At 30.9% G+C, this 1,153,433-nt stretch overlaps 30 protein-coding genes, 4 long non-coding RNA genes, 3 other non-coding genes and 2 pseudogenes across 51 annotated transcripts; 22 read left to right on the plus strand and 17 right to left on the minus strand.

Moving 5' to 3' along the window:
- Positions 1–13,304: 13,304 nt before the first annotated feature.
- Positions 13,305–55,362, minus strand: LOC136982395 (RNA polymerase II-associated protein 1-like). The gene is made up of 6 exons (XM_067278888.1): positions 54,961–55,362; positions 48,997–49,068; positions 44,419–44,459; positions 42,172–42,255; positions 21,192–21,309; positions 13,305–13,468 (listed from the first exon to the last, which is right to left on the minus strand). Exons 1-6 carry the CDS (start codon positions 55,106–55,108, stop codon positions 13,305–13,307), a joined length of 627 nt encoding a protein of 208 aa, XP_067134989.1. The 5' UTR covers positions 55,109–55,362.
- A 15,659-nt stretch (positions 55,363–71,021) lies between these two features.
- On the plus strand, positions 71,022–77,021 carry LOC136982358 (general transcription factor 3C polypeptide 1). The gene has a single exon (XM_067278831.1). The coding sequence runs from the start codon at positions 71,141–71,143 to the stop codon at positions 76,862–76,864; it is 5,724 nt and encodes a 1,907-aa protein (XP_067134932.1). The 5' UTR covers positions 71,022–71,140; the 3' UTR covers positions 76,865–77,021.
- A 9,807-nt stretch (positions 77,022–86,828) lies between these two features.
- LOC136982397 (uncharacterized) lies at positions 86,829–87,380 on the minus strand. Its single transcript, XM_067278889.1, has one exon. The coding sequence runs from the start codon at positions 87,378–87,380 to the stop codon at positions 86,829–86,831; it is 552 nt and encodes a 183-aa protein (XP_067134990.1).
- Positions 87,116–88,244, minus strand: LOC136982398 (uncharacterized; annotated as a pseudogene).
- Positions 88,245–102,318: 14,074 nt separating this feature from the next.
- Positions 102,319–154,324, minus strand: LOC136982361 (DNA helicase MCM9-like). The gene is made up of 17 exons (XM_067278834.1): positions 154,165–154,324; positions 153,993–154,089; positions 152,819–152,960; positions 150,935–151,046; positions 149,941–150,123; positions 144,298–144,451; positions 140,784–140,913; positions 139,037–139,183; positions 134,868–134,931; positions 133,597–133,706; positions 130,046–130,192; positions 122,378–122,458; positions 122,163–122,298; positions 119,847–119,946; positions 113,359–113,459; positions 103,293–103,454; positions 102,319–103,172 (listed from the first exon to the last, which is right to left on the minus strand). Exons 1-17 carry the CDS (start codon positions 154,199–154,201, stop codon positions 102,358–102,360), a joined length of 2,718 nt encoding a protein of 905 aa, XP_067134935.1. The 5' UTR covers positions 154,202–154,324; the 3' UTR covers positions 102,319–102,357.
- Positions 154,325–157,766: 3,442 nt separating this feature from the next.
- Positions 157,767–185,595, plus strand: Fibp (acidic fibroblast growth factor intracellular-binding protein). Of its 2 annotated transcripts, none has more exons than XM_067278833.1 (9): positions 157,767–158,155; positions 160,362–160,557; positions 162,626–162,752; positions 164,018–164,118; positions 169,117–169,250; positions 169,322–169,497; positions 173,726–173,812; positions 182,120–182,220; positions 185,512–185,595. In XM_067278833.1, the coding sequence occupies exons 1-9, from the start codon at positions 158,071–158,073 to the stop codon at positions 185,516–185,518; spliced, it is 1,014 nt and encodes a 337-aa protein (XP_067134934.1). In that variant the 5' UTR covers positions 157,767–158,070; the 3' UTR covers positions 185,519–185,595. The 2 variants fall into 2 exon arrangements, with proteins under 2 accessions (XP_067134934.1, XP_067134933.1); XM_067278832.1 differs by lacking the exon at positions 185,512–185,595 and adding an exon at positions 182,292–183,053.
- A 988-nt stretch (positions 185,596–186,583) lies between these two features.
- On the plus strand, positions 186,584–187,720 carry LOC136982399 (uncharacterized). Its single transcript, XM_067278891.1, has one exon. The coding sequence runs from the start codon at positions 186,584–186,586 to the stop codon at positions 187,718–187,720; it is 1,137 nt and encodes a 378-aa protein (XP_067134992.1).
- A 119-nt stretch (positions 187,721–187,839) lies between these two features.
- On the plus strand, positions 187,840–187,911 carry TRNAP-UGG (transfer RNA proline (anticodon UGG)). Its single transcript has one exon. It is a non-coding gene; the product is annotated as a tRNA-Pro (tRNA).
- Positions 187,912–188,217: 306 nt separating this feature from the next.
- TRNAP-AGG (transfer RNA proline (anticodon AGG)) lies at positions 188,218–188,289 on the plus strand. The gene has a single exon. It is a non-coding gene; the product is annotated as a tRNA-Pro (tRNA).
- Positions 188,290–188,935: 646 nt separating this feature from the next.
- LOC136982400 (uncharacterized) lies at positions 188,936–190,156 on the minus strand. Its single transcript, XM_067278892.1, has one exon. It carries the CDS (start codon positions 190,154–190,156, stop codon positions 188,936–188,938), a length of 1,221 nt encoding a protein of 406 aa, XP_067134993.1.
- A 347-nt stretch (positions 190,157–190,503) lies between these two features.
- LOC136982401 (uncharacterized) lies at positions 190,504–192,312 on the plus strand. Its single transcript, XM_067278893.1, has one exon. The coding sequence runs from the start codon at positions 190,504–190,506 to the stop codon at positions 192,310–192,312; it is 1,809 nt and encodes a 602-aa protein (XP_067134994.1).
- A 17,821-nt stretch (positions 192,313–210,133) lies between these two features.
- LOC136982391 (tetratricopeptide repeat protein 9C-like) lies at positions 210,134–230,456 on the plus strand. Of its 2 annotated transcripts, XM_067278883.1 has the most exons (5): positions 210,134–210,289; positions 219,951–220,038; positions 223,365–223,587; positions 229,036–229,221; positions 229,802–230,456. In XM_067278883.1, exons 2-5 carry the CDS (start codon positions 219,955–219,957, stop codon positions 229,927–229,929), a joined length of 621 nt encoding a protein of 206 aa, XP_067134984.1. In that variant the 5' UTR covers positions 210,134–210,289; positions 219,951–219,954; the 3' UTR covers positions 229,930–230,456. The 2 variants fall into 2 exon arrangements, with proteins under 2 accessions (XP_067134984.1, XP_067134986.1); XM_067278885.1 differs by lacking the exon at positions 229,036–229,221.
- LOC136982385 (protein MEMO1) lies at positions 230,239–271,379 on the minus strand. Of its 2 annotated transcripts, XM_067278876.1 has the most exons (9): positions 271,150–271,373; positions 260,907–260,987; positions 252,712–252,780; positions 252,511–252,623; positions 248,456–248,567; positions 248,236–248,372; positions 239,460–239,536; positions 231,056–231,160; positions 230,239–230,975 (listed from the first exon to the last, which is right to left on the minus strand). In XM_067278876.1, the coding sequence occupies exons 1-9, from the start codon at positions 271,212–271,214 to the stop codon at positions 230,838–230,840; spliced, it is 897 nt and encodes a 298-aa protein (XP_067134977.1). In that variant the 5' UTR covers positions 271,215–271,373; the 3' UTR covers positions 230,239–230,837. The 2 variants fall into 2 exon arrangements, with proteins under 2 accessions (XP_067134977.1, XP_067134978.1); XM_067278877.1 differs by lacking the exons at positions 248,236–248,372; positions 248,456–248,567 and having other exon boundaries at positions 271,150–271,379.
- A 3,531-nt stretch (positions 271,380–274,910) lies between these two features.
- Positions 274,911–329,721, plus strand: LOC136982362 (uncharacterized). The gene is made up of 9 exons (XM_067278835.1): positions 274,911–275,811; positions 284,178–286,754; positions 289,816–289,977; positions 300,877–300,970; positions 311,490–311,608; positions 311,796–314,255; positions 314,325–314,571; positions 318,825–319,046; positions 329,316–329,721. Exons 1-9 carry the CDS (start codon positions 275,029–275,031, stop codon positions 329,351–329,353), a joined length of 6,702 nt encoding a protein of 2,233 aa, XP_067134936.1. The 5' UTR covers positions 274,911–275,028; the 3' UTR covers positions 329,354–329,721.
- Positions 329,722–352,290: 22,569 nt separating this feature from the next.
- On the minus strand, positions 352,291–398,807 carry d4. 5 transcript variants are annotated; one of them, XM_067278871.1, is made up of 9 exons: positions 398,662–398,807; positions 371,984–372,270; positions 365,861–366,069; positions 365,539–365,611; positions 364,952–365,191; positions 362,527–362,661; positions 353,612–353,724; positions 353,447–353,528; positions 352,291–353,374 (listed from the first exon to the last, which is right to left on the minus strand). In XM_067278871.1, the coding sequence occupies exons 1-9, from the start codon at positions 398,790–398,792 to the stop codon at positions 353,328–353,330; spliced, it is 1,317 nt and encodes a 438-aa protein (XP_067134972.1). In that variant the 5' UTR covers positions 398,793–398,807; the 3' UTR covers positions 352,291–353,327. The 5 variants fall into 5 exon arrangements, 3 of the variants coding, with proteins under 3 accessions (XP_067134972.1, XP_067134973.1, XP_067134971.1); XM_067278872.1 differs by having other exon boundaries at positions 365,006–365,191; positions 365,855–366,069; XM_067278870.1 differs by having other exon boundaries at positions 365,855–366,069.
- Positions 398,756–500,410, plus strand: LOC136982402 (mitotic checkpoint serine/threonine-protein kinase BUB1-like). Its single transcript, XM_067278894.1, has 27 exons — positions 398,756–399,037; positions 415,266–415,325; positions 422,051–422,195; positions 422,272–422,468; positions 422,576–422,730; positions 425,779–425,978; positions 429,657–429,736; positions 436,722–436,751; positions 436,829–436,995; positions 440,707–440,782; positions 440,887–441,011; positions 441,177–441,275; positions 445,050–445,200; positions 447,013–447,167; positions 453,350–453,490; positions 458,608–458,796; positions 458,877–459,003; positions 464,807–464,900; positions 467,587–467,870; positions 474,169–474,327; positions 476,034–476,218; positions 489,927–490,132; positions 490,207–490,296; positions 496,564–496,718; positions 496,788–496,968; positions 499,670–499,779; positions 499,852–500,410. Exons 1-27 carry the CDS (start codon positions 398,910–398,912, stop codon positions 500,030–500,032), a joined length of 3,870 nt encoding a protein of 1,289 aa, XP_067134995.1. The 5' UTR covers positions 398,756–398,909; the 3' UTR covers positions 500,033–500,410.
- On the plus strand, positions 461,104–461,282 carry LOC136982393 (uncharacterized). Its single transcript, XR_010881887.1, has 2 exons — positions 461,104–461,172; positions 461,209–461,282. It is a non-coding gene; the product is annotated as an uncharacterized lncRNA (long non-coding RNA).
- On the minus strand, positions 500,007–578,569 carry Xpd (general transcription and DNA repair factor IIH helicase subunit Xpd). Its single transcript, XM_067278852.1, has 24 exons — positions 578,502–578,569; positions 574,567–574,666; positions 571,029–571,106; positions 560,749–560,811; positions 553,984–554,097; positions 550,287–550,403; positions 549,249–549,302; positions 549,096–549,158; positions 544,016–544,139; positions 540,847–540,943; positions 533,788–533,897; positions 530,401–530,424; positions 530,122–530,290; positions 527,180–527,298; positions 522,233–522,372; positions 522,055–522,156; positions 517,180–517,243; positions 509,971–510,092; positions 509,810–509,902; positions 505,380–505,452; positions 500,638–500,708; positions 500,430–500,573; positions 500,221–500,364; positions 500,007–500,139 (listed from the first exon to the last, which is right to left on the minus strand). Exons 1-24 carry the CDS (start codon positions 578,504–578,506, stop codon positions 500,047–500,049), a joined length of 2,283 nt encoding a protein of 760 aa, XP_067134953.1. The 5' UTR covers positions 578,507–578,569; the 3' UTR covers positions 500,007–500,046.
- Positions 578,570–581,281: 2,712 nt separating this feature from the next.
- LOC136982403 (zinc finger BED domain-containing protein 5-like) lies at positions 581,282–581,788 on the plus strand. Its single transcript, XM_067278895.1, has one exon. The coding sequence runs from the start codon at positions 581,282–581,284 to the stop codon at positions 581,786–581,788; it is 507 nt and encodes a 168-aa protein (XP_067134996.1).
- A 5,424-nt stretch (positions 581,789–587,212) lies between these two features.
- Positions 587,213–588,336, plus strand: LOC136982404 (uncharacterized; annotated as a pseudogene).
- Positions 588,337–595,913: 7,577 nt separating this feature from the next.
- LOC136982409 (acylphosphatase-2-like) lies at positions 595,914–603,192 on the plus strand. Of its 2 annotated transcripts, XM_067278902.1 has the most exons (5): positions 595,914–596,028; positions 596,139–596,228; positions 597,983–597,999; positions 598,213–598,322; positions 603,062–603,192. In XM_067278902.1, exons 1-5 carry the CDS (start codon positions 595,953–595,955, stop codon positions 603,174–603,176), a joined length of 408 nt encoding a protein of 135 aa, XP_067135003.1. In that variant the 5' UTR covers positions 595,914–595,952; the 3' UTR covers positions 603,177–603,192. The 2 variants fall into 2 exon arrangements, with proteins under 2 accessions (XP_067135003.1, XP_067135002.1); XM_067278901.1 differs by lacking the exon at positions 595,914–596,028 and having other exon boundaries at positions 596,035–596,228.
- A 5,759-nt stretch (positions 603,193–608,951) lies between these two features.
- On the plus strand, positions 608,952–679,081 carry Pex6 (peroxin 6). The gene is made up of 21 exons (XM_067278849.1): positions 608,952–610,148; positions 614,073–614,200; positions 620,028–620,068; positions 620,151–620,196; positions 623,209–623,302; positions 626,765–626,916; positions 627,515–627,653; positions 628,599–628,671; positions 631,910–631,990; positions 639,381–639,520; positions 646,095–646,196; positions 647,605–647,681; positions 649,729–649,861; positions 650,352–650,472; positions 659,694–659,778; positions 662,924–662,985; positions 667,925–668,033; positions 677,509–677,625; positions 677,707–677,784; positions 677,853–677,992; positions 678,844–679,081. Exons 1-21 carry the CDS (start codon positions 609,021–609,023, stop codon positions 678,972–678,974), a joined length of 3,177 nt encoding a protein of 1,058 aa, XP_067134950.1. The 5' UTR covers positions 608,952–609,020; the 3' UTR covers positions 678,975–679,081.
- Positions 654,715–655,182, minus strand: LOC136982394 (uncharacterized). Its single transcript, XM_067278887.1, has one exon. The coding sequence runs from the start codon at positions 655,180–655,182 to the stop codon at positions 654,715–654,717; it is 468 nt and encodes a 155-aa protein (XP_067134988.1).
- Positions 679,082–686,517: 7,436 nt separating the features above from the next.
- Positions 686,518–687,496, plus strand: LOC136982410 (uncharacterized). The gene is made up of 2 exons (XR_010881888.1): positions 686,518–686,790; positions 686,899–687,496. It is a non-coding gene; the product is annotated as an uncharacterized lncRNA (long non-coding RNA).
- A 13,246-nt stretch (positions 687,497–700,742) lies between these two features.
- On the minus strand, positions 700,743–702,099 carry LOC136982411 (uncharacterized). The gene is made up of 2 exons (XR_010881889.1): positions 702,018–702,099; positions 700,743–701,290 (listed from the first exon to the last, which is right to left on the minus strand). It is a non-coding gene; the product is annotated as an uncharacterized lncRNA (long non-coding RNA).
- A 48,440-nt stretch (positions 702,100–750,539) lies between these two features.
- On the plus strand, positions 750,540–752,486 carry LOC136982380 (silk gland factor 1-like). The gene has a single exon (XM_067278869.1). It carries the CDS (start codon positions 750,797–750,799, stop codon positions 752,171–752,173), a length of 1,377 nt encoding a protein of 458 aa, XP_067134970.1. The 5' UTR covers positions 750,540–750,796; the 3' UTR covers positions 752,174–752,486.
- Positions 752,487–811,970: 59,484 nt separating this feature from the next.
- On the minus strand, positions 811,971–850,547 carry LOC136982375 (myosin heavy chain, clone 203-like). Of its 3 annotated transcripts, none has more exons than XM_067278858.1 (12): positions 850,466–850,547; positions 844,203–844,306; positions 841,851–841,957; positions 839,956–840,791; positions 837,492–837,591; positions 835,645–835,774; positions 829,829–829,904; positions 829,556–829,750; positions 828,091–828,180; positions 826,175–826,260; positions 823,685–823,942; positions 811,971–812,342 (listed from the first exon to the last, which is right to left on the minus strand). In XM_067278858.1, exons 2-12 carry the CDS (start codon positions 844,280–844,282, stop codon positions 812,276–812,278), a joined length of 2,025 nt encoding a protein of 674 aa, XP_067134959.1. In that variant the 5' UTR covers positions 844,283–844,306; positions 850,466–850,547; the 3' UTR covers positions 811,971–812,275. The 3 variants fall into 3 exon arrangements, with proteins under 3 accessions (XP_067134959.1, XP_067134961.1, XP_067134962.1); XM_067278860.1 differs by lacking the exon at positions 850,466–850,547 and adding an exon at positions 850,098–850,271; XM_067278861.1 differs by lacking the exon at positions 811,971–812,342 and adding an exon at positions 825,844–825,889 and having other exon boundaries at positions 823,836–823,942.
- Positions 850,548–853,064: 2,517 nt separating this feature from the next.
- On the plus strand, positions 853,065–866,182 carry LOC136982384 (zinc carboxypeptidase-like). Its single transcript, XM_067278875.1, has 9 exons — positions 853,065–853,172; positions 853,357–853,396; positions 854,294–855,072; positions 856,138–856,239; positions 860,012–860,184; positions 860,277–860,372; positions 860,456–860,551; positions 860,678–860,885; positions 865,234–866,182. The coding sequence occupies exons 3-8, from the start codon at positions 854,427–854,429 to the stop codon at positions 860,840–860,842; spliced, it is 1,278 nt and encodes a 425-aa protein (XP_067134976.1). The 5' UTR covers positions 853,065–853,172; positions 853,357–853,396; positions 854,294–854,426; the 3' UTR covers positions 860,843–860,885; positions 865,234–866,182.
- Positions 866,183–874,937: 8,755 nt separating this feature from the next.
- Positions 874,938–889,326, minus strand: Trmt6 (tRNA methyltransferase 6 non-catalytic subunit). Its single transcript, XM_067278874.1, has 9 exons — positions 889,183–889,326; positions 886,942–887,078; positions 881,898–882,001; positions 881,631–881,806; positions 879,748–879,918; positions 879,447–879,657; positions 878,772–878,857; positions 878,511–878,700; positions 874,938–875,123 (listed from the first exon to the last, which is right to left on the minus strand). Exons 1-9 carry the CDS (start codon positions 889,299–889,301, stop codon positions 875,034–875,036), a joined length of 1,284 nt encoding a protein of 427 aa, XP_067134975.1. The 5' UTR covers positions 889,302–889,326; the 3' UTR covers positions 874,938–875,033.
- A 4,530-nt stretch (positions 889,327–893,856) lies between these two features.
- Positions 893,857–895,034, minus strand: LOC136982363 (uncharacterized). The gene has a single exon (XM_067278836.1). The coding sequence runs from the start codon at positions 894,980–894,982 to the stop codon at positions 894,206–894,208; it is 777 nt and encodes a 258-aa protein (XP_067134937.1). The 5' UTR covers positions 894,983–895,034; the 3' UTR covers positions 893,857–894,205.
- An 8,659-nt stretch (positions 895,035–903,693) lies between these two features.
- Positions 903,694–955,594, plus strand: Glyp (glycogen phosphorylase). 2 transcript variants are annotated; one of them, XM_067278850.1, is made up of 19 exons: positions 903,694–904,017; positions 918,436–918,537; positions 921,372–921,554; positions 927,913–928,044; positions 928,121–928,232; positions 929,913–929,995; positions 931,540–931,683; positions 931,777–931,869; positions 934,239–934,385; positions 934,537–934,700; positions 934,789–934,903; positions 934,978–935,079; positions 935,152–935,358; positions 937,185–937,406; positions 937,494–937,621; positions 940,587–940,721; positions 940,806–940,872; positions 943,922–944,085; positions 955,567–955,594. In XM_067278850.1, exons 1-19 carry the CDS (start codon positions 903,775–903,777, stop codon positions 955,577–955,579), a joined length of 2,556 nt encoding a protein of 851 aa, XP_067134951.1. In that variant the 5' UTR covers positions 903,694–903,774; the 3' UTR covers positions 955,580–955,594. The 2 variants fall into 2 exon arrangements, with proteins under 2 accessions (XP_067134951.1, XP_067134952.1); XM_067278851.1 differs by lacking the exon at positions 955,567–955,594 and adding an exon at positions 946,952–947,620.
- Positions 955,595–960,139: 4,545 nt separating this feature from the next.
- Ser (Serrate) lies at positions 960,140–984,211 on the minus strand. 2 transcript variants are annotated; one of them, XM_067278838.1, is made up of 21 exons: positions 983,521–984,211; positions 973,750–973,804; positions 972,446–972,700; positions 972,284–972,344; positions 970,611–970,744; positions 970,410–970,529; positions 970,219–970,332; positions 968,777–968,890; positions 968,373–968,707; positions 968,093–968,243; positions 967,382–967,540; positions 965,909–966,022; positions 965,693–965,806; positions 963,426–963,539; positions 963,222–963,338; positions 962,860–963,087; positions 962,659–962,780; positions 962,301–962,564; positions 962,095–962,226; positions 961,858–962,017; positions 960,140–961,752 (listed from the first exon to the last, which is right to left on the minus strand). In XM_067278838.1, the coding sequence occupies exons 1-21, from the start codon at positions 983,851–983,853 to the stop codon at positions 961,295–961,297; spliced, it is 3,654 nt and encodes a 1,217-aa protein (XP_067134939.1). In that variant the 5' UTR covers positions 983,854–984,211; the 3' UTR covers positions 960,140–961,294. The 2 variants fall into 2 exon arrangements, with proteins under 2 accessions (XP_067134939.1, XP_067134940.1); XM_067278839.1 differs by lacking the exon at positions 983,521–984,211 and adding an exon at positions 974,072–974,242.
- A 26,801-nt stretch (positions 984,212–1,011,012) lies between these two features.
- Trax (Translin associated factor X) lies at positions 1,011,013–1,017,742 on the plus strand. Its single transcript, XM_067278840.1, has 5 exons — positions 1,011,013–1,011,140; positions 1,011,213–1,011,429; positions 1,013,999–1,014,126; positions 1,017,055–1,017,164; positions 1,017,231–1,017,742. The coding sequence occupies exons 1-5, from the start codon at positions 1,011,107–1,011,109 to the stop codon at positions 1,017,597–1,017,599; spliced, it is 858 nt and encodes a 285-aa protein (XP_067134941.1). The 5' UTR covers positions 1,011,013–1,011,106; the 3' UTR covers positions 1,017,600–1,017,742.
- Positions 1,017,743–1,024,180: 6,438 nt separating this feature from the next.
- Ero1L (endoplasmic reticulum oxidoreductin-1-like protein) lies at positions 1,024,181–1,051,038 on the minus strand. Of its 2 annotated transcripts, XM_067278866.1 has the most exons (15): positions 1,050,796–1,051,038; positions 1,038,752–1,038,871; positions 1,034,798–1,034,881; positions 1,034,264–1,034,320; positions 1,032,163–1,032,239; positions 1,030,409–1,030,482; positions 1,028,973–1,029,093; positions 1,028,843–1,028,889; positions 1,026,487–1,026,504; positions 1,025,967–1,026,059; positions 1,025,650–1,025,896; positions 1,025,496–1,025,565; positions 1,025,326–1,025,412; positions 1,025,113–1,025,246; positions 1,024,181–1,025,030 (listed from the first exon to the last, which is right to left on the minus strand). In XM_067278866.1, the coding sequence occupies exons 1-15, from the start codon at positions 1,050,919–1,050,921 to the stop codon at positions 1,024,967–1,024,969; spliced, it is 1,419 nt and encodes a 472-aa protein (XP_067134967.1). In that variant the 5' UTR covers positions 1,050,922–1,051,038; the 3' UTR covers positions 1,024,181–1,024,966. The 2 variants fall into 2 exon arrangements, with proteins under 2 accessions (XP_067134967.1, XP_067134968.1); XM_067278867.1 differs by lacking the exon at positions 1,026,487–1,026,504 and having other exon boundaries at positions 1,050,796–1,051,037.
- A 298-nt stretch (positions 1,051,039–1,051,336) lies between these two features.
- On the plus strand, positions 1,051,337–1,090,306 carry LOC136982378 (protein arginine methyltransferase NDUFAF7, mitochondrial-like). The gene is made up of 10 exons (XM_067278868.1): positions 1,051,337–1,051,654; positions 1,070,646–1,070,836; positions 1,070,928–1,071,011; positions 1,071,093–1,071,203; positions 1,071,278–1,071,595; positions 1,074,489–1,074,605; positions 1,075,502–1,075,645; positions 1,075,777–1,075,882; positions 1,077,654–1,077,721; positions 1,089,884–1,090,306. Exons 1-10 carry the CDS (start codon positions 1,051,558–1,051,560, stop codon positions 1,090,049–1,090,051), a joined length of 1,404 nt encoding a protein of 467 aa, XP_067134969.1. The 5' UTR covers positions 1,051,337–1,051,557; the 3' UTR covers positions 1,090,052–1,090,306.
- Positions 1,090,307–1,093,762: 3,456 nt separating this feature from the next.
- On the plus strand, positions 1,093,763–1,094,374 carry LOC136982412 (uncharacterized). Its single transcript, XR_010881890.1, has 3 exons — positions 1,093,763–1,093,829; positions 1,093,892–1,094,122; positions 1,094,196–1,094,374. It is a non-coding gene; the product is annotated as an uncharacterized lncRNA (long non-coding RNA).
- Positions 1,094,375–1,116,685: 22,311 nt separating this feature from the next.
- GCC88 (GRIP and coiled-coil domain containing 88 kDa) lies at positions 1,116,686–1,140,762 on the minus strand. The gene is made up of 12 exons (XM_067278854.1): positions 1,140,666–1,140,762; positions 1,138,582–1,138,683; positions 1,137,323–1,137,480; positions 1,137,115–1,137,249; positions 1,136,960–1,137,049; positions 1,134,762–1,134,890; positions 1,128,715–1,128,906; positions 1,125,438–1,125,629; positions 1,125,181–1,125,370; positions 1,124,540–1,124,673; positions 1,117,663–1,117,986; positions 1,116,686–1,117,587 (listed from the first exon to the last, which is right to left on the minus strand). Exons 2-12 carry the CDS (start codon positions 1,138,664–1,138,666, stop codon positions 1,117,093–1,117,095), a joined length of 2,124 nt encoding a protein of 707 aa, XP_067134955.1. The 5' UTR covers positions 1,138,667–1,138,683; positions 1,140,666–1,140,762; the 3' UTR covers positions 1,116,686–1,117,092.
- Positions 1,140,763–1,142,474: 1,712 nt separating this feature from the next.
- Positions 1,142,475–1,145,750, minus strand: LOC136982366 (zinc finger MYM-type protein 1-like). 2 transcript variants are annotated; one of them, XM_067278841.1, is made up of 2 exons: positions 1,145,509–1,145,750; positions 1,142,475–1,145,127 (listed from the first exon to the last, which is right to left on the minus strand). In XM_067278841.1, exon 2 carries the CDS (start codon positions 1,145,125–1,145,127, stop codon positions 1,142,587–1,142,589), a length of 2,541 nt encoding a protein of 846 aa, XP_067134942.1. In that variant the 5' UTR covers positions 1,145,509–1,145,750; the 3' UTR covers positions 1,142,475–1,142,586. The 2 variants fall into 2 exon arrangements, with proteins under 2 accessions (XP_067134942.1, XP_067134943.1); XM_067278842.1 differs by lacking the exon at positions 1,145,509–1,145,750 and adding an exon at positions 1,145,236–1,145,365.
- Positions 1,145,751–1,151,519: 5,769 nt separating this feature from the next.
- On the plus strand, positions 1,151,520–1,151,591 carry TRNAQ-UUG (transfer RNA glutamine (anticodon UUG)). The gene has a single exon. It is a non-coding gene; the product is annotated as a tRNA-Gln (tRNA).
- The last annotated feature ends 1,842 nt before the right edge of the window (positions 1,151,592–1,153,433 follow it).

The following is a 1,153,433-nucleotide window of genomic DNA, read 5'->3' on the forward strand; positions in this document are numbered from 1 at the left end:
AACATAATAAGGTACAATCATTATTTCACACCTATACCGATATACTTAATCCTAATGATAGTATATTGTCTTTCAAGTATATGCATTTTTACTCTCTTTTTAACTATTGCATTACAATAAAATAAAGAAATAGATGGAAAAATAAACATAAAATGCAAAAACCAAAATACTTGCATTTATCTGTTCATAACCAATGAGTCACTAGCCTTTTATTAGCCTCAAACAAAAAAGTATCTCTTGTTTGAGGCTAATGAAAACAGTTGCTCTTCTACTGTCACTCTTCTATGAAATATTGTACACGAGCCCTAGCTTCAGCTCACTGATGAGACATGTGATAATCTTATGATGTGTTTTACAACTTTTACATCATAAAGTCACAACTCTGACTCAAAAATTGAGAAACTTTATACCATCCTTAGTGTATTACTTGACTCTAGCCTTTTGTAGATTTTGTACCTTGAGATATGGCTTGATAAAGTCAGGCAGGCACATATATATATACTGGTATTCAAAATTAAGAGAATTTGCACATTTTGTCGATTTTAACAAAAAGTAATGAACCAAAAGTACAAATTATGCCACTGAATAAGAATGCAAACTTTTAGTGTTAAATATTTATGCTTGCATGTGCATGTGGGCAGAGCTTTGACAGCAAAAAGTACATGTGGCTTTGTCCTCGATTAGTTTGTTCATACTCCTTGACAACATTTGTTGTTTTTCTTGCAATAGTTGATTCAATTTCATAAACAATCAGATAAAATGAGTAGCCATGAATGTGTTGATGGCAAAATGAGGTGGAAAATCATGGGCAGATTGGAGGCAGATTCCAAAGTAATGCTCAGTGTCATCTGCTATTTGTGGAAACAGTTTAAGGACACCGAATCCATATTGAGAAGGCCTGAACAAGGACATCCAAAAGCCATGATGGCCAATGAAGATCATTACAGTAGATCCCCCTATAACACAATAGATATGTTCCGTGTTATATGAATCCGTGTTGTACGAGTCACTTAAATACACGAGCCAATCACAGCTCGGCACGTGTGCAGTTTAGGGGCTACAGCTGTTTGAAAAGTTTTCTTCCATAAAATTAATCGATTCTAGACTAATTTGACTCGAACATTTCCAAAACAGGTATAATTTTTTGGGAATAATCCATATAAACTATGCTATAAACAAAAAATTGTAGGATTACTTACCAAGTGTGCACCATTTAATGATGCCATTGCTTAAGCTTGTTTTTGTCGTGGAGTGGCTCATCAAACAGCGGACGCGTTTCCTGATAAGTTATTCTTTCTGCAAGGAATCGCTGAACTTTGGAGACATCATTAATAGAAATATAATTTTTATGGCCGTTGAATAATACTGTAAATGTTTTTTCACAAGAACTGTATAAAAATTTATCAATACTTTCTTGCCTAAACTCTCTGTATATACGTGTGGTGCCGGACAGTGGCAAGTAGTTTGGCTGCTCGTCCACTATTGGTCCAGATTCGACCAATCCTGTCACGACACGAGTCGGCAATGACGTTTTACCATGTTATACAAGTCTCTTTTAGCATGTTATATGAACACAATTGCAATTTTTTCACCATGTTATACAAATCTGTGTTATATGAACCCATGTTATAGGAGGGTCTACTGTATTTGGCACTTTCAGCAAGGCATCACAGGACTGCTACAGCTTCACAACTATCCCGTGAGCTGCACAACACCACTGGACCCAGAGTTTCAAGGGTTATTGTTTCCTAGAGGCTTAATGAGAGAGAGCAAAAAGCTCTCTCTCATGAAGCCTCTGGGAAACAGTAACCCTAAACAGAAGCCTCCAGGCATGAAGCGTCCTGCTCACTTCAGCACACAAGACAGTGCATGGTGCCAACATCAGCCTTGGATCAGACTTCAATGGGGTACCATTCTCTTCACAGACGAGTCATGATTCAGCCTGGACATGGATTCTTAATGCACCTTCACCTGGAGACAACCTGAGACCTGATACCTTTCCTCCAACATCCAAGAAAAGGACTGCTATGGCTGGAGGTGTCATGGTCTGGGCAGGCATCATGTTGGACAGCCACACACCTCTTCATGTGCTTGACAGAGGATCCCTGACTGCTGAGAAATGTAGGGATGAGATCTTACAGCCCTATGTTCAATTTTTCAGGAACACAGTTGGCCCTTGGTTCATTTTTATTGGATAAGAATGCTCATTCATATAGGGCTCACCTGGTTGACGTTTATCTTGAAAGTGAAGATATTTGCTGGATGGATTGGCCTGCCAGATCTCCAGACCTAAACCCTATTGAACATGTCTGGGACACTCTTGGAAGGAAAAATGCAGTTTGCAATTCCCTTCTGAGAACCACCCAGGAGCGGGACTGACTGCCACAGGGACTCATCAGCTGCCTCGTTTCCAGTATGATGTCACGATATAACAGTTGCATGACTGTGAGGGAGGATCACACCCATTATTAAGGTCATTTTAGTTTGATCTTTTAACGTAGGTTTTGAACATTCCTGCGCTGATGAGCCTTACTGATGATCATAAGTGCGCACCATGACTATTGTATAGTATACTTTTTCTCTTATATAATTGTGTATCCACACCAAATTTCATCAAAATGTGCCCATAGTTTTTCAGAAATTCAACAAAATGTGCAAATTCTCTTAATTTTGAACACCAGTGTAGTTCTGCAGAAATAACTTGGAAAATCTTGGACCTGCAACCTCATGTTCTTTGGATTTATACTATTGCTACTCAGTCCAAGATTGTCTATGACTTATCTATGTTGCACTAATTTGGTGGTGGTCTAATATATATAATAGTTTTAAAAATAAAAATGTGTGTTAATGAAGTTACATTTTAATATGAAATGGTTTGTCTTACATTTAAGTTAAATAATAAAAAAAAACCAAAAACAAATAATTTTATATGTTATTGTTATTGTTTTAAACTTTCTTTAAAAAGTCTGTTAGTTTTTTGTTTTGTAGTGGTTCCTTCCTCCTTTGTTGAAATGTTCTGCAGTCACGTCAGCATCATTTTTCTTGGACAGTCTATCTCAGATGAACTCACAATGGTCATGGAATAAAAGCCCACTTAGCACCAACAAGGTACAAAAGATTTTAAAAAGTCATTTGTTCAGTACCATCAATATTAAAGCACTTCAATAGTCAAACACTCAGTGCATTCACAGCAAAGCTTTTATAAATTATGAGAGCTGTTTTTTATTCAAGCTCCGATGGTCCATAAAACAAAACAAGTGTAAATAACAAAATGAATTTATTACCAAAAGTTAGGTACAAACATCGTCACTTTTCAACATAATCACCCTGAAGGTTGAGGCATTTGTCATATCTGTAAACCAGCTTTGCAATTCCCTCTCCATAGAATGTGCTGCCAATGACTTGAGATGGGTCTTAATGTTGTTTTGAAGATCTTCATTAGTCTTGAACATCTGCCCTTCTAGCTAATTTTTCAGTTCAGGGAAGAGGTGAAAGTCGCTCAGTGCTAAATCGGAGCTATATGCCAGGTGTTTAAAAAGTTCCCATCGAAATTGCTGAAGAAGCTGTTGGGTTACAGCAGCACTGTGAGGTCGGGCGTTATCAAGAATCAGAAGAGCTCCAGAAGTCAGCATGCTTCTTCTTTTGTTTTGAATTGCTCTCTGCAGTCATGTAATAATGCATTGATCATAGTCCCCAGCAATGTTCCCTCTAATTTTTTTTTGTAGATGAGCGAAACATATATATATATATATATATATATATATATGCATCACTTCCATTATATATATACAGGGTGGGCCAACGAAAACGAAACAGCAGTGTGTTCATGTTCGTCCAAGCAAATCTCTTGGACAGGTCGATTTTATTCTCGAGGGGACATCTTATGCAATAAAGTTTTTGCGATTCTGTATATTAACTAAACAAAAATTTTTTTTCGAAATAAATGTTTGTTTAGTTAATACAAAATAAATGAGTTTTTAAAATTTTTTGTTGTCTGTTGTTTTCAGAATCGCAAAAACGTTATTGCAAAAGATGTCCCCTCGAGAATAAAATTGACCTGTCTGAGTGATTTGCTTCGACGAACACTCTGCTGTTTCGTTTTCGTTGGCCCACCCTGTATATAATCTTATTTTTTCCTATAAAAATTAAAATAATTAATTATAAAGTAGAGAATAAAATTCATTTTAAAACATACTTCCATACAAAATATTATCTTTTGTCAATGATTTAATGTATTTAATCAAAATATATATAGCAATAATCATGTTGCAGACAGAGTGAGAAATAAGTAAACAACAATTCAAATCAGTGTGCATGCTTGCCTGCGCGACACACAAATTCTTGTGCACGGCAACAAGAGTGTCACAGTGATGAATATGTGCCGGAATATGTGCTCCTTCTTTGGATTACGATAACTTCGGAAATTTTGAGTGCCGCGTAATAAGTTATACATCGTTGGATAGAGCGTAAAGAGAGGATTCCGTAAGTGTCAAACTTATTTTTTTCCGCTAAGTAGTTTTTTAGCTACAAGCGGTTAAACTTTTCGTTTTTCTACGGGCTCCATCGGGCTCTGCGGGCCCCATCGGCAAATTTCTCCGACGGTTTTCGTCAGCGGAACAGACTCTCTACAACGGCCATATATTTCATCTCGCTACGTTTATTAGTTATTAAGTTACAATCGATCAAAAATTGGACATAGAACAAAGAACTGTTCCGCACCACGTGGTGAATAGCCGATCGGCGGGGCGTAACGGATCGACGCGACTCAGCTACTCGGCGAGGCGTAGCTCTTTTGACGGGATTGTTGCCGAACGGCGTACTTCAAGTTTTTTGGTTCTTCGGTGTTTTTTAAGGAGGCATTCTGTTTAGACGTGCACATCGACGAGCTATCTTCACGTTTGGACATCGCCAAGTGTGACAATTCGCTACTACTGCAATTAAATATTATCAACACGTTTTACTGGACTTTTTACAATGTCTTGTATAGTTTTAAATAATAATTTAGGTTTAATCTAATTAATTTTAAGCTTTCTTTTCACTCTGAGCGATTGAGCTTTTGCTTGGTTGTCCAGAGTTGTTGGAACCGAGTCCTCCTTTTCATTCTGCCCCTTCAGCAGTGGGCTGGGTTAAACAGTAACAACTTAAAAATTGGGAACTTATTTTGTTTACTGGTTTACTTCTTAATTAAACATGGACACAACAAGTCTTGAACCTCGGGTCAACTTGACCCATTTAGAAGATGAGACAGAGGAACCAAGCCAATCTCCAAATCCAGCTATTGACTGTAATAATACAAAGGAAACAGGACAAGCTTTAAACCAGACTGTCGATAGTAATGACAAAAAGGAAAGAGAACATACCCTAATAACAGAGGCAAATAGCATGTTGGGTTCTATAATGGAAATGTGTCCAGAACACACCAGCACAAATGTCAAACAGAAGGAAAGGAAAAAAATCAGGGAATATGCAGCGAAAATGTATGGCTACCTCCATGAGCTGTATGCCATTATAAAAGAAACAAGGAAGCAAATGGAGAATACAAATAATATCAGATTTCAACAAGGAACAGAACAACCCTATCAACAGATCACATACAGCGAAATTTTAAAAAGAAATATTAAACCAAGCACAACAACTAAGAACATACAAAAATCTTTGGATCAGAAATTAAATCAGGAGGGAACAGGGGGTTCTCATGCGGTGCTGATATACCCAAAGGAACCAGGTGAAGGAGAAGAGCAAACAAACATGGTAAAGGTGACAGAAGTACTAAAGAAAAAAATTGAACCGCATAGGCTAAGGGTTAAGATCAAAACAGTTAAAGAAGTGAAAAACAATGGAATTTGTATCAGAGTAGGAGATAGGGAGCAGGGTATAACCCTTGAAAATGCTATTAAAGAACTCCCAGAATTAGAAAATAAAATTACATGTAAACGATCTGAGGGCAAAAGACCCAGGATAATACTGCTGAATGTGCCTCAATCTATCCAAGAGGAAGATATAACAACATATATTTATAGACAAAACGACATATGGGGAGAATTAAAGGAAGAATCATTTAAAAATGAGTGTAAGATCAGCACGGTTCTGAGTAGGGGGAAGCATACAGAAAACTGTAGGCACGTTGTCCTATCTGTGTCACCTCACATACGTAACACCTTTATTAAAGAGAAACATATCCCGATCAATTGGGCCACAATCAAAGTTGATGACTATATTCCAATACTAAGGTGTTACCGCTGTTGTGGAATTGGACATATGGCCAAAAGCTGCGAAAAAGAACAATACTGCTCCCACTGTGGAAAAAACCATAAATATGTAGACTGTGACAGACTTAATGAGCCGCCTTGCTGTGTTAATTGTCACAGAAACAACAAAGATCTTCCTAACAGTAAAAAACAGCCAACAAACCATGGGGCATTACACCCTAATTGCCCAATCACAAAAAAACTAAAAGAAGCCGCAATCAAGAGAACCGATTATGGATTGTAACAGCACAATGACAAATACTCGAGCCATCAAACTCAACACAGCAATCTCAAATGATTAACCATACTTTAAAGATACTACAGATCAACACTCAGAGGAGCAATGCGGCATGCTCCCAACTGATACAAACTGCCAACGAGAAAAATATTGACCTAATCACTATTCAGGAACCTTACCAGATTAATAATAACATCGTAAGATTTGGAAGGTGGAAGGTGATCTCAGGTAATAACAACTCAAGACCCAAAAGCGGCATAATCTGCTGCAATCCCCATCTTGACATTGCCAAAATTACCCAATTATGCACAGATAGGCTAACAACCATGATTCTCCAACTTGCCGAACCTCTCATAATTATTAGTGCATACTTTTCACCGGACGACGACGACGACGAAAACTGTGTTAGAGAACTGTCCAATGTACTAAGGAAAATCAGAAATAAAAAAATAATGATTTTGGGAGATCTAAATGGGAAATCTCCAGTTTGGTACCACGAGAAAGAAGACAAAAGAGGCAAAATGATCACTGACATGATGGATGAATTTAGTTTAATTTCTACCAACATGACGACACATCCGACGTTCCACACCCCTTTTGCAAGGGGATGGACAGACGTCTGCCTGGTTACCGACAATTTTCCCACGAAATAGACAACTGCGAGACCCTCCTCATACCATCAGCAAGCGACCATCGTTATATTTTAACTCAACTAAAGCTCAACAACCCCACAAATAATAGTATGAAGTGCTCTTTTCAAATTAAACAGACAAACTGGACTCTTTTCAGACTAGAATTCGCAAAAAATTGGCAAAAATACGACTTTCCACCCATAAACAATCATGAAGAAATAGACAAGTATGCAAAGTTTTTTACAGACGCCTTGATAACAGCAGGAGAGAGGACCCTTCGTTACAAACAAGTACCACCGAGGAAAACTCAATGGTGGGATGATTCCCTGAACAATAAAAGAAGAGAGGTGAACAAGTTAAGAAAGAAGCACGCAAGGGCAAAAAATACCAATGAGGAAAATATACATAAAACCAACCATAAAAATAGTCTAAAACAATATAAAAAACTCATCAACAGGACACGTACGGAATCCTGGAAAAAGTTCTGTACAGATTCCAACAGGAACGGGCCATGGGACATACCTTATAACTTGGTAATTAAGAAACAGAAAAAACCTTTCATTCCGGACGTTTCAAACCCAGATCAGAGTTCAGAAGTAAACATCGACATCGAAAACAGCATTAATCAAATTTTAAAATACCTCTTTCCCGAGGACAGTCAAGACTTTGATACTATAAAACAAAAGAGCATCAGGGAAAACCTCCAAAAATCATATAATAACAAAAACGACAAAATTTTCACTTTCCGGGAAGTAGAAAGAGCGATTAAATCAATGGCGAATAAGAAGACACCAGGGATAGACAGGATAACGGCAGAAATGCTCAAGGAAGCATTTAAGGAGATACCCATTGCCTTTGTTCATATCCTAAATAAATGTCTGACTACTGGATACTTTCCAAATGACTGGAAAGTCGCTGATATAAAATTAATACCTAAAATTGACAACCCGGTAAGACCGGAACACTACAGACCTATTAGCTTACTGCCGACAATGGGTAAACTACTTGACGGTCTTATGATGGATCGGATTAATTGGCACCTCCATAATACTAATCAATTAAACAACAACCAGTTCGGTTTCAGACCTGGTAAATCGACAATTGAGGCAGCATTAAGAGCAAAAAATGTTATTCATAAGGGCTGGAAGGATAATAAGCATATTTTATTAGTAAAAATTGATTTCCATAAAGCGTTCGACCACATATGGTGGCTGAGCATTCTAAATAGACTACGTGAGACCAACTGCCCAGCAAATATTTTTCATTTGGTAAGAGACTACCTGGACAACAGATTTATTAAGTATAAAACAAACAACTTTACCATCACCAGACACACTAATAGGGGCTGTCCCCAGGGTTCGCGAAGCGGCCCTGGGCTCTGGAATCTGGTATGTGACGAACTATTAAACCTCATGGAAAATAACCAAGATACTATCACACAAGCTTTTGCAGACGATCTTTTGTTGATGGTGACACATCAAAACGTCGATAAATTAGAAGCAATCGCTAATAATCAACTAGAAAAAATTTCCCAATGGAGTCATGAAAATAAACTTCCAATTAATCATGAGAAAACAATCGGGATGGTGTGTACCCGAAAAAACAAACGTACCAGGCTAAAACGACCACCGAGAATTTTTATTAACAAAAATAAGATAAAGATGGAGCAGGATGTTAATTACTTGGGTATAGTTTTTGACGACAAACTAAATTGGCATACTCATATCCGTAATTTATGCAGGCATATGGAACAAAAAGCAAATGCGTTCAATTGGATTACGGCAAAGACTTGGGGCCTTAATTATGCCAATGCTAAATTTATTTACGAAGCAGCTGTAGAACCTGCAATGCTTTATGCAGTACAGGTATGGAAGGAAGCACTTGATAACGTGCACATGAAAAGGAAATTAACATCTATCCAGAGAAAGTTTACAATAAAAATATGTAAAGCATACAACACCGCCCCCACCAACGCTCTATTAATCATGGCAGACCTTTTACCGATTCATCTCAAAGCAAAATATTTAATGTGGAGCTGGCACCTAACAACAGCAGGAGATCAAATTGGTCATAACATCCCAGAAGAAGACGAAATCTATACGAAAATAAGTAAGAATAGCACCATAATAAATGTAAACGAAGAAAATTACGGTATTGATAGAAAACTAAAGAAAAACGAATACCTCAAACACCCAGCAGAAGAACTAAACTATAACATCCACTGGGAAGAGAAAAATGGCATGGAAATTAAAGCAGCATGGAAGTTATATACAGACGGATCAAAAAACGAACAAGGAACTGGAGCAGGTTTTACTGTAATAAACTCAAAAAACAGAACAACCTACCAGCACTACTACAGGCTAGCATCACACTGTAACAACTTTCAAGCAGAGTTATTTGCTATATTAAAAGCTATACAGCACATCAACAATAACATCGACAGATTTAAAGGAAGTATATGCATATTAACCGACAGTAGAACATCGCTTCATAGTTTAAACAACAGGTGCCGTCCAACCACCTTATCAAAAAAACTTCTGGCAGCTGCTAAGGAACTGGGCTCTAAAAGAAAAATCACATTTGCTTATATACGAGGCCATACTGGAAATGTTGGTAATGAAACGGCCGATAAATTGGCTAAGTTAGGAACCAACGCTAACATTAAGCCCTCCTTCACTGACATACCTCAGGCTACACTCAATAAACACCTGCTTCGAATTATTAATAATATTTGGCAGAGGGAATGGGAGACAGCTGAAACAGGAAGAAACTGCTTTCAATTTATTCCCTCCGTCACCATTAGAAAACAAGCCAAGCATTATAGGCCAAATAAACTAACCACCCAGGTAATTTTAGGCCATGGGAACTTCCCGGCCTATCTACATAGATTTAAAATAAAGGAGGATAACAGGTGCGACTGTAATAACAGCGACATTGGAGATGCAAAGCACTTCGCCTTTATTTGTTCTAAGTACGACAATGAACGCTCAGAGTTACTGCATAAATATCTTTTAAAAAACCCAAGCTGGCCACCGATACCAAGTAACATTTTTATTAATAAAGAACTATGGAATATTTTTGAAAATTTTATTAGCAAGACTAACGCCCTTAAAGAGAACTTTAATAACAAAGAAGATGAACAAAACTCAGAAGAAGAAAGCAACACAGAAGAATGTTCATCGGAAGATGAGTCTTTCTGAAAAGGGACTACCATGTAACCCCTTTTTTTTCTTTTTTCATTGCTCCTCTCTTTTTTGGAGGATACACTTTTATGCTTTTTTATTTTATGAGGGGCAGCATACTTATGTATCTTCTGTCTTGTTAAAGCGGCCAGATGTCTGCAATGTATATATTGTATATAGTTTTTTATGATTTTTTATAATTTTTGTAATTTCTGTAGTTATTATAATTTCTGTAATTTTTAATAATTTTTGTACTTTTTATGGTTTTGTAATTTTTATAAGTATTATTATTTGTATAATTTTTACAATTTTTGTAATCCTTATATTTTTTATCCTTTGTAATCATTTTTTGTATTCAATTTATATTTCTGTATGTATGTTTATTTCAATTAATACCGACGCAGGCGCTCTCTGGTCCCATGTCTTCACTTCAAACTTTCCTTTCATACTTTATTTCACACTTCTTACCTCATGCTATCTCTTCCTTCCACTTCCTACAGGGCATAAGTCTGAAGCAAAAACAGACAGCTCTCTTAACTCTTTAGTAAAATGTAAAATGTAAATGTGCACGGCAACAATTTGAGTAGTGCATGGCTGCGCAACCATGCAGCTTAGAGGGAACATTGGTCCCCAGTTTTATAAACTCAACACGCAACACGCCTTTTTGGTCCCAAAATACAGTAGCCATAACCTTCCTGTTGTTTAAGGTTGGTTTGAACATTTTTGGTTTGTTTGGCAAGTTTGAATGCATCCATTGTTGTGACTGTTGTTTTGTTTCAGGGGTGACATACTGAATCCAAGTCTCATCTCCAGTCACAATTGATGTCAAAAAATTGTCACCTTCAGCCTCATAACAGATGAGGAATGTTAGCACTGCTGTCATTCGGCAACTTTTGTGTTCATCAGACATCTTTGGAATCCATCAAGCACATGGTTTTTTGTAGCATAGGTGATCTGTTATGATCTTGTAAACAGATGATCTTGAAATTTCAGGAAATTTTACACACAACTCACTTATGGTAAACATCCGTTTTTTTCAAACCACTTGGTCAACTCGTTGAACAATGTTTTCTGTTGCAACAAATTTGCATCCTTGTCCACCTTCATCGTGAACATTGGTTTGGCCTTCTTTAAATTTTCTACACCATTTACACACAACACCATCACTCGAAGTTTTCACCGTATAACTGGCTCATTCTTTGACGAATTTCCACAGTACTATTCCCTTCTGCTTGAAGAAATCTAATAACACTACGTAACTTGCACTTGGCAGGAAAGTCAATTGTAGCAGCCACGTTTACACGCTTAAAACTAAGCTCACAGCAGTGTAATGACTTTGAAAGTGGCAGTGGCTATAGTGGAGATGTGCAATTGCCTTCTGCACATACCTACCTCCTTCCACTCAATTGACTGTAATCTGCATGATCGGAGCTTTAAAAAAAAAAAAAAAAAAACAGTCTATGCATAAAAATGCAGTATTTTGTCTCAGATAATGCAGAACCTCAGTTAATTAGAGGCTCAGATGATTGGAATTCTACTGTTATGTCTAACAGAAAATCCTCTTCAGAATTTTTTTGATGAAATGCACGAGGATGCATCATCATCATTAATATTGCTAGATAACATCAAGAGTCAAACTGAAAAAGAAACTAATAGCCTCCAAAAAGACCAACCAACTTGACAATTCCCAAGTTTCTAACCAAACAAAATATGTTCAACTACCTTGGTATTTAAATTTACTATTTATTCTGTTGAAAAAACTAAAATGCCTTAGTTTGCAATATTAAAATTATACTTAAAATCTTAATGAATAAAAATATCTTTTAGAATATTTAAATTATTATTTCACTCATATGAGATAAAAATTAAAATAAATATACAGATAGCCCTCGGTTTACGCTGCAGTTCCGTTCCTACAAAAGCCTGCGCAAATCGAATCAACATAAAATGAACCCATATTTACAGTGAGGTATAGGATTAGGTTCTACATAAGTGAAAAATAAGCAAATAATTTTGTTTATTGATATAACACAAAATACATATATTATAAATTTAATTTTTAAAATGTATTTTATGATGAAATGTTTTTATTAAAAAATCTTAAGAAAAACAAATAATATTTCAAAGTTTCGGATCTCTTACATGTTTCGGGAAAAAGTATCCATCTTTAATTGTTTAGATTTTTGTTTTCTTTCATTAAGAATTTCAGAATATGGTCGAATGGATGCGACGATGCTCCTTTTTACATTTGCACTTCACTCCCAATTATTGTCTAACTCACAAAGTTCATCTGTCAACTTTTCCATAGTTGAAAGGATACACTAACCCAACGTAGAGCTACAGACGAGCAGAGACACTGATTGGTCGACCGCTGGCTGCCATAGCGCATATATAAGGTCAGTTTGAGCAGGAAAATTGAAGGTGGCTAAGGAGAGATACTGTAGATATCGTCTGACTGACAAGAAGCAGATATCGTCTGGCTAATAAAAAAGTATTGTCTGGCCAACAAGTAGTAGATTTCTCTCACCAATGATAGTTTGTGATCGCCGGAAGTGCTACTGCATCATAAGGTGTTTTCCTGAACGAACTGATACAGGATACATTCATTGGCGCTATGGATTTGGATGCCATTTATTGGACTATTAAGTTTAATAACTTGATTCATGGGTACCTAATTGTTTAGTATTTTAATGTTAATTTAATGCAAATGTATACATACCCAATAATATTAAACAGAAAAAATAAATATATTCAACAAAAATCTTTGTTTTAAGGAATTTACAATGTCACGGCTCGGTAAATATGTCAACACTAAAACGAAAATCAGTCTAAAATAGGGAAAGTTGGGAAATTACACCACAAAATGGCAAATTGCGCAGCGGTGTTATTGTGAATCAGCATAAATTGAATCAGCGTAAACCGAGGGCTACCTGTACAAGATAAAATAATAAAAATAATTTCATATTATGTAAATCAATTCAAAATATTTACACACATTAAAAATTTATACATAATCATATATATATTCATTACCAAGTTTTTTAAGAAGATACTGTTGTTGTGCAAGAATTTCTTCTTCAGACATATTTGATAATTTTTCCAAATTTTCTTGATGAATCTGTAATGCTTCATCCTTATTTCTCAAACCTGTACCATCCATTATGGTTCCTATAAAAATAACAAAAATTTATTAATATATAATATATGTATTTATTATGTTTATACATTATGTATATACATTATATTTTATAAAAAACAAATTTTTCACACTTTAATAAAGTATACAAAATATTATAGATTTGAATATAAATACAGTCAAACCTGTTTTTATGCGGGGGATAGGAACCGCATTAAAAAAAACGCATAAAAAAAAATCTCACGAAACTTCACGAATGGCTGTAAATAATAGTTTTCGCGACACAATTAAAAAATATTTTTTTTTATGCGGTCAACAGGGACCGCATAAAAAAAGTCTCACATAGAGAATAACTCAAAACCGTACGAAATAGAATTTATTGACAACAGATGTCAGCACTTGACTGCATCGTCTGGTCTATCGTCTGTTTTACATATTTTTGTCCAGGTGGTGTTTTGTTGACTTAAAAAGTAAATTATTTCATTTTTCGCATATTCATGCAATAATATTACTATAATAAGTGCATTTATGCTATAATAAGTTTATTTAGCTATAATAAGTCAACGTAAGACATGACGAATCGCACGAGACTAGTCGCCAACTATACCGCACAAATTAAAAATTCGCATTAAAAAAATCGCACAAATAAAAATCGCACATAAAAAGAGCGCATAAAAACAGGTTTGACTGTACTTATTTTATTTGACATCTAGAAATTCACATTAATCTAGATATTAAACAACCATCATAATAACTGTGTCGTCATAACTCTTTTTTCATTGATAGCCAGATGGTCAAGCTGTTAAGGTGTTAGCATACTGCTCTGGAGACTCAGGATTGAATCTGGATAGGTTGAAAAACCCAAAAAAATTTTTCACGGACTTGCATATCTTCCTCTGCTGCTTCTTGCCTGTGTTGGTGAGCTTTTTTCTGAGGTATACTTTTGTGTTTCTTGGGCTCTATTGAGTGTTTTTTCCTGCTGTTTTTTGTCATTTTAGTTAGTATTTGTGTTACTGCTTAGATTTTGAGTCAGTTTTTCATTTTCAATAAGCTAGATTTTTCATTTTCACAGATTTCTCATTTGTTAGGCTTAGCTAGTTCAGTTTCTGTTTTGGCTTTTGCCAGATAGAAACAGTTAGGTTTGTTTTCATTTAATCAATTTAAATTTACTTCTTTTTCAACTTCCACTTGATCACCTTCTTGTTTTTGGCTGGCTTTTGTAAATTTTCAGTTTTTAGGGTGTTTTTCAGTTAGTTAGTCTTATCTTAGTTTAGGTCTAAGTTAGATAGTTCTCTTTTTGTAGTTAGTTAGGTCTTCAGGTGTTTAGCTTCCCCTATTATTTTGGTTTTTCTCAGTTACCTAGTTTGAGTTTTTCTGAATTTACTGCATTGCAGTATTTTTTATTTTTCAGGTTTTTCTGAGTTGTTCTTCAGCCTTTTCAGTTGTAAGTTCATAGTTAGGCCTTACTAGGCCAGTTTTAACTGCCTAGCCATTTTCATAGTTTTTTCAGTGTTAGTATTTTGGCATTTTCGTGGTTTCTGTTTTTTATAGTTAGTTTTCTCTGTAATTTGTTCTTTTAGCAGGTGCTTTGTTCCCCCTGTTAGTTTCGTCTTTCTAGGCCACCGCATTTTCGAGTTTTTCAGATATACTGCTTTGCAGTATTTTGGTTTTCAGCTCTCCTGTTCTTTACCTTGGTTTAAGTTATAAGTTGTTAGTTTTAAGATAGTTAAGTAGTTTTAGGGTCTTTCTAGATGGCATGTCCATCTAGTTCTGAAAACACTGGGGCCAGGAGCCCATGCTCGGACATCTCATTGGTCCATAAAAAGCTTAGAGAGCTTTTGGACATTATTTTGGGAAACTGTCCAGAAGAATGCAGCTCTGCTGTTTGGAAAGAGAACAGAACAAAAATTTCTGAAGCTGCAAATGATCTTTTCTTGGTAGCAGACAAGACTATCCAAGCACTGGTTCATCGTCCCAACAACAATGTTGATATGTTGAATAGTTTAATTAGCAAAGCAGTTTCAAAATCCTTAGCTGATAGTGTCTGTCCCATTCAACAGGAGATTTCTGAGAAAGTTGGTTCTCTCATTGATAGCAAAGTCAACAAAATATTGGACACTGCAAAAAACACTATTCCAATAGTTTACCGACCTCCTCCTATGCTGGTATTGCTGCAAGGGCTAACACAACAAACACCAAAATTATCCAGAAAACAGTCCAAAAACATACACAGTCCGGTGCTGGCACACATGCGGTTCTCATTTTTCCAAAAGACAACATTAATATCACTCAGGACGAAATAAGACAAACACTCACTATGAACATAAAACCTAGTCAGTTAGGAATCTCAGTTAAAGCTCTCAGGAAAATTAGCAACAACAGAGTTTGCATTCAGTTAAACACAAAAGGTGACAGCAACAAAATGGTGGCTGCCATAAACTCAGTAAAACATTAACGGATAGGTTAGAAATCAGATACTCAGCAGCCAAACAACTTAAGGTTATTCTGTTAAATGTCCCAGGCGACGCTGTCACCAGCACTTTCATAGAGGAACTCTACATCCAGAACACTGCAATAAATACTACTCACACACTCCAGGAATTTCAAGACACTTGCTGTGTTCTAACCAAAATAAACCCCAATACAACAGACACCTCTAGATTATACATTGTCCTTCAGGTCACTCCTAGTATCAGGAACACGTTAATTCAACAACAGTATGTTAGTGTGCAATGGGCAACAATAGCTGTAGATGACTACATTCCTCTCACATGCTGCTACAAATGCTGTGGTTATGGCCATCTAGCTAGTAAATGTACAGAAAAACAACACTAGTCACAACATGGGCAACCACAGCTATAAGGTTTGCCGTGTCCACAGTCAAGAACCATGCTGCGTTAATTGTGAGAAGGCCAATAACACTCTACCAAAAGGGAGCAAACATAAGACCGCACATAACGCATTCTCTCAACAGTGCCCCATAACCAAATGCATAAAAACACAAGCTGCCAGTAGGGTCAGCTATGAATAATACACCCGTACACAATACAAACACAGGCAGCTATAAACTCATACAGATTAATGCACAGAAATGCAAAGCTGCCTGTTCCCCCCTAATTCACACTTCCAATGTACACAATACAGACATCATCATGATCCAACAACCCTACGCTATTAACAACATGATAGTCAGATTCAATGACTGGAAAGTCTATCCAGCTCAGGAACCTGGCCAGCACATCAAGGCTGGTATTATCATCAGAAACAAAAACATTACTGCCTACCTTGTCTCCCAACACACCACAGAACACATTACCACTGTCTGTGTTACAGACAATAATGCTCACCTTTTCATATGTTCCATCTACATTCTAGACACCACAATCATTGAGACGGCCATTGAACACATTCATCACCTCCTGAACTCATACAAAGATAAACCTATCCTAATAGGAGAAGACTTTCATGCCAAGTCTGCAACCTGGCATAGTCCAAAAGATGACCCTAGGGGTAACGTAGTTAATGAAACCATGGCCCAACACAACCTTACTCACTTGAACACCAGCACCCTTCCAACGTACTCCTGTACCACAGGAGAAAGTTGGATCAACCTAACATTAGAAATAATCACATCACCCCTAGAGTCGACCACTGTTACGCCACTGACATAGATTCTGTCAGTGACCATAGGTATATCTTCACCCAACTGAACACTACTAGTAACACTAATAATCATAGTTTTCAGTATATTTGCACTAACTGGCAATTATTCCGCAACACCTTCAATAATATTTGGGCTGGGACCCCTCACCACAATCACTACACTCAGGACACATTAAACAATCTTGTCACTAGGCTTACAAACAAGATCACTAACTCTTACGTTATTGCCTCTGAGGTCAAACATTGTAAACACAAAAAGGTTCCTTGATGGACCACTGAGATAGAAAACAAGAGAAAAGTAATTAGGAGATTAAGAAGGCAATTTAGGAATGAACAAGACCTGAACATTAAAGTCACACTTAGAGACCAGTACAGGCACAAACACAATGCTTACAAAACCCTTATAAATAAAACAAGGACTAACACTTGGAAGGATTTCTGTACCAACACTTGCAGTTGCAACCCCTGGTCTGAACCGTACTACTTAGCTTGTAAGGAAAAACACCAGCTTCAAACCCCCTCCACTAGCCAGTTCCCCAATGGTCACTACACCAACAACACGGAAGAAACTATCATAAACATCCTCACCAGCCTTTACCCTTTGGATGACCCACAGCAGGATGACAATACAGAAGTGATCATCTGGAGTTCTACACTCACTCCACCTAATACAGACAATGACCACAACTTCACCTATATTGAGGTTTCGAATGCCATCTGTTCACTCACAGATTACAAAGCCTCAGGTCCTGACAGCATAACCACTAGGATAATAAAACAGACATTTGAGGCCAATCCTATAGCATTTGTTATTCTCTTCAATATCTACTTGAACACTTGCCTTTTTCCTACTCAGTGGAAAGAGGCTAGTGTTAAATTGATTCCCAAACCAACCAGTGATAACACTTACAAAAAATACAGGCAGACCTGCCTTCTCCCAACTTTGGGAAAAGTGTTAGACGGACTAATGATTAATAGGATCACAAGAAATCTACGCAAGCATAGAGCCCTGCATCAGAATCACTTCGGTTTCTCTAAAAACAAAGGTACAGTAGATGCCATCCATCAGGTCGTTAACTACATCCACCAGGCTAAACAAAAAAATCAGCATATTGCAATTATCACTATTGACTTTAGAAGTGCCTTCAATCACCCCTGGTGGCCTTCTATCCTGCGCATATTACATGCTCATCACTGCCCTCAAAATCTTTACAAACTTTTTCAATCCTATCTTAGCAACAGGAGTGCAGGTGTTTATACAACACAAAATAACAGTCATACCATAACTCGAGGCTGTTCTCAGGGATCCAGATCTGGTCCTGGTCTCTGGAACTTAGCCTATAACTCTATTCTGCATTTAAATGACACCCTGCTTCCTGGCTGCTGCATATAGGGCTATGCAGATGACACAATTATCCTAGCTTCACACAGGAACAGTGAATGCTAACAGGACATATGTAACAACATTCTCAATAACATTCACCAGTGAAGTATTAAACATAGGCAACCCATTAACACAGATAAATGCAAAAGCATGATAGTTGGTAGGAACATGCCACTCATCAGGAAGCTTACCCTTTGAATAGGTGCTCACAGAATAAAGCAAACAACGGAAATTAAATATTTAGGCATTATTCTTGACGAGTGACTTAACTTCATACCACATATCAAATACATCACAAAGCTAAAAAGACGGCCAATGCCCTCATTAGTATTTGCTAGGAACACATGGGGGCCTTGGCCCTAATGCTACTAAGCTTATTTACAGGGGTGCAATTCAGCCAGCACTCCTCTATGCCGCTCAGATCTGGGGCCACGTGGCCACCAAAGTCCATAACTGCAAAAAACTGTTATTTGTTCAAAGGATTGCAGCTCTCCACATTTGTAAGGCTTATAAGACCGCATCCACTAGTGCCCTTTTGGTAATGTCAGGATTGACCCCTATTGACTTAGAAATTAAATGCATTATTTGGCAGGAAAATTTCATCTTACCCTGGTGAAATTATAGCAACTCGGATGTCGACAAAATGATTAGAGTAGGTAAGATTCCCTCCAGTTTGACCTTGATGATATCAAAAAATTCAGCATCGACAAAAATACCCTTTTGACTTAAGATTACCACCCCTCCCATTAGCTTGCCCCTGACGTTTACTTTGAAGATCCAGGTAATCATTCCATGTTTAAGATTTACGCTGACGGTTCCAAGATGGGCGATGATGTGGATGCCGCTTTTGTAGTTTACTCGGACATAGGCCGCGAGCTTCACAACGCATGCTTCCATCTAGATTCACACTGCTCAATAACACAGATAGAAACTTTAGCTATTTATATGAGCTTAATTCACGTTAGGCATAGGAAAGACAAAAGACACTATTTACACTATTGCATTTATTCTGACAGTAGGGTAGCTTTACACAGGATTGCAAAGTCTGATAGCTGCTTAAAACTCATCCATCTCATACACCACATTCTCAGACACTTAGACAACAACATTAGAATAGATTTCCAATGGGTCCTGGGTCATGCGGGGGTTCTCAGTTACGAGACCGCTGACAGTCTTGCCAAACAAGCTGCAAAGTCTTCAGTCACATTCCTTTCAGTTACATTCCTACTTTGTACATCAACAATAACGTCATAAAGCAAATCTTCATTCTCTGGCAAGACAGCTGGGACCATGACACCATTGGTAGGCTCACCTACACTTTCATCCCCAAGGTTGACACTACTGCGATTCTTTGTTACTTTTACCCTAGTTACACCCTCACTCAGCTACTTACAAGACACAGCAACTTTAAGTAATACTTGTATAGATTTAACCTTGGGGACAATCCACAATGCGATTGTGGTATCCAGGAGGACCAAACACCACTTCACTTAGTTTTTCACTGCAATAGGTACAATCACATTAGGGATAGTTTAATGAGAGCTGCTACTCTTGAAGGGTACAACTGGCCTTGCAATCTGCACCAACTGACTCACACACGTACAATGTTCCATCATCTACTCACATTTATATCCCTTAGTGGGGCTCTTGAGAGCACTCATTCCAGGGGCATGGATGGCAATTAGCTTTTCCTTGCTTTGTTTCAATCATCAGCATTTAGCTGCCTTTTAACTTTGTATTTTAATTCTTTTTCTGTCTAAATTCGGTTAGTCCTAATTGTAAGTTAGATTAGGGACTCAGCTTGATTTCCAATTAGGATATGATAGGTTAGGTTAAATTAGATTAGGGTTTGTTAGCTTTAGTCCTCTGGTTAGGTTTGTCCTGTGTTATGGTAGGTTAGTTTAATTAGTGAGTAAGTTAATGTTTAAAAATAAAATAAAAAAGTAATAAAAATAAAAAAATGGGGTCTTGCCCGTTTGTCTCTGTCAGTCCATTCATCTTGTCTAGTTTGTCATTGTGTTTGTGTCCTTTTCACGCTGTCTGTCTAGCTATTAAGTAGTATTAAAATTTGCAATCACATTCAGTTTTATTAGTATTAAGTAGATATAAGTCTTCCTACTAACAGTCACTTGGCACTAACTTCTACACTTAGCTATTCGTGGAGGCATTCAATTATTGGTGTTCGCCACACTCAGGTTTTCTTTTAGATCCTTTGGGGACTACGGCCTTGCAGCATAAAAACTGCACACCAACAACAAACAGAGGGTACTGTAGCCATGTATGCTGTTAAGAGGGATCCTACCTTTCTCTACTGTCTATCTCCTCTCCCTCCTCCTTCCCCACCCCTTTCCCTACTCTTTTCTGCTGGCTAAACACTTTGTGTACAGCCAATGTCTTTCTTGTATGCATGTATCTTGCCTATATTTTAGGCCTAGTCTCACAATACTTGGCCATTCCACTAGGAGGCCTGGCCAAACCCATAATGTGCTTGATAAAAAGGTCCTCTTAGTGCCCACAGGGTAGAAAAAGTTTTTAAAAACTTCCATTTTATTAGAGAAAATCATCATTTTAAATATATGTAAACATTTAATATATTAGTCATAACTTTCCTAAAAATTAAAAACAATTTATTTGATATGAAAAATCAATAATATTTCAGATAAACAAACAAATCATTTAAGAATAGCATTAAATTAGATATATATTACCTTCATACAAATTAGAAATATTTTTTAATTTCTGGTTTTTTGATTTCACTGACGAAGATTTATCTCTGTCCATTTGCATAGCAAATAAACTCTTCCTTTTTTTTCTTTCACAGATAAGCTTTAAAAATTGAAAAGAAAACATAGTAATTTTAAATATAATAAATTTATGTAAAATTTAAATCTTTATTAATAAAAAGTCATTCAGAATTTTGATTTTTAAAAAATTCAACAAATGAAATTGTACAATAATTTTAATATAACAAATTTCTATTTTATTATATACTAGCTTACCCGTCGCGCGTTGCTGCGATTTCAGGAGAAAGGAAATTCAAGCAAACTCATTATGATAAAATTCAATTTACATTTTATTATTTTTACTGAAACTTATTATTATTATTATTAATTTTCATCGGGAAAACATTTCAAAGTGTCGTTTCAATTCTATTTATTTATTGGAGTGCTTGTGGATACACGATATTTTTTGTTTTTCTGTCTGGTGCGTACACGAATAAATCAGAAGGTTTTCCGACGCGTGAGCTGGCCACATACAGTTGTCCATGTGAGAAGCACGGATTCTCCAAATCTAGCCCACACACTTGCAACGATTGTCCCTGTGCTTTGTTGATGGTCATTGCAAAAGCGATTCGCACCGGAAACTGCAAACGTTTAAATTCAAATGGCATATCTGTTGGGATCATTGGAATACGTGGCAACAGTACATCTTTCCCCTTGAATTTCCCATTTAAAATTGTAGCTTCGATGACATTGTTCATCATCTTTTTCACCGAAAGTCTTGTACCGTTGCAAAGTTGTGGTGGATTGATGTTTCGAAGAAGAATGATAGGCACACCAATTTTCAATGTTAAAATATGCGGTGGCATTCCTGGCAAATCTAGTGAATTCAAGAATTCTGTTGGGTAATTGACAACTTCGTCTTGATTCATAACAGTGTCGATGGAGTTATACGTTGTCGCTTCGCCTGGTATTCTGTTTTGAATGCTGAAGTTGATGTCATTGACATCGTTGTTCTTAGCTGCTAATATAGCACGTGCACTGAGCCACTGATGATTTTTGTAATTCCGTGCGATATTTGGGAAAACCTTTTGAATCAATTTGTCTTTGGTTGATGTCATCTTACAAAAGTTTGTTGGCAATGTGATACATTGTGTAGTTCTGTCTATTGCCATCTTCCCATTCCCAATATCCAGCAATTGTTTTGCGAAACGTTCGGCGGATACATCATTTTGTAGTTCAACACGCATATTGGTTTTCAAAGTCAATTTCTTTACATGTCGCCATAGAACAGATGATTTGAGGCATGCATTAAGTTCATCGGCGGGTGTTGAACGTGGTATAACTGGCAGAGTTTGTCGAAAATCACCAGACAATAAAATGAGTGCTCCCCCGAAGGGCTGGTCATTTCCCCTCAAATCTTTCAGTGTACGATCAAGCGCTTCCAATGCTTTTTTGTGAGCCATTGTGCATTCGTCCCATATGATAAGTTTACATATTTGGAGAACTTTGCCCATTCCGGAATTTTTGGTGATATTGCATGTTGGCGTCTCAGTGGTTTGCAAATTCAATGGCAATTTCAGTGCTGAATGCGCTGTTCGACCACCATCCAATAGTGTTGCCGCAATTCCAGATGATGCAATTGCCAGTGCAATTTTATTCTGTGATCGAACGGTTGCCAAAATTAGTGAAATGAGAAAAGTTTTACCTGTACCTCCGGGCGCATCTATGAAGTACAATCCGCCCCTTTGATATGTAATTGCTTGCATTATTGTGTCATATACAACACGTTGTTCTGAAACCAACTTTGGGAGATTCGTTTCAACAAATGTACCCAAATCATCGACATCGAAGTGTGTTTCACGTTGCAAATCACGATCATAAGCGTCATTTACAGATCGATTCGGTGCACACATTCCCAACTGCCCCAATCCCTTGTTAGCGATTGCCAAACATTTATCCTCGATCGAAACCAACGCCTCATTATACACATGTGGTGTAAATTGCATGTCCGGATTCTGATTCGTTGCTCGCAAACGATGTAGGATGTCTTCACTCATGCAATCTTTGTATTTTTCCCAAAGATCTTTCGGATTGGATGGGAAACACGTTGTCAATATTATCGCAAATAACGTGCGTATTTGCTGTGGTTGAGCAGTGTTCGATGCATCAGCGAGTGTTGTGTCCCAATGTGCATCGTTTTCAAGAAGATTTAATTCTTGGCAAGCCTCTCGATAGGTCGCACATACTTCACCATTTACTGTTCTCAGTTCTTGGAAGGATTTCGGTCCACGTACGTTAACTAACAGTAATCGCAAGTAAAAACATTCTTGATTGTTTGGATGAACTGTATACAGACGGCCTAACGCGTCGGACGAATATAAATTCGTATGTCCTTCAACTGGTTTGCCCTGTTTACGACGTTGAAACTTTTTCGCTGATGCATTCCATGTGTAGTATTTTGGCACTTCTGAGTAAAGTAGCGTTTTTGCGAACAAATCATCCGTGCACAATGAGAAGAACGCAGTTAACATTGTTTTCGGTGGCGATAATGCTCTTGCATGTACATTTTCCGTTGTAAAATACACACGCTGTCCATTTTCAAGATGTACTGCCAAATGAACAACTGTTGGATGACGTTCATGAATTGGAAAGGAGAAAATACGCCAAACTGCTTCATTGCTACTAATGTAGCGTCCCAATTCATATTGATCGATTTCATTGATTGGTGCAGATGCATTTCCCACTCCAAAAACTGCCATATCACTTCCTTTGTTGACATATTTGCAAATATATTTGATCGATTTCACTGAATTACAATACTCGACATTGATGTGTGCTTTGAAAGTCTTTGAGAGTAATGGTGAATACGGCACAACCCAACGATTATCGACTTCAATGTCATTGTTGCGTACTTTTAGAGTGATGAATTTGCCACCATCTTCAGTTGATCGTCGACGATATTGTGGATATCCATCATTTCCAGTGATAGTTTCGGCGTGTAAGTCTCGTGGATAGCGTTTCGTGCATTTTCCATCCTTCATGCACGGAGAATTGTTGTTGATCGCGCCGCATGGACCATGAATCATGTTGTTGGTAACGACTTCGAATAAGCCTGGATCAATGTTGACATCTGGTATTTCTGCTGAGATGACTTCATCAATTTTGTCTGGTGTAATTTTGTCGATCAGCCAAATCAAAATGTGTGCATGAGGTAATCCTCTTTTCTGCCATTCAATGGAATACATCCAACAGCGTGTCTCTCCAAAAACATGATGTTTGACAATGAAATCCGTCATAGATTTCAACTTTTGTTTGAACACACGTGCAATGATGTCATGGCGATCCGAAGACGATTGTCCAGGCAACAGAAGATCTTTAATTTCTTCCCACGTAGGGTTGCATGTGAATGTTACGAATAAATCTGGACGGCCGTATGCGCGAACATAAGTCATTGCATCTTGTGCGTATTCATGCATGTGCCGTGGGCTTCCTGTGAATGTAGCTGGCAGTATGACCATTTTTCCCAGTTCGTTGAGATTGCCATCAGTAGCAATTGCATCGCGTAAATGAACATATTCTTCAGAGCGCAGCTTGGTTTGATTCAGTCGAATGAAAAGAAGTCGTTCAGTCTCGATTTTTGCATACATATCGACAACATATTGATGGAATAATTTCCGACATTTCAAAATGTGATTGTCTGTGTTCTCACGAATCATCAATCGATAAGAATAGTAATTCATGGCACTGACTTTCTTATTGGTCTCCCTATCTGTTTGTGGATTTCTCATTTTGATATTGAAATGATATCCATCTTCTCCTTGCCAGAATAAAATTGGATATTGCAATGCATCGTATGAGCGATGAGTTTCGGAGACTCGCTGAACATTACCATCTCTGCGATGAAGAACTATATCACGTGAGTTAAATTCTTCGCCAACTATGACGATCGCCACTTCATTAATTGTTGGTGCATTGTATTGTCTTTCGTGTTGGCCGGCTGGTGTTTTGTCAGCTCTAATGACAACTACATAATCATCAGCTGGCATTCGCTCGAGGGCCGTCCTGAACAGTCGAACTAATTCGTTATGTTCATCGAATAAATTTTGTAATGCAGCAACAATTTCTCGATTAGTGCCGGTATTGAATCGACAACGTTGATCAACTTGTTCATCAGTGGCTCCCATGAAATAAATTTGGAGAAATTTGTGATCTGCATCCGGCAGTGGTAGAAGTGATCCAGTACGATGATAAATTTGCCCTTGCACTTTGAACGTTGGCATGTAATTGTCACGTATGATTTCTGTTGCACCAAACGATGTCATTTGGAAACATGAATTGTACTTGCGTATGTTTGCCAAGAAATGTTTCGACTGGCTTGTGTCACCTGATACCAACGTTGATAATGGTTCGGGTGGTAAATGCAATTCTGGCAATTTCACTTTTCCACCTGCGCAGCACATTCCTGGAGTTTCATTTTTGAATTTCAAAGCATGGCAAAATTTGCATAATTTGTCCATTTTTTCAATAACGACACTTCGATGAAGACTGTAATCATAATCAGCATCGTAATTAAACGCAGCAAGATTCAAATCAGCGTGGAGTGTCCATCTGGATTGAACATTGCGTTCTCGATTCATTCCTAGTCTTGCTCCCCGTTGGTCAATTGTTTCCTTCGAGCGGGCTTGAGCAGTGCGTACTCGATCGGTTTCCAATCTCGATTCTCGTTGCTTGTTCGTTTGAGAAGAACGGGCTTGAGCAGTGTGTACTCGATTGGTTTTCAATCTCCATTCTCGTTGCTCGTTCGTTTGAGAAGAACGGGCTTGAGCAGTGTGTATTCGATTGGTTTCCAATCTCGATTCTCGTTGCTCGTTCGTTTGAGAAGAACGGGCTTGAGCAGTGTGTACTCGATTGGTTTTCAATCTCCATTCTCGTTGATCGTTCGTTTGAGAAGAACGGGCTTGAGCAGTGTGTACTCGATTGGTTTTCAATCTCCATTCTCGTTGCTCGTTCGTTTGAGAAGAACGGGCTTGAGCAGTGTGTACTCGATTGGTTTTCAATCTCCATTCTCGTTGCTCGTTCGTTTGAGAAGAACGGGCTTGAGCAGTGTGTACTCGAACGGCTTGTAATCTTGCTTTCTGTTCCTCGTCTGTTTCTGAAGCTCGTAATGCCTTTTTCTTTCGTGCTTGAGATGTAGATCGACCAATTGATTGACGTTTGGGGGGCATAACTGTCGGCGATGCTTGCAAATTCGCTGAGAAAAATGGGAAAAATCAGTATTCGAAAAAATTATTCAATTTCGAATTTATTCAAAGAATTATTCAATTTTTTAAATCGATTCAACTTACTATTAAATGTCTCTCTCTCACTGCTTCTCACTACTTTTCACTACTGCTTCTGGTCTACTCTCTTGTCTGACTTTTTCTTTCTGACCCTGAGACCTCTTGAGTCTTGTCTCTGACTTTCTATCTGACTCTTTGATCGGGTTGGAGCTCCCTTTTTAAACACTTCTAGCATGAGAAAGTTTGTCATCAGACGATGATTTATATGGTAGTGTCGTCATCGGGTGATGATTTATTGGCGGTTTCGTCATCGTAGCTGAGATGATTGTTTTATTTTGTTGTTTGATAATGACATCTAACTTTTATAGAGTCATAATCTTGTTGATGTGACTCATCTTTGTTTTGTGACAGCTCTCATCATTATTCATTGATTGCTTTGACTAAGTTCTTCGTTTAATGTGTAAACATTGTAGAAGTGACACTCGGTGCCGTGGAAGGGGGGTACGATGTTTCCACTTTTATATTTTTAATCCTTTACAAATTAATTTAATTACTTAATTGCTCCTTTCTGTTTTCCCTTGCATGTTGTCAGTTTTCTGATAGTTGGATAATAAACCGTTTCTACTCTAATTTGTCTCTTTAAACCATTTTAAGTTGATATTAAAATTTGGAAGCGGGAGTACCAAGATCGGTAAAATAGGCAAATTCCCTCATACAACTTCGATTGTTGTTTAAGATACAGTTAAGGTTTTAACAAAGGTCAAGTGAATACATAATTAGCAAAAATAAAGTGATTAAACAAAAATTATTACAAATAACAGTTCACAAATACATATATAAAGATATTTTTGGAAGGGGGGGAAATGTTGGTCTTCACATATGCCAGAAACCTTTGTGGGAGTGTATTAAACAACTTCCCAAAGTTTCATGGCAATCGGATAAATGGTGTAGTAATGCATGAAGGACAGACAGACAGACAGACAGACAGACAGACATATTCGTTTTTATATATATAGATAACACTTCCCCCGTGAGGGAAATTTCAAAAAATCCCTTCTTAGTGTACATTCTCTTGACGTACCCTATTAAAACGCAATCAAACGCGCGTCTAAAATAGTATAATAAAAGCCGAGTTCTTCACAGTAAGCCTTAATCCTGTCCCTCTCCCTCGCAAGGGAATATCGAAAAATCCCTTTTTAGTGTATATTCTGTTGACGTACCCTATTAAAACGCAATCAAACACACGTCTAAAATAGTATAATAAAAGCCGAGTTCTTCACAGTAAGCCTTAATCCTGTCCCTCTCCCCCGCAAGGAAATATCGAAAAATCTCTTTTTTAGTGTATATTCTGTTGACGTCACCTATTAAAACGCAATTAAAAACGCAAAAAACCGCATGTAAAATAGTATAAATAGAAGCCGAGTTCTTCACGGTAAGCCTTAATTCTGTCCCTTTCCCTGCTGGGGAATATCGAAAAATCCCTTTTTTAGTGTATATTCTGTTGACGTCACCTATTAAAACGCAATTAAAAACGCAAAAAACCGCATGTAAAATAGTATAAATAGAAGCCGAGTTCTTCACGGTAAGCCTTAATTCTGTCCCTTTCCCCGCTGGGGAATATCGAAAAATCCCTTTTTTAGTGTATATTCTGTTGACGTCACTTATTAAAACGCAATTAAAAACGCAAAAAACCGCATGTAAAATAGTATAATAAAAGCCGAGTTCTTCACAGTAAGCCTTAATTCTGTCCCTCTCCTTCGCAAGGGAATATCGAAAAATACCTTTTTAGTGTATATTCTGTTGACGTACCCTATTAAAACGCAATCAAACACACGTCTAAAATAGTATAATAAAAGTTGAGTTCTTCACAGTAAGCCTTAATCCTGTCCCTCTCCCCCGCAAGGAAATATCGAAAAATCTCTTTTTAGTATATATTCTGTTGACGTAACCTATTAAAACGCAATTAAAAACGCAAAAAACGCATGCAAAATAGTATAAATAGAAGCCGAGTTCTTCACAGTAAGCGTTAATCCTGTCCCTCTCCCCCCAGTGGGGGAATTTCGACATGTGTATTATATAAAAACACGTGCGTATTCGAATGCAACGTAGTGTCAAAATTTCAAAGGAATCGGTAGGAACAAACGAACGTTATATTTTATTTATATAGATAGATAGAAAATGATCTGGTTTAGTCCGTTCTCACAGAAAAACAATGCCTCACAGAGAAGCAAACTTAGGTCGTCGGAAGTTAGCGCCATCTGTTGGACATAAAAGCCTTAATCCATATATAAATATATTTTTGAAGGGGGGGAAATGGTGGTCTTCACATATGCCAGAAACCTTTGTGGGAGTGTATTAAACAACTTCCCAAAGTTTCATGGCAATCGGATAAATGGTATGGTAATGCATGAAGGACAAACACACACACACACACACACACACACACACAGACATACATTCATTTTTATATATATACATTATATTAATATGTATTATTATCATTATTATATATTAATATATTGTTATTAATAAAAATTAATCTAATTTCTATACTCTATAATTCTATATGTCATTTTCTTAATGTTATCAATGAAATTAAGTTCATTAATATTTCATTCAGTCAAAAAATAATGAGCATAAACATTTAAACTCTACAAGAATGTTGATTTTTGGAAACAGAACACTCATAAATGATTTTCTGAGGTATTTGTTATTTCTGCATAAAGTGACAACTCCTTGTCAGACATGACACACTTGCACAGTAGACAGTCAAAATGGTTGATGTGCAAGTGCAAAAGTCCAAACTCTCATAGTGCAGCATAATCCAACTTGTGCTGTTAGCAAAAATGCAACAAAAATTTATTGTCACACAGTGGCGTGCCATGACATTTGATGATAGGGAAACTGTGTTTCTGTAAGAAGCCGACTTACAGGGGCAATCAATTAATTGCGTGTCAGGGCCCGTTCGTATTCGTTTGTTCGATAAGCCAGTAAAAACCGTATACTTCTTTAAATGTATTTTTAATAGATTATCTGACGTACTTAATAAATAAGAAAGTTCAATATAATTACCTCCGTTATTAGATTCAATAAATTCCCTCTAAATGCCAATTCTCGCTTTGAGAAAAAACATATAACATCTATTAATTTAGATATATCTATTAATCGTAATTATCTTGTTATAATTTTCAATATTTATTTTATATTGTCTACCAATGTTAAATTCTATTCCGCTTTGATTTCCAAATTGCTTCAATTTTATGAAAAAATCGTCATTCGTCATAAATTTTATCGTCAAAATGTCGAAATTTTTTTGTCGACGTATTTATATTTAATTAAGGCATTGGCTCTTTTAATAATGTTTTCTTTTTCATTATATGGTCTTGAGCCAAAACTTTTTTGAAATAAATTTTTGAATCACTAGCCACAATATAATGGCTAAAACTAAAATTATCAGAAAAACTTACTTGGTAAAACAAAATGTGTGATGAATATACATGCCTAGTACAAAAAATTCTTCAATTGTATGAATATACTTTTAAAGAAACTTATAATTGTCTGAATGTAGTGACGACTAATACTTGACTTCGTGCATTCCTTGTCAACAAAATAACTCTGGAATGAGTTGTCCGATCTTGATGAAATTTTCTTGGACGACTCACCATCACCATCAAGGATGAACTGATTAAAATTTCAACTTTCAAAAATGATCCGTTTTTGTAGACCTGGAGATAGGGGTTTTTCTTCAGTATGGATCATTTTTGAGAGTTGATATTTTAATCAGAAGGTGAGTCGTCGTAGAAAATTTTATCAAGATTGGACAACTCATTCTAGAGTTATAATGTTGACAAGGAATGCATGAAGTCAAGTGTTAGTCGCTTCCTGCATGCACGTGTAGAAGCGTCATCTAGTGGTCGGAAAATATGACAAGCATTAAAACAGTAATTTTGAAAGGTAAATGTTATTGCTAACTAGATACACAACAAATATAAAGAATCTTTATAGAATAATAAGTTAAAAAAAGAAAACTTTTTTTAACTTATTATTCTATAACATGAAGCAGCAGTGATCAATATTGATGGCTTTATGATCCATTCTCTCCTTCGTCTTCCTATCGTTAGTACAAAATTTCAATCTGTAAATGAAGAAGCTCCAAAGAAATTCGAGATTGAGATGAAGTCGCTCAAATTCATCATCATCATGAAATGTCAATGATTGGTGCAATAATGCTTTACATGATCGAGAGAAGATTGAGGGAGATAAACCCTGAGAAAGATGAGCCGTTTGGTGGATTCTTTGTCTATTTGTTTGGTGATTTTATTCAGCTTCCACCTGTTAAAGATACTCCTCTCTCCTCGAGTATTTTTTACAATGTAATGTCCCAACAAGGTCCCTACCTTGTTGGGACATTACATTTCATTCGCATTTGATTCTTTTGAGAAGTTCATTGAACTAGTAATTCTCATAGACAAAATAGTGCAGATAGTTCCTTCACAGATGTCTTACAACATCTAGCTTCGGGTGATTTCTCTGATACAGATCTGATCACTCTGACGACAAGAAATGGAGCATATTTATCCAGAGATAAACTTGATCAGTTCCAAATGGCTATATCCAACAAACGAGCAAGTTAAACAAAGCAACGAAGACTACATGCAGTCAACTGGGTACCCTGTTGCTTATATAGCATCTGAAAACACTCCAGATATTGCCCTGCCTTCGTCCAAAGATGACTCAGCTCTTGGTCTCTAAGTATTTGAATCTCAGTTAATGCCAGAATCATGCCGAGAGACAACTTATGGGTGCAAGGATGTCTCATCAATGGTTCACTAAAAACTATACACTACATTATATATGCTCCTAATGCTTGCCCTCCAGCTCTTCCTCTGTTTATTTTAGTGGAATTCATCTATGGTAATCTGTTTTCAATAATCCCCATAACACACTCTTTGAACAATGGCAGTATATTGTGATCTCATAGACAGTTTCCCTTTACCTTAGCATACTTGATGACTATACATAAATCACAGGGATTAACTAATTCGTTTTAAAACCAAGTGTTCACAGAAATTTCCAAAATTTACAACTTTTCGGTCACTCTCATTGAACTGGAAAAATTTCTGTCTTTATTACATCTAATGTTATGAAGAGATCAGACCCCACTGTACTAGGCAAGAGATTGGTTCGGTTAAGCTTCTGTTTAAGTAAAATTTCAACTCTTTCATCAGGGTTTTATTTATGTTTCTAATTCCCTAATCGCTTAATTATTTAACTACTTTCCCTTAAGTAGAAATAAGTCGAAACCGGTTACTTTGTACTCGAATATCTGTAGTCTTGGGAAAGAAGTGGAAAGAAATTTTTATGACAACCGATACATAAATTGTAAATTTAAGGAAAATAAATTCTAGAGCTTTTTTTGTACCATTGTACATCTCATTCATTAAATTTGGTTGTAAATGATGCTGCCAAAGTAACAGTTAATTTTTTAACACTGTACTAGAATTGTACACGTTTTTTCTGCATCCCCTTACAGATGAGACGTACTAAATTGTAATGTCACCGGTTTAACATTGAAATCCGTAAGTAATATAAGATGGGAGAGCAGAATAAACGCAGAATAAATATATCAAATATTTTAATGGATTTTTTTAAACGCCTGTCAACTATACAGAATTAGCATAAAAACATGCCAGTAAACCCCTATCAGTTGGGTTAAGTCATAAATCTAGTCTAGAGTGGGCAACCTTTTTTATAACATGGGCCAGAATAAATTTTACGTTTTTTCCGCGGGCCGTAGTAGTTAATTGACGCCTTCTTGTGACTTGTAATTTTTTTAGTCTGCAAATATGAATGTGAAAATTCGAACCCACCGGAATTTAGCCGGTAATGATACATCCCTTTCCGCGCGAGTAGAAGGAAAAGGAATATGAGTCAAAAGAAAGAAAAAATGAATCAGAAGGAACAAGAGTCGAAAAACGCGGGTTGGCGAACCTGGAACTCGTGACCAAGAGAATAAAAGGGCGACGACGGAGAAAAGGGGGGTCGGTTACGTTTGTCTTTTAGCCTGTGCACGTGCGGACAAAGTCGAGGGGAACCGCCCGAAATCAACGGAATCGTGTCGACTACGAGGACCGACCCGGATCACGAGGTATGACCCGAATTTATGTAAACTCTCCCTCCGCTAATCCAGAAAGAGGCGACCGTCGCGCGCCCCTTTTGTAAGTGTCCTGTTAGCTTAAATAAATCATTGTTGTTGTTATTATCCGTTGTAATGTCCTTTATTCGAATGTCGTCACCGCCGCTCTACCGTCGAACCCATTCACTTCCTCCACTCGCTTAACGCGTAACGCGTAACTCATCCGAACCGCCATCTTGACGTGGGCAGGCCTCACGGACCTGTTAGCCGACAAAAAGGAGGAACGAGAAATCGGCCGCCTCCCGGCACCCACAAATTGGTTTTTCAGGAGTGGGGTTCGACTCCTTCGAAATATCGATAGAGCGGAAAGGATCATATTCGAATAAAAAGGGACCATTCCAGTCGAAGTACGGACCTAGATTATAGGAAGAAAGATGAGGAGTAGTATCGGAGGTAGTTCTAGGCTAATTAGACCTATTGCGAAAAATGGAGGGCAATCCACAACCCGCGGTAGGACCAGCTCAAGCGAATCCGAATCCAAACCCCCTCACCTTAGGAGGGTTGGGCGGAATCATTCCACTCCTGCCCGTATTTTCCGGAGAAACGGGAGGTCTCCGAGTTACGGATTTTTTTGACTCGTTAGCGGACGTAACGAAAGTCGCGGCATGGTCAAAGGCCCAAATGCTGGCCGTAGCCAAGCTCAAACTCACCGGGATAGCTCGAGAATTCGTACGGAAGGATCGAAGAATCAAAGAGGTCGACGAGTTTGACGAGTTCAAGCGCTTAATGATCGCGCGGTTCGAACGGGAACCTTATTCGTTTAGGCTTAGTAAATTCTATACCTGCGTCCAAAAACGGGAAGAGGACATACAAACGTACGCCGCCCGACTTCAAGCGCTCGCAATGGAAATCGAGATCACGCCGGAGCCCGGAGCAGACGCCGCTATTATTCAGCGCATTCAAAGAAAGGAGTTAGATGAACGGTTAAAGGCGCAATTCCTTAACGGGATAGATATAAGGATCCGTAGAAGAGTAATGAGTCGCGAGGCTGAGACCTTCGATGAGGCGCTCAAAGCCGCGATCAGTGAAGAGACGATCGAACAGCTCACCTCCCATCCGCGGGGAATATTACAAACAGTCCGGGACAGCGAGCGAGTGACAGACTCCCCCTCACAGGATCAGATAGCTCAATTAACGTCGGCTATGCAAGAACTGCAAGCCAGAGTGGAAGGGTTAACCCAAACCTCCGCGACCGGGAATGCTAGAATCCCTCCAGAGAGGCGAAATAATTGGGGAGATAATCGAGGTAATCAGAATAATCCGCCTTCCCGACGAGGAGGCTACCACGCCAGTAACCCTAGTCGTATGCCCAATCGACCGAATAATCAACCTTATCGGAACCGGAATCCCTCCGATCGGCGAGAGAACAACCCTAGCGATGCTCCTACGCGTACGCGAAGCGACGTCGAGCATTCGGAGGCCCCAAGAAGGCGCGAGAGCGGTGAGAGCTATCGGGGTCATGCTAGAGAGGAGAAACCCAACAGGTGGAGAGGAAAGGTACGAAGCGTCCAGGGCCAGCGATCCCCGTATAATAAGCGGCGACGACCCTCACGTGCCGGATACACTCCCGTAAAGGCCAAAAAGCAAAAACCACACACCGGGAGACCACAGGCTCAATCGGTAACTGCTATTACTTATCCCGATATTCAAAGCAAAGCTACCTTTGAATGTTATATAGGAGGAAGCCCGGCCATTGTGCAGATAGACACTGGAGCTAAGGTATCCCTCTTGTCTAAAGCTTTTGCCAAAACAATGAAGGAAAGGATACACATCGATCACCATAAAGAGACCGATTTACGAAGCGCTACCGGTCATATCATTCAAACTTACGGTATTGCGAACCCTACCTTCGAAATCGGCGACCTGCAGTTCCCCTTCGCGTGTTGTCTAGTAGATATAGACGTTACATATCCTTGCGACGGCATTATTGGGAGAGATATGATCGCTGATAAGGGCTTTCTCATCAACTTAAAGAAAGGAGAATTGATTATACCTCCTGTTACGGTAGTAACGTTATAATTAAACTCCACGATGTCCGGAGACGAGTCGGGGAAGGAACTACCCGACGAAACGACAACGCGTAACCGACAGGTCCAGGGAAGTCGGAATAAATCGAGGGAAAAGGCCCAGGTAACTGCGGCTATAAGATCTAAAAAGGGATCACAAGGACAGGTAAACGGAGAAGGAAAGGAGGTAGTCTTAATAGAACCGTGCCGACTTCCCCCCATGACGGATAATATCGTAAGCGCGACCATCCGAGGACGTCGCCTTCCAAGTAATAAAATGGGAGTAATTGAGACACTTCCCCTTGCCCAGGAAGGAATATTCGGAGCCGATGTATTGGTCACCCCCAACAAGAAGGGACAAGTACCCATCCGTCTCCGTAATTCGACCCACCAAACGATAACTTTAAAGAAAGGAGAAAAAATAGGCATGTATTTCGAGGCGGTCCAGGAAACAGACCCGGTCGGGACTATCCGAGAAGGAGAAACGGCACAATTATCAGAGGCCGAATTTAACCAATTATTTGATTGGACTGATATCCCGGAAGACGAACATCAAGAGCTTTTAGCCTTATTATATAAATATCGACACGTTTTTGCCGTAAATGATTACGATTTTGCGGTATTGCGATATTGTGCAACATAAAATTGATACCGGCGATGCGGCGCCCGTTTACTCCCCCCCTTATCGAATTCCATATGCGCAACGGCAGCAATTAAATGAAATCATCGATGGACTTTTGGCAAATAACATCATCGAACATTCTACATCACCCTGGAGTTCAGCAGCGCTTCTCGTTAAGAAAAAACTAGGTGGTTTAAGATTAGTGATAGATTACCGCAAATTAAACAAAATCACCAAAGTAGATCCATATCCGCTGCCCTTAGTGCAGAATCCCTCAGCTTGATGGGCCAAGCAAAATATTTCTCCACAATGGACACAGTCTCGGGATTTTGGCAATTGAGTGTATGTGATAAGGAAAAAACAGCCTTCTCCACACCTGATGGGCACTATCAATGGAACAGGTGTCCCATGGGGCTCCGTAACTCACCTGCAGCCTTTGAAAGAACCATGGACTTCGTCCTGCATGGTCTGAAGGGAAAGACATGCCTCGTCTACATGGACGACATCTTGACTTTCAGTCCCGACTTCCCTACTCACCTCAAACGCTTGGAACAAATATTCCAACGATTAGGCGAAGCCGGAATTAAGCTAAAACCAAAAAAATGTCATTTTCTGCAGAGGCAAATAAAATTTTTAGGCCATGAAATTTCCGAACAGGGTATAAAACCAGATAGCGATAAGATAAAGTGCGTCTTAGACTTCCCTAGGCCCGAAAATGAGCGAGAAATTCGATCCTTTTTGGGATTAACTGGTTATTATCGTCGACATGTGGACAAGTATGCAAAAATCGCCAAACCCTTAACGGATTTATTGAAGAAAGATACCTCTTTCGAATGGGGCCCGGCTCAACAAGAAAGTTTCGAGACGCTAAAGCAAATTCTAACCTCCACTCCATTATTAAAATCACCGGATTTTTCGAAGCCTTTTTTCCTTGCTACAGATGCTTCGAATGTTGCCTTAGGAGCCATATTATCCCAAGAGGAAAATGGCACAGAGAAACCGATTGCTTATGCAAGTCGATTACTGAGAAAACCCGAACTTAACTACAGCACGACTGAGAAGGAGTGTTTAGCTACTGTTTGGGCTGTGAGATATTTTAAACCTTACTTATATGGACGAAAATTTACGATACTCACGGATCATCGACCTCTGCGTTGGTTATTAGATTGTAAGGACTCAACTACAAATTCGCGGCTTTCACGATGGATTATCTTCCTCCAAGAATTCGATTTTGACGTGGTTCACAAAGCGGGAGAGTCGCATAAAAATGCAGATGCTCTTAGCCGCATCCCTATTCGGCAAATCCAGGAGGTAGACCCTATATTTTCCCTGACGCAAATAGCGAAGGCACAACAAGGAGATACGCAGTGGAAACCCCTTATCCAACAATTGCAAGACGGAGCAATCTCAGGAAGTTGGAACGGCCTTACCTTAGACGAATTCTATCTCAATGAAGAAGGCGCCCTATGCCACAAAGGCACCAATAAAGGACAGTCCGACTGGTGGGAACAAATTGTTGTCCCAGCCGCTCTTAAGGATTATCTCCTATATACCTTCCATGATAATCCCATCGCTGGACATCTGGGAGAACTTAAGATGCGTACTAAAATAGCTAAGTCGTTTTATTGGCCAGAAATGACCAAGGAGATACGAAATTATTGTCAAAGCTGTCTAAGCTGCGCGAAACATCGTCTGCGCGGACGCAGAGCCCAAGCCGAATTACAATTATTTGCTCCCCTTTCACACGTCTTTGAACGTACCGCCATGGATATTGTTGGACCACTCCCGCACACCACTACGGGGAATAAATATATCTTAGTCTTCGTCGATCACTTTACCCGGTATGCTGAAGCTATTCCACTACCGGATGTTAGTAGTAAGACGATCGCGAAAGCCTTCGTTACCAATATTATATTACGTCACTCGACGCCGACGCACTTACTGACGGACCGAGCCCCGAATCTGATTTCGAAAATGTTTACCGAAGTATGCAAGCTCCTGAACATAAACAGGCTCCTCACCACCGCCTATCATCCCGCCAGTAATGGCGTTGTGGAAAGATTTAACAAAACATTAATTGATATTTTAGCACATTATGTAGCCAGAGATCAACACGATTGGGACGAGTGGATACCTTACGCTCTCTTCGCGTACAACACCTCGGTTCACGCTTCTATGAATGAGAGCCCATTCTTCCTTTTGTATGGTAGAGACCCTACCTATCCGTTTGATATAGTTACTAAGCCGGCGGAAGTGCGTTATGATATAGATGACAATTTTGCCTCAGAATTGCAACAACGGATGAAATTAGCACATCAAACGGCTCAACAGGTGGCCAAACAGGCCGCCGAAGCTCGACAAGAACGACACCGGCGACAAAATAAACCTCCCTGTTATAAGGTGGGAGACTGTGTTCTATTAAAGGAAGTCGTTACACCAAGAGGGTTAAAGCAGAAATTAGCACCGCGATGGTCTGGACCCTATCGGATTATCGAAGCTCTCGGTCCTGTAAACTTTAACATTGAACATTTAGAAACCAAACGTAGGATGCACGTCCACGCGGATCGAATCAAACCAACGACCGCCCGCGAGGAAGTCCACCTGCGCAAGCCCAAAGTAATGATCAGCTCACAACCTTGACCGCAACCGCCGAGCTTGATCAATCCTCGTATCTCGACCCGTGGGACGAATTTATCTTAACCTCTATCCCTACTCAACCCCCTACGGGAGAAATAGTGGAAAAGGAAAGTGAAGAGGACACCGAGCACGGGGACTCAGAACGCGAACAATCGGAAACTGAGGAACCAGAAAGTACGCCTCCATACGCGCTACGCAGCCGTGGCCCGGTCCCCGAACAGCCATGGGCGATGCCACGGCCAAGCCGAAATCGTAGTCGCATCCCGCGATTCGTTTCGCCTGCGACAAGCCAACCGTCATCCCCTGAGCGCAGGGAATAGACTAAGGAAGGTTAGCAATAACATCTATTACTGACCTTCATCTTTGCCTCTTCCGTAATATTTGCTAACTGCTTTGATGCTGAAATATTCTTATTGGCCTTATCTATATTTTCCGATCGGTTACACGCCGCCGAGAACAACCTCCGGCGGGCCGACAACTATCGCAAGATACTCGACCCGAAGAAATCCGTCTTCAAGAAAGAGAAACTAACCCGCTTCCGGGAAGCGACACACCCTTACAGGAAGCACCCCGGAGCGATCCCACCCACCTTCACCAACGGGCCATTGTTCAAACCTATTAACACTGCCATTTTTTTGATCCTTTGTCTAACGTCTTCTTTCGAAGGTTGGAAGTTTCGACGTTTTGTCCTTATTATAATCCATTATAATATATCACTATATATCACATGTTACACTATATTACTACTTACTATTACTTAAATATCATATTACTTAAATTTCGTTATCTTAATATTATTCGAATTTTATTTAACCAGTTTAATCGACGTTTTGAATTAGACCAACGTGTTAGCTTATCTCATTTAGATTTAAGTTAGGATTTTATTATCCTAGCGACCTGAGGGAGAGTAACCCCATTTATAACTTTTTGTAATGTGTACCTCGATCCGGGAACAAATAGTCTTTTCATTTCAAATAACTGTTTATAATTAACTTTTGTGAGTACCAATAGGACGACATCCTCGCCGAAATGGAGTAAAACTATGACGACCCACCAACGCCAAGCACCGCACCGAATTCCCCGCATGACGGCCCGCCACACTACAACAAACGATATCAAGACACCACTCACCGGAATCCTCCAGCCCTCAAGTTCCTGTTTAACTTCGACATTTGTGCCAGACATAGAACTATTACCAACACTGCCGGACTACCGGTAAATACACTACTTGTTGCTGTAGCCCGAGGCGAACCCGAAGTTTTCACATAACGTGCGAGGACAACGAACACTCAAGACCTTGAACTTTACTCTCGTGCCCAAGTGACGAAAGGAAACTACGTCTACACCACGTGCCAGCTAGGAAACAACCCACTTCCGGGAACACCGTTGTTGTTTACCAAACCCACCGTGGTTGGTTTAACATAACAACTTATTGTAACGCGCGCCCGATTAATCTTTGATTGTCGCGAAATCAATAGATTGTTAACGTCGCCAGGTAAATCGTGAAAAAATTCGCCGTATAAATCATTGTCGCGACTGAGTAAGGTCGCCTGCTTCTTTGATTCGTCGGTCTTTCCGGACGTCTCCCGTCAAGGAGAGGCAGCCCGCTTAAATTAGTTCTTGGGCCTCCTATCCGTTCTGTGGTCATATTAATTTTAACCCCGGCATTAGAGGATCTTAAAAATCAAACCTGCCCTTCAGGGACAGCTTCGATTTTAGAAAGCCCAAGGTGGTGTAAAAATTCGAACCCACCGGAATTTAGCCGGTAATGATACATCCCTTTCCGCGCGAGTAGAAGGAAAAGGAATATGAGTCAAAAGAAAGAAAAAATGAATCAGAAGGAACAAGAGTCGAAAAACGCGGGTTGGCGAACCTGGAACTCGTGACCAAGAGAATAAAAGGGCGACGACGGAGAAAAGGGGGGTCGGTTACGTTTGTCTTTTAGCCTGTGCACGTGCGGACAAAGTCGAGGGGAACCGCCCGAAATCAACGGAATCGTGTCGACTACGAGGACCGACCCGGATCACGAGGTATGACCCGAATTTATGTAAACTCTCCCTCCGCTAATCCAGAAAGAGGCGACCGTCGCGCGCCCCTTTTGTAAGTGTCCTGTTAGCTTAAATAAATCATTGTTGTTGTTATTATCCGTTGTAATGTCCTTTATTCGAATGTCGTCACCGCCGCTCTACCGTCGAACCCATTCACTTCCTCCACTCGCTTAACGCGTAACGCGTAACTCATCCGAACCGCCATCTTGACGTGGGCAGGCCTCACGGACCTGTTAGCCGACAAAAAGGAGGAACGAGAAATCGGCCGCCTCCCGGCACCCACATTGAAATAAATAAATAAAAAGTTAATTACTACATTTATTTCTCTTATCGCTTTCGAAAATTACAAAGAATTGGAAAAATAACTATTAATTAGTTATTTTTCCAATTTAATAATCTATTAAAGATCTCACGGGCCGGATAGAAACTTTTCAAAAGCCGTAGCTGGCCCGCGGGCCGGGAGTTGCTCGCCGTTGATCTAGTCTACTCATGGTTCACATAATCGGGCGAGGGTGGCCGAATATCTAGCAGGCAGGCGACTAACAACCAGTCCGGGATATAAAATTAGATGCTTTATGCGTGTGTTGTTTCTACCAGCTAAACCGGGTAAGGTTGGTACTCTGTAAACCACATGTGCCAATGCCTATATAATCTGGCTGATTGGAAACTGACCAGGTTTCGACACTCCTTCCGCCACTGAATTATTCGAATATACAATAGCAATCTTATCGTTTTTTTTCACATGTAGTATAGAAATGTGTAAAAGATACATAATGCAGTTATAATAAAATATTAATTTTAATTAATGCAAAGTACGTTAAAATATGAAAATTTATATTTTATAAAATACAAGGAAGGTCATTGGAAGGTGGAATCGGCGCTTCCATCGCTTCCAATGACGGCATGCCACTATTGTCACATACAACACATGAACTGACCAACTTGCATGTCATGTGCAAGGATGTTTGAGTGAGTGAGAAAGTTCTATTCTGAATAAGTTTCCAAGACCGATGCATTCCATCTAATAGGCCTTGTAGCATCATTACTTGAAACAATGACATTATGCAAGTTCAAGTTGTCATTCAAGGGTATCATCCAATCACTAGATGAAGTGACAGAAAATCTGGGTATCAGCCACAAATCCACACATGCCATATTTCATGACAAACTGGGATACAGGAAGATGTGTTCCAAGCAGGTGCCCAAGACATTAACATTACCATTAGGAAGGAAAAACTTCTTGAATCACATTATTGCAGTTTATAAGATAATGTGCAAGCATCTATTAGACAGGGGCAAAGTGATGCTCAATGGAATGGAAACATCTCTAATCCCTTTGTAAACAGAAACCTAAATGTATTGCCAATTACAATTTAAAGTGTTTGCTGATGTTCAAAGAAGAATGACCATCAAAGACTTTTGCTGATACACTTCATGGAAAAAGATGAAAGGGTGACTCTGAATGCTATTCTGACATCCTGAAGACAGATTTGAGATGTGCCATAAAAATAAGAGGTCTGGAGATGCTTATATTATGAAAATATTTTGAAATAAACACATTTGTTTCATTATTATTTTGACTGAATCAGGTAATACAAAAATTGATTGATAATTAAAATCTCAAATTAAACTGTGTTTCTAAAATAAAAAATTTTTGGTTTCCTTAATCAGAAGTCATATCAATTTCATTTGGCCTGCAAAATCCGTCTGTACATCTCTCTTTCCTTAATCTCGAGAACAGAGTTAGATAAATGAAAGCTGAGACCAGATACAGAAAAATTTGGGACAACAAGCCCCCAATTAATTACATACAAACTTCCGGTGCAAACCAGAAGTCATGTTATTTCAATTAAAAAATTTTCTCCTGAAAGGATTTAGATAGATGACCAGCACAACTCTATTTCTAATGGAAAAGTGTGATGTACTGTACAAGAGTAATACATTACTAATTTGAGGTGGAGAGCATACATTTTAAATTTAAAAAATTATTAAAAATTGCAGCCTGGCATTGTGACAATGTCACAATAAATAATTGCTCATTATATTTATTATATCAATTCCTAACTGTCAGAAATATTAATGAAAAATATAACAGTAATTAAAATTGCTAAATGTTTTATTTTTTTTAGTTTTAAAATCTTAACATAAAGATTAAAAAATGTTAAAAATATACTCACTTTTTTATCATATGTGAATGTCTTAGGAAAAGATACAGAAACAGAAGATGGTGGGGTTGCAACTAACTTGCTAACATCATGTTCCTAATATAAAATATATTAATTTTTTTGTATAATAAATCAATTAAATAATGAAATCCATAAATTACAATGTGTGTATATATATATAATTTCTTAGTATTTTATGTATCTTACCAAAGGGTTTCTGAAACGGGATCCCGGGATCCCGGCTGTTTTTTTACCCCGGGAAATATCCCGGGAAATTTTTCTTATCCCGGGAAATCCCGCAAATTTCTTAAAAATTCACTTTTTTCTTATTTTGTGTTAAGGTTGGGGAAATTTTGCAAATAGAAATTATAATTAACTTATAAACTGTCAGAATACATTTGTATTTCTTAATTTTAAACCTACTTATTAGTTTTTTAAATTTTTACTCGTTATGGCACGTCACTAATGGTCAATAATCAATATGTAGCTTATTTGTGGCAGGACTCTCAAAATTCTTTACCTGTAATATCTGTAATAATTGTGCTTATGTCGTCTTAATTTTCAAACAGGCCCAGTAGCTTCAATAACTGCGTAACGCCAAGTTGTGCAAATTGGGCCAGGATATGAACAAAGTCTGTAAGTATGAAGTTTTTCTTCATAACCTGATTATTAAAGACAAACGAACTGCCGAATTATTGGGCTATGATGTTTCAATTAAAGCAGTTGAGTATGCAATTTCCTGCAAGCTTTAATAAATTTTTTCTACTTGTGAAAATTTCTAGTAGTTCAAAGGAAATTTTCAATATATATCTTACACAGCGTTATTAATATGATTTTGGAGGTTGCGGAACGTATTAAATTACTTTAAAAGACGAAAAATAATTATAACATTTGATTTCATGATAATTTGTATATGTTAAAAATAATTAATTTTGTCCCGGGATCCCGGGAAACAGTTCACTTTTATCCCGGAATCCCGGGACAAGCAAAAGACCGGGAAACGAGAAACCCTAATAATTTCTTAGTATTTTATGTATCTTACCAAATGACCGACTGTCTTTTAACTGTTTCATGATTAAAATAAATGTTTATGTAAAATTAAACCTATATATATTAGTCAAAAATCCTTGATCATAAGCAGTTTTCATAAGATATTGATGTTCCTTGATCTAATCAAGTGTTTAAATTAGGGATTAGAAGGTGAAATGATACAAATAATTGCCCACATTAAGAATCTAAGAAAAATATTTTGGATAAGAATGGACCAGGAACATTTACAACTTCAATTTTAGAAACAGGCTATGCTATCTATCTATGCATTTTGTTGGAAATGCCAGTCACAATGTCTGGCAAAAGAAAAAATACTCATTTAACTTTATGAACATACCCTTAAACACTTAGTGCCAGGGCTGGACTGGCAATCAAAATCAGCCCAAGAAATGACATTGAAAATGTCTTACAAACTCATTTTTATTTCAAAACAATTAAAATCAAATTTTGTTATTGTATTTTTTCTACTAATTTTGTCTAAGAATTAAAATTTTAAAAATGCATTTTTTAAATTCCATTCACTCCATTTTATAATTAATTTTATTTAATTTCAAAATATACTGGTCTGTAAAAAATTAAAATAAATATTAAAAAAATGGTCTGCAAACACAAGGTTTCGGAAGTATTATAACAGATCATCTTGGTTTATAAGTGTATGTACTTCTTACAAATTGAGAAATATCAAACTGTTATTTTATTGTAAAATATTAGTTTTTTAAAAAATTACTTTTTATGGAACAAATTTTTCATGATATGCAAACCAATAAATACTAATTTATTATCAATTGACCTCATTACTGAATCATCGTCATAACTGATATCAGTTAATATGAAGCATCAGTAAATTAAATCTACATGGCTACCCACAATTAAATCTAGCTGGGACAAGCCTGATCCTCAATAGGATAAACCAGTATGAGTGAAGGTTTTCTAAATTATATTAATTGCAAAAACTAAGCAATATAATTTTCCATCATTTTTTTGTTAAGTTAATTGTAACAATGTCATGTCTGATTAGTGATGAACTCAAAATCACATTATATAACCCCTGATATTTGATTGCTCTTTACAATATTCGTGTCTAAACAGACATAACAAGTTAATATAAAAATGTTATTTTTAATTGATATTTAAACACGTGTTTAATATATTGATTTTTATATATAATATTTATTATCTATTTACAATTTATTAATTTTTAAAACAAACCATTATATCAGCTAAAACTTCCACTGCTTCCATATCATGATCTGAAACAAATAAAAACATATATGATATATTAAAGTTATACTAACTACTTTTCAGAGACAAAGCTGAAAAAACAGTTCATCTAATAACAAGTACTTTCAAACTCATCTTCCAGATCCACCCTAATTGCAATTTTTGCTTTTGAATAAATGTCCAATGAATTCAATGTTCTATGCATTTTCAAAATTTTTGTTCTACTTTTCATTTTCTTTTCCTTAAAAATATTGTAATCTGTTATACAGATGAATTTTTCATAGTGTACTCTTTCAATCTTTTCAGCCACTCTGATAGTTTCTCCTTCAATAAGCTTGCATCCCTCCAAATAATTTCCTTTCTTCAGTCAAATTTCTGCAATTTCTGCTAAGATTGTATGAAAGGCAAAATGACAATAATCATCTAAATGCTCCTTGAATCTGGTGTTCAGGGTTCTTGTTGCTCAAATGTTTACTTTTTCCATTTTTCTATTGATACTATATTAATTAATATATACTCCCAACTTTTTGAGATGTTATTATATGAGTGTAAATATGCATTGAAATAAAACGCCCTTGTAACAGGCAAAAGCCTTTTACGCCAAATAAAGATTATGATTATAATTATACAACGTTCCTTTCTCTTACTCCCAACTTTTCCATTTCATCTCATTTTTAATGCAATCAAAAAGGTATGATTTCAAGTACTATTGTTTTTTGCATTCCTTTCTCTAAGGTTTTGTAGAAATTGGAGCTTCATGAGTCCACATAATGTAAAGGGGTTCTTTTTTCTATCTACTGTCTTTTTGTTACATACTGCATTTTTCACATTTAAAACTACCTTTTCTCGGTCCTTACTAATGAATTCCTAGTCCTATGCCAGATTTTTTTAAAGAACTGTTACTTGGCTTCAAAAATCTCCCATTTAGAGGACAACCAGAACACTTAGTATGAGAATTTCAAAAACTGTCATCTTGTATTTATCCAAAAATAACCACAACTGAAAAATTAAGTCAATTAAAAGCACACACACACACCTTAAACTCCAGCAAAATTTTATTAAACAAAAGATTTTCAATCCTTTTGATGGATCTGTTTTAGCTGCTTACATATAAAAAGAGCAAACACATTTGAATATCTACAAATGGCAGGCTCCAACACTCAAACAAAATGTAAATTGATTTAAAGTACCCCAAGTATCACTTTGCATACCCCACTTTGGAGACCACTGCATTAGAAGATGAACTGTTTTCTCAGGTTGGTCTCTGAAAAGTAGTTAATAGCAAGGTTGAGGTCGAAGTTTCAAATGCAAAAACGTGTATGTCTGACGTTCAGCATCGCTTTCCAGTAAGCCTAGAAGTTTGACAATGGCATTTGGAATGTCAAGCATGATTCCACTGACTTTCCAAACACCATTGTCAAACTTCTAGGCTTACAGGAAAGCGGTGCTGAACGTCCGACGTACACATTTTCACATTTAAAACTTTGGCCTCAACCTCACTAGCATAAGTTTCAAGTTCATATGAAGATTGATTAAGTTAAGAACGTAATATATTATTGATTATATTTAGAAAAATTAGCAACAAATAAATTAGTGATTTTAAAGATGGTATTGCTTTATTTTATCGACACCAACGTTTTTCTTTTTAATTATATTTATAATAGAGACATACATGCTAGACATGTCCAAAACACATCGAATATATGAAGGGCAACTCATTTAAAAAACGCTATAAACAAAAAATCATAGGACTACTTACCGACTGTGCACCGCCATCGCTTTAGCTTGTTTTGGTCGTGGAGCTACACATTGGTGGGCGGACGCGCACACAGCGTGTCACGTGACCTGGATTGATGTTATATAACTTTACATTTTTAAATTTAAAGGATTAGTTAGGCTATGTAAAACATACGTGTTTATAAATTTATAGTTATAAACATTTAATCTGAATTTTAAAGTAATTTGATTGTTCTCTTTTTAACAAGTTAATCTCGAAAAATAAATCGTCGTTGTCAAACCTTAGCTTGTGAATTTCGTTATAGAATGTTACGGTGTTACGGAAGCGTAACTAAGCAAAGTTCGTCAAACTGGTCCGCGGGCTGTCCACGCGGGTTTCTGTGTCCATTATGTAGTTTTATGAATGAAAATTTACAAGTTGTGAAAACGCGCGTCAATATATATAAGTGTCATCTCGAGTTTTTTTCGCAGCTACTTTGGATGCTATTGGAACCCATCTTTTAAATTTTCTCTCTAAAAACGCATATTTTAAAATTATAGATCACGATATTACGGGCGTCTCTTTTTTTTCACCGTCGTTCGCAAATGTCTACAAACAGCAGCCCAGCGAAGCACCGCTATTAATGTGGGCACCGTAGGGTGTCTTTACTCTATCACGTGACGCCTGCGAGGTATAGTGCAAACAGAACAAATTCTTCCGCCACAAGAAAAAGTTGTCCGGAAACGCGTCAGAGCTGTAGTCACGTGAGCGACTGACGTCGAATCCAGGTCACGTGACACGCTGTGTGCGCGTCCGCCCTCCAATGTGTAGCTCCACGACCAAAACAAGCTAAAGCGATGGCGGTGCACAGTCGGTAAGTAGTCCTATGATTTTTTGTTTATAGCGTTTTTTAAATGAGTTGCCCTTCATATATTCGATGTGTTTTGGACATGTCTAGCATGTATGTCTCTATTATAAATATAATTAAAAAGAAAAACGTTGGTGTCGATAAAATAAAGCATTACCAAATATTTCTTCAAATTCCATTTTAAGAGCTTTTTTTTTTTTTTTCTAACTTTCAGTCAATTGTAGATTACTCTCTCTCTCTCTCTGTCTTGTCAATGTCTGTTTCATATTTATTTTGCAAAGTTCATTCAGAATTAACCTCTTGTGAAAAACTGAATCATCAGAAAAGTTTTGTAATGATTCAAATAGTATATATTGGGAACAAATGGGCCAATCCTGTGGGGCAAGCAAGAGAAGTGAACCATAAAATCATAGAATTGGAAAGCTTTTCTATGGGAAATTCAAAAAACTGTGATGTTTGACCAATTTGAAAAAAGAATTTTTTCTTTTTTCTGGAATATGAAGGTTATTCTGTTTGATTTTGATGGAGAAAAACTGAACAAAAAATTTTTTGTGATTTAAATTAAAACTGTTTTTTCCATTTATTTTGAAGATGAAGATGCATTTCAAAAACTAATCTGAACTTAGTTTACATTACAGAATTCTCACTCAGAATGAGACAGATGAAGGTACACATATTATTGAAATTTTTGTTATGAACAGTCTATATTGGGAACAAGTAAGCAAAGTGAATGAAGACTGGGGCACCATAGACAGCCATGGGACAAAACTCCCTCTAAGTCAAACTAAAAGAAGGCTAATTAATATGAAATTTAAAATAGTCTTAAAGTGAAGATTGAATAAAAGTGCATGTAGCATAACTGGTAACATATCTATATAGTAAACAGAAGTTGCAGATTCATTCTAGTTCCATTTTGAGTTGATCTTTTCTTTCCGAATCTTCTAAATGAATTAATTTAATTCAAATTTAACTTATAATTATTAAACTTAGCACAAGAATGAAGCCTAACTTCCTGCATTTAGTTCAAGTTGTATTGTTTAATCACTTATTAATTAGCCTTATCATAGTCCAAACAAGCCAGTCCTAGTTATTGGAAGTAATTAAAAATCTGGGTTAGTTATTTGAATACATATGCATAAATATACTTATAATCTTTATTGGTTTTACTCATCTTACTTCATAAAATTACTGGTATTTCTACATATAGAAATATCTATATAAATAAAAATGTAAATGCTCGTTTGTTCAAAATCTTAAATCTCCGAAACTTCTTCACTGATTGCTTTGAAATTTTGACACAATGTTGCATTCGAATACACGCATGTTTTTATATACCTACTATTATATTGATGTCAAAATTCCCCCCACGAGGAGAGGGACAAAATTAAGGCTTACCGTGAAGAACTCGACTTCTATTATACTATTTTAGATGCGGTTTTTTGCATTTTTAATTGCGTTTTAATAGGGTACATCAAGAGAATGTACACTAAGAAGGGATTTTTTGAAATTCCCCTCCCCTGCAGGAGAGAGGTTGTTAACACTTACCCTGCAGGGTAAGTGTTAACAATGAAAGGGCTAAAAATGGAAGTGTTAAGAGAAAGCGACATGCAAGATTTACAGGCGCAGATGTGGTTTTTTGTGTTTTTGCGAGAAATCGAACATATTTTTAGATCCATTACAAATTTTCTAATTAGTTGGAAACAGGGAGACCTAATTTTTGCATTCTGTGAAAACAGGTAAGATTGGATATAATGTAATAATCTTAATCTTCATTATCGTTACTTTTTGCCCAAGCAACGTTGGGCTTATCTACTAGTTTAATAGTGATTAGATCTTTATGCTAATTACTAGCTTATGTCAAGTTTTTATATATAATATGTATATCAACCTATTAGATTACTTGTATCTTCCACATTACCAACCCAAACAGTACAATTTTATTACAATAATATTAATACATATGTACAACTTAAAAACTTACTTTCAATCATAACTGGATGAGCATCAGTTTGCATATCATCTAAATCTTCACATTTTACTTTTTTTGATTCACCTATTAAAAGAAAAATATAATAAAGAAAAATATCAATAAACATATTTTTACATTCAATTAATTTTTATTGTTAAATTATGTATATCCATTCATTTATGTAAGAGATTTTAATCTATAAGATATTATTCCAATTAAACAAAAAAAATTAATTCTCTTTCTTCTTTCTTCATTCATAAACCAAAAATTTTGGTACAATATTCTGCTCCAAATTTCAATTGTCTGGATTCTAAGTAACTAAATTAACTATGCAAGTATTTATAATGTTATTTATTCACACTATAGTATATATACATTTCAAATCACTATACTTTAGTGATTCCTCTTCAGTATAACATGAGTATTTATGTAGCGGATTTGGCTATCCACTGGTGTCTGAATGTCTTGACAATTAAGTACTGGTAAAATGTGGGATACTCTATGGTTTATGCTGTTATATGTCTTATTGTTCTTATAGAGTAGACATTTGTTGTCAAGAACATTCCAGCATAATGCTGTCAAGGTAAGTCATTCCAGTCCAACACTGACTTGCCTTGTTAAAAGCAAGTTGGAGTTGTAAAAAATCAATTTTTAGGAGTGTTTTTGGTCTGCAAACTAATACACAGATGTACAGATCAGTCACTAACTCTCCATAACTGGGATAGGAAACACATATGCAACATACCAATGCCAGTACACTTGAAATTAAGAAATATTTACTAATGTTTACAAATCTTGACATACTTTGTTCCAGAAACAATTTTAAACTGAACATGTAAATCATTCATAAAAATGCATTTGATTTAAATGTAGCTGTTTTGTTCTGCATTTTATGCCTGAAGATGTCTGTTATGTTAGTAAATATGAAAATGAAAATGTTAGTAAATATTTCTTAATTTCAAGTGTGCTGGTATTGGTATGTTATGTATGTGTACAGATCAAAGGTTAGTTTTGTCATTTCTTTTAGATTTGAGTTTTGTAGGCTTGAGGAATTGCTGTAATTTTGGTTCTGCCTGCAATTTTTAAATGTAAATTGTTATCCTAAGTGAAAGTTAGTAGTATTCCTTTAAATTGTCATTCAAGCAGTAATATGTAAATGTTTTAATGTACAAAATTACAAAAAAAGTACATAACTGTAATTACTTAGGATAATCATTTTGGTTTATTTTCAATTTTCAATTTTGATCATTTGAAAAGTGTACTTTAATGTAACAAAATAAAAAAAGTACTTAATTGTAAAACTTTAGAAAATTTGTTTTTAGAGTTGAGAAAGCATGCTATTTAAAACAGCATGCTTTTTCAACTCTAAAAACTCAAGTTTGGTTTGGAAATACCAATCTGGTTGGTTGGTAGCAGTGAATGATGTACCCAGTAGTTGATCAGTCATTCTCTAATCCACTCTCAAAGATTGGCAACTCTGATAGCAACCAGTAAATTACTAAAAACATTATATGTAACATTTTTGAATAATGCTTGGTCTCAGTAGTTGAACAGGTAAGCATTTCCAAACAGACTCTTGAATGCAATCTGCCAGTAACAATGTAGGAGCCTGTGGTTTACTGCATCAAACTAGACATTATATACATTATATTTGGCTTCATTATATACTCCATTATTCAAATTTTCCACTATTGAAAAAGTCATCAGGGTGTATAACGATAAATATATTCCATGATACTTGTATTTTATCTGTTATTAATTAGATATATTCATTGATGTTTATCTCCTAAACTATCCTGACACACATACAATATTCCATTTAGTCTACTAATGTTATAATACAGGGTGGAGCATAATGGAGTCCCACATTTATGAGGTGAATTTAAAAAATCAGTACAAGAATATGGAAAAAAGTTTTTATTTATTCAAAGACATGTAATAAGGTGTTTTTTGTTAGGTTTTAAAAATGATGTCGTCCAATGGGAGTGGTCAGTCCTGCTAGGTGGCATGAACAATAAAGTTTTCAGTAGTCAACATGCTCAGAGGGCTGGCTGGAAACCCACGAAAACTCCACCAATGACATCTTCACAGCCCAAAAGTCACTGTTTGGTGTGCTTTCTTCTCTATAGGCATCATGGGGCCTTTTTTTTTTTTGAAGAGGATGGTGTCACTGTTACTGTGACTTCCAAACAATACTGCAATATGCTGGATAATTTTTTGTGCCCCAAAATGGAAGAATATGATACAAGTGGCTTTGGTTTCAACAGAATGGAGCCACAGCCCATATGACCTGCCGTTCTCGCACCATTTTGACAGATGTTTCCCGATCAACTAATCTCTTTATGAGAAGCCGTTGAATGGCCCCCTCGCTCCTGATTTGAGCCCCTGTGACTTTTTCTTATGGGGTATTTCAAGGCAGAAGTTTTTAAACATTGCCCTCGAACCCTACAAGAACTCAAGAAAGCCATTCACGAGGAAATCACCAACATTCTTCCAGATACACTGGTGAGAATTGAAGAAAACTTCAAGGAACGGCTCCAAATGTGCATCGCCCGTGAAGGCCAACATTTGGATGACATCATTTTTAAAACCTAACCAAAGAAAAACCTTATTACATGTACTTTAAGTAAATAAAAAGTTTTTTCCATATATTCGTGTACCTTTTTTTTTTTTTTTTAAATTTACCTCATAAATGTGGGACTCCATTATGCCTCACTCTGTATAATCATAATTAAACAAAATAAAATATCTATTAATGTGAGGTAGATATTATTATCTACCTCACATTAGTAGATATTTTATTTAATTATACCAAGGGCTAAAAGCAATCTTTATAATAACTTCATAATCATAATTATTATATAAAATACTAAGACTTATAAATTACAAAATTATAATCACATCTTACATATTCAACAATTATTGTATTATTGTATGTTTTTAGATTCAATTTTTCTAAGCTACAGTCAAAATAAAATTTAATATTATTCTTTCTAACTGAAATAAATTCCTTTATGTGTGCTAAATTTAATTAAAATATGACATCATATTTATAATCAATCATTTATAATCAAAACACTATAAAAAAAATTGGTTCATGTGCATAATCAAGCAAGCAACATATATATTGACTCATCTAGTACACAACTATGCACAGCAACTTTTAAAAAATTTGTAACATGTAAATATTAGATTATATCATCAACATAAGAAATATCTAAATTAACTATTTGTCTACCCTCCTGATAACAAGTGAAAATTCCTACAACTTTTGATATTATATTAAATAATAAATGAGACCTATCTGCTCCAGCAACTTTGAAGAAATCATTTTATAAAAGCATTTTCAAGTTTCTAGATAGTGATGAATGATAGTAGTGTAATATTGTTAGCATTAGTGTGGACAACTATAAAATGTCTAATGAAATCCATCTTCAGAAACGAAGTAGTAACAAATATGTCAACTCTAATAACCTTAAATAGCTTCGCAAAGTATAGCTGTGGATAACTATACTTTGCGAAGCTATTTAAGGTTATTAGAGTTGACATAAATGTCTAATGATTTAACAGAATGATACTGTCACAACTGTTTGCATAGATTACTGTTTTTCAACTTTTTTCTAATAGTTGCACCCCTTCTGTTTTATTTTAATATTAGTTTGAAACCTTTAATTTTAAGCATTAAACTTTACTCTGTCTAGCTTATATGTAGCTACACTACTTATTGGCATATTCTACAACTCAGGTTTCCTTTTAGACCCATGGCCTTGCAGCTTAAAAACTGCATGCCAATATTAAACATAGAAGTAGGAGTAACCTTACACACACCGCTCAGAGGGATCCTTCCTTTCTCTTCTTTCTATCTCCTCACCATCCTTCCGCTGGCTAAACATTTTGTGTACAGCCATTATCTTTCATTAAAATAAAAAGTTACACCCTGAATTTGTAATTTTTTTTTTTGCAGTACCCCTACTTCTTTAGTGTGAGCAAAGGGAAACTTATCCTTTCCAATTGTACACCGATCTGTAATTTAAAAGAATGTTCTGTTCCAAGATTTTAATTTTTTGTCCCATTTAAGTTCTATTAGTTACATGACAACGTCCATTGTATACAGAAAATGTTAGTTACAGTAAAAATTTTTCATTTTGCTGGTTATTAATGTCAGTGGTGATTTATTTACATATTAAGCCAGTACTTTGACGATTGGTATCCCTTCCAATATTTTTATACCAGTAAATCGTTCCCTTCCAATGTATTTTTTTAATGCTAAACTACAAAAATTACAGAAGTAAAAATGAGTACTGTACACAATAGGCACATCTTATTTTTTGTATCCACTCAAAACCAAACAATGTAAAAGGTTTATTATTCATTGTTATTAGTCCAACTTCCCTATATACAGATTAATGTTGATGTTCTTTATCAAAGTACAATTACTGCACTTTGTGTAGTACATATAAGTGTTATGGTACCCTAGTGTGCTGCAGCACTCCAGTGGTGTAGACTATCAACTAGGACAGTGGTTCTTAACCTTTTTATACTCGCAGCCCACCAAATATTTCATAATTTTTTTGTGACCCCCATTTTTTAATAATAATTTATATTTAAATTATCTATAATAAATTGATTTTTTTTAATTATTGCTTTATTATTTTATATAATAAATGTAAATCATAACTTTATTATTTCATTATCTATTTAAATAACATTCAAACTTCACAATTAAACATGAAAACTCATTAATTTTTAACAAAAAATAAAATAAGAAACATGTCAATCATCCAAAGTCGATGCTAAAACTAAAACACCCACAACTTATAAAGATTTCGCATAACTTTTGCAAAAATATTAAAATTTTTAAAGCCTACTATTTTTCTTAATTATTTTTAAAATTCCAAGCATTAATAGTTTCCTAGAATTACTTTGGAATAAAAGAAGTAAATACTGCAGTGTAAGTAGCATATTTGCATTTATTTCTTCTGTACTAACAAAGTTGTATGTAAGAAGAAATAAAAAAATAAATAAAATAACTAAATAAAAAAACTTTATCTTTCTTATTTCACTTTTCAATACGATAATCGGTTATACATCAATTTTCTTTCTCTTATATTCCGAAGGAAATTTTGCATAATTTTGCGGCCCCTGGCAAACTTCTTACGGACCCCCAGGGGCTGTGGCCCCCCTGTTAAGAATCACTGAACTAGGACTTGAGTGCAGCTAAAGGGCAGTTTTAATAATGGAGAAGGAATTAACTTCTCTCTTTGAGAGTATTTGAACATACTTATGGTAGAAACAAAAGAAACTTCAATAGATTTTCTGTAGAAATATTAAGTTGTAAATACAGCTATATAAATTCACAGTGAAGTACTTTGCAAAGTTGGAACACAAGTACCTAGCAAGAGACATTTCTCCAAAACTTCAAATATGATTTTTAAAAGAAAATAGAATCATTTACAACCAAAAAGAGTAGACCCACTCATTTTAAGTAGTGACTTTACATACGAAGAAAGGAAAAAGTTCAAATGACTTTGGTAAATAGTATCTTGAAAGTATGGTACAATAGTGTTTTTTTTTTTTTTTTTATATATTTCTGTTTCCTCTTTTTTATATTTTAAAAATATTCGATAGTATGGCGAATAATTCGTTAAATATTCGATAAAATATCGAGTGATTTTTGACTCATTCGATGTAGCTATCAATTGATTTAGACTATCGCCCATCACTATTGCTAGATGTTGTGTTACACAAAATTTTGAAATTGCTTGGTTCTATAAAATGATTGTGCACAAAAGAATTGTTAAAATGAGAAACAATAATAATAAATCGCGTTTAACACTTTTTACACAATCGTGTACGTAATGAATGAAAGGAAAACAAAGTTTTACTCTTATATTTTTTTAATTCATTATTACGCGATTTTTACCTAAATATCAGTTTAATATATGAACAAAACTACAATTTAAATAAATTACTAACTTTTGTTAGTATGAACAGATTCTTCATCTTTGCTTTTCCGTTTATTTACAATTTGAGCAGCAGGTTTACTTTTTGTCGACAAAAATTCCTGCTGCATTTTAAGCAAATCATCTTCGGTATCTTTAGCGGAAGGTCTTTTTAAATCCATTATTTTGATATTTCTTCCTTATCCTCCCCTATTTCAATTGTATACTATAGCCTTTATATGGATTTAATTGCCACTACTGCCAAACACTTGTCCTTCCGTCATAACACTAATCCGATTTGAAAACATTGCGTTGTTAGTACGATACACATTGCCAACTCTCGCTTCGTTTTCTTCCGGTCTTTTGATACGAAAGGTCGCAACTTCTTAAAATGCGTGATAAAGTCTTATTAAATTATTTAAATGCAGAAAAATGAATAATTAAAATAAAAATATCTTTTTTAAAAAAATGAGCAGTATCCGTCGAGCTGGAATATACCGTACTCTATAGAATGGCTGTGACCTTAGTACTGTACAGCGCTCTTGGTGGCAACGATGGGCACTATCGACTGCCATTTTACTTTAAGTCAAAACATCGAAGTCTATATCATGTGTTGGGCAAGATTGTTACTTTAGAATCTATTTTTCGCATCTAAATCGAGATTGTTTCGTCTGAAATTTAGCTATTTTCTAGATTTTATTTAATTATTATAATATAAAGAAGGTAAAATCAGATTTTAAAGTGGTAAGTTTAGTGAACTTAATCCTCAATATAACGATATTTTTATAAACCAGGTCTTGAATGCCTGTACTCTCAACCATATGATTATTTATTTATAGTGTGCTCAGGTCAGTCTGACCCGTACCATACTCAGTACATTGTTGACTTTTTTCGGACAGTGTTTTTTTTTTCTTCTTCTTCTTTTGCAGAATATAAGTAATGTTCTTGTGTTTTTATTATAATTATAAATTGTTTGTGGAAATTTTTATTTCGACTTGTGAAATTATCTGCAATGAAAAATTGCGTTTTGATTTTTGTCATGTTATGAACCACATTGTTGAAGCTAAAATCCTTCTGAAAGATAATGAAATAATAATTGTGGGAAATGGAAGAAGTGTTGCGTTTTTCCATCAAAAATAGACAAAGAAAACATGCTAGTAAGTGAAAGTGACTGATATGTAGAAACTGCACCATTAGGATGTGTGCAAACTGTGCATATTATGGATCATTCTGAATAACAAAAGTATATTAACATGAACTAACCTTTTGTTCGTTAAGTTGTAGACAACCTTAGACACTGAAGCCATGAGCCTGAAGAAGGATTGGAAAATTACCAATCCTAAACGCATTGTTAAATAGGCGAAATAAAGTGAACTGTTTTAATCTTGTCTTTGTTAATTACGAATAATTAAGAAAAATGTGATAAATATCACTAGTCTCACTATTAGAAGAAACCTTTACTTTTAACTTTTTATATTTTTAATTATTATCTAATGGCAAAAAGCTTAACTTTGATGAGAGTTTTATAAAGAAAAAAAAATGTAAATGTTAATAACGAATAACATCTGCATTAAGTCCAATTTCTCTCGATATATGACATATGACACCCTTCTACCACCGACGGCCGGATGGCCGAGCGGTAAAGGTGGCAGCCTACCGCTCTGGGGGACCCGGGATCGAATCCGAACGGGTCGAATAATCCCCAGGAATTTTTCGGGGGGTGGTCCGTTCGGATATGTCGGGCCCCGTCCCTCACCACCCGGTCGCCCCATTGTGGGCCTGGCCGAACTCATAATGGGCCTACTAAAAGAGGCCCTCTTAGTGCCCACAGGGCGGAAAGAGTTAAAAAAAAAAACCTTCTACCACCCCACCCCTTTCACCTTTAAAATTTATTAGCGAGGTTGAAGCCGAAGTTTTAAACACGGAAACGTGTATGTCGGACGTTCAGAACCTCTTTCCTGTAAGCAGTGGTGATATTCGAAATAGTTAACAAAGGGTTCGCTAGCAGAAAATTTTTCCCTGACAATCACCGACAAACGAAATGGAAGTTTTGGCTAGAAATAAATACAATACCTTTTCTTGCGATATATCTAATAATCAGTGGCGTATTTGGAACGTAAGGGGCCCTGAGCAAAGACCAGGTAACAGTAGTATATTAGTGCTGTCGACCTTTTTTTTTTTTTTTTTTTTTTTTAGGCAGAGAGATTTTTTCACCCCGAATGGCACTGCTGACAATAGACAGATGTCATCTCTCGAAATACTGTACAATATCCTTTTTATTTCGCTGTCCATAGCCCGACACGTGTTCCACAGCCATCTTGTATTATCTCGCGCGCGTGAGATTGTGGGATCTCTCTTATGACTGGATCTAGTTTCAAGAACTCTCTTGAATCGATCGCGATTAAACCTCGTTTGGGTTGAGAGAGATCGCACCAAGACAGTCCCCGACCTTGCTCACAATCTAGATTGAAATGCTCGGTGCGAACAGGGTATAAGGCTCTAGTTTAGTAGTATTACAGAGTATAATACGTATATTTTAATATATTTTTTAAAAGAAACAAAACTACTGAGAAATGTTCCGTGTGTTTAACAAGGTTCGGAAAACTGAAAATTTTAACAACGGGTTCGAGCGAACCTGTGCGAACCCGCTGAATATCACCACTGCCTGTAATACTACGTTCGCACACAATCCTCGACTAACTTCGATTTCGATTTACCTACAATCTGGATTGTGACTGTCGCTATTCAAACGTCGTGCCGTTCGCACAGGTAATTCGCTTGAGAATAACCCGGCTATTGTAAGCGATGATAAAACTGGCATAACTACTCGGTAAGTCACAAACACCAACACACAAAATGGAAGTTTTGATTAGAAATAAATACTTTATCTTGCCATATATCTAATAATAGACAGATGTCATCGTCTCTCCAAACATCTTTTTTATTTCTTTGCCGATAGCCCGACACGTATTCTGTAGCCATGTTGTATTTTCTCACGCGCGTGGGATTGTGGGATCTCTCTTATGACTGGATCTAGTTTCAAGAACTCTCTCCAGTCAATCGCGATTGAACGTCGTTTCAGTCGAGATTGAAACGGTCGAGGGTGTTCGCACCAAGGCATAGTCGCTGACCTTGGTCACAATCTAGATTGAAATGCTCGGTGCGAACGGGGTATTAGCCTAGAAGTTTGACAATGGCGTTTGGAATGTCAAGCATGATTCCACTGACTTTCCAAACACCATTGTCAAACTTCTAGGCTTACAGGAAAGCGACGCCGAACGTCCGACGTACACGTTTTAGAGATAAAACTTTGGCCGCAACATCGCTATTAGCATCAATGTTCCTTACACAAGCTTTCGTGCTAAATTTCATTTCTTATAAACGCCAACACACATACACGGAATATTTTTTTCATTTGGAGTTTTTTTAGTTCAGGTGGTCTCAAAACGTGGAGATTTGCAAAAAAAAAAAAAACTGAGGGTCAAATTTGACACGATTACAATACTTTCCCTTGTTAAGTATACATAACAACCGGGGAAAGTAAAATTAAGAACGTTTTGAAATGCATTTAACTTATCGATACAGAATATTTTGTCTTGTTTAGAAACGTTTAAAGAAAGGGTTAAAGAAAGAAATGTGTTATTATTTGGCGTACTCAAGAACACAATCGATCTATTCGCTACTCAGGAACGCCAAAGACAGACCGGATTTTCTAAGAGCGCCGGGAGTATATAGCATCCCGATAACAGATCACAGGTTCCAAAGAGACCTGGTATATATCGGATCTACCAAGAGGTCCGTTCAAAGAAGGATCTCGGAACACAAGTACGACGTTGCCAAAAAAAAACACACCACCGCCCTGTCGACGTACGCCACGGACCCCGATGTAAAGGCAGATTTTGACAACACCAGCCTCATTAAAAGGTCATTCGATACGGACCGCATCAGGGCCTTGGAGACCCTTGAGATTTACAAAGCATGAAAATCGGGGAAATGTATTAATTTCAAGTATGGCAACGTGTTATCGTATGCGTGGCGATATATATCCGAGGTCCACCCGCAATGGTAGCCGTATAGTATTACTATACGGATAGACAGCGTCATTTTTACGATAATCTCATATATATTAAATGCATGTTGGAACGTTCTCAGTTATTGCACGTTGCACGCGGGAGATGTTCTATCATTTGAATCTCAAAAACATTCGATTATCATCGCATTCCATCGCAAAACCGTCAAAGAACCTGACGAAGATCTCGGAGGAGATTCGAAAACGTTAGTTCGTTATTAATTTTTCATCTTGGGTACCGGAAACGTAAAGGCTTAAGAAGATAGTTTGGATTGTGTATGTACCGGTATGAGGATTGTTATTATTTACTTTCTAAATTAAAAAAAAAAAAAAAACTAAGCAAGGTCATTTTAACTCAACTTGCACCATCTCAGTTAAGAGTTAATGCTCTTCCTTTGCACACTTTTACACAACGAGTTAGAATATTCTAGTTCGTTGCCGTTACACGACTAGGGATTGCAATTGCTGGATCCCTCATCCAGCAATCCAGCTGGATCCAGCGCATTCTTCGGCCTGCTGGATCCAGCACCAGGTGCTGGATCCAGCGCTGCGGATCCGCAAATACTCAATTAACTTTCTAAAATAATGGTGCAAAAGTCTACGTTGTCGACGTTGCCGCTTTACTGCGTGCGCTATCGTTCGGCGGCGAGAGTGACGTTGCCGTTCAGTGCAGCATGTGCTACACCTCCTCACTACACCGCACTGCCCGCCCTTTTACCTCTGCGGATCTAATTGCCAGTTGACTTTCCGCTCTCGCTAAATAAAGTGTCTTCGCGCTAAATAAAATAAGTACTCTACTAGTCCTGGTGCATAATTCTAATTTACGGTCGGTTGTGACGTCAATGAATCACGTGACGGAACGATTTATGATTATTTAATGACCCTGAAATCAACTAGCGCAGAGGCAGAAAAGGCCTTTTCTGCAGCGGGATATATATGCAATTCATTAAGAAGTAGGTTGGGAGACAGCACCATCAATACCATTTGTTTCTTGAGATCCTACTTCCAGAAAAGTCAAAAAAATAACAGAAGTAATTAATTTAATTTTATTTAATCCTTTAAAATATTTTATTCAAGACAAGACTAATATTTTATAACTTCTACTCTAATTCTATTAAGTAAGAGTTTTTAACTTTTATTCTATAAGTGGTTAGTGGACTAGGCTAGGCAATTTTATTGTGAAAATTAGTGAGAAACTGAGACTACCTAGTTAGGTAAATTGTTAATTAAATTAATGAGTATCAGTATCTTAGATATATGATGATATTAATGTAAAGGCCAGCCGATGGGAGAGAAAGAAAGTTACGGCGGTCGAGCGGTCAGACTGACTTGTGGGAATGGACTGACATCACTGAGACAGGTTACCATCTAAAACCGTTTAATAAACATAAAAATGGAGCTTACAAAAATGCTTTTAATTCGGCGTAACACCAATCCAACGGGCGGATCAGTCCGTGTAACAGTTCAATAGTCCCGTCGATCGTTTAAACTTCCGATGAAGGTGAGGAGGGTGGTGTCGGCCCCGGGGCACACTGCACGACTTGTTGTGACGCTTTCGGCGGCGGGATGTACCTGGTCGCAACTCGTCGGGAGCGGGGGTCGGAGACCAGGTCGAAGCGACGATCCAGACTTCGTTGTTAAACTTTATCCGGAACCCAGTAGCGGAGCACCCTGCACCAAAGACCAAGAACTCCGAATGTCCTTGAAACGACGATTTTATAATCTTTCTCCCCCAAATCGCCTCTCCATTGGTCTCTCATTGTCACCTGGTGCCAATTCGAAACCCGATGGAGGGCGCGGGAGAGGTCATCGTCGCGACAGAACTTGATTCCTCTCTCGTCGCGTGTTTCTCGAATTCGTTCTTTTCCATTGTTTTAAATACACAGAAAAAAACTTCCATTAAACAATGGAAAGCTCCAATTTCGTCCCTTTTTAGTCGACCCCCGTTCGGGTCCTCACAGGGCACCCCCCTTTCGTTTAAAATGTCGCCACCGGATGCGACATTTTAACCACTGGCTTTTGGCCTCGCGAGCGGATACCGTTTTGAACTTCACTGGGCATCCGACATTGAACTGATAGCTCTCGCGTGGCTATCGAGTTGTAGGAGGTGTCGCGTAACATTGAATAAAAGTTCGGTTTCCTATTGAAACAGCATTTTTTTTCTAACCGGAACTCCCGATTTTTTTTTAATTGTTTTTAAACATTTCTGTTTTTCTCTGTAGATTGAGCGATTTATATAAATCTTAAAATCCGATTCTAAATCTCCTAAAAAGCCAAAAAGAGGCAAATACCGACTGCATTCGTGTTCCTGTCCAATTCTGCCGTTTAGGACCACGAACAGTGATTCAATAGATGATTTGTCTCATCTGTCACAACAAGAAGCTGAGCGCAAAAGCTGTTACCTGTGCTTCCGGTATGCTTTCGTACCGGCGTACTTGCAAACCATGTTCGGAAGTCACAAACATCTCTCTGCAGCTACGTCTCTAGCTCCCCCCTTTTTTTTATGTCCGTCTTCTGATTTCGGCGACATTGTCCTGTCATCGACTTTTTTTCGATGCAGAACATCACAATTCCAAATCACCGTCAGAGACAATTGTATTTTTCGTTGTTTCTGTCTGATAAATTCATCCCAGGGGTCTACTGTTTCGGAAGCTTGTGGTTCCGAAGCCGAAGTCTCGCCTTGAATCGTTTCTGACCTTTGTTCGCTGGTGCATAAAGACGTAAATTCCATTCTCGCGATAGCAGGTTTCAGACGATTTGCGTGAACGTGTAACTTCTTACCCGTTTGGATATGTTGGACAACAAAGTCCACAGGACTAGTCTCCGCTATAATCCTATACGGTCCCTGCCATCTAGGTGCCAGTTTCTTTTTCAACCCAGTAGGGACTACTACTTCCGTCACAAAGACTCGGTCTCCAACTAAAAACTTATGGGGTTTATTTTTGCGCTGCTGGTATTCCTTCCTGTCCAGCGCGGCCTTTTCCGCGTGCTCTTGAGCTAATTGGTGAGCCAAAGCCAACCTCAACCTTAGCTCGCTCGCATAGTTCTCACTAACATCATAGCTTGGTCTGCTAGGTTCAGTGACCACGTCGAACGGATAAACCGGATCTCTCCCATATACTAAATAGAATGGGGTTTCATTCGTGCTGGAATGCACGGCGGTGTTGTATGCGAAAAGCGCAAACGGGACCATCTCGTCCCAGTTGCGTTGGTCTGTATCGGTGTAGTGTGTCAATATATCTACTAACGTTTTATTCAAACGCTCTACCATTCCATTGCATTGGGGGTGGTAGGCGGTAGTAAGCAATCTTTCTATTCGCAAAAGCTCACAAACCTCGCGCATCATTCTCGAGGTGAAATTTGCGCCTCTATCGGTTAGTAGCTGTTTCGGAACCGAATGTCTTAGGATTATGTGCGTAACAAACGCCTTAGCGACTGTCCTGGCTGTGACGTCGGGCAACGGCACTGCCTCGGCCCAACGTGAGAAATGATCCACGAAAACCAGTAGATATCTATTGCCGTTATGGGTAGTGGGAAAGGGACCTTGAATATCAAGAGCCGTCCTCTCGAATACCTTAGTAATACGGGGAAAAATTTGCAAGGGTGCCTGATGCCCGTGCTGCGGTCTCTTTCGCATACTACATTCCTGACATGATTGACAATAGTGAGCTATGTCCTTGTTCATGTCGGTCCAGTAGAATTGAGTGTGCAATTTTTTCTTTAGTTTCTTCGCCCCCAGGTGTCCTGAACTAGGGATGTCGTGGAACATCTTCAAGACATATTCGACCATGTTCCTGGGTATAACCAATCTGTCCCATATTTCATTTCTGTCAGGGTTAGACTTCCTATGATACAACGTCTGTTCCGTATCTAAGTAGAACTCACTACTCTCGGGACTCGGACTCTGTTCTGGTGACTGGGAACGGTCGGTTAATTTCCGTCTAATCTCTATGCAAAAGGGATCTTTTTGCTGTTGTTCTCTGATCTGGGCCTTGCTGAATATTGGGAGTAACTCGTCAATGGAGGAAATCGGCACCCTACTCAATGCATCGGCATTGGTGTGCGCCTTTCCTGGACGATGAACTATTTCAAACTGGTACTCCTGCAGAGCCAGATTCCATCTGCTCAACCTTGAGCTCTCATCCTTCACGTTGATAAGCCATTTTAGAGGCCGGTGATCGGTTATAATTTTAAACTTCCGACCATACAAATATGGCCTAAAATACTTTATGGCCCAGATGACGGCTAGACATTCCTTCTCCGTCGTGCTGTAGTTTCGCTCGGCTTTCTTGAGCAAGCGGCTCGCGTAAGCCACTGGTAGGTCGCCGCTTTCGTCCTCCTGCGACAACACAGCGCCTATTGCTACATTGGATGCGTCTGTTGCTATAATGAAGGGTCGACTAAAGTCAGGCGATCGCAGAAGCGGAGCAGAGGTCAACGCTTTCTTCAATCTCTCAAAAGCTGACTCCTGTTCCTCTTGCCATTGGAATTTCGTTTCTTTCTTCAAAAGCTCGGAGAGAGGCCTTGACATTTTCGCGTATTGGGCTATATGTCTTCGATAGTATCCAGTCAATCCCAAAAATGCCCGGACATCTCGCTCATTTCTCGGCCGTGGGAAGTCTCGAACAGATTCTATTTTTCCCGAATCCGGTCGGATTCCCGCTTCGGAGACCTCATGTCCCAAAAATTTTATCTGTCTCTTTAAAAAGTGACATTTCCTAGGCTTAAGTTTTAATCCCGCTACGGCTAATCTTTGGAAGACTAGTTCTAACCTCTCTAGATGAGAGTGGAAGTCGGGACTAAACACAAGGATGTCATCCATATATACTAAGCATATTTTGTTCTTCAGCCCACTTAATATCAAATCGGCGCACCTTTGGAATGTGGCCGCTGCGTTGCATAAACCCATCGCGAGGCGATTAAAGTGGTAATGCCCCGATGGAGTACTGAACCCCGTTTTCTCTTTTGAATCCGGGCTCAGCGGCAGTTGCCAATAGCCACTCAACGTGTCCATAGTAGAATAATATTTGGTCTTGCCCAATAAGCTCAATGATTCCTGAATCAATGGCAAGGGGTATGGATCTACCTTCGTCACTTTATTTAATTGCCTATAATCTACCACAAATCGATAGCTCGAATCAGCTTTCTTGACTAATAAAGCTGGCGATGACCATGGGGAGCTGGAGGGTTCAACTACCCCACTCTCCATCATGTCTTCAATTAATTTGTCCATAACTTCTCGCTGCGCATAGGGAATGCGATATGGAGCCCGATAGAGTGGAGGACTATCGCCCGTATCTATCTTATGCTCGGCAAAATTGCAATAGCCCAAGTCAAAATCATCCCTCGCAAATACCTGTCTGTATTTATACAATAGGTCCAGCAGAGGGGTCAGTTTGTCCTTCCCTATTTCGCTTAAATCGAATAAATTTGCTACTTGAGCTCTAGTTAACTCCTTTCCCTTAGGACGTAATGCATTATTTCGTTCGCCCATTTCCTTTGTTTCTTCCTCCGCCTTAAAAAAGGTGCCTACTTTACTTCCTCTATTTAATTTAATAGGTTGAGTTGCAACATTCATAATTCTAATCGGTATTTTACCGCGGTGTTGTGTTTTCACTAAGATCCCTGCTATAAACGTTTCTTCTCGGTCTAAGGTGCAAGGTTCTACTACTCCTACCTGGTTAACGACTTCTCCTCTCACATTTCCTTCCACAATGACTTCCGATCGCGGAGGAATTACGCAATCGTTTAACAACACGACGTCTTTCGGAGCGTCATCTTCCCTTTTGTTTTTTCTAACCGCTGAACTTTGGTTTAGAGTTTCTAAATTGTTTCTCTGTTTGCTTATCCGCACGCGGCTACCTTTTCTTTGTCTTTTATATTTGTTACATTTATTAAACTTGTTCCTAACTTCGCCAACATAGTCTAATCGTGTCACATTTTCCTCGACCCTAACATGTGGCTTCTTCTCTTTCTGTCTATTATCCCTTGTTTCTAATCTTCGCGGATTACTAACTTTGTTGTGAAAACTCGCTAATCCCCAAAAGGTTATCTCATCTCCCGTTGGGAATATTAGCTTCGCATTTTTAATGGATATGGTTATATCATATTTCTCAATTATATCCCTTCCTAAAATTCCCTCATTTGGCTCGGTTATTTTAGGGTCTACCACGTAACAGTCGTGCGAAAACGCTAGGTTGCCAATTTTAAATTTTATGTTATATTTTCCCATTGTTTCTATTTCATGCCCTGTTACGCTTATTAACTCTACCGCGCTCGTTTCCGCTTTCTGCACTTTGCTCAAATCAGGAAAGAGAGTTTTAGATACTAATGTAACGGCTGCGCCCGTATCTATCGTTAGTCGCGTTCTTTTACTTTCTATTTCGCAGACCAAGGTACACGGCGGTAATTCCAGCGGAGAATCCTCACTCTTTGATCTCCCGACTCCCGCTAATGGGATTGTATTGCGCGCTTCCTCCTGTAAACGTTCCCAGTCGCGTGGTTGATCTCTAACTTTAACCGTGATAACTCTATCGCCGCGATTCCCTTTTGAACTATCTCGCCTTCCTTCCCTCTGATAATCGGCTTGTTCGCCGCTTCCTTCTGAACTTGGCAAGGCTAGGCATTTGCTGGCGGTCGCCCCAAACGGTGTTCGCGGCGTCGCGTAACTCCCTTCCGGCCAATCCTGATCGTACCGCGCCGGAAAATAAGGCGTTTGTTCCCAATTTTGCCCTTCATTTTGCCCAAACTGCCTATAATGGGCCTGATAAAAAGGAGCACGACCCGTATATTGTAAATACAATGGGTTTGGAAAGGGTGCTATCGGGGTTTGTTTCCTAGACACCGACTGATCGCACTGGTTAAATTCCGGCCATACCTGATATGAATGGACAAAAGGCAAGGGTTTTTCCCGGTCTACTTGTCCCGTTAGTGGAAAAGGGTTCGGTCCGCGGTATTGCCACAACGGCCTTGGATAGAAATTCGCGGGAGAGGGCCTAAATGATCGCCCACCCGGGGGTCTAGAAAAGTTCGGAGGCCGTGGTTGGCGTTGCCCGCTCGAATAATTCTGCGCTTTTCCCCTTCCAAAATTGGGTGTAGTAGCGGATTGGGGTGTTTGCCTAAATTGCGTGTACGCCTCCTTACGAGGATTATTTATTGGTTCTTTTGAAATGCGCTTCTCAAATTTTTTTCCTAAATCTTCGAGTTGCCTCGAAATTTGCTCGATTTTCGCATCCAGCGCGGGTTCTTGGTTTACGTTTTTGTTCTCCCTTTCTAGTGCGTGATCGTCCTGCGTTTCCTCTACGCCCGCAACCAAATTCCTATTTTTCCCCGTTAGCTGTTCGATCGTTTCCTCCCTAATCGCTATCCTTAATGCTTCTGCGAATGTGGGAGGGTCTTGTGCCATAACATTTCTTTTATGCTTCTCGTTTAGTCCGTACAAAAATTGGACGCGAAGCTTTTCATCTAGCTCCCGCTGCAGACATTGTCTTATGGTGGCGCGCTCCTGCTCTGTCGTTCCCGTGTGTTGGATGGTCGTCGCGCTGGCTAGAGTTTGCAACCTAACCGCAAATTCTTGCACCTTTTCTTCCCGTCTCTGGACGCAAGCGTGAAATTTTTGCACGCGAATCGAATACGGTTCTTGGTCAAACCTCTGCACCATTAATCGTCGAAACTCGTCGTACGCGATAACGCTTTTCATCTGCATGTCCCTCCATGCAAAATCTCTGGCTACGCCCGCTAGTTTGCATTTCGCGATACCTAATTTCTGTCTCGCGGTCCATCCCGCTAAGCTGGCTACCTCGTCCAACGTATCAAAAAAGTCGGAGATGCGCCCGCTTTCCCCGGAAAAGGTTGGGATCATCCCACCAAACGCCGCGATTGAGCCTCCGCCTACTTCCCGCGTTTGCGATGGGGCAGATGGAACACCTGTCTCAGTAGCCATGTTCTGACCCACGTTTCTCTCTCACCCCGTAAATTTTGTGTCGGCTTCCTCGGGATTCTGGCGGACGGTACTGCTACCTTTCCCCACCAGCGTGACTTGGGCCGAAAGATCCCACTTTACTGACACCAGTGTAAAGGCCAGCCGATGGGAGAGAAAGAAAGTTACGGCGGTCGAGCGGTCAGACTGACTTGTGGGAATGGACTGACATCACTGAGACAGGTTACCATCTAAAACCGTTTAATAAACATAAAAATGGAGCTTACAAAAATGCTTTTAATTCGGCGTAACACCAATCCAACGGGCGGATCAGTCCGTGTAACAGTTCAATAGTCCCGTCGATCGTTTAAACTTCCGATGAAGGTGAGGAGGGTGGTGTCGGCCCCGGGGCACACTGCACGACTTGTTGTGACGCTTTCGGCGGCGGGATGTACCTGGTCGCAACTCGTCGGGAGCGGAGGTCGGAGACCAGGTCGAAGCGACGATCCAGACTTCGTTGTTAAACTTTATCCGGAACCCAGTAGCGGAGCACCCTGCACCGAAGACCAAGAACTCCGAATGTCCTTGAAACGACGATTTTATAATCTTTCTCCCCCAAATCGCCTCTTCATTGGTCTCTCATTGTCACCTGGTGCCAATTCGAAACCCGATGGAGGGCGCGGGAGAGGTCATCGTCGCGACAGAACTTGATTCCTCTCTCGTCGCGTGTTTCTCGAATTCGTTCTTTTCCTTTGTTTTAAATACACAGAAAAAACTTCCATTAAACAATGGAAAGCTCCAATTTCGTCCCTTTTTAGTCGACCCCCGTTCGGGTCCTCACATTAATGTATGTGATTCATGATTGTCATAATAATAACTAATTACTTACTCATTACTTTACTAACACTAATAATTAAATTACTTATAAATAACTATAGACTGATATGTAGAGCCTATATAAGAAAACTAGTAAGACTGATAGCCACTTAACCACTGATTATCCGTCCTTACATTATTATAATATATTAATACAAATTTATTAGTAGAATTACTTTTGCTATTATTTAAGTTAAAGATTAGTTAGATTATAATTATAATGTAAACATTTAAAGTTAATTATCTCTATCTCAAGTGATAAACCGAACCAAAGTTAAGTTTACTACCTAAATGTGTAAGTTTTACTGATTTATAGTGACCAGTCTAAATAATAAAAGTTTCTTAAGTATTTTAAAAAAATGTTTTATTTCTTTTTAAAAAAACCATAAATTGCTGGATAGATAGATAGATAACACTTTATTGCACCAAAAATACATCTGCGCTGGATCCGCGCTGGATCCATACATACATACATACATACATTCTTTATTTAGGTACAAAAGTACATTTCTCGGCCCCGCGTATGCATTACCGAGAGGTTTGTAAAATATTAAATAGAGTAACATTGAGTAAATCTTATATATAAAATTCTCGTGTCACAATGTTAGTTACCGTACTCCTCCGAAACGGCTTTACCGATTTTTACCAAATTTTATATGCATATTCAGTAGGTCTGAGAATCGGCTACTATCTATTTTTCATACCCCTACACCATTTCCCCCTTTCAAAAATATATTTATATATGGATTAAGGCTTTTATGTCCAACAGATGGCGCTAACTTCCGACGACCTAAGTTTGCTTTTCTGTGAGGCATTATGCTTTTCTGTGAGAATGGATTGAAGCGGATCATTTTCTATCTAAACGTTCTTTTATATAACGTTCGTTTGTTCCTACCGATTCCTTTGAAATTTTGACACAACGTTGCATTCGAATACGCACGCGTTTTTATATAATATACATGTCGAAATTCCCCCCAGTGGGGGAGATGGACGGGATTAAGGCTTACCGTGAAGAACTCGGCTTCTATTATACTATTTTACATGCGGTTTTTTGCGTTTTTAATTGCGTTTTAATAGGTTACGTCAACAGAATATACACTAAAAAGGGATTTTTCGATATTCCCCAGCGGGAAAAATGACGGGATTAAGGCTTACTGTGAAGAACTCGGCTTTTATTATACTATTTTAGATGCGTTTTTGATTGCGTTTTAATAGGGTACGTCAAGAGAATGTACACTAAGAAGGGATTTTTTGAAATTCTCCCCACGGGGGAAGTGTTATACATTTATAATAGATACATTTTGAGCCACAACAACGCGTGGCCGGGTCAGCTAGTAAATATATATATACATTAGTACAATTAAAGTAAGTAAAGAATAAATAGAATAAGTACATAAGTATATGTAAGAACAATATAGTATTTGTAATAATAATTCATAGTGTTTAAATGAATAAATTAAATGAACAAAAAACAAAACAAAACAAAAAAAAAAGCTGGATCCAGCTGGAATCATGTTGGTCCAGCAAAAATCCAGCTGGATTGAAAACACTGCTGGATTGCAATCCCTATACACGACACAAATGACACGCCCCTTCACTAAAAAAAAAAAAAATGGCGGATGTGTATTTAATTTTCTCCCAATATGGCGTCGCTACAGCGATTCTATGCAGTATATTCTAGCAATATAATATAGTGTTGACAAATGTATTCTCATCCACGACCGCCACCGTATGTTATGGTGCGCTAGTGAAATGTAAACAATATGGCTACGAATCGAGAATAACGCGTGTGGATATCTTTTAAACTTAATATTAACAATGGTTCGATATTGCTCTATGACCCAGAGCAGATATAAACAGAGAGATTATTATAATGAATAGAAAATTCTCTTTTACAAGTTTTCGAATGACTACGCTAGACGAAACGAGTAAATTAATGATCGACACTTTAAAACAAAATGCAAGAATTAAGAAATTTAAAGTGAAACAAACAATTATCCGATACTTAACATAATCCCGTAATTTTTTTTTCTGTTTCTAACTGTTCTCTACTTTAATTGTAATGTGATCAGTTATATTATTACGGTAACGGCTGGATGGACGATCGGTCAAGGTGGCACTCTACCGCTCTGGGGGACTCGGGATCGAATCCGAACGGGTCGAAATATCACCAGGAATTTTTCGGGGGTCGCCCATCCGGATATGTCAGGCCCTGTCCCTCACCACGCGGCTGCTCCATTGAGGACATGGCCAAACCGTAATAAACTTGTTAAAAGAGGCTCTTAGTGTTCGCAGGAAGGAAAGAGTTAAAAGAAAAAAATCTAAGCACGGTAAGTATTAACAGCCGTTAGCGAGTAGATATTATAAAGAGAACGTTGCGGTTCCCGGATGACCGAAGCGTTCAAGACAACTGCCTATTACTCTAGTAGAGCCAGGATCGAATCCGAGGAGTTGACCCACCAAGAAGTTTATAAGGATGAGATACGTTGGGCGCCATGTTTCACTGCTCCCAGTTGTAACCTTAGTCGAAGGCTAAGGAATGAAGAGTTAAAAAATGAAAATTCCCGTCATTAAAGTAGTATAATAATGCAATAACAATTATAATTAAATTTTCCGCGCACCAGCGGCCAAGTGATTAAAACCGCAGAACACTGGTACTTAGTTAAGGGTTCGCGCCTCGTCAATGGGCTGGCAACATGGAATTTTCCGGGTTTTCTTCACGTTTATAACACTAAATAAAAGTCGGTTTTCTATTGAAAGTCCTCCCAGGTAACATCGCCCACGTGTCACGTTGCCGCAAATAACTAATCCAATCCAAATATCAAATTTTCCCATAAATAAAAACTTATCCAGAAAAAAAAATTAATTTCAGAGCTATTTATTTACATAAAATATTACTATAGATAAGACTATGACCTAAGCTGTAAAGGCATGAGCGTACTGCATACTACTCTAAGGGATCAGGATTAGGAACTTTAATTTTTTTCGGAAGGTCAGAACCCACGATGATCATGGGGAAAAAGGTTTTCTTAGTGTTTACAGGATGAAAAATGTTTAAAAAAGAAAAAGATCAGTAATATATTTAATTGTATATAGATCAAAATTAAATAATAATAATAATAATAGAAAAAATTCTCTACCATTGATATGAAAGTACAGTACATCAGTTATAAGCGGAAGTAAAAGAAAGTAGTAGTTTTTCGTCACCAGAGGGCGGTAAGATATTACATAATGGAAGCGCGTTTGGATTATTTTACGTAGATTTGAAGTTTAAAACTTTATTATTGTATTAGAGGATAAAGTGCAGAACTTTCAAATAGACGGGAGGAATAAGAAGAAAAAGAAGTTATTATGGAAGACGATAACTTAGACTATGTTACCGCATGCGTTGACGAGATAGCTTTAGAAGGTTTGGATGGAATTACTCTCACAGTTTTATGGTTACGTTTAGAGAAAAGGCCTCATTTTCCCTTACCTCTGGATGAAGATTCTAAAGCATTCATCTGGGAGGTCATATCCCAGCATCCTGATATAGAGTTTTATGAGCTGCCAGAACCACGAAAACAGTTCACTTTATTCAATCGTTACGATTATTTGGATTTGGATATTGGTATTGTATTTGAACCAGAAAATGTTCCAGATGATATTTATCCATACAAAGCAATTGATGAAAAAGACGTTAGAGGTTCTTGTAGCACTTTTACCACAAGGAAAAATATTACTAGTGAAATCAGAGACGACGATCGCGGGTTATTAACATATGAGGAAGCGGTTGAAAGGTGGCACGATAAGCTTGTATTGGTAGCTTCTCAGGAGCAGAGAAATTTAGCGTTATTAGGTACGGAAGTCAACCCTCATTTAAAACTCAATATAATTCAGTATTGCATGATCGAACGAATTGGGAGATCGCGCTATCATGGTGAAGTGACGCAAGGAAAGAATGGGTTGACTGTACTCGGCGAGTGTTCAAAAACTTTATACTATTATCGTAAAATGTTGTTAGAAAAGCATTTGATAACAAAGCAAGTCCATTATGAAAGGAATTGCAAAGGACAGACGACGGTTGGTAGTTTGCTACACTTAAAAAGATTTTATGTGGAAAGAAAATCAAAGATCCAGATTATTTTACAAAAGATGTCAGAATTATTATATGAAAAACCAAAACAGAGAGAAATCTTTCATAAACTTCGTACTGAGCTGGGTGTAAAGGAAACTACTTTTAAAAAAGTCTTCCAAAAAACTTTTAATCAGTATTTTAAATTAGATATTGTACCGTATCGACAAATTTACCCGAATGCAACCGATAAAGAAGCAAAGTCGCAAAATGGAAATGAAAAAATATTGAAAATTGTGGAACTGATAAAACCGTATGATCAAAGTGAAGATGATGACAATGATAAAGAAACAAGTAATTTAAATGAAACTTTTTTCAATCCAAAAAATTTCATGATTGATAGACCACTCTTGTCTCAAGTGTTTAATGTTATAAAAAGTGAAGGTCCAAAAGGAATTTCTGCTCAAGAGATTGGGAGGACAATGGGTATTCCTAAATTAGAAATGAGATTGTTATGTCGTAATTTGGAAAGAAGAGAAGTAGTATCCACCTATATGCAAGATGTTGGACGACAGCGTGTAACAAAATACATTGCCAAAGAATATGAAAAAGATAGTGAAATTCATAAAAAGATATTAATTGAAAGAAAGAGAATATTAGATCTTTCTTCTAAGAATGAAGAAAATTCAGATATGGATACAAATAATTATCAGGTATGTGATGTATCTCAAACTCCTGAAAATAATGAATTATCTTTTGTCAGCATTGAACCTGAAAAAGATGATATTGATAATAAAAAGAAACAAAATGTTGCTATTGCAAGCAGTTTTACAGAAGATTTAAAACAAATGTATAGTGAGAAAAATAAAAAAGAGACTTCACATATTACATACAGAATTTTGAAGAGAGCTGGTATTATTATTGAAACTGTAAAAAGAATGAAAATGGTAGATGACATATATCAAATTCAAAAGTTAATATATGAAAGTGAAATGAAAGAAGGTTACAATAAAAAAATTCATAAAAAATCTGTGCTACGACTAATACATAAACTTGCCAAAGATGGATATGTAAGATCTATTAAAACTATTTTAAAGCTAGGTGATAATGTCAAAAAACTTCATTTTGTATGTATACCAAGTATTACAGTTAATGATCCATCTGTAAAAATTGCAATTGAGCAAGCTAAGTTTAAATATTTTGCTAGTAAAGAAATGCTAAAACCTACACAATTGAAAAATGATAAACAAAGTAAACAAATTGATTCTATTGGTCAAAGTATACAAGAATTACAACAATTACAGCAAAAACCATCAGAAAAAATTAAAATGCAGTATATGCCATCCATTGGTAGAACCTATGGATTAGAACCTAAATTTATTCGGATGAAATCATTGTACACACTGCTATTTTATCTTGTTTATGATTATCAAGGAAATTTTTCTACAAATATTGATGGACCTCCAATATATCATGATGAAATTGGATGGAAAATGTTTATTCCTCCACTTCGTCAACACTGTGGAATTCCTGAAGGATGGTGTTTAATCAGTGATGTTCTTCTTAGTTTACCTCTTTCTTTGCTAGTGAAAATAGTAAATATTACATATAAAGTAGAAGGATTAGAAACATTTTTGAAAGATCCCATAAAACAACATTATCTCTTAAGAGATCTGCCACCAGAAATTCGAAGTGCTTTGATGTATAATAGACGCTATATTTTTAGTGTGTGTGAAATTGCTACAAAGTTAAGTTTCATGAATCTTGTCTCATTTGGACCACAACAAACTAAAGAAAAAGATCATAGTTTTCTCTACGTACATAGATATGCATCAATTAAAGATACAACTATCTCAAAAACAGGATATTTATATATAAGTGATGATATGGACTATAGTATAAGAAAATATTATTTAAAAACATTAGAAGATGTGGAATCATATTGGTTACACTTGGAAACTGTTTGCTTGCATACTCCTCTGGGATATTATAATACAGCTCGTGGTCAAAGTATTAACATTGAAAACATTTACCGTAAACCCATGATGATAGAAGCATGTAGAAATAAAGAATTTTCTGAAATAGTAGATGATGGAAGTTTATTAGGTGATGGACGAGGAGCTGCAGGTCTTGATTCTGGTTTTTTTGCTCATTTAAAACGCAATTGGTCTTGGCCATCCATGCAGCATCATTTGCACCATAATATTGAAAAATTATGTCAGAAGGACACAGATGTCAATCTTACTGCAAACACAAATTATATGCAGTATTTACTTCATGGAAGTGATTCTTCTTCACAAAAGGTATCAGAGAGACGATTTTTTCGGCTAAAAAATATAAAACGCAAGATGTCTGACACAGTTGAAAATGATGCTAAATCAATTTCTAAAAATGAACTTAAAGAAAAAAATTTGAAAAGGAAACAACCAGTTAATCAGTCAGTTCCATATGCAAGAAAACGTTCCAAACCAGATAAAATTATTCGAAATGTTACTAGGATATTAAAAAGGAAGCGTAAACCATATTATGATGACAAAGATAAAGATGCATTAAAGAAAATGTCAAAATTGAGAGTTTTATGGACTGCACAAGAAGATAGTATTTTATTAATGTGCAAAGTAGCTTCCTATTTGTTAGATCCAAATTATAATAGAATGGTTGTACCTTATACGTGTGTGCGTGATGTATTACATGAAAAATTGCCAAATTTGTCTAATAATAAAACATCACGTGCTTGTCAAAGAAGAGTTGGTTATATGCTGATGAATCCAACTACTGTTCAAAATGTCTCTGTATTTTTATGTGAAGCTCAACAAGATAAAGAATTGGTAAATTTATATCTAGGTCCTAAGCCTCCAAAAACACATGAAGAAACATGGGCAAATATGTTTGTTACTTTATTAAATCAATTGTTAAAGAAATTTACACAATCTTCATCTGAGCGATGTGAAAAAATTATACTTCCCAAAACAATCGAGCAGCTTCAGCAGGATTATCAAATGATTATATCAGGAGAGCTTCCAGATTATAAATCTAAACACGAAGATGTAAAAACCATTGCAAATATACAGGAAAGTGTTGTTCATTCATTAATTATGTCATCACTGTGGACATCAGGAGATAAAAACAACTGGAACTATGTTTTATATAAATTATATCAACAGTATCCAATGCAAATGTTGCAAAATGCAGTTACTTGTATTCGTCAAAATCAAATTGCTACTAAAAAGAAATGTTTTAGTAAAAAAAGTTACAGTAATCTTCCTCTTTCCACTATACCGTACCGACTCTCTGTGAATTATTATAATTCTTTAAGGACCCCCTTTCAAGTAGAAATTTATTGTGAAGTTTATTCATTATTGGATAAATTAATAAATAAAGATAAATCATCAATTGGAGTTAATGTTTATACTAATGTGATTTCAGGTTATTCTGCTGCAGTTGTTTCATTAATGGCTAAATTTTTGTTAACTTTTGAACTGCATATACCAAACCAAATTATTTTATTGGATACCAGTTTAAGTGATAGACAGCGTTCTGAAGTGGCAAAGAAAATGAAAGAAATGGAATCTACAGAATATATGAATAATGACAATCAAGTAAAATCTAATGTACGTAGTGAAAATTCAGATATCTTGGAAGAACCACCTCAAAAGAAAAGAATGTTAGATAATGATGTGGAACAGAATCAAAGTGATGATCATGATTACTCATCATTACCAAAAACTGATAATGATACAAATTTAAATAGTAATGTTTCTTTTGAAGTATCATCTTCAACAAAAGCTTCAAGACTTGCTCTCTTCATGCTACGTCAGTCTGAAGACAATAAACAAAAAAATAAGATATTACATTCCCAAGATTATTTTGTAATAAATTCCTGTAATGTTTTTTGCCGACTTCGTAATGAAAACAGTCAATTTTTGAAATCTAATATAATTTACGATATTATTGATTCTCAGCGAAAATATCTACCAATAAACGAAATTCCATCTTTTAAAATTCTGTCTGATTCTTCAGAATTTGAAGTGAATGAGAAAGAATTTGGAAGAAAAATATTTGATACCATTAATGAACAAAAAGAGTTAGGTATTACAGAAGATATGTTAGAAAATTTTCGGCATTTGGATGAAACAGGAAAATTAGAAAAAATATTAAATTTTATGTTGGAAAATTGGATAATTATCAGAGTTGGTACTTCTTGTTTCAGATATGTATCTTATCAATATTCAAAACCTTGGATTCTTTCTTCTCTAAAAATTCCAAAAGAAAATAAATTACTTTGTCGAATAGAATATTTAGAAAAAACAACTTCAGATAATGCAAATTTGGATACTGATAATTCTTCCAATAAAATATCTGATGTTGAAAAGACACTTGCAATATCAAGCAAGAAAGATGAAGGAAAAATTCAAGCTAATGATTCTGTTGCATTAAACTTAAGTACGGGTTCAACAGAAGAAAATCAGTCGTCAGAGATTATTGAAACAACACCCAAAGACTCCAGTATTGAAAATAATAGTATATCCAGTAGTGTTTCAAGTGAAAGAGGAAAACGTACTTGTAAACAACAATCAGATTTTTCATACAAATCTGTTTTACCTGAGAAGAAACTTTGGGAAAATGTGCAGTTTATTGGTAGAACATGGAGAAAACCAGATGGTTCATTGAATCATCCAACTCTCAACAAATTGTTAAGTTCTATTCTTGGCCATATAATGGCTAATCCAGGTATTACTGTATCACAGCTTTGCAAATATTTTAAGCTCTCATTATTTCCTGTTGAAGTACTTGAATTATTAGAGATGCTTGAAAAGGCAGAATGCATACAACGTTATTATTTAAAACCATCCCATTCTGTAACATTATTTTCTAAACCTATTGACTATACATTAACAGAAAAAAAGAATTTGCACAGCAAATGTCATATTGAAATTTTCCCGGATGCCATTATCAAATTCAGTCAGTTATCTGAAATGCTTTTGAACAAAAGAGGATTAAAGAATGTAAAATATAATTGATAATGTGCCAGTTGTTTTGTATATTATCAAATATTTCAATAGTTGTTTAATGTAATCTTAAAATAATTTTTTTTGTATTATTAATGTGCATGTATTGAAATGATGAATGTTTTTTGTATGTGATAAAAATTAAATAGTATATAAACATCTTAGTTTTTTTTTTAAACCTATACCTTTTGTTTTCAAATATGAAATGAAATTGAAAATAAGGGAGCATTCTAATTATTAAATACATATTTTAAATAACGAATAAACAAAATTTGATCTAAAGTAATTTTTTTTTATTGTATATTGTAACCAAAGAATGAATTTTCCCAATAAAAGTTTCTAAATTAATTTTTCTGAAACTGTGGAAGTCAATATTTATTTGTCATTTAATTAACAGATAGCTTTTAACACATTAATGTTTAGTACACTATATACTGACGAACAGTAAGGATCGTTTCCAAAATGGATTCTTTTTTTGTTGGCGAATTCCTCACAGTAAGATTAGGCTATATCCCTATGTAAGAGATCGATTTCAAACTTTATCCGGATCCTCGATTTGAATCGCCTTCAACCCTCAATAATGTAGACCGACTCTATTGTCGAATAAATTGTAAAAATGTGTTAGTAATATTCAATAAGTAGTTCAAACATTTTTTAATGAAATATTTGATTTGGAACTCACTACCAGAGTGGAAAAACGCTGCTGAACTTGAAAACGCATATCAAAAATCGCTTTTAGATGGCTATAAAAGATTTTTTTTACTTTACCGGCTGTCTTATATGTAACAGAGGAAAAGTATGGCTATCGGTCAAAAACTGACCCCAAGATTTTATATTTTTGGACTCAGAACTCTTTGAAAACGTTGAGAAATGCAAAAAAAAAAAAACTTGAGGATGTTGGTGTGTGGGGGCGATTTTGTTCACCCTCTTTGACGCTTAACAACTCCTGTGCTTTTTGTCGAAAATTTCTGAAATTTTGCAGGGAGGTTGTGTATTAGGGACATTCATGCCATTGAATTTTGGTGGTTAAAGGTCGTCGGGGTGGGGAGATAAAGACGGTAGTGTGTCATGTCTCGAGTAGGGTCGAACTTAATGACGATTTTACTCGTTATTAGCATTTACAATTTTTTTTATAAAACTCATCCCTAACATCAAAATTAAGCTTTTTGTTAAAAATATGGTTAAAAATAATAATAAATAATAGTTAAAAATATGAAAACTTTTTAAATAAAATATCATAACGGATGGTGCCACACGCAGTTTTAAATGTTTCCGGGAAAGTTAAGCAACTTGTTGCTGGATTTTTTTCATAATTTTCTTACACAAACAAATAGATTTTAAATTTAAATATTTGAATAGTAAACCATACGTGTGTGGTGATGTTCGCCAAACAAAGAGTTTAAGGTTCGCCCTGATTAACAACTGACACTCGAAGACAGAAAAGTCAAGTAAAAAAGAGAGTGGCACTTGATCGAACCGTCTTTTTATATCCTTCCGGACCCCCTCTGGAGGCGATCGGGGTGAGCTTCGGAAGTAGTCGCCAGTAGTCGCCACAGTACTCCCCCCAAGTGCCGAAGGCACGAGGAGTTAGAGAAAGCGTGGGTTGAAACGGACACGACGTCCTGAGCGGGTAGTTGTCGTCGGTGCGGCGTCCTTGGTGGGGGTCGACGTGTCGGCTGGAACTGGCTGGACTGGAGTATGGGACGGTGTGATTGGAGCTGGGATGTCGGAATCGGCTCCGACTTCGGAGGATGGCTTCAGCCGATCGACATGTATGGATGACGTTCGTCCGTCGATTCGGACTTTGTACACCGTTCCCTGTCGAGATATCACCTCGTATGGTCCGTCGTAAATGGCTTGTAGAGGCTTGCGAATTGCGTCACGACGAATGAATACGTGACTGCAGGTAGACAGTTCTTTGTGGACGAAAACTACACGTTTCGAGTGTGCAGTCGTCGCTACTGGACGCAGGTTTCTCATCGTTTCGCGTAGCTGCCCGACAAAGGAGGTTGGGTCGTTCACTGAACATGATTCCGAAGCGAAGAACTTTCCCGGAAGTCGTAGGTGGGTTCCATATACCATCTCTGCTGACGTGGCGTTGATTCCATCCTTTACGGTAGAGCGCAAACCCAAGAGGATGGTCGCTTCAGTCCACCTCTCGGTAGCGTGGCATTTTAGTGCTGTTTTGAATGGACGGTGCAGACGCTCGACCAGCCCGTTGGAGGCTGGGTGGTAGGGAGAGGTGCGAATACGTTTTGAACCAATTAGGTTGGCTAGCGCTTGAAAGAGGGCTGACTCAAACTGCCTACCTTGGTCTGTGGTGATCTGCTTCGGGACGCCGAAGCGAGCGACCCATCCGGAGTAGAATGCTCTCGCTATTGTTTCCGCTGTGATGTCTGGTATGGGAATTGCTTCTGGCCAACGTGTAAAGCGATCTACACAGGTCAGACAGTAAGCAAATCCGTGAGATGGGGGTAGAGGTCCAATAATATCGATGTGAACGTGCGAGAAACGTTCGTCTGGCATGGATAGATTGGCGAGAGGAGCTGAGGTGTGACGGGTGACTTTGCACCGTTGGCACTGCAGGCAGGAGCGAGTCCAGGCAGTGGCGTCGGCTTTCATGGATGGCCAAATAAATCTTTGTTGTAAGAGCTTAATCGTAGCTCTGATGCCTGGGTGCGACAGGTTGTGCAGCATGTCGAATATCTCTCTGCGCAGCGATGACGATATATAGGGACGTACGGTCCCCGACGAGACGTCACAGTAGAGTTGGCAAGTAGAGTCGTCGACTGAAAGCGGTTTGAATGACAGCCCTGTGGAATTTGGCTTGTCCAGCAGGTCCTTAAGCTCACTGTCGGTTCGCTGCTGGTTGGCGAGTTCTTTTCAGGTCTAATCTGCGATGGCATGTCTATCGTAGATATACGGGATAGCGAATCAGCAACTATATTGTGAGAGCCTTCTATGTGCCGAATATCTGTTGTAAATTGTGATAGGTAGTCGAGGTGGCGAAGTTGTCTCGGAGAAGCTTTGTCGGAGCGTTGACGAAATGCGAAGGTCAGCGGTTTGTGATCCGTAAAAAGGATGAAGTTTCGACCTTCCAGCATGTGCCGGAAATGTTTCACAGCTGCATAGGCGCTCAATAACTCACGGTGTGGCTTTATTAAACCTTATTTATTTTCTTTTCTTTACTTTCCTTATACTATCTTCCTGTAGTAACAATTTTACTTCCGTTTTCTATTTACTTAACCACGCGGTAGTTAGTCGACACATGTGGCCTGGACGGTAATAAAAACAAAAAGGGTGTGACACCGAGGGGTCGAGGGGTTACGTCAGAGGAGATAGGAGGACAGGAGCGAGAGGAAGGAAGATTTTTCGGAGAGAGAGAAAAACGGGACGAACAGAAACAAAGAAAGTTATTAAGGAACGGATCCGAGGTTTTTTTTTTCTTATTTATTACCGCCAGTCACCCCTTCGAACCAATTTTCAGTCTTATCATCTCTGTTTAATTCTCTTCCACCTTATCTTTCTCTAGGGCCCTGTACTTAGTTAAGCTAGATATAAGTTAGAATAAGTTCTTTGTCTTGTCGGCACGCGGGGACTAATTGATGACATTGTTACGCGCAGTCCCAAATGTATTTGTATTAGTAATTAGTAAGTGTGTGTAATCGTTTCTTTGTAAATTATTTATGTTCGCTGAAATTAATAAACCTCTTTTTTTAATTCTATCAAAGCCGAGCGACTCTCAGGGTCTTGTTATTTCATATACTCGGCTAACAATGGCGTCCGCGACAGGATTCTGTTAGTAACGGGATACGGTTTTTATTGTATAGAACGTAGCATTGTATTATCGTGCCTGTAGATTTAAGGCCCTACAATTTGTAATCAATTGTATTATTTTTATATCATTAATTATGGATGATTGTAACCAGAACAATCTTGCTACATCCTCAGGAGGCGAGGGTGAGGGGATCCCTCCGGTAGTCACAGGGTTTCTAGGAATGGTTCCCATTTTTTCTAATAGTGGCAGTGATTTGGTTAATGTCCGCCAATTCTTCAAGACCATAGATAATATATCTCGCCTGGCTGGGTGGAACAGTGAAGTGAAATTGGCTGTCTTACAAGCTCGGTTAAAAGGGGGGCCATTATCGACGTTCTTCAGCTTGGCTGACCAAGATCCTTGTACTTTTGAGGGAATTAGGCAAAAATTAATTCAATGTTACGAAAAGCGAGAACTTAAGGAAAAGAATGCACTCGACCAACTCTTAAGTATTAAGCAGAACCATGATGAGACGGTATGTGACTATGTCATCCGCATGAATACACTGTTGTCGAAGGCCGCTTCCAATAACGAAAAAATTGGTGCCTTGAGGGATGACATTATTAGAGAGAGATTTATAAAGGGCCTAAGGCCCCAGCTAAAGGGATACGTATTAAGGAGAGAACCCCAGACCTTAGATCAGGCAATTAAGGAAGCGGAGAGGGAAGAACGGGTCGAACTCGAGTGTAACGTTAGTAGAGAAAATAAATTTGTACACACCATTGAAATAAAGAACCCAACCGCTAATGAGGATCCGAATGGTGTGATGAATATTGTGAAAACAAAGGAAGACGATAGACTTGAAAGGTTGGAAAAAATGGTGGGGTCGTTATGTAGTACTGTTAATGGTTTGGTCGAAAGACTGGGTGGAAATCTAGATAAAAATAAGGATAGCCCGAACCGATCTGTCCTAAAAAGGTGTTACATTTGTGGGAATCCTCGCCACCTGGCCCGCCAGTGCCCTCAACGGAATATAAATGATTTAAACTAATTACGGGGCGTGATGATAGCCAGTATCACGTCCCATGCATCGAGCTAACCCTGGCCCCTAATGTGTTCTTCTCTAAAAAGGGCCTTCCCCTCATTCTTGGTGATGCTTATGGTACCAGTATCAAGTTTCTGGTCGATACGGGTGCGGAAAGGTCCGTGCTAAGCCTGAAGATCGCTCAGAGCGAGATATGGAGTAGGGGACCGAACGGTGCACTTCACAGGAGTTGGAAACGACTACGAGGAATCGGTGGGGAGGTTATCGAATGCGAATGGGAGTCTAATATCAAGATCGAAAGAGGAGGGAGAACTCAAAATGTTCAAATGACTTGCATGCACTTGCCATCCGAAGTCGAATACGAAGGAGTATTGGGTATGGATGTGTTAAACAGGTTCCCGGAAGTATTAATTGAAACAGGTGAGAATGTAACATCTTGGAATAGAACCGAAATTGATGACTTTTATCAGTGTTGTGGATTCAGAAGGGAGGAATCCGATAATACGATGGAGGTTAATTTATCCCATTTGAAAGACTACGAAAAAAAGGAAGTGGAGCGTATCTTTAATGAACACCCCGGATGTTTCGCACGGAAAATAGAAGATTTGACCGGTACTAAGGAATTTCTTCATACACCTATCATTAAAAGTAACCAAATAATTAATACAAAACAATATAGAATACCGCAATGTTATTTGAGTGAACTAAAGAAAATGATAGTTTCATATCTGAAGGCGGGGATTTGCGAGGAGAGTACTTCTGAATGGAATTCCCCCCTTCACATTGTCCCGAAGGAGTCCGGCGAGTTAAGGGTTACTCTCGATCTACGAAGAATTAACGAAGTAACCCAGTCCCAGGAGTTCCCTCTAGCCCGTGTGGATGAGATCTTAACGAAGTTTCAGGGAAGCAAATTCTTCTCGGTAATCGACCTAAAGTCTGGATATTTCCAGATACCCATACATGAATCAACACGTCATTTCTTTGCTTTCTCTACTCCTTGGGGAAAATTCCAGATGTGCCGCCTCCCGCAAGGTGGAAAGAATAGCGGGAGGTATTTTCAATACGCCATGTCTAGGCTGTTGGGGAGATTCATAGATATCAATTGTTTCGTCTTTCAAGACGATATTGTGTTGTTCTCCCAATCCTTTGAAGATCACGTGAAACTCCTAAGGGAGGTAATCTCTATATTAGACAAAGCCAACTTGAAATTGCACCCAAAAAAATCGAAATTCATGGTGAAAGAAGTGCGGTATCTGGGACACATCATCGATAGTAAGGGGATACGACCTGATCCCTGCAACGTGGATGCGATTAAAGAAGTCCAACCCCCGCGTAATGTGAAAGACGTCAGGAGTTTCCTCGGAATGGTGGGATTCTTCCGCAACTTTATCCCAAACTTTGCCGAGATTGCTCTTCCTCTTACATATCTGACTAAAAAATATGTAAAGTTCTTATGGGACGACCAGTGCCAATCAAGCTTCGAAAAATTTAAAGAACTATTATCTAAACCCCCTGTGCTATCTCATCCCGACTTTAAAATACCTTTTTTCATGCACTCGGACGCTTCAGATACCTGGGCTGGTGCGGTCTTAGAACAGGAAAGCGAAGGGAAACTCATTCCCATTGGTTACTTTAGTAGGAAGTTCCGTGGGCCCGAACTAAAATATTCCACTATCGAGAAGGAATGCTACTCAATAATCTTAGCCCTCCGCCACTTTAAACATCTTATTCTTGGTCAGAAGGTCACTGTGCTTTCCGACCACAAACCTTTAACCTTTGTGAAAAATATGAAAAATCACAATAACCGCCTCATGAGATGGGCCGTAGAATTATCTAATTTTGATTTGGTCATTACGCATGTTCAAGGGAAGAGTAACCCAGTGGCTGATTTATTGTCTCGACCACATGGTAGTAGAGAAGAAGCCCCCTCAAACAGCGATGTCATTAATTGCATCAGTGAAGAGTTGTGGAAAAAGGTAAAGAAGTCCCAGATTGGGGACAGAATTTTTGGTCCAATGAGAAATCATTTAATTAAATTCCCACCCTCTTACAATGATTACCCGAGTAGTGGCATACTTCCTGAGTATCAAGTAGATGGTGATGTATTAGTCCACGTACGACCGGGACGGTTTGGAATACGTCAATGGAGGCGTGTTTGTGTAGGGGAAACAGCAATTAATGACGTAATTAAAGCATTCCATGAATCACCATTAGCCGGACACTACGGCAAAGAAAAAACGTGTGACCTGATCAACCGTTACTACTACTTCAAGAAGATGAAAAAACTCGTCGATAGATTCGTGAAGTTCTGCAAAGTTTGCCAACAACATAACTTACATCAAGGAAGAGCCCCCTTTCAAGAAACGGAAGTCGCTAATTATCCGTTTCAAAAGGTGTCAATCGACATAATTGGCCCTTTAAATCAAACACATAAGGGTAATCGTTATATTCTCACCATAATTGACATGTTTACTCGATACACAGAAGCCGTCCCTTTAAGGGACCAATCTGCGGCCTCTGTAGCCAATGTGTTTTTCGAAAGGATAGTCTGCAGATATGGCAGTCCCGAGATCATCATCTCTGACCGGGGCACGAATTTTACGTCCTCCATCTTTAATGAAATGTGCAACATCCTTACCGTCAAGCACAATGTTACGACATCATATCGCCCTTGTTCGAACTCAGTTTGTGAACGTGTGAACAAATCCATCAGTAACCTTTTGGCCAGAATATCAGGCGGCAGCAACAACAATTGGGATACCTTCTTACAGACTGCTGTGTTCGCTTATAATAATGCTACACACTCCTCTACTAGTGAGTCACCTTCATTTCTTCTTTACGGATTTGATCCTAAATTCCCTCATGCGTTCCCTGTTGAACAGACAAATGACTACCCGGGTATTCGGGAGTATCGTGATTTCCTTATGGATAAGCTACGATGCATCCGTGAATCGGCATACGAATTAAGTCGCAACCGTAACAAACTTAACCGTAACCGCATCAACACAGGGAGGAAGGTGAGGAGCTTTGAGGTAGGGCAGAAAGTTTGGATGTTAAGGAAAGGGAAGAAGCAAGGCAAGTTTTCTCCAAAATATTTAGGTCCTTTCCGTGTCTCTCGCCTCCTGGGGCCTGTTAACGCGGAAATCGAAAATTGTAATAAAAAGGAAAAACTTGTTGTACACATAGACAGACTAAAACCGTGCTTCTCAAACTTCCGTGAGCCTAGACGGAAGCGTAACATCCCAATTGGACACGAAGGATCACAATCCGGAGAGATCGAGGAGATTGAAGAGGAAGAAGACATCCCTCACCTACCCACTGCGCAACGGGCGAGCTACAATAGGTATAATCAACATAACCAGCAGCATCAAGGAGACCGCAAGGATTCGGGTAATGAGACCATGCTGGAACAGAGGGGTAATATCTCCCACCCGTATAACTTACGGGGGCAGAAAGTGGACTATCGCCGGCTTCACTTTGGAAGATGAACTGTAGTTCATCATCCATTAATGGTTGTGTATCTCCATATTAATGTTTCTGTTAATTGTTAATATGTCTTTTGGTGGGGACGTATGTGGCTTTATTAAACCTTATTTATTTTCTTTTCTTTACTTTCCTTATACTATCTTCCTGTAGTAACAATTTTACTTCCGTTTTCTATTTACTTAACCACGCGGTAGTTAGTCGACACATGTGGCCTGGACGGTAATAAAAACAAAAAGGGTGTGACACCGAGGGGTCGAGGGGTTACGTCAGAGGAGATAGGAGGACAGGAGCGAGAGGAAGGAAGATTTTTCGGAGAGAGAGAAAAACGGGACGAACAGAAACAAAGAAAGTTATTAAGGAACGGATCCGAGGTTTTTTTTTTCTTATTTATTACCGCCAGTCACCCCTTCGAACCAATTTTCAGTCTTATCATCTCTGTTTAATTCTCTTCCACCTTATCTTTCTCTAGGGCCCTGTACTTAGTTAAGCTAGATATAAGTTAGAATAAGTTCTTTGTCTTGTCGGCACGCGGGGACTAATTGATGACATTGTTACGCGCAGTCCCAAATGTATTTGTATTAGTAATTAGTAAGTGTGTGTAATCGTTTCTTTGTAAATTATTTATGTTCGCTGAAATTAATAAACCTCTTTTTTTAATTCTATCAAAGCCGAGCGACTCTCAGGGTCTTGTTATTTCATATACTCGGCTAACAACGGTCATATGGGCTGTAATTTCGCTGTGCTGTCGTCAACTTCTTGGAGAAAAAAGCGAGAGGTTTCCATGCCCCTTGGTACTTCTGCTGCAGGACGGCACCTATAGCCGTGTCTGAGGCGTCGACCATAAGTACAAGCGGCCTCGTGGACGATGGAAAGTTTAACGGAGCAGTGTTTGCAAGCGCTTCTTTGCATTGAGAGAATGCCAATCGCGCTTCCGGAGTCCAAACTATTTTTGTGTTGTCATTTTTCTTATTTCCGGCTAGGAAAGAGTTGAGTGGTGCTTGCACGTGCGCGGCTTTGGACAGAAAACGTCTGTAGAAGTTTAGCACTGCCAGAAAACGGCGCAGCTCTCGGATGGTAGTAAGTTCGGGAAATTTTCGAATGGATGAAACTCTTTCCGGGAGGGGGCTCACACCCTCTGCTGAAATCGTATGGCCGAGGAAAGTCACGGTCTGCTGACCTAGGGAACACTTAGAAGGATTTAAGGTTACGCCGTATTCGAGGAAACGTTGGAAAACTTCTCAGAGATGTCGCATGTGCTCTTCTTGGTTCTTTGATGCCACTAACACGTCGTCAAAGTAAGGTACGCAGCAATCCAGACCAATGAGGACTTGGTTAATGAACCTCTGGAAGGTCTGGGCTGCATTACGTAGACCGAATGTCATCACCAGAAATTCGAACAACCCGAAAGGTGTTGTGACTGCCGTTTTCGGGATGTCTGCTGGATGCACAGGTACAGTACCTGATGGTAGGCTCTCGCAAGGTCAAGTGTAGAGAAGATTGTCGACCCCTCTAACACTTGCGTGCAGTCCTGGATGTGTGGGACTGGGTACCTGTCAGGTACCGTGACGGCATTTAGACGGCGATAGTCCCCGCAGGGACGCCAGTCACCGTTACGCTTGGCAACCAGATGGAGTGGGCTTGACCACGGACTCTTAGATGGGCGGCAGATGCCTTGCTGTAGCATGTAACTAAACTCTGCCTTGGCAGCTTTGAGCTTGTCCGGAGAGAAGGCGTCGCGGTCTGCAAAATACTGGTGGGCCTGTTGTCCCTATATGATGGAAAATAGAAGCCTTGTTGCTTCTCGCTGCCACTAACGAGGGATTCGTAATCGAAGGAAATTCTGCCAGCAGTCGCTGGAACTCGGAATCTCCGTGAACGGTGGTGATGGTGAGATTTACAGTTGGTTTGGGGCGTTCCGTACCTCTAGACTTGAACTGCATGGACGCGTCTATGAGACGGTTTTGCCGTGCGTCCACCAAGAGGTCGAAGTGGGTTAGAAAGTCTATGCCTATAATCGGTTGCGTGACATCGGCGATGATAAAAGGCCACGGAAAGCTCCTTTGAAGATTAAAGTCCAGCGTTAGCAGCTTGGTGCCATAAGTCGAGATTCTCGTGCCGTTGGCAGCAAAGAGAACTAGCTTCCCGGGGTTTCTTGCTTGCGGGGAGAGAGATTTCGGAATCACTGACACATCCGCACCTGTGTCAACCAAAAAACTCAAGTTTGTAGACGGGTCGGCCATGAAAATACGGTCAATCGAGCGGTCGCAACTGTTGGCCCCAGACGGCCGCTCTGTTAGTTTCCCACAGCTTGAAAAGAGCAGGGAGGCGTACATTTCCTGGCTCTCACACCAAAGTTAGTGTGGTAAAAACATTGATTATTGGTTGGCTCTTTGAACCGGCGGTAACGGCCTCGAGACTGACTGCGCTTCCTGGTGTCATACGACGGACGAGTATTGTTCCTTTCACGTGATCGCTCGCGGTGCACTATGGCCGATAACTCTGTTACTTGCTTGGTAAACTGCTCAATTTGAAGCTCTAACGAGGAAGGGTGCGTTAATTGCTGACTCGAAGCAGAATTTACACTTTGAGTGATCGTCAGGTCAGAGGTTTTGTCGGCTATCGTAGCTAATTTGGGTAGCTCCTCGCTTAGCGCGGCAAGAATACTTTGTGTGTTCGCTGGTAGTCTCGATAGCCATAAGGATTTTAGTAGTGGTTCCCCAACCATCTCACCGGCGAGAGCACGCATACGTGTTAACAGCTGTGATGGGCGCTGGTCTCCTAACTCCAAGCCTTGCAGGAGCGTGCGAATCTTTGATTCTTGGCTCTGTGTAGATCTATGAGTGTAGATCTATGAGGCGTTTCTTGAGGGCCTCGTACTTTTCGCTGGCCGGTGGCTGTAAAATTAAGTCGCTGACTGAGTTGAGCACATCAGATTCGATTGCGGAAATCACATGGTTGAAGTCCGCGGAGATTCCGGAGATGGCAAACTGTGCCTCTAGCTGCGCGAACCATAACGTCGGATTCGGCTTCCAAAACGGCGGAGGCTTTACAGCGACCCGAGTTACGTTAACGGCCATTGTGTCCGGTTGATCGTTTAGCGACATGGTGATTTCCAGAACAAGGGATAAGGGCACAGTAATCGATTAAAATGTAAAACGCACGAATTGTTCGATAGCCGGGCGTACAAGAGGACGGAATTCCGATAAGTGAGAAAAAATGATACGCTTACCTAGCATGGACACAGGAAATTACTTGAAAATTGTTCTGTGGCCATGTGATCGACCAAAAATGTCATAACATAAAATAAACGGTAAATCCGATTATGAGGAGAAAAAAAAATCGCTGGAATTGGTGGCGTGAATATCCAGATGAAATTGGATTGAAATTGGATCACGTTCGGGTCACCAATGTGGTGATGTTCGCCAAACAAAGAGTTTAAGATTCGCCCTGATTAACAGCTGACACTCGAAGACAGAAAAGTCAAGTAAAAAAGGGAGTGGCACTTGATCGAACCGTCTTTTTATATCCTTCCGGACCCCCTCTGGAGGCGATCGGGTGAGCTTCTGGAAGTAGTCGCCAGTAGTCGCCACCATGTATAGAGCTAGTGGAAGGAACGGGCGAAACTAGATTGAGGCCGCTTCTAGCAGCGACGCCGGGTAACAGAATCGGTGCTACAAAGGCAGCACCAGTGTTGTTTCACCTAGTACTTTTGTACTAATCTAATATCTTTTTACTTGTTCCAGTACCAAGATACCCAACACCATTTTCCTAGTACTATTTATGAAATCCTAATATCTTTCCTTTCAATTTAGTACCTTTCAAAACATTCATTTTTAATTCTATATTTCTATATTTTTCTACTTTACTTTGGCAGTAAATAGATGTTTTTATTGCTTCCTCATTCAAGTGCAGCAGTTGAACGTATTTTTTTGCAATTAAATTTAATAAAAATTAAACTACAAAATCGAGTTCTTAAAAGCAACAATGATAAAATGTTACACTTGGAAACCATCATCTGCTTCAACCATACAAAAACATTCTAGTGAGGAAGATTCTGATGATGACGATCTTACCAGTGATTTTTCAATGTGATAATTTTAAAGTTCAGTACTTCATGTTCATTACTTTTGTTTCATCATTTTGTTCATTTGATTGTTGTTGAGGAATAATAGCATTCTTGCAACATATGAATTTATCCTGTATGAATTTTGTATGTTACATGTAAAACTATTTATATTTTAATAAATAGAAATTTGATAAATTCTAAATAATATATAATATATACATACATTCTGCAGTTTAAGGTCAAAGTAATGCCTGCATTAGTCAATACAGTCACTTCTCGACTTACGACGGGGTTCGGTTCCGCAAATTCGGACGTAAGTCGAAAGGGTCGTAAGAAGTGACTGTACTTCAATAAAACAGTTAGCCATCTTACACAAGCACACGCGAAGGGTAACTAACTACACAACAAAACTAAAGATGACACAATCAATCGCCAAAAGCGTGCAAGATATATATGTATATGATATATATTCCACGAAACCTATAAAAAATTGATACTGTTCCTGAGGATGACATTGACAATGAAGATTCGATAAGGAAGATGTGTGTCGTAGACGAACGAATGCCTTTGATTAGTTCTGTATTACGGGTTCCTGGAAACCGGGATCCCGGGATCCCGGCTGTTTTTTTACCCCGGGAAATATCCCGGGAAATTTTTCTCATCCCGGGAAATCCCGCAATTTTTTTAAAAGTTCACTTTTTTCTTATTTTGTGTTAAGATTGAAGAAATTTTACAAATAGAAAGTATAATTAACTCATAAACTGTCAGAATGCCGGAATGCATTTATATTTAATTTAAGCCTGTGTTACTGATGGTGCAGCTGTAATGGTGAAATTTGGAAGGTTAATTGAATGTGAGCATCAGTTATGTTATGCACACGGAATTCATTTAGCGGTATGTGATGTTTTGTACCAAAAGTCAACCACTTCAGTAGCAGTCCCTCTTTCTGAAGAAATTCAAACTGAAGATGAAGAGCGCAATGATGATATTGAGAAAGATGAAGAAGACTTTAGTTATAGTATTGATTTTGAAAGTGTTTTGTGTGAGCGTTTGGCTGAAGATCCTTTCGATATAGATATTTCATTTGAATTACATGACACACTAGGTAATGAAATAGTCTGTTCTCAAATCATTAATAAGGTTAGAAAAATAGCAAAATTTTTTCGCAAATCACCTTTAAAGAATAACATCTTACAAAAATACGTTGAACAGGAACATGGGAAAAATTTGCACTTATTTCTGGATTCCAAAACCCGATGGAATAGCCTTTTAGCCATGTTAGAGCGATTTATTAAAATAAGATCATCCATATCGAAAGCAATCATTGACTGTAATAAAGATACGGACAATTTTGATCTTGACAAACAAGAAGTTACTGTAATTCGTGACATCGTGGCATCACTGCAGCCATTAAAAGCTGGAGCAGAAAAGCTTGGCAACAGAGGATCGACTTTACTTTCATCGGAAGGTATTTTTTCTTTTATTATAAATGAGTTAAATCAACTAAACACACCTTTTTCAAGAAGACTAAAAGAGTCGTTTATTCGACGCATAGCAGAGAGAAGAAATGTAAAACTGACTGGCCTCATACAATATCTCAATAGTGGAAAGAATTATGGAAAAGTTTCAACTTTCCCAAGTGAAAAAAGTTTGCCAGCCTTACCAACCAAGACTATGTTAATTTTATCAGCAAAACAGATGTTAGATCGTCTTTTTGAAGTATCTACTGATTCTACTTCCGGTGATACAGATCAACTACCAGATGTCGCAAGCTCATCTGCAATGACTTTAGCTGAAAAGCTTGATGCTGCTATCAAAGAAGCTGAGATAGACAGATCAAGAAAAGTGGACAACAAAAGCAGTACTGAAACGCGTCTCGAGAACGAAATAGAAATCTTTGAGGCTACAGGTGAAAAAACACACATCATCTGTCTTCTGTTAAATGCGTTAAAAACGATTCCACCCACATCGATTGAATCAGAAAGGGCATTCTCGGCAGCAGGACTTTTTATTACCAAATTAAGAACCAGATTGAGTGATCGGAGTATCCGACCATCTTTGTTTCTTAAAATCTCATTATAAAAATTTACAGTAATATTTGTATTATGTTTTATTTAAATAAAAAATATCATTTTCTAAGTTAGAAGTTTGATCAAAGTTCAGTTTTTTTTCTTTAAATTTTTAACTCAATTCGTAGGCAATTTTTGTTATAAGCAGTTTCGAACAAACTTTAACAAATTTTTTTTTATTTGTGAATTTTCTACGTAATTCAAAGGTATTTTTAATACATATTTTACACATCATTATTAATACGATTTTGGAGGTTGTAGAACACTTAAATTACTTTAAAAAATGAAAAATAATGATATCATTCGATTTCAAGATATTTTTTATATTTTAAAAATAATTTATTATATCCCGGGATTTCCCGGGATCCCGGGAAACAGTTCACTTTTATCCCGGAATCCCGGGACAAGCAAAGACCGGGAAATAAGAAACCCTAGTCGTAACTCGAGAAGTGTCTGTAGATCATTGGGACTGAGCAGTATTAATATTCTTATATTTATTATACTCTTATTTTTGTACAATTTAAAGGGTGGTGTGGAAGAAGTAAACTATATATCTATTTCATGGTAAATAATGAAATTTGTAACTAACCATATATATAAAGGAACTTCAATAAGGACCATAGCAATAGCTAATAGTATTGTATTAATAGGGAAATTCTGATCCTCATTTCCTCAAAATACTAATTTTGCTTCTTACTCCTTTCTTCCACAGATCTCGTAAATTCAAATATCACATCATATGCCAATTAATATTTGTCAGATTAACAAAATAACATAAAAAAAGAAAATTACTAAACTTTACATTAGGGAACTAAATTTAAAATAGAGCCAACTAAGGTTAACAGGAGATTGGAGATTGGTTAGAATGCAACACATCATTATGTAATTAACCTCAGGAATTAAATTGCAGTCAGCCATTTCTCTTTCGTCTCAGGGTAGGCCTATTATTCATGCGGGAACGAATAAAACTTTGTACTTGGCGGCTCAGTAATATAGGTAACACTACAACCGACCACACAACAGTTATTTTTTGAAGTTTTGTTGGCAGAAAGCTGTTTTTCATTATCACAGGCAGAAAACAAGCACCGCGTCTCAGTACGTATCTAACCCAAAGACTCTTCGTGTTTTCCCGAAAAAGTTTCTTTTGCCTGCGTACAGGTGGCGCTCAACGCAGTTCCACTAGCTCTATTATCGTTATCAGACGTTTGCACTACGTTGGATGTTGTTTTAAAACATGTTCTCTAAGAAAACGCTTAAAAGTTTTTTAATTTCATTTTTTATTCTCGTCCTGTGGGCACTAAAAAGACTTTTCCACAATGGAAGCAGTTAGCTTCCATTATGGGTATAAAAAGGATCTCTAAGTTTTCTCCGGACCCCGGAAAAAATTCCGTTCCCCCTCTGGATGGTCCTACTTAGGCGGATATTATAACAACTATACCATAAACACCGTCAAACACGTTAGTTATTATTCATTTTAATGTTCATTCTAGCTTTTAGCACGTCTTACAAATGGCGTAGCAAGAATTAAATGGGCCATATACAAATGGAGTTGAGGACTTCCGAAAGTAGGGTTATCATATTTTATCCAAAATAAAAACTCCATTTTGACTAGAAAAAATATTCCTCCTCTATTCAAACACACTCATAACGTATTTTTCAGAACAATTTGTTCATTTTTAATTTTTTATCCAGTAAGCCTACACCTTAGGAGTGCCAATCATCCCAAACTGCCCACAAACTAAAACATGATAAACCAAACGCAAGCTTACGGTACGCGTGTCCGTAGCAGTGCATCCAGATTTTACCGGACACAACATATGATGCGATTTCATTTATTTTTACCGTGTAAGTTTTAATTTATTTAATTTCAATTTTTTAATTAAAGTTTTATATACAGTCCAGTGCATCATCATCCTTCTCGATCAGTTTTTTTAAAATTTATAATATTGTTAAAACCACTAAAAAATTATGCGTGCTGAAACTTTTAAAGTCAAATACACTAAATTCCCGCTAACTCGGACTCTGCCAACTTAGACAAATTTTTTCAAAAAATTGTACAGTAATTTAAAATTTCTTGACAATAGAAAAATTATAATTAATGAATAATTGTAATTATAACGAAATTATAATTAGCGAATGTTTTCGATATTCTAAAATCTTTACGATACCATGTATTATATCAATATTTCAGCTGACCATGCGTACCGTTTTCAACAGGACAGTTCTTTGTTTTTTGCTTTGTCCCGGCTGTCCCGTGTTTTGAAAAATAAAAAATCTTAGGTCTCAGGTATGTATATTAAAAACATTTGTAGATTGTATTCCGAACTCGTAATATGTTAGAAAATTTTAATTCTGCGTCGATAAATTTGAATGGATACTACTAAGGAAGAAGTGACATGAAATATAGCTTACAGAATAGTTTCAATGAAGTTAAAGAACATATTAGACAAACAGAAACAGGTGAAATTCGACAATTCGATCAATGGACGTTAATGAAGATAACAACAACAAACACTCGAATATTTTAATAATTCGAAAAAATTATTATTTTGTTCACTAGGAACTACAACTTCTGTAGAAAGAGTAATTCCACTCAAGAATTTTTGTGGTCAGGAGAAATCGAAATTAAATATTGAAGCCACGAAAGCAATGCTAATTTTAAAGCAGAACTGCGACTTACAATGCTATAAGTTTTACAATGAAACTGTGACCAGAACTTAAATAAAATAACGTAGACAAAGTAAAGTCTATCTGAAAAACGTGTTTGGTTTGATACGACAAACCTACCTGAACCTAACTACTAAATTTTGATATATTGTAATAAAAATATCACTGTTTCGTTATTAGATTTTTGAAAATAAAATCTTTTAGAGAAATTTACGCCACCAAATCACTATCAGTAATAATATACTAATAAATTAGTAATAATGCGCATTTTTTTTCTTGAAATTTTTAACGAGCGATTATTTATTGTGACATCGTCACAATGACGGGCTGCAATTTTTAATATTTTTAATTAAATTTATTTAAAATGTATGCTCCCCACCTTCAAAGTATTTTTGAATTGAAATAACGTGACTTCCAGTTTGCATCGGAAGTTCATATATACCGAAGTTTCCGGAGTATAAGACGACTTTTTAACCCAGGAAAATCTTCTCAAAAGTCGGGGGTCGTCTTATACGCCGGAAAATGCGGTAGTCAATCGGGACCTCCTGTCCATAAGGTTTCCATATCTGGTCTTGGATTTCCTCTATCTAATTCCGTTCTCGCGATTAAGGAATGACAGACGGACGACAGTGGAAATTTATAGGTCTACAATTTTTCTCAAATTGCAGCCCAATAAAAGGGTTTGTATTTATCAGCTGCAGCGCCTCCGTTCCGTTTTGGTATCAATAAAATATGGTCAGCCTAATTGTATTACTGTAGTCGATAAGTTATTAAATACTGTACTTGCTGTATATTATCATGAAGTTTTTTTAGCTCATTTCCTGTCAATAAATTTAATAGTACAACCTACTAAAGGTCGATAATTCTGCAGTATATAGAGCTGATCATAATAAATTACTGTACTCTATAGACACCTTATCGTATTCCATGTTGTCGGAGAAAATACCCCATTAGCTCGGGAAATCTTCACTACCTATTAGTCCGATTTGCTGTATGCCTATTTTAGCATGCATGCTCAAAAAGATTCATTAACCCTCTCATGTTTTTTTTTAAAAATTTTTTTCATTCCGTAGACACTATAGAAACAAAAAAGTAAGGCCTTCTTAGTGTCCACTTGGACCATGTTTATAAATATTAGGACTATTGTAATAAGTTAATTAGTCCTAAGTCCTATTTATAAAACAAGGTCCAAGTAGACAATATAGGAACAAAAAAGTAAAACATTAAGACAGTGCCGTAACTAGCCATTCTTGTGTCCTGTGCAAGAATTTGCATTTAGGCCCCTTGATTAATTAGGTTTGAAGAAATAATAAAACAAATACACGCATTTTTGGCCCCCCTTCCAAGTGGGCCCTGTGCAAGAGCACCTGTTGCACCTGCCTAGTTACGGCACTGCATTAAGAACCTAGAGGTAAAAAAACTAAGGCCTTTTTAAGCCACTTAAAAAGGCCGCCTTAGTTCTTATTTGTTACACACAGCTTAAGAAATTGTAGTGGAGATATGACTTTCGATCCATATTAGAGCAGAAAATTTAGCGAAATTACGGAATATAGGAATACAATTTAAAAATAAATAATACAAAACGTTAAACTACAATTCGATAAATTGTGTAATGATCAAAGATTACGATAATATTGGAATTTATATCCACAATCTCACCTTAGATATAATGATCAAACTACAAAGAGATACGGCGTTAAATATTTGAAATATATTAAAACTCATTTAATTTTTTCCAGAAAATTTACGTGTTAACTATGATAATTTAATGTCAAATGTAAGTCAACGGCTGGATGACCGAGGCGGATAAGAAATCTACCTATAGCTCTGAGAACCTAACAAGCAAGATAAAATCCCAACGGGCCAAAAAATCCCAGGAATTTTCCACGCACAACCGGTTAGTTTCTCACCATCCAATTGCCCAATCGTGGACTTAGATCCACGATGCGTACGAAAAAGTTCTCTCTCGTGCCCACAGGGCAGAAGAAAAATTTTCTCCCTTTTTCGGTTAATTAAAAATTTTTTTGAAATGAATTTCATACCGTATATAATTTTAACTTAAAGCTATGCTTTTAGCCTTTCTCCCCTATAATAATTTATTTTTAAGTATATATTTTTTTAAAATAGAGAAATTTCTAGTAATTCAACAAAATTACTCATTTTAAACTATTACTAAAATTTTACATTGTAGTAGAATTGAAAATTATTGGATTCTTCCTGGACCCATTAACCTCTTCTCTTGTTCATGTACCAAGAAAAGTCGTGCAAGAACCTTTCCCAGCTTTTATTTGTATTTTACTTAATGTTTGTAATTATTTGAACTTTAGAAGCCATTTCCAAACACATTGACAACTCCAAGATCTCGTGTTTAGATTTTTTTTTTTTAATCTACAAAACAAAAATAACAACATGATAATTTATACCAATCGTTTCATTTAAATAAGGATTGTTTAGTTCAATACAATATGCAAGCTGAGATCTCATTTTGTACTTCATATTAGAAGCAATTTCAATATTCTACTTATTCCATACTGTTGATGGTTGCAATGATATATTTTCTCAAGGGTTTTGCTCATAAATTTTGGTGAATAGTAAAGTAATTGGTCAAGTTACTAGAAACCTTCACCTGTTAAGATTTATATTTAGATGTATCACTATTTCTGCATTGTAAACATATATATTCATTACAACATTAATGCCAATGTGTTATGTTTTATTAGAATATCACAAAAATATATCACTGAAACTTGAAAAAAAAAAAATTAATAAGTAATAGATAGTTCACAGTTTAAGAAGGAAATCAAAACTTTATTTTAAAAACAAGAAAGTTTAGTGAAGGAATTCATACATATTAAATAACTAATTAGTCTTATCTAAAGCAAAATTAATCATATGCTTCTGCAATAGCTATATCTTTATTACCTTTCAATCTTAAGACACTAAAAACATTCAAAAGTTTTCATTTCATTCTTATTTACTCCTTCATTTTTAAAAGGGTTCATTACTTTATAAAAACTCTTGAAATAATGTAACCAAGTCTTGATAATGTCATTCTTTCAAGAGTTTATTGTAAGTTACATCTTTAAAAAATATACTATTAATATGATAAATTTGCTTAGGTTTCTTAACCTTTTTTGTTTCATGGATCACTTTACCAGTCAGGTGAAGGTCATGGATCCCATTATTGGAATAATGTTTTTAAATGCATAAAATAAAATTACAGAAGAAACCAGTTATATAGAAATACATTTATTAAAGTAAAAAAAAAACATGTGATATAGTAACATATGTACTTCTTTCTTAACACAATAATTAACAATAATGTAATAATAAATGAATAACAAACAACAGTGGCGTGCTGTGACATTTGATGATAGGGAAGCTGTGTTTCTGTAAGAAGCCGACTTACAGGGGCAATCAATTAATTGCGCGTCAGGGCCCGTTCGTATTCGTTTGTTCGATAAGCCAGTAAAAACCGTATACTTCTTTAAATGTATTTTTAATAGATTATCTGACGTACTTAATAAATAAGAAAGTTCAATATAATTATCTCTGTTATTAGATTCAATAAATTCCCTATGGCCCCTAAATGCCAATTCTTGCTTTGAGAAAAAACATAACATCTATTAATTTAGATATATCTATTAATCGTAATTATCTTGTTATAATTTTCAATATTTATTTTATATTGTCTACCAATGTTAAATTTTATTCCGCTTTGATTTCCAAATTGCTTCAATTTTACGAAAGAATCGTCATTCGTCATAAATTTTATCGTCAAAATGTCGAAATTTTTTTGTCAACGTATTTATATTTAATTTAAGCATTGGTCTTTCTCTTTTAATAATGTTTTCTTTTTCATTATATGGTCTTGAGCCAAAACTTTTTTAAAATAAATTTTTGAATCACTAGCCACGATATAAGGGCTAAAATTAAAATTATCAGAAAAACTTACTTGGTAAAACAAAATGTGTGACGAATATACATACCTAGTACAAAAAATTCTTCAATTGTATGAATATACTATTAAAGAAACTTATAATTAAATATAATTTTGTGAAGAAACGTACATAAAAATAACAAAATATTCTTTACTTTTTAAATCTTAAAACAATCCACTTAGTGAAATACTGTAGCTCCCTACGAGTGGCTAATGAATGGAATCAGAGACGATCCAGGTAGGTGTGTGCGTGCCAAATCCCGAGGGTGCCGATACCGGTCAATGTCAAATGCCTCTTTTGTCGCATCACTAGTATATATCAAAGGACGCGACAGGGTTGTTGTAGATTTTAAACGTTTCTCGCCATCGCTGTAAAAATCTAAATATGTTAAACTTAACAGATAGTTAGAAAACGAACGATGGACAAATTCGTTTTAGGACCAAGTGTTCACAGAAATTTTCAAAATTTACAATTTTTCGGTCACTCTCATTGAACTGGAAAAATTTCTGTCTTTATTACATCTAATATTACGAAGAGATCAGACCCCACTGTACTCGGCAAGAGATTGGTTCGGTTAAGCTTCTGTTTAAGTAAAATTTCGGCTCTTTCATCAGGGTTTTATTTATGTTTCTAATTCCCTAATCACTTAATTATTTAACTACTTCTTAAGTAGAAATAAGTCGAAACCGGTTACTTTGTACTTGAATATCTGTAGTCTTGGGAAAGAAGTGGAAAGGAATTTTTATGACAACCGATACATAAATCGTAAATTTAAGGAAAATAAATTCTAGAGCTTTTTTTGTACCAATGTACGTCTCATTCATTAAATTTGGTTGTAAATGATGCTGCCAAAGTAACAGTTAATTTTTTAACACTACTAGAATTGTACACGTTTTTTCTGCATCCCCTTAGAGATGGGACATACTAAATCGTAATATCACTGGTTTAACATTGAAATCCGTAAGTGATATAAGATGGGAGAGCAGAATAAACGCAGAATAAATATATCAAATATTTTAATGGATTTTTTTTAAAACTCCTGTCAACTATACAGAACTATCATAAAAACATGCCAGGAAATTCCTATCAGTTGGGTTAAGTTATAAATCTAGTCCAAGGGTGGGCAACCTTTTTTATAACATGGGCCAGAATAAATTTTACGTTTTTTCCGCGGGCCGTAGTAGTTAATTGACGCTTTCTTGTGACTCGTAATTTTTTTAGTATGCAAATATGAAATAAATAAATAAAAAGTTAATTACTACATTTATTTTTCCAATTTAATAATCTATTAAAGATCTCACGGGCCAAATAGAAACTTTTCGCGAGCCTTAGCTGGCCTGCGGGCAGGAGGTTGCCTGCCGTTGATCTAGCCTACTCATGATTCACATAATTGGGCGAGGGCGGCCGAATATCTAGCAGGCAGGCGGCTAACAGCCCACAACCAGTCTGGGATATAAAATTAAATGCTTTATGCGTGTGTTGCTTCTACCAGCTAAACCGGGTGAGGTTGGTGCTCTGTAAACCGCATGTGCCAATGCCTATATAATCTGGCTGATTGGAAACTGATCCAGTTTCGACATTCCTTCCGCCACTGAATTATTCGAATATACAATAGCTATCTTATCGGTTTTTTTTCACATGTAGTATAGAAATTTGTAAAAGATACACAATGCAGTTATAATAAAATATTAATTTTAATTAATTCAAAGTACGTTAAAATATGAAAATTTATATTTTATAAAATACAAGGGAAGGTCATTGGAAGGTGGAAGCAGCGCTTTCATCACTTCCAATGACGGCACGCCACTGACAAACAAGAATTAAAGAACATAAGTACATGATGGCAAAACATCTGTAAAGTACTGTATTGGCAGCTTATGCCACCAAACAAATTGTATGAGCTAAATGAGAAGAAGCTAAGATTATTAGGCCCTCCATAGCAATAAATCACTCAAGTACTTACAGATGTTAGCAATTCATAAAGAAAATAAAAGACAACACTGTATCAACCACAAGGATGCCACCTCCTTATTGGCAGCTTGAAAATCATTGTACAAACTCTTTGTACGAACTTTTGCTTGGTGCTATGATATTATATACTCTTTTACATTATTTATTTTATTTTATTTTTAAATCTCATTTATGCATTATGTTATTTATTTTTATTTCCATTCAGTTTAAATTTTATGCACGTTTTATTTTATTTAGAATGTTTTTGTGTTCTTTTTCACGTTTGTAAAATGTTACTACAGTACTAATGATGTGAGGTCCCAAAAACGGGTTGACATTAAACATTTATATTAGAAAATTGTTAAAACGAAACTAGAAAAAAAAAAAAAAACATAAACCTCCATTGTTAAAAACTGACCAAAAATCGGATTAGTTGTGCTAGTCATATGAAACCACAGAAAACAAAAAATGCTATTGATGTAAAACAGAACGCAATAATTGTAAACGAGGGTCTTCCAGTAGAGATGGACTTTAGATAAGGTGCTTGTATACAAATAATTAGAACATAGAAATGTTGAAAAGGGGAAAGATTGATGACAAAAAGGAACATCGCGTCGGGTCGTTAAAATTTATAAAACGTCACAGACTACACAACAATGGGGAAAATATGAGCGCGAGTTCCAAAGTTCCATCAACACTTTCCATCCAGAGTTAACGGATGGTGTCAAGTAGATTCTTCGAAGCGGATCTTTCTCATGACTCCAAGAGGGGTCGTTTTTCGCTTAGGAACAGATGAGGGACCAATCGGGGAGCTGGAAAGAGGGACGTAGAACCAATCAGATAGAAAAAGGGGAGAAAATGGAGATTGAGGAGGCCGATTTTGAAGGACATGACAGGGGACTTTTCGAGAGGCTTCAAGAGACAAGAGGTGTACGCCAGGGTGCCCATCGTAAAGTCCACCAACGCCAACCGACGAGTCGCTTCACCTGCCGCTGCCCCAGGGCCTACTTTCGAGCAACGATAGGAAACACCATCGACACTAAAAAACGTTCGAACGTTCACTCGTGTAAAGAACTGTGCATAGTGTGAGTTGTTTTGTGTTTAAATAAACAGGTTTTTATGAAACACTTGTCATCCTTGTCTACTCCGTCACAACCACATGTGAACAACCCTAGACTATCCTGTCGTGGGATCAACGATTCCCCCCCCCAGAAGTCAGAGAACTTACACTGGTGAGAAGTGGGATTTAAGTCCCCATCTCCACCAGGTCAGCAAACTTACAATGATAATACAGTAGAGCAACGATTATCCGACTCGGAATCAACAGTCACATCGGTTAACCGACCGCGTTCTAGTCAGCAAATTCAAATGTCTGCTAGTGATGTGGCGCTACAATATTTGGCTACGTCTTGACTACTTTATTATTATTTTTGTTAAATTTTTGCATGTTTTAGCTGGAAACACTAAAGGTTCTAGATTCTAGGACCTTGGGAAACACTGGCTCGACCATGAAAGGGGGGCCAGTATTTAAACCAAGCTTAATTTTCTATTTTTCTTTATTTCTGTATTTATTTTATGCAAAATAAAGAAATAATTTAACGATGATGATTATTTAAAAAAAAAAAATTGATAGGCTTAACATCAATGAAAATTCAACGTGAAGTAGGTTAATAGCAATATACTAATATGCTTATTACATGGGATATACTAATATACTAATACACTATACTAATAATGTATTTTTTCATACTTTTCGGTTATCCGTTTTTTCAGTTATCCAACCAACCCCAGTCCCCAATTGAGTCAGATAATCGATGCTCTACTGTATAAAGACCTACAGGATTAGGTCAAAAATGTTTTTGTCTATTAAAATTTATTGCTGGAGTTATTCAAGGTGTGCTTATTTCATAAATTAATTTATCATAAATAATTCCACAATAAACCCAGTTTTACAAGACTCAGACAAATAAAAACTAAATTTATTTATCATAAATTAATTCACAAAAATAAGATACAGTTTTCATAATTCATCCATTTTCTCATCATAGGAGGAACAATTTTATCTGGCAGGGTCCTAACCTAACCTACCTTTTCTTGAGGATTTTCTTTGCCTGGAAATTCTAAAACTTTAAATGTTTAAAAATTTTCTCCTTCACCTCAACTTTTAAAAAACTAAAATTTTTTAATAAAAAGAGGTTAAGAAGTTTTAAAACTTTTTAAACATGGACTACACTAAGTAAAATTTTCCTGTGATATAAAAACAGATGAATTATGAAGCTATATTAGAAAAGAAATCAGAAAATTTCCACTTTTTCAAGAGAGATGATCTAATTAATTTTCATTAATCCATGACAACGGTTATTTGTTCTACTTATCTTATTTATTAAAATACTGTTATTTGAATAGATATACATTAATGAACTATTAAATAAAATATTAAAAACACTAAAGGAATTTTCGAGAAGTATAAATTTTATAACAAATATAAAAATTCAACACTATTTATTTAATAAAAAGTACTATTTTATAGTTTTTGCTTTTTTTTAGGAAAATCAAAATCTAATTCTTCTAAAATATTATCATTAGTATTAAACATTTTTCTCAGAAATTCACTTTTCAATGCTTGAGTAGCAGACTGGGTAGTTGAAAGACTGTTCTTATTACTCATAGTTATGGTTACTGTATCATTTACATTGCTGAGAGATATACTATTTTTTGGTCTTTGTACATAAGCAAAATTTTTCAGTTTAGAAATTGTTGAACATGATGGCACAGAATTATTTGATTCAGTCTTTGCTAATATCAATTTATTTTCTGAAAATGCTTCATCTGATAATAAAGGTGCATCATTTGAGACATTTTTAATATTTGTAGGAAATAAGCTCTTGTTTTTTTCTTTCATTCTACTTATATTCTTAAATGAAAATTTTTTTTTAATATCATTGATATTAATATTTTCAATATCAAAAATTTGTGAAGATGACAAATTTGATTTAGTACATAATATATTTTCTATACTTTTACATTTTGTTTCATTGTCTTCAAAATTCTGTTCACAAACACTATTCCATGAATCAGAATTAGACATTTTGTTTATATTTGAATCATAACTTTGAGAATTTTCGTGATTTTCATTTTTATTTCCTCTTTCATCTTCCGAATTAAGAGTAATAAAATCTTTATCAATATCTGCAGAAATTATATTTAGTATAGAAGTATTTGATACATTATCATCAGTGTAAACAACAGATTTTATTCTATCAGATATACTGCTAAAATTTTCATTTATTTCTTTCTCTAATATATCATCAAGACCCAAATACTGTAATACACTTTTTACTGAAAACAAAAATATTAAAAATTCTCAGTAGAATATAAATATTTTATTTTTCAAATAATCAATTATTTTATTGTGAACAAATAAAAAGTTTTTTATAAATCAATTTAAAATATCAATACCTTGATTTGTATATTCTAATTCTGGATCAGCTGGAAAAGTTGTATGAAGGACATCTAATCCATCAATTATAGCTGAACTTTGCATTGAAGATTCCATAATTATTACCGTATTTACAGCATCTTGCACTATCACTTCTTCTCGAAACATTAATCTAGCATGTGCTATAAAACATTACAGTCAAAAATTTATTAAACTGAGTTACATAATATTGGATAAATCTCTTGGGCTCAGTTATTGTAATTAATAATGTAACTGCAATGCAATACTCTGAGCTTTTAAAAAAGACAATACAGTGAGGTTTAAACTCAGCTCTTACAACAAGATGGTTACCATCGAGCTGAATTTAAATCTGTGAGAACGGGGGGGGGGTGAAAGTTGCGTGCTTTCGGCTCCTCTTATCGGCGCGGATCGGTGAGATCCATCACTGCGTCTTTGGATGGCTAGTAGGAGGGCTGAAGTGAGTGAGGAGGGGGTGAGCAAGGGATAAGATGTCCAGAATAACAGGAGACAGGGGTTAAAATACACAAGACAATTATTTATTGAGCAGCAAATAAATATATACAAGCTAACGGATAAACAAATATGATAGCAATAAACATTAGTCTAGCGGATTATGATCTAAGTAATACTTTAAATTAAATTCTAGCAAACATTGTAAAATCTACCGATATAAGAATAATGAACGTATCCAATCGGAGCGTCGCGACAGTACTAGCACGAGTCGGCTAATCATATAATAATCCACGTTAATTCTATTGTCTATCTTCCCTACGAGAGAGAGAGAGAGAGTTCACAATTATCGAATACCTCTAGAAATGCATAGCTCCCAGGTTATGCGGTGGATGTGTAGACACCGGCTGGTCGAGCTGAGTCGGAGGTGACCTGTCAGAGGTTATGGCGGAGTTGGGAAACAGGCGATCGTCGGCGGCTTCACGTTGTGTCTATGGGCTGGGGTATGGTGAGATGAGTCCAGACCGCTGAGGACGTCTGCCGTTATGTAGGGCTGTTTCTGAGTGTCCGCCGCGAGTCCGTGATCTGACCCCTTTTATATCAGTCTCTTGCAGAGGCTGACTCATCTTTCAGGTGACATGGGTCTGGATGACTAAGAATTATTGTCATAAACAGTCCCCGATAGAACATTAAGTCTTCTCATGTCACCAGATGGAAAGGTCAGAAGGTTAGAAAAGGTGTTGGGACTTATATGCAAATTGTTAGTTTTAGGTGAATCATAGACTTAGTCACAAGGGAAAAGTTTAATTCGAACCTCTTAACAAAGTGACCCTTTCTCTACTCTCCATCGAGGGACTCGGATGTGATACCATGATTAGATAGTAGAAGGGTTGGTTGACGGAGGTTATCTCCAGGGGAGCCTTAGGGAGAGGGGAGGAAATTTCCCGGACACCTAAGTCGTCATAGTGAAAGTAGAGAAACTCATTTGTTTTCCCTTTTTCTTGATGATAGAGAGGGGAATGAATCAATTAACAACTAAGTGCAAAAATTCTAGAAAGTGCAAGAAATCTCACAAATCTCACTGCATTGTCCCTTTTAAAAGCTCAGAGCCTGAACATTTTCTTCATTTACTATATATGATAAAACTGTACAGTACATACATAAAGTATGAAATATAATTTGTAAAACCTCTATTACTGGCACTTTTAATTCTATATATAGATAAAATATATTTATACATAGGGGAGGATGGGGCAACTTCGGCATGTTAAGAATAAGTTAAATTTTGTGTAAAAATACTGCTATGAACTTAAAGAAAAGTGTTGTTTATTGTCTACCAGAACATAACCTTACCATAGAACTGATTAAAATCAGTTTGGAAATAAAAATAATCATAATAATAACAACTTTATAAAAAGATAGCAATTGTTGAAGTTGCCCCCATACCAGGGCAACCTTGGCAACAGTAATGGAGCAAGACAAGCAGGTATATAAATTTGTGTTATTAACAATGTACAAATTAGAATTCACTATTAAAATGAAGAAATACAAGTCCAAAAACCTATTCAATATTATAACAACAAAATACAAGTTCAAAGGCATATTTAAGTAAAAAAAACAAAAATTAATTACAAAAAAAATCAAACAGATAATAAATGAAAACATCCTAATGCAAGTTAAAAGCAATATTAATGAATTAGTGAACTCAAAGAAACAGTAGAAATGGAATATGCTTAACAGCAAATTGTTTATGCCCTACACATATTGCAAATAAATTGAACCAACTCATATTCCACATCTGTACAGCCACATGAGCCGACAGTTCACACTTGCAGCCACATAATCCACTTTTCCTGAGTAGTATTATACTATATTGTTTGTTGCAATATATGCAATAAGTATTTTCATCGTCATTTTCCAGTTCTTTAGGACTTTTCTGCCCCTTTCCTTTAGTAAACTTTGAATCCGATTTCTCCAAATCCATTGCCCTTCTGCAAGTTCCTGATTTTTTGACTTTAGCCTTGGCTTCTACTGTGGCTTTATATGGGGATCCAGTTATTTATTCTGCTTGTTGTTGATTTTGGCCAAATCAAACCGTAGCAAAACACTGCCAAAGATGCCCCAATAGTCATGATTTAGAAACATCAAGTGGAACCCTGAGAATAAGGTACACCAAGTCACGATTTGGCCACGTGAATAAGTTAATGTTTTATTCTTCTAACAGAAAAATAACTTTTGTTATTATGGAATTATAACAAAACATGCAAATTCTATATAAATGGAAGCAAAATATTATAAGAAATTGAATGAAACAGACAACTTATTTGATATTTCAACTACACTTGTCGGAGAACAACACAGACACCATACTCAACAAGCCGTCATTAAAACTCAACTGTCTAGCCTCTAAAGAGAGCCTCCTTTTATTTTGTTTCAAAGAAAATTTAATTGACGAACTTGTCCCGCATGCCGAAGTTACCCCATTCTCTTCTATATATATATAAATCTATTTAAAAAAAATCTATATATTATATATATATGTTACCAGCAAAACCCGATTTTACACCAAACTAGTTTTGCCTAGGCCAAACTAGTTTGGCGTAAGCATGTCAGGCCAAACTAGTTTATAATTATTATTCAAGTATATTAACGGTTAAATATATTAATGGTTAATTTAAGTTCATCATAAAACACAAATAAGTTCATTTTTAATTTTAGTTTGATTTTAAAAGTTATTTTTATTATTTCATTTGAATTTTTGAAAATATTTTCGAAAGTTAATTACCTTTAAAAGTGCATGGCTTAATAAAAAAAAATACAAACTGATAAGTACTGATTAGCTTATTTTTATTTTATAGTTTTGTACAAGTGTTGTGTCACTTCTAATCAATACCGTTTTTGGTTAATGTTACCCCAGGTATTGAAGATGGCGGCTCATCTCCGATTCCAGTGATCAGAAGACAGGGAACAGTGGGACGCACGTTCTAACCTAACCTAACCTATTCTAATAATTTGGTTGCTAATAATTATGGTAATTTATTAGAATAGGTTAAGTTAGGTTAGAACGCGCGTCCCCACTGTTCCTGGTCTTCTGATTGCTGGAATCGGAGATGAGCCGCCGCCTTCAATATCTAGGGTAACATTAACCCCGTTTTTTATAATTAAGTAGACTATGTTGAATAAATATTGTTCGTCTAATTGATTGCCTTTTAATTTTATTTTAACCATTAATATACTTGAATAATAATTCTAAACTAGTTTGGCCTGACTCGCTTATGCCAAACTAGTTTGGCATAAAATCAGGTTTTGCCAGTAACATATATATATATATATATATATAAATATCTAATAATACAATAATAATATAATAAATATCTAATAATCTAAATAATATATATATAGATTTTTTTTAACATTTTAAAAAGGTGGAAGAAAAGGGGAACCCACCATCTTACTCTATCCCATGAATTACAAACATGGTAGTGCCCAGAGAAAGCATAAGGAATTGGGAACACGACACTGTTGCTTTGCAGAGGGCAGACCCTGGCAGGGGAGAAAATAATAGCAGAGCCTCTCAGATCATCGACAAATGAAACCCCTGCAAAATTGGCACCTGAAATGTATGTTCACTTCTTCAACTGGGGAAGTTTGAAAACTTGAAGAAGGAGATGGAGAGAGGGATGATCGACATCCTGGGATTAAGTGAGGTCAGATGGAGGTGATTTTTGGAACAATGACTAAAGAATTATTTATTTGGCATGAAAGGATGCCAAATAAATAATTCAGCAGGAGTGGGATTCATTTTTAACAAAGAGTTTAGGAAGGCAGTTGAGGGAAGTTGGAGGTGCAACAAAATGACCATTTTAGCTAAGATATGAGAAGAACCCAGAAATTTGATGTTGATACAAGTCTATATGCCAACCACAAGCTACAAGGACAAAGACATAGAAGAAGTAAACAAGCAAATTGAAGAAGTTATAAGGAAAATCCCAGATAATGAGAATATGATCATCGTGAGAGACTTGAATGCATTTGTCGGAGAAGGCAAGGAAGACAATATCGTTGGTAACTTTGGATTAGATAGAAGAAACACCAGGGGAACCAGACTAGCAGAGTTTTGCAGAAGTCATGATCTCATTGTATCCAACACCTTGTTCAAGCAGCCAAAGAGAAGATATACTTGAACTAAACCAGGAGATACAGAATGGTTCCAAATTGATTACATCCTTGTGCGACAAAAGTACAGGAACCAACATCTGCAACAGTTATCCTGGTGCAGATGTTGACTCAAACCACAATCTGGTATTAATGAAGAGCCACCTATGCTTTAAGAACAAAATGGTAAAAGTACAGAAGATGGAACATACAAAAATTAAGAAAGGACACCAATGCTCAGAAGGAATTCAGGCAAACAGTAATACATGAGTTGACAAACTTACAAAAGGTAACAAACAATAACATAGATTCGAAATGAGATAATATCAAAACAGGAATCTTGAAAGCTGCAGATAAATGTATTGGTAAAGAAAGCAAAATAGCAGAAATACTGTAAATGATGGAGCAGAGAAAGTTTTACAAAATAGCACACAACCAGGAAAACTACAGTAGATACAGGAACTTAATTAACAGAGAAACGAAAAAAGCAAAGGAAAAATGGATTAACATAGCATGTAAGGAAATAGATAAGAATATGAAAAAAAGGAAATATGGAAAAGATGTGCAAGGCAGATGAAGAGACAGTTTGGTGAGGGAAGGAAATATACAGGTACCATCATGAAAAAACAGGGAAATATTGTAATTGAGCAAAAACAAATTGCATGACAGTGGAAGGAATACATTGAAGAACTTTATAAAGGGGACAAGTTGGATGAGACACTGATTGAAGAGGAGAAACTGTTGATGCAAATGATTTGAGACCATCAATCTTAAAATGTGAATCCTATAAGATATTGGAGAGAATGAAAAAGGACAAGGCACCTGTATATACCAGATACCCGCAGAACTTATAATGGCCCTAGGAGAAAACACTAAAAACGACCTGTATAGACTCATCAACAAAATGTATATAACTGGCCAAGTGCCAAAAGATTTCAAAAAGAGCATGATAGTTCCGATTCCAAAGAAGAAAAAAGTAGAAAAATGTGAGGATCATAGGACACTAAGTTTAGTCTCACACACATTGAAAATCTTGTGCGGAATAATCTATTGAAGGATAGAAAGAAAAATAGAAGAAAACCTATCAGAAGACCAATTTGGTTCCAGACAAAACAAAGGTACACGAGAAGCTATACTAAGCCTAAGGATGCTCATCGAACAGCTTATTCGGGTAAAAAGAAAGGCACTCATAGCATTTATAGACAGAGAGAAGGCCTTTGACAATGTGGACTGGAAAATAATGTTCAGATCACTGAGGAACCTGAAGGTAGACTACAGGGATAGGCAAATACTATACCAGCTATACAAGAATCAAACTGTAGTTATAGGAAGAGAAGAAGCCAATATAATGAAAGTAGTAAGACAAAGTTGTGGATTATCACCACTATTGTTCAACATATACATAGAAGAGGCAATGAAGGAATTCTATGCTACTAATACAAAAGGTATAAAAGTAAACAGAAAGTTGTACAGTACAATAAGATTTGCTGACAACATCGCAATGATAGCGAAAAATATAGATGATGTACAGATAACTCTTGAAAATTTAAACGAACAATTTAAAAGATGTGGGATGAGAATAAATAGGAAAAAAACAAAGATAATGAGATATTCAAAAAAACAAAAAAAAAAGGAACAAGAAGGAATGAAGATCTATTTGGACAGTGAAAAAATAGAAGTCAATGAGTTTGCATACCTAGGAAGCATAATTACCTCAGACAGAAAGGAGTGAAAGAGATCTTACAGTAAGAATAGCCCAAGCAAAATAAGCACTGTATAGGAAACAACAGATGTTAACATTGAAAAATATATCAATCGATGTTAGGAAGTGATTCATTAAGAGTTTCATCTGGAGCATAGCATTGTACGGTTCAGAGACCTGGATTATATATATATATATAGATTCAATGTATTAAATATTTGAAACATTAGCAATTGTACAAAGCAAAGCACACAAAGCAACAACAAAACTTCATATGTCCAACAAGCAATGACTGTAAGTGATAAATGCTTGCAAATTTATTGCCTCTGCATTTTGAATGCAGAGGCAATCAAGATACCTGTTTTTTATTTATTTATTTATGCAGAAAAGGCCTTTTCCTGCTCAGAGAGCACTAAGAGGCCCAGGGAAGCCTAGGCATAGTTGGTACATGAGAATCATTATGATGGCACAAAGAAGGGACAGCAGGTGAAGCGACATACCCTATTCCAATATTAGAGTTGGAACAGAGCATACGACACCCACATAAACACACACAAATAACAAGAAACATATACACACATCTAAATATAACAAGTATACGAAAAAATATATTACCAAGATAGACCCTGTAGAAGCACTAAATAGCCCAGCCAGGAACAGTGACAGTATGCTGCAGCCAGCAGAAAGAGTTTTATTGGGGACCGCAATGACTAGCACACTGAATAAAGCAATCCTTTAGTAAGTTAAAACCCTCAACGTCCTCTACTAAAGCGTGGAGAGGAGCCGGCCAGACCTGCAACCGGTCGCAAAGGAAGGTGATCAATTTTCTTCAACAGATATCAAAAAGGCTACAGTCATACAAGATATGCTCAATAGTGTCCGGAACCTGGCAACCACAGTTACAATTTGGGTTATTTATGATCTTGAATCTATAAAGATAGCTATTTAGTTTACCATGCTGCGTTAATAAAGTTGTAGTGAAATGGTCATGATGCTCCCAATTAATTCCAACTGACAGTAGGAAGAAGCTATGCAGACACAAATGGTGCTAATGGCACTATTTGTGTCTGCTTGCCATCTGGAGTCCCACAACTGAATTGAACTCTGCCGAAGAATATGCTTAGCATGCCCTAAAGGAAGAATAGAATAGTCTATATTACTATTTAAATGTGCACTAGTAGCCAGAAGGTCAGCCAAGGCATTCCCTGGAAAAGCAGAGTGTGGCTTAATCCAAGAGGCCTTAGTGTTGTACAAGGCGATGCACTTTTTGAATAAGTTGTAGATGTCTAAACTTAGCTTGGTGGATATCTTAGGCTTTTTTAAACAAGCCAATGCAGTCTGCGAATCAATGCAAAGTAACACATGGTTCAGCTTATTTTTAATTATGTAATTTAAAGCATGCCAGACAGCTAAAATTTCAGCCTGAACAATGGAACAATCCTGATGTAACTTAAAGTCTAAACAATGCAAAACTTGCATTCCTGACAGGAAAGCCACAGCTGCCCCCGTGCCGCGCTCAGACCTCGACCCATCAGTGAATATCTTAAGTGGATGGTGGTCAGCATAATCGATCAATGCACCTTCATGTGAATATGCAGGGTGAGGAAGCTGCTCCACACTAGCATGGATAGCATACTGAACACAATAATTATTAAGGTGCAATGTACCATCCCTCTTAATGTTAAAATAATCATAATGCTCTCTAAGCAGAAGATCCAATGGTAATTTATTAGCTAAAAGTAAAGTAGTTTCTCTTGAAATAGTCCTATATCCCTTAATTATTTTAATACAAATATGCCGTTGAAACTTTAAAAGCATATCCCTATTCTTTTGGTACTTGAGAGCGTCCCCCCATATCCCTACAGCATATCCTAGATACGGTAGTACAGCTCCCTTGTAAATAACATCTAAAGTCTTAGAAGCAAGTCCCCATCGTAGGGTCGCAATTTCAAGATACCTGTTATAGTGTACTTACCAATTTTTGTTGTAGAGCATAGCTCAACTTGAATACTTTGTTTAGTAAAAATTTTCATACAAGTTGCAAGCAATTCTAATTTTCTTACCACTTATGTAAATTATCAATTATATATATATATTTCTTATAGCTCATTCATATTATCTGTATATGTAATATCAACATATTGTATTAAATTCAAGATTAAAGTTATTATGTGACAATAATTCTATTTCCATCATCAAAATTTAAATATAACTTTGAAAATAGCCCAAGCAATCTGTTTATTATTTATCTATATGCTTTTTTTCATAAAGTAAAGAAATTTAATAAAAAATAAATCTTTTTCGGAATATGTAGTTTATCCATTATTATTACACAGATTGAATGTTATTTAAAAGATTCAGACAAAATAATTCAGTCTCAATAAAGTGAGTTGAATATAGTATATAACAGATATAGCCGAACTGCAACTCATGTTTTGGCTTTTTCCAACAGTACATACAACGGTAAAGTAATGGCTATCAAACTAACATGCAATTATCAACAAATATTTTCATACATCAGATAGTGCTTTGCTAAACAGGAAGTGATGTCACATTTTTTAAAATCATTTATAACTCCAAATGAATGCTTCAAATCAAAAAATGGCCCTAGAGTTTTTGACTCAAAATTAGACCCTCTACAATCCCTAAAACTTTTTACACACCTTTCTGTTATGCCCTGTATACTGTAGTAACCCCTGGCATATAGCAACAATGATTGTTTTCCCAGTGACTATATTGTCATTTTTAAAGCTGTTCATAATTTTAAAATTTTATTTTATTATTATAATTTTAATCCTGGTATGGTTTTATTGATCTAAAACATTACTGTTATATGCATTAAAAATTGACAAAACATTACTGTTATGTCAATTTTTCTAACTTCTAATAAAGAATTTGCATGTGTTTTAAAAGCTGGTATAGTGACTGCTGTTCTTCAGCCATTAGAAAAAAATAACTCTTTAGAGTTATTTCTTCTAAATGGCTAAAAAATATTTGAATAAATCAGCTGATATTTAGACAAATTAAAAATAAAATTATTATTAAATAATTAGTTTTAAATATAAGAAAACAAAATGCAGTAGACTCTTGATTTAGAAGGTTAATTGAGAAGGGATATCTGCTATTGCCAAAAGTCTGTTAAATCGATTGTTTTAAAAACATATACAGGTACTCCTCACTTTACAACCTATCTGCTTAACGACCAATCAAGTTTCGACCTGCAATTCGAGGAATCCCCTTTCTCAGCTTGAGTGTCAGTCAGTGGCGAATGGTGACATGCACATTAAGCATACTATAATAGTCTTTTTATGAATAAATTTGAAGTTTGTTGCATAATTTGTATAATTTTACAATGATCCTACATTCCCGGCGCAAGTTCCTCGCTTATCGACCAATTCGCTTAACGATGTAGTCGTCAGAATGGAACTCAGTCGTAAAGTGAGGAGTACCTGTATTAATAACAGACTTAAAATGCGGAAAATGTATTAAAATATTATTATAATGTGTAAATATGAGTAAAATAACACTGTAATGTACATTAGTAATTTATACTGATTGACCTATTGATCCAACCTTTTATACAGTCTATTAGCAAATAAAAAGATTTTAAACTTTTCCTATATGACAGAAAATTTTTATCCATTAAATCAAAAGTCTAATGTATTTAAAAGTTACCATAAGTTTGAGAATGAAAGCATATTTATTTTTGTAAAATAACTAATTTACAAATATCAAACTAAAAACTACTTAATAATTACCTTGTGCAAGTCTAACCATACTTTCAAGTAATCTAATTGTAGTTCTAGCAGCATTACGGTTTTCTGTATTACGCTGACATTGATAATATTTCTGAAGTATTCTATTAGAAAATAATAAACTTTAATTGCTTGATTTTAGAAATTAAAAACTGAAATTTCAATCTAACAGCATCATAAGTAAACTATTTCTATTTAAAATTATTTTTAAAAAATAAAAATTTTAAGTATCTTGATTTTCTTATTTATTCAAATAAAAATACTGTAATAAAAAAAAATATATCCTATGACAGTTCCTCTAAGATACATTATGACATTATGGAACCTTTCAAATGAGTGTAATGAAACAACCAATCTTTTTAGCTCATTCCAGATATAAACTATCTATCTTAAAGAAATTCTATGTATTTAGATATAAAAAATTAACAAAAAATAATTTTATGTATAACTTAATATAAATTATTTAAATTTTAAGCTTTATTGTTACACAAGCAATTAATGTTACAATATTACTATATATCATTTCAACTCTCATTAACAAATAAACAAAGGAAGAAAAATACAATAAAATATTGCCAATTTTGGTAATGAGGACACCATCATATTATATTTTGTCTTAATGTACAATACCTCTTCAGAAACAAGTTTAATTTGGGTAATTTATAAATTTATTTATTTATTATTTTTTTGATTTCACAACTTTGGCTGAAATTTTTATGAAATTTTCACAAACATAGTAATACATATCAGAAAGTGTTGTTCTACTTTTTCATACATCTACAACTACTCTGTCATTGGGCTGCAAGTTGAAAAAAATGTAGACCTATAAATTCCTACCATCAGCCATCTGTCTGTCCTCTCTTAATCCGAGAATGGAGTTAGATAGATAAAATCCAAGAACATATATGGAAAGCTTAGGGGCAGGAGGCCTCAATTAACTATATACAAATTTCCAATGCAAACCAGAAGTCATGTTATTTCAATTCAAAAATTTTCCCCTGAAAGAAGTTAGATAGATGACCAGCATGACTATTCTAACAGAAAAAAGTATGATGTACAGGGGCAAGACACTGCTACTTTGAAGGTGGCGAGCATATATTTTAAATTAAATAAATTAAAAATATAATTAAAAGTTGCAGTCCAGATTGTGATGTTGTCACAATAAATAATTGCTCATTCAATAAAAGTTAAAAAAATTATGTATAATTATAAAACAAATTATTTTGTGAAATTTGATGAAAATGATTTTAAGTATTTATATAATTTTTAAATTAAATGAAAACTATATAATGGATGACATCAAAGATTTTTTGCTGACTGAAAAATGTAGACACCTGCACAATTGTAAAAAACAGAAAAATTATTTTTTTATCAATAAAGTCAAACCTCAGGTTACAAACACCCCTGTTCACAAACAAAATTTCAAATGCCATATTTGCTCTGGTTGCAGTATGATAACTCAGTTTTTGAACAAGCTATTTGGCAGAGCTGGCCACCAGAGCTGATCAACTTCCTACACTTTTTATTTTAAAGAAAGTCAACGGTCTGACCAGTGGTGATATTCAAAATATTTAACAAGGGGTTCGCTAGCAGAAAATTTTTCCCTGGCAATCACTGACAAACGAAATGGAAGTTTTGGCTAGAAATAAATACAATACCTTTTCTTGCAAACATTTATGTAACAATCAGTGGCGTATTTGGAACGTAACGAGCCCTGGTGAAGAGCAGGTAATGATGGTATTTTGTTGCTATCGACCTATTTTATTTTTTTATTTTTTTTTTAGGCAGAGAAATTCTTCACCGCGAAATGGCACTACTCGAAATAGACAGATGTCATCATCTCTTGAGATACATTATCCTTTTTCTTTCGCTGTCCGTAGCCCGACACGTGTTCCATAGCCATCTTTTATTATCTCGCGCGCGTGGCATTCTGGGATCTCTCTTATGTCTGGATCTACTTTCAAGAACTCTCTTGAATTGATCGCGATTAAACCTCGTTTCGGTCGAGATTGAAACGGTCCAGAGAGACCGCACCAAGACATAGTCCCTGATCTTGCTCACAATCTAGATTGAAATGCTCGGTGCAAACGGGGTATAAGGCCCTAGTTTAGTAGTATTACAGAGTATAATACACATATTTTAATATATTTTTTTAAAAAAAAAACAAACCCACTGAGAAATGTTCCGTGTGTTTAACAAGGTTCGGGAAACTGAAAATTTTAACAACGGGTTCGGGCGAACCCATTCGGAAAACTGAAAATTTTAACAACGGGTTCGGTCGAACCTGTGCGAACCCGCCGAATATCACCACTGGGTCTGACCAATCCAACAGGACTACTGATTTAGAAGTTAGTGGTGCAGAGATCATCTCGCATTATTAGATGTTGCAACACGAACCATTGATGATGTAGTTATTCAAATTATATTTCAATGTGCATGTGAGTAAGATACTACTTCTGTTTTTCAGTATGCATTGCAATTCAATTCAAATTAAATAAAAACTGCATTAATTGACATTTGCATAATATAAATGACATCCACAAATCTGTGTATAAAGATGCTTAACACAAATTAAATAACAAAACTTTATCAATAAATATCAAATCAAGTATTAACACTAGGTAACCAGTTAATTAAAACTAAAAATAATCAAATAATAATTAAAACTCTGGTTCTTATAACAAAAACAAAAACAAAATTAATTAATTAATTTAAACTAAAATTGAAATCAAATCAATTGAAACATAATATTTCAGAAAGTGTGAATAAAGTATTTGTTGTCCAACTTACCAGGTGTATAAGCTTAAATCCGCTGTTTTTTAGTCAGAAAAAAATACGTTTTTTTCATAGCAAGCAAAAACAAATTTATTCAAAGTACTTTCCCTGACTAGCGACACATTTTTTCCATCTCTCGGGCAATGTGTGGATACCATGCCAAAAAAATTCTTTTTCTTTCAAGGCAAACCACTCATCAAGCCATTTCTGGACATTTTCGTAAGAATCGAAGTGGCGCTCAGCGAGCGCGTGGCCCATTGATGAAAATAAGTGATAGTCAGAAGGGGCCAGGTCTGGTGAATAAGTGGGATGGGGTAGCACCTCCCAGTCGAGTGTCTCCAAGTAGTTTCGGACCAATGTTGACGAGTGCGATGGTGCATTGTCGTGGAGGAAAATCAGCTTGTTGTGTCTTTGCTGATAATCTGGCCTTTTTTCACACAAGAGCATGGTGCAATTTGATCAGTTGTTGGTAGTAGCGGTGGGCATTGACAGTTTCACCAGGTTTCAACAGCTCATAGTAGACAATACCCTGCTGATCCCACCAAACGCACAGCATCATCTTCCGTCCAAAGCGATTTGGTCTTGGGGAAGATGTTGATGGTTTGCCCGGATCAACCCACGATTTCTTGCGTTTAGGATTCTCGAAATATATCCATTTTTCGTCACCAGTTAGAATCCGATGAAGAAACGACTTTCTTTTTTGTCTGGCGAGTAAGATTTCGCATGTGTTTTGGCGTCGCTCCATCTGCCTATCGTTCAATTCGTGCGGCACCCATTTTCCGATCTTTTGAATCTTTCCCATGGCACGTAGACGCATGGAAATGGCTGGTTGAGTAACACCCAGTTGCTCGGCAAGCATTTTTTGTGATTGGGTATCGTCCTCGTCCAAAAGAGCCTGCAATTGATGGTCTTCAACCTTCCTGGGCCGATTTTCACGCTTCTTGTCGCTCAGGTCAAAATTGCCGTCTTTGAACTGACGAAACCAATCTCTGCACGTGGTTTCCGATAAAGCACTGTCGCCATAGGCCTCCACAAGCATTCAATGAGCTTCGGCAGCCGATTTCTTCAAATTGAAGCAGAAAACCAGAGCTTCCCGCATATGCTGTTTTTCTGGCACAAAACTAGGCATGATTACCAAAGGAAAAATGTATGATGTCGTATGAAATCGCTGATGATGTGCACTGATTAATGTTGACAAATGTCAAAATCATCGAAAAAAAAATATGGCGTCTCCACGGTAGCTTAATACGCTTACTAACGCCATCTATTAGCAAACAGCGGATTTAAGCTTATACACCTGGTAATTGATTAGGTTATATTTCATCCAGGCAGAGTCAAGTCTCTATTTATACTGGTTTTTTGTAAAGTGATGGTTTCAGTTTGATGATGGAACATTTTGCTTTATATATATATATATGTAAAATGAATATATAGATGATATTATATTATATATATTATTATGTTGCATTTGTATGAATGAAATACAGCTAAAAAGGTATAAAAAGAAAAAAAAGGTTTTGTTTTGGGAGTTAGAAATGGATTAATCCATTTTATATTGTTTCTTATGGGAAAATTTGTTTCAGTTTGAGAACAACTTTTAGGAATGAATTAAGTTCATAAACCATGGTTTGACTGTAATTTGATGATTTCAATCTTAAAACTATAACAGTTCAAACAACTTATAGATTACAACTTTTCAATCAGGGAATCATTTAAAACTTTAGATTACAATACAGAAAGCTTATGATATAAACAATATTTCATGTTTTTGAAGATGAAACATGTGAATTTGAAGTAGATCTGCTAGATACAATGCAAATGATTTACAAAGCTTGAAATGAAGTTTCACAAAGCACCACTGCAAATTGCTTTACAAGATCAGGTTTTGATCAAAAATTTCTTGATGCTTTGAACAAATTAAAATTTCCATCATGATCTCTTAATTTTATCAAAGAATATGGGACCAATCTCATTACAGCAATAAATGATGAAAAAGTGTCATTTAAAGATTTTTGTTGACATTGATGATGACCTAGCTGTTTGGGAACACTTACCTGAAGATAATATCATTCCTGATGTAAAGAACCAAGTGCAAGAAATAAGAAATGAAGCTTATTTGATCTTCCCTCCCACTTCAAATTATTAAGAGAGTATTATTAATAAATAAATATAAAAAATTTAAAGTTGAATGTATAATTACAGTCTCTTCTGTTATTACATGTATTTCTAATGCACAGATTTGTTTATAAATAATAGATAAATAGGTAAATAAAATCACAAAATACATCATATTAGCTCATATGTGATTCTTTACAAAGTGACTATGCTTTATGCTACTAAATAACACTAGATGAATACAAAATACACCACTAGATAAACTTAGTAACCTGCAGGGATACACAAAATCTACATACACATCATCTCTCTTATCCCAGTTTACTCACATGCATTGCCCTACAGGTGTGTATTGCACTATTCTTCTGAATTTGTATATTTTTCTTAATGAAAGTATCCCAAATGTGAGTGTCCTCATTGTAAAAATCCAAGCACTGAAAAACAAAGACTTCTGAGTGTTGAGAAGAAGCTTGAAATAATAAAATGCTTCATAAGATATTTGTATAAGTTTTCAACATATTGCCCTTAAATCTGTTTTTCTCATAAGCCCTGTTATATTAATTTGCTAAAATTCCAAAACATCATTTAACTGAAAGATTTTTTTTTAACATCGTAAGGGAAGTAAAAATGGAACATTGCTTAAAAGTTTTCTGACATATCAGATTTGAATGCAAACATTTGTTATGGATGACATTTTAAACGTGAAAAAAATTAATTGATATTTTTGAAATTTTTGAAATATGCATATCAAACAACTTGTAATCCACAACCAATCCTGGCAGGCATATTACAAAAACATTAAAAGATTCTAATTAATTTTCTTCCAAGGTAAAGTATCACCAATAACCAATGTTCACATTCAAATCTGGTACACATCACAAGACTTTTAAACAACATTCCATTTTAATTTCCATTACAATGTTAAAAAAAACCTTTCAATTAAACAATCTTTCAAGTTCTGAATTTGAAGATTCAATCTGAAGATGAGATGAAAAACATCTCAAAAAGCATTTAATTAAGAAAATAATTCAAAGAAGACTTCTATATTTATGTAGCAAGATAAATTTTTTGTTGTTATACTATTGTATTTCTAAGCAAATAAGAGCATGCTCTTATGTGTGAGAATTTTCTTGTTTTCACATTTCTGAAACACATGTCCTGCTTCACTTATAAGAGCAAGCTCTTATATATGCCAGTTTGGCTTATATGAATACTGCACTGGTGTATCAATGTAAATTAGATATAAATATATTGACACAGTAACTATTCAGTGTATCAACTATCATTACTAAAAATAAAAAAATGCTTCTCATACTATAAAAGTTTTTAAAAATAGTGAGTTTTTTAGGTAATTCATAAATATTTTGACCCATCTATAAAAAGCATTCTCTTATACTCTAATATAAGAGTATACTCTTAAATGCACAAAAGTATGGTATATTTTGCAATATAAAATTTACTAGTATTTGGTGACAATCCAAAAACACTCAGAAATAAATTTTCTAATACAGAAAGTAATATCATATTCTAATAAATTAAACTGTACATGAAATTCAGTAAATCTTAAATAAAATCAGTTTACTAAAAAAATATTAAATTACCTGTTACTATCATCTGTTAATTTCGGTTTTAAAGTCTTGATTAAGCAAAAGTATGCTTTCATTTTTTCCAAGCCCCAAAGATCTTCATCATTAGGTTCAACTATATTTTATAAATTTGAAAATAATATTAATTAATATTAAACAATAACCATCAAAAATGTTGGCAACTCAGTATATTTAATAACCCACTAAAAACTTAACAACATATTGAAGATATTGAAACGTTTTGTAACAACTCCAAGATTTTGATTTCTATTATAAAAAATAAGAAAATTTCTAGTTTTTTTTTTAAATCAAAGCTTCTTTGATTTAATGTTTTTTGGGAATTTTATCTTATATTAAGAAGCTAAGTATACATAAAGCAAAAAAGAAAAAAAAATGTAAATAATATATCTTAAAAGAAACAATAAATATGTAAAAACTTATTACAATTTAAAAATAGCATAATTACAGTAGAGCGTTGTTTATCCAAAAGCCGGTCAACCGAAACATCGATTAACCGAAAGCTTTCCAGTCGGACTGTGTCATGCCAAATTGAATGTTTTTGATACTAGATTAACTTCTAAAGTATAATTTTTTGTTTTTATATTTTTCAATATATTTATTTTGTTTGTACAAAATAAAGAAATAATTTTTAACAATACAATAGCCTTGATTATTATTATAAAAATTTTCGTTAGGCTTAAAATCAACGAAAATTCAACACGAAGCAACACGCAACGGAGAAAAATTTCAACATCGGATAGGTTAATATATTTTTTCGTACATAATCGGTTATCCGAACAATCCCAATCCCCAATTGATTCGGATAAATGACGCTCTACTGTACTTCTAAATATGAACTATTGCAAAAAAAATCTTAAATTATTTTGAATTAAATGTTATCAATTCCAAATGATTTAAATAAAATAAGAAATTAATTTTTCTCTTGCATTTTTATAATGTGCAAGTTTAAGTTTAGCTTGAATATTAAATATAATAACCTAGTTCTAAGAATGATCATCTAAATATAATGGGAAACAAGAACAACTTGCTTTTCTGTTTTACTGCTTTTATGATTATTAAATGTTTCATTACAAGAAGTCCTTGAATTTTCTCCAATTTGGTCTAATTCACACAAACCAAAGTAAAAATATAAATAAATAAAACAGAAGTTTTTACATTAGTGTAAGTATGCCGACTTTTAGGTGGGGTCAATTAATCCTGCATCAGAATGAACCTAAGGGATGTTCATATTTGGGTTGCGGCAAAGGAGACAAATGATGACAAGTGTCTTACAAAGTTAAAAGGCCATTTATTTTGTCGAATTTATGCTTAAATTGATATTAGACAGTTCTCAAATCTCAGTGTTCCTTCAAAGTGGTGAGAGTTTCAGTTTATTAGTCATAGTCCCAAGGCAGACGAGAAAGGTTTGTTGGACAGAGCAGATGATCGGTGAAGATGCGGCAGCATCCTATGTGATCAATGGCAACACAACACAACTTAATGAGCACAACTTTTGGCTTAATCCAGAGGAAGACAGTCCTTCGATCTTGAATTACCGATTTTTATAGTTTTTCTCCCACTATCCATATTTCTGATTGGCCCCATGGCCCATTCATTACTTCCCAATTGGCTTCTCCTTTATTTCCAGGTGAAAACCAAGACCTTATCAGGTCACAAGAAAAGTCCAATTCGAGGCATCTATTTGACACCTTTTCATCGACTATGCCCGGAGATTGTTGATAGAACCATAAGCTCATAATTTAGCCCATTGTTTGTGATTTCTGTCATTTTGGAACTGTAACAATCATACATGATGTTTTTCTATCTATCAAATCTTTCCCCTTTTCTGAAATTTTTTTCCCAGATTGACTGTTTATGAGCTTGTATCAGAGTTCTACCTTTCCTGATCAACATTCCATCTGATCTGTTAAGTCATTTATTTTCACGTTGCATTTGTTTGACAGTTACAGTTTTTTTCCTCTCCTCTCCCTTACATAACTAACATCACCTTTGATCTGACTCGACAATAACATTTTTGTTCCTAATTAATTTGAAATTAAATTTTTGTTTTGACCCTTTTTGGAACATCACATTAGTTTCATATGCTTACTAAATATTAAAAAGTATTTAAAATTAAGAAAAATATTTAACTGAAAGTATTTGTATGATAAAAAATTAAGCCTCTAGTAATTTATTTTATTCTACAAAAATATTCATTAGCAATTTTAAATATCTATCCATAACAAATTGCAAAAACAAATGAAGTAAGTAATGGAGAGACTTTTAAATAAAGGAAAACAAATATTAACCTAACTTATTAATTTAACTTACTTAATGGACTTTTATCTTCTAAAATAAAAGATGAAACCATATTATCCCAATCTTCATTACGAGTATCTAACAATACAAGAACCAAATCAAAGCGACTCAATAATGGGCTTGCTAATGCAACATTTACACTAAGGGGCTGAATGAAAGAAAGATGTAAATATTAGCATGATTTGAAAAGCTTATTTCTAATTTCACATTTTATGCTAAAAATTTACCTGATTAACATCATAACGTCCTTTAGGATTAGTAGCAGCTAAAACTGAACATCGTGTATTCAATTTACAAACTAATCCTGCCTAAAATAAAAAATTTTCATCATTGCATTAATGTGAAAACCCATTACAAAATACATTACATTATTAAAAATTTTATTAATTATCAAAATAAATTTTGATAAATAGTATTAATATTAAGTTCTGTAAAACTACAATTTTCATACTTATACAGTGGAACCTCGCTTAATGAGCATAATTCGTTCCAGAGTCTTACTCGTAATGCGAAACACTCGTTAAGCGAAACAATTTTTCCCATAGAAATTAATGTAAAATACAATAATGCGTTCCATGCCGAAAAAATGATCAAATGTTTTATGTATAACGTTTATTCAAAAAAAATTGTACAATATACACTGTTAAGGAACGTGAATCATCATCATCTTTTCTTCTAGAGAGGAATGAACCATCCTGGAATGAGAATTCAATTTGCAGAAACAAAATATGTTTGATAAACACTCCAAACAATATGCCAAATTCTTGGGTTATGTAAATGCTATAATTAAATATTAGAAATTAATTAATTTGACTAAGTTAGGCAGTTATGTTTCCATCTTGTATTAAATTTAATAATTATAAATAGTTAATTTTTAATTCAGACATTTCTAAAATTTAATTTGGAATCGGTCATTACATTTAATGACCCAAGAATTTGGCATATCGTTTGGTGTGTTTATTATATAACGGGCTATGGTTGTTGATACTTATAAGTAATGTGTGTGAACACAAGTTTGGATAAATATGTGATCACAAGCAACACTAAGATGCTAGCGGAACGAGTGCTAAACACAGACCAAGGGAGCATGCCGCATGTGCACAATTCGGGATTTCCCCTCTCTTCTTCACTTGTTATGCAAAACATCGCTTGTTAAGCAAGGCAAATTTTTACAATTTGTTTTGCTCATTATGCAAAATACTTGTTGTGCGAGGTGCTCGTTAAGCGAGGTTCCACTGTATTTTGTAAATATTCCCTTAATGTTTCAAACTACTTTTTAAATTTGTTATTTACTTTACATTTCCACAGTAATAGAATATTATGTTCAATATGATGGTTTCCTGATATTAACTGAAGTAATTTGAAAGTACTCAAAGTTTTATAATCTAATATTTTACTCCTTTAAAAAATTTTGTTTTGAATAGTATTATTATTTGTAATAATACTATCCATTATTATTCATATAAAATACTTATTGATATAATCAGACTGGACTTTCATCTGTTATTAAGAGAATTATTTAATTCACTAAAAAATAAAATCAAAAAAATCTTCAGTGAATATTACTATTCATAAAATAATATTAGCATTTATCATATATAAATTACATACTGTAGTACATAAATATTAGCAAATACTATATAGCTTGCAGGATATTACTAAAATGAACATAAAATGTCACATACGTTACCAACACCTCTAACATTCCATTGAAAACAAGTCATTTAAGTTCTAGTTCAATTACTAGTATTACTGAATGCATGACCTGAACTTGTATTAACACTATGTTATTGGAATTAAAGGTTAAGTCATGTGTACAACATAATACATATTATTCCATCTCTTATATATGGACAACAAAAACTCCATCTCACAATTGCAGAGACAAAGTCTAGATGCCAACGACAGTTTAAAGATAATCTAGACCACAGTTCAGAAAAATTTCATTGCAGTGATAACATTTCTTGTTTGCTGCAGTTTAGATAGCAATTAGAAACCAGTTATTTTACCTACTTTCCAGACTCATTTGATAGCAGGTTTCTACAGCATTTCAATTTGAGTGAAAGTCATCATATTGATTTGTTTGTTGTAAAGTTTAGATAAAAATGGATATTGTTCATTTGATAAATGCTGTAAATAGGATGAATCAACAAAATTATTCATCCCGACAATTACAAAGGGAGAGCGTAATACAAGAGTGGAATAATCCTTTAGTAATCTATTCTGAAGACAAATTCCAAATTTGGTACAAAGTTTCTAAATCTGGATTTGTTCATATTTTTGGCAATAAAATTAATAAACATCTAAATGGAAAAGGATTGCCATTAACAGCCAAACAACAGTTGTTGACAGCCTTACAGTTTTATGCTACTGGAAGCTTTCAGAGGGTAGATGAAGACCTTATCGAAGTTCATGTCTACTACATGCAGTTGTATATCAAATTACCATTAAATAAACATTAAAATATTTTTATATATTAATAAAGAAAGCACAAGCTGACCAACAACAAAATGACAAAGAAAATTCACTTTAAATCTTCTCCCAAACAATTTTTTTTCATTGCAACAGTACAATTATCATAACCCTTCTCTAGTGCAGGATAATATTTTATAATTTCCACAAGAACACTTTTTGCTTCTTTGGAGAAATTCTGATGTGCTTTTGACACATTGTTAGTCACCATTTTTCTGATGTCACAAATGACCTAATTGGTTGAACAACTAAAAGAGGGAAATAACAGTGAAGAAAATAATAGCCAATGTTTTGTCAAGGTTCATTTAGATGGCATTCAGAAATACATAATCATTGTCTTTGCATTGCATTCTAAACTGCAGTGCAGCAAGACAATGTCTAGATGCAGTTTGGCTACTAATCATCATTTAACAAACTCTGTCTCTGCAATCAGCCATATGCTTTCATCCAAGTACAACTAATCTACCCATTAATAATTAGTTTCACTTAGGCTACTCCACTGATATACAAATAGAGTTTGACTTTGACAAATTAAGTTTGACTAGGAGTTGGAAACCTCTTTTACAGGAAGAACCAAGTTTTCAATTTTCAATAGAAACCAAATTATCAAGAACCACAACACATATAAATGAAAAATATGCTTTAAATGATGGATATCATTGGCTAATGATATCCATCATTTAAAGCATATTTTTCATTTATATGAATGAAGTGATGTGCATTGTCTGCACTTACAAAGTAGTCATGTGTATAGTAATGAAGTGATTACTGCATTATGTCTGCACTTTAAAATGAGGATATCATTGGCTAATGATATCCTCATTTTAAAGTGCAGACATAATGCAGTAATCACTTCATTTACATGAATAATTAATTCCACAAAAACAGTGCTTAAAACTTGGTAAATGGAGCCATAGAAAGCTGTTTAAAGTAAGGATCGTTTCCATATTCTCAAATACTCTTTTTTACTCTTACTGAGATGGAAAAGTTTTAACTATAGTTTTTTTTAAATATACATCTATATAAGAGGTTACTGATAACAAAAAAACACACATTCTGATATAAATGTGATTTATTTCCATAAAGTTGATTATTTAAAATTCATTTTAATGCATGAATTTGCATAAATGGAGACCGCGTAAATGGAAAAGAATACTGTGTGTGTTATGGTGATCATTTTTAAGGAAGCAAAATTGAGAAAGAGAAAATATTTGGAATAAAATATCATTCAGTAAGTAATAATGTATATTTAAATGAAGTACAATAATCCTATCTAAAATTATACACAGCAAGATAAGTTTTCAGTGGCACCACTTTTTTATTTAATATTACTTTTGAATTTCCTCTCATTGTCATTCTATTTGTTTCAACATTTTTTACTAATCTATTTTATTTATTTAGTCATTATACTGTAGTACAAACTTTCTCTTTCTGCACCCTAGTTTTCCATTAATTCCATTGAGGTTGTACAGTACATTTTTCTAAGTGATGCATCTACCATATTTACTTCACATCATCATCCCATCCCATAATCATATGCCCTTCTATAAATTTATGGCCATATATCTAGTAATTATAAATTTAAAATTTTAAGCTTTCAAAACAACTATACCACTTCCACACTGCTAATGAATGTGCAAAATGAAAAACTTCAACATAAGCATTTTTAAACCTGAGTTCCTAAACATTAATCTTGCAATAGGAAAGTAAAAAAACATTGATAAAAAAAATATTATATAACTGTATTTTTATCTGTGATTTATATTACGTAGATATTGTATAACAAAAAATATTTTACTAAGATGCAGCGTCAATTACTGACTTATCAGTAGAAAATTTCTGTATAGAGGAAGATTGAAACCAGAAACCACTTTATCTTATTATTTTCTTTTATTCTTTTACTATAACCTTTGGAAAATACCATATTTATTCAATTCTAAATCACACCTCAATTTCTCAACAGGTTTTCGTGAAAAAATAAAAAATACCAGTAGTAAGATTTATTTACAAAGTTCAAAAAATGAGAAATAACAAGGAGTGAAGAATTAATTTATTAAAAAAATCTTAAATACATAATTTAAAGTAAACATTAATTGCTTTCACTATTACATTGTGAAAATGATTCATCAGTTGCACTATCATAGCTGACATTGGAACCAATCATTTTCCAAAACTAAGTTGTCTTGTATGCCATCAATTACATTTGTAATGCAGCATTTTTTAAAGAAATGAATTATTAATTTCACTGGAAACTTTTTTCCCAGACAACAGATACCCATTCCACAATTTTTGAAGCACTCACCTTTATTTTTCCAGCAGCAGTTAAAGCATAGTTTTCCAAATAACCAATTTTTATATTTTTTTCCTTCCATAGTCCTTAAAAGGCTTGTTGATGCAAACATTGAGCAGCTGAAGTTGGCTCATCATACCACCCAGGATTATCACCAGGATTGAATGTTGCCATACTTGATTTTCAAGAATATTAAAATGACAAAAAAAAAAAAAAAAAGCATGGCTTAAAACTGAATAAATATGGTATATATTTTTAACTCTTTCTGTCATGTGTTTCTGCATTAAGAAAGCCTGGCTATAAATCCACAAAGGACTTTAGCAAGTCCTTTGTGGATTTTGCCAGGTCCACAATGCAGTGGCCAGATAGTGAGGAATGAAACCTGACATATCTGGATGGATCATGCTGAAAAATTCCTGGGGTTTTCGACCTATCTGGATTTGATCCCAGGTCCCCCAGAGTGGTAGGCTGTTACCTTAACTACTCAGCCATTGGAGTGTCTATGGAAATTATTTAAAAGATACACAAATAATTTAATAAAATAATAATAAACAGTCAGATATCTAACATAGAATATTTGTTTGATTAATGCTTTTATTAAACAGTGCTTTAAAATGTTTATCTTTTTATTGTTTTTTGTTTAAACATTTTAATTATTATTTGCTCATAATACAATAGATTAAATGGCTGATAATTGTTAATTCAGTTATATGCTATCTGTTAATAAAGACAGTTCAGCAAAAACCATAGACAAACAATATTACATTAATATTAGATAAGAATATCAGATGGATATAATAGCAAACATTATTACACGAATTACTATTAATTAATAATAATAATTTGAACATTTATAAATTCTATTATACTTTTTTATAATTGTTTTAACATGTCCCTTTAATGTCAGTATAAATAAAACTAGAACTTCCACTAACTGTAGTCTTATTTACTTACCCACCTTAATGTTATTGGTATAGTTGAGTTCCAAACTGATTACAATAAGATTCTATTGTGCTATAGAGCTCATCAACATTATGCACTCCTAATTAGTTTAGCAAAAATGCATCTTGTATAATTTATATCATGATTCTGAATTGCATATAAGCAACGACTTACATGGATTACTAAAAAAATATTTCCTGGATGGAATGAAATTTGCATATCCCCTTGAGGAATCTTTTTATTTCAATTTCTAAAATAATTTATATTTAAAATTTGAAGTATTTAAGTGGAGTAGTAAAACAGAAACTTTTTTGAGAATTTAATTTTTTAGTTTTTATTTTAACTCAGCAATGAAGTCTCTCAAATCAATTTTTATGTAATTTAAATATTTTATTTTGATATAATTTGATTTAATATTTCTATTAAGATTAAATCTTTATATACACAAAAATAAATACTAAAATTTAACCATAATAAATGAATACTTTAACACACACATTTTCTATCATAGAAATGTGAGGCTCCAGAAATGTCCCAGAACCACACTAAAATCTAAAAACCACAGTAGCATGCTGTCCATGGAAGCTGTGGAAGCACAGCTTCCCTTGTATTTTCTAAAATATAAATACATATTGTGTGATTATTTTCATATTTTAACGTCTTTGAATTGATTAAAATTAATATTTTATTATAACCGCATTATGTATCTTACACAAATTTCTATACTACATATGAAAAAAACGATAAGATTGCTATTGTATAAACGAATATAAATTCGTATATGCATATTCCCAATGGAAGTGCTATAATTCTTGAATACGGGACAGCTTCCATGGCGAAAATATTTCAATCATGTAAAGCAGCTAGATTATATGCATTCGTGCGTGCCCTTTACAGACCACCAACCTAAAGCGGTTTAGCTAGTGGATGCTACACACCAAAATATCATATAACTCTTCCAATGATTCTATCCAGGGCCGGCACAGCTTCTCTATCATCAAATGTCACTGCATGTCACTGAAAAACCACTAAATTTGTTAATATTGTAAAATATAATTTTTATGTTTATAAGAGGAAATATTAATAATAATAGTGAAAATAAAACCTTTTCTCAGAAAATAGACAAAGGAAAACTAAACAATGTAAGTCCTAAGATCAACTATCTCTGGTTGGGATCGGATTAAATGTCGATTTTGACTCATCCCACAATCTAGGTTCAGATCATGTCACACTTAGTAATGAGTGACAACCAATTAGAAAGTGAGGATGAGAAAAGATAACCAATCGAAATGGTTGATAAAGGACCGAAGATGATAAAAAGAATGATATGAGAAATTTGGAGAGCTTCTCTCTCCAAATTTCTCATAGTGCAAGATCTTACTTAGTGGCATTTTCCACTTTATCCTGGACTCTATCTGGGCTGACCTCATCTCCTCCAGGGACTGAACAACATTGCCCCAAAGCAAAAGAGAAAACTGAAGGATCCTTCTCTCAGGAATCTCTCTTTTAAAAGAAGAACCAGAAGATTTACAGTCTTCACATGCAGAAACACCAAGAATATTATTGTTGTAAACTTTCTTTTTTTGTGTTTTAAAAATAAATCGAGATGATTTTCTTTGTAACTTTGAAGTCTGACTCAATGTCTATCATGCTCACATTCCAAATCAGTACTTCTGTTCTATTATAACTTTAAACACAACTTGGCAACCTCACAGAAATAATAACCTAAATTTCTTTTTATTTTCTTGAACACATCAAACTGATATTACCATAACTCATACAATTTGTTAGATAAGTTTGAAATTCAACAACTAAGTAAAAGTATAATACTGCACAAAACAAATACTAAAATAAAAATAAAATTAGTTTACACAATATATATATTTAAGATTTTATAATACAAATTATTAGCTTATTTTATTATTATTAAAAATTATATTTCAATAACTTGATAGCCCTTTTCCCACCATCTCATATACATCCATAAAATAAATAAACACAGAATTTATGTATAAAGCATTATTAAAATATTTTTATCTATAAAATCTCACAATCAACTTTTATTCAAATACAATAAATTCTCAATTATATATATTCTAAATAGAATATAAATTTATATTATTTATTAAGGTATATAACTAAAATCATTTGTTAACTGTAATATATAAAATATTTAATTTGAAATACCTACTTTGGCAACACTAATAGTTTGTTGCTCCATAGCTTCATGAATACTTCCTCTATCACGTTCTCTAATACTATTAAATTCATCTATACAACATATTCCTCCATCTGAAAGAACTAAAGCTCCAGCTTCCAATTGCCATTCACCTCCATCCTTCATATAAATTTAAGGTATGATTTTAAAACTATTTTAAAGTTGTAAATCAAAGATAATTTGTAAGTCATATTAATTCATCACCATTAGATAAAAAATGAAATTTCCATCAAAAATAATAATGAAAAATTTGATAACTGGAATGTTAACAAATACATAAAAAATAATAAATTGAAAGACAAAGACACATACATATGCATAATATTTCATTCAACATAAATTATTTAAAAAAGCTAAGAATGAAAACAATTTATTAAAATAAGAACCAAATAAACATTTTTCTAACATTTACAGAAATTAACAACCAAAATTTTTGAGTCACTTAATGACTCATCTTTAGGTTCAAACATATGGAGCAGAACTCATGTGGGATTTAAATTAAGCATTATCTTGAAATAAACCAAAAATTCCTAAAAATATAAATGCAACTCATGTTTATTAACTATAGACTTAATATATTCAAGCTCTTTCAATTTTTCACAAACAGAAAAGCAACAAAAGAATGCATGTTAAACCAGTGCTTGAAATACTGATATTTTATAACTATAAGGATCACAAAAGTTGTCAGGGACATAGAGGGTCAAATGCCATGTTTCCGCATATATTTGTGCTTACTTGTCTTCCGTTCAGTGGTCACCAACCAGTGATCCATAGGTCCAATTATTTATATTATATAATGTTAGAATTTTATCAAAAAAATTAATTAAAAAATAAAGTTTTAGTGTAAAATAATTATTTTGTTATAAATCTATATATAAACAAACATACCACTGAACCTGTTACCAGTGTGCATCTTCTAATAAACAGACCGTTACGAAAGTTTTCAAACTCTCAGGTTCTTCTTCAGGTAATTAATAACTCCTGAATGAATGCAATAGAGTTATGACTGGTGTTCCAATTGAATTTAATTTGAATTGCATTCGTTCAGGAGTTATTAGTTACCTGAAGAAGAACCTGAGAGTTTGAAAATGTTTGTAACGGTCTGTTTATTAGAAGACGCACACTGGTAACAGGCTCAGTGGTATGTTTGTTTACTTTACTTTGGTGTAGTATCACTGTTGTTTAAATCTATATATTTTAAAGAATTTTAAATTTCTTAGATATCATCAGAGATCTTTGACAATCTGTGTTGACATGCTTAATATTTCCAAATTTCTCCACTGATGATCTGTGGAGAAATTTGGACATTGATCAACTCGGTTATGCAAAGTATTATGAAAGAAATGCAAAATGATTGATTGCCCTTTCTCACTCATTGGGGATTTTTATTCAAATCTAAAACCAGACACAAAATGACTTATCAATAAGTAATAATGTCAATACATGTAAATAACCAACCAAGAAAGAGGCAAGAATCCACAAACTTAGTTCAAACAAGCAGCAATAAACTTCACACTAATTTGTTATAATTAAACAATTGAATTTCATATTAATAAAGTAAAATGGAACTTTTATGATCATTTATTCTATAGATATTTGTATTGTTTTAAAAAAATTTATGATAGTGGTCCTTGAGGTCAGAAAGATTGGTGACTGCTGCTCCAGTTAACATGATATTACTATCCAGAAAAGAAAAAGTATGGAAAAGAAAAAGACTGGTGTATTTTTAGTCAACATACAGATTATGGAGATATACAAAGCAGACAATAAGGGAAAATGTATCAATAAAAGAGATGCATATCTATTTCCAACACATGGAAATTTGTATTAAAACTCTAATAGTCCAGTATAAGCTATTCATATTATTATTGGGCTGCAATTTGAAAAAATTGTAGACCTATAAATTTTCACTGTCATCTCACTGTCTGTCCATCCATCCATCCATTCCATCCATCTTTCATTAATCTCGAGAATGGAGTTAGATAGATGAAAGACAAGACCAAATATGGAAACCTTAGAGGCAAGAGGCCCCAATTAACTATATACAAATTTCTGATGCAAACGGGAAATCATGTTATCCCAATTCAAAAATTTTCCCCTGAAAAGAGTTAGATGACCAGCATGACTTGATTGCTAAAGGAAGAATATGATGTACACTGGTAATTTGAAGGTGGAGAGCATTTTAAATATATTTTAAATTAAATAAATTTAACAATATGATTAAAAATTGCAACCCGGCATTGTGATGATATCACAATAAAATAAATGCTCATTGTTATTTTACATTTGTATGTCTGGTATTTGTATTTACTTTATTTTACGATTTTAGTATGAGTTACATTTACATTTTTAGGAATTTTTGATTTATTGCAAGATAATGCTTAGTTTTTGAATCCCAACATGAGCTCTGTTTCACGTTTGAAATTTTATTGGTAAATGGGGTAAAGGTTGATGTTATTTAAGTTACATCCAATATACACTATATTGTGCATTATAAATTAAGTTATATTCACAATGTCAGGATTCCACATGTTTACCTCATTTCATTAATCCATGTTTCATATAAAATAATCCATGTAAAATATAACTTTTAGATAAATCATAATTTTAACAGTTAAAATCATAATTTAAAATATTGTTTTTAAAAAATTGTTGTTGTTGACAATTAATACCAAAAGGCATTTTTTTCCAAATAATTGCTTTCTATTGTTTCTTTCATTGAATTAAAATTAAAATTAAACTATAAAAAATTTGATGTATAAATAACTGAATAGTTAAATTTGAAAAATTAATTAAATATAACTGAAAAGTTTCTTATTAGATTTTAATAATTTTTTAAATTTCTTAATTTTATCACTTTTTGAATTTCACAAAATAGATGGAAAAATAAGCTTTGCTCACTTTTCTATCCAGTTTGCTAAAATCAAGATTAATCAATGACAATTGTACTTGTGTCAACACTGATGACATTCAGTTAAAAAATAACATTATTTTTGACTAATCTGCATCTATAAAAAGTAAACTTTATTGTATTCACATTTAATATTAATTAATAATTAAAGAAGAAATAAGTTCTTCAAATAATGATTGAAAAAATAAAAATATATCTTCCTATATCTTAATACTAATATAATTGGTATTCTAAATAAGGAAAGTGAAAATTATTGCTGAAAATTAAGAGTCAAAGTTACAGTCAACAGATTATAGTAATCTCTATTAAAAATGAGTAGAAAACTTAGTAATTGTTAGTATTTACTGAATGAGAATAACTCAAAAGTGATTGAATTATCAATAACTTTATTCATAAAATAAAATCAACCATAGAAAATTAATTAATACAATCTGAAATTACCCATAAACTTCAAAATGATACATGTTTAATCATAGCAATATGTTCTTTTTGCAATTAATGAAACTTTTTAATATTTATTTCCCTATTGAAAACAGTTTTAAAACTTTAATTAGTGAATATATTTTTTACAAAGAATATTAAAATAATAATAAACTTAAACTTAATACTTTACTCTAATGGCAGAGACAGTTAATCCAGCACTTGTACTACCAATTCCACTTGTTAAGACAGAACGAGGGCAAATTTTAGAAGCATACTTCAAAAACTGAGATTTTCCTGTTCCTTAAAATATAGTTAAAGAATCATAATAAAACTTTTATTTATATTATATGATGTTAGTTGAATTTTATCAAAAAAATTAATTAAAAAATAAAGTTTTAGTATAAAATAATTATTTTGTTATAAATCTATATATTTTAAAGCATTTTAAATTTCTTAGATATCATCAGAGATCTTTGACAATCTGTGTTGACATGCTTAATATTTCCAACTTACAAATGCTGTGAGAAAGACAAATATCCTTCTTTAATATGAATAACTTTTGGATTCAGTCAGTCATAAAGCTATTAAGTAGTTATTAAATGAATATGGAAATGAAAAAATAACATTCAAAATCAAGACTAATAATGCTTTATAAACAATAAGAAAATTATATATTATTAATTATTAATATATTTAAAACTTCAGAAAATATTGCCTTTATGATGATAGACTGATAGTATTGATAATTATAATAGAAAGCTTAAAAAAATAAACATATACTAGTAATAAAATTTATGCAATATATTAATTGCCATACAGGGTGTTTCAAAAATATGGGCAAAACTTCATAAATGGATTCCTCAAATACAGAGAAAAGTTAGTTAAACATGTGTCCTAAAATACTTTGTTTCACAGTAAAAGCCTATCCAGTAAGATCTTAGTGTACCCCAATGCATTTGTTTACTGCAATAAAATCCAGGAACCTTGCAAACAAACATAATAAAATGTGTAACCTTGTATAGGCAGAACGATGTTAAACTATATTTAAACCAATTAGACTTTTTGAGGGTTTAAATGCCCTTTTATAGGAACATTTAAAGTCTTTGATGTATTCAACTGCAGCAGATGATGCCTAAACTCCTAGAGCAAATTATGGCAGCTTGTCAGACTGCAAGCTATGCCAGGAACTTGAAAGCATGTTGGGGCTTTATAAGATGACAAGTTGAGTCCTGCATTCAGGCAGGCAGTGGACATTTTTAACATTTCATCTGAGGTAATGCAAAATTTCATTAACTCTGAAACAAAGCCTTTCCAGACCTCTGTCATGATTTATTTTTCTTCTCTATGTATATGAGGAATCCATTCCTGAAGATTTTGATCATATTTTTTAAACAACCTGTATTATAAATCTCAAATTTAACTAATGCATATATAAGTAATTGGTACCTTAACAATTCTTACCTGGATCACCTACAAGTAACAGGTGAGATTCACCCCTAATTTTTGTCCCACTAGCATCAACTCTCTAAAAATAAAAATTTTTAATATAATTTCATTAGATAGCTTTACAAATGTTAATTAAAAGTATTAAAACTCTATAATTAAATAAATATATCTAATGCTTAGAGTTTCCTTAAATTAAATGTACAGTATCTGTAAACAGGATAAGCTAAAATACAGTAAAACCTGTCTATGATGACCACCCATGGTTTCTTCAAAAGTGGTCTTTTAGACAGGTGGTCATCCAATACAGGTAGTGCTGTAATACTGTATTTCCGTATGTATTTTGTGCACTTTTTAGCCATTTCTACTAAACAAAACTCAAGGTGAGCATTTATAAGTGATTCTTTCAACAAAAGAGCTATATTGGTATTTTATTTTATTCTTATCGGATAACTCGATTTACAGGAGTCATCATGATTTTATGACAGATTTAATACCAATATTTTAAAGATTAATACAGTACTTGCACTTTCTTGATTATAATGCACATTTTCTTTTTTTGAGATAATTAATTCAAGTTGTTTCTCTTTGTTTGCTTTTCAGTTAAGTGTATTATGTCATCAATATAAAAGCGCATGGTATCTCTTCATCACTTTGGGTTTGGTTAGTCTAATCTTATTTTAACTTCAAAAATACTGTATTTTTTTAATATTTAATATTTTCTTAAGTACAATAAGAAAAATTATTAATTAATAATAAAACGATTTTATTATTTTTTGTCATAACATAATTTCATTACATTCTGCGATTGTATCATGGAATTGAAAAAGGAAGGTTGCCTGTAAAACTGATTTTTGCATTAAAATGTGTTTATTGTTTTTTTGAATATTTTGTTTGCAAAAATTACTTGGATACTATTTTTCTAAAAATATTGTGGAAATAAGGTAGGTTGTTACAGAAACTATTTATCACACATGTATTGTATATGAGCTTCAAAAATAAATAAATTAATTAAATAAATTTTATCAAACAATGAGATCAGCTGATCAATTGTATTGTGTACAGTATTTTATACGTCAAAAGAAATACTGTAGGTCTACAGTGCAATAAATTGACAGTAAGGATACAGTATGTACTGTACTCTTGAATGTAGATGCATGTACCTGTATTTAAATTTGTGTACATTTTAAAGCAATTTAGAACAGAAAATTTAATAAATTAAATTTACATGTACAGGCTAGACAATACATATTTACATGTGCATATTAAAAAGTTCCATTAACTTAGTCTGTCTAACCTGTTTTAACTTTTGCTTTAGGATAACTTCCTCGAGCTCATTTTCAATTAAATCTATGCTTTCCAAAAGACATGGTCTTTCAAGATTGACAAATGTTGCTTTCAATCTTGAAATTGTGAAAAACATCTCTGATAGTGGAAAAAGTTCGATACGAATATCACTTTGTTCTTCATTATCATTGTCATTGTCATTGTCTTCTGTTGTTTGTGACGGTCATTGATTATTCTTTTCGCCAACCATAAGTTGATCCTCCCAGTCATCATCCAAATCTTCAAAGCATTGATCATCATCAATAGCTACAATGTCGTTAATTTGTGCAGCAGTACAAAGCTCTTGAAGTTCCACTTCTAAAATATTTTCAGCATCCAGAGCATCTGCAACATGGGGAAAAAAGCCACACCTTCTAAAACATTTGCTGATTGTTTCAGAATTTACTTCCTTCCAGGCATTTTTAATCCATTTAACTGCATCCAAAACAATCAGTTGTTTAGCAAGTTGTGTTGCACTTTTAGCACTTTCCATCCAAACAAGCAAAAATTTTACAAGTTATTTTCTGTATAGTATCTTAAACTCCCGAATTATGCCGATCTAATGGTTGAAGGTGGCTCGTAGTGTTGGGTGAAAGAAATTTCAATTCAACATTCGAAAGTGAAATCTTGGGGGATGGCAGGCGGCATTGTCCAGAAAAAGTTCCTGTTTTGGTTCCTCATTTTTGGTTCAAGCTCTGGAGTTGGCTTTCCAGGTCACGCCCAAAGTTGCGATGTCAATACCTTTAAAGCATCTAGGTCGAAATGACTTAGAAATAACCAACACTGGTTCTTTCTCTCCTAATATATTACAGCAAAACATTACAGTCCAGCATTCTTTCGCCACCTTGCCTCCTGAACACTTCTTTCTCTTTTCAATTAAAGTTTTATCCAGAATGGCATGAAAAAAAAGTCCTGTTTTGTCTGTGTTACAGACATCATGAAAATCATATCCATCTATCATTGAAAGAATGTGTTCTTTCAATAATAGATGTTTCCAATCTTCTACATTAATTAACTTGATTGATGTCACCACTTTCATCATGCAAGATACGATAAACAATGTTATGACGCTTCCGAAAACTTTCCAGCCATCCATTGCTGGCACAAAACAACGAAATCTCTAATTTTTCTGCAAATTCATGTCCTTTTGCCTGAATGATTGGTCCACTCAAAGGAATCTGTTTAGCACTTGCCTTTTGAAACCACTTCCATACCAATTTGTTTATCTCTTCATTCGGCTGCTTTCTTTTTCGTTTGCTATCCTTGTTTCCATTGATTTCCCATTACTCCAGTATCAACTTCTGTTGCAAAATTTTGAAAATTTGCATTTTCCCACAGTTAAATTTCTCCGCTAATCTCTGTTGTGATAAGCCATTTTCACTTTCTCTAATAACTTTAATACAACCTTTTAATGACAGCACTTCACATCTCTTTCATTTTTCCGACATTTTTGAACAAACAGAAATGAGTTTTCTTTGTAGCTGGACTAATCCATTAACACCTGCAACTAATTTCAAAAGTGGGAGAAGTGCCCGAGATGGGTTCAAACAAGAGTTTAGACTAATTCATTATACTAAGAGGGAGAAACGTTGTTGAGATGGGTTTGAACAATAGTTTAGAATAGATATATTTGCGGAAGTGGTCATTATTACAATTGTATGTTGTTTCGGACCAAAAATCGATTCTCGCAGTCATGTTACATAGGTGGTCGTTTAATACAGGTAACTTATACAAAGACTCTATGTATAAACTATTCCGTGTCAGAAATTTTTGCCCGTTTTGACAGGTGCTGCCTAAACAGTTTTCACTGTATATGCGCATCTTATTGAATAATTTATGCTGAAGTATTTTGATTAGGAAATGTTTGATTAAAGTCACAGTTCATTCTTAGCAATTTAGAACATTTCATTCAAATGAAATTCAACCTATTAAGATAAATATAAATCAATTTGACTAGATATGCCACCATTTCATAGTAAGTTTAATAATTAAAAATAAATTAATTTTTAATTTAGAATATTTTGGAAGAAAAGAATCAGCTAGATTTCTGGATACCATAACTAGCAATGCATCTGCACAGTAAGCAGGAGTTGTGGGTTCTTATCCTGCTCTGGGTTGATTATTAATTATAATTATTAATAACAGATTATATGTTAAAAATAAGATAAGTATAATAAATCACTTCAGATTGTAAGATTTGATAAATTTGTAAACTGTTACAGAATTCTACAAATAAATTATATAGCATACAAAATTTATTTTAAAAATTTGTTAATAAATCTTTATAATATGAATTTTTTACAATAAAAATAAATACAGTTAATTTTAAAAATTTCATATCTTAAACTATTTAAAATATTGAGAATTAGAATGACAAATAAAATTAAAATAATTAATCTAATTAAATTGTTGAGAATAAACTATACAATAAACAAAGACTTAAATAGGGAAATAAAAACTAATAACTACACTTTACCAACCTTTAACCTGCAGTCTATTTTATTAAGGTAATCTAACATTTTTGGGCAATTAATTGACCTTCATCAAGATCAAACAATTTTTCAATTTTTATCAGGATTTATTTTTCGATAAATCAAAAAATTGTTTGATCCTGATGGTCAATTAATTGCCCAAAAACGTTAGATTACCTTAATAAAATAGACTGCAGGTTAAAGGTTGGTAAAGTGTAGTTATTTTTCGTAAGTGCAGTTTGAGAAGAGTAAAAACTAATTAATTGTTACAAAATAATTTATATACATAAGCCAATTTCAGCCCAAAATAATCCATTCTTTTAGCTATATTAGGCTACTTCATAACATTTCCCATATATGAAAATTTTTTAAGTATGAAATATTACTTACTGCAATACCACCTGCTAATACTAATGCAATGGCCAATTTTACAATATATAAACCAAACACTTGAGGACAAAGACTTGATAATATAAAATTTCTTCCAACAATTGGACATGAGCTATGATTTTTCCAAAATAATCTAAATTCTTCCATCTAAAAAAATTTGTTTAAATATTTCAGATATATATAATGAGACTTGCATGCTGTATTCAGAAAAATGAAGGAAATATACATTATACTTTAAATATAAATTAAATATTAATTTTAAAAGTTATCTAATTTATATAATTACAAGTAAATTGCTCACTTGCCAAATCAATTAACTCCCCAAAACAAAAAGTATAAAAATTGATAATATAAATTATTTTTTAAAATTCCTTTTAAACTTTAAATTTAAATAAACAGTGTAGAATGTGTTTTTATATACCATTACATTAAAGCATGGTTTTAATGTAACAGTATATAAAATTAGTTATGCGAAAAATGTAAAAATAATAATGATTATATTAAGGATTTATAAATGGAGTTAATCGATTTGGCTTGTGAATGGCTCAAATATAAGATTAGACACCACATCATCAGACTGGTAAAAATTTTAAAATTTAAATATTTTTAACGGCTGTATAAATTACATCATATTTAAGAATTGAATATAAATTTAAATAAAATTTTTAAAATTTTATTTAAATTTATATTCAATTCTTAAATCCAAAGACTATTCACTTGTGTTGACATAGTATTTAAACAGAAGCAAAAATATCTGAAAATAAATATGAAGAAATAAAAATTTTATTTAACGTCTTACAAGAGTTAAATCTACAGATTTTTGTTTTGCTAAACAGGAAATAGCACCAGGTTTTTTAATCTCTTGTGTTATAAGCTTCAAATGTGAGGAATAACAATAGTAATAATAATGTTAATGATATAGTAAAATAAAATAATTTTGTTACACATTAAAAAAATAAACTAAAATTGCAAAGGCATAAACCTAAATTGCACAGTTCCTATGCTTAGCATCTTATGCACTTGACTATCACAATTACAAGGATAAGTGAAACTTTCAAAGACTTATAAGCTAAATACTATATTTTCAGAGGCTCATTTTACAGAAACACTTGAGAAGTGGATCCTATTATTTGGACTAGGATCTGTTTGTGTTTAGGGCTATGTGCACTCACCAAGTTTTGTTTGAATCAGAAATGTAAACATATTGCCATCTCCTTGTCAATATGATGTGTACTGTCTATCATATAAATGCTGAATGCTTTTTTCAATATCCTCAATAAATGGCTGAAAATATTCATTTACATTAAAGTTATGAATAGTGTAAAGATATGATTAATTTGAAATTTTAGTATCCAGTTAATGAAACTGAAGTTTTCTAACACTGAATTCTAAAAGAGTATTGCTTCTACAATTAAGCAAATACTTATGCCACAAAGTCTCTACATTCCAACCAAAAAATTATTCTATTTTTCCAATATTTGATGTTACTGAATTTAAAATATAATAAGCTTTGGAGGATAAGACAGATTATACAAATTTACTGTAATTAAATATAAATGTAATGAATTTAAATTTTACAATAAAAAAAAAAACATGCATCAAAAGTTAAATAATAAAGTATGTTGAAAACTTACAAATAGTATTACAGTAATTGAATTTGAATTATCTTCAAATTATTTTTAAAAATTTTATTATTACTAATAGTTTATATTTTGATATCAATTAAAAAAATATAAACTTAACTAACCATTTCATCTAAATCTACTGTGCTTGATGACTGACTATTTTTTACTTCTATATAATTTGCATATAACACAAGTTCAATATCACACTGAATATCAACTGTCAATGGTTTCCAACGTTGTAATACTATTCCACTAACAAAAATAAACATGTATTAATTTAAATAAAAAAACTTACAAACTAAAAATATTTAATATATACATATTTTATTTTATAATCAAGTTTATTATGTAATGAAATTAAAGATTATAATATAAACATTATATTATAACATAACATAATAAAGCTTCCATATTGTAATTTAAAATACATGAAATCAATACATAAAGAAAAGCTCTACAGCTTGAATAGAAACACAATATACAAGATGTAAAACACTTTCACTTTCTTTTAATTACAGGCTTCCTTTAAACCTTTCTTGCAAAATAATTGTTGTTTCTGTTCAAATTACTTATACCGAAGTAAGCATTTAATTAAAAAAAACAGAATGCTAAATTTTATTGAACTATTTTTAATTTATATAAAATAAGTTAACAAATGAATTTGGTGTTAGAATTAATCACAAATTCTTAATAACTTTAATAATTAAATCATTTTAATTTTAATGTTAACTGTAACATCTAGAAAGAAATCAATTTAGGGTGGCAGTCTGAATTTATAACTGAATATTTATAATTATTATATCTCATTCAATGAAAGATAAGCATTCCTACATAATAAAGACTTGATCATACAATAGGATGCTGAAATTGTTTTGATCATCCAATTACTATTCAAAAAACATACAAAGATTTATTTTGCTACTGTCCGCTAACATGAAAGTCATTTAATATTTTAAGTTTTACACAAATGTCACTTTAATTAATATAAATTGAATTTCTACATTACACAGTTTAAAAATGAAGCAGATAAATTAAAATGGTGATGTTAAATGACTATAGGAATACAGTAGAGCATCGATTATCTGACTCAATTAGGGACTGAAATTGGTCGGATAACTGAAAAAAACAGATAACCAAAAAGTATGAAAAAATACATTATTAGTATATTAGTATATCGCTCTTAACCTACTTTGTGTTGAATTTTCATCGATGTTAAGCCTAATAAAATGTTTTTAAAAATAATAATCGTTGCTAGTGTATCGTTAAAAATTATTTCTTTATTTTGCACAAAATAAATACAAAATTAAAGAAAATAGAAAATGAAGCCTGGAGTAAATACTGGACTCCCTTTCATGGTCAAGCCAGTTTTGCCAACTATAACACACAAAAATTTAACAAAAATAATATTAGTAGCCAAGACATAGCCAAATATTGTAGCGCCACATCACTAGCGGACATTTGAATTTGCCAACCAGAATGCGGTCGGTTAACCGATGTGACAGTTGATTGGGGGTCGGATAATCGATGCTCTACTGTACAATGACTCAAACTGTTTATAGATATAATATCTACATGAAAAGCTACTACAATTGTATTATGTCATAACAACTTTGTAATGAATGTTTTTCAATTATGTAATAAAAGACTGTTAGCATTGGTAATAATCCATTAGGAAATCATTAGTCATGTTGACCTCCTTTTTATCTCACCCATTTTAGAGCCAATTGAATAATTTGTATATAATATTTTGTTCTTTGTTCACATAACTTGTTCTATAAGTTTAAGCAGTTATAACATAATTCTGGACAAGCTTAACAAATCTAAACAATGACAAAACCTTTACTTCTGATTTTGTTATCTAAATAATAATAAATGTAACTTTCATTTATTACAGTTAATACAAATCTTTAATAATATAATATAAACATTAATTATACAATCAATATTTTAACATTTTTTATTCAATATTTATACAACACAAGTTTATAACCAGTTAACATGACAATTATAACACATCTTAACTGTCAAAGAGACTAATCCTTCACCAAAAAATGACCTTGAAAAATTCATTTTTTATTGAAATGAACAATTATTTATTGTGACATTGTCACAATGTTGGGCTGCAATTTTTAATCATATTCTTAATTTAATTTAAAATATTTGTTCTCCATCCCAAATTAGCCATGTCTTGCCCCTGTACATCATAATTTTCTTGATAACAACAGTGTCATGCCAGTCATCTAAGTAACTTTGTTAGAAAATAATTTAAAATTATCTTTCAAACAAAAATAAAGTTAGATAAAAAAAAAAATTCCAATGGCTTTTACAGAAAAAAGGATGCAAGTGCAGACCTCTGATTAATGTTCCCTATTATAATTGTTCAGGTGAAGTTGTTCCAGAGACAGTACACCATTAGCACAGCCCAAACTTTGTTCCAAAGCCAAGAAAGAACCTAAGTGAATTAATTCCTCCAACCATAGCAGCAGTTAAAAGGTGTCAACAAAAAAAATTACAATCCCTGCTGGAAGTATCCATTTTTATAAGAAATGTATTTACTTATGATTGTTATTGTAACAATATGTGAGGGAACATTATAAAGGTAATAATGCTTAATAAACCAACAAACACCTAAACAATCAGGCTATTATATGGCTATAATTAAATAATAAATACAAATGAATTTTGTATAGAGGTAAGCGTTAGGTGCCATCTCTTATCTAAATTAATCATTATAATTTTTAATAATTTAATAAATAATTTAGAACATTCTGGAAGAAAATAACTGACCTGGGGCGGGGCTTGAACCCGCAGCCACCACTTGCTGTGCAGTGCGCTACCAATTGCGCCACCCAGAATTTGGTACAGAGGTAAGCAACCTAATGCTTACCTCTATACCAAATTCATTTGTATTTATTATTTAATTATAGCCATATAATAGCCTGATTGTTTAGGCATTTGCTGGTTTATTAATATATCACCAGGCTTTGAGATGTATTATATTTATGTAATATTGTTTACCAAAAATTAATCCTTTAATTCAATTTCCTTACAAAATAATTGGAGTGGTTTTGAATAATTTGACAATACTTCATTGAATAAGTTTTGCAACACTGAAAGAATTGATTTTTGCCATTTCTTCATTGAAATGTAACACAAACCAAAATCAATGTTGTGCAATATCAAAACAAATGACTACATAAACACAATGCATATCAGCAGAATATTCATGCACAATTTTCAATCATTTTATGAGTACTTTCATTACTGTAAAAATTTGCTGATATCAGGGAGACACTCTGGGTAGACTCTTATAAAATTAAAAATATGCATTTGAATTATTATATCTGAAATTAAATATATATATATATATATATCTTATTCAGATATTAGTATCAAATCTCTTTCCATAGAAATCAAAAATATTAAAGATTAGCAATTATTTTCATACTTTTTATTAGCTTAATTTCTTTTTAATATTTGGATTTATAATTATTATATAAAAATCCTAAATTAATCCAAAAGATATTAATTAATAAATAATTAAATCTAATAATAGTTTTATAATTCAATTCCTAATGTTTTAAACATTTTTATAATAAAAATTTAATTATATAATAAATATATTTTTGGACACACCTGACTTGTACATCATGACCAGGTTGACAAATATCCACCAAATCATTTTCTAAAATCACCCACATTGATTTTGGCATTGTTCCAACAACCAAATTACGAATCTGTTCTTGAACTTTAATTTCTTGATAATCACGAACCCGATTTGGATTCATATCTATAATAAATTTATTAAAAGTTCACTGATTTTGAGATATTCCAATTTTTCAATTACTTAATCAAATCAGTTTCATCTGTATATTGCAGATTACAATGAAAGACTACTAATTGTTTTTAATAAATTAAACAATTTGTTTGTTATTTCTTATCATTCATATATATATGAATTTCTATGCATTAAACTCTATTTTACTATGGTATTAAAACTAAAATTAATATTTCAACTTTAAGGTGTTTACTTTTTTACTCTTTCCCTACCAAGTGTCATCAATCATTAAAAAAAAATTACTTATTTGAAACTGTCCTGCTGCATTTATTTTGAATAATCAATGCTCTCCTGCAGTTAAATATTATTTCATAAATATTTGAAAGCCTAACTTTTGAAGTTTTGTTTTTTTTACACAATAATTTTATTGATGTAGAACTAATTCATTTTATTTTATTTACAGATCCTGTTAGTGAACTAAAATGATTATAATGAAAGAGAAAGTAAACTGTGTGATTTAGCTTGCAGAAATAAGGAATAATGGCATGTTTACCATAATGATTAGTGTACTTTCTTCGTAGAACTGTTATTGACTTTAATTCTTCAAGCCAAAGCACACAGTTCATTTTCTCTTATCATGTCACCATTTGGGATCTCTAACAAAATCTGTTAAAAAAATAAAATAAAAGTTCTACATTGATAAAATTACTATGTAAAAAACTTTAAAACTTAAGTTTATTGAAATATAAAACTACATATAGACCAGTGTTCTGCAACTGGTGTGCCGTGGCACACTGGTATGCTGTCACAAGGTGAAAGGTGTGACGTAAACTTTTACACATTTTATTAATTTCAAGTTTTATTTATATATTTTTATCACAGTTGCTGTGTTTCTTATGCTTGTATTTCATTCTCTGCTGTAGCACTGATGAAATAAGATGATGTTAAAGCAATAAACACGAACACATATATCATCCCAGTGCTCACTTATTCTTTTGGAGTTATACATTGGACTCACACAGATCTTGAGCAACTCCAAATGAAAACTAGAACAACATTTACTAAGCATAAACAACATCATCCGCCATAGAAAGCTTAACCCTTCCACATAACATGGCCTGAGTGACATAGTTAACCTCCACTACAAACAAATAGACACTGCAAGAGTTTTTCTACAAAAAACAAGAAACATCACAGTTACACAAAGCAGTAACTCTAGCAGACTCAAATAATACACCATTAAATTTACATTCACAATGTATGGACAAGACACAACATATAAAAAGCATAGACATCATTAAGCAATTGTGGGCTCGAAAGGCACTCCACGGCAGGCATCCCTACGATCTGACCCAAGATTTTGTTGACAAAACTGTGTCAAACAGCTGGTTAGCTCAGGGATGCCTCTTTGGGTAGATGGAAGGATTCATGATTGCCATAAGGAATCAGGTCATAAATATTAAAAACAACATAAAACACATTCTCAAAGATACAACAACCACAAACAACATATGCAGAAAATGTCACATCATGCCAGAAACCATACAACGCATCACTTCTGGTTGTAAGCTCTTGACACAGACAGATTATTTACATAGACATAATGAAGTAGCAAATATATCAAGAGCTTGCAAAGAAACACAGATTATTAGACATCCACAAACCATACTACAAATAGGTAATAGATGGGAAAAATAAAGGCCGCACCATTAGGCATAGCCATAGTGAAGAAAGAGATGGGGATAGGGATAATAGTAGTAAGAGGGAGGAAAAGGGGGTGGATAGTGGGGAAGAAAGCAGAAGAAAGTTGATCCCCATAAGCATTGTGCCAGAACCAAAATAAAGAGAATACAAGTAAAACGGCAAAGCCATATTTGGGACAAGACTATGTCTCAGAGACTCACTACTAAGTGGAATCACTTTGATGCTCAAGCAGGTCTCATTCTCATTCTCCAATCTTCTTTGGTATCGCTGGTTTTGAGTGTGATCGTTCAAACTTCATCGGCCACAACCATGAGGTCATCCACAATGCATTTTCGGTGAAATTAACCTATCCAATGTCGAAATTTCTTTTGTTACATGACAGCCAGGGTTGAATTTTTGTTGATGTGTAACAAAAATTTCCCATTTTTGAAAAAAATAATTGTGGCTATTGTATCATCCAAAATTATTTTTTTATTTTGCACAAACAATATACAGTTTAACCTGATTATAATGTCATTGGATGTAACGACAACCCTAATATAACGTTTTCAGTGGAGTGGCTAAAATCTGTACGTGGCACGTCCTACCTTATCCATGATGTCCACATTGACCTCAACTATGTGTTCTGTGTCTTTTGTTCTGCCGATAAAAATTAACTGAGAAATTGATAATTTACTTAATTTGTATCAGCTACGCGATATTTACAATAGTGTTGAGATATAATATAAATCCAAGATTGGCATAGCTGTCGAATTGAAAGGTTAACTAAATGAAGTAAAAAGATGTCTCTCCTCGTTGAGGTCAAAGAGCGAAGGTCACGTGGTGGCGCCCTCTGCCCTACACGTCAAATTTTTATTGGTCCCACGATTTTACTATACTAGATAATGTTAAAAAACCCACTTGTAACGATATATAACCCTGTTTTAATGTCATATTTGAAGCACTCCCAAATTTACAAAATTAGATTACAAATTTTATTTAACATAGAAGATACTACGTATTCAGTCCTAAGGTCAGAGTTCACTTCTTAGAATGACTGTGGGTGGTACTCTCCCCACCTGACTTCAGTGGAATGAGGTGCCTGCTTTGCCTGTTTGTAGAAGAGGTCACCATTTTGCATTTTATTTTGACTCGGTTCTCGGTCCCCTGACTACCTACAAGTCTGGATTTTTTTTATGCGCAAATGATTTGGGCACCTAATACTCTGTCCCAAATATCAACTCTTGACATGTACTCCTTCATACCTCTAAGCTGGTAACAAACACGGCAGTACGATTTTATAAACAAGACATAATCCTGTCAATAATATTTACAGAAATTCCCACACAGGGGAAACAGTGATATGATAAACCATTTATATATGTGAGGTGTGGTAAAAGTACAAAAATGGAGAGGCAGCAGTATTGTGATGGTACAGAGGATAACACTGCAGTACCCAGGAAATGCAGAACCGGAAGGAAGATCTCAGTTTGTGTGGTTCTGCTAACTTCTGAATACTTGAAATTGCCCAGATGTTTAATGAAGTCCGGTAAGTATTTGTAGTACCCAGTGGTGATATTCGAAATATTAAACAAAGGGTTCGCTAGCAGAAAATTTTTCCCTGACAATCACGGACAAACGAAATTAAAGTTTTGACTAGAAATAAATACAATACCTTTTCTCGTGATATTTCTAATAATCAGTGGCGTATTTGGAACATAAGAGCCCTGGGTGAAAACCAGGTAACAATAGTATATTAGTGCTGTCAACCTTTTTTTTTTTTTTTTTTAGGCAGAGAAATTTTTTACCCCGAACAGCACTACTCATAGTAGACAGATGTCATCGTCTCTCATAATACGATATCCTTTTTATTTCGCTGTCCATAGCCCAACACATGTTCCACGGCCATCTTGTGTTATCTCGCGCGCGTGAGATTGTGGGATCTCTCTTATGACTGGATCTAGTTTCGAGAACTCTTTTGAATCAATCACGATTAAACCTCGTTTCGGTCGAGAGAGATGCGCCAAGACATAGTCCCCGACCTTGCTCACAATCTAGATTGAAATGCTCGGTGCGAATGGTGTATAAGGCTCTAGTTTAGTAGTATTACAGAGTATAATACGTATATTTTAATATATTAAAAAAAAACCACTGAGAAATGTTTCATGTGTTTAACAAGGTTCAGAAAAACTGAAAATTTTAACAACGGGTTCGGGCGAACCTGTGCGAACCCGCTGAATATCACCACTGGTAGTACCTGTTGTTTTCTAGCAGGATTCTCAAAGACAATCTTCCTTGGCCCTGCCAAGGAAGATTGTCTTTGAGAATGTTGATCACTAGTTGTAGGCATTGTTTCTCACATTTCTGGCAGTGGAAAAGCAGATGTAAGGAGGTTTCGTCATTCTCGGGACAGTGTGTACATTTGCCATCACCTACTCTCAGGAACCTTTTCAAGTAGGCCCTGAAGTTTCCATGCCCAGTTACCAACTGGGTTGGGTGGAAGGAGGGTATCAGACATGCATTAGTGGAAGAGGTGACCTTTGGAAGAAATTCATAGGTGTGAAAATACATTCAACAGACAGTATTGGAAAACAACATGCACAAAATGTGCTGATACAGCCATAATCACAGATAAAACAATTTACCACAACAGACCAGACATTACACTCATTGACAAACACAATGAAATCACATACATTATAGATATATTTGTTCCAAACACTCACAATGTACAAAATACATGCACTGAAAAAAATCAGCAAGTACACAGAACTTGCCCAGGAAATAAAAGGCATCTATGGAGAATGGATAGGGTGCTTATTGTACCTGTCGTTCTCTCCTCTACAGTGTCATACCACACATGCTACACAAAAACCTGGGAACATTAAAATTGAATAGAAACACATACATCACATGGCCACTATGTTGAATACATGTCATATTGTTAGGAAATTCCTGAATACAGACACACACAGACACTCTTATTTAATTTTTGTCTTTGTTTTGAAGTTACTATACCTTGACTCTGGTCCAACATAGTACACAGCCATCAGTATCAACTGAGTATAACTCACAAAACCCAACATAATAATAATAATAGGTTTATGGCATTACAAAATTCTATTAATAGTATCATATCTTACGTTTTTGAAGGGAATAACATTTTGGTGTGCTGTATTGAGTCATGTCGAGTCATAGGTGCGCCACAAGTAGAAAAAGGTTGCGGAACACTGATATAGACTTTAGAATTACCTTGTATAAATATAGCAATATAGTCTGTGTTTATTGTTGTATAGCAATTAATTTTATTAATATAAATAAATTATATGTCTTTATTTTATCATAATATATGTATATAATAAAATAATAAAATAAAATATTAATATACTTATTTCAAAAATAACTCTAATAAAATATTCAGATGATATAAGATAATAGAATAATATTCTAAGATTTTTGTACCAGTATATTAAAAAACAAACATCAATATATATAAAATATGCACAGTTTTTGAAAAAAAATTAAAGAAAATGTCTCATAATATCAAGCAGTAGATCAAAAATAAGCCAAACTTTTCATATAACTTTTATTACATTAATAGTATAAATATTTACAGATGATCACCTTCAAAATAAACACTTTCTGCCAACATTCAAACCAGTTATTAAAACAGTCTTGCAACCCATTTTGTGTTATCTCTTTAAGTACAGGTACTACACCTTTTCTCATCATCACAGAACTCTTTAGTTTATTTTTGACTCTACCACAAATTTATATAAGAAAAATAATGATATAAATTTTAAAACAAAAAAAACTACCATTTTCAATAGATGTAAATTTAACTGATGAACAGTCTTCTGGATTTGGACATTTTGTAGGCTTTGGCATGGAATAATACTGTTTAATATCAGCATCAATCGTGAAAGAATATTTGCATTTATTACACATGTATTCTTTTTGATACTCTAACATTTTAACAGAAGTACTTCTAATCACTGTTCCTAAATGTAAAAACTTAAATTATATATTTTATAAAATTTTAAATTATATAATGATATAAATATTTATAATTCAAATAAAAAGTGAACTGAAAAATATGATTAGAAATTCTCTTATTTAATCTTATTCCCATTGGGTTCTATCATGCTTCTAATTAATACTTTTACACTTTATTAACTTAATAAAATAAAATGTAATGTTAATTTTAATGTCCAAATTTTAAAAAAATTATCTATTATAAGTACATAATTTTTAATCATAACAATTTACATTCAACAAAATTTATTCAAATTATTATAATTTCTCATCAATTTTTATTAAAATTAGCATCTGAAAAATTATTCCTTTCAAGACATGTCATACAAAAATAAAAATATGTAAATATGAATGACAGGCAAAATTTAAATAATTATTTCATAAAATAAAAATAATTAAGACAAAATGACTTGACTTAAATTATAAGTGGGAATCCTGCAGACTTTTGTGGCTTCTAGTATGGCCAGATAAAATATAAGATAGTATATAGTTTTCAGGCATTTGTTTTTCTTCATTTTTAAATAAATTAGAAAATAGCTTATCAACAAATACTACATTTTTATATTTTATATCATTTTATTTATTATTATTATTATTATTATAAGGCACTCTGAGCATTAGGCTGAATATATATCTTTATGTAATCTGCATTACATGTTGCCTTGAGATCGCTCTGAAATGATACGTGGTCTTCCAATTAAAAATGCTTCCCACTATAACTTAAGCATCTAAATATAAATGAATTTAAGTAAAAGTTATTCATAGATAATATCATACCTGTTATAATAATAAATTTTCCAATTTCAGCACATTTTGGGAGTATACTTCGATAAATTTCAGCACATGCAGGAAATTCAGAAAGTCGTACATGAATATTTGGTTTTAAACACTAAAATAAAATTATTATAATTTTAATAAATTATATTTATAATAATGAAATTATTATAATATAAACACAGTACATTCAATTGAAATGATTAATTTATTTACAGGAAATCCTCATTAATTCAAACTTGGATAGTTCAAAATCCCATTAGTTCATAACTGTACTATTTTTCCTGGGCAGAAATATAGGAATTTAAATGGTAAATAATTTGGTTAGTTCAAAATATGCTACATAAAATTCAAAGTGAAAATTCTGTCTGAACTGTGATATGCATATGTTAACTTGTTCATTCAGATTGAAGTTCATGTGCCTCCATATCATAAGAAAACAATAGAACTCAAACAACTCTACTCTGGTCAACACGGCTTTGCTTTTACAGTAACAAATTTTTGGATATCAACTTATCCATTGACTACTCCTTTTCTCTTATCTCACAAAATACAGCTGGGTATCAGGGTTGCAAGACTGGGCTACAAGTAGCAGAATCAGATATTGTAGGGCTCTTACAATTTAATACAATAATGTTTAATAAAAATAATGTGGGCTAAATTTCGAGAATTCTGCTTTCCTTTTTATAAAAGCTATCTGGTAATCTGTGAGTTTCTCATTGGACATGTGTTGTTTACTTGCAGTTTATTGACACTATTATTAATAATTATTAATTAACAAAAGTAGCCTTCTGCATACATAGCCATATTCTGTTTGTTTAATAAATTACATCAGTTACTTGGCATTTGGCATACTGTGTAGAAATATGTAAATCTTGGATAATTCGAAACTCAATAATTCAAAGTTGCAATTATTTTGTCCCTTGAATTTTGAACTAATGAGGATTTCCTGTACACGTTACATAATTATTATTAACTTTCAATCAAATTTATTTAATCTAATTTGTGTGCATATAACCTTCACTTGAAATTTAAGCTGTGATAACAGATATGGATACATACACCATATATATATACAGATTCTGTATTCATGTCTTTTGTTTCTAAATAATTACAATCTTATCTCCAATATATATCCATAAATACTTGTAACAAATATCCTATGTTACAAAAGTTCTCAGTGATGCATAATTTAAGCTACTCTAAGGGCAATCCTGCTTTAGTTATCATTTCTTCTATTTGGTAGGTCTTATTAGCATTACATTTTAAAATACTTTTCATTTCTAACAATTGTTCATGTACTATTTTCCTTAAATCATTACTTGGTAACATAGTTAACCTGTACCAATAAATAATCACTTATTTTATAATTCAAATTACTAAAGGAATTCTTCCAAACTCTGATCAGATTAAAGAATTATCTGTAGATCAATCCAGTTTAAATAATGATCTGCAAAATTTTAATTGTAAGATTTCCAGTTTATTATTCAATCATTTAATCCACAAATCTGAATAAAATACAGTAGCTTACAGCCCAAGACTTTTTGATTTCCTGATAGGATTTACATTCACCTATTCCAAATCTATTACGACATTCATCTATTCCAAATTGGTTATAATATTTCTTAAAAATAATCTTTAAAAAAATGTATCTTTGTTAGACTTTTGAGTCACCCTGTATATTAATAAAATTAATTAAACAGAATTAATTATCATACATATACCAAAGCATAACAAAATGATATATTGTATATTGTAATTCATTTGTAATTAAAATTTTTAAAAATATATTACAAGATTTTTCAACACAATATCCTATACAAAATATAAAAAGCTTTTTTTCATACAACTAATAATTTTAATAAAATAAAATTAATAATATATTACCATTTTTTCCTTATTGGAATGAGTATTGTAAATTTCCATAGCAGCTTGTTTGAATGAATTTTTAATTAGTTTTAACATTTCATCAGCATTTGTCAAAAGTGATTGTGCAATTTCACTATTAATATCAAACATTTTCTTAGCACTGCAAATATATTTTAATTTATTAAATTAATAGAAATTTGAAAAAATGCATTTAGAAATAACCAAGTAAAATTATGATTATTATTAATACACATACATTTTACCTAGGGCCTATAAAAAATTATTTCTTACTTTCATTTGAGCTAAGTATTATAGATTTGATAAACATAATTCATATTAAATAAAAAAGTTCCAACCACTTTTAAAAAGTTTTTTATTTAACTTAAAAAAATTTAATTTTCTATTTATAACTACAGATTTAAATTTATGTTCACTCAATATATTTATCCTATTAGTTCATCAAAATGTAAATACCAATATTTGGATCCAGTCACTATCAATTTTCATTCTAATCATTAAGTTCATCAATTAATGATTAGAAAAAAAAATAAACAACAACCGAGTCTTTCAAGACAAGCCGACTGTTTCAAAAACAATGTTGCTTGCTGTCATTTCATTATTCACATCACAGTAATTTATATTAGTAGTTTATACAATGAAGTAATATTTTTAATTTTCAACAAAGTCAAAGTGATTGTTCAAACAAGACATTTATTCACATCTTAATAACTGGATGTAGTTCAAAATTTTAACTTTTTCTCATAATACTTAAAATTTTATTTGTAAAAAATGGGACTCCTGACAGCCAAATACATTTTACCCAGAATGCAAGACAATTGATACTGGCTGCGTTCAGCAGACTCAACAGTTCTGCAGATTCGGAGCTGTTGAGTATTTTTCTGCCGAATGCACTCTACAGTAGCGCTGTTTGAGAACATGTTTGGTGTTTCGATATAACGTTTAGCAACGTCTTTCATTTATGCTACCCGAAACTGACCAATGATAGCTGCTTTTTGTTCCAACGCATACATCACTCATCATTCAGCAGATGTAACTACATAACAGCTACCGATTGAAACACGTTTGCTCAGTTACAACTGTTGATTCTGCTGAACACAGCCACTAATTTCAAAGCACTCTGCCACTCTACACATTAGCATAAGTATAAAATAAATTATATATTTATATTCACCAAACAACAACTGCATAATGATGGATAATATCGGGCATCATAAGAATGGCTTCTAAATCTTTTCCATAATTTTCTTTCGCAAAGCATTTTACAATATCTGAAAAGTTCATTTAGAAGAATTACAAAACCTAATATTAAACATAAAATATACAATACAAAAATACAAATTCACCTATTAATTTTTCTCGAATAAGATTAAATTTATCCATTTTAATAACAATTTATGATTTAATACAAATTACTTTTATATTAATTTAAATTTCTATAATGCATTAATATCTCGATTTTTTCTTTCTTCGATGTTATGATTTCAAAACGACCGCCATTTACAATTCAAACGCCATCTACTTATTTTAAACTTCTTACGACAATTTATATTATATGCAATAAAAATCAATTTATGCCTTTATATCATATATATTTATAGTAAAAATATACAAAAATCTTATTAAAATTTCTGATTTTCAAATATTTTAGCGTATTTCTTAAATTATTTAAATCATATAGTTCGGCCGGATGGCCGAGCAGTTAATGTGACAGCCCACCGCTCTGGAGAACCTGAAATCGAAATTGGCCGGCTTGAAAAACTCCAGGAATTTTTTGAAAGGTGGTCCGTTCGGATGTTGGGCCCTGTCTCTCATCACTCGGCCGCCCCATTGTGGACTTGGCCGAACCCGTCATGGGCTTCCTAAAATGAGATCCTCTTCATGCTCACAGGACGAAAAGAGTTTTAAAAAATAAATAAATAAAAATGATAAATTAATTAATTTTATTATTATGCAATTCATATCGGTAGTTACAAAACAAGAAAAAAATCCAGCAACAATTTGCGTAACTTTCCCGACTATTGTGAGATTTTATTTTAAAAATAACATTTATATTATTAATCATAATAAATAAAATTGTGTGTGACGCCATCTGTCATGAGATTTTGTTACAAAATATTTTTTATATTTTTAATTATTATAAAATGGCAAAAAGCTTAATTTTGAGGGTAGAGAATTGTTTTATAAATAAATAAAAACTGTAAATGCTAATAGCGGATAAAATCTTCATTAAGTCCTACCCAGTGGTGATATTCAGCGGGTTCACACAGGTTCGGCCGAACCCGTTGGTAAAATTTTCAGTTTCCCGAACCTTGTTAAACACACGGAACATTTCTCAGTGGTTTTGTTTCTTTTAAAAAATATATTAAAATATACGTATTATACTCTGTAACACTACTAAACTAGAGCCTTATACCCCGCTCGCACCTTGGCGGCCGGATGGCCGAGCGGTCAAGGTTAGCAGCCTGCCGCCCTGGGGGACCCGGGATCGAATCCGGACGGGTCGAGAAATCCCCAGGAATTTTTCGGGGGATGGTCCGTCCGGATATGTCGGTCCTCGTCCCTCACCACCCGGCCGCCCCATTGTGGGCCTGGCCGAACCCATAATGGGTTTGCTATAAGAGGCCCTCTTAGTGCCCACTGGGCGGAAAGAGTTACAAAAAAAAAAAAAAAAAAAAAAACCCGTTCGCACCGAGCATTTCAATCTAGATTGTGAGCAAGGTCAGGGACTATGCTTTCGTGCGATCTCTCTCGACCGTTTCAATTTCGACCGAAACGAGGTTTAATCGAGATCGATTCAAAAGAGTTCTTGAAACTAGATCCACTCATAAAAGAGATCCCACAATCTCACGCGCGCGAGATAATACAAGATAGCCGTGTAACACGTGTCGGGCTATGGACAGCGAAATAAAAAGGATATTGTATTTCGAGAGATGATGACATCTGTCCATTGTCAGCAGTGCCATTCGGGGTAAAAAATCTCTCTGCCTAGAAAAAAAAAAAAAGGTCGATAGCACTAATATACTATTGTTACCTGGTCTTCGCCCAGGGCTCGTTACGTTCCAAATACGCCACTGATTATTAGAAATATCGCAAGAAAAGGTATTGTATTTATTTCTAGCCAAAACTTCCATTTTGTTTGTCGGTGATTGTTAGGGAAAAATTTTCTGCTAGCGAATCCTTTGTTAAATATTTCGAATATCACCACTGGTCCTACCCTACCCGAGATATGATACATAACACTCTTCTATTTTCCCACCCCCTCGACATTTGAACACCGAAATTTAATATCATCAAGGCTCCATGCAATTAATGCAATAGACAAGCTATCATGCCAAATTTCGTTTTCTGTAGACGCCAAGACAAACGGAATATTTTTTCCATTTTTTACTTTTTTGGGTTCAGATTTGAAAACGTGGAGTATTTTAAAAAAAAAAAAAAAAAAACTCGGAGGTCAAATTTGACACGATTCTAATACTTTCTTTTGTCGTGTATATACATAACCATAGCTCTATGGTTATGAAAGTTTGTTTTTTCTTTTTAACATGACATTAGATAAGTGAAAGTAAAGATTTACAAATAAGCAAAGCAACAATAGAAAGTTTTTGGAGGAAATTGTTTAAAATAACTCCCAGCAACATAACTGAAGCAGCTCTTCTCAATACACTCATTACTCTGTTAAAACTTCGTTAATCTAACCACAATAAACGTACTGTACCAACCTGAGACTCAGCCGGCAGAAAATTCTGCCGGGGTACTATAAAAGGGTTAAACAAGATACCATGCAACCATGTGCGCCAGTTGGAAGGCCGAGACATCAGAAATCGAATCCAGGAGCGTAACCACAGAAATTTTTCATGGTTAATTTAGTCTGTCTCTAATACTGTATGTCGGACCCAGGGGCAAATCTAGAATTTTCGGGGCCTAGGGCTTATTGAAGTCCAATGAAACCCCATTTTTTGTTAATACAAATAATACTATAAATTATCATTATTATTATATTATTAACTATTTTTTACTATACGATGAGTACTCATTGTTAATGAAAAAGTATTAACATTTATGATAATAATTCAATTTTTCTGGGCCCTTGACACTTGGGGCCCAGGGCTTAAGCCCCATTAGTTTCCATATAGTTCCGCCCCTGGACTTCATTCCTCACTATCCGGCCACCTCCATTGTGGGCATGGCTGAATCCATAAAAAGTATGGAAATAAGGCGCTCTTCGTGTCTATAGGGTGGAAAGAGTGAAAAATGAAAAACCAAAAAAGACATATTGTATTCGAGTTCCTTTTTTTCCCTTCATTTTTCCATGCAGGCACGGCAAGGCATTACTGCTTCGGTTATGTCGCCGTTTAACATGTGTGACCGGAGTATTAAAATATAGGACATTAAGAAAACGATTTATTGTACCTACATATTGTATATTAATAGTAAAAAATTTCGATAATTATAAAATAACTCTATTCATTGATAAATCCTAAAAACAAAACACCATAATTATTCCTTATTTATTAGATTATTTATTATTATTTAGGATTTATTAGAATAATCGTAAATATTTTAAATTGATTCATATGTATGTACATTTTATAAAATAAGATACTAGATAAAACAAATTAAAATGTTTAAAAACATTATAAATTATGTTTTTAAATATAATTAAACTTATAATATTCGTCGTTTTCAAAATTCTTACAAAGTTAAAAATATTAACCCTAATTTTAAGTCAAAAATTATTTTAAATTTAGCAATATTATCATTAGTATATGAAGATTTAATTCATTAATTATTTTATTTTTTAATTATTAAAATAACTAAATAATAAATTAAAGTATATAATATAATTCCTCACTAGAGGTCGCTAACTTCTTCAAGCTTATAAGCCTAGTTTCATCACCACGGGGCGCAATAGTCCGAGTAACTCATGCCCAACGACTACCCTTAGACCTAAGCCTAGTTTTTGCGTACTTTTCTTTAACTTATTAGCTTTTATTAATTAAATAATAATAATAAAATAAAAATCAAAAAAATTTACTTATGGTAGTAGTGTGACACCACTTATAAAATTAAATGCAGTATTTTATACTGTATTAAAATCAAATTTTAATGACGGGAATGAAAAAAATGCAACAGATACATTGAATAGGCTGTACGAAAACACCATTTAACCTCTTAACTTTGGTTTAATTTCGTTGCTAGCATCACAATATAACAGATTTTATATATCAAGACCGAATAAATCAAACGTAATGTTTGCTGAGGTGGATGTCTTTGTTGGAAATAATACTATCGTAGATCCTGAAATATTCCAATTATGGCTGAATGGTTATACAGGTAAGCCAAATGGACAGAAGTCAGGAAAATGTACAATGAAAAACTTTACGTAATAGCTTGTTTTTTTTTAATTTTACTGCAAGTTTTGATTATCATTCAGCATTTGAAAACTTCTCTAGATAGTAAATCTGTTTATGTAATAATAGATTAAGGCCCACCAGTGGCCAAGTAATTTCGTTTCCCAAATGCTGGGAGTTTGGTTGTGAGTTTGCTCTTTGCCAGGACGGGCTGGCCACATGGAGTTTTCCAGGTTTTCTCCACACCTGTAACGCCTGAGTAGGGGGCAGTTACCCTTAAAAAGACCTCCCGGAAGGCATTCCCCCTAGGCAGATCACTTAAGCGTTGCATTGCCATAACTTGACAAAACAAACAATTAATAGTTTAAACCATGCTTCTATTTTTAAAAATTTTGATTGATGAAAAGCAAGATTGTATCTGTACCTCTGTTACCTGGATTTTAGAGGCCATCAAAGCATCGCAAAAGTTATAGCATTCCAATGCAAAGAAACCAAACATATATAGAAGTAATCTCTGAAAATAAGATATTCTACTGCAAAGTTTTCCCTATGCTTTTTTTAATTGGTTTGGACAAATTCTAAAAAAAGGTGCAATTTTTAAAAAAAAATTCTACAAGCAGTTTACTAACAAAACCATTTCAATGCACTGTGTATATTTAGTAAATGGTTTTGCTAAAATATGTTGTATAATATTTTTTCAAAAATGTTTGACTCTATAATTTTGAATTTAAACATGCTATATAGTATTCACTACATTGTTTAAATATATGTTATAAAAAAATTTTGTGTCAGCAATACATTTTGCATCATATAAAAAATTTTAGTCATTGTTCTAAACAGGAAAGCAGTAGGTTTTAAACATCCTTATATGATATTTTTGCCTTTAAATTTTTGTTGATTTTCATCTGTCTGTTAGTATTGCAAAAGATGTTTCTTGGAATCATATTCATGAAAAACTGATTCATTTGGTTTTTTCAAGTATTAATGGTTTTTAACAGAGATAAAATGTTTATAAATTGAGACTAAAGTTAAGAAAACAGTGGTTTTTTGACAAATGATTTAATCTGTAGTGAAGTTAACCAGCTTTTAATCTAGATGTTGAAATCAGTTCTATAAAGAAGCAACTTTAATACAATTATTCTGTTTATTTTTATATGGTGTAATCAAATGAAACCCAGCTGGCTGAAAAAATGATGTGTTTGATGCAAATGATTTGATCATTATGGTGTGTTGATTGAATTTCTGGAACAGGGAGGCAGTCAAAGCTGAGCAATATACCAAAACCCCGATGAGCCTCCTTTGTGTAATAAAGGATAAGTGCCCAGGATTGCTGACCAAAGGTGTGAGCTTTCTTTACAATAATGAAAGTCCAAACATTACACATGCAAGTAGCTACAAAGCACTTTTACTGGGAAACAATGCATCACCTTCCATATAGTCCTGATCTGTCACCAGCTAATTTTTGTCTTTGGTTCACTAACATCCCCACAGTAATTTTCACAATGTTGACTCCTTCCCCATAGTGTGAAAGTCTTTTTTCGAACTATAAATCTTACTATCCTTTTCCTCCCCTTTCTCTTGTCTTACGTCACCTCCTCTTTGCACACGTGTTTGGCAATCCTCTATTTGTTTCAGCATTTGGGGATTAGTTTGCCTGATGATGCTTGTTCAACATGGGTGAAAACATTTGCACTTTTTATAAAAATTTGCTGGTTTATAGGTTTAGTGTTTTTAATTCTAATTTAACCAGTTTTAAGTGGCAGTTTTTTCTATTTGTAGTTTGTCCATTCATTCTTTTATCTAAGCTATAAATTTAACTCTTCAGATATAATTTTTTCTAGTTTAGCAGTCAACAGTTTTTCTTTCTAGTTGTCTCAAAATTATTTTCTTTTATGGATTAATTTATTCATTTTAATGCAAAAAAAATTATTGAAAAAAGGTATTTTTATTTTATTTCTATTATACAAGATCAATGAGATCATTTATTATTCATTTAAATTTTTAATATTTTATTAAAGTATATATATATAAATTTTATTTATAAGATTGTCTAAAGAGTTTAAAACTATTTTAAGTGTAACTTCTAAATACCACAAAATTGTTTTTTTAATATATCATCATTAAAAGAAGTAATAGAAAATCTGAATTATTTACGTAAATCTTTATTATTTATTATTAATGTAATTTAGCTCAAGATGCTGCAGCCTCTGTTCTTCAAGGTACATTGAAACAAGAATCCATTCCTTTAGATATGTTAATTAGTGATGTTCAAGATCATTACAGAACCTTCCAAATGTTGGAACGCTTGTTACATTCACCACCTCGACTTTCTGAACAATGGACTTTCCAAATAACACCTAGTATCCAAAAAATGTTAATAGAAAGGTAAAATTTTTGCATGCTAAATTTTCAGATTTTTAATAAGGTTATGTAAACAATATTAAAAACTAATATCTCTTAAGTCAATATTGTAAATATTAATTAATTTCAAAAATTATAATGATTTCAAAGATAATTCTGCAGAATTACAGTATTTTAATATTTCCCATTTATGTATGAATTTATTATAGTATATGATTTAATTATATGAAGCTCATGTAAATAGTAAACTTAAAATGAAGTTTAAAATTTTACTTTATTTGTGACAATTATGATTTATTCAAATTACATTATACAGGATGATTCATAAAGGTGAAACGCCCTATGACTTTGAAAAACGAAAGTTACGTTGCACATAAAACATACTAGACAGATTAACTTAAAGGACAAATGAAGATAGTCCTATTATGGTATTAGTAGCAGTTAATGCAAACCCTCAAACCCAATCAGATGTCATTTCACAAGTCTGTATGATTTCTCAATCATCTGTAGTATGAATTTTGAAAAGAAATAAATTCCACTGATATCGTCTTTATTATTATCGTTACATATTTATTTCTACTATACAAGATCATTGAGATCATTTATTATTCATTTAAATTTTTAATATTTTATTAAAGTATATATATATAAATTGTATTTATAAGATTGTCTAAAGAGTTTAAAACTATTTTACTATCAAGCATTACAAGTAACTAATTATGCTAAAAATGAGTTGATTTTTTTCAATTGGCTTTTAATTCAAGTTGATGACAATTCAAAATTTATATTATTGTATTTGTAGACTGATGATGCTCAATTTTTCAGGGATGGAGTGGTCAACACCCACAACTTACATTATTGAGCAGATGACAATTCACTCTAAAAAATGCCCATCAAGTTCAATGGTGCATTAATGTGCAATATGGGATTTTCCAACACAGATAATCGGCCCTTTTTTATGAAGGCTCATTGAGTAGTTTTCAATATTTGCATATGATTTTACAAGAAATAGTTACTGACTTGATAGAAGATTTGCCATTGATAGATTTGATTCCAGCATGATGGATCCCACCTCATCATACTGAGGTTAAAGACTGGTTACACTTTGTTTTCCCAGATCATTGGATTGATCAAGGAGGATCTGTGGAATGGCCACCTTGTTCATCAGACATAACTCTATTGGACTTTTTCCTTTGTGGGTTACCTAAATGAATAGTCTATTCAACTCCTACTATTACCATTGCAAATTTCCAGGATAGAATTGCAATATGTGCAAAAGTTAGACAAAACCTTTATGATTCACTCATCTCCTCTGCTCAGTTGTGTATTGGCGTTGAAGGACAGCAGCATTTTAAGCACATCATTAATTAAATTTGGATACAATGTTTTTTCTTTTGTTTTGTTAAAGAAACTTCTCTGCATAACATTTATTCAGAAGTTGCAGAAGTGAGCTACCCTGGAATGCTCATAAATGTAAAGTTGACTTATTGTTTCATAATGTGTTCTTGGAAAAATTAAGCAATAGAATTCATTTGAAGCAAGATTTAGACTAATTTCATCATTCTTTACACATTTACAATTGGAAAATTTGATATATCTGCAACAGCAAATAAGATATTTGAAATGGCCTTCAAAATAAGTTTCAAAGCTGATTCAAAATGCTACCAATAGATTTATTTTAGAGTGTTTCCACCTTTATGAATTACCCTATATATTCCATAAATTATCAAATGATAAGTCTCATTCTTTATCAGGCTTTGACTTAGTCAATTAAATACACAGATGTTACATAATTTGGATTAAAGGCCAATGATGGGCCAAGTTATTGTCCAATAATGAATGTGGCTTTATTATTTGATTATTAATATTAATCAGACTTTGTTTTTATACTTCCTAAATTATTTAATTTAATGTAATTGTGCCTATTAAAAATGAGAAGCAGTATTTACTAAAAGGGAATGAAATTTCTTAAATTTTTTTAAAGCTTTTTTTATAATGCAATATTTATCATTATATTTATGTACAGTTTAAATTTTATTGTATAATGTTAAAATTGTGATTATATATATAATAGATATAATTTATTTTACAGATATTATGAATTTGATAGCTCAGTGATAAGAGAATTTCTAGGTAAAAAATTATCATCTCGTAACAGAAAGGATCTAGATGAAGTGAGTGAAAAAACTGGGATTCACATCAAGAGTTGTAGGCGGCAGGTAGAATTTTTTAGATAAAAAAAAATATTTACTTAGTAAAGCTCTACTAATTTACTCATATCAGTATTTTGGTTTTATTTGCCTATAATACTTCAAATAGTAACAGTTTAATATTTTTATCTAAAAGTAGTCTTTCCTCTTGATGTCTAGTTAATAAGAAATTGTAAAACAAAGAATTAATCAGACTTTTTTAAAATTTTTATTTATATAATTATTGTTACTATTTTCAAAATTAATTTAATATTTTATTTAACCTAATTAAAAAGTAAATATATTAACATTTTTGACCTGGTTAATAGGTCATTTTCAGGCACCAAAGTCAAAAGTAGAGTGCTAGTATTGGAAAGACAGACAAAGGACCAGAATATGGAGCTAAAGAGGATCAGCTATCTAGCACTGAAAAATGGCCTCTGAAAGCATGTCATTCTCCACCTCATTTAGAACTTTGTACACAAAATATGTCTAAGTGTAAGCTTACTTCCTCCTCCTCCTCCTCCATATTCATGTACTCTAAAATCCTCCAACGTGACTATGAATCATCACTAAGAATAATAGTAAATGCATAGCTTATTTTATTAATGCATAGCCTATTTCATATTGCCTCCTACAAAATGATAAAGACTCCATAGATGAAAAATGGAGCAGTGGAGTATTACATAAATTTATCATCCTAACCATAAATGAGGACACTGGCATCAGCACAATGTATGTAAGTTACACTTCAAGATCCTTCAATCAGAGACTCAATAAATACAAAGAAGACATTAAAAGAGAGAGGTCAGCTACAGTTTTGTCTTCCTATGCACAACTTTCCAGCAGTCCCAGCATAGAAGTAGATTGTCAGGTTAGCAGGCAGCCAAAATTATCTGAACTGTCTCTCATCCCTCCTGTGCCAGCATTCTGGAGAAGTGAGAAATTTATAAACGGTGTTATCAATACATGCATAAACATCAGGACAAGGACTCCATTCCCCCTGCCTGGCAAAATCTTCACACTCTTTTACATCAACTACCACTTCCCTTGCTTGTTTATCTGAATCTATCTCTTCATCCTTTCTGCCAACACTAACACTCTGCTCTTGACTTTTAACACCTGGGGATGATCCATTAGCCAGGTTGAAAACATTAGTATTATTCTAAAAATTCCACAGTTAAAGGTGCAGTAATTAGTCCAGCTAAGTTATCACATTGATTGGTATATCATCTTCATTGAAATATAAGCTAAGGAAGCAAAAACATTAATTTATTTTCATTTTATTTTCATAGTTTGATAATGTCAAGAGAGTTTATAAAGTAGTAGATGATATGATTGGCCCTCTTGTTCAGAATATACAAAGCCAGTTCCTTCTTTCAGAAAATTTAGCAAGGTGAGTAATCGCTTTTAGATATGAAATCAAAATGTGATTTTAAATGTAAATCCAAATTTCTTGTCAATGATGAATGCAATTTGAAAACATTTAATATAAGATGCATTGATTTAGTTAAATTAATCCTGCATTACTGGTGCAGATTTTAAAATACTTGTGATAGTATGAAATTTATAAGATACCAATATTTTTAAACAAAAATTGTGAAATTATAGAGACTGCATTATAAAAATATGATTTAATATATTAATTTTATTATTATTTTTTTCTCTTCCTAATTATACTAAGTATTTAGAGATTAATAACAAGAACACAAATATCAATAAAATAAATGATACATTTGAAAAAATTTTAAAAATTAACATCAAATTTAAAACTGATAAAATGATTCAAATTTCATCTATCTGTATACTATTTATTGATTTTCTTAGCAAAGCACTAAATACCCAAATGGAAAATGTTTATTGATAGGAAGTCAAGAATTTGACTGGTTCTATCACCATTTTAAAATATAAAAAAAAATAGTTTTATGTCTTTGTATAAATAACTTAGTTTTACAATTAACTTCTAATTTAATGAGATAAAAACAAGAGATGCCACTTATTAAAAATAAAAGAAAAAAATCTAAAAACTGTCTATTGGCATTACTTGTAAATATGTTTAATTAACATGTACTTACAGTATATAACTATTTTCTTCAGATAATATGGTGGATGGAATGTTATAAATCATCAATTTGCATATTTGAAAATGTTTTCTATCTCTAGATTTATAACGTTCCATCTGCCATATTACCTGAAGAAGACTTATACATTCTGTCAAATAAATACCAGGAATTGTCCATTTCAAAAGCCTGTGTAAAATATACAAAAAACAAACTTTTTGCTGTAAGTTGGTACTAGTGTACTTAATTGTCATGTGAATTTGTAGCATCATCTGTCAACCAGTGTATTTACAACTGTTAGTTTTGTTATTGAATGCGAAGTGTGCTTTGCGATTTTTAAAATGGACAAAAATATCAAACAAAGAGGGCCTCAAATTTTGTGTTGCCAATGAAATTTCTTGTGCTGGGGTCATTGAGAATGTTGCATAAGGCCTATGGTGAGTCAGTTTTATCCAAAACATGTGCATACAAGTGATACAAAGCATTTAAAGATGGCTGAGAAGTGGTGGAAGACTTGCCTTGTTCTGGTTGGCTTTCAACATCTTTGACTGATGAAAACATTGACAAAGTAAAGGAAATGGTAATGGAAAATTGTTATTCAAGCTTGAGAGAGATGGCTCAGAATCTGAACATGTTTCATTAATCCATTTGCACAACTTTATTTGATATTTTGGACATTAGACATGTCACAGCATGATTTGTTCCAAAGGAGCTGAATTTTCTTCAAAAAGAGTACTGGAAAAAGGTTGCTGAAGACATGCTTAAATGAGCCAATTTGGACCCTACATTCATGAAATGCATTATAACAGTAACAGGTGATGAGATGTGGGTTTATGAGTTTGACATGCAAACCAGCCAACAAGCTTTGGAATGGCACTTTAATAATGAGCCAAAACTGAAAAAATCACATGAAAGTTGCTCAAAAATCAAAGTCATGATGACTGTTTTCTTTGATTGTCGTGGTGTTGTCCACTTGAAATTTCTTCCAGAGGGGAAAACTCCCTCTGGAAGAAATTTGTCAACAAACAATATTACCTGGGCATTATGAGGTGTTTGAGAGAGAATGTTTGCTGGAAAAGTGGAAAAGGCCATATTCGTGAAAGAACAGTTCTTGGATGTTGCACCACAATAATGCACTTTTAATGCACACAATAATGCATTTTCTCACACATTGATCCTTGTACATGAATTTTTAACCAAAAACTCAACGAATGTCATCAACCAAGTACCATATTCACCAGATATGGCCTGGTGTGATTTTTTTCTCTTCCCCAAACTCAAATTACCACTTTGTGAAAGATGCTTCGAGTTTATTGAAAAAATAAAACAAAATTTGCAAAGGGAACTGCAGGCTATACTGGAAAGTGCTTATAAGAAGTGTTTTGATGACTGGATTATTTGTTGACAGAAGTGTTTCCCCATCAAATGGGGCATATTTTGAAAGTGACAAAATAAGTTTGGATGATTAAACCAATATTTTGTATTTTATTTAACAATCCCTGGTATTTGACAGAGTGTATACTGTTAAAAATACTTGTTAATTAAATGTATTTACCAGTAATGCTAATAGACAGTTTTTAGATTTTCTTTCTTTTATATTTAACTTCTAATTTTTTTCATCTGCATATTGTTGTTTTTCATTGCTTCTAAGAATATTTTTTCTTATTGCTAAACTATTTAACCCAGAGATTATTTCTAAAATTTTATTTTTATACTTAGTTGACATATATCATGATTAAAAAACTGATGATTTTTAAAAAATTACAGAAAATGTCAAAATTGTTTTATAGAAATTTAAATTTAATACTTTAATTGTTCTTATAAATAAAAAGAAATAGTAAAAATTGAAGGATGCAACTTGGACTAACACAATTTTGACACAAGAAGAATCATATATCTATTTAATTTAATAAACTATGAATTAAAAACTGCGTATTTTTGAATTGTCAATAAAAGAACTGCATTATCTTATTCATTAACAATCTTATTTGGAAAATATGACATATTGGTTAATAACTATATACTATTAAATCAATGATGCAACACATTATTACTGAAATATGAAATAAGGCAAACAAAATTAAAATGTATTTTTTAAAATTGCAATTAAAATAAAATTTCTTTATCATCATAGAAAAATAATAATTTACATATAGATATATCAATAATTAAAAAATAATTAATTTCATGATGATGTTTGCTGAGTTAATTTTAGTAACAGTGTGCTAAAATAATGGGGACACAATATAAACATATACATGGTGGTATGAACTCCATAGGACAAGTTTTTTCCTCAAAAGTTATTGATCAAATGAAATTTTTTTTTTTCTGTATGTGAAAGGAAAGGAAGGAATTTTCAAAATCTTATTTTGAGTTAGAACTCGTGTGTGCTAGATGTACTGTACAGTAGCATCATCTCAAGTTAATTAATGTATTAAAATAAGCTAAGTTATTTCTACATTCTAAATTTTAACCTAATGGTCACAAATATTTTCATAAATTAGATGAAAAGTAAAGCATATTTACAAAATTATATTCATGATGCTTCTGTTTGAATCATAAAGTATTAATCTTATAATGTAGTAATTTGATCATTTTTCACTTACGTGTATGTATGAAACTTAGAATGTTTACAATATAAACTAAAATATGAATTTCTAACAATAAATCAAATTGCATCAAATTTTTTTTATTTTTGATCAAATCATTAGATTAATTTGTCCTAATGGCTGGCAGATACTGTCATTTTATTTAAATATAAATAGTTAGAAATGAACTATTTTAATTTAATTGATTAATTTAGAAATGTTTTGAAGAAAAGATCATCTGGATCAAGACTTGAACCTGTAACTTCTTATAGTCTGGGTTGATATACTGTATTACCAGTTATACTATCCAGATTTTTAATTTGACCTTTCTCTTAAGAAATGAATGAATTTGAAATTACCATGTAATCTTAATGATTAAATTTTCAATATATTACCAGAATCTAGAAATATTTAATATTTATGTAAGATGATGGCATCTACCTAATTTACTATATATCCAAAATATAAGTAGACTTTTGAAACTGGAAAAAGTTCTCTAAAACTATATGTTGAGTATAAAACATCCATTGGGTATAAAATGAATATCTTTACCATAGTAGTAGACAAGTGAAACAGCACTCCTAACAATTCCTGTGCATTACTATTAAAATTCCACCAGACAAATATTTTCATATAAAGCTTGGGTTTGATGAACTTACTTAATTTATTTAACAAAGAGATAATTTTTATTATTAAAGTAAAATTGAACACTGTTTTCAACAGCTAATGTACAAACCATATATCACTGATACAAATGGCAGCATGGAAGCGAAGATTTACTACAGTGTGCCATTATTGTTTGCTGTATATTGCAGTATTATCATGGTATTATGCTATACAAACTATTAATATTTTGTTAATAAAATGTATAAATTGTAGAACTAAAATAAAGTTTCATATATTGATGAATAAAAAGTGTGACTGCAAGGAGGATTGAATCTCCAGATTTCAACATTAGGCTATAAAAAAGATCTGTTGGAGTTAAGCTTACCTCATCATTTTGGGAACTCTTCTTTCTCTTGTCTGATAACTATTACCTTGGTGACACCAATGAAAGAGGAAATTATGCTAGTTTCTAAGTTTATATATTAGCCATTTTTAGGACAACAGTTATGAATGTATGAATCTTGTTGCTTTTCATGTTTTGTCAAAAGCATTCCTTTATTAATTATTATATGTGGAATGTTAATTGTAACTTTTATTTTCTGTAAATAAATTAATTCTATATTGATAAAATTATCAGATAAAAACAAAACTTCAAAAGTTAGGGTCTCAAGTATTATTTACAGAGTAGTTTTAACATTTTACATCCTTACATATTAAAGTATAAAATTGCATACAGAACCATCTTATATTTATTTCACAAATCTGCAAGATCTCAAATGTTTTTAAATTTTTTATTTTCATCCATATTTTTTAATACATCTGGTTCTTTCAGTATATAATTTCATATTTGAGAAAACATGCTAACATTTATTAATTTTATAATAATTTATAAACATTTTTTGTTAAAATCACTAAAATTTAAAATAGCTGACATTTTATTTTTAGTTGCAATTCCTGTTATTTATTCTGATATTAATATAAATAATATATACTTTATCAAAAATAATTTATTTATGAAAGTGCACTTTTATGTTGTTTATATTATCAGTTTTTAAAAAAATAGAAATTACATATATGTGATTGGATATATTTATCAAAACATATTCTTTTTTTTTGAAATATTGATATATTAATTTATAGAAAGTATGCAGCTGTTGTGTATCTTACAAATAACAGATTTGAAACAGGAAAAAGAAAATTACAGTATTTAACATTCAATGATTTTCTACATTGTGCAAATCAGATGATGTCTAATTGGTCTTGTATGAAAACAGGTATTTATTTAAATCTGCTTAAAATAATTCTTGAAAGATTAAAAATAATTAAAAATTATTTTGTTTCTTAGATTGTAAATATGAAGAAACTGCTATGGAAATGGACAGAGAATTTTTGCAAGAATTAAGAGAAATGAAGTTACTTTTGGAAAGAGATAATCTTGATAGTCATAAACATTTAGTCCTTTCTGCTTTAAAAGCAAAAATCACAGAAAGAACTTACAGTGATTTAGAAAATACCTTTAAAGTAAGTATATTAATATCAAATTATTCAATATTTCTTTCCCAGATGTTATAGAATATATCATAGAGAAAGTATGGTGATTAGTCAAATTTTGATCTTCTGGTTTTGCATTTTGCATTTCTTGATATCTTGACACTCAAGGAGCCCAAAAGTGTAAAATAAAACCCCATATAAAATTGTGTGTACTATTTTGCATTATATGTCAAAGTTGGATGAACCAAAAGTTTGGAACTTGGCAGGATTATTTTTATATGTGGGGCATTGATGGGTATTAAATTTTGTGTTTAAAGGTCAAAAGGATAAGGAGATAGAGGGGTTGTGTGTCATATCTCAAGTGGGATCACCTTAAGGAAAATTTTACTCATTATTGGCATTTACAATATTTTTAAAATCTCATCATTACTATCAAAACTTAGTTTTCTGCCTTTTTATAATAACTAATAATATAAAAATTATTTTTAATAAAATCTCATAAAAGATGGTACCACATACAATTTTAACTTTGAGCTAATGTGTCTTAGTGTTTTTTAAAAAGAGATTTTTATCACAATTAAATAAAATTATTCCTTTCAAGCATTTATTATTATTTAAATTTTATATTGTAATGTAATTGAAAATTATTGGACTTCCTGGTTCCCTTAACCTTCTATTTGAGTGCCAGGAAAGTTGAGCAAGAACCCTTTGCAATCTTTTCAATATTTTTATTAAATACATACCTCACATGGTTTCACCACTCATTTTTTTAATGGTATCCAACCACTTCTTCTTTGAGTATTTTAGCTGGACAAAAAAAATCTTGACTTGTTCTTGAAAAACTTGGTCTTGAAATATTCTATGACTTTGTATGACTATGACTATGCCATATGCCATTGACTTCATAGGACTTGAGATAAGATTCCTCCATATGAAAGTTTGAGTGCATGGTACCTGAATCAACAAATAACTCACTACTGATTATCTGTACTCTAATGCAATTGCATTTAGTTATTACATAGCAGATGCAAGATATTGCCTGGTGCAATATTTGTATCTAAATCCTGTATATACAGTGGAGCAGAGGTGTAGCGTGGGTATCAGCCGCCCAGGGCGGAGGAAAATTTTGCCTCCCCTAAATAAAATATGGGGAATCCCTACAAGTCAGTACAGACGGTGTTGTCAGTCGCTACAATGAGCAAGATGTCATTATTATACATTCATTTAAAGAAAGGGGATTCCCCAGTTTCGTCACAGAATAAGTAATGAAAAATTCCGTGCTCATTTCAATCGGTCTGAATCATAGGTGCGACAAAAATATGAAATGAAATGGTTCAAATTTTTACAAGATAATATTATTATTTATTGTGAAAAAATGCCGACCCCTAAAAGTGCCGCCCCCACTACGCTATGCCACTGCAGTGGAAATCTTTTAATGAATTTTAACATTTGAAAATAAGTAATTCCATCTGATCTTACATATCAACATAACAGCATAAAAAACTTCATCCCATAACATTTCCATATATTAAGTTGAAAGAACAATCAAAAAACTAAAAAATAATGAAAGTCCAGGAAATGGTAGAAAACAGTAGAGATGATTAAAAATGTGATAATCTATTTCAGGAAATACTTCTGTTGTATAATATGACTCGAGACGGAAGGATTCCCAAGGAATGGCATATGCTTAATTCTAATTCTAATGTTAAAGGAAGTAAATCAGAATGAAAAATTTGTTGAACTATTGCTCTCCTAAGCACTCTGGGAAAAGTCATAATAACAATCCTAACAGAAAGATTAAAAGATCAAATGGAAGAACATTTGATAGAGGAGAAGCAGGGTTCAGAAGTGATCAGAGCACAATACATCAAATACTATCTCTATACCTCATCACTGAAAAGGCTCAAAGAACAAAAATATTTATTGACTTCTATGAAGTATTTGACAGCATAGACCAGTATGTGATTTGGGGACAGTGTTGGAATTCTATAGAATGGAAAATAAAGTAATCTGCTAAAAGATTCAACAACAATGCAAAATATAAGGCTAAAATCAGCAATATTTGCCAGATATAACCACTTATTTAAGAAACCACTGAAAAGGGTTTTATAGGCAAATAAACAAATTTGTTACTGATGTAAAGTTATTAAAAGAAATCAAAACTGTTGCTGAGTACACTTATGTAAGATTATTTGATTTTTAAATTTTATGTCTTAAAAAGTTTTTAATTTACAGTTATTATCTGTAGACTGAGGAGAGATCAGTATAAACTCCAATCTGAAATGCACATAAATAAAAGATCTGTGAATTAAAATTATCTTCTCAGTGGCTCTTGACCTCTGCCGAATGTCAGATTGGAAGGACAGAACAAATTTGTTTATTTGCCTATGAACCTCTTTTCAATGGTTTTCTAAATAAACATAAATAAAGTGGCAGTGACAGGGTCAAATCAGAAACTGGAATAAGACATGGAGATACTATATCTATCAGATTATTTATTTCTCATCTTGAAAGAATGACGGACAAATGTAAAGAAGAGGCAACTGATTTTCCATCTTTGGGTTCAGAATAAACAACTTAAGATACAAGGGATGATTAACTTTTGTCTGGAATTTCAATAATGGCCATGGAACTGTGCATGTTACATAGTCCCAACTGGTTTTTGCTGTAGGTTTTATCTGGTTTTTTTCTCTCCTCCATCTACTAACACTTCTTCAATCATTTTGACACAGATAGTATGCCTGCTGAATAGAAGTATTTTGATGGGTACCAGAGCACAGCCCTGTGCACAGTGAAGGTGATCAGCAGACTTGGTTAGGAAATTCTGAATCACCCTGCATACAGTCCAGGTCTGTCATCATAGGATTATCATGAGTTTGGCTTTGTAAGGGAAGACTTGAGATATGAGAGCCACTGCATGAAGAACTTTCTGAAATCAGAGTTAGTCATGCATTGGTTTCAACACCAATCAAAATATGCAGAGAAAAACATAAATGGGGACTGTGTAACCAGTGCAATAACTATATAGGTGCAATGGGTGCCTACAGTGCCAAAACTAGTTTTCCCAAAATGTTTTGGAGGAGGATGAAAAGAAGCTGGAAAGATCAGTGATGACTTCAAACTAGACAGTAAGGTTTAGGGTAAATTTAAATATTGGAAAAACAAAGATGATGTTTGGGAAGAAGCACATAAGGAAACCAGTAATGATAAATGGAGAAGAAATTCACAGTGTTGAAGACTTCACTTACCTGTGCAGCAAGATGACATATAACCTTGACTACCAGAGGAAATAATGAGATTGGCCAAGGCAAAAATGAATTTAACATATTCACTGTTACCTGTTATAAGGCAAAATTGCATTGAATGTGCCAATTAGGTTTTTTTTTTTTTTGTAAAATACGTCATTGTTTCATACAGATAAATAATAAGAAGGTCTCAAACATTGTGGGCATTGAGTCCATGGTTATATGTATAGCTATAGCAGAGATCTCAATAAATTTTAACATTTGAAAATAATTAATTTCATCTGACCTCATCTATCTACACAATAACTTATAAAAACTTATCTGTCCATAAATATAAATAAAATAGTTGCTGTTTACTTTTCATGTATCCGTATTTCCTAATTAACTTTATGCTTACTGATAATTCTTACATTCAAATTATTAATGCACAGGGAGTGGCTTTTCACAATACACTTGCTTTTAAATTTCATGTCAATAAAATTATTAAAAATCTCATTATCAGAAGAATACTTTTGTGGCAGCATTGTCAAACTATTTTTTTATGATTAGTTTCACAATCAGTCTTTTTTTTACCAACTTCTGATTGATAATAGATTACTGTCTTCCAATATGGTCTTTGACTGTTTCATCTTTGTAACTTATCTGAAATTAGTGTCTCTTACTTAATAAATGAATTCATCTAACACTGATTCTGGTAGAGCTTGTTGACACTCAATAACATATACCTTTATGTTCTAGCTCGTCATATGTGCAATCAGTCATGCTTATATAGGTTGCCATATTTTTTAATAAGAAAGAATAATGAGAAATGCTTATAGAGCTATCAACCAAATGAAATATTTTAAGAACATTCGATACTTTGACTTCACAAGATATAAAGGATGTATGATACTATATAACATGTATTTTTATACTTTTATTATTGTATTTTACTTTTGTAATATAGTTTTTTTTAATTGTTTGTTTTTTAATATTATAAAATCAATTTATATATAAATATATTTTTGTGATAGGCTCTATCAAGAACTCTTGTAAATATAGCATATGGTTTAAATCATAGCAAAGAAGTCAGAGATTTATTTGTGGACATTGTGGAAAAGGTAAAAAATTATATTTTTAAGACACTTTATTAAATTTTATATTTAATATATTATAGTATAATTAAAATTAAAAAATAACATTTATCAGTTCTATGTACAACAAATAGAAATGCATGGATAATACTTTATAGGATTAGTAAGTTCTCTGGGCACCCACCATACACACATTTTGTAGAATTTCAAATTATTATACATTATGGTGTAGGCTAAACTCTTATGCATGAGAATATCCTAGTGCAGTTGTTACACTTAGATCTGTCTATAGACTCAAGAATCTATTCGCTTGTGCCAACGATAGATCTGACACCTAGCGGTATTAGCGCGAACTACATAATGGCAGCTGCTATGGGTATAAAGTAGTTTGTTAGAATAGAAAGTGTTCACCCTATCTAATATAGGCCATCGTCTGGTTTAATATTATAAATGTTCCAAAATGGAACGTACCGTTTTCGAATATTTTACATATTTAAAATTCAAAAAATAATTTAACTTCAAAATAAATTGAAAGAAGTGTGTATATTAAATAAATAAATAAACAAATAAAACACAGAAAACAAAGCTAAGTAGAAAGAAATGGTTTAAGGGTTTTTAAATGCTATTCTTTTTTCTATTATATATTTCCACGCTATTGGAAGCGCATTAGCATCCATAGCATTTAGGCAACGGTTTTTCATTTTACTTTTATAAATTTCTACTTTTTCCATCTCCAACGCAATGGATGGAGAGTGCACCGTTTAAATGACTTTAGCCTCTTCCCATTTTGCAATCGTTCATTCAGTCTGTGCTATAATTGATAATATTGTGTTGTGTCGTTTGTCAACGTTGTATCAAATGCTCTTTTTTTTATAAAAATCGAGAATGATCTATAAAAGAGCACCTACTATCTGTAGTTTGCTACGGAACGATAAAGACAGCATAAAAAAAGAAGGTAAAGCTGGGGTATATAAAATTCCATTTGAAAATCAACAGTTAGGAATCGAAAAAGATTATGTGGTGTGACTAGAAGAAACCTGGCGGTACGTCTGCAAGAACATACATACAATTTTGACAAAGGACACAACACTATTAGCAATTATGGCACAGACTGAAGGAGCGATTGTAAAATGGGAAGAGGCTAAAGTCATTTAAATGGTGCACTCTCCATCCATTGCGTTGGAGATGGAAAAGGTGAAAATTTATAAAATTAAAATGAAAAACCGTTGCCTAAATGCTATGGATGCTAATGCGCTTCCAATAGTGTGGAAATATATAATAGAAAAAAGAATAGCATTTAAAAACCCTTAAATCATTTCTTTCTACTTAGCTTTGTTTTCTGTGTTTTATTTGTTTATTTATTTATTTAATATACACACTTCTTTCAATTTATTTTGAAGTTAAATTATTTTTTGAGTTTTAAATATGTAAAATATTCGAAAACGGTACGTTCCATTTTGGAACATTTATAATATTAAACCTGACGATGGCCTATATTAGATAGAGTAAAAACATTTGTATAAAAGAATTTTAAGCTCAGCAAAATTAGCTGTGGTGAAACTGAAGTGAATTGTTTGCTGAGAAAGAGCTGGATAGATGTGAAGTTATCAGTTTTAGTATTTCCTCTCCTTCTGTAAGACATCTTTTTCGATCAGCCACATATTCTAAAATGTCACAAAGTGTAATCATCGTGACTTAAACAACTACGAAATCAACTAGGATTAATGTCGGATACAAATGCGAATAAAACGTTTTGACTACAGAGAGAAAAGTTATTAAAAAGACAACACATAAGTAACTCTCGTACGTTGTCAAGCACGTTATACCCTTTGTGGCAGCCATTTTGGTCGACTCATATGCCACCTATATTTACTGGCACAAGCGAATAGCTACTTGTCTAGCACAAATCATCTCCACCCACTGCACAGTTGCTTCTGAAGCAATTTCAATGCAACCAGATTGGTCTTCATCAGCAACTTTTGAGTGTCTTTGAGAAAATTTATCAGCTTTGTTGTATACTGTTTTACACAAAAAACACTTTCAACACAACAGGAAACATTCCTTATAAACTTCCTTTGCAAGAAGTCCTTTTGCTCACAAAAAGTGAACAATATTCTACTCTTCAGTGTACCTTCTGTAAGCATAGTTGCCATTTTGAAGCAAAGCTGGACATGTGTAGGCCACCCCTGCACATGTCCAGCTTTAGGGGGCACAGGATACAGCTGCACTTCTCTTATTGGGATTTTCCTGAGTAATGCCAGGTACTGTACATCAGATAGTAAAAAATTTTGTAGGGCTTATTTCCTTTCTGCACCCTTTACCACTTTCAGAAAATCAACTATAAAAATTGTGATATTGACAACAACCAAGAAGATGACGTAAACCATTTCTTGTACGAGTGTACCAAATATGAAAATCAACACACCCAGTTCGAGGCATCATGCGTCCATGCTGGCTGCAACTGGTCTCTTAATGAAAAGGACTTAGTCATGGACAGTACCCTTTTTAGGGCATTTAACAAATTCATCACCAAGACCAGGACTCTCATGCAGATTACCTATTTATGCCCCAACATATGTTGATCCCAACCAAACGAGCGATAATGACTTACCAGCTTCTACTGATATCAACAATGATAACAAGGACGAAGACAACTGCTATGATAACAGTGGCAAAAGTGATGATCCATCATTCTGGCTGTCAAAGTTCGCACCCCAAAACTGTGTGGTCTGCAATTTTCCCACCAGTGAACAAGACCAGGACATCGTGTTGCCCATCACTTCTGACTGTATGTGAAGTTTTTATGCCCTCCTAACTGCTTTGGTTTATTGTTATTTTCACTGCAATGTTACATGCCTTTATTTCTGTTATTATTTTTGTTTATTGTTTTCACTGAATTTTTTGTTCTTTGTTTTCTATGTTGTAACCCATCCATTCTTGTAAATATCTATGTATTCATCCTTATTGTATTGATCCTTACAAATTCTGACGCAGCTCTTGGGGCCCCCCTTCTCCTTCATTTCCACTTTCCAATCAATTTTTCTCTTTCTTTCTTCATCTTAAGTTCTTCCCAGCCTACTTTCTTTTCAACCCTTAGGGCAAACTCAATTTACATAACAGACAGCACTCTAATCCTTTATAACAACAACAACAACAACCATTTGTAAAGATTTCTGGATACACTATTTGACACATGCATGTACCTAGTAGGGTTTAGGTGCCGGGACGTCTCTTGTCTCGAAGTCCCGGAACTTTTTCTAAATTTAATTGTCTCGGGTCCCGGGACTTTCGGGTCAAGACTCAAGACACGCTTGTCGAAATTGTATTGTAATAATTTTATTTTCGAAAGGTCATAATAAACTTTATTAGCTTCCCGCGCTTCGTCATTGAAAGTGCCATCTGTTAGCTTAAGGAGTAATTACTTGATACTCCTGTGTAACTTACTGAGTGAGTACACAATAAATACGCTCGCCGCCATATTGTTATTTTGTGACGTTTGTTTATGAGATCGTGATATTTGTGACTGTCTGTGTCAGCAATGTCAGCTCAGTCAGTCAGTCGTCAATTTCACTTTATGAGGTGTGCCCCAGCGAGATGATCCTAAGCTCAAACCACGCAATACATCTAGGAGTTGTAGACACATTTTATAAAAAAATCAGGCTACTGCCACATCCGCAGCTTCTACCTCCGAAGATACTGATGATAGTGATGATGAAATTGTGGAGAACAAAAACTCTTCTGATGAAGAAGAGGACTGCAATGCCAGCTATGAAACAAACTGCCCATTACAACCAATTGATGAAATTAAAATAGCGCTCGATGAAACTCGATTCCTAGTGAAATTGTTTAGAAAGAGTCCACTGAAAAACAGCCAATTACAGAAATATGTTAAATCAGAATTTGGAAAAGAACTCAGTTTATTACTGGATGTCAAAACGAGGTGGAATTCTATAATTGTAATGGCAGAAAAGTTTTTGAAGCTCAGAAATTGCGTAAAGAAAGCGTTGATTTATTTAAACATGTTAGACAAATGGAATGAGGAAAATCTTCTTTTGCAGTCAATCGTTACTTTATTGCAGCCAGTCAAGATAGCTGAAGAAGCCTTAAGCAGACAAAACTCTTTGTTACTCACAGCCAAAGCAATAATTGACATTTTACTGAAAAAAATTCAATCGACAATGACAAATGATAATCTGGCGGTACGGTTCTTTGAAACATTGAAAGCCCGTCTAAAAGAAAGAAGATCACAACGGGTTGTTTGTTTGTTAAAATATTTGCACACTGGCCACCACAGCTCACAGTTGCAAAATACAGATTTTTTTACTTCGAATTTGAATAAAACTGCACTTATTGCTTTTGTGGAAGATCTGTATTGCAGACTTTTTGAAAATATCCCTCGTATCCAAATGCCAGATTTGGAAATAATGGACGCCGAACCCAGTACCAGTAGCTCTACAGTACACAATGAACCTGACGAGTTGTTTCATAGTCAAATGGAACAGGCAATCAAAAAAATCAAAGAAAATGTACCCGAAATTCTTGCAAGAAGATCAAGAGCAACATTAAAAAAGGAGTTCCAGTTATTTGAAGCAAGTTGCTTCAAGCAATCGGAAAACGTACCGAAAGTTTGGAACTACTGTACCTTGTAAAGCTTTAAACACAATAAAACCAACATCTGTTGAAAATGAGCGAGTGTTCTTGTCTGGAGGCATTATTACAAAAATCAGAAACAGATTATTGGAGAAAGCTGTAAATGCTCTGATTTTTTTAAATGCCCATTTTATTAAATCAGAAAAGAAGTCTAATTACTAGTTTATTATATTATTTATATGACTAATGAATAGAGACTAGGTGATGATTATTAATGATTAGTATGATCACTAAGTTGGTTTTATAATTATAAGATTTTACTGTCAAAAAATGAATCCATGATTATAAGAATTAAACATACGAATTGTTTAGACTTTAATTAACGTTATAAATATTAGGATTTGATTTTATGTTCAATAAATGTTGATTTTTACTAAAATTGCTTTTTTATTGATATATCTCACCAAAAATGAACTCGATTCTAATTTTATTCTGAGAAGTCTCCAAGTCCTGGGACGACCCGGGATTTTGATCATGGGTTCTCTCGTGTTCCGGGACTTTAAGAATGTCGAGACTTCCCAAACCCTAGTATCTAGAGTCTGCTACCTTAATAAATCATCAGGATGAATTTTGCTGCCACTTAATAACACTTTTAGTAATTACTGCTGTTTTTAACTATTACATATCAGTTTCCCATGTATTAGTATTTAAGTATTAACTATACTTATAATTATATTACTAATTCATACAGATTGGCAATCTATATAGTGCACACTTCTGGTATACCACCATTGATCAATTTTCAGTTTTGAACACATGTCCTGTTTTGCTTGTAAGTGCATGCTCTTATATGTGCCAACTTGTTTTGGCACCACACTTCTGTGTCAGTGCAAATATAATGATACAGTAATGATTCAGTGACATCTTTAATAACCATTATTATTTTTAATAATTACCTGTGTAGGCCACCCCTGCTCTAATAACCACAATTATTAAAACTAAAAAGTTTAGTACAAAAGTTTACATTCGCTTTTATAACTACTTAAAAGGAGTTTTTGGATGAATAAACCAAAATGTTATATCATTTGAATCCAATGTTCAGCTGAGTTCAAGAATTACTCATAAGACTATTTTATTTTCTGATATTTTATTGATCTGAAATGCATTTAAATCAAATATCGGAGAATAAAATTGTCTTGTGAGTAATTCTTGAACTTGGGTGAATGCTGGATTGAAATAACATGATATTTTGGTTTATTTGTCCAAAATAACCTCTTTAAGTGGTTATAAAAGCCAAAATAAAAAATTCTGGTACTATAAAAGTTTTTAAATAATGAGTTTTTTAGGTACTTTGTAGAATATATTCCTGATTTTGTCCCATCTATAAGAGCATGTCTTATAGATGCCTTACATGTTTGGAAATATGGTATTGAAGTTTATACTTCAATAGCTGGGAAATTGAGATGCTATTTATCATTGAACATATTTCAACTCAGTTAACTCTATCATCAAAAATACAGAGAGATTTCTGTTTTTTTTTTTTTACTTACTAAATATGGCCTTTTTTATAATTCACTCTTAATATTTTCATTTGTAACTGGAATAATGAAACACAAGATATTTTATTTTACTTAACCCTTAACTAGTTGATGCATGTCTCTAAATATTACTTTAATTATCTTAAATTCTAAATTTTGTTTTTCCCCCAACAAATGAGAGAATTGTTTATATGGTTTTATCACTAGAAATCTTATGATGTACTTAATTTCTGTAAACTGTGACATGGAATGAGACGTATTGTACAGTAGTACCACAATAGAAGTTGAAATAGTCAATTTTAGTTTTCTTATTGTAAATTTGTCACATTTTTATTTTTGATTTCATATAAAACAGCAACATTATTTTTTCATTTATTTTAAATTCATTTATTTTATTTTAAATAAAAAAAAATAATTTAAGAATCAATTTATTAAAAAGAAAGACTAAAAGATTTTTAAAATATTGCAATTTTTTCCTAAAACAATTTTTAGAAACATTATTTAAACATGTTTAGATCTGTATAGAATGAATGAATGTAATGAAATATATTGAGTCATTATTTCAATACTTTATCACTATTGCATGTAGATATATATATCTACACTTAAGGGGGTTGATTGAAAAGAATAGTTACTATATGTGGGTCAATGGAAGAAAAATATTGGGCGCTTCCTCTCTTAGGTCTTAATGTAATAACACAATCATTGCCCAAAAACATCTAAGATGTAAAATAATTACACCAATTAAAAAATTATGACAATTTAAGATGACTGTCAAATTTTTTTCTTGGGCATTTTCTTTGGTAAAGATAAGCTCGATGCTTTAAAGTGGTGCCTACAAGATTTTTACCTGTATTAATGTTTTTTACATTTTGCTTAAAAGCACCAAGCTTATCTTTACCAAAGAAACACTCATAAGAAAGAAATTGGATTGTCAACTTAAATTGTCATAATTTTCTACTTTGTGCAATTTTTTAATCTCAGATATTTTTGTGAATATGTATTTATTTCCATCTGTATATTTACAGATGAAAATAAATAAATATGGTTCTAAGTTATGTGTTTATTTGTGACTGTTAACACAAAATTGATGCCAATTATTTATGATAAAATTTCACAATAAAAAGTTATTGTGCATTATGTATGTCAATTATTATATAAAATTAATTAGGGAAAAAATGTTTGTGTCAACAATTATCTGTAAATTCAAAGGTTATACAGATAAATTTGTCAACATTTGGTTTTTTAAAATGTTTATTGAGTTGAATCATCTAGAATTAACTTTTATTTTTTCATACAGAGGAGAGAGAACAGATTCCTTCATTCATTTCTCCTGTAATATGATGTGAAGTATCTAAAAAAACGAAACAATTTAGATTAATGACAGATTGTTACAATCTTTTTATGTTGTTTTTGTTTTTATTTTTCAATTGAAATCAATTAGCATCAAACATTTTTATTATTTTCCAACTGTTTCTTTTTTTCCTAACAAAACTTGAAGTATTTTACAGGATGTCTGGGAAGTTGTATCTCTGTTTTTTCTTTCTTGTAAAGAGATATTGAGATATATGTACCTTATACATCACTTGCTCAGAATATCAGTATGCATTCCATAGCAATTACAGCAGAGTCTGATATGCTGCCAAGTTCACAGAGATAATCTGGTCTGAGAAAAGGAAATGCTCCTATCACTGCATCATTCTTCACTGATAGCACTACTGACTGGTTCTTTGAAAAAGCCTAATGGCATTTCTGGCATCCAAAGTTGGAACTTCGTGTTGGCCATAGGAGAGGTTCTGGGAATGCTTCTTATCCATGAACAATCCATCTGTTTGGGAACAGATTGTCCAAGCACCTGCAAGCTTGATCAAGTAGGAAAGTCAGTCAACAGCACATCATACAATAAAAGAGTTGAAAAATGCAGTAATAGGAGAATTTTATCTTCTCATACCAGATTATCTCAACAAAATATCTTAGCAAACAATGATTTTACATTGAGATTGGTTCCATCGAATAGTCATTCAGGAGAATGACCATTCAATAGAACCAATATATCATGTAAATCAAGAGTTAAGTATACAGTAGTGTATTACATTACATAATACATACAATAAGTTTTTACTTAGTAATAAATATAGTTTTTATAAAAAGTTTGTTTTACTTTGATTTTTTCAAATAATTATAAATTATTAAATATTCATTTTAGTTTATAGAACCTTGTCGTCATGGAAGATGGACTCTTCAAGAATTAAAATATTTTCTAGATGTTTATACAGAAATGGCTGTTAATTTGGATATGTTTCAAAGGTAATTAGAAATGTTATAAAATTATAAATTAAAATATTTTTATAGATAATTTTTAAATGTTTGCCTTTCAGTGAATTACATTTAATAGACATCTGGGAGAGATACATGAAAACTATGTCTAGTTGTATTTTACAAATGTATCATACTTAAATAATAAAAATATTACAATAAACGTTATTCAAAACTTGTTTTAAAAATGTATAGAAAGACAATATCACAAGTAGAAAAATTTAACAAAAAATTTTTTTTGATATATTAACAGTTAAAATAATTTAAAATTATGCTAAAATTGCTTATTTAATTTTAATATACTCTGTTTTATTGTTGAGGATATGGTAAAAAAATAAAACATGTTATTTTTAAACAAGTTGTTTTTAAATGATGTTTGGTGAACATGTATTAACTTTCATTATTCCATTCTAATGTATTAAATTTAATACAAGATACAACTTATCCAGTGGCGTAGCTAGGGGGTGCGGTAAGTGCGGTTTGCATCGGGCCCCTGGAAAGTGATAGGCCCGTGGGGCCCCAAAATCACAAGAAAAAATACCCAAAAAATTTTTTTGGGGCCCACAAATCTGGTTCCGCACCAGGCCCGGAGAACCGTAGCTATGCTACTGACTTAAACACCTATCTTTAGACCAAATCGCATAGTAGTTGTATATTTAACTTAACTGGCTGAAATGTAGCCTGATAATAAATCTGATTTGATTATTTCATTAGAATTTTCAAACTGATGTATATTCTAAAATTTATCTTTTTTGTTTGAGATATAATTGTCAATTGAGATGAATGTAATGATTTATAACTGCATATTCTGTTGATTTATTTAATAAATAGTACACGATATGATTTTTCAATTTTTTTAAATATTATTAATAAAAAGATTTGTCATATAAAAACTGTTCAGCAGAATTTCAGAATACTTGATTGGATGTTGACGCTATAAAAATATTTCAAAATTCAAGATAATTTTTTGAACAAATGAGAAACATTGAACGTTATAATTACGAATTTGTTTTCAACATCAATTCTCAAGAAGCTCAAGTACCATATAAGACAAATTTTGTTAAGAAAAAAGTTAAAAAATCGCATACAGTAATTCTAAAACACATTCGCTTGTTCCCTGTTGGTGGAGCTTAACAGTGTATTTGGGTATCAATAGATGGAAGTGGGTGTAATGGTAGTATTACACAATTTCTAGTAATTTTACCTTCTCGGCTGTTATACATACTTAACAAGGGAAAGAATTGGAATTGTGTCAGATTTGACACTCCAAGTTTTTTGCAAATCTCTACGTTTTGAGACCACCTGAACCCAAAAAAGTCAAAAAATATTCCTTGTGTGTGTTGTGGGCTATTTTGTTTAATATCTGAGGATTAAGAAACGAAATTTGGCACAGTAACTTGGGTATTAAGGGGCATTGATGGTATTATATTTTGGTGGTTAAAGGTTGAAAGAGTGGGGAGATAGAACACATGACTCTCCTCTATCTCGAACTTATGATTTTACTCGTTATTAACATTTACAATATTTTTATTTACAAAACTTGTCTCTACCACCAAAATTCAGCGTTTTTTCATTTCATAATAATTAATAATAATATAAAAATTTTTATGATAAAATCTCATAATAAATAACACTGTGTGTTGTGCCATCTGTTAATAGTATGAATAATAATAATATAAAAGTTACTTTTTAAATAAAAATTTTAACGTCAGGAAAGTTACGCAACTTGTTGTTGGATTTTATTTATATACGTTTGGTATACAGGTAACTCCCGTATAACTCCCGTATAACACGGGAGTTACGTTCCAAAAAATTGCCGTGTTATGTGAATCCGTGTTATACGAAACAAAGAAGTAGTGCGAAAAAGGGGGTTAGGTTCCAAAATTAAAAAACATGCTGTTAAATCCTTCTTTAAATCGGATTTATTATTCACAAGTCGAAAAGCCAGATGCAGGCAGGCATCAGGGCATACGAAATTACAAATAAAAATAATAATATACTGAATATTATACTGTAAAAATATAAAATAATTATAAAATAATTTATATTGTTAATTTAAATAGTAGCCAGGGGTGCCCCTAGTGGCCATTTTTTGGGATACAGTGATAGGATCCGGTTTTTCAGCTTTATATAGTACATTTTTTTCATGGGTAAAATACTTATTTATTATTTAAGTAAATATTTTACCAGAGGATTATTCATCCTATATGATGATCTCAGCATGAGCATCATCAACTGGTAACAGTTTTTATTACATTTCATGTTGTACTGTACGAGTGTTTTACCTAATTCCCGAACCGTGTTAGAGTGAACCCGTGTTATACGGGGGATGTTCCCAATTCTCGAACCGTGTTAGAGTGAATCCGTGCTATAGAAGTGCCGTGTTATACGGGGGTTACCTGTACTCCAATTGCATTTCGCCTCTCTAGTAGGACTTATCAGTGGATATGTGAGGACCCGAACGGGGGTCGACTAAAAGAGACGAAATTGGAGATTTCCATTGTTTAATGGAAGATTTTTTTTCTGTATTTAAACAATGAAAGATGCGAATTCGACAAACGCGCGCTGCGAAAGGAATCAAGTTCTGTCACGAAGATGACCTCTACCGCACCCTCCATCGGGTTTCGAATTGGCACCAGGTGACAATGAGAGGCGACTTGGAGGAGAAAGATTATAAAACCGTCGTTTCAAGGACATAAAGGAGTTCTTGGATGCGCGAGTTTCCTCTGGTGGTGGTGGGTTTTTTTTTCTTTTTTAGCTCTTTCTGCCCTGTGGGCACTAAGAGGGCCTCTTTTTGCAAGCCATTATGGGTTCGGCCAGGCCCACAATGGGTTGACCGGGTGGTGAGGGACGGGGCCGGACATATCCGGACGGACCACCCCCGAAAAATTCTTGGGGATTTTTCGACCCGTCGGGATTGGAACCCGGGTCCCCCAGAGCGGCAGGCTGCCACCTTGACCGCTCGGCCGTCTGGCCTTCTGGTGGTGGTGTGTGCGCCCATAACATCAGAAAGAAAGGATCCCTTCTGAACCTGAGGAAGCACCGTGGATGTGTGATTGCCTAGCCATCTCTAGATCATCGGTTCACATCGAGCTTCAGCAGCCAGAATACGTGCCATCCGCCCCGGGGCCTATCGTCTTCTCGTCGTCCCGTCGAACTGCCGGACATCGGAACACGAACTTTGGATGAACTCTTGTGGGGACTGTCAGTCGCGCGTTTTGTGTGGTGTTACCTCTTCGAACAAGAGTAACTTGTAAGAAAACTTTTATTTTTATTAAACAGTTTTTGATGGACAACCAGTCTCAGTGAGTCATCCACCCTCACCTGACCATCTGACCGCTCGACCGCCTTTGCTTTCACCCACTCCCGTCGGCCAACCCTACAGATACATCAAGTTAGTAATAGCTGTTCTTGTTTTATATTTAACAACTTTTTCCAGCATGCATCAACGTTCATCCCGGTATTGAATTAAATTAAGTACACGCGGTGATGCAAAAATGTTCAACAATTATTTCAATACAATTTTCTATTTTATATAATATTTTAGTATTTTTCCTATTTATGTTACAATCAAATTCACTAGAATGCAAGAACCACGCCGATTCCATCTTTCTTAATCTGATAGCCGCCTCATGTTCCTTTATCCTGGACTCCAGCCTTCTTCCACTATCTCCAATGTAATAATTTGGATTTCGATAAGTACAGTACATGACATTCTGTATACAACACCTGCAATCTTAAATTGATTTCTGGGCGTATTTGTATCTTCACTATTTATGATGCTGATCACATTTGACATCTTACTTTTTTGATTCGCAACTATGCATATAGAAAATTCTTTAAAGATCGGTTTATATTTTTCAAACATATTAGTAACATAAGGAAATTTTATATAAGAAATATTTTTTATCTCATTTTTAACATTAAATGTATAATTCAAATAAGAATTGTACCACTTACAAAGAGTATACTTAGGGTAATCATTTAACAAGAATTTTTTTAAAATTTGTTTTATTTCTATATCTATATTTTCTTGTAAAGTTGTTCCATTCAAAATCTTCCTTAATTCAATGATAAATACATTCTTTTTAGTCCCTATGGGACAATAAGATTTATAATTAATAGTTTTATTATTAAGTGCAAGCGCAAAGAGAAATCGCACGATATGTGAGTCGCGAATAATGGCGCTAGTGACAGGTGGCTCGTTGGTCTAGCAATGGTGAACTTAATTTTTGAAAAATTTAAAAATATCTCCGGGACGGAAATGAATCCACAAAAATGCAAGTGACTTTGGGTTGGTGCTTGGGAAAACCTCCCATCACACTATTTAGGATTTAACTGGTCCACGACATATATGAAAAGCTTGGGAATCCTGATAGGTAAAACCAGCAATGATCAATGGAACAAAAATATCGAAAAGGTGAGAAAGGCTTTCTACATCTGGAGAGGAAGAAACATCTCAATTACTGGTAAAGCTAAATTGGCAAATGCCAAACTTCTGAGCCCTTTTTGGTATCTTATTCACACTCAACCACTCCCCAAGAAAGCGGTGATACAAATCAATAGAATATGTGCCACTTTCATCTGGAGTTCAAACTTCGAACCGATAAGAAGAACGACATTATATAATAGCTTAGAAAACGGTAGTGCTGGCTTATTGGAGGTCTCCCTGAAAACATTAGTTCAGAGAATCAAAGTGATAAACAACCTGCACAAATACAGTATCTGGACAAGCTTAGCGAAAGCATTTCTCCAACCTCACATACCAAATATAATCATAACTACTGAGAAGATAAACAGAATAAAACCACCAACTATACTGCTCGAAATGGTGCGATGCTACAAAACAATGAAGGAAAACTTCTCCGACGAAATCATCTTTACGTCAACACCAAAGGAGCTCTATAATAAAGTTATAGATAAACTTATTTCAAAACCCCAAAACCGTATACATCGAATCAATATGAAAAGTAAAAGCATAATTAAAATCGTTTCAAAATTAAATATCCCTGGTAAAGCGAAAACCATCTTTTGGAAACTTCATCATAACTGCCTACAGACAAACGAATGGAGAAAGCAAAAAAAACTAACAAAGTGTACAGACTGCCCCATATGCTACAACAAGGAAACGCTTCAACACGCAATTCTGGAGTGCAAACACACAAACCTACTTTGGGCAACATTAAGTAACAAATGTTCGCTAACAAGAACGCACAATATAGAAGACATCAAATGGTCTTGTGAGTATACTGAGACGAAACATCAACTAATCATCTTGATCATCGCGGTCAATGCAATCTGGACAAGCAGGAATTTATCCTATTACAAAAAGACAAACGAATTAATCACCCTGTCCATTTTCAAAAACCTAATGGAAAATCAACAACTGCTGGAGTACAAGAACCAGAACTTTACGAATATTGAAAAAGAGAACTGGATAGAGACTGGTCTCATTATTGAACGTAACGGTTCACAACAACTAAATCTGTAATGCTGTTGTAAACTATTCCTATTGTAACTATTTTATAACTTGTTCATATAAGAACAAATTGGAAATGTATATATAATTATTTTTCTGATAATAAATTTCTTTTTTTGGAGGAAAAAAAAGGCTCGTTGGTCTAGCGGTATGATTCTCGCTTTGGATGTGAGAGGTCCCGGGTTCAATTCCCGCATGAGCCCTCCGATTTATTTTGTTCAGCATAATAGCGGTAATTTCGAAAGACGTGCGTTACGTATAGAATTTCCTATTATTCGTTTTCTGCTAGGTACGATTTGCTCACGTGTAACGTAAAGGTTTCTTTTGTTTTTTACTGAAGAACGCGTGTGTACTGTTTGAGTAAAATATTGGTAGTCATTGAACGCGTGTGTACTGTTTGAGTAAAATATTGGTAGTCATTGAACGCGTGTGTACTGTTTGAGTAAAATATTGGTAGTCATTGAACGCGTGTGTACTGTTTGAGTAAAATATTGGTAGTCATTGAACGTGGCTTGTTGGTCTAGAGGTATGATTCTCGCTTAGGGTGCGAGAGGTCCCGGGTTCAATTCCCGGATGAGCCCTTAGCTTTTTGATGTCTGCAATGCAGAGAATTCACAGGATTGTATGGACAGATGAGATGAATCCTATATTAATAGAGTTGGTTCAGATGAACGAAAATGGGTGTGGACTACATCGATGAAGTCTATAACTGAGCTAGAAGTACGAACGAAATTGAAATAATGAGCATAATTGAAAGGAAATTTTTTAAAATTTAAACAAATTACTGTTGAGTAGATAAAGTTTGAAGCAAATTACATGATGCATGTAGCAAAGTCTATAGCATATGACATGGAAGAATATACATACTCGAATAAAATGCTCAGAGTTTTAAAACATTACTACTCAGACACCTTATACCTCTGAGAAATTATTAATTTAATTATGCAAACGTTTTCCACCTGTTCCACAGGTCATCTTCAAGCAATTTCTTATTTCTGGAATGTTATCTCGTGCAGGTTCGAATATATGTGCGCACGATATTTCAAAATTTTAAAAAAAAACCGTTGGAACATTCCATGTAAAATATAAAATATAAACAATAATAAAAACATTAATAAAATTGATTAAATAAACATATTGATCCGCTAAATAATAATTTAAGGGACGTAAACTAACATAATATATATCTATATTTTTATACGGGATGAGGATATGCTGTATGCTTGATTAAATGGGGTGTTTGTCAATCATGAATTTCCACGCAGTTGGCAAATTCGTTGCGTCTTTATAGTTCAAACATCTACCTGTTGTCCCTGATTTGTATATTTCAAATTTTTCCATGGTTAATGCTAACGATGGTGAGCGTACTTGTTGGATAACTTTGGCTTCATTCCAATTAATTACTGATCCCTCAGTTTGTGCCATTTTTGATAAGGTGGTAGTGCAGTGCCCTTTACTGATGTCATACATATGTTCTTTTAGTCTTTTGTTTAAGCCTCTGTTAGTGACTCCTATGTATTCTTTATTCAGGTCCAATTGATCATTTTCGTATGGGATTTTATAGACCCCAGAGCATTCATCCGCTTTTGTGCTATCTTTGTCGTTCCTGAGGGCACTGTAGATGGTGGGTGCGCGCTTATAAATCAGCTTTGCATTCTTACATTTGGCTATTTCCTTCATTATCGTGGACAATCCTTCTCTGTACGTGAATTTAGTTATTTCCCCGTTTGCATTCCCTTTCGGTTTCTTTTTATTAGGTGTTATGTAAGAGTTTATTAGGTTTTCGACTATTGACTTTTTAAATCCTAGGGTTGTTGCAATGGTTCTAATTCTATTCAACTCTTGTATTCTGTCATACACGTTGGAGCAATAGGCAAATGCTCTTCTAATAATGGCCCTAAACGCCGATAGTTTGTAAGTGGGCGGATCGTTTGATGTGGAGGGAATGTATAGTGGGTCATGCGTGGGTTTGATATATACTTTCGTAGATAAGGAACCTTTTTTAAATGTAACACTGATATCCAAAAAATGTACTTCTGTTGTGCTGAGCTGTTCCAGTTTTAGCATCAGGCCATGGTTATTCGAATTCATCGCATTCAAAAAATGTTGTATCTTTTCGTCTTTTTTCCATACAATTAGTATGTCGTCGACGTATCGTTTGTATAAAACGATATCATCTTTAAATGTTCTAATATTAGTTTGCTCCAACTTACGTATCACCAATTCACAAAGTAGCCCAGACATTGGGCTGCCCATGGGCACACCTTTCTTTTGCTTATAAATCTTGCCATCGAAAGCGAACACTGAATGGTAACATATTAGGTCAGCCAGTAGTTTCATGTCTTCGGGGTAGGCTGTTACCCTTGTGTCTAACGTGCTGAGGGTGTCCACCAAAGCTTGAAAACATGCATCCAGTTTAATTGATGGATATAGATTTTCGAAATCCATAACTGAAGCAATTTCTTCTTCTACTAAAGATATGTTTTGGAGATCGTTAACCACTTCTAAATAAAATTATTCAACTAGAGAATCAAATAAATGTACAAGACCGCAGTGTGCTTGTGGATATCAACGCGGGTGTTACCAAATTAACGGACAAACTACAACATAAATTAAGAATTAAGTATAAGAAAAAATTTAGTTGGTTATGTGCCAAGCAAATAAAGAAGATTACAAAGGAAAAGCCAGTTCCGTATATATTATGGCACCAGATATCGATTCCACCGGATATTAAAAGCGTACTAGAAAAAGGCCCCAACTATGCCCTGGACAATACCAAGGACTGGAAAAACACCATGGCAGAAATTGAAAGAGGAATCAGAGGCATGGAAGAAGGGAACAAAGACTATTTTCGTTGGAAAACAACCCTTAAGAGCATGAACCAAAGACCAAGGCAAACAGAGGTGAAACAAATTAAGCGCACGAAACGGTGGTTGGCCGACAACAACTTAATATTGACACGAGCAGACAAAAGCAAACATTTAGTAATAATGGATAAGCGACATTATGTCAACACACTGGAAGAATATATAAGAAATACAGAATGCGAAAGGGTGGATCAAAATATAATTGATAACCTAGACAGGAAGGTCAAAAAATTACAGAAATCACCAATCACCAAAATACTTTCATTTCTCAAAGGAACAAGTGTAACAGGCCCAAGTGTACCGAGACTCTTCGGATTCGCTAAAACGCATAAAGATAAAAAGCAGATTAGACCAGTGGTTGAAAAGCACAAAGGACCAACTTACAAACTAGAAAAGAACCTACATAGATATTTGTCCGAGCACATTGAGAATAACCAATATGTCACAAAGAACCCGTTGAACGTGGTTAACGATCTCCAAAACATATCTTTAGTAGAAGAAGAAATTGCTTCAGTTATGGATTTCGAAAATCTATATCCATCAATTAAACTGGATGCATGTTTTCAAGCTTTGGTGGACACCCTCAGCACGTTAGACACAAGGGTAACAGCCTACCCCGAAGACATGAAACTACTGGCTGACCTAATATGTTACCATTCAGTGTTCGCTTTCGATGGCAAGATTTATAAGCAAAAGAAAGGTGTGCCCATGGGCAGCCCAATGTCTGGGCTACTTTGTGAATTGGTGATACGTAAGTTGGAGCAAACTACTATTAGAACATTTAAAGATGATATCGTTTTATACAAACGATACGTCGACGACATACTAATTGTATGGAAAAAAGACGAAAAGATACAACATTTTTTGAATGCGATGAATTCGAATAACCATGGCCTGATGCTAAAACTGGAACAGCTCAGCACAACAGAAGTACATTTTTTGGATATCAGTGTTACATTTAAAGAAGGTTCCTTATCTACGAAAGTATATATCAAACCCACGCATGACCCACTATACATTCCCTCCACATCAAACGATCCGCCCACTTACAAACTATCGGCGTTTAGGGCCATTATTAGAAGAGCATTTGCCTATTGCTCCAACGTGTATGACAGAATACAAGAGTTGAATAGAATTAGAACCATTGCAAAAACCCTAGGATTTAAAAAGTCAATAGTCGAAAACCTAATAAACTCTTACATAACACCTAATAAAAAGAAACCGAAAGGGAATGCAAACGGGGAAATAACTAAATTCACGTACAGAGAAGGATTGTCCACGATAATGAAGGAAATAGCCAAATGTAAGAATGCAAAGCTGATTTATAAGCGCGCACCCACCATCTACAGTGCCCTCAGGAACGACAAAGATAGCACAAAAGCGGATGAATGCTCTGGGGTCTATAAAATCCCATACGAAAATGATCAATTGGACCTGAATAAAGAATACATAGGAGTCACTAACAGAGGCTTAAACAAAAGACTAAAAGAACATATGTATGACATCAGTAAAGGGCACTGCACTACCACCTTATCAAAAATGGCACAAACTGAGGGATCAGTAATTAATTGGAATGAAGCCAAAGTTATCCAACAAGTACGCTCACCATCGTTAGCATTAACCATGGAAAAATTTGAAATATACAAATCAGGGACAACAGGTAGATGTTTGAACTATAAAGACGCAACGAATTTGCCAACTGCGTGGAAATTCATGATTGACAAACACCCCATTTAATCAAGCATACAGCATATCCTCATCCCGTATAAAAATATAGATATATATTATGTTAGTTTACGTCCCTTAAATTATTATTTAGCGGATCAATATGTTTATTTAATCAATTTTATTAATGTTTTTATTATTGTTTATATTTTATATTTTACATGGAATGTTCCAACGGTTTTTTTTTAAATTTTGAAATATCGTGCGCATATATATTCGAACCTGCACGAGATAACATTCCAGAAGTAAGAAATTGCTTGAAGATGACCTGTGGAACAGGTGGAAAACGTTTGCATAATTAAATTAATAATTTCTCAGAGGTATAAGGTGTCTGAGTAGTAATGAATATACATACATTTATGAACAACGAAATCTGTGTAATGAAACGAATTATATACGGAGAGAGGCTTTATGAAAATTATATTTTAATGTATTCTACATTACTTTTACTTACGAACACATTCCACGCAGTAATTTCGTAATTCGACAGAATGCAGTAAAAAGATCAGTATTATTATTGATTCTTAATATCGACTGTATTAATTCACATATTAATCTATTTAAGCTCCGATTTCCGTAGTCGTTTATAATAATTAGAGGAACAGATCCAGCAGACACTTATTAGTAACGATGCATATCTATAAAGCCATTTTTTTTATCTGTAAGGAACATCCACGAATACATCTTTAGCTTAAAAAGTTCAAGTAATTGAAAGAGCAGAAAATAAATTAAAGAAAAAATACCGCCGAACACTTAGAGAATCGATTGGAGACAACAGGGATGGTCAAGTAAACTGGCTTATAGTGTCGCACTTAAGGAGTTGTAATTCGACAAAAGGCGACTTTGTGCCACTTAACACTGCGATATTAATTCTGATTTGACAATTTACTATATCTATTTATTGTCAGCAGGATCGAGCTTAGTCAATATGGCGCCTTTATCAAGAGACGCTACTAAAATCTGTCACCGATGCTCATGCATAATTTGTCATTCATTAGTGACAAAAAATTTAAACATTTATTTTTTGTTTTACTATATCCGGAAACACAACTACGCAAGTAGTAAAGTTTTGAAATAATGTAAGAGTGCTTTTAAGCACATTTGGGCTCTATTTTCATCCTCCGTATTATTGTGAAATTTCTCGCACTATCTAGAATTTTTACACTTAGTTGTTAATTGATTCATTCCCCTCTCTATCATCGCGAAAAGGGGAAAACAAACGAGCATCTCCACTTTCACTATGACGACTTAGGTGTCCGGGAAATTTCCTCCCCTTTCCCTAAGGCTCCCCTGGAGATAACCTCCGTCGCCCAACCCTTCTACTATCCAATCATAGTATCACATCCGAGTCCCGCGATGGAGAATAGAGAAAGGGTCACTTTGTTAAGAGGTTCGAATTAAACTTTTCCCTTGTGACTAAGTCTATGATTCACCTAAAACTAACAATTTGCATATAAGTCTCAACACCTTTTCTAACCTTCTGACCTTTCCATCTGGTGACATGAGAAAACATAACGTCCTATCTGGGACTGTTTATATCAATAATTCTTAGTCACCCATACCCACATCACCTGATAGATGAGTCAGCCTCTGCAAGAGACTGATATAAAAAGGGGTTCAGATCGGGGACTCAGGGCGGACATCAACAGTGGCCTAACGACGGCGGACACCAAGAAGCGGCCATAGACAGAAGACCCGTCCCGCCTCAACGATCACCTTCGGCCCAACTCCGCCATAACCTCAGACAGGCCACCTCCGCCTCAGCTCGACCAGCCGGTGTCTACACATCCACCGCATAACCTGGGAGCTATGCATGGCTAAAGGCATTCGATTAAAATGATTATTGTAAACTCTCTCTCTTATAGTTATGTAAGGTCGCCGACTTCCAGGGGAAAACAGTTAATCACGCATCAGGAAAACCTAGGGTCGAAATCGTATGTGGGTGGTGGCGGTAGGAGACAAAGATAACAAGTGTCTTACACAAAACCGTTTATTCTAACAACTAAGTTAACTTACATAATACTGTTACACAATGCGATCTAGATCGACTTGGTGACAATGGTTTCGGGTTGTCCGTGTTCGGCTGCAGTCCGTGTTTCGAAGATACGTGCCCGGGACTTGGATGGCGAAAGGTCTGCTGCACTGGACGGGAGGCTTGGATGGTGTGGTCAGCTGGCGAACGTAGGTCCTGGCATCCGTGAGGTGACAATGGTCCAGAGGAGAACTGCCGCACTTTTCCCAAGAATGACCGAAGGAGGAGCGAACTCTTTGACCTTGCGACTCGGGAGTTTTATAAGATTCCCCCCCCCGAATCTCACCCTTTTGATTGATCATTTCTTTGTTTCTATGCGAAACCCGAGACCGATCTCGGTCGGGAGAGTTCCGAGAGGTGTTGACGAAGCCTTTGAAGTTTGTGCTCGTATTTTCCGCCGTTATGGCCCTCTCTCTGACGTTATGCCCCCAAGCGGTCTGCCAGACGTCTCTGTGGCCATTTACCCTCCTTTGTTTCTCGTTTCTGACACCTGGACAAAGCTCCCTCTCTTTCGGTTGACATCCCCTCGGTCGTTCATTATCGTGTCGCGTTTGTTTTAAGATAAGTTTTAGGAAAGTTTCTTTCGTGTCTGGTTTACATCACCAACACTTGTTCCTGACCCGAGTTGCTCTTCGAAATTTCCCGACTTTGGAACTTTATAATTATTCACCATTTTTACGCGGTTTTGTGACCCTTACAGTTAAAATAGATCATAGAATTAACGCGCATTATTATACGATTAGCCGACCCGCGCTAGTATTGTCGTGACGCGCCGATTGGACACGTTCATTACAGTGGCGATACATCTTATTAAACGTAAATATTATTTGCATAGACGTGGAGTGACTGAAAAGCAAACATTAAAAGTAAAGCCTCACAAATAAAAAAAAATCAACGTTTCAAACAGGAGGTGGGCCTTCGGTTAATCAAAAATTAACTGAAGTTGAAGAAAGAGTATTAAATTTAATCGGTGTTACTGCTGTCCCCTCTCTCCAATTGCTCGTGAAGTAAAACCATTCTTACACGAAAAGACGCCATGTTGTTTTCACTTTCGTTACGTTCCTAACGGCAGTTCGAGAGTGACCGATAACAAAAGCTTAGTTATCGCACGTGGCTATCGGAACCGAAAACGAAACGTACGGCTCGGAATAGCATTTTCACGATTGATTAAACGCGAATCACGTGGTTCTGATAGAAACTGGTTTTTATCGTATTCGTTAGCTTAACGATACTACTCAGAATAGGTCCCCTGGATAGAATCATTGTAAGCGTTTCGGTGTGTAGCAGCTAATCCCCGAGGTTGGTGCTCTGTAAAGCGCATGCGCAAATGCCTGTAATTGGCTGTTTTACACCATTCAGTTCTGGCCGTGTAAGCTGTCCCGTAAGCGCTTCCATTCCACCACTGATAATTGAATATACAATAGAAATCTTATCGTTTTTTTCACATGTAGTATAGAAATTTGTAATAAGATATATAATGCGGTTATAATAAAATATTAATTTTAACTAAAGTAGGGTAAAATATGAAAATAATCGCACAATATGTATTTATATTTTAGAAAATACAAGGGAAGCGGCGCTTCCACCGCTTCCAGTGACGGCACACCACTGGTTCATTATTATTATATCGGTAGATTTTACGATTTTCGCTAGATTTTAATTTAAAGTATAACTTAGATCATAATTCGCTAAACTAATGTTTATCGCTACGTTTGTTTATCTTTTGGTTTGTATATAGTATGTATTTGCGTCTTAATAAATAATCATATTGTGTATTTAAAACCTGTCTCCTCCCTGACTACGGACACCTGGACACTTGGCTTCCCCACTTACCCCTCTTTATTACCACTCGGAAAATCGCCATCCAGTGACGCAGTGACAGATCTCACCGATTAGAGGGGCCGAAAGCACGCAGCTTTCACCCCCGGTTCTCACATTATTAATACCCTCTTTATATTCAACCATATCGGCAATGTTTCTTTTTTTAGAAAAATTTCTCTCCTGTCATCTGGCTTACCAGACAAAACATCATGATATATAAACCACTGTCAAGTATTTGAAACTGTATGAAGACAAACTAATATCGAATTTTTCAAATACTGCGTAACAATACGGTCATTTTGAAACGAAAAACAAAATTAATAATTCATATCATTCACTTGAAAATGTAATAATTATTTCGATGATTGTTTGATACTTATTATTAAACAAACAATGAAGACGATTTCGTGTAATGTAAAAGCTTCCATTCCAGAATCGATCGTTTAGAATGTTTCGATGTGAGATTTCCATTTGTATGATTTCATAGAATAGTTGAGTGCCCGGGAGCACACCTTCGTCCGATATGAAACCCGGGGTTTCGAATCCAAGACTTGTTGATACAGTTACGTGCTTGACACGACGTTGATTAGTATAGGATTGGTGACGGCCGGATGGCCGAGCGGTAAAGGTGGCAGCCTACCGCTCTGGGGGACCCGGGATCGAATCCGAACGGGTCGAATAATCCCCAGGAATTTTTCGGGGGGTGGTCCGTTCGGATATGTCGGGCCCCGTCCCTCACCACCCGGTCGCCCCATTGTGGGCCCGGCCGAACCCATAATGGGCCTACTAAAAGAGGCCCTCTTAGTGCCCACAGGGCGGAAAGAGTTAAAAAAAAAAAAAAAAAAAAAAAAAAAAGTATAGGATTGGTAGGTACTTACCAGTGTAGTGATTAATCACTATTGTAGTTGTATGTACTGTACATATATATATATGGGAGTTCCGCTGTCCGTATCGGAAGTCAAGATGTCGTCGCGCGTGTTAATTGTTTCCGCGTTGTCATATCACTCTTTTGCCGGGTACCTGTAAGTGCAGTTAGGATTGGTCGGCTCTTACCACGTGATGTAGCCGTAACCCGGATGGCGGGGAATATAAATGGAGACGCTCCGTGTGTGGAGCCATGAGACAGTTTTATAAGTTCGTTGTCGAAAGAGGGCGCGAAATTCGACTGCCATATTGGTGTTTTTTTCCTCGCTCCTTCATTTCCAGCGATTTTCCACTTGTTTTCCAGCTTTTCTGTCGGCTGTGCTACAGTCCTTTATCCTTATAGTCTTCGGCCTTTTTTGCTGTTCTTTCTTTGCCCAGGTAGGAGTTTTACTTTTCAGATTCTTCTCCTGGAGTGGCTTCTCCTCCGGGCCCTAAGATGGCGTCGCCCTCCCGTGGAAGCCATCAGCAGCCACCGCCGGGATCGGGGTGAGCTTGCCTACCAAAGAATTACGATTTATTTCTCCCTTGTCTGAATTGGAGAAATATCACTCCATCTGTCTGTCCCTCCCCACAGACCAGCTCTACACGGTCTTCTTGGAAGGACAGGGACCACTCCGTCGCCTTCGGCCTGCCGATCTTCATGTGGCTCTGAAACCGCATTTTCCCCAATCGGACAGGCTTTTTTAACTCTTTCCACCCTGTGGGCACTAAGAGGGCCTCTTATAGCAAGCCCATTATGGGTTCGGCCAGACCCACAGTGGGGCAGCCGGGTGGTGAGGGACGGGGACCGACATATTTGGACGCACCACCCCCGAAAAATTCCTGGGGATTTTTCGACCCGTCTGGATTCGATCCCGGGTCCCCCAGAGCGGTAGGCTGCCACCTTGACCGCTCGTCCATCCGGCCTAATCGGACAGGCTGCAAGACGTCCGTTACTCCCGAAGCGGCTTTCTCATTATCAAAACCCGGAACCATGAGGCCGCAGAGGCAGCTCTCAACATTCCCGCCATAGCCGGGATTCTAGTCCATGGTCGTTTGGCCCCGGACTGCGCCATTACGGTCTATCTCCTACGTGGGGTGGACCCTTCTATTAAACTTCGGGAAATCTACGATATCCTCTCGGCCTCCTCTCCCCCGGTCACAGAGGTACGCTGATTTACGCATCAGGACAGAGACATCGTTGTGCCTAGTCCAACCGTTTATTTCTTGGTGGCCAGTGCCTCCCCACTGGAGTCTGTCACCATTTATTACCAGCGTTACCGCTGCGAGCGGTTCATTCCTCACCCGCGTCAGTGTGACCGCTGTTTAAACTTCGGTCACGCGTCCAATACGTGCCGTGGCAGTCGTAAATGTATAACTTGCAGGGCCGATCACGACCTGGCTGAATGCACTGCTACAGCAGCCGGCTGTGTGAATTGCGGAGGGGATCACACAGCAAATTCTCCCCGCTGCCCGACCTATCAACGAGAGGCACGCTTGCTGAAACTTAGCATCACCCAATGCTGTTCATATCTAGACACGAAACGTTCACAGGGACGCGAAACCCCAACGACATACGCTAAGGTCGTGTCAATTCCTCGTTCTCTCCCGCCAGAGACGACCGCTCGCCACCCCTCTCGGCGGGATAAGCGATCCATTCCCTTCACACCTGGGCAAACAGCCGATATTTCGACCTTGTCAAAACGCATTTTCCAGTTGGAATCAGTGGTTGAGGCATTACGCTCGGAACTAAGCAAGCTTCGCATGATTACCCAGTCAATCTCGCTTAACTTATCCCAGGATTTCCACCGGCCTATACGTGAATTAAATCCAGACAGGGAATCTGCCACACCCACGACAACTAAACATCCCTCCCACCCAACGGATCCTTTGACCTCAGCCCAACTTCCAAAGAAAAAGAAAAGCCTTAAATTTCGCCCTGCCGAATTATCGGCGGCATCTGACTCCGACGGCCTGCCCTCAGATATGGATCTCACATGCTCCACGAGAATGAGTTCACTAGACGACCCCTGCACAGCCTCACCAGTAGAGCAGGCTAAACTTCGCCGTCGCCAGTCCACAACCTCCAACCAAAATGTCTAATTTCTCTAGCAACTTGCACTACTTCCATTTGGTGCACTGGAATGCAAGAGGTCTTTGATCCAAACGCGACCTCCTTCTAGCAGCGTCGTGGCTCCATAACGCAGACGTCCTCCTGATACAGGAGACGTGGTTAACACCAGACGTAGTCTTTACCATTCCAGGGTTTACTCTGTTTCGCCAAGACCTCACCACTGCCCAGGGTGGGAGTCTCTTAACAGCGGTAGCCCGCCCGCCTTTTGCCCCCTGGTCCAAAGCTCATAGGCATCGAATCCCAAGAGACCCTGATTTACGTTTCACGGGCCCCCCTCTCTCTTGTTAACGTTTATTCTCCACACGGCGTCCAGCCAACTACCCCTCTGGACTCACTCTTGCAGGACGACCACTCCCCTCGTATTGTGTGTGGGGACTGGAACGCTCATCATCCCTATTGGGATAATGAGTGCAACCGCCCAGACGGCACTGGCTGCATCCTATTCGATTGGTTCCCATCAGTAAACTTATGCTACTGGAATTCGGGGGAGCCGACTTACTTCCATCCTAACGGCTCATCGGCCACTGACCTGACCTTCTGCTCCCCGGACTTATTGGGCCCTGCCTCGTGGCGCCCTTGCGCCGATACATTAACTAGCGACCATGCCCCGATCTCTATCACTCTATCCCCCCAGGCACCCCTAGCCCGACGACTGCTCCACGTTTTCATTGTACCACAAATTGGAGTCAATACTCCAACAATCTTGATTAGCTTTGGACCTCCAGGGATTCACATCCCACCTCTTACTACTCTTTCGTCGATAACATCCACGAAACTATTAACGCTAACACGACAATTCGCTCTATTCCTTCCTCGGGTACACCGCCGTGGTGGACCCCTAAATGCAACCGCATAAGAGCGCAAAAACGTCGTGCATCGTACTCCTGGTGGGACAAATATAAACAATTACAGGCGAAATTCCGTCAGAAGACCCGCCAGGCTCGCCGGGAGTGGTGGGGTCATCTGTGTGCCTCTCCCCCTCCCAGTCTACGCTCTACCGCATCTTCCGCCGGCTGAGGTCACCTCCGACGATCACGGACACCCAACATATAATCCAAACCCAAACAACAGACACTCTCCTCAGTCCTATACAGCAGGCAGAAGCCTTTGCATCCTTCTTTGGGCATGCTCGTCCAAAAGGCACTTTTGCTCCTCTCAACGAACCCTGGTCAGGGTCTCCTATGTGCAACGATTCCCCCTTCCACTTTCTTGAACTCCGCCGTGCTTTGCACCGGCTTCGATACACAACTCCGGGCCCTTACGGCGTGAATGCTCAAGCTCTACAAACCCTCCCTAATGTGGGCCTCTCAGTCCTCCTTGATCTCTTGAACAACCTCTGGGCAACAGGGTCCTGCCCCCCCAACTGGTTAATCTCCACAATTATCCCGATCATTAAACCGGGTCGTCCAGCGACGATATGCGCCTCGTACAGGCCTATCTCTCTTACATCACATGTCGCTAAATTATTCAAATGTATGATCCTGTACCGCATTCATAATTTGGCCTCTCACTCTAACATCTTTCACAACCATCATTTTGGCTTTCTCCCCTACCGGGGGTAGAAGAGGCCCTAATCACGTTACATCATCATATTGCTGTGGCTCGGGCTAGAAGGCACTGGGTTTATCTGGATGCACTCGATTTAGAAGGAGCATACGACTCCATGTGTCAAGAGGAGCTCTTGGCGAAATTGGAGAATTTAGGTATGGGAGGGAGACTCTTGTCCTGGCTTAAATCGATCCTTTTACATCGTCTCTTTCGAGTCCACTGGCGTGGCATGCTGTCCTCTCCCCACGCCTATATCCAAGGTGTCCCGCAGGGAAGCGTTCTCGCCCCCGTCTTGTTCACATTCTACATGGCGGACCTCTGGACAGTTCTCCCTTCCAACGTCACCGCCGTTCTGTACGCGGACGACCTTTACATCCTGACTTCTAGCACTAGACCCTCTCAAGCTGCCCGCAACGCTCAAATAGCCCTTGACCACCTCGAACACTGGGCAGACTCATGGAGTTTATCTTTTTCAGCCGCTAAAAGTGCCACTGTCGATTTTTCTTCTAAACATCATAGTCCACCACTAACTTTGTCCCTTCGCCCGGGAAACATTTTCCAGCGTCTTTCTCTCCGTATCCTCGGTGTTCACTTTTCACATTCTTTCACTTGGCACACTCACGAAACTTTCTTGAGAACGAAAGTGACACGTGCTGGTTTCCTCCTTAAATTCTTCGCCTCTCGCCGTAATGGCGCCAGGAGGGCCGACTTTCTGTGCTTAGTGTATACCGTCTTGAGTCCGATGGTGGAATTCGGAGCCCCTCTTCTGGACGGGGCTCCCCCAACTACTATCCGCCGTATCGAAAAACCCATTCACGAAGCTCTTCGCACTGCCTTGTGGGTGCCCAAGTCTATACCGCTTCTTTCATTATACGCTGAGTCCGGCTCTATTCCACTCCAGTCCAGACTGCGCCAGAGGGTCATATCGCATGCCATCACTCACCTCTCGAGAGGCCATTATAGCCCTCTACACATGATCTTCCACACTGCCTCTAGTCTAGACTATTACCGCTGGCGCCCTTTCCAGAGCCCTCATGCTTCCAGAGTTCTCTCCCAGATCCATCAGGAGGGCCTTCGTATCTCTCACCTCTACCATCAGAGGCATGTGCCCCCGAGCTCTGTAAGCGTCGCTACTCACATATGTCTAGACAACTTCCCGAACTCTTCCAGCGAACCTCCAGCTGCCTTAAGTGCTCGGTTCGACGAATTACAAGCAACCACCTGGCGGGGTTGGTCTCACATTGGAGCCAATGCCTGAAAATTCCACTTACGGACGGCGTTCGGCGTGGTTGTTCCGGCCCACACCATCAAGGAAACATGGTCACCACTCCAACTGCAGCGTCTTTGGCGCGGAAGCTCTTGGTATTCAACGGGCTGTTCACATCAGCGCCCGTCTTAACAGTCCGACAGCCATCCTTTCAGACGATAAATCTGTTCTCCAGGCTGTCGCCAATGTCAGTTTTTCTTCCCCGGCGGTCATTATTGACCTTGCTGCCACAATCAGTACACATCCCACACCCCTTGAAATCAGATAGACTCCAGGTCACGTCGGTATCCATATTAACGAAGCTGCTGACCAGGCAGCGAGCAATAACACTCCCACCGGCTCCTGGTGGAGGCCTCTCATGGCACGTGACCTCATCCGTAATTTGCAGGAATCGATAATTCGTACTTACACTGACACCTGGTCCACTATTCTCCGGAGTAAAGGTCGCGACCATTTCCGTCCTTTCTCCCTTGGATCTATCATCACGCATTGTCACGTCACACTGAAACTCTATTGGCCCATCTTCGCACTGATACAGCCCCGTTGAACGGGTTTCTTTACTCTCGACGCCTGCGCGTCTCGCCTGATTGTCCGCACTGTGGCTTGTCTGAAACTTCTTCTCACTATTGGCTAGTTTGCCCGCAGTACGAGGGAGCCCGCCAAGAATTGGGTCGTTCCTTGACCTTGGACCTGTACATCGTTCGCAACTTAACTCCCATATACTCGGCACGAGCCAATCTTCTTTCCCCTCAACACATGGAGGCCTTGGAACGTTTTGTGTACCGATCTAACCGCTTCGCCTAATAACTAAGCGACAATGGCGTAGAGTGGGTGTCAGCCGCCCGGGGCGGAGGAAATTTTGCCGCCCCCTTATTTAGGTATTTTTACAAGATATTATTTATTGTGAAATTTTGCCGCCCCCTATAAGTGCCGCCCGGGGCGGGCCGCCCCTGCCGCCCCCACTACGCTACGCCACTGCTAAGCAGTGCGCCTCGGAGATAAAGCCAACAGGCTAGAGTCTCCATATTAACAAAAAAGAAGTGTGGAGCCATCTTTCTTTTTCGCTGACCGGATCGCAGACGGGACAGAAGAACGTTTGGACTTCGAGGAATTCATCAAGGAGTGTTTATGACCTCCTGGTGTCCACAGATGAGTACTCTGCAATTTAGCGTCATCGTACCTATTGTATATATATAAATATATATATATTTTTTCGCGTAGATCAATTTCGTCCGAACTTGTCGGGTATACTACTTGTAATAAGACTTAATTCATCTAATTCATGTCGCGATTCGGGGCAATTGTAATCGTATAACTGTAGACTTGTGTATCGACGATCCTAAGTTCATAAAGAATATATAGATATCGTAATTTGTAGTGAGTTTAAGTTTGTAAGATCCTTGACACACTTGCCATTTTATACGTCGGGGACATTTCGTTGATCCTCGATACTACACCAGTACCATAAATTCATCTGCTTCAGTCCGAATGCAGTGACAGGGCCTAGGCCTTGAAGTATCCTCATTTTATTCACCGCAAACCTCGGCGCCAGGTAAGGATATATAATTAAAGCATCAATCAGCACGAATTTCATCAATCGAAGATTCTACGATCTCGTCATTTCATTATAACTCATCCTTACACGATAGCATTCACAATTGAACCATTATGTAGTTTGTTGGTCGCATCCAATCATTTACATATCACGCTTCGTTACCGTAAACGACACTGTCACAACACGAACACTGCTTTTCAAAATCCAACGTCTATGTCCTCGTCCTGCGAAGCGGAAACGTCACGCGATGTTTTCGAGTGGCGGCTAAAGGGGCTCTGGTACACTGAATATACACACTCTTAATCTTCTCTGTGCAACTTTGTGAAGAGAGATATCAGGGATATTTGCAAAATGCTAAAACTTATACGGATGAAGATTTTTAAAGATATTTTCATTGAAAAGCACGGATGTTGTGTTTAAGCTGTTTCATAGGAATGAACGAATTATCCGATTATCAATAATTTCGACTTTGGGGTAAAAAACTGATGGTTGATTGCTTTGCTCTATTTTTATGGTAAACAGGAAAGGGGTTCTTCTTATTCCCTATTTACAAAAAATATGACGCTCAAAGTAACGAGCCGAAGACTCTTGCAGTGTAAATTTGTAATTTTGTTTCCTGTGACCGGGACCGCATTAATGCATGAGCATATCTACCGTGAGCTGAGACCTACCTTTTGAATAGTTTCATACCACTATTTTCCTTTTATATCCGTAACTGTATAATAACTTTTGAAATATGACCGGAGACATCGTATCTAGTTAGAAATCGTTTTAAAAATATTTTCTTTGTAAATAAAGTAGTTGTGGATTTTATTCCAACAACGCTAAATACAAATAAACTAGTAGCCCGGGACGCCCCTAGTGGAAGTTCTAGCAGCAGCGGTGTCATTAAAGCTTTGTTACACGGTCGACTATCTTACGTGAGGGATAATCGACCGTTCCCGAACACATTTATTGGTGAAACCAAGTTGAAAAAGTAAAGCTCAGCAAAAACATTAAAGTATAGGAAACTATTGAAAGTTGTGGCATAAGAATAGTTAATGCCACAACAAATTTGACAGTAAGACTCAACATGAGAATACAGTATACATTACACAGACTACAACTACAGGAAATTTTGAATGAAGCAAAGCCGCCATGATAATAAATAGAGAAATAATAAATTAATAAATCAAAATAAATTTCCGTATTTTAAACTGATTTGAAATATTCCAAGTCAGTTTAAAATATTGAAATTTATCTTAAAATTAATTTTTATTCTAGTTCTGTGCTCTTAATGAAGTACAAGAACCTTATGATTACCCAATGAAAAATTTCTAGATCGCTAATCCTATTTTTATCAAAATATTACTCACGTGTATATCGGAAGCAATTATTCTCAAGAAGTGAAGCAAAAAATCGTAAATCGCCCACTTACAACAAAGAAACTGAAACAATGGGAAAATATATTGTTGCCGATATTGTTGCGTTTCCGCGTGACAAAAATACCTGATTTTTTTAAAATTTTAATTCGATGCATATTTATTCATTTATTTCTGTCTTAATGATCCTTATTTATTAAAAAACTCTTTCTACCGTGTGGGAACTAAGAAGGGATCTTTTAGGAAGTCCACTATGGATTCAGCTAGGCCCAAAATGGGGCGCCCCTATTGGGCGTTCAAAGCATTCCGTTACAGATTACAGATGGGACCAATGGCTTATATATATAGATAACAATAACTCCACAATGAAGCAATGAAATTTTGAGATATAATTTATATATTTGAGAGATTTTTATAATTATTTTATTAATCTATTATATTAAATAATAAATAACGATTCATGCTTTATATGTTATATACCTTGAAAAATTTTATTTATTTCGTAATGGTTTGGTTTGAAATTAAGCAAATATTATTTTCCTAATAAGAATACGGTGAATTTATAGTAATATGTCTTATATATTAATAACGTGAAATAATTTTGTAAATTTATTAGGCGGAAAGAGTTAAAAAAAAAAAAAAAAAAAAAAAAAAAAAAAAAAAAAAAAGCACGCACACGGTGATAAAAGGGATTCCGTGCTGTAAAAAATTTACAAACTGCACTTCGAAGCGCGGAAAATGCCGATTCGATAAAAAGGCGCGGAGTGTGCAGAATTCGACTGTGCGGAACGAGAAAAAAAAAAAACGTACGAAGGTGTGCGACGAGAAGAATGTCCACTGGGGCAGACCTCGTGAATTTGCAGTCATAAGATCTTAGCAAATGCGAGTTTTCTCTTCTATGCCATTAACTAAGTATGTTGGAATTAAAGTAGGAGAGACGCTGGGAAATCGAAGACGTAAATTAATACATAGTTTTTCATACTTACGAAATAAAACTTTTGTTTCCTCTGTCTTTATAGCAAAATCCAAGAAATTCATCTCTTGTTGTTCGTCTTCACTTGTAAAATTTAAATCTTCATGTAGTCTATTCGCATAGTCTTCAATGTCTTTAGATGAAACTGTTTGAGAATCATATACTATTATCATGTCGTCTACATATCTTGCATAGTATTTAATACCTGTTAACTTGGAAATTCTTTCATCTATTGTAATCATGTAAATATCAGCTAATCTTGGTCCGATGACCGATCCCACGGCAATACCTTTTTTCTGTCCATAATACTCTAATGATAATTACTTTAAAATTTCCACAAATATAAATTCTATAAGTTTTATTACGTATTCAGCAAACCAGAATTTTCGCCACCGTCGCTCTCTTCCTATCTGCTTAGTATATACAAATTCTATTTAATTCTAAACCCACATTATTACAGTATTTCACATTTGAATTTTTAGTAAATATAAATACAGTATATGTAAGAGAGGCTGTTGCTTGATTTTGACGATAGCTGTAGTATGTTGTTTTACACGTGATAAAGGCATTTAAACGCCCAGTGTGCCTAATTGACACACAGAATTTTTAGAGCAATGTACAGGGTATAGAAAAGAAATGTTTGCTTGATTAAAGAAAAACTACTGCGCCAAGTGATAAATTTTATTAGACGAAAAAAAAGAGATAGGTGGAAGAATGAAAGACAAAAGATAGTGATAGCAGCACCCAGTATTCCCAGGTCGTCTCCGTCCCAAGTACTGACCAGGCCCGATGCTGTTTTTTTTTTTAACTCTTTTTGCCCTGTGGGCACTAAGAGGGCCTCTTTTTGCAAGCCATTATGGGTAGGCCAGGCCCACAATGGGGCGACCGGGTGGTGAGAGACGGGGCCCAACATATCCGGACGGACCATCCCCCGAAAAATTCCTGAAGATTTTTCGACCCGTCGGGATTCGAGCCCGGGTCGTTCAACGATGCGTCTCGTTACAATGTTTTCTATTTTATACAATATCTTAATATTATTTCTATTTATGATACAATTTTTATTTTTACAATGTTGATGCCACGGAGATTCAGTTCTTTTTAGTCGGATTGCCGCTTCATGTAAGTCTTTTAGTCGCTGTTCAAGCTGTCTTCCTGTTTCGCCGACATAGATTTTACCTTCTGCACATGTACACATCAATCTGTAGACGACTCCCGCTACTTCCAAAGGATTCCTCGAATGCCCAACAACTCCTTTATTCACCACATAAATGCTTTTACTCAATCTATTTCTCTGTTCACCTACTAAGTTGGCAGAACAATTTTTAAAGTTATTTTTGTATTTTTCAAAAGTTTTTTTAATATATGAAATTTTAATGTATAAATTATTATTTTTTTCCCTTATTGACAGCTTGAACAGCGACTAAAAGAACATGAAGCGGCAATCCGACTAAAAAGAACTGAATCTCCGTGGCATCAACATTGTAAAAATAAAAATTGTATCATAAATAGAAATAATATTAAGATATTGTATAAAATAGAAAACATTGTAACGAGACGCATCGTTGAACATTATTGCATCAAAGGTTATGCAAATGTTATCAATTTAAATACTGGCGTATTTATAGATGCATGCTGGGACAGCTTGGTAGAATATAAATGTACTGGTGATGTAAAAGTGTAGTGTCCACTGAAGAGGCAAGTGATTGTGAAATGCATTTGGATAATAAAGTAAGAAATAGTTGCTAATTTTTAAGGTGTCCATCTCTGTTTTTAATTCATTTCGAAGTCGGATAAAAAAGAGTCGTTTTTATACTCGTTTATTTTTAAGAAATTTACAATTTTTTAGAGATTATTTGATCAGTATTATTCCAACATTAAACAGACACAGTTTAATTTTGTCGTTTGTTACGATACAATTTGTACCCGGAAACCAAGCTGACAACTTGAGCTAAAGTTCTCAAACACTAACAAAATTATTGAAAAATACAAAAATTTTTGTCTTCACAAATTTGTCGTTTCACAATTACCAATGACACCCCCCCCAAAAAAACTATCTTCATCTACAGAGAGAATTTTTTTATTTTAGGTGAATTAACTGTTGTTTAATGAACAAAGGAATAATTTATCCTAAACACTAGGTCATGCGTAAAAGGATGAGAAAAAAGAGATGATGATGAAATGTTGCAGGTCAAAACCAGAGTTTATGCTATGATTTGGAATGTCCAGAGCCTAGTGACTGAACCAAATAGCGTAATTTTTTGTTAATTTATTCTTAACTGAAGTTAGTTGACTAGGCGGGGGGCCGAGTGGTTAAATGGCAGCCTACTGCACTGGGAAACCGGGATCGAGTCTGAACGGGTCGGAAATACTCCAAAAATTTTTCGAGGGCCAGTCCAGATATGTCGGGTCCCATCCCTTTGTGGTAGTTCGGAAGGAAATACTTTCAAGTCCGCGAGTAACGGTTTCAATTAACGACAGGGAGAGAAAAATTACACAATAAATACTCCTTTTATTTCTTCCGAAAGCGATTCTTTTAATACACGGATCCCAACTCGATATAGTTACTTCTATAACTATACAGGGGTGAAGGCAGGTCACTTCCTGTTACTTCACATATATACAACGCGCGCGTAACACAAACGAACATGAAAAAAAAAAGGGGGAGTTAATAACTAATTTACAACTAACCTTATAACTATCTTAGAACTAACAAGGAAAAGGAATGGATAGACAGAAAAGTAGAGAAAAGGCAGATAGGAAGTACCCGGGTACTTATCTGCCTTTTCTACTACCTACTTACTACCGGGTACTTCCTACTGCCTTTTCGTACTTTCGTAAAGTCGTGTAGTTAACATCCTTGATAATTTTTACGCTCACCTAAATCGTAGTAGTCTCGATCTACTCCAGTAGCTCTATGCCTAGATTCTTCGGCTCTCTCGATGCCTTAGAGATCTTCGTAGCCTCCTTTCCTCTGGTCTCGGTAGGTTCTCTTTCAATTCGTAGTCCCCTTTCTTTCTCAGTCTGGAGCACTACTTACTACGTCTGTATCCTCCGATGTCTAGCCAGAAAAGTATCTCTTCTTTTTCCTACGCTGCCTTGGGCCTATACTTTGTCCATATCCCCAATTTGAGGAAGTCTTAATCTCCTCCTTTGTTTGACACTTGGTTCTTGGAAAGGGCAACCCCCTCGCTCGAGCGAGGGGGTTGCCCTTTCCAAGAACCAAGGGTTACACGCTCGAGCGGTAACGGTTCACATATGAGTTGCTTTGAGACAATGAGAAGGACGTATGAAAGTAGGAATGAGAAAAGAAAATAGAAACGAAATACAGAACTTATGAACTATATATATATATATAACTAAAGTATGGCTGACTGCCACACCTGACCATCCGGCCATCCCATCGTGGATCTGGCCAAACCCATAATGGGCTTGATATATGCCCACAAATGGAGAGAGATAAAGAAAAAACTCACGCAGACTAAATCAGCATCATAGATACAGTAACTAGCACCTAGCTGTCGCTGTTTTTATTACATGGCCACTTTTTTTTTTTTAACTCTTTCCGCCCTGTGGGCACTAAGAGGGCCTCTTTTAGTAGGCCCACTATGGGTTCGGCCAGGCCCACAATGGGGCGACCGGGTGGTGAGGGACGGGGCCCGACATATCCGAACGGACCACCCCCGAAAAATTCCTGGGGATTATTTGACCCGTTCGGATTCGATCCCGGGACCCCCAGAGCGGTAGGCTGCCACCTTGACCGCTCGGCCATCCGGCCGTCTACATGGCCACCTAGATACGTTCAATGTCAATCTGAAAATTAGAGAAAGTTGCACTACCTTTGCTAATTAATAAAATATCCACTAAGATTATTTAAGACCAGTTGTAGAATTCACAAGTACAGTATATGTTCACATAGAAACGATTCTGTGTCATAGTGAACAACTGTATATAATTATTTTCGTCAGAAAATAATTAGACGGCCGGATGGCCGAGCGGTCAAGGTTAGCAGCCTACCGCCCTGGGGGACCCGGGATCGAATCCGGACGGGTCGAAAAATCCCCAGGAATTTTTCGGGGGGTGGTCCGTCCGGATATGTCGGTCCCCGTCCCTCACCACCCGGCCGCCCCATTGTGGGCCTGGCCGAACCCATAATGGGCTTGCTAACAGAGGCCCTCTGTGCCCACAGGGCGGAAAGAGTCTAAAAAAAAAAAAAACGAAAATAATTATATACAATTTGAACTGTCCCTCTACTGGAATTACCTTGGTTCGAAAATAATTCCACTAGAGGGACAGTTCATACCTAGCTTTGTTCGAAATAGCAGCATGTACTGTACAGCAGTATAAATAGAATAATATGTACTCGCTTTATATTATTTTGACAATATAAAACTTGAGGTAAATTTACCAATATTTGATATGCATAAATTTCAAGGAATGCAATGTAAAAATTTGCTTTTAAACTTAAAACTCAATTTGTTTGTTAGTCGTATATTCATAATTTCTCGTAAATTTATTTTATATTTAATTCAATTTAAATTGTAATCAATGAATAAAATGCCATTGGAATAAATTTGTAAAGTGATTTGCATAAAGATTATTATTCACTGATACGTAAAGTCCAAAAACCATATTTAATAAAATAATTTAAAGATATACATACATGTTGCTGAGCAAAGATGTTTGAAATCCTCATAATTTTTGATAAGTTATATAAAAAAAGACACTTTCAAAACACAGATTTTAATAATTTGAAGCTTCTTGTTCTTTAATCATGTTTTTAAATCATATAGTTTGATAAAGTGCATTCCTTTGTGATATGTCCTAGTATAGAAGGACAAATCAATTTCTTCAGATATTCATTTTGCAGTATGCATTTAGGGTCTAGACTAAACGTCGGCTACAGAATATACTATTAGGTAAAGCTGGTTATGAGCAAAGTCAAAAGGAAAATACAAATTTTTAAAAAATTGTTTAAAATAATGTAGAATTGTAATTGATACTGTAATTGTAAAATTGATAATGTAAAATAGTCTGCGGTTGAAGAGGAGTCTAGAAATCTGAAATGTATACTGCAAAATGACTATCTGAAGAATTTGATCTGTCCATCTACATCAGGGCTTCTTAAACTATGGGTCGCTTAGCAAAATCTTGGGGTCACGAGATTTTAATGCAAAATATTGAAAATAATTTGTGAGTTTGAAAATGGCATGCTTTGTGTCGTAGGTTTCATGAGTTGCACTTTGTGTCACTTCTGGTGCAGTGAGAGAACGATTCAGCAACACTGTGGTGTGAACTAGTGTAGTGTTGTTGCTTTTCAGTGTATTCAGTTGTCTCTGTTCCATTGTAACACAAGAGTGAACTGTGGTAGTACACCATTATTGTTTTTGCAAATTTGTATATATCTTCAATATATATGTATATTTTCATTGTATTTCATATGTATATTGCAAAATATTTATATATCTTTATTTTATTTTTTGGGGGGTCTGCAAAAAAATCACAATCATAAATGGGGTTGTGAATTAAAAAAGTTTAAGAAGCCCTGATCTACATAAATTATGTTCTTATGTGATGTCCTTAAATTATCAAGCTATATGATTTAAAAACGCAAAAAAAAAATTTTATTTACATGTGGTATTCTTTGTCTTTATTTTTCAAAAAATAGAAGAAATTCATAATTTAATATTCAGAAAAATTAAAAATAAACCCAAATCATAATCCCAAACTAAACTTCTCGAAACTAGAATAAATAAGAGAAATAGGACATATAAAACAAATCATTATGCAAATTACTCCAATGATGCAATTTATGATTGTTTATTGTGTGATAAGTGTTCATTTATGTAGTGGTAAACAACAAGAATAATTAGCAAGAGAAGAAAATGATGAAAATAGGGAAAAAATACCCCTGTAAATTTACGTTCATGTTAGAAGAATCATGATTGTCTTGATATTATTTGTGCAGTTGTTTCTCAATTATTATGCTTTTAATTATATATGTGCAGTTTCCAAATGAGAAAAGCTGTGGGTGGTTGCAACAGGTTATGCAATTACCTGACATGTTTGTCCCATAGACTTGTACATTTGCCACTCCACCATGCCTGAACCATTGCACCTTTCTCAAATCTCTCTCTTGCCCTTAGTTGATGCTGCTAAAGTTTTAATTTTATATCTGAATCATATTTTAGCCCCAGCCATTTACTCAAACTACTGAAACAGAAAACTGAAACCCTTTTTCAATTAATATATAGATGTATTGTTTTAGTATTCATTTTGTATTATTTTATATCATTAGAATTTAGACTGTATATTCTTAGAGATAGTATTATTATAAATTCCTAACTTTAATTAATAATCCAAAGTAGTTACCAGTTTTATTTGAGTAATAACAGCACAAATAGTAACCACATTTCCTCAAAGCTTGAAATAATAATTGCCATTGCAGTACCATAGGAAGGGGAAAAGTGGTTCAGTTAAAAGGAGAGTATGATTGTCATGTTCAGGGAGAACAATCTCTAAAGATATTGCTTTCCACCTTTCCCTTTTCTCTATGGCAGGGGTGGCAAACCTTTCTGAGCCTGCATGCCATATAGTAAGTACACTTAGGTTTAAAGATGTTTGTGTGCGCCAAAGTTTTAGACTTCGAATAACGATATTTAAAGAAATTCAAAAAGACAGATGATCGATCGAAATCGTATGATACATTATGTGCCAGATGATTTCTCTATACATGCCATAGGTTTGCCATCCCTTCTCTATGGAAAAGTCGGTTGGTTTGGTTTGACAGTGTTACATGCTAGTGAATGATTTGAAATTATAATTCTATTCATAATGTTGGCAGAAAAAATTAGTCTGACCTGTTCCTACAGCCTTGTGTTGAATAGTAGATGTGGCTATTATTTGAGGATTTCTGAAAACTTAATGAAATAGTGTAAAATTAACAAGTACTGTAAACTATAGTAGTTATGTATAGTACAGTATTTATTTAACAAAAACTATAATAGTTAAACATATTTAAAATGAAATATATAAAATGTGCAATATATAGTAGGTGTACTGTACCTTTTAGTTAGTTTCTTAATACTGGTATATAGTGGTAATATTCATTATAAAACAAGCTTGGTCAAGCCAATCTGATAGCATGTGCCACAAAAGTGAATCAAATATTAATTTTGTTTAAAAATAAATTTTATAAATTCTTGGAATCAAGTAGTAGTGCATCTGCATGGACATGTGCAATAAATGGATTGAATGGAACATAACACTAAGGTAACAAAAGTGAAATCATTGCACATGCGCAATAAATGGATTGAATGGAGATGTGCATGCAAATCTGACAGATTCACATCTGAACGACTCACAAAAGTCCTAACATAAGCACTTCTCCACTCTAGTGGAGCATGCTAAAAAGATAAATTATACTAGAAATGGCAACTGTTGTTTTAAAAAAAATCAAGATTTTTGTAAATATTTAGATACTTTATTAATAACAGACCTCAAATAAGTATGTGCGAAGGAAATAAAAACATCCCTCATACAGTAACTGCAGAAAAAATATGTAGTTTAAAGCACGGTTACCATGGTCTGACACACCGTCTAATTGAGCGACTATGTAGTTTAAAATCGTAGCCATGGCTATTATTCAAAACCAGTATTCTCACTATGCTATTTAGCCCTATTGCAACTTTGGAATTCAGTACTAAATTTTAACAATATTTTAATCACCAAAACTAGAATTTGTAATTTAAGCTGTACTAATTATGAAAGTGATACATGTATAAAAAAATTATAAACAGAGTGTGTCTGAAGTCTGTATACAGATTCTGCTAATGGCTTCAAATGAGAAAGAGTTAAGAAAAAGTAAATTTTTTATTTTTTTTTGCTTTCAGAATTATTCATAATGACAGCAGAAAGTATGGCTTGTTTACCATATTGAATAGTACACTTTCTTCTAAAAGCTATTGTTGAACTTAATTCTGTGAGCCAAAAAATGCAATGTAGTTGCTGTCAGTTTTGCATTCACTAACAGGAACTAAGATCATAAATAAAATAAAATTAGTTCTACATTCATAAAATTATTACATAAAACACATCAAAATATTATTTACTTTGTAGTTTTAACATTTACAAATGTTTAGTTATTGAAGCATAAAACTGCATTCAGACTTTAGGATCACCTTATATTTTAACATTACAGGAAGTGACATGTTTTGATATATCACAATGATGTTTCTGTAATTTGAATAGAATAATGATTTGCAAGAATAAAGTTAGGGGTAAACAAACATGCTCAACTTGACTACAATTAAATAATTTCAAAATTTACTCCAAAAATGCATTATATATACACATAAGCACCTATTACACACCAATTATTGTCATTTCAAAAAGTATGTAAATGAGTATTATATAATTCCTAACTTTTTTTTTAATTGTATTTTATATTATGTTTTGCACGTACATTTCGTAAACTGTCCCGCAAACAAGATAAATTGAACTTACCCAAACCTGTTACCAGAGATGCACACGAGCTTCCCCCCCCGGGACTTTCTAAGTTTTCCTAAGTTCAATATTCTTTTACAATCGAATGAAGTCCTTTTCCACATGGCCGTTGCCACAGAGACTCGTTTTGCAACAATGTTTAATTTCTTCGTGCAGTTTTCTCTTTATCCATAAATCTATGAACATAGCCAGGCTTGCAAAATAGTATGCAATTTAAAGGACTTCCTTTTCTGCTAAAAGGGTTCATTATTTCGGGAAAAAACCCCATGACTATCCAGAAAACAGTTTCTGTTGAAGGAAACACTGTGTGAACAACTGTTAAATCCCCAAACTAAAGGATTTGCTTTTGCTTACACAAATGCTCTTTTCGAGGAAACAACTGATGGCATTTTACAACTGATAAAACTCACTCAGCTTAAGTGCTGGTATGTGTAGAAAAATTAGCACAGAACTATCCCATCCTGTCACCCCATTTCCCCTAAAATAAGCACAGTTGGTACCAATCAAGTGAAATCTTTCGTTGGGCCCAACTACACATTACAAAACAATAATTGTTTTATTTTCAATCGTTTTAATTACAAAAACAAACCATCATCATTGTTGCTGGATATATCCATATTTCGCGTGTCAGTTGCATCTACCACACTGCTTGAGCAGCAACACATTCTGTGTCAAGTGGAAGAGAAATGTGACGTCACAGTTCCAATTCTCACTTATTACTGCGATATTTATCGAAATTCTGTTTATTACGTAGTAGTTGAGCATTCTTTACAAAATAGCTAAGATACACAATACATTACATGTATAGGCTTCGTGTTTACAAATGATTTGAATCTTATTTCAACACCATTATATTAGGGGGGGTTATCCACATCGTAGCCCCTGCAGCTATGGTACTATCTCTCACAAAACAATGCAAAAAATTTTCTAGATTTGTATCATTTAAACACAAGTCTGTATAGTTTTGAATTTTATAATTTGTTGCTATTTATCAATTTGTCCTAATCAATGTTTATAAATAAAGAAATAAATTTTACCAGCTGGAGTTTAATCAATTGAAGTTTTTTGACTGACTGATGAATGATACCTAAATATCGTTTTTTGTAACAAGTGTTGCACCTACAAGTCAGATAAATTGGTTTCATACAACAGAAAGCTTATAAGTTGTCTGTGACATTGCCAGTTTTGATTTTTAAACTTGTTTTTAATTGGATATTTTTCTTTCTTTTTAAGGGAAGTTTTAATTTTGACGGCCAAATAGTCTACAATGAAAGATTGGTGGTCAAAGTTTGTATTTTTGAACATGACTAACTTGTAAGTGAATAAATGGTGATTTTTCCTACAGACTTTGTCTTACAACTTAAGTTTTTAAAAAATAAATTGAAGTTTAAAAATTATCATGTGTTAGCATTATTTGTAATTCTTTTGCAACGGAATTGATTAATTAATTGAGTAATTCTAACTCGTCAGTAACAAACATATTTGAGAACAATTGGAACTGGATTGAAGCTCAAATTACTTGAAACTTGTTTAATTTCCAACTACAGTTACAGTATAAATCATATTACCTTTAGTTGCTACAGACTTTTGCCAATGTTCATAAAGCTATCAACCTTTTTTTCATTTAATAATTATATATACAGTAGAATGTAAACTGAATTTTTTAATAATTTAGATATTAGCAAATATTTAACTTAATAGCAGTATTATTTTTCAAGAATTTTAGTATCACTAAAAAGTTTAAGTTAAATCTATGTTTATCATCTATCAGTTTTTTGGTAAACCTAGTATAACTTTTTTATTAGGCAGTTGCAAGAAATTCTTATATCTAATTTAATAACAAAATAAGTTAAAAATTACACAAATATTATAAAAGTGATACATAAAAATCTGGACGGGTTGTGCATACTACTAGAACACGTTTTTTGAAAATTGTTTAGTTCAATGTGCAAAGACATTCTTGTGGAGTATGACATTTGTTCTAATGCTGTGTATGTAAAGTGAAGCCTAGTAAGCAGGTGATCTTCAATGTGTGGGATAACTGATGGAGCAACATCCAGAATTCTCCAAATCAAATATTGCACAACAATTTCTTGTGGAAGGTATTTCAAACAGTACAATCTAAGACATCAAAGCAAGATATGAGAAAGAGATTCTAATGAGTAAAAAGTAAGAACATGAATGACAAAAAGAAAGATAGCATTGCTGAAAAAAAGGCATTCTATAACAGAGATGGCATTAGAGAGAGAACTGCTGCTTCAACTGTAGTCAATCTATACAAATGACTGACTATAGTAATTTGTAAATTTTGGAGTTAGTTACCAATCTGATTGATAAATCTGATGTTATGAATATTGATATGAAAAACACAGTTACAGTTATGAATACTGATTGATATGAATGAAGAAATAAATGTCCCACCAGATCCAGATTACATAGGAAGAAAAAATTCCATAACTTCTAAAAGGAAGGAATAATGATGAAGACTACTATTTCTTGTTGAAAATATGTTATAAAGCATCTCTTCTCAATGAAAATTATTAATATCATCTCAAACAACCTTACCTGATTCAACAGAGTAGAAAGCCATGAAGTCACTTTGAATGAATATTTTAAGTTTATCTCAATATTTCATTGTTTTCCTGAAGTTGTAATAATCTAGGTAAGACCATCCAAAGATTACTATAGATTTTATGAAAAAATACAAGTGGGTGGCAAAATAAAAGTATAAGCTGAACATTTTTTTAAATAAATTTTTTCATTCAGTTACTTTAATTAAAATTTTCAGCTTTGATCCAAATAAAGAATAATATAATTTAAAATTTGGAATATAACTGTTCAACACATTAAACAAGTAACACTTACATTCTTTGTTAGTCTAATTTTAAGTGTGACAGAAAATTTAAATTGATAAGAGTGAATTTAAACTGTTTATTTGTCAGATATTACAAATTATAACAACACACCTACTGTACATTTGTTCCGTTACACACATTTTGAATTTTTTCACTCTAATACAGTAGAATGAAGTTATATTTACCTATTTGCAAAAATTTTCAAAATGTAATAAACCATATTCTTGCAGAATATGGATATCATTAATTTTAGATAAAGACAGGGCTGTGGAGTCAGTAAAAAAAACTCAACTCCAATTCCTGATAATTTTAGTAGGCTGACTCCGACTCCTGACTCCGGCAAAATTAAAAACAAAGTTATTTTACGGGGGACAGAGGTGCTCATAGGGTTTTACTCTATATTCTGAAAGGAGCCTCGGGCATTTACCCAACTACTTTTATGGTTAGTATTTTTAATATTTAACTTACATTAATATTTATTTGTATAAAAAAATTAATTTTTTACAAATATTTAATAAGAGGAAAAAGGGGAGCGGTAAAATTCTATGTCTACATATCTTTATTTTACAGCATTCGCCACTTCAATTCCACCCTTCCACCTTCATGACCATTAGTCCAACTACAGATCCCCTTGTACTAGCTAGTACTTCAGCTCCTTGTTCAGAAAAGAAAAATATATATCTGATCAATTAGTCTGGCTCATTCAAAAAAAATAGAGTACTTATTTAGAGTGGGGATAATAAAGGAATGAATTAAAAATATTCAAATTCAATTGGGTCAAAATAATTTAACTACTAAACAGAAATACTATAAAGAAAACTATTGATACATATTTAATAAATTAAATTGTTGCATTTTGTATTTAAAATAAATGAATTATAACAAAATACAAAAACATTTTAAAAAATTAAACAATATAAAATAAATTGTCTTTCATTTAAATAAAAAAAACTGACTGACATTTTAAATTTCATTTAGAGTCGACACATTTTTCCCAACTCCAACTCCTCTGGCCAGAAATTCCTCCCGACTCCACAGTCCTGGATAAAGACAACTTCCTAAAATTGAATGAATAATACATTCTCCACAAACTGTCCCATCAACACAAATTTTCAAACTGAAGATTAATTTGCATATTACTGTGCTATATTAAACACTGCATGATATGTTTAATTTCTTAAAAATTAGAAATTCTGACTGTATGAACAAAAAATTATTTTTAAATATGATTGAAACAAATTAAACTAAATTTCACACAAATAAAAGATTTAAGTAAGTTATTTTATTCAGTAATCCATTCAAACTATCCACATTGTTTCATATGCAAAGTGACAGAGCACAACAATGACATGAAAATGGAAAGCAACAAGTTATTAAACTTTCACAGTAATGTTTGGTGGTGCCATCTGTTATGATATTTTAATTTAAAAAATTTTTAACTATAAAATAAAAAAAAGCTTAATTTTGAGGGTTATAAAAAAATTTAAATACTAACAACAAGTAAAAGTCCGACCTTACTGGAGATACGCGAGACCCCCCTTTATCTCCCCACCCCCTCAACCTTTAACTATCAAAATTTAATAGTGTCAATCCCCCTAATAAACAAACCTCCTTGCAAAATGTCAGAAATTTTTGACAAAAAGCAAAAGGAATTATTAAGCTTCAAACAGAGTGAACAAAATCATGCCCCCCCACACACACACAGAGAAAAAACCCCTGAATTTTTTGCATTTCTTGATGTTTCAAGGTATAAAGTCCAAAAATGTAAAAATCTGGGGGGTCATTTTTAGACTGATTGCCATACTTTCCCTCTGTTATACATAACAGCCAAGAAAGTAAAATTGACAGAAGCAACTATTCCTATGTATATAGTCATCAACTAACAAAAGTGCATGTAGTTTTCAAACTTGTTTGAAGTTTTTGTAAGATAATCCAACCATCATCAGCTATTATATTAATAACCAATCAAGAGATAAAAATGATGATAAATTCTTATACTAATAAGATATTTCTTAGTCTTAGAAAAATAATGCACAAAAAGCAACTCTTCTTTTCTTCATTAATCAAAATTTTTATTTGTAAAGTATCATCTAATATGGTATTTATGTTTCATTTCATAAGAATCCAAACAACTTAATTTTTAGGTTTCATTTGAAGGAGTAATTTTGTTAGTCAATTATTCTATTTTGTTTTATGTTCAGACAAAATATAAACATGAGTAAAAATATAATTTTTAACAACATAAATGAATTTTATTTTTAAATGTTAATTATTATTACAAATGTAGAAACTAACATATACACTCAAACCTGTTTTTGTGCGGTATATGAATTTCAATCAGATTGGTATACCGCACAAAAAACAAATTGCACAAATAAAAAATCGCACAAAAACAGGTTTGAGTGTAAACAATTTCCATAAATAATAAATTATCAATGAAATTTGCAATTTTATATTCTTTATCATTTATGGTTCTTATGAAACAAAATTAAACCACTGTTTTGTAAGTAGGCTATAAAGTTTTATTTATGAAGTAAGTTTTTCTTGAGAGCATTTTTTCAGTAATTTTTTTTTTATAATCTTTGAATTTTTAGATTTTTTTTTTCTTAATTCTCATATTTTGGAAAACCTTTATTAAAATTATATAATTTTTTATACATAGAACGAGTTTTAAGTATCATTCTAATATATATTTTTAGGAAGATGAATATAGAAATAACAAAGAATCCTATAAAACAACAGATAAGTGTAGAAGAAAAATTACAGACTGCAAAAAAATTTAAAGAGGTAACTAAAGTTGTAATTTAAAATTTAAACTTTTATGATAAAAATATGATTTAATGAAAACCATTTAATAAAATTTATTTTTTTATAATACAAATCAATTGATTATCTTTAACTTTTTATAAAAATAGATTTATTGAAAAGTTATTAATTACAATGCTTTTTCTGGTGATACAGAGATTAATAATGGACATATTAAGCAGTAATAATAATGGTGAAGTTAAGGTATCATCATAAGGAACAGATATATTAAAACTTGACATTGATACTGACAAAGTTCAATGAAAATTCTGTATTAATAATGTCATGCAAATATATACTAAGATACACAGATAAATGCCATCAAAATACTCTAAATATCCTCTTTTCTTTCTTAGAGTATTCAAAATTCATTTTTGGTATACTATATACAATTATCAGTTTTCCTAAATAAAATAAATTATTAATACTTTTCTCTCTTAATGCAAACTGTAATTTAATATGTGAAAATTTTTAAATAGAAAATTTGAAACAAGAACAATTATTATATAACTTTAGAAATGCTATTCAATTTTGGTGGTTTTGGGAAGATTCTTTTTGAGTATAGCAATGTGTGTATATTGGTATGATAAAGTATGAAAAACCTTTTTTCAATAATGTTATTTTTAGATTCTATTGATAAATCTTACCTGTTGAATAAGGGATCCATGATTCAAGTGAAATGAAATTATAAAATTTATGAATTTAACTTTGAGATTTGGTAATAATAATTTTTCTCCAGTAAATTTTGTTAAACTAAAATCTTATATTAAAACACTCCTCTGTCTAAATAACTGCTAATGATCTAGATTAACAAAATTTCACAAGTATTTCATTCCTTTCATAAATATGAAGTTAATTCATTCATTGTAAACACAGAAACAAATTATTATAATTATCAATCATCATCAATTGTATTAAGAATAATCTAAAATTGTTATTACTGCAATAAAAAAAAAGTTTATTTATAAATAAAATTCAATATGATTGATTATAAATACACAGGTTGTCTAAAAAGGAAACTGACCTTTTGCTCTAGGAAGAAAAAAACTACAATAAATATGATTACATATTTGAAATAAGCTTCCTCTGCAGCAATACAATGTTCAGAACAAGTAATGAGCATTTCAAAATGACTTTCAGCTTCTGTTTTGGCATCTGGTTCAGTACTGCGGTCACAGCAGCCTCAGTCTTGGGAATGTCCTTGTAATAAGTCCCTTTCATTAGAATTTTTAGTTTTGGGAACAGAAAATAGTCACAGGGAGCCAGATTAGGAGAATAGAATGAATGGTCAAGGGTTACAATACCTTTTTGAGCCAAAAACTGATGAACAACAGTGCTCTTGTGCAGTAGCATCCAGTTTCCTTGAGTGCGATATTCTGACTGTGTACACAAAATTTGGTTTCAGAGACGTTCCGAAATACCCAAATAATATTCCCCGGTGACATTTGGGACAAATCCTTGTGCACAATACCCTTGGGTCATAAAAACAAACGAGCATGGTCTTGACCTGTGATTTTTGGAAGCAAAGCTTTTTCAGTGTGGGTTCTTCTGATCATTTCCAGACAGAACTTTGACATTTTACCAATGGATTGAATTGGTAGCATCACTTCTCATCACCTGTGACAACGTTTTTGAGAAAATTTGGGTTGCAGTGAGCTGTTTTGATGATGTCATGAGCACGATCAATGTACTCCTGTTTTGTTCCTTGGTGAGTGAGTGCAGAAAAAACTTTACATTTGTTTAAATGATCATGTAATATTATGTTTCGACACCCACACCTCCTCTGCCAACATTCTACAGGTCACATTTGGATCCTTACCAAATATTTGACACACATTTTTAATGTGTGTCAAATACTGACTGTATGAGATGTCCTCAGATGACCACTGTTTGGTTTGTTTTCAATTGATTCCCGGCTGTCTTTGAATCAACTAAACTAGTCATAAACTGTGTTCAGGATAGGCAATCATTACCATATACTTGTTTTAATAAATGTTTCAGTAAAAGTTTTCTTTAGTTTTATGCAGAACTTAATGTTGGCATGTTGTTCCATTTCAGTTTTCTGGACAGGGTCATGAAATAACTCTTACATTTCATGCCATACAAAGGATTGTTGTGAACTGATTCAAATGCTAATGTGCACAATTGATAATATAACATTCAAAATTTTGAATTTTGACTGTTGGTACTAGTTGTGCCATCTAGTTATATTTCTAGAGCAAAAATTTGGTTTCTTTTTAGACTCCTGAAGATGGTTGATATACTTGAATATAGATCCAAAAACATTCGGACTTATATATATATGCTTTGATCAAAATGCTTTTCCTGGAACAAAATATAACAGGCTTTCATAAATAGCAATCAAAATCTTTTAGGTTTTGTTATTTAACAAGCTCCTTTTTATTGAGAAATGGAAAATTATCAACTAAGTGTCATACTATAAATATTAATAAATTTAATTGATAATATTTAGCAATTAAGTTATTAGTTAGCTGACGTATACAACAGCATAGGACAGTGGTATTCAAATTATGTTCTGCAAAGATGTTTATAAGAAATTTTATTTATATTATTTTCACTAAAAATAATGTAAAATAGAAAAACCGTTCATGTCTCTTTCACACACTATTTCTTTAAACTTTATTTAAACTTCATTTGTTGGATTCTGTAAAAAACAATTCTCTAAAGTGAGTGTTCTGTGGATGTTAGAAATTGAAGACCACTAGCATAAGATAATAACAAATGCATGTAGATATCTCATTATTTATTTACACACATCAAACTGAAGATGCCTTATAGAAATGATCATCATATATTTTCAAACATTTGTTCTTAACATTATGCTTGGTTTCCTAATGTTTAGTTTAGTGTCTGTTGATCATTTCAATAAGTAATAATTATTTCAAGTCTGTAGCAAAATATACTTACATATTTAAGTTAAATAAAGAAGATCCATAGACATAATAAAAACGTATAAACAAACAATAAGAATGCAGATATAGGATGTTTTAACACAAATTGAATAAACAATTTAAGTAAAATCCTTGAAAGTATTTTTCAATAAGTTAATCTTTTCCTCCATTCTAAAATGAAAACTTTTTTATTCAAAAATTTGCAATTTGTATTATTTTATTATATATGTTATTTTAATGATAATTATTTGTTTATATATAAATCTTATATAAATTTCTTAAGTTATCTGTTAGTAATAAAATTCTGTTAACTACTGTAAAACTTACCAAATATTCATAAATATCTTGATGATTTTTTAAATTTTAATCATGTTCCTATAAAAATATTTTTTTCAGGAAGGAAATAATTTATATAAAAGTAAAAATTATAAGATGGCGATGGGAAAATATCACAGAGCTCTACTTTACATTAAAGGCATTGAAGAACATCATCAAAAGGATAATTTACCCAGCATGTTTTATCAAGGCAACTTAACACAAAATAATACAAAATCTTTATCAAAAAATATACAAGAAGAAGTTAAGATATTAAAAGCAGATTGTTATAATAATCTTGCAGGTATATATATATATATATTTTTTAAAACTTTTTTTTAAATCTTTATATTAATATTGTTATTATTTACAAGTTAGGAATTCAAGCTTATCATAAAATGATTTACAAATCTTAATTAAATATATATAATTTAATAAAATAATTTCATGATTTGACTAATATTAACAGATATTTTTGTATTGATTATTCTAATGCACATAAAAATTGGAACTGGATGTAAGTTAGGTTTCATTACTTTAGCATCTCTCCATAAGTATCAGTATTAGTTTTTCAGTAATAAATGATAAAATTTCAGTAAACTACATATTTTTATTTTTATGTTGTCATCTGTTGTTGTTTTGCATTTAATACATATATGTATTAAATATATATATTTACACAATATACATATAACAGTCCATTAATTACATACACAGTTTTTGAGCCCACTTTTGGCAAATTCCCTTTAATTACATTTACAATAGTTCATGAACCAGATGTTGAAAAACTGGCAAATATTTTATAACTGATAATTTATTCATGTGGCTAGTAAGTTGGCGTAAAGAACAAATTGAAATGCCACTAAAAAAAGTCCACATAACAATGCCTCAACTTTCTCTTATTAGACTGTTCACAATGGATGGTCTCTATTGGAATCATAAAAAGCTTATATTATGTATTTGTTCAACAATGTTTTAATCCAATCAGCAACATCATAGAATTTGTAGATAAAAAAATTTTAAGCCCTTTTATTACAATACTCATTTCAATCTATTTGCATTAATTTTTTATTATTAAAAAAAACAATGCAAATGTAAGCAAGTATCTTGCATTTCTTTATTCTCTACTATACTTCATTTTATTTATGAATTTGTAATAAAAATTCTTTTTGAATTATATGCATATTTTATCATTAAAAATTATAATTATTCCAGAACCAATTTTGTTTAAAACATATAAGTTAATTTTATTACACTTCATGAAACTTGATACCATTTGCACTTTAAAAAAATAAGGAATTGGTTTTTTTAAATTAAGCAGGATGAAGTAATTAAAGTTAATTTCTTTTGCATAGCTAAATATTACTGCAAATATGATTTTTAAAAAACAAATACTAATAAAAGCACTGCATAAATATTTTTGAAACATGGGAAAGATTCTTTAAAGTAACTCTATTTTTAAATTTATAATCAAAAACTTCAGTTGCTATTGATGAGTTATTTAATAATCTATATATATAATAATAATCAGTGCAGAGCCCAAACGGTTAGGAGTTGAAAGTTGAAATTTGGTACACAGTTAGGGTACATCACGAGAACGCACACTAAGAAAGGATTTTCGAAATTCCTCCCCATGGGGAAGAGGGACAGGATTAAGGCTTAACACTTCCATCAACAACGGAAGTGTTAAGTAACAATGGAATTGTTAAGAGAAAGGGACATGCAAGACGCAGATGCAGTTTTTTTTGTTTTTGTGGGTAATCAAACATATTTTTAGATCCATCTAAAAATTCTCTAATTAGCCTGGAAACAGGCAGACCCAATTCTTGCATTCTGTGAAAATGGGTAAGGTTGACTATAATGTAATAATCTTAATCTTCGCTGTCGTTACTTTTGCCTAAGCAACGCCGGGCCTACCTGCTAGTAATTTTATAATTAAGGTAACAGTTTAAGAAAAATTTTTAAGAAATTTCAATTCATATTGGGTTGTTCAGAAAGTAATTTCATTTTTTTTCCACAGAGGGGGGAAAAAAACAATTTTCTTATAATATATAAATATTTTATTGAATTATATATTAACCATTTTGGTCCAATACTTTTTGCCATCTTTCTGGTAGTAGCATGATTACATGCTCAAAAAACTGAAACAAGTAATAATCCAAGGGTGCCTGATCTGGCAAATATGGTGGGTGTGGTAGCATGTCCCATCCAAGCTGTAATAGCTGACGAGTTAGCAAACTTGTGAGAAGTCTGACATTATCATGGTGAAACACACAATCTTTTCTGTTGACCAATTCTGGCCTTTTCTGTTTGATGGTGTCACTCAATTTGTCCAGTTGACAGCAGTACACTTTTGAATCAATTGTGGAATTGTCTGGTAGAAGCTCAAAAACAATTCCCTTAAAATCCCATCAAATATAGCATCACTTTTTTGATGAATACAGTGGGTAATCGGTTAACGAACATAATCCGTTCCAAGACTGTTCGTTATCTGAACTGTTCGTTAAATGATTATCGATTGACCATAGGTTTTATGGGAATTTGATTAATTCATTCTGGAGACTCCAAAAAATAAAACATATATACTTTCTTACTATGTTTATTTATATGTAATAATAAAAATACATATATACACAGTCTTGCATTTTTATTAGTCATGTTTTTCCGTTTGTGGGGGTTAAAGAATCTGTCTAATGTTGATTGCTTTTCTCTCTTCTTTGGGATTTTTCGGAAGTAATTAATAACATTGTAATTGTAGAGATCCCCAAGCTTATTAACCTCAACCTGGTTTGGATGCCATTCTAAGACGGTTGTTCTGACATCCTCCCACTTTGTCAAAAGAGCAGATATCGGATAATCCTCTTTTTCAGAAGAAAACATATTTCGCAGAGTTTCTTGATGTTCTTCATTCGGGTTTGTGGCGTTCCTCTGTCGTAAGATCCATTGCAGGTTCCATTATGAGCTTTTCAATGTTCTTTATTTCTCAGATGTGATTTTTGTACTCCCTTGCTATTATACTCTCACCTTTCGAAAAGAAAAACCTATGCAAAACTTAACGAGTACCCTCCCGACAGTCTTGCAAATACTACAAAAAAATTGTTTCTGTCAGAAAAATAAAAGGCTGGAATCATTGCATATTCCTAATATTTCACAAGGTACTTGGGTCCAGGTGTAAGAAGAGGAATTGGGATTTGAAATATTAAATATTTTCTTATCACTACAGTGAATGTGAAAGTTGGGAAATCAAGCCCCACACAAATATTTCCCTTTCATCTTATTGTGTGCACATTTCTATATTTGTGACAACCAATGATAAAAATTAAATTGTTTATGCTTTATCAATTGACCATGAATCTAGTGAGCCCCAAGTGATCACACTGTCACGAGCTATTGCAACAGTTTGTTCAGATCAGATAAATACAGAACTAATTGTAATAATACTGTAAAATGTAAACAAAAATATAATCTGGTAAAACTAATTTTTTCTAAACAAAATTTAAAAAAAAAACTTGCTAAACTCTTGCAAGCAAAATTAAAGATTACATCTTGGACCTACAGAAGTAAATAGAGCTCTGTCCAACACTAACTAGATGATTTATAGGTTTGTTTCCATTCATAATGTTTGCTCATTAGGGAATATTCAGCTTAGTGAACTTTGAATTACAGATTTTTTCTAATGGCAATTTACAGTTTCTTTAAACAACAATTTTGTTTTCTGCTTAGTTATCAGAAATTTCTTCATTTAATGTTAACTTATGTATTTGCCCCCCCTCTCTCATATTAGTTTATTATTATTAGAAGAATGTGGATAACAGTGACTGGATTATGTTATAGTCACAAATTTGTATCTTGTTCTAACAAGTAGAAAAGTGCATGCAAGGATGAAGGGTTTTAATAAACAAAATGCACCCATAAATTGGGGTGACACATTACTTTCATTCTTTGTGGAAACTTTAAAATACATAATAAAATTTAACTGAAGTTTTTGAACAACATTCTAAATTTAGAAAAATAACTTGCAGGGGCATAATCTATTTTAAAATGATATATGGTATTGTAATACTTCAATTTATAGAAAATATTTCCACAGATAAAATGACCTTCAGATAAGACAAGTATAAATTTTCGTCAAAGTTTTATAGTTTTAGCATATATCTGTCCTATAAGATGACCCCGGATTTTGAGGGCCTTTTTTTTATGATTCAACTATCATCTTATCTGCAGAAATATACAGTAATTATTATTATTTCTAAAAACATTTCAACAATTATTAATATTAGTTTTTAAGAAAACTGAACTTAGTGTTAAAGTGGAAATATTGCAATTGAATTCTTTTTGATTCAAAGAATTTCAAGAAAGCAATGAAACAAAAAAATTTGTTTACTGCATCTAGACAAGATGTTTATTAATATAATTCAATGCTGAAATATTTTATATAAATTTCACAACTAAATGCAAATTTAAAAAGCATTTTTTTTTTAGACTATTTAGAAATATTCAAATTAACCATCTTAAAACTGATTCGAATTTTCAATTCATCTAAAATAATCAACATAATGTTTGACAATTAAGTTAATAAATAGGGAAATCTTAATAAAAGGGAATAAAATTAGATTTTTCTTACATGGCATTTAACACTAAATCGGTCTGTGTGAATTCATATATTGGTGTCAAGTTAGTCCTTTATAAACTGGCCTTACAAATAATGAACAAAGAATCATGCTTGAACTCAAATTACTGATTAATAAAGACTTAAAAATTGGTTTAAAACTGATCTTATGTAAATAGACATTGCTTATCACATCACCATCTGACTAAAAAAAAAATCACCACCATCAATATACTTTTAATAAATTGTTTATATCACAGTAAGCAAGCCATTATATTGCAGTTACTTATAAGTTTAAATTAAAATTTATTTTTAACTTTTCCATTTTATCAATGAACTATAAATGACATCTGTAGAGATTGTTTTAAAAATATGGTGTTCAGCAATTACTTTCTGACAAGGCAATAATCAACCATTATTAACTACTGTATGTCAGCTAAGATTATATACCCATATAGCAGGTACAAAATATCTTCTAAAATTGCTTGCACACAAAAAAGTAAAATTTTGTCAGGTTTCAATAGAAAGAAGTTTCTCTATCTGATAATATAAAATTTCTTGAGAATTTCAAGTTTTTTCATTGGGATTTCAATTGCCACCATGATCTTACATTATCTAAAGACATTTTCAAAATATTTTTTGAATGTTTAATAATAATTTTTTGGATTTTCTTTATACTAATTCTTAATGAATACACAGTGTCAATCGAAAGAATCAACTTGAGAGTAACATCAAGCACGATGTTGCTTCAGTTAAACCAATCAGGACATTCCCTAATGATGTCAGCACTTTTTGCTTAATATGTCAAGCAATATGTGAATTTTATTTTCTCTCATTAGATGGCAGAACGACTTTTCCATTGTGTTAATTTTTTTATAGCATGTATTAACTGTAAATAATCATGAATTTAACAACTACTATAGCAAACTTCCTCCTATTCCAATACCAGAACATGAAGCTTCCATAACACTGTTTATAATGGTAGTGACATGTTTAACAAATGAGGAAGAAACCAGAAGTGACTTGCCACAACTAAGTGAGCAATGGTTGATGTTCATTGGTTAATACACAAGTTGATTCTTTCCATGGACAAAAAAGTTTTAACTAAAATACAGTCTATTTAAAAAATAATATTTTGTTTAGCAAGTTTACTTCATCAAAGAAATGTTAAATATGAAAAAGTTATCCAGTATTGCAATGAAGTTATCACAATAAAACCAAACAATGTTAAAGCACTCTACAGGAAAGGAGTTTCTTACTACAACCTGAGAGATTATGACCAGTGCCTGGAAACTCTACAGAATGCAAAACAGTACTTAAATACAAAAGGTTACAACATTTTTTTAATAATAGATGAATTCTTAACTTTAAAATTAAAATGTAATAATGATTATCTTTTTATCAAGACAAATGGAATGAAAGAGCTTGATATTTAAAATAACAATACATTATCTTAATTTTGAAAGATCGTTTAAAATAATAACACATGATTTTTATATAAAATTTTAAGATATAAATTAACCAAAACAGATGATAACGTAGCTTATAGCTACTAAAAATTTTTATTAAGTTCAAAATATTATTATAAAACAAAAATTATTAGTTTTGTGTTTAATAAAATAATACTTTTTACAGAATGAAAGATCACCATAAAACATTTTTAAACAAAACAAATTTTATCATCAAAACTTGAATTGAAAACATCTTTTCACCACAACCTACTCTTTCATTCATATTTTATTACTAAATAAATAATGTTTTATTTGATATTTCAAATTAAAAAAAACATTTCTTTCAAAATGCACTTCTAATATTCTCGGATATTAGATGTTCATTTAATCTAAATCACAAATCTTGTTTGAGTAATTGATTTTAGTTGTGCAAATTTTCAAGTTGTTTTCTTTTTCAGATAGTAATATTGAACAATACATAAAATTATCTGAAGAACATCTTCAACGGTATAAACAGAAAGAAAGAGAATGTTATAAGGGCATGTTTGATAAATTAGCAGAAGTGGATTTGTCATCATCAGGATGATATGTATACAAAACTAATCAAATCTTGAGAATGTCATAGGAAATGCTGTGATATATAAAAAATTTATTAAAGTTGAAAGAAATTTTTTTTCATGTATAAAAAAAAATATTTCATAAAAAATATAATTCATAGTATTGTTTATTATATTTTTGGCATCAAACTGTATTAAACTAATGATGCTTGCTCTGACAAACTATGAATGTTTGTAAAATACAATCAATTATGTAAGTTTTCTTAATAAAATATTAATTAAAAAATGTTTAAAATGCTTGTTTAACCAATTCATAGATAGAATATAGAAATACTAACTACACAACAAATTAAATTTGTTTTATTTTCTTCTGCTGTTAGGGAAGCATAACTTTGGATTTTAAATTCAAAATGCATAAATTTAACTATTTTCAACTGCATCAAAGGGTTACATATCTAATTGAAATATATCAAAGGAGAATTTTAATAAAGGCCACAGATTCCTATATGAAAAAGTTTGCAATTTTTTTTTCCATTTATGCAGTCTTTTCTATATTTCCCCCTAATAAAAAAGAAAAATTTTCTTCTACTGCTATAAGGCAGCAAAAATAATACATTAGAAATACTGGATGGCTGGAGATGAGAAGGCAAGACACCTCCTTATTCTATTTTCAAAAGTGCATATTGCTCAGAACAGGCATTCATATATAACATGACATTTCTGGATTAAAACAGCATTATCCAGTGTATACAAATTTATTTCTGCCATCATTTTAAACCAGTTTTAATGGTTAATAATTAATTACCATTAAAACTTCACAAGTATTAATTGAATATTTTGAAAATGTTCCATCTCATTTCATATTAAGACAGTAGAATTCAACCTCTAAAATGCACAGTCGGTATTGATTACAAACAGACTTTATACTTCAATATCATCAGTCAAGCCTCAGAGATGCAGCAGCATAGCTTACAGATGAATCACTCATAGATAGGCACTGGCTGGACTGAGCATAATTCAGGAACTTTAATGACATCTTGTGTCCATTTCCCGTTTTTTGTATTGTATAAACAGCCTGTTCAACAAAATAATTTCAATGTGCTGAAATTACATTGAATATATACATAAAATTTAATATAATTCTGTCACACTTACATTTAATAAAACTCCAATTGGATGGCGACCACATATAGTATTGCCATATTTCTTAAGATATGATACAAAACCAGTAGGAGACAATTCTTCTATTATATTCATACCCTTCATAAAAAAATTTATTTAGTATTAGTACTCAATTCATTAGAAATTATTACAAGATTTTATAATTATATTCTTATTCCAGAATTCTTATTTCTTATATATTAGGAAGTACTACATAAATGTTTATCAGAAATTTCAGATGTAAAAATAATTTTCTAAGAAATTTTGGGTTATAAAACAAAAAAGTCACACACGTCTTATGATGTGATGTTTGAATTTTCAAAGTTTTTTCTTTGTTGCTTAAAATACAGGTATCCCTTGATTAGTGTAATTAATTAATCCCTCAATGCTACCATGCATATCAAAATTGCATTAATCAAATACTGGACATTGATACCATAGTACCAAATAATGACGACTCTAGAACAAATTTTTGGTTAATAAATATTTTTATTTTAATTTTGTCATCTGCAAGAAAAGCTTTCTATGATAAAAATGAGTAAATAATTTAAAAAGTAAAATGAAACCTTAGAGCCACCAGCCAGCTTACCTATGTCAGACAAAATTAAACTTGATCCAGTTTGTTCACTTAATGCACACAGAACACAGTCATCATGTCGGTGATACAGTAAGATTTGTTCAAGTTCATGAGTTGTTGATCAATTTTTAACAATTTTTTCCTGAAATTTCTCTTTGCAACTGCTTTTGGGAGTCCCATATGTTTGTATCCTTTAGTTCAAAATTTCCCAAACAAAACTTTCAAACCACATTTGACATGTCCGTTGTTTAGGAGCACCTTTTCATTATATTAAGAGTATTTTTTACTGTTTGTATAGCATTATATCTTTTACGAAACTTAAAAGCATGCGTGATATGCATTTTATCTGCAGATATTTTGATTTGATTTTGCACAAACAAAATGTGAAGTTAAGTTTTACAATAGCTTATAAACAAGGAATACAATAATCATGTTAGTTGTGAAATTTAACACATTACTGCTATCCTAATTAAACTACACTCATGTGCAAAACTTAAGGATAATGTGCATTTACATAGAAAACATGTTGGAAAATAGTGGTAAGTGCAGTCAAGTGTGACACACAGTCACACTTGATCCATGAACCTACTGCTTGGTGGCACTTTAAACACTCGTAGTCAGATACGTGCCTTGCGCAGTTTCAACACACCAATAGTTGTGTTCATTGCATCACAGATTGAATACACACAGCAGTGCTGGTGGCCATACTGGTGGTGCACGTGTAGTAGAATGGCACAGAGACACCATTTAGATGATTTTATGCACGGACGAATCGTCGGACGACTGGAGAGCGGTCAGACCCAAATGGAAGTGTCGCGTGCATTGAGTGTCCCCCAAAGTGTCTGGCGATGATTCCAGCAAGATGAAAACATCACTCGAAGGTATGGCGGAGGCCGTCTAAGGTGTACCACCACCACCGGCCAAGAGGACCATACTTATGCCTAACAGCCAGACGCAACAGACATAGCACTGCCTCGGATCTTGCTAGAAATCTTGCAGCTGCTACAGGGACCAACATTTCAAGGTTTACAGTATACAGACAGTTAGCTGAGGGACACCTGTATGCCAGAAGACCAGTAAGATGTGTTCCATTAAACCAAGTGCAAAAAAGAGCTCGTTTGAATTGGTCCATGGAACATCACACATGGATCCAGGAGCAATGGAGTCATGTCTTGTTTACAGATGAATCCAGGTTTAGTCTCAGCAGTGATCACGACGTGTCTTCATCTCGAGAGAACCTAGAACATGGTTCCATCCAGAGAACATTACTGAACAGGACCAGTACAGAGGTGGAGGAGTCATGGTGTGGGGTGGCATCATTCTGTGGTCTTGCACTCCCCTGCATGTCTTCCCACGGGGTTCGATCACAGGTGCAGTGTATCGGGATACCATCCTAGACCAATATATTTCTCTCTTTCGAGGTACAGTAGGCAGTGACTTCATTCTGATGGATGATAATGCTCGTCCCCATCGGGCAGGCATAGTGGATGAGTACCTCGAAACAGAAGATATCAGACGATTTGATTGGCCCAGTCGCTCGCCAGACTTGAACCCAATAGAGCATGCATGGGATATGCTTGGCAGGCAGATAGCACGTCGTCAAATGGCTCCAAGGTCCATTCCAGAGCTCAGGGAAGCACTGGTTCAAGAATGGGAAGCCATACCCCAGCCACTTCTTGATAACCTCATTCTCAGCATGCATTCATGTTGTGGTGCATGTCTTGCAATGCATGGTGATCACACACACTATTAATGTCCCTGTGCCACACCTTGTTTCCTGGACTAACACATGGGTACGTTTTCTGATTATCACACCATTCTCAATTGTCGTCCATGTTGCCCACTCTGTACCTTTTTTCACACTGTTTGCAGTTTTATACCATTTGCAATGCAATTCATATATGGGAAATTCTCCTTGTTTTTCTTGTCATAAATACCTTATATCACATTATCCTTAAGTTTTGCACATGAGTGTATTTGGTTGTTCAGAAAGTAATTTCATTTTTCTTTTACCACCAGTTGTATTTTTACCAGCCAATTTCATTCTAAATCATATTGTCATTATGTATTTTGACAGCTGACATTTCAAGGCTTATTTGTAAAAAATTTTGTTTGATTCTTTGCAACTGTTTTTTTTTTTTTTTGGTGTCCCATCAAGTATAGAAAATTGAAAGCAGCATTTTTGGCATATTTTACTTATTACCAAAAAGGTAAGAATGCTGTTCAAGCAAACTGTGTGATGTGCATGGAGAAGATGTGTTGACAGAATGACAATGCCAAAACTGGTTTGCAAAATTTCTTTATGGCAATTTCAATATTGAAGATGCACCACATTCTGGAAGGCCAGTTGAAGCTGATGAAAACAAAATAAAGGTATTGATGGAAGCAAACCGCCGAATAACACAAGAAATCTCTAAGAGATTAAATTTGTCAAATTCAACCATTTATAACCACTTGAAACAACTTGGTTTTGTTTCAAAACTTGATATATGGATTCCACATGTTCTTAAAGAAAGAGATTTACTCCATTGCATTGATATCTGTGATTTGCTTCTCAAATGTCAAGAAAATGATCCATTTTTGAAGCAAATTATAACTGGTGGCAAAAAATGGATTGTTTATAACAATGTCAAATGCAAGCGATCGTGGAATTGAAGAGATGAACCTGCTCAAAGCACTTCAAAAGCCAATATTCATCAAAAAGAAATGATGCTGTATTTGGTGGGATTTTAAGGAAACTGTTTTTTCGAGCTTCTATCAGACAATTCCACAATTGATTCAAAAGTTCACTGCCATCAACTGGACAAATTGAGTGATACCATCAAACAGAAAAGGCCAGATTGGTCAACAGAAAAGATGATGTGTTTCACCATGATAATGTCAGACTTCTCACAAGTTTGCTAACTCGTCAACTGTTACAGCGTGGATGGGATGTGCTACCACACCCACTATATTCACCAGATCTGGCATCCTCAGATTATTCTTGTTCTGGTCTTTACAAGATTTTTTAAACAGTAAAACATTTACTTCAAAATCACTTGGATCAGTTTTTTTGTAAGCAAAGATCAGAACTTTTATGAGCATGTAAGCATGCTACTTACTACCAGAAATTGACAAAAAGGTATTGGACCAAAATGGTTAATATATAATTCAATAAAATATTTATATATTATAAGAAAATTGTTTTTTTCCATTAAAAAAAACGAAATTACTTTCCAAACAACCCAATATATATATTTATTCTACATTGGAAATCACCCTCAGCACAAAAAATAGCAAATTCACAAACAGCTTATTTGCTGAGAAAAACATATCTATGTTAAGTAAAGACAGCTATTAAAGCCACGTTAATTAAAATCTCTGCCACATATATAAAGGGATTGCCACAATTAATTTTGCACATTAATCAAATCCCGTATTAAGCAAGGGATACCTGTAGTTTCATTGTTTAGCTAAAAGGTAGCAGAAGATATATATAGTACATTGGTTCCATTCTTATTTTGGGAAATACTATAGTATATTAGTTTAGTTACAAAATTTTATTAGAACTACTTAAAGTTCTTAAATATCTATAAAATCTTTATATTAAAACAAAATTGTATACATTTTTATTTATTAAAATTCGGTTGAAGTGATTATACAGATTATTTGATTTAAAATTTGTATTCAGTTATATAGAGGATGATTCAGAACTCATGGAACAAACTTTAGAAAGGGATGGTAGTGCACAAGACAAAAAAACATTTTTTTGATAGGAAAGTATGTGTGCAAGTGACACATTGAGGCACAAATATAAGAAAACACATGAGAGGAAACAAATTGTTTACTTACAGCATCATTGACAAGTGCATCTTTACAGCAATGTTTACAATAATTGTTTGAAATTGATTACATCAACAGTAATACATGCTCGGCAGCATCAATGGAGTGATTTGCATATACTGTTGCTGGTAGAGGGCAGTAGGTGGATTGCTGCCCTTCAACATTATACATCTGCAGGAACATGCCATTTGCTATAACCCATGATGGGAGATATTATGAATGCTGAGAAGGCAGATACGCATCTAATGTACGGGGGCTGCAAATGATAGTGGCAGAGCAGCACTATGAATGTATCAGGAACACTTTCTGAATAGACAAATGCCAGACCACAAAATGTTTGAGCATTTACACCAGCAACTTTGTGAAACTAGTTCCTTCCACTTCAAGAAATGGGTTGACCACAAGCTGTACGATGTCCACATGTGGATGAATTCATCTTAAACCTTGTGGAGAACAGACCTGACACAAGTACAAGAGCTATTGCACATCACAGGTGTGAGTCAACACACCATTTGGAGCATGTTAAACAAAGAATAATTATACCCATTCCATTTCCAGAGAACTCAAGCTTTGAAAATGGAAGATTATCCTCTGCACATAGGATTCTGCCAGTGGTTTTTGCAGCAGTGTGCATTGCAGTCAGACTTCCCACCTCATGTACTATTCACAGATAAAGCAATTTTTACACACATAGGTATTTTCAATGTGCACAACTGTGTGGGCAATCTCAAATCAATACTTTACACATCCATGTGTGTTCCAAGAATGATTCTCTGTGAATGTGTGGGCAGGTATTGCAAACAACTTTCTGCTTGGTCCATATCTACTACCAAGGCAACTCGATGGCAGATATCACATTTTTCTGGAAAATGTTTTACCAGAATTGCTTCAAGATGTTCCAATTGTCATTCATAATCGACTGTGGTTTCAGCATTGACGTGCGCAATTACCTGGATGCCACTTTTGGGGCACAATGGATTGGTGATGGTGGACCGGTCTGTTGGCCACTCCAATCACCTGATTTATCAAGCCTCAATTACTTCTTATGGGAACATCTGAAGGCCCTCATTTATGAGAATCCAGTTGACTCTGTTGAGGACCTTGTTGCTCAAATAACCATTGTGATTGCACATGTGTGAGATATACTGGTATCTTTGAAACTGTATACCAATCACTCCATCGACCTGCCAAGCATGCATTACTGTTGCTGGATGCAATTTTGAACAATTATTGTGCACATTGCTGTAAAGATGCACTTGTCAACAATGCTGTAAGTAAACAATTTATGTTTCGTTTCATGTGTTATTTCTTGTGTTTGCATCTCAACATGTCACTTGCCCCCATATTTTCCTGTACAAAAAATGTCTTTGTCTTGTACTCTAACACCCCTTAAATGTTGTCCCATGAGTTCTGAAGCATCCTGTATATACTGTATTTTTATATAGGAAACAAAGTCAGTGCATGTTGTTATAATATTTACTACATAACAAAGTTTTGACAGATACCTAATTTGATATTTTAGATTTTATTATTCTTGCTACTTTTTAAAAATAACCAACTGATTTTTTAATCAATAAACTTTATAAAAAAATTCAATTATAGTTGAGAGTAAAATCAAATGGCGTTCCTGTTTTATTTTTTTTCCATTCTTTTCTGTTTATCATATTTATCAATATTACAGATGAGAATACAGTAGAGTTGTTTATCCGAACACCGGTTATCCAAAACGTCAGTTATCTGAACGCTTTCCAATCGGACTGTGTCGTGCTGAATCAAACTTTTTTGATACTAGATTTACTTCCAAAATATAATTTTTATATTTTTCAACATATTTATTTTGTTTGTACAAAATAAAGAAATAATTTTTAACGATACAATAGCCTCGATTATTATTATAAAAATTTTCGTTAGGCTTAAAATCGACAAAAATTCAACACGGAGCAACACGCAACAGAGAAAAATTTCAACATTGGACAGGTTAATATATTTTTTCATACATAATCGATTATCCGAAAAATCAAGTTATCCAAACAACTCCAGTCCCCAATTGATTCGGATAAACGACTCTCTACTGTATTTTTAAACTTACTGATAGGGTGTTTAATGCTTGAATAAGTTATAAATGTAACTTATTCAAGCATTAATTTCAAAATTGATAAAATACTTATGACAAAAATAGCAATATGTAACAAAGTTATCAAATGCAATACAGGTAAATTATCCAAAAAATTCATTATCAAAGAGAAATGTCTGATGCCAAAACGTAAATATTGATATTTCAAAATTTTTAGACATTATCAATTCTGGCAATATTATTTGATCTTTTTTCATCCGTTTAAACAATAAACATCAGATAAAATGAATGTCTGCGGACCTATCATATCAGCAATAAAGCAATAATTGGAGGACCTATCATGAAGCAATAATTGAAAGAGAAATTCAATTATTAATTCATAAAGTCATATTATACTACATGATAGAGTCAAAAATAAATTAAACTTTGATGTTACCTAGCAGCATTTGTAATTTTGAGCACATGCATGTTTGAACATTTTCTTACACACATCAATACTTGTTCAAAACACTTGTTCCATGCCTGTATTCAGAAGGACCAGAACACAAAACATCAAAATATTGGAATATGTAGGCATGCATCATTGGAATTTTGAAATGATGCATTATGAGCAACAAATCAATATAAAATTCTGTATCAAATTTGGTACATTCTTTCCCAAAACATTTAATTTGCTTAGAAAAGCATATGGTAACAAAATGCCATTTGTACTAGTATATGTAACAAGTAAGTGTTTTAAAGAAGGCCATGAATCAACAGAGGACAATAGCAGGTGGGTCAACTTCAGTAAAAAATAAAAATTTTACATCACAAAAAGATCAAAAGAGACTATAGACAATTGACACCATTGACAATTGTGGTTACCATTTTGGGAATTTCATTTGGCTCTGTACAGTACATGTCATTCCTCATGACAACTTGAAATGCATTGCATCCATTCTTACATTATTCTTAGAAAGTTATCAGATTAGCAGTTGAAGAATGTTTACTCATCAGCAGAGACTGATTGATACAGTTGATATGACTCAGATAACTAAACAGTTATTACTGATGATGAAACTTTAATGCTTCTTGTGGGATCTGCAGAACAAACATGCCTCAGTCAGCCTCTTCACCAAGGCAGAAAAAAAAATTTCACCTTGACAGATTTTGAAAACAAATTCAATACAACAATTAATTGCATATTTAATTATATCTAATTAAAACTTGTAAAATGTTATTTACTCAGCTAGTGAACTTAAATTCAGCAATTCCAACTTGAAAAGGCTCAATCATTTAGCAGGAATTTTGAATAACAAATTTAATATCTGCTTCACTATTAGAAAATTATTAATGTGAGATATGGACTTGAAATGTTTTTCAATGCCTGGTCAAAAACTACTTATAAACTCTTAAATTACTCTGATTTCTTTGTATGGATAGAAATTATATGACTGCACTAAAAACATGTTCAATCAAATATGATACGTGAAGTACAAGGGGAGCTTCTTAGTATTTGAATTGATACTTAAATCCACTGTTGCAGTTATTCAATCAATGTCTATTCAATGTGAAAAACAAATTAACTGTAATAAATGTCAATGATCAAATCATAAGTAAAAATCACTTGGAAGACTCATTTCTAGCAACTACTGCCAACTACTTGCCTCTTACTTGTTACTGCCCACTTAGAGTGCCCATTAGGAAGTGAAATTGATCACTTTGGAAATTACTCTACAATCATCAGAATAGAAATAATTGATTGTTCAAAAATTATTTAATAATAAATGTGTGGAAATAAACTTTTCCATACAATGTATTAAACTGAGTAATGAAAACTTAAAAAAAATTTTGTTTCACATTGTACAATATATATCATTAAATAATCAAGATATATGATTAAAGTACTAAATTATATAAAAAGCATTAATAAAATAAATACTTACCATTTCATCTAACTTTTGAATAGATTGATAAATATCACCCCATGTTTTGTCATAATATTGATAATGAAATCTTGCACCTAAAATGAAATGTATTTTAGTATTATGATTGATAAACAACATAAAAATGTAAAGATTGCTCATTTTTTAAATAAAATTTACTTTGCTAAGACTGTAGTAATACTTACAAATATTTATATTTGTAAGCTCAAATTGTAAATTTCTTTATCCACTACATATTAAGAATAACTTAAAAGTAATACTGAACAGTCAATTTAATAAGTTTAAAATAATTTAATTCATCAGCAGAAAGTGCCAATCTTTGAATGACAATAACTAGAAGAAATAAAAAAATTATGAAAAACTTAAATAAGGAGATATTCAACCTGGTCTTTTAAATATTTTTGTGTAAAAATTTTATTTCTAAATAAAGTATTTAAAAAAAAAAAAAAAAAAAAATCAATGTTTTTTACTTAAGAGAATGTTTAGAATATTTGAAATCATGTTCAAAAAGTTTAGAATATGAAATAATTTTTATATAGTATTGTATAAATTATAATCCAGTAAATGTCACAAAAATCATTTTTAACGACAAAAGTATGTTTTGTGTTGATTTAAATAATGAAAGAAAAGTTTGGTACTTGAAATGCAAAACCAAAGAGTCATTAAATTTTCCATTAAAGTTATAGTATGGGGGTTCACTTGACTGTAAAGGACTTAGAAAATTATTGTTATTTCGTTTTAATGATTTTTTTAGACAGTAATGACATGTATTGTGATATTTCCTCATTGCAACAACGGAAGATCATTTTCAAGATGATGTAATCTTTCAACGGATGAAGTTAAATGTTTTACATGCAAAAAAGTCAGAATGGTTTACATCTACAAAAATAGAAATCTTGGATTCCGCCTGGAAATTCACCAGAGTTATCCTCAATTGAAAATAATTGGTCCATTTGTAAAAAACAAACACAAGAATCTAATCCAACCAATAAACAAGATTTAAAAGAAAAACTTACAAAAATTTGGTCTGAAATTAGTCTTGAACAATGTCAATCATTTATTGATAGTATGCCAAAAAGAATAAAATCTATAATTCATAATCAACGAGATGAAACCATTAGAATAAAATATTCTAATGGTTGCACCTCCTTTATCATTCATTCACTTAAGTAAATAATTATGACTTTTTAATACTTTATTTAGAAATAAATTTTTTATGTGAAAATATAGTTAAAAGATCAGGCTAAATTTCTCTTTACTTAATTTTTTCATAATTTTTTTTATTTCATCTAGTTACTGTCATTCAAAAGGTTGGCACTTTGTGATAAAGTTAAATTATTCTAAACTTTTTGAACTGACTGTACATTTAATATTTAGGTTAAATTAATTCCTCTTCCTCTAAATTATCTTCATTTTAAAGTAGCTCAAAAGTTTTTTTTTTTTATCTATCTATAAAAATTCAATTATAGTATTTAAATAAAACATTTTCTAAATACCTACTTAAATAAATAGTTTATAAATTAAAAACAGCAGAAAATAAGATTACTATTAAGAAGAATAAATACAGTGGTACCTCTTACTTCAAATGCTAAATTTGACAAAAATTCCCCTTGGAGTTTGAACAATGCTTCGATGTTTGACCTGCACACGCAGTAAAAAATACTCTGGAAGTGTAAAATAAGCTGAACAAAGAATATGATCTAAAATTAGTAATAATGTGTTAAATTTCACAAGTGTTAAAATTAATCACACAATTATCTTAAGTAATAGCAACTATTAAAAATACGCAAAAGCTTTGTTTGGCAATATAAACTTTACGTATTGCATGGAATTCGAGAAGTGTGTGGAAAGAATGAAGTATAAGAGGAAAGTCATAATATTGATGATTGAGATGAAAACAGAACTCATCACGAAGCAAGAATATGGTACACGTGTGATGGATCTGGTGGCCATGTTTAATATGCCAAAGTCAACGGTGTACAAACAATACATGCAATTTTTATTTTACAATGTTATACTGTATTTGCATATTTTATTTATTGTTTTCATATTTTAATTTATTATTTAGGACATTTAATTTGTTATTTTTATCTTAAAGTATGTGTGTTTGATGTTTTAAGTTTTTTGAAATGAGTATTATTTAGGGTCTGGGAGCAAATTAATTCACTTTCTTTTATTTCTAATGGGAAAAAACTGCTTTGAACTTTGAATGATTTGGAATTCAAATGGCCTCCCGGAATGAATTAAATTTGAAGTATGAGACACCACTGTAATAGTATATAATAGTATATAATTTTTATTTTTAATTTCCATAAATTATGATCATGAATTTGATTGATCACTATCACTTTTTATTCTCTTATTCAACATGATTTTTCTTTGACTTTACAAAAAGTTCAGATATTTTTACTCCCTCTAATAATCTATATTCTCTTTGTGGTAGATATCCAGGATAAAAGACTCATCATATTTAACAAAGAGCACAAAAGCCAATTTTTGAAATAGCTAGATGAGTCTTTGAAGGCCCAATAAATAAAGCAAAGGAACTAAGAATATTTTATAAAATAAAGTAAAACAGCATACTGAATAAAAAAAGAAAAAATAGCATTTATAAGAATAGATTTGATTGGCTTAACTTTGGTATGCAAAGTTCATTCATGTTAAAGTTTCTATTTACAGTAATCTTATCAATTTTCATTCAATTCTGACTGTCAGTTCATTGCTTACAACTACTATTTTTTCATTCTAAATACGTTAGTATTTAGAATGAAAACAGAAATAATATTTTCCAAATAATAATACCTCATTTATATTTCCATTATTCCTTGATAACTAATATAAAATTTAATTATTATTTATCTTAATTTCTATCAAATGGTAATTTAATATAACTTTCAATAAAATTATAAAAGAAATATAAACATCCAGTAATGCCAAATGATTGCTGGATTATATTCAGCTATAATAAAGCTACTACTTATTAATCAAAAGTCAAGTAATTTGGCCTAGAGGTAGGTGTTACTTGCCACTCTTAATAAATTTAATTATTATGATTAAATTAATATTTAATAATTAATTTAAAATGTTCTGCAAGAAATGAATCAGCCTGAAGCTGGACTCAAACCTCTGCAACTCCCACTTGCTGTGCAGATGCACTGCCAGTTACAATACCCAGATCTCCATCCAATATTCACTTCCAAAACTATTCATTTAGATATAACCATACTATTTAATTAATAATTATTAGCGATTATTATAGCCTGATGTAATCCAGCAACTGTTTGGCATTATTATAAAAGAACAATATGTGAAATCTTAAATCAATTTGTATTGATGAGATTTAAAAAATTTATTTCTTGCTATGTATTAAGAAAAAATAATAGTACTGTTTGTAATTTGTATAAATATATCAAGAAATTTGATTATATTCTTGTTTTATGAATACATAAACAAGAATTAAACTTTTTCTAGATATTTTGCTGAAATATTAAAATATTTAGATAAGAAAATTTATTGTTTAAATATTTTAATATTCTAGAAAAATGTCTAGAAAAAGTTAATGTAAAAATGTTTTTGTTCATGAATATTTAATATTTATGTATTTTGAACAAAAACATTTCTTACAATGAACTATAACAAGTTATAACAAAAACTGACATATTTTAAAAAGTCAATTTTTAGGAGCAACTATTTAATAGAAATCATAGTGAACAGGTTGCCAAACAGAATTCACAATGCCATAAATTTGAAGATAAAAATCTTTCTATTTTAGAACACCCATAATTATAAAAGTTTTTTCTTAATATAAAGCAAAAAGCAAGCAAGAGGCTTTAGAACTTAAAAGCACAAATTAGAATTCAATTTATATAAATGAATAAAAGTTAGAATAATTGAAATTAAATATTTGTTTTAATTTACAAGTTAACAAAATAATCTTATAACTCTTTAGATTTAAATAAACAAATAGTAAACTAATTATGCAGTGTGTTAAGAAATTAGACTGAGAAAATGAAATGGGTGATAGAAGGCATCAATACAAACAATTTTGGTCAAATGAACTGGAGTTGCTGCAGCACCCCTTACAAGACAGAGCAATAAAGAAACTTTAGAAGCCTATATAGAAAACAATGACAAAATTAAAATATTCTTAAGTACTTATGGGTTAAGAGGAGACCAGTTGGAAATTGCGATTTTTCCGAATAATGCAAGTTTTTATTTTTCAATTTAAAACAATTGTTAAATCAAACAAACAATAAATTAATGATTTACAAAAGGGTTAGTTTTAATATTTAACAAATTTCAAAAACTGCTTACTTCTTACGATTACAGATAACCATTAATGTTACCTATGGTGCCGAAATGGCGGCTCATCTATGATTCCAGCAAACAGAAAAAACAGTGGGGACGCACGTTCTAACCTAACCTAACCTATTCTAATTACCATAATTATTATCAACCAAATTATTAGAATAGGTTAGGTTAGAACATGCATCCCCATATTTCTTCTCTTTGCTGGAATCAGAAACATGATATCAGTAATCCTTCTTGCTGTTTTTTCATTTTTAAAACTTAAAAGAGTAATTTTTCTTCTTTTTAGATTTAAATTTACTAGTCTATTGTTATTTAGATAATTTCATTCAAAAACGCGATTTTGATCGCAATTTCCGACTGGCATCCTCTTAACCCATAAGTACCTATTCTTATATTAAAAAAGTTAAATTTCTTTGAGAATTTTCATTTTAATATATTTGTTTTTATATAGAAAATTCTAATGAGGAATTAAAATAATCTTAAAATGTTTAAATTAAATAAAAATAGATAGTTTCTACGTAAGTGCTTCCCAAACTTTCAGTAACCATGTGTCCCTTTAAAGTTTTAGTATAAAATGTATCCTCTCTCAGACAAAGGTAATTTGGGAAAGTTGTAGAAATATTTTATTCAAATATAATAAATAATTATAAACATGTGAAGCAATTTTAATAATTAGATAAATTTATAGTTATATATATATCTAACAGTCATACAGTAAAAAATAAAAATTTAAATTTTATAATTTTTTTGAAATTTAAAAATGAAAAAGTGTAATGAGATGCTCTGTATCTGGAACTGCTGTATGTTACTATGTAATATAATTCGTCTCTGTAATTCAAAAGGTTTTTGGATCGTCTACCAAAAAACCTTTTGGATTACAGAGACGAATTATATATACATTGTAATGAGATGAATGAAATTGTTAGAAAAAATGTTGGTAAAACTCAGATTTGTTTTATTGTTTTGAGAGCCACAAGTACAGAAAATACAGCTTTACAAAAATATGAACTAGGAGAGAATAGATGATGCTTCAGAGTTTTTCTGACAAAATTGGACATTCCCTATTGTGTTATCAAAACAGAATTAGTGTACTTTAGTCATATTTTTTGAATATCGGTTCTAATAGTTATTCTTCTGACTACAAAAGATTTTGATATTATTTCAATGCTGATATTAAAATGAATGTGTGTCACTTAACAGTTTGAATTTTGCATTGCATTGCAGTTTGATTTGCATTGTTTATATTAAAACAATGCAAACAGTTTGAACTACACAATTGAAACATGACTGTTTGATCAATCAAATACAGGAAATCCATATTAATTCAAACTTAGATAGTTCAAAATCCCATTAATTCATAACTGTACTATTGTCTCGGCTGAGGATATAGGGATTTACATGTTAAGGAATTTGGTTAGTTCAAAATATGGCTACTTCAAAATTCAAAGTGAAAATTCTGTCCAAATTGTGTTATGTACATTAACTTGTTCAAAGTGGCTCCATGCTATAAGAGAACAATAGACCAAAAACAACTCTAATCTGGTCAATATGGCTTTGCTTTTGCAGTAACACATTTTCAGATGTCACCTTACATATGGACTACCTCTTTTTCTCTTATTTCATAAAATACAGCTGGGTTTCAGAATTGTGAGATTGGGCTATGGGTAGCAGATTAAGTCATTTGTAGGACTTTAGGCTACTACTTTTTGAGCTACTTTAAGAATAATTTGGGCTATATTTTGAGGTATTCTGCTTTACTTTTTATAAAATCTATCTGGCAACCTATGAGGTTCTTACCAGACATGCCTGCAGTTTATTTATATTATTATTATTAATTAACAAAAATAGCATTCTGTATACATAACCATATTCCATTTGCTTAATAAATTACATCAGTTGTGGCATTTGGCCTACCGTACAGAAATATGTTAATCTTGGATAATTTGAAGTCATGAATATTTTGTCCCGAATTTCGAATTAATCAGGATCTCCTGTATAACCCTAATGGAGATCAATACACACCAAGAAAGACATTTTGTTTAAAATTCTTTTAGATTTTTTAGTTATATATTTTATAATTAAGACTTCAATATGTACTGTACATCTGTAATATGATAACAAAAATATAACAAACAAGGTGATCAAAATTAAGAGTACTTATTTACTCCCCTAATGACTTTTTATGTACAAAGTCAAGAACAATAAAGTTTAACAAAGAAAATTTTATTGGATATAATCAGAGCTGGGGAGTCAGCTTTTTTTCTGCCAACTGACTCTGAAGTTGACATTTTCAGCTTGCTGACTGACACCTTACTACTTATATTTTTATTGTTACTCCTTAGTATTTTTAATTAATTAATTTTTTTATGTTACTGTGGGATGAGCATCCCAAATCATGTATGACTATACTGTAACTAACATTAAAAATAAATAAATAAAATATATATATATAAATTCATCATCATTTCATCACTGATATATAATTCATTAGGCTAATTTACTAATTAGCAATACACTGTTGGTTCTTTTACTTTATTCAAAAGAAAAATTACAAAAATTTACAGAATTCACCATGCCCCATATATAAAAAATAATCCTGTCAAGTTTCAAAATTTTATGTTCATCTATCCTGAGATATAATGCAAAGTAGACACCAACACACAAACAGAATTTAATAGAGAGATTGTTTTTACATTTTTGGGCTCATGGAGTGTCAAAAATGTCAATAATGAAAAATCCAGTGGGGTCAAAATCTGACAGATTACCATACTTTACCAATGTTATATTCTGTAACATAACCAGGAAAGTAAAAATAATTACAAATTATACAGTTAATTAAGGAGTTAGCAAAACTTTTACAATGCTGACCCCCAGAGTTCTGGATATAATCAAAATGTGGAAATGAAAATCAGATGCAGCTTTTAAATACAGATATAATTTTTAGGTAAAAAATGAAAGTCATCAATTTAAAAAAAAAAAGCAAAAATTTGAGAACTGAATAAAACATTCCATCACATGTCAGAAAAGTTTAACCACTGACTGTTTACCATTTTGTCATATTCCCCTTTCATAAATAAATAACTGTTTGAAGATGTTGAGGCATACTGTCAGTTTTGCCAGTTAATCTATATGTTAGAAGGTTCTGTCATTCTTCCACAAGAAAGTGTTCCAACTGCTCCTTGGCACAGACACTGTCTAGCAACACTACACTTCAAAATTAACCACACACTCTCAAATTGGATTGAGGTTGGAGCAGGCCAGTCACTGTAGTGTCCTAATTTAGTTTTCTCACAACTAAATTATCATCCATTCAGCTGTGTGTGGCAGAGTATTGTCAAGATGTGAAAAATTCAAGCACTTGCTTCTTGGCATGCATCCATGACAGAAATTCCTTTCACAAAATTTTAACAAAATTGTAAGCTTTAATAGTGTCACAACAGATACATAAATGACTAACCATACAGTACCAAACCATTACTAATACTAGTTTTTGAACAAATCTTTGATAACATGATGGTCATGATCAGCTTCATCTTTCCATTGGATGACCCTGACCAATCAAATCAAATGATATTCAGAATACTGATTCATCTGGCCAAATCCCATGCCTCCACCTTTGTAGGTCCTACTTCAGACAGGATTCTGCCCACTATTTGCAACTGTGATTATTTATCATCATTAAGTATGGTTGTTTGGTGCAATACAGGCAGGATCCACACTGGGCTAGGTAGTGATACTGTATGTTCAGAAATGTTAGTATGAAACACTTTCCTTGTTGACTTTTTCTGTGACAGATGCCAGTATGACAATATAGCATTTTAGCAGATGCCCATCAAGGCACCAGCAGGCATAGACGGCCTTTCATCTTGCCAGGCACCACACAATCTATTGTTACATAATGTATAACTGAACATACAACACTCCTTGATGCAATTTTGTGGTCCAAAAGCTCCTGATGTTCCTTAATGATCATTTTGCAAATATCCTTGTTTACAAGTTTCTCTTTGCATTTTTGTGTGATTTGCTATATTTTGAATCTGCTTTCTTTAAATATTCTAGTTAGTACTGTCCTGCATCCCTACTTTACATATTTCAAATCAATTTATACTAATTTCTGACCAGTGGTTTCTGGCACTTGTTGGACTCAGTTTTATCCAGTTTCCTGGTTGCCACTTTCTTTCAGGAATTCACAACCTAAGATCTGTTTTCCATTTAAAAACTATATCTATACTCCAAAATTACATCTGATTTTTCACTACTTTGATTATTTCCAATAAAATTTGTACAAGTGAACTTTATGGTCCTTGTCTTTGTACCTGTAGACCCAGGTATGTATGCCATACTTGAGAGACACTAGACTATGCAATTACTTTCATCATAGCTTTCAAATTGACTTATAAAATTAGCATTAAAGCAAATGTATATACTAAGTACTGTATTTAAAAAAATTTAATTAGATAATCACCCCAATGACAGAAATCTGAAGATATAACAAATAAATTGCAGGGTTCAGCTAGATATTTACTGAAGATTTTGCCATAAATAGCTTCTTTATCAGTTGTCAATGAACCTACCATTACTGGAATGATTGTAAATTGATGGCTGGAAAAAATATAAAAAAACTGATGTGTAACAACTTTAAAAGTAATTCTAATAATTATTTTTAAAAATAAAAAATTATCTACTTTTCCATAATTTTAGCAATATATGGAAGATGCATCTCTATACTGTGCTCATCTTCATCTGTATGAATTGTCATCTCTTCAAACAAGCCAGAGGAATATAATTCTTCATATACTTTTAGCATAAAATAAAAACTTTTTAATAAATACAATACTATCACTACATATTTAGTTTCACTACATCACTACATTCATTACATCACTACAATATTTAGTTTTTCTATAAAAATTTTTGCCACCTGAAAAATATTAAATATTTTAAGGAAAAAAAAACATCTTTAAAAAGATAATTTTTGTTAATTACTGTGAAATGCAACCTTCTTTATTTGCTTTTCATCCCAAGAACACTACAATGATGGCACCAAAACTTCCATTTTAGACTATTTGATTGTCAAAAAGTGACAAAAATTCTTAAAAAGAAAAATCAATCATTAAAAAACTTTTAGAAAAGAAGGAGCAGAAACAAAATGACATCATTTTACCAGCAGTATATACTTTATTTCCACTTCTTGATGAACTTTTTATCTAGAAAACATTTTTGATATGCAAAGTACCACTTGACCATTACAAAATGTGCTTTTACCTTTTTTTGATAGCCAAGCATACAAAAACAAAAATGTTGATATTTCTGTTCTTGTAATATTTGGACTAAAAGCAAATAAAGGAGAATTTGTACAATTTGTCTTAAAATTTACTTAAATTTTTTAAACAAATAAAATACTTTAATTATAATAATAATATTGAAGATATATGGACAACCTTCATTATTGGGCTGCAATTTGAAAAAATTGTAGACCTATAAATTGCCACTGTCATCCGTCTGTCTTCCCTTAATCTCGAGAATGGAGTTAGATAGATGAAAGACGAGACCAGATATGGAACGTTAGGGGCAGGAGGCCCCCGATTAACTATATAAGAACTTTTGATGCAAACTGGAAATCATGTTATTTCAATTCAAAAATTTTCTCTAAAAGGTGTTAGATAGATGACCGACATAACCCTATTGTTAAAAGAAAAGTATGATGTATAGGGGCAAGCCACTATTAATTTGAGGTGGAGTGCACATATTTTAAATTAAATAAATTAAAAATATGATTAATGAGCAACTATTTATTGTGCCATCACAATGCCAGGCTGCAAATTTTCATCTCCTTTAAATTATCTGATACGTGTAAAACAGTACTTAAATTTAGTCTTGTAGGCTTTATAAAGATAGGTTTTGAAATTTAAAGACATTATAATCAGTACAGTGATGCCTTCCAATGTCATGGTTAATAAGTAAAGGTTATATTGGGTACTGAGCATAGTTTTTACACCAAACTTACTTTCAAAAATCACATTGATAAACTAGTTAAATCTCTGCCTATCAGACATGGAATTTTATGGAGATTTTGTAAGCCCATCTTTAATAAAAGAGCATTGCAACCATTTTTAATGCTAATTTTCAATCTTCCATTGATTACGGATTGCCCATCTGATCATGACTGCACATTCCCTTTTACACAAGATTACTTCTGCTATTAATAAGATATATCTTATGTTTAACAAAATGTGTAACTTGCCTTACACTATTGACTCTAATATCGCTAGAATTCACCAGGGCTTTCCTTCTTTCTTTGAGAGAATTAAATATTTTAATGGTCTTATCTATCAAGATTGGCTTTCACTCCAAATATCATTAAGAAAACTTTGCTCATTTTCTTTCATTTTTACTCCTTTTCTGGCCTAAATCTATCCCAACAATCTTTCTTTTACCATATATTGCAAAATCTTAATAATTTTGACGAATTTTTATATCGTGACTTCCCCAATTTTAAAATGAAATGTAAAAAAAGCACTATCTCTCAAGATTTTTTTATTTGTTTTTAGATATATGTTTTTGTAGGGGGCAGAAATCAAATATCTAACCAGATTTTTCCTGTAAATTTAACAGAATAAATAAATAAACAAACAAAGTTTTAATGTATTTTCAATAGTTGTGGTTATCTGAAATAAATATGTGATTTAATTATAACAGTTGTGAAATTTAACATATCATTGTTGCTGATGTTAGGTATTGTTCTTTGTTTTAGAATGTTTAGTTTAAATTAAACATTACTATGTTAAAAGTAAACATTAAGATTTACATATGTTTTAATGCACATGATCATACCCACACTCAAAGACAAACTTTACAAAAAAAGATGATTTAGAAAAGTTATAAATACATGAATAGTCCAGAAGATATTCACATGAAATTTTCATAATTCATCTCAGATCAATGGAGTAAATTTGAAATTGATTTGCCCCTGTACATCACACTTTTCCTATTGGAAACAGAGTCCTGCCAGTCATAATCTAACTCCTTTCAGGAAAAGTTTTTTAAATTGAAATAACGACTTCTGGTTTGCATCAGAAGTTTATATGTAGTTAATTGGAGCCTCCTTCCCCAAAGCTTTCTACATTTGGTCTTGACTTTCATGCATCTAACTCTGTTATTGAAATTAAGGAAGAACAGATGGACGAATGGATAGCAACAGTGGAAATTTATAAGTCTACAATTTTTTCAAATTGCAGCCCAAATATTGCAGACTGGCATTGTGACAATATCATAATAAATAATTGCTCATTATTGTTAATATTTAATATTTTTAAATTGCAACAATTGGTTATATAAATTTTTGTAATAAAAATAAAATTGAGTGTTTTTTATAATCAATTACAAAATAAATTGCCAATTAAAACAGAAAGCAGAATTGTCATAATTATTTGAAGTTAAACAATTAGTGCTAATTCATGATTTTTTAAAATAAAATTATAAATTAGCACTAATTGTATTATTTTTCTGATATAAAATAGAATACCAACAAATGAAAGTTTACACAACGAAAATTTAAAATTTTTACAAAAGAAGGCATGTTTCTAAAAATGACTACTATCAATGTTTAAATGATTTATAAATATAAAAACAAATTTACGAGTTACTTTTGCTTATAATTTTTCAAATCAGAAATTTCTATCATATTAAAAAAAAATTTTTTTAAATGTAAAATAGATTTATATAGAAAACATTAAAAAATTTATATTATTTAATTTAACATAAATATCAAATTGTTCAAATTTGGTATGAGATTTCAGAAGTTTCGTTATAGCATTCTATATTTTTTAATGCATTTTAAAAATCACAAATTATTATTGTTCCCTTTATTAAGATTTATTTAAACTCATTCAAAATAGTCAAAAATTTTAAAATCTATCTTATTATGAACAGAATAATTCATAAGATGAGTGAGCAATTACTTATTGTGACATTGTCACAATGCCGGGTTGCAATTTTTATCATATTTTTAATTTATTTAATTTAAAATGTTTGTTCTTCACCTCAAATTAGTAATGCCTTGCCCCTGTACATCATACTTTTCCTCTTAGCAGTTGTGCTGGTCATCTAACTCCTTTCAGGGAAAACATTTTAATTGAAATAACACCACTTCTGGTACAAAGTGGAAGTTTGTATATAGTTAATTGGGGCCTCCTGACCTTAACATTTCCATACATGGTCTGGACTTTCATCTATCTCATTCTGTTCTCAAGATTAAGAAAGGACAGACATGCAGACAGCCAACAGTGGGAATTTATAGGTCTACAGTTTTTTCAATTTGTAGCCCAATAAATATTTTACTATAGTAATTATTTAAAATCTAGAATGAAAGCTGAAGAAAGTATTTTACTGTCTAATGAAAATTCTTAACTTTTATTATTTGCTGTTACTTATCTTTTGATGATAAATTTTTTATATACTTTTTTAAAATTTGCAGAAAAGAAATTGCATAAAAATTATTCATTTATCATCAAAAGATAAAAGGAATTAATGAAGAGAAGAATTTTCATTGAAGAGTAAAGAACTTTTTTCATTCTAAGTTTTCATTTTATACTGCAATGAAATGAAAAATGAATTGGAAAATTTTAAATAATTTATTTATATTGTACAGACAAAAAAATCTTGACAGAACTTAATGAACAATAATGAATCAGTTAAGTTAATGATTTATTTTTTATTATTAGCATAATTTTGTACTTACTTTCTTGATCTATAGTCAGATCATAGAAAGGAGTTCGATAGATTTTTGCTGGAGACAATGCACATCCACCAAGACGTACATGATGAGATGGTCCCAATATGAAAACATGTTTTCTGAAATTAATTAAAAACTTATTAAAAGTTTAAAAGTTCCAAATATTGAATTTCTAAATATTCAATAAAAAAACATCACAATACATACACAATTGTTGGATCAATTTGCTTATATGCAAATCCTGCACAAGCACCACAATACTGATATCCTGCGTGTCTAGAATGCAATTTAACAAATTTTTAAAATTTTGTCATAACAATTAAATTAATACTTTTTGTATATATCATTCTATAAAAATAGAAAAATGAAATGCTGTTTAAATATCAAAGTTCATTAATTCCAATTCCTTTGTTTTTTAATACTATATTTACAGAAATTACATTAAATTATTAGTTATAATTATTAAAAATTTTATATAAATTTTATTCCAAATATTAATTCTAACAATGATAACTTTTTTAATGATCCAAGAATTCTACATATTTCTTTTTAATTAATTTACATATTTTCATTCTGTTCTCATTTTCTTAGGGTATTTAATATACACAAAGTATTTCCTCAATTCTAAGATGCACTTCTTTTAATCTATTTTTTACTTGTGTGAAACAGGGGTACATCTTACAATACATAACATTCTACAATTTGCAATCCAAAACAACAATCATCAGTCATCGTGAATACACTATGTGGTATGTTATGCATCAATAATAGACATTTTCAGTTATACTGCTCAAAAGGTAAAAAAAAACGACAACAAGAGTTTAATTTAAACTCCCTTATAATATTTAAAACTTCAAGAAGACATGATGATACAATATTAAAATAAAAAGTTATTGCATATGAAAAAGAATATGGAAATAAGTAATGTATATGGCAACTCTATTTCATGGCATTTGTATCATTTTACAACAGAACCTGGATTTAGCTGTCTTGGAACCAGAGACTTTGCTCACTTAACTCAGGTATCCTATAAAAACTACTGTGTATTTTACAATACCCTGTGGTTTTTATAATTAATACATGATTGTTTTGTAAAAGAGTAATGAAAACAGAAGTCAAAAATAGTGAAAGAATCACCAAAATTAAAAAAAACCATTTTTATCCAAAAATTAGTTAGCACTTCTAGTGCTAAATTATGTCAAATACACTTTATACTAAAACACACCAACTTACACCTAAATGCTACTTTCAGCAAATGAACAACAAAAACTTTAATGTTCAAATGTTTTTGGCCGTCTTTCAGAGGCCCTAGTCAGGAAAAATTGATTTGAATATAAAGAAAACAGTTCTATCTTTTAACCGTTTTCAAACATAGTTTGTTTAAATGTTAAAAATTAGAACACATGTTGTATACAGAGATCGTTACATATATAATTAAAATATTTTAAATGAAGTATAAACAAAAACACAAATACAATATAGAGATAATATAAAATAAAATATGTATGGTGGTAAAAAATATACTATACATGAAAGTTAGCCCAACGTTTTACTGTATTCATGATGAGCGATATGGAAAAATTGTTTCCTTTACATCAACTAAAGCTAACTTCGTACAAAAAATGATAGTTATGCTTTATGGTATTGTAAATAATACTTCCGCGACTGTGGAATTGGAATATAGTCGAAGTTAATGCAACCTCCGTTCATGCCGCTACATAAATTTCAATAGCCTCCAATGAACATAAGTCGTGTCGGTCAAACTGTCTTGTGTAAAAGCGTAGCTTCATCCCAACAAGTAGAAACTCCGGGTTCTGTAGCAAACTGGGCTAGTGCAGTATTGCACTTCCCCTTGGACACATCATATCTGTGGTCTCGTATTCTAGCCTCTAGTGATCTGTATGTGGACCTGATGTATGCTAAACGCCTATTGAACCGATAGTTTTGCAATGGAATGTAGTACACTCCTGGTGCCTTCTTGTCATCGGACTTGTCTTTTGCATTAGATAAGATTCGAAAAATGCTCCGTTCTCTCCTATAAGTTAAGCGCAAGTTTAAATCCTTAGCAATTCTATTATAAATATGATGGAGGGACAGTTAATACGCTATAACTACCCTCTTGCATTCTGCATCACTAATCCTCGTGTCAGTGGTAGTTATCGTGGATAGCTGGTTGGTACCGAGCCTGTTTGTTAAGGACTGGTGGTATCCCTGTGCAGATGCAATAGATTTGACCCATTTCTGTTCTTTGTATGTATCAGAAGTGTCTGTGCAATGGGAGAAAGCCCTTGCAAATAGGGCTTGGAAAGCAGCTACCTTAAAAGGCCAAGGGTCTGCTGAATTAGCAGGTATGTGTGTGGGTTTGTGGTAAATAGATGTGGTTTTTTTTGTCTGACACTTCATACTAAATGTAATACATGCAGTTATCAACTTTTGGATGTAATATATTGCTAAAAATTGTGTGCAAAAGTTAAATAATACAGTTGCATGTCATAAATGGAATTCCATGCCCAAAGAGCTAAAAAATTAAAATTTTTTATTGAGATAAAAAAATCTTTTTACAGTAACTGTTATAATGCATAAAAATTCATTTAAAACATTAAAATCACAGATTAAACATAAAACAGGCAATAAAAATTTTCATAAATGATTCTGCTGTTACAGACCAAAATTGAAATAAAGCACCTCTGCACAACAGCTCAAAATTTTTGTTTGTCAGCTAAAAACATACAGAATTGCAAATTTAGCATATGAAAAGTGAATCAAAAATTAGCCAAATTTAATATAATTTCAGACAGAACTACCTGTAATTAGAAATTAATGAGTAAATTAGAAAAATCAGGAAGTTCTGTCTGAAATTGTATTAAATTTAACTAATTTTTGAATTTATAAACAAATTTTTGCTTTCTATTTAGTAATTTTTCTTTTAAGGATAGCAATCCTGTCTGGTAAGTTTCTGTAAATTTTTGTTTATAGTAAATTAATATAGTTATGACCCAAATATATGTATTATGTAATTGTTTTATATTTTGTATCTCCACATCTTGATACAAATGCACAACGATTAAATAAACAAACACGTAAAATAAAATACATAAAATTTACAGAACATCAGGAATTACAATTTATAGAAATCGAGGAGTTAAATTTGGTCTGCAATGTTATTCAAAACCACTACTACTAAGCAGGCGTGACTGTCATCTTGGATGGCAAAAAATAATGTTTTGTTCACATTTTCCATAATCTTTTCTAAAGTTTCAGGATAAATTGGCTCAACACCTTTCTAATTCCAGTAAAAAACCAAATTTTTAACAAGCATATATTTATTGTGAAATCATCACAATTTCGGGCTGCTACTTTTAATATTTTTAAAATTTATTGACAAGACTATGTCTTGTTTATAAAATCGTACTGCCTGCTGTCTTATCAGCTTAGAGGTATGAAAGAGTACATGTCAGGAGTTGAAATTTGGCACAGAGTATTAGGTGCCCAAATCATGCGCACATAAAAAAAACCAGACTTGTAGGTAGTTATGGACATTTATGGATTACATTTGAGATTAATTAATCACATTTTGCTGACATTTCTATAATTCAGGCTTGTGTGACAGCCGTTTTTAAAGCAGTTCCAAAACAAGACTTTTCCAACTGTTTCTAGAAGCTTACCAAATGTTGTCAAAAGTATGTTCTCTGTCATGGAGGGTATCAAAGTACTCAGAGCTCAATAAAAGTAATTACTATGTCTTCTGTTTTATTGTTTTTATTCTAACATTTCACCAAACTTTTTAGATGCATCATGTACATTAAGTACCGTATATCTCGGCGGATAAGATGACCTTCAGATAAGACGAGGTATAAATTTTCGTTGAAGTTTTATAGTTTTAGCTTATATCTGTCCTATAAGATGACCCCAAACTATCAACGGTTTATGAATTTAGTTTAGATCAGCGATCATCATCTGAATAATAATACTGTATAGCGTATACGGAATTATGTCCTATTTGTAATTTTTCAAATGGACAAATTTATTTTCTTGCATCTGGCAGCACTGTCTTGCGAGTGTTGCAAGCATTCGCACTGATTTGGCATTCAGGTAATGACTGACTATTCACACAAACGTCTTATGGGCTATTCTATTTTGTGCACATACCCTACTCTCTATTAGTAAATAATTACAGTTTGTCCATTTTTTTATAATTGAAATTTATATAAATTAAAACCATCTAATTTTTTATATCTGTCCTATAAGACAATCCCGGATTTTCAGGGCTTTTTTTTATGATTCAACCATCGTCTTATCCGCCGAGATATACGGTAATTCAAACTGACTTACTTCATAAAAATAAACTCAAATTTTAAACTAATAATTTACTCTCAAAATAAAAATCCAGAAACAAGTTGTGTAACTTTCCTGGCTATTATGAAATTTTATTTAAAAAGTAACTTTATTATATTGTAATTAAAAATTTAAAATAAAATTGTGTTTGGTGCCATCTATTATGAGATTGTTATGAAAACATTTTATATTTTTAATTATTATAAAATGGGAGAAAGTGAACTTTTAGGGTAATGAGGAGTTTCATAAAAATTGTAAATACTAATAGCAAATATCTTCATGAAGTCCAATTCCTCTCAAGACATGACACCTGACACCCCTCTATCATACTATCCTCTTGATCTTTAACCATGAAAATTTAATAGCTTCAATGCTTCTTATACACAAGTTACCATGCCAAATTTCATTTTTTAATCTTCACTCTATCATGAGATGAATGAAGTAATGCTAACACACAACACACACAATTTTTTTCTTTTGTTTTTGACTTTAGATTCAGAAAGTCTCAAAACAAATATTTGCAAAAACTCTGAGGGTCAAATTTGACATGATTCCAATATTTTTCCATTATGAATACAGTATTGTGCAAATTAATGTGAACACAAGTGAAAATTTGAAAAAAAGAACATTTATTGGTTAAAGATGAATAGAATCGAAAAATGAATACAACTTAAATTGGTTTTAATATGAAACATTAAAGCCAAGGGAGGACATAACTTCTTGAACACGTTTTGGCATGGAATCAATAAGTTTTTTACAGTTTTCTGTTATTTGCTGGTCTCAAAACCATATCTGGATTACAGTTTTGTTTTTGTTACAATTGGAATCAGTTTTGTTTTTGTTGTGCAATCTATTTTATGAAGTCTAGCTTTTACTATAGCCCACAGATTTTCAACCGGATTAAGATCTGGTAAATTTCCTGGCCATTCAAGGTATGATATCTTTTTGTCTTTGAAATATTTAATCATGACCTTGGAAATGTGACAAGGAGCAGAGTCTTGTTGAAATTCTGCTTGATCGTTGGCATCAACTTTTCTTAGTTCAACTTCCAATCTTTGTTCTAACAAGTCTGTATTTTTGCGAGTTCATCATGCCTTTGACCGGCACAAGGGATCCGGTACTTTTATATGAAAAGCAGCCCCAGAACATCTTTAACGAATGTTTTAACTGTTTGATCAATATGAGCTGCCATAAGTTTTTTGTTGTCACTTTTTCTAACGTAACAAGATCGCTGTCATTGTACCAAAAAAATGGCTCCCATCTGAAAACAACACTTTCCTCTAATCTTCAACAGTCCAGCTCACATTTTTTTGCCCAATCATATCATTTTTTCATCATGGCAGCAGTCAATGACTGTTTCTTTTGAGGTCTAATCGCTTTTCTTCCACCTTCTATAAGTCATTTTCGTACGGTAGACTCACAAACAATAACTCCAGCATGTGCTAAGTCTTGCTGAAGTTCTTGACTGGTTTTCCTAGTGTTTAATTTACTTTCCCTTATTAAAAAAGCTTCATCCCTTGCTGTTGTCTTTCTTTTCCTTCCACATTTCTCTTTTCTGTTCACCTTAATCATCCCAGTGTCCCTTTTTTGCTTCAAAATTCTTGTTTACAGCTCCTAAACTCACATCACACTCCTTGGCAATATCTCTTTGAGTCATTGATGTGTGTTCACTCAAAGTAACAATCTTAGTGTGATTTTTAGGAATAATATCCATCTTCAAAAAAAAAAAAAAAAAAAAAAAAAAAGCTAATAAAGCCTCAGTTCAGCTTAACTTCACCAGAAACACAATAATTCAAAAAAAATAACAAAATGCAACACATCTGTAGCTTGGTATGTCTTATTACTCACTGACTGTCAGATTGGTAAAAGAAAATGGCTGCTACATTGACAAACATGTTGCCAACTGCAGGAAAAAGCAAAATTGTGTTAATTATGATGTGTTCACATTAATTCACACAGTACTGTAAATAACAGCCATGAAAGTAAAAGAAATTAACACAACATTTTAAAGTGTGTGAATCCTCAAATGTAACTTTTATACTTATTAGAAGAAATTTAATAATCAGATATTTTTAATCATTACAAAACAAAATTTATTATAAAAAATAATGCCATTCTAACAAACATTAATAGAAGAAATAACAAATGCTGAGGTTGGATATTAAAAATGTGATTATTTTGTAATATGTAACAGTTTCACTTTATCTTAAAAATTCTAAAAATCAATTTACAGTTATTTTTATTATTAAGAAAATTTCTGTAAGATACACAACTTTTCCAAAAGCTTTTTTGATAGATAGTTTTCACCATCTATTGAAAAGCTCAGTATCCATAGTACATGAGATATATCCTTGTATATGAGAGAAAATTTGAATAGTAAAATTTCAAGATATACTTAAAATAATAGTTGAAATTATTTGAACTCCATCTTATTGGGTTGTTCGGAAAGTTCGTAGCGATTTTTGATAGCCGACAGTTGAGACACCGATTGACGCAAAAATGATTAGAATTGTACAAACCAATGAATATTACGATAAATGACCTTGAGACGCGTCCGTTACAAAAAAACCGTTAAGATTATTCAAATAGCGTTTAATTTGGCTCATTGCAAAAATGGATGCGAACAACGTGCATTATCGACACTTGTTTCTTTTCTTTTTTCGTAAACGCAAAAATGCTGTACAAACAGCAAAAAAGATATGTGATGTTTATGGTGGGAGTGCTGTATCAGAATCAACTGTTCGAAAGTGGTTTGCAAAATTTAAAACGGGTAATTTCAGCCTTGAAGATGCTCCTCGCTCAGGAAGACCTCCTGTTATTGAAGAGGACCAAATCAAAGCATTATTGGATGAAAACCCTCATTACACAACTCGAGAGATTGCAGACATAGTGAAGTCATCAAACAGTACTGTATTTCAACATCTAAAGAAGCTCGGATACGTGAATCGTTATGACATTTGGATACCTCACGACTTAACGGAAAAAAACTTACTGGATCGCATCTCCATTTGTGATTCTCTTGAAAGACGAAATGAAAATGACCCTTTTCTGAAGCGTTTAGTGACAGGTGATGAAAAGTGGATCATTTATAACAACATCAGCCGAAAACGATCGTGGGGTAAGAAAAATGAATCACCATTAAAAACTCCAAAGGCCGGTCTTCATCCAAAGAAGGTCATGCTCACTGTCTGGTGGGATTGGAAAGGAATCCTGTACTATGAGCTGCTTCCACAGAATCAAACAATTGATTCTGATAAGTATTGTTCCCAATTGGATAAGCTGAACATGGCAATTAAAGAAAAACGTCCGGAACTGGCCAATAGAAAAGGCATTGTGTTTCACCAAGATAATGCCAGACCTCACACGTCTTTACGAACACGCCAAAAATTATTGGAACTAGGCTGGGATGTTTTACCCCACCCCCCTTACTCACCCGACCTTGCCCCGTCGGACTACCATTTGTTCCGTTCTCTACAAAATTCCCTTCATGATAAAAACTTTGATACTTTGGAAGCTTGCAAAAACCACGTGGATCAGTTTTTCGCGGAAAAAACTGGAAAGTTCTACGAAGAGGGTATCATGAAGCTGCCCCATAGATGGCAACACGTCATTAAAAACAATGGCGCATACATAATGGAATAAAAGTATATTTTTAGTATTAAAACAATTTCTTTTATTTCTCTTAAAAATCGCTACGAACTTTCCGAACAACCCAATATTAAAATTATAATTATATTTAGATAATTTATTACATAAATTTCAAATTTCTTATTTGATTAGTAATTTTAATAAAAAATAGCAAACTATGTTGATGTATGTACATATAAACATCTTAAAGCCAAATGATTACCAGATTAAATTATTTGGCTATATTATAATAATCAGTAGCGATAATGTAGCATGATTTAATCCAGTAATCATTTAACTAATGTATTGATGTAACTTTTTTTTTCTGGAATTTTGTTGTTTCCATTAAAATAGTAGATTTTGGCATCAACTTTTTATTAAGCTAAAACAGCTTAATAAACAGGAATTCTTATTAATTTACAAGCTGACATAATACATACGGTGCAATGATGGCTCGAGCAGGACCATGACTGATATCACCAGCAGCAGATAACCAATTTTCTAACTGGTGTTTAAGTTCTCTACCTAAAAATTTATATGTATAAAACATTTGTATTATTATTTTATATATATATAAAATTACTTTTAATTTATTATTTATTATAAATTATAATTCAAATTATTTTTTGAAAAAGTAACAAAGAAAATCAAGTACAATTCAAGAAATTGCTTTGGAATAGTCTCTTAAAATTTCATTTTATAATTTATTTTGAAATTATTTAAAACTAAGAAGAACATCTCTTAGTTTTAAAACTCTTACAGTGTCTGTTTGTAGGACAGGTTTAAAATATTTGTGATACCTCATCCCTCTTTATGAAGAGAAGTCAGCCTTTTATGGAGTACTTAGAGTTGTGTTTATTTGGTTTTGTTAATTGTTTTTTGTGTTTTCCTTTGGAGTTTGAGTTGTTCTAATTCTGTATGTGTGCAGTGTATAACTTCATATGAATGTATCATAACTGGAATGACGTGCATTAATTGCTTTAAATGTGTGTTTTACATCAGCTGTGTTGTTAGTACTGACAAGAACGTACAGTGTTCACAGAAAAAGACAGTAAAAATAAAACCTGGTCTATCTAAAAGACCTGAAAAAGATATGTTGATGCCCAATAATTCAGGTAACATTTGCTGAATGGGCAAACTACTCATTTTTATGTTTGTATGTTGAATATTCATGGTCTCTGTGTAGGGGGAGGGTCTAAATTTGTATATTTAGTGAGTATTTCTTTAAATAAATTATACACAGCGTTAATTAACACATTCACTAAAGTGTCACTAGTTGTAATTGTTGTTAGTGTTTTCATTGGTGCATGTTATTCTGTGTGTGTTTTCATTAATAACTGCTGTTGAACCATCAATGAATGTTCTGATCTAACATGTGATTTAGTGTTTGTGCGTTGATGTATCTGCTGTGCAATTGTTTTTTACTGATCATCAACCCTTTGCTCTGTAATAGCAAGATGTGGGTATTTGTGTGTGAATTTATCACACAGTGTCTATATGATCTCATGTCTGTTTTAAGTTTTGAAATGGTATAATAGGTACAGATGATAAATTTCTTGGAGTTCACATCATCCATTCACATGGTTTACTGGTACAGTAAACCATGTCAATGGATGATGCCAGACAACCAAGCATATAAATACTTAGGTCATTATCAAAATATGAAGATCAATCAATCATTCAAAATTTAAAAAAAAAAATCATTTACAAAAGAATACAGTTTAAAATATTTAAATCAGAGCTTTTTGGAAAAATAAAAATAATTGCAATAAATAGAACATAAATAATCTGAATGATCAGGCTTAAATTTTGGCTAATTAAATGATTAATATAAAGTAATTTGTCACTAGAGGGAGGCATAAGGCACCATCTCTTAACTAAATTAATAATTAATAAAGAGAAGACTTGCTCGGGGTCTGGGTGGCACATGTTAAGATATATATATATATAATAAACAAGTGCAATAAATATATATGCATCAACAGTATTAATATAAACCTTTGGAATTTTAAAGTGGTCTGAAACAGACAGAAAAACAGTAGAAATAACATGTAAATTTTGAAGCAGGCATCCAAAAAGCAGTGTTGAAAGAGCACATATCTCAAGGATAAATGGTGGACTTGGATTAACAAATTTGAAACAGCAATGGTAATATATGACTAATAATCAGATTATACTCTGAAATTCAGAATTCAAACTACACAAATATATTGTTGCAGTGATATTACAACTAAATTTGAGCAAAGCTCAACATGAAATACATCATGGAACAAAGAACAAATGTATGGAGATGTAAGGCTTTGCACAGAGTATTTTTCATCACTTATCAGAGAGACTTTGACATTAATGCATCAACAATTTGTCTAATGTAGGGACTTCTCTTCAGTGAAATTGAAAAGTTCCTTAAAGTCTTGAAATAAAAAAAGAAAATACATATTGTGCTAATTATTATATCTGCAACAAGTGTCTGCCCATAATCATTAGTAAGAAATGTTGATTAGAATACTCTGAATAGAATCTCAATCTGTCTTCAAACTTGCCATATTGTAAGAAAAGTATTCAAGAACTGTACCTTAATAATTTTTCCTCTAGATTGGGTAAATGATTCTAGCAAAGGCTGAGAAATGTATAATTCAAATAATAATAATAGTAAGTTATATACAGTTATTTCCCTGAAATTGAGATGGAGTTTGGCCTAGACAAACAAAATACTTCACATTGAAAAAGGAGTCCTGAAGAAGGAAGACTTTGCACTTGGAAATATCATTGAATCCATGGATGAAGGCAGTCTACAAATATTTAGACAAAGGCCAAAATCACAGAACATGCATAAACAAAACAGTCTAATCTGCTGTTGTATTCTTTTGTTAAAGTCAATATTAACAACACATTTAAAGCAATTGACACATGTCGTCCTAGTATTGATATATTCATTTGGAGTTATACATTGGGAACACACATGACTAGAACAGACTTTTACAAAAAAATCCACATCACCACCAAAGCATACTACCATCCTAGTTCCTCTCTAGATAGACTGACTCTTCCTAATAAAAAGTGAGAATGAGGCCTCACAGATTTAGTAATCTTCACTACAAACAAATACAGACAATATAAGACTTTCTTGCACAAAATTAATCACACACAACAATATTGCAAGCCTACTATCAGATGACCAAAAAATTTCTGCAGTTTTTGCAATTGTGGCTATTGGAAAAACTGTAGAAATTTCACCTGATGACAGACTATTTACAACAATGTAACCAAATAGTAAATGTAATATATCAAAACTTGCACACAAACTATTAAAAATCCAGCAACCATAGTGTTCTTGCCAGGCTCTTTTGGCCAGGTGCTCCACCTGGTTGATCTTACTGACAGCCTGACTAGTTAATTTGTCAAAATAATAATTCTTATAAATTGTAAAGCTATGTTCTCACCTTTAAAAAATTTTTTGAATTCAGTTAAGAAGTTTCCACATTAAACTATTTACATGGAAAAACTTCTAATCTCAAAAGTCCCATTTTTTCCCCCAAAAGGGGTGTAAAATTTTCCCAAATAAGATATTTCCATTTCAGAAAATTTCCTGCTTAAATAGACAAAAAACTCCTAATAAATGAATCCATTTTCTGATCATAGAAGTTTTTTAACTACATCCTATTGAAAATTTTACATACTTAATTGCATATGAAAAAAGAAAAAAATTACATTAGGAAATGAACAAAATTTCCATGTCTCCTTGCACATGCAAATTTGGGCTACTTTGAATGTGGATTTTATAATTTGTTTAAATGATTATCTAGCAATAGTACTTGCAAATTGCAACAAACAACAAAGTTCTGACGTGCTATCAACATGTGGGTGATATTGTAAGGACTGATTCCCACCTTACACCACAAAGAAAAATGGTTTTACAACAAAAGTTCAGACAAGGTAAATGCAAAGCAGCAGTATTCTTTCCATCATGGGATGACATCAAAATTGCTCTGTCAACCATCATTGGTGTATTTTTCTCCATATTTCCATGCAAGTGGAAACCAGTCTTAAGTCTTCAACAAATTTTAGTACAGTATTTATTGATATGTGTTTTTTTCATGAAAATCATGAAGTGTACCGTAATTTCGCAGAATGACCAGCATGCTGCATAAAAATGGGGGAGACCAGCATATTGAAAGCCCCACAGGTTACTGGCATGCTGGTTAAACCGCAACTAAAATATAAAATTAATCGGATCTACCAAAACTAGTTGTTAATTAAACATTAAAGAAAACATTCTTCTAAGTACAATAAAATATCAGGTCAGTCCATAAGTTCATGCATATTTTTATCTACAAAAAAAACAGCAAAAAATTTTAATTAAATTTTATTTCAATCTATAATGTATTCACCATTATTTTGTACAATTTCTTGCCATCTTGATGGTAGCTTTTTAATCCCGTCTTCGTAAAATGATTTCGGTTTTGAATCAAAATATTCAGAAATAGCCTTTTTTACATTGTTCTCATCCTCAAAAGTTTTCCCTTTTAAAAAAATTCTGCAAACTGCAAAAAAGATGATAATCACTGGGAGCAATATCTGGCGAATATGGTGGATGAGGTAAAATTTTCCAGTTGTAGCTTTCAAGTTTCTGTACAGTTATTTTTGCAGCATGTGGTCTGGTATTGTTATGCTGCAAGAGAACCTGCTTTCTGTTCACTAACAACAGTCGATTTTTTTTCAATTTTTCATTTAAACACTCTAATTGCTCACAATACATTTGAGCTGTAATTGTTTGATTAGGTTCTAACAGCTCAAAGTGAATTACACCTGACATATCCCACCAAACAGACAAAAGAATTTTTTTTGGATGCAACCCACCTTTTGCAGTCGGTTTTGGCTGCTTGTCACGATCCATCTATTGTCTTTTTCTTGTCACATTATTATAGAGGATCCATTTTTCGTCTCCAGTAACCAGCCTATGAAGAAAAAGTTCTAAAGCAATACGGGATAAAAGAGACGTGCAAATGTTTACACGTTGTTGTCGGTTCATGTGGTATCCATTTTCTTAGCTTTGAAACTTTTCCGACTTGTTGTAGGTGTCTATGAACAGTTCCATGGGATGAATTTAAACATTCCGCAATTTCATCAACTGTTAAAGATGGTTCTGCTTCAACTAGTGCAGAGAGAGCATCATCATCAAAGTCAATGGGTCTTCCAGTACGAGCCTTATCCTCCACACTAAAATCATTGTTTCTAAATCTTTCAAACCACTTCTGTGCAGTCCTTGCACTAATTACAATTTGATTATGTACAGTATTTATTTTTTTGGCTGCATTTGTAGCATTCTCACCACTTAAAAATAAAAAGTATAAAACATGTCTTTTATATTCATCCGTTATTTCCATTTTAACGAAAATAAACAACTGAAATGTTCACAATTTTGAACAGTATTATATGCATGAGATCCAATTTAACACTTCAGTGTAAAAATTATAACATTAAACTGACATTTTTAACAGCAAAACAAGATTTTTCTCAAGGTCATAAAAATGTGCATGGACTTATGGACTGACCTGATAATAACATTGTAATTTGACTAACTTAGAATCAGGAAGAAAGTTTTCCTTTACAAGACAATAAAACAATGATTTATTGACATTAGTAGTAGTAGTAGTAGTAGTAGTTAGTCAGTGTGGGCTACACCAATCATCTACCCTGACCTTAAATGTAACACCTTCCCCTCAAATTTCACACAAAGCCAATATCAATCAGTGTAAGCTGAGATAATTTACAGAGTGTTTCTTAAATTTATTGTGTTTATTTTTGCATTTCTGAATCAAATAAGAATAAAATACACATAAAATACTGTGGAATTCCAAAAGTTTTTTATGTTGTTACAAGACAAAATGAAGGAATTAAACATACAATTGTAGTTTTTGATGTAATGCTGACAATTTCACAGTTTTAGAATAAAACTTGTTTGTTTTTACATGACATAACTCATTTGTTTTGCATCCTCTAGAGAAGAATGTATAATGTCACTTAAAATGGCTTGCCAGCTTTTACCATATGGAAATATCTAATTTGATGATAGACTGGCATGCCAGTCATTCTGCAAAAATACAGCATTTATATCTAAATAAATATCAATAAATACTGTGTAAGTTTAATTTGCTATAATATAGAACAATATTAAAATAAATATTGAACTATTAAATGTAACAAACATAATATAAATCATTAAATGAAAATATTATTTTCATTTCTGTTTAAAATGTTTCCTACTAAATTTTTTTTAAAATCAATCCCTTGAAAACATAACAGAGTTCTACTATAATGCAGAAAAAAAAAAAAAAAAAAAAAAAAAATCAAATACTTTCCATCTCTATAGCTCAAAAACTCTTCAGAAAATAAAATTAAAAAATACTTTCAACACAGTCATAAGCAGAAACAAGAAGTCAATAGCCAATAGAAATGTGATGATCAATTCAACAGAAATAACAATGTTAACTGCTTACAAAAAAAATGAACATAGAAAGCTTTCTCATTGATATTTAACTTTCAAAAAGATGCAGAAATTGTTCAGAATCAAAATCATAATGCATAAAAAAAGTATATGATATATATATATATATATATATATATATATATATAATCATATACTTTTATGTAAATGTAAATCAGACTGAATGGCAAATACATTCAGTCTGACTTACATTTACCTACATTTACAAAGGCCAAAACAAGTGTACTAAAACAAAAACTTTTGAATCCAAACAATATGGCATTTGCTAATGGCACAGTACAATTATTAAGTGTTACCGTATTTTACGGACTATAAGATGCACCTTAATTTTTAAGCAATTTTTTAAAAAAATACCTAGAAGACGCTACAGACTATAAGACGCACCTGAATTTTGGAGGCAATTTTTTGAAGAAAAAAGTGCGTATTATAGTCCGTAAAATACGGTAAATATAACAGTTATGGGCAATAAATATATTATATAATTATAATACTCCTTCAGTGTAATTTTTGGTTTCTTTGAAGGAAATTGCCATGCTTGCATTTCCATGAATCTTTGTTAATAAAAAAAAAACCAATTAATTAAAATATTAAACATTGGTTTGAAATTCAAAACACCTAAACACCTTAGCTGTATTGTATTGATATTATGATATGTATGTTATAGTATCTGATTACAATATGTAAGATTATGTGCAATGTTTACAACTATATTAAATTATTCTATTATTTTTATGTTTGACTTACAATAATTTTATTGTAATCACCCATACTACCATCCATCTTAGAATTCATTTCAATGGCACCAATATTGACATTATTCTGAAGAATCTATATTTTCAGAAAACAGAACTGACATGTAACTAGTTTAATAAATACAAATAGTATTTTAAAGTCCATGCAAATTAGATATAATACTAAATGTATACACTGTCAGTGTTAAAATCTTTATAATGCAAGTACTTTCAATAATTTAAAATCATCATCAGACTAATGAACATAGAATGGAATGTCACTATGTGAAGTAAAAAGTGCAATTCACAAGGGGTGGACTCAAACTATCATCCTCAGGGGTTGTGCTGATCATAGGGCATTACTTATTTGGGAAACCCTCCTCACTCCCTATGCAATACATCTATGCTGGAGCTTCCTAACTTTGGATCACTTCTTAAATTTTTCAACCATAATGCCACACTACCCTAGTTGTCCCATGTTATAACACACCATGAACTCATGCCATAAAAATTGGAAGTTCCGTCAAACCTTTTGTTTTCGTTTGCATTTTATTTCAAATTCTGTTCTTTCCCATAGTTGTGAGTGTTGAAGCCTGTTGTGAAGTTTAAATGTTTGGAATATTTAAATTTTAAGAATGTTATAGGCTATTGTACATGGTGACATTCCATTCTACATTCATTAGATTGATGATGACGATTTTGTATCACTGAAAGTACTTGTGTTATCAAAAAGATTTTAATGCTGTTTGATAATATATGCATCTTGTAATAATAAATACAAAATTCTATGTTAAGGCAGAAAACATTCTTTAGTTATTTTAATAACTAACTAATAAGCAGGCAGTGAAGACATCAAGTAAACAATAATCATGAATTACCAATAGTTTTACAATAGCTTTCTCTATATGGTTACCATATTTTATGGCATATAAGATGCAACTTTTGACAAACAACCAAACATTAAAAAACCCTGTTTCCCTGTGTCTTATACATGGAGTTGCAACCTTCCATAGGCTAACAAGTTGTCCAAATGGCCTTCATTAGGCTACAGGTAATTTCTACCTCATCCAGCTCTTTAATAAAAATGTCATTGTTTAATTAATATATTGTTAGCTTTAGATAAGAATGTATTCATGTCAAATATTTTTAATGATAAATTTTCATTACAAATGATTTCCTTTTTAAATTCTTTTTCTCTATAATAAATAAAAGTGTATATATTAATTTTACCAAAAATTTTACTTTAAAAAGTTTTGGGCCAAGTGACAAAGACAAAGGATGGCTTAATACACTATAGCAATATATTGCTAGTCAATCTTATGTCTATGCTGTAGACAGTTTCATCAAAAATAGAGAGCTGTTCTTGCAAGAATTTTTCTTTAGTAACTTAACTGCTCATTTCTAAATAATTGTATTCCCCCAACATCACCAGAATTTTACCTCAAGTTGTCTAAAATAAGCTAGGTAACAAAATTCACACATGCTGGATAACCATAAGAGAAACACTATGCAGACCATTTATAACATTACCCTACTAGTGCTTTGCAAGAACTTTTATTGTTATTCAATGTGATTAAGTTATATATTATTTTTAAACTTGCAAAGTAACTATTTTGATATGCACAATTTCTTTATCACAGTTTTCTACATATGAATAATTTAATTCATTTAACAGTTGACAACTACATAATTTATTCTTATTAATTTTCAGTTTGTCAACATCCTGTCAAAATAACCATTTAAATTTATTTGTATATGAATTTATACATATATAAATATAAGGCTAATAAAAAATGAATAATGAATGGAGACATTTTCATTTATGTTCATTTTTTAAGATAAGTCATGTTTTATGAAATACTGACAGTTTTAATTCAATTTCATTCGTTTCAGTCATGGAAAATTTTATGGCTATTGAACAATTGTAATTAGCAGTTATTGTAGTCATTACTGATGCAACTAAAAATTACAAAAAATAATCAATGCTTGCAGAGTGAGCATGAATGCACATTCTCATATCCATTCTATCCATAAATTTAAAATATGTTTTTACAATCAACCCACAAGAACCCTATTATATCCCAGTAATGACATATTTTAATTAAAAGTAACATTTTCAATCATAATCATGGTCTTCCTCAGGCTTTTGACCAGTATAATTCAAATATGGAACATGTCAAACAATATGTTTAAATTATTATCATGTCAGGTTGAACACCTTCGCAACCTGGAAGCTTTAGAAACATACAAAGCCGGACTAGCCAGGAACTGTATTAACACAAAGGATGCCACTAATGTTTCTTAAGCATGGAGGTGGTGCTATGAGAAAAAACAAGAGCAACATTAGATACCTATTCTACACCATTAAGTACATCTTATTATTTATTTCTTGTGGTGTAAGGATGTTTTTATCACTATTGTAGCACATACGGCTAAAAATTATCTTAACTTTTAAATGTTCGGAATTTTAAAATAATTTAAACATATTGTTCAACACATTCCATATTCGAATTGTACTGGTCAAAAGCTTAAGGAAGACCATGGTTATAGTCGAAAATGTTAGTTTTAATTAAAATTTGTTGTTACTGGGATAAAATAAGGTTCTCGTGGGTTGATTATTCTTCCCAGTGATTCTGAGAGAAGTTGTTTTATATTTTTACTAGTCATGTTTTCTGAGATTAGGAGTGGAGAAGGGGATGGTGACACAAATACATAATTAAATTCTACATTTGGTTGTTTACCTGGTTTTGGTAGGAAGGAGTGGAAGAATATGGGAATCTAAAACATTATTAAAAAACATTGAAGACATATCTAAGTTTCAGCCCCTATATTAATTAGAATTGGATGAAATTTGAGTTGTAAGATTTGATGATAGAATAGAGCAAGTTAAATAAAATCATTCAATGTCTCTACAAAATACAGTAATCTTGACGAATACATTAGAAATAAGCAAATTCATTGCCCACACTGTTACTTACGCAACCAATTTTAATAAAACTGAGAAATTTATTGATAATTACCTTTCTTGTTTTACATGAGAATATTAAAACAAGCAGATATCTTATATAAAAAATATTTAGTATATACAAATACTAAATGTTTACATGCAAAAATTGACATTATTATTCAATCAAATACACAATAGAAAATAAAGTATGTTCAATATAAAGTTACATAAAATATATTGTGTAAGTCTAGATATAGGAGTACCAAAAAATGATTAAATTTAAACATACAAAGATTAATTTTGAACACATCTTAAACTTTCATTATTACTCAATAAATTAATAAAATTCTATTAACGTATCGATTTAAAACATTTTACGTTACGATAAATTTAATCTTTAATTCATTATATATGATTAAAGTGTAACAAAAACCATGTATCGCGAAATTTTTTAAGTTTAGTTATTTAGTATACAATTGGTTCATTTAGTTATTTGAAACCTACTTGAATCAGTATACCAACTTCCAGCATGTGTTGCTCTACGAACAGATCTTGATGCAGACATAACAGCTCCAATCTTGCTAGAAAAACTAAACTAAAATATTAATAAAAGAAAAAATTTCATACAAGTTAAAACCCAACCCAAACAATAGGTAAAAACAACCATCCAAACAACGTTTCCATCCAATGTTGCCAGCCTCTAGAAGACGCATCTTTATATACAAAGCGAATGCCTTATCGGATATTTCATAGAATCTTTTAAATTCACAATTTGGGAAGCAAAATAAATTTAGATTTTATAAGATTTTAGCTTTGAAAATAGTTCGATTTTATAATTTTAAGTAAATTTATACTATAATTTATTAATTCTTTTGAATTATAATAATTACACCTATTTATTAAAAATGAAATTTTCATAGCGAGAATTTTCGAAATTAATATCTGTTTTTATAAAATTCTATTTATTAATACATTTTTAAAATTCTCTAGCATCATTTAATTTCGTTTAATCTTCAAGATTTGTCAAATGAACATTACATATATACTGTATTCAATTTTTGTTTCTTTCCGCCCTGTAGGCACTGAGAAGGTTTCTTTCCAAATCCATCGTGGATTCGGTCTAGGCCCGCGATGGTAACGTCTCTAGTTTGTTCAGCATATCAAAATCAATTTACTCTTAAAAATGTCTAAGCTGATTCGAACTCCACGCCGACTTCGTCTAGAGCGGCGGCAGGCTACCGCTTATTGCTTTAGAGTATGGTGTCCATATTTCCTATTCTTCGATATATAAAAGGTTTAGAAAGAAAAAAAAAGTGCAATATCGTCACCCAAAAGCCATAAAAATAACCCATTACGGCAGTGATTCCCAATTTCATGTCTACGAATTTTTTGTCGGTCCGTGAGGATGATTGAGTCTATTAATTTACATTGGAAATTCAATCAAAATATAAGACACTTAATAAAACATTTAACACCTTATATCGCTGGGAATACTTTATTTAATCACAAACGTGTTCAGCCTAATGGAATAGGCCATCTTCAGGTGAACTGGCAATCGAACGTATTTCAAAATTGTGTTAAATGGAACGTTCGATCATTATAAATTCAAAATTAAAACGAAAAATAAACTAGTAAATCAATAACCAAAATATTTAATACAATTTTGAAATACTATACGTTCGATTGCCAGTTCACCCGAAGATGGCCACTGACCGGATGGCCGAGCGGTCAAGATTAGCAGCCTGCCGCCCTGGGGAACCTGGAATCGAGTCTGGACGAATCGAAAAATCCCCAGGAATTTTTCGAAGGTGGTCCCTCATACACACAACTCTAGGTTGTCCCTGTTCCGCCACGAGGCACTACAGGGTACGATAGAGACTATGCCTAAATCATAGGAAGTGGTCGGACACCCCGCAACAACTAGGTGTTTTGAACTCTTTTGCATCGAACCTGGGGAAGCCAGGCTCGAACAACTGGCATACGTCCATTTTGGTGCAGTTAGTCCTGCACATAGGTCTCTTACTGACAATAAGCTACCTTATGCATTTTCATTTAGAACGATGAGGATGCGATCCTCGACACGTTCAAACAGCTGAACGTCAACTCGGGACTTCGCCGAAAACGATCAGCGGGACCCCCTTCTCAGGAAGGGAACTCGTCCCAGTGAAACACTTGGGCTCATAGATCAAAAAGACCTATTACAGTCATCATCAATTCCTTTAGTCTCAATAGGTTTCCTTTACTCACTGCTAGCGTTCGAAGTACTTGCTCGGGTGGCTGGGACCAGTCAACATCGTCGACCGTCCTGTAGAAGTCCTCTGTAAGAGGACAATCAAGTACATAGTGCCTCGCGTCTCCGCGAGAGCACCCACAGGAGCAGCAACCATCTCCCTGTCCAATCTTGGACTGAAAATGGGGAAACCTCCCGTGTCCGGTCAACAGTTGGTCACTAACCAATCACAACTTACTAGAGTTCGGCCAACCTCAAGCACGAAGGCGTTGGTTGTCCTACCTACTGTACTTTGAATCCAGCTCTTTTGCCAGTTTGTCATCGATCGTTGCAGTAGAGTACCTTTTATGTAAGAGGCCGAAAGCTCGACCACCCTGGTTACAAATGGGCCCTGTACTTTGGCCAGAAAGTCGGCACGCTCGTTGCCTCGGATTCCGATGTGTCCTCGGACCCACCGTAGGTCAACTCGCCGTTCATGCCTCGCCCTCAGTAACCTACCTCTGATCTCCAGTACCGTACGGTCTCGATGGTACCCGTCATTCAAGGCCTGAAGCGACGACTGGCTGTCGGAGTAAACCGTGATCGGCTCAGGACCAGGATGTCTCAGGATCCACTGGGACGCCTCGTCCAGGGCCACCAGTTCCGTCTGAAACACGGAAGCCTCCTCGTTCAGTCTGACCGACTGTTCGCACACTAGAACTCCATCAGAAAAGACACAAAACGCAGCACCTACTAGGCTGCCGTCCTTCGAGCCATCAGTGTATATCTCAACACCGCTGTTAGTTCAGATATACACCGATGTCCGTCCGGATATGTCGGTTTCCATCCCTCACCACCCTGCCGCCCCATTGTGAGCCATGGCCGAACCCATAATGGGCTTGCTATAAGAGGCCCTCTTAGTGCTCACAGGGCGGAAAGAGTTACAAAAAAAAAAAAAAAAAAAAAACCTGAAGATGGTCTATTCCATTAGACAGAAAACGTTTGTGATTAAATAAAGTATTTTCAGTGATATAAGGTGTTAAATTTTTATTAAGTGTTTTAAAAGGAAGCTGGGTTTGAAATTTAATTAATCAAAATATAAGATTTACTGTTTTATATCTGCCTTTCAAGTCTGCCATGTTTTGTAGTGTACTGTACAGCAGTGATTCTTAACCTTTTTATACTCCGGCCCATCAAATATTTCATAATTTTTTTGTGACCCCCATTTTTTTAAATAATAATTTATATTCGATAATTTATCTATAATAAATTGATTTTTTTATTATTGCTTTATTTTTTATACAATAAATGTAAATCATAACTTTATTATTTCATTATCTATTATTTATATAACATTCAAACTTCACAATTAAACATGAAAACTCATTAATTTTTAACAGAAAATAAAATAACAAACAAGTCGATAAATCGATCCAATGTCGATGCTGAAACTAAACTAAAACTAAAATGCCCACTTGTCGTAAGGATTTTGCATATCTTTTGCAAGAGTATTTAAATTTTCAAAGCCTATTATTTTTACTAATTATTTTTAAAATTCCAAGCATTAATAGTTTCTTAGAATTGCTTTGGAATAAAAGAAGTAAATACTGCGATGTAAGTAGCATATTTGCATTTATTTTTTCTGTACTAACAAAGTTGTATGTAGGAAGAAATAAAAAATAAATAAATAAAAAAAAACTAAATAGGAAAACTTTATCTTTCTTATTTCACTTTTCAATACGATATTCGGTTATACATCAATTTTCTTTTTATTATATTCTGAAGGAAATTTTGCATAATTTGGCGGCCCCCCGGCAAACTTCTTATGGACCCCCGGGGGCCGCGACCCCCTCTTAAGAATCACTGCTGTATAGTACATGGCCACCAGATTTCGATATTTTCAGTATAAAAGTTATTTAGTATTCATTTAATAAATATATTCGAATTAATATTTGAAATAAAGTTTCAGTCATTAATCCACAAATTAGAGTGTTTTTCAATTATTAATATTTGGACAATTTTAGTTTTATTTCTCCAACTGTAATATCTGGCATCACTGAATTAGTTAGGCTTAATTTGTGTTCCTGTGGTGGGTGTTTGTTGGCATTGTTCTTGATGGAAACAAATATGAGTATTTTCAGATTGTCAACATAGTATCAATTCCGTTATAATGTCTAAGAGAGGAGGTCGTTCTCGCGGATCCAGAATAGTTTCACGATTTAGAGGAAGAGGTCGTGGTCGAATACGAACGCCGAGATCAGGACGTGGTCGTGAGAGGGGTTTAAATCGACCAAGTCGTTCTCTTACTCCTCGTCATTCAAAGGACTATGACAGTGAACATTCTAAAAGAGAACTTTCCCGGGATGCATATTATTCTAAGGATTATTCCGATAAATATTATGAACATAAACGGCACAATTCACGAGAAAGACATTTTCATAGATCTAGATCCAGAACAAGATCTAGAACTTATTCACGATCTAGGTCCCGTTCACGTTCACGTTCTAGATCTAGATCTAGATCACGTCGTTATTATCCAGAATATCATTCGCGCTCCAGAAGCAGATCTTACTCACCATTACCACCATCATCATTACATCATCATCACCACCACCACCATCATCATCAGCCTAGATCACGTTCCCGCTCAAGATCATATTCCCCTCATACACCTTCAGAAAGAAGCAGTTCTAATTTATCTAGGAAATATAGTAATCAAGAGAAAGGAAACGTGGAAATATTGAGAAAACCAATTTTGCAAAATAGACAAGAATATTCTGAAAATCAAGAATCTAGAAAATTTTCCAATAATTCAAATAGTCCTGAATTAGTTAGAAAATCATTTCAAGATAAGAGTGATTTAGAAATATTTAGGAAAACAGAAATAAATAGGAAAAGATCAATTGAAATTAAGCCACCTAGTATCTGTCCAGAAAGATTTAGCATGGAAAAGGTATATTGATTTAAAGCATAATTTTTAGATTTTATATATGTAGAATATTTATATACCGTATTTTACGGACTATAAGACGCTACAGACTATAAGATGCACTTTAATTTTTAAGCATTTTTTTTTTAATACCTATAAGATGCTACGGACTATAAGACGCACCTGAATTTTGGAGGCAATTTTTCGAAGAAAAAAATGCGTCTTATAGTCTGTAAAATACGGTATATTTTTTCGGTTAAAGTTTACCTAGGGAACCCCAATGGCCGCGCTTCCGGTTGCCATTTTGTTTGCTGTACTACGCACGCGTACTACATTCAAAAAATTATGGAAATTAGTTAGTATGTATAATTTTTTGAAAAAATAATAATTACATTAGTAAAAAATAAATGTTTTAAGATTGTTTTATATTTCATAGCTAGCTGAACTTGCAAAATAAACTATTACTCACGTGTTTGACACTCTGTCATACATTTCCTTTCTGTTTCTTCTCGCTTTTCCTTGATTTGCGATTCCTATCGCTGATGTTTCTCTTTTTACTTGATATTTTTACACGTTTTTTAGTTTCGCCACACGAATGTGCCCTACTTTGTTTTCCCTTCTTACACTCGTCGCTTTGTGGAGCAGCTGGAACGGACTCCGGTTCTTTCCATTTTGGCTCGATTCCGGCACGTTGCATCACGAAAAGTAGACGGAATAAAAACTTACCTATTTACTATTAAAAATAGCAGAAAGTAGCATTTTTTCTTCAAAAATGTTTAACTGGTGGAAAAAAACCACTCGCAGCAGTCGAGCTGTCACGAAAAACAAAAAATTTGCATACGATAGCGTTATTTAAAAATTGCGCCACCTACACCGAATTTCTAACATCACCTGCCGTTGAGATTACTGGAAGCGTGGCCATTGGGGTTCCCTAGGTAAACTTTAACCATTTTTTCTGACTTGAGAGAAGTTACTTTTAGTTAATTTATATATAAATAAATGACCTAAATGTAATGTGATGTAAAGGCAGAAGTTGCCTTTACATCACATCTTTGTCACAATATATATCATATTTCCAGACAAAAAAATTGAAATTATAGTATTCCCCAGAATAAAAATGTAACCAATGTGCTGGATCTGGAATATGTATCACTACATTGCCATAGCTAAGCAATGAAAATCCTTTGAAACATTGTTTACAATTTTTTTATTAAAAAATTCAAATATCCAGTCATATGACATCAACATTCGACACTGTAACAAAAACATTATAGTCTCATATGACACTGATTTTTTTTTTTTTTTTTTTTTTTAATCTCAAATTGCTTGATACTGTATACAGTATATATAATGTTCTATTTTATAATGAACATGGAACTATTTTTCTTTGCCTGTGTAGACTAATGAACATTAGCTTTATTTCTATTCTGAGAAAGACTATAGCTAAATTTGTTCTTAATAAATATTTTCATTAATAATTAAAATTGCATTTGGCTGTTGTATAGATTACTCCCTATGGAATTTTGAGACAGTATATATCTAAACTCGGGACTGAGACAAGTTCAACGATATCTTACTTTTGGACCGGAGACCAAAAATAAGAAAGTTGTCACATTTATGATTTCTTGCCTTTCACAATGCATTCTACTCCATTTTAGAGTTTTCCACTAGGTGGTGTTTGACTGTTCATGCTCCCGGAGGGGAGCTGCCGGCAGGCTGCCCAGTGTTTAATGTCACTAGTTATTGATTCACGGTAGTTCTTGAACAAAAGAAAAAAAAGGGAAATGTATACTGAACTACAAGCAGCGCCACCTAGTGGAAAACTAAAATGGCATAGAATGCATTGTGAAAGGCAAGAAATCATAAATATGATAACTTTCTTATTTTTGGTCTCCGGTCCAAAAGTAGGGTATCGTTGAACTCATCTCAGTCCTCTGAGTTCAGATATATACTCAAAGTCCAAAAATCTATACAACTTCCTTGCATTTTCTAATTTTTGCTATAAATAAACATACAAAATCCCTCAGCATAAAAACTTTAATATAAAAACTTAATTGTATATTAAGGTGTTTATGCTATGGGATTTTTGGTGTTTGTTTATTTGAACTTCATTTAGCTGTATGAGCTATTTATTTATATAAACAGCTCATACAGCTGCTATATACTTTATATACTTTGCTGTAAAACTTAAAAAAATATTATTATAAAACTTTTATATACACATATCCCTTGATTAATGTGATTCATAATCTTTTGATGCTACTGCATATATCAAAATCACATTAATCAAATATAGTGGTATCTTAGTACTTGACCGAGCAATCATGACCCACTAGAACAAATTTTTAATTAATAACAAATATTTTTATTTTAACTTTAATTTTGTCATCTGTAAAAAGTTTTCTATAATAAAAATGAGTAACTAATTTAAAAGTAAAATGAAACTTTAGGGCTGTCTATCTTTGTCAGACAAAATTATACTTGATCCAAATTTTTTTTTTGTCACTTAATGTGTACGGAACACAATTATCACTTTTTGCAACCATTCCAAGTGGATAAAGTGTATAAACAATTTGTCTGTGACACACTAAGCTTTTCTGCAAGTTCATGAGTTGTTCATTGCTTTTTAACAACTTCTTTCTGCAATTTCTCTTCTTAAACAGCCTTTGGGCACCCCATATGTTTTGTATCCTTTAGTTCAAAATTTCCCAAATGAAATTTTGGGACTTTCAAAATCATCAAATTTATGGGAAGATGCTCTTAAGCATCAAATGTGATTTTGAAACTTTCAAAATCACATTTGATGCTTAAGAGCATCTTCCCCATACACACTACACTACATTGTAATGCTATACAAACACTATTTTTTACTGTTTGTATAGCATTATATCCTTTATGAAACTTAAAAAGTGTAATATGTCTGATATTTATTTTATCTGTAGATATTTTGATTTGATTTTACATAAACAAAATATGAAGTAAAAAGTTTTAAAATAAGCATCTAAACAAAGAATACAATATCACATTAGCAATAATGTGTTAAATTTCACAACTGTTATAATTAAATCACATCTCTATGTTAAGTAAAGACAGCTGTTAAAGATGCATTAATTAAAACTTGCATTGTGTATAAAGGGATTGTCACAACTAATTTTGCAGTGTTAATCAGATTTCAGCTTTAAGCAAGGAGTACCTGTATTTTGCTATAAAACTGTTAGAAAAGAATATTATGGATATTTTTGTAATTTAGATCAAAGAATAAAGTGATCAGTACTTTGAAAGCATTTCATATAAATAAATAGATTTAATTGAATTCCATTATTTAAATTGAATATTTGCAAAATATTGTATGTATACTAATTTATATTGATAAACATTCGATTATTAATAGACTGGATGTATATTTAAATATACCAAACTTGCTAATCCAGCCATTTTTTGCCCACCAGTGGCTAAGCAGTCTTTGTACCCTGAACACTGGGAGTTTGGTCATGGGTTCGCGCCTTGCTCGAATGGGCTGGCCACGTGGAGTTTTCTGGGCTTTCTTCACATCTGTAATGCCTAAATAGGGGCCAGTTTTCCTTAAAAAGTCCTCCTGGATGGCATCCCCTAGGCAGATCACTCAAGTGTTGCATTGCCATAACTTAATAAACAAACAAGCCATTTTTTGCACAGAAGGGTGCCTGATTAGCAAGAGTCCCCAATTACTGAATGTATATGCCTAAAGGTAGTAAATGATGTAACCTATTGTCCTTTGGTACTTATTCTTTTTGAAGGCAAGTGGACAAGTAATATAGCATGTTGACATGCAATACTGTATACAGAAATGAAACCTGAGTAAAAAGGAAAATAGGATGTGGGACAAGTCTAATATTATCAAGGAAATTGAGGTGCATAAGCAATCACACTAGGGGAGGTATGCTGGATAAGCAAGAATGCACTTTAATATTAAAATATGAAGTCAAGAATAACATGTAGTGCTCTGAACCGGATTTTTTATGGGCAAGGTTGAAGCCAGCTAAATTAGTAGTGACCGTGCCCACTACATCAAAGCATAAATGATGTATAATCACCACCTGCTATCTTGAAGCCAAAAATGTTCAGCACATGAACAGGGTTTTATATATATCACACTTTAATGTATTCTCATTATCCTGTGCATAAATAGTAGTCCCTATTTATTAATATGATTATTTCAAGTGTAAACAAATGAAAGTTCAACTGAGACTATGGACAGTAAGATAGCAATCTTACTGTCCATAGTCTCAGTTTGAATTTTATTTTTTCCTGTCAGGCATGTGAAGTAGTCTCTTTAAACTAAACAAAATCCTCAAAATAAATAACTAAACCAAATAAATGATAAAGAATGAAAAGAATTGAGTTCCCCCCTCACAAGAGAATAAACTATTAAATCAATCATTAAACATTTATTGAATTAAATTTTTTCATGCTCTTTGACATTGAAAATGCATGTTTTAAATTTTCTCAAATGTTCAAAAATTTTCCAAAAACATAATTTTTATTTATTTATTTATTTATTTATTCAGAACTTTAAAATAAAAATCAAAACTCATAAAACATAAACATAAAATTCATAAGACTTCAGGAAGCTAGAAAAAGCTTCCTGAAGTCTTATCTTTGGATATAAATAAGTTATATAATTAATAAAAAGTGGGAGGGCTGCTAGTTGTTTCTTTTTCTTTCAGACTAAAATATAATAACAAATTATTGATATTAATCATTTTCATTAATATAATGAATATTACAAAATATAGATATAGCTCAGTATTTAAATTTTTTAAATCCAAATTCTCATTATAATGAATGATGTTTTTTAATACCCATTACAATATCCAAATTGATAATTCTACAAATTTATTTAAAGTGTATTTGTGAAAAATTAAAAGTTATTATTTTGATATTATACAACAGTATTGTCTATAAAATGTATTTTTACATTTTTATTGCTGCCTATTGTATATTAAAGAAAATACAGTTCTTATACAATTCTTAAGGAGTACTATAAAAACTTATTGAATTACTGCTTAGAAATACATCATTTAATTAATGAATTTGCTAAATGTTTAGTAATAAGATGTTCAAAAGGTCCATTGACTTATTATTTATTATGTTTAAATTCATAAAAAGAAAAATACTAGTCTCAAAAAGTTAAAAAATATTTAATATACTAACATTTTTACAATAGATTCACCCCATCTTCAGATCACAAACAAAAATCGACACTGAACATTTTAAAATGCAAAATCACTCAAAGTTTTTAAAAATAGAACAAATAGTGTGCCTCAAACAGATTAAATTCAAATATAAGACAACTTCTAAGTATCAAATATAAACAAAATTAAGCATAAAAATAAACAAAAGTAATTACTTACATATATAAAAATAAATAAGATTATATAAATAATTTTCAAATGAAATCATAAAATAATCAAACCAACAATCTATACTAGGAGTTAAAATTAACAATCCCCAATGAAATATTCATCCCTTTGGGGTTTACATCCAGTGTTGTTACTTAACATTGTTTATATTTGATACTAAGCTTTGTTCTGCATTTGAATTTAATTTGTTCATGGCACACTGTTTTTTCTGTTAAGAACTTTGCATGATTTTGTATTTCAAAATGTTCAATGTTGAGTTTATGTATGGTCTATTGGGCAAATCTACCCTACAAAACTGATTCCTTGAGACTTTTTCTGATTCCTTGAGACTTTTGTGTGTGAGTTTGTAATGTTTAATATTATGCTAAAATTTGGATTGATAAGTAAATAGATGTTTTTTAGTATTTAAGTATTATTTGAAAAAATTGATTAGCATTATTTGGAGGAACCAAGAACAAGTTAGAATTTTTCTCATAAGAAATAGTAGGATAAAAATCCGATACAAATTTCTGATATTTGAATAATTTTCAAGAATGCATTATATTCAGTTAATGTTTTATGACTATAATTGGGAATTTAGTAGTAACATTAGATTAATAATGTTTATAAAAGTTTTGAAAGATCTTTATACATATAATAAAATGTGGAGTGCATTCTCACTAATCCTAACCACCAGTAATTATTATAGGGAGTTGTTTGGCTTAACAAAGCTATATATAAAAAATCCACAAAATTTAAAATTTTTGTGGTACCATCTGTTATGATTAGGGATTGCAATCCAGCAGTTTTCAATCCAGCTGGATTTTTGCTGGACTAAAATCATTCCAGCTGGATCTAGTGCAGATGTATTTTTGGTGCAATAAAGTGTTATCTGTCTATCTATCTATTCAGCAATTTATGGTTTTTTTTAAAGAAATAAAACATTTTTTAAAAATACTTAAGAAGCTTTTATTATTTAGACTGGTCACTATAAATCAGTAAAACTTCTTACACATTTAGGTAGTAAACATAACTTTGATTTGGTTTAACACCCGAGATAGAGATAATTAACTTTAAATGTTTAGTTAGATTATAATTATAATATAATCTTTAAGTTAAATAATAGCAAAGGCAATTCTACTAATGAATTTATATTAATATATTATAATAATGTAAGGACGGATAATCAGTGGCTAAGTGGCTATCAGTCTTACCAGTTTTCTTATATAGGCTCTACATATACGTCTGTAGTTATTTATAAGTATATAACAACTATGTACTGGAAGTAGAATAAGTTAAATAAACCACACCTTTATCAATCCAGCAAAATTTAATAAAATAATAACGTTTTCAATCGTTTTTAACGATCTTCCTCAGTTACGAAAAAACAGAAGATTAAATATAGAACATAAAATGTGTTCGGAATAAATATAAAAATTAATGGAAAATGCCCAAGCGGACAAAATATAGATAAATAAACAAAATAAATAGTGAAAAGGAAAAAAAATATAAGATATAACAATGAAACCAGCATTGTCAGTTAATAACATTAATTAATGTAAAAGGATCTCCACACGGTAGACAATGCATCTGCATCTCTATGGTTTCACTCTTCCGTCTCCCCAAAGAGTTTGGGGAGACGGAAGGATTCATGATTGCCATACAGGATCAGGTTATAAATACTAAAAACTACAGAAAACACATACTCAAAGATACAACACTCATAAATGCACGTGCAGAAAATGTCACATCATGCCAGAAACTATGCAACACATCACCTCTGGTTGCAAGCTCTTGGCACAAACAGATTATTTACACAGACATAATCAAGTAGCAAATAACAATACACCAAGAGCTTGCAAAGAAACACAAATTATTAGACATACTACAAATACATCCCACAGACAGTATTAGAAAACAACATACACAAAATGTACTACAACAGAACCATAATCACAAATAAAACAATTTACCACAACAGACCAGACATCACACTTATTGACAAACACAATAAAATCACATACATTATAAACATAGCCATTCCAAACACTCACAATATGCAAAACACATGCACTGAAAAAATCAGCAAGTACACAGAACTCATCCAGGAAATAAGGCATCTGTGGAGGATGGATAGGGTGCTTATTGTACCTGTTGTTCTCTCCTCTACAGGTGTCATACTACACATACTACATAAAAGCCTGGGAATATTACAATTGAATAGAAACACATACATCGCACTACAGAAGGCCACTATATTGAATACATGCCACATTGTTAGGAAATTCCTGAATATAGACTGACACTGACACACTTATTTAATTTTAGTTTTGGTTTGGTTGCTATGCCTTGACTCTGGTCTGGCATAGTATACAGCCACCAGTGTCAATCGAGTATAACTCATAAAACCCATCATAATAATAATAACAACAACACACGTACTAATAACACAGAAGCTTAATGTTACACTTATTTGGGTAATTATGATTTGATGTTAGTCTGGCATAGCACTTGTCACCAGTATCAGCTGAGCATGACATTTGCAACATAATAATAATAATAATTAATAAATCTTCAAGTTATGTTTTTTAATTGTCTTAATATATCTTTTTAATGTGAGTCAATAAAACTAGAATTTTCTTTATTTTAGTTCTATTTACTATTTATCAATTGCTTATTATTACCAGTTTAGGGAAGTGATTACATTAATTAGGCAGCTTCTATTGTATGTAGTATATACAATATGTATATTTTTAAATATTTTTTAGTTTCTGTACCTATTTTATGATTTGCTTCTAAAAACTTAATAAGTTAAATAAAAATAATATATTATCAATTCTGCATATTATCTTTTATCATCTATCTAAAATGCAGAATTTTTTCACCTAACAATAAAAATAATATTTAAAGCTTTTTTTAGTTATATCATTGCTACATTATTCCAATATTATTTATATACATACTGTATTCTAAAGTAAGAAAATTTAAATAAATTTATTACTTTTATAGGAGCAGCTGATACATAAAGAAATTGAAAAAATAGATGATTCAACAGAGAAAAAAAGTAATAAAAAAGAAATCCCAATTAGGGATTTACCAATTTATTCTGATGATGATTCAAAAGCTAGTGATAGTGCTGAGGAAAGTTTACCACAAAAGAAGTTGAAAAAAGAAGAAAGATTTACATTTGAAGCTGATATTAATAAAGATATTAGGTCTCAGTTATTGGAGAGGGCAATGATTGAGAAACGAAAATTAGGTTTGGAAAATCCAGGCACATCTGAAAAAAGTTCTGCATTAGAAGCACTTCAATGTTATAGTCCAGAAACACATACTCCATCTCCATTTTCAGAACATGGTTATGAAGATTCTAGATCTTGTTTTGAACAGTTATCTAAAAGAAATCCAAGCAGTTTAAAAGGGATTAATAAACATCCTTTAAAATCTATCTTAAAGTCTGGAAAACAAGAAATATTTTTAAGTCCAGTAATAAATAAACAAAAAGAAGAAAGTGAACAGCTACCTACAATTCCTGGATTAGGATTTAGTTCCATTGAAGATGAAGAAAAATTCTTATATGGGGATGATGATGATGATGATGATGACGACGATGACAATATGAATAATAAAAAAAACAGTCCATATATTGAAGAGACAGTTTCTACAATAAATAAACCAAATGTAAAATCAGATAATTCTGATCAACACAACACTAAATCAGATATTAAATCAAACATTAAAAGGAGCAATTGGAGTGATGATGATCATGATAATAGTGATGAAAGTAGTAATTTTTCAACTAAAATATATCAAGCAAAGAGACATAGAATTCTTACTCCTAGCCCAGTACGAGGAATGCAATATACATGTGAAGCAAAAGAAAAAGCTCTGGCAGAAAAATATAACATGTCAGATACAATAGAATTAAAAATACCAGAAAAGCATTGGAAGAAATCAGAGAATGTGTCTCCTCAAATTTTGCGACCAAGTCCTGTAACAAGAAAAATTAATGAAAAAAGAAATGATTCAGAATTTAATGATTTAAAAATAGAAGAAAAATTAATTATGAGTAAAAGGAAGGATATTTTGGAAGAGAAATATTCAAAATTCCAAGGTTCTGAGAAAAAGTTTGAACATAATTATGAAAAAGAAAGAGAAAAGTATATTGCTTATGCTCCTAAATCTAATCTTTCTCACAAATGGGAAAATAATTCAATTAAAAAGGAATATAAACCAGAGAATCAAGCAGAGTTTTCTTACATTTCTAAAAGTCCTGCTGAAATTTCTCATTTTTCAAATAGTCCTTCAGAAATTTCACATTTGTCTAAAAGCCCAGCAGAATTCATTCAGTTTTCTAAATCAAAAATGGAATCTTCTAATTATAAGAGTAGAAGATGGGAATCTTTTGAAAATAGTCCTATTAGAGATGACTGGGATTATTATGAAAGACAAAAAGAAAAAAGTGATTTTTTATCAGATGATAGGATGAAAGAAAAACAATGGAATGAAAATATACGGTATAAATCACTTAATAGGAGTCCTGTAGAAAGATCAGAATGGGATAAATATCAAGAGTATTTGCATAGCCCTCAAAAATCATTTGAAAGAAGTCCTCCAATGTCTTATCATAATAGGAGTCCTAGAAAATCCTATTATGATAGGAGTCCTTATATCTCCCCAACTAAATGGAGCCCTAGAAGAGAGGTAAGTCCAAAGAGAGAGCTGGACGATTGGGAAAAATGCTGTAGAGAAAGAGAGAGGTATCGCAGATGGCATAGTCCAAGAAATAGTCCTAGACGTAGTCCTGTTCACAGTCCTAATATTTTAAATGAATATGAGGAACAACGTTGGGAAAGGGAGCATTATGAGAAATCATATTCCTCATCTGAAACTTATAATACTCATTTAACAGATTATTTAACAGCACAAGCACAAAATTCAAGCATTGATAATATAATTGGGTCTACTTCCTATACACAAAATGAACAATCATATTATCCCAATTCAAATATTCCTTCTAATATATCTGTTCCTAGTTATCCAGCTTCTGCTTTTACCCCATCTACATTTCCATCTAATTTTCCTCAACAATTTAATATGTATACCCCTGTTACTTATCAACAAACACTTCCTTATATAAATCAATTTTCATCTCACGTTCCATGCACAGCAACCACCACTACTACTACTCCATCCCATAGTAATCTAAAAGTTATACCTCTTGAAAATGAAACAAGGAAAACAACTTTTGTAACTATCTCTGATGATGAAAACAAGCATAAAATTGAATCCTCAACTGATTTTTCAATGTTTTCTACTGAAGAACTTCTAAGTAAAAAAGCAGAGAAAAAAAAACATTTATTTTTACTTCAAAAAGAAATCGCAAAATTACAAAAAATGCAGGGTGAAATGATGCGTAAAAAGCAAAAAGAAAAAGATGGTCATAAAGATGCTCTTATAGTAGAGAATACCAAATTACAAGATGAAGTGAACAAACAAATTCAAGAAGCAAAATCTGCATTGTTTGAAATAAATAAAGCTTTAACTGCACGTGTTAAAAGTAAAGTTGAACCAGAAGAACCACAGGTAAGAATTTCTCATTTTAAGTAATTCAAAAAATTTTATTTTAAGAATTATCTTTATTTCAAAAGTATAATAATTATTTTTGAAATAAAGATGTTAATCAAAAGAAGTTGTATTTTTTATTTGTAGCAAATGATTAATTGTTAATATTAGAATTTGTAACTAAGTATCAGAATTAATCAGTATCAGTTTCAGCTAATGAAGCTGTGTATAATGACATGAATTTATCTAATTGTAGATGAAATAGGGGAGAAATAATTATTAAGATTAAGATTTTAATAATTTTAGTACTATATTTTATATGTTGAGTATAACTTGTATACTGGAGTTTCTTTTCAAATAGGACATATTATATTGAAGGAAGGGAACCCCTATGACAAGTGAGGCAACAAATCATATTAAAAAGCCTTTATAGTAATCTTAACCTGTAGTTTAAGGTTACAATAAAGGTTCCCTTCCTTCAATGTAACAAGTTATAGTTAAAAAAAAAGTCCAAGTATGCCAGTTATACTCAACAGAGAAATAACTATCTTTACTAAAGAAAATTCTTATAAAAAAATTAACTGTGGTATTGTTTGTAATGAAATGAAAAATATACGAGGTGTAATTTTCAAAAAAAACTTTATTTTGTATTTTGAACAAAAATTTAGCAGGTTCCAACTCCAAGACAAGTCCCTTGTAGACTTGTCTTGGAGTTGGAACCTGCTAAATTTTTGTTCAAAATACAAAATAAAGTTTTTTTTTTGAAAATTACACCTCGTGTATTGTACCTTGTAATTCCCATTGTTTGCGATACAATTATATACAGAACCTCGTGGTATAAATCTGGCTCCATCACAGACGTTATGTCCTGGAAATAACAAACATAACAGTTTGGGACTTTACAAGTGCCGGTCATGTCCTTAAGCTAATCTTAACCTACTTATGACTAAAATAATGTGATATATGTACAGATAGAAGAAGGAAGAAGAAGAGATGTAGGATAGGGGTACCCAATTGTCTTGAATGTTCCCTTTGCACATTGATTGGATCAAACTTTCTTTGTCTAAGTTAATGTTCTTTCTTGCTCTCTCTCTCTCTCTCTGAACATCTCTGTGATTTTGGGATGTTCTCTCTGAAAATGCCTCGAAGACAGTTATGAAAATTGTCTCTCTGTGTGTTCCTAACACTCGAACACCACTTCCTCATGCTCTTGTCGTCTGCCGAAAACGACCAAGAGTCCCTTCTCAACATGTCTGGTCTCCTTGGTGCCTACTTTTCTTGGTTTCTTGGTCCTTGGTTTCTCATTTCCTGGTCTTTTGCTTGTCCTGGATTCTGGAAAAAAAGTGAACTGTTTTCCAGAATCCTGGGAAATCCTGGGGTATAATTAATTATTTTTAAGATATAAATTAAATCTTAAAATCGAATGATATAATTATTTTTCATTTTTTAAGTAACTTAATACAACCTGCAACCTTCAAAATAATAATAATAATAATAATACTGAGTAAAATATGTATAAAAAATTACTTTTGAGTTACGTAGAAATTTTCACAAATAGAAAAAGTTTATTAAAGTTTGTTGGAAACTGCTTACAAAAAAAATGCCTTTGAATTGGGTTGAAAATTTAAACAAAAAATGAACTTAGATCAAACTTCTAACTTAGAAGGTAATTTTCATTATTTAAATAAAACATAATACAAAATATTATTGTGCATTTTTGTAATAAGATTTTAAAAAGCAAAGATGATCAATACTCCGATCACTCAATTTGATTCTTATTTTACTAAAGAAAAGTCCTGCTACTGAGAATGCCCTTTTCGATATTGATGTGGGTGGAATCGTCTTTAATGCATTTAAGAGAAGATGGATGTTATGTGTTTTTCACCCTGTAGCCTGAAGATTTCTAGTTCATTTTCAAGATGTGTTATTTCTTTTGCTGTCTAGTATTCTTGATTTGTCTACCTCTGCTACTTTAATAGCAGCATTGATCTTATAGCCTCATAATTTGGCAGTTCGTTTTGCTTTAATAATCAGGTTTATGAAGAAAAACTTCAAACTCGCATATTTCGTACTCGTTTGTATCCTTGCCCAATTTGTACAACCTGGCATAATGCAGTTATTGAAGCTACTGGGCATGGTTAAAAATTAAGATAGCATAAACACAATTATTCCAGATATTACAAGTTCTGACAAGTAAAGAATTTTTAGAGACCTGTCACAAATATGCTACATATTGATTACTGACAATCTGTGACATGCCATAATAAGAAAAAATTAAAAAAACTAATAAGCAAGCTTAGAATACATTTGTATTTATTAATTTTAACGATTTATGAGTTAATTATACTTTCTATTTGCAAAATTTCCTCAACTTTAACGTACAATAAGAAAAAAGTGAATTTTTAAGAAATTTGTGGGATTTTCCAGGATCTCATTGGAGAAACCCTAGTACTGTACCTATCCAAAAAGTGCTTAACTCTGTCCCGTTTTCCCTTCAGAGCCTTTCCTCCTCCTATTGTTCTTACTGCCCCACCCTATTGGGGAAGGGTTCCATCTGAATTTCTTAGAAAATGAAACAAAAGAAAAGCAAGAATAAAGGAAAGTGAAAGAATGAAAAGAAAATATGATAAAATTCTATGTACTATACAAATGATATGACAAACAGCCACATAACAATTACTTGATTAGAAGAAATTGGCTGTATATTTTGTTATCTTAATTTTATAAAATATGAAAATTATTTTATATATAATTATTACTAGTAGATTGTGTCCTACATACATAACAGCCTGAAAAGTTAAAGGGAAAAATATGTAAAATATTTGCCAAGTTTTAAATATGTAGGATACATGTAAAATAGAAACTTTATTTTTGGAGAGATTTCTGTACTACATACAGATATCAAAGTCTTGGATGTGTAGTAGTCCCTATTCATCACATTCTAGCCATTGAACATCATTGTGAGTCATATGGTATCAAATTTGAATATATATATAAATTAAATAGAATAAGTAAAAATATTAATTTTAACTTTAATGTTATTAGACTGTTTATTATTATTATTTTTTAATATTTAATATAGGAACCATCTGAATCAAGTATTTCAACTGATGAATTTTTAGAAGAAACAGCTTTTAAATTTAAATACTTTGATCCTGGAAATCATTGGTGTAAACAGTGTAATGAAGTGAATTCATCGGTTCTAAAACTGTTTGAGCATCTTCATAGTTTAAAACATAAACAGGTGAATAATTATTTACTTTATTTTAGATATAAGATAATATTGCAGATGTTTGCCAATTAATATTTTTTTGTTGTTTCTAAACTCCAAATGATAATCAAAACTGCTGGATTTTTTGAAGTGTTTTTTTTGGTCATTGTTTTGATTACATAAAAATACTAAAGAAATATTTAATAATTTTTGATTATTATTTAACTTAATTCTTTTGTGAAATATTTTTTGATGCAAGAGAGGGGAAAAAATCATTTTTGTGATGTCATACAACTATGGTTTTTCCATAGTTTCTCATGTAAATTACAGATTTACAAATAATCCTCTAAAAGCTATGGAACAATCTTATATATTCTTGAATAAGCTTACTAATTCAACAATAAATGTAGATGTTTTATCCACAAAGAATTACTAGTATGCTGGATCTCAAATCAGTCAGTTTGTTCAAACACAATGACATGAAATTTACAGAGTGAGTACTTTCAGTTTGCGAGTAGCTAAGGGTATGTGTAAAAATTGCGCTATATAAGACTTTGTTGCATGGTTGCATTATCCAAAAATGATTCATTATTATGTCTAAAAATGATGTATGCTGTTCTGACATCATGATTGGATGTGCTGGAAGAGTGCATTACAAAGCTAAGCTTATAAATTGGTGATGAGAAAATGATTTCAACAAAATGTTCTTAATCTCATCACATCAACCCAATCATGAGCTCAACAGGCACAAAACACACTCATCACAACTGAAAACAGTTGTGTGTTAAACTATAATACATCATAGACATGATGGAACAATTTTATTTTGTTATCAATGATAGTGTACATTGATTAAAATCATAATTATACAAGTAATAAATCTGGAAATTGAAAATGTTTTAATTTTTACATATAACAGAGTGCAGAATATTTTTACAGGACCCAAAAGTTATGTAAAAATTTTTAAGTTAAAAGAATGCTTTAATTTAAGCACATATCATTATCATAGGATAGCATATACAAGTATAAACTGATGTAATGTATTGATTAATGGAAATAAAATTGAAGTTGAATGCAAATGATGTCACAACATTACAGATAATCTATTTTTGTTGTGATGTGCTAATTAAAGGACTTCTTAAGATTCAAAAATGCAAAATTTCTTTATGACAAGCAGTTGTTTTTTTAGAGTTTTTACTGACTTTTTCATTATCATCATGTTGTAAATGTCATGCTCTCATGCTCAGCTGATACTGGTGCCAAGTGCTATGTCATACTAAAGTCAAGACATAGCTACCCAAACAAATGTAACATTAAGCTGTGTTATTGGTGTGTATGTCAACATCTAGAAACTTCCTAACAATGTGACATGTGTTCAACTTTGCAGCTTTCTGTAGTGCCATGTATATGTTTTTATTAATGTTTAATGTTTCTAGACTTTTGTGTAGTGTATGTGGTATGACACCAGTGGAAGAGAGTAGAACGGGTACAAAAAACACCCTCTCCATCCTCCACAGCTACCTTGTTTCTTGGGAAAATGGAGTGTACTTATTGATTTTTTCAGTATGAGCATTTTTCATGTTATGAGTGTTTGGAATAAAATGTCTACAGTATAAGTGATCTTATTACATTTGTCAATAAAAGTGATGTCAGATCTATTGTAATGAATTGTTTTATCTGTGATTATGGCTCTGTCATAGTATATTTTGTGTGTGTCATTTTCTAATACTGTCTGTGAAGTATATTTGTAATATGGTACTTGGGCATTTAATAATTTGTGTTTGTATGCAAACTGTTGGTGCATTATATTTGCTATTTGATTATGCCTATGTAAATAGTCTATTTGTGCTAAGAGCTTGCAATCAGAGATTATATGTTGTATTGTTTCTGACAGAATGTAGTATTTTCTGCAAGAGTCATTTGTGAGTGATTATCATTCAGAATGTGTTTTCTGCAGCTTTTAGTGTTTATGACCCAATCTTGAGTGCAAACACAAATCCTGTTTTTCCAAACAGGCATCCCCTACTCATCCAGTAGTTTGATGCAGTTTTGTCAACGTAGTCCTGAGCTAAATCATAGGCATGCCTGCCATGAAGTGCTTTTTGGGTCCATGACTGCTTAATGGTGTCTATGTTGTTTATGTGTTGAGCTATGTGCCAGGTGCTCAGAGCATAAGTTTAATGATGTATTGTTACTGTCTGCCAGTTATAGCTTTATGTAAACTTGATGTTTCTTGTGAAAAACTCCCACAGTTTCAGAATTTGTTTGTAGCGTAGGTTAACTACGAGGGTCATCCAGGAAGTAACGACCAATTGCGCATTCCCGATGCGCAGATTGATATCGGGCTTCTATTCAAGGTCGAATAATTTCCTCAACATCTTTTCTCAGTGTTGTGTGAGTGCTAGTCGAAACAAGTTGTTATTGTGCATTCTGTGATTGTTAACAATGTGATACAAAGTTCCGCTGTCTGTTAGGTCAGAGGTGTTATTCGATTTTTGAATGCTCAGAAGTTGAAACCTGCAGAAATTTACTGTCACGAAAAGGAAGTGTATGATGATACAGTAATGAATGAAAGAAATGTGAGAAAGTGGTGTGAAATGTGCATGATGTGAAACTTGACCTGGATGTCCATCACTCATCACAGATGATTTGAAGAATCAAGTGAAGAGCAAAATTGTGCAAGACAGACATGCAACCCTGGATGAGTTACACATTTCTTTCCCAAAAATTTCTCATTCTTTGCTTGGTGAAATTGTGTCTGAACATCTTGGCTATAGTAAAATTTGTGCACGATGGGTTCCTCGGCAACTGAGTGACCAGCACAGAACACCTAGAATGGGTGCAGCACTGACATTTTTGACACGTTATCACGCAGATGGAAATGCCTTTCTTGATCAAATTGTTACTGGTGATGAGACATGTGTGTCTCACTTCACCCCAGAGACCAAGCGCCAATCACTCCAGTGGCATCATCCAAAAAATTGCAAAAATTCAAATAAACTCTGTCAGCATAAAAACTCATGGCAATGGGTTTTTGGGATCATAAGGGTATTCTCTTGGTGGATTTCATGCCTAAAGGCACTACGATCAATGCAGATTGATATTGTCACACCCTAAGAAAACTACGGCAAGCAATCCAAAATTGTAGGCGTAGAATGCTTTCTCGTGGTATTGTGCTTCTTCACAACAATGCCCACCCTCACACTGCTGCTGCAACCACATGCTTGCTGAATTTATTTGGATGGGAAATTTTTGATCATCCACCCTACAGTCCAGACCTTGCTCCTTGCAATTTTCACCTTTTCACAAAGCTCAAAGAGTTCCTGGGTGGGAAACAGTTTGGAAGTGACGACAAAGTGAAGAATGCAGTGAACAACTGGCTTAATGAATTGGCGGCAGCCGACTATGACACGGGAATTCTAAAGCTCATGACAGATATGACAAATGTTTAAATAATGACGGTGATTATGTAGAGAAATAAAGTAAGCTTTAATTTTGTAAGTGACATGTTTTTGCTAATAAAATATATTTCTTTAATTTATTAAAGCCAAATGATCGTTACTTCCTGGATGACTTATGTAAGGCCACAGCCACTTTTTTTTACAAGGAAGAGTTCATCTTTTTATGGATGATTCTTGGTGATATTGTTTATGCTTAGTAAGTGTTCTTTTTTTTTCTTTGGAGTTGCTTGAGATCTGTGTGTGTCCAGTGTATAACTCCAAAAGAATAAGTGAGTACAGGGACAACATAGGTATTAATAGCTTTAATAGTATGTTTTTCATTTAAGTGTGTTCTTAGTACTGCATATAATCTGTTCTGGTATTCGAGTGTTAACTTTTGTTTTATCTATGCATGTTCTGTAAGTTTGGCCTGTTGGAATCTTAAATATTTATAAAACACCCTCTTCCATGGATTCAATAATTTTTTCACTTCTGAGTACAAAGTCTCCTTTCTTCAAAACTCCTTTTTCAATGTGTAGTGTTTTTCATTTGTCTAGACCAGGAGTGGCGAACCTATGGCATATGTGCCCAAAGTGGCAGGTAAGGAGAAATTATCTGGCACGTAATGTATTATACGATTTCTGTCTTTTTCAATCATCCTTTCGGTTTATCATCTGATCATTCTTTTTTCAATCAGCTTTCTTTTACATTTATTCTAATTAAAGCGTATTTGTTTAATTTCTTTAAATATCGTTATTCAAAGTCTGAAACTTTGTCACGCATAAACATCTTTAAAGCTAAGTATGCTTACTATATGGCATGTGAACACAAAAAGGTTTGCCATCCCTGGTCTGGACCAAACTCCATTTATATATTGTTTGAGTGTGTGTGTGTGTGTAGTTTGTAAGAGATGATGAAGCTGGTTCTGTGTGGATGTATAAAGTTTAATATCATCCATGTACATGAGGTACAATAATGTGAACAGTGTTGTTTTGTTGTGTCTGATTTTGTAGCCTTATTTTTATTTATTTATTTTATTTTTAAAAACTCCATACATAAAATTAATTTTTAGGAGGGGGGACAACATTAATTACTTTGATTAATAGGTTATATTTACATCAAATGGAAACACTTGTGTATTGATTTATGTTCATCAGAGATGTGTCCTTATTGCAAGAATGGAAATGCGACTTTGAACCAATACATATTTGACTGAGAAATTTGAGCATTTGTGTCTATCAACATTTTCTAATAATGTCATTTGTACTAATAATATTATTTGTGATGACCGGACAGATAGAATTCATGGACTATTCTCCAACAACGACTTAGTTGAGTCCATGTTAACGCCTTGTTCACCGAGATTTCCCCGTAAAAATTTAAATTAATGATTAAGAATAATTAAAAATAATTAAAAAATAATAAAAACGAAAAAAAAACGAAAGAAATGTGTTAATTTTGAAGAAAAAGCTTCAAAGTACAATTTCCTTTTTCTCGCCTATCCGCGAAATCTGACACTGATGAGTCATTGTTTACACAGCTGGATGACCTTGAGAACAGCTGGTGTCGTCTTTCGCGGGACATTCTCATGAAACTCTCGGGAGGAGAAGGGTAAAAAGTAGGGTGAATACTAGATGGTGGTATATTTCTAAATATTTTTTTTTAATTACGATTTTAATTGATATTTCCGACCCCCCCGACTTAATTAAACGTAATTATAAAAAAATCTATTAATTAAAAAAATTAAAAAACTATTGGATGTTGTTTTTGACATCAGAAAATAGCTTTAAATAACTTTACCGAAGTAAAATCGACGCACTAGAAGTTTAGAAGGATGAATGAAGTTCCAGAAAAAAATCCCATAAAAAAACAATTAAGCGTTAATTACGGTCATTAAAGGTTAATTAAAATCGCAATAAAATTTTTTCGCGCGGGTAAAAATTTTTCAAAAAATTTGGAGACTTAGAAAACATTCCAAAGATCAAAAAATTTTTTTCCGGGTCCCAAAGTACCGTTTTTTTGTAACGCTATAAAATTTTGCCCGAGTTATCTCGGGTTTGGACGTCTATGCATGTCAATGGTCGTTAAGGGGTTAACCAATGCAAAAACTGTCTACCAGCTGTATCTACCTTTAAATCCTTTGACCACTTGACATCGAAAATGTTGGGAGAAGCTACATTCAAATGTGAATTAATTTCTTCTCCAATATGGATGTTAAAATCACCAATTATCATGATTCTGTGGGTAATACAAAGACCAAGAATTCAAAATAGAAGAAAACAAATCTAAACATAAGCTATGCTGCCTTAGTGAACTAGTATATACTACCAACACCAAGATACTCCTAGTTTTGGGAGCTGAATAGAGTGATAAACCAATTACCCATCAAATCAGGATACCTTTCTAATAACTCGAAATGCCCTCTAGCTTCATCAAAAAGAAACAAAATTCCACCATAAGGTCTACCTAGACCCAATGGCTTTCCAGCAGGAATCATAAAATACTTCCAGTTATCAGGAAGAGTCTTAGCAAGAAAATTTCCTTCTATTGAAACCAACCAAGTTTCAACAAGAGCCAAAAAAATTAAGTCCAATCTTTTTATCATGTGTTCTAACAGTGTGTGCTTGGTATTAAACCCAGAATAATTCCAAAAAACCAGCAAGTCTGAAAGACAGCCTGAGCTAGACTGGACCAAGCTCAATGAAGTTGGAGATCTCACAAAACCTTCTCTCTTGTGGGAAGAAAAATTCAAAATAAAAAAGAAACAGGGACTTCTATTAATCAATGGCTTGAAATAGAATACGTATATCTCTTGTCATCTATGTACAAAAGTCGTCTTGCAAAAAACTTGGCAACCAGCTTTCCGGTAATCTTTTAAAAAAGTAACTAGGTTTCTATGATGGACATGCGAATTAAATGGAAGATGCCAATTTAAATTTGACCACTCTTTCCCTTCCCTGTTGTTGAATTTTCATTTGAAATTTTTGCAGTAGGTAATTATGACATTTCCAAGACAATGACTGGATACAGTGGAATTTCCAAGCTTTACCCTGCAAACGGGAAATATCAACAATATTTTGCCCTGATAGGTCAGCCGCATTCCATTCCTTAGATAATAAGTTAACAATATAATCCTGTATATCCAACTCTTGCAGAATACTATGGTTAAACAACATTAAATTGCTTCTGTTGGAAGCGTTAACTTGTCTATTGTAGGCAAAGGAGTGTAACTCACCAAAGGAGTGTCGTGTCGTCCAAAGGAAGTTGTTGTTGCTGTTCCAATTTATCTAGATGTGAACAAACTTTAGAAAAATTGGTTTCCAGGTTCCTTACCAAGGACAAGGTTGACTGATTAGCCATTTCCAAGTTGGCAAGCTTATCTTCGATACACTTCAACTGCATCACTACTTCACTCAGAGTAGTCTCTAAGTATTGATGTAAGAATGACATTTCTTCTTTATCCGAGTCCAAAGATGATTGTCTCTTTAATTATTTATCTAATTTTAGATATTTAGCACCTAGGTTGCTTGGAGAATGATGATGCTTAATTCCCTTCTGTTCTTCTTGGCTAGGCTTTGACACTTCGGGAGGAGTACATGGAAACATATTCAAAAATAGTTAAACTTTTAATAACATGGAACAGCACAAACGAGCAAGAACGTAACAACTTAGGTTACAAATTATGTGAAAAAAACTCTATAGTTTATAATAAAGTAGTGTTAGCAATAACTCTAACAAAAAGTCACTAGCAACGACAGTTTCTTGACAGTCCTTCTATTGTAGCCATATTGTGTTTTGTTCAATGTGTAGATAATGAATTAAGTGCAAGGCAGAACCAAAGAGGACTTAAGAAATCTTCTTGAAAAATTCCTTGCTTGATGTGTATTTGATTTGTTTTTATGCAAGTGTTATGGAGGTTAAGATATATGCTGTTCTCCAATGGAACATGGTAGAACCAAGGAAATTAATGAGTTGGAGATGGATTTTATAGATGTGAAGTGGACACTGTTGAATGCTTTTCTGTAATCAGTGTATGCTATGTGCATGTTTCTGTGTTGCTTATGAACTTGCTGTAGGATAACAGACTCAATAAGTAGTTGTTCTTTGCAACCTGTGATTTCTACAACAGCCTTTTTGTTGTTCTGTAAGAATGTTGTGTTGATCAATATGATTGTATATTTTGTTTGCAATGCAAGAGGTAAGAATCTTGTAAAGTGTTGGAAGACATGTAATTGGTCTATTCTGTTACTTTGGTGTTATTGTTTTTGGTTTCATATAGGTGATGCCTTGCATGAGAAAAATTAGCATATCTTGTGGATTGTTGTTGATATGAGTTAAATGTTTAGCTAGTTCCTGGTGCAGGGATGTGAATTTTTTGTACCAGAAATTGTGAATGCTGTCTACACCAGGTGTCCAGTTGTGTGCTTTTTGCATTGTGTGACAGATGTCTTGTGTATTTATTTTAACACAGTGCAAACTAGGTGTATCCTGCTCTCCTCTTTGATTCAGGGTGCTTCAGCATTATGCATGACAGCAATAGACCAAGGAGAAGATCAATAATTTGTGAGTTCTTCAGTTGGCATGCCATTGTGTTGGGAATCAGTAGTGGCTTTGGTATTAATTTGCCTGTAGAAGAGTTTTTCATTGTTTGTGAATAATTTGTTGTTTCCATACAGAACAAATTTTGTATTGTTTGAGTCATCATGCTTTGGCTGCAAGTTTTAGTTTGAGTATATCAATATATTCTATGATATGGATATTGTATTGTTTGTGCTTTGTATGTGTTTTAATTTTCTTGAAAATTGTTTTTAGTTGTTTCATTAATTTAGGTTTTTTTTATTAGCACATTGTGTCTGTATGCCTAGCTGCTGTCTAATATTGTTTATTTGTGTTTCTACTCTTCTTTGCCAGGCAGGCTTCTGAAGTGTTTTTGATTTGTGTGCTTCTGTCTGTGGATGCAATTTTAGTCCATGGGAGATCACTACTAGGACTGCTCCAGCGTAGACTAGTGTATGGATGTCTGAGAGTGTAAAAATAGAATGAGTGCAATCTGGTAATACTGTATTTAAGTGTTTATATAGTGTAGAGTTTTCCCTACTAGTTTAGATGTGTTGATTTTGGAAATATGTGGTTGTTGTGCAGGGTCAGTGCCTGTAAATTTTGTGAGTGCTTCTTGGAAAAGAATAGAGAGTGTATGAATTAAATCTGAATCTATTTCAGGCAGGGAAGAAGTGTTGAAATTGTCAGCATCAGTGAAAATAGTGGTGGTAGGAACAACATTGTCAATTCAAGTAAAGATACTTGCATTCACAATGCTGATGAACCTGAAGGCTGATGTGATCATTGATGCTGGGATTATTTGTTTGTTTATGTAATTGTTCTGCAGTTTGTTGTTTGATATGTTCTAGCGTTGTTTATGGTATAAGGTTGTTATGTATAATTGTTCTTTTTTGATCAACAACCCTTTGTACAGTGGCAGTGAGATAAGGATATTGTTGTGAGAACAAGTGATGTAATTGTTGTCTGTATGCTGTCATGTCTGTTTTGAGTTTTATGATGGTGCAGTATGTATGGATAATAGACTCATTTATTTCTGATGTCCATTTCATGTTCATGTCTGATATACACTCTGATGTTTATGAAACCACACCAACAGATGAAATATCTGTTGGCATGATTTACCTGGCTTAGTGGTCTATGGCTAGATTGCCTCAGAAACATTAAGGTTCAACTGGTTTCTTATAACTGGTGTGGGCATTGCAGTAGCCATACTTGGACAAGTGCTGCTTTCACCACTGGTGGCAAAGGAGGACTATGATGTTTTTTGAATGTGACCCTCTGCCTAACTCATGAGTGTGGACCTTATTAACCTGGGCAATGTCTGAGTCAGTATTACTTTTGGATTGTATTATTACCATTGTTAGATTTCCACAGATGTGGGTTCGGTCACTCTTGGTTTCATTTCTCCCCACAGATCTCACTGGCATGGGTGATTCTACCAGGAGCAGATGCTCCAGCTGGTATAGCTCTGTGGTTCAATAGAATTACTGAACTCTCTCACCACAGCAAGGAGGTGACTGGCGAGAGAGTTATTTATTATTATTATTTTTATGATATTTTTATTTTATAATAAATTTTAAAGTTAATGTCAAAATATATCTACAAAAAATGTAAGAGATAAAGGAAAATATGTTTATAAAAGTGATGATAAAACTTCTATTTAGCTATTTAATCAAGACAATCAGAAAAAGTTTTTAAACATAGTTCATTATTCTGCAAATTTTCTATGTGGGAAACAAGTAAATCCTTAATTCAAGCTGACATGTAATTTCACCCATTAAGTAGTGTCAAAAAAGTTTTGAAATAAAAGCATTTTTATTTATTGGCTTTTTAAAGCTCAGTTTTGGCTTAGAGTTTTTGTAAAACTAAAAATAGAAAGACAGTGATTTAGTTTATTCCTGCACATGAAGTATTTGCATATTACAAGAAAAATCATTATCTAAAAATATATATTTAATAATAAATTAACTAAATAATTAATTAAAAATAAGTTTTCTAAATTGTTTAATTATTTTGTTTTAGTTAAACTCCTCCAATCAGAGGAGTGTAAGGTTTTACTCTGCTCCAATTGGAACAGTGCTCACTAGTGTGCTGCATGTTCTCTGTGCATGTGGTTTATGGGTAATCAAAAATAGCAGTTAAGGAGTGAAACATACTTTCTGGGTTGCTTTTAATATTTGTTTGTAGTTCCTAATATGAAGTATACTCATTTAGTGATGTTATAAAGATAAATGTGAAAGTATTTGATACCATAAAGCTTAAAATTGGTGCAATTACATCACATTGGAAGCAGGATTGGAAGGGAGCAATTCCAGTCACCTCCTACTGCTACTGATGGCTCTCTTCTCAGAATGACATTTGTTTTTTAAAATAACTTTAAAAAACAAATGCCACTCTGGTTGAAATAGCCATAAAAAGTGGTCTGTTAATGAATACTTATATTAAAGTTATTTAATGTTAGACTAGTAAGTTGCAGTAACTTGCATATTATAATTTAACTAATTACTAATTTGATTTATAACTGATTTGAAAAATAAATTAACAAATGAAACTTTTAATGAATATTTAATTTTTATATTTACATTTTTTTCCTGAAATTTTTTTAGTGTTTAAATAAAATATAACAATTCTCCTTTTTTCTTAAAAAAAATTAAAGATAATAATAATAATAAATTAATAAAAACATATACATGGCACTACAGAAAGCCACAATATTGAACACATGTCACATTGTTAGGAAGTTTCTAGATGTTGACACACCAAGGACAGAAACTTAATGTAACATTTGTTTGTGTAGCTATGCCTTGACTTTAGTCTGGCATAGCACTTGGCACCAGTATCAGCTGAGCATGACATTTGCAACATAACAACAACAACAATAATAATAATAAAAGGATAATTATTTATATTTTGGTTGATGTATATTTGATAGAAAATGGATCCATGTGATCGACCATGGTTATCAAATGTGAAAAAACAAGTAGAGAAATTGTCTAATGATCAAGCTATTGCTGCACCCCTAAAAGGTAAAATTTAATTTCTAAAAAGAACACTTTGTGTAGACCTAAATTATGATTATAAGCATTTGATAAATTTAAATCAAAAGGAGTATTATATTTGTTCAGTTGCAAAAAAGATTTTGTTTAAAATAAATGATATTCTGATAATGAATAAATATATTTAATTATTAGTTTATATAATATACAAGTGTTAATATTTGTCTAATTTCTTTTATAATTTAAGTAAAGAAATTGTTAAAGTAATATTTTACTAATATATAGTTTTTTGTTTATTATTAAAAATTTGATTATTTAATTATAGGTGAAAACTTATGAGATTGATTTTTAAAATACATTTTATATTAGTCCGTTTTATTTATATCATTTTTAGTTTTATAATATTTTTAACATGAATTACAAAAATAACTTCAATCAAGCTTAGAAATAAGATTGGTTTTTGCTCTGCAATTGAATTTAAATATACACTTTAAATAATTTTTTAAAACATACCATTATTTATCATAATTATTTTTTAATAGCTTGGATGATGATAAAATATGCAGGGTCTGTGATACAGAGATCCTTTACATTTTTTTATTTACAATAACATCCAGAATAATTTAATAGATTAATAAATAAAATTCATTTAATTATAATTCGTTTTAGAAATTTTTGCAAATATTAACTAAAAACTTGAATTTTAATTGTTTTTGTCTATATTTTAAATGAAACTCACATGGAATCTATTCCTTTACAAGAAAAACAATCTTAAAGAAGTTAAAAATTTATATTGTTAATTAAATAATAATTAGCCTAGAAATTACATTGTTATTAATAGGCTATAAATTTAATTAATAATTCAAATAATTTGACATTATCAATTAGTATGTTGCTATTTATTGATAATTTTTGTTTAATTATAGAAATAAATTTAGAAATCTGAAAAAGAGAATAGCTTAAAATAGAATTTAAACCTACATTGTTACATAACATACAACATTTTGTTTATATGTTATCTGAATATTTCATATTGTACCCTTCCAATTACACATCAATTTAGTTTAACCCAGATATGCCAAAATGTTTTTTAATAATTAAAAAATAATTATTTTACAATATATCTGATCTAAAAACATTCATTAAACACATTTTTGTTCAGTGGATGATTTGTTAACAAACATAATCCGTTTCAAGACTTTGTTTGCTATCTGAATTGTTCGTTAACTGATTATCGATTTACCATACGTTTTTATGGGAATTTGATTAATTTGTTCTGGAGACTCCAAAAAATAAAAAAATATATACTTTCTTACTATGTATTTATATGTAATAGTAAAAATACAGTCTTGCATTTTTATTAGTCATGTTTTTTCCATTTGTGGGGGTTAAAGAATCTGTCCAATGTCAATTGCTTTTCTTTCTTCTTCAGGATTTTTTGGAAGTGTGAACTGAGGGAGCAGAGCGGTAAGCTCAGCCCTTCTTACTGGCATCACATCAGGAGATGGTGTAAGGTGTAAGCGAGTGGGAGGGTTATTGAGGTCATTGATACGGAGTCAACAATACATAAGATAACATATTTAATAGACAAAAGAAAAGTTTACACGGGTATACAAAATGGAAGATACAATACATGTAATATAAGATCTAGGCCTAATCTCGGTGTGGAGAGAGAGAGTTTACAATTCTCTACATATAAAATACCTCATAGACCAATGGTTCCAGGGATGGCAAATAGTCCTCCTTTCATCTATGTCAGGATCATTGTCGGAAAAGGGAGTGGGTGGAGCCAGTGTCTATTGGTATTGTCTGCCCCGATGATTGGGTACAATCCCTTTTTAAAAAACAACACCTTAAAATTTCTAGCAATAAATTAATTTAATAATAATGTTTTCGGCTATCTTAAATAGCCATCTTCAGTTAAACAAACTCAAACAGAGAGAATGCATAAAATAGAATACAAGCAATACAAACATTCAAAGTTCAAATTAAATTCCAATGCAAAAACAGTCGCGTATTAGAAAGCATTAAAATGCGCATGTGCTATAAATAGTAGTAACAATAAAACACAACCAAAATATTGCCGCAATACAAGCATATTACAAGATAACCATTATGCGTTATGGTAAACTGATTTCCATGCAGTGGATAAACCATCTGCATCTCTGTGGTTAATACAACCCGTGCTAATGTGGGCCTTGTAGATTTCTAGCTTTTCCAGATGGTTCAGCGCTTGTTTGTTGTTCATGGCCCTAATGATAGAGGCTTTGTCCCAATGCACGTTGACATCCTGATGCTTAGTGAAAGCCGCTAGCACAGTACTATCCATGCACTTATTGATGGAGTATTTATGCTTCTTAATTCTCTGCCTTAAATGCTGCATAGTTGCACCGATGTATACAAGTCTGAATTAAAGTGACGATCCCTTAAAGGTATAGTATATACCCCTGTCTTAGAATTCTGGTTTTCTTTTTTCTTGTCGTTTCTTAATATTCTATATACCGTAGGATTATGTCAATACAACAATGTTAAGTTATTATTTACATCGGTGCAACTATGTGGCATTTAAGGCAGAGAATTAAGGAGCATAAATACTCCATCAATAAGTGCATTGTTCCTTCAAACGTTTTATGAACCTGCCATGCATTATGAGCTTATATCCATAGGCTTGCCTTAAAGATATTGCTTACACTCATGTCTGCCTGTACATTGCACCATTGCCTCATCTACGCTATATTCTTTAATGCATTTTCAAAAAATTCCTATTTAGGCAAGTAAAGAGTGGGCAAATCTTGGCAAATTTATCTGACTTGTCCAAAGTATTATCTTGAAACTGAATATTGAACAAAATAAATTCAAATTTGTTTCTTGAAATTGCTTCAGATGTAACAAATAAATTCTTATAGTATATTGTTCATGATCTTCTCTGAGAGAGAAGGTGATAGGTGGAGTCCCATGAGGAATTCCTTGCAGATGGTCTTTGTTTTCTTTCAAGTCTTGATCTCTTTTTGTTGAGGAATGAGACCTGTCTGTTCAGATGCAGTCTCATACATCTTTCACACTGGCACAGAAAAGAAGGAAAGCACTTGGAGATGGGGAGCACTGGAGTGAACTCAGAAGATGGCAAGACTCACCAGATGAAGACTCTGTGTCCTTGTGGACACAGGTTTTTATACAATTAGTCCTTGAATTTCAGTTTCTGATTGACCCTGGATCTTCACATTTCCTATCCCGATTGGTCCCTGTGCTGTTGCTAGGGGTGCAATTTGAGTCAGAGGGTGATAACTGTCCCCTCTCATCCCAATGTGGAACCACCTTTCCTGACAAGTTGGGCAATATGGTTACAGAGGTCATGACCACCTCTTTCTCTCCGATGTGGATCTGCTCTCTCCAAAGGGTTGGGTTACATTTTTTCAAATGATTACCCTCTCCTTAAATTACAGAAAATGTTTTTCTTCCCTTTTGAGGAGGATGCAACTGTATATACATGGTCCTCAGTCACACTCTCCTCCAAGAAAATGTTTGCTTTTTCAATTTTGACTTGATATTAGATAACTGCAAAACCTATCAGTGTCACTCCCTCTCCTCACTTGATCTTCTGCAAGGAACAATGTGACAATTAAATTTTACAGTACCCACATTCTTTGCTTCCCCAACTTCACACAAAGGATATATTACCCTATCACCCATTTATTGATGTTAGTTCAGTGGTCTGTTTCCCATGTCATTGGGTGAAGTTCCGGCCTTGCACTAGGGTGATACAAAATTTATTGACACATTAAAAATCCAATTAAATTTTTTTTATCATCTTACTTAAAAATTTTTTATTAAAATTGATAAAATAAATAGTTATTCTACAAGACTAATGAAAGTAATTCTTCACTCTTAGAGGAAAAAAGATCATTTTTCTTTTTTCTGTGTATTCTTATATCAGTATTTAAACAGAATGTTATATAAAATTCCAATGTCATCAAAATACATAGATATGTGATAAAAAGTCATTGGAAGAAATAAAATTTTTGTGAAATCTAGGAATGATTCACACTGGAACATAAACAACAGTTCATTTTTAAGAATAACTTAATATATGAATTTAGTCTAATTACAATTAGACTAAATTAGATGTGAATGAACATAATCATTGTGATTATGTTTGTTTGCATCAAATTAGGATAATATTTGAAAAAATTTGGTATTATTTCAATTCATACTGTTATATGAGCCATTCACAAGCCAAATCAATTAACTCCACATTTCGAATTTTTTAAAATTTTAGTGTCAAAGCACTCGATATATTCATAACTTTTTATATTCATATTAAGTTTCTCTAATAATAAGGATTAATACCACTTAATGACAAAATTTTATTGGCATCGAAAAAATTTTTATTTATTTCAGAAGACAATCTAATTAACCCCATACTATAATGTAAATCTGCCAGCACACACTGCAGCATTGCAATCGCAGTGTACACCTACCAATACCCTATACACTCAAACCTGTTTTTGTGCGGTCTTTTTTTGTGTGATTTTTTATATGTGCAATGTGTTTTGTGCAATTATTTTTGTGCAGTTTACCAATTTGATTGAAATTCATATACCGCACATAAAAAATCGCACAAAACAAATCGCACAAAAAAAGACTGCACAAAAACAAGTTTGAGTGTAAATAACGGTAAATTATTTAATGTTATCTCGTCACAAAATGTAAGAAAAAAAAATTAGTTAGTTACAGTCCAACTGCCGCAGAAATAAGTATACTTGTGGAATATTGAATAATTGTTTTAATTTTGGTGACAATTGTTTTTAGAAGAAAAAAGAAGTTATGCTGTTATGTCAAGATGGATGAAACTAAGAAGAATTTTTTTCATTCTTTCTATTAAACATGATTCTTATAAAAATTTAATAACAATTTAACAACAATAACAAAAAATTTAATAATTATGGAGGAAATCAACATGATGGGACCTCAAATACAGCTGATGAAGAAGATATTAGTTATGTTGCTAAATAAACAATTTAAACAAAATAATAACAACAACCATTGTAACATTAATAGAACAATTATTATTCATTTTTGCAAAAAATCATTAATAAAAAATGTTCAATAATGAAGTTACTCTATAATAAAAAAACCATGTGAAAACTGAATTTGATGTTACTACATTTTTCACTTGCCAAATTGATTAACTTCCTCAATCACATGAAAATCGTAATAATAATGACGATTATAGTATATCTATGCTATCTTATACATTTTATATGTTGTTAAATAAAAGCTACATCTACAATAATACATTCTACAATGTTTATTTGAATTTATATTTTAAAAGGAATTTTAAAAAAGAATGTATGTTACTTTGTTACTTTTCTCCACTTTCTGTTTTATGAAGTTAATCAATTTGGAAAGTGAGCAGCACACACACACACACACACACACACACACACATATATATATATATATATAGATACATACATGCATACATACATACATACATACACACACTTATGTTTTATATTATTTTATGTTTTTTTTTTACTTATGTTTTATATTAAATATTTTTTTAATAAATATTTGTTCATTAAAATTGCTGCTGAAATTTAAAGTTTATGTTTTTTACTATTTTATCCAGCTGTGTGTGTTTTATTGACAATAGTGAGCTTGCACATTGGTATTTCGATTGTAAAATGCTTTTTTACAATCTTATGAACATTTGTAATGTCATAAGAGAAGTCATTCATTATAAGCTTATGTTATAAAATGAGGTTGTAATGATAGCCAGTTGGAATTGTCATTTGCTTATAATGGAGCTGATATGATGTAGTGAAATGTTGACATCACTTTATCAGACATGGCAACTGAGAAGAAGAAAGGATTTTGATTTTCTAATGCTGAAAGGCTTTGGCAAACCTTTTTGATCCCGCATGCCATATAGCAAGCATTCTTAGCTTTAAGGATATTTATGCCTGCCAAAGTTTTAGACTTTGAGTAATGATATTTAAAGAAATTAAATGAATATGCTCTAATTAGAATAAATGTAAAAAAGCTGAATGGCAAAAGGATGATTGGGTGGTAAACTGAAAGGATGATGGAAAACAGATGATAAATCAAAATCGTATAATACATTATGTGCCAGATGATATCTCTTTATGTGGCACTTTGGGGATGCGTGCCACGGGTTCTTCACCCCTGGTTTAGAACAGTTCACAAATTGTTTAATGATGTGTGCCAAGATACTTCAAATTATGAAAATTAATTATGGAGGAATGTGTATTCTGTATTATTTCAAGATACTTTAAGGTAAGATACACAAACTGCATTAAATAAGATAATTAAATTGATAGAACCTAATATATACTTGTATTTTTAGATTTAAATTTTATAATTTATGATTATCAAAGGAATATATGCTAGATTGAGTAAGGAAGTTTATGAAATATAATGACTGTAAGCTATCAATGAGTGGTCAAGAACAATTGAACATTGTCAGCAATCTTGTTTTTGAAGTATAAGTTAATATTATAAGTATAATGTGTTATTGTGCAATCGCTATCTATGATGTTCAATGTTAGGTTATTTATAAACTTATAAGCATAATGTAAAATACTGGTACAAGAACTTGCTATTATATTATTTTTATTGTAATTTTCTGATATGATTAGAATATTTTATTTTGCTTTTCTATGATTTTTTTTATCATATTTCGATTTTAAAATTTTAAATTAGGATACAGTACTGGATCAATTATCTGGCAAGTTTGGAACTGAAAGTGATCCTAGATTTTTCAATTTTCTGGAGACAGGCTAAATATATGCCTAAAATATAAAATGAACAATGAAAAGTAAAATATGAAATTGTATTTAACTGATAAAAATTAATAAAATTAGATGAAGTAAAGTAAAAAAGATAATGGAACTGGCATCACATGATATGTATGTCATGGAAACCATAACAAAGTGCCAAGTGGCAAACTACAGCTGTTCTACAGCTACCAAATTTAAAACTAACCAGTTTTTTCCAGATTTCTGGAAGCCAGATAATTGGTCTATTACTGTTTCAGGATTTTATAATTTAAAAAGTTTAAAGTATTTGTTCCCTATATGAAGAGAATTTATAAATTATACTCCAAATTTCTTCTTCAAAAGATTTTAATTTTAAAATCTGTGTATTCCAGAAAAGTTTCTTACATTTAATTTTGTTTTTTGATGAAAAGAACAGATTGTACTGATTTTTGATTACTTATAACAAAATATGATAAATTTTTATTTTTTTATTTTTTGAAAATATAAGTCAAAATATGCATAAAACATATGGAAGTGATGATACAAGTTTAAAAAAATGGAAAAATTACTGTTATAGTGTTTAAAATAAAAAATAGAACATTATTGTGACATTGTCATAATGCTGGGCTGAAATTTTATTATTTTTAATTTATTTAATTATTAGTATAGTGTATTAGGCCTGGTTTAAATACTAGCCTCCCTTTCATGGTCGAGCCAGTGCTGCCAGCTAAAACATGCAAAAATTTAACAAAAATAATATTAAAGTAGCCAAGACATAACCAAATATTGTAGCGCCACATCACTAGCGGACATTTGAATTTGCCGACTAGAATGCGGTCGGTTAACCGATAAGTCGGTTAATCGGGGGTCGGATAAACGATGCTCTACTGTATTTAATTATAGTTCTGCTATCACTTAATAAGTAGTTACTGTTTAAGCAAACAGTTATTAATTACATGTTATTTTAAAGTTAACCAGAATTAGTGATCATATTCAGTTAGTAAAAGAATTATTTACACATTAAAATATACTATATGAAAAACAAAATTTATCTTAATTTAAGCGATATTATATAACTTTATTCTTTTTAACATACTCTGACAAAAAGTCTGCATTAACTATGTTTTAATTATGTATATGTATTAAGTATGTTTGAATTTTCTCATCTTAGAAATATAAACCATAATGAGCAAAAATTATTGTGAAATCGTCACAATACTGGGCTGCAATTTTTAATCATATTTTTAATTTATTTAATTTAAAATATATGCTCTCTACCTTAAATTAGTAGTGTCTTGTCCCTGTACATCATATGTTTCTTGATAGCCACAGAGTCTTGCCAGTCATCTGTAATTCTGTTTTGGAGAAAATTTTTGAATTAAAAAATTACATGATTTCTGGTCTAGATCAATAAGTTCATATATAGTTTATTATGGCCTTCTGCCCCTAATCTTTCCATATCTGGTCTCAACTTTCATCTGCTTAACTCTGCTCTTGAGGTTAAGGAAGAAGAGACATACAGATAGTGGAAATGTATAGTTCTACAAGTTTTTCAAATTGCAGCCTAATAAAAAAATCTATGAACAAATTAAATTCAATTTTAACAAAACAAAAAATTTTTTAAATTTCTTTTTTTCTTTTAGAGTGAAGAACTCTAAAAAAAATTGCATAACAAAACCAACAATTTTTATAAGAAAAAAATCTAAATTTAACTTTAACTTGAATTTAACTTTAAATTTAACTTTTTATTGAATTTGATTGAAAAGTTTCAGTTTTGGCTTTCATGTATGCATTATAACAATAACAGTTTCTGTTATTATGGCCCTATGGATTGTTGGCGGCATAATCTTTCTTATTAAAAATGTTGTTCTAAAAAATTTTTAATTTCTTGCTTCTTTCTGTTTTCTATGTATTTTTCTTTAATTCTACAATAACCCATGTGTAAATTTACATTTTTCTATCATCATTCTTAATGTATAAAATATTTAAAGTCAAGTTAAAAATTTTTTTTTAAATTTTGCAATAAGTTTGTTCTTTTTGCTATGTAAGTTTTATATTAAAGATTACTTTATAAAAAAAACTTTAAACTATTTTTCTTGTTTTACTAACATTGGAATTAACCATTTAATTTTTTTCCTTTTTTGACTTTTTAACCCAGAATTGACTGTTTATGAATGTTTGTGTCAGAGTCCCATCTTCTCCAGCCAACATTTCACCTGATCCATTATGTCAGTTGTCTTTGTGTTTGTTTTAACAACTACAGTTTTCTTTTCTTTTCTCTCTCTTACATAACTAACATAACTTTTGATCTGACTTGACAATAGAGTTAGCGTTTTTGCTTCCAATTTATTTGAAATTAAATTTTTGTTTCGACCTGTTCTGGAACCTCACAATATTAATTATTGATATAATTTTTTTGTTCTGTCTATAAAGAAATAATACCATATGATAAATTATATAAATAATGAATAAATAAATAAAATTATAAATTTTTGTACAAAACTCAAATTCTTTTGAGTTATCGTTTTTTATTATTTGAATTTTTTAAACATGCTTTTTTTCATAATAAACATTAAAAAATTTTATACAAAATTATTGATTCTTTTTAATACGATTATGATAACTATTGATGTTTGCTAATTTTAGATGAGTAAATTACATAAAATAGACATGAAAAACGTAAACATGAACTTTTTCATATAAATAAGAATTGCTGCTTATTAAATACATCAATATATATAAATCTTATATCAAAATATAAAAAACAAACTTTCACTTCAAGCTAGGTCATTGAAAAAGTTAAATGAATAAAATCAGATTATTTTATCTATTTTCAAAGTGTAGTAAAATATTACAAACAAACAGTAAGTGATGATAAACTAATTTTTTTTGTAACATTCATGAACAAAAACTAAGTAATCAGAAACTACACAAAGAAATGTTTATACAGGATTTTTTCCATAGTTGTATGATAAAAATTGAATATTTTACAAAGTTATAAAATAATATGTCTAGTGACCTTCAGTGACTAATGTTAGCCTTGGATGTTTTTGAACTGAAGCACTAAAATTTGTAGAGCCAGTTGGGAGAAGAAGGGTTAAGTGGAGAATTATCCACTATGCCAAAGAAATGTATACAAATATTTTACTGTGATATTACATATCTGATAAATTTCATGCTTATGCATACAGATGTAAAATCTTGGTTTTAAAACATTGATCATATGGTAATTTTAACCTTGATTTTGTATTAGTTTTGCAGATCTTCTGTAACTGATAATGCAGTCATAAATGATTACATTTGAATACATTTGAAAAATGTGGACATTGTGAAGCACTGTAAACATGAAAACAAAACATTTTTCAAAAACTGCATTTATTACTGTTTAAATGCATAGAATTTTTGTAGCTTCATTTTCAATATAGTAGCATAACTTTTTTGGGTTTTGATGTCTTGAAACTCAGATGCATGTTAGATTCATTGGCACATTAGAATAAATAAAGTATGAGAATTACGAACAATTCAAATTATATTAATCTATTTATATTAAAAAATTAATGTTTTTATTTAATTGTTCTAAATAAGTTATTGGTAAAATTAAATATATAAAAATAAAGTACTTAAATTTAATATGTTTTTATAAATTTTATTAAAATTTTATAATTTGTGTAATAATTTTGAATTATATTTTTAAAAATGTTTACATCACAAATATTTATAATTTGCTTTTTAAAGAAAATTTTACCTAGTTTAAAATATTCTGAAAGGTGTTCAGTTTTTGATGCCAGTGGAAGGTTTCTATTGCTCTCTGTGTAAAGAAATTATGGCTGATGCAACTTGTGCTGAAGATCATCTTAAAAGCACATCACATAACAGGAATTATACAGTAAGAAATAAACATTAATTTAATATGATTTAATATTAATTAAAAAGTTTTTTTTTGTGTTTTCTGCACTGACTATTGCAGGAGCATTTCAAGCATTTTTTTTCAAATAATTAATATTTTAATAACAATTTTTATGTATTTAATATTACAATTTAATGAATTATTTTATTTATTTATTTTTGTTTAGAAATATACTCTTTTAAATCCATTTTATGAAAGAAGATGGAATCTTGATAAAACAGCAGGCATAGCTCGAGCTGAAAAAGAAGAAAAGAAAAGATTAGTATTGGAGAAAGAAGAAAAGAAAAGACAGCAAATTGAAAATGAAACTAAAATGAAAAAAAAGAGAGAAGCTGAAAGGCGACAGAAAGAAATTGAAAGTGCAAAAGAACGTGCAAAAGAACATGCTGTTGAATGTGCTACAGAACGTGCTAAAGAGTTAAAAAAGTTGACAATAGATACTACTATTATACCTCCAAAAGATGTCACTCCAATTAAAACAGAAGATAAAGATAAACCAAAAGCGATTAAACTAACTCTTCTTAGTGATAAGGGAAAACTTAATAAACAGAAGAAAGACATAAAGACAACTCAAAAAGAAACTAAAGCTGTCCCAGTAATTTTTATAGGAAAAGCACCAAACTTTAGATCAGCTTTAGTAAATAAGCAAGATCCATCTGGATTTGGAAAATTCAATTGGAAGAAAAAAGACGAAAAAGAGAAAAGAGATGAGAAAATTGAAAAACAAATTCCTGTGAAAAAGAATAATACTAAATTTAAGAAAAATGAAAAAGATAAAGAAGAAGAAAATGAAGTAAAAGTAACAATTCAGCAAAGTAGTTTTCCTTTAAGAAAGAAAAAGAATCAAGCACAACCTCTTGTTGTATATGGACCTGAACCTATGCCAGAATCTTATGAACAGAAACCACATTCTAATGATGTTGATAAAGCAGATGATGATGGTATATTGCCTTCTGCAATGGATATTGCTCAAGCATTTGCTGGAAAATTTGAAGAAAAGCAACCAGCTAAAACAGAATTAAATGAATCATGTATTGATGTAATAAATGATGATGATGATTATGATGATGATGATGATGATGATGATGATAATGATAAAAATATTGAATCTTCTATTTTAAGAGAAAATTCATTCACAGAGAAAGAAACTTTTCATTATCCATTTAGACAGATACATTTAGAATCCAAAACTTTAGAAAAAAATGATAATTCTATTGAAGAAGAGACACCTAAAATTTCTGAAATAAAAGTAATTAAAGGAATTTCAAATATAAATGAAGAAAAAACAGAAAATCAAACTATTTTTCATCCTGTACAAATTACAGTGACACAAAAAATAAAAAATCCTGTTGAGACAACTCTCATAAAGGAAACTAAAAAGAATGAATCGTACACAGATTCTAATATAGAAAGATATGATTGTAAATCTGATAAAGAAAAAAACACAAAGCATGATGTAATTATCAAACGTGATAGCAGTCCAGCTACTGAAAATAATAAAATTGAAGAATCTCTTATTGAATTTAAAGCTGCCATAGAGGCTTTAGAGAAAGAAAATAACAAATTTATACCATGTGACGAGATTGAAAATAATTCACAAGTTGATTGTGACAAAATTGTTGATCAAGATCATAATCATAAAAGTGAATCTATTAATATTTCAGAAGACAAATGTAGTAATGATTGTAATAATGAAAACAAAATAATTAATCAGAAACAATCTACTGAATGTGAACTAGAAGCAAGTGATAGCAAACTTTTTCAGAAAGAAAAACTTATTACTGAAATGGAAAGCAATTCAAATATCAGTTCAATTGCTATAAATAATGAAGTTATTTTAAAAAAAGAAAATAATAGAGACAGTTTCGATTCTGCATTAGTTTCTTCATTTGAAGAAAATAAAAAATATGTTCAAGATGGATTGCCTGGTTGTGAAAAATTAATGTTAAGAGAATCAACTGTTAATATTAATTTAGAAAACATTTCAGAACAAAAACCAAATGAATATAAAATACCATTAGGGCAAGAATCTGAAACAGTTCAAAATTTACCAAAAAAATCTAATGAAGAACATGAAATTGTTCATCATAAAATTAATTTTGAAGAAATGCATAGTAATAACACAATGTTATCTGAAAATAAAATATCTGAAAAAGTTACAGATAATTCAGTTTTTAAACCTTGTATATCTAATATTCCATGCATAAAAAGTAATGACTCTGAACTAGTAGAAACTAGTGATGTCATTAATGTCATTATTGATGAATCATCCAAATCAATGAATATGGATTGTGATGATTATTCTGTTGATAATGATAACTTGAGTTTAAGAGAGAATAATAAAAAATGTATTTTGCAAAAGGAAGTTAGAATTATTAGTGAAAGTGCTAAAGAAATTTCAGATGATAACATAAAATATGTAAATGTTGACTCAAATAGAGAAGATAATGTAAACTTAATGGAAACAAACAGTGAATCAATCCCTGAAAAAATATTGCAAGTAAAAACAGATATTAATGCAAATTCAAATACAAATTCAGATTTACATACAAATATTAAATTTTCAAATTCTGCAGAATTAGAAATTAGTTTAGAATCTGAATCAAATCTAATATCTGCACAAACTGTAAGTAATCTTAGTTTTATTTTATTTAGATACTCTATTTTAAATTATTAATAAATTGAATTTTTACAGGAAACTGAATCAAGTAATTTACAACATGAAACAATGGAAATTGATAAAATAAAAGAAGAAATACCTGAAAAAAGTACCCTTTGTACACAAGATAAATCAGAAAAAGATAATTCTTTAATAAAATCAGATAGCTGTTCTGATATAGCATCTCAGTCATCTGAGAGAATTGATCAATTTCATAGCCAATCAATATCTAAAATATTAATGAATACAGACATTTCTAAAAACAAAGATATTAATAATAAAGGTATATTTTTATTAAAATTTAAATTATGAAAATTTTATATAAAATGTTATTTAAAGATATATTTAATTCAATATTTGTAATTATTAAGTTATAGATTGCAGTGAAACTTGTATAAGAAATGAAATAATGGTAAACAATAAATAGTTACCTCATCAGAATATGAACTTCTTAAATTATTTTATATTTAATATTTGAGAATTAATAATTTATTTTATTTATTCAATATTTCTTGATTTATTGGACTTTGAATTATTTTTAAGTTGAGTAACTGAAAATTTTAACCATTCAACTTGTTTTGTTGATACCAATTTTCAAAATTGAATGGAAGTACACTTTCAGATACAGTAAAGGAAAAAACAAATAAAATAAAATTAGATTTAAATTCTCAAATTTACTTGTAAATTGGATTTTAAGTCAGAAATTACATAAAGTAGTGAATGTTGTATTCTAGTGCCATGAATACATTAAAAACACTGCATCATTCTATATTGTAAATAAATTGGAACATACTGGCTTTCAATAGAGCTTGAAAAATTTTATGCTGCCTCATTTAGTTAGACAATTCAGTCATTATGATAGATACAATGCTGACAACAAAAGAAAAATAAAATAAAAACTTAATATCAATAATAATAATAATAATAAGACTCCATCATCAATTGGCATAGATTTAATGATAGTTATTATTTTTAATTACATTTGTTTACATATTTGGCTGTATTTGGAAAACTTTATATAGTATGTTTTTATGTAATTTCTGAAGTACTGTAGTTTTTTTCAAATAAATTGGCACCTAACCTGAACATAAGCACATGTCATTTTGTCTTCTGATTGGTCTAAATGTTAGCTGAACATAAGTTGAAGTATGACTGATTCCTAGTTTTAAATAATTTTGTTGTAAAACATAGGATAAAAGAAAATTTTCTGTATAAATATAAATTTTAGTTACCTAAAAAATTATAAATTTTCTTTAGCATTTAGTATGATGACTTTTGAGAGATTAATATCTGTGACACAAATTAAACAAAATTTTTTCTCATTGATGAAAATCACACTTTTCACCTTTAATATAATTTTTATATATAAAAGTCATTAATTGTAATAAAATAATAAAGTGCAATTATCCTAGAATAACACATTTATTGTATAAAAAAAGTAACAACATAATGAAAATTTTTAGAACACTACTTTTTTAGTGTGCGATTTTCAAGCTTTGGTGTTATTGCCCCTGCTGTCTCACAATCAGTTGCATGATAATAAATGAAAATTCTTTAATTTATATATTACACTCACCTCGCATTCATAAAATTAAAAAAATACAAAACTTATATAGGACATGGTGTCATAAAACTTTATAAAATGATTTAAAAATGCCAATGGAAAAAATTAAATTATTTCCAGGTCAAATTTGAATTCTTTAGAAGTTATTTGCTTTAAAATAACATTTCTTTAAGTCAAATAAGCACTTACTTGACCTGAAGAATTCTGCTTGGATGCCAAAATACCCAACTGTTGTTAAAGTAGTCAAAGCATTGTTGGTTCTTAGTCATGGCAATGCAGATGTTGAAAGAGGGTTCTCCATTTCTAGATGGCTTTTGACAGAAGACAGAACCTCTGTCAGAACAAATGATGAATTTATTGTTTATAGTAAAAGATGGACTTTGTGTATACAACAATACAGTAGAGCATTGATTATCCGACTCAATTGGGGACTGGGGTTGGTCGGATAACTGAAAAATCGGATAACCAAAAAGTATGAAAAAATACATTATTAGTATATCCCATGTAATTAGTATATTAGTATATTCCTATTAACCTACTTTGCGTTGAATTTTCATTGATGATAAGTCTAACAAAATTTTTTTAAAAATAATAATCATCATTATTGTATCGTTAAAAATTATTTTTTTATTTTGCACAAAATAAATACAAAAATAAAGAAAAAATAGAAAATTAAGCTTGGTTTAAATACAGTAGAGTGTCGTTTATCCAAATCAGTTGGGGACTGGGATTGTTCGAATAACTGATTTTTTTCAGATAACTGATTATGTATGAAAAAATATATTAACCTATTCGATGTTGAAATTTTTCTCTGTTGCGTGTTGCTTCGTGTTGAATTTTCGTCGATTTTAAGCCTAACGAAAATTTTTATAACAATAATCGAGGCTATTGTATCATTAAAAATTATTTCTTTATTTTGTACAAACAAAATAAATATATTGAAAAATATAAAAACAAAAAATTATACTTTAGAAGTTAATCTAGTATCAAAAACATTCAATTCAGCACGACACAGTCCGACTGGAAAGCTTTCGGTTAACCGAACTCTACTGTACTGGCCTCCCTTTAATGGTTGAGTCAGTGTTGCCAGCTAAAACACACAGAAATTTAACAAAATAATATTAAAGTAGCCAAGACATAGCCAAATATTGTAGCGCCACATCACTAGCGGACATTTGAATTTGCTGACTAGAATGTAGTTGGTTAACCGATGTGTCAGTTGATCGGGGGTCGGATAATTGATGCTCTACTGTACTGTTGTTACTTTACTAATACTTTTTATGGCTGGCTAGGTAAATATTTAACTCCTTTGACTATGTGAGTATACTCTTAGCTTTCAGTTTCCTGTTCAAAGTTAAGTTGCAAGTTATGCTTATAATTCATATAAATGTCACACTATATAATAGTCAGCAAACTTAAAATATATTTCATATGTATAAGTAGTACATACCAAGTTTATAAAAGGAAATTACATAAGTATATAGAAGCTGCAGCAAGAGTCTAGAAGAATCATATGTAGCTCACAAGCCATAGTTTGACCACTGTGTGTGTTACAGCCAAACTCCATTCATACATTTTAAGTAAAAGCTATTTGCGGAGGCAGCAGCCTACAAAGGAAGGTCGTCTCCGAAATTTGTGTGAATTGTTCAAAGACTGCTGATGGTGCGAACGGTGAAAAAGGAGGACAACATGCAAAGTTATTTCTTTGTAAAAGTCGTATTTATATTTTTATTAAATTTTATTAAATCCATTTATACATTTTTCAGTTGCACATTACATATTTTCTCACGGTACATTCTCCATGGTATGTTCGGCATGGTACGTTCTCCATTTTAAAATACTTTGTATTTCATTTATATGATTTTTCACTTATATGTCATATTTTTTTTAGTATTCTTCAGCACTTTTTCTCACTTATGCCTTTGAAATGGAAAAATTTAAAGTGAATATTAAAAAATTGAAAAGGCAAATTATGTATTCACTTTTAGAATGACTCTTCATTCTTTCATGTGACTTTTGGCAGAAGGAAACAACTGATTGCATATACTGTATTAGTGTGTAATAAGTCCATCAAGAGAAACAAGAAACAAACAAAACTTGATCAATTTTTAAAAGCTTTTGGTTTTCTTCATTTAAGTGAATGGGACGCATGGGTGATCTGCTGAGGAAAGAATGCTTTCTGGGAAGTCTTTTATGGAAAACTTGCCTTTATTTAGATATACTAACATGAAGAAAACCTGGAAAACTCCACATTGCCAGTGTTCACAATTGTTGGTGAGGCATGACCAGTGTTCAGTGGTTTTACCCATTTGGTTACTAGTGGGGGTTTTTTTTAAGTGCATGACTTAATTTCACATTGTTTACTTTTCCTTTTAAATGTTTAAATTATTATATATATATATATATATATATATATATATATAAAATTGAAATTTCTTTGTCAAGAATTACACATAAATTCAGTTGTACAGTTTTAATTTCTGTTGTATTGCACTTTTTTATGACTATATTCACTCTGAAAGCAATTAAAAAATAATTTTATTTGTATGTTTTTCTCACTTACCTGATATTTTTTTGTTTCCTTTGAAACATATAAACAAGGTTCACTGTATATACTGGTGAGGTAACACTTGTGTTGATAAATTCCAACAGTTGTTATTATTTTATTTGTAATTTTGTTTATCATTTACAATGCTCACAATTAAACAAATATATTTGCTGAAATAAGCTTTATAATGTTTTCTATTATACATGTTTCACAAGTTAGTTAACTTTAATTGAAATGATAAATATTTCTATAGTATATGAAAAAGGATTACCTAAAATACTAAACCTGACTGATTTTAAGAAATTTGATTCGTATTTATAAAGTATTTAAGTTATTTTAAATACTAATCATAAATAAATAAAATAATTTAAATATATTTAAAAATCCAATTTAATTTTTTAGTATTTTTTATATCTCTTGATAGATTCTTCATTGCAAGTATTAGAAAAAACAATAGAAGAGGCAAAACCATTAGAAAATATGACAGAATTTTCTAGTACATTTGAAGATAGAATAATAGTAGAGACTTCTAATATTTCTGAATTAAATTTAAGAAATGAAGAAATTTTTAATAATGAATTGAACAATCAAAATTCATTTTCAAATGATTTATCAACTGATAATGAAACAGAAAAACCAAATATAGGTAAGAATTATTTAAAATTATTATTTGTGTCTTTAATTAAGTATAAATTGTAATATTACTGGGTTGTTGCTTTGTTTTTTGTATTTGTTGCATTTATCATTGTTTTGCCGTGTTTTCTTAAAATTTTTTGTATAAGAATTATTTCTGATACTTACCTGATATTATGTATTTCTCTAATAACTCGTTTAGAATTTTCCTCCAGAATGTCAGATCAATAAATAATAAGCTTTTAACTTTACCCAGCATTCTTAACGATGATTTTGATTTTTATATCCTTGTTGAAAGCTGGATATCTCATGAATCATATGACATTACGTATTTATTAACCAAATGGGTTTTCAATTTTTTCTTTTACCCATCAAAATCAGAGGCAGTGGCATATTATTAATATTACCTATATCACTTGATGTATTCAAAATTTTTGAATGTTGAGACTCCATTCTAGCTGTTAACATTTCAGATCTCCAATTGATTATTATTTTAATTTATGCTCTTCGTCCTAAAAGAATGAGTATTTTTCAAACTTTACACTGTTTTCTATGCTCCCTCGAATCTATACATAACCAGAGGCTTATTCTTTGTGGATATTTTAATCTATCCATTGTTTTCTGGACTGCTTCTGGTCCAAGTTTTTGTAATTTAGATCCTGCTGAAGCCTTTTTCTTGAATGAAATAATTTATTTTTCAACTTTTTCGAGGGATTATAATGTTAGAATTATCACGAGAAAGATTTTATCTCCTTCTTGTTGTAATTCTTATTTTGATCTGGCATTTTTAATAAATGCTCCATAGCTGCATCTCTTACCAACAGTTTCATCTCTGATCAGTCAGCTATTTGTTTAGATGTTTCAATTTTTTCTGAACCTTGTAAACTAAATGTTTTATTAAAGTTCCTATTTGGTCACAATTTAATCAAAAAGCTGCTAATAGATATTTATGCTCTATGGATTGGCCATTCTTAGAATCTTCTCATTTGCCAGTTTCTGTTATTACCAATCTCACCTATAATATTTTAAGTTCAGCCATTGAAAAGTATTTAAAATTATGAAAAATTGATGTTTCTTCATATAAATGGTTTTCTGCTCATCTTAAAAAACTATGTAATATTCTTAGAAAACAATGGTGCAAGTGGAAAAAATCTGGCAAGAGATCTATACCTATATCAAGTCATGCAAAAACAATATCATAAGGAATGTTCATCGTCTTTTTTAAAATTATTTTAATGGAATAGTTGATTCTTTTGCCTCAATGGAATAGTTGATCCTTTTGCCCAAAAAAGTCTTGGGCTTTTTGGGCTTTCATACCGAAATTCTCTAGGAATACTCGTAATAAGACTTTTATGTTTCATGATAATCGAGTATATGATATTTATCTTAATCTCAAACAAAAACATGGTAATATTATTCCAGAAGTTGATTACAAACCACTTGCTTTTTCTTTGCAAACATTATTTTTAATTCTCATTTTCAGAATTCGCTTATGCTATTAATTTACTTAATACCTCTACTTTCAATCTACATCATATTCCAGCTGTGCAATCTATTTCTGCTGTTATACTTTCCAAACTTTTTTCTCATTGTAGTCGATCTAGTTATGTTCCCAATCAATGGCTCTCATCAACAATTATTCCAATTCCAAAAACAGATAAAAACAATGACCCATTACTTTTCCCCTGCAATGTTGAAGATTTTTGAAATCTGTGTATACATTGAATCTACTCTCCTTTATCTAGTAAACTCCTTCCTTTCAACATTGTGGCATTCACCACCATTCAACAACAACAAATGTATTACAAACTTTGTCTTATATAATTAATGATTTTGAAAATAAGCAGTCTTGTTACATGGTATATATTGATATAAGCAGTGCATATAATTCTGTATTACCTAATATCCTTCTTAATTTACTACGTGAATATGATATTGATCCTGCGACTTATTCTTGGTTCAGTAATTATTTCTTATTAACAACTTATAAAATTAAAATAGGCGATTATACTTTTCTTGATTTTTGTTGTATCCAACAAGGATCTATTTTTAGCAGCCTTTTGTTTTCAAAGTATTTAAATCAGCTTCTCTGTCGTCTTAAATCTCATATTGTAGCTTATTCCAATGACAAAATTAATCTGTTCTGATCCATCTTTCTTACAGTCTGATATCTATTTATTAATAAATAAATATGTTTAAATCTGCAAACCTGAAAATTAATACAGAGAAAACAGTGGTTATATGTTACACTTTGATTCATAATCCTCCATTACTTGTTTTTTACATCTGTTGTAATCCAATTAATTACATAACTTCTATTAGTGATTTATGCATAGTTTTTGACACTAAACTTACTATCAAAAATCATATTGATAAACTAGTTAAATCCCTGGCTATCAGACATGGAATTTTATGGCGATTTTGTAAGCCCATCTTTAACAAAAGAGCATTGCAGACCATTTTTTATGTTAATTTTCAATCTTGCATTGATTATGGATTGCCCATCTGGTCTATGACTGCACCTTCCCTTTTACACAAGATTACTTCTGCTATTAATATGATTCACCTTACATTTAACAAAATGTGTAACCTGCCTTTCACTATTGACTCTAATATCACTAGAATTTGCCTGGGCTTTCCTTCTTTCTTTGAGAGAATTAAATATTTTGACTGATTAATATATTACAAATATTTTAATGGTCTTAGTCTTATCTATCAAGATTGGCTTTCAATCCAAATTCCATTGAGAAAACTTTGCTCACTTACTTTCGTTTTTACTCCTTTTTATCATCTAAATATATCCCAATGATCTTTCATTTACCATATATCACAAAACCTTAATAATTTTGATGAATTTTTACATCTTGATCTCCCTGATTTTAAATTGAAATGTAAAAAAAAGCACTGCATCTATTTTAAGATTTGTTACCTGTTTTTTTTTTTTTGTTTTAAGGGGTGGTGTTTGTTTTTATGATATATGTTGTTGTAGGGGAAATCAAATGTCCAGCCAGACTTTTCCTATAAATTTAATTAAATAAATAAATAAATTATATGAAAGAAATATTCTAGTATTAAATGTTCTGAATATAATGTCAAAGCACTTCAAAAATATTAATTATATTAAAGAAATTAAATGACACCTAAAACTAGTTGGATTATAGAGCAGACCAAAATTACAATCTAATTTCTTTTTTTAAATTTATTTATAACTTTTAAGAGTGTGGTAAGTAAAAATATCATTAAATTCCTTATGATAGCATTTTGTATATATTAGTTATGAAAAATTCTGCCTTATAAATGGCTGTCTTCACTGTGTTTGAAATTCTTTTTGTTTTCAATATACCATATTACTTCAATATAAGCTGCTCTCAAATTTATGTTGCAGTAGGAGTTGAAAAATGGGAAAAAAATTTATATGTATGATTTGCATCACTTGCAGGGTACTTTCTCTTTTTAGGCCCCAAAAATGATTTTCTGTCTTTTTTACACTGTGAAGTGACTTTTCCTTTATGGTTCTCCAACAATGCACGTTCTTTTTTGTCAATTGTAAATCTTTTACTGGCTGTATGATTTCCAATTTCTTTGGTACACAATATAACCTTTTTTTTGGATTCAGCATTATATGTAAACCATTTTTCCATTATTGGTGAGTACAAGTAATAAAATAATTTAAAATTTGATTCTACACAGCTGCTATCAATCAGCAACTGGATTAAATCAGAAAAGTGCGAACAGGGAACCACTGAATAAACTGCTATCAATGATCGTAATACTATGTGCATGCATAGAGCATAAAGCAAAGACCTGATTGTTGGGGAGTGGGAGATCAGCAGAAATAAGAAGTTAAAGTATTTGCTTTGAATTTAAGCTGCACTCTAATTTAATGTCTTAAAAATTGGAATAAAAAGTACAGCTAAATTCAAAGTAATAAGGTATTATTCATAACTCTCTTCAAAATTCTGTAGCTACTCATTACATAAATTTTTCACAAATGCAGTATAATCTGCTTAATGTAATCACTTAAGACTTATTTATATTGATAACACTTAAAAAGACTACAATCGGTGAAAATTATGATTTTATTGATTCTTATATTAAAATAACATGTAAGAACAATTAAAAAATGTATAACTTAAAGATTTGTTTATTATTATTATGTAATTTATCCAGTGGTGTTTGCTTGCTACCATCTGTTAATCACTGGCTGCAGTTAAAACAACAGCTAGATATAATAGAATAAGAAATATTAGCAATTTAAACTATTGTGTTATGAACAAATAATGATTAAGGTTTAAAATTCAAAGCACTGTTTAAGACTGATGATAACAATAACCAAACTCTGATTACAATAATAAGTTTCATAAGTGTATTTTAATTTATATGATTTGGGTCTTGCTAATTTTAACAGTATTAAACGACTGATGATGATATCTGTGATTAAAATAAATAGTCTACAGCAGTGTAAATAAAATGTAAGGAATTTAATATACTCTATTTTCATATGGACAACCTATAAGTTATCTGCAAAGAAGTCAATTTAAAATTTAGGTATGAGTTCAATGGGGTCATGGTTTTATTGTCACTTGAGGGTATATACTGGTGTGAGTTATGCATAGGTTTTAGTTCTTTTCTAGTAATATGTTTACAGATTACATGCCAATGAGAGTTATCTGCATGAAAATACAATATTTTTACTTTATCTATCTTATACATTCTTAAAAATTATAAGCAAAGAAATCTGAAAACTTTTGATTCACTTTGTATTTGATTTTTATTTATCAATTATAATGAGGTGGAAAAAGTAATTTAAAAATTAAAAAATAAATATTTTTCATGTATATACAGGATGATTTTAACTATATGTGAAAAATCTTGGACTAATTCTTCAAATAATTTTAACCATAAAAATGTATGTGAACATATGTTCAAAATGGCATAGTTTTAATGTTACGGGATTTTAATATGTGAAAATGTTGATGAATTATGGAATCAAATTGTTGTATCCTGTGAAATAATATGACACATCCCTGATATTTGTGAATGTGCACGTCAATCAATGCAGCAGAGGATAGAATTTTGTATTATTGGCAGTAGTCATTTTCAACACTTACTACAATTCTATTGTTTTGAACATAGGTTCATATGAACTTTTACAGTTGAAATTATTTGAAAAATCAGCCACTGAAATTTTAGAATCACTATGTATATATATGTGAGAAAACATTCAGTTGAAATACATTTCAATAACACATATATATATTTGTTTATTTAATATATCAATTTTTTTATGTAGATAGATTAAATATGGATCATGGTCTTACTTTCTTTAATCATAATAAAATACATAATTATTAAATAATTTATAGAAATTCATTTAATATTTATCAATGATATAAAATGCCTCATGATTATTGTTCTTTTGAGTGATATAAATGAAATTTTAATATGTTTAAAGAAAGAATGATAAAAATCATTTTTGAGAATATAAATATAACCTATGTTAAAATTATTTGATTGCTATTTTTATATGAAAATATCTGTATATAGATTTGTTCCAAGACTACTACAATTATTTTTTGACATTTTCAATCTTACAAATACAGTAGAAACTCAATTATTCAAAACAGTTTTTATTAAAAGAAAGAAAACATAGTGTCTACATACAACAGAGTATTAATACACAGAGCTCAATCTCTCCATTTAATTGGAAATTATATCAACTGTTGATTGTAGTGCCAAGCAACTAGGTTATATATGAAAGATGTTACATTTTGAATAAATTAATTTGCTTTCAAATACGGTAATTGCATTATAATATTTATAGTTTATGAAACTTTAAATGCACAGTACTTGTTGTATCCAAAACATAAAAACAGATTCTGGATTATTTGAAATTTCATTTATCTGAAAGATCTCTGGTCAAATCAAGTTTGGATAATTGAGTTTCCACTGTATAAATCTTAAATTTGGTATTTTTTGATTAATTAAATAGTTTTTGACTATTTAGTTTATTAAAAAATTTAAATGAAGTAAAAATATTAAACACACATTATTTTACAGATTATTTTTGTATGCCATTTATAGTTATATAATAATGTTTAAATTATCTACTTGAAATATTTTGACAAAGAGGAAAAATGATTTATCAGTAAACTCATTCATTTTTTTAATTAGGGTAAATGGTAGTTATTGGCCATTTTAGGAAATTTTTATTTTATATTTTGAGACACCATGAACTGTTGATACCAGATACTGGACCTTTTCATATCCACTTTATTTTCTGATGTACTTCACAGTGTATATACATAAGAAAATAAAGTGGATGTGAAAAGGTCCAGTATCTGGTATCAACAGTTCATGGTGTCTCAAAATATAATTTAATGAAGGACAGTTTTAACACAGAAAAAAAAAATTTTTATTTTAAAAATTCTATGACATAACAGAAAGATTAAATCAGAAAATATTATAAAATGTTACATGTACTGATGAATTTGTTTTTTTAAATCCTTTCTACTACCAACATCTAGAAATTACAAACAGCAATTGTTTAATGCAAAATGTGCCTTGTTTTATGAAAATGCAAAATTGTATAGTTATTGGCCACATGCAATGACAGAAAAACATACAGAATTTTTTACTACCTACTGAAAGCAGAAACTTGCATTAATACCACCATGGAATATTTCCAGAATAGCTTTTATAGAACTTTTTTTAGAGAGGTTTAAATTCAAAATTGCCAATTACTGTCTGGTGGCCAATAACTGTATTATTTACTGATATAGAAATATCTATTTTATTTTAGTTTTCAAAAATTAATTAAATATCTAAATATAAAGTTTAATAAACACATTGATATATACATAAAATTAAAAATTTCTAAGATAGAAAATTTATATTATTTTAAGATGGTAAATTACCAAAAATTTATCCTTTTTTTTATTTGAAATTTTGGTATTTACAAAACCCAATATTTATTTATTTATTACAAAATTTATTCTAAATTTAATTTAGAAAATATTACTTTTTACTGATTAAATGTTTGCTACTTTTAAATATTTAACTGAGGCTATTTAAATAGTATATTTACTTTAATTCTCATTTATATGTAGTTAAATTTAATTTTTTAAACTTATACTTAATTCTCAAAAATTAGATTAATCCCTCAATGTCACTGCATATATCAAAATTGCATTAATCAAATATAGGTATCTCTCTTACAACACATCACTTCTATAACATGGTTTTACCTAACACAGTTCGAAAATTGGGGAAATCACCTGTATAACACAGTTTCCAGTTTTGCTCTAACATGGTTTTAGAAATCCTCTGTACAAAATTTCACAATTTTTAAGTCTAAACTCTGTTATTCAATATTTTTTTTATTCAAGTAAGCATGAATGTTGTCTCAAATTTGCCAACAGAATTTAGAATATTGAAATTTTCAATTTGTTTTGTGCCTTTCATCAGGTTTACTTTAATGAAAACCGATAGTGCAATTTTTTTCTTCCTTGTTCTAGCTTTTCTATCAATTAAGTGTCATTGTCATTGCTTTCAGACTTTAGCCTTTAAGACTATCACTGTGTTTTCTTTTTATAGATTAGTCTTTGTATTTAGTAAAGTTTATTTAAACATTTTTAGGTTAATGTTTATTATACTTTTTTAAACTGTAGATATTACTTACCTACAGATTACTTTATTCATAAAAATGACAAACAAAATAAGTGGTATCTTTGTATTTGAACTGTTCTCAATTCAAACAATTCAGTATTTGAACACAAATTCTGGAAAAAATATCTCAGTACTCAACTGAACAAATGCAATTCTCTAGAACAAATTTTTGGTTAATAACATATTTTTATGTTTATCATCCATAAAAATTTAAGATAAAAATAATAAAAAATGAAGACGTTGCTGTTATTTCTGATGAAGATTAACAAAAAAGCTCAGATTATCATACTTTGTAAAAATAAAATGCTGTTGTTTAAAATTAATAGGAGAGAGGTTGCAATTGAAGTTTTCACCTCTAAAATGTCTACTTTGAATGTCTAATGCTGCCATCTTGAAAGCCTAGAAGTTTGACATTGGTGTTTGGAACATCAAGCATAGCAAGTAGAAGTTCAGCTTAAACTTCTGCGTTTTTCTGTGTTTTGGGTTAAAATTATGGAATATTTTATTAAAATTATTTAAGCATTTATGTATAACATTGTGAAAAATACACGATTTTAATCCTGAAATAATTTAATTATTTAATTAATTGTGAGTGCTGTGAAGTGTCTGTAGAATTTCTATAGCTGTGTTCATGAAATAGCTTATCATAATACTGTAGAAGTAGGTTTGTTCTTTTACAGCATCTACTATCAACAGCATAATTCGTTTGTAAATTTCTAGAAGTAATTTTCCAAGCTGTTTTTAGATTGTCATCTCCATACAGATTTATAACCACCAATTTCCTCAACAAAAGTATGGCAGGAGAACAGGCAAAGTGCATTGAAATTTTCCTACTATTAAATCGTATGGTAGGAATCACAATGCTAATTAAAATAAAAAATAATTCGTTAGTGTTATTAAACATTCTACAAATATTTTAAAATAGTTTAATTTATTTACCCTTGCTGGTCACCTTTGTCATTCTTGAGTGCATCTGCCATTTTACAACAAATCTTGTGAAGCATTGTGTGACATAAACATGTAGCACATTGTGTTTTACTTGGAGTAGACATTTTTGCTTGCCATACAAGTTTGAAGTTTCAACTTTGGCCACAATCTTTCTATTAATGCATAATATGACACTTTTAATTATGATTGTTAGTTAATTGTAGATTGTAAATGAATTATTGATTGCTTTAATAAACATTTTTTAATAACAAAAAAGAATAATATACTTTTGTTAACTTTTGGAACCTAACCCCATGTTTTGTGTTAGTCCTTTGTTTTTTATAGCATGGATTTGCATAATAAGACACTTTCGGAATATAACAATTGTGTTATACAAGGGATACTTGTATGATAATCAAAGATAAAAATTACAATTCATCCATCATCAATTGTTGTATTACTAATTTGCTTATATGGTGCTCTTTTATCATATAAGCAAATTATTAATTACACAAACCAAATTTGCTTGAAATCTTATTTGAAAACTTGAAAATTTTCATCATGTTTAAATCTTTTAATTATATCAAGTTTTGTATTTAAAATAATAGAGAGGTTGCGGCTGACATTTGCAACGCAAAAATGTGTATGTCGGACGTTCAGCACCTGTAAGCCTAGAAGTTTGACAATGGCATTTGGAATGTCGAGCATGATTCCACTGACATTCCAAACGCCATTGTCTAACTTCTAGGCTTACAGGAAGGTGGCGCTGAACATCCGACGTACATGTTTTTGCGTTGCAAATGTCGGCCACAACCTCTCTAATTACTTTCCTCTCCTTTTTTTTCATTTAATGACTCAGTTGTGGTATTGCTTTTATTCTTCAACATGATCAATGGACTGTAAAATTTACAAAGAACATAATTTATAAATACAGTAGAACAACTGGAGCTTGTAATACATGAACTCTTAATGCTAGCAGCAAAGTAACTGGCTGGGTCTCATGCTTTGGCAGCTGTGTGGGATGAATGACATCATTATGCTCATGACTTTCTTTCTCTGTCAAGAAGCATTCCTCAAGGCTTGTATATTTTTGCATGGTAAATTTAAGGGCACATTAGTTAAAACTTTTGCTGCATATATAAAGGGATTGCTGCAATTAATTTTGTAGCATTAATCCCATGTTAAGCAAGGGCAACCTGTGTAATAATAATAATAAGAAATTTATATAGTTAATCCATTTATAAATATTAATTAATGTAATAATTGAATAATCAGTTTATTAACATTCTTTACTTTGTAAATTTTTCAAAAATTTTATTCATTCAAACATAATCAAAAAGCAAGTAGGGTAAACAAAATTGTTCACACTATTTTTAATTGTTTTCATAATAATAGACTCACATTTGATTTTTTTCTAATTTTATGATCCATTAGTTTATTTTATTATTTGTATTTATGCAATTAAAGGGTGTATGTGTAATATTTTCAGTTTATCTTTTAAAAACTATTGTTGATTAAAAGTTTAATCATTTTTATTCATTTTATGCTGTTGTTTTATGATGATTTCATGATGTTATTGTTTCCATTAAAAACAATACATTTAATGTTATGTCTTAACTTAGTTTTTATTAACAATATACCAAAAATTTTTCTTTTTACTAAATAATAATACTGTATTTTATTTCAGATTTGGACATTGAAATGCAGGACCAGTTACAGAATTAAATTTTATTTGAAAAATATCCAAGTTTTATTAAATATATAATCTATCATACACTTTTAAAATGAAATCTGTGAAGATTCATTTGCACCAACATCATTTAATAGTTTATCAACAACCTGTGAATATTATTTGTGATTTCTTTTATTATCCAAATGATTCATTATTATTGTTGTATATTGGTGTGGTAATATTACAATTTTTCATAAAAGGAAGTGTTCAAGTAGTCAGTCATCATATATATTGAAAAGACAGAGTAACATAATTATGTATCATTTATAATTATATTATATAGACTTTTTTCAAGTACTATCATAAAGTATAGTTTCATGTATAATGTACATTGTTGTTTAATAAAGCTTGTTTTGCTGGATTTTCTTTTATTTAAATGTTTTATAAAGTTTCTTACATAATATTGTCTTAGTAATTTTTTCTTTTAAATTTTGTAAGTATGATGTAAGATGAAAGTTACAAATATCATATATATGAGGTGAGTATTGAATTTTATTTTCTTTTAATCTGCATTCTCTTGTTTCAAATAATTCTATATTTTCACATTATATCTTTACAAAAATGCCATAATTTAGCATATTGTCATTGGATGAAATGAGACTTTTTATGCAAAGCGAATATGTAAAAGAAGAAATTTTTTGTATTTGGTAAGTTCTTTCTACTTAATTAAAATATTTTTGTATAATGTACAGTACCTTTTGTTGAAAAATTACAAAAAATTTTAGATGATTTTATAATCTCTACATACAGTATAACTATAAAAAAAATTTGCTTCTTATCCTTCTTTTCAAATTTAAGATTTATCAAGCTTATGTATTGGCTTCTTGTCTGAGAACATAGCACACCTTTTGAGGAATGTTGTTTCAGTTGGACTCCAAGAGACTTTTTTGGCTGTTCTACTTTATTGATGTAGGCTAATTGACTAATGCATTTCAGGTTACAAGTTCTTTTACATTTTTAAAAGACATTTTTACATTTTACATTTTTAAAATATTACATCTTTAAAAAAAAAAACAAAGATTATAATTATATTTGTATATAAATTTTTTTTTTGATTTTAGTACAGTACATTGTATATGAATATACTTACCTTTTATCTTTATTACATCCATTTTTATTGGTTTCATCCAAAACTATTTTTAAAGATATATTAGATCTATAAATATATTTGTTTTTTATAAAATGTTACAAAATTGACTTTTTTGTTACTTAATAAACTTTAATTTTAAAACCTATTCATGTTGTAAAAAAGAACTTTTAATTATAAAAATTTCCAGAAATTTTTCTTGTAAATACATATATAAAAAATATAATATATTCTAAAACCCATTTACTTTATTAATCTATTGTTTTAGGCCACATTTTTTCCTCCTAAAATGATCTAGAGGTTCTTTTATGTAGAATTTTAGCTAATTTTACTAAAAAAAGTTGTAGGAAAATTTTAGAAACCATAGCTAATATTTCTGATCTGTGAAGCTTGCCCAGAACAATACACAATACATTATTGTTTAAACATTTGTTTATTCTCATAAATACTGTACATTATTACAGTGTACTGCACTACCAACATAACCATAAATCTATTGTTACAACTCACAAGTACTACATTATCCACAATCCTTCCTGGTTTTGATTCACACCAGGCAACAAATGCAAAATGAAAATCAAATTCCCATCTTGGAATCATTTATGGAGATGTTTAACAAGTTGCTGACATTTTTTACATCAAGACAGTTTCCAATTGGCATTTTTGCTAATGTCATCTCACCAAAACTTTTCACACTCAACAGTGTGCACTGGGTGCAGGGCCGGCCATCGGGGGGGTGCGGCGGATGCTACGCACCGGGGGCCCGCGATTGAGGGGGCCCCAACATTATCAAGAATGCAGTATTTTTAGTAATTTTTCTGAAGTAATTAATGTATTAGCAAGAACAAAATCACGCTTTAAATAAACATGCATTAATATATGTTCGTGTTTGTAAATTTTTTTATTTTAAAAAAACATTTGGGCCCAAATAGTTTCTTGCACCCGGGCCCCTTTATCGAGAAGGCCGGCCCTGACTGGGTGTGAAATAACAAATTCAATAACTGTTGATGTATGAGGGTAATCTGAGAGAAGGTCATTTACAACTATCATTTTATAAACTTTAGCCAATGACATATCCATATATCTGACAGCAACAAATCTTTTAAACAAATCCCACTCCATCGGAAATTGTTTTTTTAAAATTACAATATTAACAATTAAGTATTTATTTATTGGAAACTTTCATGTCTGCAAAGCAGAGAATACATGATGCCCCCCGTACACAAGGTGATGTCTGTCAAGGTGGACTTTTCTTTCGTGTAATCAGAGTGGCGAGAAATTGCACTCGGTACTAACTGTCCCATTTTAGGAGAGATAGGGTGACATTAGAGCTGCCACCCACTTGGTATTGGGTTGGTTTGGTCGGCATTTTTAAATTGAGGCCAGCAATCGACAAAAATATTTAAGTTTTGGCAAAACAGTTTAAAATTTAAACAAAATTATATTTTAATTGAAAAAATATTAGATAAAATTATTTTTAATGTTTAATGCAACTTTATGATAAAACACTTGAACAACACTCTAAATACTTTTTCAGCAACACTTTAATTTTTATAAAAGAATGTTTTTGACTATTTTCACAGATTTGCATCAGGTTTAAGAAGATTTCCACTGTTTAAGAAGACAGTTTAAATCTTTTTGTTAAACCTGATGCAGACCTGCAAAAAGGGTCAAATACGTTCTTTTATAAAAAAATTAAAGCATTACTGAAGAAAGTATTTAAGGTGTTGTGCAAGCTAAATTAGTTTCAGCTCACACAGAAATGTTTTTTAATGATAAAACAACTTTCCCATTATAACTAACTTTTAAAAGTTTTTGTTATGATTCACAAATGATGCTTCACAAATAACATTAAATTTAAATTTAAATACATAAATAATATTGATAGAATTAAAAAGTGAGGGAAAACTACAGAAATCGTTGTTTAAATATAAACATTATAGCAGCTCAAGTGACATGAGTAGTTTTTAAGAGAACTTAAAGGAGAATTAATATAATTTTTATTCTATATAGTTAATAATATAGGAAATAATATAGGTCTTGTATATTTTAGAATACACATGTAAGGAAGGGACCTTTACTATATTAATAAAATATAACAAAACCTCTAGACCATTTTAAGAGGAAAATACAAGGTTTTAAGTGATAGATTAGTAACAAGTAAATGTGTTTTAGAATATATTACATTTTTATGTGTGTATTTACAAGAAAAATTCTGGAGTTTTTTATAATTAAAAATTCTTTTTTTATAAAGTGAGTAGGTTTTAAAATTAAATTTTATTAAGTAACAAAAAAGCCAATTTTGTAATATTTTATTAAAAAAATATATATTTATAGATCTAATATGCATTATATTTTAAGACACCATGAAGTGTTGATACTAGACACTGGACTTTTTCATATCTACTTTATTTTCTTATGTATTTTACAGTGTATAAACCAATTGTTACAAATGCCAATATGCATTTTGGGCAATATTAGCAAATTATAGCTTTACAAAGGTTTTAATTTTTAGACATATTTGATATAAGTTTTTTACAATGGCTTTAAATGTATTGTTGACATACATAAAGTATCAATACTTTATGGTATCTTAAAATATAATTTAAAGAAGGATGTTGTTTCAACACAGAGAAGATCTAATATACCTTTAAAAATAGTCTTGGATAAAACCAATAAAAATGAATGTAATAAAAATAAAAATGTGAGTATATTCATATACAATGTAAAATCAAAAAAAATTTTATATATAGATATATTATAATTATGATCTTTTTTTTTTTTTTTTAAGTAATGTAGGTGTAAAAGAATTTGTAACCTGAAATGCTTATTTAATAAAGTAGAATAGCCAAAGAAACTCTCTTCGTGTCCAAGTGAAAAAACATTCCCCAATAGGTGTGATAAGTCCTCAAACTAGAAGCCAATATATATGATATCTTAATAAGCATTAAATAAAGTATAACTATAGTTTATAGCAGTGGTTCTTAACTTGTGTTCTGTAGAATTGTAGGGTTATGCTAATAAAATTTATGATTCTGCAATAAAATTAGTTTTTTTTAGTTTTAATTTATATTGTGAAATATGTGTGTGAAAAATTTATTTACTGAAGCTTTTTAAATAAAGTTTAAAAAATTATTAATGTTCCATAGGAAAAGAGGACCAGTGCAGGGACTCTGTACAATTCACATTTGTGGAAAATAAAATTCATTAAGTCTAATGGTGGAAGAATCAAATTATGATTCTTTCCTGTGTATTTGATTTTTTTGTATTCAAAAACCAAAGTATCCTGTCAAAGAAACTGTTGTCCAGAGAGAAGCAATATTTGAATACTTGAGTGCTCATTTAGTGATTTCCAAAAAAAAAATCAAAGGCATTTGATTTCCCACCAGCAGAACCCCCATCTCATCTGCTGTCAAAATCATCTGCAAAAATTAATCCTTCACATTAATTACCAGTTTGAAATAACAATAATTGTTGCTTATTCATTATCAATTTCTTTTATGTTCAATTAATTATTTATTTTATTATACAATTATAAGAATATATTATCTAGTTTGATTTGATTTATTAAACCAATATAATGAAATATTATTCTATAAACTTTGTTTCTGTATTTACTATTATAATAATTTTATATTTAGACTGTTTCATATAAAAATTTTTAATCAATTTGAATAACAAGTCTATTGGCTATATTTTTTTGTTTACTAATTTGTAAGACTTGATTTTTGGGGGAAATGAGTTTTAAAATTAGGACAGACTACAGATGTTGATTTAGCTTACAAATAATAAAACTGCTGCTAGTGATATCAGTGACAAGATTTCTGGCTATAAGCAGACCTAAGAATTTTATTTTTGAGTTACTCTTTGCATATGTATGTTTATATATTTTTTTTACTCCAAATACTGTATGTACAGCTGAATTAATTAACATTCTTTTAACTTCATGCAGTAAAATTTTTAATTTGGTTAATGGGCCAGCCTCTCACATGGACAGTTGAAAGTGGAATGCTAGTGTTGAAAGAAAGGACAAAAGGTTAGACTCTAATAAAGTAAACAAGCAAGGATGTGAAGTTACTAAGGTTGATGTGAGAGTAAAGAGATATTGCAAGGCAGGGGAAGAGAGATTATAGTTTCATCTTCTTATACACAACTTTCCAATATAGAGACAGACTGGTAAGTGGCAAAATCATCAGAACCATTTCTCACCCTTTCCCCACCACTATCATAGAGAGGTTTGAAATTATAACCATTCTGTTACCAACAGATGTATAAACAGCAAGAACATTGACTCTCTGCCTGGCAATATTTCTTTACTGTTTCATATCAACTGCCACCATCATAGTCCATCCACCTTTCCTGTTTGTTTATTATATTGGAATCTATCCTTTCATCCTTCCTTCTGACACTAGCATCCATTTTCAACTATCCATGCCTGAGTATAGCTTATTAACTGGATTGAAAACACCAGCATTTTTTTAACTTCACTCACTGTTAAAAATGCATTAATTAATTCAGCTGAGTTACCAAAGTGGCTAGTTCATCATCATACTGTAAGTGCAGTTTTAACTCATACATCAGTGTAGTGTTGCCACCTTTTCAAAATTGCTGACCAGGACAATAGAATTGTTCCAACACAAGTCCGTGACTAGTTTGAATTTGAAACCGTACAAGGCATGCACAATGTCATTTTACAGCCAAGAACTGAACAATGCGCATGCCAGTTTTAAACCAGTTAGGAACTGGTATTGGAACTACCTAATATTTGCAAGAGATATTTTCAAGTTAGAATTTTAAAAGTACATTTTCTGTCACTCTTAGCCTAGGGATAAGATGGGGATAAGTTTGGATGGAGTGTGAAGTTAAAATCTCTAACTGTTAAAATAAAATACTCGCAAATATTTTTATCAATTTATTTTGTTTCTTCATAATTTCACGGTCTGTTAAATCTGACAAATTAATAATTAATCCAGACCATGAATTGAAAAACCGGCTTGTCCTGGTGAAAACCAGCCTGGTGGCAACACTACATCAGTGGTTTTCAATTTTTTCCAGTCTACATAATGATTTCATGAAAATAAAAATTTTGCTGATACTAGTAATGTATGCACAAAGTTTACAGGAAAAAAAGATTAAATTAAAGTAACTGAACTCGGATCTTCAGAAATGTATAAAATATTGTAAAGTCCATAAAAAGTTAAAGAAAACAGTTTTTATGGGCTTGAAAAATTTTGAATAACCTAGATATAAATTTTTAAATTGACAAAACTGATGATTTAAAACTTCATTTGGCAGTTATTACAGATTTTTTTTGTGCATTCCATATGTATACATGAATACAGGTATAATTATGTCATTGTAAATATCATCATCATATACACATTTGAAAAGATTGATGTATTGATATTGATAAAGATTGATATTGTACATTGTTGGTCAAAGAGCACCATAGTTTAAATTCTGAGCTTTTAGATCTTAAAGTTCTTGAGCTGCAAGTACAGAGTACTTGTAACTTGAGAACTCTCTACAATAATATCAAATAAAATGTAATAATATTAAATCAGGATATCAGAGTGGAATTTGTTATTTGTTTTAACAATGTTCAAGAAAAATAAGCAAATTTCTTATGTGGACAAGGATAATGGGATGGCTACTATCTTGTTATAAGTAGTAATCATCCAGGAAGAAGAAATTGTTGATTGGAGATATGATGATCTCTGCTTTGTTAAGTTAAATAACACTTGATAGTCATATCAACAAAAAAGTTCAATCAGTCCTTTGGAAGACAAATTGCTCCACTTTTATACCTTTGATTAATTGCATATTCTTCTACAAGGTATGTATTTTATCCATAAACTAATTTTAGAGAGAGATGTATTTGTTGGCAGTAATGTTAAATTTACAAATAGTTTCATAGAACAAAACAATAAAATCTGGTTATAACTCTTATATCACATTTTTGCAGAATATTATCACACTACTGCAAACTACTGCAATATTATTACTCACACTACTGCAAAATTCAAGTTGATGGTATGGATCATATTTGTTCATTGCACATAGCAGTTGAATGGGAAAGATTTCCAATTATTATTTTGGACAATAAGGTGAAGAGAGATTTAGAGCTACTAGTGTTAAAATAATATTTTCTTAAAGATTTTCTTTTAAGACATTTTCTCTGCTGCACTGCTGGAATGATGTCTTGTGACACCTTTTATATCCAAAATTTGTTAGAAAACATACATAATATGCAGATTAAGGGAATAGCAGTGCCAAATTTCACCATAGCTGCTGAATTTTGAAGCAAAATTTGTTTTTTTGAAAATTGAAACTGCATATTCAGGAAAGTACATGTATCAAATTTGGTTGAGATTTGTTTATTAGTTCTTTGTATAAAGAATTCTGAATACCTACTTTTTAATTATGATCACTCTGCATATAGTGTATTAGAATATACTCAGTTTTGTTTATGGATAATTAGTCAATACTGTTTTTTCACTTCTTTTCTATATTTTTCTTTTAATCAGTAAAAATACTCTGAAGGTTTAATTTTATTCTGTTTTTTTTTAAATTTTTTTCTTTTTAAATATTTTTATTTATATAGAACATAACAAGCTATGTAATAAAAAATTTAACAATCTATGAGAGAGAAATTCTTAATTATAAGCAGTTGATATTTCAAGAAAGCTAAAGCATAACTGATAAATCAGATAACTTAAAATATACCCACTTCATTATACAGTAGAGCATCAATTATCCGAACACCGATCATCTGAAACATTGGTTAACCAAAAGTGTTCCAGCCGGCAAATTCAAATTTCTGCTAGTACTGTGGTGCTGCAGCACTTTCCCCCTCCCTGCCGACCTAAAGTGTAGGATTACTTTAATGCACTACTTTATGTAAGATATATATTGTAAGACGTATAATACAAAATATATATAGTACAGTTTTGTGTTTAATACATTTTTTTGTAAATGATCAGTTATACTAACAACCCTAGTCCCGAATTATTATGGATAATCGATGCTCTACTGTATATCTAAAAGCTTTATTAATTTTATTAAAGTTTATAAGACATCTTTATTTCAGAATAATTAAATTTAAGGGTTATGTATTTGTTAATATTTTTTAAAAATTTTTTCTTGTTTAAAAAAACCATGAAATTAAATAAGAATAAATATAGAATATATATTTATGTATAGATAGTATTATTATTATATATATATATATATACAGCGTGACTCTGATTTATGAGCATATTTTGTGTTCTGAAAACCTATTGTAAATTAAAATCTTTTAAATAAGAACAGGATTTTCTGCTTTTTTCTTATGGTAAAAATTTTTCCTCCATTTCAGGATAACCCAGTCATCCTAATCTTATTCCCCAAATAAAGTTAAAGTTATACAAAATGTCAGTTTACCCAAATGAAATAAAAGAAAGTGTTGATTAGATTTTTCATCAATACAGGTATCCCTTGATTAACACAGTTAATTAATCCATCAATGTTACCATATATATCAAAATCGTGTTAATCATCTATGTTAAGTATCTATGTTAAGTAAAGACAGCTGGTAAAGCTGTGTTAATTAGAAATTTTGCTGTGTATATAAAGGGATTGCTGCAATTAGTTTCATGCGTTAATCAAATTTCGCATTAAGCAAGAGATACCTGTATAAAAGGAATTAATACAAGAAATGAGAGAAGCAAATATATGTTATCAGGCATCTTTTTATGTAATGGTAAGAAAACAAAAGTTAGTTAAAACAGTAAGTAAACAGAAAAAAATTGTTAATAAGTGTGGTGCAAAATTGTTTTTTAATTAATGAAATTGTAATCATTGATAGAAAGAATGATGAAAAGAGTTCACTAAACCACACAATCATGTTAGAATAAATAGCATTATCCATAGCAAACAAAGACACAACATGAATGAAACAAAATGGAGACTGGATCCTAAGAGTCATCTAATAGGAGAATGTGGGAATTTTAGTCTTGTTACACTCATGATTAGAATATTTTGTTTTAGTAATTATCATTCAGCAATTGTATTGAATACAGTCAAACACTGTTTATGTTTTTGAAGTGAACTGAGGTAAATGTACAATTGAAACTATTTTTGAATTGCTTTCAGAATGAATGTAGTCATCAGAAAAATATGGTGCAGCATGATTTTCATTTAGGTTGTTTTCAGTTTTTTGCAAAATCTTTAATCTTTTATTTAGTGACAGAGACTTCTGCATCTTTGTCTATGGTGGATCACTGATTTTCTTCGCTATGAAAAGCACAAGGGACACTTTTTTTATTATTTACTTTAATAATTTCTAAATTATAAAAGTAAATAATAATAATGGAATAAATGAAAATAATAAATGGAATAAATGAAATTACAAATATATGAATCTTGGGAGTGCTTCCTAACTGATAGGGAGAGAAAAAATAAACAAACTAACACATATTTGTAAGCCAGAAGGAAGCACATCCAAAGACAAAGAAAATGCAGATGTGTAAGTGAGATTTAGCTTGTAAATTTCCAATAGTGTAAAATCATGCTGCAATATGGTTTTATCAATTTCCAGGATTTTGTATTAAATAGTACAGATTTTCTTTCAAAGTTTGTGTGTCCAGGTTAAAATGTACTCATTTGGTGGATTTTTGTCATGTATGTGTATGTATATTGAGATTTTATTATAAAATTAATAATATATATGCGTATGCCTAAAATTCTAAAAAAGGATCTATGTATTAAGACTTGTTATGTCTGAAATACGTATAGAAAAATAAATACATAGAAAAAAAATTGTTTTTCAAGGTCATTCTGTTCCATGGATAATTCAGTATGATAAGTCTGTCTTTAGGAAAAGTGCACTAGCACAAAACATAGGAAGTAAGACAACAGACAAAAAGCAATTAGAATAATGTTATGTAGTATTTGCTCTGCTTTTTTCATTTAATAATAATTTGCTGTCACTATGGATTAGCCTTAAAATAAAGTTAATATGTGATCACTTTTTTTTTAACAATTGCTTTAAAATTTTTCATTTTAAAGTGCTAATGGATAAGTGAGAGAAAAATGCTATAGCATACCAAAAAATATGACATATAAGTGCAAAATTGTATGAATGAAAAAGAAAAGATTATGCTTTTAAATGATGATCTAATTTTTCCTAACAGTCTGAAAATGCCCTTAAAGTAGGTTGAAAATATTTGCTAAGGATGATTAAAGTAGACTTTGCTGATTGTAAAAGGATGTAGTTAATTTTTTACATATAATGAAAAAAATGTAATTGAAATGTTTTTATAATGGAGTCTTGTGGAAAAAAATTTCTGAATATATAATTGTGAAAAATGTACAGCTGAGAAACATATAAACAGGGTTTAATTGTATTTTAACTCATAAATGGGAAAAGACAAATAAAAGAAAATGGATCTGTTTCAAATTCTAATATATTGATACTCTTAAATAGGAATCACACTGTATATATATGTAATAAATTTATGTTATAGTTATTGAAATATTGTTTAATGTATTAATCAGTTTTACTTATAAGTTTTGCTTTATATTTTAATTGAGAATAGCCAAACCAAATCTTGTATCTGTTATGAGATGATGTACTAATGCTATAAATATGATCTATTTAACATTTTTAAAAAGTTATAAAATAATGAAATTTAAAGCATTTTATAATTGCAGGATTATATTACCCATTCTATATTATTTACATATTGATAAGTTGTTAAAGAAATAGCATTTATAATGTGTTGCATTATGATAAGTTATAATAAATTTGATTCTAATTTGCCTATTTGATGTGTCTCAAATTTTTAAACAATTTTTTTCATTATTTAGAAGCAACAAGCTTAGTTATTTTTGCATAAAAAAAGCAAATATGTATTTTTTTTCCCACAATAAACATTGTATTACTGTCATCTTATTAGATAAAAATGATATATTACTAAAAATTACATTTATGTTTTTCAAAAATATTGATGAAATTTATCAAAATAAATTAATTAAGAAATAACTGATATTACTCTACAACTAATTTCATTACAGAATACACGTCTGTATGAAATTCTCATATATTGAATACTCTTAAATAGAAATCACACTATATACACATAAATTTATATTATACTTATTGAAATGTATAAGTTTTGCTTTACATTTTAATTAAAAATAACCAGTTAAAGGTACAGTACAGTACATTTACCCCCGTATTCACCAACACGAGTTAGAGTTATAGCTAGGATTAAATCTCAAGTTATTGGTGAATACCAATTTACCAATAACTTGAGATTTAATCCTAGCTATAACTCTAACTCGTGTTTGTGAATACGGGGGGTAAATGATATTTTTTAATGATCAGTCATGGGAAAATGTTTTTATAGCTTTTAATATTGTAATATTTTGCTATATAGTGTATTTGTTGAGAGAAATCAGAAACTGGACAAAAAGTTTGAAAAATTAAGTAGAATAAATATATGCCTTAACGTGTATGTAAAGTAATTTTATTAGTTTAATTAGTTCACAAATTATATAATTTTTTTTTTAGCATCTATCACAAATTATTTGGATTAAAAAATAAAAATGATTTTAAAAAACAATATAATGATTTTAATAATTTTTATATTTATATATCCTTTAGATGTAATTTGTATCTTAATTTTGATTTGTTTTTTTATCAGATTCAAAACTTTTTCATTATTAATGAGTTAACTTAGTTATATATAGATGACAATAATTGCAAAAGATCAAAAACAATTTTTTTTAACAGCAAAAATAAAATTGAAAGGATAACTCACTGAAAAATTTCTTTTGAAAATTTATACATTGACAGATACACATTTAGTTTTACAATTAGGTTTTTAAATGATATTTACATACTGTCTTTAACAATTACGCCATTTGAAAATTAGAATGTTTTATAATTTTGAAACATTTTGAATATTTTTTTGCCAGTTTTAAGTATACTTTTTAAATTGTATTTACTTGAAAATAATTTATATGAATAATAATAAAGTATGGATTGAAACAAATTTGCACATAACTTTATTATGATGTTAAATATGTAATTTAACACAGCTTCAGCAGAATTAAATTAATTTAAGTTTGAAAAATTTTATTGAAATAAGTTATCTGACTCCAGGATCAGAAGCACAATATTACTATTCTCATTATCAATATCCATCTTGAATTGCATACTTCTTTAAATCTTTTTATTAATATTTTAACTGAAAAATTATATGAAATTACTTTATTTGGGGTCATATGACATGGATTCATATTCTGATTTCTAACAGTCACTTTTTCTTGTCTAACCAATCTTCATCTTCAATTGTCTCTCTGTTGTCCTCCTCAATCTAGCTTCTCTTATGTCCTCTTGCTCTCTACAGGCATATATTTAAAAAGTGTTTAGAGCATCTATCATTTTTCATTCTTTGTATATGCTCATATCATTTAAGCTCTACTGTATCTATACTGAAGAAGATATTTCTCTCTTGTCTCCCTATACCCATCCATTTTTTAATTGAGAAACTCTTCAGCCCTTTATGTTATAATTGAGCTTTTAGAGATGAAACTACAGCTTCATCTCTAAAAGTTCATTTCCATTGCAAGAAGGAGCTTTAAAATTTTCTCAATCATCATATTATGAATAGCACTTTTATGACTTAAAAGTGCTATTCATTTCACTAGAATGTGGTATATTTTTATTTTGTTTTTTTTGTTAACTTTTTTACTCCACAAAGAATTGGGTTTTGTGTTCTTATTGCTTTTCTTCCTTTCCATATATTATTTCTTGTTTCTTTTTGTGCTTAACAAAACATCTAGATAACTAAATTTCTCTGAAAATTTTATTTCTCTCTCTCCTATTTATTCAAATTTAAATAGAGATTCCCAATTGATATATTCTGGTTTTTAAAATCTAAACCCTACTTTAGAATTCTTCTGAGTTTTTTCATCATTTAGGAAGAAACTTATTTATTTGAAAAAGTAGTTTCCACTGATGAAATAGTAATACAGGCAGACCTTGATTTTCATACAACTCACTCTTTTGTACATAACACTTTGGTAAATTGCTAAATTGCTTTTTTTACTTCAAATTACATTTTTATACAAAAAGCAATTTCATATATTTTCATTCAATAAACAATTTTCAACCTTTGTATGGTGGTGTATTCTGCTAGTTTTGATTTTAATAAAATTATTTGTGGAAATTAATTTTTACTCTGTTTTATTCAATGTTTTTCTCTGTTTAATCTATGGTTGTAATGTTTTACCCTGTACTTAATGTTCTTTGTTGTATAACATATTCATTCTAAAAAAAGTAAAGTCTCTCTCCCGTAGTAAATTTTATAATTTCTCTGGAAATGGAATTCGGGAACTTCTTGGTTTTTTTGGGCCTCAGACCAAGGACTGCATTCAGAGGGGCTTGGTCAAAGAATTGCAGTTTGTTTTCTGTGATTCTTTGTGAAATATCTAACTATATGTATTTAATGTTTGTAAATTATGTTTTAATAAAATTAAATGTTTTTTCGATAAAATAATTTTTTTGCAAATATTTTGGGATGTGGGATCCCAAAACAAGGCCAGCTGGAGGCACCAGCAAAATCTCCAGCTGGCCTTGATGGAACTCCTATTGTAACCTGCATCTCTATTGTTTGACTTTCAGACATTTAACTTTTGTACACGGTTTAAGGAGGGCATTATATTTGAAAGTTGTGGACTGTCTGTATATAAAATATTTTTATATAAATTTTAGAAATCTCTGAGATTGAAAAAAATGACAATACAAATTTCCATGATTTTTTTAAAATACATAGTCAAAGAGATTGTGAGCATTAGAAAAATTATCAATACAGAAATGTTCATAAATTTTAATCTTATATATTGGATATTTTAATTTGATATATTGGTATTTGCATGAGTGAGTTAACAAGAAAATTAAAAGTACAGTTAAATCCAGTCTATTCAGAATTTGAATAGCATGTATTTTTAAAAGTTACCCATTTTGTGGAAAAATTATTTTTGCGATGTTGGAGATAATTGAAACTTTATTTACAACCTTGTGAGATTGTTATGCACAGTACTTATTGTAGGTAACAATCTCAAGGATTAAAAATCAAAGGATAAAAGTACATTTTGTTTATATTGCATGTACTGAGTAATTTTAATGTTCCTATTTATAAAGTATAATGCTAATATTCCTATTGTTTTCAAGTCACGAAAGCATGTAAATTTATTTTCAATGATTAAAAAATATTTTTAGTATGAAATTTTAGATTTTTATTTCAATATTCCATTAATTTTGGTTTATCCAGATTTTCACTAATCCTGATCGGGTTCTATTCCATTTGATTCGGATAAACGAGGTTTCACTATAGTTTAATATCCATTCAAAGTTTGTAATGTCATATTATTAGAAACGGAGGTTTCCTTAAGATATATTTATACAGAAGTTGAAATAGCTGCATTTAATACCTGAAGAAAACACTCTGATTTCTTATATGTATTAGTATAAAAATACCTTAAGCATTTTCAGAATTAATATAATAAATAGTATATGATTATCAGTTCAATTTTCTTATCAATACCGAAGCTTTAATGATTACTCATTTAATGTACAGAACGCCCAATTCTGTTTTTATACAATTTTAATTTAACACGGTGGGAGAAAAGTTTAATGTTTCTTTTAACATGAGTTGCTGGGCTGTAATTTTCTAATTGCAGACTTATAGACTTCCATCGTCGTCCTTCCTTAATCTTGAGAATGAAGTTAGGTAAAAATCAAAACTGGATGCAGAAATCTTAAGGGCCAGAGGACTATACAAACTTCCAGTATGGGTCAAAAGTTGTGTGATTTTTTAAAAAATTGCAGCCTGGCATTGTGACGATGTCACAATAAGTAATTGCTTACTTTGATTTAATATATTTCAATAAATCTGCCTTTTAAAAATTGTTGAATATTTTTTCTTAGAATTAAAATTGAATATACTTTGTTTTCTAGAAAATTGTTGTTTAAAAATTCCAGCAACCAGAGCTAAAATTGTGTGTGGCTGTTATGAGTTTTTATTTTAAAAAACTTTTTATATTATTAATTATTATAAAATGGCAAAATGCTTAATTTTGAGGGTAGAGATGCATTTTATAAAAATTTTGTAAATGCTAATAAGGAATAAAATCTAAGTCTGACCCTATTTGAGACCACTCTCCATCTCCCCACCACCAAAATTTAAAAACATCAACTCCCCTAATACACAAACCTCCTTGCAATATTTTAGAGATTTTTGATAAAAGCTTCAAATTAGATGAACAAAATCATGCTCCACACAAATCCAAACATCAATATGTAAAGGAAAAAAATTTTTTCTACATTTCTCAACTTTTTAAGGTTCCTTGAGATCAAAATGTAAAAATCCTTGGGGAGATCATTTTTTTTGCTAATTGCATACTTTCCCTGTTATATATAATAGTCAGGAAAATAAAAATACGTATATACCGGTACTACATCATTCATATATATACAGGGGTGTGTGCAAAAGTAGGTATACAGTTGTTGTTATGGGGAAAAACATACAGGGAGAAAATAGGAAGAAAAAAACATTTATTTTTATGTACAAATTAAATTACAAATAAGGAATACAAACTAGTAAAAGATGATAAAAATAATAATGAACAAACATTTGTATTTCTCAGATTCTCACCTGTATACCTACTTTTGCACCCCCTGTATACAGGTTTCCTACACACCTGGAAAGTCAGGGAAAATCAAGGATTTTCATTATTATTCAGGAAAAGTCCTGGAATGTCAGGGAATTTGCTTCCTTGGCTGCATTGTTGATTTTTTGCTGACAATATGCTTGACTGTAATGTGGTGCAATACAACTTATGAAAAAGAGTGCAGAATATTTTTAGGACCCAAAATTTCTCTCAAGCTTACACAAAATTTTTCCAAAAATTTACAAAGTACACAAAATGAAAAATAGTTTAAATGGTAATATTCATCATTTTTCATTTTAATAATTTTGATTGTGTAACAAAACAATTTTGATTTTTTTTCTGGTTTATTAATATTTTATAAAGTTCAGAAAATTTATTAAGAGATAAATTTAATAAATATATACTTTTGTACATGGATTATATAGAATTTGTTAATGAATAATAATAAATAATTGATTTTTTCCATTTTTTTTAAAGCTGTATAGATTTATGATTGTGGATTAATAACAGAATTTTAATAATTCAGCAATTATAAAAAATATATAACCGTTAATTAGAAAAAATAATTAATTAATGCACATGTTTTGCTTCTCAAAGTCAAATGCTGTTTGATTTTGTCAATGTGCCATACTGTAAGAGACGTGATGGTCAGGAAAAGTCATGGAAAATAAAACAAAAATTTGAGTATGGACACTATATATAAATATTTTTTTTTTTTTTTGTTTTTTGACTTTCCGCTGTGTGGACCCAGAGGTGCTTGTTACCCAATTTTTACTATTCCCATCATGGGTTTGACCAGGCCCACAATTTGGATGGCCAAGTAGTAAGGGAGATGGTCTGACATATCTGGGACAGATCATCTCTCAAAAATTCCTACGGTTTTTCGACCACCCGGATTTGATCCTGGTTCCACAGAGCCGTAGGCTGGTGTTTTAATCACTTGATCATCCGACAGTCGATTAAGATTTGGCTGTTTTCTTTACTGTGATTGTAATTGTCGCAACACGTTTAACAACGTTTAAACGTTTTTCATTTTGACTTTGTCCTACACTTTAAGCAGAAAAAATTTAACTTGAAGTTGATTGTATTGTATGATTGCATTTCTTCGTATTTCTTTCAATATGGAACAGTGTTTTTGTAAGTTATTTCATATTAAAAGATAAAGGTATTTTTGATGTTTAATTGAAAAGTCAAATAAAAAATAAAATTTATTTTAAGTTACAGTTGAGTCTTCTGATTTGTTATCAATAATTAAAAAAATGAAATATTTTGTGTAACCTGTTATATTATATTGATTGATTTATCATATTATTATTACTGTTTTTAAGGTCTGGAACCTATCTTTCATTTTTCATATTGACGCTATCTCATTTTACATGGATATTTCAGGAACTTAAGCATCACGTAAAGAACAAAACTGGGTGTAATATCTTGACATGACAATAAATGAGAACAATTATGTATTGTTGATTTTACAGTCATACAAAACTTGCATCAGAAAAATTATTAAAAAACTGGTCATTAAGATTAATATTTATTATATGTAATGAATACATTAAAAAATACAATAAATAAACAATAAAATAGCAAAAAATAAACCAGAATGATAATTTTGATTATATTTAAAATTTCTGGGCCTAAAGAACAAAATTAATTCATAAAAAATGAAATGCTGTATTTCTGCACAAATAAGAGCATGCTCTTATTTGTGAAAATTGCTTGTTTTTTGTGTTTTTGAAACATATGTCCTGGTTCTCTTATAAAAGCATACCTCGCCTCGAGCTCTGTGTCAAATGTAAATTAAATATAAATATATTATTAACAATATGGCGATAACTCTGTTGTAACTAATAATAAATCAAAAAGCCAAAATAAAAAATTCTTTCGATACTATAAAAGTTTTTTAAAAACTGTTGGTTTTTTAGGTACTCTGCCAATTTTGTTACATAAAATGCATAATAGCATGCTCTTAGATGTGTGGAAATATGGTCATTAATAAAAGTGTTTATTTTTATTAAATGAATAAAATCTCAACCTTGCTGCTGCGATGCTCAACGCTCGCAGGAGTTGTGTTTCCGTGACATTTCGTAAATACTACACAATAATGTTTGTTTAACACACTAACAAACTGGACGAACGTAGTAACAATATACACATCCATACAAGTACACTTAAAATAAATAACCACTTCAGTTCTTTTTAAGGATTATTCCCTTAACTTTTCAAGAAGGAGGAGTGCCAATCCTCACTAAAACGAGATTACACTTCTACAGTACTCTCTATCTGTGGTTCTAATGTCAAACGCCTAATTTTGAAATACCGTTTTACTTATGGAACTTTTCCTCTGAAAGTAAAACGAATTCTTGGAATAGAATGAGTCTCCATTTGAATTACATATGGAAAATTTTAACGTGTAGTGCGAAGCAGGGTCTTAAAGCTGTCATAAAAAGTCTTAAAGGCCCTAATTATGAACTTCAAACAGATAATTTATCATCAAATAATTAACAGATTTCCCATTAAACAAAATATTTGTTTGTTATAATCACATTATTATTTTCTTTTCACTTAAAAAGAATTTATTGCTATTTTTCTGATACTGTATAGATTAGAAAGTTTAAATAAAGTAAAATTTGTAAACATTTTTCTTGTTTTATAATTATTTGAATTCAAATGTCATCATTATAATAACCTCAGAATAACTACTGTATGCTCCTTCCAGAAATATCTGTCATCACACGTACTCCCACAACACATATATGTGCCCTATGACTTAACCTTTGAAGTGAAAGCATTCATATAGAATATTATAGAAATACAAGGAATACAGTATTCACAATTAAACTGCTATGTCAGAATAATAACAAGTCAGAGGCAGGATTTTTTCCGAAAAGCAGCAGACACGGAATATTGTCACGTGGCACCTTCCTTGCTAGCACATGCACATCCCATCACACTGTAAGTGAAAGATTTGCCACCTACCGGACAGTCTTGCATCAGCACATCGCATTTTGGCCAGGGATTTCCCGCCACTTCGCAAAATGGCCGGCCAAAGTAGCATATACACTGCTTATTTCAAGTACATCGGACCTTGGCCACACCTCTCAGCCAATGTGCGAAACGACCAGCCAATTCAGAAACTGGCCAAACTTCGGGCTTTGGTCATAATATATATAAAACGGAAAAGTATTGGAATCGTGTCAAATTTGACCCTCCGAGTTTTTTATGTAATGTTAAGTGAGTTGGTGTGCGTGAGAGAATGCGTCAGGACCTTTAAACATTGCATCTCCTGGTGCACAAATATGTAACCTTTATGGTAAAATAAGTATATTGGCTATTTCTACGTTTTTATTCTTGATCAACTTTGATAACTCCGTCCTACTGTGCGGTGGCCAATGCAGTTAAAGTTCTATTTGTACTATATGTTCAGACACAGAAAGTTCCATTTACATGTACAGTACATATTCAGACAAGAAGCTTCCGACTTTCTTCGCAAGACATGAACAGAGATGGTCAAACAGTATGAATTAAATTCAGAATGCTTTTGGTTCACAGTGTGCAATCTCCGATGTAATGAATTCCGAAAAGTCGTGTCTTTTTAAGAAAATTTTATATTTTTTCCAATAGAACACTGAAATCATAATGAGACATTCTAAACTACTAGAAAAACTTTTCATCATCATCCACCTGTTCTCTGAAGAGGGACCAGTATTCTACATGAATCTTCCTTTCCCTTAACATTTTATGAATACAATAACAATGCGATGTTTATTTTCTCATTGTCTTCATCCAATAGCAATGCTATTAAACATAAATCTTTCAAAAGATAAATGGTCAAACATCGGGAAATAGTCACAGGCTGAAAATCTGACTATATTTTTTGTACGGAAATTTCCTGTCTGATAATGTTGTTGTCGAAACGTTACATATGTATCTAGTAAAAGTAACCTTTTAGAGGTTTGTTTACACTATACAAAATACTCCACAAAAAATGAAAATAGGATTATAACGATTCTAAAAAATTACTTTTTGGTGAACATTGAATGATATGTATGAAATTGTCTGCAATTAACATTTTGATGTACTTTTTTGGTCTCTATCTTATAAGCTAAGAGGAGCTGTTTCCAGGTTCATCATAAGTTCGGCCAGGACCGAACTTATGATGAACCTGAATATAGTGAAGGTCATTTTCTGATGGATCCAGGATGAAATTTGAACCGGGATCCCTCAGAATATTAGGCTGATGCCTTTACCACAACTGATATCTGGCCAGGAAATATGGACATTATAAGTGTAATGGTCAGATGTTATAATATGACAATTTGTTATATAATGCAATTTGATAACTTGTGCATTGAAGACTGCCTCTAAACTTCAGTTCCTATTATATTTATTAAAAATAAATATATTAGCCAAGTAGTTGTGATATAATGCAAAGATTCAATTGAAGAAATTGAATCTTCAAAAAAAAAAAAAAAAAAAGAAGTTTTATTTTTTAATATAAATAAAGTTCTTGACTTAAACAGTCGAATTATACATTTAAGATGTATCATATTTCATAAGTTCAAAATTGTTTTTAATACCAAATCTTTAATTATAGCCATTATTGCTATTCTCGAGTAGCATTTTAATTTAGTGATCTATTTTGAATTCCTAAGTTTCTTATACTGAGTTATGATGCAGTCACTCTGCTGCAGAAATTAAGTATTAATCATGGCCTCCAGACCAGGATCATTGGTGAGACCCCCTCCTTAGCGGTGTGAGACGAGGGACTTAACCACCCCCACTGCCACTTTGGGATATGATAAGGCAGCTAAATGACAAAAATTATTATTTCCATTCACAAATTAAGCACACATTTACAAAAACATAATTAGATTTATTAGAGACAATAGAGGAATTACACTGACAAATTTTACAATGACAAACACGATAAAAACAAAAACAAAATAGGAACCAACACAAGAATGGAAAGAATGGCAGAAATTGAAAAACAAAGCGCATCAAGACAAAACTCAAGAAACTAGCGATTAAATAATTTCGCAGTAAATTTTCTGGCTTTTGCCAAATAAAATTTTTTGATTACATCACTGAAATTTGTTTAGCTAAATCATTTTCAATGCACAAAATTGCTAGGTTATTTAGTCATTCCTGACCAGCTGAGTTTCTTTGCCACGTCTTCAGTGAATTTGCCAGTTTACTGAAAGACCTCTGGCAAAATCTCACGAAAGATATTGTTTGGCTGTCAATTGCCATAATTGTAAACGGAAAAATTCTGATAAGTTTTTTCAGCTTTCCTCGTGACTCAGAAAGGTAATTTTTATACTTTTATGATTGTTATATTAAGTTAGAAGTTAGTTTAATAAATATTCTAAGCTATTATTATTATGTCAAGCATTAAATACTCCAGTTAAATTGAACTCAATATTCCACAAGAAAATCTAAGCAAAACAAAAAACACAAGCTGACCATCTTCATACTGGGCCCCCTGTCTAGGGTCCAGTCAGTCACTACCATGTGGGGGCCATGGTATTAATGTATCAACATGGTTATACTGTACACAGTACTAAACTAGAGCAACTACTAACGTAGTTGACTATTTTCAACTGTAAATACTAATTACTATATGCATGCCAGATCTATATATAACTTGATAATTTCAATTTATCTTTTACTGTTTAAAAATTTTTTTATATCCAAAAACGATTCTCACAATGACCAAATCAATGGATTTGATTGTCATTATTGGATTTGGCACCAATGATAACCATATTATCAACACTTGTATTTTGAATTTTCATATCATTAACACTTATTAATTCTAATAATGGATTAAAAAACAGAATTATGATACAGAAAATGGTATGTTTTGACTTTCAAAATTCAACATCAAGTTGATAGTTTTAAATTATAATCTATTACAGTTTTGTATAATTAGATCTGTAGAAACATACCAAAATATTTCTCAGCAATTTTAAAATATTTATGATAAAATTTGCTTTTTTAAATAGTTTATTCTATCAAAACACACAGCAATGCTTTTGTTTCTCAGTCGAATAAATCTTTATACATTTTCAAAAAATAAAATTTACCCAAATCATCTCATTTTTTCTTACCTGTTATAGCATCTAAGTTTTAAGTTTTTTTGGATAATGGATCTATTGCCGAATATATCGCTTATCAGACAATATATTTAATTCTGTGTTTGAGAAAAAATGATATTATAACATCAATTCAATAATTCCTACTTTGAATTATATTAATTAATTAATATTTTATTCCCAAATTAACATATATTCTCCCAGATAAAGAATGTCTACACTATAATAAATTTTGTTTCAAATATATCTGTTTGAATCCTCTAAAGCAGTGTTTCCCAAGTAATGTGCTTAGCACATTGGTGTACTTTGAAAGAACTTATAAATGAATCGCAAGAAACTTAAAATAATAATAATAAATTTCTGAATCTTATTTTTTCTAATGATAGAATTTTCATTTCAGCAGAAAATGTAAATTACAATTTTTTGGTGCATTTATGAAAATATTTGTTGTTTTTTTTTTAATATATATTTTATTAATTCATTTTTTGCTTTTCTGTGTCATTTTTATATTACTCGGATAAATGTAATAAAATCGTCACAATCAATATTAACCTTTACATTTTATCAGACAATTTAATTCAATTTAGTGAAATTTTATATTTTCTGAATATTTAAAATTTTCATCAATGTATTTGATAGTTTAACCTATTGTTGGGGTTTCAGTTTTGTCAATTGTGCTGCATGTTTTAACACAAAAAATGAGCAAGAATGAAGTACAGTACATATTTGAGAAAATACATTTTGTACCAAAAGATCTGAAATAAAAATTTTTTTTTATACCCACAAAATAAAATAATGATGCAATGATAATAAAAAGAGTAACAGTTTTTCACAATGTGCCACCAAAATCTTGCATTCTATAGTTTGTGTGACAACTAAAAATAAATTGGAAAACACTGCTCTAAAGATGGCATTGTATATTTACTAATTTAAAATTATATATTCTTGCTTTTATGATGGAAACTTTTCTTCTTTCTTTCATTGATTTTCATTACTAAGAAATTCAGGAAACATTAGACAAGCATTCCTCTAAATGACATAACTTTAATCACATGTTCATAAAATCATATTTAATCCGATAAGAGAATTCAAACTGACGATATTAATATATGTATTGCTCAAAATATTAAGAGACAATAATGTTCTATTAATAAAATAGACAAATTTTTATGTATAGCAGATATAATTTGTAACATGCTAAAACAATTATAAAGTACATTTCACAATTAGTAAATATAATATGTTTTTTAGAAGTGTTAACTGTAATGATAACTAGGTATATTGTATCATCAACAGATACAGCTTCTAAAACACATCATATCTGCTAATTGGAAAATAGAATAAAAGGCTATTTTTTAATATTTTAATGCCATTTTCTATTTATTAAACAGGAAACGACTTTGCTTGATTTCTGCAATATTACAAAGAAAATCAAGCATTTTAGTTAACTTACAAATAAAAAGTTAATATTTTAAAAATTATAATTAAAATAATGTTCTTTTAAGTAAAAAAATATATGAAAATTAATTTTATTTGTTTTCATCATTTGATTAGCAATATTTTAAAGTAGAAGATTAAATAAAAAATAAATCAGGATAACAAATACATAGGTATTTAATTCTTATTGTATTCTTTAATTTTTTAGCATTATAAAATTTCTGCTATTCTAAAAGGAACCCTGAACAATTTTTAATCATGTATGGCTCAGTTGGCCTATTTTATTATAGCAATACAATATTAATTTGTTGTTCATTTTTGGAAATGATTAAAGCATATATTTTGGGATAAAATATTAAAACTAGTAAGTACCAGACTTACACATAAATATAAACTGTTATTTTTGTGCTGTTTAAAACTTTCTGCACAAAGCAGCAAAAATAATATATAAAACGTTTCTTGGATCTAACAGAATTCACAAATACACATTGACATTTTAGCGGCCAGGAGAATTTCTAGGTATGCCGCCGGTCACAGATGAATAGTTATCCTTAGTGAAATAGTAATGACAAATGAATTACTTAAGGCTCTCGACGGAATGGTATTTTTGTATAGTAGTAAAGGTCACTTCTTTCCATATTCTTCAATGCATAAATGACAACTCCATGAACCTATATTAAATTGAAAAATATTTCAACATATATGGTAAAACTAAACTGATAAAAGTAATTATACATACTAACCTTCTGGTGGTTCAGAGAGAGGAGGATTTAGACAATACATGTGATAGCCCCGGTCACAATCATCACAGAACAATAACTGATCCTTCAATAAAAATTATATCCATACATATTAATTAAATTATTATTGATGAATATAAATTCATATAAAATATAAAAAATAATTACATCGTTATCAGATGTGCCACAGAGACCACAGGACTTGCATTCAATGCACTGCCATCTGTATTTTTTGACTGAGTTTGTCATATTTGGTGTGAACTGAAGGCATGTTGGATGTGCTACAATGTAAAATAAAATATTTTTACATTTAAAAACTAAATTTTATTTTACTTTTAAAACACCATATATATTTATAATAATTAAATCAATTATAAATCTTAGACAAAAAAAAATACATCATCATCATGACAAATTTTACAATTCCTGAAGTCTGAGATGGCAGCTTGTCCACATACTTCTAGTCCAAATTGTTTATCATATTAATTAATTACCCATACTGTAGCCTGATAATAATCCAGTTGTATCATTTGATTAATAAAGTATATCAGGTTTGGTTCTATATGTAACTCATAAAGTTCAAAAGATTAATCTTTACAATAACTTTTCCATTATTATATACTTTTTGAATCTAAATAATGAATAAAACTCTTGATTTTTGAAAAAATAAAAATGCTATTACAGTACAAACACCACATAAAAGGAATTAGAAATGCACATATAGGATGCATCAGAACCAAAAAAAAAACAAGAAAGTGGATTTGTGGTCACACAATAATGGTTATGAGGTAACATTAGCATGGTCAATTCTCTCTAGTTACAGAGATATTGGACATAAAACACTGGAAATGAACACCTAGAAGTAATCTTACCTTTCTGGCATATCTTGTATTAAGCATTGTAAATGTCACTGTACCAGTCTGTAAATGTGAAATTTAGACATTTTGAAAAACTTTATTGACAATTAACAATGATTACAGTTTAGTCTTGTAGGTAATCACTATCAATATCAATCACATTTCACTACCTTTGCTGCAAACTTTCAATCCTGTGAGCATAGAATAACTGGAGTTTATATTTGAAGAAAGTCTTGTGTGTCTTTCTCACATAGGCATTGTCATCAAACTGAATAGTGGCAATACGGTTCTGTGGGTGTGAAACAGATTGTAGTCAGCTGGTTATAAGTCTGGGCTGTAAGGTGGATGAAGCAGAACATCCCACTCAGTCAGGCCAGCTTCTCTGAGGGTCATCTTTGCTGTATGTGCTGCATTGTCATGGTGGTATTTAAACTTTGTCAATTTTTGGAGTGCATGGGAACACATAAGTTGTTGTGCTAATTCTCTGGTGGTCACTGCAGATACTACTTTTGTATACTGTCTATCAGTTGCAGGAGAATGTTGTTATCAATTTTCATCTTGAAATGTGAAATCTGCACTCTTCAATTTTTTGACGAATTGTAGCAGGCCTGCCTGATGATTGCATCCTTTCCAAATTCCTTGCGATATGCTGTGACCACTTTTGAAGTGATAAAAGTACATATTTGCATGCTGTTGCTCTGAGTTTCATATTGTCAGACATTTCTGGTATGCCTATTTTTAATGAAATATGTGATGAAATCCCCTTGTACTCTACTAATATACTCAAAGCAAATGTTCTAGAAAAAATTGAAATATCTAAATTTTACCTTTATAACCTGATATAGTTTATCTGTGACAAAAAATAAACACTAGTTTCAGTCATGTTTATTTCTCTCTCTCTCCTATTAAAGAGTTTCTTGAAATGTTACCTATTTACAAGGGTTGATTGATAAAGGTTTCCATTTTTATAAAATTAGTTTAGAAATAGATAGGATAATGCAGCAATTTTAAATACTAGTACAAATCGGTTAATGTGAGCCTAGGTATACAAAATGGCGGCGCTTCCGGTAACCTCGATGGGAAGTGTTTTTAGAAAAGAAATGTAGATGATGCTGATAGTAATGATGCCTTCGTATGCAAATATCCATCAAAAAATTCTGTTCAAAAAACACGAGGAATAATGTGAATTTCGAATTTTGGTTACGATGTAGACGGATTATGCACGTTGTTAATTTTTTTAAAAGTGTGTGTGTTTTTTTAAAGTTTGTACAATTTACTTGAAGCCTAAAGTTATCGAGGAGGAAAGTTTGTCAATGGTAATTAACATGTTAAACGTGTCCTTAATGTGTTTAATGTGTGTTAAATGTCATAAAAGCATATTAAAGGTATGTTAACATTGTGTGAGGTAAAAATTTTGTAAAGGGTTTATATGTGGTTCAAATGTGCGTTTAAAGTGTGTAAATGTGTTCAAAAGTGTTAAATTTTGTCATAACCAAGGATATGTAATAGTTTGATTTCCGACCCGAAAGACAACGTGAACGACACATGGAAGGCTAGGTGGCTGTGGATTGCAGGTGCCACCCTCTGTGGAGACGCTGCCTATCGTAGATGAAAAGGCGAGAGATGTGAATCCTAAGACTGCAGTTCTTAAGAGGAGTAAAATTTATGTACAATACAGGCAAATTTTGTTCGAACCATTGATGTATAGAATCTTGTAATTCACTTTGTCCATGCATCGATTGAATTTATAGGTAGTATGATGACTTTTTTATTTTTCGTTTATGGTCCAAGAGTAGGAAAAAGTAAGTAGCAAATTTACGTTTTAAAAATGTTTTAGTTTTAAAAAAGTTTAAATATAAATGCGTTTAGGTTATTGTCGACATCGGCCGACAATAACCTAAACGTCGGTCGCCATCTTGTTGCACATGCAAATGTGCAAACAAGATGGCAACCGGAAGCGCTGCCATTTTGTATACCTAGGCTCACATTAACCTAAAAATCATTTACTTTAATCATATATATTAATTTTTTAACATAATGACCATTTCTAGTGATGCATTTTTCCAAATGTTTAGTTAATTTTTCATTGCACAAAAGAAAACCTCTAGTTTTTCTTTGATTTCTTCCCATACAGCGGGAGTAGGAAAAATTTTTTCTCTGTAGGTCATCAAGAAAGTTGTTAAATCACCAGGATCACATTGAAAAAACCACTGAACCATTGTAAATATAAATATATACAGTCAAACCTGTTTTTATGCGCTCTTTTTATGTGCGATTTTTATTTGTGCGATTTTTTTAATGCGAATTTTTAATTTGTGCGGTATAGTTGGCGACTAGTCTCGTGCGATTCGTCATGTCTTACGTTGACTTATTATAGCTAAATAAACTTATTATAGCATAAATGCACTTATTATAGTAATATTATTGCATGAATATGCGAAAAATGAAATAATTTACTTTTTAAGTCAACAAAACACCACCTGGACAAAAATATGTAAAACAGACGATAGACCAGACGATGCAGTCAAGTGCTGACATCTGTTGTCAATAAATTCTATTTCGTACGGTTTTGAGTTATTTTCTATGTGAGACTTTTTTTATGCGGTCCCTGTTGACCGCATAAAAAAATATTGTTTAATTGTGTCGCGAAAACTATTATTTACAGCCATTCGTGAAGTTTCGTGAGATTTTTTTTAATGCGTTTTTTTAATGCGGTCCCTATCCCCCGCATAAAAACAGGTTTGACTGTATTTGTATATATGTATAGTACTTGCCAAAAACCTATTTTTCAAATTTCCTCCAAAAATACTAACACTAGAGCTGTTCACTTTTTAAAGGAATTTTGTTTTTTATGCTTCTGTCAACATATTGAAGTAAGTAATTGTTGTCCAAGTAGGGCCTACTGTAATAAACATAAACAAAACCTGTATCTATTTGTTTTACAGTAAAAAAAAAGTTGGAAAGCAAGAGTTTTTCACTGTAAATTTACTTTGAATAATATTTTGCTTCTTATAAAATTAAATAGAATAATTCACAAGAACTTCTCAAAATCTCCTCTGCAAATGTATACATGTAATTGTATACAGCAAACAAGTTCAACTTCCATGTATTCAATAAATCAATTTTTAACATTTAAAATAAAGCTTCAGTTTGTACAGTACATGTTGATACAACTATGTTTTCCATTTCTGTTATCTTTTTGGTGGGAGGTTTAATTTTATTTTTTGATATGAATTGTTGGTAGGCCAAATCTTAAAGACAAAGCAGAATTTGAAAAATATTTATATAGGATTTTATACAATCATCAGTTCTTTGGCAATGCAAATGGGTAGATTCTACATAAATTGGAACCAAAAAAAATTGAAGACATTTTTGTTCCAATTTTTAATAGGATCTGATGATGGGATGGGATGTCTTGGAATAAATGTAGGACTCCTTTATTTATTCTAATGTTAAACTATCCTTACTTTTTATGGAGTTGTGCAATTTTCTTAAATAGTTTAAATTACTGGCATTATGTTGAAGTTGGTAGCAGACAAACAATTACTGGATGAATTGTTTATTAATTAATAATAATAATTACAAAGGTAGAAACAGCCAGAATAATTTCTGTTGAGTCAATTGTGAACTCAAATTTTGCCTCAATGTATTATCGTATCCTATTTAATGTAATGGAACAAAACACAAAACTGCAGCAGTTGGCTCAATATGTGGTTTCCTCATGACAAATGGGCAGCAGAAGTTGTTAAGTTCATATTTTGTTCCACACTGGTAAGTGTGAGTGTTCAGACATAAAACTCTATAAACTATAACATTGTTCAGACATAAAACAGGTCTTCTTATTCTGATAATATAATATGTCTAGAGGAAATTCTGATTTATAAAATCAGAATTTCCTCTAATTGCAGTTTTATTTACTTACTTAGCATAATGTTTCAGTTCAAGTGAGTCCAGAGTGATTACTAAAAGTGGTATGTGTGTCCATAACTATCATTACAACTTTCTTTCCACTATATGAAACTATATCTTATAATTGATTCTTATATTTTACATGTAAGATTATATTGAAAAAATGTAATCTTTAGACACAAGTAAATTATAAATAGCTATGATAAATAAAATAAGTTTAATTGGCAATGTTTTTCACTAGGTTTACACAAAAACTGACTTTTTAAAAAACCAGTTTTAAAATCTCAACTTTTCTACAAAACTGGTTTTCAAATTTTTTACTCCTCCCCCAAAAAACAGAAATTAGGAATATTTATAACTTATTTTAAAACTTTTAATTTATGTAATATTTATAAAATTTCAAAAATATAACAAAATAAAATCGACCAACATCTACACAAAACAAAAAAGGAAATGCTATATTATCATATTAAACTATAAAATATACTCCATAGAAAACCATAAAGAAAAATGAACAACACTGAATGCCTACAAAATATTTTATTTCTTATTTTTACTAAAAAAAATATGATTTTAGAAAGCAAAGAACGTCTATAGATCTATTGCTCAACCATGTCCTTATTTTGTGCACAAAATTGTCAGAAATAGAAAAAAAACTCTCTTGCTACTGAGCTGGGTTTAATTGTCTTTAAAGCATTAAATAATAAATCTAAAATTTTTGTTCTTCTGTTTGTACCCTCTAATACTAAAAACTCCTTTTTTAGTGTCTTAGGACAAAGTCACTTCTTCAGGTTCTTGGAGATATTTATGCATTGATTTTCCATAGCATTTTTTAAAGCTACAGCTTGATTTTCTTCTTTACCACTTTTTCATCATTGCAGTCATCTTCTATAGAATAATTTGGATATAATCTCGATAATATTTGTCCAGATAACTTAATATCAGATTTTGCAGCTAGTGGAAGAAATACACTAGACGATTTTGTCCAAACATTTTGTGGATTTTGTAAATAAAAGAGAAGTGTTACTAACCCCATTTGTCTTCTCTCTTGAATTTGTACCTCTACAGCATGTAACAACTTGGAACTAATTTCAATTTTCAAATTTTTCAATTCACATAACAGGAATTCAAATATGCCTTCACTTGTTAATAAATAGGACGACAAGATGCAAACTTTGTCATCCTAAGGCATCAGCAACTAAACGTATTGGTCCTTAAACTTTAAGGAACAATTTTACAATACTCTGCTTCGTTCCATGTGTGAGAAGCACTGATGTCATTAAAAACTAACACAACACATTCTTTTAAGTGTACAAATCTTTCTATTGTATTTCCATTGAAAGATTTCTCCCTATTGTAGAGAGAATTGGACAGTTTTTAGGTATAGGGGGTCTTTTTGTTTTTGTAGTTAGTTTTATGAAACTTAGTATTTAACAATATTCCCATTTTATGCCAGAGATGATTTTGTGTCAAAATGTTGATGTTTTTAATCAAATAATTAATTTATTTATATGTTTAATAGGCTCAAAAACCGGTTTTTTAGTTGGGAAAACCTGGTTTTCAAATATACAAATTTCTTCAAAAAATCAATTTCCAAAACTGGGTTTTAAAAACTGACAAACCCTAGATTTCACTGACATTTAGTGTCCAAATCATACAGCAAGTAGTTTTGTGGGTAAGAAGTTCTATTTTTGACTATCACAAGAAAAATTACCTTATATAGTTAACATCTCTTATAGTGAACCCTAAATGTGATCATATTAACCTTATTAAGACATATTAAACTAGAAAATACACTCAAGTTTTTTATTGTAGCTTCTAATACCAAAATGATAACAATGTAACTCTGGCTACTTGAGAATATTGACATATTTGGAGTTGATGGAATGTGGAAATAAAGTTATTACTTTAATTTCTCTTACTCAAATTTATTTATGCTAAAATAACGTATATATGAAATAAATTCCTCATGGTTGTTTGATATCACTTTTTCCTGGTAAGCATTGAAATCTTTTCCATTATTTATCAGGTCATTGAAAAAGATTCTTTTGTAAAGTACAGGGTGATTCAAAAGTCACAGAAATGCTTAAAAAAAAGTGGGATTTTTTTAGGTGTAATAAAAATTTTAGTATCAAAATAGTTAAATTTCTTGCCATAGATGGCACTGTAAAAAACTGAAATCATTTGTAAATTTATTAAAGTAAAAATAAAACAATAAAAATGTTCTTAGTGTAAGCTCTAATAATTCTGTGAAGCTGTTACTAGTGTTGCTAGAGCTTACACTAAGAACATTTTTATTGTTTTATTCTTACTTTAATAAATTTACAAATAATTTCAGTTTTTTACACCTAAAAAAATCTTGCTTCTTCTTAAGCATTTCTGTGAAAACCACATCATCTTACTGTAAATAGTTTGCGAGTTATTAATTTTTAAAAATTTCTGTGACTTTTGAATCACCCTGTACTTGTCAATATACTACAGAGCATCTAATGAACAGATTGCAGTGAAATTCATATGGCATTATACTACAAGCAGTATTGAATAAAGAAAGGTTAATTATAACCATTTAACGTATTTAGTTTTACATATTTCTGTTATAAATTTTAAAGTGGCAGTACTAAAAATTTTAAATGAGAACTTTATTTATAAAATCATAAGTTCAAATTTATATGAAAATGGACCAAATAAATCATCTATTTTTAAGCAATATACATATAAAAATAATAAAATTCTACAAGACAGCTTCATTTATAGAAGGAAACATTTATTTACATTACATAAAAATTTGGAAGATAATTAAATCAAGCAATTCTACAGATTATTATTATAATTATTGGCAAAAAAAAAAAAATAACCTAGCCCTTCATTTTCATGGTAATTGAATTGATTTCAGTTTAACATAATGGAAAAATATGACAAGTTTGTTTTACATAGTGTAAAGTAGCAAGAGATATTTTTATTTATAGTTATATTTAGTTACTTGCATTATACATTTTTCATTTGTTTCTGTTATTCTTAGTTTTGAGGGTTGAGCTATGTTAAACTTAAACTGCTATCTCAATATTTCCTGGCTAGTACATTACTTGCATAATTTCATACTAACAATGAAAGGAATTGCATCTCACTAATTTAGAGTTTAAATATTAAATAATATCATACTATACTTTTGTAACTAGATACTAGTAAAAACACTAGTTATGAAACATTTTATTTTTATTTTTTGTAAGCATGTTCAATATGCAAATTAACATTATATAAAAGACGATTTTTAATTAAAGTCATACTGCAATCTATCAATAGATGTCACTTCTGCTAGTCAGTGTATAGCTGTGGAATTGTTATTGATTGATTGATATGGTGCTGACTAGGGGTTCTCCTTCTAGGTTCTTTCCCTAATCAGGTTAATTATCCAAGATTTTGAATAACTGTAATTTTGTAAATTGTACTATTCATTTTCGTTATCGTAAATACTGAATTTGAAACTTATTGTCCTGGAAATTTTTTACATCAGAATTGTTATAAGTATTTAAACTTAGAAAAATTTACAGGAAATTTTTTCTTTTATTTATAACAGACAATACATAAAATATGTCCTGAAATTTCTTATTGCACTATTGTCCTGGCAATTTTTTTTAATCAAATGTATACTTTTTAATTGATTGTGCCTTCACCAGATGGAAGATTTTAATATTTTACATATTGAAGCAGATGAGTAATCTTTAAAAAAAGATTGATTCAGCCCAGAAGACACTTAATTCCTGATGTGTGTGAAAAGGACAAAGTTTAAGGACACATTTTATGTATTGTCTGTTACAGGAAATTTCTTTTTTATAACTTTTCTAACTTTATAACAATTCTGTTTTATACTAAGTTATTATTATTGAAATTATAACTTATGTTTGTAGTCAGAAATTCTAGTACTGGTATTAATAGTTTAATACAAAAAAAGTTTTTTTTTACCTTACAAACGCCTGTACCGGAGTTATTTCTTTTGACGTTTTGGATCTTGCAACAGTATTATTATTTTTTTCTTAAAATGACTCTTCAATATTAGTCTTCATTGATAAAGTTAATGTCTAGGCCTATACCAATTATGACTAGAGATCAGATTTGCTGGCTACTAGAGGTAGATATCTACCTCTAGTAGCTACCAAATCTGATCTCTAGATCTCTACTAAATTTGCTACTAGAGGTAGATATCTACCTCTAGTAGCAAATTACTTAGTATTAATTATTAAAATTAGCAGATTTATAGCCTGAGTATTTAAGGCAATTGTTTGGCTATGTATCTATATTTATACATATCTCAATAATTACCTGATCTGCCACAATCAGCACATGAAACAAGTTCTTCAGCCTGTCTCGTCTTTTTATTTTCTACATTATCACCAAGACAGAAATCACAATAAGGACTCGCAGATACTCCAGATTTTCCAGAGGCACTCTTCTGACCTAATAAATAAAAGACAAAACAAAAATATTTTAAAAAGGTATTTATAAAAATGAGCTTATGCTACAACTGAAGAGAACGAAATTCAGAAATATTTTTCATATAATTTATAATATCTTGCTTTTTTATATTTGTTTTAAATATATGAGTTCTAATTTGATTTTGTGTGCCAAAAATATTTAAATAGAGTATAAATGTTAGAAATATTTCATATTAATATAATTTTAACGATTTCCACTTTACAAAATATACGCATATTTTTTTTTAATATTGGTTTTACTGTATTTAATGCTTTTAAAATTAAATCATGTCATGCAAACTTATAAAATATACTTTTTAATTAAAATTACTCCTATATAATTCTGTATAGTTTGACTGCTTGGTGTTAGTAATTTTAGATTGTCAAGTAAATATTACAGAAAACTTCAACACAAAGATGTTAATAAAACATCAGAAACTGAATTTTATACTTCCAAAGTATATATACATTTTTACAAAATGAACTGTGATTAAAGAGAACATATCCTTACAAAGTTACATAATGACATGCATAATAAGCACTTACATTAAGACCACATGAAAGATAGTTCTGCTATGATCTGATATTATTATTATGACAGTTATATCCTAAACTAGCTTTTGTACAAAATATCTTGAGACTACATGAACTAGTAAACAGGAAATTAAGAAAAAATTTTAAAGTGAGAAATTAAAACTGATTTACTGCAATATTATTTCAAAGTTATAACTTCACTTTTATTATAAAATGTAAAATAGTAGTCAAAACAGAGCCAGAGACCAATGAAATTTAAGAGTAATGAATTATTTCAATAATTATCTACTGAAATCACTAAATTTTATCTGTATTTATTAAGACATAATACAAAAAGAATTTCTTTGCTGTAGATTTCAAAGTAATTTATATTTAAAATTTAATGTATATATGTTACTGTTTTATTTATTACAACAGTTAGTTTATATTTTTAATATATGAAGAATTTAAATTACATTTTCATTAAATAATAAATTTAATCTGCAGGTGATAGAACAAATTTGATTGACATAAAAAGGAAAATCAGAAGTGTAATGTGAATCATGTATTTAGACATTTCTGTGCTTCCATTTTGACCACTAAAGATAAATACAATAAAACCTTTATCAACTGTATCATAAACTGCACACAATCATAAAAATTGCAAGATACAATTATTTAAAGATAAAAAAAAGAGAGTGAGAGAGAGACAGAAAAAAAGAAATACATTTAAAATGCAATCATTTATATATCTATTAACGGAGAATCGATCACACACCTTGCACAATTGTAGCACTCTTGATCCCAATTTGTGCAGTTGATGAAGGTTCTACTGTATATCATATCATGAATTTCAACAAACCTTTCACGAAAATAATTAATGGAAAACAAATGAAATAACATTACAGTAGTATATTAGTAATAAAATTAAAATTGCAACAATAAAAATAAATTACATTTTTATCGTGACAGAAGAACAAAAGTTAGAGAAGATCATTACAGTTGGTATCTTACCATTGCAGCATGCAAACTATCAAACAAGCAACTAAGATTATTTTACTTCAGGAATTATTAATATTTTTATATAGATTTCAATACTAAATTTCTTAACATTACAGAATTTTTAATTTTATATTCCACAATAATTAAAATAATTAATATATGTAAAATATGAATTCCACACAATTCCTTATGCTTCCACTTTCAATATTCTACCTGAACATACCAAATATAACAGTTTATTCACTGGCAGGTTTCAGGAAATCTCAATCCACTAGACCAAGTAAGCAGACATTCATAACAGCTGATATCTTTGCATTTCCAACAATTCTTTATCTCAAATGCAGACGGAAACAAAAATTTAGTTAATTTTTGGTTTTGGAATTTTTTATTTGTTTTTAACAACAAATATCTAATATATTTTGTTTAAAAATTCATGCAGTTAAACAGGACATGGTTATACAAAACAATTTACACCAAACATAAACATATGGAACAACAGGTGAATTGTGACAAGTGATAATGATTGAAATACATCTGTTAAAAATTACATGCATCAATACACAAACAATAAAGATTGTGTTCTTTTTGACACGGAAGACACACATTTCTACCAACTTCTTCTCCTGACATTTTTTTAGTTATATGTCAGTTAAAAATATAAATCATATCTAACATTATTTTCTACCATGCAATGAGAGAAACCATGTAAGGAGAAGAAGAGGTATGATGTTTATTGAGGCTGTGAATGTCTGCCGTACCATTGCTTGGAATCTTTAGGAAAGATAGGAAGCTGTCCTGAAATTTCCTCAAACCTGCAAGTGGATTGTCACTGGAAGGTCCAGCTGAAGAAGGTGTTGATCCTGTCACATGACACGAAGGTGATGCATTAGAAGGTGCATTGCTTGAATCCTCCTCTGTGTTTTCTGCTGATACACTATTGTGACTATGCATATAGTGATAAGATAGGCCTGGACGAGTCTTGTAGCGAGCACCACAAACTGAAATAAAAAAAATTCTTAAATATTACCAAGAATTGAGTGCCCAGTTATCCTATACATATGACTGACACTATTACATTTAATATTGAATGAAATTATTTTATTTTAAATTCCTTGAATATTTTCTCCTTATGAATTTCAAACGCTCTAAATATGTTATTAAAAACAGACTTTAAAGCTTTATTCAAAAAGGTATAGTACTTTTTAATAAACTGTTGAACATTTTCATTTCTACATGTTAAATTATAAATAATTCAAATTATCATTTAAAAACACCACAAACACAGTCCTCCAGAAAATATTTTCATTTTATGTTTTAATTAAAAATTTATTTAAATGAATCTTACGTTCACAACTATAGGGTTTTTCTGTTTCTGCACTGTAATCATTGCGTTCTGTTTTCTTCTTTGACCGAGTATTCTGGAAAATAATAATAATTAAATGTTCTCTGAAATTAAGAAGACAAAATAAAGATTTATATAACTGAAATAAAAAAAACCACATTTTCAAATAATTTAATTTCTGAATTATTTTGATAGTCCTATGTTAAAATTAAAAACATTTTTCTCTTAATTCTAACTGAAAAAACCTGAATTAATAATGAATAAAGCATGAAAAAATATAAAGTTAATTCTTCCTTTTTAGTCTGAAACGAATCCTTACCCGTACCTTTCTTTTCTTTTTTCTTAAATATGAATCTTCATACTCATCATAATCAGAATCACCATCATCTAGTTCACCAATATCTGGAGGATCACTAGCTTCATCAAAATCTTTATACCAAGAATCTTTTGAATCTTCTGTTAATTTGTCAGCACTTTCTACATCTCCTTCAACTTGTGCAGCAGAGTTTTCCATGACACTTATTTGGTGCATATCTACAGATTTAAGTTTTAAATTTAATTATATTATCGTTTACAATATAATTTAATCAAAAAAATGTAAGATGATATTAATTTAAGAAAAATACACTTTCTTTTATGTTGTTACAATCATTATCATAATAGAGCCAACATTAATTTGAATGATAAATTATGTTCTATTAGATAAATATAATGAGCCATATGAATAAAAACAAGCATTACCTTATTCTTGTAAAATTGGAAAGAAATCATTTTAGCTGTTTGAATAAAAATAGAAGCAAAACCTTATACTTATAAGCACAAAGCAAATGCTTTTGAATGAAGGTTTTGCTTTAGTAATAAGTATTCCATATGAATAAAAGTAAGTTTTTACTTCAAATCATAAGAATATCCTTCAAAAAACATGCATCTAGTCAGATGTTGACTCAACTGCATGAAATATGGTTTGTTGTTGCTTTTATCTAGTTTATTTTCTGTTAATGTTTAACCATGGTTGAAGTAGTTAATCTAAGAAAGGTTAAATATAAACTTCATTCCTCCCAAGGCATTATTTAAGTTTGAAGAAGAAAGTGTTGAATGGTTGGCACACAATTTTTAGGAGTGATGACTGAATCATGTGGTGGTGCACTAACTTCTTTATAAAAAAATGAAAGTATGTTTAATATATTTAGCTGACCCTGGATTCTAAAAAGAGAAGAACTTGGTGTAGAGCAGTCAACAGTATCATGAACTGTGAGAAATGTTGCGGAGAAAATAATAGCTCAGGCTGATTATTAAATAAAATTTTCCACAACAGATCATTCTGTCATGGAAGCAAAACAGCTATGACAAAATAAATACAGCTTTCCAACTGCAATTGGTGTGATTGACTGCACTCAGATAGAAATAGAAAAGGAAAACTGACATTAAACATACAAACAACTTGTGATGACAGATGCATGTTCACTAGCATTGATGTTAGTTGGATATTTACACTAATTAACAAAGGCCAACATGCATACAATCAATATGAATTGAATACAGCTAATAAAATAGAACATATGGATGAAATTAAACATGTCATAACCTGCACATCAAGAACCTTTTACTTGTTTACCAAAAGAATTTGCTCCGAAGTACAAGGTAATCATTATTCATACAAAACAGAGGAAATTCTTTTACTTTTACCTTATGCTTATTAGCATTGCCTTTGTTTTTATTCATATGGGCCAATATTTAATTTCTAATATAAAAAAGATCTTTATTCATTTGTTTTTGAGTTCTAATTCTGATTCCAAGTATTTTGAAGTAAATAATTTTGATTTTGAAAATTAAATAAATGAATAAATTTATGAATAAAAAATATGAATAAATTAAATACTGCATATGCTAGCATATACAAGCCCAACTTCAAGATTTCTAGCTTAAAATTCTTGTGTAGATATATACTTGCAGTGTAAGTTGACCTCCCAACATACAGTAGACTAGAACTAAACTGTGGATATGATATACAATGGTTTATGTAAATAGCACTATACCATTTTCATTAAGATACTACCCATAATACCTTTCTATATATATATAGCTCATACAAAAACAGATGTGAGCAACAAGATCTATGTAGGACACAAAGCAAGTGCTAAAACTTCTAAGGGTAATAAAAATACTTGAGATCTCTCTTGTACATCACATATACCAGTAAACATATTCAAGCCACAATGAATACCTGCAATAAATTATTAATAGTTTATAAAGAATACTATCATGACAGAACTACTGCACATAACATATTATAGTAGAATACTATGATGTGTCTTTGCACAAGCTCTGCAACTTGCATCAATGACATATGGTTGTCATAACTGTTGAAAACAATATGCATATAGTGTTCATTTGTACTGAAATTTTATTTTTATGTTAATATATATTGGGTTGGCCAATAAGTCTGTGTGGTTTTTGCCAATAGATGGAGTTAGATCAGGGGTGGCCAACAGTTTTTGCCCCTGGGTTGAATCGGAAAGAAAAATTTTTTCACAGGCTGAATGAAATATTAAAATTAAATCATGTTAAATACAAATACGCTGACCCAGGTGGCAGGTCAGGTCTATTCGAACAGAAGTTCCTGACGCATGCGCAATGTCATTTTACAATGCAAAGAAATGTACAAGCAAAAAAAAAAAAAAATGTCAACAGGCAGGCGGCGCTGTGCGTCACACATCAGCATGAACAGAGTGACATGGCGGAATGGCAGATGAGTTTCAGTGAGTGTGGGGTCTTTTGTTCTTCAAATAGTGTAAATTTATAACAGATGAATACAAAAGTTGTAAATTTCTATAATGGAATTTTTTTTAAAAATGAAGAAGTATCGCGAATCATCCATTTGACCAATTATTCAAAGTTAAGTAGCTAACATTGAAAAATTAATCGCAGGCCGCATAAACCCATTACGCAGGCCAGATCCGGCCCGTGGGCCATATGCTGGCCACCCCTGAGTTAGATGCTCTGAAAAGCAATTATTACTAGTTTTAACCTTGAAAACACATGATTATTTGACAAGTGAAATTCATTGACATTTGTCAAAAATAAAGCTTGACAATTAGTTTTGTCTGTTTGTCAGTGTTGAAAAGATGAGTGAACAAAATGTGCATTATTGACACATTATGCTTTTTATTTAAAAAAAGACAAAAATACAAACAATATGAGGTGTACAATAAGAATGCCATTAAAAAAATGTGTGCACCAAAAGTGGTTTGCAAGATTTCGTTCCAGAGATTTTTCCTTTCAAGATGCACTGTAATCAGGTTAGCCATTTGAGATAGACAGTGATCAAATATAAGAATTAGTCGACAGTAATCCATGCCATATGATAAGAGATTGCAGATATTCTTCAAATATTGAAATTGAGTGTGGAAAATCATCTGTGTTAACCTGATTACATCAGTAAGATTGATGTTCAGGTTCCACATGAACTTAGTGAAGCCAATCGTATCATTCACATTTCCATTGCAATTCTCTCAAAAAACACAAAGAAAGTGACCCATTTCTGAAACGAATGATAATGGGGGATGAAAATGGATTGTTTGTCTACATCAAGTGTAAAAGATAATGAGAGAAATGTGGCTAACTGCCACAAACCACTTCAAAAGCTGGATTTCATGCAAACAAAGTCATGCTCTCAATTTAGTGGGATAGGAAGGATGTCTTGTTTTACAAGCTGCTCCTGAAAAACAAAATGATCACTTTCCAATATAGACTGTGGTCAGCTGGACAAATTAAACACAACAATTCAGGAGAAGCGTCCAGAATTGGTGAATTGCAAGGGTGTCGTCTCTCACCATGATAATGCCCTGCAACATGCATCAATGCAAATCCAGCAAAAATTGTTGGAGTTTGGCTGGAATGTTGTATATCATCCTCCATATTCAGCCAGCTTTGCCTCTTCTGCTCCCTTCAAAGTTCTTTAAACAAACAGCACTTCATTTTCAATGACTTGACACTACTTTATCTTGTCATTGAAAATGACAAGATAAAGTAGTGCACTTGAAACAGTTTTTTGCAAAAATAAAATTATATATATAATTTAAATTGTCTTTTATTTTTATCTAAAAAAAAAAAAACAAACTTATTGGCCAACCCAATACATTAAATAATTTTGCCAAACAAGATATGGAAATATTATAGAAAATGGCAACTGATTGAAGTTATAGTAAGAGGTGTACAGTAATTGTTATGAGTGCTAATCCACTCTGTGGTAAAGGTTTGCATTTTGTATGGGCCCACCATATAAATCATGCACTAGTTTTGGAAAGATTGTTTTAGGCTTAGAAATTCAACACATATGCCAGTACTTACAGTAACTGCTTCTAAAATTTTGACAAATCAAAAACAATAAAATTAATCAGAACAACTTCAATAACATCTGCTGTGATGTTAGTCAGAAATAAATAAATATTTAGCTTCATCTTTTTTAATGATTTTCTTAACTGTAACATAATTACCTTGAACACCAAAGAATATATCTAATATGAATGCATTTTTTTTAAGGTACTGTGAAATGTACAGTACAAGAATAAATGCATAAAAATATAAATATGATAGAATTAATTCTTAAGTAAAATTTTTCAAGTATAATTAGCAAAACAGAATGAATTATTGAAATAATCAAAATCTGTTAATCAAACATTTTATCCTACTGCTGAAAAATTTTTTAAATATTGAATGTTTGAATCTAACAAATGGAAACTTTTCTCTAAATAAATTCTTTAGAATTGTGAATATTGTTCGAAAAGACACTTTTTTATTTCCAATGTAACATAATAGCAGACTAGTGAAGTAATCTCCACTAATTTTTATTGTTTAATTCTTGAAAATTGTATGAGTAAATTTTAATTTTTCAGGTATCAAATTATTTATCTTCAGATAATAATCAGGAATCAATCATTATAATTAGATTCTACAATATACAATTATGATGACTTACACAAATACTAATATTTGTGTAAGTCGTCATAATGATAATATACAGTGGAACCACGGTATACGACCTTAATCAGTTTCTGATGTTTGGACTTATACCGAATAGGACGTATACCAAACCAACCTTTCCCATAAGAAGTAATGTAAAAATGATTAACCTGTACTCATGTAAAAAAAACTCCTCTTGATATGGTATATTAATGGGATTGTAAAATAATTGAAACACTGTTTGAGACATTAATAAAAAAATAAATTTTATTATAGATTTTTAAAGTTATTACAGTAATAATCACAAATAATTGCTTCTGATATGCTGTCGCCAACACACTGTTTTTCAGTTATCCAAAGCAAAGCAATTTCTCAACATGATCTAATGTCTCCGATCTCTGTTTAGAAATTGATTTAACCCCTTTCACAACTTTAGCAGATTTAATAATGTCTTTATTTTTCACAATTGTCGATATCGTCGTTCTCGGAATATGGTATGCAACAGTTAAATGTTGAACACGTATGCCACCTTCATATTTCTCAACAATCTCTTTTTTCAGTTCCATTGTGATTCTAGTCATTTTTTTAGTTTTCTGTTGCTTTTCATTTGCCTTTTTGCAATTCATGATTAATAAAAATAATAAAGTTTTACTTACAAATTAAAATCAGAAGAAATTTAACAAAGTTATAGACTGTGGCACCGCGAATGTCTAGTCTGGTCTAGTACACCAATATTGCAATTTGTTCATAGATGGTGTGTATAATTGAATTAAGTCATATACCGAGCAAAATTTGTTTCGTCCAAACAGGACATATTCCGAATTGGACATATTCTAAAGCAGATGTATACCGAGGTACCACTGTACTTCAAATGTTATTTTATAATTATATTTAATCTGTAAATTGCAGCACCTTATTACAAAAATTATAACAAGTAACCATTCTTAATTCAGGAACTGCTTGTTTTTATTGATAAAAAAACACACACTATGCCACAACATGAACTGTATTAATTAACAGCATAAACTTCCTTGAATATGTGAAGAAAACTGTTAGGCAAATCAAATGGTAAAAAACGCATTTAAGCTTTTGAATTATGCTTGAATATTAATTGGTATTTCAGTAATTTGGCATTCTAAGAACATTAATTATTTGAGAAAGAGTTGTTCCTTAATACATGCTGATAATGGTCAAAAATGTTTTATCAGTAAAAAACAAATTAAGAGCAGCTACTTGTTATAATTTGAAATATTTTTGAATAAACTTATCAAAATTTTATTTTTAATATGATTATTTAAACTTTTCATTATATTTAATAATAATAATAATAATAATAATTCTTTAGAAAGTACAAGAGTATTTTATAAGAGAAATAACTTGCATATTGTATTTTGCAAGTTATATCTTTTGTTAAAGCTCAACTATTATTATTTGCCTAAATTGATATTACAATTATTTTAAAATTATAAATGTTTTTCATTATTACCTGTTTCATTGGTATCTGTTTCCTTAGTACGACAAGTTAAATAACGATCATTCATAAGATACTGTCTTCTCTTCTTCCTCCATCTTTTTGCAGGATAAGTATATAGCTGTCCATCATTCATTCCTGGCATTCTTTGCCACTTTTGCATCCATAGAGCACAGTCACTCTGAGCAACACCTGTTTGTGCATCTAAAAATGGTAATCTCATTTTCCTTTCTACACGAAGACGAGTATTATAACTAGCAGAATTTTCAATGGCATCTTTATAAAATGGATCACTGAGAATGCTGTAACAAAAACTTTATGTAATATTGGAATCTTTTAAATACAGTACATTATAAACTATTGTCTGATCAATTTATACAATATACCGTATATCTCGGCAGATAAGACGATGTATAAATTTTCGTCAAAGTTTTATAGTTTTTGCATGTATCTGTCCTATAAGACAACCCCCAAACTATCAACGGCCTATAAATTTAGTTTAGATCAGCAATCGTTATCTGAATAATAATACTGTACAGCGTATATGGAATTATGTCCTACTTGTAATTTTTCAAATGAACAAATTTTATTTTCTTGCATCTGGCGATTTTTGCAAACATTCACACTAATTCGGGCATTCTGATAATGAATGACCTTGACTATTTACAAAAACATCCTATGGGCTATTCTATTTTGTGCACATACACTACTCTCTTCTAGTAAATAATTACAGTTTGTCTGTCTTTTTATAATGGTTTTAATTTATATAAATTTCAATCTATTTTTTTAGTATCTGTCCTATAAGACGACCCTGGATTTTCGGGGCCATTTTTTATGGTTCAACTATTGTCTTATCCGCTGAGACATACGGTATATACAAATTTTAACCAGACAATAAAATCATAAATTTTTTATTTACATAAATGGAATGTTTTTAATTTTATTTGTTAAAACATTTAACACTTATATATTAACTATTGTTATACACTTTCTGAATTAATCCATATTGGAAATATGTGATTTTTAGGCTAAAATTAATATTGGGTACTTGGAATAATGCTTAAATTGTTCTTAATCACAGAAAACAATACAAATACCATGAAATGGGTGATGTTTAATAGTTTAATTTTATATCATAATATTGTCTTGAAGACATTCTAAATGTTAAAAAAAGAGTTTAAATTAAATATTCATTACAAGCAAAATTCACTTAGACTGATGTTCAGTAGTATAGCTGAAAATTAGTGTTAATGCATGAAATACAATGTGGTCTATACATAATGACTGCTGATCATTGTTTTAGACTACAACTGTAAGACATTTTTGCTTTGAAGGCAAATAATCCAGATATCAAGCTTCTTAATGAACGCATGAACTTTGTCTGCCATTAATAAAATGTTTTTATCACGTCCTTGTAAATTCACATTCAAGTCATTTAAATGTGAAAATACATCAGCTAAGTAAGCCAACAACAACATACACTCATTATTCTGTAAAAACAATAAGAATGGCGTTTGTTTATCCTGGAAAAATATTATTAATTCATCTCACAATTCCAATACTCAGGTTAACACTTTCTGTCACGATAACTATCTAACTTCTGTATGGAAAAGAAGAGATTTTTTATTTTTGCCTATTTCATCATGTAGTTTAGCAAAAGCCTGTTCTGTAACGGTCAGCTTTTAATAAAATTAACCAGCTTTACAGAACAAAGAATTTTATTGAGATTTTCCGGCATATTTTTTGTGACAAGAGCATGTCTGTGAAGGATGCAGTGCATACATTCCGCCCTTGGTATAAAACAATCTCTTAATATTTTCATTAATCTACTGTTCTTTCTTGTTATTGCCTTTGCACCATCACTACATACTGCAATACATTTTGTCCAATCTATATTAGTATAGTTTCTTGTAGCTTCATAAAAAACATCAAAAAGACATTGTCCTGTTGCATGACCTGGTACTGTTTTGCAAAACAACATATTTTCTTTGATTGATGTGTCCCTATCGCATTCATACCTCACAAAACATAAGAACTGAGACATGTTTGCTACATCTGTTGATTCATCAAATTGAATACTAAAAAATTCACTTGAACTCACTTGCTGAATTATGCGATCGCGAACATCGGCAGCCATGTCATCGATTCGCCTTGATATTGTGTTGTTAGAAAGTGGAATGTTTTTCAATTTTTTTTACTTCTTCCACACCTATTAAAACACTGACCATATCAATTGCAGCAGGCAATATGAGGTTTTCAGTAATTGTATGGGGTTTGGACATCTTAACTACTCTTAATGCTACGAGATAAGATGCTTCAAGTACACTTTTATTAGTCAGTCTGTCAAATAATTTTTATTGTCTGGCTCTGCTGAGCACAGCCAGGCAGAAGTACAGAAAAATACATAATAGATACATGCTGTTAGTCATACAAGGGATACAGTTTGGCTTAACTTACAAATAGAAGTTTGTTGATTTCTCAAGGTATGTAATTTTCTTTCGAAAAATTCCAAGGATTTGTGTTTATGAGCCGGATGTTTAGTTTTGAAGTGTCAAACTAATTTTGATGGCTTCGTGCTTTCATCAGAGAGAACTTGAGAGCAAACGATGCACTGTGGCTTTCCATCCAATGAGGTGAAACCATAATTTAAATAACTGTCATTGTATAACCTTGTCTTTTTACCAACTGATTCACTGGATGTAGATGGCTAACTTCGTTTTTCACAAATTTATCCATTTCGCATTAAAAATTTTAAAAAAAAAATTCGGTTTCACGGTTGACTGCACACTAAAATAAAAGCACCAGACACACGCTTCGCATTCGAAATTTAACTGAAGTGGTGCAATCGTCAACACCTCTTTTAAACTAGTGACATCACGACTTTTTCAAACGCATCCATATGCATGTTCAAATATGTTCTCATAGCAAGTATTATAGAAAGAGTTCAAATTACAAAGAGAATGTACACATCAAGTTGGAACTTGTAAATTGTTCATGTATGTACACGTCATACATACATGTTCATACCCATTGCTATAAATGCAGCGACATAAAGTAATAGGAATAGTTGTATAACATTTTTTATACTGTTGGTATTTTCTTAATGTATAAAATTAGTGCAATGTGATTATATAATATTTTAAAAAATTTACATTTATAATTACAGTCAAAATTCAATTAGTAATAGTAAGGCTTACTGTTGTTATTCCTTTGGGTGGGGGGTGTCGTGAAATATTAATTTTATTTATATTTACTATTTGGAGGGGTCACAGAGCTAAGAAAGTTGAGAATCGCTGCTTTATACATTAAATTTATTTTATGTTCATTAAAGTTTGCTTAACTATTGAATAAAACATTAGAGGTTACAAGTTGAACTAACTATTGAATAATTGAAGTTGAATATTAAAAGGATGGAGGAAATACAGTGTTGAGAATAAAGATTAAGATTTGCTCCTTTAACCTTCCATGCACAGGAAGTGCAAGGTGAGAGAATGCTAAGAGGCATAAGAAAAACAGATAATAAAGGATAGCTAGTAATAATCTGTTGTATCTGATCTATTAATCAATTAGGAATAACCCAAAACATTATAAAAAGGATCCTTAAGACAGACATAAATAAAAGTCAAGACTGCTGTGAGCCATGCAAACCTGATATAAAAATTCAAGTAAGAAAATATCTTATATGTATATCCAAATAATCAATCAATCTTCATTATTTGATATAATGGGTGTTATTACAAAGGGGTTAAAGAATATTGTTATTTTAAGTTAGATACATGAACAAAGAAATTATATAATTTATACAGAGTTAGCATGGCAAAAGTATCACTGAATAAAATTTGGTAACAAAAATGAGATGGCAGTGTAGCAATGCTAACTTCTAAAAGAATGTTGCAAGAATCAAGAAGGTGTTTTCTCATATCCATGACTGTTGTTCCACAAAAAGAACATTCAAGGTCATCTAAGACGTTAATCATTTTACCGTTTAGGTTCATCGAAAATCCATTTAGTCTAAATTGTGCAGCAAATGACTTTACTTTATAACTCAAATTAGACAATAAATAAGGCACTGGACTCCACATTCCATTAAGAAAAATTTCACTATTCCAACCTCTTTCACTCAAATATTGAACATCTTTTAACCAATATAAGTCTCTTAGTTGTTGATCACAGTCCAGAAGGAACAGACTTTCACTTAAATACATATAACTAGATGACAATCCAATATTATTTAGTAATCCTTTAGTAATAGCATGCCATGGCTTCAAAAAGGAATTACCATTTATCTTTGAAAGTCTTGTATATGTCAATTTTCAGTAGTCATCTTCCAGTAGGTCAATAAGTTTCCTCCAAAATCTAAACAATTTTATCGACAATCCAATAGCGATGGGAGGTCTTCCCAATTCCATTCTCAATGCAGGTCCTGAGACAGATCTGTTAATATGGAACACCTGCTTAAAGTAAAATAATTGTATTGGTTCAAATTTGTCTACTAAAAGACCGTCCCAAACCGGAAAAGCATAAAACATACTTGGTCCAATCAAAGAATCAAATAATTTAAAATAATTATTTAATGAAGACACTTTAATTTTAATAAGTAACTTGATGAGATTGGAGATTTTAGATCTTGCAGCAAGTAATCCTTCATTTAAATGATAAGAGAATGTGCAATGTGAAGAAAAATAAATACATAGATATTTAAAATTTGACACAGTTTCCAGTTTATGATTTGCTAAACTGAAATTATCTGTTTAAGTTTTCCCCCTCTACAAAAAATCATAAACTTTGTCTTTTCCAAATTAATTATCAATCGATTATCTTCACAATATCTCCAAGTAAGATTAAGTCTTTCCCTAAGTGAAGAAGCTGAATTAGCCAAGAGAAGGATATCATCAGCATAAAGAAAACAGTTAATTTCGACAAGAGAAGACAATGCTATCATAGAACTTTGACTTCTCAGAAGTTTAGAGAGATCATTCAAAAACAAAACAAAAAAGGATAGGACTCGGTGGTTCTCCTTGAGGTAGTCCTCTATTGGACTCAACATGATCAGTACGAAATGAAAAAGTTTCTATAAAATATCTAGTATTAGAAAAGAGACTCTTAAGTAAGTTGACAAAAAACGCAGAAAGACCAATGCTCCTAAGCTTATGCCATAACAATCATGATCAACTGTATCGAAAGCTTTCTTGAGATCAATAAAAGCAGTATATAGTTTCCCTCGTTTCTTTGAAAGTGATATTTGAATAAGACCAGTCAAAATAAACAAACTGTATTTGACACCTCTATTTTTAACAAATGCTCCTTGGAGAGGTGTAACAATATTAAACTCATTCATCCAATTCTGGAGATGATTTGCAATAATGGTTGAAAAAACCTTTCTAAATACATTAATTAAAACAATTGGTCTATAATTAGTTGGCGTCTGCCTTCATCCCCTCTTATATATCATTCTTAAAGCAATTTGTTTCCAAAATAAAGGAAAAGAGCAACTAGACCAAAAGGAATTAAACATATCCAATATATCCAGTAGTATTTCTGTAGAAAGGTATTTTATCATTTCATTCATTATATTATTGGAGCCTTAGATGATTTTAATTTTCTGATTACAGTTTCTAATTCGCTCAATGATAAAGTCATCCAAAAGAGGAACATTATTACCAAGACTTAAATCAATATAAATTACTGTATTTGGTCCAGCAAAATACTCCTGCAAATAATTCAGCCAATCCAAGAGGGATATAGCATTTTCACACGGTTTCTTAATTTGAAATTTATTAACTAGTGACCAAAAATTTCTAGTATTTTTGTCTTGAATAATAATGAGTTTATTTTAGCCAAAAATAAATTTTTCTTTGCCTCACATAACAATTTGTAACTTTTATTTAATTTACGGTATTTGACCAATAGATTTCTAGTTTTGTTTCTTCAAAACATTCGTAGTATTCAGTTCTTTGTTTTCTTTAAATGGAGACACTGAGGATTGAACCATTGCTTCTCAAATGATAATAAAGAAATGTTTTTCTTAACCATCTCACATTGTAAAGCCAAAGTCAACAAAATCTTTAATAATTCATCATAGTAACTATGTGCATTCAGCAAAAAAGTCGTTTTAACTGAGGTATATAGCGAGCTTACCAAAGACAAATAATCATCTGATCTATCTTGTTTCCATATGTAGCAAATTTTTGGAAGTTTCAGATTCCATACGCTATGCGTCGTAAATTCAAATGATATTGAAATTGGAAAATGATCAGAATTGAAAATATCAAGAACTCTAAAGTCCAATAATCTGTCTAGTAAATTTGCATTTACTGTTATTAGATCTATAACAGATAGACTGACTGTCAAAAGAAAAGTAAATTTAGCCGGGTAGTCTGAGGCACATCAACCGTTTAAAATATACAATCCGTGCAACTTAATCGGTTGTAAAAAACTGTTTCCTCTTTGGTTCAATATTAAGTCATTAGATCTTCGAGAATTTAAAACATTAATGTTACTTCCAGCATAGAAATTATCTAGTTCCTCGCCTATTCTGGCATTCATGTCACCTAAAATAACTATATCGTCGTCAGGGAAATTCATCAACAAGTCTTCCATTTTTTTTAACAGAAAATCATAAAGATCTATTCTCATATAAACAAGAACAATAATCAAGCTTTGACTAAGTGAACAAGAAAATCTTCCATAGTTTAATTTAATCACCATAAGATTATCGGAGTTAAACAACATTTCCGAGGAGCCCAATTTCTGGGAAACTGCAAGAATAAGACCACCATAAGGACGACCGGGACCAATTGGTTTTTTAGCAAGTTGTTCATATACAAACAAACAACATAGAGAGAACCGGTTTGAAATACTTAGTTAACCATGTCTCAGTTAAAGCAACTAAATCATAATTTTGCAATATATAAATGAACTCTTGGTTATTCACTGATAAGTCCAGCGTTCCTTGGCAATTCCAAGACAATATCCTCATTTCCAAAGTTTTATTTGTCTCGTTAGCAGTTGTTCCACTTAACCTTTTTGGCTGGGTTTGTCTAAAAAAGTATCGATCTTCTGTAGTTCATTCGTATCCAAATTAAAAGTAAATCTGTCACCATCGACAGTCAGGCAGTCGGCTTTCAGAAATACTTTTTTTTTCAAAGATTTTGCTTCCGCAAAAAAAGGCAACAATTTTCTATGCCTTAATCTTGATCTATATGACAAATTGTCAAAGACTCTAATGTGCAAGTATGACGGTGACGGCTGAACTTTAGATTTTTAAAAATAACTCTTTTGTCATCTTGAGTATAGAATTTAAACAATATGAGCTGAGTTCCCGATATTCAATAACTATTAATAAAAGGAATAGACTCCCCACTTTGTCTTTTAAATAATTCAATGAAGTGATTAGCATTATTAACTATTTCTTCGCCATCACCACTCAAACTGGAAACGATAATATTATCCTTCTTCGAATCATTATGTAGAGAGTCTATATAATAATTCTGAAGAGAAAATTTATCCATACATACAGTTTTAAAAGACGAAAGTTCAGTAATTTCTCCTTCCAGGTGAGATAGATGTTCATCGTACTCCTTATGTAAATTAGACAGCCAGTCAAATTTTGATGACAATTCCTCCAGTTTCGATAGAACAGTATCAAAACGTTCCTCAAGAAGACACAGATTCTTCTGAGGTAGTTGAGAAGAAATATCCTGTGATGCAAAATAGTCCTCCAGTCAAGATGATTTCAATGTTGGTTTGCTTGGAGATCAACGATGCTTACTGACGGAAGTCGAAGCTTTATTGCGAGGTGAAGAATGTGGTGTACGAGACATTGGACCTGGGATAAGTTCAACTCCTCCAATAACAAGCAAGCGGAACAGAATTAAAAATGAAAGTATCACAGTTGAAAAAGACATCTTCAATAATGTCAATTAATAGCAAACAATTAAATTGTAGTTCGTAACAGTAAGTCGTAGAAAAAAAACCACCTGTATATCCAAATAATTAACTTGTAAATCACTAATTTGATCCTCCTTCAAAGTGGGTAGCTATATGGTATTAAACATACCATAACTCATAGAAAACTGCAAGAATGAAAATAAAACTTTTGTATAATCTGCCTTACCACGTAACCTGCACACAGGGGATAGCCATTCAAAGCAAGATAACTGTAAGATATCAGTATGCAGCTTAGAAGTTGCTAAGCATTAAAGTATTGTGTTTTGTTTCATTTCTTACCTGAATTAACCAAAAGACTAGAAATTCTGTGCTTCCAGATTATATGCTATATATAATTAAATGAAAATCTATAACAATATCCAACTTCAAAATAATTTTTTGATTTGTAAATTCAGGAGATTGATTAAAATTTATTTAAAAAGATATATTTATATATATAATTTTTAAAAAACTTTTAAAAAGAAAAGTCAAGTATCTTTGTACTCTTGTATAGTACAGAGTTCCGAGATACTTGACTTTTTTATTATTGTGTATTTCTACCACTCAAGAGGAACTGTTAATTGATACAGTTTAAAATGCATATGGTGTAAGTACATCTCTTTGATAATAAAAAAAAAGGACTGTTGAAAAGATCAGAGTAATTTTTATTATATTTATTATTTTAAAGTGACTTTTCTTTTTAAAAGCTTTTTAAAATTATATATATATATATAAATATACCTTTTTAAATTTTTGATTGTTTTGTATATTATGATGATAAAAATTAATAAAATAGAACCTACAAAATTATCGGAAAAAGATTCTTTATTCAATTTTTCATGCTTCCCTAACTACATGAATTATGACAGATTTTATTTAACAATGTGATGTTCATATTTTGTAAAACAATCTCAAAAATAACTTAAATTCATTGATTCAATATCAATGCAATAAAGATAGATTTATTAAGGAAACCAAACTGAAGGGCTCAGCTTCACTGCCAAACTTTATAAACAAAACTAGTAGAAACCTCTCAAAATTGATGATTTTATTCAATTAGAATACAATCAGCAACCTCATTTAAAATTTGGCCTTCTAAACAAAAATCATCAGTGTAGCAAGTGTTTTCCAGGTCTGTCTGCAGATGATTCATGTACAGTTCCTGTTCTCCAGTACTGTGAGGCTCCTTTCAATGGTCTTGTTTCTCAATGGCTTCTTTCAATTTTGCATTCTTAAGGCTGACCAACTTAATTGCTAGGGCTTCTGATTAACAGTGATGGTAATGGAGGCTTGCCTCATGGCAATCACCTTATCTTGAATTTCATAGATAAAACTGAGACTTACCAACAGTCGAATGTTCAAGTTTACTCTTCCTTTTGTTGGCAGATTTGTTGAGAAATCCATCAGTCAGCACTAAGTAATGAATTAGATGGTGAGAATTACATTTTGGTCTTATGGAATAAAACAGTAAACTAGTAACAGAGATCAGCACTAAAATAATTGGTAGATGGCATTGCAGTAAATATTGACAAAACTAATTTGTTTAAAAAACTTTTGTTGTTGTCCTTTTTAGTGTTAAAAGTATGTACGTTTATTTTACCAATACATAATATTTGGGCTGCAATTAGAAAAAATTGTAGACCTATAAATTTCCACTGTCATCTGTCCATCTGTCTTTTCTTAATCTTGAGAATGAAGTTAGATAGACGAAAGACGAGATGAGATATGGAAATCTTAGGGGCAGGAGGCCCTGATTAACTATACAAGAACTTCCAATGCAAACTGGAAGTTATGTTATTTCAATTCAAAAATTTTCTTCTGAAAGGTATTAGATAGATGATTGGCATGACTCTATTGTTAAAAGTATGATGTACAGGGGAAAGCCACTACTAATTTAAGGTGTCTGAAAATACAGATGTCTGTATGACAAAAAATGTAATTCAAAGAAATGCAAAAATTCATGGAAAAATCCATAGTGTCATCCATGTTTGACTCTTTACAACAATTACAGAACTGATCAACAGGTGGCGCATTTCCGCATAACGTTTATTTAAGTGCTAGTGGAGTCAAGTTAAAACGAAAACTCTATGTTTCAGTTCTGTTTCTGAGTTTTTTTCAGGTAATATGGAGCCAGCTTTAACATTGTACCTCCACCATGCCTGAACCGTTGCACCTTTCTCAAGTCTCTTTTCAGCACCATTATCTACAGGGTAAGAGCTTTAATTTGATATCTGAGCTGTACTTTAGCCCCAGTGTTTATTCAAACTAAACCTTACTGACTCAAATCTTCTTTAAATTAATACATAGATACAGTATGAATCATATCTAAGAACACATGACATCTTAAAGATTTCAGGTTCATACAAAGTTCAAAGTAACTTGAAATAATCCAAGGTTTAAATATAAAGTTCACAAAAAGAAAATAAAATAAAAATTAAATAGAAAATGTGTAACGTTTCAAAAAATAAAACTAAAATCAATCAATGCTGGTTAAACATATATGGCATATTACTGTGGCATTCTGCCATATTGTATATATATGTATTTATATTAATTTTGTATAGTTTCCTTTCTTTCCTTTGTCTATTGTTTATCCCTTCTAGAAACTTCCTTCTCAACCCTTTCTTCTTGGGTGGCAGCAGCTAATCTCTTTGGAACAAAAGATAGGAATGTGGCCCTGAGGACTGTGTGTGTGAAGAATGGTCATTCTTGGCTGGGACTCTGACGAGACAGGATGGAAGAAGAAATTCATTGGTGCATTTCGGCAGCACAGAGTGAAGACAAAGTCGGATGAAAGAATCAAGAAAAATTCAATTGAGAAAGATTATTGAGCTCCACGATCACCATCGTAGCAAACTGGAAAAGGATAAAAACTATCAAACAACTCCGAGATCATCACAAGTATTTGTGTACCCGCTTTCCTCTATCTATTCTATCATTCGTTTCTGAATTTTTATTTCTTCCTCACTTAGTTGTAATTAGTTGTAGTTATAAGCATGTAGTCGTCGTTAATATTATATGTGTTACAAATATATTGGGGATGAGAATTTAGTGTGTCGCGAGTGTAGAATTTGTAACAACCTGTTATAATAATTGTGGTACGACTCATATTATTTGTTTGTACTGGGACAGAGAATAGCTGGCATCCAAAAACCTATTTTACTTCACGCGAAATAAAGATATTTATTATAAAAAAAATCATATCTTGTAAATCATTTCGCACCTATCTTCACATTACATATTTAAATACTTGATGTCAGACAAGTTTCAATTCAGTGTCATGGTTGTGTGTCTGTTGCTCTCTGCATGCACATTACTATAATTATTAGAAATTGAGGAAGCATCCCATCACCTTCTCATATGAAGGGAATTCCAACTGTTAGACCAACCAGGTCCACATTAACAGTAGTAAATATTGGACATTGTGTGCATTAATTATATTGTGGTGTCTAGTTAAGTGGTATAAATATAGCTGTTCCTGATCAAAATACCCTTTGTTGACTGAGTAACAAAGGGTAATCTCAGATCACAACAACTAAAGTATCATAGGCTCATTGGACTAAAGAGAGGTTATCAGAGGTGTGATTTTTAATAACAGATTTATAATGCTCCTGCATTCTTTTTCCAAGGCTTCTTATGGTTGTGCCTATATAATAGTGATGTTGGGCCTCACTAAATAATTTTATGATGTAGATCCCAGCTTTATTTTTGGCCTTATGCTCTTTATCCTTTCTAATGATCTTCACAACAGAGGAGAATCTTCTTGCCAAAATCAGTAAGGAGTATCTTTTGTACAGTGCTTGAGCCAATTGTATAACTTTCAGTGAGTGACTGATATGAAAGAGGTGTCCTTCTTGTTGTTAGAACTGGGTCTAGGGTTGGGATTGAGTAAAGCAGATATAAGACAGTCAATGTTTCCATGGAAACCCGTGATAATTTTTAATGTTCCATATCATCTGCAGTTTCTTGTTTCTGTCATCTATTAGTATAGTGTTCAAAACAGCACTTCTTATGAGTGAACAGAGGGCTGCAAGTTTGTGCAGCATTCTGTTGTATGACTGCCACCTGCATCAACAGATATATGTTTTTGGAAGACCTTCATGGTATATCAGTGTTTTGTCTTGAAAACAGTGCTATCCAAACAGTTCACATATGAACTGCCCCCACATTATTGCCATTGATGTCTCTTAAGAAGTCCTCAAGATATACCTGAGAATGTCATCCACTTAGTCACAATTTTTTATATGATCTTTGTATTTTTCTACAATAGGTTCTTCTATCCAAGCAATGATAACTTTTATATTTAAAACTTCAGATTATTTTCTTTAAGTTACTTTAAAATGTTTTTAATGTTATTCTAAGATTGGTTAACTTCACATACCTAACTTCATGGTACAAAGCATACAGAAATTTATGGTTATTGATTCTGTTATCAAAATTTGATCTTTGAGAACCTTCATTTAGAAAGGGCAAACTGGTGTGCCCCTTCTAAATGGATGCAGCTCTACAATGAAGAATATTTATTTGATTCATTATTTTCTCTTTCCATCTCTGATATGAAAAACATGTCAGCAATTCATGCATCCATCTATAGATTTCAACAAACTGTCTTCTAATAATCAAACTATAACTATGACATACCACTTAACTAAAACCCTTGCAATTCCAGTAAATATTTTAATAAAAATGTAAAATTTGACAAATGTTTTCAATCTTACTCAAAATCTGCATCAGATCAAATTCCAAAATTAATTAGATAAACATTTTTGACATACACTAGAATCCACTTATTATAATTACTTTGGAACTTGCTTTCATTGATAACGTAACATTTAAGCGGGGAAAATAAATTAAACCACAATTAGTGAAAATTCTGATTTTATTGACTGATAAGTTGTTAGTAGGACATGTTAAAACAATTAAAAAATGCATAATTTGAAGATTTAATTATAATTACAGGTATACCTCGAGTTACGTCGTTCTCAATTATATGTCGTTTGTCAAAAAAGTACATGGAAAAATAAAAATCAAGTTTAAGTCATTTTATTCAACTTTACATCCGTCCGCCACAAATATTGAAGTCGTAACATCACTAGAAAAGCATTAAAAGCACATAAAATCATATTAACATATGTACATTTACAGTAAATGTTAATATAATCATCATAAATCCTAGAGAATGAAACATGATAACATCTGTGTTTCTGTGTTGTCATCTTATTTAGTGGTCTTTAAGTGCTCGTTATTGGCGTTTTTCACCGTAGTTTCGACTTACATCGTAACTACACAAGTAAATTTGACTTACATCCCCTCTCCTGGAACCAATTACTGATGTAAGATGAGGTATACCTGTATTATCATTGTTAATGTTAATAATATTTATAATTAACAACTTAATTCTTTTTGGACATGCTAATTCTGATAACATTAACCATGATTACCTTTTTCTTTTTATTAGTATGCTGATCATACATATCATTTTAAATGGAGCAATACTTTTTTTTTTGCTTTGTCTCAGCCATCCCATTGTTTTGGTAAAATTTTTCACTTTAGTCCTGTTTTCAAACATCAAGAAGCTTAGCTCTCTAGTTTATATTCATTTATGTAAAACAACAAAATGAAAAGCATCATGAGAGCAGTGGAACCTCTATCACTTCCAGATAGCTGTGCATGTGCATGGTTTTGGTACATTCAGTGGCACACCCAAGGGGGCCAAGGAGCCTGGCCCTTTCCAAAGAAAAAGGCAAACAAGCACTAGAAAATTTTTCTCTCTTCTATTTCCATACCAATAATGAATCAGCGGTCACATAAAATGGAAATTTTATCGAATTTGCATTAAAAATGTTTTTTTATCTATTCAACTTGGCTTCCCAAAATTAAATCCTGAGTGTGCCACTGGGTATGAGTGTACCTTGCTCATTTAACAAGTTGAAATCATCTTAATATTTTAAAAACCAAAACAGTTATAAATAATTATGAGTGATTATCATCTTACTTTGGATGATGAGGCTAAAGCTGGGTATATAGAAAAAAGCTTAATAAGCAATTTGACCTGGAATGGCCTGATTCCTTACAACCTAGATGTTAAACTACACAATCTCTTTAGCAACAATACCACAAAATGACCTAAAATTACTCTGCTTGCATGACTACTTTCTGGACAGAACCTGCTATTATATAAAGCAATCATTTAAAAATTACAGATTGTTATACTGTTATAATTATTTAGTAAGTGGAAAAGTGCACAAAATATGGTGTTATACACAGTAAAACACATTGTGTAGCATACTAAAAGGAAAAGTAGTGTAGACAATTTAAAATTGTTTCATGTAGATGCAAGCAAAGTTTCTGGCAAAAGAATGAATGTGATGACTTCAGATTATGACATTTCTCATTTTTTCACTGTCACTAACATTGTCATTCAGCGACATGAAATTTCCCTGTTTGTTTGAATGTGTAGAAAGAAAATGAACTGATGATAAAGTTTATTATTTCTATTTTGGTGATTTTTAAATAGGAGTGAATGAATTAATTTCTCTGTAAGGAAACTTCACTCATTGTCTTCTCATCCTCTCGCCCATATATGCTGAAGAAAGCCCCATTTGATATATATATCAAATGTGCTTTCTTATGAGTACAATGTGTATGTGTATACAGTAAAACCTCGCCTAACGAGCACAATTCCTTCCAGAATCTTACTTTTAATGCGAAACACTTGTTAAGCGAAACAATTTTTCCCATATAAATTAATGTAAAATATGATAATGCGTTCCATGCTGATACTCAAATATTTTATGTATAACATTTATTCAGAGAAAATTATACAATATACATTATTAAAAAGTGTGAATCATCATCATCCTTTCTTCTAGTGCAGAATAAACCAACCTGAAATGTGAATTCGATTTGCAGAAAACAAAAGAAAGAAAGAAAGAAAAAAAAAAACACAGATAATATGTCTGATAAACATGCCAAATGATATGCCAAATTCTTGGGCTATGTAAAGGCTATAATTAAATATTAGAAATTAATTAATTTGACTAGAAGTAGGCAGTTATGCTTCCATCTTGTATGAAATTTAATAATTATAAATAATTAATTTTTAATTTAGATGATTCTAAACTTTAATTTGAAATTGGTCATTAAATTTAATATGAGATTCCAGCATAACTGCCTATCTCTAGTAAAATTAATTAATTTCTAATATTTAATTTAGCCTTTACATAGCCCAAGAATTTGGCATATCGTTTGGTGTGTTTATTTAATGGGCTATGGTTGTTGATGCTGATAAGTAATATGACACAAGTTTGGAAACAATATGACACAAGTAACACAAGTTTGGAAAAATGTGTGATCACAGGCAACACTAAGATGCTAGCAGAACAAGTGCTAAACACAGATTGATGGAGCATGTGCACAATCTGGGACTTCCACTCTCCTCATCCCTTGTTATGCAAAACATCGCTTGTTAAACAAATATATACAGTCAAACCTGTTTTTATGCGGTGGATGGGGACCGCATAAAAAAAAAAACGCATAAAAAAATCGCATGAAACTTCACGAGTGGCTATAAAAAATAGTTTTTGCAACACAATTAAAAAATATTTTTTTTTATGCGGTTAATAGGGACCGCATAAAAAAAGTCTCACATAGAAAATAACTCAAAACCGTACGAAATAGAATTTATTGACAACAGATGTCAGCACTTGACTGCATCGTCTCGTCTATCGTCTGTTTTACATATTTTTGTCCAGGTGGTGTTTTGTTGACTTAAAAAATAAATTATTTTATTTTTCGCATATTCATGCAATAATATTACTATAATAAGTTTATTTAGCTATAATAAGTCAATGTGAGACATGACAAATCGCACGAGACTAGTCGCCAACTATACCGCACAAAAAAAAATCGCATAAAAAAATCACACAAAAAAGACCGCATAAAAACAGGTTTGACTGTATATACAGTCGACTCTGCATAAGTCGACACCCAAGGGGAAGTGGAAATGTGTTTAGTTATCCGATGTGACGACTAAAGTGAAGTTGGAAATAAAACCACAAAACTACAATTAGGAAAATACAGTAGTGCGTTATACAGTAATATAGGCTTACAATACATTGTGTCCTCCATTTACAATTACTCTGTAGATGAAAAACTGAAAAATTCGTTTAGTGTTGTTTGTTTTGAGCACTTAACTGTCTCGACTTTCTTTTTCAATGATCATAAATGCCTTGAAAACATCATCTTTGCAATTGTCAATTGTTGGCAAGTAACATCTAAGGATTCTTAATGCCTCTAGTGTGAGAAAATGCAAAATTGGATTCTGGTGTGACGTTGATGTAGATTGTATATTTTCTTTTATCTGTTATTATTTTTATACATAAAAATACATAAAATGTTAAGGCATTTTTATTAATATGTATATATATACTAATTATATATTAATAAATAAATCGACTCCCCCTCCTGGAAAAAAAAAATGAGTTAGCACCATATGTGCAGAGTGAATTCATTTTTTCAGGAGGGGGGATGACTTATCAGTGTGTGGGACAGCAAAAGTTTGTCGACTTATCCAGTAGTGACGAGTTAAACGGTGTCAAGTAAACCGGAGTTTTTTAACATTAATGCCTATGTAAGTCTGTCGGGACCACAGAAAACTGACTACTTATCTGATGGTGTCGAGTTATCCGGGTGATGACTGTATGCAGAGTTATGCGAGTTATGTGGACTCGACTGTATACACACACACACACACACCACACACTATACTCACACTGAAAATGAGCTAGAAAGCTAATGTACAAATGCAGTATAAAGTGAGAATGTCAAAGTACAATAAAAATCAGTGCCAGATATCTACGAGGGCAACATTTTCTATCCTGTAAGTGAAAGAGTCTATTTCTCACTCACTAATGATTTTTCTTTGCAAGAGAAGTACAGTAGTGAACCGAAAATCGAAATCAATTGGGGACTGGGGTTGTTCAGATTAGGGATTTGTTCCGATTACGGATTATGTACGAAAAATATATTAACCTGTCCGATGTTCAAATTTTTCTCTGTTGCGTGTCGCTTCGTGTTGAATTTTTCTCCGTTGTGTGTCGCTTTGTGTTGAATTTTCGTCGATTTTAAGCCTAACGAAAAATTTTTATAATAATAATCGAGGCTATCGTATCGTTAAAAATTATTTCTGCATTTTGTACAAACAAAATAAATATATTGAAGAATATAAAAACATGAAAATTATACTTTAGAAGTAAATTTAGTATCAAAAACGTTCCATTCAGCATAACACAATCCAACTGAAAATCGTGCCGATTATCGGCGATTCCGATTTACGAGTCTCTACTGTATTGCTACAAATATATTGCTTGCTGCTATTAATATTACATATTTTTGTGATACCACTGTACTGTACTGTACATATTGCACCCTACTGCCTACAGTAACTGCCAGTCCTTTTATAAAGTGACATTTTTAGATATGTCATAAATTGTTTTCTGCTTTCAAACAAGTACTACTTCCTTCGTATTCAACTATACACCCATTCAACACAGAAAGTTCAAAAGATTTCTTGACAATTAGTGCCCTTTCATTCAGTTTTATACCAAATTAGGTAAATATTAAACACATTTGTATATTTTATTCTGAACTGTTTGTTTATTAAAAAAATGTTTATTCTGCATTGATAAAGATCATAAATTTGAATAACAATTTCTAAGGAAGAAATGGCATAAAATATAACTTAAAGTATAGTTTCAACAAATTTAACAAACATATACAAACAGAAATACATTGAAATTCGACAATCAGATCAATGAACACCAATAAAACAATAATAACCAAACACTATGAAAGATGGAGCAAGGAAAAAATCAATTTAACAGATGAGTCAAAATATTTAACAAAATGCACCAAAAAAAACTTGAATTCTAAGATTTTAATAATTAAATAAAATTAGTTCTTTATTTTTTAGGAACTACAGCTTCTGTAGATAGAATATTTTCAGACCAACAACTGCCGAATTATCGGGCTAGCAAATGGCTATAGTAATATTAATAATTTAAGTTAATTTGGTTCTAGAGTTAGGCGTTAGGCGCCATCTCTTGCTAAGTTTAATAATTAGAATTTTAATTAAATAATTTAAATAAATTTAGGCCTAACTGGAAGAAAAGAATCGGCCCGAAGCGGGACTCGAACCCGCAACTTCTGCTATCCGTGCAGACACATTACCAGTTACGCTACCCGGACCTTAGGTCCGATCTCCCCTTCCAGTTGATATAAGATTACCGTACGACCATCGACGGTCATTACAATGCTGGCTGGGGACACATTAATTGCCCACGTCCTCCCAAAGGCACTCAACCGGCCATCGTAAACCCCGGCAAGGCGTATATATATAAATAAACAACAAACAAACAAACAAACAAGTCCTTTGGGAGGACATGGGCAATTAATATGTCCCCAGCCGGCATTGTAATGACCGTCGATGGTTGTACGGTAATCTTATATCAACTGGAAGGGGAGATCGGACCAAAGGTCCGGGTAGCGTAACTGGTAACGTGTCTGCACGGATAGCAGAAGTTGCGGGTTCGAGTCCCGCTTCGGGCCGATTCTTTTCTTCCAGTTAGGCCTAAATTTATTTAAATTATTTAATTAAAATTCTAATTATTAAATTTAGCAAGAGATGGCACCTAACGCCTAACTCTAGAACCAAATTAACTTAAATTATTAATATTACTATAGCCATTTGCTAGCCCGATAATTCGGCAGTTGTTGGTCTTTATTTATAACGGGTTAGTTGTTGTTTATTTATAGAATATTTTCACTTATGAATTTCCTGTGGTCAAAAGAGTTAAAATTAAATATTGAAGACAGCAATGCTAATAGTAAAGCAAAACTATGACTTAAATGAAATAAGTTCTACAATATAATTGTGTGACTAGATCTTAAACAAAATAAGTTCATAAGTGAATTGCTTTTGGTCCTTATGTTACAATATATCACAATGAGCACTGCATGATAAGTCCTCCATAGAGCCAAAAATTAGTGCTCATAGTCATATAAAATAAGTTCATCTAAAAAACATGCTTGATTTGATTCTAGGAAACCTACATCAACCTATTAAATTTTATACAATATTATAATGAAAATATCACTATTTTGTTATTAGATTTTCAAAAATAAAATCTTTTAGAGAAATTTACATATTCTTTTTTATGCCACCAAATCAATATCCATAATAATGTATTAACAAATTGTTAATAATGCCAATCTACATTTCTTGACAAAATGTGTATTTATTACCTGTAACTCCTCTATCCTGTTTTGGTATCAAGAAATTATGGTCAGCCTGCTTATTAGTCAAGTTCATTGAAACAAATTTTAAGTATTTTATTTAGAGAGCATGTTTTTAAATTTAAAATGAATGGGAATTTATCTGAATGGGAAATATGTAAGGAAATATACACATAATTCTACTGCAGTAGAATTTTTTATCAGATATTATGAACTAAAAATATGAACTAAGAGTTGATAAAGTCTTAAATTTGATTATTATGTTTATTAAGAATATTAAAAAATTTTTGCTCATATACGATGTGGCATCAAAAAGTTTCCAAACTGGCTGTATAAAAAGTGACAAACTAACCTGAGATTTTAGTGGCCATTATCCCCCTCAAAGTAACCAGTCCCATTGGGAGTTGATGTAATGAACCCAGCAATTCTGTCATTGTTGGAACCCCTGAAAGTCCTGTTTCTTCATGCTTTTCAGCACAATCGTTGTCTCTTCTGGAATCTCCTCAAATGTACCAAATCTTTGCCCTTTCAGGATTTGTCTTCATTCTAGGAAAGCTGAAAAAAGTCACAGATGACCAAATCAGGGAAATAGGAAGAGTGAAGAATGGCACCTATGTTATTTTGGATCAAACACTGCTGCAATTTGATGGATGAGTAAGCTGTAGCACTATCAAGATAGATCATTCAGTTCCAAGTGGTCTATAACTCTGGATGCTTGAGTCTCATATGATCCTGAAGATGCTTCAGCAGGCAATGTAGTAGTTTGCACTGATTGATTATCCTTGTGAAATGAATTTCCACAGAAGAATTATTTTGTAGTCAACAAAAAATAAATACAGTAAAAGCTTGATGTAAGGGACCAAAGAAATTGGTCCATTATAATGAAAGTTCATTTTATCATGATTACTCATTATTATGGACTCATCCATTATATAAAAAGTCAACTACTACACAGTAGAACGAAATTGGAACAAATTTCAATAACAAACCCGAAGAAGATATCTGCAGTTCTCAGATATTTTCACCAGGTCCAAATGTCATATCAATGTATTTTTACTGCATTTCAGATCTGTTACTGTGAATATAAAGGAATTCTACTGTATATACTATCAGCTTCTCCATTACTGTATATCAAAATTGTGGACAAAATTTTACTTGTAAGGGGCTGTCCATAAATTACATAAGGTATTTTGGGGTGGGTGGGGGTCAAGGATTTCTTACAATTTCTTACTCAGGTAGGGAGGGTAATAGATCTCGTCTTACATAATATTTTTATTTTTTGATCTCGCTGAGTGGTGGAGTTTTGAATTTGGCAGTTTCTATTAAGAACGTTTGTTATACTAATGCCATCTCGTGTGACGTGATAGAATAGTAATGCTAGCAGACTCACGCTCTACACATTTTTAATCATGGGAGAAAGGCCGAGTGGTGGTTTCTCCCTCTTTTTTTTCATTAGAATAAGTGCACCACTCTTACGGGTGTATAACACTAAGAATACATAAACCAATATACATGATACAAAGTAAACATAAAATTAGTATTCGGCTTTTAGTGAAAACTAAAATGTAAAACTAGAAATTAGAAATTATAAATAGTCTTTTCTTTTATATTTTTTGAACATAATTGTAAAAAGCATCAAACAGTGGTTTCTGAACAAGCTTATCGAGTGGCCACCTGAAACCAAGCGTAAAGTTTTCTAATTTCAGAATAAGTCTATCTTGATCATAAATCGGACAATGATAGATCATATGGTCGATGGTGTCTAGGTTTTCTGTAGAACAAAAGCAAGAGGCAGTTTCTGCCCAGTTATACATCGCCAGGTAGCTTCTAAAATTACCATGCTCAGTAAGTAGTTGAGCAGTAGCAAACGTTAAATCTGTAAGTGGTGATGAGAACCTGCATTCAACACTAGGAAAATAGTCTTGTTATTCTACCAGTTTTACTGCTCAACCATTGTTAATTCCACTTTTGCATAGCATTATCATAAATATAATTTTTAAGGCTGCTACATGAGAGAAGAATACGAGTGTAGTCCAAGTCAGTGTCCTTTGCAGCTGACTTAGCCCCAAAGTCGGCTCCTAGTATGCCAGTATGGCCAAGAACAAATATAAAAGTTATCTCATTTACAAGATTTTTAATATTGTGCTGGATATATGTGATTTTATTACTATTGCAATTGGGATTTAATAGAGCTTTTAGGACAGACTGAGAATCACTGTAAATATTGATAGACAGAGTTTTGTTTGGTAGTGAAGTGGCCCACTGAACAGCTTGGTAGACAGCATCTTCTTCAGCTTGATAGATGGAGGTATGTGGAGGTATCTGTACCTTCTAACATATTTTGGGCAAAATATGTCAGTTTGGAGGAAGATACAGATACTTGAGCCGACATGAAGGGGGCTTTTGGACCCATCTGTGTAATCTGTGTAGATATTAACATCTGCATGGTTATCCATGGAGGAAGCAGATGACACAAAATGTACAGTACCCTGGGGATAACCTTGTTTACAGGGTGATGATCAGAGATAGGGTAATTGCAATGTGATAGCATATGAATAGCTGCAGATAGGAATAGAGACTGTTGTTGAGCCTTGATGTTTGTAGTTCTGATGTAGTAGTTTAGAACCTTTTCTACAATACATAGTGGCAAAGGAAGGAGCTCTGCTAGTATCAGAGAGGCATTAGTAGAAACAGTTCTGCAGCACTTTGAAATTCTGATGGCAAACTGTCTTTGAAGAGAGAGTAATTTACTTGCTACTGAATTTTTACTAGTTGCATCACCCTAACTAGAGGCCGCATAAAGTAGCATTGGTTGTATTGTCCCATTATATAGAGTTTACAAGCTTTATGATTTAGTCCCCAGGTGCACCTAGCCAGGACCGGATTTACAGAGGGACATTTGGGGCTGGTGCCCAGGGCCCCACAAAACTATGCTTAAACATAATTTTTTTTCTTCCTATTACTGCGACAGCCTAGTGTGGCCTAATCATGAGGGCCACAGGCAAACAAAACCAAACCCCGGAAAAAACCTACGAAACATCGGAAAATTTTGGGAAAAAATTTTACATAGGTATTTTTCAGTTAAATTAAAATAATTAGTTTTACACAATAAAATATATGTGTGTTTACAATAACCTTATTTTAAAATGAAATTTACAACTTCCTAGTTGAAAGTACAGTATTTTGTGTAAATTTTCTAAATCATCAAATTTGCCTACTCTTAAAGGGGGCCCCCACCGAATTTGTGCCCAGGGCCCCTGGATTGGTAAATCCAGCTTTGCACCTAGCACATTTTAGCAGCATTTAGTTTATTTTCTTGGACTTAGCCAAGATGTAATCAATATGACAACAGAATGTGGTTTCTCTCTATTCTCTCTTGTTTTATTTTGTATGATGTTTCTATTTACACATGCATTAGTTAGCGATCTGTCAAAGTTTTTTTTGTCCTTTTGTGAAAATTAAAATTAATATAAGAATAATATTATGATGTTGATTAATGATGATGATAATAAAAAAATTGTTAATAATTAAAAAATAATGTTCTTAAAATAAATTGTTCATTCAAATTCATTTCATTTAATTTTTATATTTTTTAATTTGTTCACATAGTCTTTTATAAATAATAGTACATATTAATTAACTAATTATGTATTTTGGACCTAGTTTTTAGGGTTTCATAGAAAAATTATTTTTTTGTTAATATCTTTCTATAAAATCATGCCTAAATATTACATAAGATAGGGAAGGGGGAGGGGGATCAAAGAAAATATTATGGCTTCTTACACGGATGGGTGGGGGTCTAGAATGGCCGAAATTGCCCTTACATAATTTATGGACGGCCCCTAAAGTATATATAACAAATTTTTTTTATTAAACTTGTAAAAACAAAACTTTTATTCATTATTTTTATTTTATACAAATATAAATTGTTTTAAGAAAAGCCTGTTGTAATTTTTCTTTTGCTTTCCAAATGTCAGAAATTGTCTGTGTACTCAGAGACATTTCTTAACCAACTTCAGCTTGAGATTTTCCATCTTCAATCTGATGAACTAGATCTATTTTTTGTGTTAAATCTAAAGCTTTTCATTTTCTTTCATGATCCATGGCTTTGCTTTACATAACAAATTCAAGAATGGTCACTCATAGAGAAAATGAAACCAAAACTGAACAATCAGAAAACAAAACAATGTGAAAATGTAGAAACACACAAAAAAAATTTTTAAAGTAATTTTTTATTTTATTTTTGTATTTAGTTTTTGCAAATAAAGTACAGTCGTGTCCGTGTAAGTTCACAACCCAAAGGGAAGTGGAAATGTGTCAAATTATCCAACATGACAACTAAAATGAACTCGGAAAAAAAAAACCACAAAACTACAATTAATAAAATACAGTAGTTCTTTATACAGTACATGCAATGTATCTCTCTGACCATCCATCACTAGCATTAAAGTTGGTTTCTACTCCATATACCCCAGTGATTTTCATCACTTTTTGTTTCAGTATTGGCTCTGAAACAGGAAGATTCTATGGACGAATTTGCTTTAGCCAATGTATCAGAGCATCTTCGACATTTTTGTACGGCAACTTTCTCTGGCATTTTCAAGACAACTGCGACAAAAACCCAAGAAAAAGTTTCTTAATTTCCTCTTTTTTTCTTTAATATTCTCACCAATGTTGTTCTTGAAAGGTTTTCCTGTTTTGCAAATTTGGCTTGCAAAGTTTTATTACATTCAAATTCAGATACAAGTTCATATTTTTCCTTCAGTGTAAGTGTTGTTAGGTTTTAGACACTCATTTCTAACAGAAATGTGAAACACTTGCTGCAAATAATGCACGAATGAAAGATGAAAAAATGCACAATCGGATTCTGCTGCGACGTTAAGCTGTGTGTGAATTCATTTTTTCAGGAGGGGAGTCGACTTATCAGACATCTAAATGAGTGTGGGACAAAAAAAGTATGTCAATTTATCCAGTGTCAAGTAAACCAGAGTTTTTTAACATTAATGCCTATGTAAGTCGGCCAAGACCACAGAAAATTGACTACTTTACTGACGGTGTCTAGTTATACCTATGATGACTTATGTGGACTCGACTGTAAATAAAACAAGCAATTATTTTATTGTGGCATTGTCACAATGCCAGGTTGCAATTTTTAATCATATTTTTTAATTTATTTAATTTAAAATATATGCTTTTTACCTTCAAGTTAGTAGTGTCTTGCTCCTGTACATCATACTTTCCCTTTAATAATGGAGTTGTGCTGGTCATCTATCTAACTCCTTTCAGGGAAAAAAATTTGAATTGAAATAACACAACTTCCAGTTTGCATCAGAAGTTTGTATATAGTTAATTAGGGCCTCCTGCCCCTAAGGTTTCCACATCTGGTCTCGTCTTTCATATATCTATCTCCATTCTTGAGATTAAGGAAAGACAGACGAACAACAATGAAAAGTTATAGGGCTACTTTTTTCAAATTGCAGCTTTATGATGACAATGATGAAATAAATAAAACAATGACTCTGATGAAATAAGACAGTGACTAAAAAGTCCATAATAACAGAAGGACAGTGGTTTGTGGACCTGAAAAATAGTCTCCATATTAGCAGGAGTCTATTATAAAGGAATCTGTTATGTTGAACAAGTTTTATAATTTTCCTTTACTTTGGCCAGACCAACATCAGCCATCTGCAATATCAAGCTTTTACTGTATTAACATCACATTGCTTCTGACTTGCTACATTTTCTTGGGGAAGGGAGATGATGGGCTTTTCCATTGTGAGGTCTGCTGTTTGATTTCCGAGTCATACTCTAAACCCAGCTTTCAGCCCCAGTAATTATATGTTTCAAAAAGTCACTGTCAGCAGTCACAGTATCCCAGAACTAATAAGCAAACTTTCTTGATATTTTTGAGTTACACTTTTCAGACCATGTGCATCCTGTATGTTCATTGTCTTCAAACATTTCTTGGCAGTATTTCAAACATCCAAGCCATTTATAAATTTGTATTTTTCCTAAAACAGTCACTAAATGCTTGCCGAAGCAATTTCTTTGTTTCTTCCAATTTTGACACAAAATTTTGATTCATGAATGTTGTTTGTTTCTCATTCACTCTGGTGGCAAGAAAGTCATGCAATACATATTAAACAAAGAAACACAGCATGGAATCATGTTCACTTGGTACACTGATGTACTGTGTTCTATTCCAGTACATGTTGCCAGTTCAGAAATGTTTTGACACTACCTTGTATAACATATTGGAATTAAACAATGAATTTACACGTTAATATATAAATATGTTTGGTATCAAAAATTTTTTTTTCCATGTTTAATATTTTACAAAAAAATTCATATCAAAACATAAACATGCCTTAAAAACAGAACAAAAAAAAATATTTAGAATTAAAATATCTTCTCAATAAATCAAATAACGTCTTCATGGTAACAGTTTAACTAAAGTTTAATTTTGATATATAACAATAGAGAAATCTCACTCTATGTTATCAAAAGTCTAACAGTTTAAAACATCAACAAAATTAAATTTCAGATTAAAACCGACCCTTAAGATTGACTTCCGTCACTAACTTATTGATATCGATATTTATAGCATTTATCAATAGACGATTGATATTTTTCATTTATTAATTTTACGACGTTCCGCAATCAATAAAATTATTCGACATATTATAATTTATTTATATAACTACAAGTAAAAATGTAATGTTAAAAATTTATACAATTTACAAATATTAATTAAAATGTTTTTGTAAAATATACTTTGAATAATAAAATAATTCGTAAGTCCCTTAATTAAATTCTTTAAAATCAGTATTATGAAATCAACCGTCTAGCGATAGATTTATTAATTCCCTTTAAATCGAGAACAATTATAATAATAATAATTCATTTAAAACATTATCAGTATTAAATTTACGCTATATATAAATAAAAGATCATAATGTGATATGTAATTTTTACAAAATATAATATAAAATCTACCAACATTTATAAAAAAAAATATATATGTATATATATATTAAATACGAAGCAAATACGGAAAAAGACAGTTATGTAACACGTTATTCAAATCTTAATTATAAACAAACTGAATAATTTCGATTGGTCTTGATCAATTAAGGAAAACCGTGTAGATAAATATGATTTTCTAATCGAATATTTGACAAAGAAAGTAATGATAGAAAAATGAGTTCGTTGTCCTAAAAGCAACCGTCGATGACGCATACGGGACGCTTTTCAGTACAATTATTGATTTTCAAGTCGATATTTGTTCCTCTTCCTGAGATCTCTGCAAATCATAAAAACATCAAAAAGATGGAACTTGACAGATCAAACGAAAGCGATAATCCTGCCAAAATCGATCGTAACAAACATCACAACAACACAACGAAACTAATCTACTTTCGACGTATCCGATTCTGTACCCTTCACTAACCAACTATATCCCCTCTCACCTCTTCAATCGATCGACCGATTCCCAGTTTACTTTCAACGTTTCCGTTGATGCCGCCATCTTCTCTTTCTCTTTAATCTGACTTTTATCAACGCGCATGCTCACTTCCTTAACGTAGTCGATTCTGCGCATGCTTGGCGGTTTATTTGAAAATCAAAAGTTCGAAGGGCTTTTCTTCTTATTAGCCGAGTTCGTTGCGACGAGTTTTAAAATATTTTATTTAGGGAGTGTTAAGCTTTTAAATTTAAAATGGAGGAGAATTTGTCCGAATGGGAAATGTGTAAAGAAAATATTCGGCCTTTGAAACAAGGAAGAAAGATTGATTCGTTGAAATCTGCATTATGTCCGACGGACGATTACAAAAAGTCAAAAAGACAGTTGAGTTCTTTTCATTTTATTTTCTGCGTTTTTATTTAAAATTGATACGAAGTTTATCAATAAACACAAATATTAATTAATACGAATTATATTTATCAATTATTATATGTAACTTTTTTTTTTTAATACGAAAAATTAAGGAAGGAGATAGTATGGCCTCTGTTTTATACAATAGGCCTGTTTACCGAATGTGCATGCTGCGTGTGCAATTCTGCCTTTTCGCGATTTTATTATTCATTTAAATTGTTACAAGAAATATAAAATAAATAAATTTTTAAATTTTCTCCATATTCTTAATTATATGATTGGGGATTGATAAAAGGGAGATATATTCGATTTAATTTTTTTCTACTGAAAATTTTATTTAGTAATAGCATTAAAATATTAAATATAACCTAAATTAATTTGTTACTCAAAAATTCAAAACAGAAGGTATAAAACTTCGACTTCTATTTATAAATATTAATTAATACCCAGCTAGATGTTTCTTAATTTCCACTATACCTTATCTCACTGAGATTATATAATTTATAACTTAAAATAATAAAATATTTATATATATGTAATACTATATTTTGTTCTTTGGATTAAAATTGCTTGTTATTCCAAAGATTTTTATATTTTAAATATGTTCTAAACCAAGGGTGTCCAGCACTACGGCCTACTGCACCCTAAATTTTTTAGATACGTTTTCATTTATCTTTGTAAAATATGTCAGAAAAATTATTCTGGTTTCATTGGATACACCATGATGTAATGGCATAATTGGTGCTAGAAAATTGTTTTATATAGAAAACTTATGCATGTGGGGTAGTACAGTACATATTATGAACAATTTTTGTCATGCATGAAAAACATCAAAACTGCTAGAAGAAATAGGTTGAGTGATTCCCATTTAACTAACATTCTTAGAATTAAGACTAGTACCATAAACACAGATATTGACAATATTACAGTATAAAAGGAAAGCAATGTCAAAAATTGCATTGAATTTATTTTATGAGTATAACTTTTTTTACTGTCAATAATACAGTATTTTTTGTAATTACATATATTTGTTATTAAAATTTGATATTCACATTTTAAACTTTTTAAAAGCATACATTTATGTCTGTGCATCTCAACGTGAGGTGCATGCCCCACCAGGGGGCAATTTGAATGTTTTGGGGGGCAATGCGCAAATGATTAATATTTGTTACATTTTTTTTTGTTAAAAAATCTAATTTGTCAAAAATATTTTTTTGATATGGTAACTCTAAATTTCTGAGAAAATAATAACAACAATAGTGTAATATCACCAAAAGTTAGGAATACAATAATTAAACTAAAAAGAAAGATGACCACACAAGCAAATGTATTTTACGCATGTCCAGGCTGAAAGGTGGGAACCTTTCTCTTTTCTATCCTTAGGCCAAGCTATTCTTTCCCCTTCGTGACACCTCAGTTCCTCCAAATTCTTAACAACAGATGTGGAGTTAATGGGGAGGAGTGCTAATGAGTAGCAGATTTTAAACTCTGCTTACAACTAGTGCAAATGCCAGCACATGCATGTTAAGGTTACAGTTAATTCATGTGTTTGTGGGTGTTCGTATTAAATTTTCGTTTATAAATTTATTTTAATTTTGTTCCTAACTTTGTGCGTAAAATGAGTAGTGAAAGCAAGAAAAAAGTTCGTCGGTATTCAGATGAGTATTTGAATTTCGGTTTCATACCAGCTACTCGTGATGTTCATTTACCATTTTGTCTGTTGTGCGAACACTGATCAACAAATCTATGAAAAAGGGTCATCTTGAAGCACATTTGAAGACGAAACCTAGCACTTATGTTAACTATAATTTGAATCAATTTAAGAATTTAAAGGAGAAATTTGAAAAAGTTTAAGAATAAATTCGTTGTTCTCTGGACAAAATGCTAACAAAAGTCGTACTCTTGAAGCTAGTTACAAAATTTCTCTGCTCGTAGCTAAATCTGGAAAAGTCATACTGTAGGAAAGGATTTAATTAAGCCAGCTATATCAGTTTTTCTCAAAGTTCTGGAAGATGATGACAAAGTTGTGAAAGAAATGCCATTAAGCAATAGAACTGTTAGTAAGAGAATAGATGAGATGGCTAAGGATTTAGAAATGCAACTAATTGAAAAGTTGAGAGCAAGAAAATTTTCAATACAGATGAATGAATCAACTTTAAGAGACAGTGAGGTTGTATTGATGACTTATGTAAGATATATTGACAATGATGAATTCAATGAAGAGATGATGATTTGTGAAACATTGAAAATCACAACTACTGCATTGATGTATACAATAAGTTAAAAATATATTTAGATAAAACTTAAATAGCAATAGAAAATATAACATCATGTGCTGCAGATGGTACTTCTGCTACGATGAGCAAGAAGCACAGTTGTTTAAAATTAATGATGATGACAACTCAGAGATGTGGTTTGTATATTGTGTTATTCACAGAGAAAATTTAGTTTTTAAAAAGCTTTCACCTGCCCTAAATGAAATAATACATTGTTATAAAATGTAATAACTTTATCAAAGCAAATGCCAAATGTGTGCTTCAAACAGTTTTACGAGGATAAAAATGCTGGACACAACAGGCTATTGCTTCATACTGAAATAAGATGGTTGTCACAGGGGAATTGCCTGAAGAGATTCATGGAGCTATTTGATGATATTCATGAGTTTTTGAATGACAAACCTGAAATGACACTCTTAAAATCAGTTAATGGTGAAGCATTTCTGAGTTACTTAACAGACATCTTTGAAAAATTAAATATATTAAATAAACAACTGCAAGGATCAAACAAGACCCTTATTGATGTGAAATCCAAGATATTTGGCTTCATTGGACTTCTTCAATTGTATAAATAAGTATGAGGTGACTGATTCGTCTATGCTCATTATTGTTGATCATTTGGATAAAATGGCTTGTTATTTAAATGACAGATTTATAGATTTAAAAGAAATTGCTTCCCACCTTGGATAACTCAGTTGAGGTTGGTAGATATAACTGATGTGGCCATGCAGTATCAAGAAGAATTGCAAAATTATGAATCTTTTAAAACACTATTCAACATAAAAAAAATACAATGGCATGACTGTGTGTTGAAACAAAATACCCAATTACGACAAGTTTAGCAAGAAAATTACTGTTGCCATTCCTTTCATCATATTTTGTTCAATGCGCGTTTAGCACTGTAAATGACTTGTTATTGAAAAAAAAGAAATTGTCTGGATATCACAAACCGTGGAGATTTAAGACTAAAATTGACCAAATTATAACCTCACATAAAAACTCTTTGCAGCACACATCAAGCACAAGGATTGCACTAATTTACATGTTATTTTCTTCAGAGTTGTACATGTAACATGACATATTTACTTACGTAATAATAAATTTAAAATAGTATTGAAAAACTTATAAGGACCACTTTAATTTCTTCAAAATTATGAATCTTTTAAAACACTATTCAACATAAAAAAAATACAATGGCATGGCTGTGTGTTGAAACAAAATACCCAATTTTTTTTTCAGAATTTGTTGACTATAAAAATTATGATAGGGGGCATTGAGATTTTTGAAGTGTTGAAGTAGGGGTTCACTTATAAAATGAAAAAAAATTCAGAAAACTAAAACTTCATGAAAAACTCCAATCAAAATTATTTTATATTAATTTATGCACTTCAGTTCTATATATATATATATATATAATGAAGTGATATGAAAAACAGCAAATAATGTTTCAGAAAATGTGTGTGTGTATATATATTCTGAAACTTTATTTGCTGTTTTTCACATCACTTCATATTATTATTATTATGTTGGGTTTAGTGGGTCTCGTTGACACCGGTGGCTGTGTACTATGCTGGACTAGAGTCAAGGCATAGCAACCAAAACAAAACTAAAATTAAGTAAGTGTATCAGTGTCTGTATTCAGGAATTTCCTAACAATATGGCGTATATTTAATATAGTACTTATCTTGGTCATTTTTAATCTGGTTTGCCTTCAAGCAGAAATTAAAGTGGTCCTTATAAGTTTTTCACTAGCTGTCCATCTTGAATGGTTTGAAACGAACTTCACTGGTTGATGTTCCTGGGATCAGCATTTCTGGCTTTTGATCTCAAATTGTAATTTCCGCTGGTAAGTCTCTATTTTAATCCTCGTCGCCAATTTTATATCGATTTTGTTTTCATCACTTTCACATAAAAACATGTAGTTAATTAACAATTAACTTTCAATTTATATGCCTTTGTGTCCTTAATTTAAATTATCAACTGGTTCAAGGAAAGAGAAGGTTTGATGATGAGTATTCTTGCATTTGTAATATTATTTTTTGTTGGATTCATGGTTGTATTTAAAAACCCAGAAATTATATTGTCAGTTAAGTACCTGCTGATGAGGGGCCAACAGGTCCGAAACACAAAGATATTGTGTGTGTGTTTAGGTGATAAATAAAGACTTTTTTTTCTGATATTGTTGACTTAATTTGTAGAAGCAGTTATCCAGTATAATAAGTCCTAATAACAGATATATCCTAGTTGACAATTTAAATTCAAATTAACAATTAACTTTATTCACTCTTGGATACAACTGACTGGGATGACGACTACACAAAGACTGTCAGACAAATGAAAGTATGTTGGAATTTCCACCTTTGACTTGATGGCCAGATCAAGTTACAACACCTAGAATACTAATAGAAAATTATATTGGTTTTATATATTGCTCTAGAATACCAATAGAAATTTTTATTGGTTTCTATTGATTTTTTTAACAGGGTCATCATCTAATGTGTGTTGGAATCAACGATCGTGATGTTTTGTAGATGTTCTTCTGAGGTAATAAAAGGTTGGTGGCGTTGTTGACCAACGGGGACCTCGGGGAAGGTGACCTCATTTCACTCTCCCCTTTCCAGCGCTGACCTTCCGTGAGTCAAGACTGTGTGTAATCTTTGTGCACTCTTTGTTCTTTTGTTACATAACCGGTTACGTTAGCCCAACTGCCTTTTTACCAATCTTTCCGATAAGCACCAAGTCTAACAGGTTATGGGCCCAGTTACGGCAACAAATAATTAAGCATAAGGAAAAGATAAAGGTAAATTCAAGGAATAATATAAACTAAATAGATTTACGTAAGAAGAATATTCAGTGAGAACAAAAGACTTCACAATGGCGGATAAAACTTACGTTGCCATCACTAAATTGAACAACAACAATTATCATATTTGGAAATATAAGATGGAATTGCTGTTGATAAAAGACGAGGTATGGGACGTAATACAAAAGGAAATATTTTCGGATCCTGACTCATCTTGGTTAACAAAGGACGGAAAGGCGCGCGCCATGTTAGGCCTCCTGATGGAAGACAATCAACTGCCATTAGTAAGAAAGGAAACTACAGCTAAAGGAACTTGGGAAGCCATAAGGAAACACCATGTTAAGTCTACACTATCAAATAAAGTTTACCTATTGAAGAAAATTTGCAATTTAAAACTAGAAGAAAACGGCGACATGGAGGAAATGGTTGATTGTCTTACGACACTGGGAGAAACTCTAGCTGAGAAATTAAAGATAGCATTATTACTTAGTAGCTTGCCAGACAGCTATAGCACTTTAATAACAGCACTAGAGACTCGTCCAGAAGATTTAACTCGGGAGTTAGTACGTAATAAATTAATCGAAGAACACTCAAGAAGAAAGACCTCATCAAATGAAGAATGTGAAGCGGATAAAGCATTTAAAGTGGGAGCACGCCCAGTAACTCAGAAAAGGAATTTGCTCAAAAGTTGTTATTTTTGCAAAAAGCAGGGACATGTAAAGAAAGAATGTAGGAAATATGCAACATGGAAAGAAAAACATCCAAATTAGATCAACAAAATTTATGCGGATAGTGATGAACAACACCCGGAAAAGGATTCCTATGTATGTTTTAAGACAGGAACACAAAACGAGATTCATCAATGGTACATAGACTCGGGAGCTTCATCACATATGTGTTGCGAGAAGTATTTATTCATAACCATTAATAGTAAACATAGAGAGAGAGTAATACTAGCCAATGGTCAAACCCTATACACTGAAGGTAAAGGCAATGTAATGATAACCTGCATGGATGAAAATAACGAACGACGTTGAATATATATGAAAGACGTGCTATATGTGCCACACCTTAAAGGAAATTTAATCTCAGTCAGAAGACTAACGACATTAGGGTTTACCATAAAATTTGAAGGGAACATTTGCTCTATTCAGAAAAACGGAGTAACAGTAGCATCGGCAACAGCAAACACATGTTTGTATGAGCTTGATAAATCACATAAAGCGCTTACAGTGGTTAATGATATGAAGGAATGCATTCATTTATGGCATAGAAGATTAGGGCACCGTGACATGAACTCTATAATTTCGACGCAGACTAAACAATTGGCTACAGGAGTAAATATTCAGAAATGTCACATATTCAAACCTTGTGAATATTGCATCGAGGCCAAGATGACTACTAAAAGTTTTCCAAGGAAATCGGAAACCAAAACCTATCAATTACTTGAATTAATACACACTGATGTATGCGGACCAATGCAAACAGCAACACCGAGAGGCAACAAATACATTTTAACCATGATAGATGATTACAGTAGGTACACCGAAATATATCTTCTTAAACATAAAAGTGAAGTACCCGATAAAATAAAGGAATATGTTAAATATGTACAAACGAAATTTGGAAGAACTCCTCAACGGATCAGACAGAGGAGGTGAATTTTCAAGTACAAACTTAAAGGTGTTCCTTAAAAATGAAGGTATTCTATGGGAAACTACGGCATCTTATTCCCTGCAACAAAATGGAGTAGCAGAAAGGAAAAATAGATATCTGACAGAAATGACAAGATGCATGTTAATTGATGCTCGATTACCGAACAAATACTGGGGAGAAGCGGTGAATAGTGCAAATTACTTACAGAATAAATTAATTACTAAAGCGAGTGAAACAACTCCGTTCGAAAAATGGCATGGAAAGAAGCCAAACCTCTCGCATATAAGAATTTTTGGATGCTCAGCCTATGTTATTAAACTTAAAGATCGAAAGAAACTAGAACCTAAAGCCACGAAACTAATTTTTGTAGGATATGAGAGAGCATTGAAAGCTTATCGATTAGTTGACACGAAAACTGATAAGATAACAATAAGCAGAAATGTTTACTTTCTGGAAAATGTCAAGCACAGAGACTCCGAAATTGATATACACGATGATAATGAAAATTCGAAACAAGTTACAACAGTTGATAATACGAATTTAAAAGAAGAATGCAAAACAAAAACAAGGGAACAAGAAATGGAAGAATCTGGCATACATTTAAGGAGATCGGAAAGAACTACTAAGAGAGTACCTCCTATAAGGTTAATTGAAACAATAAATTTATCAGTGACAGAGGATGCAGTAGAACCGAGAGAATATAGCGAGGCAATTGCAGGCAAACATTCCAAAGAACGGACCGAAGCCATGAATCAGGAAATAGCAGCCATGAAAAATAACAGCACATGGAAAATTACGAAATTACCTCCAAGTAAAACTGCAGTAGGAAGCAGATGGGTATATAAAATTAAGAGAGACGAAAACAATAAAGTTAACCGTTTTAAGGCTCGTTTAGTTGCTCAAGGATACACAAAAGTATGGCTTCGACTACGATGACGTATATGCCCCCGTTATCAAAACTGCCACCCTTCGAACACTCCTAACCATAGCCGGAATTAAGAACATTGAAAGTTAAGCATTATGACAAGGGTGGGCAAGCAAGAGTTCAGTGGGAGCCGAAATGTAAGTTTTGCAAAATGCATGGGAGCCGCAGTTCTGTACTGTCTTGGCGAATAGTATGGTAAGGCATGCGATTTTATTATATAATATAAATATAATATAAAACAAATATTGAATTTTTTTAACAAACATATTTTCACAAAATTATAAAAGTAAAATTGTAAAAACAATAATAAAAAACAGAAATTAACACTTTCAGCAAGAGCCGCATGTAACTCAAAAAGAGCCGCATGTGGCTCTCGGAGCTGCATTTGTCCATGTCTGCATTATGACATCGAAACAGCTTACTTAAATGGAGACTTATCACAGGAGGTATACATGAAACAACCCGAAGGATACGAAGAAGGATCACCAGACATGGTTTGCAAATTATTGAAAAATATATATGGCTTGAAACAAGGAGCAAATGAATGGAATAAAAAATTCAATGAAACATTGCTATCTAAGGGATTTAGAAGAAGCATGGCCAATCCCTGTCTTTACACCAGAGGCCATAAAAGATGTTTGTATTTAGCAATTCATGTAGATGATGTAATAGCAATGGCCACAGACGAACATACATTAACCGAATTTGAAATTGAAATGAAGGATATGTTTAAAATCAAGAATTTAGGTGACTTAAAATATCTGAGAATACAATTTGAAAGAGACGAGAACGGAATATTTTCACTCCACCAAGAAAGATAGATCAAAAATAAATTGCGAGAATTTAACTTATCCGATTCAAGACTGTCTAATATTCCTATGGATACAGGATACTTAAGAAGAAATGAAATGCCTGATACGTTCAAAAACAACAATGTATACAGAAGTGCTATTGGATCTTTATTATATCTAGCGAGTAACTCGCGTCCAGATATTGCGATAAGTACATCAATATTAGCGAGAAAAGTAACAAACCTTCAGAAAGTGATTGGGTGGAAGTAAAAAGAATCTTTCGTTATCTGAATTCGACAAAAAAGAAGAAACTTAAATTAGGAAATATCGACAAAGAATTAGAACTTAAATGTTATGTAGACGCTGACTGGGGAGGCAATCGTATAGATTACAAATTGAACACAGGATATTTGCTCTTGCTAAAAGGAAGTCCTATTCATTGGGTCAGTAAAAAGCAACAGTGTGTAGCACTTTTGTCCCCGAAGTGGAGTATGTAGCCTTGGCAGAAGCTACTCAAGAAACTGTATGGATAAAACGACTTCTAGAAGAAATAAATCTACCAATTACAACACCTATCAAAATATTCGAGGACAATCAAAGTTGTATACGACTTTTAGAATTAGGAAAAGCACAACAACGCACGAAACATATTGACACAAAATACCATTTTGTACGCGATTTAAAGAATTCGGGAGAAATTACTGTAATTTATTGTCAGAGTGAACGGATGATGGCCGACTTGTTAACAAAGCCGCTAGATGCGAATAAGGTTAATAATACAATCCGATATTGCAAATAATTTAATGATCAATCATTGAGGGGGTGTGTTGGAATCGACGATCGCGATGTTTTGTAGATGTTCTTCTGACGTAATAAAAGGTTGGTGGCGTTGTTGACCAACGGAGACCTCGGGGAAGGTGACCTCATTTCACTCTCCCCTTTCCAGCGCTGACCTTCCATGAGTCAAGACTGTGTGTAATCTTTGTTGTAACGGTCGGGTGTAACTTGATCTGAGTGTCAGGTCAGGGGTGAAAATTCCTACATACTTTCGTGGTCGGGGAGCTGAGTTCTTGTGCAGTCGTCACCCCAGTCAGTTGTATCCGAGAGTGAATAAAGTTAATTGTTAATTAACTATGTGTTTTATGTGAAACAGTGTCGAAAACAAACTCGATATAAAATTGGCGACGAGGAATAATATACAGACTTGCCAGCAGAAATTACAATTCGATATAAAAAGCCGGAAATGTCGTTCCCAGGAACATCAACCAGTGGAGTTCGTTTCGAACCATTCAAGATGGACAGCCAGTGGAAAACTTACAAGGACCGCTTTAATTTTTGCTTGAAGGCAAACCAGATTGAAAATGACCAAGATAAGTGTGCTTTATTTTTTACTGTATGCGGTGAAACTTTATATGAACTTGTAGTCACACTCATAGCGCCGAAAGAAACGACACAAGTTAACTTCAATGAAGTAATTACTGCTCTTGATAGCCATTTTAACCCGAAACCTAGTGAAATTGTCGAATCGTTCAAATTTAACCAGAGGTCGCAAAAACCGGGAGAGAGTATCAACGACTATGTCGCGGAACTACGGAAAATTGCAATGAATTGCAACTTCGGCGCCTCACTAGAGCGTATGTTAAGAGATAGGCTAGTGGCAGGTTTAAGGGATAAAGGAACACAACACGTGTTATTGGCGAAAACGGACACTACTTATAAGGCCATTTTGGATGCAGCATTGGCAGCAGAGGCAGCGTCTAACGATGTTAGCCAGCTTGGGTCAGACGGAAACAACACCCAAGTGTATAACTTAAAGGCGGACTACAAGAGAAAGAATCAGCCGGCCATATTACGCTGTTTTCGATGCACCGGAAGTCATAACCCGAATAATTGCCGATTTGCTCAGGTAATCTGTAACTTCTGCAGAAACAAGGGACACACAGAAAAGGCGTGTATCACGAAACAAAAGAGTGGACAAAGAAAATTTGCAAACCAGGGAAGAAACCAAATTGGGGCACCACGGAAAGAGATATCCAGCCAGAGAGCCAAAGTACACCGAATTGAGGAACATAAAAATTTGATGTCTAACCAGGTCGAGGAATATACATCTCTATTCAAAATACAGGGAAGTAAGATACCACCCTTAAAAATCTTACTCAAGATTGAAAATATACCAATCCTGATGGAAATTGATTCAGGGTCTGGGTACACTGTAGTGAGCGAACGGACCTTAAAAGAAATCAAAATCCAGCGAGACAAGTTAGAGCCGGAAGAAGTCAAATTACAGACATGGACTGATCAGAATCTGGAGGTAGTGGGTACTACAATGGTGAGGGTACAATTTAAAGGAAAAATTAGGAATCTGCCATTGTTAGTAATTAAAGGAAATGGACCAGGACTTATTGGAAGAAATTGGTTTGAACCATTAGGAATCAGAATAGAGGGACTTTATCACCAACATGATGCAGACGATCTGATACAAGAATTCCAGCATTTATTCAATAATTCAGAAATGGGTCTATTTAGAGGCGAGGCAGTCAGTTTAGCGATAAATAAAGAAGCTAAGCCTATTTTTATGCGGGCAAGACAGGTTCCTTTTGCATTGAGAACAAAGGTAGAACAAGAGTTGAATCGACTTCATCAGTTAGGAGTTATAGAACCAGTTAGAACTTCTAAGTGGGCCACTCCTGTGGTACCCGTTGCAAAACCAGATGGAAGTGTACGTTTATGTGGAGATTACCGCTGCACTGTAAACAGAGAGGCAATAAAAGTAGATGTATACCCATTGCCGGCCATTAACGATATACTTGCTTCACTATCTGGTGGAAAGGTATTTGCCAAGCTTGATTTCAAGGAAGCGTACTTCCAATTTCCTGTGGACCAGGAGTCGTCTGAGATTCTGACTATCAACACATGCAAGGGGTTATACAGAATGAAAAGGTTACCATTTGGAGTGAGTAGTTGTCCAGCTATTTGCCAGAGAGAGATGGAAAAGATCGTAGGAGGTATTCCAGGGACAATTGTGATGATAGATGATATACTTGTCATGGGACTCAATGAAGAAGCCCTACATCAAAAGTTGAGGAAAATTCTTAACCGGATTTCAGAAGCTGGACTAAAACTAAACGAAAACAAATGCCTATTCAAGACTAACCAACTTAAATTTTTAGGATATTTGATAGATGCTCAGGGCGTTCGGCCCACACCGGAGAAAATTGCGGCGATCCAACAGGTTCCGGAACCGAAAAACAAACAAGAATTACAAGCATTTTTGGGATTTGTAAACTTCTATGATAGATTTTTGAAAGATAAAGCAACCGAAGCTGAACCCTTATATAGACTCCTTGATAAAAACAAACAATGGATCTGGAAAAAAAACACAGCAAAGCATTCGTGAAAATAAAAAAGATGTTAACACCAGAAACATTATTAATCCATTATAATTTAAATAAACCAGTAGTGTTATCCTGTGATGCTTCACCATATGGAGTGGGAGCAGTCCTTTCACACATATTACCAGACGGATCCGAAGCTCCTATATACTTTGCATCGAGGACACTTCACCCAGCAGAAAGAAATTATTCACAATTCGAGAGAGAAGTATTAGCTATAATCTTTGGCATTACAAAATTTCATAATTACCTAGCTGCCCGAAATTTTACTATATATACAGATTGTAAGCCAGTTGTGGGCCTTCTGAACCCTGCTAAACCAATTCCTGATTTAATCTCACCCAGAATGATTCGTTGGTGTTTAAGATTAGCAGCATACTCATATAAGATTGAACATCGTCGGTCAGCAGAGATGACTAATGTCGATGCATTATCTCGTATACCAACTACTGTGGAAGACAAGACTATCCCTGAACCAGGAGAGATATTCCTTATATTTGAACAGCCAGAATTGCCCATCACATCTCAGGAAGTAAGCAGAGAAACAAACAAAGACTCAGTGTTAAAAAGAGTTGAACATGCAATCTTACACGGATGGCCACTGAGTAGTCCAGAAGAACTTATGCCCTTTTCTAGGCGAAAACTAGAACTTTCAATTCACCACGGTTGCATTTTATGGGGACAAAGAGTAGTTATCCCTAGAACCTTGCAACCACAGCTATTACAACTGTTACACTCCACACATGAGGGTATGTCTAGAATGAAAAGAACAGCCAGAAGCTATTTTTGGTGGCCTGAAATGGACTCCCAAATTGAAGAGACTGTATCGATGTGTAGAAAATGCCAAGAACAGAGGTCAAACCCAACCCCAGTTAAGGATACTCATTGGCCATCACCCTCGGGACCCTGGGACCGAGTACACATTGATCATGCAGGACCACACTATGGACATACATATTTTATTCTAGTGGATGCTTATTCGAAGTGGGTGGAGGTAGAAGAAGTACAAACGCAGTCAACCCAGGAAACCGTGAAATTATTGAGGAGAATATTTAGTACACATGGACTACCAAATACAATTGTATCAGACAATCACCAAAGCTTTAAATCCCATGAAATGGAAGAATTTATACGTAAAAATGGGATACAGCACATATTTACCCCTCCATATCATCCCTCTTCCAACGGACAAGTAGAGAGACAAGTGCAAACTATAAAGAGGAGAATTGAAAAATTACATCACAACCAAGAAAAAACTGAAGTGTTGCTCCCCAGACTTTTGTTTAGCTTACGCACAACACCTAGTAGTACTACAGGTAAAACGGCAGCAGAACTGTTGATGGGAAGAAGACTACGTACCATCTATGATCGACTAAATCCACACCTATATAAGGATAGAATAGAGGAAACAAGAATACGAGAATTCCAGATAGGAGACAACATCAATTACAGATGCTATAGAGACGCAAAGAAGTGGAAACCAGGTAAGGTGACAAAGAAGACCGGACCATATACATACATGATAGCTTCACCAGAAGGAACTATAGAAAGGAGACATATTGATCAACTGATAGCTCGAAGAGAACAACCACTCCAGAACAGGCAACATCCAGTTTCTCAGAATAACCAACATCCAGCTCCCCAGAATAATCAACATCAAGACAAAGGACCACCTGTTAGAAAGAGCTCTAGAACACGGACACTACCTGCACATCTCCGAGACTTCGTTTTAGAGGGGGAAGATCTGTTGTAACGGTCGGGTGTAACTTGATCTGAGTGTCAGGTCGGGGTGAAAATTCCTACATACTTTCGTGGTCGGGGAGCTGAGTTCTTGTGCAGTCGTCACCCCAGTCAGTTGTATCCGAGAGTGAATAAAGTTAATTGTTAATTAACTATGTGTTTTATGTGAAACAGTGTCGAAAACAAACTCGATATAAAAATCTTTGTGCACTCTTTGTTCTTTTGTTACATAACTGGTTACGTTAGTCCAACTGCCTTTTTACCAATCTTTCCGATAAGTGCCAAGTCTAACAATGTGTTGTAGCACAATAGTACAGCATATAAGTGGGCATGTCAGTCAAAGATTATTAGAGTTTTGCACTGCAATCGTTTTGTGATATTTTAAGTATTTTTTATATAAAAATATAATGAGAATTTTATAAATTTATAGTGCTTTTAATATTGTGTATATCTTAAGTTAAAAAATCATGGAATGTTGGCCAACTTGTAAGAGAAGAGTTTGAAGAAAAATGTTCAAGTACTTGAAATGTTTCTAGTGACAAGGAGACTGAAAGTGTAGATACAAATGAAAGTAGAAATCCAGACACTAGTGCTGTTTAAAATATTGAAAGAAAAAAGTAACCCTTTAATAACCAGTTTGAATTAAGTAGTAGTAACTGCTTCCCTGGTAAGACTCTTCTCTGGACTTAGTATTGAGCTTGGTTCAATACTAAGTCCAGAGAAGGGATTTTTGCTGGAGGTGAAAATATTTTTGATAGACTATAGTTGCACCTTAAAAATTGCAATGGTTGTCAGTGTTTTATTTATGTTATTAATGATTGGACTAAGTTCAATGAGAACTGTATAGTGTACAGTGATGGGAAGCAATGATGTTCCTTCCAGAAATATAAGTTGTTAGAGAATTTTCAGTCAGTCACAAAATTTTTCAAAATATTTGTAAAGTATAAAGTTCAAAACTTTCTACAGAATAGCTGTAGAAATTAACATGTAAGCATAAAAATGAAAAAGGAATAAAATAGACTTATAACAGGAACCAAGAATTATTTTAAGAATATATATGACTGGCCAGCAAAAAATTGGAGCTCTGGCATTAACACTCTGCTCTCCACATATGATTCAAGTTTCGTCAGATCTCAGACTGGTGTCAGTTACCTGATGCTCTACAAAAATTATTTATCCAGCTACCAATATTGAAAAACTTCACAAATTGATTTTCATGTCATCTGTCTGTAAAAATTTTTAATTTGTTGTGTATTTCAGTATTTTAAATTAAAAAGCTTTCTTTTATCTTATTGTTGATTTATTATTATTAAATTTTTAAAATTATTATTTATAAATAATTTTAAAAATTACAATAGGAAAATGTAAAACATTTGCAGGGATGCAAAGGGATTGATTGGGTTAGTGGGAGAATGTTTAGTGTATAAAAATAGACATTGATTTAGTAAATTGACTAATTATTAAATTCAATTCATTTGTTTAGCATATTTTTTTATTAAAATGTTTAATGTAGAACAAATATTTAAAATTTTAGTTGATATTATTAAATTTGTCAAGTAATACATTTAATTAATTATGGGTAGTTTATTTCAAGAAATTATTTGTGAAAATTTAATATATTACTGGATCATCATTATTAATGTCATGTTAGATATTTTGTATAATTATATGTATTCCTATCCCCTCTTTTGTTGCGAATAATTGTTTAAATTGAAAATGACAGTTTCCAGTTTATATTTTGGTGATTTTTCTATGAAATAACTGAATAATATTATATTTGAGATTGGAAGAAAACAATTTTATCTTTATATTTACAAGAGACTTTTGTATCAATATTTTAATACAGCATAATTAAATACTAATAAAATTTCTTTATTAATTTACAAAAATGAAAAATAATTGTATTTCAAATGTATGCTTTATTATAATGCTTATATTTCCCCAAAACTAATTCTTAATTTTGCATTTAATATTACTAAAAATTTAGAAATCTTTATATTGTTATGGATTAGAAAATTATTTTATAATTTTTACTTTTCCAAGAATTACAATGATCAGAACAATGTTAAAAAGTGGGAGAAAAGAATATTTTTTTAAAATTACATAAAAACTTTCCATAAACTGGAAGATATAACACTAAGACAAGAAGACAACCATAATAAATTCCAGTACAAATGTTTAATGAAATTGATGGATGTTTTCAGTCTTGTTAATACACCAACTTCAGATCCAAATATCATAAATCTACAGAATTTGACATTTGAATATTAGAATGTGTAGCTGTTCTATTTTATATTAGAACATCTATCGTTCCAATATTTAAATGTGAAACTCTATTTCTATAAGTTTATATTTGACCTGATGCTAGCCTATTAACAAGGCCAAAAGCATCCATCAATTTCACTAAATGTTTGTGCTGGAATTTATTATGTCTTCTTATCTTTATAATTTTCAAAACTGGATTAGAAACTTCAAAGATAAACTCAAACTAAAAATAATTTTAATTAAAACTTGAATTATTGCGGTGGTGGCTTAATTATTATAGAAATTTATTCATAGTTCATATTTTAATTTACTGTTGAAATAATTATTAATATATGCTATTTGCTTTTAACAGAGCTTTTGAAGCTGCTCTTCAGAATCACACTGGTGATGATTTATTGGAGATTTGGCATGAGTAAGTTTTAATTACAGAAATTATTATTATGTAATAACATTATATGGCATATTATTATTTTTAAATATTTTTAATACAAATATAATTAACAAATCAATCCATCATATGAATTTTAGTTACTTTATAAATTACATGCCCATCTGAAAAAACTACAAGACCTAACAAAAAAGACTAAAAAAAGAACAATGCTTATGTCTTGATAACTTGTCAAATATTTTTTCATGTTATTGTTTGGAGTGCATTGCAGTCCCCTAGCATTAATTCAATATCATCAAATAAATCAAGCAGTCTACGGAATATAAAAAGAAATAAACAACATATTATTTAGTTGATTTGGCAAGAAGTTTAGTCCAACTTAGAAAAACAAAGATTATGAAGAATGTTAAAAATAGCAGTCTGGAGTAATGTCTCAATGGGCTATTTTTTTTAAAATCACAATAAATTGTTTTCAATGCCATTTAGATGATAAAGGTCATTCTGGGAGTGTATCATTTTGATTATCATATATTCTTTCAGATCACATTCAATTACAATGCTATTTGTTTTATCTTCTTGATTAGAAAGAGTGGTTCATGTATGGCCAAATGCCATTCCAGGATCTTGTATACAACAATTAACTTTTTAAGTTACTGAATTATACACAAGTTTCAGCAGGTTTATCAGAAATAAGACAGGCCATTGCACTTATGCAATTTAGATATCTATTATACTCATCTTCTGTCAAAATTGACACTGGGACTGTGTCTTATCTGTATTTTTTTTTTCTGAAGATGCAATTGTTTGTTATGGAGTTTAGCCAGATATTTTTTAGTGTTTCCATCTCATATTTCATTACTTATCCTACATGTACTTCTGATATTAGGGCTACCATATTCTGGTTGTCCCAATTTCGACTCTTTCTCTTTGCATTTTTTTGAGAACCTTTCTACCCTATGAAGAAGTATCTTATCTTGGCTTCTGTTTCATTCATTGTCTGAATTACATTAACTACATTTTATTTCACACTCTTCCAATAGCTACTTCTGCATTGTTACTTGTAACAATAACAGTAAAAGAGTTCTTAAGGGAAGAGACGTTACAACTCTGCACACTGGAAAATTGTGCAATATTATAAAATATTCAGACACCTGACAGAATTCTGTGTAATTGAGGAAGAAATTTCAAATATGTTACTATAGTGGAAAACTACAAAAGTGAGAATCTATACTACTATATAAAGAGACAACATATTTTTCATTTGTGACCACTAACCGTGAAAACTACTGAATCAAACGTTACCAAATTTTAACTATAGTATCTTTATGATCCCCGGAATGTTTATCACTAATCAAACCTACATATTTTTTATTAATTAAATAAAACTGCAACGGATTTTTGTCTGTCTATTTGTCTCTCTCTTCACTAGATGGCGACACATGAATTGTACAAAATATTCGAAATACAGTAGAGCGTTGAAAAGTGGAACCAATTGGGGACTGGGGTCCTTCCAGTTAATGATTTGTTCCAGTTTCCGACTTTGTACGAAAAGATACATTAACCTGTCTGATGTTCAAATTTTTCTCCGTTGCGTATCGCTTCCTGTTGAATTTTTCTCCGTTGCGTGTCGCTTCGTGTTGAATTTTCGTCGATTTTAAGCCTAACGAAAATTTTTATAATAATCATCGAGGCTATCGTATCGTTAAAAATTATTTCTGCATTTTGTACAAACAAAATAAATATATTAAAGAATATAAAAAACATGAAAATTATACTTTAGAAGTAAATTTAGTATCAAAAACATTCGATTCAGCACGACACATTCCGACTGAAAATCGTTCCACTTTCCGGCCATTCCACTTACCGACGTTCCACTTATCGACGCTCTACTGTAGTTATTACATGGTTTAAAAAGAATACACAGATTTGCACTCACCTGACACACCAAAGGAAAGCGCACAATTTCTCCCTCACCTGACAGTTAATTAAACACAACACAGGATTTTTACCAGCCACACAGCTACATACACTGGTCAGCACACACCCGACACACCAAAGGAAAGTGCACAATTTCTCCCTCTTGGTGGGAAAATCTCACCTTGCATTCTTAAGTCTACGGTTACACGAAAAATATATTGTCTCTTTATATAGTAGTATATTAATCTCGAAAATATTCACGTTATAGAAAATGTTGTAAAATGATTATATAAATTTGTGTACTGTTTTTAGACTGTGTAAACAGGAGCATTTTACATCATTCTACAACATTTTCTATAATGCCGTGAATACTTTTGAGATTGATTGACATACTACTATATAAAGAGACAACGTTGCTTTTCGACCACTAACCGTGAAAACTACTGAACCAATCGTTACCAAATTTTAACATGTGTCAGGTGTAACCATAGACTTAAGAATGCGAGGAGAGATTTTCCTACCTAGAGAGGGAGAAATTGTGTGCTTCCCTTCGGTGAGTCGGGTGAGTGCTGACCAGTGTGTGTAGCTGTACATTGTGTATCTATAGAATACGATAGATTTGCAATAAAATACGGTATTTTCATTTATCTGCAATTTGTTGCATTCACAGAACAGTCGTTTAAGTATAGATTTCAGTATTTTATCCAATATTTATCAAAATTTTCTGTGAGACATTATGCTTTTCTGTGAGGATGAACTAAAGCAGATCATCTATCTATCTACATAAATAAAAATGTAATGTTCATTTGTTCCTACCAATTCCTTCAAATTTTGACACAATGTTGCATTCGAATATGCGCATGTTTTTATATAATATACATGTCGAAATTCTTTCCATTGGGGGGAGATGGACAGGATTAAGGCTTACCTGAAGTACTTGGCTTCTATTTATACTATTTTAGATGCGATGTTTTGCGTTTTTGATTGCATTTCAATAGGGTGCGTCACGAAATATACTGTAAAAAGGCATTTTTCTATATTCTCCCTGTGGGGGAGAGGGACAGGATTAAGGGTTACCGTGAAGAACTTGGCTTCTATTTATACTATTTTAGATTTGGTTTTTTGCGTTTTTGATTGCGTTTTAATAGGGTACATCAACAGAATGTATACTAAGAACGGATTTTTTTAAATTTTCCCTACAGAGAAGTGTTATACATTTATAATAGATACATTTTGAGCCACAACAATGCATGACCGGGTCTGCTAGTCATTAATAAGAACCTAAAATTAGCAATATTTGCCAGATATAGTCAGTCACTTTTATAATCACTTAAAAAACCAAAATTTTGGGTAAATAAACTGAAATGTTATATCCTTCGAATCTGATCCTCACCCGAGTTCAAGAATTACTCAAATGATTAATTCTCAGATATTTTATTTATATGCATTTTGGATCGGAATTCTCGCCGACCTCTCTAGTAAAGGTACAATCTGCGACAGAGCCTACACCAATATTTTGGACTCTTTGAAATCAATCACAGTAACAATCTGAATTTGTTGTTACTGTGATTGATTTCAAAGAGTCTGAAATATTGGTGTAGGCTCTGTCGTAGATTGTACGTTTTACAGAAGAGGGATCAGTGAGAATTCTGATTTGAAATGTATATAGATAAGATATCTGAGAATTAATCATTTAAATAATTCTTGAACTCGGGTGAGCATCAGATTTGAAGGAATAACATTTCAGTTTATTTGCCCAAAACCCCTTTTAAGTGGTTATAAAAGTGAGAATCATTACTTTTTAGTTATTAGTGAGAAAATCAACACCTTAAATAATTTTCCAGCACGAAGAGTTTGCATCACAAACATTTTCGATTTATTTTCTAAACCTGCTTCAGGTTTGAAATTATACAATTCATAATTCTCAAATTGGAATGTTTTCAAATATTCAATGATATTATTTATAAAATTCTTTTTAAATATTGTAAATGCGTATACATAAATATATTTTTTTAAACAATTATGTATTAATGAAATACTGAGTACATAAATAATAAAATTAAAAATAAAATAAAAATATGATAAAGTAAACCAAAGGAATTCCATATGCCTGTGCATTTTTTTTAATGTATAAATTAATCTGTAGGATTATCGAAGGACGATTGCCATGTGTTAGATGAGGATTCTGAGTCTGTATACAATAAACGTCTTCTACTATTAACACTGCAGTGAGTAATACAAAGTCACAGACAAAAACCTTTTACTGTTGTATACAACACGGTAAAAGGTTTTTGTCTGTGACTTTGAGTCTGTATAGTTAATACAATTATTTTTTAATGTGGACTTGAACATTTTTAATGTTTCCAGTGTTCTTAAGCAATGTTCATTGTAGACACTCTCATTTTTGCTTCATTTAGATTTGCAGACACCCCAGGCTTTGTTGCATATTGAACTAAAATGTTTGTTAGTTTGTTGTTATCTATGTCATATTTGTATTCATTGATTGTGTTTTAAAGATCTAATTGTTGACCCAATATACATAAGTTGGCAGTTAAATCTTTTATCTGTTATCAGGATTGAATATACACTCGGTATCGATGTGTTATTGCTGTCTCTCTCATCTTTACTGTTGTGTAGCAATTTGTAGATTGTGGCATTTCTACAGTAGCATAAGCTGGCATTTAAATATTTAGTAGCAATTTGTTTGTAAATCAATTTGAGTCTATTATCAAAGTCCTACAGATTAATTATTTATACATAAAAAAAAAAATGCTCAGGCATATGGGGAATTCCTTTGGTTTACTTTATCATATTTTTATTTTATTTTTAATTTTATTATTTATGTACTCATTTCATTAATATATAATTGTTCAAAAATATATATTTATGTATACACAGTTACAATATTTAAAAAGAATTTTATAAATAACATCAATGAATATTTGAAAACATTCCAATTTGAGAATTATGAATTGTATAATTTCAAACCTGAAGAAGGTTTATAAAATAAACCAAAAATGTTTGTTATACAAACTCTCCATGATGGAAAATTATGTAAGGTGTTGATTTTCTTACTAGTTATCCATTCCAGTTGTAATTTTGATTTTTAATCATTTTTTTTGGATAAAACAAGATAGCCTGTTAATTGGAAAAATGAAAATCACAAAGTTAATTTGCAGGGACACACTTGACTATTGGACTGAAAATCTGTGGAATGTTGTTTTAGAAATTGCATTCCAATGTTCAAATTTATGTTATATCTGGACAACACACCTTTGAGGCACTGGCTGGAGATTTATTGGGTAGCCAACTTCAAATTTTAGTAAATCATTAATCAATTATCAACTAAGAATTTGAGCCCAGGAATTGAATGTAACAAAATTGAAAATTATTGTTCCTGGGATTGAAAATTTATCTATCTACCAAATAATTTATAAAATGTTTATGTATAGAAAATACTATTCTATATCTTTGATATATCAATGCTATGTCTTTTACTGTATCCAGCTCAATGTTTATTTCCTGTCATATTCAGACTTTTTAAATCTTTTAAATTTAGACTAATTTATTTGATTCACAGTTCTTTATGTAAATTTGTGGTTATTGCATTGTCTTAGAGTATATTGAAATATATGTTTTATTGTCTTGCTGTTGGAGCATCATGCTCATCTGTTGTTTATTGGGATCAAAGATGTTTTCCAATAATGCCAACTGCACCATTGAAGTTTTGTTCTCCTCATAAGATGGTTTAATTTCTATCAATATTTGGTCAACTAAAAAATTATGCCTTTTAAGTTTTTGTATGATCTTGCCCAAGTTGCTCCTGATCAGCTTTCCATTTCTTCTCTTTTTTTTTCTTTAGGGAAAAAGATAGTTCTACCAAACAAGCTGAGCTCAAAATTTTGATAGTCAACTCAGCTCCTATCCATTTTTAGAGATTTTTGTAATTTGTATTAGTCTTGGTCTTGTCCATTTTGCTAGAAATGATTGTTATAGTTTGTATTATTTTAAAATATTGCTTTTTATTGTAATAAATCTCTTAATCTACAGTTCAATTGCTTAATATTCAACTGGTTTTTATTTGAATGCTCTCATTTTAATAATAGATATTTATTATTATTACAGAGGCAATTTAATTTCAAAAATGGACTTTGCTCTGACATACCCCATCTTGGCTCAGTGCACAGCTTGTCTGTCAAGACCTCAGCTCAGTATTTCCAAATAACTGAGTTTTGACAAACTAGGGAAAAGTCATGAAAGATTAAAATCCAACTGTTTGAACTGGATGTGACCATCTGCAACTAATCATAATACTTTTCCTAAACAAATTCTTAGCCATTACTATTTACCCATATTCTGTGATATTTTAACTGACTACAATTGGTTTTTTTGTAACTACTTTGCATTAACATTATCAAAATTTTATGCTGAATGTTATATATTTTTTGGGTTCATACATATTTAATACATATTTATTTGAAACTCAGATTTTTATTTAGACAATATAATCATTTTTTATACTGTATACTATACATAATTTATAATTTAATCCAACTTTATGTGAAACTATTCACTTAAGCTGATTACTCAATTTTCATAACAGGTTTTTATAAAAATAAGGATAGAATAAGTGCAACATTTTCAATATTAATTTTTCTAACTAGACTGTATAAAAATTGAATGCTTTGATTAGAATATTTGTTTTACTTTATTATATTGATATTGCATCTTTAATACATTAGATGTTTATTGAAAAATTTGATTTTAATAAGAATTTAAATTTATAGAAAGTCAATTATTGTTGTGTTTTCTTTTCTTTTTTTTTTTTTAAGATATATTTTTTGGGTTGAGCAAAATTATCCTACTGGTGGAAAGGAAAGTGGAATATGGAAGTTACTTGAATCTTGTGTTATTACATTTAACGATAAAGAACAGTATTATAATAATGAAAAGTATATTGAGATTTGGATTAAATATGTAAGTAGTTGTCAAAAATAATTTTATTTATTAGTTAATTTTATGACAAACAGATCTGTTTTGTACAATTTTCTAGGCAAATGCTCATCCTGATGGAATAGAAATATTCAGATATATGTACAGTCATAAGATTGGTTGTGAGCATGCAATATTTTATGAAAATTGGGCTTGGTCATTAGAAAGCATGGGAAATTTTAAACATGCTGATGAAGTTCTAACAGAAGGCATTCAACAAAATGCACAACCTGTGGAAATACTAATAATGAGACAAAGGTATGTGATGAAGATATGAACATCATAATTAAACATTTAACAAAATAATAATATGAATTCAATATTTAAGTAGGTAATCAATTTTAAAATTGTATATGTACTTGCAGGAAACTTCAAGAAAAACTAGTGAAAGAAATTAAAAAAAATTTAGAAACTCTCTCGGATGAAAATGCAATTCAGGAATCACGAACAGCACTTGGCCTTTTAAATTTTGATAAACAAAACACAGTTCCTTTAAATAGAAGTGAAGCAACCAAATTGGGTATTTATATAAAAATTAATATCTGATATATTTCTTGACATTTAAAAATAATTATAAGAATTATATATAAAGATTTTTAATAGAATTTAAAAATATTATTTTTAATGAAAGATTATTGATCATAGTATATTACAGTATCAATATATGTTATGAAAATTAGCATTATTTTAATATATTGTAAATAATGTAATACAGTCAAACTTAATATGTTCCACTGTTTTTACTTCATGTTATGTACCCATGGTGGCCAAACTGTGCCTTGTGAGCTGCATGCAGCTCTTCTAGGCCCATACTAGGCTGTAATAAGTTATAAAAAGAAGTTTTATAAACTTAACTCATACTATATTATACTTTTGTTGACTTTGGATGTTTTTATGAACTAGGACTTGTTACACCAAGGGAAGAGAAATAAGTCCTAGTTCATAAGAATGTCCAAAGTCAACAAAACTAAGTAAATAAGGACAAGAATATGTATCAGAAATTAGTACATATCATTTACACAAAGTATTTTGTAAGTTTTCTGACTATTACATAGTGTAGAGCAGGACAGGGATGGCCAACCTGCGGCACGCATGCCACAGTGTAGCACGGCGGAGTTTTAACAGTGGCACATGAAGACTTATTAAAAAATTTGAAAAAAAAATAATGTCGTTTTCAGGAACTTTATCAAAATCCGTAAAAACCGTACTTATACGCTACTGAATACAACAGTGCTGGAAAGTGGCACTGCTTGACACCAGTACAACTATATAGTAAGACAGCTTGGTCATGGAACAAGCCCAATGGTTTGAGTTGCCTTGCTTTGGTGCCGTTGGGTCTTGCTATGGTTGTCCATTCTTGAGCGAGTCCAACACTCTGGCTGTCTGGCTTAGTTGATTACTTGATTTTAAACTGCCAAGCAAGACATTAAGCTTTTTTAAAGCTGTTTTTAGATTTTGGCGTCGAGCATTGTTGTTTTAAAAATTTTATTTTCACTGTGTCCACGAGTAAACCTTCGACATCAATAAGAAAATATGATGAGGATATTGCAATTTGTGATTTTCAAACTGTTTGGGAAGAACAATTTTTGTTCATGCATCAAATACTTCCAAGCCTGTTTGTTTGATACTGGAAATTTGTGTAGCAGTGCCGAAAAAATTTAACCTGGACTGACATCTCAAACAACTGTGTAGTGATTTCAACAGCGAGTATCTTGTTGAATCACACTTATGAATAGAATTTATCAATAAAAAAGAAATCTTTAGCCAGCCAACAACCCTTGTTCCAGAAGAAAAATGACAAAATGGAAACTATGATAAAGGCTTCTTATGAACTTCCTCTGTTAGCCTGCAAGAAAAAACCAGGCCTAATACACTATACTAATAATGTATTTTTTCATACTTTTCGGTTATCCGACCAACCCCAGTCCCCAATTAAGTTGGATAATTGATGCTCTACTGTACTTTCAATCCATATTTGAACTGTTATTTCTAAATTACAAGGTGTGACAATTTAATTTTAGGACTGGTCGTGTAGCGCTGCAGTATCGGTGTGCAGAAACTTGTCTAAGCTTGTCATAATAGTTCACCATCTGGCTACTTGTCTGCAAAGGTTTGTTCATGTCTTGTAACTCATTCTTTTTCTGTACTCTATTCACATATTGCTGTGAGAAAGTGCTGTCATGTTTTTGTCATGGAACAAAAAGCGAACATTAAATTTTTTTACAAGTTGGGTAAAAGTACAACAGACACATATGCCCACATCAAGCAAGTTTATGGGATTGATGCCCTATCCTGCTCTCGTGTTTTTGAGTGGTTTGCACGTTTCAGGGATGGTTGGGAAGACCTTGAAGACGATGCTCACCCTGGATGACCTCAATCAGTTCGAACATCAGAAAACGTCGAAAAAATCGGACACTTTCTGTGATATGACAGTCGAATGTGTATTTGGATGGTAGTGGAGATAACTGGTATCAATCTGGAGACAACTTGCTTAATCATCACCGAAGATTTGGGCAAAAGAAAAATCTGCTCCCGCTTTGTTCTGCACTATCTCACTGAGGACCAAAAGCATCTCCGGCTGAAAGCATGTCAACAGTTCATTCAAGATGTTGATGATGACCCCTCTTTACTGGATCAAAATCACATTGAAGGAATGAAGATTCAACGACCTGGAGGACATACAGTGCAATGTGACCAAGGAATTGAGAGCTGTCAACGGAAGTGACTTTGCCGAGTGTTTCAAGAACTTGTACAAGCGTTGTGAGAAGTGCATTGCCCTCCAGGGGGATTACTTTGAAACACATTAAAAGGGTTTTTCATTATATGTTCTTTGTGTCCTTTTATTACCCGAGTCCTAGAATTTAATTATCACACCTTGTAGATAAAGGCATTTTATTGGACTCAATATTAATCTGTTAGAGTAGGAAAAAATTTCAAACATGAATTGGAGAAAGGAAGTAATAATTGGATAAATACAAATTAAGATTGTTTTGTTAGGTATGTTAACATTTGTTTATCAAACTTTTCATAAGATTTAAAGGGCATGATAGAGGAAATTGTGTTGTCTTTCTGTTTCAGTATTATGCTTATCAACTTAGCATCCTAATATAATTTTGTTAACATTTTAAATATTATTTTTAAATCTTAATGAAAGTTTTGAAAATGAGAAATACATTGGAACTATTTAATTTAAAGAATAAAAATAATGTAAAATAATTAAGATATACAGTAGAACATTGATTATCCAAAACAATTCGGGACTGGGGTTGTTTGGATAACTGATCATTTATGAAAAAATATATTAAACACTGAACTTTATTGTATGTATTTTGTATCACAAATACACATCTCACATAAAGTAGTACATTAAAGTAGGCCTACAGTTCATGTTGGCAGGGAGGGGGAGAATGCTGCAATACCATAGCACTAGCAGAAATTTGGATTTGCCAACTGGAATGCTTTCGGTTGATTGGTATTTGGATAATTGATGCTCTACTGTATGTATGTTTGTGTGTTTTCTTGTGAATATTTATTATAATTATAATGGTTTTTTTTTGTTTTGTTCTAGATGTATCAGTTAATGTACGACAATTGGGAAATTTAGATAAGAAAAAGAATAATAAAAAACAAGCATTTAATGTTTACAAAGATGAAAATACATATATAACAAGTATTCCAAGTCAAACTAAAAATTCTATTAAAATTGCATCTAGAGCTGAAAAAGTCAAGGAAAATGTAATGAAACCCAAGAAATGGTCAGAAGCAAAGGTAATAAATATAACAAATCCATTTTTAAAAATATTTTCAAATTTAAGTATTAACATTAGTAGTAATAAATGATTAAAATGAAATCAATGAAATGAATTTTAAATAAATATATATGTTTAGAAGAAGAATGGTTTAGTATATTGATGTCCATTTGGGACACTTGAATAGATTACCTCTCCACAACCTTCAGTTTGTTTATCAACCTGGCTGCCTTACACAATTTGATGTTCTAAATTAAAATTTTGGATGTCAAGGAGAATGCATTAGATACTCTTCTTTACATTGATGGTGCTTTTGATAAGAATGCTTTTGGGGCTATCATATATGCTGCATTTGAGCATGGTATTAATCCAGCAAACAAGAACTGGAGTGCTTTATACTATTTCATCATACTGTGTTGCTTTCCCTTTTTGGAACTTTCCTGCGATCATCCATTGTGCAAGACTGCTCTCAAGGTGATGTTTTTTTACTCTTGTTGTGGATGGTTTCTTAGGAGACCTTAATATCTCTGGGTTGTACACCCAGGATTATGCAGACAATATTCTGCTTTGTACAGGAAAATTTTCTAGTACTGTCAGATTTTCTTTAAAGAGGCCTGATTAGGGTGCAGAGCTGGTGCAGGCATAATGTGTTAAGCATCAGTTCCAAAAAACTGGTTTTGATCCCTTTATTCACAGGAGAACTTTAAAGGGTTGTTAAATCTTGTAACTGTGGTAAAAGGATGTCATTTTCTTCCTCGATTAAGTGCCTTTGACTAGCCTATTTTACATATTGCTGATGTTACACAAGACCAGGTATATCTTCTGGTTATATAGAGGTACTCTTAGAGTCTACAACCACCTGTTTTCTTTTGGATTTTTACTATGGTGGTTCAATTTAAAATAACCTATGCTGGTTAATTTGGTGGCCTACGATGTTTACAAGGACTGTTAGACTAAGCTGCAAAATTTGCAGCATACATACTGGATGCTTTACTATTACTGGGGTATGCCTTTGATCCCAGGTAGAAATCTTGAGCTTCTGTTGGGTCTTCCTCCTCTGCACCTGTTTATTCAAGCTAAGGTGAGGAGGGCTTTTTATAGGCTCAGATGTATTGGTCAACTTATTTCTAGACCAATTACTGTTGGACATATTACTATACTGAAAAACATGATGAAAGAAGATGAGTTCCAACAGAATGCTACCTCTGTTTATATTAGACATGTGTTATCTGGTCTCTTTTCTCACTTGCTTTTACTGACATATGGGTAGGTTATTTTTGTTCACAGGATAGTCTGATTTACAGATAGATACAAAACTTGATAGTTACATGGGTGCTGGTATTATTGGGAGGTGATCAGGTAGCCTTTTTTGCCCAACAGGGTAGGTTTCAAGCATAGTTGCTAGCTATTTAGTGTGTGCACTATTGTCTTAATAAGACTATCTACATTGTTTATTCAGGCTGCCTTAGACACTTGATTCTTGTCAGATTATTCAGCACTTGCTTGGGAGTGCTGTTTGCACCTCAATGAGCTGACTACCCATAACAAAGTCTTTCTGTTGTGGGTGTCAGGATATAAGGATATTGCTGGCAATGTAAATACTGATTTGCTGACCAAACAGGATACTTCATATTTTTTGTAGGGGGCCTGAACCACCTCTTGGTATTTTTTATAATCTTTCTTTAGAGTTGTTAAAGATTGGACTATCTCCAATAATTCCAAGTAGTGGAGGTTAACTCCTGGTTTAAAGTAGGTTTGCCTGGCCTACTTCTTTCAACAGGAATCATGTTTAACTTTGGTAGGTGTTGTGACTAGTTTTGGTCACTTTTGTAAACATCTGTGCTGACTGAAATTTTCCTCTTGGTTTCATGCCACTTTTGTGAATCTGCCAAGAAGACTCATCTGCATATTATTTGTGAGAGTGCAGATTTCTGCTCGACAAACTTGTTCATCTGGGTTTCACTTTGTTGAGTCCTGGTGAAGTCTCTCAATTTTCCTTCAGAACTCTGCTGTTTTTATATTCATTTTTTAACTTACCCTATTTGTTTCTCTCTCCAGATAAAATCTTGTAACTCAATTTTTACCCACTTCCCAATTTCTGATCTAGTTGAATTAAATGCTAAACCAAGAATAATTTTGATAATTCAGTGTTACATATATAAACTAAAAAGTAAAAATTTAAATAAATACTTTTTATTTACATAAATGCACTAAAAAGTAAAAAATAATTTTTTTAGCTTTCACAGTATCCTTGTATCAGGTAACCAAAAATAAAGTGTGGGGCACTCATTTTTAGAAATATTTTTAGTTTCACTTTCTATCAATTTTTATGGTGTTTCTATGAGTGCTGTGCACTTTATTTTTGATTGCATAATATCAAGTATATTGTGAAAGCTGGGGGAAAAATCTTTAGTTTTAAGTCTATCTATATGAATTAAAAATAAATTTTAAAGAAATGCTTTTTTAAGAGGTCTTACTAAAAATTTTAGGTCAAGGTATATTTGGTCTGATGGCTCCTACTTGTACACTAACAATAACAAACCAATGTTCAGCATTTTATTTAGATATGCAGTGTTATGATCACTGATACATACTGGACTTTTGCACTTAGAGCCTGCTCTTATAGATGAGGCAAAATTGGCACTATAGTCTGCAAAGTATCTAAAAAAATTGCATTTTTAAAAACTTTTATAGTATCAAAAGCTTTTTTTAAAATAATGATTACCACAGAGATGTTATTGAATAATTACTGAAGTATAGTGTTCTTATAAGCCAAGAGGTGTATTATTTAGTGTTTGACACAGAACTGTAGTTTTTTTTTTTTTTGGTAAGCCAAGACATGCTGGGACACACAAGTATGCTCTTAAATGCAAAGTATAAACAACAAACTGTTATAAACAAAGTAGAATGTGTGTGCAGAAATATGGTAAATTTAAGACTAAAGTATAAATTCTTTCATTTTTATTTTCATTCTTTAATTTATGCTTTTTTTCTTATCCGTATAGTAACAGTGAAATTCCATTAACCTGGCACTGGTATGCTGGCATGTCAAGCTTGTTGGGGGATATCTGTGCACTGGGTAGGTCCAGAGTTAAGATTTTTGTGTAAAAGTTCTCAAAACGTGCAGTTTTTGGAAAGGGGTGTGGATTCTCCTAGAGATGACATGATGCTCTCCTAAGTAAAACCAATTAGCTTGTGCATGAATTTTTGAAAGACACTAGTGCACAGGTTTGATATGAGAAGCAGAAATATTTAGCACACTTGGAATAAATAATTATTGTGGAATCAGCTACAATATGTTAATGTTCATATGCTTTGATAATTAGAGTATGTCTGTATTTATAGGCAGTAAAAGTGTACAAAGCACAGAGTAAAAATAGTGTTCTTGTTACAAGCCAATCATGGGTATGAATAGCCTGCAAAAATTGAAATGATGTGTTAAAAAATCATAAAAGGTCAATTTATAGTTTACACATGAAGATATGTAAAATTGTGTCCAGGGGATTGAAAAAAACTATAAAAACTGTCCAATAAGGCAGCATATTTAATAATCCAGCACTATGCCAGTCTTGACGATGCTAGATTAATGGAATGTCACTGTATTTAAAAGTACACTTCTTTATTGAAATAAAAATTAAATCAATTTTTATTAAAAATCTATGTTAAATAAATAACTTGTAATTGTTTAAATTTGCAGATTCCACAAAAGAATGCATTGGTTAAACATCAACAAACATTTGACGTTCATATTGATGAAGAAAGTACCAAGATAACTAAGTACAATTTTCTTATAGAAAAATTTTGATTTTCACATAAGAAAAATTTCAATAATAAAAATAATTTTTAATAATCTGAAACTGTGCTGTAAACTTTGTTGCTGCTTTGAACACAATAAAGTGCTATAAATTAATACACTTGACGGTTTTTCTCATCTTTTATTTAGTTGATACACGTGAAAATATACACGTTTCGGGTTCCTAAGCCCTTCCTCAGCCAACTAAAATATTAAAAGAGTATACAACACATAAAAAATACATAAGGTTTTAAGGATTTATATAAATATTTTGATTTAAAACATACCTATGCATACACAAAGTTTTACAAGTAAAGTTATATCATAAACAGTGTATTCACAAGTTCCTTCAATACATCTCCAAGGCTTTATATGTCAGAGACATCACAAGTGCACTAAGACAAGCATACTGATACTCATTCATCCTTTACGTAATATAATACAAATTTGCATATCGTATAATGCCTATGACAATTTTACAGTTGTATATTTTATTGTCATAGGCATTATACGATATGCAAATTTGTAATTATATTACGTAAAGGATGAATGAGTATCGGTATGCTTGTCTTAGTGCACTTGTGATGTCTCTGACATATAAAGCCTTGGAGATGTATTGAAGGAACTTGTGAATACACTGTTTATGATATAACTTTACTTGTAAAACTTTGTGTATGCATAGGTATGTTTTAAATCAAAATATTTATATAAATCCTTAAAACCTTATGTATTTTTTGTGTGTTGTATACTCTTTTAATATTTTAGTTGGCTGAGGAAGGGCTTAGGAACTCGAAACGTGTATATTTTCACGTGTATCAACTAAATAAAAGATGAGAAAAACCGTCAAGTGTATTAATTTATAGCACTTTATTGTGTTCAAAGCAGCAATAAAAATTTTTCACGTGTTTATTGATAATTTGATAAATGTTAAGTCACGAGCAGAAAAGTACCTGTTTAATTGTAGAGAATTTATCTGTGAGTTTAGAAAATAAATATAAATATGCATATTTATTTAATTAAACAAATACTGTACACCTAAACATCTGATAATTATCATTAAATTTTTTACTTTATTTCATAGGTTCTAACATTTTTCAGCATTGCACTTTCTTTTGATATTTTAAAATATCTTTGCATTACTATGGATGCAATTGAAATTAAGTATAAACAAAAGAGTTTTATGTATTTTTTTAATTTTTACTTATTTATAAATAACAGAAAAATAAAGATGTTTATACTTAATCAAAAATAATCATAGTTTTATTTTTGATAAAAATGTAATTGTAGAAGTGTTTTAGGTTAAGTAAACAGTTTTTTAATAAAATTTTTATACTAATTTAATTGTATTTAAGAGGCAGAAACAGATAAAAATTGATCATGCAAATTAAAACAACACCTAAGTTTTTAATTAAATATAAATGAAATTTTTTTCCTTTAATAAGGATGAGGATAATTTTTTATGGGGTATGAGATTAATTTTACAATTTGTAAAAAGTCTGTTTTTTCCGTAGATATTTGGAAGTAGAAATGTGACACACAATGCTTGTTTCAAGTTTCAGTAAAATAAAAAATAGTTTATTGAATTGAAGATTAAATATTTTTAAATTGACTTTTGTTTTATAATTAGGCTTTATGCTAATTGCTTTGTTTTGAAATTTACACAGTAGATGAATATCAATATTGAATTATTACCACATTGTTCCAAATACAGTATGACAAGTTTCAAGAAGTGTTTCATAAGAAAAAATATATATAACTGAATATCGTATGACCTTTATTTTTACATCTGCAGAATTGCCTGTAAGATAGTTAAAGTAACCAGTGCTGTTCATATGCTTCCATTATTCTTATGTTTCATTCTGTTTCACTATTATTGTTGTACTGAGCATATATCAGAACTGTACTTTTGAAATTGAGCTAAATAATCTAGAAATTTCTTGTTTGCTGAGACGTTGAACCTTATCAACATGTGTTGACCATTTTCTCCTGCCTAAAAATTATGTAAAGGAAATATTACATGGACACTGTATTAGGAAGTAAAAACAGTGCTGTAATGCATGTATGAAGGTCATACTCTGTGCAAGTTAGAAAGAACTTGCTTGCATATAATATGACCCTTTACTAAAATCTTTAGTTCTCAAAGAACTAAAAACATTGAAAAAAGTCACACTATATTTAGAACAATATGGTATTTTATAAACAAAATTTACAGAAATGTCTCTTGTCAAATAGTATTAGAATTTAACAAATTCATTTCTATTAAAGATAAGTTTCTTTTTATATAGCATTTATTTTCAATATAAGATATATTTTCTAGAGTAGAATATTTTTTTAAGTAAGGCAACATGGCACTTCTACAAGAGTGTTATGCCCTAACACAGTTCAGAATTTGGGGAAATTTCCCGTTCAACATGGTTTGAGAATTTGGGAAATACTTCATACAAAATTTCACAACATTTAAGTGAAAATTTCACTCATTTGATATTTTTCATTCAAATAAGCATGCATGTTGTCTCAAATTTGCTCATGAATTATAGAATATTAGTGATGTAATGAATAGTATATTTGGCCAGGAGCGTGGCCAAATGGCCAAATACTTGGCTTGATTAACATACACATGAAAATTGGCGCGCAAACCGCATTATGACAAGGATCGCACACCCTGCTCTCTATTGTCCAGCTGTCACTACGATTTTTTCTTCCAGTAGGTCTAATAATTATACTTTAATTAATTAATTTAAATAATTTACAGTAATATGAGATGGCACCTAACGTCTACCTCTAGTGCCAAATTAGTTTATAATTTATGTAATAGCCATAAATAGCCCGATATGATTTGGCAGTTGTTGGTATTTAGATGTAGGTTATAACAACTCTTTAAGCACTAAAATTTTGTTTTTACTATGTATTTGTAGACTGAATAGTACCCTAAGGATATACTTTAGTGGGGACATATAGTCTAGTTCAGGGATGGGCAATCTTTTTCTACGTAAGGGCCGCATTTCAAAACTTTTGAACTGACGCGGGCCGCACACAAGAGAAAAGAGGGGGTAACTGTCGGTAAATCACAATTCTTTATTCATGTATAATTATAAATTAGCATAGGTATACTTAATATAGCTTCTGGCACCGATCTAAACAAAATATATCGGAAATATTTGGTTAAATATCAGTCACTGCTAGTTTTAAATTAGCTTTGATGTGTCTGTTAGCCGGTTTCTTGTTTGAATTTTTACTAAATTCATTGCAAAAAAATTTTTCACAAATATAAGTTGTAGAAAATAACGTTTGAATTTTTGTCGAATATCTCATTAAGCTGGGAAATTGATATATTTATTCATATTTTATGCCACGTGGGCTGCAAAAAATATTACTGTGGGCCGCGGGTTGCCCATCCCTGGTCTAGTTTCTCCCCAGTTGTGGAACAGTTCAAATATATTATTGGAGGTTTCTATTTGTGAAGTTTTGTGATATTTTGTTGCTATTGTTTTTGTCAATATTTTTAAAATTAACATGATTTCAAATGTTATCTTTTGTATATAATGAGAAATGCTCATTCTTTGCTTTATATATGAAATAAATTATATATTAGTTACTCATCTTCTAGAAATAGATAAATAAATCTTTCATTAAATACGATCAGTTTGAATAAAACGTTTCGTAAATCATTTTAAAATATCATAAAAAATATTAAAATATGAGCGAATACAAATATAACATAATTAACCAAACAATAACATTAATGCCCGATACATTCTAACCTACACACCATCAATGCCATAAGATATCGGGCTAGATAAAGGCTATAATAATATTTAATTACAAAATAATTTAATACTAGAGTTAGATGCTATTTCTTATTAACTTCAATAATTATAATTTAATGTTCAGCATTAATAAAAGTTACCAAAATGATTAATTTACTGTGTTTTTGTTATTTCTTTCTCCTGTTTTTAGGTATTCAGTATTCGGCTGAATAGTGATTTAAATATTCAGTATTTGGCCGAATACAGAGTAGTAACTGAATATTTGTTACATCACTATAGAATATCAAAATTTTGTATTTATGTTGTGCCTTTCATCATGTTTAATGAAAATTGATAGTTCAATTATTTTCCCCCTGACCTAGCTTTCCTATCAACCAGGTATTGTAGATGTTGTTTTTCAGGCATTAGCATTTAAGACTGACGTCATGTTTTGGTTTTATAGATTAGTTTTCATATTTAGTAAATTTTAATTAAATATTTTTAGGCAAGTGTTGTTAACATTTTTTCTAACTGCATGTAAGTAATCATTTGTAAAAATGATGAACAAAATATAATGGTATCTCAGTACTCACACAATTTGGTATTTGAACACAAATTCCAGAAAAAGATTACTTGATCCTCAATTGAACAAACATGACCAACTAGGACAAATTTTTGATTAACATATTTTTATGCTAAAAATAAAATGAAAACATTTCTGATATTTCTAATCAACATCAACAAAAAGCTTTGATGATGATGATGATGATGATGATGATACTTTGTAAAAAGAAAATGCCCTTGTTTAACTAAAATTAGTATTAATGCATAATATAGTATTTTTAATTGTGATTGTTAGTTAATTATTGATGGGAAATAAATTATCAATTGCTTTACTAAACATATTTCTTGTAGTGACAAAAAAGAATAGCATACTTTTGTTAACTTTTGGAATCTAATTTCATGTTTTGCATTGGTCCTTTGTTTTGTATAGCATGGATTTACATAACAGCATTTTTTCAAAACATAACTAGTGTGTTATATAACCTGCACATTATATATCTGAGTGAAACAAAATATTCATTTGCTTCCTAATTCTTAGAGCTGTAAAAGTTTAATTTACAAAGTATTGTTCTTGCATTTAGCCATTAAAGTTGTAATCAGACTATCTGGAAAAATTTTATGGTTAATGCTACTCTGTAATACTATGTATTCTGTTTGCATATTATTTAATAAAATATGTAAACGTTATATAAATTGTGTAAACAAAAATTAACTTTGGTAATGGTACGAAAAGAGAACTATATTTTTAGTGTAGACAATCCTAGCGTAAATATTCATATGAAACTTAAAAGGGAAACTGTAAAGGTTTGCTTTTAACGTAGCGGGTCGAAAAGCCACGCAACCGAGATAATTGGTCCCACCTGGCGTTGGGGCTATAAACGGCCGGGAAGAACAAAGGAGTAGCGTCTCCGTTTAGGGGTCAATGTGTTTGCCACGTGTCGATCGGCTTGGAAAAAAATGTAAACAAGGGATGGACGCGACTGTAAGCTACATCATTGGGAGTAGGGCGGACGTCTTTGGAAGCTCCCAGGGGAAAGGAAGGACCCGATTGGTCGCAGGTTGTCGCCGTGGAATCCCTTAAATTGTAAGGGTGGCGAGAGGAACAGGGAGAAGGGCGAGAGACCGGATACGTGGCAGTCTGACACCTAGGAAGCCCGTGAGGTGTAGAGAGAGAGTTCTCCTCTTAGGAATTCCTCTGAGAAGGGTTAGGGCAGAGACCGGACGGCCACACGGTTGAGCCAACTCCGAAAACCAACCAAAGTTTTCCCCAGAGTCTAATAGTCCCCAACAGACAAGCTGTACGTGAGATACCACACCTTTGTTGCATCGTGTGTGTAATGTTGTCAAACTTGTACATTCTGTAAATATTTGTTTTGTAAATAAACTGTAAATATTCACTGGACTGAGTGTGGAGGTGTACTTTTCTACGAACCAACGTAAGAGCATTCTCGGGTCGTAAGAACTAACCCGAGAAGGATCATCGTAAAGATCGTAGCGGATTACGTAAGGATCTTCACTGAAACAATTGTCAAATTACAAATTTGCATTTTGCGAATTTTGGCTGCAATCTGAAAAAATTTTACACCTTCAAATTCTGATTGCCATTGTTTGTCTTCTCTTAATCTCGAGAACAGAGTTATATAGATGAAAGATGAGACCAGATATGGAAACCTTAGGGTAGGAGATTCTGATTAACTAAATAAGAACCTCCAATGCAAACCATTCAAAACTTTTCCTTTGAAGGAGGTTAATAGATGACTGGCAGGACTCTCTTGTTAAAGGAAAAGTATGATGTACGGGGGCAAGCCACTACTAATTTGAGCTGGCAAGCATATATGTTAAATTAAATAAATTAATTAAAAATACAATTAAAAATTGGAGCCTGGCATTATGATAATGTCACAATAAATAATTGCTCATCTATAATTTAAACCTTTTTTTCTATAAATATTTGTTAAATGAATGTAAAGTTTATAACTATTTAATATTTGTTATGTAATAGAGAACAAAAAGCATAAAAATGCAATAATGATGGATATATAAACTACAGTAATAAAAAAACAACACGCATTTTTAAATATGGAACCTGAAGTTCGTATCAACTTTATAAGAATACAATCAAAAGTAAATTGTAAATCATGTATATTATTTCACTTTTTCCTATTGGATGCAAAAAAATTTATAAATAATGAAAAATTGCATGAGTAATTGAGTTATATCAAACCAAAATACCTAAATAGCCTTTAAAATGCAGTCCAATTTATTTACCTACCAAACATTTTTGGTCAAATTAACTGATCTTTGTCAAGATCGAACAAAATTTTTGCCAAACGAAATTTCTCTACCAAATGGAAAAAATTCTAGAACGTTTTTAAATCCTAAAAACCTTCGCAGATTCGATTGTGCGATTCCATTTGCTCTTTTAAACTTGTACAGCTGTCACTTTCCATGCCAATGCGATTTTATACAAAATAAATTGGACTGCATTTAAAAGGCTATTTGGATATTTTGGTTTGTTATAGTAAGTGCAGTTAGAGATTTAGTGAGTTATATCAGTCTATCAGAAATAACAATTATGAATATTTTGTGTGAAATGTTACTTATAATTTCTTTATTGTAAATTTTATTAATTTTAATATTTGTCTCTTCTTTTATTTAGAAAAATGCCAATAAAAGGAAATGTTTTAAGGTAAAATTGTAAATTCTATTTACAAATGTACAGTACAAATTTCAATGTTTTTTAAATTTTATTTTTTTTTTTTTTAGTAGTATTAAGAAATCCGATTGGGTAGTTCCTCTTGCCTTATTTGAACCATCAGATCCAAAACAAATACCAATGTATCATAAACATAAAGTATATACAGGGTTAGAAGAGTTTTCATTTGAAGAAATTGAAGCAGCCAGGAGAGAGAAATTACATAAAGAAGAAGAAGGTAATTAACAATAATTTTCGTTCCTTGCTTATAGATAATTTGATGTCAGGAACAAGCAGATTTTTGGACTGGTCGATCTTGTCAAGACCAAATGTTTGTACTAAATGCATTGGTTCAATCAAAGCTGCAGAAAAAGAGAGGAAAATTTTATGCTGTTTTTGTGGACTTTATGATTAACAGTATCCTAGACAGATCTAAAGTTTTATGGTCTCTATTAGAGAGAATAGGTATGAATAAACAGTTTCTTGGCTTTATCATTCATATATACCGTATTTGCTCACATGTAAGACGAGGTTTTTATTCATTTTTTACTGCTTCAAAAACCTAGGTCATCTTATACGTGCGAGCAAAGGATTCTGTGTTTTTGCAATAATTTTTCTCAACCGTGTTTTTTCAGTTTTTACCTGATGCTCACTCTCTGGTGTTTAAAACCAAAACTATTTTACCTGGTTCATGTGAATCATTCTTTTGTATTGTCAGGAGTAAAGATGAATAGCAATGGAAAAAGCAAAGCTTTTGAATTGAATTCCAAATTGAAATTCCAAAATTGGCTTACCAGGGAACAACTGCTTGGCCATGTACAGTGGCCTAGCAGTTGTTCCCTGCAACACTGGGAGTCCGGTCCTGGGTTCGTGCCTCACCAGGATGGGCTGGCCACATGGAGTTTTCTGGGTTTTTCTCTACATCTGTGATGCCTGAATAAGAGCCAGTTACCCTTAAAAAGATCTCCCGGAAGGTATCCCCGAGGCAGAACGCCCAAGTGTTGCTTTGCCGTAACTTAACAAAACAAACAAAATTCCAAAATCACACAAGAATCCTATATAAGTTTTAATTCATTCTCACATGAAAACAGATGATTATTCAGAAACCAGAATTGTAACAATCTCATAAGTGTAATCGATGAAGAGTGGATTAGACTGTTAAGAATTGGCAAAAAAGTTCCTGATTGTCCTTTACATTAACAAATTATGTTTTCGATTTTACAAGATTTTTTTCTTTAAAGTTTAAAATGCTAGTAATTTTTGTGGGGCAATGTATGCATTTATGTGCATTTGATATTATTTTATTTGTGATTAAATGAAATAAAATTACAATTGTATTAATATATCTAATCTTCTTTATTTTGATCTTTAATGTCACATCTTGTCCTATATGCAAGATCGTCTTATACATGAGTAAATACAGTATTCCAAAGCTACTGCAAAAGTAAAGATACTAGCTGAAATGACTGATTTGTTTGACATTGACATTGGAGTTTTGTGGGGTGAGATTCTGAGCCCACTGCTTCTAAACTTAGATGTTTAAAAGCATATTAGTTTGATAGTGCAATTTGCTAAATCTGAATTACCTGGAATTTTTCTCTCTGATCAAGTGGAGATGTGTGTGTTAATGTATGCTGATAATGATATAATTCTTGCTGATACTTCACAAATGTCGTAAAAGAAAATTGCAATTCTAGAGCAATTGTGTGTGACTACGAATTATTTATAAATGTTTTAAAAACTAAGGTCTACTGCCTTTCTTGAATACCATCATTTAGAGAGAAATGGTTTCTTCATAATCAATGTTTACAAGTTGTCTCAAATTACATACATCTAGAAGTTTTATTTTTGTCTAACGAGCAATTTTTACAGGCCAAAAATTATAGTATATGTAAGGCTAAAATGGCACTGGGTTCTATATGGCCCATTTTTTCAAAAGCTAAAATTAATACAGTGGGTGATCAGATAACGAACACTTTTGTGAAACATTTTTATGTTCGGACAACTAACACCTCACAGAACAAACATAAGAAGAAGCGATGTAAAATAATGAATACTGAATGGTCTTGTCTTCAGGCAACAATTCGGAACTTTTCGGAGCGTGGGAGATGTCGACATCGACGCTCAACCTGGTATTCACTGATCAGATAGTATTCCTCTGAATTTTGAAAAACTCTCCCATGTAATTCCAGCCTTTTATTTTTCTGACGGAAAAAGTTTATTTTGTAGTATTCACAAGACTGTCGGGTGGGCACTCGTTAAGTTTTGCATCAGTTTTTATTTCTGAAAGATGAGAGTATAATAGCAAAGATAGAGAGTGGGAAGATGATGTCTGATGTTGCTGGGCTGTATGGCTTAAACAGGTTTACGGTAGGCTGCAGTACAATCTTATCTAAGAAATATACAGTATAATCAAGAAGACTCAAGCATTTTAAGGAGTAAAAAAATCACATCTGAGAAACAAAGAACATTGAAGAGCTCATAATGGAAACTGATCTGACAACAGAAGCATGCCAAGAAACTCTGCAAAATATGTTTTCTTCTGAAAAAGAGGATTAATCCCAATATCTGTTATTAAAGATATTTTGAAGAAGTGCGAGGATGTCAGAACAACAGTTTTAGAATGGCATCCAAACCAAGTTGAGGTTAATAGGCTTTCGGATCTCTACAATTTCAATGCTATTATTAATTACTTCTGAAAAATCCCGAAGAAGAGAGAAAAAGTAATTGATATTAGACAGGTTCTTTAACCCCAAACAAACAGAAAAAACATGACTAGTAAAAATGCAAGAGTGTGAATATATGTATTTTTATTATTACATGTAAATAACGTCGTAAGAGAGTATATATTTTTATTTTTTGAGGTCTCCAGAACAAATTAATCAAATTTTCATAAAAACCTATGGTAAATCAATAATCGGTTAATGAAAGATTCCGATAGCAAACAAAGTCTTGTAATGGATTATGTTCGTTTACTGATCATCCACTGTACTACTCATATAAAATAATTTCAATGATTTTATCTGTATTGTGTCATGCTGCTCCTGTATGAGCAATTTTATAATATGGTAAAATAAAATTGTTTTTGCTTTGTCTCTGAAAAATTTTTATACTATGTAGTCAAATTTCAGCTTGCATGTTGCGTTTTGAGTTTAGTGTTTCTAGAATATCGACAATTGTAATAAAAGAAATAATTTCATTTTGGATTAGACTTTTGAAATTGAAGGATAAAAGTTACATTAAATTAGCATACAACAAACTATAAATTAGGTTAAAAAATGGACAGTTATACATATAATTGGATGATGGTACTGAAAAATGTTAGATTGACATGATTTTTCCTTTTTATGGTTGTCTCAAGATCCTCATATGATTGAAAGCTATCAAATGTTAATTCTAAAAGTGTGTTGTGAACAATGCATACAAGAAGATTGGTCTCTGCTGGACGAGAACATTTTCTATTACGGTGTAGTATTAAAACAACTTTTGTGTGTAAAGATTATTTGTTTATGGACATAAATTATGAAAAACGATTAATTCTTCAACTAAGATGTGGTCAAAATTAAATTTTGGCGTATAGTAGACTAATAATAAATCCTGATAGAATTTGTAGTAATTATTGTAACATGCAAGTGTATGAAACTTGGAAACTTGTATTTTTCTGTTGTGTGAAATTTGAAAGAATTAGTTAAAAAGTTATTTGATGAGATTTAAGTCTTGAAAAGATATAATTAGTTTTTTGTGTTTTTCAAAAACTGATTATTACTGTGTTTTATTTTGTGTTATCGTGTACAGTACATTAATTTGTTAAATATTACTAACTTATAGTTTATCCCCATGTTCTAACTAACCTTTAACTAAGGTTCATGCAATAAAGAATTATTATTATTTTTATTATCATTATTATTATAGATGACAGAATTAATATATAAAATTAATACAATTTCAGAAAAATTAAGAATTCAAACATTAGAAAAAGAAATTGCCCATTTGAAAACTCAATTTCAAATGATGAAGAAGAATAGGTAAGAGAGAAGATTAATATATAATAAAATATTTATTTTTATAATTTCCATTTCATTGCAAAATAAATAATAAATAAATAAAATAATTTGTTTAATATTTTCAGTTCTTCTACTGATATAGAAAGTTGTCATTCATTAATGCTTAGTGAAACATTAACTGAAAAGAAACAACTTCCTGACCAAATATCACAGGAAGTTCAAGAGACAACTAATGTTGTTAAAAGTGATCGTAAGTATTTAAAATTTCAACTGTTTTTGATTAATCATTTAAATTATCGTTAAATTACTACCGGATTTGTAATTCTTTAAATAATTTTAAATATTAAAATAATCTGGTGTGAATTTTTTGCTGTCTTGTGATTTGACTCATTGTTATTTTCCTGAAAAATGACAGAAATCGCATCTCAGAAAAGGAAAACTTTTTCACCACTATCCCAGGATGGATCACGACGAAATATAAAGAAACGAATTGGAAGCAAGGAAAAGGTTACAGGTGAGTCAATGGAGCATTTGATCTCCTCTTATATAAGTTTCAAAAAAGAGATTAATCCAAAATAATTGTAAAAAACGATGGGGTCAGACTTTCTATTTTTTTTACTTTTTAATCTTAAAGTATACAACAGTGTAAAATGGAAAGTAAAGGAACATTTTGCTATCGTTACGCAAAACAACAGTGTAAATTTGAATATGGGAATGCTAACAGCGGAATGCTGGGAATTCTTTGTAAACTATATAAGTGGTTTTTCCTAACAAGTTATTGCCGGAATATGAACTGTGTATGATCAAACCTACTGAAGAGGCCTTTCATAAGAGGCAAAATGCATTTAGGAAGTTTGTTAAAGTAAATAAAGTTTTTTCTCCAAGTTGATTTCCTTTTACCAGTTTAACTTTAAGCTTTTTTATTCATTGTTAACACGTCTTAAAAAAATTTTTTAGTCATACAATATCCATAAGTCTGAACTGGAAGAAAAATATAATTTTTTCGTATACTTTAAGATTAAAAAGTAAGAAGAAAGAGATTAATGTTTAGGAAGGAATTAAACTTTTGTTGAAACTACAAGCCTCTTTAAATAGTAAATTACAAGTATTTTTAGAGCAATTAGATAGAATACATTTTTGTGAAGCTAGGAATAGTGTTGTGCCTGTATTGAAAATATAGACACTGCTATGGTAGATCTTGAATCTAGACTCTGTCGTCAAAATTGATAACGTTAGAAATGATAAATCAAATGCAGAAATAAATGCAATATGTAATAATTTACATGAAAAGTTTATGAAACTGGAAGATAAAGAAAGAAGAAATAACTTTGTAGTTTCAGGTTTAGAGGATGGCGAAAAAATGGATGATTATTAATACAAGGTTCAAAAATTATTTGGTGATAACTTTCAGGTTATGGATGTGAATATCGAGCGTACATATTGAATTGGAAAATTTAAACCTAATTCGAAAAGACTGGTTATTTGTGAATTGTTTAACTTTGAAGATAAATAAAAATATTAGTAAATTGAAAGTCTCAAACATATTTATTAATGATGATTACTCACCAAATACTATAATTATCAGAAATAAACTGACTTTATTGCAAAGAAATGCACTCAAAAGGAGCTAATGTTAAACTGTAATCTGCTAAATTAGTTGTGGACGATAAGACATTTGCCTGTATTTATAAAGGTGAAATTTTTCAAATGGATAATGAAGAACCTTTTTTAGCAATATAGTTTGTAACAATAAACATGATGATGAAATTAAAGAGAATTATAACCAATATAATGCTTTATACTCGGACAATGGCAATAATGTAAAACTTCTTTTTTATAACATCAGGTTTAAATAATAAATATTGCTTTCCCAATTTTTGGAATTTAATATATAAGATGGATGTACAGAAGAGCGTTGTTTATCCGAACACCGATCAACCAAAACGTCAGTTAGCTGAAAGCGTTTCAGTCAGACTGTGTGTCATGCTGAATCGAACGTTTTTGATACTAGATTAACTTCCAAAATATAATTTTTTTGTTTTTATATTTTTCAATATATTTATTTTGTTTGTACAAAATAAAGAAATAATTTTTAATGATACAATAGCCATGATTATTATTTGAAAAAATTTACGTTAGGCTTAACATTGACGAAAATTCAACGCAAAGCGTCATGCAATGGAGAAAAATTTCAACATGGGATAGGTTAATTCATTTTTTCATACATAATCGGTTATCCAAAGAATCAGTTATCCGAACAACCCCGGTCCCCAATTGATTCGGATAAACGACACTCTACTGTATTCTGTTTAGTGGAAACATGGTATACTTCACCAGTAATTGAATCAATGTTCTCTGATAAACGTAAAATTTTTCATCAAGTAGCACATAGTTTTGAGGGACCTGCAAGACCCAGTGGTGGTTTTATTGTCGGTTTTAAACTGGACAGTTTCCAAGGTTGAAATTATACCCCAATCACGATTTTTGTTTTTACAATTTGACACTGAGAAATCAATCAATATCGAACTAATAGTGTCTTATATTCTGCCTGACAACTATTTTGATGGTGATTTTAAGATTATGTTGTTGCTTATGGAAAACTGAAATGTTACATGAAATGAACTTGATTTCATGTACTGATTTTAATGCTCAAATGGGACATCCTGATTATTTATCAAGTTTTACTGGTGACTGGCAAACTGCTTTGAGAGCCTCGAAAGATCTAATTGTTAATGATAGAGGGAAAATTTGTTATTTTCACAAAATTAATATAAACCTTATCTGTTTAAATCGCTTATTGACAGGAGACAAGGAAAGTACTTTTACCTATCACTCAACAAAAGGAGGCAGTGTAATTGGTTTTGTGATAGTATCACAAGATATATATTTTAGTATTGTAAATGATTTTAAATGTTATAAGAGAGAGGCTACTGACAATGATCCCATTAGTATCATCTAGACTTTTTAATAGACAACTTTTTAAGTAAATGTGCAATATGGAGTGATGATCTCTAATCTCATCAAGTTATTTATTAACTTGATGAGATTAGAGATCATCAAGTTAATAAAGCATCTTCATTAAATAATTATTTTAGATTATTTGATTCCTTGATTGGATCAAGTATTTTTTAATGCTTTTCCAGTTTGGGGTGATCTCTTAGTGGACAGATTTGAGGCAATACAGTTGTTCTACTTTAAGCAGGTGTTTCATATTAATAGATCTGTCTCAGGACCTGCACTGAGATTGGAATTGGGAGGATCTCCCCTTATTATTAATTTATCAGTAAATTTGCCTCATATTTGGAGAAACCTTATTAATCTACTGGAAGATGATTATTGAAAATTGATATGTACAAGACTTTCACAGATAAATGGTAATTCTTTGTTGAAGCTATGGCCTGTTATAGTTAAAGGATTATTAAATAATATTGGATTGTTCTCTGGTTACATGTATTTTTTAAGTGAAACTTAGTCATTGATCACAGTCCAGGAGGAACAAAGAGACATATTGGTTTAAAGAGGTTCATTATTTGAGTGAAAGAGGTTCAGACAGTGAAATTTTACTTAATGGAATGGACTCCAGTGCCATATTTATTGTCTAATTTGAGTTACAAAATAGTCATTTGCTACGCAATTTAGATTAAATAAGTTTTCGATAAATTTAAATCATAAAATAATTAATGTCTCATGTGACGCTGAGTGTTCTTTTTGTGGAATGACAGTGATGGATGTGAGAAAACACTTTTTTTCATTTTCGTAATATTCTTTTGGATATCTGAGTTCCTACACTACCATCTAATTTTTGTTATCAAATTTTATTCAGTGTCAGTTTCACCATGTTAACACTATATAAATTATATAAAATTTTTGTTTATGTATCAAATTTAAAGTAGTAATGATATTTAACTCCTTTGTAATAACACCTATTATATGAAATAATAAAGATTAATTGATTGATTTATTGATTAACATGTTATAATTAACATTGAATAACTATCTTAACATTTTTAAACTCTATTGACACTAATATTTATCTGAAATTTTAAAATAAATCATAACATACAAAACAGTAAGGTGATTTATTTTTTAATTTGCTTTTCATCTTTATGCTATAGTAATAGATATTTTTAGAATTCTGTATAAACATTAGTCTCTAAAGTAGGATACAAATTAAAATATTTAAATAGAAAAATGGTGTATTTATTAATTTTTAAAAAAATAAAAATATCCTGTAGTGTTGACTACCTATCAATTTTTAATTTAATAATTAAAAACATATATATTATAGAAGAACAACATGCTGAAATAGTTGATGTTTATCAAAATCTAACTGATGGTGCTACTAGAGATGAACCAAATGATAAATGTTGTGAAAATGAAACGATCACTCAACCAATCAAAGTAACTGATGAGAAGAAAGAAAACTTAATGTGTTTTATGTAAGTGTTAACTTCATATTTGAAATTTTTCAAATTATAAATTGCCCTTTATCAGTAAATTTAGTTAATAAAAAGTGTTTTTAAACAAATAAATAAGTATAATAAAATTAATAGTTGGAGTTATGAAATATAGTTCAAAATTTGCTAATATCTTACCATTTATTCCATAAATTTTCTCTTGCTGTTATATTTAAACTTTTATATATTGTATTTTGAATTTTTATATTTAAAGAATTGATTAAAAATTTTTAAAAAGTTGTTTTTCAAGCTATTTACTTTCAAACTTTTAGTTAAATTTTAATTAATTTTATTATCTTATTCTAATGGTTAAAAATTTTTTTGTTTATCCTATATTTTCTAGACCTATCTAGATTATATAATTTTCACTATTGTTGAATTTTTGTCAAAGTTCTAAATGTTTCATTGATAACTTCAAAATACAGTGGGTGATCGGTTAACAAACATAACCCGTTCCAAGACTTTTCGCTATCCGAATTCTTCATTAACTAATTATTAATTTACCATAGGTTTTTATGGGAATTTGATTAATTTGTTCTGGAGACCCCAAAAAATAAAATATATACTGTACTTTCTTACTACGTCTATTTATATGTAATAATAAAAATACATATATTCACACTCTTGCATTTTTATTAGTCATGTTTTTTCTGTTTGTTTGGGGTTAAAGAACCTGTCTAATATCAATTACTTTTCTCTTCTTTGGAATTTTTCAGAAGTAATTAATAATAGCATTGAAATTGTAGAGATCCCCCAAGACTATTAACCTCAACTTGGTTTGGATGCCATTCTAAAACTGTTGTTCTGACATCCTTCCATTTCTTCAAAAGATCTTTAATAACAGATATCGGCATTAATCCTCTTTTTTTAGAAGAAAACATATCTCGCAGAATTTCTTGGTATTCTTCTGTCGTCAGATCAGTTTCAGGTTTTATTATGGGCTCTTCAACATTCTTTATTTCTCAGATTTGATTTTTGTTAGTCCTTTAGCTGTTTGAGTCTTCTTGATTATACTGTATCTTTCTTAGATAAGATTGAATTGTGGCCTACTGTAGACCTGTTCAAGTCATACTGCCCAGCAACATCAGACATCTTCTGCCCACTCCCTACCTTTGCTAGTATACTCCCACCTTTTGGAAATAAAAACCCATGCAATGCTTAACGAGTGCCCACCCGACAGTCTCGTGAATACTACAAAAGAATTGTTTGTCAGAAAAATAAAAGGCTGGAATTACAAGGGAGAGTTTTTCAAAGTTTGGAGGAATACTATCCAATCAGTATATACCGGGTTGAGTGTCGATGTCGACGTCTCCCGCGCTTCGAAAAGTTTTGAATTGTTGTCTGAAGACAAGGGAAGACCAGTCTGTATTCGTTTCTTTATTTCCTTCGCTGCTTCTTGTGTTTTTTCTGTGAGGTGTTTGTTGTCCGAACATAAACTTTCGCAAAAGTGTATATTATCCGATTTGTTTGTTAACCAATCACTATATTATATATAATATATTCCACTATATTAGTTGTGTGTGTTAAGATTTAATAATAAATCTGTTGAATGATGTTGTTAGGCTTTAAGTTATTGGCATTAACTTAATCAATATCATATTGAATTATGTATAATCTTTAATAATATAATCTTTAAACAATAATTGATGTATTTTTTTTCCATTTGAAAATGGTTTTCTAAAATCATTTTAACAAGAAATATTTAAGATTATCAGATACTTTTTAATCAAAACTTTAAGTATTTACATACTTAATTAAAATTTTTATATTTTAAAATTATATTTTTAATTTTAGTCCTACTGCTGATGACAAATATTCTCTCAGTTTTCGAGATTATGATGATGAGGATGATAATGTGAAATTAGCAGCTCTTTCTGCTCACTCAGAATCATTTAATTCTTTTAACATTTCTGAGTCTAAAAAACTAGAACAAAGTAATACAGAAAAAAGTAAGCATTTTTTTCCTTTGATTTTTAAATGTTAATATATATATATATTTTTTTTTATTTTCATTTTATATAATGTCACCTTTGTCATAATAATAACAATACCTTTGTCATTTGAACAATTAAATGATCTCAAAGTATTATGCATCACTAATATTCCAATTGAGAAAGTTTCTCTAAATATTTTGCTTAAAAATTTGTGATAAATTATTTTTTAAATATAAATTATATAAATATATTGAGTGTGTGTGTGTATGTATTTATCTGTGTATATATATATAGATTATAAAAATTTAAAAATATTCCCTTACAAAATTATATATTTGCATTAATAAGCATCCACAATGATGTATTCTAGCATTTTCACATTGCCAGATCATGTTGGTTGATTATTAAAAGAATATTGACAAATTTTACTTTATGGTCTTATTGAATATGCCAAAATGTGTTGTGCACCTTTTTGAAAGTGCCTGAATCAGAGAAATCAGAACATGTCATGGTCAATTTTTTTTGCTTAATTAGTGTTTTCAGTTTTTTTAGCCTAATTAATATACATATTTTAAAGTTTAAGTGTAAAATAATTATTCATATGATAAAGTTTAACTTTATTATGAACAAAATTTTAATTCAAATTTGATATTAAAATTTGTGATTTGACTCATTTTTTTCTACTTGGAAAATGACAATTTTCATCTCAAAAGGAAAACATTTTTTGCTGTTTTCTCAAGACAGATCTCCACAAAATGTAAGAAAATGAATGGTAAACAAAGAGAATGTTTCAGGTGACTCAACGGAATGGCTGATCTTGTCTTATGTAAGTGCCGAAAAGGAGATTAATGTTGAAGGAATTCAACTGCTGTTGAAATTACGAACTTTATCAAATAGTAAATTACAAATTATTTTAAAGTGTTTAGATCCAGGTTTCGCAACCTTTTTTGTGCTATGCCCCACCTAAGTCTTTCAAAAATTCTTATGCCCCCCTAACATATACACAAGTTTTAATATTCAAAAATTGAAATGTTCACTAAGGAAGGTTTTAAGAAGAAATCACTAGGAAATTATTGAGAAAACACAGTAAGTAAATTTTCAAAAGATATAATGGAGAACTGAAATTCAAGTACAAAATAATTTTAATGAAAGATTTTTTATAATATTTTAATTATTAGTAATTATTTATTATTTAAATTTAGTGAGACCCTTGCTCTTGATGCTTGCTGCAAAGAGATTTTATGTCAGGATCCAGTTTAGTTATTTTTAGTCTGAAGTCTCTCCGTTTAGTTATATCCAGCCGATTTCTTTTTTTAGCAGCAATTCATTTATGGTACTAAATCCGCATTCAGATAAATATGAAGATGGAAAGGGTAACACTAGTTCTTTTGCACAATTGGTTGCATTTGGATATTTGATTTGGATTTCCTTACAAAGCCATGCGATCGCACCTTTTATATTAAATAATGTTTTAATTGACTCATTCTTTAGCATTTCTGCGAGATTTTCTTAGTACTGCATATTTGAAATATCAGACAAAACCACTAACCTTGGCTGCATCATCCAAGTTGGCAAATCAATTTTTTTCAAATCAGAAATCTTTCTTTTAAATTAGCCGATAAAATTTTCAGATGATCGACAATAACAAGTATAGCGGTATCAGTAACTTCACGCTTTTGGAACCAATGAAACTTTTCAAAATTTTTGTTGTAAATATTTGTCTGACATAATTCAATAAAGGTAATGAAACCAAATATCTTTGCTTTTGCATCAACAAGAGTTTTATTTGTTCCTTGAAGTAGTTTATTTAATATATTTACTATTTCAAAGATATTGGCTAAATAACTCACAAATGCCTTATCGACTGTTAACAGATTTTTCATTTCAGGTTTGTCGCATAAAAAATCACTAAGGAGTATCAAATAGTTCCATAGATTTTTTTCAGGCAGTTTCCTTTTGAGAGCCATCTTACTTCAGTGTGAAGTATAGCCAAAGTCTCACATGGTCACATTTTGTTCTTCACAAAATAACTTGAAAAGACGTCCACATTTGGCACTTGCTTTAATAGTATTGATACACTTTATAACTAAATTTAGTACTTCATTTAGAACAGGTGAAATGTTTTTAGCTACTAACTTTTTCCTGTGAATAACACAATGCATAAGAAGCATTTTTGGATTCTCATCTTTCATCAATTTTAAGCAACCATTTTTCTTCCCCATCATATTAGGAGCACCATCTGCAGCACAAGATGTTATATTTTTCATTGCTATATTATTGACATCTAAATAATTTTTTAGCTTACTATATATATCTTTGGAGGTCGTAGTGCTTTCTAATGATTTCCAGAACAACATTTCTTTAGCATACTCACCCTTTTCAATATATCGTACATAAGTTATAAGTACGGCCTCACTGTCTCTCAAAGTTCACACCAAGAATTGTCTTGACTTCAGCTTTTCAACGAGTTGTTTTTCAATATCCTCATTCATTTCATCTACTCTTCTGCTAACAGTATTGTTACTTAGTGGCATAGCTTTAACATCTTTGTCCAGAACCGTTTTAAGAATTGCTGATATTGATGGTTTGATTAAATTCTCCCCTATAGTATGACTTTTCCCAGATTTAGCGATGCGTAATGAAATTTGATAACTAGCCTCCAGAGTACGATTGATAGTTTTTTTGTGAGCAATAAGTAGAAACTTTAATGTTACTCTTTTTTCAAAATCTTTCTTCAAAGTTTAAAAGTAATTCAAATCTGAATTAACATGAGCATTATGTTTTGCCTTCAAATGTGCCTCAAGACGACCTCGTTTCATTGATTCGTTGGTCAAGCATCGTTGGCATAAAAGACAAAAAGGTGACCGTTCATCGTGGACAGCAGGTCATAAAACCAAATTTTAAATATTTCTCCGAATACTGATGAACTTTTTTTTTTGCTTGCACCACTCATTTCCTTATGGGCTAGAAAAATATATATAAAATCAATTAGAAACTAAAAAAGAAATATGATGTTGGATTCACGCGAAATGGTGGAGCTGTAGATCGACAAAAGAAACACATTTCAAAGACCATGCGATAGCATGGTCAACAAAGTAATTTATTTTGCATAAATGTACAGGTTTTATTTTAGATTCCAACTCCACAGTATTATAAAATAAGTAACAATAATACGGCGCAAACAACATATACTGTTCGCGACAATATAAAAACTATAACTATAACTTATGTACTAACTTAAAACTAGTGATAGAAAAATTAGTAGGAAAAAGATAAGATAGGAAATAAAACATTGAAAAGATTGGAATACCTGGGTTTTCTTTTCTTGCTGAACTCTACAATCTGTGGGTGGGATACCACGTTGGACACTTTTGGAAGGTCTCTCGTCGTGTTCATAGAAGTTGCTTTTACACTTTCCTGTCATTGCCAAACGTGACCTGGAACACAACAACTCATGTCTGTCCACCTTGACATCTGGGCAAATAATGTCCTTTCTCCTCTTTCACTGGCCTTAGGGTCTCTTATCTCTCTTTTTTTCAGTGGTTCCCAGAATTGTTAATCCCACCCCAAGGGAAAAGGGTTATAAAGGAAAGTTGTAGAAGGAAAGAGAAACAAAGAACAAAGAAAACTAAAACTAACTTAAATCTATATTTACAATAAATATGGCGTACAGCAGCTTATACGGTTAACTTAAACTCTAAACAAGTCCATTTTCGAATTTCCCCCCTTAAAGATCAAATTGCCCCCTTGTGGGGCGAGGCCTCCACGTTGGGAAACACTGGTTTAGATAAAATGCAAGCATGGATGGAAAATATAGACACTGCTTTGGTAGATATTGAATTTAGGCTCTCTGTCCTTTCAAGGACAGAGTGCCTAAATTCAATATCTACCAAAGCAGTGTCTGATAGAGAAAAGAGAGAATGTTAAAAAGGGATAAATGTATTATGGAAATTGATGCAATATGTAATAATTTGCATGAAAAGTTAATGAGGTTAGAAGATAAAGAAGAAATAATAGTGTAGTCTTAGGTATAGAGGATAATGATAAAATGGGACGATAGCTTATTGAAGGTTCAGAAACTTTTTAATAATAATGTTCACATCTGTAACCCTTAAGTTAAGTGTATTTCTGGAATTGGAAAATTTAAACCAAATGGGAAAAGATTATTTGTGACTAGATGACTTGTTGACTAGTTTTGAACATAAATTAAAAGTATATAAAAATGTTTGTAATTTAAAAGGTTTAAATATATTTATTAGATAGCATATAGCTGTGATGGTCCTGGAAAACCCAGTGGCGGATTAATTGTCGGTCTTACTTGTTAGATTACCATATTTACTTGCATGTAGGATGAGGTGTGACTTTAAAGATCAAAATAAAGAAAATTAGATATATTAATATAATTCTAATTTTATTTCATTTAATCACAAATAAAATAATATTTTGTATTATATAATGCACACATGTCTTCAAAAATTACTGGCATTTTAAACTTTAAGGAAAAATCTTGTAAAATCGACACTATAATTTGTTAATGTAAAGCTAGACAATTGGAAACCTTTTTTCACCAGTTCTTAACAGTCAAATCCACTCTGTTGATTACAGTTATGAGTTTCTCTGAATTCTGATTTTCAAATAATAGTCTGTTTTCACATGGGAATGGATTAAAACTTAAATTGTGCTCCCATGTGATTTTGGAATTCAATTCAAAAGCTTTGCTTTTCCTATTGCTATCCACCTTTACTCTTGACAATATACAAGAACGATTCAAACAACCCAGATAAAATACTTATGTTTTTAAACACAAAAGGGTAAGCATCCGGTAAAAAATGCAAATACAGGGTTCACACAAATTATTGCAAAATGCAAAAAAACTTTTGCTCGCATGTATAGGATGACCGAGGAGTTTGAAGCTGTGATAAATGAATAAAAACCTCATCTTATATCTGAGTAAATATGGTAGATGCAGTCTCTGAAGTTAAACTAATATTTTGGTCACAATTTGTGCTGATTTTACAACTAGATACTGAAGACTTAACTAGTATCCAGCTAATAGTCATATATTCTGCCTAACAATAATTATGATGATGATGATGATGATTTCAAGAATTTTTTGTTGCTTATAGAAAACTACTTGCTACTTGGAAATAACTTGATCTTATGCACAGATTTTAATGCTAGAATGGGACATTCTGATTGTCATGTTTCACTGGTGGTTGGCAAATTGCTTTCAGTGCTTCAAAAGATTCCATTGTTAATGATAGAGGGAACATTCTCTACCATTTTTGTGAGGATAATAATAATGTTTACTTAAATGGTTTATTGCCATGAGGTGAAGAAGGTAATTTTACCTACCATACAACTAATTGAGACAGTGTAATTGATTTTGTGTTAGTGTCACAAGAAATATTTTCTCATATTATAAACAACTTTTGTGTTTTATCAGAGATGGGTTCTGATCACTCGCCTGTCCTACTATCAATGATCCCCTTGGTATAACAGACAATTTTTTGGTAAAAGTGCAATGTGGAGGGACAGATTTAAATCTTCATTTACTGTCACACTAGATAACTTTTTTTCAGGAGAATGTGAGAATACGTATGAAGGTAGAACTTTCTAGTTGTCAGGATGTTCGGACCCACTCACACTGTCACTTGATGGCTTAAAAATATAGGAGGGTCTTAAATGCGAGTGGGGAGGGGAAGTTGAAGGTAAGTTTGATCAGGGTCCATATATATTGAATAAGTAGACAGGAGCATTTACAAAACACACAGAATTTTATATATATATGAAGTACAAAGAAAATAAGCTAACAACTAAATGAAATAACTACACCTCTACATGTGATGGAGTTTACACATGAGTTTAATAACAATATATCTGATCTGGTTGATTCAGCCTTTGGATATGGAGACAGGGATGGCCTGGAGGAATAGAGATCGTCTTATCTCAGATTTCCTCCAACCAGGATTCTGGATTTATAACACCTGATGGGATATTCTATTGTCTAACAGGATATTTGTCCTGACTCAGATGGCAGATATTTGTCAGAGATGTGTGATAACATTTCTTTAAAAGGAAGTTTTACTTCTCTTTTTCAGAAAAGGTGACAAATGTGTCACTTTTAACGTTAAAATATTACATTAAATTATTGATTAATTTTACAAAATTTAAATAAAATTGATCTCTTCTACTAGAATTCTCACAAGAATATGGAAGAAACCTGACATCTAATGATCAAGTGAATTGTATAGTTAAAGCAGCAATGTGTCTGGACTTGGTTCCCAACATCAAATCTGTTCCTCATAAAAGCCATATAGGAAATCTACAGTACGATAGTAAATGTTACACAATGAGAAAAAAATCTGTGGAAATTTTTTAAGGCAAGAAAGTTAAATACAGTAGAACATTATGCTTTCTATAAAAACTATTTGAAAGAGTATAAAGTATTATGTCAAAAGAAAAAACAGTCTTATTTTTGGAATTTAAGGTTACCTTGGAAAGATGGATCAATTTTTATTCTGCTAAATTCTGTGAAGAACATTCTTTAATTATTAATGATGAACAATTGTCAATGAATGTGTATAAAGTGTTACCAATAGAGTCAGAATGTTTTATAGATTTTACATTGAAGGAAATAAAAGGAGCAATTAATTGTTTTAAAATTGGTACTTCACTGGAATTGATTTTATTAGAACAGAATATTTAAAGTGTCTTTCAGAAAAGTTCCTTTCTACAATTGTGGAAGTTTTTAACTCTATTAAAAGAAATTTTAGTTTTCCAAAAGCATGGATTTAATTGTTGATTGTTTCAATAAATAAAAAAGGCAATATATTATCTCAAAAATTATTGTCTTATATCTTTGGTTCCTGTAATTGGGAAACTGTTTACATCTTTATTAAATAAAAGTCTAGAAAACTGGATCCTTACTTATATTTTGACAGGAGCAAGCAGGTTTTTGGCCTGACCGATCTTGTCAAGACCAAATGTTTGTACTAAATGCATTGGTTCAATCAAAACTTCTGAAAAAGAGAGGAAAGTTTTATGGTCTCTGTTAGAGAGAATAGGTATGAATAAACAGTTTATCATTGATATATGCAGTAAAAACTGTTTAGGCAACCACTTGCATTTGATGGGCACCTGTCAAAACAGGCAAAAATTTCTGGCATGAAATAGTTTATACATAGTCTTTGTATAGGTTTCCTGTATTAAACGAACACCTGTGTAACGCAACCACAGGCATCGATTTTTGGTTCGATACAACAACTGTAATAAGTGACCACTTCCACGAATATATCTAATCTAAACCATTTTTTGAACCATCTCAAAAACATTTCCCCCTCCTAATACAATGAATTAGTCTAAACTCTTGTTTGAATCGAATCCACCTCAAGCACTTTTCCCACTCTTGAAATAAGATGCAGGTGTTAATGAATTAGTCTAGCTACAAAGGAAATTCACTTCAGTTTGTTTGAAAATGTCCGAAAAACAAAAGAAATGTTAATTGCTGCTGTTAGAAGATCGTGTCACCCAAAATACATATTCAAAAAAAGTAAATGCATTAATGCAAAAATCAGTTTTACAGGCAACCTTCCTCTTTCGATTCTGCAATTGTCATTGACATTATGAAATCATATGAGAAGAAACAAAATTGTTTTATTATTAATTTATAATTTTTCTTATTGTACTTAAGAAAATATTAAATATTTTTTAAAAATACAGTATTTTTAAAGTTAAAATAAGATTAAACTAATGAAAACCGAAGTGAAGGATGGATATGACACATTTCTATATCGATGACTTAATACATGTAACTGACAAGTGAATGAAGAGAACCAAGTTGAATTAATTAATTTGGAAAAAAGTGGTGTGCATTTTAAACGAGAAAATGTGAATACTGTATTAATTTTTAAAATATTGGTATTAAATCTGTCTGTCGTATAAAATCACCACGACTTTGTTAATTGAGTTATCTGATAAGAATAAAATACCAATAGAACTCTATCCTTGAAAAAATTTGCTTATTTTGCTCACCTCAAGCTTTGCATAATAGAAATGGCTAAAAAGTGTGCAAAATATGTGCGGAAACATGGTATTATAGCGCACCTGTTTTGGACGCCCACCTGTCTAAAAGGCCACTTTTTGAAAGGAACCATGTGTGGTCGCCATAGATGGGTTTTACTGTATTCCAAAGCTGCTGCAAAAGTAAAGATACTAGCTGAAATGACTGATTCATTTCACATTGACATTGAAAATTAATAAAAGACACAGTTGATCAAAAAATGTTTTGGTAACCACCATTTATTTTTATCACACGTTCTAGAATAAAACTTTAGACGACCAGACCTTCCTTTATAAGCTACTCAGTCATCCAGTTAAACCATTCCTGAAAAAACACAGAAATTATCCAGTTAAAAATATAAAATTAAGAGTTTGGAACTGGTGGATTATATGACAACTTTAGGTTTCTTCATCCTTTTCCATTCAGGAATTTCTGACCTTTATATCCACTGGAAGAAAATTTTTTATTAGATAATTTCTGTGTTTTTTAGGAATGGTTTAACTGGATGGCCATGTAGCTTATAAAGGAAGGTCGAGTTGTCTAAAGTTTTATTCTAGAACACGTGATAAAAATGTTTTTGTAATCATTTATTGTGTCTTTTTATTTATTTACAAAAAAATTTTTGCCATCCAATGAAATCCTACAATTGACATTGGAGTTTTGCAGGGTGAAATTCTGAGCCCACTGTTTTTAAACTTATATGTTCAAAAGCATATTAGTTTGATAGTGCAATTTGCTAAATCTGAATTACCTGGAATTTCTCTCCGATCAAGTGGAAATGTGTGTGTTAATGTATGCTGCTGGTATAATTTTTGCCGATACTCCACAAATGTTGCAAAAGAAAATTGCAATTCTAGAGGAATTTTGTTGTGACTATGAATTATTTATAAACATTTTTAAAACTAAGGTAATGGTATTTAAGAAAGATGGTTTCTTAACAACCAACCTTTACAAGTTGTCTCAAATTACATATATTTGAGTTTTATTTTTGTCTTCTGGGCAATTTTTACAGGCCAAAAATTATAGTATATGTAAGGCTAAAATGACACTGGGTTCTATGTGGCCCATTTTTTCAAGAGCTAAAATTAATACTATTCATATAAAATAATTTCAATGATTTTATCTGTATTGTGTCATGCTGCTCCTGTATGGGCAATTTCATATTATGGTAAAATGAAATTGTTTTTGCTTTATGTCTCTGAAAATTTTTTATACTATGTAGTAAAATTTCAGCTTGCATGTTGTGTTTTAAGTTTAGTGTTTCTAGAATATCGACAATTGGAATAAAAAATCGACAATAAAAGGAATAATTTCATTTTGGATTAGACTTTTGAAATTGAAGGATAAAAGTTACATTAAATTAGCATACAACAAACTATAAATTAGGTTAAAAAATGGACAGTTATACATATAATTGGATGATGGTACTGAAAAATGTTAGATTGACATGATTTTTCCTTTTTATGGTTGTCTCAAGATCCTCATATGATTGAAAGCTATCAAATGTTAATTCTAAAAGTGTGTTGTGAACAATGCATACAAGAAGATTGGTCTCTGCTGGACGAGAACATTTTCTATTACGGTGTAGTATTAAAACAACTTTTGTGTGTAAAGATTATTTGTTTATGGACATAAATTATGAAAAACGATTAATTCTTCAACTAAGACGTGGTCAAAATTAAATTTTGGCGTATAGTAGACTAATAATAAATCCTGATAGAATTTGTAGTAATTATTGTAACATGCAAGTGTATGAAACTTGGAAACTTGTATTTTTCTGTTGTGTGAAATTTGAAAGAATTAGTTAAAAAGTTATTTGATGAGATTTAAGTCTTGAAAAGATATAATTAGTTTTTTGTGTTTTTCAAAAACTGATTATTACTGTGTGTTTTATTTTGTGTTATCGTGTACAGTACATTAATTTGTTAAATATTACTAACTTATAGTTTATCCCAATGTTCTAACTAACCTTTAACTAAGGTTCATGCAATAAAGAAATTATTATTATAAACTGTATAAATTGTTCTATGCTTTCTTATTACCAATGTTAATGAATGATGATATATTAAATAACAGAATTTATATTTAATAATAATTTCATTATTCTTCTGATTTATATTGATTCTACATTGAAATTAGATATTCACTCATACAAATATGTTTAATTGGAGATGATATGTTAACCATCATCTCCAATTAAAATTTCTTAGCATATATTAATTAACTATCATATCCAATTTATTTTAAATTTTGCTATCTATCAAAAAATTGATATTAAATTATAAAAAGTCTGAAGATGCTTCTGAAAAGCTAAGAATAAAATTAGAGTTAACTTACTTGAGATATAAATCTTAGTGTTTCAAAAATAGAAAAATTATGATATTTATTGATAGATTTTACATAGTGAAAATGTGATTATAAAACATTTTAAATAAAAAGCAAGTAAGCATCTGTGTGTATACATAGTGGAACCCCGTTTATCTGTCTCAATTAGGACCAGGACTGATTTGGATAACTGAAAATCCAGATAATCCAGAAAAATCATTAACTATATAAATAACGCAGTTTATAGACTTTGTATTTTATATTTCTATAGTCTTCTTCAACATAACAACCACTCTTTTATTTAGATGTAATTTTTGCAGTGTTTACTTCATTTCACAAATGTTTGAAGATGAATGATACTGAACGAAACAATAAGAGGCTTCAGGATGTTGAGTTAATTATTTGCATGGTTACAAACAAACAACTTATTAATTATCACACTGACTGTCATGAGAAACACAGCATTTTTATTCAACAGGAAAGTAGCAATTTTTTAAAATTGAGAATTTTAAAAGATTAGAAAAGGTTCAACAAAACATTAATGAAATTGAAAGAACACTCCCTCGGATTTCATAACAATGAACATCGTATGCTGATTCATAGGAAACAAGTCTATCCTTGTTACACTTAGGCAATAATGTAATTAGTTCTTTGATTTTTTTTGAATTTATAGGTGTTCCATAAGTCTATCTTTCTGAAACAGGGATTGTTTTTATAATCTAGATTAATGAATGGAGTTCCACTGTGTGTGTGTGTGTGAGTGAGTGAGAGAGTATATATATATTATCATCATTAGTTTTTTCTTAAATATTTAAATTAAATGATCATAAGAATCTAAATCTAAAAATGTATGAGCCATTCACAGGCCAAATTGATTAACTCCATTTGTAAATCTTTAATATAATTGTTATTTTTACATTTTTCGTGTAACTAATTTTATATATTTATTTAAATTTAAAGTTTAAAGGGAATTTTGAAAAAAAAAATTATATTATCAATTTTTATACTTTGTTTCGTGGAGTTAATTGATTTCGCAAGTGAGCGGCTCATATATATGTTTAATTGCAGATACTAATAATAATGATGATATATCAAATACATATCAAAGATTTGATAATCCCAATGAAGATATTACAAATTTATCTACATCATTACATACAAAAGAAGTTACAAATATGATACGAGGAGTTTGGTATAAAACACTTAGTCCTTTATCCATTGAAGATAATACAGAAAATTTGGTCAATAAAATTAATGGTAAGTTTATTATTGATGTTAACTTCTTATTAATCTGAATTAGTTTTTTTCATTTTATTTTTAATAAACTTATTCTACAGCAGAAAATCAACAAAATGGAAAGTTTGTTTTTTATCAAGATCCATCAGTGATTATTTCACAAAGTGCCCTTCCTGCAGATAATCCAAATGAAATGATTGATCTCAATGAGGAGAAGAAAGAAAACATGTAGGTTTTTACAAATTATTTTTAGCAAACAATTATCAAGAATGAATAAATTATCTTATTTGTATTCTTTATATAACACGCATGTTTTAATTTTACATTATACAGCATTAAATTAATTTAGATAAGTTAAAAGATTCTATTTAATTTCAAAAATATTAAATGCAGTGGATCTCCATTTAACAGAAAAATACTTTGTCTTATAGGAAAAATTTAAAAACATTTTTATTCATGAATAGAACATGCTAAAAATGTGGTCTCATAAGCACCCCAGATGTGCCTTAATTCCTTCATTCCAATAAATTAATAAAAGAATGTAAACAGATATCTGTCATTTGACAGATATCTGTTTGTTTATTTATGACAGAAGAATGTAATCTGTCATTTGACAGAGTTTTGGGTGAATTCAAACTAATTTGAATTACAGTCAAGAAACGGTACACACCTTTTTGATTTAAATGATATGAGTCCCAATGATCAGTAAACATCTCCAGTTGGGATCAGACTGTAATGTCAAATTAAAATGTCAGTGTCAACCTGTCCTATGCCTGAGATGGTTTTGAATTTTCCCTAGAAACAAGTGTGACCAATCAGGATGGGAGGACTGGAGTTCAAAACCAATTGGGATTTTTTATCAACAGTCAAATCTTTTAAACATTCATGTCTTAAGGACATGTGGAATTTTTCAGTCACTGACAGCTAACCCTGTGGCAAGTGTTTTTCTTCATACTTTGCTGAACACTTGAATTTTCTGTGCTGTCACTTTTTTTCCAGTCACCAACATGTGGCTGTGACTTTCTTCATCCCTTGGACTATCATTATCATCATCATCTTTGGAGCACCAAACTGGTTTCAACTTTTATCAGTGGGACCATTATTGAGGAAAGGAATAACAAAATAATCCAAAACAAATTTCACTGATGAATTGTAATATTTCGTATGGCAACAAATTTGAGGTTGGTTGTGTTTGTTTGGATGTGTGTAATATTGCTCAAGTAAAGAACATTGAAAGAAAAAACAAGTCATTCTTTCTTCCTGAACTACTACATCTGCATTGGTGACCTTTCTGACCATGTCATGTAGATCAGGTTGCAAATTTTGAACTCAATGCTTTGCATCTTCTTAGCAGATGTGAAGCATTGTCATGTGATTCTCACAAAAGGTTGGAATAATGAGCCAGAACACATTTGATTTAATGGACTTCCAGTAATATCAGACATCCCTTCCTCAATTAAACTACTAAATTAAGAGTTTATTGTATTAGAAAATTACAGCGTTTTTATTTATCTTGCTTTTCTGAAACATTTTAATAATGTGTTTTTTGATTTGATAAAAATTTGTTTATTTATTAGAGTTGTGAACATGTTCTCTGAATTAAATACCAACATACAAAATGACTGATTTTTGCTATAGTTGTATTATGGAATAATTAGTCTTATGTTCATAAATAAAGTTTTACACAGTTTAAAAGCAATTATTCCAAGAAAATCCAAATTCCTTATTTTATAGAAGTCTTTTCTATAAAAATTGATAAACACTTTGGATATTTGCTTGTTTTCAGATCAAATACAGTGAGTGATTGGTTAACAAACCTAATCTGTTCCAAGACTTTGTTCACCATCTGAATTGTTCATTAACTGATTATCAATTTACCATAGGTTTTTATGAAAATTTCATTAATTTGTTCTGGGGACCTCAAAAAATAAAAATATATTATACTGTACTTTCTTACTATGTCTATTTATATGTAATAATAAAAATACATATATTCACACTCTTGCATTTTTATTAGTCATGTTTTTTCTGTTTGTTTGGGGTTAAAGAACCTGTCTAATATCAATTACTTTTCTCTTCTTCGGAATTTTTCAGAAGTAATTAATAATAGCATTGAAATTGTAGCGATCCCCCAAGACTATTAACCTCAACTTGGTTTGGATGCCATTCTAAAACTGTTGTTCTGACATCCTTCCATTTCTTCAAAAGATCTTTAATAACAGATATCGGCATTAATTCTCTTTTTTTAGAAGAAAACATATCTCGCAGAATTTCTTGGTATTCTTCTGTCGTCAGATCAGTTTCAGGTTTTATTATGGGCTCTTCAACATTCTTTATTTCTCAGATTTGATTTTTGTTAGTCCTTTAGCTGCTTGAATCTTCTTGATTATACTGTATGTTTCTTAGATAAGATTGTACTGCAGCCTACTATAGACCTGTTCAAGCCATACTGCCCAGCAACATCAGACATCATCTGCCCACTCCCTACCTTTGCTAGTATACTCCCACCTTTTGGAAATAAAAACCCATGCAATGCTTAACGAGTGCCCACCCGACAGTCTCGTGAATACTACAAAAGAATTGTTTGTCAGAAAAATAAAAGGCTGGAATTACAAGGGAAAGTTTTTCAAAGTTTGGAGGAATACTATCCAATCAGTATATACCGGGTTGAGTGTCAATGTTGATGTATTCCGTGCTACAAAAAGTTTTGAATTGCTGTCTAAAGACAAGGGAAGACCAGTCTGTATTCGTTATTTTATGTTGCTGCTGCTTGTGTTTGTTCTGTGAGGTGTTTGCTAACCAATCACCCACTGTACTAACTTGAAACTTTTAAATGATGACCCCCAGAGGAAGAATGATCCCGTCAGTAAATTCTAATTTTGAGATAATTAATAAAAAATTTTTACATGGTATTTCTCATATATTTTTTTTTTTTTTTTTGCACCTGAGATGTAAGAAATTCATGCAATGACAAATTTTTCCCTAACAGCTGAATTTAATATTTTCTTGAAATTTGAAACCACAAACTCAGGACGGTATGTACTGTACATCAAATTTGGTTGACATTTGCTCAATAATTCTTTCTATTACTGTATTTTCACAGATTGTCCAGCATCTGGCTTTATCCAGGGAAGACCATGAAATCATATATGGTATATCGTATGGTAAAAACTGGCATGCTGGTTTAAGTGAGGTTATACATCCTTTTCTAGAGGGTGCATTTAAAAAAACGAGTTGTAAAAGCAAATGAGTTTTTATTCTAAAACTGAAACTGTCAGCATTACATCAAAAACTAAATCAATCCTCAAAAATAGTTTGTCATCTTTTCTATTGGATTTCCAATGAACAGGAGAAAATTTTTTATCCACACTTTTAAGCAGATTTTGTGAATGATAAAGAGAGGCTTCATCTTGTAATCTCCAGAAGCATTGCCACATAGTAAAAGTGATACATTCTCCTTTGAAACCTTGTAGCCAGGCTGTGATTTTTCATTTTTCACTAAAAATGTTATAGTGAGCATGTCTCTTCCATAATAAGCCTGTTTTGACGGCATTAAATAAAAGATTATCTGTATAATTTCCTTCAATAATTTGTGGCAATTCACCAGGAAAACTAGCTGCTGTTTTTTGTCAGCACTTGCAATTTCACCTTGTACACAAACACTACGAATGCTCGATTGCTTTTTAAACCAATTAAAACCACCCTGAACTTGCAGAGAATGTTTCTTCAACTACTGATAACAGATCATTTTTGCTTCCTAATTTTTTTGTTTTTAAAGTTTTTCAAACAAATTCAATACTTTTGTTTTTATAGTCATTTAACTAAGGAATTGTCTTTTAGTTAAAATCAACTATCCACACTGACAAAAGCATTTTCATTTCAATCATAAGATGTCTTCTGTTTCTTGTAGTTTGGATCCCAGATGAGGTTAATGCACATTGTCCTAGCTGCTTATAGTTTGCAGCATGGTCTAAAATATGGCAAATAATTGATTTGTTTAGACCATACTCTCTTGCAATTTTGGCTTTGGTTACTGGCTTCATACTTATTTATTATATGCAACTTATCTTCTAAGCTGATCAGGCTACATTTCTCCCTTGATGGCTGTGTAGACTTCATATCATCCTTGTCTCTTTTGGCATTCATTGTAGGGGTAAATAAGAAGAGAAATAAATATCTACATGTACTTCAGTCAAAATGTATCAGCTAAAATGTATGTAGACTACAGAACAAATGATTTTCCTAAACTGAATGAACATGGATGAAAAGAGCATCATTTTCTGACAAAACTACATATAAATCATTTCATGTAAATGCTTGGCTACATTTTCACTGCAGTTCTTGACCCAGTATTGCCACTAGTATGATACGAATTATGTTGAATAAAGATGTCTTAAAAAATAATTCAAAATCTGTATAATACTAATATAATGTCTCTCTTAAGCAATCACTTTCTACATTAACATTTTCATATAGTGCACAGAAATTTTTTCTCATAAGAGACTGCAAAGACAGTACAGATAAAGGATTACTTTCAGTTGTCTTTAAAAATAAGGAAAAGCATTCAGACAAAATGTAGTTGTGTAGATGTAAAGAATTTCTAACATCTTGACCAACTATTTTTACTAAATAGGTAAAACATTTGATAAGCCACTGCATGTAGACAGACAGACAGATTGCACCATCAAATTATTAGTAATGTCTTTACAGCTATATAGCACTAGTTAGATTTCAATTTTTTTCTCTATTATATAACATTTTTATAAAAATCAAGGAAGTTGAATGAAATAACCTGCATAAAAGATAAATTTATTTTAATTTTGCATTGAACTTTTTATTTATTTATTTAATAATAGAGAAAGTAAATAGGAAATTTGTTTTTTCTTAAAGAATAAATTTCTATTGAAAAATAGACATCAATAGTCATTTTAAATTTATTTTTATAATTTTATCTATTTTGAATACTTCAATAAATATTACAATTTAACTTTTACCTGTAACCTTTACTTTTACAACTTAACTTTTACTTGTACCTGTTTATTAATTTTACATCATTTATTACTGAATTTTTCTTTCATTGATTGATATTGTTTGGTCTATACATTAAAATACAAACACACTTTAAAACTTTAAATTTTCAGTTACCTATTATTATAATTTTTTTCAGTGCATTAGTTAACTGTGTGATAATTTTTTTTGAGAAATATTATTATTATTTGTAATCTACAGTAGACCTCCCTATAACACGGTAGATACGTTCCATGTTATATGAATCCGTGTTGTACGAGTCACTTAAATACATGAGCCAATCACAGCCCGGCACATGTGCAGTTTAGGGGCTACAGCTGTTTGAAAGGTTTTCTTCCATAAAATTAATCAATTCTAGATTAATTTGACTCAACATTTCCAAAACATGTATAATTTTTTGGGAATAATTCATATAAACTATGCTATAAACAAAAAAAATTGTAGGATTACTTAGAGTGCACACTGTTAGACAACGCCATTGCTTAAGCATGTCTTCGTCGCGGAGCGGCTCATCGAACAGTGGGCACATGTTTCCTGATCAGCGAATTTTTTGCAGAAAAATAACTTAAATTAAAAATAACTTTGGAGATGATATTAATAAAAATATAATTTTTATGGTCGTTGGGTAATAAATGTTTTTTAGTAGGTTCAGTGCTTGTTTAAACTCCATGGTTTGTACAACATCTGCTGTTGGTCCAGATTTGACCAATCTTGTTGTGACACGAGTCAGTGATGACGTTTTACTGTGTTATACGAGTCTCTTTTAGCGTGTTATACGAACACAATCGCAATTTTTTTGCCGTGTTATATGAACCCGTGTTATAGGGGGGGTCTACTGTAGTCATTATTTATTTATAATTGATATCTTGATTATATCTAAAAATTCTAATTTATTATTCAATTAATTTAACTATATTTTTACGTTTTATTAAAATTGAATATATTATTTGAAAAAATTTTAAATATTTTTAATGATTTAAAGTTAAATTACTTTTTAAATTAGGCCACCACCTGATTATATTCAAGAGCATGTGGAACGACCAATATCAGGAATTTTACAGCCTGCTATAGATATTCCAATTGAAGATCAAAACCAAGTAAAACATTTAATTTTTTATTTTTGTAAAAAATTGTTAGGAATTGTTACATTACAGAAAATATTAATGAATATATGATAAGCTGTTGAAAATATTGTCAGTAAAAATTTTTATTTTATTAATAATTTGAAAGAAGAGAGAGTGATTTGTTTTTAATAATTGAATTAAAAATTAATTTTTATTTTTCTCATAATAGTATATATGATTTTACAGAATCTATAGAAAAAAAATCATGGGTTAACTTTTTTATAAAAACTGTTTATATAAGCACTTAAAATTTTTATATTTCATTAAAGTAAACTATTTTAAAATTTATGAAACTTGTTTTATGTACAATTAATTAGATATATTTCAAATAATACTCAAATATTAAAAATGATAGCTAAAAAAATATAATTTTGCACCCAATGATTAAACTGTGAAAATATAATTTATCCTCATAATAACTGACTGGGTAAGTTTGTTAATAAATGACACTCATGGAATAAAATCATAAGCTGTATACAACTTCTCTGCACTTAACAGCTTACCTATTTTATGACTGATTGGACTTATGACCCACTCTCCAGCACAGGGAATTCCCTTACTTGAACTTTGTTGACAGTAGTATTTGCAGTTAGTAGTATTCACTATGTGAAGAATTTGCAATCTTTAAGATTACATGTTTTATTTATAAATTTGTACTTTATTGAACATCCCATTTGAAGGATTCAATAACTAAAATATTAATCTGAATGTTTTATTTTTATGAATGAACTTCAAACTTTTTTGTACATAATTTTTGCAGATTGTACACCTATCCCTCGTTTTACATGGTACTTTTTTTACACGTTTTCGCTTTTACACGGTTTAAAAAATAAATGTAGAAAATAAACTGGCTATGATCAAAAGGAACAATTTTTAACTCTAATCTACATCTATATTCCAATCCACCTTAATTATATGTTATAGTTGATATTTAGGATACTAGGTGACAGTTTTATTTCAATCCTTCAAATACTAACCGATAAACCGATATAAGGTACTCCCCCATAAGCACAAAGTTGCATTCATTGCACATAGTTTTAAACCAGAAAATTTTAATTTTTCGTATTCATAAGTAACAAACGATTACATTATTTTTAATTACATTTTTTACATTACATTACATTACACAATTACATTACATTTTTATGAATCTTTCAGATTTTATTTTTTGTTCTATTGTACTTTGTATTTAATTAATAAAAGAATATATTTTTTTTTTTCCTTTCAATATTTTTGTTTGATTTATGTACCTTTAAAAAATTGAAAAAAATACATAATTAATAAACAACGAAATTATGCGTTTTTTGCATACTTTTCGATTTACACAGTTTTACATTCAAAAAGATACAAATTCGATTTACACGTTTTTCTCAGGAACCTATCTTCCATGTAAATCGAGGGATAGGTGTATTTTTATGTTCTGTAATATGTAAGAGATGCAAATGAAAACAGAGTTTAATTGGGCTGTTGCCAGAGGGATATTTTTAACATTTTACATATTGAGGCAGACAAGCAGCCTCAAATGAAAGGTTGACTCCATCATGGAACTGTTAATTCTCCTGATGTGCATGCAAAGAAACAACATAAGAAGACACCTATGCATTATGTACTTTACTAAATTTTTTAAAAATTTTGTAAATTTTAAAAATTTATTGAGGTGGTGTTTTCTTTAGACTTTTTCTTTATCCATAATAAATAAATAATGATTAAGCTACTCATTTAACGAACACTTCACTTAACAACCTAGTTGTAAGAATGGAACTCTGTCGTTAAATGAGGAGTGTCTGTAATATATGATTATTCAAGAACAAAAATCAAAATTTAAAAACATCAGAATAGTTAACTATTCTCAAAACTTTCAGAATAGTTAAATATCTTTAGGTATTTCACTATTCTCAAAGTAAACTTCAAAGTTTTGATGTATGTAGTATACAATCTGAGGTGTGGTGTTGTTCTCCAGTGTTCTGTTGTATTTTCTAGAAATGTAATGAGTGTGGGATGTATTTTGTAGATTTCTGTTTTGTTTGTGTACTTGTCTGAGAATGACTGAGTCTGAGTAACTGTCTTCTGCATCCCATGTAGTTTCTACAACAGCATTTTTGTTGCTCTGCAAGAATTTTCTGTTGATCAATATGCTAGTATATTTTGTTCTTGCTGCATGAAGTTAGTATTGTGTAGAGTGTAGAGATATATAATTAGTCTGTATTGTGTAGGATTTTTGGGTTTCATGTATGTGATGCTATGTATAAGAAATTTTGGCATGTCTTGTGGATTGTTGATAGTCTGTAAAATGTTTGGCTAGTTTTGGTGCAGAGATGTAAATTTTTTGTATCAGAAATTGCAAATGTCTACAGATGTCTTCAAACTATGTTTTTTCTGTACTGTACTTTGGATGCTGTGTTTGTTTCAACACAAGGCATGATTGCTATATTATAAATTTTTTGATCTTCATGTTTGATCCTGTGCGCTGAATTCTTGTATGATTGGATTGGATCATAGAGCAGACCCAGTAATCTGCAAGTTGTTTTTCTGGTGGTGTATCATTTTTTTATTATTATTTATAACTGATATTTAATTATTTTTATTAATTTAGACTATTTTTAAAATTTAATTTAATAAAGTTTAATTTATAAAATTTATTGTAATTAATTTTTTTTAGTCAAGTGATGATGATGAAATGGTTTGCCAATCGAAAATGGAAGAATTAACTTTATATCCACCTAATTGCACTGAACAATTTGAAGCAAAAGTTCATATTGCATCTACTCCATTTTCAGGAATTAAAAGTAATTTTTCTGCTGAAATGAATCCTCGAGATAAATCTTTTATTTCAGAATCTGTTAATAGTGGTCAAGTTATGCAACCACAGTCATTTAATGCTTTGCCATACAATAAATCTAACATTGAAAATAAAGCTTATACTCGGAATGGTAGTGAGTTAAGGTAAATAATGAATTAAATTATTTTAATTTAAGCACTTTTGTAGCATATATAGAACGAAAATTAAATGTATCAATAAAATTTATTTTTGGTGAAGTTGATAGTTTTTCAATTAACCCTTTGTCTACAAAATTCTCATAAATTGAGTGTTGCATCTGGGTAGATGACCACTATAGCCTGATGTAAGATTGTCACATAATTATAAGACCACCTGTCATTTTTTAATTTCATAAAAATGAATGAAATATATATTTGATTACTGTTATAATAATGTCTATTATTTCAAATTATATAGTATTTATCACTGTAATAATACACACAATTTTATTAATTTTTTTTACAAAATATCTAAAAACATACCGTCTCAAAAATATAAGACCACATACAAAATATTATTAAAATAAAATTATTTAAAAGATTTTTTTAAACTAAAAACTGTTGATATTACGTTCATCTATTCATTGGTATGTCATTTTCACAGTTTTTATCACATTTTAAATCTGTTGTATGCTGTTTTCTACAATTCCACATGGAAAGGAGCTTTCGGAGGATGAAATTCATCAAAGTTATACTATTGTAGTTCAGAAGGGAAGTCGGAAAGAGAAATAACACAAGTACTAAATAGACCTAAAATATCAATTCTTAACATATCAAAAACAGAAAATTTATGCAAGAAAAGGCAATCGGGACATAAGAAATCCCTGAGTAATTGAGATTGCAGAAGAATGTTTGGGCAAACCACCAGGAATAATGTGTCTACCAGGGAAATATCTTATGAGATGGACAATAAAGTATCACATACAACAATTTGGAGGTGTGTGCAAAAGAATCCTATTGTTAAATATTCAACAATGAAAGCCATTCCAAAACTATCAGACTCTTGCAAAATAGCTTGACTTGAATGGGCTGAAAATTTCGTGTTTTGGAAAGAATGGAGAACTATCATATTTTCTGATGAAAAAATTTCAACTTCGATGGACCTGCTGGAAAGACTTGTTACTAGCCTGATCTATGCAAAGAGCCAAAGGAATATATATAAAGGCTATATATATATATATATAGGCTTTATATATACATATAAAGGCAAATGGGAGGGTTCTGTGATGTTTTGGGGTGCATTTTCTTTTTCAAGAAAAGTTGATCTTGTTAGCATTTCTGATAGACTTAACATATTTTGATATTTTTCTGAGTTAAGTAATCATTTACTAGCATTTGGACCCTATCTTGGTGGTAATAGTTGGATATTTCAACAAGATAATGCCTCTTGTCACAATTCAAGTGCGGCCAAAAAAAAATGGTTTGAAAAGGAAAATATTAGTTTTACCATGGCCATCAAGAAGCCCAGACTTGAATCCCATAGAAAACCTATAGGGTGTATTAGTAAGAAAAGTGTGTGCAAATTATTATCAATATTTTCATGTAAATGAACTAGAAGAAGCAATTATAAGAGCCAGGATGAAATAAAGGAAGAATCACTTCAGAAATTAGTTAATTCTATGCAAAAGAGAGTTTATAATAATGTTTTAAAAAGGGAAAGTCCAATTCGTTATTGATTGATTACTTATATTTGTAAAAAAAAAAATTGTGTGTTATTTCACTGATAAATATTGTATAATTTGAAATAATAAACATTATTATAACAGTAATGAAATAAATATTTCATTTATTTTTATGAAATTAAAAAAATAAGAGGTGACTTATAATTGTGACAGACCTTAAGATCAATTTTGCATTGAGTTATGTTTAGATAAATGTACTCTTTCTTGTCAAGTGGTCTTCTAGTTCCAATTGAAGTAGCAAATCTGGCTTTTTCATATTCAAAGGGTTAAATTTAATAGAAAGGTGTAAGTTTCGAATTCTTTATAGTTTTATTTTTTTATACTATAAAGGCTGATCATTTAATTTGTGGAATAATGCTAGATTTTTTTCTTATTGTTGCTGTTAGTTTTCTGGGGATTTGTCATCACAGTAGACCCCCCTATAACACAGTAGATATGTTCCATGTTATATGAATCCGTGTTGTACGAGTCACTTAAATACATGAGCCAATCACAGCCTGGCACGTGTGCAGTTTAGGGGCTACGGCTGTGTGAAAGGTTTTCTTCCATAAAATTAATCGATTCTATACTAATTTGACTCAACATTTCCAAAACACATATAATTTTTTGGGAATAATCCATATAAACTATGCTATAAATAAAAAATTGTAGGATTACTTACAGAGTGCACACTGTTCGATGACGCCATTGCTTAAGCTTGTTTTTGTTGCAGAGTGGCTCATCGAACGGCGGGTGCGTGTTTCCTGATCAGTGACTTTTTCATAGAAAAATAATTTAACTTTGGAGACACCATTAATAAAAATATAATTTTTTATGGCCGTTGAATAATAATTGTTTTTTTAGTAAGTCCAGTGCTTGTTTAAACTCAACAGTTTGTACAATATCTGCTATTGGTCCAGATTCTACCAATCCTGTTGCAACACAAGTCGGCGATGATGTTTTACCGTGTTATACAAGTTTCTTTTAGTGTGTTATACAAACACGATCGCAATTTTTTCACCATGTTATATGAACCTGTGTTATAGGGGGTGTCTACTGTACATCTGTCATTGCCATATCCATGTTATATGCATTCTGAAATCTGAAATTGTTCAAGTTGTCGTTGTGTGTCTATACCTCCCAGTCAGATGTTTCATGACTGAACAATATTTTGAAGCACTTGTTTGTTTAGTTATGGCAATGCAACACTTGGGCGATCTGCATAGGGGATGCCTTCCGGGAGGTCTTTTTAAGGAAAACTGGCCCCTATTTAGGCATTACAGACATGAAGAAAACTCCACATGCCCAGCCTGTCCAAGCAAGGTGCAAACCCACAACTGAACTCCCAGTGTTCAGGGAACGAAGACTGCTTGGCCACTTGCTTTTTGGAGTATTGTTCAGTTATGTAAGCATAAATTAAATGGTGCTATGACAGGATGTCAGCTCTATCATAATAGTGGCTGCACAATATTGGCAGTATGGTCTAACATTGTCATGATGGAAAAATATCCAGAACTTGCAAAAGTGAAATCAGTTCACTTTTGAAAGTTCTAGATATTTTTACAAATAACAGAAAATTTTGTTCTGAAAATCTCAGCATTTGCTTCTTTATTCAGAGTTATTCCTAAAGGCACAAACTGTACAAATACACATTCTATGCTTTCAGGAATACAGATGAAACAAGTTACATTTTCTGATGTGACCTTATTATATATATAACCCATTGAACGTGTGTCCGTCCATCTGCGTAACGGTATGCCAAAAACGGGCACTAGAGGTGCACCTATCGTGTGTCATATTTCAAACATTTTAATTAACAATATAAATTATCATTATTCATTTGGCCAATAAATTATTATTTAGTCAATATAACAATCTATCTGTATAACCTATTGAATGCGTGTCCGTCCATTTGTCAACGTGCCTCATAGGAATTTGTAATGCTGCTAGAACGCCCACTAGGGGCATCCCGAGCTACTAGTTTTGATATAATCAACAATGACAGACCATTAAGAAAAAAATACATACAAACAAAATCAAGACTGACAAGATCAGTGCACACAAGATTTCAGAGAAAACGTTACTGGCATATTTTCTCAGAAAAATTATGGAAATGATTCTGCAAATTAAATGATTGGCTATTGTATTTCTGCTTCTTTGTTCATCCAATATCAGTAAATGAGATAATTATTTAAAAGACGTGAAAACTATATTATTTTGCCAATATGAATTAAAATTTTCTCAAGATCATTTTAAAATAGTTTTCATATAAAGACACATTCATTTCCTGACTACAGATGATAAGAGATGTAGAAATAGTAGACTTATAAAAATACTAAGTTTAGTATTGTACAAATAACTAGATACTTATTTAAGAAATAACAAAAAGATCTTAATTTATCAATGAAAGTTTAATGACTGACATTTTCCATCTTATTGAAAGACCACCTTCAGGTGATTAAAACAATTTAGAAAAGATCAGAAAAATAGAACAATATAAATTAAATAAAATTAGAACATTACAAATTTTTAAATATTAACATTCAAAGAACTTATGGTAAAAGAACAATTAATCAAGTGTTGAATAACTTGGTAAAAAGAAAAGGGGGAGATTATAATTAAGGTTTTATTTTACTGTACTTTATATAGACCCCATAGACCACGGATGTCAGCCTGCAGGCCACATTGCTGCCCACTGCAGTGCATTTTCATTTATTTTGGTAAAGAATGTTGTAAAAATTATTTTCGTTTCACTCTGATGTCATAATGATGTAATTGATACTAGAAAACTACTACCCCATATGCAAAACATACTGCTGTGAACAATTCTTTTCATGCATGAAAAACATCAAAACCACTGAAAGAAATAGGTTGAGTGATTCCCATTTAATTAACATTCCTAGAATTATGACTAGTACCATAAATACAGATATTGACAATGTTAGGAAAGGAAGGCAATGCCAAAAATTTCATTGAATTTATTTTTATTTTTTGTGAGTATAATTTGTTTACTGTCAATAATATGGTATTTTATGTAATTATATATATTTGATATTCACAATTTGAACTTTTTAAAAGCATATATTTATATAAAGTATCTTTGTGGCTCACTGAATATATGTAAATTTTTAATTTGGCCCATTAGGAAGAAAGGTTGGACAACTCTGCCATAAATCTTTATTCTGTAGATGTAGTATCAATATTGCACTAATTAATGCATTTTGTTTTTTGGAGGATTTATAGATAGATTTCTAGAAATTTTTCAGTTTCTTAGGTCATTGATATTATAGAGGAGATGTATTAATGTACTGTACATGCACTTCCAGGTCACAGTCAAAGATCTATAAAGTGGTGAAAGCTAAACCTTTAACTGTCCACAGATGCTTCTTAGTCCTAGTACTGCAATAGATTGCCCCCACATATTCCATATTACAGGTAGACCTCCTACAACGCGGTTTAGGGTATTTAGAAACGAATTGTCTTTCACATAACAGAAAAATCGCAACGGATCACATAAGTGCAGTGGAACTTGATGAAACAAGCTCAGATCTTGAAATAAGGTCAGTCAAACATTCTCGAACAACTATAATAAGTGACGGTGAGGACTGAATTTGAGCATAACATTGTTTCTTTTTGATTTTGACTTGAAATCATCATCTTTTTAGTTTTTATATGATGTTGAATTTTATTTAAGCTTTTTATGTACATAAATTTAAAAAATGATGAAAATGTTACACCATAAAAGGCAGTTTTTCTCTTTTTAGAACTGAATCCCAGTTTTTGTATTAAGTTGGTGTCTCCTATAATGCGATTTCCCACAACGCGGTATTTTCAAGGAACGTATCTACCGCGTTGTAGGAGGCCTACCTGTACAATCAAAATACTGGTCTACTGGCACAGAATATCTTTGCTGCTCGCTCCTTAAAATTGTAAAGACAATGGGTTTTGCTTGTAGATGTTGACATTGTACTTCTTGGAAATTATATGTATATATAGTATGTCTATTAAACTGTTGACTGTTTCAGCTAAAAAACATATCCTTAATGTTGTAACATGTATATACAACAATCTGATGTCAAAAAGAAACAAGTATATCGCTCCAATCAACAAAACACCATCTCTCATAACATGCCCAATGTAAGGCTGCCCATTGTTTGTATATATGCACCCATAGTTTGTACTGTACATAAGGTTTACCATTATGCATGAAAAAGAACAAATTACTAATTAGATGTACCAATTCTAAGATGTCACTATGAAAGTTGAATTAATAATGTCACAAAACATAAAAAAACAAAGTTTACAATGACATGACTGAATTTTAAATGGATTGATAAATTGAAAGTTTGTGATTTTCATATATTCCTTCTCTACACAAATCTATATCCTGCAAGCAATGAAAAAACTGGAGTGAATCCAAAATTGGTATGTATGTTCCTCTAAATTAGATTTCATAAATCTTAAAGCTTTCTTTTCTGACAAGAATTTTGAAGATGAACACTTGTCCAGCACTGGTTGCAGTTGAGTAGCCTTCTTATAGGTTTTTGTGAAGGTGAATAACCTAGGAACATTAGGAACCTAATGTTAACAACACAAATCTTAGTTATGTATAAAAATATACAAAGAAGGTTTTTATGAAAATTATTAATTTTCTATTTTATAATACCAATACCATGTAATATAGTGCTAACATAATTTTTTTCATCTTCATATAATTTTCTTAATATAACTGATGCAGCTATAACAAAATAAATTTCTTTTAGTGTCATTATAGAAAAAAGTTCTGAAAAGTCGTCATCATCTAGTGGAATGGAACCATCTGCAAATATTTACAGTTACAATTCATCTCATCATTTATCTTCTGTTTCAAAAACTTTTTCAAAATCCATGAGCAATGAGTTGTCTACTACTACAAATAAAAGGTAACCTAAAAATTTTTATTTTAAAATCAATTTTTGTCTTTCATTGTTATATTAACATCTATTGACGAATATCAATTAACAATGCAAATTCCATACCATATGCTTTCAAAACAACATATTGATTCATAGGATATTAGTGCATTACCTTCACAACTTTTTTGAAAATTTTTTGTTAATATTGAGGTATATCGTTCCTAAATACTGATGATGTAGTTATTTTTCTATCATTGGCAGGATCACTTCTATTTACTCTTTTTACATTCACTATTCTACAAGTTCAAGGTAAGCTTCTAGTTCAAAGTAAGCCAAGTTTTAGGTATCTTCGTTGTATTATATAGAATATACAAGACTAATGTTTTGTAATTGTGGCATCACATACTTTTGTAGATACTGATTTAGATATAACTAAATAAATTAATGGGAAATATGAACTTGAATGTATATTTAAGAATTACACTGCATGTCACAAGAACATGAGCCGTGGTGTCATTTTGGTCATGTGCTGCCGGTTTAGACCTTTAACTTATCACTTTCAAATTAAATAATTTGGTTTCAGTACAATAACTGAGAAAATGTATATAAATAAATAATTTCAACAAAAGCTTAAGATGTGAGAAAATTTCTGGACATTTTTGTAAATCTTATATAATTTCTATTTTTCCTAATTTTCCTGTATGCTGTATGTAACCTGTTTATAAACATAAACATATTAAGCTTAGCTACTAAAAAGTTAATTTGGACCTTAAAAGAATTAGATATAAAAACATATCAATCCATGCTTACTTGAATTAACTATTGTATTTGCCTTGTCATTGTCATGAATGCTTTGTTTAGCAATAGTTATAACAATTTTCATGAGAACTAAGTACAAAATAAATGTTATTTATTAATCTGTGGGAGAACTTTCCAATTTGTAATCACATTATTTTCATATTTTTATTTAAATTTTTTTCTATAATAGTATAAATTTTTGAGTTAGGCATGATTTACACCAGTTGCAAAGGGTGCAAAATGTAAAAAAGCAAAGAGATCTCAACGAAATGTCAGCATACGTAACCCCACAAAGCAAGTTAAAAATTTTCATGTCAGCCAGTAGAAGAATGCAACAGCTAGGGCATGTTGGCAAGTGCAAGCCAACAAAAGCAATGTTTTCATCTTAACTGGTGTTCTCAACTTACAACAGGAAAAAAATGGCACTCAATAATTAAAAAGATCCATATTGAAAAAATACTGATACATAATTTGATTTCAATGATCCTACACAACACAGTAAACAAAAAAGAATGTTAATGTGGCAATTGCAGGATGTATTATTTTTTAAATTACCATATATTTGTAAAAGTGTGAAACCATAACTTGTCATCCTTCTTACCACCAGTTGCAGTGTGAACGAAATTTGATTTTCTTGTCCCATTTGCTTTGTTTGCTCTCTTTGCTTTTGTGTCCTTTGCATTCGGTATAAATTTTGCTTTAAATCTCTTTTACTGCAAACTGCATTTTGATAGACTGCTTTGTTTTCTAAATGAAATTTTATAATAATTTAGATCTTTCTCAGATACCATGTATCATAAAGATTTACTTAAATGAATGTTATCTTTTTTTAAGTTTATGTACATAAGTATTTCCTGGACAATTCTAGTATAATTTATATTTAAATACATTATAAATTATATTCTTATAGTTGATGTATATTTATTTATATTCAGTAAATCAGGAATCAAACCAGCTGAGAAACAATATGATGATAATATTGTTGACATTGATCCATTTGATAAGGAAGTTACAGATGAACTATTATCCAGATTAGATAATCCTGTTTTTAACAGGCCAGGATATCTCAAAATCAACAGAAATATGCCTCCCTTTAAAATTGGAAATAAATTCACATCTGGTAAGAATCAACATTTTATTATTAACAACTTTTTTCATTAATGTTATATTGTATTATAAAATTATGTGTTAATTATAAGTTATATTTTAACCATACCATTAATATATTATAAATAACTACTGACTTTTTATTTATTTAGATATGTAGGTAGATTAAACAAAGTATTATATAAATTTTTTAATTGTGTGTGTGTGTGTATATACTTAATATAATATTTAATATATATAATTAAAAATAATAATAAACATCTTTAAAAATAGCAGATGTCACTTAAATCAAGTGACTAGACATGATGAAATGAGATATGAATGATTGAACTTTGACACATCATACACACAAAATATTTTACTTTGAAATTTCACGTTTTTCAAGAAGGAATATTGAATGTTTTAACAACATAGTCAATGTCATTTTTTCAATACCTAACATAACCTAATGCAATGAAACTTTGATAGTAATAATTCTGTATTATATACAGTAGAATCTCATTTTAATGGATTGCTCAGGTCACTGAAAACCATCCAAGAATCCATTACATTTCAAATAACAGATTTTTTTCCATACACCCAGGAAAATATCCATTATTTAACCCCCTACATATAAGAAATACCTGTACTTGAAATTGTTCAATTTCTTAGTATCTCTATTCTTTATGCATAAAAATATGTATGTTACAAGATTATATATTATACCATACATACATATGACAAATCTGACAGAAACTATATCGGGGTGTCCAACGAAACTGGGAAATCACAGGGAATTTATTAGATCAGGGAAAAGTCATGGAAATCTTGAGGAATTTGGTATTAAACCTGGAAAATGGGGGAGGGGAATTATTATTGCAGAGCATATAATGCATTATATAATGGAAAAGGTAATGACAGAAGTGTTTTGAATGTGCGCATTGTTGTCACATGACAAACACAATGATTTAAGATTGTCATGCATGCTGATTATAAATTTAAGTATAATAATTACTCATTTTTACTCCTTGGTTCTAAAAAAGAACAAAAATTTGAACTGTGATTTTTAAATTGTTTTATGAAAAACAAGTAAAATGGCAAGGCCGTATTTGGGACAAGAATGTCTCAGAGACTCACTACTAAGCAGGATCATTTCGACAATCATGGTGGGTCTCGTTCTCATTCACCAATCATCTTTGGTATCGCTGGTTTTGAGCGCGATCATTCAAACTTCACCGGCCACAGCCACCACTACGAGGTCATCCACAATGCATTTTCAGTGAAATTAACCTATTGAATGTTGAAATTTCTCTCCATTGCATGATGCCCTAGGTTGAATTTTTGTCAATGCAAAAATTTCCCATTTTTGAAAAATAATGGTGGCTATTGTATCGTTCGCAATAATTTTTTTTATTTTGCACAAATGAAATATATATATTAATAAATTCAAAAGTAAAAAATAATTCTATTTTGGAAGTTAGTTTTAATATAAAATTATAACAATGTGCCATCTAGTTTCAAAAAGTTCTGATGATGAAACGAGATATCTCCAGTCAATTGGTCAAGGTTAGCACATGGTGACCAGAAATATGTGGAAAATAACATGGGACAGTTAAATGGGTTTTCTTCAAAGATTCGTTTGTCAAAATTTGATTTAGCAACATTTGCTTTTCAATCTTCCCAATGCACATGTTTGTCAAAATTCAATTTCACAATATTCATATTTCCAACTTACCAACGAGCAACGCACGTGCAAATCTTGCACTACTGCCTGTTTGTAGAGAGTGTTGCCATTTTGTATTTTATTTTGACTCTGTTCTCAGTCCCCTGACTACCTACAAGTCTGGATTTTTTTATGCGCACATGATTTGGGCACCTAATACTCTTAATGCCAAATACCAAATACTGTTGACATGTACTCCTTCATACCTCTAAGCTGGTAAGACATCAGACAGTATGATTTTATAAACAAAACAGTCTTGTCAAAAATGAGCTTTTTTTTTTTTTTTAATTGTAAATAGCTTATTTATAAGTGCAATCTTGCAGGATTTATTAAAAAGCAATTGGCAACCTTAGATAGCAACAGAGTCATCATTTGTATGATTATTTCAGGTGCTACACAATGTATGATAAAGGGATTTTATGCAATAATTTTAGAAATATGCCTTACAACCAAAATAACTGTTAATTATTGAAAAAAATCCAAACTGCAATCCCCATTTTTGTACGTATCGCCTTCTCACTGGTATTTTGTGTCTTTCTCTCTACTATATTTTTGGAAGTTTTTACTTAGATTGGCTGCTACCATATATTCTCAATTATAATGGGCACCTTTTTTCATACTTTTAGACCAACCAATAAAATACTCCATTTGATGTGCAAAGAAAATTTATACAAATAATTATATAAACATTCTGTAGAAATGCCATTATGATTCTACATGTACAAAATTTAGATACTTTATTAATACATTTAATTACAGAGTAGTTTCCATCTAGTGAGTTGTCTAGAACTGAGGCCTTTTTTGACATAGGGTAGCATTTCTTAAACAAGGTGGTTGCATCACTTGAGGGGTGATCTAAAAATTTTACTGGCAAAAATTTGGAAAAACTAAGGTTTATGCATATGAAATAAGTATATAAAGAAAGGAATGTGTTACATATTTATTAATGCTTAACATGTTGAAATTGTATGAAAAAACATAAATTTTAGATTATGCCCATTCAGAGGTTTGTTTTGCACCATATATTATAAGGTATAGTTGTAAAAATTCCATTGTAAAATGGGGTCTAAAAATATTTTGTAAGAAGGGGTTACATATAAAATGTTAGATTCTGACATAGGGGAACTTAGTTTGAATTTTTGAAGACTGTGTAAGTGTAATGGATTGAGATGGGTGTATGATAATTTTAAGTGAAGTACTATCATTTCTAGGGGAAGATATAATTTTCTTCCTTAAGGTTGGAAACTCTGGATAGTAGTTACTTTTGGAGATCTAATTGCTACTGGTTTCAAAGTGTCATCGAAGTAAACAGTATATAGAATCCATCTACATTTCAGCAATGCTTGTAGTTTACAATGATTGCAGGATTTGGAAGTGGTTCACTATTTCAATAAATCACCTTTTTTGTTTATCACTATTTTCACAAAATGTCACTAAGTCTCTTGAAAAAATGAAGTTACCATATTTATTCAATTTTAATGCACATCCTTTTTGACCATTTTGAGAACTGAGAAATGAGGTATGAATTAGATTTGAAGTATAAATGAGGAAGTCGAAAGTAAAACGTGTTAAGTGACAGTATCATTTCCAATATTATAGCATGACCTGTTACTGTAATTTGGACAGATTTCACTATGGTCGATTTTTTGATCATTTGAGTGTTGCCCATGTATCAAAATTTTGTTTATTTTAATTGTGAAATCTATTTACATTAACAAGTTTTACATGCTATAAATTTTTAATTTACAGTTACTAAACAATATAGATAGATTTCATAAGTCCAGTACTAGAGTGGATAAAATCACTGAATGCCAATAGTTGGCCATGGGTTCATGCCTGGCCACTGAGCTTACCATGTGGCATTTTCTGGGTTTTCTTCATGTTAGTAACACCTAAATAGAGATCGGTTTCCCCATTGAAAGTCCTCCCTGGCAACATCCCAGCTTACACATCACATTGACATAACCAAACCAAACCTAGATTTCATAAACGCAAATAATTTTTTAATGAAAATATAGGCCCCAATGGATTACTGTTTTCAAATTAGTCTATTTCAATGATCTCTCACTTATTCTGCCACTGTGAGAAATGTGGCATTTCAACACCAAATTGCCATGTGTTAGCCTACATCATTAATTAATGTTTGACAACTTAAATCATGCCACAGATGAGTTTTCTCTGGCTGTTACACTTCGAAAATTTCAAGTTATCATTTGATTTACGAGGCTTGAAGTAGTGATATCTGGTTATCCATACCTGTGGGTACCCGTATAAAAATTTCATGTATAATATGAAAATGTACAAAATGATTTTGTAAATATGTAAATTGTTAAAATATGATTAGTAAATATTTTTCTTATAATTTAATCTGTTTAGTAATTTTTAGTTGAATGTTTTTTCTGATGAATTATCATTGAATTTTTCAAAGATCAGTTTGCGAAAATTTTTAATTAGCTAAATGAATCTTTCTAGAATCCCAGAATTATTAAAATTATTTAGACAATTATTACATATATTTACAAATTATTAAGATAATTAAAACATTTTCAGAAAAATTCTAAACTTTTTTTTTAATAAGTGTTTTAAAACTTTAAATATGTTGATTGATATTACATTAGGGACTCTGTAATACCTCAGCCTGACCACTTTCTAAGTGTTCTGCAATGCTCGTCTCTACATTGAATTTTTATAATAATTCTTCACAAAAGCATTTAATATTAGTCTTAAAATTGTCATTTAGAATATCTTTTAAGTAAAAATGTAAAAATTTTAACAGTAATGTAGTCATTGAATCTTAAAATTACAACTCAGAACTCAGTAAAAGAAGTAAGCATTTGTATTGTCAGAAATGAAAATAAAAAATATAGTGTGTGATTACAAATGTTATTACATTTGATATAATTTTGAATGTTGATAAAATAGTAGGTCTTTTAATGCAAATAATAATAATAAGTCTTATTATATGACATGTAAAAAGTTGTGGAAAGCAGAAAACTGTGGGCCTTTGGGGTAAGGCTTGCCAGAACATTTTGTATTCAATGTTTCTCAAACTTTACCTTTAGGTGAAAAAATAAACCTTATTTACTCAAACATAAGATGTACTTTTTCAGGTTTGTATCTGAAAATAGGGTGCAATGTAGATTCAATATAAAATAACACAGTAATGCCGAACTAATTTTATTTTGGTCACTATTTAGTTACTATTCTCACTTATTTTAAAGTTATCTTCTCTCCCAAGGCCTGAAAACAGTAGTTTGATCAATAATATGTTTATATAATTTACATGTAATATCTGGACTAAATAAACTTCATTTAATGCAGAGATGTGAGATATTTCTTGTTGAATGCATTCCTATGCCTTCATTTCTTTTAATAACAATATGAAATAAATGGTCACTTTTTGGTCACTAATTTCTTGACACCTGTTACTTTTTTAACTAATTCCAACTCCTGTGATTGTAAATTGCAAGTAGTAAATTAAAACAATGTACACTGCTTAAAGTTTCTAACTTTCTGCAACTACTATAACAATGCCACAACTTAATGGACTGGCAAAGAAAACAATCTTCAATCAAAAGTGGTTATAAAAAAAATTACATAACAATTAGTTGAGAGAAAGTTCGGGTGATCCTTTTTTTGCAAGATGTGTCCTGTGTCACACACTATTTTCACTTACTGACGTGGGAAACAACAGTAGTCACATGAATAGCAAGAAGCATGAACAGATACTAGCTTGTATGAACAATACAGTAGCAGTGTTTTTTTTTTTTTAACTTATACACTTACACGGAGGTTGTGTGTCAGATAAGCTATGTAGAAATCCGACATGTGCAGTTAAATGGTTGGGATTCTAAAGCATCAAAATTTCAAAATGCAAATTGTTCTAGAGGACAGCTTCTGTTCTTATTTTTAAATGCAATCTGTTTTTATTCTGAGGAAGGGAGTTTAAAACAATTGAAAACATTAGAAAAATTAAAATTTATACTGTGTTTAAAAGTATGAGTGGTTGTTTTTGTAGTTTATGACAAATACAGTTGTACTGAATAGTTTAATTTAAAATATACGCTCTCCATATCAAATTGTAGTGTTTTGCCCCTATAAATCATACATTTTTGCTAGCAACAGAGTTGTGCCAGTCATCTATCTAACTCCTTTCGGGGAGAATTTTTGAATGAAATAATGTGGCTTCCAGTCTAAACTGAAAGTTTGTATATAGTTAAACGGGGCCTCCTGCTACTGAACTTTCCATATCTGGTCTTGGATTTTATCTAACTCCATTCTCAAGATTAAGGAAGGACGACAGTGGGAATTTATAGGTCTACAGTTTTTTCAAATTTTAGCTCAATAAAGGGAATTGAACAGCCTTACAACTATGAGTTTGGTAACATCAAATAAACTGAAAATGCTTTTTAATTTCTGCAGTAAGTTGTTTTCAGTCAGTAAGGAAAAAATGCAAGTTTTCGTCCTGAAAAACCTGAAAATCTCAGGGAAATTGAAATTTGTTGGACACCCTGTATATCTACTGTAAGCACAAAGAGGCAAATTACTTATGCTCATTAGCACTTCACTTGACTTCACAATTTGTTTAAAAAAAACTCATCTGTCTTGGTTTGTTTTGATGCTGTTTTTCTGTCTATTAAATACAACAACTGCCTGATATTAGCAATATCATGTACAGTCTGTTTATGCTGAAATTTGTCAGGAAGGTCTTCGTGACTCAATGAAAATCAATGGCCTTGCTAAATTTCAGCACTGCACTTGGACCGACTAGTGTTAATGTTCACTAGGTGACTCCTCCTCCAATTGTATCAGCCTTCTAACTCTTTTCATACAATTCTTCAATTGTACATATCCTGGATGTAACAAGTGCATCCTCAAACTCTACAAATTTCCAGAAATGTCTAAATATGAATTAAATATTGATAAAATGCAAGGTTTTATAATAGATGGGGCTAGAAAAAAATTTTATTATTCTGATTTATGGATCCACTAAAAGCAGGTAAAATTACATCAGTTTGGCAAGACCTGGGAAAAAATTCATTCTGCAATCTGTTAAAACAAAATCTACTGTAAAAAGGAGAATATCACCAAACATTCTCATTTACACAAACTTATATTTTAGTATAGAATTGTAGACTTATCAGAATAAACAAAATATTTAGATACTCATTCAGTTATTTATTGGGTTGATATACACAGATTTCTAGTGATTAGAAAAAGTAAAAATTCCAGATGTTTTAAAGTATGAAACATTTACCAGTAGATTACTTTTCAAATGCAAATAGCTGAATGACAAATGACATTTTTAACAATGGTCAGTTAAATGGCATATACTGTAAATGTGTGAAAGTATAATTATCTACCAACAAAATCTTTTAACACATTCAACAATGTCATTAAATGTTAAAATAATAATAATTCCTTTGAGTACATCATTGCAGATTCAGTCATGCATGAAAGGAATTACATCTAACTTAAAGGCATACTACAAAGGTGAAATAAATGTATGCAAGAATTTTAGGAGAATGAGATGATAAAGACAATGTCATATGATTTCTATTGACAAAAGAAGTACCACACTTGATGCAGTACATTTTTTGGTAATGTTATGGGGTCAAGTGTCTGAGAAAACCATTGAGAATTGTTTTAAAAAATGGTTTTTTAAAAAATAGGCACAGATATGTCTGAAAATGTAATAGTACCTGTTGACAATTGACGAAGAATTTCTAACCAGTTTTTAGTGCTTGCTATATCAGCAATACACCAAATTGTTACTGAACAAGTCTCTGGAGAATTATTGATGAAATTTAAGAAAATGAACATATAATACAGATCCCTCCAGCAAAGGCTCAGATTCAAGAAGCTTTGCAAGTACTTTGTTGTGACATATACAGGATTCCTACGCACCTGGAAAGTCTGGGATTTTAATTATTTTCAGAAAAAGTCATGGAAAGTCAGGGAATTTGTCGAAAATTGTCAAAAAATCAGGGAATTTGTTGAAAACTATCAAAAAATCAGGGAATTTGTCTCCTTAACTGCCTCGTTGATTTCGTTTGCTGAATATGGCTGACCAAGTATAGCCATCTGCAGGCGACAAGAAGTAATGCTGCAATCTTTAATAAGAAAATATACCAGAATCTGTTTTGAATCTGAAATGGCTTTTTTCACCATTCTGAAACTATAATTTTACAGTTGTGGATTAATAACAGGATAAACTACTATTATGTAATAGTGTTTAATTTTTAATTTTAATAATTCAGCAATTATAAAAAGATGAATTTGTTAATTAGAATAAAAAATAACTAATTAAAAATTAGTTTACAAACTTTTAAAACTTGAAATCGTAATTTATTAGATTGTTCACTTCAAAATAGCTAAATAGATCAGTAAAAATCTGTAATTTAATTATTTTTTACGTTTAAAACATTACTATACAACATAAAAAAACTATAAATAGTTACCCGACATTTACAGTAAAATGCTGGCGCCGACTAGTAGTTTTTTACATTTGTTGTTATGACTTTCCTTGAAAGAATTGTACTGCAAGCGTATTTGTCCCCCTCTCCTGTTAATTTCCACAACTTCGATACATAGTTTAATAATTAGTTTAACAGAAATGATGTTGGGTAACAAATATCCACTGATTTTGGCAAATTTAGGGATCATACCTGTAATAGATATACTGTAGTTAGCATTTTGAAAATCAACTAGGTAATCTGATAGTTTAACCAATGTTAACTTGCTTATAATTAATTATAAATTTAAAAAGCTGATAAATTTTTTTTAAATAATTAAATAATTTCTAAAAAATTAAAATAAATTTGATTATCTTTTGTGCAAAACAACACCAAAACAATTTTTATAGTTATGTTGCAAAAGAAAGAGATTTGTAGTTACGATTCTATGCGCTGAACTTCTATATTTTATTAACATATAATTGTAATTTCGTTTGATGTTTGTTTCTGTATTTATTTTATTTTATTTAAATTCTATACATTTTAAGAATCTTAATTTTCATAATACTATGACGTCATAGGAATACAAGTCTAAGGTTCTGGAATTATCCCAAAACTCACTAAAATAATTAAATTATTAGATGATGAAAAGGAATGAACAAAAAATTTTTATAGAAACTTGAGAAATAGTCAAGACGGTGCAGCTCTCAAGATCGATCATTTGGATTGGAGTCATATTTTCCATTGTTTGAAAAAACAATGAATACTTCTGCGAACTCTGGTTCTGCGATTGACATAAGTAAATCAGAGAATCCATTAGATCCCCATCATAAAGCATGGGTGACGGTCCAAAACCAATCCATGGAACAATCGAGGGAAAGGAAGGTGATAAAAGCCGGTGTCTCAAAGACATGGGGTGTCGAGTCATCTCTTATGTAGCCATCGCCACCAATCACCTCCAGTCATTTGCCTTTTCCCCCCACTTTATCTCTGCTATTTTGCAGCCGCTGCTGCCTTTTCCTTCCACAAATTAACAGTTGCCTTTCAAAAGGAGGACTTTTCTAACTCAGGAAAAACACGAGTGATTTACGTTAGTGCTAGACATCGAACAGAAATAAAATGAACTTTCCTTTCCGGATCGTTCACTGAACATTGCTCCGGATTCCACTACCGCTACTACAAACTTAAGACGAGAAACGAAGACAACTTTAGCTATATTGTAAGCATATTTTTTACAATAAACAGGTTAAACGGTAAAGAGGTGTCTTCGTCCGTCTGTGCCACATTTCCCACATACTTATTAGTCCCTCGACTTTTCTGACATTGGGAGGATTAACTTTATTCCCTTTATTTTCCCAATGGGAAAGAGTCATCATATCTCTCACAAGCGAAATGCAAAGTTTCAAATGTTCTAATTGATGTTTGAAATTATGTTAAACCTGAGGAAGGCTATTTAAGATTGCTGAAAACATCAGTTCGTTTATTAAAATTTGCTATAAAAGTGAGTAAGATGGTTTGTGATATGATTTGCAATAATTATAAGATTTGTAATTAAGGGTTAAAATACATAAATTTTGTCTGCATTCTTAAGAAAATTTTATGCAAAGACGAAATTTAATATGAAATTAAATAAATAATAAATAAAAATTATTAAAAATAATTATTAAAACTCTGGCCTTTACACCGAAACCGAAATCAAAATGGTGGCAACGGAACATTTTTTTTCTTTTAATGAGTTGCCAATTCAGCTAATTTTTTGCTAGATTTAGTGGATTTGTTAGAGAAGCTATAGTATAAATTTACATCTATCCCTCTTTATATACAATCTATTTTTATGCAATTTTGAAAAAATGTGGTTGACAAAAGAAAACTAATTCTTTTTTTACATGATCGATTTTTTATGAGGGAAAAAATGTTTTATTTAAAAACTTTTAAATTTAACTTTTTGTTAAAATTATGTTGCTGTTTAAAAAAGTTACTGTCTTTGTTGAAAGATTTTAAAATTGTGTGTTTCTAAGTCTAAAGTTCATTTTAAGCACAGTACAGTACTATTTGTATATCAAAGAATACTGTTTGTTGATTTTATGCTATCTTATATTTACTAGATTTACATACAAATAATAATGATAACTGATGATAAAATAAAAAGCTCATGTTTCGTTTGTAAATTGCTTATTTTTTCATTACATTGAAGTTGTGGATTCTATCGTACGTTTTTCTACGGGATGTGTTTGTTATTTGACCCTACTGATCTTTAGAACTAACGCTAAGCAGTCAAACACGAACAGTAACAAAAAAAACTTTATTAAAAAGATGAGAACTGTCACCAACATCCTCGGGCAACACCCAGGCAAATCCCACAAACTTTCGCGCCTCTTTTTTATGTTGCCAGGCAGTGTTCGAGATCTCTGGCACTGGCGGCCACATATGCATACTGTATTTTTTTAATATGGCAGTCTTTGAAACATACAACAATGCTAAAAGAGGGATAGATATACTCGATGTTCACAGTAAATAAAATGCTGTTTTATTATGTCGATATTCCACACCGTAAGAAATGTGAGGGTCAGGGAATTTGGACAAAGTTGGTCAGGGAAAATCAGGGAATTCAAAACAAAAATTTTAGTAGGAACTCTGCATATAGTACAGAGGTAGAGAATTTGAAAAACATTATGAATATGAATGTTTTATAAAATGAAATATTAACAAAATGTTATTTTATTTATGTTTATACATTTTAATATTATAATAATGTACTTTGAGTGAGTTATACAAAGGTATATAAAAATTTTTCTTTGCAAATACCCAAAACTTTTATTTTTATTATTTAAATTAGAAATAAATAAATAATTTAAATTTTTTTAAATTTAGTTTGTATTACAATGATTTATTTAATGAAAGGATATGCATTTCAAATTTATTGTATTTTTTATTATTTGATTCTTTTATTCCTTTGACTATTCTGTCAATAAATAACTCAATAATTATTAACAGTTATAAAACAACTAATAGTTGGGCTACAATTTGAAAAAATGTAGACCTATAAATTTCCATTGCTTGTCTGTCTGATGTCTGTTCTTTCTTAATCTCGAGAACAGAGTTAGATAAACAAAAGTTGAGGCTAGCTATGGAAACTTAGGGGCAAGAGGCCTCATTAACTGTGTACAAACTTCTGGTTTGCACCAAAAGTCAAGTTATTTCAATTCAAAAATTTTCTCCTGAAAGGAGTTGGATAGATGACTGGCATGACTCCATTGCTAACAGAAAAAGTATAATGTACAGGGGCAAAACACTATTATTTTGAGGTGGAGGACATATTTTAAATTAAATAAATTATAAATATGATAAAAATTTGCAGCCCAGCATTGCAACAATGTCATAATAAAATAATTGCATGTTTAATTATTAGCTTTGTTTTTATTGATCTTATAAGTTGAAAGTTTTTGTACCTTTCACAATAAAAATGTTATACTTTAAAATTTTTGTTTAAATTTGTATATCCAATAATTTATTAGATTGAGAGACTAGTTTTAAAGTTCATTAAAATTTTTAATTTAAAAATTTATATCTATAAAAGTTAAATCTTTATTTTGTGATATATTTTTAATAAAGATAACTTTCAATTTTTGGTTAATGTGAGCTTAGGTATACAAAAATGGCGGCTGTCGACAATAACATAAACGCACCTATATTTAATCTTTTTTAAAACTAAGACATTTTTAAAACGTAAATTTGCTACTTACTTTTTCCCCTGCTTTTGGTTACTTTTCCTACTCTTGGACCATAAACGAAAAATAAAAAAGTCGTCATACTACCTATAAATTCAATCGATGCATGGACGAAGTGAATTGCGAGATTCTATACATCAGTGGTTCAAACAAAATTCGTCTGTATTGTACATAAATTTTACTCCTCTTAAGAACTGCAGTCTTACAATTCACATCTCTCGACTTTTCATCTACGATAGGCAGCATCTCCATAGGAGGTTGGCACCTGCGATCCACTGCCACCTAGCCTTCCATGTGTCGTTCACGTTGTCTTTCGTGTCGGAAATCACTATTACATATCCTTGGTTATGACAAATTTAACACGTTTAAACACATTTACACACTATAAACGCACATTTAAACCACATGTAAACCCTTTACAAAACTTTTACCTTGCTTACACAATATTAACACACCTTTAATAAACTTTTATGACATTTAACATGCATTAAACACATTAATGACACGTTTATTATGTTAATTACCATTGACAAACTTTCCTCCTCAATAACTTTAGACTTCGAGTAAATTGTACAAACTTTGAAAAAAACAGACACTTTAAAAAATTACCAACGTACATAATCCGTCTACATTGTAACCAAAATTCGAAATTCACATTATTCCTCACGTTTCCTGAACGGAATTTTTTGATGGATATTTGCATACGAAGGCATCGTTACTATCAGCGCCATCTACATTTCTTTTCTAAAAACACTTGCCATCGAGGTTACTGGAAGCACCGCCATTTTGTATACCTAGGCTCACATTAACCCAATTTTTAAATCTTACTATATGGTGAAAGTTCTGTTTGTGTTTTACTTTCCCAGCTGTTATGTATACAGCATGGGAAAGTATTGGAATTGTCAAATATGACCACCTCCAAGTTTTTTGCAAAACTTTTGATGTCCTGAACTCAAAGTCAAGGGAAAAAAATGTGTGTGTTGGTGTATAATTTCATTTAATATCTCAGGGTGGGGTAAAGTTTAAGAAACAAAATTTGGCATGGTAATGTGTGCATAAGTAGCATTGACACTCTTAATATTTGGTGGTTAAAGTTTGAGGAGGTGGTGAGGTAAAGGGGATCATGTGTTGTATCTCAGGAAGAGTTGGACTTAATGAAAATTTTAATCATTATTGGCATTTACAATATTCTTAAATGTTTAAGAATGTTGTAAATGTTAATTGCCTACCCTCAAAATCAAGCCTTTTGCCTTTTTATTATAATTAATAATATAAAAGTTATTTTTTAATAAAATCTCATAACAGTCAGGAAAGGTACACAAGTCTGCTGGATTTTTATTAAAGTGAAAATACTTTGTGATCTACTGACAAAAACTAATGATTAGCTATAGAAATGATCACAAGACTGATTGATTGGGTTATAATACTCTATTATCACTTCATTTCATCAATTCTTTTTATTATTATTTCTTGACTTTTGATTATGAATATTTAAGACTTCAGAATTCTCTGTGGTTTCCTTATAAGTATATATTTAGATTAAAATATTATATTTCTGTCATAATGTTTTTTAATGCAAAATTAGTTTTCATTTTTTAAAAATTTCAGAATATTCTGTAAGTTTTGAGAATGTTCTAAAAGTATATCAATTTTCTCTAATCACTAATTATTTAATTTTAAATTGTTTATCAAACAGTTAAATATTTGAAATTATCAGAAAAATTGAATGTTTACTTAGAGCAAATATATTTCATAAAACTTTTTTCTTAGCATTTCTCGAATAAATTTCTAACAGTTGAAAATATTGTAAGTTAATATAATAAATTATACTTTCAGGCTCAGAAAATTATATAATTCCTAAAGTTATTGCAGAAGGAGCTTATGCAAAAATTTATCTTGCCAAAAAAAATTGTGAAAATATGCAAATTAGTAGAGATTGTAGTATTGCTCTCAAGGTTTGTAAATATGTCAATGAATGGGAATTCTATATATGCACAGAAATTCATGATCGTTTGACTATATTAAATGAATCTCCAAATGTGGTAAGTAAGAGTTCATTTATTAAACTTCTAATTATAATAATAAATCTATTTAACATTTATATTATAAATTTCAGAGAAACAGTATCATGAAAATTGAAAAAGCCATTATTTTTAATGATGCTGCTGTTTTGTGTAATCAATATGAAAAATTTGGATCTTTACTAGTGAGTATATTTGTACTAAATGTCATGAATTTTTTCCAGTGTCAAATTTTTACTTTTATTAGCATCAGTTTACTGTTAGTTCATGCTGATTTTATTTTTGTTTCATAGGTTTTGAAATAAAAATTAAGTTTTCAGATTACATTGATAGTTCATTTTAAGGACAACAACATTGAATGTTGTTTACATTTTCTAGTTTAATATTTTTTGCCTTTCCAAGATTAAAAAAATGTTATTAAAATTTCTGAAATAATGCTTTATCAAGAGATTTGTCAATTTAGAGGTATTAGGCAATCATAGATATCAGGGTTGGATGACTAAGGTGTTAGCCTACAATTCCTGGGGACTCTGGATTGAATCTCTGGAATTTTTCATGGATGGTGGGCCCTGTCTTTTGCCCTGGCTGGCCCCTTCATGAGTCTGCCTATGATGGGTGTATGGAAAAAAGGTCCTTAGTATCCACAGTATAGAGAGTGAAAAAGGAAAAAAAACATTTAGATTATATCTAGCAATTTTTAAAAAATTATTTGAATGTAAAGCATTCAAATAACTTTGTTTTTGTAAAAAGGGCTGGCAGAATTACAATTTAATAATAAAGTAGAATTACATTTCAGATGGATACTAGTCCTATCTTCACTGCTTTCCATGTCCAATCACCGGGAACAACTGTTTCCATTGCAGAGACCTTTCTTTAGAGGCTATGCCTCTGCACAAATATGTAAAACAGTTTAAAATGTCTGCAGGTGACAGTCCCAACACAATTAATAGTTGTTCCTGGTGATTGGACATGACAACCAGTGAAAATAGGACTAGTATCCATCTGAAATGTAATTTTACTTTTTTATTAAACATTCAAATAACTATTTTAATATGACAGAAAATAAGGATTATTTAACAATACTTTTTATTTACATCATTATAGAAACAGTAGATTATTAAAAGCTTCAAAATTTTGTTTGTCATTTAAAATAGGTAAGTTTTTTATACATATAAACTTAACTAATAGAATACGAGATGGTATTGGAATAACAAGTGTTGGAAATTACATCATTTATTATACAAATGTTGTATTTTGTCTTATCTTGAATTTTCAGTTAAAAGAAAAAACTTGCTACCTATCATAAGAAAATAAACTGCATTTTATTTTATTTTTCTTTTGTCAAAATATGCATGATAAAATAAAAATACACTATAAAAATATGTTTAAGCTCTTTTTCTCAACAATTTCATAAAAGTAGCTATTGTGCAGTTTGTCAACACTTCTTTCAGAATGGCACAATTACCAGAGATGTCAAAACTGTATGAACAGTAAGTACCATTTATTTTAGATAAATACCATAACACTCAGAATTTTCATTGTCTAAACAATGAAAATTCTGAGTTACTGGTATCTATGAATGGATAAATCATACAATCAGTTTTTACTGTTGTAAAATTTTTTCACCTAAGAAACAAATTTTGCTGTATACCAAAGGTTTTTTCTGACTTCTTTGCATTCATATCACTTGGATCACAGATATTTGTTAATTTCCACCTATGGTAGCTGAATCAGTACTTATAAGATATTACAGGAAATTTCTGTTAGTTAAAAATTCAGGGGACAAAATATTTGTGATTTCTTTGACTTATCGAATTTCAAATTATCTGAGATTTACATATTGCTGTATAATATGCCAAATGCAATGTAACTGATGTAATTTATTATGTAATATGACTACTTACACAGAATGCTATTTTCATTAAATAATAATAATAATAATATAAATAAACTGCAAGTAAACAGAATGTGTCCAGTGAGAACCTCACAGGTTGCCAGATAGGTTTTATAAAAAGTAAAGCAGAGTTCCTCGAAATGTAGCTCAAACAATTTTTAAAGTGGCCCAAAACTTAGTAAGTCACCCAAAAGCAGTAGCCTAGAGCCCTACAAATATCTCAATCTGCTACTTGTAGCCAATCTTGCAATTTAAAACCCAGTCATATTTTACAAAATAAGAGGGGGGAAAGGTGTAGTCTATGGGTAGGATAAAACCCATAAATATGTTACTGTAAAGGCCAAGTCATATTGACAAGATTAAAGTTGTTTTTGGTCTATTGTTCTCTTATAGAGGCACTTCAATCTAAAGGAATGAGTTAACATATGCATATTGCAATTCAGATAGAATTTTCTCTTTGAATTACTAAGTAACCATATTTTGAACTAAGAATTCCTTAATATGTAAATTTCTATATCCCTCCATGGCTGGAACAAAAAAGTATGGTTACGAACTAATGGGATTTCAAACTATCTGAGCTCGAATTAAAGATAATTTTGTATCGCTATTTCTGTAATCTTAATCTTTTTTAATGACTGAGTACTATTAACTTGAATGTTTAAGTAATGATTTTGTATAAATTCAATTGGATAAATGATATAAGCTGTTTATAAAATGTTATGCAAGTATTTAGGTTACAATATAATAGTAAAATAAAAGTTATTTAATAATAATTTAAATTTTATTCAAATGTTACTTTACATCAGATTTCCCCAAACTTTTTGACCTGTCAAGGATTTCTAGACCTTTCATCAACCCCCTTCTTTTTTTTTTTTTGCTAATACAGTTAATAATAATGAATTTGGTAAGTCAATATTAATAAACACCATTTTCACAGAAAAGATTTACTTAAAATAATGTTTACAATATTCTGAAGTGTCATATACATAACTGAACTAATAATTTTTAATGAACTGGTTTCTATCAATCTATATTAACTTGATTCTAAGACATGTTTTTACTCATTTTTATTTGTCTGAAATAGTGATGACTCTTAGAATCAATAATATCTTACATTTTGTAGTCCAAAACAATAACAATAGAAGTCATTACGAGAGGATCATTTGCACAGATTAGGAAAAATTATGAATCAGTAACAGACATTTTTGACTGTACTACTCAACAATGACATTAGATCAAATGAGCTGTGCTGGTAAGGAATGTTTAATTTAAACTCATTTTAACTTTTAATACTCAATCTTGGCATTGTCTTGAAGGCATTTTAAAAATGCCTTCAAGACAATGCCAAAATGTAACATTAAATTGAGTATTTATTGTATTTGCATAAGAGCATAAAATAAGGCTTCTACGTTAAAGTTTTTTAAATGATCAATTTTATTAAGTATTGTTAAGTAATAACAAAACTTATTAAAATGCTATAAAACAGGTCTAAAAATGAAGAAATAATTTTTTTAATAAATAATTTTAAAAGCATTTTAACCTATCAGAAATTTTGCTGATAGATGCCAAAACTAAAATGTAGATTAAATTCAAATGTTCAAAATATTTTGTAAATATCTGATAAAATATAACCTTCTCTTTGCAAAACTTCTGTATATGGCACATTAATATTAGGTAAACTGGAAAGTAATGCCGTTTCTGCACATGTCAATACTTGTTTATTATTTATCAGTTCATTGTGTACTTCAAAGCCATGCAAAAGACATTTTAAGGTTAAAGTGACTTGTTTACTTGTAAATAATTAAATCTTAAATTTTTTTTTTGCAATTTTGGATGAAATGGCCAGCCAAATACCAGAAGAGGTACATATCTGGCATTGTATGCTTTTTGAGTTTCACAAGGGTAGTAAAGCAACAGTTGCTACCAAAAACATTTGCAATGTTTATCCAAGTTCATTAGACGTTTGTAAATGCCAAAGGTGGTTTTATAAGTTCAGATCCGGTAATAATAATCTTTCTGACTCATATCGATCAGGAAGACCAACAATTTTAGACAATGACGTGTTAAAGGCGGAAATGGAAGCAAATCCATATCAGACAATCAAGGAATTGTCAAACACTCTTAAAAACCTTGCTTGATCATCCAAGAACATTTGCAGCAGATTGGTAAAGTATGCAGAGCAGGTGTTTGGGTCCCGTATAATCTGTCCAAAGAAAACAAAGCTAACCAATCAACCATATGCAACTCATTGCTTCAACAGCACAATACAGAAGCGTTTTTTGATCACTTGATCACTGGAGATGAAAAATGGGTCCGCTATGATAATTCAAAATGCAAAAGGCAATGGCTTGCTCCAAGTGAATCACCATGAAGTACTGCTAAGCCTGGTTTACATCCCAAACAGGTGCTTTTGTGTGTTTGGTGGAGTATTTGCAGAATCGTTCATTTTGAAGTGCTGAAACCTGAAAAAACCGTGAATGCCTGGTTTACATCCCAAACAGGTGCTTTTGTGTGTTTGGTGGAGTATTTGCAGAATCGTTCATTTTGAAGTGCTGAAACCTGAAAAAACCGTGAATGCAGACCTTTACTGTGAACAATTGGATCAAGTAAATCAATCTTTAATTGAAAAGTGTCCAGCAATTGTCAACAGAAAAGGCATTATTCTGCAACACGATAATGCAAGACCACACTGAACAAGACAAACCCTGGAAAAAAGTAATGAATTGGGGTGGGAGGTATTGCCTCACCCACCATACTCACCCGACATTGCACCATTGGATTTCCATTTATTCGGATATCATCCAAATTTTCAAATTTTTTGAAAATTTGGATGATATCCGAAATGCCATCTCCAGATATTTTGCTCAAAAACCAATTGATTTTTATTGATCCAGCATTGAAAATTTGTGCACTAGATGGCCAAAAGTTGTTGATAACAAGGGTGATTACATCATTGATTAAAAATGAAAACAAGTTAAAAATTTGTTTGATTTTAATGTAAAAAAAACAACATTACTTTCTGGTCGCCCTAATACAATGGGTGATTGGATAACAAACAATTTTGTGAAAGATTTTTATGTTCGAACAACAAACACCTCACAGAACAAACACAAGAAGTGACATAAAATAATGAATACTGATTGGTCTTTCCTTGTCTTCAGGCAACAATTTGAAACTTTTTGGAGTTCAGGAGACGTCGACATTGACGCTCAACCTGGTATACTGATTGGATAGTATTCCTCCGAACTTTGAAGCTCTCCCTTGTAATTCCAGCCTTTTATTTCTCTGACAGAAACAATTCTTTTGTAGTATTCGCAAGACTGTCAGGCAGGCACTCGTTAAGTATTGTGTGAGTTTTTGTTTGCGAAAGGTGAGAGTATAATAGCAAAGTTAGAGAGTGGGCAGAAGATGTCTGATGTTGCTGGGCAGAATGGCTTGAACAGGTCTACAGTAGGCAGCAGTTCAATCTTATCTAAGAAACATACAGTATAATCAAGAAGATTCAAGCAGCTAAAGGACTAACAAAAATCAAATCTGAGAAATAAAGAATGTTGAAGAGCTCATAATGGAAACTGATCTGACGACAGAAGAATACCAAGAAATTCTGCGAGATATGTTTTCTTCTAAAAAAGAGAATTAATGCCGATATCTGTTATTAAAGATCTTTTGAAGAAATGGGAGGATGTCAGAACAATAGTTTTAGAATGACATCCAAACCAAGTTGAGGTTAATAGGCTTGGGGGATCTATACAATTTCAATGCTATTATTAATTGCTTCTGAAAAATCCCAAAGAAGAGAAAAGTAATTGATATTAGACAGGTTCATTAACCCCAAACAAACAGAAAAAACATGACTAATAAAAATGCAAGACTGTGATTATATGTATTTTTATTATTACATATAAATAGACATAGTAAGAAAGTACAGTATATATTTTATTTTTTGGGGTCTCCAGAACAAATTAATCAAATTCCCATAAAAGCCTATGGTAAATCGATAATCGGTTAATGAACAATTTGGATAGCAAACAAAGTCTTGGACGGATTATGTTCGTTAACTGAACACCCACAGTATTAATCAAGAAATGGAATAGATTGAGATTGTGAAACAAGAATTTTAAAATTTCGATATGTTTTGAAGTTTCGCCGGATGTTAAAATTCTTTTTAAAAAATTAAAAAAGACTGTCGTTCCGGAAAAACCTATTTCTTTAACGGAAAATTCTATATTTTTATATAATTGATTTATTTTTTAGTTAAATTATTTATTTTCTTTTGTATACAATACTAGATTAATTATGTTATCAATTCTTATTTCACATTTATTAAAAGTAATGATGTAATAAGAATAGAGTATAAATTTGTTGCAAATTTGTTTAATTGCATTAACAGCCGTTTTTCAGCTGTTAATGCAATTAAAGTCAATTATTTTTTTTAATCAATCGGTACTTTTGCTGCTTATCATTGATTTCCTATTTATTTAATTAAATTAACTTCTTACATTTTATTGCAATTATACAAAATTTTGATGTATAAAAATATTAATTCATATATTTTCAGGATATTATTAATTTATACAAACAAAAAAATCAAGCCATGCCTGAATGTTTAGTTTTGTACATCACATTGGAAATGCTATATATATTTCAACAACTACATCGTTGTCAGATTATTCATGCTGATGTTAAACCAGATAATTTTCTTATTGTAAATTTGTAAGTTTCTATTTTTTAAAAGTTAAGTTAAATATTTCATTTCTGACTGTATTATTTTTTTTCTTCTAGAAAAGACTTTTCAACAATCAGCTGTTTTGACTTAGAAAAATTTAATATTTTAAAACTGATTGATTTTGGACGTTCCATTGATATGCAACTTTATCCCCCTGGCACTTCATTTACTAAAGTTGTTGAAACTGATGGTTTTAAATGTACTGAAATGTTGGATGGAAGGCCATGGACATATCAGGTATATTTATATTAAATACTTATTTGAATTTAAATTTTAATAATAATAATTGCTCATTCAAAACTTGTTAATAAAACTGATTTTAAATGATTCAATAATTTTCTAATATAAACATTTATCATGGTACTTAAATTGTAATCTATTGGCTCAGTTCAATGATGTTCAATAGCTTCTTAATTGCATTATTACAGAGAAGAAATTATTTGATTTTCTTGTCTAACATAATAATTATAAGTGGAAAGAATATTCTATTATTGACTGAAGCAGAAAAATATTAGTAATTGAAATATGATTTCACTTCTGTAGTAATTATATTATATTATATTTTCATGTTTTTCAGTGAATTAATAATCTTTTCTTGAAATATAATTTGTATAAAAAAAAATAAACACTGAATCTTTTGAATGGCTGAGTGCTTGATGTGGTTCGATATTAATTGAAAAATGCTGTTATAGATGCACCCCAATATGAATATTTATGCTGAATGCTTAGCAAATATTTGGCAAATACAGAATAGTATTGACAGTTTATGCATGATGAACATTTGACATTTGCCGTTTTCCAATTCTTCTCAATAAGTAGTGTTAAAACAAAGGAGACAATATTTGCCTCCGTGTACTCATGTTGTCTATCCACACTACTCAGCATTTGGCAAATAGTGGATTTGACATTGAAAAAGACTAAAATGGAAACACTAAACTATATCTTTCACTTTTGAATTTGGTTTATTTTATTTTATTTTTTTATATAGTTTAAATATTTAGTTTATTTTTTAATGCACGTTTTTGGTGAAACATTATCATATGCTATCTTATTCTTTTAGGCTTTTTTTCATTAACAGCTACAAACCAGTTGTAACTATGAAAGTGGCAACACAAATTATTTTTTGAGACGTCCATTTTCTAGATTTTGGACGAACAGTTGTTGTTCCCACAATGAACTGATGCTCAGCAAATAATCAAATATACTTGCCAAGTGACATACATTTTGGCAAATAATGTGGACGCAGCCTTAGTTGAATAGGAATTTATGGAAAAAATATATAATGTATTAGACTGGTTTTTGAAGATGGCATTATCTGTGGCTTGGAAGAATAAGGGCCTTTGACATTGGCCCTTATTCTTCTAAGCCAGAGATATAGTATTGATTCAGTGAAAATTTGAATTGTCCATTATCATTTATGTTACATCATGTTTGTTTGAAGTTTATACATTGTCTAATAAACCAGGCCTTGGCAACCTATAACCCGTGGGTCACCAAGTGACCCATTTCATAATTTCAAGTGATCCACTTGAGTTCCAAAAATAAAGTATATATTAAATTCAAGACATTGCGGAAAGATTTGGAAAAATCACAAGATTATGATCTTTCCATGATATCAATGTGTTGGGCTTCACTTCCTACGAAGTTTTCATCTCCTGAAAAAAAATTGGCTTTGTCATTTTGTTCACATTTGGTTCAACTTATGTGAGCAAATATTTTCAACATGAAATTTATTTTAAGTAAGAACAGGAGCAGCTTAACTACCGAAAATTCAGATGCTTGTATTCGTCTTAAAATGATGAACTATAAGCCAGATTTGACTAAATTGACGTCACAAGTTCAGCATCGGGAGCCATTGATATCAAAGAGAAAAAGTTCATTCAGTTATGTTTGTTTTTATAATAATTAGAATTTTAATTTTTATGTTTAAAGTTTAAAGCGTATTGTAATTATTTTTCCAATAAAAGTTATCTTATTATTCACCAAAAAAGACTGTTTTAAAATGAAAATACCACTGACCCAAAACGTCTTAATACACACATTTTTGGTTGATTTTGACCCACAGCCCAAAAAAGGTTGCCAACCCCTATAATAAACCAACATGATTCATTTTAAATCTTATTAACTTAATTCAGCCTATACAATGTTTTTTAATGCTTGCTGTTCCAATCATAACAATAAAATCTTTTAAATATTGCTATTACAGTAGTGTCGTTTATCCGAAAGCCAGTTAACCAAAAGCTTTCCAGTCAGACTGTGTCGTGCTGAATCGAACGTTTTTGATACTAGATTTACTTCTAAAGTATAATTTTTATGTTTTTATATTCTTCAATATATTTTGTTTGTACAAAATAAAGAAATAATTTTTAACGATACAATAGCCTAGATTATTATTATTAAAAATTTTCATTAGGCTTAAAATCGACGAAAATTTAACATGAAGCGACACAAAACAAAGAATAATTTCAACATCGGATAGGTTAATATATTTTTTCGTACATAATCGGTTATCTGAACAACCCCAGTGCCCAATTTATTCGGATAAACGACGCTCTAATGTACTTGTATTTGCAACTGTACTCCAGGCTAGAAAAATGTAATTCTAAATTTTTTTCAACAAAACAAATTTTTATTTTTTTAAGAATCATATGTCAGGTTCTTATATTTTTAGAATTATTGTATATTTTTCAAAATAAAGATTGGCAATATTAAATTTTAATAGAAGTGCATAAAACTGCTGAAAGTAGACACTCAAAATTATGTCCAATTACAAATATATTTAATTTTATTAAATTATTAAAAGCAATTTTTGTGATGGTGCTAATATGTAGTTTAAAATTCAACTGTATATCATAGTTTTAAAATATTGATTCATTTTCTTAAGCATAAACAAGTGATTTAAAATAATCAATTTTAATTTCTGATAAATTTATTTTAGACTGACTGGTATGGTGTTTTGGGAAGCATTCACGTAATGCTTTTTTCTGAATATATGAAACTACGCAAAAACAAAAATGGAGATTGGGAAATTTGTAGCAAATTCAAAAGGTAGGAACTTGCTTTATGTAAATTTGAGGTGGTTTTTTATTTTTTTCAAATATGTGAGTTTTTTTTTTTTAGATATTGGCAATCAGACTTTTGGCAAAGTCTGTTTCATACTTTTCTAAATATTCCCAGCTGTAGTGAAATTCCAGACATTACACCCTTCATTAACCAACTGAACAAAAAACTTAAAGAACCAATCCAAATAAATGCTCTGAAGACTAAGGCTAAAGAACTGTGTGACATCTTTTTATTATAAATATTTACAGAATATCATTGTAACTGAACTCTTCCTTCAATTTTCTTCTGAATTTCTTCTGACTGTACTTGTTCTAATGTAAGAAGTGAGATACCCAATTGATCTTCCTATTTTAGAGAGAGAAAATAATTTGCATCTAACAGAAGATTTTTTTTCAGATAAAAACTTTAATATATATTAATAATCACCCTTGAAAATGTTTGTGCCATCTGTCTCAAGAAACGTTTTGAGATCTGTACTGTTTCTTCAATGGAAAGATTGCACACAGAATCTTTAATGTGTTCTTGAATCCATCGTGGTAATTTTCCTCTTTTATCAATTCTCGAAAACCTCTGTAAAAAATTTTACAGTATTAATAAAGTACTATTTTGACTTAAATCGAGTGCAAATTATTTACCTTATCGGCAAAACACATTATGCCATAATCAGTTTTTCCTCTCAGAGCTCTGCCAACACATTGAGCTGCATGTCTCATTGCATCAAAAGTTAAAAAATCACTCTCTCTTATTTGAAATTGATCCCTCAAATATTCTAATCTAGCCTTGAAGAAAAGATTACATAAAATAAATTTTTATAAAATTAAACAGTATTAATATAAATTTTACCTTGAGAATCCTACTCTGTGTATAAACAAATGGGATGCCAAACATTAATACTGCTCTGCCTAAATGATGATCTGGTTAAAAAAAATTATTTATTTTAGTACAATCATATCTTCATATTTTGATTAAAATATATTTTAGTAGTTATGGGAAGCTTCAGCATATTAAAATCATATATGATGAATCTGTCTGGTTAAGCCAATGATCTTAAGTAATAATTGTCAAATATAGTCAAACTCTTATAACAAGCCTTACAGAAAGAGCAGTGATACAACTGCTTTGGGGCACTCCATGGGTGGCAAGATTTGTAGCTACACCACTGATAAAAATTAAGGGATAGGTTTCACTAATTAATTCAAATCAAGTTTACATTTATAACTATTAACTAACTGAAATCAAGCATATTATTTTTATCTACAAATCTTAAAATTGATGTTTTCTTTATGAGGAAAAAAAAGGTTAATACTGTCGAAGATGACAAAAGAAAACTTTCTAGGTGGTGTTAAAAATGTCAAATTTGCAGATAATTTCTACTTTTTTTGTAAATCAAGACATCTTTCTCAGTAGAGAGTACAGTAATTTTACAATCGTAGTGATGGGCGATTACCTAAAAAATATGAAAATTGATTACATAAATCTTTAGGATATGATAATTAATTACCACACCTTTTAATAACAATAGTGTTTATTAAGTCAGTAAAACATTATTTTTAATAATACTTGTTAACAAAAAGACACACACTGGTTTCACATTTTTATAAAACATTTATTAATTTGTAATTGCAAATTTACACAATATTACAAAAACTATATCATTAAACTCAAAGCTACTCATAATAGCAATGTTTCTCAACTCTTTTTGGATGCAATGCACATCGTTTCTTTGTAATATTTCCAACTTTTGAAAAAAGACGTTCTGCAGGTACTAAGGTTGCTGGAATGACTAAATATGTAATAGCCAGTTTCGCAAGGTGATAATTGAAATGCACAAACATTGACTGCCATGTACCAAGAGGATCAACATTGTGTGGTATAGTTGCAGCTTCTAAGTAAGTTTTAAATGTAGTACAAAAACCTTCTTTAGACTTTATGGGATCTCTGATTTTCCTATGTGACCATAGACTATTCTCATCTGTGCTTTTAATGGTTTCACTTAAGGTTTCCACACAGTCTACTTCATATTAAATTTGCTAGGATAAATAGTTATTGATGAAAGAAATTTCATTTGCAGTACATATTTTGTTTTTGAAATCTGAATTCTTAAATCTGGGATCAAACACTGTAGAAACACTATAACATATTCTTTTCTATACCATCAACTCATTTGTCAATATTATTGAAACAGGCCTTTTTTAGATTTTTCCAATTTTTGTGATGAGGATGCCTCCAGAGCTTTTGCAATGAGGCCAACAACAAGAATAACTTTACAAACTGTTGTGTACTTCTCACCCATCAGTTCAATGGTTGCCAAGTAATATGGCTTCAAAACTTTGAAGCATTCTTCCAAGATTTCCATCTCACTTTTAACAAGCATATTGGGAGCATCTTTTAGTTTCTGTAGCACAATGGCAACTGCATTTTTAATTTTCAAAAATCGATCCAGCATATCATATACTGAGTTCCATCTGGTGAGAACACTGATTTTCAGTTTCAAAGGGGAAGTTTCTCCTGAAGATAGTTGTTCGTTGTGCTGTGATGAAAAAATGAAATAGTGGCTTTTGCTTTGTTTAGCAATTCATTAAATTCTGGTACATCAGCCTTTGAATCCTGCATTGCGGGATTTAAAGAGTGGGCAAAGCATTTAAGGTGTTTATCTTTTCTAACGAAAAGGTCTACTGCTTTGCAAATGTTTGCTGCATTATCGGTAACAACTGCAATTATGTGAAGTCCCAAAAACGGGTTGACATTAATCATTTATATTAGAAAATTGTTAAAATGAATGTAGAAAATTGTCCATTGTTAAAGGAGACAAAAACCGATCGAAGATTGGATTAGACGTGTTAGTCATTTGAAACCGTGACGCCAAAAAAAGGAAAAGATGTCAAAAGGCAAAAAGGGCCTAATGTAAAATAAAACGCTTTAATTGTAATAATTAAAGGTGGTAGACGAGTGTCCGCCAGTAGAGATGGACCTTTGACAAGTCGCTTGTATACGAAATATTAATCATTAAAATTTGGAAAAAGGGAAAGGTTAATAATGAAAAGGAACATCATGTCGAATCATTAAATTTCAAAAATATCTCTGACCAGACAACGAGGAAAATATGAGCACAGGTTTCAAAGTTCCATCAATTCTTTCCATCCTGAATTATCGGAGGGTGTCAAGTAGATTCGTCGAAGCAGATCTTTCTCATGACTCATACAGAGGTTGTTTTTCGCTTAGAGACAAGCGAGGGACCAATTGAGAAGCGGGAAAGAGGGGGCGTGGAGCCAATCAACATGAACAATACAAAAAGGGGGAGATTGTTCTTCTTGCTCTGCAATTACATCAGAGGACTTTTTTCCGAGAGGTTTCAAGAGAGACAAGAGGTGTTCCAAGATGTCCATCGAAAAGTCCGACGAGTCGTTTCACCTGCCGCTGCCACAGACCCTACTATCAAGCAGCAATAGGAAACACGTCGACACAAAAACGTTCATCTGTGTAAAGAACTGTGCATAGTGTGAGTTGTTTTGTGTTTATTTAAACGGGTTTCTTTGTAAGACACTTGTCGTCCTTGTCTCCTCCCCCACACCTACACGCGAACGACCCTAGACCATCCTGTCACGGCATTAATGATTCCCCCTAGAAGTCGGCAAACTTACAATTATTTTGTGCTTTTCAATCCCAACAGTTGAACAGGTTTCTTCTAGGCACTTGCACAAATATTCAGCTGTATGACTTGCTTCTAAATGTTTAAGTCCAATTATTGCACTTATACAAACATAATCTTCCAAGATATAAACATACAACAGATTCCTTTAATGTAAGATAAATCTTACTCTGGGATAAAAAAAGTTTTCATAGCTGTTCTTGGCAGAACTGAAACTTCAAATCTATTTTATTTCAAACCGTTTTCCTGTCTATTACTCAAATATGTGGATTTACCATCTCCATTCACAATATCAGCAGGTAGATTTATAATGAATGAAACAAGTCCATTTATAAAGATGATCTGTTTGTCATTTTTGTTCTTATCACCTGCTTCTGAAAATAATCAGTAGATTAAGTATTTGATTATATCAATGATTAATTTTTAAAAAACCACTTAATTTATGAATTTTATTTTATTCAATTACTACGACCTGCTAACACAATATAATGTTAGGGTTCTTGCCACCATGTGGCAAGACAAATCAAGTAAGTTAACATTATTCAATAAAATAAAATAATCGAAAAATGTAAAAAGGTACATTCAATAAACCACAATTACTTTTGAAATGTTCATAAAAGTTTGACTTTAACTTACCACTGTAAGATGAAATCCAGGAAAACGAATCGATGACACTTATTTGTGACGACTGTGAAGAGGTAGAAGCAGCACTGTTAGGCCTACTCTTACCTTCCACTTCCACGTGGTCAGATTGACTATGTGAGGTAGTAGAACGATTATCAACTTCCACCTTCTTGCGAAAAATATGTCCATGATAATTTTTCAAATGTGTCGCAAAATCGGTTGTGTTTCCACACACTTTTAAACGTTTTTTGCAGATTGTGCATTCTGCAAAATCCATTCCAATGTTTTTTTTAAAATAATGCCAGACTTCTGACTTCTTCCTAGTCACCACTGCCATGTTTGTTTAATCTTCTTCATCATCATCATCTCGCACTCTCGTGACTCAATATACCGTATTTTACGGACTATAAGACGCACCTGAATTTTGGAGGCAATTTTTCGAAGAAAAAAGTGCGTCTTATAGTCCGTAAAATACGGTATCAGCCCACTCCTGAGCTCTGACTGGCAGGACAAATTTGTTTATTCGATTAGTATTTCTATTCAATTCGTTATAATCGCCCAGCACTAGTCAGAAGCTAATCCAGAAAGAGGAGGACAGTCTCCTAAATGAAAGTTGTGATAAATAGGCCTGTAATCTATGCAGGCCTATATTCTTAGCTACACTCACTGTGAGAATTATGACTGAATTGATCAGACTAATTTGTATTGGCCTGATATAGTGACATCACTATTGTTAGCTGAATTGAAATAGGTTTTTATATAAAACAAATTTCTGTTATAGTAAATTAATTTAATTATTTACTTCTTCAAATATTACATGATTATAAATGCATATTATATTAAAAATGATGGCAAAAAACCCTAAATTTGCTTAAGTCCAAATTAAAATTTTTTCCTAATTTTTTTTAGTTATATCAGTAATATCATATGAAGTTTCAAGTCTCACTTCGATCCAGAAATTTAGTGGAATCTGACTTGAAATCACAATTAAAACAAAATTTCCAGTTTTCCAGGTGGTTGGGCACCCATACTATATTTGGATAATGAATAACCTAGTAGAACTTAAATTTATCTTTCAATCACAAGCAGATAATACTCATATTTCTGTTGTAACCAACAGTTAGTCATCAAATAAGAAAGTGCAATGAATTGACCTTGGAAAGACCTAATGGGGTTTTTAGAACACACAGTATATTGTTACATTTTATGAATTTATGAGATTGTATAAAGCTTAATGCTTCATCTGTAGGTATCATGAACAAATTTCTAGTGAATTTAAACTAAATGTAGTTACAAGAAAATTATTACTTACCAAAATCAACTCCTTCAGAAACTTTACCTCTTGCTACAGATAATAAGACTGCACCTCTTCCATTTTCACATGCCTAAACAAAAATAAAAATATTAACATTATTTCTTACAATTTAATATTATGTAAACACAAGCAATTCAAAAACATAATTTCATTCTAATCTTAAGTAAAAGAGGATAGGAATCTAATAGATTTCCAATCAACCAGTGTAATTCAGATTATATATTGAAGATTTTGATTTTCTCCAAGTCTTATTTATTTTTTTTACAATTTCCAATAAAATATATTTGTTATAATAATAAATAACAATGATCATTCTTAAAATTTCAAAAATTATACTTTATACAGTGGAACTTCGCTTAATGAGCATAATTCATTCCAGAATCGTGCTCGTAATGTAAAATACTCATTAAGTGAAACAATTTTTCCCATAAAAATTAATGTAAAATACGATGCGTTCCAAGCCGGAAAAAACAATACTCAAATGTTTTATGTATAATGTTTGTTCAAAGAAAATTATACAATATACTTTGTTAAGGAGCATGAATCATCATCATCAGTTTTTTTTTTTTTTTTAGAGTGGAATGAACCAACCTGAAATGCAAATTTGATTTGCAGAAAAGAAAAAAAATTTATAAATATTACAATTGTAATTATCAATTAAATCAGTTTCATGAATTCCTTTTTTCTGCAATATTTAGGCTGTTTAACTTAATGTAAATTTGTGTTCAAACTTCTAATGACTTAAAATTATGCATAGAGTAAATTTATGATACATAAAAAATAAAACTTATGATGAAAAATGCTTAATTGACTAAAAATAATGTATTTATTTTTGTATGTATGTATGTGTGTGTGTATATGTATATATATATATATATACATATCAAAATATTGTGTGTGTGTGTATCTTCCCATTCTATATATCATAAATCATAAATTTTCTTAAAATGTATCATATTCATTTTATGTAAATTTTGAACATGCCATAAATTTTCTCTGTATAATCCACAGGTTATTTGCATTTTAAAGTAGGTTCATATTATCTGTCAATTTTAAATTGCAATTATGAATTAATCTAAAAGCCATTTCCTTTTATACTTTTTAAGGGTGTCCTTAAAGGATATTTCATTTGCTGTGTTACACGCATTCATTTGCCATCACGATGTTTCTGGAAACCACTGAAGACATGTGCAAGTATGCCACACCTTTAGTTTCCTTCCATTTTTTTCTACATTAATTGATATTATTGGATATATTGAAAGCTCATAAAAATTTCCAATAATTCCATCCTTTCTATATGATGACACTCAACAGTTTATTTACAGCAGAAGACAACTATCAATTTTAGCAAATATTAACTCTTAATCATTGTAAAGAAATAAGTGATTGACCCTTCAACTCATTTTATTGGATATTGTAGAGTTAATATGCATCTTTCTTATTGCCATTACAGTAGAGAGTCGTTTATCCGAACGCTTTCCAGTCGGACTGTGTCATGCTGAATCAAACTTTTTTGATACTAGATTTACTTCTAAAGTATAATTTTTATGTTTTTATTTATTTTGTTTGTACAAAATAAAGAAATAATTTTTAACGATACAATAGCCTCGATTATTATTATAAAAATTTTCGTTAGGTTTAAAATCTACGAAAATTCAACACGAAGCGACACGCAACGGAGAAAAATTTCAACATCGGACAGGTTAATATATTTTTTCATACATAATCGGTTATCCGAAAAATTAGTTATCCAAACAACCCCAGTCCCCAATTGATTTGATTCGGATAAATGACTCTCTACTGTATCATCATTGTTGATTTTACTAAGTTTATTTACCACTTATTTATACTCTATATCTGAAATGGCACTCATTTCTGTCAACAACAACACTGGCAGCATTTCTAACTAACAAACACTCATGCTTGAAGAGCTACCTGAGATTAAGATAAAATATCCATGTTGAAAAAAAAAATTAAATGGAAAAACATTTTAAGTTTATTTTAGCAATTATTATTAATATTAAAAATTTATGGTTTTTCCAATAAAAGATGAACTTTTCAAGGTTATTTTTGATGATCAATTACCATATAAAAAAAAGCTCATCTTCAGTTGAAATGATTATCGTGATGATGATGATTGATTCTTAATATAGTTTAGGTAGTTCTGTCTCAAATATTCAATTATTTAATTTCACTTACAACCATTTTATAATTAGATTTACAGTGAATGGAAATAAAATGAAGGAAATGAGGAAAAAACAGGATGTCTGAGAAGATGCATTCTAAACTGCATACAAGCAATTACAAAAAAAAATATGTATAGTCTATCAAGAAATATATATATTTTTTTTTGTAAATGTGAATTTGTCCTAGCAATTTTTTTTAAAATATAATTTGCATTTACAAAGTTGCTTGTATACATGCCATTATTATTATTATTTTCATGTTACCAATTTTCTGTGAATTATGTGCAGGAAGTTATAGTATTTTCTCTACCTAATTGCATAATGCAATATATGGATAAACTCTTAAAATTGTGAAAAGAAACTAGACGATTGACTTTAATATATATAATTTTAACATTTACTGTGCTGGTCCAGTTGACCTAGTTCCTTACCTGTATGCCGACTGATTTGAGCAATTTGACAGTATCTTCTACTAAAAATAAAAAAACAATTGACTAAAGCTAGGTAAAAAGTAAAAACAGTTTCTGATATTGGAAACATTTATCTGTACAATACTCAATTTTGATGTGTGTGGGCTTTATTTTTATGTATTATGCTTTAATGTTGTTTGGACTTGTTTTAGAGATAATGTGAAAAAAATTAAAAACTGCAATATAGCTTTAAAATTTGTACTATATATTTTATACATAAAAATACATCATTATTATGAATAAATTCATCGATGTACTGTATCAATATTATTAGTAGACTTTTTTCTAACTAGCTTTTTTTTTTTTTTTTTTAATTCAGTTGGTTCAGCAAATGTACGTAAGATGGCATTAGCACTATCAGAAATATAGGAATTCAACTTTTATATTAATAATACCGGTAACTAAAAAGTATATATGTAATATCATATAAGCTATACAGGTTTAAAATAATAACAAAGTTACGTGGCTTATTCGTATTTTTTCAATCTCAGTTAGGCCTAAATCATAATCTTGACATTTTCGTCAGATAAATCTATATAATCGGCACTATATTTGTTGATTTTTTATTAATGAATTCAAACAATAGTTAAGTTTAGATACGGCACATTAACATACTAACTTATATATAAAAAATAAAACAACTCTATATTTGCGTGCAAAATATGGCGACAAAAATCAGACAATGATCGTAATTGGATAAAATTGCTGATATTTCAAGTTTCTGACTAAATAGTGTCCACTATTTATTAACAGACACATTAAAATACACAAAGAAATTGTATTTTCATTGCTGAAAACGTATTATGTTTTGAAGCTAGAAATTACAGGATATATCAAAAGACGTAACATTATGTTTCTAGCATGGTAAGTGTTAATAGTGTCACTTGTATCTGGGCAAACACAATGCCAAAAATATTCTAAAAGTTAAAATAAAGACCAGTATAACTTTTAAACATTATACAATCGAGCCCACATAACTTGACACATTTCCACTTCCCCTTGGGGTGTTGACTTATCTGATATGACAACTAAAACAAACTTGAAAAAAAACCCACAAAACTACAATTAGGAAAATACAGTAGTGCTTTATACAGTACATGCAATGTATCTCTCTGATCATCATCACTGGCACTAAAGTTGGTTTCTACTACAAGTACCTCAGTGATTGGCCCTGAAACAAAAAGATTCAATGAACATCTTTGAAATCTTTGTATGGCAACTTTCTCCAGCATTTTCAAGAGAGCCGTGACAACGACCCAAGAAAAAGTTTCTTAATTTCCTCTTTTTCCTTCAGAATTCCTTGCCAACATTGTTCTTGGAAGGTTTTCTTGTTTTGCAAATTTGGCTTGCAAAGTTTTATTACATTCAAATTCAGATACAAGTTTGTATTTTTCCTTCAGCATAAGTATTGTTAGGTTTCGGATACTCATTTCTAACAGAAATGTGAAAACTTGCTACAAATAATGCAAAATCAGATTCTGCTGTGATGTTAAGCTGTGTGTGAACTCATTTTTTTCAGGAGGGGAGTCAACTTATCAGATGTCTAAATGAGTGTGGGACAGAAAAAATATGTTGATTTATCCAGTGGTGACAAGTTAAAAACTCTGGCTTACTCAAAACTGTTTAACATTAATTCCTATGTATGTCAGCTGGGACCACAGAAAAGTGACTACTTAACCGAAAGTGTCTAGTTATACCTATGATGACTTATGTGGACTCGACTGTAATAGATTTTTATTAATTATTAAATAACAAAACAAAGATAACTTACTTTTACATAATTTAATAAAGCAAGACTTGTTTCTGCAGAATCTTGGGTTTCAACAAATAATAGTTTGCGTTTCTGAATATTATCAATAATGCCCTAAAAACAATAATAGTTCAAAAATTTGTAGCTTATTAAGCATAGTTTATTATTTAATAATCACTTACCTGTTCATACCAAGATGCAATAACATTTTCCATATATAAATAACTTGTAAAAAAACAAACAATGCCATCTGGTACAATTGCAGTCATTTCAAGTAAAAGATTTCCATAATTTCGGATAACAGCTGGAAAGAATTCATTGAGATTTTAAATCCAAGTTTTAACTGTAAACATTTTCATTTAATTCATTTGATTGTTAATAAATGAATTACAGAGTTACACACAAGTCCATGAAACATTTTCTGTACAGTCACAATGGACAATGTTCTTGCATATTACAAAACAGAAAATGACTTTTCACATGTGCTTAGTACCATATTTATACTATTACCTCATAGTATAGCAACAAATCACAGCAATTATGTGCACATACTTTTCCTGAAAAACTTTGGACCCTTTACCTTTATCTCAATGTTAAAAAATATAGTATCTGTTGTGTAGTTTATGAATAATAAATTTTTAAAATGTTTCAGAGAATTATGAATAATCCTGTACATAAAATAAATTTTGTATAAAAATAGTGAATAACACTTAGTGAAGGCAATGTTGTAGTTTAACAACTTTTTCAAATGTAATATACTTGTATTTGTAAAGAAACATTTTTTCTTGTGTTCATTTAAAAGAAATCTTCATATCTTACTTTATTAAAATGTAAACTGATTTAGACAAAAACAATTTTAAGTATGTTGTTTTGCTCTTAATTTTCAGAAGTATTCCCCAATGACACAAGTATTAACTATCTAAGAAATTTGCTAAAATTTTAAAATATGAACACTTTGGGCTTTAAGATGTTTCTTATTTTAATGAAAACAATGACAAAGTGTATAATGAAATAGCCAAATTATAGCCCGATCTTTCAGGTGATTGTTGGTTAATTAAATGATTGATATAAAGTAATTTGTCACTAGAGGTAGATGTTAGGCACCATCTCTTAACTAAATTAATAATTATAATTTTAATAAATTATTAAATTTTAGAATCTGGAATAAAAGAACTGACCTGGAGTGGGGCTTGAACCCGCAATCTCCACTTGCCATGTGGTGCGCTTACCAGTTGCGCCACCCGGACCCCGAGCAAGTCTTTGCTTCCAGAGGTATATTAATTTAGATATAACCTTAAATGGTTAAAGATGGCATATTGCCCGATCTTTCAGGCAATTGTTGGTTATTTCATTCTTTTCATTACCAAACTTCAAAAGCATAAATAATTTTATTTACAGTCAATTGATACAACCATGACTATATTATAAACACAAATGACAATGTAATTTCTTAACACCTAGCTTCTCTTGACACCATTACTAAACAATCATTTACTTCAATTAACATTCTATATGTCAAATATTTTAATTTAATTTAAAATAATTATATATTACAGTTTTTACTTTTTCTAATTCTTATATTTTTGTTCCTGCTAATCTAACTATGCAAATAAAGCCATCTGTGTAAAGTCAGTTTGTAAGCAAATTTGGGTTATGTAAAAAGCATTTGTGATTTTTAACTCACTGTTGGATGAGTTTATAATTGTATTTCCTTTGTCTAAACTTATCCCAGTATCTTTAAAAACAAGATAAAGTCTTTGTGCTCTGCATTTCACACATTCATTTGCCATAGAGATTTTTGCCAATACCATCATAGACACACATATATACATGTAGTGTTTCTTATTTTCCAGTCTTTTGCTTGTCCCAGGATATAATTACTTTTAAGATATAAAATAAATCTTAAAATTGAATGATATAATTATTTTTCATTTTTAAGTAACTTAATACATCCTGCAACCTCCAAAATATCAGGTCAGTCCATAAGTCCATGCACATTTTTATGAGCTTGAGAAAAATCGTGTTTTGCTGTTAAAAATGTCAGTCTAATGTGATAATTTTTACACTGAAGTGTTAAATTGGATCTCATTCATATAATGCTGTTCAGAATTGTGAACATTTCAGTTGTTTATTTTCGTTAAAATGGAAGTAACTGATGAATATAAAAGACATGTTTTATACTTTTTATTTTTAAGTGGTGAGAATGCTACAAATGCAGCCAAAAAAATAAATACTGTACATAATCAAATTGTAATTAGTGCAAGGACTGCGCAGAAGTGGTTTGAAAGATTTAGAAACAATGATTTTAGTGTGGAGGATAAGGCTCGTACTGGAAGACCCGTTGACTTTGATGATGATGCTCTCTCTGCACTAGTTGAAGCAGAACCATCTTTAACAGTTTATGAAATTGTGGAACATTTAAATTCATCCCATGGAACTGTTCATAGACACCTACAACAAATCGGAAAAGTTTCAAAGCTAGGAAAATGGATACCACATGAACTGTCAATAGCTAACCGACAACAACGTGTAAACATTTGCACGTCTCTTTTATCCCGTATTGCTTTAGAACCTTTTCTTGGTAGGCTGGTTACTGGAGACGAAAAATGGATCCTCTATAATAATGTGACAAGAAAAAAACAATGGATGGATCGCAACAAGCAGCCAAAACCGACTGCAAAAGGTGGGTTGCATCCAAAAAAAATTCTTTTGTCTGTTTGGTGGGATATTTCAGGTGTAATTCACTTTGAGCTGTTAGAACCTAATCAAACAATTACAGCTCAAATGTATTGTGAGCAATTAGAGCGTTTAAATGAAAAATTGAAAAAAAATCGACTGTTGTTAGTGAACAGAAAGCAGGTTCTCTTGCAGCATAACAATACCAGACCACATGCTGCAAAAATAACTGTACAGAAACTTGAAAGCTACAACTGGAAAATTTTACCTCATCCACCATATTTGCCAGATATTACTCCCAGTGATTATCATCTTTTTTGCAGTTTGCAGAATTTTTTTAAAGGGAAAACTTTTGAGGATGAGAACAATGTAAAAAAGGCTATTTCTGAATATTTTGATTCAAAACCGAAATCATTTTACGGAGACGGGATTAAAAAGCTACCATCAAGATGGCAAGAAATTGTACAAAATAATGGTGAATACATTATAGATTGAAATAAAATTTAATTAAAATTTTTTGCTGCTTTTTTTGTAGATAAAAATATGCATGAACTTATGGACTGACCTGATAATAATAATAAGTCTGTGTAAAATATACAGGGTGTTTCACAATGTTTTGACGATTTCAAAGTTGAATAACTTGCATTAAAACCGATATACAGCGACAGTGGTGCCCTCTATTAGTAGTGCAGACTGTCAACTTTCATCTCATATAGGTTACTACGCAGTATCATGGCGTACTGGTCAAAGCAACATCATGTGTTCTCCATAGAGTGCTATTTTCACGTCTGTGAATCTGTTGTGTGCGTGCAACATGAATTTTGTAAACATTTTAAGATTCAGCCACGATATCCAATTCCTGCTCGTAGAACAATATTGAATTAGGTAAAAAAAACTTTCGTGAAACTGCCAGTGCATTGAATCGAAAGTCAACCGGCTGTAGGAAGATCGTATGAACTCGCAATATCATCGAACGTGTGCGCAGCAGTTTACATACAAGCCCACATCATTCCTTAAGAAAATATGCCCAAATGCTGAAAATTTCGCCAGCATCCACTCGTTGCATATTAAAGGTATGATCTGCATTATCATCCTTACAAATTAGCCATGACAAAAAAGTTAGACCCTGGAGATTATCCAAAAAGAAAAAGATTCGCTGAGGAGATTCTCAATAAAATCAAGAATAAAGAAATTGATCCTAATAAAATTTTGATGACTGACGAGGCACACTTCCATTTAACTGGTGCAGTGAATAAACAAAGTTATCACGACTAACAAAAAAAAAAAAAAAAAAAAACTTATTGTGTGAGGGGAAACCAAACATGTTCATTATGTTCTTACTTTTATTTTTGTTTAGTTAAGAATGACTAATTCACACTTCTGACTGAAAAAAAATTTTAAACTAAGCTTACCACATGTGGTCTGTCATGTAGGATACCATTAACTTGGGGTAATGTCACTTTTGGACAGAAGAGAATTTTAAATAATTGATAACCATTGCTGAACCATATTTGTTCATTATTAAATATTTAATACATTGTTATCAGAACTAGAGCTGCTGTCAGCAAGAAATGAATGAAAATAGGTTTGACAGAGAATGTAAATGAAACAGGTGATAAATATGTATGCCTGCCACCCATCATTTATGTGATTGTGGGGTATTATAGTGTTCTAAAGATGAATATTATTCATCTCTATAGATTTACAGAAAATTCTGGGAAGTGATATGTATATGTTACCACTAAAGCTCGAAAGCCATTAATGTGTACATTACCTAGCTAATCTCCAGATTAACTAGGGTGATCAGTTAACATGCAGAATCAAGAGTTTTCCACATTTTATCTAGGTAATCTGCACATTAAAGCCTTCCGTATCGTTAAAGTTCAAAAGTTTGTTTCTCTCGTTTCCTTTCCCTACTCCTTCCCTCTCTCCCTCCACTTTTAATTTTGTTTCACCAGTGTCTTGTCGTCGCCGGTTGTTTTTATTTCTCATAATTTGTGTTGGCTGCCAGTGCGTAGCATAGCTAATTCAGTTTTCACATTCATTTCTGCTTGTTAGTGCGTGAATTTGTGCTGCGATTTTTTTTTAAAGTAGATAAATTTAACTCCTAGTATGCAAGCAAGCACCAAATTGGTGAGTAAAATGAAAAAAAATTCTTTGCAAACCTCTTTAATGAAGATTCAAAATATAATAGTGTTTTAATGACAAAACGAAAGTATGATTCCATAATTGAAAATGTAAAATGAATAAAAGTTTCCAAGAAGAAAGAATCATCTCAAGATTATCAAATAATTCAAAGGTATGATGTGTTGACTGTACAAGGCTGTGAAAAACTCATTGAGCCATTGTGAGATGCACAAGAAAGTGTGAAAAAGTTTGTCCATGCTGAAGAATTGTTTGACATATTGTATTTGACTCATTTGTCAATTGGCCACAATAGAAGAGAGAGAATGATCAAGAAATTAAAAACATAACCCAAGCCCAAATAAAAATGTTTTTGGATTTATGCAAACCTTGTCAACAAAAACAAAAAAGTGCGAAAAAAGGGCTTGTTGTAAAGCCGATTATTTCATCGCATTTCAATGGCAGATGCCAGGTGGATCTCATCAATTACCAATCTCAACCAGATGGAAAGTTTAAGTTTCTTCTCATATACCAAGACTACTTAACAAAATCTGTCGTATTAAAGCCGCTCACATCAAAACAGGCGGATGAAGTAGCCTATAACTTGCTTGATATTTTTCTCTTTTGGTGCTCCAAGTATTTTGCATTCTGATAATGGATGTGAACTTTGTAATAAAATCTTAGTATGTGTAGCACAGGTGTAGCCAGAAATCAAAATGGTTAATGGCAAACCTAGACACAGCCAAAGTCAAGGAAGTGTAGAACAAGCAAATCAAGACATTGAAAACATGCTAACTACTTGGATGACTGATAACCAAACTAACAAGTGGAGAGAGGGCATACGATTTGTACAATTCACAAAGAATTGTGCCTATCATTCTGCAATTAAAAGAAGTCCACACAAAGCCATGTTCGGTTGTCTTCTTCTAATATACCACAAAGTGTATTACATTCAATAAATACTGAAGAAGATCTTGAAAAATTAGAAGATTCACAAGAGACTGTGATTATAAGATCACAGTCAAATCTTACTCAAGAGGACATTCTGTTATCCCCTGCTTCTACAGAATCACCTATAGAAATACAAGAATTTATTGATAGTAATCTTAAACTGCCTTCTACACCGTTGATTGAGGATACAGTTATGAAGAATATTCAGTTACCCTGCACCTCCAAGGAATCACCTCTGCATGTTGAAGAAGTCATCAATGAGTTACCCTCAACTTCAGCAGAATAGTCATCACAGTTTCGTACAGAGCCTATAAAAAGGACTATACAAGACATGGTCTGTATTGTTTGCTCAAAAGCAGCATCAAGTGCTCACAAGTGTAAATCATGTGATATGTTTGTTCACGTAGTTTGTGGTGAAATAGATCCTAAAGAGGAAGGGTATGATAAGAATGTATTGTGCAACATCTGTAAAAAGAATATTGATCAGAAAATACAGTGTGATGAAGCCAAGAAATGTTTAGAAAAGCAAGCAAAGAAAACGTTAGCAGTTTCTAATGCAAAGTTCCCAAATGTCGATGAAGGTGTCACTGTGAGAATTAAAGTACCCGGAGAAGACAGAGCAAAAACTGATGCATGCTCAATTTTAGCTGCGGTTCTTAGTAAAGCAGAGGATGGCTTTTATAAACTTGGTACTAAAATGGGTATTTTAAAGCAATTGTATGCAAAATCTGAATTCAGTTTTTGCAAAGAGAGATTTTTAATGAAAGATGATGTCCCTGCTGTAGAAATATCTTTTTGTCAACCAGCAATAAAACAATCCCTTGGTACTGGGCAGGGTTTCAGAAAATGTGACTGCAAATCTAAATGTACCACAAATAGGTGTGCATGTTGCAAAAACCAATTGCTATGTAATTCAAAGTGTCACCAATCTTTAGATTGAACTAATAAGTAAGCACAATTTTATCACATGTTTTGCAAATTCATTTCCCTAATTGTAATAATATTTTAAACCATTTGATTTTTTGTATTACTGTTTTTTAATTGATTGATGATTGATTCTATCAACTAATTTGTTGATTGTTTGATTGTATTAACTTGATTCTTTAGATATTGAAAATTAAATAAACAACATTATGTTAATTTAAACGTACAGAAATGTTGCTGTTGTTCCAGCAAAGATCTTATTTTCACTTTATCGAGTACCTAGTAGGTAATTTGAGAAATGGAACAATTTTCGAAACTTTAACGGATCACCCTAGTTAATCTGGAGATTAGCTAGGTAATGTACACATTAATGGCTTTCGAGCTTTAGCGGTAACATATAAATTATTTAACTTTGACATATCACTTTATGTAACAGATTATTAATTAATTGTAATGTTGTACCTCCAAGCTATGAGCAATAAATTTGATTTGATTTTGTTATCATTATACAATAAAACAGAAATGAAATTAAGCAATAAATATATATATATGGGATGGATCTTCTATACAAAGGTAAGTTAAGGTTTTCAAAAGCCATTTTGCAGGTGTGAGATATACAGTGGTTAGGTTATGTGAAGGTTTCCTTTCCATTCTAGCAATTTTGCAGTGTATAAAACACTGAATATGTAAAACATAGTAAGCTTAGTTCTACTGACCTATATCTTCTCTTGTTTCAAACTTTGTTGTTATAGCAACTTGGTCATTTCCTTTACTGACAATCTAAACAAAAAGATTACAGTAAGTGATTTTAATCCATTCTATATTAAAAATAATTTTTCAATTTTTTATATTAACAACAATTTATATTAAAAGAAATTTATCCAAATTAAACAAACATAAGTTACATTTTACTGTAAAAATAATTTTAATTAATATAAATCATATTAAATATCATAATTTATAATAAAGATCTTCGAAACCTTAATGTGATTATAATATATATCAGAGGCTCCAAAGGTCTCTAGTGACTCCCAAGGAGCCAGTCAATTTATCTGAGGAAGGTGATAGATTTGTTCACTGACCTCTAATAATTTATCTTTATTATATTTAAAAATGTAACAATATATCATAATAATATATGTTTAAATTTTAGTAAAGTAAAATATATAATTTTGAATTTTGATGTTTAATAATAATTTTTTTATTGATTACTATTTGATTTTTTTATTTCATTCTATTTGTAATTTATCATTATAACAAGGAATCAACAAATTAAATCTGACTATGGAATGAAATTAATACAAACATAAAGTCGGGAACCTAATTTATATGAACAGGCATTTGATATTTGAAATACATTTTAAAAAATTTCACAAAATCCATGCCAATTTAATTATACAGGGTGCAGTGTGGGAACTTCCTTATTTGAAACACGTGCCACACAGCGGCCGTTACTCCTTGGAGAGTAGGATTGAGCGCATTTGAAAAAGTGGGGCCTAATGTTTTTTGTACGGTTAGTTTAGTAATGATCATGCAGTGGACGAGAGAGGAGCGTGCATTCGCCGTGGCGACTTACTTTTCCAACGGCCGTTCGGTCATTGCAACCCAGCATGCATTCAGGAAACAGTTTAATATTGCACCTGCAGGTCGTGTTCCTGATCAAAAATCGATTGTTCAGTGGGTGGACATGTTTATGGATACTGGTAGTGTGCAGAAAAAGAAACCAGGACATTCAAGAACCACCAGGACACCAGAAAACATTGAGAGAGTAAAGCCTGAACTCCACATTACCAGAATCCGTGACGTAATCGTAAAACTGAAAGCCAAACTGACAAAACTTTCAGTTTTGGAAGGTTCAGTTGGGCAGAAACAAGACTGAAAGCAAAGTTAAAAATTATTTAACTTTTCCGTTTTCGTTCCATGCTTCTGTCGTACTGCAACCAATAAAAATGTGAGGATTTGTGACGCAAAGTCACGTGCATTTATCATGTGAAGTTTGATTGTCATAAAGACAGAAAGTGTAGCAAAAAGGATGAGGAAACAAATAGATTTGGAATTATTCATTGAAGAAGTCAGAAAATACGACAAAAAATGTAAATAATTCAAAGATTATTAACATTAAAATTGTTAATAAATGCAGAGAAAGCAAGGCAAAATCTGTAGAGTCGTCCATGTTTGACTCTATGACAATTACAAAACTGATCAACAGATGGCACAGTTCCACGTAACGTGCTAGTGGAGTCAAGATAAAACAAAAACAAAACTGAAACGAAAACTCTGTATGTTTGAATTCTGTTTCTGAGTTTCTGTTTTCAGGTAATGTGGAGTCCAGGCTTAAGGCTGGCAATTTTGAAATCCCCTAAGCGATCTGCACGCAAACATGCAGCTGTGCTTAGAATTTCTGATTGCACAAAGAGACAAATTCTTCACGAAGACCTGAGATTTCATCCATACAAACTGGCAGTGGTGCAACAACTTAATCCACGCAATTTTCTTTCATGAAAAAATGCATGTGAAGCCTTGATCAAAAACCTACCTCATGACGCCCTTGTGTTCTTCAGCGACGAGGCATATTTTCATGTCAGGATACGTGAATAAACAAAACATGCAATATTCAAGTGGCATAAACCCCGAGAACTTCATGAGCAGCCCCTGCATACAGAACATGTGACTGTTTGGTGTGCATTATCCAAAATTGGCATTGGTTTTTTAAAGAGAACAATAGGGCAATTATGGTCACTTCTGAACATTATGTCCAGATGATTGAGGAGTTTCTTCTTCCCAAACTTGAAGAAATGGATGTGAGAGATGTGTGGTTCCAACAAGATGGTGCCATGGCTCACATGACACGATCATCAACTCTCTTGCGCAAACACTTCCTTGAATGTCTTATCTGTTTGAGGGGCAATCTTCAGTGGCCAGCACACTCGCCAGATTTAGCCCCCTGCGAGTTTTTCTTATGGGGATATCTTAAATCCTTGGTGTATACCAATCGTCCAAAGACCCTAGGTGAGCTAAAGAACAATATTCATGCTGCTATTGCAAACATAGATACAGACACAGACATGCTGAACAAAGTGGACCAAAACTTCCAATTTCAACTCTCCAAATGTATTGACCAAAACGGAGGCCACCTTCAAGATATCATTTTCAAAACCTAATGAAATAAAACTTTAAATGTACCTCTATGTAAAGAAAACAGAATTAAATTGATATCTCCAGTACTTTTTGTTTTATGATCTTTAAAATAAGGAAGTTCCCACACCACACCCTATATATATATATATATATATATATATTGCATCCTTATTTTTTATTTATATAAACATTTAAGAGGAACTTAGCTTTGTTAATTTATTCTTTCCTCTATAAAAATTTTAAAATTTTTTTTGTTGTAAAAAGAGTCATGATAAAAATCAAAAATATGACTTCTAGAAACAAGCTTTAAAAGCTTTTTATAAAATTGATCCTATTTCTTAAAGATTCTGAAAAAAAATTTAAGTTTTTAAGGAACTGAAAAAGCAAACTATCTGCCTTAAATGAAACAGATACAGTAGAGCGTCGATAAGTGAAACCAATTGGGGACTGGGGTCCTTCCAGTTAATGATTTGTTCCAGTTTCCGACTTTGTACACGAGGACGGTAGAACCCTCGGAAACTTACATAAAAGGTACTTTGCTGCGACGATCGATGACATGCTGGCAAGAGAGCTTGACTCAGAGTGCAGTAGGTAGGCCAACCTATGCCTTCATGCCTGATGTTGGCCTTACTCCAGTGAGTTTGTGTTGGTATACGACGCAAATACTGACCGGACACGGGAGGTTTCCCCATTTCAAGTCCAATTCGGACAAGGACATGGTAGCTGCTCCTGTGGGTGTCCTCGCGGAGACGCGAGACACTATGTGCTTGACTGTCCTCTAACTGAGGACTTCCGCCTAGGGGCCGACCAGGCCAACTGGAGTATGCCCCCTGAACAAGTGCTTAGAACGCTTGCAGCTAGTAAAGGAAACCTAAAGAGACTAAAGGAATTGATGGCTAAAGTAATAGATCTACTTGATCTGTAGTGCCCAGCAACCACACTGGGCGGGGTGTTTTCTTCCTGTAGGGAGAAGAGCCCCCCCATGTCTGAATGTCTGTACGAAATACAATACTATGTGCTAATACATGACAGAGCAAGCTAAAATGCGGCGCAAGCTGCATATATACACACAAAAGTTATGCCAAAGTTAGAGCGTTGGGCCTAAAGGAACGAATGGGAGCCCGAAAGAAGTACCTGGTGGCCCAACTAAAAGAGTCAAAGACTACCTTACAGTACGAGACCAAAGCCTATGATTAAGGCATAGTCTCTTTATACCCTGTAATGCCAATAGGCGAGGCAGGGCAAGAGTTTGCTTTATGAGGTCCGACTTTGTACGAAAAAATACATTAACCTGTCCGATGTTCAAATTTTTCTCCGTTGCGTATTGCTTCCTGTTGAATTTTTCTCCGTTGCGTGTCGCTTCATGTTGAATTTTCGTCGATTTTAAGCCTAACGAAAATTTTTATAATAATCATCAAGGCTATCGTATCGTTAAAAATTATTTCTGCATTTTGTACAAACAAAATAAATATATTAAAGAATATAAAAAACATGAAAATTATACTTTAGAAGTAAATTTAGTATCAAAAACGTTCGATTCAGCACGACACAGTCCGACTGAAAATCGTTCCACTTTCCGGCCATTCCACTTATCGACGCTCTACTGTATAAGATTAGAATTTTAATTATTATTGATAAAGAAAAAAAATAAAAACAAAGAACAGCTTTTGTCAATAAAATACAAATTATAAACATTAATAAAAATATTGTTTACGTAATCATTACGAAACTCAATAAATTTGTAAAGCCAAACAATTACCAGATTACATCAGGCTACCTTTCTCATGATTATATTTAATTAATTACTAAATAATTTGTCACTAGAGGGAAATGTTAGGCACCATCTCTTATTAAATTTAATAATTAATTAAATTAATATTTATTAAATAATTTAGAACATTCTGGAAGAAAGAAAAGAATCAGTCTGGAGTGGGACTCAACCTGTAACTCCCACTCACCATGCAGATGCGTTGCCAGTTATGTTACCCAAGCCTAGAAAAGGAGATCGGATTGCAGGCTTGGGTAGCATAACTGGCAAGTTCGAGTCCTGCTCCAGACCAATTCTTTTCTTCCATAATGTTCTAAATTATTTAATAAAAATTAATTTAATTATAATTACTAAATTTAATAAGAGATTGTGCCTAATGCCTCCCTCTAGTGACAAATTATTTAGTAATTAATTAAATATAATTGCAAAAAAGGTAGTCCAATGTAATACGATAATTGTTTGGCTTTAAAAATATTGATAATTGCTGATGACAAGATACCCAATTTAACATTTTATCCATACAAAATTTATAATAATTTTAATAATTATTGAATTCTAACTTGAAACCGAAACTAGTTTGATTAATTATTAGCTATATTCTAACTTGGATAATTAAGTTTTTAATTATTTGAAAATTATATATATTGTATATTAATAAAGTTGAAATATTTTCTTAATAAATTACCAGTGGGCATATGCAAGGTCGAGCTAACGTCATAGTAAAAGAGGCCATAATTACTGGTCTAAAGTCCAGTATTTTTGGATACATGTCTAGTGGTGACAATGTCTAAATATTAAAAAAAAAAAAAATTATTAATAATGCATTAAAAACTTTTATATAATTGAAAACAGAATCTACTTACACCTGAAGTAATTACCACAGATTGAAATCTATCAAAGACTGGTTTGATTGCAATAGATGCATCCATACAGCTAAAATATAATATTGGATTTGGTACCATTGGTGCTTTGTCCTCAAATGGCTCAATAATTATTGTAAAACCTTAGATGTATAAATAAAGTAAATTTGCTTATCAGTTTTTCAAAATATAATGCAAAATTTTATTTCATTAAAGAATTAATAGGACAAAATTTCATTTTCAATAAACATCATCAAATAAAAGTTTTGATTCATCTATATAATTAAAAATGTAAATCTTCATTTGTTCAAAATCTTAAATCTTGGAAAGTTCTTAACTGATTGCTTTGAAATTTTGACACAACATTGCATTCAAATATGCATGTGTTTTTATATTATATAGATGTCGAAATTCCCCTCATGGGGAAGAGGGACAAAATTAAGGCTTACCATGAAGAACTCTGCTTCTATTATAATATTTTAGATGCAGTTTTTTGTGTTTTTGATTGCGTTTTAATAAGGTACGTCAAGAGAATGTACACCAGGGATGGGCAACCTGCGGCCCTCGGGCCACATGCGGCCTGCGTCGCATAAAATATGAATAAATATATCAATTTCCCAGCTTAAGAAAGTATGCAGAAAAAATTAAAACATTATTTTCTACAACTTATGTATGTGAATAGTTTTTCCCACAATGAATTTAGTAAAAGTTAAAACAAGAAACCGGCTAACAGACATATCAAAACTAATTTAAAACTAGCAGTGATGAATATTTAACCAAATATTTCCAATATATTACGTTTACATTAGTTCCAGAAGCTAAATTAAGTATACCTATGCTAATTTATAATTATATATGAATAAATAATTGTGATTTAACAATATTTTTTTTCTCTTTTCTTTTGTATGCTGCCCACATCAGTTCAAAAGTCTTAAAATGTGGCCCTTACATAGAAAAAGGTTGCCCATCCCTGATGTACACTAAGAAATTTTTTGAAATTCTTCCCACAGGGAAGAGGGACAGGATTAAGGCTGACTGTGAAGAACTCAGCTTCTATTATACTATTTTAGATGCAATTTTTGCATTTTAATAGGGTACATCAAGAGAATGTACACTAAGAAGGGATTTTTCAAAATTTCCCCATGGAGAGTATTATACATTTATAATAGATACATTTTGAGCCACAGCAAGTAATTTTTATATTTATTGAAGGTTATTGTATATCAATAAATATTCACTATTAGAAAAGAAATGTAAATGTTTAATTTTATTTATAAATACAGTGAAACCTCCATTAACGGACACTCCCAAATAGCAGACACCTCTGCTTAATGAACATTTTTATAATCCCCAGACCCTTCAAATAGGACATCTATAATATTTACCTCTAAATAGCAGATACTCTAAATAATGGATGCCATCATCCATAAGCTATCTTACAAAGACACATTCCAGAATATTGAAGGCAGGACTATAATTAATCACGTACAAAATATTTTAAAACTAAAACAAAGAATCAGTTCAAATACTCTTTCAGAGGATGAATTTTGACTGTAGGCATCAAATAAAGAGTGGCTTAAAATAAGAATGGGGAGGAGGTCAGGTTGTAAAAAGCCAAACAATATTCATTATCTGTTAAAGAAGACTAATCTGGTTAAATTGTCAATCGCCATTTATTGTCATACATTAATGTTATCGTTAAACTTCTGTCTTATTGTTAGAATTAAGCTTATGATACCAAAAAACTATAAGCGTTTTCAAAGTTATTCATTTATTTGACAAGAACCGTAGTGCAGTAGTAACAAAAAGAAAGTGTTGTCTTAACACTCTTAAAACTTGTCTTTATTTGATGAAAGTTCAAAGATCATGTTACGAAGGTGATTTGCCGACTACTTTAAAGTGCATTCATGACGTCATTTATGATCTTAACAGCTTTGTGGTGGCTAAAGTAATTTTTAATAAATCATTTATTGAAAAAAGCAAAAATGTTCAAAAAATTACACCTACTCAATAACTACAAAGTAGACAAATCACTATATCAATTTTTATTAGTCACTTAGATCAGCATTCTTCAACCTTTTCACTCCTGCAGACCAGCAAAAATAGGAATAATATTTTGCAGACTGGCAGAAGGCTAAAGATGAATTTTCTTAGACTTAAAACTGCTTAGACACAGGTCTGTTGTAACTGGCCATAACTGTGTATTGCAATGGTGTTGCTAGACTTCTCACGTCAATCATTTGCTCTTGACTTGCATGCACGGCCACACTGTTAATTTAATCTAATAATTTCATTAAAATTTTGATTTATAATAAACTTTATTTAAGTCTGACCCTAATGGAGATATGCATGACCTCCTTTATTTTCCCACTGCTTGGACTTTTAATCACCAAAATTTAATAACATCAATTCCCCTAATACACAAACCTCTCTGCAAAATTTCAGAAAATTTTGACAAAAATCACAGGAGTTATTAAGCTTAAAAGAGGGTGAATAAAATCATGCCCACACACGCTAACATCCATATATACAAAAAACACCCTCCAAATTTTTTTGCATTTCTTGGCATTTCAAGGCCTTCTGAGTCCAAAAAATTGGGGTCATTTTTTTTTTGACTGATTGCCATACTTTCCCTCTGTTATATATAACAGCCAGTAAAGTAAAAATAAATAATAACTGTTTATATTAATTACAAGTTTAAAATCTTATTTCGTTATTACAAAATTTCCTGTCAGTCTGTGAAATTTTCCCAGACCAGCAGGAAATTTCTGCAAACCAGTGCTGGTCCGTGGATCCAAGAACACTGGCTTAGGTCATAAATGACGTTATAAATTCCAGAATACTGAATACATTTCTTACCCTTGAAGTGGCTAGCAAATCGCCTTCATAACTCAACATTCAAACTCTCATCACCTAAACAGAACTTTGTCCACCCTTCTGTTCATAATAACAGTTTCATTTTTCACAAATTAATAATTAATCAATGTTTACATTTTGTTGTAATTTTTATGTTTCATTTAATTAAACATAAAATCTGTTTGATATTTAGAATTCAATTAAAATGTGATTTTTACAGCTGAAAAGGTAAATAGTATACTGTATATATATTTTAATTATATATGCCACATATACTTTTGATATTTTCATATTCCTAATGCAAATTTGATGTTTTCATAATCCATCAGATTCTTCACTTAATAATGACCAAGTTAAAATATAATATGACTGCTGGCACGTACCTCCGAATAGCGGACAAACTTCTCAGTCCCAATGACGTCTGCTATTTGGAGGTTATACTGTATATTATGTTAGTTTTTCCAAGTAGAACCATAATATTAGTGTAATGTAAGTAGAAATATAATATCAAACTTGAAATTTTATTAAGATGCATTATAATGGTATTATTATTGAAAATGATACCAATTTGTGAACAATTTGAGAAAAATAAAATTATATTTAACTTTAAACATTAAAGAGAAAATGCATTCCATTTATTCTTTTCTTTATATATTGTTCCTCTTTTTTCTTATTAACCCTTTCCCGGCCAGGGTACCGATTCATCGTTACCTTGTTAAAAATTAATTTTTATAAAATTTATCGACAACAGATGTCAGCACTTGATGGTATCCTCTTGTTTATCGTCTTTTTCACATATTTTTGTCCAGGTGGTGTTTTGTCAATGTAAAAAATTTTAATTATCGATGTTTTTTCCTTAATTTTTCATTTTCTGATAATTTTTTATTTCATTTTTAGCATATTCATGCAATAATATTACTATAATAGATTCATTAATGCTATAATAAGTTTATTCACCTATAATATGTTAATGCATCATAAATATTCAAGTTATGACCTTCAGTTCCGATATTTTATATATTTTTTTAATTTTTAATTTTTAATTATTTTTTAAATCTAAAATATCAGCAAATGTTACATCTATTGCTACTGGTAATCATATGTTTATTACGAAAATAAATAATCTTGTTTGATATAAAATGAATAAAGTATATTAGTTCATTATATTAGTTGAAAGCAGAATAAAGTTCAGATTTCAAACAAATGTTTGATATAATGTGTGATTATTTCACAACGAATAAACGTACATGCATAAATGTTATATCAAATTGTACAGAACAATATTGTACGTCGTATTGGCTCAGTGTCAATAAGAATGAAGTAACCAGACAATGTTAATTTTGACAAATAGTAACAAATTTTCAAGTATGAATGTCAGTTATCATATATATTTTTTTTTTCTCATAAATTTTTCAAACAAACTTTATCGAAATATGTCATATTTAAAACTAACTATATTGATAAATATATGTGATTTTTTTCATATGAATAAAATAATAATTTAATTTTTAGTGAATTTTTAAAATAATATTGCCCGATTCACCTATTTTGACCTTGGCCGTTTTACAAAATAAGGGGGTGTGGCAAACGGCAGGCTAAGGGTTAATCAGATAAAAAATAATTTTAAATTAAATAATATTAAAAAACTTATAAATAAAAAGAAAAAATATTGAAATTTTGTTAATGATGACAACAGACAAACATACAGACAATAATATCAACATCAAAAAAAAATCAACAGACTAAAGTATATTTTATTAGTGTTTATATTTAATAAAATATACTTTAGTCTGTTGATCCTTTTTTTTTTTTTGAATTAATAAATTAATCTTACTTATTTTATTTATTATCAAAATAATTTTACAACTTTCTGACTGAATCTCACAAAAATGTTTGTCATATTTTTATATCTTATTTTACCTTCTGTAGTTATGCATTTCTTTATAGGGCATTTCCTATAGGAATTTTATATCAATAGAGCGTAAGAAACCTCAAATTTTACATTCTTTTTCTGGTAATTTCACAAATTTTACAATATAAAAATATTGAAGAAATTAATCTTATATACTAAATAAAAATTAATTTTATTTTTACCTTTAATATAAGTGCTGACTAAAGTTGCGAAGTTACAAATTAATCCCAGTGAAGTAAAATCTGCAATTTCTGTTATTTCTAGTGTTTTAATAAGTGAACGAAGTCTTTCTGAACAAAATCTAAACAAAAAATTTGAATGTATATATTTAAATTTAATTTTAAATGTTATGTTTATACAAGATAATCACTCTAAATATGAATATTCTTTTGAAATTAATATTTACTGTTTCTAAGGTTTTCTACAGTTTAAAACATCTATTGAAAATATCTATTAATATCTATTAATATTAAAATTTATAAATATCTATTCAAAATATTACTAAGCAGAGTTTAATTAATCCAACATCTATGAGACAAGAGTGGTGCAGATTACCAGACATTTTTGTATTTTCATAAAATTTGATAAGTTATATGCAATTATGAATGTTACAGACATTGCTATATATTTTGTGCCAGCACTTGCTTTTGAATGCTTCTGATTTGTTTACACATGATTAATTTGCATAAAATATATATATTTCCCAGACATGTACTTTATATATTATGATTCACAAAATTTACACATGCTCTAAGTTTAAGAAACTTGTTTTTAGGTGCATTGCCACTGGAAAAGAAAAATACATCAGTCATACATGTTACTGAACACAAAACACACTAGCTCTAAAGAAGCAGTGTTCATTCAGTACAATACAGATTACACATAGCTTAACTGACTTTACACTGCATGGTTGGCCTCCCAAGATGTAGCAACATGCATGGATGCACTCCCCTTTGCCACAATCTCTAGCCAAGCTCCTAGGTTCACCACCTGTCCAAACAAATTCTGATTCACAAAATACTAGCATGCCAGATTATCATCTTACAATTCCTGATTATCTGCTACTTTTCAGGTGGTGCTGGATTACTGGATATTCTGGATTATTGGGAGACATATTAAGAACTTCTACTGTATTTGTAAAAATAAGCATTTAATTTATTAACTTTCAGCAAATTTAAATATATATAAAAATGTTTTAATATAAAACAGAAAATTCAAATGACTATTCTACAAATAGCAAATAATAACAAATACATATTTTTTATCATAAGAACTAAAAGTAAATTCAAATATTTATTTATGATGGTAAAGAATAATATCTGTAAGGGTAAAATTTACTTAATTGGGTTGCAATTTGAAACAATTGTAGACCTAGAAATTTCCACTGTCATCCATCTGTTGTCTGTCTGTCTTTCCTTAATCTCAAGAATGGTGTTAGATAAATGAGATTCAAGACCAGATATGGAAAGCTTAGAGGCAGTAGGCCCCAATTAACTATATACAAACTTCTGATGAAAACCAGAAGTCATGTTATTTCAATTAAAAAATGTTCCCTTGAAAGCAATTAGATAACCAACACAACTCCATTACTAATGGAAAAGTATGATATACAGGGACAAGACACTATTAATTTGAGGTATATTTTAAATAAATTTGAGCATATATTTTAAATAAATTAATTAAAAATATGATTAAAAATTGCAGCCTGGCATTGTGATGATGTCACAATAAATAATTGCTCGTTCACAATTATGTACATTAACAATGTTAGCAAACAAAATTTATGATACAAATACATGGTTCATCATTACATTTAAAAAGTATGTTTAATAAAATTTTTCTAAGTTATTAACACTTACTTTGAAAATAATTTTAAAATATTATTCAAAATTATTTTCTTAGAAAAATGTAATAAAAAACTGACAATTTAGACAAAAAGATAACATGATTACAATTTGTATTTACAAGTCATATAAGAAAAATGGTTTAACTGAAAAACTCTTAATATGTTATAGAAGTTTTATATAAATTACATAAAAGTATTTTCCTAATATAATAAAATTACAAATTATATAACAAAAATTTTATATTACTATGAATTAAGTTTTTATTTGTCAATTTTCTTATACATATATAGGATTGTTATATTATATATATGCTATGTTATATAACTTTATTACTACTTTGTTTTAACATTATTCCCACACCTCTATTATTTCATATTAATAAAGAAGGCAAAGTTTGCATATACTGTATATAATTTGTTTTTTACTGCAAGTTTGATATATGATATGTGATATATATGCATCATATATATATATATATATCACAATTGAAATATTAAACAAATAAACTATTAACTAAGATAGTTTTCAGAAAATTTTAAAAAATAACAAACACACAACTTCAATCATTATTCTGAAATAGACAAAGATATTATTTTTTTATTTAAATAAAAATACAACTTTTATCTTTATTTATTTCAGTCTATCATTAAATATTTATTACAATAATAAGGACGTACGATTTTTGTCTTTTTAATTCTATTTGAATTTGTTGACTGCTTAATTCGAGTATCATTGCCGATTAGCTTGAGCATAAGATATCATTCATGAATAAAACTGATCTGCTGAATCTAATATAACAGAATCAGTAATGTGAAACTGAAGAAAATGAACTAATAAATAGTAACAATACAAATTTTAAACACAAATTATTATAAATCAGAAAACTTATTTCTTTATGATAATGATAAGTATACAACAGAAAATATGTTTAATTTGCTTTCTGTATAAGAGATGAAAAATCCATATAGTCAAAAGTAAAATATCAACTTTATAGATGAAATCTACACAGAAAATTTATATTATAACCAGGTCACTACAATTTTTGATTATCATATATCAAAGCCAACTCACTTCAATAAATTATGATTCATTAAGTTAAAATTTATACAATCTGAATTTTAATTCTAAATCTTTGCTAATTAGCTCATATTTAAAACACTTCTATTTTCAATTTCAGTAATCATTGTTTGTTAAAATGTCAAAATAGTTTTGATTGGGAAAAATACTATGTATTTTTCTACTATTTTTTAATATATTTTATACTATTTTATTTTTACCTCAATGGTTTCCTCTCAATACAAACTTTCTGAAGAACATCTTTTAAAAATTTAGCTGGACTTTCTTGAGCAACATGCTGTACACGAAGACGTATTTTTATATATTCTATAAAACGTTTCAAAAAGGCTATAAAATGTTCTGCCGTACGTATGTTGCCAGGGACAGCATCTGCAGAAAATAATACCACTTATTAAATTACACTTAATGGAATAAAATTGACTTTAATAAAAATATTTATTTAAAGTTCATTTCTAACAAATTTTCATTTACATACTTACCCTGTAAAACTTCATCTGGTAAAACTAAAAGAAAAATCATTTGTTAATTAATAAAATCATTATGTAGCTAATTCAAGATTATTCACTCTATTAAATTACATAGTGAAGCATGAATAATCTATGATAATAAATTTAACATATAATTTATTATACAAAATCAAATTAGTAAAAATTAAAATAACTAAAGTAAACTTATTATTGAAATTTATGTTTCCAAACTATCTTAATTATTAGTATTATATTTATTTTTTAATCTGTAAATTTATATTATTATCTGATCTTATGATATTGAAATACTTTTAAATACTTTCTTTAAAGAAATGTCTAGAAATTATTTAAATATCATTTCTTAAAATATTTCTTTTCATTTATTTTTCACAATTTTAAACACATCAAATTTATTACAAAATAGTTTCTAAGTATTCTCCATTGAGCACTCCATGTGACTTCAGAAAAGACAAATGCTACAAATTTTAGGAATCAAGACTTTATTAGGAATGACGTTTTTTGGGACCACTCTGTCCCATTCTTATGTCCAAAAAACATTTTTTCCAGTAAAGCTTTAACTCTTAAAATTTTTAGCATTTGCTTATTTATTAAAATTTGTAGTTCTTATAACAAAATATATAGCATATTTACTATCCAAGCTTGGTTTCAAATTTGAAATAAAGTATTTCAAATGAATAGAATAAGCAGTAATTATTACTAATAATGCAAAACCTCCTTACAATTAACCTACTTGTGGGATGTAATCATTTAAAATTATATGATATGGTGAATATAGCAAAATCATTATTTCATCATATATTTATTGTTATTGTTTTCAGATCAACTTGATCAACAAATAATGTACAATATAGCAACACTAAAATAAAACTATATATCCAAGCAATTTTAAGAGTAACGTTAAATTTTATCTTGAATCAGTGGCATATTTAAGAGAAAATGAAATACTGTATAGCTCTTGCCATCATTTTTTTATCTACATGGTGTCCCAGATTTATGTATCCACATTGAAATACCTATAAAATATGAACAAATAAAAGTAGAAAAACCAAATCATATATAGATCAGTTTAATGTCATTAACTTATAATTCTACAAAGGTTTCTGCATTTCAATGCATTGCTGGAAGTGTCCAGAAACAGGATATATTGCTTTTCCAAACATATAGGAATGTGTGTACATTCCCTCCTGATCATAGCTTCCAAAGTCGCCACATTCCATGGCTTGTGCTTGTAAACCTGTTCCTTTAAATAATCCCAAAGAAAAAATATCAAAGATGATCAAATACAGGCTACAGGAGGCCATTTGATGTTTCCTCACCTTCTAATCAGCTTCTCAAGGAATACTGTTCCAGCCATTGCCTGGTGGATACTATAAAGTGGGGCTCTATCCTACTTAAAGTGAATGGCATTGAAGTCTGAATTTCTACTGTTTACTTCCTTGATTCAGTCAAGTCTGGGTTTTGTTTCCTATTTGAGGTCCATCTTTCATTTATGGATTGGAGAAGACTCAAATTCAGATTCATTAGATTGATTTTACATCTTAATCATTTAATGCCTGAACCTGTTTTGAGATCTTGGGTAGACCACTGTTGGCTATAGGTTTAGCTGTGGTTATTTTTTGTTATTGGCTTAAGATTTTAGAGTTACCAGAATCAAATCTCAGGAGGTTGGTTTATAATAAATTAAAATTAATAAACACTTATTTTTTGGTCATAACTTGGCCTTCCTTAGTTGAGCCTTTATTATCTAATTTGTAATTTTCAATTGCTTATTATACTCAGTTTCCTGATAATAGCTTTTTTAGCTGTTCTTCAGTCTTCAAAAGATAAATAATTGGCTCAAGATAGTTTCTATATAGAGCAGATGTACAGTTTCTTGAAAACTTCTGTATCCTCCATAAGGACACCTCAATGCTTTCAGTTATCAAATTTAAATTACAAGATCAAATCCCTGATAATACAGTTGTGTCTTAATTAATTCACCTTTTTCTTTAAATGGTTACAGAATTAATTTAACAGCTTACTCCAATTATCTTTTCTGTAACTTTTTTGAAAATGTTAACAATCATCTGTTTGTATCTTGTGAATTTACTGAACATTTATATGATATTTTTTTGTCAACTGACTTTAAAATTACTTCTTCATATGATAATAATTTAAGTTCTGTAACTTTATTTAAACTTTATAAATATTTTCATTCATTAAATATCTTAAAATAGTTTTACTAATTTCAAGCTATACATAATTGTATCTAGATAATAAGAAATATCATACTGTATTGTAAATAATGTTTGTTGTTTATTATGTATTTTGTACCTTCTTTGTAGAGGTGGAAGCCATATCAAGCAGATGATGATTATGATGTTGATGACATTTCCAATTATTGTGTGAAAATTTTACTTAGTAAAATGATGCTTTATGTCACAACTGTATTAATTTTTGATAGTTATCAAAAACTAAACATGGACTATAATTTCTCTTTAATAATTAATTTTAACATTAAATTGAATAGAATAAAATAAAATGCTACAAGTTAAAATTATAAACTTTCTTTTATATTTATGTAATTCTAAGCATGTATTATTTAAATTGCAACCCTGCTTGCTATAAAAATAATAACAATTTACAATAGACAAATGATAAGTAGGAAAATAACCTTTTTGTGAATTAAAAAAATCACAAACTGAATTAATTGAAACTTATCAACAAAAGTTATTAAGTAAAAAATAGTAAATATAAAACATGGCTGACAGTATTACATTTAATTGTATAAATATAAAATTGCAACGTTTAACAAAAGTAAAATACTTTGCTTTTATTTATACTAATTGTATAAATAAAAGCAAAGTATTACCATCGGTCATGTTTTAATTTACTATTTTTTACTTAAAATGTATTTTTTGTGAAAATAGCAATAGCACCAGAGGATTTTTTATCATATTTGCATTTTATTGCAGAGGCAGTAGCCTCAAAAGAGAGGTCGCCTCCATGCTTGTGAATTTGCGGACTGTCAATGGAGCGCACGATGGAAGGATAATGGAAGGATAATGGAAGCAAAGTATTTTACTTTTGTTAAACGTTGCAATTTTATATTTATTTATATAATTAAAAGTTATTAAATTAATGTTGAAAATCTTACATTTATTGAGAAGTTGAGATAAAATATTTTAAATTTTTATAGCATAAATTATGTATAAAATTAAATCATAGTTTGATAATCATATTATGATTTAGAAAAAAATCAAAACTTTAGTGTGTTTTTTTTATAAATTATTTAAAAATTATGTCTATTTAAAGAATTCATTTATATTTTAAGTGTATTTTTATATACATTATATATAATTATTATTTCAAAATCAAGACACTGAAGGTTATACAAACCAGGATTTGATAAAATAATATCAGTTTCTCTAGCAATATTTGCATCTCTCAGTCCTTCAACTAATCTCTGATATTCCTCCTGAAGTTTTTTTGCATCTTGCTCTTTCAGGCTTTGAAAAGATAAAAATAATATATACTCTAAATAGCATTTAAGTATATGAAATAGTAAAAAAAATCATTAATTGCAAACCAATTTAAACATGCATTTTTTATATGAAAGTTTCAAATAAAGAATTATATCTTTCTTTAATCACTTACACAATAATCATTAAATGCTAATTTTAACAATTGTTATAAAAACAAATAAATATATATTATTTATTTTATTTTTAAATATGTATTATTTTATTTTAGTTAAATTAATAATCTTCTCCATCATCATCTTAAATACAGTGTGTTCATAATTAAAGTTTACATTTCAAAAATATATAACTCTGGAACTAATCAGCAGAATGACATTATATTTCACACACAAACTTCTGTGGTGATGGAATTTATTTAGAAAACAAAAAAATTAGTTACAAAAATGTATGCTAGACTTTAAGTGACACTGTAACACTTTAGTGAATAACTCAAAATGTCTCAAAAAACTTGATACATAGAATGCTCTGTTACTCAACAGCATACTTGATATATTGGCCTCCAAAACTCTGAGTGCTATCATTGAGCATGTGATTTGGCAATTTCATCATGTTGCCAACAACAGAAGCCAGCATACTGATCATGCTGGTGCATGTGTACCAGTTAATAAGTTGATTACAAAAATTTTTGTAACTAACTTATTTTGTTTTCAAATAAAATTCCATCACCACAGAAGTCTCCATGTGAAATGCATCATCATTCTGTTGGGTAGTTCCTGAGTTATATCTTTTTGAAATGTGAACTTTAATTATGAACATACTGTACATTTACATAAAAAAGAATTTAGATATAAGAAATGTATCCTGATTTCAAATAAAATAACATATTATTATTTTATGAAAGCATTAATAATTTCATTAATACATAGTATTAACTACAGTAGAGAACTGAAAATCGGAATCAATTGGGGACTGGGGTTGTTCAGATTAGTGATTTGTTCCGATTACCGATTATATACGAAAAAATATATTAACCTGTCCGATGTTCAAATTTTTCTCCGTTGCATGTCACTTCGTGTTGAATTTTCGTCGATTTTAAGCCTAACGAAAATTTTTATAATAATAATCAAGGCTATCGTATCGTTAAAAATTATTTCTGCATTTTGTACAAACAAAATAAATATATTGAAGAATATAAAAACGTGAAAATTATACTTTAGAAGTAAATTTAGTATCAAAAACGTTTGATTCAGCACGACACAGTCCAACTGAAAATCGTGCTGATAACCGGCGATTCCGATTACCGGGGTTCCGATTAACAAGTCTCTACTGTATTTTAATTTATTTCGCATCATACTTGGAACCATTGGTTCTAATTTTTTTTATGGAAATGTCTTCTATATGACCTGAAATGTCATCATACCAAATTTACTTGCATTTGCACTGTTAAATATCTCTCAAGACAACGTTGAATAGGAGTACATTAATTACAATCACCTGGTGTATATAATCTATGGTGTATATAATCTATTGTGTATAATCCCATACAATTCATAAACCATTTTTGATCAATAGAAACTAAAAATGCAATTGTTTTACTATCTGTACAATGTCTACAATTTGTTACAGCATCAACAGTAGGAAGCCAAATTTTAATGGATTATGAATTGTAATCTATTAATTGACTTGCTCCACAAATATGATATCAACCCAGCAATTCATTCATGGCTTAATAATTACTTTTTGCTATGAAAATGTAAAATCAAAATATGCGATTTTGAATTTCTCAATTTTAGTCCTTTATGTGGTAATCAACAAGGATCTATTCTTAGTGGCCTTTTTTCCTCAATATATATTAACAATCTTCTTCACCATCTTAAATCTCACATTGTAACTTATACCGATGACATTAAATTAATGTATTCCAATCTGAAAATCCTAGTCTGATAATTGCTTGCTAAAAAATCTATTTGATTCTGCTAATCTCAGGATTAATATATAAATAACTTGTGTCTTGCCTTAATTCACAATCCTCCTTTACCTACTTTTTAAATTGACTCCAATCCTGTTAATTATGTTATGTCATTAAACAATCTAGAAATAATCTTTGATAGTAAACTTACTTTTAAAAAATCATATCAATTAAATAGTTAAATCTTTGGCTATTAGATGTGAAATATTATGGTGATTTTGTAAACCTGTCTTGTCTAAAAGTGTATTAAGAGTTTTTTTTTTTTAAACTAATTTTCAGTCTTGCATAGATTATAGATTACCCATTTGGTCTATGGCAGTTCCTTCCCTTTTGGATAAAATTGCTACAGCTCTTGAAAAAGTTTATTTATTTTTTAATAAATTATGCAATTTACCATAAACTAAGAATCCTAACTTTGCAAGGATTAGATTAGGTTTTCCTTCATTTTTTTGAGTGTATCAAATATTTTGATCGCTTATTTTATTTTAAATTTTTTAATGGTTTTATTTATTATGATCAGCTATTCTTACATGTTCCTTTGAAAAACGTATGACCTTCATCTTGTGTGTTTACTCCATTTTTTCATTTGAGTATATCTCAAAGGTCCTTTTTTTTTATTGTATTTCTCAAAATTTAAATAATTTTGATAATTTTTTATTTCTTAATTTTTCTTATTTTAAATTAAAATGTAAAAACACATTATACAATTTTTAATTTTATTAAATTGTTATTTCTTTTTTTCCTTTATTTATTATATTTATGTTAACTTGGGAGAAAATATCAATTGTCCTTTGGGACTTTTCTTCTTATTTGTAGAAACATATAAATAAAATCTACACATTCACTTATGTAATTTTTTTCTCATATATTTCGATGAGTTAAAATTAGGTGTATAATTTTTTTTCATTATACTGTGAAGGCAATGATATAATAAATATGAGAAGTTTGTTTTACAATAATTATCTGAAAGAAATTTGAATAAAATTTTTATAAACATGACTTCACATAAGCAAGAAAAAAGTGGTATTAGACTTTATTTTTTCACTGTTGAATATTAACAAAATTTAAAAAAAACTTTAATTATATTATTATACCAGCATGAAAGTGGGCACAATTACTATTAATAAAGTATTCAATTTTTAGTTTTAATTGAATAAAAGGTTTATACTAAAATTCCTTAATAAATAAACTCAATTCTGAAACAAACTAAAATTATTGTAATTTGCAATCATTCACATACAGTCTGTTACAAAAGTATAGGAACACCATAAATTTTGTTTTTAAAAAATTTATTTTGAAAATATTACTGGAAATATTATTAATTATTTTTTATCGTTATTTTGATTATTTTATCAGGTTTTTTTTACATTTTGTAAAGCAGCAGAAATTTTTTTTCACAAATATTCATTTTTTGATGTGTTACAAAAGTATAGGTACACTTTCTAAAATTACATAAAAATAATTTTTAAATATATTTTAAACACATTTAATATTTGGTTTCACTCCCTTTGGCTATGATTACTTTAAAAATTCTGATAGGCATGGAGTTTATTAATTTTTTTTAATTGTTTATCCTTAATTTCATCCCACACATCTATTATTGCAATTTTCAATTGATTTAGATTCATATTGTTTCCTATTTTGATAAACAATGGCTGCTAACATCCCCTATAAATTTTCAATGGGATTTAAATCTGGACTACGTGAAGGCCAGTCAATTACATCAATACAGTCAAACCTGTTTTTATGCGGTGGATAGGGACAGCATAAAAAAAAACACATTTAAAAAAAAAAAAAATCACACGAAACTTCACGAGTGGCTATAAAAAATAGTTTTCGCAACACAATTTTAAAAAATTTTTTTATGTGGCGAATAGAAACCGCATAAAAAAGTCTCACATAGAAAATAACTCGTTTTAAAATCGTAGTCTTAGTTTCTAAGGAAATTACCTTCCTCTTCACTTTGTTTTTGCCCTTATTCATTTTCAGGAATTATGTCTAAACATAAAATAAAAATCCTAAAATTTTATATCTAAATAGAAAAAATAATACAGTAAATGTACTGTATTATTTTTTCTATTTAGATTCAATTTACCTTCAATTTACGCTTTGAAATGAATCTTATCTTAATGGTCCAGGAATGTGAAAGCACTTTGAAGGTTTAATTAACGTAATTAAAACACACGTAAAATTTATTGACAACAGATGTCAGCACTTGACTGCATCATCTTGTCTATCGTCTGTTTTACATATTTTTGTCCAGGTGGTGTTTTGTTGACTTAAAAAGTAAATTATTTCATTTTTCGCATATTCATGCAATAATATTACTATAATAAGTTCATTTATGCTATAATAAGTTTATTTAGCTATAATAAGTCAATGTGAGACATGACAAAACCCATGAGACTAGTCGCCAACTATACTGCACAAATAAAACATTGCATAAAAAAATCGCACAAAAAAAGACCGCATAAAAACAGGTTTGACTGTATTTTCTTTTTTAAACCAATCTTTAGTTGACAGTGAGGCATGACTGAGAGCATTATCTTGTTGAAACTTCCATTTATGACCTCCAATTAATGCACCAAATGTAATATTATTATACAATAATTCTTGATACTTTTCTGAGTTCATATTTTTGTCAACAAATACTAAATCAGTTTTACCTCCCCATCCAAAACCAACCCAAATCATTATAGACCCATCCCTTTGTTGCCAGCTTATTTTAACTCTGCTTTCTCTTCTTAAATCATTCCAATAATATGAAAACCCATCAGAGCAATCTAAATTAAACTTCTTCTCATCACTAAACATTATTTCTTGCCATTCTTCAGTCCATCCCATCTTGTCTTTAGCCCAGTTTAAATGCATTGATTTGTTAAAGGTGGTTTCAACTTTGTCCTGATTTCCTTTTTTTTAACCTGTAATTTTTACTTTGTTGCAAAATGTTTAGAATAGCATTTGTAGATCTATTTACAGCTGCAGCAATTTGCCTCAGAGTCTTGCCTGAACCACTCAAATAATAAATTTTATGTATTTCTTGCTCCTGAAGTACAGTTCCATGAGGCATTGTTGAAAATGTTTATATAACATTAAATAGAACATTCAAAAAAGCCACCAGGACAGTTAATAATACAGTAGAGCGTCGTTTATCCGAATCAATTGGAGACTGGGGTTGTTTGGATAAATGACGCTCTACTGTAATAATATTTTAAATTATTATTATGATAAATTAATTTTTAAGAAATTTTTTAAGTGGTGTACCTATACTTTTGTAACACATCAAAAAATGAATAGTTGTAAAAAAAATTTATGCTGCTTTAAGAAATGTAAAAAACCCTGATAAAATAATTAAAACAATAATATTTCCAAAATAAATTTTGAAAAAACACAAAATTTATGGTGTTCCTATACTTTTGTAACAGACTGTAACAACATAAGACATAGGTATGTTACATGTGCCAGAATCCGGTGGTGAGTTGTGAGAACTTGCTACTAAGAAAGCAGACCAACCAGTTAAACTATGTATGCATAATGGCTTAGCATCTAATGACCATTAAGTAACACAACCTACATGTTTCAATAGAAACTGGTAACAAAGTTTGTTTTATTACTGCTTCCTTTCTTTGATCATTTTCAAAAATATTGTTGCAGAAAATGATCACCATTCCAGAATTACTAATTACTGAAGCATACAGAAGATGCAATAACTTTACTGAATATATAATTTTTAAATATAAATAACTGTACATATTACAAAAGATTAAAATATTATGTTTTATACATTATATGTAGAAATTAATAGACATTAAATATGCAGAAATAAAGAATAAATTTGGAAATTTTAAAGTTAGAAGTCTTTCTTCTACTGATGATATAGAGTTTTTACAATTTGGTGTATGGGTACATATGAGGGTGAATAGCTTCTAATATGGTGAAGACTTTATTATGCAAGACTCAACAAAGTTTGAATAATATACCCTAGTCTTTTTTAAATAAACATCATGTTTTGAAAGTTGTTTTCTAAGAAAATTTTTACAGAAACAACTTTTTACAGCAAACATTTGATGAAGCTGTCTTTATGAATATAATACTGTGACACTGAACAGGAAGATGCTAGTGACATGATAGCATGCATACAGGAGCTTGTACCTATACATAAAAGATACTGGTACTGTACATTGGTCAGTTAACTTAATGGCGAGTTAAAATGATCAATAAGTCTTACCATACGTTAATTCAAAAATATTTTATATTCATTTTTATAACCATTCTCAAACATTTTTATTAAATATTTTTGCATTCTCTCACATTCAGCCATATTTTATTTGACATTCACCCATTTTCTTAAAAATATATTTCTTGAAAGTCACAATTTTGTTATTGTGTAATTAACAATCAATTTCATTTACATACATGAAATTGAAGAACTCTATATTTTTCTAAAAAATCATATCATATTACAGATAAAACTTGCAAAAACAATATAAAAATAAATATAATCTGAGACATGTTATACAGCAAAATTTTTGGAATTTTGAATAACAACAATGTAAAACAAATGTTTTGTTTTCAAAGCATTTCTATTAATAATGTAGTCATGATCGTAATCCATTAATCCCAAATATTGTTTATATTTTTAATACACAATTTCTTTCATATTGAAAACTATTCTTTGAGAAATGGATACAGTTATAATTAGTAATAATGAGTTTAATTATAGAGACTATACAGCTGTCCCTTGCAGGATGATTTTAAAATTTTTTAAATTAAACTCCATTCATAATTGATTAACTGATGTGACTGACAAAACAAATTCAAACTTTGAAATATTTTGATAGAACTATTATAAGAAACTGTAGAAGATTCCTGAAAATTTTTATGATAATTACTACAAACATAAAAAACAAAATCAGAGAAATTCAAAAATATTTCTTATACTTTTAAAAATTATGATAAATTTTAAATTTAGAATGATGATGATAAAGTTTACTTTCAATTTCTTACTTTTTAATTGTCTTTTCTAAAACTTGAATATTATTCTGAGATTTTTCAATAGTTCTCTTTGTAATATTTACACTCATGGATTCAATACAAACATTATCTGAAAAAATTTTTATTCACAAAATAAATGAAAAGAAATTAAATATGATAAATGGAAAAAAAATTAAGTGTATAATTAAAATATTTTCAAAACTAAATACAGTCAATTTTTTTTAATCAAAGGAACAAGTTAATATAGAAATGGAATATGATACCTTAAAAATTCTTTTAGCAATGATTAGCTAAAACTATTTTTCATTTTTGTATTACATAATATAAAATGATTTGTAACTTTTAAATGGATATAACTTGTTAGAACTGTTTTAAGGAATGGTAGAAGATTCTTATAAAATTTATGATAATCACTAATAAAAATTTAAGTATAAAATTAAGATAATATTAACTGAATTTAAAGAGCTTAAATTTTCTTTAAAAATATATCAAAATTTGTTTTTTAATTAAAATTCCTATCTCTATAAAAGTTTAATAAAAAAATTCAAAAAATCTAGATCACTACTAAAACCTCATATAATTACAGTTATTATTAAAGTATTTTTGAAATGTTTCTCAAATGCACTAACTTAAATACAAAATATATTTAAAGAAATAACTATTATTAGTTGTTAGTTCCAATATCAATATAAAAATCTTTATTGTCATTAATCAATCCATACATACAAATTACTTTAATGTGATTTGATGAAGCAAAAAATTAAAAAAAAAATCTAAGTCAAATTACATTAATATATATATATATAAAGTATGTCAATACTTCTATTTCAAAATTTTCTGAAAAATTTTCTTTATTTTAGGGTAAAACATTAATAATTAAATAGTAAGTAATTTTGCTTAGAGATAGGTATTAGGCACCATCTCTTGATAAATTTAATGATTATAAATAAATTAATATTCAATTTTTATTTTAGAAATTTCCAAAAGAAAAAAATCAGCTCAGAGCAGGACACAACTACAAACTGTATGGATACAATGCCAGTTACACTACCCAGACCTCTGTCCAATCTTCACCTCCAAAATTATTATGATTTAGATATAACCATATTGGTTATTCACAATGCCAAATGGAGATGACTTACATGTCCACTTAATATTACTTAATAATTAGTTATTAAATAGTAGCCATATTATAATACAATATAATCCAAATCATTTGGCCTTAATGAAAAATTAAATTAATGGATGTTCATAAAGCACTAATTGTAATGAAATATTGCCAAATGAAAAGAATGATACTCTTATAATGTTTTGATTTATGTATACAATATTTTTAAATTCTAAGACATACTATGATTTTGAAATCAAATTTCAAGATTTTTTAATAAATGGAAAACTTAAAATAATCAATTTTATTAAAGTTTTGTTAAATAACAAATTAAAAGAACAAACAATACAGATGTCATAAAAAGATAATATTTGATAGCTTTATTTTCATGATCTTCTGTTTATACTATTACTTTTCTTTTAATAATGCATCATAATATCATCTTGAAACATTTTTTACATATTAAAAAAGAGTTTAAATTAAATTCTCATTACCAGTAATGTTCATTTAAACTAAAACAGCTGTTTGTAATACAGCCAAAATATTTAATATTGGTGCATAACTCATCTTATATTCATGGAAACCAAAAGAATTTCTAAGTATTATAATTAAAACATTCCTAAATTAATATAAAATTTGATAATTAATCAATTTAAATAAACATATACATAAAAATATTATTATAGCATTATTTTGTTATAAAATTTTTAAATGATTTATCAAACTTTATCATGACACCTTTCAGCTCAATTAGATAGAATTCTCAAAAAATGCTTACAAAAAACTAGATGTGAGAAATAACATAAAAACTCTAAAGCTCTGGTTTTAGGCACCAGTCTTTTTGGAGGCGTGGGTTCGTATCCCACCCCTGCCACCTGTTGGGGGGTTCGGGGCCGTTATGAATTATATAATAGAGAAGAGAGAGTGCAGTCAGCCATGTAGCTAGTCGAGTGCATCTAGTCTAGTGACCAATAAATCATAGCTTGATGACGAACTTTCTCATGCTGAAAGTGTTTAAAAAGAGAGCTCCAGCCCGATCAAGGACACAACACTCAAGCAGACAAAACACAGAAGGACACACAACACTGAAGAGAGAACAGAAGAAGAGAGAGTGCAATCAGCCAGTGTAGCTAGTCGAGTGCATCTAGTCTAGTGCTGGCAGTCCAAGCTAGTACAGTCTAAGTTAGTCTAGTCTAGTGCAGCTAGTCTAGTCCAGACAGTACCAGAGTGGTATGAGCAAGAGAGACAGACAAGAGAGTAGACCAGAAATGGTAGACCAGAAGCAGTCAGACAGAACCAGGACAGAGGAGAACCAGAGAGGCAGAAAGAGAAAGACATACAGGAAGACAGAGAAAGAGAGAGAGTGAAACAGGATCAAGAGACTGACCGACTGTCTGAATAGACAAGAGAAGACATCTTGTTTACCTGATATGTTGTGAGTCGCGTAGTTCAAATACCCCCTGTAAGGTATCCCTTCGTTGTATAGATAAAGATAGGCAAATTTCCAAAAATCGGACTTGATCACTTTGTTCTGAACTTTTATATATTTTTTTTTTTTTTTTTGTTAATTAATTCCCTTTAATTGATTATATCTGACTCTACATTCTTCCTCCTGAGAGGCTCATTCCTGGACTTCGGAGTGACTCTTACCCTCGCGCCTTAATCAGTGGTGTATCCAGTAAAACACACATGGTAACAGGATCCTACCCAAAACGTGCATAATATAAATCTTAATGGCCCCAAACCCCACAAAACTTATTTTCAAATATCTATTAATAGGTTGAAAACATTCATTTATATCTTAAAATTATTTGCTGGTTTAAAAATTAGATTGTTTTTTATGTTAGAAGTACAGTACATGGAAATTTCTCATAATAGTGATATAATGTCATTATAAAGGTAATTAAAAGAAATTAATAGTAGTTATGCCAATCTTAGAGTGTCATAACAACTGAGAAGGCAAACTTATACACAATTTTTTAATTCAAATTTAAATTGAATTTTTTCTATTTCATAATTTTTTATGCATAAAAATTAAGAATATATCAAATTATTAATATTAATATTACATACCAATGTTATGAGCTTCATCAAATATGACCACAGAGTTTTTACTCATTTCTTTAGAAACAAGATCAGCTATTTTTGGATCAAGTAGATAATGATAACTATACACTACTATATTTGCATATGTGATCTAGAAAAAAATATTAAAAATATATTAAAAAGTCAAATACATATATATACACATAAGCATTCTGCACCAAGCATAGTTAATTATGAAAAACTGACAAAGTTGGTAAAACTGCAAACTGCAATAACCAAAGCGTAGATTCTATACATAATAAGGACTAAGGACAAGAAGAGTCTAATTTTTAGGGGCATTAACAATGCTTCCAACCCTAATTTAAAATTCAAAAATAAATATGTTCAGTGACTAGTTATAAAATGATTAGTATGGTTATATGCCATCAGTAATAGCAAACAAAAAAAAAACAATGTTAATCAGTAATAAATAACTATGACCTCACTGGCCTTATTGTTATGATTTCAGAGTCATCACACACCTTTCCAATGTTTTGAAAAAAATCAGAAAGATGTGTAATGAGTCTGAAATCATAGCAATAAGGCCAGCAGGGTTATAGTTATTTATTACTAATCTATATATATAACCCATTCAACAGGTGTCCATCCGTCCGTCCCGTAACCGTTTGATAACCGACACTAGAGGCGCCCCTATCGTGTGTCATATTTCAAACATTCAAATTAAATTAACAATTTTAATTATTATTTAAATTAACAATATAAATTATTATTATTCATTTGGCCAATACATTATTATTTGGTCAATATAACAATATAAATAATTCAGTATATTTGTAATAGGAATTTATTACTGTCACGGAATGCCTGTAATGTTCACTAGGGGGCAAATAACGAAAAACCGGATAGATTTGAACCGCTACGATAAAACGATAAGTGAAATAGTTAAGCTAATATCTATATATATAACCCATTGAACACGTGCCTGTCCGACCGTCCGTCCGCGTAACGGTATGCCAAAAACGGGCACTAAAGGCGCCCCTATCGTGTATTATATTTCAAACATTTAAATTAACAATATAAATTATTATTTAAATTAACACCCACTAGGGGCGCCCTAGCAAATGTTACCAGCGAAGGTAAATAAACAAATTAAACTATTTTAAAGTATTTATAGAATGTTTAATAACACTAAATAATGATTTTTAATTATCATAAAATTTGTAATGAACGCCCACTAGGGGGTGTCCCGGGCTCCTAGTAGATAATAAGAGACTAGAAGCTTATATCAAACAAAAAGAACAATGTTTTTGACATTTTTAATTATATTAAAAAAAAATTAATGTTTTTAAAATACAGTATAGTTTATCAATAATTAAAATATTACATTATTATTAAATTTTTCATAATATTTTCATTAATTCAACTCTTGGTAGAAATCATTTTATTTCAAAACTATGATTGGGAAAATCATGGTTGATAAAAGACTCCTATATATATGTCTTTTATCAACCATGATTTTCCCAATCATAGTTTTGGTTGCATTACTTATGGAACACACCTTGTATATATTAACTTATTAAGTAAATACATAAATATAAGTAATGATTAAAATTTAATAAATTTAACTATTTCATCTTATTCCTTATTATTATTAATGACAATCTGAAAACCTTAATTTTATTTTAAATTTTTTTTACATTCAAGATTTTACTTAAGTTCTACTAATGTACTGTACAGTACATATGTTAACAAAAGCCTTAATCATTTGAGGCTTTCATCATTCTGTTATTATGCTATAATAAATTGCAATTCATATCTTTAATTTCAAAATATATTTTAAAACTTCTTTAACAACTTTATTCAGAAAAAATTAACTTAATTTTATTATATTTTAAATTTTTCAAAAATTTTAAATTGTATTTATTCAATCTTAAAAAAATTGCAGTCATTAAAAAAACTCCAAATGTTTTATTTAAATAGAATCAATGAAAACAAAACATTATAACAAAGTGTTTTCTAGACTCATTAACTCATCTGTCAGATAAAATATTGTAAAATTATAAACGTAGTAATTTAAAAACAAAACATTCAAAATAATCCAGAATCTGCTCTTTTATTGTAAATTCTGAAAAAACATAGCATAAACAGTAAATATTAATTTTAGTATAAAATGCTTCTTGTTTGAATAGCTATGTTAAATTTTCAATTAGCTATTAATATGCCTCAAAACCAAACTTATCATAACGACTACAAATGACTTTAAGGTGACTGTTTTCATTTCAATTTTATTGACTCCAATATGCATTTCAGATGTATACATTCATCCCACTTCAGTTGTGTACAATATATAATATTTAGTTAACAGCTAAATATTAACTTAAAAGCAAAATAAATATAAAACTTTAAAAAATATACTAAAAATTAAAGAATTTATACCAGTGTGTCTCAATGGGGGCGATATCACCCCCATGTGGGCGTTTTTCCATGTTGGGGGGTGATTAGTAACAATTTACATTTTAGGGGCGAAAAACAATTTTCTGGGCGATATAGTAAAACATTATATTAAGAATTAGATATTTTATTCGTTATATTGTACAATAATTAAACAAATAACATTATACTTGTCACTAGTCTATTCAATGCAATACGAATTTGGCGTTAGCCTCAGTCCTCGGCATCGGAATTTTGAAGCTTGCAGCGGGGGTTCACAGCGAATAATGCTGTCATCACATTTCACTCGTGTGCATCTGTGTCCGAGCAGCAGGAATCATACAATTTGTTTTTTTAATTTTGTTATTTACATCGAAATCTGATACGTATTCTGAGTAAATAAATGTTTAATTTTTTAAAAGGTATATAATTATCAAATAAACTAATAAACCCAACAAATTTCTTTCGAAGTGAAGGAGGCGATACAACATAATGGTTTTATTGAAGGGGGCAACAATTCATTAGAGGTAGAGAAACACTGATTTATGTACAAACTAAACAAAATAAATATGTCAAATATTTAAATAGGTTTCAACAGAATTAAATATATTTCAATCTGATATTAAAAATCATTTAATATAAAAGTACAGGTATCCCTTGTATAACATGGTAGTTCCAAAAAGTGTTGTGTTATGCAAATCTGTGTTATACAAAACAAAGGATTAGTGCAAAACATAAAATTAGGTTAACAAAAGTATGCTATGCTTTTTCCTTACTAAGAGAAATCTGTTTAATAAAACAATCAATATTAACTAACAATCACAATTAAAAATACTGTATTATGCATTAATATTAATTTTAGTTAAACAAGGACATTTTCTTTTTACAAAGTATAGTGATCTTCTGAGCTCTTTTGTTAATGTTGATCAGAAATATAGGCAACGTTTTATTCATTTTTATCATAAAAAATTTTCATGCATGACAAAATAAAATTCCATTATAACAAATTTCCAGCTGTGCAGGTCACTGCAACTGCAACAAGCACAAATTGCGTGTATCTTGTCATAGTCATATTGTTTGTAGATATTGCAACTCGGAAACATGTGACCTTATAATAAACCAACATCCACATCATCTGCTATATTTTTTTCTTTAATGCAAACAAATATTGTTGACAAATGGTGATACTTTCTACTTACTTCTTTAGCTATATTTAAAATAATATTGTCATTACTAAACTAAAAACAATTGACATTTTATATCCAGAAATCTAAAAATGATATTTGCAATGGAGAGACTTTAGCTTATTGCCACCATGCTTTTTTTTCTCTTTTCTTTGATAAAACGAAGAATTAAAATTCCACAGGCATTCATGAGTCCAAATACACTCAATCAATCTCGATTCTAATGCAGTACTAATCAGTGTTTTCTCTTTCTGCCATGACGATAACTACTTTCAAAAAAGTTGCCACCATATGACGTAGCACAAAGGTGTTTGCTGATTGGATGCGCGTTTGCAATCAGCATGAGTAGAACAAACTTTTTGTTTCTAGTTGCAGTTGCAGTCTCACCGGTTTTCAAAGGGAGTTTACTAGTTAAGAAGAACAGCCATCACAGTTGCAGTTGCCTGCACGGCTGGAAATCACAAGGTGTGATAATGGCTTAAGACCCGAAATGCACATCCACATCCAATAATAAAGTCTATATCAATAAGAGTTCCTTGTGTGATGAAGTTACTAAAAAAAAGAACCAAAAATTTTAGGCTTAAAAAAATCCAAGAAATTTTACTATTGAACTTCAAACTTCAAACAGATAAATGATGAAGTCATATATGACTTTAGGCATAGATCACAAAACATGAATTCTCTTGACAAATGTAATGAAAAAATGCCCTAGTTGCAGTTGTATGAATCAGGCAAACTAAACTATTGTCACTAACTATTGGAGAAAATGATCAATTTATTAAGAAATTATTAGAGAAATTTGTTGTTTCTGGTAAAACTATCACCATCTTTAAGCTCAGTGATAGCGTGATCTTATTAATAATATATAAATAGCTTTTCAAAGACATACTTTAATCTTTAATAGCTCTTCAGAGACATTTTGATATGATTGTAATATTAAACAAATCTCCTACAGAATTTTTTTGAAATTTTATATTTTTTTTATTTAAATTTAAATATGTTGAATCAAAAATTAACTGACTCAAAAATTTTTCTTAATTTTGTGGAAAGATCTATTAGAAATAATTATGAAATAATCATTGATAGTCTTATCTTAATTTTGTACTACAATACTGAAGAGAAATGACTAAAAAAGTGATTTATTTTGTTAATTCATAAATAAATTCATCTAAAAAAATCTGTAATTAGAGATTTTTTAGAATAGACTAAAAAGATTAGAAAAATTATTACTTGTTATATTTTTCTTATAGACAGGTTTAAGACTAGAAATACATTTTTTAAGAATTTAGAACCAAACTGCAATTTTCATTTTATATTAATATAATTCAATTCACTCTATAGTTACACATTTAATTAATATAATTTTTAAAATAATGTTATCTTATATATTTCTTAATATGTAATATGAAGATATCAAATTGTTATTGATATTTTAAAACATTTTATTCATATAAAGAAACTGAATATGGTAACAGTTAGTTTAATATACATACAGCATATCGAGCTAGAAAATACGGACACCAGCCTTTCTTCTTTCCATATTCTCTTAAATCATCCTTTAAAATTTTATATAGATATTTATATTAAATATATTAAAATAAAATTTTCAAAATATTCATTAGTATTACATAAAAATAAATACTTACAATATTATACACACCAGAAGGCAATAGTAATTCTCTACCATGAGCATCAAATTGCTATTAATTTGAAATAATAATGATTATTTTATTATTAAATACTATCTAACATTTAATTTAAAATATAAAAAAATATTTAATTTATCAAAATATAAATTACAGATTAATTAATTACAATAATACATAAATTATTTTTATAATATACTGGTAATATATATCTAGAGCATTGTAAGATAACTAAATCAAGTTGTTAATTTGAGTTAACTGTGTTGGATTACCATTGCTCATCCATACACAATGAGAAACCACTTCATACTTCAATATTTATTCATATCTATTTTTTACAAATACATGTCAATTCTTCAAGTCTTTATCAATCTATGTTGTTTGTACAATATAACAATCTTTGCATTTGTGTTGATACAAAGGTTTTCATCAAATCAAAAATAACATATTTAAATAGCCAATTATTTATACATATAGTATGTACTGTACAAGTAGCCACTTCCTCTAATATATTGCCTGGTACTTCACAATAAACTATAAAATGTTTAATTGGAAAAGGCCCTTATAAGTTAATATGCCCTTTCGCTTTAGTTGTTTAAATTTTGTAATATTTTCAAAAAATTAATCAAAATCATCAATAACTAAAACTTGAATGATAATGCTAATATATGATAGCATTGTTGATGTAATATAGTATATAGTAGCCTATGAATAAACAAATATATCACACTTGTTCTAGTATAAAGTTTCTGCAAATAATTTTAGTAAAAAATATCTAGACAGTGACCTAGCTCAATTTATTATGTCAAATCACAATATTAAAATTATGAATTTATGAATTTTTAAATTTTATTTTAAGCAATTTTAATGAATTTGAAATTAAAAATCCTAGATATCAATAGTGAATGATTATTTAAAATAAAAAATCAAATTTAACTTTTGTACTGGATTTTTTAGAAAAAAGATTTGTATTCATGGGAAACTAATACAAAATAAATTCATACAAATAAAAGTTATAGATTAAAGTAATTAACCTACTTCATAAAATGAGCATACTTCAACTGTTGGATCATGTTTATGCATTAGTCTTTTATGTGAAGAAGTTAAAGAATAACATTTGCCATCAACAATCTTTCCATCACGTTCTTTATTTACCTAAAATAATAATTAAATTTTTATATTTTAAATATTTAAATGAAATAATTAAAATAATATTATCAAAATTTTATAAAATAATTTAAATAAAAATTACTTATCGAATACAGTATACAGTCAAACCTTGGCTTATGATGCCCCTGTTTACAAAAAATTTTGAACACCATATTTGCCGTGGTTTACATAAGATAAATTGGTTTCCGAACAAACAATTCAGCAGAGCCGGTCACCAGTGGTCAACTTCCTATACTTCCTATGTTAAAGAAAGTCAACAGCCCAACCAATCAATGACAAGACTACCAATTCAGTAGTGGTGCTGAGATTCGCCTTGCATCATTAAACATCATGACACAAACTATTGATGACATTATTATACAAATTAGATTTCAATGTTCATGCAGGTAAGATATTATTATCAGTTTTTGGTACATGTCACAATTCAATTTAAATCAAATTAATAAATAAGAACTACATTAATTGACATTTGCATAATATAAATGACATCCAATAATTTGTATTTAAAGGTGCTTAATTCAAATTAAATAACAAAAATGTATTAATATATTATATATTATAATATTAATGTTTAATATATTTATTAATATTAGGTAGCCAGTTAATTAAAATTAAATAATATAATAATGATTAAAACTCTGGTTTCTCCATCAAAACTGAAACTAAAATTAATTAATTTTGATTTTATTTTTAATTTATTTACATTAAAATTAAATTTAAATCAAAGCAATTGAAACACAATATTTCAGAGAGTGTGGATAAAGTACTTATTGTCTGTCTTGATTGATTTAGTTATATTTCATCCAGGTGTAGTCAAGTCTCTATAGCACTTTTTGTAAAGTGTTAGTTTCGGTTTTGGTTGGCAGTGATTTTGTTTTTAACATATATATAAACTGGATATAGATATAAATTATATTATATATAATATCATCATATTGCATTTGTACACATTTTTATGCATGAAATGCTGCTAAAAAGGTAAAAAACAAATAAGTTTCCAAATAACTTTTAAAGTGAATTAAGTTTGTAAACCAATAAGGTTTGACTGTATTTTCAATTTAATGGATTCTGATTTAGCAGATCTTAAATTTACTAGATTCCAAAGCACAAAGAACAGGTGCTTTTTAATTGAAAATGGTTAGAAGTGTGAAATGTAATTTTAATAGTTTTAACTTTTAACAAGACACACAACCAATTTCCAGTGTATATAATACAAAACTCAAATATTTGCACAAATGTTTTCCAATTTCTTTTAAGTTCTTTAGGTGTGACAGAATGGTTACCTCATGGAACATTATTGTTCCTATTAACAACTATAATGTGTCGAACAGGGTTTGACACATTATAGTCGTTAATTGAATGATCGTTATAGTCATTCATTGAATGATCGTTATGCACATGACGCCTATGTAGCATTAAATTTTATATTTATAGTTTCTAAAGGTCATTCAAATTACGTTGTTTTAAAACTTTTTACAAATAGACATTTGTTCTGATAACATTCCATTAGGTAATTGTTCTGTCATACCTGAAGAACTCAGGAGTTGGAAAAACATTTGCGCAGTGTTCAATTTTTGTACTATATGTGCCAGAAATTGGTTGTATGTCTGTTGTTCCATATATCCCAGTCTGTAGTGGTTTATATTTTAACATTTAATTTTGTATATGAAAAATGGTTTAGCCTATTGGTTTTTAAAAAAAATATATAAAGAAGTCATCATGAATTGGGCTGACAAGGGATAGAAATAGTCCAAAATGCATTCCCTGTGTAAAAATGAGTCAATAAAAGATGATAATTTCCTAAACAGTCATTACACCAGTTGTAATGGAATTATTAAGTCTAGTATTATAGCAGATAATAATAATAGCTGTTAATAAAACTTGGGGATAAACAACTAGACATGAAGCATTGCAAAAAATATTTAAAATTTAAACAAAATACTGTAAAATAACATCAATAAACAAAACAGCATAAATAAATACCAAAACTACAAAAAATGCATCTACTTTCAAGGAGGCCTTTTTGTTATAGTTATTTACGACTTTTGTTCATTGCTCACATTGAGTGATTTATATATATTTTGTAACTTATTATTTTTATTTTTTTATTATTTATTTATCTTTATTTATGCAATTTTTGTTTCTGGTATTTATTTATATTATTTAAATTATTTGTTATTTTATGGTATTTTATTTTTTTGTTTCAATTTGAAATGTTCAGTGTTCTCTAAACTTACATTCTTTTTTTGTGTTCTTAACTGTTAAATTTACAATATTTGATAAAATTCTTCTTAACCTGAAAAGTTTTTTAATAAGACCAAAAACGCTTGTAATTACATACTGTTTTGCTGCTTAAAAGGTTGTATTAGTTGCTTTCTAAGCAGTCATCTTTCTATTATGAGATAATTTGACTGTTATGCATGTTAAAATATTTAAAATGTCATACACACACATTTTTTTCTTAAATGTGTAGAATTCATTTCTATATACAGTAGTGAACTGAAAATCGGAATCAATTGGGGACTGGGGTTGTTCAGATTAGGGATTTGTTCCGATTACCGACTTTGTACGAAAAAATATATTAACCTGTCCGATGTTCAAATTTTTTTCCCGTTGCGTGTCGCTTCGTGTTGAATTTTTCTCCATTGCATGTCGCTTTATGTTGAATTTTCGTCGATTTTAAGCCTAACGAAAATTTTTATAATAATAATCGAGGCTATGTATCGTTAAAAATTATTTCTGCATTTTGTACAAACAAAATAAATATATTGAAGAATATAAAAACATGAAAATTATACTTTAGAAGTAAATTTAGTATCAAAAACGTTCGATTCAGCACGACACAGTCCGACTGAAAATTGTGCCGATTACCGGCGATTCCGATTTACGAGTCTCTACTGTATTAATTTCATCTTATTAAAAAACTTACTTCCACTTTGAATAAGAAATTATTCAAATATTTTTTGAGCTATTTTAATTTCTTATTTTCAGATTGATATGTATAAATCAAAAATTGTAAGAGGAATCCCATTGTTGCTAATGTTTGTTATATTTACATTTATAATGAAATTTTAATTGTAATTGTAATAATTTCATTATCAATACAAATAGAAATAATTTCATTTTCCTCAAAACAAGTTTTATGTCAAATTGTAGTTGAACAACAGTAACAAATTAATATAGAAAAATGTTTGAAGATGAATATTTTGTTTACATCTAATCATTTCAGAAAAATTTTGTTTCCTAATTTTACACACAAAATAAATTTATATTTTACCATTAGTATAATAAACTTGAAATAAAGAAAAAAAAATTTTTTTAATATTTAAAAACTTCCATAAAGTTATTAATATGTGATTTTTTTTCAAGATTATAATTTTAATATCAATGAATTTAATAAAATTTACAGCTCTGTATCATAAAAATATAAAATAAAAATCTTTTAGTTTACATTATTTTTTTAAATTAAATAACTATGTATGTTTTTGATAGCGGCTATTCATTCTATGTACTTGTGTAATCTATAAACTATTTCAAAATAATTTTTATTTATATAATAAATTACTTGAGGATGAATACACAGATTTTTTCTAGATGTAAGACATAATCCAATCATTTCCAGTTTCTGTCCAGTTTCTTTATCATAGCAAATTATCAATTTCTTTAATTCTTCTAAAACCTAAAATAAAACAAATGTCAGATATAACTATATACATTTAATTTAGTTCATAATTTAATTGAACTGTTTATAAAATTAGAAAATTAAAAATAAATTCAAACAATGCACAAAATCAACACTAGCACTGTGAAAGAAAAAATTTATTATTGAAAAAGTTTTTTTAGCCGAGACATAAGTATAAACTTTGAAAAAATTTTTTAGAAATAAAATTTTCATTGGACAAATGTAAAAGTGCCTTCTTTCATTGTCCCTTTGTATACTGCCAGGAAATAACAATTTCATGGCATAGATGATCTTTATTTGAAGGCAAATCTCTGCCTCAACATGCAAACATTACAAAGTTTCCTCTGGCAGTGGCAAACACATTTATAAAAATTATACATTTAACAAAAAGTTTTATTTGTAAAAACTTTTTCAAAGTTTATATTTATGTCCTGGATAAAAAAACTTTTTATTAAATGTATAATTTTTATAAATGTGTGTGCTGCTGCAAGAGGGAATGGTACTCTTCGGTTAACAGGATGCAAGTCAATCGATGAAATCTGATTTGCATTTACATTCTAATATTTACTTTATTACACATTAAATTTTATATATAGTTAATTAGATTGAAAACTTTCCCTTTTCTCTAAGATTGTTTAAAAAAGTATAAAAGTCGATTATGTATTTAAACAACAACAGCATATTTTGAAGTTACATAGAAGTGAAACTTTTCACATCATCTTGTTTATTTTACGCTTATCCTGTTAAGTAATGTTAATTTCTTTTTGATTTTGAAGTAGAAAATAAACAAAATTTAAAATCAGCATTTTTAATTTATCATCATCTTACTTTGCATAATACTGTGACTCATATTTGCATCATTAATGTAATGAGATTATGTAAATTATGTTTATGAAGAGGCGCGATAGTGTATGAAACTGTGTAGTTTTGTTCAATGTGCTTAGTAATTCTTCTTTTTGATGTGCTTTTTTGTTTTCAACTGATAATGGATTTTACTTTGGGAACTACCAAATGATGAAAAAAGTGTTATTCATTTTTTCCAAGAAAAAGGAATTTTGCATTGTGAAAGATACTGTGCACAAAAACATAAAATGACATTGTATTTTTGCCCCTCCGAAGCCCCAAAATGGAGATGCCATAACTGATCCTGTCATGAAAAGAAGGGTGTAAGAAGTAATAACTGATTTGAAAGATCACTTATTTCTTTTTTGAATGCTGTACACTTCATATACCTATGGTGTTTGGAACTAACCTCTGGAGATTTCTGCCAAATGCAGTTAGGAATCAATCCCAGCACAACTGTAGATTGGAACAACTATATGGGGGAGGTATGTGCAAACTCTTTAATTTGTTGTCCTAACGTAAAAATACATGGTGAAAATAAAATAGTAGAGATAGACAAAATCTATATACACAGAAAATATAACGTGGGATGCATTCTTCCACAGCAGTGGGTTTTAGGCAGAATATGCCAGGTTACCAAAGAGTAATTTTATACAAATAAACACCAACGAAACCCGATAATATAAGTAACAACACACCCAACAGCCATAAGTAAATGGGTTAATTTTAGTAGCGCCATCTCTTGCACAAACCAATAACTAGAATGCGGGTTCGAGTCCTGCTTTGGGCTGATTCTTTTCTTCCAGTTTATTCTAAATTCTAGTTATTGTTTTGCGCAAGAGATGGCACTACTAAAATTAACCCATTCACTTACAGCTGTTGGGTGTGTTGAGTAATTTTTAGTAGTCATATGTGATTGTTTTGCCAAAACATTGATGAAGGAAATTTGAAATAACATTAAAGAAGTATAATATATTCTGACCATTAGAAAGCTTATAAAAAAGACAAGTTAGTAGAAGCCAGATATGACCATTTTCAAGTAAACCATAAGTATAACTTTGTGGACCCTAATATAGGCTGTCATATGCAAAATATAGAAAGATTGTGGGAGATTGTGAAATGGAGGAATCGTCGTAGAATTTCTCATAACCATTTAGATTCATATCTAATAGAATTTATGTGGTTCAGACAACATTCCAAAAACGAAATGTTTACAGCAATATTCAATGACATATCCAAGTTTATGTCGCCAGTTTGATACAGCGAATGTTTGCAGAATGTTTTTCTTTGTAATTCTCTAATTTTGTAGAATGTTTATTTTTTGTATTTATATTATTTTATAAATATTTATTTCAATATGTATAAAATACTAAATAAAGTATCAATTTCGCTAAAAAAGTAGTGAAAATGACTGGCGTTCTGAAGAGTAACGAGGAAACTTTGTAAGAATTTGCATGTTAAGGTGAAGTAGTAGCCCCCAAATAAAGGTCATCTCCACTGTAAAATTGTTATTTCCTGATGTTGTACAAAGGGACAATGAAAGAGGACACTTTTAGTTTGTCCAATGAAAATTTTATTTGTAAAAAATTTTTTCAAGTTTAAATTATTATTTTATTTATATATTTTGCTTTTTTCTTTATGAAACAAATAAATTTTTTTAGCATTTCTCAACTGCTAATTAGTATTTTCTTAAATCAATTTTTAAATCTGAGTAACTAACATATACAAACATATACAAACAAGCTTATGTTAAGCTCAAAGACCGAAATCACTCATTGAGCAAAAAAATGACGACAACGCATTGTGGTCATTTCAAAACGGCCACAATGTGAATTTTGCTTTGTGGCCATTTGTAAAAACAACCACAAAGCGAAATTCACATCATGGCATTTGTAAAATGGTCACAATGCGTTGTGGCTAACTCAAAATGACAACAAAGCGAAATTCGTGTTGTGGCTTTTGTGATATTTGACCACCACGTGTTGTGGTGATTAAGAAAAGCCATAATGCATTCTGAATGTTATCTGATGCAACCATGATACGAAGTATAGGTTGTAACTTGTCAACAAGTACATTGCAAACACTTGCAGAGTTTGTATTATGTTCATTCTTGACCGGTGCTATCGTTTCTAGGATAATTACCCTTTTCTAGAGTAATTTCAGCCTCTCAGAGTAATGTTTCAGGTAGTCTTATATTTACGGTAAATGGGGTCTTATAACTAGGGTAAAACTACCCTGTGTTCTATAGTCTTATTACTCATCATGCCACAAGTTTTGCTGAAAAAAGTTTTAGCCTAAAACCATTCTGTTTTTCCCTATAACTGGAAGGTTTTAGGATAGCACAACAGAAGCTAAAGAAATAATGCAGATTGATGCTAGGTACATGGGTGTATGCTGTACAGTGATACCTTGGTTTTTCATCAATAATCTGTTTGAAAACAATCGGCGAAAATAACTCTGCAACATTCTCGATTCTCATAAAAATGACTGATTTATTAATAAAAGTTCCTGACAAAGTAATTATTTTTAGTAAATTAGTTGTTAGAAAATGTTGACATCTTGAGCACCACAACAGATTTTTCCCAAATGATCAAATGTTGAAAAGTAACAAAGTTACATTTCTGTATGTGATGAATAATTTTGTTACCTACTTATATAAGATGATTGAAGATAAATAAATCATAATGAAAAAGAAAGTTTTATTTTCTTATCATCGCCTCGTTATTAGTTAAACATCCAGAACGTGTGGTGACTTTTAACCATAATAAATCCGTCACACAGTGGTTTTTAACTTTAGCAACTGATTTTTATTTCATTGTGTATAGTATATCAACCACCTACAAGTAGCTAGACCTTTAGCACTTTTTAGCAAAACGAAAGAAACAAATGTGTATTTTTCTCCATACATTTTTCTTTGAAATTTTTTTAAGTATAAAAATTAATTTCTAGGAAAACTTATAGAACTGATGTTGTTCGGCATTAAAAATTGAAAATAAAAATGTTTCAAGGCTAGAATTCATATTTTAAAGTTATAAACCACTGTGCATTGTATGATCCTCTATCGTTGTTGCATCAGCTAACGTTCAGAACACGTTATGGCTTTTCTTAATCACCACAACGCGTTGTGGTCAAATATCATAAAAGCCACGACATGAATTTCACTTTGTAGTCGTTTTGAGTTAGTCACAACGTGTTGAGGCCGTTTTACAAATGCCATGACACAAATTTCATTGACAAATGGTCATTTTTTTTACTCAATGAGCAATTTCAGTCTTTGAGCTTAACACTTACACAAGTGCACAACACAAAATTATGTATATGTAATATATAATTTTAACAATCTCACACAAATAAGAATTAAATGTTATTGATCAACAATACACTTTAGATTACTGCTTTCAAATTTTAACAACTAAAATTTTAATTTTCTGTTTTTTCTTTCATTGTTCAACAAATACATCAATTGCACTTAACTATAATGGCTTCTGAAAAGTTTCTGATATATTACGTTGCCAAAAGTGTTCATACATCACTTTCTAGTGTTTCTCACAAATTCAACATTGTCATCAGTACAGTCAAGTCTTCCTTTTGCTGCTATTACAGCCATTACTCTTTCAGGTAGGCTTTTTAGTAAGTTCTGGTAAACTGCTGCTAGAATTTGTTTCCATTCCTCTTGTAATAGCTAAATACGTGATAATCAGCAAAGTATGTCTAAAATGCAGTCATTCCTCCAGCTCAACCCAAAGATGTTCATTTGTGTTAAGGTCAAGACTTTGAGCTTACCAGTCAAGTCTTCCATCTTCATGTCTTCAAACATAAAGATATGGATTTAAATTTAATTTGTATACTAGTACTTTTTATATATTAACAGGACTTATTATACTGGAAAATATGGATGCAGATATTTAGTCTTACTTTAGTCCAATTAAACTCACGATCCACAGCAACCATACAATTTGACACATTCTTCCTTTTTGTTTATTCTTTTCTACTTAATTCTTGTTCTAATTTGTTCCTATCACTTTTTAATTGGAAATGTAAAGGAGTTCGGAAATACAGAAGTTAAAGTGTACTTTAAAGGCCTGCTGAGGAGGGACGAACAAGTCTGAAACACAAGTTTAAAGTGTATGTGTTCAGGTGAACTAAATAAAAAACATTATTTTTGATCTGTAAGACTAAATATCTGCATCCATATTTTCCAGTATAATAAGTCCTGTTAATATATAAAAAGTACTAGTATACAAATTAAATTTAAATTAAGATAAAAAGGAGACAAAGGCGTAATAATTAAGTAAAGATATGGACTTTGCTTTGTGAACAGGTGCTGGATGATACAGGAAAAAGTCAAATCCAAACTGTTGCTACAATACGGGAAAAACAGTATTGTCTAAAATGTCTTGGTAAACATTACCATATGAAGATCCAGTTACAGAAACCAATGAGCCCATTCCAAACCAGGAAAAACAGCCCCAGAACATCATGCTATCACCTACAAATTTCAGACAACACAACACTTTCCTGTAAATACTGTTCACTAGGCATCCACCAGGTCCAAATATGTCTGTCAGATTTTCACATCACACACCTTCATTCATCACCCCAAAATACTCTTCTATTGCTCCATAGATTAATATTGCTTGCACTATTCCAAATAACAATGAGCACTAAAAATTTAATCTATGGCATATGAGCTATAGCAACTATTTGCTAGTATGTATTCGTGAGCTCATACAGAAGTTGTTTACAAGCCATTTGGTTGGTAAGGATGTCTGACAATTTTGTTTAACAAAACACTTGAGAATTTGCTGATCCCAATCTGTCAGTTTCTTGAGCATATCAAGTTGTGGGAAAGATTTGGTGCTACCATGATATTACCATTTGACAACAACTCACTGACAGTTGACTAAGACAGTTCAATAAGGTAAAAAACTCTCAGACTGAATGACCAAACTTATGGTCTCTGAATATCATATCATATATATATTTCAACAGATTCAACTCCTTGTGCTCATTCATTCTGATAGCACACTGTCTCTACACTGCTAGTACCTGTGCCTTCCTTTAAATAGTGTTTGGTAGAATGTATTTGCATCATACAGGTGAGACAAAATAGAATAATGGGTGTCTGGATATTTTTGGTAACATAGTGTATGTTGTGATTAGCAATAACATTTCATAGGATATTGCTATGAAACTACTTAAATAATAATACTCTCATTACTTCAAACACTAAACTTTAATCATCAAAAAGCTTCTTTGATTTAACTTGAAAATGCTGTATTTGATGAATATCATTGTTTGATATCCCTATAGAATGTTAACCATAACAGAACTGAAAGTTAAATCACAGATTGATAAGTGTTGCTTAATACAACTAGGTCTCAAAGTATAATTTCTAACAACTAAGTGACATAGTACATAATGAGGATACTTACTCATTCTTAAATATCACTAAATGTCCACACTCACATGTAAATAATATATGATTGCAATACATTTTAAACGATTTGAAAAAAGATAATTTTGAAGAGAATTCTAATGTTACTTATGCCCACTAAATTACAATATAGTTGTTAGATGTCATTGTCAATATTATCCAGATAAATACAGTTTTAAAATAAAATAAAAACAAATGCTATTCCTTATATAATAAAATAAAATTTTAAATTAACATTCTTTATAACATCAATAATTTTTCTTTTTTTTATAATTGCACATTCTAATGTTTTAGATCAAGAACTATTAATAATAGAATAAGCAAAAGTTATAATCTTATATTAAACAATAATAGCTCATTAATTCTACCTTTTCTATTTCAGGTACTGTCCTAGAACAATATATTAATTTTGATACTTGAGATCGATGTTCCTGTTTAAAAAAAGTTATTATAAAATTATAATTCATTAAAAGATTAATGTAATAATATTTTATCAATATATTATCTTGTATAATTATTCTTACATGAATTTTTTTTGAATTTTTCAATTAAACTAATAAAGAGGCTAAAATCTAATTTATGTAAGTGATAAGAAGATAATTATTTACATCAAATTAAAAACTACTTTACTGTAGTCAACATGTAGATATATAATCAAAGCAAGCAAAATTAAAGTTTTCTCAAGCACTTTTGGATGTTAAGTCATCTTCAAAGATATTAATTATAAAACAAACAGAAATAGTTCATAGAACAGAATTTTTTAAACTTTTAAACAGTGCTAAAACTGCTAGTAATCATGTCTGTTATTTGAGCAGTAAAAGTCAAACATTAATTACCCCGAAGATAAACATCTGAAAGTTCTCAAGACAAGTTTAATTTTGTTTACTTTGATTGTATTGCTACATGACAGCTCCAATAAGTCAGTTTTTTAAGTTTGGTATTACAAATAAATTAGAGTTTGCTCTAGTAAATAAAATAATTATTTACTCTTTAACTAAATTTTAATCATTTTGTTACTTAAATTGCATAGTATTTAATTTTGTTGAATGCTATATGTAACAATTCATAAAAGAATAAAATTAAAAACTGAGTTACAAACTTTAATTTTTATGATAACAATTTAAATCAAAAAATATGACGACTCTACATCAATTAAAATAAAACAGATTAAAATATAAGTCATAAGTTTAAGTGGTTATAAAAGTGAATGATTATATATGGCAAATATTGCTAGTTTTAGCTTTGTACTAAACATTTTTTTATTTTGAAAATGGTAAAAGAGTCCAATATACAACAGCTCAGAAGACAACATTTCAAATGCAATACAGATATCAATTACTTTATGTGCTTTCTTTCTGTGAGAAGAATACACACCAAGAACTTTGCATTACTGAAGTCAATCAAGTCCTGTATCCAACATCACAACATATGAAGAATAGAGAGACAGATTTTACAATCAGTGATTCGATATAAAAGTAAAGAACTACACCTTTTGAGGATAAGAAAAAGAAGGAAATATAAAAAAATAACATAGAAAGTACTAAGCATGAAGCCTATCAAAGAAAAAAAAATGTAAAACTACACAAACTATTTGGATATCCAACTTTAAATGAAAGAAAGGAATGGAACAGTAAGTTAATTTTAAATAAAACTAACATTACAATTCTGGATAATATACTGAATATGCTAAGATTAGGAATATCTGTAATGCTCCAATATATAAAGAAACTTCTTTAATAATACCAGAAATAAATTTAATTAATAAAACAATAAACTTAATTAACATTAAAAAAGAAGAAAAAAGTGACCTAAAAGGGAAATTTAAAAGCGAGATTAGTAAAATAATAGATAGGAACAAAGAAGGAAAAATACTAATTACAGATAAAAAAAGCAAAGCATTATTTTAAAAAATGTAATAGAGTTAATAAATTTTTAAAAAGAAAATAATAAAACTGTCCTTAGAGTGGATAAAGCAGAACAACTTATTTTAGTTGATAATGAATGGGAAAGAAGCAAGAAGTTGGAATTGGTTAAAAATGAAGATTGTATAGAACTAAAAGAGGATCCTAGAACTGAAATAATAACAAATTTAAATAAAGAAATTAAAAAGATCCATAAAGAAAAATGGATAGATATGAAAGAAAAACAATTTATATTGGATCTATCAAACAGTAGAATACCTATTTTAAAAATTAGATTCAAAACTCAAACAAGAAAAAAAAAATGTACACTGTTAGTAGATTTTCAGAATTCTACTTTGTATAACTTAGAACAAAACCTTAAAAAGAAACTACACGATAGCCTGTACTCAGATTACAGAAATGAGTTAATTAACAAAATATTTAAAATAAAATTTGAACCTACATACAAGCTGGTAAGCGTAGATACAATTTTGACATATCCCAATATAAAATGGAAAATTATAAAAGAAAGCTTACAAACACTGGATATACAATGTTGAATCCAAAAACTGATTAAGTTAACATATTTCAATAATTATTTTAAAATTGATAAACGGTATTTCCGCCAGAAAGATGGCATTAGCATGGCTCCCATGATAGAACCCAAACTTACAGAAATCTGTGTGAATACAATAGATAATAAATTAGCTAATTTACCAGGTAAAATCCTTATATATAACAATGTTTTAATAGTATTCCATTCAGAAAAGATAAATGAACTAAACATTCAAAACTTTGCAAATAACATAAACAAACATAGAAGTGTTGAACACAAAATCGTGTTAATAACAATCACATGGCTTTTTCCACCTTTATTTAGTTGATATGGTACGTGTACCGTATCAACTAAATAAAGGTGGAAAAAGCCATGTGATTGTTATTAACACGATTTTGTGTTCAACACTTCTAAGAACAATACAACACGGTTTCACAACAAATCATAAACAAACATATTAAATTTAAAATAGAACTTGAAAACAAGTTGTATAAATTACTTAGACAACAATCCTCATACCGGTACTCCAATATCCAATATCACTTCCTAAGCCTTTTAAATTTCCGGTACTCCATACGAAAATTAACAACTAATTAACTAACGTTTTCGATCGCCTCCGCGATCTTCGTCAGGTTTTATCGACGGTTTTGAAATAGAATGCAAAAAGAATTATTTCAAAATTCAAACGATCGAACCTCTCCCGCGTGCAATAATTGCGAATGATCTAACATGCAATTAATCTCCCTGATACCATCATAAAAATGCCTCTGTCCATCCATACAGGAATACTACACTATCCTGAGATGCTACCATTGCGGGTGCATTTCGGATACATACCGCCACGCATATGATAATACGTTGCCATCCTTGAAATTAATACATTTCCCCGATTTTGACGCCTTGTAAATCTCAAGGGTCTCCAAGGCCCTGATGCGGTCCGTGTCGAATGACGTTTTAACGAGGCTGGTTTTATCAAAATCTGCCTTTATCTCGGGGTCGGTGGCGTACATCGACAGAGCGGTGGTGTGTCTTTTTTTGGCAACGTCATATTTGTGTTCCGAGATCCTTCTTTGAACGGACCTCTTGGTAGATCCGATGTATATTAGGTCCCTTTGGGACCTGTGATCCCTTATCGGGACACTATATACCCCTGGTGCTCTTAGAAAATCCGGTTTGTCTTTGGCGTTCCTGAGTAGCGAATAGATCGATTGGGTTCTTGAGTACGCCAACTTGGTGCCCTTCTTCCGCGCTATTTCCTTGTATAGGTCCTGCATACCTCTGTTGTACTGGACCACCGTGCGCCGGTTCGGCCCCGAATTGGAGCTATCCCGTGCCACCGAAGCGCTAAGTGCCGTGTTTGTATTACGGAAGTTACGCGCTAATCTACGGACGAGGCCACGTTTATATCCATGGCTAGCGGCTATGTCTTCTATGTGTCCCAGCTCTGTGAGCGTGTCCTCCCATTTAGAATTATGAGTGTACGCCCTCCTAACTAACGCCCTGAACGCCGCAATCTTATATCGATACGGGTCTTCAGACCCAGCAGGTATGTACATAGGTAGGTAGTCGGGCTTGTAATACACCCGCGTTTCAATACTGTTTACCTTGAGCTTGTACTTTTACCACGTACTTGAGCTCGTACTGTTTACCATGTACTTGAGCTCGCACACCTGGTGTGCTACAATTCGCTGTTTAGGTTCGACAACGCCACGTATTTACAGAAAAGGGGGGTCCCCATGGGGAGCCCAATTTCGGGCGACCTGTGTGAGTTGGTTTTACGGCAGTTAGAGAGAGATGTCATTCACAGGTTTACACACGATATTATTTTATATCGTAGGTATGTGGATGACGTGATGGTCATATGGAAGAACAAGCCGAACGTCCATGATTTTCTGCGCAGTGTTAACGACAACCCGTATGGGCTAACGCTTAAACTAGATCAACTATCGGGCACCGATGTGCACTTTTTAGACGTCGCCATTCAACTCAAGGTAAACAGTATTGAAACGCGGGTGTATTACAAGCCCGACTACCTACCTATGTACATACCTGCTGGGTCTGAAGACCCGTATCGATATAAGATTGCGGCGTTCAGGGCGTTAGTTAGGAGGGCGTACACTCATAATTCTAAATGGGAGGACACGCTCACAGAGCTGGGACACATAGAAGACATAGCCGCTAGCCATGGATATAAACGTGGCCTCGTCCGTAGATTAGCGCGTAACTTCCGTAATACAAACACGGCACTTAGCGCTTCGGTGGCACGGGATAGCTCCAATTCGGGGCCGAACCGGCGCACGGTGGTCCAGTACAACAGAGGTATGCAGGACCTATACAAGGAAATAGCGCGGAAGAAGGGCACCAAGTTGGCGTACTCAAGAACCCAATCGATCTATTCGCTACTCAGGAACGCCAAAGACAAACCGGATTTTCTAAGAGCACCAGGGGTATATAGTGTCCCGATAAGGGATCACAGGTCCCAAAGGGACCTAATATACATCGGATCTACCAAGAGGTCCGTTCAAAGAAGGATCTCGGAACACAAATATGACGTTGCCAAAAAAAGACACACCACCGCTCTGTCGATGTACGCCACCGACCCCGAGATAAAGGCAGATTTTGATAAAACCAGCCTCGTTAAAACGTCATTCGACACGGACCGCATCAGGGCCTTGGAGACCCTTGAGATTTACAAGGCGTCAAAATCGGGGAAATGTATTAATTTCAAGGATGGCAACGTATTATCATATGCGTGGCGGTATGTATCCGAAATGCACCCGCAATGGTAGCATCTCAGGATAGTGTAGTATTCCTGTATGGATGGACAGAGGCATTTTTATGATGGTATCAGGGAGATTAATTGCATGTTAGATCATTCGCAATTATTGCACGCGGGAGAGGTTCGATCGTTTGAATTTTGAAATAATTCTTTTTGCATTCTATTTCAAAACCGTCGATAAAACCTGACGAAGATCGCGGAGGCGATCGAAAACGTTAGTTAATTAGTTGTTAATTTTCGTATGGAGTACCGGAAATTTAAAAGGCTTAGGAAGTGATATTGGATACTTAGACAACAATAAATAGAAGCAATACAAGAGTTACTTTTAAAAAATATTAAAAAGAAAAACTGTACTACTTTAAACTATGTCATATTTTCCTCTTGAAATTAAAAAGAATAATTTCATTACAACATTACAGAAGATTTACACATGTACAACAGATAAAATGAACAGGCTAGATGAATAAATAAAGTTGAAAAAGATGTTTTTTACAAAATGGCTATCCTAAGAGAACAATATAAAAATGGACAAGAGAATACAGAGACAACAGATATAACAAAATTTAAAGAATTGAAACATATATCCTTTCCCTATATTAAAAATAATTCTGAGAAACTTTTAAAAATTTTTAGAAAGTGTTCTGTAGAATTAGCAACTAATTTAAAAAACAAATTTAGAGAAGATATATATACTAAACAAAATAAAAAGAAACAAAATAAATTAGAAAAATTGGATGTCATCTACAAAATGTCATATACATGTGCAGATAAAGTTCATTATATTGGAGAAACTGGAAGAATATTGGAAAATAAAATAAAAGAACACGAGGCATCAATTAGGTTAAAAAATACCAAATCACCTTGGTTTATACATTGTAGTAAAAATAATTGTAAAATTAATAAAGATAATATTAAAATTTTATTTCTAGAGCATGATGTATATCTATGAAAAGTTAAAGAACATATAGCCATTAAAAATTACAACAACTTAATTAATTTGAATAGCAGGATGTTAATAGATGATGTATGGAATGACATCATATATAAGAATAAAAGTATGTTATGCAATGCAGGATGATTGTTACTGTGATTGATATCAGAGAGTCCAAAATATTGGCATAAACGCTGTTACAGATTGTACCTGTTGTAAATGATTTATTTTAATATTTTACATCTTTGTTAAAAAATTTTAACTGTATATTATATTACAAAACAAATAAATTGTTTATAGACTGAAGAGGGATTGGCAAGAACTCCAATCGAAAATACATTTAAATAAAATATCTGAGAATAAAATAGTCTTCTGAGTAATTCTTAAACTTGGGTGAATATCAGATTCAAAGGACATAACATTTAGGTTTATTTGTCCGAAAAACTTTTTTAAGTGAATGTTAAGTTTAATTAGGCCTAATTTTTGAGAACATAATTACCAGTTTTGATCATGGTCTATGCTTTCTGACTTCACATTGCTTAACCGATCTGCAGTGACCGACAGATATATCCATCAAGGGCAATCATGTGGCAGTGGTGAGGGACGGATATATCCGTTAAATTCTTTTGGGGGTATTGCCAAAATCTAGCCAAAAACTACCACGAAAAAAATTCACATAAATGAATTATGTCACAATAAAAAAAGACTTTTCTTTATTAGACATAACTGTTTACAAAATCTCTTCCGAAATGGTAATGAGAAAAACGCGTGAAAAAATACTTTAAAAATTTCCCACGTTTATTCTCCACTACTTTGGGACAGCACCATACCTGACTATCCCACTGCTGAAAGGTTAATCAACACAAAATCAGAAAGCAAGGGATTTGAATCCTTGGAGACTGTTTTGCAATTATGAAATTTGAATCTGTTAATATATGATAAGCTTTAAATAAGTTTTAAGATTAAAAATAATGATTTAAACTTACTTTCAATATTTAAATTTTATCATAAATTTAAATTTTTATTAATTTGTGTTAATTTGGCTTTAAGTTTCTATTCAAGCCATAGGCCAGTAACACTCATGTGTAAAATTCGGCATAAAATCTAGCATAAAACAGAAAACAAAAATTTTTCTGAAATTTTGGCTGAAACAGAACTGAAAAAAAGAGTAGAGCATGTCTACTTTTTATGCCAAAATTCTTCCAATAAAGAGAAGTCTTTTCTGTGACATCAAAGTAGACACATGCTTTTTATTCTAACAATGGTGTCAATGAGGGTTAACCCTACAATTGTGACGGTCTCGAAAAAACGAAAAATAAATGAAATAGAGGAGTTTATTGAATCCGTTCAACCACATCAATGTCATGTATAAAGATACTGTATGTAAACAATGTTTATGGATGGCTATAGGTGCAAAATTTCAAACAACAGGTAGGTCTAGTAGAATCGATATATAGGCCTAGTATTTAGATCACACGTTCTTTATTTGAATTTGGAATACAAGTCTATTAATTTAAATTTTCTAAATTATTGCAGAAACAGCAGAGAAAAAATTGAAGGTACAAAGGGATAGATATACGAGAAAAAAAAATTAATAAAATGTAGCACTATTAGTAGCAGTGATATTTCTGATTCGGCCAGAATTTTTACATATATGTGTTCTGGCATAAAAGCATAAAACAGAAACTAAACTGAAAGCTGATTTCTAATTTAGTTTTCTGCCACACAATTTTATGCATGTATGTTCTTGGCCATATGTTATAATGTTTACATTCACAAAATATTTTACCATTTAAAACATATTTAGGCTTACTGCTTGTTAAGGAAATCAAACTTTCTTTAAAACTTTTAATTAGAAATGTTTTAATTTCCTTTATTTAAATTGACAGAGGAATGTTCTTTTTATTAAATTTATAATAAGATGTTCCTTTTATTGAATATTTGCTCTATTTGCATGTGTATTTTATATTTATATATGATCTATTCTATACTTTAAAAGTTTGTAATGGCTTTGTGACTGAGGTAGACTTGAATGAGCCAAGAACATTTCCAATTAAAAGTTTTAAAGAAAGTTTGGCTTCCTTAACAATTAGCAAGACTAAATATGTTATAATATTTTTAAATGTTTGTATATTTTAAGTATTTGAATGTTGTTCTAGAATTAGATGGAACATATTATAAAATATGTTCCATATAGTCCCTGGTTTATGTAAGAACTACAATAAAATTAAAATATCAAAAGTATTTTTGATGATTTCTTAAACTAGCTACATTATCATTAATTTCAATTTGAATGAAATCATAGATAAATATAACAGCTTTTTCCGAAGCATTTAGCTTGGCTAAGATGTGAATCAATTGAAAATAAATGTTTGCATGTAATTAATGCTAAAATTTACCTGTTAATCTGATATTTATTATTATTATTCTTACACTGAACATTATTCAAACTTTGAACTTTATGTCATCAATAATTCCATTTCTTTAATTTATTTTATATTGAATATCTTTGGTATTCTACTTATTTGGTAACTGCAGTTTCATATGCATTGATGTAGAGCTAGCTTTCATGGATTTTTTATAAATGTTGTTGTTTCAAAAATATTATTATTTTGTTTTTGTTCCTTTTTCGATTTTTATCAATTGGATAAGTAAACAAATGGTAATTAAAGCTCTTCGACAATGCATATTGTTCATTTTTTTACATTCTTTTGAAAAATAAAAAAACTTTATAGAAATAAATCCTAATATAGTCTGTCTATAGAAAGAATCGACTTGAGATCATCACACATGATGTCACTTCAGTTAAACCAATCAGCACATTCTCTAATGTCAGCACTTTTCATTTAATATGTTGGGCAATGTGTGAATTTTATTTTATTTTCTCTCACTAGATGGCAGAATGACTTTTCCATTAATTGTGTTAATTTTTTTATAGCATGTAGTTGAGTCTGCATAAGTCATCACAGTATAACTAGACACCGTCAGTTAAGTAGTCAGTTTTCTGTGGTCCCAGCTGACTTACATAGGAATTGATGTTAAAAAACTCTGGTTTACTTGATACTGTTTAACTTGTCACCACTGGATAAATCAACATATTTTTTCTGTCCCACACTTGTTTAGATGTCTGATAAGTCGACTCCCCTCCTGAAAAAAATGAGTTCACATCACACAGTTTAATGTCACAGCAGAATCCGATTTTGCATTTTCTCTCATCTTTTATTTCATTGCATTATTTGCAGCAAGTGTTTCACATTTCTGTAGGAAATGAGTATCTGAAACCTAACAATGCTTACATTGAAGGAGAAATATGAACTTGAATGTAATAAAACTTTGCAAGCTGAATTTGCAAAACAAAAAAACCTTCTGAGAACAACATTGGTGTGAATCCTGAAGAAAAAAAAAAGGAAATTAAGAAACTTTTTCTTGGCTGTCTTGAAAACACCAGAGAAAGTCACCATACAAAGATGTCGAAGATGCTCTGGTACATTGGCTAAAGCAAATTCGTTCATTGAATCGTCCTGTTTCAGGACCAATACTGAAACAAAAAATGATGGAAATCACTGAGGTACTTGGGAGTAGAAACCAACTTTAGTGCCAGTGATGGATGCAGGGCCGGATTTACCAATCCAGGGGCCCTGGGCACAAATTCGATGGGGTCCCCCTATAAGAGTAGGCAAATTTGATGATTTAGAAAATTTACACAAAATACTGTACTTTCAACTAGATTTCAACTAGAAAGTTGTAAATTTTATTTAAAAATAAGGTTATGGTAAACATACATATATTTTATTGTGTAAAACTAATTATTTTAATTTAATTGAAAAATACCTATGTAAAATTTTTTCCCAAAATTTTCCGATGTTCCATAGGTTTTTTTCCCAGGTTTGGTTTTCTTTGCCTGTGGCCCTCATGATTAGGCTATGACTAGGCTGTCACAGTTAAAGGAAAAAAAAAATTATGTTTAAACATAGTTTTGTGGGGGCCATGGGCACCGGCCCCAAATGTCCTTATGTAAATTCAGCCCTGGATGGATGGTCAGAGAGATACATTGCACATACTGTATAAAGCACTATTGTATTTTCCTAATTATAGTTTTGTGGTTTTTTTTTCCAAGTTTGTTTTAGTCATCATATAGGATAACTTGACACATTTCCATTTCCCCTGGGGCGTCAACTTATGCAGACTCAACTATATTAACTGTAAAGAATCATGCATTTAAACAATTATTATAACAAATTTTCTTGTATTCCAATACCAGAATTTGAAGCTTTCATAACACTGTTTATAATGACAGTGACATGTTTAACAAATGAGGAAGAAACTGGAAGTAACTTGCTACAACTAAGCAATCAATGGCTGATGTTTACTGGTTCATACCCAAGTTGATTCTTTCCATAGACAAACTATAGTATCAATTATTTCTTTATATTAATTAAATAAAAAAATAATAAATTTCAATTAAGAAATACAATAATTACCAACTGATAAGCCACAATAAGTGATAACAATGAAATGGTTTTTCCAGTTCCTGATGGCATCTCCAAAACACCATGACCCTTTTACAAAAAAAAAATAAATTTTAGTAATATATATACATGCATATATTTTTATATAAACTGCTTGAATTAACTTAATTAAATTGTGCAATAACACTAAAATGCTTAAGGGCTGTCCATAAATGACGTCCACATTTGAAGGGAGTGAAGAGGTTGTGGCAAGTCAGACAAGGGGGGGAAGTTCAGCTTCAGAGGACATCTGTTTTATTTCATAAAATTTTATACAGTTTATTTATTTCAAAATTTCTTGCATGTTTCGTTTCTACTTATGGTATCTATCACTCATAAAGTGATAAAGGTTTTATGGGAAGCTGATTTTTGTTGGACATCCAAACAGGAAAGGAGGTTACAGAAACTTGGACAAACTAGGATAAGGGGAGAGGGAAAGTAAAAATTTCAAGAAAAATGCAGATGTAATTTATGGACAGCCCCTTACATTCTTGTATTATTGATTAAAAGATATAAAAAAATTGCTTTAATTAAATCAAATCAGTTTGATTAATATAACAACAGTTCTTTGTTGGACTGCAATTTGAAAAAAATTGTAGACCTATAAATTCCCACTGTTGTCTGTCCATCTTTCCTTAATCTCGAGAACAAAATTAGATAGATGAAATCCAAGACCAGATATGGAAACCTTAGGGGAAGGAGGCCTCAATTAACTATATATGAACTTCCGATGCAAACCGAAAGTCATATTATTTCAATTCAAAAGTTTTCCCCTGAAAGCAGTTAATAGATGATAAGCATAACTCTATTGTTAAAGGAGAAGTATGATGTACAGGGGCAAAACACTACTAATTGGAGGTGGAAAGTATATATTTTAAACAAAATAAACTAAAAATATGATTAAAAATTGCAGCCTGGCATTGTGACAATGTCACAATAAATAATCGATCATTCTAATCTTCTAAATTGTTGATATTTGAAAACTGGCAACTAAAAATACTTTTACATACTTTGTTCTGTTTTAAATTTCATTAAAGCAACTTTCATATGTCTATACTTTTTAAGTTTTTTTTTGAAGTAATCCTTTATTTACTGAGTTTTTAACTTATTTATAAAAGTAAAATAATTGATAAAAGAAGACAAATTAACTACATATTATTTAAAATATCAAAATATTGTAACATTAATAATATTTTGATGTTTCAAATATTATCATTAAACTGATTATATATATATATATATATATATAATCAGTTTAATGATAATATATATATATATATATATATATATAAAGATGAATACTTTATACTTTTATGTATTATGATATGTAATATCACAAACATTAAGAATACAATAATTGAACTAAAAAGAAAGGTGATCACAAGCACAAATGAATTTTACATCCGTTTCACATATGTCCAGCACGAAAGGTGGGAACCTTTCTCTCTTCTATCCCCTGACCAAGCTATTCCTTCCCCTTTGTGATCCCTCAGTTCTCCGAATTCTTGACAATCGCAGATGTAGAGTTAATGGGGAGGGGTGCTAATGAGAAGCAGAGTTTAAAATCTGCTTACATGATAACATAATCTAATGATCAGGAAATTGCAGAGAATACTTAAGCCTAATTACAGATGTTATTTACAATGATTTGGACTAATTTTGAAAGTAAAAGCAAGTATAGAGTAAGAGTTTAAAACTAACAATTTGATATTATCCTGTTGATATGTATAATCATCTTCGGGAACATATTTGGATAATTCTATTATAATTTTATGTGAAACTACAGAATGTTAATGTTTCTCTAGATATATCAAAAAGTTCAAAAGTAGTAATTCCAATATTAGAAACATTTTAGTTTCAAACTTTGTAATATTATATAACTATATGTAGGGGTATTTTAATTATGATTATCCGGGAGATATTTAGCAGTCCAAATATAACCAAATCTGGTAAGGTGACATTTCAGAACATTGCAGAAGACATTTCCACAACAAACATTAGTAACAAAACATATCAATTTTGATGCTGCAAGCAACAAAAACAAAAGTTTCCTAAGCATAGATGATGTTGCAGCCAAATTCTGAATATAAAAGTGGTCACAAGTGTTGAAGGTCATTCTTATTAGCTACAATGGCCATAATATCACCTTGCCTAAATGTCCAATTCTTGTAAAGCTGTTTTATGAAAAAAATGGCATTGCTGTGGCTACACTTCAGGGATTCCACTGTTGTAAGAATTTATGCCAAGGTTCATTGATGCCACAAGCTTTCAGGAGATTGATCACTCAATTTAAAGAAACTAAATATCTGGAATTTCGATCCAGTCTAGAGCACAAATCATTAAAGATGTTATTATGGCTGTTGTTGATCAGTCAGTGAATAATGTTGCAGGCTCCAGTAGAGCATTTGGTGTCAGAGCAGTTGGGTATATTTAAAGAGAGAAATAAATAAAGGAATTCCTTGTGCTTTATTTATTCCTATCATAAAACAAGAGATTAAAAATTGTGACGTAATTTCCTGTTTAGCAAAAACAAGTTTCTGTAGATTAACTATTTTATGTTGTTAAATAAAATTTTTATTTCTTCATATTTATTTTAAGTAATGCTGGTATTATGATATTTGAAGTGTAACAAACATGAATGCACAAGGAAATTGTCCATAATATTAACAATTAAAAAAATAAAATGCTGTACAAAAGCTCGACATTTTGCTGTTTTTCCTGAAGTGTGATTTGTGACTCAATTTCACACTGAATGTTGAAACAAGCAGATTAGAGTTTTTATCACCACTTGCTATAGCCAGTAGTATATTTTTATCAGCACTAATAAAAAGATCACCAAGTAGCAATTTGGACACTGTGCAGCGCAACCCATCTATGAACTACATGGGAAGTATGTCCCCATAAATAGCAAGTTTTAGAGAAAGATTATTACAATTAAGAAAGTACTGTTCAGAAATGAAAATACCAGTTTTTAGATATGAAAAACCAAATACTTTTATAGTTTTCACAGTGTAACATTTTCAACTTGACACATGTGACAGCTAAATGTTACCTGTCACGGTAATGATATAATGCTCTATTTCATGCTATAGCATTGTTGCAATAATTAAGTGAATATATTTTGTTTTTTATAAATTATATTCTTTTTTGTATGAATTATATTTAGTATATTGAATATTATTTTTTAGTTTTTTTATAGATTATTGAAAATCCTGTATAATATTGGAATTGAAATGATATTTTTTGTTGGAATATAATTCTGCAATAGAAAAATATACAATAATGTAAATTAAATTTTTTGTTTTATTTGAAATTTTTTTTCTATATAAAGAATTCTTTTAAAAATTGCTATTTATTATTGCTTAAAAACATAAAATCAAGATTTTCTTTAATATTAGAATTTTTAATTATTAAAACTGATCTTAAAAATATATTATTATTATTATTACTATTAAATTATATTAATTATTATTTAAATCTTTATTTATAACATTAATATTCTTTAACCAACCTTTGCATCCAAACATCTTTTCAGTTCTAGCATATATGTATATTGCTCAGGATAAATATAATCATAAGGAAAGTAGACAAGCAATCCATCAATGTTAATCCTACAAAAAATGTTGTATTTTATCATTTATCATTATAACTACTGTGTATAAATAATAAATTAAACAAAAAACTTTACTAATAATCTTAATTCTCTAGAACATGTATAAACAAGCATTAGCTAGTGTTCTTAGAATATGATATACATTTTCTGGTAACAGTATATCTACATCAGGATATTACAAAGTCCAACTCTGTTGCATGTAACAGAGTAAAATAACAATCAATATACAAAATAATATGTTCTGATCTATATTGCCCACAAAAAAAGAGAAAAATACTACTAGATATCTTATGAATTAAAAAAATTTTTTTTAAAATAATTGTTTTAAAATTGTCAAAGACAACTGTCTAATGATAACTAATCAGATTTAGTAATCACTTGTAATTATTGAAAAATTTAATTAACACACAGTTAATTACAGTTTAAGTAACAGACAGTTTCCTATAGTATAACTAGTTTAGGCTTTAATAACTATTTCTAAATTAAAAATTTAATTTTGTATCAATTAACATTAATAAAGAAATACAGAGAAGGAAATCAACCACCAAAGATATTCCATGTATTTTATTTTATCACTATCTTTAAAGATAAGTAAAGTGAAATACAGTGAAATATGAAGTACAATTGCAGTAAAACAAAATGACAGACAATGCAAGAATTAGCACTGATGACCTAGAACAGAGGTAGGCAACTAGATTTCCATGTTTTTCAGGAAAAAAAAAGAAAGATTTTCCATGACAAATCAAATATTTTATTACATTTTATAGAACATTATTTACATTAACAAACATGCTATTTACTTTGTCTGACATTTCTCTCATGATTTAGCTACCCATAACAATTTTTCATCCTGTTTTGCAAATTGGTAAAATTGCTTACAAGTGAAAGGAAAATTGTGTACAATTTGTAGTTCAATTTTGATCAGCTCTGGATGGCTCTGGTTTCTACCATCGGACCATTTATTCTTCATTACTGAAAAAACTCTTTCTTCAAAGGTATTAGGGCCTGGAATGCTTAGTAAAAACCCTATGACTTTATTTATGTTTGGAACACTTTTCTGAGAAAATAAGCACCACACATAAAACCAATATCCAGCAAGAAACTACAAAAACAAATATTTTCACCCGTGTTGAATGGTCATTGTCAAGCTAAAAGTCTTGTGCAATTCAAATGCAGCTGTTAAACAGTTTAAACCAGGGGTGTCCAAACCGCGGCCCGTGGGCCGCATGCGGCCCAACGCAAGTTGCAATGCGGCCCAATGAACGTGTAAACAAAACTGACAAGTTTATTTTATTTATTTATTTATTTATTTATTTATTTCAACGGCATCAACCACAAAAAAGAAGTCTCACAAAGCCATAAAACTTTATATATATACTGTTGAGATGGCTATTTTTGGGCTACTTTTTAGAAAATTTTGCTACTTTTTTTTTGCTCTTTAGCTAACTCCGACCCATAAATCCATGATTTCGTCCAATGTGGCCCAGAGAATCTGAAAGGTTGGACACCCCTGGTTTAAACAGAAGTATTACTCAGGATAGATGATTGCCATCCACATGCTAAAAGAAGGGTGACATGAGAGGAAGAGGGAAAGTGTTGTAAGACTAAACATTGTAGAACAACTTTCATGAGGGAGGAGAAGTCTACTTTTCTAAATTGATAACAACATTTTTTCTCACAGCTTTGTAGATTTCTAACTGTTCTAAATATTTCAGCTGTTCTTTGTGGGAATATATTAAATATTTAGAACAGTTAGAAATTTACAAAGCCATGAGAAAAAATATGGCTATCAACTTTAGAAAAGTAGACTCCCTATATGGAAGTCACTCTATGATGTTTAGTCTTACAATCCTCTACCCCTAAATTTCCCATTATATATACCTAGTATACATTGGAATTTAATTCATGATGCACTCATAAACATTCAAATCAATAGCTGGCTAAAAGAACTGATTAAACTCTCTCATGACCATAATTATTTTGAAATAGCAGGAAAAGCACAATTGGAAGGTATAAGTATGGGATCTAAAATAGGACCTAAATTAGTTGAATTGGTTATGATTAAATTTGACAAAATACTAAATAAAACTCCAGGTATAGTGTTATGTTTAAGATATGTAGATGATTATTTAATAATTTATAACTCTCACGAAATCAATAGTAGCACAATTCTGAAAGCAGCAGAAAATATAGATAAAAATACTAAGTTTGATATCAAAGAAGAGAGTGGAAATAAATTAAATTTCTTGGATATCACAATCCTAAATGAGCCAGATTCACATATACCACTTTTGAAAAAACTTGTATTATTAAAAAAAAAAAAAAAAAAAACAGATTTCCACTCAAACTGCAATGAAAACTAAAAACTAAAAGAATCCATATATTATAGATTTAAAGAAAAATTTTAATAGAACTACATATGAACAACATATAATACAAGGAGTAACAAAAGTTAATAAAATATATTTATTAAATAATTACCCAAGCTTAACATTGAAAAAATTATACAATCACTTCCTCCTTCACAGATACAATGTGAAAAATATTAAACAAAAAGCAGTCTTCATAAAATTACTTTATATGAAAAATATTTTAGAAAATATTCTGTTAAATACACATGAAGGAATGCAAATCACCAAGAGGTGGTATGACATCATCTCTTGATGTGAGTAGATCAGGGAACAGTGAATCTGTTGACCACAAAGTGGTTACCCTTTAACACAGTGATTTTCAACTGGTGTGCCTCAAAAATTTTTTAAAGTTATTAAATAAATTATTTTTGAAAGAAGCCTAAAGGACAATAAGTGTACATGTCAAAATTAAAATCTCTTTAAATTAATTATATGTGTTTTTCATTGTTAAAATAAGTAAACATATACATAATGTAGTAAAATTATGTATTCATAAACAAAATTATTCATGTATAACACTGAATTATTTCATTTAAAATGAAATTTTCGGGTGTACTATAGATTACCACCTATGGAATTTCAGGACTTTGATTATATATTTGAACTTGGGACCGAGACGAGTTCAACAGTACCCTATTTTTGGACTGGAGACGAAAAATAGAAAAGTTAATCTATAGTACACCCGTATTTAGTGTTGCCACCTTTACAAAATCGCTGACCTGTACAGCAGGTCAGGTTTGTTTGAACAGAAGTTCCTGATGCATGCACAATGTCATTTTACAATGCAAAGAATAATGTGCATGCTGGTTCTAAGTTGCAGTTAGGGACTAGGGACTTGCATAGGAGTAACATACAAGCAATAAAAAAAAAAAGTCGAGAAGCAGGTTGCACGTCACATGTCAGCATAAACAGAGTAACCTGGCGGAATGGAGGATGAGTTTCAGTGAGTGCAAGATCTTTCGTTGTTCAAATGGTGTAAATTTATAACAATATTTGCAAGAACTTTGTTTCATCGTAATTTCACAATTTCTACGAAATTCCCGGACAAAATTAATAGTTCACCCGGACAGTGAGTCATATCCCGGACTGTCCGGGTGAAAACCGGACGGGTGGTAACACTACTACTATAATACGTAATTTCAGTTTAAATTTTTGTAACATACTTTATATTGTTCTTAATTATGTATTTTGTTTTGAAAACAATTACTTTTTTTCTAACTATTTTTCACTATTTTTTCAAAAATATCTGTGCGCCATTACTTTTGTCCATCACTGTGTAACTTGAGTAAAAATTTATAATATAACAAATACTTTAACGTATTCATATTTAGTTATCAAACTAGTTTGATCAATTACGAATACCGAAACTTAATATTTGCTTATCATAGAAAAAAATAATTATTATTATTAAATTAATCTTACTTCATTTTAACTTTTCAAATCTGACAACCTCCTAAACATCTACACGTGCTTTCTTATGCCACCTGTTATCAGAAAAACAAATAGTTCTATTCTAAAACTGAATATTTTTTTAATTTTTATTTTAATTGCTCAAGAATATTTAAATGTAATCTAATATCATTATATAAATATAATGTTTAATAATATATACAATTTATTAATATTTAATAAGAATTTATGTTATTGAAATTATTTTTTAAATTAAAACTATTGTTACTGATGACAAAATTGATATCATTGTATTCTTTATTGATTGTTGGATTAAATATACTCGTTGTAGAATCACGTTCGATTACTTCAGCGAGAAAATTCAATTTCATATCCTTACAAATATTTCCTATCAATATCTTATTCAGGTTGTTGATATAATAGCTTCGGCAAAATGTTTGAAACAGAAAAAAATCAAATTCAAGAAAATAATGATATCGAAAAGAATAGATCTGAAAAGAATACATTTGAAATGCATATTGCTGGATCTGAATATGCAACAAGTTCGGGAAAATCTGACCCCATCTGTGACGAACAACAATTAAAATTCAAAGATAAAGACATGAGCGCAGGAGGTTTAGCAGACATTAACAGAAAAACGTCATGCTTTGGAAGAATTCCCTTAGGAAATGAACTTAGATTACTAAGTCTTATAAACGAGGATTCTAAGAAATTTGCTTCAGAAAAATTTATTGAAACAACTAGCATAGGTCTGTCGATTTCAAATACTGAAAATTTTCCTAATATTAATAAAATAGCTATATCTATTGATAAAAATCTGACTTTAAATAAATCCACGTCCAATTGTCAAGATGAAATTAATATTTCTATCAATGAAAACAATTCAGAAAAAATTGAAGTTATGGATGTTTCTGATGACAGACCTTCTGAGTCAAAGTGCCCATCTCAGTCAATTCCAATTTGTTGTCGAAATCTTGCTAATTTCGATTTTGTTGACGTGATTCAATCTGATATGGAATTTAAAAAAGTTAAATTGCCGTTTGAAGCATTTCCTGGAGAAATATTAATACAAGATTCAAAATTAAAAGAACTGATAAAAGAAGAAACTAAAACAACAATGAAAGATCTTTTCACAGATTTTCCCGATGAAAAAAAGATAATTGCGCTTTATCGTCCGCCTTCATTGTGTCCATATTTGCAATTGCTGAATTTACATAAACCTAAATTATTTGAAAAAGAAAGAAATGTCTTACAAATGCTTCATGAAAGTGTAATCAATCCAAGAGGTTGCACTAAACTCAGGGAAAATCTAAATTTTCCTTTGATATGTAAGAAGCATTTGGCAACTACAGCAATTGAAGACACTGATGAAAATAAAATTCCAGATAAAAGATATTATAAATGCATCTGGAATTTGATTGTCGAAAACTGGAACAAGAAGATCTAAAATTGAATTGATTGATAATTTGCATTATTTATTATTTAAAGTAGTGAACTAAATTATCAAAATTTTATTTTTGTTGATTTTATTGATGTCATATTCATTTATTTCTATCCTGCATTTCTGGGAGGAAAACTAACATAACCATTTATTTTATTATAATTAAAAGATTATTAGAGTTTTATAAAATACAGTATAACTGCAGGTAATTCTCACAATTGATCAGTTTAAGTGTGTTGTACCGGTACATATTGTATGTATACATATAAGTTACAACCTTATTGTACAGTGGCGTGCCGTAACATGTGATGATAGGGAAGCTGTGTTTCTGTAAAAAGCCGACTTCCAGGGGCAATCGGTTAATTGCGCGTCAGTAATGGTCTAGGGCAGTGTTTCCCAACGTGGGGCCCTCGCCCCACAAGGGGGCAATTTGATCTTTAAGGGGGGCAATTCAAAATGGACTTGTTTAGAGTTTAAGCTAACCGTATAGCTGCTGTATGGCATATTTATTGTAAATATTGATTTAAGTTAGTTTTAGTTTTCTTTCTTTTTTGTTTCCCTTTCCTTCTAGAACTTTCCTTTATAACCCTTTTCCCTTGGGGTGGGATTAACAATTCTGGGAACCACTGAGAACAAAGAGATAAACGAGGCCCCGAGGCCAATGAAAGAGGAGAAAGGACATTCTTTGCCAGACGTCAAGGTGGACAGACACGAGTTGTGTTGTTCCAGGTCACATTTGGCAATGACAGGAAAGTGCAAGAGAAACTTCAACGAACACGACAACGAGAGACCTTCCAAAAATGTTCAACGTGGTATCCTACCCAGAGATTGTAGAGTTCAGCAAGAAAAAACCCGTGTATTCCAATCTTTTCTATGTTCTATTTCCTATCTTATCTTTTTCCTACTAATTTTTCTATCGCTAGTTTTAAGTTAGTACATAAGTTTTAGTTATAGTTTTTATATTGTTGCAAACGGTATATGTTGTTTGCACTGTACTATTGTTACTTATTTTATAATATCGTGGAGTTGGAATATAAAATAAAACCTGTACATTTATGCAAAATAAATTACTTTGTTGACCATACTGTCACATAGTCTTTGAAACGTGTGTCTTTTGTCGGTCTACAGCTCTACACCATTTCACATGAATCCAACATCATATTATCTTTTTTTAGTTTCTAATTGATTTTATATACATTTTTCTAGCCCATAAGGAAATAAGTGGTGCAAGCGAGAAAAAAAGTTCATCAGTATTCGGAGAAATATTTAAAATTTGGTTTTATGACCCGCTGTCCACGATGAACGGTCACCTTTTTGTCTTTTATGCCAACGATGCTTGACCAACGAATCAATGAAACGAGGTCGTCTTGAGGCACATTTGAAGGCAAAACACAATGCTCATATTAATTCAGATTTAAATTACTTTCAAATTTTGAAGAAAGATTTTGAAAAAAGAGTAACATTAAAGCCTCTATGCCTATTTGCTGCTCATAAAGAAACTATCAATCGTACTCTGGAGGCTAGTTATCAAATTTCATTACTCATCACTAAATCTGGGAAAAGTCATACTATAGGGAAGAATTTAATCAAACCATCAATATCAGCATTTCTTAAAACGGTTCTGGACAAAGATGACAAAGATGTTAAAGCTATGCCACTAAGTAACAATACTGTTAGCAGAAGAATAGACAAAATGAGTGAGGATATTGAAAAACAACTTGTCGAAAAGCTGAAATCAAGACAATTCTTGGCGCAAATGGATGAATCAACTTTGAGAGACAGTGAGGCCATACTTATAACTTACCAAAATTCTTGTCGATGCAAAAGTGAAGATATTTGGTTTCATTACCTTTATTGAATTATGTCACAAATATTTACAACAAAAATTTTGATAAGTTTCATTGGCTCCAAAAGTGTGAAGTTACTGATACCGCTATACTTGTTATTGTCGATCATCTGAAAATTTTATTGGCTGATTTAAAAGAAAGATTTTCTGATTTGAAAAAAATTGATTTCCCAACTTGGATGATGCAGCCAATGTTAGTGGATTTGTCTGATATTTCAAATTTGCAGTACCAAGAAGATCTCGCAGAAATGCAAAATAATGAGTCAATTAAAACATTATTTAATATAAAAGGTGCAATGGCATGGCTTTGTGAGGAAACCGAAAACAAATATCCAAATGCAACCAATTGTGCAAAAGAACTATTGTTACCTTTTCCATCTTCATATTTATCTGAATGCGGATTTAGTGCCATAAATGATTTGCTGCTAAAAAAAAAGAAATCGGCTGGATATAACTAAACGGGAAGACTTGAGACTAAAGTTAACTAAATTGGAACCTGACATAAAATCTCTCTGCAGCAAGCATCGAGAGCAAGTGTCTCACTGAATTTAAATAATAAATAATTACTAATAATTAAAATATTATAGAAAATCTTTCATTAAAATTATTTTGTACACTGTACTTGAATTTCAGTTCTCCATTATATGTTTTGAAAATTTACTTACTGTGTTTTCTCAATAATTTCCTAGTGATTTCTTCCTAAAACCAATCATTCAAGTTTCTTTAGTGAACGTTTCAATTTTCGAATATTAAAAATTGTGTATATGTTAGGGGGCATAAGAATTTTTGAAAGGCTTAGGTGGGGCATAGCACAAAAAAGGTTGGGAAACACTGGTCTAGGATCCATTCGTACTTGCGTGGTGGCGGAAGAAACAAAGACAAGTATCTGACAAAAACCGTTTATTTTAACATAAATAAACATACACTATGTACGAAATTGTTTGCTTTAGGACAATCAACTGTTCGGACGTCCTGGGCATCGATGTGGTTCTTCGATGGTCGATCGAAGGTGGCCCCGGGACAGTGGCGTCGACAAGTCTGTAAGGCACGGGAAGACTTCGTCGAGTAAGTCCGGAGTGGCACGGGTTACAGGTTGGCACAATAGACGAGAAATTGTTTTTTTTTTTTTTTTTTTTTTTTTTTTTTGCGCATTTACACACGACGTTTTGGTTATTCAGAACGTTAACCGAGTGTCAGGTGTCCTCGATTGTCGGAGATTATATCAATCTCCGTTCTTTCTTTCATCCATTTCAATTGGTCGTTCCCCCTGAATCACGCTTCCCGAGTGGTTGGTCCCTCGTTACTAAACGTAACGAGACTCTTACCTGGAGCGCGAGAAAAGTCAAAATCGAAGACGAATTCGACCTTCCACCAATCATAGGAGGACTTCCTTCCGCGATTTATGGTTTCTACCTGGCAGTTTGATATAAACAATGGGTGTCCGACTACAAACGACTTTTACCTATGTTTTTTTAAACTAATACATTTTTCTCTAAATTATCCGTTTTTTTGCGTCTTTCGTGACGGGTCAGACCCGTCCGGTACCTCACATTTCCGTAAAAGTTTTAAAAAAATACTGGAAATGATAAAAATAAACAATTTATGTATTTTAGTTCTAAAATACAAATAATACATACATGATACAAATTGATACGATACAAACAATGACAGAAAAACTTGTTTTATTAATTTTTTATAAACTAACTCTATTCGGCGATTTTTTCCGCCAAGTCGTTAATTACTTTATCATAAAAGTCGCTGGTCGTCAACTCCATCGACGTATTTAAAAGCTCTTTTTCTATCGAAAGCGACGCTAGCGACCACAATTTTTCCTCCTACCGAGTGTTCCTGGCCAATGTATGAATTCCCTTCGTGGTCGAAAAACTGCGCTCAACAGAGGCACTGGTAGATGGTACCATAAAAATAAATGATATTAAATCATATTATTCTTTTAGTACGTCTTTGTTCGAATCGACATTAATTATATGTTTTATGTCTAAGAGTTACTTGTTAATATAGTCCGGCCACGAATATAAATATTGCGATTCGCTACGTAATTTAGATAAATCAAAAAATTTTTCATAAAATTTACTTAATTTATAGAATTAAAACACGCTTGGAAAAATTATTTTTCATAATATTAAAATTATTAATATCTAAAAGTGATAAAAATTCTAAAGATTTTATGTCTGAAAATCTGTCAATATAATTACAGTATAATTAAAAGAAAATTATAATTAAATATAACTTTGCAAAGAAACGTACATAAAAATAACATTGAATATTCCTTACTTTTTAAATCTTAAACAATTCACTCAGTCAGATAGCTCCCTACCCAGTGGCTAAGGGTTGTTGGAAGCTACACGAGGTTGGTGCTCTGTAAAGCGCATGCGCCAATGCCCTCTGGCTGCTTTACACCATTCAGTTATTCTCGCCTTGAAAGCTGTCTCGTAAGCGCTTCCATTCCGCCACTGACATTCGAATATACAATAGCAATCTTATCGTTTTTTTCACATGTAGTATAGAAATTTGTAAAAGATACTGTACCTGGGCGCAACTCGTCGGGAGCAGAGGTCGAAGACAAATTCGAAGCGTCGATCCGGATTTCGTTGTTAAACCTTAGCAAGAATCCAGTAGCGGAGCACTCTGAACCAAAGACCAAGAACTCCGAATGTCCTTGAAACGACGATTTTATAATCTTTCTCCCCCAAATCGCCTCTCCATTGGTCTCTCATTGTCACCTGGTGCCAATTCGAAACCCGATGGAGGGCGCGGGAGAGGTCATCGTCGCGACAGAACTTGATTCCTCTCTCGTCGCGTGTTTCTCGAATTCGTTCTTTTCCATTGTTTTAAATACACAGAAAAAACTTCCATTAAACAATGGAAAGCTCCAATTTCGTCCCTTTTAGTCGACCCCCGTTCGGGTCCTCACAGGGCACCCCCCTTTCGTTTAAAATGTCGCCACCGGATGCGACATTTTAACAACTGGCCTCGCGAACGGATTCCCGTTGAAGTGCATCAGTTGTCATTCGAGATTGAACTGATAGCTCTCGCGTGGCTATCGAGTTGTAGGAGGTGTCGCGTAACATTCAACAAAGGTTCGGTTTCCTGTTGAAACAACATTTTTTTTTTCTAACGGAACTCCCGTTTTTTTTTTTTTTTTTTTTTTTTGTTTGTTTAAACATTTCTGTTTTTCTCTGTAGAATGAGTGATTTATATAAATCTTAAAATCCGATTCTAAATCTCCTAAAAAGCCAAAAAAGGGGCAAATACCGAATGCATTCGTGTTCTTGTCCAATTCTGCCGTTTAAAACCACGAACAGTGATTCAATATTTGTTGTCTCATCTGTCACAAGAAGCTGAGCGCAAAAGCTGTTACCTATGCTTCCGGTATGCTTTCGTACCGGCGTACGTGCAAACCATGTTCGGAAGTCACAAATATCTCTCGGCAGCTACGTTTCTAGCTCCCTTTTTCAAATGTCCGTCTTCTGATTCGGCGACATTTTTCCTGTCATCGACTTTTTTTGTCGATGCAGAACATCACAATTCCAAATCACCGTCAGAGACAATTGTTTCGACGCTTAATGGGCACCATTAAGCGTCGAAACTCGTCGTACGCGACGACGCTTTTCATCTGCATGTCCCTCCATGCAAAATCTCTGGCTACGCCCGCTAGTTTGCATTTCGCGATGCCTAATTTCTGTTTCGCGGTCCATCCCGCTAAGCTAGCTACCTCGTCCAACGTATCGAAAAAGTCGGAGATGCGCCCGCTTTCACCGGAAAAGGTTGGAATCATCCCACCAAACGCTGCGATTGAGCCTCCGCCTACTTCACGCGTTTGTGATGGGGCAGATGGAACACCTGTCTCAGTAGCCATGTTCTGACCCACGTTTCTTTCTCACTCCGTAAATTTTGTGTCGGCTTCCTCGGGATTCTGGCGGACGGTACTGCTACCTTTCCCCACCAGCGTGACTTGGGCCGAAAAATCCCGCTTTACTGACACCAGTGTAAGGTTAGCCGATGGGAGAGAAAGAATGTTACGGCGGTCGAGCGGTCAGACTGTCTTGTGGGAATGGACTGACATCGCTGAGACGGGTTACCATCTAAAACCGTTTAATAAACATAAAAATGGAGCTTACAACAACTCTATAAATTCGGCGTAAAGCCACACAAAGAGATGGATCAGTCCGTGCAACCGTTCAAAAGTCCAGTCGATCGTTTACACTTCCGATGAATTGAGGTGGATAGCGTCGGCCCCGGGGCGCACAGCACAACTTGAAGTGATGCTTTTCGACGGCGGGATGTACAGTACCTGGGCGCAACTCGTCGAGAGCAGAGGTCGAAGACAAATTCGAAGCGTCGTTCCGGATTTCGTTGTTAAACCTTAGCCAGAATCCAGTAGCGGAGCACTCTGAACCAAAGACTCCGAATGTCCTTGAAACGACGATTTTATAATCTTTCTCCCCCAAATCGCCTTTCCATTGGGCTCTCATTGTCACCTGGTGCCAATTCGAAACCCGATGGAGGACGCGGGAGAGGTCATCGTCGCGACAGAACTTGATTCCTCTCTCGTCGCGTGTTTCTCGAATTCGTTCTTTTCCATTGTTTTAAACACACAGAAAAAACTTTCATTAAACAATGGAAAGCTCCAATTTCGTCCCTTTTAGTCGACCCCCGTTCGGGTCCTCACACGTAAACAAATGACTAATTTTGTCAGTTTTTATTATTTTTTTCCTAGGATGCTTTGTATTTGGGCCAAGTCGGGCCAATGTAGTGTTGGACTCGGGTCGGCTGGATTAATTTAACTTCGGACTCGGGTAGGGCCGGGTAAAACGATAAAGGCCTACACATATATCTATATTACACCTAAAAATTGAAATTTATCTTACTTAACGAAAAAATAAATAAACGAAATTTTTTTAAAAATAAAATCGAACAAAACAGTATATTATGTACAGTACATACATATTTAGAAAAACGGCCCAAATTGTTTACGGCCTATGTGGAATTTTCCACATTTTCCACGTGGCCAGTCCGCCCCTGCTTCCGAGGCTTGTCTGATGACCGAAGATTCCACGGAAAAGAAGAATGTGCAGCCGGTGGCTCAACTCGCTGATGCTTTCAATTCGGATAATTTGGGAGAGAGCACTTTGGTTAGAATATTTTGGCCGAAAGACAGATAAGGCGGCTCTTCAATTCTCCCTACTGGAACTCTTGAATTCATTTCGGAAAGATATTTATTAATTCATAGTACAATTCAAGAGACTTTTTGATTTAAATATTGAATTAAATTGTTTCGTTTAATTTCGGTAATTTTTGTTGTAATAATGGATCTTGAATGATAATACGGTATATTGAAAACAATTGAAATTAATAGACGGGTCCATTGTTTCACAGAAATTCACTGGCCGTGTATGTTGAAAAAATAAAATGATTATGGACATCGAACGTTTTTATCAGATAAAAAGAAAAATCGGTTTCGGTTCGTTCGGTGGAGTAATTGAAACCAGTGATAGAATTACGGGCGAAGACGTAGCCATAAAAGTGGAGGATATCAACACGATGCGACCACAATTGCAAAATGAAAAGAAAGTCTACGATGCAATCAAAGAAACAAACGGATTTCCGAAATTAATTTGTTATGGAACAGATCGAAATTACAGTTTTTTGATAACCGACTTATTGGGTCCAAGTTTGGAAGAGTTATTCGAATATTGCGGTCGCCAATTCACGCTGTGGCCGCCAGCGCCAGAGATCCCGAACACTGCCTGGCAACACTTGCCAACGAGATGTTGGCTGGCAACTTGTAAGAAAAAGAGGCGCGAAAGTTCGCGGGGTTTTTGCCTGGATGTTGGCCGACGATGTCGGTGACAGTTCTCACCTTTTTAATAAAGTTTTTTGTTACTGTTCGTGTTTGTCTGCTTAGTTCTAAAGATCAGTAGGAACGAATGACAAAACGCTAAAAACGACATTAATGCTGGCGGTAGACATGCTTAATAGAATCGAATATTTACACAGTAAACATTATATTCATCGAGACATCAAACCGGAAAATTTTCTTATGGGTCGGGGAAGAAAAAGTAAAACTGTTTACATGATTGATTTTGGTTTAGCCAAGAAATACATCGATCCTCATACAAAGAGGCATATACTGTGCCAAGATGGCAAAGGATTAACAGGTACTGCGAGATATGCCAGCATTAATACGCACGAAGGAATAGAACAAAGTCGAAGAGATGACATGGAATCTCTCGGATACGTCGTCATCTACTTTCTGACAGGTACTCTTCCTTGGCAGGGTGTGAAAAAACCCACTAAACAACAGAAGTACGAAGAGATTGCTCACTTAAAGAAAGTTTGTTCCATCGAAGAATTATGTAAGAACCACCCGAAACAAATTGCAACCTACATGAAATACTGTCGTGGATTAAGTTTCGAAGATAAACCTGATTACCAGTACCTGAAAGAGCTTTTACAAAGTGCCTTTGAACGGAATGGTAACCAATTTGACAGGAGTTTACGATTGGACTATAAAAACGTTTAAAGAAAACTCGCTCTAATACAACATGGCTCTAATATTTGCATATTCAAAAAATGCGGTCCCAAAACAATCGTGCCCGAACAAAATTCAAACGAAGAAATAATAAAAAATTCTAAAAAAGTCAATGACATCCAGATCATAAATATTCTGTTGATTTTTTAAAAATAAAATTAAAAAATTATTTTTATATATTGCAATACATTTTATTTATATATCATAATATTAAAAGTTTCGACGGCCGGATGGCCGAGAGGTTACGATGTCAGTCTACTGCTCTAGGGTACCCGGGACTGATCCTGATGAGTCTAATTTTTCAGGGAGTGCTCCGTCTGGATGTATCGGGCCCGTTTTCACCACCCGCTCTCCCCGTTGTAAGCCTGGCCGAACTCATAACAGGTTTGCCAAATTGTTTATCATATTAAGGGATATATTTTTTGAGAGGGGAAAAACGTGTTTTTAATTTTTACATATTTTTCAGATACAAATAATTTTAACATTTTACAGCATAACAGTTTCTTCGTGTAAAAATGTAGCGTAAAAACAGACTCCCTTTATTGCCCATAGAGTATTAAGAGAGTCTTTTTCAAGCTCATTATAGGTTCGGCCAGGCTTACAAAGGTAACTAGTTACAATTACTATCCTAGTTACACCTTAAACATATCAATTGTTTAACGCGTGGGCATTAAAGAATTAAAACAACATATACACGTACTCTGCAAAGTAACACAAATCTTCCGCCATGTTTGCCGAGATTAGTACAGTAATTGCCCGAATTTGGTGGATTAGTTACTAATGCCAGATTACGTCTAATCTTAAAATGGTGGCCAACTATTGCAAAATGCCAAAGCGATTACGACCTCATAATAGGATCGAATCCAGGCAGATAATCTCTGAAATTTTTCTTGAGTGGTTCATTCCGGATATAGCCGAACTCTCGATGAGGATTTTTTAAAACTCTTTTCGCCCTGTGGGCACTAAGATGATATTGTATACGAAAATCTACAAACGCTTGGTCGTGTTTCCTAAACGTCAGTTACCCCCTGGGGACCCAAAATTGAATGCAAGCGGTCGAAAAACTCCAAGGAATTACTTACAAGTTAGAGGTGGTCCGTCCAGACAGTGGTATTGCATTACATATGAATGGCCTGTGCAACATTTTTAAAACGAACTCCCATTGGGCTTTCTGTTATTTTTTCGCAATACAGAATAATATACATAAAACTATAAAGTGATAAGGGACTGTCCATAAATTACGTCCGTATTTTTCTTGAAATTTTTACTCTTCCTCCCCCATTGTCCCAGTTTGTCCAAGTTTCCGTAATCCCTCTTCGGACGTCCAACAAAACTCAATGCCCCAAAATCTTTATCACTTTATGAATAATTAAATGTATAAACTGTATAAAATTTAATTAATTAATGAAATAAAACGGACGTCCATTGAAGTTCAACTTCTCTCCTCTTCTCCCCTTGTCTGACTTTGTCCAACTCGTCATAACTCCCTTCCTCCCTTCCGGTATGGATGTCATTTATGGATAGCCCGTAATTTATTCATTTTGAAAATAGTAAAGTATATTAGTGCACTGTAGGTCCATTTACTGTGCCTACTAAATTTTTTATAGATTTACGTTAGTAAGTGCAGCAAATATATCCCCTGCCTTGGACAAATCCAGTTCTCGCTTCTGAATTTTCGATGGAAAGTAATGCTAAAGCACTTTGTCTCTCTACATCTATTGAACTCCTTAATTAGTTTTGTTTTTCATAGTTTTGGCTATTACGGCTAGTGTGAGAGACCGAGAGCCTCCGTACTATTGCGCATCTCATGCTTTGTATTTTAAATTAACATCTACATTTTGTTAATTCATAACTTGTATAATACTTTGTTCCAGAAGATTGTGGGAAGTCGCAAAAACGGGTTGACGTTAATCATTTATTTTAGAAAATTGTTAAGACGAATGTAGAAAATCGTCCATTGTTAAAGAAGACAAAAACCGATCAAAGATCGGATTAGACGGGTTAGTCATTTGAAACCGCGACGCCAAAAAAAGGAAAAGATGTCGAAAGGCAAAAAGGGCCTAATGTAAAATAAAACGCGATAATTGTAATAATTAAAAGTGGTAGACGAGTGTACACCAGCAGAGATGGACCTTTGATAAGTCGCTCGTATACGAAATTTAGATCATTAAAATTTGGAAAAAGGGAAAGGTTAATAATGATGTGAAGCTTCGAAAATAGGTCTAGAATTTGTGCAAAAAGGGGAAAAGAAATTTTTTTTCTCATTGTTTTGGAATAGAAGCCAATAATAATAATTATTATTATTATTATAAATTTATGTTGAGAAAAACCATCAACAAGAAAAAGGGAAAAACGAAAAATGAATGTTTTATGTCCATAAAAGGGCATGTCTGTAGAGATTTCCAAGAAAGTCAGACTTCTTAGGTTAAAACAATAGATGAATTCGAGTACTTAGATCGAACATCTTCGGTAGGAATCGAATTGTCAGTCGATGTTGACTCATCCAACGACCGAGGTTCCGATCTCGTTACAATTCGTAGCGAAGGGGGGACCAATTAGAGAGCGGAGGCAAGTCGGCATCGATTTATCGGAATGTTCGATCTGAGACTCAAAGGAAAGATATAAAAACCCGAAGAAAAAGAGGAGGTGACGTTCTTGTGTGGTTGTTTGTTGAGAAGGGCTTGTAAACCCGTGAATGCACGTTACAAGTATGAACACAGAGACTGATACACAATTAAAAGTCTTTTTATTTCCCTTCCGGAACACGGTTCTTTCCTTTTCTAATTTACAAATGATTCTAACTGGAATAACTTCACTGAGGAAGGGGTCGCCACGTACAAAGAATCACACCCGCGCTCGTAACACAAACTTTTTACACCCGACTTAAAACTAAACTTATATCTACCTTAAAACTAAAAAGGAAAGGGGAAACAGATAGATTTAGGAAAGAATGAAAGTAGATAGAATTAGATGGAAGGTACCCAGGTCTACGATGATCGGTGTTTTCGCTGGAGTGTATTTTCGCAATGGCAGTCGTTTTTCTCTCTTTTTCCTTGTTCGGCTGTCTGCCCTCGACGTCTTTCGATTCCCTCGGTTTTGTGTCTATTTTCCCTTGGCCTCGACGGTCCTGTAGCCTTCTTTCGACTTTTCCCGTTCCTGGTCGATCGCTGGCTCACACTTCCGTCCTTCTCGAGGTCCAGTAGAAAAGTGTCCCTTGTTCACCACTTAGCCTTCAGGGCGTCCTCGCCTTCTTTTGTTCTTACTTAAGAGGGGTAATCCTGCTCTCCAGCAATAACGGTCAGGTTGTTTAGACAAAGGAGAAAGGAACGGAAATAAGAGAATAGAATGAAGGAAGAAGGAAGATAGAAAATATATACATATATATGTATTTACAACTTATGAATTAAACAAAAATATACAAGAAAACAATATGGCTGACGGCCACACTTGGTTCGTAGTGCTCCTCTCCTGGATTTTTGCTGCTGTCATTCAACAAGGAAAGCTTGTTCGACGTCCAGGAATTGGCTTCGTTCTCCCGTCCCGTCAAGTTTCGCCCACGTACTGTACACCTCAGTTGCCGGAAGTCATTTCTTCAAGTTGTGCTGTCCATATTACCTTCGCCGGAAGAGAAACGATCGTCGGAACATTTGAACTTTTTGTACAGACTGGTTTCCCATCTTTGGATAGGCATTACGCCTTGTTATAAGAAAAGTTGTAAGAAATTTTTATTTTATTAAACGGTTTTGAGATGGAAAACCTGTCTCTGTGAAATTTTTCCACTCCCACACGGCAGTGCTGACCGCTCGATTGTCGTGACATCTTTTCACCCAATCGGCTAACCTCACAATGAAAAGGAACATCGCGTCGAATCATTAAATTTCAAAAATATCTCAGACCAGACAACAATGGGGAAAATATGAGCGCAAGTTTCAAAGTTCCATCAATTCTTCTCATCCAGAAGTAACAGACGGTGTCAAGTAGATTCGTCGAAACGGCTCTTTCTCGAACAGGGGTCGTTTTAAGCTTAGAGACAAGCGAGGGACCAATTGAGAAGTGGGAAAGAGGGGACGTGGAGCCAATCAACATGAACAATACGAAAAAGAGAGATAGAGATAATCGCCGAGCTGGAGAGAGGAGATGTCTTTTTCCTTCTGAACGCGGAAAGGCTGGTCGGAACTGTGAATCTGTTTGCGACTAATACGCGTGCAAAGATGATTTATTTTTCGTGCATCGTGCCGATCTGCTAATTAGTGCCACTAAGGACAGACCACCAGTGACAAGAGGCGACCATTTCCACCTGTTGCTGCCCCGGGGCCTACAGTAGAAGATGTCAGGAAAACGCCGGCGTGACTGAGACTTTTCGAAGTTTTATCCGTCTGAGAAGTCTGTACTAGGTGTAAGTTCTTTTACGTCTAAATAAACGACTTTTTGTGAGACACTTGTCGTCTGTGTCACCTCCTCCACACCCACACGCAAACGACCCTAGACCATCCTGTCGCGGGATTAACGATTCTCCCTAGAAGTCGGCTAACTTACAATTGCATATCAACCAACGAGCCAGAATGGCATTCTGTATTAATATGTACTGTACGTACATTGTATGATCACTGTATGTTTTTGTTTTCAATAAATGCGATGCAAGGCAAAAATGAGATTCCTACTTTCTTCTCAAACTATCTCCTTTTCTTCTCCCCTCCCCCTTCGAAACCTACCTCTCTTTTCTTCTACCTCACACTCTCTACTTCCTTCCAACTGGCTAAGTCAGAAACGACAGCCAGCTCCACTTTACTTTCATGTATTATAGCACAGGTTGCACAAATAATAATTACGCCTCTGTGTCTCGAATATGTCCAGCCTTTTCCTCAACTCAGCCAGTCTATTACGGACTGACCGAATCCACGAGGGGCCTGAAAAAGGGTGTTTTTAGTGCCTATAGGGAAGAGAGAGTTTTAAAAATTTACAAACAATAAATTTGCACAAAGTTTGGTTTATTGCAAAAAACAACTGATAAAATTCATACCGAAATATATTTTTATGAAGGGAAATCTATCAAAATTCGAAAAAAAAGTTTCTGCTTCGTATACTAAAATTAATAAAACTTAGCATCTCTACAATTGTTATTTACACTGTAAATATTGTATAAGGATTGTCCAATTGAAAAGTAGACACGTGTAATATTTCATCATGCAAAGTTACGATTGGTGGCCACCTTACGGGTGTGTAAGCTCAACATAGGCGAAGCGCGAATTGTATAGATAATTGGCGGGAATAGACTTTATCTCCAGTAATCGGCAGATTAATGTTAAGTTCATTTCGATGCAAGCGTCTAGAATCGAATAACGGGCGGGAATTTGGTTTTTAGTGGCTAAAGGGAATAGGAGTGCTGACATCTATACATAGAAGAAAGACTTCGGCCGTACACGAGGAGTTTAGCCGACGGAAAAGAGGATAAGGAAAAGGGAGGGGAAGAAGGAGGGAGAGGAGATAGATAGTAGAGAAAGGTAGGATCCCTCTAAACGGCGTACGTATGGCTACAGTACCCACTATGTTTGATGTTGGCGTGCAATTTTTAGGCTGCTAGGCCGTAGTCCCCCGAAGAGTCTAAAAGAAAACCTGAATGCGCATACCAATGATTGAGTACCGCCACAAATAGCTAAGTGTAGAAGTTAGTGCCAAGTGGCTGTTAGTAGGAAGACTTAACTACTTAATACTAATGAAACTGAACGTGAAATATTCAGATGAAATAGTTGACATCTATAGACGAATGAAGCACGTTTATGGTGAAAATTGTTTAGGACGAACAGCACATGCGGTAATTAGTACAAAAGTTACAGATAAGGCTGATGTCAATTCAGGATAAATCGAGACCAGGTCAGGCACAGACCGTAATCTTCTCTACATCAATCGCCAATGTGAACGACATAATCAGAAATGACACTATAGGCTTCACATTTTTGGACCTCACGACAGCTTTGCGAAGGCAAAGATTCATGTCGGACTTATGAGGTGTAAGATAGGGTCGAAGAATTTCGTTACCAGAAGCCACTAGAATTCTACGCAAGGAGCATTTATCTGCTTATGGGTTCTTTGCCTAAACAAACATGGAGATTTAGATTCGCAATAAATGTGTAAGGTTAGCCGATGGGAGAGAAAGAATGTTACGGCGGTCGAGCGGTCAGACTGTCTTGTGGGAATGGACTGACATCACTGAGACGGGTTACCATCTAAAACCGTTTAATAAACGTAAAAATGGAGCTTACAACAACTCTATTAATTCGGCGTAACACCAATCCAAAGGGTGGATCAGTCCGTGCAACAGTTCAATAGTCCAGTCGATCGTTTAAACTTCCGATGAAGGTGAGGTGGATGGTGTCGGCCCCGAGGCGCACTGCACAACTTGATGTGATGCTTTTCGACGGCGGGATGTACCTGGGCGCAACTCGTCGGGAGCGGAGGTCGGAGACAAAATCGAAGCGTCGATCTAGATTTCGTTATTAAACCTTAGCCAGAATCCAGTAGCGGAGCACTCTGAACCAAAGACCAAGAACTCCGAATGTCCTTGAAACGACGATTTTATAATCTTTTTCCCCCAAATCGCCTCTCCATTGGTCTCTCATTGTCACCTGGTGCCAATTCGAAATCCGATGGAAGGCGCGGGAGAGGTCATCGTCGCGACAGAACTTGATTCCTCTCTCGTCGCGTGTTTCTCGATTTCGTTCTTTTCCATTGTTTTAAATACACAGAAAAAACTTCCATTAAACAATGGAAAGCTCCAATTTCATCCCTTTTAGTCGACCCTCCGTTCGGGTCCTCACAAATGTTTGCTAGTTCTGACATGTGTCCACTTTTCACTTGGGCAACTCTTATATATGTTTTAATTTCATAAAATTTTGTTAAATAATAATGATGTAATACCTCTTACAAAAACTAAAATATTCAGATGAAATTGACAAACATGCCTCATATTAATGTTACTGTAATGTTATTACATGAGTGAAAAAATAATTATTCTCTCATTTCATAATTAAAGAAAATAAATTTCAAACTGGTGATTCAAGGAATTTGTCGGGGAGTTGTCCGTTCCAAATATGTCAGGCCCAGTAGCGGATCCAGAAGTACCCGAAAGAAAACTAACTCAAAAATTAAAATACTGTATTTGGATTTTGAGAATAATTAATAAATTCTTTTCTATTACGTGCGTATTGTATTACCGATGGTCAGATAAATCAGATTTGCCATCACAAGTGTTTTTAAGAACAAAGTTTTGAAGCTCGAACAAACAAATTTTAACTTTTTTTCTTTTGTGAGAATTAATGGGGAGAGCTTAAAGTCCTGTATCCCGCCCCTCGGATTCGCCGCTGGTCGGGTCCTTCGCTACCCGGCCGCCCAATCGCTCAAAATGATCAACATCGTGGGTTCGGCCAGGCAATGGACAGACCCAGGATGGGCTTAATAAAAATAAATAAATAAAGATAATTAAATTAATGATTTATTATTATTATTAATGTGAAATAAGATATTATTATCTTGTTATAAATGTTATTTATATATTATTATTTATTTATAATAATGATAAGGGTCATGATAATGCTGGAGCGATTATGGTGTTATATTAATGTGTAAATGAATAATTTTATTTTAAAAAAATGTTTAAATATTTATTGCAGTGTACTGAGGTCGAATTCGAACCTATTGATCAGTAAGTTTTTGTTAGTGCTATTTTATTTTTGATGTCAAAGCTAAATTATTCTTTTTCTGCATTGATACTTATACTTTACTTGAATTTAATTATATTTGTTGATTGTTTAGAAACTACGTCGAATGGTCAATGTCATAAAGACGTGTGTACGGGCTCTAAAATGAAATCTGTGGATTTTGAAGTCTTCGGTCGAGTGCAAGGTGAACAGAAACTACTTTTAATTTAGAAACTAACCAGTTGTTCTATATTTACACTTTGCCTCGCATTATATATTCACTATAAGCAATACGATAATATTTATATAGAGTTATATATTTTTGAATATAAAAAGATGTTTTACGAATAGTCAAGCTTAATTTATAAATACTAATAGTTGCAGTTAGCATGTTACAAATGATTCTACCATAGACAGTACATGTGAATTATAAAGGAATTATAATTCTAAATATAAACTAAATTATAACTAGACTGATCGTAACATTTACAATCCAGGAACGTATTTCAGAATCAGTGAAAATGGGGTCTAAAACTGATTGAACTTTGGTTATTTTTAAAAATTTAATTATTTATTGATCTATAAATTTGTATTATATTGATGTGTTAATAAAATTTCTCTATTCAAAGATTGATTCTGTAATCAAATGTTAAAAATATGCGAAACTGGAAACTGTCCCCAAATCGGGGAGTCTGGTCACCCTAATATAATGTGCAAAATGTAGATTAATTTGGTATTAATCAATACTTTATATTGATTATCTGTTTATATACAATATAATATAATTTTAAATTTATAGTTAAATTGTTCATTACTAATTTCAAGAAAATCAAGATCCCTGTGTGTGTGTGTGTGTGTGTGTGTGTGTGTGTGTGTATTTTCAAATTTATTTTTTTATAATTTGAAATATTATTTTTTTATTATGTTATATCTACTTATTTTATATTTTAATTAAATGCAATTTGTATTTTATATATATATATATATATATTATTAAAATGTGTGTAAATAATAATGTTCTGGTCTCTTCTATTAATTTAGAAATTTATTTCAAAATTTTAATGTTCAAATACCTTCATTTATGCAATTAATCCTGAAGATTTTATGTTTGTATATATGTTAGACTCTGAATGATAAAATTGACCACAATGTGTTCTGACTTTTCAGATCCAGGTACAACACTAATTTCATGTCATGGCACTTTCAAAAATGTGCATAATGTCATATTAAAAGAATATCTACATGAATTTTGCTTTGTGGTCTTACTACCACAAACTAATAAGACCACAAAGTGAAATTTGTATAGATATTCTTTTAATAATCAACCAAAACACAATCTTTTATTTTATTTATTAAAGAAATTAAAACATTCGTTAATGTTGAAGCTTAAAGAAAAGATGAAACTTATAAAATAAAAACAAGGTTATATTTTTGTTAAAACATTATAAATTAATAAGATATAACAGAAATAAACTATAAAAGAAAATCAGGAACATCTTTCTCTGCCAGTTCTCTTACTTTTCAAGATTAAAGAATTGTTGGAATGTAAAAATTATAACCTGAAAAATAGGTTAATCAATTTATCTGTGAAATAAGAAATTTTAACATATATTATTTATGATACAGTTTAAATTTATTAGGAGTTGGAGTCAGTCTGTTTTTACTGGCTTCAACTCTGACTCCAGTAACTCAAGAATTACCTTTTGAGTTAGACTCCACAGTCCTAATCATAATTATTAAAAAAAAGATGAAGAAAATACTGTACTCTGTTTTCATCAGAGGTTCATTTTATTATCTCTTCTGATGTACTATTACAAATAATTTTAATATCATTTAAAATTAACAATTCAGCTTTTCATTAAGAAATATTATCTAAACAGTAAAATAGTTTATCAAAATTTTATTTTAAATTTAACGATGATTATTGTAATTGTTTATTAGTTTTTCTTTTGATTTCAGGTGTCTTTTTTCGTAGGGTAAGTAATCCAATTCACATATATGTTTTTGAGAGCAATTATCAGATAAAATTAAAATTTTTATTAATTAAACTTTAATTTGGATGACTAATTATTGAATTAAAACATTTAATTATTACTAGATAAATTGTTGAATAATAAATAGAATAAATATATTGGTGGTTAAATATGAAATAATTAAATTTCAATTGAATATTATTTTCATTCTTGTAGGATACACGTGAAACTGCACAGAAATTAAATCTTAAAGGATGGGTGAAGAACACTAGACATAGTACTGTTGTTGGTACAGTTCAAGGAGAAAAATCAGCTGTTGATGAAATGTAACTACTAAACTTTTGAATTTTTTTATATAAAATTATTTTATAGATTTATTTTTATTATATTTTTTGTAATATATTTTTTTATTATATTGTTATTATATTTATATTTTTTGTAAGTAATTACATTAGCTGTATTTAATGAAATACTTTTGAGTCATTATTGATATAATCATCTCTTTGCCCAGTCTAAATGAGATTGAGTTATATTGTTTGGGCTTATGTTATATTCCAGTCAAATATACTATTATCCAGTTCGTCTCTTATTTTCAACTCTTAACATATCTAACCTAACTTAATCAACTAATTCCCAAAATTTCTTTGACCTACTGTACCTCTCTTAAATGGTGCATCCAGATTCCTGATTTTCTAGGTTCTTTTATTAACTCTTGTCAATATGACTTAATTTAAACAAAAAATCATCTTAAATCATTATTTCTTACATCAGACAGATTGTCTGCATCTTCATAAAAAGATACAAGCAATTAATCTCTTTTTTTTTTCCAACATTTGGATCTATATTTCATAACTGTAAGGTGACCAACTATTTTTTGTTCAAAAAGAGTACACTTTGCAAGTATTTCATAGGTGAAAAAAAAGAAGAAAAAACGATAAAAACTTTATTTTCTTTTAAAAACATATTTTTCTTCGGAGTGGATTTTTTTTGCTAAATGAGGATGTTCGTCTAATAATGTAGCCACATTCGAACAACTTTCATTTTGCATATTAAATTTGACTGTTAAGACGGCAGATAATGTTTTTACAGAAAGTTGCGACTTCTCACTGCTCCAATAATCATTCCCTAGTGAAAATACCCTTTCAACAGCAGCATTAGTGCCTGGACAACATAAGGAAATTTCTATTAAAACTTTTAAATTTTCATGTGGGATATGTTCTACTCTAAAATGCCGAAAGATTTCTACCCATCTTTCGTCAAGTTCTATTTTCTCATCGTTCCATTTCTTCAATTTTTCTTCATTTAAATATAAATTTACTCTTCAAATTTCTTCAAAGAGAAAATTGTCATTAATAACAATATCTTTTACTTCCTTCATTACAAATTCGACTGCTGAAGAAACTTCTTTCCATTCAATTTTACTATTTAGAAGGGTCCATTTGAAACAATTTAATGCTCTAAAGTTCACTATCCATTCTTCGATATATTCATAGCAAATTTTATAAAAATTTTTAACTTCTTTTAAAAATTCATTTTTTATTCCGGGATTGGAATCTTCCAAAACGGTCAGTTTATTCTTTAGAATTAGTGGTAAAAATCCATCATTAAATCTTGATTTACATTGCAGTATGAAATCGTTTAATATAATACAAACTTCTGCTGCTGAAATTTTATCTCCTTCAATTTGTAGAGTAATTTTATGAAACAACGACGCCTGACTGTGAATAAAATAAAGCATAGGTTCTGACATATCGTTTTGAAAGAATTTCTCCAAAATTGTAGAACATTTGTCAAGGCTTAAAAAATATGAACGTAGTGGATCATATAACTGCAAAACGCATTCTAATGCTGGAGTTAAAGCAAGCCATCTGACTTTGGAATAACCAAGCAGTTTTTTGTATTGAACACCAGTCTCTTCACAAAATTCTTTCAAACTTACTACCCGTACTGTAAACCGATTGAAATATAAATATATATTTGTAATAATTACTTCCACATCTATTGACATTGAACTTGATGCTGTATTGATGGCATTTGATATAATGTGAGCATTACAACCAATTCCCAAAATATTTCGTTTCAGAAGATCTTGTAATTTTGTGTACACATTATTGACACCTTTACGGGTGCGTCCTCCAAAATTAGTATTTGTGTTATCAGCCGAGAGTGCCAAAATTTTCTTATTCAAATTGTTGTCTGTTATAACTCGAAATAAGTGATTAGACAAAATGTCTGATGTTTCCCCTTCAATTGATTCCAAATTTAAAATCTTAATTTGAATACCGTTCTTAATATCGAAATACCTTACTAAAATTGGATAAAGTTTTATTTCATTGTGATTCGATGCGTCTGATAGAATAGATATATATGATACAGAATCCAGATTTTCTGATAGCATTTTCTTGCAGTATTCATTAAATATGCTGGTTATGATAGACTCACATTTTGTTCGCGCACAAGAAAATTTTTCGTCACAAAATTTTTTTAATAATTTAGTAGTGCAGTCCATGCTGCGAAAACTTTGATTATGGATTATTGTGTGAAAAGCGAAAGTACCCTCCATAACTGCCAATTTTTTTTCATTAGTTCCAAAAGTATTCCCTTTAAAAAATGTTGTCAGTTTGGATGTTGACGCTGCTGTGTCATGAGACGTTTTATGTACTTTAGTTTCAATGTGTGCCGTTATTGCACTACATCTATGAATTGCAATTGAAAATTCCCTATTGCAGATTGTGCATTTAACCAAGGAGTCATCATTTCGATTTTTAACTACAATGAACGGAAACTCTTTCTTTTTTTAAATTTTTGTTTAAACGATTTTTCCTTCTTTTGTTATCGCTCATATTTGAATTAATAATCTAAAAATTATATTAGTAATATATTTTTTATTTTGATTTTAAATAAATATTATAATCTGATATTATTTAAGTAAAATGAAAATGAAACTATAATATTAATACTTACATGCAACTTCACCTTCACTAGATAAATAAAATAAAATTTTATTTTGTTTTGTACCCCTCAAATCTTGTTAACTTGAACAAAAAGTACGAAATTGTTGGTTTTCTCTAACCTCAAATTAATTAAACAGAAAGGGAATTCCCATAAAACTTTGCCGTACATACTACGCATGCTCGTGTCTGGTGTTTGCCCTGTCCTCTGACGTGCCGGAAACGGCAAGCAATATGTGCGCGTGAAATTCAAATCACTGTCAAAATAATTTTAAATATTTAATTAATAAAATTGAAATAAAATAATCTAAAAAAAATGTTTTAGAAATACAAATGAGTATAAAATTATACAAATAAGTACTTTCAGAGTACAGGATTTGAAAAGAGTACAGTTTGCGAAAAAAGAGTACAAAACTCAGTAAATGAGTATAGTTGGTCACCTTAATAACTGGGCTAATTATCATACTAAAACAAAAATGTTCATTTTAATCTAATCAGAACGTTTAGCACAAAGAAATCTTGTTTGTTTTGTCGAAACTGTCTTCTATTTTCTTGTTTTGTTTGATGTCACGACTCGGTGAATTTATAGACACTTGGCAAATTCATCTATTTAATCCATAATCTTTACAGAGACGCATTTCGGGCTTTCGCCTCTCTTCAGTCTGTTACGTAATATACATATGTTGTATCTGGTGGGCATCTGTCCAGTACCTTCTGCACTACATCTTCCCACTTACTTTCCTCTCCCTGCCAACTTGACTGCTTCCCCCGCATGTCTCACAGCATGTAACTTCTCCCTCCCAGAATGCTACACACAGCCATGCCTACAACTGTATAGATATGTGGTGCCCGTCCCCCGCGCTAGCGACATGGTCAAGCCAAATGTCGTGCGCACCCATTCTGGCGCACGCGGGAAAAGACGAAGACGAAGCTTAAGCGCATTCTTCTCCCTCAAAGCAAAAAGATGATGACGGTAAGAGTAGGAAAGGAAGAAGCTACGACGTGTCCGCCTCAAGACGATTTGTTAGTGTTCTTTGTTGTGTAACGTCCTCTGTATTATATTAAAGTGTACGTCCTTATACGTTATAAGAAGTTCTTCATGTTTTCTTAAACTGAGTTCTACATGCACCTCTTAACGCTCAGCTCAGCCATCTGCAGACACCACAGATATACTTTTTAAGATATTCTATTTAATAGTGTAACCAGCTTTTATGAATTTCAATGCCTAGGTTCTTGTTAATATTATTTTTGTCTAGTAATTTCATAGCTTTCTTTAAATTTTCTTTTGCGCCAGTTTTTTTTCTTTGTGTACTATTTTAACATCAGTTTTATCTATGCTGCAGTTATGAGTTGTGCAATATTCATAAAAAACAGAGTTTATTCTATTATATTTTAAATCTGCAATGTGTTCTTTTTCACATTGCAGATTTATTTCTGACAACTTGCCTAAATTTCATGACCTCTGTTTGACCCTACTAATCTTTAAACTCATATGCTGTAACCTATCACTAACCTTTTCTAACTCTTCAAATTTTCTGTATATTTATTTGAGGTGGTATTATCTGCAAATAACATAAACCATGGTTCTCTACTCTCTGCAATAAATTGTCTAATATTTATGTATAAAGCTGCAGACTTAAAGTTGATCCTTTATGAATCCTTATTCCTGCTCTACTTTTTTATATCATCTTGCAATGTCTTAACATCCTGTTATATATTCTCAGGTGGTGAAATTCTGGTTGTCAGAGCAAATAAAAATTTAGTGCTGGAAACTGAAAATTTACTCTTATATATGAGTCTATTTGGCAGCCTTTGCATTTTAAAAAAAAATGTTGTTATTCCAATTTTTAAAAACTTTAAATTTCATTACATGCTTATGAATTTTTTCCTTAATTTTTTTGCTTCTTAGAAAAATGGTAATGTAGTAATATAGTTTAATGAGTTTATTAAAGTTAACAATTATTTATCAATAATATGAGATAAACTTTAATGCAAATTCTATATTGAATTCAGATATTGATTGATATTAGTAATGTTTTAATAAAATAGCAATAATGTAATATGCTTAAATTTTATATCTTATGAAAAATTCATAACTTTTTTTTTCCATTTAGGAAGCATTGGCTTTCCCACATTGGAAGTAAAAGTTCAAAAATAGAAAAATGTAACTTTTCAAATGAAAAAGATATTTCTGCTTTTGAGTTCTCAGATTTTTCTGTACGCTATTAAATTTTAAACTATTGTAGGATTGTTTTATTTATCAAAATTTACCCACAGATTATACTAAGTTGTATAATAATTTCAGTTTGAAATTACTGATGTGGAATTATATGCTTTATAACTCCAAAAGTAGGTAATTTCAATACAAAAAAATTACACTATTGAGTATTAGATATAAGGTTTCAAAAATTAGAATATTTTTAAATTAAAAATAAAATTAATTATTGGAACTAATAAAGATGAATAACCTAATACATATTCAATACTGATAAATTTTTATTATAATTCCCTTAAGTCTGTACATATAATAATAATAATAATAATAATTTGTTATAAAAATGCTTATTTTTGGAATTTTATTTGTAATGTATTATCTTTAAGACAATAAATACTGAGTATTGTAAAATATTTATTAGATGAATTAATTCATTAGAAACAGATTCATTAATGAAAGTTTTTCAAATTATCTGTGATATTTCACCACTGTTATCAATTTAAATTGTAACAGAAAGTGTGTTCTTGTTTTACATTTGTTTGCTTATTTCATTGTATTTATGTTAATAAAACAAATTAATTTACAGCAATTGTAATTTTTATATATTTAAATCTACTTTGTTCTGTAGCAAAATAATCCAAGCAAAACAATTGTGATTTTTTAACAAGAAAATATTCATCAATTACCGTATTTTACTGACTATAAGACGCACTTTTTTCTTTGAAAAATTGCCTCTAAAATTTAGGTGCGTCTTATAGGTTTTTTTTTTTTTTTTTTTTAAATTGCTTAAAAATTAAGGTGCGTCTTATAGTTCGTAAAATACGGTAATTACTCTTTAAAAATTTCCATATGAATCAATGTAACATGATCCAATTAATTTGTTCTAGACACTCCAAAATACATACCAAAAACACATTTGATAGAGACTTAATAAAGCGTTAAATACTAAAAGCAATAAGAAATTAACATAAAAGACTAATTAGCATAAAGATAAAAGCATTAAGATTAAAGATAAGATAATTAGCATTAAGACGAAAGCAATGGAATTGTTCGGCTAGACACGCTGGGTAATGTCTTGTCTTGTAGAAGCTAGTTGGACATGAGCTAGCCTATATTGCCCTGTGGTAAAGTGTGACAATTGTCATGAATAGTAGTAGTATGCAGGGCCGGATTATCGAATAGGCAAAGTAGACAAATGTCTAGGGCCCGTAATTCGGAGGGGCCCGGCTTCAGTGCAGAAGATTTCTCTGTTTCAAAACGAGTTAAAAACTATTTAAGAAATTAGATAGGACAGAAAAGGCTGTATTTAACAATTCCTACTAAACTCCGCTCGACTAGCCATTACCTAAAAAAAAAAAAGGTCAGCCACCCGTGCGTCAGAAGTAATGTGCACCACGAGATCTCTCGCACCATCTAGAAATATTCCAAGGGCCGCCTCTCGTGGTAGTACTAATGTATGGTTATGATTTATTTTCTAAATCTAAACTTATACGTCGCGACATCGCATATTCGATGTAGCGTTCAAGTTGCTCGAGTGCGAAGATATTACAATTCAATAGTGTTTTATAAAAGAGTTAAAAAGGGTGACACTACGGTGTGACTTGGGGTGACACTACGATTTCCGGGTGTCACCCATGCTAGCTACGCTAATGTCACATTATATAAGATTTGTTTAGAAGCAACTTATTTAAATGGGGCCCCAATTTAAATTTTGTCTAGGGCCCGCTAGAGGCTTAATCCGGCGCTGGTAGTATGCGTTTATGATGGTCGTATCGTGGGGAATAATGCTTTCCGGGAATCCGTTTAAGGGTAACTGGCCCCTATTGATGCGTTACAGACGTGAAGAAAACCCGGAAAACTCCACGTGATCAGCGGGTCCTGGCGAAGCGCGAACCCACAACAGAACTCCCAGTGTTCAGGGAACAACCGTTGGCCAGTGATGGGCCGTCGCGGGATAATGTTCACACAACGAGAAATAACGCCACATTGAGCAGGAAAACGCGTGGGTCGCCCTTTGTTTTCGCAAAATTAGCAGCGAGGTCACTTGAGCACGCCGACGAAAACCGAGACAAATTTTTTGCGAAAAAAATCGACTATAACCGAAGTCAACGAAAACAGAGGTATTACTGTAATAGACTAATGTAAAGAATAAATGAACATTTAACATGGCACACTTATATCCCCATGGTGTTTGAAAAAGTAAAAAAACTATAATATTAATATTAAAACAGTATAATATAACTCTAGCTCCAGTCTTTAATAATACGAAGTCTGTTCAAAAAATAACCGAACTTTTGACATTGGGCATAAACAGAGTGTCCTAGTGTTGTGAAGTTGACAACAGTATATAAGGGCTGCTAGCTCTGGAAATTTTCTTTGGTCCCATGATGAAGCTAAAAGGAAAGGAAAGCAATGGAATTGTTTAGCTAGACGCACGGGATAATGCTCACACAACGAGAAACAACACCACATTGAGCAGAAAAACGCGTGGGTTGCCCTTTGTTTTCGCAAAATTAGCAACGAGGTCACGTGGGCAGGCAGACGAAAACCGAGACAAATTTTTCGCAGAAAAAATCGACGATAACCGAAGTTAACGAAAACCAAGGTATTACTGTAATTCTTGCCAAGCGAAGTCAATATTGTCTCTGGCATCCATGATGATATATTTTTTTTCCAAAATTGCACAAAACAAACATAGATTTAAGGGAAGTACAGCGTTACGACGAATTGTCACCGTTTGCTGATTGGTTCGTGTTTGAGAATAATTGTATCATATACGAATCAATAAAATTTTGCGATATTTTGAGCATTTTTTAGGCTTCGAGCAGACCGCGTTATATCGAATCAGCGTTAATCGAGGCTGCGTTAAGCGGGATCTTACGGTAAAAATATATTTCGGTCTTTAATTAAAATGAGCTGCAAACAAGCTTGTTTGCGGTTCTTAAATCTTGAAAGATCAAAGCCAGAATTATTTTTGTTTTGATCTTTCAAAAATTCTATTATAAGAAGTAAACCAAATTAGAGCAAAAATAATAAATAAATAAATAATATTAATCTATATAAATAAAAATGTACTGTACATGTTCGTTTGTTCCTAATAGCTAATCTCCGAAAGTTCTTCACCAATTGCTCAGAAATTTTGACACAACGTCGCATTCGAATACGCGCGTCTTTTATGATATAGATGTCGGAATCCCCTCTCCGCGGGGGAGAGAGATAAAATTAAGGCTTACCGTGAAGAACTGGGCTTCCATTATACTATTTTAGATGCGGTTTTTTGCGTTTTTGATTGCTTTTTTAATAGGGTACGTGAAGAGAATGTATACTAAGAAGGGATTTTTCAAAATTCCCCCCCCCGCGGGAAAGTGTTATACATTTATAATAGATACATTTTGAGCCACAGCAATGCGTGGCGGGTACTGCTAGTAGTAAATAAACAAACAGTCTTCGTCTATCAACCCATATACGAGGGTAATCCCAAAAGTAAGGTCTCCTATTTTTTTAAAAATACAAAGAAACGTTTATTTTCAATACTGTTCATATCAATTTAAAGCTTGAACATTCATCTATTTTTTTACATAATCGCCATTTCGGTTGATGCATCTTTCTATACGCTGTGGCAATTTTTGCATGCCCATGTCATACCAGCTCGCCGCCATTGTCGTGTTAAACCGATTGAAATTCATCGCCAATTGACAGAAGTGTATGGAGAGTCGTGCATAGATGTCAAAAACGTCCTCAAGTGGTGTATGGCGTTTGCAGCTGATCGTAATGAAATTCACGACAAAGAAAGAAGCGGGAGACCGTCAATTTCCGACGAGACAATCGCGAAAGTTGAGCAAACCATGCGTGAAGATTGGCGAATCACTCTGGATGATGTCTGCATTTTGGTTCTTGGGGTTTTCCGATGCACCAATCATAGGATTTTAACGGAAAAGTTGCAATATCGAAAGGTGTGCGCAAGATGAGTCCCACGTACATGGCGGTGAGCTGGTGTAACATGGGCATACAAAAATTGCCACAGCGCCTACAAAAATGCATCGACCGAAATGGCGATTATGTAGAAAAACAGATAAATGTTTAAGCTTTAAATTGATATGAACGTTATTGAAAATAAACGTTTCTTTGTATTTTTGAAAAAATAGTACCTATATTATTGCAGGCATCCATGCAAACCTCAATCTATTTCCGCCGACTACTATATTAAAATTTTATTTTTTAAAATGCACTATTGGCTGCTTGCGTGCATGCACACACTGCATAAATACTAGAACCGACCCTGTGTGAGAGTGGGAGCGAGTGTGTATGTTTTTATACTCTTTCTGCCCTGTGGGCACTAAAAGGGCTTCTTTTATCAGGCCCATTATGGATTTGGCCTAGCCACAATGGAGCGGCCGGGTGGTGAGAGACGGAGCCCAACATATCCGGGTGGATCCCGAAAAAATTTCTGGGGATATTTCGACCCGTCCGGGTCCAGATTCGATCCCGGGTCCCCCAAAGCGGAAGGCTGCCACCTTAACCGCTCGGCCATCTGGCCAGAGTGTGTATGTGTGATCAGAAGAAAACAGTTGCTAGACTCACAAGAATGTAATCCTTTCATTTGTCGGGCACGGAGATGCAATTCTTGCACATGCCGAGCACGAACAGGCGAACAGGACTCCCATTTTTTTTTTTTTTTTTTTTTTTTTTTTTTTTACATTTTAAATTCCTGCAAAATGGAAAAATTTGATTAAAAACAGTCCATCAAATGTTTTGAGAACGTACTCAATTCTACAAGTTAGATAGAAGACATGCTAGCGGTCTTGTATCTCGAAAGCGTATGACGTAACGAAGTTATGTACTCTCTTTTTTATTACACTTTTAGATTCCTCATCGAAATTAATAGAAAATGGCAAAATTTTATAAAAATTGATCTGTAAATTTTGAGAACGAACAAAAATCTGCAAGACACATAGAAGAGGCTTCGCTAACACTCTAACTGAAATATCGCGATAGCCTATCGCTCACCCCTACTTTATAGAAAGTGCAGTCAGTTTTGAGACCAGAGGAACTATTGACTTGCACTTTGACAAGCACTTTGGTCGTGACAAGTTTTAACCAATCACAGCACCATCACCACTAGTTAATATTACTTCTGCTCATCCTGGTTGTATAAATAAATAAATAAATAAATATATATATATATATATATATATATACAACCAGGATGTATATAAAACCATAAGGGGACAAGTTTCTGAGGAGTTGCTCTCTCGGATTTGCTCATAAATCCCCATAGCGATAGGTTGACGCTTCGGCTATCCGGTCACGTTTTTAGAGCAGCTGAGAATAACAAAAATATATTACCTATGACCGGATGACCAAGCGGCTAAGGTGGCAGCCTTCTGCTCTGGAGACCCTGGATCGCAGGTCGAAAATCCCCAGGAATTTTTCAGGGGTGGTCTGTCCGGATATGTCGAACTCCGTCCCTCGCCTGGCCAGGCCTACAGTAGGTTAGCCGAGCGAGGGACGGAGGTCAAACCCACATTAGTCTTGCTAAAAAAAATGGCTCAATTAGTGCCCAAAGGGTGGGAAAAGTTTTTAAAAAACTTCTCTAAGAAGGTACTGAGCTATGCCTTTGATTAAAATATTTGCATTAGACATATTTATATAATATGAGAATAATATATGTATATATTATTTTATGTTATATAAATATATATAATAATATAATATATATATATAATATTTTGTTATTTATTTACTAAAATTAACTAGAAAGATCTGGCAACGTTGAAAGATATCATATGTTTATAATCGCGGAAAAAATTTTGAATACACGTTGGGGGAAGCGATCCCTAAAGTAATTTTATTTGAAAATGTCTCTTCGAGAAGGTTTTGTTCGAGCGATATTATCTAAAGTGCAGGATCAAGTTTTAAGTCATCCTTATTTCGTCGGAATTAGTGATTATTCTTTGAAATCTTTAATTTCGGATGAAAGTGAAAAATCAGATTCTTTTATTGCAGTAATATCTCATCATAATTTAGTTTTAAAACAAAAACCTAAATTATTTGTTTCGGTGGAAGTATTAAAAAAACATGAGAGAAATTCACCTGTAATATATTTATATGTTACGAAAAAATTTCTGATTCACTATAATTTTGAGAATAATAGTGAAATTGCATTCAAGTTTGTTTATTGCTTGCCTCTACAGAAGGTTATAATTGGAACCAAAAATGAAAATTGTTATCAGTATCTTAAAACAGAAAAATGGATGACTAAATTTCAGTTATTAATTTGTCAAAAAAAAGTACTCTGTAGGACAGGAGATGTTTTATTAATTTCACCTCATCATTTTGATATGGAAGGTACCGAGTATATTTTTGATACATTTATTTTAGAATGTTATCCAGTTGCTCAAGGAATCATTGATATAAAAACTGAAATAATAATTATTAAAGTTGATGAAAATAAATCACAAAGTAATAAGTGTATTAATGAAGTTGATCAAATTGATCCTAAAATAATGTTTAATATAGTAAATTATGTAGGAAAGTTAATTCTTTATCGTAACCCACAGGCTTTGAAATCAATCAAACCATTAAATATTTTTAAAATTAACATCATACCAAAGTTGCCTGCCTTTGATACTAATTTTAAACTGTTTGAAAATAAAATGATTGATTTGTTAAACACAATTTTTATCTCTAAAAGAAGAATGGAAAATTTGAAAATAACAGAAGGAAATTGGGTTAAAGTAAAAATTCAATTTTCAAGAGATGACACATTAAATTTTTTCAGTGTATCAATTGACAAAAGTGACCAGCCAGATGAAAATTCTGAAGATGAGAAATATAGAATGGTTTCTGTTTTATCTATGGAGAGATTATCATTAAATGATATTAGCAAAATGGATAATCAAGTTTTTATTTCATCATTATTATGGTTTAATTTAAATGAACATCCTTCATCATTTTTACAGGAAGAAACTCAACTTACAATAGAGGTAATATTGCTCGTAATGGTTCAAAAAAAAAAAAAAATTAAAATGAATCACTAATATAATTCTTATTATTACATAAAGTATTATTATATTTAAAACATTTTTGAATAAATTCATTTTATTAAAAGACATAAACAACACCTTTTTAACAATCCAGCAAGTGTTTAATTCGTTAAAAAACGTTTTCGACCGATTTCAGCGGTCTTCATCAGTTATTCCAAAGTTAAGAACAAAGTATTCAAAAATTTACGAAAGACAAAAATAAATTCAAAGTGTAGTTGTGCAGAATAACGGAAATGTGCTTATGTGTTAATCAAAACTTAAAAAATAATTATAAAAGAAAATACAACAAAATAAATACAATAAAAATAATAGTGTCGTCCAAACAAGAAACATCTATACATCTGTGTCAATATAAAAGGACTTCCAGGCGTTGGATAATCCTTCCGCATCTCTGTGATTGATGCATTCCGTGCTTACATGCGCCTTGTATATATCTATTTTTTCGAGAAGTTTCACTGCCTGTATAAATTTTGTTGCCTTCTCGAAAAAATAGAGATATACAAGGCACATGTAAGCATGGAATGCATCAATCACAGAGATGCGGAAGGATTATCCAACGCCTGGAAGTCCTTTTATATTGACACAGATGTATAGATGTTTCTTGTTTGGATGACACTATTATTTTTATTGTATTTCGACGACACCATTGCTTAAGCTTGTTTTTGTCACGGAGCGGCTCGTCGGATGGTGGGCGCATGTTTCCTGATAAGTTATTTTTCTGCGAAAAATTCACTGAACTTTGGCAACATCATTAATATAAATATAATTTTTATAGCCGTTGAATAATAAATGGTTTTTACTAGGTCTGCTGCTCGTTTAAACTCAATGGTTTGTGCAATGTCCGCTATTGGTCCAGATTCAACCAATCCTGTCGCGACACGAGTCAGTGATGACGTTTTACCATGTTATACAAGTCTCTTTTAATGTGTTATACGAACACGATCTCAATTTTTTCGCTGTGTTATACGAATTCGTGTTATATGAACCCGTGTTATAGGGGGGTCTACTGTAGTTTGTATTTACTGTAAATGTACATACTGTTGGGTTTTTGGAAAGTAATTTCTTTTTTTCAAGGGAAAAAAAACAATTTTCTTATAATATATATAAATATGTTATTGAATTATATATTGACCATTTGTGTCATCTTTCTGGTAGTAGCATGATTCCATGCTCATAAAAGTTCTGATCTTTGCTTACAAAAAACTGATCCAAGTGATTCTTGACATCCTCATTTGAAGTAAATGTGTTATCGTTTAAAAAATTTTGTAAAGACTGTAATAATCCAAGGGTGCCAGATCTGGCAAATATGGTGGGTGTGCTAGCACATCCCATCTAAGCTGTTTATAGCTTATGACAAGTTATCAAACTTGTGTGAGGTCTGGCATTATCATGGTGAAACACTACACCTTTTCTGTTGATCAATTCTGGACTTTTCTGTTTGATGGTATCATTCAATTTGTCCAGTTGATGGCAGTACACTTCCAAATCAATTGTGGAATTGTCTGGTAGAAGCTTGAGTCAGCTCATCTCTTCTACTTCATTTGACATTGTTATACACAATTCATTTTTTGTCACCAGTTATGATTCATTTCAAAAATGGATCATTTTCTTAATGTTTGAGAAGCAAATCACATATATCAATATGATGGAGCAAATCTCTTTCTTTAAGAACATGTGAACAAATGAAACAAAGTTGTTTCAAGTGATCATAAATGGTTGAATTCAATAAATTTAATTTCTTAGTGATTTCTTGTGTTGTTATCAGTGATTTGCTTCAATCAATACCTTTATTTGTCTTTTTCAGCTTCAACTGTCCTTCCAGAATGTGGTGCATCTTCAATATTGAAATTGTCGGAACAAAATTTTGTGAATCAGTTTTGGCATTGTCATTCTGTCAATACATCTCTATACACATCACACAATTTTTGTCTTGCTTAAACAGCATTCTTACCTTTTCGGTAATTAAAAGACAAAATATGCTGAAAATGCTGCTTTCGATTTTCCATATTTAATGAGACACCAAAAAAAAAAAAAACAATTGCAAAAAATCAAACAACATTATTTACAAATAAATCTTGAAATGTCACTGTCAAAATATATAATGACAATAAGATTTAGAATGAAATTGGCGGGTAAAAATACAACTAATCCCTCTAGTGGTAAAAAAACAAAATTACATTCCAAACAATCCAATATATATACAATGCACTCACTAATCCAAACCCCACTTAATCTGAATCAATTTTGTTCATTTTTCTGTTAAATGTTGCATCCAAAAACAAAAATAAATTGTGGATTATTTTTCAAGAAAATAGTAAATCTGCAAAATTAATATGTACAGTACTACATATTTTAATATAAATATATTATATACTATTTTTTTTTTTTTTTAATCTTTAAACTACATCAGTTAAATGTCACATGGTTACATTAATTTTTTATAGTAAAGTCACTCTTACATGTGTAAAAAAAATTTTATTATAATGCTTAGTTCAAATTAGTCCAAAGTAATTCCAACTAAAGAGAGTATTCAAACACAGAAATTGAGAACCATTTGATAGAAAAAGTTCTGTGTTCTCAAGGTCTTGTGCTAGGTATTCAAACACTTCTCAGATGATTGTTAAGAGGTCACACAATAGCAAACAAGCCAATTTCAAGTATCAAAAATTAATATTTTGCTCCACTGTTGGAAATTTTACAGAGACCTGAGTTATTCTGTGATCTGCTTCTTGTGGAATTTTAATACAGAACTCTAATCAATTGTTTACTTCAATTTCTGTAATTATCTAAATTTTAATCAACTTATTTGCATTAGTTACATACTAGCTACTCCATACAATGCAAATTGGCAGCATTGTGTTACCTTATTTTCATTGTTTTCATGAATTACATTTGTTGCTTTTTCTCAAAATTCTTGAAAGATGTCAATTCTTAAAAGTATTTGATTCTACCCCTAATTAATTCCAACAAGGGCTAATATTAACAGAAGATCCTATATCCCTTTGTTATGTGACATTTGTTTCTCTGACAAAGTTTGAAATAATTCCCAGAAATAGTTGGTCATGCTCTGGAATGACTGTTATACCTATTTGTCTATGAGTGGAATCTTAATTTTCTCCTTTATCCAGGTTAAGACATGTTCTTCATATTCAAAAATCTGTTTTGTTACCATATTTGATAGTTTTCCAGCTTGTAAAATTTAATGTAGAAAGTTATTCTGTTCTAAAGAATTTTTTCCATTAAGGCAAGTTTCCATTTTATTCAGGTTCTGTTTTAAATTGATTTTACTATATTATATATTATAATATTTTATAATAGCAAATACAATATAAAAATTTTAATATATATGTATTCGTCCAGTGATTGGGTGGATCTAGGCGTGACTGGGGCAATCAAACTTTCTATTGCAAACATAAGTTTTCATTATAAATGTGTCAATTTTGAATTCATTTCTCTTATAATGTGAGAATGACTTGAAATGGATGCTAGAACTCCAGTTTTTAATTGGCTTAAAGAAATGAAGCCTGATGATAGTAAACTTTCTGTAATAATTAAAAATTTAAGTAATGTTGTTTATTTTAATATATGAATTAAAAATTGCTTCTTTGAGATTTGCTTTTGGATCAACTCCAGTATTTTTTTTTTTTTTGACACAGTTTTTTTTATAACTCTGCTAATCTGAATTTTTCATTAATCCAAATACCACACAATTATTAGTTATGTTAAGTATGAGTGCACTCATTAAAATATATTTTTTTTTCTTCTGGGTTTTTAAATTAAAAAATAAATGTTTTGAATAAAATAAGCATATTCTTTTATTTTAAATTTAAAAATGTTTCTGATATAAATAAATTTTTATTTCAGCTTTCTTATTTAGAAGCAACTATACCTCCTTGGGCAGAAGAAGTTACTTGTGCCTTAGTTCAATCTCCTGATATTGATGTAACAATAGATTCTAATATATTATTAAAGAATTATTTTCAAACACCGAGGTAATTATAATGTTTTTTAATTATGTATTCATATATTTGCAACTTATACTCAATAATTTTGGAAGTTTTTTATTTGTTGGTTTATTTTCTTTTTAAAGTAGGGTTTTTGATTGGTTGATTATTGGAATTGAAAGACAGAAATTCAGTTTAGCATTATATTGAAAACTGCAGCTTTATTGTAATCATTATTTTTTTCAAATGTAAATAAATTGTTTTTTCTTTATCATTTATAAAAATAAAATTTTTCCTATTTGAAAACAAAAATAATTTACATAATAAATTTTGAGATTATATACAGTCAAACCTGTTTTTATGCGCTCCTTTTATGTGCGATTTTTTTAATGCGAATTTTTAATTTGTGCGGTATAGTTGGCGACTAGTCTCGTGCGATTCGTCATGTCTTACGTTGACTTATTATAGCTAAATAAACTTATTATAGCATAAATGCACTTATTATAGTAATATTATTGCATGAATATGCGAAAAATGAAATAATTTACTTTTTAAGTCAACAAAACACCACCTGGACAAAAATATGTAAAACAGATGATAGACCAGACGATGCAGTCAAGTGCTGACATCTGTTATCAATAAATTCTATTTCGTACGGTTTTGAGTTATTTTCTATGTGAGACTTTTTTTATGCGGTCCCTGTTGACCGCATAAAAAAATTATTTTTTTTAATTGTGTTGCGAAAACTATTATTTACAGCCATTCGTGAAGTTTCGTGAGATTTTTTTAATGCGTTTTTTTTAATGCGGTCCCTATCCCCCGCATAAAAACAGGTTTGACTGTATTTGGTATCTAGATAGAAGTTCATAAGCTTGTTTTTACTTAATTTTAGATTACAATCACACTACAATGACCACAGTATAATGGCAATCCAATGTTAGCAATTCATACTATTGATCTTCTCTTTTATCCAATCCAGTCACACACAAATGCAAAGCATGGCGGATCAAAGGAAAAAAAAATATGCATTTTACTCTAATCATGTCCTGTGCTGAAATAAAAATACATAACCCCAACATATCATACAAAGAACATACAGTTGGAAGATCATCTGATGCAGACAACATTTACAATTTCTAGTACAAAAAATTTACATCTCTGCACCAGGAACTAGCCAAAAATTTTACACACAAAATCAATAATTCACAAGGCATGCAAAATTTCTTACACAGGACATCACAAAACATAAAAGACAATACCAAATACAAATACCCTACACATACAGACCAATCACATATTTTCCTGCACTTTACAAAATATTCACGGCATTCAACAGCATCCCACACTCTTGCTTAGTGTATACACATTACACTTATATAAAATACATCCAACACTCACTACATTTCTAGAAAACATAATGCAACACTGTAGAACAATATTACATGAGAGACTTCACAACTGGGGTTTCTCCAACAGGATCCTGGCTGTTTTTTAACCCGGGAAATTCTTCTCATCCCGCAAATTTCTTAAAAATTCAATTTTTTTTCTTTTGTATTAAAGTTGAGGAAATTTTGCAAATAGAAAGTATAATTAACCCATAAACTGTCAGAATACATTTGTATTTATTAATTTTAAGCTTGCTTATTAGTTTTTAAAATTTTTGCTTGTTATGACATCTCATAGATTGTCAATAATCAATATGTATTTGTGTCAGGACTCTGAAAATTCTTTACTTGTCAGAACCTGTAATATCTGGAATAATTGTGCTTATGCTGTCTTAATTTTTAACCATGCTCAGTAGCTTCAATAACTGCATTATGCCAGGTTGTGCAAATTGGGCAAGGGTACGAGTACGAAGTATGCTAATATGAAGTTTTTCTTCATAAACCTGAATATTAAAGCCAAACGAACTGCCAAATTATCAGGCTATAAGATCGATGCTGCTATTAAAGCAGTCAAGGTAGACAAATCAAGAATACTAGACAGCAAAAGAAATAACACATCTCGAAAACAAACTAGAAATCTTCCAGGCTACGGGTGAAAAACATATGACATCCGTCTTCTCTTAAATGCATTAAAGACAATTCCACCCATATCAATTGAATCAAAAAGGGCATTCTTGGTAGCAGGACTTTTCTTTAGTAAAATAAGGATCAAATTGAGTGATCAGAGTATTGACTACCTTTGCTTTTTAACATCTTATTATAAAAGTTTACAATAATGCTTTGTATTATGTTTTATTTAAATAGTGAAAATGACTTCTAAGTTAGAAGTTTGATCTAAGTTCAATTTTTTCTTTAAATTTTCAACTCAATTCAAAGGCATTTTTGTTGTAAGCAGTTTCCAACAAACTTTAATAAACTTTTTCTATTTGAGAAAATTTCTACATAACTCAAAAGTAATTTTTTATACATATTTTACACTGCATTATTATTATTATTATTATTTTGGAGGTTGCAGGACATATTAAGTTACTTAAAAATGAAAAATAATTATATCATTCAATTTTAAGATTTATTTTATATCTTAAAAATAATTAATTATATCCTGGGACAAGCAAAAGACCAGGAAATGAGAAACCATATTCATGACATATACATCAAAAGAAACCAAATACACATAAGGTGAGATATTTTCCAGGGAGAATCATTAAATCCATTCTTGTTCTGTCTGAACTTGACCCCACTGTCCAATAGGTTAAACAATGCTAAACATGATACATCAAATACAACAGAACAGCACAATACATATTATCTCACCTTATGCACATAAGCAAAATAAAATTCTATGCATTCACACATGCACAGCTAAAACCTATTAGAAATTGCACTCATTCCACTGATATTCAAACAGAGTTTGTCCTAGACAAATGCAGAATACTTCACGTAGAAAAAGGAGTCCTGAAGAAAGAAGGTTTTGCAAATGGAAATGGAGATATCATTGAATCCATAGATGAGATCAGTATAGGAATATTTAGGAGTACAACAGACAAACTCATAGAACACACACAGATAAAACGAAGACCAACAAAAGAATACAACAGACTAAACTCAATACTAACAACACAGCTGAATGCAAAATACACATTTAAAGCAATAAATACATACTTTGTCTTAGTATTGACATATTCATTTGGAATTATACATTGAACACAGACAAACTAGAACACCTCCAAAGGAAAACATGAACAATATTAATGAAACAACATACATTATTGTAAGCCATCCATAGAAAGGCTGACTCTTCCTCATAAAGAGGGAGGATGAAGACTTTCAGATATATTAATAGTAAAGTATACAATCACTACAAACAAATTCTGACACTGTGGGAGTTTTTCACAAGAAACATTAAGTTTACATAAAGCTATAACTGGCAGACAGTAACAATACATCATTAAACTTATGCTCTGAGCACCTGGCACATAGCTCAACACATAAATAACATAGACACCATTAAGCAGTTATGGACCCAAAAGGCACTTCATGGCAGGCATGCCTATGATTTAGCTCAGGACTACGTTGACAAAACTGCATCAAACTACTGGATGAGTAGGGGATGCCTGTTTGGAAAAACAGGATTTGTGGTTGCCATTCAAGATTGGGTCATAAACACTAAAAGCTGCAGAAAACACATTCTGAATGATAATCACTCACAAATGACTCTTGCAGAAAATACTACATTCTGTCAGAAACAATACAACATATAATCTCTGGTTGCAAGCTCTTAGCACAAATAGACTATTTACATAGGCATAATCAAATAGCAAATATAATGCACCAACAGTTTGCATACAAACACAAATTATTAAATGCCCAAGTACCATATTACAAATATACTTCACAGACAGTATTAGAAAATGACACACACAAAATATACTATGACAGAGCCATAATCACAGATAAAACAATTCATTACAATAGATCTGACATCACTTTTATTGACAAATGTAATAAGATCACTTATACTGTAGACATTTTATTCCAAACACTCATAACATGAAAAATGCTCATACTGAAAAAATCAATAAATACACTCCATTTGCCCAAGAAATAAGGCAGCTATGGAGGATAGAGAGGGTGTTTTTGTACCTGTTGTACTCTCTTCCACTGATGTCATACCACATATTCTACACAAAAGTCTAAGAACATTTAACTTTAATAAAAATATATACGTGGCATTACAGAAAGTTGCAAAGTTGAACACATGTCATATTGTTAGGGAATTTCTGTGCATGGACACATACACCAATAATACAGAAGCTTGATGTTACAATTGTTTGTAACATCAAGCTTCTGTATTAGCTTGCCAAGTGTATGCCTGCCTTGATTTTAGCCAGGCATAGCACTTGGCACCAGTATCAGCTGAGCATGATATTTACAACAACAACAATAATAATAAAAGAACATATTGCATTTCTTATGCATTATCACACTGATACCATAGCAGATATTACCAATTAAACACTGGTATCAAATTGCTGCCAGTCTCTAATAAACAATGGGTTTTAAGCTTTTATTTAGCAAATAAACACTTTTGTTTATTGCAGAAAATATGATATTTCTTCACAAACAAAAGTAACCTTAATTCAACACAATCAAATGTTTTCAACCTAGTGATAGATCTGCATCAGTCCATACCATTTTACACACTATTTTGGGATGTAAATAAGAATGTTATAACATTTCAAAATTTGGAATAACTTTGAAATTCAAAAGTGTCCATGTTTTTAGTATAAATATTTACAATTTAAATCTATGTAACAATATAAATTAAGTGGATATTATAAATATTATGAAACTTAATAGATGATGTAAATAATATAAATTTTCTTAAGTTAATAAAACCAGTTTTCATGTTTACAAGGCAGCTAGTAGCTAAAATATGAGTGAAGAGTCACTAATAGCAAATAGACCTGTGTACTGTGTATGATACTCTTACCAACAATGCTGGCATTAATTTCTATCCCATTACAAAATGTTTGATTTTTTCTATACATAATGCAAGTCAGTTGTGGAGAGAAGCATTAGAAAACAAGAAAATTGAAACATCAAATGAAGAAAGGAAAAGAGAGCATAGGCTAGTGTCTAAACTGAAACTGCAGAAATTGCAAGGTAAGGAGCAAAAACTGATCCAATATTCTGCAAGTACTGTAGTTGGAATTGATAAAGAAATACAGCATCTAAGAAAATTATGCCAATGATGATTGTCATAAGTCTCACTATGAGAAGAGGTAAATCACTTTTAAATTGTGTCACCTAGAAATTGTGATTTCTTTTGAAGTGACACTTTGTAAGTCCTTGCATTGTAACTCCTTTGTAAGTCCTTTTGGTTATTGAAAAACAAAACTTTTACATAATTATTTAAACTTATTAAAATAGTATATTTGTTAAGACCATTTTTTCTAAACAACAGTTTTTACTGAGAAAAACAGGTTGATCACATTACAAGCTTATGTTCATGCATGAAATCCAATGTAATAATTTTGGTCAGGCTAAATTTATAAGTGGTCTGGTGAATGTCAGACATTTTTAGTTTTAATATTCAGTGGACACTTTGTCTACATAAATTGTTACTGTATAAGCTTAAACTATCATTGTAGTGGAACATTGCTAAATGAATATGGATCATTGAAAGAAAAGTACATTATTTTTATTTCTACTTAAGAAGTTTTTTTAAATTGATTCTTTGAAAAACTTTTTAATCAAGTTTTACTGTACTATATTTTAGATTTATTTTATTTTAGTCTTAGAGATGAAAATTGAAAATAATAAAAGTTTTAAATATAATTTGATATTTAAAGCACTATGAATTTTAAACTTAAGTCATGAATAAATTAGCAATAAACTTAAATATTGTTGACAAAATTTCATTTCAGATATGTTGTTGTAGGAGATATTATAGCAATAAGTTCACAAGGTAAATTTTCAAATAAATTTATTATTTATTTGTAATTTTTAAAATTGTTTTGTGTGAAATTAAATTATCTGGATTTTTCCAGCTGATGTTACATTCAATGAAAAATTTAAAGCTTCTTCATATGTGAGGTAATTATGTTTTTATAACATTACTAATATTGCATAACACACTTAAAATTTGTAGAGCCAGCACTGACTGTACATTCCTTCATGGTGTTGCAATTTCACATTGAGGAATGTAGTATCTTTGGGCCAAATATTTTTAAAAATAATTTACTGGATTGCACACTTCAGAAAAAATTGTAGGAAACAGTTGGAAAAAAGCTGGTTAAACCCATAATGTCAAGCTTTTCAATCTAGTGCTTTACTCATTCATTCACACTTACTCATTATAATTCATTTATAGAACCCAAAATATAATGCACACAGAAATGTTTAAACAATGATTTCTTGTAAACCACTGCTCATTGCATAAGTTATGTTACCATTAGTGATTGCATTACTGGTAACTGGTTTACCAGTATACCAGTAAATTAGGAAAATTATACCCCGGTCAATTTACTGGTAATTAATTTTTGGTAAATGGTAAATTTTTTTCATTATTTCGGTTAAAAACCTTTTAATTAATTCAATATTTATTTTCCTAAAATTCCCACAGGAAATATCCATGGGAAGCAGATTTCTTTTTTGTCTCCCCCATACCATAGCGAGAAAACAGTGCAGATAGTGATGGGTCATTCCATTTGAAATTTAAGGTTATTAAAAGGAATTTTCTAGTTTTTTTATAACTTGATTTCCTGTATTATACTCCAAAATCAAGACCTGTTTTTGGAGTATAATACAGGAAGATAACCCAGAAAAATTGAACAAATATAAGTCACACGAAATATTCAATAATGTTAACAAAAATATAATTTTGAATAAGATTGTAGAAATAATCAAGCACTTATCAGAAAATGAATCATGACTTGCAGATGTCACTGAAATTAGTTCAGACTCAGATTCTAGTGAGAGATGTTCATTGCTTACCACACCAGCTTCTCACGTCGACACAAGAACAAAGTGCACAATAGAGAAGTCAAATCTTACAATGAAAGAGAAATTGGACTTATTCATTAAATTAATTAAACACCTTAGTATTTCCAGCAACGAAATAATTTAATAAATTAAGAACATTTTCGACTATTTTCAATAGTCAAAAATGTTATTATTTTATTAAATTATTTTGGACATCGAAAACGTTGAACAGTACCGTCCTTGCAGCCTTCACAAAACAAGATATTAATGTGCATTGAGATAAAGCTTCCATAATTAAGACTGCCACTAACAAACAAGTTATTAAATACATTGAAAAGCTTGAAATTTACAAGGCTCATAATGACAAAGATTGCATCAACCATAGAGATGCTGATAGTCTATCCCAGTGGTTCCCAACCGGTGTTCCGCGGAACACTGGTGTTCCGTAAGCATCTCCCAAGTGTTCCACAGATTTAGTCGCAAATCGGAAAGTGTACAATCGTATTCGAGCCGCCGAATATCAAAAAATTAAAATCATAAAATTTTCATAAACTTAAATATATATGTACGACTCGTACTTATGGAGTGTACTACTCTTTCGAATAAGATAAAGGCAATGATAAAAACTGAATGAAATATGTAAAAAACATCAGGCACAAGTTTCCCATTAAAGTTATTTAGGCGTATTTTTTCCTGTCTTAGAATTGGCGTTAATAATATGAGTAGAGATTTTGAACTGCTCAATTCTAATAAAATAACTGATGACAAGCTTATGTATTTCATATTAACTTAGGTAAGTGTTCCGCTAAAGAAAGTTGCTCACAAAAGTGTTCCGCATCCTAGAAAAGGTTGGGAACCACTGGTCTATCCTGTGCATGGAAATCTTTTTACCACAACAATTAATTTTCTTAATACTTTGTTTTAATTTATTTTAATTTTTGTTTTGTACTATTTTTTATTTTTATTTTATTTTGTGGTTATTATTTTCAAATTTAAACTGTGTTATTGCTTGCATTCTATTTTAAATTCTGTTTTGTTTTAAAGAGGCTTAACTGAGGACTATTGAAAATAGTCGAAAATGTTCTTATTTTATTAAATTATTTTGTTGCTGGAAATACTAAGGTGTTTAATTAATTTAAGTTTATATTCCAGTAAGTTATTTATTTATTTTATTATTCATTAAACATAAAATGAGCGTAGACACTGATAACAGTAATATAAGTAAGTTTAAAAGTGTGTGAAAAATATAGTTAAGAAATGAATTATTTCTTAGAGCAAAAAATACAAGGAATGTATCTTAAAAAGGTTTTCAATGCTCTAATGACAGTATGTTCAACTAGTATTGATTCTGAGAGAGCTTTTTTAATGCAGCTGCCATTTGTATGAAAATTAGATCTAGATTAGACAATGAGAGTCTAAATGTATTATTGAGAGTCTAGTACGATGAGAGTCTAAATGTATTATGTTTTTTTAAGAGCCTACTTTCAAAATAAAGAAAAACATTATTAATTATCAGCATTATTTCAATGTCTTTTATGTCATAATAATTGCTATTACAAGAACGTTGTTTGGCTAAATTGATAGAAAACTTGAAAATAAATGGTTGTCCAATAATTCTGTCAGTAATTCAGTTATGTTTTAAATCATTTGTTAATACGAATTTACCGGTAAATTACCGATAAACCGGTAATCCTGAATATAATTACCGAATTACTGGTAATTTAATACCCAGTAAATTTGCAATCACTAGTTACCATGCATTAGTGGAAGGAGTATACTAAAATATATTAAAACTGTAGCAAAATCTAGGTTGTCAAAGGTTGGATATCTCTTTGTTAGCTGGAACTGATACTAAATCAAATAATCAACCATTGCTTGATTTATTCTGTTTTGTATACAATCTGGAAACTAATTTTTACTTGTATATTCAAAACTAGGTTTAATGGTAATATTGAATACAAGTATTTACTAAAAAAATTATATTTTAAAATGCTAATTAATAAAAATAAAATATTCTGTTGATTGTAATCTTTTAAAACAATTTAAAAATTATACAATATTGCATTTAATTTTGAAAAAATTAAAATTTTCAAGTTTTAAATACTTCATTTTTTTTTTGTTTAGGTGGCCTATGATATTTTTTAAAGTTACCCGAATTATTTGTAAGTTTGTAAGTGGTGGTTATCTGGTGGATAATAAAAATTGTCGCATTTATCAGGTAAAATTATTATTAATTTTATAAATAATTTTTTATATTAATATAAACTATCTGCTTTAATTAAAACATATGAGTTTTAATTAAAGCAGATAGAAAAAACAGATAGAAAAAACAAAAATAAATATGCAAACATTTCCAGCTAATTTATCATCATCAGTCAAAAAAGAATAGTTCACTGAATGGCATTACTATGAATATGGGGATATATAAACCATTAAATAAATGTCATATTATGGCAGTATATTATGGAAAAATTAAACAGATACCAATTAAATGAAATATAAAAAGATATGAAAAACCTTTGTTTCTTTGCATGAGATCCATTTCCACACATTTAATAGTGATGCAACATCTTTTATATTTAACAGTATTTTTTTATATTTCTTTTATAAATCTAAAGATTTATAGCTATGATACTGATATTTTTCAACAAATCTTATAAAATATGCTCTGAGTCTTATCACTGAGAAATTAGATATGATGGTGGGTGAAATGAACATAATCTGTTCCAAGACCATGTTCACTAATTGAATTGTTTGTTAGCCGATTATTGATTTACCACAGATTTTTTGTGGGATTAATTCATTCTGGAGACCCCAGAAAATAAATAAAAAATATATACTTTCTTACTATGTTTATTTACATGTAATAACAAACTAAAAGAAATTTCTCCATTTTTTCATGGATGACAGATCTTTGTTTCCCAGATGCAATTTTCGTTACTCCTTTATCTGCCTGAGTCATTTTGATTATATCTTCCTTAGCTAAGGTTGTATATAGTGTAGACCTGTTAAAATCATCTTCCTGCAATATCAGATATCTTCTGCCCACTCTCTACCTTGGTTATTATCTCTTGCTTAGTTTCTATAGTGAACACAATTCTTGACACTTTACTCTTTTTAAGCCCCATAATATTAGTTTTTTAAATAAAAAGTTCAGAAAAGCACTTACAAAAATTCAGAGAACAGAAATTAACCAGTGCAAAAAAGGTTATGTATACAACTGTGAAAGTCTTGTTCCATAAACCATGTATAGATGCCATTAAAATATAGTTTTACAAATGTAGCGTCGCTTTTTCTTGTTTTTTTCTGTGAGGTGTTCATTATCCAAACCTAAAATCTTTCATGAAAGTGTTTGTTGTCCGGTTTGTTCGCAATCTGAACTGTTCATTAATTGATCACCCACTGTATTATATAGCTCTTAGCAACATCTCCTGGACTCAATAGAATTTTTATCGATTTGACAAGGAAAACATGTATTAACCAGATAAAGAATAAGATTATAATAACAACAAGAAAGTGTTTCCTGAAGGATTACCACCTCTCTCTGTTTGACCTGGAGTCTCCAGCTTTTGAATATTTGACTCTGTGCGCTGTGTTTAGTTAAAATTTCTCCAGGTTCATGAGTTTTATTACACAATTTAAAAATTTTTTGATATTACAAACTTTATATGGAACTTAATTTAAAAACACATATTAATATTACCATAGTTACATAAAATATCTTCAATAATTATTTAGTTAAACTGGGAATCTCCTAAGTTTCAGTATATGGAACAGTATAGGTATGTAGATTTGCCATATGTCTCATGAGCAAATCCTGGTCATCGAGTCAAATATATATAGATTATATAATTTTCATATTTTTTTCAAATGCTAAACTTTAGAGCAGGTAAGGTACAGTACAAGTATGCAACATTACACTTAACATTGTAACATTAGAGTAATGGTCAATGAAAAGTATTTGAATCTTGTAGAACAAGACTCAAACAATAGTTTCTACAAGATTCAAATACTTTTTGTTCTACAAGAATCAAGAACAGATATATTTGATTTTGAATAACTTATATTAGATGCACTTTATTCAGATATAATGCCTTAAATCTGAAAAATTAAAGTAATTAAACATATTCTTTCAGTAGTGTCAAAAGTTGCTATCATTTCTCTTGTAGCTGGTAGGTTTCTTCATCAAATCACTAGTAACCAGATCCAACAGTTTAAGCTAGAGTTTTGGTTTTTTTAATATTTTCTATCTTTTTACTATAAAGGTTCTATTCTAATGTCTTCATACATCTTTTTAAAAAATTATGGTTGTTTATGACTATTCCATTATAAAGTTTATCCAAATACAAACTTTGAAATAAAGATTATTATACTTAAAAAATAATTGTTAATATTATTATTGAGAAAGTCTATTTGTTTTACAAGATATTTAGAAATCACCCATTTTTATAGAGAATGCAATTCAGAAGATGAAAGTAGTTTAGATATATCCATATCTACAGGCTGTTTTAATTGGATCCATGACAAAAGTTATTCATTGATCATAATGAGTTTTTCAGGAGTTGTTACAGGGATCATTATAGGGTTATTAATTTGAATTAAGTGATAATATATTAATGACAATATCATGACAACATTTATGCATTCTAATATTTAATTATGAAGCTATGATGGGCGCAATTTAAAGAATATTGTACTTAATTGTTGTGTACCGTTGTGGCCACAAAAAAAATTATCATTACAATTAATTCACAGTAAATGATATCTTAGTACTCTAAAATAAATTTTAAATGAGCCAAATCTAACAAATGATAGATATATTTTAGGAGGAAGAATGAAAAATTTCTTTACATTGCAAACATGTTAAAAAGTTTATAAACATAAATCTTTGAAAGAACAAATGATTTTAGAATATTTTTGCATAAATCACACTAATGTTTGATAACTTTCCTTTATGTAACTTTTCATTTTGAAGAGTATAATTAATTTTTCATAATAATCATTTACTGTAATAATCAGTGGTGTCCCCCAACAAAGAGAGGGAAAAACAATAGAAAACTCCTTCCCTAATTAAAATTCAATTTTTTCTATATATTGTGCATTGTCTTCTATTTCTGTACTACTTATCAATTAGCAGTCATATAAGATGAGCATTTTATTGAATTTGCATGAAAAATGTTTTTCAATTCAACTTGGCTCCCCAAGATTAAATCCTGAGTGCTCCACTGGTAGTAATATATGTTTATTATTATTATTTTAAAGTTTATGATATGTAATAACAATTATTGCATTTTATAAATATACATATATGTATTAATTAATGGAAGAATCATCAATAAATGTCTATTTATTTTAGTTTGTTTTTCTTATAAGAAGTTTGGATAATGAGCTTATTTTTATCCAGCACATCATAATCTGAATAAAATCAAATTCTGACTTAGATCAAAATATATTCTCTGTTGCATTGGAAGCAAGATTTTTAAATAATTATAATTCAATTTTGTAACATAGCCATTAAAATTCTAATAATTTTTCATTATTTGGATGATTATTATTGTGTGTGTGTATGCATTTGTTGCAAAATGTATTTTCAATTAAACAAAAAAAAAACAAAAGGAAAAACAAGGTAACTTTAGATTTTTTTTCTACTTTAAGATTAATTCTATTGAATTCTTTACAGACTGGTACTGTTCAAAGTTATGTTCCTGTTACAATGGATGTATATTATTCTCCAAATCCTATTCATCCTATTTGGGAGGTACCCAAGCCACCTGGCATGGATTTATATGTGGATCAGTTACAGTCCATCATAATGCCATATCTAAAATTAGAGTATGTTACATTTTGATCATGCTTTACTTAACAAAAATCAGATTTATATTAAGATCTGAATGCCACATAAGACATGGATGCAATAAAAATAGTTCAGTTTTCATAAGAGATATCAATATATAATTATCTTTGAAAGACTGTATTATAGATTAACATCAGTAATATAAATAAATAAAAGCAATATTTTATATTTATTTTAATATATTTAGTAATGAATTTGTCGATATTTTGTCTCTGATGTCATTTTTTGTCTATGCATGAACATCTTTATGATCATGTGTGTAACCTTTATGCAAAACAGAAAAAAGCAACTGCCATGATGCTCATTCGTTTTTATTTATTTTTGTTTGTCAACATGAGACTGAACTGGTTTTGAAATTTTATGGTTTCTGAGTCTACTCAATTGTTCGTCTACAAATTAAAGTCCTGAAAATGGTTGATGTGACCTTCAGTGCTTGAATATTTGCATTTATAATGTATTTTAATCAAAAAAATAGTACATACATTTTTAAATTCCATTTTCTCTGAATATATATAAACACATATATGTAATTGTTTTTTCACAAAATTATTATTTGGTTCCTAATTTATCTTACAGTAGCATCAAAGATAACACTGAATTTGGAGATGTTGAATACCAAATAAGACCAAATATCCTATTAACAGGGCCATCTGGTTATGGAAAGACAATTATAGTTAAATCATTATGCAGATGCCTTAATCTTCATTTTTTTCAGGTAATAATAATACTTTGAATATTTGTATATCTAAAAAATTTTGATGTATCATATTGTAAAATAATTATCACTAAAAAACTGTTAAATATGGATTTTACATCACAAAGTTACATTATAAAATTAAAGTATGCCTTAGCATGTAATAAAATATATAATACATTGTTAAATTTTTATATAGTTTATAAAACTCAACAATAGTGTTTTGAATCAACACAGAATATTTCATTTTATGATGAACTGTTTGCATTTTTAAATTGATTAGAGCCTCGGCTGTGTTTTATATGATTTTGAAATAAAAGGCGCCCACAAACACAAAACACAATCTCTCTCTTTCTTCTCTCTCTATCAATCTGTTTTCTTTCTTTATCATTGCTATTGTGTCCTACTCAATTGATACTGGTACCTAGGACTATGCAAGAGCAAGGTCAAAGCATAGGTACCAGAAAAATTGTTACTTTTTTTTATATGTTGTTAGTATTTGTATTTAAGAATTTCCTGACTATGTGAAACATATTTAGTATGGCTGCTTTCTGTAATATGATATATGTACTGGTTATTATGGCCTAATGTTTTTAGATGTCATACCACTTACACTATGCAAAACATAATGTATTGGTATAATGCTTGTGAAAGAGAGCACTACAGCCACAATAATTACCCTATCAATTTTCTCCAGATGCTTTATTTCTTGGATAAATCCTATATATTTATTAATTTTTCAATGTGTTTCTGTCTGTAATTTCCAGTTTGATGTACTTGGTGTGAAAACAATTGACAGAATCATAGATGTCTTTTTTTAGTCTGTTTAAATCAATATGATTTATAATTAATCAATCAGTCTAAAAACAAATAAATTATTGATTTGTTTAAAAATATTTTTGTAAAATGAAACTTCTACAGTTTTAATGAAACTTTTTTAACTTAAAAAATTTTATTTTCAATTAGGTAAATTGTTATAATCTTATAGGAGATCTGCCAGGAGCTACTGAAGCTCGATTTAAAGCAACTTTTGAAAAAGGTAATAGGCAATATAAAATTATTGCTTAATTATGTTTAAATATTTATTTAAACTTATGAAGTAAAATATAAAACAGGAATTTGACTAGATGAAAAAGTAAAATCTTTAACATCGCAAATCATTTTCAGAGTTTTTCTGTCATAATATAGAAATAGAATATCAAAATAATAAAATAAAAAATAAAATATTAAATGCAGAAATATCTGTGCTAAGTAAGTCTCTTGTTCTTAAGTCTTCATGTTAAATAAAAATTCTCTATTATGCATGCATACTATATACATATACAGTCAAACCTGTTTTTATGCGCTCTTTTTATGTGCGATTTTTTTAATGCGAATTTTTAATTTGTGCGGTATAGTTGGCGACTAGTCTCGTGCGATTCGTCATGTCTCACGTTGACTTATTATAGCTAAATAAACTTATTATAGCATAAATGCACTTATTATAGTAATATTATTGCATGAATATGCGAAAAATGAAATAATTTACTTTTTAAGTCAACAAAACACCACCTGGACAAAAATATGTAAAACAGACGATAGACCAGACGATGCAGTCAAGTTCTGACATCTGTTGTCAATAAATTCTATTTCATACGGTTTTGAGTTATTTTCTATGTGAGACTTTTTTTATGCGGTCCCTGTTGACCGCATAAAAAAATTATTTTTTTAATTGTGTTGCGAAAACTATTATTTACAGCCATTCGTGAAGTTTCGTGAGATTTTTTTTAATGCGTTTTTTTTAATGCGGTCCCTATCCCCCGCATAAAAACAGGTTTGACTGTATATATTAAAACAAAATAAAATATATATATATATATATTTTGTTTTAATGTATACAGGGTGGTGTACAGTACGTGAAATGTGCTTTCGTACTCAAAATACAATTTTAAAGTTATGTTTTGTATTTTTACAATGGACACTATTCAACACTATCATGCATGCATATGTGCGTTCAGTGAATCTCCAGGCTTCTGGACACAGTCTGTGTCTGTCTGTCTGCATGGATCAAACCATATTCAATTGAACAACACATTTTTATTGTGGAGGAGTATGTTTGCACATGTTCTTTAATGCTGGTCTGTGCATGAATTAAATGAAAATGTTCTTGTTCCAAGGTTTCTGCAAAATCAATAATACATGACTTAGTGAAGAAATGGACTACAACTGTTTCTGTACTCAATGCACAGAGAGTAAAACAAATTGTATGCACACCAAAAGCTATCACCAACATAGCAAATTGCATCAAAAGAAGCCCAACAAGTCAAGATGGCATTTAGCCGAGCATGCTGGCATTAATCATAGGTCAATTTAGTGCATACTTTAATTTAAAAATTTAGCCTTATCATATGAATATTGTTCAGAAATTAAAAGAACTTGATATGGAAAAATGTGTTCATTACTACAGTATTAATGGTTCATAAAAATTGTTTCTGAAGAACTGCTCAACCCATTTATTTTCATTTCAACAGATAAAGCCTGGTTCCATCTTTTGCAGTATGTCAATTTGTAAGAACACACAACAGATTGTGAAAATCTGCATGTTTTAACAGAAACCATTCTATGATTTAAAAGTCAGTGTTTGGTGCAGATTATCAGACCCATTTTTACTTTCCTGGCTCTATTATATATAACAAAGGGAAAGTATGGTGATCAGTCAAAAATGGCCACCCAAGATTTTCACATTTTTGGACTTGGGGACCTTGAAACATTGAGAAATGCAAAAAATTTTGTGGGGTTTTTTTTCTGTATGTATGGATGTTAGTGTGTGCATGTGGCATGATTTTGTTCACCCTCTTTGAAGATTAATAATGCCCATGCTTTTTGTTGAAAATTTCTGAAATTTTGCAGTGATGTTTGCAGATGTATTGATACTATTAAATTTTGGTGGTTAAAGGTTGACAGGGGAGATAAAGTAGGATTGAACTTAATGACAATTTTACTCATTATTAGCATTTACAATATTTTTTATAAAACTCATCTCTAACCTGAAAATTGGGCTTTTTGCCATTTTATAATAATTAAAAATATAAAACGTTTTTTAAATAAAATATCATAACAGATGGCACCACATACAGTTTTAAATGTTGCCAGGAAAGTTAAGCAACTCATTGCTGAGTTTTTTCAAGGAGAATGTGAATATAGATTTTTATCTACAAAGAGTTTGTAAGTCAGTTGACTCCATGTGAACTTGTTTATGCCTTCATCTAATGGCCTGTAGTCTCCAGTTTTTCGTGTTGTACTTGAATTGACGTCATTGAACTCACTCGTGTTACTATGACTCACATAATCAATAGTCTCAAGTTAGACCCATCAAGTGAACTCGAAAGGTGAGCAGAAATCTCAAGGTGACATACTCACTTGGTTGTGTATGTCATTAAGCATGATGGGATTATTTACAATGTGTCTGAGTTTACAACTATTATGATTCGACTAATCAACTTAACTGTAACAAGTTGTAAACAAATCAACATAAATTAGTTTACATGTGTTATAGTTAGTTTTGTCTTATAGCAATATAGTATGCAGAAACAAAATGGAAACTTCAAATGATTTATTTTAAAAAATAAGTGAAGAATGAAAAGAAATATTAGTAACATATATAGAAAATAATAAGAAAATGAACAGTGGAAAATTTGATGATAAATTTACAAGAAAAAGACATTTCAATTTGTGGAAAGAATTAATTAAAAAATTAAGTGCATGTGTTGAAGCTAAAAAATCTGTTGTGGAATGGAAAAAGTATTTTAATTTAATCCTTTCTTCATATAGTTTTCTTCCTTGATCTATTTCTTAAATTGTTCAATTAACTTAACACTTCTGATTAATAAATAATCTTAATATAGTGTCTATGCTCTTAATAATTTATATATATAATTTACTATCATTTTAATTCTCTTTTTTGATGAATTAGATACTTCTTTTTATTTTTGGAAAAATTTGCTGTATAATTTTATCAATTAGGAATTAAATTTTTTTATTGTATTTTATTTATGTATGTATTGAAAATTGTAATATATTACATGAATAATTTCCATAATGAACAATGGTTATTGTTAACAGTTGTTCATTATTGGTATTAATTAGAAAACTGAAATGTATATTATCAATGTGTTGTTTTATAATAAAAGAAAATATTGAAAAGTCAAAAGAAAAATATAAGTGCTTAATAAAATTAATGTATACTTAATATATTATGTAGTTTTTCAAAATAATTCATAACTTAAATTTTTTTTCAGCTATTATGTGTGCTCCTTGTATTTTATTATTAAAAAATATTGAAATAATAAGAAGAGATGATAATTTTCTGGATGATTCTGGTAATGAATTTATTTTCTTAATTTAAAGTTATAAAAATCTAGTAATATATTCATTAAAATAAATTTACGTTCAATTGAAATGATCAAATATTTATATTTTTTTATATAATCATATTTTATAATATATCTGTGTAAAAACAAAAATACAAATGTTATTAAATGAAAACTTAAGATCATATTGTTTTATACAGTTCTGTATATTAAAAAATATTAATTTTTAAAAATACTGGTTTTATTCTAATAAAAGTCATTCTCAAATACAGTGGTACCTTGGTATACATCTGCTTTAGAATATGTCCAATTTGGAATACGTCCTGTTTGGACGAAACAAATTTTGCTCAGTATATGACTTTTGTTTAATTCAATTATACGCGCCATCTATGAACAAGTAACACTATCAGTGTACTAGACCAGACTAGACGTTCACGGTGCTACGGTCTATAACTTTGTTAAATTTCTTCTGATTTTAATTTGTAAGTAAAACTTTTTTATTAATCATGAATTGCAAAAAGGCAAATGAAAAGCAACAGAAAACTAAAAAAATGACTAGAATCACAATGGAACTGAAAAAAGAGATTGTTGAGAAATATGAAGGTGGCATGGGTCTTCGAGATTTAACTGTTGCATACTGTATTCCGAGAACGACGATATCGACAATTGTGAAAAATAAAGACATTATTAAATCTGCTAACGTTGCAAAAGGAGTTAAATCAATTTATAAACAGAGATTGGAGACAGACCTTAGATCATATTGAGAAATTGCTTTTGCTTTGGATAACTGAAAAACAGTGTGTTGGCGACAGCATATCAGAAGCAATTATTTGCGATTATTACTGTAATAACTTTAAAAATCTATAATAAAATTTATTTTTTTATTAATGTGCTCAGTGTTTCAATTATTTTACAATCCCATTAATATACCATATCAAGAGGAGTTTTTTTTACATGAGAATGGATTAGTCATTTTTACATTACTTCTTATAGGAAAGGTTGGTCTGGTATACGTCCTATTCGATATAAGTCCAAACATCAGGAACTGATTAAGGTCATATACCGAGGTTTCACTGTAGTAACATCTTGTTCTTAAAGCTTGAAATAATAACCATCCTTAAATAGTAACCATGGCTACTATAAAAATAATAACTATCTAAAGCCCAATGAGTATATAATAAATCACCAAACGATCACCTAAATATCAGGCTACTATATGGCTACTTAAGTGATTGGTACAAAGTAATTTGTCACTAGAGGTAGACATTAGGTGCCATCTCTTAAGAAAATTAAGAGATTAATTATTCCAGAAGGTTCTAAATTTTATTTAATAATTTATTTATTTAATTATAATTATTAATTTTCTTAAGAGATGGCACCTAACGTCTACCTCTAGTGACAAACTACTTTGTACCAATCATTTAAATAGCCATATAGTAGCCTGATATTTAGGTAATCGTTTGGTGATTCATGGCTACTATTTGAGAATTTCTGAAAACTTATAGAAACAAATAAATTAAAAAGCAAAATGTACATAAAAGTAATAAATATTGCAAACTATGGTAGGTAGGTACCATATTTATTTAACAAACAAATTTTAATAGAAAATGAATTATGTAAAATATGCAATATACAGTTAGGTGTATTTTGTATATCAAAATACATCTAACTGTATATTGTATATTTTACATATTTCCTTTATCCAAAACCAAAAATCTTCAAAATCTAAGATTTTGAGTGCTAACATAATGCACCACAAATGGAAAATTCCACAAACAAATAGGCCTTTTTTAAACAGAATTTTTTCTTAACATCTCTGTGAATATATCAAAAAATTATTTTAACACATTATGTGAATATCTTTTTAAAATATTTTCATATTTCTACAGTAGGTACTGTACATTAGGAAAAAGAAAACATATTCATATGGACATGTGAACATTTTTTGATTTATTGAAAATTAATAAAAATTCTTAAATAAGCAATATACAAAAAAGAAGTCAAATTAATCATCTCAAAGCTTTCCCATTTTATTGATGCAAATATACAAATATTCCAAAGTATGAAATATTTTTGGTCTCAAGCATTTCATATATAGGATTCTTAACCTGTATCAATACATCATCAGTGTACAGGGTGGTTCTAAAATATGGGGACAAACTTTGGATTGTGATTCTTGTCAAGACAAGAAAAAAAAATGCTCTTATAAACATATGTCCAGAAATGCAAAGTTAACACATAATAAAGGTGGCATTCACACAGTTGTTCTAGAACAATGTGTGAATGCTGCCTGTGATGTGTTCAGATATAAGTCAGAAAATTTGAAAGGTTGCATCAATTCATGATGCAATGTTTACATGCTTGCATAGAGACCCTTGGAAGACACTTCAAACATCTGCTATGACTGGCCAGACAGTTTGCCATACTGTTCTGTAATTTTATGCAGTGTAATAAATCCTTTATTGTGGTTATTAACTATGTATTTCCGGCCATATGTTTACAGGAGAATTTTTGTTTCTTGTCTTGGCAGGAATCACCACCCAAAATTTGTCCCTCTATTTTGAAACACCTTGTAAAAAAGTAACACTCATTATAAAGAAAGATACTAGTTGCATTTCAAGTATAATTTGTTTTAAAAATCAAACTTTCATAAATAGATATTTATTTATGAAAGATATAATCTCTCTATTCACCGGAACTTGTAATAATAAAAGAAACCCTTCTAACCTTTTTTACCCGGTGTGGTTCTATTTTTAGAATCGCTTCGTTCTATTAGCAAACGTTTTCACAGCCCCTCCTGGGCCCTTCTTCAGGCTTCGTCGAATAGGCCGTTAACATTCGAAAATATTCAATTTAAATTTCTTTCCGGAATTCTTTCCGAAATTTCTTTCCGGATTCCGGAAAGAAATTTAAATTGAATATTTTCGAATGTTAACGGCCTATTCGACGAAGCCTGAAGAAGAGCCCAGGAGGGGCTGTGAAAACGTTTGCTAATAGAACGAAGCGATTCTAAAAATAGAACCACACCGGGTAAAAAAGGTTAGAAGGGTTTCTTTTATTTATGAAAGTTTTTACTTTATTAATAACAGACATCAAATGGGTATACTACATGTGCAGATAAAATATTCAGTTTGAAATAATACCTGTAGCTATTATTTGAATTAAACACACAAGTTCATTATATTTTCTATAATCTAACTTATAGCTAATTGTATTTTTCTGTGTTTTAAGGAATAATAATAATAATCGAAATATAGGACTCATGTGATACATATAATTGTGCTTTACATTTTGTTAATAATATATTATTATCATTCAGTGACTAAAATTTATTTCAATCAAATTAAACCAATTTTACATAAACCATGAGCACTTATTGACAATTTTTATTAAGAAAATTTTTGGTAATTATTAAATAAATATTTTTTAATATATCAACATATATTATATATATTATTACATATGTAATGTAATAATTTAGTGTGTCTAAAAAATTTAAAGTTATGATAAGATGTAATTTTAAATAATAATATATCAGTAAATTTCAGTTATGTAAAGTGTGTAAAGGAAATATAAAATTTAATTGGAGTTAATTTTTTTTAAAATTAAAGTAAGATGCTGATAAGATAGATTCAGGTAATTTTAAACTTTGATTTCTGTTACTGAGATCAGTATTTTCTTTTTTGAGTGTAAGATAAACAGATCTAAACAAACATTCAAAATTTATACATTTTCTACCTTAAATGTTTGTTTTGATCTGTCTATCTCATATCCAGGAAACTGATTTCTGTTACCAAGGATTTTAAATGTGGTGTACACTAGGGTGGCCCTTACTTTCTAATTTTCAAATCCTTTGAGACACACCCACTATAATGGTTCAATTTATGATGAAACTAACATGTATCAAAATTCAGCCCAAAGGTATGAGTATAAGTGGTCCCCAAAGTCTTTAAAGTTTTGAAAATATATCCTTTATTTTATATATAGATTTGTTGATTTCAGAGCAAATTCTAACATTTACATTGCTGTATGTAATCCAAAGCAGTCTTTTGATTATGTGCAAGCATGATGATGACATAATTGTCTTGAAATTTAAAACAATAATACTAATAAAATGATTAATCTTACAAAAATAAAACTGTTTTCATTAGAAACTCTGAAATTTACTAATATACTGTTCACTAAATTATTGAAAGTGAAATTTGCAATTGACTTTGTAATTGTAATATCTATGTATGTGTAGAGCTCTTTCCTGCTGTCCAGGTACTTCAAACAGTAGCCATTTACTACCTGTAACAGAAACTTTTGTCCTTCATCCTTGATCAAGATACTGTTATTCCTGTATTAATTTTATGCCACATTTTGTTACTAGTAAAGTTGAGAAGATATGGAAACATTTTTGTAGTGTATATCTGTTCCCCACTTATCAGAATCCAAGTTTAGAAATTGAATTGAAACTTAAAATTGCAAAAAGAAATTCATGGTTTCTGAGATAAAAGCTTAACTTGTGACAATATATTCTTCTCATTGATGTTATATCTCTTCTTACTACTGTTCTCTGTATAACCAGTGGATCACATCGTTTCAACCATTTTCAGTTTTGTTTCTTTGGACCTACATGCATCAAGCAAAGAAACAACTACCATCTCAGGAGCCAAATACCACAAATGGCCACAAAACTTGTGTAAAGCCACCTGGAAAACTTGAATGTCTGGAAATTCTACCAATACCTTAATGAACAAAAAGTCATTAAAGATACTTCTACAGTGTTTTGATACCTAAACCAAGTTTCAATGCACAAGTTAACAATAAACAAGCAGATGTCTTTAAGTGCTTGTTCTTTTGCATCTTTTAAATGGAATTGTTTCTGAAACAAGAATATTTTTAAGCTGTATATATTTGACATCCTCCTAGCACGATGGAAAGTATCTGAGTAGTGGAAGGGAGTTTCACAATTTTTGAGCTCACTAATTTTTCTGTGAGGCTGGATTCCTCCCAGAAAAATTAATGAGGTCAAGAATTCCTTATAGTCATCCTTACTCTGTCTTTGTTGCAAAGAACTCAAACAGAACTGCAATATTTATCACAAATGTCATGAACAGATTGTTTTACAACTTCATCTGTAACTCCAGCATGAAATTTTGACACATATATAGTTGGCTATTGATCTCTGAATTACTTGAGGTGTTGTACATCTGAACCAGACATTGGTAGTGCAAACTTTACATGAAACACAGATCTTAGTACTGTTTCCAGTATGTGTCATCAGCAAGGCAAATAGAACAAGTTTTTCTCCAGGAAATGCTACCACAAACTCCTTTCAGGTTAACCAGTGTTAGAAGCAGTAGTGTCACATCACAGTCTTAACTTTCTCTGTAACACCTAGTTCTTAAAGTATATCATGTACTGCCTCTGATTGACTGTTCCAGTTCCATCTTCAACTTTAGGGAACATCAAGCAAGTTCACCTTTAACAATACTACACACATTACAATACTTAAACAATAACCTCGCAACTGTTTTATATTCAGTTCCCAAGTTCAAAGTTGGTAGCAGTAGTAGGCCTTTCTCCCCTCAAACATGATAGTATTTTTTCATGTTTGAGGATTTTTCATGTTTTTTCATCTTTACTTCAATGTTAGATGATACTATTTCCTGAAATAGAGCAATTGGGTTGCATGATTTAGGATGTCTAGGGAAAAAGTATCCCATGCACCAAACATTTTGTCACTTAGGCCACCATTTATTATTACTCTATTCAGATAAAATTTCAGGCACATGACTTTTATGTGACTTGGAACAATTCTGAGGGGTGTGTCCAAATAAATTCTGAAATCTAATTTTCTTTGTGTTAATAAGGGTCACCCCAGCATACACCATTTTACAAATCAACTTAAAATATTGAAAAAATTATAATTTTTGATTAAAATAGTTGTTTAATTTTCTGTCATAATTGACAAGGTTATCAATAGGTAAGTGACTTAAATAACTTTGATGATTTAAAATTTAGAAAAACAAAATTTAAAAACCACAACTAACATAATAAGCTGAAAATTTCATTAATTGAATTTATGTTGTAGAATATCATATTCATATTCTAGTTTGTTTTTAAAAACTAACAAAGATTAAATTTTATACTTCAGTTATATAATCATTTTTTCCATTTGTTTGCTTATTTTTATGTCATGTATTCCATTATTTTAAAACTGATTAATACTGTATATTTGTGTTAAAATGTTTGTTTGCTAATATTTGTAATATGTGTTTTTTAATTTTTATTTTTAAACTTATTATTTATAAATAATTTTACTGTATTCTATAATTATATCTGAATATAATTTTTAACTATACATTTTGAAAGAATATATTGCTTCATTATTATTCACCTGTCTTGTAACATGAAATTTTAAAAATTATACATTTTGTTTTAGTGAAAATTTATTTTTCAAAAAACAAATGACTTAAAATAAATTTATTTTACTTTTGTATTTTTAATGCACATTTTATTTGAATATAACAACATAGAGCATTAAAATGTTGTGTATAAAAATTTATCGGTGATATTTGCTTTAATTAATTGTAGTATGAAACTCAAACAACCTCCCTAATAATTCAAGTCTTTAAAAACTACTTTATTGAAGAAACCAACAAGTGCTCTTGCATATATTGTATTCCAAGTATTTTAACTCTTAGCCTCATCATCATTGAAAAGTTAAATAGGAAGCCATGCACTTTTTAGAAGAAATATAGAAGGAAGAGAATATAGTGGCAGCTGAAAGATTATGGATTTGGAAAAGGAGTCTGGAATCTAAAGTAGTTAATCTCAAAGATGGAGAAGTGTTATTGGTAGCATAGAAATGGGTAATGAAACAAGAATAAAGAAATAGGAAAAAACAGAGTATAGGACCAATATTATTTATAAAAAGTGAGAGTTGTGAAAATTGAAAGAGGAATGAAGCAACAATAATTCTGTTAAAACTATATTTTTAGATAAAAGAAAATAGTCCAGAAAGTGGTGTTTGGCTCCATATCAAAGTTTGTTTGTTTTAATTTCCCCCCTCCCGTGATGGTGACCCTAAGAAGCTCCAAAATACTTGGGACTAGATGTTAAGAGTGATTTCTTATTGGTTTCTCCAATAAAGTAGTTTTTAAAGACTTGAATTGTAGTGCATTTTAATGATAAAAATAATAGTAAATCCTAGAAATTAATTTTAAATTTATTATACATAATAAACAATAGAATTTTTTGACATTTTAATAATCTTTATAAATAAATCTAACGTTTAATATCTTAAAGAAAAATTTAAAAATTAAAGTTTATTTATCTTACATAATCATAAATATGAAATCATAGAAATTTATTTTATATGTTAAATATTTATATTGAAATTTTAACATAGATCCCAAAATGTTAAATTCATTTGTTGAAAATTTAAGAAAATTGAATTTGTCATCAGTCATTGTTATTGGAACAACTTCAGATCCACATCTACTGAATAGTAAAGTATTCAGCTTAATGTTACACCATATAAATATAGATGTATGTATTTAATTTTTTTAATTTTATAATGTAATGAAATTGAAATTTAAAAAATAAATATCTTCCTAAATTTATTTTTATTAATTTGTATTGATAGTTAATATTACCTTATCTTTATGTATCTATTGGGTTGGCAACTAAGTGATTGCGGATTTTGTCAATAGGTAGTCTTAGCACATTTTTTTGCTTTGTCATCGTGTTCAAAGCGCCTAACCTATATTGTTTTCTTGTTGTTTGAACTTCCACCTTTAATTTAGTAAAAAAATTGTATCGATTAGTTATTTAGTTTCGTTTTTATCCCAATTTAAAAATGGAAGAACAAGATTTGCATTTCAGACATATTTTATTGTATTATTTCCGAAAAGGCAAGAACGCATCACAAGCACACAAGAAGTTACGTGCTGTATATGGGAATGAAGCCTTGAAAGAAAGGCAGTGTCAAAATTAGTTTGCCAAATTTCGTTCTGGTGATTTTTCACTGAAAAATGCTTAACAATCTGGCCGTCCAGTTGAAGTTGATGAGACCCATATCAAGGCCATTATCGATTCAGATCATCATAGCACAACGCGGGAGATTGCAGAGAAGCTAATGTATCGCATACATGTATTCAAAAAAAATTAAAACAGCTTGGCTATGTTAAGAAACTGGATTTATGGGTCCCTCATCAGCTTAAGGAAATTCATTTGATGCAATGCATTAGCATCTGCAATTCGCTTCTGAAACGCAACAAAATTGATCCATTTCTGAAACGACTGATTACTGGGGACGAAAAGTGGATAGTTCATAACAATGTTAATCGGAAAAGATCGTGGGTGATGCAAGATGAACCAGCCCAGACGACACCAAAAACTGAGATTCACCAAAAAAAAGATTATGCTGTCAGTTTGGTGGGATTATAAAGGAATTCTGTACTTTGAACTTTTACCAAGAAACCAAACGATTAATTCAAACATGTACATTCAACAACTCGCCAAACTGAGCGATACAGTTCAAGAAAAGTGGCCAGAATTGGCAAATCGTAAGGGTGTTGTTTTCCAGCATGATAATGCAAAGCCCCACACATCTTTGGTCACTCGCCAAAAATTATTGGAACTAGGTTGGGATGTGTTGTCACATCCAACATACAGCCCTGACCTTGTGCCTTCAGATTACCATTTATTTTGTTCCATGCAGAACTTCTTAAATGGTAAAATTTTTAATGACGCTGATGATGTAAAATCACATTTAATTCAGTTTTTTGCTGGCAAAAATCAGAAGTTTTATGAACATGGAATTATGACACTGTCTGAAAGATGGCAAAAGGTCATCAACAAAAATGGACAATACCTAATTGAATAAAGTTATATTTTTAAGCAAAAATTTTGAATTTTCCTTCTTATTTAAAATTCGCAATCACTTAGTTGCCAACCCAATATATCAACAATTGTCTAAACTGAAACTTCTCCAGTATAAGAAGACATGAGATACACCTTACACACAAAAAAATTTGCAATCAGACACAGATACAGTAAAAAACTTATTTGTAGCCATGCAGGTTAGAAAGGACCAATTGTATACATCTAAATAAACAGGGTGACATAGTCACACTCACAAACAGATAAATGCATAGTTTTAGATTACGATAATAGACTGAGATCCATATATGCACTAATTGCTAAATATGTCAGTACTCATATAGCATACAAATGTGAAGCAACTGTATACATATTATTACATAATGGCAAATGGTAGTACTCTATCCCGGTTCATGACAGTAGATTCAATAGACAACTTGTCAGTTCAAGCAATAGGTTACTAGCACATGGGATCAGAGAACATAAGTACATCAATAAAAATAATATAGTAACTCTTTTTCCCAATACACAAGCAAACTGGTGATGTCAGTATATTTGTTTTATAAGTCAGACACTGACTTATAAAACAATATATGAAGAACACAAATTACAGACTGCAAAGATATTAGAGATTTTTAAATCTACATTTAAGAGAGCAATGCATTAATAGCAGAAACTGTGTGATGCTATTCTTCACATGGTGGTCTTTATTCGATAACTCCTAAAGATTACAAAATCAAGATATGCTGTAAAAGCATTGGCATCTTCATAGCCAGTTGAGTTATTTCATTTTATTTGTTTTACTTTATTTTTATTCTTAATTGTATTCTATTTTTTATTTTTAAACATATTTTTGTGTTTTATTTTGTTATAATTTTTGTTATATTGGAAAATCAAAACTTGTTATGATTTATGAGATGTAATTGCATTGAAGAATATTTTATTCCAAAATAGAATCTCTAAATTTCATTCTGTAACCTGATGAAGGTTTATCAATTAGGCTGAAAACATTTGGTTTGATTGAATTTAGTTGCTGGAAAAGTGTGTAAAGTGTGACTTGTGTCTTCATATATATATCGCTACATATTTTTCTTTCTTCATTATATAAATAAAATATTGTTTCTTGTTTTATAAAGAGTACTGTATTATTTGTATTTGGTTAAACAATATGCAGATGATGCAATATTTAAACAGTGAATATATTAAATTTTATAAAAATATAAAGATAGTACATATTATTGATAGGAATTTTTCAGAATTACAGTTTCATTGAATTAATTAACTTTTGATATTTTGTATTTGTTTACTAAATTTTTAAAATACTAAATCTTACTAAAAGCAAATTAACAATTATATAATAGGACTTAAAATAAAATAAAATCCACAAATAACTTTTGTTAGTTGTTTACAAAGATTATTTGTAGTATTCTAGAAAGTAGTGATATCCAGTTAAAAGAAGTTATTGAAATTGAAAATAAAAAAATCTTCCATGTTTTATAATTTGTTGTAAATCTGCAATGTTACATAAAAATGTTATATTATATAACTTTTTGTCTACAAGTAGGTCATTTCATATGATATTTTCATTTTGTATAAGTACATATACAATCAATCTGATGAACATTAATCAAATGATACAGCCTGAATTTTATCAAGCTACACTAACAAGTAAGACTAATTAATTAATAAGATATCAAGTAATTTGGCTAGAGAAGCAGTTAAGCATGTTAAATTTAATAATCAAAAATAAATTAATTTAGAATAAGAATTCAGCTGTTTATTATTTTTTGTACTTACATTATGTTGTATATTTAGAAGCAAATCAAATCATACTGGTTGACTGCAGATTACTGGGATAATTTTAATTGTAAAATTTATATACAGATTTGCAATAAGAAAATTCATTAAATGCAATATGAAGTTTGTCTGAAAAGTGTTTAAAATTCTAAGAGTGCATGCCAACACCAAAAGCACAGGGATACCTAATGGTTATTAGATTGTATCACTGACCTTCTTGACTCAGTTGATGCTGGCTACTCTGTGCTGTATAAACTAGAGTGAAAAATTGTACAGTGGTTTTGGCAATTTTCTGCTGTTGCAAAATTTTTAATTTCTATGAACCAATATACTGTAGGTGCATGTGAAGTTTTGTATTAGTGAAAACTTTTACAAAGATATTTGAAGTATTAAATGCAAGCATTTGATAGTAAATGCATGAGCCAAACTCAAACATATGAGAGAAATATCAGTCAGTGATGATCCACATTCTGGATGACTGTCAATGTCAACAAACAATCAGCATGTCTGAAAAGCTTTGGAATAAATGTTGTCTCATGTTTTGAATGAAATTCATAAATCAACATGTTCTGATGGAATACCTTGTTGAAGCATTCATTTCTTCTCCATTCAAGTTTTGCATCCAAAACGCCTTGTTTTGCTTTTTCACTCTGTTCAAAATCTGGATCGTTCGCTACAATTTGATTAACGGTTTTGGTTATCATTACCAAACTTTTACTAAGGTAATCTGTAGCAAGTTTTTTGGGTTATTTGTTTCCAGAATCACTATTTTCCAGTTCTACATGAATTCCTTGTTCTGCCAGTTCTTGAAGGTCGTCATTGGTCATCAGAAACCTGCAGTAACTCCTCAATATCCTGCTCTTCTACATCTCCTAGTCCTGCTGTATTGATTAGGTTGACAATTTGGTCAATCTAACAATACAGCAATAGGCTCTTCTCGTTGAGAATTCTTGGATACCTCCAGCCGTAACTTCTTCCACACTTTGTTCATGCATTTATCAGTTAGTTCTTGCCAAGCGAAGTCGACATTTCCTATGGCATCCATGATGTTATATTTTTTCCAAAATTGCACAAAAGAAACATAGATTTAAGGAAAGTACAGTGCTACAATGAGTTACCACCTTTTGCTGATTGGTTTGCGTTCATAAATAATATATGAAATAATAAGATGCCACAATAATTTGAATCAGCATAAATTTTGAGTATTTTTTTATGCTTTGAGCAGACCATGTTACATTGAATCAGCATTAATCGAGGCAGTGTTAAGCAGGTCTTACTGTACAGGTTTTAGTTATACTATATGGCCATGGCAAAACCTATCTAAAGTGAAACATCCAGAATGTTCTATTTTGGCAAGTTTCCTTTATTAATTCAGAAAAAGAAAAAAATTGAAATTTCTTGCATCAATAATATTGCACTGTAAATTTTGGTTGGTTCTAAAATAACTGTCAAATGACACTGCTTGTTTTGTCTTTGGCTTAGTATGGTGGAAAGGATATATTTTGCCCTGAAATGTTTTTCTGTAATTGATTACTTGTATTTACAGAAAAATGGAAATATTTTGAATTAATTTTATTTTTAGGAATTGTACTTTTAGGTTTTTAGTGCATGATGCTCTGATTATGCTTCTCAGAATTAGTGCATATCTTTTGAATGTTTATTACTTCCTGGAAACAAGTTGTCTAGGGAGTTAGAGAGAAACAGTAGTATTGCATTGTTATAGTTATTTTCCATACAATGAAATTATAATCATAACAAAAATAAAATTATAGATTGTAGTTCTTATCACCAAGAATATGATTGTGATTCAAGCATGCAGCTTACAAATTATACTATGATTATAGAATTTTTATATAGTTAAACTGAGAAATTTCATTTTATTCAGATTGTTATGCAATTGCTACTCAAAATGTATTTCATTTCCACATTAGAGAAGTTTCTAGCTTATAATAGTATAATAGTTTTTGACATAGGAAATCATTCAATTCTGAGATTTATTTCCCATTTAGGCAGGTTTTCATTTTGTTAAATGATTCATTTAAAACAAGTGATATTATATTAATAACAAACTTTAAATTCATTTTATTGAGTATAATACAAATACAGTAGTTAATTTAATAAGAAATATTAAACTTTGTTCTAATATTTTTTATTTTAAACACATTTAAAAGTTCATTCATTAAATAATTTTATAAATCATTTAACAAATATTATTATGGACTCTTAATTTATTTAACATATTGTCATTAGAATTGTTTAACACAAATTATTTTTGAATTTATTTTTATGTTGGTGCAATGGATATTTAATAAAGTATACATTTGATTCAAGGATTAGTAAACTCGTAGATTAAATGCAAGTTGAATTTTTACGTATTGTATTGGTTCATATGGACATTTATTTATTTATTTAGCATTCTAGGTACATAAACCTTTTATGCAAGAAGACAAGTATCAAAGAGTTGCAATAAAATAATAATAAAGAATTAATTATAAAATCATAATAATATAAACACAAATGCAATATATCATTACATGATTTAGAATTCAAAATATAACAAGTACAAATTATTGCACATTAACTTAAAAAGAAGTATCTGAAATATATAAATAACAAAAACTAAGTACTGTAATTACAAAATCTATCTAGAAGTAGAATAAAAAAAGACCAATGTTAATAACTTTTCACAGATTGTTGGATAGTCTCTTTAGTACATACAAATATAAATTACACAATTAGGGAACATAAATTTGAGATTAAACTGAGGGAAAAAACATACAATAAAGTTAATATTTTTACATTAATGAATAATTAGCAATAAACTAGAATTAAGAAAAATTTATTTAAAATAATAAAATATATAATATTTTGATGGTAGAATTAGAATGAATTATATCAATAGTTATTACAATAAAAATTTTAATAAAGCTGTAATAGGTAGTGAATTTGGCATTATTTTTAATGTAGTAAATAATTTGATCAAATCTTACAGATGGAAACTGATATTAAATAAAATTATCAACCCTTGAGCATGAAATCTTTGTTTCTTTAATATTTATAGCATTCACGTAAAAAGTAAACTTTATTCATTTATTTAGAAATAAGAAATTTACATTTATATTGATAATTTTATTTAATATCATCTTTCATCTGTAAGGTTTGATATAAAGTTATTTGCTATATTAAAAACTATACCAAATTTGCAAACTATTACAACTGTATTAAAATTCTTATTCTAATTCTATTATCAAAATTTTAATATCATTTTAAATTTTTTTATTCTGAATAATTTATAATTTTATATATGTCATTGATATTTTCATAATAGTTTTTCAAATTAACCAAATGGTTTTGCTCTCATTTGCTTGTTTTTTCACTACCAAATGAAAATAATTAACAAATACTTTAAATTAATGATTCTTAACCATCATTTTTATTTCAGTTTCCTTCAGAAATAGAGAGAAGGCTTTTGATGTCTGCATTATTCAATACTGTACCTCTTTCAAAGGATATATCTTTTTCATATATCAGTCAACGTACTGCAGTATGTATTTAGATTAAATAGAATTTTATTTTTTACATGCAATTTTAGTTCTTTGGAATATTATCATCATGTTTTTAAGGAAAATTTAAATTTCAAGACAGGAAATTGTATCTTGTCTTGAAAATCTTTAAAAAGTTATGAAAGTATCGGGCAAAAAATCTTGGAATTGATGAAAAAGGTAAAAAAAAAATTAAAAATTAGTATTTGTAATTTGAATAAGGATGTTATCAATTTTCTCATACAGTTCAATCTATCAGACAATTATGTTGAACAAAGTAAAATTTGCAAAGTTAAAACATTTAAATTAATTGCAGATGAAGAAATGTTACCATTTGGCAATTGATATATTTCAAAGTAGTTTAAGTTTAGATTTGCCTGGAACATTTCATCAGATTAATTTTACTTTAAAAAAGATGATATTTTGATTGCATCTATGTTCACAGGCAACACATTATTTGAACTCTTATGTTCATTGCAACAAGCAGAAACTGAAATTGAAAGTTGATTTGCACATCATATTTAATCTTTTACAGATGTAAGAGTTTTAAGAAATTTCTTAAAAGAGTAGGATTTTGTTGACATAAATGATTATAGTATTTGAGATACTTTTTGATATTAAATGAAATACTCAATTTAATTTAACTCAACTAGTTCAGAAAGAATGACGAGATATCAAGAGCATAGAAGATTTTCCATTCAAAATATCCCAGTAAAATTTGTCAGAAATACAAATAATTATGAACTTATCAATATTTGAAGATATATTTGATTATTAAATTAGGAAAGATTATCATAAATTCTAACTCAGCTCTAGCAAGATAAACCTAATAGATGATGATCTGTTGTCAATGAAAATCTGTTACTGTAAAGATAATTGCTTAAAATACTAAAGAAAGGTTTATGGACTTAATTTCTCTGGTAAACTAAATTTCAAAAATCAAACATTTTAAATTGAAAATATACAGTATTTACAAAATTATTTAAACAAGATATGCTTTAAACACAAATATTAATATTTTAAGAATGAATATATGCACTTGACACCATGTGTATTTAGTGGAAACAAATAAATGACAAACTCATATGGCATTAAACTTGAAAAATTCAAAAAAATTTTTGGGATTTTAAAAAATTCCATTGTGTTTCACTGAAATTTTTTTTGCCTGAAGACAACAAATATGCTTTGTTGAAAGTGCTAGCTTATGTGAAGTTAATAAAACACAGTTTTTAAGTTTAATGCTGTAATACAGTTTGTTATTTATTTATCTCTATTGATATTTTGTAAGAGAAAATGAAAAATATTGTTAAAATTTCTGCTAATGCATATATTTGTATGTAATATCTTTTTATATTTTTGAAAATTACATAAAATATTTCTTCATGGATATTCACTTATATTTATTTGCAGGGATTTGTTTTAGGAGATATGATTGCCCTTCTTGAAAAAACATTAATGATTGCATATGATAGAATAAAAAATATGGTGTAGGTATTTATTTTTAAATATAATATTTTATGTAATAGAATAATTATTTAATGAAATAGCTATTACAGTTATTAAGTTCAAATCAGCTACTGTATTTCCTCAATTAACTCCAAGGGAGTTTATTTTTTAAAATGTATGTAATCCCAGGGTTTTATTATGTTGCATCAGGTGAACAGTGGGTAAAAATTGAAAGAAATACCTTAATTATCTTAATTTACAGGTTACAACTACAATATTTGAAATAATTACTGTTTTTGTAGTTAGCCCAATTCAGCATTTTTCAATTTGGTTGTTGTATTGTCATTTGTATCTATTTTGATGATGATGTAAGAATTAGAATCTTGACCACAATCTTCTGGTTAAAAAAACTCATCATTGCAGCTGGATAGCTGAGGTAGTTTAAGATATCAGCCTATCATTCTGAGGACCTGGAATTGAATTCAGGAGGATCAAAAAGCCTCAGGAATTTTTTTTTGTCTTTCCTCAGGCTGTTCTGGTTATGTCAGATTCCATTCCTCACTACATGGTTCCCCCATTGTGGGTCTGACCAAATCCACAATGGACTTGAAAACAAGTCTTCTTATTGCTCATAGGGTGGAAAGAGTAAAACAAAACAACTGTCTAAACTACATTATTCTATACAATGCAGTATTTCAACATGTTTTCCATGCTTTTTAACCCAGGGTTTAATCAAGGAAATACAGTATGTTTATTATTCTATTTATTATGTTAATGTAAAAGTCAGTCACAAAGTTATTTGTATTGTCAAATTTGTTACAATACATAAATAAGCTTAATAGGTTTTTGTTTTAGTTTATTATTATTAGTGATTTGAAATTCCTAAAAGTTAAAAAGATTTTTAAAATATCTTAAAAAATAAAATATAAGATCTATTAATATTTTGAATTCAATGCTGTATAAATATCAAAATTAAGATTAATTCACAAAAATTCATATGTTTATTGTTGAACATTAAGTAACATTAATTTAGTATTAAGTATTAATTTAAATTTATGTACATGTTTTTAACCAGCTATGCTTCTCAATTAATATGTACAGTATGAATGAAACGCCTTTAAGTAATCATAAATGTCCTTTACTTATTAGAATTTTAGCTCCTATTTTTAGAAATTTTATCAAATAACATATAACTAATAGTATTTTTAAAATGATTTTTCACTGCCAAAATTTAACTACAACAAAATCAAAGTACAACTTAATAAAACATTATAATTGCATTTCAGTTATAATGTTATTTAAACTTGTACTTTATGATAAGTCCTATATAAATGTCATATTTTAAAAATTTTATGGAACTAAAGATAAAATATGTATTCTGGGAACGAGCATGTTCATATTGATTTTGATATTTACAGAACTTTGTAATCACAGAAATCAGTATTTACAATTCAATAAAATACTTATTTAAATTTAATTATTTTAATATTAATACATATAGACAACAAAGCTTGAATTATTCTAATGCTTAAATGATAATTCATCCTTATCATTATTTTAATATTATTAATTTCCTCCAAATATTTAACTTCTGAATCCAAGAATGATGGAACCAACCATTTTTTTCTGTCTCTGGACATATGTCATTTTTGTATTTATTAAAAATTTGAAAAGGAAAAAATTAATAGTTGATCATTCTCACAAAATTAAATTTCTCTTACAGTAATCATAAACAAAATAAATAGTCAATGTTACAAAATTAGTTGGGAATAATAATTTACAACTGAAATATAATGTACTCAATTCTCTTCATACATCAAGAATAAAATAAATTGGAAAGAGTTAAGCTGGATTCACATTAGAACTGCCAAATCCAGTTTGATGGCCACTTAGACTGGCAAAATAAATAAAACCATTTACGTACCGGTTGCTTTCATCCAGTGCAAGAGAGCAACACTTCATATAATCAAAAAGAAAACTTGTGTGTACAAGTCCATTCCAATTATAGTCATGTTGTTAATATTGTAATAAAAATAGCATTTTGTTTATTTTTTGATATAAATTTAACTGTGTTTGTTTATTTTTTAGAGAAAATTACAGTTTAACTTGGTATGAAGAAATTGATATTAGTTTTTCTGGAATTTACATACTTCAAAAAGATATTTTATCTGGTTTAGAGGAACTTCAAACTTCTCATTCTTATTCTGTTGGAGTACCTAAGGTAATGATAAGGAAATGTAATAACAGATTATTTAAAAGCAATTAATTAAATTATTGTTAAATGAAAAATGTTAATTAATTTCTACTTATATAACCATATATTTTTTGTGTGCTTTATATTACAGTATGATATATATGGTGTACAAAATTTTTTGCAGTTTAATATTTAGCTATATAATTAAAAATTAATCTAATGAATGGAATGTTAAATAAAGAAATTCAATTATAATCAGCTAGACTATGTATCTCTTGCAAAAAATGTTTATAATTTATATAGAATTTTTGGGTTTTATGTAGAATTTAAAAAGTGTACTGAGAATAGGAGCTTCCTTCTAACTTGATTTAATTTTGTAAAATTTTATCCTATTTTTTCGAAAGTAGTATGTAATTTTTGAATAAATTTTAAGTATTATTACATGAAAATCAAATCATAAAATCAATCATATATGAAATGTATTTAATATAATTTCTTTATTAAATATTTTACTTAGATTCCAAATGTATATTGGGAAGATATTGGTGGACTTGCTGATGTCAAACAAGAAATTTTAGATACAATTCAATTACCATTATTACACCCTGAATTATTTGCTGCTGGATTACGTAGATCTGGTAAAATTTATTTATCTTTAAAATTTTTTTCTAAATTAATTATTATAAAATTTTTACTTTAAAGTACCAAAAATACAGAAAAAAATATCTAAAAATAATATATATTTTTTTATTATATTTGAATTTTGGGCAAAATATCTGTATTGTTTGCAATATTTTATTGTGCATACTAATTTTTAATGTTTTTACTATTTGAAATATTTCACTAGTTAACTATTTTACTTCATATTATGGGATAAAATAAGCAGTGTGTGGAGTAAAGTAAATAAACATATTTTAATATCATAATTCATCTTTTTTGCAATTAATTTCATGTTGTCATTCAAAAACACATTGTGAACATGAGATGATTTTGAACACTATTTAAGAAAAATAATAAAAATGTCTTTAAAAATATTTTAATTCATACATTAATTAATAAATGAAATGGCCAAGTACAATAATAAATGTTAAAATATTCACACAGAAGGACAAGATATGAAGGCATTTTATTTTTTTTCTGATTTGTGAATATTTTTATATTTATTATTGTCCTTGGCCATTTCATCTATTAATTAATGTATTAATTGAAACATTTTTAAGATATTTTTATTGTGATTGTGCTATCACCTGGAAATTTTTTAATGTTTTTACACAATGAGGCAGATGAGTAATCCAAATAAAAGAAATGCTTACTGGAACTAAGTATCAGAATTAAGGAAGCAAGAGATTGGCTACATAACAATCAAGTAGTTCTCATAAAGGTGGATAAAACTAAGGGTATAGTTCTTCTCAAAAGGAACACATACAACGAGAAGTTAATGGAGCACATCAACTCCACAGAATCTCGTATCGCGCCTGATAATTTTTTAGAGACAGTACAGCGAAGGGTCAGGAGATTTATCTCTACTCCTCTGGCACGTATTTTAAATATGGAAAGGGCCACCATACAAACTCCGAGGACTCCTAGAATGTTTGCCTTCAGGAAAACACACAAATCAGATTCACAGTTACGCTCAGTGGTTGAGAAATGCAGTGCACCTACCTACTTAATAGAAAAGAAGTTGGTTAAGTTTTTGCGTGAAAGAATACCGTACTTCCCTTTTTCAATTAAGAACTCCATACAACTGCTCCAGAAACTTCGGAACATCACACTCATGGATAATGAATACATGACGGTACTAGACTACAAGGCATTACACCCATCCATTAAATTACCGCTGTGTTTCTGTGAACTGAGAGATTTTCTATTCAATAACATCGAGAATCCATTGAAACATCATAAGAACATATTAGAATTGGCTCATTTAATTTGTCATACATCATTCTTTGGCTTTGAAGGAAAGACATACTTACAGGAGCGTGGAGTACCAATGGGTAGCCCCACTTCGTCTTTTATTTGTGAGCTTGTCCTACATAAATTGGAAAACGATATCCTACCTATCTTCCAGGAAGATATAGTAGTTTACGCAAGGTACGTCGATGACATCTTCATTTTGTGGAAGAATAAGCAGAATACAAACTGTTTTATAAACTTAGTCAATGATGACTCCTATGGCCTCACACTGAAGCTAGAACAGGAAAGTGAGCAACAGGTTAATTTCCTTGACTTGGAGATTATATGTAGAGAGGGACACATAGTAACAAAAGTATACCGCAAGCCGGTTTATCAACCTTACATCATTCCCAGGAATTCATCAGACCCAGAACACCTAAAATTAACGGCTTTTAAATCATGGATAAAGAGAGCTCACACACACTGTACCAGCATATATGATACGTACAGAGAGTTAGATTACATACGCGAAATAGTGCTTCAACAAGGTTACAGAAGGCAAACGGTGGATACCCTTATTAAGACCTTCCAGCCACACAACCGACGCATAAAGGAGAATGAACAGAAAGAAAGAATTGTCCTTAGTTACATACCGTTTTTAAACCAAGTTACTAAGAAAGTGACCAGAAAAAGGAATATCCACATAGTTTATAGACATAATCTTACGGTTTATAGACTTTTGAAAAATGATAAGGAAAGATATAGATATGATACCCTCACAGGAGTTTACTCGATACCATTGAAAGATAATAGATTCAACTCCAACCTAGTTTACGTAGGGGCTACCATGAGGAATTTGAAAAAAGTATCGAGGAACATAAATACACAGTCAATAAAAACATTGATAGTACGGTACTTGCTGCATTCGCCAAGGAGCAAGATGTTACGGTTTATTGGAACAAGGCGGAGATTATTAAACCTACCAGATCAGCACAAGCGGTGAAACACATAGAAAAAATGGAGATACACAAGGTGCATCTCAACAAACACTGCATTAATCATAGAGACTCTGACAGTTTAGCAACAGCCTGGAAGTCTTTCTATAAAATGGATATGACGTAATTTTACGTCTCCACAGAAGCCGCTTCACTTCATTCCTGTCTAATATTGTTTTTACCTTTGGGTAATTTATATACGTGGGCTAGGATTATTTTGGATGTTTAAATTTTATGTTAGTTGTGACATTATTAAGAACAGATTTATGTTTTCATCGTTAGATGCACAACCAGTTTTTGAAATAATCGTTCTTTTTTCAAATTTGAATTTTTTTGTTCGTTTCTTTGTAAACATTAACTGATGAAGATCTCTTAAAGGAATCAAAAACGTTTTTATAGAAATTAACGTTACGCTGGACACGTTAAAGGTGTGAATATATTTAATTCCAAATAAAAGGTTGACTCCATCCATAAAGACTGTTATGTTCTTGAGATTGTTGAAGAAGGAAAAAGATATGAAGAAATTTTATTTCTTTTGATTTGTGAATATTTTTATAAAAATAAGTGTTTTCTATGGTTCATAGTTAGTTTAATGAGCAGTTTCTGAATCTAATGCATTATAAGAAATATTATTGCATTTTTCAGCTTCTGACAAAAGTATTTTTGTATGATCTTCTATGATTTGATGGTTTTCTAATCCATTGTCTAAAAGTTTTTTATACGGGGTGTCCAAAAGTTACGGTGCAATGAGAAATTTGCAATGACATTAAAGTTATATGTACTGTATTGTATGCAAGACCTATAATTTGTATACAATGTCATATGGCCAACTGATTAACTGGTATCAAATGGACAACTTGCAGGTCTTGTATGCAATACCATATGTATAACTTTAATGTCATTACAAGTTTCTCACTGCACAGTAACTTTTCAGACACCCTGTATATTTTTCATACTTTTTCAATACTATGTATGCTAATATTAAAAGTTTTTACTACTACTAATTTTTGAAAGTTTTATTGATGTAACTTTTTATATTTTTCTATGTAATTTCTTGGCATTTTGTGAAAAATAAAGTTAAAAAAAGAGCAAATAGACAATAATTTTACTTAGGAATTTTGTTTGGATAGTAAACTTTAATCATAAAGAAACTTATCAGCTAACTTTTCTGCACATTATAAGAACTATTAAAATTATAAGTAATCTATATTCTCTATTAATTGCTTATAAGTACACATTTAGAAATGGTCTGAATTAAATTTTTATTACAATTAATTAATCTATTATTTATAATTATAAAATGGTAAGAAATGAGAAAGTCATACACTAGCTTTCCACAGGAAATAATTAATAATTATACTATGTACATCACAGGAAGTATATAATAATTAATTCTGTTTAAATGTCATATGCTTCAATTATCTAATCCAAAAACAGCAAATACTTTTTAGCAATATCAAGCAATAAAATGTTTACAAATTGCTTAAGAAAAACAGTATCCTACAGATAGTATGTTAAGCAAAATTAATACAGTAAAATCTGAATAAAACAGAAATCTGCCTAAACAAAAAGTTCTTTAGAATGGAGCAATTTTCTATGTTACATTCTACTATAGGCAAGAAAACTTTCTACCAAATAAACAGAAGAGTTTCTTAAGTATGAAATACCAGTACATAACCTGGATATAGCAGAAAATTAAGATTCCACTTTAAGACAAATAAGTAAAAAAATTGCCTCCAGGCAAGGGCATACCAATCGAAAATGGCACCTAGGGCACGCATCAAAGTTGCGTCCCTTCGTAAATTATCTTAATATAAAAAACAGATACACTAAATAAAACAGTCATAAATCTTACTTATAAAAATTATTTATTTTCTATTTTATAACGAAAGTGAGTCCATAAATCCTTTACACTTACAATTGCACCTTCCTGGCCTTCTGTGACGCAACCATATCGATGATGTTTTTGAAATCAGTTTTTACCATTTCTTCTCACTCTACACTGAGCAAAGCTAGGATGCATAACCTTTCTTGACCCATTGTAGCCCTCAAATACAAAAGTATTAATTTTAACTTACTGAAAGATCGCTCACAACTTGCAATGGATACTGCAACTGTGAGCAGAATTTGAATAGAAATGTGCAGATTTGGAAATACACTTTCATCTCTGTACTGCACAATAAATTCAAGTAGCTCTTCAGATTTCTTTATGTTGACGTTTTTTCTTGTAGATATTAGCATTCGAACATCCAATATTTCTTCATACAACTGTTCCCTGTTAACATTGCAACCATAGAAATCTCCAAATTCTTTACATTTCTTTTTTAAATTGTCACAGTTGTCAGTGCCATAACACAGTGTTTTAACATCTAGAAGAAATCCAAATCTGGCATTAGTTTCGTGCAAATGAGTAAACATTTCACTCATTTCACACACAATACAATTCAGCAATCCCCTCATTACTCATTTCATTTCTTCTTTAGGGTCAACCCTGCGTTCGACGAACTCTCTCCAGCCATACATTTTTTTTGCCTTTGATGCCTTTCCATCGCTACATCTCATTCTTGGCAATGATTGAATCCTTTTTTTAATGCCTCATTAACTAACTTATCTCCTTCATTTGAAAAATAGTCTTGGAGGACTTTTATGTCCAAGGTAGCATTATGAAAATTCATACTAGGGTCCTGGAGCCGCTTTTGGATACGGTCAATGGGAGTGAGTACATTGTTCCAAAATCCTAACGTCAGAAAATCATAGGACAACATGCGATTATGAAGAAGTTTAGCCTCACTTCTTGTTTCAGTGGTTTGATCACTATCGTCTATCATATCTTGGAGAAGGTTCAGCATATCTTAAAGATATACTGGCTTTACTGCTTCAACCCTTGCACTCCATCTTGTTTCGGACTCTGGTTTTACAACCACAAGCACGCATTTTTTGAGTTTTTCCCAGCATAGAGTGGAATGAGTAAAGAATACGTAAAGAGCTTCAATAGTTTCGAAAAATGTGACCATTAAAGTGTCCTGCTTGGCTGCATGTACACCGACAAAATTGAGTGAACGATTATTGCAATTCACAAATATCACCAGATTATTTTTTTGCTTATTCTTTGGTGAACTCCAGTTTGGTGCTCAGTCATCACAGCAGCATTGTCATAACATTGTGAACGTCAATCCTGTAGATCCATATCGTCTTTCCCTAGCTGTTTAAGTATTTCGTCAACTAAACTTCCAGCGTCCTTTTGACTTATCTGGACGAAACCAAGAAAGGACTCTCTAACGCGGACTGACTTTCTCTCAAAATCAACCTCTACATATCTCACTACTTCTGACATCTGATCAGGAGTCAAGTCAAACATGAGACCATAGTATTTTGATTTGCGAATGCTTCACAATAAACTTTGGCGAACAGTCATTGCCATCAGATGAATGAACTCATTTTTGAACTTGAGGTGAAAAGTAAGATGTGGTTCTGGGATTATTTTTAACATGAGTGAGATGGTTATTCATGACGGGATCAAACATGGCCAAGAGTTTTATTAATCCAAAGAAATTACCAACATTGCTCTATTTGGTTCCATCGCTTGTGGTGAGTGACTCCCTGTGACCCCATAATGCAAGATTTTGAGAAGCAAGAAATTTGATACAGTGACGGATTCTTTTTAATACATTACGCCACTTTTGTTTTTCTGTCTCAATCTGGGTTTGAAGTTCAGCATCAATGATCCCTTTATTAGCTGCAAAATTTCTTTCCATTTCCTTCCACTGGGTGAAACACTCACAATGGTTCTTTGCATTTTCATGTGTAGTGAGCCTTTCAGGTGCTTTTCAGTGGGTAAATCCATCTTTGTGCTCTAATGAAGATTGATTATCTAATCGTGAAAAGATAAGACAACAGATGCAAAAAGCCAATTTTTTTTATTCGGGGAATAGACTAGTCATGAGCGATTCACTTTTTCACCGCAATGTCCTAGTTTTTTCTTAAACCAACTTTTGTTCATACAACGGTATTTGTTGGCAAGAAAGGACAGGACCTTCAGTATTTTGAAAATATTTTGAAAACAATTATTAATTATTTCTATTTTTAAATAATCTGACAGAATTGCTTTCTATGTATTCTTATCAAACTCAAGAAGTCCAATATCATGCTGTATAATCACTTCTGGTATGACAGTCATTGGGGTTTCAACATCATTGAAATATTAATGTTTTCTACAAATTCTTCCATAGCCTTAGAACTCATAGTCACACAGCTCGTTATCTCGTTACACTCTGAATTAGCTAAATTGATATCTTTCTCGTCTATTGCTAAGTTAGTCTGAGATTCTTTGGATTCCTCAGAACCTATCAAACACCCTGTAGCAGACTTTTCAAGGTACTTCTTGAAGTACTTACTGAATTTCTCGGTTGCTTCCTCCTGCAATTTCCATCCTTCAGCCCCAGACTCTTTTTGCTTTGAAAATATTCATTTCATATTGTGTTGTTATAATTGAGAAGTAAGGGCTCCGAAATAACTTGAAAATAATAATATCAAAAGATATATTTATAAAATTAAGATTAAATTAAGATATAAAATAAATTATATAATAGAAGTCACTTTTAAAACTTAAAGATTGAGACACAAAAATCAAAAGTTGCATTTAAAATTCTGCAGTATTGTAGACTACTCGAAACTTTTTCAAATAATCGATTGTGTGCCACTTCAAATTGACTAATAAATAGTTATTAGTCAATTTGAAGTGGCAAATCAATATTTTTTCACACAGTCAATACTAATAAATAACTATTTATTAGTATTGACTGTGTGAAAAAATATTGATTTGGATTATGTATTTTTGTTGCACCTACATGAACAACACTTAATAAACGCTAAACCATACCATAAACTAACCTTGGTTTCAATTTTTTACAACATTTCTTTGAACTATTAAACTAGAAATTCAATCTTCATACAAGGCACGAAACGCAGGTCAGGTCATTGAACTTTCCATAAAAACATACTTCATTTTTAATATTGTGAATTTAACTAAATATGTAACTAAAATTGTTAAATCTATTTAACTATGCATTCAATTTACAAAATAAAGAATACAAAATCTATTTGTTTTTAGCCAAGTTTGTGCCTTGTTATCAAGTAACACCAATTGGCGCTAAACGCCACTTGGAAACAAAACTCAATCTAATTCATGAACATGCCAAATCAAGAAATGAACGTATGGAGGTACTTTCCATAAAAGTAAATCCAATATTTTTGTTCAAGGCACTGTCACTGACAATTAGATAACAAATCAAGAAGCTTCAATAATGCTCACTCACTTGGGAGTATTTAAATTAGAATCACAAATCACATGTAAACAAAATAAACAACTGCATGAGAAGTGTCAAATTCAAACGAGCAAGTGCACACCAGTCATTCCCTCTCACTCATTTGTGAAGCGCGTGAGTCGCAGACGAGATTGTTTGATATGAATTAGTTTATTTTAATTTTTAAATTTAATAATTGGCAATTTTGCACATTCCCCCTTTGAAAGATGCCCAGGGCACGTGCCTACTTGCCCCACCCAAGGTATGCCTCTGCCTCCAGGTATAACAGTCTTCACAGAGCACGACAAACTGTATTCTGAGAGTAATCTTGAACCTTGTCAGAGAAATGGTCACATGTCAAAAGGACATATGAACACATGATATTTGTTGAAATTAACCAGAGAATTCTTTTAACAATTGCATGAATTTTCAAAATTGAGTTCTTGAGAACAAGCAACAAATGTGATTCGTGAAAACAGTGGGAATAAGATAGCCCAATGATGCCAGTTTAACTTGAACAGAGTAGTTATTAACTAACTAGTACAAGTATTCGAGAAAAAGTTGATTAACACATTGATAATTACAGAGATTTAAGTAAATGATTAATTAGGGTATTAAAATTCTTTGAGAAGTCAGATCACAGAATAATCTGGTCTCTGTATTGTTGTAATGAAATTACAATTTCCAAAGCCACTTAGTTGAGCAGAGTGCCATTTGGGCTGGACAAAACCCAAAATAATTGAATTTTTTATTTGATAAAATGGCCAGGACTATAATTGTAAAATTAATTTACAATTAAGACTATACAAATGCGTCTTTTGGTGTTTTTTCTCGCACCTCAGGAAAATAACAGTCTTACGGCAAAGTCAACCTTTTATTAGAGGCTGCCTATCTGCCTCACTATGCAAAATGTTACAAAACTTTCTTCCGGTTACGGCATAGTGAGGCAGATAGGCAGCCTCTAATAAAAGGTTGACTTTGCCATAAGACTTATTTTCCTGAGGTGTGAGAAAGGACATTGAAAGACTCGTTTGTATAGTCTTAATTGTGTATGAATTTTTATAGTTAATTCTTTTAAGCTTATTTGAAACCCAAAGAAACTGTTAACTGTCATCAATTGTGAGGACATGTCAGATGTATACAGAGGTTGTGTGTTGAGTTTCAGCTTTCCAACAGAACTTGTTATTACTGATTGTTAACATGTTAGCATCAGACTAATAGCATGATTTTTTTAATAAACAGTAAACTAAAACATCAAATTAAATTATCTAACTTAAATTAATTTTTTATTTTATCATTTCAAAAGAGTTCATTTGGCTTCAATAAGTGAAGATTTGTTTTAACACATCAAAAAATGTACATGTAATCTTTAATAGAATACCGTTAGGATCAGGTAGAATTATGGTTACTATCATTTATCTATTTATAAATATAAAAGTTGCATTTCATTACAGACATTTTACTCTAAAATAAAGGATCAAAATGCCAAATTGTATTCTTTTGATAAGCACAATTTTTATATAGGGTATACATTTTTTTCTAAGGAATTTTTGAATTAAAATGGTTTTTCTTTATTTATTTATTTTTTTGTTTGTTTGTTTGTTTGATAAATAACATATTCTTCTTCTTAATAACATTATGAAAATATATCAATAAATTATTTTTTAGGTGTACTTTTATATGGACCTCCTGGTACAGGAAAAACACTCCTTGCTAAAGCAGTTGCTACAGAATGTTCCTTAAATTTTTTAAGGTAACAATTTATCAATTCTTGAAAATCTTGAAAATATTTTATTCAGAAATTTGAAAACTTAAAAATTTACTAAAATTTTAAATAAAGATGGTATGTAAGTTTAAATTTGTATACTTTTAACATTTAACAGGTGCTAAAGATAATTAAATTTGGAAATTTGAATGTACATGTACATTGAAATGACAAATCTAATAGCAAAGTAGATGATATATCTACTTTGATTTAATTTTTTGGATAGTAAGCAATCTTTAATATACAAATTTTTAACTTGAATAAAGAGAAATATCATTAAAAAGTCATGGAATGTATTAGTTATTCATAAAGCAATCTTGACTTAACCTGACAAATACTAATCACAATTCAAACTGGTCATATATGCAAGAAATAACACAAAAACACTATGAAATGAGTAAAAAACAAAAATATTTTATGCTATGAATGTTTTCTTTCACCTACTGTGAACATCCCCAAGTATTCTCAAATATAAACTGACTGAACATATTTTTAAAATGAATCAAACAGATCCAAAATTCAAAAAAATTAAAAATAGACTTGCACAAAATTAACAAAGTTCTACATTATTTCAACCAATCCACACCAAGCTGTAGAGAGAGAGACATTCACTTTAAAATTAATTGCTTTGCTTTTCTTAATGTTGTGTGGTCAAAGAATGAGCACACAACATCAGTTGTTTATATTGGTGCCACAGCCATGGATCTAGCCACAAGAATTAAAGTAAGCCAAAACAATATGAAAAAGAGAATGGCCAACATAAGCTGCATATGCACGGGAGGAAGATGTAAGGATCAACTTTCATGATGCTAGTATATTACATCACACAATGGACCAGGTACAATTGAGACATCTGGAGGCCTTTGAGATTTACAAGGCAATGATAAAAGACAAAGCAATTAATTTTAAAGAGAATGACTCCCTTACTACAGCTTGGTGGCATTGGTTGAACTGATGTAAAACTTTGTTGGTTTTGTGCATGTCTATTTTTAAAGTTTTTGAATTTTGGATTTGTTGAATTCATTTTAAAAATATGTTCTGTCAGTTTATATTCAAGAATACCTGACAATGTTCATTATAGATGAAATAAAACATTAATAGCATAAAATATTTTTGTTTTTTTATTGGTTTCTTAAGTTGTTTTTGTGTTATCAATCTTACAAATGAAAATGACTAATTAATAGCATTTATTTTACAATACATAGTTGGTTGACAGACACATCATGGAATACTGACTCTAATCCTGATCTTTTCCTGTATTTATTTATAAGTATATATGAAAGGAACTACTATAAATTTTTTAGAATATAAAAATTTATTAAAACAATAAAAAGTTATCTGCAACTGAATTTCAGTTAGCACTTAACAAAGCACTGTTATTGATTGTACTGTGCATCCTAAGCAAAGTCATGTCAGAAGCTGATTTTTGTAAAAAAGCAAAAAGGAAATTGAGAGGATCCACTTGCTTCTAAAAATAAGAAGCACATTCATATGAGTAAAAAATTATTAGTATTGTTTTAATCAACTATTACACTCCGTCACAATAAGTTCACATCTCAGAACTGCTTAATGGAAATCGATTTATTAAATTTTTTCAACTAAGCAATTTTGACCCTTTATTTGTTCATCTTCAAAGTTGTTTTCATTTCGAATGTTTTGAATTCTCCAAACGGCTTCCTATTGGAACTATAGTTCTATCTACAAATTTCAAATCAATGTTCCACTTGGAACACTACAATTCAAATTTAAAAATGTATTCTATGTCCTTATCACGTATTTCCATGCTGTTGGTAACAAGTCTGTGTCTTTCAAATTAAAAATGTAACAAAATTTCAGAACTAAGCAAAAAACTCAAGCTGAAGGAAATTATGCTAAATATGAAGGTTCCAACTCTATTCCATTGCTGCCCTTTTTCCCTTTTCTAAAGCCCTACAATGTCTTCTCACTTTATTCTTAACTTTTTTAAATTAAACTTTCACCTAACTCTTTTCCTGGTGTGGTGTCTATTTCTAATCGTTTTAAACTTTAAATTTGAATTGCAGTGGTCCAAGTAGAACATTGGTTTGAAATTTATAGATAGAGCTATAGTTCCAATGGGAAGCTAGCTGTTGGGAGAATTCAAAAACATTCTAGAAATATTCATGGAAGAATTTTTGAACATTTTAAATGTAAATTGGTTCTGAATATGGACAAACAGAGGATCAAAAGATCTTAGTTGAATAAATTGATCTCTGTTAAGCAATGTTGGTATATGAATTTATTAGTTTAATTATTCTAATCACTTTGCCATATACATATATAAACATCTCTAAGCCTGATAGTTATATTAAAGCCAAATGATTGTCGGATTAAATTGGGCTGTATTACCTCTATTATTAATAATTAAATACTAAGTAATTTGATTTAGAGGTAGGCATTGAACACCATCTCTAATTAAATTTACTAATTATAATTAAATTAATATTTATTAAATAATTTAGAAAACTGTATAGAATTAAATTCCTTGACAAATTAAGTAGAATTAAAAAAGATATCATGTAACTGTTTATAATGTTAAGTATATCATTTATATCTGCTAAACTATTAAAATTTTAAGAACTTGCATTATAGAGCAAACAATATTAGTAAAATATTGAAATTGTAAATTGTGAAAAAAATGTAATAGTAAGAGAATACTTTTTATTGTTATATTCTATATTGGAATTATCATTGCATCAACTTAAAGAATAGAAATTCAAACTGTTTTTCAGATAGCCAAACTTAAAATTAAAATTTATTTTACTCATTGATACCTGTAAAATTTTTGTAAGCAAAAATTTTATAATTTTTACACAGCTTATTTATTATTTTTCATTTTAATCTGAAAATTAAAATAAGAAATATATTAAAATTTTAAACTGTAACCAAAAGTATTCAGAAGCAAATATTAAAATAAAATAATGTTTCTATAATTTATATATATAAACAAACATAGAAGCATCTCTATTTATTTAATATAGCTTAATATAGATATTTTAGTATAAAGCTAAAACTAGCAATATTTGCCAGATGTAATCATTCACATTTATTTTTATAAATGATTTATTAATAAGTATTTTTCATAAATATTGTATTTTTATAATTTTCTTGGCAGTGTGAAAGGGCCAGAACTGATAAACATGTATATAGGACAAAGTGAAGAAAATGTTAGAAAAGGTGTGTAGAACTGTTACATTTTATAAATATTTTACAGTATTTCTTAATAATAATAATTAATAATGATTAAAAAACTTTTTGGATGGCATTATTTGTTTATCTTATTTGTCTCTATGTGATCTGTTCAAGTAACATATCTATTCATAAAAAATTGAAGAAAATTTATATATAACACCAGGAAATGATAATTTTATAATGAATAAAAATACTATAACATAGTTATTATTCTAGCTTCTTGTTCCTTTTCTTTTAAACAGTTTCAGTTTTAGGCATATAATATTGCTTTCTTTTACAGACTTATCATACAGGAACTTAAGAGACAATATGGCTAGAATTTAGATTTTCTTATAACTAATATCAATAAAATTCAGCCATATTATTTCCTAAGTTCCTGTATGATAAGTCTATAAAAAAGCAATATTTTATGCTTGAAACTGAAATACTATAAAATTTATTTTTATTAATTATAGATCTAATACAGAAATAAATAATAATATTATTAGAAGAGAATAGAAATAAACATACATAATAATAGAATATAACAAAGAATTCAGTCATATGTTGCATATTGTGTGCCTAAAAATTAGAAATCTGAATTAATTATACTGCATCAAGTTATTCTTAATACTAGTAATAATGCAGTTAAGAAAAAACATTCTATATAAAATGAAATATAATTTCTTTTGAAAACTATTAATATTTGTGTTGTGATAAATGCAGGGTGTGACAGTGGAGTAAAGTGAAAAAGTAACTGCTTGGTTTGAACACAGAGTTTAATCTAAGCTGTATATACTACACATACCAAAAAATGATGAGAGATAAGGTATGAAGTACAAGAATGTATTTATATAAACAAAAGTCTAGACATCATCTGGAATATCCCTAGGAGAGTGTCATGATACTCTCACCAACAATTTGAATAGCATTAAAACAAATCACTTAATTTATCTAGTGTGTTAATAGATATTTTTATATATTATATGTCCAAAAATTCTTGTTGAAGTCTAGTAATATTTGAGAAATATAAATTTGTAAATGGGAATATATCTATTAAATTGTGATAGAAATCCACTAATGATACAACCTAACTTTAGGAAAACCTTGTTTTCCATAACTATTGTATTTTTTTCATTTCTCTGATTTTGTCTATTATTTTATTATTAGGATCTGATTACTGATTTTAATACTCAGTGGATATTATAATTCTCTCTCTTTTCCTATAATTTCTAAGCTGATATGATATGATTAATTTTTTTCTTTTCTAAATAGACTCTTACCCTATCTGCTTTCATTGCCCTGTTTGTATATCCACACGAACCATAAATATTCATAATTATCTGACAACATGATTTCTTCAGTGCTGCAGCAGGGACCTCTTACAATGTTTACTATGCATTTCCAACTGTATCTATCAAAATATGAAAGAAACTGTTAGAAATTGAATATTCTGCAAGAAAGCTGTTATTTACAATTTTTTTTTTGCAAATATGATATGTTTGCAATTATTATACTAAATAATATTAATTGAAGAGGAATATAATTGTTTTAGTAATATATTAATTACATCAACATTTTACTTTGTACAGTAAGGTAAAATTAGGCACTCACTATTTGATAGTTTTTGTAAATTTAAAATGAAAATTGTTTTACAGTATATACAGGGTGTTCTGCAAGAAAGCAGAAATATTTTTACAGTATGTCCTAGAGGCTTAGGAGATCCAAAAATGTCTATAAACATAGCCCTTTGAATGCATGTTTCAGCACTAGAAGAGTTTAAAGTTCAGACTAGCTACCCTTTAAGATGCTGCTGTGCAGTCTACTGCTAAGTGCTATAGAATAGCTTCAACTCTAGTGGTTGAAGCTATAGCAACCTAAGGGTAGTGAGATTGTTTCAGTACTAGAAGGAGTAGTCTCAATGCATTTGAAGGTCTATGTTTATAGGACATAAAATTTCCACCTTAATAACACAAAAAACAAAAAAATTACAGCAAAGCAAACACTTGAAAAGCAAATGTTTTTATCCATTTTTAAAAAGACTTTATCAGGCAGAAGTTTTAGTATGGAATTGCATGATTTTCAAATGGTTCATAACTTCTACATTGCCTCCTCCAATCAGCAGTGACAACATAGAAATTATAAATTGTTTGAAAACCATGCAATTTTATATTAGAACTTCAACCTGATGATGTTCTTTTAAAAATGGATGTTTTATCAATCCAAAAACAAAAGAACAAACCAATGAACTGTTGTCTTTTATGAGACATTTTTGACTTGTATACTCTGTATCTAGCATTACTTCTCTTATGTTTGATTTTTTTGAATTTTTCCCTTTCCTTCAATGATTAAAAAATTGTTAACCTGTCCCACCGTTGTTCCTGAATATTTTCGTGTTGACCTCATTTGACCTGCATGGACATTCCTAAATATATTTGTTTCTGCATTGGAATGTTTTTTAAACATCAGATGTCACTACTTGTATGGAGTTCCGAAATTAGTGACTCATATCAAAAGAACCATTATGTTATGTAGTTTTTGCACGGCAAGATATTACAATTCTAGGAATAGTTGTTTACAAGAAATCACAAAGGAAAGTAGATCGTTAGTTTGTTGCTGTTTTGACATGGCAACGACTGGTAGAAATAGCACTCTAAATAAGTCAGAATTGATTGAATATATATCTAATTTAGGTTCTGATGAATCAGAATTTTCAGACAGCAATGACAAGTATATCCAAAATGAAAATGTAAGTGATGATAGTGGTGATATTGATCATGAAATACCATCTACAAGTGGTTACAGAGGTCGATCACACAGTAGTACTTAAGGAAATAATACTGCAAAACGTCCGCGATTTAGTAGTGACAATGGTTGGCTTCATACAAACTTCAGAAGCCCTGTTGATCTACCAGTAATCTGATCCTTTTGTAGGAAAGTAAACAGTTTCACAGGACTAGCAGGAATCCAATGCAATTTATAGTGATGCTACACCATTCAACTGTTTTAGTATATTTTTCGACAATGAACTTGTGGACAAGGTCGTTGAAGAAACGAACAGTTATGGTGATAGCTTGATGAACTGTGACAATTTATGGAAAAATGGTCGTGTAAAAAACTGGAAACCGACAACAAATCCAGAAATCAGAGAATTTATAGGACTTATAATGGTCACAAGTATCATTAGAAAACCATGCCTAAGCATGTACTGTACTTTACAATTAAAGATGTTTTTTGTACACCATTTTTTTCAAGTGCAATGTCAAGCAATCGCTTTCTGCTTTTATTGTCATGCTTGCATTTTATAGACAATACTGTTTGTTTTGCCAAAGCTGCCACCAATATAATGATTTCTACGAGGAAGAAAAAGAAAGAAAGAAAAAAAAACTACGAAAAATTTACAAGGGCAACCCTCTCAATTTAGTTTAAGACTTGACACAGTCTCTAATTATCGATTCGGTAGCATTTTATAGACAATAATCAAGCCTCAGGTGGTGATGATAAACTGCTTAAATTACTCAGTGTTATCGATCATTTACTCCACAGGTTCAAATATGCCTACATCCCAGATGAAAATGTATGTGTAGACGAAAGTTTTATGTTATGAAAAGGCAGACTGGGATTTAGACAATATATACCGAGCAAGCGTGCTTGTTTTGGTGTAAAAAGCTTTGAAATTTGCAAGTCACAAACAGGATATGTTTGGGACTTTATAGTTTACACAGGAATGCTGACAGAATATGGAAATTTTGAAGGTGGGCAAGGTGAGAAAGTTGTGCTTACCTTATCAGAACTGTTGCTCAGTAAGAATCACGAGGTGTTTTTAGACAGGTTTTTCACCTCCCTGATCTTAGTAAAAACGCTTCTGGAGAAACAAACATATGTATGTCAACCATGAACAAAAATCGGATTGGAATGGCATGCAATTTTCCTGACCGTAAATTGAAGGAAGGGGAATTTATAACCTGTCAGAAAGATGAATTGTCTGTGTTTTGTTGGAAAGATAAAAGGGATGTGACAATTCTAAGTATGATGAGTAACAACGAGTTTTCTGATTCTGGTAAATGTAACAGATCAGGAGATGTAATAATGAAGCCAAATTGCATTTTAGATTATAATCATAATATAGGTGGAATCGATCTGGGTGATAGAGTGATACACAATTATCCGTGCATGAGAAAAATGGTGAAATGGTATAAAAAAAGTGTTTTTTTCATATGCTGGATATTTCACTATATAATGCTTGTGTTTCATATCGCCAACATATGAAAAAACAGATATCATTTCTTGATTTTCGAATGTCTGTTATTAGAGAAGTGATCAAAAAGTTTCACACAAGCAGACATGTAGCCAGCCACAGTTGACTGTCGCATGAAAATCTGTTACGTTTATCTGGATGGCATTTTTTCAGTTTTATACCACCAACAGAAAAAAAGAAACATGTAACAAGAGTATGTAAAGTCTGTTTGGCAAACAAAAAGCAAGTAGAATCACTTTATCAGTGTGTACAATGTTTCGTTCCACTATGCATTGTTCCTTGCTTGAGATTTATCACACTAAAACTAACTTCTGAAATAAAATTTTTTGTTTTTACATTTCTTAATATGTCTATTTTGTGTGTGTAAAATATAAAGTAATTTGGAAAGATACAATAGCCACAATTATCATTTTTCTAAAACGTGTGATCACGTTAGGCTTAACATTGAAAAAAATTCAATGTGGAGTGACACATGACGGAGAAAATATTCAACATCGGATAGATTAAACATCCAAATAGTAGATCAAGATGACTGATGTTGAATTTGGTTCTATCTGTAATTTATGCACACCCATTTGTGAATTTTTATTTCTATAAACAAAACAATTAACTAAAAATTTTTTTGACATATTACATGTATACTAATTAATTATTTTAATATAATATGTATATATATTTTATTTTTAGTTTTTAATCAAGCCCGAGCTGCTACTCCCTGTGTAATTTTTTTTGACGAATTAGATTCTTTAGCACCAAACAGAGGTCAAAGTGGTGATTCTGGAGGTGTTATGGATAGGTAAATGTAATAATAATAATTAAAACTATCTTTGTTTCAAAATAAATAGGAATAAACTATAAAGAAAAATAATAGTTAAAGGTATTATCAATTTTCATTACTTTGTTGATTTTATGTATAGATACAAAACATCACTATATAATAAAAGCTAAAGCTAGTTATACAGGAAATCCTCGTTAGTTTGAAATTCAAGGAACAAAATAATTGTGATTTGAATTATCCAAGATTTATATATTTATGTACAATATGCCAAATGCCATGTAACTGATGTAATTTATTAAGCAAATGGAATACAGCAACTTATACAGAATGCTATTTTCATTAATTAATGGTAATAATAATATAAATAAACTGTGGGTAAACAGTACATGTCTGATGAGAACTTCATGGGTTGCCGGATAGGTTTATAAAAAGTTAAGCAGAATTCCTTGAAATTTAGATCAAATTACACTAGTCTACATGATTTTCGGAATAGATATGTCGGTGAATTTTTTATAATGTATTTTTCATGCTGAAACGGAAAGTGTGATCAGAAATGCTCTATCACATCACATTATTTAGTTATTTGACTTTAAGGGCAGTCACACAGCCCCAGCTTCTTGGCAGGAGATTTCTGATTCTGAAGAGGATTGTTCTGATGTGGCAGCACAAGGTTCAAGAGATGAAGATTTTATACCAGAAAAATCAAATAGTGAACCACATCTCATTTCACAAGTGGAACTAAATGATTTGGTTTGCAACGTGCATTTATGAAAACAGCAAGCAGAAGTGTTAGGTTCACACTTAAATCAGTGGAATTTATTGCATAAGGATACCAAAGTTTCATTTTTCAGACACAAAAGTAAGGATTTAATGAAATATTTCTCTATGGCAGATCAGTTATGTTCCTCTTGTGATATAAATGGTTTGATGTCTGAGTTGAATATTCCTTATAAAGCTGATGAATGGTGGTTATTTATAGACTCATCAAAAACGAGCTTAAAAGCAGTGCTACTGTATAATTCAAACAAGAATCCTTCAATGCATGCTAGTTGGTTTGAAAGAAACATATGAAAATATGTCATTAATTTTAAAAGCAGTCAAATAGTGCTCACTTATGGCATATCTGTGGCGACCTAAAAGTTATTGGTCTTCTTCTCAGACCTCAAGGTGGCTTTACAAAATACTGCTGCTTTTTATGTCTGTGGGACAGTTGTGCAACAAGTGAACATTATGTGGTTAAAGATTGGCCAAAAAGAGAGATTTTCACTCCTGGGCAAAACAATATTAAGTATGTTCCATTAGTCAACCCTCAGCAAGTAATTTTGCCCCTTATCTCATCTACTAGTACTTTATCAATTAACAGGACTTATTATACTGGATTTATGGATGCAGCAATTAGTCTTACAGATCAGAAATAATAATGTTTATTTAAATCACCTGTTGTTTTAAATAAACAATATTATTTCTGATCTGAAAGACTAATTGCTGCATTCTAAATCCAGTATAATAAGTCCTGTTAATTGATAAAGTACTGGTAGACGAGAAAAGTTTAAATTAAGTTAAGGACACAAAGGCATATTAATTAATTTTGCCCCCTTTACATATAAAATTGGGGTTGATAAAAAATTTTGTTAAAGCACTGAATAAAGAAGGACCAGAATTTAAACATGTAAGCCAAGTGTTTCCTAGGTTAAGTGAAGCTAAATTAAAGGAAGGAATATTCGTTGGGCCTCAGATTAGAAAATTACTTAATGATGAAAATTTCTAATCTATAATCATATATCCAAAATTTAGCTTGATCGTTTACAGCATGTTGGTGTATTTGCCTATGATATCAGGTTTTGTTTGATGTGTATATTTGATGAAAATTTTGACATGAAGTTGAATAACATAGAGCTAAAGGCATGGAAATCATTTAAGGATGTAGTCCATTGTTTTCTTGGAAATAACAAAGCACAAAATAGTGATATTTTAGTAAAAACTCTCCTGCTGAACTATAAAAATTTAGGCTGCCAGATGTCCTTAAAAATTCATTTCTTGCTTTCTCATCTGGACTTTTTCCCACCAAATTTGGTTGCAGTGAGTGATGAGCAGGGTGAACAGTTTCACCAGGACATATTGCAAATTGAGCAGTGTTACCAAGGGAGGTGGGACGAATCAATGATGAGTGACTACTGCTGGTTTCTGCAAAGAGAAGATCCTACCCCACACTGAAGGAAGAAGTGATTACGACTCCAGTTATAAAAATTTTCAGGTACTTTTTATGCCTGTTTTCAGTTATGTTATACAACAGTTTTTTTATGTAATCAGCAAAATAAAATATGAGTATTAGAAATTTATTTAGCATTGCATGAAATTTAATATACCAATAAACTTGGTCACTGTGGGAAATTCACATTTTTCATCAATTTTTTTAATGGTATATAATAAAAATGTGGTGGGTGATGGAGAAAAACTGGCTTCATTTTCAGATTCAGCTAACAAAAAAGAATAAAATTCACTTATTGCTGTTTGTTCCAAAAAATTTTTTCAATTTGTATACTAGTGTTATTTTTAAAGTGGCCAAAAATGTAGTAACTTGTCCAAATGTAGTAGTCTAGAGCCCTACAAATATCTCAATCTGCTACTCATAGCCCAATTTTGAAATCCAGTATATTTTTAGAGGTAAGAGGAAAAAAGTGTACTCCATGAGTAAGGTGACACCCAAAAATGTGTTACTGTAAAGGCAAAACCATATTGACCAGATTAGAGTTGTTCTTGGTCTATTGTTTTCTTATAGTGTAGAGGCACTTTGATCTAAATGGATGAGTTAACATGTGCATATCAGAGTTTGGACAAAATTTTCACTTCAAATTTCAAAGTAGCCATATTTCAAACTAACTGAATTCCTTAACATGTAAATCTTTATATCTCCATCTAGGATAAAAGTACAGTTACAAACTAACAAGATTTTGAACTATCCAAATTTGAATTAATGAGAATTTCCTGTATATATAACATTTATGTTAAATAAGATTAAAAATACTAAAAATTTAATAACATTAATTAAGCAGTATGCTGGAAATACAAGCACTCTGTGATTAACAAATCATACTTTTTAATCCATTTAAGTTTTAATAGAAACAAACATTTTGGTTATTTATATAGTAATCATCAGGTTTAGAACTATAAAATTTAAATAAGCAAATACTATGATCTTTTGTGGATAAGCTTGTAGTGCCACGAAACTAGGTCATGAAATATTACGTATATACAATAAGCGTCAAAATCCTCCCAAAGAATGCAGGAGACTATTTTAAAGAACTGGAAAATGTTGCAAAGCACATTTAGTACAATAACCTTTATATTTATTTGCATACTTATATGTTTACTTATATAATTATAATTATTTGAACAACGTAATTATTTTATTAATAATAGTAACATACAAAGAACATATACGTTCGGAAGATTTTGATGTAGACAAAAATTTATATCATATTTGTGGAAAAAGTACATTTTCAATGATCAGTGTAGCCTTTAAAACCTTCCTAATGTGATCAGGCATAGGATTAATAATAAACCTGCAATAGTGCAATGTAATTTTGTTTCACTCATCCTACACATTCATAATTGGTGGATACTTTGGGATGGAGCTGCATAGTCAGACAAGCGACATTTAAGAAGGGATTTGATGTGTTCAATCAGGTTGAGATCGGCTTGAAGCAGCCACCCGAGCAAGCTAATATTTTGATCCTGAAGCCATAATATTGCTCTCCTGGATATGTTTTGGATCATTTCTTGCTGATAAATGAAAGAGTTCTTATCAATGTGGTAAAAATTAACAGATTGTAACAAATAATTGTCAAGTGTAAATAACGCTATCCATTCTATTAGATATAGAACATAGCATTTCAGGCCCAAAATGGGTAATTCAGCTCCAGACCATAAGACTACTACCACCAAATTTCAGTGTTGTTTGTACTTCTCGCACAATTATAAACTTCATCAATGTAGTTCATACCCATTTTCGCCTATCTGAACCAACTCTTAATTTTGGATGCATCTGACCATACAATCCTCTTGAAATCTTCTAAGGTCTAGCCTTTATAGCATTTGGCAAAATTAAGACGTTTCTGTTATGTAATTCGATAGGTTTAGGCTTCTTGGACTAATAAATTGTTACGTTTTGGGCATTGCGGATAATTAAAGTACTCACTTCTATACCTAAGCCATGTTTCAATTCCCTTTTTACTTGTGATGATGTATCCCAACGTCCACTCATTATCAAACGTATGCAGTGCCTTTCTGTTTTGGCTCTCAACATTTTCTTCCAGCCAGCTCGTAAATTTTTGTGATATGGTAGCTCATTATTTTTATTCTGAATACATTCCAACGCCCAGCACCAACTTCTAATGCTGTTTTCTCAACAGAAGAACTTTTTTTAGCATGTCCAGAATACCGAGTTGCTTCTCACTGGAAAGCTTCGTGATAACGCATATCAAGCAGTAACTCAATTGCGCATTTATACGCTAATATCTCGTTAATATGCACGAAATTACATTGTTCAACGTTGATGTTATAACGAATTAATTTATGCAACATCCTCCCAATGCAACAAGCAGAATTTATAGACCTACATCATAGATATTTTAAAAATATGAAAGTTATTTTAATTTTTTTGCTATTATATGAATATTGTAATAATCTTACAGCTGATTTATTTCCTTTTACTTTTGCACATCGAATAGTTTTTGTTATTTTTCTATAGTATGTACGAACTTTGGGAGGATTTTGACGCTTACTGTGTAAGATTTTGAGTAAATTAATTTATCTTCAAATACAGTAATTGCATTACAGTATTTATAGTTGGTAAAACTTTAAATGCTTAGTGTTTTATGTACCCAAAACACAGAAATATGTTTTTGGATTATCTGAAATTTTATATTATCCAAAAGACACCTGGTCCTATCAGGTTTGTATAATCTAGTTTACACTGTATAAACTTGAGCGGAAAAAACGACCAGAACTCGTTATGGCTTTACAGAAACAGCCACAAGAAGAAATTTTGCGTTCTTTCTGCTTAAAAAAATACCATGATGAGAACTTTATGTCGGGACTGTTAAAAAAAATGACCACAACACACTGTTGCGGAAACCACATGAAACATTTTTATAACATGCATTCGACAATCTATAATCTTAATTTCATTGAGGTGGAAGAGCAGAACTAATTCAAAGTGGATTCAAATCATTTGTCAGTTATAGAGTGGATCGGGGATAAGATGGTAATCGGGAGAAGATGCCTAATTTTTGTTATTTTCAAACGATGACGTCAGATATTGTCATGTGTTTGTATGATGGATCGCTGGGCCAATATTGAGTGCGGAAAGCTGTAGTTGGCTACCGTTACCACATTTTCTACATCTGAGAAGAATAAAAGCAAGATAGAACGAAGTTTCCTGTTGTGAAATGTTTCTAGAGTAATTTTAAAACTAAAAGTTAAAATAGAATTTATTAAAAACAATTAATGTGTGATGTAGTTAGGGTTCTAAAGTTTCCATTGTCAGCTACCGCCGATCCCGATCGGACATGCTAGAACACGTGACTCCACTAGGCATCTTACCCCGACAAATGGGAAAGATGCCACATTTTTCTTGGGATAACATGCCTATTTTTAATAAATTTTTGTTTTCTCGTTTTATTGCAGGATATGCATAGAAATTATATAAGGACTTTTCGAAAAGGTTCCTGGACTGAAGAAAGCTTTCAGCTAGCTATAGAGCTAGTTAGAACGGGCGGGGTGAACTTAACAATACTTAGACTGTGTTGTTACACTTACTATAAAGTACTTTGTACTACATATGCAATAAATTAAATTTGGATAAGATATAATTGCATAAAATTAATTTTCGAATATTTGTTACCTTACCCTAATCCTTTATGCATCTCACCCGTATACTCATGGTAAGATGCCTAAAATGCCAGAGTAGAAAAGTCGTCATTGCAAACAGAATACATAATTATTTTTGATATACTCCAAAGTTTTATTTGAAAACATACTCAAGAATATGATATTTTCGTTAGAGACCCTCAAAACCCAAATTATCGCTATAATTTCCTTCATAAGCAAAATGTTAGGCATCTTTCCCCGATGTTGCCACATCATCCAACAGATCTGGGCTTTATCAGTTGCGCACCAAAGAAGGCTTAATTGAGTAGTTTTATGCTCCCAGTTAATTTACAACTTCATCGACGTACAGTACATGATTAAGTTCATTATCCCTTCGGTTAGCTTCAAAGATAACGTCTGGAAATAAGTAGGGCTTTGTAAGCTGCAATTGTGAGAGATATTGCCAGAAACGTTTTAAGTGTCTCAGGCCCTAGGAACAAATGTAGATTTGGGCTCATCCTCCCGTATTCCCAATAACTATTCACATCTAAATTTTAAGTGAAACAGTCGCGCTTACTATTAGTTTTAGTTTATTAATTTTTATGATACTTTTTATTCACTAAATCATTTAGTAATAAGTGGACTAAATTACTGGGCATGTCTGAACCAGCTTATACTCGCTCCAGCAGCTAGAGTAGTAGAGGAAAGTAGAGTAGGCTTTGCCTGCTCTTATTTTCAATTGTTTGTAATTGCTAACTTCAGCGAGCCTTGATTTCTTTTTTGTACAAGTGAAATGCGTAGAATGCTTTCTGTTAATAAAAAGCAGTCTTAAAGATTTTATTTTATTTCTGTTAGTAAAACTATCATTAATTTATAGGGATAAGAATATTCCAAGACCTCTAGATAAAAGGTACACTGAAAATTCTGAATACAGTGAGCCTCTGCGAGCCTTTTTAAAGGATATTGGGTTAACTATTTTGAGGTACTATAATAGCATTACTTGGCGTTTAATTCGACCAGAACTGTAATGATTTACGTGCTGTCTGAGACATAACTATATGCGAAGTTTTGCTAGTAATCGGACAACTTTATTTGGGTGCGTAACTTTTTTCAATGAGTGTATTTAGAAATTCCATTTAAGTTTGAATACACTGGAAAATTTGATCAACACATTACCTATGGAAGCATCAAGCTTTATACCAATCCAATAAACTCACAAAATGTAATATGAATTTATATAGAAGAGTAATTTATAAGGCCTTTCCTAGACCAATTCGTTACTCTCTCATATTTGATTAATTCCCATAACTCTTCGTGGTCGAGTTGTAATAAAATTAAAAATAACTAAATTAAATGATGCCCAAATGCCATAGTATAAAAAGCAAAAAGGTCATAAATCATTTTTTTATAAAGATGATTGGCACAAATTGATTTTTACTGGCTAGAATATGTAATTTGGAAATTAATCATTAATAGTAGATCTTAGAAAAATTTTAATACAATTAAGAAAGGAAGCTACAAAGGAACATGATAAAAAATGTGCAAGAATTGGAATCTCTCTCAATATTCAAATGATTTGATTCTATTTAAAAAAAATGACGGCAGTATGTTCTTTCTATAAAAATATATTGTTTCAGAACACGTCATATTAAAGGATACCAATAAAAATCAAAGGTACCATTTTGTAAAATAATCTAAATATTTGTTGTTGTGGATGTTTTACTTAAACGTAAGAATTTATTATAATTTTTTAATATATGCTTAATTTTTATGTTCATTCATACTTAACAAAAACAATAATTAATTATTAATATAACGATGGTCTTGTTTCACAATACAAAGTTTATCAAAGCATGTTGTTAGCGATCATGCCGTCACTCGTAATTCTTTTCTGTTATTTAGTCGAAATCAATACTTCCGTCTTTATAACTAGAGCTGAATCGCTTGTTTTTGGCTTCAGCTGCTCAAAATTGGTAATTATTGAATTAAATATGTAAACCGAATACGCTACTATGAGTTTTCTTCTGTTTGAAGTAAAATATTTCCTACTGTGGATCTTTCTAATGTGAATTTTCATCAATGCAACTCTTGTAATTAGCAAAACTAATACCTATACATAGTATAAAGTTTGTTTTTAAAAAGAACTGGAATCATTACTTGCTTAGGTATGGTTTTTACCAGTACTTATGTGCTTTAAAACCGCAATAATTTATGTTACATACGAGATAAATATAAACTTTAAAATGCGTTGGAAAGCTTGTTTATTCTAGTTTTCATGGACAGATTACGAATATTTAATTATACTAATTTTATTTTCAGTTTTCAACGGTCCAGTAGATTCTAATCATGCATTTTGTCCCCATTAGACTATTTCTACAGAGCACGTTAAAAATCACTAAAAACGTCGCTCTTTAAATAATCTTCGTTTGACGAACACAATTGATTCCATAATTGAAGCATTTGGAAAATGTTTTGTGGAATTACAAAATCGTTTTATCAGTAACTATGAATTCAATGCTGGATTTAAACAATGTTATGACTTCACACTGTATATCAAAATAAAGTAGTTTTCCATATAATTTACAGATACAGTAGTTTTTATTTCGAATATAATCTAAATTATTGCAGTTTCGAAATGCACAAAGACTTTATAAACACGTTTTCTTTAAATGGAAATAATTATTTTGTCAGATTTACGCTAGTTTTTATGAAAATGACCATTATATAATTAAAAGTTCTAATACTGTAAATTGTTTTCACAAGATAGTGTTACAAATTTTAAAAAAGTACAAAATATTTGACACAAATTTATGTATTATTAATTCGTCATAAAAGCAACAATATACATTTTCTATCTTTTTTTAAATAACAGAAAAAAAGTTTCTTTATCCCTCAAGCATATTGATTAAGCCCATTGCCTGTCAGGCCCTTCCATATTGAGCGTAACTTGCCTAAGTTACGCTCAATACTAAGTTTTCTTTATATCATTTAAATAAATAAATAAATATATATATATATATATATATATATACCGAAATTGGTTGACGTTTAATACTTTTTAAAATGAGTGGTATTTTTTCAAATTATTACGTAATTGTGTACTGTATAATTTCTACACTACTTTATGGAAATTCATTATGAGAACAATTTTGATTGTTTTATGTATGGAAACGTTTTTTCGCTTTTAAATATTCTAATAAAAAAAATTTAATATATTAGATAAAATCTTAACACACAAAACTAGTCATTCTCTCGCTTCTATTATCTAATCGAATTTTTACTTATAAAAATGTTTTAAAATGTTAAAGTTGCCCGAGTATATTTTTCATAATGTTATGATATGAATATATATAATTTGTATATCCTTCGGAATTAGCACAAAGTTGCTGTTAAGAATAAATGGATGTTTTTGATGGAAAAAGTAGGTTTATTTTCTATAATTTAGAAAGGACAAGCATTTCGGGCTTCATGCCCCTCTTCAGTCCTTATTTTATTAAATATATCGGCAAAAAACTACGTAAGAAATTACAGAATGTATTAAATTATATTTAACATACGCGTATTTTTAATACTCTATCTGTGAAATTTGAAATATTTGATAAAATTATTTATTTATTTTTAGAGTTGTCTCGCAATTGTTGGCTGAGCTCGATGGTTTAAATAAATCTACAGATGTATTTGTTATCGGTGCTACGAACAGACCAGATTTATTAGATTCAGCCCTTTTAAGACCCGGAAGGTTAGCGGATTTTATTTTTTATTAGTCGAAAGATAAAATTTAATGTGTATTAATGTTGTAAATAATCTTTAAATGTAATAGATTCGATCGCCTGGTTTATGTGGGTATTCCTAACGATCACGATTCCAGAGTTAATATATTGAAGGCCCTAACTCGAAAGTAAGTACATTTTTTTTTATTTGAAACAAATGAGTTATATATCATGCTGAAGAGAGATTGTTTTTCAGGATGTCATTGGGGAAAGAGATTAACTTGGAGCAGATTGCTTTGGATAGTCCACTGAATATGACAGGTGCCGATTTTTATGCTTTGTGTTCAAACGCCATGATGAATTCTATTAGGAGAAGTATACAAAATGTGGAAACCGGTCAGTAAAAAATCTATTGTTTGTACACAGTATGAATTAAAATTGCTGTTTTTATGGTCGGAGTATTAATTGAATTTAGGGTAATTTTTTTAGACCGCTTTCTTGTTTTCATAAAAAAAATAATTTTTTATTAAATAACTTATGTAACTTTAATACTGTATAACAAATAAAACTCTGTCTTTTTGGTATGTAGACATTATTAACTTTCGAACATCGAGAATGATTGTCCAATTGTGTATAAAATCTCATTCAAATTTAAGTTACTTCAGGATATTTGTGACATTTAGTCGCTGTTAATAGGATCTTTTTATCGCCTACGCATTATATTGTGCCTGCGTATTTTTTAGTTCAGATTTGAGTTAATTATGAATATCTGATTTCCTGTGATTTGTACCGATACCTGTTCAATTAAATAATTAATGAAGAAATTTATTATTATATGAAATTATATCTAAAAGTTAATTGAAAAGGTATCAAATTGCAAACTACAAATGCTGTTTTTTGTTTGTTTCTCATTTGTGTTTATTAATGTTTTAAGAGAATGGCGAGGTTGAGGCCGAAGTTTTAAACGAGAAAACGTGTACGTCGGACGTTCAGCGTCGCTTTCCTATAAGCCTAGAAGTTTGACAATTGCGTTTGGAATGTCAAGCATGATTTCACTGACATTCCAAACGCCATTGTCAAACTTCTAGGTTTACAGGAAAGCGGCGCTGAACGTCCGACGTACACGTTTTCTCGTTTAAAACTTCGGCCTCAACCTCGCTAACGACTAGTACCCCATTGATAACTTTATAAACTAATAACCTGCCGTTTTATTATTATTATTTTAACCAGAACTTATTATCTTGCAGGTGAATCGGAAAATAACGTTTCTTTTGCTGTAGAGATAGAGGATTTCCGTTCTGCGTTAAAAATTTCTGTTCCATCCGTCTCCGTGGATGAACTGCAACGATTTGAAAACATCAAACAGAACTTCAATTAATAAATTTTTAACAATTAATATAGAAAATCGTATATTTGAAAATTTACATCAGTATTTTGTAATTATCAACTTATAAAATAAATAAATAAATATATTACTAATGATAATTTTCTTTTATAAAATCAATGTTATATTGAAATCGCTAAAAGTGATTGGTGCTTGTTTATTTCATCCAGTTTTCCAAATTTAGAGAGAATTATGCGTGACGAGGTTTACTACGAAAACTATTCAAAGTTCTAAATTACATTTCTGATTAAATTCGGTATTTTAACTTTAAAAGTTTGACATTCTGCCTTGAATTGAAAGGGATGTCGACACTTTCAACACGATATTTGAAATATTATATAGGCTAATACTTGATTAATGTAGAAACGAGATCTAAAACCATTATAAATATTCAGTTTACATGAGTGAAACGTATTGCTTCTTGACATAGTCAAACAATACGGTGTTGTGCCCGTTATTCTCGCATAAATGGAAGAAGAAAAGTAAAACAGTTATGTTGACTTTTTAATAAATTCAATAACTATTCCGATAAATTAATTTCCTTTATTGATGTTTTTGTGTAAAAGAAGTATTAATTGAACTGTGATATTACGTATGATTCCTAATTAGAAATAAATTTAATAATTCTGTAAATCTTTTAATTGTGATATGAGTCATTCAAGGTGGGCGGAACCTCTTTTATCCAATAGCGTTTTCTCGTGAAGTGCATATAAGATGCCGTGTAAAATTAGTTTATTGAGAAAGCGACAGATGGCGTATAAAGTGAGTTGTCTTTATTTTATTTTATTTTTTTAACATATATTTTTTTTTAATTGACAAAATTTTTTAATGAGATCTTCGGGTAAACTTAACAGGAATTTTCTTAAATTTATATTATATTATTATATTAAATCATAAGAAATTTTTAAACGAAACTGATCTTTGCGACATGAAGACTCATTTAATATAGAAAAATAAACGTTATCGAGATATTTTCTGTACCTTATTTAATTTGTACGTGTGAAAATTCAAAATAAATAATATAATGTAAGGAAATAAGTTTATCGAAACAATCCATTATTCCTGTTCCTAAATTATTTCTAAAACAATTTTACAAACCCTGATAAATTGAAGAACAAACTTTTATGGATTAATATATTCAATTTTCTCGTGTTTTGTACAAGATTACGCATTAAATATTATTATTTTTATAGGAACAGGTAATTTAGAAAACATATTGATGAGTAATTTTTAATAAACAAAAATAGTGACTCAACTATAAAACTTTTATAAACAAAAATATATTCTGAGTATTATTAGTTTTTACTATTTAATATTCGTGTTTATTGTGAAATTCTTCAGTTAAAATACATTTAATTAAATTTATCTGTGACAATTAGATGGATAAAAATGATGATATAATAATAAGTATATTTTGATAAATTTAACGTAACGAATATTATAAAATAAAATAATATTTTGTTGCATTAGTTATTTTGATTTATTATATTATTTTTAAAAACAGAGTTCTTGTATATTTATTGTTTAAATTAAATATTCTTTATTTTAACACTATTTAATCTATTTTAAAAACTGTTTCTTAACCTACTTATTTAAAAAAAAATTGTTTATTTGTATTTTTCATATTTTCATTTTCATTAAAACTGCGTATGTTGTTATAACTTATATGAAATTAAAAAATTTTATTAATAAAAATAAAAGACTTAACTGAAAAGTAATTTTTGTATTAAGTCGATTTAAAATATATCAGTTTTCGTATAAAGCAGTGTTTCTCAAACTTTTTGGACCGCGACCCCCCTTCTGCATTTAAAAATTTCAAAGGACCCCCGAAGAATAAGTATGTGTCAAAAAACATCCCGGAGGGAGGGGGTTAGGCTCGTATTTAAATATTTATATTATTTTTATATATTTTTTATTTCTATTATTTCTAAACATGAATCCATAGTAAATTTATAAAATATTTGAAAAAATTGATCTGGCATCAATTTTTCAGCGACCCCCAAATATTTTTCACGACCCCCACTTTGAGAATCACTGGTATAAAGTATACCCCCCAAAAAAAATTTCATCAGTTTCCACTAGATGGAAGCATTGCTACGATTGAATATTTATAATTTTAAATTAATTGATATATTGAATTACAGATGGCAGCAGTAATCTTTTCGTAGACACAATAATTAATCTCTATCAAATTGTTATCCTTTTAATTTAAAAAATTTTAATTTTGTTAATATAGCTTTTTCAATAACAAAAAATTTTGAGATTCTATATATTTTTTATTATAAAAATGATATGAAATTAAACCTTTAATACTAGTTATAGTTAAAACGGCCTTTAAGCTCTAACTTAAAGATATTTTTCGATACGCGATTATTATTATTTTTTTACGTACTAAGTAGTCGGCCGGATGATGGTCAAGGTGTTGGCATACCGCATTTGAGGACCCGGGATCAAATCCTGGTCATACGACTCTAATTTTAAGTCATTTTCACAATTTAACGATTTAAAATCAAAGTTTGACTGCGAGTTTGAGAAAATATGAAGCATTTTGCATTCATATTATTTTAAAATGTAACCATGTGTGTGTAAATTGTAAAGATTCGTAAATTACGGCTTTTATAATTTACAATTTTACCATTGAGCGTGTACTGAGTAATAGTTTGATGCTCTTGTCATAATTCGATCGAGATTAATTCCCAGATCCGGTTCATAGAACTTCACAAGGGAACGAGTATGTAAAATTCTAAAATACATCAATGTATTACATTTATAGCGTATAAATTCTATATACAATCAATAAATGCTCTTAAATGAAATTCAGTATAGTCTATGAATACTTAGTAGGCTACTATTATAGTTTATTTTTTTATTGGATAAGAAAATAATGTTTATTGCCGTTTCCAAAGTTTATTTATCCACCCATCGTAATTGCAGGGCACAGAAAAAAAATTTGAGAAACATCATGTAGTTTATGTAAACTGATGCGGATGTTGAAATAATAATAATTTTAAAGCGCATTATACTCGGTAATATTTAACAAGTCTTTATCTCCAGAAACTATTACGAAAACACTTGATTTCTTTCAGAGGAAATTCTTGTTTGTTCATATTTTCTTCAGAAAATATTTAAACAAAATTCTTCCAAAAATTTGCGAACCACCGAACTGGTAACTTTGTCGCGTGTTCGCGCCTTAACGGTTTGGCTAAAAAGTGGAGTTTTTTTGGTTTCTTCGTGTGTTTAACAACTAAAAGGGGCCACTAATAGACAACTAAAACAACTAATAGAGGCTAGTGCCCCATAGAAAGTCCTCCCGGGAGGCATGTTCTCTTGGCAGATCATTTTGCCTTTCCTATCAAGCCAAATCAAAAATTTGCCTAATTATTGACAAACTTTCTGTAAATATATTCTGTAATTACTTTTTAAAAAAAACTTTCTGTAATATTTTTCATCGCTTAAAAATTTTGCAATATTTGTTTTGAAAAATATTGAATGACTTTAAAATAGTTTAAAATTTATGGAATGTTATAAACCCCCTTTTTAATTGGGTTAATATTTTAAATTGACAGTATTCATTTTAATCCAAAGATTTTAAATTCAATAAACTATGTAGCACAATCATTAAACACAGAACGTGTTCAAAAATGTAAAAAATATATTTTATAAAATCATAATAAAAAATAATAATAATGCTGTATAAATCTTGTACAGCACATTATATCACGGAAAGTAGTTTCCATAATTTATCGAATGTCAATTTAGTGAGATCTTATTGGAAGAGTTTCTTTTCTTTCATTCTCAAGTGTGACTGTCCTACATTCTTAGCTATGAGACGACAATAATACTTCACCAACGTCAACTACATTCTCATTAGGAACTGATGTGGGAGCTTAATTGGACCCAAACGAAAGAGAAACATCATTATGATGTTGTGCTAATCACTTCTGTGTTATTGAAGATCGAACTGATCACGTCAAAGGTTATCGAACGTACTCTTTCACTTCACATTTGTTTAAGTAATTTAATATCCGTTCTTTAGGTAAGAAATGTATGTCAGAAAACTTTCAGAAATATCTGTAAATCTTTATAGCAATGGTAGAACGTTTTATAAATTATACAATATTTGTATAATAGGGCACGAATCCCTGAAAATTATTTATATAAAGATTATCGTTAGTTTCGTACTGAAAATGTAAGATGAATTTTGTTAACATATGATTCTCAAAATTCTTTTTAAAAAGAACTTAAAAAATTGTGTAATCGTTTATTGCTCTACGAGTTTAATTAATAAACATCCTCTATTTAATATAGACTGTCATCTTAAATTGCAAGATTAATTTTGTTTAGTTTCGATAACTGTTTCTAAGCCAAATTTTGCAATAGATTTTTTTCTTTTAGAGCAAATTTAAGATACAGTTTACAATTTAAAAATGGATAATATTTCTTATTTTAAAATATATTATCAAACGGATGCGATTTCAAAATGGGCCAAATATTTTCGGCAATTTTTCCCCCTGGCAAAAAGTTGGCAATGAATCGAAGGCGTTCTGCAATTATTGGAAAGAATCATTGCCAACTCTATCGAAAAAGGAAGAAAGGCCAACGACCTATTCTATCAAAATACTACAAAAACTAGCCATAAAATAGAGTTTTTTAAAAGTAAAATTTTACATTTTGATAATTTCGAATAATAAAAATTACACATAAATCATCATCAAAGGTTAATACTAAAAGTAAATCAGTTACTTTAATTACAGGAGATTTTAAAAAATGTTATACAATAGATTAAAATATAATTACGTAGTAAAAATAGTAAATAACGTAAATTAAAATTTGTGTATATAATTTTATTTATTTTTATTTTGTACTTTTAGATCTTCTTTAAGTTAAGCTTGTTGCTGATAATGATGGCTCTGATCGGTTATGCCGAAGGCCTGAATATAGATTGGACAAACATGAAAATGGCCAGAAGATCTTTAGCAGATTGCATTTCGGGTGATATCGTCTGGGACTTGTGCGAGAGATGCGCAAAATTTACGAAAAGCGACGTAGCTTTTTCGTATTGTTGCGAAAACAAGAACAAGGCTAGAAATTGGTGCAAAACATTTCTGGAATTTCCTTTTGTCTAATTATTTCGATTACATCCAATAATTTCTTGACAATATAATCATATTTATTAATACTAATTTATTAAATAATATGCTATGACTATGCTAAAAATGTTCGTTTTTCAGCTGCTTTATCTGGTTTTATGTACTGTACCATTGCGCAAAAAAGAAAATTATATTCTGTAATTTAATTTTGTTTGAGAAAAATAATTTTTACTCATTAAAGTTATGGTAAAATGAAATCTATATCAATATCAATTGTCTTCCTTATATTAAACAATATATATATATTAAATGTAATTTATAATACCTGATATAATATCCTTTCTATAAAAATGGCTCGAACTATTTAATAAACAGAGTACTTCAAAAAATATTAACATTTATATAGAGAAGGTGCGTTAGGAGAGTATGGCCGTACTTCTTTTGAGAACTTCATAACTTCTTGCACGTGATGGACAATTACGCAGAGGATAATCTGCCACTACAAATCCGGCATAACAATTCGGAGCACACTACACATCTATATATTATTGTGATTATCGCATTTATAAATACAGAATATTTATAAAACACGATACTAAAATAACAAAACTTTTTAAGATTTGGAAGAGGGAATGCCACTAATTTAGTATATTGTTCTACTTTTTAAAACATAATACGGATCCGGAATCAGCTCTCGCTGATCTCTTCTCATTTCTTCGGTCGACGTCCTGGTATAATATACGTTTTGCGGATGTTACGAAACGACACATAGTTCTATTAACTAACTAAATATATTTTTCTCGAAAATAACACATTTCTATTTAGTAAAAATTAAAAAAAAAAAAAGAGAGAGAAAAAAATAAAAATTAACATTACAAATAAGAATGTAAATTATTTAAAATTAATTAACTAAATAATTTTTTATTAAATATTAATATTAATTATTATATGAAAGAATAATATTAGTTAATTTATTCACGGTAAAAGTTATTAATTAAATTTTTTAAAAAAATGAAATAAAAATAAAACAGGAAAACTAAATTGAAGCAATGTAATTTTTAGTGTTTAAATTTAGATTCGTATTAACAACACATTTCATGGAATTGATTAAGGTAAATTTTCATTATCAAAAAAAACCTCTTTATTTGCAAAAATCTGTTGCTATGTAATAAGGTATAATCGACTTTAGTCCAAAATTCTAATTATTCCTGATTATGAACAGGACGCCTGTTTACTTGTTTGCTTAAAAGTGCAGAGTTCACAACGATATATCTTAATGTCAATGTCTGTTCCTTATCTTAAAAAAATTTATTTAAAAAATTAGGTTAGTTTTTTAAAATTTGAATTAATTAAAATCATTTATTGTTTTAAATTAATTCTTTTTTAATATAAATTATTAGAATATTAAAAGGTTAATGATTTTAATTGCATATTAACGATAAAGTAAATGCAATAAAATGATAATAATTGTATAAACAGACAACGGTATGTGTTATAAAACTTTCAACAGAGAGACAAAATTAATGATTAAAAAAGAGAGAGAGAGAGAGAGAGAGAGAGAGAGAGATAATTTTAACTTTCAATTTCTACTCAAATATAAAATTGCTTTGGAGCAATTGCAACTCTAGAGATAAGAATCAGAAATAACCTTGTGAAAATAAATAGGGATTGGTCTGGGGATGATTATGAATACGGTAATTAGGGCAAGGTCACTCTATATAGTCTATAGTGTTACAAGTGAGAAAGTATATACAAACATATTTTAAATTAATAAAATCGGGATGAGCAAAATATATTTATATTTTCTGATAGGGAAAGTTGCAAAGGGAAAAAAATCCCAAAAATTTGCAAATCGTCGACGTCAGAAACTTCTACTTAATTATTCAGATTCTAAAATTGGAATCTGGTTCGTCACAGCCAGATCCGGAGACTAATTTAGGAAGAATAATAAAATTAAATATAAAACAGTCTCATTTATAGTAATACGATCGCTAAAATTAAATTTGTTCGTTTGTAATGAAAGTAAATAAAATAAATACGTCCATATTAGATAAATAATTAGCCTGGCGGTATTAAAATTGTTAGTAGGGTCAACTGCTAAAAGAGAGAGAACAATACTATTTCGCGGAAATAATTGACGCGCTTAAAAATGATAAAATGATGTCATAAGTGAGAGATAAGGGCAGTTTAAGAGAATCGAGAAATTACTAAGCAGACGTATTGCTATTGTCATTGACACTCGAATAATTTAAAGGCCATTGAATTAATATATACAAATCTCGAGAATGCGAATATATTATAAAAATTCGGTGATAAGATAGAAAAGTTTTATATATTTTTTTTTTAATAAATCGGGTTCAGGTGCAGTTTCCAAAAGTAATTGTGTCAAGCACGTGGACGCAATCTTCACTCGGAGTAGAAAAGAATCGAATTGGGTCAATGTCAAAAGAATGTTTATACCAAAAAGCGGAAGAGTAAATTTTCCGAATTCCAAATAAGAAGGAGCATCCAACGAGAAAATTTCACTAAATGCCATGTTCAAATTTGTGAATCGAGGAGAACGTCCCGTTAGCGTCACCCCTTTATCCGGTCTTTCACGACAGACGATTGGACGTGACGTCAAACTTGGGTAGACGACGTAGACGAAGATATATCGAAGCAGAAGATAAAAAGGGAGTTTCTAGGGCTGTCGAAAAACTTCACAACGCCGATAACTTCAGGTAAGTCGCTAGTATTAATTCCGGAATCTTCGTAATAATTAAGACATATTTTTATTTATTAAAAATACTTGTATTAAAAGAATAATTAGTTCTTTTATTTGGTTTTAGACACGATGACCCAACGCTTGATTATCTTTTTGGTCTGCTTTTTCTTGGCAACCATTTCGGTTAAATCTAATCCTGTCGTAGATCCGACAAAGTTCGAGAATTTACAGAAATTAGTCGAGCTAGCCTTGAAGGCGGAAGGACCAGATAAGTGTTTACTGGACAGTAACTTGAGAGACGACTGTGAGAGTTGTTCGAAAGTAACTAAATCAGTTGTGGTCAATACGTTTTGCTGTAAGGAAAAACTAGGAATTAAAGAATGGTGTATGGAATTTCTCAATTACGCTTTACCGGAATCGGCGCGAAGATGATAAAGAAGTTTAACGTATAAAAATATATTTATATTTGTAACTATTTATTTTGATCCATTTGTACTTATTTTATCCATCTGCCAAAATGATAGCTAAAAGCTATATTGTCCAGCTATACAGGATTTAATCCACCAAGTTGAAATAATGTGACAGCTGCAAAAAAAAAGAAAAAAAGAAATGCATTTATTTATAAATGTCTTCCAATTTTGATACGATCGTTTATTCTCTAGCAATTTAATCCCGTGTATGATTTTTTTATATATAAGAAAATATATTTCTTTGAAATAGAACTGTCTTTTTTTCTTTCTCTGTTGTAAATTCATTATATTCATCATACACTGGCATTCCTTTCGTGTTTGGCAAACAATCAAACTGAATAATCGTGATATTTCTGGTTAGATACAAACAAAGAATCATTTTAAAATGTATATATTATCTTCGCACGTATTCATTTTAAAACAAAGACTAATTTTTAAAAAATTCGCTTTCCTACCTTCGTAATCAACGTATCATCTCGTGTGTCAATGATTCAAGTATTATTGATCAATCCTTTAATCGAAAGAATTTTATCTGTAGATAATAAATAGTCCTATTATTATAATCATTCTTTCATTAAGAGTGGACCTTAGAGATAATAATATACTTATCGATATTAATATTAAATAAATGACATTCATCATTTTTTGTAGATAAGAAAAGAACAAATGACTTATTTTAATTTTGGAATTACTAATATAATCAAGGAAACACGATATAATAAAATCACGGAAACAAAGTTACTATTTTTAAAATTTGACACGCGAATACGTCTTCAAATTGTTGGCAAAATTTTCAGAAAATAATTCTAAGAACTCAACAGGAGCCAATGACTCACATACAGACGGACAATTTCTAAATGTACTCAAAATTCCATTTATTACAATAAGTTCATCATAAAAGCAATTAATCATTCTCATAAATAGTTATAAGCATTTAAATCCAGATGATTTTTTTTATATATTTGATTAATTCGTTGAAAAAATACTCAAATATATCTAATGAAAATTAAGTTTCTTTGTAATTTTTTAAAAATTTTTTGAATTTTTTTCAAACAACGTTCGAAGATAGTTTATTTGAATTGTAAATATTTACGAATAAATATGAATAATTTTACATTTAAAAACAGTGTGCGAATTTTGTATAATTAATATTTATTGATAAATATTTACAGTTTCAGACAATTTTCGAAAATGTCTTTTTATTAAAGAATTACAACAAAATTAATGCTTATGCATATGATATTTGGTATTTTTTAACAAATTAATTATGCTTAATATTATATTAAAAATTGTGTATTCATGTATTATCATTGCCAGTTTATCAATAAGAAAATTCGATTTAAAATAATTTTTATCTTATTTATTTCAAAACTAAATCTTATGATCAATACAAACGGGATAACAAATCTAAAATTTGCCTTCCAAAGATCATTCACAATAAACACAGCTTTATGTTTAAACATTCTTTTAAAATATGAAGAAAATATATCTTTAACTAGAGATTTTTTAAATTATTTTATATTGTTTACTGTATATTAATATCGCTATTATAAATTTAATCTTAATTATAATTACTTAAACTCGGACATCAGCTTCCTACTTAAAAGCAATTTATATAAACATCATTTTATAGAGAAGTATATTCATAATCATCGATGAGACATTAAAATTATGAAAATAAAGAAAAATATGTTTGATTTTTTTAAATTTTATTTATATTTTACTATAATTATTTAAATAAATTGTCATAATTAAGGCCTTTAAGGTGTCAATCTACCGGTCTGATCGAATTCGGGAGGGCGATAAACCGAGGACAACTTCAAAAATTCCTACTTTTTAGGATGGTCCTTCTCGGATGTTAGGCCTCGTATCTCACCACTGGCCTTCTCATTGTGGGCCTGGCCGGATGCCAAAGGCCCTCTTGGTGCCCACAGGGCGGAGAGGGTCTAATTAATAATGATAAAATGTCGGCTATTCGGAAATTAATTTTATGTTTTATGTACTGTACATACTTCGTTATTTTGAAAGTTTTCATAACTTTTTGTAATAAATTATTTGTTCTATATTTATTTATAATAGATAAAAGACTGAAAAGTTATAAAGAAATGAAATAATTCCATATTTATGATAATTAATTTTGAAATGTTTTATTACAATTTAAAGTAATTATTTAAAAAAAATAAATAAATAGTAAATTATAAAATAAAAAATAATAAACAATTAGGTTTTAATTAATTAATTATTTTATTATCGTTTAACATTATTTACTATCATTAAGTTTCATTATTGCTTACTTTTTTAAAATAATCAGTAATAAAACATAATTATATATTTATTTACTATGTAAATTTTAGCTATATTTGAGAGTGATTAAATTAATATTATTATCTATTAATTAAATGATTTTAAATTTAAAATTCATTTAATTTAAACTTAGAATTTTATACAATAAATAAATACTGTGAATAATAAATTTTCACAAGAAATGAGGATACAAATTTTTAAATGTTTTTAAATATTTATTATAATAATACAAAAAATATTATAGATAAACATTTTAATCGATAGTTTAATGAATTTTTTATACTTATAGTAAACCTTTTATCACATTAACATTTGAATAATTTTTTTTTAATGAAATATTTATCATAAATTACATTATATAACTAATCTTAATAATAAAAACATTTAAAATAATATAAAATTTTAATGTTTAAAATATATTTTTTACATTTTTAAAATTGTAATATACAAAGTATATTAATTAAATCTGAATCAAAATCATTATGTTAATTCAGAAAGAATATAAATAAATAAATAAATTATGCTCAAATTTTAACTGAATAAATTTCAAAATATTTATTATATTCAGTTTTTTTAAAGACTAATAATAGTCATGTTTAGTTTCTGTTCGTTTCAAATAAAATAAATAAAATATTCTATAGTCTTTCCTAGAATAAAAATGGAGACGACAGTCTAAATACGCCAAGGAAAATAGTTCCGTGTTCATTACGAAGTAGAACGTAATATACATAGAACATATAATAGATAATTATAAGGTATGTTTAAACTGTTAAAATTTATTTGAAATTTTGTACTTTTGTAAGAAATTTAAGTTTATTTTTAAAAAAATAAAAAAGCATCGCAAGCGTCATATGACGTAATATTTGAATTCTTTCGATAAATTCAAACGTTACGTTTTCAAAGAATTTGATTAGCTACGGTGGCGGAATGATACACATTCAAGATCCAGCACAATGGCTTCGTTATTATTATTCCGGGAAATATTATAATAAATATTTTTATAAAATTGCAAGTTATTGTATCCAATATCTCTTATAAATAAACTTTAAAATTTTCAAAGATGTTTAAACTACGTTTTATATTCGACAAACCAAATAAATATATGCCAAATAAAAAATAAATGTGGCGCTATCTGTTGTTGGAATAGAAATAAATCTATATTAACGCATAAAAATTATTTACTAAAAGTCCTTCCATTTAATATAATATAGCGAATACACGACTCTTTGAGTGGTATATAATAAATCATTTTTGCATATTTTAATAGAAATTATTTATTTAATTTTTAGAAAGAATTGCTGCTTTTGCGATAGTTATTTTTAATCTAGAGACATGGCATTTGTCACGTATTCAATTTTCATTCGATGAATATGACGCAGATTAACGCAGACATTCGACAACTTGCGGTTGGAATTACTCGATTTGATATTAAAAAACAAATTACGCTCGATCAGCGAGAACATTTCATATCTTTTATCGGAGTTAATCCGAAATTGATACAGGACATTTTTATATTGTTCTTTTATAATATGTTAAGAGATCATTTTTCTTTTATATTTACTAAAGAATATCAAGGACTTGCTTTGTAAACATTAATAATCTACATTTACAATAAGTAATAGTAAATTTACTGTAATTAATTATTTAATTATTTATATTCAAAATGTAAATTAATTATATATTTATGCTAAATAAATAAATAATGTTTCTGAATTGATTTTTTTTCTTAGATTTTTTTAAAGAAATTTTACTCGAGTTGTTTTTTTTTAATTTAAAATTTTATCATTCGAACTGATTACAGATAATCGTTAGATATTTATTTAAATCAACGTATATATAAATATTAGACTTGTAAGATTTGACGTTCTATATTTCGTGTAGATAAGAGAAAAATGAACTATATATTATTATTTAATTACAATATTACTTTAGTTGAAAGATTAGTTTCTTTTTTAATTGAAAAGCCGAGATAAAGTCTTGTCATAATCGAATTATAAATTAATAGAGAAAACACAATTAATAAGTTATAAAGAATATCAAAAAATAATGGTTTCTTATGTTTTCTTCCTATCAAAAGACAACTTTGGCGAGATGAAAACGTAAGGAACCATTATTTTTTGATATTTTTTCATATCTTATTCATTGTAAAAGTTCATCATCCATTTAGAAGAAAATACATAAAATTAATTTTATGAATATTATTTTAAGCTTGATTTTAAGTCAAATTTAAATATTACATTTTCTACTAACTCTTCAAATATTCGATTCTTATCAGTTTACTCTTTAATATATCAATAAATTAATCTACTATAAGTTCGAATTATTGAATCACAAAAATTGCAAAAGAATGTATTGACTTTCTTTAGCTTGCAAATTGATAAAATTGTTACTTCACTTTATTCTTTGTTTGTCAAAAAATGAAGTGAAGCAACAATTTTAATTATCAAATTGCATCAGATTTTCTGGTCATCACATTGCATAAATCGTTATAGACTTAAGCACTTATTGCATAAAACATTAGAAACTTTGAAAATGTTACGTCTATCATCTTCGGTATCAATCTTGTTATCTTTATACAACTTTTCTGCTTCCTGAATTTCCAAAAAGTATAAATTGCAACATATATATACAGTTCATCGAGACGGGGAGCTGGGGATGTTTTTCCTGGGCACGGAGAAAACTTAGGAACCGTAGTGATTTCTACCCGTATAAAATTAACGTTATTTTTACTAGTAGAAAATAAAATCTTTAAGACTGCTTTTTATTAATAAAGAAACATTATATGTATTTCATTTATTCAAAAAACAAAAGACTAAACAGGCCTTCTACTCCTGGCTCAAACAAAGACAAAATATACATACATGCTGTATATATGTAGGCCTATGCATTATTTTTTTATTTATTTATTTTGTTCCCTTCTTCCTGGGGGCCACTAAGAGAGCCTTTTTTCTATACCTATCGTGGGTTTGGCCATGCCCAAGATGAGGGCGACCGGGTGGCGATGGATGGGGTCTGACACATCCGTGACTTACCACCTATGAGAAATTCCTGGGATGGCTCACTCGGAATCAATTCCGGTCCCCAAGAGTGGTAGGCTTTGTGTCCCAGCAGAGTGATAGGCAAGTGTATACAGTATAAATGTGCTTTCAAATATAAATCTGCATATTGTATTTATACAATTAATTAATTGAAAATATTATCTTTACCTATTAAATTTTAATTAAAAAATAATTTTCAAAATTTTAAATGCAATTGTAATAAAATGCATAATTTCGTCGACATCAAACGATTTTATTTTAATTTTATTTAAAACTTATTTCTTTAAATGGCTATTAAACAGATTATCGCCGAGTTTTAGGCATTTTAACTTAAAAGTTAATGTATAAACCTGCAGTAATTAAGTTAGATTTTACAAAAATTAGTTCAATAACAACAATAAGTTTTGAGAAGAGTTACAAAAAACAAATTTTATTTCTTTTTTAGGCCACGATCAAGCGAATGATCAGATTTAAGGAGCTATTATTCATAATGCACACAAAAGGAGTGTATACAATTAATTAAGTTATTAATAAATATGCTTGTAATTCTCAAATTTCATTACAGTCCGGAATTTGTAAAAAATAAAAGTTAAATATTTTAACATTTTACACTGAAGAAAACTATTTGTATTTCACTTCTAGAGAAATGATTCATTCGCATCCATTTTTACACATCCTTTTCTAATTTTATATATCCTGAATCAGTATCGAATTCTTCTTTCTAAGCAAAAAGACTTTTTCGCGGAATACTAAAAGAAACCGTTTATCTTATTGTCGTTAGTTCAATCGGAAGTAAGATTAAATTCTTGTACTTGTTCCAAAATAATCTACGCTGCGGTACCAATTGAGTCACAAAATGTTACTTTCGTTATGAATCAAATTTCCTCTTCTTTTATCTACTAACAAGTCTATTGGTTTCTCCCCTTTTTGTTACTAGTAACGATGTATAGACTTAGTTTTACATTGATGAGAATAGGACTGATTGGAAAAGTATTGATGTTTTCTTAATATAAAAAGAGATTTTTAGAATAGATTTTTCTTAATATAGAAATCGTATTACTTTAAATCCTGGCGTAAAGGAGAAGAAATTACATTCTCATCCTTTACGCCCTTATTACACCGTAATAATTTACTTTATCGTAACCTTGATTACTTAATATAAAATATTTGTTTATATGAGATAAGATAAAGTTCTTCAGGTCAAATAGTTTGTTCATTGTTTCGTTTCTCTACACCCTAATATTAAACATTCTTTTTTTTTCTAGAAATATTTTTTTATACATTTATTTAAAATAATATGCAGCTTCTCTGTAGGCTAAAATTATGAATTTTAGAATTGCTTGTTTTTCAATTTATTATAGGAAAATAACGAACAGGTTGCAAATAATGTAATGTAAACTAAAAAATTCATTTTATAGTTTTGAACATTTACAATACATATTTAAAGTATTTGTTAAAAAACGTGTAATTTTAAAATATTACGAAAAGTTTTAATAATAAACAAGTAAATTTATTATTTTTATTTTATTTTATTTTACTTTTTTTAATAATTAGAAAGTTCCCTTGGAAGAAGCAAGGAATACATGGAAGTATAAAGTACTGTACAATAAAATGTACAAGAAAAATGAAAAATTGAAATAAAAATTATGAAATAATAGTAAAAAGTGTAATTTTTTTATTATTCTGTAGTAAAACAATGCAGTTTATAAGTAATAAATAGGTGATTAAAAAGTAATAATTTGAAGAATAATAATTAGCATAATATATAAAAACACATAATTTAAAAAAATAATAATTTTTAAATTCTGTTTAAATCAGCTAATGACGACAAATGCTCCTATTTCTTTCTTTCTTTTTTTTTATCTTAACAAACCAATTCGAAATTAATTGTAACTAACAATTCTTCTTTCAAATAGAAAAAAAAAAACATAATCAACTCGAAAAATGTTTCTAATATGTCGATAACAGCATTGAATACTTCTGCTAATCTACATTTCTCTTCAAAAATGTTTAAATTCAGTTTGATAACTGTAAGAATTAACTTCGTATTCTTGTTTTTTTCCTGAAACTGTTTAACTCGTATTATCCGTATTAGCTCTTCATTGTAGGCTTGGCCGAACCCAGGATGAATTTAATTAAAGAAAAAAAAATGTCTTAGTGCCCACATGACGGAAAGAGTTAAATAAATAAAATAAAAGGTGAAAACCCCATTTAGCAAATAGACATTAAGTATTGCTAGACACAAAAATGTGTAGAAATGTACTGTACAATGCACAGATTTACAAAATAAATAATTATATTTTCTTGATCTTTTCTTATGAATTCTATGATTAAATGCTAGGAATTTATCTCAAAAATTTAAATAAATAATTAATTAATTAGACTGGAAAACATGAAATATGTTATCTATGCAATATATTTTGTTTGAATGAATCTTATTATTATTTAAGTGAATTTTTTTAAAATAAAATATTAACAGGTCTTTCCTGCTTTCTTTTCTTTACTACAATCATCCGAAATACGAATTTGTGACATATTCGAGGTGAATTTTGGCCTTTTCTTAGAGGAAATAATCTTTGAAAATACAGTATTTTCTTTCCATTTTAAACTTGTTCAAGTTATGATAGACGTGAATTTATTAAATTTTGTTTTATATTAATATAAAAGTGAAACACTTCAATTAATAATAATTTCTCAGAATTCGTGTGGAAAATTTATTTATTAAACAACTATATTCTTAAAGAGATTGGGAAATTCAACATAAAATAATTCTAAGAAAAATTTAGTTATGCAACTGATTATCATTCATCTTAGGTAATTCAATATACTATTTCTTTATTAACGTTTTAGTTATCGCTATGAATCTCATATAAAAAGACTTATAAAAAAGTTTATTGGCAGTAAAATTTTAAAAAATTAAAAATTTATATATTAATCTATATAATTTTCACATGTAATGAACAATGGTTACAATTATAACAACACAATTGTCAGAAGAATTTTTGAATGTGATTTTTGAATTCATAAAGAATATTAATTTTTATTTTAAAAGAAAGTTACATGTAAAAAAATAAAACAAGAGAATTGTTTATTATAAAATAATACAATATTTGTTACCCGCGACCTGATTTAAGAGCGTATCTCATTCCCGAAAGCCTCTTCTGAATCAAAATCTATAAATAGGGGCATAAGTGTCCTCAGATAGTGTCAAACGGGACACTTTCCTCTTGGGATCGAGTAAGAAATCGCACAAATTATAATCGTAAAAGTGATCGAGATATATAAACTTACATTCTCGACCATGGAACGCTTTGTCTGTCTTTTCGTATTGATGCAATACTGTATTTTATAATCTACTTATGAAAAAAAATCCAAATAAATAAATAAAAATTTATGGATGTAGTTATTTGTCTCCAAGCTTTATTCTTAAGCTTTATCCACTAGAAAATTTTCTGTGGACGCCCATCAATAGGGATGAGCTTTTACTTCTTATGATCGAAATTTCGTCTTTCCGGCATAATCCACGTTTCCCAAATAACATTAAAGTATTACAAAATACCTAACTTAATTTACCTATCAATCAATGATTTTAAATAAAAAATGAAATAAAATAAGTGTTGATTAGGTTATTCACCGATGTAAAAGGAACTAATACGAAATGAGAGAAACGAATATCACATAAGAGAACATTTATTAGATATTTATTTATCTAATTAATTATTTAAAAACAAAAGTTAAAGTTATTTAAAACAATAAGTAAATAGAAAAAAGTGAAATACAGTAAAATAATTTTTTTTTATTAATAAAATTGTAATCACAAATACAATGATCTATTGTAGAGATAAAGTTGACTAAACAGTGTTTAATGGCAAACTGCACTGGCTCCTCTGTGATACTTCTCACATGCAGTGTGATATTGTCTTTCAAAGGCTGCCACATTGAAACTGCTGTATGATATACGAAGGCGCTCCATCATACAAGTGGTTGATTCAAGGCATTATCACTGTTATAGTTAGGGTATGACAAAAGTGTTGAGCATCTTTGGTATCTGTGGGCTATTACAAAGCATATCACAGACCCGTCTGACTAATTTCTTCAAAGAAGCCTAGTCAAAGGATAAATGTGAATGTAACTTTAGGCGAGGGCAGAGGAATCCATTAGAAAATCATTGCAACTCCTTTATCTATGTATTGAGCTATGGTAATGTCCTTTTTCAAGAATTCCTTTATCTGACATTTTTTATATCACTTTATTTATTTTTAAGGTTTTACAATAAAACCGTGTTTAATTTCTTGTCTTGAATCTACTCTTGAGACTTGTAGTTTATAAGGAGAATTTGAAGTACGATTTAAATGGCAATTATCTAAATACTGTATATAGCCTATATATATATTCTATAGATTGGATTGATGGAATAGGAAAACACAACACATGAACAACCTGCTAGGTGTTCAGTAATTCTTATAATTTTGATTACGATTAATTTGGCTTAAACATAATTTAGCAACTAACTGTGTTGACGAAAAACGAAAATTATTAATTTAGCAATTGTTAACTTTCATTTTTAAATAGACCTACCTTAATTATTCTTCCCAAAACTTCTTAACAGGCGTAACAAGTAATTTTTCTCTGTACATTACAATAGCAAATACCGGTACAACATATTATATATAATTATATTACCTCACATTATTCGTTTAACGATAACTTTAAGAAATTTCTTGAAAAGGCACTCATTTTCGCTTTAAGAATGTGAAAATAAATTGCGATTAGTTGATAAATGAAAATATTTATTAGTCCAAAAGGTCTATAAATTCTTCACAATACAATTTTAATTAAATTGTTCTTGTTTTAGTATTAAATCTATTATGAAAAAGTCTTTATGTTTTTTTTTTTTAAAAAGTTTGAAAATATAAATTTAAAACTTAGAATTTTTAACATTGCAATTTTTATCCATATTCTAAATCTTCAGTTTCTAAATGGTAAATATTTATAAATTATTTCCTGCACCAAAACTTATGAAAAAAAAAACACTGTACTTGATTAAATTAACTCATAAAACCTTGTATATGTGATATATATATATATATATATATATTAATTATAAATTCTATATATGTTTATATAAAATTATTAAATTAGATATACCGTATTTGTGTATCGTGTCCAGAAAAAATTATTTTTGGTATATATTTTCTCACTAATGAGTTGTGAAAGAATAAACATGTGTATCTACTTTAAATATGAATTTATAGCATTTTATTTACGAAACTGAAATAATATGGCATTAAAATTTAGATTTTATTTAAGAAAAACGTGCTGTTTTTTTGTATTTAAAAAATCGAGAAATTAGATACGAAGCGTCGTAGAAAATTTAATTTAATATCATATTACTTATCATCAAACAAAAAATTATTATGACAGTACGGAATGTAGGCACAAGGGAGTTGTTTATTCATTTGATTATCGTAATTTTATCTATCAAATCAAAAACCATATTTTTTTTTTACCTTTATTCGAATTATAATTTCTTATTTATTTATTTATTAATATTAGGCCTACTTATTTCATTTCTTTCTACATTTCATTAGAGTTTATGCTTTAGCTTGATGACTTTCAAATGAATACAATAAGTTATATATTATATTAATTAATATAATTCATCAGAAAAAAATAGAGATTTAAATTTTAATAATAATTTTTTAATTATGTTTTTATTATTTTTGTAAAAAATTAATTTATGGATTGGATCGATAGAATAAGGCAACGCAACTCATGGACGTTCTGCCAAAAAGGGGGTGCCTTCCAGGAGAGCTTCTATAAGAAACTGGCCTATATTTAAGTATTATACACATAAAGCCCGGAAAACTCCGTGTTGCCAGCATGTTCTTCAGAAGCCAACCCACAGCCAGTGTTCAGTGTTATTCACTAGGCCATAAAATTAATTTATGCTAAACTAGTATAAATAAAACGGAATAAGAAGCTACATAATACACATACGAGTGGGTGGGTAAGTAATCGTTACGATGCGTTACAAGGGGATGGAGTTGTTTACAAAAACGTAGGGTCTCAGCCATTGGGTTACCGAATGTTTCTGAAGTGTTGCGTATTGTTTATGTCACTGCTTCCTGCTTTACGCATGTAATTAATAAAAGAATGTAACATTCGGTACCACGTAATGTATATTTTTCCTTTATACAATTAAGTTAAGCGAGAAAATGCGTTACGTAATTTTGGGTTAGGTATCGAGATTACGAGACGTTACAGGAGGGCGAGGCGATTGTTGAAAGTATAAAAATGGCGTTACATAATTTATGGATGATCTCTAAAATTTTATTTGAATATTCAATAAGCATTAAAAATAATTATTCCATGTCAAAATCAGTGATCATTTAATATACAAAAGTTTCTATTTATTATTTTAATTTGCGCAAATCTAAACGAGAGAAGCAGCGGAAGAGTATTCGTGGAAACGTTAAAGTTCATAATATAAATATATTCTAAGAAAATATTTTAAATCAGCAATTCATTATTTTCCAGTTTAAAAACGATAAACTATCAACAAAATGAAATTCAAATAAACTCATTTAATTTGTTTCAAATAACAAAAAGACAACTGATCTAACTCGATTATATTGAGAAAAATGCATTATTATTTAGTCACATGACGATTAAAATGCACGATTATCTAATCATAATAATTATTGTTAATGTTTTAAATCCATATCTCATTAATTCGTCGTATAAAGTAGATAAGTTTTGTACCGAATTCCAATAAAAATTAAAATCTGTTCTTTTCCAAATTAAGAAGAAAAAAAAAGAAGAATATTTTAAATACACAATAGATAAGACATCAAATATTTATTTAGTGGGGCTAATGGCACTCGGTATCATAAAGAATTATCATCAGCTAAGTCATTTGAAATGAGTTTCTGGCACTCTTCTTTCGTTCGAAGATTTAAAAAAGTATTATAAAAATAGATATTATGAATAAAAATTAAATTATTTACGAAATTTTAACATTTTAATATAAAAATTCAAATGAATTTTGGAAGTTTAGAATTGTTGTTACTCGCTCGTCAATATATTGCATGATGCGGTAATATATTGATTAGGTGCTGATTAAATATTTATCAATATATAATTTTTTTCCTCTTCTGTGTAGAAAGATTTATTTCTAAGTTGTCGTGAGAAAATTTCAAGTTTAAAGAAATAAAACTGATATAATTAATACACGAGGTACAGTACAGTACAGTAATTGATTTACTGTTATCAAATATTACGTATAGCCTAATTTAAAAACATCAATAAAGATAATTCTAAAAATTTAAATATACATTTTATGATTATTTAATTTTGTTTTGCATACTTAGCATTTTAATACTAACCGCTGCTACATCGGCAGATTTATACTTATATTTGCATTATACAGTATTTTGTTTATGAAATCTGATATTTTTTATATTAACGTTTATATTAATTCTATAAAAAATTGTCTGGCACGTGTAACATAAAAATACGTAAAAAATAAAATATTACAATTACAATTACAGTACGTGATATTAATTCGACAGAGATTTCACCATTTATGCTTGCGTATTTATATTTTAAGACTATTTTATGTTCAAATTTTTAAATAGCGCATCATTATACTTTCAAATTTATTTGATACATGCTTATAAATAAACGTAAATAATATAATATCAGATAATATGTTAGTAAAATTCATAGGGCGCCTTCTTATAGCTTACGAGGGAGACAAAGAGAGAGGAGATAGGAAAGTTGATTGGGTATTAAGATTTACTATTATTTTATTAATTTTCAAACAGTTTAATTTTAACTAATTTACTTTAAATTACTTTACTTTACTTAGATTTTTACTTTTAAAACGATTTTTGCTTCTCAAATGCTAAAATAGATCATAAAAAGTTATGCAACTTGGCACCATTTTTGTAAATAAATAAAGAAGTCATTCTTTAATGATATTTTTGCATACAAATTAGCTGATTTAGAACGTATTTATAAATTAAAAATATAATTTGAAACGTAACTTTTGCTTTTATCATTAAATTATATAATCGCAAAAATTACTATTAAAGTGTTATAAAAGGAATTTTGAACTTTTTAGCTCACTCTTATCTAACACAAGAAAAGAATACATTTACACAAATATTTTTATTTAATTAAAAACTTCATACACAATTTAATTCCTCTGCTAAATAAATATTTTGTATCAAAACTGGAAGACGTTTTTCAAATAAATACATTTGCTAATTTTGTCATCACAAATCCAAGCGAAAAGTTCATGTCATCCCTACTTTAAGATCTTGAATGAATAATTTTTGGTTGGAGTTATATATATATAATATGGCTATTTATATCAATTATTTTTCGATTCTTTCAATGAATAATTGAGAAACTCCACGCACCAATTCCTGATACCAAGTTTTGCTTTACAACAGAATGGATAAACGATAACCGATTTGGTTACTTTTGAACAACTTTCACAGGTGTCCCTAATTGCAGTGTCAATTACACATTCATCTGGACCGTCCACCGTCCGGGCCATGTCAATTTTCTGTTTTAAAGATTCAATGTTCGTAAGTGCATCATCTACTGGAGATGTTACGGGAATCGAATGGACGGTAACGATGGTCGTCAACGAGCAAAGTGCCAAAAGAAACAAGCACCGGACGATCATTATCTGCAAAATAAAAAATAAATAATAAAAACTTAGGACTTTAAGCCAATTTTCATTTAAGTCTAGAGAGAGATGATTATTAAATTCTAAATTTTAATTCGCTTTATTAATTAAATTATAGTGAGAAATAATTATAAAAATTACTATCAGAAATTTATAAAAGTAAATCTCATTTTTGAAACAATTAAAAGTTAAACTTTATCGAATGGTTTAAATTATCAAGAGCAGACTGAAATGAATAAACCTTTGAAAATTTTTATGATAAGCAACAGTGATAATCGAAACTACTATATAAAACTAAATGAGCTATTTTTGATTTAAAGATAAATGTTAGAAAATATTTAAAATTTTCAATAGTTATATGAAAATTTTTTTATTTTTGATATAGATTTTTGATTTAAAATTTCTGGTTTTTAATCTAAATCTTTTATAATTTATTTTAATAATTTGCTACTATAATATAAAATCAAGATTAAAATTTTAATTAACAAAATTAGATATTTTAAGATTTATTATAATAAAATAAAAATTTAACAAGAACGAAATTCAAATAAATAGTTTGTAACATAGAAAAGTTTAAAGTAATAAATTTATATTGGGACAGTTAAAAAAACGATATAAAATATACATATAAAAATGTTAGTAAAATTTTACATTTATTCCATATTTAAAATAAAATCTAATGCAATAACGAACTATATATATATATATGAGTAAAAGATGAACTTACTGAATATATTATCTATATAGAATATAAACTTTTCTGAACGGCAGTAGAACTTCCTTCTCTTTATCTTGATTCTTTCATTCCCTTTTTATACAGTATCTTTCTTTTGACGTCATATCTGAACCAATCAAGAGTTAGATAACAGAGAGTGTTATCTAACTCACTCCACGTTGGTACAGTACAAGCAATACGCAAAACCAAATTTAGGTGAAAAGTTCTCTAATTGGGATTTTTTTAGTTAGTGTTTTGAACGTAGAAACTGTTCCACTTAGATACGTTTACATATTATTATGATGTAATTTAGTTGACATTGATTCTATAAGTTTTTTTTCTGATAAAGAAAATGCCCGAATGCAGATAACACTCATAAAACTAGTTTTTATTCAATTATATTTTGTTTCGGTTAGTTGAATCATATTGTTTGATGATATTTTTATATTTAATTAAAAACAAATCTTTATTTTTGTTAAATTAGAATCCATAATTGTTTTATTTGAATGATGATTTTATATTAAATTTCTTGGAATGATTTAAAATCACGCTTGAAAATTTTTCCTTTAATTCAAGTATTTAATAGTTTTAATGTGGAAATTTTTGTTTCTATTAATGTAACCGATTAGAAATAAAATAATTATAATTTATTAAATAGAATTTGGATGTATAATATAGCTTTTTACTTGTAATCTTTGGTGCACTCTCAAATTGCCAAAGGAAAATAAACAACGTTAGAATTTCTCATAAAAATGTTATATATTTTTCATTACTTATGTAATGTTATTCTTTTATTTTGATATGAATAAGTTTACATTTTTTTTATTATAACACTGGTTTAAAATAGAAAGAGAGGATGATAATGATCATCACCTTCGACATTCTTATAAATGTAAGTTACGAAATTATAGTTTCATTTAGTTCATAATTATAGAATTGTTTATTAAATATTATCTCTTGAAAATAAAACGAATAGACGATTTAATATTTAATTGACGAGAAACGACGTTATTAACTTCATCAATATCAATTTTCTATCATTAGCAAGAAGAGAGCCATACAAAACACGATCCTTCCTGGTTTTCTCCGTTACCGAGAAAATTTGTAAAATGCGTTTTCCGTAATGTAATTCTGACAGATAAAAAACAGACATTGAAATCTCCAGAAATATCATTTCGAACTTTGCACTTCCAGGCAAACAAGTAAACAGGCACAGAGTGTGTGATCAAGGACAATGACGGGCTAAGGTCGACCATACCTTCTCATAGCAACAGCTTTTATATATAAAAGGGTTTTTTTGATCAAATTCTATACAAGTGAGTCACTGTGTTAAGATAAGCTGTTAGTAAAACAATGAAATTTTCCGTAGTTTTTTGGAATAATTTAAATTTCTTACATACTTAATGTTGGTCTTAATAAGTTACATATAATATAAGCTTCATATATTATAAATAGAATATATAATTTACTTTTTTTTAATGTAGTAATCTTAAAACATTGTTCGACTACGTTCTGTTCCTCGAATGACATAACAGTTACTAAATTTATATTTAGTAACTGCTTATTTTTCATATTACGCTAATGCGTTTGGATAAAAAATTCGAATATCTCGCATGTTTTCGACCGTTTTTGATAGTTTAAAAGAATATTTTCGGACAAGTTTATTACTTTATTTTCCAATACAGACTATACATTTATTCGTTATCACTTCTAAGAATTTAATTTGTTTTTTTTTTTGCAATTTGATTTAACCATATCTAAAAGAGACAGACGTTAACACGTGAATTCCCGATTACCAATGTACGATCGGTTCAAGTAGGGGTGAGAAAATATATATAAATATATTCTGAAAATCAACAGGTTATATTTTATACATATTTTTTAAATTCCATTTTTCAAGATAAAGTAATGTCTCGAATAATATTCAGAAATGATGAAAAATGGCTTCAAGAACGTGAAAGTTGTAATGTCAAAAATGAATTTTTTTTAATAAAATTATTTTAATTAAAAAATTATTTTTCTAATATATTTTTTCTTACTTGTATTATAGATAATGATTAAATAACAATATATATTTATAATATTATCAATAGTATGCTTGTGAAATGTGTATTTAGTACGAATTATTTTCATAAAATAATAATAATGCACGTAATCTTACAATATGAAATTCTGTTCTGCTGCGTTTTTACACTGAAAACTAATGCCATCGTTATCATCAATAGCATAAAATATTTCTAAGATTGAATATAAAATTTCGAGTTTTCATTTGTGTAAATGGTAATCGTTCCGTACAAACTGATATGAGGATATAGATTAAAACTCAAACATTTTCATTAATTTTTCAATAAAATATATATATATATATATATTGATTAAAACTATAAATTTTCGAGAATGTAAATTATATCGATATTAATAAATCAAAAAGATTTTATACTATTAATGACGATAACAATGTTAGTTTGCAAATATGTATCATCATTTCTATCGTTTTTGTGTTTTGTCTTGAAATTCTTAACAAGACAGATTTATAAATTTATAAATTCAAAAAAATCACGAACATTAATACAATTGTATCAATTTATTAAATAATATTTCATAAATACATAATTTATTCACATTTCTTTTAAGATTAGACTGATATATTTTCATTTACAGTTGACGTTTTAAATAAATATTTAAAAAAAAAAGAAAATGAAAAGTCACTTTTCGTGATTTCAATACGTATAAATGCACAGTTGTATTTATAAATGCACAACTTTCATTTTCCGTTATAGCTTGTTAACCAAGAGAAAATTCTAGAAAGGTTTTGCACCAATCTCTAACTCCATTCGTGTTTTTACAGCAATATGGAAAAGCAATGTCGCTTTTTGTAAATTTTGCACATCTTTCGCACAAGTCCCAGATGCCACCACCGGCAACACAATCTGCCACAGATCTTGTGACGGGCAACATCTTTGGCCAATCCAAGCCGAAACCTTCCACGATTCCAATCCAAGACATCACTAGTAACATTAAAGATAATTCGGTTAAAAGCTGCAAGAAACAAAAAGATAAATATCAATATGGTTAATACTATAGTAAAAACTAGTATCAATTGATTCATTTTTTAAACATGTAATTCCATATTGAGAACAATTAAACAGTAATATTCCGACTTTAGACCATAATTTTTTGTGGGATTTTTTAATTCAAAAATATTTTTCACTGTAAGAAAATATATAAACGAATTATATATAAATAAATTAGAAGGATAATAATAATTTTTTTTTAATTTAGATTAAAAACTCGTTTAAATATATAAAAATAAAATCAAGGCAAGTTTTGAACTAAGAATTTTTAATTATCCCTTTGCGCTTAACTTGAATACGGTAATAGATTATGCTGAGTTATAATCGAGATTTTATTCTTAGCCAAACTTTTCCCGCGTTTAGCCACATAAATTCCTCATTGAAAAGTTTTTATATCAGTTTAAAATCAATATTTCTATTAACGTGTCGCGTAACTTAGAGATAAGCTAAGAATGCTTGATGCGTACGGAAAAATTGCTGCAGATTTCAATTCGTTGCAAAACGAATAGAATTGAATTTCGGCTTAGAAACAGTTATCGAAACGAAACAAAATCTTGAACTTAAAGATATGCAACCTATTTAAATCTGAAAATGTTTATTAACTTCGATCGGTGCAATAAACGGCCCTTGACATTTCTAAATTCTTTCCCATAAAATATCGATAGAAAAATATCTCAAACGCTTATTTAAAAAAAAAAAAAATACACGTTAATGATTATAAAACAGAAGTTTTAATACTCACTCGATCGCGATTAGTTAAAGCATTGTGTTATTAAAACAAATAAACAGAATGAATCAAAAGACGTCACATTTCAGAGATAGATATCTAGAAATTTAAGATAGATTAACTGGAGAAAGTTATGAAATATGTTCGAAAGTCAGATATGATCACATGGTATGTTAGCCAACATACTAAGAGAGAAAGGAATAGTCAATTTCCTAAACAACCGAGGATAAAGTGCGTTCGATAACCTCTGACTCGACAGAACAACTTTCAATAACGAAGATCCGACTGACAAAATAACGGTGTTGTTCTTTCTTGGCAGTCCGATGAAGGTGCTACATCACTCTCTAACGAGAGACGGGCGACACTTATTAACTAAACAAAACCTGTTAAGGGTATAACAAGACAGATCCCACCCACTCACTAGAACAAACACCGCGATAAAGTTATCATTGCAGCAAATGATACACTTCAATACGGTCATTGAGAATGTTATTACGTTTAAACGCGTCCTCCTAATTTTAAATGTAATTTTGTATCAGTTATTAAATATAGAACTTAGCAGGAGTTCGAAATAATTCAAAGAAAGTGATTTCCGGGTAAATTCTCATTATAAAAATAAATATGTCTTCGAAATTATATAAACTGCACGACGTAAATAGGCTTGTGCGTAACTTTAAAATGCACTTGGATTGTTGTAAAATTAATAGAAATCTTCTTTAAAAAAGTGCCAATTAAATAATTTTCAATTGCAGACTATAAAAATTTGAACTTTTTCGTTGCCTGTTGCATTGAAAATATTATAAATACACGAAATTAAAAATGCCACTTAACTAGTTCAATAGTGTTAAGTACGACTTTCATCATGTGATCGTAGAATGTAAATATTTAGAATTAATTCGGATTAAATGTGATTTGTTGTCTTTGAAAATAAAATAACTCGAAGAATAATTTCGACTTTGTTTCACGGATCTAACTCTAATATTTATTCTTTTCGTTTATTCTTACGAATTAGTATTATATAATATCTCAATGAATAATTTTTAAATGATTGCATCTATTCGTAATGTTTTAATAAATTCCGATTGAAAATTATTAAATGTGTATTTTAATTCTAACTGTAAATAAAACAAGAAGACAGAAATTCATTTTTATGAATTATTTAATAATTTTGTAAAAACAGATAATCTAATATTAAAGTTTGAAGTAGTGAATGATTTTTCCCCTATAATTGAATGCTTCAAATTTCCATCTTAAATAGCTTTTGGATGCATTTTTATAACAATAGTAAGTGTTTAAAAGTCTCGATCAGTGTTACGTTCGTACTACGACTGACTTTGTACTGTACAAAGTTGCAGCTTACGGCTTTGCGTTGCAACTTAAGGCCTCACATTTTTAAAGGTGTCATTATTTGGGGAAGGGAAGGGCCTGCTATATTGTTATAGATTAGGACAATAACAAGTTTAAGTCCATCCCTGGTTCTTTCATCCATCTCTGCTTGGACGTAGAACTGACCTAGATACGTTTTATGAAATTAAATACGAGAGAAAGTTATTGTCAGATTTGTTATCAATACAAGTTTTAATCCCTTCATATAAAATTAGTTCAAAAAAGTTTTAAAACGAACAAATATCATAATAAAACATTGATTTTTAAATAAAATCGATTTTTTACGTTAAAAAAACAAACGATAACCTATTTATAAATTTTTAATTTAATTTTTCATTGCAGTTTTTCTTTCGTTTAAATATGATGATCATAAAGCAAATTTCTTATAAGATTTATATTAAATTTTGGTATTAGATTTCTGATTTTAAAATTTGTCATAGTTTCTTGTCCAATCCGATAAGAACATGTATATTTACATTTATCGTATCTGGAACAAGAGTCTCGTGTAATATACGTGTAAACGTCAACTTTATCATCCTACGCGTATCTAGAAATTTCTAGCCCACCAATGGCCGAGTGGATTAAACTACTGAACTGGTTTGCGCCTCACCAACGAGCTAATCACGAGGAGTTTTCCGCATTTTCTTCACGTGTTTAACACCTAAACAGGGGCAAGTGTGTCGTAGAAAGTCTTCCCGAGAACATTTCCCCCCCCCTGGCAAATCGCCCAAGTGTTGCGTTGTTTTATTCCATCAATCTATCTAGAAATTGTGTAGTATCTTGAAAGAATATATGTATATTTTAATATGTGTAAATATTTACTGCAAAATTTTCGGATATAGAAATTATTAAAATGAATTTAAATTATTGTAAATTACCATGCAGAGTGTGAAGTGCTATTTCAATGTAAAAATACAGAAATGAACAGTACAGTACAGGGTTATATTGTAACTACTTTGATTATTTATAAGCTGATGTTTTATCATCATTCTTTCATTCCACAGGATTATTGTAATCTTCAAATTTTAATAATTAAAATACAAATATTCTAAAAATTGTAATAATTAAGTATTTTTAAATTCGAAAATTCAATATTTTGATATGTAAATACAAAAATTTATTGTCTACAAGAATTAAGCATAAATTTTTAATTCTAAATGTAGATAAATGCTGCCGATTTAAGATCAATATTCAATTTAATATAAAAATGATTTTAAAAAAATTATTTTTGTGATTTAGATCCAACATATTTATTTATAAAAATCTAATAAAAGTCAAACGACCCTTTCTTATATTTATATTATAAACTTCGTATAAAATTGTATTATTTAATTATAAATGTAATACAATATATAAAACGATATAGCATTTTAGCTGATATTTCTGCTGTCATTATAACTCAGTTCGTAAATACATTTAAATATCTTTAGATAAAATACTTTCACACGCATTTATTTATATTAATCTATAATTCTAAATATTTTTTTACTTATCAAATTTTATTAGATTTAAATTTTGATTGGTTTATTTAAATAGAAATATATTTTCAATCGATTTTTATTCAATAAAAACTAATTTAATTCGATTGAATTTCATTATAGCTTTATTAAAACTCAGTGACATATCCAGGATTTTGAGAATATGGATACTGCTCAAGGTAGATTAGGGAGAACCAAGTCACGTTTCTCATGCCATTTTTCACAGGATGTTACTTAATTACCATAGGATTACTTTAAAAATCACGCGAAATGCGTTATTATACTTATTTAAAGTAATAAAACTGGTTGCTTTGTTATCAAGGAGACTCCCATAAAGCACCCATGGACAACCCCTAAAAGTTATAATAGCATGCACTACAATAAAATTTGAGAAAACTATTTTTTATAAAACTTTTCGAAGAGACATGTAGCAATTTCTTTTAGTGTTTGACTAAATGATTCGCTTTTTGAAGATTAGTTGGATGGGATATGGCAACGCAACACACGAGTGATATGCCAAAGAGAGATGCCTCGGGAGGATTTTCCATAGGAAACTGTCCCATATTTAGGTGTCATACACGTAAAGAAAACTCGGAAAATTCCACTAAGCCAGTCAGTTTAGACCTGTGTTTTCGTAGTTCTATCCAATCATTCATTGATGGTTCTCCTTCGTGATCAGAACTCTAGTTTAATACTATTGTATTTGTTATAATATTAAACAGATGAATTATTCACTCTAACTTTTAATAATATTTTAAATACTGTAAATGAATGAAAATGGAGGAAAATAAATTCCATTCGATGAAGTTTTTTCCCTTAAATTTCTATAAATCGCGAGCGTATTGCGTAAATATTATTAAATCATGCTAAAAACAGATAACAGCGATATTATATGCTGCCATCATTTCATATAAATATATTTTTATATGCAATATTTTATTACGTATAAATAAAAGGTCTGTGATTAGTTATTTCTATTTCATTGAAAGTATAAAAGTAAGATAAATATTAATTTCACAACTTACTTTTTAAAACTTCATCGGGGGAAAAAATTTATATTTAAAAATTTCATGTTTCTTTTACATTTTTTTCTATTGTTTTTTCCAATGAATTTAATTAAATTTATAAATATCATTTGTTACATGTATATTAATTATGATACTTGCGTGTCGCCATCTGTCGACCGGAAATAGAAACATTAATCTAAAACTGTGGCCTACGTTACTCAATTGAATTACTCGAATTATTTTATTAGAATTAATTATCAGTTTACACAAACCGCAATAGATTCTGTCTTAAAAATATAATAAAACATAATAAAAAGTTTGACTAACATTTCTCTTATTTATCGATTTTAAATCGCTTTGCGTGGAAAATAAATTTAATTCTAATTACTTGAATGAAACTGTTTACATTATTTTTAAATCAGTTTGATTAATAATCTTCTCGTCTAAAGTATTAACTTCGTTAGAAGATTTGCTAATTTACTATTTTTTTGGCATTTTCTTTAATTTCTCTCTTAATTATTTTATTTTTATTTATTTTTTTTAAATACAGTATTTAATAGTTCGAAAATACCACAATTCACACAAATGTCTTTGTTTTATCTCGGAAATATTATAAGAAAAATATAATTATAATTTAAAAAATTCTAAATTTCTAATATATTGTATGCGCTCATAGAAAATAATATTTTTATTGATATTACTGAAATTATAATAAATATTTTAATATAAACAACCAAAATGTTTGTTGTTATACTGAAATACTTATTATAATTTCAGTAATATCAGTAAAAGTATTATTTTATTATTAATTTTTTAATAAATTTATGAATTTTCAATATATTCCTCTGCTTATTTTCTAAATTAATATTTTAAAAATCATATTTTAGGTATACAATGTTATACACTATTATAAAATAAGTGTAATTAGGTATACCTAATTATATTATAAGACTTAATATCAGGATTTAAAGTACTGTATTTTATATCTAAAAGTAACATTAGTAGATTATATAAATGCCATATTTATACAATCAATTAGAATTGCACGCTACTTTTATGTATTATTAGACTTATAATTTTCCATTTATCCTGATTAATTAATTAAATTTTTAATAAGCGTAAGAGGAAAGAAAATATTATATGAAAATAACATAAGTCATAAAGAAAAAATGAAAATATGCAGTTCATCTTAGTAAATTAGGTCATATTACGATAAAAAACTAACTTATCCTCGAAAATATTTATTTTTATTATTATATTTTTTATGCTGTAAAGCACTAAAAAAACTTGTTGTTAACTTTTTAAAGGGAATTGAGTTTATAAGACTGCAGCAGCAAGAATGATGCCACTGTATATTACAAACAAATCCATCATCATTCTATAAATCTCTATGAATTATTTATATATACGTTCATATAAGCTTATATATTGTTTATCATTCTAACTAGATTCATAATAATACAAGCATAGTAGAAAAATATAATTTAAAATGTTTACTCCATTTAAAATTATATAAAATTACCATGTAAACAAGAAATTAATTAATTAAAAATTAATTTTATCTAATGTCATCCTATCCAATCATTTTATGATATAGGATAATTGATATATTCCTATTTATGTATAAAAATGATTATCATACTTCCCAAATTTAAATATTAGAAGTGGCAAATATATTTCCATACTTTTAAAATGAATAAAGTGTTATAAATCTCATCTAAAACTTGTAAATGTTTCATATAAATTTATAATTCAACTGTTTGAGGATGATTTTTGAAGTAATATTTGTAAGATTATTGATAATTTTGAAGATATTTATTGCTTAACATGTGCTTGTAATTAAAGAAACTTTGGTTAATTTCCTTAAAAGAAAGAAAAATATATACTTAAAAATATTTTTGCGAACATTTACATATAAAAATATTAAATTTTCGAATTGCAAAATACTTAATTATTACAATTTTAATTAATAAAATTTGAAGATTAGAATAATCTTGTGGAATGAATGAATGAATGAATGAATGATGATAACAACTTCAGCTTATAATCAAAGCATTTATAATATGATAAATTTAATTAAAAATAGCACTTAAATGAATATAATATTTTGAAAAGTTCTTTCTACATTTTTTAACTTGGAAAAATAATTCAGTTTTGTTTTTCTTTGTTTAAATCTTATACCTGAGCAAGAAAAAGTGCGACTCACCTTGAACGCCATCTGTCGACTTGTAATATAACTAAGATCGGTCCATCTTATATGGACAAGCAGGTAAACCGTGATTGGTTATTTGCAGTTACCAGTTCACGTGATTGCCTTTAATGATTTATAGTATTATAATCTTTCTAATTAAGGGCTTATAAACATCTCCAGAAAATGATTATTGGATTGATTAAGACGGTTATAATTCAGTCTAATTTCTTCCAAGAAAACAACAGATTTACGATTGAGTTAATGAATGACGTCAACGAATGGACAAAACAATAAAACTATTAAATGATTTAAAATAAACTTATTTAATCAACTTTGAATATGGTAGAATAACACTTAAAATTGAGTTTTAACTAAGATAAACAACTCGAATAATTTAATGATAATTACACTAATGCAATGTTCTCGATATCCATTTTGACCTGTGAACCTTTAGTTACTTTCAATTCAAACTCAGAAGAAAATAAGTGTTCAAATGTAGCTTTTTATCATTTTCTCGGAGAGGAATTCAAGTTTTTTTAATAAATTGAATTCTTTAAATTGATATTTTCTGTGTAATCTGATGCTAAGACGCCGCTTTGAAATACGATAACTGCTTCAATATCTAATTATATTGTGATTTATGTTTTTTATACGTTGTCTTATGTCAAGTTATTTTCTTGATAACTTTATAATTATCCGTCAATTATTGCTATTATCACGGTATTTAGAGCATGCATACTAAGCGTAGGTTGAAAGCCTGTACATGCCTCTTCACTGTATATGTACGTAACGATATAGAGAAGCCGAATGTATCAGATAAGTAAGTTATTTCCGCATATGTTTTATGTTTCAAACATTAAATTCATTTAATAAGCAATAATAAATATGCGTTTCGGGTGTTACTGTATATCCCTCGTCATTTGCAATACGTCAGAAAATTTATACATTGAAATTTAAATTAAATAATAATTTAAAATTATTATAATAAAGCAAAAACTTTATTTTGGAGTTAGGGGTGAGTTTTTTAAAAAATTCTAAATGCCAATTACAAGTAAAATTTTCATTAAGTCTGATCCCACTTGATATATGATACAAGCTCCCCTCTACCTTCCCCATTGACTTATAATCTCTAAAATATAATAGAATCAATGCGCCAAATGTAGAATTTTTTCCTGTGAAATTTTACAATTTTTGGTTCCTCCAGTCTTGGGATATAATGAAAACTATACCCGACATACATACATACATACATACATTATATACAGAATTTTTAAGAGGCTTTTATTATTACATTTTTGACTCATGGAGTGTCAAACGTCGATAAATGCAAAACAGGGGAATCAAAATTTGATCGATCCCCATACTTTCCATCTCTTATATTCTATAACAGTCAGAAAAGTAAAGTTGACCTATAAATATAATGCTTAAAATAATATTAAACTGTATAAGTTATATACATTCGATAAACATTTTCATATCAATCTTGCTTAACTCTGCCAATTATTACTATTATTATTATTTTTTAAATTTAAATTAAAAGATTTTTAATAAACAAGTTGAATAATTTTTAAATATTTTACTTTTAGAAAATTAAATTAAGTTAGTTTCTTCACATCAAGACTAATAAATTTCAATTAAAAAAAAAAAAAAAAAATGAAACGGGGTATATTAACAAAAATGACCTTTACAACTTTGTTATATTTATCCTATAAAAATGTAATTATTTATATTACATTCTTAGCATTCGTATAAAATTATACAGATACATGTTTTTTTAGTTATTTAATATCACATTAAAAATTTTATTTACCTAAAAGTTCAGGTTACATATCGGTTGGTAATCTATCAATTGATTAACAAAAGGAACATAAATCTAGAAATAAAAATCATAACATTTTATTTTTAAATCTAGATATCGAATTTTATAGAGCGACTCATAATTTTATAAAAATGCATTTCACAGAAAATATTGATATTATTATTAATTTATTGTTTTTACTTTACCGGCTGTTATAGGCCTATATAACAGAGGAAAAGTATGGCGATCGGTCAAAAATGACCCTCCCCCCGCAGATTTTTACATTTTTTGACTTAGGACACCTTCAAACGTCTAGAAATGCAAAATAATTAGGGGGTTTTTTTCTGTATGTATGGATGTTAGTGTGTGGGGGGGTGCGATTTTGTTGACCCTCTTTGAAGCTTAACTCCTGTGCTTTTTGTCTAAAATTCCTGAAATTTTGCACGAAGGCTTGTTTATTAGGGGGAGATTGATGCTATTAAATTTTGGTAATTATAAGTCGAGCGGATGAGAGATAAAGGGGTCGTGTGTATCTCCAGTAGGGTCGGACTTAATAACGATTTTACTTGTTATTAGCATTTACAATTTTTTTTTATAAAACTTGTCCTTACCCTGAAAATTAAGCCTTTTATAATACTTAGGAACATAAAAAGTTTTTTAATAAAATATGATAACAGATGACGCCATCAAATGTCGCCGGGAAAGTTAAGCAACTCGTTGCTGGATTTTTTTATGTTCTCGTCAGTGGCCGTTGTTCATAGCTTTGACTGTAGCTAATAGTGATATTTTAAAAATTTAAATGCATACATAGGTTTGCAATATATAAATTTATATTGTTCATTTGTATAAATATGAGACTGGTGATTGTAAGATTCGATATGAATTTAACGAGTGAATGATTCATTAAAAGAAAATAAACCTTTCTAAGTATTTATCATCATCAATCAAACCTTTATTCGTATTAGGCTCAAGCCTGTTACATAGGGAGTTATTTTTTGTACATTATCATTATATTAAGTCAAGTGGTTAATGTTTCCCGACTGGTTGCAACAAATTTATTAACATAATTATACAATTTATATATCGTTTCTATGTTGGCTGAGTGAAAAAAAACTATACATCGATTTTTCCAAGGTATAGTCACTTAAGAAATGAAGACCATACCTCTGTCTTAATTCTTTAGCCTTATCACAACTACAAATCAAGTGAAATTTTGAAAATTTATCATTACATCTCGGACAAACATTATTAGAATACACATAAAATTTATTATTAATCAATATAACATCTTTGTTAAGTCTAAGTTGAATAAAGAATTTTTTTATGTTAAATGGTAAGTTTCTCAATATGTAGTTATTAATGTGTGAATATTCCAATATTACGCCATACCAATCCGGCGATTTACGTATATAAATATCTTAATAAACATAGTCAGTTAATGAACTTTCCAAAACATTTCAGATTAATTGAGTAGTTAATTCTTCACTTATCTCCAGCGCATCCAAAAACGGCCGTATGGAAAACTCAAAACTATTAAACACTTTAGCCAAATGACTCACCCAGTTTCTATTCAGCCCATTCAACAATGATTTATGATATAATTGTTTCAGTAGAATAGTCGAAAACTGCCCACTATCCCTCAACTTCACAAGGAATTTAATACATCTTTTTTATAAACATTGTACCTAATTTAAATCTACTCAGCTCCAACCTAAGTGCACTACCAGGTACATTAAACTCTAATGAAAATATTTTACGTATTAATCTATTCTGAATTACTTCCAATTTCTGATATTTAGAGAGATACCAGATTGGAGAGGCATAAGTCACTGCGTTTACTATATTTCTAAGTATTGAATAAAAAGTTCTAACAAAAGTTTAGTAAAATATATTTACTATTTATTGAATGTTTTATAAGTTGTTATTTATTTACTATGTGAATAAAAATAATTATTTTTTAATCTTTATAATAAACAAATAAATAAATTTTCTTTTCCAGAGATTTTATTTTATTTTCATTATTTTTTAAGGAACAAGAAACGTGTTTTAAAAACTGATGTAAAAAAAAGCTATTAATACATAATCTTCATATTTTTATTTACATAATAATAAGAAAAGCGCTTTTATTTCACCTATCAACAACAAGCAACAAGAAGAAATTACATCATTATACAGAAGTTTTTTAAAAATTAATAAAAGCAATTCAATTTTGAATTGCAGAAATTTTAATATTAGTTTAAATGCATTTAAGAAAAAGGGAGACAAAAAACAAAAGATTCCATTTTAAAATACATTTTATTTTAATGAAAAATGTATTTAAATATCTTTTAAATTAAACTGTATTATTTAAAATTTATGTATAAAATATAAAACAAAATTCATTTATTTTTAAATATTGTATTTAATTCGCTTCTGAATGTTTTATTTTTAATATACAAAAGACAATGATTAAATAATGCATTATATGATGATAAACGAATGAATTAAATTATATAGCAAATAATTATTTATTTACAATTGTAAGTTGAACGTAAAAGAATTTGGGAATTCTCTTCACTTAAATATTTTAATATTAACTATTTTCAAAAGATTGAAAATATTTCTGTTCTTTCGCGATTTATGATTGAAAATATCTGCCCTTTAACAGAAATATCATTAAAAATATTCTTAACACACATGCTGAGCTAAGTATAATTTCTTATAAAATGAGATATATATATAATATTATAATACAGTAGACCTTCGATTTGACGGACAGATAATCTCTGCCCTGCAGAAAAAATTTATAATCGTTTCCTTATTCGCAGAGAGAACACGCTAATCAATGGGTCAATGTGTGTAAATCATTGTACGGGTGAGGGCTAACATCTCGACAATGAGTATAAATCACTCGTTATATTTGATTTATACATATACATTATAATAATAATGTTATTAACGTATATTTTTTTTAAAAAATACATTCGATTTCACGAACTTTCGGCAATAGCGGGCATCCCTATCCCCAATTTGTCCGTTAAATCGAGGATCTACTGTATTGATAGTTCATCTTACCTCATTATTATTTATTTTAATTTACATTTAACATCTCATAATGCTAAGATTTATGTCAAACACGAATATGTCTAGATGAATAATATTTTTATTAATTTTTATCATATAAGCATGCTAATAATTACATTTATATGCTCAACATATAAAGTTTCGCTTTTTATTTAATACTAGTTAGTAACATTATTATGAAAGAATACAATACACTGAATGTATTATTTTCCAATAAAGTTTCAAGTTCATATTTAATTATTTAGATTTTTATAATAAACTTTAAATAAGGGGATATTTAAATATTAGGTAAATAAGTGAGAAAACTGAAAGAAAATGTTATGATCCCTTACTGTAATAAGCGTAGAAAGCGGGTAGATGAACACAATTTTGCGTAATTTAGGGGGAGAAGTCAACACAATGCTTCCGATTATTTACACATGGAGAATGAGAGGAATTAAAAATGACTGAGATTATGTTTACATAAAACTTGAATATTTCCTGAACTAAATAATTTTTACATATTAAGAAATCGAATACAGTAAAACCTGTCCAAAACGGAACCTGAATAAAACGAAACCTGTCTAAACGGAAAAAAATATTTGGTATCGCTCGATTCCGGCTTACACAGGTTTTATTCTATTTTATACATTATTATTTTTCATTAAAAAATTAAGTTTTATATTATCAATCATGATTTATTATTAGTTAACACGAATACAAAATATTTTAAATAAGTTTAATTAAACAATTTTAATTTTTCCGACGATGAAATGATTAAAATTCTCCCACTTTCATAAATTCTTTAATAATTTATAATGCTTTCTTTTAATAATTCAGTTATATACGAATTTATAATTTAAATATTAAAATTCTAAATTGTTTAGTTATATTAAAAATTATAATATTTTAAAATAGAACCTGTATTGAAATTCAAAAAGATTATCAATAATATATCATACATTTATTAAATTTATTGTATATTATCAATTAAAAATACAACAATAATAATAATAATAATATAATTTTGAAATCTAATATAATTTCTCTAATTTAATTATTGTATTGTGTATAGAAGACTGTTTTCGACTTAAAAATCAAATAAATAAAAAAATCTCTTATCCGGAAATTGGATCTCTACATGATAACTGTCACGATCTCAAGTATAATAGCTTATTTCTTCTCGAAGATTTTTATTTTTATTTTTTTCATTTCTTTCTCCAAGGAAACAAAAATATCCGAGAAGATTAAGAAATCAGGAAGATTGAGAACTAATAGTTGTTGTAACAACATTGGTAAACAAGAGCTGAATAAATAGTGGATTTCATTATTGAAAACGCATTCGGAAAAAAAAAAAAAAACGATGTGTACAGATAGTTATGCACAAGGATTATCTTTTGCTATTTTACATGCATATTTATTTTTAGAAATTAAATAAATCTTAAAAATTAGTAAATTCGGCTTTTGAATTTTATTAAGTGGTTTCATCAGCAATAACTTTCCCCCTTCTTAATACAAAACGTAAATAACTGAACAAATGGAAAATCGAATTTTAATGTAAATCAACAATTATTCATAATAACTAGTTTTCAATAGAAATCCTTTCTGTCGAAAATAATTTATGACTTTTGTTCGGATCTTAAGGTTATAATTCCTCCCCCCCAAATTTTCCATATTCTCATGTGTTTGTTTAATTATCTAGAAGAAACAATTGTTTTATTTTATAGAAAAAATAGTCATTTGTATAAGTAGAATATAAATTTTATTAAGAAAATTGTTGGATATAATGTAATCTTGTTTTCATTACTAGAAAATAATAAAATTGCCTCATATTTTAAGTGATATTGCCATTTTATTAGATAGATTTTAATATTTTATATCATGATAATTCTTAAATTATTTTGTGATAATTTTATGACTGTATTTACGTTTTTCTTTTTTTTTTATTAAATTATCATAAAGTAATTCATTTAGAAATTATTCTCATAATAATATTTATAATGTATATGCGTATGTTTTTTTTTTTAATCTTAGATAAATTTATAAATTTTATATTATTATATTGTACAATATACAGTGGATTCTCCATCTATCGTTTCCATATCAATCGTTTTTCCGCATCTATCGATTGTTTTCTCCAGTCCCAAATAAAGATCCATATATTTAATGTTAATTTTTTCCCGTATTCTTCGTTTCCGAATGTTCGTTCTGTGTTTTAACTGGAAAAAAAAAAAATGTTATCCCGCATCAATCGTTTTACTCACAATAGAGGGCGCTAAATTGAAACGTCGATTTTCGTGTACTAAAAATAAAAGCACGTCAAATTTAACAGTTAAACCCTTTGACTGCAACTAACCAGTTTTTATTGTGATTTTGGCTACTTTTTGTCTACTGCTTTACAAAGCGCTGTACTTTATTGGTGACATTTCTTCTTAAAGCCTGGCAGCACTAGTAAAAATTAGTACGTTGTGGCAGTGTTGCCACCTGTACGATAATTATCGTATCTGTACGACTATTTCGGGTGACGTACGATGTATGATAATAGGGTTTTGTACGGTGGCCTGATGGCCGAGCGGTCAAGGTTAGCAGCCTGTTGCCCTTGGGGACCCGGGATCGAATCCGGACGGGTCGAAAAATCCCCAGGAATTTTTCGGGGGGGTGGTCCGTCCGGATATGTCGGTCCCCGTCCCTCACCACCCGGCTGCCCCATTGTGGGCCTGGCCGAACCCATAATGGGCTTGCTATAAGAGGCCCTCTTAGTGCCCACTGGGCGGAAAGAGTTACGAAAAAAAAAAAGGGTTTTGTACGATAATTTCATAAATATGCCTTACTCCGAAAACAACCGTTAATTACTGAAAAAAACAATCCGCAATCACTATTTTTATACGCTTTTACATTGATATTTCGTGTCTTTTTTCGCTACTAAATTTTCGGTAGTTTTTTACATTGTACATTTTCGATTATAAGACTCAGCTTTTGTCATACTTTTCGGGACCGCTAACTGCTATACTATTAGATCTACTGATAAAATGCTCAGATTGATGTGAAAAGAAAATCTGTGCAAATAAACGTTCTGTTGCAATGTTATTATGCTTCTACTTGTGCAAAATGTAATAAAATGTATTAATGTAGTACTTGTAGAGTAGTTTCCATGTAATGAACTGTCTAGAACTGAAATTTTTTTTGGCAGAGGGAGGAGTTGTGACTACTCGAGGAGTGGACTAAAATTTTTATACGGTCCCAAAAATTTGGAAAAACTAAAGTTTATGCACTTGAAACAAGTACGGTATAAAAAGGAATGCTACATATTTGTTAATAATACTGTAATTTGTACTGTAATGTTTGGTACGTTGAAATTGTAAATTTTAACTTATGCTCATTCAGAAGTTTGTTTTGCATCATATATTGTAAGGGAGAGTCGTGAAAATTTCATTGTAAAAATGGAATCTAAAAATTTTTTAGTTGTAAGAAGGGCTCGCAGATAAAAAGTTTAAGAGATTCTGAAACAGGGCGTACCTTGTTAATATTTCTACTGATAAAGGGCCTAAGTATAAGGGATCGAGATGGATGTACGATCGTTTCAAGAGATGATTTTCACCTGTAAGATTGGCAACGCTGCGTTTTCTTGAAGTACAGGAGATCATGTCTGGATAAGTAAGAAAAATCAGAACCCTTTTCCGTAAAAGAATCAACACCTCGTAAGTGACATAAATTTATAATTTCACTAACATTTTCGACACTTCCACGGTATCATCTTCAAGTGCAAGAAAAGAGTCAATACATTAAGTATTCTTATCAAAAGAAAATAGAACAAATTTCAGTATTCTTAACAATTTTTTTTTTAAATGTAGCATAAAGGAACTTTCTGAAAGCCATTACAGAAAGCCACCATATAAGCCCATCACTGGATAATACACGTTTCATACGAGGTGAACAATAAAAACATCGACGTCATAAATTTCCCTTGTCAATGGTTTTTCCGCATCAGTCGTTTTTTCCCCAAGTCCCACCAAAAACGATAGATCAAGAATTCACTGTACTCCATTTCGATACTAATAGATCTAAAAAATTTATAATAAACATAATACGAAAATTATTTAAAAGATCTGAAGAATAAAATTACATATCCCCATAACATGTTTTTTTCGTCTACCAATCATAATATTGCGATTCTCTAAAAATATAACAGTTTAAATGGATTCAATTACAAAAAAAATTACTCAGTATAAAGCCAAAATATTGATTACAAAATTAATTTTTTTTTTTAAATTCATAAACAATCAACTTATAGGTCAACCTAAGTTTGTTTTGATACTAATATTGCCTAAATTGTTAACAAGGACATATGATTAGTTTTGATAAAGCAATATTAATTTGATGTTTGTACAGAATATGTTGCAATAACAAACTAATAATGTGTAATTTTTAAAATATTTTTAAAGGATTAAGATGCTTGTCCTGACGCTAAATCATCGCTTTTAGAACCAGCATATCTAATGCTTCAAGTGCATCGATGTTTATGTTTCAGCTATGTATTTGTTTTGATGTATTATACAGTGGGTGATCGGTTAACGAACAAATCGGATAACGAACACTTTCGCAAAAGATTTTTATGATCGGACAACGAACACATGTTTGGATAACGAACACTTCACTGAACAAATATAAAAGAAGAGACGAAAATAGCAAATACCGATTGATTTTCCCTTGTCTTCAGGTAACAATTCAAAACTTTTCGGAGCTCGGGAGACGTCGACATCGACGCTCAACCCGATATATATTGATCGAATAGTATTCCTCGAACTTTGAAATACTCCCTTGTAATTCCAGCCTTTTATTTTTCTGACAGAAACAATTCTTTTATAGTATTCGCGAGACCGTCGGGCGGGCACTCGTTAAGTTTTGCGTCAGTTTTTATTTTCGAAAGGTGAGAGTATAATAGCAAAGGTAGAAGATGTGGGCAGAAGATGTCTGGTGTTGCTGGGCAGTATGTCTTGATCAAATCTACAGTAGGGCGAAGTTCAATCTTATCTAAGAAAGATACAGTATAATCAAGAAGACTCAAGCAGCTAAAGGAGTAACAAAAATCACATCTGAGAAATAAAGAACATTGAAGAGCTCATAATGGAACCTGAAACGGATCTGACGACAGAAGAACACCAAGAAACTCGGCGAGATATGTTTTATTATGAAAAAGGGGATTAATGCCGATATCTGCTATTAATTAAAATTCTTTTGAAGAAGTGGGGGATGTCAGATCAACGGTCTTAGAATGGCATCCAAACCAGGTTGAGGTTAATAGGCTTGAGGATCTCTACAATTGCAATGCTATTAATTACTTCTGAAAATCCTGAAGAAGAGAGAAAAGCAATCGACATTAGACAGATTCTTTAACCCCCACAAACGGAAAAAAACATAACTAATAAAAATGCAACTGTGTATATATGTATTTTTATTATTACATATAAATAAACGTAGTAAGAAAGTATATATTTTTTTTATTATTATTTTTGGGGTTCTCCAGAACGAATTAATCAAATTCCCATACAAACTACGGTAAATTGATAATCGGTTAACGAACAATTCGGATAGTGAACAAAGTCTTGGAACGAATTATGTTCGTTAACCGACCACCCACCGATATTGTGTAATCAGCCCACAGTGGGTTGATTTTTATTAGTATTAAATTGTTTGTAAAATATAAAACATATAATTTTAAATCTTTATTTTTACGTCTGTTTCACTGGCGAGAACTATTGAATCAAAATGTATTTGTAAAAAATAAATATGAATAAATATTATTGAAGCAAAAAGTGATTCTTCGTGTATGGCTGAACGATATTAATAATTAATTTTAAAAAATAATTTTTTTATATTACAATGCATGATATCAACCTAACCATAAAAAAGCGCACTCGTATTCACAATAGCGTAATAAAATCTAAGTTACGTACAGGCTAGAAGTGAAGTGAAGTTTTAAAGATACTACATAATAATAAATTGAAAGTTTTCTTTGTATGTGGGACAGCCATTACGACCATTTGCTATCAGTTGTTTCTTGGTATAGTTCAATTGTATCTGCTCCCCGCGTGGTCTCCTCTCATTACTGATAAACTTTTTTATTATTAAATAACTGTTATCTTTATAATTAGGGTTAAATAATACTTTGCCACATTCACTTGTTATATCATATATTTCTTAAAATTCAAGTAAAGAGAAATCAAAATAGGCTTACTTAAACTATTTTGTTTGTTAAAGTATATTAATAGTTTTAAATGGTATTTAAAAGTTTTAACATAATAGAATATGTATATATTAAGAATTTGAAGAATTTTAGGTAGTTGTTTTTACTGTAGATTGAATTTTACTGTAGTTGTTAAAATGCTGTGCATAATAGACAGCCTATGGATAGCCTACATTATTTAATTTTAAATATGTAAACAATTTAATTTACAAGTGAAGAGGACCAAACTAGTAATTTGGCCTAAAAGCACATTATAAAAAAAGAAATACGTTATTGGATAAAACATCTTTCCAAAAGCCTAAGCCCTAAAGTTTCAATAGTAGCCAAAGTGGTTAAGAATAAAGTGAAATCATCACATAATCTCAACTACATTATTATAGTGTTTTGTATTAATTATTACATAAAAATCCACCCCTTATTATTGTGAAACCAGAAGGGGTGGTTTTTTTTATGTATGGTATTTTTATTGGTAACTATTATTTAGTAATATCTTTCTGTTTTTACTTAAAAAAATACTTCATACCGACATTAAAAAGGTTGCTATATTTGCAAATTTAAAAAAAAAATTAATTTTATTAACACCTTCCGGTCCGTTTTTTTAAAATTTTTTTAGTTAATTATGTTTAATTACATTTAAAATATTAAAAACGAAAAAAAACGAAAGAAATGTGTTAATTTTGAAGAAAAAGCTTCAAAGTACAATTTCCTTTTTCTCGCCTTAGCGCGAAACTTGACACCAATGAGTTATTGTTTACACAGCTGGATGACCTTGAGAACAGCTGGTGTCGTCTTTCGCGGGACATTCTCATGAAACTCTCGGGAGGAGAAGGGTAAAAAGTAGGGTGAATACTAGATGGCCGGATATTTCAAAATATTTTTTTTAATTACGATTTTAATTGAAGTTTCCGACCCCCCCCGACTTAATTAAACGTAATTATAAAAAAATCTATTAATTAAAAAAATTTAAAAACTATTGGATGTTGTTTTTTACATCAGAAAATAGCTTTAAATAACTTTACCGAAGTAAAATCGGCGCGCTAGAACTTTAGAAGGATGAATAAAGTTCCATAAAAAAATCCCATAAAAAAACAATTAAGCGTTAATCGCGCATCATTAAGGGTTAATTAAAATCGCAATAAAATTTTTTCGCGCGGGAAAAAATTTTTCAAAAAATTTGGGGACTGAAAAAACATCCGAAAATTCAAAAAAAAAATTTTTTTTCGCCGATTTTTTTCTCCGAGGGTCTAAAACACCGTTTTCTGTGTAACGCTATGTAAACCGATCGAACTGAGTTCGATTGCGGGTACGAAGGGTTAATAATCATTTTTTTAGAATATTTATTTTATTTACAATACATTATTATTGCTTTTATTTCTGAATAAAGTGCATTGATAAAAATTATTCATTTTTATTTCCTGTATTTCCCCATACAAAAGCACCAAGAGCATTAAAGCCTTTTTTATATATCGCCCATTTTCGTACAGTAATGAACTAATATACTTATAACATAACAAAATTATTATTTAACTAGCAGATAAGCCTGGCGTTGCTCCGGCAAAAAGTAACGATAGCGAAGATTAAATTTATTACATTATAGCCAATCTTACCCGTTTTCACAGAATGCAAGAATTAGGTCCCCCTGTTTCCAGACTAATTAGAGAATTTTTAGATGGGTCTAAAAATATGTTCCATTTTCCGCAAAAACGAAAAAGCTCATCTGCGTCTTACACGTCGCTTTCTCTTAACAATTTCATTGTTACGTAACACTTCCATCAAGAATGGAAGTGTTAAGCCTTAATCCTATCCCGCTACCCCGTGGGGGGGGACATTTCGAAAAATCCTTTTTTAGTGTACGTTCTCGTGACGTACCCTAACTGCGTACCAAATTTCAACTTTCAACTCCTAACCGTTTGGGCTCTTAACATTTCCATTGTTACGTAACATTTCCATTGTTGATGGAAGTGTTAAGACTTAATCCTGTCCCTCTCACCCATGGAGAGGAATTTCGAAAAATCCCTTTTTAGTGTGCGTCCTCGTGATGTACCCTAACTGTGTACTAAATTTCAACTTTCAACTCCTAACCGTTTGGACACTTCTCGATAATGTATATAGAAGCTTTAATCCTGTCCCTCTCCCCCGTAGGGAACAATTTCGAAAAATCCCTTCTTAGTGTGTATCCTCGTAATGTACCCTAACTGTGTACCAAATTTCAACTTTCAACTCCTTACCGTTTGGGCTCTGCACTGATTATTATTATTATTATTATTATTATCATTATTATTATGATTAACTCGTCTCGATTATATATATAGATTATACTCGAAAAAATCACAACGCAAATTGTTGCCTATGAATATAAAATATTTTAATTATAGTATATCGATAACAATTGAAAATATAGGTGGAGCACTTGTTGAACTTGTTGCAGTTGCAGTTGTCTCTGCGGATAAAAATTGAGAAGTTTGATCGCGCTTTAAAGATAATTGTCACAAACCTTTCTCGTAAATAATATAATATAATATAATAAATATTTATTATATATGTAATGAATGTGCACTCATTATCAAAAAGTTATGCGCCCAGGAAGAATATTCCGATTACTGCAAAACTCGGCGTACAGCAACGTCTCAGATAAGTATATAAATGATTACAAGTATGGTCTGATTGCATGCCAGGTAAATGCCATCAGAGTCCCTTAAAATCGCTACTTTAAAAACGCTTACTGTGTTCAAATTTCCAGTGTACCTATTATTTGGAAATTTTCGAACGTCAGGTACACCTGTACGACACAGTCAAAAACATCACTCTTAGCTGACGGAGTTTGGAAAAGGGTACATCATCAGGCTGAGGGAAGCAGCATGGTCATTTTGCCGAACTGCCCGTACTCTTGCCTGACCTGATTTGGTTTTATTCGTTTAAGGGGCAACGCAACACATAGGCGTTCTGCCGAGGAGAAAATGCTCGGAAAGTCTTTTATGGAAAACTAGTCCCTATTTAGAGGTTACAAACGTGAAGAAAACCCGGAAAACACTACAGCCCATTAGCGGGACGCGAACTCACTACCAACTACCAGTGTTCAGAGAAGGCCGGATGGCCAAGCGATCAAAGTGGCAGCCTACCGCTCTGGGGAATCCGGGATCGAATCCGGACGGGTCGAAAAAGCCCTAGGAATTTTTCAGGTGTAGTCCATTCGGATATGTCGGGCCTCCTCCCTCATCATCCGGCCACCCCATTGTGGGCCTGACCGTACCCATAATGGGCTTGCTAAAAAGGTCTTCTTAGAGTTAAAAAAAACCAGTGTTCAGCGATTTTATCCACTCGGCCATTGGTGAACCTGGTTCTGGGACTGGTGAAGTTTTTATATCTACAGTACTTGGCACTATTTTTCTGCGGCCATATTATATACCACGAATATCCGAATCAAGTTTTTAAATTGTATATTTTCGATTTTGAGCTTGTTGAAAAAATTATGCGCCCTACGATCGATTTTTAATTTTTTTGTAATTGTCACTTAGAACTGTCGCGACGTCTCCGAAAGATAATCGCAGCAAATATTGCTAGTAGTGTAAACCCATATGGAAGTCTCTTGCACAACATTTGTCGCAAGTAACTCTCCAGTCTCTCTGCACTCAGACTTGTTATGGCCCTAAGCTATAACATATAACAGGCTTTTCCAAGACTGAAATCTAAGGAACTCAGTCTTGGATTCAGACACACTCTCTCAGCCTCAATATGCCGCGTGTGCAAAAAAAACCAGCCGGACAGTTTCTGCCACATTTGTGAAGAACTGATATTGAAAGCGCAACGAAAATCACTGACGCTTGTAATGAAGAAAGAGTACCATCGTTATTTTGACTGCAAGGTGGGAGATCAAGACAAAACTTGGACTCTTAAAATATGCTGTAATTCATGCACGCGGACACTAACTGGATGGTTAAAAGGCATACGCAAATCAATACCTTTTGCTGTCCCTGTGGTCAGGCGGAAACCTCAGAATCACATCGGTGATTGTTACTTTTGCATGAATGACATCACAGGCTTTACAGATTAAATCAAAAAGATACAATATCCCAACTGTCCATCTGCACTTCGATCAATGCCCGTGATGCCAGTTCCGGCCCTGCCTCTGAATTTCATGGAAGATTCAAAACAGGAATTCGATCCTGAAGACGTCTTGCCAAAACGACAATCAACTTGTGATGAGCACCTATTATGGATTCCCAAAGAAGAGCTAAACTTATCAGTCAGCCTCGATCAGATTCGTAATTTGGATCAATCAAAAAGAAAGGCTGAACTACTTGCATCATGTCTCCAGCAGTGAAAACTTTTGAAGAAAGAAGTGTACTGTTACAGAAAAAAGGAATAAGGAAATGTGAAGTTTTTCAATAGAAGACAATCGTTTTTTGCAACGATATACTGCATTTGTTGAAGGAGCTTCAGCTGCCACAGAATTCTGCGGAGTGGAAACTCTTTACTGACTCATCAAAGGAGTTTTGAGTGCCTTAAAAAAGTTTTGCTGCCCAATGGGAACAAACATCAGTCCATTCCTGTCGCTCATGCTGTTCACATAAAAGAAACTTACCACATGATGGTAATGCTGGACATGATAAAATACAACGAGCATAAATGGAATGTGTGTACTGATCTCAAAGTTGTTGCAATATTAACAGGTCTTCAAGGCGGATTAATTAAATTCTACAATTTTTATGTGAATGGGACAGTAGAGCAAGAACCAGTCACTACTTGGTGAAAAAGTGCTCGATCGCGTAGAAAACGTACTGGACAAGGTCAGAAGAATATTGCTTTTTCTGCTCTGGTGGAGAAAATTAAAATTCTCTTACCCCTCTTCATATCAAGCTCGATTTGATGAAAAACTTTGTGAAAGATATGAACAGAAGAAGAGAAGACCTGAACCAAAAGTTCTCATTTGAGTGATGCGAAAGTAAATGAGGGAATTTTAGTTAGTCCTCAAGTAAGACAAGTTTTGAAGGCTCCTAGTTTTAAGAAAAGACTTAACCCAGCGGAAAGGACAGCATGGGACGCATTCGAAAACGCGAGCAAGAATTTTTTGGAGAATGTACGAGCTAACTATGAGGAAATAGTGGAGAAGTTGTTAACGTTCTAACGAACAGTGGGTTGCGATAAGTCACTCAAAATGCATTTCTTGCATTCCCATTTAGATTTTTTTTCTCGACAACCTAGGAGCTGTTTCTGATGAACATGGAGAAAGGTTCCATGTTAACGGATTACTGTTGAACTCTACAGCGAGAGACTTCAGAAGAAGAATATAAAAAGAAGAAAACATGTCATTAAGTGTTTCAGTTTTAAAATGTATAGAATTATGAAAAAGGAGTAATTAACATAAATTCATTTGTATCTAATTAGCCAATTAGCAATGCGTGTAGCCAATAAATATGATATTTTGAACCGAAAATGTTTTCCTTCAAAAACCTAATTTCTCTCAAAAGTGATGGATGTTATACCAGTTCTATTCCCAGATTTGTATTCGGTATCATTGAAACTGTAAAAATCAGTAAAAATGTTTTGCGGGAGCAGAAATAATTTTATTTTATTTATTTTTTGCAGAACAGTGTAATTAAGACTGCAGAAAGAGTTCTAAAAGACAGTGTATATAAGGAAACCAGCCGTATTGTTGTTAAGAGAAACTACTCAAACAACACTTACACTGCAAAGTAACAGGAGATTCAAAGAATAAACCCTTTGGTTTCGTGAGTAAAATCTATTAAGATTATAATGAAATAGATGGTAGCTTGTTCATAATTTTTTTCGAGTAGTTGCTTACAGGAGCCTGATGATTTAGCAATAATATTGTGATTATTATTTCATTGCTGCGTTTGATCTTGTTCCCTTCAAATATTCCTTCATACAATAGATATTTTCTGGGACATTACATAAAAATTACATAAAAATTCATTACTAAAACAATTTTCTTAAAAATTAAAATTCAATATCACTTTTTAAAAAACCATTTAAAAGTCCATTAATAATACAAGGTAACTTATATCTGTCCAATTTATCACATTTAAATTTAGGGGATTTGTTCTGTTTTTAGTTTTTAATAAAGTATATATGGAATTATTTTGTGATTAGTACTTCTTGTGGTATCTGTCGGAAACAGTCAAAACATCTGAGCTCTGTTACATAAAATCTACAAGTGACAAGCTATAAGATTTAAAATACTTGTGGCTTGTAGCAAGCACTTGAAGCTTGTTACTGATTATCGGTAACTTTATGCAATCAAAATTGCTTACGACTATAGTCAGCGCAGCAAAAGAGTAGACACCAATCAGCCTGAGCCTGAAGGGTCTGTCAGATGAAAGGTGTGGAAGGAGACGTGAAAGTTGACACATGCATTTGATTTCTTTCGGCTGTTTTGTTTTTACATTTTTAAAACGTTTTTATACAATTTTTATCACAAATAATTTTACTGTACTTTAAAAATAATTCAACTCGCACATGTCAACTTCCATCCTTTTCACCTCATCCTCGTTCAGATTGACTCATGTCTACTCTTTCGCTGCGCTGACTATAGTAGCTTGTAAAAAATAAAAAATAAAAATTTAACTTGTTACAAAACTTTTTATTTAGCACATTTCGCTTTTAATTTGAAACTTGTAACAACCCCAAGCATTTTGCCCCGATAACATTGACACAGATCAAATTTTTAGGCTGGTAACCAGTATTTTGTAGATTCCATTTTGGTCAAAAGGTTTTTTTTTGTCTGTGAGTAAAATTCTCGTGTCGATATTAAGTTTCTTCAGAACAACTATCGTTAGAGAGAAAATTCGGTGATATTACTTCATAGATTAGATGAGATAAGTAAGATGTAGTGGTGTTCTCAAGTTTCTAACGTTAAGTTGAAAAATAAATAAGTTTATTTGTATTTATGGTTTTCTTATCTATAAATGGAGAAATAATTTAATAGATTGATTATAAATTGAGAAAATACGGTATATATATATATATATATATACCGTATTTTTATTTATAGGAACGGATTATATTCTAATCGATTACCCACTGTATTTCACAATGAATTAGTAATAAATTTTAAAACTAAATTTTAGGATATATTTAATTACTCTTTTTTCTTAGAAAGTTTCAATTATTAATTAATTTTTAGATAAACAAACTATACAATTCATGTTCAAAAAATGCTTATAAATTAATACAAGCTTTAATTTCATTGATAAATTTATTTCAATGTTTCAAATATCTAAAGTTTTGTATAAAATTATAGAAATCTCGTTTATCTCTCCACATAAATTTTATATTCACTAATTATTTCATTCATTTAACTCTGTTTTTTCTCGCCTTTTTTTTTTTGTATATTTATTCAATTACTGAACTGTAGTCATAAATTTCGTGAAAATATAAGTTTAGTGACAAAAATTAAAAAGTAAATAAATAAACAATAATAATTTATAACTATTAGGTGAAATTTTGTTTCACTCTGTTTTCAAATAACAGCTCTTTGTTATAAGCTCATTTTAGCGTTAAATCTTGGACTTTTAAATTAATAAAATTTATTTAATATTTAACTAAATAAGTTATAGGCTTGCTAGAGCTTTGCCCACTTATTCAAAAGTTTCGTGACGATTTTAACATTTTTGAGCTAAGTATTATACGCATAGAGTGATTAGGTTCATTAAGTATTCGGGGTATTCGAATATTCGAAATCTGGATAATATAGGTCTTAAAATTCGAGAAAATTCACTCATTTCTAGCTTATAAACTAATAGAATTTTCATCGATGAATTTTAATTTCATAGATTTTATTTAGAAAATTTTTAATGTACAGTGTGATGAATGGGTGTGGGCCTACAGTGTGAAACTGTGCATGATCGAAACTTTGTTTAATAAATTAGGCTAATATATTCGAAATCTCGAATCTCAAATGCTTTCAAATGCTTATTTCTGCTCCCGCCAATTAGAGTATTTGTCCATCTCCACTACAGTACATATGTTTTTCTTATAACCTATTTCAAAGAGAGTTAATAAAGAAAAATGAGCTTATTATAATGAAGTGTATTGCGTATTTGCTTTTTTACTCGCTTTTTTAATAATTCTTCAACTCAAAGAAGGTGTTTCTGTAATATTGTATATAAAATGCATTTATTTTTTGTGTGTGATTTAATCAATTGATGATTATATTTATTTGCTTTTAATTATTCATGATCGAGAAACGAAAAAAATCTTCTTGGAAATTAATAACTGAATATTTTATTAAGCAAATGATAAGGATTTCCCTTCATAAATAAATAAATCATGTCATAGGACTATATTAAAATATCGATGATTGAATTTATATATTTGTTTTTATACAATGATTAGAAAGAAGCTTTCGTACTTTGGAGTTAAAAGTATAAATAACAGTCGATTTTTTTCGTATGGGTACATATACATATTACAAAATATTACACTTGAAAGTGTATTCTAGAGATAACATTTAGTACAATTCGAGTATAAACCATAAATTGTTAATAACTTTAGGATATTTTTTCAAATATAATTCTTCAAAATTTTTCTCGATTAATTGTTAGAATATATTCTATATATTCATATATGTGTTCTAGTTAATCGAAAAACTTTTCGTGTGTTAAACTATGTAAACTCATGTACGTACGTACATAACTTACACTTGTTTCAAAGCTTAAGTCTATTACGAATAAAATACATTCATTGACAAAATAAGTTATGCATTAAGAAAGAGACATTAGAATCGAGTGACAATTTATTAGTGCAAACTTGATGATGATGATAACAAGTGACTACAATATTACAGCAATGAGACAACTTCCTTTGGAACTAAACGGTACAATATAAAGCAATCTTTAGTACCTTACAGGACCCCCCTCTTGCCTGGATACATGCGGCGATACTGTCAGGCATGGAGACATAAAAGTTCCGTATGGCTCCGTGCCGGACAGTTTCGCCGCATGTATCCAGGCAAGAGGGGGTCCTATAAGGTACTAAAGATTGCTTTATATTGTACAGTATTGCGAGAGATTTGCCCACAGACGTTGGAACTGTCGCTCTAGGTCCCTCATACTCGTAGATAGCCGTAGATAGTCGAAGCTACCCCCATATGGTCCCACAAATTCTCGACTGGCGACAAATCTGGAGATTGAACAGGTCGAGAATGTGTGGCAACGTGATGGAGATAATCCTGGGAAACCCTAGCTATGTGTGGCCGAGCATTATCTTGGTGGAAAATGGCTGTTTGAAGCCCTGTCATGAACAGCAACACACGAGGGCACAGAATTTCCTGAACTTAATGCTGTGACATCAACGTTTATTGCACCACTACTAGGAGTGACCAGCTGTCATACGACATGGCTCCCAGACCAGCAAGCAACAGTGAGGCAGTGTGGCACTCAACAGTAAAGACGGGATTTTAAGTCACTAATGGCATTACATGGTGTCCAATCGGACCAGAACTGTAACGTTTTACATACCTGTCTGAACGTAGCTGAGTGTAGAATAGAGATAGGTTATACCTCATTCTATTTTATTCTCTCCTACTTTTTTCTTGGATAAAATCTTAATAACTTTTTCTTTTCTTCTGTTTTGCTTTCCACGATAATTTCGAAACTAAATTTTCTGCCTATTTTTATCGAGTGCAATATGATCTGCCCTATACGAATTAATACAGTGGCGATTTATTAGATGTTATTCCAGTAAAACAACAACACTCGTTACTTTAACTTTATAATAAAAATTTTGTTTTTGTATTTAATATTATAACTTAACAAATTACACTTTTAAAGTGTTTGAATTTTTAAAGATATTTTTAACTTTGAAAAAAAGTAAATTATAATAAAGATTTAAAAATTCGTTCTAAATTTTTGAAATTATTTTCAATTGTATTATAAATTAATCACTTTTATTTAAATTAGGTTGCCTATTTTGCAAAACTAAACAAGGAAATTAATTACAATAATCTCCAATTCTTTTAAATTTTTAAAACAATATAAAGGACGAAGTACGCATCTAAACCATTGAATGCTACGACTTGCTAATTAGATAGCGACGCGACAATAACATAACTTTCCAATTTCAAAGAATTTTTATTCGAATTTTTAATATGATAAACATAAAGACTTCGAGTAATTAAATGTCAATCATGTTAATGGTTATTTTTGAGCAAATGAATTTAAATAAACTAATTTCTAATTTGCCTGATCATACGCTATTCCAAACATTGAGCTGTTGTTTGCTCGAAAATCATTATTATGAAGACTTTCTTGGTAATTGTCAATAACAAAATGTAGAATTAAATCATGTAAACAATTAGTTTTTTGAGGGGGAATTTTCCGTTATTTTTTATTTTTTTGGATTATTTTTTTCCTCGTTTATATGATTAAATCTAGTTAAAACAGTTTAATTCTTGTTTAATTCGAAATGTAAAAATTTAGATTTTGTATTTGTTCTTTTCTCTCGGATTATTCCAACTTAATTTATATTTAGTGTTAGAAATTTTTATTTCTAACTGACTCTTGTGTAAACAATGGAATACACTAAACTTAATTTGTGAGATAACTTCTTTAATTTTCAACATTTGTTAACTACAAAAACATTAACTTTTTTATTATTTTAAACAATTTATATTCTTTCCAGCATCTTGTAATGATATAAATTTTTATTTAATACAATACACATTTCAAAAAAATATAAACTTTATTAATTTTATAAATTAAAATAATGTAATGTTATAATGTAATTTTTCATAAGAAAAATTCCTATAAATATTATTTTTTTAAATTTTAATATTAATTAAAACACTAAGTTAATTATTTTTAATTTTCCTTCATTTATTTTGAATTTTTTAATGAAAATAAATTCTAAATTAATTTTTTGTTCAAATTATGCAAAAATAAAAAAAAATTTTAAAAATGTTAGGAAATTTTTTAACAATAAATATAACATTAGAAGAATTATAAAGTTTGGAAATTATGAATTATTACATGTAAATATATGTAATAATCCATATTTATAGGTCCGTATTCTATAGATTAACTTATTATTACTCATTAATATTCTATGTATAAAAAATATATATGCATGTTTGAAAATTAAAGTAAACATTACGAAATTGGATGAAAGTCAGAATGTCATCTGATTGATATAAATATTTTCTGTTTTTAATGTAAACATTATGCTTTTTTATTATTATTATTATTATTATTCAATTAGAATTATATATAAAATTTTTAGATATATAAATTAATCGATAAATAAGTTGCACAAAAATTAATTCAAAGCAAACATTTAAATGATATATCATTCATGAAAAATATTTAAAGTTTTTAGAGCATAAATATGTTTAAATAAAATAAATAATTAATCATTTAAAAATTAAAAAATACTGTTAAACATTTAAAATAAGAGTAATTTTAATAAAATTGTGGTTTTTTTGAAGTTTTAATGGTTTATAATTTAAATACTATTAAATAGAAGATAATGTATTGTAAATTTTCAAAAAAAAAAAAAAATTACATTTATATGTTTAAGCAATGGATTTTTTGTAAAATGGATCAAAATTATGCACGAATTTATATTTAAAAAAAATCTCTACGCTATAGTCCCGAAATAATTTATTAATGTATAGACAATGCATTATGATGGATTCCATTAATTCCAATTTACAAAAATTATCATTCTGTATTAACCCAATCTGATCGCACAGTCGAAAAAATCTTTTCTGGATCTAGAATAACAAGAAAAACAACAAACCCCGGCGCTACAAACTACCAAAATTCGATTTCATTAGCTGAGTGTGTTGGAGTGTACTTATTTGCCCTTTATAAACTTTCAACGGCAAGTTTTTTCCTCAATTTCTCTCGTGTAAAAGTTTCCCATTTCAACAAAAATAGAGTCAACTTTCTAAAGCATCAACGTTTTCGTTTGTAACTTTATTATTATTACTATTATTAAAAGGTTCCTATGGAGGAGGTAAAACTATTATGCCTAATGCTTATGATAAAATTAAATAATACATCATATTAATAAAAATTTCGTATAAGAAAATTTTACAATTTTCAAATATTTTTAAAATTAAATTTTATTTTAATGTTAAATCTACATATTGCCGATAGGTGATGCTGCTAAATAATTTTAATTTTTCCATTAAAATATACCCTTATCAATTTTTTAGTTATGCCATCTATGGGCAAATATTGTCAATTTTTTTTTTAGTGTAAAAACTTTATATAGTATTTAAATGATTAATATTGCAAGTATTTATTATTGTTTCTGGTGTTCTACAAAATTAACCGATTATGGGGATACCTAATTTATAATTTCTGTACATAATTGTTTATATATATTTCACATTAATCAGTACTATCATAAATATTGATGCTATTAACAAATTAGAGCATAAGATATATTCATTTGTTAATAGAAGATGGATTTATAGATTAAAAATTCTTTAAAATGAATTTTATTTCAATTGGCTGTATATTATAAATTTTGTTTGAATTTTTCTCAAACAGATGGCACTGTATTTCAATAATGTAAATGTATTTTAAAACATTTACTAATTTATTTTTAAATTACTTTTTAAGTAGACATTTATTATTTATTATTATTTTTTAATGAAAATTTGATTACAAAAACTGTAAATTAAAATCGTAAATATTTATTTATGGGATTAAATAAACAATTCACCAATAGATGGCAGCACGAATTTAATTTTGCATAATTTGTTAAATTAATAATAATTAATTATATTTACAAATTAAAATTTTATCAAATGTTTAATTGAAAACATTCGATTTAATTTTATCTAAAATTTACGAACGAGGTAAGAAAGTATAGTTTATTTGGGCTGCTGTTATCGAATTAACCCACTAATGACCAAGTTACTCAGTAGGAGATGGATAGTAAATAGTTCGCGTTGTCATCGTTAGGGGGCGCTGTGATAGTTTTAAATAGCTCATTACTTTCTTGTTTACCCTCCTAATACTGTATTTACTCGGTCTGATGAACCAGGCTAACCCCAAGGGTTCTTTTGTATTAACTTGTCTTGCGTTGCGTGTCCTGAGGGAAGGTTGCTTGCCTCGTGAGAATAACGCTCAATAGCGATTCAATTATAAAGTCTAGATACATACAGATCCCACGAGAAATGTCTCTTCCGATTCGAGTAGATTCGGTCTGCCAGTTGACAGCAAACATGCGGTTGCTTTATTTACTATTTCTGCTCCAAATCCTATTTTCCAAATATTAGAATTGCTTATTTTTTTACATTTCATATGATATATTTCAAATTTAAAAAATATAATAATAAATACTCATTTTCTATTAAGAAAATATTATTTCCTAAAACCTTAAAGTTTTTATGCAGATATAATCTAGTTGCGGCCAACCGTTAAAAAAGCACAATGAAACGAAATTACTACCCTGGAGGCAATGCAAATCTCAATAACAAATGTAGCATTATTATTAAAATTATTCAAAATTGTTTGTTTGTTATATCGGAAACGATTTATTTATTTATTCTGTTTTATTCAATTTATTTTGCCCAGTTTAATTTTAATAATAAAAATCTCTCAATCCCCATGTCTGTTAATCGAACTGAGACTGAAAAACCTAATTTATATTATAGTTAAAAATATTTTTATAAAATATCTTATTATTAAAAGTAGATGATAACGTTTTTTTTATTATTATCATTCAAATAAATATTAAATTATTATTATTATTACTATCGACACTTGATTATTTCTTTTATGGCGCCCTCTGGTACCCAATTATTAAACTAAAAAGTAATTGAAGTAATCACGATTTTTTGTTTTTTTCCTTTTTTATTGCTCAGCGCCGTCTGAAGTTGATTTGTTGCGTTAATTTAAATATATTCAAATTTATTTTAAGTTAAAAAAATACTAAATCATGTATTAATCTGTTAAATGTTTACAGGGGAAAAACTATCAATATTTATGTTTCATTATCTCCATTAATAGTAAATTCACTTTTGAGATATTTCAGTCTTGTTTATATAAGAAAATGATGACGACACGGATCGCCATGGTAACAGTACAACAGTTATACAAATATTCAGTTCTCGAATTGAAATTGTTTTAAAATTACGAATTACGAAAAATATATATTAAATTATTTCAACGAATTTCAGTAAATAGAAAGTTAATTTACACCGAGGAAACGATTTAAAAATGTCTAAAATATCACTTCGTCTAACGTTATAGTTTTACCGCCCGTCGCCAGAGGTGCTACCAGGAGGGTAAATTTATATCACGTGAAGACAGGGACGATGGGGATTGGACGTTGGCAGAAACGAAGAAATCAGGTGTGCAATGCTTTTAGCTTAACGAGGAAAGGAACAAGATCGACAAATATTTGTCGAAAGGGGTGATAGGGGGTGGAATCTTCTTCGTTTTCTTTCGATTTGTAACTCTCAAAACGATCTTCTGACATGATTAAGTCAGTTATAAGAAGGAATCTGTAAAAAGGAAAAAAAAATAATAATAATAATATAAATCCATAATAATCTGCAGAATAGAGTTTTACAATATTTTAAAACTAATACATTTTAAAGAGAACATTCTCCCTTTGTACATAATTGTTTGATACATATACCTATATATTAATATATATATATACCATATATCCATGTATTGATTTAACGATTTTTAATATGTTACATATAATAACACGTACAGTACTTTTTAAAACGTAAAATAGTCTACGGGATTGGACTGTTGATTACAGTACAATGATAATATTGAGAAATATAAAATTTCAAACAAACGAACAAAAGAAAAACGTACGATGAAGTAAATCTTATTGATTAGCTCATTATTATGGTAACTGGTTCGTCCATCTTTCATAACGGGTCACACAATCCTTAATCCTATCGGTCAACAAGACACTTTTGTCACAACCGTTTTAATCTGTCACCCTGATTTATAAAGTCAGGAAGACCAATGATGAAAAGCGCCTTTTTCGCTATTTATCGGCATCTGAGACTTCATTCGGATTTGTGAATTTTGATTTGTAGAATAATATTTCCTGTTTTCCCTCCCTTCTTCTTTTCTTTTTTTAAGCGCGCATATAAAATTTAGATGGAGTTGCATAGAAGATGGCAGATGGGGTATAAGAATAGCACGTGACTTTTAAACGTCAAGTGAGGAGGATGCGATGGGAAAGCGGTCGGAGAAGTGTTGGTTCTGTGTCATCCACCATTGTTTCCATCTCTAGTTGTGAGAAGTGCTGGAGTGTGGGAAGATGGCAGACTACCGACCGAACTCTCAACAATGTGGAGAGTCATTTAGTCAAGTTGGCTTTGAGCAAGATCTTTTCCCACATTTCGGCAAGGGAGATAATTTGCAATTTACTTAACAGCGCAATTTAGTCATAGATGCATTTAACTTTTTAAGCGCTGTTAAGGATATTGAATCTAAAACCAACACTCGATTAAAGGAGAAATAAATTATAAATGCATAGCTTTGTCTAGGTGCTTTAGAAATTAAAATAGTTTGAATTGTGAATATATTCTAGGCCTCTATTGAAGAATAAGATAAACAATCTGTAATAGTTTAAATTCTTCTCTCGTTTTTTTTTTTTTTTTTTAGTTTCTATAATCGATAGATTAATAAGAACAATTTTAAAAATGTCTTCCTTTTCTTTAAATGAAAAAATAAAACAATTTTGGTGTTTTAACTTGATAAATTGCTTTCAGCAATTCAAAAAATAAATAAATAAAATTCATCTTTCTAGTTCATTTTTTTTTCCTTTTTGAATCTTGCTTAGAGCTAAAAATTCCAAGTAATCATCGTCGGTATTATGTTATATAAATCTAGAGATAAAAGTTTATATACAGACTTAAGTAATCCGAACTTCAAATATATTATGGTTCTTATATTTAGCTTATATTATTGAATTTGAAAACAAATTCTTAATATTTTTCTTGCTTTTAATAATTATTTTTGCTAATAAATTTTCACACAGAGAAAAAAATTAGTCTCTCTAGCATTGGTGGAGTGGTAATTGTAAGTATCTTTAATATAAGGCGAGTTTTTTTTTTTTTTTTTTTTGGTCAAGTTGAGAAGCTTTTTCTAGTATGACAGATGACCGGAAGCATCGTTGACAATACTTTCACATCATCTTCTTGTCCTCCAGGAGACCACAAAACATGGCGGATGATACTTCGTCAGAGCAGGCTTAAAGAAGAATCTTTTTGTCATTCTTGTCATCTCGGACGGTCAGTGGATAAGGGGAAGTTTCCGCACTTGGGCATCTATCAATGCATGTGGTTTACCTAGGGGCATGCAAAGTAAACTAAAGAAGGCTTTTCACTAACCTAACTTTTCTTCTTCTAAAGTCTAACTAAAAATTAAAAAAAAAAAAAAAGTAAAATTTAAGTATGAAGTGAATAGGTAAGAATATGTTATAAAAGATTTTATTACTTTAATTTTTGTTTTGTTTTTCTCTCTACATATTTTTTGTAATGCGTAAATACGGAAATAAAAAAGTACTGCAATAAAAACTTGTGAAATAGTTTAAGATTGTTGTGTAAGTCTAAACTTTTCTGTTCATTACATATTTCATGTTTAATCTAATCTTAAACCTCAACATTTAGATAGTAACGTGTTTCTATTATAAAGAATAGATCACATTTCTTCAACTCTGATCTATTCTTATACAACAAAAACTTCTTATGAAAACAGATGGTTTCATGTTTCATTTTCAAAAGAGAGTAAATAATGTAGATTTTTAATAGCATCGAGCTAAAGAAACTATCAATACAATTGACTCCCCTATGCCATAAAGAGTTCTTTGAATTCATTACTTATTTTGAGAATTTTGAAGAAAAACTAGACAGATGGAAGCTCATAAAATTGTTACGCACCTTAAAAGTATAACGACTATATTACCTTTAGGTCCACCTGGGATCCGTGGGAATATTTTCTAGCTGGACAGATTAGGTGAGGGAGGTGAAAAAAAACCTTCTTTGAAAAACGCTCTTCCATCATTAGCACCCCCCTTTATTGTCACTGGACGTTGTCCAGTTAGAAGATCTAGTCTCCAGGAAGTTGACCATTTCAGATTAAGATAGGCTATACTAAAATAGGGAAAAGAATTATTTAGGTATAACGTGAATGTCCTACTTGACCAGTTCAATATTTTAGAATTATAAAGCTAGCGATATAATAATTATAATGTTAGGCCTATTAATAAAGATATTTTTAATAATTGCTGTTGATTTTTACAAAAAAAAAAAAAAAACGAAAAACAAACTGATTATTAAAATAAAAATTATAAACATTTACTAGAAACTGGAATGTTCTCTGTAAAATTTTTCTCCCTTTAATAAAAACTTCTAATCTATTTTTATAAATTCCAGGAGGTTTATTTAAATTCAAGATGTTAAAATAATATAATATAATTTAAGCCTTAACTTGTAGCAATTATATTAGACTATAGTAGAGCCTAAGAACTGTAGCGGAACCAGGGATGGGCGCGGGGTCCTCCTCTTACATTTGTAAATAAATAAATGAAAAAATCAAATAAGTACAGGATTTTTCCCGAACTTACTTGAGACAAACGCACTTATGCACATGTATGTATAGTACAATATCCAAGAGTTTTCTCTTCAAAGCGTTAGTGGCACAAGGTAAATGTAGATTTGCACATTCAAATTCGGGCTCCCTTAATATCGGTTCTAATACGCTAATGCCTAAGAATAATAGTTACTGAACAGTGCTGTATATTTGTTGTAAGCGAATAACTTAAAAATGTCTCTCTTTTGACAGAATAATCTTTCTTTTTGACTTATATTCTTATAACTTTCCAAATTATAGATAGACTTTACTTTACACGAAGAATTTACAACACAAAATAAACACTCCCCACTTGTTAAACTTAATTTTAAATAATTCTAAAGTAAAGTTCAAAGTTTAAAATGAGAAGTTTATTATTAAGAATGTATGTTTAGAGTTCAAGTTAAATATCTATAGGAGTTCAACAATTACTGCTTAAAAAGTAAACAATGTCCCCAATTTCAAACATTGGACTCAGGGTCCATCTGAAAACTGTTTGATGGCCAATCTCTATCAAACAAAATATGAATAGATGTTTAAACAGGGTCAGAATGTTTTTACTTAAGATAAAACTTGCTGTCGGCTGTAGTTCAGCTAAAGAAAGAGTAAATAATTGAGACAATAGATATCGAGACGACAAATTTTCTAGTGCTTCATTCATCTCTATCCTAGGCTATATGTTGTACTGTACAGTACACCTGGACAGGTGGATGCGGTGCATGCGACAGGAACAAAGCCAATTCGTTTTTTTTATAGCCACTTCCTACTGAAATCCCTTTTGAATCTATTCCTATACCATTTTAACTATAGGCCTCTTTAGGATCCGGGAGTTTTATCTCGTTTCCAATTGTGCGTGATAAACAGATTTTGCAATTTAGCTTTCATTCTAAAAGTTTAATTTTAGAACAACCGAACCGAACAATTTCAATCAAAATATATTTACCCAAAATTCCAAAAGGTTATTTTCAAATATATTTTGTATAGTAGATATATTAAAATCGATCTTTGAATTATTTAAACTATTGGAAAGAAGAGGGGAAAAAAACTTTCTTCTTTCAGAATAATATCTTACGGATCACTTCAATATAGAAATCTACGAATAAATAACATTTTGAGATTCCGAGGCTCGAAAAAATCCCATTCTTATCTAAAACCGCATAAATTACAACAAATCCAGGATCCAGAAAAAAAAGATTGTGCTACTATAGAAATAAATCCGCCCGTTTCGAAACCCTTATGTACAGAGTCTTTCTGCTACCGCAGGATTTAGGAGATTGCAGAGAAACATCAATCTCTCAGTAACAACATCGTCGTATATACAAAAGGAATGTTTAATGTAGAACAGTTTCTGGTGACATGTCCTTTCAACAGCTTTACTACAATTCATGTGAAAAGATTGGAATGTCTATACTGTACTACACTTAATCCTGTACAGTGCCTTATCATCCAGTTTCCTAACGGAGAATACGTGACGATGCAACTTTCCAACAGCTTAACAGCTAGCTGACCAATTGCAGATAAGGTAGAAGATGAAAGTGCAGAAAAGCGGCCAAAAAGTGACGAACTCAATTTTAGATTATAAAGAATAACACGTATTGTTCTTTTTAAGTAGCTTTCGGCAACATCTGTCGGTCTGGCAACACTGGCAATGGTGCCATCCTATTGTGATGGGGCGTCTATTAAAATATAGAAAGTCCTCTTTTGTAGGTACGGATGTCATCAGCAGTAACCATCTGCCAGATTTCTAAAGGGGGAGAGAATTAACCAGATCGGATGATGTGGGAGGGACGTTAACAATTGAGGGGAGGACACATCAACGATTTAATTAGATACAATTTAACCAATAAAAGCGACAAACAGGATCATCGCGACCGGGTCCAATCTGTCACCCCTAAGATAGTCTGTTGTTACTGATGCTAAATGATTCGTAATGCGATTAATCCCGACTGGTAATCTGCCCTTTTTGAGTTAGCCTCAGCTAAACGCCTCTCTTTTATTTAATTTTTTTTTTTAAGTTCGTTATTTTGGAATATATAAAATAGGATTTTCAGATGGGAAAATCTTTTTTTTTTCTTGTTTAGAAGAGCGAATTATATAAACAAAAAATCTGCTAAAAGTTTTTAGGCTATATGTCAGTATAATCTATTAATAGATGTCTAAAGAGGAAATATAGAGTCCCAAACTATACATTATTTTAATCATTTATATTATTTTTTATTAAAAAAAATATATCTAATAGCGTCTGATGTGTCAGAATATAGATTTACTCGTGCAAAAACACAAATAAATCTAAAAATAATATATAAAAATATTATATGAAAAGTTTAAAGTAGAGGCCTGCAATATTTTTCTCGATTATACTAATGACAGTATTACATTTAGCCTATGAGAGAAAGATGGTTGAGAAGTTAACTAGTTTATTGCTTAGAATATTCAAAAACTCGTCTTTAAATTATGAAGAACTTATTGTATTCGAAAAAAATATACAGGGGATTTTTAGTTTCAATAGGTTAGTTGCTCACTCTAGTTAATATACATGTATATTGTAATATGGGTGAGGGCAAGTAGAAGATTCTTGGGGTTTTCCACTAATAAAAATTGAATTATTCATTTAATAGCGCGCACATGCTTATGTATACGTGTTAAGTTTTTAATTATAAATAGAGAAAAATAGAAATATTTTTCAGAAAGTTTCATTATAATTTAAATACCAGGATTCGGGAATGCTACTGAATTCTCGTTGAAATTATTGTAGTAGGTCTTACAAACAAAGACAAAACTAGAACTCGTGTTTAAGTTTACTATGTATTGTGTTGTAACGAACAAAAAATTTAACAATGGATTTAAGTTAACAAAGTTGAAATCACACAAAGTTTGTTCCTAGCATAACAGGTGAATTGACTGAAAATTTGGCATTGACTATTGAAGCCAAGGAAAATAAACGAAACGGGAAAAGGGTTTTATGCAAATTCTCGAGATGCAAATCAATAGAAAGTCTTTGACTTGCTCTTCGGAAAACAATTTCTTTGACAATTCCGTCATTAAAAAACTGGACTCATTACATTTTCTCACTATTTATTTTAATAAAAAATGCACTTTTATTCATAACTGCTGCTCTAGTCGCAAAATAATTACAGGTATGTTTGTTTATCGATATAGCTCCCGGACTTCTTTAAATAAGAATTACTGTCTGGATATAAATACGTTATCGCTTTACCAATGGAATTAATAAAGAGAGATTATTTTGTTCTTATTCACCCAAAATAAGTCACAACTTAATAAAATTTCCGAGATCGATCTGAGGTACCATCTGGTGCACATCTCCGCCATTGTGTGCTACAGTATTGTAGAAGATCCGAATGTGTGAAATTTCCCTGGGTGAGTAAACAGAACAGCACCTGGTCAGTATGTGTTTGACGAGAAAAGATTTTTCCTGCTTCTGACTCAAAAGTCACTTGTTGACTTTTCTCCAAGAAAGAAGCTAGCTGGGAATATTGACTTTGTGGTAATTATTTATTCGTCCGCCTAAATAGGGCCTAATAACATGACCAAACAATGCATTCTTGCCGGACAGACAAGCTTCTAATCTTCACTGTCCATTCAGCCAGCTCCCAGGTGGATCTACCTGGGTGTCCGAATTTTCTCGCTTTTCTTTTGTTCTACTAGTTGCTTCGCTTCCTCTATATTCGGTATTAATGTATCGATTCATCCGACTTTATGAGAAATTCTAACATGGCACAGTTACTACTAAAATTTACCTCGACTCTTTTGCACAAAAGAAAAAGAAAAATGCTCGGAAACTTTTATTGACTTTAGGGCAAAATTAAGCCCAGTTATAATAAATTACTGTTTTTGTGAGAAAATCTAATGATAAAAAAAAGTTAAATTTGATAATTGAAGTCTGTTTTTATAATTTTCATTTAGGAAATAACAATGATAAAAAGTGAATTATGATATTAAAATCATTTTTATAACAGAATATTTACAGATAAATTTGCATTTTTATAACATATAAACCAGAATTATTAATATTAAAAAATAAATGAATTTTAAACAATAATGGATAAAATTTAAATGATTAAATGATATTAATGGTTCATTATTTTACTTTTTTTCTAGAGTAAATTCATTTATAACAGAATTGTTTTTTCATGGCATTCTTCAATACATTCAAAGTATTTAAAATTTTTATACACAGTATATTAATTATGTAAGTTATAGTAAATTTAATGATAATTATTAAATTATTAAAATAAATCTAATATACTTAATAATTATTTATTAAAGTCAAACATACAGGCTAACATATAGGTTTATATAAAATTCTCTTCTTTTTTAATTCTGATTTAAGATTTTTTTTTAAATTATTTTTCTAAGTTAAAATTATTTTATTTTTTTATCATATTAATTAAAGTTTAATCAATGAAATTTAAGAATTTAAACACATTTCCCCCCTTTGAATTTTCTATAATATTTATATAATATACACTAGAATAAGCTACATTAAATTATGTTTATATAAACTATTTTTATAATAAGATATTTAATGAAATTTTGAAATGAAATTCGAGTAAATATTAATGTAAATTTATTTTATTAAAATTATATTTTTAATTATTTGTAGTACGAAGATTAAGGAATGAAACTACGTGATTATAAGGTAATTAGATGAAGTAAAAATTTTTATTAATTCCTAATTGTATGGGTCGAATCGAACTAAGAACGTCCAAGAGATTTAGCCCATGGGCTAAACGGGCGAACGGATAATTTTCAACTTGGCATTCGATAATGAAATTCGATTCTTTAACAAGAGATTAAAGGAACTTTACATTGAATTTTAAAAGTAAATTCAATTATTAAGAATCCTTCAAAGAGTACCTCGAATATTCAATTATTTTGATAGAAATTTATGATTCTAATGTTTTTTAAAATATAATTTATTTGAATCTATCGTGCAAGCGTTTAATTACTTTTTTAAAAGATTTCTTAGCGATTTATTAAAGTTCTAAGTACGTATTTGAACCGTCAGCGATTTTATGAGACTTATATTATGATTTTGCTTGTTATCGACAATTTCCTATTATAAGGATTAAGTTAATTATATCGTCATTTTAATGAAGCATTTGCTATAATTCATTTTAGATGAGTTGGTAAACATAATTTAATAAAAATTCATTTTCTTTTATCGTTTAAGCAGCATTAAATTGTACTAATTACCATTACGAAAGGAAAATAACAGTTAATAATAGGTTGCTATTTATGTATTTTATTTACGAAATAATAATTCTCCAAATAAAAATAAAGACTTAAGATCTAAATCTGATCGAAACCGTAATTTAATAGTAAGCGATCGATAAGCCATCCATTTATTAAGGTGCTTTGCTCCTTCAGTAGGTGACCACCTGGATGGACATCAAAAGAGCGGTGAGAGACCATGAAATCGAGATTCTCACGGCCCCACTAACTTCCTTCTCCTCCCCCTCAGGGTCAGCTAAGAAGAAAAAAATTCCGTTGACCACCGGCTCTCGTCTTGCTCCCTCGGACGCGTGTGTCTCAGCAGGAAATCCTCTTCTTCACAGATATGACGTAAGAGGTAAGTTAGGTGTCAAGTGGGTGTGACATTCATTCACGGGAACGTTAATCCGAAATCAGTTTGTCCTTTAATTCCCACAGTTTTGTGTGCTGACAAAACGGTGGACCCATAATGTCTGGACTTAAATGCCTTTACACACCATACATTTGGATTAGTTTGTACGGGCCTAATAGGCCTAGCCAATATCTATTTATAGTTAGAATCTTAATTCCCGAGTGCTATCTTGCTACTAAAAAATCTATATCAAAGGTTTTGCAATATCAATATAAATCATACTTATAATTGTAATAAAGACCGATCATTAATAGAATTTATAGATCGAGATACATTCTCTCTCACTTTTTATATTAGGATTATTTTCTAAAGCTATTTTCTATGTATAATTTCATTTTCTTTTTTTTAAAATATACTTTAAATGCAAGAGAGTAAAGCATTGTCGTAAATAAACGATTCGTTCTACATTTAAATAGAGAAAAAATTTAATTTTAATTAAATACAGAAATTTTTATATAAAATAACAAAGTAATTGTCATGTAGAATAAAACTAGCGAGGCTTATAAATGTTCATTCTACTCTATAATTAAATTATAAATGCGTATTGAATATTGAAAAGTCTATATGCTTTACTACTATATAAATAATAAGATTAATTTTGATTTCTAGTGAATTAGCCAAAATATTTTTATGATTTATAACTTTAAAATTTAAAATGAATAGGAATAGAATTAAGAATTTTGCAACGAATTGCTGCGAAATCCTTAAACGACAATGGCAAATATCGTGTAGAATATTTAAAAAATATTTCAGAAAGCTTTTAAATTTTTCGTTACATGTTCGAAACAATTGTTTTAATAGTCTACTTAAAAGAAATGTTTCATCAAATGTTTACTTTCTGGCAGATTTAACAAAATTAAATTTTCATTAAATTTCTTACAAAATTGAATTTGTATTTACGATTATAAACATTTACGTATATTCATTTAATATAAGCAAGCATTATTCAATATTTATTAAGTCTACATATTAATTTTAAGCTACTTACCACAATAAAATATTTCATTGGCCGGATTGCTATGAAAATTATATATTGAAGAGAAAACAATGATGTTTTCTCTCTTCATTAGTGTTGTTATTATTTGGAATTTTGTAAATTAGATTGCTAAATTTAAATAATAATTAAGGATAATAACCAAAATAAAATTTGAATAACATACTCTAGGAAGCTTTCTATAGATATTTCTCTTGAAATATTATAATATTTTAGATTAGAAAATAATCTAAAGTATCTGAAATATATTAAGTTTTAAAAAAATATTCTGTATCTAATATATTAATATTAGACTCTTTTCATTTAAGTTTAAGTGAGATGTTTAAACGATGTAATTTCAGAAGGGATTCTGTGAATAATAAAGGGATACTCTCTTTACTTCATAAATATGCCTTTGTTAGTTTACGGACTTTAACCTAGACATCTGCTACACCACTTCAGTTAAATTAGAAGGCAAAACGGAGCTGTTCCTGCAGGGCACCTTGGCAAAGTTACTAACGATCCACTCGGAAAAGCCATCTAATTATTAAATATAATATAGTTTATGATAGAAAGTATGATTAATCATTCATAGCGCATCATTTACTTATTGTGATACAAGTGCTACTTCAAACCAATGATATTTAAGCTTATTTTATATCCTCGTTTTATTATTTAATCGAATCACATATTATTAATTAGCTTTCTATGGATGTAACACATAATCTACTCTTTCAATCATTAAAACCGTCGGTATGAGATATATGTAGACACTATCCTGGTCTATATTTATTGAATTAATAACAATTAAGGAATAAACTTATTTAATAATTAATTATATACTAATAATTAGTCTTGGTATATAAATTACGATAATTGATATTTATCAACAAGAAATCACAATTTAAAAGTAATATCATTTAAGTTCCGTTTTGAATGTGTGGATCCATAACAAATGGATTATTATAAAAGCCCGGAGGATATCGATTAAAAGTAGTGATTGCGTTTTTATATATAGCCTAAATTACGAGGCCACGCCACAAATTAAACTGGTCTTTCCCATTAGCACTCATAATTGCTATCTATATTCAAGCGGTAATCAAAAATTAACTTAAAGACGTAAAAGTAAAAAAAGGTGAAGCGCGACGTCACGTTTCAAAGCGATCAAACGCAGCATTCTTACCTGAATGTCCCGAATCGTTACTGAATGCGACTCCCTCATTCACCGTATATAAGGGGAATCTGTGTATTTGCCCGTCTGGGGAAGAGATTTAGAGAAGTAGTTTTGTTGACTTACCACATCAAACGATGAAATATTTGTTTGTAGATACTGTTTACATTCAAATAACAATCGCCGAGTTTGTAAGGCTATCAAGTGGGTTGGAAGAGATAAGGTGATTATTCCGATGTCGTTTTGGGTAGAAGAATCCTTCTGTTTGTACAACAAACATTGTCACAATAAAGGCTGACGCTAATTAATCTGTAAATGTTTCCAATGATGAGCAGTGAATATTATTTTCGTTGCTTTGCGTTTGCTTCCTTTATTTAGCTTTGATTTGTTGAGGTCTCATTCGGTTTCGGCACCGAAAATTTCAAACAACAGAATTTTTACGTTCTCTAAACTATCATATCACTGATACAAATTTAGAGAAAGTAAAAAGTTGATCACTACATTCAGAAATTCGTATTTCTCAATGCTTTCCGGTGATAGTCATATAATAGGCCTGTATTGTATTGATTTTAGTGTACAATAAATGGTATAAGTACTGGTAGACGATATAACAATGAGAATCACATTTTGCTCCGGGTAAAGTTATTCCATCGAATCGTATCTTTTAAACAATATGTAATATCGTAAGTTTATCATAAGCCTATATTATTACTATATTATTATTATTAACCATAATAACTTTCTAAAAATAGTACAGTACATCTCGGTATCTTTATCAAAATTTAGTTTCTGTAGGATATGAATTTTAGCATTTATTTTATGTAATAGTCTATTGTCGGATGATGTACTAAGCAGTCTAATATTGCCTCCATAGAGAATAGACAGATTTAAATGATTACACAACACCCAACGTGGGCCTTGCTGCGAATAATGCTGTCTATTGTTTGGAAATATATGGATGCTGTATGGTAGTCTGATTGGTTATGTCTAGACTGAGAAGCCGAGTAATGTATTTTACGTGTTACATCCTTTATAAACTCTTCTGTTAATAAATACTTGGAGAATAGGCCTATATAAAAGCGATATATGGGTAATTTTTCATTTGTGTAAGTAAAAGCAGCCACTTATTACGTAAAGACAACTTTTGTGGATTCTTTCGACTGACGTCATCGCAGGTGTGAACGTTGGTGCCTTTTTACAACAGATTCCGAGAGACAATAAATGCTGCTATAAACGTTGTCGGTTTCTTTTTCTCTCTCTCGAAAGAATATAAAATACAAAAACTAAATATGTTTTCAGGCCTTCGCTCGTCTAAACAGCTTCGTTTAAAGTAAATTGAATTTTTTAAGAAAAATTGGAGAGCTGATTTTTTTTATTATTTAATATGTACTTGGAAAGTTGGGTACTCGATCGAAGCAATTAATTACGAAATCGCCGTGTTCACTTCAAGTTTAAATTAAATTTTTATTAAGTTCCGTTTAATAAAAATAATATTTGAGATAAGCAGATATAGATCAAAAGATTTATTAAATTATCACGATCTTTTTGGATATCGTCTTAAAGAAATTCTTTCGTCGCTGTTCTCACGAAATTACAAAGCTCTATATAATGAAATATATTTAATAAGTATGAAATACTACAGTATATCTATTTGTTGAATATGGAAGAAAATATTTAATTAATTAATTTTTATGTGAAAAATACAATATAAAAAGTTGGTGAATGTCTTGAGTACTATTTTTAGAAGATAGCAATTATTATATTTTTCTTCCTGAAATCTTATTTTTGCTATTATTTATGTAATTAGAATTGAAAGCGAAATTTTCAAAATTGTTATTCCGTAAAAAGATAAATGTTCTCAGATGTTTCTATTACAATATCTAAGCAAAATTTAGATTAAGGTTTTTATCATTTGCTGTACAGAGTACAAAATACTATGATATAATGACACGTGATGTGAACAGTAATTTAAATTTAGTAAGTATTGAAAAGTATAATTTGATACGCACACAAATTAGCTCTGCGTTTATCCACATAATCTTAACGAATTTAAAATAATATAATCAGGTACGTACATGTGCATGGCTGTACTGCAGACTGTTACAAGTGCAACTGACTGACCTAAGGTCGCCCGGTGCGCCTTTGAATAACCGCACCCCGGATGTGAGCAAGATCGACGCCGATTGGTGGAACGAGCGAGATGTCATCTTCTGCAGTTGGGCGAGAAGGCGGAGTCTCCCCACCTGAATTAATGCGACAGGTTGATAGTCCCGCCTACATTAACATGCTGACAATGGCGATGGGCGTACCCAACATCCAACATTGCTATCGTCTTCTATGCGGTGAGAGTATTTACTTAAGGCCCCCTACTGCATCAGACATTGCTGTACTGGACTATCCTCGCGTTGAGGTTGCTTGGACCCATCCTCTTCAAGTGTTTACATCCAGGTGAGAGTGACCTTCGACCTCCGATGACCATGTTGACCCACAAGGGTTATCCGGACTCTAGTTGTAGTATGCAATCGATGACAGCAATCAGTAATAATTACAGCATGAACAGTGTTACGGCAAGCTCCATGACGGCATCCATGAATGTTAATTACAACCCTCAGACTTTCGGGACTAACATGATGTCCACCCCGACTATGACAGGTATGGGTGCCGGTAGCATGAGTATGGGCATGACTGGAAGTACGTGCATGTCACCTGCCATGGGTAACATGACTCCTCTCGGAACTATGAACTCTTTAAATCAAAGTATGAACGGAATGACCTCGCCGGCATGCATGGGTTCTATGTCCGGTCTGAACAGTGTCAACGGCAGCTTGGTCAGTAGAGAATTCACCGGCCACCCCGGTCCCGTGCAGGCCGAGTCTCCCGCTAGCAACGCTGCATCGGCCGCCCTGCAGCGTGCCAGGGCCGATAAAACGTACAGGAGAAGTTACACTCATGCCAAACCGCCGTATTCCTACATATCTCTGATTACTATGGCCATTCAGAACTGCCCGAGCAAAATGCTAACACTGAGTGAGATCTATCAGTTTATAATGGACTTATTCCCCTATTACCGACAGAACCAGCAGAGATGGCAGAATTCCATCCGGCACAGCCTCAGCTTCAACGACTGCTTCGTTAAAGTTCCCAGAACACCCGACAAACCCGGTAAAGGTAGTTTCTGGACTTTACACCCCGAATCAGGTAACATGTTCGAGAACGGGTGTTACTTAAGGAGGCAAAAGCGGTTCAAATGCGAAAAGAAAGAGGCTATGCGACAGCAACAGAAAAGCACCGGGCAGCAGTCGGGAAGCACTTCGCCGGCCAGCACTAAAGGAGAGGTTCGCATTTCACCGCATCAGCAACATTCTCAGATTCAGCATCACCAACCCACACAAGTGCAACATAGAAGTACACCCAATTCGCACCTGTCCAGCCCTAGCACCTACACTCATCCTCACCTGATGGACAATCAGGTGTGTAAAGCGGATACCGCATGTTGTAGTCCACCCGTTAACGGTCTAACTCATACAGGCTCGGCCGTAGATGCTATAGGGCTAGGAGGTGGTCACATTCGAGGTTTGACCGACTCTTCGTTACACGCTAGCCTATTAACTGCCGGACAACTGAAGACGGATCCGCACTTTAACCCATCGAATCATCCTTTTTCTATAAGCAGCATCATTTCGACCGAAAATAAAACGGATATGAAACTTTACGAGATGTCACAGTACGGTTCTTATGCCCCGTTGTCACCGATGACCCCTGGGCATACGTCCTTACCCAACGACCCTGCAACTTACTATCATCCTTCACTTTACTCTGTTCATTCGTCGGCCACTTCGACGATTTAATCTGCCTGTGTTCAGCCGTGTTCAAGGTGTGTGACAAAACCTCTTGTACATAATTAACGTAGGTCTAATTTAAAGAGAACTACATTCGTTTTCTGTCCGTGAAACAAATTTGTATAAAGGCGTGGTTTGTATATAAAAGGAATATCAACAAGTGCAAAGAAAACGAATCTATTACAGTCCTTTGCTCTCTCATTTGTGTTTTTTGTTTTTCTGTTCAATTTTGTTTGTTTTTTACTCGTTTCATGTAAAGTGCACGAATGTCATTCATGTTAAAGCAAAGTTGCATTTTGAATCAATACATTATTGAAGGAAATTTGTGTTTTGTGAATTCTATTCATTACACCATACAAATATATAACTTATATATATTATTTTTATGTTGGACTTCGATAGAAGGCTCGTGCTTTAATAAGGGTATATTCACAAACCGATTCTTTTATTTAGGCCTACGTGGCTATATCAGGCCGTAGAAACTCGCTTTAACATAATAATCTCTTCTTACAAATTAGGATACGTTATAGTTTCCCTAGATATAAATTAGTTTTATTACTTAAAGCATTAACAATATCCTAAGTGTAACTACCGTTAGAATTCTAGTTATGTAAACTTTTGTTTTAGTTTATAATTATTTTATTAGTTATTAAAATCGATTATTAAACACATATTACAGCATATATCCTGTTAGCTTTACACGCTTTTAGCCTGTAATGTAGCATAATGGCCTAACATTAGTAAAACACAGATTAAACTCTTTAATGCTAATACCGATTAAATGTTAATTCATAGGCCTATAATAAAATCGTGTATAATTAGGTTTAAAGCTGTTTTATGTCTTTATCCTCTTAAGTAATAGCTTAAAAATATTTTTACTTTCGGATCTGTCCCAACACCTAACTTCTCCTTTACTCAAAAGGTAATTAGGTGTATTAAAATCATATTATTTTTATCCATTTTAATAATTCTTTCTTCTATACGGCCTTTTATAGCCATGGAACTTTACAAATATCGGAAACAGAATTGTAAAAACGCCGGAATTAGTATACGAACCACACTTTTATATAGTCTTTATTTAGCCATAAATAGGCCTAGATATCGTTTTAATTTTTCCATTAGTTTAAAATGTTTTGACTGTAACGATAACGATTTTCTTCCGGTGAATTAGATCTATAAGAGGGCCTTAGCAACGTCTATAGAATAAATTCTACAATTTATATCGGTCTAGTATAATGATTAATTTTAATGCAAGAAAAAATTTACATATCATCTAAGGTAGATATATATCAAATAAATTTTTATATTTAAAGATTAGTTTAGACTAAGAATCTAGAAATTCAAAAAAAAATTAAACTTATAGAAATTCATATCTGAAAATGGTTTAGGAAACCGTCCCGAAAGAATTTTAAAAATGCCCATAGGCAATTTAACAAATGACAGAATAGATAAATTATTCTTTACAAATTTTTTCTCCTCTTTTAAATGTTTATCTCTGTAGAAATAAAAAAAAGGGTTTTTGTTTTATTCATATTCCGTAATGTTTTTTTTTCTTTCCAAAAGAAGAAAATAAAAAATCGTTTTGGGGAGCGATACAATTTTTGTTCTTTCGCTTGAAAGATTGTATTTGGGAAGAACCAATCAGAAAGAGCAAGCAGGTTAACAAAAAGTGATATTTGTCCATGGCTTTATAGTCAGCTATCAAATTGTTTGCCCAACTTTTCTTTCTAGGATCGACTATTACTTTAATCTCTTTCCTTTGTTTGTCTTTTTAAAATATCAAAAATAAATAAAATATATATTTTAATTAATTCCGAGAAGGAAAGACCACGTTGATGGACATCGAATGTTTCTCAAAATCTGATCTATGATAGACTTTATATCTCTTATTTATGTTTTCTTTTTTACCTATAAATCTTACTTTTTGATACTTTATTCTAACTGTCAATTCTTTCGAAAAAATGATTATACATTCAGAATAAATCAACAGCTATGAATTTTGGATTACTTATTATATTCACTTAAAATTAGATTAGTAATGTTAATGGAAGAACTTAAGTATCGCCAGTTCTTTAAATTAAATCGCAGTAAAAAAATTTACATGCTTATCCATACCGCTAGTTCTTAAGAACTCTTATAACCCTTATAAAAACTCGTTTACTAAAACAACATTTAAATTTTACACAAAATAAATCCTATTCTTTCATTAATTTGATTTTATGACTAAATTTAATTATTTAAAATAAGTTTTTCTTTAGTTAACCCATTTTTATACATAAATAAATGAATGGGTAATATTAAACTCTAAGCAACAATATTTTATTTTATGTTTATTCGTTAATTTATAATGAGTTTTAAAAGTTTTAAATCTAAATTTAAATATTATATTCTAATCTATTTTAGACGGTTATCGTGAAATTTGCATAAATGCATCTTCTAGTCCATTTTGAGTTACAGTGTTATTCTGTTTAATTTCATTAAAATTTGGGCTTTATATACAAGTTTAAATATATTTCGGTTGACACTTATATATCATGAATCTATAAATACAGTTTTTAAAAGATAAATCTAAAGACCATACAAAGTTTAGAAGTGTAGTTACTCAAATATTGCCCGTTCGGACAAAAGAAGGCAAGCGATGTGTTAAGCTTACGATAATAGTCTATGAATCTTTACGGGCATCGATATAGTGAAAGCTATATTATAGTTTACGGGATTACAGGATTAGATATTCACAACATTTTTCCTTGCTTAACATTTTTCACGATACAGAATTGAAATGTTATAGAGCACGTTATAAACCACTTAAGAACTGACTTTACTTACATTGATAAATTGTTTTTAATAGTAAAATAGAATGTTTCAAATATGTCAAAAGTTTATCGGGATTATGTTATAAAATTCAAGCTAATGTGGTAAATTAATCTTTATATTTATATATTTAAGTCTAGTGAAGATATTCTAGTTAAGATCCGAGCTCTGTCGTTCAATTCGTACACGCAAGAAAGTTTACCGTAGGCCTACGCGTAAAATAAGCTCTAACCTGTTAAATTTATGGATTTATTATGCATAAGCCTACCTATTTCTCGGTAAATGTTTAATGAGTGCAATAAAAGTTTATTAAATGTACTATATGTCGTTTAAAATCGATACTGAGCGAGTTTTTACGGAGTCGGTCGATGAGGGTTCAAACAGTCGTGGGATTGGAACGACTCTTTAATGTCAATTTAGGAAAAAAACAATCTAGAAAAGATCTTTGTTATCCATCTGACAGTGAAAAGTCAACATGAATTATCGATTGCCACACTTGGTATACGGAAGGGCCTAATTATAGGTGACAATAGAAGTCCACGTGGCAGTACTCGACCAAAAAGCCACCGCAAACAACATGATACGATTGCAATTTTCTTCCATTCTCTGCACACTAATTTTGAGGCTTATTCGTGTCTCCATTCTAATCGATATAAACCTAACTGTCCCAGGTAGATGTCACGAACTCGGGTGGACGCGTGCCATACCGGAAATGCGGCTTCATTTGCTTTTCCGGTCGCACGTCCTCGCTGTCAGGTTCGAGAGAAAACCGCAGCCTTCTTTATGATTATGGGATATGTGGGAAAATTTACTTAGTGGTCCCATTTGGGGCCCTTTTCTCACACGTTCGGACGGATAAAAAAATATGATAGTTTGATCGAACGAGTCATACTGGATCATTGTTTCTTTTAAAAGGCTAACTTCATCGAATAACCACTTCTATTAGTTCGAAATCTGTTTAAAAATCATTACATTAATTAAAGTTGAATAGTGAATAAAATAAAGAATAAAACATTCATTTTAAATGTAAACAGACTTAAATTTTGACTTGCGGATAAATAGATCTAAGCCATTAGTTAAAAATCAGGCTTTTATCCACGTACTGCGCGGTACGATAGATTCATTTTGGTTTTTAAACAGAAATAATTCACTTTTTTATTAACTGTTTGAAAATTTCATTAGATTTTTTATCATGTTCATGAAATCGAATTTTAACAATAACAAAAACAGTTGAAAAATATTATTTTTAAACAGAAAAATAACAGTGTAAATCTTTTAGCTTATGTACAGATTTTTATTATTTCTCGGATAGAATTCTATTTTTTAGATTTTTTTTATTTATCAACTTTATTAAATTATATTTTTGTTCGGTTATTGCTATTATTATTTATTTAGTTTCTCTTTTTTTATACTTTCTCAGTTATTAATGATCAAAAAGATCATTCAATGAGATATTTTTCGGAATTCTTAGGTAATTATAATCCTTTTTATGGCGAATTTAATTGAAATATAGTCGAATATCACAAAGCAAATTTTAGAAGACTAAGCAAAGCTTTTAAACAGGTAGTCAAATGTAATTTAGAGGTAAAAGTAAGGAGAGGAAAGTTGACTTTTCCTCTACGTGCACACTTGGAGGTTCCGAGGATTGGACGGACAGAGCGTGGTTAATGCACAGTGCAGAAGTCATCTGGGCTTAAAGTATGACCTTGACAGTTCTTAAAGACCCTCCAGTTAATCTCACCCTTTTTACATTTTTCTTCCACTCAGTTTTGTTTCTGAAATCTAGGGTTTAATGTCTCTAAAATACTTGAAAATATTAAAAAAATATCTTTAGTTTAACTTATATTTCGAGTATCATCCCCCTTTCTTCATTACTTTTACGTGAAAATGAGGAAAATACGTCGCGGTAAATTTGGAATAATGATTATTTAAACCTTCCGATTTCAAACCATAATTTCTATCGTTTCTTTTTTTCTATTTATTAAATATTTGTGAAGTAAAAGCTACATTTTGAATAATTTCTAAAATTCTTTATTGAGTTTTGAGAGCTTTCCGAGAATTTATCTAGTTCATTCCATAGCAAATAAGATGTTTCTGCTCAAATCTGCAAATAATGGAGGTGCAGATAAACACAATTAAATGTTTATAGTAAAGATGGATCTATCGAAGAAGACAAATAAAGCGATAAAACAAACCAAATAAATGAATTCATTTATCTTTCTTTCCAAAACATTTTGTTTTTATGTACTTTGATAAAAAGACAAAACAAATAAAAATTCTTTTGGATATTCTTCGAGAGTATTATGAGTTTTTTAATCTTCAACAGCCGGCATAAATTTTAAAAAAATAATATTTTAAAATCGATTAATGTAATAATTAGTATACAAGTTGCGATTTCCTTCTTATAACGAATTGAAACAGACACACATACGTTATTTAGATATTTATTATTAACGCCTTAAAAACCTATCACACCCGAAATAGCGACGCCTCATAACGTTACATTCCCTAAAATTGCAATATAACTTAGATTTTGTTATGTTTGAATTAAAAATTACTTCTTAATAAATCACTAAATATCCTGATTATAATTCAAAGGTCATATGTGGTCTCGCTTGACGTCACAATTAAAAAGGGGTGTACTTTTTCAGGTAAATTGTGGTCACACCTTATAGGAAGTTTGACAACTCAAGTGCTGTTGCTTTATTTATATCTCTTTGTCCGGCTGTTTTCCTGTTTAAAATCTCTTCTTTAGTTTAAAAAAGAGAGAAAAAAAACTAAGGTTAATGGGTAATAAAAATGAAAGATTTTGTTTTGTTTTCAGTTCGAACGTTTGTCAAATAAAACAAAAAAAGAAAAGTAAATGTAGACGTGAAAGCACATAAGCCATGAAATTTTACAATCATCAACAGGAAAAATAAATAATAAGGGATTAATAAAAGAATTTTATATATTTAAAAAAACCTTATAAAAAATATTTGAACCGATTATCGAAAAGCCTCATTGAGACAATTATTGTTTTTATAAATCTTCTCGAAGGATTTTGTAAAAGAAACTGAATTTTATAATGTGTATTAGAGGATTTTCGTGGTATAATCACGTTATCTAGAAGAAAACAATCTTTAATTCATTTTCAAATCTAAAAAAAAAAAAAAACATTTGTAAACTTTGCGTAAATTTAAATTTAAGTGAAATATAATTTATTTTATATGATAGAGAAAAATGTTAATTTAACATGTGAGTTACTGTGCGGTACAGTAGATTATAATTAATGTACTGTACGGTACATCTTATTGTAATCAATGCATTTAATAATAATGATATCAAACACTTTCCTTGTACAGTCTGTAGATTAAATATGAATAATCTTAATGCACCTTATGAAATTGGCATTTATAAGAGCTTAAATTAAGAAATAATCGTATGCGAATTATAGTCTAAAGCAGGGTTAAATTTTAGGTATTATACAAAACTAAGAAGACACAAAATCAGTGTAAAAACCTCATTTGCCAGTATGAAATTCTTTGGTAAGCCAAATAAAAAATTCTATGATTGAATTTCGACTAATTTGCGAAAAATCAACAATTTATTTATACCAGGAATGAGTTAGTTCAATTTTAACGGATTAAAAAGAAACGATCAAAATAAATGTCATTTCAAAAAATTTGTAACGTAATTCGATTTGAAAATAGTTTAAACATTGGAGTTGAATCAAATGACAATGTTGAAGTAGAGTAGATGGGCTACAACCAATGCCAAAACTGATGTTTCGGGCGTGATAGAGAAGAATAGCAGCAGCTTTCATCGAGTCTGAATAGTCATTACCAGTCAGTACACGTTCTTTTAACAATTGCGGTTGTAACTTCGTGATTAAGGGCCTCGGGGTGACCCAACAATTAGTCTTTCGGGGCGATTTTCGTTCCAAAACTGTTTATAAACACCTGTTTTGTTGATTGGAGACGGATAGAAGGTTTACCTCTATGGAAACGTCTCTGCAAGAGCTCGTCAATCAACTTCTGACGTATTGACAGACGCGTTGGGCAAATTTCTTCCTAACCAGATTTTAGCAAGGATAATGATATTATGTACCAGGATGATTGGATTAAGTTATTCCCTTATAAGCGACATTTATAGATATGTGCCTCTGGAGCGTTAGCAGGATTTATACGGCTTCCTTTCGCCCTATTATTTTGAATGCGATAATCAGTTTTATGCAGATTATGATAATTAGCGAGAAACGTATTATTGACATTTTGTTATTAACGCCTATTGATTTGTTTTCTGCTTATTGAGCCGTGCTATTGGATATTTCATGTTAGATAACTCTCCCCCCTCTTTTGCTTTTTGAAAACTATAATTTTGTAAAAATATATTTTAATTGCCTTAACATCTTTAATATTTTTCTTCAATTTAGTGATATTAACTTATAAATAAGAAGTATTATAATTATTAAATCAATATTTTAGTAATTCTCAACTCGCGTTAGGCCTTGAATATTTAGTGGATTATCTAATTGAAGGCTTAGGTAAATAAGTCAGATATATAAAAATGAATTTTTTGTGATTCGTGTTTATGCTATTAATTTCTTAGTTTTGTTTCAGTAACGAAATCTAACAGTAGAAATTCTAGAAGAGATTTACCAGCAAAGACCAGAAAAATTAACAGTTTTATATGTGCAAACAAAAACAAGGTATAGAAAACACGGAGGGTCGAAAAGAAAAGGAAGCAAGTAGGTGTTTTCGCTTCGAAAATTCTATTTATGCTCTCTTATTTTTCATTTTATGTTATTTCTATTGGAATAAGAACTACGATTACTCGCGTACTAGAGGTAGAATGTTTGGTTAGCGGCATCGCATTATACCTATAAAAAGTTTAAAAATATGTCTTGGGATATTAAAGTAAAAAGGAAAATTTTATAAATCGAATCCGTTTTATAAAGCTGGAGAAATCAACTTTATCAATCATTCAATATTATTTTCATCGAACAAACATAGGAAGGGCTCATTCCGATATGAATTCCGAGATTGAATTGCGGTTATATATCAGAAAACAATGTGGTTGAATATTAGGATTTATATTATTTACAACGTCTAAGATCACGTAACTGGACAGATGCCAGTTGCTGATATTTACTCTCGTGTCCCTGATATTAACGATATCACCGGTCCCCTCGGGCTGTAACAGCCAATATTGGCCACCGTGTTGCCAGACGTAGCGATATTTGTTCAAGGCGGATGCTCCAACCTCAATCTACAAGGCTGTATCAAGATGGCTACCTTCCATTCTCTCGCTCTTTTTCCAGTGAACATTTTTAAAAATTCAATTTATCCCCTTTAAACTTATTTGGCGCTGAAGGAAGAAAACTCTGCTAAAACTTCACTTTACTACTTAACGACAATTTTCCATTAACTGAAAAATTCCTTTCAAAGTGTATTCAAAAGCATTGAATTACATAAAGGCGACGTGTCCATTCTCTTTGCTTTTCACAGTTTATCTTATAGTTATTATATTAAAATAATAAAGTTAAAATTGATTTCTTATTCATAATTTTGATTAGGAAGATAAAAATGTATTTATTTATTTATTTGATTGACTTATCGAGTTAACATTAACATATCGAGCATTAAAAGTATTTAGGCTGAGTAGGCAACATTTTCCTACTCAGCCTAAATAATTTTAATGTTAACAACGTTAATGTTTGATGTTTTTTCGTGAGTAAGTCTGTTTAATTAGTGGTTTATTTTTTCAAATTCTCAGCGTTCTTAGTATTACACAATACGCGCTGAATATGCAAAAAATCCATGTAGTTACCTGCAAATACTGTTTTAAAACGCGTGCACTTATCAATTTCTAACCAATTTCTGTCTTATATCTTACACTCACAACATTAAATCTTAATTATGACGAACTTAAATATGTAAATTACTAAATACGTAAACAAAATCTACTATTCTGCAGTTAAGCCTACACGACAAGAGACTTTTACATATATAATGTAGGCCTATATCTAGAAACGAACTCCACTGAGTTTATTATGATTTTCTTGATCGGTTAAATAAATAAATATAAACTTTGTATAAGTTTATTCCGAGTCAGAAATGGATAAAGTTCGATGGCACTCGGTCAATTTGAAAGCGCCCGTTAGAATTCTCGGCGCTTCAAATACCACGAGTTTATCAATTGGCAATCGACTACAATAAAATTCGGAGAGTAAAATGAATGCAAATACTATTTTATAGAATTTTTGATTGTGGAGAAGGATTGATGCAGATAACTGCTTTTCATCCCCTCCATTTCAGCAATGATGAAGTCTTAATGCCGTATCTACATGTTTGCCATCAAACTCGGCATTCGCTCTAGGCTGTGCTAGTTTGTTTAATGCCCACAATATCAAAGTTTACTTAGTGCTTACTAGTCTCATTGGGTAGAAAGTTTTTTTTTTTATTTTTTTTGTCGCCCCCTTCTCTTGTCTTTCAAAGTTGACTTATCAGTTTTATTTCTAAGCCAAATACAGAACCAAGTGGTGTTTGGATTGGACTCATCTCTATCACAGGACGGCTAACAATTCCTATCTTGCATATGAAACATATTTGCTGAGTATCTGGAATCCCTGCACTTTTACCTTTCAGCAAATATGTAAATATTTCTCAAGCCAAATATGTACAGAGCTGCTGCGCCCGCAGTTCAGACAAGCGTCGGAGACGGAGAGAGTCACAGCCGCCGTTGGACTCTGCGTCGACGGACGGAGAAGCGCAGATGCATCGCCGGATGAGAGATCTCCACAGGTGAGTTTTTGTGGGGAAGATGCCATTAATTGCTCTCCGCTTTTTCGCCGGTTACACCGCTTTCCGGCTCTGTAAAGTCTGGCCAACGGCGTGTCTCGGGCCGCACGTGATGGCTTTCACGGGCCTTTAAAAATGGCTCGGGCCTATATATCATTGCCACTATTAAATCTCCGTTTTTGACAAAGTTGTTGCCGAATTGTCGGATTGCCGAATCTTTCACAGGCCTCTAAGTCTCCACTCGGAATTACACTTAACCTCGTGGCTCTCCTGGCCTAACGCAAATTTCGTTAATAGTTTATGTGCAATAATGCAATATGTAACACGCGCCAAGCGATCGTTTTTGCAGCATTATATATATATATAATTTCACCTTTTTTTCAGAGTTTTGCAAATTGAACGTTTATAATTTAATCTATTCACGTATCACAAACAAAAAATTGATTAATTAGAAAATATTTGTAATGATTAAATTTATATTTCACACTACATGACGAGAAGTTCAAAGTTAATAAAAGTTTTCCTATATTCGAATGGCTTGATTCCAATTTAAAAAATTTTTGTTTCAAAATTTTTATATATTAAGATAGAAATGTAGGCCGAATCTACATTTAACATGAAATTTTCGAAACTTAACGTGCATTTCCGTTTTGTTTTTATCGATAAGATCTCCACGAAATGTTGTTTGTTTTATACTTAATCTAACGGATGATATCTGCATTCAGATAAGAGACTCGCATGCATATAGCGTTTCTTAAAGAAAGAAGAAAAAAAACCCTAGTAATGTACTATACAGCAAAGGATATTGTTTGTTATTTTCAGTTAAATTTTCTTTTTCTCCGAGAAGATATTTTTGGAAAACCTACTTATCGAAATTTATAGAAAGAAAGTAACGAGAAGGCATTATTAATTTATAGAATTTCTTTCTTTTATTCGGAAACTCGCCTATATTTAGAATCTTATCAGAATGTTTATAACGTCCGACGAATTGCACACCTGACAGGTGCAGCATTGAGTAATTCATGTGGGTGTTTCAAAGCAGGATATTAGATAAACGCACCTTTTGTAGATAAGGCCACTCACCTCCTAACTGATCTTTTTCCTTATCGATTCGACAAATAACGGACGGCGGGCCTTATTAATATGATAAAAATGATGATTAAAGCTCATCGCGCCGGCCGTTTTTATAACAGAACTATTAATATAACGACTGGAGCTAAACCAATCAAAACGTTTGTTTTAAAGTAAATTAGAAGATAGTTTATTATTGTCATTAACAAAATAATGCGATCTTAATAGGTCATCGAAGTTCGTAATGCAAACAACAACAACAACAAAAAAAAAGAATCTCGCTTAATAGCTCAATTAAATTTAAAAATACTTTTTTAAGAGTGTTAAACTAAGCATATTTGAAAAGGTTTTGATGGAAAAAGGCAGGCTTTTCGGAAAATATTAGTCTTATTAATATTTGCCAGATACTTGTTACCTCTCTCTCAAGGTCGACTCTCCCAATTTTTACTTTACTCGATATTTTTCTTGAATGTTTTCTCTTTAAATCAATATTTATATCCTACCTATCTCTGTCAAAATATGTCATTCGTTACCAAGGAAACGGGGATATCTTACTGCAGCACGTGATCTGCCGGAGATTCTTTTTTTTTTCGTCGAAATTTCACTTTATCTAGAGTCGTTCTTTCCAATTGGTTATCGAAATAGATATCCACCAATCAGACGAGAGATGGGACGGAGCTAGGTAGTGCCTCTTGCGTGACAACTTGACCAGATAAAATGTCTCTTCGATCAATATGGCGACTAACCGAGTTGGGTGCATTTTGCTCCATTATAACAAACCTGTAAAAATTTTTGAAGGATAATCTGATTGGGATAATCTATACATGATTTAATTTTTTTAAATATTGACTTAAACATTTCGTGATATCCATAAATTTCTGATAAGGACTCAATTTTCTTAAAGTAAATATTTAATTTTTGATAAGTCGAGTTTTTTTAACCATTTTGATTTGTTGGTTTTAAGTTCTGGAAATGTTTAAAAACTTTATATATATATATATATATATATTTATTTATTTATTTTGAAAATACACCTGGTTAAAACGTAAAATTCACGCAAGATACTGCAGAAAAAAACCTTAAATATTTTTGTGGAAGAGATTGGAGAAAAGAAAATTCTCCTTCAGACACAGCAGTCTGACAGGGTAAATAGCAGACAGGGTTCAATAACTGTGGCAGTCCATTTCCTTTCAATAAGACAGCCTCTTTGTTCCTAATGTATGCATAGACCGGAGATCATCTTGTGTGAGAGGGAGGACGGGAGACCCTGAGGCCCTTAATCCACGGAACGGGTCCGCGCACCCACTTACAATATTGTAGGATTAGAGATGCGTGTAGACGCCTGTCCGTTCGAGATTAACAGTTATTAACAGACTACTTTCTCTGTCGTGACTAATATGAAAACGCACTGATTGACAACCGGACCGAACCGGGACTAAACGCTCTTTAAGTAGCGGAAAAAGAGCATCTACTGCACTTTTGTCAGAAAGGAAGCGTAAACCACGCTCCGGTGGACATTCTAAATTGAGGATCGACAAAATGAGTGTTTCCAATGTTGATCCTGTTCTATTTCCCAATCCTGGATTATTTATCTTTCGGATTTTAAAGATTGCTATCCGTACATTTTTTTTTCCTCTGCGGATGTATTGATGATTGATGATAATGCACTTCAAGATAAATACAGTCTCGAATCTAGAAATATCTAGAAACTAGAAACTAAAAGAACACGAGGAGGTTATTTAGTGGCACGTTGTACGGAGCGCGAAAGATAAAAATCTATAAGGAGCTGTAGCCGAAGGTAGAGAATTACATAAACGAATTTACTATGCAAATTATCGAGGAATATATAAGAAAGAACACGTTTGCCAGTTTATTTGAAAATAGAATAGATAGCAAATGTATTAAATGTATATATTGTGTGTATCTGTGTGGTTAGGAAAATTTAATAATATTGATAAGAATATCGATAGGCTATCGGAGTAGAGTTATCTGGAGAGCCGATAAAAATTTATTTTGAATTAAGTCTAAATTTTAAACAAAATAAATGTGTTTAAATATGGGGAAAGATGTGAAAGGTAAATTTTTCATATCTATACATATTTAACGGCAGAAGTTTTTCTATACTTTAAAAATATATTTGATATATTTTGTCTTTTTCGTCGATAAAAAGTGCAGAGAAAATAAACGAGGAAGAATTCAGCTCAGAGTCAGCAGGTGTCGAACAAAACGTACAGAAGTCTTTTCTATCTTTATATACAGGGGAAAGACTGGAAACGTGTAAAAAATTCGGTCCAAATCCAATAAGAGAATGTTGCAAAGCGTCGCTCGCAAGACCAAATAGAGACGTCCCGGAATACTGATGATTCGAGGCTCTTATGTTTGCTAGAGCCATCGATTTGGGGAGGCGCGCTATTGTTCCAGTTAGCTGGACCGTACTCTACTTGAAACTCGCTCTTTGTCGTGCACAAATAGCTCCGAAACGTCCTCTTCACACTAGCTCGGTCCAACTATATTATCCATAGAAAATATAACTACAATTCTGGCACTGGAGCGCTGCTAGGATGTCCCACTTTACCTAAATTCACTAGATCCTTTTATCTACAATGCTGCATAAAGAACTCATTCCCCGAAAATCCGTTTTAGACGAAAAGAAATGAATCTAAATAAGTATGTTTAAATATTTATATATAAAATTATTTTCCACAATTGTATCAAGTTTGATATAATTTAATAAAACATTTTTGAGTTATAACGTAAAAATAGTATCATTATTTTTTCATGTCTAGTCAATAAAAAATGAAGTTTTTTTGAAACATTTTTAAAATTTCATGAATCGTTTACTTTTAAAATATGATTTTAAAGGATTTTCTTAAGAAATCTCAAAGCTTACTATTCCGACTTCACTTATGTAAGGTTTGTTTAATGAAGTTTCATTATTAAAAGATACGGACTCGTCGGATTTTCTATGGCAAATTGAAAGAGTGCCTCGAGTTGTTTAGAAGTACAAACAAGTCGAGAGCTTCTAGATCCAGAAGAGAATAATGGCAAGCGTTAGTTTCAAGTCGCTGTTTGCCGAATAAAGAAAATATATTTTATGCGGTTTCGTTTTTAGTGAGAGACGGCGCTTGGCTTTGAAAAGATCTAGAAAAATGCTTTCTATCTTACCAAATAGATAAAATTCCAACAATGTAATTGTTGGAACGGAGTCGGGTTATGTTGTAGTAGCAAGTGATGGCCACCCGAAGCGAAGAACGAAAGCCCAAGGCCACCCATAGACAAAATGATAAAAAGTGATCGAATCTCACCAGAAAAATCAACTTCACTTTAAAAAATATGTTCGTTTAAAGAAAAATACACTAAGGGGAGTAAAGTTTAAGGAATCCTAAGCCTCCTTCAATATTAGATCAATATTGCCAATCGCGAACAAATATTAGTTTTCTCTAGCCCAATCGTTCCGTGAAAATGTCAACATTCTCTTGGCGAGCAAATAAGCCGACTGCTATATAAACTGTGGCTGTGCCCAAGTCCAGTTGATTGCCGCCTGATTCCTTAATACGGCCACACATCGAACCGGATCCGAGCGAAAGATCAAGCAGAGCAGGTAGGACCTATAAGAATTTAAAGCGGTATAGTGTCTATGGGGCTCCGCCCAACCGGAAAATTGGACTGATTAATCGAGGGGATTTGCGAGTGGGCATAACATATGTGCCCACTGCACTGCTCGCTCAACTTAATCTTTTTCTGTGGCCAGCTGGTTGGATTACAATGACGGATTTTTAAAGCTCCGATCAAAACTCAAACGAACAGGTTGTCGGCGTTTCGGATGTTTCGTATTTCCCAATAGGCTGCCTCGAGGTGAAGTAGACTATTCTTATTGGTATAGCAGATGGCTGGCAGGGATGTAGCACTTGACTACAGTGTGCACTTCAAACTGTCGACGGACTTCAGCTTTTATAAAGACAACGTTTCGAGCCAGATGGCATATAAAAGACTTTTTCGTTTTTTATTTTTTGACACAACTTTACGCGTTATGAGCAAAGGGAAATCCTAACTCCGCTTGCATCCGTGTATCCGCCATTCCGAGTTTATAAGTGAAAGTCCGGCATTTGCAGCTTAGGGATTTCCGTAAGGATATTATTACTATTGTTATGGAGAGTTTTGTACCCAGTTCATACACGGAATATAATATAATCTAGGATCTTTCTGTTCGGGTGTAAACAGTGCACGCGCTAAGTATACTGAATATAATATGTCACTAATTATCCATTGAGTTTCCGTTGTTCATGCATAAGAATACAATGGGAATGATTTTCACGACTACACAAATTAAATAGAAACAATCATTTTGTTTTTTTAGATGAACATATATGAAAATCAAATTCTTCCATTAAAGAAATCGCGTTATAATCTACATAGATAATTTTTGTTTCGACACGTAATTACTTGAACTGTTTCAAAATCACGTAAAATCTATATAATAATTTTTCTTAACCGTAGATAATATGACCAATAACTCAATCATTTTGTAGACTTGTAAGCTACTATAGTAGCTTACAAGCCTACATAATAATATCTTAGACATTGTGTTGTGTCTAAGTTGAAATCTTTCTCTTTCAAAGTTCAAAATTTATATTATTCTAATCTAAGATTCACGATTCAGTAACGACTTTGGTGGTTATTTTAGTGGTCCGTTATAAAACTTCCAAGAAGTTTAACGTTGTCGAAGATTTCTTATTAATTATTTCTTTCGGTTTAAAGTTTAGACAGTTGACAACTCGAAACTTTCAAATTGAATAGACCTGACATCAAGAAACTCTAGTTGATGAGTTGACCAAACAGAGATGTAATTATAGCGGTTCTTGTAGCATTGTCAGGCAAACCTAAAGGGTGCAAAGGAAGCCTAAGGATATTCTGTGTTGCGTACACAGGCTACTGTTTTCCAAGTTTAAAACAGCAAAAGTCAATAACTTTATTTTTGTTTTGTTTAAAATTATCTTATACTTTTTAAAAGCAACTTTAAAACCTTCGATAAACTAACCCGTTTTTCTTTAATTTGTTCTGACGTTTATAAAATACGAAATAAATACATCTGATATTGAAAATAAACTTAAATGTTCGTTATAATTATTTTTTTTATAGGTTTTATTAGGATTTTTATATAGACCTTACGTGGATAAACGAAGAAAATCGAGAAAAGTAAACTGATAAGATAAACGCGTACAGATTCTATTGCTTTATATAAAATTATCGAATAAAAAAAAAAGAGTAAATACATTATAGACCCGAAACATGGAGGATGGTTTACAATATATAGCAGGCCCATTTATAATCTATAATGACAAATATTTAAGTTGAGTCTTAAATAAGGATCGACTTAAAACGAACTCTAATTCTTTCCATTTCGCATTTTGAAGTGAATATTCAATCATAAATATGCGAGAGATTTCTTCCGAGTATTAATTGTCGATTGTTGCCATCAGTCAGACTTAAATCTCTCCCCACTGATAATAATCCCCGTCTTTGTTGAGGTCGCCTGTTTGTTGTCTACCAGTTCCAAGATGGCGACTGTGAAACTAGCAAGAAAAGCAATTCATCTTTTCTTATCTTAGGAGAGATGTGTGAGTTACTTATTTAAAAAAATATAGCTATCGATTTCGCATAAATAAGATTATTGTTTTTAATTATTGAGTATTCGGAGATGATTTTTTTACTTAAGCGTGTGACAGAAAAAATTAATTTCACTAGCTTCTTCGATTATTTAATTCATTTTATGTTTTATGAAGTTATAAATTCTCGCAAATTATTTCATTTCTCAAGTTTTTATTCGCTTTCATAAATGAATTTTAATAGCAACATTTTCAATACTTGTAAAACTTAGTACAAAAGATCTCTATAGGAAATTTTCAGAAATCGGAAGAAGAAAAGTTACCCTTTTTTTAAAAAAAAAATAATAATAAATAAATTCCCTGGTTTTACAGTTTTAATACAAATAAAAAATAATCTTGCTTCCTCTTGTAGAGTTAGGCTGAGTAAATCTTCATCCTGAGATCTTAGGTAATTTATATAAGTATATTTATATAGTTAAGTGCTAAACTGAACTCAGTTGCCTTCCCGGAATTGAAATTATGTTTAGACTTTCTCACTTACGTGCAATATTTACTAAATTATGTAATTAAAAAATTTCGCAACTCCTACACATTGAAATTTTCCCGTCTTTTTGCTTAGTGCGCTTCGCTGCCGAAGAATTTCCCGATTATGAAACCTAAAATATGAGGCAACTTTTAATAAATAACACTCCTAAAATATCCCGATTCCTATAAGCGCACTTAAAGGTAAATAGTTCAAAGAAAATTGGGCCTGAGAAGAATAATGTTTTAATTATCTTTATTCGTAGAAAGACTTAATAATAACAAGTTAAAAAATTTAACTTTAAAATGATAAATGAATTAAAATTTATTTTAATAAGCTATGTTTTTTGTTAAAACTTAACGTGGAATATAACTTGTAAGATTGTAGCTAGCCAGAGATTATTTAAAATAGTTATAGAGTCGCATGGATTTATAAGATTTATAAGGTTATATGTAATATATAAATGAGCTTAAATTCGTTAAAATGAATAAAGTCTAGTTTATATATAGGTTAAATCACACTGCTTTAAAAAAACTTTAGAATGTAGCTTTATCTTTGACGAACTAATCAATAAATGTAAATTTACAGTAGAATAATTTTTCATATAACGGGCATTTTTACATATTTTAAATTTATTTGATCGATTAATCTCAATAACGATATTTTAAATAGAATAAATATATTTCAAATTGCTTAAAAATTGTATTCTTATTAATAATTTTAACCAACACTCAAATTTTATTATGTTTATTAGTCTCAAAAAGTAGCTTAACTTAGAATAAATGCCTATTATCAGTGCCGAATTATTTACTAGGCACGTCTGAGGCTTCCGGATCTCGGGGGCCTAAAATTGGAAAAAAGTAAAGCAATTTTATTGTTTCCATTGTATATTATAATTTATAAACAATATTCTATAGCTACAATTAAATGCTATTATTAGTTTATGATGTCGTAAAATTATATAAAGGGCCAAAAATATTCTTGTGTAGAGGCTCCCGAAGGTCTTAATTCGCCACTGCCTATTATGCCGGCTTTTGTATAATAAATTTCTTATATAATTTTGTGCAAAAAGATAGAACATTTTAGAAAATTTAATTGCAAAATAGTTTCGAATAGTACAATTAATAGGCTAGTTGTTGAAAAATAAACGAAAGTTTTCATCAAATTATTTAAATACTGTATATATATATTTACTATTATAAATAAGATTTTAGAAGTAAAAAAATAAAAATTCATAAATAAATAGATTTATATAATAAATTTAATTATAAGAAATCACAATAGAATAGAATTAAAATTTTAGGTTTTAATGTAAATGAATACACAAGTCCATAGTTATAGGCTTGGTCTATATATAAGTAGACATGCAGGTCATGCATCTACCTTAGATTGTATTTATTTTAGGAGGTATTGACAAAAAAACAGAAACACATTTGTGCTTCATAGATTATGTAAAAGCAAATAGAAGTAATGAAAACAATAACTGCTCTCTCATTTATTGTAGGTAGTAAATATTTGTATTGTTAAAATCAACCCGAAAGTAAAACACGAATCGAGTAAATGTAACGATTAAGAATGAAGGAATTCCTTAAAAATGGATCAAAATAGTAAAATACATCGGGACAAACATATGTTTTAATTAATTAACTATGACCTCTTTCTTTTCGGCTAAGATATGGCTATTTCTCTAACGATTATATCAAATAAAGATGAGATTTATAGGCCTGTCGGGTTGATGCTATCAGATAATTTTGTTTTAAATTTAATTATCACGAATATAAGAAATTAAGTGTAGAAATTACTGATAAAAATTGTTAACTTTATTTTCTCTTTCGACTGGAAAAATAAATTTATAAATTCTTTCCTTTACTTCAAAGAATTAAAACTTTGCCTTTCCGAATTGGAATCTTTGGATATAAAATAGCATTAACAAGGCATGGCACGTTCTAGTCTCTGGTGAATTTATTACTGTTATAGCACATAATCAAAACTTCAAATAAGAGGGGGAGATCGGTCGGTGTTTCATTTCGGCCGAGCCAAAGACCTTTTAACACGAACCAATTTGACTGACCTATTGTGTATGAGGTCAACAATGGCGAATTGAGCAACGTGATAAAGGTTGGGGGTCAAAACAGTTCTGTCCTGGCCACGTGCCTCCTCGTCCAATCGATGTGTCATTAGCGCAACTACTGGGAAAGTTAAACACGTTTTGCGACTGGTGACAATGAGAACTGGTAATTATAGACGTTTGTAACACCTTCATCCCTTCTATATTTGCTGTAGAAAAGGACATTTGCTCGTAATGGACCGAAATCGAAATGGCATCAACGCGGACAGTTGCAGTCTGTTTGATTGAAAACTTGCAGAATTTCAATTAGAAATTTTATACTTGACAACCCAATAAATCAATATCAAATATAAATTTTGCATTTAGCAACAATGCTGTTCTATCTATAATTTAATTTTATATAATGTAGAGGAGTCTAAAGATAATTCTAATCACGTTAAACTATATGTAGATTTAATAAAAATAATTAATTTTACACTGCCGTAAGTTAAATTATTTCAATCAATAATAAACTAAGTAGAAGTGTGTGCGGGATTTTCAGTTTATTCTCAACTTCTAATCACGTTTTTTTTTTTTCGTTGTTGCTGTAAAACAAATAATAAATTTAAATCATATCGTATCTGAAAAAACTTTTAGCAATCAGAAAAACTCTGTATACTCAATATTATATGAAACATTGGATTTTTCATCTTATGTGATGCTATAAAATAAACATTACGAAATGAAAATTGAATGATTTCAGACCGTTATCAATAATATAAAAACAATTTATTTTTATTTAATTGGTAGAAATTCGACTAAAATCCAAAATAAACCACCAAAAATCCTTCAAAATATGAAAATTATTTAATGTTTTTAATTTTTATAAGAAGTTATCTATTACAACTTCGAAAATACTTTGTACAATTGTTATATTGTATAACATTACGAAAATCATTAATAACTGCAATATAAAATTAGATAAACTTAAAGCACGAGATGGAGTTTTATAATAACTTCTGTATTTGAACTAAATCTTCAAATAAAAAAATCTCTAAAGTAAATAATTCGCGACTTAAAAAAGAAGAAGGAGAAAAAAGATTTTAATAATTTATAGTTAAAAACCTTTTGTTGTTGCATTCGAATTTTTTTAACCGCGCTTTTACATTTTTGTTATATTTCTAGTCTGAATTTTTTTATTTTTATGTTTTTGAGAAGCAAATAACACGCTTGCATTTAGGCCTAATATACTGATTATCAAGAATGGTTTAAGGTAAATATAATTTCTAAAGTTCAATATTGTAACCGTGAATAGATAGGGATTGATAAGTTCCTTTGCCTTCGTTTCATGCGATTCGAGCAAAATGTAATGCGCTTTCAATTTTTCACTTGGTGTATGTCAGGAGAGCATCAGTGAGTTATACAGATAGTTTCCCATTGGCGGAGAACATTCTCTGTTCTCCAATGAGGACGGCCGGATGATGTCGAAGTCGTTCGATAGATGGTGTTTACTTTAGCTGATGAGTTTCCTGCTCCCAAAACGTTAACTTCGAACCTTCTATTCTGCATGTCATCAATGGAAGACAGTAAAATATTACAGCCGTGTCGAAACTGCTGTCACGTTGACTCCTCCATATTGTCACGCTGTGTTCTCTTTTTTCTTTTACTTCTTCGCACGCACAACACAAACTTTCGCTGGCTAAACAAGCCAGAGTTTTTTTTAGGTAGCTTTTCCTTTGTCACGACATTAAAAATCGATTTTTCTTTGTTTGATTAATTTCTGCTTATATCTGTTTTCGTAACGCGCTATTGTTCTACTAGGATGACTGAAGCAAACTTAAGTGCAGACTGCAAAATGTTACACTATCTAAAGGTGCAATAAGAATATCAAATAGTTCTTTTATTGCTTAGAATATGTAATAAAGAAGCCATTTTGTGTTCTTGTAGACATTATAATATGGAGAAAGTATCATCTGAATTCTAATCTTCCAGGAACAAAAAATACAAATTCTCATTAAGTTAGAAGATCATTGAAGTCGTCAAAGTTAGATTAGAGCCGAAAGGCAGCCATGTTTATGAAAATTTAATTCTCTCATTACTTAGTTTTGGAAAATATAGCTTTAGGCATAGATCCGGAAATATTCTTTGCTCTAAATTTTAGTTTATAAGCCATAACCTTTTCGTTTTTGCATCGTTTTTCATTTAGATTAACTCTACTTCTATACTAAATACAATCACAACCAATAATCTAATATTTAGTTTGACATCTATTTAATAATCTGTAAATTTTTACATATATGAATTCATTCTACATAAAACATGGTTTTTTATGTTAATTATTAATAAATAAAATGTATATTTACGCACAGCAGATATATACATAAACATATATGCGTGTGTATGTATATATATGAACTTATAGCCTATATAGCGTGTGTAAAATCAGTCCATTGAATAACATTACGGATTTTTCAAATTTAAATCTAAGATAACTATTTTTCTTTAAATGAGATCCATAACATATTACAAATAATATTAGCATCTTTTTTTATAAATGTTTATTTTTAGTATAGATTTTAAATTTCTTACTTTATCATCTCTCCCATCTTTCCTTTCCAAAGCAAGTGAACTAAAATTTTATTCGAAACGGTTTCATCATTCTTAAATCCTTCTATATCTTATTTTAATGTAAAAACTAGATTCGTATTTATTAACATGGCATTTGAGAACATTCCATCTGCTGCCTTTATATTGCTTTTAAAAAAAAGTATTACGGTTTAAAGAATTTTTATCTATTTTCCGTGTTCATTTATCCATCACTCCCGGAGAAACATAATAAAATAAAAATAAATCAACGTGAAAGTTTTTAAATCATTTGTGAAAATAAATATTTAAAATTTTTCGTGTTTCTCTCGCTCTCTTTTTTTGTATTTTTTTCTTGTTTTTCCCTCTTTATCATATATAAATAAAAAAGAATCGTGACTGGCTTTCACAAGTAAAAAAAAATGTATAAGTTAGATTATAAAAAACAACAACAATATTAAGTTTTAAAGATTAAATAACTTGTTGACCATAAGAAGAAACGTAGAATCTAATTTAAATGATTTACTTAACCATCAAAACTGTTCTTATCTTCGAAATTCATAAATAAATTTCCACAATAAACACGAACAAATAAACATAGTTTCGGATTTAAATTAGAGGAAAAAGAAAATAAATTAAATGAATATTGATACAATTATATGCTTTTGTTTAACAAGTATACTTAAGATATAAAGACAATTTAATATTTCTCAGAAACAAGCTTAGACCTATACACTGGATACTATGTTTCTTTTGTTCTCATAAGGTTATTTACATAGGCCTTTATGCTAATTTATGGTAAGTAAAAATATTACTCGATAAATTACGAATTCTCATATATCAAATTTATGTATCTATAAGTCGGATAAATGACAAGATAAGTGAAACGATTCGTCTGCGTCGGAGAGAGATAATAGTCACAATAAGGGCATCTAAGAAGTCCCCTTGCGCAATTTGAAATTAATAACTTTTAGTTATACAAGAGATAGAAGAAAATTATAAACAATATAAGAATAACAATTCAGAGGTTTAATGTAAATAATAATAATAATAATTAAATGCTATTGTTTTGTTTATCTGAACTTATTAAAATTGCATAGAAACTTCGCATTCTTGTGTAATTTTAATTATAAGGTCTATGTGAATTCAATCACGAATTTACTAAATAATTATGCTGATAATAAGAAAGTAATTAATTATGTAAACGAATCCGCAAATAAGGAATTTGTATTAATCTATTTTTTGTTGTAGAAATGTCATATTGTAACATAAACTAATTTAAGTGAATGTATATTATACTTGTGACTTATGAGAAAGGTTTGTGCTCTTTAAAGTGAAGTTTTAAGATACAGAAGCATTGGGGAATGCGAAAATTCAGAAATTTTACTCACTTTCGGCCTAAATTAATAAGGTTTACAAATAAAATATATAATATCAGGTGTGACATACGTGATATGTTTACATTCACCTGTAAAATAGACTGTATAGGTTTATAATTGCGAAAAATGTTACTGAAATCTATAGGCTTAAAGGAGACAAACAATAAGCAAAAAACTAGCAAAAAATAAAATGAAGTTATGCCTACGTAAGGAGCTATCAAAGAAAAATTTTAACCAAAAAATAATAATAAAATAAAAAAATAATAAAAAATGAAATTAAGAATGTTAATAAAAATTTTTGACGAGAGTTTGTTAATCTCTGCAAGTCCCGATTAATAACTTCAAGTATCTTCCTTTTAAGTAAACAGAACAAAAAAATATTATCTAATTAATATTTTGAATGAAGTTTTATCTTGTTGACAACAATCTCAAATGAGAAAATAGGCGTTATCTTCATCTCTGCAACTATATTTAAAATTTTATAATTTATTTTTGTGCACCGATTGACTAAATAGAACGCTTTTTTTTTTTTTTTGACGATTTTTATTTCTTTTTAACACAAGAAATATGCAGTTATCTATTTATATCTAATATAAAAATTATAATAGACACGAAATGAAATTGGGTCTTGAGAAGCAGTTTTAACTATGTCGCAGTTCAATTAAAAGACCTGTACCAAACCTTATAACCTAGTTTATATACAGGCCTAAATTATAATCTATATTAAAATACGGATTATAATTTATGTGAATAAATAAATATTAAGTGATTTATGAGAAGAACATAGACTTAATGGCAGACTTCGATTAATTAAGTTATATCTAAGTCCTATTACATGGCACGGTAATAAAAGTAAAAGCTTTTAAAGACGAATTATAACAATAACTAAGTATTAAAATGGAACTTCAAATGTCACGAATTGTGTGAGGCAGTGCCTACCAGACTAAGCTCGTCATCTTTTTTTTCTTTTATTTTGTGTTATATCCAGCAGGTGTCTCTTTCTCTAGAAGGTCTCTTCTTCTAGCTTCCTCCTTGTATGGAGACACACGGATCAGGGATTATATGCGCTCGATTCTATTCTCCGAAATCCCTCTATCTGTCTCTTAATGCCGCCCGACAAAAACAATAACAGGTGCCCTACCTTTTCTAAATCCCACATATACATCATCAAAATAAATAATATTAACTTTTAGGTATTTAAAAAAAGGTTACAAAAGACAGAACAGTACTTCATGTGTTCGAATTATACCATTCTTTGATGCCATTTAATTCCACTTTAAATTTAAGCCTAACCGGCTCCGTGAACAACTAATACGTCTAGTAGCTGTTTCAAAATGATTAATCCAATTAAAAATGCAAATTTTAAAATTTAAACTTTTATAGTTTAAAGTTAAAAAGGAAATTTAAATGTAATCCTTTTTGGCAAAGAAAAAAATATATATATACCGAAAAATTCACTAAAATTCTATTTGTGCTCAATAAAAAAAAAATAAAAATCCGATCCGATCTGGTTTAATCCCATAGAACTATAAAGGACAATATCACGCTTAACCTGGAGCAGAATATATGTATCGAGTAGAAGTTTTCCATTTGGCCTAGTGGTCCTATCAATACGAATTGCCGTCTAACAAAAGTGTCAACTCGATTGTTTTTATCCCCGGTTTCCCCCTTGCTCGATGATTGAGACACTACATCGGTTGTCATCTGTGATGAGATGACAACCCATGGGATTCGGTCAGCCAAATCTCCCTTCGCCATATGTCTCTTCCTCGGGCTATACTTGAGGCCATTTTAATTGCAGCAGACTTTGTCAGCAAATCTCAGTTAAGAAGACACCTCCGGGGGAAACTTGACAGAAAATTAAAAGTTGTGACATTTATCGATTTGATGTCTTCAGTTAATTAGGCAAAACGACGCCCCAAGCTTTAGAAATCCTTGTTGACAAGACACGACCGACTCGACTCGTTCGTTTATGCGCAGCGATATATTGTGATGCAGTTTAATTAAAAATATCTTCACTTTTCCACTTCACATCTTATCCTTCGGCGAAGGAGATGTTAAAAAAAAAAAACTTTAAATCGAACTCAAAATTAACGCGTAACTCGTGTCTCTATTGGATCTAACCGACTCCTATCGATCATGCGATCAAAGTTTAACCTTCTAACATTTTGCTTTCAGGCCAATAGCACGTTGCACACAATACGATTCTCAACAATCACGCAATTAAAAATTCCAAACGTTATGTAATTAAACAATGTCTTAATTCATAATTTTGAGCTTCAGAAATTCCGAAAAGTTACTGATACTTTTTGACACAACATTAAACTAAGCCCGCATCCTTCATTGACTGTAAGCTTACTTCAGTTTTTATTCGGCCTTTAAACAAAGCAATTGGAATCTTTTAATGATAATTTAGAAGCAATGCCGTTACACAGCTTTGTTAACGATCGAGTTAGCCATTCGGGATTTAAATATTTAACATAAAGACGTAATAACTCTGTGCCGAATAAAACGGGTAGGGGACGATTCACAAAAACTTTAGTTGTTAAGAAAATGGTGCAGAACTTGGTTCAATTTGTATTCTTCTGCCTTATTTCGTTTGAAAGATCAACTTGTGGGTGGTCTACAGTTTGCTTATTGTTCGTCTGCCACCTGCATCTTCACACGTGCTTTACAGGTTGGGGAAGACAGTAGGGGGAAACTAGCAAGGGGAGGAGTTGGATACCGATTACCGATCCAAACTGCTTAAACGGGTAAAAACACAGGAAACAATCCATTATTATTTAAGGAAAAAAAATTCAAAAATTGCTAGACGATAATAGATAACTTCCTTCTTATCCCATTCTTCCCGTCATGCGTTGTGTCCGTTACCTAGCAACAGTCGATACCTGAACTGGTTGCCATGGTTATATCATGCGGCTTAAACGAGAACAGAAAACGAGACATTTTTTTTTATTCCTTAGACATCCTTTTGTAGCATGTTTAGAAACTGCAGATATAACTCCAATAAAAGTACACAATAGTTTAAGACACACGTGTGTGCCAACACCTGACCACACAAACACGTGCGAAGGAATATGAAAAGAAAGATTCAGTACGATAAAAGTGAGTCACGTGCACGGATTTGAAAATGGACGTGACATTGGAAAAAGATGGGACCGCTTTATTTTCCATTTTAAAATGTAAACTGTTCGCCACAAACAACGAATTCAACTCATTTCTATCCAGACTGATCAATAGTAAAAGGAGCCAGTGTCGGAATCACGTTTTGCAATTCAGATGTGATCTAATTTTATCTCGAGTTCAATACTTACTATCAGATAGTTTCGTTTTGTTTGTTTGCACAATCATTAAGTTTTACTTAATTTTTTCTGCAGGATACTATGCAGGTCTATATGGATACTATGTATATAGAAAAGTAGAAATTAAAATTTGAGAAAAATAAATAAATAAAACATATTCGCCTGGGAGATGAAGAGAGGCGAATTTGCGTACTAACCGGTCAGATAAGTATTTACAAACGGAAAGTTGTTTATCAGCAGGTTTTTACCGACGCTTCAACCAAACCAAACAACTGGGAAGACTTAGAGTCGGTGATGTAAGCGGATCACGTCTGTAGCAAACAAATATTGACCTGGAGAAAATTCTCTGGCAATGGGATCAACTTCCATCAACTGGAATGTGCAGCGTTACTAACTCGATGTCCTCCAGCTCTCCCCACAAACATTGATAGAAGATTTACCTTTGGTTTACCTGAGGTAACATCCAAATCGAATATTTTTATTTAAAAGTTGGGCTTTGATATGAATGTATCTACCGTAAAATCTATATCCTGAATACAGATAACTTTTATAGAGGAAAGAGAACCCGAACTAAAGCGAGAATAACCTACTAAAAATTCTATAATTCGAATTAAGTCCGTATTATGCGGACTTTTACTGTAAATATTAGCTTATTGTGTTACTGATCTGATGGTTTACAACAGAGATTATCAGCATTCAAATACTTTAAATTCTAGTTTAGATAACTTATCCTAATTGAAACATTACGAGAATAGCTGCTAAATAGCTGCTCGATGTCTTTTTTCCACGACTCTTTCCGGAATATTGTTTTATTTACTTAATGAAAATCGTTTCCGGTATTGATCCGTTCATTATCATATGTTTATACTTATTGGCAAATCATCTCAAAATTATGTTACATGAACACGTTTCACTAAGAGCACAACAGGCCTAAATAGTTTTTCGTACTCACACTGTATACACCATTATTCCAATTATTTGTACACAAAAACTAACCAATATTAAAGGTAGACTTTCTAATATAAAATCTTCCCTTGCAGTATTACAAATAATTATGTGGCAGCTACTCTAATCCAGAGATGTGCGATTAGAATATATTGTACTAAAGCAGTTCTTAAATTGTTAAGTCAAACTTCTAGTTTACGTTTTGCTTAACCTTCAGAGACAACCTTATGCAAGTTATATATTATTTACTATTAAAGGATTTACTAATACAGTATATACATAAGGCCTGTACTGCTTTCTATCGATATATAAAAATATATACATATTTAATTTCTGTATTTTCTATAAAAAAGAAGATAAAAATCAAGTTTGCTTAAATTATATAAATTTAAATAGTTTGGTCAAGTTACTTAATAATATTTAATGCCATTGAAATATTTCACGAATCGTTTTACGATATCGTACTATTGATTATTAATATAAATAAAATGTTTATTTTTCAGTAATACTGTAAACAAATGTTTTTATAATTCTAAAGATAACTTCAACTGTGCTTTACGAAGCTCCTGAATGTTGTCCCGCTTAGATCTAACCTTTGCATCTCTAAAAGTCGCCATTCTACATCTTAAGATTAAAATTAAATAAAGCGTAATTAAATCCCAATCGATTTTACATTTTAAAAAAGATATCGACGATGAATTTTGCCATTAAAGTTGAAGAATCTTGCATAATGTATGCTGTGCTCTGTACAGGCCTAACGTATTTAAATTTTTATTATTACTTTTGTTAAAAGGATTATTATACTTAATTAAAAGTAATTAAATACGGTTTCCATTTTGGAACAATTAAAAGTGAAATTAAAAAATTGAAAACACACCATATATGGAATACGAACGAGGCGTATCTCACGTGCAAATATAAATTAACGATCGATTCTATTGGTCGAGACGTTTATATGCCGTCAGACACGTGATTATCTTTCATCCAATGGGGAAGAGGAGAAAAGTATGGCATAACGGAAAGTTTAGATGATAAGGGAGGTACTTTGTACGAGTCTTTATCTCCGTTCTGACATTTAGGACATGTAATTTGTACGAGAACTAACTGGAGTGCGTTGGTTTATTGTCTAGAGCGGGACAATGTCCTAGAAGATCGAAGGTCGTCCCGATAAGGAATAGAACAGTCTGCAAGCACATAAAGTATAACGGATATATAGAAGTTTCGTCATTTCTCATTAAATTGAGCAACATAACGGTGTTTGTTTCGTGAAATTTTATCTATCTTTTCACACCCGACAATTTCCTTGACCTATTAATAAAAATCCCGTGCTGCTTTGCTCTTTTAGACCAAACTCGATCAAGATCAGATTTGGTGAAGATCATTCGTAAATGATTCCAAAAATATTATTATATATATTTACTCATCGACCGATAAATATTTGTTTAAATCCATTTAAAAATAGATTACAAAGATAAATACCGATTAATTTTATTATGACGTCACACGCTGCAAAAAATACGATTTGATAGTAATTAACGCCATCTAGGAAGGAAAATTGCAATTAGTTTTATATATTTTATGGAGTTAAAAAAAGTTTTATTGTTATTATGTAAATAAAATAATAGTTGTTGTTAATATTATTAGTTATTTTGATATAAATTTAGAAAAGAAAATTCGTAGTTTTTATCGTAAATTTTTTAAAAAATAGAACATTTTAAATTAGCCACCAACATCCGGAATATTTACGTATATCGAATTCCATTTTTGATAATTTCGTTTAAAATCAGCTGACAAAATTATAGAAAACTGTTGTCTTTTAAATATTGCAGAAATAAATGTTTTAAGAAATCAACACGGTTCATGAATTAAATATACTGGTATATCAACACAAAGTGTACTGCAGTTATTATGTATAAGTTCTGAACACCAGCAGATAAAGGAAACGGAATGTCAACAGATCTGGTATTGGCTGTTTACCTACAGATTTGTAATATGACGTCACAATGAAAGTTGGCTCGTGCGTCACACTGCAAACTGATGACGTCATTCTAGGTCCAATCATTCCCTGATGTTGACAGAAAGGAACAATCGGAAACTCCGTTCTATCATGTTTAGTAAATGGCGTTTCATTAGTCTGCACTAAATATAGTTCTATAATAACACTAAAATTGATATTTTGATGCCATCTTACGTCGTCGTAAAGCGAACAACAACAACAATAATGTTTCGTAAACAACTTTTTAATGGGGTAGATCCCAAATTCGAATTGTCGGAGCTTTGTATTGAAAAATCAATACAGTTGTTCGTGTAATGCGAGTGATTTTAATCCTCTAGCAACAATAACCAATTATTTATATGCATAAAAATGTATCTAATGTAAAGAGTTACTATATAAAGAAATAGGAAAGGTCGTGCACCCAAAGAGGGTTTTGGGTGTTTAATCCCTACCATTTGGGAAGAATTAAAAAATTACATTAAATTAAAATTAAACAGTATATCGTATATAATATATTTATTTTGTGCCCATTCATTTCATTTTTAGTCTATTGTATTGTGTTACTCTAAAAATCTTGTGCACGGGTCTGACAATACGTTCTATTAAATCAGAGTTTTAGCAACGCGAAGATACCATAAAATATATTTTAAACTATTAATAATTTATATTATTAGAAAAAAGATGCAAACAGGTGATAGTTGAGAGCATCTGGAGTCATAAAATGTTAAATTTCTCTGTCATCCTTATAATTGGTACCCGCTATAGAGAACGATCAAGGTATGTTGGGAACACAAGTTGCTGGAGTGACGAGTTGACATCAAGTGGTTGTCAGTACGATCTCTTGACATTATCACAGACCACACACTGCCAAATCAGACAATAGAAAGCCTTGATCGCAGTCAATTGGACATGTCAGATTTACCCTACCTGGGACATTTCTATTCGGACGGTTACACCTGTCTGCACTCTCCGAGATACAAGATTGCTGAAATTTGGGAGTGTAGAAAAATGCTGTCAACTTGTTTTATATAACAAATGCAGCTCTATAAATATATACTTTTGTTCTAATAGTACAGAAGCTTTCTGATTGTATTATATTTTATCAGTTAAACAAAATAAAAACTGAAGAGAAAGTCTATAGGCTACCTAGCTTGTCTAAAGAGAGAGGGGGAAAAAAAAAAAAATTAAATTGAAAATATAAAATCAATTACATACTATTATTCGTTAACAATTAAGTTAGTATTAAACACGCGAGTTTTTTCAATCGAAATACAAATTAAAAAGAAAAAATCGATCAGTCTATCGTTAAAACAAAATCGAATCGATTGTTCCGAGCTTTTTTCCCCTTAGAGAGAGAGAGAGAGACTTAATCCCGGCTTTAGGGAATCGTTATTCATAGTGTTGGCGTGATACCCTCGATTAGTCGAACCAAACATTGTGGCGTAAATAATACCATATATAATTTCCGGTTTAGCCTTAACAAAAGCCCTAGACGCACAATGAAACTTTTGCTTCTGTTTTGCAAAATTAGATTTTAAAAGTTGGCTGAAGTTTTTCTTCATTCATCTTTCTTTTTAATATATCTTTACACTTTTTTACGATGATAATAATGGCAATCTCATAAAATTAATTCAAATTCTCTTATTTTCGTCCGTTCAGTTCACACTTGCAAGACAAAACAAATGAACAATCTTATCATTTATCGATCGCATTACAATCTTTTAATTTACTTATCACGTAATTATAAATCTTTGAGGTTTTATTACTAAAATCCTTAGAGTATAAAGTATCAGATGTATCGATTTTTGGATACTTTTGTCTCTACGGCTTGCAATTTCAGACGATAGATGTCGCAATAATCCGGCCTAGGATTTCTGCTTTAAATTATAAATCTAGCTTTATCAATAATGCCGAAATACAAACTGCAATTTCATTAATTATAATAGACGATACAGAAATTCAATATACGTAATTCGTTATATCAAAGCAGTCGTAGTGTTAAACAATTCAATTCGATGTATAAATATTTAAGTGATGTACGAATTTATATTGTGTATCTTCCCGCAATCTAAGTTGATTTTCCAAGTTGATTTATACGGACTTTGTACAGTTACAATCAAAAATGTATTTTTATACGCGCCTGAAAGTAGCGATTTAGAAACGAATGTAACGTAATTGGTTTCCTGCCAGGCACAATAAAAATACAACCGGCTATAGCCTTAGGTGACAACGTAGTCGATAAATGGATGTTATGGCAACTAAACGCGATATAAAATTGATAAAAACCGACGAAGGCTCAGTTTATTCGAATTAAGGAAAATATTCATTCATTGATGATCAAACAGATTAAAACGTAAAAGATACGATATCAAACAAGAGCGAGTGAATGAGATCTTCAACAGGTACAGCTTTCATTGGCTAGTCAGCCAGACTCAATCAGACAAATGTAACCAGTCCACACATCAAATATTTGCTTATCTTCTTAGTTTTGCCATTAGTGTAAAAGTGCTGTGGCTCTTAGCTCCACCTGGGTTTAGTAAGTCGTGCAAGCAAAATTGAATCATTGCGAAGGGGGGCTGAATAATCTTGGTTGCACTTTGTTGACCCAGTAGATTTAGGGGAAAAAAAATTATATATTTAATGTTTAAATTTGTACACGTGCTGATATTTATTGAATTTTCATATATAGGCTAATATCCCGGAAACGGGTTAAAGTTTTGCCAATGGATATGGCCGACAAATAATAGTTTTTAAAGGTAAGACATTATCGCCTTTTAATATTGATATTCACAGATAATTTAATAAAATTCCGATTTATTTCTTTAAGCATTTTTACGGTTTATTTTGATTCCCGTGTTTCTTCCGCATATTACATACAAAATATCCGATTCCCTTCGCAAAACTATATGAGGATTTTTCCCTCTAAATGATCTGAAGCTATACGGATAATTATTATATTTTTAATTCCGAGACATCTAAAAATTCTATAATCCCAAAGTAGGTGATTTTTAGGAATGAATACATTCATAATTCGTAATCAAAATTACTATTAGTGCGAATTATATATATCTTTATTATGTTTAATAAATACTTATAGTTTGTTTTCATATTGGCTGAAATGAAACACTCGACTAAAAGTACCTATAAATTCCCACATGAACTATAACGCATCTTCCTTCACACAGATATTTTTTATATGGCTACCCTTCCTTACACGTAATTGAAAGCGAATCTGATTAAATGCGATGTTATGAACTTAATTAAAAAATTTAATCTGTTTTGTAGCCTTATTGAATAAAGCATAAAAGAATATTATCTCCATTCAAACTGGAAGAATAATTTATAATTTAAATAACAGTTTATGTAAATATTTTACGCGTGATTGTTGCGATTTGCATAAGGTGTCATCTTAAAATGTAATGACTTGAATTGAATAATTACAGATTAAGAATTTTGTATTTTCCTTATATGAATAAGAATAAAGAAATATTGATGTTTTTTTAAATTACCGAAAAAATTTATATATTTTTAGATTTAAGTTTTGAAAGTTATGAATTACAGTACGTTTATTATCGAATTAATATGTATTTATAAAGTAAATAATTGAAGTAAATGTAGAATAAACCAATTATATTATTTTTGGGAATAATAAAAATTAGATAAAAACCAATAGGCCAAATTAATGTGTTGATATTAATCAGTTTATTTGCTTATAATTTCTTATATTTAACAAAATCATAAAATTTCATGTCTGTGAATTAAATATTAGTAAACTCTGTGATTTTAATCATTTTTAAATGTATTTTTATATTAACAGAATGAGAATCTATTACTTTTTTAAAAAAATTTAGAAGTATTCTATATGCTTTATGATAAAAATAGGACAAAAAACTAGTTAACATTGTTTATTATTTTTGCATAAAATTAGTAGTATATAGTATATTTATAATAATAATAATTATTATTATAAAATGAATTTTATTTAAAATATCTATATGTTAGTGTGGTTAGAAATGATATAGCCTACGCCTACTTATGGACGGACGGTTTAATTTATTAAATATTGTCGTATAATTTCAAATAATTCAGCAATTAAAATCTTGATGCCAAGTAATGAAAAAATTAGTTGAAAGAAATCTCTAAGGAATGAAGTTTTATACAAAAATGTTAAGATCAATCTTAATATTTTTGAAATTTTTTAAAATGAAGATTCGGATATTCTATACTCTTAACAGCAGCATAAATTGAAAGTAGCATAACTGATTTTACTGTTAAATATTCTATGATATGGCATAAAAGTTTTCACTTCGTCATATCTTCGGAACGAATCTGCCGTAATTATCAAACATTCTAGAAAAATCTAATATTCTTATTTTTATATATCTTTCCGCCCTGTGGGCACTAAGAGAGCCTCTTTAAGCAAGCCCATTATAGGTTCGGCCAGGCCCACTGTACAATGTTTGTAATGTAATATACTGTAATATACAATGCATTTACGATATGAAAAAATTAAGGTATTTTAGAAGTTTCCTCATAAAACAAACTTTTCTCCATAAAACTCGTTTTCTGATTTAAAAACTCGAAAAGCCTAACATTAAATCGGTCATAAAATAATTGCCTACACAAACAAAGATGGCGCCGATGATGTCATTAATGACGGAATGATGATTGGTGGAAGGTCAACAAGTACCACGCGGTCGCCAAAGATACATAAGGTAATGTCATCGGATAAATGATCGTATCCGTCAATGCGTCAACATTATGGCAATTACTAAAATTGGATTGGAAATATTGTTGCATCCATAATGGCAAAAAGAGATCGATGATAGATTTTGTTTGTGCAGAATTGTTATCACCTAAGTAGAATAATGACATGAATGCAATATCATCATCGATGACATTAACTTATCGTAATTTGCAAATATCATGTGGGCGATTGCTATTTTCGATGAAAGAAAAATGATTTCGCCATTACCGAAAATAGCGTCATTAGTATTGCATTGTTTTCAGCATTACTTTATCGAATATTCACATTATGACCACTAAGATAGAGTGTAACTCATTATACCAGTGATCACAATCTTAGTTATCTCTTTTATTAGTGAGGTTGCGGCCGAAGTTTTCATCTCTAAAACGTGAACGTCGAACATCGAGCGCCACTGTCTTGTAACGTTCGACGTTCACGTTTTAGAGATGAAAACTTCGGCCGCAATCTCACTATTATTATAAAAAAGTAAATATTAGTCACATGACTTCAAATATCTACGTGACAATAGCCGCATAAACCACTCCACAGATAACAATCTCTGGAGATGAAAACACCTTAATTTTAATAATACTGCATTTACTTTAATTTTCTTTTTTTTTTTTTTTTATTGATATAAGTTCCGTATTTATGAAATGAATGGATTTGTTCTGTAAATAAGGCATTAAAAAAATATACACAGAATATTTCTGTAATAATTACATTATAGGAAAGTTATGTATAAAATAACCGACAGAAAAAAAGGAATTGCTCATTAAAACTGGTTCAGTTGTTATTTAAAAATCAATATATGGTAAATTCTGTATCTAAATTCTTGCAAATAAAACTATATTAGTCAATGTTATTCCAATTATTTATCTGTAGATATTTAAATAAAATTATTTACAGTATAAACAAACTATATTACAATTGAGAAATTATTGCTAATTATTCTGATTTTGTTTGTTTTGAATTATTCTAACGTTTAATTGAGTATGGAGAGACATTTACATTGCTTCTTAGACTACTAGCTTAAAAATTTAATCTTTGTCTTAGTCATACCAAATTTATTATTGTGATAAGGACTGGATTAATTGGCTGCTCCAGGCTAAAACTTAACCTTGTAATCTAAAACCTTCTAAATTTTATTATATTAAGTTTAATTATGGAAAAAACAAAATAATTAATTACTGAAACTGTAATTATTAAACAAATCAAAACGAAATTATGTTTCTTTCAGGTAACATAGATGACTTTCTTTACATAAATACTTATCTGAATATGACTGTACTTGAAATAAAATTGAATCTGTCTGAGATGGACAAACAAATCAAAAGATAAATTTTACCTTGGTTATCATTACTGTCAAATCAGAGAATGTTGTATAAACTGTCAAATCTGTAATTAAACTATTTTTTGTTTTACAAAATGTTAAAATGCTTGTCCAGTGTTTAAAAAAAGTAATTAAATAAATTAAAATATAAATCAAATTATATTATTTGATTTATATTTTGTTATTAGTATATTTGTTTAAATAATAAGTTGATTTAAACTATTCTTTTTTGAATAAAAACACTAATATGCTAGACTATTTCTAATATTATTTTCATTTTACATAAATACTTGTACATAAAAGTAATTCAAAAATAATAATTATATGTAATTTGAGAAAAGTATTAATATTACTTTATTTTATTTCAGCAGAAAAAGTTTCCCAAGAATTATGGTAATTGTGTTGCTGAAACTGTGAAGATACTTTTCCAGAATTATAAATTATTATTATTTGATGTCTGAAACTAGAAATATAGCAAACTGCCATATTTTTAAATTATAAATTTTAATAAAACAAAAAATTAGTTCTAATTAATATAATTTTATAAATTTATAAAGATAATAAGAATAATTGTTTTTTTTTTTAAATGATGTTTAGCATATTTATAAATTTACATTTTAAATGACAAAATTATATTCATTATATACTGTATATAATCTTGTAATGTTCATATATTCAGATATTTACTTAAAAACTAACAATAAAGGCTATAAGCTTTAGTTTTTATTAGTTTCTATTCTCTTTCAAGTATTCTTCACTACATTTTTTAATGTAATTTTCTATATCTTTGAATTTTTTCATATTTTTGTAGCCCAAAGCAAAGACAAGTTAACTTTGTCTTTTAGATTATCTTATTTAATGATTCAATTCTTTCCAAGGATCTTGATATGATTAAGATCTGGATCAGATAATCTTCCTTTAGGATGCTTACAGGATATAAATCATCTAGATAAAATCCTGAATGTTAAGATCTGTCTAAAACAATCAATGATTTAAAATCAACCACAAAATTACCTCAGACAATTTCATTGCTTTTATCAAAATTCATTTTTGATTAGATGTAGTTTAGCAGGTAGCATTTTTCAAGCATTACTACACATAGTAACAGACTAGTACATTAAAAATCATGATTTGTCATTCCAAAATACTGATTTCTGTTCATTTATTGATCAAAAGTAATGCTCCTTTATTAGAATAAACAGCAGCTAGCATTAGTGAGAATGATTAGTAGCTCATGGAAGGATTTATATTCATAGTAACCCAACATATGGATCTTGTGCATTGTATGTGTTGACATTTTCCTGGTTGCTTCTCTGAAAGTTATGTTATGCAGTGATGATAACTGGCATTTGTAACAAACCATCTTTTTGTAGGGTTCTTCTGTCATAGACCATCAGATTTTTGGTAGTTTTAAAAGACGTTTCTTCTAACTTTCCATGCTTTTCTGTTTCCATTTACAAATCACTTTGCTAACTAGCTATTGAGTTTATGATTTTCAAATTGTTGAGATGTCATGTACTGCTGTGATGTAATTATCACATGAATAACCAAGCTGGTGATAATTACATTACATCTATTGGAAAGATTGATTAATTATCATTCCTTTCTATAGACTAACTATTTTACTGGAAGTATCTTTCATTCTCAATCATGTTATAATATACTGTAGTCATATCTGAATTATAGTTCTCAGGGTAGATTATTGTTAAAGGGTATCTAGAACATAGCAAACTATTAATGATAAAATAGTGAAATTTATTTATAGTTTACAAGACAAGCTTAAATATAGTTATCTGTATTGATTTGGTTATGATTATATAACAGAGCTGTTAGCATATAATTACATATAAGTAATTAGTTAAACTAGAGTATATAAACCTATTATTAAGACAGAAAATGCTTTGTAATGTCAAATATAATCATAGATATAACATAACTCTCTTATTCAAGAATCTTTTCCAGACATTATTTATAATTTTTATAAATTCAAATACCATAAAAATAACAAGCATAGAATATAATTCTTATTTCTATCTTTAGTAAAAACACAAATTTATTTTTTATGTTACTTGATGATTAAGTCTTTGCCAACTTTTTTGTTTACATAGGACTTCTGTATTTTTAGAGCATTTTCTCAAGTGAGTTTTTTGTGCTTTTATCTTGTAAAGCAGTTGACTATTTGGAATAAAAATACCTTAAAATGGAAATTTAAAAAATTATCTTAATTTTGTAATAAGCAATAGTTGCATTTGAATATTAATGCCATCATGAATTAATTGTACATATTTATCTAATTTTACATTCTGAACTTTATTCAAAACATTGAATAATGATATTATATTAGTGAAATTTTAAAATAAAATAGCAACAATTATAAAAACACAAAATAAATTTATATACTTTAAAACAAATTTAAAACCACGTATACATAAATTTATAATTTTATGAATGAAAAAGATAATTAAGTTGACTGAAAAAAATCCTATTTTTTTATTGATAGCTTTAAATAAGTGATTAATATGACATAAGTTAAACTAAATTTTGAAATTTGGATTTAGCAATCAATTGAAATGTGAAGAATGTAGATTAAAAAAAATCACTTAAATACACTCATCACTGTATTAAACTTTGCAAATTTTGTATGATTTTAAATTGCAATTACAAACTTGTGCCAATTGAGCCTAATAATCATTTGTGGACACAAAATAATTATGCTGTTGGTGTTCTCAGATAAGAATGTCAAATAATAATTAAAATGGTACACAAAATATTATTAAAAACAAATATCCAGTATTAATTACAGTTTGTAATAACTAGTTTTAGTATTACAAAAATTTTTGATTTTAACATTCAAGAAATAATACATTGTTCCATATTATAGAAAATTTTTAATACTAATAAATATAATCATATTATATAATACATTAATTATTTCAAAAAATAAAAATGTTTGTTAACCTTTTGTAAATGAAAATATAATGATTTAAATAAATATAGATTACCAGTGAGTTGATTTAGGTCACAAATTCTGTTGAAAAACAAACATGTTTTGCTAATTAATTTTCATTACTAAAAAAGAGAAGCTTTTAATTGCCAACAGTTACAAAAATATTTGTAAAATCAAAACATTTTACTACAGTATATGTAGTTAAGCAGAATTTTAATTGGTTAATTCAGTAGTTACACAGTCTACTATTGATAAATTACACTAGTAAAGATGTCAATATTAGTCAACAGATCATGCAAATTGTTTGAGTTATGCCTTGTTATTCATTCCAATAAAATTTATATTTTATTCCAATAATTGCAATTTCTTGAAAAATAGATCTAGTAGTGTAAAAAAAAAAAAAAAAAAAAAACACAGCATCTTCCCTGAAACTAATGACAAATATAAGAACCAAGAACTTTGATGCAAAGTATGAGTAAATATTGCATTTATGGTTTCTCTATAATCATCACTTTAATGAATCTACTTACTTGAAAATGTAATATCTGTATTGTATCTGATTTTCTGTTAATCCAAGTAGGAGTGTGTGTCATTGCTGTTTCTAGCACAAATTGATTGTGATATCAAATAAGTAATACAATGAAACCTTGATTTAACAGATTTTGGATTTAATGGACAAAATTTCTGGTCCCTATATCATATGAAAAAATTAACACCTTGTTAATTTTAAAATGTGTTTTATATATAATTAAATTAACAGGTTATTTTTTTCAAATCCAAAAGTCACTTCTCTTAGCTCCACGCCTCACTGAAAGTGTCTCAACATATCATCATCCAAAGATGAATAAATAGGAAATTTTTTTGTTTTTTTGTTAGATTTAAATTTCGTTTTCTTTTTAAGAGCATTATTTATTTGTTTAGTTAAATACTGTTCAAGTGTATTTTCCAAAAAATGTTTGTTTATTTATTTCAATTTAGATCATATAATTGTTTATTACAGTCTCAGAACTACAGTGAGTAAATAAGCAATAATACATATAGAAAATTTTTCTGTGAAATTAAAACTCATGCATACTTAATTTTAATTACACAAATGTATCTACATAAGTAAAAACAGATAAACTAACTAATTTGTCAAGTTTTTAACACACACATCTGGAAAATCTATTTTATTATATAATGGACTTTTAGCTTTAACGGACACCCTCTTGCCCGAATTAGTCCATTAAATTCAGATTATACTGCACTGTAGTTTTCAGAAAAGCTGTTTATTTTTTGTTGCAATTTTTGTGATGTTTAAACTTTTTATATTTCCACAGGCATTTTAATATATATATATATATATATATATATGTCAGTAGTCAACTCATTTGACACAAATTTTAATTTATTGCTCTTTAAAATATATAAAGTAAACTTTATAATATATTAAAATGATTATTATTATGTTTAAGTTATGTTAAACTAGGAATATAATTTTTTTTTTAAATTTAAAAATAAATATAAATAAAAAGATAAGTTATTATATCTCCAATACTACTATTATTTTGTATTATTTAATACTTTTTAAATCAAAGATTTAGTTGAAGATTATTTTTTAAATAGCTGGAATTATTAATATATTTATTTTATGACTATATTATAAAATTATAGAAATTAATATATCAAATTTTATGTAACAGACTAGTATTGAGAGAGAATAAATGAGATTTAATCTAAATAAAAGGATATTAAAATTTCTTTTTAAGGTATAATATTGAATTTTTAAAGTTAAAAATGTAAGAATCTTATGCTATTAATTAATAATGTTTAATTAATTTCTTCATTTAAAACTTAGCTAAAACAAAAAAAAAAAAAAACACTGATTACTAAATAGCCAAATAGGCAAATATTTTTAGATGTATTTTCAATCCAAAGTTAGTAATGTATCATGCACTACATTTGCTAAAACTACTTACTAAATGTCTCATAAAATATATAGAAGCTTAAGCTTCTACCTCTACTTTTGTAATTAAAAAATATATATAAAATTCATAAAATTATCAATTTAAATGGATAAATTATAGATTATGATAAAAAAATTTTTACAGGGGAGATGGAAAAAATTAAACAGAAAAAGTATAAAATTGAGTATTTATCTTTCATAATATTATATTATTTAGTTAAATCCTTCATATTCAGTTATTATAATAAATAATTAACCAATAGAATTTCACATACTTTTTGTTTTAAAAATATTTTTAAAACACTGTTTAATAATTTGAAAATGTTTGTAATTTAGAATTCACTGATAAAAACAGGTTAAAAGTTAACAGTTATAGTGTTATGATTTCTAACTTTTAAATTTGCCAATGAAATTGTTTCTTTCTCCAATTATAAAGCTATTTCCAGTTTATTTAATGAGAAACAATTTTTTAACATTACATTATAATGAAATTAAAGATGCTTAAAATGTTATTATACCTACTTGATATATATGCAGAATATTAACTATTTATTTTACATCTGCTTCACAGGCTAATAAGCACATTCACTTTACCATTAATCATTGATTTGCTTGCACCAATAACCTTGCATACTATTACATTAGCTTTGCTGTATATGTTACATTTAGCAATTCCATGACAGATTCCTTGAGAAAGCCTGATAAATGAACCGTAACTAACTAGAAAAGAGTGCTTATTAGCTTGAGAGGCAATTATCTAAGAGATGTTTATGATATGCATAACAGGTGTCAAGCAGTGATGCATTTTTGTTTTGTCTAAGTATATTATGATGTGATTTTTAATAAATTTTTTTCATTAAAACTGAAGGAATAACTTCTAATTGGAAAGAAAATAAGTTAACAAGCAAAATTAAAAATTAGACTATCCATTCCATTTATTAATCCTTATATGTTACATAAACTAAATTTATAGCTTTTATTGTGAGTAATTTTAAAAATTTTCCTATGCCAAAAGTTACATGAAAATACAGTTATTACGTTGCAATATTCTGAAAAAATAAAATATTGTTATGCAGAGGATATCAAATTAACAAATGATAATTGGCAATTTTTGTATTAATACTAAATTTGTATAAAAAATTTTATACTTAATGTTTTCAAAATTCTTAATGTCACAAAAAGCTTTCACATTTAATGATGTCAGTCAGACTATCCATTATTCCCTATAGTGATAAATCTATTATGTTAAATAAACTTTTCATTTAGGTATAATTCTACTTTTAATATATTTTTACACTGTCTACATTAAGGATAAAATATTCTGTGAGAAACATTTTTGGCTATTCTATAACTGGTTTCAGCTTGCAATGAATACAAAGCAACAATGAACTGTATTCTAAACTTAATGAATTAATTTTAAATTTGTATTCTACATTGTTGATCTGCATTCAAGCTAAGGATGGCCAAAAACATTATCATATAAAGGAAAATTTTGAATAATAATCTAACACCTTTATCGTTGCCGAGAAAGTTTAATTTAAAACAAACGTTTTCGACCTATTCTATAGGCCATCATTATATCGGCGTTACGACAAGGAGTTTGAGTGTAAGACTCAAGGAGCACAAGTATAACATCAGAAAAAGTTCCAATGCCACGGTACTATCCCAAATGGCTCAGACCGAAAACTCGGTAGTTAAATGGGATGAAACGGACATTATCAAACCCGTGAGCTCCCCAACATTAGCAAGGACCGCTGAGAAAATAGAGATTTACAAAAGCAAACTGGAAGGGGCGTTTATAAATACGAGGGACGCTGAAGGCCTTCCATTGGCCAGGAAGTTTATGGTTAAAAACTCTGCAAGGATCTCTTAATTTACATGTTTATTTTATTGTTCTGCATTAGTATTAGTTGATACTTGTATTTAGGAGTTTTTCTGAGTTTATTTTAATTTTTATTTTATTCCTTGTTTTTAATTTTATACAATATTTGTTTATTATTTATCATCTTTTAACCCGTTGTCAATTTTTTGAAATTTAAATATTTGTATTCGATCCTCTGGAATGGAACTGTTCCATTTGTCGGTTTATTTAACCTGATGATGGCCTATGGAATAGGTCGAAAACGTTTGTTTTAAATTAAACTTTCTCGGCAACGATAAAGGTGTTAGATTATTATTTAATATTTTGCTGAGCACGTTCTATATAATGGAAAATTTATTTTCTGAAGAATGGATTTATCTTAAAAATCTGTATTTATAAATTATTTTGATTCTTATTATTGAATTAAAATTGGTAATTTTTAAAATTATTTTTTCATTTTTTTGTTTCTTATTTTACATAACTAGGCAATTTTCAAAAGTGCATGTAATCAAAATTTCCTAATAGATAAAATAGCCATGTCTTCAACCTTATTGTAAAATGCCAAAATTCTGTTTTGGAAATTACATTAATGTCATTTGATACCCTAAAAGTTTTTATCATCACTTATTTTCTGATAGTGGCTGAGTGAATAAAATCACTGAACACTAGTAGTTGGTTGTGGGTTTGCACCTGACCAATAAGCTGTAACATGGATTTTCCTGGTTTTCTTTACATGCCTAACACCTAAAAGGGTCCAGCTTTCCATTGAAAGTCCTCCCAAGAGGCATCCTCCCTTGGCATCCAAGGACAATCATCCCAGATTGCCCATACTTTGCATTCCTGTGTTCCATCAAACCAAACCATTTTTCTGATATTAAGAAATATTTAAAATTTTTTATGTTCACCATAGCAATGGTTTGAAGTATCAGTAGAATAAATTTCTATAGAAAAATAATACTGTAAATTTTGACAAAGCATTAAAAAAATAAAACAGCTTACAGCCTAACTAATTTTTCAATTATATTATGCTATTTAAGAACTTTTTTTAAATTTTAAATTAGCATATAAAAGTTCTAACTCAGTAAAATTAACATAATAAAGTGTAATTAGGACATACTGAATATGATGACATATATCATACCTAATAAATTTTAATTAAAATACTTTAATATGCAACATTTTGGTCAACAAATTAAGTATTTTATTTTATTTTACTATTTATTAATAAAAAAAAAACTGTGACATTATGATTCAAATACACTAAACAAGAGAAATCTCAAGTATTTGTAAAATTTCTGCTGATAAGTAAATTTTTAAATAGTAAAAATATTTCTATAATCATTAATCATAAACTTTTACTAATTTTTTTTTTAATCTTAAAATTAAATCACATTTATATCCACTATCATATTATTCAATACTTGATGTTTAATAAATATAGTAAAACTTTCTAATCACTACCTCCTAGAAAATACACATGTTTATAACAATTTTGAAATGTTTTCTCATTAAAAATATATTTAAAATCTTTTGTAAACATTATCAACAATTTGTTTAATTTTATAAATTATGCAAATAAATTAAAATTTGTAATTACTGCAAATATTTTGAATAGAGTAATCACAAGTGGGAAAATACAGATATAAGTGAGAGGTGTTAAAATAAACAAATTTAATTGGGAAATACTGTAAATTAATTTTTAAAAGTTAAATTTATTTGGCACAAGAGACCTATAGAAAAGTGTAATTTCTGAAAAATTCTAATAATGTCGTTCTTTAATCATAAATTAATTGCAACTTTACATTTAAAATTTATTATTCAAGAAACCATTAATCACAAAAAGTTGAAAAATTTAATAAGTTTGGGATTATATCAAACCAAATAACTTGAAATAACAAAAAATTAAACATTCGTTTAAAACTTAATCCAAAATTTTTATCTTGTTTATATTTTTAAATATACTTATTCCTAATATTTTTATAACCAAATTATAACGTTTATTAATAAAATAAGATTCTGAAGTACGAAGATCTTTTAGAAAAATTTTGAGAATCTTCAAATTCTCCTTTTTTTTCGATTTATATAAAAAGTTATGAATTTATAAACTATAAACCAACACAAATTCCTTCTGCCAAATATTTTAAAATTGGATTAAATAGATATGCTGATTCTTCCCACCATAAATTTGATAAGTTATATATATAAAAATTAACTAATTATTATTATATTTTAAAATATAAAATAATAATCATTTATATTTTAAAATCATGCAATTTTATTTAGACAATTTATAATGAAACTTTATTAAAGTATTAAAAAGATTATTATTGAAGAGATTTCAGAATATTTATTCAAATAGTCTTAACATTTGAAATTTGAATATTCAATTTTGGATAATTTAAAAGTTCTGTTTATTATTATTGATGATGATGAGAATTTTCTTTAAAACATTGATGCTTAAGAAAATTGTTTAAAAAATCAATAATAAGAGATTCATATTTTCATGTGATAGATAGAAATCAGTTTTATAGGAGCATATAGTAGTCAGATTCAGTAGGAGTATATTCAAAACTTCATCACATATCTCATAATATATTGGGAAAATAAAAAGTCATTTTATAGCTGATTTAAAAAAGACTTCAAAGTATTTATTATTTTAATAATTTTCTTAATTATCCCTAATGAATATAAATTTATATTTTGCAAATTTAATTAAACCTAACTAACTAAATTTAACTTGGATAATCTGATACAATTTATTTCTACATTCTGTAATTGTGTTCTGGTTGGAGCACTAGTATACTCTAAGCAGTGTTTTTCAACCTTTTTCTTATCACAGACTGGTAAAATTATGGATAATTTTATGTGTAAACCTGTAATTATATGCAACCATGAATTATGCTTATTTAGAATTACTGTCCATAACAAAATACTTACAGTAACTCTAGATTACTGTTTAAATGTTGCTTGTAATCAATTGTGCCAGCATGAATAGTCAAATATTTTTCTGTGGACAGTGAAATTTTTTTGCAGACCAGCACCAGTCCATGGATTGGCAGTTGGGAAACACTGGCCTAAAGTACACTAATGTGCATTAATGTTTTATGCACTAAAATCTGGAAAAAGTATCCTTCTGAACATCAACTTGCTTGCAAACATGGCTACTTACTTTAAACCACTCTGAAATAAAAGTTGGTGCTTGTCAGGAAGAACTCAGTCCTCTTAAGATGGCATCAATCTGAACACACATTAGTTTTAGAGTTGCCTACATGTATGGCTTAGTGTACACTAGTGCTCAAACTTTTTGATTGTAAATATAAAATTATAAAATGTGAGGAGACACTATTTGCTATTGGATCTACATAAAATCCTGATGAATTTTACAAATTGAAAATGAAATAACAATTTATATTTACCCACCAAAAGAGAAGGCTCCAATCCAGGAAACTTGATTGACCATTTACAAGACATTTCCCTCACAGAAGACAAGTATACCACTGTTCTGGACTTTGAATTGTTATACCCATCTACAAACATACAGCCCTGTTTTTGGCCACAGTTAGGGGATTTTCTCTTTAATAACATTGAGAACTCTCACTTAGACTTGTAATCAGATCTTAGAGTTAGCCCATTTGATCTGTTATTTTTTTCTTTGAGTTTAATAACAAATTTACCTGCAAATCAGGAAAGTCCCTATGGAAAGCCCATTCTCAGGTACATTATGTAAACTGGTTCTAAGGGTCTTGAAAGAAACTATCCTTCTCGTGTATGTCTAACAGATAGTTTTATTGGGATGCACTCAATGTTTGGTGCAAGAAACCTGATTTGCAAAAGTTTTAAATGAAATTAACACCAACCCATATGAACTTGCATTCCAGTTAGAACAAGAGAGTAGGTGCACTACACATTTCTTAGACACATTCCTTTCACTTTCCAAGAGGGACGCATTGTCATTAAGATTTTTAGAAAAACAAACTACCATTCTGTATTCATATCGACAGTATCCCATAATCCTCATCATTTCAAGACATCATCATTGCCACTCTAATGAAAAGGGCTTTTACATATTGTTCCAATATAATAGACAGGAGAAATCAAATTATATTAGGAACTTTGTGGCACAACACAGATACTCACTTTTAAAGCATTTGCACCTAACTGATAAATATGTAACAAAGACAATGACAGAAAACAAAGAAAGAATACTAAAAAGTACAAAGCCATTAACTACAGAAAAGCTTTGAGAGTTTTATGTACATACAGGTTTATGTAGCTATAGGGGGCCAGGGGTGGCTCACTCATATATAGAAAATTTTGACCCATCTCTGTTGATTGTTCCAAATGACAAAATTCTGTTTATATATTTGTCTAAAAACTAAAAGCAATAAATTTTAAATGTTTACATTTCAAATATTTTTGTACTGTTTTGTACATACTATTTAATAGTATTATATTTCAAAATTTTCTGGAAAAGGACCTTGGACCCTTTTCTGGGGTATGTGACCCCAAGGTCCTGGTAAGATTATCCAACAATTTTATAGAGGCATTCCTACTATAATTGTTCTAGCTATGCCCTCGTTTACATAAGAAAATTGTCAGGAATAGTGACACTTGTATATACTATAGAGGAAATTTCAGTGTTTATAAGCTTCTAAGAAGGACCACCCAAATAACTTTATGGGAATTTATAGCATATCACTTAAAGATCATAGATTTAATGTTGAGTTGGAGTTTATTGGAATCACATCTCTCTCTCTTCAAACAAGGGTCAATGAACATGAGATGACAATCCAGAAAAGACAACCTGTAACTGTCTTAGCTTCCTACTCCATGGCACAAGGCATAAAAAGTTAACCTTCAAGGGGTAAGGGTAACAATGACATGTAACAATTTTGACTTATAACAGCTAGAAGTATTAGATATCTATAAATTCTCATGAAAAGTCAAATCTATAAACACAAAGGATGTTGAAACAATTTCATATGCATGGAGGTCACTATATGAAATCCCTCAAATGTTTTCCTTCAGATATCTTTACTTGTTTTAAATGAATTTACTTTTGCTTTACGATTTTTGATATTTATTTTATTTTAACTATTATGTTTAAATTTTATAAATTATTATATATTCTAATGGTTTTAAATTTCTATCAATGTTTTATGATTTGAAAATAAGTATTATTCTTTTTTTGTTTTGTTATGTATCTTGTTGTTTGATTAATAACAACCTGAGGAAGGCCTTTAAACATGGCCAAAAAGTTTGTTCCAAATAAATTTGAATTGCTGGAATTTTGAAAGTATATTCTTTACTGTTATTACTTGTATATCTGGTTAGCTTCACTACATATAAAATACTATTATAAGCTGGAAATCATCTAATGCAGAAATGAAAAACTTTTTGGGTACCAAGTGCATAACCTAAGTTGAATTAAATAAAGCAAAAGTTTTTAATGTAACTGCAGCTAAATTCTAAAGCATACTTAATGTTGTAATTTGCAGGCTTAGGATTAAGATTGTAGAATTATTGTCTAGAAAGTAGCTATGTGACAACACACTTTTCTTTCTTGCTATTTCTCATCAACTTTCTAAAAGGGTTAAATTGACATGAAGAATATTAATTTCTAACAGCAATTATTCTTATAAAACAATATGAGTAATTTTAAATAAAAACCGAAAAGTTCTATATTAGTCTAACTTGACAGTAATGATGACTAGTGAGTGGTACAAAGTAGAGAATATGACAATTAAACACATTCCATGGACATTGAGTTTTTATACAGATTTTTTTCCCTCTGTCCATCACATACACACTTCAGTGTTTTCAATGTGTTATTCAACAATATGTTTTGTCACAAAGACATATTGAAAACACTGAATGACACAGAATGAAAATTGGAATATATATTGTACACAAATTGGATAATGCTTATGTTGGAGGAAAAGCAATTCTAAATATGAGTTGAACTATTTTTTTCATTTTTTTTCTGTTTTTGCATTAATAAAAACATAACTTAAAGTTGGGCAAGTTCTGTCTTTAAAACAGAACTTGTTAAAATAAAAAATCCTAGCTCAATTACAATTAACTATATACAAACTTCCAGTCTAGCCCAAAAGTCACATGATTTCAATTCAAAACCTTTCCTTAGAACAGAGTTACCATTGCATTCCAATTTAAACAGGTTTACTGCATTTATTGCATGTAACAGGGCTTTGGAGTTGGTAAAAAACACTCTACTTTGACTCCTGATAATTTTAGTAGGCCGACTCGGACTCCGGCAAAATTAAATACCAAGTCATTTTATGGGGGCACCCTACTCTGAACTCTAAAAGGAGCCTGGGGTGTTTACCCAAATACTTTTATAGTTAGTATTTTTAATATTTAACTTACATTAATATTTATTTGTATAAAAACATTAATTTTTAACAAATATTTAATAAGAAGAGTAAGGGTGCGATAAAATTCTACATCTACATATATTCGACAGCATTTGCACTTCAATTTCATCCTTCCAGAAGAGTTAGTCCAACTAAAAAGTGTGAAATCTAGCTACTTCAGCCCCTTGTTCAGAAAAGAAAAATATACACTCTGATCAATTAGTTTGACTCATTCAAAAAAATAGAGTACTTATTTAGAGCAGGGATAATAAAGGAATGATTCAAAAATATTCAAATTCAATTGGGTCAAAATAATTTAACTACTAAACACAAATACTACAAAGAACACTACATATTTAATAAATTAAATACATTTTGTATTTAAAATAAATGAATTATAACAAAATACAAAAAGATTTTAAAAAATTAATAAATATATAATAAATTTTCTTTCATTTAAATAAAAAAACTAAAGTAAATTTAAAATGTGGGAGTCAGAGTCGGAAAATATGTGTCGACTCTGACTCCTCTGGCCAGAAATTCCTCTCGACTCCAACTCTGACCCCACAGCCCTGGCATGCAAGCACTTCAAAACACAAGAATGGAAAACAACAGAATACCATAAGATGATAGAGCTAACTCTATTCTATTTGATGCAATTTATTTTTGATTGATATTGTTATTTTTTTAAATATTCAAAAATTCTTTTGATCCAGCAGGAAAAATTTATTTAACTAAGATTTTTATATTTTTAGAAAAACATCTTCAGGCTGTATTAATATATAACTCAAATACATATAAAAATTTAAACTTTACCCTTTTCTATAAATCAAGCAAAATTTAAAATAAATTTATAAGTTTTAATACAAAAAAATATTATATTAATATTAAAAATATTTCGTTCAATGCATGGAAAAAATTGAAATTTAAATTTTTAAAGTATTAAGATTATTATACATTAATGTAATCTGAAAGTAACTTTTTAAAAAGCTGAAAACATGTCTTATTGAATTTATTTAAATAAAGTTTTAATTTTTTCCCCCACATTCATAGTTCACTACATAAAACATACATTTTTATGTCAGATTATAAATTACGTAATTATTAGGTAATTCAGATCAGTTATCTTCAGACAATTATCTTATTATTTCATAAATAAACTAATCCAAACTAAAATAATACCAACAATTTTGAAATATTTATAAGATGCATTGAAATAAGCTTCTAAGCTATATCTTAAATATGTAATGTGAAGTAATAGTTATTAAGTATGATCAAAATGATTAATTAATTAACAAGAATTATATGAATTGATTAATCATTTATATCAAATATTCAAATATCATTAACAATTACTAGACAAAATTGACCATTTGGCTATATTTTAAAATAATTGTACAAAAATTTGCATTTAAAATTTATCATCTTGCAATTGTCTTTCACCATCTTTGATAATTTTTAAAATTTAATTAACATTTTCCCCAAATTTCAATTCTTTGGGATGTGCAACACAGACATTCTGTAATTCAACCCAAATGTTCTTTGACACAACTCAAAAAAATAAATAAATGAATAAAAATAAATATATACATATATAATATAATAATTTTTTAACTTTTTAATGCAAAAAGTTAATAAAAGTATTTATACATTAAATTTAAACAAAATTTGATATAAAGAAATTTAATCTTTTTGTAATAATCTTATTTTTGTATGTCAAAATAATTAATTAATTTATTCATCTGTAACTATTTTTTCTAATCAGTCACTATTAAATGGTCTACAATTGAGTATTGTCTGGTAATTAAAAAAATCTCACAAAAGAATCTTTGTAAAATTTAAAAATATTGTAAAAAAAAGTTTGTAAAAATTGTTTCATCACTTACTATTCTAAAAATCAATAAATTATAAAAACAAGTTCCCATTTATGATGAAGTTCCATAATTGACAAAGTAACAACTCACAAGATCTTTCGTATGCTTCATAGAAGTTCTATGCATGACAGACCTTTCATCGTAGGCTGCTGGAGAAGCTGGAGTTTTGTTTTCCTGGTAGTTCAACATCCACTAGAACTTTGCAACAAATAATTTACATAAGAATAAAAATTACAAATATTGTAAAAAGTTGTTCTCTTTTGTCAATAAAAACAATTTGCAATAAAACAGCTTTTACTATTACAGCATGATTTGTACTTGTTCGGATGCAATTTGAAAAATTTGTAGAATTGTAGAGCTATAAATTCTCTCCTTCCTTAATCTCGAGAATAGTGTTAGATGAAAGTCACGACCAGGTATGGAAGCTTAGGGCTGGAGGCCTCAATTAACTATATACAAACTTCCAGTCTAGCCCAAAAGTCACATGATTTCAATTCAAAACCTTTCCTTAGAACAGAGTTACACAGATGACTAGCATGATTCTGTTGTTATCAGGAAAAGTATGATGTACAAGAGAAAGACACTACTAATTTGAAATTGAGAGCATATAAATAAATTTAAAATATGATTAAAAATTGCAGCCTGGCATTGTGATGATGTCACAATAATTTTTGCTCGGTTTTATCGTGTGTTGATTTTTAAAGTATTAATAGTATTATTGCTAACAAGGGAGTTTACCCAAAGTGTATTAACCAATTTTGATTAAAATATAATAACAAGTTCTAACCAAAAGATTATTTTTCTGTAAAATTAGCTGCTAATAAACACTTATTCATGAGATACTACTGTGGCTGTTATGGAAGCACTCCATTGTAGACGGTGTTGTGTATAGCGACTGTTTGTCAGTGAAGTCCATTGACACCATGTTGATCATGTATTTGTTCATAAATATTGTTTTAAATGGTTTTAGTGATGTGAGAATGATATATAAAGCAATCAACACCAATAACAGCTCAAAATATTGAAACTGAAAAGTCAGATTTTAGGCAAATAAAAATCACTCTTTTTGTCAATGAGATTAATTTTTTGCTTTTAGATATAATACACATGTGTGGTGCCAGTTGTTAGGAAATTGAAACTGAACAGTGATAAGAGTGAGTGGTTTAAAGTAGGATATCTTGACAGTAGACTATCTCATCAAAAAACTGTCAAATTCACATTTTCTTTGAAGAACAAAGGCTTTTCCAGAGACAATTTTCAATATTCTGAAGGTGTGTTCATAATCTGTTCATGATACTAACATCTTTTTATACTTTAGTCATGTTTATATTGAAAATAACTATTGTACCAACTTTGTCAAATAAAATATAAAATTATGTATTATTAGCAACTAATTTTTAATGAAAAGTCATCTCTTTATTAGTACTTATTGTGAGTAAATTTTCATCAAAATTGGGGAGTACACTTTGGGTAACCTCCCTTGTAACTTTAATGACTTGTAAGATATTCTGGCATTCAAAAATTTTTCTTTGATCTGAAAGCATTATATCATATAAATTATATATTACATTATAACAAAAGGTAGAATCTGTAAATAAGATGATAATTTTTAAAGAACAATAAAAGAAAAAAGAAAAATTTTAATGTTCTGTCTTATGTTTCATAGAAGTTCTAGTTCCAATTTTGCATTCCAAATCAATTAAGTTGTTTTATATATTAATATTTAAATAGATTAAACAGATAAACTATTAAATATAGCAGTTTTTTAATTTCTGAAAATTACTTATATTAAAAAAAATCTGTTTTATTGTAAATTTATCATTACAATCATATAAACAGTCAAAAATATTCTAAAGATCTTTCTCTTGTAATTATCATTAATGAGGTGAAAAAGTATGCTGAAAATAATTATAAAATTTTTGTGATTTGCAATTACAATAAAATATTTAATTAGAGAACTATCAAAGTAATATATATAACATATTTTAAATTTTGTATATATTTTTGTATATTTTTCTGTAATTTACTTTGTTAATCTCGCCCCTTTTGGAATGAGGTTAACAACACCAATAAAGAATAAAGGAGAGTTCGAGTGAGGACCTGAAAGTGAACGGACGTGTTTTTATGGTCTCCAATTTTCTTTTGTCTTGCTAACCCTACACTCGACCCCACGACTACGACTGCAAAATAATACGACATATATATATTTTATATATTAATCATTTTTAACTTTCAATATTATATCATCTATAGTAGGCCTTAATATAGAATAGTTTAAAGAACAAAACTAAGGCTGGGTAAATGGATTCTTTTTTGGAGTCTAATTGCAGAGCATATATCAAGGTCAGAGTATGGTTTTAATCTAAATGATTATAAAATGTTTAAAGGAGCAAAAAAAGATAGATTTACAACTAGTTGTTAAAGAACTAGGAGCCAGTAGCTACATTTAAAATTTATAGAATTAAAAGTGCTGGTCTGTTTGCAGAGTTTGTTGAAAATTGCAATTATACACATGCTTTCTACCTATGTATGTTATTCATACAAATGATTATTTTAAATTTGTTAATTGGTAAAAATATATTAACATGTTTATCTTATGAACCCGTGATTAGTTTTAAGATTTTACTGCCATATTTAGATGATTTGTTGGTTGCCATGACACCAGTTAAAAGTTTCTGATTTTTTGTTTGATGTTCGAATTTTGTAAGAAAAAGAGAGAGTAAAATAAAACAGTAGTGAATTGACAGCAAGCATTATGTAAAAATATAGAAAGCCTAACACACATATTATTAGTATGTAAATACAGTTGGGTCTTTTTTATGCATTAGATATGTTCCACAGAAAAATGCATAAAAATGACTTAACTTACATGAAAAATTAGACATACATTGCATAATTTTCTAAAATCACATAAAACTAAAGCACTAAGTTAAAATTCAATTAAAACCGCATAGAAAGTTTATAGAAATTTAAGTAGAAATGCTTAATAAATTCCTTCAAAAATCTCAAAGAAATTGATATGAAACTTAAAATATATACATTTTCAAACTTTATTCATTTGATTTTATTAAAATATAACAAATATTTTTACATTTTTTCATTGGAATTATTGTAGCTATCTGATAATGGTCTGCACTGTTTGCAAACTGATGCCAAATCACTTTCATCACTATAAGAGTCTGCATCAGATCTGCACGGAAAGGCGATGGATTTTCATAAACTTCATTCTCGTTCTATGTAGCTCTTTCTTTTCTGGCAATGTAATCAGTAATTAAATTTTGTGATGATGATTTTACTAATTTTTTTATGTAGTTCACCATATTCAGACACAGTTTTTTAGCTCACATTGGAATTTGAAAGCTTGTTCAGAATTTGGGTCATTAATAGGAAAATGATTTTCCAATAATCACTGATTTAGACTAATTGTTAAACAGTATTTCAATAATTAAAGCATCAGTAATTTGAAGGTTGAAATAGAAATAATCCGTGTTTGAAACTGGTTTGATTCTAGAATTAATGAATTCAATCTGAAGACGAAAAGTAATTTTCTCAAAATATGTTTAATTGAAAACTAATAAAGAAGAGACTCCTCATTATTTATAGCAAGATATTTAATTTTGGACAATTAAAGTGGTAATAAGCATTTTTTAATAGTTTTCTTTTGCAGAATGCAACTTTCCAATATGACAAAGCATATGAGACACAAGGCACTGGCACACATCTTACAGTATTTGCATATATTCTTCTGTTAAAATGGTCATCAATTGATTTTTGTCCCTTGACTTACTTTTGTGATTTGCTTCTTGAGGAATAGCCACAAATCTTCTAGGCCTATACGGTTCATGCCTGGAGAATTGGGTGGCCACCTAGATGTAGTTTCCTAATCATGCAGCAGTGGAAGCCACAGTATGGGCTTTAGCACCATCCTGTTGAAACAAGAAGTCATCTTCAGGGGCCAATCAGTCAACAGATGGGAGAAGGATTTTGTTTAATAGTTTCTACTAATCAATTGCCTTTAATGTTGATACATACAGAACCACATCACCTAAGCAAGTAATGTTGAAATTCCCATATTTGCATCTAAAGTGGAAACTTAACTTGCAGTTTGATGCAGCTTTTATTCAGGCTTTCATTTGTCTTTCTGACGACCCTGTGTCCAGTATTTCTGTACAAGATCTCAACTTGTCGGACCATATTATTCAATGCTAATCCCGATCTGTCCAAGCAGATAACCCTTAGCCTACTGATACTGTATCTTCTCCTGGGCCTACATTTCAGAGCTTATACCTGACTTTGTACAATCTGCAATCGTTAGCCTTTTAGCAGTCATTTTGATTGAAACTAGCCAACCAATCTTTTCTTTCCATAGTACTGCAGCATCTGTATATGTTCTGGTCACTGAGCCTTGATTTCTTTGATAAGCATTCGGTCTTATCTATCTGTTGTAGTCTTTCCTCTTCTATATCTTCTCTTATGCACAATGGGTTCAGTGGAATTATAGTGCTTAAGGAAGGACAAGACTGAGAATTCAGAAATGGAGAGGTTTCTCCCAGTTTCTCCTATCAAGATACCTGCTAAATGTTTTTTGACAATCTCCCTCTGATTTCGCAAGATATCATCGACTTTCTCATGTTTGGCAGTACAAAAGACTGATGTTTGGACCTGTTGAATGCAGGTGCACTCATTATTGCAATATGAAGAATATGCTGATAGAAAATTACAGAAATTGACAGATGGCCACCATTGCCAGTAGTGCACGAACTCAAAGTCAGTGCTTTTAATACATGTGAAATCTTTTCACATGGCCTCTTAAATAATTCTTGAATTTCATCATTTTTTTTTAAAAGTAATTACAAAACCTCTCTTCCTGATTTGCATTGCTTCCATATCCTCAATTACAATGCTTTTTCATAAATGAACAGAACATTTCCTAGGATGGGATGTGCAAACTTCTAGGTCAAGGGGGGGGGGTATTTTTAGAATTATAAGAGGAAAAAGCACAAAAAGATTGGCAGTTCTTTTACTTTCTTATGAATATACCATCTTGGAAAATTTTGAAAGTAAAAAAGCAATTTACATCGTATATCTAGATATATCAAAGGCATTCAACTCCGTGCTTCCCAATATCCTTTTATAGACCTTAAATGATAACTTTGATATCACCGCTGCTTTTCATTCATGGATCAATAATTACTTTCTGTCCTGTAAATAAATGCAAGATAAAAATCAGTGATTCTGAGTTTCTAGAATTTTCACCTATATTCAGTATCCCTATGGGTTCAATCTTAAATGCACTTTTCTTTTCAGTATACATTGATACTCTTTTTACTAATATTAAATCCAAAATAATTGCATGTGCTGATATAAAACTTAAATAACGACCCGTTAACACTACAAACAGATCTCAACATTTTATCCTCTGTTTTCAATATGGTAAATTTGAAAATCAATATTCAGAAAACAGTAGTGATGTGCTTCCCTTTAATCTATAATCCTTTCCTCCCCTCTTTTAATATCAATAAGCAAATGATTAAATATGTTGACTCACAGTGACCTTGGAATATTTTTGACAATAGATTGACTTTCAAACTTCACATTGATAAGATTGTAAAATCCCTCTCAATTCGTCGGGAAATACTATGGCGATTTGTCACCCAATTTCTTATATTAAAGTTATAAGAGCAATCTTCTTTGTAAATTTTCAGTCTTTAATAGACTACTGTTTACCAATCTGGTGTATTTCTGCTCCCTCCTTATTTAATACAATTAATAAAGGAATTAACAAAGTGTACTTTTTATTAAACAAATTTAGTAACCTTCCCATTACTCATAACACTGACGTTGCCAGAGTCGGACTTGGCCTTCCTCCCTTCACTTAAGATCAAAGTATTTAATTCTTTCATAGTTTCAAATTTTTTAATGGTTTAATAAATAATTATTGGCTAGAGTTAAGGTTCCTACTAAAAGAACAAGGAACACATTATGTCTATGTACTCCTTTTTATCACTTATCTATAACTTACAGATCTTTCTTCAATTGGTGTGCTGACCATATTAGAACATTATCTCCATTATAATTTTAAATATTATAAGTGTATTTGTCAATGCCTGAGATGATGAATTTGAACCAGAAGGTGATAATCAACATTCTGACTTCAACAACAACAAAATAGACACAAATATAACAATTGAACTGGAAGATACTGAATTGGGTTAACTATGAAAACAGTAATTATTTCAATGTTCTAACTGTAACCTGTAAATTACAATAATAAAGGTATTTCTTTCAATTTTTACTCACTCTTCTTCTGCAAAGAAATAAACCCAACCTTGAAAAAATCTGGGCGTTACATACATTTTAAAAACCTCACTGGGATTTAATCAAGAAAATACAGTGGTTATATAAATCACATTTTGATTTAAATATCTTTATTTGTTGGATGTTAATGGTAATGTTTATAAAAATGCATTTTAGCTATGGTGTTTTGTAATGTTGCACTTAAACAAATTAAAATGCTAAACAATTGATATCATCAATTTAGACATGATTTAATCTTTGACTATAATTAATTTCAGATTAAATTTGGCTGATTAACTTATTTTCTATACACATGAATCTGTTAATACCAATAAAAATATGACCTTGTTTTTACTAAATATATAGGCAACAAAGATACAATGTGAATGCCAAATAAAGACTGAACATATGATAAGATGATCATATCTGACAATTTTAAATTCTGAGACTACATAAATTCATGAAACAAAGAAAACTGTTGTTGTTAATATTGCTCCTTAGAGGTATACACTTTTGCACATTCCAGAGAGAGATTTTTTAAACTCAGAATTTTTTTCCAAACTTATTTATGTACTCTCTATCCTCTAATTTGTTTTCTTTTCAGCATTAATATAATTTTGGAGAACAAGAAATAATCTGAGATAATAAATAAACAAATAGTACAGTGTATGACGTAGGCACCAAAAGTTTCCAGCCTAACTATATTTTAGTCATGATAGGAATAAAATAATGATAGTATTAGATAGCGCCATCTGTATGTGGACTAATAAAACAGTTTTTCCCATCAATTTTTTGCATAAGTTGCTTGGAAACATTCATTTTAGTTAAACTGTTGCATTAATTTGCATCAAATTCAGCTTTCAGGACAATGCACCAGTGCACATGATTGCCATTGCCAGGCTTCTGTAAAGGAGTGTGAGTGTGGGTTCGAGGAGCTTGACCACCCAGCCTACCGCCCGGACCTGGCTCCTAGTGATTATTTGTTTTCCAAAACTCAAAAAAAAAAAAAAAAAAAAGACCTTTGAAAAAGTGATGAAGATAGCAAGAGGCAGTTTATGAGCATTTTGTAGACAAAACGCCAGACTTTTTTTTAAGGGGAATGAAATGCTAATTCCAAGATGTAATTTGTATATTGATCTGCATGGAGACTATATTAAAAAACTGAATCATAGTTTTATATCTATAACATCAAAACATAGACTGGAAACTTTTGGCACCTATCATGTAGTTTTGAAATTTTATCAAAAACCTCTTAATTATCATTGTAAAATAAATTTGCACATTGCAGCAAGATCATTCTCTCCAAACCTAAATTAAGTGATTTAATAAAAGTTCTTTTAATAAAAAATTCAAGTAGTAACTTTTATTTGTAGCTCTGTGAAAAAATCTTAAATTTAAGCCCTGTATAAATATGTTATAGAAAAATGAATATTTTATTTTCTTAGTTTTTAAAATAATGTAATGAAATTGATATTTAATATTCTAGTTCAGTGGTAGCCAACTGGAAATCTGTGGAGAAATTTGGACATTGATCAACTCAAAATTATCTGAAGTATTATGAAAGAAATGTAAATGCTTGGTTGCTTCTTCTCACTCATTGGGGTACTTGCACAAGATAACATACAGATTTATAAGTAAATGCATATGAATAAATATAAATTCCATAAAATTTACACACTATTATTATATTCTACATTTTGAAAAATTTGTAACTAAAGTTCATTTATGGCAGAAAGATATACAGGGTGTTCAATAAGGAAACTGACAAACTTCTACCATGTATTCTAGAAGTCATTTTAAGCAAAAAGTTTCTATACACTATAAGTCAATTCTCATCTGTTTTTGAGATTTCAGCAGAAATAGTCAAAACATGTTTTAGTATATTAATACAATACAGTTTGGGTTGTTTGGTTATCTGTTAGTAAGCTGCCAGATAGTGTAAGTTACTATAGTAATCATCATTTGTAATTGTTTTGTTGGCTCAATGATAGGCACAAACTGTCAAGGTAAATAATCCATCAATTATGCCTCAAAGGTTTACTAATGTGGTATATGTTTGATATAAAATTTGTTTATGATTTTTGCAATGGGAATGGATGTACTATAGTAACAGAATACCAACAGTGATATCCAGTTTATGCAATGCCTCATCATTCCATGTTTTCTAATGTCTTCTGGTGTTGGAGAGCAAGATAAGATTTTCTCTATGTTCAAATACAAAAAATGAACAAGCTCTGTATCATGGCCACCATGATCACTTGACTTACTGCCCTAAATTTCTTCCTATGGGGTTGCCTTAAATCTTGCATGTACAATAATGGTAAACTAGATATGCATGAGGTTGTAAGAGTAGTCAAAAAGGTATATTCTAGCTGAAATAATCTTGCAAAAATTAACTGGCAGAATTCCATGGCCTAAAGAGTAGTGGCATGTTTAGAAAACAGACATTTTAAGCAATTATAGTATTTGTTATAACATAATTAAAACTGTTTTTGTTTTCATTAAAATGTGAAAAAATATATAAGCAACACTCATAAGAATTGTAGAAATTATAGTTGTTCTTTTATTAAATAAAATATTATGAGATAAAAGAAAAAATATATATAATTGCAGGATAATCTTCAGAATTTAAACAATTTGTAAAAAACTTGGTTGCTTGCTGTTCTCCCAATTACATGTATTTCCTTTGGAATTAGCACAAGGTTGCTGTTGAGAAAAAATTATACAGGAACACTGAGTGGAAAAAGTAGGTTTATTGACACAAAATGATATGCATTTCGGGCTTAATGCCCCTCAGTCCTAAGATTATTATAGTGACTGCTAGAATAACCAAATTGCTATGTTTGCTCTATATTTGCTATGTTTCATCCAGGTTTATACATAGCAATTTGGTTATTCCAGCAGTCACTATAATAATCTTAGGACTGAGGGGCATTAAGCCCGAAATGCATATCATTTTGTGTCAATAAACCTACTTTTTCCACTCAGTGTTCCTGTATGATTTGTTCTCAATAGCAAATTTATAAAAAAATTTTAAAACTTTTTGAATATTGTAACTGATGATCCTAAACAACAAATTCTTCATTATAAGTATTTTGCTCAAGATTTATTTCATAAAAAAGTAATTTTATGCAAATCATTAAAATTGATTATTATTTTACTAGTTTTTATGCATTTCTTAAAATTTTTGCTTTTTGTAAAAGTTTTTTTTATTTTTATTGAAGTCAATGCCAAAAATAAAGAAAATTTCTAGAATATAAAGTAATGAATGTTTATCAGATACCATTTAATGTATGGTATGTTACAAACTTGTATAAAAAACTAAATACTGTCTTTTATTTAAATATTTTTTATTATAATTTAATATTCAAATCATCTGTGCAAGGTTTATTACAATAAACTATTTATTAACTAACTTGAATCGGTGTTTTTAGAAGCTTCTAACAACAAATAACTTTTATTTAAAATTTCTCATAAATAAAAATTAACAATTCTGTTTCATAAATAAGCCATCCTTAAAACATTCTATATATAAATACTTGTATAAATGTAGTTTACAATATTAAATAATAAAAAATAAGTATGAAATATTTATCAGCAGATAATTTTCTTTAAATAAAAAGTTATTACTTGGAATATTTTCAATGGACGGTTGACTAGTTAGATAAATTCTAATAATTAAGAGAGATTGTCAGACTGATACTCCAACACTCAAGCCATTAACTTTCTTCTGTAACACATTTACAAGTCTTTCCAACCTAAAGAAAAATATTCATTAGAGGTTAATTTGAATTGATATATTTTATATTATACACATACATACATAAGCATATGCTAGGCTAATTTGAACATTGAAATCACATGATTCAATTAATTATTTAAAGAAATTAAATATTTGGTTATCTAGGTTATAAAAAGAAAAATAATAATATATATTTCAGTTCATTTATTTATCATTATATACTAAAGATAAAAATATATAATGAATATAGACAGGAAAAGAAATAATAAACAGCTCAGTAACATTTTGGAGTAAAATAAGTACTAAAAAATATTACAACTTTGTAACTATAAATAATTTAAATTTCCACTTTAATAAAAAACTGTAAGAACATGTTATTTAATATAAATTATATGAATTTAATACATTCACTCAACAGAATTATGTATAATAAAATAAATATGCAGTATTTATTACTACATTTAGTCTTAATATTAATGATTTTCATGTGTATATAATGATATAAATCATTAATAAATTCATTGATCTAACTTAATCTAAATTATATAGTCTAATAAATTTTATATTATTTATTAATAATAAATTTGTCCATCTCTCTTATTAGTTTTACCTATATTACACAAAGAATTTTTGAGGCTTTACTATACTTTGCTTCAACTATAGAATAAATGATTCTAATAAAAGTAATATTTATAAAATATAAATAATTGAACAGTTATTTACATTATAAGTGATATAACATTTTGTATCTAAAATTACTTGAGATCAACATTTTTCTTTCAAAATTCAATCATCAAATCATTGAATATTACATTTTTATTAGTTTAATAACAGTAGCAATAATAATAATATGAAAATTAAATTGATTCTTTTATTTATCATAATTTGAATCAATTAATATTTCTTGGATAAAATTATTTAAACATTTTTTGAATGAATACAAGAAAAATATACATGGGTTGAAAAGATAGTAGTAGCAACATATCCATATAATTAATTTCAAATTTTCCTTGTCTTCCAGCAGTACTTTATTAAAAACGAACATGTTTGGGCTAGATTTTTGGGGCTGCTTCAGATTCTACACATTTTGAATCAAATGGTATACCAAGTGTTCCAAAATTGGAATGTTTATTGGATATTGTTATTTATAATTATTGTTTCTTTTTTCTAATTTTTTCATTTATATTTTATTTTGAATATTGTTTATATATTTGCATATCTTATTATTTTTATTTATTTATGTTATATTTAATGTAATGCATTAGATCAATTATTTCATTCTTTTAAAAAAAGTCAGTTTAAAAGATGGAACATTCCAACTTTGGAACACTCAGTGTACCATTTGATTCAAATGTGTAGAACCTGAAACAGGCCTGTAAATTAGGCTGAAAGCATTTGCTTTTAATAAAGTATTGCTGGAAGACATAAGAATAGTGTCAAATTAATTATGGTTAAGTTTCAGCTTTGAACAACACATTAAATATCCATATACAGTATTAGTATGATCAAAAGGTATCTGGAATGGTTCAATTAAACTGTGTGCGCACAAGAGGGTGCTATAGTTGTTTTTTTCATCATTTGGTACGCCTTTCATTGACATCCAGCAACAATCCATACATTATTTTCTGCTTTCGTTTGCAAATATGAGATCTGGAATTCCATTAAACTCAAAATTGTAATAATTTTTCCCTAGTATAAACATCCTCGATAGAAAAAAATTCCTAGCTGAGCAAATATGTGTCCCTGGCCGTATAACTGTCAACTATCCATTGTTCTCACTCTGTATACAGATCATCTTGCAACTTAAGTTTATAGTTAACGTTGGAATTCGTCATTTATTTTTGGTCCCAGGAACACCTATGACCCTGATCTCCATTAACCATTGATCACATGACTGATTTTCCCAGCCTAAAACTATAAAAGCCACTTCTTTCCCCCCTCCGGGGAGTCTCTGACCATCAGCCGGACCAACGCCATCGCAAGTCGCCACCACTCTGGACCTTAAGTTCCAGCGTCAACGCGCTCAGTCGCAACTTTATAAAAGTGTGAAATTCCCGGATACCTATAAACACGTCTTGGATATCTACGTGACAAATCGCTAAGGAAATTAACAATGAGGTATGAATTGAACCTATAAACTCTCTCTCGAACCCCTATGCAAATTAGGGATATTAGTCTACATTGTATTTTGTCCTTTGTTTAATTTAAATAAACTTGTTTTAATTGTTAAATGGTGTCCTCTTTGACTCGAATATTGCTTTCGCCTTATCGTCGACCTCACCTCACCTCCTCTCCACTCGCCTGACAGAACAGTCCTGACCCTCGGGACCGTCACTCATAAACTTAGCCATCTTGACAAGTGAAAGGTCAACGACCCAAACTGGAAAGGGAGGTACAACTTCCTCCTACCTCCCTCATATCTCACACAAGTAAATGCTTGTTTTGTGTGTAAAGAATTTTTGCACCAATGATTTTTCAAAATATCAAGTGTAATTGAACAAAGAACATGCATTAAATTTTGTTTTCACAACAGAATTACTGCTACAAAAGCATTGGAAATGTTACAAAAAGTTGTCAAAGTTGCTTCTTGAGTCATCCTGAAAACATTGAATTTTTTACAAAAGCAGCAACATGTTCGAGTGGCTGAGGAAATACATTCTCCAGAAAAATTGTTCTTAAATGCATCATTACGGGGTAATTAAACATGAATCTATGCTTTTGACACCAAAACAGCTCAACAATCAAGTGAATGGGAATCAAAAGGTAAAGCAAAACCAAAAAGACCACATCAAAGCCAGTCAAAAACCAAGGTTGTGTTGACTGTTTTCGTCAATTGTCATGGTATTGTGAATCACAAATTTCTTCCAAGTGGTCAAACTGTCAACAAAGAATATTATTTGAGCATTTTGTGTTGTTTGCAAGAAACAATTCATAGAAAATGGCCAGATTTGTGGCAAGAAAATGCATAGATTTTGCACCACAATAATGCATCTGCTCACAATGCTCTTGTTAATGAATTTTTGACAGAAAATTCAATAAATTAATTCTGCAAGATCCATATTCACCTGATATGGCACTGCACGACTTCCTGTTTCCTCAACTAAAATTTCTGCTTCATGGTCACCATTCTGAGTCAATTGATGCCATAAAACAAAATTTGTTCCAAGTCTCGAAGGGATTTCATGAAAATGACTTTAAAGCACATTTCAAGATTGAAATAAACCAGTATAAGTGCATTGAGATAGGATGGAATTACTTTGAAGCAGACAAAATAAATTTTGACAAATAAATTCAAGTCTTGAATTTTATTGAATCCATTCCCTCGACACCACTAACTTCTAAATCAATAGACCTGTTGTTGATTGGTCGAGCTGTCGACTTTCTTTAATATAGGAAGTATAGGGAGTTGACCATCTGTCTCTCTCCAATCTGTGGTTGGCTCTTGCTGAGTATCTTGTTCAGCAATCTGTTTGTGAACTGATTTGTTTCTGAGTGAGCCATAATAAGCTGAATAAGTGAGCCATTTGAAAACTGAGGTTTGACTGTAAGTTCTTTTATAGTTAATTACTTCATATATACATACATACATACCTTATATATAAATTAAATAAATATATATATATATATATATTATTTATTAAGTTTGCCAACTCAAAGAGTTGATTCCTGGAGTAAAAAATCTTGAAAGATTTGACATTTTTACTCTCTGCAAAATGCTATTTAGTCTGCTTTAATATATAACCCAAAAGTTGATTGTCTTGTCAAGTAAATACAGAAAAAATAGACCAATAGACCTCAATTTAGGAGTCTGAGGATTTAAAGATTTTTGCCAAATTTTGTAAGAGTCTAAAATCACTTGAGATATTTTGAATCCCTTTTGTAATTAAATGAGCTATTAATTTTCATTCTAATGAATCCATCATTTTTATAGCCTTCAAATGTCTGTCCAACTTTATTGCTTTACAGTTTTCTATTTTAATAATCTATAAACCTTTGGACCTTTTGGTTAAGAGAATCAGAGGGGATTGATTTAATTGAATTTTTACTCAAATAAAAAACACAAGTACCAATTTTTAATTTGCCATCACTGATAATTTGTTAACTTATTTGCTTTCTCTGATTTTTTTTGTTCTTTCTTTGCCAAAATTTTCCCCACAGTTTTGTCCAAATTTAGGCAGAAAATTGCCCTCCCTGCTTTCCTGATTTGTATGCCCATGTCCATAAATGAAAAATATTGCCCCTTTACAAAGACATTTATTCTATGTCAAAATATTACACTTGATATTGCACATGAACTAATTTGCAAAAAGTGTTTTTTCATAAATTTAGATTTTGCTATTCAGTATTTCAGTATTATTAGAAGAGAGCAAATAGTTGAATTCTCGATATTACATTATTATATGCATATTATATGCATGAATAGTCATTATACCTAAACAAACATTTATCATAAAACAATATAAAAATAACCAAAAGCAAAATGATTTCTCTGTTTATTATTGTTTTATCAAATTTTCTTAAATGTTTTGTAAATTAAAATACAAAATATTTTGTAAAATATTATCAAAAATTTGTTTAAGTTAGTGCTCATATAATTATTTCATTTTATATGAACCACAGAAAATAAAATTACTTAAATATGTCATTAAAGATCAAAACAGTACACATATAAATAACCACATCCAATATTAAATTTTATTACAATAAGTTCTTATTCTAAAATTATCTGTTATATAAAATATTTGTCATAAATGAACTGAATTATTATTAGAAAAGTGCATAAAAGTCTATACCTGCTTCATATGTATTTCAGATTTATAAGCTAGTCATAAAATGTTTTGAAATGGAATGGTTTACTCTGATGGCTAACAAACCAACATAGTGAACAAATATATTAGACTTTTATCATACTATCAATATAATCTCTTATTCATTTATGTAACTACAAACATAATGTATTTTATTCTGTATGTTTAAATTTAAAATTTATTTATGAACTACTGGAATACTGACCCTTTATCCACTATGTGGAAATCACAAAAATCACTTTAAAAATCTAGCTTTGTTAAATATTTGCTTGATTTATTTTTAATGTTAACAATCAAAAATATTTATTGTTGCTTTACTGTAAATTTTTATTTTGTTTTTGTTATTTATATTTTATTATTAGATTTAAATTGTATTTGTTCTATTTGACTTAAATTTTGTATTTCAGTTACTGTTGAATGTTCTACAACTGATGAAGATCCATCAACTGAGTCAAAAACATAGTTGTTCATTGAAAATATTTGCTGGAGTAATTTTAAAATATTGGTACAGTAGAGCATCGATTATCCAACTTCCGATTGACCGTCATATCGGTTAACCGACCGTGTTCTAGTCAGTAAATTCAAATGTCCGCTAGTGATGTGGCGCTACACTATTTGGCTATGTCTTGGCTACTTTAATATTATTTTTTGTTAAATTTTTGCGTGTTTTAGCTGGCAACACTGGCTCGACCATGAAAGAGAGGCCAGTATTTAAACGAGGCTTAATTTTCTAATTATGAGTGATTGTTTGTTTTCTGAAGACTGTGTGTTGTGCTGAATTGGAATCTGTTTTCATCGAAGATATAAATTTTGGATCTGTGAATTTCACACTTGGGACACACTTGTAACAGATCGTGCTGTAGTTGTTGTACCGTCTGCAATGGCAATTAAATGTAAAATTGTTGTTCTCAGTGTTTCTGATAAACTTAAAATAATAGATCAGTTGAAAAGTGGTGCTAGTAGATTAAGCTTAGTTCGGGAATATGGAGTTGGAAAAATCACAATAACAGACATTAAAAAATTTGTGGGTGTACTTGACAGTAAGGATGGAAGCTTGCACAGAAAAATGATGAAAATGGCAGAAAACAAGGATTTGGACATTGCAGTTTACACTTAGTTCATGCAGGTACATAGCCAAGGACAACCATTAAGTGGCCCATTGATTTGTGAAAAAGCTCTTCAAATGAACAGGAAACTAGGGGGTATGCTGATTTTCAAGCGAGTACTGGCTGGCTTATGCGTTTCAAATCTAGGCATGGAATTAGGAAATTGGACATCCAGGGTGAAAAATTGTCAGCTGATACTGAATCAGCTGAATGTTTGAAAAAGTCTTTTAAAAACATGATTGATAAAGATGGTTACAAAAAAACCAATGTCTACAATGCAGATGAAACTGGTTTGTACTGGAAGAAAATGCCATCAGAAACCCTAGTTCCTAAGAATGAAATGTCAGCACCTGGTTTTAAGGCAAGCAAATCACGCATTACTGTTTTGGTATGCGGAAATGTTACTGGAACGCACAGGCTACCTTTGCTAATCATAGAAAAGTCTAAAAATCCACAGTGCTTTAAGGGAATAAAAAAATTGCCGGTCATCTACAAAAATCAAAAGAATTCATGGATGGACACAAACATTTTTATAGAATGGTATGACACTGTATTTATCCCTGAAGTCAAAAAGCATCAGCTTAAAACTGGGAATACTGGAAATGTTTTGTTGTTGATTGATAGCACCCCAAGTCATCCCTCAAACATTTCACTGGAAAGAGAAAACAGAAAGTTTAAAGTTGTTTTCTTGTCTCCCAACCTTACTCCAGTCCTCCAACCAATGGACCAGGGAGTTATTGAAAGCTTCAAACAATATTGCAGAAAGGCAGTGCTGCGTATGGTAATGCTCGGGGAAGAATGTGAAAAAACAATTCAGCAAGTGTACACTGAAATTAACTTGAAGGATGCTATGTACTGTACATGACAGCAGATGCTTGGGCTACTGTCAAGAACACTACACTAGTAACAGCTTGGAATAAGCTCCTACCATCAGATGAGTCTATCACTGCACCTGAAGAACCACCAAACAGCCAATTTGTATCACATCTGTGTGGACTGATTAAAGAATGTTATGGATTTGAAGAATGCAACAACAAAAACATTCAAGACTGGCTTGAATGTGATGCTGATGACCCTAGCTATCAAATATTGTCAGACGATGAAATCATTGCCAGTGTCATCGACAACCAAGACTCTTGCAACAATGAAGAAGAACCTAGTGGTGACAACCATGCTGAAAAAGGACCATCCAGTGAGGAAGCTTTTCACGACCTTGAGACAGCTATGAAGTGGTTAGAACAGCAAGAAGAATGTGACACTATCCAATTGCTGTTTTTAAAAAGGGTGCGAGATTTAGCAGCAAAAAAACGAGTGTCAGCTGTGAAGCAAAAGAAAATTTTTGACTTCTTTTTCTAATGTATAGGCCTACTTTATGTAAAATATGTAACCCAAATATATATATTTTTTTGTTTTATATTTTTCAATATACAATACAGTACTGTATTTATTTTGTGCAAAATAAAGAAATAATTTTTAACGATACAATAGCAACAATTATTATTTAAAAAAAATTTTGTTAGGCTTAACATCGATGAAAATTCAATGCAAAGCGACACACAATGGAGAAAAATTTCAACATGGGGTAGGTTAATAGCGATATACTAATAAACTAATTACATGGGATATACTAATATACTATACTAATAATGTATTTTTTCATACTTTTCAGTTATCCAACCAACCCCAGTCCCAATTGAGTTGGATAATCAATGCTCTACTGTATTTTTATCATCATTAAATGATAAAATAATTAGATATAATTAAAATGATAGCCCAACTTGACAGTTCAATGTTTCCCTTGCTCATTATTTTTCACCATGTTATTAACTAAATCAAAACTAAATATGACAACATTACTATTTTGGTTTATTTGTTAAACTCTATAGTGTTCAAATCTATTTTATATTAATTAATATTTAAAATTGTGTTTGTTTAAGTAACTGAGTTAGAAGACAACAGTAAAATAAATTTAAGAGCTGAGTGATTGGCTCTTCAACCCTGACATGATGGATAGCATTGATTTTAAAATTATTTATTAATTTGCATAAAAGAAAAATAATAAATTAATAATTTATATAAAATGATTTGTTCTGAAGATAGACAGTTAGCTTATTTTGTATTATTAATTGTTAAATTTAATTACAAAATTATACAGAATAGCAATCTAACCTCCTACTTTTAAAATAAATTATTTTATATTAATTGTTCATAGTCAAAATATAACTTGAATTGGATTATTACAATAAACTGTTAGTGAGAGTGAAACAGAAAAAAAATAATGTTTTTAATATCTGAGTTGGTATCTTTTAAACTGCATACCTATGTCATGCTTTCAATAGATGCTATGAAAGCACAGGGTTTACAGTGATATGGATTATGCCAAGGTTTTATTTCTATTCTAGGAATTTTCTGCAGGTCTACATTAGTGAGTGTGTGTTATATGCTGCTGTAGGTTATCTGCACAAAATTATGGTAATATTAATGATATAAATGAATTTTCTAAAAATCATGGAAAAGTTTGTTATAAGAGAAGAAAAAGAAATGAAACACTATTTTAGAAGAAAATTAAAAATTATAATATTTTAATCTGATTATTAATAACTTTATTACAGTCTATCTAGAATAGGAATTCTCAAATTTGGCCACCAAAAAAATTTCAAGCAACCATCAACCAGATCAATTCTGTACCATTCTCCAATATGTTGATTTATACTCACTAAGTATCATTGAAATATCTGCCAAAATGGCAGATATTTCAATGATACTTAGTGAGTATAATACTTAAAAAAATAAACACACAGCTTATTTATATTTTTGGGACACACTGTAACTGCTGGGTTCTGCAACAGGAAAGTTTTAGCTACTGCAAAATACTGAAGAAACTGCCTCTGACCTCAAGACACTAGCAGAAGTAGGCTACCTAAAACTCAGCTGTCTGGAATAACTGATTTTTCAATATGTCAGTTTTTCAAATGAAAAGTGATTTTCTGCAGATGGTCTGCACAACTAATACTTGTGTCCTCAGATATAATTGTAATGCACCCAATCATCAGCACCATGGAGAACTGGGGTAGTCACCCAGTTTTAGGGGTAGTCACTTTAATGAAAAACTTTGAAGTTAGAGTTACTAATCAGAAGTACAACAGTGCTTATCTGGACAACCTTCAATATGTCTTTCTTTCCTGGATCAAGGGAGAAAGACATGCTGAGCACAAATATATATGGCATGTATATTGGCTGATATGGCAACAGGATAATATATCAATACATAAAGTCAGACAAGCAAGTCCATTATTTCCAGTCCAAATTGTAAATGTTCTGTAGTGGCCCACAAGAAATTCAGATCTAAATATCATAAACAAATTCAGGCATCTTAGAAGTGCAGATATATTAAGATCTATAGTAGAAAAATCATGAAAAACTCTTTGATGCAATTATTTCAGCTGTTTTCAATTTCAAGAAATATCAAGGACTGATATAAATCTGCACTAAAACTACTAACTTCTTGAGTTAGGGAGAAAGGTGGCAGTCAAATAGTGGAAACTAGGACTGTATTTCTGTCTTTGATGTGATATATGCTTGACTCTTTGATAGTAACAAACACATCCACATTAAAATCTTAAGGTTAATGGAAGCTGTGCAATGAGTCTTGCATGTAGGTACACTGCATTTGTCATTTCATTTCAGTATACCTCTCCACTTGTCATGGATGTAGAGCATTATGTACCAGATAAGGCTTTCAAGTGATGAAAAATATTCTAGACAGAATGGTACATAATAATAAAATCCTAATATTTCATAATATTTTTTTCCCTTAATTATAAATTGCCAATATTTTGCATTTTGATAAATATCAATAAGTAAAAATCCTGCCATTCAATAAAAAGATCTCTAATACTAAAAGGTTTTAGCTAATATTTAATCTATAGTATAACAAAATTTTTTCAGTTCTATAGTGTGTTTGCATAAAATAGTTAATAACAAAAAGTTTTATACATGATTTATTCACTCAAAAGAGATCCAATTATATATATATCAATGGTTGGCAACCGGTGGTCCATGGAGCATTGATGGTCTGTGAGAAAATTTGGGTGGTCCATGGAGAAATTTGGACATTGTTCAACTGAAGGTTACGTAAAGTATTATGAAAGAAATGCAAAATGCTTAGTTGCTTTTTTTCACTATGGAGGTTTTTATTTGAATCTGAAATGAAATACAAAGTGACTGTTATCAATAAATAATGAACAATAAACAATATTGTGAGTGCAATTGTCGTCCTTCATGGAAAAGCACTAAGAATCCATAAACATATTTCAAACATGCAGCAAAGAACTTTAGGCTTGCATTAATTTGTCATAATTAAACATGTGACTTTCATATTAATATAGTAAAATTAAACTTTTATGATCATTATTATACTACAGACTTTGTATTGTTTAAAAAAATTCATGATAGCGGTCCGCGGGATTCAAAATTGTGAATTTAGTGGTCCATGAGGTCAGAAAGGTTGCCAACCACTGATATATATTATCAACAATACAATTATAGAATGTACAGTACAATCAGCTTATTATGATCAAAGATATTATTTTCAATCATGTAATGCTATCAGAATTTGCATGTTTTCAAACATGCAAGTTAAAATAAATTTATAAAACTTCATTTATTGAAATAAGAATTGCAGTTATAGTTATTGTCTTCAAATAAATAAAAAGACAGCTTAAAAATGTCTATGTTATCAGACTTAATCTGGCTGATAATGTGCAATCATCATCAGTCTTAACTAATGCTTTAGTTTTTAAATGCTAAATTTTTAATTCTTATTTGCTCATAGTAATAGTTTAAATTCTGTTGTTTTATACTTCAATTATAAACTAATTTTGTTAACGATAGTACAGAAAAATACAGCAGGTAAAACATTTGATGAATTACTGTTAATAATAATAGCGAGGTTGAGGCCGAAGTTTTAAATGCGAAAACGTATATGTTGGATGTTCAGAGCCACTTTCCTGTAAGCCTAGAACTTTGACAATGGCATTTGGAATGTCAAGCATTATTCCACTGACTTTCCAAACACCATTGTCAAACTTCTAGGCTTACAGGAAAGTGGCACTGAACGTCTGACGTACACATTTTCGCATTTAAAACTTCAGCCTCAACCTTGCTAATAATGTAACAAATGTTAAAATTTATGTCTGTTAATTGTTTTAACATGTCATTTCAATGTCAGAGTCAATAAAAAAGCAGAATTTCCACTAACTGTAGTATTATTTACTTACTATGCTTAACATTATCAGTCAGTTATCATCAGTATAGGCAAGTCCCAAAGTGATTACAATAAGCAGATTTTACTGTATATGAATTTTTATTAATTTTTGAACACATTGAAAAAGTATAAATTATCATCTAATGAATTATAAAATTAAAAAGTAAACATCACAAACTTTTGATACTTTTCTTCAGCTATTTCTCTAGCCTTTTTTTCTGATTCCAACTGTAAACTTAATGTGGACATTTCATTTTGTAAATGTGATTTTTCTTCATTATTTAAATTTGACTGAAGCAATGATGTTATGAGACTAGTCTCTCCAAATCCTTTCTGTGTTGATTCTTGAGAGCTTTCTGTTTTTTGAAACACATCTAGCTGTTCTATTTCTGATATACCTTGCTGATTATTGACACCAATAAGTGAGGCTTGTAAACTGAAAAAGATATTACAAAAATCAATAGTATATAAAAATTTTATAATATTCAAATTTCAATTTTTCATATTTAGATTTTAACATTTATAAAAATGTTTAAAAATCCAGTAGAAATGTTTTTTAAAATGATAGATTTTCTTAAATGATAAATTATTTTTATGGCTTCTTGCATCTATTTTCTTTTCCCAATTATACTTTCCAAAAATTTTTTTGGCTAAGATCTAAGTTACAATTGAATTACCACTTACTTCTATTCAGTAATTGTTCCAATTCTACAGCTTTTAGAGTTTCCTTTGTAGATATGAAGAATGGAAATTATGGAACAATAAATCAAGATTATATTAAGTTATAAAAGATGTTCTGTACAAAAATTTGATTATACTTTTAATATTTTATACATTTATATGCTTCTTTTCTGAAGAATACTGCCATTATTTTTTTTTTTACTTAATTTTTCTCTTTATTTTGATTTTATTGTAGATTTCAACTTTTTTCAAAATAAAATAAAATATAAAGCTTAATTTCTCTTTTGTTTAAGTAATCTTCTAAATTTATTTCTATTAAATTTCAAAAAATTATTAATATAATCTTTTAGAATCAATAAAAGATGCTAAATTTACAAAGATTATTAGCAATTATCTGTAAATTTCATCATTTTATCTCAGAAAATTACTTGTAATGCTTTCTTCTACTCTATTGCATATAGTGAATAGCACAGATTTTTACAATATAGTTACTAACAAACAATATATATTGAATAATAATAATAATAACTGCTGTTAATACAGATTATAAAAATAAATTAATTAAAAAATTTAAATAATACTGTAAATTCTTTTCTATCTATAGTAATTCAAACTTTCATACAGGATAATCTATTAACACTGAATAATATAATATTGAAATACAGACTATACATAAAATACAGTATAATACATAAAATACAGTGAATAAAAGCTGTTTGCAATAGGGTCCACTCAGTACAGTACTAAATAAAATTGCTAAGTACCCACAGATGGAATCAACACTCCAACAAAATCAATATGTTTATGAATTGGAAGTAAAGGTTTTATTCAAATACTGTATTTTAACAGGCAAATTCAGAAATTAAATAATTAAACCAGCTTTTACAACAGTATCATCAATATTTTTCTTTGTTGAGTGATGCATCAGTGGTGAAGCTCAATCATCACTAATTTACATTACTATATTTTTTTACAAAACACAATAAGGTTTTATATAAAATTATTGAACAAATATATAATTGTCTTTTTTACTAAATTCTGGAGATAAATTTAAATTTAATTTTCAAGTATCAATAAAGATTTATTTTATTTGAATGTTGTCTGTTGGAGGGATCAGCAAACTATGCTAAACTATAGAACAATGCTCAATTTCACACTTTAAACAATATGTTAAATTTAGGAATGAAGTTTTTTTCTGTTCTGCTGACCACAAACAGGGAAAAATGGTTGCTGTCTTTTGGATAAATGTTACTTTTGGACACTCCTTTCTTGGCCACATAAGTGAGTGGCCATTAAGATGGAGTTTGATTTTTATTAAAACTTATGTAGTGTTAGAGGAATTTTAGAGCAAGGTTTTACTGTATCTAATATTATCTTCTGAAACAAAAATTCTAATCTGAATTTTTTGTTTCTGAAGGTATGATTTTAACAACATATTAAAAATGTTTTAATAATTTTAAAATATAACACAAATTTGAGTTATATTTATGTTATTAACAATGAAAACAAAATTTTTAAAACTATTGTTGAACCTATTTGTTAAGTGTTAAACTTTTTAGATATTTGCTTAAAAATATTAAGTAAAAATATTTTATTTAATATTAAATTTATAATCAATTTTATCTTTTTTTTTAAATAAGAGAGCAAATAATTAACTCGTTAAAGAAGGATTAAATAGGTTTTTAAATGTATATCTGGCTATCTAAAAAATTAATAACAATTTTTTGTTTTTAAATTATTTATAATAAATTTATGAAATTTATTTTCAAAGACTTAATTTCTTCTTTTTAATGATTAATTAAGAATATTCAGCAATGCATTCTATTTTAAAACTTTATACTCTTGCTCTTTTTCTCTCTCTTTTCCCTAAATTATTTTTCTAATATAGTTAATTAACCCATTTAAATAATGTATTCTATTTGATCTAATAAAAAAAAAAAAAAAAAAAAAACAGAATAGTAGAAAGAAAGAAAAATTTGATTCTTACTGATAGCAGAGCCGTAATTTTTCTTCCAATTCATTTACTTTAGCAATAGAAGTATCTCTCTCTGTAATAACTTGACGTAAAGTATCCTAAGAAATTTAAGAAATAGAATAATTGATAAATTTTGATTATTATTGTTGTGTACAATAGGAAATTTCTAATTGAAAACTTAGCAGTATTTCAGTAGAGACTTCCTGTTATATTTGAACTAAAAGGTATTTTTAAATCAATGTAAATACCAATAAAACAAATACAATAATCAAAATTAATTATAATCTTAACATTAATGAGAAGGAGAATTAGATAATAAAATTTTAAAAAATATTGATGACTTTTCAGTTCAATATATAATTAAAAATTACAATTGATTATTTATTTATTAATTACTTATAAGAAAATATGTTATAAAATCAATTAGACTTAAAAATCTACAGTATTTTTGCACAAATTATCTGCAGTTTATCTGTAAAAGACAATTTAAAAAAAGGGTGCAGATTATGTGATGGTACTGATTTTGAATTGCAAGTACAAAGTTATGTGTATTGAGTAACAGTTATATCCATAGGTACAAGTTATGTGGCAGTGCAGGTTATGGTTTTATTTTCATTTTAGTAATTTCCTACAGAAATTTCACATCACAAGTTTCACACAAAAAGTATGGGAGAAAGATTATACACTCCTTTGTATTTTTAAGTTTGTGAGCACTAAGAGGCCTTTTTTCAATTCCCATCATGGGTTTGGTCAACCCCAAAATGGGGTGATTAGGTGGTGAGGGACAAAAGCCCAACATATTTGAAACACAACAATCATGAAAAATTCCTGATTGCTTGTCCAGATTCAATCCTGGATCCCCAGAGTAGTAGGCTGATGTTTTAATCTCTTTGGCCAGCAGACCATCAAACATTCCTTTGGATAGCCTGATAATATAGTAGTATTTTTTCTCAAATACATTACCTATTCATTTAATAAAGATTTATTTTCTTACAGATTCAGTGCTTTTAGAATATCATCACAATTTAAATTTAAACTTAATGATACTTTGAAGATAACTAAATACTTTTGAATTAATTTCAACTAACAAGCACAATTTATTCTTAAAATATTTAGCATATATTAAATAACAAATTAAAATTTTAATCATTTATAAGGAACTAGTAGCCTGGGACGCCCCCTAGTGGGTGTTCCAGCAGCAGCGGTCTCATTCTGTGGTATAAATAATAAATTCCTATTACAAATAAAAATAGTAATATATACTGTTATAAATAAATTATACTATTGATTTAAATAATAGCTGAAAATCATCGCTATGGATGCCCCCAGTGCACATTCTAGACATTCTGTGACAGATTACAGATGACAGATGTACTGTACAAACAGTGGCATCAATGGCTTACATAAGTAGATATCTAAAATCTAATAATCATTTACTTACATATTTTTAAACAGTAGTTTAATAAATTTATTTATATAAAATCTAATTTATTAATTTTGTTACATTTAGGGGGTTCTGTCAAGTTGTCATGGCAGTTGATGACTTTTCATAGCAAGATAAATTATTATTTTCATTATTCAATTTAACTGTAATTGGCATGTTGATAGAAAACACAAAAAGCAAACATTTTGTCATAGATTTCTAATGATAAAACATGCCATAATGTTCAAATTAACTAAAAATAAAATTTCATGTCGTAACTGTATTACACATAATTTAATCATCATTATCAATTCAAATAATTTGTAAACTATTGCTACTACAGAGCTATATTAAATTTAAGTTATAACTTTTTATTAAACTTCAATTTCAAATCGCAAATTTAAAATTCAAATAAAATCTATTATTACTATTTTATAATGAAAAAATTAATTTATGAATTTATGGACTTTTTATTTCAGTGATACATATTTACTATATAACATACCAGTAAATTTGATTCCCACTGTTTTGTATCTGCCTGCCAAAGACTATTAGAATGACGCCACTGTAACAATTCTTCTTCCAAGCTTCTTGCCTGGAAAATATTTTAATAAAATGCAATCGTTATTAAATATATAATGTGAAAATGTGAATTAGACAAAGTATTAAAAAATAATAATAATAATTCGTAAAAGGAATATAATAGAAAAATTCCATTTTTATCAATATTGTTATACATTTCATCTGTAAAAAGATGAATTTTCCAGATTTATACATAAATTTTTTTTTTAAAGTTTATTAAAATTTTTAAAACTTGCTAGTCATTTTTCAAAATGTTTATACATGTAATTCTAAGAGCAATAATGTAAATAGCTTTTATTGGCCTTCTATATTTATCTCCTGCAGAGCAGATTTCATTGTCAATATCAAAGACAGAAATTAAGAATTAGAAGATTGTTTAGTAAAATAGTCAAAATAAAGTTTAAGTTCTTTTCATTACTTTTATTATAAATATCTTCAGAGTATGTACGGAATAAATGTTTAATTTTTCCCTCTTGCAAGTAAAAAATATTGATTGCATTGTAAGCAATTTGAAATTAATGACTTTAAATGTCTTTATATTAATAATTGAAAATGAATCTTTCAGAATCATGTTTAGACCTATAAAACTTAACCATAAGAAAGATTCATACATGTTGTTTCAGACCGCCTGTACCCATATATTTTTCTTGGAAAAAATTCATTATAGGCAATTGAGAAAATTTATACTTAAAGCCCATATGAAGAATTAATTGTCTATCTCAGTCCCAACTTAAGAATGTCATTATATATGTTTGATCTTTTATTGAAAAATTTGTAGCATATGTTCAATATTAGTTACAAAGGTTAATGTATATATATTTTAACCTTTGTAACTAATATTAATATATATATAAATCACACACATTAGACACAATGCAATGCCAAATCATCAAGTTCATTGATATAATACAGATATAACTTAAAAAAAAAATTATTTAGGAATAAATAATACTTGTTTGTAATAACTTTGTTTTTATCATTTACATTAATCTTTTTGATTTTTACCTGTTACTTTTGAATAGTTAAATTTTAGTTTTTAAAATTTTATTTTATAAATTTATTTATAAAATATAATTATGATTTATGGCTTATTTTAAATAAACATATATTACTTCTTGTTTTATGCCAATTACCATATTCTTATGGAAAATAAAAAAAAATTTATTCTTAAAAAATTGTTTAGCCAGTTACTATTAGGCTCTATTGTATGTTTCTATCAAAAATATTTTTATATTTCTTATAAATGTATGAGTTTAAGTTATCTATTCCTTAACATTATATTCTATACATAATATATTTAAATAAATCAGAAATAATAATAATTGTTTTTGTAATGTAAAATTTATGTTATAGGATGAGAATGTATATGAAACACATTGAATTTTTACCTTCTCTATTGCAGCATCTCTTTCTGCTAATATTACTCTTAACTCATGAGACAATCTATGTTTTCTGTGATCTCTTGCTCTGTAAACATTAGCTAATAATATTTCTTTCTGATGCATCAATTTTACTGGACTTTGAGTTGCTTCTAAATTTCTTAATAACTTGTCCACTCCTTGATGTGATAAAAGATTCATTTTCTAAAGTATTGAGTAACAAATATTTTAATAAATAAAATAAGAGAAATAATTTTAAAAACAACAACAATGAAATTTTACCAAGAAATCATTTCCATTTTGTAGACTTTCTTCTATTTCATCTTCATCACTTGAATCACTTTCTTGCTTTAAATCACTAAACATTAAGTATTTAAACAGATAAATAAATAATAATTATAACAGTTTTAGAATTCATAAATTATGTTAATCAAAAATAATTTGATTCCTAAAAACCAGGAATTTATATTTTATTATTATAATTTAAAATAAAACACACAGTATTGTGAGAATCTGAAGTGGGGGGGCAATTAAGTTAATAGAACTTCTAAAGGAAATCCTCTACCTGTTGGATAATGTAAAAATTAAATCAAAGTTCAGAATGGATCTCAAAGAGAAACAAGAAATGAGACTGTGATGCATATCCGGTGTCTTTATGCGACCCTCAGAATAAGGCTTTACGCATCAGGAGTATTTTAAAGGGTAGTTACCAGTGTTAGTAATGTAAGGTAATAACTTATTACAATTAATAAAAAAATTGCTGGGACTAATATAGCTTTACAGAAAAAATATTTCTATTTAACTATACATACATAGATGAGTCTAGCTGATTTGTCCCTTCACACACTGTATGAGGCAATAACAGTTCCACCGGCAAAGTCGACCTTTCATTGTAGGCTACCATTCGCTGCAAAATGTAAAATAGTTAAAGCATGTGAAGGGACAAATCAGCTAGACTCATCTATGTACATTCAAACCTGTTTTTATGCGGTCTTTTTTTGTGCGATTTTTTATGTGCGCAATGTGTTTTGTGCAATTATTTTTGTGCAGTATATCAATTTGATTGAAATTCATATACCACACACAAAAAATCACACAAATAAAAGATCGCACAAAACAAGACTGCACAAAAACAGGTTTGAGTGTATGTATAGTCGAATAGAAATATTTTTTCTGTAAAGCCATATTGGTCCCGGCAATTTTTTTATTAATTGTAATTTTTAATTTTAATTATGCCATGCCACCGCTAGAGGATTTTTTAACTATTTTACATTTTGCAGTGAATGGTAGCCTACAATGAAAGGTCGACTTCGCTGGTGGAACTGTTATTGCTTCGTACAGCATGTGAAGGGACAAATCAGCTAGACTCATCTATGTATGTATAGTCGAATAGAAATATTTTTTCTGTAATAACTTATTAGATCATAGAAATAGATAATAAAGAGAGTATAAACTTTTTGTATGTAACTGTTTAATTTGTATACCTTGTTCTCTGGCAAACCCGAGAACCACTGAGAAATATGTTGGGGTTATTAACGTTGCTAATTATAAAGCGTGCTAATTGTAAATTGTGAACTTAAACTAACATTCACACCATAAGCAACCAGTCGTGTCATCGGAACCTTCCCAGGAAACCCCCGTGCAACTTATATACAAATCCTCTACCAGGAAGAGAACTTTTAAACTGCAGTCGATCATCAACTTGACGTGACGAAAGATGTGTCAACGGTCAACTACACCCTACTTTCCCTCGACCTTCACCCACTTACCTCCAATAGAACAAGCTCATATCCCACTTTGAAAGGAAACCCATGATGAGAATCCATTGAAATATCAGCATCATGATTATCTGAAGAATTTCTTGGAACAATTCTACTCACAACGAGCAAACAACCAAGGAGACAGTCCAACCAACTATCCAGTTGATGGAGCCAGATGTCGACTTTTTTTTTCCTCTATAGTTTGTATAAGCATTTTTAATGAACTGTGATAACCTTCAAACTAATATAATACATTTAGAGGAAAGTGTAACAAGACACTCTGATGAGGAAAAAAAGTAACAGCATGCCTTGACACACCGATTACCTACTCAAAGAGTTCTTGCCATTTATCTGTTTAAACTGTTATATTTTACCCTAGTACATTGTAATAATTTATATTGACTTATTTTATAATTAAGTTATAATAATATGACTTAGAGAGAGAGTTTGCAAAGGAAATTGTTATACCAGTAACAGTCGCAGCCCCTGTAAGCTGACTTCTACCACATTTTGTTTTAGTGGAAAAAAAAAAAAAAAAAATCACACCAAGAAACCCAGTGCGATTTTTAGAAAAGTGGAGGATAGTGTGAGAATCTGAAAAGGGGGGCAATTAAGTTAATCAATTAATTTAATTAATTAAAATAATATTCCAATCCAATTCTAATATCCCCGGGAAAAAGGGACGAACAAAAGGTCAAATGGGGAAAGGACAACAAAGTGGAAAAAACCCACACACATCCTATTTCTCTCGATTTCCTAGCAGATAAAAGCCAATTAGATGTTCATCCAATTTAACAATTATTACTAAAATTGTAATATAGGCCTAAACCCTAACTTTAGTCACTACCAGCCATTAATTCTGTTTGTTTGACAGCTGTTATCACAATTATGAGGTAAAATGAGTAACAATACTGGATAGAAAATGGCAATAATTTGTTGAAATGTTCAATTTCTGTCAGTTCGTATAAACAACACCCACACACAGATCAAACTTAGAACACATCACATCAGAACTCCCCCCAGATAGTTCCCATATGGGACCTGTATAAAAGGACAATTGCTCCCGAACAGCAGGGTGATCGTCCAAAGGAAGCCTCCTGACTGGTAACTTTATTTGGTAACCTCTGCTCCACACTCCTACCCAAGGACCTCTCGGGACTTTGTCGCTGCAGTATAGAGGTAATTACTTAAAGGCTGATGTAAATACTCTCTTGGTTAGAATAGTTTATAAGTTAAACTAATATTAACTCCCCAAATAGAACCGTGGATAGGTCGAACTGTCTGAAACCGCGACAGCATTTTGCTTTGTATCTTATATCTTATATTAGATGTATTGTATCTTTTTGTACACACTTATAATTTTGTTTATTAAATATGTTATCATTATGCTTAGCTGAGTGCTGAGTGTCATCCTTCACGTATTGCCGACACTGTATCAATGACCTCGCCAACCCCCCCATTCGCCTACACCTTAAGCCATCTTCTGACGCAATGCCGGTAAGAAGGGTCTGAGCACACTGCTCTGCCTCCATGGTTCACAGTATGTTTGTATAATGTAACTTTATTTTTTAAAATAATATGGTGTAAGATGCATACAGCATATAGGATATGCCTTATAAGCCAAATTTATCTTATACTGTAAAGTCTTATTTTTTTTCAAAAAATCAATGTAAATTTACAAGTATTTATTTATCATCATCATAATGCCAAGCTGCAATTTTTAATCATCTTTTAATTTAAAAAGAATCATGTGACTTTGGTCCAGACCAGAAGTTCATATATACAGGATCCACACAGGTAATTCCATCTGATTCCCTGACCAATTATGACATTTTCCCCTGACCTATTAAGGTCTCTGCATTTCTCCTTTCCATTATGTAATATTTGGTCAAGTCTATTTAAGCCCATTTTGTACACAGTTATATAAATTTTTTATTAAAAACATTTTATTCACTTCTTACAAAAAATGAAAAACTTCACATAAAATTGATTATATAATTAGCTATGTCATATTAAAAAATTCATGATTTTATTTAAATAAGTAAATGACTCGAGGTGAAAAATTCAAAATAATTTAAACATAATAAAATTTGTGCACTTCATGAGAGGAAGAAATCACTCATTGAATTCTATTTTTGGTCCAGCATGAACCCATTCAAGATCATTACATTTCTTCCCCCCCCTGAAACTTATAATGAGAGTTAGGGAGTTTTGGTGAAAAAGTGAATCATTGTCGATGGCGTTTTTGAAAACACGACTTTAACTCTATGACGATATTTTGGTATACTTCCAAAATTCCACAGGATATCTGAAGATAAAAATTTGCAATTAGAGAAAAGACATATCTCATATCATCAAATCCATCAAAATTGGCAGGATTATTATCTCCACATACTGCACATGGCTAGCAGCAAAGAATACAATGAATAAAAATACATGAAGTCTGCCATGCAGTCCAAAATGTCCTGTACACAATATCATTAAGCCAACTGACAATTCTTTCCCCCCATGGTATCAACTGATTGCAATAGGTTAACCAGATGTCACACAGGTAAAACATTGGGAGGGTTGTGTACGGGGACACAATCGCAATTGTTTAAGGCCTGAATCTGTCTTTCTGTTATAAAAGGAAGGATAAAATGTAGACAAATAAAGTCTTAGTGGTTATCAAATTCCAAGTCAATATCTATCGGTTCAGGTTGTGGTGCACTTGAAGCATTATCAGAGTTGACACACTCGCCTTTCTTACACTCTATACAATTTGCATCATTTGGCATTAGTCATTTTGAGCTTTTCTGCTTCTTTTTAAATGTTTCTTTCCAGTGATGTTATGTTTCTGTTCATATTTCCTTTGCAATTTCTTTGACATTATGAAAATATTCTTCAACTCGTACACTTATTGGCTTATAACTTAACAAATTCTATTTTGGTGGTTATAATTGCTAAAGAATATTGTAGATCCTGTCATTCTGTTCAAATCAACACCAATTTCAATGTCTTATCTCTTTGCAACCCAAAGTTACACACTTCCCAAATGCTGTGTGGCAGCATCATTTTTAGTGTTCATGTGCAACTTCAAACCCCCCACAGCTACACACTCCCACTATTCTCCATTTTAAATAAGAACATAAATCCTCTATCCAACAAAAATTTTAATTGTTAGATTATCATTTATAGTTTACAAGATATAAGTGCAACAAATCTTCCCACTCTTTTGGCCACTCGTTTTTGTAAACCCCCCCTATTCCAAACTACATTTAAAGAAGTATTCAGATCAAAAAAGAGCAAGCATGATAGACAGATTCTGAGGTATTTGCAGATTTCCTGACATTTGATACCATTTCCTGACTTTCCCTGTTAAAAATCTTATTCCTTGACTTTCCAGGTCTGTATGGACCCTGTATATAGTCAAACAGGGTCTCAAACCCCTAAACCAGGACTGGCAAACCTATGGCACACATGCCCAAAGTAGCACATACGGAGAAATCAGCTGGCACATAATGTACCTTATGATTTTGATTTATCATCTATCTTTTTCAATCATCCTTTCGGTTTATCACTTCTTCATCCTTTTTCAATCAGCTTTTTTTACATCTATTCTAATTAAAGTATAAGTTATTTGTTTAATTTCTTTAAATATCATTATTTGAAGTTAAAAACTTTGGCATACATAAGCATCTTTAAAGCTAAGTATGCTTACTATATGACATACAGACTTAAAAATGTTTGCCATCTCTGCCCTATGCTTTCCATACCTGGCCTGGATTTTAGTGATGTCCTGCTCCTGTACTGTACATCATACTTCTTATAACAACCAAGCCATGTCGGTCAACTATCTAATCACACTCTCAAGAAAATTTTGAATTGAAACTATGTGACTTCTGGTCCAGACTGGAAGTTTGTATATAGTTAATTGGGGCCTCCAGCCCCTAAAATTTCCATATCTGGTCTCAATTTTCATCTATCTCTGTTCTCAAGATTAAAAAAAGGACAAACATTGGAAATGAAAATTGCAGCCTAAAAATATTATGTATTCAATATAACAGTGTCTCTTACAAGGAAAATAAATATGGTAATTACATCTACAATGAACTAACAGAAATACAATAAAAAAAAAAAGGGAGGGGGAAACAGAGTATTAAGATTATATCAAGTTTTCAATAGTAACTTCAGAGATGCATGGTATACAGTAGTGTAGGTTATGTAAAAGTTTTATTTCCATTCTAGCAATTTTTTGTGGTATATCCATACAAAATTATGATAGTTTGATATTTTATAAATTATTATTTAATAATTTTTAAAATTTGTTTCATATTTAATGAAATTTATTTGTCTTACCTTCCCAAACATTTCAGTAATTGCTGTAACTGATTAACAGCAGTATCTCTTTCTTGCATCATTAACCGAAGTCTTGCCTGCATGGCTTGGTCCCTTTCTTTTTGTGCATAATATATTTCCGCTAATAAATCTATAAATAATTATGTAATAAAATTTTTAAAGCTAAAATATAATTTCCATCCAATTTTAGTTTTAAACATTATTCTTAAAAACATTATGTTGTCAATACAATAAATTGTTAAATGAAATAAAATAAATAAAAATGAAGCATACAAGTTAATGTTTTAATTAGAATATGACTTTATTCTAATTTCAATTTGGACCTTAAATTTTTACTGAAAAGTGTGAATCTGTGATGTTCATTTCAAAATAATACCTTTAGTAGCGATGATTTTTTTGTCTGTTTTGCCTTACGGGCACAAAGAGGACCTTTTTTCCAGGCATGCAATAGGACAGCCAAGTTGTGAGGGACATGATCTGACAGTCTGACCCCTGAAAAATTCCTAGGTTCTCTGCACAGACTTGATTCCAAGTCCCCATAATGGTAGGTTGATGCCTTTACTGCTTTGGCCATCAAGTCAGATAGTAATTCTCATAATCAAATAATTAGTATTTGAGTGATTTAAAAAATTAAATGATCATTCAATTATTCAATATGTAAAATTCCTTTTTTAAGCTAAATTCTCGTAATTTCTCAGATACATAAAAGTAAGATATTACTTTTTCTTTTTGGCATATAAAATGTGAAAGTTAAAGTATTTTTAAAATTCTCTTATTAATAATGTCATATTTAAATTAATAAGTTATTTGTAATTGTATTTAAATATATAATTTTAAAATTATTAAATAGTTAAAATGTTTTTATTATAAATAAATAGTTTAAAATCTGAAATTGTTTCAATTGTCCATCAATGACATAAATAAAGACACAATCTAAATAACTCAATTAGGCATTGCTTTTACAGCATATAAGAAAATTAGTAAACTGTGTAATGTAACGTAATGTTTCCCAATGGGAGCAAAAATAATTTTTTGACAAGAAACTAATTCTAATCTTAGGGATTTTTGTAGCTTTTTGAACAATTTTTTCCTTTATTTTAATGTTAAAACATACCAAAATGAGCAAATAAACTATTTGAATGAACCCTTCACTTATTTTAAGTTTGTCAAAATCCAATTAACTATAAAAATTATAATTGGTTTGAGTAAAAATCAAGTTTTTTTTTAATAGTTTTAATTTTTAGAATTTTTACAATTGTCTACAATTTATATAAAACAGAAAATAGGTAATTTTTAAATATTAAAAATTTTATTTTATTCTACAACAGTATTATATGAATAAACTTATAGTTTTTAAGAATCTAAGCAGAGATTTTTAGCAATTTTATACAGTGATAAAATGAAAAGTTTATTTGAGAGGAATAGATTTGGTGATGCCACAATCTATCTGTGCCTGAAAATGCTCCACCATTATAATGCCTGCAAGGAAAACTTAAATCTCAAAAATTTATAATGTTGTGAAGGAATGTCATTTAAAACTTCTTGCCAGCATTGCCAAGTAGAGTCCTCACAAATAAATTTTTATCTTGTCTTCTATAAAATAAAAACCTACAATAAAAGACTTACACAGTGATATTTTAATCTTCCTATGGCATAGAAAAGAACATGAAATAAACAGGGCAAAATTTTTGGTTGTGTTTGTCTTTAACATTTGTTTTTTAAAAATATTCATAATACAACAAATAAAATTTAACTATAGTTAAAACAACCCATTTAGAAGCTACTGAATGCTATTAAAATTTTAATTGATATGAAAAAAGTACAATTTTTATATATTAAAATTATACCTGCAAATTGTGTAGGCCTTGACATATCACTTTTAGAAACATGTTTAAATTTTTGAAGTATATCAAGTTGAGACTGGACTGAATGAAGATGTTGCCATAACTATAATAGAATTTTAAAATAATAAAATTAATTTCATATAATATAAATTATATTCTAGATATTATTTGAATTACAGTAGAGTCCTGTAAACTCAACTTAATGTGAACTGAGATGGTGAAGAGTTACCAAAAATGACAAGTTTTACGGCTAGCGATGATGCTAGTCTAAATAGTGAAATTTTCATAAAAATTATATATACAAATGCATATATGTATTAACTATGTACCAATAGTGACTATTTCTATTTATGGTTAAATTTTAATTTGAAAATATTCGCTATTCAGTGGCTATTTTCAAGCAGGGGCAAATCCTGACCAAAATTTTTGGGCATGCTGAAAGTTATTATAAGAACAATAGGCCTATCTCTAGCACTAAACAATAGGCAGAAACATTATTTGGTATGAATAAAAAAGTATGGACTATTATAAAGCCCATTATATCTACACATGAAATATATTATAATGAAAAAGTATTAAAAATTTATGATGATAATTTAAATTTTATGAGCCCTTGACTCAGGGGGCCCAGGGCTTAAGCCCTATTAATTTCTATGTAGATCCACCCCTGTACACAATACATGTATGCTGACTGGGTACCACAAGCTTTTGATACAATCTGGCCATGTTAAATGCTTCGAATGATGCCATGCGTGCATGTTTGTTTGCTGTGGCAAACATCCACACGAGCAAGTGATCAAGTTCCCACAAGCATGGCACTGACTTAAAACAGCTAGCTACTAGCTGTCAATGTAAAAGCAAACACAAATGATAAAAGAGTTTACACATTAGAATAAATTATTATTGGCATATTTGTTCTCACATAAAAAGTATATTGAAAGTCAAAACTTTCTCTGAAGCATGTGGTGCATGCTAAGCAAGTCCAGAGAATTCACCCGTTTTCAAGTTAATGACATTTGTGTTGTGGGTTTTGCAGCAGCATCTTGAAAAAAGGCTTATATTCTTTGTTAGTGTGTGTAATTGATGCTATTATTAAGTGTCATCAGTGAAGAACAAATAACTTATTTGATCCTAGTGTTAAGTTATACAGGTAAAAATTATATTACAAGTATTTTTTTAACAACATGGAGTTTTACAGAATGTTGAGTTGATGAGAGTCAAACTCTAAAAATTCTAATCCAATTTTCTAGTACTTAATTTTAAAATTAGTAATCAGAGTAATAATATAAATCAATGAATATTTCTCTCAGATGAATAAAATATAAAATATTACTATGAGTTTTCTACAGAAACAAGAACTGAAACCAGTACTTTGAAATGTCATAAAAGATTTTACTCTTGAAATATATTGAAATAAAAGTTTAATATATATTTGAATTACTTATACATAAACATCTTATTCCATTTACAACATTGAATTTTGAACTAAATTGTGTTATTGAAGGAATGATTAAAAAAAAATAAATAAAGAAAAGATATAAAATAATCATAGTTAAATTTGTAACTTTGTTTTTACAGATGGTTAATAATATGAAAATAACTGATAAACTGAGTCATGTTTTTATAAACTATAGCATAAAATTTATAGTTCATTAAAAGACTTGTATTTTTGAAATTTATATTAATATAAAAATATGATAACTTCAAATTCATAATAAACTTATCTTAAAAATGTCTAATTTTTGTCTTAAGTTAATTACAGAAATAAAAATATTAAAAACTAATATATTCAAATTAAAATAATCATATGATTTGCTTTGAAGCTTTAAAATATAAATCAAACTAAAAATTATTCAAGTTATTGATATTTTTTGCCAGAAATGAATCAAACTAATTGCTTTTTAAACTGTAACCAAATATAAAAAATTTATAAAGCATTTGATTCTTATAAAAATCAAGATGTAAATAATGTCCTCTTTACTCCACTTCTATTTGGATGAAAATTAAAGTATTTATTATTGTAATTTTATGTATTACTAGATTAATAATAATAAATTTTTTAAACTGTCATTTTAATTTTACTATAGAAAACAGTTTAAATAACTTTAGTTACTTTTTTCATTTTATGGATTTAAAAGAAATATAGTTCATGTTAAAATGATTTTTAATTATTACTATGAAAATTAGAAAAAAAAAAGAATATTTTGACTTATATCATACTTATGTTAAACACTCTTAAATATATCATTTTTTTTTCTTTCAATCAAACAAACAATTACACAGTCTTAAAGATGAATGTGATCCAAACAAAATCTTTTAATGTTTTTCAAGAATTAAGTGATTGTTTAATGTGATTGATAACTAGATTTAAATGTATGCAAATCTATTAATAATTCAGTTTACTTTAACAAAATATTATATTTCAAATGTTTTATAAAATAATATTGTAAATTGTAAATTTTATTACCTTTTCGTTGATTTCTCGAAGAGCTTTAACTTCAGCACTTAAAAGAATTGGATCTTTAATTCCACCTAAATAATGCTGATTTTTTAAATTTTCCATTGATAATTTATTAAATGCTTTATTTGGTGATGGACCTATAAAGGAATGACTTCGCTGAGAAGCAGTTCTAACCATTGATTTCTTTGTCAATTTATTATCCCATGATAAAACTGGATCACTATGATGACGACGATGGCATGGAAGTTTTAAGTTATTAGTAGCTGCTACTATAGAATTCAAAAAATTATCATTTCGTAATTTGTCATAAAAAGTTTCCTTTGAGAAATATTTTTCTTCCTTTCTGTTCAGTCTTTCAAAGCTTGATTCTCTTGGGGAATAAGATTGTATAAATGGTGGCAGTGAATGAACACCTGAAGAAGAATGATATGGAGCTGAAGTAAAATACAATGTTTCTGGAGAAAAAACATTGTGACAAGATGATGTAAATGAATTTGTATGAAACAAGGAATGTAATGGGGTACTTCCCATTGATTTAGATTCTAAATTAGATTTTGATAAGGATCCATTTATAAGTACTTCCTGCAAACTAGAATACTGCCTGTCCCAGGAAAGATTCTGATCTGAAATTGTATGCTTAGGAACAGAAAAATATTCTGCAGAATTACTATCAAAATAATTTGATTCAGTGTTAAATATATTCTCGTTTTCTGCAGTGTTATTAATATCTTCATGCTGAGAATTGATAACATACATTTGTTCTGTATCAGAATTAATAATCTTTGGTGATAAAGAATTACTGATATTTAAGTTTGATTCTAATTCAGTAGTACATTCAGTTTCTGGAAAAAAGTTTACACAAGATTATTTACAAATACCAATAATTAAATACTAAAATTTCTACATTTATAAATAATATATTAAAATTAAAGCTGATAGATAAATATTGATAAAAATTAATGTTTTCTAAAATTTTAAAATGGAAATGCAGAAGATGCAAAAATCACAAAAAATCAAGCCAGAATGATCAGAAATATCAGATTGCCCAAGAAGGCAGTGACAACCAAAAATATTCAAGCAAAAGTTAAGAGATGAATGCAAAAGATGTAGAAATTCTCGCTGTGAAGCATGGACTAAAAGCTCAACTTAAATATCTGCCAGTTCTATTTCATCTTAGTTTTATTTTTCTTAGATTGCATTGTGTGTTTGTATATTAGGTTTCTTAATTCATATTTATGTTGATTAAAAACTGACCATTTTGGAATGTTTATTCTTAATTTTCTTAACTTTCTAATGATTCCATTCTAAAATTTTGAAACCTAAAGATGATCTATAAACTAAATTAAAAATGTTAAATGTTGTGTTTCTTAAATCAAGTCTAAAGGAAAATACAAATTTTGACTTTGCTCAAAACCAGTGACATCTTACAGAATAGTATGCAACTGAAATGCATTCTGTATAATGACTATTTGAAAAACTTGATTTGTCTATCTCCGTAAGATACATTTCTTATTTTATCAAATTATATGATTTAAGAAACAATAATTAAAAAACAAGAAGCTTCAAGTAAATCATGTTAGATGTTTTTGTTTTATTCTCTTGTCTATGTGGTGTGTAAATATAGTAGCCTAAGTATATAAGACAATTGTGTAATCATAACATTTAATTGTTATACAGTTCTATTAGCAACTGTGACTGATTGTTTGGATGATATAATTTTTTTAAATTTGAAAATACTCTTTCAATAATTAAACATTCTTAAAAATTGCATACATTTCATTGTTCATGTGCCAAAGAAGCAAATAAATGATCATCATAAGTTTGCATAAACTTTTTAGTCAATATAAAACTGCTCCTGCAGATTATATGCAGGAAATTATGGTACTTAATATAAAATTTACCTTTTTGTGATGTAGTCTGGAGAGAATATTTACGTCTTGGTGGTTTTAAAGGTCGGATGCTTTGCTGTTGTTGAGTAGTATTTTCTTTATTTGAAGGAGTTTGATTACTATAAAAAAATGTTTAATATTAAGTTTTTCAAAATTTACATAAATTAAGAAAGTTACATTTTTAAGTCATGGCCATAGTATTATAGAGAGAAATTCAATAAAACACTAAAAATTTTTCAAAATTTAAAAATCTATTCATAGATATCTTACACACTTTGAGTTTTTCATTACTGTTTCATAAAATAAATTTTCTTTTAAGCAGTTGATGTTCTAAATCCAAAAAAACAAACTCCTTAATAAGAGTTCAAATTTACTTTACATTTAGAGAATAAACTGTTTACAAGAAAATTTAAACTTTAACTTATAAAATAAATATACATGTAAAGTACTTATAATTTCTAATGTCTTTTATCATTCAATAGAAATTACTGTTTACTGAATGATATTTTCAAAACATCTATGAAGTTTTGCAACAAAATATTTTTCTTGACTTAATTTTAATGCAGGGAAATTAACTTGTATCAAAAGATATTTTCATTTATAGAATACATATCATTAATTTACCATATATTATTTTTCAGTTCAAAGACATAAGAGAACCAAAGGGAAACATAACAAATTAACTGGGAACTTAGTCATTGTATGCTATACAAGTCTTCTGTGTTGTGAATAGTGATGGGATGATACTAAACTTTTTAATGATTCTGATACTAATGCTGATTCTCTAAAAGTCTTGATTACAATTCTTTTCAAAATTACAGTTGGATATAGTCTTAGATACAGTGGGGTGTCACTACTGTGACTACCCCAGCATAAACTAATGTATGAATGCCTGACAGTGAAGAAATTGAATGAATGTAGTGTGGTAGTAAGTGAGTGTTTACATAATTTAGTATTTTTCCTACTAACTTTGACGTGTTGATTTTTGGTATTCGTGGTCTTTGTGTGGGATCTATACCTGTATATTTAGTGAGTGTTTCCTGAAATGTAAGTGAGAGCGTATTAACTAAATCTATATCTATGTTATCAGTGATGAATGAGGAAGTGTCTGTAGTAACATTAGTGGTAGTTGTTGTGTGTGTGTTATTATCAAAATGCTTGTTGCTGGATTATCCTGACAGGTTATGTGATCTTCATTAATGTTAGATGTTTCTGTCTGTTGATGTATTTGATCAGCAACCTGTTGTTTGATAAATTCAAGTGTTGTTTGTGGAATAAGGTTGTTGTGTATAATTGTTCTTTTTTGATTAACAACCCTTTGTTCGGTGACAGTGAGGTGAGGATATTGTTGTATGAATCTATGGTGTAGTTGTTGTCTGTATGCTGTCGTGTTTGTTTTGAGTTTCGTGATGGTGAAGTAAGTATGAATGATAAATGCATTCATTTCTATTGTCCATTTCATCCGTTGGCATGTTTTCCAGCCTTTGTCGTCTGTGGATGCATTGCCACAGAAACACCAAGGCTAGGTTGTTCCTCACATCTGTTGAGGGCATTGCAGTAGCCATGCTTGGGCCGGTGCTGCTTTCGCCACTGGTAACTAAGGGAGACTGTGGCCTATTTTTCGAATGTGAGCCTCTGCCTAACCCACGAACATGGACCTCGTTAACCTGGGCTACGTTCAAGCCGGTATCATACTTAGATCTGGTTACTACCATGATAAATATCCCCACAGAATGTGGGTGTGGTCACTTTAGCTTCATTTCTCCCCATAGACCTTACTGGCATGGGTGTCCCTACCAGGAGCTTGTGCTCCAGACTGCATTGCCCTATGGATCAGTAAAATTATTGGGCTCTCCCACCACGACCAGGTGGTGACCACAGGAAAGTTATTATTATTATTATTTATTTATTTAATTTTTTTTAATGATGTTTTCACTTTCTTTGTTGCTTGTTATATTGGCTGTTGTTTTATGCAGTCTTTGGGTGAGGTAATCCCTTGTTCTTTCAAACATTATCTTTTGTAAAATATAGAGAATAAAGAATTTATTATTATTTTAATGCAATCTTTAATATTTTAAATACAATTTTAAAACATAATATATTTTTTAAAACAATAATTTTGACTTGGTATAAAAACAAGACTAAACTCAAATAATATAAATTATAAGATATAGACTATTTTTATATTATTGATTCCTTAAGGAAGTTTTATCTTTTGAGCTTCTTACATTTTATTTCTGTCTAAAAATAGTTAATGTTGAAAAATTAATTCTGATTTTAGATTGAATTATTAATATATAACAAATATTGATTTTATATAGACAAAATATGTTATATGTAAATAATACATATAATTTTACTTACTCTGCATTACTACCTTCAAGATTTTCTTTGCTGTTAGTTTTATAATTTAATGCTTCTTCAGATCCATATTTACCAAACATTTTCACATAGGCAGATTTTGATTTCTAAAATTTAAAAGCTTTATACTAATTATAGTGATACAATAAATAAATAAATGCTATTTTATGTAACTTTTTAAAACATTTTTAAAAAATTGTTTCAATTCCTATATATACATATTTCTGAAGTTTTTAAATAAAAATTTTTAAATATTCATTTTTTTTAAAAAAAAGGAGTAATATTGCTTATTTATAGATTTTAAAATTTAAAATATATTCAAAGTAATATTTTATATTAATTTAAATTAGGATATAATAGAGCATTGATTATTCAAAAATCAATTATTCAAAATTGACTTTGGACAGTACTAATTCCAGAAATTATAAAGATTTTATATAATAACAATTGTTATATTGTTCTATAGGCCTGCAATTGAGCTGCAGTATCAATGTATTTTTACTTTGAATTCAAAGTTACTGTATGTTGTCTATCGCAATTAAAGACTAGTGCTCATTTTTAACAAGTATTTTTTACTTTATTTAATATATTTACCTTTTTATTCTTTCCCTACTAAGTGTAATTGGTTATCTGAAATTGTCCTGCCCCGACTATTTCAGATAATTGATGCTCTACTATAGTCTGATATAAATAGGCTGGTGTACTTAAAATTTGACTCCTTCCTTATTCAAATTTTTTCACAATACTATACAATTTTTTTAGATGCTCAATATCTGAATGTACTGTTTCTTCTTTTGTTCTAAATTACTTTTAGGAATAGAACAGTAAATAATTAATACTGATTAAAAAGCTTGTAACTAGATAAATTTACATTTTGTTTATAAAATATGAAGATAATATAAAGCATTACTTATTTTTAAAGCTTTATTTTGCCTTTGATTTTTCTGTTTTTTTGGAGGAATAACAATGTAAGATAACATTTAGAACAAAAATTTGTCAGAAACATTTTTTAATTAATTGTTTATAGATGTATTTTGCTATATGAATAAGCACAATTTGATTCCTTATTTCTATATAAATAAGAAAACCTAGTGACAATTTAAGGATTGAAGAAAATAAAAATTTGAACCAAATATTTCTAGACAATTTTAAAAGCTATTTCAATTATTTGATATTTATTATATCATTTTTGGAATGTTTTAATCAATCCAATTTCTAATTTTTGATTATTAAAGATTTAGATAGAGCTTTTCAATATCATCTCTGTAGCATTCATAATTTTTTTAACAATTATCAAATAAGTAAAATAATTTTAATAACTATCAATATAACTGATTCATATTAACTCAGAAATGGAGAGTCAAAGTCTGAGTGGGGAGTCAAATCTTTTTATGGGAGTCTTTTAAAAAATAACGACTCGAGAGTCGTGGGTTTTTTTCCACCAACTTCCTATCCCTGTATTAACTAAAGACATGGAATTACTGAAAGTTTGTTAAAACAAAAAATTTTAAAGCTGTAAACAATTCTTGGTGATATAGTAATTTGCTTCATAAAAGATTTTTTATATAAAAAAAAACAACTCTTAGATATCTTTGTCTATAGAAATCTTTCATAGACAAAGATATCTATTTGTGCTATTTTAGTTTTACTTTTAAATATAATTTAATAAATCAAATTTAAGAAAAAATCAGTCCTAATTTCAAGGAATTAAATCTTAATGTAAACTCTAAATTAATAATAATGCATTAGCAAACTAATATTTTTAGAATTTTATTATTCCAAAAACAAACAATTGAAAAATATTTAACATATTACAGTATTTGAACTTTTGAAAGGGTCAAGAGAGGACAATGCTACACATTGGTTCTTATTTTAGAACTAATTCAAAACCAGATTTTAAATAATTTTATGACCCTTTAATCCATAATTGTCTTCAACTAAATTACAAAACTGATTTCAGATCAAATTTTTATGATTCTTCTTGATATACTTTATAAAACTTCATTATATGAATTCAAATGTAATGTAAAAAATATACTATCTCACTAATAATATCTGGTTAATGATAGGATAATGCACTTACTGAACTATAAATAACCTTCATTTTCTAGAAAACAAGTAAAAAGTGATGAAATCTTTAGCCTTCTATTAATACTTTATCTTCTAATCTCTACTGAATATTAGTTTTTGATGCATTTTCTAAAATTTTCTACTGTTCACTCCTTAAAATAACAGCTAATTGAACTTTATCTTTTAAGAGGTTTCTCCTCTCATGCATTTAACAGTCTAAATTAATCTAAAAGATTCCGAACTGAATTAAAGGTTCTAGGCTAACTTTGCCTTTTGGATGTTTGTATTCCGACGTTCCATATCATATGCTTGTGTTGTGATAATACCAAACACTATCAATATGCAGGCAACATGACAAGGAAAATTATCCTATTGATGAATAGCTAGGTCATCCGTAAAGTGTTGCTACAAAGCCATATGATTGACTACAACATCTACATAGTCAGCTAAAATTCTATCATACTTATAAAATCATATTTTCTTTGATTACAGATAGGTTAATATGAAAAAGAAGAAGAATACGAAAGTCAACAACAACCTTTACTTTATCCAGAGTAAAATTTTAATAAACAAATGTTTGAGTCACTTAATGCATCATCTTCAGGTTCAAACATATGGAATAGACCTTGCATGCAAACATTCCATCGAATTTAAAAATAAGTGTTAATTCAAAACAGGCTGGCAGTTACCATTCAATTTGGTAATTGAATGGTAACTGCCAGCCTGTTTTGAATTAAAAAGAAGCCTGAAGAAAAACCCAGAAGAGGTTATAAAACACTTTCGTCACTCAAATGTTAATAGTATTCACACTGGTTAATTGGTTCATATGAGTTGCATTTTTGACGAGACTGTGTCTTGTTTATAAAATTGTACTGCTGGCTGGGTAACCAGTTTAGAGGTATGAAGGAGTATATGTCAGGAGTTGAAATTTGGCACAGAGTATTAAGTGCCCAAATCATGTGTGCATAAAAAAACCAGACTTGTAGGTACTCAGGGGACCGAGAACTGAGTCAAAATAAAATACAAAATGGCGACACTCTCTACAAACAGGCAGTAGTGCGAGATTTGCACACGCATTGCTCGTTGGGAAGTTGGAAAAGTGAATATTGCTAAATTGAATTTTGATAAACGAATCTTTGAAAAAACCCATTTACCTGTCCCGTGTTATTCCCAACATATCTCTGATCACCACGTGCTGGACCTTGACCGGTTGACCTGAGATATCTTGTTTCAGCATCGGAACATTTTTGAAAGTAGATAGCACTAGTCGTAATAATTTTATATTAAAATTAATTTCCGAAATATAATTTGTTTTCTTTTTACATTTATTAATATACATATTTTGTTTGTGCAAAATAAAAAAATAATTTCGGACGATATGATAGCCAGGATTATTTTTTTCAAAAATGGAAAATTTCGTTAGGCATCGACAAAAATTCAACCCAGACAGGCAACAGAGAGAAATTTCAACAGTGGATATGTTAATTTCACCGAAAATGCATCATGGATGACCTCGTGGTTAAGGTTGTGGCAGACGAAGTTTGAATGATCGTGCTCAAAACCAGCGATACCAAAGAAAATTGGAGAATGAGAACGAGACCCCACCTTGAGTGTCAAAGTGATTCCGCTTAGTAGTGAGTCTTCGAGACAGTCTTGTCCCAAATATGGCTTTGCTGTTTTACTTGTTTATATTCATCCTGGTGTGTTGTGCAGTTAAGTAAAAGATGAGTCGTTAAGTAACTCGAAAACAATTATTTGTTACAATTTTACTGCTGGATAAAGTAAAGGTTGTTGTTCTTTCTACATTTTACATTTAGTTATACTGTATCAGTTATTTAAAGTATGACTAATGATTCTTGTTAAATCTGTAAAGACAATCATTCAGGAAAAACATCAGCAAGATCAGAAACATGTTGAAGTTAATATATTAGTTGAATATCTGTCCTGAAAACTACTTCAAAAGCATCACAGGAATTAGGAGTTCCATTTATTTTGGTATATGTGGTTTTACTTAAAGCCAAGGCAAAGACTAAACAAAAAAAAAAAAAATTCAAAACCATTAAGCAGTATGTACAATAGTTTTATGATTGAAATGTGTATTACTGTAGTTTCATTTTAATACAAATGGTTTGTCTCACATTGAAGTTAAATGATAAAAGGTAACGGGAACAAATTATTTTGTTATACATATTATCATTTTGAAGTACACTACATCCTTTATGTTCGTGGACTTCAGTGTTCAGAAATTTGATCATTCGTGATTGAAAATTTATGCATCAAAATTTCAACTTTCACGAAAAGTTTTGACCTTTCGGGATTTCCATTGGAAATTACATAGAGTAAATGGGAGTTGGTGTCTGCACAAACTGGATGTTTGAGCATGCTCAATGCTAGAAGTTTACTGCACTTATTCATTTGTACAGGGTCTATCATGTTACTGTCTTTTTTTTCCTTTTGGATTAAATAAAAAGACTTGAAGTATGCACAGTATAGTTATTTAACAAAATCATTTTTTTTTTAAATTTTTTAAAACAGTACTAATACATAAAGTCTTCGAAGAAATTACAAATTTAACATTGAAAATTGAACAATAATTGGGAATACAGCAATCATTTGGTTTATTAGGAATAATGGAAGTTTGAGAATTTGACATTCATGGATTACTTGGTCCCAATTATTCATGAACATGGGAATCAGTGTACAGGTAGGCCTCCTATAATGCAGTAGATACGTTCCTTGAAAATACCACGTTATGGGAAATCACATTATAGGAGACACCAACTTAATACAAAAACTGGGATTCAGTTCTAAAAAGAGAAAAACTGCCTTTTATGGTGTAACATTTTCATCATTTTTTAAATTTATGTACATAAAAAGCTTAAATAAAATTCAACATCATATAAAAACTAAAAAGATTATGATTTCAAGTCAAAATCAAAAAGAAACATAATGTTATGCTCACAAATTCAGTCCTCATCGTCACTTATTATATTTGTTCGAGAATGTTTGACTGGCCTTATTTCAAGATCTGAGCTTGTTTCATCAAGTTCCACTGCACTTATGTGATCCGTTGTGATTTTTCTGTTATGTGAATGATAATTTGTTTCTAAATACCCTAAACCGCATTGTAAGAAAATTTCTGTGTTTTTCTAACTGCATTGGAGCGAAAACGCGTTGTAAAGGTACCGCGCTGTAGGAGGCCTACCTGTATTTAAACTTTCTTTTATGAATTACAGTATGAGAAAAGAAACAGTGTATTCACTTACAGTTTTCCTCAGTGTTCTACTATAATAAACTTTTAAAGTAAAATCCTTAAATTGTTTTTACCAAAAATGATTATCAATTTAATTTAGTTATCATATTTTCTTCTGAAGTTATATTAAATATTAAAAAAAGTGTATGCATATATGTCATCTACGAAGTCAGCATATCATAAACGGGGCCATTTAGAACGAAAACTGGGATTTTCCCCAATGGCAGATAATGCAAGAGCCCATAGCTGTTCCTATACCTATAAATTAACATTATTTTTAATAACTGTAAATAAAATCTTTAAGACTGCATTTTATAAATACAGAAACTTTCCAATTATTTATTTATTCAAAGAAAGAAAAAAAAAAACAAATAGCAAAAGGGGTTAGCTACAATGACTCTGGTATAAATAGTTATAATTTTCATTACATAAATATCAATAAAAATAAAATAAACAAAATATAAAAATTATAACTAATACATTTACTGGAAAAAAAAATAAATATATACAATTAGTACATGGGGCATTTTTTTGTATCGATAAATTTCATCTAAATCTTTAAATTAAAAATTTACCTTTACACGTATTAAAATTCTTTTGGCTGATCATTCAGTTTTTCATTCGATTCATCCAACTATAGCTTTTGAATAATTTCAAGGCCAAATCTCATGCAGTTGATTTTACCCGCACACAATACATTGTACCGTACTGTACGTCATGTCCAATGTATTGTGCAAGCATCAAGTGTGTTGTGTGCTTTCTAATGTAATCTGTAATCTGTTTACGGGGAAATATTTTATCTTGCGAAAGATAAAATATTTTCCCTCAAAACTTTCCAACAACATAAAGTTATCGATTTAAATACCTGTTTTAATTAATAATAACTACGTAAAATTAAATAATTTCAACTTAACATGAAATAAAGAGAATATATTTTACTTACTTTTAAAATAATATTGAATCATAAACTAAAATCTAACATATTCAATAAACTCAGCATCCCATCATTTCTCTCACGTTTCTATGACGACGTACATTGAAAGAAAGTAAATAAGATACTAGCGACACTCTTCGAAACATTTTTTTAAAATTATGTTTAAAATAAACTTTCGTTAATAATTTAATATTTGAGTAAATTACCAGAGTTTTTCTTAATTTTAAATATTTAAAAATATTTATTTTAATTTTTAATGGATAATGTTACCGAAACTTTTAATTAATTTTATAGGGTTTTTTTTTTTTTATTTTTGGCTTTTTCCACTCACAAGTCAGTGGACACTAAGCGGATCTTTTTCCATCGTTCCGATATGAAACAAAATCATGTTTAATTTAAGATGCAGTTATTCATTCCTCGTGTTGGTTTCATTGTTGGCAGCGACTTCTTTTTAAACATGCCCTTGTAAACTTAACTGTTGACAGAACCTTTAAGGAACTCCAGGCGACCAACTCCATTGTAAGAAATGCAACCCACACCATCTCTGACACAGAATACATGACAATGGACAATGCAATTGGAATGAAATTCTCCTTCTCTCTTCCTTACAGATATTGGAATGTCTGACCTTTGCAGACTCATCGGATAATATGATATTTTTCCAGTCTTTTATTTATTCTTTAATCCATTGTAGGCGTGGTTTTAGATGGCACGTACCCTTTCGAGGCCTGAGAACAATCCAGATCTTAACACCATTAAGAACTATCTGTTAAAACTAGATTTAAAACATTGATTGGCCATTTGATGGCACCCAGTAACCTCTCTATACTCTATAGTTAGTCCCTGTTTTGTTAAATAAAAACCCTCTTTGACTGTTTGGACTCCAGTGTGGGTGTTCATTGTTTCTTTTTTTGTTTGTCTCATCACTGTTAGCACAAAATAGGATAGGTGTGGAAGTGAGGATAAAGAAACCACTCACTTTATGAGAGCTACAGGAAATATTAATTCGCGCATGTATCATAACTTGTCTCTAGAATAAATTCAAAATCTCTGCTTGCTAATGTCACAACGATGTAATGCTGCACATCTCTAAACGGTGAGAAGTACTGCTATATTTCTCGCACACATTCATTCTGTGGGAACTGTTTTGGTAAGTCCATTATGGATTTGGCCAGATCCACTATGGGCGACCAAGTGACGAGGGACGGAGGTCGACATGTTTAGACGGTCCATCCCCGAAAAATTCTGGGGGTTTTTTGATCCGTTCGGATTCCATTTCGAGTCTCCCAGATCGGTAACCTGCCATTTTAACAGCTCGGCCATTCCATTCGGCCGTTCGCACACATCCATTGATAAAATTTACTGCTGTAGGTTTTTTCCGTTTCTTGCCTTTATATTATATATATTGTTTCTAAGATATGTTAGATATTTCTCATTGTTTCAGAAAATTTCACAAATAGACATTCCTAAATAAATAATTTTTTACATTACTGCATTACCCTCATCTTTCATCAATATTCTGAACTTTCAATGTTACTAATCTTTTTCTCCATTAAAGCTATGGAAATATATGGGTGATGAAATTTTTGTGCACCACTGCAGATTCTTTTTTCAGAAGTTAGGTAAAGAAAAAACGAAACGAAAAATGGATTTTCAACTCCTGTGGTATCGTGGAAAGAAAACGAATGACATAATAATAGACATTATGCTTGAGAATATGTGGTTGAGAAGTCAAAGATCATTTCCATATGTTCGGAGCAACTAATAATAATTGTTATAATAGTTTCTATAAACATCGACGTCATTTATTCTTACAGAAATACAATTGCTGTATAAAATTATTATTCGGAAAAAGCAAAAAAGAGAAAGAACAAAGCAAATCTCAGATGCAAGTTTCCATCTTAGCCTCCACAGGTACCCATAATGACGAGACATGATAATGAATATTTATATTTATTATAAAATTTAATTAAAATTAAATTCAAATGAATAATATAGTAATATAGAGACGAATCATGTACACTGTACATGTATTCTGTGAACTAAATAATTTTATTTAAAACAATTACTGAAGCTCCTGTATTCATGTGAAATTAAAGTGTGTGAATAGATTAATCGGATACTGCTTATAAAACCTTCAAAAGGTTTGATAAATGTTCGCAATTAAAAATACTAATAAATTTTAGGTAAATTTATTATTTCATAGTATTATTAATAATACCGTAAAATAATTAAATAATGGTAAAAACACTGCAATGCCCTTATTAATTTATGTTATTACGGTTTAAAAATTGTTCAATAGATTTAATTTAAATAGCGTATTTTCTAATATATATAAAATCTAATATTTTTATTTATTTATTTTTCTTAATCCTCATAAATGAGCTGTGAGAAATTATATTAGTGGGGAATAGAAACTTCCATAAAAACAGAATTTTGTCTATAAAATATTTTTCATTTAGAAAGAAAGAATTTCGACGTATAATTTTTTAAATAACTGATAAGTGATAACATTTATCGATAAAAATCTGTTAAATTCCAAAGTTCATAAATAAATTGTAAATTGTAGTAAACACGACATTTGCGCCCCTAGCGGTTCTTAGATGAATTATAATTTTGTTTTGGAAACCGAGCGTATGGCTCGTATTTCGGTTTACTGCTTTGACAATATACACTTTTACTGTATCGATTATGAGGAAAAAATAGAAATTCTTAAGTAAATACGTTCGGTGTTTTAATATTTATTTAGTATATAATTTCAAATATATTTAATTCAATTTTTAAAACATAAATAATAATTATTATAAATTAATATTTATTTATGGTTAGTAAAAAACATAAACTCGGGTTTATTTTTATTAGTTGTGGAGGTAAAAAAATAATTATTTTTTTCTTTTCAGCTGTATCCAATGAAGTGAGATGTTATCAGGTGAAATAAAGGTAATTCTAATACTAATTAAAGATTTAGGATAACAGTTGTTATACCAAAAACAGGTGCTGTTTTCTCTCTGCTGTGTATTGTTGGCTTCTTGTTAAGACTGTAGGTTGTCCTGTAGGAATGAAAACTGTAGGTCCGGGAGCAATCCCTGGTGTGATCTGCCCCTGTGAAATGTGCTTTCTGTTATACTGAATGACATGCAAAAATAAACAAAAAAAAAAAAGAAACAGTATTTTAAAATTCAATGTTTAAAATTAATTTTTTTTTACAGAAAAGTACAAAAAATGCATATATAATGTGAATTATATTGCCAACAAAGTTTACAGTGGTGGTATTCAAGTAATTTAACAACTGGTTCACTGCATTAGTGACTATTTTAAGTATGGAAACAGTATTTACTTATGAGTTTATATGTTAGGTCTTACAGTATTTTTTCATGCCACTGAATCCTGCAGGTTGAGAAAATATACAAAATAATAATAATTGTAAAAATAGAATAAAACATACAATGACATCTTAAAACAAATATTGAAAATGGCTAGACCACATTGTGCCCACTAGTTGTGAGTACCTGAATGAGAAAATCATTATCTGATAACTGGTTAAAAATATTTCCCAATATAACAAAAAGGATTATAAAAATAATTATTGATATATTAATTTATAAAATATTTCAATATTTATTATTGAAATGTAATTAAATTTAGAGGATTTTTAATTTAATTTAGTTTATAAGAATATGTATTTTAGAAAGTTTAAAAAATGCAAATGACATTAATGAATACAAAATTTCAATGAAATATTAAAATATTAAATGCCCATAATAACTTAAATAAAAAGTATATAAAATGTAAATAAAATACAATTATAAATTTATTAAATTTTTTTTCTTTTTATAGATTAATTGAATACAACTATATATTTTAAAATTGAAACTTTTGTTCAATGAAAAGAAACAAGATCTCCAATGAATAATTTTAAAGTTTCAGTTTTATTCACTGTAATCAACAAGAATTGGTCTGAATCTAGATAATGAAACCTGAATTGTATTTCAGCAGTATATATTTAAGTTTAGTATTTTATGCTTTGTTTGTTCCACATGTAGCTGATAATGGAATATCTCCAAGAAAAGAAAAATATCTTCCTGATTACAATCATTATCATAATATGAGTCAAATATATACTCACTTGAATGAAATTGTAGAGAGAAATCCTCAATATATTCATTTAGATGATTCCTTTAAATCAAGAGAAGGTTTTTCTCAACTCCTTTTACACATAGCAAATTTTTCTGACAGTAGAACAACTTTCATGAATAAACCATTCTATATGTTGCCAAAAGTTAAAGTTTTATTATCGTATGGAGAACATGCTCGAGAGTTCTTTCCTATTGAAAGTCTTTTTTATTTTCTTACTAACTTAACACAAGGTTTATCATCACCAAGAAATAGTCCAGAAGAAAATTTTAGTCGTCATATTTTTTCCAAAGTAGATCTTTTTATAGTTGCTTTAATGAATCCAGATGGAAGACATTATGTGGAAAAAACACAAAACTATTGTTGGAGAGGAACCAGTACTGGTGTTGATATAAATCGTAATTTTGATTGGAATTATGGAGGAGAAGGTAGTTCAGCTCAGAAAGGAACAGAAGAATTAAGAGGTTCTCAAGCATTTTCAGGTAGGCTATTTTGTAAATTCTGTTATTTATTTAGAGAATCAATATCCAGAATGGAAAAATCTATTTCAGACAACAGAACAAAGAAATTAACCTATAAAAAAAAATCAGTACTTTACAGTCAGATACCAACATTAGCTGGTGACAAGTCAAATAGGAAAAAAGCTGTCCCAACAGCCAGGGGATTACAGTCATGACAAAAAAAACAAATCAAAACTACAGTAAAAAAAATAGAACTAACATAATGTATCATCTAATAATAAATCTAAACTTGCATATAAAAAATACAATCACTGGATCATCTACACAAACTTGTACAGCAGCAAAAAAAGTTTAGTTTTGCTGCTGCACAAAGTTGTGTGCGGATGATTGAGTGATTTACTACTGAAGCAGAACAAAAATACAATAAATATCAATAAAGATATTAAAAAGTTTGTAAATAAACAGACTTGCTTTTAATATAATTAAATTATGTAAGATTTCACAGTAAACTAAGAAGTTTTATGGACAACATTTAATATACATTACTTTATTACAGTCATTGATCAAAATGTAGAACATTGTAAATGATAACTTTTGAGATCTGTTCAAAAGATATGAATATACTTTGACAAATAATAAAAATTTAATTAGTAGGAAAAGTGGTATTTGAAAGATTACTGATAAGTAACAGATTTTCCAAACATACTTTCATAGCCTGATTGCATCCAGAAATATGTGTATTTCCAATGTTTTATTTAGGAAGCAATGATCTAATATTTAAGTATAAGTTTGATTTATATTTTACAGATAATATTTAATATTATCTGTAAAATATGTAATAGAATTTTATTAAATTGTGCATAGAATTTTAAATTTGATTTGATAAAAAATAATTTCTAACAGTAATTCAGACATATTCGGTTTTGGAATTTTTAAGCTCAATTCCCTTTTCTCAAATTTTTAAGAGGTTAAGGGTTATTCATAGATTATGAAGTTTTATCACAATTATTACAATTTATCAATAATTTTATATAAATATTAATAAAATAAAATATATTTTCTGTTTGAAATAATTTATTTTTACAGAACCAGAATGCCAGATATTAATTGAATTGACTCGAAAACATAAATTCGATGCTTTTATATCATTTCATTCAGGAATAAGAGAAATTTATTTACCTTTTGCAGGTAAGAATTTATTGTATGAATATTAAAAAAATATTCTAAATAAGAAAAACAAATGGAATTTCATCAAGTGATTGATTTACTTTAAATTATCAAAGTATCATTGTAAAACAAATATCCAAGATCTGATAATTGTCTTATTGTTTAAATTTTTATTGTAATATTATAAACAACGATTTTATTCTAAATCCCTATTTATAATATTTTTAATATAAATCACACACACCTATATGGCTTTATGAATTTATATATGTAACTATATAATTTTTATGAATAGATTTGCATTGAATTATAAAATCAAAAGTTAATATAATCAGTATTCATTACTCATTTATTTTTCTATTTTTATGACTTTATGATTTTATATATAAAAGTATAGTCATAAAAATTATATAGTTATATATATATAAAATCATAAAGTCATATAGGTGTGTGTGATTTATGTTAAAAATATTATAAATAGAGATTTAGTATAAAATCATCCCATAAAAAAATCTGATAGAACCAGCTTGAAAAATAAAGCTCAGAGAAAACATCTAAATAAAGAAAACTTTTGAATGTTATGGCATAAGAATACTGGAACCAGATTCGACAGTAGGTCTTAACATGTATATAAAGTGCACAATACACAGACTACAACTACAAGAAGTTTTGGATGAAGTAATGTCACCATGATAATAAATCTGGAAAACAAGCATCATCACAGAAAAAGGCTTTGAACTTTACTTTGTGCCTTAAAATTCTTTCACTTACAATAATTTGGCTGAACATTAGAGCATCTTTGAATAATACTAGTGAAGAAACTTTACTGTCAAAATTTATTATCGTGGTTATCCTGATTATTATTATGCTTCATCCAAAACTTCTTATAACTTTAGTCTGAGTAATATACACTTTGTATACATGTTGAGTCCTACTGTCAAATTTGGTTTCAGTATTCTTATACTATAACTTTCAAAAGTTTCCTTTATTTAGATGTTTTCTCTGAGCTTTACTTTTCAAGCTGGTTCTACCAGTTTTTTAAATGGGTTTTCAAGTATTTTTTAGTCATCGATAACTTCATAATAGAATAGTTTCCATGGTAATTTTATATTCAACTTACATTCATGTGAAAGCCTGCAGTACATCATGTGATGCGATAACTGATTAACTAATAATATGCCAAATTTTAAAAAATGAGATATTTATAAATACTCAATATTTTTAAATAAAACCGTCTAAAGGAGAAAATAGGAGGTGGTGAGCTATCAAACAAGCTATTAAACATATGCAGACTCTTTCTAGACTGTTTGGCAGCTTGGTGTCACTATTCTCTTTCTTAAATCTAGGTGACAAAATGCTGATTACATAAGTCCAAAACAATCCAATGAATTTATTGAAAATTTAAGATGTCCATAGTACTCATCTGGGACACTAAATATTTAAATTTTATTCAAATTGGTTCATTGGTCATGGAGATATTAAGGGTCAAGATTTGCACTTTAACATTACAGATGTGGATGAGTTACATTAGTAATGTATCTTGAATGAAAGAGCCCATCATTTGTAATGTCTTTTTACATATATGATAATCGGGAACATTTTCAGAGATATTTATTTAGGTGGTATTGATATTTTGATAAAAATACTTTGTGCTATTCTATATTGGACTGAAAATTCCATGACTTCATAAATTCAATTTGTTTTATTTGTAGATTGCAAACTTTATAACAGTAATAATAATAGTGAAAAAAAGTATTTTGGTTGGATATGAATTTCTAAGGACTTTGAGTTAATACTTTGTAATAAAGAATAAATATATTGTAAAGTTGGAAGTGAATGGAAAGTAGTTCATATATTAAATAAACAAAATTACATTGAAATGGAATTTCCTTTCTAATTGAACACTTTCTGAACTTTTGTGCTCTCAGCCAATAGAGAACCAACATTTGAATTTTTCAAACATTTAGTGTATTATAGATTCATATTGCATCTCAAGAGGTCTGGTTTGCTCTATCACAGCATGATCAATTTCAAGTATTTTTTGTTCATTTATTATAGTTAAAAGTTACTCCTTTTGTTATTTTGGTTAGTTTTGTTTATTTGTATAAAGTGTTTTCACACAGTAAACTCAGCCTGATATTATAAATTATATATGCCATGGCATGGCATATATAATTTACTGTGATAAAAGCTTAGTCAGCTGAGTGTCATGAAGGACCATGGGCACATATTTGTTTGCAGTCAGTGTGATGAGTGACCAGTTCTAAATCAATTGATCTGGAAGTGAAGATCAGACTGGTCTGAGCAGAGCCTGTTCTGGTTGGTGTGCAGTGCAGGTGGCAAAATTCCTAGGGCAGCTGATAGTGCACTTTAAAAAATGAATTTCAAATATAATTTAATATTATTGATATTTTAATATTGTGATTGGCGATGAAATAGATTGATGGTTGCATAATGACTGATGATATAATATAGCTGTATGGTTTATGGATATAAATAATGCCAAAGCATACATGTTAAGTGTTTTGCATCAGAATACTTAAAAGTGCAACAGGTGATGGGGATTATTCATTTGATAAACCAGAGAAAAATCCATCAGTGGGAATTCCATAACCACTACGATTGTTTCTTGTTTTAAAACATGTAAAAAGCACAGAAACTTGGAGTTTGAAAACTTCTAAAGTTTGCAAACTCTAAGCTTTATTTATGTTAATGTCTTATGATTAAGTTTAAGGTTATACTTACATAACTCGTGAATGGTTGTATTAAATAACATAGTTACAAGGTTTTATGTTTATGCTTAATTTTAATTGTGAATGGTCTTTTATTCCCATATTGTTAATCTTAAAGATTACCTACTTTATTGTTTTAATTATTGATGGAACCAAAAGGAAATTTAAATAAAGAAAGAGATGTGCATGAATAATATTAATTTAAATATTGATATTTAAATTAATTTTATATACACATATGTATATATTGTATTGTATTTATATACTAAATAGGAAAAGTTTCTTTAAATTAGTTTCATTTTAATTTGCAAATTTTATTTTATGGAGATGTTAAAATATAACTTTGAGCAAAGACACTCATTACTTACAGGGCAGCTTGATTTGAATAAAATTAAAATAAATATATATCAAATATTTTTATGGATTGTTTAATCCCTGTCAAGTATATGAAACTGTCATGAAACATACCAGTAGGCTCTCATGGGTTGGGTTAAGTTATGAATTTGCTCACAATCGGCAATGATAGGGGTGGCCAAATATCTGTAGAATGCTGGAAAAACAGTGCAAAACCAGCCCAGGGTCTGGGTAATGTAATTGGTAATGCTGCTGCATGGTAATCAGAAGTTGTGAGTGCTGCTCTGGATTGATCTTTTGTTTTAGAATATTGTAAATCAATTAATTTAATTCTAATTATTAAATTTAATACAAAATAGCAATGTAATTTTTAAATGTATAGATATAAAATGATTTTAATATATAAATATATAAAAAATTTTTCTCAGAACAGAGTTATGTAGATGACTGGCATGACACTGTTGTTATCAGGAAAAGTATGATTTACAGGGAAAAGACACTACTAATTTGAGATTAGGATCATAAGATATATTTTAAATTAAATAAATTAAAAATATGTTTAAAAATTGCAGCGTGGCATTGTGATGCTTTCGCAATAATTTTCGCTTGTTAATTTTGTTACTGAAATATTTAGAAATTTGTATTTAGTATGTCTTGTTATAAGTTATGAATATTTGTGATACATGTACTTTTATAATATATTTTAGATTCAGTATCAAAGAAAATAAATCGCAAGCCTGAAAATTTAAGAAATATGATGGACTTAGCAAAACGTATGTCAGAAGTAATGACTCCTCAATTTGCATATGGCCAAGCAGCTCAAATTGTAAATTATCCTGCAGATGGTACAGTATTTGATTATATGGCTGGTATTAGAAAGGTATTGATTATATATATATGTTTACATAAATTTATTTAATATTTTGAAGAAAAAAATATATATATATATATATATTTTTAAATGAAAAATAGATTCCATTTTCTTATGCAATTGAATTATGGGGTGAAGGAGACAAACCTGGAATGCAATGCTTTGACCTATTTAATCCACCAAGTGATATTTTGGAAGTATGTTTGATATTAACTTATATAATATTATATATTATTATTAAATAATTCTAAAGCATAAAATATACATTAATAATTTATAGGAAAGTTTGGCAAGTGTTCATCCACTTTATGAACAACTATTTCAATATCTCATTGAGTGGAAAGAAAGACAAGTGAAGAATTCTTTAAATACTGAAGTAAATAAACTATACAATAATTATATTTATAAATAAGAATTTCTTAATATTTTTATATTTAAGATATAATATATATTTATTTATTGTTTAATCAAATTTAATTATGATTTATATTTATTTTTAAAGAATGAAGGTCCTTCATTAACTTTATGCTTTATTATGTTGGGAATTGTAATTGTTATAACAATTTTTGCGAGCTGTAATAGAAGACTTCCAGAATGGATGAGACCTTATCCACAGCGAAGGGTTATCAGTTTAAAATCATTAAGCTCAACTCTACATGTCAGCTGATTATTATGATTCATATGCTATTTTATAATTGTAAGAATTTTTAGTAAGAAGAATAAGAATAAAAATAAAAATTCTTACTATTTCCTAGTAAGAATTTTTATTTTTATTAATTATTGTATGTCATACTATAAAATTATTTGTAAAGTTTAATGATATAGCCTAGCACATATCTTTAAAATATTTTTAATGTATAACTGTATTCAACAAAAATTATTTTCAAACTTTATCACAATGAAAATGTTTCTTGATAAAAATGTAAGTTTAGTATTTCAAAAATATTTCTATATTAGAAACTATTAGAGAGAATAGATGTCAATAAATTTTTTTTTCTAGTTTTACTTGTCTGTTCTAAGACAAATAAATAAGTGATGAAGTGACATGATTTTGTGTGATTATATAAAACTTCAATCTATGCTCAGATTTTTTTAATATTGTATATCAAACACCTTATTACTTAGAGACTTTGTTTATTACAAAGAACAAACGTTTCCAACCCACTCAAGGGGTCATCCTCAGGGTGTTTCAAACATTATGTTAAATTCAAAAATATACAAAATAGAAACCATCTAATTAGAATTAAACAAGATAAATATAGTGAAATAAATTACAATAAAATACATAAATAAAATAAATACAAATATAAAAACATACGATTCTATATCGACTGCATGCTCTGCATTAAATTATGAGTTCTTTTTTAACTGTATACTTCCAAACTGAAAGCAAAATTGTGACATCTTTATAGTTCAAACATTTTCCAGCCAGGCTAGATTTATATATTTTGCACTTTTCTAATGTAAATACAAGAGACTGTGAATGTATTAGTGCAATGATTCTGACTTCTGCCCATTCGACTATTGACCCATCCGTTTGTGCCACCTTCGATAACATTGTTGAATATTGTCTTTTATTTATGTCATACTTATGCTCCTTGATTTTTTTGTTTAGGTTCCTGGTTGTGACACCTACGTATTCCTTGTTGATACCTAGTTGATCATTCTTGTATGGCATCGTATATACGCCTGCTTGCTCTTCCTCTCCGATCTTATCCTTGTCGTTTCTGAGTAAATTATATATCGTGCGAGCCCTTTTGTATATTAGTGTAGTGTTTTTGTGATTTGCAATCTCCTTCATAATACCTGATAGACCTCTGTTGTACGTGAACTTTGTGATACTGTTGTTCGTACCTCTCTTCTTCCTCTTCTCTTTAGGGTCCGTGTAAGAATTAATTAATTTTTCAATTACTTTTGTTCCAAAGCCCAGCATTTTAGCAATGTCTCTAATCCTACTTAGCTCTTCCATTCTGTCACGTATGTTGGAGCAATACAGGTATGCCCTTCTAATCAGTGCCCTAAACGCTGAGAGTTTATATGCATGTGGATCATTGGAGGGCCCATGGAATGTATAAGGAGTCGTGTGTGGGCTTGATATATACTTTTGTGTTTAGAGAACCGTTTTTGAATGAAATGCCAATGTCGAAAAAATGTACAGTCAAACCTGTTTTTGTGCGGTCTTTTTCTGTGCGATTTTTATTTGTGCGATTTTTTTTTTGTATATGAAAATTTCAATCAAATTGGAACATAATTGACTCCTGTAAAATTTTTAAAAACTCTATTGGTTGTTTTCTATGACATCAGCAGGTTTTTTCATTTTTTATTCAGAAAAATTTTTTTCTCATACATTTATTTCGGTCCCCTCTTATTTTAATAGCATAAAAACCATAAATATTATGTTATATTTGAACAGATGCGGTAAGTTAGCTTCCCTCCAGCTTTAGACTGCAGGTGTAAAATTTCACGCCTTGTTAAATGAAATAACACTTCCTGCAGCTATATTTATCAAATAAAATCATCATTTAACGATTATTTTTAACTTTTTAATGTTAGATTCGTATTTAAGTGGAAATAATTAATTAATATAAAAATTAAAATTCTTAGAGGATTTTTTTCCCCATTAGGTGTTGCAGAAAAAGGCCCAAGGAGTTAAAAAAGCAATTCCTAGTTATTTCGTACAGTTTTGAGTTATTTTCTACGCGAGACTTTTTTTATGCGGTCCCTATCCCCGCATAAAAACAGATTTGACTGTATTTGTGTGTGACTAATCTATTCCAAACCATCATTGTTCGAATTTATATCATTTAACTAGGGCGGATAAAAGTAAATATTTGGTAATAATGAAAAAATAACGTTATAATGAAGCCTTAGAGAACTATATAGAAAAAACTGAATATGAAAGGGTTGATCAGAATATGGTTGATACAATAGACAGAAAAGTCAAGGGGTTAGAAAAATTGCCCATTACCTCACTCTTCCCTTCCCTAAAAGGATCGCATATTCACGGGCCCAAGTTTTAGTAATTTGCAAAAATGCATAAAATCACCAAAGAAATTAGACCAGTAGTTGAGAAATGTAAAGGGCCAACGTATAAGCTGCAGAAATGTCTGCATAAATATTTGTCAGAACAAATTGGAGATTATCATTTTACTACGAAAAACCCACGTAATTTAAGTGAATTCCAGGCTTTATCCTTAATGGACGAGGAAGTTGGATCAGTCATGGACTTTGAAAGTATGTATCCATCAATAAAATTAGATTCATGTTACAATGCGCTAGTTGACACCTTACGCAGTTTGAACTTGAGTGTGTCGGCATATCCCAGAGATGTAGAGATGCTACAGTAGCAAACCTCATATGTTTTCAATCATTCTTTCAGCTTCGAAGGTAGAGTTTTTAAACAATTGAAAGGCGTTCCGATGGGCAGCCCAATGTTTGACTTACTCTGCGAGTTAGTTTTACTCAGGACAGAACAGATCAAGATTACGGATTTTATCCTACATAATCCTATACAAAAGGTATGTGGGTGATGTGTTTATTTTATGGAAGAAAGATACAAGAATACATCATTTTTAAATGATATAAATTCTAACAGTGATGGTTTAAAGTTTAAATTGGAGCAGATTAGTCACACACAAATACATTTTTTCGACATCGGCATTTCATTCAAGAACGGTTCTCTAAACACAAAAGTATATATCAAGCCCACACACGACTCCTTATACATTCCATGGGCCCTCCAATGATCCACATGCATATAAACTCTCAGCGTTTAGGGCACTGATTAGAAGGGCATACCTGTATTGCTCCAACATACGTGACAGATTGGAAGAGCTAAGTAGGATTAGAGACATTGCTAAAATGCTGGGCTTTGGAACAAAAGTAATTGAAAAATTAATTAATTCTTACACGGACCCTAAAGAGAAGAGGAAGAAGAGAGGTACGAACAACAGTATCACAAAGTTCACGTACAACAGAGGTCTATCAGGTATTATGAAGGAGATTGCAAATCACAAAAACACTACACTAATATACAAAAGGGCTCGCACGATATATAATTTACTCAGAAACGACAAGGATAAGATCGGAGAGGAAAAGCAAGCAGGCGTATATACGATGCCATACAAGAATGATCAACTAGGTATCAACAAGGAATACGTAGGTGTCACAACCAGGAACCTAAACAAAAAAATCAAGGAGCATAAGTATGACATAAATAAAAGACAATATTCAACAATGTTATCGAAGGTGGCACAAACGGATGGGTCAATAGTCGAATGGGCAGAAGTCAGAATCATTGCACTAATACATTCACAGTCTCTTGTATTTACATTAGAAAAGTGCAAAATATATAAATCTAGCCTGGCTGGAAAATGTTTGAACTATAAAGATGTCACAATTTTGCTTTCAGTTTGGAAGTATACAGTTAAAAAAGAACTCATAATTTAATGCAGAGCATGCAGTCGATATAGAATCGTATGTTTTTATATTTGTATTTATTTTATTTATGTATTTTATTGTAATTTATTTCACTATATTTATCTTGTTTAATTCTAATTAGATGGTTTCTATTTTGTATATTTTTGAATTTAACATAATGTTTGAAACACCCTGAGGATGACCCCTTGAGTGGGTTGGAAATGTTTGTTCATTGTAATAAACAAAGTCTCTCAGTAATAAGGTGTGTTTGATATACAAGATTATATAAAAGTTTGTATTAGCGGTTAGTCAAATCAATCATTTTATAAACTTAACATTCTTGATAAAAGATTTATGGCTACAATAAATCCTTGATTTAGTGACTTGATAAAGGGAATGTGTCTTTTAAAGTTGGCATCTGCCTTTATCAAATTATAATTAAAAAACACAGAATCTTTTCAAATATGAAAACTATTCTTTGAATTAAATTAAAAATTTTGTCTAATTAATTATGTTTAAATTTGAATTTAAAATATTTGAAAAAAAGATAGCAATAACTTTTTAAGCATTATTCAAGAATATCAAATTCTTTTGGCTGCTGCTTTGTTCTATGTTATGAACATCTCTTCTAGCTACAAGATAAGGAAAAAAGATCTCGGTCATTCAGAATGGAGGAAAGTCCTCCAAAACTGATGAAGATCTGGAGCAGAACTGGATATTAATTTGAAGATCATGTCTGCCTCTGATCAGAATCACATCAGTGGAATGGATCAACATGAAGGATGCTGGAAAATTCAAAAACGCAGCAGATTGAGAAGGAAGGGGAGATCAAAAAGAAAGGCTGGCAGAAGCAAGAAAAGAAATCGATCCAAATTAAGAGAAGAAAGTAAGAAGATCTAAGTTAAGAAAGAGTAAAAGTAAGAGAAGATTACTTAAAAGATATCTTCATCAGTGAATTTCTTTATAATAGGGAATGGATTTGCTAGATTTTTGTATCTAGTAACAAAACGGTTCTTTTCAGAACCATTTTGTAATGATGAATAGTCTGATTTTTAGAAAAGTTCAGAGCATTAGATAAGATTGCATTCAATAATTTTCAAAGTAAATTTTATTTCAATTCAAATCATTTTGAATCTGAAGATTAGAACAATTCAAATGAATCATTCGAAAATTGATGAATTTGAAATAAATGAAAAATATTTATCTCAATGATTTAACGATTTATAAAGAAAATTTCTTAGTTTTAACTTTTATTTTTACTTATAAATCTCTGGAATAATTCAAATTGTTTCGTTGATTTACACAGATCAACTTTAATTATTCTAATATTCACAATAGGCCTAGTCATTGACTGTCCATAAATTACGTCCACAGTTTTCTTGAAGTTTTACTCCTTTCTTTGTCCCAGTTTATCTAAGTTTTCGTAACTCCCCATCCCTCTTCAGACACCCAGCAAAACTCAACCCCCCTTTAAAACCTCATGAACTATAGGTACCATGAGTAGAAACGATGGAATTACGTCCAAATTGCACTTATAAGATTGCACTCTTTCTAGTAAGATATAACGGTGTTTTTTTTTTATAACTCTTTTATTTTGGATTGAGGTATCTTCAGAAGCGTGAGAAGTAGAGCAGGGCATTTTGCAGATTTTACCTTTCATAATACCTTTCGTATGACACTTTTTCCTCGGCCATGCTTAGATTGCTAAAAAAAAAAAAAAAAAAAATTAATTTTTGCACGTTTTATAAAACTTTTAATAAAATTTATTTTACATTTTATGGGGTTCCAGAAGGAGGACGCGTTTTGGGGACAGATCAAGAAAAATCATTGCTCAATGGGATCAGATTCGAAGGTAAAGAGTAAATTCCGGATAGAAGAATAGGTCAGTCTTGATTAGTCCATTTCGATTGATCCAACTCAAGTTCGTCTTGGCCAGCCTCCTTTCATTGTTTGATCAATGTCTGACATCGCCTATCCCTTCCTCGGATGCTTCAGCCATTCCTCCAACTGTCCTCAGGCCCACCAGTGCCCTGATTGGTTAAAACAACTGAACACTGGTAGTCGTGCGTTCATGCCTCGCCACAGGCTGGCTACGTGGAGTTTACCGGGATTTCTTGACGCTAGTAACACATTATTGCTAATGTGAGATTGTATGCTTTGTTTATAAGCTTATCTTAAACTTTTCAGTTCACATTTTGTTTAATAAAATCAAGTTGAAATGTCTTTCGATCAAAAGCATATCAGGCATGTTATACTTTGAGTTTCGAAGAGTACAAACAGTAAAAACGCCGTATAACGCCGTACAAACAGTAAAAAAAAAAAAGCCTTTGAATTGAGTTGAAAATTTAAAGAAAAAATGAACTTAGATCAAACTTCTAACATAGAAGGTAATTTTCGTTTTTTAAATAAAACAATACAAAATAGTATTATACATTTTTATAAGATTTTGAAAACCAAAGATGGTGAATACTCCCATTACTCAATTTGATTCTTATTTTGCAACTTGAACACAAACTATATGGTGTATTTTCTCGGACACATGGCAAATTTCATCACTAATTTTTCTTCAGTTTTCTTCAGCTGAAGAAAAATTAGTGATGAAATTTGCCATGTGTCTGAGAAAATACACCATATAGTTTGTGTTCAAGTTGCAGAATAAGCACCGGCACGGTTTCATAAATACTACAATTGATTCTTATTTTTTAATAATGAAAAGTCCTGCTACTGAAAATGGCCTTTACAATTTAATGGATGTGGGTGGAATCGTCTTTAATGCATTTAAGAGAAGACAAATGTTACGTGTTTTTTCACCCGTAGTGTCGAAAATTTCTAGTTCGTTTTCGAGATGCGTTGCAGTGCTTCTTTTGCTGTCATCTATTCTTGATTTGTCTACCTCGGCTGCTTTAATAGCGGTATCAAGCTTATAGCTCGATAATTCGGCAGTTCGTTTGGCTTTAATAATCAGGTTTACGAAGAAAAACTTCATACTTGCAGACTTCGTACTAGTTTCTATTCTTGCCCAATTTGCACAACCTGGCATAATGTAGCTATTGAAGCTACTGGACATAGTTAAAATTGAGACAGCATCGGCGCAATTATTCAAGATATTACAGGTTCTGACAAGTAAAGAATTTTCAGAGTAGCTGCCACAAATACATATTGATTATTGACAATCTGTGAGATGTCATAACAAGCAAAAATTTAAAAAACGAATAAGAAGACTTAATAAATACAAATGTATTCTGACAGTTTGAGTTAATTATACTTTCTATTTGCAAAATTTCCTCAACCTTAACACAAAAAAAGAAAAAAGTGAACTTTTAAGAAATTTGTGGGATTTCCCGGGTTAAAAAAACAGCCGGGATCCCGAGATCCCGTTTGTGAAACCCTAGTTTGAATCTACTAAAGCTGATATATTTTTAACTGGAGAAATGTCTCATTTTCTTTTACTGTTAGTTGAAATTTAAAAAATATATTACTGTTATTCTGTGAACATAATAATCGTATAAGAGGTTATTTTAAAGAATTGTCTGAACCTTTAAGCGCTACAAGACCAAATCGTTTGCAGCGCCCCTGGCAGTAAAATTCGGAAGTTAGCGCTACTATCTCGAAAACAATGCCCATACTGAAAAAAGTCAATTACACAAACTGTAGAGCATGACTGATTTAGTACGAAAGGACACCTTGCGTACACGAATAGCATGAATAAAAAGTGTGAAATGCTAATTTGTCAGTATGCGATTCCCGTCAGTGCTACGTCACTAATCGCATCACGCATGGGAAGTGAAACCGCGCATTAGATGTAGATATGGCGAATTATTTCAATGAGCAACGAGTTCTCTGTCCCTATTTCTCACAATTTGTTGCTTTGTGCAAATGTATATTTCTATAACGTAGGCTATATTATAGTCGTATGAATAAAAACGTTTAAACGATTAAATAAATCTTTAAAATACTTTTCAATATATTAAATTTGTGTTTCGTTCTTTTTTCATAATTCACTCGTATTGGCATTCGTAATTTAAGCACCTCACTGATGATCTACCATAAACATAAAATGATCTCCTTAATATGATACAAATACTTTCAGCAAGTGTAGTATTAATTTAAGGAATAAATAATAATTTTAAAGGTTGAAAATTTTATAAAATGTAACAAATTTGAGTGATATAAAACAATTTTATATAAAAACAATAATAAAAATAACGTCTGGATTAGACAAAACAATTGCTATGTATATAATGGGATTACTGCCATTAGGACATTAAACGGGACAATTTTTAGTGTTGTACGTCGTCCAAAAATAATTGGAATAGATCTCAAAAAGCAACGACTTCTAAAGACGGAAATAGTAACTTAACAAATTTTTGTGTGCACCATTTTTACAATTGTTTCTCTATTTTCTTTATTGATTGATTTTATTTCGGAGCAATCGCCATGCTGCACAATATTTGGATCGATCACCTGTCCGGATTCGATCCCGTGTCTGCCAGAGCGCTGGCCTGTTCAATTTCTTCCTATTCAATAAATTAAAATTAAAAAGAACCTCTAATTAAATTACCTTTATTTAAATTTTAAAAAGAACGTTTAAAACGGCTTTTCAATGCTCGTCATTAGTGTAGATAGGCCCAAATTGGGGCGATCAATTAATATTTTTGTTATATGACGATTATAACGTTTTTAGAAATTCGTTTTCAGTAGAATGAATTAAAAGCTATTTTTAAAACTATTAAATAAATCTGACACAATTTATTTGGTAACTACAAATAAAGGGCAGATTGTTTCCAAATTTTTCTGTTTCTCTCATCCAGTTTCCCATACTCATCTCTGTAATATTCTACTCTCCGTTTCTCCCCTTTGTTCCGAGAAATGAACGGAACCAGAGAGGAGCGGAGTAAATAGGAAGATGGAAAACTAGATGAGAGAAACAGAATTTTTAAGTTTTAACGGCTCTTAAGTTTTAAACAAAAAGGATTTTTAAAACTCTTTCCGCTCCGTGGGCACTAAGAGGGTCTCTTTTTTAGCAAGCCCATTATGGGTTCGGCCAGGCCCACAATGGGGCGGCCGGGTGGTGAGGGAGGGGGTCGATATATCCGGTCGGACCATTCCCCGAAAAATTTCTGGGGATTTCTCGACCCGTCCGGATTCGATCCCGGGTCCCCCAGAGCGGTAGGCTGCCACCTTGACCGCTCGGCCATCCGGCCCAGAAAAAGGGGTTAGAACGGTCCGGTTACCGGTACGATTTGGGGCCAAAAGAACTATTGTGAACTTTCATTAACCATCAAATGACAATACGATTGCCTAACTCTTTTGAAATAACTCTAAGTATAAGGATGTTCCAAAAAACTAAATTTACCATACCTGTGAGGATCCCGAAACGCGTATATAGATATGGAAATAAAGATGGTGTTAGTATTAGGGTAGTATGTCTCCACATGAGAAAAATCTAATCCCTACAGTAGACTCTACATTAGAACTTTTTAAAAAAATTTATTTTTTATTTGCAATTTTTTCATTTTTTAAAATAAAAATAAAGGCCGACAAGTGTCGCCAGAAGTTTATCGGCTTTTATTTTTGTTTTAAAAAATGAAAAAATTAAACAAAAATTTATTGTATTGGTGTAAAATTGTGCGTATTGGTGGGAAAAATATGCACATTCAATGATATTTTGGTAGAGATAGCTTGCCAGTTTCCTCTGATTTGATGGCCGAGAGGTCAAGGTGGCAACCTACCTCTCTGGGGACCAGAATCCGGACGGGTCGAAAATTCCTCAGGAATTTTTCGGGGGTGGTCCGTCTGGATATGTCGGGCTCCGTCCCTCACCAGCCGGCCGAGCCATTGTGTGGCCTGGCCGAACCCATAATGGACTTGCTAATGGAGGCCCTCTTAGTGCCCATAGGGCGGAAAGAGTTTTTAAAAACCCTCTGATTTGATGTATTTTTGTACTTTTTGTATAAATAAAATTTTTGTAAAAAAATTTTAATGTAGAGACAATTTACCATAGGAATTAGATTTTTCTCAGATGTAGACGTACTAGACTAATACCTATGGTGGGCTCACTAGTGGCCAAGCGGCTCTGTTCCCTGAACACTGGGAGTTCGATCATGGGTTTGCGTCTCGCCAGACGGGCTGGCCACGTGGAGTTTTCTCCATGTCTGTAACGCCTGAATAGTGGCCAGTTACCCTTAAGAGACCTCCCGGAAGTTGTTATTCCCCGCGTAACGACCATCATAAACGCATACAACTACTACTACTACTACATGACAATTACGTCACACTTTACCACGAGGCGATATAGCCTAGAAGCTCATACCCAACTTGCTGATACAAGACAAGATACCGATAGTGTTAAAAGCTGGTCTATAACGTTATAGGCACACCAAATATTGTAGGGCAAGAAAGTTATTGACTGACCATTAACGTAAATTTCCAGTTTCGTTCGGGATACATTGTGAATGCGGAGAATATTTACCATATTATATCACTTTTCCCGGACATTCTCGTTTCTGACTAACGCTGTCAAGCAACTGTCGATACTCAAAATTATATAATACCAATTTAACTTTAATTTTTAAAATGTTGAAAATAAAAAAAATTTTTTATTGTTACAACTGAAACTAGTATGGCTTAGGCCGGATGGCCGAGTAGTCAAGGTGGCAGCCTACCGCTCTAGGGGACCCGGGATCGAATCCGAACGGGTCGAATAACCCAGGAATTTTTCGGGGGGTGGTCCGCTCGGATATGTCGGGCCCCGTCCCTCACCACCCGGTCGCCCCATTGTGGGCCTGGCCGGAACCCATAATGGGCCTACTATAAGAGGCCCTCTTAGTGCCCACAGGGTGGAAAGAGTTAAAAAAAATACAGTGTATAATAAATGTTCATTTTTTTTTTGTTCAACAATAAATGTGAATTCTTCATGAAAAAATAAGACATCCCCTGAAAATAAGACCTAGTGCATCTTTGAGAGCAAAAATTAATATAAGACACTGTCTTATTTTCGGGGAACAGGGTATGACAAAACCGAGAGCACAAGCGTCTAGATCCTGAGCGAGCATTAGTTCTAAATTATTCCGCTGCGACAAGCGGCACTAAACTCGTTTTGTGGTAATTCTGATCAAAATTATAAATTATGAAAACTTATAGTAATTAGTAATTACGAATAAAGCAAAGTCTTTAAATAGACACCTTATTTATAAATGATTTCTCCATAAAAAAATACGATAACGTTTAAAACGGAATGCTCTAAATCGTAAGATTATAAGGTGAAATTACGAAGAAAATGAAATGTAAGGCGACTTAAAAGTTGATACTTTTCCACTCTAAAAATGCTTCTGGAAATCTTTTCTGGCTACGAACTTATACAATTCCAAAGTTGTGTCAGATCTGTAAACAAATCGTAATACAGTGAAACTTCCATTAACGGACAGCTCTACTTAACGGGCATTTTAACAATCCCCAGACCCTTCAAATAGAACATCTATTATATTTACTTCTAAATAACGGATGCCGTCGTCCATAAGACCATAACCAACCTGACGAAAACGTAAAGTCTCGGCATCAATATTCTGAAAGAATTAATTACGTACGAAATATTTTAAAACTAAAACAAAGAATCGGTTCAAATACTCTTTCAGAAGACGAATTTTGACCGTACGCGTCGAATAAAAATACAGAAAATAGAAATGAGGGAAGAGGGCAGGTTGTAAAAAGCCTAACTGTTAGAGAAGCTTAATTTGGTTAAGTTGTCAATCATCATTTACGTCATACATATTAATGTTATTAAACTTCTGTCTTATTGTTGAAATTAAGCTTACGGTACCAAGAAACCATAAACTTTTCCTGAGTTATTCATTCGTTCAGCAAGAACCATAGTACAGTAGTAACGAAAAAGAAACTTAAAACTGCTACAACTGCGTTTATTGCGGTGAAAGTTCAAAGGCCGGCCAATTTAAAGTGTGAGAAGATATTCGGTATTCTGGCATTCATGATCTTAACAGCTTTGTGGAGGCTTAGGTGTAATTTTCTTTATAAATCATTTATTGAAAAAAAGCACAAACTGTTCGAAAACGTACATTACATCTACCCGATAACTACAAAGCAGACAAATCTCTACATCGATTTTTGTTAGTCGTTAGATCATAAACGATATTATAAATGCTAGAATATCGAACACATTTTCCATCCCTGGAAGTGGCTAGCAAGATCGCCTTCGTAACTCGACATGCCAACAAATACACACCAACGAACCCGATAATATAAGAAACAACACACTCAACAGCCGTAAGTGAACGGGTTAAACTTAGTAATGCCATCTCTAGAGCAAACCAACAAGTAGAATAATATTAATCTGGCAACGCGTCCGCACGGCAAGCGGGAGTTGCGGGTTCAATTCCCGCTTCGGGCCGATACTTTTCTTCCAGTTTATTCCAAATTAATATTACAGGTATTCTAGTTGTTGGTTTGCGCAAGAGATGGCATTACTAAGTTTAACCCGTGACATGCCAACTCTGCCTAAACAGACTTTCACCATCCTTCCATTCATAACGAATTTCATTTTTCTTTGTCGTTCTTTGATGAATTAATTAATCAATCAATGTATCAGTATTTACGTTTTGTCGTAATTTTTTATATGCCATTTAAAGTGTCCCATCCAATCCGTTTGCTATTTAGAATTCAATTAAAATGAATTTTTACAGCCGAAAGGATAAATGATATACTGTACAGGTACTCCTCACTTTACGACCACTCGCACTTACGACCAATCGAGTTTCGACCTACAATCGGGGAATCCCCTTTCTCAGCTTGAGTGTGGATCAGTGGCAAATGGTGACATGCACACTAAGCGTACTATAATAGGCTTGCGCGTACTATAATTGTCTTTTCATGAATAAATTTGAAGTTTGTTGCATAATTTGTATAATTTTACAACGATCCTATATTCCCGGCGCAAGCTCCTCGCTTATCGGCAAATTCGCTTAACGACGTAGTCGTCGGAACGGAACTCGGCCGTAAAGTGAGGAGTACCTGTATATATATACCCTGTATTTTAATTATATGTACAGTACTAACTATACTGTCTCTGATAGAACAATAGGTGCTGATATTAGGGGACATCAATATTAAAAAACTTTTTTGTGATATGTAGGTAAACACAACCTGCACTTAAATACTGAAGTTTAATATTTTTGTCACTGCTGTTGTTATCCTTTATGTGCTTGCTTATCTTAATGCATCTTGTCTATGACTATTTTAAACCACACTCACTACATTCCATTTTATTTAACATATAAGGAGTTCATGGACATCGACAGTATGATAAACAAATATAAACACTGGTTTTATTCTGATCAGGCAAAAAAGCTGATGTTGCATATGTGTCACAGTCTTACTGGAGGTATTAAAATTAAATTGTCATCCTGATAAGCAATTTTTAATCTATTCAAAAATTTATTTGCTTTACATAAAAAATAACAATTTTACTTTAAATATTTAGGAATGGATTTATATCATTAAATCAAGTTTATAAATGATATTATGGAATACAGTAGCCCTTGATTTAATGGATTAATAAAAAGGAAAGAAGCATCCATTATTTCCAAAATTCTTTTAACTTGTGTGTGTTTTAAAACCACATATTAGTTAATAATGAACTTGTACAATGTACAGGATGTATTAAGATGTTTTTATAATGTACATTAATTTATATATGACACTAAAACATCTGTTAAAAATAATAAAATAAATTTACAATAGGAAGAAACTATTTTAAACATGCCAAAAACTGTATAGTGTAACTAACAGAGTGCTTTCTGCATAGGTAAAGGCCTGAGAACTCTACAGAAATACTGTATACTATAGATATATCATATGAGAACTATGAGTACAGATTTACAAAAAACATGTTACTTCTGATCCATTGCTGTTCTGCACTTCCATCTTCTATACATCTATAGAACTTTAAAAATGTTTATATTACAGATAAAATTATAAAATTGAAAAAAAAATAAATAAATAAATAACATCCTTTTTTTAAAAATTATATGTTACTGTTTTATGTGGTGTTTTGTTTTTCTTCTGATGAATCTGAAAAATGAATTTTGACCAATTTTCCATTTGTACTTTTACTTTTTCCCCTTTCTTTTTTGACTAAGCAATATAGTTTGTATTGTATTTTATAATAAAAACAAAATTATGATAAAATTCATTTAGTTTTGAAATTCAATATGCTTTCTTGTAATTTTTATGTACTGACAGTGTAGTGTTTTTTGAAAAATTGTATCATTTATAAAGTTTTTTTTTTCTTTTGTTCAAATTATTGCATGAAATAATCCAAGAGGAGAAAATTTTAAAAATATACAGTTTTAATTATAAACCATAGACAATTTATCTTCCTATAAACAATGATTTATAAAATAAGCAACAGACTTAACAAAATTCATTTATGTTGTAGGAATAATTTTAATTCCAGTTAACAGATAACCACCACTTCCACTAATAGAAACATCAGGATGAGTTCTTTCAGGAAGAACCTGTATAAAAATAATATATATATTTTATCATCAAAGTTTTATATTTTCCAGAAAAACACATCAAGTTTATTTATCTAAATGATTGAAATATTTATATAATTTTCAAATAGTTCAGAAATCAAAGTGTAATATTTTGACACAATAGAATTGGAATATAATGTTCTGAAAAATTTTAAAAATATCACTCAGAACAACATTAGAAAAGTAGCCAATTTTGATGACTATTTCCAATGATTTTTACAGAAATTTGAAGAATAAATTACAATTTCTAACTTTTTATCATCTGTGATAAAAATGTCACTATTATAAAATTTTTCAGTTGATTTTGTGAATATGAAAATTAATTTTTACTTTTATGTAAAGTCTATTTAAATTTAAAGCAATCTAGTTTACATGAAAGAAAATATATCTAAATATTTAAGTATTTTCTACGAAACAAAATGGTTTGAAATTCAGCCATGATTTTATATCAATGTTGATATATAATTGTTCTGTGATGTTATTTGTAGATAACACAGGAAATTGTATAGGTCTGAAAATTACCTGTACAATTATCCCTTAATGAAATTTATGATGGCAAATATAGGATCATTGAACAAGAATTTTAGAATACATATTTTCCGAAGTTTCTTTTGTTAAAGTAACAATGTTACAAATATTCGATATGTACACCATTAATGTGTTGCAAAACATCCACCTGATACTCCAAATGCTTCCATATATGTATGCTGCAGTATTTCCACATCAATTCATCCAATATTAGCTGTGATTCTTCTTTTAAATCATCAATGCTTGTCACCTACATACTGTCACAAGATCTTGGATGAATCCCCAAAGGAAGAACTCATAGGATGTGATATCAGAAGATCTACTCAGCCAATGAATTGCATGCACTTCCAAACAAAACAAAACAAATAAATAAACTTTGTACTAACAAAAAACTTTATACAGGAAAACTTAATAGAACATGGAAATTTTTACACTTGTCTATTATAAAAGACAAGTGTAAAAGTTGTACAGATAATTTTTGGACACCTTGTATTTTACTTACTGTATTTGTCAATTACAGAACATGAAATAATAAAATATGAAAATGTAAAAATTTTATCATAAACTAATTAGAACAATTTAAATCAATATATCATCATCTTATGGGGTGCCCATGAGAAAAGGGAACTACGTTTGCATGGCAATTATGCCATCAAATAGCCCATTACTGATTAATTATACTCTCATGCACTTGTATCTAACTAATACAAAGCAGAAGTACGATGTAGCCTGGTGTATTGTTTTTGTTTACATCCTGTACTTTGTGATCTCTGATTTTATGATCTAAGTTTCTTAAGATTCAATTATTTGATTTTTTATGTATAATATCAATATATTACAAAATGATATATTTTATTAAATATGAAATTGTGAATGTAATTTTAATCAAAAGCTAAATTATGAACTTATGTTTCACTGATGAAGTTAGTACCTGAATTACATGTTTCATTTCAAATATACATAGCAAAAAGAAAGTTGTAATATATTGGAACTAAATTAATCTTAATAAACTTTATTATAAAATATGTAGTTATTTGAGAACTACAGAATTTGTTATTTGTAGTTAAAAAATGTTTTAAGTTCTTGTTTAAAATACACTTTTGATAAAAAACAAATCAAATAATAATCTTCACACAGTTGAATTTTCTAAAATGTTTAAAACTTTTTGACCAATTTTTCACTTTCTTCAAAATTAAATAAATGCATATTTACAAATATAATTTATTGTTAAATTATTACTTTCATTTTGTTCCATTATACATTTCATTCAGGCAATGTTATTAGAAACTTTATATGACTGATTTGTAAACTTGATGCACCAATATATTTAAAACTATGTGACTACAGTTGCAATTTTGCCCATTATACTCAATGTACACCTGACTAACTGGAGTTAGTGGGCAATGTAATGGAGAACAATACCTTTACCAGTACTACTCATGATAAATTATGAGACCTGCATGATATTTGAACCTGGATTCCATTACAGTACAATGACACCTTGTCATGTAGCCATCTGGATAAAAATGCATTTAATTCTAAAGATCAAGATCAGTCAACAGATATAATAATGCTAAATTGTAAAGAAATGTTTCTACTTTTTAAAAATTAGTATATGATTTCTTTCATTAATTTATACATACAGAAAATTTGCTTTCTAATAACCATTTTGTAATTTTTAATGCAAAAAGTTGATGTTTTTAGAATTAAAAATATTTTTATTTCATATCTTGAATATATTCAATATAAGTAATACTGATACAATTTTAAAATGAAACTCAAATAGATCTTTATATTAGCAATCTATTCATTTTAAGCCAAATCTTTTTATGAAACTAAAAATTATGGTTATGTAATACAGTAGAGCATCGTTTAACCAAAAGCTTTCCAGTCGGACTGTGTCGTGCTGAATCAAACGTTTTTGATACTTGATTAACTTCTAAAGTATAATTTTTTTGTTTTTATATTTTTCAATATATTTATTTTGTTTGTACAAAATAAAGAAATACTTTTTAACAATACAATAGCCTTGATTATAATTATAAAAATTTTCGTTAGTCTTAAAATCGACGAAAATTCAACACGAAGTGACACGCAATGGAGAAAAATTTCAACTTCGGACAGGTTAATATATTTTTTCGTACATAATCGGTTATCCGAACAACCCCAGTCCCCAATTGATTCGGATAAACGATGCTCTACTGTTGAAATTTATCTTTGTATACTAGTACATTTATCAATTAAACAAAGTTTAAAAAAATAGGTATAGTATTCGATTTAATTGGAAGTGGATTAAAAGAATAATTGTATCGTTAAAGAAGTTTGGAAATACAGAAACTGTAAGAATTTTATTATTTTATTGTCGGGGAAATATGTGTATACTTTTAATTTTTATTCATAATTGTAACAAAAAACCTTTTTAATTGTTAATTTGTAGAAAGTGCTATTTAGATGCCTGCTGAGGAGGGACAAACGGGTCTGAAACACAAGCTTAAAGTGTATGTGTACAGGTTAACTAAATAAAAAATATTATTTCTGATCAGTAAGACTTTGTATCTGCATCCATAATATTCCAGTATAATAAGTCCTGTTAATTGATAAATGTACTAGTATACAAAGATAAATTTCAGCTATTATAAAGGACACAAAGGCATAATAATTGGATGCTCTACTGTAGTTATATTTTCAAGTTCATACTGAATGAACCATTTATACAGTAATTTGAAAATTTTCATAAAACAATAAAATTTCAGTATGATAATTATTTCATATTATCATAACAAAAAATTTACATTTCACTATTTATATGTTTAAAACATAAAATTTTAAGAAATTTACCTGATAATTCCTTAACCAACTTTCAGTAAGATTCATTAATATTGCATTTCCTTTTTCTTTCAACTCACTATAGCACTCAACTAATGGAGTTTGATAATTACAAAATACTGCAAATGGACTTGAAGGAGAAAGAAATTCCAGTAATTTCAATAGCATATTTTTAGGATGATGTTTGCATGCTATTAAGAGACTGTTATAATGTAAATATTTGTTATAAAAAAAATTCATTCAATAAACTTAAAATCATAATGTTATATTTACCCATCCATTTTATTTTCCTTTAATATTGCTTTAGCTTTCTTTTGTTCTTCTTGTCTTTTGTTTCTCCTTATCATTTTTTCTTTTTCCTATGTGAATTTATTTAAACTTTCAGTAAATTGCATATTCCATATCTAATTATATACAGTCTAAAATATTTAATTTTAAAAGCATTTAATAGTAAATTTAAATAATTTTAATTGTGTTCTGGCTAACGTTTGGAAATAGAGTAAAATATGAAGTGGAATATGAAATAAGAAAGATGAGATTTATTTCAATAATAATAATAATACCGATACATAACAGACAAATTCAAGAAACAAAAAATTTTGAAGATTCCAGACAAATATCTTATATCAAAATTGAATACCATCCTTTTATTTTCATTTTAAGATGTCAAATACATTTCCCCATCAACTGTTATCTGGCAACTGTTATTTGAAAATGATATTAGTTGATAAAATAACAACTATAATATACTGTAGGAACAGTGATGATTAAAAAATAATAACTATAATTATTTCTGAAAACGAAAAGCAAAAATATGCTAGCTTAATTAAATAAAATATTCAATTCATTTATACATTTAAAAAGATATTTAATCAGAAGAAAATATAGTTTAATTGTAAAATATAAAATTTGAAAGTAAATGTTTTAATATAAAGAAGTTAATCTAACCTTTATTAAATATTCTTTTTCAAATGATTCTGTTCTGTTATCTTCCATTGGAATACTAGTATTTTGCTCACAATTTTCCTTGACTTCTGTTTCAACCCATTCTACTGGATTCAAATTCTCATTCATAACTTCATTTAAACGTAAGCCAAATAACAGTTTCTCAAGTATTTCAGATGGAATATTAAGAGCATTAACTGCTTGTCTGTATGAACTAGTATTTAAATATAAAAGTAAAAAAAATATCATTCTAATTAACAACCTTAAATATGATTATATAGAAAATGATAAATTCTTTTCCTACCTAACTGGACCAGGTTCAAGATATAACTGAATAATACTGCCTTCTGATCCAAGTCTTTCAAGAACTGCTGCTACCATTAATCCAAATACTGAATCTACAACAATATATTTTCCTCCGTGCCTGACATTGCACATATTCAACATTTGTGATAGCGAGTCAATTCTAAGATTACTTAAAAATAAAACAAAATCAATATGTAAAAACAGATATAAAATAAATGATGAACAATTCAATTATAGATTAATTATATTTTAGGATCATAAATTTTTCAATTATTTATTTTTTAATATATTTTTAAAGAAATAATCAAAGATGGTCGAGAGTCAATTGAAAATGATCCAAAAAGTGGTTGTCTGAAGACATCGACTATGGACAGTAACATTGATAAAGTGCGACAAATAGAAAATAATCTGAATGTGACTCAAAAATATTGTCACAAGTGATGAGACATGGTGCTACCAATACAACCCATTGACAAAACATCAAAGTTCTATGTGGAAGTCATCAGACAAGCCCACACTGAAAAAACATTGTTTCCAAAAATCACAGGTCAAGACCATGCTCGTCTGTTTATATGATTCCAAAGGTATCATGAACAAAGAATTTGTCCCAAATGACCAGAATATTATTTGGGTATTTGGAACATCTTTGGAACCAAATTTTACATGTATGGCTTGAGTATCAAGCTCAAGGAAGCTGGACACTGCTGCATGACAATGCACCCTTGCACAAGAACACTGCTGTTTGTCAATTTTTGGCTTGAAAAGGTATTGTAATCCCAGACCATTCACCATATTCTTCTGATCTAGATCCCTGTGACTATTTTCTGTTCCCAGAACTTGAAATTGTAATGAAGGGACTCGTTACAAGGACATTCCTGAGATTGAGGCTGCTTGACCATAGTACTGAACCAGGTACTAAAACAGGAGCTAAAAAAGTCCTTTGAAATGCTAATTACTCATTCCGAACATTGTATTGCTGTAGATGGATCTTATTTTGGATAAATAAACATATTTATAAAAATATTACTTGTAGTTTTTCTTCCTAGAGCAAAAGTTTGGTTTCTTTTTAGACAACCTGTATATGTGGATACAATCTATTAAAAAAGATATCTTAAGTTTGAAAAGTCAATTTTCATTTTTTGAGTGCATCTTATTCCACAGACTAAGAGGAGTATTTAAAAATAAAAATAGTTCGAGTGTTTAAAAATTGAGCAAGATACAGAATTTTGAAAGTTTAGTTTGTAAAATCATCACAAACAGGGTGAGAAAACATGTTTATTATTCTTAGTACAGCAAAATTGCTGGGATGTCTTTGGCTGGTGTACGTGATAGATGTCGCTACACCAGCCAAAGACTTGACAGCATTTTTGCTGTACTAAGAATAATAAACATGTTTTCTCACCCTGTTCGTGTGCTTCCTTTCTTGCGTTCTGTGTCATCACTACAGTGCCAGGAAAGCGTTTCCGACCATGCATTGCTATGTGATTTCCCATCGTATAGGTCTACTCTATCTCTTCTGAAAGTTTGTAACCGCTGTACTGATACACCCTGTATATCACTATTACACAAATCATGTAGCTCAATATGTATGAAATTAAAAGATGACAAATAAATTTATAAAATAAAAAGTTTTAACAAATAAATTATGTTAATTAGATTTTTAAACAAAGAAAACTGACTAAATTACACTTTTATGAAAACTTATTCATCTTTTCTAAATATTTAAGCCAATAAAATCTGATTTCTTAACACTATTTTATCAATTCTGTATTAAAACATTACAGATGATAAAACATTGATTCATAATTTTACCAAGAATTTTTAAAACTTAAATACAGATTTAAAATTCATAGTACATTCTAATAAAAATAATTGACTTACCAAATTTTCATTGGTCCTTGTTCGTAATACATTTCTGCTAACAAGCGGGTTGTTGGTTTAAGAATTTTAACATAATTTAAATATTTTTGTCGCTTTTTTTTCAAATATTTAGCTTGAGCATAATGGGTTTTTTCTTTAAATGTAGAACTATTTTCAATGAGATTTTCTATTATTTTCTAAAAAAATATGTTACATTATTGATGTTTGGAAGTAAAATTTAAAAAGACACTTAAAGAAAAAGGTTAGATGAAAATACTCAATACTTACTTCTCCTGATAAGCCTTCTGCTTTGAATGTTTCAATTTCATCTTTTGTTAGTTTTTGTGATGTTTGATCATCTATAAGATTTCGGTTATCACGTAATTCATTATCTGAAATACAATTAAAGTTCTTTATAATTTTAATCATTGTATTTTATTTATTTGTGATTTATGCTGTAATGAAGCAACATAAAAATGAATTTAGACAATAAATTCTCAATCTCCAGAATTTGTTTTAAAACTGTTTCTACTCTGTGACATTGAAGGCCCAGAAAAATATAAACAGATTACTTTCCCAGTTAAGTAACTTATTTCTCAGTGATACAGTAATATATTCAAAAGAAAAAGCCACGAAAAACCAATTAGATCTATTTGATTTCCTATCTTTCACCCAAAATTCATGTTCAATCATGTTAAATTTATGATGATTATATAAAAATCATATAAAATTTTTCAATTTGTTTTTATCAGTATTAGAAAAGCTATTACTTATAAGTTGTTAGAAAAATACACATATCTAATAAAATTAAATTTGCAAATTATACTTCAGATATATTTCTTACTCTGTTTTTAATATTATTAATCTAAAAATAATAAGGATATTTTTTAAGAGAAGAATAATTGAGACTTTTTAAAAATGAGATACATATCATAATTTATGTCTTAAGCATAATGTTGGCCACTATCTATATAAAAATTAGTTAACTACATAGTTAATTAGTATAAAAAGCAATATAATTTAACTGTTAGTTAATTGTGTAGTTACTTTGTTTTTATAAAAGCAATTGAAACAATTAGTTGATTACATTTAAACTACTCAGAAACAGAAAAACAAAATATTAGACTGAATTAAAATAACAGTTCTGTTTTCATTTCAACCTTATTATTTAAAACTTTTATTTTCTTTTTTTAACTGATGACTCAGAATACAAATTTTTTGAATTTTTCATCCAATATTCTGCATTGTCCAGATGATAAAATTTGTCCTAACAAGAAAAACATGTTTCACTATAACACTATTTGGGGTAGTCTTCTGTTTTAAAAATCATTTTTTTTTACATGCTAATAGTTTTGTAAAATATTCAAACTAGGGTTGGGTTGATGGTTTAAGGCAACACTTAGGCACTCTGCCAATGGGAAAGTGCATTCCCAAGAGGACTTTTTTTAAATGAGAAACTGACCCTATTTAGGTGTCAGACACAGAAAACCTGGAAAACTCCACATGGCCAGCCCATTGATGAAGCACAGACCTGCAAATAACTATCGGTGTTTGGTGGTTTCAGCCACTGATGAACCAAACTCAAACTAATATTGTTTTTTTTTCTAAACTTCTGATTTTACACAAAAATTCCTGCCAAGCATTTTAATCGAAGAAGTTGAGTAATAACTAATAACTTGATGCAAGTACAAAGTAAAATAAAAATATATTTACGTAAGCCATATGCATGGCAAAACCTGACTGGTTGTTTTTGTTTGAATTAAACTTTTATCAACTGGCAATATAATAATTTCAAATGCTACAACAGCTGAAAAATGAATAAAAAAGTTAAACTGATCTTCAAAAATCAAGACATGTTCACTCAGCTTAATACAATAGATCAGGAGTCAGCAACCTTTTGGGGTGTTGTGCCAAATGATTTTTACAAACTTGTTCCATGTGCCGATATGATTCTACGAATTTTGTTTTGAAATTTTATTTCAAAATATTTATTCTACTCATATGTTCTTAAAAATTAGAACTCTCAGAATTCTAGTTCATTGAATAGGGCAGGTTTGCAGTTCGTGCAATTTATTACAACAGCTTTGTGTGTTTATTTGTACATCAAAGAAAATATTTTATATATTTTAGTTTATTTTTATAATACAGTAGAGCATTGTTTATCTGAATCAATTGGGGACTGGGGTTGTTTAGATAACTTATTTTTCGGATAACCAATTATGTGCGAAAAAATATATTAACCTATCCCATGTTGAAATTTTTCTCCCTTGTGTGTCACTTTGTGTTGAATTTTTGTTGATTTTAAGCCTAACAAAAATTTTTATAATAATAATTATGGCTATTGTATCATTGAAAATTATTTCTTTATTTTGTACAAACAAAATAAATATATTGAAAAATATAAAAACAAAAAAAATTATACTTTAGAAGTTAATCTAGTATCAAAAACATTTGATTCAGCACGACACAGTCCGACTGGAAAGCTTTCAGTTAATTGGTTAACCGACGTTTCAGTTGATCAGCTTGCGGATAAACGACGCTATACTGTATTTTGTTTTCCAGTAATGATGGAAACCGGTCATTTAGAAGTTAAATTGCCTGTATCAATGAAGAACATGAAGCAATAAAATTAACAATTTTAACAACTGGGTCCATTACACAATTCAAACATTGTGATGAGATTTTTACAACTAAACTTTCCTGGTGTGTAATACAGTGAAAACTTAATATTTTATGTCCAATATAATTTTCAAGAAGTTTAACAAACCCTTTTCCTTTTACAGGGAACATCGACAAAACATTGGCGTGAATGACAATTCACGCCAATGTTTTGTCGATGTTCCCTGTAAAAGGAAAAGGGTTTGTTAAACGTTCCGTAAATTATTTTGAAAATCAGAAAATTAATATAAATAAAATATTTTCTGTTACTACTGATACTCCATCAGTAGTAACAGAAAATATTTTATTTATATTAATTTTCTGATTTTCAAAATAATTTAAAAATGCTGTAGTAATGTCTTGTCCTGTAGTTGTACCAGTAAGAGGAATCAAACAACATAATTCTTCATAAATTTGATCCTTTCCACCATATCAAGCAACTATTGCTAGGCATGCCGTGTCGTTCACACCAATGCTTTCAACAACAGCAACACTCAATACAGAGGCTTCTTGTAATCCAGTTTTCTGTTTAATTGTTACATTATTGGTCATATCTGTTATTTGTCTCTCAATTGATCTCGCAGAGACAGATATATCTTGAATTCGAGACAGTATTTTGTCTCCTTATTTAGTAAATCACTAAATAATATATCGGCACTTTCCAAAAAAAAAAAAAAAAAAGGAGTTTGTTTTTAAAACCAGAAACAGCTTGTTTAATTTGCTTCAATTTTCTCATCAGCATTCTTAAACATAGAATGATGTTTGCTTTGATAATGTCTTTGTACACTTGAAGTACAATATACGACACTTTTGTAACATAAAGCACAACCAGCATGACCCTTTTGTTGTAGAAATCCATATTCTTTAGTACAAATGTCTTGAAAAGATCAAACGTTAACTTTTTTCTTTTATGAGCCATTCTAGGGTGGTATATTACTTATTAATAACAAGCATACAGGAATAGGCAAACAGTCTGGATCCAGACATGCAGAATATGCTGACTGTCGCACGTCTGGCCTCGATAGACATAGATAAGAACACAGAACATGAATGCACGCACTTTACATATGCAAAATGTAGCCGACATGAATGCTTTGCATTGTGATTTCAATATCATTTTACAATTATAATTTTTAACATATTTTATTTATTTATTTGTTTTAATATTTTAATTCATTCAGCATGCCACTGAAAATGGTCTCACATGCCAGACATAGCATGCATGCAGTACGTTTCTGACCCCTCCAATAGATTATGCCAAAGCAACATTATAGTGAATTAAAAGGAATAGTAGTCAGAAGTTTGAAGTTAAACAGGTAAGTTAACTAGTAGGTTAATTACTAAATTGAGACAGTATTTGTAACTAGTAGTTAAATACTGCCAACCCCTGCTTATACACTATATATATTTAATCTGTCAATATCCTTATTTGAACGAAGTCAATTTGATACATTATCTTTCTGCAATAATTTTAGTTTTTTTAAGAAAAGTACAGTAGAGCATCGATTATCTGAATACTGATCAACCAAAACATCGATTAACCACAAGAGTGCCAGTCGGCAAATTCAAATTTCCGCTAGTGCTGTGGCGCTGCAATATTTGGCTATGTCTTGCGCTACTCCAATATTATATTTGTTAGTGTGCATGTTTTAGCTGGCAGCATTGGCACGACCATGAGAGGGTACATGAGAGGGTACAAATACTGGCGCATCGCCAGTATTTGAACAAGGCTTTTTTTCCCATTGTGAGCGGTGAGCTTTGCTTGTTTTATGTGGTGTTTTTCTGAGGACTGTGTGTTGGGACATGTGTCATGCTGAATCAGAATGTTTTTGATACTAGATTAACTTACAAAATATAATTTTTTTTGTTTTTATAATTTTCAATATATTTATTTTGTTTGTGCAAAATAAAGAAATTATTTTTACCAATACAGTAGCCATGATTATTAGTTTAAAAAAATTTTTGTTAGGCTTAACATCAGCAAAAATTCAATGCGAAGCGACACGCAACGGAGAAAAATAACAACATGGAATAGGTTAATATATTTTTTCATACGTGATCAGTTATCTGAACAATCCCAGTCCCAAATTGTTTCGGATAATCGATGCTCTACTGTAATTTATGCAAACATGCATAAGCATGTAAATGTTAAATTTATACATTAACATAATGTATTCCATGATTGATGCTAGTTAGTTTAAAAGAAAAAACTTATAGGACAATTTAACTTGAAAAAGAATCAAATAAGATTTTTTTAAAATAATATTCGTAATAAAATAAAAATTATTTATAAAGTGTAAAATACAGTAACATTTTTTTAATATTAAATATTTTCAATTCAGCAATAATTACAAGGAATGTCTTTGTTATTCATTTGTATACTTTTTATTCAATATTTTTTTTATATTAAATAACCAGTTGATTGAGTTCATTCTATGTTATTGATTTTATATATTGTTTCCACCATATATATTTATAGAAGACAAAACACAGAATGAAATGCCATACTGATTAATTTTGAGCTAAAGTCATTAATACAACATATTTGCTACAAATATAACTGGAAATTTATACAAACATAATTGAAATATAGCAATTTTGTTTTTCATTTTCTTCCAAATATGCATTGTATGAAAATGACAATTATAATTTTAATAAAACACTATTAAATTACCTTCAAGTGTTAAAAATTCTGACTTGGACTTCTGTTCACTTTTTATCAAATCACCACCTCTGATTTCAAACGTTGAATTATATGGATGACCAATAACTCCATCCAAATAAAGTTTCTGTTTTCCTACATATACTGGCCTAAAATAAAAACATCAATATATTAAAAATATATATATTTAGAGTTATATAAATTTAATTTATTTCAGTAAAATCAAAACAATTAAAATCAGAATAAAATAAAACTTTTTCATCAGTTATTCTTGTATACTTCATGTAATGATGAAGTTTTCTGTATTTACTAATACTTTTATCTGCCTGAGAACAGGTTAAAATAATAGTAAATAAAAATATCTGTAAATCAAATATAGTATTTTTGATTTTATGAAGTCTTAATAAGATAAAAAGTGAAAAAATTACATGCAACCACTCTTAATTCAGGAACTGCTTATTTTTATATACACTCCTCAAAAGTGAAATTGCATCACCACAAAGGAATGCACATAACTGCATGCAAATTGCAGGACTGGTAGAGGTAACAGAGATATGAAAATGATTAAGTTTGCATACATATTGGGTTATGTGGTACCTTGTTTCAGGCTATAAAGACTAGTAGCTGGCTTTGGCCGTAAATGCTATCAGTGATGATTCACAGCAGCAAAACTTTCGAAGAGGCATAGAAAATGCCTCAGAGACAACAGTGAGCCGAATACCACCAATTAACAGCTGTGGAATGAGACCTTATCCTGGAGCTGTGCAACCTCAGTCTTCTGATGCATGCAGTTGTCATATGCATTGGGCATGAGGTGAGTACTATCTAGTGATATGTAACATGATGAATGCAGGAACATCTACAAACATGCTGAAAAGGGAATGGATTGCACTGGCAGATGACAGAGCACACAGACCGGCAGATCTGCTGAACAGCCAATCAGGACCCATTTGCCACAGCACACGACATCAAAAGTAGCCTGTGGCCATCAATGGGTGCATCTGTGTCCACCATTCACAATACATTGCATGAAGTTGGGCTACATGCATGAAAATCAGCAACAGGGGTGCAATTAACTGCTTGACACAGGGCTGCATGCCTGACATGACATCATCATCATCACAACTAGAATACCAAATGGCATTAAGTATTGTTTACAGATGAATCTCACTTTTGTCTGTAGAGGAATGACAGCTATAAATAAGTATGACGGTATCCCAGGGAACGCTAAGTGCTGGTCCTTTTCACCAAGTGTTGTCATATAACAGCCCATATAGGGGCCATATTTGTTACTGAATAAAACATGTTTCTGTTGCATATCTTTCTTTGTTCTTTTAATCATTTGCATATGTCTCTCACCTCTACTGGTCCTGCAATGTGCATGTGGCTACATGCATTCCTTCATGGTGTTGCGATTTAATTTTTGAGAAGTGTATAAAACATTTTGGTTAGATTTACCTTAGGTAGCCAAAATGGCTACCTAAGGTAAATCTAAGGTAAATACCTAATTCCATCAAACAGAATAAGGGAAACAGTGGGGACGCACGTTCTAACCTAACCTAACCTAACCTATTCTAATAATTTGGTTGGTAATAATTATGGTAATTTATTAGAATAGGTTAGGTTAGGTTAGGTTAGGTTAGAACATGCATCCCCACTGTTTCCCTTCTTCTGTTTGCTGGAATTAGAGACGAGCTGCCATTTTGGCTACCTAAGGTAAATTTAACCAACATTTTCAATGTTACCTTCTATCATCTTCAGTGTCACTTAATAAAAAAGTCTTTTTTGATTATTAAATGTTTCTTAGAATACTAGCAGTTCCTGAATTAAGTAAGAGTAGTTACTTGTAAGGTGTTTTTGTAATATGGTGGTATGGTTCATTGAACTCGAGGAAGATCAAAAGTAGAGTGATTTGCTTCATTAATATTTTTTGAAAAAATCTTAATATTTTATAATTTTGAACATGCTTGTAATTATTAAAATTGTTTTAGATAGAATAAACTGTAAAAAAAAAAAAAATTGTAATTTTACTTTTATTCTTTTATGGAATGTCTAATATACAACATAAATTAGATTAACGACAAATATCCATTTATATCCTAATGTAAACATTAAAGAATTTTCTCATTTCAACTATATTTAACAAATGTAAACTTCATAAATCATAAAAACCCACTAACAGCTGAAAGTAACACATGTAATTGTCATCGATTCTAATATTTGATTAATAAAAATTAAATTTAAATGCCTTACTTGCGTTTAGCAATTTGAATTAATCTGGAATAATTTTCTTTCTTTACTATAACATAATCTTTTTCTTTAATCTGTTTATTTATCTCTTCTTCAGAAACCATGTGTATGTCACACGCCATGTATGAGTCAATTAGTGTTGCCAAATCTGAATTTTAAAATAACGGTTTAAAAAAAAATCCCAATGTTGCCAAAGACAATAATATTAATAACTATTAAAATCGTTTTTGTAAACATTGTATCGTTGCAACTTTTTGAAATAATTTCATTAATTTTTATTACTAGATTTTTTTAAACCCGTTCTCGATTGCCTATAGTTTAATATATTATTTGAATAAATTGAGATAAAACCTGTATTTTAAAAATTAAATAGAAAGTTACAACGCTTTGTTCCATAATTATTAAAAGTTATATTAAAGAAAAATGAAATAGCAATCATTTTCATAGTTATATAATTTTAATGCCGTAATTTGACGGCCGGATGGCCGAGCGGTCAAGGTGGTAGCCTACCGCTCTGGGGGACCCGGGATCGAATCTGAACGGGTCGAAAATCCCCAGGAATTTTTCGGGTGGTGGTCCGTTCGGATATTTCGTGGTTCCGTCCCTCACCACCCGGCCGTCCCATTGTGGGCCTGGCCGAACCCATAATGGGCTTGCTTAAAAAGACCCTCTTAGTGCCCACAGGACGGGAAGAAAGAGTTAAGAAAAAAACACCCTCCTTAGCACCAGTCATTTGGGGCACTTGCCCCGGGCCCTGCGCTTCCGCATTTTGTAAAAATTAACTGAATTAAGTACAGTATAGTAGTCCAGGTACAGCATTAAATTTCCACACATTTTAAAAACTATATTATTCTTATGGAAATTTACCGTAGAAATTGAATCGGCAGAAATACGAAATGCTGTAATTTTCAGAAAAAAAAAAGAATTTTGAAAACGGCTGCATTTTTATAATTATCAGTGGCGTGCCGTCATTGGAAGCGATGGAAGCGCCGATTCCACCTTCCAATGACCTTCCCTTGTATTTTATAAAATATAAATTTTCATATTTTAACGTACTTTGAATTAATTAAAATTAATATTTTATTATAACTGCATTGTGTATCTTTTACAAATTTCTATATTACATGTGAAAAAAAAAAACGATAAGATTGCTATTGTATATTCGAATAATTCGGTGGCGGAAGGAATGTCGAAACTGGGTCAGTTTCTAATCAGCCAGATTATATAGGCATTAGCACATGCGGTTTACAGAGCACCAACCTCACCCGGTTTAGCTGGTAGAAGCGACACACGCGTACGGAGTCCAACTTTATAACCCGGACCGGTTCTGAGCTGTTAGCCGCCTGCCTGTCAACTTCCAAGCAGCCAGATTATAGGCATTGGCGCATGCGCTTTACAGAGCACCAACGTCACGGTTTAGCTGGTAGAAGCGACACACGCGTAAAGAGTACGCGACTTTATATCCCGGAGCGGTTGTGGGCTGTTAGCCGCCTGTTAGATATTCGGCCACCCTCGCCCGATTATGTGAATCATAAGCAGACTAGATTGTAGTGTTTTTACTGCTATTAATTTTGCTTCTCGTCACTCCGCGCGATTAAAAACGAATGAGACGAACAGTAACAAAACTACGTTTATTTTCTGCTCGCGTAACAGTTACATGACTCGACGATGTGGCTAACAAAAGGCAACTGGCTGACCAAAAGGTCCCACAGGGTGAGTCCGGTCCCGTTCCAGGAAGTAATAACTCTTACCACCTGGGGTTCGTTACGACTGTTAAGATGTGGAGAGTGACGTTCCCCACAGAGTATCCCCCAGTGAGGGACGAGCGATAGAACTGATGTCGAACGAATCGCTTAACGTTACATTATGGTGACTAGTCTTTTAGGAAAATGAACATGACGGCCTGATCTCGTGGTAACAGTTTGATCTTTTTTGGAGGTCGTTTCCAGTTTTTTGTTATTCGCTGTTGCAGATGAAGATGGTGTCTGTGATGGTCTTGATTGGACGGGTTTTATACTAGATTTCTGAAGTGGTTCGTCCTGTAAGATATACGCTGGTTTTACTCTGTCAATTGAGACGGTGGATTTGCGACCTTGGATGTCAATTACTAGTGTTTTGTCGTGTTTTTCTAGCACTTTGTATGGGCCTGAGTAAGGTTGACGAAGAGGAGGTCGGTTTGCGTCGAATCTTAAGAAAATATGTGTACACTCTTTTAGTTCTGGATGAATGAAAATTTTCTCTGTGGAATGAGCGGAAGTTGCTAACGGTTTCAGATTGGCCATGTGGGTTTTTAGTTGGCTGACAAAAGATTCGCAAGAAATTCGTGGGGTGTCGGGGCTAATGATGTCAGCTGGTAATTTTAACGGGGTACCATATAACAGTTCAGCTACTGTTGCGCCTATATCGGCTTTAAGTGCTGAACGAATTCCCAGGAGGACTACCGGAAGGGCGTCGGTCCATTTGGAGGATTCGTGTGCCATTAGCGATGCCTTCAGGTGTCTATGTAATCGTTCTATTAAACCGTTTGATCGGGGATGGTATGCTGCCGAATGGATGCGATTGGTGCCGAGAAGTCTGGTCAGTTCTCGGAAGAGGTTCGATTCGAACTGACGTCCTTGATCGGTGGTGATCGTAGTAGGGCATCCGAATCTTGCGATCCAACCTGAGAAAAAGGCTCGGCATACCGTCTCAGCAGATATGTCGGCAATTGGGATGACCTCTGGCCATCTGGTAAAACGGTCGATCACTGTAAGGCAGTAGTGTTTCCCGTCAGCTGGCGGAAGTGGTCCTATCAGATCCATGTGAAGATGGGAAAATCTTGCTTCCGGAAGTGTAAACTTTCCTATCGGTGTCCAGGCGTGGCGGTGAATTTTCGATTTCTGGCAGGGGATGCAATGTCGTGCCCACTGACGGATGTCCTTCCGCATGCCCGGCCAAACATAACGGCTCGAAATTAGCTTAGTGGTTGCTGTTGCTCCTGGATGAGAAAGTCCATGTAGATGGTCGAAAATGGTTCGTCGGAGATTATGCGGCACGAAGGGGCGAGGTGTTCCGGATGATGTGTCACAGTATAGGTCGATTTCGTTAGGTGGAAAGGATTTCGGCTCTAATTTGAGCGACATAGGATCCTTTAACAATTGATGAAGTTCCGAATCTGTAGCTTGCGTTGTGGCTAGCTCTCGGAAGTCTACAGGAGAAGCAGAGGTGATCGAATCTATCTCGATGCGGGAGAGCGCGTCTGCTATCGTGTTAGCTGTGCCCGGAATATGACGTATATCCGTAGAGAATTGGGATATAAAATCGAGATGCCGCATTTGTCGTGGTGAACATTTATCTGGTTTTTGTTTGAAGGCATATATGAGCGGTTTTTGATCCGTGTAGATCGTGAATTCACGGCCTTCTAGCATGTGGCGAAATCGTTTTATTGATGTGTATATTGCCAATAGTTCTCTGTCGTAAGCTGACCAGTTGCGTTGATTTGGTGCCAGTTTCGCTGAGATAAAGGCGATGGGTTCCCATTTCCTGTTGTATTGCATCAGTGCTCCTCCAACCGCTACGTCTGACGCATCTACCCATATGCATAGTTTAGCTCCGGGTAGTGGATGGTGGAGAAGTGTGGCTTTGGACAGTGCTTCCTTAGCTGATACGAAGGATTGTTCTGCCGCTTCTGACCATTGCAGAGATCGTGATTCTGCTTTCCGAGTGAGTGACGTACGTTTCCCGTTCTTTTTTCCTTCTAGTAGCTGCACTAGCGGGGCGAGGGTGTGCGCCGCTCGAGGGATGCATCTCCTGTAGAAATTTATTACGCCTAAGAATCGTCTAAGTTGAGTGAGAGACGAAGGTTTGGGAAATTCTCGGATGGCTCTGACTCTATCAGGGAGTGGTTCCAGACCCTTTCCCGAGACCTTGAATCCGAGAAATTCGATTAATGGTACGCCGAAGGTGCATTTCGACGGATTTATGGTTAACCCATATTCTTGGAGGCGTTGGAATAAGTCGCGAAGATGCGAGATGTGTTCTTCCTGGGAGCGTGACGCTATTAATATGTCATCGACGAAAGCATATGCAAAGGGGAGTCCTCTGGTTACTTCGTCGATGAACCGTTGAAATGTTGCGGATGCGTTGCACAATCCGAATTGCATCCTGGTACTCTCGAAGAGACCAAACGGTGTCGTTATAGCTGTTTTGTGCACGTGCGGTGGGTAGATGGGTATTTGATGATAGGCCTTGATTAAGTCTATGTGAGAGAAGATTTGTGTTCCGTGCAGTTCCGATGTGAAATCTGCGATGTTTGGAACGCTGTATCTGTCCTTTATGGTTTGTGCGTTTAGAGCACGATAATCTCCCACGGGTCGCCAATCTGAACTGTTTTTCTTGGTGACCATGTGGAGTGGTGATGCGTAATTGCTTTTTGATGTTCGCATATGGCCGAGAGCTATCATCTTATCGAATTCGGCCTTAGCGATTTTAAGCCTATCGGGTGCTAGGCGACGTGGTTTCGCAGTTACGGGCTGACCAACAGTTTCTATGTGATGTACAACGTTGTGTTTTACGGGTTGGTTAGGACGTGGAGGTCTGGTGATCTCAGGAAATTCTTCCAATATCTTATGATATATGGAGTCGTTGGTCGTTATCTTGATAGAGTGGATGGAGGTTTCTAATAATTTGCCTGGAGAGTTTACCTTTGTCTGAACGTCTGTGAGACATTTTCGTCTAAGATTCGGTACCAAATGGAAGTGATACAAGAAATCTGCGCCTATTATTGCTGTTGACACGTTGCCAATAAGGAATTTCCAACGAAAAATTTTCTTTAACCCAAAATCGAGAGTGAGTGTTCGTTGGTCGTAGACATGAATTGCAGTTGTGTTTGCTGCCATCAAGGTCATTTGAGATGCGCGCTTCTTTTGTGACGAGGAGGCTGGAAATATTGATACGTCGGAACCTGTGTCGACGAGAAAGTTTACGTTCGTTCTCTTGTCTAGGATGAACAGGCGACGAGATTGCTCCGGCAAAGTGCATGTCGCCTCTACGCTTCGCCGCTCTCGTTTGTTGGAAAACTACACGGCGGAGTACATTTTTGTGCCTTTGCGCCAAAACGGTTGTGGTACCAGCAGTAGTTGTTGATACTGCGGTGAGTGGAATTGTTGCGATGTCCTGAACTACTGCGGGAGCGTCGAGAAAAATGGTCGCTGCGATCCCGACGTGCCTGCGTTAGTTTATCGATTCGCTTGTTAAGTTTATCTATTTCGACTAGTATTTTGTTGGTTAAGGTATCGGGCTTCTCAGGTTGCGACACTGAAGATATCGTTGCAGGGGTTACTTCCACCACGCGGTCCGCTACTTCCGCTGCTTTGTCTACGTCGAGTGGGGTAATGGCGGCTAGGATAGATTGGACGGAAGTCGGAAGATGTTGTATGAATAACTCTAGTATAACTGCGTCCGGGATTTGAAAATTTTCCGCCCGACGCTTTAGAACACGTAGTAGTTCGGAAGGTTTGCGGTCTCCTAGCTGTTCTCCGGCCAATAGTTTTCGTAACTCTTGTTGAGACGATTCGCCGGATCGTTTAATAAGTTCCACCTTTATGTGACCGTACGGGTCTGTACGGTCCGGAGAAATAATAATGTCTCTAACCGTTGATGCGACTTCCGGTGGTAAATGAGCCACTACGTAGTTGAACTTTGTGGCACTTTCCGTGATCGGCTTTGGAGATCCTAGAGCAAATGTGCTTTCGCACATGTGGAACCATAAGGCTGGGTCGGAAAAGTTGTACGGAGGGATTTTTACTGCTCCAATCTCGGCCATGATCTGACGATTGAAGTCGTGAACAAGGAAGAACGACGTACCTGATGAAGGTTCCAATGGGTGGATTCGGTAGTTTTCTTAGTTGAATTACGTTATTAGTCCGGGTTCGGGTCACCAATGTAGTGTTTTTACTGCTATTAATTTTGCTTCTCGTCACTCCGCGCGATTAAAAACGAATGAGACGAACAGTAACAAAACTACGTTTATTTTCTGCTCGCGTAACAGTTACATGACTCGACGATGTGGCTAACAAAAGGCGACTGGCTGACCAAAAGGTCCCACAGGGTGAGTCCGGTCCCGTTCCAGGAAGTAATAACTCTTACCACCTGGGGTTCGTTACGACTGTTAAGATGTGGAGAGTGACGTTCCCCACAAGATCAACGGCGGGCAACCCGCGGGCCAGCTACGGCTGGCGAAAAGTTTCTATTTGGCCCGCGAGATCTTTAATAGATTATTAAATTGGAAAAATAACTAATTAATAGTTATTTTTCCAATTCTTTGTAATTTTCGAAAACGATAAGAGAAATAAATGTAGTAATTAACTTTTTATTTATTTATTTCATATTTGCAGACTAAAAAATTACGAGTCACAAGAAGGCGTCAATTAACTACTACGGCCCGCGGAAAAAACGTAAAATTTATTCTGGCCCACGTTATAAAAAAGGGTTGCCACCCTAGACTAGATTTATAACAACCCAACCGATAGGAGTTTACTGGCAGGTTTTTATGATAGTTCTGTATAGTTGACAGGAGTTTTAAAAAACTCCATTAAAATATTTGATATATTTATTCCGCGTTTATTCTGCTCTCCCATCTTATATTACTTACGGATTTCGATGTTAAACCGGTGATATTACGATTTAGTAAGTCCCATCTGTAAGGTGATGCAGAAAAAACGTGTACAATTCTAGTACAGTGTTAAAAATTAACTGTTACTTTGGCAGCATCATTTACAACCAAATTTAATGAATGAGACATACACAGTACATACAATGGTACAAAAAAAAGCTCTAGAATTTATTTTCCTTAAATTTACGATTTATATATCCGTTGTCATAAAAATATGTCTTTCCACTGTTTTCCCAAGACTACAGATATTCAGGTACAAAGTAACTGGTTTCGACTTATTTCTACTTAAGAAGTGACTAAATAATTAAGAGATTAGGGAATGGGGACATAAATAAAATCCTGTTGAAAGAGCCAGAATTTTACTTCAACAAAAGCTTAACAGAACCAATCACTCGCTCAGTACAGTGGGAAACTGATTTCCGTGTACACCTGGTATTAAAACGAATTAGTTAGAAAACGAATGACTATTAAGTTTAACATAGTTAGATTTTTACAGCTACGGTGAGAAACGTTTAAAATTTACAACAGCCCTGTGGCGTCCTTTGAGATATACTAGTGATGCGACAAAAGAGGCATTTGACATTGACCGGTATCGGCACCCTCGGGATTTGGCACGCACACACTCACTACACACCTACCTGGACCGTCACTAGTTCCATCCATTAGCTACTCGTATCAAGATATTTGACTAAGTGGATTGTTTTAAGATTTAAAAAGTAAAGAATATTTTATGTTATTTTTATGTACGTTTCTTTACAAAGCTATATTTTAATTATAATTTTCTTTAAAAGTATATTAATACAATCGAACAATACATTGTACCAGGTATGTATATCCACCGCACATTTTATTTCACCGAGTAAGTTTTTATAATTTATTTTTAATTTTAGCCCTTATATCGTGGCTAGCGATTCAGAATGTAATTGTGATATTAAAAATACATTTAGAGAAGTCTACAGTTTTTACTGGCTTATCGAACAAATGAATACGAACGGACCCTAGACCAGTGATTCTTAACAGGGGGCCGCGGCCCCTGGGGGTCCATAAGAAGTTTGCCGGGTGCCGCCAAATTATGCAAAATTTCCTTCAGAATATAATAAAAAGAAAATTGATGTATAATCCGAATATCGTATTGAAAAGTGAAATAAGAAAGATAAAGTTTTCCTATTTAGTTTTTATTTATTTATTTTGTATTTCTTCCTACATACAACTTTGTTAGTACAGAAGAAATAAATGCAAATATGCTACTTACACCGCAGTATTTACTTCTTTTATTCCAAAGCAATTTTAAGAAACTATTAATGCTTGGAATTTTAAAAATAATTAGGAAAAATAGTAGGCTTTGAAAATTTAAATATTTTTGCAAAAGATATGCAAAATCCTTACGACAAGTGGGCGTTTTAGTTTTAGTTTAGTTTTAGCATCGACATTGGATCGATTTATCGACATGTTTCTTATTTTATTTTCTGTTAAAAATTAATGAATTTTCATGTTTAATTGTGAAGTTTGAATGTTATTTAAATAGATAATGAAATAATAAAGTTATGATTTACATTTATTATATAAAAATAAAGCAATAATAAAAAAATCAATTTATTATAGATAAATTATCAAATTATCAAATATAAATTATTATTAAAAAATGGGGGTCACAAAAAAATTATGAAATATTTGGTGGGCCGCGAGTATAAAAAGGTTAAGAACCACTGCCCTAGACCATCACTGAAGACGGCCGGATGGCCGAGCGGTAAAGGTGGCAGCCTACCGCTCTGGGGGACCCGGGATCGAATCCGAACGGGTCGAATAATCCCCAGGAATTTTTCGGGGGTGGTCCGTTCGGATATGTCGGGCCCCGTCCCTCACCACCCGGTCGCCCCATTGTGGGCCTGGCCGAACCCATAATGGGCCTACTAAAAGAGGCCCTCTTAGTGCCCACAGGGCAGAAAGAGTTAAAAAAAAAAAAAAAAAAAAAAAAAAAAAGACCATCACTGACGCGCAATTAACTGATTGCCCCTGGAAGTCGGCTTCTTACAGAAACATAGCTTCCCTGTCATCAAATGTCACGGCATGCCACTGATAATTATAAAATATTTTATTATTACTGATAACATATACAGTCCTTCCTCACTAGTGCTGGGCATAATCGATTGTAAACATTTCACTATTCCATTGTTTGGGACAATCGAATACACAACTTGTAACATTATTATGTTAATATTTTTTCATCTTTAACTATATTAAAAGTTACTGGTTTGTGCACTTTAAAAAGAGTTTTTAGCAACACTGACCAAGATTCTTTTCTTTTAAGCGGTATTAATAATATAACGATAACTTTTTCTTACACTTTCGTTAAATATACTGGTATTTATAATTTTCGACGTACTGTAAAAGCTTAATATTTTTAATTATAGAGAATACAGAGTTCAAAATGTACAAAAAAAAAAAAAAAAAAAAAAAATTAGAAGTAAGGAATTATTTCGAAAAAGTGTCTCTCTTTTATGAAATGTAATACTTGTAATAATAATAATGATGATGATGATGTTGCAATAACATTTCTAATTTTTCAGACCATTAAATCAGAATTTCCACAATATATTTAGGAATTGTGAAAGATATAATAATCTTGCTGCAACAATCATTCTGAATTTACTATATAAAAACATTGCTGTTCGAATAAACGAAATTGCTGATCACGCACAAAAATCTTGTTATTAATGAAAGTTCAAAATTAACAAAAAATAATGTAGCTTTTATGGAAGAAGTGGTAATGATGAAATCATCTATTACCGAAAATTCTGGAATATGGTTCTTTCTACTTGAGAGGATTGAAGCTTACAAAACGTCATATACTGGTACCCTTCTTGGTAACGTTACTGTTATTTTCTGTCAATATACGATAGTTCCATATAGAAATTGAAGTGCCTGTCAAATTAACTTGTAATGAAAATTTTTCATTTCTAGTGTTAAGTGCGATAGATCTTCGGTATTTTTTACAGCAACTTCGGTACCAGCAGAAAAAATATTTCCTAAAGCTAGTCTGATGATGAACGAAATGGGAATGAAATTAGAAAAAAGATAAAACCAGAAAAATTCGATACTCTAATATTTAAAATAAAAATCTGTGATTATTTATATATTTATGATCTTTTTAACGTAATTTAATTTTAAATTTTACTTCAATGCTCAGTTTACTATTTTAATAAATAAAAATTAAAACTGTATTTTAACTGTATGTAATTTTCTTGATCATTTATTACATTAAGTGATCAGTTTCATAATTCTGTATTTTCATTCGTAGTAAAATAAGAACTTCAAATAACTGGCAATAAATACTAAAATTATATTTAGAAATTACTAACAATTTGCAAAATTTAAACTTTACAAAGGTTTAGGACACAGAAGAGAATGAAGAAAGGTTCAGGTCCAATCACTCCTGCCGGATTGGTTTCCATTTGCGAAGCCACATCAGAGGTACGGACCTCTGATAAACGTGGTGCACCACTGCATGGGCGATTAAACAAACTTCCTGTTTCTTCGAAACGTCGTACTAGGAAAACCAATCCGACAGTTGGACCTGAACCTTTCTTCATTCTCTTCTGTGTCCTAAACCTTCGTAAAGTTTTAGCCGGAGATTCGTGGCTGAGATAAGACAACTTCACCAATAGTGCTTTATCCACCAACGTCAATATCATAATGAAAACCGTATGTCTGCGCCAGTAACAGGAAAATTCGAAAATGAGCTGTTAATCGTACAGCCTGCATTTTATAAGACCCAGATTTGCACAATTCCGGTGATTTTCTTGCGTTCAGCGCCTTCTATCAACAAAAATTTGAACTATTTTCTTTTTCTCTATCGAAAAAAATCCCCCTTCGTGAGAATAACTTTTACGCAAACCGCATTCAAATATACCAATTCTTTCAACTTTTATGAATTTTTAAACTATTTACAAACTTATGGGACACCCTGTATTTATCTGCATGAGTGAATCCGTTTTATGCAAGCACATTTCCAATTGAAATGAAATGTGTTTGCTAATTTGGCACTAAATAATACCATTGCATTTTTAAATTTAATATTTAGCAGAATTACATTGGAGTCTAATGATAATTTAAAATGTATTCCCTATTTTTAACGGTCAAGTGGATAAAACCACTGAACACTGGTAATTGGTCGTGGGTTCGCGCATTGCCAACGGACTGGCCACGTGCAGTTTTCCGGGTTTTCTTTACGTTAGTAACACCTAAATAGGGGCCAGTTTCCCATAAAAGACCTTCGGGAGGCATTCCCTCTCGGCAGCTCGTCACATGTCGTGTTGCCGTAACCAAATAAGCTAAACCCTTTCGTTAATTAATTAATTAACATGACAGTCTTAAGTTATTTTATTATAGAAGGTGGTATTACGACACCCCATTTTCATTATAGTGAATTGTAAACAAGGTATCATAACTACGCCCACATTTTTTGTGCAAAAAGTACTGGTAACTATTAAACTAAATGTTACTAATTAGATTTTTCGCTAGCTTAATTATAAGTATGGTTTTTGAAGGCTTCTGTAAAGAAAGTCAAAAAGGAGTTTTTGGGAAGCCAGGTGGTAATATGGAACCCACTGTATGTTTTTAAAAAATGCTTTAATGTATTCAAAAACAAATATAAAAGTACAAAAAAATTAATTAATTACAAAATCATTTACTCCAATGTATTTTATCGAAAAAATGCTTTAATAATAAGAAAAAATACGACCTCCATCAACAATATATATTCCACCAGCTCTTTTTCGATATTCTCAGGAAGAATTGGCTTTTTAACTAGTGTCTTTTTCATAAATTGCTCCGGATGATGTCTGCTTGCAAAAAGAGAGTTTGCAAAGTAGTTTTTGGCACCTCACAAAATTTTGCAGCTTTCTTCAGCCCAATTTTCTTGTCTCTTACAATGCTCACTGCCTCTGCCATTTTCTTCTGGTTTCATGTTTGTCTTTTCGGGTTTTTCTTTGGCTTGTTCAGCTGGACTCTAAGCATCTGAAAATTAAAAAAAAAAAATCAATTCAAAAAAATCAGTTTAAAACAACACTAATCTATCCAGAATAGTTTTTTTTAACCAAAATAACTTCAGAATTAAATTAGATATACTTATTTATACTGTAGTTTTAGGTATCTATTTCTAATTTTTTCATTCATCCACCGCATACTTTTACAAAAATTATTTCATGGTTTGAATTTGTGGGTAATACCGAACCCCAGAGGAGTCTGGTTCCATATTAAAAGCACCAATGAGGTCCGTATTTCATCGCCATCTTGGGTTAACTTAATTTTTGTCGACACCAAACTTGACTAAAACGTGAACATAAAACAGACTAACATGTACTACTAGACCTCTAGAATGAGACACATGCACCAGGGACCTACAACTACATGATTTATATTCTAGAAGTAATTAAATTCATTTACCAGTCAAAAGTTTGGAATTGCGAAAAACACAAACGTCCTGTTTCACTGAGCGCAACCGAATAACTGAAGTGGGAAGCGTTCTCCCCATGCTATGGATGTCTGTCTAGTGTAGTTCAGCCACAATTTACTAGAGTTTGCGTTTATGATCAGTCTGAAATAGATCGGTTCCATAATACCACCTTTTCCTCTACTAAAATCATTACAAATAATAATAATAATAATTTAAAATTCTATTAATCTTGCATATTATATAATACTTCTTCATTTATTTTAATATTTTTATTTGTTTTATAAAACAATTTTCTAGTTTTACATGAAAAGTTTGTCGATTTATAAAGATTATCATTCCTTATTATTCATTATGTAACTACCTAATAGGATGGGATAACCCGAGGCAACTAAGACGTCAGCCTTTCGCTCTGGGGAACTCGAATGAAAAAACCCCAGGATTTTTCATGGATGGTCTATCTCGGATATGTCGGACCCCGTCCTTTGCCATTCGACCGCCTTTTTGTATGTCTAGCCTCACGATGGGTATGATTTTAAAAAACTGCCTTAGTCCTCACAAGGCAGATAGAGACAAAAATTAAATTTTTTTAATTTTGAATTTTTAATTTTTTAATTTTTAATTTTTTTTAATTTTGGAAAGTCTAGTTGTACAAAACTGCAGAATTGTTAAATTGAAAGGAAATAAAAAGAAACAGTGCCATCTCATCAGGGACGGATCTAGGTTTTTCGGGGCCTAGGGCTTATTGAAGTCCAATGGGGCCCCATTTTTACCAAACCTAATCTAATCTAACCTAACCTATTAATTAGTTTTTACTATACGATAAGTGCTCATTGTTAATGAAAAAGTTAAAAATTTGATAATTCAATTTTTGTGGGTCCTTAACACTTGGGGGCCCAGAGCTTAAGCCCTATTAGTCTCTATGTTTGTTTGTTAAGTTATGGCAACACAACACTTGGGCGATGCCTTCCGGGAGATCTTTCTAAGGAAAACTGGCCCCTATTTAGGCGTTACAGACGTGGAGAAAACCCGGAAAACTTTACGTGGCCAGCCCGTCCGAGCGAGGCGCGAACCCACGACCGAACTCCCAGTGTTCAGCGTACAAAGATCGCTTGGCCACTGGTGGATAAGTCTCTATGTAGATCCGCCCCTGCATCTCATCCATCTCTTTATTACAATATGCAGTGGGGCACTCGGGATTTGATTTTTGGAAAGTCTAGTCGAATGGATAAATAAATTTTTAATGAGTAGTCAATAAAATTCTTACCTTAAGCGACTGCTAATTCATAAGTAGTATAGAAAGAAGACACGACACAATATTAAAAAAAATAGAATTTTAATTAAGAAAAGATTTTTTGGAAAATTTTCTACTGTTTTTTTTTTTTTCTTCTTCTTTCTGTGGAGGGTGCCAGGACCACTTGGCCTCTGGGTGTGCCGCTGACAATATGACAAAAATAAACAATAAAACAATTATATAGAATGAAATATGAATAAAATTTTGAATATTTTCATTTACGTTATAAATAAATTTAACTATATAAAATTTACTAAATTTTCAATCACAGAAACTATTCTTTTAAGAATTGTAAATATTTTTTCTGCTTTACTTTAAAAAATAAACAGAAGCAATGAAATTGGCTTTAAAAAATCAAACTATCTTTGTCCTTGGTATTTCATTTTTCGACAAGAACCACGATGAGCTACCAATAACCTTCAGTTTTATTCTCGTATGTCATATCTGTGAACATTATAATTTTTGCACGACGGAAAAAGATCTGTAAGATATTTTAAAAAACAAAATATGTTAAAGATTTTTATTTTAAAACTGCAAATCGATAGTAAAATTTATTTAAAATATTTTGATTTTAAGGTATGCGTTTGAAATTGGCAATCATTTTACCCGAAAGCGATTATTCAACCCTATAAAAAAACGAAAAGAATTGCAATATCGTCGTTTCAATTGCATAAAATTAGAAAAATCTACGAAAGTGTTTGCCCTTCATACGTCATTGAAAAAGTTCAAAAATTTAAATTTTTATTTAATATAATTTTCTTTTTTTTTCCTCGGAGTGATTTCATTCGGTTAAATAAATTTTTTTTCTTATTATTTACATCATCTAAGTTAACAAAATAAGTTTAAATAACGGTGTGACATCACTGAACAAATCATAGAAATGTTAAAGTAACCTTAGATGATGTCATTTCCGCATGAGCACTCATCGATAATGGTTCAAGTCACATCTAATTTGTGATCTAAATTTTAAAATAATTCTTTTACGACATAGAAAATTATTTATAATTTACTTAAATATTTTTTTTAAAAAAGTATTTCAATTATTTAATAAATTTTTTGTAATTACTTCATAGAATTTAAAAATTGATTTGAGTAATATCGCGAGGCGCATGCGCGACCTTGGTGGGTGACTGAGGTCAAAGGAGTACCAGACGATCTCCTGAAGGTTAAAGGAGAAATCGTCCTGACTCCGGAGAAATGGCACAGCCTTTGTCAGATCACGACAAAAAGAAGCAGATTAGCGTGAAGGGAATTGCACAGGTAGAAAATGTAACTAATATTAAAAAATCATTTAATCAACATGTGCATTATACGTTAGTTAAAGATCGAAATGTTGCAACTCCCAGAGATTATTATTTCGCATTGGCTCACACTGTCAAGGATCATTTAGTTAGTAGATGGATCAGAACCCAACAACATTACTATGAAAAAGACCCAAAAGTAAGTTATATGTTCATATATATACATGCTTTTTTTATATATGTATTTATATATATTAAAGTTAATTGTATTAAATTATAATTGAATGGTAAAATTGTTAATTTTTCCCTACATAATATCAATAATAGTTTAAAGTTAAAAATATTAAAATTTCAAAAATCATTTTTTCTAATAAATGTATATATATTTTAATTAAGCAATGAAATTAGTGTACTTATTATTGCAAAATTTAAAATTGCTTATTTAAAATTAATTCATAATAAAATTTAAAATAGCTTTCTTTTCTTTTCTATACTTTTATATGTATCAATTAATATTATTGTCTTTTGCAATGTTTAAAATATCCAGAAAAAAAAAATTATATATATAAAAAAATCATTGAAAAGTAACAAAAGTAATGCAAGATCGATAATTGCATAGCTTAGTTAACTTTTAAAAAAATTTCAAGATGATATAATTATAAGAGAAGTTATAAATGAACTTGACGCAAATTAAACAGAAGAAAAATTGTAATTTAAACATTACGAAATATGTACCGAAATGGATTATTTTGGAAAATTTAGTCAAAATGGGTTTATTTTTATCTGTTTAATGAATATAAGAATTTTAATTATCTTTTGGTGATGTCGGATAAGGAATTTAAATTCTGTGAAGTTTTGATGTAAGTCCTTGATTATTTCAAGGACTTACAAATGAATCTTATGAGTTTGATCAAACAAATTGGATTTACTTTTAGTAGATGAAACTATATTTTATGTAAGCAAGTGTAATTGAATGGAATGCAATATGATTTGTATTGCTTATTGTAATGAGATTTTGTTGTGTTAAAAAAAATATTCAAGTACAGTTGTTTCGTCATATGTAATATGATGCATAGTAGTAATTCTGCTGCCAGAAAAAGCAAGTAGATTCGGTGTTAAGTTAATCTTGATTCATTTCGTCATTCATTTTGTTTCTTTTGATGCAGATATTTTCTTTTCCAGATTTTTGAAATTTTGTATACCAAGGAAGAGATTACATAATCTCTTTAGTTAATTCTACTTAATGTAATAACATCTACATTTGAATGATGTTTGTGAACTAATATTTTCTATAAGAAACTGATAATCATGGTTTGCAAATTTGTTGTTGTGGTTATTAAAATTACAACCATTTTTGAAAAAGCTTTATCATGTTTAGAGATAGTGAAGACTTATGATGCAAACATAGTCTCTCAAACAACATTATCACTTTTTTAAAAAATGGTTGATGAATTTACACGTTAAAAAATTCCGTAGAAAAGACTAAAATGAAAATTAAAAAGAAATTGTGTATTTTTTAATTGTTGGCTTCTCACCTGTGAACTTTTTAGACTGTTTTTTGCATGTTTTGCAGAGGAATAGCCTCTTTAATAAAAGGTCATCTCTGTAATGGAAGACTGTTATTCCTGGCGATTTGATGTGATGAAAATGAAGACATTTTAGTTTTTTCTAGGGAATTTTTTTTAACATTATCACTTATTCTGTATTAGAAAAAATCAAATCAAAAGGTATCATGGATCCAAGAGCGACCCTTCATGAAATGTGGTTTCCAAAACTTGCTTTCTGTAATACTGAGTGAATTGAAAAATAAAAATAGAACTGGAGGCATATTATAAAAAAACCAAAGAATTCAAGTGCCTTTGAATTACAGTTGGGTGAAGTAAGTGAATCCACAAATTTTACATATTTTAAAATTTGAAAATTTCAGCCAGTGAGGCAGAACAAAGATTACCTGATTTCAAAAACCAATTACTGCAATAATTTACCTGGTTCTATAGCAACAGGTTGTGAATATCACAAGTTTTGAGTGTTATTTATTGAGCCAGAATGTTTTTATAAAAACACTTAATTTGCAGTGCACTTACCCCCACTATTTGGGATAAGTGCACTCCAAACTGTACAGCTAGGAAGATTAAATAAAATCAAAGGCTGGGGTTATTGCACTATAGTGCAAGATTAATGTAAGTTGCTAAGTATGCCAAAGCTATCACAGTAAAATTTTTATTTGTATACAGACTTCAGAATGTTCCACTGTAAATATGGGCATAGTGAATGAAGTAACAATGGCACCCTAAAAAGCGACAGTTTGAAATCAGCATTTTTAAAATTTAGGTCCCTAGTTAAGTGCACAACACATTGGGATGAATATAAACAGTGCAACTCACATTAACCAGTTGACCGGTGTGCATACAATTAAAACGTTCGCAAGTTTTATTTGTATGCACACTGGTCAACTGGTTAATGTGAGTCGCACTGTTTAGGTCCCTAGTTACAATAGAAATATAAAGTAATTACAAAACATTGAACTACTTTTGAAGCATTTATTCCAGGTTACAATAAAACCTGAAGCTGCAACAAAAAGTAGTTAAAATATGTCTTCAACATGTTTTGCAAAGAAACTTTAGTCTGTGTTCATCAAAGTTGGTACTGACAACTTGATCAATGTTATGCTTTACACTTTATTGGAAATTTCGTGATGATGAAATTATCAACTGCTGGTGTAGCTTTTTCTTTGCCATGTATTCACTAAAATAATTATTTGGAATCTGAACTGCTGTTAGAAATTGCCATACATTTTTTAGACTTGTGTCTTTGATCAAGTGTGGCCTTTCTCTTTTATTGAGTGTCTTTGTGTTCTACACAGGCTTTGTGCTCTACACACAAACTTCTCTAACAAAGGGATGAATGCATCAGGGTGCATTTATTCCACTGGTGTGATTGCACTTCTACAAATGATCAAAATTTCTTCGGATAAATGCACCTTGGGCTGTTGTGACAAAGCACATGGATGAAATGATACAATGTAATATTTATACAAACTGATACTGACAAATAACTGCTATGATGGTTGTTTATATTAATAGCTGTTGCCAAATTTAAAATTGGCACAAACTTTCTGAATAACTTAATTTGATGATAATTTTTTAATGTTATTTTATACAAGATTTTTACATGTCTAATTTCAGAAATAAATGAGTAATCAGAAATAAAAATGTGAACTTATTATTTCCAGTGCTTTTCTAAGAATATTTGATATTTTTTTATATTAATTTAATCCATAGATTAAATATAATTGTTATTGTATTTGCTAATATGGTAATGTTTGTTACATAAATTTTAATAATCCAATTACATTTGTATGCAATGTTCTGTTTTATAGAATTTAGAAATAATAATAAAAAAATGTTTACTATTTTAATTACTTTGAGGCATCTTATTCTATAAATGAAGTCATACTAAAATCCTAGATTTTTAACCCTCCTCCTAATCTCCCATTATTTGTTGTCACATTATGACAAATCTCCCCACACATTGGTTGTTAACTCCCAAGAAATAGTTATGCAGAAGCATTCTTTTTTTTGTGTTCTTAAATCATATGCTAACTGAGACTAATGAATAGTACTTTGAAAATATAATGCTTAATTTGCATTGAATTGAATATTGTCCTTGAAACTACATAAACTCTGATTTGGCATATATTGCATATTTAAGCATTTTTGTAGGAAATTAAACACACAAAATAATTTGAGTAACTATATATTGATTCTTTGATCTTAGAGCTTTGTTCTCAGACTTTCATATAAATTATAAACCAATACATTATTAAAAAAAAATTATGTTGTGAACCACCAAATGGATTTTGAGTTTTTATTTACTAAATATTATAAGTGCTCGTTCATAAAAACAAAACTGTATAGTGATGTGTGATATGGTCTCACGCTGTCGAATTTAGAAGCATGTACTTCCCACTATGATGACTGACCTTGTTTCCATAAATTAAGGCACATGGTTAAGCATGCAAAAGGACTTTGGAAGTTTAATTCAACTGATTGATTACATCTCACTTTATCAACTTAGAAAAAAACAATTTATTTTTTGAAAAGTAATGAGAATAATGGGCTACAAATTTGTGAAAGGAATAATTTATTTATTATGATTGAAGGAAAGGAGTAGCATATATTTTTTGCACCATTGCTCAGTGTTTAGTCCCTATTCTAGAAAGTGTTGCAATTAACAAAGACTTGATTTATATTAACAGAATTCTTGATTGTTAGAGAAATATATAGATCAAGAGTTACAGTTAACAGAGATCCAATTTATATTTACCAAAACTCTTGGTTGTTAAAATATAAAATATCAGTCAGGAAAGTGACAAATTTTTCTCTTTCAGGACTGGTCGTGAATAATCTTGCATGTGATAATTCATTTGATGTTGGTAGCTTATATTTTTACATTTTAATCTTAATAAATGTCTCCAGAAAAAAAGAACTTTTATTGCAGTAAAACTAAGAAAAATGTATGGATGAATTTGGGTCTGATGATAAATTCTTTAATATTGTCATTCTAGGATTATCTTAATAATTTGTTCAAATTGTATTGCATTTGAAATATTAATTATTATTATACTTACAAATTAAGTGTACAGTACATATATATACTGTACTTATTTTTTTATTTGCTAATAAAAGTTTCAGTTAAGCCTATTGTTTAAGATGAATGACTCTGCCAGTTAAATTGTGGCATTTGGAAAGTCATAAAATTTTGGAAATTTGGAAAAAATCTGAAAAGTTATCTCTTAAAATATAAATGCTGTTGAAGAATCATATAATTGTATTTAAAAATTAAATTTTGTCTTTATAAAAATTTCAGTAAAATGGTAATTTTTCTATTTTAAAATTTTATTATGAGAGGTTTATAAAAGTGAAATCATGTTGAGTGATATAAACTTTAGAATGATAGTGAAGGAAGTTACATGATTAATAAGCTAATCGTAATCTTCTCTATCCTCATTTGTGAAGTTTCAGTTTATATAATTAATTCATCTCGTGTTGAAAATGATTTTTTTTTTTTTTTCCTCCCAGTTATTTGATTTTAAAAAGATACTTTAATAAAAGCATGAGTAAATTATTTCAAGATGAGAAATTATAAATAATTTTGATATTATTTACTTGATGGAAAAACATTTTGCAAAGTTTAAATATACATTCATTACTGAGATTTTTTATTGTTAAGTAAGAACAGCTGTTAATAAAAATATGCAAAAACTTTCTGTTCAAACCTCAATAAAATTACTGTAATGTGGTAGTTGTATTTTGCTATTCTGTATTGGGTATGTGTATTTTTTGACTTATTTTATGATTTATACATGCTAGGCTTGTAAACTTGTTAAATCAATTAAAGATGCCAATTTTTCCATTATATGGCCCGATTTTGCTTTCCATTTCAGTGTTGGACAAGTTCTGCTATATACAGCTTAATTTACATTACTTTTTGCAAAAAATTCAAGAGACTGAAGAAATTTTCCATTAATGACAGGTTTGACTGTATATACACATAGTATATAAATTTGAGAAAAATTTTAAAACCTCTGAAAGTTGCAAACTGTCATGAATCTTATATTGCAGGTCTATTCAATGACCTTAGATTCTAATCAGAATAAAGATGATCAGGAAAAAATTCTTTTTAAGAAAGATTGCAATATGGAATTACAAAATACATAATCTAATTATTTTATATATAATACAATAAAGGTAATAAATCTTGCAATAATAAAAATAGCAACAGAATAAAAAATAAATAAATGAACCAGGTTTAAAATACTACCAGGAAAAATATAATTACAGGTAAACTTCATTCACATAACTAGTAAGAAATTGTCTTTTGTTCATCATTATTTAGATAAATAAAGTGCAATTCAATTATCAATATTAAGTTCAACATATCTTGAATTTTGTAATTTTGTTACTATTTCTTTATAAAAAAATTCATAGCTTTTGTGTGTTTCAATACAACTTGTGCTCTGTGTTTGATTCTGAAACATCAAATGCTATTTGATATTTTTCTGTATTTGTGTTTAAAAACAAAATTCCTTCCTTATCCATCCAATCTGCATTGGAAAGATCACAGATTACCCAGCTAATGTAAAGCTCTAAATTTTCTTGCTTTATTGAAAGTGGTGTGGATAAAGTCCAAATTTTAAGTTTATTCTTGCTTCATCCATACATTTTTGGATAATGTCAGCTTGTAACTTGGATAAAGTAAAAAATTAATAAATTGCTACTTCTTGCTTTAAACAAAAGACTTTGCTAAAGTTAGCATTAGCAGGTTAATTCTAATCTTATGAGATTTATAGACTTTACAAATATATTATTCTTTTTATTTGCATACATATTCTTACTCAAAGATGTTTTTTTTAATACACTTTTACAAAAGTTTTAAAGTTCTGGATAGTTATTTAGTCTTTTGATAGACAATTGATTTTAATTAGGATGTCAATTATATTTGCATTTATTTTTAAAAAGGGGGCACTTTAAAAACAAATTTTCAAATAATCAGTCTCTTGTTTTATTTTTAAAATGTAATGATATTAAAGTAATGATTAATGCTGAATAGCATTAATCATTACTTGAATATAATCAACAGAAGTACAGTATAATTCAATTTGAGGATAATTTAAAAGAAAACAATTCTGACAAAAGTTAAAATGATCCAATATGAAAATGATTTGTTTTTATTATATATTTAAAAAAAAATATAAAAAAGAAGCCATCATTTTATTTTTTCAAAATTATGGAATTTGTACCAATCCACCAATGACCAAGTGGATAAAACCATTAAACATTAGTGGTTGTAGTTGGTTGTAGTTTGTACCTGACCAATGAGCTGGCCTCATGGAGTTATTCAGGTTTCCTTTACTTGTCTAACATCTAAATAAGGGCTTGTTTCCTAAAGAGAATGGCAGATTGCACTTATGTTGTTGCCTTATCCCATAAACCAATCAAACTAGTACCAAATAAATTAAAAGTTTCTTCAAGTTTGGCAACATAATGAATCAGAAAAATAGAAAATGCAAAAAAGTTAGAAAAACTTGAAATGTCAAATTGAATCATTTCAAAACATATTACTAATACAGTGGTGCCTCGAATAACGGACGCTGCGAACAACGGACTTTCTGTTTGGCCGTTACGTGACTCGAGCAACGGACTGGCTGCGAACAACGGACTTTCCGGCATAATTGGTGACTGCTCCGTGGGTGCGTTCTTTAATAGCGGTCGCTTTGCGTCTCCGCTACTACGGGAGTGCGCTGCTGTTTGTAGGCATTTAGGAACGACGGTGAAAGAAAGAAAGATGGCGGCGCCCGCACTATCGATAGTATTGTGATGGAGGAATCTATAATTTCTAAATATGAGCTTTAAAAGGCAAAAGAAGGGTCCCAATTGTAAAATTTAACCCTAAAATGGATTATTTGTTGAAAGAGAATTCAAAATAGCCTCGAAAAAAAATTCGTAAAGACACTTGCATCACCTCGTGCGCTAACTCGCGCTTTTACAATTTCTAAATTCTCATTCATAAAACCACATAATGGACCCGGAAACGAAACTATCTGAGCCATGGAGGACGATGTTGCTTTCCACTGTAAACTACTGCTACAAGCGGCCGTTTTTGCCATTCGACGGCGTGCACTCCCATCGGAATTTAGGAACGCGTTCCGCAAGAATTTTTAAACGGATGTCGCTCGCGCAGAGTTACGCGGAGGAATAAAAGAATGCACCCCATGTTCATTTTTTATGAAACAGTACGGTTATTTTATGCTGCGGAACGAATTAGCTGTTTTAACATGTATTTCTATGCGAAAATGCGTTTCGTATAACTGACGTTTCACTTAACGGATGTGCACATGGAACGGATTAAGTACGTTATATGAGGCACCACTGTATAACATTATCTCTAATGCCATATTGGTAATGTGATCTAGGATCAGATAAATTAATGAACTGTCACTCAAATTAGCAAGTTTAGTAGATGCAGTTTTTTCTTCAAGATTTATTTTTTACTTTAAAATTTTGTGATATCTTATTTTCATTATTTCTGTGTGTTAATCATATCTTAAGGCAGTCCTCAATTTTTTGACATGATGTTTTCTAAGAAGTATATATGAAAAGCCAAATAATACAGTTACATATTATAATGTGAGTTCTATCCCCAGAGATCTGAGAAGAAAAATTTATAAAATCTTCTACAAAGGTAGAAAAATTTTTCCATTTTTATAGTGAATATATATTGTACTTCATAAAATATTATTTAAAACGTTAATAAAAATTAATTTTCACAATCAATGATTTTATCGGTTTAAACGATTTTGCTGTTACTGAAACTAAAGTTAGCAGAAAGCACTACTGCACCATATCTTACATTTTCAGCCAACAGATTAAAACTTATGAAAGTACTAATTGAGCTTAAGAAAAGTAATTTAGGAGTGAATGACAGAGTAACTATTATGTTTGAAAGTCAATGACAGAGCCATATTGTTGAGGCTTGGAAGCTGATTTTGTCAACTGATATGGATAGTTCATACAAAGTGCCAGTCAAAAAGACTAGCTCTCCTCTACCCATTTTTCCATTTCTCATGCCCCTTCTTTATACTACTATGCTTCTCTTAATTCTGAAAATATTTTTTTTTTTTTTTTTTTTTTAATGAGACTGCTGACTTTATGGCAAGATGCCCCCTCAAACCCTCATAGTAGCTTTGTCCCTAGTTGAGGATCATCTGTGTTAAATAACAATTTTTCTAAATATTATTTCCAAATATTAATAGCATATTTTTATAGCGTTGATAGATATTGTATTTGATTTATCTTTTTTTTTTTTTTTTTTTTTTTTTGCAAACTCCTGGTATATATATGTTGCAGACATTAAAAGTCTTATACACTTATTGTTTTATAATAAAATGATATTAAACAAACTCAAAACAAAATTATCAAGAAAAATCATATTTTAACCCATTTGAAGTATTATTTTCCACTCCATATATGTATTTCTTTATTTAATTAATAAATTTGTTAAAGTTTACATTCTTGGCTCTGCCATATTTTTCCTGTTATATAAAACAGTCAAAGAATGACTCTTCCCAAGGTTTTTACATTTTTTAAATTCATATTTGATATGATTGCAATTTAACACATTCAGATTAGATGATTTTTATTTAGTTTTTAATTATATTTTATTCTTATGTAATATTTAACTACTCACTAGCCACAAAAATTTTTATTCAAATTCCTCTGAACATGTTAGCTAACTGCTTTCTTGCTAACTTGGAAATCAAAATGTAAAAAAAATTTTTTGTCTTGTGAGTGTTGACCAGGCAAAGAGGAAAGGGTTCCAGTCCATTGTGTTAGAGGTGGGGAAAGGGTGATCAGGAAAAAGGTTATATAAAAAGAATGCCACTTTATTTGATTCTTTGAGGAATAAGGAAAGAGGAGATTGGAGGATAAAGTTTGAGTCTAAGTAATACTGATGGAAGATAGTGGAAAGTGTTATTTAGAAGCAATAGGAAAGAACTTTCAGGTAGGTTGAAGGAACAGAGCAGAATAAAAGAAAGGGGTGATCGTGTTAGTGAAGCAGACTTTCTGAAATTAGATTAACCTGATACAGAGAACAAGCTAGAATATTAGAAGGGTAGAGTCAGTTTGAAATGCTTAATATGCAATATATGGTATCCAATAAAAGTGGTAAAGAACCAGTTGGATTAGAGAAAAAGTAGGAATGAGGTTAGAGAATAGATTTTTTTTTTCCAATTTGTAAAGACTTGAGGGGTGTTGATGGTAAATGGGGAACTAAAGAGTAATTATTTGGGATGTGTGTAGAATGAATGGGTGTTATGATAAGGAATGGGAATGATTGCATAATCTGTCTGGCTGCAGAAAGTGGTTAGTCAGGAATTATTGAGGGATATGAGGTTGCATATGTTTACAATATGTGATATTAGAATCAGTCATGTCTTTTGTTACTATTGTATTGATATCTCTGAGGATGGGCTGGAAAGTCTGAAAGTACTAGGGTTTATTTGTCATGATTCTATACTAGGGTTTAATGGAGATGTTTTACCTCTTGATTTCCAAGAAAATATTATAGTTAACTATATCAATACATATTTTTAACTGCTCAAAATATTAAGATGATTTTATTTAAAAGTTTAAAATTTTTGGAAATTGCCTCAATGAATGGCTTTCTTAATGTGTGTTTTATAAAAATATAAAAATTCAATTAGTATATAGTAAATTTAAAATAATATTATTTTAAGTAGTGTGTGTCATATTTAAAATTTTGAAATTGATAAACAGATTCTATTTGACTGTTAGGTAATGCTATTTAGTAATTGTATTTTAATGGTTCATGTTTAATATGCATGTGTGTTTATATATTATCTCGTAAATTTTAATGAAAATATTGTATTTTCTCAGTTAAACTCTCGGGATTCAAATAAATTCTGGGTTGAAAAGCATGGGAAACATGTTGAAGTACTTCACTTTTTATGTTAATGTAGTTTACAGTTGCAGGTTTGCCCCTCTATGGGTAATAATAGGGCTTTCTTCAAGTTCTTCATGGATTCAGCTGGATCCACAATTGGACAACCAGGTGGTAAGGAATGGAGCCTGATATATTGGAAACAGATCATCCAAAAAATTGTATTTTTTTTTTACTTTTTCGGATTTGATGCCAGGTCCCAACAATGGTAGGCTGCTTGTTTCTTGTTGCAAGGTAATACTCCCCAGTCTTGAAAAACCCTGGGTCTTCAAATAATTCCCAGGAGATACATACATTTTAAGAATAAATCCCCTTGGAGTTTAATTGAGGAAGTATAGTATTCTAGAAGATAAGACCAGCATTGCCCGGGCAAAAGGTAAGTATAGACATTAAGATTATTAGATTATTTTGTACTTTTAACCCTCTGTTGTATTATATGGTATTATAGTATTTGATTTATGTAATTACAAAGGTTATCTTATGTAAAGGTTTATCACACCAAGTGACAATAACACATTTTAAAAATTCTTAAAATTCCTCTACTGTACACAATTTAAAGAATTTTTAAAATATGTTAGATTGGTCACTCGGTGTGATAACTACAAAAGTTATCTTATGCAAGGGTTTATGTAAATCAAATACTATAATATAACAAACATTAAAATGAAGACCATATAGTTTGGTTATTTTAGCCTACCATTGCCATGTTTATCATGATACTCAGATGGTATAAATGACACAATTTCATTTGTCAAGTAGACACTAATTGAAAATATGATATCATATTTTAATTTTTATATATTTTTTTTCTAATGTTAGCATTAACAAACTGTTTCATTCACAGCCAAATATCAAATGGTGATCTACCAACAAATCAAATTTCGCAAAAGTGGACCAAATATTTAAACTCTGCACTCTCAAAAACTACTTAAATCATATTTTGTGCAAGCTGGTAAACTCATATTATGTAATTTTCCTATTCAAATGTCACCACACCAGTGGGTCCAACAAGAAGGACTGTTGCAGATGGAAGTTGAAGTTAATTTGACCAAAAGTAGTAGTTGTCCTCCTCCTGGGAGAGAGGATGGTCAAAGACTACTACTTAATACTGGTCTACTATTAATATTTGAAAAGTGATAGGTTGTGATGGTCCTGCATGTAATTGAGGTTGCTAACCTTAACGTCTGAAAGACTTCATATAAAACTTATTTAAGTGAAAAAAAAATTTTGAAAAAGTGCGAGAATAATTGCTTTTATGTGATCCTGTAAAAAAAAGTTGGTGAAACCAGGTTGAAAAAGTAAAGCTCAGCAAAAACATCTAAGTAAAGTAAACTTTCAAAAGTTGTGGCATAAGCATACTGGAAGCAGATTTGACAGTAAGACTCAACATGTGTATAAAGTGCACATTTCACAGACTACAACTATAGGAAATTTTGAATGTAGCAATGTTGCCATGATAATAAATAGGAAAAATAAACATTGCCACAGAAAAAGACTTTGAGTTTTACTTTGTGCCTTAAAATTGGTGCATGTGCATTAATTTGGCTGAATGTTAAAACATCTTAAGCAGTATCAGTGAAAGAAGTTTGGGGCAATGGGTTTGAGTTACTAAGGAGAGATGAAATCAGGGGAGGGAGTGGAATGGCCAGGTTTCCTGGTAGTTAAGCATGTTCTTTTAAGTATTGCATTTATAGAAAAATTATTAGAATTGATTTGAGTTTTGTTATGGTGATGCATAAGCAATCTGCAAAGGAGGATGTACAGCTGGCCCCAATTTAAGTGTTACTAACATGAATAAAACCCAGAAAACTCCATGTTGGCCATGCATGAACACATGACTGACTACCAGTGTTTAGTGGCTTCATCCCTTTGATTACTAAAGGGTACTTATTATACATCAGAATGAGTGATGTAATAAGTAACAGACTTTATAAACTTTAACGAAATCAGGGATTTGGACATATATATACAGGTATACCTCGAGTTACGTCGTTCCCGATTATACGTCGTTTGTCAAAAAAGTATATGGAAAAATAAAAATCAAGTTTAAATCAGTTTATTCGACTTTAAATCCGTCCGCCACAAACATTGAAATCGTAATATCACTAGAAAAGCGTTAAAAGCACATAAAATCATATTAAAATATGTATATTTACAGTAAATGTTAATATAATCATCATAAATCCTAGAGAACGAAACATGAAAACATCTGTGTTCCTGTGTTGTCATCTTATTTAGCGGTCTTCAAGTGCTCATTATTGGCGTTTCCTCCATTATTGGCATTTAGTTATGACATAATTCATAGTTTCGACTTACGTCGTAACTACACAAGTAAATTTGACTTGTGTCGTTTTTCGACTTACATCGTCTCTCCTGGAACCAATTACCAACGCAAGACGAGGTATACCTGTATTCAAAACTTTTGGAGTTCTCTTTATGAATAATAAATTCATTTCCTTTTACAAGCCTTCAAGATATAATTATTGTTTTGATGCTTAACTCTGTACTAGACCCAATGTTAGTGCAGCTAGACCTTTTCCAAAAGTTTTGTTTAAACCTATAAAATCATTCTTTTTCTGTTTTCTATAAAAAATATAATTATTTTTTCAAACTTACCATTCTTATTACAAAAAAATCTAGCAACTAGTTCTGTGACTTTTCTGTATGTTATGAGAATTTATTCAAAAAATAACTTTTATTTATTTATTATGATTGATTATATAAAATTGTGTATGGTGCCATCTCTTATAGGAAGTTTTTAAAACAAAATCTCACATTTTTTAATTATTATAAAATGGCAAAATGCTTAATTTTGAGGGTAGAGATGAGTTTTATAAAAAACTAAATGCTAGCAAGTAAAATCTTTATTAAGTCTGATTCCACCCAAGATATGACATGACTACCCGCTAACTTTCCACTCCTTTGACCTTTCATCAACAAGATTTAATAACATCAATGCCCTTTATATACAAGCTACTGTGCCAAATTTCACTTCTTGATCTTTACCCCATCTTGAGATATTAACTGAAGTAGATGCCTCCATAAACAAACATTCATACCCATCCATGGAAATGTTTTTTACTTTTTTGGGTTCAGGAGGTTTCAAAATTTGGAGATTTGCAAAAAACTGAGATGGTCAAATTTGAAACAATTCCAATATACATAACAGCTGGGGAAGTAAAAATGGAATTTTGTATCTTTTGCAATTTGAAATGACCCCCATTTAATAAAAATTTTCACTTAGGAAAAAATATTATCATAAAATATTGTGACAATTTTTACATAAAATAAATTTTAAATTATAAATAATCATTTTTTTCATATAATTCAAATTCAGATGTTGATGGCAAAATGTAATAATGAGTCTATTAGGAACAATTAAATTAAGTAAATTCTAATTCATAACAAGATATATTAGAAGTTCAATAATTTGAGCTAATTAAATTGTCATTCTATCTCTCTAAACATAAATACTGGTTAATGGGATTGAGGTTCTTGAATTTAAAATGAAGCATTGTCAAGTTGTCATTTATAGATATTGCAGAAAGTGGAATTTTATATAAAATAACCTAGAGATAATTGCTACACCAATTAACAAATTAGATTATCAGAAATTTATAATTTTCAACAATAACATGATACTCAACCTATTTGGCCAACTTTACACATGGGCCCTAAAAATACTTAATTCACCATTGCTTAGCCAAATGCATTTTTTTGTCTGATTGTGAGTCTATAAGACTGATGTATGATTATAAAACATTATCTCCAAACATAGATTATATTTTACATTAGCTGATTTTTTAATAAACAATATCAGTTAAGGCATAATTGTTGTTGTTTAATTTTCAATAAAATTAAACAATAACAACAATTTTTTTTAAGTTGTTATGGCTGAGTTATTATTTATTTTCACTATTTTTGTTTGTCATTATCCTGCTTATTAAATGGAAATTTTATATATAATTTTTTTATTTTTAAATTTTTTATGCTTTGTTTAAATAAAATGTGTATTTTTGTAAAAATGAAATGATTATGATAAATATTTTTATATGTAAATCCAATATTTATTATTATATATGTTATTTTTCAGCGTGTATATTATCTTTCATTGGAATATTACATGGGAAGATCCCTCACCAATACTATGGTGAATCTGGGTATACAAAGTGCATGTGATGAAGCCATTTATCAGGTATGTTAATAATTATAAAATCTAATATTGCTTTTTAAAATAAATAGATGCTTATATTTGCACTTATTTGTTATATTAAAGGTGCACTGATTTCCAGCAGTAAATAATTACAAAGTAAATATGAAAAATTAGTAAAACTTAGTTTAGTATCTTAACATTTAATTCATCCTATATTTTTTATTGGCTTCTAATAATGTAATTTAAGATTCAGTCCAAACTGAAAGATAAATAATTATTGTTAAAACATTAATTATAATTTTTCTTCTTTATTTGTAAATGGTTTTCCAATTTTAAATGGTTATAAATAAATAACACTAATGAGTAAGTCAAAATAAATGCAGGGTGGCCTGAAATATACCTGCTTTATTACAACTGAATGACAAGGTATACAAAATGAGCATTTGAAGTTATTTATTAAATTTGTTAGGTAAATTTTGGTCCACCTTGTAAATCTGCATTAAGATTGTTCAGAGCTATAAAGTGATGAGAGACTATTTTAATGTTTTTAATCTCTGTTTATAATAATAGCATACACATTAGAAATTGGATATTTATATGAAATTTCTAAATATATATAAAAATGAACCACAATAATAAATATATGTGAGAAATAGAATAACATCAAAATTTTTTTCTTTTAAAAATTCTGATAGGATAATGTTTAAATTTAAGAACTACTTATTTTTTTAATTATACAGGATATTTTTTCAATTTTGTATTTTAATAAATGGATAATTTTAGACTTTAACATTGTTGGATATAGTATGAATTAGTTTCTGGTATATAGTACACTAACCCTGATTTACATGATACTCAAATTATATGATTTTAGTTTAATGTTGTTGGAAAAGTGTGACAAAATTTCATTTTACCTGATAGTTTCAGCACAGTATACAGTACAAACTAAGTATAATTTAATAAAATCATACTAGAAAGAAAACTGTAGATAGAAAATTTTAAATTAAAATTTTCATGAAAATTGTATGCTCCAACTGAAGGAGTCAAAAGACCCAAAATGTTCATTTTGGAGTTAATTAAAAGAATAAAGATGTTCTAATCTGGTTACATTTTGACTGTGGTGGAAAACGTCCTTATTAATAGCCAAATTGATAGCTATATTAATAAAGAGAAAATATCATAATCAAAGGATATGAAGTATTTTATAACAAATGAGCAATTATTTATTGTGACATCATCACAATGCTGGGCTGCAATTTTTAATTTAAAATATATGCTCTCCACCTCAAATTAGTGACTTGCCCCTGTACATCATACTTTTCCTCTTAGCAATTATAGTTGTGCATGTCATCTAACTCCTTTCAGGGAAATATTTTTGAATTGAAATAACATGACTTTGGGTATAAACTGGAAGTTTGTATACAGTTAATAGGGGGGCTCCTGACCCTAAGCTTTCCATATGTGATCTTGATTTTCATCTATTTAGCTCCATTTTTGAGATTAAGGAAGGACAGATAGACAACAGTGGGAATTTATAGGTCTACAATTTTTTCAAATTGCAGCCCAACAAAACCTGTTCAATTTCTTAATTTCATACTACTATCATTTTTTCTTTTATATCTGTAAATAGAAACTTTTGTATTAAGAATTACACATACAAATTCAGTTGTACAATTATGTATATATATAATTGTACAACTGAATTTGTATGTATATTATTGTATTTACATTGCATATATACATACATGTTTAAATTTCTCTCAAATATCCATAAAAGTTTATTTAAACAAACAAATCTGTGAAATCACTGCCTACAGGCCAATCCACCACTGAAAATGCCACAATACATTTAATTTCACATTCAATTACTTTCTTCTTGGAAATAGTAAGTTAATAAAACAATTTAATTATTATGAATGCGATCTAAATAATGATGTGCAATTGGCTAAAATCAATCAGTTGTGGTGATGTCAATATTATATACTTTAAAATATTATATACTTCTTATACTACAATATTATATATTTATAAAAAATAAACTTTTTTTTCTTTATTTGGATATTTTTGATTCTGTGCATTTTCATCCAAATAACAGTAATTTAATTTATCACTGTCAACATAAAACCTAATGATGCACAAATACTTTGAAAGTATTTTAAAAAGTCTTAATATTATTTTCCATCACTTCTGATGTTTTTTAAAATATAATTATAGCCTCTCTTGAAATTTATCATTTTAAATTGTTTTGTTACAAATTGCTGTACTAAGTATTGTTTTCTTCATTATTTGAGAGAAATTTTTTAATTTTTGTGAATATTTTTGTAAAATATGATAGAACAAATCTATACAAAGATATGTAAATAAAACAAAATTTATTTTATTAAGAGGGGATTAAAAGAAAAATGATAAAATTTGTTGACACTACCATGGAAGCAAGTATTCAATGTATATAGTCACCAAGTAACAAAAGCACATGTAGTTTATGAAACTGTTTGATATTTTTATAAGAGAATGCAAGCATTGCCAAGTACTTCAGCTAATAGTTAATAATTTACCTTCTGTTTAAACTTTGAATTAAGGATGAAACAATGCATATATACTGTAACATCTATATTTCAGTTTTCTAATACAGTATTTATTATAGAATTCAGCCTACAATTTTTCTAATTATATAAATTTTAATAAAACTTTTTAAATTAAGTATATATTTAATTTTTTGGACTTGTTAAACTAATTTATTGTGCTTTAATATTGTTTAACATAATCTTTAAAAACTTGAAATTTCAATTATTGGTATGTCTGTAATTATTGTAAATCTGTTCTGAATTATTAATAAGCAAATATTTTAATAAATCAAAAATTTTTAATTTATATAGTTAGGCCTTAATATTGAAGAATTGGAAGATGTTGAAGAAGATGCTGGATTAGGCAATGGTGGTCTTGGAAGATTAGCAGCTTGCTTTTTAGATTCTATGGCAACTTTGGGTCTTGCAGCTTATGGTTATGGCATACGTTACGAATATGGTATTTTCGCTCAGAAAATTAAAAATGGTGAACAGGTAAATTTTTGTAATTTACTTTAAAGTTTAATTATATTTTTGAAATGACTCTTATTTAGAAACTTTTTTGAAACCTGTGAGGAAAAAGTTATTTATTTTAAATATGTAATAGTTTATCTTGATTAGAATAAGAAAATTTGTAAGAAATAAACTTTTTTTCTTTATTTGAATATTGTCAAATTGAGAAATTAATTTTTTCTAAATGTTCTTATTTTTGTATATTATCCAGTAATTTGGTTCTGAAAATCTTAATTGAATTGCAAAAGTTAACAAAACTTCAAAAAATTTATACAAGATTATATAGGATTAAAATGTTAATGAGGTTTTGGAAATGTCCTGGAACCTCAAATTCATTAATATTTGCTACACTCTTTCCATAAAAAGAAAAATAATAAGGGGGGAAAAAAACTTTTCTCAGGAACATGACAAAGGAAAACTAGACAAGTCCCAAGATCAACTATGTTCGGTTGGGATCAAATTAAATGTCAATTTTGATTCATTCTGTGATCCAAGTTGAGATTTCATTACACTTTGTAATAAGTGGTTGACCACTTATAAAGTGAGAATGAGGAAAAGCTATCAATTGGAATGGGCAATCAGGGACAGAAAATATTAAAAATCCTGAATTACAAGGATGATAAAACTTCTCTCCGATTTCTCTAAGTTTTGGACTTTTCCTGATTGCGACTTCAACTTCACACACACACACATTTGATGGACTTTCTTATCACTTTCAGAAAACACCAAGAGCATTAGTTTCTGTAAGCTTTTTTAGTATAAATAAATCAGGACAATTTTTTTTTTGTAACTGTTGAGTCTGTCTTAGTGTCTGTCACATCCACATATGAATCTGCACCTCTCTTCCATTTTGATTGAATGCACAATTTGACAACTTTACATTAAAATAAAAATAAGGAAGAAAAATGCCTATTAAATTTATCAAAGATAATGGTAACAGAAACAAAACTAGTGTATAATGGTGACAATTTAAGATATTAAAAATTTATATCTAATAATTTTGTAATATTTATAAAAAGGGGGGGAGAGGCAATACAAATAAAGCAAGATTTATAGAAATTAGATTATGATGGCAATGATTGTAAATTTCAAAGCATGTATAGTACATATAATATAATGAAAATTAATGTTATTTTGTTAATGTGTCAATATAAGCGGATTTGATGTGTTAATTATAACTGATTTGAAAAACAGTTGTAATTTATAAGTTTTTATAAAAACATTCGTGTGTGTAAGTGTAATATATATATATATATAATTATAAATTACAACTTTTTCAAATCAGTTATAATTTTTTTTTTTTGGAAGCTTATAATTACACATTAACAAAATAACATAACAAATTTTATACAAAATGAAAATTATTCTTCATGAACAGAACTTATATAAGAGAAAAGAAACATGTTATTGAAATAAGATTTTAAAAATCTTAAATGTTTTTCAGCAAATAAACTCATCAGTAACTAAACTTTAAACTTTACTTTTTATGTTAATTCTTTCAGATTAAATTTAAATAGTTTTTAATCTTAAAATTCTAGGCTTAAAAACTGTTTACATTTATAATTGTCATGATTCTTCATAAAAATATATAGTAATGTGAGGCATACCCAGAAAGTGAGTACCAATGGGCTATTAAAAACAAACAATTTAGTTTCAAACCATGTTTATTGCCATGGGATGTAAATACCTTACACTATTTTTTGATATAGTTTTTTGCCATTGAGGTACTTATAGCAGAGCACCAGTTTTTATATCCTTGCATTATAGAATGATGCCACCTGCAATGCAAACATGTGGTCATGGCTTCTAAGATATTATCATCATCATGAAAACACTGGCCACCAATAAACTTTTTCAGATGCAGAAACATGGAAATTATGCTAGATCTAGGCTGTGGAGTATGATCCATTTGTCTGAGTCTAATTCATTGTTTTGACACAAATCAACACTTTCTAGCAATAAACAAATTATTCCACAAACTTTTTTGATCTCTTTAATAGGTCTTCTTCAGGCTACAGTCATCACAAATACACTGTTAGAAGGCAAAAACAAAAATGGAACATTCTCCAATTGAATACACAATTCAAACTAGAAAGTCCATTTCATACACATTTTAAAACCACTCTCTCTTCAAAAAGAACACATCTATTTCAAATATTAAATAAAATTTTTGGTATACAATGTATCTCAGAATTATATAATAATATAGATATATAGACATTCAAATAAAATAAATATAAATTTAAACATCACATGTAAATAAGTAACAATATGTAATTATTAACATATTTTAAACTTTTAACATCTATATGCGACAAAAAATATATAACCTATCTATCATGAATGGAGTGGTGGGAAGTGTCGATGGAAAGAAGCACGGAGTGATGTAAAAAGACTTCTAAGCTAAAGAGCTGGACTCTGCCTCTTTGAATTTAATATAGTTACCCTCTCTTGATGATTTAAATATTTCCAGGCTATTAAGATCCTAAATTCAAAATTAATAAAGAAGAGTAACTGCATCAAAGATATGTTCAAATATATATAGAAAGAGGTTGAAAACTCCTACATAGCTAAACTGAATTTGTCTGTTCTCAAAACACTGGCTAGGATCAGTCATAATGATGTGAGTATCTGAATTTCGGTACCTGATTATGGGCCTACAGTGTGTTTTCCGTGTTATGCCATGGCGTCATGGTTATCGCCTTTTGTCAACTGCCTAGCGACTGGCTGTCGGCTTTTACACATGGGAGCGAGCCATCCGTTTGGTTCTCAGACTGTCTCGATTCTCGTTCCTCACTCTCCCTCTAGCTACATCTCGGGGTCCTTGGGAGTTGTCGCTTGCTCGCCAGGGTAAGTATTGTGGTCGTGAATCTAGGTAACTCTGAGAACATCAAAATGGCGGAGTTCTACGTCGGCCACCTTCTGAGGTTCCCAATTGTTTTAATTGCTCTTGAATATTCGCCAAGGTTTCCTCTAACCAATTTGGATTTGCAGTGTTAGCCTCTTCCTTAGTATCACTTGGATTATTTATGGTTCGGATTATCGTTCAAGATCTTCCCGTTAATTGTTCTATAGTTTCTTCACTGATGGCGACTTGCACAGCCATATCGAATGTGTCTGGTTCCCTGCTCATTACGGGTCCCTTTATGTGATCATTTAGCTCACTAAGACATTGCACTCTTAACCTTTTGTCTCCCTCTTTTTGTTGGCATCGTTTAATAACTGCTGCTTCCCGGGCATCTTGACTGGTATGTTCAATAACAGTTTCGGCGGCTAAAGTTTGCAAGCGTATGGCGTACGTTTGTACGTCTTTGTCCCGTGCCTGTACACATGCATGAAATTTTTGAAGCCTCAAAGAATATGGAACTCTTTCGAATCTTTTAACCTGTCAGCTGCGCACTTGATAATCCGAAACAACACCGCTGTTGCGTACAGGTTTTGTGGTTTTTAAAGTGGTTTTTCAATTTGCGATATCTCGCTTAAAAATTGTAGTAGATATAATCTGTTTTCGGTTTTCTATCACGTACATATTACACTTTATGATTGTTAACTTCAAAATATTATGTATGTTTAAAAAAATTAATAAAATTTAAGATTTTAAAATATTTAAAAAAATCGCTTTTTTATAAATTTTCCATTAATTTGTTACATACGTTACTTAGACATGTATATTTTCTGTCAAATAAAAAAAAAACTGCAGCTTTCTAAATCAACCTAGAGAAATAATACAGCCTATAGATTATAATGCCGATTGGCGTGGGGGGTGGCCTTTGTAAATCTAGGTTAATACACTTTTATTATTGATGATGTGTATTTGATTATATTTATACGTTATTTAAACTATTGTACTAATAGTAGACTATAATAAGCGATTATTACTTTATTATATTAACGACTATACATGTATATCTTATGTATTAGGGAAGTACCACCATAACTGGAAGTACAGTACTTTGTTTTTTGAAAGATTTATGGCTGAATGGTTTAAAAAACAAGCTTATTTGTTAAATAGGATAAATATACATAAAAATTTAATAATTTATGCTAAAAATAGATAAGAATAACGATTTATAATTGTTTGTTTACGTTTGTAGCTGACAATGTAGCTCGAAGTTGGTATAACTTTTTCCAAGAAAGTTCCCACCCCACAAACCCAAGTCGATGCTTATTGGTCAAAGGATAGTCATTTAGCTATAATATACCAATTAGAACTTAACGGGCATGCTAACTAGGATTTTATTGTCAAATGAACAAAAGAAGGGTCTCCCATAGACTTAACATTAAATGGAGGAGTTTTGTGCCTAAATTTAAAAATACGGGGTGGTAACAAATATCTTATTCGTTGAAACAGACTTAGTCTATGTAGATAAAAGCCAATCAGTGCTTAAATCGCCACCAACTAGTTAATTACGAAAAAAAATTGACACTTACTCCAACTGGAGTACTCCGCAACAGTTTAACGAAAACCGGTTACTCCAATAGCAGTACTCCGCAAACAACTGGTTAATCATGAGTTTCTTAAACTTGTCATATGTCTCCACCGCTTCCATTTTCTCATCTTTCCAGGCGAAATCTCGGGCTATCCCCGTTAGTTTTAACTTGGCTACGCTTAAGCATTGCATTTTAGTCCAATTGGTCAATTTGGCGATCTCATCTATGGCCACGAGATAATTCGTAACCTTAAGCCCATCCTCGCTTCCTGAGAAGGAGGGGATTAAAGGGACAAGGGCTCCCAATCCACCGACACCCACACTACCGGAGGCCTCTCCATGCGTGGGACCCTCTGCTCCCCGCGCTGGTCCTTCTGCCTCTGCCTCCATCCTCGAATTGGGTTAGAAATTTAATTTTTTGGTGGATTACCATCAACTATTGGTTCGTACTGTAGGGCCTAAGGGGCCTCAAGTATCCCACTTCTGACACCAGTGTGACCGGGGGGGTCAGCACCTCTTTGATGCCTCATCAGGACTGACACGGAAGCCGCGGCGGTTCAAAGCTCGGGCGTGCGAGTGGTCGCGTCACAGGGCAATTGGATTCCAAATGGAGGACGGGACAATGCCCCAGAAAGAACAGAGGCCTCGTTAACTAAAGCACAACGTTTATTTATATTAAGCATGACTTATGTACAAAAACCATGGTGAAATAGGCCTAACGTCACAATTCCAAGAGAGAGAGTTTACAAAAATTTCGCGTGGCGATAAATACCTTGTTGAGGCGAGTTCGATAAATCCGTCGGTGCGGAGGGCGGCGTTTCTTCTACTGACAACAAGAGTCTTAGTCCTGGCATCAACAGCAGGCGTAAACGGCGGCGTTAATCCAGGTATAGACACAAAGGAACCGACACATACACACTGGAAAAATTGGCACACTAAGTAATTTTGTTACTTAGCGAGAGTTGATCAGGGCGGCAACTGACGAAGTCTTGAGGTATGGCCCCTCTTTCGATGCAACCTAGGGCGAAGGCAATGAGAAAGCGTCATCTAAGTATCTGAGAACCAAACGGATGGCTCGCTCCCATGTGTAAAAGCCGACAGCCAGTCGCTAGGCAGTTGACAAAAGGCGACAACCATGATGCCATGGCATAACACAGAAAACACACTGTAGGCCCATAATCAGGTACCGAAATTCAGATACTCACAATAACATAATATAATGGACTCATCCAACTATAGTATATTGATGAACTCCACATTATATATAACAAAAAAAGTATTGGAAAAAATAATTTCAGATAATCTGAAACACTCACTAATCTGAATAGTTCAAGTTGAACCCCAGTTAGATAGTTCAGATTGATAAGGTTCTATTTGAAAATGATTATTTTTAATTGTAAAGTTATGTAGTTAAATTTGATTATATTAATTATAGTTACATTTATAGTTGCCGTAATAATGTAACAGAATATTTTTTAATAATATTGAACCTGGAAATAGATGAATTGTTTAAATATTTATTTAGTTTCAAACCTGATTTACATTTTTGGTTTTTGAAATAAAATTGTTGTTTTGAGGTTTGAGCATTTGATTCATTTTTAAGAAAATCTCAATTTGGTGGCTATATTATTTGAAAGCATTAATACACAAAATGAAATTTTATGATCTCAAGTTACACAACTTTAAATAATCATAATATATGTTAAAGAAATTTTGTTTTTTAGAAAAAAGAAATCTGAGTATTTTTGAAGAAAGTTAGTTTATTTACTTTATTAACATGTTACAAGTTAATATAAGTGCTTTAGTTATTAGCTGAAGTTTTGGTTAAAATTTAATAATTGGTTCTTTTGTGTTGTTAGTATGTTACATATTATGGAAAAAATTTGTAATAGTTTTATTTACTTACTTAGGTTGAAGAACCAGATGATTGGCTAAGGTTTGGAAATCCATGGGAAAAAGCTAGACCTGAATATATGCTTCCAGTAAATTTTTATGGTCGTGTTGAACAGACAGAAACTGGCTGTAAATGGGTTGATACCCAGGTGGGATTTGTTCCATAAATTTATAAAATGTTATTTAATAATTTAATAAGTTTGTATTAATTTCATTTTTATCTAGATTGTTTTTGCTATGCCTTACGACAGTCCAATACCAGGTTTTCGTAATAATGTAGTAAATACAATGCGCTTGTGGTCTGCAAAATCTCCTAATAGTTTTAATCTTCGATTTTGTAAGTATATGAATATTTCTACTATATATTGATTATGTTTAAACATTGTTATTTTGTAAAAATTTTAAATTTAGTTTAAGATTTGTTCGATTTTAATGAATTTTTTTTCTAATTAGGGGTCAGCCTGAAGGCTGTGCAATAAAGTACAGCTTATCTCAATTGGGATATTTTTGTTTAAATATGATCAGTGTAATTTCTATGGGAATTTATTGAATAGGTCCATTTGTGTACTACTAATAATTATTATAGGTTGTACAGATATAGGGATTATTTTCCACCCCTCATATGGGCTAGCTGACCTCATTGCTAGTCAGGCATATTCATAATGGATGGTATGAGGACTAGTCATTTAACCTTATGTTGGTATCTCATGTTAAATCAAACAAACCTAATTAGGAATGTATCAGAATTATAATATTATTAATATATTGACAATATATTACAAGTGGCAATGGATAATTTCATGAGTGACAATAGAACCTCGAATTCTCAAAAAAAGCAAAAAATGATGTTACACAGTAGAAATAAGCTCACATTAATTATTTATTAAAAATTTATTATTTATTACTGGCCAAAGACTGATTTCAATGCCACCCCACGAGTGGTAAGAGAACTTCAGAATCCATATAAAATTTAAATATTAGATGTACAGTACAGTTAAATTGTAAGTCTGAAAGTTTATAAGTTGAACATTCCTAAGTAAGGGAACACCTGTAATATTACTGTTGCTATTGTTTTTCTTTTCTTATTTTTTCTTGCAAAAGTTGAAACTAAAATGGTTTAGTATTAATTACTTTATTTATTTTGTAATTGAGGTTTGAATTGTAAAAGCTCTTAACTCTTCAAAAAAAAAAGTGAACTGGGGAAAAAAGTTTTTTTACTGGGAAATTTTTGAGGTTATGAGTGAGCCCTCTTTGATACTGATATAAATACTTATAATCAGTGTTCATCCTTATTCCTAATGTATGGAGCTGATGAATAGATAATTTTTCTCTAACATAACTGCTATCCAAAATAGTTTTGTAAAATGAAAGTTATTTATTTTTCAAAAAATGTTTTAAATTTCTTCTTTGTTAAAAATAGAAATAGTGCTTGTGAAAAAGTTGAAAATTGCATAATATAGGGAAAATATAGAAATACGTGTCGTTTATCCAAATCAATTGGGGACTGGGGTTGTTTTGGATAACCGATTATGTACAAAAAAAATATAACCTATCCCATGTTGAAATTTTTCTGTTGCGTGTTGCTATGCGTTGAATTTTCGTTGATGTTAAGCCTAACATAAATTTTTTAAAATAATAATCGTGGCTATTGTATCGTTAAAAATTATTTCTTTATTTTGTACAAACAAAATAAATATATTGAAAGCTATAAAAACAAAAAATTATATTTTGGAAGTTAATCTTGAATCAAAAACATTCAATTCAGCACGACACAGTCTGACTGGAATGCTTTTGGTTAACCGACGTTTCGGTTGATCGGCTTTCAGATAAATGCTCTACTGTATTTATATTTTTAGTAATAAATTTTTAAAGAAATATGTTGCAATGTTTCATAGAAATAAATTATATTATGATTAAGCAAATGATTATATGTATGTTTTTTTTTTTTTTTTTTTTTTTTTTAAGATGTTAAAATTTGTATAAAATTGTCTAAAAAATAATTTCATTTCAATTTCAGTCAACAATGGTGATTATATTCAAGCAGTATTAGATCGAAACTTTGCAGAAAATATATCAAGAGTTCTGTATCCTAATGATAATGTAAGATTTATAACTTTGAAGAATATACATGTTTGCAACATACTGTATTTACTCACATATAAGACGAGGTTTTTATCCATTTTTCACTGCTTCAAAAACCTAGGTCATCCTATACGTGTGAGCGAAGGATTCTTTTCGTTTTTGTATAATTTTTGTAAACTGTGTATTTGCATTTTTACCGGATTCTCACCGTCTGGTGTTTAAAAACAAAAGTATTTTATCTGGGTCGTTTGAATCATTCTTGTGTATTGTCAGGACTAAAGATGAATAGCAATAGGAAAAGCAAAACTTTTGAATTGAATTCCAAAATTACACGGGAGCCTGATATAAGTTTTAATTCATTCCCACGTGAAAACAGATGATTATTTAGAAATCAGAATTTGAAGAAACTCATAAGTGTAATCAACAAAGAGTGAATTCGACTGTTAAGAATTGGCAAAAAAAAGTTCCAGATTGTCCAGCTTTACATGAACAAATTATGTTGTCGATTTTACAGATTTTTGCAGGACAACATGTGCATTTACATACATTTGATATTTTACTTGTGATTAAACGAAATAAAATTAGAATTGTATTAATAAATCTAATTTTCTTTATTTTGATCTTAAAAGTTACACTTTGTCCTATATGCGAGATCGTCTTATATTCGAGTAAATATGGTAATTTTTTTTCACTCTCTCCTAAAATGTATACAGTATTTGTTAGATTTAGTGAATTTAAAATTAATTTTAAAGAACCAGCTTATTATTTATGTTGGCTTAGGTTATATTGATAACTTCATTTTGTTTGTCCACAGATGGTACATTACAGTTAATTGTTATGCACTTTAAATTTCACTAGTGTACTGTCTGTGACTTACACTAAAAGAAGTTTTTGAGCTTGTTCTTGAAATAAGCATCACAAGCACATAGTTTATTTATGATATGACTAATAGAAAACAAATACATGATGCAGCAGTTTCAAGAAGCAATAAGTTTTGATCTCATTAGATATCAAAATTTGAATTCAAGGACAATTCATTTCCTAGTAGTTTATCAAAATCTTAGCATCAATTTGGCAAATACAAAGGTCCAGCAAAGTCAACAAGAATAAATATTCAGGTGATAAAACTAAGATAAAAGACCTTTTATCTTATTATTAAGATTAATAAAAATGATAATGTGTTTCAAAGAGGATTATAAAAATAAATAATTAGAGAAGAAATTTTTTATAGTAGTTTCAACTTTATTGGGGAATGACCAATTTTCCAATTTTTGCTTAATTTCTTTTTATTAAATTATTTAAAGTGCAATAAATTATAAATTTTTTTTTTTTTTTACCAATATAAATTCATTCGGTACATTTCAATTTCATGTATTATTTGTATCATCAAAAGAAGCCTTATGCTCCAGGAATGGTACATAATGATAAAGATAAACTCCTAACATAAAAATTTGGTCCAACTAAGTAGCATTAAATTTTACTGTAGTAGTATACTGCCAGTGGCATACATTACAAACATGTTAAATATAATATAATTTATATCTACTCTCAATTTATTGCAGTTCTTTGAAGGCAAGGAATTGAGGTTAAAACAAGAATATTTTATGGTAGCTGCAACATTGCAAGATATTTTCAGACGTTTTAAATCTGCAAAATTTGGAAGCAGAGATCCTGTAAGAACATCATTTGAAACTTTTCCTAATAAGGTAAAGCTAACAATTCTATTTGAATATTTTATTTAAGTAAGTTTTGTTTTTTTCTATTGAATCTAAATTATTCTTTATAAATTATTTCTGAAGGTTGCAATCCAGTTAAATGATACCCATCCTTCTTTGGCAATTCCCGAACTTATGCGCATATTGATGGACATTGAAGGACTTCCATGGGATAAGGTTTGTTTTTTTGAGATTAAATTCAACATTTATACATTATCTTCAATGTTTTTATTTAATATTATTAATTATTACATAGTTTATATAAATATCCAAGAGTTAATTTAAATTTCAGTTTTAAGTTACATTAAAACTGAAGAAGTTTCTACAGTTTTAATTCCACTTAAAATAAATTTCATGTCATTGTGAAGAGAGATTAAATCTTATATTAAAGTAAATAAAACAGATATTGTATTTATAAATTTGAATTGCCAATGGCATAAACCAAATTGTTTATTTTACAAGTTTCAATATATGTGACGACTTTAGGTGTAAGAAAAATATTACTTCACAAGCAATTGGAGAGAGAGAAAATTAGCATTTGACATTTGCAAATCTCAGTTTTGTTTTTGAGATAGTACCTTTCATCTGAATGATACACACTTTAAAGAAGTTTATTGTTTCTGAAGCCATTACTATTAAATTTATGCAATGAATTACAAGAAAAGCTAGAGCCAGTGTTTTAACTAATATCTTGAACTGATGACTTATAGTTCACTGACTTCATTGTCCCTTCTTTGATAACATTTTAACACAAAAAAAATTTGGCTAATGCTGGTACATGACAATACTACATGTCTTCTTGTTGTATTAGCATGTTCATTTGACAATATAAAAGATTGTTCTGTAGTTTTAGAGGGTTATCCATAAGTCCATAATTTACACGACTCATAGAAACTATGGAAACTGCTGTTACTCAGGAAAACAACTTCCTCCATCTGTCATGCATTGTCTGCTTTCCCTGGTTTCTGGCAATTGCCTAACATCAAGTTTTTCACTGCATCAGAGATTCTTAGAGAATTTTGTTCAGTTTCTCCCATTCATTATTGCAAGCTTTTCCACAATCCTTCTAATCTTCAGGGTTGACAAAATCTGAGGGGTTTTATTAGTTGTTCAAAGACACAGAAATCTGTGCACACTGCATTGGATGATTTAGCAGATATATCAGAAAAGGATATTGACTTTATATCAGGTTCTTCCTCTACTATCTTTAGAAATGCTAGGGTTGATTGTGAGATATGATTTGATGCTTTGTTCTGATAGACCATACAACTATAGAATTTCTTGCTTGAACATTAGCTCCAATACTTTCAAAAATCAAAGTCAACTCTAGTTACTCTGATTAGTAACTAGAGTTGACTTTGATTTTTGAAGCTACTTTTCAGTTTTAGTTTGCCATTATAACAAACCTGCAATAACCATAAAGCTTTTGTTGAAACTTTCCTTGCATTCACCAGACCAAGTTGAAAAGTATTTCTAGTCCTTTGGTTTGTATATCATTCAAATTTTGTTTGTGTCAGACAGGTACACCCATACTTTATCATGACAAACTTCCATCTCTCATCTGCGAAGTACTTGTGTAGTTTTCTACAGTTAATCTTTCTCTCTGCAATATGGTGAGGGAGTAAGCTCAAAGGAAATACAAACTCAGTGTTTATATTTCTTTTGTAGCCTTAGATTTTTGGAAATTATGCAATTAACTGTTGAAATTTTTTAAATAAATTTTTAAACATTTTAATATCATTTCATAATTTTGTTGTTGTGATTTTAAAAATAAATAAATAACATACAGTACTTTAACCTATTAAAACTTATTTTTAAAAATTGAGATGATCTAAATAATTGTTTTAAAAAACACTAGAGAAATTAATGGAATTGACCTTTACTTATAGGTTTCTCTGTTTTATTTATTTTGTTTTTAAAATCTTAAATAAGAGTATCCTCTGAGCTGCCTTCTAAAAATGTTGTACTCTTCATAATGGATTTAAAAGTGTTTTGCTTATGTGGAAACTAGTATTTTATTTTAAACTTTTGTCATTTTTTATAGATTGTAAAAAACTGTTTTTTTCTTAGTTTTGAAAAATTAATAAAAATTCATAATACCACATTGGAAAAAAATTAAAATGCTAAATTATTTGAATGTAAAATGTAATGTTTATACTGATGATATTACATTAAATGATATATAGATTGGCATTGTAAAGACAACAGAATTGAAAAATTAATGAATTTAGTGGTGATTATCATTATTTGGTTAATTATTATTAGATGCATATAATTATTACTGTCTAATTATAATTAACAAGTGTTGATTTTGAATTCATAAATTTTAAATCTCTGTGAAACAAAGTAATTTTATTTTAAACAGTTAGTATAGAAGAAATTATATGGTTTATTGTAATTGAATATTTAATTTGTAAACGCCTGTGTTTACTTAAAAGCAAATTTTATTTGGCATATATTCTTGCTATGTATTATACCTAAAAACTTATTTTATTTATTTGATTTTTAAGTTTTAAATTTTTATTACATATTAAAAATCTTTACAGGCTTGGAAAATTACTGTGGAGACTTGTGCTTACACTAATCATACTGTTCTTCCTGAAGCTTTAGAAAGATGGCCTGTACATATGTTAGAACATATATTACCTCGCCATCTTCAAATTATTTATGAAATCAATTCCAAACATTTACAAGTAACTTATATAACTTTTTATTATTCACAATATATAATATTTTAAGAAATAATTAAAGTATGTAAATTATTAAATATAAAATGACAACTTACTAGATTTATAATTTAATTTTCACAAGTATAAATTGATTCTTGATCTAATAATTTTGTAGGAAGTTGCTGCAAAATTCCCAGGAGACATGGATCGGCTTAGAAGAATGTCACTGATTGAGGAAGGACATGAGAAGAGAGTTAACATGGCTCATCTTTCCATAGTTGGAGCTCATGCAGTTAATGGTGTAGCATTTATCCATTCAGAAATTCTTAAAAAAGATTTGTATGTAACTTTTTTTTTAATGAAAATTATATTAAATTTAGGATAACATTTTAAAAGTAAGATGATAAATTTTAATCTTTTCTTAAAGATTTAAAGACTTTTATGAAATGACACCTCATAAATTCCAAAACAAGACAAATGGGATTACACCAAGACGTTGGTTGTTATTATGCAATGTTAGTTTAGCTGATGCAATTGCAGAAGTAAGCAATTTATAGTTTTAAAGTTTTAATTTAAAAACATATTTATATAATCATTATATAATAACTTTATATAGCGTATTGGAGAAGAATGGATAACACATTTAGATCAATTAAAACTCTTAAAACCTCTTGTAAATGATGATAAGTTTGTTCGTACAATTCATACAATAAAACAGGTAAATGGAAAATAATCTTAATCTTAAGCTGTTTGGAATTTGAGTTTTGAATGATATTTTTTTTTATTTTAGGAAAATAAAATGAAATTAGCTGCTTTAATACAAAAAGATTATGGAGTAACTGTAAATCCCTCCTCTATGTTTGACATTCAAGTTAAAAGAATCCACGAGTATAAACGTCAATTACTTAATTGTCTTCATATAATAACCATGTACAATCGAATCAAACGTAATCCAAATGCTCAGATTGCTCCAAGAACTGTTATGGTTGGAGGAAAGGTATATATAAATGATAAGTTTTTTATGATAGTTATTTATTTTAGAATTAAACATATTTCACCTGGAAAAGTTGTTAATTTAAAACATAACAATAATTTGATTTTTAAAGATCAGATATTACTTTTGAAAAATCTCCCTGTTGGATTTCAAATGAAAAATTATTTTTTGCACATAGTAAAGTATGAATAATTATCTCGTTGAAAGTAAGGGATTAGGATTGCCATAAAAGTTATTTACTTGTAGAAGAAAATGATAACTTTATAAAACAGCAAATCTAAATATATCCTTTTGATTTATTAAAATATTTTAAAAATAGTTTTGAAAACAGCTGGAAAGATTTGTACTTAGGTATTTGAAAAACCTCATCGTGCAATTTTTAAAAAAATTGCATGAGATTTTTCAAAAATATTTTTATATTTTGGTCTGGTTTTTTTAAATTACTATTTAAGGTAGACTGTTGGTGTTATCTATGTAATTGTATATAAAATTGCATAAAAATTTAGTGTGGGAACACCGGGAGGTAGGACGGAGTCGTACCTCCTTTTTCTTCGGCGAACAGGTCGGCAAGACCCACCCCACTGTCAAGGATGGCTTAATTTTTATGATATCCCGACTCGTCGGGATTGGGTAATTAATTGTCAGGTCGAGCGGAGGAAGTGTGTGGGTTTGTCAATACGTTTAAGACGATATTTGAAATAACGGAGACCATGATGAAAACAAATAACGATTTATTTAAACGGATAAACAAATACAGAAAATCTAACGCGTCCAGTTCCTAACCGCGGGAGAGAGAGAGTTTACAAATTTAGGGGTCATACCTCTTCCTAGGATAGATCGGTGGTAATCGAAGTACTAATCGTCTCGGTTCTCCAGTCGTGGAGGTAAGCAGGAGGATCGGTCGGGGCGGCTCGTCGTCGGCGGGCTTCGGTGGCTTTGGGTTTCGGCCCTCGATTCTTGGGACGGATCCTACGGGTCGGGCGTCTTGTGCGGACCTTCAGTGACCCCGTTATCAGCCTTTTCCCCCTTATATACTACAGGTCACGTTATCTTCAATCACCAATTGCGATAGTGGGTGAATCGCTGATGATTCGATCTCTGTGACTCAGTTTGGATCCGGAGGGAAAGGAAGTGCGTTTCGATGGCGGAAGGCTGCACATCCTTAGAATTTCGATCGTTTCTCCAATTTTTCACGAGGGGATTTGAACAATAAAAAAAAGATTTTGGGCCTGGTTAAACTCGGTCCTCACATTAGTAATTTTATTTGTACATTTTTTGCTCTGTCTTCTGATAATTAAACTTTCATGTTTTGACTTGCTCTCTTTCTACTTTCCTGATGTTGTAAAACAATGGAAAAGAATTGTAATCAGTCAAATTTTGATCATTTAGGATTTTTTCATTTCTTGATGTTTTAAGGACCTGATTCCAAAAACATAAGAACAAAATTGTCTGTGTGTGTGTTGGCTTGTATTTTTCTTTATCTCAGGATTCAATGGACCAAAAATTTTGAAATACTTCAACTATATATTTGAACATTGTTGTTGTTACATTTTGGAGATAAGTCAAGGGGAAAGATGAGGTATAGGGATTTGAGTGGGGTCAGACTTAATGACTTAATTTTTTTTTCTTAAAGCAGATCTTTTTAAAAGTTTTTAAAAAAAATAATCAGATAAATCTTTAGAAAGCATTTTCAATTAAAAAATCTTTAGAAATTATTACAGTAGAGGAATTGACTTTTTTAAATAAATACTGACACTTACTGTGTCTAGTTATTTAAGTAAAATAAAATAATTATATGTAATAATTATGCAAATATAATTTTCTTACAGGCTGCACCAGGCTATCATACAGCTAAACAGATTATTAAATTAATATGTGCTATCGGAAATGTTGTCAACAATGATCCTGTCATTGGAGATAAGCTTAAAGTTATATACTTGGAAAACTATAGAGTTACACTTGCTGAACAAATTATTCCTGCTGCTGATTTGAGTGAACAGATTTCAACTGCTGGTACAGAAGCTTCTGGCACAGGCAACATGAAATTTATGGTAATTACAAATTTATTACACTAAATTTATTTATAGAATGTTTATAGAATATTTACTATTTTTTTTTTTTCCATGTTATATTTTCAGTTAAATGGTGCTCTTACAATTGGTACGTTGGATGGTGCAAATATAGAAATGGGTGAAGAAATGGGATCTGAAAACATTTTTATTTTTGGAATGACTGTGGAAGAAGTAGAAGCACTTAAACAAAGAGGGTAACATTGCTAATGTCCAATTATTAGGCAATTTGAAAAAATTGTAGATCTATAAATTTCCACTGTCGTCCGTCTGTCTGTCCTTCCTTAATCTCAAGAACATTGTTAGATAGATGAAATCCGAGATAGAAATGGAAACCTTGGAGACAGGGGGCCTTAATACAACTTTTGGTGCAATCCAGAAGTCATGTTATTTCAATTCAAAAATTTTCCCGTGAAAGGTGTTAGTCGTGCTGGTCATCTATCTATCATTAAAGGAAAAGTATGATGTACAGGGGCATGCCATTACTAATTTGAGATGGAGAGCATATGATTTAAAATTGCAGCCTGGCATTGTGACAACATCACAATAAATACTGTATTTACTTGCGTATAAGATGATCCTACATATAGGGCGAGGTGTGACTTTAGAGATCAAAATAAAGAGAACTAGATTTATTAATACAATTTTAATTTTATTTTGTTTAATCACAAATAAAATATTATCAAATGCACGTATTAAGGCAAACATGGTTGTTTGCCTTAATACGTGTTGAATGGAAAAGAAATGGAAAACAACATTATAATGTGCATGACTGGAAAAAGTTTATTAATGATTCAGAATGTGCAGAATGATTCATTAAAAATAACAATTTAACTAATATGAAATAACTACATTTTATAATCATTGCTAAGTGGAAATTATGCAATTAACTGTTGAAATTTTAGTACTTTATTAATGATTTTATAAATAAGCTGTTTTCTGTGAACGAATGAGATGCAACATGGTTTTTAATTGATGGATGTAGGATTAAACCAATAAACAAAGGGGGAGTGTCTTAATTTGTTTACAGTAAGTGCCAACTTACAATAAATAGACTGTAGACTTATAATGACAGCATGAACTATACACTGTTCACAGAAATTAATGCAAAAGTGGAAAGAATCCTTTGTTCACACGTATAGGACAATCTAGGTTTTTGAAGCAGTGAAAAATGAATGAAAACCTTGTCTTATATGTGAGTAAATATGGTAATTGCTCGTTTAAAATAGAGAGGTAAGAGTCTTAAATGAGAAAAGTCTTATACTTATTTGATTTTCTGACTTAAATGTTATTCATAATGATTTGAATATATTTAAGATTGACTTTGGATTTTAGAGATGAAAATGCATTAGCAGAAATCAGCTATACAATTTAATTGAAAAGTGTGTTGATAATAATAACACAATGTACAAAACACATTTACTGAAAAAATTAGCAACTACACAGAACTCGCCCAGGAAATAAGGCATCTGTGGAGGATGGATAGGGTGCTTATTGTACCTGTTGTTCTCTCCTCTACAGGTGTCATACCACATACACTACACAAAAGCCTGGGCACATTACAATTGAATAGAAACACACACATCATACAAGAGATATGTGGATGATGTGTGCATTATTTGGAAAAAACAGTGAAAGAATACACAAGTTCCTACAATCAATCAATACCACCAGCAATGATTGTTTGAAACTTAAACTAGAGCAAAAGAGTCAAGAACGAATACATTTTCTAGGTATTGACACAGTTAAAAGGAGATTGTATAACAACAGGTATTTACATAAAACCAACACACAGTCCTCTCTACATACCAGCTAACTCGAATGACCTGTATGGATACAAAATGTCAGCATTTCGTGCACTCATTAGAAGAGCATTTACTTATTGCTCTAATGTACTGGACAGGATTAAGGAGATTGATAGAATCAAAGAAGTAGCTTCAAACTTTGGTTACAGCAAAAGTACAATTGAAGAGCTAATTAAAGGTTATGAAAGAGGCAAAAGGTTGAGAATCTGAACAGATCAATTTAAGATCACCAAATTCACATATAATAAAAACATCAGGAACATCATGAAGCAAGTTTCAGACAAAAAACACTCCAGAATTCTTTACAAAAGAGCTCCTAATTTATATAATAATCTCAGATGACAAGGACAAGCTTAAGAAAGAAAAAACAGTGGGCGTGTATAAAATTCCGTTTGAAAACCAACAGCTAGGAATTAAGGACGACTATATTGGAGTAACAAGACTGAAATTGGCTGTTAGGCTTAAAGAACACAGATATGTCATTAATAAAGGACACTGTAATACGGTTTTGTCAAGTATGGCACAAGCGGAAGCTTCCATGGTTAAATGGAATGAAGCATCTATTCTCAAGGCTGTGCAGTCCCCATCGTTGGCTTTGCAACATGAAAAGATTGAAATCTATAAAAGTAAATTAAGGGACGGCTGTATCAATGCAATGGAGGCAGATGGTTTAGCTTCGACATGGAAGTTCTTCATAAAAGAAAAATTAAAACATACAAATTCTTAGTCCCTATCTGCCCTTTATAATGTGATGTCATTTTTGGTGTATTTTTATACATTTAATCTTTTATGTATTTATTTTATTGTGTTTTTTATTTCGCGTTATTATTATTATTATTATTATTTATACTGGTATGGCTACAAAGAATTTAGTATATTTATTTTGGTTATTGATTTACTAGTTTATTTTTCGTTTTAATTTTGAATTTATAATGATCGAATGTTTCATTTAATACAATTTTGAAATACGTTCGATTGCCAGTTCACCTTAAGATGGTCTCTTCCATTAGGCTGAAAACGTTTGTGATTAAATAAAGTATTCTCAGCGATATAAGGTGTTAAATGTTTTATTAATGTTTTAAAAGGAAGCTGGGTTTAATATTTAATTAATTAATTGTGGGATATTGAAATAAAATTATATAGAATTAAAATACCTTTCTATGCTAAAATATTAAATTTTAATATGTTGCATATTAATATCTTGAGTAGATCTTATCTTAATTGTATTAATAATATATTTCATTTCTATATTAAAACAGATTCAAGATGTTAATTTTGAAAATATATACAATTTTTTGTTATATGTAATTATAAATATTTAATAAATTTTTAAATTAAAATGAATTTTTTTTATTAGATACAATGCTTGGGATTATTACAATAAAAATCCTGAATTAAAACAATGTATAGATATGATCAAGGATGGATATTTCAGCCCATACAACAGAGATCAGTTCAAAGATTTAGCTGACATTCTTTTGAATCATGATAGGTTTGTTAATATTTTCTTATAAATTTATTTCTGTAGTAGTGTTTTTAAAATTTAAATTTTTTTGTATTATTATTATTATTATAGATTTTACTTACTTGCTGATTATGACTCATATATAAAATGTCAAGAAAAAGTAAATGAAACATTTCAGGTAAAATTAAATTTTATTAAAATTTATAATTTAAATGTATATTTTTGTACTAATTTTTTGAACTTTAATGTATTAAACATATATCAGAACTCTTGTGTAATATATACGTTGAGCTCTTTTATTACATACAAAGTAATATGAAGTCTTGGGCTGTTGAGTTTCAAACCGAGGCCGGCAGATGGCAAAAATATAGGCAAAATAGTTTAAAGTGTAAACAAAATTTTATTTTAATTGAAACAATATTATATAAAATTGTTTTTAATATTTAGTATGTTTGCTTATAATGATAAAATGACTTTCTCATTATAATTATGTAAATTTTTATGACGATTCATGGATTATGTTAAATTTTTAAATGGGATTCGTGCAATTCTGAGCAAAAATACTTGGCTGCACTGTTTAATGTCATTTTAAATTTTAAAAACTGATTATATAAGATGGGTCAGTCTAGATATTTGTGACTCAAGTGAATGAATTCAAAAATTGGTTAACTTGTAATGATATTTGTTTGGTTCGTTTGCCAAACCTCATTTAGTATTAAATAAGATGGAGTTATATCATTTTTTCATTTATCTTCCCCTCCCTGTGGTCATTGCATCAGCTAATGAAGCAGTTTCCAAAGATGACAACTCAACATGACACGATGGGATAGTTCTTTGAGTAAAAATGAATTAATTAGTTGTAATTTCTTTGAGAGTAGTGATTGCAATATTAACTTTATTCAAAATAAGATTACAAATTTCTTTTGTAGTACACAATAAAGGCATTCATATCCACTTATAAATGGAGAATTTTCATGTTTCTTTTGAAAGATTGATTCTGGATTTCCCAATCATTTTCCATTCTTCAGCTTGATGTCTATTAATTAATGAATTTACCATGCTCATAATGTAAATTGTTAATTTTTCTAAACTAAAATAACTTCAGAAAGTACTGTATTCAGAAGAATCAGAATTGGGAGAAATTTTTGGTATCATCCCATCACTAATCGTCTACAGGATAGGAGTCTGAATCTCTAGCAGTAATGTTTGTCAAACTTTTTAATCATACTGTTTTTTTCCATGCTGCAATTTTCACCAAACTTTAAGGCTTCTAATACTTCTATGAAACAATTAGATTTGTCTAGATCATTGGTTCTCAAATTTTTTCGATCCACTGCCCCTTTGTTCCATAAAGTTATACTCAATGCCCCCTAACCCAACAGATACCCCAACTTTTGCCTTTGGTCACCGTTCAGTACCCTACCTCCAGCACCCCGTAGATTTACTCACCACCCACAGGGGGGCGGTATCGCCCACTTTGAGAACCCCTGGTCTAGATCATGCTATGCAATTGAAATAGTTTCTTTACCATACTCTGTATGTTATGTCTCTGTAATGTTGTTTGGTTGCTTGCTTACACAATTTTTCAGTATATATATTCTGATTTTGATGTGATCTAAAAAAGAATTATAAATGATCTGGTATGTTTAAATTTCTCTCTAGAGTACAAACTATTCTGTGCATAAATCTACTTGTTTCATGGAATGATATAGTATAAACTAGTATCAAAGAAAAAAAAAATAAGTAAGTTTGAACTTCAAAAACATGATTAACATGAATAATAATCTCTTATTCTGATGATTTTATTTCTGTTAAAGACTATACTTCATCTAAACTTTTTGCTAAATTTGATTTAAAAATTATATGCTAAATAATAATAATGAAATGTAATACTAATGCAGTAGTACCTCATACTTCAAATTTAATTCATTCCAAGACATTTGAAGTCCAAATCAATTTTCCCTATTAGAAATAATGGACAGTGAATTAATTCATCTCCAGATTCTAAACAATATCCATTTCAATAAACTTAAAACAGCAACCATATACAAACTAAGGTAAGAACAACACAATTAAATACCCTAAATAATAAATTAAAACATAAACAGTATATAAAATATGTAAATACTGAATAATAAAATGAAAATTGCATTTACTGGTTGCACACTTTCGACTTCAGCATCTTAATTATGGTCACCAGATTCACCATACATGTACTGTACCACTTTTGTGCTTTGTGATAAGTTTTTTTTTACCTCCATTGTCAATATTACAACCTCTCTCTTAGACTTTGTTGATTCCACACACTTGGATGCTATGGTTAATAAGTAAACATCATATTGAACATAAAGTTTTTGGTATTTTTGACAGCTGTCTACTTACCCATAGATCTGTGATTTAGTTATAACAGCTGTGAAATTTAACACATTGTTGCTAATGTGAGATTAAAATAAGCTTCTAAACAAAGAATACAAACTTTTCACTTCACATTTTGTTTGAATAAAATCAAGTTGAAATGTCTTCAGATAAAAAAGCATATCAATATCAAGCATATTATGCTTTGAATTTTGGAAAGGATACAATACAAACAGTAAAAAAAAAAATTGTAATTTGTACAGGAATATGATTTTAAACTTTGAACATGTCAAATGTCGTTTAAAAAGTTTCATTAAGAAAATTTTAACCTAAAGGATACAAAATATAAGGGGCTCCCAAAAGCTGTTGACAAAGAAAAATTGCAGAAAGGAATTGTTAAAAATTGATGAATAACATGTAATATATATAACTAAACACACCAAAATTAAAGCCACAAAAAAACACTGAGAAAACAACAGATGGTATTTATGCAGTAAGTGCATTTTTTCACTGCATGTGAAGTTCAAACTTAGAAGCATCATTTAAACTCCAGAGCAAATTTCTGTTGAATCTAATGTTTAAACTCTGAAACATTCGAAGTTAGTACAGTGGTATTTTGTACTTCAAATGATTAAGTGTTTGTAATTTTTACTTACATTTAATCTTTTCAAGTTATATTTATCAGGTTATATTATATATGTGAAAGATGTAAAAGTGCATTTAAAATAAAAATTTTAATTCGAATTAAATGTGTAGTTGTGAAAAAGAAGATGCATCTGTGATTAATATTAAACAAATCAGTGAACATGTTAATTTTTTAACACCTTAGTTTATAAATTATTATTATATACTTTTTAATATTTTTATTATAGGATCCACAAAAATGGACAAAAATGGCCATTATGAATATTGCATCTTCTGGAAAGTTTTCTAGTGATAGAACTATTGCTGAATATGCTCGTGAAATTTGGGGAGTTGAACCTTCTTGGGAGAAATTACCAGATCCTCATGAACCAGGACAAGAAGATTCTAAGAAGTATGATAAGCATTTTGTAGAAAAGTTTACTTACTTTATATTAATCTAAAATTTTTAATTGTTTTGTTTGAGTTTTTTTTAATTTTATGTTTCAAATTAATTAATATATTCTAGACTTGTTTTTATATTTAAGATAAAAGTTACAACTTCACATTACTATCAAAATATTAATAATCATTAGCGAGGTTGAGGCCGAAGTTTTAAATGTGAAAACATGTACATTGGATGTTCAGCGCCGCTTTCCTGTAAGCCTAGAAGTTTGACAATGGTGTTTGGAATGTCGAGCATGATTTCACCGATTTTCCAAACACCATTGTCAAACTTCTAGGCTTACAGGAAAGTGGCACTGAACGTCCAACGTACATGTTTTTGCGTTTAAAACTTTGGCCTCAACCTTGCTATTAACTTTTTATCAGCATTTTTTGCCCTTTTGAAATATAAATAATTTATTTTGAAAGTTTTGAAATACAATATTACTATTGCATATTAAACTATATATAATTATATCATTTATTACATTCTTTATCTTTTAATAATTGAAGATATTTAATATTGATTAGTTTTAATTCCTTATTTACAATAGGAAATTGATGACAGTTGATTTGGAAAATTTTCATTTAAGTTATCAATATTTTTAATTTATAAATGAAAGTTTTGTACCAAAAAAAAGACACAAAATTATTGCTTTCATTGATATTTCTAATTCAAATCTGACTTCAACTGAACAGTAAGATTGCAGAATATACACTGAAATTACAACATGAAGAAGGAATTGGCAACTCTACAAAAATTGGACAGCTAATAGACACATGCAAATGATAAAAATTCACAGAAATGGAACATATGCTGCTAGGCTGATCTTTAAATAGAATAGTAACATAATAGTCTGTAGTACTGTTACTAGACTATTGTGAGAAGCCAGAGATTGTAGAGATGGGTTTCCTGGCATTGGGATGGTTAATTCTGCTCACAGCATCGTTGAATGGCTTTTGTTTTTAGTTTAACCGGAGAGAGATTTGTGGCTCTGGCTATCTGCATTGTCAAGTGTGCAGGGTTGCGGGATCGGTGATAAAGCATTAGGCTATCCAATAAAACGTACTCCAAGACCAAGTAAACTAATAACAAGTGTAATAACTCGAATAACTACATACAAAGAACAAACACACAGACATACAGCTAGGTACATAGATAACCATATTATCAATGTTCTTGAAGACAACCTTGTCCGACAAACATCTAAGTTCTAATCTACTTATTTCTAATAGACCAAGAGAGAGAGAGCTTACATAAATCTATCAAGTATAATACATCTTATAGTGGGTTGGGTAGGTAATGACGTCTTCGAATAAAGTTGATTTGCAGGTTGATCAGTGAGGAGAAGGTTTTTGGACAAATCGCCCCAAAAATTGGGTGCGATCCCATTTTATCCCCATCGGGTGTGGGAATTTTATCAGGTGATTCTGTCACTGCTGCACCCAGTGGGCCATCATAAGATTTTGTAACGGGATGGTTGGGTGATGGTTTATTTCCTTTTAGTTGTTTGATTCTCATGTCATTGTTTGTGTGTTGTAATTCACACTCATCAACAGCGAGCTGATATTGTTTATCCAAAAACTTTCTCAGGTCAGAGGAGGGCTTGGCGTCTTGATGACCATATACAAAAGTTGCAATCGGATACACCTTTTGTTATGAGAAAATAAATTATGGAGGGCTTCATATGTTTACCGATCCCATGGGATATGGACACAAAATTGAAGAACTGACATAAAAAAAAGTGTCTTATTATTTCTTCCCACATTATAATTAATCGAAAAATTAAGTCTGGAATTTTTCACTGTTTTTACATGCCAGGTTGAGGTATCTATAGGACATATATGCAGCTGGTGCCAGTGAGAGGCATGAATCATTTGGCTGTGTAAACCTCCAACAGATTGCTGTAAGAACTGGTAAACATATGAGCATGGTGCAAAGGTACTGTGCACAATGAGCAATCATTAGCTAATGCAAAGATTGGGTACTGGAGCATCCAGATGCACAACAATATTGGAAGATTGCTTGTTTGTTTGAAATGATTCATAACTCTGTTACAACAGCATCAGCTTTACAGTGTTCTTTGCACTAAACTACAGGCAATGTTGTATAAATCTAAACAATATATAACAGATTGCATAAAACAAAATTACATTTAACTTATTGAAAGTATAACCTCATTAACAGATTGTGTCAATGAAATATCAATTCAAATAGTGAAATAGTGAACAGAATAAAATAGTGAATTAATTTCAATGACTACTTTTGTATTATTTCACTCTAGCATCTTCAGATTAAACATAAAATAAAATGAAACATTAGAACAATTTAAATACTTGCTTTGAAAACAAAAAAAAGTGTTTTAAGTATTAAGTTAAATATTTGATTTGAGTCTAATGTTTATATTTTATATTTAATCTGAAGATGCTAAAGTAGTTGTCGAAATTAATTCATTATTTTATTTTTAATTTATATATATATTGTCAACACTATCTGTTAATGAAATTTCAGCGTCCACTTTTTCATGAATATTCCTACATATATTATTATTAAGATTTAATGTTACAAATATTTGTTAGAGGTTTAATACTAAATATTTCTATAATAGATTAAATGTTTTATAGCACTTAAAATTATAAACTACTTTTATTATAAACAATTATATTTTGTCATTAAAAAAAACTTTATATTGTCAAAGCCAATAGTGTAATTGCTCTACCAATTATTTATCATTATAGTTAAAAACTATATGTTAAACAAACTAAATATAAGCTTTTATTTTTAAAAATTTTTGCATTATTAAATATTCATTTTTAATAAATTTTTAAAATTTTAGGAAATGAAGATTAAATGTCCATAACAGCATAACAGAATTGCCTGAAGAATAAGGAAGCTTTTCTGAGATTTTAAACCTTTTTGATTGACAGAGAATTGCTTCCATTAAATATAAAATCAAATTAATCTGGAACTGAAAGGAATTTAAAAAACTTGGTGTGTTATTTTCAGTTACACTGTTATTAATTGGTCTGTTGTTAGTTTGCAATTTTTATATAGAATTTAATTCAGATGTAATCAATCATAAGTAGTCATTAATGTAAGTTAATTATTAAACTAAATTATGTTCCTACTGAAGTGGATTTTATCCACAAAAATGAAATTTTGTATTAAGATCTGTTATTGTGATAATGTATATTAATTAAATTGTTAAACATATTCAACAATTAATAATAATTCATTAATTATCATTCTTTAATTTGTTTAAATATTTTTGATGTAATTTTTGTCTTTTCTGAGATTTATTTTTGTTAAACAAAAATATTAAGTGCCACAATAGAATGCTTTGTTAAATGTGATTGTGAACAGATATCTATTGGTTGTTGCATAAAGAAAATATAGTTCATATGTTATAAAAATATTTATGTATTGTTTGAACTCACAAATATTAAAATTCATCCTTAATAGTTGTTTCCATTAATAAAAAAATAAAATGGAAGTGAATTAATTACTTATAAAGTCTATTTTATATATATATAACATTATAAATTTTATTTAGTTAATTTTGTATTCTGCCTTTAGACATTTTCAAAATGTATCAAAAAATGTTGTTTCAAAGATTTCTTATATAGGATTTATAATTAACTGAATGTGATTTTAAATTATAGAAAATATTTGATCTTAAAGTTGAAAATTTATGAATAAAATTTTTGATTATGTTTACATTGGCAGTAAAATATTTTAATTATCCTTTATGTATTTCAATGAAAAACAAAAATAATTATGAATTTTTATTAAATAAAAAAATATATCACTTCATGTATTAACTAACAAAATGCTTTCTTCAAATTTTTTTTTCTAAATGGAGCAAAAAATTTCCTAAATAAATGTTGCAAATATTTAAATAAAACCAATGAATATTATTTTAAATAATTAATCAAATGATTATTTAACTGAATTTTTTTTCTACTAGTTTATATGCTGAATTTTGGCAGTGACTAATTTGCTTAATATGTTATTGGGTAAATAAATCTTATTTGAAAAGAAATTAAATTAACAGTTAGTTTTCAGTGCGTGTACCATACAGTAAATATTAGTTAATTTTGTATTCTGCCTTTAGACACATACAGTACATACATAGATATATACTGTAGTCATGAGCAACCTTTTTTGAATTGCAGACAAGTGACGTTTGTAACTTGCAGTGGGTTGCATGCATTTTTTCTCACAATGTTGCAGGCTTTAAGCTTGATAAATACTAAAATACTCCATAAAGTCTTGTACACCAGATACCAAATAATATAGGATGATATGCAAACTAGTAATATGTAGTTTCATCTCATCTTTTTACTGATCAAGTTTAGCTTGTTCTTTGTCACAGATTTCAGCTTAGTGTTGAATAATGGCTTGAGGCAGGAAATGGGAAAATAAAATTACGTTGTGAAAGCACTAGGGACTGTGAATTAGGTCCTTTATGACTGCATGCAGCCTACAGGCCAATGCCCCACTGCAGTCATAAGCAACTCAGTTGCTTATGACTGCAGTGGGGCATTGATTTTTCAAAGCTCAATTAACTGAAATTGATTTTAGCGAGTACTAATTTCAGAAATTACAAAGATTTTATGTAATGACAATTGTCACTGCCTGCTATTGAGCTATCTCATTATGAACGCTATGTTAAATTTTATTCATTACAGTATAGAAAACCATCAATGCTTCACTATGCCTACACATTAATGTACATAAACATGGTCAGAAATGCTATAAGAAGTAGATTTTTTTAACTCTTGTGATGATCAAGTGAGCCAGGGATTTAGCAGCATTAAAATGAAAAAGTATGTAGAACAAGGCAAAATAAGTGATTTTCTTTTGTAAAGAGAACTGTAATAATTAATTTTCACATATTAAATAAGATATTTTACCTTATTTAATATATGTATTATGTTGAATGCAAAGTTTGATCAGTACATTGTAGTTTGTGATGAGACTAGTTCTTGTTTTTAATAAATTAGACAATTTATTTCTTAGCAATTGTATATATACACTGTTAAATTTCTATGCCTTAACCATTTTTTACTATTGTACTAGAATTAAAATTAACATTTCTAGTTTATTTAAGGTATTTATCTTTTTGTTTTTTCCCTGCCAAGTTTTATTGAGTGGGAAAATTTGGATAAACAAGCATTTCAGATAATCAGTACTCTATGTACAGTATTGCTTTTTTTAAAGAGCAACTGCATTTGTGTGTGTATAAATATACATATACAATATATAATATACTTTTTATAATGAAATGTGATAAAGCAAATACAAGATTACTTTATCAGTCTATACTTTTAATAGCTTGTGTATATGTAGATTGTCTTTTATAGTAAATATAGAAGTAAATCACATTATGTTGGCAATAACTATCTTTTACTGAACACACTTGTTTTTATCAGATCACTGAAATAGTAACAAGGGGCAGACAGTATTCTGATTACAGACAACCTGAAATTGTCAGGTGCTATTGTTCCAAATTTGGATCAAAAAAGAGAGAGTTGGGAGACAGGAAAGAACATCTGGTCTTAAAATCAAACCAGTAAAAAGCAGTGACACTATGCAAAATGGATTAATAATGTCAAAGAAGGAGGGGGATAGATAGATACATACATACATATATATAATGAATAGTTGTAAATATAGTTGTTTGTAAATTTAGAAGAATTAGAGGCAAGTTATTTTTAAAAAATTGCATTTTGTATTATAGTAAATCTTAATTAACCTTGGAAATATTTGAGCTATATTTTAAGTAATTTGAAAATTAATGTTAACAGTGCTTTAACAGTATCAGAATAAATACATAAAGTTTATCAAAATTATCTGATGTAGATGATGTAAATTGCATGATAATCCAACTCATCTACTTAAATTAAATTTGAAAAATTTATCATTAATGTTAAATAGATCATATTAGAGATACTGTCAGTTTCAATTAATTTGTTTAAAACCAGAGATATATAAATGCATTTTAGTTTATACAAATTTTTACCTCTAACACATGAAATTTCAGAAAGGATTAAAATTTAGTTGTTCTCAGTTTTTTGCAACTTGTTTCTAGCTCAAGGAGAAGCATGAAATAATTTTATAAGCAAGTAACATGCATTTGTATCACATCTGTATAAAATATGTAGTAAACGTAGACATAATTCTTTTTCTATTAAAAAAATTCAAATTATGAATAACTTCTCTGTGTAAAAAAGTTTTTATTTTAATGCTTACAGCTGTGTGCACTTGGATTTACTAAGTGTGTAATGTAAAACATAATTTAAATATTTTCATCCATCTTATTTAAGTATTTTTTGCTCTCAGTATTATCTTTCGGACCTTAATCTTTTTATTAACTTTTATTAAAAATTTTGAATTATTTTATGAGTATTTCATATAGATATTTTAATAACAACATATAAATAAATAAATACAAATAGATTTTTCTTTAAAAATTGTCATATGATTTTGTCTTTTAATGAATGAATTACATTTCATAAAAAATAATTAAAAATATCTTTAAACTAGCAGGTAGGCCCAGTGTTGCTTGGGCAAAAGTAACTATAGCAAAGATTAAGATTATTACGTTATAGTCACAAAAGAAAGAGAGTAATTTCATCAACAAACTAAGTATTTCTAAAGAAAGGTCGAATTTGAAAATCGAACGTTCTAATGTTATTCAATTTTCACAATGTGTTCTGATTAGACTATCATTCGATTTTCGTTGAATGTTCTAAAGAAGAATGGTCGAGAAAAACCGAAGTAATCTGTTTAAGTTTGAAAATTGAATATATTCTAACATATTACTCTTTTTCTTTTTTTTTTTCCAGCGCTTGTAAATCTTGCACGTCGCTTTCTCTTGTTCTCCATTATTACTTGACACTTCCATTGTTACTTAACACTTTGACACTTTAACACTTGTTACTTAAATTTGGTACCCTAACTGTGTACCAAATTTCAACTTTCAACTCCTAACCATTTTAGCAAAAATTAAGATTATTACGTTATAGTCAACCTTACCCATTTTCACAGAATGCAAGAATTAGGTCCCCCTGTTTCCAGACTAATTACACAATTTTTAGATGGGTCTAAAAATATGTTCGATTTCCCGCAAAAACAAAAAAACTGCATCTATGTCTTGCACGTCGCATTCTCTTAACAATTCCATTGTTACGTAACACTTCTATTGTTGACACTTCCATTGTTGGCATTTCCATTGTTACTTAACGCTTCCATTGTTACTTGACGCTTCCATTGTTGATGGAAGTGTTAAGCCTTAATCCTGTCCCTCACCCGTGGGGAGGAATTTCGAAAAATCCCTTCTTAGTGTGCGTTCTCGTGACGTACCCTAACTGTGTACCAAATTTCAACTTTCAACTTCTAACCATTTGGGCTCTGCGCTGGTTATTATTATTATTATTATTATTATTATTATCAACTCGTCTCGATTATATATATAGATTATTAAATTTCCAATTATTTTGTTTTTAGAGCAATGTGGCATTAAATAAAACTTTTCTGGATTGTTTTAGTGAAGGCAATTGTTATATTTGTCCACATAATCATATTTTTTTGTGGTACCTTTGTCAAGTGAGAGAGAGATTTTTTAAAATATTGGTTGTCAAGACAAAGCAGCTTACAGTTTTAGTACTATTTATCCATTTTCAAATTTGATTTAAAATTATTAGACTGGGCATTTTTTTAGATAAATAATGATATATTATTAATTTACTGTAAGATACATATAATACTGATTAATAAAATATTTTGTTCTATATATCAGAAAAAAATATTAATAAAGTACTGTATTTTTGTACAAATAACTTGTAGGTTGTGTATGTTTACAATTCTATGAGAGGGTGTTAGTGTACAATAGGGCAGGTTATATATCGATTTTAAATTGCAATCACAAACTTGCACCTATGGAGCAATGGCTACTTCCATAGGTGTGGGATATATCATGGATGGGTTATGTAAAGTTTTTATTTTTGTTCTAACAATTTTCTGCACATTTTATATTATTATAATGATGTCCACACTAAAAGAGAGGGAGGAGGTTATGACAAAGTGGACAAGGGGAAGGGAAGGGATTGTGCTTCAGTGGATGACCGTTTTATTTCATTAAATTTTATACAGTTTATACATTTTATTATATTTATTTCAAAATTTCTTGTATGAAGATTTTTTCAAAATACATCTCTTGAGCTTTAGCAAGGGTACAGCAGAGTTTTTATTTTTAAACATTATTAGCAAATCAACAATATATTGAAATGTCGGTCTACTAATATTTAAAAAGTTGGTACACCATATGGCAGAAAAATCTGTATAGGTTGATCTTAATCCTAAGGAATTTGGATTATTTAATTCCTGGATGTTAGGAAGTTTGTGGATTTTCTATTACTTCTGTATTTTGGTTTGGTAATACTTGCATGTAAATTACTATACTACTGTACTGTACATATATAGGTACCAAGTGGTGAAGTCCTATGCACACAAACTAACAAGCAGTCATGTCTAATTATTGTGGGAAGATTACATCAGGATTCTGACATCACCCAGCAATACTTTGAAAATTACTTGAGATGATCTTGTTGATCTGAAGGACAACACAGCAAAGACTGACAGATGGTGGAGATAGATGTAGATGATAATCATAACATCTAAAGGATTGTCAGAAATAGCTGGAGCATCTGAGGAATGGATTAGCGATGGCAGACAGTGAGCAAATGATGAAAGAAGACTGGCTAAGACAAACCTAAGTTAAATCGATTGAGATGGACTGATCAAGACAGACAGGACCCTTCTATCTGGAACTTTATTTTTGGGTCTCTGACCCGAAGATAAAGTTCCAGATAGAAGAACCCATTGACCAATGACCTTTCTTGATCTGTCCCTTGGAACGTGTCCTCCTCCTTGATGGACATCTGGTCAAATGTAAACTTTATAAAATTTGCTTTACATTTGTTCAGTTAAAGAACATGCAAAGATTAATTTTTTAAACAATTTAAGCATGGCCAAAGAAGATGATCTTATGAAATGGATAACCTGTGCAAAATGCCCTGCTCTATTTCCTATTCTTCTGGATGTAATGCTTTAATTTTGTAATTGAGATACAGTATGATGGAAAGCACTGTTATATCTTACTAGAAAGGTTGCAATCTTATAAGAGCAATTTGGTTGTAATTCCATCTTTTCTATCTATTCCACCATTCTAGTCACAAAACTGTTGAAACACCATAGCATTGACTTCATTACTTGCTCTAAATTTCCAGGCTGATTTCTAATAACATTGTATGCATTCTTAACACTTTCTTGTATCTCTGCCACAGCTATACAGCTCTGCAACTGGCATGGAGTCAACAAGATATTTCTTGAATGGTGTTACAGTTCAACCTGTATATATGTATATACTATGTACTGAGAAATATTGAATTGAATTATCTTATATAACTTATTTTAAAATTTTCTAAAATTTTAAAATAATTATATAATATAGGATTGATAAATGAGTTTTTTTTAACAACTGAAAAATTTTTAGTATCTTCCAAACTTAAGTAATCTGGTTATGAATAGTAATTCTATGCTTGTTAACTCCTAAAGAGGTGATTCCAGAAATAAAAAATTTTAGAAAATTTGATTGGATTTTTTAAACTCTTATCAATATGAAACTCTATCTTGTATTCTCTGGGCTCTTTGTAATATGTTACTCGTAAGTTGATCACCTCGTTGGGTAAAAAATAGGAAATAGGTCTTAATTTGAGAGTTGCAGAATTTCAAAATTATTAACAAATTTTGAAAGTCTTGGCAACAGTAATAGTAACTTATAACGAAATGTTAAAATAATTTGAATAAATAATGTTTATAATATTGGACAAAGTCTTTACTGAACAAAGTTTGTCAAGAGTCAGAAAGAAGAAATTATTTTATATTAGTATGAACAACCATAGTAAAATAAATGCTTTTTGTTTAAAAGCTCTATAAAATCTCAATTAACGTTTTTTAGATTGGCTTTCATCTTCAGATTTTATCATCATTCAAAGAAACCTTTAATTTTGTTTGTTGATTGTCAGTCTATGTTAATTTCATAATGGATACAGACACTCAGTTGAATAACTATAAATCATGGTGTTTATTAAATTGTTGGGATGCAATTTGAAAAAATTGTAGACCTATGAATTCCCACTGTCGTCCGTCCATCCATCCGTCTTTCGTAATCTCAAGAACAGAGTTAGATAGGTGAAAGGTGAGATCAGATATGGAAACTTTAGGGGTAGGTGGTCCTGATTAACTATGTAATAACTTCTGATGCAAACTGGTAGTCACATTATTTCAATCCAAAAACTTTTCCCTGAAAGGTGTTAGATAGATGACTGGCACAACTCTATTGTTAAAAGAAAAGTATGATATAAAGGGGCAAGCCACTACTAATTTGAGGTGGTGAGCATATATTTCAAATTAAATAAATTAAAAATATGATTAGAAATTGCAGCTTGGCATTGTCACAATGTCTCAATAAATAATTGCTTAGATAGTTAGATAACCTAATAAATAGGATTTAACGATTTGGAGGGCTTATCACACCAAGGCCGACAGATTGTTAAATCCTATTTATTAGGTTATCTAACTCTATCTAATTTATAGTCGTGGGCTAAAAGCATCGTTTATTATTAAATAATTGCTTGTTATATTTTATTTTTATTTACATTTTACTTTTCAAATAGCATATATTTTTTTTTATAACAAAAGTGCTAAAAGTCTGAAGCTGTAATCAAGAATTGAAAGAATTGGAATGGCTTTGGAAGAAGATTGTTTGACTGACAATCAACAGAATTAAAGGTATTTTGAGTGATGATAAGGTCTGAAGATGAAAATCAATCTTAAAAACAGTAATCAAGGTGTTAAAAAGGATTTCTAAATATAAGTTTATTTTACTATGGTTAATATTAAACAAAGGCAGTAGTGGATCCAGAAAAACCCAAATGGGATGTAACTCGAAAATTAAAAATATTTCAGTAATTATAAGTATGGTATCATCAAGGGCGTTGCCAGGGGGGCAGGAGGGCAGCTGCCCTCCCCTAGAAATTCAAAAAAATTATTTAAATGCTAAGTTTTAATTAAAATAATCTCCTTAGGGTTCTTGTAAGTTAAAAAAAATGTTTTAATTAAGATATTTCTTTCTAGTACATAGTAAATGATTAAAACTTTATGAATCATTTTTATTTTACCTACATACAATTCATATCCTCTATCAATTTACATCATCTTGCCCCCCCTGGCCCATTGGTTGGCGTCGTCCTTGGGTACCATGTATTAACATGTGCAAGATGATTGTAATGGAATGATCTGATAAACTATATTTGCTATCATAAATATTTTTAAAAACATTTTGAAGTTTGAACAAATTGATTCTAATTTTCTTTGTTTTTTTAGTGTAAGGACTTAAACCCCTGTAGTCACCTCATGGGTCTGCTCCTGTGAGAGAGAAATGTGATATATTAATACTGGTATGATATAGTCACTTACATATTGTTGAAATTCTTACTATAAAACTAAATTTGTTATTAAAGATTATTTTTCCTGTAAATATATTTTATCATCATTATCTTGTAAAATATTAAATGTTATCTTATGAAAATTAAACTGCTTTTCAGAAATTTTGTTCTGAATCATGAGAAAAATTCAAACAATGCCAACTTTTATATCATTTAAAGAAATAATTACTTAAATTTATAATGGTGCAAGAACAAGCATTTAAATAGCAATTGCTTGTTCTTGCATTTGGTTGAGTATGAATAATAAATATGTGTTGTAAATCATGTCAAGATCAGACTAGATTTGAATGAATAATAATTCCTTACATTCTACATATTAAAATATATCTTGCTTTAAAACATAACTCTGAAAAAGCTTTTATTATTTTTCTTTTTAAATATGTTCAACACTAAAATGTAGACTAATTTTAATCATATTAAGTACATTAAGAGCTTTTATTAGAAATTAAATATTATTTATAATTCTGTAAAGATCTGGCCTTGGTTTGCTGGTTTTATCATACTTCATGTTTCTTGAGGTAACTCCACCTATAAATTGGTTTCAAATTGTCCTTGGACATTCTATTGTTTGTCAGTATTTTATTAGCTTTCTGTTTAAATATATACACGATTGTATTGCAAAATCAACAAATGTTTTTTGGATTTAAAAAAAAATTGCAAATTAGTTGCAATAAGCTTGTGGTTAGCTTGCAGTTTCAAGCTAACTGAATGTCTTTTAAAATATGCCATTAAACAATTATTACTTATTTTCTCTATAATGTTAAAAAAAATTAGAAAATAAAATTTTAAATGGATTTATATTATTATCAAAAGCTTTCATCATAGCAGAACTTTTAATGTAAAATTCATTTTGAATAAAATTTTTTCAGCTATCTTAATATATTCTGTTTACTAAGCATTTGATGGACTCGAATCATATATTTTTGCTGCTAAGACGGAAACTGAAAAATTAAAGTCCAATCCTGTGCTGTTTTTCTCGAGTATTCAAGGTTTCGAGAACAATAAGGTTGCAATCGGCATTAGATCGTTGATTGAATCTTTATTGTTCTCAAAATTTTGTATTCTTATTGTATAAAAACAAAATTACTTAATCAATAAAAAATTATTTAAATGCTAAAATTTAAATAAATGTAAAAGTCTATATCAAATTAGATTTTTTCCAAAAAACATTGAACATTTTTAAAAACAAGAACTAATTTGACATATTTTGTTTTTCTTCCTCCATTAAAACTTTTCCATAAATGTAAACAGTAAAAATTATACAATAGAATTTTAAAATACACAAAAGGAAAAAAAAATTTATATAAAATGTTTCAATTTTAAATTTTCAACGAATTTTTCTGAGTAGTAATCGGCAAAATTCATTACTTGAGAAAAATAAAATTTTTTGTTAAAAAATAATCCAAACATTTAATCTTAGATATATAAATGTAAGAACAGCATTGTAGATTGTTTTAAAATTCTATGGAGAATTTTAACTGCTTGCTTGTAATAAAAACTTAGTAGTTAAGATAACACAATTAGATAACACACAAATATAATACATTATGATTAATTGCTGATATATCCAACATACTTAACAGATGATACATCCTGTGTATTTAAAAATGATTTAAGCTACTTAATAAGTTACAACAGTTTAATGCATGACAGCATTTAAACATTGTTTTTAATATAATTACTTATATAATTATTTTTACTGAATTTTTTTTAAATCATTAATCCAAAAGTATACTTTTTTATTGTAGATGTAGGTTTACTCATTAGTACATCTCTTTGGTAATTAAAATGTTTCAATGATAATATAAATTAAAAAAGGAATAAGCAATATAAATCTCATTCAACTTTCATTCAGTAAATCATTTTATATGAATAATTTATATAATAATGTTATGAACATTTAATTCTATTGAAATTAGATTTTTACAACTTTTATTAATTAATTTATCTCTTCAATTCCATTAAGGCTAAGATATATTATTGTAATTATAAAAAAGTTCTGTAATCATATCAATTGAAAATAATAAAAATATATTCAAAAACTGAATAAACTAAAATATATAAATTAGTAATTTACTTCAATAAAAACATTTTTGAACTTCCCAACTCAACATAGGTTTTCTAATAAGAGAGTACATACGAGGGCTATTTTTTAAATAAGGTCTGTTTGTGAATGAGAGTGAGAATAATGCGCAATCACGGCAGTATGCATGCCTTCTGCTCCGAGCAAGCTTGGCGTGCATTTTGACGCCATTTACAGCCATGTCGTCTGTCTGTATGCTGAGCTGTAGAAGTTTAAAATGTTTAAGAAAATTGAGTCTCCTGCCGACCGTGAGGTACGATCTGTTATTCGATTCTTGAGTGCAAGAAACTTGGCAGCAGTGGAAATTCACCGTCAGATTTGTGAAGTTTACGGTGATAATGCTATGAGTGACAGTAAAGTTTGAAAATGGGTAGGAATGTTCAATGATGGGCGAGTTAATGTGCATGATGAGCCACGCCCTGGCCGACCTTCTCTGATTTCTGAAGATTTGGTTCGTGATGTGGATAACAAAATTCGAGAGGACTGACGATTCACGATTTCAACGTTATCAATTGAATTTCCACAGATTTCAAGATCAGTTTTGTATACCATTGTTTCGGAGAAACTGAATTATCGAAAATTGTGTTCTCGGTGGGTTCCAAGACTGCTTTCTGACGGTCACAAAACAAAAAGATTGGACAGTGCTTTATCGTTTTGACTCGATACGATCATCCACACAGTCCAGACCTTGCACCCAGTGATTTTCACTTGTTTCGATACTTAAAGGAGTTCCTTGGTGGTCAATGGTTCAATGACAAAGAAGTGAAAACTGCCGTCATGGATTGGGCTTCTTCACAGGCGGCAGATTTCTTTGAAGTCAGAATTCAAAAAATTGTTGAGCGGTATGACAAATGTTTAAACAAAATGGAAATTATGTAGAAAAGTAGATAAAAGTATGTAGAATATGGAAAAAATATATTTTAATGATATTTACAGTATTTTTCTTCTTATTAAAAAATGGACCTTATTTAAAAAATAGCCTTTGTACATAGAGTACTTTCATGGCACATCTGGATATCATTGTAAAGGTGGAATCAAGACTAGGGTTGTGCATAAAATTTCTTTTGTAGATTTATCTACAAAAGAAATTTTACACGAAATGAGACTTGCACATAAATAAATATAAATAAGTCAATAATTCTTTATATAACTATTAAAAAATCATATGAATAAAGTCAATCATCAAAAGTATACAAGATGTACAGTACATAGTAAAGATAAATGTATTAAAACACCAAAACCAACAAGAAAAAATTTCTATTCTTTTTTGTTGTTGGTTTTTGGTGTTTTAGTGTGTTTATCTTTACATATGATACATACATAAATACATAAGTCAAATTTATTGTATTTTATTTGAATGTATTTATTATTACATAAAAAATAAAGTTTATTGAAAGCACTTTTCTTTTTAGTTGCATTTAAGGTATCTTCAGTTCAATTGTAATCAAAGACACTTTAAATGTAATTTAAAAAGTTAAAAAAACAATTTATTAAAAACATTTTATGTTTGTGTAGTTGTTTTCTGGAAAGTTTTTCTAATAGGTCAACTCAAACTAAATGAGTTTTAAATGATTTACTGTAGATGAAGTGTAAATTTGTTGATGATGCATAATTTACATAGTTTCGTCACAGTTTATTGCTTAAATAGCACCGTTTATCATTAATGACATTTGGGTTAAAAACAATTTGATTGTTTTAAATATATTGTCTTAATATGGATGGATTTCTAATTGGAAAATTTTTCTAAACTTATTTTGTTTCAAATTGTTTAAATTAAAACACGTTTGCTAAACTAAATTATCTTTAATTAAAGTATATTAAATCTTAAACTAACTTCTAATACAAAAGTATTTTTGAACACTATTTTATTTTGATATAGTAATAAGCACTAAATCTATAAGCAATTGTAATTTGTAGAAAAAATATAAATTAAATAAAATAATTTTTTACATTAAAATATAAATCATGTTGTTCATTTTTGATAAGTTAATTTTCATAAGGATATTTTGCAAAATACTGTTGAATACCAGATATGAAAATATGAATAGCCAATGAGAGGGAATGGATTTTACTATAATTTAATATAATCCACTTTTTAGATTATTATACAAGTATATAATATTACATTACTCTTTGTTATTTCTATAACATTACATAAATTTAAGAGAAAATTTTATTAATTTGTATTAATTGTTAATTTACTAAGAGGAATGTATTTATATAAATATGTTATGTTCATTTTTTTCATTTTCATACTTGCTTAAATGATTCCTTTGTATTTTATATAGTTTAAACTGAACTAATTTTAATTCGATATACAAAATATGTTTTATATTGATGACTTAAATGTGAAATAACTTGCAGAAACTCATATTAAAGGACTTTATTTCTGGCAAAGTCACAAATTGAAAAATAACTACACAAAAAGCATATACTGTTCTAACAATTTTACAAAGCCAAAATTTCCTAATTAGAAAATTTGACTTTGCAGCCAGCTTTGAGACTTAGTAAAACATTTTCTCAGTCATTACAAAAAAAGCATAGTCAAATTATTTTATAGAACTCTCTCCATATGTAAATAATTTTTGCACTTGAATTCATTCTTTTTTTTTTTGATTTCAAAATTAAAAACAAACAAATTCATATTCAAAATATATAGTCAAATATTTAGAAATCAAAACTTTCTTGTATTAAATTTTAAAGTTAAATTAAATTAATGCATCCCAAAATATTTCCCAAAATTACATCTTTATCAAATGCAAATTAATGTTCACAAAATTTAATAATTTAAGCTTCTGCTATATTTTCTTAGACATGAAAATTGTATGGAATTTAAAAAAATGACTTAAAACTCACAACCTTTAGCCTAGGAAAAATGGCTATTTTGACAAAGATTCATTTACACATTCATGCATACCCATGCATTCACACACATGAAAATAGATGCAACAGAATTGATCTTCACAAACTTTTCATGACAAAAAATATAAATATTGTTGATTTGCATTTTGTTTTCATAAATTAATGATCAAATATACATGAAACATAATGAACATATATACATATTTACAAAAACAAAAAAAAAACAAAAAAAAGCATTCTTTTTAAGTTCATTGCCCAATTAACTTGGTACATCTTCAGTTGTTGCACTGGAAAAAACTGTACCATGACAACTCTTTATTTACAAGTTCATCATAAAGCATACTTTGGTATGATGGTGACGATTTTAATTATTATGACTTTTAAAATATAGGATAGAATGCAAAATAATGAATGATTAATGTGCTTGGAATGATTCATTGTGCCTCGATACAACACTAACCTTTGTGTTGATCTTCAAATTTGTGGATAAATGTCCTTTTATATTGCATTTTTGTTGCAAATAGAAAACTCTGCACACACTTTATACTGCACTTGTAGAAACAAAACAAATGAGATCCGTGACAGGAGAGTTAGCAAAGAAAGAGAGTGCAAATCATTGAAAATAAATAAGATATTTTTTTTAAAACATGGATGTGATTTACTATACTATCACTTCTTTATCTGAAAGCTGCCTTTGGTGAGCTTTTAAGTTATTATCTTTTTCAAAGTCTTTTTTGTTTGTATTGTTCGGTGCAGTGTTTTTCTTTGCTTCTAAAGATTGAGCTTTATATATTCCACTGGGAATGTTAGCTCTATCTGTGTCATAATCAATTTCAGTTAGTTCTGTAGAATCGTTAGTTGCCACAGAACATAGTTTATCGTTGGTATGCAAGGAATTTCTATACCGTCGAATATTTTCTTTGTTTTGGTTGTTTGATTTTCCTTCGGCATCTAACTGATCCAATTTGCTACTGATTGAACAAGGCATCGAGTGTCCCGAAGAAAGTGGTTTCTTTTGACGGCAATGATGCATATAATACCATATTCCAATTCCAAGGGTGACAATAAACAACATTAATGCAATGAAGGAAACCAACACAGATATCAAATAATTTTGTCCTAGAAATAAAAATTAATTGTAAATCAAGTGAATTACATGAATAACTAAGTTCTTTCACTAAGATAACAAAATTAATAAATTTTTATAATAAAAAATAATATTACCTTTACTTTCTGGACTGACCATAGACGTTTCAACTTTAACTTCAATAACTCCTGAAAGAGCAGAGCTATTTGACATTTTTCGACTTATGATGTCAGCCATGTTTTTAGCAACACCACTTACTACTGCATACGTTTCTAAGGAAGGATCCATTGGTGTAGACTGGATCATAAAAACAAAATATTTTTTAATATAAACTTTAAACTTAATGAATGAAAATGATGAAAAGACAAACTTACAACAGCAACTTCAATAACATCACCATCATCTTCACGAACAGCGCACAGAATTAAAATGGAATAGGATAATAAGATGGTCTTATGTACAGATAATTTTCTTAATTGTTTACATAGATCTTCAACAGTAATTCCCTATAAAATTTCAATTTATACTGTATCAATATGATACTGTTTAAAAATATAAAATGAATATTTACAATATTTACCTGTGGCATTTTTGGTTTTTCAAACAGTAATGTAATTTTGGCACAATTATTGCTTGGATTAGCAATACCAGGCATGCAACCAGTTATTGGAAGTACGGTGGTATGTGTATTGTTTTCTTTCCATCTACATTCACCACGAGGTGGACACGGTGGTGTAAAACAGGCATTTTTTATTGTAGGAATACACATTTGGCCTTTATCACAATTGATGATCTCTTCAGTTGTATTTGCATGATGTAAGCAGTTTGGGATTCCACACCATACCTGTCATTCAGAATTTGATAAATTATTATTATTACTCAAATTTCATTTTTACCAAAATAATTATATTTAAGAATTATTAAATAATTTATATTACCTGAGTACAAAACACTTTACCATTCTGGCATTGACAAGAATTGCAATCATGTTCCCAAAAACTACCTTCCAAATAAGAGATTCCTTGAAATTCACATGACATATGTATTGCTTCAGTAATCACTATAAATTTAAAATATTTGTAATTAGCTTCATAATATTTAAATTCTATCAAATACAAAATTTTTTTACAAAAACTTACAAGAATTACAGAGTCTACCAGAACGTCCTACTGGACATATACAAGTGAAATCGCCAATTCCGTCGACACACGTACTGCCTTGTGCACAAGGTGAATTAGCACATTCGTTAATGTTTATTCTACAATCAGGGCCTGTAAATCCTTGAGCACATTCACACATAAACCAATTTATGCCATCGATGCATTTTCCACCATTGTAACAAGGATTTGGACTACAATCATCCTTATCTGAAATTTAAATAATATATATTTTAATATATTAATAATAACAATTTAAAATACATTTTTATTGTATTTATTTAATTTCCAAAATTTTGGTCTCTTTTTCATTTTCATTTATTAATAATAATAATTTTACTTACTAAATTGGCATAAAGGACCTTCAAAACCCTCTTTACACATACAAGAAAAATCATTTCCAATATTTATGCAAGTTGCTCCATTTTGACATGGATTGGAATGACAACTTGGATTCTGAGCTAAAGAAAAAAAAAATGAAAAAACAGATATATGTAACATACAGTAATTTTGAGGCCACATCAACAGAGAATGTATTTGGAACTTACAGATATGGCAAGTATGACCTTCCCAACCCATTGTACAGCGGCAGGCAAATGAATGCCCTAGATCAATGCAAGTTCCTCCATTTTGACAGGTACTAATATCACAATGGCTATTTCCTATAAAGTAATGTAATTTAAATTACAGCTTCAATATGGCACATGTGGAATTTTAAAATTAATTCATAAATTAAAATATGGCAATAAAAACATATAATGATGAAATAAAAGAAAGGATGGTTTGAAATTTTTCACTAATTCATATTAACACATCAATAGCAAAACAGTCTTTGTTGCAATACTTGTTTGATGTGCAGGAGAAGCTACTTATGATTATTATGAATTTTTTTCCCTGCATTACTCACAAGTGATGCTGAGAAGGCTAAGACAAACCCTTCATTAAACTAATTAGATCTATATAGGTTAATCATATTACAAGCAAACAAAGCAAAATCATAATAAATGCTACATGATATAAATAAAATCATATGAATGTAATGACTAGATAATTGAAGAAATTAAAAATAACTTTATAAGTTTTTTTCTAAGTATGGAGCTAATTATATGAAAACAATAACATGAATATGATAATTCGAATTATTAAAAAATAATTGTTTAATTAGGTTATCATAAGTGATTATTTATGACAAATATATTTATAATTAGGTTATCTTTTTACACAGTTCAAATTTGACTTAATTATCTATGAAATTTTTATTAACAGACGTGTTAATTTTTTAATGTGGTGCCATTCCAATAATTCAAGTTTTTATCAATCAGTTAATTCCTATTTTTCTTAATATTTATTTCATTTAACAACTATAATCAACACTCATTAGTAAAATTAATAATATTTTTAATGAAAATTATTGATATTCCAAAAAATTGATCAAAATTTATTATTATAATTAGAATTTCTGTAAAAATCTAACTTAAAAAGTTAAATATTAATTTTTTAGATTGTTTTTTCATTAAACTGTCACTTTTGATTTAATTTAGTTTTGCACAATGTATAACATATTTTTTAGTCAGGTCAAGGTTGATAATTTGTACGGAACTTGCATGATATTGTCATCTGTATTTTTTTTTTTAATGATTAACTCCAACTGGTACAAAATAATTTTGATTACTACATTAAAATATTTGTTTAAATATAATTATTAATCAATCATGTTTTTAAGCAAAATTCAAAATATGATGATCAACAAAATTTTGATTATACAAATATTCATTCTCTTTAAAATTGGGAGAAATAATTATCTACTTTTTGTTTAATTATAGGACTTAAAATTTATCACAGACTCAACAATATGAAAGAAAATGAACTTAAAATTAAATATAATGTTTAAGCACTATCCAAATATTCTGTGAATTTTATTAACAAGTTAAATTATGCACTTAAAACAATTTTATAATTTTGTTATCTTTTCAGGTAACAGAAATGTAAGAATTAATTTGAAAAATGCATAATAATCTCTTCGACGTTAAAAAACTTAACAATTTTATAAAAATATCCTTTAAAAATAAATCAATGAATTAAATTTAAGTTAGGCTTTGTAATGCATTATACTTTTACTATTTCTAGGTACACATGAGGGGGTTTATTGGCCTCGAGCAACTTGTCAAAAGTTCTGACAGTTCTTTGAATGCACAAGCTTTAACATTACAAAAAAAAAAGAAAAAAAAAACAAATGAAACTCTGAACTTAAAAGTTCTGAATATCCTTAGTCAATCCTAATAATTTTATTAAATGATAATATAAAATGTAAAAATAAAATTAAAAAGTGATTTTTCTTTTTTATCGAAAATTAATTCAACAAGTTAATAAAAAGTTTGTGATAAAATATGGTTATCAAAACAGGAAATCATAAAATTCAATGAAGTGAAAAGAAACTTTTTTTATGACAAATTTTGCTAATTAAGCTGTATTAAATTAGTCTTATTATTATTATTATTAATAAAATATGACAGAGTGTATATAATATTAAACAAATTAGATTGTTTACACGTTGCAAATGCATGAATAACAACTTCTACATCTATATTGAACCATATATATATATATAATAATTATGCCATATACCAACTGTGTATTTTATTGCTGTTTTTTTTTTTATCAAGTTTTGTTTAATAAGTAAGCTTATCACTCTTAAATCATTAGACAAATAGTTCTATTTTATTTAGAAGAAAACTTCAAATTAAGATAAGTTTTATATATGAAATGAATATAATTATTATTTATAGCAAACATAGTTATTTAGAAAAATTCTTACTTAAATTGCATGTCTTTCCCTTCCAACCATGTCTACATTTGCAAATGAAATCTGCAACTGCATCCAAGCAAGTACCATTATTGCGACAAGGATTAGGATTACATTCATTTTTATCTACATATAAAAAATTTAATATTCAATTTTAATATATATATAAAATTATATATTTTTTAAAAATACTTTTAAGTGAAATTCTATAAGAAAACTCTTAGTTACTTATGTCGCAGACAGAGCCTTCCCAACCTTCTCGGCACAGACATTGGAAACTATTGATACGATCCAGACATGTTCCTCCATTTTTACAAGGATTAGAACCACAGTCATTAATATCTAAAGAAGAACATTTTTTTTTATTATTAATAAACACAATAGGAGCTATTATTATTTATTAACATTAAAATCTAGAATAATAATAAATTCCATAGTTTAAATTGGTTGATATCTGCTTTGAGTGATTTAGGTTATCCAATAGAAACTCTATTATCGAAACAATAACATGCCATGTATAATCTTGTAATCAATTATCTTTGGTATGTCTTTATAACCTGGAGGCATCATGCTCCTTTAACATGCTATTATAGAATGACTTTTCAAGGTTATAGCTTCAACATCCGGAATGGGTGTGTCCAAGACACCTGCAAACCTGCAACTATAAGTTGACAGCAGTGATGGAAAAGTGTCGTTTTTTTTACTAATGTATTTATTGACCCAAAATAAACTTATTTTTTTAAAGAAAGTAAAATCACATAAGGTAACAATACACTAATGTCATTTATTCAATGACATTTTGATCTTTTATTTACAAACAAAAAACATTTTTCTAACAGAAAGACAAATATATGTTGATTTTCTTATAGAAACAAGACATGACATTAATAGTAATAACCTTGTTACAGAATGTAGCCATATTTTTAAACAAATAATGGAAAAGTTAAAATATATTATATTATTATTTTTAAAATATACTGTAATTTACAATTTTTTTATTATAAATATATTTGATTACACAAATATAATTTGTAACTATGAACTAACTTAAATTAAGACATTAAGACTTATAAGAACTTTGTATTAATAAATAAAATATTAATCACAAAAATTATTTTTAAAAAAGAATACAGATCAATTATAAAAAGTATTTTTTGCTACAGTTTTTTTGCTTTTATTTTCAAGTTTTGATGACAGCATTCCTTTTCAATACAAAAATATAATTTTCTACTTTACAAAATAACTGTAGTTCATAATATGGGTAGACAAGTGGAAACAGTAGCCAAGCCTGAAGAAAAGAAACTGCTATCCCTCACCATTCATCACCTTAGGAAGACAGACACCAAATATTGCTTGGGGGAAATTCCACAGCAACCACCCCATCTCCACCCAAGTATAGGTCAGACAACAGGTCAACTGACTGCACACAAGTTGCTGCTTCTTGGTCAATTGCTCTCTTTGATAATGTGGGTACTTTTTCCCAGAAGTTAAGAAGAACAGTAAATATGACTTCTGTTTAGCTACCATTTCCTTAACTTATTCACAATTTAACACTAATAATTTGCTATTTTTTATTATTATTAAAATAAATGCAAGTAAAAATTCCATAAAAAATGAAGATTTATTTTTTTATAATTTAGCAGAACAAATTTAATTAAAGTATAAAAATAAATATCCAGGAAAACTGAATATGAAACTCACTTTCATGACAATATCTTCCAGTATATCCTGGATCACATACACAAGTGAATCTTCCAGACATTTCACTGATACATTTTCCATGTTCCCCACAAACATTGGATGCTGCCAGACGAGTTTTACCATTCTTTTCAGGTATTGGCACTAAACAACTATCTGAAGCTAAAAAAAATATCAAAATATTTTGGTCATTTGTCATTAATATAACAGACAATTATAATTATTTTTATGTAAGCCATCCAATTTTCTTTCTGTCTAAAACAACATTGAAAGTCTAACAAAACCATTAGCGGTACAGAAAATGTTAGGCATAAGAGGATAGAATATAACACAGAGGCACAGTTGTCAAGCTAACAGCAATAATCTTTGATAATTATAGAGCAAGCTGAGTTGCAAGGGTAGTCTGGAGACCTTGCTTCTGGCCACGGCAGTAACCACAATGTCTGGACGAAGCACCAAAGAGGCAATGGGGAAAAAAATGTTAACATGAATAGAAGTTACATGGAGAAAGTATTTCAGTAGAATGGAATAGCCATAGGGCCCTATTTCATACTGTTGTTATAACAATGATTACCATCCAGACATTGTTGATTATTGACAATGAAAGAATAAATTATGATGATAAATCTGTTTTTATTTATTTTAATTAAATATTTGTAAAATAGCAAAATTAAAGTAACAAAAATTTCAAAAAATATCACTATAATTACATACTTTCACAATTTACAGAATGACATTTTGGTCTGGGCACTGAACAATTCTTTCCTTGGAAATCTTCAGGACAATGGCAATAGTAATCCCACTGCATGTTAAAACAAGATGCTCCATTCTCACAAGGATTTGGATTACACAAATCATTATCAATCTACAAATAATTTAACAAATCCATTAATGATACTGGAAACTTTGATTGTAAAAAAGTGAATTATTAGTAAAAAAAATCAGAATGTAAAGTATATTGAAATTATCTTTAAATATAAAATAAAAAACTTACCTCACATCGTAATCCTTTATAACCAACAGGACAAATACAATGAAAACTTGCTATATTATCAACACATTCGCCACCATTAAGACATGGATCACTAGCACATTCATTAATATTGGTTTGACAGTCTCTACCTGTGAACCCAGGCAGGCATGCGCAGTGATAATCATTTACAAGATCAATACATGTTGCACCATTTTGGCACTGTCCGACACAGTCGTTAATATTTTGATCACAGTTTTTTCCAGTCCAGCCAGACTGGCAAGTACAAACATAATCTCCTACAACATTTTGACAGGAGTGTGCATTTTTACAAGGTTCAGCTTTACATTCATCAGCATCTACATAATAAATATAAATGCTTAATAATTGACATATCATTTATATTATATAATTATACTTATTCATACCAAGCTGGCATCTTGCACCTTCCCAACCACTTCTGCAAAGGCAATGATAACCATTCACCAAATCACCACATGTTCCTCCATTAGCACATGGATTGGATTCACATTCATTAATATCTAAAAGGCAAATTAGAATTTAAAATTTTATTTTAAAAATCTATTAAATTTTATTCAATCAAACAATGTAAACAACATTCAGTGCTCTCCACATAAAAAAATTTTAGTCCACCTACAATGTTAGCAGGTTGCTACTACAGATTTATTTATAAACTCAGTTAATGATAACAAAATAATGTTCATACTAGAATATTAAAAAGCATCTTAAATAATAAATAATATTTTTAATTGGTTGAAAAAATATTTAGCTGGTCAGCTGACCAGCTAAAATCAGCTTGGGGAAAAGACTAAATGTGAATTATTATTATCAAATTTAATTAAGTATTATAATATAAAATCATCATATTTTTATGTTAGCAAATTTATTATGTCAACACTTAGTAATCAAGCTTTTAATTTACTTTGATCATTATAGTTGTATAGCGAAATTGTAATATTTCCTCTCATAAAATTCCTAAACCCCATCTTAAAATCGAAAACAACATTTATAGAGCAGTGCATTTTTTTTCAGACAATTACAGCACAATCACTTTCATAAAATTATGTACACTACATTCATATTTAATTTTTATTTATAGTTTATGATGCAATAATTAACTTTTTCTTAGTATTTTATTGAGATTCTTGCTGAATGATTTACCACATTAATTTTAAGTTTGTACTATCATTCTTTACAATCAGAATTGAACCAACTATCAAGGTTACTGGGAAATTTCCCAGGAGTCCTTGGCAATCTCATATCAAGATACATAAAAAGAGTATATTTTTCTTATTTTTTTCCCCTTATGTATTATATTCGACAATATTGCATTGTTTTATTTTATAAAACATACTAATTAATTTTATTGTTAAACAAAATCAATTATCTCACACAAGTATTATTTATAATAATATAAAATGAATTTTATATTATATAATAAACATATTTTATTCATTTTTAACAGACTATAAAAGCTAGATGCCCTAACTGTATATTAGTTATATACAATGAGAATACTTAGAATGTTCTTCCCTGAGCCCTTGGGCCTGCAATCTAGTTTAGTCAGCAGTAAAAAATGCATTCCGAGATTGTATTGATTAGAAAGTTTTAGGATTTTTTTATCTCTGAAATGCTTTCATTTAATGATTGAAATCGTTCCAATACATCATAATTTTCATGTGCTTTTATTGTAGAAATATTTATATGGTTATATTCGATTTAATAATTATAATATTTACTAATATTTTTCAATAAAAGTTGTAGTTAATGTAATAAAAATGTAATAAAAATACAATATAATCACAGTTAAGTGTAAATATGACATTTAAAAACAAGTTAAAAAACTTACTTTGTTTACACATAGGACCCATCCAACCAGGTGCACAAGTACAACTGAATGTTCCATTTATTTCAGAACACATTCCACCATTCCAGCATGGAGAAGTAGCACATGGATTGTCAACTAAAATGTTATATAATTATTAATTTTTTATATTTTATGCCTATTTATGTTTTATTTATTGGACTAGAATATCTTACCTATTTCACAATTAACTCCAGAAAAACCTTCCGGACAGCGACACATGTATTCATCTGGTGCATTATTTTCACACGTGCCACCATTTTGGCACAACTCACGAGTTCCACAATAATTTAAATCTAACAAAAAACCATTAGACTTTAAAAATTATTGAAAACTAAAACAAATATAAATGAAAGAGAGGGAGGAAAAAAATTAACCTTGGTCACATAGGATTCCTCCCCAATTAATATCACATATACACTGCCATGGTGAACCATTACAATAGCCATGTTTACAACCTGGATATGGCATACATTGGTCACACAATTCTGATTTCCAACCAGGTCTACATCTAAATAAAATTCAAATAAAATTGTAAAATTGTTATATTATTCTATACTTAATCATTATTAAATGCATAAAAGATAAAATTACACATTATTTACATAAAAGAGTAGGCAAATGTAATGTGTAGATAATGTTACATTCTTTCTAATTTTAAAATGTGTAGATATAATAGGAACCAATCTGTCCAGTTTCTAATGTAAAGCATTGCAGCAGTTTATCTAATTTAAAAATCTCTACATTGAATGAGATTAATTAAGAAGATATATTGCAATCTATCTTTTCAACTTATCTGATATGAAGTTATTTACTGTTATTTAGAAAAATCTGATGATTTATTTTCAAAAACAGATCTTAACATTAGGAAAACTTTTTATTAATTATCAACAGTAAATTCAGTAATTCTCCTTACCTAAGGAAATGTTTGACAAATGGAAAAAATTTCTGAAGGTGAAAATGATTAAAATGTATCTTTCTAAACATGAAACGCTTGTGGACAGTAACACGACTTTATGAAAAAAAAATGTCAAATGGTGTTTTATAATAGAAGCATCATTACTATATCAGTTTACTTAATGCAACAAAAAGAAGGTAATTAGAGAACTGTTCTTATTCGGAGCACCCCACCGTGTTACTCGGATGAGGGTCCTTGTTAGACCTCACCTCATTACCGCAAAACGCCCCAGGAAACAATTTTAAAAAGGTACAAAAAGACCATTTCTCTTTTCGTTAACATCACACCTGGATTCACAAACCGGTATTCGGTAAATGAATGATTTATCCGAAAATTCCAAAAGAAAAAAACAAAGAAAAAGAAAAATTGTGACTGCACCTGATGTGGACTTGTTCCCAGGCAAACAGGTATGCGCAAACAATACTCTATGCGAAAACTTTAACTTTTAACATGTTTTTTATGATAAGAAGTACTTGTGAACTTTAACACCGGACATGTACGCATTTACAATAAATTATACGGTCTCGCGGCGAAATTTTTTTCATAGTTTTTACCTTAACATTTCATTTAAATAAAAATATTTCTGTTTAATTAAACCAGCGAAAACAATACAAAAACGCGATATCCGGTTCTCGAACCCAGAACCTCCAGCATTTCAAAGCAAAAACGCGCGTCAAGCGACAAGAAGCGCTTATACATTCGCAGTCTTTAGTTTCACAGTTTCTTTACACGGGGGAAAAGAAAAATAAAAAAGCTGACGTTTTTCTTTGGCTATCTTATTAAAGTAACCGCACCTCGTATGATGCAACATTGGAAAAATTAATATAAGAGATTTTGTTTCAAAATACACAAACTGGTTTTTGCTTGTGTCATAGACATCTTTTAACACGGCTGATTGCCTTTGGATTACTTTCTCACACTACCTGTAAACAACATTTGGGAAACCGATGACGACTTTCGTAAAGGTCAGGTTACGTAATTAAATAATTACATCAAACATAATTGCCGCTTTTAAATTTTTCGTAATTTTAATAAAATTATAATTGAACCTAATTCGGATAATGATTATTGTAAAAGAAAAAAGACACTCACTGACATTCTCCCGGCTTCTCGCAATATCCGTGAACGGGATGACAACCCGGTTTACAAATTGCTGTAGGAAGAATAATTTGCAATTTATGATTTTAATCCACTTTTATCTTTTAATTATGTTTAATTGGAATGCCGCCGCCGTTGCCGAAACAACCGACTTACCTTTCTCGCAATTGACACCGGTCCATCCCGGAAGACATACTTTTTCCCCTTGACTGTTGCACGTGTTGTGGCCAAAGATGTTGTCCAAAGGTCGACAGAACTTCATGCAGGTGACGTTGTAATAATTGGCATCGCACATCACCCTCAACCTGTAACTGATTTTAGCCACGGTTCCTTGATGTAATAGTGTGTGCCATTCCGAACCAGGTACTATTATACCGGAGTAGACGTGTCTTTCGATAATATCGTTCGTAACTGAAACCAGAAAGGAAAGTTAAAGGGAGAAGGAGGAGGGAGAGGAGGGAAAAAAGTGTAAAGGGCAGCGAAATATCACACTTAAAAACGAAATATACGAAGATTAATTTTAGAAATCGCGATGACAAAACTGCGTTGGCTCTCACTGGATGAATACGGTCGCGAGGTCACGTGGCAGCGCTTGCCTAGCGATGTTGTGACAGCTGGTCAAAAAGAAGCTAAAAATACATTCGGATGGGGAATGGAAAGAATCGAGGCTTTACTTTAAGCACGTATCGGAGCGTCGTATATCTAATGCTGCGAGTGTTGACAGAATATGTCCGGTTACATATCTTGCAATCGTGCGAACACAAAAGTAGTTTCGTAACTGTTGATTAAAAAAGAGGAAGGGGGAAAAAGCAGACAAATAATAACGCTTTGTTGTTAAACTCGCCACCCGTTTTTCCCACTCAGTAGAGATAAAGTAACCTATTTTCAGTTAATAGAGTCCGGCGCTGCTACTCTTATTAGCGAGGTTGCGGCCGAAGTTTTCATCTCTAAAACGTTCGCATCGCACATCGTTTTCAATCAATCGACGTTCGAACTTAGAGATGAAAACTTCGCTATTAACTTCAATTTAAATACCTTTCTGCGCTTTGGCGCTTGCGCAACGCGACCCGAATCTTTGAGTTTAATATTGCCGAAAAACGTATAAAATGTATTTAAAAAATTATGGCACATTCTTAAAATACGTTGGGTAGAAACTACGGCAACTTCGTAAATTCCGGGAGAAACCGTAATTTCCCCTCTTTCCCATAATTTCTCGTTTGTTTCCCGCGGAGGATGTTTCGGTGTGTGGTCTTTTTTGAATTGCTACCGAATATTTCACCATTAAAAAAATAGTTATTCTAACAGATACCAGATGGCGCACGAACGAAACAAACAAAATGGCGGCCGCTTAATAAAATTAACGAAAATGTTAATTAAGAACGCATTCGTCATTAATCGTTGTTTTAATTTCCGGGCGGTTACGTTTCGAAATTATAAAATATTCAGTAAATGCAACTCACGTGAATTTGTCCGATTATTGTAATCCATCGCATCCAAAATGAGGGTGAACGACCTCTAGAAAACAGAAAATTTCCATTAGGGAAAATAAAAATTTTTCAATATTATTATTAAATTTTAATATTCATAATAGAAAATATTTCCATACGTTTATATTAATAATTAAATATTTGTTTTCGTTAAATTAAATTGCGCGTTTTACATCAGATACGACGCGATAAATATTTTTAAACGTGTTGCGGTAGCGGTTTTCAACGGGAAAAAAGTTGCATTCGAGAACGTAAATGCCGGCTTTTTTAACGCTTAATTTAATTTAATACATACATATCTGGATAATTTTGGTTCTTTTTTCATCTTTAAACTCGAATAGTTCGACCATTATATAAGAAACAAATGGCGCAGCGTTGTCTCATTCCATTGGTTTTGCATTCCAATAACATGAGAGAACTAAAGAAAGAACAAGAAAGCATAACCCCAAAGAAAGCCCCGACCAAGTGACCAAGGATAGCGCGGAGTGACAAATATAGAAACATAGGATGCGGGTTCCCACAAGTATCGAATGTCACTTCACTTCCTGACTGGACAACTTGCGTGACAACGGGACAGCTGGGTGGACAGTTAGCAAATGACGCTCGCATACCGTTCATCGTCAATATCATCGAAAACTGATCCTGTAAAAGGATCATATCTTAAGCTTTGACAACATCAAATAAGAATTTTAAAAAAGGGGGGTAAAAAAACCCGCGTCATCTCATTCGAAATGATGTCAGCGCCCTCAAACGGCGGAAGTTGACCGGTTTTGTTAAACGTGCTTGGTCCTCAAAGGTGTACGTACATTCACCCCGTCGGGTCACAATTTAATATTAAAAACCACTCTTCGTTTTCAATACCCGACTTACAAACGTACACGACTAAAAATAGAAAATGCGAAAAAAAAAAGAATGAAAAGAAGCATTTCCTTGTTGAAGCTGGAATTTTTTAAACAACAACAAGTAAAAAAAAAAAATAAATAATAACCTATAGTATGTGAAAGACCACACAACAGTGAACCTGCGGTGTATGGACTGCTGTGACCTACAGAAGGGTGCCATTCCTTATAGGACCCCAACACCTGTAGACACGTCTCAGGGGCCTCACCTCACCTGTCGGACTGGTCGCGAACCTGACTAGTTTTTCCCACGGTCTAGCTAAAGCCAAGCAGTTCGGTTGGCGTAACTGTATCGCCACACAGTAGAAAGAATTTCAGATTTAAGACGGGATGGAATTCTACCCCCGCCATGCAAATACGTTGATCTAATTGTAAATAAGCGAATAAAAATGAGTGGGTGGGTGAAATGGAAGGCGCCGGGATCGGTTCTTCGTCTGTGAGAATAGTAAATTCGTTCTAAAGGATCCTTTGTCTGACAGAAAAGAATTTTAGAACCTGGCTTCGTTTCCGTGACATAAATCTAAAGATTACATTCACATCGCAGCGAGGTTTTGAAAGAAGATGTGTTCTGCCAGGTTATAAAAAAGAATATCTGTTTTAATATAGGGCAGATAATAAACTTCGGTTTATTTATTGTCTTATTCTCGTGAAGATATCTTTAATATTTTTGAATTGTATCACGCTACATTATGTTTGTTTTAACATTTAAATTTCTTTATGCTGACAACTTTGTGTTATATTGAATTTAAATCGATGCAGAGCTCAGCGTGGTTCCTCAGCGGGCACATTTATTATGGTAATTAAAAGCAGTAAAGCTTGGCGCAAAACAAAAAAAATTAATTATATATATATATATATATATATAAGATTATATCAAAATTTACTATTAAACTTTGCTTTTATTGAAGTACGAATTATATCGATAATTCTTCCTTATACAAGAAATGTTTAACATAATAGAAAATGAATATTTAAATGAATAGAATCCATTTTTATATTCATTTTCTATGTTAAAACGGTACTAATAAATAAAATATTAACTTTGCAGTAATTATTATTCATTGAAACAACTATAAATTTATTATTAAACGTTGTCGTCTCGTAAATAATCTGCAATGAAAGAGTAATAATAGTATCCTCATACCCAATCAGTGATATATTAAGCTTGGGATGGTAAAGATCATCGAAAATTTATTTGCTTTTGCTTCAGGGAATTGTCGAAAGGACTAAAGAGTATAAACAGAAGTCGTACGCGACAGGTGTTTTGACAGAGTGGATAAGAGCGATGCATCGACACATCTGTTGGGTTTTCAATTGTCTCAATTTTTATCATAGAATTGTTCTTAACGGAATTACTTTCTCGTTATCTTTCTCTGACTGGGGTGAAAAAATGGAGGGAAAAATAATATGATGCTTCTGAAAGACGACATTTATGTGAATTCTTTCCTTCATCGAATGGTAATGATTGACGAGGGTGAGTTTTGTAGCGATGACATCAAATAGTGAGATCCAGATCGTAAACCTGTCAGGTCGAATCGTGTTTTTTTTTTTTTTTTTTCGTTTCCCCCTCTCCTCTCTGTACTGAGAATGTTTACTTTTTACAACGATCCATTTGGTGATGTAAAATCATCCCTTACCGAATTAAAAATTGAACAAAGTTATGTTTTCTGGAAATTTTGTATCGTCACATGTTTTCGAAAACACGAGAATTATTTTAAAATTTAATATCAAATATCCGCCGAAATGTGAAATCAAAATGATCTCAAACAATGCAAGTAATGTTAATAAATATGAAAAAATACAAATGTTAAAGTTTAAAATACTTGGCGAAATAATTTTAAGCCTCTTAACAGAAGCACGTTCGGTGAAAATTTTAGATAAAAATCTAGGGTCCGGAATTCTTGGGACGGACCTTCACATCACATCAATATAGATACCATACATACTCTATATCTAACTAGAGATATCCTGGCTAATTAACGCTAGCTGTCTCGTCCATCACTAAATGAAGCACCAACATTTTTTTCAGAGTAATTGGTTCAATTAGAAGATCAACGGAAAGGCTCTTTGAAGTTCTTGTCTCGAACAACTTAAATAATCCCAAAAATAAACTTCAAGCTAACAATACAAGGGCAATGGTTTATTCTGTAACCACCCTTAATAAATACTTAAATTATGATCTGTCCTTCCTTTGCCTTTTTCCTAACATAAATCCTTCTTGCTTAGAGGCACCAGTACCAGTTCCGAAGAATCTAGTGACATCTGTATGCAGACATTGTTTACCATTTTGTATTCCAACACCGAGGCATGCATGATAATCAACTGACCTATTTTAAGAAGGCTGAGGTTAAAAGCCAATGATTCTCACCAAGAATTAACGATGGGAAAAATACTATAGAAATGTTAATAGTCAATTACCATACAAATATATAGACCAAGATTAAATTTTATTTAACTTAACCATGTCCTTTTTAGAGTTCATAATGCCTCGATCGAGTATAGAGGTATGTGTGTTCACGTATAAATAATTTTTATGCAATAAAAACTTTCAAAAAACTAATTTTAAAGTATTTTTTGCATCGTCGAGCAAAGCCATCCAAGTGAAATATATATTAAAAGATGTACGACAATAGTGTGGTTGCATGATTGAATATTTATATCACATGGTTGCTTTTCACGTGTTGAAAGAGCATTCGATAGTGACTGGAAGGCTAATTTTTTTAATGCCTTGGTCAATGTTATCTAAAGAGAGGTATTATGATTAAAAACATCCCTGCAGGAGTTCATAAAAAAATATAATAATTAAATAATTTTTTTTGCAGTGGAATCAGAAGGAAGAGATTAAACTCCCGCTGTGGGTAAACCACTTTATAAAAATCATAGACGCCTGTGTTCAATAGGAATCTATATAAAAAGCACTCTTGCAATGAAGAAAAACTTCAACAAACCAACAAAAATGGGAATCTTCTAATTTTTTATTATTATTATTAAAAGAACCACCTGTCGAGATAATCGGATTTGTCTCTTTTCATTTGATTGTCTTGCTATTAACTGTGTATGGTGACTTGGCCCATCCACTTGTATCCAACCACTCGAGACAAGTACAGGGGAAAAAATGCAGGAAAGAGAAAAAACGTGGAGGTTTTTTTTTATTCGTCATATCAAATAAATCTTTTAAAGGCGATAAATTTTGTGACATTTATCGTCACAATAACGTAATATAAAAAAAATATATATATATTTTTAAAAATGTATAACTTAACACGAGCAGGTTGATATTGAATTTGCTAACAGCAGGAGTGAAATGTGGGGTTTACGAACATATGTAAGTTTAAATTGTATAGTTAGACTGGAATAAGAGAAATAAAAAAGAATGCAAACTCGATTCACATGGATCGAATCTCTGGGGAAAGTACGGTTTTTAGTAACAATCGACAAGCTTCAATGACTCAGCTGCTGGTTATAGTTACACCGAGACAAGTTCAAAAAAGCCACAATGTGTGCTGCTTTCCCAGGGATAACAAATGATCATATCGGTCCCTTAGGAGAGTCGTTGACAAGAAAGGCGGAATAGCAGAAACATTATATTAATTTTCGTTTCCGCCGATAAGTCGCGATACACGCAATTTTGGTTTACGTCATACAGAAAGTGAATTTATTTACTTTAAAACTTCATAAACACAGCTGCTACTTCTACCGAATGCTCGGATTGCAATTGTATCGATGTTTGGAGGCTAAAGGTTGGACAACAATGAAGAAACGATACGCAGTCGTAAGGAGGCAATGTTTGATGCAAACCAGACTTAAAAGATGACCTCTTAGAAATCCTCGGGGTCAACCAAAACGTGCGCTTCGTGCGGTTGGTATATGGACTTGGCTGAGATAAAAAAGATTGTTTTTCTATTTGATGCTTTGTTGATTTGGTAGATCGTATTACGTACGCCCATGCATCTCTATCCAGATGTGATTCGAACTCGAATAAAGTCTCTTACATTCGATTACTTACTAACAGAAATGCCAACTAATGAATATTTATATTATTAATCCGTCTCCGATAATAAATTTGGCACAGAAGACATGCTAATTTATTAGATATTGTTTTGTGGAAGTTGTAAATTTCCAAGTTTATTGCCCGCGTAGACCGACTTAGGATTACAAATCGATGAGATGACAATTTCTAATCTCTATAAACGAGTAATGTATTGACATTTCAGGAATTTTTGTAACGAAATAGCTATAAATTACTCGGAACGAAAATGGCAATTTCACCTTTCATTCATCAGAAACTGACAACTTGGCCATTTCTAATTTAATTCACTCTAAATGTATGTTCAACTAATTCTAGCAGCCATTAATTTCAAATGATACTTCAAGGCAGAATGCAGTATATTTATAGTTTCAGCTAATTCTTACGAAGCCACCAATTACAAATAATAGATTATAATTACTATTAATTACAATAATCCCTACTAACTATACATATTTAGTATCAAAATAAAGGATATTAACAATTTCGCCGGAGTTTTATACGATTCCGCTCATCAGAAAGGAACTTTTTTTTATTATTATATTTTATAATAAAATGATTGAATATTGGTAAGAATACTTCAAATCTGACTGTAAAACTCTCCCCGGAGGCTACTCTTTTTAACTAGGATTAAAAACTCCATTGAATTGGAATTGAAGAGAGAAACTCTATCGAATCCCGCGAGAATAGAAACTTCAAGTCCAAATGTAGATAGACTGAGGAAGGCAACAGAACTTGTCAATGGCTCATTAAATGTAAACATTAAAACCGATGGGGGAAGGGAATAACTGCCAGCCATCTGTGCTATTATAGGAAAGGGAAAGAGAATGCGCAAGTGTTAAGTAGAAGCCCAATAGGGCAGCATCCCCTTTTGTCCCTTACTCCCAACTCCATTAAAGTAGTCGGCCAATTTTCTATAGTAGATATCCAAAGTGTAAAGTTACCCAGTTGGGAAAACGTCAGTCTGTAAATTACCAGATCACGGGAGAATGCTGATGTTTGGTCGACGGCACCAATCTCATAATTTCTCAAGGACGAGATCTTCAAAATGTCACGTCACGTTTCTGTCACGCTAGGAATGTAGTTTGGCAGCATGTTACTTTTTCGGTTCCTGGATTCGTTAAGAGAGCGAAATTATCTCATCTATAATGGCTGCTAGAAATCGGGTAGAAAATTCCTGAAGAAAATTAAAATTTATTGACCTACTTAATAAAGTTTTCTAGATCAGATCCCCTTCCTGTTCATATAGAGGGAGGGTGCCAAGGTCTTGTCAGTCTATAGCCAGGGTAATTTCTCACACTTAAACAGGGTCAGTCCATGACCAGGTTTTATTACTTTCAAGGCCCCACCCTGGTTCTACCTGCCTACCTCCTGTGAAGCTAGAGGCTATCTTTACTTCCATTGCTTCTCACTTTTTAAATAAAAAAAAATCCATCCTGTTCTAAATTTCAAAACGTTTCTTTCTGTGACAGATTTTATTTAAGAATAAAAATTTACAGCGCAGCTCTGGAATAAAACGTAAAATGTAAGCGTTGGTACACGAAAGAAAAAAAATGAAAAAAAGAGCAGGATACTCAATATACTGGATGTCTCACCCACTCGGAAATTTGATTTTGAGAAGTGTCAGATGGTTTCAGTATATACCACACTTGCTATCATTCAATTAAACGCGATGAAACTTATTCACTTTTTTGAACCTAGCCGATCGGATTAAAGTAGCCACAAATAGCATTAACGATAAACGGATCACTATTATGGGATTGGTAATGAACTGTGATGTCTTGCATAAAGTACTCGAACTTTTTGATGGTTTGCCAGCCTCTGGCGATTTACCGAGCGGGATATATTTTCAACAAAACGTGTTCCTTTCTCTCGACGAGATGATAGACCAGCATAGGTTCTATCGGACCTCTTCCTTTCTTTTCGGACGCACCTTTGCGTGTCGTAATGGAGAGCAAAAAGTGGTCCTTAATTCGAAAATGAAGTAGCGATTTGACAACAAGCTCATTTTGACAATACAGAATTATTGGGGGATGAAAATGTGCCCGGGGCTGTCACTTGCCTACACGCAATTCGGGGACAAACACCTTAAGCTTAAGTGTAGCAATCATCCAACCGTAGAATAGCAATTAGTAGCCGATGACGACTTAGACAAGAAGTGTCAAGGTTTTTAATTACTGTAATATCCTTTCGATCTGTTAATCTTCTACAGGTCGTAACGACCAGGTGTGGATCTGACATGCACCACTGGTATTAAAGCTTCGAGGCGTGCGACCGTGTCTCAAGACTCTTTCTCTTCCTCATCTTTTTCACTAAACATGTGTAATTCTTTTTTCCCCCTCCCTTTTTTCATACCAACGCAAACACGAATTCAAGCACTGTAGAATTACCAAGATAATCCATCAAAATGTATCATCAAGCACGTTCTTATTCGATTACTCTAAAATATCACATTGCATTACTTCCTTTAAAATAAACTAAGAAAATAGGACTTGAGATACCGGGTTACGTAACAACTGTATCAAGTGCATGCAATCAGGATTAACTATTGTATATGTAAGTTAAACTTTCACCTAGAAACATGATTTTACTGCATTAACATTCGTGACAAGCAAAGAGTTATAATTAGTTTTGATGTATGTACAACTTATAAGAAACTTAATAGATTATTTTGTGCGTGAGTAAATTCGTTATATGTATTAAATTTATTGTTTTTAAATAATTTACGAAATTGTAAAAGCCAAAAATATTAACAGATGTGCTCCGATTCAAGTTAAAAAAAAAGAATGCAAGCTTTTTATGAACAATTTTTAAACTTTCGGTAAATAGGTCAACTTTAAACGATAGCATTTCCAATAATTAAAGCGGTATAAAGTTTTCCAAGCATAGATATAAGCAATCGGCGTGTTGCATCTTCGTTTATCATCTACTGCAGTCCAGAAGCCGAGACTACTGGATAGCAAAGATGATGTGAGGTGGTGCTGGACACCTCCCTGGGGTAGCCAAACCTTGTGAGAAACCAAGCCTGGTCTGGAGGGAAGAAAGCAATTAGGGGTGTAGTCGAGGCAGTCTTTTGGTGTCCACTACTGTTATTAGAAACAGTGACGTCACAGGTTGGATAACCAGTTTGAGAGCGCCGTCCAAGGCCAGCTAGTAGAAGAGGGTTGACGAACTAGTAGCGGTGCTCCCTGCCAAGGAGGAGAGCACCCGTGTGCCAGAATGTTAATCATAGTTAGTACGCAGTTTCGCCATTACCTCCAATTATGTTGAGACTGTCAAGGTTAGATGGCATCATTTATACGGATAAGTATTGGGTCTCAGATACACCACAAAGTTTTGGTCGTCTTTAAAACCTCCCAGGACTTTTCTGACCTTATGGTTACGTGCAACAGAAGCCCCAAGGATCTGGAGGAATACGGGTGCATAGACTCCCAACAAGTAGCACCATGACTGATTACATAATATATAACAAGTACTTTTCCACAATGGACCTAAGTTTTCTCCATCCTTCTCACTATTTTTCAAAACTAAAAACCGGCTAGAAGGGAGAGAGATACTAGACGAATTAACTTAATTGCAATGCACTTAACGATTGCGATTAAGTGCAGGCCGCCATTAAAGTATTTACAAAGGGTTTCAATTTTAGTACCGCGCGAAACAACTTTCCGAGGCAATGTCTGTCGATCACGTGATTCGTATAGTCCAACCGGAATTATAATAGTAAACACGCGATCTATTTTCGATAGCGAATGCTTCAACTGTGATTCACCTCGACCATTTATAACAAGAGTCGGGTATATAAGAAAACAAACATTCTAAAGATTACAGTCGTATAACCCACTTCTGCAAAAATTATTAGGTGCAGGAAGGACTAGATTCGCTCGAGATTTACGTAATGATATTGTCAGGAGACTGGCATGCAAATTGGCAAGACAAGTAGCCAATGACGAGAGAGGATGTCCACGTGGCTAAAAAAGAAACAGGAATTGTTCGTTGTCAATCGTCTAGTTCTGTGACAGCTCCATTGACAAGCTGTCCGGTCACAAGGGTCACCTCTCGAGCTAATTTTAGTAACGCTCTCCTCTCCCGTCTCTCGAGAAGTCAGTATCTACCCTCCTAATCCACAGCGACTCTTGGGTAACAGACTACGCTGCATAACCGTTTCTGGACCTCTTAACAAACTTTGCAGCCATCCAACATCAAAATTTAGCTCGGTTTTTTTAAAGGCGAGGAGAGTTTTAATGCACCTCATAAACTAGGTAAAAAAAGAGAAAAAAATAGAAGGCAATAAAATCGAGTTTATGTCGCATGCGGCTTCGAGAACGATGAAAATAATTAGTCAATGGAACTTACTAATAGGCTCCATAATTATGTCACTAACAAGTCTCGTTGAACCCACTCAATATACAGTAATAAACTTTATTTAAGGAGCGCCATTCTGCATTTAGAACTATGAGAACGAATGCCGCGAAGTTTTAAGTTCCATCCGCAAACCTTTTTTTTAAAAAAAAAGTGATAGAACGAAGAAACGGAGCCCGGAGAAAATTATCTCCCACCTTATATAGGAAACTACATATTCGGAGCGGTTCAGTAACCAGCTTCTAGATATCATATCTCCAGCTGGGGCGCTTGTATTTAATGTCAGTTTCGATGATACTAAAACGCCGTTTTCGGATTTGAAGTGTTACTATTTTTCTACCATTTTAAAAGATTTTCATCGCCATATTTTAAAAAAATCGGCCGCGATTTTCGGTTAGAAGTAACGGTCGCCCGTCACTTTTTAACTTATTGTCAAAGGATAGAAAATCATCGACTTACCGTCCATCTGAAGGTGAATGGCAGTCTAAGAATGACTTCTTTATCGGGAGCGGTATGAACCGAAAACGAATTACCAGAAATGACAGCAGTTGACTTATTACCAAAAGTACAATCACCTTCGGCCATGGCCTGAGACCTGTATTCCTTAAGGCATACCCTAAAGTAAGTATTACACTGTCTGATACACTGACCATCTTTATCTCGGGTACGTCCACAACAAGAACCATCCATTAATTTACCCCGAATATTCTGGATGCCAAGTATCTGAAGTTCAAAAAATCCCGACGCATCCAAGAAAGTGAAGAGACATACGACCAAGGCCAATTTAAGCATGGTTCACGATAGAGGTGATGATGATATGGGCGAATGTCATGTCGGTAGAGAGCAGAACTTCTCGATTCGGACAACGCTTACACCTGCCATGGAGCAGAAGAGCAGCACATGGCGCGACACACGGCACTAGGACTGACTGCGGGAACGTCGCCGATTACCAGACTCTCTCCCGTCCACGCATGCGTCGTCGGCGGTCGGAACTTTGAACGAATAGCCGGCTCGGTTCTGGTATTTTAATTAATATTGGGCGAAAAACCAGTTGAGTCCACGCGGCTCCTTCATATCTTTGGACTATCCACTCGATCCGTTGGCGCTACACAATGCAAAATGCCCTTCGACTCTCTATCTCTCGCTTTAATACGATAAATCTTCTCTCCGATGCTTAGATTGGTGGCGTATTTATGCGTTTCGCCAATTAGTTTCGTTCATTAATCTAGGGGGAGACGGCTTCGTCGATACAGACAAACTCTTGTAAACTATTAATTGTCACTTTTTTTCCGTTCGTAATCCGTTAACATCCTACGATAATCACAATTTGTTACGGCTCTATTCGAATTACCATTTCATTTTTTCCCCATCTCGTTTCTTACATTCTTTCTTTTATTTATGAATCACACACGAAATGTCTTATTTTATCAACGGTTACGTTTCTACTTGTAAATGTTACTGTAGGGTACGAAGGTAATGAAGACGTTTTCTTGTATGTGGAAGTGGAATGGCTAAAGATTTTCGTTGTCGGTTATACGAAAAATTATGTAAATATAACCAGCGTTTATGCAAAACCAAACAATTCTTTGCCTATTTTTAAATCATCGACGATTCGTTTGCTAATTTTCCAAGAGTTTAAACTGATTTACTTGGTAGTTTTAGCCACTTCCTTTGTAAAAGTGGGGCTGTGCCCATTGGTAAGTTCAAATTGTTTAATTTCCGTTAGCGAATACGGATTGAACGAGGATATTTTTAGATAAAGATTTTTAAATTTTTATTTATTTGTTTTATCAAATTTCTCGCTCTTCTAATCCGGAATGATTTAGATTAAAACGGAATTCCTGTACTACGATCTTTCTAACGCGCACACGTGTTTCGCCACACGCTCTACACATTCAGTGGACTTAAAAGAGGATTTGGATGAAAATCGAGGATGGGAGGACAGAGAAGCCACGTGGTCTCCCGTGACCCCTCTTGACAGGGAGCACGTGGTATGACGTGACGTCACAGCTTCCTGCTCTTACGAATTTATGTTCGTATCTTGTTTAAGGAAGCTAATTTGTCAAAAGATATAATAGCCCAAGTTTCTTGGCTCTAATTAGGCGTCTAATTAAAATAATTTAATTTTTGCTATTTTGCATGCCCATTATATATATAAGAAAACATTCGAATTCATTAATATTCTTTAGAGATGCGAATTATTTTCTTAATTAAAATTTCTGATGATTAAACGCATTGCATGATAATTGTATCTTCGGGAGAAAAGATAAAGAAAGAAAAAAGAAAAAAATCAGAATAAATGAATTTGAATTATCAAGAAAATTATCCTCTTTGAATTTTAATTTTTCAATTTTGATTAATTGAAAATGTACATTTTTTTTTTACTTCAATTTTTTTGGATTTTGAGCCACTAAAAATATAAATCTAAATCTTTTCGTCAGACAAAAGCTTTATTTTTTTGTTTGTTAAACGTTTAATTTAATTATTATTCTTGATTTTAAAAGGATTAACTCGTGTAAGGTGACTCAGAAGTGAAAAATTAAGCGATTTTATTATAATTTGTAAATAATTTTCGTTAAAAAAGCGGGTTGAATCCGGACGTACTAAGTAAAATCCACCCAATTTCATGGGCTCTCAAACCACTGACGTACTATATAGTTAGCAATGACCTTTGTACCCGTGTTGGGGAACAACGTTGTTGTAATTAAATTGGGGAAACAAAACAAAAGTACAATTTTCTGCCCCTTTTAAAGGTGTTTTACCAGCTGTTAGTCGATCACCTGCCATTAGCGGTCAGCTGGCTTCTCTAGAGGAAAATAAGCTCTACAGATCGTTAACGAGCTATCTATCTACACAACTTAAGTAAAAAGAAGGTTAATGTACGTATTGTTTGTTATGAATTTCATGTAAAACAATTGCCTCGACTTTCCGTTCAGATTCGACTTCCAGATCGACATCGTCGTGAGAATTTCTCTATTTAGATTCATTGCAACTTTTAATTTTCGTTTATTTAATAGAAATCTTTCCTGTTTACACAACGGAATTTAAATTAATCATGAGAAAGAGAGAGAGAGAGAGAAAAAAAAAAATTTTATTTTCCCATTAAATCTTCGTGCGCTTTTATTCTATTTATATGCTATATCGAGAAGCCATCCCTACCTTCGAATTAGCCTGGGGAATTGCTTAAAAAGTAGGACAATTTGAAGATAATGCTAACAAAAGTCGTGTTACTAGGCCTATAAATAAAGAGGCAACGCACTTCGCTATTTAATATACAAGATATTAAGGCTTCTGAGCTCATTGTTTCCTGGCAATTAATAATAGTTCTTTTAAAAAAGAGTCGTTTGCTGACTTCCCTAACCTTATTTAAAAACTATACCCTATTAAAATTTCATTGAAGTACTGTTTAACTTGGAAAAAATGGAAGTGGAGGCAACGTACGATGTTAATATAAATTGCTTCTTTTCCTATATGTAACTAAATTGTATCAATTATATAAACGAAAATTTACTTTTATCATTATATCAATTACTCATAGACTTTTCTATGAGACTTCTTATCAGAGCTTGCCTTATAATGTGTAAAAACTTTCCGAGTTCGATGTTTTTTATAATACGATGCAAATTTCTATATTTAGAAACGTGAAAGTGACCCATAAATATTCATTTAAATCAAAGAAAAACTCAGACCTGTTTCGTATTTGTGCCCTTCGGTTTCTTAGCATTATCAGGAAGTGTAAGCAGTGAAGCGAGAAGAGCTCTCGGACTGTCTTTAGAGAAGACGAGGACGTTTTCTGATTCCGAAAACAAGATTAAATCATCCGAGAAAAAATTTGATCATATCAAGTATCGCATGACTAAACCACAAGAACTTGTTAAAACTTGGGGGATATACTACACATGGCCTGAAGGCTAGGCGGTGAAGCCTTAAAAACGTCTGTTTTCCCTCACCTGTATGGAGTGTACACCTGCGCAACACCCTCGTACGGGGACCACAGCAAAATATGAAGATTAGCAGATGGTGTGACCATTACCGAGTCGAGTTTCATAATCAAATTTCCTTATAAGGAGCTAACGTAATAGAAATTTATTAAGGCATGATGTCATTGTTACAATAAATTATAGTGACATCACATATAAACGTTGTAGCTTCCGATAATATAACACAGTCGTTAACTAGTTTCATTTTGCGTCTACTCTACGTCTCGGAAATCTGTATCATACCTAACCGCAATCGATAACAAAGTTTGTAGCCACGGGTTACTATGTAAAGTGAACCCTGGAGATCGGTTTCCCCTTTTGACTTTTTTGCTCTGCAGGGAAGCACTAGAGCGCCTGTCATCCAACACGTGGATATCCAACTCCCCAGAACGGAATTGTACAGGTGAACTTACAGCATGGTGACCCAATAAAAGTGCTCTGTTAGATAATTAATAAAAATCTTCTATCACTTATGCTTTTACGTAAAATTATATTTTACAAAGAAGGGCGCTGGTTAATAAAAAAAAACAACAAATATTAGAATCGAACCGTTAGTTGCCATCCGACATAAATCAAGGGTCAAAAGGGGGATAGAGAGTCTTTTAAATTCGGGGGTCAAATTTTTACGCCCTCGAAAATTCAGTGAGTCATAGGACATATATAACTCAGTCAAAAATCATTGTGTTTTAATATTATCGCACCTTCCTCAATAGGTGTGTACCACAAGGGTGGGGATGCACACTACTTCACTATAACCAATAATATTAAATTTCGTCTACAATTACAAACTCCCAAATGCATGAAGAATAAATCACGAATTCAGCTTTGTTTGGGTGGGTTTGATGTCGTCGAGCAAAATGACACACGAAAACAATATGTCACTCATTTATCATAAGCTGGATAACGTCACGTGTGTAGCAATTACAGTCACGAAGAGTAGCTTGTTTAGAAAGATAAGTATTAATGATCGGTAACAGTAATGATATTTGACACGATCAGCTGCACTTCCATAAGCAGATGATGAGTCTGACTAGTTGTTGTTTAATCACGGATGATGCCAAATCACGTGATTCTCTTTGGGGGGTGTTTTTAAATCGGGGCATTTACGCTTGTTTAAGCGCACTTATCTTCCTCTCCTTTCTTTTATTTAGAAAAATATAGCAATGATTAACAACAATATCTCGACTTAGTTCTGATATCATTATCTTATCTTTCATAAATATTCAGATATAACTTTCTTTTTTATGTATGGGAAAAAAGCTTTTACTTGTTTTTAAACGTGTTGAGAGAAAGAGATGTTTTAAATGATGCACTAATGGTTAAAAAATTGTTAACCGTCTTTAGAAAAACACTAAAATTCGTCACGTGAGAAGACTGTCTGTGAACAGTTTTCTTCTCACGTGAATGATAAAAGGGCAATGAAACAAAGGTTAAAAGATGACACACCTTATTAAGAAGTTATAGCCCCGGATGATCGAATGAACAACCAATCTCACCTTTAATTGCTTCGAAAATAAATTATTTGCTTAACTTGTCAAACTAGAATGTCTTTTTTTCCCCCCAGTTTAATGTTAGAGATCTTTTTTTTTCGTCATTGTTAATAAACCTGAAACGAAAACAGGTTGAATATTTTTAAACAACGAGTAGTGAAGGTTATTATTGTTTGCTTTCTTCATTACTTTAATATTATAGTTGTGCTTAGTGTCCTTAAAAAAGCAATCTGTTTAGGTAAATAAGTACACGCCCTAGGTCTAGAAAAGACATAAAAATTTCATGAATTGTGCGACTAGATTTCTCCCGCTAAACTGACTTGTAGAGTCTGATATATTACACCATAACCATCTATTAATGGTATCGGGGAAGAACAGCATGTGTTTCTTTTTTGAGGTTAAAATGGAGTAGGGAATGAGCACGTGGCAGTTGCCTTTCCATTGTCATTTTTGCCATCTAAAAACAGAGGGCTCGTTTTTAGATGTTAAGTGGAACGAATATAAAAGCAGGGTCCGTCTTGATGGCCAGAAAGATTTTTTTCCCATTTTTTGATTATTTTTTTATCAGTTATTGTACGAATAGAGTCGAGCTGTATGTTAATTTCGCATTTTCTCATCAACCTATTTCTATTATTTTTTAACAAACATAATCAATCAATTGTTATTTATCAGTGGAGCACATTAAACTTATTCTGACCCATATTTGGATTAAACTTGTTGCCACCGTGTAATAAATACGTCATTCGTGACATCTTTTTTGATAGAGTAAGGTCAAGAATCTTACATCCTCCCCGAGGAAACCGTGTTTATTTGTTGGTTTTTTAAAACTGTTTCATACGTCTCAGATTTAATCTACATTAAATTCACACGATTGATCATCATCATCTTCGCTGTAGGGTCTATTGACACGCTATACTTTCCACCAGTTTAGTTAATGCTGTAGTCAGGTGATTAAAAGAAAGAAAATGTCAAGAATATAAATGGCAATTTTATTCAACTATGTTAATCAAGTGGGAGAAATGCTTGATATTTTGTTCGATCACGTACGCTAGCATACTTACTAACTTGCAAAAGGGGTTAGAAGTTTGCAAACTCCTCACTAGACTATACGCTTTAGAATGAATTTTTTACCTAATTATTCTTTAAAATATTTGTTATACCGGGTATAAATAATTTATAAAAACTAGATTAATTCTACTTTCGAACACCTTTTATCTATATCTTCTCAAAGATCCAGTTTTTCTAACCCTTTTAAAGAAGCCACGTCACGTAAACTTTTACGATAAATTCATTCACAAGAATTTAGTAATTAGCGTATTCTTTCTGATGAATGAATACTTAAGTATAGCTATAGATAACTTACATAAATAATTAAAATGGTATGAGATTTCTACACGAATCGGCGACGACATTGATTGAAAGGCCGGATAATACATTCTAAGAATCTGGATTTTTTGAATGTATAATGGCTGTAATGGTATCAAACTCGATCCGAGACAACTACGACTAGGAATTACGGTATTCAGGAAGACGAACAGATCGAGAAAAAGCGGTCGGAATTTTAACCTTAACCTGAAACATCATATCGCTCGCATCGCAGACCGAACAGTTAGATAAAAAGTTCATATCATCTTCAACCTCGGGTCACACAAGCCACGAAATGCGTGCCGCCTTTGACTTTGACACTGACCCGTACCGGTTCCTTCAAACAGGGATGTCTGCACGCCTAAATCCCGAATCCCTTTGTGGGAGACAAGGGTGCCCTGCAGGATAAGTAAACCTGGGGACTAACTCGACCCATTCCCACGTGCCCGTTACCTGACATGCACGTGTTTATCGACTTATGTCCTTCCGTATTTCCAACGAAAAACGTATTAAAGAGTTGTGATATAAATAAAACAGATAAGGTCGTGAGATACATAATGCGAGGGATAGTGTCCATAGAGGTTCCTTTGTTGTGTAACAGCGACATCAGGTCACCAAGTTAGGAGCCAGAAGGACTGGGCGCCTGATTCGTGTAATCTTAGTGCACCTCGTTACACTTTCGCATCAAAACTATATTTAGTCGAACACTTTTTTTTATTTATACATACCGAGTGAAATAATCCTTTGACTCGGCTGTCTTCATTCATTTAGCAGGAGTCATTGAAACTCCTTCCGGTAATATCATTAGAATGTGGTCTAATAAAAGAGGCTGTGTAAGTTTTTATAGCTTTAATTACAACATGCTTTGTATATTTAGATAGTCACGAGACTTTATATTTTTATCGATAATGCAATTCGTAATATTAAACAGGATTTCGTATCATAGACAGGCACGGCTTATGTAGGTCTACCTCTACTTTTTGTCGTCGTCAGACTGACATCTATCGAATCGTATTAACTCGTAAATAAAATAATACATCAGAACTTATATATTATGGTAATCCGAATAGGAAACTCGAAATATTTTCAAATTTATTTTATATTTCAATTTAGTTAATGTTAGAGTTTTTTTTAAGTTTTTCGAAATGTTGGGTGACTCATAAACTAGTAACCCAATAGAAGACAATAAGCTTTTCATGAAACTTTTTTTCGTATTACTTCTCTGACTAAAAATATTAAACAGTAACAGATAAAAACTTATCTGTTTTCCCCTTTATAAGAGAATTCAATCGCCAGTTCATAACGATAATTTTGTAGATATCGCATTATGCTTCGCTTTAAAAACTGTATTTGGCATCGAAATAATTTCGAATTTCTTTTTAGATTAGCCTCAGGGTCGTCAAGAAGGGGGAACTAGGGAGTTTTCCCGACTTAGAGGTCCGTAGTGGTTCCTATCTCTATACATTAATGTTATTTTTACTAATAAAAATAAGATCTTTGAGATTGCTATTTATTAATAAAGAAACATTTTATGTATTTCATTCGTTCAAAAGGGCCCGCTTTACCCCGTACCAAGCTTCGACGTCCCTGATTAACCTTCACTTAGAAATGTTTTAAGAAATTAAACACGTCAAGATTTATGAATGATAATTTTTTATTATCAAAAATTATCGAATCGTAAGTAATTATTTATATAATTAAAATTTAAGTCAATAATTTTGTAATATGGTTATGATGTGTTTAATATAAATACGTATGAAAAACAAAGTATTCGTGTATTAATAAGAACAATGAAATATAATTATCTACGATTGTTTATTGAAGTTTCGACGAAGTGTTCCTATTAAAAAATACTCGAATATAATTAAGAGCATGGGAGCATTAAAGAGGCTGAGGAGCATATAACTCCTTAGCCAAAAATTCAAAATAAATAAAATATTTTTTCTTTCTAAACTATATTTTATGTATATTTAAGTGTATAAGTCCTTTAAAAATTTATCTATAAAAGATTTACGCAAAAATCTTCCCAATTCCCCCTTTACAATGATACTCGGATACGTCACAATGCGATGAACACACGATCTAAAGGTATAAAAGGCGGGATATGCAGTCTTTCAATGGTATCAATAGACCAGGAGTTCCTAACCTTTTTTATGTATCGACCCCTTTTAAGAAAAATCTTTTTTCCATCGATCCCCCTTCAATATTAATTATACTATACTATATATTAGGCTATATAATATTATATATAAATATAGATGCTATAGCCTCTTACGTAATTTTTAAAAACATCTTCCTACACTTATTTAAGAGCAAAAATGTGCAATAGACTATAAACAGTGTACTGTACAATGATAGTTCTTTTATAGTTTTAACTTCTTAAAATGGCCGTCTTGTATCAGACAATCATAATTCTCTCTCACAAATATTGTATCAAATAACTATATTAATATTTTCAAAAATATTCCAATTATTAGAGGTAAACTTTAAAGAATTCGATCGTCAAAGGCGCTGTAATTCTTTTAATTTATAAAGACGAAGCGGCGCGATGTTTATGCAAAAGCGAAAATTTGCATAGGCTCAAGACCGATAAAAATTAATAAAGGATCTGATCTGAATAATAGGCTTTAGAGCCATTAAATTCTTAGAAAGGGTTTAACCATAACTCGTGGCTTTTATTTAGAAATATATCGCATATATTTACGATTTTATGTTATTAAAATAGAATTTATGGATGCATTTCTATCTAAAATAGTAAAATATATCTGTTGAATATGGATAAGTTCATAAAGTTCATCGATTCCGCTCTTCGTGAATTTTATAAACTTAACAATTTAATAACCGAATCTTGAAAGTTTGGATAAAATAAAATGTTATATCTTATACTAAATTGAACGTAGTTATCAGTAAATAGAAGTATTTTTTATGCAAAAATGAATTCGATTTGAAATTAAAATGACTTGTATATTCGGACCTATAGAATTTCTCGACAGGTGGTACTAAATTTAAAAAAAAAGGGCACAGATTCGACGCGTACAATACGGGGATGCCCATATGTAGCGGAAAATCTGGATATCTATTTATCACCCAGCTGAAGTGGAAGTGTTTGCGGTGTAATTAGCAAAACCCACGGGGATAAACCCCGTAACCACTCGAAAGCCGCTCTAAAAATTATATATTTGAAAAAAGTCTTCGAAGAGTATTAATCTGGCAGATGGCTTTCTCCTTCTCGAATCCCCCCCGACACATGTAATGAGTCAGCGCCGAGATGTAACCATAACGACAGAAGGGCCTAAGAGACCGTACGATTCGGTAAGGGCTGATATATCACGTGATCGATGCCGAGATAAACGTTTAAACGGGCATCGATCACAGCTGCTTGTTTTTATTAATTATCATTTGCTTTCGTTAACCGGAAACGGGTAACGTTGTCCGATTATGCCTCGGCGTTTCGATATTTAAATCCACTCTATGAATAACTTTATCGAATCTAATGATCTAGCTGACGGTTTGTGTTTAATTTGCGAACGTAAACAAAATTCCGAACTAAAAATTCTCTCTAAGTGTTCGGAGAAATCTGATCGGAGGATATCTTTACACCCGAGAAGCAAGGGATGATTACTATTTTTATCTGTTTACAAAAAGTACCAAAAAATAAACATATAGCTTTCCGGATCGTATTGCCCCCTTCTATACCGATCTGGGTTCCGAAACATTCACGTGCGAGTTTGTGCGGCCTTTGACCTTACGACACGTGCAACGACCCCCCGAACTACCGACTGTCACGTGACTGTCATACATAACAAAATATAATACACGACTATGTACGATAACGTGTAAATTTGTCTGCAAAAACACAGCAGTCCGAAGATATTTTATTGTCCTGTAAAAAGTGACATCACGCGATTTAACATTCAAATGCTTCGAGTACTTTATTTATACGTTAACCTAATATGCATTGTAATATATAATTAAAATACAACATAGATATTTATTGTACTCATAAATGACTCACCGTATTAAAAATATCTTAAAAAAAACAAATATTTTAATAATTTTTACAACTCTCTTCTAAAACGTACTTCGCTCACTCACTTTACCATTGTTTATAGTTAAAATATGGGTGCAAACAAATTAAAACATCAACACCCACTCGAATTGCACACCCATAAGAAAATATGCCATTTCTCACGGAGGGTGTCACTCGGAATGAGCGCGTCATTTGCAGTGTGTCAAGCTGACACTGTTATCCCATAAATAATACTTAATGGAACAGAATGTTCTACCAAAATTCGAACATTTGTCCAGTTTTTTTTTTCTGAGTGGAGCCCGAACCTAGCCAAGCAGAACCCTGTGCGACCGCCGAATACCACTACGAGCCACCAGAGATTAAAGCAACAATAAAGGACCGCTAATCCAAGCAAATTTCTGACATTGATGAGTTGCTGTCATATATTATGCATTTCTCTGAGGTGCCATATATCTTGTGGTTGTCGGTCGGTCTCGTATTCAAGTGGTACAAGTACGGGAGTTCGCTTGATTAAAAGGCACTTTTTTGTGCTCGATTGTTTATTATTCTCACTTAATATCGATCTCTTCCCCCATATACATTTCCACTGGGAATAAATATTAACCCCCATTATAGAAAGTTTATTTTATAACACTTATGAATGCATCTCTTCTTCGTATAGTGAGAGGGGGAGAGAGAACGACAGAGAGGAATAACTTAACAATTATTAATTGTCGATTAGTTTCGTCGAGATAAGATAATTCCATCTAGATAGGTAGGTTACCGTGTTCTAAAGTTGCAGATGGTAAATGATTGGACTTACGCAGTTAATCGGTTTGAAATAGGACGCAATTAACCGCACTCGCTGCTCTTTTGACTGGTTCAACCACCACTCCATCATATCTGTCAGTCGCAAGAGATTCTCACTCCCACCGTGAAATCAGCGATCTTCTCGTTCATAACCAATGCTGATAATTGACCAACATCTGTACTTTTCTCAAAATTAGGACCCTTTTTACATTTAGGCATTTTTAAACCTGTTAAGGCTCTGTTACTTCGAGCGTTAATCACTGTTCTCCATTACGGTTACTAAAGCGCAAAGAAACACATGTTGCAAGGAAAACGAGTGATTGTAGGAATGAAAATTAAATTCTACTTTAATATATTACTTTCAATACTTTATATTTTTAACATTTATACAACTCTTATTAGCCCATTCTTTGTTTGACGATCTGTCATCGCGTTTCTTGGTATCATGTTTTTGTAGTTTATCTGTCGTCGAGAGCTTTGAAAACAGGAATAAACTATTTAATCCGAGCTGATTGAGACGAATATAAATGATTTTCAATCTGTTTGCACTGGTAACATAGAGTGTTAAATGTAAATATTTCTTTATTCTGTCTTAACTTTTATTAACACTATCTCTACTTTCATGCTATATATCTTATTACCATACGAAAAAATAACGTTCAATATATAATATATTAAGATGAATATCATAATATACACGACTACACTTAGTAATTATGATTAATTTACTATTATTTATCAATAATAAGTATCGTTAAACATAAATTTTATCGATAAAGAGAAGAAGAATATAGGCCTATACGATTGCAATTTATCAAAATAGGCGATCATTAACTCTTAAAAAGTTCAAAATGGAGGGAATAGATGTCTTATTGTAATCACGATGACTTTTTTTTCGCTTAATTGATTCTGTCTAAACTCGAAAATGTTATTTCAGGAGGATATTGTTTATTTATCTTTCGAACTGAATAGCGAGCGAAAACATGTGTATAAGCTAATCAACTAACGCTTATCGATTAAAATGCTTGATATTTAATTTTAGATAAACAATTTTTCTTACTCCACCTATCACTTTCCTTCAGGATTATTGATGATGTTTATCCCAAGAAAGGAGCGATAAATTTACATAGCAGGCTTTGTGCAGGACTTCAAATAATAATAATGATAATTTAATCAGCTTTAAAAAATGGAGAATTTAATTAATTTTAATTTTCTATTAGCTTAAACTAATACTAGGAGATACTTTACTAATTTATTAAGAAGAAAATGCAGAATCCTGTTATAATTTCAACGTTAGTAATGGGTATAAACGATCAACTCGGATCACCGAAATAATTTTTTTATAGTATAAATCAGCATTAAATAATTATTTCGACCGAAAAGCTGCTTGCTAAATAGAAAATATAAATTAAAAAAACAAATTTATTATCCATCGAGCAAAAGTATATTTTGTCATAATATCCCATCAGCGTCGTCAGTTCATGCTAGCAGTTTAATATACGCTTATAACTTACTGCTCTAGTGTAATTTATAGCTAATAAATATTATGAATTTCACTTCCTTAATCTTCTTTACGAGAAATTTGATCATAACAGACCGTCTCATAATATTTATTTCTAAAGAATCAACTACTCGTGATAGGTACAATGCAATGTTTTTAATTTAATTTCTATTCGACTCTTATTTTCTCGTAATTAATTTCGTCTGTGCTGCAGAAAAAATGCGAAATTTTTCCTTCCTCATTTTAACTCCTATCCACTCCGTGTCCACTATAAATTAGATCTTTCCGCTTCTTGAAGCCATTCCCACGAATATAATCAAAATAATTATCTCCGAGTTCCTTTAACTAAATTAAAAAATTGCATAACTGATTTATTTATTTCTGTAAGTATTTAATGTTGAGAAACTTCAAAAATCATTTCGGACAGAGTTGTAATGACAGTTCTTTAGCGCATCATCTCATTTCGTATTCGTGTTTTTTCGTTATTACACCGGAGAAAATGAATATTAAATTATAGTCGTATTACCATTTAATCGCTTATAATTACAGAAAAATGATATACTCAAAGAATATCCCATTATAAAAATATAATATTTAAATCAACTTGTATTTATCATGTTTATGGACGATGAAGAAAGTAATGAGCGAAATGCATCGGGGAGTCGGGAGTAACTTCATTAAAAGAAAATAAAAATTAAATATATATTTTAAATGATGATTTATTTTTTGAAATTAAAATTTTTGTACGTAATTCTAAAATATCATTCGAGTCTTCAAATTATAATAATTTCGTTTTACATTATACGTTTTACACGAATAATTTATATTTAATTATGTGATTAGCATCGTATTTAAACTAATTTTAATTACTTTTATGTAAATCGGAGATATAGTTTATAGATAAAACCGAAATTAATCGTTAAAAAGAAAATAATAATAATAATAATATGTTCAATTTTTTAAAAATCTTTAAAGAGGGCGTCATATATCCCTCTTTAAAGATTTTTTTTAAGTAGCCAATTACACAAACTTAGTTGTGATATAAAATTTTCAATTTTATTAAGTAAAAGGCAAATTCAATAAAGTTTTTACATAAATTTTCAGATATGAAATTTTATTTAAAAAGTTTTATATTAAACGCAAATATTTATCTATGTATTCCGTAAGAAATAAATGTATTAAAGCGCCATCTATTAGAAATTATATTTAAAAAATATTTTAAAAAATCCAAGTCATTTTTAAAAAAATCCTCATACAAAACGAATGTTTATGATATTTAACACTTTATGTTACGTAATTGACAATGAATCAGCCACCTCCGAAAATGAACTTTGACCAGTGTTGTCAGTAATCGTGTGAAACGTTTGACATTTAGATATTGTGTCAATCAATAATTACTTTTGTAATATTAAATAAGCCTTCGAGGGACGAATACATTTTCTATAATTAAAAGTTCACAAGTAGAAGCGCCTGTTTAATATTATCGAAATATTACATCCTAATGAAACTCCCCCGTGTTATGTCCGTCGTTCATTGAAGTGAGAAATAGAATAAAGCTATTCTGTAACATTGTATTAATTAGGTGGAAGTAGGGAATAAAAGAATATTATCATAAATTCTGAACAAGTACAGATAGTGTGGCACATGAACTCCGTCTGACTGACGTGATACAGTAGGGAGCCTGGACCTAACTTGTCTAAATCCTAGTGGGGAGCCTTGGATAATCTACAAAGCCAGTCGTTAGCTGCCTATTAGATAACTTATATGACCATATATGCCGTTTAATAGCATCTCACCCGCATTTACTATTGCATCCCTTACACAAAACATAAAGTCGAGATGTCAAACCATCTAGGCGATGAATTTCTTACACTAGAGCCGCATTCACCTAACCTATCTATATCGTCATCGGACTCGTGAGTAGTTTTATAGACAAGATACAAAAAAAATTTGTCGCCAGTATGGCGAGCGATGTTATCATCGTCTTTAACTTTTTATGTTTACATAATTCGGGTGCCGGATCGTAAGAAATACTTCTGTAGCCCTGGCGGTAAGGAGATTTCAGGGTACAAGAGGGCATTATGTAAAACGATAAGTTTAACTCGTGACTTTTAACGCACAATTAATTTACAATGTGTTTAGAATCAGGAATTCTTCGCCGTGACCTTCTTCAGACATCAATATAAATGACGAACCGACGCAATTATTCATCCCGTAATAACAAATACGGTAACTCCGTTAATAAGTCGAAAGGTTTTACTACAGAAACTTTTTACACAACAGTTTAAACTCAATATTCCAGTTGAATCTATATGTAATTTCTTCAAAAACAATATAAAATCCCTCCAAAAATTCAATCCTACAAAATTTAAATATTTTTTTCCTATTATCATTTAAATAAATTGGCCTTATTAAAACTCTCTTTTTTATCTATCTAAAACCGGGATTTATATTTTACATCGCATCCTCAGGCAACGTGTTTTCCTCCGGGAGAACACTTCTAGATTCAATACCACTAGTAACAACCTACGTAAAGACGTAGGCGGCAAACTATATATGAAACAGTGTGTCTATAAATAATTAAGTTTTCATACGTTTTTTTCCCCATATTAAGATGTATTTTTTATAATAAGATAGTTTATAAACCTAGTAACATAAATTTAAAAAGATTATATTTATGCGCGAATGCCTTTGATAAAGAATAATAAATATTTAATAAAGATGTTTATATTAACGATATCAAAATAAATATTAAATTTTTAAGTTTGTTGAACTATGAAAAATGAGCATAAAGTAGTCCTGTCTATTGAGCAATTTATAGAAATAATTTCACATCATTTAATAAATAATTTTCCTTTTTAATCAGTTTAGAGTATGAGAAAAAACTTTAAGTAGCTTCTACAGTTTCAAACAGAAATGAAATAATTACATCTGATTGTTGTTAATTCTTCAATTCAGAGGTAACCCTAATTAACTTACAGTGTATTTTGTAACGCTAATTTTAAGTGTTTATAAAATGAGACTGATAATAACATCAACAATGACTTGTTAAATTAAACATATCCAAACCGTGTAGACGTAATACGAATGTGTAAAAAGATCCGATTTAAAAATTACACCGTAAGACAATAGGCACATAACATATAAACGTAAGAAAACAATGCATTTATTTATAGTCATAAACTCTCACACGTGTCACATTTTCCGCCTTTGAAGTATTATGTTAATAATTACGTTCAATTGTGTTAAAAAGATATTAATTTCATTATCTATAATGTCTTCCAGCAATTTTTTTTTAAAGTAAATGTGACAAATTACATGTTATTATATAAATTTTTATCATTTTAGAAGTCGTTCTGGATATAATCATTATTTTATTCATTATTTATGGGCCTTTTTAAACCGAAACATTTACGATTTTAGATGGAAAAATATTTAATATATTAAAAATGAGCGATAACTGTAGATTAAAATATAAAAGAGTTTTTTTTAAACTTTCATGAAATATATATCTAGAGTAGGTTAAAAAAGCATTCAGTATGGTATGTACTATCTACCGTATAATGTATAAGGGATAGTATACACCATACTGAGTAAACATAAATAGAAAACTTAACCGTTTCTGTGATAAATAATGCGGTAAAGGTTTGGAATTTTCGAGGGAATTTGCGATTCTGTAAGAAGTCAAGCGTGCATGGAAATGAGAGGAAGAAATACAGAACACCTGTAAATATCGAGGTAAAGATTTGGTAAGATTATTCTCTCTTTTTACGTGATACGTGATACTAAACAACACCGTACAAAATTGTTAATGTCTCAGAAACGATTGAATTTTCGAACTTTATTTACTATCTACCATATAAATGCTGAATGCAAGCCGTCTTACCTAAATAACAATAATACGAAATAGGAATTTTAAAAAATTCTATGTGATTCTACATATCATACATCTCTAGGTAATATATTATAGAACATTTTGTCAGATTATTTATCTTAATTGAAACAATTATAAAAGTCAAAATGGTTAGTATTACACTACATGTTTTTATGAATAATAAAAAACGTTCTGGTTTGGTTTGATGGAGTACGGCATCGCAACACATGGGCGGTCTGCCAAGAGTTATGTCTCCAGGAAAGACTTTCTTTGGAAAATTAGTCCCTATTTAGGTGTTAGACACGTGAGAAAAACCTGGAAAACTCCACGTGACCATCTCATTGGTAAGGCGTGAATTCACGACCAGTGTTCAGTGATTATAAGTAATCAAAAATGTATGAATTTACTATTGGTCTTGAGATCTTCAAATGAAAACGAGCAATTATTTATTGTGCAATTTTCACAATGCCGGGCTGCAATTTTTAATCATATTTTTAATTAGTTTAATTTAAAATATATGCTCTCCACCTCAAATTAGTACCGTAGTGTCTTGACCATGTATACATCATACTTCTTCGTTAGCAATAGCGTCGTGTCGGTCATCTATCTAACACCTTTCAGGAGAAAATTTTTGAATTAAAATAACGTGACTTCCGGTCCAAATCGGAAGTTCGTATAGAGTTGATCGGGGCCTAGTACTGCCCCTAAGCTTTCCATATTTGGTCTTGAATTTCATTTTTATCTAACTCCGATATCGAGATTAAGAACAGACAAACGAACAGACGGACGACAGTGGGAATTTATAGGTCTACAATTGTTTCAATTCGCAGCCCAGTGAATCAATTTAACGACAATAGGTTCAATAAATAACGTACATTGATTTCTATAAAGTTACACTTCATAAAAAAGCTAAAATAAGCTATTTAACAATGAATCTTCGTAATCATTCTGTGGATTTAAATAATACAGTAATTCTTTTTATAGTAAAAGACATTTGTTTCTAAATTAGTAAAACTTACGTATATTAAAAACAATACGTTTAAAAATTAAAATCCAATTTTGATTATTCATTTTTCTGCTGGTTGCACAATGTTAATTTCAATTAAATCTAATGAGATACAAGGCCTATTCAATGCAATCTTGTATAAGCCCCTTTTTTGTTAATGTTTCTGTCTAATTTGATTGTCAAGCAACCTTGTTTATAATTGTTCGACAGCCAATGTAAATAAATAGCAGACTTATTAAAAGTTGTTGAAAGACTTCCGATTTTGCAATTTTTTTTTAACGGTAAAATTAAGGATACGTTAAAGCAACCTTCGAAAATTAAACGAGATTCTAGAGATAATCATCTATATTCGATTAAGTTCATGAAAAATTTTTAAACTTAAGCAGGACCACAGAATAAAGAAATATTTAACAGAAAACCCACTATTTCAGTACATTGCAAAAATATACAAATTGAGGAAGATTGCTAGAAAATTTATATCTTTATATAGGCTATATCTTTTCATAAGTTGTAAGATTTACATAACAAATACAAGTATTTACAATACCGGAAATTAGAACGGGAAGTAAGGCTTGGAGACTGAAGAAAGAAATGAGGACACATTTGAATGCAATATTTTGTCCAATTTTTAAAAGTGTGCTCAAATAAAGTTTAGGAAAACTGATAGTTTTATGCCAAAATTTCGTTTCATTCAAATAAGTCTTACTTGAATAAAAATTTAGCACATGTATATGTTGCCAACAGTCAAATAAAAATAATTGAGTCGTAATTATAGAGTAAATATTACAGGTGGCACCACAGCCGTCCACCATAGATCAAAATCAAAATCCGAGATGGCTGTTTAGTGAGGTTACCGCTCGGTCATCGCTGTGCAATTAAAAGCAAGTTACCGAATAATTTATTTAACTTATTCTTGTAGTTTTGGAGATCGTTTATTCCACTGTACGTCTTTATTACGAGTCTGCTAGCATAGTGAGTACAAGTGTATTTCGTATATTCAATATTAGTCCATATTATTTTGTTTCTTATGCGTCAACTTGTTTGGTTGACAGTGGCCATGCGAGTACACCTTTCATTGCTTGATAATTTATATCGTTTATTTTGCAGGTCAGTGTTAATCTTTTAAAAATAAATTTTGTATTACTGTAATTTGATTTTTCAGGCTCGCACGGCCTGTCCTCACCTTGTAACTTTTGTAAAATTGGTAAACTTAATTTTTATGCGTGTTGCCGAACGATCCAATTTTAAATTTAATATTTATTTATAAAATGTTCGTTCGATTAAAAGTAAGTGACGGTCGTTTTTTTATCGTCGTGTCTCTTCACTTTTAAACGTAGTTTTGTATTATAAGTCTTATAAATCGAACTTGTAAGTGTAAAAAATTACTTTTTAATTGTAATTGCTTTAAGTTTTAGTTACTTTATTTTTACATTGTATTTTTCGGTTTTGCGCTTTATTCTTTATTGTTGATTTTGTTTTAGCTTTTATTGGTTGTTTGTTTTTAGGGGAAGGAAGTAAAATCTCATGCTCTACGGCACTATCAATAAGATGTATAAATAAATGAATTATCTCTGAAAGTACATGTCACTGACATTGACACCTTGTTTGTTCATAATAGTCTATAAAATTATTTATCGAAATTTAATGCCAAGTATCTGAACCTTAATCACCGTAATCGTTAGGGGGTTCGCTCTGCGATCCGAGCCAATATTCAAAATAATATAATCATTATTTTTGAAGCATTGCATAAAAGAACTTATTTGTGTGCTTAATTAAACGTTTCTTTGTCGCAAACTAGAGTATTTTATACATGTACATACAATTATCTGAACTATTTCAATTGGAGTAAGTCCCATCGAAATTAGTTCGGATAAAATATGTTTTAATCGGTTGTGTGGACTCGAAACGTCTTCACTATTCCGCATATTTGGATTCTGGGCCAAATCCATGGCGGCGCAACGTAAATAAACAGGAGTGCCAACTCTGTGTAAAAGTTAATCTACGGTTGACACTTAGGTCTATTGAGATTAGTGTAAAGTAAATATTTCTGATATTTTCTATTTCTCGACAATAGAAAAGAATAACATGATAATGCAGTGATTGCCAAAGTGAGCATTACCATTCCTTCACAAGCAACAGAATTAGTTAACTGGTGTTAAGTAGGTGATCAGTAAAGAAATTCTAGAGGTAGCCAAATTATAGTCTTTAAATTTCGGAGGTCGTCAAAGTCGGCGTCCTTTCTAATGTGATGGCTGACCGCTGTATGGCATTCTCCAGTTTGGACATCATGTTTCTTCGGGTCTGTCATTCCTTTTAGGTATTCGTAAGCGGAAAAATCGTGTATTAGCATTATATCCGTTGCAGTTTTCTCGAACTCATTACGATTTAAGTGTAAAAGCATTTCAAAAACGCCCACCAGTGGCCGAATGGATAAAACCATTGAACACCGGTGGTTGGCTCGTGGGTTCACGCTTCGCCAACGAGCTGCCACGTGTTTTCCGGGTTTCTTCACGTTAGTAACAACATCTAAATAGGCGTCAATTTCCCACAAAAGGCCTCCTGGGAGGTATTCCTCCATTGGCAGATCGCCCATGTGTCGCGTTGCCGTAAACAAATAAAACCAAACCATTTCAAAAATCTTTTGTATATTCAGATCTAAAAAGTATTTATTTAAATGAGGCTTAACTCAAATTATTAATAGAGGACTGTATTCAAATTGTCTCATCTACTAGACACTTAAACACTGGGAAAAAAGACTACTGCTGATGTAAGTATTTATTTTAAAAAAACAGTTTACACTGAAAGTAAAATATTCGAATTGTTAATAAAAAAATTATTGTTGCTTTATGGAAATTGTATATTTTGTGACAATTCATTCTCGATAAAATGTATTCTATGTAAATGTACAATTTTAAAAGAATTAAGTGCAAATAAAATAAAATTACTAGACGAAATTAACATTGTAAAAGATGTAATTGCTCTATAAATATTTAGTTTAAAGTCGTCGCGACACTTTTCCGTCACGAAAATAAAATAGAAACAGAGAATTGAAGAAGTGTCACGAAATTTTGATTATAAATAATCTATATTGGGGACAAGTGGGAGAAGACTGTTGGGGCGTGCGAGTGGTGGGCAGAGCTTTTTAGTATGAGGTAATTTCTTTGAAGAATTTCTTAAGCTTATTCACTTGTCGCAATTGTTGAATTTAAACGAAAGAGAACAATGAAAAAATTTATTTCTGTTGCTCAAACTGCGAATACTGTGAGGTTTTTATGTTCTAACTTTTCTAAGCAAGAATACTTCGTTTGGCAGAAATTGTACAGTACATGGTAGCATAGATTGATTCTAGTCAAATTGTCTACGTGAACAAGGAAACTCAGGAAATTTTAATTCTCCTTACAGATATTCAACTGATATGCATTAAAATCAAAGTAAAGACTATGTCTATTTCATTCTTTTTCTTAACATGTTTTGTATCATCAATAGTACAGTATTTATATTTTAAACTAGTTCGATCATCTACCCAGAAATTAGTTTATTTGTTTTACTTTAGAGCTAATATTTTTTTAAAATTTTTTAAATACAATTTGTACAAATTTAATGTAAAAATTTAATTTACTAGTTTTTAATAGTGTTTCATCTACTTTTTCAGATGGATCTGTCATAATCAGTGTAAGAGATCCTTTTACAGAGTGATAGCTTATTACAGAACTTTTGTAAAATGTTTCTGAGATATGTTTTTAATTCTTTATGATATTTTTATCTATAATTTTAAAGAAATAAGAGTAAAAATTTTGTTTTTATAACATTTGGATACTATTATTCTAGTAGCCACGTCAAATGCTGTAAAAATTGGCTAGAATTTTTGAAAAGGTTTATGTTGATCAATATATTCTCATATTAAAAGTAATATTAATTTAGAGATTCAAATCACTCTCCGACTCATCGAGGGATGTTAATCACATCGGCAAAAGGTAAGTGATTAACATCCCTTTTGTCCTATACTCAACGTTGATCTTAAATTGTTAAAAAAACAGCTTTAAATTTTAAGAAAGAATTTTTTCCCTATGTGAATGCAAAATAAAGAAAAAAGATCATCATTGGCAATTTTGTGTTTTAAAAGTTAAAATATCTTTGTTTGTTTTGAACAAATAAAAGTTTTTTTTGGATAAAATCCGTACAAAGTAACCTTCCTCTATGGTACAACTAATGTTGCATTTAGGATCGATGTAGGATTATGTTCTAGTGTCTAATGTAAGGAGTTGTTATAATGTGTGACTGAATTAAGGTCATTAGTAATAACACAGAAAAACGATAAATTTCAAGCTTTGTCCAACTGTGGCAAAAATTGTTGACAAAACTAACGGTTCAGATAAGTATATTACGATTTATGATAAATCATTTATCCTCTCATTAATTAAAAAATTATAATGCATCTGAAGTGTATTATAATTCTTTTTTTCAAAGGTAATTATGATCATCAGTTAATAATATTTATGATGTGTCCGAAAAACTATTATAGCAGACACACTAAAAATAAAAAAATATATTTATTTCGGTGGTAATATTAACACACTAAAAATAAAAATTTTTTATTTTTAGTGTGTTAATATTACCACCGATCCCATTGGTTTTAATAATCGAATTTATATTATAGCAGATGTAGAACGAAACATGGCATACACCTACAGTATCATGTGAATTTATTAGCCAATAGAAATCGGTCAGAGAGAATGCCAAAGTGTTACTATACCACTTACTCATAGTGTGAGGTCTTGGTGTGAGGCCCTGGGCTAGGATCAAAAACATTCTTTTAACCATATATCTAAACAAATACAAATCTTGATCTTTGCAATTAATTAAAAAATTAAGGAAACTATATTATAAAGGAAAAGGGAAAAAAAGAAAAATATTTTAATATTAAAACTACGCGGTTAAAAGGTAGAAAAATAAGTAAATTAAATTTTTTATATAAGACAAGACGTACAAAAACGGAAATGTTAGTTCAGGTGCAAGGTTCGATCAACACCAAACGAAAGACAGTGTCAAATTGTATTCGTAAACAATCGTCTTTCTCGGGAACCGATCTGGTCCAATTTCACCTGGTAACAGAAAGACCAATCTGGGACCGAGAAAGGGGATTAATGACCAATAAAGTAACTATTTGCGAGGCCAAAAGATATTTAAGCCCGGGCCTCAAGGTCACTTGTTCTTTGCCATGGCGTCCCGCGAGGCTATATCCCTCGCTGGGGTGTTTCCCGCAAGGTTCATCTTTGTCCTTTGCCAATGTATCCTCCTAAAATTATAGACCATTGAGAGAAACTTCGAAAATTCCGATCTGCATCCACCGGACATCGTTTCCTGTTCAAGAACTGGACTTAGAATGCAACATCCAGTCAGCGAATGGAAACCCCCTCACAAGAGGTGCTTAAGCAAACAATATTAATGCAGGTGTATAAATTTGTTATGATTTGAAGCGTCACAAAATCTGCTGCCACGTTATTACAATATATTTTATAACATCATTGTGCACATTTTTCTATGAATAGCGTCAGTGGTGATATTCAGCGGGTTCGCACAGGTTCGGCCGAACCCATTGGTAAAATTTTCAGTTTCCCGAACCTTGTTAAACACACGTAACATTTCTCAGTGGTTTTGTTTCTTTTAAAAAATATATTAAAATATACGTATTTTACTCTGTAACACTACTAAACTAGAGCCTTATACCCCGTTCGCACCGAGCATTTCAATCTAGATTGTGAGCAAGATCGGGGACTATGCCTTGGTGCGATCTCTCTCGACCGTTTCTATCTCGACTAAAACGAGGTTTAATCGCGATCGATTCAAGAGAGTTCTTGAAACTAGATCTAGTCATAAGAGAGATCCCACAATCTCACGCTCGTGAGATAATGCAAGATGGCTGTGGAACACGTGTCGGGCAATGGACAGCGAAATAAAAAAGATATTGTATTTCGAGAGACGATGACATCTGTCTATTATCAGCAGTGCCATTCGGGGCAAAAAATTTCTCTGCCTAAAAAAAAATGGTCGACAGCACTAATATACTATTGTTACCTGGTCTTCGCCCAGGGCCCCTTACGTTCCAAATACGCCACTGATTATTAGATATATCGCAAGAAAAGGTATTATATTTTTTTCTAGCCAAAACTTCCATTTTGTTTGTCGGTGATTGTTAGGAAAAATTTTCTGCTAGCGAACCCTTTGTTAAATATTTCGAATATCACCACTGATTATAGCGTGTTATAAAAGTGATACGGGTAAAAAATACCAAGCACATGTTTTGTTACAGGCTGTAAAACCGAATATAAAAGTCAAGCAAGTTAATTGAGGAACTTAAAGTAAAACAAATTTATTGGAAAAGTGGGCCAGAACTATTTCACCTAAAAATAAAGAATTAACAAGATGTTGTGTGTGGTTTGCACTTTAACGAAGGATTTGTTAGCGCATATTATAGATATGAAGTAAATGGAGAAACTATACTCCTCAAAAGTGAAATTGCAACACCACGAAGGAATGTGCGTAGCCACATGCAAATTGTAGGACGGGTAGAGATGATAGAGATATGCAAATGATTAAGTTTGAGTATGCATCGGGTCATATGATACCCAGTTAATGGGCTATAAAGACCAGCAGCCGGCTCAAGCCGCAAGCGTAGAAAATGCCTCGGAGACAACAGAGAGCCGAATACCACCAGTTAACGGCTAGGGAACGAGACCGTTTCCTGGAGCTGCGCGATCTCGGTTTGTTGATGTGCGCAGTTGCCACGCGAGACGGGCACGAGATAAGTACCATCCGGCGATGTGTGACACGATGGATGCTGGAACATCAGCGAAATGCTGAAAAGGAAGTGGATTGTACTGGCACATGACAGAGCACACAGACCGGCAGCTTCACCAAACAGTCATGTGCCAGTGCAATCCACTTCATTATACAAAAGAAACCAGCTTCATTTTTGAGGAGTGTAGTTTCTCCATTTACTTCATTACTCCCATTAGCCACGGCACATGACATCAGAAGCCACCTGTTGCCATCAACGGGTGCATACGTGTCCACCCAAACTATTGGCAACAGGTTGCATGAAGTCTGGCTGCACACAAGGCAACCAATAACGGGGGTACCACTAACCGTTTGACACAGGGCTACACGTCTGGCGTGGTGTAGTCGTCATCGCAACTGCACCACTAAACGGCTCGGGTATTGTTTACGGATGAATTTTACTTCTGTCTGTACAGGAATGACGGCCGTGGAAGAGTGTGGCGGAATCCCGGTCGGTGGCCCGGAAGGGTGTGGGGAACGCTACGTGCCGGTCATTTTCGACGAGCGTCACACCATCCCACACCGGGCATCATGGTTTGAAGAGGCATCATGTTCGATCAGCGAACAGCTCTGGTACACATTTCCGCTACTCTGACAGCGGATCACTTCATAACACAAATTGTGTGGCCTGTGGTTCTGCTACTGGTGAAAGTCACACCCGAAACAGTGTTCCAGCAAGACAATGCCTGACCACATATCGCACGGCGAACTCTCACCAGCCTGAACGGAATTTGCATCCTTCCCTAGCCGGCAGCATCGCCGGATTTCTCTCTCATCGAACACCTGTGGGATCTCGTCCGACGTGAGATGCACCTGGGACCGCCGCCACATACCGTTGACGACATGCGCGCCGCAGCGGACGCAGGCAAGGGATACCCCAGGAGACCATTAATCGCCTCGTTGATAGTATGCCTCGCCGTATAGCGCCTGTACAGCTGCCTGTTGGGACCATATTCTTTACTCAATAAATAGGTGTCTGTTGCATATCTTTGTTTATTCTTTTAATCATTCGTATATTAATGAAACTTTGTAACTATGTGAAAGAAATAGACAGCTGTCTAATGCCACTAACTAGATTGAAATTTTAAAAATTTGTGTACGATTTAGCAGAAAATCTAAAAATCTCTCATCAATTTTATAAAAAGAAGAGAATCGCAGGAAATTTTTTTTTTACAGTTTTAAGACGAAATATTCAGATGTTGTTCTAAGAACTTCGGAATTAAGAAGTAGGGTAATAAGAAATAATTCGATGCAAGTACTGTACAACACAAAGTAAATATTTACATATTTAGCCATGTGTTTTTTACACACGTGCGTGGAAAAACGTAGCGAAACCTGATTGATTGTTATTATTTTATTTAGACACCAATTGGCAATATAAAAATTTTAAACGTTATAATTGTTGAAACACGAGTTGACTTTGACAAAAGTTGAATCGATTTTCATGAAAATCTAGACCTGGCTGCTCTGTTTAATAGAGGGTATTGATTGTATACAAACAATTGACCATTGTGTATTTATTAATTTATCATTAGAATAATTTCTAAATCTCAAAAAAAGGGGAAAAACATGTTTAAATAGAATATAATAAGCATTTAAAACTTTGAATTCTGTTTTGTTCTCCTGGCCTACCAGGGATTGTTTTGTATAGCACTCAAGTTGTGGTTTCTAATTAGTATTTAATTATTCATTGTTCTTATAAATATTCTGATGCATTTATTCTGCGTTATACGCATTTTGCCTAATGATTTACTACTTAAAGAATATACAGTTATAAAACTTCTTTTCCTGTATCAATAAACATTAATAAAAGCGTTAGAACGGCTATATCTTAAAACAGGGTTTTTAACCTTTTTGTTCCATGGACCCCTTTTCCAGTCAGATGAAGGTCATGGACACCCTTCTCGGAATAATGTTTTTAAAGGTATAAAATAAAATTGCAAAAGAAACCAGTTATATAGAAATATATTTATTAAAATAAAACAAACATGATATAGTAATATACCTTGTATGTGGTTCTTTCTTAACACAATAATTAACGATACAATACATTTAAAATATAGGAAAGTTAAAGATGATTTTTACTCTTCCAAGCCAAGAACTCCCAAGGGGTCAGTGGACTCCCGATTAAGAACCCGTCTTGAGAGACATCAGTCCGCTTGTTTCTAATTTTAGTGAGATTAGTAACGGACTGGTGTTTATATTTAATAAATAACGCTAGTAAGCTGCCACTTTACCGGAAGTATTTTTGCGCCTTCTCGAGCCGAACACGCCCAATGGCAACTTGCGCCAATATAGTCTATAGGTTACTCCAAGATAATATTATAGTGAATTAATGGAAAGCTAGTTAGAGTAGTTGAAACTAAACATGTAGTTACTTAGCAGTTTATTAATTACAAAATAAGGACGACAATTGTAATTAGTAGGTAACTATATCGAGAGTAGTTAACTGTTGCCCATCTCTACTAATAAAGAAAATCTCCCACTTTAACTTGAGGTATCGCCAGAGTGGGGGAAAAGTCCAATCACTGGAAATGCAAACAAAACAAGAAATTCATTAAAATATTTGTCGCAGTGAAGACGCAATGTGTAATCTATGCCCCAAAAAAGAAGCATAAATTACCCATTGCAGCTCAAAATGTATTCTGCAATGATTAATTTTTACCCCCAAAATGAGAACGTACAAATTGATGACTCCATCAATCCAAGATTCGGCTAGCCGCAATGCGTGTAGCTGTAGCTTAATAATAAGGGACAAAACTCAATATATCCGGATCAAATTATCCATGAAAATTTCTGAGGATTCGGCTTGGACTCAAATTCGAGTTCCTCAGAGCGGCAAACTTGACACGTTTACATCTTCAACCGTCTTTTTTAAAAAATAGTTCTTATTTTATATGTTGAATTACAGAAAACTTGTAGTAAAATGTAATTAATAAGGAATAATCGAAAACTATACTAGAAGATAATAATTTTACATTTAAAAATTTTTAATGAAAATAAAATTTAAATGCATATTAATATTTTAAATTTAATTTTATAAATATTGTTATTTTCTTTTAACTGTAAACAGCACGTAACAACAACAAAAAATTGTTTTAGGATGTATTATTTAGTATTTGCAACGCCCCTAGTAGCGAGTATAAGCATTAACAATAACAACAGATTCGAAAATGGAATCAGAGGAAGGCTTTAACGAAGGGAAAGGTATAGTGATTAATAAATGTTTATAATTAAAGGTTATTTACGTTTATAACAAATTTTATATAACGTTTTTAGTGAAGTATGAACAAAACAAATTGAAGAAAAGAAGTAGCATTATAGATCAGCAGATAGAATGCAACATTGATGATAAATCACCTATCATTCAAGTGTTCCAGAACTTTCAACAGGAATTAGATAAGAGATATGACAAGTATGAAAGACTTGTTAAATGCAGCAGAGATATTACTATTGAAAGCAAGAGAATTATTTTTTTATTGCATAGAATTACAGGGTAAGTATTGTTTTACCACTTCCTGTTATATGATCAAGAATTGGACTGTTTATTTTGAAAGAGGTGTAAGTCCATTTTTTTCTCCTTTCGAGATATTTAAACATTTGCGTTTTAGTTGATTCAAAAATATAAATAAAGTATACTAAGTTTGACAATGTTTCTATGACTTTGGAAATATGTAAGTTGATTGCATAAAGACTTCTATGTGAATTTAACTAAACTAATATATTCTTTCTGGGCCATAAATGGACTTACACCACTTTCATAATTATTGAACTGTAAAATTCATTAAATTTCTATTATGTAAAACTCAATTTCACTTGAAACACATTATGTTTTATTCTGATTTTGTTTATATATAATAACAAGTAATAAAATAGTGTTGTTTATTCTGAATATTAAAAATATTTACTTATCGTTAAACTATTTTATAAGTTTATCATTATTATGAGCTTACCATTAGACACTGCTTTTCATTTAGGTTCATTACATGGATTTTTTTTCCATTTCATCAAATTGTACATTTGTTGATAAAATTCATAGTTTTATTCCTCTGTTGTAAAGGGCTGTCCATAAATGATGTCCACACTGGAAGCGACTTGTCTTAAGAGAGGGTTAACCCCCTCCCTTAAGACAAGTCTGATAAGGGGGGTTGAGCATTAGTGGACATCCATTTATTTCATTAAATTTTATACAGTTTATGCATTTTATTATATTTATTTCAAAGTTTCTTGTATGTTTCATTTCCACTTATGGTATCTATCATTCATAAAGTGATGAAGGTTTTAATGGGGTTGCATTATGTTGGACATCCAAATGGGAAGGGTTACAAAAACTTGGACAAACTGGGACAAGAGGGGGGGAGTAAAAGTTCAAGGAAAATGCAGATGTAGGGGATACTATAGATTACCAGCTATGGAATTTCGGGACTTTGAGTATATATCTGAACTGAGGGGACTGAGATGAGTTCAACGATACCCTACTTTTGGACCAGAGACGAAAAATAAGAAAGTTATCATACTTTTTTCTGGCGATTGCACGATGATCGGGAGTCATGTCACTCTCTCTGCTAAGCCTATCGTGTGTTTAACAGGCAGTCCAGCAAGTCGGTCATATATATCTTCAACAGAGGCAGAGGCTGATCCACGAGCACACTGATCATCTGCAGTTGGAGTTAAGTCCTTTTCGCACACCCTCGTGCTCCTCGACCTCGGGGCCTATAGCCCCTCAGCTGCCAACATGCTTTCTATCTCTCGTGGTCGGCTAGTACTATGCGTCGCTATCATGGCTTGTCCAACAAACCTAACCTATCCCTCTGGGAGATGACCATCACTGCTAGGTGGTGGAAAAATCTGAAATGGCATGGAATGCACTGCGAAAGGCAAGAAATTGTAAATATTATAACTTTCTTATTTTTGGTCTCCGGTCCAAAAGTAGAGTATCATTGAACTCAACTTGGTCCCCTGAGTTCAAATATATACTCAAAGTCCCGAAATTCCATAGGTGGTAATCTATAGTACAGCCGTTTATTAATTAAATTGTATACATCTATTTACGTGTGCATTATTACCGATCTAAAATGCATTTTGGGTTTTATAATGACCCCTCTTCATTTTGGTAATTTAAACATTAGATGTATAACAATCTATTAAAAATAGAACAGGTATATAACAAGCACAGTTAAGAATTAAAAACAAATTGTAAACACGCACAATGTTGTTTTAAAAAAAAGGGAAACAGTTTCTTAACTTTTCTAATCATAATTTCAACCATTTGTTTCTTTTTCATTATTTTGATGTATCATCCAAAAATTTTAACTTCTAGTAATCACATTTATTCCTTTACATTAACTATTCAGTGCCGGGTGTGAAACTATCACTCATAGTTTCAGTGATAATCCCTGAAAGTTTAATTGTGTAGTAAAACAAAAAATTATAATAGATATTTTCAGATGAATAACATCAAGAGAATTGTACAGAAAGTAAGATTAAATAAATTGTTTAATTTTAAACATTAAAGCAAACTTGGAAAAAATTTAAATGGTCAAGCAGCGTGATAAATGTACAAAATATAAATTCATGTGTTTTGTAAAACAAAATAAGTAAGAATAACTCCATAATAATTTATTTATAAATAAACAAATAATGGTATAAAAATATAACAGTTATTTTAAGTGACAAGATGAAAGTTTAAAATGTATGCAGAAATTAATAATTAATTGCATGCATCTATCTTATAAGAATGATTTTAGTGTTAGGAGAAATTTATTTTAAGATAATATAGTGATTACAGATTTGAACAAAAATAAATAAATAAATAAAATTAATTGTGTGATTAACTGAAATTGTATTAAATTCTTATTTAAAGATTTTAAAATTTATATATGATAAATTCTCATTACTTTATATGTAAATGAATTTAATATGCTTTGAAATTCCATAATGTCTTATATTTTTATTAATGTAACTGTAAACATACCTTAATGGAATTTATGTAATTATAATTGCTTTATAAAATTTGTTTATATTCTAATGAAAACTAACTTAATAATGTATATTTTTTATATAAGGGATAAGGAACAGATTCTTCAGGAGAGTGAAAAACGGCTCAAACAGTTACGGAGGAGTACATTAAGAACTGTTGCTAAAGAGTTAGAAAATGAAGATTTATATTTTTACTTAAGGGCATATTCACCTGGTAAATTATTTTAATTCATATCATTTATTTAATATATAAACTAATATATTTTTTAAATATATATATTGATATATTTATACAAACATTTAACTTAAAAACTTTAAGAAACATACTCAAAACAATAAAATATTGCTGCTGAAATTTCAACTAACATTTTCCTAATTTGTATTAAATTAAAATTTATTGCAGAGAATTAGTGTGTTTTGTTTTATTTATTTATTATTATTATGTGATGGTGGATTGTATCCTACATGACATATATACTGGTGTTTAGTGCTATGCCAGACAAAAGTCAAGGCCATAACTACAGAAAACAAATGTTTTGCTTACATATTGTTTATGTATGTATTTGTTTAAGAATTTCCTGACTATATGACATGTACTGTACTTAGTATGGCAGCCTTCTGTAGTGTGATGTATGTACTGTTGTGAAGCCCCAATATTTTGAGACTTTTCATGTAGTATATGTAGTATGATGTCTGTTCAAGTAGGGATTACTGGCACAATAAGTACTTTCTCTATTCTCTGCACTTTATTTCATGGGCAAGTTTTGAATATTTAATAATTTTTTTGGTATATGTATTTTATATTTTGTAGTTGTCTGGTACAGCTATGTCTATGATGTATGATCTGTTGTGATGGATTGTTTTGTCTGTGATAAAATTTGTCTTTAATAAAATTATGATATCATTTGCAAGAGTAAACAGTTCATACTTAAAGTCTGTCTATGAAAATAATCGATTTGAGAGCAATGTCATATGTGATGTTGCTTCAGTTAACTAATCAGCACATTCCCTGAAGTTGTCAGCACTTTTTGCTTAATATGTCAGGCAAAGTGCAAATTTTATTTTATTTTCTCTCACTAGATGGCAGAACAACTTTTCTATTAATTGTGTTAATTTTTTATAGCATGCATTAACTTGAAAGAAATATGCATTTAAAAACTACTATAGCAAACTTCCTTATATTCCAATATCAGAATGCAAAGCTTTTGTAACACTGTTTATAATGACAGTGACATGTTTAACAAATGAGGAAGGAACCGGAAGTAACTTGCCACAACTAAGTGATCAATGGCTGATACCCAAATTGGTTCTTTCCGTGACAGACTGTAGTTTTTATCAGGGCTTTTGTAGGAATAGGAAGTTTTGCCCTAATGCCAATGGGTGTAAAGTAAACCATGAAATTCAAATATAATATACTAATGTTGTGGTCATTAATGGGTGAAAGAGATCATCAGCGGAAGTTGGTCAGCCTGTTTTCAGTAAAACGTATGCCAGTGTTTTTCAACCTTTTTTATCTCACAGTACACTTGAACCTATAATTAAATTTCCACAGCACACTTAAATTATAATGATTAAAAAAGAGTAAAAAGAAAGATTGTATTTTCCATAAATTATTTATTGACACAAAACAATTTATTGAAATTTCTAATAAATAGATGATAATTAAAATTCTTAAAAAATCTAATTTATTTTTCAGTTTATTATAATTGAACATTTAATAAAATATCTGATCTAATAAAAGCAATTAAGTCTTAATTTTCATTTAAAAATGGCATGGTAATTAATTGCCTTTAGAAACTTGCCCAATGTCCTAGTATTTTTAAGTTAAAATAATTTGAAATAAATATTGATAATTATAGATACATTTTTAATTTAAAGAAAATTTTATTTCAAATGAAATAAACCAGTGTTATGCATATATAATTTTGCTTATGAATATACATTTTTACTACATTATGTACATGGGGAGTCCGATATTGAAGGTACAGGCCAAAATTACACTAATATTTATAATTAAAGAAAATATTTAATACATTCCACAAAAACTACATACTTTTGTTTATTTCTCAACATAATTTCTGTAAATGTTGAGACATTTATCCCAGCGTGACAGTAGTTTGAACATCCCTTCATGGTACTGTTGCTTGTCAAATTGCTTGAAGTAGTCCAGAATAGTATCTTCCAATTCCTCCTGATCTGCAAAGCGTTTCCTTGTCAAAAATTTCTTTAAAGGTCTGAATAAATGAAAATCCAATAGGGGGCTAAATTTGGACTATACGGAGGATGTTGCAGGACCTCCCAATTCTGCTATACCAACCACAGTTTGGTTTGATTTGATGTGTGGATTATAGTTCAGATTTAGCCCCCTCAGATTTTCATTTATTTGGACCTTTAAAGAAATTTTTGGCGAGGAAATGCTTTGCAGATCAAGAGGAATTGGAAGATACTGTTCTGGACTACTTCAAGCAACTTTACAAGCAACAGTACCATGAAGGGATGTTCAAACTACTGTCATGCTGGGATAAATGTCTCAATGTTTACGGCAATTATGTTGAGAAATAAACAAAAGTATGTTAGTTTTTGTGGAATGTATTAATTATTTTCTTTAATTATAAATGTTAATGTAATTTTGGCCTGTCCCTTTAATATTGGACTCCCCTTGTATACGTTTATTTATTACAACAATGAAAAACTTGTATAATCAATTTAAAGAGGTTTTAATTTTGACATGTACACTTATTGTTCTTTGTGCTTCTTTCGAAACTAGTTTATTTAATAAACATCAAAAATTTTCTTTGCATGCCTACAATCTCTTGCAGCACACCAGTTGAAAATTGCTATTGAGTGTATTATCATTGCCATTTTCACCTGTGTCAGATTGTCAGTAAATTCCTAATATTTCTATCGAGGTAAAATTGTTTTTGGTCAGATCTATTATAAATACATATTTTTTTTCCACACATATATTTCTATGTGAGTATATTACCTTTATCCCAAACAAAGCCAGGTATCTCAGATAAACTTAGTTATATGTAAAATAGAGAAGTTTTAATTTAATAGTATGAATTGTTTGCTATTTCATTTATAGTTTGAAAAATAAATATTTCTCAGTATCATATTAATGTTTTTCAATAATTTTTAGGGTTGCAAGAATATGTTGAAGCTGTTACGTTTTATAATTACATCAAGAATGAAAGATTACTTGGACTGGAAGAAATTCAGTCTGATTTAACTTATGATGAAGAGACAGAGGTAACTGAAATATTTTTGGTAATATTATTTTTTTGAGATTAAAAAAACATTATTATTATTTAACAGACAATTGATGGAAATCATGAAATAAAAAGATTGAAATTGGTATTAGTTTTGCCACCATTAGAATATATATTAGGAGTTGCAGATTTAACTGGGGAACTGATGAGAAAATGCATAAATTCAGTAGGACAAGGAAATCTTGAGGAACCTTTTAAATTATGTGCCTTTTTGCAAAATATTCACAATGCCTTTGGAATATTAGGAAATATTCCGGGACGAGAAATAAGTCGAAAGATTTTCGTTTTGAAACAAAGTATGAAAAAAGTTGAAAATGCTTGTTACACAATCCAGGTTCGTGGAAGTGAGATTCCAAAGTTTATGCTTAAAGATGTTTTCAACTCTGAAACTGCTACAGAGCAAACGTTTGATTAAGAAGTTTATCGTTCATGAAATATGAATTCCATTACTTTGTGTTTTATTTATTTTTAATTGTTTTACACCAGCTATTAGCTGTTCTTGATATCTGAATATATTAATAATATTGTATTGTAGTATGAGTAAAGTTTAAATGAAAACTATGGAAAATTTTTCTTTTTTAAAGATTTTTAAAAATCCTTTGTTTTTTATTAGTGAGAAATTGTATCATAATTAAGTTATTTTTAAGTTTTAACAGTTATTTGGGCTGCAATTTTGAAATTGCAGACCTATATATACTCGCTGTTGTATGTCTATTAGGGAATTCGATCCCGGCCCTTATTTCTAATTCCAGGATTTCGGGATTATACTTAGTCGATCCCGGGATTATTTCGGTATTGAGGTTTAATAAAAAATAAAAATTAAGAAAATCTTACAGAAATCAGCTCTTTAATCAACAAATCAAAATTTAGACAAAAATCAACGTATTTTACGGTATACACCTACCTAATCTAATCACTCTAACTAATCAGACTTAGAGTCAGACTAACCAGAGTTAAAATCGCTCAGTCTTCATGTTAAAGTTATTCTTTTTCAAGCATCAGTGAGATCTCTTTAAACTTACATAAATTGAAAAACCTTTATGTAACAAACTATGCAAATAAATGTTGAAAATTAACAAAAATCTCTCTTAACATCGACTAAATAGACAACTTTCGTGTAACAACCTAGTAAGTAGGTAGTAAAGTAAGTTTCTTAGCAAAAAGTATTTAAAAATAATATTAATCAGTTACATTTTTCTTAAATATAAAGAAAACTAATCTAATAGGAACATTCTAATTTGAATTGCGAAAATATGATCTGAGAAATAACACATCCAGTGTCTCATCACCAAGTCTGCTTCTCAATTTGTTGCACATATATATATATATATATGTATGCTGTTGTGCATATATGCTCTGTCACACATATATACACACATGTGACAGAGCTGTGGACTGGTGTGTTTATGTTATCTAGCATTGATGAGCATCTGTACATCAATGCTAGATAACATAAACACACCTGACATGTGTTATAATTTTGTTTAATCGACTACAGAGTGTATTTGATCCTTAGAAGCTCTAAATTTTAATATAGATGCGTTCTTGAGCATATTAATGTTCATTATTCAATTTAAATTAGATGCAACAACCAGAGGCTGGTGGGAGCGCTCACTTAAGGGTGATGATATTCCTCCATTGAATGACTTATTAGAATTTTTAAAGGGTCATGTTAGAACTCTACAGCCAACCAAAAGTGCTCTCGACTGCACCAGAAAATCAATTGGCGCCCGCGAAAATTCAAAAATACAAAAATGAAGTATATTACCAGGTAACCCAGTGAGAACTGCTTGTCTATCATTTTAGTTCAAAATACAAGAAGTTTTATATTAAAATGATAGGCAAGCAATTCTGTTAAGAGCACTGAATGTTTTGCTTCATGCAGTCTATTTTGCAAATTTTTAAAAATGATGTCAATCCCGAAAATCTCGGGATCAGAAAAACTTAATTCCGAAAATTTTGGGACTAAAAAGTGGTCGGGATTCAGGGATCAAATCCTCTGTCTATCCATCATTAATCTCAAGAACAGAGTTAGATAGTTGAAAATCGAGACCAGATATGGAAAGCTTACAGGCTGAAGGTCCTGATTTATATATGAACTTTCGGTCCAGACCAGAAGTCACATGATTTCAATTTAAAATTTTTTCCAGTACGGAGTTATATAGATGACTGGCATGACGCAATTGTTATCAGGAGAAGCATGATTTACAGGGGCAAGACTACTGTAGGGACTGGAGACTCCTATTAACTATGGGTACGTTCATAAAGTCAAACGAGTTAAACACATTACTAATGAGTCGGTCATAAAGTACAAATTCCATTCAGTGTGCATGCTTAATGTCGATGATGTTTCAAATGAAACTTTAACGAAATTTACGAAGGAAAGAGTTAGTTTACTTCATTAAGAAAATGGCACTTGGCAATATCGATGTTTCTAAATCTACTGAAGTGTTTAAATTTTGGATTAAAAAATAAAATGATAGATTGCTTCAGGTGGACAGTTATTTCTAAGGAAAATATTTCAGATAAGACTGCACTAGCAACATTCATATCTTCGATTTTAGGAACAACTATCTTGTTGTAAACAAATTGGTCAAAATGTCTAGCAAAAGTAAGAATAACAATCACATCATTCTCATTTAACTCATTCGACTCTATGAACTTACCCTATATACAGTATAAACTTCTGATCTGAACTGGAAATCACATGATTCTTTTAAATTAAAAAATGATTAAAAATTGCAATCCGGCATTGTGAAGATGTCACAATAAATGCTTGTTTGAGTATATATGTTACAGTAAAAGCCCGTTTTTAGTTAAAATGTATTTTAACTAGTTGAAACTAGTTTTTACTGGATGTCATTGTTATAACTAGAATTTACTGCTAGTCAAAAATGAATTTGAGTTAAAACTAGTTTTAACTAGACAAAACGGGTTTTAACAAAATGGCTTAGTAAGAACTGTTTTGACTAAGGTCATTCAGCTAACACGTTCCTATAGTATGATGAATTTCATATCGCTTTAACCCTTTTCCCCGACATCTTGTTTATGTTTATTTTGCAATCCCTCCTAAGGCAATATAGGTCAGTCAGGCGATATTATTTTAAAAGTTCACCAAAAATCAAATTATCATTATATCTATATGAAAAAAATCACTTACATTTATTAATATCTTTAGTTTTAAATACAATATTTTTAAATACAATATTTTTCAATACATTTTATTAGAAAAATTTATAAGAAAAAAAATAATATATATCAGAACTGACACATAAACTTGATAATTTGTAACATTTTGGGAATACTGTATTAACATTGTCTAGTTACATAGTTGTTTGCTGTCACTGAGCCAGAAAGACGTAGAATATTGTTTTTACAATTCGATATAACACTTATGCATGTATGTTTATTCGTTGTGAAATTATTGCACATTATATCAAACATTTGTTTGAAATCAAAATTTTATAGTGCTATCAACTAATATAATGAATTATTATACTTTATTCACTTCATATCGAACGAGATTATATCTGTTGTTGATAAATTTTACAAAAATTGATATTTACCAAAGTAACGATGAATCAGTACCCTCGAAGTTTTGCTTAAAAAGCCAGGGTACCGATTGATCGGTGGCTTCAGAGACAAAGGGTTAATTAATGTTAATAACACAGATGTGTGACCAATATTTTCAATAAATATCCTATTAAATAATACAAATGTTTTAATCCCAATCATCACTTTATTTATTTCCCCCAAACATATTTATGTAGCTAAAATTAGTTTTAACTAATGTTAAAAGTTAAAACTAGTTTTATCTAAAATCAAAACATGTACAGCAGTAAATTCTAGTTTTAACTAGACAAAACGGGTTATAACAATGACATCCAGTAAAAACTAGTTTCAACTAGTTAAAACGCATTTTTACTGTAACATATATATTAAAAATCCAGCAACAAGGTGCTTAACTTTCCCGGTGACATTTGATGGCATCATCTGTTATGATATAATATTTTTAATTATATAAAAATATATTATTAATTATAAAATGGCAAAAAGCTTAATTTTGAGGGTAGGGATGGGTTTTATAAAAATTGTAAATGCTAATGAATAAAATCCTCATTAAGTCTGACCCTACTTGAGATACACACGAAGCCCTTTATCTCCCACCCCCTTGATCTTTAATCACCAAAATTTAATAGCATTGATCCCCTAATAAACAATCCTCACTGCAAAATTTCAGAAATTTTTGACAAAAAGCACAGGAGTTAAGCTTCAAAGAAGGTGAGCAAAATCATGCCACCCCTTACACACACACACATCCATACATACAGAAAAAACCCCTAAATTTTTTTCATTTCTCAATGTCTTAAGGTGCCGAGTCCAAAATTGTAAAAATCTGGGGGGGGGGTCATTTTTTGACCAATCGCTATACTTTCCTTCTGTTATATACAACAGAACCGGGAAAGTAAAAATCTAGCAGCAAGTTGTGTAACTTCCTGGCTGTAATGAGATTTTATTAAAAAAGTAACTTTTATATTACAGTATTAATCATAAATACAGGTACTCCTCACTTTACGACCGAGTTCTGTTCCGACGACTACGTCGTTAAGCGAATTGGTCGATAAGCGAGGAGCATGCGCCGGGAATATAGGATTGTTATAAAATTATACAAATTATGCAACAAACTTCAAATTTATTCATAAAAAGACATGCATATGTACATATTATCATTTGTTGGAATGAAACTGTCTGAAAAAGCGGATAGCAAGCCTATTATAGTACGCTTAGTGCGCATGTCACCATTCACCACTGACCGACACTCAAGCTGAGAAAGGGGATTCCCCGAATTGCAGGTCGTGAGTGCGAGTGGTCGTTAAGCAGATAGGTCGTAAAGTGAGGAGTACCTGTAATTCATATTGTGTGTACTCAGCAGAGAGAGAATACAATTTTACTACCACACCTGAGCTTTTTGTTAGAGAATTCTTTATTCACAAACGTTTTCAAACTACTATTGCAGGTCATCTTCAGGTCTTTAAATAAGTTTAAACAGATGTTCCACAGATTGGACATTCAGTTTAAATTTTTAAATTTCAAGTGTACTAAATACCAATTTAATTTCAAGTATACTAAATACCCTTCAAGTAATAAATACCATTTCGAGTGTATTAAATACCCTTCTTGCCAACTGTCAGCAAGAAGGGTGATCAGTTATCATCTGGGCAGGTTTTGTATGGTCTGGAAAAATCAATTCAATATTCATAAATAGTTGAACAAAGGTAATTGGATATCAAAACTTTAAGGATGTATATCTTCTGCCATTTGCAGAAAAAGTTAGTGGTCCATTCTGGCAATTGCAACAAGATAAGTAAAGTCTGCATTGTGATTTGGTGCATTATCAGTGGTTACTGGATAATGGCATTCAGGTCTCCCTATTCCCATGATTTGGATCCCATAGAAAATCTATGGAGTCTAATAACTAGCAAACATGTATGTAGGAGGAAATAATACCACAGTATTGAACAACTCAAAGCTGGAATTGTAATTGCATTGGAAAAAAATCAATTTAAATGTGCTGTAATGTCTTGTTTTCTCTATGAAAGATAGACTTTATAAGATTATTGTATTAAAATGATGTTTCACTCACTATTAAATGGCACTGGCCTTATATTTTTGAACACCATTATTTTTGATTTTTTGAATGAAAAATTTATATTTTCATTTTTAATTTTAAATAAAATAAGTAATTTTTTTACATTACATTTATTCCTGTCATTAGTTTTTGTCTAAGTGTGATAAAAATTTATTATTCCAAAAAGTTGGGATTGCCTTATACAGGTATACCTCGCCTTACGTTGGTAATTGGTTCCAGGAGAGGCGACGTAAGTTGAATTTACTGGTGTAGTTACGACGTACGAAAACGGTGGAAAACGCCAATAATGAGCACTTAAAGACCGCTAAATAAGACGACAACACAGAAACACAGATGTTTTCATGTTTTGTTCTCTAGGATTTATGATGATTATATTAACATTTACTGTAAATGTACATATTTTAATATGATTTTATGTGCTTTTAACGCTTTTCTAGTGATATTACGACTTCAATATTTGTGGCGGACAGATGTAAAGTCGAATAAAATGACTTAAACTAAACTAGATTTTTATTTTTCCATATACTTTTTTGACAAATGACGTATAATCGAGAACATAACTCGAGGTATACCTGTATTTTTGCAATGCACTTTAGTGTTTCTACAGTAATAATCTTTTAAAATTTCTACTTCCTATCTGCTACAAAATACAACCACTCCTTTTTAAGTACCAGATGTCTGTTTCAATTTTTGTGTCACTTTCTTCTGGTAGATCACTAACAACTGTATTGATCATCTGTTGCAAGTCACAAGCAGAAATTAAGTAATAAATGCTTATGTATTTAAAATAAACACTAAATGAATTAAATAAATAAATTAAAATGAATACTAATGTTTTACGACTTTCATATAGTTGAAATGGATAAAAATAATCCATAAAAATATTTGATATATTTATTTTAATTCCATTCAAATCAAGCCTCCCTGTAGATAACAGGCACCTTTGTTCAAAGTTATATGTTAGAATTGCCATAAAATAGAATTTACAAATTAAAATAAAAAAAATTTTTCTTATTTAGTATATAAATACAATATGTATATGTATGTGTGTGGCATCATCTGTTAATAAGTTTTTTATGATAAAATCTCATATTATTATAAAACAGCAAAAAGCTTGAGGATAGAGAAGATAAGTTTTACAAAAATTTGTAAATGCTAGTCTGATCCCTCTAGAGAGATGACAAGTAACTTTTTCCTATCTCTCCACCCTTTTGACCTTTAACCATCAAAATTTAATAGCATCAATGCTCCTTATATGTGAATTACCATGCCAAATTTTGTTTCTTGATCTTTACCCCATCTCAAGATATTAAATGTAATGGATACCAACAGGCACAGGCAGTGTGTAAATTTGCTTTTTACTTTATTGGGTTCAGTTCTCAAAACGTGGAGATTTGAAAAAAAACTCTGAGGGTCAAAATCGACATGATTCCAATATTTTCCCTTATGTATACATAACAACTGGGAATGTAAGAGTGAAAATTAATATTTATGCAAATTATAAACAGTTTATTTACAACAACAGATCACAAAAAGAATAGTCTTGGAATGTAAACAACACACCATCAAACAGACAGATTCATAAAACAATTTGTTCACTCATTTCATTGGGCATATCACTTCAAATATACCAGTATATATATGAAGTACTTAAATAATTAAAAACTTAAAATATGTCACAAAAATGTAATTAATTCAATCAAAATTTTTTAATAAAAAAAAAACCCAAAAAACAAAGTAGACTAGAATAACGATAAAAGTTAAAAACAATTGAGGTTATAAAGAGAACAAAATATTATTATATAATACTGTTAACAATAATTTCATGCATGTTATACACAAACATCGGTAAGGCACATGTTAAAAAATAAGTAGGATAAATTTCAGAGTGATATGCTCAATGAGCCACTTTACAGGTTGTATATAAATAAGAGTTTTATTGGACAATAGTGTCTTCCGAAACATCTCATGATGTGTTTTCCTGAAGGATTACAGCAAATTTTGATAAAAAGTTTGTTTTGAACCAAAAAAATAATTTACAACCAAATTTGTTAGTTTATGATCAAATCATTCAAAAGGTTGTCTTTTATCATTTTGCACGAAAATTGGCGTATTCAAATAAATCACAGAACTTAGTCAGTCTTTGATTTTAATAAATTTCTAAAAACTTCAAGTTGATAAACACTATTGGACAACCTAAAAAATAGAAACAATAGATAAATTTTATTGCTTTAATTTATTGTTTCATTCATTCTACTATATCCAATTGAATTATTACCTTCCAAATGCATTAAAAAGTGTTAGTATTTCTGTTCTTGTCAAATGGAATCGATTCTTTTTAACATTACTATCAAACGTTTTTAGTTGGTTTACAGAAAATAATATCTTGAAAGCGGTTCCCAGTCCCTGAACCTTTATAACAGAAATGTAAATAATAAACATTTTTAAACTTAATAAATAATTTTTTTTAATTATATGAATCGATATCTACCTGGAGTTTTCCCCAAAGTCTACACTTATCGCAACCGACACAGTCCATTATGCGAGAGATGTTCCAGAAATGTCTACGAAATTCTTCCTAGAATAAACATGATAAAAGATAATACAGTATATTTAAAATTTGAAATGTTTATTTAAATTTTTTAAAACAATTATTATTACCTTCATAATCTTTGCTTGCTTTTTATTTCCAGAAAACATAACACTTTCATTAAAATGATCAGGAAATGAGCTAAAATGAGAATATAAATTTGTTTTTAATTTTTATTTATAAATTAAAGACAAAGTGTCTTAGTAAGTTAAAAGAAAAATGTACTTTGCGATTTCAAGTATTTCTTTTATTGCTTGTCGAACGCTTTCGTCTTCTTCTTCGTTACCAGTGTAGAAATATTCTTGTTCTAAAAATGGTGCAGCTTTGGCTATAGCTCTTAACTCAAGAAGATACACAAAATATAAATTTTTTAACCACTGAGGTCCCTCGTTATTTGTTAGTTCGGGATCGTAACGTTTTCTAAATTCTTCCACGTTGGGTCTCCATTCTCCGGGACTAAAACCATTTTTAGCTGCAATTATTTAAACTTGTTAAATCTATTATATTATATTTGATTAAATGAAATATCAAATGCAACAGACCTTTTGTATAGTGCTGGGCACAAAGATGAATGCTGATGCTCGTATGCAATCCTGATATTGCTCTGTAAAATGCTCTTTTTTCTAGACACATGGCTAAATGATATATTTAAATATACATGACAATTATCCAATGTCAACAGTAATCATCATTATAAATATTTTAAGTTCTATTGTTTAAAAGAAATGATAAAAAAATATACATATAATTATTTGTGTAAGTAATTTATGTGGTGCATATTAACAGCCAAAGTGCCAAATGACCAAAATTTTTCATGGATTTCAAAATATAAAAAATGAATTTATTTTTGTATTTTGGGCTTTGATCATTATAAAACAAAGCTTTCAATTAGATTGTTACATGTTGTGAGATTTATTATTAACTTTTTATGCAATATAAAATATTTAAAAAAAATAATAATAAGACAGTGAATGCAAAAATAATTTTTTATATCTGTGCTTTAAACTGAAAATATTCACTTTAATTCAAGTATAAATAAAAATTTCTAAATGTTTTACTCACGATTTATAACTTCAATCCCTATTTGATAGAAGTAATAATTTACTTTTTGGTAATTTTAGGGAAAATTTTACAATAGAATAAATATTTTAGAAATACAGTAAAACTTGTTTATTTAATTTTCCAATTAATTGATTTTATTCAAAGTAATGAACTGACAACAACAAATATACAAAATTCAATATATATTTTATTATAAAATTTATTCAATTTTTAGATATTTATTATTTAAAAATATGCTGCATATAGATTAATGCTTAAATTTCAATCCTAGGCACCCATTGATTTATCCTTAAACTAGTCAATTTTTTAAAAATTATTTTCTATATGGAAATTTGTTTTTAAGAAATTCTGATTTAATATGAAAATTTCTACAATTTCTGCTCATTGAATTCACATATAGTATAAAATGAATTTAAAAATTTAATAAAATGTATTCTGAAAATTATTAAAAACATTACAAGAACTTTTAATATATTCAATTTAATCAATTTTAATAGATGTATAGATGCTAAACATTAAGCAGTTTTTTCTCTAAACAATAAAAACAAATTACTATTTAGAGAAATAATATTAACTGGAAAAACTACAATTTATAAAATAGTAATTGTTGGTTTATTAATATAATTAAAAATATTTAATATTTTTCAGTTCTAAGCTCAGCAGATGCAGGAACATTATCTTATCATAAACACAAGCAATATATGCTAATGGCAGATGCTTTTATGTAAAAGTATTTCAATTTCGTATAAAAGTAAAACATTCTTAGTTGTTTAAAAATTGTCTTCAAAAATGATAAATCATTTTGTTAATAGGAGGAATTCATATATTTATAATAATGATATTAAATACAAAATGACCAATAAGAGTACACAAATACTGTAAAAAACTGTCAAAAATATAATGTATTCATTTTAGAAATATATGTACTTCATTGTCACAAAGACTCAGTGATTTTCAACATTTATGAAATAACTATCAATACCATTATAATAATATCATTACAGAATTTTTAGTGTTAATAATGTGTCTTTATAAGTATTTGTTCATAACATTTGAATAAAAATTATTTTTACTCTTTAAAAAATATGTAATAAATTCTTGTATTTGTATCAATTTCTAATTATCATATTTTTTAGTATTACAACATAGACAACAATTGATAAATTTTTTTGATTATTAGCCAGACTAATAGAAAATTATATTTAATTTTAAATAAACACTTTCCTGTTCATTTTATATTTTATTCTGATGTCAGTTTTTATATAGAATGCCTATAACAATAAAACTTTTAAAATAATTATTGGCCTGTTAGTCAATAACTATGAAGAAACTAATTTATTCTAAGATTAACAAATAATGATTAAATTGTGTAAAATTTTTGACGTTTTTCCATAATTAATTTTCTTTGTAATATTTAAAATGACATGTCTGTAAAATTTTTTGAAATATGGAAAATCAAGAACAAATATATACCTATCATAAAAGAATTATATTGAGTAAAAATGAAGAAATGAAAGTTTTATATATATATATATATATATTATATATATATATATATAAAATAATAGATAGTGAGTAAATCATCATTCTGTTATTTAATATTATGTTTGCAATTCATTCATACATTTAGATAGTAATCATAAAAAATGATCAAACACTTTTTCTTTTGTATCTTTGAATTTTTCATTTAACAAAAATTTTCTGAATTGCAATTATAGTTTTGAAACTAACAGCTTTTTTTATTATGTAATTTTTCAATTGTCAAATAATATAAAAATGTTATTCTTTATAACAACTAATAGTTTAATTGCTTAAGATTACATAGTATTCTGATATTTCATACTTTAGCAATTTTATTTTTTATTTCAATTCATATTGAAAGTATAGTTAATATAGTTTTTGGAAAGCTTTCTGCTCTGAGCTATTAACATGTCCAAGTTTTCTTTCAGTTTTAAAAGATATTTGTTGATGTTATTTCATTACTTTTTTGGATTATAATTGTTTTTTATATTATTCCATAATAAATAATTTGTTTATTTTTAAAATTTAATTTGGATAAAAACTAAGTTTTACTGAATTTCATGATACTAATTCTCTTATTCTATTTTTTATTATTATACTTAATCCAACTGCTTATATATATTATAAATATTTAAAAAAAAAATCAATACATTAAATAATTATCATCAAAGCAATAATTTATATATTGCATTGTTCCCATTTATTTTGCAATGGTTTCACTTGCTTTAATAATACAATATGGTTAGATGAAAGCTAAATTTTGAAATTATTTTGTAAGAACCTATAATTATTTTTAAAATTACAGTTTAACCTCATACAAAATATGTACACTTACAATTGATGTTTCTTGATGTCGAATAGGGACCGTAATTATCTCGCAAACTAAATAGTAATAATACAAGTTTTTAAATAGTGTTAAGAGATGATGAAGATAAAAGTAATTAACTGTTATATTTAAAACTTACGTAAAACAATTTTCTTCATAAATACTTTTCCAAACACGATGGGCAGATGCTCCTTTATAACCAGTGTACCTTTCAGGATTAAGCTGAAGATCAACATATTGCATGTCGATTGATGTTTCATCTGCAAACAAGTCAAAATATAAGAAACTCTTCTTTAGTATTTAAAAACTTTATATTTTAAATAAGCCAATAAATTTTTTCTAAATTAATAAATTTATTTATTTTTAAAATTAATATCCAATGAAATTCAAATTGAAATAGAATCTATGAAAAATCAGTTTACTTGACCAAGTTAAGTTTTCATTAATAACAATGCTATATTGAAATAATTATGTGCTGTAAGAGAAAAATAATTTAATCTCTACTTTTTTAAATTTCTTATATCTCAAATAATTTGTATTACATTTGAAATTTTATCGATACTAAATTTATCAAACTCCTGAAACTTGTTTAATAAATTAAATTATTAAAAACTACAAAAAATATCATCTTTAAAACAGTTTTTGAATCTAGATCAGCGATTCTTGAAACTATAGGCACAAGTCTCTTCTAGAGAGACATGAAGAAATTATTATTGTTAATTTTTAAGTATAACTTGCAAACATACTTGATATCTATCCTGCTAGTGTCAATATAATATATCATTAAAAACACATCTCTTTTAATTTCATAAACATTATTATATTGTAAGTTATTGTTGTGGTTATGACTACAATGTATTCATTGCATCATCAAAATTTAATTTCACTTAGTAGTAAATATCTCCATCTGCTGCTTTACTTTTTTTTTGTTTGAAATGTAATTGTGTATTATCAAAAACTAAGATCATTTTATTAGAATAAAATACATCATAAGAAATCATTTATATGTTTTTATGTAAAGTAGAGGGTATAAGAATTTTTTTATGAAACAGGATGTTTCTTTAAAAAGTTTGTGAATTTCTGATATAAATACTAAAATTTAAAGCCATCGATTGATCAGATCACAACAATATTTTAATCAAGCAAAAATGAAAAATGAAGAAAATATAGCAATCACTATAAATTTAGTGTACCCATAGTCTCATAGAGAGTAAGGTACTAGCCATAATGACCACACCACAACAAGAACTAGAAAAATGAAAGGAAAACATGAATGTGATACACTTCTAATTTCTCTTCTAAGGGAATTTAGAAAATAATGAGCTTAATATTCTACATTGTGTATAGTAGTTATAATTGATAAAATTTTCTCTGATGAAGCATGTAAAGCTGTCTTACCTGTATCAAATAATATATTCTATTGTTGAGAAAAAACATCTAAGGATAAACTTTTGCTAATAAAATATATGATTAGAAATAGTCAGCTTTTATTTAAATGTTATTTTCTTAAGATCCAAATAAATAATTTCTATCAGAAATTAATAATTTATAAAATTAAACAAAATTAAAACCTACCATCTAACTCACAAAAGTTTTCTTGTGCATTATCATGATGTTGCCATCTTGCAAATTCTTCTTTGTTTTCATCACTAACATAATTATTAAATTATAACATCATTAATATTCAATTTATTCACTATTACTATAAATAAATAATTTAATAAAATATATTTTAGTTTATAAAAATATAACAATTACTTTTAACCAAAGCATCCTAGAAAGGATGCTTTGGTTAAAAGTAATTATAGTAATATCTATAAAAAACATTTACATATCATTATTCATGAATTTATATATAATGATATGTCATATGTTCTCTATCTTTATATATTTTTAGGATTAAATAAAAAAGATTTAAACATTGCATACAATAAATTATATCTGACATGTCTAATGTCTACTCAGCAAACAATACAAAAATAATTGAAGAATATAAATCTACAAAAACATGTGCAAAAAAATGCTGTGAACTTTTCAGATGACTTACAAACATTCAACTTATGAACTATCTTTAAAATTTAAATTTTGTATGCATTCTGAAGTTCTTTTGCCACTTGTGAATATTCACTTGAAGTCAGTTTTTGGCCAGTAATAAATAATTAATGTGGGTTTATTTCTATTGTGTATCATCATTTTTTGTTTTCACTTAAATTCTGAGGTTCCATTGCCACCCATGAAGAGGTATTGAGGTTTGTAATGATGTAGTAACAGTATTTTTCACTATTGTTTGCAACTTTTATATACTTTTGGGTAACCAAACATAATGTATTCTATTAAATACATTGAAGAATCATCCACTAACAATGGTTATTCTGTGTACAAATGCACTTTCTAGGTTAGTTTTCAACTTATGAACATTTAGTAAACACTATGAACAAAAGTAGAACTAGAAACCTTGGAAACCTAACCTGTACGGAGCACCTGTATTACAAACATTTATTACATTTTAAATGATTATTTAATCATGACACTTAAAAGGCCAAAATCCATAGGATGATAATCATATTTCATAAATATATTATTATGTTAGTTTCACATAAGTCTATGTCTTTATTATTATTTTCTTTGTTTCTTAGTAATCTAATGTTTTATTAAGAAAATTTTTTATTGAATTTATCTTACAATATATTTTTTATTGATAAACATTTATAGAATCTATGAATGATTTATATATTTTAAACATTAAATCACAAATTATAATTCATTATTAAAAAAAATTTTAATATGCAATAATTGAAGATTTTTGTATTCCAAATCAGAACTACTGAATTGTTAAAATATATTTATTTTATTATGATATTGCTTTCATGCCATTCAATTTAATAATTTTTTAAAAAATATACATAAATAGTGAAGAATAAAAAATCATAATAAATATTTTTATTTTCAAAATTATACTCATTTTTAAAAATCATTCAAATTTAATGTAACAGGATTTAAAATTTTTGGTTTTAATTTTCAATAAGATAGTCAAATTACTATCTTATACATCTAAACTTTTTTTAAACAATAAAATTATCCATTTTTAAGAAACTTTTCAAACACAATGAGGACTTAAATTCAAAATGTGTAATATTGAAACCGAAATTATAGTATTACGTTGTAAATATCAAATTGCAATAGAAAAAAAATGGAAATATACAAAAATGCTTAATTAAATTACTAAAATTATAGAAATTTATTACATTTTTTAAATTATTCATTTAATTATGTATTTATTTAAATTTCTAATTCTAAAACATTATTTAACAATACTTCTGTCAAAATACCTGATTGTGCTATCTACAGCCCCAAGTCCACCATGATTTTCATCACAATTATCCAGATCTTGAGTTTCTTGAGAATACTAAAATAATTTCAAAATTACTTCAAGATGTAATTTCTATACATTTTATGTATAAATTTCTTTCTTAAATATAAAATTAAATATGAAAAAACTTTCTAAAAATATAAATTAAACTTAAAATGTGATTTTAATTATACAGATATTTTCATTAATATTAAAAGCATCTTGTTGATGATCTTATTGTGTTATAGTTATTTTTATCCTATAAAAACTTCATTAAAATTCTAGTTGCATGATCAAAAATTTGTATTTAATATGTTATTAAATTTAAAAATGTAAATAAATAGTTTTTCAATTAAACTTAACATTATAAAAATTTGATAATATATAAAATTCATTTAAAATATTATATATGCAGGATGATTTAATGTTTAGTATTTATTTGCCATTAACTATATAACATTTTCAAGACATTGGGAAAAATTAGAATATTTTGATATAAGTTAAAAATATTTCTCATAATTTAGAGAAGAGAGTTAATTATTTTTCATAATGAGAAAATTACTTCCCAAATTTTGACAAATCAAGCTTTCAAACTTCAAAAATTTAAGAAAGTTTTGGAATTTTATTTCCAATATTATAGTAAGTTTTAATATTTAAATAATAAGGCCAGATTAAATATTGAGATAGAATTTGGCATGTTTTGACAAGCTGTATTAAGCTGGTTTACTGATATATGAGAATATTACTCAGTAAAAATAGTAGATCAAGTAATTTTGAAATGTGAAACATTGAAAACAGAACAACATATTAACATTAAATTTTGTTATAAGCTTGAGAAATATTATAGCAAAACTGTCAAAATGTTAAGAATTGTTTATGGTGAGGACATTACATTAAAGATCCAAGTATATGAGTAGTGCAAGATATTCAAAGAAGGAAAATCAGACTATCTACAGTATATAATATAAAAGTAACTTAGGATTTAGGAAGAAATCAGATCAATTAGATGATTATCTGGTCTACATTGTAGGTATTTCATGTAGATTCACACACAAGGTTCTCCATGATAACATGAAAATGCAATGAACTCATTGAGCCTTCAATATCCAACAAAACCTGGCCAACAATGGATTTCTATGTTCCCACCAGCTGCTGTACTCTTCTGATCTAACCCAGCAAATTTTTCCTGTCTTCTCAAGGTTAAAAGAGCAACTAAAAGGACGTAACTTTGTGTCATTACAAGCTGAGAATGCTGCATTACATCTGACAGATGTTAAAAAAAATTTGAGGACTGCTTCTCTTCATGGGTGGGAGTTGGCAAAAGTATGTGATAGTAAATGGTTATTATTTTGAAGAAAATATATTTTAATTATATCTACTCACACAGAAAAACTATTGTTCTTTTTCCATTTACTTTTAATTCTATCTTGTATTAATTTAATTAGCCTGTTAATTTAATATTTGACATAAATTACTATTAAACTAAGACTTTGTTATCGTTAAACTAAGACCTTTTTCTTTTTTAATATTTTTTATTACAGATTTTGATACAAAATTTATATGTTATTGAATAATCAATATTTATATATTGGGAGAATTTAATTTAACAGAGCATATTAGGTTCAATCAATATATGTAGAATATGGTAATATTTTATTTTTCAAAATGACAAATAATAAAAGATATTGTTTTATAATTAGAGTTAGGCACTAAAAATCATATAAATATATATTATATAGTAATTTTAATTTATAATAGATCTTAAAATTTGATTTTCTTGTAAAATGGTTAGGAATAACTAATTTAAATATTATATAACCAAAACCTGCTAAGAATAGAGGGTTGAGAAGAGACAATAGCTAAATACTTAAAAGCAGAAATAGACAAATGATAAGACAATTAATATTTCAAAAATCATATAAAAAATAATTTAGTCTTTTGATTAAAAAATTTTAACTGAAAAAGTTGATTTTAAATCACATTGTTGAATTTCATCATTCTTAATTTATATTCTATAAATAAAATTCATAAAAAATATATGTTTACTTTAGTTAAAATTACTTTAAAAATTCATTGCCTACCTTATTATGATGGGATTTTGGTTGATGTTGACCCTTAATTCCAGGTGGAATTTGCTCCTTGTTAAAAATAACAATAATGTATATTTTATGAGATTAGAAAATATATTTATAACTTAAACATGGAATAAAAAAAATCAGAATTTATATTATGAATGAAAGAAATAGTAACATTAGGTGATTTTATCAAATCATTTTATATCTGTATATAATTTTGATATCAAAATTTAGGCAACATATAAATTACTGTATTTTTCTTATTTGCTCATCAGCCAACACATTAAAAATGATGTTATTGTTGACTATAGGAGGTAAAAGACCATTTGATTGCACAATATATTATATTCCAATATGTCATATTATGATGCTTAAAAAATATATGCTGTATGAAATTGCAAATTTTAAAAATTAATCTTCCAACTTTACTTGATATTCATAAATGGATAGTACAGTGAGAAGTTAATAAGATTGACAAAATTTTATAAAAATTCTCATTTATGTTTTTAAACTAATAATAAAAATTAAAATAAATCTTACATCAGGGCAAGTTTTCACTGAACAATCACGTATTGCACATTTGCTATCGACTTCCCAAAATGGGCAATCTCTGTTTAAATTAACCTTCAAAAAAATTTAATCATTTATGAAAAAATAAAATACTTAATACAAAAGATAATTTCAAAATATGCTTTAACATTTTTACAAAATAAATATATCCAATATTTAATTATTAAATTTTAATAAAATGAAATTAATATTTTTATTAAATAGTATGGTTAAGATTATTTGCAATATTATATATAATACAATATTGCATTGTAACTCTACAAAGTTACAATATTTTTGAAAGACTGTCTGCAGATTTTCAAAATAATTGATACAATAACAATGACATGAAATCTTTGCTTATTAATTGTTAAACATTGCTAAATAGTTTAAGGATTTTAAGAAATACTTTTAATAACTATATTCTTAGTAGGCATTTTCCTTTAACTTGGTCTACAATATCATTAAATTTCTTTAAAATTGAAATTGACTTAAGATTTTCAAATAAGTATTTCAATTCAGCAAGTAAAAGAATGTCAAATAAAATATAATATTATTCCATCTTATATACTTAGTGTTACTGTTTTAAAATTCAAGAGAAACCATTACTGTGAGATCCTGGAAGCGATTAATTAGTCAAATTAATTGTATCACATAATTACCAAGTGGAAAAACCCAGATCTCCACCTTGTATTTCTGTTGCCCTCTGGTCCGATAGATAAAGATGACCAAATAACCTTACAAATCAACAATCTTTAATGTTGTTTTAAATAAGTTTCGGAGATAAATTCAAACATCTAATTATTGATAAGGAAGAACGTCAAAATCACTTAAATTATGAGGTAAGAGTCAGAACACCTGGCAAAAAGTATCAACAATCCAGCTGGGTCGTCAAATTCTTATGGCCTGCTTCAGCCGATGCAATGACACATCCTGAACTTAGGACCACATCATATGATTTTCCTCCCACACTTAGGAGGATAAAAAGGGCTGACTTCAGAGGTTCGGGGTGGACTCCACCTAGAGGCTGGACAGAAGCTCATCCGTCACCACTCTCATCCTCCTTTTCGATGATGATCCGATACTATGAGAGTTCAACTGAGTGTCTACCAGAGGTAAATTGCATAGATTGATATAAACTCTCTCCTAGTCAACATAGACTTAGGTAGATAGTCCCTTGTTATCACTTGGGACCGAGGATAGATTTAGTATAACCAATATATTTTAGTCCATAGTCATAGGACCAGACATTATGTTGTTTATGTCCACATGTAACTTAGTGTATTAGTTTATTGTACTCATTTAGGTTATTAAACTTTTGTTGTTTGTTAACCTGGTTACCAGTCTTTACTTGGATGCCTGTTGATGTACCAGCAACTCCGCTGCTCGATTTCACCCTCTAACTAGATCTTAAATGTCAATCTTTAGACAACAAGTATAATCACAAGTTAAAACACGTAAGTTTATCTTAACTGGTGTCAGACCTGACAGGAGAGGAAAATTCTACAATTTTCCCATCTGTGACCATAAGTAGGAGAAACTGCCATCAAGTGACAATTGAGTGGGACTTACCATCCTGATGTTGGAATAGGGTTTAGAGCTGTACTCTCTAATGACGGGTTCTCACATTACTTATTTGAGAGAAAATATCACCTGTACTTGTTTTATTGTATTCAGACAGTTGTATTTGTTTATTAATAATTAAAAATTATAGATATTTTAAAATATCAATTATTTTGGAAAATCATATGCTATGTAATCATTAGAAGTAGTTTATAATGAATTCATTGTATTAATCAGTTACTAATAAAAATATTAATATGTTGTTATACTGATATGTTTATAATAAATTTGTTTTTGAAATAAAATTAACAACAATTAGAAATTATAATTATCAATTTACTTTAATAAATTTTAAATATAAATAAAATTCTGAAAATTTGTTTATTGTCAGAACAGAATTTTATTTCATGTCAACAAGAAGTATAATTAATCCCTCAATATTTTTATTAAATTAAAATAATTTAATGGAAAGTAAGACAATGACTTGGCTAACTTTATAAATCCTTAATTTGGTTTATAGATTATATTTCTCTCAAAGCATAGCTCTGTTTTGTCAAGTATTTTTTTCTAATCTATATTGACTTTTTGTAGCTATTAAATTAATTTTGATCATTATAATTTCATTATCAATGTGTTTTAAATCACACTAAAATATTTTTAAAATATCAGATAATCTAATTGCAAAATACTAGGAAAATTCAAGAGAAATTAATTTCAAATGTGCTGTCATTTATAAAAATATAATTATGGAAATCTTAAATTACTGCATTTATGAACAACTATGAAAAAGGAACATCTGTATCTATTGATATCAATAGCAAATATATACAGTAATTATAACACAACATGACAACAGTAGGCAATCATTTTTGATAGACATAAATCATTTCAACCATGTAAAATTTTCTATTGCCATAATTATTTAAAATAGTAAACATTTTTTAAATCAAAATAATATGACAATTAAACTGTTTTTAAAATGTCATATGTAACAACAGAAAGACTGGGATAAATTTTATAATAAATTTAACCATATCTTGACTTTTTATGACATTCATGATTACATCTTTGTATTTGATGATTTTTATTTTATGAACATGCTATTCAAACAAATTATATAAAACTATTCCTAATTTATATTTATTATCTGCTCTCTATAATTTAGTAGTTACTTCTTTACTTTCTTCATATTTTTCAGTACTTACATGAAAATATTACTGTTGTGAAAAATATTAAAATTTTAATTAAACATATTTTGAAATATCAGGAATGAAGTTTAAATATACTGTATACGTGTAAACAGTTATTGTATCTATTGTAATTGAATGCAGGTTAATATAGGAGAAAAAGTGGCCACCATTACCATTCGTGCATTGCCAAAATAATAATGTAATAAAGAATTAGTAATACAATATATACAGTACATACAATGTTATTTGTATATAATACCTATATTTAAAATCCTATTCTAATTCAATACACAATGCATAAAAACTTTCATTTAATAATGATCATCATCAAATAATTGGTTTGTTACATTAATTCATCATAGTGTTTAAAAGTCATCTATACAATAATTTATTTTATATCTATTAATTTGAATCATGAAATTAAATAAAATTAAAACAAATTTATATGTACAAGAAATTATTTAAAGATATCTGTGGATTTACTTCTGCATATGAAAGATCATTATCAGTATATTAATCAAACTTACTAAAATCAGACAGTGCAATATAACTAAAATAAGATATGTTAAATTTAAGTTTGCATTATTTAATAGTTGAAACAATGATATAATAGAATGAAGTTCAAATAATTGATTTCAAATTTTGTCTATATATTAGTGAATAAAAGTATAAAAGTATTAGAGAAAAATATATTGATAATTTTAAAATGTCATATGGTCTAACATATAGCGTCTGTCACGTTCTCATATAAAGTGATAAGGAAATTTAATGCCTACAATTATAACTGTTTTATACAGTCTTTTGCTTTTAGAAATATAATCATATTTCTAAAAATTAAAGACTGTTTAAAACAAATCAAGTATAAGGATAAAAAATTATTAGCTTATTATAAGTACCATAGAAAAAATTAGAGTATCAAAATGAAACTGTTAAAATATCCTATAAAACATTTTCTACTATATATTTAATCTATTTGATTTCTTTTTACATTTTATATTTTTTTAACATGAAATTATAAAAATATACATTATTTATTATGAAAATTATAAAAAAGTACTTTTTGTAACATATATTAATAAATATCAATGTTACGGAAAGTAATATGATATATATTGATATAAATTGTGAAAATTACTGTTTTATTCAAAGACTAATTTTTTTCTTAACATAAAATAATAAATTATTTACTTACCCTGAAATATCTAAAGTAATCTTTTCTTAATAAACTCTTCAGTCGTGGATGTATTTTGACATTGTTAAAATAATCAACAGTGTCTACACTGCAATTACAATCATCAATTCTTCCTTTTAACTATTGGAATAAAACAAAGTATCTTATATTCATATATTAGCATTGAAATTATAAAATAAACATATGACAGATAATTTATATTAAACATAACATTTTAATTTAGGATTTGTTTGCAAATTATTTATGACAATCATTAAATTGTTTTTTTTTTCCTAAATAATGACATTTTAGTTCTGCCAGCTAACAGTTGGTAAAGATATCATCATCATGCAACCACCTGCTAGTACTATAATAATATTTTTATCTTTCACAAACTTTTATTCAATTAGAAAGCTAACAATACAAATCCAATAATAAAAATAGTTTCTAAAATTCAATTTTAATTGAATTTTAAAGATTTTATTATTAATGTACTTTATATGTTATAATAAATAATAATTTTTAAAAATATACTATATCTAAAGTTTTAAATTATCATGAAATTTTACAAACAAATATTTCACCAATTGTTGAAAGCAGAAATTTCTCAAACTTTCAGGTTCTAAGGCTTTCTTAATTCTTAATTAATTTTTTAATTAATTAGAGTTTTCTAAATCTAATTAATTAAAAAATTTCAGAAATCTTTCAATTTATATTTATAATTAGTTTATTATACAGTCTTATATTCATATATAGTATTTCAGAAATTAATTAACATTTATAGTGTTAACAAACAGCTTAACTGACATGTTTATACTGACATACACAATTTATTAACACAAATATATGAACTGCATTGGTTTAGTGACTGACAACTGAAATGATCAAGAGGAGCTTCATACTGGGAAATAAAATATTGTTTATTTGTGCTTCTTAAATTGTTCAATACCAATGCTTTTCATCCATTAAAGCAGATTTTTTTGTTGTAGCCAGAATTTGTTTTATTTCAGCTGGATCTCACAGCTCCCTACTTTTAAAAGCACTGGTTTAAAGTATTCTGAAATAAGGAATGAATAACGAAAACATAAAATAATAGAAGAAAATGTATCAAATAACTGATAAAATAAGTTCTATTAATTTTAATAAAAATTTCAGCTGATATTATATTTATATGATTATAATTTACAAGATTTGATCACTATCATATTTTATTTCAATAATTTTGTATTCAATAATATTATATGAATACTTTAAACAAACATTTCAATTATTTCTGCAACGTAGGTATTAAACATGAAAGGTATTTCTAACATTCAGTACACACTATAAAGATTTATCTATTCCAAGTGTTTCTCTAGAAAAAGTATTTATCGGAAAATTTTTAAAATGAATAATTTTATAACAATGATTATACAGATAAGAATTATGCAGTTAAAGAAAAAAGCTAGTTACAAAAGCTAACTAGCAAAAATTTTTGAATAATTTTTTTTTAATTGAAAAATGACATTGCATTCTGTAGAATCACTAAAAAAGTTAAGAAATCAATAACAAGGTTGCTAATTATCTGCTCTTTAAATGGACAGTCTTCATTAATGTAGAATATTAATCATAAATCACAAGGAACATGAATAATTTTCACAAAATATTAGTTATTCAAGTTGTTTTATGCAAATTAAATGAACTACAGATATAATAACTACCATTATCATTGTTTAACTCAAGTTCTATATATTCAATGACTGCCAATAATAAACTGAGGATAGACGAAACTGTTTGTCAAATGCATTAAAAGAATTCAGTTTTAGATTAACCATGCTACCAAAGGATATGCTTGGATTTAATTTCATTTACAGCTGTACAAAGACCCAATATATTTTTTCTTTAAGCTCATCTTCTTGCTTAAATATTTAGGACTTCTCATACTCTAATGATAAGGCTTTTAAATTGTAGCATTGTAAATTATTTTATTAACAAAAAATAATTCCTACAATTAAATGTGTAGTGGAGCTTTACTATAGAGCATGGTAGCATTCTATAGTAAAGCTAATATATCCTATATAATGTAGTAAAGCTAAATATAGTAAAGCTAATATAGTAAAGCTAATACCATGCTCTATATTAAATTTTGTGTGCTTTCTTTTGTGTTTTCAAAAAAGAATGAATAACATTATCATTTAGTTTAAGATTGATATCATGTAGAATTACACTTCTGATTGCCCAACATAACATTGAAAATTTTAACACTATTTTGCATCTAAATTAATGCTCTTATTCTCAAATGCAAATTGGTCAATCAAATCTTAATACTTTAAAATTATTAATTTTGAAATTTAAAAATTAACATTTCTCAAATTATAAAAATGTAATGAACATGTTTATGATTTGAGAATGTACTAAGTTATTAGCCAATCAAATTTATGAGTTCATTTATATGTACTATATCTCCTTATTTATAACTAAACATTAATACTGTGTAAATTTTACTGTAAGATTTGAATCATATGTTGACATTTTCATCATAGGTAATGACTAGTTAGTAAGTATATTGACCATTTTCATTCTGAAGTATATAGAAATGATGAACAAGAGAAAACTAAAGATTTTGTCAATAGCATAAAAGGTATCCATCATAAAGACCATGGAGAAAACCAAAGAAAAAACAGAAATTGCAAAATAATTTGACATTCCATTCAGAACTTTCTCTACATATCTGAAAAACAAGGAGAGGATTTTGGAAAGCTTCAGTGAACCAAAAAGAAAACATAAATGTATTCAGATGATGAAAAGTGCATGCAGAAGTTGTTTTTACAGTGCATAGACAAGAATATTCTTGTTAATGGAAAACTAGGATGTTTTCCATGGAATATTCTTGCCTATACACTGAACAACTATACAACTTTTGTCTGAATGTTTTAGCTTTTTGTTAGAAAAATTCAGACAACAGTCGGGACATATCAAGCAAGCAGCAAATGTCTAGATACATTTAAGAAGCATATAATAGCTTTTCAATAAAAGCTGTAGTGAAAATGCAGAAGTGCAAGATAGGGTTTGTTGGTTTTTAAAACCTGGCTTTTTGAAGAAATTTGTATAATTTGAAAACCAGGTTTTCCCAAGTAAAAAAACTGGTTTTTGAGCTTATACCTAAAACATAAAAATTAATTAATTATTTGATTAAAAATATCAACATTTTGACACAAAATTGTCTCTGGCATAAAATGGGAATATTGTTAAATACTAAGTTTCAAAAAACTAACTACAAAACAAAAAATCCTCCTATGCCTAAAATTCGGCCAATTCAGCTCAATTCAAACTCTGAATGAGACCGTTGGGACCTTATCAGAGCTGTAGAGCATATTCATAGGAGCAAAAAAGTCAAAGGAACAATACACTCAAACCTGTTTTTGTGCGGTCTTTTTTTGTGCGATTTTTTATACGTGCAATGTGTTTTGTGCAATTATTTTTGTGCAGTATACCAATTTGATTGAAATTCATATACCGCACACAAAAAATCACACAAAACAAATCACACAAATAAAAAATCGCACAAAAATAGACCGCACAAAAAGAGGTTTGAGTGTACTTCTACAAGCAACCTGTCGCGAATACAGCCCCTAAAATCTGGTTGTGCAAGATCAATTACATAAATATCTTCAAAAACTTGAAAAAATGACTTCGTCCAGCCTTAGGATACTAAACAAGTAGTTTTTAGTATTAGAGGGTACAAACAGAAGAACGAAAAATTTTGATTCATTATTTAATGCTTTAAAGACAATTAAACCCAGCTCAGTGGCAAGTGAGAGTTTTTTTTCTGTTTCTGGCAATTTTGTGTGTAAAATAAGGATATGGTTGAGCAATAGATCTATAGACGTTCTTTGCTTTCTAAAATCATATTTTCTTAGGAAAAATAAGAAATAAAATAATATTTTGCAGGCATTCATTGGTAAGTTCTATGGAGTAAATTTTATATTTTAATGTAATATTCTAGCATTTTTTTTGTTTTGGTTTGTGTAGACGTTGGTTGATTATATTTTGTTATATTCTTGAAATGTTCTAAATATTAAATAAATTAAAAAGTTTTAAAATAAGTTGTAAATATCTCTTATTTCCTTTTTTTGGGTAAAAATTCAAAAACCTGTTTTAACCAGTTTCATAGAAAAGTTGAGATTCGAAAACTGGTGTTTTAAAAAGTCGGTTTTTGTATAAACCCTAGTGCAAGAGGAGGATTATGTAAGGTGATTAAAAAATTTACCAGAAATTATACAAAACTATAGACTAGAAAACATTTTCAATGCAGATGAAAGGGGCTTATTTTTTAAATGCCTGCCTGACAAAACAATGGTGTTTTTACGCCATTGTTTTGTCTTTGTGCTTGTGTCACAAAAGGTAAAAAGCAAAGAATGTATGCCTCTTCTCTGGGAGCAAACATAATTTACAAAGCAGGTTTTGATTAACAATTTGTTGACCAAAAGCTGCTTGTGCAAAACAATTTGCTGATACTCCAAATAAATCAGAATTTCCATCAGAATCCATTGATCATATTGAAGAAGACAGGGTTGATCTCATTAAAGCAATGAGTAATGAAAAATGGCTTTTGAAGATTCTTCCAATGTTGACATTGATCTAGCTATAAGTGGACACTTATCTGAAGATGACAGCGAGGTTACAGCCGAAGTTTTCAATGTGAAAACGTCAGTCACAACCTCACTGATGTCATTACAGAAATAAAGAACCAAGTGCAAGAAACAAGCCATGAAGACGAGGAAGAAATAAATCCTGACAAGGACAAATATCCTGCTCCTCTTACACTTAGATAAGCCAGAAAAGCCCTCAAGCTTTTAACAGGCTTTCTAGATACTAAATCATTCATAAACAAGATGCTTTCATGGCAGTCAACTGCTTCAAAAGAATTGTTGAACAAGAAGCAATGAATTGATAATGACAAATTTAAGTAACAGATTTTTTCACTAACAGTGTTTATGTTTTCTTATTTTCTACATATATGCATCTAAAAATGAATAAAAATGAATTTAATTATCAATAAAAATTATGAATAATTATAATATTTTTAAATGTAACTATATTGTTTGTGTTATGATATTTACAATCTCATTAAAATAATGTAGTTTCCATAATTCAAAATTTCATTAGCTTGAAAATTTTTCTCTGTCTCTTCCATTTAGAGTTATCATCAAGAGTCTATTGTATTACTACATTCAATGTATGTTAAAATGAATAAAATTGGTTTTTCTAGGATATACAGTAAATGTAAATATAAACAAATTTTTATTAAGTTATTTAATAAAATAAATTATTTTATAATATATAATATCAAAATTTAAATTTATTTCATATGTAAAAAAATATAAACAACAAAAACCGATAATTAATTTTATAACTTAACAGTTGTTTGTTTTTCCTTTTTAACAATTTGAAATATAGCACCATATCTTTATCATAATAATTGTATACAATTTTGAGTCAATCACATTAATTAGATGATAAAATATTTTACATAATTTTCTTTTAATCAGAAAAGCTTTAATATAAAATATAATATAAAACAATGATAATAAATATGGAATTAGATTATTCATTTTAATGATAAATTTAACTTTAAATGAATACAGATGATAAAAATTATATAAATTTATCTTGTTAGCTATTTTACAAAATGCTCATAATACATGTTTAAAATGAAGACCATGACAAAAGAGTCAATACAAAAATAGCTTTGGTAAACTTCCTTTAATGATGTAATTCTATTTACAATGAAACGTTGATCAATTAAAATTTACTCAGCATGAAATCTTTTGTTCATGACACAAAGAGTCTAAAATGGTATACCTTTTCATATTATTTTCAATATAAAAAGTACGCAATGTTATATTTTTTCAATGTTTTCTACATTATATATTTTATATAGCAACATCCCAAAGCCCAATGTATTGATACTAATCTAAACTTGCCGTAATTAATCAGGCTATTATTATGCTCTAATTAATAATTAGAAACTAAATAATTTGATACTAGAGGTAGATGCTAGGTGCCATCTCTTATCTAAATTAATAATTATAATAATTTAGAACATTCTGGAAGAAAAGAACTAGCCCGGAGTGGGACTTGAACCCACAACCTCTGCTTACCATGTGGTGCACTTGCTAGTTATGCCATCCAGACCCCAAGCAAGTCTTCACTTCCAGACATATTTAAATTTAGATATAACCATTTACAGTTATATCTAGTACCAAATTACTTAGTTTCTAATTATTAATTATAGCATAATAATAGCCCGATTAATTACAGCAAGAGTTTGGATTAGTATTTTATATTTTATCAATGGATTACCAAAAACATAATTTTCATTCAAATATAAATAGATATGTATTAAAAATTTTCAATTATTCTGCATCTATTTAGATACTGTTTAAAACTTATTAAAACTGTTGAAAAGAAATGAATAAAGTCAAAGTTTATTATGTTTTAAAATATTTTCAAAGCTATGGCAGAATTGCTTCAATTTTATGAACTTTGAATCAACAACTTTGACATTTAAATTAAAATTGATGTTTAAAGAAGAAATTTTAATTTCTAAAGATAGTTCAAAATTATTAAAAAAACTAATTTTACAAAATATATTTAATATTAAATTTTCAATCAATATAAGTTTTTTTTTCTTTAAGTATTGACTCAGTTATTGCATTTGTACATATTGTAGTTTTCAATTAAAATTGAATAATGTTTACTAAAAGAAGTATTCTAATTACCAAATGCTAATGTATGAAATCAAATGTCAATGTTCAAGAAGTACTGTACAGTCCAACCTGTGATTTTTGTGGATTTGATTATTTACAAATTTGCCATCAATAATTAAATAGAAAATTTTTCAGAATTTTGCACCTACTGCAGAAAATTGTAAGGTGCCTGAACTACAAAATGACAGTAAGCTAAAAAAGTTTAGTAAGTTGTAAATGTATAAAATATATGTATTATTAATCTATTTTATCATTTACTACCATAAAATACACATAAAAATTTATTATAAAAAGTTAAATTTTGTAAAGAGATTTAGTGCACTAGAAACTGCAAACTAAGCACTCTAGAGACACCACACCACCAGCCAGCTCTCATTATATGGCATATCTTTCATTTCTAAAGTTTTTTTAATTAAACAGTACTGTACTATATATAACTGTGTTTTATAAACTTTAATAATTTTACTACTACCTAAACAATGTACAAATATTGCATCATATACTGTAGGTGTTCTGTACTGCTTCTCTCTCTCTCTCTGTGTGTGTATGTTAGCCTAAATTGCTAATACTATAAATTAAATTTATAAAACATTCTGTTGCAGTACAATGTATTTTTTACTCTTCTTTGTGTGTTAAAAAATATGGCCAACAATATTAAAAGTTTGGAGACTAGAGATATTTGTAGTTTTTTCATTTTCACAGGGGTCCTGTGCTTCTAAACCCTGCAGATATGGAGGGCTGACTGTAGTTATAAAATAAACAGTCAATTTTATTTTTAAATTAGGTAAATGACAGAGATTAATTTTCCCACTAAAATATAAAAGCGTAATTAATTAGACAGTTTTTAAAGTTAGGAAAAAAATACTTCAGTATAGATATGATTTAAAATTTGCTATTACAAATATTAATAAATGTAATATCTCTGTAAATAAGATTATTATTAAGTATTTCATAAAAAAATTACAAAATACTTATATTCAATACTTAGATTATATATAAAGTTTCTAATATTTATTACATTCCATAATTTATAAATATTACAAGGAAATATTTTTCAATTTTTTTTTTTAAGTAAAAGTAATAAGTAACAATAATTATGTCTACTCTTTTCAAAAAAGTGTAGGTGTGACAATTTTAAAACAGAAATTATAAATAAATAACCGAGTTACTTATTTATAAATTCTGTTTTATGAGGTTAAATGAGGTTTTGATTTAATGTATTTGAAATTTTAAATGCAAATACATCTTTTAAAATTTCTATATTTTATAAAATAAAACTAAATTGTACAACCCCTGGAAAAATGTATGGAATAATGTTATAAATTCCTGCATCACAGCAATTCAAAGGCAAGTTTAAAAAAAATATTTAATGTTTGCTTGTTGACTACTTACACAAAGTTTGAGAAGATATATTTACATAAACATGTGCTAAAATGAAATCAGTTTTATGCATTATAAAAAAAGTATGACTCATTTATTAATCAAGAGCAGAGACAAAAATATGGAATACTAGAATAGCAGGGTCAAAAGTTTAGAATATGATAAGCATGTTCTATATTAAAATTAATTTAATGATACTGTTATTGCATAATATCATATTTTGAGATGGAATATGCAGAACTGTAATTGTGCTTAATGTTTACATTCTAAAACTATGCCAAAAACACCAGAATTGAGTGATGCAAAGAAACAGTTGATAATTTCATATTACAAGCATGTGAAAAGTAGCAGATAATTGCAAAACATATACAGTGGAATCTCGCTTAAGGAGCATAATTCGTTCCAGAGTCTTACTTGTAATGCAAAACAATTTTTTCCATAGAAATTAATGTAAAATACGATAATGCGTTCCACACCGAAAAAATGCTCAAATGTTTTCTGTATAATGTTTATTAAAAAAAATTGTACAATATACACTGTTAAGGAGCATGAATCATCATCATCTTTTCTTCTAGTGCAGAATGAACCATCCTGGAATGAGAATTCAATTTGCAGAAACAAAAAAAAAAAAAAAAAAAAAAAAAAAAAAAATCACAGTTAATATGTTTGATAAACATTCCAAATGATATGCCAAATTCTTGGGTTATATAAAGGCTATAATTAAATATTAGAAATTAATTAATTTGACTAGAGGTAGGCAGTTATGTTTCCATCTTGTATTAAATTTAATAATTATAGATAGTTCATTTTTAATTCAGACATTTCTAAAATTTAATTTGTAATCGGTCATTAAATTTAATGACCCAAGAATCTCGCATATCATTTGGCGTGTTTATTATATAATGGGCTATGATTGTTGATGTTTACAAGTAATATGTATGAACACAAGTTTGGAAAAATATGTGAACACAAGTTTGAAAAAATATGTGAACACAAGTGACACTAAGATGCTAGTGGAACGAGTGAAACACAGACTGATGGGGCATGCAACACGCGCACAATTTGGGACTTCCCCTCTCCTCATCACTTGTTATGCGAAACATCGCTTGTTAAGCGAGGCAAATTTTTACAATTTATTTTGCTTGTTATGCAAAATACTCGTTGTGCGAGGTACTTGTTAAGTGAGGTTCCACTGTACATGTACACAAAGTACAGTGTCTAAAATTACAGCTAAATATAAAGCACAAGGAACTGCCTTCAGTCAACATAGATGTGGACTCCCTTGCATAACTATGGCACAAGAAGACAGAAATCTCATTGATTTTGATGAGATTTCTGTATTCTCATTAGAGGAGGAAGATTTAAGTCATCCAAAGAGATGAATGCTGAATGGAAAGAAGCTGGTACAGATGTATCTAAAAAATCAACTCACAGAAGGTTAAATTAACATGACTACATAGTAAGAAAAGTAAAGCAGAAACCATATCCGACTGAGAAGCATAAAAATCTACATTTGAAATGGGCAAAAACCTACCAGAATTGGGATTTGATGCATTGGAAACAAGTTATGTTCACCAATGAGTCACAATATGTGCATGGGATATGGAGATAACAATGGTAGCAAAGTTTGGAGAAAACCCAATGAAAAGTTTCTATCAGAGTGCCTTCTTTCAAAAACAAAATTTCCAATGGAGTTACGATTTGGGGTACCATGACTGCAGCAGGACATGGACATTTGGAAATTATAAACACTACAGTGAATGCAGAAGTTTAATTGGAAATTTTAGACAATTCTGTGCAAAAAACAGCAGAGGAACACTTTGGTGACTCTGACTTTATCTATCAAGATGACAATGCATATTCCCACCATGCTAAAATAGTATGCCAATAGTTCCTAAACAATAACATTTCACATTTAGATTGGTCACCAAACAGCTCGGATTCAAATCCAATTGAGAATATGTAGAATGTTTTGAAGAAACTAAAAAAAGAAACAGGCTTTATTGCCCAAATTTAAGAGTGCTATTCAAACCAGCTGGGCAGAAATATCTGCAGACTTATATGAAAAGTTAGTCACTTCAATACCGAGATGTATTAAAGCAGTAATAAAAGGCCAAAGATGGTCCCATGCAGTATTAATTTACTTTATTCCATACTTATGTCTCTGTAATTACTATATTCCATATTTTTTCTAATATTGCTTAAGTGTTGAGCATTCTGTTTCTTAAATTTTTTATATAATTGCTTTCATCTCTTTTCTGTTGTTACTTGTACAAGACTACAAATATGTTTTGTTAAAATGAATTACTTATTTAACGTCTGTGTTTTGAAACTTTAAGCTGAATTGAATGACACTGCAAAGTGAACAATATTCCATACTTTTGACTTTTCCATCATTTGCTTTATAATAATTGCAAACTGTAATAAATACTACTATAATTTTGTAAGTAATAAATAAATGCTTAATAATAATACAGACAACAGATGTTAAAAATAGAAGACCTATTTTATATTATTATAATTAAATAAAAACCTCATAAAAGACAATATTGAACAAAAGCTTCATGTATCCAATAACTGAATAATCAACTAACTACTGTAGTTTTTAACTGGAGATCTAGTTGACGGTATTAAAATATTTTAAATTATATTGTCATTTATTAATTTTTAATCAATGAATTTTATTTGGCTGATTATTCTACCATTAGTTTTAATGAGGTTTTATATACTGAAGATTTTACAAAAATTAATTAAAATTTGCCAAAATATAAAATAAACATTTATAGTTGATTTATTTTTTTAAAGTTATTCTTTAAATATAAATACTTAATTAATACCCAGCTAGATGCTTCTTAATTTCCACAACAACAACTTATCTCACTGACAATTATTTATTAACTTTAACAAACATATTCAACCTGTTCTATAGGCCATCTTTAGATCTTTAAAAAGCTATGGAACATTAATAACTGTTCTTTTCACATAGAACAGTTAAGAACATATTTAAAATACCCAAGAACAGTTATCAATGTTCCATAGCTTTTTAAAAACCTGAAGATGGCCTGTAGAACAGGTTGAAAATATTTGTTAAAGTTAATAAATAATTCTCAGTGAGATAAGATGTGGAAATTAATATAAATGACACAAACATTCTGTAGTGACAACATTAAAATACTGTAAAGAATATAATCCATAATTAATATAAAAACTATTCTTATTTTCACGGGGCTGGAACCCATATGTCTTCCCCAATATTTTAAGTGGTGCCAAAGCACCAAAAGTTAAAGGATAAAAATTATTTTTGGTAAAAGACCCAGCACCACTTAAAATAATATTGGCAAAGCCAAACGGGTTCCAGCCCCTTAGAGTCGGTGTCAGTGTTTATGTCATAGTTCTTGACATACCTAAATTTTCATTTGTAACAACTATCGATCTACAAAATGTTATATGCGGGTGGGCAAAAGTAAGTTTACTGTTGTTTGTATGGAAAAAGCCGTGCAAGTTATGGTTATTATAACAGCTTTATCAACTCAAAAGAATATCACAACGGCAAGTGCACTTAGCTAATACAATCTCAGAAAAGCTCAAATTACCAGCCTTCATTAATTACACATTCTTGATGTCTACCTGCTACGCTCAAGCATACTTTTTGTCATCAATTTCTTTACAGGATTCTCTTATGCAGTAAATAAATATCATGCAAATAAATAATGCAAAAATTAATTGTGTTTCCCATACTCACAACTGTAAACCTACTTTTGTGCACCCCTTGTACAGTACATCCTTTCAATATAACTCAAGTATGATGCAAGCATTGAACATAACAAGATTATGACAGAGAGATGCAATCTTGTTAAAACCTCTTCGTAGTTGGTTTTTTAAAATAAATTTCGTATGTTAATTTCTAAACACTTAAAAATATTTGAGGTTTACCTTACAGAAGCATCTTTCTCCAAGAGATGATAGTTCTTCCTCTAAATCATTACAAATAACAAAAACGTATAAAAAGATAGATGTAATAATAATAATAAACTGAGAATTATTCTTATCTAAAAACATTTTTAAAATGTAAGAAAACAACGTTGGTCAGTCGAGAAAATGCATAAAATGATCAGAATCTTCCTATACACGTCCGAAACTCATCATACTGATCAGTTGTTGCCGTCGTCTTAGCAACGAAAACGGAAGTTGACGTTTCTTTAAACCATTTCCGTCGAATGGAAATTTTAGAAACTAATTAAATAATAATGCTAATTACGTATTAATTCTTTTAAATAAATTTAAATTAAAAATATAATAATAAAATTAAACATCGAGATATTATAAAATATTAACTTAATTATTTCAAACGAAATAATACCTTTTTATATATTAATTAAAACAATTTTATTTCATTTCGTATTAATTTAGTTTTATTTTATAAATATACAGTTTAATAATTGAATATCTTTAAATAATTTATGTGTCGTCATTTCCTGTATAAACAGACGATTATTTGTTTCCTTTATTCGTCGTCTAAGAGAATATGTCGAATTTTAAAGTTAATAATAATAATAATAATCGTCAAATGACGTATTAAAATAAGAAACATAAAAAATATTTAAAACTTTTTGTCGAGCGATACATTTTTTAATTAAATAAGATCGTTTTTAGGCTTAACTTCACGTTGATCCATTGAATTACGTTCCTGCGAACATGAAGGGATGCTTGGGAACAAGATCGCTTCTGGTCACGTTTTCACGTTTGTTAGGAAATCGGAATTCTTACCAAAGAAATCCTTTAATTTTAACAGGTATGATGATAAATACGTCTTATATGAGTTTAATTATAAACGTCTGTTGTCTTCGTATTATATGCTAATAAAAAATGGACAAGAATCTTTATTTTCACCTTGAATGACATTGAAATAATGATGAATGCCTACTAAAATTCCGTTGATTAATTTCCGAAAATATTCCTGGCAGATCTTTTATCTTTTCATATTAAAAAAATGTATTGACAATATTCAAAAATAATTTCACTATATGTCAATTTGAGTGTAACACTTTAATTGATTTATATATAATTTGTAATATTTTAAATGATTATAATTGCATGTTATTTAGGGTTGCTTCTGTGCATTACGAATCATACTTGTCATCAGGAAGAAACTTTGATTTTTATTTAAAGGGTGTCTTTAATTAATATTCTAATAATTCTTCGTTTTATGATTTTTTATTTGTGAGATTTTAATTTTTTAAGCGATTACAATGCAGAAAATCATTCTGAATTTTAATTTCTAAAAGTTCAATTATTGTATTTTGGAATATGATTATAGTAAATACAATTCTTTTAAACTTTAATTTGTAAATTTGCATTTTTATATTTTAAATTCGTCTTCTCGTTGCTGAATGTTTGAATGGTAAACTGAATGGCTCGGTTTACCGTTCTAAATGCGGTTACTAGTGAGGTTATGTTGACGACCCGATTGACAGATCTTGGAAGAGGGCGGCTTTTTTGTCTGACTCTTAATGTTTCTTATCGGCGTGAGTTTTCAACCCAAGAGATGCACTTTTTCTCTAATAGGATGTTTGAATCTTTTAAATTAATGCATCTGTGATATCGTGCAGTTAAATTCCACATCTTGGATCTATTAAGGACTGCACCAGTCTTATTTTGGTGTCTAGACTGATGTGTCAGTTTTTGTTTTCCATGGCCAGCTTGATGCTAATATAAAAGCTGAAGATAAAAAAATAATAGCTGTCAACATTGTTGCTGGACTTTCCTGGCATTCTCTATTTGTTTTCATTCCTAATAATTTAAGTCTTTAAGTCTTCAGATATACATAAAATTAATACAAATGATAACTTGTAAAAAAAAATGGGGTTATTTAATTATTTTTAAAATATTATCTCCCACCTCTTCAACATAGATCTTTTAGTCTCGGGACCTTGAAATGTTGAGAAATGCAAAAAAGTTGGGAGTTTTTCTAGAAATTTTCAGGAAAATTGGATCATTGGTTTGGGAGATATTAAGAGAGTGGGATTGTATCTCCTGAACCAAGTGTCTAATTTTTTTGAAAGTTTCTAGAAACATTTTCCTTTAGCACACAAACCTCTTTGCAAAATTTCAAAAATTTTCAACAAAAGGCATAGGAGTTATTAAGCTTCAAAGAAGGTAGAAAAAACATTCCCTCCCACACACACACTAACATTAAGGTAACCAGATTTTAACATTGGTGAAGTGGGACAAAATTGATGGGGGGAGAGTGGGGGGCAGTTGTCTTGTTGAAAAAAATTGTTCTAGAGCAACAAAATTTTATTATCAAAGAACACAAAAATTGTATTGTATTATATTTTTTTAAATTTCAACATGTATAAAATATACAAATATAATAAATATATATATACTCTTATAAATCTTTAAAAATTCTTTATTCTTTTGCATATTTCTCATTTGAGTGAATTTTTTTTTTAGTAGATTGCTGTCGTTGTTTAAAACGTCATGAAAATTTTTTAGCAAAGAAAAATTATGTCTACAATTGGTTTACTAAATATTAGTTGACTGTCGGGGGCGCTACAGGCGTTTAATCATGAGGGTGCGAATTAAGTCGGAGCTTTTTTGGTGTGAAAAAAAGAAACTTTTATCGATAAATTTGTGGTTAATTCAGGTATATTTATTGGTAATTATAAGGATAAAGCTGATAATGGCTGGGATAGAACAAAACCCAGGACCATTGTCACATTCTCCGCCAAAGAGAGGACGACCGCCACTGACTAGAAGCACAAGTACAGTTAAGATGTCTAAAGCAGCCTGTGTGGATACAATGCTCCGTAGACAACATACATCATCCAAGGAGAAGGAAAGGACGGAAATAACACAAGAAAATAAGAGAGAAAAGGAAAAGGAGGCTATGTTGGAAAACTATGATGAAGTGAGGGAGACAGATGACAATCCGATAACAACCAGCATAGAACAACTGTCAAAACTAGTACAAGCTTCTCATAAATCCATAACTGAACAAATTTTGGATCTTAAATCCGAAATAAGTTTAATTCACCAGGAGTTAAAGGAATTCAAAACAAAGTTTGGCCGGTTGGAGCAGAAAGTAAATCAACTTGAAGTAATAGTTCCTGACCTTGACAGAAAAATCGAAGCCCAGCAGTATATGGTAAATAACACTTTAAATATAATTAAGCAAGCTAACCTAATGTTATTCGGATACCCAATAGAAGAAAATACAATTATAAAAGAAAGCCTAGTCAAATTTATTCAGGAAACCTTAAAAATAACAGACTTTAAATTAGAGGAAGTTAAAGACATTTATATAATTAAAAAGGAAAAACCTACTATTCTAAAAATTTCTTTAACTACTGTCCAAAGGAAGAACCAAATAATATCTTATTTTTATAATTATAAAAAAGTTTCATTGGAAGAGCCATATAATAATTTGCGCATGTCATCTGACCTTACCCAAGAAACAAGAGATCGTAGAGCCAAAATTCTTCCATATTATATAGAGGCTAAGAAAAAAGGTGTACAGATTTTACTAAGAAATGACTATATCATTTATAAGAATAAGAAAATTACATACAGTTTTGCAAATAACTGCCTAGTGGATACTAACACTTTTTTAGATGTAAATTTCAACTACTAAATTTACCCAATAATAATAATGTTTTTAATAATAACAGCAGTAAGTATGATAAATCTAAAATGGAATATATGAAAGAGTCTGGAATTAGGATACTCACTTGGAATGTCCAAGGATTCAGAAATAAGTTTTCTTCAACTTATTTAAAAAAGATGATGGAGAAGTATGATATAATAGGTTTAGAAGAAACTTGGCTTAATAAACTAACCACAAACGACATACATATTTTGCGGGCTTTTGATTATATAATGGTCCCTGCAATAAAAAATCCCGGTGTAGGTAGGCCTAAAGGTGGAATTATGTTAATAATGAATAAAACTTTGGGGAGCTTGATTTATTCTTATACAAGTTCATATTTAATATTCTCATTGATTAAATTGGAAACAAAAAAACTTAGTAGTTTTTCCGAAAGATATCTGGCAATAATAGTCAATTATATTCCGCCCTATGAAACGCTTCAAAGTCCTTATCAAGAAATTGAAAAGATTTTATCGAACTGGTTAAATTTTACTCCATTATGGCTAATTATAGGCGATTTTAACGCCAGAATTGGAAATTACAACGATTCATACTATAAAGGAAACAATCGAATAATTTACAATATAAGGAGTAGCTCTGACACAGGAAGTAATAAAAAAGGAAACTTGTTACTTAAATTGGCCAAAAGTCACGATTTTTACATACTAAATGGTCGTACTATAGAGGATTATCCTGGCAGACATACCTTTCTGTCTCCAAGAGGAGCATCGGTTATAGATTATATAATATGTTCAGAATTTATATTGGACCACTGTACTGAATTTAAGGTGTTAGATAACGATCTATCCGATCACTTCCCTTTACAATTAATTATAGGAGAAGACCTGCCTAACTTATTATTGTGCGAAAGGAAAAATATAAAAGAGAAATTACAAGAGATGAAATGTAGATTTAACATTAGAAAATACGAAAGTGAAATAGGAGAAAGAATCAAATTAATCCATAGAGTACAGATTGGAGAAATATATAATTCTTTAATAAAAATTTTTAAAGACTATATTATAGAACCGAATTGTCATAAAACTAAAAACTTAAATAAGAAGAAATACAAATTTAAGCAAGAATGGTTTGATATGCAGTGCTATAGAGCAAAGAGAAAAAAAGAACATGCATTGGTATTATTTCGTAAACATCGATTAAGAGAACAACTAAAGGAATATATAGACTCAAAAAAAGGATATAATAATCTTATAAAGGCGAAGAAAAAGAAATATTTCAATATGATCAATCAAAAATTACTTACTGAGAAAAACAATAATTTTTTCTGGTCAACAGTTAAAAAATATCGACCGAGAATAAATGAGGAAAAGCAAGTGTTTGTTGTCTTTGAAAAATGGTTTGAATTTTTTGGAAAAAGGAAAGCAAATAATATGAATAATACTCTAGAATCAGGACAGGATACAATGAACAGAAATGAGGGTGTATTAAATTCGCCAATTCAGGCTCTAGAAATAGTAAATATTATAAAAAAATTAAAAGAAACCACTGCTGTGGGACCTGATTCCATTCCAAATAGTTTTTTAAAAAGATTACCATTCGAAACGGCTGAATTGTTAGCACTTAGTTTTAATTATATGTATCAAAATAGTATTTACCCTAAGTCATGGAGCTCGTCATATTTCCGAATGATATTTAAAAAAGGCGATGATTTAAATCCTAGCAACTATAGACCTATTGCAATTCTCTCTTCATTAAGGAAGATTTTTACATCAATCTTGGCGTCAAGATTTATTCAATGGACGGAAGCAAATTCCCTGATTTCAGACACCCAATTTGCTTTTACTAAAAAGACTGGAACAGAAACAGCATTATTTACATTAATATCAATCATTCAAATCCATTTATCCAGAAAAAGACACAAATTATATACAGTCTATTTGGACCTAGAAAAGGCTTTTGACTCGGTGCCAATAGGAACACTATGTGATAAACTAAAAAACCATGGTGTGGATACTTTGTTTATCAATGCTATAAAATTTTTATTTGGTCATTACTTTGTTACAATTAAATGTGGAAAAAATGTATACCCACCATTTGATATTTATGGTGGTCTTCTGCAGGGTGACCCACTATCGCCTCACTTATTCAATTTTATGATTTATGACATTAATGGGCAATTTAAAAAAGAAGAGGATGGGATTTTGATAGAGAATCAGTTAATTCACTCAATTCAATATGCAGATGACATTGTGTTAATTTCGAACACTAAAATGGGTCTACAGAGAAAAATTAATTTAATGCAGAAATATTTCTTACAACTAGGTTTAAAAATCAATCCAAACAAAACGTATGTACAGATATTCCGAAGGGGTGGAAGACTGTCTAGACAAGATCATAATTTTTACCTTTTAAATGATAAACTAAAAGTAGTCGAGGAGGTTTCGTACCTGGGAATCAGCTTATCTTCAACATTATCCTTTGAAGCTCATGCGCAATATGTATGGAACAAAGCACACAAATTAATTAATAACCTTATTTACTTATTAACTAAAATAAGAATAAACTCTATACAGAAACAAATGCAGCTATTTTCAACAATAGTCATAAACTCAATATGTTATGGCTTTCCGATATGGGGCATGGACTGGATATCCCGACTGGAAAAAATTCAATTATTATATATAAGGAAAATATATGGCTTAGACAGAGCTGTACCCGGATATGCGATCCGACATGATACAAATCGCTTACAACTGGAGTCTTATCTGGTATTAAGAATACTAAAATTCTATAAAAGATTGACTAATAGTCATAATATTTGGATAGACATTATATTAAAAAAACTTAAGAGTCTAACTGAGACAAAGAAAAATTACGTAAATAATTGGTATAATAAATTTTGTCAAATGCTGGCAAAATATGGAATATCACCTACACTATTTAATAATACGGAAGCAGATTGGAATTTTGGGTACTCCATTCTAATAGAAAACATGTATAACAACTCAATCCATCAAGAAATGGATAAACTACAGAGCTCTAAATTTCATCCCTGGTATATTGATAATCTTAATTTCCCTCCTTCGACTGTTTATTTGCATTTTCCCATTCCATTCGCGATGAAAAGATTTTACATGCAACTCCGATTGAATAGTTTTTATGTAATAGTCAATCAGAATTATCTGAATATCAAGAACAATTTGTGTAACTTATGTAAAGAACAAAATTCGATTTATCATATAATTTGTGTATGTAAGGAATGTACAGAGATCAGATATCAATTTGGTATTACTGCCCTGTCTAACAGTAAATCAACCACGAAATTCTATATCAACTTATTTCAAATAAGTGCAACAGTGTTAATTAGGTTATATAACTTTTTCAATAAATATATTAAAATGTCTGAGAATGTAAGTAAAAACATAGAAAGCGAATCATAGAGTTAACTGATATAAATTGTAATTTAGAAATAATACAGAATTGTACAACCTTATTTATTATTGCTGCGCTTTTCTATGATTTCCCCCCTTGTAACGGGAATTTCCCATAATACGCTAATAAAGATTAATAATAATAATAATAACATAATATGGCTTTCAAAGTCTCAACACTTAATTGTGATTTATCAGATGTCCACACTTTATTCATGGTAGAAAAAACGTGTTCAGTCGCGGCATATTCCACAATTTTTGTATTCTGCAGCATGTAACATGCAATGAACAAAATGTTCGCTCGTTTGGACAGCCTGTGAACACACACGGCAAAACTTAAGACTTTTTTAAAACATCGCGGGACGCGGGACAAATTGTAATAAATCGGTACTGTCCCACCTAAAGTGGCACATCTGGTCACCTTAACTAACATCCATACATACAAAAAAAAATCTTCTTAACTTTTTTTGCATTATTTGGACTATATTTTGGCTAATAATTATCAAAAGATTATCTGTATTCTTGATTTTCTTATTTTTGGTTGTATATATTTTTTTAAACTAATGGAATATTTAAAAAAATGTCATTTTATGTAAAATTCAAAATGTTTCATAATTGAATAAATAATTTAAAGTTTAGTGAAGTGATTATTAAATTTTAAATATTTTTTCTAAAAACATTTTATTAAATTTATAAAATTTATTAAATAATAATAAATTTTAAATATTTTTTAGAAAAATATTTAAAATTTCTACTTTAAATGTATTATTTCATTAAATTTTTCTGCATTTAAGCAAAAAGGAAAAGTAATGTAATTACATCTTATTTTACTTAGTAGAATGTATTTCATCCCATAGTGATATTTTTTTGTCTTTAAATGTATTTTTTATTATATATCTAACTTCATTTTGAATTTTAATATAAGTTTTATAACTTCAAATTTATTTTAGATAAATAATTTTTACTCTATAAATTTTAATTTATTAAATTATCTATTAAATATATTAAATTATGAAATTTGAATTTCAGTTATATACATTTCAATTCCCCAAATCTAGATTATGAACTAAGAACAAAATAAAATAGAAAAACCATTGAATACATCTGGTTTATTCATATATTTTTGAATTATTCTATAATTTTATCAAATTGTAAGATAATTTTTGTATAAACTACAAATATTAAATTTAAATTCAAGTATAACTCCTTTTTAAAATTAGCAAGTAAATACAGTAATTTCATAACTTTCAAATGTATTGTTATCAGGGCCAATGAGAGGGAGAAGCTGGGAATTTTTCCCTGGACCTATAGAAAACTTAGGAACCTAAAATGATTCCTACCACTATATTTGTGTGTGTATTTTTTATATATATAATTTTTTTTTGTATATAATTTTTATAAGAATGTAAAAATAAATAAAAATAAATAAAAATATTAATGCAAACATTTTAAAAATCTCTTTAATGTTTATTGCAAAAGAAAAAAGTATTAATGAAATTGCAAGATTTGCTGTCATCAACATAGGATGTAAGGGAACTGATAAAAGAATCAACATAAATATATTAACTTAATAGCCAAATATTTTTTTTTTCTGTGTAATGACCAATAGAAAATGATTAATGCTTTTTGCTTGTGCACGGCTGGACTTCTTGTTAGATGCAAGCATGCAGCAATTATTCATAAAGAAGAAAAAATAGAATCAAGAACAAGTTTACCACAAGTTTGGAATAAACCAGCAAGTTTAAAAAAGGAAGAATACAAACAAGTAATAAGGCTTAGTCAAATTTTTGGAAAAAGATATAGGAAAACAAATCAACATATCTCCAGCTGATCAAAACATAATATACTGATAGAAAACTCTACAGATATTATCTGCTCAATGAAGAGTGCATTGCCCAGAAATGCCATGGCTATGCATTAATCTTCAGTAGTTGAATCAATGTTCTCTGATGACTATAAAATTTATCTTTAGAAATCTCATTGCCATGGGGGACCTGAAGACCCAGTGGAGGCTTAATTGTCGAGCTTAGATTAAATACAGTATCTAAGATTAAACTGAAATTTCAGACATGATTTGTACTGATTTTACAACTGATACTGACAAGTTAACCAATATTCAGTTAATAGTGTCTTATATTCTGCCTGATAATAACTTTGATGTTGATTTTAAGAATACTTTGTTACTTACAGAAAACTACTTGCTACACGGAACTAACTTGATTTTATGTGCAGATTTTAATTAATACTAGAATGAGACACCTTGATTATTTGTCATTTTTTTACTGATGATCAACAAATTGCTGTGAGTTTTGAAGGATTCTACTGTTAATAATAGAGGAATACCTCTTTATAATTTTTGTGAAAATAACAGTCTTGTGTTTTTAGATGGATTATTGCCAGGAGATAAAGAAGGTGATTTCACTTACCATGCAACTAAGGGAGGTGGTGTAATTGACTTTGTCGTAGTGTCACAAGAAATATATTCTCATATTGTAAATGATCTGTGTGTTTTAACAGAGATAGACTTTGATCATTCATCTGTTCTTCTTGCAATGACTCCTTTGATAACACCAGCAGTTCCTAATAGATGATATGCTGGTAAACATGCAATAAGAAGGATGAATTTAAATCTTCGTTTGCTGTTAAATTGGATGAACTTTTATTAGATGAATATGGAGGAAACCTCACATCCAATGACCTGGTGGAATGTATAGCTATGGTAACAATCTTTCTAGATTTAATTTATGATGTTAAATCTGTAACTTCCAAAAGGCATACAACAAATACATGGGATGATAGCAACTGTTACTCCATGAGAAAAAAACCTATGGAAATTATTTAAGAAAGTGAAAAAATGAAATACAGATGAATGTTATGCTTCATATAAAAAATATTTAAAAGAATATAAATTATTATGTCAAAAGTAAAAACAGTCTTATTTTTGGAACTTAAATAGCAGATTGGTGACATGTAATAACTCTAAAACATTTTGGCAAATAACACAGGTCTGCAAGTAAAAAACTGCATAGGATTTTATACATTTTCTTATAGATTTCAACTTGGTAAAAATGAAAAAAATACTAAAAAAATTCCACCTCGTCAATTTTTTTTGGTTACACTGAAGTTTTTGTTTGTATTTAGCATTCCTAGTTAACTTAAAATTTAGCATTCTTTTTTTTTATTTAAAAAATGGCCTTAAAATGAAGACGTCTCACATTAATTCTATCAATTATAGCTGGACTTAGCAATAAATAAATAAAAATGTTAATGGTTGAAGAGAGTAGTGGTAGAGGGAGGTGGGTTAAGTAGTTTTAGCATTAGGAGGAAGGTCGCACGATTGTGTAGAAACAGGTTAAAAGTTGATAGTGGTGAGGTTGAGCATTGTTGAGCATTGTATATTACTGGTGAGGTTGAGCATGTTTCACATGTTATCTGGGATACTAGGAATAAATATAAACAACCTGCTGTTGGATTAGATCATGTTTCAACAAGCTAAATAAGTTCAGTATCTCGCTGGCCATCTAATGCCACACTCAGTTCATATCCAGCATTTGAATGCTACTGTGTTTGTATTTTTATTTCTGGAATATGGCTCACAGAGGTTGTGTAATTTCTCCTGACAGCTTCTGTTATCTTTGTGGTGAATACACAGTGAAAAGTTAACAAAGAAACAAGTGAGTTTGTGAAGAAAGTTTATTTTGCATATTTCAAATTGAAACTTGGAGATCAAGACAAAGCATGGGCTCTGCATAAGGTGTGCAGAAGATGTGAGGAAGATCTTCGTTTGTGGTTTAAAGGTAAGAAAAACTCATTTCGTTTTCGCATTCCTATGATATGGCGTGAACAGAAAAATCACACAATCGACTGCTACTTCTGTTCAGTAGATGTTAAAGGATTTAGTACAAAAAATAAAAAATATTTTACCCTAACCTTGACTTGGCTATTCATCCAGTGTCCCATGGTTCTGAAATACCAGTTCCACAGCCACCTAATTTAAATGACATCTTGAGTGAGTCAAAGGACTCAGACAGATTAGCTTCCCAGGATGAATCTAGCTCAGATTTTTCTGTTGACGAAGGACCTCAACTTTTTTCACAGAGTGAGCTCAATGACCTAGTAAAAGACTTAGGTCTTTCAAAAGATGTAGCCGAATTGCTAGGATCAAAAACCTGCTATCATCTGGGACCTCATTTTTGTGGTACAGGCATCGAGAGAGAGAATTTACTCAGTTTTTTTCCAAAGAGGGAAATCTGGTTTATTGTAATGATGTTCATGGGTTCATGAAGTGCATTGAAATAGAATATGATTCATCAGAATGGTGCATATTCATTGATTTGTCTAAAACTAGCCTCAAAGCAGTCTTGCTGCATAATGGAAATGTATTTGCATCTCTTCCTATGGGACACTCGGTTCATATGGGAGAAAACTATACTGACTTGGCTACGATTCGTGAGAAAATCAAATATCAAGAGCATCAATAGATGGTTTATGGTGATTTCAAAATACTAACCATGTTGTTGGGTCAGCAGGGAGGTTATACAAAATATCCTTGCTTTCTTTGTTTATGGGATAGTAGAGCAAGACTTCTGCACTGGACAAAAACTGACTGGCCACCACAAGACAGTTTAACCCTTGGCGAGAAAAACATTATTAATACGACATTGGTTCCTCCAGATAAAATGTTATTACACCTCTTCATATTAAATTGGGGCTCATAAAGCAGTTTGTCAAATCACTGCCAAGAGATGGGGATTGTTTCAGACATCTGTGTTCCAAGTTCCCAAAACTGTCTGAAGCCAAGTTAAAACAGGGAGTTTTCACTGGCCCTGACATAAGAAAACTTTTATCTGATCTCCTTTTTTTTGGAAACAATGGGAGAAAAGGAAAAGAAGCATGGGACTCTTCAAGAATGTAGTGCATAAGTTTTTGGGGAATACTAAGGACCCTGACTACAAAACCATTGTATAATGCATGCTGGCAGTGTATGAAGCTCAAGAATGTAAGATGAGCTTAAAAGTTCATTTCTTACACTCCCTTATTGACTATTTTTCCGAAAACTTGGGAGCCTACAGTGAAGAACAGGGTGAAAGATTTCACCAGGATGTCCGTGATATCGAGAGATGTTACCAAGGAAAATGGGTTGTCAATATGTTAGCTGACTACTGTTGGATGCTCAATCGAGAAAACGGAGAAGGAAATAGGAAACGAGTTCGGAGAAGCATCAAAAAGAAGAAGAAAAGGTTTCATAAGAAAAAAGAGTAGAACTAAAATTGTGTATAAATATCAGAAACAATTTTTTGATTAGTTGTAAGAAAATATAATATATTTAGTTCATTGTAATAAATAAGAGTTTTTATCAAAAATTTGTTTTTATTTTGCAAAAAACCTCTACATGATGGGATGTTACAGAAGTCATTTTTACGATCTCCAATCTTTAAAACATATAATTTGGCAAAAATATCCCATGCAGCTGAAAAAAAATTTTTTTTTGCAGATTTGTGTAATTAATAGTTTTAAACTTAAAAGTTCAGTCGGTAATTTAATAATTTCTTTGGAAAAATGGTTCAATTATTATACTATAAAATTCTCTAAAGAACATTCTGTACTTATTAATGATGACCAATTGTCGATGGATGTATATAAAGTGTTTCCGATAGAAATGGAATGTTTTACAGATTTTACACTGGAAGAGCTGAAAGGAGCTATTAACCCATTTTAGGTCTGGTATCTCACCTGGAATTGATTTTATTAGAACAGAATATTTAAAGTGTTTTTCAGAAAATTTTCTTACAACGTTGGAAGTTTTTAACTCTATTAAAAGAAATTCTACTTTTCCAGAAAAATGGATTGAATCTTTGATTATTCCAATATATATAAAAATAGGCAATGTGTATGACCCCAAAAATTATCGGCCTATATCTTTGGTTCCAGTAATTGGTAAACTATTTATGTCTTTATTAAATAAAAGATTTGTATTTAATAATCCAATCTTCTATATTTTGTGTCAGGAGAAAGCATGTTTTCGACCCGGCTGATCATGTCAGGATCAAATATTTATATTAAATGCATTGGTACAATTAAAATTGCAGAAAAAGAAGAAAACTTTATGCTGTTTTTGTAGACTTTCAATCTGCTTTTGATACCATTAATCATAAAGTTTTATGGTCTGTATTAGAAAGAATGTGTATGAATAAACAGTTTCTTGGCCGTATAATTGACATATAATTCAAGAGTAAAGATTTTAGCCAAATTTTTAGATTTTAAACAACTGATTCATTTGGTATTGATATTGGAGTTTTGCAGGGTGAGATTCTGAGCCCACTGCTTTTTAATTTATATGTTAATGGTTTGATAGTGTGAATTGCTAAATCTGACCTACCTGAGATTTCCCTCTCTGATCAAGTTGAGTTACATGTACTAATGTATGCTGACGACAGTGTAATCCTTGCTGATACTCTACAAATGTTACAAAAGAAAATCAATTCTAGAGGAATTCTGTTGTGACTATGAATTAACTATAAGTATTTCAAAAACAAAAGTGATGGTGTTTAAGAAGGGTTATAGACTATCATCCAGAGAGAGATAGTCTTTTAATAATCAGCCTATACAAGTTGTTTTGAATTACCAATACCTGGAAGTATTATTTTTGTCTTTTGGACTGTTTTTACAGGCTGAAAATTATAGTACTCATAAGGCTAAAATGGCACTGGGTTCTATGTGGCATATTCTTTCAAAAGCTAAAATTAATTCTGTTCATATTTAAATAAAATTATTTCACTCATTGATTTCATCTGTTCTATATACTGTTCCTGTATGGGCAATTACTTATTATGATAAAATGGAAATTGTTCTTGCCTTATATCTTTGAAGAATTTTTATTTTATATCATAAAGTTCCAGCTCTCGGACTCTTCAAAATCAATCACAGTTACTGGGATTGATTTTGAAGAGTCTGAAATATCGGTGTAGGCTCTGTCACAGATTGTACTTTACTGAAGAGGGTTCGGTGAGAATTCCAATCCAAAATGCATTTAAATAAAATATCTGAGAATTAATCGTCTTCCGAGTAATTCTTGAAGTTGGGTGAGTGTTGGATTCAAAGGACATAACATTTCAATTTATTAGTACAAAAAACCTCTTTTAAGTGGTTATAAAAGTGACTGAATTATTGATGGCAGAAACTGTCTCCAAGCAATTGAAACTTATGAATTGGCTTTGAAGACAATGAGTTGTTTACTCAGCATTTTTGTGCTTTGCTCCACAATCTACATTTGCAGTTATGTGTTTCATAATAATTTGTCTGTACTTGTCCTTAAAATTTTGAAGTATGCCTTGATCCAAAGAGGCGATAGTAAAGTGATATTTGGTGGTAGAAATATAATTTTGATATTTTTAGCTGGATGTCTGGATGCTGTACAACACCAATTTAAAGTAGGGCTAGTAGCTTATATGGAAGTTTGTCTTCTTGCTTTTGATATATTTGATTGCTAAGTGCTGTCATCTCTATCACTGATTGGCTGTTTATAAAAATTTTAACTCATAAGTGACATAAGAATGTGAAAAGAAAAAGAAAGTGAAAAGTACTCAAACAGGTATAACAATTGTGAAATTGAATGTCTACAGAAATGTTTTCTACCAGCTTCATTGATGTGATATTATGTTAGTGTATCAAAAAACATTTTCTGCTAATTATGGTCACAAAGAGCTTGTGCTTTCTACAGACTGATGTGAACAAACTACGAGTAAATAAACTCCTACAACATTAAGTTAGCCAATGTAGAAATTTTATTGTGTAATAAAATTGTATAGTTAAATCGATTTTAAGGACTTGACAGGGAATACATTAAAAGAAGTTGAGACATCAACTGTTGTGCATTTTGTGTGTGTGTATCCATAATAAAGACTATGCTTGAGAGAGATCAGTTGTAATGAAGTTACATACTTTTTTTTATACCAGACCATGAAAACTGTCTGTTATGGAAAATATCTGCTTTAGAGAAGTGTCTGTTAAGAGAGCTCTTTGGTATTTACAATTTAATTATTTTTAAATCATCAAATTTTGTTGTTATTAAGAAACTTTAAACTTTAGGATTGAGTTTATGAATCCAGAATCAATATTATCCATTTTTACTTATGTTGGAGATTTTACATTGTGCAAATTATTGTAAATGCCTCCATCTCTTGTTTTAATGGATAAAAAGGGGATAACATTGGTCCAATGTTTCTGATTGTCCATAAGTTCCAAAACTGCAGTCTGCAGTGGCTAATATCCACAATTACATTATGAAAGAAAGAGGAATTGACCCTTTTCTGCTTTTCTTCCTCCTGAAGATGTGGTAAAGAAAATTATGAAAAATAAGAACAAATAAACACACTGACACACAAAGAAAGGGGCAGAACCATGAAGCAATAAGAAGCATGCATGGTTCCACTCATGTAAACAAAGTGACGGTCTGCTAACTCGTGGTCAGTTCCTGAAACAGTGGTTGGTGTCCAGTGTTGCCACAACTCTGTCCGTACAAAGTGGGACTTTCAAACTGAATCAGCTACTCCATAATTTTGTCCGTTGCTTCTGAAATCCATTACAAGAAGGTTTGTAAGACCAAGGGATCAGTGCATAGTGATGGAGCAATGAGAAAAAATAAAATTTTATTATGAAGTTAGTAAAGATATGACTGAAGTTTGCAAATTGATAAAAATAGTTTATAATAAGTCTGCTTCCTATTTCTTGTATACTTTAGAGTAGTTTGTGAGGTTTGAGATGGTTGAGTATTTTGAAGATAAGATGCTGTGGACCACTAGCACTGGTTCAAATTCCAGAAATAATAAAAAAGTTTGAATTTATCATCAAATTATTTTTTCTTTATCTAAGAAGTAATTTAACATTACTAATTTTTTCTTTATTAAAAAGGAAGTTGTTTCTATTTCACGATAATGTTCATAGTAACATTTAAGGATCCTTTGGAAGAGTGAGATTAAAATACTAAGTTATTATATAAGTAAAAATTTGGATGTTTTGAAATTGTCGAGAATGGAATTGATAACAATAAAAGTTTAGTATTTCTTCATTACTTTGTTTCTCTGCCTAATTAAGTCTTTCGAAGTCAGATTAGTAAAGAGTATATTTACTTGTTTTAACCTAGAAATAATTTTTTATTTTTAGAATCTACAATTTTACTAAGTTATTCTTTTACTTAATTATTATGCTTATGTGTCCTTTCTATCTTAATTTAAAATTTATTTTGTATACTAGTACTTTTTATATATTAACAGGACTTATTATACTGGAAAATATGGATGCAGATATTTAGTCTTACAGATCAAAAATAATGTTCTTTATTTAGTTCACCTGAACACATACACTTTAAACTTGTGTTTCGGACTTGTTTGTCCCTCCTCAGCAGGCCTTTAAAGTACACTTTCTACAATTAACAATAAAAAAACATTTCTTGGTACAATTATAACTAAAATTAATTAAAACACAATCATTTCCCGACAATAAATTAAAAATTCTTACAAATTCTGTATTTCCGACCTTCTTTACATTTCCAATTAAACTTATGATCCACAGCAACCATACAATTTGACACATTCCTAATTTTTATACATTAAAATCAGTTTAAAACGAAAAATTTAACTTTTATCTAAAATATTATTACTTCAATTAACTTGCTTCTTTTTGTTTATTCTTTTCTACTTAATTTCTATTCTAATTTGTTTCTATCTTTTCTTTTATACCTCTTCCTCCCCCCCTTTTATAATGCTTATCCATGATTGGTGGATCTCTCTACCATTGTTGTTATTCATTTTATTAGTTTGCCTAATTATATTTAAATACTCATACAGTTGTCTTTTATAATTGTTTTTTTCCTTTTTCCTGATTTTTACTGTATTTAGATCAATTGCACAACCTTCTGTATTACAATGATCAGCTACTGCTGAATTTGCATAGTTTCCTCTGATTGCTCTGATATGTTCACTTAATCTTATTTTTAATTTTCTTTTTGTTTCTCCTATATATGTTTTCTTTGGATTACAATTACAATCAAATGAATACACTATTCCTTTCTCCTCTGTTATATCATATTTTTCTTCTTTTCTGTAACATAAATGTTTTTTAGTTGAATTTCTTTTTTCCGGTATTAAGTTGATTCTATTTTTTATTACATTTTTAATTCTTTCAAATAATTTTGGAACATATCTTAATTTAATAAATTCTCTCTTTATCTATTGATTTTGGTTGTTTGTCGTCATAAAAATTAGGAATGTGTCAAATTGTATGGTTGCTGTGGATCATAAGTTTAATTGGAAATGTAAAGAAGGTCGGAAATACAGAATTTGTAAGAATTTTTAATTTATTGTCGGGAAATGATTGTGTTTTAATTAATTTTAGTTATAATTGTACCAAGAAATGTTTTTTTATTGTTAATTGTAGAAAGTGTACTTTAAAGGCCTGCTGAGGAGGGACAAACAAGTCCGAAACACAAGTTTAAAGTGTATGTGTTCAGGTGAACTAAATAAAGAACATTATTTTTGATCTGTAAGACTAAATATTTGCATCCATATTTTCCAGTATAATAAGTCCTGTTAATATATAAAAAGTACTAGTATACGAAATAAATTTTAAATTATTCTTTTACTTCTTTGATTTAATTCCTTCAGATATTTTTTGCTTTTGTAATTGAAATCAGTGCAATTTAAGGATAAAGAGGATATTAGATTCAATGTGTTAAAGAAATTGGTAGGAAATTTAAAATAAATTTTTATAAAATGTTTTCCTTCCTACCATGAACAAGAATAGAAATGTGTAGTTTTCTGTAGTTTTCAAAAAAATGTTTTAAATAATAATAAAAGCTTTTTTCATTCTTATGTATTCTTATATTCTTATTTATATTGGGTTGTTTGGAAAGTAATTTTGTTTTTTTATTACTAGAGGAATTAGATGTATTTTTACCAGCCAATTTTATTTTAAACCACATTTTCATTATATACTTCGACAGCTGACATTTTAAGGCTTATTTGTAAAAAATTTTGTTTGATTCTGTTTAATTCTTTTTTTTTTTTTTTTCGGTGACCCATCAAATATGGAAAATCGAAAGTATCATTTTCGGCATATTTTACTTTTTTATAACTAAGAAATCAAAATGCTGTTCAAACAAGAAAAAAATTGTGGTACCTGTTTGGAGATGTGTTGAGAGAAAGACAGTGTCAAAACTGGTTTACAAAATTGCGTTCTGGCAGTTTTAATATCGAAGATACACCACATTCTGGATGGCCATTTGAAGCCAATGAAAACAAAATAAAGGTACTGATTGAAGCAATCTGCCATATAACAACACATGAAATCACTAAGAGATTAAATCTGTTAAATTGAACCATTTATTATTACTTGAAACGAATTGGTTTCATTTCAAAGCTCGATATATGGGTTCCACATGTTATTAACGAGAGATGCTCTCTATGGTTGGATTTTAAAGAAATTTTTTTTGAGCTTTTACCAGACAATTTAACAATTGATTGGAAAGTGTACTGCCATCCAGTAAACAAATTGAGTAATATCATCAAACAGAAAAGGCCAGAATTGATCAACAAACAAAGTGTAGTGTTTTACCATGATAATGCCAAATTTCACACAAGTTTGGTAACTCATCAGAAACTGTTATAGCTTAGATGGGATGTGTTATCACACCAATCATATTTGCCAGATCGGGCACACTCAGATTATTACTTGTTCCGGTCTATACAAATTTTTTTTAACTGTAAGACATTTACTTGAAATGACAATGTCAAAAATCACTTGGATCAGTTTTTTGTAAACAACGATTAAAATTTTTATGAATGTGAAATCATGCTACTACCAGAAACAATGACAACAGGCATTTGACCAAAATGGTCAATGTATAATTCAATAAAATATTTATTTATTATAAGAATATTACGTTTATTTTTCTATGGAAAAAACGAAATTACTTTCCGAACAACCCAATATATATTCTTTATACAATATATAGTTTCTTTTTTAAATTTATATAGTTCAAGAACTTAATTGCCAAACTTTGTAAATGTGAAGAGCATTCATAGTTTGCTACATTTTTATTAAACTAATAGATGAATTACAATTGAATTTGAATTTAATTACATTTTTAAAAGGTTTTTTCAAAGAATATATTGCAAACAATATTTTTATGCACATTTACACTACAAACAATATGTTTTTGTTTAGTCTTCTTACACTTTAATCTGTGTTTTTGCTTAACATACAAACCTATAATAACGTTTGGAAAAATAGTTTAGCTATGAGTAAAAAAATTTGAAATAAACTTATACTAATAATTAAGTTAGCCTTAGATTATACTTTTAATATATTTCTTATTATCAATAGAAATAGCTTTTAGATACCTGAAAAAGAAAAACTAAATAATAATTAATAAAAGAAATTAAATTTATAAAATTGAAATTCACTACTAAAATAAACTGATGTCTATTTTTCTTAATTAGTATAAATTTATGGAAAATAAACAGTATTTTCAAGTTTATTATTTTACAAATAAACAAACATTTTTATTCATATTTAAAAATTTCATTTTTATATAAGTATATTTATTTATTTATTTATTTATTTGCCAAATTTAAATTAAAAATTACATAAAGTTTCTTATAAATACAGCAGTTAAATGTTAAATGAAGTGATCATTCAAATACAGTAAATTTTAAAAAATTATTTCACTGTTTTAATTTTAGATATTGGCAGATGTTCATCTAAAAGTATATCAACTAATCATTATGAAAACTCAATTCGAAATATGTCAACGCAACCTCAACAAAAATCCAAAGAAACAAAGTTATTACATCACATGAGGTCAAGAATTTCGGCAACAGGACCAATGACAGTTGCTGAATACATGAAAGAAGTGTTGACAAATCCAATGTCTGTAAGCATATTTGATATTATATTTGAATATTTAATGTTTGGATTGTTGATAATTAATAGTTGGTTTAATATGTCTTTTTTTTTAATATTAGGGTTACTATATGCATAGAGATGTCATTGGGAGTTCTACTGATGCTTCTGTGACCTCGTTGGATGTTTCTCAACTATATGGTGAAGTAAGTGTAGTATTTGTATAATAAACAATTGTTGTTTATAAAATAAATAATTTAATTTTTTTTAATTAATATAATTTTTAGTTGCTTGCAGAATGGTGCCTTAAAGAATGGAAAAAAATCGGTAAACCACGTCCATTGTATGTAGTAGAAGTAGGACCCGGAAGAGGAACTCTTTCTGATGATATGTTAAAAGTAATAATGTTTTTATAAATTCCAAAATTGTATTAAATTTAAATTTACTATAATGAATTTTTAAAATGTGATAGGTATTTTCTCAGTCAAATGATGCACGTGAAGTAGTTTCTCTACATTTAGTTGAAGTCAGTCCACATCTTAGTCAATTGCAAGAATTACAACTTTGTGGTACTGTGAGTGTTGTAAAAGATGTTTTAGAAGTAGATGATTCTAGACGCCATTTACATCTTCATGCTAATCGTGATAGTGATGAACTTATGTATAAACATAATATAACTAAACATGGTGTTCCTGTATCTTGGTATCGTCATTTGGAAGATGTTCCAAGAGGTTTTTCATTTTACATTGCTTATGAGTTATTTGATGCCCTGCCTATTCATAAATTTCAGGTATGTTTTAAGTCAATATATTTTTTAATGTAATAATAATAATAACCTCATATACAATCTACTTCCTTCTTGTGAATAAAGAATATCTGTTTACAATCATAAGTAACTAGATAATGAGTGATTTTAGATTTGACATAGACTCTACACAAACTTAAGTTATAAATATATTTCATTTAAAAACTAAGAATATTGACATAGTATTGATTACTCACTCGCATATAAGATTAGAGAATACATTAATCAAATTATAATTGTCTCTTGAAAATTAGTGGTGGGCTAGCACTGATCATTTAAAAAACAATGTCACAATGTTAAAATCATTCAAAAATAATTTAGAAGAAATACAAATAATTACAGATATACCATTGATTTTCTACTGAGGCCCAGCACCTTCATAATTCAGATATAATTACAAGTAGAGATTTTGAATTTTCCACAACCTTCCAGACTAGGTCAGTGGGTCACCATTTAACATTTAATTTATTTTTAATAGTTGCTTAAATTTCTATCCATTTGTAATTCTTCAGAGATACCAGAGGTGCATAATTAATGATTTAAAGTAATGCAATGATTAGTGTAATGCAAAATAAGGAACTCATTTTTTGGAAAGTGGATAACTGTTACCAATTACATTGATTAATTACAGTAGAGAGTCGTTTATCTGAACACCGGTTATCCGAAACGTCTGTTATTCAAACGCTTTCCACTCAGACTGTGTCATGCTGAATCAAACATTTTTGATACTAGATTTACTTCTAAAGTATAATTTTTATGTTTTTATATTTTTCAATATATTTATTTTGTTTGTACAAAATAAAGAAATAATTTTTAACGATACAATAGCCTTGATTATTATTATAAAAATTTTGTTAGGCTTAAAATCGATGAAAATTCAACACGAAGCGACACGCAACAGAGAAAAATTTCAACATCGGACAGGTTAATATATTTTTTCGTACATAATCGGTATCCGAACAACCCCAGTCCCCAATTGATTCGGATGAACGACTCTCTACTGTATTTATTTTACTGTCTCACAGCCTGTATATTTATGGGAAATAATTCGGCTCTTATTTATTTATTTTTTTTTATGATAAAAACAGAATGAGACTATTTCCGTCAAATATTATTCTTTACAATTATACAATTAAATATTTTTCAGATTGCAAGTATCTCTCACTCATTTCAGGCTAGAGATATCACTTTATTGCAATATGTATGTAATGCTTTTTTCATCATCAAGTGCAGATTATAACTGCTAAAAAGCTATTTAGAAAATATATTTTTATATAAAATTTTTTTTGTATTTGATGTGAAAGTATTAGTTATGAACATTTAGATTAAAGAATGTATAGTTTGAAATTCATGTTTAAATCGTTAACACAACAAAAATACAGAAAATATGTTTTAAATGATTAATATTTGTAGATAATAGATGAGATAAAAACTATATCACTAGTGGACAATACAGTATAGTGTATAGTGTTAGTTTTTTCTCTAACTCAAGAGGACATTCAAGTTTTGACAACTTGGATTTTGCTGAAATTTTAGTATGTTTTAAAAAATACACCCTTTCTACTAATGCACATTAACATAAATCATGTCAATTAGAAGTAATTTATGATATATGGAAAAGTTTAAACAATAATATATGTTATATATCAAGTTCTATAAACAGATAGTAATGAGTAGACAAGGAGGAATAGTAAAGCATTAAGTTGAAAAGCTTGATGTCATGGGTTCTTCCTGCTTTTTTCCAAATTTTTTTATGAAGTATTCAATCCAGTGAATTAGAAAATATATTTGGCCCAAAAATAATTACAAAATAGTATTAAAATCATTTGCATATTTTTAAACCAACAACTGTAGGAAAAGTGTTGATTCACTATTTAGTTGTTGGTTTAAAAATAAGTGAATGATTTTAATAATTACAAAATAGTATTTTTGAGCCAAATATATTCTAATAATTCTCTGGATTGCACACATCATAAAAAAATTGTTTAAAAAAGTTGAAACAAAGCAGGAAAAACCCACGATGTCAAGCTCTTCAACCTGGTGTTTTGCTCATTTGTCCAAGCCTACTCATTACAATCTGTTTATAGAACTCAATATCTAACATACATGGAAAAGTTTAAACAATGATTTCTCATAACTTGTGTCAATGAATAGTAATTTGTTACCATGCATTAGTGGAAGGGGTGTACTAAAACATTTTAAAATTTCAGCAAAATCCAGAATGTTGAAGCTCTGATGTCTCCTTGTCAGTCCATTCAGTTATGAATACATATATCAACAAATTGTAAAGCTCTCAGCATTTAAAAAAAAGACACAAAATAGAAACAAATGTAAATAATAAATGTATTCCAAATATGGTTTATAAAACAAAACATATAAGCTATATTCAGAGCAATTTTCGCGTAAAAGACATTTTATTATAAGTTGGGTATTTTTAAAGATGATGTAAGTAAAGTTTTCATTTATGATATTGTCTAAAAGCTTGCATGATATTCATGCAAGCTTTTAGACAATCTTGATTTTTTTTTGTATCACTATGTGCTTCAAATATGATTTTATTCTTTTAAATTAAGATTTGTAGATTTTGGCTTGAGCAATTCTAACGTACTAATAAACAAGTTAGTCTTCTATGATTATAATTATATCAAATTCTTAAATATTGGATTAATTTTGTTTATGTAGAATAAAATTTGTTCAAAAACAAAATTTTACTGATTTTCTAAATTAATAATTTAGAATAAATTAATTCTTTTATTAATTTAATTTAATTATATTAATAATAAAATACATTTTAAATTAAATTAATTACATATTAAAGCATTGTCTTTAATATGTAATTAATTTAAATTCAAAAAACCTTTTTTTTTTTTAAATGTAGAAAACACCAGAAGGATGGAGAGAGGTTCTTATAGATATTAATGAAGGGCCTGGTGAAAATCATCTTCATTATGTATTATCAAGAGGACCAACTCCAGCAAGCCAGTTCTTTATTGATGTAAATGCATAATTTAATGTATATTTTTTAAATTTCAAATACAGTTGAACTCATAACTCACACTCACACAAATGCATATACGTATATTAAATGCAAATATACATAGTATAAAATAATCTATAATTATTATAATTTTATGTATTGTAATTTATTTAACTATTGAATTTTTAATATTATCACAAAATGATATATTTTAAATTATATTATTAACTATGGGTACAAAAGACTGTATTTAAATAAACAAATTTTATATATATATGTATGTATGTAAGTTTTGGTGAAATACATGTGGGAAGTTTTTCTACTAATCAACACAACAAAACTCCAACAAAATACTTTATTCACTGCTTACAACTTTCTCTAATTCTAACTACAACTTCATCATAGTCCAGCTCACCAGTGGCCAAGCAATTTCATTCCCTGAACACTGGGAATTCGGTTGTGGGTTTGCGCCTTGCTCGGATGGGCTGGCCACGTGGAGTTTTCCAGATTTTCTCCACGTCTGTAACACCTAAATAGGGGCCAGTTACCCTTAAAAAGATCTCCCGGAAGGCATTCCCCTAGGCAGATTGCCTAAGTGTTGCATTGCCATAAATTAATAAACAAACAAACATTGTCACAGTCCTTCACAACATTCTTTGACTTTTTGCCCAAACTTGAGATCTCCCTCCAACTTTGTCCCAAACTCCACACCTTTCTCTCAGCTTTGACCCCAAACTTAATGTCTCCTCTTCTCAAGTGTTCCCAGCCATCTGTTTGGGCTATCTTCCCGAACCACATACATGATGCTACTAATATGATTAAAAGGATAACCATGAGTTCAGTAACTGTATTATGTAATTGTCACTTATTTATGAATCAGTTCATTAACGATTTGTACATTTATATATTTTTAGCCATCAGAAACTAGAGATCATGTAGAAGTTAGTCCAGAAAGTGGTGTTTTGGTTCAAGAAATGGTTAGCAGATTAGAAAAAGATGGAGGATTTTCACTTTTAATTGATTATGGCCATGATGGAGTGAAAACTGACACATTCCGGGTAACTTATAAAATGTATTTCTAAATTTTGTTAAGATTAAGATGAATAATTTCTAATTATCTTATTTATCTTATTAATTTTCTGTTAGTAAAATTATAGAGTTTATATTATTAAAAAAAAATTTCTTTCAGGCCTTCAAAAGACAAACTTTACATGATCCTCTGTGTGAACCTGGAACAGCAGATTTAACTGCAGATGTTGATTTCTCTTATTTAAAAAAGATGGCTCAAGGGAAAGGTAAAAAACTAATTTTATATTTTAGTTATTGATTGAAATCGAACATTCTGTGATATAAATTTTAATTTACTATTTCTATAAAATTAAATAACTGATATCTACAAGATTATTAGAGAATTTAAATTATATTTAAAATTAATCAAAAAAATAATTTTGTAAATTACTACTATAAATAATGAAGAATTTTGTATATTTATAGATGATTTTAAATAAAAAAAGTCTAAAATGACTGATGAAAGTGAAAAATAAAATTTATATACTTTTTTTGTTGATAGCAGTAACATGCATCATCTAATGTCTTCATATCAATTATTTCATTCATATTCCGAAAAAATTTCCTTTTAATGTGTCTTGGCCATGGTGACCTTTGGAAATAAAAGTCAGGATGTTTACATAAGTTATGTACATAAATAACAACTAAATAAATTAAAATTATAATTTTAATTTATTTAGTTATCATATTAAATTGTAGAATTAAATTGTAAATTGTTCAAGAAAGAAGTGAAACATGTTGGCTATCCAGGAATTGTTGGATATTGCATGCCATGCCTGGTTGCACATTGTTGTTGATAAATGGCATTAGAGAACTTGAAGTTAAAATATTATCCTAGGCTCCAGTATTATATTGATGTAATGCTGGCTGGTCAAAGTACTGGTAATGCATAGAGATAAGAGCAGAAGTGAATTCCAATGGCATCCCATACCATAATACCAGGAACTGTAATGTTAAGGTACTGCATTATTTGTGCTTCATTGAGCCTGTTGCCATGGTATCATTAGACACAGATTTGCCCATGTGATTCTGTGTACTAAAGCAAGCTTTGTCTGAAAAGATAATGTACTTCAATTTGCTTATCCACGTGCAGCTTTCCTAGTACTATTGCACTCATAAATGCCTGTGTTGTAGTCAAGGCAATGAGTATCTCGAAAGAATATCACAAAGCTGCAGACAATGTCTTTCAGTACAGTATGTGCAGACTGTAATTTCAAAATGCTCTAACTGTTGAGTAAAGGTGTTTGAATTGGCTGTACAATCACTTAGAGTTAAGAACATGCCATGTCTATCTTATTTGTTAGTATGTCAAGGCTGTTGAGATGCCTCACGTGGATGAGTTCATTCCTCCTCTATACACTGATGCTGTATTCTCATCACTGTTACTGTATTCCATTCAACATGAGCTCTGATCTTGCAATAGGATAATCTGCTTTCTCATTATATCCACAATTCTCTTAAAGTCTGAAACCAAGTTATGTCAAGTTAAGAAACCATATATCCTTTCTATAAGCAAGAATGGCAAGCAAACACAATTCCAGTGCTTTACACCAGCTTTTTGTGATATTTTACATTATGTCTGGGGTGTTATTGTCATATGTGATTTGCATAGGTGCTGCACTTTTAATCATTCACATGTTCTTCCATGTTCTAATTAACCAACAAATTTTGGCCCTATGTGATATGCCCTCCTTGGTGTTAATTAATTAATTTATTTAACAATTTATTAGACAACATTTATGAAATATTGGCACATTAATTTACACTGCAGGCTATAAAGAATTCAAATTACATTTCAAAAATTATTATACAAAAGTTATATTGGAAAATATTAACAATATAAAAATCATTTAAAAAATAAAATAACTTAATGTCATTCCAAATTTAATTTTAGATAATAATTAATAACCATTTTATTTATGAAAACAAATATATTGCTAATGTATATTTTAACAATTTATATTATAGTTTTGTTTTTTCTGAATATTATTTTTTCAGCTTTGACCTATGGTCCAATAACTCAGGAAGAATTTCTTAAGAATATGGAAGCTGAGAAACGATTAAAAGTGAGTTATTAAGTACTATAATTTTTCAGTAATTATTTGTTTTAATGATGGCTGGAGGTTTATTAATTCTTAACAAATATTCTTATATTGCCTTTACAAAATCTAAAATAGAAGATATTTAACATATTTATTCACTAAGAATATAAATACATATTTTTTTATTATTTATTCCTATGACATTTTAAAAGTAATAGCTTCAGAATTTATGGAAAATTATAATAATGAATATTATCTTTAAAAAAAATGGCTGACGAATTTACACACTAAAAATTTCTGTAGAAAAGACTAAAATGTCTTAATTTTCATCATGTTGTTCCTGGTGATTTGACATAATGAAGACATTTTAGTCTTTTCTATGGAAGTTTTTTAATATTAACTTTTCTTCAGTTTTAGCTTTTTCTATTACTCAAGTTACACAAATTTACATAATTTTTTTATGTATTATAGAAATTATAAATTATTATTGATTATGTTAATTTTAAAATCTTAACTACTTTTAACTAAATAGAATGACATTTTATTTTACATTCAAAAATTTAGTTAAAATGCGAATGAAAAAAATGGCTAAATCATTATCGAAAATGAATAAAGCTTTTAAGCTAGCAGATTTATTTAAAAAGTAACATTTTTCAAATGTCTTAATTTGTCGTATTCAGGTTCAGAAACCAGTTCTAATATGTGAACATTTAAATAGTGTGAATTCTGGAATGTAAAAACAAGCACATACAATATTTGAAATAAAAAATTAATTTTTATTTATTAAATGAATATAAGAAAAAAATGATATATAGAAACTAAAAAAAAATAATTAGAATGACAAATAATCAGATACATAAAAATAATATAATGAATTTGAACTTTAAAACAAAGCTTATTACACTATTTATAAAGCAGTCTCCATATTTTAGATAGTAGAACCTTATCTTGGTGATTGATACATTGCCCCTCTTGGCTATGTTTAGATGTTTCTAACATCTATGCAAATTTTGTCATTATTTGATCTTGTATGCATCTGATAGCTGCTCTTTTCCAAAAGATACTATTTTTTGGATGAATGGCAAATGCTGTAATGCTATAGTTATTCCTTTTAGCCTGCTCTCATGCTCCAACCATTAGGTGTTAGAGTTAAGGAACATGAGAGCCATGCTAGAAGAGATTGATTTTATACTTGTGAGTACAAATTATTAAATATTTCAAGTACTGAGATTGTTAAAAAAAAATAGCAGATGAGAAACAACAATTTAGGTATAAAATAAAAAAACTATCATTAATTTAGAGAAAGCAAGAAAAATTCTGTTTACATGTAACTAGTTCCAATGTATCATTAGAACAATAGAACAAAATTAAACATCACAATATGATATTTAGATTTACTCTATTTTCCTTTTTAACAAGGTATATCAGTTATAATTTTTGCAATAAATTATTAAGAAACACTAATAAAAACTAAGAGTGGGTGCTTTTGATGATGATGATGATGATGATGATGATGATGATGATAATAATAATAATAATAACTCTCCCATAGTCACCACCTGGTCGTGGTGGGAGAGCCCAGTAATTTTACTGATCCATAGGGCAATGCAGGCTGGAGCACAAGCTCCCGGTAAGGACACCCATGCCAGTAAAGTTTATGGGGAGAAATGAAGCTAAGAGTGACCACACCCACATTCTGTGGTGATATTTATTATGGCAGGGCTTAAAGTGATTCTTTTTTTTAGCTTTTTTAGCTTTTTTCATAGCTCCTCTCTTTTTTAGCTTTTTCTGAGAAAAACTCACTTTTTTAGCTTTTTTCACTTCCCATGTGAAATTTTTTTTTCGTAAATGCGCTCAGGAGCGAAATAGCGACCAGCACGTCCCCATATGCCTTATGGACCGTGCGCGACATGATAAGGCACTGTCGTATACACATGTAGTGTACTACATTTATATAAACTAACAAAACGAGGAGCTTCCCAAAGCTTGATACTCTGCACATGCTGTAGGAATTTGCACGTGGGTTTTCCTTGCTTGTATCCTTGTGAAATACCGATCTCTGCGGCACTTCGATATAATCACGCTGCATTAAGACATAAGTACACTTCTAGTTCAGCGTTAAGAGTGATTTTTATACAGCATTATTTTTAGCATTTGTATTTATTTAAGTGCAGTGGACAAAAGAAAGAAATAGATTTTATTTAATACTAACAGTAGAAACTCATGTTTTAGCAACGGAAAATCGTATAGAACCCAATACTTTCTGAAGTAAGTTGCTAAGCAAACTTCTTCCCAACCGCCTGCTATTCTTTAGCTTAAATGATGACATTACTCGTTTTTGACTACCGTAGAAAAACCAAAAATAATAGTTGTTGAGCAATAATAAATTTGATTTCTATTGTTATTATTAAATAAAACGTTGTAGGACACTCGTTTCAAAGCTTGTATCTTTCTAGCACTCTGTAAAATTAAAGATCGAGCAGCGAATCTCGTGCCAGTAAATACAAGATTTTAAACTAATATCCTAAATATTAATAACTTCTGTAGAGAGAATCTTTAGACAAAGACAAAAGTTTGGTTTTAAGTGGGTGCTTATATATTTGGCATGCACCATGGTTTTCTGTATTCTAACGGTGTCCTTCATTTTCCATTTCGACAGAAACTATAAAACTCGTCACGCACGTGCACATTTGAACAGCTTCGGTCAATCCAGCACCAAATTAAAAAATTAATTTGTAAATATTTAGCGTCAAAAAACTGCTATTTTCACTTTAATCTAGCTTTTCTATATGCTTCTAGTCGAACTCAGTCAAAAAATTAATTTAATTATAATTTATTGAAGATTTTAATTTTTTAATATTAGAAAGTAATTAGCATAAATTACATGGTGTCGTGTCTCATCTTCGCTCCCGTTCAAGTTTATTGTCCTATACATGCGCTGATGTTCGTTTTTACTTCTGCTGGGGTTTTATTTCAACCTCGACCGTTTGGTTACGCAAAGTGGGGAGATGGGCGTCACATGATTGCATACCTGACTTTTTACAAGTTTCCTTACCTCGAAAGAAACTTATATTTTTTCTCAATTTTAATTATTATTAACTAACTTTTTTGATGGATTCTTATATCCTTGTATTATCTAAAGTTGCAGATATCAATGCGTAAAACTTTATTTAAAAAATTGTTTTCCTTATATTTTAAAATTCAAAAATAAATTAAATATCGGAAATGCTAAACTGTAAGTACAGTGTGTTTTACATTATCATTGCAAACAGATACAGTCAATTATTTTATAAATGTATTTATTATTTTAATTTTTATAAATTATTTAATTTGATGCAATGTGATCAATTAATTACTGTGGTGCGTTGACATGGGCGTAACCAGGAAGGGGCATGGGTGGGCACGCCCCCCCCCAGTTAACCTGGTGCCCCTCCCCAGAAAATTCTTCTTCTTCTTCTTCTTATTCAATTTAATATGGAGATGCGGCTTTTTCTCCGACTGACATTGCCAGTTGCTAAGCGAAACGGCTAGTGAGGCTAATGTAGCGCTCCAGCGCCGCCACGTATTGACTAGGAGTGATGGAGGCTGGCGGCCAGTAGATAGGTGTCAGCGTGTGCACCAGAGACATGTTTAGGGTCATCGTGTTGCCTAGGTCCTTGTGGGCTATAGTGTATTTGGGGCAATGTAGCCAGTAATGAAGTGTAGTTTCCGCTGCGCCACAATGGGGGCACCCCGGGGAGTCGTGTAGATGCCGTGAGTAAAGGAAAGCATGTAACGGGGCCGTCTCGGTCCGGAGCCGGGCCAAAAGCGTCTCCGCGTGGCGAGATGACGCGCAACTGTACCTCCAGGAGGCGAAAGGGCATAGGTGGTCCTGGCCTTTGTTGCGGAGCACCGCTGACCAGGAATCTGTCAGGGTGCCGATGGTGGTGTCCTGCAAAGCCCGGGTGAGGTCGCGTGGCATGAGGAGTTTCCAGATGGAGCCACAGAGCGGGTCCCCAGAAAATTATAGCCTCTAGGCCCCCATAACAAACTCTGGCTACACCAATGTGCGTTAATTAATATGGAGGCGAGACTCGATTCAATTACTTTTTCATTTCAGACGTTAATTACAGTGTTATTTTAATGTAATTTTATACATAAACATACATTATTATAATTAATCGTAGGCACAAAAAACCTTTCACACTCTATTTCTAGCAGACAAATTAATGAGCACAAACGTTTTCGGCCGTTTTAAAAGGCCTTCTTCAGGTGCACTGAGGACGGTTGGAAAGTCGGATAGCCAATGTTTACGTGACGTCATTGTTTATGAGGGGTTTCCTCTTACAAGTGACATCTTAGCAGAGAAGGTTTAAACGAAATTGACCTTGGAAAATATTTTAAGATTAGCCAAGATGCGTGAACTATTGTCGAAGATAAGCGAATCCTGAAAGGCGGAAAAAAGGAAATAGAAAGAAAAAGGAAAAAGAAACCTGATAAATTTAGAAACTGCACGAGAGAACGAAACGGACAAGGAGAGGGTGGACCGGCCTATTTAATTAAGGGGGTTATCGAGGAGTGACTGCCAGGCAGGGTAGAGCGAATCTGCATCCCTGCTGTTAATGCAGTTTCCTTTGAGGGATTCAGTAAAGATCTCTATAGCTTCGATTGTTCTAAGTTTGCTAGAGTCAAGAATAGGAACGGTAATCCTAGCATCTTCCCATTCGGCCGTTATACTGGGTTCGCTTGCGTACTGGGCTAGGGTGGAATTAAATTTTTTGTTGCGCGTGTCGTACCTATGCTCAGCTATCCTTTTGGTAAGCGATCTGTTGGTTGAGCCTATGTAGGTTAATTTATTGCTTGGCTTAACTCTATTGTCCACCAGCGGAACAGAGTAGACTCCTGGAATCCTGGCTTCGCTGCATTTATCCTTGTTATTTGTTAGAAGCTTATAAATCGAAGGGCTGCGCTTGTATATATCTATATAAGAATAATATCTGTGTCTAATAAAACAAAGCGATTTATAAAAATAAAAAGCATGCGTTCCATCTCGATCTTTTGTAAGTGAAATTTTATGATTTTAATTTTTAAAAAATGAGATTTTTATTTATAATTTCTGTAATTTGTTCTATAAGAGCAAAAAACTAAACTTATCAAATATCAAGTCTCTGTAAATAATTTCATCATTTACTTATTAACATTAACGTCAGATTTGTTAAATTTCATGGGATTGTATTATTTTTCAACTTCAGGGTAGTAGAAAGCTTTGTATATTTTCTCCCATAAAAGTAATAGACTCTGCCGGTTCCCCACTGTGAAGGACAACAAACTGCTAAATGTTTAATTACATTGTTTTCATAAACTCTCTTCTGTCAGTTGTGGGTCGAATGACTAACAAATTGTTTTATTGTATTCAGGGGAATAGATTTGTGAGACTAGTATTACCAGTAATGAATTCTGTAATTTTATTTTTAATCATTTAAAAAATATTGATAAAATTACCAAATAAATGATTGGGTCACAATTACTAGTGGTATTGCTATATAACAGACATGGGCAAATGCGACTCCGAGAGCTGCATGCGGTCTCAGAGTCGCATTTTTGAGTTTTATGTGGCTCTTGCTGAAAGTGTTAATTTCTGCCTTTTATTATTATTTTTACAGTTTTATTTCCACAATTTTGTGAAAATATGTTTATTAAAAAATTCAATACTTGTTTTATATTATACTAGCAGACCCGGCCACGCGTTGCTGTGGCTCAAAATGTATCTATTATAAATGTATAACGCCTCCCCCGTGGGGGAATTTCAAAAAATCCCTTCTTAGTGTACATTCTCTTGACGTACCCTATTAAAACGCAATCAAACACGCATCTAAAATAGTATAATAAAAGTCGAGTTCTTCACAGTAAGCCTTAATCCTGTCCCTCTCCCTGCTGGGGAATATCGAAAAATCCATTTTTAGTGTATATTCTGTTGACGTAACCTATTAAAACGCAATTAAAAACGCAAAAAACCGCATCTAAAATAGTATAATAGAAGCCAAGTTTTTCACGGTAAGCCTTAATCCTGTCCCTCTCCCCCGCAGGGAAATATCGAAAAATCCATTTTTAGTGTATATTCTGTTGACGTAACCTATTAAAACGCAATTAAAAACGCAAAAAACCGCATCTAAAATAGTATAATAGAAGCCAAGTTTTTCACGGTAAGCCTTAATCCTGTCCCTCTCCCCCGCAAGGGATTATCGAAAAATCCCTTTTTAGTGTATATTCTGTTGACGTAACCTATTAAAACGCAATTAAAAATGCAAAAAACCGCATCTAAAATAGTATAATAGAAGCCGAGTTCTTCACGGTAAGCCTTAATCCCGTCCATCTCCCCCCAGTAGGGGGAATTTAGACGTGTATATTATATACAAACACTTGCGTATTCGAATGCAACGTTGTGTCAAAATTCAAAAGGAATCGGTAGGAACAAACAAACGTTATATTTTATTTATATAGATAGATAGAAAATGATCTGCTTTAGTCCATTCTAACAGAAAAGCATAATGCCTCACAGAAAAGCCAACTTAGGTTGTCAGAAGTTAGCGCCATCTGTTGGACATGAAAGCCTTAATCCATATATAAATATATTTTTGAAAGGGGGGAAATAGTGGTCTTCACATATGCCACAAACCTTTGCGGGAGTGTATTAAACAACTTCCCAAAGTTTCATGGCAATCGGATAAATAGTGTGGTAATGCATGAAGGACAGACACACAGACACACACACAGACAGACATACATTCGTTTTTATATATATAGATAATAAAATCAAGGTACAGAACTGCAGTACAGAGTAAAAAAGTACAGAACTGCGGCTCCCATGCATTTTGCAAAACCTACATTTCGGCTCCCACTGAACTTTTGCTTGCCCACCCCTGCTATATAATGAACATGCAACCCACTGATTCTGCCAGAAGTTTTTTTTTTCTTCTTTAATTACATTTTTTTATGAAGAAATCAAAAAATGCACCTTGAAATAAATGGCATTTGAAATTTGGCATGTTATATGGAAACACATTCTGGTAGTTATGTTACTATTCCATTTGCTTTGCTGTGTAATGCTGGGAATTCTGTATGGGGCACATGAAAACTTAATGCGGGCCTGTTCTGGCTTAATGCAGTCTTACTGGTCACTTTCTGGAGTATAAACTCATCCTAACTATTTTCATATTTAATCTTATCAGTCCACTTAATAATCAATCTAATATCATATGCAATGTTATTGATACAAAATATGTGTGCGTTTGTGTGTTTTTTTAATAATGCCTGTTTTCGTTCATTTTAACACTATTAGCTTTTTTAGCTTTTTTTCAGTGTGAATTCTCTTTTCTCACTTTTTTTTATTGCCATGACTGCTTTAAGCCCTGTTATGGTAATAACTAGATCAAAATGTGATACCGGCTTGGATGTTGCCCGGTTAACAAGGTCTGCGTTTGTGGGTTAAGCAGAGGCTTACGTTCGAAAAATAGGTCACAGTCTCCCTTGGTTACCGGTGGTGAAAGCGGCACCGGCCCAAGCATGGCTACTGCACTGCCCGCAACAGATGTGAGGAACCAACCCAGTCTTGGTGTTTCTGTGGCAATGCATCCACAGACCACAAAGGCTGGAAAACCACGCCAACGGATGAAATGGACAGTAGAAATGAACGAGTTTATCATCCGTACTTACTACACCATCACAAAACTCGAAACAAACATGACAGCATACAGACAACAACTACACCATAGATTCACACAACAGTATCCTCATCTCACTGCACCGAACAAAGGGTTGTTGATCAAAAAAGTACAATTATACACAACAACCTTATTCCACAAACAACACTCAAACTTATCAAACAACAGGTTGCTGATCAAATACATCAACAGACAGAAACATTTAACATTAATGAAGATCATGTAACCTGTCAGGATAATCCAGCAACAAGCATTGATAATAACACACATACAACAACTACCACTAATGATACTACAGACACTTCTTCATCCATCACTGATAACATAGACATAGATTTAGTTAATACACTCTCACTTATATTTCAGGAAACGCTCACTAAATATACAGGCACAGATCCCACACAACGACCACGAATACCAAAAATCAACACGTCAAAGGAAATAGGAAAAACACTAAATTATGTAAACACTCACTTACTACCACACTACATTCATTCAATTTCTACACTCACAGACATTCATATATTAGTTTATGCTGGGGCAGTCACAGTAGTGATACACCATGGACTGAAAGTACAATCACAGACAAATATGCAGAAAACACAATTCTATCATAAGCCTGCCTGGCAGAGAAGAATAGAAACACAAATAAATGACATTAGACAGCAATTAGGCAGGCTTATGGCAGACACAATACACTAAAAACAACATAACACCCAAATTAAGGAAACAGCTCAAAAACATTTTCAAGAAAATAAAAACACACACAAAACATGAACATCACAACACACGCATTACAGAATACATTGATACACTAAAACAAAAACTTGCTGCCAAAGCACGTAGACTCTTTGTAATGTGCCCAGGCTTTTGTGTAGTGTGTGTGGTATGACACCTGTAGAGGACAGAACAACAGGTACAATAAGCACCCTATCCATCCTCCACAGATGCCTTATTTCCTGGATGAGTTTTGTGTACTTGCTGACTTTTTCAGTGCATGTGTTTTGTACATTGTGAGTGTTTGGAATAGATCCACTATGCCAAAGCACGTAGACGATACAAAACATGTACACTACAAAAACAACAAAATAAATTATTTACAAACAATGAAAAACTCTTTTACAGACAAATTAATAACAAAGCAAACACTGATACACAGCACAGTGGCACACCAACAGAAGAAGAACTCACAACATAATGGTCTTCTCTTTGGTCCAGTGCTGTCACACACAATGCTGATGCAGGCTGGATCGAGGAGGAGAACAGAAACTTGCACAACATACCAACTATGCCCTGTGCTGAAATAAACATACATGATTTCCAATACACTGTTAACAGAACACACAACTGGAAGACACCTGGTGTAGACAACATTCACAATTTCTGGTACATGAAGTTTACATCACTGTACCAGGAACTAGCTAAACACCTAACACACATCATCATCAATCCACAAGACATGCCAAATTTTCTTACTCAGGGCATCACCGACATGAAACCTAAAAACAACAATACCACAGACCCCACACAATACAGACCAATTACATGTCTTCCAACACTACAAATTATTGACATCCTGTATTGCAAACAAAATATACAAACATGTTGAAGAACACAACATTCTAACGGAACAACAAAAAGGTTGCCATAGAAATCACAGGGGATGCAAAGAACAGTTACTCATAGATTCGGTCATTCTACGGCAAGCACACAAACAACACAGAAACATACACATGGCATATATAGACTACAGAAAAGCATTCGACAGTGTTCCACACAGTTGGCTGCTACATATTCTACACATGTACAAAATACATCCATCACTCATTGCATTCTTTCAAAACACTATGCAGCACTGGAGAACAACACTACATCTCAGGGTTAGTAACACTTCCATACAAACAAACCAAATTTTTATTAGGCGAGGAATTTTTCAAGGATATTCCTTGAGTCCTCTCTGGTTCTGCCTAGCCTTGAACCCATTATCCAACATGTTAAACAACACACAATATGGCTACAATATCAGGCATGAAAAAACAACACAGTTTACACTGTCACATCTCATGTACATGGATGACATAAAACTTTATGCATCCACACAAAAACAACTTCATCAACTACAAATCAGACATTCATACACAAGCACATACAAATGGAGTTTTGCCTAGACAAATGCAAAACACTTCACATAGAAAAAGGAATCCTGAAGAAAGGAGATTTTGCACTTGGAAATGGAGATGTTATTGAATCCATGGAAGAGGGCGAGTTCTACAAGTATTTAGGATTCCAACAGGCCAAACTAACAGAACATACACAAATAAAGCAAAGATTAATTAAAGAATACCAAAGTAGGTTAAATGCTATTCTCAGAACAGAGTTAAATGCAAAACACACAGTTAAAGCAATAAACACGTATGTCATCCCAGCACTCGCATATTCTTTTGAAGTTATACATTGGACTCACATAGATCTCGAGCAACTCCAAAGGAAAACAAGAACAACACTTACTAAGCATAAACAACATCACCCTAAATTCGCCATAGAAAGACTAATCCTTTCACGTAAAGATGGCGGACGTGGCCTGATTGACATAGTTAACCTGCACTACAAACAAATACAGTCACTGCGAGAGTTTTTCCACAGAAAACAAGAAACATTACAGTTACATAAAGCAGTAACTCTAGCAGATTCAAATAACACACCATTAAATTTACACTCACAACATATGGACACGACACAACATATAAAAAGCATAGACACCATTAAGCAATCGTGGGCTCAAAAGGCACTCCATGGCAGGCATCATTACAACCTGGCCCAGGATTTTGTTGACAAAACTGCATCAAACAGCTGGTTAGCTCGGGGATGCCTCTTTGGGGAGACGGAAGGATTCAAGATTGCCATACAGGATCAGGTCATAAATACTAAAAACTACAGAAAACACATACTCAAAGATACAACACTCGCAAATGACACATGCAGAAAATGTCACATCATGCCAGAAACTAAACAACACATTACTTCTGGTTGCAAGCTCTTGGCACAGACAGATTATTTACACAGACATAATCAAGTAGCAAATATAATACACCAAGAGCTTGCAAAGAAACACAAATTAGTAGACATCCACGAACCATACTACAAATACGTTCCACAGACAGTATTGGAAAACAACACACACAAAATATACTACGACAGAGTACATTTTGTGCATGTTGTTTTCCAACGAATCACAGATAAAACAATTTTACCACAACAGACCAGACATCACACTCATTGACAAACACAGTAAAATCACATACATTATAGACATATCTATTTCAAACACTCACAATGTACAAAACACATGCACTGAAAAAGTCAGCAAGTACACAGAACTCGCCCAGGAAATAAGGCATCTGTGGAGGATGGATAGGGTGCTTATTGTACCTGTTGTTCTGTCCTCTACAGGTGTCATACCACACACACTACACAAAAGACTAGGCCCATTACAATTGAATAGAAACACATACATCACACTACAGAAGGCCACTATATTGAATACATGTCATATTGTGAGAAAATTCCTGAATACAGACACACACACTGATACACTTTTCTAATTTTTGTTTTGGTCATTATGCCTTGACTTTGGTTTGGCATAGTACACAGCCACCGGTGTTAACCGAGTATATCTCACTTATCCCAACATAATAGAGATCAATGGAATTGTTTGTAATAAAAGAATAGATATAGACAGTAGTAGACCTATTAACTATCATGTAAGACTCATGTTAATGACTGAAGGTAAGAAAAAAGTATTCTACATATATGAATCAAGATTCAGAATGAAAATTTAATCTTATAAAATTTAAAACTTAATCTTAATAAATTTAAACTTCTTTGGAATTTATAAAAATTCCAAAAATAAAGAAATTTAAATATTGATTTCAAAAGGCAAATTATACTAAAAATTTAATTAGGTATTGATCCAATCAAGTAATTTTATTATGGACAAAACAAATGAATTTATTTGCCTGTTTGGTAGTTTTATAGGCGGAAGCACAATAACTGGATGGTAAGTATTAACAAATAAAGCAATATTAGATTTTTGAGACTGTCTGATGCAATATGATTTTTTCAATGAAACACTTTTTATAGTAATGAGATATTGGAGAATAACATTCCAATTTGGAAGAAAAGCAAGTTGAATAGAATGTTAGCCATAACTATCATAACATTACATAATTATCATTTAAAATCTGTACATTTAGAAAATAATGTTTTCAAACATTTCAGAAATGTGATCATATCTGTAACAAAAAATTGAAAAAATTTTAGTTTAGTTATCTTACACATACAGTACATGCAATATGACATACATACATTTTCAACACCTATAATAAATACATTTATAAAAATATTAGTTCTTGCTAAGTAAATATATGCAAGTAATAAGTTCATACATATTACAGTAATTAAAATATAAGTTCTTGTTTATTTGCAGAAATTACTCCAGTCCTGTACACCAGAACAACAAAAAGAAATTAATAGTAGTTATGAGATGCTAATTGGACCAGAAATGGGCCAAAACTTTAAATTTTTGGGATTGTTTCCTTTGGATATGAAAGACTTGCTAACCAAAAAACCACCAGCTGGTTTCTTTTCAAATTAGAACTGATTAAAAGAATGTGATTTACATTTATGTGCCATTTGATAGGAACTGGTCGTCCTAACAACTAGCCATTGCCTAACAAGTTGCAATTACCTAAAGTATAGATCATATTAATTTTGTTTCTTGAGATGCTATACAAAGCAACTGCATAATTAAATGAAGCACAGTGATAGATAATGCTTCGTGAAATGTGACATAGAAGCTAATTATATGTAATAAAGATATTTGAAATAAAGACTGAGAAGTTTGAATATATTTATTTTGAATTTACATTTTACCTATTTTAAGTAATTTGTTTTGTTTGCCAATGAAATTTAGTAACTAATAATTACTATCATTATTAATACAAATTTATATTCTTATTCAAATTATTCCTAATTTTTAAGTATAATTTACACAAACATGTTTTAATATTTATCATGACTTCATTATTATTCTGTTTTGAAGAATTAAACAAAAATTTTAAATCTGGGTATAAATAAAATTAGTTGTGATTACAACCAATAAATTCTTGGATTGAACCACTTTGATACTGTTATAGGCTGAGGCGTAGCTACTGTGGAGCAGTTAGAGCAAACTGCTCCAGGTGCACGAATCATGGGGCGCCAAGTTGAAAGGGGAAAAATAAAAACTTGTAAAAAATTTTTGGATTTAATAATCAATTAACTATTAGATTTGAATCCGTTGGACAAATTTGTACAATTGTTAAGTGTTTATTATCCGCATATCTTGTCGCGTCATCTAATAAAAATATTCTGGAAGGATCAGAATTTTTACAATCGGCATAGCCCTCCGACATTTAGCATAGTTTTGGACTTCAACTGCTTCGATTTAAAATGTGTTTTTATACTCAGTTAAAAGAAATTTCGGTTAATGTTACCTTAGGTAGCCAAGATGGCGGCTTGTCTCCGATCCCAGCAATCAGAAGACAGGGAACAGTAAGAACGCACGTTCTAACCTAACCTAACCTAATAAATTACCATAATTATTAGCAACCAAATTATTAGAATATGTTAGGTTAGGTTAGAACGTGCGTCCCACTGTTTCCTTGCTGGAATTAGAGACGAGCCGCCATCTTGGCTACCTAAGGTAACATTAACCGAAATGTCTTCTGTAAGTTACTTCTTACTTCATGTTTTTAACTTTACAGGCGACGACAGTGACAGCAAAACGAAATTTTTCAGAACTAAAATTAAATTAATCAAAACATATTTAAAGGATCTGTCCCCTCAATTCTTAATTTGATCGGTTAATCAATTTGACACTTCCGCTCGACTTGGTCCACAAGTGTTGATCCAACTTTGAAACTTTCGCTCGCCATGATATTTTTTGACGGCTAAGAATTTTTTTTTGCCTTCATTACTTAAAACGCGACAATTTTGCATTCAAAGAAATCTACATTTATTTCCAAATTTTGTCATGTCTACGAGAGTCAGAGTCAAAGCTGGATGTTTCCCATCGGCATTGAAATCCGTTAGTTCGCGTCGACCCGTGACCTCGGGACTGCAATTGGAAAAAATTGCAGACCTCTAAATTCCCACTGTCTGTCTTAATCTCGAGAACGGAGTTAGATGAAATCCGAGACCAGATATGGAAACCTTGGGAACGGGAGGTCCAACTAACTATATAAGAACTTCCGATGCAAACCGGAAGTTACGTTTTTTCAATTCAAAACTCCACCTCCCCGAAAGCAGTTAATAGATGACCTGCACGACTCTATTGTTAAAGAAAAAGTATGATGTACAGGGGCAAGCCACTACTAATTTGAGGTGGAAAGCACATGTTTTAAATTAAATAATTTAAAAATGTGATTAAAATTTGCATCCCCGGCATTGTGAAGGCGTCACAATAAACAATTGGAAATAAATTTAGATTCCTTCGAAAGCAAAATTGTCGCGTTGTAAGTAATGAAGGCAAAAAGAAAAAAAAAATTCTTAGCCGTCAAAAAATAAAATATCATGGCGAGCGAAAGTTTCAAAGTTGGATCAACTCTTGCGGACCAAGTCGAGCGGAAGTGTCAAATTGATTAACCGATCAAATTAAGAATTTAGGGGACAGATCCTTTAAACAGCCAGAAATTCAAGGAGAAAGAGTGGGGCTTCTCCCCGGCTCAGTCTGTTTGCCTACGTGTCGGTTTCCCCGTTGTCTCGGACTTTATAATAAACGAAATGAACGAAAATAAAGGGTTTTCGGTATTTTTAATATTAACTTTATCCAGTTTGCCGTTGCATTAATTAATACGCGAAACCCGCAACCCCGACGGCGACCGATGAATCTTTCCGTAGAGCGAAATAATATTGTGCGAAATAAATCGAAATCCTAAGAATTTGATTGATTTCATCCGATGGCCGAAAACGGACGAAAAAGATATTTATCAACGTATTCAAACGAATTTCGGGCAATTTTCGGAGATGGTCAAGCCTCGAGACGTAAAATTTCAAAAGATCGTCTTTCACCTCTCCACGGTAGCCATTCTGCACCATGTAAATGCAGAAGATAATTTATTTATCAAATTCCAAACACAAGAAAATGGTTGAAGCAAAATTTAAAAAGAAAAAAAATTATGAATGAATTTTAAAAAAATAAAATTGATTTTTTTTTTTAATTCGAATTTTTACGTAATTCGAACATTGTTGACGCGTCTTTTAACGTTTGTTCGAAATTCGTCACACATGACGATTCGCAGTTCGATTGTGTTTCTTGTTGTGGTCGGACGTGCTTTTGTTGTGCTCTTCGATTGCGTGCTGTTTTTTGCGGTTTGAGGACTTTTGCAGAGAAGATTAAAGATTTTTCAGGTAAGTCTTAGTCCATATTGACCCTAGACGTAAGAATTTATTTAATATTACCTGAAGGATCGGCCCCAGAAGACATCTCGGCACATCGTTCGATGGTCGGCCGTTTGCGCTTCGGATTCGAATCTTTTAGATTTAAAAAGGCAGCTGCAGTAAGCATTTTGCTTTTCTCGGAAGAATTTAAGCATTAATTTAAGCTTTTGTTTTCACCGGACTAATTGCAAATTTTCTTTTTTTACAGAATGACGACGTTGGTGCGGCTTTGGAGGCGGTTCCGGCGGAGGCAGGCGGTGGCGCCGGAGGGAGGGGGTTCCTCGGACGACGCGGAACGAGTCTGTCGTTCCGTACCGTTGGAGGAGCGGGGGTTCGACGAGCGAGAGGCAGCGGGTGAAGAAGACCTTCCCCAAGTGCGCGTGGCGTGGCATCCTCCCGGAGTCGGGATCATGCGACGGTACACCCTGGGTCCAGTGCACTTGGCCAAGGTCTTCGGGGGTCATCCGGCCACAGACCTTGCTGTGGCGGATGTAGAAAATGACAGCTTGTCCGAGTTGACATTTTCTGGATGGTCGCGTTCTGCCCGTTCGTCCGCGACGGCGACGCCACCGTCTTGCCGAAGTCAGAACGGGGAGGAATCGGAGGAGAGAGCCGCCGAAGTTGAGGGACCGTGCTGTCCGTGGTTTCGTTGCTGCGGACGGCTGCGGTTCCCTTGGCCTAGGCGGTAATCCTCTTCGATTTCCTCTTCTTCACCCGGATTCGACTTTCTTACCGGATTCGACACTTTTCACCCGGACTCGACACCTTTTCCCGGACGTGACTTCTCTTACTCGGTCGTGACCCACGGACTTGTCTTCCGAACGTGACACTCGGACGACGACAACGGATTTGACTCCCGATTGTGACCACCCGGACGTGACACTTCTACTCACCGGACGCGACATTCGGCCGACCTTTCTTCCCAAACAGCTGTTACGAGGCTTGAGCTTCCTGTTCTGTTCGTGGTTTATGTTGGAAGGTATGGTGAGCTTCCTGTTAGGATAGATTAGATTAGGCTAGGCTAGACTAGGTCAGGTCCTTCGCTCTTCTCATAACACTGTTCGAGAAGAAAGACTGTCTGATAAAGGTAATAATATTAAGCTTAGGTAATAAATGAATGAACTTCTCGTTTTCTCACTGCCTTTGTGTTTTCTAGGAACATTTGGGAGGGAGAAGAATCTCCCTCCCCAACTTTACCACCAAGAGGACCAAGTGGACAAGTGAATATTTTCCGAAATCTCCGATGGTAAGAACTCTTTCGTTTCATTTTTTAACACATCTTATTCTCGTATTGTAATTTACTGTTTTTCTGTTTATAGACATGCCGAAGACGTTCTTCGATTACACACACGCACGCACGCACGCACGCACGAACATAACATCACTGTACACGAAGATATACACCGTTTAACCTTTACTCGAATTCTCGCACTCACGCACTTATACGCCAAGCGCCTCGTTCTGTGTAATTCCACACAATGAAACAACCCGAACACTCGCTTCCCACAAATCCAACCCCTGGGTCCTCGTCCCGGGAAGTGGAAACGCCAATTTTAAAGATTAAAAGACTTTAAATTGGCGGCCGAAGGGGCTCTGGTAATTACACATCTTGCATGGATTAAACAGAATTTCACACATTAGCATCAATAATCGTTTTGTGATGAATTTTTCTGTTAAATTTAGTGTGGTAAGAAAAGATCCACGATGTGGGCAGCCGAACTGTATGGAACGGGACTTGACAGACCGCCCTGGGTTCTTCAACAGCCCGAATCGATGTCAGAACGGTAGACCGAAGTCTTAACCGCTCAAACATCCGGCCGTCGCCTTGTTATACTAGGCGTAACAAGTAGCGACACTTTCATATAAACAGTTTCTTATTGTACACTAGACACTTGCACATAAATTGTTTTTAGTTGGTCAGCAATGTATCATAATATATTATTTCGGCGAGAAATTGATATTCGATGTACACCATTTCATTCACGACACGTTTTAGGAACTTAAGTATGACGTATATTGAGGACGTTCTGTATTTAATAATAACGGATGAAATTTGATCCAATAATTTAGTGTCTTCTATCAGGAGTCATGGTAGTGACTAGTGACTCCCAGGCAAGTAAACTACATATACAGGAATCAGAGTGCCGATTTTCGGGGGTCGATTTCTCCGTCCCTCAAACACTTATAGTAATTTTGTCGTTCGAAGGAAAATTGTTCTCTTAGGTAGTGTGCAAAATTTCAAGATTTTGTATAAAGCGGTTGCCGAAATATAAGCAATTGAAAAGTGCAAAAATCTGCAAAAACGCGGTATTTTCTTCATCCGGCACTGCAGACGATCGTAGAGAGAAACCACTGCGTCCAGAAAGCTCAAATTTTAAACTTAGCCTTTCTCGTTATCAGCAAAACTTCCGGGTCTATAGGTCAAAGTTCGCGGGGGTTTCCCATGGAGCTAATTCAGTTTTACGGCTTCATTTTATGCATATAAAATGAATTTTATTCAAAATGTTAAAAAAGCTCAAATTTATGCCAATTAAAACTTTTTATAACGATTTTACTAAACGGCGTTCAGTAACGTAATGATAATTTAAAGTATATTTTGTAACAAAACGATGATGCCATCTAATTTTATATCAACATTGTTTATAACGGCAATTTTTTCTACAGCGATTTTGCTAAATTGTGTCATAAAAGGCCTGCAGTAACATATAAATGGTATTATGTATGTTTACGCTGTCCTTATTTCGAACGGTTTGTATATATCTATCCTTTTCAAATGTTTCAGCCCAGGCAGTTCTATCACACGGTGTGGTAGGTGACTACCACAAGGCCCTCTGTTCCATCTATAAAGAGATAGAATTCTGTGTTTACTACATTGGGCTAAGGACTGAGGAAATTGTAGAGTTTTAGAAGAACCCTACAATTTCCTCTCTCCTTAGAAAGCAAAAGGACGCCATCGAGAGAAAATAGTGCCTCGGCCGAAACAACTTGAAAGGTTAGAAATGTACAAAGCCTTCGGGAGATAAACGGTAGTTAACTTCGAGGAGACAGACTCTATTTCGTCAGGCTGGAGAACGTATAAAAAGTTATAAGTGAAGGTTTCTTCTTCCAATTGTCAATATTTATCACGTCTTTCTTAATTATAGACAACTAGCAGAGACCGAGATTAAAACAGTTCTCTTTATTTCGCCTATTTAAAAATGCATTTTGGATTGGTAATTTTCTAATCCAGTGGCGTGCCGTCATTGGAAGCGATGGAAGCGCCGATTCCACCTTCCAATGACCTTCCCTTGTATTTTATAAAATATAAATTTTCATATTTTAACGTACTTTGCATTAATTAAAATTAATATTTTATTATAACTGCATTATGTATCTTTTACAAATTTCTATACTACATGTGAATAAAACGATAAGATTGTTATTGTATATTCGAATAATTCGATGGCGGAAGGAGTGTCGAAACCGGGTCAGTTTCCAATCAGCCAGATTATATAGGCATTGTCGCATGCGGTTTACAGTGCACCAACCTCACCCGGTTTAGCTGGTAGAAGCGACACACGCATAAAGAGTCCTACTTTATATCCCGGAGCGGTTGTGGGCTGTTAGCCACCTGCCTGTCAACTTCCAAGCAGCCAGATTATAGGCATTGGCGCATGCGCTTTACAGAGCACCAACGCCGTTTAGCTGGTAGAAGCGACACACGCGTAAAGAGTCCGACTTTAACAGCCCACAACCGCTCCGGGATATAGCCGCCTGCTAGATATTCGGCCACCCTCGCCCGATTATGTGAATCATGAGCAGACTAGATCAACGGCGGACAACCCCCGGCCTGCGGGCCAGCTACGGCTGGCGAAAAGTTTCTATCCGGCCCGCGAGATCTTTAATAGATTATTAAATTGGAAAAATAACTAATTAATAATTATTTTTCCAATTCTTTGTAATTTTCGAAAACGATAAGAGAAATAAATGTAGTAATTAACTTTTTGTTTATTTATTTCATATTTGCAGACTAAAAAAATTACGAGTCACAAGAAAGCGTCAATTAACTACTACGGCCCGCGGAAAAAAAACGTAAAATTTCTTCTGGCCCGAGTTATAAAAACGGTTGCCCAACCTAGACTAGATTTATAACTTAACTCAACCGATATGAATTTACAGGCACGTTTTTATGATAGTTCTGTATAGTTGACGGGAGTTTTAAAAAATCTATTAAAATATTTGATATATATTTATTCCGCGTTTATTCCGCTCTCCCATCTTATATTACTTACGGATTTCGATGTTAAACCGGTGATATTACGATTTAGTAAGTCCCATCTGTAAGGGGATGCAGAAAAAACGTGTACAAATCTAGTACAGTGATAAAAAATTAACTGTTACTTTGGTTGCATCATTTACAACCAAATTTAATGAATGAGACTTACAATGGCACAAAAAAAGCTCTAGAATTTATTTTCCTTAAATTTACGATTTATGTATCGGTTATCGGTTGTCATAAAAATTTCTTTCCACTTCTTTCCCAAGACTACAGATATTCGAGTACAAAGTAACCGGTTTCGACTTATTTCTACTTAAGAAGTAGTTAAATAATTAAGCGATTAGGGAATTAGAAACATAAATAAAACCCGATGAAAGAGCCGAAATTTTACTTAAACAGAAGCTTAACCGAACCAATCTCTTGCCGAGTACGGCGGGGTCTGATCTCTTCATAATATTAGATGTAAGAAAGAGAAATTTCTCCAGTTCAACGAGAGTGACCGAAAAGTTGTAAATTTTGGAAATTTCCGCGAACACTCGATCCTAAAACGAATTAGTTAGAAAACGAACGACGGACAATCTGTTAAGTTTAACATATTTAGATTTTTACAGCTATGGTGAGAAACGTTTAAAATCTACAACAACCCCGTCGCGTCCTTTGATATATACTAGTGACGCGACAAAAGAGGCATTTGACATCGACCGGTATCGGCACCCTCGGGATTTGGCACGGACACACCTACCTGGACCGTCTTTGATTCCATTCATTAGTCACTGGTAGGGAGCTATTTCACTAACTTGTAAGTGGATTGTTTTAAGATTTAAAAAGTAAAGAATATTTTGTTACTTTTTATGTACGTTTCTTCACAAAGTTATATTTAATTATAAGTTTCATTAAAAGTATATTCATACAATTGAAGAATTTTTTGTACTAGGTTCGTCACACATTTTGTTTTACCAAGTAAGTTTTTCTGATAATTTTAATTTTAGCCCTTATATCGTGGCTAGTGATTCAAAAATTTATTTTAAAAAAGTTTTGGCTCAAGACCGTATAGTGAAAAAGAAAACATTATTAAAAGAGAAAGACCGATGCCTAAATTAAATATAAATACGTCAACAAAAAATTTCGACATTTTGACGATAAAATTTATGACGAATGACGATTCTTTCGTAAAATTGAAGCAATTTGAAAATCAAAGCGGAATAGAATTTAACATTGGTAAACAATATAAAATAAATATTGAAAATTATAACAAGATAATTACGATTAATAGGTATATCTAAATTAATAGATGTTATATGTTTTTTCTCAAAGCGAGAATTGACATTTAGAGGGCGTAGGGAATTTATTGAATCTAATAACGGAGGTAATTATATTGAACTTTCTTATTTATTAAGTACTTCGGATAATCTATTAAAAATACATTTAAAGAAGTATACGGTTTTTACTGGCTTATCGAACAAACGAATACGAACGTGCCCTGACGCGCAATTAATCGATTGCCCCTGAAAGTCGGCTTCTTACAGAAACACAGCTTCCCTATCATCAAATGTGCACGCCACTGTTCTAATCCCTATTCGGGCTCACGGCTTCAGTGTCTCCAACATAACGAACAAAAGGTTAGTTCGCCTTAATATACTTGTTATCCACAATGATGGATATAGTGCACATCTTAATAGTGTAGTTTCTACATATCAGTCTCTTGCGCTTCTTTGTTTATTTTTGATGGGCAAATGCAGCGCTTCTTCCATTTCCCACATTTATTAACTCCTTATTACCTCTCAGAAGGATTTTAACTTCGATATTCTGGTTCATAACACGACAAAGATCAAAATGTAGTTTTCGTTGTAAATATTTTCACAAGTGGAAACCAAAGTTTTCACAGACAAACTACAACTACGAGCAATTGTTTATTGTGACGCCGTCACATTGCCGGGGATGCAAATTTTAATCATATTTTTAAATCATTTAATTTAAAACATGTGCTTTCCACCTCAAATTTTGAGCTTTTTTCAGGCTTCGAGCAGACTGCATTATATCGAATCAGCGTTAAGCGGGGTCTTACTGTATTTAAAGATAATAGAAGGAAAGCAAGAAAAAAAATCTTGGTTTTATTTGAATATACTACACAATTTAGTTACTGAAAATATGACTCTAAGAAACTGACATATAAAACTGTATAACAGTTTTCATTTAATCAGCTATCAAAATTAAATTCCATTGCTATCATTAGTGGGCAGAAATCGACTATTAGAAACAAATAAATCGTTTGTTTAAACATGTATATACAACAACAAGTAATCCATGTTTAGATGCATGTGTAATAAAAGTATAAAAGTAATATACTGTAAAACTAAAAAAAACATATATATTGAAACTGTTTTTCACAGTTTTAATCTTGGGAAACAGAAAGGAAACATTTTGTCTTGTTATATCAATTTTTGAAAGGTGGAAATTCATAAGGGAAAAACATAAAGAACAATTAAAAATATGAAAATTGAATTAATTAAAATAACAAAAATTAGAAGTGTAGATATTTTATAAATATTTACTTTCAATTTTGTATTAAAAAATTAACAAATATAAATTAAAATGGATTAGATAAAATTTTTATATTTTGTTTCAATCTAATTTTCAATAGATATTGAAAAAAAATAGTTAAATTTTATTATTACATTTATTTCAGTAAAATTTTTTTACTGAAATAAATATATAGTGTTTGAGGGACGGAGTTTTTAGGAACGAAGAAACGGACAACTTTGATTCCTGTATATGTAGTTTACTTGCCTGAGAGTCACTAGTCACTACCATGACTCCTGATAGAAGACACTAAATTATTGGATCAAATTTCATCCGTTATTATTAAATACAGAACGTCCTCAATATACGTCATACTTAAGTTCCTAAAACGTGTCGTGAATGAAATGGTGTACAGTACATCGAATATCAATTTCTCACCGAAATAATATATTATGATACATTGCTGACCAACTAAAAACAATTATGGCCGGATGGCCGAGCGGTAAAGGTGGCAGCCTACCGCTCTGGGGGACCCGGGATCGAATCCGAACGGGTCGAATAATCCCCAGGAATTTTTCGGGGTGTGGTCCGTTCGGATATGTCGGGCCCCGTCCCTCACCACCCGGTCGCCCCATTGTGGGCCTGGCCGAACCCATAATGGGCCTACTAAAAGAGGCCCTCTTAGTGCCCACAGGGCGGAAAGAGTTAAAAAAAAAAAAAAAACAATTTATGTGCAAGTGTCTAGTGTACAATAAGAAACTGTTTATATGAAAGTGTCGCTACTTGTTACGCCTAGTATAACAAGGCGACGGCCGGATGTTTGAGCGGTTAAGACTTCGGTCTACCGTTCTGACATCGATTCGGGCTGTTGAAGAACCCAGGGCGGTCTGTCAAGTCTCGTTCCATACAGTTCGGCTGCCCACATCGTGGATCTTTTCTTACCACACTAAATTTAACAGAAAAATTCATCACAAAACGATTATTGATGCTAATGTGTAAAATTCTGTTTAATCCATGCAAGATGTGTAATTACCAGAGCCCCTTCGGCCGCCAATTTAAAGTCTTTTAATCTTTAAAATTGGCGTTTCCACTTCCCGGGACGAGGACCCAGGGGTTGGATTTTTGGGAAGCGAGTGTTCGGGTTGTTTCATTGTGTGGAATTACACAGAACGAGGCGCTTGGCGTATAAGTGCGTGAGTGCGAGAATTCGAGTAAAGGTTAAACGGTGTATATCTTCGTGTACAGTGATGTTATGTTTGTGCGTGCGTGCGTGTAATCGAAGAACGTCTTCGGCATGTCTATAAACAGAAAAACAGTAAATTACAATACGAGAATAAGATGTGTTAAAAAATGAAACGAAAGAGTTCTTACCATCGGAGATTTCGGAAAATATAGACTTGTCCACTTGGTCCTCTTGGTGGTAAAGTTGGGGAGGGAGATTCTTCTCCCTCCCAAATGTTCCTAGAAAACACAAAGGCAGTGAGAAAACGAGAAGTTCATTCATTTATTACCTAAGGTTAATATTATTACCTTTATCAGACAGTCTTTCTTCTCGAACAGTGTTATGAGAAGAGCGAAGGACCTGACCTAGCCTAGCCTAGCCTAATCTAACCTATCCTAACAGGAAGCTCAAGCCTCATAACAGCTGTTTGGGAAGAAAGGTCGGCCGAATGTCGCGTCCGGTGAGTAGAAGTGTCACGTCCGGGTGGTCACAATCGGGAGTCAAATCCGTTGTCGTCGTCCGAGTGTCACGTTCGGAAGACAAGTCCGTGGGTCACGACCGAGTAAGAGAAGTCACGTCCGGGAAAAGGTGTCGAGTCCGGGTGAAAAGTGTCGAATCCGGTAAGAAAGTCGAATCCGGGTGAAGAAGAGGAAATCGAAGAGGATTACCGCCTAGGCCAAGGGAACCGCAGCCGTCCGCAGCAACGAAACCACGGACAGCACGGTCCCTCAACTTCGGCGGCTCTCTCCTCCGATTCCTCCCCGTTCTGACTTCGGCAAGACGGTGGCGTCGCCGTCGCGGACGAACGGGCAGAACGCGACCATCCAGAAAATGTCAACTCGGACAAGCTGTCATTTTCTACATCCGCCACAGCAAGGTCTGTGGCCGGATGACCCCCGAAGACCTTGGCCAAGTGCACTGGACCCAGGGTGTACCGTCGCATGATCCCGACTCCGGGAGGATGCCACGCCACGCGCACTTGGGGAAGGTCTTCTTCACCCGCTGCCTCTCGCTCGTCGAACCCCCGCTCCTCCAACGGTACGGAACGACAGACTCGTTCCGCGTCGTCCGAGGAACCCCCTCCCTCCGGCGCCACCGCCTGCCTCCGCCGGAACCGCCTCCAAAGCCGCACCAACGTCGTCATTCTGTAAAAAAAGAAAATTTGCAATTAGTCCGGTGAAAACAAAAGCTTAAATTAATGCTTAAATTCTTCCGAGAAAAGCAAAATGCTTACTGCAGCTGCCTTTTTAAATCTAAAAGATTCGAATCCGAAGCGCAAACGGCCGACCATCGAACGATGTGCCGAGATGTCTTCTGGGGCCGATCCTTCAGGTAATATTAAATAAATTCTTACGTCTAGGGTCAATATGGACTAAGACTTACCTGAAAAATCTTTAATCTTCTCTGCAAAAGTCCTCAAACCGCAAAAAACAGCACGCAATCGAAGAGCACAACAAAAGCACGTCCGACCACAACAAGAAACACAATCGAACTGCGAATCGTCATGTGTGACGAATTTCGAACAAACGTTAAAAGACGCGTCAACAATGTTCGAATTACGTAAAAATTCGAATTAAAAAAAAATCAATTTTATTTTTTTAAAATTCATTCATAATTTTTTTTCTTTTTAAATTTTGCTTCAACCATTTTCTTGTGTTTGGAATTTGATAAATAAATTATCTTCTGCATTTACATGGTGCAGAATGGCTACCGTGGAGAGGTGAAAGACGATCTTTTGAAATTTTACGTCTCGAGGCTTGACCATCTCCGAAAATTGCCCGAAATTCGTTTGAATACGTTGATAAATATCTTTTTCGTCCGTTTTCGGCCATCGGATGAAATCAATCAAATTCTTAGGATTTCGATTTATTTCGCACAATATTATTTCGCTCTACGGAAAGATTCATCGGTCGCCGTCGGGGTTGCGGGTTTCGCGTATTAATGCAACGGCAAACTGGATAAAGTTCTTTCTTTCTTTCTTTCTTTTTTTCTTAGTGTTCATCTGGAGATTCCAGCCTCTGGGGCTATTTTCTCAGAGGTGCTGCCGCTTGGTGGTTAGATAAAACGGCCCGTTTGCCTTATATATTCTTCCAAAGCTGCAATATGTTGTTTTGCCGGTATGTTGGTAGACGGCCAGTAGATCGGGTTGAACGTCCGAGTGAGATCCGGATTCACGGATATAGTCTTACAGAGGGTTCGTCTGGGTCCGTCATAGCTTGGGCAGTGCAGCCAATAGTGGAGTGATGTTTCTTCTGCTCCGCACTTCGGGCATGCCGGCGAGTCTGGATAAAGTTAATATTAAAAATACCGAAAAACCTTTATAATGAACCAGTGGCGTAGCGTGGGTGTCAGCCGCCCGGGGCGGAGGAAAATTTCGCTCCCCCTTATTTAGGTATTTCAATTTAAAAGACTAAAATATACAGTAATTCTAAAGAACTTTTCGGCAAGAACAATCATCATTATTGTGTCTTGTACAGGTTACAAATAAAAAAGTCATGCATATATGTTTTACAATATAATAATCATATTTATTACAAAAATTTTTACAAGATATTATTATTATTTATTGTGAAATTTTGCCGCTCCCTAAAAGTGCCGCCTGGGGCGGGCCGCCCCTGCCGCCCCCGCCACGCTACGCCACTGTAATGAACGAAAACGAAGTTCGAGACAACGGGGAAACCGACACGTAGGAAAACAGACTGAGCTGGGGAGAAGCTCCCACTTTTTCTCCTTGAATTTCTGGCTTTTTAAGAAGCAGCATGTCACAACACCGTCTTAGCTCTGGCTACTGTATCAATTGAAAAAACAATAGCTTGTCAACTTTATCTGAAGAAAGTGATTGACTGATTTGCAAACAAAAAAGCAAGAAAACAACAATCTTGGAAGTTGTCTTTATGTATTATTATGTATTTGTTATGAAACTAAACTTGCATACATTTTGTCAATATAGTTTATATACTATGTAGTAAATATTATTAGGTACTGTATGCTGTACCTAAAAAATTATATATTGTTTTATTATTATATTTACCGGTATATTTATTAAATTGAATATCTTATAGTTGAAATGCCTTGAATCTCAAATAAATTGTTATTAAGTAAGGCTTTAAATCGAAATAATTAGATATATGTTTTTAAATTAAATGTTCAAAATAAATTTTGCCAGACCTCTTCTGAGGAACAAGGGGGGTGCGACAATTCTACTTGCTCCAAGGCACTGAATATGTAGCTATGCCACTGGTCATAGATATAACCTATAGAGCAGCAGTTGCCAACCTTTCTGACCTCATACTGCTAAACATAATTTTGAACTTTCGGGCCATTATCACAAAATTTTTTTTAACAAACATCTGTAGAATAATGATCATAAAAGTTTCATTTTACTTTATTAATATGAAAAGCCCTTGCTTAATTATAACAAATTAGTGTAAAGTTTGTTGCTGCTTGTTTGAAATGAGTATGGATTCTTGGCTCTTCCCCACAAAGGACAACAATTGCACTCACAACGTTATTTATTGTTGATTAACAAGTCATTTCATGTTTGGTTTCAGATTCAAATAAAAAAAAAACCCCAATGAGTGAGAAAAAGCAACCAAGCATTTTTCATTTTTGTAATACTTTGCATAACCTTGAGTTGATCAATATCCAAATTTCTGCACAGACTACCAAAATCTTTTGTGGACCATCAGTTGATGACTGCAGCCATAGGGTGGTTTAGTGCATGTGTGCAATGTTGGGAAGCAGATTAGCTTTACATTTAATGGAGAGAGAGAGTGCATGTGTGTGTGTGTATGCACGTGCACACTTTCTCTCATTAATTCATTCACTGATAAATATACATATACTGTATTAGTGAATGAAAAAATTTTTGTTAGAACTGTAAGCCAGCATTAGATATCAGAAAGGGCTAGACAAATAGCAACACTACAATAGTGTTCCTGTTGCAATGTTTAATACCATTTCAAGAAGATTCTCTTAATGATGATAAATGAAAACCCAAGAAATAAAATGCTTTGGTACACATAATCATCAGGTCCTATTTCAGGTTTACATGGTAATTTTCATGGAAAGTCCTAAATTTTACAGCTATGTTGTCAACATGAAATGGTTTCATGAAGAAATTTATCCCATTTTCTGAATGATTTCTGGAGTGTGTGTCTGGAGTGATGATGATCAAAGTTGTCGTTAGTGGACGACAACTTTGATCATCATCATCAAAAGAATACCTTTTTTGAACTTACAGTGCCAGTCAAACAACAGTGCAGCAAGTGTACATCACTACAATAGAGCTGATTTGCCACCAAATGTTGCATGCATGCATCTAAGCAGCACCACAGAACAGTTAGTCTGGGAATTTATCAGCAATTGTTAATCAGTTTTTTTTTTGTTAATGTCATTCATATAAAAACTTTATACTATTATTTCCAGAAAATAATAATTTACAAAATGTGATTAAATTTTCAAATAATTAAAATATTTAAATTTTCACAAAGCTTTATTTAATGTATATGAAATTGTTTTAAAACTTTAATGCAGGGATGTCCAACCTTTTTCTTTATCTGGGCCACATTGGAAGAAATCAGAGTTTTGGGCCACAAATATATTATATATACTTGTGGCCCAATCCTTATATATACTTGTATATTTAAGGATTAACATGTGTAAGTTATAGTAATAAGTATTAAAACTTCATCATGAATTAGGATATTTAAAAAAATTACTTCTACAGACACTTTCAATTTTTACTTAGAAATAGATAAATTCATTTATTATAAAAACAGGCAAACATAAATGTATTTGAAAAACACAAATATTTGTGTTATTTCTATCTCTAATTAATAAACAATGACAAAACACCTTTTTAAAGTGCATTCTTATTAATTAATATATTTATAAATAATATATAGCCCAAAAAGTAGCCAATGTGCCAAATGATATTTTTTACCCCAAACTAAAAATAGAGTAGCCAAATTTTGCAATGCTGGAAGGGATACTAAATAAAGCTGTGGTTGGGACTGAAAGGATTATGGACCCAAATGCAGGAAAAGGAAAGAAAGGACAAAAGATAAAGAAGTGAGGAAGGTTGGAAAATTAAGGGTCAATATTTGCATAACAGAAAGTCAATTTAACCTTTCTCACTACTTTTTATCTTTTGGGTTTTCCTTTCCCCAAATTTAGGTGTATAATTCATTGAGTCACAACACCAGCTTTATTTAGTATTCCTGTCTAATTCACACATTTCCAAGTATTTGAAAATATTTCCTTTTCACTCAAAAATAAAACATGTATAAAGGTTTATGGCTTTGTCAATTTTTTTTTTTTTTGAGTTTATGCCATTGAAATAAATAAATATAAAAAATATAAAAAAATTTGTTGGTTTTGTTTACATGTCTATTGAGCTGCAGGTTGGACACCCCTGCTTTAATGCATTGATTAACTTGAGAGATATTTACCATAGTTAAAAAGTGCATAGACACTTGAAATCATTCTGTGTTTAAATGAAGTTAATCAAATTTTATTTATTATTGCAATTAAAATTATTAGCATATATAAAAATATTTTGTCAAATTCATTCAAATTTGTTGCTAGCTGATATTTGCCATCAATTGTCTAAAAAAATAATTAGGCCCATGTGACAAAAATTGAATTTGAATTATCATAGATTTTCCATTCATAAACTAAATTTATGAGCATTTAAATGAGCATTTGGGAATTAGCCAGACAGTGGAATGGAAGCAATTTTCCACTAGGATTCAGGTTTGTAGCATGCTATGTTTGAGAAAGATTCACTCTTTATTTTCCATTTTGCTATAATCTTTCTCCTTATAGTAAAATGGAATGAAAGCATTTTGTGGAAATAATTGAATATAGATTGTTTTTGATATACAAGTTATCCATTAATGGTGTAGTTTTCGAGATACTTTTGATCCTTTACCTCCCTGTTGTGTACAATAATTTACTCGCGACTTTGCATTTTTAACTGATACTTTATTGAAATGACTAATAAGTAAACTTATAAGAACAAATTAACAAATTTGCATGCCACCAACACTGCTAAAAATCCATGTAGATAATGCCTCGATCTCCTCCCTCCCTATCATACAATGTACTTTTCACAATCACCTCTTCCTTAAACCGTACACAATTTTAATATTGGTTAAGACCATCCATTGATTACATTAATTGTTCTAACACCATGTTATGATTTTTGAAATTTCATTTGTTTAAAAATGCCTTTTAAATACTTAAAATTTATATTCTGTTGAATTAGTAGTGGCACAATTGGATGGCTGAGGCACAGAGATGTCAGCCTACTGGAGTTCAAGTACAGAATTTTTGAGGATAGTTTGATTTATTCATTAATTTAATTTTCATAAATTTTAAAACACTAGTAAATCATTCCACATCAAATCAACCTAACGGCAAGCTCATACAATACAGAGCTAATAACTGACAGGTATGGCACTTTTAACGTCCATTTGCACAAACAAAAATTACTAGCAGACGTATAATAACATTCAAACATGAATTCTTCTGATATTAAAGGTTCTCAAAAGGATGATGATAAGTTCTTAAAGAAAAAAAATAAAAGTAAAATTTCAGGAATCAAATTTTTGACTTTAAAAATTTCTATAAAATTGAAGTTGTAATGGATTATCTTTTTTTGCAATTCCATTATCATTCTTTCTTAAATAAGTCTTCACTGATCATTCTACGATAACTGGATGCTAAAACATAACTGATTTTGTCTTGTACAGGGTGACAATAATTAACCCGTACAAAGTTTGTAGCAATGCTGCACCTGAACTTTTTTACTGTCACCAATTTACATACTATTGTTTAATTCTCCATGATTTCCTGCCCGTGTAGATGTACTTTCGATGTAATAAGGGTTAGTTCTTTATTTTTTTTAATGGTGTCAAACAAATGTTGTGCAATTTTGGAGCTATTGCGGCAAGGAAAGCATCAATGTGAAATTGTTTGTCTGCTCGGTGTTCCAAAAATGACAGTCTCAGATGCAGTTCGACGATTCAAGGAGCTTGGCCACAATGGTGACCGTCCCGGACGTGGAAGAAAGCGCACTGTCAACACGTCTAGGAACCGCAAGATCATCACAAAGCGAGTTGACTGACATGCGAAGGTCTCCATGAGAAAAATTGCTCCTGAGATCAGAATCAATCGCGAATCGGTGCGGTTAATGGCGAAAAAGGAACTCGTACTCAAGCCCTACAAGTTCCAAAAGGTTCAGCTCCTCACCGATGAAAACAAGTGCGTGAGACTCCAAACATCCCGTTAACTCAAGCGTCGGGCCGCAGGTCGACAATGGGAGTGCATTCTCTTCACAGACGAGAACCTTTTCTCCGTACAACCATCAAAACGACAGGAACTGGTCCGCAGGGGCTCCTGGACGCTCAGCCGTCATCGAACATCACAAAATCCAATGTCAGTCATGGTTTGGGGTGGAATTTGTGCGAGCGGCAAGACACTCCTTGTTTTCGTCGATCAAGGGGCCAAAATTAATCAAGATGTGTAACACTGTGACATTCTCGAGGCTGTGGTACTTCTGTGGGCTCAGCAGCATTTTGGCAGTGCGAAATGGACGTTTCAGCAGGACTCGGCGCCGACACACAGGGCGAAGAAGACTCAGGAGTGTGCAAGGCTCATTTTTCCGATTTCATCTCGTCTGCGGAATGGCCACCGTACTCGCCGAATCTGACCCCAATGGACTACAGTGTGTGGTCCATTTTGGATACCAGGGCCTGTTCTAAGCTCCATGAAAGTTTGGAGACGCTGAAGCAATCCTTGCGCTGGGAGTAAGACAAACTGTCTCCAGAAGAGCACGGCCCATCGCTGAGAATTTTAAAACACGTTTGGGGCTCTGCATCAAATCAAAAGGAGGCCACTTTGAAACTGGCTGAATATCTGATTAATACGTAAAGTATTGTCACTGTTATATGCTGCTGTTTTGCTAATTTTCATTTTTTAAATAAATTTACAATACAAAAAACTTGTACGGGTTAATTATTGTCACCCTGTAATAGTGTCAAATAAGAAAAATTTTAGTGGGCCATAAAAGCCCAAAAAACCTTTTTGGAAAAATCTTTTAGAACCACTTTGTTTACATACCAAATATAATTAAAATTAAAAGTGGTTTTGGTTTGGTTGACTGAACATCATTGTTTTTTGTTAAGGAAATTTAAATATTTTTTTCATTAACGCCTCAACTTTTTTTTAAAATTTAAATTTAATAAAGTTGAGATGTGAATGAAGGAAATGAATTTTAAAGACTTTCAGCAAGCCATTTTTGGGGAAAAAGTTGAGATGCACCTTAACTTTTTTCCCATCTTGGAGATGTTGGCAATGAACATAATGAAGGTTTCACCAAGCCATTTCCATCCTGGAAAAGAGATACTAAAGTCATATGGATCCAGTGATGCTGGGAGATTACTACTGATTTATATTGGTAAATGCATAGGTACTTGATATAAGGGCTTCAATATTTGAAAACTATGTCATAATGTAACATTTTCTTGAAAATTTTCAAAATATAGGCATTGGAATTGATAAGAAACCACCTTTATTTTTCTGGAAATAAAAATCAGGTTGGGTTGTATCATTATAGTATGTACAGATCAAAAATCAGATGGGAGAAAAACAAAATTTTTATGAATTGTGTTTAGTTTAGAATTAAGAGGATTAGAATGTTCTGATAAATTTTTGAGATGATAAAAATCATAAACAATAATTTCAAATTTAATGATACCTTGTTTGAAATTTGATTTAATTGTATCATTTTGTAATGATTATTACAATGTCATTGTAGTGTTAATATTATGTACTTTGTTTATATTACAGTATTATGTTAGAAGTATTGCATAATTGTATAATATACAAACACTTTTGTAGTGTTTTTGGTTAGTGTTCTTGATTATAATTTCAGATGATGTGTTTTAATTTTAAATGAGCAGGTTGCAATTTTTAACTGTTTTTTTTAAATTTAAAATATTTGCTTACCACTTCAAATTAGTAGTGTCTTACCTCTGTACATCATACTTTTTCTGTTAGAATAGTCATACCGGTCATTAACTCCATTCAGGGGAAAAGTTTTGAATAGAAATAACATGTCTGGTTTTCATCAGAAATTCATATATGTGAGTTGTTCAAAAAGTTCCTGAACTTTTTGAATAGCACACCTCCAGTTGGGGTTATTTTTTAATCCACATGAAGGCGTTGTGTCTGCAGAAACCTTCCGAGTAACATGTTTCAACCTGTTTGTTGATATCTTGTTTTGGTGATTAGTTATGGCCGTTTATGTGAAGTGGGGTTCGGCGAAAAATCAGATCTGCTGAAATGAACTCTTTGAAGGAGCAGCATTGTTCTGTGAAATTCTGTGTGAAACTCGAGAAATCCTTCACGGAAACTTTTGAGTTGATTACCAAGGCTTATGGTGAGAGTGGGTGAAAGATCCCTGCCCCCAAAAAGCTCGACAAATTTGCTCATGTGTTAAGGAGATGTTGACTGTTTTTTTTTATGCAAAGGGGTTATGTATCACGAATACCTACTTACAGGCCAGACAGTCAACACAGAGTACTAGCTGGGGTTATGAAACACCTAAGAAACAGAATCAGGTGAAAATGGCCCGAACTTTCAAGGAGCAGTGAGTGTTTTTTGCACCATGACAATGCGCCGGCTCATTTGTCCCTCAGAACTTGTGAGTTTTTGGCCAAAAACAAGACCGTTGTGCTTCCCCACCCACCCTACTCACATGACCTGGCTCCATGCAACTTTTTCCTGTTTCCCAAACTAAAAAACACGCTCAAAGGAAAAAGATTAGCCACCATTCCAAAGATAAAAAAAAAGACAGAGCCGCTTATGAGCATTCTGGAAAAAGCATTCCAGGACTGTTTAAAAAGTGGAAACGCTGCTGGGATAAGTGTATACGTTAGAGAGGAGACTACTTTGAAGGGGACCCTGACAAATAAATTGTAAGTGAAGTATTTTTTTTGTAATAAATAAAGTTTGGGAACTTTTTGAACAACTCTCGTATAGTTAATCAGGGCCTCCTGTCCCTAAACTTTTCATATCTGGTCTCGTCTTTCATCTATCTAACTCCGTCCTCAAGATCAAGGAAAGATGGACGGATGGATGGACAACAGTGTGAATTTATGTCTACAGTTTTTTCAAATTGCAGCCCAATTATTGAGTAATACAAACCACCTTCAAAGTAAGCACCTTTTACCAACTTTCATGCTATTTACTTAAACAGTTTTGCAGCCCATTTTGCATTACCTCCTGAAATGAAATTATCAGAACACTTTTTGCCATTGTTGTTCATTGTGAAGAACGGTATATACATTATACACTAGTGTATAATGTACAATTGCTTATATATTTCTATTATGATACCCCATTGGGCATATGCACCTTCAAATAACATTCCATGTAAAAAGATTCTTAAAAAGAGTTTCAGAACTAGAATCTCTTCAACTATTTGAATTTGCAATGGTAAAGGAAGTAAAAAATGTTAGTGCAAGACTGAAATTATATGCTGGAAAGTGTGATATAGAGCCATGTGAAATTCTGAAAATGTTAACCAAATTGTCTTTTGATTGTTTACTGTCTCTTAATCTCTTCATAAACTTGGGAGATTATTTCTTTGTCTTACTGAATCTGACCTATCTGAATGAGAATGGTCCTTTCTTGATTCATAGCCTTTGTTTTAACATGCTTGTTAGTTGTACAGTACACTTGTATATGTAATGTGGAATCATCACTATATGCTTTTTTGAACAGATAAAATGTTTGAGTAAAGTTTTTACAAGTTTGATGCAGAATTTAATATTGATTTGCTGCTCATGATGCATCATTTCAAAATTCAGAGGGTGCAAACATACATATTTTATGTATTATGTTCTAAACCATCCAAATATAGAATCCAGAGTGACATGTGTAAGAAAATGTTCAAATGCATGTTTACATGTAATAATTACAGTCTTTGCTAGACATCATCAAAAGTTTGGTTTATTTTTTACTCCATTTGTTAGTTTATAACTGATATTCCAGAAATTTTGTTTTGACTATTTGAATAAAATTTACAGCTTTTATGATTATTCAATACCTCAATAAAACCTTTCACTTTTTATTTTTAAATTTGTAGCAGGTTAATAGTTGCTACAAATCAATGTATTACAGCTCTCTGCCATTTAATATCAGACTTTTTATACTGAGACAAGAAGATACGTAGATCAGAACGAAAACAAACTCATTTTTTCTTCCTGGTGTCGAATGCATTCCAATAAAATATATACATGGGGGAAAAAGTTTATTTTTAGTATAATAAGTCTAATATCAAGCAGCAGTCTTAGAGCCATAATACATATAACATTGAAAAATCAGACAAAAATCAGTTCCAAAACATTTTGAAGTTTTATTGTGTTTACTTTCAATCATGTAAGATAGCCCAAAGCAGGGATTCCCAATGGGATCAATGAAATTTTGAAGAGGTCGATAGAACTCAAGGGGTGAACTAAGGGTCAATTAGAAAATCAAATAGTGTATTTTTTTCAAGAATTTCAAATAATTTTCAATTAACAATAATAATCATGTGGGAAATTCATTATGAAATCCTAAAGCAATTCCAGAATATCTTATAAACACAAAAATTTACACCTTCTTCTCAATTTCCAGCATTCATTGTTTAAAAAACAAATGTTTTAGGCTACATTCAGTGGTCTGCATATGCTTAAGAAGATTCTATATTGAATGTCTATAGCAGATTCAAAGTTGGAATAACACCATCTTTTCTTTGACATAATTGTTTTTGAATTAATATGTACTATATTTATGTAAATATTAATATAATTTTAACAAATTAAACAAATAATTATGTACAAAAATATTAAAATGCCTCTGATAAATAATATAAGCAAAAATAATAATAATTAAAAATAAACTTATTCAGCAAAATATAAATTTATATTATTGCATTATTTGTTGCAATTATATTTTTAAGGGGTTATCTAATATAGATTCTATATTCTTATCCAAGACATAGCATTCGTTATTGTTAATATGGCTTCCTTTAAATGTTGTGGCAAGTATTTTAAATGCCTCCATGGTTCTTAGTTTATGATTATCAAATGTGCATTTTAAAAGCTTTGCTTCTACTTATTGTGGAGACACTCCTTGCTTGCTTGCATATTGTGCTAGAGCTGTACTATATTTGTTTTTACTAATATTGTGAGGCCCTGGGCTGGGATGAAAAATATTCTTTTAACTATATATTCAAACAAAAACGAATCTTGATCTTTGCAATTAATTAAAATTAAGGAAACTAAATTATAAAGGAAAAGGAGAAAAAATAAAAATATTTTAACATTAAAACTATGCAGTAAAAAGGGAGAAAAATTAGTAAATTAAATTTTTTATAAGAGAAGATGAACAAAAAAGAAAATGTTAGTTAAGGTGCAAGGTTCAATCAACACCAAACGAAAGACAGTGTCAAATTGTATTCGTAAACAATTGTCTTTCTCGGGAACCGGATCCGGTCCAATTTCACCTGGTAACAGAAAGACCAATCTGGGACCGAGAAAGGGGATTAATGACCAATAAAGTAACTATTTGCGAGACCAAAAGATATTTAAGCCTGGGCCTCAAGGTCACTTGTTCTTTGCCATGGCGTCCCGCGAGGCTATATCCCTCGCTGGGGTGTTTCCCACAAGGTTCATCTTTGTCCTTTGCCAATGTATCCTCCTAGAGTTATAGACCTTCATTGAGAGAAACTTCAGAAATTCCAATCTGCATTCACCAGACATTGTTTCCTGTTCAAGAACTGGACTTAGAATGCAACATCCAGTCAGCAAATGGAAATCACAAAATCTACAGGAATTTCACCCTTTGTGAAAAGTACTATTGACTTTATTTGTAAGTTAAATTCTCTAATAAATGGGTTGTGTTGTTTGTAAATGAGGCATCAATCTCTGACTCAACTGCTCCCACATGATGTTGATTGTTACTGCTCAGCAGTCCAGATGGCAATAGAGACGATAACGATATATCTCATAATCGTTATTTCATTTTAAAATCTTTCCCCCTTTTCCTTTATAATTTAATTCCCTTAATTTTAATAAATTGCAAAGATCAAGATTCGTTTTCATTTGGATATATGGTTAAAAGAATGTTTTTCATCCCAGCTCAGGGCATTACACAAAGGTGACAAATCTTCCCTATGTGTCACCCAGAATCTATGATTGAAATTCAACCATTAGCCCCAAGTTATATTTCCAAATAATGGCATGAAAAGAAACTGGAAGGACCCCTTAATAAAAAGAAGGGGATTGATGACGATTGCCGTTCATCGTTATTGTTAGTTTGCCATCTCTTGAATCGTGTTCTCGCCTGATCTTTGGATACCACTTATGCTGTCACTGTCAACCCAAGACACCCAGAGACTTTCTCAACTTTACATCAACACTCCAATTCAACTCATTGATAGATCCTGAACAAACAAACGTACAGACCAGAAGTTCATCAATCTGCTGATCCCTTAATGAAAGAATTACCCTCCTTGATTTAACTAAGGTATTTATATACTTGTGGACTATTGTGAACTCTCTCTCTTGCAGTTATGGCCCGCAATGAATGCTTATATCAAATAACTAGCATCTAGCTAAGATCCTTATATAAATCTTTATAACTTACATACAGAAATATAAAATGCTTATGTAAATAAACAGGTATTGTTTAATGTTAATTTTGTAGTTGAGTGCACTTCTTCCAGTTGTCTCCCTATCCTTCTCCATCCCAAATCTGACTGCCTACAAGTATGACCATTTGCACATGAACCTAATAACTAATGGCCATCACAGTGTCTGTTGAGACACAATGGCGTCAGTCCTGAATGTGGCATCAAAGGTGCCAACCCTGCAGTCACACAAACCATTGTAAATTATAGTAACAATGATTATTTTCTGCATATGACAAATAATTGGCAGATATTCATATGAAAGAGAAATATAACAAGCATTCAACCATTATGTTATAAACTTTCATAAATGTATTAAATATATTCTAAACAAAATGTTCAGTATAATTCCTTAGGAATGTTTTATACCTATCAGAAGTATCCTATCTTTTGCCTACCAGTTTATTGGATATTTTTAGGATGAAACTTATATATCATAATGTAGCAAACAAGTTACATATACTTAGAATAAGGAAAACTTTGATTTGTTAGTGTTCAGATAAATTATATAAAGTTTTCTATACAACAGTTATATTCTGATTAGAAAAATTACTACAAAACTTTTTGTATTAAGAAGTTACATTTTTATATTTTTCTTATGCATTAAGTTTTTTGATTTTCTTCGAAAGTATTTTAAAAATAATACCAGTAACAAAAAATAAAACTAAACTAAACAGATATTTTAGAACAATAAAAGTACTTTAATCTTTTCTTGCATTTATATTTTAGATAAATAGTTAACACAGTTTTCAGCATAAATAACATTATATAAAGTTTTTGAATCCTGTTTCTCAGAATACAATATAAAAAACATATATCATCAAAATTATTGTAATTGCCATGCACTGATGATATGTAATAATCATTGCAATATCCAATTAGTATGCAAGATGATGATAACATACTAGATCATCACTATGAAGATTTTCTTTGTTAATTGATAAGTTTCTTGAAATTGCTATTGATGGAAACAGTGATCAGCTGGCCATACAAGGCCAACCACTTTTTGTAGCCAATGTTACAAATACAATTTTGTCTTTACTGTGCAACACTGTCAGACCAAATCAATAAATTTTTCCATAGAGGGAAAGGGTTATCCCTAAGGTATTGCTTTCCTTCTCCCCAACATCAACATCTCTACCCAGGGAGATTTAGCAATTAGAAAAATTGAAATAACTAGGTAAGTATTGAAAGTGAAATCTGCATAAAGAAACTATGAGACTATTGCCATAAACATGGCAACTGCTCTCCATTTTGGCTGGATCACTTTTTCCCTTTCCTATGGCCCTGGCTTATTAATCTGTAAAGTGAATTCATAGTATGCAAGTTAAATGCATTCATTTTTGAATTCTAATTGCATTTACAAATAATTTTCAATAAAACCATTCCTATTTTTTACATTAAATAGATAACAATTAAAATTAGAAACTGTCATCATAATCATTACATTCAACCAACTTTTAGGATCATATTTTAATTCTACAGTTACTAAGAAAAAATTTTTTTAAAAAATTTCCTAAAATAAAACTTCAAACATATATTCAATTAAACTATTTTTTATTATTACTTTGATAAAATCCTATATATATCATTTTAAATATTAACATATTCATTTATAATATAATAAAAAGTTATTAAATTTAATAACTATGTTTTAAAAGTTATCATTTTATTTCAAATGAGTACATGTAAATTTCTATTAACTATTAAGATTTCCCATTGAAATTCCTTTATACAAATATATATATAATACACCAATATAAAAGATATACCGCACAACAACAGAAATCAGTCACCACTTCTTTAACAAATCAGTAAATAATTTATAAATTCATTTTATAAAAATGTTTATGAAATTCCTTTTATTATGTATATTAGTATGTTTTAGTATTTTTGTAAAAATATGTCTGTATAAATATATTAATAATTTTGTAATTACAAATTTTATAGTTATTATGAAATTAAGATTATACATTACAAGTTATACATAATATATAAAAGAAAGTAAAGTAAATTCAATTAAATATTTAGATAAATTAAATATGACAGATCATTATAAAAGTTTTTTCTTTAATAACTTTATATACCTATATATTTTTTTTAACTTATATACAATATATTTAGTAAAAATATATTATTTCCATGATATATATATTATATAATATATACAATATGGTTTTTCAACTATCAATAATAACATATAATAATCATTGACAAAAATATTCTTAACTTATTATTAATAATGATAAACAGTAAAATCCATTACCAGCAACAGTTTTTATTATTAAAATCTAACATTTTTAGCTGTTCTGATATCCTGTTGATGGTTGCAAGAACAGTGGAAAACATTGATTTTTTATAATAAAAAGTGTTACTGGTAAAGTTTTTTATTGTTTATAGTAATCATTGTCAATTTTTTCTTAAAGCAAATTAATTTTGACGTTGTCATCTCTTACTTATTGAGTATTCAAATTATTTTGAATTGTTCCATCGCCACGACTGATTAAATAACTTTACTTGTTCTATTTCGTGAGGTGTAAAATGTAAAACAGTTGCAATTGCATTAAGCATGTGATGTCTGCTAATACCATCCTTGCATGTTATATATCTCAATACAACATTTTTGAGATATTCCATATTCATTCCTTCACTAGTCTGATTACTTTCGAGACGTTGAATTTTTGAATTTAACGAAACTATTTCATCCATGTACTTTTCTTCTTTAGTAAGTGTCACTTGTTGCAATTCTCTAAGAGCAGATTCTGCTTGGTGTTTTGCACTTCGTAAGTTAGTGATTTCAACATCTTTTCTCGCTAACTCATGAGCATAATGTAATAAATGTCCTTCACTCTTACCACTATGAACACTGTGAGATAACATGCTTGTAAGAGAATCAAGTTCTGATGCAAATTCATCTTCTCTATTTGATTCTTGGTTATTCTGAGATATTTTTGTTCTAATCATTTTCTAGAAAAAATATTAATTATAATTTTAAAATACTTTAAAAGATAATGATTATTAATGCAAAATAAAACAACTTACATTTTCTATTGATATTAATGGGTTTTGTAATTTCAATAACTTAATTTCATTATCTTTTTCTTCAAGTAATAATAATGTTCTTTCTCTTTGTTTCTTTAAATGATTTTCTACGTCATTTAATCGTGATTTATATTCTGTATTCATCTCCATTATATTCTGTTTATGCAATTCTCTCATTTCTTGAATTGTAACTTGGAAAGATTCCTCCTTATTTTTACATTGTTTCTCCATATTTTCCAGTTGAAATCTCAGCATCTGCACTTTTTCTTGAAGGTCTAAATTTTGATTATTTAATAACTGAACTTCTTTTGCATATTCATTATCCTAAAGTAAACATTAAGAACAATTTACTAATAATAAATTTGAATCATAATCCATATTTCCTAGAAACAAAATATATAATATTCTCCTTGATGGTGTAATTGTAATGGCATAAGAGATAATGCAGAGTTATGAAACTTACAGGAAAAATAGAAATTCATAAGTTATGCAAATGATAAAAACTCAGCAGTGAATGGTGGTGCAGGTGGCAACCTGAAAAGGACTAAAAACAACCACATTGGACTGTATTCTATTGTCTTCAATGATGTGAAAAATAGAAAATAAATTAGCCAGGTGCTTACAATATGCCTGAAATATGATGATATAAAGTGTATCACTATTTGGCCTTCACTGAGTTGAACATTATGAAATTGCAAGAAGTATGGATGTCAATACATGCCACTGCAAATTGCTTGACCTGTAATATCAGCACTTGTGCAATGCTGTGTGTTGCAGTGGATTCAAAAACATCCAGGACAACTTGGTGCCTCATATTGGTGTGTGTCACAGATCTCAGAGTGGATGAATTGATATATCAGGAGCATGGCAATATGTGATCCCTTTTGCTACTTCAAAAGAGAGAGTTCACTTACAGCACATAGATGATGCAACTATGTCCACACAAACAAAATTAGAAAACAGTTGTACAGACTGATCTCTAAACCAGATGAACTGCTAAAAGGTTTCATTAACACAGAAACACTGGATAGTATTGGACGTTGGAGTAAAGAAATCGTTCACAAATGAATCTAATTCTGCTTATGTCAGAACCAATGCTTTGACCTAGGCATCGATTCTGCTTAGGTCAGAGAATAATTTGGAGGTGACACCACTGATGCTATACAGAGGTCTTTATTAGGAAAAATTACAGCACTCCAATAACAAGCATAATGTAATGCTATGGTAGAATTTCTCAAACTAGAATTTGCAGATCAGTTTCAGAAGGTATCTAGTAATAAGTTTTTATTTTCCTAAAAATATATTAGTAGAATCACAAGTTTTGAGTATATTATTGGCAGGCTGCAATTTGAAAAAATTGTATCCTATAAATTTCCACTGTCATCTGTGCATTTGTCTGTCTTTCCTTAATTTTGAGAATGGCATTGGATAGATGAAATTTGAGATCAGATATGGAAACCTTAGGGGCAGGAAGCTCTGATTAACTACATAGGAACTTCTGATGCAAACCAGAAGTCACATTATTTCAATTCAAAACTTTTCCCCTGAAAGCAGTTAATAGAGGACCGGCATGACTCCATTGCTAACAGAAAAGTATGATGTACAGGAGCAAGACACTAGTAGTATAATTTGAAGGTGTGAGAGCATATGTTTTAAATTAAATAAATTAAAAATATGATTTAAAATTGCAGCCCAGCATTGTGATGATGTCACAGTAAATAATTGCTTGTTAAAATTATATATACATATCTTACTTTCAATAAATGATGGTCGCATCCATCATAGAGTGTATTCAATTCACATCACTAATTCATGTTATATATACTGTATATATTGATGGCTGGTTAGCCAAGCGGTCAACCTACTACTCTGGGGACCTGGGTTCGAATCTGGACAGGTCGATAAATCCCCAGGAATTTTTCACATTGTGGTCCATTAGGATATGTCAGGCCCCATCTCTCACTACCCGGCCACCCCATTGTGGCCTGGCTAAACCCATAATGGGCTTGCTGAAAGAGGCCCTCTTAGTGCCCACAAGGCACTTATACTGTATATATTTATATAAACATGTATAGTACAGAGATTGGACAAAATAATGTCCAATCTGATACTTGCAACTCTAATGATTTTGGCAGCAATATCTTGATATTTACTGGGACCTAGTCTGACACTCAAAGAAAAGATCACAGTACAATATTATGCTGAAATTTTGAGAATTGATACTATCCCATGGTGAAAGTTTTATTTCCAACTGGAGATGCAGTGTTCCAAGATAACATGCCAGTTCACACTGCCAAATGTGTCCAGTTGTAGTTTGGTGAACATCAGAACAAAGTTCAACAGCTTCCTTGGCTTCCAAAATCACCTGATCTCAACAACATTGAACCATTGTGGGGAATCTTGAGGGCTAAGGTACATAGCAGGTTTCCTTCTCCTCCACAGACACTTTTTGAGCTTGAGAGTCCATTCTTCATGGAAAATGAGGGCACATTTCTTTGGACACTATCCATAATCTTTGTCTATTCTATGTCAGATAAACATTGTACTAAAAGCAAAAGATGGTCCATCCTCATAGTAATAAATATTCAGCTTGGTATCACTGGTATTCACATTATTTTCTCCAACCCCTATATATATAGGCATACACACATACAGATGCAAATATATAGGAATCTACAAACATTTTTTTTAATTTTTGAAAGTGTTCATAAATCTCAGTAATTTGGGAAATGCTATACTATGTCATCATGTATTGTAGATGAACATCCTTCATGCACATTCCAGATCATTTGACGGCATGACAAAATGTCAAATTTGGTTCTAGACCCTCTGATATAATCATTTCTGGAAGATGCTCTCAGCACTATCTTCCAGCAGGACAATGCCTATTCACATGTCGGTCATATTTTCAAGGACATACTGTATGCTGTGGATATGTTGCCATGACCCACAGCCTCTTTGATTTATTGCTGACTGAACATGTACAAGTTGGCCAACAACTCAAGATCATCTTGTCTCCAACCTGAATGTTTTGCATGCTCAAATGAATGTTCTACATGGCATCATACATCTCAAACAGTTATCAAAAATCTTGATGGCATTTTGGCAGTATTTAGCAGCAGATATTGCTGTATATGGCACACACTTGTTATTAAATAAGTGATCCTTTTTGTCATCACTCACGATTATCTTATCATCATTTGCATATCTCAGGTATTGCCCCCCTGCTCTCTCTCTTGTGAATTTCATAACTCTGCTTTTTTCTTTTATAATGTTGAAATTTTACTGTTGAGGCATGTATAAAACAAAAATAAGTAATAAAATGAAGTAACTTATTTTATTGTAATTTACTTATCAGATAACAGACAGTATAAAATAATTAAATAGATATTACTTCATACAATAAAAATATCTTAAAACTTATACAAAAAATGACATTACTTATGACTCAATATGTCACTGAATAGTGTATAAAACTTGCTGTCATACATATTCAGATTTCTTGATTACTACTGTTACTTTCCTGGCTGTTATAACATTATATTGTAAGTATGACACATTTGATCCTCCAGGTTTTTAGAATCTTGATGTTTGAGACCCCTGAACCCAAAAAAGTCAAAAAACTTATACTCAGGATGTTTGGATGTCTGATGTGTGTGTGTGTGTATGTGTATTGGCATCTATTTTATTTAATATCTCAAGATGAAGTAAACATCAAGAAACAAAACTTGTATATAAGGGTCATTAATAATAATAAATTTTGGTGGTTAAAGGTCAAGAGGGTCATACATCATGTCTCAAATGTGGTCAGACTTAATTAAAATTTTACTCATTATTGGCATTTATAATATTTTTAAAAACTCAAATCTACTCTCAAAATTAAGCCTTTGCCATTTTATAATAATTAATAATATGAGATTTTATTACAAAATAACATTTATAACACACTGCCACATACAATTTAACTTTGATCTAATGTGTCTTAGTATTTCTTAAACATAAGTATTTTTTGCCAGGAAAGTTATGCAACTTGTTGCTGAAATTTTTATTTAACACATTAACTACCACCTGTAATATGATATTTTGCGTTTTATCAGGCTAACTGTAATATGATATTTTCCGTATTTTCAGGCCACAATGAGAAAATTTGATATTTAATATTTTATTATGAAATAAATAGAACAGTCATTATATAACAGTCAGTAGAGTGAAGATAAAAAAATATATGATCGATGAATCGTCCGTTCGTATGGCCTCAAACTGGAGACTATAAGACCACGGGCTATTTAATATTAATTACTTTATATGTAACAAAAGAGAATAATTAAACTAGTTTTCGATATTTTTTCCTTTTTTTAACTATTCACTATTAAAAAAAACACTATCAGATATAAAATAGCTTTTTATTAAAAAAACTATGACTGCTAGCGTTCGGACTACTTCATGAGGCCATACGACAGCTGGCAGTTGGACCAACTTTATAGATATTATTTACTTTATATGTAATAAAAGAGAATAATTAAACTAGTTTTTGATTTTTTTTTATTGTTTTAACTATTCACTATTAAAAAAAAACATTATCAGATGAAGTGGTTCGACCGCCGACTGTCGAACCCCTTTATTAGCCTCATGGGGTGGTTCGATGGCAGTCAGAAACCAACTTCATAGACGTCCGTGAGAGGCCACAACTAGGATGTAAAACAATGTCTTACAAAGCCAAGATAATTTAACCTTGAGTGAAACTACATTGGTTATAGCGATGTCGGGCGACGGCCGGTAGTCGGATGGCTCTGTGCAGCCCTAGGCCTGCACGTCAGATGGCCCTGTGAGGCCCTAATTAGTACGTCGGCCGGCATGTCGGATGACAGTTAACTTGTTAAAGATAGATTTAGTAAATGAATAAGATTAACTTGTGAAATAATGTGATAGCTCAATTTTGATAGAATTAATATGATTTTAGTCAAAGATTTTATGCTTAGTTAAGAATCTGCACAACTTTAAAAGGCAACTAAATCAATTTTTCTACATAGGAATAATATATTTTCTTCTCTAATTTGATCAATTTGCCAACCTCTAAATTAAATTTCTTCATATATTTCTTCATTTTTGTTGTTAAATAAGTATTGAGATTTAGTTATTTTTCTTCTTACAAAAATTATTACTTGGTTTTAAAGTTTGTACTTGATTAGCATTTATATTATAACTGGAACTTTTATATGATGAAAAGAAAGGAATAATAATGAAACAAAAAGTAATAAAAACATAAACAAATGCATATATTTTTTTTACGTTTAAATTTAAAAATTATAAACAAAACAAATTTAAACTGTTTTTAAATTCCTAATAGATTAAAAAAAATCTTCAACCTCATAAATTATTTTAAAATTTTTCACACGACATTTACTTCATAATAAATGAAACTGATTGACTGTTAAACTACCTGTGTCATAGAAATAAAGTCAATAGAGCAAAAATTGACTAAAAGCTTAATTAAATCTTACAATTTCAGAAAAAACATTCTGAAAATATTTAAGATATATTTCCATCTAAATAAAACAATTATATTAGTTATTTAAATAAAAAGTATTAAACGAAATGATTGCTGGATTGAATTGGGCTACATTACTACTACTATTAATACTTAAATACCGAGTACATTTGGCACCAGAGATAAGCATTAGACTTCATCTCTTATTAAATTTAATAGTCATATGGTGATTAAATTAATATTTATTGAATAATTTAAAAACTTCTAAATTATTCAATAAAGAAAAGAATTGGCCTGGAGTGGGACTCAAATCTGCAACAGCTACTTACTGTCCAGATGCATTGTCAGTTACACTACCTGGACTTCCATCCGATCCTTCACTTCCCAGACATATTTAACTAGATATAACCATACTATTATTCACAGCACCAATGGAGACGACTAGTGCACATTGCAAGTCATGCTTGTGGTGAGTAACTAGTATGATTATATCTAAATTAAATATGTCTGGAAGTGAAGGAACAGATGGAGGTCCAGGTAGTGTAGCTGACAATGCATCTGCACAGTAAGCAATTGTTGCGTATTCAAGACCCTCTCCAGACCAATTCTTTTTTTCCAGAATTTTCTAAATTATTTAATAAATATTAATTTAATTATAATTATTAAATTTAATAAGAGATGAGTCTAATGCCTTCCTCTAATACCAAATTTATTCAGTATTTAATTATTAATAGTAATGGTAATACAGCCCAATCCAAACCAGCAATTGTTTCATTTTAATATAATTATTGAGCTTTGAGATGTTTATATAAATATAAAGTATTAAGTTAGAAGTTAAAGTAGTATTCTATAAGTGTTAGAAGAACAATTTTAAAAATTCTATAATTAAAATTAGAAAATTCTTGAGAATTTCATAATCCTGCATCTACAGGTGTGTAGGAACACTACCAGTAATTCAACTATCCAAAACTGCAGTTTAATATGTTTATTTTGGTTGATTACATATATAACTAGATGTATTTCAGGCCAACTTACATTTTATGGCCCCTCATCAGTAATTTGTATTGAATCAATTGTCACCTTAAACAAATGAAAGTATGTGGACATGATATGGGACATATTTCACTAATACATACAGCAAATGATACAGACTGATATAGTACATTAGATTATGGATGTTTTCAGAAAACGTCCATAATCTAAATTTATCAAATGCATCTAGTTATGTATGTAATCAACCAAAATAAACATAATTAAATCATAGTTTTGGATCATTGAATTACCAGTAAAGTTCCTATATACCCGCAGATGCAGAATTACAGAATTCTCAAGAATTTTCGAATTGGAATATAGCTGGTATCCCAACAAGAAAGGAAATTCTATAATTACTTTGGAATTCTTATTTTTAACAGCAGATTGTGCTCTGAGTTTATAATTTTCAAACTCCTCTTTTAATTGCTGTAATTCTTCTTGGCATTTCACATGAAGATCTATTTGATTGCCATCATCTTGAGAAAAAAATGCTGGAATTAAAAAGTATTTTATTACTTACATTATTATATTTTTAGATATCATAAAGCAGCATTTTAAATAATCTAAAATAATACTTCTGAGACTGCATATAACTTAATAGATAAACACTCACTCGAAAACCTTTAAACCTTTTTCTTCTTGAGAAAGGTCTTTTAACAAGACCGAAAACGTTTGAAGTTAACAAATTTGGCTGCATGGTTAAAGGTTTTCAAGTAAGTGTTTATCTAAAATAATACAATTTATTATTAATTAATTATATTATTTTAAATAATAATTAATTATTTAAGAATAACTGTTAATTTAGACAATAATTTAAGCTAAAAATTTCAATCAATAAACTATAATTGCTTATGAATAAAAGTGTTTACAAATTAATTATTAATTGGTTATAGTTGGTGTTGTGGTTGTTATAAATTAATATCACAATAATATTAAGACTTATAATTTGAATTTCTAGATTACAGTAGTAATAAAAATCAATAAAAGTAAGTTTATACCTCCTAAATCAATTGGTCTTTCTGATCTTTGGTTAGCTACTTTTAATAATTTTTTCAATTTAATTATTTTCTTCATTAAAGTTTGAACATCCAAATTTGAATCATCATCAGTTTCTAATGAATTTTCAATTTCTCCAGCAATTGTTCTTGTTAGGGCAACTTTTTCAGAATCAAGTTGCATGATACGTTCCTATATAAAAATTTTTATTTTACAAAGTTAGAAATAGTTATGAGGAAATAATGACAAAAATTTTAACCTTCAATTTTTGAATTGCTGTCTGGTCTTGCTGCTGAAGCCTGTCATAATTTCCTACCATTTGGGATAATTCTGACAAACGAGCTTCTAAATTTGCAATTCGTTCTTCACTGACTACTGCCAAATTTCTTAATTTATCTTCAGCTTCGTTGGCACGTTTCTGCTCTTGTTCCACAGCCCTATTATGCTGTGTCTAAGTTAAAAAATATATATATATATATATAAATTTAATAAAATAAGTATTTAATATAATTAAATTATTAAACATATTTAAAGTGATACATAAATATTTCAGAATATTTCATAAGTCATTGAATATAAACCTTTTCCACAGTATGTCTTCCCATTGGGGCTCACATGCAATATTGCCTCACCAGCATACACATAAGTGTTTATTGCTCTGTATTTATTTATTTTTTTTATTACAAATTAAATGATACTGACAAAGTTTGAAAATATGAAGCAAAATATATCTACGTACAGCACTTTGCACAAATAAAATGGGTAATATCTATACATAGTGTACAATCAGGAATTTATTCCTTCTGAATAAAGTTATAATAATGTAAGTTAAAAAATGTTTTCCATATTTTCACAAACAGTAAACATCAATGTAAAATTTGAGCTTGTTTTGAATTACATAAAACAATTGATGTTTGGTTCTGACTCTGTCAATCCCACAGTCAGAGCTATGGCTTTCACTTGAGTTACAAGGCCACTATTCTTCCCTACCATAGCTGCAGCACCATCGATGCATAAATCTATACAATCAATCCAAATCAAGCCTTTAGAACAGACAAATTTGTTACGTAAGTGAATGTGTCTTTGCCTGAAGTTGTTGTTCGGATCATTTTACAAAACACTAACCCTTCTCTTATATGTTGCAACATAAATCTTTGACACTGTTTTACTTGTTGAATTAACTGCATTTTCAAATCCATAGCCAAGTCATTGATTTGCTGTGAAACTGTATTATTTGACAGTGGACTAGTTCATAATGCCTTTACAGCTCCCTCTCCATTCATAACGCAACACATTTTTAAAACTGCCGGAAGCAACAAATTCTCAACAATTGTGTGTGATTTCTTACATTTAGCAATTTTCATAGTCACTACATAAGCTTTCAATGTTTTCTGCAATACTGTGGCTTCTTTTGACATTACAATCTTCTTCCATTTCAATTCCATCTCTTTTCAAACAAAAAACTCACAATCCTTGTGTACATAATTTTCATGCATTGTTTCCAGATATCTTTTAAGCTTTGCAAGTTTTTAAGTCTGTCATTGGCAAAAACTTGAAAACAAATGACACTCGAGCTGTTGAATGCTGAATTTGCTATGAAAACATGATAATCTGAACTTGATATAACTTATTAAATAATAAACAAATATCAAGCAATGGGATCGGTTATTGTATACGTTAAAAACAATAATCTTTAAAAAATTTGTAAATTTTTGATATAACTTGTGTTGTATTGCCTGCATTTTTTCTATCCTTTATCATGGGCCATACTTGCATTGTCCTACTACTATTATTAGATTCACTTTGGTCTGCAGATTCTGCACTGCTCATAGTTCTCTTAATATAGTGGTCCATTCTAAATTTGAAGACAATTGGTTTAGTTTAGTTAGCAGATTAAGGAAAATATATGGTGACAGTCTCAACAAGCATTATTTATCAATGAAGAAAACAAATAAGAGAGTGATCGAAAAACACCATGAGCTTGGGAAGAACTATCACATTGTGTTTGTCTGTTTTTATCCTTATACACTCACTTGTCAGTCATAAACTGAATAGACCTCCAATGGCCAAGCAGTTCCGTTCCCTGAACACTGGGAGTTCGGTTGTAGGTTTGCGCCTCGCCAGGATGGACTGGCCACATGGAGTTTTCCGAGTTTTCTCCACATCTGTAACACCTGAATAGGGGCCAGTTATCCTTACAAAGACCTCCTAGAAAGCATTCTCCCTAGGCTGATCACCCAAGTGTTGCATTGCTGTAACTTAACTAAACAAACAAACAGAATAGCATTGCGTGCATCAGCTTGCACCTCCACCACCAGTTGGGAATCACTGAATTAATGACAAATCACTAAATGACAATAATCATTTTTCAGATATTTATTGTAACACAAATCTGTATGCTAGTTATTTAGCATTTTGGACTATCACACCTCTCCAGCAGAAGGTTACAAAACCTTTCTCCATGAGATCCAATACACTTGTTTTGTATATAAGCATGTAAAATGTCCAGCTTGAATTATTACATCCAATAGTACATAAAACTGGTGATTACAGCTATTCAAAAGTGATTCATTATACTATTTTTCCTTCAAATGCTTAAAAAGCACTAATATCAAAGTTTTATACACCCACCAAATAAACCATCACCAGTTCATAACCAAACAGAAAAAATTCTTGCTACAAACGTTTTCATCTATATGTAATAGAATCCTCAGGTATTGACGATATTGAACTAACGGTTAGTAGAATTGAATGTTTTCAAAAGTTCCGATTAACTGCATAATTTGAATACATTGCATTAAAATTTAAAATATGTGAAATATTTGAAACATATCCAAATTAAATCAATTAATTTCACATAGATCATGACCCAGTTTTTTAAAAATTTATTGAAGATTGCTTCGTCGGCCAAGTCCTATCGTAAATCTGTTCTAAAACTTTGCAGAACATCAGCTAAATTAAACTTTTTTTTGTAAGTGTAGGGATTTGAAAGTATTCCCTCCATCATTCTACTACATTAGACTCTCTCCTGAGTATCATATGTTGGACACTATAATAAGAAATTTATGTCTGAAAAAAGCGATTAGATTGGCCAGAAGTCGATGTTATTCACTACTCAGGGAGATTATACATTGGGAAAATACCTTGTACCAACAGAACCCTGATGTCTTAATTGCCACCAATGCAAAAATTACTTGATGGGCAAACACCCTGGAGAAAAAACTTCGAAATAAACATGAAAACAAATTGAGATGGATTACGAGTTCTCGGAAAATTGAGAGTGACATCCATTTGATTTCTGTGCAGACTTTTTGTTTACGCAGTCTTATATTTAAATTTTCTTATCATTAAAATGACTGTAATAATTCTGAATTTTTATTTTTATTTATGAGTCTGTTTCTGATTTCTGATAAATACTATTAAATTTAAATTCTTCATTATTTATATCTGATTTTTAAATTTATGAATATCTTTTTTAATTATTAAATCTAAATTTGATTATAACTTAAAAATAAAATAAAGTGAGGTTGTAATACTTTTAAATCTGCCATTTCTTGTCTTAATTCAATGAGAATAGGAGAAGGTTCGTTCACTTTAATTTCTGATGCTTTCAATCTGTCATTTAATTCTGATAAATGGTGTTTGAGTTCCATTATACGTTTTTCATATTCTTCAATCCTTTTATCTGTTGTTTTAGATTTTTCAGCAAGACGTTCAGCATCTTCTAACTAAACATTAAAAATAGAATAAAAATCAGTAAGAAAATTAACATTAAAAGTTGATTTTCAAATACTACAATTAGAAAGTTTTAATTGTATATATTTAAAAGCAAAAACACACACATTATTTACATAGATGTAATTAAATATATGTCAAAATATTAAACGATTACTCTTACAACTTTGTCCTAATAAATATTCCTTATTGGTTAATACATATATAAATTTTTCCAATCAAAAGTGCTATTGGTGTAAATCAGAAAACTTTTCTATACTTCATCTGTTGATAGACTGTACAGCTATCAAAAAATATTGTCAGAAATACCAAATAACAGAAATACCTGGCATGAACCATGATTTAAATTATGTGTTAAGAATCAGAGATTTATCAAAAAATGATAGGTATAAACTAAATAACTTGTTTACCCAGATTACCAATATATTTAATAATAATGTTATAAATTAATATTTAGTTAATGATATTCAACTATAACTTCTTTTATGTATAATTTTTTCTATCTCTGTTAAAATTATATGTTATATTAAAATAACATAAAATGTATAACAAGCTATTACAGACTTTTTTCATGTATAAAATAACCCCCCTGTAACAAAGACTTTTTCCTTAGTACAATAAAGCTTTGATTGATTGATGTAATAGCAAGGTTGAGGCCGAAGTGTTAAACACGAAAACGTGTACGTCGGACGTTCAGCGCCGTCTTCCTATAAGCCTAGATGTTTGACACTAGCGTTTGAAATGTTGAGCATGATTCCACTAACTTTCCAAACACCATTGTCAAACTTCTAGGCTTACAGGTAAGCGGCGCTGAATGTCCGACGTACACGTTTTCACGTTTAAAACTTTGGCCTCAACCTTGCTAATATATGTCAAAAGCTTGCACACAAAAACAAATGATTACACATTTATATACCATACTATACATACACACTACAGATTTTACACAACTAGAACAGTTAGAAAATAACACACAAAATACACAGATAAAATAATTCGTCACATCAGACCAGACACCATATTAACTGGCAAACAAATTCACATACACCATAGATATATCCATTGTAAATTCCTCACAACATATAGGGCTAAAATATCAACATTGATAAAATCAATAATTACATAGTAGTAAGTACTAAAGTATAACAATGAAGTATTTATTGTGTCTGTAATCCTCAATTATATGAGTATCATAATACATATACTATCCAAAGATTTGTAAACAATTAGGCTTTAATCACAATATTTATACCACACTGCTGAAAAAAGTAATATTAAATACAGATCACATAGCCAAAAACTTCTTAAACAAAGATACATGCATTAACAATATGTAAACTTGATAAAATAGTTGCTTTTAGTAACAACGCTTTGACTTCAATCTGGCATTGCACTTGATAACAATATCACATTTACATCACCATCACAGCAACAATATTATTATTATTATTATTATTCCTCACATATATAATGAGTTTTTATACAGAAAACAAGAAACATGATTACATAAAATAAACCCTTGCAAACAAAAATAGTACACTACTAATCTTACCAGTGGTGTGCCATCATTGAAAGCAGTGGAAGCGCCGCTTCCACCTTCCAATGACCTTCCCTTGTAGTTTCTAAAATATAAATTTTCATATTTTAACGTACTTTGAATTAATTAAAATTAATATTTTATTATAACTGCATTATCTATCTTATTACAAATTTCTATACTACATGTGAAAAAAACGATAAGATTGCTATTGTATATTCGAATATCAATGGCGGAATGGAAGCGCTTACGAGACAGCTTTCAAGGCGAGAATAACTGAATGGTGTAAAGCAGCCAGAGGGCATTGGTGCATGAGCTTTACAGAGCACCAACCTCACTCGGTTTAGTTGATGGAAGCTACACACGTGTAACACTTCTAACGATTCTATCCTTTAGCCACTGGGTAGGGAGCTATCTGACTAAGTGAATTGTTTAAGATTTAAAAAGTAAAGAGTATTCAATGTTATTTTTATGTACGTTTTTTTGGAAAATTATATTTGATTATAATTTTCTTTTAATTATACTGTAATTATATTGACAGATTTTCAGACATAAAATCTTTAGAATTTTTAGCACTTTTAGATGTTAATAATTTTAATATTATGAAAAAAAATTTTTCCAAGCGTGTTTCAATTCTTTAAATTAAGTAAATTTTATGGGATTTATCTAAATTACGTAGTGAATCGCAATACTTATACAGTATTCGTGTCCGGACTATATCTCAAACATAAAACATATTATAATTAATGTCGATCCGAACAAAGACATACTAAAAGAATTATATGATTTAATATCATTAATATTTATGGTACCATCTACCGGTGGGTCTGCTGAGCACAATTTTTCGACCACGAAGCAAATTCATACATTGGCCAGGAACACTCGGTCGGAGGAAAAATTGTTGTCGCTAGCGTTGCTTTCGATAGAAAAAGAGCTTTTAAATATGTTGATGGAGTCGACGACCAGCGACTTTTATGATAAAGTAATTAAAGACTTTGCAGAAAAAAATCGCCGAATAGAGTTAGTTTATAAAAAATTAAAAAAACAAGTTTTTCTATCATTGTTTGTATCGTATCAATTTGTATTATGTATGTATTATTTGTATTTTAGAACTAAAATACATAAATTGTTTATTTTTGTCATTTCCAGTATTTGTTTAAAACTTTTATGGAAATGTCATGTACCGGACAGGTCTGACCCATCACGAAAGATGCGAAAAAACAATTAATTTAGAGAAAAATTTATAAAACATAGATAAAAGTCGTTTGTAGTCGGACACCTGTTGTTTATAACAAACCACGAGGCAGAAACCATAAATTGCAAAAGGAAGTCATCCTATGATCGGTGGAAGATCGAATTCGTCTTCGATTTTGACTTTTCTCCCGCTCCAGGTTAGAGTCTCCTTACGCTTAGTAACGAGGGACCAACCACTCGGGAAGCGTGATTGAGGGAGAACGACCAATCAAAATAGATGAAAGAAAGAATGGAGATTGATATGATTTCTGACAATTGAGGACACCTGGCACTTGGTTAATGTTCTGAATAACCAAAACGCCGTGTGTCAACGCGCAAAAGAAAAAAAAAAAGTACAATTTCTCGTCTATTGTGCCAACCTGTAACCCGTGCCACTTCGGACTTAGACCGTGTCCCCGACGCCAACAGAGGAAGTCTCCCCGTGCCCTACAGACTTGTCGATGCCACTGTCCCTTCGATCAGCCATCAAAGAACCACATTGACACCCAGGATGTCCGAACGGCTGATTGTCCTAAAGCAAACTATTTTGTACATAGTATATGTTTATTTTATGTTTCTTTTTTGTCGGTTTTTGTCAGGTACGTCTCTTCCGCCACCATGCACGTATGAATGGACCCTCGGCCATCACTGACGGGCAATTAACTGATTGCCCCTGGATGTCGGCTTCTTACAGAAACACAGCTTCCCTATCATCAAATGTCACGGCACGCCACTGAATCTTACACAACAGTGATCTGGATCTAATGCAATACACAAAACTCATGAACAGCATCAGGCAACCTTGGATTCAGAAGGATCTCCACAGTGGGTACCCTAACAATCTCTGCTAGGAACATATTGACAGAACTGCATCAAACTGCTGGCTGACTCATGGATGCCTCTTTGGAGACACAGAAGGGTTTATAATTGTCATACAAGACCAGGTCATAAATACAAGAAACTACAAGAAGAAAATATTTGCAGATCAAATTGTTGGAAAAACAACATCAAGTATGAAACTATACAACACATTACTGTGGATTGCAAGCTTTTAACACAAACTGACTTCTTAAATTGACCTAGCCAAATAACAAATATAATACATCAAAAGCTTGCATACAAACACAAACTATTACAAAACCAGAAAGCTGAGCTATAATCAAAGACAAAACAATCCATTACAACAGACCAGACATCATACTCATTGGCAAACAAAACAAAATCACATACATTATAGATGTAGCTGTACCAAACACCCACCACTACAAAATACATACACAAAAAAATACTCAGAACTTGGCCATGAAGTAAAGCATTTGTGGAAAGTGGATGGGTACATATTGTGCCAATAGTCCTTTTTTGAACAGATGTCAGACCACACAAAAGTCTGAAAACATTGTGGCTTCACAATAGAACATACATCACAATACAGAAATCTGCCATACTAAGCACATATCACCTAGTCAAAATTCTTAACACAGACGCATACATGAACAGTACTAAATAAAACATGTTTTCTGTAGTTTTGCCTCGACTTTGGTCTGGCATAGTACTAGGAACCAGTAAACTGTATATGCCATGTAACATATACTTCATCAACACCATAATAATAAGACTAGAATTATTACTCTTCATAACATCTTTCAAATACTTTCTTATAGTTTTATAAAAATATATACAGCAAAAACTGCTTAGGCGACTACCTGCATTCGACAGGCACCTGTCAAAACGAGCAAAAATTTCTGGCACAGAATAGTTTATGCATAGAGTCTTCGTATAAGTTACCTGTATTAAACAACCACCTGTGTAACGCAACCGCGGGCATCGATTTTTGATCCGAAACAACATACAACAATTGTAATAAAAGTGACCACTTTCGCAAACATATCTGGTCTAAACTATTGTTCAAACCTATCTCAACAACGTTTCCCCCTCCTAATATAATGAATTAGTCTAAACTCTTGTTTGAACCCATCTCGGACACTTCTCCCACCTCTGAAATTAGGTGCAGGTGTTAATGAATTAGTCTAGCAACAAAGGAAATTCATGTTTGTTCAAAATTGTCCGAAAAATGAAAGAAATGCAAAGTGCCGTCGTGGAAAAGTTATCAGAGAAAGTGAAAAGTTTAACTGTGGGAAATGCAATTTATTTTACCATAGGCCTACAGTATTTTCTTTAGGGATATAAAATGTTGTACATGATACAATTAATCAGCTGACCTCATCGTTTGATAAAATTTCTTTTTTTTTGAAGCTCATATACAATACATGTTTGATAAATAGTTTCTGTAACAACCTGCCTTATTTCCGCGATATTTTTAGAAAAATAATATCCAAGTAATTTTTGCACACAAAATATTCAAAAAACAATAAACTCAGGGTTAACACAAAAATCAGTTTTACAGGCAACCTTCCTTTTTTGATTCCACAATTGTCATTGATGTAATGAAATTGTATTATGACAAGAAATAATAAAATTGTTTTATTATTAATTGATGATTTTTTATTGTACTTAAGAAAATATTAAATATTAAAAAAAATACAGTATTTTTAAAGTTAAAATAAGATTAAACTAATGAAAACCGAAACCAAAGTGGTGGAGAGATAACACGCGCTTCTATATTAATGACGTAATACACGTAACTGAGGAGCAAATGATAAGAACAAAGTTGAATTAATTAAGTCGGAAAAAGGAAAGTGTGCATTATAATCAAGAAAATGCGAATACTGTATTAATCTTTAAAATACTGGTATTAAATCTGTCTTATATTATAAAATCACGATGATTTCTGTTAATCAAGTTATCAGATAAGAATATCAATATATCTCTATCGTTAAAAAAATTTGCTTATTTTTGCTCACATTGAGCTTTGCTTAGTAGATATGGCTAAAAGCCATATCTACTAAGTAAAATATGTGCGGAAATATGGTATTACAGCACACCACCTGTATTGGACCACCATTTGTCTAAAAGACCACTTTTTGAAGGAACCATGGGTGGTTGCCATAGACAGGTTTTACTGTATATTATATATATATATTATATATATATATATATAAGTTAAAGAATTATCATTACCTTTAATTCCAATTGTTCTTTTCTATTTCGTTCTTCTGAAAGTAAATGTTGAAGTTCCCTTAACATTACTGCATGATCTCGTTGTTCTCGTTCTCTATCTTGTTGTAATTCTCTGATACGCAATTTTAACTAGAATATATATAAAATAAATATTCAAATTAAATATTAGATATGAATTTTTATTTATAAATTGGTATCTTAAGAAACTTAATATAAAAAAATTTATTTAAAAATTTTCATTCAATCAGACATATTGTCAATACAGTAGAGAGTCGTTTATCCGAACGCTTTTCAGTCGGACTGTGTCATGCTGAATCGAACGTTTTTGATACTAGATTTACTTCTAAAGTATAATTTTCATGTTTTTATATTCTTCAATATATTTATTTTGTTTGTACAAAATAAAGAAATAATTTTTAATGATACAATAGCCTCGATTATTATTATAAAAATTTTCGTTAGGCTTAAAATCGACGAAAATTCAACACGAAGCGACACACAACGGAGAAAAATTTGAACATTGGACAGGTTAATATATTTTTTCATACATAATTGGTTATCCGAACAAATCACTAATCTGAACAACCCCAGTCCCCAATTGATTCGGATTAACGACTCTACTGTACTACTGAATCATTAATAAAAATCTGTATTATACAGAGTTTCCTATACAGAGAAACCCTGGTTATTGCAATTAATGTTGCTAGGAAAAAACAGTGAAATAAAACTGTAATAATCAATAAGAACAACATATGGGAAACAGGAGACTGTTGCAAAGAATTTTCCAAAATTATGATTAAAACTTTAAATATTAAATATTACAACAGATATTCATTTATGTACATTCTGTAAAGGAAGAAGGTAATAAATGCAGCTCTTAGTTTTAAAACATTATTGTTAAACAACAATATTGTTATTTTATTGAGAAATACTGAGGAAACTTTCTGTGTTTCCTCATTTCTTTTTCTCTTGGTACAGAACTCAATAACAAAAAAACAGCACTTCCTGTTTCTCAGTACACATTATCTATTTCAGTTAATCCTAGATCCAATTGCATAATTTCTTCTACAGTAACGTTAACTTCAGAGTCAAATCATTGAAAATCATTTGCACATTCAGGAATAAGATTTTGCCAAAGCTTTTTTTGTTAGTTACCATAACTTCTCTCCATGCTTCATTGATGTTTTCAAGATAATTTTTTTATGCTAAAATTTTCTCAAAATTCTATCAAAGATTCTTCCGTTGTTATTTTAATTGCTTTAAATGTTAAAATCATCCCCCGATCTATAGGCTAGAGTAATGAAGTCATATTGGACAGTAAAAAAAGTGACCATATTGTAAAGTTTCCCTGTATGGTTAAGGTGAACTTGAGTGGTATTGGCAACCTTTGTAACTATAATATGCACAGACAATTTAACCCAAAACTTGTTTTTACTTTTTATATTTTTATTTTTATAATATAATATATGTTTAAACTCACAAGATTGGAAGTTGTAATACTGACAAATACAGATATACACAAAAGATTGGATTTTATACAGATCAGACTGATGAAGGGCTATGCCCAAAATGCATAGCTGACAGAAAAACTGGCAATAAGATACTTCTAAAAGAGTAATCATCTTATTCCTCATATGATTAGTTTCAAACAGCAAAGTTACAACTAGTGGATACTGCTATTTATCATTGAAAACATTAATTTGACATTAAATGCTCCTTTTGAATGTCTATAATAAATGAGTTAAACTTTCAAAGACTCATTTCAGTGCCCACACTCCTACATACTCACTCACATTACTCATCCATCCTGATTTCAGGGCAAATAATTCTCTCCCGTCAGCATCCCACACAATAATTCAATTCAATACAAATTGTTATTAAACTCAGAATATTAATTTAAAATTTGCTTTATGATCAAGTTTAAGAAAACTGTATAATTGAAAATGAGTTTCTTTTTTAAACATGGTATGTATTACCATGTTTACAGTATCATTACAGTATCATATAATATAATACATACCATGGTAATACATTTGCATATAACAACTTATTTCTAGATTAATTCTAGAAAAAGTTACTATATGATAAATTCAATTTATTACTTATCATTTCAGAGATAATATATTTTATATGTATTAAAGATATATCTGGACTTAAAGAGAAAAATCTTATTTTGCAAGTATTTAAATTGTATCTACCTGTTGAATTTGCTTATTTAACTGTTCTTTTTCTTCACAAAAATCTATTCTTTGTTTGTCCAATTTTTCAGAAATTTCAACTTTTTCTTGCTAATAAAAATGTATTTTGAAAATGACTGAAACTATAAATAAAATTTTTCATTTTTCATAGTTACCATTAAACTTTTTCTGTCTGCTATAAAACTAGCTTCAATGCGAGATTTTTCAGCTGTAAGAGTGGCTAAAGAAGTACTTAAAGTTTTAATTTGATGATGTAAATCATTAAAATATTCTTCATTTGACTGAATAGCCTGAAAAATTTTAACAAAATTTAGTAGTATTTTATTTTATCATTTATAACATAGTTTCAAATTATAAACCTACATCAGATGATTCAGCTTTTGAACTGTTTTGATCTGAACTGATAGAACTTTTTTCTCTTTCTGTTTCATTTCTGCAGGATTGATCTGAAGTTAAAACTTTTAAACTGGATTCCAAAGCTTCCTTTTCAGATAGTAATCCTTTATATGCTCTAACAGTATCTAAAATAATTTTAAAATATAAATTTTTATTCATAATAGACAATACTTTTATAAATGATTAAAATTATAAAATTATTTAAAGTCAGAATTAACTTTAATTAAGAAAAATAATATACACAAAAAGATAAGAAAAGAATATATTTAAAAATAATTCAATTCATCTTTGCTACCCTTCGAATTCCCCTTAAATCCAGTAAATATATTCAGTGATAATACATGAAATTTTATTAGATTATTACAACACTATAAATGAACAATCTTCTATAGAAGTTTAAAGGCTATACATAAATAAATGGTAAACTTATTAGAATAGCAGAAACAGAACTGAAAGTTGAAGTGGATTAACGAATGTTTTACTCTTTGCATAGTATAAAAATAAAGTCTATGGATTTTCTGTTACTTAATTTATGTAAAAAAAAAATTGATGTATTGATGAATAGAACTTGTTTTATTTAAAGAAAATCCATGTGTAAGACTCAAATTTGCATTACTCTTTCAATGCTTCAAACTAATTACGCCTTGATGATAATTGTTATTGTGAATATTGCAATGCTTTTGAGGAGTTGAAAGGGTAATGATTTATTGTCCTCTCAGGTATACAATGTTAATGAAACTGGGTTATTGAGGTGTTGCCTACCAAAGTCCACCTTAGCTAGAAATAATGAAAAATCTGCTGAAGGATTTAAACAAAATTAGAACAAAATTACAGTGCTTGTGTGCAAATACTTCTGGTACACATAGACTTAAACTTTTGATCTTAGAAAAGTCTAAGAAGCCAAGGGGATTTAAAAACTTGAGAAGTTTGACAGTATGCTTAAATGACATCTTCAAAAACTGGTTTTTCCATATTTTTGTTCCTTCCATCAGAGTTTGAAAAAAAAAGGACTTTTCCAAGACAGCAAAGTCATTTTTCCTGTTTGCAAGCTTGTATATGGAAACATATTTCCAGATTATAATTAAATCAATAATTTTCCTACTTTAAAATTTAAATATAGTGTAATTCTTAATAAATGTTTATTTTATTTCTTAAATATAATTTATTTTAATTGGATTATTAATAAGATAATCCATATTATTATTTATAACAATAATAATTCTTACCACTTAATCGACTTTTATATCGATTTAACTTTACATCTTGTTCTTCTATTATTGAAATTAATTCAGCTTTATTATATTTTTCCATTCTGAATTTCTTTATTTCTAAACAAAATGTAATTCAATTCTTAATACATAATTATAAAACATTTACTACTATTTATTATTTTTACATTTCTAAACTATAAATAAATAAAATTATATATTTTTAAGTGACAAACTATATGTAATACAAACAGCCATATATTAGCATTTAAATTTAATAAGTTGAGAAATTAAGAACAAAACTTAATTTTAAATATATTAATTGTTAGTAGTAGTAGTAAATAGAAATTTATATAGAAATCTACTTAATTTAATTTGATAACATTTCAATTCATTTGATTTGATAACATTTCAATCATCATAAAGCATATAATTAAATATTACATTTGCTCCAACCACTGCTGAATTATTGGGCTTCTTCAAAGTTAATAATGCATATCTTTATTTCCACAAACCACAGATTTTTTTAAGTATAAAATTGAAATGTAAATGATTTAAGCTTTGACATTATATATGATTATATTTTAAAAATTTATTAAAAATCTATTTTGTTGTATTGAAACATACTATATTTAAAAAGATATGATAAATTTATACAGATTTCTTTAGAAATTATTTGTTTTTCTGAATTTGCTTTATATATATTGCAGTGTTATGTGAATCCACACTACACGAAACAAAAGACTAATGCAAAACATAGGGTTACGTTCCAGAAGTTAACAAAAGTATACTATTCTTTTTCATTACAAAGAGAAATAAGTTAATTAAAGCAATCAATAATTTATTTCCAATAAATAATTAACTAACAAGCATAATTAAAAGTACTGTTAATATTAATTTTAATTAAATGAGGGTGTTTTCTTTTTTCAAAGTATCATTGTCATCTCAGCTTTTTTGTTGGTCTAGATCAGAAATATCAGCAACATCTTCCATTTTTTATTTTTATCATAACTTCCTTTGGATAACAAAATAAAAATATGTTACTAATTGATAATTTGTTCTAGCAGGTCGTGTTTATTTAGTCAAGTACCAAGAGACTTTTTTCAGAATTTGTGCTCGAATACCAAATTGTTCCAGTTTGAAACAGTTCAAGTACCACCACATTTCAATTTTACCAACAATTACTTAGTTACATTTAAAAAAGGTTAATAACACCTACCTAAAAATGTTTAAACAAACTTTACTAAATATGAAGATTAATCTATAAAAACAAACAACAGTGACAGTCTTAGAAGCTAAAGTCTGAAAGCAACGATGATGACACCCAGTCGATAGGAAAGCTAGGACAAGGAAGAAAAAACTCTACTATCAGTTTTCATTAAAGTAAACCTGACAAAAGCCACAAAACAAATTTTAAATTTCAATATTCTAAAATCCACAGGAAAATTTAAGACAACACGTGTGCTTACTTGTATAAAAAAGTTATCAAATAACAAAGTTTACACTTAAAAATTATGAAATTTTGTACAGAGCATTTCTAAAACTGTGTTAGAGTAAAACCGAAAGTCGCACGGTACGGGGACGTCCCCAATTTTCAAATCACACGGTAAAAGTACCGTGTGGTACGAGGGATACCCGTAATTATAGCTTCTTCAAAAAAATATTTAAAGCATTATGAAAACGTAACTTATTTTAAGTCAATTTTCCAAATAACTAATCAATAGGAAAATTTTAAGAATTATCAAGAGAAAAATATTTCAGAGTTTTACAATAGAATTTAATAAAGAATACTTAAAAAGATTACCTTTACTTTACTCAATAACAAAATAGAGATTTTTATGCATGCATTTATTTCATGCTAACAGATTAATTTTCACTTACAGTATATATTTATAGTTGCAAAAATTATCATTATGTTATTAAACTATAATACAATAATAATTATAATTTACAAATATAACAGAACTTTATTAAAACTGAATGATCCAAATTAATACTGTTAACACACATTGCAAAGTAACCAGGATAAGATATAAGAATATTAAATCAGTTAAGAAAAATTAAGCTTAAGCTAATTAATATAATTAAAGAAATCGATTAACCTAAATTTTAATATTTTTCATATTTTTTCTCTGTACATCAGTGTATTTGTTTAGCTTTGAAAATAATCCACTTTCGGCGACATTCGCCATGTTTACGTCAACAAGTTACATTCTGTTGAAAGGAAAATCTACCAAAAAAAAAAAAAAAAAAAAAAAAAAAAATGTATATATATATATATGTTTTTTAGAGGAAAAATTCTTTCCTACAAAATAAAAATAAATAATAACATTTTTAATTATTTATAAATATAACGGAATCGAATGCCATCGTTATGATTAGGGTTTCTCAACCGGGATCCCGGTTGTTTTATAACCCGGGAAATATCACGGGAAATCCCGCAAATTTCTTAAAAGTTCACTTTTTTCTTATTTTATGTTAAGGTTGTGAAAATTTTGCCAATAGAAAGTATAATTAACTCATAAACTGTCAGAGTACAGTACATTTGTATTTATTAATTTTAAACATACTTATTAGTTTTTTTTTATTTTTCCTCGTTGTGGCATGTCACAAATGGTCAATAATCAACATGCAGCATATTTGTGGCAGGATTCTGAAAATTCTTTACTTGTCTGAACCTGTAATATCTGGAATAATTGCGCGTGCGCTGTCTTAATTGTTTACCATGCCCAATAGCTTCAATAACTGCGTAACGCCAGGTTGTGCAAATTGGGCAAGGATACAAACTAGTATGAAGTCTGCAAATGTGAAGTTTTTCTTCATAAACCTTAATTTTAAAGCCAAACGAATTGCCGAATTATCGGGCTATAAGCTGGATGCCGCTATTAAAGCAGCCGAGGCAGACAAATCAAGAATACTAGAGAGTAAAAGAAGTACTGTACTACAATCTCGAAAACGAACTAGAAATCTTCCAGGCTACAGGTGAAAAGACACATAACATCTGTCTTCTCTTAAATGCATTAAAGACGATTCCATTCACATCAATTGAATCGGAAAGGGCATTCTCAATAGCAGGACTTTTCATTACTAAAATAAGAATCAGATCGAGTGATCTGAGTATCGACCATCTTTGCTTTTTAAAATCTTATAAAAATTTACAATAATATTTTGTGTTGTGTTTTATTTAAAAAATGAAAATTACCTTTTAGTTATAAGTTTGATCTAAGTTCATTTGTTTTTTATTTTTTTAAATTTTCAACTCAATTCAAAGCATTTTGTGTTGTTGTATGCAGTTTCCAGCAAACTTTAATAAATTTTTTTCTATTTGTGAAAATTTCTACGTAATTCAAAAGTAATTTTTAATATATATCTTACACAGCATTATTAATATGATTCTTCCCTCCACGAAAAACCTTCATAATCCGGTGATAGGTGTTTCTACAATAGCTAACGTTTTCAACCCCGTCGGGGTCTTCTTCAGGCACAGCTCAAGAAATTTCAAATAGCAGTGAATGGAACAAAAAAACCGAAGCGAATTCTATTCCATATTTGGAATCATGGAATTGGAAGATAAGATGGAACATTATGCTCGTGTTGGGATGTTGTTTACGCATGCGTACTATTACGTCTGCCGATCTTTGAATATAAATTGAATTAAATCAATGTGAAGTTATTTGTGGGTGTTCATTTCCCTCATAACAATATTTTCAGGCGTGCGAGATGTTAATTGCATCCTTGTAGTTGATGCATGTGTTCTGCAATCCCGCCTTATATACAGGGCCGTTCCTAGGGTATCTGCCGCCCGGGTGCGAGAATAATTTTGCCGCCCCTTTCCCCAAAGTTGTTAAAAATTTACAAATAAAAAAGATAAAGTAAATTTAAGTTAAAAAAATTGTACAAATATACACAGTTTATTTAATAGAATATAATGTTACAACTTATTTGTAATGTAATAAAGAAATAAATACATAATTCATACATACAGGCAAGGATGCTAACATATCTACTATTTCTACTAATAAGTTATACAGTAAAGTTTGCTTTTCTAGCCTTTTTTAATGCAAATGTCTTAACAATGTTAGACACATCTATATTTTCTGACAGCTCTTTTTCAATACTAATAATGGATAAGTCTGAAAGCCTTTCTTGCCCCATTGTGGATCGTAGATAATTTTTTATTATTTTAAGTTTGGAAAAGCTTCTTTCCCCACTAGCTACTGTGACAGGTAATGTTAAGAAAATTCGTATAGAAATTACTAAATTTGGAAATAGATAGATGAGGTTATTTGTGAATAGGTAGTTAATAACATTCAATGCGTTCATTTCAGAGGAAATATAGGGTGCAACATTGTCAATTTCATCATATAAATCTTGAGCTAAAATATCTTTTTGATTTTTACATGGATCACATAAACTATTCTCTAGAGCTTTACATTTTGCAAATCTAATTGATTTATCCATTTGAAGGAAATTATATAGGTTGTTAAGAAAATTAAACAATGTATCATGCTGCTTTATTTGCTCGAACCTTTCTTCCAATTTTGATAATGCGGTGTCCAATATTACAAAGTAAAAATTAATTTTGAATTGGTCAGCCGGGTCTTTAGGTGCCTCGTCTTCACACTCGTAATCAAATAATCGCTTTTTTGTTCGGGGTCTCACAATATTAATCGGAGGAAACGAAGGGTCACAGTCGATATCATCGGCAATTTTTTTGGCCTCTTCTAAAATATCATTAAAACCTTCATTTGATCTAATATTAGATAAATAAGTTTTCGTCTGCTCCAAGATTAAAACGATATTAGGTAGTGTAGAATCTGACTCCTGCATCACTTTACTTGCAATATTAATTTTTGTTAACACAATATTCCATGTAATAATAGAACAAATAAATTTAAACGACTTGATTTTTAAGAGTAATGAATTTGCCATATTTCTGGTTTCAGGGTCTCTGCTATTATCAGAATAAAGTGCAAATAAAGCGTCATATATTTTTGCCAAATTGTATCTAAGAACTTTCAAAGCATCTATTCTACTTTCCCATCTAGTACTAGAAAAAGGTTTTAATGATAAAGTTGGGATTTCATCTTTTAAAACTTGCCAACGTTTAGTCGATGCAGAAAAGAAAACGTAAAGTTCCTGCACAATAGCAAAGAAATTTGTAATTTCTAAAGACGCTTTTGCAGCGTCATTAACAACTAAATTTAAGCTATGGGCCGCACAAGGCACGTAAAAAGCTCTAGGGTTTAATTCAAGAATTTTTTTTTGTAAACCATTATTGCGACCCTTCATATTCGCACCATTATCGTAACCCTGCCCCCTTAAATCTCCTAAACAAATGTTGTGAGTCTCCAAAAAATCCAATAAAACATTGGTTAAGCCTTGTCCTGTCGAATCTGATATTGAAATGAATCCCAAAAAATGCTCCCTAATTTCTATTTGCTTTGATTTATTATTTAATAAAACAAACCTTACTACAACAGTAAGTTGGTCTTTGTGACTTACATCAGGAGTCGAATCTAAAATAATAGAAAAATATTTACTAGCTTTTAACATAGATATAATTTCATGTCTTATTTTCTCTCCCAGAAGGGAAATTAGTTCGTTTTGAATATGAACACCTAAATAATGAGGCATATTTGATGGAGTTTTTCTAATCCTGTTAATATGATCGGATATCGTATCATTAAAGTTTGCAATTGTTTCAATTAATTTTAAAAAGTTTCCATTTTGTTGCTCATATATCTTGTTATTTTCACCCCTAAAACTCAAATTTTGACCGGCTAAAAATTTAACAACATAAATTATAATTTTTAAAACAGAAACCCATCTATCTTTTTCCATGTTTATTAATTTCTCATTTAGTGAATCAGTTGTCGTTTTAGAAGAAATTGATTGTTTTAGATCAATCCAAGATTTTGTATTACAAATGTGACCTTTTGATTTTTCATGTCGTTCTATAACCTGACTTAAATGTCTCCAATCATTATAACCCTCAACTAAACCACTAGAAAAAGTTTTAAATATTTTGCAAGGAAAACAATATACACAGTCTTTTGATTTAGAATACACCAGCCAAACTCTTGGAATTATTTCCCCATTACACAGTTTTTTTTTATAATAAATAGACGAGAAACCTCTATTGTATTTATTTAAAGGAAACGTTATATCAGCTTCTGTCAGTTGGGTAGGCCCTAACTCTATCAGAGTTAATTTAATTTTATCCAATAAAACACCAGGCCAATAGTTAGGATCCTCATGAACATGAAGATTTTCATTTTCAAAACTTACTTCTTCAGGACTTTGTTCTTTTAATAAAACACCTGCTTCCATTGTAGTTTTGGTATTCGACGAGTCCTCCTTTTTTTCCCCGCTACTGACCACTATGAATTCGGTCTCCGTCACATTTACATCTCGAGCTTGGGAACTTGATGGTGCCTCCTGTGATGTTGTTGAGATTAAAAACGTTTCGAGTGAACCACTAGCCTTTTTAACTAATTCTTCCTTTTCACGCTTTCTTTTTCTGTACTGTGCGCCAGAAAGCCTTTTTCGATTATCAGACATCTACCAAAAAAAAAATGAATCCAAGTTATGATTCGTCGAAAAAATTTTGTTTTCGAAGATTTAAAGAAGCATAAATTAATTAAGCTTTGTTTTTCGAAAAATACCAACTTTTGAAAGGAAACTTTACAAAATTTTTTATTTTGTCTGAAAATTTCAACATTTTTAATCAAAACAAAAAAATATTAAGATTATGCTAATCTTTAATTAAACTATATTTTACTAATAAAAAAAAGAAAAATGTTTTACTATTGTTATTATGTTGGTATTATTATTTAAGTTATAAATTTGTTACACAATATAAATTTAATTTAACAAAATATTATTTAAATTTTATTTAACCGCGCAAAAGCAAAATATAATCAAATTAATGTATGTACTCACCTTTAATTTTTACTGTCTCTCTAACCACGATATCAAACAAAAACTTTTTAAGCTGTTGCGATTTACACGATTACACGTTTAAAATTAAAATAAAAGAAATTATCCCGGTGCGTGCATTTCTATGCTTTGACCACAGACGAGTATTTTCCTGTAAAATCTTCCTCGCGACCGACGTGAAAAATAGCTTAAGACGAGTTAAAACAAGAAACTGTTATACTTGCCACTTGTTGTGGCCTGAATAAGTTGTGTATATAAAATTTGAATTTCAAATATAATTAATAATATTTAGAATAGTACATATATTCAAATAATATTAGAATAGTAGTATTTTAATGATAATATTTAGAATAATATTTATGTATTATATTAATTTAATGATAAATTAATTTTTCCCTTTTTTTTAAGGCGGCTCGCGCCGCCCCCTAGGCTTGCCGCCCGGGTGCCCCGCACCCTCTGCACCCCCGGGTCGGAACGGCCCTGATTCCCAAAGTGTGCGCCGCGGCTCCCCGGGGCGCCGAGATGCCGTCACAAGGGCGCCGCGAAATATTCAATTATACAATTCGGCAATTTTCTTGGAATTTCCAATTCTCGAATTTTTGCGCCAACAATCGTGTATGCTGACAAAATTCCAAGAATTTAGCAACTTTCGAGTCTTTCATTGTTTTCTTTCCCCACCCATGCTTTAGTGGTTTAGTCACTAAAGCTTGGGTGTGGAGCTAGACGCTAAACGTGGGTAGCGCAGTAGCAAGTTGGATTTCTGTTCATTCGTTGTCACCATCTTAGTGTTCGCATTAGTTTTTGTTTGTTGGACTAACGACTAACTTAATAGTGTGGTGGTTAAGTTAATTTTCAAAAGTTATTTTTCTGATCGCCCTAAAAATGGACAAATTCTTGTTAAACTCGAATAATAAAGATAGTGCTGAATCTAGAGATGATGTTCCAGAAACAAGTGGCAAGGGTTTCGAGAGGCGAAAACGTCGTAAATATGACGAAAGTTATTTGGATTTTGGCTTTACATCAATAAACGAAAATGATAAGGAGAGACCACAGTGTGTGTTGTGTATGAAAGTTTTGGCACCAGAATGTATGCTTCCAAGTAAGTTAAAACGACATTTAGAAACCAACCATTCTAACTTTGTTGGTAGACCTCGCGACTTTTTTACCAAAAAGTTAATTGAATTAAAACAACAAAAAGGCAGCATTTTTAAACATATGTCAATACCAAATAATGCTTTGCTAGCATCATACAAAGTTGCATATAGAGTTGCTAAGTGTAAAAAGTCCCATACCATTGCAGAGCAACTCATTCTACCGGCTGCTGTAGATTTAGTGAACATTATGATTGGCGAGTCGGCGGGAATACTGCTTTCAAAAGTCCCTTTGTCTAACAATACTATTAGTCGCAGAATTCAGCACATGGGGGAGGATCTCAATATACAATTACAGTAGAGCGCCGATAAGTGGAACCAATTGGGGACTGGGGTCCTTCCAGTTAATGATTTGTTCCAGTTTCCGACTTTGGATGGACGCACACTTGATTTGTTACGCACGGTTCTTAGATGGTAATTCAATCGTTGAGGACCTTCTCTTTTGTAAAAGTATTACTGGAAGTACAAAGGCTAAGGATTTGTTCGAGATCCTGAATATATTTATGGTTGAAAATAATTTAGAATGGACAAAGTGCGTTGGTGTTTGTACTGACGATGGTCGTTCAATGTCCGGCTCTTATGGAGGATTGCAGGCGCTTATTCGAAACAAAGCTCCAGATTCAGTTTGGACCCATTGCATCATTCACAGAGAAGCACTTGCATCAAAGTATATGAGTCCTCCACTAAATATAGTTTTAGAACGTGTAGTAAATATAGTAAACTATATAAAAATTCGGCCACTGAAAGCAAGATTTTTTTTAAAAATGTGTGAAGATATGGGAGCCGAATACACATCTTTGTTGTACTACTGCCACTCACGATGGCTCTCTCGCGGGGGTGTATTGTCTCGTACGTTCCAATTACGGCAAGAAATATACGCTTTCCTTGAAGAAGAAAAACATGAGTATGCCAAACACTTTGTGGAAACAGACTTTTTGATTAAACTCGCATACCTATGTGATATTTTTGAAAAGTTAAATTCGTTGAATCTCTCCTTACAAGGACGCAATATGCACATTTTAAAGCAAACAGAAAAGATTTCAGCTTTCAGAAAAAAATTACAGCTATGGAAAATAAAAATTAATAAAGAGTGTATCAATGATTGTTTTCCCTTGTTGCACCAGTTTGTAACCTCCAATGAAATTAATTTGTCTTGCAATATAAAATCCATTTTTGTTGGTCACCTATCAGAGCTTATAAAAAAGTTCGAAAAATACTTTGAAGCAGATATTGATAAATTTACATGGATTCAAGACCCATTTAGAGCCAAGACTCCATCTGAATTTACTTCTTTAGAAGAAGAATCTCTTAATGACTTGTCTTGCGATAATACTTTAAAGTTCGGATATGTCGGGCCCCGTCCCTCACCACCCGGTCGCCCCATTGTGGGCCTGGCCGAACCCATAATGGGCCTACTAAAAGAGGCCCTCTTAGTGCCCACAGGGCGGAAAGAGTTAAAAAAAAAAAAAAAAAAAAAAAAAAAAAAAAAATACTTTAAAGTTAAAATTTGGTAGCATGGAACTTTCTGATTTTTGGATATCAGTAAAAGAGAAATATCCACTGCTTAGTGGTAAAGCTCTACGAATATTAATTCCGTTTGCAACATCCTATTTGTGCGAAGCTGGGTTTTCAGCAGTCGCAGTAATAAAAAGTAAATATCGCTCGAAAATTAACGTTGAACAAGAAATGAGGGTCGCCAGATCCAATTTTATTCCGAGATTTGAGAAGTTGTGTAGTGAACATCAAGCCCATCCATCCCATTAATAATTTTAATAATGTTAATCAACAATGAACGTTCAATAAATTGTTTGTGAATTTAAAATTCGTGTTTAATTTATTTTTCAACTAACCCAACCACATGGTGGTTGTCCAGTCTCAATACAGATATTACCGAAACAGTTGAAATTAGATATTTTATATTATCCCAAGGAAAATAGTAAGTATCTGTTTTTAATTTTTCGCTGTTAAATGGATAATCGCTTTTGAAAAGGAAAGTTTTCAAATTTTTCAAGAAAGTCAAAAATTTAGAAAAAAATCTGATGTATTAAGGGCGCCGCGAAAAAATCCGATTATTTAGGGAGCCGCAAACCGAAAAAGATCGGGAACCTCTGGCAGAACGTATTAAATTACTTAAAAAAATTAAAAATAATTATAATATTTGGTTTCAAGATATTTTGTATATCTTAAAAATAATTAATTCTATCCCGGGATCCCGGGAAACAGTTCACTTTTATCCCGGAATCCCGGGACAAGCAAAAGACCAGGAAATGAGAAACCTCGCTAATTAAACAGGTCTGTATAGAAAGGACTATTGGATCAAATTCAACCAAATTTGGTCTGCGTACATTCTAGAGTACTGGATTTCGATTTGGCAACTATAAAGTTCGGTTTCAGAATCTCCCAATTGAAAAAATTTAGCGCTAATGTCGCTATAATTTATACATTAAATAAGTTGTCAAAGAAATTTACGTAACACAGAGAAATTGGGAGACAAAGTTAAGGTGACCGGACGTCCCGCTTTTGGCAAGACAGTACCGATTTTTTACAATTTGTCCCGCGTCCGGCGGCGTTTTAAAAAAGTCTCGAGTTTTGCAGCGCGTTCACAGGCTGTCCAAACGAGCGAACATTTGTTCGTTGCATGTTACATGGCGCAGAATATAAAAATTATGGAATATGTGTTGTCCTTACCAGGAACTAATGCCGCGACTGAACGCGTTTTTCCTACCGTGAATAAAGTGGGGACATCTGATAAATAGCAATTAAGTGTTGAGACTTTGAAAGCCATATTATGTGTGAAATATAATTTAACAAATTCTTGCGAAAAATTTCATGACGTTTTAAACAACGACAGCAATCTGCTAAAAAAAATTCACTCAAATGAGAAATATGCGAAAGAATAAAGAATTTTTAAAGATTCATAAGAGTATATATATTTATTATATTTGTAAATTTTACATATGTTGAAATTTTAAATATATATATATAATACAACACAATTTTTGCGTTCTTTGATAATAAAATTTTGTTGCTCTAGTTTTTTTCAACAAGACAATCGCTCTCCCCCCGTCAATTTTGTCCCGCTTCACCAATGTTAAAATCTGGTCACCTTAGACAAATTACAATGATTTTATTGCAATTCATCAGGTTGTAAAGAATTTAGTCATTTTGAAAAAAAACTTTATTGACAATTAACAATAATTGTGCCGCTAACTTGCCAATCGATTAACTTCATAGAACAAAAAGTGGAGAAAAGAGACAAAGTAATATACATTCTTTTTTAAAATTTCTTTTAAAATATAAATTCAAATAAACATTGTAGAATGTATTAATGTAGGTGTAGCTTTTATTTAACGACATATAAAGTGTGTAAAATATTGTTTTATTATTATTACGATTTTGGTGTGATTAACGAAGTTAATCGATTTGGCAAGTGAAAAACGTAGTAACATTCAGTTCGGTCAGATTCAGTCAGTTTTCGCATAGTTTTTTATTATAGAGTAACGTCATTATCGTACTGTACATTTTTATTAAAGATTTTTCGCAAAAATGAATAGTAACTGTTCTGTTACTATTACAATGGTTGTTATTATTATTTGTTTAAATTGTTTATTCAGTAACGTAAATGATGTCTTTCTTCATCAGTCGTATTTGAGGTCCAATCATGCTGATTTGTTCTTAAATTTTTAAAAGAATCATGTTTAACAGGAAGAATGAAAAAACTTATTTTTAGTTTCATTCATCCTGATATAACGATATAACTTTTTTTCTTCTTAAAACAATTGTCACCAAAATTAAAACAATCGTTCAATATTCCACAAGCATACTTAGGCTAGTTATGAGGTAACTGATTTCTTTTACTTACTTTTTGTGATGAGATAACATTAAATAATTTACCGTTATCTACAAGGCATTGGTCAGCGCGCACTACAGGATTGCAATCGCAGTGTGCGCTGGAGGATTTACGTTACAACAGAGTTAATTAGATTGGCTTCTAAAATAAATAAATATTTTTTCGATGGCCAATAAAATTTTGTCATTAAGTGGTATTAATCGTTATTATTAAGGAAAATTATTACGAATACAAAAAGTTATGAGTATATCAAGTGCTTTGGCACTAAAATTTTTAAAAATTCAAAATGTGGAGTTAATCGATTTGGCTTGTGAATGGTTCAATTATAGTTTAGTTTTGTAAGTAATCACTTTTAGTATCAATCACATCGCGCTACCTTTGCTGCAAACTTTCAATCCCGCAAGCATAGAATGACTGGGGTTTTCTTTGAAGAAAGACTCGAGAGTCGGGTATTGTCAGAAAGACTGTATATTGGCGATATGGTTCTGCAGTGCATGATATAGATGAAAGTCAGTTTGCTTCAAGTCTGGGCTGTAAAGTGGATGAGGAAGAAGCTCCCAATCCAGACTGGCCAACTTGTCTTAGGTCATCTTTGTTCTGTGTTGGAACATTGTCGTGGTGGGATTGAACTTTGTCAATTTTTGGAGTTTATGGGAATACTCACGTTGTTATGCGAATTCTGTGGTGAAAATAACTCAGACCATCACAACATTAGCCAAATGCAAGTGTCAGTTGGCGAACGTCGCGATTTCCACAACGAAAGACAGCATGCGTCTAAATCGGCCCGAAAATACCTAACGTGTCTCAGCCGAATCATTTAAGGACGCTCATCAAATTAGTTAACGCGAAGAAAGGCAAGGTTGTTTCATCCTGCGCACGGCTCGCGATATCTGACGGGGGATGACGAAGTTTGCGACATTCGAATTTCCGTTGTGTGACGAACGAACGCAAGTAACGTCCGTTGGCACGCTGATTGGCTTTTAAACGGGATTTCGAGAAACGACGTACATGTAGGTCTCATGGTGTAACGGTAAGCACTCTGGACTTTGAATCCAGCGATCCGAGTTCGAATCTCGGTGAGACCTTTAGTTTTTTTTCTGTCGTCGAAAGCTGCCATATTGGATTGTGATACCCTAAAACGTGATTTAAATCTGCCTGATTGTTTTGCGAGAAATTTTCGTGTGCGATCGAAAAAAGTTTTCGGCGTTCTACGGACTCGTGTGGCGGCGCAAAATCATCGCTTCGATATAGTCTAATCGATAATTTTTGTAGAATCGTTTGGTACGAGATGTTCAACAGCCGACAACAATGCCGGTGCCCAACGTATTTTGTTGCAGTCACGGATATTCATTCAGGTCTTCCAAAGTGTTGGAGGTATATGTGAGTGAAGCTTGTAACTGCAACACGTCGAGCAAGCAAAGGCGAAAGTGAATTTATTGTTTTGTTTCTGACGGTCGCAATGCTAACGGACAGGAACGTTGGTCAGAATACAAAAGTATTCGTTTCTCTAACACACATAGCATGGAATGTGTAAGCTTCTTTGAAAACGACGAATTCTTCTACACTTTAGGCTATCGTAATGCTATCAAGGAACAAACACAAACAGTTTCTTATTGTAAGAGACGTCAAAGAAATTCCGATATTCTGTCTGCAGGTGGAAATGGAAAAACGACCCGTGATTCGCCGTTCTAGTCAGCATTTAGACTCTTGTCAGTAGAAACTTTCATCACTTGTAATTCATTGTGAACACCAATTTCCGTTTAGAAACAAGAATTTGCGATAACTTATTTCGAAAATCCATATGCGAGACTTTCAGTACGCGAAAACTTTCAGTCGCTAATTTCGATTCGAAATTTCTCGACGTAAACATTTGGCGCGGCCACGGAAGCAGCGATTTTTCTTGCAAACGTCAGTGTTTATTATATCGTAATAAAACCAGAGCGAATCTCTCCGCCCCGAAAACAACGTCGATTCGCGACTGCAATTGAATCATGTGTTGGGGATTTAGACGTCGGCCCGTCGTGAAGTCTGCATAAACATGCCACGGAAATACCATGTACAGTACCATTGATTAGGCAGCAATCGCAGCTGGTTAAGCACGTCAGGATGACCGAGTAGGCTAAGGTACCAGATTCAAGGTAGACCTTTCCTGTGAAAGCAGGAACGTGTATTCTTGTCCACGATAGTGGGCGTGGGTCGAATCCCACTCCTGACACGAACTTTCCTTTTTTTTTATGTGCAGTTGATTGAAAATAATTCTTTCAGTGTGACGTATGTTTGCGCCTGGGAGACATTTTTGTAATTCTTTTAGTCCGAAACGGTAATGATAAGCGTGCCAGAAATTTGCGGCATGTTGAATTCCGTTTTTCGGCGATTGCAAAAGTAGAATAAACTGATGGAAACATTGAGGAGGTCGAACAGAAACTCTGCTTTGCACACACGCACACGTGTGGCGAAGCAGAGTTTCTTTTCTAAATTCAAAGCAAAAAAAGTTTTGGAATTCTTCTGTTGCTAGCGCCTCCAATTGCATCAATGATATCGAAAGCGAAGGAAAAGAAAGAGGCCCCACCGAGATTCGAACTTGGATCGCTGGATTCAGACACCAGAGTGCTAACCATTACACTATGGGACCTTAATGCATTGCAGCTTGCTTTATCAATTATCGCGTAAGGATAGCGCTGCCCATAAAGGAGGTTTCTACAATAAATTCACCTTCGCCTTTGCTTGCTCGACGCGTTGCAGTTACAAGCTTCACTCACATCTACCTCCAACACTTTGGAAGACCTGAATGAATATCCGTGACTGCAACAAAATACGTTGGGCTCCGGCATTGTTGTCGGCTGTTGAACATCTCGTACCAAACGATTCTACAAAAATTATCGATTAGACCAGTGTTTCTCAAACTTTTTGGTCCGCGACCCCCTTTT

This window comes from Centruroides vittatus, unplaced genomic scaffold (genome assembly GCF_030686945.1).
Source record: "Centruroides vittatus isolate TY-2023 unplaced genomic scaffold, ASM3068694v2 contig_824, whole genome shotgun sequence".
Taxonomy (NCBI): Eukaryota; Metazoa; Arthropoda; class Arachnida; order Scorpiones; family Buthidae; genus Centruroides; species Centruroides vittatus.

Bases quoted from the DNA above. Each gene is read 5' to 3' on its own strand.
- LOC136982395 (XM_067278888.1), bottom strand. From the start codon at position 55,108: ATGGATTTAAAAAGACCTTCCGCTAAAGATACCGAAGATGATTTGCTT. The intron at 49,069-54,960 runs GTTAGTAATTTA...TTCTTTTAATAG, and splicing joins ATCTGTTCATACTAACAAAA to GTGAATCAAAAAAAGTAAAA. The intron at 42,256-44,418 runs GTTTGTTTTAAA...ATTTTATATTAG, and splicing joins AAGTTTTAGCTGATATAATG to GAACATGATGTTAGCAAGTT.
- LOC136982358 (XM_067278831.1), top strand. From the start codon at position 71,141: ATGGAAGACGATAACTTAGACTATGTTACCGCATGCGTTGACGAGATA.
- LOC136982397 (XM_067278889.1), bottom strand. From the start codon at position 87,380: ATGGCCGACCCGTCTACAAACTTGAGTTTTTTGGTTGACACAGGTGCG.
- LOC136982361 (XM_067278834.1), bottom strand. From the start codon at position 154,201: ATGGATAAATTTAATCTTATTCGAGAAAAATTAATAG. The intron at 144,452-149,940 runs GTAGTTTTTTTT...AATTTATTATAG, and splicing joins ATTTACATCTATTGAAAATG to ATATGAATCCAAATCGGGTT. The intron at 133,707-134,867 runs GTAAGAATTGTT...CTATATTTTAAG, and splicing joins GTTACTTGTAGGTGATCCAG to GAACAGGAAAATCTCAGTTT.
- Fibp (XM_067278832.1), top strand. From the start codon at position 158,071: ATGTTTGCTGAGGTGGATGTCTTTGTTGGAAATAATACTATCGTAGAT. The intron at 160,558-162,625 runs GTAAAATTTTTG...TTTATTTTACAG, and splicing joins CAAAAAATGTTAATAGAAAG to ATATTATGAATTTGATAGCT. The intron at 182,221-182,291 runs GTAATTAGAAAT...TTTGCCTTTCAG, and splicing joins AATTTGGATATGTTTCAAAG to TGAATTACATTTAATAGACA.
- LOC136982399 (XM_067278891.1), top strand. From the start codon at position 186,584: ATGAAAAGCTTGGGAATCCTGATAGGTAAAACCAGCAATGATCAATGG.
- LOC136982400 (XM_067278892.1), bottom strand. From the start codon at position 190,156: ATGGATTTCGAAAATCTATATCCATCAATTAAACTGGATGCATGTTTT.
- LOC136982401 (XM_067278893.1), top strand. From the start codon at position 190,504: ATGGCAGAAATTGAAAGAGGAATCAGAGGCATGGAAGAAGGGAACAAA.
- LOC136982391 (XM_067278883.1), top strand. From the start codon at position 219,955: ATGAATATAGAAATAACAAAGAATCCTATAAAACAACAGATAAGTGTA. The intron at 220,039-223,364 runs GTAACTAAAGTT...TATTTTTTTCAG, and splicing joins CTGCAAAAAAATTTAAAGAG to GAAGGAAATAATTTATATAA. The intron at 223,588-229,035 runs GTATATATATAT...TATTTTGTTTAG, and splicing joins TTGTTATAATAATCTTGCAG to CAAGTTTACTTCATCAAAGA.
- LOC136982385 (XM_067278876.1), bottom strand. From the start codon at position 271,214: ATGTCTGCATCAAGATCTGTTCGTAGAGCAACACATGCTGGAAGTTGG. The intron at 239,537-248,235 runs GTGATTATCTAA...ATTTCATTTTAG, and splicing joins TTCAGATTTCTGTCATTGGG to GTGCAAGATTTCATTATCAA. The intron at 230,976-231,055 runs GTAAGTGTGACA...TTTGTTGAACAG, and splicing joins CAATTGGAGTTTTATTAAAT to GCTGTTTATACAATACAAAA.
- LOC136982362 (XM_067278835.1), top strand. From the start codon at position 275,029: ATGTCTAAGAGAGGAGGTCGTTCTCGCGGATCCAGAATAGTTTCACGA. The intron at 286,755-289,815 runs GTAAGAATTTCT...TATTTAATATAG, and splicing joins TTGAACCAGAAGAACCACAG to GAACCATCTGAATCAAGTAT. The intron at 300,971-311,489 runs GTAAAATTTAAT...ATATTCTGAAAG, and splicing joins TATTGCTGCACCCCTAAAAG to GTGTTCAGTTTTTGATGCCA.
- d4 (XM_067278870.1), bottom strand. From the start codon at position 398,792: ATGCGCAGAATCGACTACGTTAAGGAAGTGAGCATGCGCGTTGATAAA. The intron at 362,662-364,951 runs GTACGGCAGACA...TTTATTTATTAG, and splicing joins CCTAAAGATTCCAAGCAATG to GTCAGAAGAGTGCCTCTGGA. The intron at 353,529-353,611 runs GTAATTATTTTT...TTTTTATTGAAG, and splicing joins GTGGCACATCTGATAACGAT to GATCAGTTATTGTTCTGTGA.
- LOC136982402 (XM_067278894.1), top strand. From the start codon at position 398,910: ATGGAGGAGAATTTGTCCGAATGGGAAATGTGTAAAGAAAATATTCGG. The intron at 453,491-458,607 runs GTAAATGTTACA...GTTTAATTGCAG, and splicing joins AGGAAATCTACAGTACGATA to ATACTAATAATAATGATGAT. The intron at 496,719-496,787 runs GTAAGTTTCTAT...TTTTTCTTCTAG, and splicing joins AATTTTCTTATTGTAAATTT to AAAAGACTTTTCAACAATCA.
- Xpd (XM_067278852.1), bottom strand. The intron at 522,157-522,232 runs GTAAGTAGATTC...TTTAATATTTAG, and splicing joins CTGTGGTAATTACTTCAGGT to ACATTGTCACCACTAGACAT. The intron at 517,244-522,054 runs GTAATTTATTAA...CTTTTTGTTTAG, and splicing joins GACCTTGCATATGCCCACTG to ATTGTCAGTAAAGGAAATGA.
- LOC136982403 (XM_067278895.1), top strand. From the start codon at position 581,282: ATGAAACGAGGTCGTCTTGAGGCACATTTGAAGGCAAAACACAATGCT.
- LOC136982409 (XM_067278901.1), top strand. From the start codon at position 596,060: ATGTCAAAGCTAAATTATTCTTTTTCTGCATTGATACTTATACTTTAC. The intron at 598,323-603,061 runs GTAACTACTAAA...TTTTCCATTTAG, and splicing joins AAATCAGCTGTTGATGAAAT to GAAGCATTGGCTTTCCCACA.
- Pex6 (XM_067278849.1), top strand. From the start codon at position 609,021: ATGTCTCTTCGAGAAGGTTTTGTTCGAGCGATATTATCTAAAGTGCAG. The intron at 626,917-627,514 runs GTATGTTACATT...TTTATCTTACAG, and splicing joins ATGCCATATCTAAAATTAGA to TAGCATCAAAGATAACACTG. The intron at 650,473-659,693 runs GTAAAATTTATT...ATTATTTTTTAG, and splicing joins TGCTGGATTACGTAGATCTG to GTGTACTTTTATATGGACCT.
- LOC136982394 (XM_067278887.1), bottom strand. From the start codon at position 655,182: ATGAGGGGATTGCTGAATTGTATTGTGTGTGAAATGAGTGAAATGTTT.
- LOC136982380 (XM_067278869.1), top strand. From the start codon at position 750,797: ATGACCATGTTGACCCACAAGGGTTATCCGGACTCTAGTTGTAGTATG.
- LOC136982375 (XM_067278858.1), bottom strand. From the start codon at position 844,282: ATGTTTGGTAAATATGGATCTGAAGAAGCATTAAATTATAAAACTAAC. The intron at 837,592-839,955 runs GTAATAAAATTT...ATTCTATTATAG, and splicing joins TTCGAGAAATCAACGAAAAG to TTATGGCAACATCTTCATTC. The intron at 828,181-829,555 runs GTAAAAATTCAA...AATATTTTCCAG, and splicing joins GAGATGCTGCAATAGAGAAG to GCAAGAAGCTTGGAAGAAGA.
- LOC136982384 (XM_067278875.1), top strand. From the start codon at position 854,427: ATGAAACCTGAATTGTATTTCAGCAGTATATATTTAAGTTTAGTATTT. The intron at 856,240-860,011 runs GTAAGAATTTAT...AATATATTTTAG, and splicing joins AATTTATTTACCTTTTGCAG to ATTCAGTATCAAAGAAAATA. The intron at 860,185-860,276 runs GTATTGATTATA...AATGAAAAATAG, and splicing joins ATATGGCTGGTATTAGAAAG to ATTCCATTTTCTTATGCAAT.
- Trmt6 (XM_067278874.1), bottom strand. From the start codon at position 889,301: ATGGCGTGTGACATACACATGGTTTCTGAAGAAGAGATAAATAAACAG. The intron at 879,919-881,630 runs GTAAGTCAATTA...TTTATTTTTAAG, and splicing joins CAAGGACCAATGAAAATTTG to TAATCTTAGAATTGACTCGC. The intron at 879,658-879,747 runs GTAGGAAAAGAA...TTTAAATACTAG, and splicing joins CTTGAACCTGGTCCAGTTAG to TTCATACAGACAAGCAGTTA.
- LOC136982363 (XM_067278836.1), bottom strand. From the start codon at position 894,982: ATGGCCGAGATTGGAGCAGTAAAAATCCCTCCGTACAACTTTTCCGAC.
- Glyp (XM_067278850.1), top strand. From the start codon at position 903,775: ATGGCACAGCCTTTGTCAGATCACGACAAAAAGAAGCAGATTAGCGTG. The intron at 929,996-931,539 runs GTAAGATTTATA...AATTTATTGCAG, and splicing joins TTCTGTATCCTAATGATAAT to TTCTTTGAAGGCAAGGAATT. The intron at 940,873-943,921 runs GTAAAATTAAAT...TTTTTATTATAG, and splicing joins AAGTAAATGAAACATTTCAG to GATCCACAAAAATGGACAAA.
- Ser (XM_067278838.1), bottom strand. From the start codon at position 983,853: ATGCTTAAATTGGCCTTGGTCGTATGTCTCTTCACTTTCTTGGATGCG. The intron at 970,333-970,409 runs GTAAGATATTCT...ATAACATTTTAG, and splicing joins TGGAGTTAATTGTGAAATAG to TTGACAATCCATGTGCTACT. The intron at 968,891-970,218 runs GTAAGTTTTTTA...TTTGCCTTTTAG, and splicing joins GGGTCCTATGTGTAAACAAA to ATATTAATGAATGTGAATCC.
- Trax (XM_067278840.1), top strand. From the start codon at position 1,011,107: ATGGAATCAGAGGAAGGCTTTAACGAAGGGAAAG. The intron at 1,011,430-1,013,998 runs GTAAGTATTGTT...TTTTTATATAAG, and splicing joins TTATTGCATAGAATTACAGG to GGATAAGGAACAGATTCTTC. The intron at 1,017,165-1,017,230 runs GTAACTGAAATA...ATTATTTAACAG, and splicing joins CTTATGATGAAGAGACAGAG to ACAATTGATGGAAATCATGA.
- Ero1L (XM_067278866.1), bottom strand. From the start codon at position 1,050,921: ATGTTTTTAGATAAGAATAATTCTCAGTTTATTATTATTATTACATCT. The intron at 1,034,882-1,038,751 runs GTAAGTAAATAA...ATTTTTTTGAAG, and splicing joins ATTACTTTAGATATTTCAGG to GTTAATTTAAACAGAGATTG. The intron at 1,025,413-1,025,495 runs GTAATAATAATT...TGTTTATTCTAG, and splicing joins AGCAAGCAAAGATTATGAAG to GAAGAATTTCGTAGACATTT.
- LOC136982378 (XM_067278868.1), top strand. From the start codon at position 1,051,558: ATGAAGGGATGCTTGGGAACAAGATCGCTTCTGGTCACGTTTTCACGT. The intron at 1,051,655-1,070,645 runs GTATGATGATAA...TTTTAATTTTAG, and splicing joins AAATCCTTTAATTTTAACAG to ATATTGGCAGATGTTCATCT. The intron at 1,075,883-1,077,653 runs GTAAAAAACTAA...TTATTTTTTCAG, and splicing joins AAAGATGGCTCAAGGGAAAG to CTTTGACCTATGGTCCAATA.
- GCC88 (XM_067278854.1), bottom strand. From the start codon at position 1,138,666: ATGGAAAAATATAATAAAGCTGAATTAATTTCAATAATAGAAGAACAA. The intron at 1,125,371-1,125,437 runs GTTAAAATTTTT...ATTTTTATATAG, and splicing joins CAGCAATTCAAAAATTGAAG to GAACGTATCATGCAACTTGA. The intron at 1,124,674-1,125,180 runs GTATAAACTTAC...TTTTAATTCCAG, and splicing joins AAGACCAATTGATTTAGGAG to CATTTTTTTCTCAAGATGAT.
- LOC136982366 (XM_067278841.1), bottom strand. From the start codon at position 1,145,127: ATGTCTGATAATCGAAAAAGGCTTTCTGGCGCACAGTACAGAAAAAGA.